This window comes from Lynx canadensis, chromosome B1, assembly GCF_007474595.2.
Source record: "Lynx canadensis isolate LIC74 chromosome B1, mLynCan4.pri.v2, whole genome shotgun sequence".
NCBI classification, from domain to species: Eukaryota; Metazoa; Chordata; class Mammalia; order Carnivora; family Felidae; genus Lynx; species Lynx canadensis.
This window is the reverse complement of record NC_044306.2, coordinates 132,093,155-133,110,653: the sequence shown is the minus strand read 5'-3', so window position 1 is coordinate 133,110,653 and position 1,017,499 is coordinate 132,093,155. Positions and strand designations below refer to the sequence as shown.

At 38.4% G+C, this 1,017,499-nt stretch overlaps 10 protein-coding genes, 1 long non-coding RNA gene, 1 other non-coding gene and 4 pseudogenes across 23 annotated transcripts; 7 read left to right on the top strand and 9 right to left on the bottom strand.

Annotated features, from left to right (window-relative positions):
- Window positions 1-13,409: 13,409 nt before the first annotated feature.
- On the bottom strand, window positions 13,410-38,803 carry PPM1K (protein phosphatase, Mg2+/Mn2+ dependent 1K). 3 transcript variants are annotated; one of them, XM_030313457.1, is made up of 8 exons: window positions 38,627-38,803; window positions 36,865-36,880; window positions 31,639-32,157; window positions 30,186-30,286; window positions 22,312-22,477; window positions 22,015-22,159; window positions 19,931-20,065; window positions 13,410-17,172 (listed from the first exon to the last, which is right to left on the bottom strand). In XM_030313457.1, exons 3-8 carry the CDS (start codon window positions 32,076-32,078, stop codon window positions 17,041-17,043), a joined length of 1,119 nt encoding a protein of 372 aa, XP_030169317.1. In that variant the 5' UTR covers window positions 32,079-32,157; window positions 36,865-36,880; window positions 38,627-38,803; the 3' UTR covers window positions 13,410-17,040. The 3 variants fall into 3 exon arrangements, with proteins under 3 accessions (XP_030169317.1, XP_030169318.1, XP_030169316.1); XM_030313458.1 differs by lacking the exon at window positions 36,865-36,880 and having other exon boundaries at window positions 13,410-16,677; window positions 16,996-17,172; XM_030313456.1 differs by lacking the exon at window positions 36,865-36,880.
- Window positions 38,804-69,144: 30,341 nt separating this feature from the next.
- On the top strand, window positions 69,145-70,105 carry LOC115513034 (annotated as a pseudogene).
- A 30,502-nt stretch (window positions 70,106-100,607) lies between these two features.
- LOC115512433 lies at window positions 100,608-101,138 on the top strand (annotated as a pseudogene).
- A 993-nt stretch (window positions 101,139-102,131) lies between these two features.
- On the top strand, window positions 102,132-165,314 carry HERC6 (HECT and RLD domain containing E3 ubiquitin protein ligase family member 6). 2 transcript variants are annotated; one of them, XM_030313453.2, is made up of 23 exons: window positions 102,132-102,371; window positions 105,132-105,291; window positions 107,087-107,163; window positions 110,268-110,495; window positions 112,081-112,175; window positions 114,403-114,530; window positions 122,355-122,491; window positions 123,393-123,460; window positions 132,523-132,644; window positions 133,544-133,603; window positions 136,760-136,853; window positions 140,898-141,087; window positions 143,727-143,887; window positions 148,651-148,764; window positions 149,300-149,407; window positions 150,689-150,850; window positions 154,246-154,389; window positions 155,695-155,861; window positions 157,408-157,474; window positions 158,328-158,398; window positions 160,924-161,107; window positions 161,198-161,300; window positions 164,897-165,314. In XM_030313453.2, the coding sequence occupies exons 1-23, from the start codon at window positions 102,173-102,175 to the stop codon at window positions 165,118-165,120; spliced, it is 3,063 nt and encodes a 1,020-aa protein (XP_030169313.1). In that variant the 5' UTR covers window positions 102,132-102,172; the 3' UTR covers window positions 165,121-165,314. The 2 variants fall into 2 exon arrangements, with proteins under 2 accessions (XP_030169313.1, XP_030169312.1); XM_030313452.2 differs by having other exon boundaries at window positions 122,355-122,497.
- A 4,992-nt stretch (window positions 165,315-170,306) lies between these two features.
- Window positions 170,307-216,615, top strand: HERC5 (HECT and RLD domain containing E3 ubiquitin protein ligase 5). The gene is made up of 23 exons (XM_030313451.2): window positions 170,307-171,081; window positions 173,062-173,182; window positions 173,866-173,942; window positions 177,486-177,707; window positions 178,917-179,008; window positions 179,259-179,389; window positions 181,689-181,834; window positions 182,986-183,062; window positions 184,044-184,147; window positions 185,987-186,046; window positions 188,817-188,910; window positions 192,285-192,474; window positions 194,058-194,212; window positions 200,840-200,956; window positions 202,027-202,137; window positions 204,340-204,510; window positions 207,338-207,481; window positions 208,059-208,225; window positions 212,315-212,381; window positions 213,258-213,328; window positions 214,901-215,084; window positions 215,171-215,273; window positions 216,343-216,615. The coding sequence occupies exons 1-23, from the start codon at window positions 170,799-170,801 to the stop codon at window positions 216,546-216,548; spliced, it is 3,093 nt and encodes a 1,030-aa protein (XP_030169311.1). The 5' UTR covers window positions 170,307-170,798; the 3' UTR covers window positions 216,549-216,615.
- Window positions 216,616-223,602: 6,987 nt separating this feature from the next.
- On the bottom strand, window positions 223,603-224,415 carry PIGY (phosphatidylinositol glycan anchor biosynthesis class Y). Its single transcript, XM_030313450.1, has one exon. It carries the CDS (start codon window positions 224,395-224,397, stop codon window positions 224,182-224,184), a length of 216 nt encoding a protein of 71 aa, XP_030169310.1. The 5' UTR covers window positions 224,398-224,415; the 3' UTR covers window positions 223,603-224,181.
- Window positions 224,416-224,471: 56 nt separating this feature from the next.
- Window positions 224,472-226,304, bottom strand: PYURF (PIGY upstream reading frame). The gene is made up of 2 exons (XM_030313449.1): window positions 226,022-226,304; window positions 224,472-224,632 (listed from the first exon to the last, which is right to left on the bottom strand). Exons 1-2 carry the CDS (start codon window positions 226,225-226,227, stop codon window positions 224,491-224,493), a joined length of 348 nt encoding a protein of 115 aa, XP_030169309.1. The 5' UTR covers window positions 226,228-226,304; the 3' UTR covers window positions 224,472-224,490.
- A 48,007-nt stretch (window positions 226,305-274,311) lies between these two features.
- LOC115512427 lies at window positions 274,312-281,029 on the bottom strand. 2 transcript variants are annotated; one of them, XR_003968384.1, is made up of 3 exons: window positions 280,794-281,029; window positions 276,424-276,859; window positions 274,312-275,805 (listed from the first exon to the last, which is right to left on the bottom strand). It is a non-coding gene; the product is annotated as an uncharacterized LOC115512427 (long non-coding RNA). The 2 variants fall into 2 exon arrangements; XR_003968385.1 differs by having other exon boundaries at window positions 276,702-276,859.
- LOC115513132 lies at window positions 274,487-274,593 on the bottom strand. The gene has a single exon (XR_003968558.1). It is a non-coding gene; the product is annotated as a U6 spliceosomal RNA (small nuclear RNA).
- HERC3 (HECT and RLD domain containing E3 ubiquitin protein ligase 3) lies at window positions 280,318-392,063 on the top strand. Of its 5 annotated transcripts, none has more exons than XM_030313438.1 (26): window positions 280,318-280,424; window positions 282,821-282,881; window positions 293,266-293,533; window positions 332,252-332,411; window positions 336,500-336,576; window positions 337,406-337,627; window positions 338,805-338,896; window positions 339,649-339,779; window positions 340,363-340,523; window positions 342,743-342,819; window positions 346,659-346,783; window positions 348,345-348,404; window positions 350,723-350,834; window positions 351,700-351,889; window positions 353,672-353,835; window positions 353,968-354,081; window positions 360,116-360,139; window positions 360,231-360,320; window positions 361,549-361,719; window positions 363,394-363,537; window positions 364,905-365,071; window positions 367,433-367,499; window positions 367,994-368,076; window positions 387,673-387,856; window positions 388,093-388,195; window positions 390,355-392,063. In XM_030313438.1, exons 3-26 carry the CDS (start codon window positions 293,308-293,310, stop codon window positions 390,561-390,563), a joined length of 3,153 nt encoding a protein of 1,050 aa, XP_030169298.1. In that variant the 5' UTR covers window positions 280,318-280,424; window positions 282,821-282,881; window positions 293,266-293,307; the 3' UTR covers window positions 390,564-392,063. The 5 variants fall into 5 exon arrangements, with proteins under 5 accessions (XP_030169298.1, XP_030169301.1, XP_030169300.1 ...); XM_030313441.1 differs by having other exon boundaries at window positions 280,320-280,424; window positions 282,821-282,829; XM_030313440.1 differs by having other exon boundaries at window positions 280,320-280,439; window positions 282,835-282,881.
- NAP1L5 (nucleosome assembly protein 1 like 5) lies at window positions 375,135-377,222 on the bottom strand. The gene has a single exon (XM_030313448.1). It carries the CDS (start codon window positions 377,016-377,018, stop codon window positions 376,431-376,433), a length of 588 nt encoding a protein of 195 aa, XP_030169308.1. The 5' UTR covers window positions 377,019-377,222; the 3' UTR covers window positions 375,135-376,430.
- A 19,100-nt stretch (window positions 392,064-411,163) lies between the features above and the next one.
- Window positions 411,164-773,341, bottom strand: FAM13A (family with sequence similarity 13 member A). 3 transcript variants are annotated; one of them, XM_030313445.1, is made up of 24 exons: window positions 773,213-773,341; window positions 713,212-713,401; window positions 705,256-705,465; window positions 683,149-683,326; window positions 620,737-620,890; window positions 590,961-591,038; window positions 543,493-543,656; window positions 501,437-501,478; window positions 483,859-483,900; window positions 481,046-481,225; window positions 474,937-475,123; window positions 462,497-462,573; window positions 462,069-462,111; window positions 452,493-452,640; window positions 443,247-443,457; window positions 442,637-442,775; window positions 441,822-441,903; window positions 440,779-440,999; window positions 440,041-440,124; window positions 426,724-426,819; window positions 424,409-424,492; window positions 418,905-419,101; window positions 418,259-418,360; window positions 411,164-415,792 (listed from the first exon to the last, which is right to left on the bottom strand). In XM_030313445.1, exons 2-24 carry the CDS (start codon window positions 713,366-713,368, stop codon window positions 415,666-415,668), a joined length of 3,003 nt encoding a protein of 1,000 aa, XP_030169305.1. In that variant the 5' UTR covers window positions 713,369-713,401; window positions 773,213-773,341; the 3' UTR covers window positions 411,164-415,665. The 3 variants fall into 3 exon arrangements, with proteins under 3 accessions (XP_030169305.1, XP_030169303.1, XP_030169307.1); XM_030313443.1 differs by lacking the exon at window positions 773,213-773,341 and adding an exon at window positions 744,596-744,797; XM_030313447.1 differs by lacking the exons at window positions 543,493-543,656; window positions 590,961-591,038; window positions 620,737-620,890; ... (2 more) ...; window positions 713,212-713,401; window positions 773,213-773,341 and adding an exon at window positions 517,458-517,863.
- Window positions 601,478-602,053, top strand: LOC115511679 (annotated as a pseudogene).
- On the bottom strand, window positions 730,082-740,418 carry LOC115511678 (annotated as a pseudogene).
- Window positions 773,342-773,748: 407 nt separating the features above from the next.
- TIGD2 (tigger transposable element derived 2) lies at window positions 773,749-777,025 on the top strand. The gene is made up of 2 exons (XM_030313437.1): window positions 773,749-774,009; window positions 774,187-777,025. Exon 2 carries the CDS (start codon window positions 775,106-775,108, stop codon window positions 776,681-776,683), a length of 1,578 nt encoding a protein of 525 aa, XP_030169297.1. The 5' UTR covers window positions 773,749-774,009; window positions 774,187-775,105; the 3' UTR covers window positions 776,684-777,025.
- A 134,021-nt stretch (window positions 777,026-911,046) lies between these two features.
- GPRIN3 (GPRIN family member 3) lies at window positions 911,047-977,863 on the bottom strand. 2 transcript variants are annotated; one of them, XM_030313436.1, is made up of 3 exons: window positions 977,737-977,863; window positions 919,589-922,036; window positions 911,047-915,619 (listed from the first exon to the last, which is right to left on the bottom strand). In XM_030313436.1, exon 2 carries the CDS (start codon window positions 921,921-921,923, stop codon window positions 919,599-919,601), a length of 2,325 nt encoding a protein of 774 aa, XP_030169296.1. In that variant the 5' UTR covers window positions 921,924-922,036; window positions 977,737-977,863; the 3' UTR covers window positions 911,047-915,619; window positions 919,589-919,598. The 2 variants fall into 2 exon arrangements, with proteins under 2 accessions (XP_030169296.1, XP_030169295.1); XM_030313435.1 differs by lacking the exon at window positions 911,047-915,619 and having other exon boundaries at window positions 918,415-922,036; window positions 977,737-977,862.
- Between the last annotated feature and the right edge of the window lie 39,636 nt (window positions 977,864-1,017,499).

Genomic DNA, 1,017,499 nt, shown 5'->3' with positions numbered 1-1,017,499 from the left:
CATGTGTGCATTATACTAGTAATGCGATTGTATATGGGCAAGGCCTAAAGGTAAAAAGTAGTGCAAAATTACAAACTTCCTCATCAATGGTACGTTTAAAAGAAATGCTGATAAATCCATAGACATGGCTGAAATTTTATTGCAAGGTTTTTTCTAAACCAAATAGAGCTAACTTTGCAAATACAATTTTAAGGATAATTTAAATACATGTTAAAAATAAGTAATGATGATTCTAAGAATCAGCGAGGCACTGTTGGGGAAAAAAATGGAATGTAAGACATGGTCCCTGTACTCCAGGAGCTGACATCAAGTTTGTGTAGAAAAGACTAACACACATGACCTATAACAGCCAAGCTGGCTGAATTCCATATTGGTTCAGGTGGTATTGAGGGGGAGAAGAGACAACCCAGCATAGACTGTGGACCCTGGATCCTCACTTCCCACTGATACAGACCTCTGGTCAACTTGGCTAAGGTGACCCAGTGAACTCTTAGCAAGGCTCAGAGTAACTGGACTCAAGCTCTCATGATTTCCCCTTATTACAGAGCAATAAACGTTAGATAAATCCTTGCTTAAGAAGTCACTGAAGCTTCTTTTCCACTGAGGCAGATCTAAGTGATCCCAATTTAGGAAATTCATATTGCTTTTTTGACAAAAGGGAACACAAATTTTCATTTTAAAGTTTTCTCCCATGTTTCATGTAATGTAATTTTATGTTATTAAATATACTATGAAGACAATAGTAATTCAATAAGGAAAGGAGAAAAAGAAAAGGAAGGAAGGTAGCAAGGAAGAGAGAGGTCAAAAGAGGAAGGGAGGGAGGAAAGAAGGAAAGAAGGAAAGAAATTAGCATCAAGTTGTTTACCAGAAAGGATATGGTTAAATAAAATGTAGCGCAGGCATACAATGGAGTATTCAACAGTTTAAAAGAATGAGGTAGAAATATATGTATTGTCTTGACAAAGAAAGACCTCCAAAATAAATTAATTGTAAAAAGCAAATTGCTAATTAACACAGGACATACAAAATGTTAAAACACATGCACATCCTCACAAAACAAAATTACATGTTTTTATAGGTACCCATATAAAAAAAACTTATATGGGTTTTTTTTTTTAATGTTTATTTTTGAGAGAGAGAGACAGAGTGCGAGCAAGGGAGGGGCAGAGAGAGAGAGGGAGACACAGAATCCGAAGCAGACTCCAGGCTCTGAGCTTGTTGCACAGAGCCTGATGTGGAGTTCCAACCCACAAACCGTGAGACCTGAGCCGAAGTCTGGCGTTTAACTGACTGAGCCACCCAGGCACGCTTATGTGGGTTTTTTATTAAAAAAACAAAAACAAAAACAAAAACAAAAAACAAAAACAAAAAAACAACTTCTAGAGAATCATGACCCAAAATGGCAGCAATCTCTGGGCAGTATGGGATTAGGAGGTGGGGATGCTTTGTTGACAACATACATCTCTGTTGTTTAATGTGTATTCATACTTTCCTGTTTCATGGAGTAAACTGACCATTCCTAGAACCTCTGTGAAATCACCAGCTATTTCTTTACGGAGACAGAGGGTAAGTATTTCTTATAAGGGCAACACTGTGCCAAAGGTGACAAGTTGTGGCAAAAATCATGTTTATTAATTCTTCATTTCTTTCAAAAAGTGTATATCTATAAGAATGTAGGTGCAATTTAATCCCCAATCTTGTTTAAGCAGGTTGACCGAAGTCCTTAGAACTGGAAAGAGGGAAAGGTTGAAAGCAGCCAGCACCATCCCTGCTTCAAAGAACAGAAGTCTTTTACATACACAGGTGATTCTTATCAGAATCAGTAGCATGGTGGTGGAGAGGAATCCACTCCAAGTTACCAAGGGACGGAAGTAAGGATGGCGGTCCCAGATAAATATTTTGCCAGTCCTATTTTTTCTTGTCTTTAATCATTTCTCAGGGGTCTGAGAGGCAGTAACAGAGACCACTTCTTAGCTTAGCCACTGGAAATTATGAAAGGGCCTTTTCTAGTATCCCAAACTTTTTTGTTTTCTAGCTACTGGTTTGTAATGGAGTCTTCAGAATTCTGTAGAATGAATCCAGAGAAATTTGTGATAATCTATCCCTATGTTCCAGGGTATGGAACAGTTGCTCCAAATTTCCTTTAAGGCTTACAAGTAAACCAAGACTTAGCAACTGTTTATTAAGAGTCAAAAATTCTATGTTCCATATCTTTATTATCAAGGCTCAAAATGATTATTTACAAGTTCCTCAGAACTTACAGCTTTGGTTTCTCATTTTGTCAATTATAAGCTTCTGAGAGTTAAGGACCTCATTTGGGGCTTTTGTAGTCTAACAGCATGATTCTATTCACACAGTAATTATTTAACTAAGGCTTTATAATCAGCATTATAAAACAAATGACAATATAAACTGAGCCTATAAACATCACCTACAATAAAAGCATACTTGGGGCACCTGGGTGGCTCAGTCGGTTAAGTGTCCAACTACAGCTCAGGTCATGATCTTGCGGTTGGTGAGTTCAAGTCCCGCATCGGGTTCTGTGCCGACCGCTTGGAACCTGGAGCCTGCTTCGGATTCTGTGTCTCCCTCTCTCTCTGTCCCTCCTCTACTTGTCCAAGCGCTCTCTCTCTCTCTCTCTCTCTCTCTCAAAAATAAATATATAAACATTAGAAAAAATAAAATTACACTTGTAGCAGAATCTCGAAATGCCAAATCTGCCTTGGTGGCTGCTTCCAAATTTTAAAAGCCAAACAGCACACTAGAAAATTAGTAACTATGACCAATTGTCCTTGTTAACTCTTCATACTTGTTATGTACTGAACTGGTGACACAAGAAGCTCTAAGAGAGGAAAGCTCACATCAAAGGAAGTATTTTTATTTGGTAGACTGACCCCACCTCTCTTTATTGCCTGGTACATTTGTGCTGTTAATAAACATTCAGAATCTGAGAATTCGAGGTACAATAAAGTTTATGATTGGTGTCTAGATCAGTTCCCTAGAGAAGAGGGACTCTCTAGATGGCAACACTGCCTGGTTCTTCCTTTTCTTCGCAAGGCTGAAGGTCTAGACACGAAATATAGTACATTTCATATATATTTCATATAATCATGCATTTGTGCGTTTGTATAGATCTGCTGTGGCAGAGAAGGCAAGGGAAAGTGGCATAAGGGAAGGAGAGTTTGAAACAGCAAAAATTAGAAACAATGTGCCCCACAAGAGGGGAACACAGCATAAACTATAGTATATGATATCACAATCAACAAAAGTTAACAAGTAGATGGTCTACATTAATGCATGGCATATGAACTGTCTGGGGAAGAAAACCTTTTGCTTCCCTCTAAGCTATAGTTCCTGGGGACCTGCAAACTATACTGACAAATGACAGATTAACAGGAGAAAAAAGGTTATTCATATGGAAGTAACTAGAAGCTAAATGGTTAAAGTTAGAAATTTTTCTATTGAACTAGGTAGGGGAATGAGGAGAGTGGAAAAAAGACCTCTTTGGGAAGAAAAAATAAGTTTCTTTAGGAAAGACAATGTGTTTTTAGAAGAACAAACTGGAGATTAAAAAGTTTGTGATAATATTTGTCTATGAATGTGTGAGTGGTCATTTCCATCTTCTTCATGGCCACAAAGGATTTGATTTATGGCAGGATTACTCTTGGTCTCTCTTCTAGGAGTAGACCCATCCTGGAGAGGGATTTATGACAGCCTCATTTCTAAGAAGTTTCTGCTTTTAATGCGATACAGGAGGCACCAAGAAGGCTTCTTTCTACATCTGTTGATTTTCAGTTTTCTTCAACTCAAAATAATCCTTATGTCAAAGTGGCATATCCTGATCCCTCCACATAAAGTTATGTGAGGTCAAGAAAAACAGAACTAAAATAACGTAAATGTATTCACTGACTTTAAAATGTTAAAAAAAAAAAAAAAGAAAAGATGCATGATCATGGCAGATATCAAAAATTCGTTTGGAAAAAAGAAAACAGGGTTTTAACAGTTATTATTAAGTTTCTTGTTCTGTAGATATACTAAAGTTCATAGCCATCAGTCATTTTTTAAGTGAGGAAGAGGTATTAGAATATTAAGGATAGGGGCCCTTGGGTGGCTCAGTTGGTTGAGTGTCCAACTCTTGATTTTGGCTCACATCATGATCTCACGGTTCATGGCCCTCACGCTGAGAGTGCAGAGACTACTTAGGATTCTCTCTCTCCTTCTCTCTGCCCCTCCTCTGCACTCTCTCTCTCTCTCTTAAAATAAACATTTTTTTTGTAAAAAAGAATATGAAGAAGAAGTTCAGTCAGGCAGAGAGAGAAATAAATGAAAAGAGAGAAAAAGTAGAAGGTTAGTGAAAGGAAAAGAAAGGCACACAAGGGGAAGGGGAAAAAACCATAGAAAGAAAACATTTACCAAAAGCAAAACTAACACCTAGAGAGACAGGAACTAGTGGCAGAAAATGGGCATATGACTGTGTAGGTTGTGTGTATTTCACTGTTTCATGACAACCCGATGTGCTGTTATTAGCCCCATTTTGCAAATGAGGAAACTGATTCATAGCATGGGTTAAATAACCTGCTCAGTTATGTAGGTGAAGAGGGCAGGATTCAGGCAACTGGGACTTCACACTCAAGCATTTTGCCCCTAGGCTTCTTATGCAGACATGTCAACATTTCAGAAGATGATTTTCCATCATCCTTTTTTTTTTTAATTTTTTTTTAATGTTTACTTATTTTTGACAGAGAGAGAGAGAGACAGAGCATGAGCAGGGGAGGGGCAGAGAGAAAGGGAGACACAGAATCTGAAGCAGGCTCCAGGCTCCAAGCTGTCAGCACAGAGCCCGATGCGGGGCTTGAACTCACAGACTGTGAGATCATGACCTGGGCCGAAGTCGGACACCCAACCGACTGAGCCACCGAGGCGCCCCTCCATCATCCTTTGAAATTAGTGACAAATTATTCAGCAACTTAACATAGACCTTTTTGACATCCAAAACATTTTTCGTCCTTTGTTTTTATAAAGTTTACTTTTGAAATAAATATTTGTGTCCCCCTAAAATTCTAAATTTTCCCATCTTTGGAGAAATGACAGTGCCCTTCCCTTACATCTACACCACTATGATAGAGCACATTCATTCATTCCCTCCTTCATTCAACAGATTGAGTACCCACTGTGTGTCTGTCTATGCCTGAGTAAAATTACCTGTCCCCTGTCCCCAAAGAACTACACAGCAACCTCTGGGGTACGGCCTGGAAGCCAGTTCCTGGTTTGGCATCTAACAAACTGTGTAATCTTGAAAACAAGAAGGTTAGGGGCGCCTGGGTGGCGCAGTCGGTTAAGCGTCCGACTTCAGCCAGGTCACGATCTCGCGGTCCGTGAGTTCGAGCCCCGCGTCGGGCTCTGGGCTGATGGCTCAGAGCCTGGAGCCTGTTTCTGATTCTGTGTCTCCCTCTCTCTCTGCCCCTCCCCCGTTCATGCTCTGTCTCTCTCTGTCGCAAAAATAAATAAACGTTGAAAAAAAAAAATTTTAAAAAAAAAGAAAACAAGAAGGTTAGATTAAAAAACAAAAAACAAAACAAAACAAAACAAAACAAAAATGGATTCTTGGGGCACCTGGGTGGCTCAGTCAGTTGAGCATCTGACTCTTGATTTTGGCTCAGGTCATGGTCTCACAGTTTGTGGGATTGAGCCCCATGTCTGGCTGTGTGCTGACAGCATTGAGCCAGCTTGGGATTCTCTCTCTTCCTCTCTCTCTGCCCCCTCCCCCCTTGCTCATGTTCTCCCTCTCTCTCTCTCTCTCTCAAAATAAATAAATGAACATTAAAAAAAAACTTTATAAGAAAATAGATTCTTATTTTCTCTCAGTTTCTAAATAAGAACTTTGGGGCAGGAATTCCCTCATGAGTTGGGCTTTAAGCTTTGGCATTAGAAATGTGTCTCACATTTATCTGATCTCTAAAAGTAGGTTTAGCATCAGAGAAACATCACAGTGGAAAGATGTTCTTTGCAGCACCTAAGAAGACTCTTAGATTGGGATCTTCTTACATCATAATTGTTTCTCACTTTAAGCACTGTAGTCATGCTTTCTCAGCTATGCCAGCATAACTTGCCAACACCGACTGAACAGGATCTTAAAACAATGGTGCTCAGCCCACCTATCCAATTGGGTTGTAACTGAAGAAATTGAGGACTTCACTCCTCTTAGTAATACAGTGATCCTGCTTCTTTCCATGATTCATCTTTTGGGAAGGGGAAGGTACTCTCAAGTTTTAAAATAAGGCTCACGAAGGAGATAATAACTCTCCCCTATTTGAATTATGTCATTCATGCATTCCAAACTTCTTTGAAGGCCTATTATGTTCCACTCAGCGATAACCGTTAGGGCTATATAGGAAGACCAAGTCCTTGCCCTTGAAGAATCCACAAACTAAAGGTGAAGAAAGGGAAGGAAACACAGTATTATAATATTGGGTAGTAAGTGTTAGGATAGAAGTTAAGTATTGGATGTCATGGCAATAAATAGAAGGGGAACTTAACTCACACGGGAGGAGTCCCAAAACAAACATCCTAGAGGAAATGATGTCTGAATTTTGAACTTTGCCTGTGAAAGAAGTAGGGGGATGTGTTACAGAGAGAGAAAAAAATAGACCTACACTTGCATAAAGCTTAACATAGGAAGGAGATTGGAAGTGGAAAAAATTACACTGGAGCAGTAGCAGAGAACAGACCACAAAGAAACGGTCTTTTATGCAATGCTGAAGAGTTTTAATTTATCCAGGAGGGGAGACTTGTCCTGCAGGACATTTTGCAGGAAAACCACAAAAGAGGTGATAAGAAAGCTAAGAGAGGAGACTGAATGCCAGGGGAGTAGCCAGGAACACTGAATGCTGAAGAGAAGTCAAATAAAATAAAAACAAGGGGGCGCCTGGGTGGCTTAGTCGGTTAAGCATCTGACTTGGTTTCAGCTCAGCACAGGTCATAATCTTGTGGTTGTTGAGATCAAGGCCCACATTGGGCTCCATGCTGACAGTGAGGAGCCTGCTTGGGATTCTCGCTCTCTCCCCCTCTCTCTCTGCCCCTCCCCTACTTGCATGCTCCCTCTCAAAATAAGTAAATTTAAAAACAAAAAAAAAAAGCTACAAGGAATTGGTGTATTTATCCAAGGAGGTCATTGTGGACCTTTGAAATGAATGTTTCATTGGTGTGGTGGAGTCAGACGGTAGAATGCAGTAAATGAGAAATGGGGAAGTAGGAGCCTCAAATGCAGTCAGGCATGTAGCATAGGAGTTTGGTTAACTTTTGTCTTGGTCTGGTGTGCTTTTACTATGTCCTCTCTTTCTTGCCCTGACACATTTTCGCATTATTCTATTCTTCCTGGCTTCCAGTAAACAGCTGTGGCATTCTCAGGTTCCCTATGAATTTTTTTTCCCCATCTAATTACTAATATATACATGCTGATTATTTCTGCAGTGCAAAATAATGGACTCTGGGATGAAATAGTGTTGGATTTGAATCCCCAGCCAGCACCCTCAAGTAGTTACTTTTTGTATTTTGTCATGCAGGAGTTTTGGTCTGTATAGCAATTCTCTCAGATTAGCCATGGGTTTGGAATGGAAGCTCTGTGGGGATGGAGGCAGCTCCTCCCTCCACTTTCCTGTCCACCTTTGGGGAAGTATCTTCTCTCTGCATACTCACATTATCTAAAAAAAAACAGCCTGCTCAGCTTGATCCTAGCTCCTCCCCTTATACAGTCAGAGAGCCCGCCCATCCCTTAATACAGATTTTAAAGACAGAATCTGATTGGTTGTTGACTAGCTAAGGATTGACTCTATTCGTAATGTTGTCCAAACCACAACTAGTGTCCATTGGCGCAAACATAGCCACCCAGGCCACACATTTTAACAAATTATGAATCGGGCACAGTTCCTGGGAATGAGGGTTTGAGCTGGTCAGAAACCCCCGTGGGACCCTGAGCAAATCCCTCGATCTTTTCAGCCTTATCTTAGTGTTGCTGACACTTAGTGGATGCTGCCTTATGCTTCCAGAACCTACCTCCAGGACTGAAGAACCTATTCCTCCAGCCGCTGGGCGCCCTGCCAGACCACAGCTCTCATCTGCCATCCTCTCCGAGTAGCCCCCTAGGCAGAGGACAGCCTCCCCGCCGACAGCTGACAGTCGTGTCCTCTTTCCAAACAGTCTGCATCCGCTGACCGCTCCGTGCTGGGCTGTAGAGGCCTGGTGCCCAAAGCGGGGCTTTGGAGCGGATGCGGGGGCGGTTCTCTCCACTTCAGTTAGAGGTCTGAGGCGGAGGTTTCGTCCCAGCCGCCTCCCGGGAAAGAAAGAGGAAGGAAAGAACTAGGAAAGGAAATAAAAGAGAAAAGAGGAGTCGAAAAGCCACTGTCTGTCCGGCAAATGCCAAGGGAATTAAGGAAATGAGGCTCGGGCGTCGCAGGGCCGGGGAGCGGCCGCGGAGCGCAGTGCCCCCGCCCTGGGAGCGCAGGGAGCCGTCTCAGCGCGCAGCCCGCCGCCCTGGCTGCCGTCGGGTGCGGCTCCCCGCGGCCTGCTCGGCCTGCGCGGCCCGGCGCCCGGAGGGGTGGAAGATACCGCCAATCCTCGCAGCGGCTCCACCTCAGCAGCCCCTCAGAGCCAGGCGCCAGAGGGCGTGCATCTTCCGCGCTGCAGAAACTGTTGTGGAAAAACGACCTCTGTGCCCCGGAGCCAAAATAGAACACGAAGACAGCGTTTGGGGTACAAAGGAACAATAGTTTCTGTTTCCTTGGCAGGCAAAGGAGGCTGCAGCAGACTAATGCCTTCAAAGCTGCAGACCCGTCGGGGTAAAAGGCTGAGTGGTTTTAGAGGAAAATATGGGATCTGGGCGGTTTCGATAGTAATTGGTCCCAGCTGCCAGCCCTAAGTCTTCAAGGTGGTCTCATGACTAGCGCTGCCACGGACCGTCTAAGTCTCATCACTAAGTATACATTAAGGTCAGCGAGATGTCAACATTCATACAAAGTTCTTGGAACAAAGGAATCTACAGAAAAACAAAGTGGAGGGGAGAGGGGGGCTCCAAGAATGAGGAATAGGGGGAAAAGAGTGTTCAAAATCAGGTCTTAGTAAAGCATTAGCGTGTGCATCTTAATTTCCATCCGTTTTTACATTTTTTTAGTGGTTTCAAAAGGTTTTAGGAGTGCAATGAATGTGGGAAAGCCTTCCCTGGAAGATTGAACCTCTTTAAGCTTCAGAAACCCACACCAGAGAAAAAAGCCTTATAAATGCAACCAGTATGGAAAATTCTTCACCCACATCTTCATTTTCCTTTAACACCAGAGAATTCACACTGAAGCAAAGCCTTGTAAGTGCAGCAAATATGAGAAACTCTTTGGCCAAAGCTCTAGCCTTATTGTACAAAAGAGTTCACACTGGAGCATGGCATAATGAGTGCAGAGTATATGGGAAACTCTGTACCGGTAATGGTGACTTCATTCAACACAAAAGACTTCACATGGCAGAGAGGCGTCATGAGTGTAGGGAATGTGGGAAATCCTTTAGAGCCAGATTTGCTAAGCACCAAAAAATTCCCATCAGAGAAAGGCCTCACAAGTGCAACAAATGGAGGAAGATTTCAGCTGAAGGTCTAACATCATTCGGCACCAGAAAGTTCACCACCACACAGAAAGGCCTCATGTGCATGGCAAATACAGGAAAGTCTTCAGCCAATGGTCTGCTCTGATCCAGCACTAGAAAGTTCACAAAGCAGATAGGCTTTATGAGTGCAGTGAATTTGAGAAAGCCTTCAGCTGAAGGTCTCACCTCGCTAGGCACAGGAAAGTTCACATGAAGCAAAGCCATAGACATACAGGAAACATGGGAACATGCTATCTCCTTGTTCAATATAATGACACTGAAGGAGAACCTTTATGAGGGAGACATGTTCCTGAAGTTGAAACTCATACATCTGAATATACACAGTGGGGAGATCTCCCTATAAGTTCTAGATATGTGGGAAGCTTCCAGCAGTTGTATTGTACTTCCTAACTTGCCTGGGGCCCTTGCCAAAATTGTCACTGCCAGTTTCTGTGACACAAGTCATCTCAGCTCTACCTGCCACATCTTGGTGGTCACCCTCAACCTATTTAGGGAAGTAGACATCTGTGCTCTCTCTAGAGAATGTAATGAGCAGCCTGACGCTTTATGGGGACCTGTACCTTTCTCTCTAATGAGGGCACATGCCTAACCCAGTTGTGTCCTAAAGGACCTTATCTCAGTTCTGCTGGCCACTTGCAGAAGAGAGTCACTTTCATAGACATTGTTGTTCTCCAATGATGCTCATGATGTCACCAACCTGTCACCTACCTCGCCTTGCTTTGGTTTGTGAAATAATAAAGGCCTCATTAGTTAAGCCAAAATCAAACAAAACAAAGCAACACTAAAGGGACATCCCAATTTCAGAGCTCCCTGTGGAGGGCCAAGGGTCTCCCCATCACAGCCCAACTTCTCCCCTGCCTCTTTCCCATCCCTGGTACATGTGTTGTTGCCAAGAGCATTCCCTAATAAACTCCGAATCTGAACTCTGTCTCAGAGCCTGCTTCCTAGGGAACCCAATCTGTAGCATAGCTTAGTCTCACCTTTCAGTATTTTAGAAAGGAATAAATAAGACAATGTAAGTAAAGGTGTCTTGGACAACTCCTGGGCACCTTTACTGAAAGTTAGTCCTTTGGGCTCTCATTATGAAAAGTTTTCTATCAAGACTTTGTGCTGTCCTAACTGGTATACATTTTTGTGTTGTAGGGTACTCTTCTTGCTTTGCTGATGTGCTCCTTTCTTTTCTGTGCTCTGCATTAACTTGCAAATGTTGCTCTTAGAGTATTTTCACTCAGGTCAGGGCCAGCTTCATGGTGCACAACCTTAGAAGGGCTCCACACTCGGGTTAGTGTTCTGTGTTGTTGTCTTTGAAATTCTTAATACATTTTGAATAAGGGCCTAGCATTTTCATTTTGTACAAAATATATAACTGGTTCTGCCTTTGTCCACTTGCCTTCTTAAGACATGACATAGGTCTCCTGGTCCTTGAAAGAACCTACCCTTGACATGTGACCAAAGGCTTAACGACTTCATTGGTTAGATCTCTTTTGGCTCCAAACATCTTTGCTTTACCTGTCCAGGTGAACACTAGCTTTCTGGTATAACTCACTTCTCTCACTTCTCTGCCTTCTGACAAAGTTCTTCTAGGGAGATAAGCAAGCAGCTACCTTCCCCAAGCCCTGGTAGGCCCACCCTGCTGTCATACAGATATATGAAGTAGGTGGTTCTCAGTAAATGCTTGTCATTGGTCAACTGACTTATTAGATATCCATAAGTAGTCATCTAAATCCTGTACTGATTAAAGCAGAAATTCTGTTCATTCACTCACAGTTACTCCCCAGTTATACTTACTTGGCTTAGACATAATTTAGTTCTCTACCCTAATTTATCTTTGTGGTATATGCTCAGTTACTAACTCTAATGTATTCATCCATCCACTAAGTTAGAATTTCTGGATCATTTCTTGTAATTCTTTTTCATGTCCACCAGAGAGCCTTCTGCAAAAATGGATGTTTGGTAGTAGTGAATTGGTTTTGTTTTTGCTAATGTATAAAAGGAGGTTAGGGTAGAAAAGAAGTAACACAGATTTTGAAGTCAAAGAGGTCTGAATTAGATCTTGCCATTATTAGCTACTCAAATGCTCCATTTCCTCATCTATAAAAAGGATAATTAGAAAGGCTTCCCTGGGGGCGCCTGGGTGGCGCAGTCGGTTAAGCGTCCGACTTCAGCCAGGTCACGATCTCGCGGTCCGGGAGTTCGAGCCCCGCGTCGGGCTCTGGGCTGATGGCTCAGAGCCTGGAGCCTGTTTCCGATTCTGTGTCTCCCTCTCTCTCTGCCCCTCCCCCGTTCATGCTCTGTCTCTCTCTGTCCGAAAAATAAATAAACGTTGAAAAAAAAAAAAAAAAAAAAAAAAAAAAAAAAAAAAAAAAAAAAAAAGAAAGGCTTCCCTGTGTGATTGTTGTGGAGAATAAGTGACATAATATATTCGAAAGAGACCCTTAGTATTCATTTCCCCTCTCAGTCTCCAAAAAAAAAAAAAAAAAAAAGCAAGGTTAGAGTCGTTCATGCAGCACTGCTCTTTTAGGTTTTTGTTCAGAACAAGCCTCTGAACCATATATATACAAATGCATAACTGACTATCGCCTAAGGACACACCAAAAGAGGTGAGATATCATTCCTTCATCATTAAATACTATGTTTTGTGGGGCGCCTGGGTGGCTCAGTCGGCTGAGCGTCTGACTTCGGCTCAGGTCATGATGTCGCGGTTTGTGGGTTCAAGCCCTGTGTTGGGCTCTGTGCTGACAGCTCAGAGCCTGGACCCTGCTTTGGATTCTCCCTCTCTCTCTGTCGCCCCCACCCCCCCGCCCCCACACTCTGTCTCTCTCTCCTTCAAAAATAAATAAATATTTTAAAAAAATTTTTAAATACTATGTTTCGCTTAATATTTAACATATCTAATGACTATTTCCCCACTAACATAAAATTAATGGAAGTATAATCCAGTGCACTACATTAACTTATTCAACAAACATTAATGATCAGTGATTCAACAAACATTTTCTCCTCATTGCAAGACCTATAAAGAGCGCTAGGTATGGAGTTTGAACAAAACAGGACAAATAGATCTCTAATGCCATGGAGTTTACCAAGTTACTTTCAGGGAATACCACCTAGAAGAAATTCTTGTGCCTATGGAGTGCAACTATTCAGTCAACAACAGGGTATGGAAAATTGCCTATGTCGGAGTGCCTGGGTGGCTCAGTTGGGTAAGTGTCTGACTTCTGCTCAGGTCATGATCTCACAGTTCCTGAGTTTGAGCCCCACATCAGGATCTCTGCTGTCAGCACAGAGCCCGCTTCAGATCTTCTGTCCCCCTCTCTTTCTGTACCTCCCTTCCTCTCTCTCTTAAAATAAATAAACATTAAAAAAAGAAAAAAGAAAATTGCTTATGTTAAATGCATAATGCTGAGGTCTGCAGTATCACTGCCAAACACCTATTTCTATTTTTTTAATACAAAGAAATGCTACAGTGAAATATACCACATGCAAAATATTAAAAAATGATCATGACCATTTTCCTCTGATGTACCAACAAATATTTTGGAAGAAGGAACTAAAAAAGCCATATTTTGTTTCAGATCAAATAAAAAAGATTTGAACAGATAAATGTATATATACACTTTTTTCAAAGATTCTTCAAGTTAATTTTGCAAACATCCTCATTTTGTCTACTAAATTTCCAACCATTCATTGACTCTTGTATATCAGTGTCACAGGAGCACATAATAAATATTGGAACGTCTGGATTCCAAATAAACACACTTGGATTTTAAAAAGGGCTTAATGGATATACTTTATTAAAATGGTGTTTTGAACACTGAGATATATGATTTAAGTCTGCTCACAATTACTCTAATACATACATTTAAAAGAATGGTCAAAGCAGCAATCATATCAACTCACTGGGAAAAGCACAAAGTACACCCAAGCAGCACTTTGGTTAAATTATAAAACGATGTACACAAGAGCACTTCAGCAGAAATTAAATTAATTCAGAACACATTAAGCTGCTAAATTTTGTACTGGCATCCAGTGGTAGAACCATGGTAGAATTTCATGGTTTCACAGCCCGGAACACTCAGTTGACCATCACTGGACCATTTCAACCATCTAACAACCAGTGGGAGCTGCCATAGTCAGTCAGTCTCATTCCAGATGCCAAAAGCAACAGGCAGGTCATCACATTTGGCTTCTAAAGACATGACATTTTATTTCTGCTGAGGTCATCCAGATAAGTGAATCTCATGAATACAATAAAATGTAATCCAACCAAAATTTTATGTCGCTTTCCACAGACAAGGGTATGTGAACAACTGAAATGCTAAATTCAAACCCATGTTTGTATTTAACTGTTTGATGCTAAACTTTAACCATTCCTTCCCCTCACCCTGCCTTGGCTCATTTTCTTACTATCATATTACCATGAAATAAATCCTCTTCCTTTCTTAGAAAGGAAACTAAATGTCCTTTCTGATATTGAGGAGTTCACATAGGCCTAATCATTCTCTGCCAGGATTCTTAGACAAAAAAGAATCAAATTCCACTTTGAAAACATAATTTCTATTTAGATTATGTGCTAATAATTCTTCAATGCAAGTAATTTTTTTTTTATTTTGGAACTTGAGAAAAGTTCACATCGTAGAGTATAGAGATTCTAAACTGATCCCTTCAAAACTAATTTTTTTCAGAAAAAAATGCATAAGACTTTGAAGCACTTCAGAAACACAAAAATCTGCAACAAATGAACAGTTGATAGAGAGCAGGACGGCATTTACTTGTGAATATACAAGGTACTTAAGAACTTATACTTGTGAAAAATCACAATGATTTTAAGCATATTTTGCCAAATAAATGTTGGCAAATAGTTTGGCAACACGTTTTATAAAGATGATTTATGTACTACACATAAATGAAAGGCAAACATAAATTACAATGGATTTAAATTTAATTACATTAATATAATCTGCATTATACCTATACCCACATGTTAATAACCACATAGCAAATTCACAGTTATAACCAGAAGACTATATTTAGAACAGTTCTTTTTTTTCACTACTGTTTGCATAATTCCTTGTAATAGGCCTAGAAGCTGAAAACATGTAAGCTTATTATCTTTTGTGGATTATAATAATCTACAAATGATACTTTAACCTTGTGGCTTGAAAAACAAACACCAATATGTTTTTATGCTTAAGAAAAGTTGACTGATTTCTGCTTTTTGGGTAAAGCAGAGCAAAGCCCACCCCAGACCAAGGCTGACACAGCCCTACAAATTTGTCTTTGTAAACCTGGCAATCCACCTCGGTGAATCAGTGACTTCTGAGCTTGACGACATCACTCCCACTCTCAGTTTTTAAAGTAAAAGAGAGGAATAGTAATGTGAAGAATTCAAATCAGAAATGAAACCTACATTTTCAGAATGTCATTTTGTGCTTTAGAGTTTTCGTCTGCTTGTTACTTCATAAGTTCTCCATACTCCTAAATGACGCTTCTACATTTAGGTTCCGGGACCTAACTCAGCAAGAACAAGAAAGTTTTCCAGCTTTCTTAGCCTACTTTTGGTTCCTCACTTCCCAGACAATGAACAGAAGACTGTTTTCTTTCCTGTAATGTTCTTCACTTTTCACTAAGCTTCCTTGAAAATAAAAAAAAAAAATTCAAATATTTCTTTGTCACCTTTTTTATCAAAAGAAAATTCCTGATTAATATATGCAGGAAAACTCAAGATTTATTTTCTTCCATTCCCAAAAAGGTGAGAAGATGTGAATATTTATATTGGGCCCTCTTCCTTCTAACAAACCTTTAAATAAAACATAAAGACAGAAAAAAAACTCAACCATGAAAACCCAAAGTGGAAGGAATAGACTATATCAACTTGACCTTCTTGGTTTCTTTTTTTGTTGTTGGTTTCTACAACAAAACTCCACGCCATTCTTAACACTCAGCATTTTTCTCACATCCTATTATTTTATTTGCACATTACCTAGAGCAATGTAGCTTCAACATGCTAGTCTGCTTCTGTGTTTTCTGCATAATTTACCTGCCATAAAATATCTCTGCCATTTTCAATCTATTTCTTCACCTGCCAATAACCATTTGTTCTCCACTATAAAGCTGTCCTCCGTCTGTCAAGAGCCCTTGCGATAAACATATTAATAATTTAAATCTCACTGGTGAAGGAGCTATGCAGGATTGTTCCCTTTAATTCTCTATTACTCCAAAATTTACATATGTACATACCCCCACACATATAACAAACTTACATTGTCTGCAAAATAAACTGCAGATATAATTTCAAACACGCATGTAGAGATTCACATTTTAACAGCAAACTTACATGCAGATATAAAGTAGAGTTTTACATTCCTAAATTACATTAGCAAGCTGAAATATAGAATGCTTTAACGTTTTAGATTTATTCTTTGCTTTGAATCTTAGAAAGAAGCAAAAAGGAGACATATACCTCACGCTATCTCTCTCCTATTATCAGACAATGTGGTATTATTTTTACTGACAAATTATCCAACTTGCTTATTCTATACAAAAGGTGATATAAACATACTACATATAAAACACAAAACACAGAGTTAAAGATAACAAATGGAAACTTCATACAAAATACTGGATACCATCAGTATTTAAGTTTGTATGGCTTTGACCAAAAGATTCGGCCTGTGCATACTCTTTTGATATAAAGAAGTAGTCTATGTATCTATATAACATTCTTAGCTACAGAAAAAGAGGCAATGAAGGGGGTTGGGGGGGAAGGGGGAAGACCAAGTGACACAGCTGACATTCATAACTGCACTGTTGTAAATATGCATACAATTTAGCAGCGCCATATTATCTGAATTAATTTCTTTTGCATTGTGAAATTTACCAGTAAGTGGTCCAGAATACAAAATATAGTCACACAGAACTCTGTTTTCACACTTACTCCTTGGTAGAACTATTGAAAATAAACACTTGCAGCTAACACATTGCAGAGCCGTCAAAATATCTACTAGTTTTGAAGAACTTGAAGGCAAGAATCTGTTCAAATGAAGAAAGAACAGAAATGATCAGACGAAACTCGTAGCTGCCTAAGAGTTTTAAAAATTAGAAATTTAACATTCAGCAAGTGCGTCAGAACCACTTTTCATTTGCTCACTCAACTTAAAGATTCACCACAGTTGAATTACACATATATTTATACTGAGTATGTACAGTTGAACATAAATATGAGTTATTAATGAAAAACTACTATGTAAATGGTTACTTAGTTTACACTGACTTGTGTACTGATCTAGTGAGTCACAGAGGCATCCAGGCACAGCTGACTTGTTTGATTTAGTAAGTTTCTTGACATACTCAGTGAAAAACTGTTTCACAGAAATTCAAAGTCCCAGCAAGCAGTCACGCCCATCGTCCACTGGAGGCAAAGCTTCTGCTGAATGAGAAGTTGATTTTAGAGCTCTTGTATTTCCCCCAGGCACCAAAAGGCACTACTACTGCAGTACTGTTATCTTCAGTACCAAACTGTATTGCCTGCAAGGTTTGGCAGGAAGGAAGAGAAAAACACAGGAAATCAGAGTCTGTACAAAGAGAAATAATTGTTCCTCTAGAAGGCTATAAACTCATTCAAAATACAGTTACTGGGGCGCCTGGTGGCTCAGTTGGTTACGCATCTGACTTTGGCTCAGGTCATGCTCTCACAGTTCGTGAGTTCAAGCCCTGCATCAGGCTCCATGCTGTCAGTGCAAAGCCTGCTTCGGATCTCTCTACCCCTCCCCTGCTGTTTCTCTCTCTCTGTTAAATTTTTTAAAAATGCGGTTACTAACCCAGATACTTCACAATGGTTTATGATTCATTCAACATGTATCAAGGTCCACACAGTTTATTAGATTGCACATAGAATAACAGATGATCCTGCCCCAAACAACCATATTAACTATATCCCACTGTAGCAATTTTAGCAACAGAAATACCAAAAGGACTAAGGTACAAGATATACAGCTCTTGAAGAAAAATATAAAACATTAAGCACAGGGACTAATACAAGGTAAGAATTCAGTGTTAGCTTTTACCTGGCAATTCTGCTTCTAGGAGTTTAGCTTAAAAATTAATATCCTAAGGAAATGGATGTGTATAAGATATAATGACAATAAAGTTTATTATGCTCCCTACAAAATGGAAAAGTGGCATAAACTAAATTTTCCTACAGTAGGAGAATTATAAATCAATTTTAGGGACTAATTCAAACAGGAAATGACATAGTCAGCATTGTAAGAAGTGCTTGGGATTATATTCAACAGCAAATGTATTTTAAAAGAATTCATAGCCTGAGGCCAAAACTGTGAAGGAAAGGGTTGATTAAAAATATCTGATATAAAAAGCATCAAAATATAAAAAAGTTTTACAAACAAATTGAAAGACAAAAAATATATATACTTAACATATAGGAGGTTTTTAGAATAACCATGAAAAAGACAAACATGTCTGTAAAAGAATGGAAAACAGCTATCCACAGACAAGAAATACAATGGCTAACAAACCTGTGCAAATGGTTAGTTTCACTAACAAAGAAAAAAGATGCAAACCAAAAACATTAAAATTTTATTTTATTTTTTTACCTATCAAATTGGCAAAAAACTATGACAAGAATTTGGAGAAACAAACTTTATAAACATGATAGAGAAAAGTGTAAATTGGAGTATCATTTCTGGAGGGCAATTTGGCAAACTTAGTAAAAGTTTTAGATGGAGCGCCAGGGTGGCTTGGTCGGTTAAGCATTCGATTCTTGATTTCCACTCAGGTCATGATCTCACGGTTTGTGGGTTTGAGCCCCAAGTCAGGCTCTGCACTGCTGTGGAGTCTGCTTGGGGTTCTTTCTCTCCCCGTCTCCATCTTTCTCTGCCCCTCTCCCTCTCAAAATAAATAAATAAACTTAAAAAAAAAAAAAAGCTTTAGAATACATTGTATTCTTTTTGCCTAGCGATTTTAAGAACTTCACCTGAGAAAATAATACATGAAGGAAGCAGATATGCACAGAGATACAATAAGGTTTATACGGTGCTTCCCCCCCCACCCCCCATAAGATGGAAAAGTGAACATAAACTAAATTTGCTGATTAGGGGAACTAGTAAATGAATTATGGCACACAAATATAGTGGAATACCACAGAGTCATTAAAATATCACTACCCATGTGAATGAGAACACATGTATCTCAAAACAGGTAGGTGAAATTAGGAGAGAAGTGATCATCCATGGAATTGGGCCCATTTCTTTAATCTCATGAACACACATAGTAACCAAGAGAATAATTCATGCTCACCCGTCTATTTTCATGCAAATAAAAGTAAGGTATTTTTAAGTAATGTTTCATGTCTTAATTACAAATATTAGCACATAAAAGTTTGGGCTAAATATGCCTTCCTGGTTGCAAATGTAAGAATTGGGAAATGTAAAAAATAGCTGTTAAATTAAAGCATATCTCTAATGATTAAGCAATGGCTATAACTTAAAAGAGCTATTGATCCAAACAGAATATTAAACAGCACATGGAAATTTTGCATTTTCTTCATTGGGTAATACTGGATATTCCCAGTTTTAGCTCTGACACACTAACACATAACCTATCCATATACCTTTTTAAATTTTTTTTTTTTCACACACCCATTTTTAAAAACCAGAAGTTGCCTATGCTATAGTGTTCTTATACTGGATATTTATTTGGAACAGTTTAGCTTGGTCCAATGGTTGAATTCAGAAGCTTAACTGGGTGGGTTTGAAGCCCAGTTCCACAACTTGATGGTTTTGTGATCTTGAATAAGTTACTTAACTTCTCAGCTTCTGTGCCTCAGTTTTCCTCATCTGTGATAAGGGATAATACTAGCTCTAGCCTCAGAAGGTTGCTGTGAAGATTGCATGAGTTAAATATGTATGAACAGAAGAGTGTCTGACACATACTGATATTACTATTAACTATTATTATAATTTACTGCTGCTATTACTATCTTTTCCAGATGTGTACAAATCCAAAAAATAAACATAGCACATTCCTTGGCATACTAGTTTTACTTAACTATTTGGGAGAATTGTAAAAAAAAATTTAAATTGGAAATATTATGGAGTCAAGTGTAACATTCATTGTAATACTCAGGCTAAAACACGAAATTTCAAAGAAATCTCAAGCCTGTGGCAGCCCCTCCAGGCTGCACCAAGACCTGCATCTGGGTTGTTCTTTCCTCCTCTCCCCCACCACCCACAACTGGGACTTTCTAGCAGAAGCTTTGCTGTGTCACCTGTTCAATCACTGCATGGGCTGCTTCGTTGGGATCATGGCACTGATTGACAAAGTCACAAATCTCTTGACTGTTCACCATGAAGTTAATTCCATCTGTAGTGAGGACCAGGAAGCTGTCATCAGCGTGATGGAGCTGCAATCAGAACCAAATGCATAGACTCAGTCTTTGAATAACCTTCAAAATCCACAAAATTTTTTTTGTTTGCTGAGTGGTCATCTGTGTTTAAAAGCTTCACATTGAAGGGGCGCCTGGATGGCTCAGCTGGTTAAGCATCCGACTCTTGGTTTGGGTGCAGGTCATGATCTCACGCCTGGGGGGCCGTTCACGCCCTGCATCACGCTCTGCGCCAACAGCGCAGAGTCTGCTTGGGACTCTCTGTCTCCCTCTCTCTCTGTCCCTCCCTTGCTCACGTGCTCTTTCTCTGTCCAAAAAATAAACATTTTTTAAAAAAAGCTTCACAGTGAAAATGGAAGGCCTATAATTTGGACAAAATTAGCAACATTTAGCATCAACCACCAGGGACAAACCTAACGTTTACTTAGTATCACCACAAAGGAAGAAGCTAGATAGCCAAACGATGAGAGACAGCACATTGTAATGGTTGGGAGCACTATCTCTGGAGCCAGGCTCCCTGGATTTGAAATCTGCCTCTACTTTTTGGCCGGGCAAACACAGGTAAATTCACCCATGCTCTAGAGTTGTTTTCTCTGTAAAATGGGGTGGTGGTAGCTATCCTGAACAGAGCCTGGCACAGAGTAAACCCTATGTAAGTATCTGTTTGACAAAATGAATACAAGTGAACTAACTAGAAGACAAGGAATCATTCAATTAACAATCATTCTCTGCCATTATTGGGAGCCTACACTATACTGTGCTAGGTACTAGCACATGCAGAGAGGGGAGTGTCAGCTCACAACTGGGTGTGTGTTAGGGGAAGTGTAGTGTAATGGAGGCACTGATTAGTAGCATACAAAAGATGTCAGAGAAACAGAGGTGGGGCGATTATTTCATTTGGTGGAAAAGGGAAGTGAGGGTCACATTCCAAGTGGTGGTGACTGGATGATCACGTGTAGGGGAGGAAGGGCAGTAGAGCCATTCTACCAGGTGAATTCCATTGCAGAGTGAAGCAAAACCAAACCTCACTTCATCGTACAGTAGGCCAGTATCTTATTTTATTTGAAAAGTTCATCTATCCTTCCATAAACTGCTCCTTTTAAAAGCCATGTTGGGGGGGTGGTGCCTGGTGGCTCAGTCGGTTAAGCCTCCGACTTTGGCTCAGGTCATGATCTGGCGGTTCGTGAGATCGGGCCCCACATTGGGTTCTGTGCTGACAGCATGACAATCCTACTTCAGATTCTGTGTCTCTGTCTCTCTGCCCCTCCCCTGCTCATGCTCTGTCTCTCTCTCTCTCTCTCTCTCAAAAATAAATAAACATTGGGGCGCCTGGGTGGCTCAGTCAGTTAAACGTCCGACTTCGGTTCAGGTCATGATCTCACGGTCCATGGGTTCCAGCCCCGCGTAGGGCTCTATGCTGACAGCTCAGAGCCTGGAGCCTGTTTCAGATTCTGTGTCTCCCTCTTTCTCTGACCCTCCCCTGTTCATGCTCTCTCTCTGTCTCAAAAATAAATAAATGTTAAAAATAAATTAAATAAATAAATAAATAAATAAACATTAAAACAATTAAAAATAAATAAATAAATTAAAATAAATTAAAATAAAACAAGTCATGTTGGTCAGGGGGCACCTGGTGGCTCAGTTGATTAAGTGTCTGACTCTTGATTTCAGCTCAGGTCACGATCTCATGGTTTGTGAGATGGAGCCCTAGCTGGGGTTCTGAGCTGACAGCACTGAGCCTGCTTGGGATTCTCTCTCTCCCTCTCTCTCTGCCCCTCCTCCCCACACACACTTGCTCTCTCTCTCTCTCTCAAAATAAATGAATAAGTTAAAAAAAAAAAGTCATGTGGCTGCAATTAACAGCCACATGACTATGGCTTTCTTTCTTTCTAAGAAAGCCTGTAGCTGGGAACAATCCTGCATCCATTCTTTGCATACGTATCAAATGTTTGCAGGTTCTTCGTTACCTTGACCCTCTTTGTTTCTGGTTCTGCTATCACACCGCTGGTTTTAAGATCCAAATCTCCAAGACTCCTTGTCATTGCAAGTCTGCCATTCACATGAGGCTGTCCCAAACTATTCCAAGCCACAAAGCCACCACATTTCTTGATCCTGGTCCAAGAAAAAAAAAAGGCTATGACATGATACCCCAGGAACGAAGGCATGGTTAAACTTAAGATGAAATCAGTTTAAAATTCGAGGTTACATTTCTATCTTTAACTATATAAACATGATCTTCACAGAATGATCAGTGGAGATGGTACCTTTCTTTTTCATCTTTTCTTTCTGGAGTATGGTCAATGGTCAGCTTCATGGATTTTCCTTTTCTACACAAAATAGCCCTGCTGTCCCCAACACTGGCTACAACCAGCTCAATACCATCTCTCAACAGGGCTACCGTTGCAGTAGTCCCAGAAGTCAGAAGGGTTGCTGCAAACAGTATTAAAAAGAGGGTAAGTCAGTGACAGTCAAATGATTGGATATGGAATTTTTATTACAAAATAAAACACAGGCATGTTAAACTAACACTGAAATGTATCATTCTAACTTAACTAGAGGTATGCAAATAAAATGCAAATGAACTATGTAAGTAAGAGCATGCAGAGAAAGAAGTATTTAATTCAGTAACAAGGCTCCATGCAAACAGAAAAAGTTGCTAACCTAATTTGGTAAAAAGTGCATCACTGTCTCCAAATGGCCTCTATATAAAGTAAAACTGACTTGAACATATAATAATTATGACAGCCTGTGTCTACGTCAGCTGTCAGAATTAAAAGTATTTTAATGAGACTGGTTAATACAGCAGGATGACTTTTAGGTATGAGCCCATTCAGGCAAGCTGACTTTTCTATAATCTATGCACTCAGAAGATTTTCTCTTCCATTTCTTACTCCTATCCTGTGAAAGTATTACCGGTTAATAAGCTAAGCAAGAATGCCAAGGGCATACCATCTGCTCTTAAAGTGCTGTATTTTATATTCTTTCCTTTTACAATGGTTCTAATATTATAAATGTTCACCAAAAAAAATCCTAAAACAGTTAAAGGTTCACATTCTTTTCTACTTATCTTTGTCCTTCCCACACATGAAACAAAGTTACAGCCATCATTATATTAGGAAAGTATGGGAGGGTGGAGAATGAAGTTCATTCTAGCTTCCCATTTGCTTCCTTGGAGTTCACATTTAATTTTCCCTGACCAAAATCAAAATTAAATGTTACTTGGCCTGAGGTCGTCACTGTTTCCTTCATCCAGTCCAAACTGCATTTTTGCATCTTTCTTTGATTTATTCGAACAGTGTCTGCCCTACTTTCTTTATCATTTGTTACAAATTTTGAAGGTGCATTGAGCCTTGCCAAAAGTGAGAATAAGGGAAAAGTGAAATTAAGGGCTAAAAAGTAAAGCATACTGGAAGAAACTGAAAAAGACAACTTATTTAAAGCAGGTATTATCTCCAATAACATGGTTAATTCTTTACAGCATCTACATAAAATACTCAGGTGATCATCCAAAGATGTCTTCTACAAAAGTAGGTTTAGGAAAAATGAAGTGCTACTGATTTGACTGAATAAGGCTCAATCTTACCAATTTTTTTTTTCAAAAAGACAATTTAAAAAATTTCATCAGTAATGCATTTTGGAAGGATATATATACTTATATACATATATATTTATTCCAATTGGTATATTAAAATGCCTGCTTTAATCAGAGAAGTAAAATGGAAAAAACATTAATAAACCCTACTTAATCTTTTATATCCATGCTCAATCTACTTTCTCGAGAAATAGCATTTATAGTTGCACTATATTCCCATTTATCTTTTGATTTTGGAACTGTTGTGCAAGGTAATATCTCTGCAATGCTAAAACATATTACATATTTGTCACTGTATAACGTAAATGTCTTAGCATAAGTATCAGTGATGTTTACATTATAAAAGTTAACTTCTGAGTTTCCCAAAACATTATGTGATGGAATCTTCACAGTTTCACTACTGTGATTTTTTTCCAATGATGGGAAGAGCCAGGAAGAGAACACAGGCATTTACTTAGATGCTACCTGTCCAGGGAACTTAGTATTCCTTTCCTTTGTCTAAATGGTCAGCAGCAGCTGTTTTAAAAAGTGGTTTTTAATTAGTTACATCAAAAGAGTTAAAATTTCATAAATAAAAACTTCCAAGTTTAGCTGTTTAGGATTCTACTGTAATTCATGGCTCTGCCCCCTAGGAATTTAAAAGAGCTTGATTTTAAGGGCACCTGGGTGGCTCAGTTGATTGAGCATGCTCAGGTCATGATCTCACAACTCGTGAGTTCGAGCCCTACATTGGGCTGTCTGCTGTCCGCACGGAGCCACCTTCAGATCCTCTGTCCCCCTCTCTTTCCGTCCCTCCACTGCTCTCTCTCTCTCTCTCTCACACACACACACAAATAAAAGAGCTTGAGTTTTTACCATCCCATCTTTACAGTTCCAAAATCCCAGATTTATGGGAAAGTTTTCAAAACTGACTGTTGATTCTGGCTTGCTAAGCATCTAAGAAGTAAATATTAAATAAGCATTTATTTAATTTAACATTTAACATGGAAGTAAAAAGTCTCACTTTTGCCCTAACAACAGAACTATGAAACTAAGACATCTGTCAATAAGGTCTTAACACTCACTGGACATTTCCTACTGCAAGTCATCTCAACTAATGGGACAGAGAGGATGTGGGAACCTTCCAGTAGTCCAGGCTAGGAACCGCTGGACTCCTTCACCTGGGACAAAATTAAGCAGATCTCTCTTTCCACTGAAGCCCAGCATATAGTGTCCACGGGCTCCAGGTCTAGAGCTGCTGACCGGGCACAGTTCTCTGCCACAAATAACACGCACAGAGGCAAATAGGAAATTCACCCAGGAATTGTGCTCAAACATTACAAACCTGCAACACAGGGGAGGACAGAGAAAGAGCTGCAAAATAAGGGCAAGGGTTTTATTTTGGTAGAAATTTCACTAGCAAATTATATGATATTCCAGGAGATGCCAAATCAGCGATTCCAAGACTCAGTTTGTCTAAATTGATGGTATTTTGTAGTTGAGTCTATTTTTTCATCAGAGTAAAACTTCTCAGTTTTACAGCTTCCCAAGGCAGGAAAAACTATATACAAACACATGTATGCAAAACACATATGTTGTATAACACAGTCACACATCTATATACTCATTCTCTCTCTCTCTCTCTCTCTCTCTCTCTCTCTCTCACACACACACACACACACACACACACACACGCACACACACACACACACTTCAACAGTCCTGAAAAGTAAATCAGTACTTTTGCTGAGTTGAAAAAAAACAAAACAAAACAAAAAACCTGTCAATTTGTTTTGTGCTAATATCAGAACGGTCCCAATAACTAACAGGAAAATTCATGGGAATAGCAGTGAATAATTTGATTCTGACAATTTAGAGAGGATGTGAACTACAGTATACCACCAAATTAACTGGGATTTAAATTTGTATCAGGAAGGAATCAAAGCACCTCCTATACCAAGATACAAGAAGTACCATATTTGTTAATGAGGCTTGATGCATTGTTTTGGAATAGAATGATTAATTAAAATTCATTGTTTAAATATAGGCTAGTGAGGCTCTTGAGTGCTAATGCATATTTATAAGTTCATGTAATTCATAAAATGGGTATTTCTGCAGCTCTCTCTTTTCCCCGGTGTTGCAGGTCGATATATCAAAAGAAAAATGATCAAGATTTTGAATGGCAACATAAGAGTAAAAGCTGTACTTTTCAAAGTATAACCCCCCTGGCAATTACTGTTTTATTGTGTAAACAATTATCTGTATAAACCAATACACTTTCAATATTTATTAAACATGGGTGTTCTGGACATGTATGACTCACGAACACCAAAATCAAAGTAATGAGCTGAAGCAGTAACAGCACTGTAAGTATCTCTTCCACATTGTCCCTATTGTTTTTCCTTTTGGCTGCCCTCAGTGTGAGAAGGGTAGTCAAAAAACCGCCTTTCTAACACTGGTTATTTTGTAGAGATCAGATAATGTGAAGAGCATGGAAGTTTCCAGTGGAACTCATGATGCTATCACCAACATCTCACACTCTGAAATCAGAGCAAGACTTCTCTTTCTGATTCATTTGTCTCTTGGGGAGCTTTGCAGCTTTCAAACCTTATGCAATCTAGAAACCCTTGGAAGAGTTTATAGGACATACAATATATAATCTTAGTTTTCTACCATCCCATTTGTTTTAAGTGATAGTTTGTTCATAAACAGTAGAGTAATGGGATATCATTTGAATTTACTGCCTGGTTTCATTAATTGTAATAATATATATAACTGGCATGAATTATAAAACATTTAAAGACGATGATGAAATTAGCTTCATAAATAAGAGTGATTTCAAAATGTGTCAACAACAAATCAATAAAAAGAGCCAGCAACTTTGTAAGGTCAAGATTCTTGCAGTTTCTTCACAGGTGGCACTCTGATTTTATTCTCCTCAAACCACCCCACTTTAAACTGAAATAGTAACTTTTTTTTTTAATTTTTTTAATGCTTATTATTTTTGAGATAGAGACAGAGACCAAGCAGGGAAGGGGCAGAGAGAGAGGGAGACACAGAATCAGAAGCAGGCTCCAGGTTCTGAGCTGTCAGCACAGAGCCCGATGCGGGGCTCGAACTCACAGACTGCGAGATCATGACCTGAGCCAAGGTCAGCCGCCCAACTGACTGAGCCACCCAGGCGCCCCGAAATAGTAACTATTTTAAATGCTAATGGGATAATTGGAAGCACTTTATGCAGATGTGACAGCTTTGGACCAAAATCTTGAAAAGAGGAAAATGTTTTACGTTCACTTTATTTCTTTTACTTCCCCTCAAGAACGCTAATATAGTACAATTGAGGGGTACTTCTCCCATTTATACCCCCAAATTCCACCATTAGTGATTCATCCCTAGGTTTTAACCTGTCTCTTTTCAGGCTCCCCCTACTTAAAATTCAAATCCACCCAGGAGTGATAATTCATTAAAACATATATGTTATATTAATAATTTGGTTAAATCGGCTCCAGGATAATCAAAGAATAAATTATAATAACTTTGGTGAGTGGGGTGCCTGAATGGCTCAGTTGCTTAAGCATCTGACTTGGGCTCAGGTCACGATCTCATGGTTGGTGACTTCAAGACCTGCATTGGGCTCTGTGCTGACAGGTCAGAGACTGGAGCCTGCTTGTGATTCTGTATCTCCCTCTCTCTCTGCCCCTTCCCCTCACACTCTGTCTTTGTCAAAAAAAAAAAAAAAAAAAAAAAAGAATAAACATTAAAAAATACTTTAAAACATAACTTTGGTGAGAAAGAGCAGGCATGAAGATCAGTTCAGTCCAAATAATCATTGAGTGCCTTCCAGATTCTGTACAGTGTGTTTGTTGAGCACTGGAGATTCAAAATGAGTAAGCCATGGTCCCTACCTTTAAGCTGCTCACTGGAAGGGTTCAAGGACAGGAAATGGGACTGATGCTGATAGAAAAGGTAAAAGCAACTGGAGGGGGCAAACTGCACTTACTTCACCATTTTATTTAACTAGCCCTGGGTCCTAATATAACTTTGCTAAAAGGAATATTATCCACTCTTATAATACTGGTACCGCTTCAGTTCTTACTAAAAACCAAAACTAAAGTGTTTTAAAGTTAAAGAATAACTTTGAAATCTGAAACGAGGTATGTTCTTCTAATACACAAATTGAAAAGTTAAACAACTTACAGCGTTCTGTCTTTCAGTGGTTTTAACATATTTGATAAAACGGGCCCCAAATATCAAAAGGCAATTTTTAGCAAGGTTGAAACCTTGACAACTTACTACGAATAAATCTCAAAGTTGTTTTCAAAATACTTATTTAAACACACACACACACACACCAAGTGATCTATAGGAATACATATAAAACGAGATTTAAGAACAACAATGTCACAGTAGACCCCTTTCTTTTAGCAGCACACTAGGTATCATTCTGTTGTGCCCCATTATACTTGCAAACAAGTAAATGGCCATTAAACAAAAGTAAATTTTAAAATATCTTATGAAAGGTCTGAGATCATTAACTCAAAGCATAGGATGGATGAACTCAGTTAAATAAATACAGTTTAAATTTCTTATTCAGAATTATATTTTTATGATTAATTTCTTTGCACAACTGTTTATGAGTAAGGCACCTTTAGAAAGTTTCTTTTAAGGTAGGCAAGTTAAACAAATTCTTTCCCTAAGTTCAAAATGCTCTTTAATTATATTTATTATTTAATAAATGAGAGGGCTCCTCTCATCTTTTGCACCGAATCTATCAGTTTTAAGCATCTTTGTCAATTAGATCCTTCATAGAAGGGCTGACTGCACCCATAAAGGGTTAATGTTTTGACTGTGGGCCACATTCCCAGGATAAACTTGTCTGCCTCTGAAAACCTTGCCCAGCAGGCTACCTGTTTACAGAACATTCAGGATACCCACTTGCACTACAGCCAGCAAACATTGTGGTGTGAGATACAGCCAACCTGGTAATGGATGAAACAAAGGCACACCAATATTCAGAGTTATAAAGATAAAACTATAACTGTTTTAATGTTCTCTCACACGTTGTTATCCGTCAGGGACAAGAGCTAAATCTTCTACCTAAAATGTACCTTCTCTCAACCTCTCTTTTCAAAAGTAAGGAGCCAGCTGGAAGGGAAAAAGTCCAAAGGCATGAAGAAGAGCAAATGGGCCAAGTCAATCTACCAATGAGAAAATAAATCTCTGAACAAAGAGAGTGGAATCTAATGCTTTTCCAAGAAGTACGATGATGGTAAGGTTCTCAAAAAAGGGCAGGAAAAATCTCGTAAGATGGCAAATAGAGCCATCCTAGTCATCTTCTGTACGCTTTATCAATAAACATGCCCATGAGAGAGGCCACTGTGGGTGCCAGGAAAATCCCAGCCCTCACTCTGCAACTGGCCTTATCTGCAATTTGAGGAGAATTTCCATCCCTATGCTCTCTCACTGAAAATTGTGAAATGTTATTTCTATGATGCTTTGACTTCCTTTAAATAAAAAGATGAACCAAACACTGATTAATATTGCATGATTCGCTTTCAAATCAGTTATGAGGTCTGTATGTGTACATTTACATGATCACTGCAGAAGTTTTCAAGATTATCTTTATGAGCAAAAGATTTTAGGGCCAGCTAACTAGAAAACTCTAGCTACATTTTTCTGAATGCTTTTGATAAATTTAGTCAAAATCAGAAACATTTTACTTTCCAAATTTAAGGATAGCACACAAACTTTAAATTGAGCTGACATGCCCTTGTGTTTAACAGATAAAAACAAAAATATCACTATTTACCACAAAGCTGCAAGAGCAGGCTTTTTCAGAAGTGGGAGAGGGGCACCTGGGTGGCTCAGTTGGCTAAGCATCTGACTTTGGCTCAGGTCATAGTCTTGCAGTTTGTGAGTTCGAGCCCTGTGTCCAGCTTTGTGCTGACAGCTCAGAACCTGAAGCCTGCTTCAGATTCTGTGTCTCCTCTCTCTCTGCCCCTCCCTGCTCATGTTCTGTTTCTCTCTCTCTCTCAAAAAATGAATAAGCATTAAAATAAAAAAGTGGGAGAACACAGATCTTTCTTCTAATTAAAGAAAGTAGTGCATATTAGCCATTGTCTTTTCTTATTTAGGACCAGTTAGTAATTTTTTCTTATCTTCTACCTGGCTAAACAAGACTACCCAATAATGTATTTCAGTACTTGCTCATCAGATTCATCTAAAAAAACAAAAACAGTAAACCCTCTCATAGTATGGACCTTTTATCCATAAAAAGAGCAAATTTTAAAAATCTTAAATCTTTTTAAAATTTAAATTCAATATCAGAACCATTTTAGAGCTTCAATTTTTGAAAATGTCTCCAATATACTTCATTTAAAAGTGAGGTGCTAACATTACCTTGGATTCCAAACAGCATTTAAATTTATCCCTTATATAAAATCACGTTCAACATAAGCATCCTTACAAATAAATTTACATTAAAATTCCCACCCCTAAAGGGCTTAAGTTGTTTCCTCTGTACTAGACATTCCCCAGGCCCCTACAGAATGTGATTGTTTTACTTACCATCAGCAGACAGGTGGGCATGCCTTGCAAAGGCTTTATCTATTTCTAGAAAAGCCAAGGTCAACACAGTTTCCAAGTTCTTCTCCTTAGGAAGCAAATCCCTTGGTGGGGAGAAAAAAAGAGTCCCAAAGAATCATTTTTTAATAGGTTTCTCTTCTTCCTCTAGCTAGCTGGCTAGCTATTATTCCATATAAGGGACCTTAATGGTTCACCTTTCAGATGGACTCTTAAAATCCACAGATTAACAAATCAAATTAGGAAATAACTAAGTACAGACATAAGCCTTTAAGAACGGTAAAATATAAGTCCAAGTCTTAATCCTTAAAAGATTAATCTAATCCTCTCTATCCACAACCCTGAGAGGTCAAGAGTTCTTTCATATTAAATTAAGCCACGGAGTTCAACATATGAATAAATCAACTGATGAACAGCATGAATAACTAAACACAGGAAGACAAGAAATAGTCACATGTTCTCCCCCTTTTATTTTTTTTTTTAACTTTTTTTTTTCAACGTTTATTTATTTTTGGGACAGAGAGAGACAGAGCATGAACGGGGGAGGGGCAGAGAGAGAGGGAGACACAGAATCGGAAACAGGCTCCAGGCTCCGAGCCATCAGCCCAGAGCCCGACGCGGGGCTCGAACTCACGGACCGTGAGATCGTGACCTGGCTGAAGTCGGACGCTTAACCGACTGCGCCACCCAGGCGCCCCAGTTCTCCCCCTTTTAATTCAAGCAGTAGTGTGATCCCCTAAAATACATTAATAATAACTGCAATAAATAAACTATTTAAAGACCTCCAAAACAGCCTCGTTAAATGCATTTTCCTCATACTAATGCCAATCATTTAAAGCTATTCTTAACAAATATTCAAAGCTATTCATACCATTTGCAAGAATAATTACCATTTATTGAAGTACTATATGCCATGCACTGGTAGGAGTTAAGTGTTTCTCATGGCACATGAGATCATGTACTTTATGCTAACTCACTTGAAATGATCACAAATCAAGGGCTGTTGATTCTGGTCAATGGCCTCACCAGAGGAGTTGTTAAAACATACATTGCCTAGGGGCACCTGGGGGGCTCAGTCAGTTAAGCATCCGACTTCAGCTCAGGTCATGATCTCACGGTCCATGAGTTCAAGCCCCCCATTGGGCTCTCTGCTGTCAGTGTGGAGGCTGCCTCCGATCCCCTGTCCCCCTCTCTTCGGGCCTCTCTCTCTCTCAAAAATAAATAAACTTTAAAAAAAGAAACATACACTGCCGAAATGGTAATAGCCATCAACCATCAGTAATAAGTGGCATGCTTAAGCTACTGTTTGTTCTTAAAACAACACAATGGAACCACTCAAATAACTAGGTTAACAGTGAATGTTTCAGCCAAAAGCTTAAAGTTTAAACATGAAGTACAAAGCAAACTGCAAAGTGAAGAATTGAGTCATTGTACGTACATGATGCATTTCTCCATGTGGGTGTGACAGAAATCAGCGGCGGCAGGTCCTCCGTGTCCATCGTACACGGCAAAGTACAGGACCTCATCGGTCAGCTGAGCGCTGTCAAACCGGTCTTCGTTCTCTTTCCGCCTGCCAATATGCGAGGCGCAGCCTACATTTTCCAAGCTGATTTTGGGAATCGGCTTGCCATACTTAATGCTGGGCGGCAGCAGAATCGGCTCATCAATGCGGTTGTCCCAGATCCCAAAATTGTCCCAGGTGGCTGGACGCCCACTGCCATCTGGGTCAAACCGCGAACACCTAGGCTCTGAAGTGGAGCTGTGGCACGTGGGCGTCACCCGCCGGTCGTCCTGCAGAAGGCGGGAGCTCAGCAGCACTCTCCTCCTCACGTGGTTCCCGCCACTTCTGACCAAAGTAATTAAGGCAGCTGTTGACATAACTCAACTCCAGAGGACTCGGGAATGAGGGAAAGGTCGGTAGAACAATAATGGAATGTCTTCAAGAAAAATGATGCGACTGAGGACACAGAGAGAGAGAGAGAGATGCAATAGAGAGACACAGACTCCAACAGTAATTTCATATATAACTGATATATCATTGGATATTACCAACATGTAAGGCCATAAAGAATATGGCACCTAACAGCCTGCTCCTAAGAATAGCAGATCAAAAACGAACTGATTTGCCTACCCCTTTCACAGTGTTTAAATTCTATTAAAATGTGCCAATGTATATATATCATATAGAACCTGTTTCTCAAACTTTAACCTACAGTCACCTGGGGAACTTGTTCAAATGCAGGTTCTGGGGGTGCCTGGGTGGCTCAGTCAGTTACCAGTCCGACTCTTGACTTTGGCTCCGGCTGTGATCTCACCTTTTTGGGTGTTTGAGCCCCACATAGGGCTCTGTACTGACCGCATGGAGCCTGCTCGGGATTCTCTCTTTCTCCCTCTCTCTCTGCCCCTCCCCCACTTGTGCACAGCCGCACACAAATATATAAACTTAAAAAAAAAGTAAATAAAATGCAGATTCTGATTTAGTCTGTCCAGGGCGGAGCCTGAGATTCTGCATTTCAAGACAGTAAACTGCTGACCCAGCAGGCCCATACTTTGAGTAGCAACAATATAGAACACGGGTGTGAGTGAATAGTCTTCCTTCATTAACTCCATTGCTCTGAAGAAAAGGTAGGGGCAAATGTTAACAACAACAAAGTCTCTTAAGGGGGAAAGAAATAAGAAAAGTAACTGGTTAATAGAATAGTTATGACAGCTCTGTACTCAGAATGCCCAAGTTTTAGCAAAGACACAATTTAGGATCTAAATTCCATTTTCTTTGAAGATTTGTCAACTTACTAAATTTCACATACTTTATTACTATGGTTAATGTAGAATGGTTCATGCAAACACTCCCAGAGGCTCCAGGATAAGCCATTTCTGATGTGTGTGATCGCTGGGACTGAAGGGAACCACGTTTGTGACTTAAAAGCAACTGATTTATGCATTTACACTACAGCTGCAGGTTTCCTCTCTACAAGCCCAGCAGCCCAGCCCTTCCAAGTACCGCCTGCCGACTGCTGCAGCAGGAGACAGCACCTGACACTAGACTATGTTTCTTTGAAACTATTACTCTGCACCCCATTTCTGGACTCTGTCCCAAAGTTGAATCCAAAGGCCTCCCCTGGGTGTTGTCAGGGGGAATTCCTACACTCCTGAAGGAAGGGCAGTGTTTCTGGCAGTTTTCCATACAAATAAGGTCCTAAGTAAGAATTCAACTCCACAGTACTTTGTTCTGTTCCTTTACGTATTAGAAACCAACTTGAAAAGATTTTATAATGCTGGTGCAGGGTATACAGGTATTATATTATTCTCAGTTGTATGTTTGAATTATTTCACAATAAAAAGTGAACTTGAAAAACTATATCTCAGCAAAAGCACAAACAAAAACACACACACAAAGCCCAATTTGAGTGAACCCATAAGTAAATGCATTAGAGATTTCAAACAATCATTTTCAAATACATTTTTGGAAATCAGTCTAGCTCTGTATCAGAACAGCCATTACTCCTTTCATTAAATAAAACAATAGAAGGAAAGGATGAGTTTCCAAAGAGCGCCCATGATAACAGGGCCCAGTGAACAATATATGAGCCCTGCCTCCACAGAATTTAGAATAAAGATGGCCTCCCAAAGAATTAATGTATCATGAAAGACTTAGGAGACCATTCCTTCTTGGCCTTTTAGTTAGTATCTTTTAGTACAAAAGACCAAAAGTCACTTTTTTATGACAATATTAGGGGTGGAATAGACATAGTATCTCTGGTTATTAAGTATCAAAGAGAAACAACACATTATATTACCAAAAAGAAGTGTTTATAAAGATAATGACTTGTGAAGAAATTTCAGGCTGTATTACAATCTACGCTAGAGAACTAAGTACTGATTACTGATAGAGATAAGTCACAGAGCAGCTTTATACCATATAGAAAAAAATAAAACTTTTAAAAAATAAACTTTTAAAATAACAATTTTAATAAAAATTTATTAGAAACCATTCACATTTGAAGAGTGCACCAGAAATTAGTGAAATACTATTCTTTTCTTTTTTTCAAACTGAGGTATAACTGACAACACAACATTATATTAGTTCCAGGTGCACAATATAATGAGTCTATTTTGTATAAGCAAAGTACTATTCTTTTGGCTTCAATCTGAAATCATGCGTGCCATATTCGGCCTTGGGCTATTTTGTAGTTGTTCACCTACTTTAAACAAGAGTTCTAGATTTAGAAACAAATACTGAATAAATTTTTTTACTTTTCTAGGTTGCTCTTGTCTTTCTTCTCTCTCTCTCTCCTCCAAAACTCAAAAAATAAAACAGAGCTGCATTTTAGCAGGAAACAAATATCAACTAGAAACACTTAAGAGTGAAGTAAAATGCAAGTTGGGCAGTTTCTTTAAGCCTGCATGGACTAAAGTCAATCATCAACCTGGCCTCCTTCCTCATTTATTCTTTGCACAATCATCTCAGAAAGTAAGCAGAATAGTCATAAGAAAACATTTATTTTATAAGGAATACTATTAGCAGAGATGACATGTGAACCAGATATATAGCTGGTTTACAAAACTAGGTCAGCACCACTTATGCAAGCAGGTGACATTGCATATTTCCAATGCAATAGAACTAAATCATTTAATTTCTATATTCCTTGGGAAACAATTCAAAGAAGACCTGTGTTCCCAAGCTAAATAACAACTTTGAATTAAACCAGCACATCAGGAAAAGTTTCCTCCAGAAATTCAAAAAGTAATCAGCCATTAGCTGCCCCCAGTTCTCCAGATGCCCATGGAAATGACTACACCTTGACTAGCAGACAAAAGAGTATAATTTATGATGTGAAAAAAAAAAAAAAACAAACCCAAAGTCTGCAAAAAAAAAAAAGGCATCAATGTTCTTCATAACAAAAAGAATGGAGAACTGACAAACACCTAAGAGATATTTTTATTATTTGTCAGCTCAGCAATTATAAATTCGCATGCATTTATCATTCTGCAAACTAAAAAAGTTATTCAGGAATCCTTTATGTCAATCTCTCAGTCAGAAGTCAGGACTAGCTTATATTTTTATAAACCATTTTAACATTCATATTCAAGCTTTGAAAGTAAAGATCATCCAAAAGAGTCAAAGGGCAGAAGTAATTCTGCTTGAAAGCCATCTAAAGACAAAAATGTCAGAGCAAAAGTTAAAGAGCACAAGAACACATTACCCACACATCATATTCTACTAGCAAAACTAAAATGTAAAAACTATGCTAAGCAAGAAAATAAAGAACTTGATTGGAATTCTAGTGACAGAACAGGTTATACATATCAGCAACCTGAAGTATATTGATAGTCATATACCAAAAGGAAAAAGAAAATGGATAATCTTCCTTCTAGACCAAACTTTGCCATAATTCCTTTTTATTTCCCAATCAAAACAAAAATGCATGACCCACAGATTTACTTTAATCACATAAATTTTTTTAAGAGTGTGAGTATGCACACACACAGAAACCCAATATAGTCTACATATTGTCAATAAAGAAATGCCAAAAACGTTTTCTGTTTTCATCATTTTCACATTGATTTTTGTGACCAAGACTTCTCCATCTTCCTCTTTAATGCTTTAATGGCTTAATCTGATACTTTAAAGTCCTGACATAGGGGGCGACTGGGTGGCTCAATCAGTTAAGCATCCGACTTTGGCTCAGGTCATGATCTCCCAGTTCATGGGTTTGAACCCCACGTTGGGCTCTGTGCTGACAGCTCAGAGCCTGGAGCCTGCTTCAGATTCTGTGTCTTCTTCTCTCACTGCCCCTCCCCTGCTCACACTCTGTCTCTCTCATTGAATAAACATTAAAAAAAAATTTTTTTTTAAGTCTTGACATAGAACTCTTTGCCCAGTGAAAAATGTTGGCACTTGGTTTAACAATTCTCACTAGCAGGAGGGATTCTCAGCAAAGAGGGTTAAGTTGGAAATTCACCGTGAGACCACGAGAGTAGACAGAGATTCTGCATGAGCACACTGCTGAAAACCCACACCCTGAAAGTAGGAAATCTCAGGTGAAATGCATCAGGAAGGAAAAAAAAAAAATGCATTTGGTTTGTAGTAAACTTTTGAAGTACATACTTGATTTAAAGATAAAAGGTGGTGAAGAAAAGCCACATATACAGCTATAAAATTGCTATGCCAATTGTACATTTTCATCTCACTCCCATTTTATTATCCCTCGATGGTTTAAACACCTCAAAGCTGTCCAAATTTATTTTTGGAAAAAGAGAGGCATTCACTATCTCTGGCAGGAGGGTGCATTTGGGAGTTTAAACAGTTTAAACAGTTTAAACTGTTGACTGCTGAAAGCAAGTCAAAAGGGCAATTTATGGTTGTAGCTTTAAGCACATGACAAAATTATTCAGGTCTTCTAAGGTTCAGTTTACAGAAAGGTGTTTAGATCTATCCCTCCATCAAAAATATTTTAGAAAGTATTCATATTTGTCCATTATAAAGCAGCATTCAGGTATCTTTACATCAGTAACTTCCACAAATGAAACACAAGGTAATTTTAGCATTCTCAAAGCCAATATTTCTTTTGTCTACTTTTTTAAAGACAACCACTGCAACCCAATACATTCAAATGGTATGGAAACTTCCAGAAAGTATTTCAGGAAATGTGGACTCCAATACCTTCTTTATCAGTACTCTGTAGGGGAAAGGAAAAGAAACTGTAATAGTCTACATGAGGGAAACAACAACAACAAAAAACCCCAAAGGATTCCCCTTAGGTTTGATGTGAACATGTTTGGATGTGTGAATAGAGGAAAGAACGTGGGAGTAGTGAAAAGTATTCAATGTTCTAATTCCATATATCTTTTAAAACATCTTAGTTAATGTGGATACAACTCACAGACCACATTCCAAACCTGTACCTTTACACTTCATTTAAGAATTTTCCTTTATATTCTATACTACATCAACAGCACCTCTCCTCTCTTCTTTCCTCTTCTTTAAGATTCCAGTCAAGGGAGGTGCCTGTGTTGATCGTCAATAGAAAGTGACTAAGGGGGCGCCTGGGTGGCGCAGTCGGTTAAGCGTCCGACTTCAGCCAGGTCACGATCTCGCGGTCCAGGAGTTCGAGCCCCGCGTCAGGCTCTGGGCCGATGGCTCGGAGCCTGGAGCCTGTTTCCGATTCTGTGTCTCCCTCTCTCTCTGCCCCTCCCCCGTTCATGCTCTGTCTCTCTCTGTCCCAGAAATAAATAAACGTTGAAAAAAAAATTAAAAAAAAAAAAAGAAAGTGACTAAGGTTGCAAGAAAAAAAATTAGTACTCACTACTCAAAAATTATAACTGTTTTATTACTCAGTGGTGCATCTGTTCTTCTCTAATACCACGACACCACTACTCTTTTTTCAAGGTCATTATAATTTGTCACTTTAGTCACTCCTTCTGAAACCGACGACAATCTCATTCCTCCTCCGCACTGGAAGAGGATGGGTGCAAAGGGCTGAAGAGGCCTTGCTGCTCATTTTCAGTCTGAAGCTCAGAAAAGCCGGTGGAGCTTTAGAGACTCCAAATTCCCCGTCTATTTTCACCGGAGTCTGGTCTTTGTCGCCTCCTATGAAATCTCTAATCTACAATAAAGCGGCTGCTAAAAAAGACACCACCAGCCACAAGGCCTCTCCTGGCAAAGCAAAACCCACATCCTCAGATCGACAGCAACCAGTTGTCTACATCCTGCTCTATTCTGGTCTCCTGAAACGCTCACCCTTGGACAGTTCAGAATCCTGGGCTCTCCAGTAGCCAGTGTGATACACCTCAGGAAGCACACCCTCCCGCCCGCGCAGCTTTGCAGATGGTTGCGCTCACCCCAGCACCTTCCGCCGCCCGGTCTCCGCCTCCCAATCACCCTCGCCCCGCACAGATCCTGGATGTCTCCACGTCTCCCTCACCCCGGCAGCATGTGCTGCTACGATGCGGGGCTGACCCCTGCAGCATCCTAGAATCCGGGGTTCGAGCAGGGTGACTAGGAGCTTAGCTACAGGGAAACGCGAACGCGCAGCCTCCGCCCTTTCCACCATCCAGTCCATGGTCTCTCCTTCCTCCCAACCTTGTCCCACTCCACTCGCTTGGGTGGCGCCTGCAGCTTGCAGTCAAGTTCAAGGCCGAGCGCGGGTTTCTCAGCAGGAAACGCCTGCTGTCCGCCGTGAAGCCCGGGTGGGCCCAGCCGGGACATGCTACTCATGACCTCCAAAGGGAAGAACGTGGTGCACAGAGAACCCAGACACTGCTTGTCAGACTGGGGGATTTAAATCTACATTTCCCCTCCCCTCCCTGACGAACCCTTCGTTTACTCTCCATTCCACGGACCGGGAGCGGTGGGATGTGACCCTGCCCATAAATAATATCATAAACTGCTAGAAATAAATGAAGTGCACTCTCTAGGCTCTTACCTCGCGATGGCAATGTCCCTGGAAATTTTCTAATTAGTTAACGGAGGGCGGGGAAGGGGCTTTCCTGGTAGGAAAATAAGATTGCCTTCCCCGATGTTTCTGATTTCTGGAGCAAGCAGCTAGAACAGCCACTGGCCCTCCTGCTGGAAAATCTCGAGAATTTTTCTCCTGCAGGGAGCCAGATGGAGAGGGGGAAGTCTGTTCTCGTGACTGACGGCAAGCTCTGGCCAATCCGCGTTCGGAGAGGCGGTTCGCCGGCCACGGCCCTTGATTTCAACCAATCATAGATTCCTATGGGAACGAGCCTCTCCGCAACTACAATTTGGTTTGGCTGACTTTTAGTAGCGCTCGGTTGAGCGACGTCTACTTGGGCCAGTAGGGCTCGCAATGACATCCCGCCCTCCCGAAGGCCTTGACACTCGGGCCAATGAGGGGGCGCCTGGGCGTTGGGTGGGATCCGGAGATGGGGTAAGTCCGTCAGCTGGTCGAGGAGGGCTGCGTGTCTCTTGTGGCAAGGCAGCGGTAGTTGTGACAACTGGAAACCGAGAACGAATGCCAACAGTTTTTCTGGGCAAGGAAGCTTGAAAGGCATCTGGTTATACTGCTATTCTTTGGAAAACTCACAGAGCAATGTTCTTCATGACTGAACAGGCGTCTTGTGATCCCTTGGGAATGTCGATTCATTCATTTGACAAGTATTTCCATGTTTATGGAGGACCTTTTGTTTGCCAAGCACTGTGCTAGGCATTGGCGCTACAATCCTGACACAAATAGACATGATTTCTGCCTTCACAGAATTTACAGTCTAATGAGGAAAAGGAAAAACAACAACAACAACAGGTAAACAAGCAAATAAAACAATAATCACGTCAAGGACGGAAATACACAAAGTGTGGATATAGAGAATAAATACGAGGTTGATATTAGATAGGGTTGTTATAGGAGAACTTTATAAGAAGCCATCTAAACAGAGACTTGAAGGGTGAGAAGGAAATCAATCAACCAAGGAATCTGAAAAGTGATGATTGTTCTGGGCAGAGAAGAGAGCAGCACAAAGATGTGAGGTCCTACATTTTGACGTTTTGGAAGAACAGAAAGAAGGCCAGTGTGGCTCTAGGAAGAGGGAGGGGGAGAGCAGCATGACATGAGTTGGGTGATATAGCCACAGGCCAGACCATGCACCTTAGAGTTGTCATTACATTTTCAATTTACTGGGATTCTATTGAGGCCTTTTAAGCAGGAAGTAAAAGGATCTAGTTTAGACTTTACATCACTTTCCTTAATGTGTAGAGAACAAGCAGAATAGGCTATTGGGGAAACTGTTTAGGAGACTGTCTCAGATGAGATTCATCTGGCTTACACTATGGTGATATCACTGAAGGTAGAGAAAAGCAGAGAGATCGGAGATTTCAAAGGTAAACTATTAGCTTGTTTTGACATATCAGGTATCCTGCTCCTGGGCAATTGTTCTGAATCCAGTTCATTGAATACTCTGTTTACAGAGTGATTCATTGGTGGCCCACAAATTCTAGTAATGACATTGAGGATTATTATGTTGGGCCGAAATTCACTTTTCATGGGCTTCCTGGAATTTTCTTTCTTTTGTTAACTTTTTAACAGAAAGTACACACATTCCAAGCTGTGTATACAATTCTATGAATTTTCACAATCTGAACACAACTTGGTATGCTATCCAACAAAGATAAAAGAAGAGAACATTATTAACATGCAGGGACCCTATCATACTGCCTTCTAGTCATTGTCTATCCTGCCAACAACATAGACTTAGTTTTGCCTGTCTTTGTACTTGACATATAAAATCATAAAGTTTGCATTCTCTTGTGTTTGGCTTCTTTATTAAACTTTATATTTATGAGATTCTTCCATATTATTGCATGTAGTTGTAGATTATTCATTTTATGCCATTCTGTGAATATACCACAATTGATGAATTCATTCTTTTGACAGATGTTAGGGTAGTTTCCAGTTTGGAGCTATTACAGATAGCACTACTATGTACATTCTAGTGCATGTCTTTTGATGATGGCCTTTTATGGCGATGGAGCATTTTGGTGGCTGAGGTTTAATTTTTTTTAATGTTTATTTTTGAGAGAGAGAGAGAGAGAGAGTGCGCGTGGATGCGCGAGAGGCAGGAAGGGGAGGGGCAGAGAGAGGGGGACAGAGGATCCAAAGCGGGCTCTGCGCTGAAAACAGTGAGCCAATGCAAGGCTCAAACTCAAGAACGGTGAGATCATGACCTGAGCCGAAGTCCACCGCTAAACTGACTGAGCCACCCAGGTGCCCCAGGGGTGGCCGAGGTTTAAATACAATGAAGTTATTTTTGACTGTTCAGCAATAAATGTAGTATCATGTATTGCAATATCTCAAACATTTGGACCAGATAATGAAAGACTTCACACTCACAAATGTGAACATTTTGGGCAACAACAAGAACTGTCGACTTGGGAAATTTTAAGTTTGGAAGTCTAACACGTTTTGAATTTGCTTGGCTTTTTGACCTTCTTTTTAAGCTCTTGCAGACTGCATGCCCAGCATTTGAGAACATCATGACTTTGCTATATCCTTTTTACTGTAATACTCTATAATCCACAGTCATGTGATAAACAAGATCAGTTAGGCTGCCCTGAAGAATATGCATATGTTTGATGTTATTGCAGTCCTTGGAATTACATTTGAAAACCATACCATTCCATATCTTACCACAATTGATAACAAATAAAGCCAGTAGTTCCTTTGAATTATAAACTTCTGCTGTTTGAATCTCCGAAGCATAGCTAACTGTAGTACAAATGTACATGTACTTGGCATGAGGGATCATTTCATAATGTCCAAAAGAATCAAGTTGAGTTCCTTTGTATTTCACTTTATATTTTAAAGAAGTGATGGGGCGCCTGGGTGGCTCAGTCGGTTAAGCGTCCGACTTCAGCTCAGGTCACGATCTCGCGGTCCGCGAGTTCGAGCTCCGCATCGGGCTCTGGGCTGATGGCTCAGAGCCTGGAGCCTGCTTCCGATTCTGTGTCTCCCTCTCTCTCTGCCCCTCCCCTGTTCATGCTCTGTCTCTCTCTGTCTCAAAAATAAATAAACGTAAAAAAAAAAAAAAAAATTTAAAGAAGTGAACTGGTTGATAGTAGCAACTATCAGGAAATTAGACCCAAGATGGGTCATGAGGCTTTGGGTAAGTGGGTGGCAAGGGGGCTTATAAAATATCAAGTGAGGACGGATGAGTCTTGAGTAAGCCTTTTGAGATTTGGGCTAATGAACCACCAACGTGGAACTGTTAAAAGGTAAACTGATACATATTCAGCATTTTAAGAGCATATTTGAGCAAAAATCAATTGGAATTGGGGAGCTCCGGACAAGAAGTGGTTAGGAGTGCTCCAATAATAGGAGCTAGAGACAAGATTTCATAGATAAGAGAGGAAAGCAAAGCAAGAAAATTATTTGGCTCTAGCTTAAGCAACTACTTTACTTGGGGGAGTTTAATTTGCTGTTTGTGATTGGTTGTCCTTAGGTTTTTATTTCTTAACCCTCAGGCAGTACGGACTTAAGTTTTGATTTGCTAGAGTTGCTAAGGAATTAAAACCACCTCAATCAGAAAAACAAAACAAAACAAAACAACTTTTTTTTCCTTGTAATTTATCTTTTGCCAGTTTAATTTTTAGGTCCCCAGCCAGAGAACCTAGGACAGTAAAGGGAAAACACTATTCTTCTCCTACTTCAGAATCAGCAATTTTTCAGGTAAGTATCTGTATGCTACTTTTGGCCTCATGCCTAAAAGGGGCCAGGAGTACTGGGATGTATTTTTACACAGTGCAGCCTGTTCAATCCAGAATTGCTAGCCCAGATGTCCCTTCTCTGTATCACCAGAATGATATCCAAAACACTGACATAAAGAATTTTTAAGTTTTGTCTTTGGACCCAATTAAAACTTGCAGCAATGATTTTATTTTGGAATAAAATATAACTGTTGCTTTTTTTTCCCCATGTGTAATTTATCTCCACAGATATGGAATAAGTAAGCTTCATCTAGTACCAGTTGTATCAAGGGGTGCCTGGGTGGCTCAGTCAGTTAAGCATCCAACTTTGGCTCGGGTCATGATCTTGTGTTTCATGACTGATCTTGTGTTTCGTGAGTTTGAGCCCCACGTCCGGCTCTGTGCTAACAGCTCAGAGCCTGGAGCCTGCTTTGGCTTCTGGGTCTCCCTCCCTCTCTGCCCCTTCCCTGCTCACACTCTTTCTCTCTCTCTCAAAAATAAATAAACATTTAAAAATTTTAAAATAAAATTAAAATTAAAAATAGTACCAGTGGTATAGAGATTTGAATTATCTTTCTATCTCCACCTCTGACTTTTCTATTGACCTTATTTAAGTATTTAATTTCACTATGCATCTTTCTTATAAAGGGCTGTTATGAGGAAAAGTATATTTTATAAATGTAGGAAAGCTTATAAACAAAATTGTACTTTATTATTTCAATCACAAAAGCTCAGGATCAAGGAGATGAAATCTGGTAGTTGTTAGCACCATTTGCCAAGTATTTCCTGCTCTCCACCACCTAGGCAGCTTCTGGCCCCTAAGTAGGTGATGCTATGGGAAGCTGGGGTACCTGTGACTAGTCCAGGTCAATGAATATTTAAGTGGAGGTGATGGTGTTTCTTAGTTGGAACATTTGATATTCTTCTGCAAGACCCTCCAGGGCCACTTCTGTCTGTCTTTGCCACCAACACTGTTCTAGATCATGTCTGCTCCTTCAAGCTGGATCCCTGAGTGACTATGAAGAGCATAATTCTGCTCCATGATGGCCAAAGAGCATGAGCGTGAAACAAACCTTCATCATTTTAAGCCACTGATATTATTGTTACTGCATCTGGAGCTAATTGAACGTATCAGCCTATCCCAACTGATACAGATAGCAGCTCTGATTTAAAATCATTTGGTTCTGTTTTTCTTGGGCAATTTTTAGTGTTAAGCTTTTCAATAACTATTTGTGAAATTCCTGCTGTACATCAAGTACTATGTATGTTAGGTTTATACCAAGGACTGAACAATGTGAACATGATCTCTCCTCTTATGAAAATTGGGAGGAAGGAGAGTAGACAGTACACATGCACCTAAGTATAATGAATGCTACAATTAGAAAGTATGTCGTTTTCTAAATATTATCCTAGGACTCTTGTGGCTCACATTCTCCTTTCTGTCTCTGTCTCTCTTTTAAGTTAGGAATTATTCAGTTGCTGAATGTTATACAAGTCTACCTAGAAATAATAAGAAAGAAAAAACAAATTTCTGACTCCTGAGAGGTGTTTTGGAATCAAAGAAAATGTACCTTGCTTAGGTCTGGAGCCTGGACTCCAACATTGCTTTTGACTAGTGTGTGGCCTCAGATAAGTAGCTAACTTCACTGTGCCTCTCTTTAATCAGATATAAAATAGCACTAAATATAACCTTTCCTGGCCAACTTACATAATTGCTGCAAGAATTAAATTAGGTAGAGAATGTAAGTGTCCCATAAAAATAAACACTGTTATTACTCTGAAGATTTTACAGTGCATTGGAGGAGTCTATAAACAGCTAGGCTAAATATTAATAATAATAATAATAATAATAATAATAACAATGAAAACACTTGGTCCACCTATTAAGCAACATATAAACAAAGTAATATGACACCCTTCTAGCTGTGGGAAATGGTACAGAATAACACAGTGAAAATTATAACTTCAAGAATCTAAAACTCAGTATTTACTGGTAAGTAACATCTGCTAATGTACTGTCATTCAGATATGTCTGAAACAGGCCAAAAATCCCCTTGTAATCTTCATAAAGAATATTCAATACATTTCTTGTCAGTGGCATGGACTGAATGTGCAAATAACCAGCTTTATACAAGTGGATAAACAGAAAAATGCACGCAGTATTAAGAAAAACTGCCATTGTCTTCAAAATCTGTAATCAGAAGTGTGTATGCCTATAACCTATAGAAATGGTATCTAATTTTCTAAGCTCATTCCTCTTTTCTGAGTCTCATTTAGATTAAAGTTCAGAATCTCAAGGTAACATTGTAAGAGATGATGAAAGGCACACTTGTCACTGGTTGTCAGGCAACCAAAAGCATGAGTTATTGGCATGAACAAACACACCTCCTTACTTGCTACAGAGTGGGTGTAGGTGCTGAACTGCTCTTCTATTGGTCAGTTTCTCTACCAATAGCAGAAAGGAAAGTATTCTTTTTTCAGCTCATTAGCATACCCTGGGAAAGTACCCAACTGTGTTTCTTTCTCTGGCAGTGTTAAACATAGACTTTAAAACCAGGGTTAGCATTTACCACTTAAAAAGTTACTTTGGCTTTGGGTGATCTAGATTTTATATACAAAGACCCTCCAGAAGAAGTTTTTAAAACTCAAATAAACTAAGAGCATATAATGGTTATGCTATAGAAAGAAAGCAAAAGACATTTGTTTTCTTGAAGATGCTTTAATATAAAGAAAATAGGAACTGACACTCCAGCTCCCAGGTTGAAACCAGGAAAGCTCTCCCCAGGTCACAAAGAAAAACAAAAATGGGGTTCCCTATCCCTACCTTTGCATAGACTAGGGAACAGTCAGGAAGATGGGACCTGGGAAGAGAGCAGAGTTACAGCACAGGAATAAAAGGAAGGGGATCAAGAGAGGGACATCAGCCTGCTCACATGAGGGACTACCATATGACTGAAAATGTGACTCAATGAAAACAGTAAGGAAACAGATGCTTAATGCTCTTTGGTGATAAACTGTAGATAACTGCATAATACAAGGTTACATAATATTTTCTACCTGTTCTCTCTTTCCCTGATTGCTCCCTCCTCCTAACTAATCCTACACCATTGATATGTATTTTTATCTAATTGCCATTTTCACAAAGCTTCGGTAGCTCCCCATTGCCAGTAGGGGGGAAAATACCTGAGCCTGGTATTCAGGCTTTCCTTCCTCAAACTCATGACCCACTAATTCCTTAAGTGGACCCTTAGTCCACCCAAACACATCATTTTCTAAACCTGCCATGAACAATCTTGCCTCCTTGCTTCCTTGCCTTTTATATTTAAAGGGCAAACCTTTTCTCCTCCTACTTTTCTTAAATCTTCAGAACTGGGAGGATTAAAGTGAAGATTTGCCATTTGATTGTTGATTGCTGTGCTCTTATTGAAGGACCAGTATAGAGTATCACTTCCTGCTGCAAACAAAAATAATAATTGCTAACTGTATTAGGGCTCTCCAAAGAAACAGAACCAATAAGGTGCATGTGTGTGCTATGTATGTGTGTGTATGTGGTGTGTGTGGGGAGGGAGCGAGCGAGAGCGAGACAGAGAGAGAGAGAGATTGAGATTTAAGAAACTGGCTCACCATATGAGGGCTGGCAAGTCCAAATCTGAAGGGAGGGAGCAGACCATGGATATATTTGAAGGAAAAGTATTCAAGGCAGAAGAAAAGGCAAGTACAGAGGTCCTGCAGCAGAGTGCAGAGACCCAGGGAAGAAATAATCTTGTAGCACAAGTCCCAGGGCAGTCTGGAGGCAGAATTCCTGCTTCCTTAGGTGATGTCAGTCTTTTTTTCTTAAGACCTTTAACTGATTGGATGAGGCCCACCCACCTTATGGAGAAGAATCTGCTTTACTCAGTCTACCAATTAAATGTCAATCCCATCTATAAGTACCTCTGCAGAGACATCTAGACAGATGTTTGGTCAAATATCTGGGTACCCTGGCCAAGTCAAACTGACATAAAATTAACCATCACACTAATACGTGTGTTTATTCTGTCCAGGCACTGTTTTAAATACTTTACATGTATTAACTCTCTTAATCTTAACAACCCTATGAGGTAGGGTTACTATTATGATCCGCATTTTACAGATGAGGCACAGAGAGATTAAATAACTTGCCTGAGATCATATAGCGTATAAGGGACAGTGCTGGAACTTGAATCCTGGCAACATAGTTCCAAAGTGTGTTGTTTTTTTTTTTTTGTTTTGTTTTGTTTTAATCTTTATTTATTTTTGAGAGAGAAAGAAACAGAGTGCCAGCAGGGGAGGGACACAAAGAGAGGGAGACACAGAATCCAAAGCAGGCTCCAGGCTCTGAGTGATCAGCATAGAGCCAGTGTGGGGCTTGAACCCACGAAATGTGAGTTCATGACCTGAACCAAAGTCAGACGCTTAACCCACTGAGCCACCCAGGCACCCAAACAGCTTGTTCTTAACTACTGTGGGATTTTCCTGTCAAGGAAAAGAAAGTGAAAGCTGAACTCATTGATGCCTTATCTGTTCTTCCCACTGTCCCCATAGACATCTTTGTTTCTCTACCATTAACATCCCCTGTTAGATGTCAACTTTTTCCAGGACACTTAGGTATGTCCACACAACAGCCCTTTGATGTAAGTAATATTGTCCCTACTTTACAGATAAGTAAAATTTGAGGCACTGAGAGGCAAGTGGCTTGCCCTAGGTCACACAATATCGAGTGGAATAGCTGGGATATGAACCCTCAGTCTTCAAATCATATCACCTTCCCACACTGTCTGTTTATAGTTTATCGATATGTTAAATATGTTCCTACTCATCTCTGTTTTGAAATCTTTAAATTGTTTTATCAAAAATTGGCTTTGCAGATTACTCAACACAAATTAGTTTTCTGTTTTGACATGTTCCACAAGTGAAATACACTGTACCTATGAACATAAATTTCTGACTACTTCATGCACAGCTAAAGTAAATGGAAAGAAAAGGGAATAAAAGCATTTTCTGTTTCACCAGGTACAGATTATATAGTATCATCCACTGGGGGCCTTCTGTGTTTAGAGAAAGTACAAGGGGAGAACACATCACTTTGAGGGATCGAAGTGGGAGAAAATGAGCAGTTAAAGCAGAATATAAATTGAATCTGAGGGAGGAATTTACCTAAGACTAGCCAGCTGGCACGGGCTTTGACTGGGAAGGAAAACAGAAAACAGAAATCATCCATTTTGCAGTGTTGGCTTGCTTCCCTGGAATTAGGTAAATTTACTTTCCATCTGCTTTTAAGCAACTGATGTAGAAAGTTCTATTCCAAAAGGAGGTTGATTTCCTAACAGGGCCCATGAGAAGGCAGAGCAACCTGCAGGTTTACTGTAGATAAGGATCATCATAGAGTGGTGTTGCCAACCGAGGACCTTTCGCCTTTGTGTTTTTTTTATTTGTTTGTTTGTTTTTTTAAAGTAGGCTTCCTTGGGAGCCTGGGTGGCTCAGTCGGTAAAGCAAGCATAAAGTGTCCGACTTGGGCTCAAGTCATGATCTCATGGTTTCTGAGTTCAAGCCCTGCATCCGGCTCTGTGCTGACAGCTTGGAGCCCGGAGCCTGCTTCAGATTTTGTGTCTCCCTCTCTCTTTGCCCCTCCCCCGCTCATGCTCTGTCTCTGTCTCTGTCTCTCTGTCTCTCTCTCTCTCTCTTACTCAAAAATAAATTAACATTAAACTTAAACATTAAAAAAACCTTATAAAGTAGGCTTCATGCCCAGCATGGAGCCCATCGTGGGGCTCAAGAGATCAAGACTTGGGGGCACCTGGGTGGCTCAATTATTTAAGCATCTGACTCTTGATTTCAGCTCAGGTCATGATCTTATGGTTCATGGGATCAAGCCCTGTATGGGAGACATGTCTTGGGGTTCTCTATCTGTCTCTCTGCCCCTCCCCTGCTTGTTTTCTCTCTTTGTCTCTCTTTCTCTCTCTCTCATCTCCAAATAAATAAATAAAAGAGAGAGAGAGAGATCAAGACCTGAATGCTTAACCAACTGAGCCACCTCAGTTGGAGAGCTTTGGAGGGAAAAGGCCCAGAAATCTTTTTGCCTGACTGGAAGTCAATGTGATCAGGATTTTAGAGCTGAGAGGTATCATTGAATTTATTTCCTCCTCGTCCTCTCCCCTTCATTTTTCAGAGAATTAAATGCAAACTCTGAGAGGTGATAGGACTATTCTCAAACTCACAGAGCTACTATAACTACAGACTGGAAGTAATTATAGGCCAAATTTCCAGCATCCCTGTCAAGTACTAATTGAATCTCTTCATATCATATGCAATCACAACTCCTATGAACAGGCAACAAAGTCAGAGATTCTAGCAAGGACATGCCAATCGGCAGAAGAGTTTTGCAAAATTAGATGTATTTCTTCTGCAATACCTGTAGGAAAGACACCAAGACTATACGTAGGATTAACTCTGGGCAATTTTGTGAAGGAAGCGAAATGTAAATTCAGTGACCTCATACTTGCCTCTTCTGAGAGGCTGTGTAATATAGTGGTGGAGAGTAAGACTCTGGAGATACCCAGCCTGTTTGAATTCTGGTTCTACCATTTATGAACTGTGACTTTAGGCTAGTTTCTTAACCTTCCTATACTTAGTTTCCTCATGTGTAAATGGAGATGGTAGTATTTCTCAAATCATTCTTTCTGGGGGAATTAAATAAACTAACATGTGCAAAGTCTCTAGAGTCATTCTTGACTTAAAATTTTTTTTTTAATGCTTATTTATTTTCGAGTGAGAGAGAGAGAGCATGAGCAAGAGGGGCAGAGAGAGAGGGAGACAGAATCTGAACCAGGCTCCAGGCTCTGAGCTGTCAAAACAGAGCCTGACACGGGGCTCAAACTCATAAACCATAGATCATAACCTGAGCCAAATTTGGACGCTTAACCGACTGAGCCACCCAGGCATCCCCATTCTTGGCTTTAGATAACCTAGTAAATGTCAGGAATTTGTATTATTACCTGCCATTGCCTAAAACACCTTATCTTATTCTGGGCTTGCTTGTCTCTGGCATTGTCCCCTGCTCACAGAATGTCTCTGTTCTTCCTCCTCTTCTCCTTTAAAACTCTCTCTCCTTATTTGTTCAATAAGTGGCTGTTCACTCACTCAAATAATACTTACGTAGTACATCCCCCTACGTACCAGAAACTTCGGAGAGCTGAAGATACAGCAGTGAATGAAACAGACAAAATTTCTGTCCTCATGGAACATACACTCTAGAAAAAGGAACAGAAGATAAAAGTAATATATTCTTTGCTTTCTGTAACAATGAATGGTCTGTAGAAAAAATAATAATGAATAATGAGATAGAGCAGGGAAAATGTGCTATTTCAGGTGCGAAAGCCAGGGAAAACCCTCTTAGAGCCAGAAGTACTTGGGAGCAGAAACCACAATAGAAAGGAGGGAACAGACCCTGCATGTATTTGAAGAAAAAGTATTCCAGGTAGAGGAATGGACAAGAACAAAGACCTTGCAGCAGAGTGACAGGGAAGCCAACATGATAGGCGCATAGTTAATGAATGAAATTAAGCAGGAATGAGGCTGGAGAAAGGCTGGAATCTGTAAGGCATTATACACCAAGATAAGAAATTTGGATGTTATTCTCATAAATGAGAAGACCCAAGGAGAGAGAGCAGAGGAGTGTCAGGAATGTGTTTGTGATTGAAAGGGATACTCATGTTGCTGTGCAGAGAATAAACTGAAGGGGCATCAGGAGTAGCAACAAAGAAACTAGGTAGAAAATTCTTGAGGTGGAGCTGAAGAAGAATCAAGAGTTTCACCTTGGGGATGTTAAATTTCTGACACCCAGTAAGCATACAATGAAGATTTTGCTTAGGCACTTAAATGTATTACCGGTTGTTCTAGGGAGCTGTCGAGTTGAGAGACACAAATTTTGGAGTCATCGGTCTGTGCATGGAACTGAAAGCCGTCAGGATGAGATCACCTAAGGAGTAAGTAAAGATGGAGAAGAGAGGAGGCTGGAAGCCAAAGCATGCGATTTTGCAGAATGTAGAAGTTGGAAAAAGAAAGATGATTGAGCAAGGAGACTAAGAAGGAATAGCAATGAGAGGCACCTGGGTGGCTCAGTCAATTAAGAGTCGGTCTCTTGATCTTTTCTGAGGTCATGATCTCACAGTTTGGGAGCCCAAGACCCACGTTGGGCTCTGTGCTGGCAGTACAGAGCCTGCTTGAGATTCTCTCTCTCTCTTTCTTTCTCTTTCTGCCCCTCTCCCACTTGCACATGTGTGCTCTCTCTCTCTCAAAAAATAAAATAAAATAAAATAAACAATAAATAAACTTAAAAAAAATTTTTTTAAAAAGGAGTAGCAATGAAGTCGGAGGGAAACCAATAGAAAGCAAGAGAAAGGCAATAAAGAAAATTTCAAGAAGGGAGGTGTAAGCAGCTCTTTCAAATGTAGTTAGTGATTAAATGAGATGAGGCCTTTGGTATGCAACAATAGATAAATAATAGATATGCCTAAGCCCAAAGTCAAGAGACATAAGTACACTCTGCATCACATAAGTATGTGCATGACTGTAGTGTATATTACCTGAATTTAACTGTAGGTTAACTTTAAACTATTAAATGTAAGTTGCTCTTTAGTTGTTGGTGGCTTCTGACATTTTACATCTGTTTCCTAGTTCCCAACCAATTCTATCTTTATGATAGCTTATCTCCAATTCTTCTCTTCCTGGACTCACATGCTGTTGCACTACCAAGGGCAGAGCCTATTTCTTGACCCTTGAATCTGGGCTGGCCTGTGACTGCTTTGACCAATAAAATACAGGGAAGCAACAGTCTCAATTTCCAGGCCTTTAGAAGACTGGCAGCTTATATGTCCTGCCTCTTGGAAGTCTGCCATCAGGTAAAGAAGTACATTAATCAGAGACTACTCTGCTGCCAGAAAACAGGTTTTTGGTATATCTTGCAGATAACAGATCACTTTCATATGTTTTGTAGAGTTCATATGTCTGCATTTTCAATTTTTTTAAGATAGTAGATGCAAGATTTTGTTTATCCTTTCATCAGTTGATGGACATTTAGGTTGTTTCCACTTTGGGGCTATTATAAAGAATGCCGCTACGAACGTTCATGTGCAAGTTTTTATGTGGATTCGTGTTTTCATTATTTTGAATATACACCTACAAGTAAAAGTGCCAGGCTATATTGTATGGTAGCTACTGCACATCTTTGAGTCTCTTTCCCTAAGATAATTTTTTTTTTTTTTTGACATCTGAATCTGTGACACAAAATTTAGAGGACCAGACTTCCCTGGAAAATACAAGTCATCCATCTATTCAGAACACTGCATGTTGGGGGACCGCAAACATAGAATTCCATGATTGGAAAGCTCATACCTATCATAGAAAGCATAAAAACAAAAAACAAAACAAAACAAAAACCAGAAAGGAAGCTAGGAATAGAAAATGTGGGTCCAGGGGAGCCTGGGTGGCTCAGTCGATTAAGCCTCCAACTTCGACTCAGGTCATGATCTCAGTGTTCGTGAGTTAGAGCCCTGCATCGGGCTCTGGGCTGACAGCTCAGAGCCTGGAGCCTGCTTTAGATTCTGTCTCCCTCTGTCTTTGCCCCTCCCCCACCTCTTAAAAATAAAGTAAAACATAAAAAAAAGAAAAAAAAAGAAAAGAAAATGTGGGTCCACCTCTCTGGAAGCAGAAAAGAAAATAGAAATGAAAATTACCTAAATACTTCGGTTCTCACTTTGCCGCATGGTTTCTGTTGCTTTCCTCAGCAGCTCTTCTGGCCTGTTACACCCCTCGTGTTCGCTATTCTTGACTCTCTTGACTCTACTTCACACATCGTGTGGCACAGAACAGTGGGGCTGATGTAAAAATCTCAGATCTACTGAAGCCTTTTAAGTGTTGGTGCAGAAAGAGCTCAACCTGATTAGCTCTAGGGGAATGCTTTTAAAAATTCCAAATTCCTAGGGCAGGTAACCACAGGCTTTCCCCTCCAGGGTTTCTTTATCTTACCACTGGTCTCCTTGATCTTTTCTTAAAGCCTTTTTTCTCAACTCCCTTCATTTCCTTCACATTTATCTTCACTTGTTCCATCTTCTGCCCCAGTAGAAACTGAAGGACTAATGCTGACAGCTGTAGCAGGAGACGTCTGGACTTTTGTGTCACTTTCTATCTTCTGCGGTATCTTTTAGATATGAACTTACCTCAGTTCAGTTATATTGAGCAAATGTTTGTGGAGCAACTCCTGTGCCGGACACTTGCTAGAGTGGAGCCTGAAGACACTGAAATGAATAGTTTCTGCTTCTAGTATTTCACAATTTTGGCAGTCTCCATTCCATTCATTTATGTTGTGACTCTAGCTGCTTAAAGTTTCTCTATACACTTAGAATAGCTTGCACAGAGATAGTAGTTACAGGTGTGGGAAGTAAACTGAATTGATAATCAACCTGGAATCTGTTTTCTTCCTTCCACCCCTCTTCCATCCAATCTGTGTCTGATACAATAAGAATTATATATTTGGTCTTTTCCCCCAGCTCCTAACACAGAGTTCCTAAATCCCTTGGAGCTTCCTGAGTGGTAAGAGTCACTTCCTTTGTCTAGTGAAATGACTCTTGGTGGGCCCCTAGATAGATAGCGTCAGGCCAAGACTTGATTTGAGGATTGGAACTTTCATTGAAACTCCCAACCTCCAAGAGGGGGAGAGAGGCTGGGGATTGAGGTAATCACCAATAGCCAATTATCTAGTCAATCATGCCTAGATAATGAAGACTCCATAAAAACCCAAAATGTTGGAGTTTGGAGAGTTTCCAGGTTTTGAACACATGGAGATTCAAGAAGAGTGATATACTCCATTAGGGATTGGAAGCCCTATGCTCTTTCTTCATACTTTGCCCGGTGGATCTCTCTTCCATCTGGCTGTTCCTGAGTTATATCCTATTATAATAAACCAGTGATCTAGTAAATAAAATGTTTCTCTGAGTTCTGTGAGCTGCCCTAGCAAATTAACTGAGCTTGAGGAACGGGTCACTGGAACCTCCCATCTATAGCTGATTAGTCAGAAGTACAGGTGACAAGCTAAAGTAGGGGCAGACTTATTGGACTGAGTCCTTAACCTGTGGGGTCTGTGCTAACTCTGGGTGGCTTGTGTCAGAATTGAACTGACTGGTAGGACACCTACTTGGTGTCCAGAGAGTTGGAGAATTAGTTGGTATGGGGGAAAAAACCCCACACATTTGGTGTCAGAGTGTTGTGAGAAAAGACTCACAGATTACCTCAGAAATGTGTGGCTAGTGATAGCAGCTATTACATTTGTAACATTGAGACTAAGCTAATAGGAAATTAGCCCCCCCAAAATATCTTAAATCACATATCTCATAAGAGACTTGTAGTCAATGTATATAAAGAATTCTTGTAATTCAATTATTATTAAAATTACTATTATTTACTAATTATTAATAATTTTTAAATAATTCTTGTTATGAAACATTATAAACATTATAGGCATTCCCCCAAAGAAAATATACAAACCACCCATGAAAATCTATCATGAAAAGATGCCCAACAGCATTAGTCATGAGGAAAACTCAAATCAAAACCACCGTAAGATACCACTTCACACCCATGAGGATGACTATAACAAACAAAATGGACAATAACAAGTGTAGACAAGAATGTGGAGAAATTGGAACCTTAGTACATTGCTGGCAAGAATATAAAATTGTGCAGCCACTGTGGAAAACAGTTTGACAGTTGCTCAAAATATTAAACATGGAGTTACCCTCCTTAGCAGTTCTTAGGTATATACCCAAGGGAAATTAAAATAGATCCATACAAAAGCATGTACATGAATGTACATAGTAGCATTCTTTATAACAGTCAAAAAGTGGGAACAACCCCAAATCCGTCAACTGGTGAATAGGCAAAGAAAATGTGGTACAGCCATACAATGAAGTATTATTCAGCAAAAAAAAAAAAAAAAAGGAATGAAGTACTGAAGGGCTACTACATGGATGAACCTCAAAAACAATTCTTAGTAAAGAATCCAGTCTCAAAAGACCACATATTGTGTGATTCTTTTTATATAAAATATCCAGAATAGGCAAATCTTCATAGACAGAAGGTAGATTCATGGTTTCCTAGGGCTGTGGGGGAATTTGGGGGGTAAAGGGGAATAAATGCAAGTGGGTGCAGTGTTTCTTTCTGAGGTGATAAAAATGTTCTACAATTGATTGTGGTGATGGTTGTACAACCATGTGAATATGCTAAAAACCATTGAATTGTGGACTTTATATGGGTGAATTATATGGTATGTAAATTATATTTCCATGAAGCTGCTTAAAAAATTATATTCGGGGTGCCTGGGTGGCTCAGTTGGTTGAGATCAGTTGGTTGACTCTTGATTTCAGCTTAGGTTACTATCCCAGGGTTGTGGGATCGAGACCCAAGTCAGGCTCTGCGCTGACAGCACGGAGCCTGCATGGGGTTTCTCTCTCTCTCTCTCTCTCTCTCTAAGCAAATAAACAAACAAAAAAGATATTGGCCTAACCCAGGGAACAGAACAAGGTGTGCAAGAGGAACCTGAAACAAGGTCAACCTGACCCTTCTCAGCATATCAATTTCACTATGGGCTAGTCAGTTATATAAACATGAATCAGTAGTAATCAGAGAGATGCAAGCTAAAACATTCACAAAGGTATCAGTTTACACCTCTCAGACTCACAAAAAATCAGAAATTTGGATCTTGCCAAGGGTTGGAGAGGTGCGGGAAAGGGAACATACTGTTCTCCACTGTTGGTGGGCATCTACCTGGTGCAGCCATTCTGGGGAGTGATCTGGCATAATTTAGTATAATGAAAATGTATTCTGTGACATAGCAATTCTGCTCCTAGTAAATATCCCAAAGAAATTTTCACATGGGTCTGTATGGGATCATGGACAACGCTGTTTCCTCTATCATAGCCAAAGATGGAAGGGAATTAAGTCTACATCTTAGGTGCATCTCACAGGTGCTCATCCCTGTGAGAGTAGACAGGTAAAATGTGATCCACACACTGGAGTCTAAAGCCTCTGTGAGTAGCATCAGGTTAGATGTAGGCACAGCTTCCTTGACAATTCTTAAATACACAGAGCTGAGTGGAAAAATATAAACACCAGAAGGAGATATATGATGTGATACTGTTTCCATAAATTAAAAAATTTGCACACGGGGCACCTGGGTGGCTCAGTCAGTTAAGTGACTGACTCTTGATTTCGGCTCAGGTCATGATCTCACAGTTGGTGAGATTGTGCCTCTGTGCTGACAGGGCAGAGCCTACTTGGGATTCTCTCTATCCCTCCATCTCTCTCTCTCCCTCTCTCTCTCCCTCTCCCCACCACCTTGCACCCTCTCTCTCTGCCCTCCCACACTCCCACACTTGCGTGCTCTCTCTCTCTCAAAATAAATAAATAAACAAAAAAGTGCACACAGAAAACAATATATTTTGCAATAGTACATTTAAAAAGATAGCCCACTCAAATAAAAGTAGCAATTAGTTCTGTGCCTGCAGTCTCTTCCTCCTAGAAGTTCTAAAACGTCACAATTTATTGAGCTAGAAATGATTTAAAAATATCCAGAGTTAAGTTTCTTAGGATCCACATAAGAGTGAAACCATATGGTATCTGTCTTTCTCTGTATGGCTTATTTCAAGAAACTTAACAGAAACCCATGGGGGAAGGGAAGGAAAAAAAAAAAAAGAGGTTAGAGTGGGAGAGAGCCAAAAACATAAGAGACTGTTAAAAACTGAGAACAAACTGAGGGTTGATGGGGGGTGGGAGGGAGGGGAGGGTGGGTGATGGGTATTGAGGAGGGCACCCTTTGCGATGAGCACTGGGTGTTGTATGGAAACCAATTTGACAATAAATTTCATATATTAAAAAAAAAAAATATCCAGAGTAAGACTGTAGGAGAGATTCCTGCCTTGTATAGGAGATTTTATCAGATGACCTAAAGCTACATAGGCCCAAACACTCTTTCCATAGGATAACAGAGGTTGCAACATTATGGCCACAACCTGAGATGATCTAGTTCCTTCACTATTTTAAGGATCAGTAGTCAGGGGAGATTTCTCCAAGACAGGATTCATACTTTGGTTCTCTGAAACTGAAAATGTTTGGTTTTGCTCTGAACTGAGGTTGAACCATCGATTCCACAAGTGCAGCAATGTACCATAGCTCAGTTTCCTTAAAACGAATGTTTTAAGGAACATTCACCTTGTTCACCCCACACCCCCAGTTTTTGCATCTTTCTGCCAGTGGCTCCTAGCATTCCCTCACAGACCTTGTCTGCCTAATGTTAAAGTGGACTAAGCCAGGTTTCATGCCAGACAAATTTGGTTTCATCTCCTGGCTATTCATCGTTTATAGCCGATTGTTCTTGACAAAGTCATTTAACTTCTCAGAGCTGTTTTCCCACATGAATTAGGGAAATAATAAAACAAGTCAGCGATCTTTTCTAAGTATTTTCTATGCAACTACAAACATCCATGTTGCAGCTCAAATCGTATCCTAGTTATTATGTATATTCTTCTGTTAATTTTCTTTTTACCCAAAATATATTATGCATAGCTTTCAATGTCAATATAGATAAATAATAGGTGTCAGGCATGTGTGGGGGCAGGAAATCTCTACTTCATACTCAATTTTGTGGTACACAGAAATCTGCTCCAAAAATAATCTATCTGTTAAAAAAAATGAAAGTTAGAGGCGCCTGGGTGGCTCAGTCGGTTGAGCGGCTGACTTCGGCTGGGGTCATGACCTCGCAGTCTGTGAGTTTGAGCCCCACATTGGGCTCTGTGCTGACAGCTCAGAGCCTGGAGCCTGCTTCGGATTCTGTATCTTCCCCTCTCTCTGCCCCTCCCCTGTTCACGCTGTCTCTCTCTCTCAAAAATAAATAAACATTAAAAAAAGATTTTTTTAAATAAATAAATAAATAAACAAATAAAAGTTGATTCAACAATATGATGAATAAAATACATGTTTCTTTTCGGGGCGCCTGGGTGGCTCAGTCGGTTAAGCGTCTGACTTCAGCTCAGGTCATGATCCCACAATTTGTGAGTTCGAGCCCCATGTCATAGGGCTCTGTGCTGACAGCTTGGAGCCTGGGGCCTGCTTCACATTCTGTCTCTCCCTCTCTCTGCTCCTTCCCCACTCATGCGTTCTCTCTCTCTCTCTCTCTCTCTCTCTCTCTCTCTCTCATAAATAAAATGTTTTTTAAGAATTAAAATACATTTTTTTAAAGTTTATTTATTGATTTTGAGAGAGAGAAAGAGAGAGCAAGTGGAGAAGGGGCAGAGAGAGGGAAAGACAGAATCCCAAGCAGACTCTGCAAGGGACAGCCTGATGTGGGGCTCAAACTCACAAAAGGTAAGATCATGACCTGAGCCAAAGTCAGATCCTTAATCCACTGAGTCACCCAGGTGCCTCTGAAATACATGTTAAAGAGTTTCACAATATAATCATTGTTATTGACTCTAGGATTGTACTGTTAGATTGTATTACCAACATATTGTTTTCGTATTTAAATAGTACATTCAGTGAGAGAAATTATCTTAATATGAACATTTAATAAATAATTTTAAAAATCCATTTTATTTTATTGATTCTTTTTTAGTAATCTGCACACACAACATGGGGCTTGAACTCATGACGCCATCGAGAGTTGCATGCTCTTCTGATTGTGCCAGCCAGGTGCCCCTAATAAATAATTTTAAATTAATAAACAATAGCTACCCATGTCCGTATGTCCTTTAAAAAATAGACATTAGGGGCGCCTGGGTGGCTCAGTCGGTTAAGCATCCGACTTCAGCTCAGGTCATGATCTCACAGTCCGTGAGTTTGAGCCCCGCGTTGGGCTCTGTGCTGACAGCTCAGAGCCTGGAGCCTGTTTCAGATTCTGTGTCTCCCTCTCTCTGACCCTCCCCCGTTCATGCTCTTTCTCTATCTCAAAAATAAATAAAAATTTAAAAAAATAAAATAAAAAAATAGACATTACTTTTGAGAGTACTTTTAGGTTCACAACAAAATTGCATGTAATATACAAAGAGTTCTAGCGTATATCATGCCCACCTCACACCTCACACATGAACGAGTCTTCCCCACTACCAACATCTCCCATTAAAGTGGCATGTTTGTGGGGCGCCTGGGTGGCTCACTCAGTTAAGTGTCTGACTTCAGATCAGGTCATGATCTCACGGCTTGTGAGTTCGAGCCCCACATCAGGCTCTATACAAATACATACTTCTTTTTTTTAGTATGTTTGACACACAATGTTACATTCATTTCAGGCATACAACAGAGTGACTTTTCAAGTTTATAGATTATGCTATGCTCACAGCACTATTACAACATCATTGACTATATTCCTTATGCTGTGCCTTTGATTACCATGACTTACTCATTCCATAAATGGAAGCCTGTACCTCCAACTGCCCTTCACCCATTCTGCCCATCTCCCCACCCCCTCCCCTCTGGCAACCATCAGCTTCTTCTCTGTATTTATAGGTCTGGTTCTGCTTTCTGTTTTTGTTTATTCATTTGTTTTTTTTTAAATTCCACACAAGTGAAGTCATATGGTATTTTTCTTTTCTGACTTATTTCACATAGTATAATACCCTCTAGGTTCATCCATGTTGTCTCAAATGACACAATCTCATTCTTTTTTATAGCTGTGTCACATTCCATTATATATATGTATATATGTATATATATATATATATATATATGCATCATACACACACACACGCACACACACACACACACACACACACACCCCATTATCTTCCTTACACATTTGTCTATTGATGGATACTTTGGTTGTTTCCATATCTTGGCTATTGTAAATAGTTCTGCAATAAACATGGGGGTGCATATATCTATTTGTTTTCTTTGGGTACATGCCCAGTAGTAGAATTGTAGAATTACTGAATCATTTACAAAAATGTCTATTCAAGTCCTCTGCTCATTTTTAACTGGTTTGGGTTTTTTGGTGTTGAGTTGTGTAACTATATATATATATATATATATATATATATATATATATAATTTATTGTGAAATTGGCTAACATACAGTGTGTAAAGTGTGCTACTGGTTTTTGGGGTAGATTCCTATGGTTCATCGCTTATACAGCACCCAGTACTCATCCCAGTAAGTGCCCTCCTCAATGCCTATCACCCATTTTCTCTTCTACCCGTCCCCCACCCAGTTTGTTCTCTGTATTTAAGAGTCTCTTATGGTTTGCCTCCCTCCTTCTTTGTTTGTAACTATTTTTCCCCCTTCCCTTCCCCTGGTCTTCTGTTAAATTTCTCAAGATCCACATAAGTGAAAACATATGATATCTGTTTTTCTCTGACTGACTTATTTCACTTAACATAATATCTTCTAGTTCTATCCACGTTGCTGCAGTTTTTTATATATTTGGGGTATAACTCCTTATCAGATACATCATTTACAAATATCTTCTCGCATTTAGTAGGTTGTCTTTTTGCTTTTTGAGAGTTTCCTTCGCTGTGCAAAAGTTTTTTATTTTGATGTAATCCCAATAGTTTATTTTTGCTTTTGTTTCCCTTGACTTACTTAGGAGACATCTAGAAAAATGTTATAACTGATGTCAAAGAAATTACTGCCTGTGTTCTCTTCTAGGATTTTTATGGTTTCAGGTCTCACATTCAGGATTTAATCCACTTTGAGTTTATTTTTGTGTATGGTGTTAGAAAATAGTCCAGTTTAATTCTTCTGCATGTAGCTATTCAGTTTTCCCAGCACCATTTATTGAAATGACTATCTTCTCCCCCATTCTATATTCTTGCCTCCTTTTCCATAGATTAATTGACATATAAGCATGGGTTTATATCTGGGGTCTTTATTCTGTTCCATTGATCTATGTGTTTAATTTGCTTTGATACTGCTTTGATTACTACTTTGTATTTTATTTTGTAGTATATACTTTGTAGTATATGTTGCAATCTAGAATTATGATACCTCCAGCTTTGTTATTCTTTCTCAAGATTGTGTTGGCCATTCTGGATCTTTTGTGGTTCCATGCATATTTTAGTATTCTTTGTTCTAGTTTTATAAAAAATGATGTTGGTATTTTGATAAGGTTTGCACTGAATCTGTAGATTTCTTTGGGTAGTAATAAGTATATACTTTTTCATAGCTGCATGGAGTACCATGTTATGGATTTTCCATGAATACTTTAAACAACTGTTTGAAAATAAAGTTCATTTTCAGTTTTTTCCCATTGTATACCATACAGGTGATGCAATATTTGTTAAAACTCTTGCTATTTTAACTTACCCATCAACATGAAAATAAGACTGATGCATAGAAAAATCAACAAAGGAATGAAGAGGCAAATTATAGAAGATGAAACATAAATGGCCAGTATGAAATGAGAATTGCTCAACCTCATTAATAATCAAAGAAATGGGAATTAGAACAAGACACAAGAGACACAAATTGGTGAAGATGAAAAAGATTGATAATATCAGGACTGTAAACTGGGGGTAGGAGGGTTAATTATTACACCCTTGTAGGAGAGCAATTTAGCAATATGTTGCAACAGTCAAAATGAACAAGTCTTTTTGATTATTTTGAATTTTTAAAATCTGTGATAATAATATTGTTACATTAAGCGGTCCTTATCTTTTAGAGATAAATATCATAATATTATGAATGAAATTTTCTGATTACTTGGATTACTTCAAAATAGTCTCGTTAGGGGATGGGGCAGCCTTGTGAGACTGTGAGGTCTGTGCTAACTCCAAGTGGTTAGTGTCAAAATTGAGTTAAATTGTAGGGCACTCATTTGGTGTCAGAAGTGTTGTGAGAGGGGTGCTTGGCTGGCCCAGTTTGTGGAGCATAGGACTCTGGATCTCAGGGTGGTAAGTTTGAGCCCCATGTGGGGTGTAGAGATTACTTAAAAAAAAGAAATGTCTGAAAACAGATCAGGCTGGATGACGGGTACGTTGAAATTCATTTTACTATTTTCTTTCCTTCTATGTTTTAAAAAACTTTTCCAAAAGGAAAAAGTTTAGAAAAAAGAAAAAAGGTGTGCTTAAATCTTTTTTTAAGATTTTTTAAAAAATGTTTATCTGATTGAGAGGGGAACAGGGGATCTGTGCTGACAGAACAGAGCCTGATGCAGGGCTTGGACTCACAAACCACAGGATCATGACCTGAGCTGAAATCGGACCCTTAACCGACTGAACCACCCAGACACCCCTGGTGTGGTTAAATCTTAACATAGCATTTATTTTTGAGAAAATTTATGCTAAGGAAATGATAAAAACTAGTGGGAAAAGGATGTAGCTTCAAAAATATTCAATATAACTTTCTAATGGAAACCTCAGTCTGGGTATTGAACTTTTTTGTTTTTTTTTTAATCTGAGCCAAGAACTACTTTGACAGTATCCTGAAAGGTGAGCAAACTAGTAACTCTAGCTCAGGAGAAGAAATGCATTTCACCCAATCACTTTCTGGTAAATGCTATCTAGCAAATGACATTGAGCTTAGCTGTCTAACAAGCTAAAACTCAAGTGGTTGCTAAAGAAAGATAGCGTTCAGGGGCGCCTGGGTGGCGCAGTCGGTTAAGCGTCCGACTTCAGCCAGGTCATGATCTCGCGGTCCGTGAGTTCGAGCCCCGCGTCAGGCTCTGGGCTGATGGCTCAGAGCCTGGAGCCTGTTTCCGATTCTGTGTCTCCCTCTCTCTCTGCCCCTCCCCCGTTCATGCTCTGTCTCTCTCTGTCCCAAAAATAAATAAAAGCTGAAAAAAAAAATTTAAAAAAAAAAGAAAGATAGCGTTCAGAGTGAAAACCATAAACAAACAATTTCATACAACAAAATTATGGACGTAAGTACAGAAAATTGGCTGTTTTGCTGTGTGAGTATACTCAGTGGTCTTCATGTGTACTGTGACTGCTCAGTCCTGAATCTTCTCTTTATGATGCACAGTTGAAGCTCTTAGTGAATTGGTTGCAAATAGCTCCCAAAGCCATTGCTCATGTAGGCCTTTAATGGGTCAGGAAAATATTCAGATTTTTAGATAATGTATAATGTACATATATGCTTTAGGAAAGCTTGCAATAATGGCACATGTCCTAGTGATTTGGGGACAGAACATAAATAGCTTTTATCTGTAAGATTTCAATGAAGATGTAATGAATAATGCATAGAAGTTAGTGAGGGTTAACTGTGCCGATATATTACTGTCTTGGTCAGAGTTCTCTAGAGAAACCCTTTATATATGTATAAAGAGATTTATTATGAGGCATTGGCTCATGTAATTGGAGTCTGAGAAGTCCCACAAATCTGCCTTCTTCAAGCTAGACATTTTGGAAAGCCAGGGATATAGTTCGAAGGCCTGAGAGCCGCAAGACACAATGGTGTAGATTCCAGCCCAGGTCTGAGAGCCTGAGAACCAGGAGTGCTGAGGGCAGGAGAGGATTGTTGTCTCAGCTCAAGTAGCAAAGCCTTCCTCGGCCTTTTGGTTCTATTCAGGCCTCAACAGATTGGATGATACCCACCCACACTGGCAAGAGTCACCAATTCAAAAGCTAATCTCTTCAAGAAACACTCTCACACAAACACCCAGAAGTAATGTTTCACCAGCTATCTGAGTATCCCATGGCCCAATCAAATTGACATCTAAATTAACAATCACAATTAGTTATCTATTGCTACACAGAAAATTACTCCAAAACTTTGTTGTGAAGAACAGTAAACATTTATTGGTGCACATAATTCTGAGAGTCAGGAATTTGGGAGCAGCTTTGCTGGGCAGTTCTGTTTGGGGTCTCTCATGAGGTTGCAGTCAAGATGTCGGCCAGAGTTGCCGTCATATGATGGCTTGACTGGGGCGAGAGGTCCTCTTCTGAGAAGCTTGTCTCTCATGGCTGGTAAGTGGTTGCTATAGGAGGCTTCAGCTCCACAACACATGTACTGTGTAAGAATCCTCATGTCCTGAGAGCTAGTATCCTCCAGAATAAGTAATCCAAGGCAGAAGGCAGAAGCCTCGATGTGAACCAGCTTTAGAAGTCACCCTCCATCATTTCTGCAGCCGGAATATCAAGAGCTATCAATAGCAAGAACTATTGGAGGCTACTTTGGAGGCTGGCTACCACAGATAACGACAGAATGAATGTAAAAAGAGTGCCAATGGGGGTGACTTGGTGGCTCAGTTGGTTAAACATCCAGCTCTTGATCTCAGCTCAGGTCTTGCTCTCAGGGTCATGAGTTCAAGCCCTGCATTGGGCTCCACTCCCGGAGTGGAGCCAACAACAACAACAAAAAAGGGGGCCACTGAAAGGGATTTTATTCTACTCCTCTATTTGCAGTTTAACTTCAATATTCTTGCTTTTGTATCTTCTGTTTGTCCCTCCAAATCTACTCTTCACCATTCCCTGTCCCAGGAGGCTCACCTGTATGAACCACACCAAAGGTTGTGGTCCTCTGGCTTCATAGGAAGGAAGAGAACAGGAACATTAACTATCTTTGTTCCTTTCCTCAGACTCTGTCTCTTGCCCAAATGTGAGAGTTCATTTGGCGGCCCTTGCATTCCTTTCAATAATCACTCCCTCCTCTCATCCCTTCAGGCCTAGGGGTGTTAACTGCCCTGCTGCTACTGACCCCAGGTTAAGTCATTGTCTTGTGGTTATGCTACACCCTACAACTTTGTGGACAGTTCACTTGCAAAAAAAAAAAAAAAAAAAAAAAAAAATTCTTTCCTCAGATGATCTAACTTGAGTGAAACCCAGTTTTCTGTTGAGATTCTGACTGATACAGTACTAAAGAGGCAAATGGCAAATTTATGTACAGCTCTTACTCCCAGATAGCCTCCAAAAACAGTGTCTCTGATGTTTGGGGTTATTTCTGCTGCTTCTTAGAATTTTGCTTCCTTTCTTCCTCCTTCCTTCTCCAGCTCACATCCAATATTCACTTGACCTTTCACTTGCCTGGTGGCTCAGATTGGTCTTCAATAGTCAGTCTCAGAGGGTTTAAAGAAAAAGGAAGGTAAGATTCCTATCTAGAGTAGGATGCCCCTAGCCCTACTGCTGTTTACTTACTACCTTCCACGCTTTGGGTAAGCCCAGGAAAATCTGTGATTGGGTATTCTCTATGACTTGGACACCTAGGTGATTTTAAGGTTGGTATTCATGTGCTGGGATGGTGGGGCAGAAAAAATAGAAAGGGCCTGGCTCTCTGATGACTGTGGAGCCTCAACACAAGCACTGCCTACCTCCAGACTTCTTTGATGCACAAGAGAAATGAACTTCTCTCCTGAATAAGCCACTATCATTTCAGGTTTTTTGTTACAGGCAGGTGAACTTAATGCAAATCAATAGGATGTCCTTCAGTATCTTGGGTAGAAAATATCTGGCTACTCCAATCACTGCAGCAAATCCACAGAATGGTTACACTCAATCTGCACATGCACCTTTTTAAAAGTCTTCCATAGGACTGTATGTGTCCTGTATGTGTCAGGGACAGGCAAAGCTGTAAGACTTCATTCTGTCCTCCAGTGGCTTATAGAGGAGAGAGACTCTAGTCAGAACACAAGATGGTGGTAATAAAAGAAAAGTAGGCAAGTCCATTTTGGAATTTATAGAAGAAAAGTAAAGTGGTAAAACCTCAGACTGAGAGCAATCCTGGGGGTTATACCACCAGAGTTTCAGAGCCCAGAGCACCTCATCTCGAACCTAAGACCATCAAGTCCCTGCTTCTTCTTTTCTTTAACTACAGCCTGCTCCAGGCTGTACTCAAAGCACCCAGTACTGCTGCTGGGAATTCCTGATACCACTGCCCAGCAATAGAGACCTTGAGAGAGAACAAGTCCTGAGGTGGGGACCAGTAAATGGAATCAAAGGGATGTAAGTGTGGAGATGGAGAGAAGATGTGGCCCTGGTTCTGTATTTTAAATAGATGGGTGCATTTCTCATAAAAAACATTCCTGCCCTTGTTTGCCAGGCTTTCTTGGTTACACTGCAAGTTGGAAAGATATGTCTGACCAAAGAACTACCTACTGTAATTTCTAACATTACTTTGAAGAGAAATGCATTCCAGTTATAAACAACCAATTAACAAAATCTTTCTTAAAACATAACCATTCATTCATTCAGTAACTATTCCTTAAGAGCCTACTAGTTGCAAGTACTGTTCTAGGTGCCAGTAGTAATGCAGCAGTGAAGAAAATAAAGTGAAATCCTTCCTGTTAAGAAACATTCTTGTGGCGCCTGGCTGACTCAGTCAGTAAAGCATGCAATTCTCAATCTCAGGGTTATAAGTTCAGGCCCCATGTTGGGCATGAAGCCTACTTAAAAAAAAATTCTTTAAAACTTGTAAATAAAGCAAAAACAAGGGTGGCAGTTCCTTTTAATGTCATGGGAGGGCATTGTTTATCAGGATCACCCAAGGATGATTTAATATTCTAGGGGGAATATACTTTGTTCAAATCACTGTTCTGATTAAAGGTCCCAGTCTTAGTGAAGTTGCATGTTTCCCCCCCCCCCCATAAAGATGCAAATAATTTCTGTCCAGTATAAAAGACAAACACAAAGGTTACAATTAATTGCCTTGAAGAACATTAACCAGTTTTGTATCTAACCTAGCAATTTTACTCTAACATTTCTTTATTAAATTGGAGCCAACATTACCAATTTTCTGGGTCCCTACTAATTACTTAGTTGAACAAAATCTTTGGTATGTGTTCATTATATATTTGTATGACAACCATTTTTTTTAACTTTTTGAAAAATTATACTTCAATAATCTTTTCATGGAGTTTATAATGCAGTTACATAGCTTCTCTCTTTGCTCTTTTCCCTCTCGTTTGGAGTTCAAACTAGTGGGCTACCATGTCATAATGCTTCCTATTCAATTTTTTCTTTCCTTAGGCTTTTTTGGATAGCAAATGGAGGAGACTAGAATATGTCACCCTTAAATATTCCTCTTTGACATAAAAATTGTTTCAAGCTTAAGGCAATGAAGAAGCAGCAAACTCTTCTCTCTACTTGCCCTCTTTCTGCCTATAGGAAATTCTCCTGTAGGAAATTCTCCTTTTTCTGCAAACAGATGTATCAGCTCAAGAGCAATAAAAAAGAAATCTACAAACAAACCTTACTCCATTAGCTTCCTCCCACGTATTTACCTTCCCTCAGTTTGCCACCTTGGAAGCCTGGAATTACTTTCCTTTGTCCTGTCGTTTCTCTATAAATTTACTGTTCTTTGTCGAAGATACTACACAAGCAAGAGTTCTAAGCCACTACTTTGAGTTACTCTTCAAGTTTCTCCTGTGTGATGTGCACTGCACACATTAAATTGTTTGCTTTTCTCTCATTAATTTGTCTTTTTGTAAAAAGCCCAGCTAAAAACCTAAGATGGGAAGACATAAAATTTTGCCTCCCCTACATAAAGAAACAGATCACTTTCTGAATGTTTGTGACTCCAGGGCACCTACGTGGCTCAGTTGAGCATCCAACTCTTGCTTTCCACCTCAGGTCATGATCCCAAGGTCGTGGGATTAAGCCCTGCCTCAAGCTCTGCACTGAGGGTGGAGCTGCTTGGGATTCTCTCTCTCTCCCTCTGCTCCTCTCCCCTGCTTATACTCTCTCTCTCTCTCTCTCTCTCTCTCTCTCTCTCAAAAATAAATAAATAATTAATTAAAAAAATAATGTTTGTGTCTCCACTCCCCTAATTCATATGCTGAAACTCTAATCATAATGTGATGGTATCTGGAGTTGGGGCCTTTGGGAGGTAATTAAGTCATGAGGGTGGAACCTTCATGATAAGATTAATGCCCACATAAGAAGAGGCCAGAAGAGCTGGCTCTCTTCTTCTACCACGGTAAGGATACAAAAAGTCAGGAATCTGCAGCCTGGAAGAGGACCTTCACCAGAGCCCAAACCTGCTGGCACCCTGATCTCGTATTTCCAGCCTCCAAAACTGTGAGAAATGTATCTCTATTGTTGATACATCACCCAGTCTATGGTAATTTGTTATAGCAGCCTGAATTAAAACATCCGCCTTACAAGTTTCATTTTGACTCTGTCTTTGCAAAGCAGATGGCAAACAATTATTGAAGCCACCATCATTTAGTCTGGTTGCAAGTAAGCATGCAAGTATTTAAGGTTTGATTTTTACAGATCAAGCAGAGGACCAAAAAAGGTGGTTTCAGCAGCAGGTAATGAATCCATTGGCTACAAAAGAAAAAACAGGCTTTCCTGGCTCTCAGTGTATTATTAAATCACTCCTTTTATATGACATCCCTTTCCCCCCCTTCACTGTCTTTAGAGAGAACACTGTAACTGAGGTGGGCAAAGTCAAAGTTCTTATGAGGGTGAAATGAAAGATTCAGAAACTCCAGGTGCACTTTGTCATGCAGCCCAGTAGTGAGGACCTGAGGTGACTTAGCAATATCTTTGTACTTTGTGCCAAATGCACCCATATTTACCTTTTGTGGGTTTTTTTTAACTCTCTTCTCTTTTGTTCTCTTTTTTATCATCATGTTTTTAAGTTTATTAATTTATTCTGAGAGAGACAGAGATAGTGACAGTGGGAGAGAGGCAGAGAGAGAAAGAGACAGAGAATCCCAAGCAGGCTCTGGACTGTCAGTACAGAGCCTGGAGCCCAATGTTTAAGACACTGTGAGATCATGACCTGAGCCAAAACCAGGAGTTGGGTGCTCAAGTGACTGAGCCACCCAGGTGGCCCTTATCATTATATTTTAAATGTTTATTTATTTTTGTGAGGGTGGGAGGGGCAGAGAGAGGGAGACAGAGGATCTGAAGCAGGCTCTGTGAGCCTGATTCTCTTCTTTATTATTTTGATATTTATTCAAGAAATCATTATTGAGTGCTTATTCTATATGAAGCATTGTGGCAGTTAGGAATTAAGTGGTAAGTCAAACCATAATCCCTACTTCTCACAGAGTTTACAGTGATTCTCCATGAATAATATGACAACAATAACTAATACACATAAAATGATTATTATATGCTAGGCATTCTTCTAAGAACTTTAAGTTTATTGTTTAATTCACACAACTAGAAAGGTATTGTCATCACCATTTTATAGATGAGGAAACCAAGGCACAGAAAGTAAGAAATTTGCCCAAAGTCACATGGCTACAGTGGTTGAGCTTGTATCCTACTTGCCACCCTTTTATTGTCTTTACTAATGCAGATGTCACCTGAGGGGTTATACTAATTCATTTATTTATTAATTCATCCACTCTTCACCCTGTTATTAAGCATCTTTGATGATTTAGGAATGTGGCCATGGTTTCCAGCAAACAAGGAATTAGGAAGTCCTTGTCATGGAGTCAATCACAGTTTCCTGAGAGGGAAAGGCCCATAAACACATACTTCCAGCACAACCTGTTAGGTACAAAGGCAGGGCTATGTACCAAGTGAAACGTAAACAAAGAAGCAGCAGTGACTAACTTTTGTCTGGGGTTGTTGAGAAAGACTTTACAGAGGAGAGAAATTTTTATTAGTGTCTTAAAGGCTAAATAGCAACTCATTAAAGACTAATAGGGAGATCAATCCAGAGAAAGGAAAGAACACAAAGAGAAGCCTGGAGTCATGCTAGGGCCAGGTGTGTGGGCGATGATGGTGCAGGTGGGTGAGGAGCAAGACAAGGATCAGAAGTGGAGTTAGGGTTGGCACTGCAGTCCCAGAGACAGCCACCACCCAGCCTGACGCCACTGACCCTGAGCCAGAGATGGCTGTGCCTCCCACGTGTGCTCATTTTGGCAAATCTGCGAGAGATGTCTTCACCAAGGGCTAGGAATTTGGCTTAATAAAACCTGATTTGAAAACAAAACCTGAAAATGGACTGCAATGTACAAGCTTAGGTTCAGCCAAAACTGAGACCAACCACTAAAGTCAGCATCAGCCTAGAAACCCAGTATAGATGCATCAAGCACGGTCTGACGTCTTTGGAGAAATACAACACAGACAACACTCTAGACATGGAGATATTTGTGGAAGACCAGCTTGCATGTGTACTGAAGCTGACCTTTGATTCATCCTCTCACCAAGCACAGGGTGGGAAGGTGGGAGGAGGATGCTAAAATCAAGACAGGGTGTAAGCAGGAGGCATCAACCTGGATGTGGATTTCCACATGGCGGGGCCTTCAGACCAGGTCGCTCAGGTGCCACATCAAAACGACTGGCTCGCTGGCTCCCAGATGAATTCTGAGACCACAAAGTCTGGAGGGACCCAGAGCAACTCTCCGGTTGGCTACAAGACTGATGAATTGCAGCTTTACACTAATGTAAATGACAGGATGGAGGCTAGTGGCTCCTTTTATCAGAAGGTGAACAAGAAATTGGAGACCAATGTTAATCTGGCCTGGACAGCAGGAGCTAGTAACACTGACTTCGCAATAGCAGCCAAGTATCAGATGGACCCTGACGCCTATTTCTCCACCACAGTGAACAGCTCCAGCCTGACAGGTTTAGAACACATTCAGACCGTAAAGCTAGCTGTCAGACTGACTGTGTCAGAGTGATGCTGTCAGCTCTGCTGGATGGCAAGAATGTCACTGCTGGTGGCCACAAGCTTGGTCTATGACTGGAAGGCAAGCATAATCAAAGGCTATACAATCATTTCATTTTAGACTATTTTACAGCATAGCTACCCTCAGAATTTAGTGTACCTTTTAATGTTTGTCTGGAATGCAATAATGCTAAACATCATGTTGAACTTCCATATTAAATGATTCCACTTTAAGGTGTTACTCTTTCAGAGGTACAGAAGAAACCCAATTCCACTTGGGGGGAACTTGGTGGCCTCTAGAAATGTCAGGGTTTTTTTTTTAATCTAGAAACAGCTGCTAGTGGAAGTTGATAATTACAAACTGTCATTAAGTAAATGAATGAAATTGTGACTTCCTGAGAAGTGAACCTTAGTTTCCTACCCTATGAAGGAGAGGCTTGTTGTTTGATGGTGTGTACAAACTCATCTGAAAGAGACTTTTTTAGACAGATTTTCGTGACCTGTTTCCACCCCAGTCCATCACCTCTTTTACACCAAAAATAGTCTGCAATGCATGGTAGCTGAGTTTTTTGTTTTGTGAGTGTGTGTGTGTGTGTGTGTGTGCCATTTGAGATAGAGGTGGATGAAGCCAGTAATTCAGGACTTTATCTCCTTTCATGTTGTGTTTTTTTGCCCTTGCACCAGATGAAACAGCTTCTAAGAGTTCTAGCTGCAAGCAGAGAAGAGTCTCTGTGACTGTAATCACATGGTGACATCATTCAGAATCTAAATTGGACTTCTGTTATATTCTTGCCACTTGGTTTATTTTTTAGCAGTTTAACCGGTGATTTTAGAGTCTTCCATTTTGGGTAGAATAAGATCCTCCTTTAAAATGCTATAATTAACATAACTGAAAGTGAAACTTGAACAAAATATTAGAACCTCAAAAAAAAAAAAAAAGAAATTGAGTTGGAAACAAAGAGTGATTATTGACGATACTCAAAGGGGTTTAAACTGGGGATTAATGCATACAGATCTGTATTGTAGAGATTCTTTGGCACCATTTTGAAGAAGATTAATGCTAGAAGATCCCAAAGAAAGTTAGAACAAATTGGTAGCTATTGCAGCCATCTAAACATTATTTCAGTTATGGAACAGTATTAATTCAGAATTAATTCAATTTCTTCACACAACCCCCATAAAGTAGGTGTGACCATATGCCATTTTACAGATGAAGAACTCAGTGAATAGAGAGTTGCCAAATGGTATACAGCCAGTAAGTGGAGTCATGTTTCACACCCAGGCAATCTGTGTTAATACTGCATTTTTAGAGCCTTCGGGAATAGGGGTGGAGTGCTGTACTGGAGGTGGGGTTAGGGGATACAGCCCATTGCCAGGGCAAACTTTCTTACAAATCCCCTTTAAATATCTTTCTCTCTTCCTAGAGTTTACACTCACTCTGGCTGCTAATCTCTCTGCTCTAAGGGCTATTGCTGTCACACTGCTTTTCTTGAGAACTTCTTCCTTCTCCTGCCTGGCTGTTTATATTCCACTTAGCTCTGAGAATGTGACCCCCCTACTCCCCTTGGCCTAAGCACCCTCCTAGGCTAAGTGAAATATCCAGATTTGACGTGTTTTTTTCTGAAGAGAATCAAACCCTGCTTTCAATTCTGGAGAAAGTGGATAGGAGGAGAAGTCTAGGAACTTGAAGGCATTAAGATGTTGGATTTGATTTCGGGTTTGTTTATTTTTGTGGTGTCTCAGAGATATTCAAGTAGAGATGAGAAAAGAAACCACAGGGAGAGAAGCCAGAGGTTTGAATTTTTTCTTTTGAAAATACTTATTAAGTATTTGTTTGCAGACACTTAACAGGAGTTTTTAAATACCATCTCCCTGGCCATTACCTCTAGTATTTTGGAAGGCAGCCTTTGTACACAGCTAGATATTTTTTCTAAATAACTTCGAAAAGGAAACTAAACCAGTGAGTCAGTGGCCAAGTTCTAACAGTCTATTATTTTTAATATAGGATTTTTTCCAAAGATAGTTTATAATACATGTTCTGAAATTTGCAATTTCCTCAAGTTTAAAGACCCACATAGGGACAGATATCATAATATTTGTACAAAAAAATTGATAAATACATGTAGGTAAAGGTTGTATTTTTTTATTTTTAATGTTCCCAATAAAGAAAAGTCACATGTTTACTAAAGAGAATATAGAATACAGAAGTTAAAAAATGTATCATACCGTCATATATAGCTTTATGAACATTTGTGCATATTCTCTTCCATATTACTTCCTTCTTTTTCTTTCTTTTTGATTACTGCATTTCTTTTATTTTATAATTTCAATGTTTCTGGTGTTCCACTTCAAACATAGCCATTTCTTCCTCATAGTATATAAATTGCTACTTAAAAAATATGTATCTGTCGGAGCACCTGGCTGGCTCAGTCAGGGGAACATGTGACTCTTGATGTCAGGATGGGTAGGTTCAAGCCCCATGTTGGGTGTAGAGATCACTTAAAAGTAAAATCTTGGGGGGCCTAGGTGGCTCACTCAGTTGGGTGTTTGACTCTTGGTTTCAGTTCAGGTCATGATTTCATGGTATGTGGGTTTCGAGGACCTGCATTGGGCTCTGTGCTGATAGTGTGGAGCCTGCTTGGGATTCTCTTTCTCCCCTTTATCTCTTTACCCCTCCCCTGCTCCCGCACATGCATGTGCTCTCTCTTTCTCAAAATAAATAAACATAAATAAATAAATAAATAAATAATTTAAAAATATATATATACGGGTACCTGGATGGCTCAGTCAGTTAAGTGTCCAACTCTTGGTTTCGGCCCAGGTCATGATCTCATGGTTCATGGGTTCAAACCCCTGCGTTGGGCTCTGCACTGACAGCCTGCCTGGGATACTCTCTCTCTCCCTCTCTCTTTTCCCTTCCCAAGCCCATGCTCTCTTTCTCTCTCTAAAAATAAATAAATAAACTTTTAAAAATTAAATAAAAAATAGATATGCTTTAAAAATTGTAAAGGTAATACATTCTCATTACTTTTTAGGAAGTCATGCGATACAACAGTATAATTAGTCAAAAACATAAGTCACCCCGGCTTTTCCCAGACCTATTTCCTGAGGAGGTACCTCAAATGATGTTTTGATTAAATACTCAAGCTTTTACAAAAGTAATTCTTGGGGTTAATTTTTCCCCTCATATCTGTAATCTAAGTTAATAAAAATATATTTTCTCTAAAGTGTTGTTATTGATTTCTTTTCTAACTTTTTTCAGATTACTTTTTTGTGCTATGTTTTAAATAATTATGTATGATGAAATGTTGCTAAAACACTGGAATGTCAGTTCACCTTGCTGTGAATGAGTGGGAGGAAGATTTTATACCAAGGATATTGTTGGATTATAGTCATTCTTTGAATAGAGTCTAATTATGGCTTAGATTCTCTTCTTTCTTCACCTTTCTGAAAAATAAATGTTTTATTATGGGATAATTTTAGATCTACAGAAAGATACAAAGATAGTACAGATGATTCCTATATACACTTCACCCAGTTTTCCCTAATGTTAGTGTCTTTTATAACCATGGTACATTTGCCAAAGCTAAGAAATTAACACTGGAACAACACTATTAACTACAGACTCCATTTGGATTTTATTAGTTTTTCCATTAATGTCCTTCTTCTATTCCAGGAACCAATTCAGGATACCTCACTGCATTTAATTACTTCATCTTTTTAATCCCATTGTTTCATTGCTCTCCAAGAAAGCTTGTGGGAAGAGAAAAAGAGGTTAGAGATAGCACATACTGACACATTTGAGATCATCTTAGCAAAATGAAGCTATAATCATTGGGGTTTTGAGATTCTTGGTGGATGTTATTTTACTTAGTTATCCTGCCTTCTTCAGGCAGAAGTATTTGAGCTGTACCAAATGTCATGCATGAGTGGAAATCTTCATGGCATAATTTGAGAGATGATGTCAGACATGACTCCATTCTCAAAAATATCTCCTACTCCACCAACCTTCGCATGGAAATTACAGCAACAGGGATTTGATTACCACTCTGGACCACAGATACCTCCATATATCTTTATTAAAAGTGCAAATCCTCTGGGGCGCCTGGTTGGCTCAATCAGTGGAGCGTGTGACTCTTGATCTCAGGGTTGTGAGTTCCAGCCCCCCACTGGATATAGAGATTACTTAAAGAAAAAAAAATCTTTTTAAAAAAGTGTATATCATCTTCACATTAATTTATCAGGTCAGTTTCTTTGGTGGGTTGTCGGGAAAGCTGATATAAGCGAACAAGCTTGGGTAGGTATGTAAAGGAGATGCTTGAAGACTGGTTTGGCCACATAGGGAACAATGAAGAACACATTCGAGTTATGGTGTCAAAGGAAATCAGAGTATACTTGTGGGCACTGAGAGCCTAGCGGTGTGTATATAGGGGTAGTTGGAAGGCAGGAAACTTAGAGAGAAGGAAAAGTGAAACTTTAGAGGAGAAAATAAATTTCCTCCTGATGTGTGAGATGTGATAGGAAGACAAATCCAGCCTTCTTCATACCTTTCCTGCAGCTGAATCAGTACTATGCAGAACGTAATACAGGGAACACCTGTATTAGAAATCACCTGCTTTAAAACAATGGTGATTCTCAGACCCCAGTACCAAAAATTCATTTAGTAAGTCTGGAAAAGGGCCCATAATCTGCATTTTAAACAAGTTCCCCCGGGGATCTTATGCATACTAAAGCTTGAGAGCTAAGTTCTAGGCAATTTCTCTTAAAGGGTAAGGACTATATCCGGCTTATTTTATTAGCATCTTTTTTATTTTTTTTATTTTTTTTTTTTAATTTTTTTTTTTTCAACGTTTATTTATTTTTGGGACAGAGAGAGACAGAGCATGAACGGGCGAGGGGCAGAGAGAGAGGGAGACACAGAATCAGAAACAGGCTCCAGGCTCTGAGCCATCAGCCCAGAGCCCGACGCGGGGCTCGAACTCACGGACCGCGAGATCGTGACCTGGCTGAAGTCGGACGCTTAACCGACTGCGCCACCCAGGCGCCCCAATTAGCATCTTTTTTAGCACCTAGTGCTCAATACTCAGTAAACCTTGAATTGAACAGCTCAAGTGACTGTATACCAGAAATGTGAATGTGTTTTCTCTTAATCTCCATGGATTTGGACAACTGGTTTTTTGAGTCTTTGCTTTTGTATGGTCAGTGTCTAGTCCTACTTCAGCTAAAAAGCATCTTAATCCTTTTCTTTGCTTCCCTGAAGAAACTACTTCCCTCCAAGCATTACATTATGTAGTTTAGATAGAGTTCAATCTAATCCCCAGTTCCAGAAGTGGGAATGTTATCCAGGCCAGCCTTCAAAGTATAAGGAATTCTCCTGGCCACAATAATTTGCTTAGAGGTGTGAATACAACTGAAGCCGAGACGGGGAGTCAATCCTAGCACTATAATAAACTCTTTCTTCTGGGAGTGTTAAACTGTAATCATATAGCTTGAAGTCAACACAGAGCTAGCTGCCTGAGAATGAAGCCACCAAAGAAGAAAATGGAGCCAGGGATGCCTGGGTGGCTCATTCGGTTAAGCCTCTCTTGATTTTGACTCAGGTCATGATTTCACAATTAGTGAGATTGAGCTCTGCATGGGGCTCCCTTGCTGACAGCGTGGAGCCTGCTTGGGATTCTCTCTCTCCTCTCTCTTTGCCCCTCCACCACTCATGCTCACTCTCTCTCTCTCTCCCAAAATAAATACACTTTTAAAAAGAAAAAAGGAAAAGAAAATGGAACCTAAAGATTGATGAGAAAGACAGTATGCTGAGGACATCATTTGAGTGCCTTGATCAAGCCTTACCTGAAGTTTACAACTTGAACTTCCAGGTACTGGGTCAATTAATCCTCTTTCTAATTTAAACTAAATTGAATTGGCTTTCTCTTGCTTACAGCAGGAGTCCTGACACATAGCTTTTATATTGCCCTCCACCACTTGACATCGTGAGTGAACAACTTTGAGTCTTGGGCTCTCCCTAACACTCTGCCAATGCTAAATATAATAAATATAATTTCACAACATGGCTCAGGCCTGTCAGACTTCTGTATTTCATTTGCATGGGTGTGATTTATTTATTTACCTTTTGCATTGGTGTGATTTAAATCCCATCAGAGCAGCCTTTATATAGTTCTGAGCATGAAATGAGTGCTCTATCAAGTTAGATGGGGATATTCTAGATGTCATCTTTCCCGGAAAATTTCCCTGACTCCCACACTTCCGTATATTCTAGGTTAAGAAGATCTCTTTTAGTTTCTATGCTTACCCTTATTCCAGCCCCCTTTTTTCTGTTGTAATTGTTTCTTACCTGCTTTCCCAAGTGGAGTTCCTCTTGTCTTTTTTTTTTTTTTTTTGTAATCTCCAACACCCAGACCAGTGCTTTTGCACAGAGTAGGTACTTGACATACAAGTATTGAATGAATGAATGAATAATGAATGATGACAATTACACAAATCAGCGGAAACTTATTCCTTTCCCCATACTTTCACTAAGAAAGCTGCAGCAAATCAGTAACTACATTTAAGGCTTCTGCTTATCGATCTTTTTGCCTTATCTTCCATTCTATGACGCATGCAGAGAAGGACATTGATCAATTATTCAAAAGCTGGCCACCAGGTGTGAAGGGTTGAAAATATGGAAAATAAAGAACAATTGAAGAGGCCTGGAAGTTATCTCGGGAAAGGAAGATTTGGAGTAGAAAACAAAACTGTCTTCAAATATTTGAAGTGGGTAGGAACCAGGGCAATAATCAGGCCAATAAATTCTGAATGAAGTTCTTCTACAGTAAAGAATTCTAATGATCAGGGCCTCAGGACTTCCTTGAGCTTCCCGTTCCTGAGGGTAATCCTGTAGAGCCTAAATATCATTTGGTGGAGAATCTACAGAACAGTAGACAGTGTGTGTGTGGGGGGGGGGGGGGGTCAGGAATTCAAATACCTGCCTTTACAAAGGTCTCCTGCCACCCAGAGAACATTATGTTTTAGAATCTTTTTTAAGAATTCTAAGAATATTAGGGGCACCAGCATGGCTCACTCAGTTGAGCGTCTGAATTCAGCTCAGGTCATGATCTCACGATTTGTGAGTTAGAGCCCCGCATCTGGCTGGCTGCTGTCAGCACAGAGGTCGCTTGGGATTCTCTGTCCCCCTCTCTCTCTCTGTCCCTCTGCAATACATGCACTCCCTCCCCAAAATAAATAAACACTTAAAAAATAAATTAACTCTAAGAATCTTGGAATCTTTTAAGACTCTTTTTTAATGTATATATAATTCCACTAAACCTTTGCTTCTTGTATAATGAAACATTTGCAGATGAAGAATTGTATCTTCCTTCTGTTCTAGTGCTACACTGATGGACAAAGTGTTTTTGTAGCCCAAATGCATGGCTTTGCATTTGGTTAGAAATGGGCTCAGAAGCATTGGATTATCCTACATATGTCCTGCATTCTAGTCAACCCCAATCTTAGGACTTTATCAGTGTAAACTTTGCTCAAGTATGTGTGCATGTTTGTGCATGTTTTTGGGTAATTTTTGCTTATCATCCTAGGTGGTGACTGATTAATTAAGGATGCAAGCTCTCCTGTAAGAACCAAAGGCTTGGAAAAGGGTAGTTAAAGACCACTAGCATCAGGATCTCTCAGGATGTTTCAAAAATGCATATTCTTGGGGCGCCTGGGTGGCGCAGTCGGTTAAGCGTCCGACTTCAGCCAGGTCACGATCTCGCGGTCCGTGAGTTCGAGCCCCGCGTCGGGCTCTGGGCTGATGGCTCAGAGCCTGGAGCCTGTTTCTGATTCTGTGTCTCCCTCTCTCTCTGCCCCTCCCCCGTTCATGCTCTGTCTCTCTCTGTTCCAAAAATAAATAAACGTTTAAAAAAATGCATATTCCTAGGTTCCACCCAGACTTACTAAATGAGATTCTTTGGGGGTTAGGCCCAGGAATCTGCATTATAACAAGTATAGGGGAGGAAAATGAATTTCCCCCTACCCTTCTGAGTTCTTAGCTGAGATCACTGTAACAAAGGATGGATTGACAAGAGAAGACCAAACAGGAGGTTGTTAACATGCATATTTCACATATACCCTTGGGAGATTCCAGGGAAAAAGGAATAACTCACAGAGGTAGCTTTAGAATTTAGACTTACATACCATTTTAATAGGGAAAGGGAAAGGGAGATGCAGACCTTAGAGGAGAGAGCAAATTATTTTTAGCAAAGATGAGTGGGCCTTTAGAAGATGGAAAGTAGGATACTTTATGACCAAGTATGTCTGGGTGTGCTATCAAATTTAATCTATCCTCTCCTGTGAGCAGAGTCAATCCTCCCTGGGTGATGAAACTTCCAGGAAGGAGATTTGTAACAACTGAACCCCTTTTGGAGGTGCTGTCTTTAGGCAGATAAGGGGAGTGGAGAAAAAGTCTTTCCATACATCTCCCTGCATTTGCTGTTTGCAAGTGCTTACAGCCCAAAAGAATCAACATGCCAAAGTGGCATAATTTGTGGTGACCTGTCCCAAATTCCTACAGACATATTTTGGGGTAGCATATTGTTACCCTTCACAAGCAACCCCAGGTACTAACTGTGAATGCTGAAGTTTGAGGCACATGACTTTAGGAGGTAGCGGGACAGTGAGAGGAACTTCTTTCTCCTGAAGACGAAAGTTCTCTTTTTGGGTAAAACTACTCTGTTCTCAAATGTCAAATGACAGACTGTCCATTAGGGAATAGGTCAGTTGAATTTTTTCATTGCTAATTCTCAGAAAATATATGACTTTAATTAAAATTATAGATTCCCAATTATATTTTAACTATTCATGTGTTGAAAAGATATTTAAAATTATATAATCATACAGTTCCATACATGTTAAATAATGCCTTTGGTTTAAAAAGAAATCAGGGACCACACACCATACAAAAGGTAATTATGTGAAGGTGTGGAAGTATTATGTGACATTATTTTGCAATATATATATATATATATGTGTATATATATATATATATATATATATATCAAAGCATCATATTGTACACCTTAAACTTACATAGGTTATATGTCAATAATATCTCAATAAAGCTGGGGGAAAAAATCAGAGGAAAAAATCAGCCTTGATCTATTTAGAGTCTTCAAATAATATTATTAATTAATATTTTCTTTTTTTAATGTTTATTTATTTTTGAGAGAGAGAGTACATGCTTGGGGTCGGAGGGGGAGGGGCAAAGGGAGAGGGAGACAGAGAATCTGAAGTGGGCTCTGCGTAGGACAGCAGAGAGTCCTACGCAGGTCTTGAACTCATAGTCCACAAGATCATGACCTGAGCCAAAGTTGGACGCTTAACCAACGGAGCCACCCAGGCTCCCCACATTAATTAATATTTTCAAACATTTGTATGATAATCATGAAGAATGAGAAGTATGGGAAAGTAAATGATTTGCTTTATAAGCTCATGATAAAAAAAAGTCTTATACCTACACTGGAAACCAGGCCAAAGGTTATTGGCCAGGAAAAGATATATTACTTCTCATTTTATGCAGACACATTGCATCTCCAAATGGGCTCTATCCCAGGTCATAGAAAATAAGTTATGCTAGGAGCATCTGGCTTGTTCTGGCTTCAGTGGAGCATGAGACTCTTGATCTCTGGATTGTGAGTTTGAGCCCCATGTTGGGTGTAGAGATTTCTTAAAAATCATTTAAAAATCTTTCAAAAAAAATAAAAGAAAAGAAGTTATGCTGTACTCAAAAACAATTCCTGAAATTTACATTTTGTTTGATTTGAGACATACCTATTCACCTGGAAATATCTCCAGGTAAGTGGCCTTTGGAAAAGATTGCTACCCATAAACTGAGACATCAGATATACACTCTCTAGTAATGAATACAAAATTTAAAATGAACACCAAAAGCCTTCTGGAACTTTAAATGAAAAGACAACTTTTATTAACCACAGTGACATTCTTGAGACCTAGCATTTTAAAGAAGCTCAGAATAGCTAATCCATCTGAATCTCAGGATTATGTTTCAAAAACTCTCATGTTCTGAGGCACCTGGATGGTTTAGTTGGTTAAATGTCCAACTCTTGATTTTGGCTCAGGTCATGATCTCACAGTTCCTGGGATCGAGTCTTGCACTGGGCTTCATGCTGACAACACGGAGCCTGCTTGGGATTCTCTCTCCCTCTCTCTCTGCCCCTCCCCCACAGGTTCTCTCTCTCTCTCTCTCTCCCTCTGTCTCTCTGTCTCTCAAAATAAATAAATAAACATTTTTTTTTAAAAAAAGAGGATTTGATAAATAGGAATGCTATAAAACCTTCTGTCTTTAGGATTAAAAATCAGGAATATCATGCTGTATTGTGTTGATAAAATATAAGAGGTAAATATAGAATTACATTCAACTTCATTTCTCCAGTGTACTTTAGATAATGTGTTGTGATTTACAATTTTAAAAATTCTTTTACTGAGGTATAATGTTATACACACATATGTATATATGTATATGTACATATATAAGTGAGCATATATTACATTAATCATAAATATGCAATTCAATGATTTTTTTTATTAAATATACACTCAGGTAACCTCCATCCAGATCAAGATATAAAAAAGTTTCAGCTCTCCAAAAAGTATAACTTTTATTGCATTTTAAAATGATATATATAAATTATAATTCAAATAAATGAAATATATTTAACTATTTGACATGTGTTAAAAAGAAAACCATAGTCCCCAGTGGCATGACTTAGGTTAAGGTCCCAAGTCAGTAAACCAAAACTTAATACCTAACCTAACTACAGTTTCAACCCCCTAGAAATGTAACCTTCAGCCAGTCAACATGGGAATTTCCTGGTCAGCACTAGGACATTTACTGACAAACCCCACTCCTTTCCCCTTAGGAGGGCGACCTTGCCTAAAACAATGGATTTTTTTTCTGTAGCCCTTTATAGCTCCCTTCTACTTGGTAGATGGGATGCTACCTGATTCATGAATCTACTAATAAAGTCCATTAGATCTTTATAACTTACTAGGTTGATTTTTTGTTATTTAACATGTTAAAATATATAAATGAATGTATCGTACATTACTAAAAACTTGAAAAATTAAAAGAAGAAAATAACCATCCATTGTTTTACTACCTTAATGAAACTACTTTGATTTCTGATCACTTCATTTGTTAAAAAGAAAACTGGAGGCCCAAAATGGCATCCCTTAGGTTAAAGTCCCGAGTCAGTGAACCAGGATTTAATACCTAACCTAACTGCAGTCTCAACCCCCTAGGAATGTAACCTTTATTAACCAGTCAGCATAGAATTTCCTGGTCAATACTAAGACATGTGCTGATATAACCTTTATCCTTCCCTTAGAGGGCAACCTTGCCTAAACAATGCGTTACTTGCTAATAAATTCCTTTCTGTGTGTGTGTGTGTGTGTGTGCCCTCTCTCTGCCTTTAAAAACATTTATTTTGTTTAGCTCAGCGGAGCTCTCCTCTACTTGCCCGATGGAATGCTGCCCAACTCATGAATTATTTAATAAACCTGATAGATCTACAAATTTACTCAGTGGAATTTCGTTTTTTAATAGATTCAAGTCTTTTTTCACATATTTGCAAAACATTATGACTGGAATGTATATAAAATTTCAAATCCCACTTTTTTTTTAACCTGACATCATGTCATATGCATTTTCCATGGTGCTTCATAATTCTTTGTAATTATTTGCTTCCACATAATATTGCATTGAACATACTATAATTTTCTTAACCATTCCCCCAGCTGTTAGGAATAAAGTTTGTTCCAGCATTTGCTCTTTGCTGTGATAAATATTTTTGTGTATACAGGTTTTTCAGTTTCCTAATGGCTTTTCAATTATCCATTCTACTAAAAAGAAAGAAAACACATGTCTGTCTATTAGTACCTGTGCCAAGACATTAACTTTACTTGACTTTCTATTATTCAAAATGTAGGCTTATAGTACACAAGTCTGAAAGGAACCTTGGAAGTAACTCAGTTCTACCTAATTTCCAAAAAAGTTCTATAAGATAGTAATTCGACTTTAGTATGATCACTTCCACTGGTTTTAGAATTGCTATCGCCATATTTCATATAGGGTCATAAAAGTAATGTGTAACTTTTTTTTTAAGTAGGCTCCACAACCAACGTGGGGCTTGAACTTGACGAGGTTTTGGGATAATGGTGGGGATCCGGAGCTGATAAACAACAAAGAATTCTTGAAGACGTCTTTTGTGCAAAACCGTGATTTTATTAAAGCATGGGGACAGGACCCATGGGCAGAAAGAGCAGCACTGGGGTTGTGAGGAGTGACTGGTTATATACTGTGGAGCTGGGGGAAGTAAAGGCAAAAGGGAGGCCTCCAGAGGGACTTTGATATGCTAAAGAGGACTCCTAAAATACCTGAGGCCTTGCTTTTGTCAAGCTAAGGTTGTTTTCGCTCTAGTAAGGGATTATTTAACATTATGACCATAAAGCATTCCTAAAGAAATGTTATACTGTGCATTTGACTCAAGTATTTGTCAGTTGGGCTGCAGGTTATAAGGAAATTTCATTTTACCTGCCATTTCCCTCTTGCCTTTGTTACCCATATCACTATGGAGGGGTGATGTTGGGGCTCCAGGAAACTGAATCTACAGGTTTCTGGAGATTAGGCTATTGATAGGATTGCCTTTTTCTTGTAATTTACGAAGATATTTGTAAACTGATGGAGACCCATGTCCTGTATGACTGTGATTTGTATCAGTTAACCATTTGTTTTCTTTCCTTTCCTTCGTCTTCGGGCATCCAGGAGTGCCTGAGGAATATCACACACATTGTACCTGGTGTGTGTGTGTGTGTGTGTGTGTGTGTGTGTGCACGCGCATGCGTGCGTGCATGCGCTAGCTTGCACTTCATCCTCAGCCCGCCCCGTACTACCTCAACAAACTCAAGACCCGGAGATCAAGAGTCACATGTTCTACAGATTGAGCCAGCCAGACACTTCATTATGTATAACTTTTTGAGCCAGCCTCTCCAGCGTCCTTATATGAAACCATTGCCATCACCCTACCCCCACTCTAGAACCTTCTATTTACTGATTTGAGTTCATTTGCCACTCTTCCTGGTTGTGCTCACTCTCTTCTGTTTCTCCCATCAGATCCTCCCCACCCTCTCCACTCTGCTGCCTGCCCACCTGAATGGACTAGTCAGTGCTTAGGTGAGGGGCCCCAACAAGGAGGAAGGAGAGGTAAGGGAGAATATGTACTCCCTTGTTTGCCTCCGTGCAGGGTCACTTAAAGTTGGTTGCACCTTTCCCTTGGAAGATCACAGTTCCTCTCAAAGTGATCCTCTCCACAAAACTCTTTTGAATTACTCTTTCTGGGTTTTGTGACCAATACTTCCCTGTGTCCCTTTGGGCCTAGGGATCATTGCCCCAGGAACCTACCCTGTCCTGGTTGCTTTCCTCTACACTTCTTCCCACACTTTTGAAAATGGTCCATTTGATCAACCTACTTGGCCTATTTTAATGTCAGTGTGCCATCTGTTTCCTGCTGGATGTCTGACTCACTCTGTATACATTCAACAAATGCAACCCAGACAGTCACAAAACTGGAGTTGTAACTACTTGCTTTCTTGATTCTGATAGTTAAATGGTTCAGAAAATACTGGCACGGCTCACCCTGCTTGCCTCTAGTATTCAACACTGCGTTGCTCAGATACTTCACAATCCCCATCAGAATGAGCAAGAAACTTCACTATTGAACTTCAGTGATAAAGTTCATCTTCAATGGCTTATGAACTGAAGGAGTTATGTACTGCTTTCTTTTAAGGTTCAGATTTTTATCTCATGAAAACTCTCATGTTAGATATATCTGTGCCAGAGCAATTAAAAATATTTTTTTTAATGTTCATGTATTTTTCAGAGAGAGACAGAGCATGAGCCAGGGAGGGGCAGAGAGAGAGGGAGACACAGAATCTGAAGCAGGCTCCAGGCTCTGAGCTGTCAGCACAGACCCTGACACAGGGCTCAAAGCCACGAACCATGAGGTCATGACCTGAGCTGAAGTCCTCAAGTAACCAACTGAACCACCCAGGCAGCCCTGTGCCAGAGCTATTTTAATAATAGGATGGGGGTGCCTGGCTGGCTCAGTTGGTAGAGTGTGTAACTCTTGATCTCGGGGTTGTGAGTTCAAGTCCCGTGTTGGGTGTAGAGATTATTTAAAAATAAAGCCTTTTTAAAAAATTCTCTATTAAAAAATAACAATAGCATGAACAAACAGTATAAAAGCTAGATATGTATTTTCCTTTGGTGGATGCTCAATACCTAGCAGTCTATGGATGAAATAAGAGCTCTGGGAGTTAAAACTTTTTTAAAATAAAGAGTCAACCTCTCAGAGTGCTCACGTTATTCCATATCTATAAGACAGACTCGTGTAGAAACTGAAATAATTCTTCCAAGCCTTTGGGAGCATTATTTGGCAAGTTACTGTCTGGCGTGTTTAGTCTGACTTTTCATAGAGAAAATGCTTTTTGAATATTAAGGAGGTCCTGAAGGGATTAAGGCAGAATTGTTAGGTTAATTATTTCCTTGTAGAAGGAATGTTTCAAACTTAATAAATGGAAATAAGTGAAGGTGGCTCAAGGGTTAACTCAAGCCATTATATCATTTTCTTGATAAGCTTCTTCTTCTGACTTTCAGTTGGACTTATTTTGCTTTTACAGAGGAGAGGGTGTGGATCAGGAAGTTAAAAAAAAAAAAAAAGACATGAAGAGCTGCACCAAGGCCAAGAAAGCTTGGGCTTCCTCACCACATATTGAGCAATCGTCTCTCTCTTCTCATTCTTCAGTCCCTTAGTGGTCTCATGCATTCTGTGTCTGCAGTTACCACTATCACAGATGAGTCCCTAATTCAGTCTCTAGCACAGACCTATCTGAGCTCCAGACCCACACATACAACTATCTTCTTGACTTTGCCAAGTGGAGTATCTCAAAATACCTGGAATTTGTGACCTTCTTCCCTATGCCCAGGTTTGCTCCCCCTCCTGTGCTCTCTGCATCTTAAAACGACACCATCCTCCATTCAGTTACACCAGCCAGATACCTAGGGGTTCACCCTGGACACGTCCTCTCCTAACTCCTCATCCACTTTTTCTCCAAAATACACCTCAAACACATCCACTCTGTCCTTCTCCGGGGCCAACTCCCCAATCCTGGGGCCATCACCTCTTGCTCTTGTCCAGAGAACAGCGGTCACCTCCTAACTGGTTTGTCTATCTACTCTTCCAGTCCTTTCAACTAGTTCTCATGCTACACCTCAAATGACTGTTTTGAAATGCAAATATGTTAACACACACACACACACACACACAATGCTTTCCTTCTTCAATAACACTTCGGTGAATTCCTTTTTCCTTTAGTATAAAAATCAACAATTTTAACATGGCTTATGAATTTCTGCATGTTTTGGTCCTGTCCTACTTCTCCAAACCAATCTTATTTCCACTCTACCATTTACTAACTGAATAACCTTGAATAATAATTACTTAATTTCTCTGTGTTCCAGTTTCTTCATCTGTACAAAATAGGAATAAAGATAGTATCTACCTCCTAGGATTGTTGTGAGAATCAGTGTAAAGTGCTTAGAACTTAATAGGTACTCAACAAATGTTAGTTCTGAATAGCATGTCTTAGCTTCTTCCATCTCACCAATGGTTTTTCCTCAAAGGTGTCATACTTCCTTCTACCACAGTACCTTTGCACAATGTGTTCACTGTTTGGAGCACTGATCTTTCCTATTGTCACCTGGCATCATTTCCTCTAGGAAGCTTTATGATCTCATTAACCTGATAAGTCTTTCTATTACATGGTATCACAGCAACATATACCTTTCCTTAATAGCACTTACTATATTTTTACATTTATTTCAGTGATCATATGACTAATGCCTCCTTCTCCCCCTCTCTCTCTCCTGAAGTCCATGAAGGCAGGGTGGGGCAGGTAGGATCGGTTTTTCCCTCTTAATGCTGTATCCTCAGGCCTCTAGCATCTTACCTGACACTGGATAGGCATTCGATAAACATAAGTTGAATGAACGAAAATGAATTTCATTGTACACTGACAAGAGCTCCAAGGCCATGGGGTTTTAACATGGTCTGCAGCTTCCTTTCCCCTCGAATAGACAGCAGCACTTGTGTCAATGAGTTAGAATGGATGTTTCTCGGGGAAGCTCTACTTGACCATGGACTCCCTATTAAGTTTCTCCAGGACAATGACAGTTATCCCTTTCTCTATGCATAGGTCATCCCTAAGAGGACTACTCTCTACTAGACATATGGTTCCAAAACCACACCTCTTGATGAGGCCAAGCCTAAAAGTACAAAACAGTAACACCCCCTTAAAGAATTTTCACAGGAGAGTTTAGCTATTAAAGTTCACTCTTAACCAGGACATGTCAGACGAATTGTTTCCTGGCATCTTTGATTTTCTTCTTCTCAGACCCGGTTCTGGTTTGGTGTATGTTAACTTGCTTCTTTCTAGTGCTACACAAGGGTGAAATAATAATAATAGCTCACATCTACTGGGTGCTGTTGTTTGCTATTGCAGGCATCACACCAGGTATTCCCTATACAGTTGACCCTTGAACATCCCAGGTTTGAACTGTGCAGGTCCACTTATATGTTGTTTATATATGTGTGTGTGTGTGTATATATATATATATATATATATATGAATACAGTACAGTACCATAAATGTATCTTCCTTATGATTTTCTTAATATTTTCTTTTATCTAGCTTATGCTATTGTAAGACTACAATATATAATACGTATAACATACAAATACGTGTTAATCAACTACATCATCGGTAAGGCTTCCAGTCAACTGTTGGCTATTAGGAGTTAAGTTTTAGGAGAGTCAAAAGTTTTACGTGGATTTCCAACTATGACGGGCATCAGTGTATGGTTTATGCGCAGGCGTGCAAGCGTACCTGGCTGTGGGGGGTCCAAAAAGCCAGGTTCAGCCACTCACTGCGGACAAAATCCAAAGGCAGAGAGAACTGGGTGGTGAAACAAGAAAGGAATTTACTTCAGTGAGGCCAACACTGGGAAGACAGCAGACCAGCATCTCAAAGACTGTCTCCAAAGTGCCGAAAATACTTCCAGGTTTATATAAGGAAAATGTGGGGCAAAGGTGGGTGGGTTTGTGCAGGTGGGCAGTGAAGGCCAAATCAATCATCGTCTTGGAGTCAATCACAGGTGGGGGCTTGCTGGCTCAGGGCAATTTTTATTGCTCGAGGGAGTTATTTTGGTTCTCATCAGGGGATGCTTTGCCCTCAGGGTCTTGCGCCTGGGCCAAGAGACAAGCTGGAAAGAAGAACCCAACTAGCAAGTCTGAGTTCAAATGGAGCAGCTGAAGTCTTCTTTCAAGTGCCCCTAACCCCTGCATTGTTCAAGGGTCACCCATATATTTTATTTCACTAATTCTTAATTAGAGGGAAAAAAAAATCCTCTCAGGTAAATGCTATTATTATCTTCACTTTACAGTTGAGAACATGGAGGTTCAGACAGATGAAGAAATTTACCTAGTATTATAGGGCCAGTGGAACCAGAATTTGAATCCTGGTAGTCTGATGCCACAGCCCTTTATGTGTTGAACCACATTGCCTTAGGCACAGCTAGTAATCCTAACTCATTAGTTCCTCATCCAGTTGGGTAAGCTACAAAGACTACTCACATTGTCCCATTGTCCTCATAAACCTCCCAACATGTTGTGAACATGGACATCATTCATCTTGGGATCAGACAGCAAAGTTACCCAGATTCAAAACAAAGCACATCTTGATCTGTGATTGGTATATCATGAGTGCTCACACAATGTAGGTGCTCAATAAATATTTATTGAGTGACTAAATGGATTACAGCAGTTACACCTTCATATACCCTTTAATTGGGTTATGAATATTTTCCCATACAATTTCTCCATAATTCAGGGTTCTCTTCAAATAAAGAGTGAAGGATTTCCTTCTTAGTTCATTCTTTGTGGTCCAGACAACCTGATCCTAAATGCACGACCCTGAAAACCATCCATTTATCCATTGTAACTATTTGTCAACCAAGTTACAGGGTGTCTTGCCTTCACCTTAATGGAGAATGGACTTATTTTTCTCTGATGACCATGCAGCCTGGAATCTCTTCTGTCTTCTCTCCTTTCATAGTCAGGCCTGTTCAATATTTCTTTCTATGATGCTCCACATAGGCAGGCGAGTTTCACTTGTTACTCTTACTGTAATTGTTACCTGTCACTCTTATACCCAGCAAGCCTTTCTCTCCCAAGCCCAACCTACATTGTACTATAACAGGTACCTTGCCTTCAATTCCAAACTGACTGATTTTTAGAAACCATTTCATTCTGAAGTAAACTCTGTCATTGTAATCAAAAGTAGTCCTTTTCTCTTTTATGAAAAAAAAAAAAAACCCATTTGGAGTGCCTAGGTGCCTCAGTTGGTTAAGTGTCCAACTTCAGCTCAGGTTATGATCTCGCAACTTGTGGGTTCAAGCCCTGCATGGGGCTCTGTGTTGACAGCTGGGAGCCTGGAGCCTGCTTCGGATTTTGTGTCTCCTTCTCTCTCTGCACCACCCCCACGCCCACCCCACGCTCTGTCTCTCTCTGTCTCTCAAAAAACTAAATAAATGTTAAAAATTTTAAGACATATTCATTGCATGCAATTTTTAAATTCCACATAAACCCCCCAAAATAACTACTACACTCACTAGATGACATTTAAAGAGCCTGTACTAAAAAAATTTTTTAAAAATGAGTCTGTACTATATGTTAATTGCTAAAATAACAAAATTACATTACTATTCCAATTTTACAGATGAGGAAATTTCACCAGGGTCTGAAAAGACTTCCTTAAGATGCTTAACTGGTATTTGTGAGTCTGGATTTACACCCAGATCTATCCACTTGTAAAGCCAGCAATCTCTACCACTGACAACATCTTTTTAAAGGCCAATTCTGTTGTATAAGCTGTACCAAAAGACTTAGCAGTGTCGTCCCTACTATTGGATTTTTTGTTAGTTTCCAACCTTTTAATAATATTTAGAAATGGCAGTTTGGTGACATCTGACTGGCTCAGTCAGTAGAGCATGACTCTTGATCTCAGATTGTAAATTTGAGCACCATGTTGGGTATAGAGATTACTTAAAAAAAATAAACTCAAAAAAAAAGAGATGGCAGTTTGATAAACATTATAGTTAAATCTTTTCTTTGAAGTAAAAATAGCATTATCTTTCCTCTAGAATACATAAGTAATTTATCCTTATTATAAACAATCAAAGAACACATGAAATCATAAGGGAAAAGTAAACACCATCTGAAATTCTACCATCCTGTAATAACCACCATTAACATTTTGCTGATCACAATTTTGTATCTTTTTTATGTGCACCATGTATAATTTTACATAAGTGGGATCTTATGTCTTTCCCTCTTTTCTTTGCTCCCTAACTCCTACTCCCACAAATCCTTTTTTTAAATTTTTTTTAAACGTTTATTTATTTTTTAGAGAGAGAGAGAGAAAAAAAAACACCAGTGGGGGAGGGACAGAGAGGGAGACACAAAATCCCAAGCAGGCTCCAGGCTCTGAACTGTCAGCACAGAGCCTGCCATGGGGCTCAAACCCATGAACCCTGAAGATCATGACCTGAGGCTAAGTCGGACACTTAACTGACTGAGCCACCCAGGCACACACACCCCCCCCCCCCCAATCCTTTGTAGGGATCAAACTCACAAACTGTGAGATCATGACCTGATCCAAGTTCAAGAGTCAGACACTTAACCAACTGTGCTACCCAGGCACTCCTGCACTCTCACAAATCCTATTCATAGAAATAGATGGGATGTTCATTATTTATTTTACGAAAATGAGATTGTTTATTATACTAAAAGAAGGAAAAGAGAAATCACTTATTTCCAATGTGCTCTCTTAGCTTAAAAGTAAATCATGAGGGGTGCCTGGGTGGCTTAGTCAGTTAATTGTCTGACTCTTGATTTTGGTTCAGGCCATGATCTCATGGTTCCTGAGTCTGAGCCCCTCATCAGGCTCTGTGCTGACTGTGTGGAACCTGCTTGGGATTCTCTCTCTCCCTCTCTCTCTGCCCCTCCCCAGCTCATGCTGGCTCTCTCTCTCTGTCGTTCAAAATACATATAAATAAATAAATCATGAAAATTCCTCCAAGACTACTAGTATAGATCTAACTCACTCTTTTTGATGACTCCCTAATATTCCATTGGCTATGCTACAGTTTATTCAATCACTCTCCTATTAAAGGAAATTTCATTTAGTTTTCTTTCTTTCTCCTGCCAATCCAAGAAAGTTTTTAAAAAACATCCATATATAAATATCCTTACTTACAAATATGCCCTTACTTCTATGGAATAGATTCCCTGAGGTTACTTGTGTGACTGCTAAACCTAGGCCAGGGACTGGCAAACAAACTATGACCCATGAGTCAAATCTGGTCTGCCCCTTCCCCTCCATTTTTGCATGGCCTGTGAACTCAGAATGGATTATATATTTTTTAATAGCTGAAAAAAATAAAGAATAATATTTTGTAACACACAAAAATTATCTGAAATTCCAGTTTAAATGTATAAACAAGGTTTTACTGGACCTCAGTCATACTCATTAATTTATACATTGCTTGTGCTACTTTCGTGATACCATGTCAGAGTTGAATAATTGTGACAAGAACATATGGACTGCATGGTTAAGCGTCCAACTCTTGATCTCGGCTCAGGTAGTAATCTCATGGTTTGTGGGACTGAGCCCTGCGTCAGGCTCTGCACTATCAGCGCAAGGCCTGCTTGAGATGCTCTCTCTCCATCTCTCTCTGTTCTTGCTTTGCATGCACGCTCTCTCTCAAAATAAATACATAAAAATTCAAAAAAAAGAATATATGGACTGCAAATCCCAAAATATTTATGTTATCTGGCTCTATATCTGGCCCTTTGGTATACAAAAGCTTACTGACCCCTGACCTAAGCAATTGATATACTTCTCTTATTGTTATTAGGTGGACAGGGTAATTATTTTAAAATACATTTATTTTATGATATGAGATGGAAAAATCAATCGCTAAGGAATTTGGGGGAGGATTTAAAGCCATATTTGAATTGTACATATAGTGATTATTCCCTCTGTATAAAAACTATTTTGATATTCAGATTTCAGTAATTACCAGCATAGGTATAATATCTGGGGTGATGGGAAGATACATTCTCTGGACAGGTTGCAGTTAGGATATAGGACCTCTCTTTCTTTAACTGTCAAGTTCAGCTTATTCCTTCCTTCTTTGTGACTGTCCTACCCACAGTGCCTTTTAGCTGTCTAGGCATGGCCAGGCAGCCAGCTGTTACTTTATACACCTGCTAAAATAAGCAGGGACTCACTGTGAGAAGCAGCAATTGAAAAGTATAAGTGAGGAAGGCAAATGACTTATGACTAATTCTTGGCAGAAACAGCAAGAGGGTAACAGATTACGGATAGATCACCTCAGCCCTAAACAGAAAACTGTGCGTGATAATGGAGTCAAGGAAAGTGCCAACAGAAAACAAAAAAACAAAAAACAAAAAACAAAAAACAACAACAAAAAACCCCACCCTATCTTTATAGATAAACACAGAGAAATAACTGATTTCCCTTTTCTGTAGAAGTGTTCCTAGAATTGGCTGTTGTGATTAAAGCTGCCCTTGAAAAGGGGAAGCAATTAACTTAGGATTTTACAGGGAGTTAGGAATTCCAAGAGGCAGGAAAAATGAGCATATAGGAAGACCAGTCAACAGGTCACAGGGGGCAATGTGAGAATTTTCACACTTCAGACTGTCATTTTTGCTGAAGTAGGAAGCGTATTTGTTCACTGTTAGAACTAATGCCCAAGACCTTAAAAGAGAATAATTCCTCCTTTTCCCTTTGTCACCATGCATTCTATTGGATCTGCTGTTAGTCCTCAAGTATTGATGGGGGGCTGGTTCTCTAGATGAAAACTAAAGATGAGGATGCTGGGCATTCCATGGTGGCAAAGCAGATAGAAATCCTGCCTTCACAGAACATGCAATTGGGCAAGAAAAGACAAACCATAAACTCAGTAAATCAGTATATTCTAGACTATTTAGAGGTTGATAGATACAATGGAAAAAATAAAACAGGGAGGGAGTGGGATGGAGAACTACGTCTAATCTTAAAAATCGTGGTCAGGAGAGGCCTCTGGGAGGTGAGACATGAGCCCTGTGCATGTTGGGGATGAGGACTCCAGGGAGGAGAAACCGAGAGAGCAAGTGTTCTGAGGTGAAGCATTCCTGGCTTTGCGAAGGGACTGTAAGGAATCCAGCTAGTCAATGGGAAGGAAACCAGGAGGAGAGTACTTAGGAACGGGATTGTAGAGCTGAGGGACTTGTGGCTGGATTGCACAGCCGACATGCTCTTTGGCTTTTACTTTGGGTGAAATGAGTGAAAATTTCCCCGTAAAAATGGAGACCTCAGATCTAAGATCTGAAATCCACTCCTGAGTCTCCATATCTTCTGCCACCTTGTTTTGTCCCTCATCATCCATCGTCACTGCCTCCAGATTACCTCTGTAACACCGGGGCCACCACCAGGGGGCAGTGAGTGAGGCACTTGCCTTGCATGCAAAAGTTAAAGGCAGCGCCAAAAATCTCCATAGTTACTGATTTTCCTTATGTTTCAGTCTCTGAAATGGCACAGTAAAACACTGGCATTGATCCTTGCTTCTTTTAAATTTTGATATTTTGTTCATCGTGGCATTTTGGCGTTAGTGTTGATTTTTAGAAATACTGCATTAAATGTTATTTGATTACTTAGATTTTTGGCATTCTTTCTCTTAAATATTGTGTCCAAGGTGTGTGCCTCACTCACCTCACCCTAGTCCCTGCTCCTATGCTGTCTCTTCTCCCTGTTTCTCCAGCGTCAGTCTAAACCAAGCGTCTGTAAACAGCTTCTGTAAAGGCCAGATAGGAAATATTTTAGGCTTTTCAGGCAATATAGTTGCTGTGACACTCTGCCATTGGAGCAGAAAAGCAGCCACAGGTAATGAGCAAACAAGTGTGTTCCGGTATGTTGGAGGTTATGGAGAAGACATGTTGCTACCTAATATTGTCTCCTTCTTCCTTGGTGACAGGAAGGTAACAACCCCTTTGGGGTTGTAAGGTGCTCAGCTAAAAATTACATTTTACAGCATCTCATGCTACTACTACAGCCAGGTGAAGTTTTGGTAAATCAGATGCATGCAGAAATGTGGTATGGGATTTGGGGAAGCAACCTCATTCCTCCTTTTAAGCTGCTTAGAATACAGCTGTGACAGCTAGAACCCTGGCGGTCATCTTGGAACGTGAAGTGTAAATTAGGTTCTCTAATGAAGCAGATAGAAGGTGCGTGAGTTTCTGGAAAATAATGGAGCTGTCAGATGAGCTCCTGACTGCATACCTATGGGGTGGGGAGGAAAGCCAGAGGAAGAGAGAGCTAATCCCAAGCAGGCTCCATGCCCAGTGGGGAGCCCAAGGCAGGGCTTGATCCCACAACACTGGGATCATGACCTGAGCCAAAATCAAGAGTCAGTCGCTCAACTGACTGAGCCACCCAAGCACCCCTTACCTCAGCGCTTTTTATGTGTGAGAGAAATAAACTTGTATTTAAACCATTACTCTGTATTTAAACTATTATTATTTGACAGCTTTTTTATATTCAGATGAAACTAATCCTAATTTACAGGTAAAGCTGCACTAGTTCACACAGGTTAACAAATTAAGTGAAACAGTGTTTCATATACAAATTTCAGGCAGCCCTCAATTTATTATTGGCTAACATGTTTTGAAGCCCCTGGCTTGAGTGGTAACCATTTCTAGGATTCAGAGGCACTTTTCCTCTTTCTTCCCAGTTCAGGACTATGTTCTGGTGCTCTGAGATTGTTAACATTACAATGCAATGTGTTATGACAATTACAATAATAATATAACATGTGAGTACAGCATTTTGTTTCTTTTCTAAGTAATTTAAATACTAATATCTTCCAATGAGCATGGGAAAGAAAATCATTAAAATCCTTGTGAATAATTGTAAGACTACCTATAGAGAAGAGATGTCAACCATAAGTCAGCCAGCCATGAAAAATGTTTGCTAACATTAAAGAAAAAATAAAGAGGGGCGCCTGGGTGGCTCAGAGGGTTAAGTGGCCAACTTCAGCTCAGGTCATGATCTCAACAGTCTATGAGTTTGAGCCCCGCGTTGGGCTCTGTGCTGACAGCTTGGAGACTGGAGCCTGCTTCAGATTCTGTGTCTCCCTCTCTCTCTGCCCCTCTCCCATTCACGCTCTCTCTGTCTTTCAAAAATGAATAAATGTTAAAAAAAATTTTTTTTAAGAAAAAATAAAGAGATCAAGTTGACTAATACTGCCATCTAGAGTTAGAAGTCAAAACTACCATTTCTTATCTATAAGCAGACAGGGTTGCCTGGGTGGCTCAGTCAGTTAAGCCTCTGACTCTTGACTTCAGCCCAGGTAATGATCTCATGGTTCAGTTCGTGAGTTCAAGCCCTGCATCAGGCTCCGTGCTGGCAGTACAGAGCCTGCTTGGAATTCTCTCTCTTTGCCCCTCTCCACTCATGCACAAGCTCTCTCTCTCTCAAAATAAATAAACTTAAAAAAAAAACTGTGTAAGGTTGAAACAATCAGGGTTTGTGGAGGTCGGTTTTTTTATTTTGGGTTTTTTTTAAGTTTTTATTTAAATTCCAGTTAGTTAACATATAGTGTAATACTATTTTCACATGTATAATATAATGATTCAACAATTCTGTACAACACCCAGTGCTCATCACAAATGGACATCTTTAACCCTCATCACCTATTTCACCCATTCCTCATGCCCTCCTCCCCTTTGGTAACCATCAATTTGTTGTCTATAGTTAAGAGCCTATTTCTTGGTTTGCCTCTCTCTTTCTCTCTCATTTTCCCTTTATTTTGTTTCTTAAATTCCATACATAAGTGAAATCATATGGTATTTGTCTTTCTCTTATTTCACTTAGCGTAATACTCTCTAGCTCCATCCATGTCATTGCCAAATGGCAAGATTTCACTCTTTTTTATGGCTGAGAAATATTCCCTTGCATATATATACACATCTTCCTTATTCATTTCATCAGGCAATGGACACTTGGGCTGTTTCCATACTTTGGTTACTGTAGATAATGCTGTGAACATAGGGGTGCATGTGTCCCTTTGAATTAGTATTTTTGTATTCTTTGGGGAAATACCTAGCAGGGAAATTGCTGGATTATAAGGTAGTTCTATTTTTAACTTTTTGAGGAAACTCCATAGTGTTGTGCATGGTGGCTGCACCAGTTTGCATTCCCACCAAGAGTGTAAGAGGGTTTCCCTTTCTCCACCTCTTCACCAACACCTGTTATTTCTTGTCTTGTTCATGTGAGCCATTCTGATAGGTAGGTCAGTTTTTTCTCCCACTGACTTGTACCAGCTGTCCTAATTGTCTTGTCCATTTGTGAAGAACCACTTGACATCTGCCAGGGAGCTACCTGTCAGTAACTGGGGTGACAGCTGGAGTGTAATCACAAACTGAGCTAATGTATGGAATGTGTTAGATTTTCCATTTGTCCAGTCTAAGGGCTGTCCTAGCTAAGCAGCACAGAGGATGGACACTGAACTCAGAAGCATCAAGGTTAAAGCAGCAATGAGCCTAGGAAGAGGATGGCACAGGAAAGCAATGGAATTGCAGTGACCCTTCTCAGGTGTCTTTCTTTCTGATCCTCAGGGATTGACGTCAGGGCTGTTTTCACCCCTCCTGACTGGTTTATTGTCTTTCCTCAGTCCCGTTTGCTTGTAAGGACCTTTTGAAGGTTCATACTCTCTCTCATTCTCTTTGTAACATCCTTCTCACCTCACTTTGAGTAAGTGCTGTTTGGTAGAAAGGCAGTAGAGAAAGGAAGTATGATTTGAATCTGGGGTCTCCCATTTTTCTTACTATTTCTCTTGGGCAAATCGCTAAAATTTCCTGAGGCTTGGGTTATTATCTGTATGCAAGGACATATATGGACCTTATGGGGCGGTTGTAAAACTTACATGGGTATATCTACTGTGAGGGAAACTGGCATGTGGTAGGTAGTTAGGGAATGCTATTTTCTTTTGCTTCTCTCAATTCTCCTGTCTTCCAGAAATCGCTGTTAGGAAAAAAGAAAAATAGGTTATTGGTAGGAAAGGTTAGGTATAAATTATCTTCAAAGATTGATTTTAAGCGTATGATGACAGTCAATTTATATTGTTTTTCTGTTTTTTCACCTGGGTGTTCTCTCAGAAAGGGAAGCTCATTAGACACAATGATATGGTGGAAAGAAAAATCTTGGGCTATTCCACTCACCCGTAATTTGAAACAAATCACTTTTACATCTCTGAGCCTAAATTCTTCATCTGTGAAATAGGAACAGTGTTCCTTCCCATGCCTACCCACTCTGTGCTTCTGAGGACACATGAGGTAAAACAGCTGGAAGGATTTTGCAAAATGTAAATACTAATGTGAGTGATAATTATTATGTTTTGTGTACTCAGTAAAGATGAAATCTATTAACCACGGATTTTACTTAATTAATTCAGCTGATAGTCACTGAGTGCCTTTTAAGTGCCAAGCACTATATTTCACATATATTGTATAACAGACACTTTGCTAGGCTTTGGTGAGGCTACAAAGATGTTAAGGTCTTTCACAGAGTTGGTTGGGCAAAGATGGAATAATATAACCATATGGAGCGAAATTAGTTTCAAGTTGGGGAGCGTGTGTATACTAAGGGCATCATTTGTTGTAGGAGCCTAGAAAGAGGAGTAACTGATATTATGGAGTCCAAGAAAGACTTCATAGAAAAGGCCTATCAGATGCACATATTTTCAAAAATTTTCCCCATAAGGGGGGGAAAGGAAATGCTAGACAGAAGATACATTATGAACAAAGGCATGGGATTGGAAAAAAGAAAGTAGGCAATTGGAAAAGGCAGGCTGTTCATTGTGAAAATAGTCCCTGTGTATGGGTGGGTACATGAGGGTGTGATGCCTGTAACTGTTGGTGAGATGCAGCTGGAAAGGTCAGTCACAAGCAGATTACACAGGGCCGTAAATTATACACAAAGGATTTTGTATTTATTTTTCTGTAGCAATAGGCCTATTTAAAAAGCTAAGTAATATGATCAGACCTGTGTTTTCTGCATGTAACTCTTAGGAGAATATATAAGATCAATTAGAGATGCCAGATATTAGAGATACAGACATGTGAGAGATCATTGCAAAAGAGCTGAGGAAGGGTAGGAGTGGTGGAGGTAGAAAATGGGTAGAAAATGAAATGTTGCTGATCTGAGCCCACATCCATCCTTCAGCAACTAATTGATTCAGGAAGGATTTTGCAGTGGGGAGGGAATATGAGATGAATCGGGAGTTGTCTAGGTGGAATGGTTGTGAGGATGTGCCATCAACCTGAGGGGGGCACAAGAGGAGAGATCAGAGACCTTGAAGAGTGTGTTATAGTGGAAATTAAATAGGCTTTCTAGCCAAATTGACCAATGTTAATATCCTGTCACTCACATGCCAAAGTTACCACAACATTGAGCCTGATTCCTTACCCACAAATGAGAATAATAATATCTATTTTACATGATTGATACACGATACAGAAAATACTTGTTGCTTATCTCCTTAGCGTCCGTTCTCCAGTTCTTCCAGCAACATGCCCAGCTTTCATTTTGGAATCTGCCTACTCCTCACTCTCAGACCAACTGCTTGGGTGAGGTTCCACCCCCATGTGGCCAACAAATCTGCCAAGTGACTGACTCGATCTCCTGGCAGCCTTGATTGGCTCAGGGGGTGACATGTGAGAGCATCACACCTAAACACCACATTCTCCAAGACTGTGAAGCAGAGAGTTGGATATAAAGATTAGAGTTGTCATGAGGGAGAGAACTATAGTTACCATGTCTGGTCTGCTGTTAGTGTCTGATCAAGGATGTAGAAGTGGCTGCTTTTCAGTACAAAACCGAAACATGGAAATAAGGCAGAGAACGGAGAGTAGATCCTGGGAGGCTCTAGGTGTCATTGAAATTAAAAGGCTGTTTGTCACCCAAGTATCTCATGATCTATTTCAGGGCATAAGAATATCTTTTATTACACACAAGGCAATTCAGCTAGGGTTTGATGCCTACTAAGATGACCATTTAACCTCAAAAATTACTCCTACCTCTATATTATTAATGTTTTTGTTTGTTATTTTGTAGCAAGGAGGAGTTTGGAAGTTCTTTGGAAAAATAAATGTGGTGTATAGTTAAAAATAAATAAATAAATAAAGATTAGAGTTGTCAAAACTCTCTTGCTATCTCAAAGGAGCCGGAAGATGAAGTCCTCATAGCAGGAGATAGGGTGAAGAGGTACAGAGAAATGGAATCATTAGGACATTAAGCACTTGTTTTCTTTTTAGGATTTTATTTTTAAGTAATCTTACACCCAATGTGGGGCTCGAACTCACAACCCCGAGATCAAAAGTCACATGCCAGCCAGTTTCCCTGACATTAAGTCCTTATTGACAGTCTTTCCTGAAATCAGCCATGCTGATTGGACTTTTTAGTATGTGAATGTCAGAAAACTCTAAGTTAGGCAATCTGTGCAATAACAAGTACCTTCCAAAAACTCAGGGACTTACAACAATGAACACTGATTTCTCACTTATGCTGCAAAGATTACCTGTAACTCTGCTAGGTTATTGTTTCTAATCTGGGACCCAGGATGATGAAGCTAATCTCGATCTGGAAAATCAACAGTTGTAATAGAGGGAAAAGAGAGTAGGTAAATAATTGTTGGCCCTTAAACCATCTGCCCAGAAGACACTCCATGCTTGCATGTCATTGGCCAGAACACATTCACATGCTCAAGCTTGATGCCATAGGGCAGAGAGGCAAATCAAATATTTTTGAATAAGCATAATGCAATCTACAGTAAATTTCCCTTTTGCTTCAATGAGCTTAGGTCATTATTTTCTGTCACTTGCAACTAAAAGAATCTTAACTGAGAAAAACTGATGAAAGAACTAAAGTAGGTATTTTACATAAAATAGCCAACACATAGAGTGCCTGAGTGGCTCAGTCAGTTAAGCATCTGACTCTTGATTTGGGCTCAGGACATGATCTCACCGTTGGTGAATTTGTGCCCTGTGTCGGGCTCTGCGCTGACAGTGTGGAGCCTGCTTGGGATTTTCTCTTCCTTTCTCCGTGCCCTTCCCCTGCTCACGCTATCTCTCAAAATAAATAAATAAACTTTAAAAATAAATAAACAAATAAAATAGCCAACACATGGTAAACATTCAATAAATGGAGCTACCATTTTCAAGTGCATGAGCACAGATGAATTGAGAGTTATCTAGTTATCTCTTTCTCAAGCAATAGAAGTATGATCGCTTTAAGTTGCATTGTATTTACTTATCTCACTAACTTTTATTGAGTTCTTTTTATGTGGCAGACACTGTGCTAGGTGATGGGGACACAATACATTTACATGTTAGCTCTCCAGTTGATTGTTTTTTTAAGAAATACATACAGGGTAGGTGCCTGGGTGGCTCAATAACTTCAGCTCAGGTGATAATCTCACGGTTCATGCATTCAAGTCCCAAATCAGGTTCCTCACTGACAGCTTGGAGCCTGCCTGGGATTCTCTCTCCCTCACTCTCTAACTCCTCCACCGCCACCACCGCCCCCCCCCCCTTGTACATGTATGTATGCACCCCTTCTCTCTGTCAAAATAAATACATAAACTTAAAAAAGTAAAAATAAAAATAAAACAGTAATGCCAATGATGGCTAACATTGTCATAGTCACCAACGACCTCTATTTTGCCAAACCTAAAGATCAATACTCAATCCATATCTTGCTCAACAAGCAATTGTCAAAGATGATCATTCCCTTGTTCATCACCTGCTTGGTACATACCACCCTTCCTGGTCTTCCTTCTAGGATCCATCCTCTGTTATAAGCTAGCCACATTCACCTCCCACTGAGTGATCTCAATCCCCCATCTGGCTTTAAGTATCCTTTCTACACTGAGACTCTCAATTTTATGACTCCACCCTGACTTCTCTGCACAACTCCAAAACAGTTAATCCTATTGCCTCCTTATATAACAAGCATCCCACAGTTAATACCAGACTGGACTCCTGACCCACCAGCCCCAAAGTGAAGCCTCACTCAGGCTTCCCCATGCCAAGAAAGGGAACCACCATTCACCCAGCTGTTCAGGCCAACCTTGGAATAATCCTCATCCCTTTCTTTTTTTCTCTCCTCCTTCTTCCAACCCATCAGCAAATCTGTGGACTCTTTCAAAACATCTTGAATGTGTTCATTTCTTCTCTCCTTCCTTCTAGGGTACTGCCTTAGTCCCAAGGGCATCCTTCCAACCTGGCCTCCTACAGCAGCCTCTCCTAACTGGCTTTTCTGCTTCCATTTTTGTTCTATTATATTCTACATGGCAGTCGGAAGGAATCTTTTAAAACTAAAGTCAGATCATGTCACTTCTCTCTTCAAGACCTTCCAACTGTGCTTTTTCTTCCAGGCTGCTGACATGCCATCCAGACTGAGAAAGACCCGGAAACTTTGGGGCCACATGAGCCATGGCCACGGCCTCATCGGCAAGCACTGGAAGCACCCAGGAGGCCGGGATAATGCTGGTGGCATGCATCACAGGATCAACTTTGACAAATATCATCCAGGTTACTTTGGAAAAGTTGGTGTGAGGCATTACCACTTAAAAAGGAACCAGAGCTTCTACCCAACTGTTAACCTTGATAAACTGTGGACCTTGGTCAGTGAGCAGACACAGGTAAATGCTGCCAAAAACAAGACTGGAGCTGTTCCTATCATTGATGTGGTGTGATCGGGCTACTACAAAGTATTGGGAAAGGGAAAGCTCCCTAAACAGCCTGTCATCGTGAAGGCCAAATTCTTCAGTAGAAGAGCTGAGGAGAAAATTAAAGGTGTGGGGGGAGCCTGTGTCCTGGTAGCCTGAAGTCACATGGAGAGAGGTTCATTAAATACTAACAACTGCTTTTCTTAAAAAAAAAAAAAAAACAAAAAAAAAAAAAACAAAAAAAAAAAACCTTCCAACTGCTCTCCTTCACCCTCTGCCATTAGATATGAACATGATTCATTCCCTCATGTCCCATGTCCCCTAAGCTCCCTGCTCAAATGTCACTTCATCAGAGAAGTGTTCTCTGAAATCTTATCAAAAAATACAAGTTCCTGGGACGTCTGGGTGGCTCAGCTGGTTAAGCTTCTGACTCTTGATTTCGGCTCAGGTCATGATCTCATGGTTGTCACTTCAGGCCCTCAGAATCCCTAGTCAGGCTCCATACTGGCAGTGCGGAACCTGCTTGGGATTCTCTCTCCCCACCCCCCTCTGCCCCTCCCCCACTCATGCAGTCTCTCTCTTTCAAAATAAATAGACCTTAATAAAGAAATAAGTATTTAAAAAATACAACTTCCTTCTGACCCCACTATTACTTTACTGTTATATTTCTTCATGTTGTCACTTGACATTACACTATTTACCTGTTTATAAACAGGAGAATGTTAGTACCATGAGGATTTTGCATTACCAGTGCCAAAAACAGCTTAGAAAATGCTTCGGATGCTTTTATTAAGCATCCTAGGCATTATTCTAACATTATGTATTATCTGTTAAATTACCCTAACATTAGATTTGCTGTATTACTGTCCACATTCTCATTGACGTGGTAGCTGAGGCACGGATTCCTTAGGCAACTTGCCCAAAATCACACAGCTCATAAATGACTTAGCTAGTATGTAAGTAAATCCAGAAGCTCTTCCTCTGGAGTCCCTCTCTGCTCCTCAGCACTCGAGGGTCACGTTTGATCCACAAAAACCATTGGCCAGGGTGCTCGATGACTAAGGGTGCCAGGGCGGTGCTGCTGCGGGGTGGGGAGTCGGACTCCCTGATGTTATCAGACTCGGGCTGTTCCTCCTAGCCTCCAGGTTTCCGGCAAATCAGCACACAGCCTGTCACTAACCTTGGCGAGCCGGTCCAGGCTTAACGCACAGCCACTGGAGGCCGGGCGCGGGAGCGGGATGTACCTGTGCTGGGGCGCCAGCTCCAAAGGACCTCTGCGCCGGAGGCCTGCGGCCCGGGGCGGTCCCGAGCTTCGGCAGGCCGCCAGCGGGGAGCGCCACTCGCTGCTGCTGCTGAGCGACGGCGCTGTGCACTCATGCGGGGACAACAGCCGGGGCCAGCTGGGGCGGAGAGGCTTGCAGCGCGAGGAGCAGCCAAGTAAGTGCCCGGGGCAAAGGTGCGGGGCGCGGGGCCAGGCAGGGGATGCTGCTGGGAGTCCCGGGTCCCCTGGGCCTCCAGAGGCGGGGAAACGTTGCTCCACGCCTTCGCGCGCAACTTCGTCAGTTTCGTTTTCCAGATGCGCGGTTGCTTTCGGTTTCCAGTTCATCTTCAAAGCGAAACTGACAGCGAAACTAACGGGACCGCGTTCCTTTAAAAAGAGACGTGGTACTTCCCACTAAGCCTCTCCATACTAGTCCTTGCCTGAGCGAATCTATCTGGGCCGATCAGAACGACCTTCCAAACTGGTTTAAGGGCGGGACACCTCTAACTCTCAGAAATAGCCCACGGCGTCTTTTTTTTTTTTTTTTAAATAAAATACATAATAGCATTTTTACCATTACTGATTATTATAACACAGGAAAAGAAATTGCCTATAATTCCTATACCCAAAGACAACTACTAATTTTGATGCATTTCTTTTTTCACTTTTTCTATCATACATTTAATTTTATAAAAGCATGTCATTATATAGTTTTGTATACACAGTATTATGCAACCCTGTAAATTGCGCTCTTATGAAACATATCATGAACATTGCCCTTTTATTATGATTTTTTTAATGTTTATTTATTTTGAGAGAGACAGCTCGAGTGGGGGAGGGGAAGAGAGAGAGAGAGAGAGAGGAGAGAGAATCCCAAGCAGAGTCATCAGCACAGAGCCCCACGCGGGGCTCCATCTCACCAACCTTGAGATCATGGGCTGAGCTGAAATCCAGAGTTGGTGGCTCAACCCTCTGAGCCACCCAGGTCCCCCTTATTGTGTACTTTTGGAAAATACATTTTAAATTATTGCATAACATTCTAGGCTTTAACAGTGCAATTTAATTGTTTTTCTTTGTTAGAAATTAGGGTGTTTTTTTTTTTCTCATTAGGGGCTTTTATAAATAATACTATGATTGCCATTATTTGACCATATTTCTGATTACTTACCTAGAATAATCCCAAGTGTTGTGTCTGGGAGGAAAAACTTCTCCTCTACCCTATTAGTTCTTGTTCTGAAGGCCTATGAACTAAGCTGATAAAGACAGATTAACATGAGAAAAAGCATACAATTGTATTAATATTTTATGTGCACAGGAGTTCACAGAAAAGAAGGGAAACTCAAGAAGTGATTAGATTCAGGGACTTATATGCCATTTTAGCTAAGAAAAGGGGTTTTGGACTTTGAAGGATGATCAGTTGTGGGGAAGTGACTAGGAAATGTATGAGAGAGATTAATGAAAGAAAAGGGTTATTTTGGTAAGAGCTGTCTATACAGACTCATCTTAGTGCCAACTCTAATGATAAGAGTTACTCTTCTCTTCCTAGTATGGAAGAGGGGGTACATCTTTACAAGGAAATTTTATGCTCTGCTTTTAGGTGGATGAGGGGAGGGCAGAGAACTCTTCCTGCTTCTCTTGATTTTCAGTTGCCTTCAACTCCAAAAATTGCTCAAGTGGAATATTTTGGGATGGCATATCCTAATCCCTTTTAGGTGGAAATGAAGGGCAACATAATACTTGATGTCAAATTGTTGTCTAGGAATGTGGTACCAGTTTCAGCCTTCATGAATGTATGAATCTTTGGGACATTTTTTTTATTGCCCCATGGTTTGAAACTAAATAATTGAAAAGGATAAGATCACACAGGTTTAAAAAAAGAAAACTAAAGGCTCCTGGGTGGCTCAGTTAGTTAAGTATCCAACTCTTGATTTCGACTCACGTCATGATCTCACAGTTCGTAAGATCAAGCCCCAAATCAGGACTCTGTGCTGGCATCATGGAGCCTTCTTGGGATTCTCTCTCTCTCCCTGTCTCTCTTCCCCTTCCCTTCTCTCTCTTTCTCTCTTTATCTCAAAATAAATGTGATATATTTAACTCAAAACCTCTAATAATTCAGAAACAAACACTTTGGAAAAAGCTTAGATTGACTGGTAGGGATCACACTACAAATGATTACGTTTTCATTTGTGGGCATTTTTGGCTCATGAGAGGCATATTACTACTTTTTAAAAAAGATTTTATTTTTTAAAGTAATCTCTGCACCCAATGTGGGGCTCCAACCTACAACCCTGAGATCAAGAGTCACAAGCTCTACAGACTGAGCCAGCCAGGTGCTCCTACTGCATTCTTTGTGAGAGGATCTGGCTTCTGCCTCTTACATTCATGAGGCAGGCTCCCTGCCCATTTCCTCCTGAGCAAGGAATTCACTATTCTCACTGTTCAGGGCTGTTCAGAAGAGGAGAGTGGAGGCAATCCCATCTTCCCTCTGTCTCCTTTTGTTTTGCTACCATCCTTATAGAGAAATGTTAAGTCAAGCATCGTAGTTCCTACAAGTTCCCTTTCTCCATGAAGCTCATCCTATTCTAGTCTATGCTATGCTATTCTATATTGGAAGCGAGAGGAGGGGTCAGAGGGAGAAAGAATCCCAAGCAGGCTCCATGCTCAGCGCAAAGCCTGACATGGGGCTCAATCTCATGACCCTGGGATCATGATCTGAGCCAAAATCAAAAGTCAACTGACTTGAGTCAGCGGGGTGCCCCTGAAGATCATCCTTTTAAATAGTAACCATATTCCCATACAGACAGCGTAATACACATTGAGCTTTTTTCCTTCAAACTTTAGTGTGGATGTCAAGGCATGATTTAAAAGTCCACTGGAAAAGATGAGAAATCTGAGTAATCTTTCTGAGAAGTTTTATTTTGTTTTTGTTCCTGAAGAACCAATTCAGGCATTGGAAACTCTACGTGTTGAACTGGTGAGCTGTGGAAAGGAACACTCCCTTGCTGTCTGTTACAAAGGAAGGGTCTTCGCATGGGGAGCTGGTTCTGAAGGGCAGCTGGGAATTGGAGAATTTAAGGAAATAAATCTTATACCTCAGTAAGTATTTCCATTCATTCATTTCCATTCATTCATTCATTTTTGAGTTTCATGTGCTAGGCACCATGCAAGATGTCAGGGTACAAAGATACTATGACAAACTCCCTAACCTCAAAGATTATAGTGTAGTGAGAGAAAAAACTCCTAACCCCAATTATTATTTAATTAGAGTCCTATGAAGAAGGTCAGGGTAAAATGAGAACATGTGATTCCTTGATCTTAATCTCATATATTGAAAATAACCGAGGGGACCCACTTGGTAAATAAATAAATATAAAATAAACATAACCTATAAATAAAAATAAAATATAAAGATTACTTTAAAGTAAAAACATTGAACAGAAGATGCAGAAAGAAATCTTATTGGAAATTCCCTTCTGACTAAAGCAAAGACTCCTTGAAAAAAACAGCTGCCATTCACAGCTTGGAGGGAGTTTCTTATGAATTCAGATGCTGTGAAGACAGACTGCCCAAAAAACACAAAAAAACCCTATGAAACCTTCCATACTCTCCTACTGAAGCCCTGAAAACCTCCCTTTTGCTATACTGATATATATATATATATATATATATATATATATATATATATTATATATATATGGTGATTCCACAAATTTTCCATTACTGGCAGCTCCCATCTGTACATATAAATAAATTTTGTCTTTTCTCCTTTCAGTTATTGTCAGTTGTCAGTTAATTTGCATGCCCCCTATCACTGGATCCAAACCAGAAGAGGAAACTTTTACTTATGGAAAAGTAGTAAGATGATGGGATAAGGGGGAGGAATCATATCCTCATAAACAGCTTCCTAGGACAAATGATATGACAAGCAGTCTGAATTGTACATTCATGAGTTACATGTGTAAGAATTTTAAAAAGCATGATTTTTAATACCAGGAGGTTCCTTTTTGTTACCTCTTCTGGTTTTGAATTGTATGAGTGCTGTGGCTTTGGAGAACAAGCATTGAACTTTGAATGAAAAGACGAAGGTTTGAGTCTAGTTCTACAACGTGATACCTGTAACATGATTCCCTAGAGCAAACTAGAACTCTGACCACTACTAGATGCAACCATATGAAATTGCTGGTAGTTACCTTTTTGATCCACAAAAATGGCAATGTAATAGGATTCAACCTAGTGATTTATTTATCAAATAGGGCTTAAATCAGGTGATGTAAATAACAGTGTTCTATAAATTTTAAAGCCCTGTGTCATATGTGCATGAAGAAATTTATTTTTCTTTTAAGGCAATAAATATAGAATAAAAGTTAGTACATTATATACTGCATTAAAAGTCCAATAAAAATCACTTGTGTATTATAACTGTTTAGATTCTGCTCTGTACCTTTATGCTTGTTGATGTCATGTTAAAAACACTTAGAGGGCTTTGGCTTAAAGGTACTACAGAAATATAAGAAAATAAATTATTTCTAGGGAAAATATGCCCAGGTTGCCAACAATCCTGAAAACGATGAACGCATGAATGTTGAATGTTGGTTTGACAGCAGTTTTAAGCAAGTAATTCTTTATAATTTCTAAAGATTATACACCAATCGGGAAAACCACCATTACTGTGGTGTTTCTGATTATTACCAAACAGCCTTATATATCTGCAGTCATCAAGAGAACTATTCTATTGTAAAAAACATTAAAGTAGCCCAACTCATAAAAAAAGAAAAGAAAGCTATTTCTCTAAACCAAATGTATTACCTGGGATTATTTTGCATATCTGTAGTTCACTTGGTGAGCCACTCTAAAGAAGGATTAATAGATTTTTGTATCATTTTTACTACAGGAAGATAAAAACTCTGACTGGTATAAAAATTATACAAGTTTCCTGTGGAAACTACCACTCTCTGGCATTATCAGAAGGTAAAAATGGCTTTTTGGATCTTCTAAGTATCATTACAAAGTAATTTGTCTTTAATATGAATGATACCTGTTGATTTTTAATGCAGTGGGACTAATTTTAATGCATTTAGAAGTTTTTAACTTTTTAGATTTCATAAGTTCTATTGTTCTTCATTGTTTTTTCAATTGTCTTTGTTCTTATTATACTCTAAGTAGTGACTCATTCATATCGATGCTATAAAGGGTCATCTCTGTTCTCATGACCTGATCTGACTCTCTCAGAATTTAGTAGTGGTTTTATTTCCAGAACTTTGCCCTTTGTGCTGAATGGCTGTATACACCGGCAGACTCAAATACACTAAGGCCTATTTGTTTTTTTGACTTAGATCAAAGAAAGAAAAGTCAAAATGTCAATGTGGTGGCTGGGTGGCTCAGTCAGTTAAGCATCTGACTCTTGACCTCAGCACAGGTCTTGATCTCAGGGTTGTGAGCTCAAGCCCCACGTTGGGCTCTGTGCTGGATTTTACCTACCTAAAAAGAAAAGAAAGAAAAGTCAAGGTATCAAAATCATGACTATATTTTTTCTACTAACATCCCCCATCCTTTGTCCATCATCATTCAAAATTTTTCAATGGAGAGTGTTGCAGGGGAAAAACTTTTCTTCCATCCTCTTAAGTTTAGCACCTGGTAGCCTGCAAATTTATGTGACAAAAGACAGATTAACAAGACAAAAGGCACGAGTTTTATTAATATTTTCGTGCATAGAAGTTCACAAAAAAGAAGTGAAACTCAAGAAGTCATTAGACTTGGGGACTTATATACCACTTTAACAAAGGAAAGATTTGGGCTTTGCAGGATGATCAATTGTAGGGAAGTGACTTGGAAATATGTGGAAATAATGGAAGATAAGAGTTATTTTATTAAGGGTTATTTGTGAAGACTCATGTTGATGCAGAATTTCCATCACTGGTGATGAGTCACTGCCCCATCCCTGGTGCAGGAAAGGACACCTTCACAAAGGGAAATATATACATTGCTTTTGGGTGGATAAGAGGAGGGGCAGAGAACTTTTCCTGCATAGATTGATTCTCAGTTGCCTTCAGCTCAAGATAACCCTTATGCCAAAATGACATATTTTGGGGTGGCATATTCTGATTGCCTTCAAGAGACATTTAACATTTGTATGTCCCTCAGGTAATATGCATAATTGCAGCTGTGCCACAAGGGCTATGAACAGCCAACGTTTATTTCCTGGTTGCCTTCTGTCGCACCAGCTATTTTGTGAAATGCTTTACATGTATAATCTCATTCAATCACTTAACAAACACCGAACCTGGGCATTATTTGTATTCTCATTTTAGAAATGAAGAAATTTGGACTCAGACTTTCAGCAATTTGCCTAAGGTCACACACTAACAGTGAGATTTGAACCAATACTTGTTTACATCCCAATCCTAAGTGCTTAACCACTGGACCACACAGGCCATGACACCGTACTATAATCCTGTGGCTATTGTATAATTCCTTCCTGCCATTTCCAGCTATTTGATCTAGGGCAAGTTATTTAACTTGACTCTCGATTTTCTCATCTGTAGGAGTACTGATGTCTACCTTACAGGCTGTTTAGAAGATTCAGTGAAACAAGACATACAATATATCCTGCACAGTCCAAAGCAGATAGTAGGGGTACAATAAATATTAGTCTCTTTTCCTTCCATACTTTTCTTCTTCTTAATTATTGAAATAGTTTGAATTACTTCCTCAGTGTATTGATTTGTCTTTACATTGGTCTGGATTGTGAAGGTTGTTTGAAGCCCGGGTACCCAGTACATTTGCTATGGTGAACTGTGAGTTCTCATAGACCTTAATGTGGGTTTGACATTCTGCATTGTGCCCTCAGAAATACTTTTCAGTGGTAGAGCTAGCTTTAGAAGAGTTTAAAAAAGAAAAATTATATGTAATAACATAAACATCTGAGACACGTTGGCAGTTTCCTGGGTAGACAATGAAACATTAGAAGATCTTGACTTTTGACCTCATGTAAATTATCCACCTCTGGTCAAATTCAACATAAAATGTTGTTGGTTGTTTTGTCCCATCCAGTCATTCCACAAATATTTGTTAAGTGCCTATAATGTTTCCAGCAAAGAGGATATAGCAGTGAACTAAGACTGTGCTTTCATGGAGTTTATATTATGGGGGAATGTAGGGGAAGTGAGCCTTAAACACATAGACAAATAATTATGTCATATAACAGAGATAAGGGTGTGGGGGAAACAAATGAGGCCAGGTAAGGGAATGGGAGCAAGTACTCAAGTGGAGGAAAGGGGTCTTTCTCTTTTATAAAGGATGTCATGGAAGCTATTTCTTACAAGGTGAGCAGACACCAAAAGAAGGGGAGGAGGGAGACAAGATGCTAAGGCCATGATCCAAAGGAATGATCCAGATGTAAAGGCCATGAGGTTGTGGCATACTCAACAGGGAACAGCAGGGGCTCTGGAAAGTTATGAGCAAGGGGGAGATGAAGTCTGAGATGTGTCATGGGGAATCCTGGTGACCTGGCGCTTGTGAGCTGTGGTGAGAATTGGCCTTTTATTGAGTGAGACAGAAAATCCCTAAAGGGTTCAGTCTGACTTATTTTTTTAAAAGACCACTCTGGCTACCCTTTGGAGAACAGACAAACATGGACTCTGGGAGCCCAGTGAGGTGCTGTTGTAATCTTCCAGGAGAAAAGTGATGGTGGCTTGGTGGCTAAGGTGGTAACAGTGGGGAGGTGAGAAGTGGTCAGATTCCAAATACATTTTAAAGATAGAGACTTTAGGATTTGCTAGGTAGAAGGGTATAAAAGAAAGAAAGGAGATGAGCATGATTCTCAAGATTTCTAGTCTGAGCAGCTGAAAGAACACAGTTGCCCTTGACTGGGAGGGAGAAGAGGAGTGCATGTTGTTGGAAGGGACTTTTGAAGGTGTTCTTGACCATCCTCCTTGCCTTTAGTCAGAATACTCTAACCTCTTTTGTCCCTATTTTAAGTATTAAAGATCTTTAGAATTAGGGTGGTAGTTTCTACTCGAATTTGATATTCCAATATTTTTACAATTTTGAATTTCTCTTCTTTATTTTTGTAGATGGCCAAGTGTTTTCATGGGGAAGTAACAGCCATGGGCAGCTGGGCCTGGGGAAGGAGCTCCCCTCCCAAGCCAGCCCACAGAGGGTGAGGTCCCTGGATGGCATCCCCCTGGCTCAGGTGGCTGCAGGCGGGGCCCACAGCTTTGCCCTGTCTCTCTCTGGGACTTCATTTGGCTGGGGAAGCAACAATGCAGGGCAGCTGGCCTTCTTCGGGAGTAAGGTCCCAGGTAACAAGATAATCTTGTTCTTGCAGTAAATCATTCTTTCTTTCCAGTTGGAAGACCAGCTCTGCAAAGGGTACTCTCAATGATTAGAGCAGTGATTCCCAGGCTCTGGAATATATTAGAATCACCTGGGGTGCCATCTTAATTTTTGATTGCCACTGTAATATATTACCAGAAACTTGTGGCTTGAAACAACATAGATTTCTTATCTTATAGTTCTGGTAGCCAGAAGTCTTATGCAGGTCTCAGTGGGCTAAAAAAAAAGTGTCAGCAGCTTTGGGGCAACCAGGTGTGGGGTGGGGATGGACGTTGCATTATTTTCTTGCTTTTTTCCCCCTCTAGAGTCCATTTACATTCCTTGACTCATAGCCCCCTTCTTCAAAGCCAGCAATGGCTGGTTAAGTCTTCCTCAAGTCACTCTGACAGTGACTCTTCTACCTCCCTCTTCCTCAGTCAAAGGAGGAATTTGTAAGTACATTGGGCCCACACAGATAATCCAGGCTAACCTCCCTATTTTAAGGTCAACAGTTTAGCAACTTTAATTCCATCTGCTTCCTTAACTCCTCTTTGCAGTGTAACCTAACATATTCACAGCCTCTGGGGAAAGGACACGGATATCTTCCGAAGTCCCTTATTTTTTCTACTGCAAGAGCATTGAAAAATCCCAGTGCCCACCCCCTCCAAACAAGTTGCAGTGCCCAAGTTAGACCCTATACCAAGTAAATCAGAATGTCTGAGGATGGAAACCAGGCATCGGTCATTGTTAAAGATTCTACAGGTTATTCCAATGTGCAGTCAAGTTTGAGAACCACTGGATTAGAAGATGCTAGCTGGAGAAAAAAACAGTTCCTGGCAACCCTTAAACTCACTATGAAGTCTTCCCCATGAACCCTGATCCTCCTCTGTTCAGTTCTTTACATTCAGCTAACGTATTTGGTACCTGTTAAGTACCAGTACTTACATCTCGTCTCATTTAACTCTGCCAACATGAAATAAGTCTTATTTTCTCAATTATTATTGCATATTTGCAGAACACCTACCATGTGACAGAAATGAATAGTTGGGGCGCCTGGGTGGCGCAGTCGGTTAAGCGTCCGACTTCAGCCAGGTCACAATCTCGCGGTCCGTGAGTTCGAGCCCCGCGTCGGGCTCTGGGCTGATGGCTCAGAGCCTGGAGCCTGTTTCCAATTCTGTGTCTCCCTCTCTCTCTGCCCCTCCCCCGTTCATGCTCTGTCTCTCTCTGTCCCAAAAATAAATAAACGTTGAAAAAAAAATTAAAAAAAAAAAAAAAGAAATGAATAGTAACATAATGGCAATATTACTGGGAATAAAGGTCTTAAAACTTAGCTTTGTAGGAGAATAGTGTTAGGTGTTATAGAAGACCAAAGTTTCCAGAAATAAATGCTAAAGGACTGCCTTTCTTTCTTTTCCAAAGCAGGGCTTTCCCTCTATTTTATAATACTTCTGAGTGTTCATTTTAAAAATTATGTTAACTAATTACAAGATGATAAAAATATTAAAAGATGTAAAAACTCATGGATTCTGAGGTTGGTTCTTATACTCTAGACATTGTACTTTCTTTCAACAGTGCAAAGCTACAAGCCTCGTTCAGTTGGTGCGCTGAAAACTCTCGGTGTGGTTTATATCAGCTGTGGTCATGAGCACACTGCAGTGCTTACCCAGGTAATCTAAAATGTTTTGCTATTTTTTGCAAATGAGAAATGTTACCACAAGGTATAGGTATTGGCTGTTGTTAAAAGCCATATGCGTATCAGTATCTCAACTATATCTATTCAATGTACAAATATCTAAAAAGGAGAAATTAGCCAAATATAAACCATGAAAGTTTCAAGATCCTCTAACAAAAGCTAACTTCAGCTTTAGGAAATATTTTTAGATACCTGCTGAGTTAGATTAATATAGGAGAGAATCCTTTTAGGAATGATTCATTCATAATGTAGTTCTACAGGTGAAAATTATTATAGAAGAGATGAAGTAATTTTTACAGATTTCAATAACCCAAATTATAGACTAGAACCTACTTTGTTCCATTTCTTGCTTGGCAAAATTATGAGCCTGCTTTGTAAATGTTTGCTTCCTCTTGTTATACTGGCCAAATAGTATATTCCAAGGGGGTGGATTCTCTCCATAGCCATAAGGAATAGACTTGAAAACTATTTGTGTGGTTGAAATGATTATTTAAAAACTAAATACCTAAAATAATTTGTATTACTTGTTTTAACTTAAAAAAAATTTTTTTTAACATTTATTTATTTTTGAGACAGAGAGAGAGAGAGAGGGCATGAACAGGGGAGGGTCAGAGAAAGAGGGAGACACAGAATCTGAAACAGGCTCCAGGCTCTGAGCTGTCAACACAGAGCCCGACGCAGGGCTTGAACCCACAGACCGCGAGATCATGACCTGAGCCAAAGTCGGACGCTCAACCAACTGAGCCACCCAGGCTCCCTGTTTTAACTTTTTTAATGTTTATTCTTGAGAGAGAGAGGGAGAGCGTGAGCGAGGGAGGAGCAGAGAGAGACGGGGACAGGGGATCTGAAGCAGGCTCTGTGCTGACAGCAGAGACCCCGATGTGGGGCTCTAACTCACAAACCATGGGATCACGACCTGAGCCGAAGTCAGACGCTTAACCAACTGAGCCACCCAGGTGCCCCGGTATTATTTGTTTAAAAGCGTGTTTGGATTATATTATATTTCTAGGAGAAAGCTAGAGTTGTTTTAATCAAGAGTCATCTTTGGTTGCACTTGTGTGGCTCAGTTGAACCTCCAGACTCTTGGTTTCAGCTCAGGTCCCCATCTCTTAGTTTGTGGGATAGAGCCCTGTGTCAGGCTCCACGCTGATAGCACGGAGCCTGCTTGGGATTCTCTCTCTCCCCATCTGTCTCTCTGCCCGTCCCCGACTCACACTCATTTTCTCTCTCTCTCTTTCTCAAAATAAATAAACAAAACTTTAAAAAAAAATCATTTTTTGAGGGGCCTCTGGCTGGCTCAGTCAGAAGAGCATACAACTCTTGATAGTGGGGTTGTGAGTTCGACCCCAAGGTTGGGTGTAGAGATTACTAAAAAAAATAAATACACTTTAAAAAAATCATCTTTTGAGAAAAGATTATTTTCAGAGAAATGTTCAAATAAATAAAGCAAACCTCTATTTATTTATTTATTTTTTTTAAAGTGTATCTTTTTTTTTTTTTAATTTTTTTTTTTCAACGTTTATTTATTTTTGGGACAGAGAGAGACAGAGCATGAACGGGGGAGGGGCAGAGAGAGAGGGAGACACAGAATCGGAAACAGGCTCCAGGCTCCGAGCCATCAGCCCAGAGCCCGACGCGGGGCTCGAACTCACGGACCGCGAGATCGTGACCTGGCTGAAGTCGGACGCTTAACCGACTGCGCCACCCAGGCGCCCCGCAAACCTCTATTTAAATGTGTTATTCTTGAGCCATCCATTGATTTTACAATGAAAGCCAATGGTTTTTCATGTTTAATGAGTTAACTTACATACACTCTTAGAAATAATAAATATAAGACCCTTCATATAGTACTCTCATATAATTCTCTGATGATACTTATCTTTAAGTTTCTAGTTACTTTTTTAAATATGAAATTAGTTTTTTTTTTTTTTTTTTTTTTTTTAATTTTTTTTTTTTAAACGTTTATTTATTTTTGGGACAGAGAGAGACAGAGCATGAACGGGGGAGGGGCAGAGAGAGAGGGAGACACAGCATCGGAAACAGGCTCCAGGCTCTGAGCCATCAGCCCAGAGCCCGACGCGGGGCTCGAACTCACGGACCGCGAGATCGTGACCTGGCTGAAGTCGGACGCTCAACCGACTGCGCCACCCAGGCGCCCCTGAAATTAGTTTGATTCCTTCTATTCCTTCTTTTTTAAACAGAATGGGAAAGTGTTCACATTTGGAGACAATAGCTGTGGACAGCTGGGACACAGCCCCACTGCTGAGAAGACAGGTCCACAACTCATGGAAGGAATTGAAGGCCTAGTTTCACAGATAGACTGCGGAAGGTAATAGGCTAGTTTTTTGTTTGTTTGTTTTTAGTGTGAGTAGAATGTGTTATATTTTATGATTTAGAAATGACTCCTCAGCAATGTTTCAAAACTTAAAACACAAAATATGTAACTACTATTTTTCTAGATCATTTTCCTTTCTGAAAATTTACTTCTTTTAAATATAGTTTAAGTTTTCTATTTTTTCTTCTTTATTCCAGACATTTCATTTATTTAATAAGAATTTATTGGAAGTCTACTGTGTATAGACCACCTTATTAGGTGCTGAGGGTTGGCAAGAGGGTTTAAAATAAAAACAGTGGTACTTGCCTACTTGAGTTGATAAAGCAAAATTAAAGTATTCTCACACAAATACAAGATAATACATATTTACATATGCATTCAGAGTTTTGCATAACCTAATTATGAGGACACTGAATATTATCTACCCAATTTATAAATAACAAAGCTTACATTTATTTAAAAAAAATTTTTTTAACGTTTTTATTTATTTTTGAGACAGAGAGACAGAGCATGAACAGGGGAGGGGCAGAGAGAGAGAGGGAGACACAGAATCCGAAGCAGGCTCCAGGCTCTGATCTGTCAGCACAGAGCCCGATGCGGGGCTTGCACTCACAGACCAGCTCATGGCCTGAGCTGAAGTCGGAGGCTCAACCGACTGAGCCACCCAGGAGCCCTACAAAGCTTACATTTAAAACACAAATGAAGGAGAACTTGGGTGGCTCAGTTAAGCATCTGACTGGCTCAAGTCATGATCTCTCGGTCCATGTGTTCAACCCCCACATCAAGCTCTGTGCTTGACAGCTCAGGGCCTGGAGCCTGCTTTGGATTCTGTGTCTCCCTCTCGATCTCCCCCTCCTCAACTCACACTCTATCTTTCTCTCTCTCTTAAAAGTAAATAAACATTAAAAAAAATAATAAAACAAATGATAGGGGCATCTGGGTGGCTCAGGTCAAGATCTCACAGTTTGTGAGTTCCAGCCCTGCATCAGGCTCTTGGACTCTCAGCTGTCAGCAAGGTGCCTGCTTCAGATTCTTTGTCCTCTCTTTCTCTGTCCCTCCCCCGCTGGTGTGCATGCACCAACAAGGCTCTCTCTCTCTCAAAAATAAACCTTAAAAAATAATAAAAATAAAAAAATAAAACACAAATGATAGAAACCATAGTAAAGACTTATCAATAATATTCTATCTTTAAGGTTACTAAAAAGTTAATATTCAGGGAGGGCTTCTGGGAAGATGGCAGCGTAGGACGACGCTGGGCTCACCACGTCCTGCTGATCAGATTCCACCCACACCTGCCTAAATAACCCAGAAAATCGCCAGAAGACTAGCAGAATGGATTCTCCGGAGCCAAGCGTAGACAAGAGGCCTATGGAAGAGGGTAGGAAGGGCAGAGAGGCCGTACACACAACCCAGACAGGCGGCAGGGAGCTGGGGCAGAGGCGCAGCCCGCCTGCCAAGCAGAGGCCCCGAGTCTGGCTGGCAAAAGCGGAGGGGCCGGCCGGAGTGTGTTCTGACAGCAAGCGGGACTTAACATCTGGAGTGTTATAAGTTAACAGATCTTCTCAGTGAGCGGGAGGGCTGGAGGACAACGGGAAGGAGAGTTGTTGAGCCCCGGACAACAGAGCGCAGCTTGGCGGGGAACAAAGGTGCTCGCCAGCGCCATCTCCGTTGCCCATCCCCTAGCCGAAACCACAAAGGGAACCAGTTCCTGTCAGGGAACTTGCTTGCACCGCGCAAACACCCAACGCTGTGCTTCTGCGGATCCATCGGACCCATCCCTCCGGAGGCGGGTCTGACTCCCTCCCGGTGCCACAGGGCCCCTCCCGAAGCAGATCTCTGAAGGAAAAGAGAGCTGAGCCTGCCTCTCCCGCCCCTGTGCACCTTGTGGATCCACCGCAGCTGATATGCCAGATCCCCAGCACCACAAGCCTAGCAGTGTGCAAGTAGCCCAGACGGGCCATGACACCCCACAGTGAATCCTACCCCTAGGAGAGGGGAAGAGAAGGTACACACCAGTCTGTGGTCCCAGCGGTGGGCTGGGGGCAGACATCAGGTCTGACTGCGGCCCCGCCCACCAAAGCAAGTTATTCCAGACAGCAAACGGGAAGTGCCCTGCAGTTCCCCACCACTCCAGGTACTATCCAAGATGATGAAACGGAAGAATTCCCCTCAGAAAAACATCCAGAAAATAATGACAGCTAACAAACTGATCAAAAATGATTTAAACAATATAACAGTAAGTGAATTTAGAATAATAGTCATAAAATTAATCGCTGGGCTTGAAAACAGTATAAAGGACAGCAGAGAATCTATTGCTACAGAGATCAAGGGACTAAGGAACAGCCAGGAGGAGCTAAAAATGCTATTAATGAGCTGCAAAATAAAATGGAGATGACCACAGCTCGGATTGAAGAGGCAGATGAGAGAATAGGTGAACTAGAAGACAAAATTATGGAAAAAGAGGAAGCTGAGAAGAAGAGAGATAAAAAAATCCAGGAGTATGAGGGGAAAATTAGAGAACTAAGTGATGCACTAAAGAGAAATAATCTACGCATAATTGGTATTCCAGAGAAGGAAGAGAAAGGGAAAGGTGCTAAAAGTGTACTTGAAGAAATAATAGCTGAGAACTTCCCGGATCTGGGGAAGGAAAAAGGCATTGAAATCCAAGAGGCACAGAGAACTCCCTTCAGACATAACTTGAATTGATCTTCTGCATGACATATCATAGTGAAACTGGCAAAATACAAGGATAAAAAGAAAATTCTGAAAGCAGCTAGGTTTAAACGTGCTCTAACATATAAAGGGAAATCGATAAGACTAGCGATGGATCTCTCTACTGAAACTTGGCAGGCCAGAAAGGAATGGCAGGAAATCTTCATTGTGATGAACAGAAAAAATATGCAGCCGAGAATCCTCTACCCAGCAAATCTGTCATTTAGAATAGAAGGAGAGATAAACGTCTTCCCAAACAAACAAAAACTGAAGGAATTCGTCACCACTAAACCGGCACTACAAGAGATCCTAAGGGGGATCCTGGGAGACAAAGTACCAGAGACATCACTACAAGCATGAAACCTACAGACATCACAATGACTCAAACCCATATCTTTCTATAATAACACTGAATGTAAATGGACTAAATGCACCAACCAAAAGACATAGGGTATCAGAATGGATAAAAAAAACAAGACCCATCTATTTGCTGTCTACAAGAGACTCATTTTAGACCTGAGGACACCTTCAGATTGAAAGTGAGGGGATGGAGAACTATTTATCATGCTATTCGAAGTCAAAAGAAAGCTGGAGTAGCCATACTTATATCAGACACACTAGACTTTAAATTAAAGGCTGTAACAAGAGATAAAGAAGGGCATTATATAATAATTGCAGGGTCTATCCATCAAGAAGAACTAACAATTATAAATGTCTGTGCATCGAATACGGGAGCCCCCAAATATATAAAACAATTACAAACATAAGCAACCTTATTGACAAGAATGTGGTAACTGCAGGGGACTTTAATACCCCACTTACAACAATGGATAAATCATCTAGACACATGGTCAATAAAGAAACAAAGGCCCTGGGGCGCCTGGGTGGCGCAGTCGGTTAAGCGTCTGACTTCAGCCAGGTCACGATCTCGCGGTCTGTGAGTTCGAGCCCCGCGTCGGGCTCTGGGCTGATGGCTCAGAGCCTGGAGCCTGTTTCCGATTCTGTGTCTCCCTCTCTCTCTCTGCCCCTCCCCCATTCATGCTCTGTCTCTCTCTGTCCCCAAAATAAATAAACGTTGAAAAAAAAATTTTTAAAAAAAGAAACAAAGGCCCTGAATGATACATTGGATCAGATGGACTTGACAGATATATTTAGACCTCTGCATCCCAAAGCAACAGAATATACTTTCTTCTCGAGTGCACATGGAACATTCTCCAAGATAGATCACATACTGGGTCACAAAACAGCCCTTCATAAGTATACAAGAATTGAGATCATACCATGCATACTTTCGGACCACAATGCTATGAAGCTTGAAATCAACCACAGGAAAAAGTCTGGAAAACCTCCAAAAGCATGGAGGTTAAAGAACACCCTACTAAAGAATGAATGGGTCAACCAGGCAATTAGAGAAGAAATTAAAAAATATATGGAAACAAACGAAAATGAAAATACAACAATCCAAATGCTTTGGGATGCAACGAAGGCAGTCCTGAGAGGAAAATACATTGCAGTCCAGGTCTATCTCAAGAAACAAGAAAAATCCCAAATACAAAATCTAACAGCACACCTAAAGGAAATAGAAGCAGAGCAGCAAAGACACCCCCAAACCCAGCAGAAGAAGGGAAATAATAAAGAACAGAGCAGAAATAAACAATATAGAATCTAAAAAAACTATAGAGCAGATCAATGAAACCAAGAGTTGGTTTTTTGAAAAAATAAACAAAATTGACAAACCTCTAGCCAGGCTTCTCAAAAAGAAAAGGGAGATGGCCCAAATAGATAAAATCATGAATGAAAATGGAATTACAACCAATCCCTCAGAAATACAAGCAATTATCAGGGAATACTATGAAAAATTATATGCCAACAAATTGGACAACCTGGAAGAAATGGACAAATTCCTAAACACCCACACTTCCAAAACTCAAACAGGAGGAAATAGAAAGCTTGAACAGACCCATAACCAGCGAAGAAATTGAATCAGTTATTCAAAATCTCCCAACAAATAAGAGTCCAGGACCAGATGGCTTCCCTGAGGAATTCTACCAGACGTTTAAAGCAGAGATAATACCTATCCTTCTCAAGCTATTCCAAAAAATAGAAAGGGAAGGAAAACTTCCAGACTCATTCTATGAAGCCAGTATTACTTTGATTCCTAAACCAGACAGAAACCCAGTAAAAAAAGAGAACTAGAGGCCAATATCCATGATGAATATGGATGCAAAAATTCTCAATAAGATACTAGCAAATCGAATTCAACAGCTTATAAAAAGAATTATCCGCCATGATCAAGTGGGATTCATTCCTGGGCTGCAGGGCTGGTTCAACATCTGCAAATCAATCAACATGATACATCACATTAATAAAAGAAAAGATAAGAACCATATGATCCTGTCAATCGATGCAGAAAAGGCATTTGACAAAATTCAGCAACCTTTCTTAATAAAAACCCTCGAGAAAGTCGGGATAGAAGGAACATACTTAAAGATCATAAAAGCCATTTATGAAAAGCCCACAGCTAACATCATCCTCAATGAGGAAGAACTGAGAGCTTTTTCCCTGAGATCAGGAACACGACAGGGATGTCCACTCTCACTGCTGTTGTTTAACATAGTGTTGGAAGTTCTAGCATCAGCAATCAGACAACAAAAGGAAATGAAAGGCCTCAAAATTGGCAAAGATGAAGTCAAGCTTTCACTTTTTGCAGATGACATGATATTATACATGGAAAATCCGATAGACTCCACCAAAAGTCTGCTAGAACTGATACATGAATTCAGCAAAGTTGCAGGATACAAAATCAATGTACAGAAATCAGTTGCATTCTTATACACTAATAATGAAGCAACAGAAAGACAAAGAAACTGATCCCATTCACAATTGCACCAAGAAGCATAAAATACCTAGGAATAAATCTAACCAAAGATGTACAAGATCTGTATGCTGAAAACTATAGAAAGCTTATGAACGAAATTGAAGAAGATATAAGGAAATGAAAAAACATTCCGTGCTCATGGATTGGAAGAATAAATATTGTTAAAATGTCAATACTACCCAAAGCTATCTACACATTCAATGCAATCCCAATCAAAATTGCACCAGCATTCTTCTCAAAGCTAGAACAAGCAATCCTAAAATTCATATGGAACCACAAAAGGCCCCGAATAGCCGAAGTAATTTTGAAGAAGACCAAAGCAGGAGGCATCACAATCCCAGACTTTAGCTGTACTTTAGCTCTACTACAAAGCTGTAATCATCAAGACAGCATGGTATTGACACAAAAACAGACACATAGACAAATGGAATACAATAGAAACCCCAGAACTAGACCCACAAATGTATGGCTAAATAATCTTTGACAAAGCAGGAAAGAATATCCAATGGAAAAAAGACAGTCTCTTTAACAAATGGTGCTGGGAGAACTGGACAGCAGCATGCAGAAGAATGAAACTAGACCACTTTCTTACACCATTCACAAAAATAAACTCAAAATGGATAAAGGACCTGAATGTGAGACAGGAAACCATCAAAACACTAGAGGAGAAAGCAGGAAAAGACCTCTCTGACCTCAGCCGCAGCAATTTCTTACTTGACACATCTCCAAAGGCAAGGGAATTAAAAGCAAAATGAACTATTGGGACCTCATGAAGATAAAAAGCTTCTGCACAGCAAAGGAAACAGTCAACAAAACTAATGGGAATGGGAAAAGATATTTGCAAATGACATCTCGGAAAGGGCTAGTGTCCAAAATTTATAAAGAGCTCACCAAACTCCACACCCAAAAAACAATAATCCAGTGAAGAAATGGGCAGAAAACATGAATAGACACTTCTCTAAAAAAGACATCCAGGGGCGCCTGGGTGGCGCAGTCGGTTAAGCGTCCGACTTCAGCCAGGTCACGATCTCGCGGTCCGGGAGTTCGAGCCCCGCGTCGGGCTCTGGGCTGATGGCTCAGAGCCTGGAGCCTGTTTCCGATTCTGTGTCTCTCTCTCTCTCTGCCCCTCCCCCGTTCATGCTCTGTCTCTCTCTGTCCCAAAAATAAAAAAAATAATAAAAAAAAAAAAAAAAAAAAAAAACGTTGAAAAAAAAAAAGACATCCAGATGATCAACAGGCACATGAAAAGATGCTCAATGTCGCTCCTCATCAGGGAAATACAAATCAAAACCACACTCAGATATCACCTCACGCCAGTCAGAGTGGCCAAAATGAACAAATCAGGAGACTATAGATGCTGGCGAGGATGTGGAGAAACAGGAACCCTCTTGCATTGTTGGTGGGAATGCAAACTGGTGCAGCCGCTCTGGAAAACAGTGTGGGGAGTTTCCTCAAAAAGTTAAAAATATACCTACCCTATGACCCAGCAGTAGCACTGCTAGGAATTTACCCAAGGGATACAGGAGTACTGATGCATAGGGGCATTGTACCCCAATATTTATAGCAGCACTCTCAACGATAGCCAAATTGTGGAAAAAGCCTAAATGTCCATCAACTGATGAATGCATAAAGAAATTGTGGTTTATATACACAATGGAGTACTGAGTGGCAATGAGAAAGAATGAAATATGGCCCTTTGTAGCAACGTGGATGGAACTGGAGAGTGTGATGTTAAGTGAAATAAGCCATACAGAGAAGGACAGATACCATACGTTTTCACTCTTATGTGGATGCTGAGAAACTTAACAGAAACCATGGGGGACGGGAAGGAAAAAAAGAAAAAAGAGGTTAGAGTGGGAGACAGCCAAAGCATAAGAAACTCTTAAAAACTGAGAACAAACTGAAGGTTGATGGGGGGTGGGAGGGAGGGGAGGGGAGGTGATGGGCATTGAAGAGGGCATCTTTTGGGATGAGCACTGGGTGTTGTATGGAAACCAATTTGACAATAAATTTCATGTATTAAAAAAAATAAATGCGTTACTATGCAAAAAAAAAAAGTTAATATTCACCTACCATTTGTTTAACCACATCATTTGGTACCCTCTCACCCTGACATTATAATAAGGGATCTGAGTACTTAGTAGATAAACCTGTTATTTTGTATTAGGAGACATCATCTTTCTCAAAAAGTGAGTACCTTGGTCTTCATTATATTCTCTCTCTTGCAGTTACCATACCCTTGCGTATGTCTACACCACAGGCCAGGTGGTATCTTTTGGTCGCGGACCAAGTTGCAAAAGCTGCTCAAATCATCCGGAGCCTCTGACAGAGAACACTGACGTTACCTGCCTGATTTCTGCTGAGAGTAAAAGTGGTTCCACTAAGTCATGATTTTGTTTTAATTGATGCCACTGGAGGAGAAATATTATTTATCTTCCTTTCACAGGAGTACATAGACCTCTGGTTCTTTTAGTACTGCTACTTTTAATTAAGACAATATGCAGTTTTTCTTATGTAATGATTCCTGGAGTATTTAGTAATTTTTTTCTGAAGATTAAGGTAATACAAAAAAGATCCCAAGTTGATGAATTATCAGAAAGATATACTTTTATATATTTAATCAAACCTCTTCTAGGGGCGCTGGGTTGGCTCAGAGGAGCATGTGACTCTTGATCTCGGTGTTGTGAGTTCAGGCCCCACCTTTGGTGTAGAGATTACTTTAAAAAATAAAATCTTGGGGCGCCTGGGTGGCGCAGTCGGTTAAGCGTCCGACTTCAGCCAGGTCACGATCTCGCGGTCCGTGAGTTCGAGCCCCGCGTCAGGCTCTGGGCTGATGGCTCGGAGCCTGGAGCCTGTTTCCGATTCTGTGTCTCCCTCTCTCTCTGCCCCTCCCCCGTTCATGCTCTGTCTCTTTCTGTCCCAAAAATAAATAAAAACGTTGAAAAAAAAATTAAAAAAAAATAAATAAAATTTTTAAAAAAGTACATCTAAAGCACATCACCTTGGTTTCATTAAGCAAGTGCATGAAAAATTAAATTTTAAGCTAAGTGTGTATGCAACATGTAGGCTGATCAAAATAAATCGTTTATGGTGCTTGTTAAAATTCATTTAGAAGAATACTAATTGCCAATAAATAAGTAAATTTAGCTTGGTAATATATCAGGTTTTTTTTAAGGCTATTTTTTCAAAGTAGTTTTAGGTTTATAACAAAGGATTTATTTTTTACTTCTAAAAACAATAAACATGGATTTATGACTTTCTTTTAGGACTTGTGGATGTTCAAGTCAAGCACATTTTTGCTGGAACACATGCCAATTTTGTGACAACTTACAAGGTATCTATTACACTTTCTGTTTCTTTTAAAAATCATTGTTTTCCTCTAGATTTCAAACCAGTATTTGAAACATTGTATCATTTGTGTATATTCAAATTTTTTACTAAAATAATAAGATCCTCTGTTAGAATGCTTCTTAAAAAATCTGTAATTTTCACTTCCTCATTTGGCTTCCTGAGAGATGAGACCCCCAAATCTAAATTCATTGTTTTTACACTGTTTATTATTAAGTAATATTAATGATAATATTAAGAGCAGTGATTAATATTAATTGATTAGTGTTAATTGTAGCCCTCATGCATGAAGGACCAATCAAAATACTCCAAGTCAATCAACACATTTAATCCTCATGTCAATTCCAATTGGTATTATTTCCCCCATTTTATATAGGAAAGAACTAAGTCTCAGAGAAGTGGACTCACCCAAAGTTGCACTGCTAAGTGGCAGAGCTGAATCCAGGCAATCCAGCTCCAAAGCTTAAACCATTACCCACCGTACCATAGTACCCTCCCAGTTGGTGACAGAGAGGATTTTATCATATTTCCGGGTGAAATGCTTGTATGGAGGTGGAAGTATACAGATGTACCTCATTATATTGGCACTTTGCTTTAGTGCGTTTTTTTACAAACTGAAGGTTTGTGGCAATGCTATATTGAAGAAGTTTATGGGCACCATTTTTCCAACAGCATTTGCTCACTTCTTGTCTCTGTGTCACATTTTGGTAATTCTTGCAGTATTTCAAACTTTTCCATTTTTACTATATATGTTATGGTGATCTGTGATCAGTGATTTTTGATGTTACTGTTGACATTGTTTGGGGATGCCATGAACCATTCCCCTCTAGGGTGGCAAACTGAAAGGTGTGTGTTCTGGCTGTTTCACCAACTGGCTGTTCCCCTGTCTCTCTCCCTCTCCTTGGGCCTTCCTGTTTATTCTCTGAAACAAAACAATATTGAAATTTGGCCAGTTAATAACCCTACAATAGCTTCTAAATGTTCTGGTGAAAGGAAGAGTCACATGTCATTTTAAATAAATAAGAAGCCAGAAATTATAAACTTAGTGAGGAAGACCCATCGAAAGCTGAGACAGGCTGAAAACCACATCAAACCTAGCTAAGCTGTGAATGCAAAGGAAAAGTTCTTGAAGGAAATAAAAAGTGCTACATCAGTGAACACACAAATGATAAGAAAGTGAAACAGCCTTACTTCTAATATGGAGAAAGTTTTAGTGGTCTGGATAGAAGATCAAACATTCCCTTAATACCAAAGCCTGATCCAAGGCAAGGCCCTAACTCTCCTCAATTTTATGAAGGATGAGAGAGGTGAGGAAGCTGCAGTACAGAAGTTTGAAACTAGCAGAGTTTGGTTTGTGAGGTTCAAGTAAAGAAGCCATCTCCATAACATCAGAGTGCAAGGTGAAGCAGCAAGTGCTGCAGCAAGTTACCCAGAAGATCTAGTTAAGATGATTAATGAAGGTGGCTACACTAACCAACAGGTTTTCAATGCAGATGAAACAGCTTTCCATTGGAAGAAGATGCCATGTAGGACTTTCATAGCTAGAGAGAAGTCACTGCCTACCTTCAAAGCTTCAAAGGATAGCCTGACTATCTTGTTAGGGGCTAATGCAGCTGCTGACTTTAAGTAGAAGCCAGTGTTCATTTACCATCCTGAAAATCCTAGGGCCCTTAAGAATTGTGCTTTATCTAATCTTCTTGTTCTCTATGAATGGAACAACAAAGCCTAGGTGACAGCACCTCTTTATAACATGGTTTATAGAATATTTTTTTTTTTTTTTTTAAATTTTTTTTTTTTTCCAACGTTTATTTATTTTTGGGACAGAGAGAGACAGAGCATGAACGGGGGAGGGGCAGAGAGAGAGGGAGACACAGAATCGGAAACAGGCTCCAGGCTCTGAGCCATCAGCCCAGAGCCCGACGCGGGGCTCGAACTCCCGGACTGCGAGATCGTGACCTGGCTGAAGTCGGACGCTTAACCGACTGCGCCACCCAGGCGCCCCGGTTTATAGAATATTTTAAGGCCATTACTGAGATGTGCCAAAAAAATAAAAGTTTTCTTTCAAAATATTATTGCTCATAGACAGTACACCTGGTCATCCAGGAGTTCTGATGGAGATGTACAACCAGAATGATTGTTTTAATCCCTGTTAACATAACATCCATTCTGTAGTCCATGAATCAAGGAGTCATTTTGACTTTCAAGTCATATTATTTAAGAAATACATTTCATAAGGCTACAGCTGACGGTGCCTGGGTGGCTCAGTCAGTTAAGCATCTGACTTCAGCTCAGGTCATGATCTCACAGTTTGTGAGCTCGAGCCCTGCATCAGGTGAGCCTGAGTCCTGCTTTGGGTGAGCCCTGCTTCTGTCTCTCCCTCTTTGCCCCTTGCTCACTTGCGCCCTCTCTCTTAAAGAAAAAAAAAAAGGCTACAGCTGTCATTGATAGTAATTCCTCTAATGGATCTGGGCGAGGTCAATTGAAAACCTTCTGGAAAAGATTCACCGTCCTAGATTCCATTAAGAACATTCATGATTCATGGGAAGAGTTTAAGATGTCAACATTAACAGGAGTTTGGAAGAAACTGGTTCCAGCCCTCATGGAGGACTTTGAGGGGTTCAAGACTTCAGTAGAGGAAGTAACTGCAGTGTGGAAACAGCAGGAGAACTAGAATCAGAAGTGGAGCCTGAAGATGTGAATGAATTGCTACAATCTCATGATAAAACTATGAATCGATGAGAAGTTGCTTTTTATGGATGAGTAAAGAAAATTGTTTCTTGAGATGGCATCTACTCCTGGTGAGGATGCTGTGAAGATTGTTGAAATGATGACAAAGGATCTAGATTTTTACATAAACTGAGTTGATAAAGCAGCAGCAAGGTTTGAGAGGATTGACTTCAATCTTGAAAGAAGCTCTGTAAAATGCTGCCAAACAGCATCACATGGTACAGAGAAATCGTAAAAGGAAGCACCCATTGATATGGCAAACTTCAGTGTTGTCTTATTTGAGGAAATTGCCACAGCTATCCCCAACCCTGACCACCAACATCAAGGCAAGATTACAACCTTCATCAGAAGAAATATTATGACTCACTGAGAGCTCAAAAGATGACTAGCAGTTCTTAGCAATGAAGTATTTTTTAACTGGGGTGCCTGGGGTGGCTCAATCGGTTAAGTGTCCAACTCTTGGTTTGGGCTCAGGTCATGATCTCACAGTTCACGGGATCGAGCCCTGCACTGGGCTTCGCACTGACAAGCAGAGCCTGCTTGGGATTTTCTCTCTCTCCCTCTCTCTCTGTCCCTCCCCTGCTTGCAATCTCTCTCTCAAAATAAACTTAAAAAAAAAAGATATATACATTATTTTTTTTAGACATGATGCTTTTTCACACTTCATAGGCTACAGTATTGTGTAAACATAATTTTTATATGCACTGGGAAGCCAAAAAATTCATTTGACTCACTTTATTGCAATATTCACTTTATTGTGGTAGTCTTGAACTGAACCCTCAGTATCTTTAAGGTATGCTGTATGTAGTTATTTTCCTAACTTGTACTTTTTTTTTTTTTAACTATCAGGAATGTTTTAACCATGACATCCATACAGATTCTTACTATATTCTCTGGGACAGAAAACGATCAGAGGCAAAGGTTTCTGTGCTGCTGGGTTGGTTGGGTTGTACTTGTCTGTTCTGTTACAGCCATGCAGCCAACCAGCAGCTGCCTGCTGTGTCTCAGGCTCTGGTTTTGGTGCTTGGGATAAAAGTGAATAATACAGGCAAGGTTGCTCTCATTCATGGCATTTGGATTCTACAGGGAAGGGCAGACAATAAATATGTAAATACAAAATAAGTAACATTGTGTTAGAGAGTCATAAGTGCTCTGAAGCAAACAAAGCAGGTCGTGGGAGACTGATGAAGTGGGCTTCTTTAGAAATGTCAATTAGGGGGGCGCCTGGGTGGCTCAGTCGGTTAAGCATCCGACTTCGGCTCAGGTCATGATCTTACGGTCTGTGAGTTCGAGCCCCGCGTTGGGCTCTGTGCTGACTGCTCAGAGCCTGGAGCCTGTTTCAGATTCTGTGTCTCCCTCTTTCTCTGACCCTCCCCCGTTCATTCTGTCTCTCTCTGTCTCAAAAATAAATAAACTTAAAAAAAAAAAAAAGAAAGAAATATCAGTTAGGAAAGACCTCTCAGTGGCTGGGACATTAATTGGATACCTTAGATCCAAAGAAAGAGTGTTCCAGCCAGTGGGAACCACACATAGAGAGACCCTGTGGCAAGTATTTGTTTAGCATGTGCGGACAGAGAGAGGGCCAGAAGGGCAGAGCACATAGGAAAGGGTGAAGAGTTATATGGGATGGAGGCAGGTAGGTGAGATGTGGTCAGTGTGAAATGTCCTTGAAGACGAGATCTGGTTGGATGTCCAAATCTGGAGCTCAGGGAGCATGTCAGCACTGGAATATAGACATGGTAGTTGTCCAAGTATAGACAGTACTTGAAGCTGAGGCCTGGAGGAAAGGTTACCTATTAAGAGAGTAAAAATGAGAAGAGAAAGGGGACAGAATCCAGCCGTGAAGGACTTCTCCATTTAGAGGTCTGACAATGAGGAGGTGCCAGAAGACAAAGTGAAAAGGGCCAGTTTCTGAGATGGGGGAAAACCAGGAGAGGGTGTGTCGTCAAGGCAAAGAGAAGAAGGTATTTCCAGAAAGAAGAAGTGGCTAATCCTGTCACATACTGCTGAGAGGTCAAGTAAGATGAGCACAGAGATTATTTTGGAGAATGATCCCATTCAAATGGAGAAAACGATGGTGCATGAGAAAGAATGGATAATTGCAGAAGCAATGTCCCTCAGTAGGAGAGAAGAGGCGGGATTCTGTCCACATAGAATGTAGGGGTGTGAACAGAAATATTTATTTTTTTCTAATAAGGAACAGTGGAGGTGGGGGGGGGGGAGAGGTGATGATGGAAAGGTGCCTGATGGCTTTAATTTCCTCAGTGACACACAAGGCACGGTCCTCATCTGGGAGTGAGTGGAAGAGAAGAGGAGTGTTAGAGGTTTGGGAATAAAAGGAAAGTGTGCAGTAGTTGTCTCAGAGAGTGAGAAAGCAAATGTTGTGGGAAATTACTAAACAGTGTTGGGTGCCCATTTGACATTTGTGGTAGTAGACTTCAAGCGAAATCAGTCAGCACAGTTGTGCAATTTTCTCCAGTGAATGGATTGGATTCGGTTTTGTTTGGATTCAATTTTGGAGTAATCCAGACTTGATTTTAACCACAGATGGAGTTTTACTAGGTAAGTACAATAGGAAAGTGACAGAGTAGGAAGTATTTGCAAGGGACTTATTATAGTGCTGACCATGGGCTCTAAGCTGGGTAAGGATGAGGCGGAGGATGAATAATGACCAAACAATAGGGTCAGTGGATTGGAGATCCTAATGGCCTCAAAGAATGTTTGAGTGGGTTCCACTCTAAAGCAAGTGGAAGTAAGTCTGCTCTGTCTGCTAACAAAACACCATAGACGAGGTGCCTTATGAACAGCAGAAACTTACTTCTCATAGTTCTGGAGTCTGGGAAGTCCAGGATCAAGGGGCTAGCATACTTGGTGTCTGATGAGGACCTGCTTCCTTGTTTGTGGAAGGCTATCTTCTTGCTGTGTCCTCATATAGCAGAAGGGGCAAGCGAGCTCTCTGGAGTCTCTTATAAGGGCTCTAGTCCCATTCATGAGAGCTCCATCCTCATGACCCATGCACCTCCCAAAGGCCCCAACTCTTTTTTTTTTTTTTTTTTTTTGAGAGAGAGAGAGAGAGAGAGAGCAAGGGAGGGGTAGAGAGAGCCGGAGAGAGAGGAGCCTGAGCAGGCTCTGCACTATCAGCACAGAGCCCAACGTGTGGCTTACTCCCACAAACTGTGAGATAATGACCTGAGCTGAAATCAAGAGTCAGATGCTTGACTGAGCCACCCAGGTGCCCCAAGCCTCCACCTGTTAATGCTGTCACACTGAGGGTTAAAATTTCAACATATGAATTTGGGGGGAACACATTCAGTCCATAACATTCTGTCCTCTCCCCCCAAAAAAATGTATGTCCTCTTGCATACAAAATACATGTATTCTGTTCCAGCATTCCCCAATGTCTTAACTCATTCCAGCATCAAAGAATGTTGGATTGAGAGTTTCACTCTAAAGTAAGAGAATCAGAAAAATGGTGCATGGTAACCAGAAGAGAATGTTTCTAATAGGAATTTTAGAAGGCGAAACAATTATTGATGATTACAAAGCATAGGGTATCACCTGTACCTAGGGCAGTGGTTTTCAACTAGGAATGATTTTGCCCCTGGAAACATCTGGCAATGTTTGGAGACATTTTAGGTTGTAGAAAGGATGCTGGGGTGGCTGCCACCAGCACCTTGTAGGTAGAGGCCAGGGCTGTTGCTAAACATCCTTCAATGCACAAGACCTTCACAACAAAGAATTATCTGACCAAAAATGTCAAAAGCATCCATATGAAACCCTAATCCAGGGTATGGGTGGTTGAAGTTGAGCAGAGGAAAGTGTGGAGATGAGATCAAGAATTGGGAGATCAGGGATGCCTGGGTGGCTCAGTCAGTTGAGTGCCCAACTCTTGATTTCAGCTCAGGTTGTGATCCCAGGATTGTGGGATGGAGTCCTGTGTTAGGCTCCTCACTGAGCATGGAGCCTGCTTGGGAGTCTCTCTCTCTCTCTCTCTCTCTCTCTCTGTGTCTCTGTGCCTGTCTCTCCAGCTCACACGTGCGCACGTTCTCTCTCTCTCTCTCTCTCTCTCTCTCTCTCTCTCTCTCATATGAAAAAAGAAAAAATGGAGACATCCAGGTGGGAAATAAATCATGTTTATTAGTTCTTCAGTTGCAAAGAGCAACAACAGGCACCTCAGTGCCGAGGGAGACAGCAAGGTACTATTGTTCTCAGTGTTGAAAGGGAGTGACAAGGACACTGGGAGATGATTACAGTAGAAGATGTCATGCACTTCAGAGGAGCTGGGATTCTGAAAGAGAGTATGTGTAAGTGCCAATAGGGAGGGAGCACTTCATTGTCCTAAGTTGCCAGTGATGTGGGCAGAAAAAAAGCTTTCTCATGATTGAACTAGAGGAGACACCTAGGACTCAGATCAGGAGGCTGAAGGGAACTTTAGAAGTCATTGTTATACATCTTGTTCAAGAGGTCTTTATTTAAGCATTAAACAAAAATGAAGAGTTTCCTGACTCATGGGGTCCCTGGTTGGCTCAGTCAGTAGAGCATGTGACTCTTGGGGTCTTGAGATCAAACCCCATGTTGGGCATAGAACTTACCTAAAAAATAATTAATTAATTAGTTAATTAATTTCCTGACTCATTACAAGTTCAGTGGAGGCAGAGGTATAACATGGAGCAGAGCACTAATGTCTTTGGAAGACTACATTAAAAAGACAGATTTTTCTGGGGCGCCTGGGTGGCACAGTCGGTTAAAGCGTCCGACTTCAGCCAGGTCACGATCTCGCGGTCCGTGAGTTCGAGCCCCGCGTCGGGCTCTGGGCTGATGGCTCAGAGCCTGGAGCCTGTTTCCGATTCTGTGTCTCCCTCTCTCTCTGCCCCTCCCCCGTTCATGCTCTGTCTCTCTCTGTCCCAAAAATAAATAAACGTTGAAAAAAAAAAAAAAAGACAGATTTTTCTTTCCAGACAAGTGATTTCTGACGGCTCTGGCTGAGCCATTTGGTTTCAGGTATTGAACTGAACCATTTCTCAAAGTGTGGTCCCTATACCACCACGAGCAGCAGCAGCGCCTGGGAGTTTGCTAGATACAAATTCTTGAGTTCCACTCCTGAATCAGAAACTGTGGGGATGGGCTCCACAATCTATGCTTTAGCAAGATCACCAGGTAATTCTATTGCATGCTAATGTTTGAAAACCACTGATCTAAATGTAAAAATCTATGGTTGACTGAAGGGGAGAAAGAAACTAGTATTTATTGAATACCAATTATAATCCACAGGTTTTGTATACCTAATATTTAATCTTAACAAGAGCAAAGAGAGAGAGAGAGAGATGATATTATCTCATCCATTTTATTGTGGTAATATATACATATATATATGTATATATATATATACTTTTCTATTTTAATGATTTTTAAGTATACAATTCAGTGATATTAATTGCATTCACAATATTGTACAAACATCACTACTATGATCTCCAAAACTTTTTTTATCACCCCAAACAGAAACTCTGTAACCATTAAACAATAATAAGTCTCTGTTCTATGACTCCTCAGCCCTGGGTAATCTCTAATCTACTTTCTACGAAGTTGCCAATTTCCTATAAGTGGAATCATACAATATTTGTCCTTTTGTATCTGGCTTATTTCACTTAGTATAATATTTTCAAAGTTTGTCCATGTTTCATCATGTATCAGAATCTCCTTCCTTTTTATGGCTGAATATTCTCCCCCATGAATACACGACGTTCATCTGTTGATGCTACTGATGGACACTGGTTGTTTCTATCTTTTTGGTTATTGTGAATATTGCTGCAGTGAACATTGGTGTACAAGTACCTGGTTGAGTCCCTGTTTTCAATTATTTTGTGTTATCCCATTTTTAAATTACAAAACTGGGGCGCCTGGGTGGCGCAGTCGGTTAAGCGTCCGACTTCAGCCAGGTCATGATCTCGCGTTCCGTGAGTTCGAGCCCCTTGTCAGGCTCTGGGCTGATGGCTCGGAGCCTGGAGCCTGTTTCTGATTCTGTGTCTCCCTCTCTCTCTGCCCCTCGCCCGTTCATGCTCTGTCTCTCTCTGTCCCAAAAATAAATAAACGTTGAAAAAAAAAATAAAAAAAAAAATAAATTACAAAACTAAGGCTCAGGCCAAGCAAAGTGGCCACAGCTAGGCACCGGAACAACCAGGCCAGTCTGATGACCTAACTCCTGTCACCACACCCCACCACACCCCTACCACCTGTGTCACAGGCTTTACTGTGGTATGTATTACTCAGCATGTGCACATGCTCTGTGTTTTCCTAATCATTTTTCTTTCTTCCTTGAAGGATACTAGTTCCACAAATGTTTCCAGGAAAATCCTGCCAGAAATAAGCCAAATTAACCAGTCCCTGACAGAGAAATGGATGGCAGTGACAAGAGGAAGCAGTGAACATGAAATGGCTACAAGGTAGCTCTGTTTGATAAATTATAAGTCACTTGTAATTGGTTTTGAAGCCATGGTCATTTTATGCTAAATATAAGACAGAGAGGGTTTGGCTTTGCTGTGAAGGCATTTGCATTTTAACCATGATTCTCTTCCACCACCTCATAGTTTGAAGAAGTCATTGATTCACTCATCATTTATTTAACAGAACTATCTTGAGGACATATGGTTTCTCAGGCACCTTGATAGGTGAGAGATGCAGGATGAATCAAAAACACTTTGTGTCTCACAAAGCCTTCACTAAAATGGACTCTTTTTTATCTCTTCATAGTTTATACTCTGGGACTCCATAAATTTCTGTTTTCAGAAGGGAGGATTTTATTTAAATATATGTGACTTGGTAGAATCAACTATGAAGGGTTTTGGTGAGATTTATCAGCACAAATTATATCCAGAATTTGGAAGACTTGTAAGGGAGCAGTTGTCTTTATATTTATTTATTTATTTATTTATTTATTTATTTTATTTTTAAAAATGTATTTATTTTTGAGACAGAGCAGAAGCAGGGGAGGGGCAGAGAGAGAGAGAAAGAGAGGGAGAGACAAAGAATCCGAAACAGGCTCTGGGCTCTGAGCTGTGAGAGAGAGAGAGAGAGAGAGAGAGAGAGAGACAAAGAATCCGAAACAGGCTCTGGGCTCTGAGCTGTAAGCACAGAGCCTGACATAGCACTCGAACTCTCGAACTGAGAGATCATAACCTGAGCCAAACTCAGACACTTAACCAACTGAGCCACCCAGGCACCCCGAGGAGTTGTTTTTATTAATAATGATTCCATGTCTTCGGTTAAATAATTGGGCATAAGATAAAAGGAGGCCTGCTTTATAATACGCTATGACTTAACACTTGTGTTATGACTTTTACAGCGAAGTTAGGATGATATTTTCATCTCCTGCTTGTCTGACTGCAAGTTTTTTAAAGAAAAGGTAATTTTTAAATGAGATTTATCTTCATTTGAAACACTGGGGAATCTTTAGCATGAAATGTTTCAAGTCAGTCATTTTAATTTGTAAATTATGTTATCTTTGAACAAAAAGTCCAACATAGAAAACACCATAGGCTGGTATAAAATTCTTCCATTTTGTAAGGTAATTTTCTGCAAGACCACTGTAAGTTGTGATTCCTAATTCACATTGTTCACTTCCTCTGCCCTGCCCTCCTCTGTTACCTGATTGGAAGGAATGATGTGCTTTTTTTTCAAGATCTTTGTATCTGTGAGTGATCATTCTAACATTGCTTCAGTACTTAGAGGCCAAGGCAGCACTTGGCAGTTCTTTTTGTGGTGGCATCAGTAGGGAAAATAGATTCTATTTATCTTTAACTAGATTCACTACTACAGAGGAAAATCTAATTTCTCTATTTGGTTTGACACTTGGTCTGATCCAATAGTATAAACAGTTCCTTTGGGAAATGCTCTATATTTGGTCTTATATTTCTTCCCTTCGCTTTATGCTTTCCAACACTGTGCCTGGGAACTGTTAAGAGATGAACTGAGGCATATTAAAATTTTTAAGAGTTTATTTAAGCAAATACTGATTCAAACTGGGAAGCACCAAATTGGAAGTGATTAGAGCACTCCATCAACAGGAGCTAGTGGAAAGACTTATGTAGAGAAGATGCAGAAGCAAAGAAAGGAAATTAATTGATTGGCTATAGCTTAAAACATTTTTTTAAAGTTTTATTTATTAATTTTTGAGAAAGAGAGAGAGAGAATGTGCAGGAGAGGCAGAGAGACAGGGAGACTGAGAATCCCAAGCAGGCTCCGTGCCAGGAACGCAGAGCCTGATGGGGAGCTCGAAATCACAAACCATGAGATCATGACCTGAGCCAAAATTAAGAGCTGGTTGCTTAACCAACTGAGCCACCCAGGCCCCCTGATTGGCTATAGCTTAAAATGTAGTTGGCTGTTTGTGACTAGTTGTACTTTGGTTTCGATTTTATAACTGAAGTATTTACAGGCTTAGATTTTGGTTTGCATATGTAGGCCATCATGGTGATAGAGCTACCCCCAGTGTAATGGCCTCCTTGTTTAATTAATTTAACAGTGTTTAAGAGAGAAGGAGGATAAGAGCATGAAGGCTCTTAGGCTGCCCTCTGCCTTCTCTGGAGGCCAGTGCCCTACTGGTGTGTCCATAGTGGATATAACTCAGTCCAACCCTCCCCCACTAGGTCAGGTCTCATCTCTCCCTGATGAGTAGGCCCCAAGCTGCCTGACTGATTCTGAAAAGTTCTACACATCTTGTACCCCCACATGGCCAGTAGGTGGCACTCATTTAACTCATGTTGCATGTATTCCTTGCCTCTGTGCAACCCCTGGTTGTCCCATTGGTTCATTTTTTGTTTTGTTTTGTTTTGTTTTGTTTTGTTTTGTTTTGTTTTGTTTTAGTGACTCATCACTTGCATATAACACCCAGTGTTCATAATAAATGCCCTCCTTAATACCCATCACCTGTTTAGCCCAATCTCCACCCACCTCCCTCCATCAACCCTAAGTTTGTTCTCTAACGTGAAGAGTGTCTTATGGTTTGTTTCTGTCTCTCTTTTTTTTTCCTTCCCATATGTTCATCTGTTTTATTTTTTAAATTCCAAGTATGAGTGAAATCATATATTTGTTTTTCTCTGACCTCTTATTTCACTTAGCATAACATACTCTAGCTCTATACACACTTGCACATGGCAAGATTTCATTCCTGTCCCACTGATTCCTAATCCAGCTGCACTCTCAGTCACTCCTCAAGGGGACAGGAGGAACTGTTGAGTCCAACAACTTCTTGTGAGAACCAGAGAAACCCAGGGAAACTGAATGCCATGGCTTCCCACTTGCAGCCGCAACACAGTATCTTTCTAGAGTCCAAAAAAAGCATCCCTGTTCATCCCCACATATCCCAGTCAAAGGTGGAAGAAGAGAAATCAGACACTGTTTCCCTCTGCCTTCTCCCTCTCCCATTTGCTTTCTTCTTCTTGCCATCCTTCCAGGCAAGAAGTGAGGACAGGGACTCTGCCAAACAGTGTTTTCTCTTTCTCCCCTGCTCTAGCCTCAGGCTAATCCTTACTGCATATAGAATATTTTCTACACTTAGAATATTATCTTTCTAAAGTGGAAAAGTACCCTCCCAGGAATGATGAGCCTCGAGGTTTGGTCTTAAGATGCCAAAGACTGAAAAGGACAAAATATTTTAAGGGGAGATTTAAAATACTTTGTTTGAATATTTGCATAAATATTTTAGCCCTGGCATTACTCTTGACCAGTTATTCAGCAAGCATAAAGTATTTCTTGATAGAACATTACAAAAAATCATTTGACAGAATTCAAGTCTCTTCAAATATCACCAACAGAACCCAGGAAAACAGCACACCTAAACAAAGATTTGATAGTGTTTCTGAGAGGGAAGGCTAGGTTGGAATTTATCAAGAATTGGCAGTTTGGTTTAGGCCAGGTCTTTCAACATGGGAGGGGAAAGCTGGGGGCTTGATTAGGATTGGGAGAAGATACAGTGATCCAGGGTGGGTGGAAACAGCAAGGCAACAACTTTAGGCAAGAGATTCAGACAATCTTAGAGCATAAACTATCTGTTAATGCTTTCCACTGAAGAGTTAATGGGTCTTTTCAGGAAGTTCCTATAATGAACAATCAAGCCATTTGCCTGGGCTAGTGTCTTTTGAAATAGTGAAGTCATGCTAATGAAACAGTGGAATCCTAAAGTAATGTAAATGTAGATGATGGGAAGGTGTGTTGTGTGTGTTGGGGGCGGGGGTAGTTTCAGATTTTAGTGTACAGGCTGAGTGTGGGGGTAAACGTTTTCGGTTCTCAGATGTAGCCTATGAAATTTTGCCATTATTGCAACCCAAACTTGTAGCTACTCTAGCAATAATAGTAACCTACTCTCTTTTAGGAGAATATAAATTTTATAATTATTTTTGTGTGCCAAAAAAATTGATAATTTTGAAAGGAGGCAAATTGTAAGAAAAATGTTTATATATGCTATTTAATAAAATAAAGCAATAAGTATGTATGAAGTTTAGAAATATTCTTTTCTATCTGTTTATGTGTTTTGTTTTGTTTACATTTCTTGTATCCAAAGACAATCTGTAGAAACGATTTCCATTGATGTGGACTTACAAATGGCAAGAGATACCTTCGAGAAGTTGACAAAAACAGAATGGATTTCTTCCATGGTAATAGCCAATATTTACTTGAGAAATAAAGCAACAGAATTTCTTTATAGGAACCAATATGAATGCAGTTGAATTTTGTTGGGAGCTGAGTCAGAGAGACTCTGTGATAAGGGAGACGGCTAGTGTTCACAATAAGGTTACTATATTCCAGACACTATATTCCAAGCTGGCATTTACTTTCTTATTGAATGTTTAAATGTCCTGTAAATACAGTACTTTTGTTTTCAACATGAAAAACCAATGCTTGAGAGGTAAATAACCATTAGTAGACATATGAAAATAGCACTAGTTTGGGAAGTAAGATAATTTTTACCTGGACTAGGAGAATAGAAATCCTGTTCTTTCTTTTGAGATGAATGTCAAATCCAGTTAAGATGAATCTGCTACCAATTTATCCCTTATCCTATTTGGGTTACATTTTCTTTACCTTTTTGAGGGGTTCCTTATTTATGGAGTTCCTTTTTAAGCTCTATTCTAGTTAGATATTTTATGATTCTGGGTTGTGTTGGAAAATTTTCCCTCTACAAACTCAGGTTCATGTGAGTTCATGACTGAATAACAAGAGTAATAGACTGATGGGGTGCCTGGGTGGCTCAGTAGGTTGAACGTCCGACTTCAGCTCAAGTCATGATCTCAACGGCTTGTGGGTTTGGGCCCCACGTCTGCCTCTGTGCTGACAGCTCAGAGCCTGGAGCCTGCTTCAGATTCTGTGTCTCTCTCTCTCTCTGCCCCTCCCCCACTTGTGGCCTGTCTCTCTCTTAAAGATAAACATTAAAAATTTAAACAAACATTGGGGCGCCTGGGTGGCGCAGTCGGTTAAGCATCCGACTTCAGTCAGGTCACGATCTCGCGGTCCGTGAGTTCGAGCCCCGCGTCAGGCTCTGGGCTGATGGCTGGGAGCCTGGAGCCTGTTTCCGATTCTGTGTCTCCCTCTCTCTCTGCCCCACCCCCGTTCATGCTCTGTCTCTCTCTGTCCCAAAAATAAATAAAAACGTTGAAAAAAAAATTTTAAAAAAAAAATTTAAACAAACAAAAAAAGAGTAATAGACTGAGTAACAAACAGGATTAATAGACTGAGTAAATATTCCCCGTGTTTGCGAGGAGCATTTAGATGAAGAGGCTCCCTGAACAGCTAGGGATGAGGGCTTATATACCAATTAATAGGGAATAGAGAAAAGGGATTGGGGGAGAAGAGGTTTCTTTGAGAAAACTGGACTTTTCAGGGAGACAAATGGGCTTTAAGAGGGACAAATGGAAGATATGACAGCTTGTGATAATGTTTGTGTGATTTCTCATCCAAGTGCAAGTGGCTGGTCTTTACCTGGCAGTGAAACCTGCCCTCCAAGTTTCTTGGAAGGCCCCGACTTTAGTCAGATAAGGGAAGATCTGAAGTCTTCCTTCTACATCAGCTGTATTCACATGCCTTTGGTTTCAAGTCATCTTGTATATATACCATTTTGGGTCCCCACATTTGGAAGGGAAAGTAGAGTGTTCTTTAATATATAGTAGATACTTTTATTGTCAAGATGAAGAAGAATAGATGTTATCAAATATATTTTATTATTTTTTAAATGTTTATTTATTTTTGAGAGAGAGACAAAACAGAACACAAGCAGGGGAGGAACAGAGAGAGAGGGAGACAGAATCTGAAGCAGGCTCCAGGCTCTGAGCTGTCAGCACAAGGTCCATTGTGGGGTTCGAACTCACGAGCCGTGAGATCATGACCTGAGCCAACGTCGGACACCTAACCAACTGAGCCACCCAGGTGCCCCTAGAATGTATTTAAAAAATAAATTTATTTAGGTTATATGGGAGATAACTTGGGGTGCTATTCCCAGTGTGAGTTCCAAGGAACATTAGTTTCACAGAATGCTCCCTGAAAACAGGTTCTAAGTGAAACAACTTTGGATACACTGCATACTATTATGAAGCTATAATGTACATCAGTAAATCAAAGATTCTATGATGTCATACACCAAAAGAAATCTAGCTGTTTTAGCCCTATTTTTCTCAAAGTTATTTGACTTTGTGTGACATTATTTTCCTATATATGCCTACTAGCATTCCATATAAATCATGTTCTTCTGGACATCTGAAAAAAATAAATTGTAAGAACATTAATGTAATAATATGTAGTACTTTTATTGTTGCAAATATCATCTTAATCCTTCTGACATGTGGAGGTAGACACTGTTGTTAAAAGCATCTAAGATCTATTAAACAGAATAAATGATGCTAGCTGTTGTAACAAACAACTTCCAAATCTCAGTGGCTTAACACAATGAAGACTTCTTTTCACATCGTAGTCCAATGAGGGATGGAGACAGGAAACACATGCAGAGGAGGAAGAGGAAATGTTTCCCCTCCAACCATCTTAGTTTCATTGGCTGGGACCCTGCAAATTAGACTGAAAAAAGACAGATTAATGGGAGAGAAATAAACAGAAGTTTATTAATATGTGTGTGCATGCTGCATATACACTCAGTGATGAGTAACTAAAGCGTGGTTAGAACTTGGTTATATAGCATCTTAGCAAAAGAACAATAATTTTGTAAAGAGACAACATAAAGGAAAAGGAGTTTGAGCTTCTAAGGGCGCCAAAATGCAGGAAGGCAAATATCTGGGGAAGCTCATGTTAGATAAGGTCTAGATCATAAGGTTTGTTTGTGTAGACTCTTTTTCTCTTTTATTTTTAAAAATTTAATCCAAGTTAGCATATAGTGCAATAATGATTTCAGGAGTAGAATTTAGTAATTCATCCCCTGTATATAACACCCAGTGCTCATCCCCACAAGTGTCCTCCTTACTGCCCCTTGCCCATTTAGCCCATTCCCCACCCAAAACCCCTCTAGCAACCCTCCATTTGTTCCCTGTATTTAAGAGTCTCTTATGTTTTGTCCCTCTGTGTAGACTCTTTCTCAATGCCTGTTCATCTCTGCTGATAAGGTTCTTGCCCTTCTCCTGGTACAGAAGTTAGCAGCAGGAGGACACCTTTACAGGCGGAATTTATATTGTTTTCAAGTAGATAGAGGGAAGCCACAGAGCTTGTCCTGTGCCTGTTTTTTCTCACCTGCCTTCAGCTCAAAATAATCCTCATGCCGGAGTGGTATATATTTTTTTTAAGTTTATTAATTTTGAGAGAGAGAGCACAAGTGAAGGATGGGCAGAGAGAGAAAGAGAGAGAGAGAGAGAGAGAGAGAGAGAGAGAGAATCCCAAGCAGGCTCCGCACCATCAGCACAGAGACTGACATGGGGCTCGATCCCATGAACCATGAAATCATGACCTAAGCCTAGATCAGGAGTCGGACACTTAACTGACTGAGCCACCCAGGTGCCCCCAGAGTGGCATATCTTTGAGTGGTATATTCTGCTACCCTTCCCACCTCTGCATAGTTTCACTGAGGAGTGATTTGGGTTCCTTTTTTCTGGAGTTCTAGGCACTGGAGCCATGAAATCCTCCAGTAGATCTTTTGTATTCAGTTGGCAGATAAGGAAAGCGAGTATAGAAGGTTACATGAGAGGTTGCAGGGGTCATGCCTAGAAGTGATATACATATTTCATATACACATTTCATTCATATCTCATTAGCCAGAACTCAATCATATGGCCCCATATAACTGCAGGGGAGGCTGGGAAATGCCATCTTCCTGGGAGCCTAGAAGGAAAATGAAACAGTATTGGTGAGGTGAACGTATGCCATTATCTCTGCCATGTTGGATTTTAAGTCATAGATTTGGGTATGCATCTTTGATGTGTCAGTCTCTAATTGAGTCCATGATTCACACAGCATATACATGCACATGTGACTTCACTTTATTTCTTTCATGCATCCCAGTATAAAATAGGGAGGATGGCTCTCACATAATACATTAGAGGCATTTGGTATGCAAGGAGTTATGGAGTTTGAACAGAAGGTCTGAGGAAAACTAAATGATTACACCATTGGAAAATAGTGGAATGAAACCCCTAGTCCCATAGCTTGTTTTTCACTATAATCTGTACCTAATATATTCTGGGCCCTTTCCCTGATCCTTTCAACTACAGATAACTACAGGTTTTAGGGATAATCTGCTCAGAGCTCTTCCATGTCATTCTCCACACCAAGAAGCATTATCAGTTTTCCTTCTGCTCCCAGAATGTCCTGTGATGCATGATTCTAAGAACTGGAGGAGTCTGGTGGTTCCATATGCAGAAGCTGTTTGTAAAATGAGTGACCGATCTTTACGAGTCCTGAGTAAGTTTGATCAATTTTTCATTTTATCTGTACTCTCAACAATCACTGAAGTAAAAGATGGAGCAAATTTTGGATAGAAGATTTAAAAATACACAAATGTTTGGGTATGTGGTATGTGAATGTTTGAAAAGATTAACCTAACATTATTATAATCATTACTCTTATATAAAGCATGTGTAACTCTTAGACTTGGACATGGCTTTGACTTCAGAGTTTAATAACCATAGAGGATCCAGTCAAAATAAATCTATACTTGAAAACTTTTTGTTTATGTTTTAAAACTTGAGAAATTTTGGGGCAGCTGGATGGCTCAGTTAAGTGTCTGACTTTGGCTCAGGTCATGATCTCATGGTTCGCGAGTTTGAACCCCATGTTGGGCTCTGTGCTGACAGCTCAGAGTCTGGAGCCCACTTTGGATTCTATGTCTCACTCTCTCTCTGCCCTTCCCCTGCTCATGCTATGTCTCTCAAAAAAACACAAACGTTAACTTTTTTTTTTTTTTTTTTTTAATTTTTGAGAGACCCTCCACAGAACTTTAAGTGGCCGCCGTCCACATTGTAATCTAAATAAACTGCAGGTCAGTGCAACATGGCAACCCTGACAGAGGATATACCAGTTTACATTTCATCAACAAATATGAGAGCATCAGCCCACACATTTTTCTACAGTATTATTAGACTTTGATATTTGCCATTCTGAAGAAAAAAGTCTCTTAATTTGAATTTTTGTTTTCTCATTATGAATGAGATTGTGCTGGTTTTCCTATATCTCAGTTCCATTTATATATTATAGTCTGGAAACTGTCAGTTCTTCCTTCTTAACCCATTTTCCCATGTGTTGTTGTTAGTGTTTTTCTTTTTTATTTAGCTTTTTTTTTTTTTTTTTTTTTAATTTTTTTTTTCAACGTTTATTTATTTTTGGGACAGAGAGAGACAGAGCATGAACGGGGGAGGGGCAGAGAGAGAGGGAGACACAGAATCGGAAACAGGCTCCAGGCTCCGAGCCATCAGCCCAGAGCCTGATGCGGGGCTCAAACTCACGGACCGCGAGATCGTGACCTGGCTGAAGTCGGACGCTTAACCGACTGCGCCACCCAGGCGCCCCTATTTAGCTTTTATTTTAGTTTTTACTTTATTTTTTTTAATGTTTATTTTTGAGAGAGAGAAAGAGAGTTGTGAGCAGGGGAGGGACAGAGAGAGAGAGGGACAGAGTATCTGAAGCGGGCTCTGTGCTGACAGCAGCGAGTCCAATGTGGGACTTTAATCCACTAACTGTGAGATCATGACCTTGGCCGAAGTCAGATGTTCAACTGACTGAGCCAGCCAGGCACCCCTATTTTATTTTATTTTTTAAAGTTTAGCAGGCTCTGTGCTGTCAGCATGGAGCCCGGCATGGAGCTTGATCCCACAACTGTGACATCATGACCTGAGCTGAAATCAAGCTTAACTGATTAGGCCAACGAGGCGCCCATATTTAGAAGCTTTTAAATGATTAAGGCAACTAATTCTTTATCAATAATATGAATTACAAGTCTTTTTTCTCTGGGTTATTAATTTTTTTTATTTTGTGGAATTTTCACATGCATAATTATTTGAAAACATTTTAATGAAGCCTACTATGTAAACATTTTCTTATATGGTTGCTGAGTTTGGATCATATTTCAAAAAGCCTACTCCCTCTGAAATTTAAAAAAAATTTTCCCATACTCCTACTAGAATTTTTTTTTTTTAAAGTAGGCTCCATGCCCAGTGTGGGGCTTGAACTCATGACCCTGAGTTCAAGAGTCACATACTCTACTGACTGAGTCAGCCAGGTGCCCCACTTCTATTAGAATTTTTATTGGTTCATTTTTATGTTTAACTCTTCGATCCATTCAGAGTTTATCTTGATTAAGCTTTATCTTTTTCTGGAAGAGTTTTCAGTTGTTCCCATACATTCACTGAATGATCTGTTTCATTCCCACTAATATGTAATGCCACATTTATCATATACTCAAGTGTCCTGTGTATTTGTGTCCATTTATGGAATCTCTACTATGTAAGTCTGCATTTCATACATCTGGGTCATATTATTTTAATTAAATTAGCTATTTTAATATTTGATAGGTTTGTTTTCTGAGAATTATGTTTTAAAGATACGAATATCTAGGTTGGAACAAAGTAATATTAAAATATTGTTATTGAGTTAATTTAAAAAATATATCCATATATACCAGGTGTTCATAAAGTCTGAAAAGATATTTTATTTTCCTCAAATCAAAAATGTCCTTGATGACATTATATGTGTGCATGTGTGTGTATTATCATGTAAGTTTTCAGATTTTATAGATACTCTATGGAATTTTGTTTGAAAATCATGAAATCAATCACGTAGTCAAGTATTAATATGAGCTATCAACAAATTTCTTCAGAATCCTACATTTGAACTTTCAATTCCAATGATATTTGATGAGGGAAAAACATTTTTTTCACATCTGTGAGTAATAAATGTCCAGGATGGTACCCTGAGACAAGATATTTTATGGGTTTTGCCATCAGAAATGGAAACTGTTATCTATTTCATACATTAAAGAACCTGGAAGAAACTGAGGATTTTTTTGGAGGGTGCATATTTATCATGGCTGATTTTATACCCCCCAGAGAAGTGCTGGGGATCTTTGCAAGAATCTTCTCTCAATACACTGGTCCAGATGCTCAAAACTGCCATCGTCTCTCAGCTGCGTTCCTGGCCTAAAATTGAAACCAATGAGAATCACTGCAATCTTAAAGCTCTTCTAGGAATGGTGAAAGAAGTGTATAAGGTAAGGGTTCATTTGAATATATATATATATATATATATATATATATATATATGATTTTACTCAATTAAAAACTTTTAGGTCTCAGCCAATTGGAGTCTTATTTTATTTCTAAAACAAAATATTTTATTCAGTTCTTAGTAATTCAGAATTTTGCTTGTTTTGCTAATGGCTAGACTCTAGTCATATATATTACATATATGTTACACATTTTATATACAGGTTATACATAATATATATCACATATATCATATGCACAAATACTAAAAAATGAGAATGATGATTATTTTCAGTACAGTACACAACGTAATCCAGAAGTAATTTAAAATTAGCCTACTAATAAACCTAATGATTGTTGGGGGATAGGGAGGAGCCAGAGCATTTTAAGTAAAAGAGCAGAATTAAATTAGTATTGTTCAATTAAAAATAATTGGCTAAAGTAAGATGATTTTATAAATATAAATTGTTAAATGGCAATCAAAACCAATTTCACCATAAAATATCAATCTCAACAGGAGAAAACATTAGGTACAAAAATTAGTTCATTTCAGAAGTACTAATGCACTGGTATTTCTAAAGTAGTATATTTCTTTTTTTTACCTAGCTTTATTGAGACATAATTGACATATAACATTGTGTGAGTTCAAAGTGTGCAATATATTGCTTTGATACATCTATACTTATTCATTTTACAACTGGAAGTTTGAACCCTTTGACCAATATCTTCCCATTTCCCCCACTCCCTGACAACCACCATTCTACTTTCTGTTTCTGAGTTCAGCTTCATAGATAAGTGGTATCATACATATTTTTCTTTCTCTGAATTATTTGACTTAGGATAAGGCCCATCCCTGCTGTCGCAAATGGCAGGATCTCCTTCTCTCTCATGGCTGAATTATATTCCAGTGTTTATATACATCTTCTTTATCTATTCATCCATCCAGGATGCTTAAGTTGTTTTCTTGTCTTGGCTTTTGTAAATAATGCTGCATTAAACATGGGGATGCAGACATCTCTTTGAGATAGTGATTTAATTTCCTTTGAAGTGAATATATTTATTCAGATGAATATATTTTTTAATATAGCAAGAAGTGGGACTGCTAGATCATATGGTAGTTCTGTTTTTAATTTTTTGAGGAACCTCCATACTGTTTCCCGTGGTGGCTGCACCAATTAACATTCCCACCTGCAGTGTACAAAGGTTCCCTTTTCTCTGTATCCATGCCAACACTTATCTTTTGTTTTTTTGATGACAGCCATTCTAACAAGTATGAGGTGATATTTCACTGTGTAGCTTTGAGCTGCATTTCCCTGATGATTATGGATGTTGACCATCTTTTCATGTACCCGTTGGCCATCTGTATGTCTTCTTTGGAAAAACATCTATTCAGTTCCTCTGCCCATTTTTAAAATTAGATTGTTTTGTTTGATCTGTGGCATGTGTTCTGTATATATTTTAGACATTAATTTCTTATGAAATATACAATTTGCAAGTATTTTCTCCCATTTCATAGGTTGCCTTTTTATTTTATTGTTGTTTCTTTTGCTGTGTAGAAACTTTGTGGTTTAGTTTTTGGTAGTCCCACTTACTTATTTTTGGTTTTGTTGCTTGTGCTTTTGTTGTCATATCCAAAAAAATCATTGCCAAGACCAATGTCAAGGAGCTTTCCCCTTAGGTTTTATTCTAGGAGTTTTATGGTCTTATGTTTAAGTCTTTAATCCATTTCAAGTAAATTTTTCTGAGTGGTATACGATAGGGGTCCAATTTCATTCTTCTGAATATGGTCATCCAGTTGCCCCAATATTTATTGAAAAGACTATCCTTTCCCCATTGAGTTTTCTTGGCTCCTTTGTCAAATGTTAGTTGACCATTTTTGTGAGGTTTTATTTCTGGTCTCTTGATTCTGTTCCATTGGTTTATGAGTCTATTTTTATGCCAGTACCATTACTATAGCTTTATAGTATAGTTGTAAATCTGGAGTTGTGAGGCCTCCAGTTTTGTTCTTCTTTCTCAGGACTGCTTTGACTATTCAATCTTTTGTGGTTTCATATAAATTTTAAGACTGTTTTTCTTAACTCTGTGAAAAATGCCTTTGGAATTTGGAGAGGGATTACATCTTATCTATAGATAACTTTAGGTGCTATAGACATTTTAACAATATTAATTCTTCTTTATTTTAAATTTATTTATTTTGAGAGAGACAGAGAGGGCACAAGTTGGAGAGAGGCAGGGAGAGAGGGAGACAGACAATCCCAAGCAGCTTCCATACTGCCCGTGAAGAGCCCGATGTGGGGCTTGAACTCATGAAACTGTGAGATGGTGACTTGAGCTGAAACCCAAGCGTTGGACACTTAATTGACTGAGTCACCCAGGTGCCCCGATATTAATTCTTCTAATCCATAAAGAAAGGCTATATTTCCATTTATTTGTGTTTTCTTCAATTGCTTTCATCAAAGTCTTACAGTTTTTGGTGTACAGGTCTTTCACCTCCTTGATTAAATTTATTCGTAAGCAATTTCATTGTTTTTGATGCTATGGTGAATTGCTAATTGGAGTCTTAAGAAGACAAATAAGAATCATGAGGAGTCAGGTATTTTTTCATTTACATTTTATTTTTTTAAATTTATTTTTATTAAAAAAATTTTTTAATGTTTATATGTTTTTGAGAAAGAGAACGTGAGGATGAGTTGGGGAGGGGCGGAGAGAGAGGGAGACAGAGAATTCTAAGCAGGCTCTGCACTGTCAGCACAAAGCCCAATGTGGGGCTTGAACCCACAAACCATGAGATCATGACCAGAGCTGAAGTTGGACGCTTAACCAACTGAACCACCCAGGTGACCCATACATATATTTTTAAAGTAATGCATCTAAGGAAAATGTTTGGCAGAAAATAATTGGGAATTTTTTTTAATTTTATTTTTAATTTTTTAAAATTTACATCCAAATTAGTTAGCATATAGTGAAACAATGATTTCAGGGTAGATTCCTTAATACCCCTTACCTATTTAGCCTATCCCCCCTCCCACAACCCCTCCAGTAACCCTCAGTTTGTTCTCCATATTTATGAGTCTCTTCTGTTTTGTCCCCCTCCCTGTTTTTATATTATTTTTGTTTCCCCTCCCTTATGTTCATCTGTTTTGTCTCTTAAAGTCTTCATATGAGTGAAGTCCTATGATTTTTGTCTTTCTCTGACTAATTTCACTTAGCATAATACCCTCTAGTTTCATCCACGTAGTTGCAATATAATTGGGAATTTTGATAAGGAAGAAACTTTATGAGACTGAAGATGTTTTGCAATGTACTTCTTTCATTAAGAAAAAGTACACATCAAAATCTGTAGGCTTATCCCATTTTTCATTCTTGATAATGGTTGTGTGTTTTTTTTCCTTTTACAAAGTCTTACCAGAAAGTTCCTCTCCCCTGTATGTGTTATTTACTTCCTTAATTTATATTCTTAGATTCTTTATTTCCTGTCTTCTATCTTTTGGATTAATTTGATATGATAGAGGCTTATTTAGAGCATTGATTTTCCAGAATTGCTTCCTCTGGAAAGCCTTCTTAAACCCCTTAAGTCCTTCTCCAATCAGAAATTGTATCCTCCATGCCTGACTACTTGTTTTTATCTACTAGACTACGGGTTGGTAATCAAACCCATGGGTAGCCTCATATTTTTGTAAATAAAGTTTTATTGGAACATACCCACACTTGTTTTCATATTGTCTAAGGGTGTTTTGTGCTACAAAATGGAAGAGTTGAATAGCACCAGATATTGTATGGTCCCAAGTTCAAATATTTACTGTTTGGATTTAAGAAAGAGTTTGCTGACTACTGTACTAGACTGTAAGCTATGTGTCAGCAAGGACACTTTTTAGCTATGTTTTGTCTCACACCTGACAAGTAGTATGTGAAAAATTAATATTAATCAATGGAGAAAGGGCTGAATTTATCAAAAGTTCCTTGGATTTTTATGGTGCCTTTTTTAAATGTTTATTTATTATTTTTTTATTTAAACAAAATTTTTTTTAACGTTTATTTATTTTTGAGACAGAGAGAGACAGAGCATGAACGGGGGAGGGTCAGAGAGAGGGAGACACAGAATCTGAAACAGGCTCCAGGCTCTGAGCTGTCAGCACAGAGCCCGATGCGGGGCTCGCACTCATGGACCACGAGATAATGACCTGAGCCGAAGTTGGACGCTTAGCCAACTGAGCCACCCAGGCACCTCTAAATGTTTATTTATTTTTGAGAGAGAGAGAGAACGAGTGGGTAAGGGGCAGAGAGAAAGGGAGACAGAGGTTATGAAGTGGGCCCTGGGCTGACAGCAGAGAGCCCAATATGAGGCTCGAACTCATGAACTGTGAGATCATGGCCTGAGCCAAAGTTGGATGTTCAACCAACCGAGCCACCCAGGCACCCCTTTATGGTGATTTATTCTCAAGATCTAGAAATTGTTTCTAGTAAACCTGTACCCTAAGAATTGTTTTACTAACCTCCACTGCCAACATCTGCTATCTTTTACAGTATTTATGAAAATTAGGTAAATTATATACCAAAAAATGGAAGTTTTATAGAACTCTGTTTCATCATTGACAAATGCATTGGGTTTATAGAGCTTTAATCATATAATAGCCATATTATATTTATATATATTATATATGTTACATATATAATATATATTGTATATACATATATAATATATATGTAATATATATATAAAATCACTTATTGATAGAAAATAAAACTAACAAGTCATGTTTTCTTTAAGGTAAATAAAGCTAGGTGTCGACTACCAGAAGATACTTTCAACATAAACGAACTCTTCTATTTACTGAACTTTCATGAAGACAGAAGAAGACTGTTCCTTAGGGATAACAACCTAGTAAGAGTAATATTTTTCCTTCTGAAAATTTTCATTCTTTTATAGGAGGACATATTAATAGCTATGTAGGTATCTCTTTGATAAATCAAGATTTGAAAATTTCTTCACTGCAATGCTAAATTGCTAAATTAGATGATCATTTTTTTAGAAATACATTTTCTTAGAAATTTTTTCTAGATAATTTGAATTCTTTTTTTTTTTTTTTCAACGTTTATTTATTTTTGGGACAGAGAGAGACAGAGCATGAACGGGGGAGGGGCAGAGAGAGAGGGAGACACAGAATCGGAAACAGGCTCCAGGCTCCGAGCCATCAGCCCAGAGCCTGACGCGGGGCTCGAACTCACAGACCGCGAGATCGTGACCTGGCCGAAGTCGGACGCTCAACCGACTGCGCCACCCAGGCGCCCCAATAATTTGAATTCTTAAAAACAGATTCCAAAAAGTATAGAGCAAAACAATTTACAGTGATGAGGTAAAGGGAAAAAGTTTTTCCCCCTTTTAATTGTTAAAACTATTACCCCTTTCTATTTTTTAGATACCTGCGGAAAACCTCAGTCCCATTATTTTCAGTGATTTTCCATTTATTTTTAATTTGCCATCCAAAATTAAATTATTACAAGCTGAGTCCTATTTAAAAATAATGGTATGTATGCTCTACTTTTTTTTATTATGTAAAATTACTAACATATATAAAATAGAGATAATGGTGTAGTGAGCCCTATCACAAAATTTCAGAAGTCATCAACATTTTGCTGCACTTCCCCATTTCTGACTTGTTTTTTAGTTGTTACTATTTTAGCTGAAGTATTTTAAAGCAAATCCCAGGCCCAATTTTCTTTCACCTCTCCATACTTCAGTGCATCCTTTCTGGTTGTTTCACTCTTATTCATGCTGAGATTCTTCAGTGGGTTCAGGTGGTGGCCACATGATTCTTCCATTTTAATGCTTCCCATTAATTGCTTTATTTATTTATTTATTTATTTATCTTATTTATTTATTTATTTTTTTTTTTTTTTGAGAGAGAGAGAGAGCACAAAAGCAGGTGAGAGAGGCAGAGGGGAAGAGAGAGAGAGAGAGAGAGAGAGAGAGAGAGAGAGAGAATATCTTAAGCAGCCTGATACTCAATGTGGAGCCTGACATGGGGCTTGATCCATGACCCAGGGATCATGACCCGAGCCAAAATCAAGAGTTGGACATTTAACTGACTGAGCCACCCAGGTGCCTCCACCCTTGCGTCAACATTTTATTTAATAATTCTATCCATTGTTTTGGTTGAAGTTTGCACAATGGCATTATTTCTAATCTTATCATTACTTCCAAAGTTACTAAATTCTGTAAAGAACTTTTCCTCATCAACCAGGGCCACTTGGCTACATTCACACAGGAAAGTGGAATGATGCTTAATCCTTTTTCTTTAATTATTAAATGTTGCCAGGGGTGCCTGGGTGGCTCAGATCATGATCTCACAGTTTGTGGGTTCAAGCCCCACATCGGGCTCTGTGTTGACAGGTTGGAGCCTGGAGCCTGCTTCAGATTCTGTGTCTCCCTCTCTCTGCCCCTCCCCCACTTGCATTTTCTCTCTCTCTCTCTCTCAAAAATAAACATTAAAAAACTTTTTAAAAATGTTTTTTAAAAAAGGATCATGTTTACTACAAATGAGATAGCTTGTAATTATTTAGCTGTACCTCCATGGTGACTAATTCCTTGTATATAATTCCTAGATGCCATGGTTTCACAGATTCTGTGATCTCTTTGTTTTTCACAATGTAGTGTAGATTATGATGCCCTTTTTTCTTAAATAATTACAGTATGAGTATATACAGCAGTAGTAGGCATAAGTATATGCTATGCAGACTATGTTTATTTGAAATATTAAACACTTCCTAGTGTTCCTATGAGATTCCTAAAATATTTCTTTTTTTAGGGCTTAAAACAGAAAGAATACCTGGATTGGGGGCAAGTGAATCTGCCAGAAAAGGATGGACACCCTACATTTACACTTAGAGTCAGACGAAGTCATCTAGTTGATGATGCTCTGCTTCAGTTAAGCCAAGTTGAAGACACTGACCTCTGTAAATTATTAGTGGTACAGTAAAAGTCTCACTGGACATTTTTGTTAATGTGAAAGGGGAACATTTATATAATGTAGTAAAGGAGGAGCCTGCCTTTGCAACTATAGTTATCAGCTGTATGGTTTTCCACAATCCGGGGTGCCTGGCTGGCTCAGTCCGTACAGCATGAAACTCTTCATCTTGGAGTTGTAAGACTGAGCACCACACCAGGCACAGAGATCCCTTAATTAAAAATGAGAAAAAAAATTGCTTACCCTTTAGAGAAAAGCTATGGGATGTTTAATTGAATATTGGGATTAGGTGTTAACTATTCATTACCTATGACTACAAAATTGCTGCATAGTGAACCATCCCAAAGCTTAATTACTTAAAATAACAATAACTTATTATAGAGATCTGAAATTCAACTAAGGATCTGCTGATTTAGATCGAATTCATTTGGGTGGCTTTATTGATTTTTGTCTGCACTTGTTTACATATTTGGGAGTTGGCTAGGTATTGGATGATCTAGGCTAGATTAAGCTTGGCTGGGACAGTTTGGATCTGCTTCCTGTGCTTTTCATCTTCCTGGGACCAGCAAGCATAGTATTCTTCTCACTTCAGTGCCAGAGGTACACGTTAGCAAGCCTAATAACACAACTAAAGTTGCTTTAGTCAAAGCAAGTTACATGGCTGAACCCAAGTCAAGGGCAATGAAATATACTCAGCTTCTTTAATGGGAGAAACTGCAGAGTTACATGCAACAGATATGGATCGAGGAGGGGTACAGAATTTGGGCTATTAATGCCATCGACAAGCAGCTGGTAGAATAGATACTTTTCCTACTTTTTGGCTCTAGTTTTATTTTATTTTTAAGGTTTATTTATTTATTTAAAAAAATTTTTAAAAATATTTATTCAATTTTGAAAGGCGAAGAGACAGAGCATGAGCAGGGAAGGGGCAGAGAGAGAGGGAGACATAGGATCTGAAGCAGCTCCACACTCTGAGCTGTCAGCACAGAGCCCGACGTGGGGCTCGAACTCACAGACCGAGAGATCATGACCTGAGCAGAAGTCGGAAGCTTAACCAACTGAGCCACCCAGGTGCCTCAAGGTTTATTTATTTATTTTGAGAGAGAGAGAGAGAGAGACAGAGAGAGAGAGACAGAGAGAGAGGGAGAGAAAGAGAATCCCAAGCAGGCTCTGCACTGACAGTTTGAACCTGACATGGGGCTCAAACTCATAAACCGTGAGATGACGACTTGAGCTGAAATCAAGAGTTGGAGGCTTAACTGAGTGGGCCACCCAGGTGCCCCCAGCTCTGGTTTTAGTCACAGAGTTTCTACTGTATTGGTTCTAATTCTAATCATCTTTCACTTCATCCTTTTGGGTACCTGTAGGGTTTTTACTGTGTTGGAGCTCAGATCATTTGCCCTGTTGAGGACACAGAATGAGTAACTTTTTAAATAAAAGCTGGACTCTGTACAGAAGGAAGTAGATTTTCCTGGTATGAGAGGATAACGTAGGCTCTCAGAGGGGAAGCCAGAACCTGGAGGGTAGCACTCAGACAGGAGAGGGATATTTTCCACCGTGGGACTAAATGGAAAACAAAGAAGCTATTTTATAGGCCAGACTTTCTAGTTGTGTATCTCCCTCTGTATCTACTTTCTTTTAAATTTTGATTATGAGGAAATCAATAGAAAATTATTCTACCCACAGGAGATGACAAAGAGGTAGGAAGCTGAGCTTCAAGACAGAGCCAATCAAAATACAGACTCCTAACAAGGCAAGGTTGTTGAGGCCACTTGTGAGTGGGTCCTGACCACAGTGAAGGCAGACTTGCCAGTGTTCAGCGAGTAGAAATTAGCAAATTGGAAGTAAGCTTAATTTATTATTGGGATATCCAGATGGAACACAACGTGGGCCGTTGGGAGATGAGATGATGGTCTGTGGCCAAGGAGTTGGTTCATCAAAGTGGCAGAGATAAGATCTTCCGGGCAAAGGAAGGAGAAAGTGAATGCTTAGTGAAGCTTATATTATAACGATAAAAAGAAATTAGCCAGGGAAGAAGTGGAAAAGTAGTTAGAAAGGTAGGTAGGAGGAAAACTGGGATAGTACTTAGCCACAGAGCCCCAACTTTAGAAAAGGACAATTTCTGCAGCACAACTTTTCTTTTAATAAAGCTAGAACAGTTTTGGCTTCTTAAATCTCATACTTGGGTAGGTTAAGCTGCCATATGTGTTCAGTGTCAAAGTGTTTAACTTGAAAATATCTTAAAAAATAGGGGCGCTTGAGTGGCTCAGTTGGTTAAGCGTCTGACTCTTGATTTCGGCTCAGGTCATGATCTCGTGGTGTGTGCGTTTGAGCCCCACATCAGGCTCTGCACTGACAGTGAGAGGCCTGCTTGGGATTTTCTCTCTCCTCCTTTCTCTCTTTCTGCTCCTCCTCTACTTGCTCTCTCTCAAAATAAATAAATAAACTTAAAAAGAGAGAAAATATCTTAAAAAATAAATAAGGGGTGCCTAGCTGGCTTAGTTGGTAGAGCATGTGACTCTTGATCTCAGGGTTGTAAGTTTGAGTTCCACGTTGGGTGTACAGATTACTTAAAAATAAAATTAAATAAATAATAGAACTGGGGGGAAAAAAAAAGAAAGAAAAAGAAAAGGACAGTTCATAGTGACTTCCTACAGGAGGGCTATGGACAGTTAGGTCTGATGGTTCTTTCAAAGCTGCTAAACCCAGAAGGACTGGGAGGGCAATTTATCAGAAGTTTTTGTTTTGTTTTCTTTTCTTTTAAGTTTATTTATTTATTTTGAGAGAGAGAGAGAGAGAAATGGAGGAGCAGAGAAAGAGGGAGAGAGAGAATCCTAAGCAGGTTCTATGCTGTCAGTGCTGAGCCCAGCATGGGGCTTGATCTCACAAATGTGAGATCATGACCTGAGCTGAGATCAAGAGTCAGACGCTTAATGGACTGATCCATTCAGGCGCCCCAATTTATCAGAGTTTCTAATGAGGGGAGAGGCAGGAGAAACCAAACAGCTGTTGACTAGAGCCAGAGCTATAAAGTCTGAATGATGAGATGAAGGTAGACATTAAGGGAGAAGAATCAGGGAATTTAGTGTTCCAGGGACCTGAAGCATATCAAAATCTTGTTCAAGAATCTGGTCAACATAATTGGTGAATACTAAGTCTGGCTAGAATCCTCCTTTACTTAGTTCATATGACAGTGTAAAGGACTCACACACATACAATAATCTGACAATAAATAGGTTTGTGGCATCCACTTGCTCAGCAGGAAATTGAGTGAGGTGTGGGATCGAAGGGGTGTGGGTTTCTAGGAATTCTGATGGCTGCAGGAGGTTTGAAACTTTTCCAGAAAGGTCAAGGCATTGTATTTTAAAACTGAGCCCGGGAGTGTTCTCTTTCCTCAGATTGAATTTATTAAAGAAATTTGTTCTGTGGGAGAAGGGGTAAAATCTGAGTTCTTCCACTGCATATTTGAAGAGATGACCAAGACAGAATATGGAATGTTCATATATCCTGAAGAGGGTTCCTACATGTGGTTTCCTGTCAGCGTGAGTCTCTTATTTATTTTCTTACAGTTTTATGGAACAGAAAAAGTATACCATATACCACAACATGAAACCATACATGATAATGTAAAATTAGATCATATAAACAGCCTTGCTACTCATGATCCAGAGCAGCAGCTCTAGCATCTCTTGGAACTATTAGAACTTCAGGCCCCACCCCAGATCAGAGCATGTATTTTATAAGATCCCCAGGTGATTCTATGCACGTTAAATTTTTAAACAGCTTTTATGAAGTATAGTTGAGATTCAATGGACTATGATACATCCGGTGTCTGATTTGATAAGTTTTGATATATGTATGCATATACCATGAAACTATTACCACAGTCAAAATAATGAACATATTCATCATCCCCCAAAATTTCTTAATGCCCCTTTCTAATGCCATTCTTCCCCCGCTTCGTTCTCCCCACTCCCCTGCTGCATGCCCATGCAACCCCAACTACTCATCTGATTTCCGTCACTGTGGAGTAGTTTGAATTCCTAGAATTTTATATAAATTCTAAGATTTCTATTCCAGTGCCAGCCTTGATGTTAGCAGGTGAATGGCTTTGGGCCACTTACCTCATAGCCTCAATCTACATGCCCTATTTACTTACAGTAATTGTGAGGCTAAATGTTACAAATGTATTTAGAGTGTTCAGGCTAGTGGTCTCTCGGCTGTATGGTAGTGATGGCCTACCAAGATGTGGCCAGTGTTTTCCCTCATCTCCGACTACCAAGTGTGGAGAGAAGAGTGAATCCAGTTTCATCAGGACTCTTCTTTCCACCCACCTTCACGGTCGACAGAATCAGTCACCTTCCCTGACCCATATGCTTGTCCTTGTCAGCACGCCTAGGCTGAGGGCAGTATCGTCCAAGGGGACACGCTTATATGACATGCCTAATGCACAATGAAAGTGCAGAGAAAGTGTGCTCTTCCTTCTGCAGAGTTGTTTTTCTACATGAATTTGAAGGCAAAGACTATGAAAGTAAATAATGAAAACCTTGGTTTATAAGGCTATCTGAGCAAATTTTTTTTATACCCCCATATGCTTTCAGTAACAGTAAGTGAATTCGTTTATTTACCTGAACTATCAATTTGTATGTTAACTTATGGAAGAAATTTAAATTGTATTAAAGCCTGTGTAAAACTTCAAACTTTATTTTCCTGAAGCCCATTTTGTTTCTAATTTGGGACTTTTAGAAAAGGGAACTGAAACCATTTTTTACTCATCTAATTATCCTTTTGGATTATTGATTACTTCTAATATATTATGGTTGCTTTTTTTTCTTTTCCTTTTCCAGCCTAAATTTGAGAAGAAGAGATATTTTCTCTTTGGGATGCTGTGTGGACTCTCCCTGTACAATTTAAATGTTGCCAACCTTCCTTTCCCACTGGCTCTCTTTAAGAAACTTCTGGACCAAAAGGCATCATTGCAAGATTTAAAAGAACTCAGTCCTCTTCTCGGAAAGTAAGTAAATGTTTTTCCAGGACTGTAATTAGTAAGTCTCAGTTGTTCAGGAATAAATGATGCTAATCACACACATACACACAGAGAAAAGGTCTTTAATTGCAATAAATGTATGCTCTTTTGATGAATTTGAATTTGAGCATGACTTATAATAAAGTACATGTTCAAAAATAAAGAAAAGCCAAATGTTCTTCTAATTATCAACCTAGAGCTCTGGCCTAGTCTCTTGAATTTATCTAGATGGAAACAGAACACAATATTCTTAATAAGAATGATGCATGCTATATGTATTTTAATAAATCATAGTCATATTTATTTAAATAAATCAGTGTGTCATCAACTTTATTTTTTGAGAATTGAAAAATACTTGTTCTAAGTTAAAAGGCAAACTAAATCTTGTAAGGAAAATACTGGCAACATATATGACAAAGGAGTAGTATCGCTGATATATAAATATATATGTGTATATATATGTGTATATAAATATATATGTGTGTCATCATACATAAATATGTATGGCTGAGTGTATGTATGTGTGTGTGTACGCATGTCTATGTGTGTGTGTGTGTGTGTATATATATATATATATGGCTAATAAAAAATGAAAGTATGTTCAACCTTATTAGTAATTGAAGAACTATAAATGAAAATGAGATCCTTTTTCTGCTTCCAGATTGACAAATGTTAAAAAGTTTTTCATAAAATATTGAGTTGGCAACAGATTGGGGAAAAGGATTCTCTTCTCATGTACTATTAGTGGAAAAAGAAACTGCCCAGATTTACACTGCCCTGGCCATCCAGAACAGAGTTTCTCAGCCTTGGTAACACTGACATTTTGGGCTAGATAAATCTTTATTGTGGAGGCTGATCTGAACATTAAAGATGTTTAACAGCTTATAGGGTTGCTACCCATTAGGTGCCAGTGGCAACCCGTTTGCTAACTGTAACAGCCAAAGAGGTTTCCAGATTTTGCCATATGTCCTCTATGTCCAAAATCACCCCAGATTGAGAAACACTGGTCTACAGGAAGGGGCTCCTTTCTATAATTTCCATCAAGACACAGCAGTGTCTATGTGTTAGCAGTGACCCAACCAATCAAACTGTAAAAAGAGGTTAAATCTAGGAAGAGGAAGTGGGAAGATAAAGAGAGGACATTTATGGGGCGCCTGGGTGGCGCAGTCGGTTAAGCGTCCGACTTCAGCCAGGTCACGACCTCGCGGTCCGTGAGTTCGAGCCCCGCGTCAGGCTCTGGGCTGATGGCTCAGAGCCTGGAGCCTGTTTCCCATTCTGTGTCTCCCTCTCTCTCTGGCCCTCCCCCGTTCATGCTCTGTCTCTCTCTCTCTGTCCCAAAAATAAATAAATGTTGAAAAAAAAAATTAAAAAAAAAAAAAAAAGAGAGGACATTTACCTGGCATTTTATACACTTCTATATTGTCAAAGATTTTTTCCATTAAATATTACTTTTGAAATTTTATAAGATTAGTAAATGTAACTTTAAAAACAAAATAAAATTAAAAATAACTTTTTAAATGAAAATTTTCATTAGGAATTTGCAAGAAATTCTAAATAATGAAGCTGATGACATTGGAGAAGAGCTTTACATATATTTTTCTGTGAGTACCAATGCAAACCAGATTATAGTTTAGCTTGAATCTGTTTTTTAGAAGAATTTTTACTATATTACCTTAAATAGGAGAATCCTTTGTTTTTGTTTTTATTTTCTGCCTTGCCCCTCTGGGCAGAAGGGTATTTTACTTCTGTACTGTAAGACTTTCCTCCCACCTGTTCCTCCTTTGATACCTTAGGTTTATATCCTCTCAAATAAGTGAAAATACAGCAATTATGCAATCGATGAGAACAATGTAAATAATTAAATGCTTAAGACAATATACAACATATACTAGGGTAGGTTTTTTTTAATTTTTATATGTATTTAAAAGGCTACTACACAAATAATTATTTAGCTCCCAGTTATTTAACATTTTATAGGGAAGAATGTACTGGTATAATGGTATTGTGGTTGTATTTGGGAGAAAGAATTTATTCTGCCTTTAGAAGTCCTTCTACTTGGAGTAAGAATCAAATTGACATGAGACAGATTAACAGGAGAATATCAAATTTAATCTTGTACATACAGGGAAGCCATACAAACATGGAAATTCCAAAGGCAGGTAAAATGAGGTATATATGTCATTCTGACCTAAGGAAAAGGGTGCAGGTCCTCTATCTAAATTATTTTTAGACAGTTGAGGGGGAGGTAAAGAGCTTTTCCTGAATCTGCTGGGGGGTTTTAAATTTTTGGTTTTGTGTCTGTGTGTGTGTGCTTCTGTAGGTTTTTTATTGCTTTTAACTCAGAAATAACCTTCATGCCAATGTGGCCCATCATGGGGCAACCTGCCCATGGCCCCTGCAGTTGATTATTCAGACTTTTTTCATGTTTGATACCTGAGTACATTTTGCTTACAGATACACTGGGACAAAAATGATGTTGATTTAATTCCAAATGGGATCTCTGTACCTGTGGACCAAACCAACAAGTAAGTTTTGAGACACAGAATACATATAAAATGTTTGTATCACTATAATTTAAAAAATAAAAAAAAATTATTATTTATTTTTGAGAGAGGGAGAGAGACAGAGCGTGAGTGGGGAGGGGCAGAGAGAAAGGGAAACAGAGAATTGGAAGCAGGTTCCAGGCTCTGAGGTGTCAGCACAGAGCCTGACGACATAGGGCCTGAACTCACAGACCGCAAGATCATGACCTGAGCTGGAGTCGAACGCTTAACTGAGTGAACCACCCAGGTGGGCCAATTTAAAATTTTTTAAAATATTTATTTTTGAGGGGCGCCTGGGTGGCTCAGTCGGTTGAGCGTCTGATTCTGGCTCAGGTTGTGATCTCGCGGTCTGAATTCGAGCCCCACATCGGGCTCTGTGCCGACAGCTCAGAGCCTGGAGCCTGTTTCGGATTCTGTGTCTCCCTCTCTCTCTGACCCTCCCCCGTTCATGCTCTGTCTCTCTCTGTCTCAAAAAAAATAAATAAACGTTAAAAAAAATTTTTTTTAATAAAAAAAAAATATTTATTTTTGAGGGGGGCTAGGGGGAGTGCAGAAAAAGGGAGATGCAGAATCCAAAGCAGGCTCCAGGCTCTGAGCTGTCAGCACAGAGCCTGACATAGGGCTGAACTCACAGGCCATGAGATTATGACTGGTGTCGAAGTCAGACGCCCAACCGAGCCACCCAGGCACTCCTCACTATAATGTATAAATGTATTTTAGCTTTTCAGATGATCATTTTAGCTCCTCATCTCTGAGAAAAATTGGTGGACTCTGCTGGGTGTGAAGTCTACTTAAAAAAAAAAAAGTTACAGGGTAAGAGAAGGGGGAAAAGGAGTCAGGATTAAATATTTCCTTTGCAGCACTTTCACTAGTTATCAACTTAACAATTATTTTTGAGTCCTTACTCTGTACCAGATTCTATTCTAGGTACCAGAGATACAGCCGTGAAAAAGATAAAACCTGGAACTTAAGTTTCAGTGGGACAGAGACAATATACAAATAAATTATTATGTAATATAATGTCAGATAAGGATGAGCACTGTGATGAAAGTTAGTTAAGAGATTTACAGTAGTTTTATGCTGGAGCCAGCTGGCATCTGCTTGTGAGAGCGGACTGTTCAATTTTCAAAAATGTTGAGAGGGGCGCCTGGGTGGTGCAGTCGGTTAAGCGTCCGACTTCAGCCAGGTCACGATCTCGCGGTCCGTGAGTTCGAGCCCCGCGTCAGGCTCTGGGCTGATGGCTCAGAGCCTGGAGCCTGTTTCTGATTCTGTGTCTCCCTCTCTCTCTGCCCCTCCCCTGTTCATGCTCTGTCTCTCTCTGTCCCAAAAATAAATAAACGTTGAAAAAAAAAATGTTGAGAGTTTATTATTAAAATATCAGTAGCATGAAATCAGCCATGGTGGGAATATTACACCAGAACTAGCAAATGCTGCAAATGAGGATTCCCTTTCATTTTCTTCTCTTTAGGGAGCTGGTTGTTAACCACTTACCAGCACTGTTTTCAGGGGAGAGCAGATGGGGATTGGTTTAGACAGGACAGTCCACTTAGAACAGTTCACAACACTGCTCAAAGGGTGGGAGACTATCATGTTTCCTGTGGATATCTGGTGGAAATACCTCCAAGTAGCAACCCTGCCATCAGGAAATTCATCATGTTGTGAGAAAGCCAGACTTCGCAGAAATAATTTACACACAGTAACGTGTTGTGACAGAGGAGGGAGAAGGGAACAGAGGACCAACCCTGAGAAAGTCATGTTTATATGTAACTCTGATGGATGGAGAAGTTACATGGAGAAGTTACCATGTAAAGAGGGAGCGCTGCATGCTGTGGCCTAACTACGAGAGACAGGGAGACCACAGAACTGAAGGTCAGTTTGGCCAAAGCTTCTAATGCAAATGGGAAGAGGCCAGCGGTGTCAGCCAAGAGTGAGATCAGGGAAGTTTGGAATTTGCCCTAAGGGCAATGGAAAGAAAGCCTTTGAAAGATTTTAAGCAGGAGAATTACATATTCATTTTTTTTAATGTTTTTATTTTCTGAGAGAGAGAGAGAGAGAGAGAGAGAGAGACAGCATGAGCAGGGGAGGGGCAGAGAGAGGGTGACACAGAATCCGAAGCAAGCTCCAGGCTCTGAGCTGTCAGCACAGAGCCCAATGCTAGGCTGGAACCAATGGATGACCTGAGCTGAAGTCTCAGGTGTCCCTGAGAATACCCGGCATCCCAGAGCCACCCAGGCATCCCAGAGAATTACATATTCAGATTAGAGTTTTTAAAGGATCTTGGAAGAAAATGAAAGCAAAACAAAGTCTTAGTCCTTTTGCTACATTCTCTGAGGTTCCTTCCTCCAGCTGACCAGATGTTTTTACTTCTCTCTGTCTACAGGGTTGTATGCTATGCAGAAACAATTTATTTTTTCTTTCTCAGTAGAAATGGTAAAAAGGGCAAAGTAGAGAATATTTAGTCAATGGTAAAGTATGTTATCAGCTTTTTCTTTTCTGCTTCCCTCAAGGAAAGAATATGTTTCCGTATGTGTTGATTACATTTTCAACACCTCTGTAAAGGCAGTTTATGAGGAATTTCAGAGAGGATTTTATAAAGTCTGTGACAAGAAGATGCTTAAAATTTTCCAGCCTGAAGAACTAATGACAGCAGTGGTTGGAAATACTGATTATGACTGGAAACAATTTGAAAAGGTTGGTGATAACAAAAAGTGCCCCCAGTTCTTCCAAACAACTTGTGTATATTCCTTCTAAAAACCATTTTTCTCCCTCTTTTTTCTCAAGAATTCACAATATGGTCAAGGATACCACAAATCACACCCTACTATACTGATGTTTTGGAAAGCTTTCCACAAATTAACTTTGGAGGAAAAGAGAAAATTCCTCTGTAAGTATTACTAATAGGTGGATTTATACTTAAATATCTTTTTAAAAGATAAATACTTTATTTGCCATGAAGTCATTATGCATAGTGTGGGTCACACATGTTAATGGCAAAGCCAGGCTTCCTAAACCAATGTTTTTACTTATATAAGCCTAGTTTCCCATTAAAAAAAATAATAATAATAATAATACAGATATCACTAGTTGGTTCCTAATCAAACCTTTAATCTCACATTCCTATCTTTATTTATCTAAGGCCTATGGAATTAGGACAATGTATATTCCTCTAATACCATTTTAGAAATAATACCAGTAGCAATGACCGCTGATGATAATACTAACAGCATTTATTGTGTGCTTATTCTATCCCAGGCATTGTACTGACCACTTCATATCTGTTACTTCCCTTTATCCTAATAGCAATGTTTTGAGGTAGGTACTTATTTTTCCACATTTCAAAACTGAGGAAAAAGAGGCTTGATGCATTTAGTAGCTGACCTGTATTCAGACAGTTGGTGAGTGTGAGAACCCAACAGGTTGGTCCAAAGCCAAGGCTCTGAACCACTAAGCTCTGTGGCCTTGTGGTGCAAGAACGTCTCTTGGTGGGAACCCTAAGGTTTCCCTAGCACAGACTTAATGACTTATTCTCTCACCTCCCCATCCCTTTGTTCAGTTATTCCTGAGATGTGCTTCTTCTTGCTATTTTTGTTGCTACTGAGGCCACTGGAGGACAATTCCAACTTCTCCACAAACTACTTATTCACAGGCCCAAACTACCTGTCTGATTTTCTCTTTTAATGGTAAACTTCTGCTTCTGCCCACTGGTTCCACTGTCTGTGCATTCAGTGAGTTCACTAACATCTTCCCACCTTTGACTTTTTCTTGGGCTTTCCCCTCTGCCTTGAAAGTTTATGTAACATCTTTCCTTGAGAACTAACTAGCCAGATGTGACCCCTGACTGAAGTCTCCCTGCTACCCCAGCCTGGTGCCTCCCTCAGTCTCAGGGCCTTCATTAGACTCTTCATCTCAAATGTCCTAGTTGAGCTAAATTACACTTCCCTGTATCTTGCTATTCTCTTTCCTTTTATGTGATTTTCCCCAACTAGACCATGAACTCACTGAGGACAAAGACCAAAAGTCATGATTTTTCTATGCTCCACATGGCCCTATGTAGTTCTTGCTGCACAAGGGTACTCAGTATTGTTTACTGAATGAAATGATTGATTTCTTCCTTTTTATTTTATGTTTTGTTCTTTCTGTGAAACATCTTAACTGCACCAAAACCCATAAAATACCTAGGACTAAAGGTAACCAAAGAGGTGAAAAATCTATACACTGAAAACTATAGAAAGCTCATGAAAGAAATTGAAGAAGACACACACACACAAAAATGGAAAAATATTCCATGCTCATGGATAGGAAGAACAAATAATGTTAAAATGTCGATATTACCCAAAGCAATCTACATATTCAATGCAATTTCTATCAAAAAAACACCAGCATTCTTTACAAAGCCAGAAAAAAAATCCTAAAATTTGTACGGAACCAGAAAAGACCCCAATAGCCAAAGCAATCCTGAAAAGAAAACCAGAGCTGGAGGCATCACAATTCCAGACTTCAAGATGTATCACAAAGCTGTAATCATCAAGACAGTATGGAACTGGCACAAAAAAAAGACACTCAGATCAATGGAACAGGAGAAGCCAGAAATGGACCCACAAACATATGGCCAACTAATCTTTGACAAAGCAGAACAGAATATTCAACGGAAAGAAGACAGTCTTTTTAGCAAATGGTGTTTGGAAAACTGGACAACAACATACAGAAAAATGAACCTGGACCACTTTTTTTTTAATGTTTATATTGAGAGACACAGACAGACAGAGCATGAGCATGGGAGGGGCAGAGAGAGGAACAGACACAGAATCTGAAGCAGGCTTCAGACTCTGAGCTCTTAGCACAGAGCCTGAAGTGGGGCTCGAACTCACAAACTGCGAGACCATGACTTGAGCCGAAGTCGGACACTTAACCAGGCGTCCCAGAACCTGGACCACTTTCTTACGCCATCCACAAAAATAAACTCAAAATGGATGAAAGACCTAAACGTAAGATGGGAGGCCATCAAAATCCTAGAGGAGAAAGTAGGCAAAAACCTCTTTGACCTCAGCCGCAGCAACTTCTTACTCAACACATCTCTAGAGGCAAGGGAAACAAAAGCAAAAATGAACTGTTGGGACCTCATCAAAATAAAAAGCTTCTGCACAGCAAAGGAAACAATCAGCAAAACTAAAAGGCAACTGATGGAATGGGAGAAGATATTTGCAAATGACATATCAAGTAAAGGGTTAGTATCCAAAATCTGTAAAGAACTTATCAAACTCAACACCCATAAAACAAATAATCCAGGGGGCGCCTGGGTGGCTCAGTGGGTTGAGCGTCCGACTTCGGCTCAGGTCACGATCTCATGGTCCGTGAGTTCGAGCCCCGCGTCGGGCTCTGGGCTGATGGCCCAGAGCCTGGAGCCTGCTTCCGATTCTGTGTCTCCCTCTCTCTCTGCCCCTCCCCCATTCATGCTCTGTCTCTCTCTGTCTCAAAAATAAAATAAAAACGTTAAAAAAAAATAAAAAAAACAACAACAAATAATCCAGTGAAGAAATGGGCAAAAGATGTGAATAAACACTTTTCCAAAGAAGACATCCAGATGGCTAACAGAAGCATGAAAAAATGCTCAACATCACTCATCATCAGGGAAATACAAATCAAAACCACAATTAGATACCATCTCACACCTGTAAGAATGGCTAATATTAACAACGCAGGCAACAACAGATGGTGGCAAGGATACGGAGAAAGAGGATCTCTTTTGCACTGCTGGTGGGAATGCAAACTGGTGCAGCCACTCTGGAAAAAGAGTACAGAGGTTCCTCAAAAAATGAAAAACAGAACTACCCTAGGACCCAGCAACTGCATTACTAGGTATTTATCCAAAGGATACAGGTGTGCTGTTTTGAAATGGCACATGCACCCCAATGTTTATAGCAGTGCTATTGATAATAGCCAAAGTATGGTAAAAGCCCAGAAGTCCATCGACAGATGAATGGATAAAGATGTTGTGTGTGTACACACACACACACACACACACACACTGGAGTATTACTCAGCAATCAAAAAGAATGAAATCTTGCCATTTGCAACAATGTGAATGGAACTACAGTGTATTATGCTAAATGAAATTAGTCCATCAGAGGAAGACAAATATCATATGACTTCAATCATTTGTGGAATTTAAGATACAAAACATGAACACCAGGGAAGGGAAGCAAAAATAATGTAAAACCAGGGAGGGGGACAAAACATAAGAGACACTGAAATATAGAGAACAAACTGAGGGTTGCTGGAGGGATTGTGGGTGGGAGGACGGGCCAAATGGGTGAGGGGCATTAAGGAGGTTACTTGTTGGGATGAGCACTGGGTGTTATATGTAGGGGATGAATCACTGGATTCTACTCCTGAAATCATTATGGCACTATATGCTAACTAACTTGGATATAAAACAAAACAAAAAACAACACATCTTAACCAAAGTTTATTCCTTTCTAGTTTTTCTTAAAGGAAATGACAGGCTGCATGCAAGAGGCAAACAGGAAATGGGAATCCTCTTTCGCTGTCCCAAAACTTTCAGTGAAAGAGATAACCCAAGAGCATTGACATGTCATAATATTCTGGACCTCCCTAAATATTCTACGATGGAAAGAGTGGAGGAGGCCCTTCAAGTAGCCATCAACAGCAACAAAGGATTTGCCTCCCTCCAAATCACAGACTGACTCCTGATAGTTTTGGTGATGCCTTGTATTCTCAGGCTCTCTCATCTTCAACTCGTTTGTTCTTCCTTAGGTCTAAGTGACACAAAGGATTGAATAGATTTTGGAATTAGTTGACAAATGTTGGGGTAAACAATAATATGATGAATCAAGAATAATTTTTTAATAATTTTTTTTAAGAATAATTTTTTTTAAGAATAATTTTTTTTAAGAATAATTTTTTAATAAATTAACATTTCTTGATCCCTAAATTTGTTATTTGAATGTTTGCTTTTTACTGAATTATTCCTGAACAATAATTTTCATGTAAAAATAAACTGAATATTTTTTTAAGTTATTTTTTAACGTTTTTATTTATTTTTAAAAAAATTTTTTTTTTCAACGTTTATTTATTTTTGGGACAGAGAGAGACAGAGCATGAACGGGGGAGGGGCAGAGAGAGAGGGAGACACAGAATCGGAAACAGGCTCCAGGCTCTGAGCCATCAGCCCAGAGCCTGACGCGGGGCTCAAACTCACAGACCGCGAGATTGTGACCTGGCTGAAGTCGGACGCTTAACCGACTGCGCCACCCAGGCGCCCCTATGTTTTTATTTATTTTTGAGACAGAGAGAGACACAGCATGAACGGGGGAGGGTCAGAGAGAGAGGGAGACACAGAATCTGAAACAGGCTCCAGGCTCTGAGCTGTCAGCACAGACCCCGACGCGGGGCTCGAACTCACAGACCGCGAGATCATGACCTGAGCCGAAGTCGGACGCTCAACCGACTGAGCCACCCAGGCGCCCCAAAAATAAACTGAATATTAAAAGCCAACAGATATTTTTAAAAATGTTGTTCATCTAGGGGCGCCTGGGTGGCTCAGTTGGTTAAGAGTTCAACTCTTGATTTCAGCTCAGGTCATGATCTCATTGCTTGTGAGTTCAAGCCCCATGTCCTGCTTTGTGCTGACAGTGCAGAGCCTGCTTGGGATTCTCCCTCTCCTTGTCTCTCTGCTTCTCTCTCTCTTTCTCTATTTAAATAAACTTTGGAAAAAAAACAATAAAATAAAATGTTGTTCACCTAATAAACACTGTCTGCAAATATTAAAGATATTATGCTGGTTTGAAAAAATAAAGTAATTCAACAGGTTTTTGAGGCATGTAAATATATATTTTATATTCTAAAATGTCTTGAATTTAGCCAGCTGCTGAGTAATTTTATTGAAAAATCTCTATGTTAAAGGATTCATTAATTCATTGAATACTTATCCTCAATCCTGTTCCAAGAGTCAGTCTAAATGCATATATCATTATTTTGGTTAAACACTGAGCCCAACCAGGAGCTCCCATCCGATGGTAGTTGGAGAAAATGAAGACATGAAATATGTCTTAGCAATATGGCTATAGAATGAATTAAAGGAGAAGTATGGCTATAAATGGCCAATGGATTTTTTTAGATCAGTTCTGTCTTGTATTAAATTATAAACTGTACACTGTTCTATAAGTTCCTGTTGTATGGCAACCATACAGAGAAGCCTTGTATCAGTGGCACTTTGGAAAAGGAAAGACCATGGGGTGAAGTCAAAATTGGGGTGCTGATGTGGAAAGAGAGCAGAATCACCTGAAGATAGAACAGAGAGAATTCACTAAGGATACTAGAATGTGAGGTGGTCTGTAGGAACATAAGCCCCAGTCAATTCTCAGATTTCTTTTGGATATGTCTGGTTTATATAATAAATGGAATGAAGGCTCAGATGTATTCTATTTGAATTTTAAGGGAAAAGGTAACCTCTAAATCTCAGGGAACCCTAGGCACTCGACTGTTCAGTTGTATTTTTCAGGCCATTCAGTTCCAACGTAAATCTTCTAATGCAAACAGATGAACTATACTAAACATTTATGGAAGACAGCATTGCAATTCTTTACATATTCGTTCAGAAAACAGAGGAAGAGGGGTGCCCTGCCTTGCTGGCTCAGTGGGAAGAGAATCCAACTCTTGATCTTGGGGTTGTGAGTTAGAGCCCTATATTGGGTGCAGAGATTACTTAAAAATAAAATCTTAATAAAAAAGGGGGGGGCACCTGGTTGGCTCAGTCGGCTAAGCATCCAACTCTTGATTTCAGCTCAGGCCATGATCTCATAGTTTGGGAGTTCCAGCCCCACATGAGGCTTGTAGCTGACAGTGCAGAGCCTGCTTGGGATTCTCTCTGTCTCCCTCTCTCTGACCCTCCCTCGCGTTCATAAGTTCTCTTTCAAAATAAATTAAAAAAAAAAAAAGGAAGGAATAAAGAATGAAAAAAAGAAAGAAAGAAAGAAAAAGGAAGAAGAAAACAGAGGAAGAGGGAACACTTTCCAATTGAGTACAATATCAGCATTACCCTAATATCAAAACCAGACAAAGACATTATAGGGGGAAAAAAAAAAAAACCCTGCAAGTATTTCTCATGAACAGAGATACAAAAAAATTTTTCCAGGATTCTGGATATCAGACATATCCAACAAAATATAAGAAGGATAATATCTGTAATCAAGTGGGGTTTAGTCCAGAAATGCACCTAAAAATCTATTACATTTCACAGTAAGACCAAAAAAATCATGTAATTACCTCAATAGACACAGAAAAAAAAACTGACCAAATGCAATAGCCACTCACACATGACATTTTTAGCAAACTAGGACCAGAAGGGAACTTCCTCAATCTGATAGAACCTACAAAGAGCTAAACTTACACTTGACGAGGGGCGCCTGGGTGGCGCAGTCGGTTAAGCGTCCGACTTCAGCCAGGTCACGATCTCGCCGTCTGTGAGTTCGAGCCCCGCGTCGGGCTCTGGGCTGATGGCTCAGAGCCTGGAGCCTGTTTCCGATTCTGTGTCTCCCTCTCTCTCTGCCCCTCCCCTGTTCATGCTCTGTCTCTCTCTGTCCCAAAAATAAATAAACGTTGAAAAAAAAAAAAAAAAAACTTACACTTGACGGTAAAAGACTAAATGCTTTCCTTCTAAAACTAGTGACAGGCTGGCTCAATCGCTTAAGCGGCTTAATCGCTTAAGCGTCAGACTCAGACTCTTCATCTCAGCTCAGGTCACAATCTCAAGGTTTGTGAGATCAAGCCCCAAGTTGGGCTCTGCGCTGACAGTGCAAAGCCTGCTTGGGATTCTCTTCCTTTCCCTGTCTGTCTGCCCTCCCCTCACTTGTGTGAGTGTGTGCACACACTCAAAATAAATAAACTTTAAAAATAAAAAATAAAAATAAAACTAGTAACAAGGCAAGGATGCCTCTCATCACTTCTATTCAACATTGTACTAGAGGCACTAGTCTATACAAGAGGGCAAAGTGAAAAAGAAGACATAATGATCTGAAAGGAAGGAATAAAACTATGTTATTTATAGACTACATGATCATCTGCAGAAGATCCTAAGGGATCTAAAAAAACAAACCACTCACCAATAGTATTAAGTAAATATAGAAAAGTCTCAGGATTTCAGGTCAAATATAAAAATTAACTACTTATATATACTCACAACAACCATAAATTAAATTTTAAAAAGTATCATTTGCAATATCATCAAAAAATAAAAAATATTTAAGGATAAATATAACAATATATGTTCAACTATACAGTGAAAACTAGACAATATTGCTTAAAGACATTAAAGAAGCTTTAAATTATTGGGGAGAGATATCAATTATGTCAATTCTTCCCAAACTGATTTAATTTAGTGCAATTTCAAAATCCCTGCAGTTTGTTTTGTAGATAATGATAAATATATATGGAAATACATATGGAAATGTGGAAGACCTAAAATAGCCAAAACAAACAAAAATAAAATATAGCCAAAAGAACACAGAAGAAAGGCCAATGCTGGAGCATTTCAATGAACTGATTTTGAAACTTAATTATAATCTACAGTAATCAAAGCAGTGTGGTCTCAGTAAAAATAGATATATAGATCAAGGGAACACAGTAAAAAGTCCAGAAATAAATCCAATTACACATGGCCAACAGAGGTTTGCCAAAGACACTAAGGCAATTCAACCGGCAAAGGCTAGCTAGAACAACTGGAAATATGTAAAGACAGAAATTAACCTCTATCCTTACCTCGCACCATAAAGAATACTTCATTTGAAATGTAACAAAGACCTAAAACTACAAAATTTCTAGAAGATAACATGTAAAAAAAATCTTTGAAATTTTGGGTTAATCAGCTTTTCTAAGACCCTCCCCCAAAAGGCATTAACTATGTAAAAGAAAAAAAAATGGATAAATTGCATTGAAATTAAAATTTTTTGCTCTTCAAAAGACACTAAATAAAATTAAAAGGCAAGCCACAGACTGGTAGAAAACATTTCAAAGCAAATCTAATAAAGGACTTGATATATAACATAAAGTACTGCAATATATATAAAGAACTTTGAGACAATGACCATTCAAATTAATAAACAGCAAAAGATGTGAAGAGATACTTCACCAAAGAGACAGAAATTAGCACTAATAAGCATATGAAAAGATGCTTCACCATCATTAAGCATTAGGGAAATGTTAATTAAGACCATAGTAAAGATACACCTATAGACTGCAACGGCTATAGTTTAAAAGACTGACAATACGGCTATAGTTTAAAAGACTCACAATACCAAATGTCGTCAAGGATATGTATAGAGGGACCGGCACTCCCATAAATTGCTGGAGGATATGCAAAACGGTAAGCACTTTGGAAAGGTTTCGGAGTGTCTTTCGCCACAGTCATGTATTTATCATACGACATGGCAATTCCATTTTTAGGTATTTACTCACAAGAAAACATTTATCCACTCAAAGACTTGCTCATTGTCATAGTATCTCTATTCATTGTAGCCCCAAACTGGAAAAGAACTGAAGTGCCTGTTAATCGGCTAATGGACAACTAATTGTTGTATACCCATATATCGGAATACCATCCAACAATCACTACTGACTGACCAACTACTGATGAAACACAACAGGATTAATCTCAAAAGCATTATTTATGCTAAGTGGAGAAAAAGGCAGACACAAAGACTGCACAATAGTTTGACTCCATTTGTAAGGAATTCTCGAAAAGGCAAACCATACTGACAGAAAGCACATCACTGGTTGCCAGGCACCGCGACGTGGGCGGAGGGAGTGACCGCGCAGTTCTTTCAGTTTCATCGCGATCGTGTGGCGGAGCCTGAGACAGAATGCTTAACAAGCTGACTTTCCTTACCATAGTTTCTGGAAATTATGCAAGTCTGCCCGTGTTCAGTGCTCCTCCTAGTGGAACTGCAGTGTTTCTTACAAAGCCACTTAGTACAGGAGTTCAGGTGGCCAAAGCTCGCCCGGGGACACCTCCTCAGCCTTGCCCACTCATCTCGTGACCTGCCAGCGCCCTGTTTACTGTGGCTGCCTTCCAACCCATTTCTGACGCTTTCGAGTTTCCCTTTCCTTTTCCAATTCTCTTCCGCCCCCTTACAAGAGCGTCGGTTTCGTTTCCTACTGAACTGCCGGCTCCGCCCCCCAAACAGCACGTGGCTAGTCCGGCATCTGAGCTGGGGCGGAGCAGAGGAGGCTACAGTTCCTCGACGCCGCGGCGAGGTCCGCTAGCTGTGGCTGCGCACCGCGACGCAGGGAACCGATTTCTTGGGAGCTCCATTTCCAACGAGGTCTGGAGAGCCGAGGCGCGGCTGTGGAGCCCGGGAAAGGGGCGATGGAGCGGAGGCCACGAAGGGGGGCGCGGGGCGGCGCGCGCTCGGCTCCCGGGCCGGCCCCGGCGCTTCGAACCACAGCGGCCGGGCGCTCCGCGGAACCGCAGGGCACGCAGCTCTGGCTCTTCCCCAGCGCCGCCGGCCTCCGCGGGGCGCTGCACCAGAGGACCGAGGCGACGCGCCAGATGTGCTGTACGCGCGGGCGCCTGGTGGTGTTGGAGCGCGGCGGGGCCGGCGTCGAGGTCCACCAACTGCCGGCGGGGAGCGACGGCACCAGGAAGCCGAGTGAGTGGGGCGGGAAATGCCCGGTCGGCCGTCCTACCTCTGGCTGGGGTTGTGAGGGTGGGCGGCCGGGGGACCCTGGTGTAGCGCCTGCGGGGCGGGGGCGGCACGGACGCTTCTCTCCGGAGCGCCCCGATTGTAGGTGTGCCGTCCTCTAAACGGGAAGGAGAGCTTAGAAACCTCTACGCCGCAGCGGTCCGCGGTGGCCGCAGAAATGCTCCGGGCCCGGTGGCTTTTGCGTTTGGTGCGTTCGATTCCCTGTGCTCTCCCTTCTCCACGTCCCTAGTTGGCGCTGAGTTTGCGGGAGGGCGGGGGGCAGGGGAGGAGGGTATCGAGAACTGGGTCGCGCCCTCCACACGTTGGCCGCGCGGACCGAGCGCGCTTGCCGGCAGCATCTTCTCAGCTAGTCCGCTTTTAGCACTGGTTTCTGTTCAGTTTGGTTGTCACTTCTTTTTAGAGCGCACCGGCTCTGATTTTGTGTGCCTTTGGAGAATACAGTTCTCTTGTTCCCAACGATAATATCTTATATATGCAAGCAATTTAAAGAGTGCTTTCAGTTGCATTTATCCGAGGTGGTAATCTCTATAGATTAGGTGTCAGGAACTGTGGTTTAGATTTTTTAGGTGGAGGAAAGCAAATGGCCACATAGAAACTTTTGCCCATCTGAATAGTGAAGAAAATGGTATTTTACCAGTCGTTTTGCTTTTACCTTGAGTGAAGTCAAGCATCTTTTTTTTCTATTGGCCATTTGCATTCTTTTTGAATTGCCTTTTCATACCTTTGACTAGCTTTTAAAAATTTGAGTTCTTAATTTTTTTCTTATTTATTTGAAAGAGTTATTTGAATATTAAGAATAGCCCTTTGTTCGTTTTATACGTTGCGATGTTTTTCCCAACTTTTGTTGGTGTTATTTTACGGTCTCCTTCTACAGTCTTCTCTTAAGAAGGGTTATGGATTTTGTGTTACAACGCTATCCACAGTCTCAAGTTTTTTTGTTTTTGTTTTTTCTTAATGTACTCATCCTTATAGGAATTTTAAGCTTTTATTTTTAAAGTTAAAATTTTTGATGCACTTGAAAATTATTTTGATTTAAGGTAATAGGGGAATCTAGATTTATTTGTTTCTCCAAATAGCTAGTCTGATGTCCCAGTACCTTTTTTGAGTAACCTTTTTTTCAACTGATTTGAAGTGCTGATCTCTAAAAAACGTTAGTCTGTTTAACCATTTCTCCTTTATTACCAAACTATTTTGCTGCTCATATCATTTGTAATATGAAGTGGTTTGTGCGTTGAGATTCTTACATGAGTAAATTCTATTTGATTAGAACCGAAAAGTAAAACAAGTTCCCACATCTAATTTTTGTAAACAAATGAAATAAGAGTAAATGGTAACTGTGGATAATTTTAAATCTCTTAACTTTTAGAAAGAGTTAAATACTCAATAATGCCAATAAAAATTCTTTTAACAGTATCCTTCCTTAAAAATAATACCCCAAGAACTTGGCTTTTATATTGAGCAGTTAGGAGGGTTTTATTATTGTTATTTCTTTGTATTTGGAAAGAGTATATCTCAAAATACACCACGTATTTTCTCCTAAACAGTTATGTCTTCCAGATACTGTTATATTTTCTTATAGACTTTTTCATTTCTGTCACTTTAAATTTAATTTTTCTGTCTCAATTTATTAAACAGGAATCTAAAAGCAAATATTTAATTGGTTATATTAAGTCTATATTCAATTTAAAACAAAGTATGAATCCGTGCTTTCCCAAATTGAAAAAATCCATCATCAAAACAGTAGTCTTTGCTAATTTGTCTGCTTTTCTTTCTTGAATTTTTCTTTAAAGAGAAGTTCATGTTAAGTCTAAGGTTGTCCAGTTGAAATGTTTTTCCAGGTGTTTTAAGTGTGTTATCATGAAATCAGTAATAATAGTGAGTTAATAACCAGACTGATGATAGTTCCTGGTTGCATTTGCTCTGCAGAGTGCATTAAGTTAGGAAAAAAAACGAAGATACATTCCGTGGACCAAGGAGCAGAGCACATGCTGATTCTATCCTCAGATGGAAAACCATTTGAGTACAACTATAGCATAGAACATGCAAGGTAGGGAACTTTTTTCTTTTATTAAGAAATATTAAGAATATTTTTCTTTTATTAAAAGGCAATCATAATTTTTGTAGGAAAATGTTACTTTATATGAACCTTGTCCCCTGCTTTTCATAGTGGCTCTTAGTAAGCAATTCTGAAATGACCAGTGAATTCCATCAGTAAATTACTATACCAGGTTGTGTCCCATAGGCAAAATGTCTTGCTTTGGCATTTGAAAGACATGATTGTTAGTCTGCCTCACCCCAAATCGGACTTTCACATTCATTAGATTATTTAACCCTCATAATAATCCTATAAATTAGATTACCAGAAATAAAAGTTTTCAACCTAGGAGAAAAATGGCATTATCAAGGAATGATTTGTGAGAGTTTTTCCTAGTAGATTGTGTGAATTAGAACTTATTTTTATCTTGTATTATTCCTGTATCATACAATTAACTGTTTGCAAAAGAGGCTTAAAATCATTTGAATGTAATAATACAATTCATGTTATTTTACTTTTTAAACCACCACTTAAAACATATAGTATTTTTTATAATTTTTGATGTACTGAATGTGAAGCAGTAAATTTAAATATTTCCTTGACTTTCATCCCAATTAAATACAATTAGTAATTTTAACATTGATATTGTGACTTTTATTACAGTGATTGACACAAAATATATTTTCTTTCATCAGGTTTCAGTGCATTTTACAAGAAAAAAGTATAATTCAGATCACATGTGGGGATTATCATTCTCTTGCACTCTCAAAAGGTACTTTTCTAGAATATTGGTTTTTAGAGGAAATAAATGCATATATATGTAGAACTAGTAGAATGTGTATGCGTCACCTTGCAACAGACAGAAATATGGTTTTGAATTTGATATAATTCAGGGCACTTACTCTTTTTTTTTTTTAAGTAAACTTCAGGCCCAACTTGGGGCTTGAACTCACAACCCTGAGATAGAGTCCATAAAGAGTCACATGCTCTACTGACTGAGCTAGCCACATTCCCCAAGGCACTTGTTCTTAAAGGAAATACAAAATAAGAGAATTTTTGGACATATAAAATCTTCAGGTTTCCATAATTATTATTCCTACATTTTATTCTGTCAAATGACAAAACAAAAACAGTTTAGTAAAGAATTTGATACCCTTTGTTCAAGGACAAGCGATCGATGGATTGGGAGTATAGTGCATCACAAGCAGTGGAGCACTGTTTTGGAGGGATTTTGTGCAAGAGTGAGTTTTATAGAGTGTTAGAAGCAGTACACTACTGCTTGTGTAGAAATACGGCATGATTGGTTGGGGAAGGTTGCATATTTAACCCTCCTTAGAAAGATCAGGGAACAAGGAAATAAGCATATAGCCCAGAGCTGGTTTGGTGTTTGGGGATTGGCTGACTGGATATGTGGCGGTTCTGGTCAAGCAGAGCATCTAAAGGAACATATAAGTTCGGTTTGCTGACATGGCACCTTAGGCAGGAATGGCCCCATCTTGACCCTAGAGATTTTTCCAACAATTTTGTGTTTTTATTTTTTAAATATGAAACAGTGAAAATATTCTGAATAATCAAAATCATCATGGACTCAGGACCAGGCATGGGCCACCATTTTCAAGAACGTTCTTCCCTCCTTCTAGTGCTCTTTTAGCTCCTGTGGCAGGAGCTTAGAATCCCTTGGATCTGCTCTTGTGGCCAGTTTGAAAACCTCTGATGTTTTCACATTACCATTTGAATTCAGGGATTCTCCCCAGCCCTTATTATTTTTTGTTTCTTATCAGAAATAAGGAATGGAAGGCAGTAATAGTGGGAAATGGAAGCATTGAATATAGATTATTTCCTAAAGAAACTTGACCATGGAGGAATAATTATGACAGGAAGGTAATAGATGGGAATTCAGGGCCAAGGAAAAAAAATTTAATAATTTTTTAAATATTTTTTATTTGCTTTGGAGAGAGAGAGCGAACACAAGGAGTAAGGGGGAGAGAGGGAGGGAGAATCCAAAGCAGGCTCCAGACTCTGAGCTGTCAGCACAGAGCCTGACGCAGGGCCTAACTCGTGAACCTGGAGATCATGACCTGAGCCAAAGTCAGATGCTTAACCTACTGAGCCACCCAGGCACCCCTTAAATAATTTTTTTAAAATTTTTTAATGTTTATTTATTATTGGGAGACAGAGAGACAGAGCGTGAGCAGGGGAGAGAGAGGGAGACACAGAATCTGAAGCAGGTTCCAGGCTCTGAGCTGTCAGCACAGAGCCCGATGCGGGGCTTGAACTCACAAACCGTGAGATCATGACCTGAGCCGAAGTCGGACGCTTAACCGACTGAGCCACCCAGGCGCCCCAACTTTAAATAATTTATAAAATGTTTACTTACTTTGAGAGAGAAAGAATTATGGGGGGGGAATCCCAAGTAGGCTCCATGCTGTCAGCGCAGAGCTGGATGCAAGGTTCAATCCTCCAAACTGAGTGAGATGATGATTTAAGCCAAAATCAAGAGTCAGATGCTTAACTGACTGAGCCACCCAGGCGCCCTGGATTTTTAATATATAGGACAGAGTAGATAAACTGATGGGAAACCTGAATTCAAGGGAAGTAAATCCAGAATTTGACCTGTATTGAAATTTGAGAATATGAACTGTGCATTGGAAAAAATTGGCCTGGTTGTTTGACTTCATCCATTCAAGAACACATATTTCATTTTGAATATCTACTGTGTTCAAGTTAAAAAAGATGAAACAGCCAACACTGTGTCTTCAGGAACCCCAGAGTCTATTGATACGGGGCAAAAGAGATTTTCAGGGCTTATTACTGGTTAATCATAATCTAGGAAGACTGAAAGTTGGAGAAGCAAGAAAGGGAACTGATCAAGTCATCATTATATTTCTGGTGACTGATAGGCAGATGATAGTTACATTAAAAAAAAAATTTTTTTAACGTTTATTTGTTTTCGAGAAACAGAGCAGGGGAGGGGCAGAGAGAGAGAGGGAGACACAGAATCTGAAGCAGGTTCCAGGCTCTGAGCTGTCAGCACAGAACCCGAGCAGAGCTCGAACTCTAACTCACCGACCTCGAGATCATGGCCTGAGCTGAAGTCGAATGCTTAACTGCCTAAGCCACCCAGGAGCCCCTTTGATGGTTACATTTGAAGGAGAAGCTCTGTCTCCCACCAGAGTCTATCTGTACAGTATCTTAGCTCAGTAAGCATTGATTAATTAATGCTCAGGTAGCATTAATTTTTTGATACGTTTTTTTCAGACTCTGATGTTGTCAACTCCATTAGATAACATCTAAGAACGTTTCTTGAAAAATGTGCTCTGGATATTCAGTTAATGGAAGAAGAAGCAGACTCTTTCAAGATACTGTGCTGTAATTTCAGATGTGTAAATTATTTAGGATTTTCAGGCACATGAACAGAGTGGGTGGGCCAGAGAGAAAACATTAATTTTAGGTTTTATTTTCCCAGATGTAGAATGTTTCTGGTTTTCATGTGCCTATATTATGAGTTTTTGAAAATAAGTATTTCTTGAATTTGATTGTAATATATTCAGGTGTCTTCATTCTACCTGTCTCTGTCCATTTGGGCTGCTATAACAAAAATACCAAAAATTGGCTGGCTTAAATGAAGAAATTTACTTCCCCCAGCCTGGAGCCTGGAAGTCCAATTTAAGGTGCCAGCAGATTCAGTGTCTGTTGAGGGGCAAGAGAAGTCTCTGGAATTCCTCTCTCTCTTTTTTTAAAGATTTTATTTTCAAGTAATTGCTATACCCAGTGTGGGACTCAAATTCACAACCCTGAAGATCAAGGGTTGTATGCTCCACTGACTGAGCCAGCTATTCGCCCCTGGAATCTCTCTTCTAAAAGGGTATTAATCCCATTCTTGAAGGCTCCATCCTCATGATCTCACCTAATCTTAACCACCTCGCAAAGGTCTACCTCCCAATACCGTCACATTGAGAGTTGTTAGGATTTCAACATGTGAAATTTGGGGGCAGGGGCACAACCATCGAAGAAGCCCACAGTCTAGTGATGTCAGGCAAAGGGTGTGTTCAGAGTTTATTATTGGTAAATCACAATCTAGGAAGATGAGGTTTGGGGAAACAAGGACATAACCACTAACTACCCTTTGACGTGGGAGGTAAGGAAGTAGGACTGTTACTGCTAAAGAGAAGATTCTTGTAGTTTTCTGTCTCAGACATGTGGGATCTAGGAAGTTGAATGTAAGAGACTGGTAGTATGGATAACATATATAATACCCTTGCTTAATGTCTCCTTCACTTTAAACTTAATAAGGCAACATTTTGTTTATGTCAAGGTGGTGAGCTTTTTGCGTGGGGACAGAACTTACATGGCCAGCTTGGAATTGGAAGTCAGTTTGCCTCAATTGCCATACCACAGATTGTGGAGAACCTGTCAGGAATTCCCTTGGTTCAGATTTCTGCGGGAAAAGCCCACAGCATGGCCTTATCCATGTCTGGAAACATCTACTCCTGGGGAAGAAATGATTTTGGACAACTAGGCCTGGGCCACACTGACGGTATTGAAACATTTTCAAATTCATATTATCAGTAAATATATTTGTTAAGTAAGAGATGAAGTTAACACAGTCCTCCCTGTCAAAAATGGTTCAGATCTTCACTTTCATTGGTGCTGTTCTTCCCAGTTAGGTTTGGCTTCAGGGCAGAGTCAGTCTAAGAGATATGCATAGTGTGGAAGTTGTTGCTGCAGTTGAGGCATGTGTCAGGGTTGTGTGGGCTGAGGGAAAGAGCATTGGACTGTGTTCAGAATATCCAGGCTCTACTTCTCACTTCGCAGTTAATGAATAGCAGGACCTTGCTAAGTCCCTTAACTTTTTTGTAGGTGTTATTTTCTTTCTCTGTAAAGTGACACATTTGGATGAAATGACCTCTGATGTGCCTATGCACCTAAATGCCTGTTAATATAATTATATCCATGTTAGGACAAAAGGATACTAAAGATTTACCTAAACTCACATATTCTAATCTTATTCCGTAAGGTATTATATCTGTATACACAGATACGGAAAAAACATAATTCTCATCCTTGAACTACTTCCACAAAGCAGATGTCAAACTGATGATCCAAAATACTCTTGTTGGGGTTTTCAGGTGTGTCAAACTGCTGTGTTACTAGCCGTGGTAATACACATCATATCCCCTGGGTTACTGACCACACACTGCATCTTTCCCAACATGGTCCAATGTTAATTACTCAGGAGAAACCATAAGTCAATGTTAGAAAACTATTCAAAGGATGGAAAGGGATAAAGAGCAGTTAAACTGTTTTTACTCAATCTCAAAGTGCCATGATAAGGAAATCGTAAAAGAAAGAAGAGGTGGTGTGAGGCAAGGACACTAGTAGAGAATTTAAAAGGAAGAAAGAACCTTTATGTTCATTGAAAGGGTACTTTTAGATTTGAATTGGAAATCCCAGATATGCTACAATTAAAGTTAATCAAGTTAGGTTCAAAGGAGAAGAGTGGGCTCTGGGAAGTGGCTTGACACTTTCACAGGTGAGTTCTCCCATGCGTGGCCCTTTGACCACTGCCTCACCCCCATTTTTAGGCCTAAATAATATACCAGCATAGAGGCCGTTCTTCTTAGAAGGTGCTGGGAATTGTTACTGCCAGCTGAGAGACAGTCCAGGTATTACTGGCAACATGGAACTCCAGTGTCCAAGTCAGCATTTTCTTTTGATCACTTCAACTGTTCTTTTCCCTGCATAGGTAAAGATTTTCCTTCCCTTATTGAAGCACTGGACAATCAGAAATGTGAATTTCTTGCTTGTGGTGGCTCTCATACTGCCCTGCTCACAAAGGTGTGTGTATCCTTATTTCTTCCACGGAAGAGCCTTGTAGTGGGGGAAGCACTAGAACACCTAGGTGGGGGTACTTAGTGTTTCCCTGGGAAGAGGGGTCACTTTCCACATACAGGATTGTCCTCCTGATAATTTGGGAGCTTTGCTTTAACAGTCCTTCTATGAATTATTCACGGATGCAAAAGCATCTGTGAATATTACTTCTGTGTTGTATTTCTCTAGAATCTGATAAGAAGTTTCCTTTCCTTAGGATGGGCTGGTATTTACTTTTGGTGCTGGAAAACATGGGCAACTTGGTCACAATTCAACACAAAACGAGTTAAGACCCCGTTTGGTGACTGAGCTTGCTGGGAATAGAGTAACCCAGTTAGCATGTGGAAGGTAAGTTGTAAAATGTCTGCGAAATTTGATAAAATCAATATGATAAATTTAGGTAGGTAGTTTGATAAAATTTCCATCAGTTTTTTTGATTGAAATAAAAGTATTAAACATTTTCAGGGCACCTGGGTGGCTCAGTCGGTTAAGTATCTGACTTCAGCTCAGATCATGATCTCATGGTTCGTGGGTCCAAGCCCCGTGTCAGGCTCTGTGCTGACAGCTCAGAGCCTAGAGCCTGCTTCAGATTCTGTGTCTCCCTCTCTCTCTGCCCTCCCCAACTTGTTTCTCTCTCCGTCTCTTAAAAATAAATGTTAAAATAAAAAATTAAAAAAACATTTTCAAATGGGTAAAGATGCTTAATTTACATTATTAGATAAAAATAATCTTTTAGTATGTGTATTTATTTTCGTTGATTTTTGTAAGATTATTTATTTATTTTGAGAGAGACTGCATACAGCAGAGGGGCAGAGAGAGAGAGAATCCCAAGCAGGTTCCATGCCGCCAGCGCAGAGTCTGACTTGGGGCTCGAACCCACGAACCATGAGATCATGACCTTAGCCAAAATCAAGAGTTGGATGCATAACGGACTGAACCACATAGGTGCCCCAATTTTTTTTTTTAATGAGAACATGTATTCACTTTTTGTTGCCCCTTTAGTGCAATATCATTGTAACTGTTCAAATGTACTTTCACCTAAAAAAAAAAAATAAGTCATTTTATTTGGGGGAAAAATAAATGTGAATCACAAAGGATTGTTCATTGTTCTTTTAACTCCTCGGGGACCAACAATATCCTGAGTTACTATAATTCTTTGAGAGTGGTCACTGAGGATAGGACAAAGTCAGTTGGTTTGAGTAGAATATTCTAACAAGTTTGATTTTCACAGCTTTTTTTTTTTTCTTTTTGAACAAAAGTAGAAAAACTTGCTCAGGCTCTTTTGTTTACTTAATTATTTCTTGATTTGGGGTTGTGGTAAAGTTATATATTTTCATCCAGATGCACTTACTCTTCTTTGGGGCAATTTTTTCTCATTAAACATAAGCAAATTCAGGTTCTATCTGAATGTTGGGTTCATTTGTTTGTTTACCAAAACCTTTTCTGTAAAAAACTGGTGTATGTATTTTCAATCTATATACCTAATTCTTTTATGATCCTGGAGTAAAATTACATAAATGGATATTAAAGTAGACTAGATTATTGGGATGATATGATTCTCTGCATTCAATCTGTCTGCGTTAACCAAAGGAACATTATCACCACTCTGGATTTTTCATAACACACATTTAAGTAGCATGTGTTACAAGAGGAGTTGTCACGTTAGAGATACCTTAATAAAAACCAGAGCAGTTCTACTAACACAGAATTCACTGGAAACACTCTCAGAACTGAATGTTGTTAAACTCATTTATATTTATTATAAGAAGTGGATACAAATTAGAACCAAAGGAAGTGATGTATAGGACAGAGTCTAGGGGGAGTTCAAATGAGCTTCCTCTGTCCACTTCCCTTGGAGCCATAGACGGAATGATATTACCTCCTCCCAGCCCGATACATGACAAGGTGTAGAGTTTTGCTGACCAGGGAAGTTCACCCAAGTCCAGAGTTGTTATTGGGGTTTCATTGCTTAGTCATGGTTGATTGAATCATTACTTACAGGGTTGAACTCAACTTCCAGCCTCTCCTTCCAAGCAGGTTAGGCTTCCATGCAGTCAGAGGGGTCCTCTAAGAGCCACCTGCTGGGTAAACTCTTAGGTGTGATCTCAGGATCCTGCCATGAATAACAAAGATACTTCTATTACCTGGGAAATTCTTATGGCTTAGAGATTTCCTCCCAGGAACTGAGGACAAAGGCCAAATTCTTTACTTACACATTCTAGAGTGGAAAAGACCATGGAGCAGATTAGTATCATTGTGGTAAAGATCTTTGGGAAATAGGGAGCTCAGAAAGGATCACCTAATTCCATCTTCTAGGATGGGGAGAGGAGGGAGTCAAGAGATGGCTTCTCTCAAGCCAAGGCATGAAAAAGGAGTAGAAAGCAAGGGGTGCTTCTTGTTCCTGACAAAGGGAACATCATTTGCCAAAGCACAGCAATCATGGCCTTGGAATCGTTCGGGATTCCAAAATCATTTTAGCCACACATCGATGCTATCTTAGTTTCCAGATGGCTAATTTCATCTGATGAGAGTTGATTAACTAGTTTCACTCACTGGGTAGCCTAATTTCAGCAGTTTACTGTGTTGCTGTGTAATCTCTTCATTGTAGGTGACTGATAATTGACTATATGTATTTTTTATTTAATAGGCAGCACACACTTGCCTATGTTTCTGATTTGGGGAAGGTCTTTTCTTTTGGTTCTGGAAAAGAAGGACAACTGGGAAACGGTGGAACACATAATCAGCTGATACCACTTCCCATGAAACTGCCATCAAATGAAGAACTCACATTTGGTAAATTTTGTTAGGAGCACAGAATTTGACACTTTATAAATACCTTTGTCGAGAAATTGATTTTTCTAAGTATGTAATGTAGCAAGGAAAGAAATGTATAGCTATGAAGGGAGCTTCTCTAAACATTGGTTTCATGTTTTTACTTGTAAACAGGTTAAAATATTCAGTATAATTAAGTCAAAATAACCATTAGTCTTCAGATTAAGTCTTATCCCTTCAGATTAAGATTAATGTGAATGTAAAATGATAGAACATGAAATAGGTTATATGGATTCAGAGATCTCTGCAGCCTCCGATTCTCATTTGCAGCAGACCTATTAATTTCACAGTGATTGGTTTTCTTACCTGGTAACACTGACTCTCAATCCCGTCAAGCCCTGAGAATGATGAGCAGCTGATTTATGCCAGGCACTCTGACTGCTTATCCCTTACTTGTGTTATGTCACCCATCCAACAGTTCTGGGAGATTTGTGCTCTCAGTCTCATTTTACTGGAGGTACAGAGACTTGGAGGGCAAAGGGTTAGCCAGTTCTCAAGGCCTGTCAGCGGTTTGGCCAGATTTGAATGGTGGCTTAAGCCACAGAGCTCTGAAACCTTCTACCATAGAAGTGCCTCAAGAATGCTTATTTGCTTCTGAAACCTTAGTGGTGACCTAAAGTACCAGTATGCTCATAAGTTCTTTGGGAAAATGAACAGTAGGGTTATTCCCTTAAGCAGTTCATGTATTTGATTTTTACAACCATTTAGACTTTTGAAGTACTTATTTACATTCTTTAATAGTTCTTGGTTATATCTGGAGTTGTAGAATATGGTTTTTAGTAATGAGAGCTAAATTAAAACAGGACTCAGTTAACCAAATAGTGGTTTGACTGTATTTTATACCTAAGCATTTTCATTAAATATGGATGTCAAAGCTGATGGTCACCTGTCAACCTTGCAGGTCACCTTTGTTTGCCAGCTAGACTTTACTCTGAAGAAAATGTATATTACTGCTTCATGGATGGGAAATGTGTTGAGTCTTTGTCTATCAAAAAGATAAAAGAACTAAGTTTAAGAAGAATCTGAAATGATTTAAATAGAGTGTGCATGTTTGTGCCAATGACTTTCTGCACTCTTACTTTCTGTACTTACTTTCTGTGTCTCCCTTTTAGAAAGCCATGCCTCAGAAAAGGAGTTAATAATGATTGCTGGAGGGAATCAAAGCATTTTGCTCTGGATGGGAAAAAAGGTAAAAGTGGATCTCTAGATGTTCTATAACTTGGTTTTTAAAGCAAAACAAAGGGTTTTACCAAGTGTGGTGAATTCCAAAATCATCTAGTTCCTAGTCTGACTTTTGGAAAATAAACATTATTGATCCTTTACTGTCTAAACTACATAAGTATTGACTCCCAGAAATCAGCAGATTTGTCTCTGGTAAATGTCAAATCAGATTTCCTTAGATCTTTCCTTTGCCCTGCCAATGGCATTTGGTCAGTATCCTAGCAAGCTAACAGGTTGACATTCTGAAATTTTTTTTTATTATTATGTTTATTTATTTTGAGGGGGGGGGGTGGGAAGGGCAGAGAGAGAGGGAGACACAGAATCCGAAGCAAGGCTCCAGGCTCTGAGCTGTCCACACAGAGCCCCATGCGGGGCTCGAACCCATGAGTGTGAGATCATGACCTGAGTTGAAGTCGGACGCTCAACCGACTGAGCCACCCAGGTGCCCCCCCCCCTTTTTTTTATCATTACTATGTTTATTTTGAGAGAGAGAGAGGGAGAGTGAGATGGAGTGCAACAGGTTGACATTCTAAAATGTATTCCCAGCCAGTACTGAAAAAGACCAGAGGTTCATAAGCCTGTGAATAGTGAGCTCATAACCTCCGCACCCTATGTTGCTGAGGCAATCCGAGTTCCTCCTTTCTACACACAGTCCTTTCAGCCTCCCCTTGAGGCTGTGTGATGCTCATTTTAATCCAGTTATACCTTACAAAGTGCTACGTGTTGGAGCACTCAGAAGTTTACTTCAGAGTTAAGCCCCTTGGACAAGATGTTGGCAGCCAGCCAAATGATGTTACGTCTTGGTTAGAATCTCACTTTATGATTTCCTGGAGCTATGTTAATCCATATTTAAAAATCAGTATTACCCTGTATCCTTAGAATGTGCCTAAAAGGTGGATACCTGTTTCTGTTGTGTCTAAATTGCTGTGTTTTACTTGTTTGTTTACAGAATTCCTATGTTAATCTGAGGAGGAAAATTCCTACATTGAACGAAGGAACTGTAAAGAGATGGATTGCTGATGTGGGGACTAAACAGTGGCAGAATACAAAAAAGTACATATCATGTGTCTTTCTGTTCATTTAGTTCTCTAAAGTCGTGTTTCCCCCTGACTGGTTCTAAACAATACAGAGATGTGAGGTTTTATGGTCTTCAGAGAAACAGGACCGATACATAGGGTGTGTGTGTGTGTGTGTGTGTGTGTGTGTGTGTGTGTGTGTAGAGACAGACTTATTTATTTTTTAAATGTTTCTTTTATTTATTTTGAGAGAGAGAAAGTGTGTGAGTAGTGGAGGGGCAGAGAGAGAGAATCCCAAGCAGACTCTGCAGAGCTCACGGGCTCAATCCCATGAACCTGTGATACCATGACCTGAGCCGAAATCAAGAGTCAGATGCTTAACTGAGTCACCGAGACACCCAATGAGACAGAGACTTATTTTTAAGGAGTTGGCTTATGTGATTGTAGGAACTGAAAGTGCAAAATAATAATGCAGGCCAGCAGGCTGGAGACCCAGAGAAGGGTTAATATTGCAGCTTGAGTCCTAAGGCATTCTGGAAGCAGAATTCTCTATGTCTGGGAACCTTTTTCTCTTAAGGCCTTCAATGAATGGGTGAGGCACACCCTCAGTATGGAGGGTGATCTGCTTTACTCAAAGTCTATTGATTTAAATGTTAATCTCCTCTCAAAAATACCTTCGCAGGGTGCCTGGGTGGCTCAGTTGGTTAAGAGTCTGACTTCAGCGTAGGTCATGATCTCTCTGTTCACGAGTTCGAGGCCTGTGTTGGGCTCTGTGCTGGCAGCTCAGAGCCTGGAGCCTGTTGCAGATTCTGTGTCTCCCTCTCTCTCCCTGCCCCTCCCCTGCTCATGCTCTATCTCTCTCAAAAATAAAAAATAAACATTTTTTAAAAATGTAGAAAATACCTTCACAGCAACATCTAGATTGGTGTTTGACCAGATATTTGGGTTCCGTGGCCTAGCCAGGTTGACACATAAAATTGGACATCACAACTAACCTGTAAGCTCCATGGGGGCAGCTTTCTTTATTGCAAGTCTTTGTACCTTTGATATGTTTGCATATATTGTGACTCTTCTGAGCAGGAAATACAGTTTGTCTGTATAATTTCTCAACCCTGTTTGACTTTAGAACCACTTGTTGGTGGACTTCTATTCACAGCTGAACAGTGTGGGCAGTCTTGATCAAAACAGTGCAGCTCCTTCCATCTGTAAAGATTATACTTACTTTTATAAACCTTTCCTTTTAGAGATATTTTTACGTTTAGGTAATGGTTTCCTAATTCTGAAAAGTAGTTGTATGAAATAGTTTCATCATAATGGGCATAGATGACCAAGAACGCTGCTGGTGACTCTGCTTACTGTGGTAAGCACCGAGCAATGTATGGAATTGCCAAGTCACTGTGTTATACACCTGAAACTGATACATTATATGTCAACTATACTTCAATAATTACACAACAAAAAACTTGTGCTGTTGCTTCCAAGATGCAACTTGGGTGTTTCCCCCTACCCCCATCCTTCCATTTAATATCTGGTAATTTTTTTTTCTACTTAAGTGGAACAAAAATAAATAGGGCTTGGAAAGCTGAGTGGGATGGGAATATTTTATTTATTCAAGGAAATACCCTAGGTCAATCCATTTCATCTTTCCCTACGGCTTCAGTGAGTACGTTATCTTTTTATTACTCATCTTTGCCACTGAAATTTTAAGATGGGAAGAATGGAAGAGACTTGTAGATGCCCAAGGCAAAGCGTACGCAAACAAATCCAAGACAGAGAAGTTTCAAGGACTGTTATGAGATGTTTTATTTATCATATCTCATGCTTAAGGAGGCATACACTATAATTTGTTTTAACCACCATCTTATTTCTAATACAGGGAAATCAGAGAGATATTTTCTTCTCCTGCTTGTCTGACTGGAAGTTTTTCAAGGGAAAGGTAATATTATATATATATATATATATGTTTAAGATTCTGTTAAAAATAGTGTGTCCAGCATCATGACTGTAGTTAATACCATATTGTATACTTGAAAGTTGCTGAGAGAGTAGATCTTAAAAGTTCTTATAAGAAAAAAAAAATCTTAACTATAAGTGCTGTTGGATGTTAACTAGACTCAACGTGGTAATTATTTCACAATATATACATAGATCGATGTGTTATGTTGTATGCACCTGGAACTAATATGTTATATGTCAGTTTTGTTTCAATAAAAAAAAATGAAAGATTATAAAGAAAATGGCTTGAGGGTAAAATAATTAGTTTGGTGTTTTTATCTCTTTTTAAAAATTACTTTTTTTTTAAATTTTTTTTTTTCAACGTTTATTTATTTTTGGGACAGAGAGAGACAGAGCATGAACGGGGGAGGGGCAGAGAGAGAGGGAGACACAGAATCAGAAACAGGCTCCAGGCTCTGAGCCATCAGCCCAGAGCCCGACGCGGGGCTCGAACTCACAGACCGCGAGATCGTGACCTGGCTGAAGTCAGACGCTTAACCGACTGCGCCACCCAGGCGCCCCTACTTTTTTTTTTTAAAGTAGGCTTCATACCCAGCACGGAGCCCAGTGCACTGAACTCACAACCCTGAGATCAAGACCTGAGCTGAGATGAAGAGTTGGATGTTTAACTGATTGAGCCACCCGGACACCCCTAAAAATTACTTTTTTTAACAAAAGCATATATATGAACACTGTAGAAAATGTCAAAAATAAAGACCTGTGACTGAAACAAATGAAAATTGGGGTGCCTGGCTGATTCAGTCAATAGAGCATGTGACTTTTGATCTCAGGTTGTGAGTTCAAGCCTCAAGTTTGGTGTAGAGATTATTTAAAAATAAATCTTTTTAAAAAAAAGAAAAAATGAAAATCACCCATAATCCACTTAAAAGGAACAGCATTTGTTTATATATCTTTTTTCTGTGCAAATTTATTCTTTTACTAAAAATGTGATTATGTTGTTTATATATTACTTTTTTTGCTGTTGAGAGAAATCGCAAGCAAGGGAGGGGCAGAGAGCCAGGGAGACAGAATCTCAAACAGGCTCCGTGCTGTCAACACATAGCCTGATGTGGGGCTCGAACTCAAATTGTGGGATCATGACCTAAGCCGAGACCAAGAGTCAGACACTTAACCAACTGAGCCACCTAGGTGCTCCTGTATATTGTGGGTAATAAGCTTAGGAATCCCCTGGGCTTACACCAATGGGTTAACAAGGCATAAAGAAGTACAAAGCCATAGGATGCTCACATCTGAGTTTGGGTAAACAAGATTAGAACCCCAGGATAGAGCAGGGGGTGCAAAGGCACCCAGAATAGAGAGGGGTGCAAAGGTCCCCAATACAAATGTATATGAGGTAAGCAAAATTAGGCATTCAGGGCAACAGTGCCCCCCAATTTAGTGCTATAGCAGAAAGCTGCTTTCATAGGAGGAAAGGACCAAGTTAAGTAAACAGGTAAATAGGGCTATAGACCACTGCACTGTGGGTGACGCTGCCCAGAGTGGAGCTGATTAGCGCAAAAAAAAAAAGGGTGCCTTGTTAACCCTGAGGTTATTTGCCCTATTTGTCTTATCCCCTAGGCTAGCTAAGATAAACAGACATGGCGCCTTCTGTCTGCCGTTAACATCTGCTCATCTGCCTGGCGCCAGGATTTTGTTTTATATTGACCCAAACCCCAAACACCATATATCTTCAAAACTCCCTTTGCCTCATGCCCATGAGTTAATGTTCACAGATTCATTGTCTCTTTGTGCATGTCCATCACATTTGTAAGCCTTCTGATCTTAATAAATACAGGGCAAGGACCCTTATTTGGGGCTCTTGTCTTTTCCCAGACATTAGTCATCTCTTGCTTTAATCCTGCATCCCGCTCTCTTGGTGGCCAAGAAAGAACTTCAGACTTAGAGTCTATGACAGTATATTACTTTATATTTAATATATTTGTCCATTTTCTATTTATTAATAAGTTCATGTTATTCAATATTTTTCTTAAACATGATTGTGATGGTATTCCATGGGAAGGACATAACCTTAATTTATTTAGCCATTACCTTACTGCAAGATCTTAAGTTTTCTTTGAATGTTTGAATATTATGAAAGAATGACTTTGCACATCTTTCCCTAAATATTTATATAATATTTATCTGAAAAATGTTATTGATTTTCAGACAGCAAATACATGTATTATTTTATAAAGAATGTGTCTATGTCCAAGACACTGAGCATATTTAGTTAATAAATGTAATTCACAAGTTAAGATACTTAAACATTTCATTAGTAATTTTCTGTTGCAACATTAAGAATTTACTGCTCTGAAGTAAATTTTTTTAAACCCAACTTTCAGTTCATGTAACTGGGAGAAATGGTCAATTTTTTCAGAAATGGGAAAAACCTTTAACTTTTTTTTAAGTAAATATTTAAGGTAAGACAATATCTGAGTTAAACTTGGATAGTATACATACATATATATATAGTTAATTCGGTCTTGATATTTTTTGGCGTTTTAGAAATAATCATAAGTTGTCAACTGCATTTTCAATTGTATTTGTATTTAGCCGAATTACATTTATTGTAAAGCTGAGGGAAGTACTGATGTTATTGAAATGAAAAAAGGTTCAGAAGAAACTTTTCATCTGAATTAATAACCTGATAAAATATTTTATTTTGAAGAGTGCTGCTTCACTTACTTATCCATTGATTTTTCCTTCTACAGAAGAGCTGCAGAAACGATGCCTGTTCACTTGGACGTAAATAAAGCAAGAAATGCTTTTAAGGAGTTAACTCAGAAGGACTGGATTGCTAACACGGTAGTATTCCTTAGATTGTTATTTAGGAAAAGAAACTACACTAAATCATTTTTTATAAGAACTCAAAATTTCAGAAAAAAATACCTTGTTTTGAGAGTCTCTGAGAGCCTGTAGCATAGTAAGATGAGATGAAACTCACATGGTATTCAGGAGTTGGCCCCCTGGGGGCACAATGTTCGCTATCATAGTCACACAGATTACAAATAGTCTGAATGGTTCATCTGTATACACACACACACACACACACACACGTATGCACAGATGCACATCCTCTCTAGAGGGAGTTTTGTCACCTCCTGGCTGTAAGGAAGATGATTAAAGGATGTGTTGAGATTGGTACACTACCATACAAACAGTGTGTTCTTCGCAATGGTCTTAAACGTAAGTATAGAAATGAGAACACTTGTTTTTGGTGTGAACATCCCCCTTACCAGGGACTGCCTGGATTCTTTTTCTCTGTGTTTTTCTATAGGTTCTAGAATGTTGTTACCCTTTTAGGGATTGTCGCTTCTTTGTTTCAGTATTAAGTCTTTAGGTTTTCCACTTGCAGATGCTCCAAACATGTTTCCTTTATTAATTTAGCTTTTCTTAAGCAGCCTTTATTAATTTATTTCTCTGTTCCCTTATACTGGTTGATCTAGGGGTAGTACTGTCTATGTTCGCTTGGTCTGTTTCTTTTTGGGTCTCACTCTGGTTCCTTCTCTCGCCCTCTCTTTCACTTCTCTCTCCCTAGGCCCCTCTGTCTTCCCCCTTCCATCCCCCTGCTCCTCCTCTCTTTCCTCCTCTCCCTTTCTTCCCTATCTCTCCTCTCCTCTTTCTTTTTCCCTCTCTCCCATTCCCTTCTATTTCTCTCTCTCTTCCTTTCCCCCTCCCTGTCTTCCCCTCTCCCTCTCCCTCTCCCTCTTATTTGCTCTTGGCCTCTGTTTTTGTACCTTTGATTCTTTTTCCCTTTCAGTCTCCCTGACATCTCTCCCTCCTTCCTCTCTGCTGCCTTGCATTCTCTCTTACTCTGCCATAACCAGCATTCTGTATCTGAGCCTCAGGGTCTCTTTACACACGCTTCTTTCTCTCAAGGGAAGATAAAAGTTTAATTGTGTTAACTTTGGCAGAACCACAGCCCTATTGGGGGTCTGAGGAAAATGGATCCCTAATTATGCACCTTTATCAGGACTCTGCAGCATTTAGTGGAAAGAGCACCATTTCTGCATCTGTGGAGAGATGTGTTTGGGCCAGTTCCTCACTAAAGCTAATTATACCTTTGATTGTGCCAGAACAATATTGTATGATATGCTGTCAACATAATCATAGAGCAGTCTTCCATTATTTCAGACCAGATAGTTGGATCATAAGACCTATAATGTTTCTTTCTATTTTGAGATTTCTGTGACATGGATACACAGATTTTTGCAATTCATTTATTAATTCAGGAAATACTTGAATAGTTGCTATGTGTAGGGCACTGTGGTGAGGACTCCTGATGAAAATGAAAGATCCATACTGCCTGTCTTTAAAATGGTTAGTGGGGGGCGCCTGGGTGGCGCAGTCGGTTAAGCGTCCGACTTCAGCCAGGTCACGATCTCGCGGTCCGTGAGTTCGAGCCCCGCGTCAGGCTCTGGGCTGATGGCTCAGAGCCTGGAGCCTGTTTCTGATTCTGTGTCTCCCTCTCTCTCTGCCCCTCCCCCGTTCATGCTCTGTCTCTCTCTGTCCCAAAAATAAATAAACGTTGGAAAAAAAAAATAAATAAAATAAAATGGTTAGTGGGACCCACGACACGAACATGCAGATGTTAGTGGGAAGGCTGGGTGTGTTTTCCACTCCACTGTCTTCCCTGATGTCTCACTTAGAACCTAGTAGATGTATACTAAATATTTTTAGATGAATGAATTCAGTCATCACTAGGGCCATGGATGTTCACCTCTACTTAGACTACTCAAACAAGGTCCCCAGAGTAAGTACAAATTTACCAGGTGCCTACCTCAGGAATAGCATTCCTGGCAGTCAGGGAAGTGTACCCTGAGGCCCAGTGTGTGAAACAATACAACTGACCCGAGAATATCACAGTAGTTCTGCAGGGTTGGGAGAAGGTTGTGAGGCTTGAGGATATGACAGATGATGAGCAAAGAGGTAAGAGGGGTGTGTGTTACCAAGATTGTTTATAAAATAGGTATGTGCCCTCTAAGTACTGAACCATGTAGTAGGAGTCTGGCTTAATGAGTTTTTTGTTTGCTTTGTTTTTTGTTTTTTGGGGTTTTTTGGTAATGTTTATTTTTGAGAGAGAGAGCATGAGCAGGGTGGGGCAGAGAGAGGGAGACACAGAATCTGAAGCAGGCTCCAGGTTCTGAACACTGTGGTCAGCAAAGAGCCCGAAGCAGGGCTCGAACTCACAAACCATGATGAGATCCTGATCTGAGCCGAGGTTGGATGCTCAACTGATGAGCCACCCAGGCACCCCTGGCATAGTGTTTTGGTATAAAAATAGATAATTATAAGAATTTATACATTTAGAGATACCATTTAGCTAATATCATAATTGAATGATTAAGAGTTTGGGCTTTGGAGTCAGAAAGATCCAGAAGAGATTCCCACTTAGCTCTGTGACCTTGAGCAAATAACAGATTTCTTGCCTGTAAAATAGGGTCAATAATATCATGTATGTTCTAGAAAAAAATAAGGATTAAGTGACGTAATTAACATATGTAAGTCACTCAGCATAACATCTGACAAATAAGTACTCCATAAATACTAGCATAGCTTTTGAGTGGGTTTTGAAACAAATTATTTCTTTTATCTGATACACATCACATAAACATTCAGAATTGCATTTGAATTTTTGCTGAACACTTGTGTTCTGAATTGGGGAAGTGGTAAGGATGTCAGAAGAGCTGGAAACTAGAGTTTGTAGTGGAGGGAGTTCGTGATGAGACAGTCATATGAGAAGATAGTTGGAAACCATGTTGGTTTTTGTTGTTTGGATTATTGCTTTTTGTTTAGGGTTTCTATTTTTGTTTTTCTTTGGTGTTCTTAAACATTCTTTTTCTTAAAAAAATGAGGGGGCAGAATGTAGTATTTATTATTGGGAGGGCTGCCTGTTCTGAATTCCTTGTTTATCTAGTATTCCTTGTTGATCTAGTGTAATTCTTACACACGTGATTTCTTCTTGACCTCCTTCATGTTTCATAGCAATAGAGTGGGGATAATGCTCATCACCTACCTTGGGTATCTGGGAGGCTAGGTGAGATGGGATGTAAATGTGGATTTTAGGACTGAATGATCACTCTAGTTGGAATGAAACTCCAGGTTCTAGATTTTCTTTTATTACAAGTTGCATCCTGCTGTGTTTTGAGTGTCTTTTTCCTAATCCTTTTTGACCGCAGATAACTACATGTCTCAAGGATAATCTGCTAAAAAATCTTCCGTTTCATTCTCCACACCAAGAAGCTTTAGAAATTTTCTTCCTTCTTCCTGAATGTCCCATGATGCATGATTATAACAACTGGGAGAGCCTGGTGATTCCGTTTGCAGAGGCTGTTTGTGCCATGAGTAACCAGTCTTTAGGGGTTCTGGGTAAGACTGAAGATTTCACGTTTGAAAATACTTTCACCATCCTTTCCATGGAAACACATGCCTGCTAAAGTTATAGCCAAGCTTAGATACTTGTAAATATGTTCATGGTTTTTAGTTCATACTGTTAGCATATTGTAAAGATGCTGTAGTAATTATTATAGTCATTCAAAATAGATTGTTTTGTACCTTTTAAGAGTTTTGGTAATGGTACATGTGTGGTTTGGGCATGAGGTCCTTTGTCCCCAACTTTTCATTATGAAAAATTTCATACATACAAGTTGAAAGAATAGTGCAGTGAATACTCATATATTCTCTACTTCGGAGTCAACGACAGTTAATTTATTGCCATGTATGTTTCTCTCTTTATATGAAGAATACATTTTATTTTTGCTGAGGTACTTGAAAGTAAGTTGGAGACATCATGACATTTTACCTATAATATTTCAGCATGCATCTCCTGAGAACATGAGATCCTACCTTACCCCATCATTATCACACCTAATAAAATTAACCATAATTCCTTAATATCTAGGTCATATTCAAATTTCTGCACCTGTCCCAAAAGCATTTTACAGCCTTTGTTTTGAGTCTTAAGTCACTTGTCCTATTGAACACCCCACATCTAGATTTGTCTGATTATTTCTACCTTTTTCTGTATCTCCAGTACACTGGCTGTTAGATCTAGGGTCTTGGTTAGATTTAATGAGGTTTTTGAAACAAACAGTGCATTCAGCCCAAGGAAGTTCATTCTTATGTTTTATTAAACATAGGTAAGTAGTGATAACAAGCTAGTTTTAAGTTTCTTGGATTTTTTTTACAATGCTGAGAGGTATGTGTGTGTTTCCTTAAAATAAGCTTCTTGGGCTAACAACGGGCTTGAACTCCTGCCCCTGTGATTGAGTCACATACTCTACCAATTGAGCCATCCGGGCGCTCCTAGAGATGTTTTTTTGGTTGTTGTTTTTTTTTTTTTTTTTAATTTTTTAAAAATGTTTTTGAGACAGAGAGCAAGTGGGGAGGGGCAGAGAGAGAGAGGGAGAGAGAGAATCCCAAGCATGCCCTGACACGGGGCACAATGTCATGGTTGGGGAATCGAGCCTCGCATTGGGCTTTGCACTAGCGGCATAGAGCCTGCTTTGGATTATCTGTCTCCCTCTGTCTCTGCCCCTCCTCCATGTGTGATCTCTCTCAAAAATAAACATTAAAAAAAAAAAAGATGTAAAAACTCATACTGGATGTGAGAAAAGAGTTGTGTAATTGTGAATAATTCTTAAATCTGGTTTTAAGACAGCATGCTATTATATCTGGGCAAAAAAAAAAAAAATGACTAATCTTGTTGGTTTTTTTCCCCAGGAATTAATTAGATCATGGTTTTGTTACATTCGAGGGATTGTTTTTTCTAGGTTGTTAAATTCTTAAAATTTCATTGCACTTGTAGTTACTGAAAAGTATTACAAATGAGTTTTTGTAACTGATACATACAACAGTGTTCCATCAGTTTGGGAAACTGTTGACCACTTTTTTACCTGTAAGAATCCATGAGAAATTACATGCTAAAAAGTACTTACCTTTGTGTCCCTCAGAGGAGTACTGGGCATCTCTGCAGGAACCTGCTTTCAGCAGGCTGGTCCAGATGTTTAAAGGAGCCATCACTGCTCAACTGCATTACTGGACTGAAAGCTCTGAGGACAACTGTCATGTTAAGGCTCTCCTAGAAATGCTGAGAAAGCTGTACAGGGTAAGGATTCTCTTAGACATTGACAGATTTTTATTTTGCAGTAAAAATTCCGTTGGTTTCAGCTGGCCTGAATCTTAAGCAGACTCCTGAAACATGGCATTTATATTACTGTTTAAAGTTTTGTTTTCTGTGAGTTAAGTCCTGCATATACAGGAGTGTATACACTTACCTATGTGCAATTTGAAGTAATAAAACAGATGTTAGTGTAACTGCTGCCCATGTTAAAAAAGAAAACATTTTCAGTACTTTAGAAATGTCTGTGTGTCTTACACCTCCACACCTGGAGATTTGTACCTCCAAAATCCTGGATTTTGGGTTAATCATTCCCTTTATGGTTTTAGTACCGTATATGTCTTGAGAGACTATGTTGTTTAATTTTGCTATTTTTGAAATGTATCTGAGTGAAATGTACACTTACTACATAACATTTTGCTTTGTACATTTATCCCAATTAGTATTTATGGATGCATTTCATTTTCACTCCTACATTGTGGTCCATATCGCGAATCTTAGCATAATTATCCATTCCAGAATTAAGGGAGGTATGTAATGGTCACAGTTTTGGGGGGAGGGGTGCTTCTTCTATGAGAAAAGATGCTGCTGTATATATTTTCATACACATACCTTGACATTCATGGGTCAAAGTTTGGTTTGTACACTCCATACCTAGTTTTGGCATTGATAGGTTGTAGGGTATGTATGTGTTCTTTATTGATAGTGACAAACTGTCTTCCAAAATGGTTGGACTAATTTAAATCCTTTCCAAGTCACGATGAGAGTACCTGTTGCTCCAAGTCTGGTTTTAAAATTTAGAAAATATTTTCAGTATTAAATGATATCAAATTATGATTTTAACTCAATTTCCCTGGTTCTAATGCATTAGAGCATGTTGTCATGTTTATAATTGCAATATTTGTTTCTTGTGTCAAAGGTCTGTGTGACTTTCATTCAGTTTAAATGTATTTGACTTTTTTTAAATTGCTTATAGGGGTTCTTTTTATGTTGTAAATCAGTCCTTTGTCAATTGTATGTGTTGCAAATGTCATATCCCAGTTTGTAGCTTGGCTTTTCACTTTGTGGTGTTTTCTTTTTTTTTATCAACCCCCATTCTTAATCTTTTTTTAAATGTTTGTTTATTTTGAGAGAGAGAGCATGTGCATGTGGAGGGGCAGTGGGGAGAAAGAGAGGGAGAGAGTCCCAGGCAGGCTACGCACTGTCAGCACAGAGCCCAATGTGGGGCTCACTCTCATGAAAAGTGAGATCATGACCTGAGCCGAAATCAAGAGTCAGACACTTAACCAACTGAGCCACCCAGACACCCCAACCACGTTCTTAATTTTAATACAGATAAATTTGATAATCTAGTCTTTTATAGTTTTTACTCTTTGTGTCTTATTCTAAGCTTTTTTTTTCTTCCAAGTTTTTAAATTATTACCATAAATCAGGAGGTTTTTGTGGAAAGGACCAGAGAGTAGTAAGTATTTTAGACTTTGTTAGGCATATCTGTTATAGCTACAACTATTACACTCTGCGGTAACATCATGAAAGCAGCCATAGGCAATACAAAAATGAATGCGTGGGTGACCTCTGGGTGGCTCAGTAGTTTGAGCATCCAACTTCGGATCAGTTCATGATCTCAGTTTGTGAGTTGAGCCCCGTGTCAGGCTCTGTGCTGACAGCTCAGTCTTGAGCCTGCTTCGAATTCTGTGTCTCTGTCTCTCTCTGCCCCTCCCCTGCTTACTCTTTGTCTCTTTCTCTCTCTCAAAAATAAATAAACGTCAAAAAAATTATTTAAAAAAATTTAAAAAGAGTGGGTGAGGCTGTGTTCCAATAAGATTTTGGCCTGAAAGCTGCTCTAGATAGTCTTGTAACAGAAGTGACAGTTGGAGAGGTTAAACAGAGTCCCATATAACTATGTCTAATATTTAAAAGGTTAGAAACCTGGCCAAAAAACTGGAATAAATATACTCTGAAATAAAATATTCTCTACCCACCCACCTTGATAAATAAACCTTCCTAATGACTGGGGAGGATTTAAATTTAGAAATCTTGGACTCCTTATGGAGTTTTTCACTGAAAGGTGGAGAGGTTCAAGGCAGATGCCTCCATATGTCCTCTTCTTTTCCTCCCTTGGTTTTGTCCCACACTAGAGGTATCATGTACCCACATGTGGCCATATGTCCACAACCCATACGTCTGCATTCCGTCCCTGCCTCCATGACAGCTGCACCTTAGCCACCTTTGGAGCACCAGAACCTAGGACTGTGCTCACCTGTAATACAGTCTACTCTCCAGAAATCACGCAGGGGAAGAGGCCTGTGCATGTAGTCAGGGCCCCTTGCTCTGCAGACTTCTTATCTTAGTTTTACTTTTTTGAGAAAAGGCTTGGCTGGAGGAAGGCCAGGGCAAGGACCTATAAGTCATGGATCCAGAGCAGAAAGCCACTCATATCCAGGTCTAAAGGGAGTATTGATTTTGGCTTTGCCTTTCAGAATTTGGTGTTTGATCCAATTGGAAATTTATGTTAAACTTACATTTTATTATTTTCCATATGAAAATAATTACCAAGCATCCCTTACTGAAATCCTGTCCTTTCCCTGCTGATAGGCAATGCAAACAAACAAACAAACAGAACTCTTACTGGGAATTTGATTGGAGTTGCATTGAATCTACATTTCACTTTGGGGAGAATTGATCTCTTTACTATTATGAATTTTCATGGTGTCTGTTTCTTCCACTTATTAGATAGTCTTTAAAGTCTTTCAAAAAAATTGTGTTATTTTACTATGAAAGTCTGGGATATGTTTAGCTAAATCTGTTTCACTATATTTAGTTTTTTTTTTATTTTATAGATGGTGTCTTTTAAAAATTATATTATCTGTTGGTTTGTAGGGATGCATTAGTTTTTGAATATTTTTTTATAGCCAGCAAATTTGATAAATTTTCACATTCTTATCTAGTAATTTACCTGTAGGTTCTCTTGTATTTCCTGTGCATGCAATCATGTATTTGAGAAAAATACTTTTTTTTTCTTTCTAATTCACATACATTTTATTTCTTTCCTTTGCCATGTTGCATTGGCTAAGCCTTCGTGTACCTTGGTACAGTCCCTGTTGAATAGAAGTGTTGGTCATAATAGGTTCCTTATCTTGTGATTTTATTTATTTTTAAGTATTTTATTAAAACAATTTTTTTATATGTTTATTTATTTTGGAGAGAGAGAGAGAGACCACATGAGTGGGGGAGGAGGAGCAGAAAGAAAGGGGGACAGAGCATCCAAAGCAGGCTCTGTACTGACAGCAGAGAGCCCAATGTGGGGCTCAAAACCACGAACTGTGAGATCATGACCTGAGCCAAAGTTGGACACTTAATGACTGAGCCATCCGGGTGCCCCTAAGTATTTTAAGTTATCTCTGTATCCAGCGTGAGGCTTGAACCCCAAGATCAAGAGTCACATGCTCCACTGACTGAGCCAGCCAGGTGCCCCTTGTTTGTGATTTTAAAGGAAAAATTTGAATATCACTATTAAATAGAATGTTTAGGGTTTTTGAAAATAACCTATCAAGGATGTTCTTAAATTGTTACCATTTTAAATCCAAACAAATGTTGACTTCCTCCCTTCCTACTGAAATTCCAGTTTATATGTTAGACCATCTCACTCTGTCTTCCATGTCTCTTAACCTTTCTGTCCTATTTTCTGTCTCTGATTGCATCCCATTCTGGATGATTTCTTCAGCCATATCTTTCCATGAATTCTCTTTTCAGTAATTTTGCCTGCTAATAAAACTGCCCTTTGAATTTTTATTTCAAGTAATTAGTGTTTTTCACTTGCAGAAGTTTTTCACTTGCAGAATTGTTTTTTTGAAACTTTTTATTCTTGGTCATTATTTATGGTATCTTCATCTTGCCTTTATCTTCAGGCTTCCATTTTTCCTTAATTAAATCTCTAGAAGTTATACCTTTGGTATGTGAAGTCTTTACAGGCCAGCTTTGTCCTCTCTTGCTTCTGTTGAATCTTCCTTACTGCGCCTTCGTTATTGTGTGTTTTATGACTCTGTGTGTGCGTGTGTGTGCGTGTGTGTGTGTGTGTGTGTGTGTGTGTGTTCATGTTCATGTTCCTTGGAACATTATCTTTTGGAATTCTTTGAGAGCTGTTTCTCCAGGGAGAATTCGCTTCTGCCAGGAGACACCACTTTGGTTTGGTACTACTTTCTTCCTTTTTTTTCTTTTCTTTTGTTTTTTTTTTTTAAGTAATCTCTATACCCAGTGCAGGGCTTGAACCCACAACCTCAAGATCAAGAGTCGCACACTCCACTGACTGTGCCAGCCAGGCACCCCTTGACATGTTTTTTTAATGCATTTAGTTTCACCACTTAAATTTAAACTTTTGGTTTCTCTTGGAAACCGAAATTTAAACTTTTAAATTTAAACTTTCGGTTTCTCTTGGAAAACTAAAGCATTTAGGAAAAGGGGTCTGATACTGTTATTGTTTTTTTCAGGTGAGACATGAATTCTGCAATTTGGTAGTCTCCTCTATACCTTACTGTCTTACACTCAGCAGGCCTCATTTGTTAAGACACCATCAAGATCCTGTAGGTATTACATCTGTGATGCCTGGTTTAATCCAATCCCCGTTCAATAAATCAATACAGTTGAGCCCAAAGAAGTGAAAAGAGTTGCTCAAGTAACTTAAAAACAACTTAACCACTTGGCAGTTTGGTAATACTTTAAATTAAATTCTTGATTTGAAGCTCTTTAGATCTCTAGGTATGGTGTGAATGCAGTGTGTGAATTTTCAGGAAAGTCCTTTTGTGAGTGCAAATACTGTAGGTGATATTTTTTCCACAGCTTGGCACCGTTTTAACTAGCTGCAGTTCCCTTCATGGGCTTGAGTCAAGGTGTGGGGGGGGGGGGGTTGATGTAGGAATGGAGGAAAGAGCCTGTTCATTTCTAGTTTACCTTCACTGTGATGGTTTAGCCCTTTTGGATCCCAGATTTATGAGGTGGTGTTCTATTATTGGCTCTATAATTTGAACAGTCTGGGTTTTGTCTCCTCTCTCCAAAGCCCCAGCCATTGCAAACCGAAGTTCAGGTCACCAGTTCTGGCAAATGTTTTCAAGGCAAATGCCACCTTCACTTTGTTTTTGATGTGATTATTTCATATTTACTTACAGTATTAGTGTTGAATTAAAAATATTTGTTCACACTTTCTCCTGTATTTCTGGTTGTTTTCAGTGAATCAAGGTAGCTAATCTGTCATACTGCTAAACAAAAAGAATTCTGCCACACTGCTAAAAAGCAGTGCCTATCCTTGACTATCTTTAGAAGTTTTATACAAAAGAGAAAGATTAGTAAAAGAAAATAATTTGGGTTTTGCAAACTTGAGAAATTTACTGAAGAGCTCAGGGAAAATGTATTCTAATGAGCTTTTTTCACTTAAAAAAGAGAATCCTGGGGCATGTGGGTGGCTCAGTTGATTAAGTGTCCGGCTTCAGCTCAGGTCATGATCTCACAGCTTGTGGGTTTGAGCCCTGCATCAGGCTCTGTACTGACAGCTCAGAGTCTGGAGCCTGCTTCGGATTCTGTATCTCTGTCTCTCTCTGCCCCTTCCCTGCTCACGCTGTGTCTCTCTCTTTTTCAAAAGTAAACATTAAAAAATTTTTAAAAAAATGCTGAGAAATACTGAACACCAAAAGAAATCGTCAAGGGATCTTGCTTTATCCTTTTGACTCTGACAGTGACATCAGATTGTCACTACCTACCCCCCCCCCCCCCAACCTCAAAAGGGAGACTGCAAGAAACCACAAGGATAAAGCAGTCACTTTTTCCATAATTGGGCATGTTAAGGCTGTTGACTGTGGAAGGCTGAGATCAGCAGGATCCAGAGGACCGTATTCACGGTTGAAACAGCTTCACAATGCTTTCGGTGTTGGTACTGGGAGGCTTGGATCATTTGGGGTCTGGGCCAGGATCAGTAAGAATATTCCAGGTGAATGGTCTTAGCTTACACAGCTAAGAGGGGCTTTTAGAAGACCTGTTGAGAATTAGTCATTTAGGCTAGGACTGTGTCCAACCAGGTCACTCGACATGATGGTCACTCATGTCGAAAGCATCTAGTGTTATTATGAGTGACTGCACTGACTGATGGTTAGCACTATTCCGGGTTCCCATGTACATGTCAAAATAAATAACTCTGGTCATCTTAAGGGATGGAAGACTGCAAAATTCCCCTATGTGTTCAGGAGGGGAATGTTCCACATATGCCTTGCCAGAGGGGAACATCTGTAAATGGTATGCTGTTAAGCTGTGAAGAATATGGCCTAAAATTGGGCCTCAAGACTACTTTGGATTCATACTGCAGTGTATTTTTCTTTGGACCTAAAATTCTTTACAACATTTCTATGAATTAAAAGTAAGTAGGAGTTATCATATCATCAATTTCTGCTATTACAGGTATTCTTCATGTTCCTGAAAATGTGGGGCTTTGTCAGTGGAGGAATTGGATAGAACTTTATTCTGCTCATTGAAAGACTATGTAATTTATTTATTCTGCTAATCTAATTAATAGCCCTAAAGCAAAATTGTCTTCATTTATAAAACTTTCTCACGGGCCGTATTTTATTTAAGGTAAACCAGGCTAAATGTCAACTGCCCGAAAATATTTTCAAAATAAACGAACTTACACAATGGCTTGATTTTTATGGGGATGCATATAGAAGGTCTTCTTGGAGAGTGAACAACTTGGTAAGTATGGCATGTTTCTTTTTTGCTTTTATTTTTATTTTTTTAAAGATTTAATTTTTTTAAAAGTGATCTATACCTAGTGTGGGACTCGAACTCACAACCCTCAGATCGAGTCACAGGCTCCACTGACTGAGCCAGCCAGGTGCCAAAGTATGGCACGTTTAAAGGAGGAAAGTTGACCATCATTGAGTTAATATAGGTATTTGTGCTATAACATTGTGCATGAGTTTCCAAATATCCTTGTATTCTGCAGAATTGCTCAGTAGGAATAACGGGACTTCTAGGAAAAGCAAGACAGACCCCTCAAAACCAATGCAGTTTTGTAGAACCTTAATGGAAAAGTGGTTGCTACCTTAAATCATGTGGCGCAGCCACAGGCAGGCAGCTTGTGGAGAGTGCCAGAAGAGTATGAATTGCACAAGACAAAAGGGTGGGATTCTATCCACACTCCTAAGTAGAGGACTGGTGATGTGGAGCTCACATAGATGCAAGTGGGGCTCTGCCTGTAGGTACAGGGCAGCATGCCTCATCAGGAGCCAGCAGGACAGGGCTGCAGCCTTGTCGGTTGCTCCAGGTAGAAATACTCCTTTTTTATTTTCTTAAAATAAAGCTAATGAGCTGTTGCTGCCAGTTCAACAGCTGACCTGAGGTTTTCTCCTTCTGTCTGAAGGCTGTAATTGTGCTGCTAGCACAGACTGGCAGAAATCCTGTATGAGCTCCTCAGCTATCCACATTCTATTATTCCCCTGTTTACTAAATGCATCTGAACTAATTTGCATTTCAGAAGTGCAGATTGTAGCAGAACATATTCTTTGGGAAAACATCTGGAGTTTATAATTAATTGCTAAATTAAATGAGTGCTGATAATACTAGGTTTATATACCTTTCATTGATATATACAAAACATTTTCATAGAATTTTATATATTTAAGTACTGCTGACCAGCAATTTGGATTGCTTTGGCTGTAAGAACTGAGACCACAAACTACCAGGGGTTTAAGGATGTGAGCTAAGGTATAAGATTTCTCTGTCCTTTGATTTGTCAGAATTCTCGTCATTTCTATTTTTAGGACACTTCAGTAGACACTCCGTATCCTGTCATATTCAGTCATTTTCCGTTTATCTTTAATATTTTGTCGAAAATCAAACTACTATATGCAGATTCACTTTTAAAAATACAGGTATGTATGTCTTTGTCTTTGTCTTTATTAAATTAAATGATAAATGCCTTCATAAGTATACAGTATTTTAGGGGTTGATAAGGGAGCTACCCACTGGTAAGACCAATGGTTGTAACATTCATGGAGCTTAGACTAATAAAGATGGCAAGAAAGACGGTCATCATTTGGATTGGCTTGGCCTTGAGGCACATTAAGGCCTCAGTAGTGAAGGGTAGTGGATGGGCAGCTGACCTAATTTGTAGGGCTTTTACTTGAGGTTGGAGCCTCTCTACAGGTCTTCTGAATGGGACTTAGAGAGGCATAGCAGACTTGGGTTTGATTGGGATTAGCACCAGTATTTAAGGAGGCCCAGTCTAATAATAGTAATAGTAATAATAATAATAATAAAAACATAGCAGTGGGAATACAGGTGACAGGATTCTTGAAATGCAGACACACATAAATGGATGATACTCTGATGATACCATGATAAAGGTTTGTAAAAATATCCCCTTTTCAGTGAACTATCATCAGGTGAGTTGGTTCTGTTTGTCAGCATATCTGGAAAAGTGATTTTGAATTTAAAACTGGACAATTGAAAATGCCTAGGGAGGGGAGCCTGGGTGGTTCAGTCGGTTAAGTATCTGACTCTTGATATTAGCTCAGGTCATGATCTCACGGTTTGTGAGAAGGAACCCCTCATTGTGTTCTGTGCTGATAGCATGGAGTCTGCTTGGGATCCTCTCTCACCCTCTCTCTCTATCACTCCCCCACTTGTGTGCGCACTCTGTCTCAAAATAAATATTAAAATAAAAATTTTTAAATATTAAAAATATTTAAAAAAAGAAAACGCTTAGGGAAGTTTAAGTGCCCAAGAGCCTTAGTTCTTATCACTTTTATATATGCATCCGTGTATGTATATATATGAGTAATATTTAAATGTATGTCATAAAAGTAGATACTTCTACATAATGAAGTTAACCATTATAAAACAAAATAGGAAATTGATTTATGAGTATGACCATTAATGAACTATTTAACAGGAAAATGAAAGGAAAAAGATACAAGAACTTTTTTTTTCATTTTTTTCAACTCTTGTAGCTGTTCTCTCCTAATTTTTATTTATTTTTTTAAGAAAGAGCGAGAGTGTGAACAAGGGAGAGGGACAGAAGGAGAGAGAGAAAGAGAGAGAATATTAAGCAGACTCCATGCTCAGCACCAGTGTGGGGCTCCATCCCACGACCCTGGGATCAGGTTTGACCTGAGCCAAAATCAAGAGTTGAGCTCAACCGACTGAGCCACCTAGGGTGCCCCTCTCCTAATTTTAAACAGGCCTCCAGTAATAATTTTATGGAACTGATATTTGATTGTTGTTTCGTGAAGAGCCTTAGACTTTAATGATCTCAAATTGCCATTTGGTCAGATAGATAGTCTTTGTGTGTGTGTGTGTGTGTGTGTGTGTGTGTGTGTGTCCTGTCTCTCTTGCTGTCTCCTATATAACTTCTTAGATCATCTTTAAAATCTCTTGTTGGGTTTTCCTCTGAGATTAGGATGACTTCAGAGAGGTCTCTCATACCTGAACTTTTCCTGCAGCATGCTTGCTTGCTTTCTTTTTCTATTTTTTTTTTTTAAATCTTATTTTAGAGAGCACACAAGCATGGGAGAGGGACAGAGGGAGAGCGAGAGAACCCTGAACAGCCTCCATGCTGAGCACATAGCCTGACACGGGGCTCGATCCCACAACCCTGGGATCATGACCTGAGCCGACATTAGTTGGGCACTCAATCGACTGAGACACCCTGGTGCCCCACCTGCTTTCTTTCTAAGCTACTGAGATTCTTTTCCAAGTGAGAATGTTCTGTTCAGCATACTGCTTTAGTATCTGCTAATTCTTCTCTTAGCCTAATCATGGTAATTAGCTTTGGTAACCTGAAGTATTAATAATTGTGTTTGCAGGATAAAGTGGACCAATAGAGCCCACAGTTGGTCACTTCCCTGCTGACCCTGGTTGGCTCCACAAAGCTTTTCATTCCTTTGGTGTTTCTTCTGGTTACTGAGTGTGAATACTGAATGTATAGCTTCTCTCCAGTGGCATATGAAAACAAAGCTCTTTTCATAAATGTTTGTGATGTGCACTCATGATAAATTGAACCAGTTTATTCCCGTTTGTAAATTCCTACTTAGAGCAAATGGTGAAATGAAGTGAAACATTGGTTTTCCTAGGAGAAAAAATTTAGAGCTTGTATGCGGCTGGCCGGAGTTGTGGAACACGGAAGGTCCGAATTATCTTTGTTGCCTACATTCAATCTGACAGTCAGAAGGAATCACTTGATTGAGGATGTTTTGAGTCACCTAAATCAGTTTGAGAATGAAGATCTGAGGAGGGAGTTAATGGTAAAGTATAATTCTCAATATTTTTGCTGCAGAGAGAAGGAAGATCTAAAAAGATGTAACCGTGGTTCTTCCAGAGAAGAAATTACTTTATTTTTATTTTTATTTATTTTTATTTTTATTTTTATTTTTATTTAATAAACTCCTTTACAAAGGAGCTCCTAAAGGGCTTCCCTGACCAGGGGTCCTTGAATCTTCAGTCTCTCAGAGACGACAGCTGGAGTTAGAAGCTTATAGTTGGGAACTTGCTTTGTCAGACAAGACCAGGTTATTGAGCTTGTCCTGAACTTTGCCTTTGGACCACTTCTTCTTTTTGGCCTTGCCCCATATTTGTTCACTGGGTCTTTGTCTTTTTTTGGCTGGCTTTCCAGCATCTTTCTTCTTGTTATCTTTGGGCAGCTGTGAGGAAAAGGGGGAATGCAGCCAGGTCACAAGGCAGCCCCACGCTCCCCCTGTCACTGCACTTCCCACCCCACCCCCCCCCCCCCGCCTCGCCTGAGAGGAACTGCTTCTACATATTCTCCACATAGATCGTTAAAAAAAATCTAAGACTCATTATGCGAATTTTACCTGTGCCAGCCAGCCAGTCCACAGAATTATTTAAGTTCCACTTTTATATTTCATCCATTTTATTTATTTATTTTTTAAATATTTTTATTTATTTTTGAGACAGAGAGCATGAGCAGGGGAGGGGCAGAGAGAGAGGGAGACACAGAATCTGAAGCAGGCTCCAGGCTCCAAGCTGTCAGCACAGAGCCCAACACGGGGCTTGAACCCACAGACCGTGAGATCATGACCTGAGCTGAAGTCAGACGCTAAACCAACTGAGCCACCCAGGCGCCCCGTATTTCATACGTTTAAAAAACTTAGGTAACATTTGATGAGCAGCGACCACTTTCCAGACTGTGTGAGGCATTTTGTATGTTATCCTATTTAATCTTTCCGAGAATCTTAAGGAGAAAACAGAGGCTTTGTGACATTAAGGAGCTTGTCCACAGGAGGGAGCAGAGGATTTGATACCTGGCCTTACACAGATTTTAAATAACTCACTGAGGTTTTGAAACTTGGATCTGTAGAAAATGGAAGAGACATTCATCCAAACAAACCAGTAAAAGCTGTGGGTGAAGTGCCAGTGGAATATCCTGACAGAAATGTTAAGTAGGCCTTCAGATAGGAGTGTGTGTCAGTCAGGAGAGAAGATAGGATGAGAGTGGATTTGAAGGTTAAATGCCTGTAAGTGATATGTGAAGTTTTAAAGAGAAATCAAACATCCAGGGAAAGAGCAAAAAGAACAGAAATAGCACAGAAGCACAGGCATTTCTGGTGTTAAAGCAGCAGGAAAAAGAAGAGAGAAGTAAAAACCCAATTAATGCTTTTTAAGAGAAAGCAAGGGAGAAGAGGGTATGAAGAAAGAAGAGGTGATCAGTAGGTTAAAATGAGTTCATAAAATCAAGGAGAGGAGACGCGAGAACAAGTCCCTGGAATTGGGGGTTCACAGGTTCCAGGTCCTCTTGGAGAGAGCATTTAAGCAGAGAAATAGGTTTGGAAGCTGGTGTACACAATTCTCCAGAATATAGCAACCGTAGAAGCCAGGATTGTCTATATTGAAGACAAGGAATGTTGAGATTTTTCTTCTTCTTTTAAGAATAAGGGAGACCTTACCACATTTGTACACCAAAGTGAGGGATTCCAAGAAGGAAAGGCAGGAATGAGCGAGTAATCGGAGAAGTAAAGGAGGATTATGACAGAATCATCCTAGGGAGGAATTGGTGTCAACAGGTGCCTTCTCAGGGAGTAAACAACCAAGCCAATAAATATCTTATGTGTGCTCTGGTTTTTCAGTTTTTTGAAAATTTTTTTATTTCTTTGTTTTTTCATTATGCTCGAGATACTTTATTATATAATAATGATGCCCATTGAGGTGAGATTAGTAGCTAAAGAAGGCTGGCTCTGAGACTTGACAGACCCAGGATTAAATGGAGGCTGCACCTCTTAGCTGTGTGTCACGTTGGGGAAGTTATTTAAATTATTGAAGCTTTAACTCTCAACAATAGCCAAATTATGGAAAGAGCCTAAATGTCCATCAACTGATGAATGGATAAAGAAATTGTGGTTTATATACACAATGGAGTACTACGTGGCAATGAGAAAGAACGAAATATGGCCCTTTGTAGCAACGTGGATGGAACTGGAGAGTGTGATGCTAAGTGAAATAAGCCATACAGAGAAAGGCAGATACCATATGGTTTCACTCTTATGTGGATCCTGAGAAACTTAACAGAAACCCATGGGGGAGGGGAAGGAAAAAAAAAAAAAAAGAGGTTAGAGTGGGAGAGAGCCAAAGCATAAGAGACTGTTAAAAACTGAGAACAAACTGAGGGTTGATGGGGGGTGGGAGGGAGGGGAGGGTGGGTGATGGGTATTGAGGAGGGCACCTTTTGGGATGAGCACTGGGTGTTGTATGGAAATCAATTTGACAATAAATTTCATATATTGAAAAAAAAAAGTACCAAGAGGAAAAATAAATAAATAAATTCTTGAAGCTTTATCACCTCATAGAATTAGTGGGAAGATTAAATATGGTAATACCATGTTGTTCACCAAATAGTTGGGTCTACAGATCATGTTCACTGTAGCTTTTTTTTTTAAGTTTTATAAAGCAGTCTCTGTACCCAATAAGAGGCTTAAACTCAGGACCCCAACATCAAGAGTCACAATCTCTTCCAGCTGAACAGTCGGACACCCCTTACTGTAACTATTATTAAATGAGCTTTAATACATAGCAATACAGAGCCCTGGAAGTGATGTGTTACTTGTTCTGTTTCCTCAGGTTTCATTTAGTGGAGAAATTGGGCTTGACTCTGGAGGAGTCAAGGTAGAATTTTTCCACTGTCTGTTTGAGGAGATGACCCGTCCAGAATATGGGATGTTCACATATCCTGAGGAGGCTTCCTACATGTGGTTTCCTGTCAGGGTAAGTCTTCTCTTTGCTTATGGTTATCATGACAGCAAATGCATATCACATAGCATTGAAAATTAGGTTGTCTAGACTGTTTCATTTTAGGAGAGGAATTACTGGTACATAGAATTATGGAGATAATCTTCAATTTTAGTAAGGTGATGATTTTCTTTAAAATAGAGTCTCTTTTTCGCTGGGTTCCTATTTCTGACTACACAGGAAAATTTAAGCAGTATTTGTTATTAACCATTTATAGAATGTATAGATAAAAAAGAACCCTTCCTTTCTCAGGCATTCTTTTTTTTTTTTGTTCAGTTCTGTTTTTCCCAATGAATTTGAAGGCAATGGCTGTGAAAAGAAATTGAGAAAACTTCAGTTTGTATAATTCTATTTCTGTTCCTGTGGCAGAGATTGAAATTGACTTAATGACTGTACATAAACTCTAAATATTGTTACGGCAAGTTTTTTTATTTTAATTGGTGATTTGATTTTGTGAAAGGGTGAAAAGATGTACCTAATATAAAAATTTTGTTTTACTTGTAAAAATTATAACACATTAGGTTTTTTGTTTTTTGTTTTTTTCTCTTTGCAGCCTAAGTTTGAGAAGAAGAGATATTTCTTCTTTGGGGTTCTGTGTGGACTTTCTCTGTTCAATTTCAATGTTGCCAACATCCCTTTTCCACTGGCCCTGTTTAAGAAACTGTTGAACCAGGCGCCATCACTGGAAGACTTAAAAGAACTTAGCCCTGTTTTGGGAAAGTAAGTAAACATAGTTCTTTTTCTAGAACTCCATATAATATATATTCAGATATAGGCATACCTTTTACTATTTTGTTGTGCTTCACAGTTACTAGCAATTTTTTACAAATTGAAGGCTTGTGGCAACCCATGTCAAGGCATTTTTCCAACAGCATTTGCTGACTTTGTGTCTCTGTGTCACATTTTGGTAATGTTCGTAGTATTTCAAAATTTTCCATTATATTTGTTATGGTGATATGTGATCAGCAACTAAAACTTGATGAGAACTCAGAGGATAGTTACACTTTTATCAATAAAGTATTTTTAAATTAAGGTATGCACATTGTTTTTTTAGATATAATGCTGTTGAATACTTAATAGAATACAGTATATGTGCAAACATAACTTTTATATGCACTGAGAAAACAAATAATCCTTTTGACTTACTCTGTTGGGATAATTGCTTTATTATGGTGGTCTTGAACCAAACTACAGTATCTCCAAGGTGTTCCTGTAAATATTTAAACACACACACCCTAATAGTATTTTCATGTTCAACATTGTAGGTACTTTTTTTTTTTTTTTGAGACAGAGAGAGCAAGAGCAGGCAAGGGGCAGAGAGAAAGAGAGGGAGAGAGAACCCCAAGCAGGCTCCACACTGCACAGAGCCCAGTGTGGGCTCAATCCCAGGACATTCCACTAGCTGAGCCACCCAGGCACCCCCATTGTAGATACTTTAAATCAATTTTAATTTTGGAAAGAATTGTTGGATAATAATTGAACTTTCTAAAATGAAGACAAGTTGATTTTCCTCCTCTCCTCAGTGCTTGCATTAATCTTTGCACTTTACTTGTGTAGAAACAGTCACGGACAGAGCATAAGTTATACCATGGTGCGAAATCTGCAAGTGATGTTTATTTTAAATCTCATTTCATATCATCACCTTAAAATGAAAACTTATTTCTAAGTTAAAAAGCCAAGCTACCACCTCACAAAAAAATACTGGTAAGAGAAAGGGGTAATAGCCCCGCTGTATAAAGTGTTCCTATACATCCATAAGAAAAATTGGCAAAGTATACAAGAAGACAACCCACACAAAAAAAATTTAGAATGGCTTAATCTCCCCAGTCATCCTAGAATACAGATTGAAATCAGAGGCTGATTTGTGCTTTAGACTGACAGATTGAAATACTGATGCTGTATAGTGTTTGTGAGGATTTGGGAAAAGGTTTGTTCTAATTTCAGGTATTAATAGCGGACATGTAAATTGGTGGTTCCTTTTCAGAGAACAGTATGGTAGTACTTAATCTGAATCAAAAATGTGTTTGCCTCTTTGACTTAGCAGTTGTACTTCTAGGCATTTTACTTTCAGAAATAATACAACCATGCAAGGATTTTTCCATACAGATGTGTATTGTATTACATAGTCCATAATGCGTGGAATACCTGAATGTTTTTTCAGTAAAGAAATTCTGTATTTTTGACTTATTTATGCAATGGAATCCTATGTAGATTTTCAAAAGCATGAGAATAGTAGTATGGTCCTATTATTGTTAGTATCCCCGTTTCACAGATGAGGAAACTGAAACGGATAGGTTAGGTAACTTGTCCCAGACTCCATAATGACAAAACCATGAAATTGAACATAGTCTGTCTCCAGCATCCAACTTTAAAAAAAAATTTTTTTTTTTAATATTTGTTATTTATTTTTGAGAGACAGAGCACACGGTCACAAGCCAGGGAGGGGCACAGAGAGAGGGAGAGAAGAATCCCAAGCAGGCTCCATGCCATCAGAGCAGAGCCTGATGCAGGGCTCAGACTCATGAACTGTGAGATCATGACCTGAGCCAAAACGAAGAGTAGGACACTTAACCAATTGAGCCACTCAAGTGCTCCCGTCATCCAACTGTTAATCACTATACTAATTATACTATTGATAAGGAAAAAGTATCAAAAGTACAAGATTTGGAGAGGAGGAAATAAATGTATTATTTTTTCCTAGAACAATGAAAATGATGTAATAATACTAATGCCTAAGAAGACTTAATAAACTTAAAACACATCAACATTAGTACATGTAAAGATCATTATATCGGTATACATGTTTTTCACACTTTTAGGTCTAAAGACTTAAAAAGTATTGAAGACCCCAAAGAGCTTATCCATATGTTGGTTGTATTTGTCAGTATTTACAGTATTAGAAATTAAAGGTGATAAATGTTTTAAATAGAGGATACATAAACATTCATTCTATTAGCTATCACATAATATAGCCTCTGGAAAACTGCCTTCTATACTTAAGACAGAATGTGAAAAAAGTGAGTAATATTTTGGTATGATTATGAAAATAGTTTTGACCTCATAGGTCACTTGTGAAGTCCTTAGAGATTTCCAGAAGTTTCTGGTCTGGGTCACACATGGAAAGCCACTGATCTTGGTATTCAGTGAAACTCCAGTTTTAATCTCAGCAGGCTTTCCATGAAATTTCACAAACTGATTATAACATGTATATGGATGAGCAGAAGGCCAAGAACCGCTAGCAGAAAAAGGCGAATAGGGATAGGGAACTTGGCCTACCAGATATTAAGAATTTTTAGAAAGCTGTATTAGGACAGCACAGTAGGAGTGCAGGTCAGAAACTGACCCATGCACCTATGGAACTTGTTAGAGGTAGCATACCAGATTAATGGGAACAGGAGTATCGTCAGTTCAAGCATATGGGAAAAAATGAGAGCTGATAACCTTATGCCATGTACAAAAATCAACTTCGTGTGGATGAAGGACTTAAATATTAAATGCAAACATGTTGAAAATATGGACAGATCCCTTTCTCACCATTGCAGTTTTAATTAAGACATAAAAATAAAAAGTACTAACATTAAAGGAAAGATTAATAGGTGTAACTTCAATAAGATGAAAGAATTTATCTGTTCTTCATGAGATCCCTTAACAAAAGGGGAAAACGGCACCCTGCAAACTGGTATTTGTAACCCAGTTTGGGGGTGGTAGAAAAATGGGATAGGGGAGGTATCCCATATAAGTAGGTATAAGATATTAGCACTATTTTAGTTTTAGTTTTGGAGGCAGCTTCCTTGGTATTCATAAACAGTGTACTGTAGAGGAGACTTTCATCAGCACATCTTACCTACTACTGCTAGTCTCAGGGTTCATTGACAGTAATGTCTGAACTTTACATCCCTTATGCCTGCTACATTGGGTGCTTAGTAAATGTTAGTTGAATGAATAAATGAGTGAATGAGCAAATATGATGAGATATACAACTTTAAAAATATGTGTGAGGTACCATAGGACAAGAGAGGATGGAGACACAAAAAGACTGGCTGCTATCCATCCTAATATAACCTATATTCACACAGATGCCTTGAAACAGTTAAGGTGATCAAATTTGTCTGTCTTAAGCTTGATGATAATTGGGACAGTAGATGCAGAGAACATTCTGTGACCTTCTCATACCTCAGATTTCCTAAGTGATCCCTGATATTTAGAAAGAGGGTATTTATTCTGTAAGCGAAGTTCAAATTTTAAGTAAAGATAACGCTGATTTGAATGAGTTTGGGTATCAGTTACATACATGATCAGTTCTGGGGCACCTGGGTGGCTCAGTAGTTTGGGTGTCTGGCTCTTGATTTCAGCTGAAGTCATGATCTCATGGTGGATCCGATCCCCACATTGGGCTCTGTGCTGATGTTGGCGGAGCCTGCTTGAGATTTTCTGTCTCCCTCTTTCTCTGCCCCTTCCCTGCTCACATGTGCATGCTCTCTCTCTCTCAAAAATAAACAAACATTAAAAAAAATAAAAATAGACTTTCTCTTAAAAAAATACATTATCAATCCTCTAAATAGAAACCTACAATCACTGGGTAAAGGAAGTAAGGATGGAAGGAAGAGAACTTACAGAATTGCAAATACTCATAAACTTCACACTTGTAGTTGGTGTCTGGCTATCAGTACACAGAGAAATGGGCAGTGTTAATTAACTAACTCCTTGACCTCCCACCTTCCGAATAGTCATGCACTTGACATTTATTTTAGATGATCTATCTAGTGATTGATTATTGACTTTTAAATAACAAAATTATTTGTTCTTTAGGAGTTTGCAAACACTTCTGGATGATGAAGGTGATGACTTTGGAGAAGTATTTTATATATATTTTAATGTGAGTAAACTGTAAGAGTTGGCTTCATTTAATCTGATTACCCTTTTACATATTTATCTAGGCATGTCACTCTTTAACAAAATAACAGACTTCTGAATTAGTGCAGAAGGGTTTTTTTTCCTCATTTTTTATGTCCTGGGCATATCAGTTAGATTTTACTATGTAACAAACAACAGCTAAATTTGGTGGCTTAAAACAAACAATTCATTGAATTTCTGGAGTGAATTGACTGCTGAGCTGGATGGTTCACACTGGCCTTGGCTTGAATACCTAGTTGTTGGCTGGTTTGTGGGGTATGGGCTGGAACAGCTTTTCTGTTCTAGGGGTTTCTTATTCCCCAGTAGGCTGGTTGAGGTATCCTTACAGAATTGTCTCAGGATTACAAAGAGGTGCAAGCCTCAACATACAAGCTTCTTTTTAAGCTTTTACTTCTGTCAGATCCCATTGGCCACAGTACCTCACATGGCCACACCCAGCTTCAAGAGCTGAAGATAAAAACTTCTCTTGATCGAGGTGGGCAGGGAGTATTGCAAAGTCACACTGCAAAGAGGCTTGAATACCAGGCTGGGAAGAATTTGTGGCCATGTTTGCAAATCTACCATGTAGGTCTATACTACATAAAATGATTACTGAGATACGGCAATTTGCCAGTTTTTTTCAGTATGATAAGCTAAAATAGATGATTCTATAAAAATTTGTTTTTCATTCTTCATGATAAAGATAATTTTTCATGTGTTCATACCTTGCTAGTTTTTATGACTAAAATATATAGTTTTACAAGATATTAAGGAAAAGAGGTATGTTTCAAAGTCTTTTTATTGATAATAGATTGTTTAGGATTATTCTGGAGATATCTGAGTTTATTTGTGATTACAGGTGCACTGGGACAAAAATGATGTAGACTTAATTCCTAATGGAAGATGCATAATTGTTGACCAGACTAACAAGTAGGTACAGAGAAGTGAAATACTTGTTTTGTTTATATAATTTTCCATTCCAAATTTATCATTTTTTAATAAGGCAGAGAGTTGGTGTGTGTTGTGTGTATGTGTGTGTCTCCTGGAGTTTATATTCTGGTAAGGAAGGAAATGGCTTTCTCAGAGAGGCCTTCCCTTATCTTTTGTCTCTACTTTTTCTTTTCGTATCACCATTACCTACCTTTTGGGTTTATTTGTTTACTATCTGTATTTCCCCCACTACCATGAGCTCCATGAAGGTAGGCACTAGTCATGTTCATCCTTGTATATCTGGTACCTAGAGTGGTCTACAGTGGTGCCTGGTCTGGAGCAGTACTTAGTATCTGTTAATATTATTAGATATTACGGTGGTATCTTGAGTTCTCAACACCTTATAGGATGCTATTTTAAAGCCACAGTTTGGGATTATAGAATGTTCCATTGATAGTTGGTCAGAGAGGCAGAGGGATACCGCCAAGTGAGCATTATGGTGTAAGCCAACTAGTTTTCTTTAATCTTTTTTTTTACAGAGTACAAGTGGGAGAGGGGCAGAGAGAGAGAGAAAGGGATACACAGAAACGGAAGCAGGATCCAGGCTCTGAGCTGTCAGCACAGAGCCTGACGTGGGACTCAAACCCACGAACTATGTAATCATGATGGGAGCCAAAGTCGGATGCTTATCCATCTGAGCCACCCAGGCACCCCTAGTTTTCTTTAATCTTTTAATCTTTATCTTTAAAAGAGAACTTTGTATTAAAGTAGAACATACAGAAAAGTACGTAAGCATACAGATCAAGAAATAGAAGATTTCCAGTTCTATAATATATTTTATGAGTACTCTCAATTTATCCGTGGTATTATTGATAGACATAAGAAAGTTCTCTGCCTCTTAACTACTTTTTGCCTGATCCCTTTGCCTGTGTTAGCAAATAGCCAAAAGGAAAAAATGTGGGACTCACTTCAGAGGGCTTCCCTTCTGTCTTCATGAAGAGGCCTCTTGAGTCTTGACTCACATTTGGAAGCCTGGAGCTAGATGTGTTTTTGTGTATTATCTGGATTTTTCTAGTTCTTCTCACTGGGAGTAATTTGCTCTAAGCTACCCCATTGAAGCTAGAAGCAGAAATCCCCCTCTTTATTTGTATTTAACCACAAATACTAATAGTAGTTACTCACTAGCATAAATTCAGACAGCACAGAAGACCATAAAATAAAATAGGAAATTTCCCCCATCTTCTAAGCCCATTCCCCTAAAGCATTAGCAGGTTGGGTGTTATTCTTCCATACTTTTTCTGTTCTAATCTGTGTCATTTCTCTGAACTGTGTGACCTTGAGCAAATATGTACCTTCAGTGTGTCAGTATTTTTACTAAAATGTCCTAACAATCTGCCCTGAGAGTGTTTGAAGATTAAATTAGATAACATATGAAAAATAGCTATATGTACATGGTAAGCACTGTATTGTTAGGGTTTCTAGTTATTTTTATCCTTCCCACTTTCCCCGCCCCCTACCACTTTTGTTCAGGGTATTGCTGTAAGCTGAAATCATTTTTTTGTTTTATTAAAGGAGAGACTATGTTTCTAAGTGTGTCAATTACATCTTCAACATCTCTGTGAAGGCAGTTTATGAAGAATTCCAAAGAGGATTTTACAAAGTGTGTGAGAAGGATATCATTGAATTTTTCCATCCGGAAGAACTGAAGGATGTGATAGTTGGGAATACAGATTATGACTGGGAAACATTTGAAAAGGTAGATCATAAAGGCCTAGAAGTTTGAATTTGAATTTCTTTTTCCTATTTCCTGAGTACTCTTTTTTTGAACTTTTTTTTCTCTAGAATGCACATTATGAAGAAGGATACGACAATTCACATCCTACCATAGTGATGTTTTGGAAGGCTTTACACAAATTGACTTTGGAGGAAAAGAAAAAATTCCTCGGTAGGTATTACATCAGGAGTAGATCTATATCTCATGTCTTTTCTTTGGGCTAAGCAAACCTTGTTTGTCATAGGCACCATTTGCAACAAATCCTAGTATAAGAGCCATTCCTAGTCCAGTTGGATGTTCTCTAGGCCAGGCTGTCCTGACATCAAAAAAATAAATGTTAATATGGGACTTTTTCCCTGTGATTTCAACCCTGCCTATTGCTTTCAATGTTTCTTCAGTTCTCCATCCAAGTTAGATATTTCTTCTGCTTTCTGTACTTGTGACTCAGTTATTCAGGCTTTGTGGGATTAACCAAGTTTTACGATGTCATTGTCTCCAAGCCTTTTTACCTCACCTTCCACATTTTGATCTCAGTTTCATGCTTATTCGGTTGTTTTTCTACAACTTTGCTTAATGCCTTTTTCCCTCTAATTTTCTTACAAAATTTCCATACTTGTTTTTGAGAAACATTTATCTTTTTGTTCTTATTTTTGTAGATAACATGTATGTTGGAAGGCACTCAGACTTCTCCAGAAACCCAGCCTAACTTTCCAATCTTACCTCTTACAAGAAGTTTTTATTCCAGCCAAACAGTTCCATGGTCTCTACATTCTTAAGCTCCCTTTGTACTCTCCCTCCTCCAGGTTTTCTCTGAAGCTCCTTGCCCTGCCTTGAACCTTCACCCACCTCCTGGTTGCTGCTATAAGCCTTCCCCTCCTTAAAGGTCCATCTCAATTCCGAGCTCTCTGAAGTCTCCCCAGTCATCCCAGCCTGATTGTCTGTCCCTGCTCAAACCACACACAGCAATTTCCCTCAGGAAGCATTTTATTCCATGGCACCTTGTTTGGCTGTCTTCCACCCTTTTAGTTTTCTTTTGCTATTTGTCTTTTTCTGCATAAGAATATTATATTTCCAGCCAGATTATTGAGCTGCTTGAAGGCAGGGACAGTGTATCAGTTGCTGATGCAGAACTCTGCACATGGGCCCTTAGTAAATGTTTTTGAATAAATACATATATTTTTTCTCCCCATAAACCTTGGTCTCTGGAAAGCAGATCACTCAATATTATTCTTTTTTCTAGTGTTTCTTACAGGAACTGACAGAATTCAAGTAAAAGGTTTAAAGAACATGAAAATAACATTTTGCTGTCCTGAAAATATGAATGAAAAAGATCCTATAAGAGCACAGACATGTATTAGTGTCCTCTACCTTCCTAAATACTCTACGATGGAAAGAGTAGAAGAAGCGCTTCAAGTTGCTATCAACAACAGCAGAGGATTTGGCTGATCCTACCTCACCTTGTTTACCCCTTCAGGGAAATATTTTCAAAAATAAAATTAAGAACTCAAATTAACATAAAAGCCCTGTTGAGTATTCATTGTGTTTAGCCGCTCTTTTAGAATTATGGTTCTGCATGTGAGACATATTAATAATGATATAGGTGAGGCTGTTGCAGCAAGGTGACCCTAAAACACAGTGCATTAAAGAAGACAGAATTTTGTTTTTCTCTCCCGTCTTGGCTGAAGTGGTGCTTCTCCTACTCCCACTGTTCTAATAAAAGATACAAATGACTTTCTTGTTGAAAATGTCAACAAAATTGCCCATTTCTGTCCTAAATCTTCTATATTGCATTTGAAACCGTTGACTACTTTCTCCTCAAGACTGTCATGAACTGCTAGACTGTGACTTTCTTTTTCTTGGCTGCTTTTCATTCCTTCTACATGCATTTGTTACACTCCCCTGACCTCCAGTGCTCGTGCAAGCCCATGTCGTCACTGCACACACTCCCATACACTCCACAACTTTGGTTACGTCTTGTGTGTTGATGGTGCCCACATCTCTCTCTGACCTACAGGAACTGGTAGATTCCAGCACCACAGCCATTTTTCTGTCTGTGTCTCCCCGCATGTCCCTTGGCTCCTTAACTTCATGTTTAAGAAGAAAATGATCATTTTTCCTGTGTTGCACAGCTTAGAGTGGTACCTCCAGTATTGCCCGGCAGAAGCCTTCAGTCCTCCTCCTTCCTCTTCACAACACACATTCAATAACCAGTCAGGTCTTGACAATTTTAGTTCTTGTGTCTAGATCAACAGTGCCCCAAAAAACTTTCTGTGAGGCTGGGAAACCACACCCCCAATCTGTGCTATTTAATAAGGTAAATGTATGCCATAAAGTTTAGTCTTCAAAGAATTTTGAAGAGAGAAAACTTTAATTGGCAGTGGTGGGAAGAACACTTGAGCTGTGCTGTCCAATACATGGCTATTTAATTAAAATTAAGTAAAATTTAAAATTCAGTTCTCATACTACCCAAATTTCAAGTGATGGGTATCTACATGGGATTGGTGGCTACTGTATTAGTGCAAATATGAGCACTTGCCGCTGACAGGCCCATAACCTTCCAACTCCCTGTAATTGTGCTTTCTTTCTTTTTCTGGGAAGAAGAGCCAGAGTGTGATAGAACTGTACAAATCAAAATGATTTGAAAATCTGACAGTAAAGTCAAATTTCATTAACGTTGTTACTATATAGCTCCCAAGTCCTTCCTGACCTGCCTGGCTCCCACCCCAGCCTTGGCTCCCACCATTGGCCTTGGCTCCTAGTGGCCTTGGCTCCTATCATCGCCCTGCATACATAGTATACTTCATTCCAGTTATTTGTAACTATTCAGTTTGCTGAGAAGGCCAGTCTCTCCTGTTTTTATTCAAGCATTTTCTTCTGCCTGGAAACTTCTCATCCCACCCCCATCCCCCACTCTTCCTCACCTCCTCTCCTCCAACTCTGGGTTCTTCCCACTTGTTTCTCAGGATTCACTTACTCTATTATGGCTACCTAGTAGATGCCACGCTAATAAATGTAGAATATGGCTTCCTAGCTCAGCATTTCACAAGTGCAATCCTCTTTCTAGGTGCAATACTCATTCTGGTTCCTTCCCAGTGCTTAGTTGCCATTGGTCCCCCATATGAGTTAGCTGAAAATGCCATCTAGTGGCATATGCAGATCGCAATTGCCTGCAAATGGAGCATTTTACTAAGGGGGGAAACTAGCAAAAGGAGACAGGCCTGTCTCCCCACAACTACACACAGTAGTGAGAATCTTGCCACAGTGTTTGAGTGTGCTAGGTAATTTCATATTTTCTACCTCCCTTAAAACAACCACCAAGTCTGGAAGTAGATCTCTTTTTCATCTTACAGATCTGGAGTCAAGTTCAGGGAGGCTTCACTGTGCAGGATTGGAAGAAAATGAAGAGGCAGAGTAGGTCATGGCAAATCTTTTTGTTCTCTCAGAGTGGAAAACTCACACTTAGGAAGCTGATGGGAAGGATCTTATTCACAAGATGGGTAAAGATGGTCCTTGCCAGTGATGCAGATGACACCAAGGAAGATAATCTTGTTAAGGGGCTCCAAGGAGGTGAGATCCCCTGTCATTGTGAAGTCAACGAATTACTGAGGAGTGAGGAAGAGTCCCAGTTGGTGAAAGAATAAGAGTATTTCTTGTAGTGGTCTTAAGAGTTGGAGGTGGTGGGGTCAACACCACGTGGCATGAGCTATGTTATGGGAAGCTAGTGAACAAGAGTTGCCATAACAGATAGGAAGCCAGGATGATTTGCTAGAGAGGAACACTAAAAAGTGTTGGAGATTGCCTAAGGAAGGGTATCTGAGAGGGTCACTAGAAGTAGCACAACACCGTGGACAAAATTTAGAAGGCTTCAGACCTACCTTCCACTTTTGGCCATGCCTCTACCAGCATTTCACCTCCAGCAAGTGACTTGGAACTGCTAGCCTTATGCTGGACATATACATATTACTTTTTTTTTTTAATTTGGTAAAGCTTTATTGATATTTAATGAACATAGAATTTAGTTCAGCTGTGTACACAACTGAATGGATTTAGTATATTCATGGAATTGTGCAACCATTGCCACAATCAACTTTGGAGAATTTTCATCTTCCCAAAGAGAAACTCCATACCCAAGAGCCATAACTTCACAATGTCCCCAGCCATACGCAACCACTAATCTACTTTCTGTTTCTTTTTTTTTTTTTTTAATTTTTTTTAACGTTTGTTTTTGAGAGACAGAGAGAGAGACAGAGCATGAGTGGAAGAGGAGCAGAGAGAGAGAGGGAGACACAGAATCCGAAGCAGGCTCCAGGCTCTGACCTGTCAGCACAGAGCCTGACGCGGGGCTCGAACTCACGAACCGTGAGATCATGACCTGGGCCGAAGTCAGACGCTTAACCAACTGAGCTGCCCAGGCACCCCCTACTTTCTGTTTCTATAGATTTGTCTATTATGGACATTTCATATAAATGAAATCAAACAGTATACGGTTTATTAATAACTGGCTTCTTTCACTTAGCATGTTTTCACAGTTCATGTTGCATGTAGCATGTATTTGTACTTCATTCCTATTTATTGCCAAATTAATACTTGATTGTACCGTATTTTATTTATCCATTCATCAATCGATGGACATTTGTGTTGTTTTCCACTTTTTGGCTATTATGAATGATGCTATGAACATTTGTGCTAAAGTTTGTGTGGCCATGTTTTCCTTTCCTTTGAGTAGACAGACACCTAGGAGTGGAACTACTGGGTTGTGTGGTAACTCTGTGTTTAATTTTCTGAGGGACTGTCAACTGTTTTCCAGAGAAGCTGCATCATTTTATATTCTCACCTGCAGTGTTTGAGGGCCTGAGAAATACTTAAAATCTGCAGCAGATGTTTTTGTTTCCTATGGTATTTTTTTTATTGAGATGTAATTGACATGTATGCAGATCTGTTGGTAAGAGTGCTAGTGAAATACAAAAACATTACAGGTAGGTAGCTCTTCCTTTTTTCTCCCTTTTTGGACTATTGTCATGCATAGTAGGTCTGCATGTTACAAACAACAATACTTGATTATAATTATTACTTTACATAATTTAATGCCTTTTAAAAGGAACAGAGAAGAAAGAACAAGGATATATTTGTAGAATTAAGTATATTAACCTTTTTTATTTTCTCTGGTTCCTTTCATTAGTTCCTGTGAATTCAAGTTACCATCTGGTGTCATTTCTGTACTCCAGTTCAGCTTTGTTCCCAGCTACTTCCTTTGTGCTAATAGCAAATATGACAGACCCCAAAATACAATTTATACATATTGTTTTCTATAATTGCTCTGCAAATCAGTTAAGCAGAAAGAGGAAATCTGCATTACACTGTCTTTTATAGTTACATAATTACCTTTACTCAGCTGATGGCCTGCACCTCCTGGGAAGATGCCTTAACACTCAACCAGGAGTTTTGGGGGGAAGAGAGGTTCCTATCTTGGTGGAGCCCTCCTGGAGTGGCCATCACTCTGAGCTGAGAGGAGGAAGATGTGGGTGGTGGTTCAAATGCCACAAACTTCAATGTGCTGGCAGCAGTTAATGAGATTTTCTTGTATGTTTCCTCATTAGGCTGAATGCCCTTGGGACAATTTCCAGAGACTTTGCCTGGTTGTGTTGTTCACCAGTTAGGGTTGTTTCACAAAGGGCTTTCATGTGTAAAGTTTGGTTTGTTCCTAGCAAATTTTATGAAAGCAGGGGAAGGATTTCTAGCCCTACAGATGAAGTTCAGAGACAAGTAACTTGCCTAAAATTATAAAGCTTGTCAGAACCATGTTTTCAGTCTTTCAGGAAGTGCATGCATATTCTGTGCTAAGCATTAAATTAAAAATGTTGAACAGTTACTGTCTAGACAGGAGACACAAAACAGGCAATTACAAGTTCAAGTGCTAAAATAGAGATAAAATATATGGTGCTTTAGGAAACAAGAAAGGCAAAGGCTTGAGTAAGAATTTGAATCCAAGCATTTTGATTCCTAATTGTATTTTTCTTACAAATAGAAAGGATTTTATTTTATTTTAAAATAGATACTGTGTAGTGTGATTAAGAAGACAGAAGAAGGGAGGGAGGGAGGGAGGGAGGGAAAGAAAAAAAGGCAGACTGAAGCCACAGTGGCAGAGGGTTCAACTTTGGTTCAGTTATTGCTGTTACCTTGGGCAAATCACGTCAATCTCTCTGCTTCAGTTTCCACATCTGTAGAATGGTGCCAGTATTACTCACCTTACCTCTTAGATTATAAAAGATTATACTTAGAGCTGTACCTAGTGTATAGTTTGTACTATACAAGTGGTTGCCAAAGAAATTCTATTAGGGAAAGAATGGAGTTAATACTGAACTCCCCCAGGGTATGCTTATCAGTTTCCTCAAAAATTATAAAATGCTTAACTTGCAAAAGCTGAAGTTGACTTTTCAGAGTATAGTGCTTGCTTTATCAGTAAAATTGTTCCATTTACATTGACAACAGTGAGATTTAGGGCTAATTAAAAAGAACAAGAACTCTTGATCAGAAATAACTGGAACTTCTATAATCTTCCAGGTTATTTGTATATTGCTGTATGGTGATTTAATTTTTTTTTAAGATTAAAAAAAAATTTTTTTTTTTAATATTTATTTTTGAGAGACAGAGAGACAGAGCATGAGCAGGGGAGGGGCAGAGAGAGAGGGAGACACAGAATCCGAAGCACAGAGCTGTCAGCACAGAGCCCGATGCGGGGCTCGAACCCACAAACCGTCACAACCCGAGCTGAAGCCAGACGCTTAACCGACTGAGCCACCCAGGCGCCCCTAATTTTAATTTTTTAAGTATTGTTGGCACACAATGTTACATTGGTTTCAGGTGTATACTTAGTGACTGGACAGCTCTCTACATTATGCTAAGGTCGCAACAAATATAGCTACCATCGGTTGCTATACTATTACAGTACCATTGTTGACTATATTCCCTATGCTATACCTTTTATTCTCATGACCTATTCCATAAATGGAGGCCTGTACCTCCCACTCTCCATCTATTTTGCCCATTCCCCCCACCACTCCCCTTTGGCAACCATCAGTTTGTTCTCTGTATGTCTATTTCTGTTTTTTGATTTTTGGATTCCACATGTAAATGACATCATATGGTATTTGCCTTTGACTTATTTCACTTAGCAGAATACCCTCAAGGTCCATCTATGCTGTTACAACTGGCAAGAACTCATTCTATTTTACATGAATAATATTCCATTGTATTTGTGATGCCAGTCAGGCTGAGGACCCAAGAAAGAGGACCTCAGGCCCCTCACTAAAAGGGTTCTTGGCTTTGTGTGAGAAAGATTTCAAGAGCAAGCCATTTAGAGAACGGGACAAAGATTAAGTATATAAGAAAGGAGCTACTTCATAGACAAAGTAGCAGTCTCCTCCCAGGAGAGGAAGAGGATCCCCTTTTGCCTCTAAGGGTTTTAGAAGTTTTTGTTTCATTAACTAACCATTTATAGGGAAGGGATTACTCTTTAACTGGGTTTCTTATTCACATTGAGTTCATTTTTCCATGGTCTTAAGAGTTGTAGGATAACCCACAAGGAAGCAATTTTAAGGAAGACCATCTTTGTAGCTTTGATTACTATCAGGAGTGGTGTTTTGTGGTCTTCCAGTTGGATCTTGTGACTTTTTATGTCCTGCTTTTAGGTTAACGGTCAGCCTAAAACCAAAATTGCTTTACTTTGGTCTTCTAAGCCTCTCTTCCCTCTGGCCCCATATGTATGCCACATCTAATCCATTGAACTTACACTGCTTCCAGATCTTGGTATTGTAAATAATGCTGCAATAAATTGGGGTGCATATATTCTTTCAAATAAGTGTTTTCTTTGGGTAAATACCCAGTACTGGAATTACTTGACCATACTTTTTGAGGAACCTCTATACTGTTTCAGACTGCACCAATCTATACTCCCACCAACAGTGCACAAGTGTTCCTTTTTCTACACATCTTTGCCAACACTTGTTATTTCTTCTATTTTTATTTTAGCCATTTTGACAGCTGTCAGGTGGTATCCCGTTGTGGTTTGAATTTTCATTTCTTCGACTATTAGCGATGTTGAGCATCTTTTCGTGTGTCTGTTGTCCACCTGTAAGTCTTCTTTGGAAAAATGTCTATGCAGGTCCTGCTCTTTTGTTGTTGAGTACCATAGGGTGATTTTAAAAACATGATTTGTACTACAGAATACACTGAACTAATGCAGTGCTAAACTGATCTCCTAAGGCAGGAAAATAAACTGAAAGTGGTTCAAAACATAGCCCTCAGCCTAACAGGACACAAAATCTATTTCTAAGTCTTCCACCCCTACCTCTATCTCCAAAGATCTATATTTTCCTGGAATAGTATTCTATGTGGGGTATTAAGTGCCTATCTAAACACTGCCTATATTTTAAAGTTTAGGATATTTTTATATATTTCCTCTCTTAGAGCCACAGTCTTATGATCAAACAAAAAACTGCACTTTTTTAAATGGAAAAGTATCTTATTTTATTATTCCTAATGTAAGCATTTGATGCCAAAGAAACAAAGGTAACTTTACAAACTCAGAATGTTTGCAAGTACATGAAATTTCCATTTTATTGTAGTTTTCTGTCACATGAGCTCAAATGTGTTTCTCTACAACAACTTCAGCATAGCTGCTTTGGAATTATTTCAGTCATCTTTAACACGTGACTCTACCAAATACTTTAAATCTAAAATAAACATATAAAATTTTAATTCACTTTTAGATGAATGGGGTAAGAAATAAAGTCATCAGGTGATGGTTGGGATTGTTAATTTCCAACAAGAAACTGTTGAAATGTTTCTTCTGATACAATAGTTATAAATAAAAATTTTCAAAAAAACAAGGGTAGAACAAAAGTACAATAAAAGAAACTTCTGCAGCTTAAGCCTCCCATAGTCCTAAACCTGAGAGAAGCAAGGCAAAGCACCTTTCCTGCAAATTAAGTGGGTTTCCAGTATTTCCATGTAGTTAAGTTTTAGAAATACACACTCAAGACCTATCATTAATATATCTACTATCTTAGCTCTGGTTGTATTAATTATGCCTGAAGAGTTTAATACCCATCCAAGTCCAAAGGTGGAAGAACACATAAACTGGTATGGTAATGGGCAGGAGCAGACTGTAAAAGCACAGGCTTGCTGTGCTAGTGCAGTCCCGTGGGAAGTTTTCTTCCACAGAGGCTGAGTAGAACAGTCCTGCTAAAGAGACCAGTGGAATAAGGACAGTCAACGTAGGAAGAGACAGAAACATTATTCTCCCCCACTTATTACCTGCCAGTCTGACTTTTTAAAAGGTAAGTGGTATTAAGAAAATTTAGTTGTGTGTGTTGTTTTTAATTATCATCTAGTGCTGCTCCATTTCTTCTTGCTTCTTATTTTGATGTGTCATCCTAGCTGCCTGTGGTATCATATTAGGAATCCCATCAATAATTGGATAGGCTATTCCCAATTCTTCATTGATCAATTCATTTGTCGATGCTTCAAATCTGAGGAGGGCAAAAGGAAAACAGAATGAATTGTGGAAAATAAAATGCTTGGAAGAGCTTGCTTTTCAACAAACACCATTTATCCAATTCTTGACAGATTTAATTCCAAAAAAAATCAGAATTAAACTGCTTTTAATTCTAAAAGCAGTATTAGCCAATTGAAACATTTCTCTTAGAAAATGAATCTCTATTTTCATTTCAGTCAGTTTCTCTCATATTTTATTTTTCACTGTATTCTCAAGCTATACCTGAATATGCATTCTTTAAATCCAGTCAAAAAGATCTCCCCTTTTCATCCAAACATTCCTTCCTTACCCTGGTCAACCCCAAAACCATCCCAGTTAATTTACTATTAAACAGTCACTACAGAAAAATTCAATTTCCCCGTTTTAGAATGCATGCATGCTTAACAGAGCAACCCTACTGATCCATTAGAAGGAAACCACTGAAAAATCAAGATATACAAAATAAAAGTTTGAGGAACATGAAAGCACAGAAAGGAAAGTCTGGAAAGCAATGGGTCTGCAGTGTGCTAGTTACACAACGAAAAGGTAGTTCGAATGGTTATTTCAAGGTATAAGAAAATGAATGAGTACATTCATTATGGAAAAAAATCTAGAAATAAAAATGCAAGAAGAATGAAAATTAAAAAATGGCTAGCAATCTACCACCCAAAGATAACCACTGATAACATCTTGGTGTTTAGTATATTCAGTTTGCAATACTAGTGTTGTCAATGTTCAGTTTTAGTAGCCTGGAACTGCAGAGCTGTTTTCCTTAAAGGTTAAAGCCTTTCCAAAACCCAGCTTGTCCAGAACTAAGACCCAAAGAGGCAGCATACACAGCTTAAACGTTTACAATCGTCACGCATCAGCTGAACATTTTCACAAGAATTTGGAGGCTACTACAGTATTTTTCATCATCTTGTTTTAAAAATCTGAATGCCTTGGACCGGTCATGACTCCCAACAGCTCAAAAACCTGGCGATACATTAGAATCCGTTAGGGTCCTTTTAAGAAAACACCTTGCTGGTCCAGCCCCCAGACCGCCCAGCTGGGTAGGCCAGAGTGGTGCCCGGGAATCTGCATTTAAAAAAAGGTGCCCTGGCGATTCGATTGCGAAACCAGTAAACGCAGGGATCCATCACTGTGGATCTGCGGTTTGATTTGGGCGGCCTAGGACTCGACTCCCCTCCGGCCTCCCCCCGCCCTTCCCGCCTCGGTGGGAGGTGCGCGATAGCTGAGCCGGCCGGGATCCAGAAAATGGCAGCAGGAAATACTCGGACTGACCTGAAGGGCGGCCCAGTGGCTGTGAACCACCGCACGGCCATCCCACCCGGTCCCCGCCACCGGAGGGCGCGAAAGGAAACTCGCAGCCACCGAATCTCACCTGAGCGGCTTCTTGGAGAGTGGGCACACCAGGAACTCGAGCAGGGCCGGGTCGAAGACGCGGGGCGCGTTCCCCGTCTTCTCGCTCTTGTCTGCGGACCGCCACGACCCCGACGCGTGAAGGCACCTACGGGCGACCGCGGACGGCAGCGTGCATGTGCCCCGCAGCGATAAGGCGAGGAGCCAGGCGCGCGCTCCGCTCAGCATGGTCTGGCAACCAGCGACCACACCGCAGCCCGGGCCGCCTCAGCGATCTCCGCGGCGAGCCCCTCACCTGCCAGACTCCGCCCCTGGTGCTGTAGAAATGCAGTCCCGGGGCCGAAAGGAGCCAGCGCTTTGGTTCCGAGGTCGCTCCCGATCCGACCGCTTTTTCCGCCGCACCGTTCGGTAGTTCTGAGCACGGCCGGCAGCTGGTAGCCGGAGGACTCTAGTGACTGTTCCACCGTATTTACAAATTACAGACAAAACCAATGCTTAAATTGGGTGAGTTGAGTTTTCAAACAAGGGGTTCCAGGCAGCCAGTGGCCTGACCTCAGAAGTCACACAGTGTTAAATTTGGCCTTACGTGGTAATCTCCAAAAGGAGGTTTCAAACACAGTCATATTGGGTATGTTAAAGCATTGGTTTGTTTTATGTAAATCTTTACCATAGCCCGTGTGACCTTGTTTGTCTTTTATTTTTTCTTGTCTTATTAAATTAAAAGTTTAGAACCCGAAAAGAATCCCATAGGCCTCTTAATCCAAGATTCTTACCCTGTGGGACTCACTGTTCAACTGCATAATAAGGCACAACCAGTTAACTTCTATAAATGAGCTTGGAGTCAGCAAGGAGTCTAAACAGTGTCATCAGGCGGATGTCCGTTGGTTGAATGGGAGATCCATTCAATGGATTTTTCAACCCCAAGTTTGCCCTAAGGAAGTGGTAACAGGTTTGATCTTTTTACAGTTAGTAGATTTGGGCTCTGGGCCCTGGGAGCTCGGTTTCTGGTCCATAGTTTACTAGCTGTGTGACTCCAGCAAATGACTTAACTACTCAGTTTCTTTATCTTAAGATAATGGCACCTACCTCATGAAATCTCCTCCTGGGGACTAAAATGGGATAATGCATGCAAAGAACATTTAGAAAAGTGAGATAACTTAATGCTTAATTAATGTTATCTGTTAATTTTATTTCCTCTGTTCTTTCCAGTTCTGTATGCTAGAAGATTCTTTTGTTAGTCAAAAAATTTTTCCTTTTGTTTTGCTGGATATTGACTTGAACCTTTTTTGTATCATTGGATTTTATCATTTTACACTTTGAGGTCTTGGGAGGTAGGAGAGGGAGGGGTGTACACCGATACAAATACAAGATTATATTTGCAAATTTCCCTTCCACTCAGCAGTGTGAAAATGAATTGAGAAATTTTTATACTGTTTATTTACTCTATTTTTAAAAATCCACTACATTATTTGATGCTGTTTGTTCGCTAATGCTCAGAAGACTTCAGCATCAAGCAGTTTTCAGGGAGGTAGCCTCAAGAGGGACCATTGTAAAGTTCCTATGTTTGCTTTCACAGTATTTCCTACTAAGGCAGTAGCAGGAATTAATATTTCAGTTGTAGTTAGTTGATACTCTGGGCCCTACAGAAGGAGTGGACTATAAGAAAGATATATTTTAACTATATTTCATCAAGCTGTGAGGAAGCAAGCCTTGACTTCTGCCAGCACTGAGTGGACCCAAGCAGGCTGGGCAGCCCTGGGGTCTTAGCCCTTGTGGGGCAGAGGCAGGCAACTTTATTTGAGACCAGTTTCATTACCCTCAGTTTGGCCTGACTGGCTGACTGATTGCTATCACTTGGGTTTTCTAACCAGTTATAAATAAATTAGTTTCAGTTTGCCTCCACACAGAAGGTTCAAAGCAGGTCAGTTTACTTTCATTTACTTCAAATTTGTAACACCAAAAATCAACGATCAATATTTAGGAACATCTGAGTGTGTAATGTATTAGTCCAAATCATGTAAATATTAATTTATACAATGTCCTTAAATAGCCCTTAGTAATTAAGGAGTATAACTCATTTCTGCATGAAGTATATATACTAAGCTCAATGTAGATGACAATATAGAATTGTAAAGTCATTAGTCCTTTTTTACTGTTGGCATGACTATCATCTTTCCCATCACAGATCACTGTGCACATGTGTAATTATGTGATGGGTCCTGGGTTCAGCTAGTGTAGAGCTGTGTGATCTTGGAGAGGTTACTTAAACTCTTTGCCCTAATCTTCTCATCTCTAAGGTAGTATAATAATAGTACCCACCTTACTAGAGTTGTTGGGAGGATGAAATAAAATAATACAAGTGAAGCAGTTAGCACAGAGGCTGGTGCACACTGTACATTTAAAAATGCCAGCGGCTGCAAAATGACTTGTTGTGGTGAAGTTGGTGAAAATCTGGTGAAAAAGGGAAAGCACAATGTATCACTGGGCACCTTAATTTTAACTGACATAGAATTTTTATCTTTTCCAATATGGATAATACTGACACACAGCTCTTTGGCTATCATATATATTAAGTGAGTTAATAATCTTCGGGCAGATTAGAGTCTAGAATATATATTTAAATAAATTCCCATAAATACCAAATTTGAGGGGCATTGAAATTTGGGAGTCTGATCCAGGGAAAGTTAAAATCCATTTTCCACTAGATGGCATCATCCAGTAGTTGAACTACTATTTATTCCTGCTTGTATTTTTCTTTCTGTGATTACAAGGGTAATAGATGTATTTATTATGAGGAATCAGCTCATATGGTTATGGAGGCTGAGAAGTCCCACAACCTACCATCTGGTTGGTGTTCCATGGGATGGGACAAATGTGTAATGACATGTATCCACCATTATAGTATCATACAAAATAATTTCACTGCCCTAGAAATCCCCTGTGCTTTACTTGCTCATCCCTTCTTCTCCCCTAACCCCTGGAAACCACAGAAATTTTTACTGCTGCTATAGTTTTGCCTTTTCCTGAATGTTATATAGTTGGAATCATACAGTAGGTAGGCTTTTCAGATTGGCTTCTTTAACTTAGCAATATACATTTAAGGTTTCTCTGTGTCTTTTCATGATTTGATAGCTAATTTCTTTTAACTATTGAATAATATTTTGTTGTCTGGATATACCATCATTTATTAATCCATTTACCAATTAAATGACATCTTGGTTGCTTCTCAATTTTGGCAACTATGGGAAAAGCTGCTATAAACATTCATATGCAGGTTTTTATGTGGACATACATTTTTAACGCATTTGGGTAAACACCAAGGACTGTGATTTCAGATCATATGGTAAGAGTGTATTTAGTTTTGTAAGAAACTGCCAAACTGTCTTCCAAAGTGACTGTACCATTTTGCATTTCCAACAGTAATGCCTAAGAGTTTCTGTTGTTCTGCATCGTTGCCAGCATTTGGTATTGTCTGCCTTTTGGATTTTCACCATTCTAGTAGGTATGCAGTGGCTGTCTCCTTATTTTAACTTGCAAGTCCCTGGGGATGTATGGAGTTGAACATCTTTTCCTATGTTTATTTTCTACCTGTATATTATCTTTGGTGAGGTGTCTATTCAGATCTTTTGTACATTTTTTAAATTGGATTATTCATTCATATTCAGTTAATGCAGACTCTTGATCTCAGCTCAGGACTTGATCTCAGGGTTGTGAGTTCAAGCTCTGCATTGGGCCCAGTGTGGAGCCTACTTAAAGAATAAATTGGATTGTTCATTTTCTTACCATTGAGCTTTAGGAGTTCTTTGAACATTTGTCCTTTGTCAGGTATGTCTTTTGAAATATTTTTCCTAGTCTGCAACTTGTCTTTCATTCTCTTTATATGTTTATTATACCAGAATAAATAAAAGATCAGAATCCTGAGACACATATAAATCCAAAGTATCTTTTCATCAAAGATCTTTTATTTTTACTCAAGATAATCTAAAGTAACTGATATCTATTTCCTCCACACATTCTTTCACCTTCTGTTTGCAGGGTTTCTCTCCTTTGTTGCTGAACACTTTCAAAGATGTGAGCAGAGATTTTTGACCCCATGTAACCCTAATCTATGAGAGGCACACAAAAAAGAGGTGCACCCAAGATAAAGCATTGTGGTCCTAATTGAGCCACTGTTTCTCTTCCTGGAGTGACTGCAAGATAGTTGACAGTGATAACATTCAATTACAATTTGAATGTTCTCATTTGGCGCATTGAATGTCAAGTCTCCTCCAATCTCATACAGTGATATTACAAGGTAGAAAGAATGCAAATATTTCTCATGGCATAATGTAAGACACAAAAATGGCAGAACATTCCAGTCTCTGTTTCATTCCCTTGTTATAATGAACACAACCTTCTTATGGGAATGGAGTGACCTACTTCAATGTACCTTGCTTTGTATGTGATAGTTTAACAAGTTAGATATTCACAAGTGTAGACAAATGGCCAAGAACTCCCAACCTATTTCCATGGGATTGTGCGAAGGTTCTTAGCACAGTGGCTTATGAGTCCCTCAAAAAACTAACCTCTGCCTCTCTAGCAGCTTTTCTCACTGTGGCCACTTCCCATCTTGGTTTCAGCCATTCTGAATCATTTTCTGTTCCACTAATAGCCTAGGCTGTTCTATAGCTCCATGTCCTTTGCTCATGCCATTACACCTGCCCTGAATATCTTTTTCTCCTTTTGTCCACCTAAAGCACTTACTGGTCTTTAAGACCCAGTTTTAACACTGCCTCTTTTATGAAGATTTTTCTAATTTCTTCCTTTTCCCTGTAGCCTAGGTATTAGCCAACCCATCCATCATGTACAATGATACACTACACACAGACACACATAATGCCTGTACTGCTTCATTGCCATTATTCATTTATATGTAAGATTCTTTGGGTCACATACCATGTATGCTTTATTTCTTTATATCTGCATCTAGCACAATGACTGGCCCATAGTAAGTTTTTAAAAATGCTGGGGCGCCTGGGTGGCGCAGTCGGTTAAGCGTCCGACTTCAGCCAGGTCGTGATCTCGCGTCTGTGAGTTCGAGCCCCGCGTCAGGCTCTGGGCTGATGGCTCAGAGCCTGGAGCCTGTTTCCGATTCTGTGTCTCCCTCTCTCTCTGCCCCTCCCCCGTTCATGCTCTGTCTCTCTCTGTCCAAAAATAAATAAATGTTGAAAGAAAAATTTTAAAAATGCCTATAAAATGAATGTAGTATGTCAGTACTAGATGTTTCATTGTTCCTCTTGTCAGCAGAAAAAAATTATTATGCAATTATAAAACATGCCAGGAACATAGCTACCAGTGAAAAGAATAGCACAACAAATTTCTTTTTCAATGTAGAGAAATTTTAAACACATAAACTATTTTTCCAGACTGGCTATAATTTTGAGCAACATAAGTTAGGGCAGAGGTACTAGAAGGAGTATTGTATTAGATCCGTCTTCTAAATTATTTTTTTGTTTGAGTTTATGTATTTTTAAAATTTGCATAAAAGTGGGGCACCTGGGTAGCTCAGTTGTTTAAGCATCTGACTTTGGCGTAGGTCGTGATCTCACAGTTCATGAGTTTGAGCCCCATGTCAGGTTCTGTGCTGACAGCTCAGAGCCTGGAGCCTGCTTTGGATTCTGTGTCTCCTCTCTCTGCCCCTCCCCTGCTCACACTCTGTCTCTCCCTCTCAAAAATAAATAAACATTAAAAAAAATTTTTTTTTAATGTACATAAAAGTTACAAAAGTAAAACAAATAATTCTTATATACTCTCATTGAGATTCCCTAAGTTAACAACTCTATAGCTAGTTTTTAGAAAGCTATTTGAGAGTAACTTGCAGAAATTTCTTAAGTTTCTTAAGTGGAGGTTTAACCACTCCAAAACTTAACAGAAAACATTTTCTTACATTACCATGATACAATGATCTAAATCAGGAAATTAATATTTATACAATGTTATTATAAAATCTACAGATTAAAACTTTACCAGTTGTCCCATTAATGTACTTTTTATAGCAAAAGAAAAAAAACATTTCTGGTCCAGGATCCAATCCACCATCAACCATTATATTTGTTTCCCATATCTTACTTGTCTCTTTTAGTATGAGATAGTTTTTGTTTTTTTGTCTTCCATGATCTTGACATATTGAAGCATACAGGCCAGTTACTTGTCAGCAAGCCCATTCCTTGACTTAAAATGTGTGATATTTTCTCATGATTAGATTCAGGTTATACATTTTTGCCAGGAATACCAAAGAGTGATATTATGTCCTTTTCAGTTCTTCATACTAAGAAGCATCACTTGTGATGCTCATTCTACACATTTTACTAAAGTGGTGCCTGCAAGCTGTCTCTGCTATAAATTACTATTTTTCTCTGTGTAATTAAAAATCATGGGGGTTACATAAGTATCATATAGAGATGAGTTTATATGTAAGGCAAAAACAAGAGAGCAAGTTTCTTAAGTGATCTAATGGGAAATTGTGTAGTTCTGTGGCAAATTGTTTAGCTCTGTTATTTGATTTTTCTAGAAATTGCATATAAAAATTAGAAGACTGTTTAAAATGGCAATTTTCTGGGGTGCCTGGGTGGCTCAGTTGGTTAAGCAGCTGACTCTAGACTTCAGCTCAGGTCCTGATCTCACAGTTGTGAGATTGAGCCCTGTGTCAAGCCCCTGCAGGCTCAGTGTGGAGCCTGCTTGAGATTCTCTCTCTCTCTCTCTCTCTCTCTCTCTCTCTTTCTCTTTCTCTCTCTCTCGCTTGCTCTGCCCCTCCCCGCCCCGCAAAATACATATAAAAAAATAATGAAATGGCAATTTTCTGACATTTTGAGGAGTGTAGCCTCAAAATTATTTACAAAAACAAGATGTGTCTCTGTATTCCCATAGAGCTGAATATTAAAACCTTAAGTAAATGGAAGTTTTGCATTCAGCAACTCCTCAGGGAGATGACACTTGAATAGCAGGAGAACTCCCTATTTCTATGTCTATGCATTTGGCTCTTCAAAAACCCTCTGACAGGAAGATAATGTCCTATGTTATTAGTCATACTTTACAATCAAAAGAACAGACTTATGTTGGTGTTGATGAATCCTGAGTTCCAGTTTCCTTGTTCGCCCACATATTCTTAAAGAGAGAATTATGCTGAAATTATACAGGTGTTTTGATGCATGTTTACTTATTTTCTGGAGTTATAAATCTAGTGCAATAAATAGAATGCTTCAGACTATTCTTTCAAATGCATCTATGTCACTGTAAAGGAATCGTGGATTTCTTTTTAATCCTTAATTGTTAATTCTTTTCTTTATTGAGGCATAATTTTTACAAATAAAAATTGCATATATATATATATATATATATAATGTGATGTTTTGATATACATATATACTGTGAAATAATTACCACTATCAAGCTAATTAAAGTGTTCACTACCTCACATAGTTACCATTTTTTGTGTGTGTTTACAGTGAGAACATTTAAGAGCTACTCTGTTAGAAAATTTTAAGTATACAATACAGTATTAATAACTATAATCACCGAGCTATATATTATATCTACAAAACTTATTCATCTTGCATAACTGAAACTTTATATCCTTTAACCACCATCTCTCCATTTCCCCCACCCCCCAGCCCTGGCAACCATCACTTGACTGTTTCTATGAGTTAGGCATTTTTAGATTTTACATATGGGTGAGATCTTGCAGTATTTGTTTTTCTGTGTTGGGCTTATTTCTCTTAGCATAATATCCTCTAGGTTCATTCATGTCACAAATGACATGATTTCCTTATTTTTAAAGGCCAAATAGCATTTCATTATACATATATAAAATATATATTATTTATAATAATATTTATAATAATATATTACACATCAAGGAATTATATAATAATATATAATATATTTTATTTATATAATATTAATAGAGTGTAATTATATATTATATAATATATATGATATATGATATAATATTTCATTACATATATATTTCATTCTCTTTTTAAAATTTTTTAAATGTTTATTTTTTTTGAGAGAGAGAGTGAGACAGAGCATGAGCTGTGGAGGGACAGAAAGAGGAGACACAAAATCCGAAGCAGGCTCCAGGCTCTGAGCTGTCAGCACAGGCTTGAACCCAGGAACTGTGAGATCATGACCTGAGCCAAAATTGGATGCTTAACCCATTGAGCCACTCAGGCACTCCTATTTCACATTCTCTTTATCCATTCACCTGTTGATGGACACTTAGGTTGATGCCATATCTTGCTTATTATGAATAATGCTTTCAATGAACATGGGAGTCCTGGTATCTCTTTGAGATACTGATTTCATTTCCTTTGGATACATACCCAGAGGAGGGATTGCTGGATCATATGGTAGTTTTAATTTTAATTTTTCAAGGACCCTCCATACTGTTTTCCAAAATGGTTGTACCAATTTACATTCCCACCAAAGGTATACAAGGGTTCCCTTTTTGGGGTTATGTTGAGCACAGGTGGTAGAGGGAAAGAGAGAATCTCAAGTATGCTCTACACCCAGAGCAGAGCCCCACATGGGGCTCGATCCTACAACCCTGAGACCAGGGCCTGAGCTGAAATCAAGAGTCAGACACTTAACCAACTGAGCCACCAAGGCACTCCCTTTTTTGTGTATCTTCACCAGTGTTTGTTGTCTTTTAGCCATGATAGCCATTCTAACATATGTGAGGTGATATCTCTTGGTTTTGATTTGCATTTCCCTGATAATTAGTGATGTTGAGCATTTTTTCATATACCTATTGGCCATTTGTATGTCTTCTTTTGAGTAGTATCTATTCAAGTCCTTTGCCCATTTTAATATTGGGTTATTTGTTTTCTTGCTTTTGAATTGTTTGAGTTCCTTTCATATTTTGGATATTAACCACTTATCACATGTATAGTTTGCAAGTATTTTTTTCTCATTCTGTAGGTTGTTTTTTCACTTGTTGATTGTTTTCTTTCCTGTGCAGAAACTTTTTAGTTTGATGCAATGCCTTATATTAAAAAAAATTTTTTTAGCATTTTTAAAAAAGTTATTTATTTATTTATTTTGAAAGAGAGAGAGAGTGTAGGAGAGGGGCAGAGGAAGAGAGAGAGAATCCCAAACAGGCTCCATGCTGTCAGTGCAGAGCCTGATGCAGGGTTCAGTCTCATGAAGTGTGAGATCATGACCTGAGCCAAAATCAAAAGCTGGACGCTTAACTGAATGAGCCACCCAGACACCCATCTCTTTGTGTATTTGTGTTTTTGCTGCCAATGTCTTTGGGGTCATATCCAAAAAATCATTGTGCAGACTAATGTCAAGAAATATTTTTCCTGTTTTCTTCTAGTAGTTTTACAGTTTCAGGTAAACATTTAAGTCTTTAATCCATTTTGAGTCAATTTTGTATATGTTGTGATGTAGGGTCCAATTTCATTCTTCTGCATGTGGATAACCAGTTTTCCTAACATTGTTTGTTGAAGAGACTACCTATCCCCACTGAGTTTTCTTGAGATCTTTATGGCAGATCAATTGACCACAAATGTGTGGATTTATTCCAGGCTCTCTATCCTGTTCCTTTGGTCTATATTTTTATTTTTATGCTGGTACCATACTTAATTGATTACTATAGCTTTGTGATATAGTTTGAAATCAGGATGTGATACCTTCAGGTTTGTTCTTGTTGCTCAAGATTGCTTAGGCTATTTGAGGTCTTTTGTTCCATATGAATTTTAGGATTTTTTTTTTATATGAAAAATGCTCTGTGATAGGAATTGCACTGAATCTTTAGATATCTTTGGACAGTATGGACATTCTAACAATATTAATTATTCTAATCTGTGAACATGGGATGTCTTTCCATTTATTTCTGTATTCTTTTCTTTCTTTCACCAGTGTTTCATAGTTTTCAGTGTACTGATCTTTCATCTTTTTGGCTAAATTTATTCCCAAATATTAAAATTTTTTGGATGCTATTGTAAATGGGATTGTTTTCTTAATTTCTTTCTTGGATAGTTTGTTGTCAGTGCATAGAAATGCAACTGATTCTTATGTATTGATTTTGTATCCTGCAACTTTGCTAAATTTATTTATTTGTTTGTTAGTGCTAATAGTTTTTGGTGGCATCTTTAGGGTTTTCTGTATATAAGATCATGTCATTGACAAACAGAGATCATTTCACTTCTTTCCTCCAGATTTGGTTGCCTTTCATTTCTTTTTCTTGCCTAACTTCCAGTACCATGTTCAATAGAAGTGGTGAGAGTGGACATCCTTGTCTTGTTTCTCATCTTACAGGAAAAGCTGAAAGCTTTTCACCATTGAGTATGATGTTAGCTGTGAGTTTTTCATATATGGCCTTTATTATGTTGAGGTATGTTCCCTATAAACCTACTTTGTTTAGGGTTTTTTTTTTATCATGATTGGATGTTGTACTTTGTCAAATGCTTTTTCTTCATCTATTGAAATGATCATTTATCCTTCATTCTGTTAATATCATGTCTCATATGTATTGATTTGGATATGTTGAATCATCCTTGTATCCAAGGGATAAATTCCACTTGATCATAGTGTATGATCCTTTTAATGTGGTCTTGAATTCAATTTGGTAGTATTTTGTTGAAGATTTTTGCATCTGTATTCATCAGGGATATGGGCCTGTAAGTTTCTTTTTTGTAGTGTCTTTGTCTGGCTTTGATCTCAGGGTAATGCTGGCCTTATTACATGAATTTTGAAGTGTTCTCTACTCTTCAATTTTTTGAAAATTATTGACATTAAATTTCTCTAAATACTTATGGAATTCACCAGTGAAGCCATTAGGTTGTAGACTTTTTATTTTGGGGGGTGGGGTAGGATTTGACTACTGATAAAATCTCCTTATTCATTATTAGTCTGTCCATATTTTTTTTAAGTTTATCTATTTATTTTGAGAAAGAGAGAGAACTGGGGAGGAGCAGAGAGAGAGAGGGAGAGAGAGAATCCCAAGCAGGTTCTGCACTGTCAGTGCAAAGCCTGATGTGGGACTTGAACCCACAAATTGTGAGATCATGACCCGAGCCCAAATCAAGAGTCAGATGCTCAACAAACTTAGCCACCCAGTGCCCCTAGTCTATTCATCTTTGTAAAAATATCTTTTATGATCACAGGAATCTACCCCCAAAACCAAGAGCACACTGTATACACTGTATGTTAGCCAACTTGACAATAAATAATATTTTTAAAAATTTGCTTTATGATTCAATGTTGGTAGTTTGTGTTTCCTTCTTTTTTTACTTTTTAATTAATTAACTAATTTATTTTTTAATTTACATCCAAGTTAGTTAGCATACAGTGCAACAATGATTTCAGGAGTAGATTCCAGTGATTCATCCCCTACGTATAACACCCAGTATTCATCCCAACAAGTGTCTTCCTGAATGTCTCTTACCCATTTAGCTTTATCCCTCCTCCCACAACCCCTCCAGCAACCCTCTGTTTGTTCTCTACATTTAAGAGTCTCTTATGTTTTGCCCTCCTTCCTGTTTTTATATTATTTTTGCTTCCCTTCCTTTATGTTCATCTGTTTTATACCTTAAATTCCTCATATTAGTGAAGTCATATGATATTTTCTTCCTCTGACTAATTTCGCGTAGCATAATACCCTCTAGTTCCATCCATGTAGTTGCAAATGGAAAGATTTCATTCTTTTTTCTTTTAATGTCTGTCTGTTTGTTTGTTTATTTTGAGAGAGAGAGAGAGAGCACAAGTTGGGGAGGGGCAGAGAGAAAGGGAGACAGAGAATCCCAGGCAGGCCCCCCACTGTCAGCACAGAGCCTAATGCAGGGCTCAAACACACAAACTGTGAGATTATGACCTGAGCCGAAATCAAGAGTCGGATGCTCAACCAACTGAGCCACCCAGGCATAACCCGGCAAGATTTCATTCTTTTCGATTGTCGAGTAATACTCCATGGTATATAGATATGCCACATCTTCGTTATCAATTCATCCATTCATGAACATTTAGGCTCTTTCCAAACTTGGCTATTGTCAGTAGTGCTTCCATAAACACTGGGGTGCATGTGCCCCTTCAAAAGAGGGATAAATACCTAGCAATGCAATTGCTGGGTCCTAGGATAGTTCTGTTTTTAATTTTTTGAGGAACCTCCATACTGTTTTCCAGAGTGGCTGCACCAGTTTGCATTCCCACCAGCAGTGCAAAAGAGATCCTCTTTCTCCACATCCTTGCCAATATCTGTTGTTGCCTGAGTTGTTAATTTTAGCCATTCTTACTGGTGTGAGGTCGTATCTCATTGTGGTTTTAATTTGTATTTCCCTGATGATGAGTGATGGTGAGCAGTTTTTCATGTGTCAGTTGGCCATCTGGATGTCTTCTTTGGAGAAGTGTCTATTCATGTCTTTTGCCCATTTCTACACTGGATTATTTGGTTTTTGGGTGTTGAGTTTGATAAGTTCTTTATAGATTTTGGATACTAATCCTTTATCTGATATGTCATTTGCAAATATGTTCTCCCATTCCATTGGTTGCCTTTTAGTTTCGCTGATTCTTTCCTTCACTGTGCAGAAGCTTTCTATTTTGATTAAGTCTCAACAGTTCATTTTTGCAAGTTCCCTTGCTTCCAGAGACACGTTGAGTAAGAAGTTGTGCTGACTGAGGTCAAAGAGGTTTTTGCCTGCGTTCTGCTCTAGGATTTTGATGGCTTCCTGTCTTACATTTAGGTCTTTCATCCATTTTGAGTTTTTTTGTGTGTGGTGTAAGAAAGTGGTCCAGGTTCATTTTTCTGCCTGTCTCTGTCCAGTTTTCCCAGCACCACTTGCTGAAGAGACTGTCTTTATTCCATTGGATATTCTTTCCTGCTTTGTCAAAGATTAGTTGGCCATACATTTGTGGGTCCATTTCTGGGTTCTCTATTCTGTTCCATTGATCTGAGTGTCTGTTTTTGTGGCAGGTAGTTTGTGTTTCTAGGAATTTACCTTTTTCTTGTAGTTATCTAATTTGTTGGCATATAATTGTTCATAATAGTCTCTTATGTTCTTTTGTATTTCTGTGGTATCAGTTGTAATGGCTCTTCCTTCACTTACAATTTTATTTATATCAGTCTTCTCTTTTTATTAGTTAATCTAACTAAAGATTTGTCCATTTTTTTAATCTTTTCAAAAAACCAATTCCTAGTTTCATTGATCTTTTGTATTGTCTCTATTTCATTATTTCTTTGATCTTTACTATTCCTTCTGCCAACTTTGGGCTTAGTTGTTGTTTTTGTTTTTTTCCTAGTTCCTTGAGGTGTAAATTAGGTTGTTTGAGATTTTTCTTTTTTTTTTTAATGTTCATTCATTTTTAAGAGGGAGAGCACATGCATTAGTGGGGGGATGGGCAGAGAGATGGAGAGAGGATTTGAAGCGGGCTCCACACTGACAGTACAGAGCCCAACGTGGGGTTCAAACAGACCATGAGATCATGACCTGAGCCAAAGTCAGACGCTTAACTGACTGAGCCACCCAGGTACCCCAAGATTTTTCTTTTTTTTAAATGTAGGCATTTATCACTATAAACTTCCCCTTTAGACCTGCTTTTGCTGCATACTATAAGTTTTGGTATGTTTTGTGCTTGTTTTTGTTTGTTTCAAGATACTTTTGATTACCCTTTTGATTTCTTCTTTGACCCATTTGGTTATTCAGGACTGTGTTTAATTTCTATTTGTTTATGAATTTCTAATTTCCTTCTGTTATTGACTTCTTTGTGGTCAGAAAAGATACCTGAAATGGTATCTTTTGAATTTGTTAAGACTAGTATTATACCCTAACATTTTATCTATTTTGGAGGATGATATATGTGTGTTTGAAAAGAATGTGCATTCTGCTGTGGATGGATGGAATGTTCTGCGTATGTCTGTTAGGTCCATTGGGTCTATAGTGTTGATCAAGATTGCTGTTTTCTGGGCGCCTGGGTAGCTCAGTTGGTTAAGTGTCTGACTTCAGCTCAGGTCATGTCTCACAGTTTGTGAGTTCAAGTCCCATATCAGGCTCTGTGCTGACAGCTCAGAGCCTGGAACCTGCTTCGGATTCTGTGTCTCCCTCTCTCTCTATCCCTCCCCTGCTTGCTCTCTCTCTCTCTGTCTCTCTCTCAAAAATGAATACACATTAAAATTTTTTTTAAAAAGATTGCTATTTCCTATCTTGCCATTTGCAATGACGTGGATGGAGCTAGGATGTATTATGCTAAATGAAATAAGTCAATCAGAGAAAGACAAATACCATATGATTTCACTCATATGTGGAATTTAAGAAACAAAACAGATGAACATATGGGGAGGGTGGGAGAGAGAAGAGAGAAAAACAAACCACAAGAGAGTCTTAATGATAGAGAACAAACTATGGGTTGAGGGAGGGAAGTGGGTGGTAGATGGGCTAGATGAGCTAGATGTGTAATGGGTACTAAGGAGGGCACTTGTTTTGATGAGCACTGGATGTGGTATGTAAGTGATGAATCACAGAATTCTCCTGAAACCAACATTGCATGGTATGTTAACTAAAATTTAAATTAAGTTTAACTTCAAAAAATAGTTTGCTGTTTCCTTATTAATATTCTGCTTTGATGATCTATCCTCTGATGAAAGTGGGATATTGTAGTCCTCTACTATTATTGTATTGCTGTCTATTTCTCCCTTCAGTTCCATTAAACTTTGCTTTATATATATATTGGTGCTCCAATGTTAGGTGCATCCTTTTTTTAATTTTTTTATTAAAAAAAAATTTTTTTTTTCAACGTTTATTTATTTTTGGGACAGAGAGAGACAGAGCATGAACGGGGGAGGGGCAGAGAGAGAGGGAGACACAGAATCGGAAACAGGCTCCAGGCTCTGAGCCATCAGCCCAGAGCCCGACGCGGGGCTCGAACTCACGGACCGCGAGATCGTGACCTGGCTGAAGTCGGACGCTTAACCGACTGCGCCACCCAGGCGCCCCGCATCCTTTTTTTTTAAAAAAATGTTTATTTATTTATTTTTGAGAGAAAGAGAGAGAGAGAGAGAGAGAGAGAAAGAGAGAGAGAGAGAACAAGCAGAGAAGGGGCAAAGAGAGGGAGGGAGATACAGAATCCGAAGCAGGCTCCAGGCTCTGAGCTGTCAGCCCAGAACCTGATGCGAGGCTTGAACCCATGAACCATGAGATCATGACCTGAGCTGAAGTAGGCCATTTAACCAACTGAGCCATCCAGATGCCCCTAAGTACATCCTCTTGATGAATTGATCTATTTATTATTATACGATGATCTTTGTCTCTTGTGAGTTTTTGACAATGTTGTTTGATGGCTATCTTCCTCCAGTGTCTTCACATGGTCTTTCCTGTGTGTGTATCTATCTACTGTCCTAATCTCTGCTTCTTATAATAACATCAGTCACATTGGATTAGGGCCCACCCATATGATCTCTCTTTACTTTAATTACCTCTTTAAAGGTCCCATATATAGTCCAAATATATAGTCACATTCTGAGGTACTAGGGGCTAGGATCTCAACATATTAATTTGGAGGAACACAATTCAACCCATAACACTGCACTTCCAGTTCCACTGGCTTGGCACAAAAACTTAAGCTCTACAGGATTTAAAAGAATCCCTTAATAGACTATAATACATATTTAAATATGTTTAATTTTTAAAAGGAAGCCATTTGTAGAATTCTCATCTATGAGGGAATTATGCATGAGAAACATTCATTTTTAAAGTAATGATGGCTCCAAGGAAAATATCTATTTTCTCTTTTTATATACTTGAAGGTAACTTGACTATAAAGAGCTTTTATAGTCTGAATTAAAAATAACTTTTTCAGGAAAAATTCTAAACTAAAGCCCAATGTACAGTTCCCCTCATGTAAAGATGTAATAATTCAAGTACGTTCCATATCTAATTTCTCCTTAATGGTGATATAAGTGTGAATAATGATCACATATTTTAGAAAGGACTTCCTTGCCCTTTGGGAAATAATCAGGTAGGGTATGCTAAATTATAGTACAATGAAAACAAATCAAATATCAGTGGCTTGAAATAATGAGTTTATTTTGTGTTCATGCTATTAGGTTAAGTCACATGAGAGTAGCAGTATTTAATCATTTTTAAACTAGGGATACTGCAACTTTGTATAGATAAACCTAATCTATATCAGTCATAGATTGGTCTGGGTCTCTACTCCTTGTTGTCCTTGCTCTTTGTTTTCACCAGCTAAGATATGGCTGGTTACTTTGAGACAAAGAAAGGAACTGAAGAAAGTGCACATATTCCACATACTCAAATAGTATTGGTCAAAAAAAGTCACAAGGCCATGTCTAACTTCAGTGGGGTGGAGAAGTACTATCTAAATTTCAGGAAGAAAGAGAACTGGAAGTATTTGTGACTACCAAATTTGGTAATATTTATGTCAATGTCAGTCTGTAATAAGAATTCTTTTATAGACTTTTCTAGTCCTCCTATGCATCATAGAACCTGCTTTTGAACAATCACACAACTTGATTATCCAGATAATTGTTGTCGGCTTTTGTGTGTTACAAATATGGAAATGCCCTAGACATTGTTAATCCCAGATGCATTTGATGTCACTTACATAGACTTTGTCACAGAGTTTCAGAAATAGTTTCTGGACCTTGCTATTGTTGAAATAGTAGATTTCCAGTAATTCTTCAATACTGGGTCATGTTCTTCCATAATATGTAATATAATTCCTATGCTAGGGCTATTTTTTTCAAACTTTTCCTGTGTCTAGAATTGGAATTCCGTGATAAACATTGAAGAAACCATGTTTCAATAGTTTATTTACTATTTTGTTTTTCTTATTCCAAACTTGACATATAATATGATGTAATATAATGCAAATAATATAAAATATATTCCAGATGATATTTATGTTTAATAATGAAATAGATGACATCTTTATTAAACTGGTTGGTTTTATTAACCAGAAAGAACTTGCTGGTCTAGTGAAATTCCAGTTCTAATTTTGTATTCTTTGTTAGAATAGTGGTATAAGAATTGCTTTATAATATTTTGGTTAAAAAGTACAACAAGTATCTAGTTACTGTGTTGTGTGAATCAATATCAAAGGAATGTATGCTTGTAACTTTCAGTAACAGCTTTATTGACGTAAATTCATGTATATACAATTTAAACATTTAAAGTGTACAATTCAGTGGTTTTTAGTATATTCACAGAGTTGCACAACCATCACCAAGATCAATTTTAGAACATATTCATCATTCCACGAAGAAACTTCTTAGCAGTTACTCTCCATTTCCCCAATCCCATCCCACCACTGGCCCTAGGCAACCACTAATGTACTTTCTGTCTCTACAGATTTGCCTATTCTGGATATTTCCTGTAAATGGAATCATACAATAGATAGTTTTGTGACTGGTTTCGTCAATTTAACATGTTATCAAACTTCATCCATGTTTTTTTTTAAATTTTTTTTAATGTTTATTTATTTTTGAGACAGAGAGAGACAGAGCATGAACACGGGAGGGGCAGAGAGAGGGAGACACAGAATCCGAAGAAGCCTCCAGGCTGTGAGCTGTCAGGACAGAGCCCGACGTGGGGCTTGAACTCAGGGACCGTGAGATCATGACCTGAGCCGAAGTCGGACGCTTAACCGACTGAGCCACCCAGGCGCCCCCAACTCCATCCATGTTGTAACATGTATCAATACTTCATTCCTTTTTACTGCCAAATAGCATTCAATTGTATGAATACACCATATTTATTTATCCATTCATCAGTTGATAGACATTTGGGTTGTTTCCAAGTTTTGGCTATGAATAATGCTCTTACGAACATTTGTGTTAAAATCTTTGTATGTCTGTACATATGTTCTTATTTTGCTTGGATATGTACCTAGGAGTAGAATTGGTAGGTCATATGATAACTCTATGTTTAATTTTTAGAGAAATTTTCAGATTGTTTCAAAACAGCTGTACCTTTTTATATGCCTTTTTTAAATGTTACAAAAAATTTTTTTAACATTTATTTATGTTAGAGAGAGAAGGGTGGGGAGGAGCAGAGAGAGAGGGAGACAGAGAATTCCAAGCAGACTCTGAGCTAACAGCAAAGAGCCCAATGTGGGGCTCAAACCCACAAACTGCAAGATCATGACTTGAGCCAAAGTCACACACTTAACCGACTGAGCCACCCAGGCATCCCAAGATTTTTAAAAATATTTATGTAATCTCTGTACTCAACGTGAGGCTTGAACTCACAACCCTGAGATCAAGAGTCACATGCTCTACTGACTGAGCCAGCCAGGCATCCCCCCATTTTACATTCCTACTAGCAATGTTTAAGAGTTTCAATTTTCCACATCCTTGCTAGGCCTTGTTATTGTATGTCTTTCAGATTATTGTCATTTTAATGGGTGTGGTATTTCCATGTGGTTTTCATTTGCACTTCCCTAATAGGTAATGATGTTGAGTGTCTTTTTTTCATATGTTTATTGGCATTTGTCTATCTTCTTTGGAGAAATGTCTGTTCAGATCCTTCCAACATTTTTCAATTGTGTTCTTTGTCTTTTTCTTATTGAGTGTAAGAATTCTATATATAATCTGGATACAAGTCCCATGAGGGATACGTGATTTGCAAATATTTTTGCTCAATCTTTACGTTGTCTTTTCAGTTTTTGGTGGTGTCCTTTGAAGCACAAGTTTTTCTCTTTTTTTCTTTGTTTGCGTATGCTTTTCTATTTTTCTTTAAGGAAAGATTGCCTAATCCAAACTCACAGAGATTTACACCTGTGTTTTCTTCTATGGCTTTCATAGTATTAGCTCTTATATTTAGATCTTAGGACAATTTTGTTAATTTTTAAAAATTTTCTTTTTAATGTTTATTTATTTTTGATAGAGAGACAGGGAGACAGCACGGGTTGGGAGAGGGTCAGAGAGAGAGGGAGACACAGAATCTGAAGCAGGCTTCAGGCTCTGAGCTGTCAGCACAGAGCCAGACACGGGACTCAAACCCACAAACTGTGAGATCATGACCTGAGCTGAAGTCCCACACTCAACCAACTGAGCCACCCAGGTGCCCCAAATTTTGTTACATTTTTTACATGGTGTGAGGTAGGAGTCCACTTTTATTCTTTTGGAAGTGAATATACAGTTGTCCCAGCACCATTTGTTGAAAAGACTATTCCTTACCCCTATTGAATTATCTGGAGACCTTTGTTGAAAATCAACTGACTGTAAATGTGAGGGTTTATTTCTGGATTCTTAGTTCTATTCTACTGATTGATATGTATATACATATGCCAGTACCACACCATCTTGATTACTGTAGCTTTGTAGTAAGTTTTAAAATTGGGAAGTGTGAGTCCTCCAACTATGTTCTTCATATCTGAGACATTATTTTGGCTACTCTGGGTTCCTTGAAATTCCATGTGAGTTTTAGGATCAGCTTGTCAATTTCTGCAAAGAAGCCAGTTGGATTTTTGCTAAGGAATATTGCTATCTTTATAACATAAGTCTTCTAATCCATGAACATGGGATGTCATTCCATTTATTTAGGTCTTTTTAAACTTTTTAAATGATTTGTGATTCTCAGAGTATGAGTTTTACACTTCCTATTAAATTTATTCCTGAGTATTTTAGTCCTTTTGATGCCATTACAAATGAAATCATTTCCTTAATTTTCAGTTTGTTATAGAACTGTAAAAGCTACTATATAGAAATGTAATTTATTTTTATATGACTCTGTGTCCTGAAACCTTACAGAACTTGTTTATTATTTTGGTAGTTTGTTTTTTACTAGATTCCTTAGGATTTTCTATATACAAGCTTATAACGTCTATAAATAGAGATAGTTTTACTTCTTCATTTCGAATCTGGATGCCTTTAACTTTATTTTATTGCCTAATTGCCCTTTCCAGAATCTCTAACACAAGGTTGAATAGAAGTGGCAGGAACAGACATCATTGTCTTTTTCCTGATCTTAGAAGGAAAAGTTAAATCTTTCACCATTAAGTATTGTTAGCTATGGTTTTTTTGTAGGTGCTGTAAACAATCTTTTAAAGAATTTATAATTGTTACATTCTTCTCTTACATAGTTTCATTACCTAAATATAATAGTAGAGCACAATTTCGTAAAATTAAGAGAAATATTAAGCAAAGAATAAGATTACTTCTTATTTTCTGCTATGTAACTATTGGGCATCTTCATCTTTGTTCTTGCCCTATCTATAACCTCCACCAAGGAAAGTGATCCCCCATTGGACCCTACCGTCTCAGAAGCCATATTTGATATTGTGCTATTTTCCTTCTTTCCCCACCTTCCAACCCCTTTTGTTGGACTGGAATAACCATCTAACCTAAGAATAACCAATCCTTAGGTGAGACAGTAATCTTCACCCTCAGACGCCAGATTAAAAAACATTATTTTCACTAAGTGAATACTCTTTCTCATGATTGGACATAAGGAAAAAAGGAAAGAATTTGTCAGTTATTGGTGCAAGTTCTAGCTGAAAACTTATATGAGAACAGAATCGGCTTGGGAGGCCATAATGGATCATGTATAGCTAAAATTACAAAAAAGTAGAAATTATAAATAAGCAGAAATAGTTATTAAAGCAGGATAGAAAGAAGTAGATACACAGGCTAGAATTAAGTAACACAACAGAATAGTACAGGAAAAGTTCTTGAACTCTTACATCTCAGGTATCTAGAATGTGCTTAAATTCGAAACCAGTCTTCTCCAGCCCCAATTCTTGGGCTTCCATGAGATCTTAGTCTTTTTATCCCTCCACATGAGCTAACTTGAAAGAGTCCTTGTTGCTAGAAAACAAATGAAATAACTAAAAACAGGATAAACTCATTATAATAATTTTTTTTCTCAAGTGACCTGAACTCTAATGAGAAAGACATGGGAAGAGAATGGAAATTATTTTGGGGATAGTAAAAATGCATGAAAATAATGAAGAAAGAAAATAGATGAACCTTAGGGTCCTTGCCCTTAAGCAACTTATGTTGCCTAATGTTGCCGTTAGTTGTTAGAAATGCAATTAGTATTGACTAATTCCTATTTAAGAGAAATATTTGATAATGTGGTAATGATCAAATTGTTAAAATGACAATATTGTGCTTGATAAATTCTTCAAGGATAGGGCATTTGGGAAGAAACCTTGTTAATGGCAAACATCCCTTAAGGATTTAAAATGGTATGGGTGGCAGTATGAATTATAGATGATATAAATGGCAAGAAGCTGTGTCTTGGCAGCTGGCACATGGTTTTAGATGAAGAATAAAGTAATTGTGAAGATGAGGTAAATAAAATGATTGATATTAATTACAGTTGGGCTTTAAGCAATAATGACTGCTATTTAGTCTTTGTGAACAATTGAGGTGTAGGCTGTAATTTTTCCCAGCTGAATTTACTAATTCTGCTCAGCTGCCAAGTAAAGTTAAAGGACTTTACTAATTAAAGATAGGAAGAGCTAATGGTGGAAAGTGTATGTAATTGAGACTGGGGCAATTTTTGACATGTTAGAGGAGTGTATGAGAAGTTAATGAGATACCTTGGCATTTAGTTGGGAAAAAGAGAAGGCCTAGCTCCATGGGCAGTATCAGAACGGCGATTGAGGTATGGGGCTTACATTCCATTTATTGGCCTAGTAATCATGCCTTGTTGATTATAGCAAATTTACTAAAATGTACTGCTTTGAGATGGTGATTTTGGCCAGGGTGTTAATTTCCAAGCTTCCTCAAGCTAATGTTCATGGAAAGCCAAACATAGGACCTAGAATTGAAGTAAATGAAACAATGATCACACAGGTGAACTTTAGTACAGAAATAATATGGTATAAATCAACATTTTTAGAGTGTGGATTCAGCAGTCTAATTAATTGACTTCGTTGAATTGTAGTGGAGTATGAGAACGTGGAAGTTTTGCATTCTCCTGCAGGTTTGAGTCCTAAAATTTCGTTCTTCAAAGTAACTCTTATCATTCATATTTTTATTGCATATTACATTAATGAGTGTTCTCCAGAGAAACAGAACCAGTAAGATAGAAATATACATATGTAAGAGATTTAGTGTATGAATTGATTCATGCAAATATGGAGACAAGAAGTCCCATAATCTACCAATGCAAACTGGAGAACAGGAAAGCTGGTGGTATAATTCAGTCCAAGTCAAAAGTCTGAGAAGCAGGAACGTTGATGGACTAGTTCAAGCAAAGAGAACAGATTCTCCCTTCCTCTGCCTTTGTGTTCTATTCAGATCCCCAAAGGGAATGGGATGATTTTTACCCATGTTGGTGACAGGGATTTTCTTTACTCAGTCTACTAATTCAAATACAAATGTCTTTCAAAAACATCCTTATAGGCACACCAGAAATAATGTTTACCAGCCATCTGGGCATCCATTAGCTCACTCAAGTTCACATGTAAAATTAACCACACGTATACAAGTTATTACAAGGCAGTTTGAGACATGTTGCAACACATGATTTTTTAAGATGGAGGAAATTTGTTTTCAAGTGGCTATTGGGTATGTCACAAGTGGGGATTTGGTTACATTCATGGGATTATGGTGTTATGGTTTTATATGCTAAGTATATAGAGTTTGATATAAAATCCTCTTGAAAGGTGATATTTATTGAGAATGATATTGCCGTATTCTAACAAAGCATTTAAAGTGAACACAAAGAATTTTTCATATAACCTGAAATAAATTTAAAAATTCAGTTCTGGTGTGATTGTGGTTGCTTACATAAGAATGCAGATAAATTCTATCATTATCAGAGATTTAAGAGGAATATTATATTCCTTAGTTACAATTGATATGATGAGAAAAAGAAGAAAAAGTATAGGAAATATTACTCTACAGGAAATTAGTGGCTTGTTAAGGTCTGGTCAGAAGTGTCTTAGTTTGGTAAGCTTATCTAGGTGAGAGAATAGAGTAGCCTGACAGATGTAGTGAATATGAATAGAAGCTTCCAGTTTATATTTATAATCAGATTAAATTTGGGGAGATGCATCAGAACAAGAGTTTGGAGGGGCTCCTGGGTGGTTGAGTCAGTTAAGCATCTGGCTCTTGATTTTCACGTCTTGATCTTGATCTCAGGGTCGTGAATTCAAGCCCTGTGTTGGGGCTCCACACTGGGTGTGGAGCCTACTTAAAAAAAAACAAAAACAAAAAACAAAAACAAGAATTCAGAGTCAGACTCCCATAGGTGTTAGGAGCTTTGAAATTGATGATATTGGAAACTGTAAAAGAATGGAAAAGAGTCATGGTTATTCTTCCTTTGTTGATGCTGGCTTTCCACACAACTCCTTGGCATGATCCATAATATTTTTCTAGCCTTAAGAAACACCTTGCCATTCTCCAACATTGTTTAGTGAAAAACAAAGCAATCTGAGTAGCAGTAGTTGTGCTACATAGGAGGTGCACTAGAATTGCTAAACCACAAGTGTCATTGTGAAAAGCAATAATTTTGAACTTAGCTATCCAAAAGTTTTTGTGCGAACATTTGCAATAAGGGATTAAAACATGAATAAAATGGTAGTAAACCCTAATAGTTCTAAACCACATTATTTTGCAGCATTAACTGCAAATACTCTTGTTTTACAAGAATTAGTTGGTTGAGATAAACACTTTCAAAATAAATAAGCAGTTTGGTTACATGCTATCAACATTTATGAGTGCCTGTTATGTGAAAATAACCACTATGGTAAGAGCTGTAAAACGGGCGTTCTTCAACTACTTCCTTTTCGAAAACCTCCCCCTCAGATCAATCACAAATCTTATAACTTCTACTTCTTTATCCTGGCCTTGATTTAGACCCTCACTTGCACTCAGTTCCAACCTCATTACTGATCTTGCTTGCTCATCCTTCCATAAGCCATCCTTCATTCTGCTCCCACAGCTATCTTTGTAAAATACCAATTAGGTCATGTTGAATCCCTGCCTAAATTTCTTCAATGGTGCCTTGCAGCCTTCAGAATGAATTTCATAGTCCTCTGTATGGCACAACCCCTTCTTATTCTCATTTTGGTTTCTCTTGCCTTATTTCTCCCCATATTTTCTCATGCACCTTATGTTCACGCAGAGCAAGCTATTTGCAGTTTTGCAAAATGAACTTACATCACTCCTTTCCCTGTATGTATCTTTTCAGGTTCATTTATTTCCCCTCCCCTCTTTACTCTTTTGCTTCTTTCACTTTCTTCCCCCAGTCTGAATTAATCGGCCAACCAGAGCACTCATAACTATATCATAACACTTTCTATATTGACCTGTAATTGGTTAAACTGTTTGCATCTGTCACTGGACAAGGAGTTACTTAAAGACAAGAGCTATTTATTTTATTTTTATTTACTTAGTGTTGGCATAGTGCCTGGCTCATAGCATGGACTCATTAAGTGGTCATATGTGCAGTCAAACCTTCCTCCTCAATATCTTTCATGTAAATCCTCTCTTCTCAATCTCTACTGCCATTGTCTTGAGTTCTTATTGCTCAGTTGAAATCCTAAAACAACCTCTGTCGCCATTGTTTTTAGTTCTTTGCGGTGATGATTCACTCTTCATATTGTCACTACTTAATGTATTTTAAAAATATGTAGACTTGATCATTTCACTGAATGACTTAAAATCATATGTGCCTCATCATTATATTAAGAATGAAGTCTAGGGGCGCCTGGGTGGCGCAGTCGGTTAAGCATCCGACTTCAGCCAGGTCACGATCTCGCGGTCCGTGAGTTCGAGCCCCGCGTCGGGCTCTGGGCTGATGGCTCAGAGCCTGGAGCCTGTTTCCGATTCTGTGTCTCCCTCTCTCTCTGCCCCTCCCCCGTTCATGCTCTGTCTCTCTCTGTCCCAAAAATAAATAAAAAATAAAAACGTTGAAAAAAAAAATTAAAAAAAAAAAGAATGAAGTCTAAAAAAGCCAAACTTGGAGTGTCTGGGTGGCTTAGTTGCTTAAGCATCTGACTCAGGTCATGATCTCACAGTTCATGAGATCAAGCCCTGCATCAGGCTCCACCCTGTCAGCACAGAGCCTGCTTGGGATTCTCTCTCTCTCTTTCTCTTTCTGCCTCTTCCCTCTGTGCTTTCTCTCTTTCAAAATAAATAAATTAAAAAAAAATAAATTAAAAAGCCAAACTCATAGAAACAGAGAGTAGAATGGTGGTTACCAGGGGCTGAGAGTGGAGGATGGGGAGAGGTTGGTCAAAGAGTACAAACTTCCAGTTGGATGATGAACAAGTTCTGAGGATCTAATGTACAGCGTTGTGATTACAAATAATAATACTGTATTATATAATTGAAAGTTGTTAAGACACTAAATCTTAAATGTCCTCACCACAAAAAAGAAGTGGTAATTATGTGCCAGGATGGAGGTATTAGCAAATGCTATGGTGGTAGCCATTTTGTAATATATAAACGTATCAAATCAATACCTTGTACACCTTAAGGTTACACAGTGCTATATGTCACTTATATCTCAATAAAGTTGACAAAGAATAAGGTCCACATCTAAAGGCTTTCAGGGGAGAAATCCTGTCACCCTTTCTAGTCTTGTCATCCACCATGACTCATACTCTGTGCAGCCCCATGCTGCACTCTGAAAGTGCCTGTCCTGCCTCCATTCCTTTGCGTGCTTAGCTAGCTCTACTAGTGCTCTTGTCTCTGCACCTACTGTATTGTGATGGTTCCCTTTCTAGTCTTTCTCCTGTACAACTCTTTACTGACAGGGATTTTGTCCTGTTCATTTGTCTAATTGCTAATCAGTAGGCATTTGTTGAACAGGCAAATGAAGGGCATATTTGATACAACTAGATATACTGAACTAGAATTTTATTTACTTGTTTCCAATGGTAATTACTTTAAAGTACTTCCTGTGGGGGGCACCTGGGTGGCCCAGTTGGTTGAGCATCTCACTGTGGCTCAGGTCATGATCTCGCAATTCATGAGTTCAAGCCCCACATGGGGCTGCTCTCTGCTGTCAGCACGGAGCCAGCTTCAGATCCTCTGTCCCCTTCTCTCTGCTCCTCCCGTGCTTCTCCTCTCTCTCTCTCTCTCAAAAAATTAATTAATTAAAAAAAGAAACTCTTTTTGTTTGTGTAAGAACTCCTGATAGGTCTAGGCTTTCAGTTAAACAGGCTCAAAACAGAAGTGTCATATTCATATTCATTCCAAGAGACATATTTGAATACTGGCTATATTTTAGCTAGCACACTATATTGCAACAGTTTTTTTGTTTGTTTCTCTTAGGTGTACAGTCTTGAAATTATTTCTATTAAACTTCTTCTGACCATCTATTTATCAAAGTCACTTTGAATTTTCTTTACTCAAAACATTAGTAATTCTTTTCAACTTAGTGTTTAACCACAAATCAAATAAGCATGCTTGCTATTCTACTATTTGAGTTCAAGTACACAAATATTAACTGACATTAGCAAAAGAATGACCTCAAGTTACTGCCCTTCAGTCCCTCTGCCAGAGTAATAGTAAGTCAGTGAGGATTATTGTGCTTTAATTTCTGATCTGTGGTGTTTCTACTTAATAATATCACCAATATTTTAAAATTTTTTAAATGTTTATTTATTTTTGAGAGAGAGAAAGACAGAGCATGAGCAAAGGAGGGGCAGAGAGAGAGAGGGAGACACAGAATCTGAAGCAGGCTCCAGGCTCTGAGCTGTCAGTACAGAGCCCAACATGGGACTCTAACCCAGGAACTGCAAGATCATGACCTGAGCTGAAAAGTTCAGACACTTAACTGACTGAGTCACCCAGGCGCCCCATTTTTATTATTTCTCAATAATGATCATGTAATTTCCCACCAAATTTAAACAGGAAGTTTTCTTTGCTAGGAGTTGCCAGTCTCTATTAGAAGATGATGCTTTTGATTTAAGATCAGGTTGTGATCTCATTGTCATGTTCCCACAGTCCTGAGATAAAGACCCACATGGGGCTCCATGTGGGGCTCCAAGGTCAGGCTCCATGTCAGGCTCCATGCATGTCTGGCTCTGCACTGGGCATGGAGCCTGCTTAAGATTCTCTCCCTCCCCGTTCCCTGCTTTCTCTCTCTCTCAAGTAAAAACAATAACAAAAAGAGATTCTTGTTCAGCAGATCCATGGCAGTATTTCAAAGTAAGTGCTTTCATCTTATTAAAATATAATGGGCTAGTATATATATTCATATATATTATATATATGTACATATATACATATATACATATACGTATATATATATTTTAATGTTTATTTATTTCTTTTGACAGGGTGTGGGGAGAGGGACAGAGGGAGAGAGAGAATCCCAAGCAGGCTCCATGCTCAACATGGGGCCTCACTCAGGGCTGGATCCCATGACCATGAGATCAGGACGTGAGCTGAAATCAAGAGTCAGACACTCAACTGACAGAGCCATCCAGGTGCCCCAGTATTTTTACTTTGTTTCTAGTTATTTTTTTATTCATTAATATAACACCTATATTTTGGACATTGGATCTACAAGCAATTTATGGTTTGCTTCATGGTTCTATAAAATATTTATAAAGTAATAGACATAGTATACCTGACTCAGGAATATCATAAAAATAAATTTTTTTTTTTTTTTACTAGAGTGCTTGTTTTAATTTCCTAGTGCTGCTGTCATAAGGTACTAACTATATCCTGGGTGACTTAAACGACAGAAATGTATGTCTCACAGTTCTGGGGGCTGGAAGTCTAAGATCAAGGATGCAGGCTTTGTTCCTTCTGAGGGGTATGAAGGAGAACATGTTGTTGCCTTCACCAACATTCCTTGGCTCATGGATGGCATTTCCCTGAGTCTTCATATCATCTTATATTTGTACATATCTCTGTGTCCAATTTTTCTCTAATTGTTAAGTACACAGTCATATTGGATTACACCCCTAATGATTTCAACTTAACTTGATCATCTACAAGGACCCTATTTCTGAATAAGGTCAAATTCACAGGTACTGGGAGGGGGATTAGGACTTCAGCATATATCTTAAAATACATTTTAATGTTTATTTATTTTTGAGAGACAGAGCATGAGTCAGGGCGCAGCAGAGAGAGAGGGAGACACAGAATCCAAAGCAGGCTCCAGACTCTGAGCTGTCAGTACAGAGCCCAACGCGGGGCTTGAACTCGTGAACCATGAGATCATGACTTGAGCCAAAGTCAGACGCTTAACTGACTGAGCCACCCAGGTGCCCCTAAAAATACATTCTAAACATTGAGGTTTATAGAATGAATGAAGCATACCTTTCTGAAAACATGATCCCCAGTGTCCACTCCTATATTGTAAGTGATATGGTTTGGAAAACTTCAGTTATTCTTTCAGCATACCAACATATTCCTGGATTTTTTTAGTACCAAATTTCTGTTTAATAATAAGAACATGACATTTAAGGAGTGTAATTAATGTTTAAGGGTACATTTCACAACCATGCTACAATACTGTGGCATCATGTCATGTGGTTTGTTGAGTGAGTTTATTGGTAGACTATGCAGTTTCAAGTGTAAGGTAGAAAGTTATGCTCCCTGGAGTCCAACTGGTTTCGCTTTTCTCATGGTTACAGAGGGCTTACACTAACCAGCTGTCTTGAAATGTAGAGCCTGGGAAGGGACGAGGAAAATTATAAAAAGGAGTACTGATGGTTCAGCACCAGCCAGTTATCGCTGCTGGAAGGAACAAACGTCTGTCTTTTCTACTTCTACCAATGCCATTTTACCTTCGTGGAACTCTATCATAATGTTCTCATAGTATTCTGAAATAATATGGCTTCCGTGCTCCTAATTTACTATCTTGGAGTGATTTAAGTATTGGAAGGCTGATTCTTATCACCTTAAAATCAAAGAATCCTAGAATCCAGGAACTTTGAAATGAACCTTATGCATCAGTGGGTTCAAAGTTCCAACCCAGTGCACAGAACCTGCTATAGCACCCTGCAAATGTTATATTGTGCTACTTTAAAATATGAAGAAATAAACTATAACTGATATTTTATGATGTAATATTAAATAGAAAATGCTAAGTATAATGACAAAAATATGATGACTTCCACTCAAGAATTTATGTTTATGCATGCCACTGTTAAAAAAAAAAAATATATATATATATGGCTTAGATGTATTCAGGTATTTGAATACAACACTGAGCAAGACAGACACCAACATGGTTCTCTCAAGCATTTATAGTCCCTCAGAGAATGAACATTTTATTTCAGTAAAATGTGGAAAGTTATAAATGGGGAAGTTAAGAGTGCAAGGAGCACATAACAGGACCCTTAAATTATTCTGGGATAAGACAAGGAAAGTTTCCATGATGAAATGTCAGTTATGTCAACACTGATGAAAAGGAGTCAAGCATTGAGAGGAGGAGGAGAGAGGTTAACAAGCAAAAGCTGCAGTATGCACACAAAGACCTGGAAGTTGGAGAGAGCATGTTATTGATGATTCTTGCAAAGAATATAGCAAGTTATTCCATGTTATATTTATCTTACTTATTCAATCACAGTGTGGCTAATAGCCATGAACAGAGATAGGTAGATACCGAATATTTTCTTTTCAATGAATTTAATTGTGAGCCATCATCTACTCCTTTCATTTTTTACAGCTTTCCGCTCCATCATCTCAGTGAAATTTCTCAGTGACAGTGAGTGGTTCAAGGTCCCTCAGTTCACATTTTATTGAAGCTTTTATTTATTTCTTGAGCATGATAAACGATGTCTATGTTTTATCTCATATAATTCTCATAACAACCTTGCCAGCCAGTACTATTACCTCCAACTTATAAATGGGAAAAATGAGCTTCAAAGAAGTTAGTTAAATAATATGCCCAAGGTCACACATGGCCAGATGCCAAATCCTGCCTGTCTGCTTCCCTAGTCTATTCTCTTTCCACTCTGCTTTACTACCTATAAATTGCACAGTGGATCGTGAGAGGCCAGGTTCTGAACATGAATTACACTTTTTGAAATTGAAAGTCTCAGCCACAAGATTCCTCTTTTCTTTTTCTTTCTTCTTTAGAGAGAGAGAGCACATATGAGCTGGGGAGTGGGGCAGAGAGAGAGAGAGAGAGAGAGAGCAAGAGAGAGAGAATCCCAAGCAGGTTCCACGCTTGGCATACCCTGGGGTCATGATCCGAGCCAAAAGCAAGAGTTGGACACTCCACCAACTGAGCCACTCAGGCATTCCAAGATTCCTCTTTTCTATTCCCCTCTCATTCCTTCCTGTGAATCTTCACTCCATTCTCCCATATATATCACTGCCTTGGAAAGACTCATCTCTCCTCTGAAGAAAACTAGAAATTCTTTTTTCTCTTTTTAAAAAAATTTTAAAAAATGTTTATTTATTTTTGAAGGAGAGAGAGACAGAGCGTGGGCAGGGGAAGGGTAGAGAGAGGAATACACAGACTCTGAAGCAGGCTCCAGGTTCCAAGCTGTCAGCACAGAGCCCAACGTGGGGCCTGAACCCACAGCCATGAGATCATGACCTGAGCCAAAGTCAGACACCCAACTGACTAAGCCACCCAGGCGCCCTGAAACCTAGAAATTCTTTAAGCCCCAAAGTGCTTGATTTACCTGTTTTAATAATTGAAAATATACACCATCAGGAAATTTTTTCCTTTAGGTAAATTCATTCTTTCATGATCAGTTTAAATCAAATGTCTCATTAAGGTAGTCAATGGCAGGGGAAGAACAGAGAGGAAAGGGAACTAATAATTCAGGCCCCCTTTGATAGGCCCTTTATGTTAGATTATGTTTGACCCTTTAAAAGTCAGTAGCTCGTTTCATCCTCAGCATATATGTAGGGTAGATATTATAATTCCCACCTAGCCAGTAAGCAAATGTTGGCACTGTTGCCTTAGTTGCAGAGCTGGGATTTGAACTCTGGTCTGTAAGTATCCAGTGCCCATGATTTTTGACTATGATACGCTGATCATTCATTACTTTCAAAGTTTTCATTGAGGGATTCTATGTGATAGCACTGAGACTATCAAGATGAGAATTGAACTCAGTATTTTACCTTTATTTTCCAACTGGGTCTGAATTGGTGATTGGTAATTTGTGGCATTAGTGCCTGGCACATAATGCAAACCTGAATAGTTGATACATGACATATTTATTTAATTTTCATCCTAGAATTTGGCCACTTGTCACCATGTCTATATGAAACTTCTATCCTTTAACTTTTCTCCTTAAATATACTGTTTGGACTTATTATTAATTTGCCCCCACTGGATGCAGTCATATATCTATATGCCCATGCAAGTCATTATGTGTGTGCCCTTAATCTTGATCCTTTCCTCTCCAGACTGTACACATCTGTTCTCCCAGCCCTTTGTGTTTGGCCAGAAGAAGGATCTTGAAGTGTATAGACCTGGCGGCATTCCCCAGCATCACAGTTGCTCGTGTTTGGGAATTGGACAGTTCCTACTCACGTAGAACTGCGCGTGCGTCTGTGGGAAGCCCTGTACTTAAGTTTTTCTTTGGTTTGTCTATTGGTTATCATGCTGTCCCATAATTTAATTCTGAGTGGGTGGGAACTTGTCTATGTTCAGTATACTGTCTGCTTTCTCCCTATTTTATTTATTTTGTTTAATGTTCTCATCTCTGCACCACACCTTTCTAAAGTGATGTGCAAACTGGAGGTTTCAGGTAGAAAGTCTCAGGTATTAATCAAAGCCTTACACATGTAAAGACCCCAATATTCCTGATAGGCCATTGATATCCTCAGGCTTGTGACATTTGTTGGTCCCCAAATCTGCCATCCTTAACAATTAAGCATTTAGGCATCTTCAAAAACAGCCTATGTCTGTGTTGTAATCTGACTCCAGTTTGAATATAATTTAGATGTAAGTTTTCTGTATAGGACTAGTTATCTGGGACTACTTTATTCCACGTAAACCAAAAGAAAAATATGGGAAATCGGTGAATTGGTTAAAATTAAACACAAAATGGAGGCTGGACGTGAAAATTCTCTGGGTGACAAACCATTTAAGCTATGTAAGCAAAACTGTATCTAACGTATTTCATGAACACAAGTAATAGCTAACTTAGGTAATTTCTTGCAAATGCCTCTGACATCATAAAAGAAACTTGTCATCTTCCTAAAAATGCTGTAAGGTAATCACTTTTAATCAATCCCCTGCCATGTGGAAACCCCCATTGTAATAGCCAGTCATTATAAAGGTTAAACAACTTCCTTATTTTTACTTCATAAGCCATCCTGTAACATTCCTGCAACCTGAACTTCCTATTAGTTTCGAATTTGAAAGCTCCCAATTCTAGAATGGTTCTTATATGCCCAATAAGCTCTTACAAAATACTATTTATTGATCTGGTGGTTTTAATTTTTTATTTCTGGATTTTTGACAGTATTATGGGTTCAACTGTGTCCCTCCAAAATTCATATGTTGAGGTCCTAATCCCTAGTACCTCAGAAGGTGACTATATTGGGAGATAGGATCTTTATAGAAGCCATTAGTTAAAATGAGGCTGAGTGGACCCTAGTCCAATATTAATAGTGTTTTTATAAGAAGAGGAATTAGGACAGAGACACATTCAGAGGGAAGGACCATGTGAAGACAGGGAGAAGATGGTCATCTACAGGATAAGGAAAGAGATCTCAGAAGAAACCAAATCCTGCTGATACCTTGATCTCAGACTCCTAACTTCCAGAATTGTGAGAAAATAAAGCTCTATTGTTCAAGCCACCCAGTCTGTGGTCCTCTGTTATGGCAGCCCCAGCAAACTAACACAACTGGCTTTCAAATGTGGGCAGAGTGGTGTAAATTTTCAATTAGACCCACTCAATTTAGGTAATATAGTACAGTACCAAAAAAGAAATCCTCCAAAATAATCAATTTTGACAATATTGATTTATTTTTCCTGATAATATTAATTATATCTTACTATGGAATAAGCACTCAGGAATTGAGGGTGATGTCCCTTGTTCAGTTGATGGCAGTAAATGAAGTCTATGTGGCCTTATGCCACCATCTAACTAAAATAACATTTTTTTAAAGATTTTATTTTTAAGTGATTACTTGAACCCAGTGTGGGGCTAGAACTCACACCCTCAAAATCAAGGGCCGCATGCTCTGCTGATTGAGCCAGCCATGTGCCCCTAAAAATTTATTTATTAACATGTAAAATTGATACAAGTACAGTTTTTTTCCCTTCACAAGGCCTATAAAGTTACATAAATGGGGCAATTTTAATCGTAAAATCTATATTCAAAATAACATTGGTAATTTGATTCTGTTATCTGAAAAATTATATTCTGGCAATACTTTCTTTTGGATATCAGATGCAAAAAGTATGGGGAAAGACTGTATAAGGAGGAAAAGAACAGGAAAAGCATTCACTAGATTTTAATCAAAACATTATTTGTTGAGTATTGCACTTTACTAGAATGAAAGATATGTATATGTTATAAAAACTAATTAAGACTGCTTTTGCTCACAAAAAGAAGCAGCTGGGTTTTAGCATTTGTGTGTATTCAAGATCAGTGTTCACTAGAAAAAGAAAATCCATGGCCATTTTAGAAAAAAATAAAAATGTAGCTTACTCATCAGTCATTAAAAACATTCTTTATGTGCACATGGAGCAGAAAGCTCATTAGGTTTATAATCCAGCCACTTCCAGTTCTTACAAAGCTTGATTTCTTGATTAGATGCAATTTTTAGTTGGATAGTTTAAACCTGAAATTAGAAATTTGTACAATATAACGATTTGGTCTTACTGCCACCAGGCAGTATCACTTAGGGACTCGTAAACCAAGGAATTCTGGCTTCTGAAATTCTGGGATAGGATGATAGGATAGTGACCCAAAGAGCTCAGGTCTTCCTTTCACCCCCACATCTTTGCATTGATTTGAAATCTGATTCTAACAACTCTGAGAATCTGGGAAAAGGAAAGTCCTCATGACAGATTCACTGATAGCCCTAAAGGTGATTCCCTGGGCTGTAATCTTCCCTTTCCAAAACAAATCAGCAGGAATAGAGAAAGTAATGATTTTAAAGGCTATCTGACTTGCAGCTGTTACAGCCTTTCTTAGCTGTCAGTAAAAAAACCTGTGATGTTCCACAAACGATGAAAACTTCAAACTCCCCTTCCAAAAATGGTAGGACTTCAGAGTCTATTGCCAGGATCTAAAAAGAATTTCCACCATCCTTGAAGCAACACAACGAAATTGAAAAACGAAAATAGTTGACAGACCATGTGCATCATGCTGTCAGAACCAGAATAATCCTTCTTAATTGAAAGCAGATATAAAGACCCCTCCCTCATCTTCTCTTCCTACCATGCTTCAAATATGCAGGCACTACCTTCTAAGGCAGCCAGATTGCAGGTTTCCCTATCTCCACCTACCTCTACTCCCTGAATCAATCAATATTCACCTGAGAATTGCAACTTCCTGAAAGCAGGATCTAGGAAGGAACCGAAGTGGCATTCTGGGATGTATAAATCCCACCACACCCCAAACTCCAGAACACTGAAAGGACAAAGATAAGAAGAGTCCTTGTGACAGTGCCCACTGAGGGTTGCAGCTTTATGTACCTTCCAACTTTTCAAAGTATTTAGGGCTCTGGAAAGTGAGAGAAAGAGGATATACCATCTTATTCCTTTAGAGTTGCAGTACATGAAATCCTGCTGGTTACCAGAAATGAGTCTAGCTCAGGATTTCTCAGCCTTGGCACTGTTGGTATTTGGGGCAAGATAATTCTTTGGTGTGGGGTGCTGGCATGTGTAAGGTCAGCAACATCTCTGGATTTCTGAGATCTCTGGCTTCTACTTTTTTTAAAAAAATTATTTATTTGAGTAATCTCTACACCCAATATGGAGCTCAAACTCATGACCCTGAGGTCAAGAGTCAAATGCTCTTCTGACTGCTGGCTTTATTAGGTGTGAGTAGGACTCCTTCCCCCAAGTTATGACAACCAACAACATCTCCAGACAATGCTAACTGTCCCTTAAGGCAAAATCACTCTTGGTTGAGAACCTTTAGAAGAAGACAATCAAAGACATGATTAATTGAAGAAGAGATTGTTGGGCAGAAAAAAATGACCTAGGTATATGGGTCAAAATGGGTTACTGAGGTCCAGACAAAATCTATAATCACTAATATTTATCGAGAGATCATTGTATGCCAGATACTACTCTAAGTGTTTCATCACATTATCATTATCTCATTTAGCCTGGGACCACCCTATGAGGTAGGTACTATTACCACCTCCATTTTACTATTGAAGAAATGGAGACACAGAAAGGTAAGGCAGGGGTCCACTTTTAAGTTGAATTGAATCAAATCTGATCCAATCCCCCACAACTGGACTCCAGAGTCCATTATCTAATCACTAAGCTGTAAACATGTATATATATATATATATATATATATATATATATATACATATACATATACATATACATATATATACATACATACATATACATATATACATATATGTATGTGTGTGTGTGTGTATATATATATATATATATATATATATATATAGTCTTTTGTAAATTGCAGGGCACTTTTCCATTTTAGTCCTGTCTCTCCCCCTGATTTATCTGTATGCCATGATGGTTTCTTCCTGCAGGTGTAACCTCCAGGCAGGTAAAGAGTCTATTTTGTTTGTTTTTGTTTTTGTTTTTGTTTTAGTGTAGATAACTCTATTTTTTTCAATATATGAAATTTATTGTCATATTGGTTTCCATACAACACCCAGTGCTCATCCCAAAAGGTGCCCTCCTCACTAACCATCATCCACCCTCCCCTCCCTCCCACCCCCCATCAACCCTCAGTTTGTTCTCAGTTTTTAAGAGTCTCTTATGCTTTGGCTCTCTCCCACTCTAACCTCTTTTTTTTTTCCTTCCCCTCCCCCATGGGTTTCTGTTAAGTTTCTCAGGATCCACGTAAGAGTGAAAACATGGTATCTGTCTTTCTCTGTATGGCTTATTTCACTTAGCATAACACTCTCCAGTTCCATCCCCATTGCTACAAAGGGCCATATTTCATTCTTTCTCATTGCCACGTAGTACTCCATTGTGTATATAAACCACAATTTCTTTCTTTTTTTTTTTTTTTTATTTATTTTGGGACAGAGAGAGACAGAGCATGAACGGGGAGGGGCAGAGAGAGAGGGAGACACAGAATCGGAAACAGGCTCCAGGCTCCGAGCCATCAGCCCAGAGCCTGACGCGGGGCTCGAACTCCCGGACCGCGAGATCGTGACCTGGCTGAAGTCGGACGCTTAACCGACTACGCCACCCAGGCGCCCCTAAACCACAATTTCTTTATCCATTCATCAGTTGATGGACATTTAGGCTCTTTCCATAATTTGGCTATTGTTGAGAGTGCTGCTATAAACATTGGGGTACAAGTGCCCCTATGCATCAGTACTCCTGTATCCCTTGGGTAAATTCCTAGCAGTGCTATTGCTGGGTCATAGGGTAGGTCTATTTTTAATTTTCTGGGGAACCTCCACACTGTTTTTCAGAGCGGCTACACCAGTTTGCATTCCCACCAACAGTGCAAGAGGGTTCCCGTTTCTCTGCATCCTCTCCAGCATCTATAGTGTCCTGATTTGTTCATTTTGGCCACTCTGACTGGTGTGAGGTGATATCTGAGTGTGGTTTTGATTTGTATTTCCCTGATGAGGAGCGACGTTGAGCATCTTTTCATGTGCCTGTTGGCCATCTGGATGTCTTCTTTAGAGAAGTGTCTATTCATGCTTTCTGCCCATTTCTTCACTGGGTTATTTGTTTCTCGGGTGTGGAGTTTGGTGAGCTCAAAGAGTCTATTTTGATCATGACAGAGTACAGTTGCAGCACCAGACCCAATAGCTGGGGCCTGGCACTCATCTTAATGCTTTAAGGCTAGAATTTGAAATGCAGTTGGCCTTTGAATAACATGGGTGAGAACTACACTCATCCACTTACACATGAATTTTTTTGGATAAATACAATACGGTACTGTAAATATATTTTTCCCCCTTATGATTTTCTTAGTAACATTTTTATTTTTCTATGGCTTACATTATTGTAAGAATATAGTATATAATATATATAGAAAACATATATAATGTGTCTTAATCTATGTTTTTTTTCTTTCATTGCATTTTTCTTTTCTTTTTTTTTAAATATGAAATTTATTGTCAAATTGGTTTCCATGCAACACCTAGTGCTCATCCCAAAAGGTGCCTTCCTCAATACCCATCACCCACCCTCCCCACCCTCCCTTAATCTATGTTTATGTTATCGGTAGGTCTTCTGGTCAATAGTAAACTATTAGTATTTAAGTTTTGGGGGACTCAAAAGTTTTATGTGGATTTTTGGCTGTGTGGGGGATCGGTGCCCCTAACCTCATTGTTCAAAGGTCAGTTGTATCTAGGTTGAGCCACAGATTTACTCTGCTTATTCGCGTTGGCCACAGACATAGATTCTGTTGCTGCTTCTCCTTAAGTGTTTCGAATAACCTGAATCCCATCCACTTGTCTGAGACCTTGATCAATCTAGAAACACCACCGCAGGGCTTGTTTTCTATTCCCCATACTCCCTGGCAATATATGAGAATGTACTCTTAAGGCATTGCTTCCCTTGTGGGATTGGCTTATCATAGGTAGAACTCTGACCTTCATCAAGCCTGAAATTATTATACCTCATGGGACACAGTGTTTGGGGTTAATACTGCCTTACCCTCAGGGACAAGCCCTATAATACAGCCAGTTCCTCTGGTCCTGGTCCCTCAGAGCCCAGACTTCCATCCACCTTCCCCCAGGCTTTCTCTTAAAGTTCGTGCATGACTTCTTGCCAGTCAAGGTAGTGACACGGTTAGTTTTCTTGTTTTGTTTCTGGTGTTTGTTTTAAAATATTATTTTGATCGTCTACAGAATTTATGTCACAAGCAAGGTGTATGATATAGTGCCATTTGAGCAAAGCAGCTAAGTGATTTTACCTTTGCTAAGTGGCAAAGCCAGGACTTAAACCCAGATCATGAAACCATGGATCTTCAGGGTTTGAAAGACTTTTTAAAAGTCATCTAATCCAACGAAGTAAATGAAACTCGGATATATTCTGTAACATCTCTGCCAAGAAGTTAGCTAGCCTGTGTTTGAATCCCTTCCCTTCCAGGGCAGCTCAGTTTCCATCTTTGGCTATTCTGAGAGTCATTTGCTTAATCATTGTCACAGTCTTTAATCATTCAACAAGTATTTCAGGGCCTGATATGTGCACCAGCAGGTACTATGTGGATTTTGAGGTAATTTCTGGAAGTAACTTCAATTAAAGATAGAAAGTGGAAAGTTCTACCAGAGGAGTACTGATAAAGTGCTATGGAAACTGTCAGACAGTTCTTCCTTCTATTGACCCCAAACCTACCTGTCTTACTGTGTAGCTTCCAAAATTTGGTCTTAATGCTATTCCTCCTAGCCGTAAAGAAACACGTTATTCCATTTCATTACAGCTAGTGTGACATTCTTTAGCTGTTTCTCATAAACTGTTTTTCAGATTAATTTTTCTTCTGATTACACCTCTCTGAACCCATTTCAGTTTCTCCTACGTTGCTCTGCAGGGAGATCCCTGTCTCTGAACAGTACTCCATATGGACTAGTTAGAAGAGAAGAAAGGTAGACTAACTTTTTCTCATTCTAGATAACTGTCATTATAGGGCACATAAAAAACTACATTTGCTTCTAAGTTACCATGCTCATCACACTGTTATCTCAAAGTGATCCTACTACTCACTAAAACCCATGATGCCAGACATTTGGAAGATAGTGTTGTGACTAGGGTCCCACTCTCTCTTTTTTTAAAGTTTGTTTGTTTGTTTGTTTGTTTATATATAGAGAGAGACAGTGCAAGTAGGGGAGGGACAGAGAGAGAGAGAGAGAGAGAGGGAGAGAGAGAGAATCCTATGTGGGCTCCAACTCAGGAACTGTGACAAGGTAATGACCTGAGCTGAAGTCAGATGCTTACCCAACTGAGCCACCTAGGCAGGTACCCCTAGGATCCCACTCTTTTACTTTTTTTTTTAGTGTTTGTTTTCTTATTGAGAATGAGAAAGCATGAGCAGGGCAGGGTCAGAGAGAGAGGGAGACACAGAATCTGAAGCAGGCTCCAGGCTCCAACCTGTCAGCACAGAGCCTGATGCCGGGCTTGAACTCACGAACTGTGAGATCATGATCTGAGCTGAAGTCGGATGCTTATCCAGGCATCTCTGTAGGATCCCACTCTTAATCATCTTATCCTGTCAGATTATATAAAATTGCTCATATGACAGACCACTTACTACTTAAAGTTAATTATTATATTTAATTGTGATAAGATATATATAAAATTTACCACCTTGACCATTTTAAAATGTACAGTTCAGTAGCAGTAAATATATTCACATTGTTGTGCAACCATCACCACTACTCATCTTTAGAACTTTTCATCTTCCCAAATTGAACTTCTATTTCCATTAAATACTAACTCCCCATTTCCCTCTGGCAATGACCTTTCCACTTTCTGTCTCCATGAATTTGATCACTATAGGTACCTTATGTAATGGAATCATGTAATATTTGTCTTTTCTGTGACTGTCTTATTTTACTTAGCATGTGTTCAAAGTTCATCCATGTTATAGCATGTGTCAGAATTTCCTTCATTTTTTAAAAAGTTTATTTATTTATTTTGAGAGAGAGAGCGTAGAAGGGGCAGACAGAGGGTGAGAGAGAGAGAATCCCAAGCAGGCTCTGCACCGTCAGCAAAGACCCTGACACGGGGCTTGAACTCACAAACCTTGGATCATGACCCAAGCCAAAGTCAGATACTTAACCGACTGAGCCACCCAGGTGCTCCAGAATTTCCTTCATTTTAAAGGCTGAATCATATTCCATTGTACGTATGTATCACATTCTGTTTATCCATTCATCCATTGATGGACACTTGGGTTACTCCTGCCTTTTGGCCATTATAAATAGAGCTGCCATGAACATGGTGTATAAGAATCTTTTTGAGACCTTCGTTTCAAAGGGCATATTATTTTGGGTCTTTTGTACCCAGAAGTGGAATTGCTGGATCATATGGAATTAATAATTATTTTTAATGCTTTGAGAATATTTTTTAAAATGTTTTGCTTGGCTATCCCTAGAGATTTTTTTTTTTATTTTTGTTTCAGATCTCAGACAAGATATAAAATGTCAGGTCTGGATAAATTTAACTCAGTTTGAAGTCTCTCTGATCAAATTTGATTTTCAATGATAGCTGGTGCCAATTTTTGAAAAGTCTTTATTGGAATAGTAAGGACACTAGATGCCAATTACCTGTTGAAAAGTATTGAAGTCTAGATACCTTTTGGCAGAACACCAGTGAAGATCCTTTTGTGCAGGATTTCCTGAAGAGGAAATTATTCATTGTGTGAAAACACAATGAATAATCTGTATTCTAGTAGAGTTGGGACATGCAAATAGCATGCCAATGTGATTATGCTAAACACAATGTTGCCCTCAGAGTTTAAAAGCTGAATACTTATTTGGTCTCAATGTCATTTGAGGGCTCCTCTTTAGCCTGTCTAATCTGACAAGCATCAACAGCTGACACAAAGGTGATGTCACTTGCTCCCTTGTTTGCTCCCCACGTCTACTAAAAGCCAGGAGTGCTAGGCTCCCGTGACTTTAAGAGTCCATTCTCTAAAACAATAGAATTTAAGAACTTCAGAGAATAATAAAGAGCCCGCCTCTACATTGAAGTTCTTATGACTTTTTCTTTCTCATTCCCGAAATACCAATTTACAGCCTCAGACATTCTTTATATCAGTTACTCTATAAAAAAAATTCCCTTGCTTTACATAAGGCTCATTTATGTAGAAGCCATTAACTTGTCACTGTCACTTTATGCATACATTTGAAACGTGAATCTTTTAGCTGTGTATATCCCAAATCCATTTAATATTTCATTTACATTTACTGAATCCCCTTGTATAAATGATGAATTGTCAGGATGTCACGGAATTGTCATCAAACCCAATTCCGTTAGTATTCATTGTGTCAGCCAGTGTGCTATGTACTGTGTATATACTGGTAAGTAACGTTTAAATGCAGACACTCCCTCAAGGATCTTATACTCCTGATTTACATTCTAAAACCTATATTCTTTCAATCTGCTTCACCTTAGTAAAAGGGCATTGCCATCTAACCAACTGTCCCAGCCAGAAATCTAGGACTTTTCTTTGGTTTTCCCTCTCTCAACTGCCCACTCTCCCTCCCTTCTTTGCTTCCTCCAAAATAGATTTGGCGACATCTACGTCTCTTCATCTCTACTGCCATTCCCTGAACTGAAGCCACTACCGTTTATAGCCTGGATTACTGTAATAGCCTCGATAACTTCCTAACTGGTCTTTCTAGCACTGCTATTGCTCCCTCTCTATCCCTTACCATCTATCCAGGAACCAGTGATCTGCTTAAAACCCCCCAGTGGATTTTCATTGCACTTACAATAGAATTAGAACCCCTGTAATACTCAGCATGGTATGTCCCTGACTTTTTCTCCAAGCTTCTCTCCTGCCCACTCTCCGCTCTGCCCACTCTGCTCCTGCCACACTGGCAAGCTGGCAGTCCTTTCAGTGCCTTGACGATGACAAGCTCTTCTCAGCCTCAGAACTTTGACACATGCTGTTCCCTCTGCTGGGGATGCTCTTTCCCTGCCTGACAACTCCTCACATCCTTAAGAATTAAGCTTAAATGTTTCCTCTTCAGGGAAGGATTCCCTGAAAATGCTGGATAGGTCTCTCCATCAATGTGTGTGTGTGTGTGTGTGTGTGTGTGTGTGTGTGTGTGTGTGTGTGTGTGTGTGTTTTACCTCAAGACTTCTGCTGTTTTTTAGAGTATTTTTTAAAATTTATTTGTAAAAGCCTTTGTCATATATGGTATAGATACTTTCCCAGTAAGATGCTGCCTTTTAACTTTTTTTCAGGTTTAATTTTTCTTTTTCTTTTTTTCTTTATTTTTTTACTGTCACCTTATTTATTTTTTAAATTTACATCCAAGTTAGTTAGCACATAGTGCAACAATGATTTCAGGAGTAGATTCCTTAATGCCCCTTACCCATTTAGCCCATCTCCCCTCCCACAACCTCTCCAGTAACCCTCTGTTTGTTCTCCATTTCTCCATATTTAAGAGTCTCTTATGTTTTTTGTCCCCCTCCCTGTTTTTTATTATTTTTGCTTCCCTTCCCTTATGTTCATCTGTTTTGTATCTTAAAGTCCTCATATGAGTGAAGTCATATGATATTTGTCTTTCTCTGACTAATTTCGCTTAGCATAATACTCTCTAGTTCCGTCCACGTAGTTGCAAATGGCCAGATTTCATTCTTTTTGATTGCCGAGTAATACTCCATTGTGTGTGTGTGTGTGTGTGTGTGTGTGTGTGTGTGTGTGTGTGTGTGTATGTATATATATACCACATCTTCTTTATCCATTCATCCATTGATGGACATTTGGGCTCTTTCCATACTTTGGCTATTGTTGATAGTGCTGCTATAAACATGCGGGGGCATGTGTCCCTTCAAAACAGCACACCTGTATCCCGTGGATAAATGCCTAGTAGTACAATTGCTGGGTCATAGGGTAGTTCTATTTTTAATTTTTTGAGGAATCAGGTTTAATTTTCTGCTTTAAGTTTCAAGTAATAAAGCCCATTAATCTTTTCCATTTTGTTTTATGGTACCATGCCTAGAGTCCTTCTCCTCCACAAAATTTTGTAAGTAATCACTTATTTATTTTTTCTGAAACTTCTGTTGTTACTTCTTAAACTTCTCTGGAATTTGTTTTGTGTATGGTGTAAAGGAGGAATTTATCTTTTTTCCCTCAAGTTGTTGGCCATGGCAATTTCTTGTTTCCTCCAAGGAGAAGAGTTTGTTATGGATTGGTAACGTTAAAGGACATGAATTGGGTCATGCTTTCTCAGAGTAGAGTCTTCTGGTAGAGGCACATATAATATTGTAGTGGGCATTAGAACAGGAGGATCTAAGATTTGGATTTGAGTGGTAGGGCAGAAATGGAGGAAACAGGTCACTATTTTGCCAAGCTAATGAGCTTAGGCAAAGGCACTTGTTCACCAAGTTTTAGACTATTCTCTAAAGTTCTGCATTGAAGTCTGGTATTAAAGCCTTATCCAGTAACAAGTGTGTTTGTTTGTTGCTTTTTTTTTTTTTAGCAAAGTGTTTTTTTTTAATGTTTATTTATTTTTGAGAGAGAGAGAGAGAGAGAGAGAGGTAGAGAGGGACAGAGAGAGAGAGAGAGATAGAGGATCCCAAGCAGACTCCATGCTGTTAGCGCAGAGCTACACATGGGTTTCGAACCTAAACCATGAGATCGTGACCTGAGCCAAAACCAAGAGTCAGATGCTCAACTGACTGAGCCACCAAGGTGCCCCCAAAATGTTTATTTTCATTTCCTTCTTCCTCTGTGTATATATTTCCCTTGTAGACCTTTAAGGGAAGAGGTTGTTAACATAGACTAAGGTTCAGATATTTCTGATCAAAGATCATGTTAATTACATCTTTCCATTTTCAACTCCAATTATACATTTGTTTCTAAGAGTATATTTTATTACATTATCTTCAATCAAATGCACATTTACAGGGGTGCTACATATATATGTTGGTTAAATTTTTTTTTTTTTTTTGCATTGGAACAAAAGATATATCTAGAATGGCAAAGGAATAGGGAGAGAGGCTGAGGTCAAAAAAGCCAGTTAGGGAAATATTGAAGTAATCCAGCATTACAGATAGGGACCAAAACTGGGGTTGAGGAAGAGTGATATGGAGTGTGGTAGGCTGAGTAATAGTCCCCAAAGATGTCTGCATCCTAATCTCTGGAACCTGTGAATATGTTCTCTTCCATTGTCAGAGGGACTTTGCAGATGTGATTAAGGGTCTTGATTGAGATGGAGAGATTATCCTGGATTATCCAGGTGTGCCTACTATAATCACAAGGATTTTATAAGAAGGAGGCAGGAGGGTCAAAGTTAGGAGAAGGTGATGCTAGTTTGGAAGTAGAGATTGGAGTGATGCCACCATGAACTAAGGAATGTGGGCAGCTTCTAGAAGCTGGAAGAGGTAAGGAACACATTTTCCTCTGGGGCTTCCAGATGTAATCAGCCTTGACAACACCTTGATTTTTATCTCCATAAGACTCACTTAGGACTTCTGGCCTCCAAAAGCATGAAAGAATAGATTTTGTTTTGTTTTGTTTTAAGCCATCAAGTTTATGTTAATTTGTTAGAGCAACAATAGGAAATTAACACATAGAGGAAAAGATGAATAGAGGAAAGCCATTGTATGGTGGAAAATGATAGTATTTGATGATTGACCAAGTGAAGGGAGAAAAATTAAGGATCAAAGTAATTCTAAGATTCTGAATCTAGATTATGAAGGCAATGGAAGGGGAATTAGTTTCTGGGGGAAAGAGGAGTTCAATTTTATATATTTTGCTTGGGTTCTAGGGAAGGCATCCCAAATCAACTTTATCTTATATGAGGCTTTGATTTGGGGATTTCATGAAGGTGTGTTTAGGAAGCAAAATGCAGCTCCCTCATTGCACAATGAGGTTTATATCATATAGATCAGTTATATCAGTTAGAGATGAAGTCATCTCATTTAAAATTCCCTTCTAGAGAGAATAGTTAAATATTAAGCCTTACTGCATTTTAGGACAAATGAGCTTATTTGATTCTTAGATTTGGTAAGCAGATTAAGGCAAAGGTTCACAATAAACAGGAAGAGAAGTAAAAGCTCCATAGGGTCAATAAATACTCTTGGAATGGTCTTCATAATTATGTGAGTATATATGCACCATTTCAGAGTCTTGAAAGGATAGAAAATCAAAACGAAAGTTAAGAATCGTGTGCTAATGGCGTGGGGTACCAGAAGATGGAGGAGGAAAGGCAAAGGCGAAGGGGAAGAGAAAGGGCAACACACAGAAACTCCACAGTCATTCTTTTGCTGTAGCTTGGTACTGCTAATTCCTGCTCCTCTTTTCCTGTACTAGACCCATTTCAGGGCTTTTTGTGTTTCTAGAACCAGTTTGCAAAGAGGCTGAAGAGTTTGTTCTGTTGAGTTATTTTATTTGCTGACAATGTATTCTTTAAAAAATTCTGTTTTGGTGTTTTACCGAATATTTCATCTATATTTCTCAAAGGACTTTTCTAAATATTACAAATCTACTGTCTCCACAAAGTGAATATTAAAATAACTTAATAAATCATTATCATTGGCAATCTCTTCAAAGAATAGATGAGGCATAGAAATTTTAGGGAGCTTCTTCTTTTTTTTTTTTAAGATTTTATTTTTAAGTAATCCCTACACCCACCATGGAAGTTGAACTCACAACCCAGAGACCGAGAGTCACATGCTCCACCAACTGAGCCAGCCAGGCACCCCATTAGAAAGCTTAATTAACACAACTATTTGTTTTTCAGTGATATAAATCATTGAGTTGCTTAGTTGATCTCTGAAGTAAAATGTTTCTGTGATTAAATTTGATGTCAGTCCCGTAGGCTAAGAGGTCCTTCTCAATATAGCTTAGATTCAGCATAACGAAGCCCACTGAATGCTTTAGAGGCTGACCTAGAGTCAGAATCTCTTCCCTAAACAATTTATTTAGGTAACTGGTTTTCCACTTCTGTAGGGACCAAAACTAACAGTTTCCATTTTGTTTTACATGTAATGTTGACTTTTTAAAAAATAAAAATGATTAATGTCAAGATTTCCTTTTAAAATACTATAAAGGAATGGACTAAGTTTGTACTTGATGGAGTTTCCTATGGGTATGATTGATTTTCTTGGGTCATCTACATAGACATGAAATTTCACTTTAACATTCAAAGTCTTACTTTGTGGGATAAATGAAATAAATTTAAATATTTTCCTGCTTCTACTGTTATAGTAATTCATAAAGGGTACTTGCTGTGCTGTAAGATCAAGGAAAATATAATGATTTGTCTTTGAAATGACTAGAATTTCAAGGTCAAGTTTTGTATAAGTGCCATCTTATATAATTTATATGCTTTCCGAGTGAAACTAATATGGAATTATGGTTTACAGATACTATAACAAAATATCAGGTGGCGAGAGGCACTTGTAAAACAGATTTGGCTTGCCTACATTTGTTTACAAAGGGATATCAATGCTTGTTGGAAAGATGTAGCCCAGGGAATATACTCCCCATATATCTTGACTAAGAATAGACTATGTCAATTTGGAAATGTCATTCTTTTTGATTGAGTTGACACTTTGGGAGGAACACACACGGAGCTCTCAGAGAAAGGGAACTGTAGGCTCAGATGCCAGATCAGTCAGTCAGTCCTGGCAATCAACCTAGTCACAGATGCCACAGCTAGACTGCATTAAAAGCCTATTTTGGATGCTTTTTGTAGCAGTGTACTTACCTCTGTACCACAAACTGGTGGCTTAAAATAACAGAAATGTATTACCTCACAGTTCTGGAGACTGAAGTCCCAAATCAAGGTGTTAGCAGTTTGGTTTCTTCTTCTCTGAGGGAGAATCTACTCTCTTTGCTTCTCTCCTCGCTTCTGCTGGTTACTTGGAATTCCTTGGTTGGTAGAGACATGTCACTCCAATGCCTATTTTCTCATAGCAGTTTCCCCTATGTCTCTGTGTGTTCACATGGCCTTCTAATAAGGACATCAGTTATTGGATTTAGGGCCCCCCTAATCCTCATGTTATGACCTATGACCTCATTTTAATGAAAGTAATTACATCTGTAAAAACCCTATTCCAAGTAATTCACATTCTGAATTTCCAGGTAGACATGGATTTTGGAGGAAATTATGTAATTCACTATGCTATCCAAGCCATTTACCCTCAGAAACATCAGTACAATTCATCAGAACATAACGCTAACAAGGCCCAGGGTAAAGGCTGGGTAGGTTGTTTTAACTGGTTCTAGGCTGGTAGCTGTACATCCACCTTGAAATTTTATCTAGTTAGTCAAAAAGAGAACCAGGCAAGAACTTGGATAGAATAGTACTAATCCACTTCTAAAGGCTACAGAAGAACTCAAAGTACATGCCTCTCTAATAGTTGGTCAGTAAGGTCATTTTCTTCTATAAAGCCTGGGACGCACTGGTATACATAATAAGGTGATTGATGGCAAAGGTGATTGGACCACAATGGATATTACAAGTCATGACACTACATTTTCTTTTTGAGAAATGGGCAATAAAATACCTTCTCTGGCTACCATTCTATTGATGGACAACATAAATTCTGACACTTTATCTTCTTTTCATTTTGCTCTGGAACTTGGTGAACCATCAACCGATTGTTATTGGTATGTGCGTGTGTGTGAATAAGAATATGATTAACAACAAAAAAAATATGATTAACAAGAGTTTGAGTTTGTAAAGGACTTCCTTCCTGGAACCTTTTATTTTTGGCAGGTATGTGGGAAAATTGGGGAGTCACATGATATCAAACAATTTCAGCAAAGGACCAACAACCCTAATCATACATTTTTATGCATTTAGTTATTTTTTTGATATGAATATTTAGAAACATCTTACCTAAGCTAATTTTCAGATGTGTGCCACTTGGCTTTTTACTTTACTAGAATTTTTAAAAATTTTATTTTTAATTGTTTATACCCCATATATTCTAGTTGAGACATAAGATGACTTATAAAATTAATACAGTAAAAAAGATAAAATGAAAACCAAACCAAAGCAACCCCATTATTGGTAAGGGGGTTGGACAAAGGCTACTTAGATATTGTGTGTATGTTTAGCTGGTGCCATCTTTTGTCAGGGAGTATTGGCAATATAATATAAAGCCTTGCGAGTTTGCATTCTGCCTGACCTAGCAATTATTCTTTTTTTTAAACTTATTTAATTGTTTTAAATGTTTATTTATTTTTGAGAGATAGGGAGAGACAGAGGGCAAGATGGGCAGAGAGAGAGAGAGAGAGAGAGAGAGAGAGAGAGAGAGAGAGAATCCAAAGCAGGCTGCAGGCTCCTAGCTGTCAGCACAGAACCTGATGTGGGGCTCAAACTCATGAACCATGAGATCATGACCTGAGCTAAAGTTGGTTGTTTAATTGACTGAGCCACCCAGGCACCTGGCAATTATTCTCTTAGGAATTTATTTTAAGGAAAGAATCAAGGGTGAGGGTAAATATTTAGTTATATTCACTGTGTGTAACTATGTTACACTATTGTTTATAATGGCAAAGAATGGAAAATAAACACAAAACAAGAAATTGGTTAAAGTATATTCATTTTGTAGATAAATATAATTTACATGAAATTTAAAATGATGTTATAGAATAGTATTTAATTTTATTGAAGATGTTAAATATATTGTTCAGTTCATAAAGCAGTGTAAAATATTATGTATAAAATGATCCACTTTTAGAAATGCATATATATGCAACAGAAAAGGATAAACAAAATAGTAAGAACTAAAAATGGTGGTGAATGGACTGATCTTTCCTTCTTATTTTTTAAAATATGGAAGCTTCATGAATCTGTGTGTCATACTTGCGCAGGGGCCATGCTAATCTTATCTGTATCGTTCCAATTTTAGTATCTGTGCTGCCCAAGCGAGCACTGGACTGATCGTTTTTATTTTCTTCTTTTTTCTTATACGTATTTTATACATCTTACATAGTGAATATCTATTACATTTATGAAGAGAAAAACAAGTTTGTTATTTTCTTTAAGTAGGTGGGAAAATAAATGAGTACACGAGGAAAATGACAGAGGAAAGTTAAAATGAACCTTGAAATGAGGTTACTTCTCAAAATGCACACAGTAAGATTCTCTACAGATGGGACATACATTTTGTTCCAGGCTTTCAAAAGCCAATGGAAAGAGGGAAACAGAATTACCTGTAATATCTATAAGATACTATGGTGTCTTAAGTATCTATAAGGTAAGAACAACTTGTTGGTCAACCATTTAAAAGTAAATATAATGGCTGATTTTACTGGGCTTTTACTTTTACCTACATGTAGGATGAAAACAAAATACTGAAGACCAATGGAAAGTTAAATACCAGTTATCAGTTTCCCTTTATATAAAGGGTAGCCATAAAGTTTAGAAATACAAACAATACTATTTTATTTTTTTACAGATTTATATTAAGGTATATTATGTTATATATCAACTTTACAGATAGAACCCCTCTGATTCCTTGTTTCTTCTGGAGTATGCTAAAGGTGTAGGTTTATTTAGTAAAAATGAGAGAAGTCAACCAAGATAACACATTGAAGATGCTTCTGCTAGGATGGAGAAAAATTGCAACAAGAACTATGTATTGCTACAAGAGAAAATACATTTAAAACATATCAGGTAATGTCTCTGTCATCAAACATGTCACGTATTGTCATGGTAAAGCAAGAAATCATTTATTATGCATATTCACTTTGTTTCCAGAATTTATGGTCAAGTTATAAAGCTGCATAACATTGTTATATGTGTGCGCCTTTGAAATTCCATAGGATCACTTTAGTTTTTCTAGGATATAATAAAACTCCTTAAATTTAATTTGACCCAGATTTAATTTTTAACTTCAAAGAAAAAGGGTTTTTCATTTTGATGAAATTATTTTATTTTGATTTGACACAAGTAAACTTCTAGAGAATTTGTTTTTTGCATCTAGAAAGGTAAAACAGTTACCTCATTTTTCGCAGTTAAAACATTTATACACTATGCAGTCACACAGGAACCGACATTTGCCGTATTGCTCCAAGGACTTGTTTAGTCAGTGTAGTCATAGTGGTAGACTGGATGCTACTTCCAAGGATACAAATTTTGGGACCTTTTGAAAAGAGAAATCTTCATGAAAGATGTTACTTCCTAAAGACTTTATTGCATCTTCAGGAACAAACCAAAGTTCACCCTAAAGGCTTTCTTAGGAAATGCTCAACCATCCCATCTTTTTAACATTAATTAATATTAACCTATATGATACTACTGAGTTTCTTAAGTTTAAAGTAAGATGGTTGTGCTTTATCCAAACGGCTTGATTTTTATTTTTTTTTAATTTTTTATGCTTATTTCTTTTTGAGAGAGAAGGAGACAGAGTGCGAGCAGGGGCGGGGCAGAGAGAGAGAGGGAGACACCGAATCTGAAGCAGGCTCCAGGCTCTGGGCTGTCAGCACAGAGCCCAAGTTGGGGCTTAAACTCACGAACTGTGAGATCATTACTGGAGCCAAAGTCGGATGCTTAACTGACTGAGCCACCCAGGTGCCCCCAAATGGCTTGATTTTTAAAAATGCAAACTTAATTTATGAATAGTTTCAAGAAACACGGGGGGATAGTCATAGTCGCTGTGAGCTCTTTGTAGTCAGGAATAATGCTTCTTGTCCAGCAATACATATAGAAGACACTGAGTAAATATTTCATAATTATTTGATTGATGGCTATATTGATTTACCATGATATTTTCCTTCCAAGTTATTTTTCACATTAATAAATTAAGGCTGTATGTTATAGGACACTTTTCAAAAGCTTAGACAATTCAGCCTGGGCATACATAGGCTTCTTGAGTAAACTGTATAAAAGAACAAAAAACAGTGAACATATGTAAAACATGTTTACAACCAATTTTTCCTTTGAGTATTGACTAGATTGACAAAATGAGTATTTTGGGGGGTCGGGGGACAAAGAAGCATCTTTGTCATTGTGTAGCTTCATAGGGTGTGCACACATTACCTGTCAAATAATCCTTTCCTTTCCCAGAGGTGAAGACACTTAATTCTTCAAAAGTATACCTCAAGTCAGAATGTTGTGGCCAACATGCTTTTTTCCCACACGTTTGATCTGAGATACCAGAAGTTTGTCTCTCTTTAAATTCACCAAGTGATGTTTGTCTGCAGGACAAGTAGGTTAAATATAGAAAACAATCATTATTACACAGTATTCCTACTGTACTAAAGATTTCTTGCAATTTGAAATAGGCATATGCACTTCAAGAAGTGAGCTGTAAAGAATGGGGCAAATCAGCATATGTTCAGGCGGAAGCCCAGCAGCGCTGGGTATCATCCTCTGGTCACTGGGAATTCCTCACCTGCCCGGCGCTAGAGCTAGACCACATGATCCCTTCTGCCTGTCAAAGGCTACAGTGAGAACTTATCACACCTTTTATTATTTATTTTTTGTTTTCCAAAATTTTTCAATGTAAACTTTTTAAACATACAGAGAAGTTGGAAGTAATGTACAATGAACACTATCTACCTACCATGTAGCATCTACAATTAACATCTTGGTATACTGGATTTATCACATGTATATACGGCTATCCATCCTTCAATCCATCTTTTAAAATGTACATTTCAAAATAAGCTGCAGATGTCAGTATACTTCCTCCTAAATACTTGAGTGTGCATAGCATTAACTGGAGATCAATTTTGTTTACAGTTTTTTTTTGTTTTGTTTTATTTTTTATTTTTTTTTAAATTTTTTTTTCAATGTTTATTTATTTTTGGGACAGAGAGAGACAGAGCATGAACGGGGGAGGGGCAGAGAGAGAGGGAGACACAGAATCGGAAACAGGCTCCAGGCTCCGAGCCATCAGCCCAGAGCCAGACGTGGGGCTCGAACTCCCAGACCGCGAGATCTTGACCTGGCTGAAGTCGGACGCTTAACCGACTGCGCCACCCAGGCGCCCCTGTTTTGTTTTTTTTAAAGACAGAGAGAGCATGAGCCGGAGAGAGGGGGCGACAGGGAGACAGATAATTGTTTTTTTAAGTTTATTTGACAGAGAGAGAGACAGAGAGAGAGAGAGCGCAAGTGAGCCAGGGAGGGGGCAGAGAGAGAAGGGAGAGAGAATCCCAGACTCAAAACTGTCAGTGTAGAGCCTGATGCGGAACTTCGGAACTGGAACTCACGGTGTGATCATGACCTGAGCCAAAATCGGGTCAAGACGTTTAACCAGCTGAGCCACCCACACGCCCCTACAGATCTTTTTTAGGTTAAATCTTTTATTTTTAACATGAATGCTTTTCTTTCATAAGATTTTTCATGGTTAGCATGTATGTTCTCCTTGGTATGTTTATTTGGATAATGTTTGCCTCCCTTTTGAAGGCAACAGGGACTGTGCCATTTTGCTCACCAACATATCCACAGGGGCTGGTATTGCAGCAGACGCACAATATACAGTATATTTGTTAGGGAACACATGGGAAGCCAGAAAGAAATGGAAGATGGAGCTATATAAATGCAAAGAAAAGGTAAATTATGGCCTCTCAAACTAGTTAAAATATTTCCTATTATGACTATTGTTGGTGCTGGGGCCATTTAAAGCCATTTTGGTAAATGGAGTAGGACATGCTTGTTGAGGAAATTGCCATTTTACATTGGTTCAATTAAGAAAATAAAATGAAAATGGATGGCTCAGTCGGTTAAGCATCTGACTCCGGCTCAGGCAATGATCTTAGTGCTTGTGAATTTGAGCCCCACTTCGGGCTCTGTGCGGACAGCTCAGAACCTGAAGCCTGCTTCAGATTCTCTGTCTCTCTGCCCTTCCCCTGCTCACGCTCTGTCTCTCCTTCTTTCTCAAATTTAAAATAAAACATAAAAAAATTAAAAAAAAAGAAGTACTCTAAGTATCTTCATTGATTCTTCTACATATAAGTAAGTTCATAGGGTTCTGGATGTTTATTTGGTAAGGAAGCTTATAGTGCCTTGGTTTGTAATTTAGACATCATTCATATTCCACCTCCAGGCTTGAGGTTTTGATAGCCAACTTTTTTCTCAAGATGAAATTTCATGTGATAAACATGAGTCATAGGGCAAATATATTGACCTAAATGCTGATTGATTATAAACCTCATATTTGGTACATGATTATAGAATCTCACTCTCTCCTTCTTAACCCTGGGGTAGCCCCCTTTCTCCCATGACTCTTCTCTGGCTATTCCCCTAGCTTCTTTTTGTGATACCATCACTAAATTAGGATTATGTCTTTGTGAGACACCTAGACTTCTATGAAACTGCCACACCTCTGGGATATAAGGGAATCCTGTTAATTTTGTCCCCGTGTATCTAAAGATGTCCAGTGTGATTCAAACTTCAAATGCTGGAACTATTTTCTTAGATGACCTTAGCTCCCTGATAACTTGAGATTTTGCTTTATCTTTCTTGTCTCAGGAGCATTTGACAACTTCCTTTATTTCACTGAGAGTTCATAGGCCTGCCGACAAGGACCCATCCCCAGGATACACCACTCCTCAAAACTTTTTGTTTTTCTGGCTTGGTCAATCTATTAGATTCCCAGAACAGGTAACGGCAGACTTGACCTGATTTGAACGTCCTTAGGAAGAATCTGGCCTCAAAGGACCTGTCAAGTTCAAATGACAGGTTACAGAAATTCATCCGCTAGGAAAATCATTCTGTTGGATTAGAGTGGTACTCTCCTAGTGTTCTGCTTCTGTGCTTCAAATTTAAGGGGTAAGTGGGGGACAACAGATACATGAAGTCATCTGTGAGAATGTTTTCTTCAAAAGGACAAGGACCAGGACTACTCTGAAAGCCCCGTGACCTTGGGGAAGAGAAGAAAGCTGGGAGATTCAGTGCCAGGGAAGGTAGGGAGGACAAACTTCTTTATCCATTACTGGGTTTTGAGCCACATGGTGTCTTTCAGATGGTAAGATTTAATATCTGCTCTGCGACTTCTTTTCAGGCTCCCCCCCAGCCACCACCCTCCAACCCCAAGCCTTCCTGGCTCCTGCAGCACCGCTCTCCTCTTCGCACCCCCCCTCCCCCCCGCAACTCTCCAGGAGGGCCGAGGCAGAGCGGGCCTCCGCACCGACTTCCTTCCCGCTTCTCCCACCACGCAGCCCGGCGTTTCTGCAACGCGCTTCCTCCAGTCTTCCGAAGGGGTGTGAAGCTGAAGACTCCTCCACTGGGAATAAAACGCTTAATAATTCACCCTCAGTTGTCACCCTCTAGATTTTTCTTGAGCCCCATGCTCAAGGCTTTTGGTCACCTCTGCATAAATATTAAGAGCCAGAGCCCCAAACCTAAAAAACCGACCCCTAATCAGTCCCGCTCGCTTCCCCGCCTGTGAAAAGCAATCCTAATCCAGAGCGAATGCTTGGTGTCTTGCAGCCGGATTCCGGCCGACACACGCGGGGCCCGCGGGTCCTGTCACCTCAGGCTGCCCCCGCCTCCCTCCCGGCCTGGGCCTCTCCCCGCCTCCAGCCCGCGGACCTCGCCGCCCCGCCTCCGCCGCGGCCGCCATTGGTGCCAGCCCGCCCCAGAAGGGCGCCCATTGGCCGGGTGGGAAGTCATTCGCCCAGCGCATTCCGCCGCCCGCAGGCTTGCGGGGAAACTTCCTTATTATTGTGACGCCGAAAACCGAGAAACCCCGAGCCGGGCCGGAGAGACTAGGCTGTCACAGCCGGAATCCCGAGCGGTGGTTCGGCGGCCGCCAAGGTGCGCGGGTTGGAGGTCGGGGTTCCAGGGAAGAGGGCACCGCGGAGCTGCAGCCGCGCGACCGCCGGGTTCCGCCGGGCACGGCTGTCAGCCCGCGGCTCCGGTAGGGGCGGCTGCGGCTGCGGCTGCAGCTGCAGGTCGCTCCCCGCGACGACCTGGGGCCGGCGCTCGGGGAGGTCGGGGCGCGGCGCCTGCAGCGCCTGCGGGACTCAGGGACGCGGACGGCTGGGTTGCGCCGGGCTAGGCGCGCTAGGCGTCCCTCGGCATGGTGCGCGCCTCCCTGGCGTTGTCGGGGCTTGCCCTCTGACCAAGAGAGCCCCCGCGCCCGGAAAGGCCGGAAACCGCTTTAAAAATGGGAGCGCCCCCCACCTCGACTCGGCTGTCTGCAGACCTGGAGGAATTGCGACGCAGAAAGTCCAAAAGAGGATCCTCCCCTTCCTCCTCGCCTGCCCCTATTTGAATCAGGGGGCTCCGGTGACTCCTCGCGGTGAGGAACGCGGACGCTTCCCCGCGTAATGGGAGCCGGCTAGGCCTCCGCGTTTTGGGGAACCCCGGCGGCCGGGAGGACTTTGCACCGAGGACGCGGGGCTCAGCTTCCAAGCTGACAGCGCGGGTGGGGCCGCGGCGCCCGGCACCACCCACCTCGCGGAGGCCGTGCCCGGCCCTCCTGGCCCGAGTCAGCCTGAGGGGCGGAGCCGGGGCGAGGGTGTGTGTGAACACGTGTGTGTGCGTGTGTGTGTATGTGTGCGGACACGTAAGTGCGTGGACGGACGCGGGGGTGTCAGGAGCTGGGACTTTCGGTAGCAGGGGGCACTTTGAGTCATTTGTAAACGTGTGGAGTGGGCAAACTGGGGCAACTGACAGAGAAGAAGAGCCTGTGTAACCTGAAACAGATGAGCCAGGGAGCGCGGTAGAGCAGCACCTAAAGCAACTGTGCAGTGATTCTGGGTATGCATCGCGGGCCCCGGGGAATGTGTATTTGAACTTGGCTTTTGGTCTGCCACTGATTCTGGCTGTTTTCTGGTTACGTTATACTTTAGCTTTTAAACCAGCCCCTTTCGGAAGTACCTTGAATTCACAGCTAAGCAAGCCTTTCAGGATTTTGCTTGCGTTCGTTACACACGGAATGTTTTAGGAAAGACGATTCGAGAGCTCTCTTCCATTTTTGTATGTCTTCTCGCTCCTTCCACAAATAGGAAGCTATTTCTAGAACCTTTCATTTGATGATTTGATAACATCAAGAGGGCTGATTTTTAACTCCAGACTGAGGGGAAAGAAAAGTGAAATAAAATGAGGATTGGCAGCCTTTTTAAATGCAGTGACTCTAGAGAAACGTCTTGTTTTAGTAGGAAGATTACTGTGAAGCCCTCTCCTTTTGTACCTTATTTTACCTTGGGAAGAGGAAATGTCATTGTAAATCAGAAAAGGGGAGTAATATATATTTAATCACCTTTTAAAGCAAAATAGATGAATTACACATTATCGTCTGACCACACAGAGGCTAGGAACCTTCTGGAGAAAGTAGGCAGGATTCAGGGAGGAAGGTTTCAAGCCTCTTTGGCAAAACTCCTTTGGCATGTAAAAAAGAAACAGTTGATTAGCATACAGTTTTACTTGTTCTGTAAGTAGTTGGGTTTTTATTTTTGAAAAGAAAAACAAATTCTAAAATGTTCCAAATGGTGTGGTGGAGTCGTTGGTTATAGCCTTTCATTCTGAGTAACGAATGTAAATTTAAGATTTGCATAATAATTAAACGTTTTTTAGAACATGAGAGTTGCACTCCTACTGGAGGTACAAGATAGTTTCACTGCAGTTTCAGAAATAGAAGTAATATTCTCCAATGAATGGGATTTTCTACACAAGAAGATTGAAATAAAGTTCTGATGATAATATATTAAAATTTTTGGAGGACTTTTTCTTTTGAGAGACTTAAAGTGGCTCTCAGATAGTCTCATCTTGTTTTGCATGAAAGAGGATGTGGTGATGAGAAGAATGAAAAGAGAAAGTCTTCAAAACAGTTGTGGCAAAATAAGCTATAATGTGTGTGGTACATGGGAAAAATGGAGGAAAATGGATGAAATTGAATTATTTTTCAAAAATTTCTCTTTTTAACCCAAATTGGAGATTTAAAAATATTTTTTTTCCTTTATATCTACTACAATGCCAGTAATTTTTTAAGGTGCTAGGTCTCAAGTTCACGTTTAGAGATGACATCTTTGTAGTTGCTTAGAGGTTATCTTATTGGTCTTCAACCAGACTCCAGTCTTGAGGTACAGTGTTTGGGGAATATTCAAGCTTGCATAATATATTCTTATTTTCAAAACTTACTTCTCATTTTCTTTTCAGTAACATGAAAGCACTGTGCCAATGTTAATTATGATTTCTTTAACTTGCAGGTCTGCAAGGTGAGGTAAAACCATCTGGCTTCTAGTCCAAATGCTAAGGGTGTGACCTGTGGTGAGTTACTTAATTTCTCTGAACCCAGTTACCTCAACTTATACATGGAGATAATATCTGACTCACAGAGTTGACAAGAGGATTAAACAAGATAAACTATGTAAAGGACTCAGGTTAGTATAGCTGCGTAGAAAGGGACCTTAACAGATCCTTAATGACTTTGTTCTGCTGTGATGAGGTGAACAGAACAAGGTGAGCCCAGGAAGTAGGAGACCTAGTTTCTGGTCTCTGCTTCAACCATTTACTTCTCAGAGGACCAAAGTTACTTGGCCTCAGAAGGCCTCAGCTGCCATTAAAATGAGGTTAGGAATGTAAGTCTCTTGCCTGGAGGTTGGATCAAATGGACTTTATGGTCTCTTTAATAGGATGATCGCTTTGATGATATAATTCTGGTCCCTTTAGATATTTACTGCATTTAGAAATAGTACTTGCTGGTGTCAGAGGCATGTGTTTCTGTGTGTGAACCAGTAACTGGATTAATTTTATTGTAAGTCAAGATGGATACGGGGGTAAAGTCTGACTGTCTCTTGGGATTGTTTCACTTGCTTCTCCCCTGTCTCTGGCTAACGTAGGTTCTGTTTGCCTGTAAATATCACCAGCGATTCAGCTAATGTAAAATCACTAATTGTGGGCAGTTTTCTTTAACTGTTTAGTTTAAAAATTGGTGGAGGGGTGGAACTTGGCTTCATTTTGTCTGAGAGATACTATCGCATTATGTTTAAGAGCATGGACTTTGGAGTCTAGATGAGATTTTAATCCAGACTTTGCCACTTACTAAATTTCCATTTTACCTACTTATTTACATGTTCTTCGGCAAGTGACTTAATCTTGCAAAGCCTCAAAGTTATTGTAAAGGGAAAATTAAATAATCTCTGTAAAGTTTTTAGCCAGACTCAGACATATAGTAGGCTTGCAGTAATAGTAACTATTTTTCTTTATTTAGCAAATATTTATTGAGCCACTACTGTAAGCCGGACACTTCTCTAACAGTAGGGAAATGAACAAAAGAAGCTCAGAATTACATTCCTGAATTCTAGCATGCTGGTGATATTGAAAAACACCCTCATTTAATGACAGCTTCAGTTGTAGAAAGCATTCTACTTTCTATATCTGCTCAAATGTGCTGAGAGGAGAGTGCATGTTAGAATGGAGGAAATACAGTATTATTTTTTGTTACTTGATAGGGAATGCTTATCTAACATTACCTGGAAAACAAAACTGTGAACAAACTTAAGTCGTGAGGGTTCTAGTTTTCCCAGGTCTGGATTCAGTTCACTAGGTGCTTACCAAGCATCTATGGTTCTCCTGTGCTATGCTAATTACTGGAGACACAGAGATGGAGTGAAACCTGTCCCCTCCACAGAGAAGCTCCCAGTCTGCATGGGTGGAGAATTGGTGGACACCACGCAAGAATCAGCAGCCCTACCTTGATAGTACTTTTCATTTTCTTTATTGTGAAACAATGGTAAGCATAAAACCATATATGTAATATATATGCTAAGAAACAACAATAAAAGTTTAGAAGCAGAACATCAGCCATGTTATTGAAGTTCCCACTGTGCTCTTTACAGATTGTACCCTCCAACTCTCCTGTCCTCATAATCATTCATTACCTTATTTTTTGTATTTATCCTGGTTTTTCTTTTTTTTGCTTTTCTACATAGCCTTGCCACCACTAATATGTTTATCTCCTAGTACTTGTACTTGTGTTTGGATTTTGTAAAAATTCATCATACTCTAAATTCTTATGTAACATTTCCCCCCGCCCCCCAACATTGTTTTCAAGATTTAGCTTCAGTGGGGTTTGTGAGATGCATTTATTTTTCACTGCTGTGCCACAGTTTATCCATTTTTTTTGTTGATGGACATTTGAGTTGTCTTTGTTTTATCTATTTCAAACAAAGCTGAAATGAACATCCTTGTGCATTGTATCTTGAGGCACATGTTCATGGGGTTCTCACTTCATTGTACAATAAGATAGCCACAAGCCGTATATGACTTACATTAAAATTAAATACGCCTCAAATTTCAGTTCCTCAGTTCATTAGCCATATTTCAAGTGTTCCAATAGCCATGTGTGTCTAGTGGCTACCATATTGGACAGTGTAGGTGTGTAACATTTCCATCATTGCAAAAAGTTCAGTTTTCGGGTTTCACTCCATCTTTGTGTCTCCAGTTCTCAGCATCGTGCAGGAGCACCGTAGATGCTTGGTAAGTTGGACAGCGTTGGTCATAGGTGTAGGAGCAAAATTGCTGTGCTGTGGGCTATTCACATATTCACCTTCACTAGATAATGCCAACATGTTTTCCGAAGTGGTTTTGCCAATTTACACTCCCACCAGCTGTAAGAGTCCTGGTTGCTCCATATTTTTGACTTGACACTCACACTTTTCAGTTCTTGCCAGGCTGGTCAAATGTTTTTTGAAGGCAGCCCACAGCTTAAACACACAGTGGAGAGATGGTTTCATGAAACCCCACCACCAAGTAATGAAGAAGGCACCACCTATAATAGGCTCAGCAGGGAGGAGTAGAAATGTTTCCTGTGTTGGCTAAAAGAGAGAACCAAAGCTCAGCTGAAGTGAAGGAGAGAGAGAAAACAGCAAGGAGTGGATTCACATTATTGAAAACTTCTTTTTGCTCTCTGTGCCATTTCTGTCTGGTAGTAATATTTTTGACATTCACCAGAGTGAATTTTCTTTGTTACTGGCATTTGAATTTTGGCTCCAAATTTTTTTAAAGCTTGGATTTGGGGAGGGCCTGTAGAGCACTGAAGCCTTGGGCATTGCCTTTTCCCGCTATTGAAAAAGACTCCCCTTCTCCCTGTACACCATTTAGGAAATGGCTTCTAAGCTTATTTCAAAGGCAGCTTATCCATCTTATAAATGAGATTACAAGTCCTGCCGAGTGTTATTTAGGTTTCAGTGACTTTCAGACAAGGAATAAGAATCAGTCGTTAGGCTGCTGTGGGCATAGTCTAATTAATAAGACAAAGTTTAGGAATTGTAGCTTATCTTTTAGCACTCAACTTGCTAGGACTGATAAAAAGAGCTTTATATACTCTCCTGCCCTACGCAGAATTTAAAAAACTTTCTCCTAGCAACCTCGAATCCCCTTCATGGAAGTTATGACAGATGGCGGTAGTGGTGCTTTGCTATAGCACAGATTTGGAGGAACATACCTCATGCTAACCACAGGGAGGAAGAAAGGAGTCATTCCCCCAGCCTCTTTTGGGAATTGTCCTGTTGGCTGTGGTCTCGGGAAGAGCACTAGGACTAGGGAGTAGCAGTGATACAGCAGTTGACATTTATTGGTCACTTAGTACTTTATAGGGGCATCATGCTAAGCACTCGTTCTTTTCCCCATTTTAGAGACAGGAAACAGTGGCTAAATATCTTCCCCAATGTTTCAGAGCTAGCATGTGGTTAATTCAGGCTTGAACTTTAGTCCTTTTGACCCTTAAATAAACCCTGATGAGATTATCCTGAATCTTTTACCAAAAATAGATGAGGAGAAGGGCTGGGAAAAGTACCAGGTGTGCCATTGAAGGAACAGAACGTCTTTCTTCTTTTGCTTTGTGATGGGAAAATAAGGCAGAAAAAGGAGGGGCTGGGACTGAAGTGGCTGGTGTTAGGTTCTGTACTAGAGTGCAGTCCTGTGTTCTTCTGCAGCATCTTTCATAATTTTGTGTTCTGTAAGGAAGGAAAAGATTCTACTCCTCTAAGAGCAAGGGAGAGACAGTGAGTGAGGAAAAATGGGTAGAAGGACCTGGGAGAGCAGAATGCCATTGATGAACATGGCTGAACATAAACCTTAAATTCATGGATGCCAGTTGCTACCAGATTTTGTTTAAGTTTATTTAGGGGCACCTGGGTGACACAGTTGGCCAGGCCAACTATCCAACTCTTGATTTCAGCTCAGATCATGATCTCACAGTTTGTGAGATTGAGCCCTGCGTGGAGCTCTGCATTGACAGCATGGAGCCTGCCTGAGATTCTCTCTCTCTTTCTGTGCCTGCTGCTCTCTTTTTCTCAAAATAAATAAATGGAGTGGGAGAGGGGCAGAGAAAGAGGAGAGAGAGAATCACAAGCAGGCTTCATGCTGACAGGGACTCGATCTTACAAACCATGAGATCATGACCTGAGCCAAAATCAAGAGTTAGATGCTTAAGTGACTGAGCCTGCAAAGTGTCCCATTTTTTTTTTTTTTTTTAAAGGAGATAGAGGTTTATCGAATATACCACAAGGGAGCAGCAGACAGGACAGCAAAGGAGAGACTGTCTTCTAGTTGCTACTAGATTTGGGGGTTCTTCTAGAATGTACTTTTAAGTGAAAGCTGTATTAATAGCTGCTTCTCTTCACTGCATTGAACTCCTCTCCTGCAAGCTAGATGATTTTACGGCCTCCTGCTATATAGTTTTGGCAGAACACCATGATGACCTAGATCACATTTCTAATTAGGGTTGTTAATCCATTCATGGGAATACATTTTATTTGTGGTTGCTATTTCATTACTTCTCTTAGTAAGTAGTTTTTATTTGGTTACTTGAAGATTCCATTACTATAGCTCAGGTGGGAAGGATTTTTGAAGCTTTTTTGAACAATAGTTCTTTTTTGTCTCTTTTGAAATAAATGGTAGTTAAATCAGGATGAGGCCATACATTCGGCTGCTTATTCAGGCTTGTAGTTGGCCAAAGCACCTGGAGTTCAGCTGACTCTTAAGGACTGACTCATGCTAAACAGACTTATAAGAAGCTGATATACTCAGGATGCCAAATTAATAATGAGAAGTAGAAATTCCAAGAAGGCTGGGACTTTTGGGTCAGTCTGTCACAGTGTTCTGTACCCATAGTAGAAGCTGCCTTGGAAACCAAGTTATTTAAGGTTGCTTGTTAATCATGGAATCTAAGCAAGGCAAGTGGCTGAGTGAATTTAATGACTAATGTAACAGAGTCTGATCTACCTACCTCCACTATTCAGCAGTGATTACTTAGCATTTCAAATAGGTTGACTGGTAGTGGTACCCTTTCTCTATGGACAGTGCTGGAGACATTGGGAAGTTCTGACCCTATGGCTGTCTGTTTTCTAGGTTCCTTATTATATGGCAGACTCTGGGCTGAAACCCTAATTCTCCAGTTACCTAGTTGTGTGATTTAGTCAAGTCACTTCACTCTGTCTCACTGTCTTTTTCTTTTCCCTTATGCTTCTCTTTTTTTTTTTTTTGTTTTGGTTCCACTTTTTTTCATCTGGAAATTAGACATGATAATAGCACCCACCTTACAGAGGTTTAAATGAGTTAATATCTGTGAAGCACATAGAAAAAGTGCCAGACATAGAGTAAGCTCAAATTAGGACTTATCTGCTGTTATTCTTAATAATGTAATTATTAATATGATCAGTCAGGAGGTTTTTTTAATATCAAATGATAGAAATCCATATCAACAATATTAAACAAATAAAAAAGGGAGACTCCAGTCTAGATAGCGTTGATTTTCATTATTCACGGTAGTTCTATGAAGTTGCTGCAAATGCTGTTAGTGAATACTGAGCTACTGCCTCTACAGAAATACAGGGTTAGTTAGGTTCTTGCTTAGAGTCTCTGGTCAACCAATCAGTGTATAATCTTTTTTTTGTGTGTGTTTATGTATATTTCTGTTTAGACACCTAGTTTAATATACATTTCTTACAAATGATTAGTTGTATGCAGTATTTCTTTATGCTCTAACACTAGTCAAGAGGATTTTTAACATTTTTCTGACCCTCAGTAAGTGACAGTATATTTCTTTGGTTATCAGCTTTGTAGCAGTGCTGTCCACCACACACTGTAATCATCTCTGAATCCACAGATTCAGCTATTTTGAACATCTTTTCTGTAGCTTCTTTATGCCGTACAGATGTTACTTTAGCACTTTCCAGAGTTGCTGCATGTATAGATCAGTGAATTTCTTCTTCCCTTTTTTAGATATATCCTATTATTGATTCATTAACATTGAACTCACAGCCAGTAGCACTATAACTCATGTGTGACTGAAGCTTGTCCAACACGTGTATTTTCTCTGTGAGACACAGCACAGCTTTGTTGTACTTAGGAACACTAGAGATAGCACTTTAGCACCAGGCCCAGGGGCATAGCAAAATCACCAACAAAAATGTAGAAACCTGGGGGCACCTGGGTGGCACCTGTTAGTCGGTTAGGCGTCTGACTTCGGCTCAGGTCATGATCTTGTGGTTCATGAGTTCAAGCCCCACCTCAGGCTCTGTGCTGACAGCTCAGAGCCTGGAGCCTGCTTCAGATTCTGTCTCCCTCTCTCTCTGCCCCTCCCCCACTCATGCTCTCCCTCTCTCTCTTTCAAAAATAAATAAACACTTAAAAATTTTTTTTAAATATAGAAACATGTAGACTGCAGAAAGACCACTTTTTTACAGAATGAGAACATCATTTTGTTTGACTTTGGCTGGGAAAGTGCATGTAGGGGTGACTCAAATTTTTCTTCTCTTTGCATATGTCTGGGAATGACTGAGAAATGACCCAGGTATTGCTTTTGGGTTACAAATAAATTTTAGTGAGTAAATTCACAAGTATGGAGTTCACAAACAATGAAGTACAGCTATCGTTAGGGAGAGTGAAGGTAGTAGTCCTGGCACCAGGCAAGAGGGGATCCAAGGCTAAGTACCGTTACTAGGACCCTTTCTGTCCTTTGTCTTTGAAACTTTATAGCTGGTAGAATCATAATGTCTTTTTTTTTTTTAACTCTATTTTGATTTTTAAAAAATTATCTTTATGTATTTTAATTTTTTAAAGTTTGTTTACTTTGAGAGAGAGAGCAAACAGGGGAAGGGCAGAGAGAGATGGAGAGAGCAGGCTCTGTGTGTTGGCAGCACAGAGTCCAATAAGGGGCTCTATTCCACGTAGCCATGAGATCATGACCTGAGCTGAAACCAAGAGTTGGATGCTTAACCAACTGAGCCACCCAGGCACCCTGAGTCATAATGGCTTATAGGTGTCCTCATGTGGCAGGGCACATAGCTTCCAGCAGCCTCAGTTGTCCTTCAGAGGCAAAAGGTAGCCTTCCTTCAGAGCTCTGGTGAGCTTACTGGGGAAGGACTCTGGCCCCTGGGAGTGTGAACCTATCCCTGAGCCAATCACAATGGCTTAGGAGGTGTTCTCTGATTGGTTTGCTGTGGGTCATGTCCTGTGGCTTAGGGGTGGGATTCTCTGACTGGCTTGGTGTGGCTCATGTGTATGGCTTGTGGCAGGGGTGGAGGGGGGGTTGGGGAGCGGGTATTCTTTGAATGCCTTGGCCAGGGTCATGCTTACCCTTGTGCCAGAGAGGGGAGAGTTTGTTACTAGATAAAGAGGGGCTTCGGGACATGGGTAAAAAAGCAGTTGGTGCCACTCTTGAGTTGCAGCTTTCTTTTACTTGAAGTACATTTTAGCTATGCCCCCTCCCCCTGTTTTACTGACGAGTAGTGTTTCTTTTATGAATATACTGCAATCTGTTTATCCATCCTCCTGTTGATGGACATGTGGGTTGTTGCCATTTTTGTTTAGTATGAATAAAGCTGCTGTGAGCGTTGTTTATGGATCTTTTTGCAGACATACAATCATAGCTTCTTGATGTCATATTTTTAGACACACTGTTTGTACTTGGCTGGTTAACGGGATGGCTTAATGCTACAGCTGCCTAATCTCAGCCATTATCTCTTAATTCTGACTAGTTTCACGCTCAGAGGGCAGTTTTATTTTCAACTTTACTGGGCATCCTGTATTGTATACTGACTACCGTTAGTCATTCTGCAAGTAATTTTTGTGTTCTTGCTCCTGTAGGTGACCTATAAATCAGCTTGGGTGGCAGTTGTAGCCTAGTAGATGAGACTGTGGACACTGGCATCAGGCCTAGATTCATAGCCTGGTTCCTACTTCTTGTAGCTGTGTGACCTTGGGCGTGTTTCTCAATCTCTCTGAAACTTGCTTTATCTGAAAATGAAGCAAAAAATAGTACTTATGGCACAAGGTTGTTGTGAAGATGAAATGAGATAATAATATAAAATGCTTATTAGCACAGTGACGGTTGTATGCTGCTTCTGTAATCATTGGTAGGTGGCGGGAAAGGACAAATTCATGAAACATTCAAAATGAAGAAGTTAGTTGGGAATATTAAATTATGAAAAGATTATGTGCTCTTGCTGGTCTTTTAAAATGTATATCTTACTCCCCTGCCCCAGTTTGCATTTTCTCTCTCCTCCTATGTAATTAACTCAAAGAATAACATTTAAGCTTAATGTCCTTTTAGTTCTAGAGTCTAGACAAGGAGTAAGAATCTTGGGAAGAAACAGAACTATTTGGTTAAGAAAGCAATTTCAGTCTTACATTTTATTTTCGGTTTTCCATACTTTTCCTGAAAGCCTTAAGAATTTAAAGAGTAAGTCAGGTAACATTACCATAGGTAGTCAAAAAATATTCTATTGTATGGAAATACCACATTTTATTTATCCATTCATCAACTGATGGGTGTTTGGGTTTATTTCTTCTTTTTGGTATTATGAATAATGCTGCTATGAATATTCATATACAAATTTTTGTGTGGATGCATATTTGCAATTCTCTTGGGTACCTAGGAGTGAAATTGCCAGATCATACGATAGCTATACGTTCAGTCTTTTGATGAAGTACCAGAATGTTTTCCAAAGTATCTGCACCATTTTACATTCCCACCAGCAATGTAGAGGTCTCCAGTTTCTATACATCCTCACCAACATTTGTTATTAACTGCCCTTTTTGATTATAGCCATCCTGGTGAGTGTGAACTGGGAGAGAGGGATGAGATTTTGTTTTTGTTTGTATGAAAGGGAAACATAAATTTCTAAAAGGTAGTGAAACTTTGGGCTGGAGTCAGCAGTAATCAGCCAAAAGTTGATTGAGAAGCTGCCAACTCAAAGAGATATGCTGTACTGTGTGGTCTTTGTTTAAGGCAGTTAAATTCTGGCTGAGGAGTTAAGTTATAAGATACTGAGAAAGTCTCCAAGGCAGTATAGTAGATGTGTCAGAGGGATGCAGGCTAACTGTGGCTGGAAGGGTCCCCAGAGGCTTTCAGGTAGAAAGTGAAGCTTGACTCTGAGCCAGAACGATGTGTAAAAAGAAATGGCAGAGAAGGTAACCTTTTCCCCCCCATTTTTCATTTTTGTTTCAAGTGGTGAATTATTACTATCCAAGCTAACAATAGACTACCTAAAGGGGTTAATTAGTTCAAAAATTTTTTTTAATGAAATAGGCAGGGGCACCTTGGTGGCTCATTTGGTTAATTGCTAGGCTCTTGGTTTTGGCTCAGGTCATGATCTCGTGGTTCATGAGTTCAAGCCCTGCATCAGCCTCTGCTCTGACAGTGTGGAGCCTGCTTGGAATATTCTCTGTCTCTGTCTCTCTCTGTCTTTCTCTTTCTTTCTCTCAAAATAAATAAACTTAAAAAAAATGAAATAAGAAGAAAATTCAAAAGGTGCAAGGAGAAAGGACACGATGAAGTTGTGAGGGTAACTTCCAGATACTTATTGCCATAATGGTTTGCAAAATTGTTTTAGCCAGTCTCCTCTCCTGTACTCGGAGTTCCTCATCAGTGATCTAAAAATCACATTGTGTCAGTGTTCACTATTCATTAATACAAAATTTGTTTAGAAACATTTTTTTGAACTCTTAATAAAACACAAAAATAGCATCATTACTATGAACATTTTCAGTGATATTATGTTATCATTTTGACATGCAAGGTATCTGAAGAATATTAAGGGGAGTGTTAGTATTTATTTAATTTTTTTAATGTCTGTTTATTTTTGAGAGAGAGAGAGAGATATGGAGGGGCAGAGAGAGAGAGAAAGGGAGACACAGAATCTGAAGCAGGCTCCAGGCTCTGAGCTGTCAGCACAGAGCCCAACATGGGGCTTGAACCCATGAACTGTGAGATCATGACCTGAACCAAAGTCGGACGCTTAACCGACTAAGGCACGTAGGTGCCCCAGTTTATTTTTATTTATTAGAGTTTATTTATTTATTTTGAATGAGAGAGAGTACATCCTCCAGGGGAGTGTTATTTTTTTTTTTTTTCATTGATTATATTTACTACTTCAGAGTGATTTCCTTGGGGTTCCTAGTGGCTTAGTTGTTTAAGTGTCCAACTCTTGATTTAAGGTCAGGTCATGATCTCTCAGTTCTTGGGGTCAAGCCCTTCCTTGGGCTCTGCACTGACATTGCGGAGCCTGCTTGGGATTCTCCCCACCCCTCCACTGCACGTGCATGCATATGTACACACACTCTGTCTCCCAAAATAAATAAGCTTTAATAAATAAATAAAAGTGATTTTCTCTGACTTTTTTTTTTTTTTAACCTTGTTTCACAGAACTCTTTTCTCGGCTACATGACTCCCTGAAGGATAAGAACAATGTTATGTTGGGGATATTGGTCTCTGGGCCAACCTGGGATCAGCACCAACCTGCAAGGGATTGTGGCTGAGCCACAGGTGTGTGGATTCATATCAGATAGAAGCGTCAAGGAAGTGGCCTGTGGAGGAAACCACTCCGTGTTCTTGCTGGAGGATGGGGAAGTTTACACGTGTGGTTTGAACACCAAGGGGCAGCTGGGCCACGAGAGGGAAGGAAATCAGCCTGGTGAGTACACCTAGTCTGCCTTGATGATTGGTGAGGAAAGGCTGAGGAAAGGGGGAGAGCTGGTGGAAGATTTTTGAGTGTTTATCTTTCAAGAGGCTCTGACTGGGTGCAGGGGTCTACTGTTTGGAACTTTTGTGTTTAATTCAAGTCTTTGAACAAAAAGCCAGACTTTTCCTTTTTCCTCTTATTAGATGACATATGTAATATCACTGACTGGGGGAGAGAGGTTGACTAATTTAGAGTTAAAGAAATAGATTTTCCCCAGTGATTGAATGTTAAGACATTTTGATCGTTTTGTGGATTTGTAATCCTCATACACTCAATATCAGAAATATTTTCACCTAATTTTTTTTTTCCTAATTGCATGTTCATTGTTTATTTTGGCCACATGCTTTTGTTTAGCATTTTGGGCTAAGTGCTGTGCTAGTTGTGAGTAGGTAGATAAGTGGGAGGTAGTGATGATGTGGCTCTAGGGATCCTCTGTGGAAGGATGTCTGAAGTAAGTCAAAGAGTATGCTGGAGGGAATTGGGGAGTGGGATTCATTCCTTCTGCCTTTGGGGGTCAAGGAGGAAGCATGAGTAAGACTTCAAGTGTGTGTGTATTAATGTGGCAGGAACATTAAGCTTATTGCACACACCTGAGTGTACCCCGTCATTTTTATTTATTTTTTTAAAAAGCATGGGTATCAAGGTGCAGTCCACTGTTCAGGGAATGTTCAATAGTATGGCAAGACTGGTGATAGAGGGTAAAAGGTGCTGTGCATATTTAAAGTCCGTTGGTTTGAATTACTTTTCTTCCTACCTTTTTTGTGTAAGGTTGACCTTCAGTATACATTTAGTGTGAATCTATGAGGTACCTTCTCAGTGTTGGATTTTGGAGTAGAAGTGATGATGCTTAAATGAGTCTCCTTGTGGTGAGAAATGGTAAGATAGGGTCTTCAACTGTGACCATGTTGTGTGTTTTTACACTAACATGGGCATATGTCATTTTGTTTGTTACTATCTTTTTTTATTCAATCCAAATCAAGTGAGGCTACCTACCGAAGTTTCATTAAAGAAGAGCCTTGCTGTTTTTTCTAGATGATTTTATCTAGGAAGGTGTTCGTGTTCATCTAGGAAGGTCAGTTTGGCATTAGGATGAGCTAAATTTTTTCTGTGACACACTGTCTCCCTTCTTTCTCATATTTATTGTCTCCGATAGCAAGTGGCTGTGTTCCGTAGTTCACCTGTCCGAATGTCAATATTAATTTATAAATTAATAATGTTGATCATTGGATAAAGGGCTATCAGGCTGGTCTTAAGGAAGGAAAATTACGAAGTATGTGAAGTATGATATGTGGGCTCCTTCCTTGTTCTTTGCTCCAGGTTCCTTCATTGGAGCCCTCCCTCAGATGTCCCACCAGGCCTGCTCCCTGGAGCAAATCCTAATGTTTTAGTCAGGGGTTTTCTAACATGAGGGCCCTGGACTCTTGGGATTTCACAGAAAGAGTTTCAGCATGGGCCATGTGTATTTACATGTGCAATGCACCTGATACTACAGGTTTTCAAATGTAAGTAGATTCTATTCATTAAAATAAAATTTTAGTAATGGTGCTACCAATTCATAATTGAGTTAGTAAATCCTATCCATTATGTGTTTTACCAATTAATATGAAAGTATAATATGTAGGAAGGTTTTTGATTTCTAAAAAAAATTTTTTTTTTTTTTTGGAAAAGATTAAAAACCAAGGTCTTTCCCTTTCTCCTGTTAAAACTCACTTGAGTCTTACATAAAACCTGTACTCTTGCTCCGTTGCCCCCAATGAGAGCCAGTATCCAACAGTTAATGCCTAGAGAGGGATTAATGGCAAGTCACAGTCCAACAGCTTGGTCTTTTCCATGGGAATGTGTACACTCAACCAGGACTTAGAGACATGTAAGACCTACTTCATACCAATAGTCCTTAAAGGATTTGTACTCACCCTGGCCAGTCTTTGAAGGAAGATGAGGAGGAGATCTTTCCAGTACTGCAGAGAGAACACAGGGTGAACCTTGGAATCAGACAAACCTAGTGCAGGTGTTACTCATCTCTGATTGTATGTCTGAGCCTCAATTCCCTTTCCTATGAAAGGGGACTTCCTGTCCTAGTGTAGCTCTTGATGCAGTAGATTCGAATTGTAAAGACTCTGCAAAGCTACCTATGACCTGTGAATCTGCCCTGCCCAGGCCCTCCTGTCTGTCTGCTCTGTGACTCTGCCTTCTGTGGCAGCCTTCTTGGACACCTTTGTCTTAGAACCTGAGGTGAAAGGATTCAACCAGGGGTCGCACCTGAGAAAGGAAACAAAGAGCTTACAGTACAAGGATAGCAAAGACCTGTGGGAGGCACCATGGTGAACACATCTGAGTGCAATGTGGCATTGTTCCAGTGGAGCCTTCTGACACAGCTCTATAGAGTTAGTGGTGGGAGGTTTGTGGGCTCTGCGAGTGAGTGAACAGGAGCAGTCACAGCTTCTGCCTGCATACCCAGTCAGGCCAACGCCTCAGCCTGCAACTGTTCCCTGTAGGCAAGGCTGAGTGATTGAAAGAGACTTGAGCCAGAGGTGCCTCAAGAAGGCTTTTGGATTCCACCACAGAACCCAGCCCATGCTTGTAATCTAAATTTGTAATAAGCAAGGCTGTAGTGTAAATTACAATAGATTCCAGAAATTTCTGTTGTTGGCTAAGCTTGTCTGTTAATTATAAACTCCATAGCAGCTGTGGAATAGTGCCTCTTTGAATGGAAAGATAATGTGGGTGGGCACCTCCCTCTCTTTAACTTTTTTCTTTGGTAGGTGGGTTCTAAATTGGGGACCATTTGGGTTTATTTTTAATGAGTGGGAAAAAGAGAATGAGCTTGTTTTTTCTGTGTGTTTCTTGAGAACTGTGACCTGGAGAGCTGCTAGGCATGGGGCGGGTAGGGGTAGTTAGTGACAGACAGACCCTGTTTCAGGGCGCCTGTGCTGGCCCTGGCCTGCGGGAATGTTATCCCCAAATAACCCTGTGGTGTTTGGGAAGGGAATTTGATAGCAGACCACTTCCTCAGGATGCTTCTGGGGGCAGTGGGTGGGTTTGTGATTTTAAATCGGTATCATTGCCCAGACCAAGGGTATGAAAGGCTAAAAAGAGCGAGGGGAAGGAAAGATGGAAGAAGATGGGGTAGGGGATACACTGTGATGAAACTCTTCTGTTAGAACATGTTTCCTTGAGTCTGTCCTGTCAATTGATCAATTTATACATGTTGTCTAACTGGCATGGTTAAAAAGTACACACATTTATTTTTATGGAGGACTCCTGTACCTGTGACATAGCAGTGGTATAAAGCACACACACAATGATTTTAAAGAGTTTTTTTTCTCCTTGAGAACATCTAATAGTTTCCTATTGCTTTTGCGGTTCCTGATGCTGCTGTGCTTTTCTTGTACTCTCATTTCTTCTTAGTTCTGCCCTTATGTGACCAACTTTGTGTGTGTTTATGTGTGATGGGGAGAGGGTGGTTCAAGGATTCATCAAATACTGAAACTCCTTGTTATTAAAGGCCTCATATTTTCCCAGTGTGTTGGGCAGCTTGGGGTTCTAGCTTAGGTATGTCACTGACTCATTCATTTGTGTGTTGGCCAAAGGCAAAGAGCCCTATGATTCCCAGAAGCATTTTTTGTGGGCACAGTATCAAAGCTTCATCTAAACTCAGTGTCCAGATTTTTTTTTTTTTTTAAGTGTTGGATTGTAACTGTTTTGCATATTCCTCTTCCATATGACTTTTCTGTCCTTCATTCTCCCTATTACATGATGATGTAAATCTTACCTCTCCCCCAAAATCAGGGATAGTTTCAGTGACAAGGGCATCGTAGGGTTATTACTAACTGATTTCCTCATTTTTTTGCCCATGAATTCATCTCATAATTTCCTGAAACCTATAGTTACAGAGCTACATTATAGGAAGATTTGTGTGCCTCCCTTCCTTTTTAATTTTTTTTTAAAGAGGAAGCAAAACATGAGTTTTTCCTCTTAAATTATGTTTCTTTTAATTAATGGTTTTTTGTAAGTAAAGCTACTAAGCTGTACCTGAACATTAAGCACATCTTGAAATATTTTATTAAACTAAAATAGAAACTGCTTGCCCATAGAAAAAAAAAATTCAAGAATTTTACCTTATTTCTTCTTATTTCTGTGCTTCTCTTATTTCTACCCAGCCACATTGTCAGCACTGTATTCTTCAGGTAATCCACAAGTCTCCTTTCCCCATGTATACTCTGAATTTTCCTATTGGGATTTTAGCCCAAGCTAATCCTTGTGTTATTAGGGATGTCTGAATTTATAGAAACCTTTTCTAACCTTTCTTCCTATTTGAGTAGGCAAGAACTGTGATAGGTACAATTATTTAATCTAACTTGACTATGTTAAAATTTTAAAATTCTGCATTGACATCTCAGGAAACCTTTTCATAGCAAACCTCAAGGATAACCATTTGTAAGCAGACTCAATATTTTTGTGCAACCCTGTTTGATTCATATCTATGATTGGTTCCTTTTTTCCTCCTCACTTAGTTTCTCCCTTTCTTGCAGGTAATTTAATCCGATTCACATTCACACTTTGTATTCAACCTAAGCATTTCCATAACGCCCATCACCATATGTAACAGCTCTCCCGCTGTTTGATAAATGAGGTTTATAAAGCAGAATATTTCAAAAGCAGCAATTCCCAGAGCTGTGGTTGCTGCTAACCCTGGTAGAAGTAACACTTTCAGCGAGCTTATCAAGTTGCTTGAGGGCATCTGAAGGACATGACAGTAACTCTGTCATGTTAATCAGCTTTTGCCAAAAAGCAAACTAGCTGAGCTGAAAGGATATTGAAGACAACTTATAATGACTTCCTATTGAAGTGCATATTTCTGTGGGCATACTCTGATATAAAAGGCAGAAAGTGCCATAGGAAATGTTCCGATCTCAACATTGGACTGTTTGGAGCCGCATCCTTTCCTCATTAGGAGTGGCAGGTGGTCCAGGAGGCTGCACAGCCCTTTCTGATGATGATGATGACAAAGGTAGTAATCAAACCCTATGGAATGTGATGACTTCTTTTTAGCTGAGTGGACAGCTTTCTAGTTCAAGAGGTTTGGAGTTCAGGAGCCAATATTATTTAATAATTTTATTTCCTGGTATGGTTAATCAAAAATTACTTTTTCCTGTCTGTACTCAGACTACTTTCTTTAAAGATACTTGAAAGTTTTAGAAAATATGTACTTATTTATAAGCATATTCTTTAATGTGAGGTGTTATTTGTGACTTGTAAAAATTTGCAGTGTTACTTTTAAGTAATTAGCGCAGTGGTTTGCATCGTGATATGAGACTCCCTTCATTTGTTAATTGTAGGAGTGGTTAACTATAGATACTATAATCGCTTTCTATGTGCTTGACATTTTTAAGCTGACTAATTCTCATGACAGTTCTGTAAAGTAGGTCAGTATTATCATTCCAGGTATATATAAAAGAGAACAGGAAAAGGAGTTGAGTTTCAGTTTTGCTTGTGTGCTGACAGTTTGGTTTCAGTAATCCTAGAATTTTGTCGATGGACATCTTTTTAACCTCAGGCTGATTGGAAAGGCACAACAGAATTTTATTCTCAGAACTGTTTTTCTTGTTAACATTTAATTTCCACTCATTCCTTACAAAAGAAATAAAAAGGATGTAAACTTGGTCACTGAGAAACTTGTATTCTTTAATTTACTGGTTGAATAACCAGATATTGTCAAGGTGTTTTGATTAAAGATATGGAGAAATAATTTCCTTTTCATCTTTAAAATCATCAGATGACTGTCAGTTTGTTCTTTTATACTCTTCTGGGTGCCAGGTAATCTGGGGGAAAAGACACATGATCATTCATATCTCAGGCAGATATATATTGCCTTGCAATTTGCCTCTTGTTCTTTGTTCCTTTATTTCCTCAAATTATTTATTTCTTATTCAGTCACTGATTGAACAGATATTTACAGAGTGACTGGACTACTAGGTTCCTCATTTGTTGTAGTTATTGTTGGAACACAATGCATTTAGTGCAAATCCTATCCTTTGGGAGTTTATAGGCTAGGAGGGAATGTAAGATGTGTTTCTGTAAGGATTACATAATACAGCTCACCATGTGCTGAGCAAGTGATCAGGGTTCTAAATGTGTCAAAATAAGAGTTGTAGTGAAGAGTTAGGTCTAAGTCAGGTTACTGACAGTACTAAATTCAGATTTCTAACAAATGGCATCTTTTACAACCACACACATATCAAGTTCATGTTTATCTTAGGATTGTGAGCTTGTGGGAGAAGTGAAAGCTAGCATTTCAGAGAAGGGGCAGCTTTGGTAATGGTGTCATTCTCCAGGGATTTCCCATGTTTTCAGTGGGTTAAGTCCACCCTTTAGTTCTAAATTTTTGTGTTGCGGTAACAATTTTGTCATTTGGCAGTTTTGATCATCTCTTGTATACCTTGGTGATCTGCGATCTTCATAGATCTAGGAATGATAAAATGTTTTTAAGAAATTTATCAGTCTGGATGGTATATGTCTCTTCAGCTGGTATTTTACAGTTCTTCAGGAGCTACCAGAATCTGAATAAATGCACTTTCATAGCATGTAATGTTGAAATCTTTGGTAACTCTCCAACAGATAGACTGTCTCATATCCTTGCAGACTTTGAATCAGGTTTTGACTCATTTTAAGACATGTATTGTAATTTCTATTATAATTATTAAATGACTCATAACAGTTGAAATTGTTATTCTGAGTGATTTTCATTTGGAGTGTTAGCTAATTATGGAGGCAGCATAGTGAATAAGAGCATGGATTCAGGAGCTAGACTTCCTGTATTGTTATCCTGGCTCTGCCACTCACTGATTGTGTGATTCTGGGAAGGTTGCTTAACCTCTCTGTGTCTCAGTTTTGTTGTGAAACATGGATAATAATATCTACAAATTAGGATTTTTGTGAGGATACAATAAGTTGTATCTTGGGTTTTTGGAATAATGTCTGGCCCAAAGTAAGCACTCAGTTAGTGCTACCAGTAGTAACAGTAGTATTGTAGTAGTATGTGTTAACATCTTCCATTACATTTTTTTTGATCCTACTATTCCAGCATATTAAATTAATAAATTCATTATATATGTATATATTATATATATAATAAATTCATTATATATTATATATATATATTTTGATCATTTCTATAGGTTCCCTTAACACTATAGGATCTGATGAATGGTCTTTGCATACAGGGGAGGGAGATGATATAAGCTAGGGTCATTAAGAGAGACTTCACATGTTATGTGAGTTCTGAAGGATGGTCTGTTTCTTGATCTTTAGTTTTTTGGGGTCTTTCACCTTATTGGTCCCAAGAAAAACATTTTGCATATATTGGGCACTCTGTAAAAATGGGTTATCCACATATGGACGTTCATGTATATATGTAATCTGTATGCCATGGTTAACATTGCCTCCAGCATTCTGGTCCAAAATTGCAAAGAGAAGTGAAGCAAAATAGGCATCTGTGGACATTATAGTACACCAAAGGCTTCTTTGTGATGCTTCTGGAGGACTTGAAGTGGTTTGGCGACAGTTAGTGGGGTGATTTGATCTTGCCACAGGTTCAGAAAATAGAGTACAATCAATTTATGCTGAGCCCAGCTGAATTCTGTGTGTGATTACTTTAGTTTTCCTTTTAGCTTTGATGGGCGTGCATCTTTGGGCAGGGATCTAAATGACCTGAAGGAAGGTTAAGTGGTTTTCCTTTCTGCATTCTACAATCACCTAAGAAGAAATCACTTTGGAGTCTGAACCTGTCTAATCCCTGCTTTCGTTTTCCCCCTCCTAAATGGGCCTATATTAGGATGCTCTCAACTGTAAGTAACAGAATACTAAAATACAGCAAGAACAGTGAGTAAAACTGCGTATCTCTTTATAGAGGTCTAGGATTGGTTAAATCAGTGGCATAACGACATTATCAAGGACGTAGGTGCTTCCCATCTTTCTGTTCTGCCTTCATCATTTTGTTGTCTTTCTTCCCTGGGCGTGTCCCTTCCTAGTCACAAGGTAACCGCCACAGTTCCAGGCATCACATTCTCACACAGCTGTATTCAAAGGCAGACAGGAAGGGGAGTTTTCTTGTGTGTCATTTTTTAAAATGGGGAAAACCTTGCCTGGGAGCCCCCTCGTATATCCTCTTTTGCCTCACTGGCCAGGCCTGGGTTACCGTAGACCAGTCACTGGTGTGCCTGAGTAAGTGAAGTAGGAAATATCTGTCTGGCACAGTCAAGGGTCATCTCCTAGGACTGGGGAGGGGCCCAGCAGCCCTAAGAGTTCTGGTGCAAGGAAGAAGTGGGTGATGGCTGATAGGTGAGCAACACACAGTGTCTTCCGCGAGGTTGGTTTCATATTGTGTGCATACTGGTGGGATCTTTGACACCTTAAAGTGGAGTCATGGAGTTTTATTTTTGTTCCATATTATAATCTATAGTTCCCTTTATGGAATCAATAGCAATACCTTAACATCAGCTTTTATAACAACTGATGGCTGCCCTTATGAGGCAATGACTTTATGATGTTTATGGTATATGATATGGAATTGTGTATTTTTTTAAAATGTATTTTTTCATGTTTGTTTATTTTTGAGAGAGAGAGAGAGAGCAAGCACGAGCTCGGGAGGGGCAGAGAGAGAAGGGGCAGAGGATCTAAAGTGTGTTCTTCACTGACAGCAGAGAGCCTGATGCGGAGCTTGAATTCACAAACCGTGAGATCATGACCTGAGCCGAAGTTGGATGCTTAACCAACTGAGCCACCCAGGCGCCCCAGGAATTAGTATCTTATTCATCTTTGTATTTCATTGCTAAGCACAGTGTAGTAGGCACATAGTGTAGGAAATATGGTGAATAAAATGTCTCTTAGGCTTTACTGTTATGTTGCTTTGCCATGTACTGTATGGGTTCTGGGAGATTTCTGGGGTTAGGTCAACAAAGATCACGGTGGTCTTTAAAGAAAATCACAGAATTTTAAGGATGGAGGATAAAAGAGTGACTTGAGTGATAACTATTCCATTTGTGAGGCTTCACAGAACAAACAATGGGTTTAGTATCACACAGCAGAACTTCTCTAAAGGGAGCTTTAGTAGACTTGGCAACTTCAGCTCAGTAAACTTTATCACTTTTACCCATTTTTAATCAGACTGCAAAAATCTTGAATGTCTTGAGAGCATTGCCTTTAGCAAATAGTATCACCTGGGCCATGAATCAGGTGTTCATTTATTAGCAGTCCTCCTGCATTTAACTGTCAAACTAATATAAAGTCATGAAATGAGGCAGACACTAAAATACACCATTTCCAGTGTCTTCCAGCCCTTACCACCGTACCTTTTCCTGGCAGTAAGTAAATTTCTAGGTGAGTAAGAATATCCATTTGTTAATACAATTGATACAAATACCTTCCAGTAACGGGAGGCTTTAAAACAATTATTTTTAATGTTTATTTTTGAGAGAGAGAGCACAAGCGGGGCAGGGCAGAGAGAGGGGTACAGAGGATCCAGAGCTGGCTCTGCGCTGACAGCAGTGAGCCTGATGTAGGGCTTGAACTTGTGAACCATGAGGTCATGACCTGAGCTGAAGTTGGACACTCAACCGATTGAGCCACCCATGTGGGTGAGTTTATGTATAAGGCAGTGGTGGATGGATGGGAGTGGAATTTTGTAGTGATGTGGAGATTTATGCTTCTTGCCAGTTCTCTAGCTCACTGATATGGTTGTAAGATTTCTTGGGTCTGATTTAGAGTCTGCATTTATTCCTAGGTGCTTTACCAGCAAGGTTTGCTTTGCCACTATGCTGTTTTTTTGGATGCCAAAATTAGCCTATTATGTTGAAAGTTTAATTTTCTTTCTTGTGATATTTTTCTCCTTTGATACTCTATCAGGTATTGAAATGAAAACATTTGCAGTGGGCTCAGACTTCCAAAGGAATATGATTTACCTCATTAAAATTTGAGAGTGAGAACTTTCCATGAGGTCTAGTCACAATAGCATCTCAGCCTGTCAGCTATTTGGGGAGTTGTTCATACTGCTAGGAGGAGAGTTATAAGGCTGTATCTTTTCTTTTTTTCCTTAATGCAACTACAATAACATTGACTATATTTCCTGTGCTGTGCTTTTCATCCCCATGACTTATACATTCTGAAACTGGAAACCTGTAGCTCCTACTCCCCTTCACCCATTCTGCCCATCCCTCCAACCCCTTTCTCTCTGGCAACCACCTGTATTCATGGGTCAGTTTCTGCTTTTTTACTTGTTTATTCATTTGTGTTTCTGATTCTACATATAAGTGAAATATATGGTATTTGTCTTTCTCTGACTTATTTCACTTAGTATAGTATGCTCTAAATCCATCCATGTTATCACAAATGACAGGATCTTATTCTTTTCTTATGGCTGAATCATATTTCACTGTATGCATATACCAATTTTCTTTTTTTTTAAACAATTTTTTTAATATTTGTTTTTGAGAGAGAGAGAGAGAGAGAGAGAGAGAGAGAGAGAGAGAGAGATGAGCGGGGGAGGGGCAGAGAGAGAGAGGGAGACACAGAATCCAAAGCAGACCCCAGGCTCTGAGCTGTCAGCACAGAGCCCGATGTAGGACTCAAACCCACAAACTGCGAGATCATGACCTGAGCCAAAGTCGGATGCTCAACTGACTGAGCCACCCAGGTGCCCCATATACCACATCTTCTTTATCCATTCATCTATCGATGGACACTTAGGTTGCTTCCATATCGTGGCTATTGTAAATAATGCTGCAGTAGACATAGGGGTGCATATCTTTTGTAATTAGTGTTTTTGTTTTCTTTCACTACCCAGTAGTGAAATTACTAGATTGTATGGAATTGCTGTTTTTAATTTTTTGAAATGCCTCCATACCATTTTCCATACTGGCTACACCAATTTAGAGCTCTTTGCCCTCCCCCCCCCCACCTCTTTTCAAAGTAATATTAATGAGAGCTTGCAGAGAGTCCTTAAAAATTTAAAGAACCTGTTTCCCACTTTGCATAGATTTGTAGTCGGTGTACTTTATCAAGTGAAAAGGATCATTTATTGGTTTGGAATTGGCCTAGTGCTGTATGAATAGTGCTGATCATGGTTAAATAGATTGTGCTGAGTGAGACAGCAGGTTCTACATTCTGCATGTACTCAGAGTCTGTGGGGCGCAGGAATGGGGCGGGGAGGTGGAGAGTGGGGGCCCATTATGCCTTTAGGTGCAAGTCGCCTGGTTTCCTTTAAGGAGGTGAAGGCCGCTGGTGGGCCATCCTGGGTCTTCTCCAAGCCCAACTAGAAGTAAGAATACTGGCAACCAGGAGAAGAGAAAGGAAAGACAGGAAAAGTGGAGATAGCAGTCATGCTGAGCTCACCAGGAGGCACAAGTTAAGTGTTCTTTTTTTCTTCATATGGAGGAAAGAAGGCAGAGGTAATTATGGAGTGTTTTTATTTACTGTGAACTAGCACATGATAGAGATACCCCAAACCAGCTAGTCATTAATGAGAAATTGGAGGTTTTTCTGTGATGTTTTTATGAGTATTACCCTATGCTTTACCCATCTTACTGTTTTTCATTCTTCACTGAGGGTAGTTTCTGAAGCACAAAAGCTTTGGTGAATGTGTTTAGTATTTGCACTGTGGAGATGTTAGTGGTAAACAGTATATAGGCATTCTGGCGATTTCATGCTCTCCTGTTGGTCACTGGGTATAATTCAGATTGACTAGATGCCTGTCTCCTTTCTTCTTTAATATTCTAGCTTTAATATAAAGCTTCCTTGGCTAGTCTTATAGGGAGGATGACTCATCTTTAGGTTTTCTAAATAGCGACTTTTTATATTTCTAGACTGACCCAGTGTGATTAGGAAGGGGTGAGCCAAGTCCCAGAGATCAGTGAAGGGATAGGTCTCTCTTCCCCTGCCCCTGTTTTTCTGTCTGTCTCTGTGTCTCTCACTCAAACACACACACACACACACACACACCAGCAGACATAGGTTGAATGAAGGGAGGGTTCCAGTACACTTCACCCAGGATTGGGCAAGGCCATTGGACCCATAGAATTTCTTTCTCTTATCATTTTATGAGCTCAAGAAAAAAATCAAACTCTTATTCCATCTCCTCACTGCCCATCCCTTTAGTTCTTTTTAATTTTTTTTAATGTTTATTTATTTTTGAGAGATAGAGACAGAGTGTGAGTGGGGGAGGGGCAGAGAGAGAGAGAAAGACACAGAATCTGAAGAGGCTTCAGGCTCTGAGCTGTCAGCACAGAGCCCGATGTGGGGCTCGAACTCACAAGCCATGAGATCATGACCTGAGCTGAAGTCGGACGCTTAACTGACTGAGCCACCCAGGCGCCCCTGCCCATCCCTTTATTAAATCACTGTATGAATTACCATTTAACTGCCTTGATTTAGATATTTGGGTCAGAAAAACACTGTTTTCAAGTTTGTCCACAGTTTTAATGAACCATTAACTCTGGCAGTGTTCCAGCCACACACAGCTGTCTCGAGACCGAGGACTGACCCTCTAGTGTCCAGCGGGGGAGCTTCAGGCTTTAGTGCATGTGGATGAAACCAACCAGGGAAAGCTCTGTGACAGGAAGGGCTGGAGGGAGCCAAAGACTTAAATGAATTCTTTTCTGTTCCACCGTGGGTGCCTCCTCTCTGTCCCTTGCTTGGACTGAGTGTCATCATGATCAGGCCAGAGCTGCAAATCAAGAAGAAGCCATTGGTCTTTTTTCACTTCTTTTGTTCCTCTTCCTTTACTGCATTCTTGACTCTGAATTTTGTACATCACTGTTTGTTTAATTTGTATATTTATATTAAGGACTAGGGCACTTTGACTTTCTTTATGCTCTAATACAGAATTTATTTCTGGTGAGGATTGCATGGCTGCCCAGGTGAGTCAGGCATATGCTACCAAGGCATTTCAGTGGGAAAGGACGGTTCACTTGATAAATGGAATTGTTAGAGTTGGCTGTTTACCTGCAAATAGACCTAGACCCCATAGCTCACTCCATATTCAAAAGTAACTTCCAGATGTATGAAGGACATAAATGTGAAAAGTAAAACTGCAAAAACAATAGGAAAAAAATTAGGGGAATGTGTTTAGAAGCTTGATACAGGCGGTCCAGGAGCCATAAAGGATAATGATTGGCAGATTTGCATTAAATTAAATTTTTTCTGTGATACAAGGCATTCATGAACAAAACCTAAAGATGAGTCTAGGTTGGGAGAAATAGTGCCATGAATTACCAGATAAGGGCTTCATATCTCAAATATACCAGGGCATCTTCAAGTTGATTAGAAAAAGATAAGCAACCCTGTAATGAAATGGACATTTTACAGAAGAGTACTTACAAATAGCCAATATGTGAAAGGAAATGAAAATTAAAATGAGATACCATTTTTTTCGTCTGTTTGATTGGCAAAAAATTTCAGAGAGTAATAATATTCGCTGCTCACTGGTACTGAAAAATGGGCAGTCATGCGCTGATTGAGGAAGTATGAGCAGCTACAATCCTTTCTGTAAATCACCTGGCTGTATTTAGTAAAATTTAAAATGGTTATACCTTTTGAATAAGCGGTTCTATTTTTAAGCTTCCTTACACAAATAAAAATGTTAATATATAGCAGAAGGAAATATTTCTAAGGATGCTTACTGCAGCAGCGTTTTCAGTGGCAAAGTAATGGAAACAGCTTGCTCATCCTCTAGGGAAGAGGTTGAATAAATATAACGGACAGTCAGAAGATAAAGCTTTAAGTACCATCTTTTATGCTGTTGACTCACAAATTATTTCCAGCCTTAACTTCACTGAATCCCAGGCTTGGTATCCATTTAAAATCTCTACTTGGATGTGTAATTGGCATCTTAAGTTTAACATATACCAAGCCAAACCTGATATTTCTTTTAAACCTGTTCTCCACCCCTTTTTCTCTTATTTTGTAAATGGCAGTACCAGCCGTCAGGTCACAAACCTTGAAGCCATCCTGGAACCCACCCTTTTAACTTTACTACCCTGTGAATTCCACCCCCCCCCCCGCCCCCAACCCTGCTATTTTCCTTCCCCACTTTGTTTTTCTTCATAGTTTAGGCCTGTCTCATATACTGCATTCTCTCTTTGTCTTGTCTTTGTCTTTCTCATATTTGTTTCAGCTCCATGAGGATCAGGACTGTTTTGTATCTCCAACACCTAGAATAGTATCTGGCATATTTAAGTGCAGCCTTCAGTAATTATTATTATCATTTTTTATTTATTTTGTATTTTGAGAGAGAGAGGCAGAGAGAAAGGGAGAGAGAGAGAATCCCAAGCAGGCTCCACAGCATTAGCGTGGAGCCTGATGCAGGGCTTGAACTCACAGAACTGAGAGATCATGACCTGAGCCTAAACCAAGAGTTGGACGCTTAACCAACTGAGCCACCCAGGTGCCCCAGTAATTATTTCTTGAATAAATGAATGATTATATCATGAAAGAAACAGAGTTACTAATTAAGGACTATAGAATCCCTTTTTGTAGAAATAAAATCAAGCCAAATAAGTCAGAGAAAGGCAAGTGCCAAATTGTTTTACATATATGTGGAGCCAAAAAAAAAGGAAAGGAAACTCAAGCTTATAAGTACAGAGAACAGATTGGTGGTTGCCAGAGACAGGGGGTGGGGTGGGGAAGGGTGGGTGAAATGGAAGAAGGTGGTCGAAAGGTGTAAACTTCCACTTATAAAATAAGTAAGTCCTAAGGATGTGGGGACTGTCATGAACAGTACTGGATTGTATATTTGAAAATTGCTAGGAGAGTAAATCTTAAAAGCTCTGATTACAAGAAGAAATTTTGTAGTTAGGTGTGGTGATGGATGTTAACTAGACTTATTGTGGTGATCATTTTGCAGTATATATAAATATCGAATTCTTATGTTGTACTTAATATAATGTATGTCAATTTTACCTTAATTAAAAAAAAAGTTAATTGCAGCTCCGTGACAAAAAAAAGTCAAGCCCAAACTTTATTGAAAAAATTATGTCCCTTTGATTTTTCCGTCATGTGACTGTTATGTGGAATTTATTTCTAGACAGGCTTACTGAACATTAGCTGTCAGACATTTGCTTGTTGGCCTGTAATGATCTGCATGTTTGTAGGTATGAAGCTCCAAGAAAGAAAGGTCACCCCTAGAAGTACTGCTTGCACTCCTACAGCAGAGTGGCCTGATTTGCTTTTGAGGACGTTTTTATGAAATCAGTTGGAAATATAGTTGACTCTTGAACAACACAGTGGTTAGGGGTGCTAACCCCTATGCTGTCAAAAATCCATGTATAACTTCTGCCTTCCCCAAAACTTAGATACTAATAGCCTACTGTTGACTGGAAGCCTTGCTGATAATATAAATAGTCAATTAACACATGTTTTGTATGTTATATGTATTATATACTGTGTTCTTAGAATAATCTAGAGAAAAGAAAATGATGAGAGAGGGGTGCCTAGGTGGCTCAGTTAAGCAGCCGACTTCAGCTCAGGTCATGATCTCAGGGTTTGTGCGTTCAAGCCCTGTGTTGGGCTCTGTGCGGACAGCTCAGAGCCTGGAGTCTGCTTTGGATTCTGTGTCTCCCTCTCTCTGCCCCTCCCCTGCTTGCACTCTGTATCTCTCTCTCTCTCTCTTTCTCTCTGTCTCTCTCTCTCAAAAATGAACATTAAAAAAATTAAAAATAAAAAAATGTTGAGAGAGAAAATACATTTACAGTACCATACTGTGTATGTGTATATATGTGTGTGTGTGTATATATGTGTGTGTGTGTATATGTATATATATATATACACATATATACATATATGGATATCCATATATGTATATCCATATATATATATATAAATCCATGTGTAAGTGGACCCATGCAGTTCAAACCTGTGTATTCAAGGGTCAGCTGTACATTGTTGGTGCTGGGGACCCAAATATATTGAGTATTGACATCCTACAATGTCTTAGTTCCCTTACCCAAATATGTATTGAGTTTTTTGTATCTTAAAACTATAAGTATTCCAGGGGTGCCTGGGTGGCTCAGTCGGTTGAGCATCCGACTTCGGCTCAGGTCATGATTTCGTGTTTCATGAGTTCTAGCCCCGCTTCGGGCTCTGTGCTGACAGCTTGGAGCCTGGAGTCAGCTTTGAACTCTGTGTCTCTCTCTCTTTCTCTGCTCCTTCCCTGCTTGCACTCTGTGGTAGATAATTGTACTTGGATTGCTAGGACAGAGTGCTGCTGACTCAGGATTGTACTCGTCTTCCACTCTGAGACATCATTTTTTTTAATGTTTATTTATTTTTGAGAGAGTGGCAGAGGGTGCACGAGAGAGAGGGAGACACAAAATCTGAAGCAGGCTCCAGTCTCTGAGCTGTCAGCACAGAGCCCGATGCAGGGCTTGAACCCACAAACCTGAGATCATGACCTGAGCTGAAGTTGGATGCTTAACTGACTGAGCCACCCAGGCACCCTGAGACATCTTTGTTTTTAATGATAGCTTTATTGGGATATAATTCACATACCATACAATTACCCACTTGAGGTGTACAGTTCAGTGGTTTTTAGTATATTCAGAGTTGTGCAGTTATCACCACTATCAATTTTAGAACATTTTCATTGCCCCCCAAAAGACCTCATACCATTAGCAGTCATTCACTTGTTTCCCCATTCCCCAACCACTGGCCTTAGGCAACTGCTAATCTACTTTCTGTCTTCATAAATTTGCCTATTCTGAACATTTTATGTAAGTGAAATACAATATGTGGTCTTCTCTGACTGGCTGATTTTAATTTAGCATAATGTTTTTAAGATTTACAGCATATATCAGTACTTTACTCCTTTTTGTTGCCAGATAATATTCCATTGTATGGATATACCACATTTTGTTTACACTTGCATCACTTGGTGGACATTTGGTTTCCCACTTTTTTTTTTTTTTTTTTTTTTAACGTTTATTTATTTTTGGGACAGTGAGAGACAGAGCATGAATGGGGGAGGGGCAGAGAGAGAGGGAGACACAGAATCGGAAACAGGCTCCAGGCTCCGAGCCATCAGCCCAGAGCCTGACGCGGGGCTCGAACTCACGGACCGCGAGATCGTGACCTGGCTGAAGTCGGACGCTTAACCGACTGCGCCACCCAGGCGCCCCTCCCACTTTTAGGATATTATGAATAATGCTGCTGTGGACATTTGTGTACAAGTTTTTGTGTGCGTATGTGTTTTCATTTCTCTTAGGTATGTATATGTAGGAGTGGAATTGTTGGGTCATAGGTAACCAGGTTTAACTTTTTAAGGAACTGCCAACTATTTTCCAAAGTGGTTGTACCATTTTACATTTTTGCTAGCAGAGTATGAGGATCTGAGAGATTTTTAAAAATCATATCTGTCCATAAGAGTGCCTACCTTATAGGGTTGTTGTGAAGATTAAATGAAAGAAAAAGGATAAAGCACTTAAAACAGTTCCTAGTACATAGGAAGCAGTGAATAATGCTAGAAATTGTAGTATTATTGATACAGTGGGTGCTCCATGAGTATAGGAGGTTCAGAATCAATGCAGTGTTTTGTGTAGCAAAGTGCATGTAACATAAAATTCAGCATCCTAACCATTTTTAAGTGTACATTTCAGTGGTATTAAGTACATTTATAATGTTGTGCTACCATTACCATCACCTGTCTCTGAAACTTTTCTCATCTTGTAAAACTAAAACAATAATGCCCCATTTCCCTGCTCCTTTAGGTGACCATTCTGCTGTCTTTATGATTTTGACTACTGTAAACTACTTCATATGAGTGGAATCATACAGTGTTTGTCTTTTTCTGATTGTCTTATTTCATTTAGCATAATGACCTCAGGTTTTATCCATGTTGTAGCATGGGTCAGAAATGCCTTTTTAAAGCTGAATAATATTCTGTACTATGATATACTGCATTTTGTTATCTATTCATCTGTCAGTAGACATTTAGGTTGCTTTCATGTTTTAGCTATTGTGAATTATACTTCTAAGAATGTGGGTGTACAGATATCTTATCAAGACCCTGCTTTCCCCAGGAGTGAAATTGCTGTATCATTTGATAATTTTTAACTTTTTGAGGAACCATCATACTGTTTTCCACAGGGGCCATACCATTTTACACTCTCATCAGTAGTGCACAGGATTCCAGTTTCTCCCCATCCTCACCGACACTTGTTTTTTTCTGTTTTTCTGCTAGTAGCCTCTTTTTCTGATAGTGTGAGGTGGCATTTCATTGTAATTTTGATTTGCATTTCTCTAATGATTAGTGATGTTGAGAATCTTTTTATATGCTCATGGGCCATTTAAAAATCTTTGGAGAAATGTATGTTCAAGTCCTTTCCCCTTTTTGAATTGGGTTGTTTATTTTTTTGTTATTGAGTTTTAGGAGTTTTCTATATATTCTGGATATTATTCTCTTATAAGATAATGCATGTTGCAAATATTTTCTCCCATTCTGTGAGTTGCCTATTAACTCTTTTTCAAAGTGCCTTTTGATGCATAATTCTTAAAAATTCTCATGAACTCCAGTTTGTCTTTTTTTTTCTTCTTTTTTTGCCTGTGCCTTTGGTGTCATATCCAAGAAATCAAATGTCAAATCCAATGTCATGAAGCTTTTCAATGTAATATTTCTTAACATTAGAAGCACTTGGACAACTAAAAAGAAAACCCAAAAACATGTGTGGTCTTTGAAGCTAAATTTGTAATTCCAGTGTTTAGGATGGACCCAGGTGTTCATGTTTAGAAAAAGACTCCCGGGTGCCTGCGTGGCTCAATCGGTTGAGTCACCAACTTCGGCTTAGGTCATGATCTCATGGTTTGGGAGTTTGAGCCCTGCATTGGCTTGGAGCCTGGAACCTGCTTTGGATTCTGCCTCCCTCTCTCTCTGCCCCCCTTACTCGTGCTCTGTCTCTCTCTCTCAAAAATAAACTAACATTAAAAAAATTAAAAAGACTCCCTTCTGCGTATTGACTCCTAGGAAGGTGTCTCTTGGCTCTCTCAGGCAAATTTGATTACTCATCCTCTGTCCTCATAATATGCTGTATGCAATTTTGTCATTGGATTTACCTCACTATAAAAGAATCTTTAGGTCTATCTCCTGTTACAGATTTTGGGTCATGATTGATGGATGAATGGATAGATGGGTGGATGAATGAATAACCAGCTTCACTTAGGTCACATCTTGGATGTTTCCTCTTCCAAGAAGCCTTTCCTAATTCTCTCTCTCCTATGCACAGGCTGGATTAGAAGCCTGTCACATGGGCTGCCTTTAGCAACCTATTCATACCCCTTTCATTATGGTGTGCTTAGCATCAGTACATAGGTCTTGTTTGCCTCCTCAGTTGTCAGCGCAGAGCCCGACACAGGGCTTGATCTCACGAACTTTGAGATCATGACTTGAGCCAAAATCAAGAGTCAAATGCTTAACCAACTGAGCCACCCAAGCACTCCTGGGATTCACCAATTCTAAGTGTATAATTTAATGAGTTTTAACAGTCCTAGAGAATCAGGTAGCCATCACAGTTGTGACAGAGAACATTTCTTTCACCCCAGACCTCTCTTGTGCCTCACTGTAGTCAGTTCCATCTCCCCCATCAACTGTTTTTTCCCTACATCTGCTTTTTGTTATAATAGTTTTGACTTTTCTAATATATAAATGTATAATCTTTTGTGTCTGGCTGTTTAGAATAATGCTTTTTTTAAGGTTTTTTTTTTTAAGTTAGGTTTTAATTTTGGGGGTGGTATTTTATTTTTTGTTTCCTTTTTTAAAGTTTGTTTATTTTGAGAGAGAGAAAGCATGAGCCGGGGAGAGGGAGAGAGAGAGAATCCCAAGTAGGCTCTGCACTGTCAGTGTAGAGCCGGACACGGGGCTTGAACTCATGAACTGCAAGATCATGACCTGAGCTGATATCAAGAGTCAGCTGCTTAACCAACTGAGCCACTCAGGTGCCCCTAGAATAATGCTTTTGAGATTCATCTATTAAATTAAAAGAATAAAACAGCATTTTTGATTTTTTTGATGGATAAAATATTTGAACATAACTTTGCCACAAATAAGATATATGAATGGCTAAAAATAAGCACATGAAAAGCTGCTCAACATCATTAGTCAATAGTGAAATATTAATTTTTCTTGGGTAAATTCCTAGGAACTGGTTCATATGGTAGCTTTATAAGAAACTGCTAGATTTCCATAGTGACAGTACCAGTTTAAAATTCCACCAGCAGTTCATACAAGTTCTAGTTGTTCCCTATCCTCTCTATCACTTGGTATTGTCCGTCTTTTTAATTGTACCATTCAAATTGGTGTGCAGTAGAATCTCATTGTGGTTTTTAATATACATTTCACTAATGACTAATGATGTTGAGCAGCTTTTCATGTGCTTATTTTTAGCCATTCATATATCTTATTTTTGGCAAAGTTATGTTCAAATATTTTGTCCATTAAAAAAAATCAAAATGCTGTCTTTTTCTTTTTTTAAGATTTTATTTTTAAGTAATCTCTATACCTAGTGTGGGGCTCAAACTCAGAACCCTGAGATCAAGAGTTACATGCTCTATTGACTGAGCCAGCTAGGTGTTCCATTGCTTATCTCATTCCTAACATTTAATAGTTACTGTATATATTCAGTATACAAGACTTTTATCAAATATTTCGCAAATATTCCAATCTCTGGTTTTCCTTTTCATGTTTTTAACAGTGTCTTTTGAAGAGCAAAAGTTTTTATTTTGATGAAATTCAATTATTAGTTTTTACTTTTAGGATTCATGTTTTTTGTGTTTTAAGTATTTTACATGAGATCATGACCGACCTGAGCCAAAGTCGGACACTCAGCTGACTAGGCCACCCAGCCTCCCCCTGTTTCTGAATACTTCATATATATGCTGTTATTACACTTGGTATTTTAAAAGAATTTAATACTTAATTTCTTTAGTAGTATATAGAAATACAGTTAATTTTTTGTATGTTGATCTTGAATCACCTTGCTAAAGTCTCTTAATAGTTCTAGTAGCATTTTTGTGGACTTCTTACAAATTTCTGCATAAATGATAATGTTGTCTACAATGTCAGAACATTTATTTGTTCTTTCCTGTGCCTTTTATTTCATCTTCTTTCTTTATTTCACTGAATGAACTGTAGAACAATGATGAATAGAAATGATAAAAGTAGATATCCTTGCCTTGTTCATGATCTTAGAGGGAAAGCATTCATTTTTCACTATTAAATGTGATGTTAACAGTGGGTTTTTCTTGGATTCCTTTTATCAACTTGTGGAAGATGCTTGATACTTACTAATTTTTTTAAGCTGTGAGTATTGAATTTTGTTAAGTGCTATTCTCAGTCTACTGAAGTGATTGTATGTATATTCATTTTTAGTATATTGAGTGGTGAATTTCATGAATTGTACTTGTTTATTAAGTTGAACTTGCATTCTTGGGATAAATCTCACTTGGTGATTTTTACATATTGCTTCTTTTGATTTCTAAAAATTTGGTAAGGTTTGTGCATCTGCGTTCATGAGGATTATTGATTTTCTTTTCTTTCAGTGTCTTTGGTTTTGTTCTATGGGGAATGCCAGACTTATACCGTGAGTTGGGAGGCGTACCCCCTTCTGTTTTCTGGAAGAGTTTGTCTATATTATATATAGACTCATTATAGGTTATTATTTCTTCCTTAAATGGTTGGTAGAATCTCCAGTGAAGCCATTTGAGCCTAGAGATTTCTTTGGAGGACACTTTTAGTTACAATTTCATTTTTTTTAAAGATCTGAGAATAGTCAGATTACCTATTTTGTCTGACGTGAGTTTTCATTGGTTGTCTTTGAAGGAGTTTGTTCACTTCACTTAAGTGGTCATGTTTTGGTGCATAAAATTTTTCATAATGTCCCCTTGTTATCCTTTTCATGTCTGTACGCTCTGGGTTTTTTGTTTTTTTTTTTTGATGGAGATAATTTGTGTCTTCTCTCTTTGTTTCCTGATTAGACTGGGTAGAGGTTAATTAATTTTATTAATATTTTTAAAGAAAAAGTTTTTGGTTTCAGTGATTTTTCTTCTGCTGGTGCTGCTGTTCTTGCTCCTGCTGCTGTTTCTTCTCCACCACCTCCTCCTCCTCCTTCTTCTTCTTTTCTATTTTATTGGTTTGTGCTATTACCATTTCCTTTCTTTTATTTACTTACTTTGTGCTTAATTTACTATTTTTTTCCATTTTCTTAATGTGGAAATTTAAATCACTGACTTGCCACTTTTCTTCTTTTCTAGTAAGCATTTCATGCTAAAAAGTTTCCTTTTAAGCTTCACTTTATTTAGCAGTATTCCACAAATTCTCAATAGACATGTTCTTATTTAGTTCCAAGTACTTTGTAATGATTTCCCTTATGATTTCTGCTTTGACCTATGGATTGTTTAGAGGTGTGTAGTTTAATATCCAAATACATAGGGATTTTACTGATATTTTTTGTTTAATGATTTCTAGTTTAATACTCTATGGTCACAGTACATATTTTGTATGATTTCAGGCCTCTTAAAATTATTTAGATTTGTATAATAGCCCAGAATACAGTCTATTTTGGTGAATGCTCTGTGTGCAATTGGAAAGAATGTGTATTTTGCTCTTGATGGGTAGCTAGTGTTTTATAAATATCAATTAGGTGAAGTTGATGATGTTGTTCAGTATACTATATGCTTACTGATTTTGTGTCTGCTTGTTCTATCCATTAGTGAGAGTATAGTGTTTAAATCATTGACTAGCGTTGATTTGTTTATTTCTTCTTTTGGCTCTCTAAGTTTTGCTATGTGTATTTTGAACCTCTAGGTATGCACACATTTAAGACTAAGGTTTATTTAAATTATTTAAGATTATTAGGTTTTCTTGATGAAGTGTTTCTTTTAATGTCATGAAATGTCATTCTTTATCCCTGATAATATTCACTGCTTTGAAGTCTACTTTGCCTGATATGAATATGGCAACTTCACCTTTCTTTTGATTACTGTTAACAGGATATATCTTTTACTTTTCATTTTTCTTTGTCTTTATATTTGAAGTGGGTATTTTGAAGGCAGTATGTAGTTGGGTCTTGCCCATCAATACATTCTATCTCTGTTTGATTGGAGTTTTTTCACACACATATGTTTTTAAGAGAAAATGGACAGAGGACTGCAATCTAAAGATAAAGTAGATGGATCTCAGTAAGAAATGTTTTGCCTGCTGTGATAAAATTAATATTTTTAAAAATTTACTTATTTTGAGAGAGAGCAAGGGAGGGGGAGAGAGAGAGAGAGAGAGAGAGAGAGAGAGAGAGAGAGAGAGAGAGTATCTCAGGCAGTCTCCATACTATCAGTACAGAGCCTCACATGGGACTCAAACTCATGAACAGTGAGCCAAAACCAAGAGTTGGACACTTAGCCGACTGAGCCATCCTGGCATCCCTGCTATGATAAAAGATTATTAGGTCTTCTTGATGAATTGTTCCTTTTAATGTCATGTCTTTTGATTGGAGCATTTAGACCATTTATATTTAAAGTAATTTTTGATAGGTAATTGTTTTCTGATTGTTTTTGTAGTTCTTTGTTCCTTCTCTTGCTCTTTTCACATGATTGATGACTTTGTGTAGTGTTGCACTTGTCTTTCTCTTTATTTTTTGTGCACATATTATAGGTTTTGGGCTTGCGGTTACCATGTGTTTTATATATAACATTCTGAGTATATATCAGTCTATGTTAAATTGATGGTCACTTAAGTTCAAACACATTCTAAAATAACTACTTTTTTGCTCCCCTCTCCCTCTATCTTTTATGTATATGTTGTCATATTTTACGTCTTTTATTCATACTTTTCTCATTTCTAATTATGATCTTTTATTTTTCATGTAAAGAAGTTCTTTAACATTTCTTGTAAATGTTTAGTGGTGATTAATTCCTTTGACTTTTGTCTGGGAAACTCTTTATCTCTCCTTCAATTCTGAATGATAACCTTGCCAGATAGAGTATTCTTGCTGGTAGATTTTCTTCTTTGAATATATCATGCCACTCCCTTCTGGCCTGGAGGGTTTCTGCTGAAAAATCAGCTGATAGCTTTTTGGGGTTTCTATATATATATAAGTTTGTATATGACTTAGTGCTTCTCTTTTGCTGCTTCTAAATTTTTCTCTTTATCTTTAACCCTTGACATTTAAAAAAATTTTTTTTTTTAACATTTATTTATTTTTGAGACAGAGAGAGACAGAGCATGAACGGGGGAGGGTCAGAGAGAGGGAGACACAGAATCTGAAACAGGCTCCAGGCTCTGAGCTGTCAGCACAGAGCCTGATGCGGGGCTCGCACTCATGGACCGCGAGATCATGACCTGAGCCGAAGTCAGATGCTTAACCGACTGAGCCACCCAGGCGCCCCTAACCCTTGGCATTTTAATTATTATGTGTCATGGATTAATTTTTTGAACTTTCTGTGCTTCCTAAGCCTGATATCTGTTTCCGAGGTTAGGAAAGTTTTCAGCTGTTGTTTCTTCAAATAAGCTTTCTGCCCCATTCTCTATCTTTTCTCCTCCTGGAACCCCTATAATGTGAAGTTTTGTTCCCATGGTGTTGTCCAAGATATGCTTTAATGTATCCTCATTTATTTATTTATTTTTAAGTAACAGTTTTATTGCATATGAATATAGAGAGCCTAAACTCAGATGTGTTAGTGGTGTTCGTTTATTTATTTATTTTTTTTTACCTAGATAGAATCAGAGGAGTTGTTACAATGAATAGTTTATTAGAACATCAACTGCATTAAGTGTCCACTTTTTTTTTTTAAGTAAATTCTATACCCAACATAGGACTCAAACTCACAACCCTGCACTCAAGAGTTGCATGCTATACTGACTGAGCCAGCCAGGCACCCCCACCATCCCCATTTTTAAAAAATTCTGTTTTTCCTTTTGCTGTTGAGCTTGGGTGCTTTGTACTACTCTTCTTCTAGGTTGCTGCTCCATTCTTCTGCATCTGCTAATCTGCTGTGGATTCCCCTTAGTGTATTTTTCATTTAGTTATTGTATTCTTCAGCTCTGATTGTTCTTTTTTATATTTTTGTATCTCTTTGTTGAAGTTCTCAGTGAGTTTATCCACTCTGCTCCAGTGCAGTAAGCATTTTTATGACCTTAAACGATTTTGTTCTTTTTCTGAGGTTTTGTTTTGTTCTTTCATTTGGATCATATTTCTCTGTCTTCTCATTTTGCTTGACTTTCTGTGTTTGTGTCAATGGGTTAGGCAGAACAGCTACTTCTCCTGAACTTGAAGCATGGCTTTGTGCATGATCATCCCTGTGTAGACTGTGTGTGCCTAGTGGCTTTGCCTGCCTAGCTGGAATTGTGGCCATGGGCTTGTGGTCTCAGGGCACTCGGTACTGTGGCTGCCCTGGTGGGATGGTAAGAGCTGAATTGGGTGTGGTTTGGTGTTGTCCTGGGGGCGGTTTCCTGTGTAGAGATTGCTCTGGCAGGCCTGCTAAAGCTGAAGTGGGTGTAAGCTGTGGGGGTGGTCATGGGGTATTCAGCATAGGGGGTGCTCTGGTATGATGACTGGTTGATCAGCCAAGGTTGATGTGGGCCAGGATGTCCCAGGGCACTCTGCACAGGGGACATCCTGTGGTTTGGCTGGAGATGAGGTGGGGTACTGGCTCTGGGTTCGTGGGACATTCCATTTAGGGGGTGCCCTAGTGGGGCAGCTGGAACTGAGGCAGGCATGGACTGGGGTTCTGGGGTGCTCTATCAGGGGGATGTGCTGCCAGAGCTGAAGTCAGTGTGAGCCAGGTTGTCAGAGCACTCTGCATCGGTGGGGAGCCTTAGCCAAGCTATCTGAAGTCGAAGTCATACAGGCCTGGAGTGTTCTAGGGTGCTGTGTACTTGTGTCACCTTGTTGTAATGGCTGTAATGAGCACTGACCAGGGATGTCGTGGTGTGTGTGTGCTGGGTTTCTCCTTAGTGGGAGGGCTGGGACTCGTGTGGGTTAGGGGTCTGGGGCTCGCTGAAGCAGTAGGCTGCTTAGGGTGCCTGGACCTTGGTGTAATCCATGCTTTCAAGGTGGAAGGGGAACGTAAACCATGGTGGTCTTTAGGACCTCAGACCTGGAGAGGGTTTCAGCAGCTCCTCTGCTGTTTGGCAGGGTTTTAGGCCTACTTCTTATATATTCTTTTTGCTCTTTTTAACCATGGCTTTTTTTTCTGGGCCTCAGGGCATCCAGGAATGTTGTGGGCTACGGACCCTGTGCTCACTGAGGTGGCAGGCCAGCTATGGCATCTTGTGGCTATGGCCATGAGACCCTGCTCTCATTTGCACTGTCAAAAGTGCAGGAGGAATGCTAACCATGTCACTAGCCCCTTCGACCTGAAGAGAGTTCCAGCAACTTCCCTGCTAGTTGATAAAGTTTTAGAGCTGTATTTCTTATGTACTTTTATGTATCAGGTTTCTCTTTTAAACTGAGGCTTTTTTTCCTGTGCCCCATGGCAGACATATCTGCTCACGGTCCCTCAGTACTGTCCCTCCCCACTGCAGTTCACAGTGTTGGGGTGGGGGTTTGGTTAGTTACTGTGTCTCCTGTCTTTCTTGCCATTCTCTTTGTGGTTTTTTGATATGCTAAAGCTGTTTAGTCAGCCCTCAGTTCTTCAGGAGGAATTACTGTGTAAATAGGTGTAGATTTAATATGTTCCATGGAGGAAGTGAGTTCAGGGTCTTCCTACCTTGTCATCTTGGACCAGAACCATGCTTGTCTATTAAAACATGGCATCAAATTATGCCATGATTAGCAATTCTGTGTTCCTGAAAAATAACTGAGTCACTGCAGCTGATCTTATTCTGACTACTGCAGTGCTAGTGACTCAAAAACACAGTCCTCTCCCCTTCCATTGCCTGTGACAGGCCTCCATATGTCCTACCTGCCTTAGTGTGTCTGGTTTATTGCATCTGAAAGCATATATGGTAACTTGAAATTTATGGCTCTAAGAAGAAAATATTATCAGAAACATTCTTCATAGTGTTTTTTAGGTTTTTCTGGTTTGTTTTTTTGGGGGGTGGGGTGGGGACATTTGTATATAAACTTTAAGGCCTAAGATAAAGTCACCTGTCTCTGAACTGAGAAATACTACTCTGAAGTCTGTCATAATTGGTCTTTTTCTCTCATTCTTTAGTTGAAACTATTTGGTTCAATGATTGCTTAAACTTGGTCATAGGATTGGCATACATAGGATTAAGCAAGTAAACATTTGATATTCCTGGATAATTTAAATGAAGTATCAGCTGCTCAGAGATGCTGCATGTCTCTAGGAATCCAGCTCTACACCATATAGGAAGGTTAATATGACTTTAGTTGGAACATTTGTGGGAGAGCTGTGTCTTTGCCTTTTCTTTTAATTTAGCCAGGTTGAACAAAGATAGTTTGTGGACTTCGTCTGATTTAAAAAAAAAAAAAAAAATCCATACATGTCGGGGAAGAAAAATGTTATTTTAAGATTCTGGCTCTGGGTTTCCAGTTTCAGGTACGATGGGGCAAGCACATTCTTTTCTCTCTCTCTCTTACTGAATGTGACTATAAAACCTGGACAGAATGCATGAAGTAGCTCTTTTTGGGTGCTGAAAAGCAAATGATGGCAGGTGGATTGGGAAAGACCAGAATTCAAGGTACCACTGAACTACCATTGAGTTCACCACTTTCCCCCTCTGGTCTTCCTGCCATTTGGTCCCAGAGGCACATACAGCTGTGGAAGTACAGTATATTGACTGGAGAGTTACAAAGGAGCTCCAAGAAACCTGAAAGTATTGGGGAGATTTAAGGGAAGAAGGAGCTTGAGAAAGCAGCTAGATATAGTCATCTAAACTCCTGGGCTCACCCCTGAGCTGTGTATATGTGGATCTTATCCTACTTCACATATAAACGACTCTGAGAACTGAACTAACACATACATCACCACCCATGTTCCAGGCTGGCCACCATGTGCTATGTGCAGGGCACAAATCTGAATGGCAGTGCAGAAGCTTTGAAAACTAAAACACAATTGTCAGCATTCTCCGGAAGATTTAAATAAGTCACAGAGTCTTAAAATACTCAACATGCTTATGGTACAATTCAGAATTACTCAGCATATGTAAACCCAGGAAAATCTCAACTAGTATGGTAAGGGACAATCAGTTGATGGCAAAACTAGAATAACATAGGTATTGGGATTATCTGACAAAGATTTTAAAGCAACTGTCACACAAATATTCCAATAGTCAGGCTCAAACTCTAGTGAAATAAATGGGAAAATGAAATTCTCTGCAAAGAAATAGATTATATAAAGAGGAACCAATAAGGTAGCCAAAATGGAAAACTCATTGGATGGCCTCAGTAGCAGAATGGAGAGGACAGAGGAAAGAATCAGTGAAGTTGAAGATAGGCCAATAGAAATTCCCCAATCTGAATAACAGAGATAGAACAGAGTGAAGGTAAAAATGAAACAGGATTTTGGTGACCTGTGGGACAAGGACAGAAAGTCTAATATTCATGTCATGGGAGTCTTGTCAGGAGAGGAGAAAGAATGTGGTACTACTGAAAAGGATAATGGCTGATAAACTTCTAAATTTGGCAATAGATATAAACAGATTCAAGAAGTGCAGTAATCCCAAGTAAGATAAACTGAAAGAAATCCACACCAAGATCATAATCAAACTTCTGAAAAAACACTTGAAAGCAACCAGAGGAAAAACACATATTACCTGTAGGACAAGATTGAATCAAATCATAGTGAATTTCACCCCAGAAGCTATGGAGGCCATAAGCGGCACAGCATTTTTAAAGTGCTACAAGAATAGAAGTCTATCCAGAATTCTCTGTCCAGCAAAAAAATACCCTTTACAAATGAATGTGAAACAAAGGCATTTTCAGATAAAGGAAAAGTCAGAAAACCCATAGCCAGCAGACCTGTCCTAGACAATTGCTAAAAAATGTTATTTGGACAGAAAGGAAATGATAACAGAAGGAATACTGGATATCAGGAAGAAGAAAGAGCAACAGAAATAGTAGGTATATGGGTAAATATTATAGACTGTTCTCTTCTTGAGTTCTTTAAAATATATTTGATTTACAGCAAAAATTCTAACATTGTGGTAGAGTTTTCAAAGTGTACAGATGTAATATTTAAGACTACTGTAGCTTCAGGGGGAGGGGGATAAAGGGACCCATATAATGATAAAATTTCTGCATTCTACTTGAAATGGTATTGATTCTAAGTAGACACTGAAAAAAATAATTATATTGTAATCCCTAGAGCAATCACTTAGGTAACTATACAAAGAGATATAGTAAAAAGCACAATGAATTAAGAGGGAATACTAGAAAATACGTAAATAATGCAGAAGAAGGTAGGAATGAGGAAAAAGAGCCATGAAAAACAGAGGGAACACACTGAAAACAAATAACAAAAAGGTAGGTCAAAAATCCAAACATATCACTAATTTTATTAAATATAAATAGTCTAAAAACAATCAAAATACAGATCTTATATTAGATTTTTAAAAATAACCCTACCACATGCTGTGTATAAGAAATTGACTTCAGGGACACTTGGGTGACTCGGTCAGTTAAGCATCTGATTTAGGCTCAGGTCATGATCTAACAGTTCATGAGTTTGAGTCCCACATTGGGTGATCTCGTGACCTGCTTCGAGTGAGCCCTACTTCTCTTTCTCTGCCCGTTGCTCACTTGCGTGCACTCTCTCTCTATCAAAAAAAAAAACAAAACAAAAAAAAAAACCCCAAAAACAACAAAAAACAAAACAAAAGAAAAGAAAAAGGAATTGACTTCAAAAATAATAATCTAGGAAGTTTATTTACTTCTGGGCATTTACTTCAGAAAATGAAAATTTATTCTTACATAGTTACCTGTACACAAATGCTTATTGCAACTCTATAATTGCTGCAAACTAGGAACAGTGGTTTGTGGTACATCCATAATTAGTGGAGTACTGGTCATTGTGGGATACATGCAACAACCTGGATGAGTCTCTCAGTCATTGTATAGAGTGAGAGAATCCAGACTTGAAAGGTTAGATACTATAGAATTCCATTTATGTGATGCTATAGAAAAATATAAAACTATAATGCTAGAAAAGGGATCAGTGGTTGTCAGGAGTTAGGGATTAGGAGAGTGTGTGACTAAGAGACAGCACAAAGGACTTTTTTGGAGTGATGTTCCATATCTTGATTGTGACATGTGCTTAAATTCATAGACTTGTACATAATAAAAGGCCAGTCTTACTGTACAGTAAATAAAAAAAATTGTTTTTGGAAAGCTGAAGCTGGTTTGAATGCCTTGGCTCAAGAACAAGATAGAATTTCTCTTGTGGAAATAACTCTTTTCTGTTATTGTTGTGTTATAGAGTTGAGTCTAAGCATAGCCCAGACCACCTCCCGCCAAATGTTTAGATGAATAATTAAGAAAGTAGTTGGAATATGGCTTAGGACAAGACAGATACAGAAGCAAATACTGGAGAGAGAGAGAGAGAGAGAGAGAGAGAGAGAGAGAGCGCGAGCGAGCCTAGTTGTGGGAAGACAGGGGACCCCAGGAGGAGAATCAGGCACTAGGAAATTCTCTTTTTGGGATCTGCAGGAGAATTTGGACTATTTTCTGTTTTGAGTGGTTTGTTGAGATAATCTTATTTCCATCATCGCAGATCTTTAGTTCAAGTCAGCTGCACCCCTCAGACTGGGTTGAGAGTACTGAGGGAACACTGCCAGGGGAGAGCAAGAGTGTAGCAGCAGGAGATGGGGCATGCACTAGGGTGTGTTCAGTGGGAAGCAGGAATCCGGGTTGCGTGAATATAAGGATTTAGAATCCATAGGATGGCAGTGCAGAGCATAGGATTCCTCACAGGATGGCCTTTTCTACTATTAAAGAAAAGTACAATCTTCGAATAGATAATTGGGAGAAACTCAGAAAGGATACATTTAAGTAATGAGAGTTTAATCCTTTTTATCATACCAACTGCTGACATTTAATTTATTATAGTTTTATTAGTTAAAAATTTAGTACCAAATATTGATTACTAATTTTGTATATTCTGTATACTTTCCATCCAACTGCAGACTATTAAATATATTTCTCATCTGAACAGACATGAAGAAAAAGAGTCATTTTTTTTGTTATCCATACCTAGACTAATCACTTTATTGTTACTTTTACCGACTTAAAATCTTTCTAGTCCTTTTCCATGAAAGAATATAATACAGCCTAGTGGGTATAATCGCTCTGAAGTCAGAAGGACATGGGATCCAGTTCTAGCTCCTCCATTCATTAATTGTGACTCTTGGCCACGTTACATGTTTTCTGAGCTGAGGCTTATTATAACCCTGCTTCACAGGGTTGCTGCAGGATTAAGTAAGTATTGACATCATCCATGTACCCTCTAGGCTCATACCATCCTTCTCTATTACCACCCTTTGATGGTTTAATGCCCAATTCACTATTAGCTTGAGAATACATTAAAAATTGTGATAGGCTCAAAAACCAGGTAGAAATCATCCTGATGTTATAAGTCCAGTTGAACTGCTGACTTGCTCTAAGCATATTCCACATTTGTCACTGTTCTGCCCTATTCCTTTGGCTCATTCAGTGTTGAGAACATTGCTAAAGACTGTTAAAGACTTTAAAGGGTTGCTATGAGAGGATCAGAGAGAAAATATACTTTTATCATCAAAAAATGCCAAATATTTCTCAGTATGTTTAATTATTTTAATGCGTGGGTTGAGGTTCTGTCATGATCTGCAAAATATAGCATATAGTCTTGACAGAATGAACCAGAGAGATTGCATGTGAAAATGTGCACTGCAGCCTGACTGTTCCCAACTGGGGCAAGGGAGTGTTCAGGGAGAGGTGTGAATGAAGCATTCATTCCCACATTGGCCCGACCTAAGGAGTGGATTCTAGAAGAGGGATTATAATTTCACTCTAACAGATCTCCAGTCTGAATCAGATGAGCTTGGTTTTCTGGTCAGAAGAAATAAAATAAGTTGGATGTGGTACAGTCGGTGGTTTGATTCTTCATAGATTTTTGCATTACCAGACATTGCCTTTGGGGCTGCAGGTTTTATTGTGGCAATGGTGGTTTGATGTCTGTTTTGATGGCTAATATGTGATGGTACAGGAATTGGTTTGTCTTGGACTTGACCAGATTGGGAGTAAATGGTACTTGGAATCTAGACATGCCCTTTCGAGGCTGTTCAGCTGTGGTAAATAAGATCAAGAGGGATGTTATTGACAGATTTTGAGGCAAGAAAATAGGTGGCAGATCAGGTAGAGAGTATCCTGTCAGACAGTGGAGAAACTTATTACTAATGCTAATGGCTAATACTAATACTAAAGGCTAATGCTAATATCCAGACAAGAAAAGCTAATGGTTGGCATAGGAAGTCAGGTATTAGGGCCTCAGGCCTCAATCATGGCTGATGTGTCAGGCCAGGTACCCAGGACCAGGAGAACATAAAAACTGCCCAACTCCTGGAACTGTGGTTCAAGGTGGATATTTGGTCAGACGAGTAGAGTCTGAATCACCTGAGGTACTTTGATTAGGAGTTTCTTACCTTGTTCTGAAATAGAGACAGGACTGTTCCTAGTGTATGAGGCAAGGCTGAGTTGGAACATAGGTTCTAATGGTGAGTCGAAGTTAAAGAAGTTGGGCAATGGGAACTACAGGAGTTAAAGTATCTTTCAGATTTCTTTGACGTGAGCATATTTTTAGTTGCTTATTTTTTTTAAAAAGCTTTTGTTTTCAAGTAAAATATTTACACAAGCTATGTTTAGCTCAAATAGCAGCTCCCTGCCTCCCCTGTCTTCACCAGCAGAGACCATTCCTGTCAACTCTTTTATTTAGCTCTTTCTTTTAATATTTACCTTTATATTTCTAAATAACATGCTTATAATGCTATTTTTTCTCTACATACTGTAGAGACACTGGGGAAGATTAGCATTCTTTTATATTCTCCACCCACTCTCTACTCTTCCTCACCCCTAGACACTTACCCTTTCCCAAATAGTTGAGTTTTTAAATCAATTGACACGAGATTTTTAATTATGTAAATTACATGTATTTGGTTATTGTGGTTGTGTATAACATGATTACTTTTATTTCCTATAAAACGTTTTATGTGTTTCATGAAGTTAATGATTTCTTTTTATTTTTTTTTTCTTTTGCATAGTAACCTCTTTATTCTCTGAAATAACTGTAAAACCATAACAATATAAAATTCATCAGATTGTATTTCATTTTTCACCTTAGAGGCATTCCTTCAACTTTGCTTCATAGGCCTGCTACAGAGTGTTTTGGAAATGTTTTTCACCTCTTCTTGTGTAAGATTTTTGTTTCCTGGGTCCTGTATTTTCCTTTGTTTTGGAGGCATGATCTTATGGTAACTTTCTGAGAATGGCAGCATCTGACATAAAATATTTTGAGAGCCTTACATGCCTGAAAATTATTCTTTTTCCCCCCTCTCCTCACATTTGATTCATGGTTGGTTAGATACAGAATTCTCAGTTGGAAGTCATTTTCCTTCAGAATTGTGAAGGCATTGCTCCATTGTCTTCTAGTTTTCAGTATTGCTTCTGAGAAGTCTGATGCTGTTCTGATCCTTGTTCTATTGTATTTAAACTGTTTTCTTCTCTAGAAACTTTAGAGTCTGTTTTGGTGTTCTCAAATTTCAAGATGAAATGCTCTGAAGTAGGTCTATCATCAGTCATTATTCTGAGTCCTTCATAGGTCCTTTCAATATGAAACTTAAGTCCTTCAGTTATGAGAACTTTTCTTGTGTTTCTTCTTTGAAATATTTTACCTTGTGTTTTTCTCATACTCTTTTTGGAGTTCTTATTTTTCTGGTATTGGACCTCTTGGAATAATCCCCTCATTTATTTCTTTTTTCCTCCCTCTGTTTTGCCCTTTGCCTTTTTGTTCTGTTTTTTAGAAAATTTCTTCAATTCCAGTTTGCCATCCTGCTTTTGAAGGCTTTTTCTTAAGATTTTACTTTATTTTAATTTATGTTTATTTTTTTAGAGAGAGACAGAACACAAGTTGGGGAGAGGGGCAGAAAGAGAAAGAGAATCTCAGGCAGGCTCCACACTGATGGTAGGGCTCGGTCCCATGACCCTGGGATCATAACCTGAACCAAAATCAAGAGTCAGAGACACTCAACCAACTGAGTCACCCAGGCGCCCCTCTTAAGATTTTATTTTTAAGAAAGAATGCTGAATTTTGTCAAATGCTTTTCTGCATCGACTGACAGGATCATATGGTTCTTTTCTTTTATTGATGTGATGTATCACATTGATTGATTTGTGAATGTTGAACCCGCCCTGCAGCCCAGGAATGAATCCCACTTGATCGTGGTGAATAATTCTTTTTATATGCTGTTGAATTCAATTTTGCTAGTCTCTTGTTGAGAATTTTTGCATCCATATTCATCAGGGATATTGGCCTCTAGTTCTCTTTTTTTGGGGGTCTCTGTCTGGTTTGGGAATCAAAGTAATCCTGGCTTCATAGAATGAGTCTGGAAGTTTTCCTTCCCTTTTCTGTTTTTTGGAACAGCTTGAGAAGGATAGGTATTATCTCTGCTTTAAATGTCTGGTAGAATTCCCCTGGGAAGCCATCTGGTCCTGGACTCTTATTTGTTGGGAGATTTTTGATAACTGATTCAGTTTCTTCACTGGTTATGGATCTGTTCAAGTTTTCTATTTCTTCCCATTTGAGTTTTGGAAGTGTGTGGGTGTTTAGGAATTTGTCCATTTCTTCCAGGTTGTCCAGTTTGTTGGCATATAATTTTTCATAGTATTCCCTGATAATTGCTTGTATTTCTGAGGGATTGGTGGTGATAATTCCATTTTCATTCATGATTTTATCTATTTGGGTCATCTCCCTTTTCTTTTTGAAAAGCCTGGCTAGAGGTTTATCAATTTTGTTTATTTTTTCAAAAAAACAACTCTTGGTTTCATTGATCTGCTCTACTGTTTTTTTTAGATTCTATATTGTTTATTTCTGCTCTGATCTTTATTATTTCTCTTCTTCTGCTGGGTTTGGGGTGTCTTTGCTGTTCTGCTTCTATTTCCTTTAGGTGTGCTGTTAAATTTTGTATTTGGGATTTTTCTTGTTTCTTGAGATAGGCCTGGATTGCAATGTATTTTCCTCTCAGGACTGCCTTCGCTGCATCCCAAAGGGTTTGGATTGTTGTATTTTCATTTTCGTTTGTTTCCATATATTTTTTAATTTCTTCTCTAATTGCCTGGTTGACCCATTCATTCTTTGGTAGGGTATTCTTTAACCTCCATGCTTTTGGAGGTTTTCCAGACTTTTTCCTGTGGTTGATTTCAAGTTTCATAGCATTGTGTGTCTATAAGTGTGCATGGTATGATCTCAATTCTTGTGTACTTATGAAGGGCTGTTTTGTGACCCAGCATGTGATCTATCTTGGAGAACGTTCCATGTGCACTCAAGAAGAAAGTATACTCCATTGCTTTGGGATGCAGAGTTCTAAATATATCTGTTAAGTCCATCTGATCCAATGTATCATTCAGGGCCCTTGTTTCTTTATTGACCATGTGACTAGATGATCTATCCATTTCTGTAAGTGGAGTGTTAAAGTCCCCTGCAATTACCACATTCTTATCAATAAGGTAGCTTATGTTTGTGAGTAATTGTTTTGTATATTTGGGGGCTCCCATATTCGGTACATAGACATTTCCTGATGGATAAACCCTGCAATTATTATATAATGCCCTTCTTTATCTCTTGTTACAGCCTTTAAAGTCTAGTTTGTCTAAGTATGGCTACTCCAGCTTTCTTTTGATTTCCAGTAGCATGATAGATAGTCCTCCATCCCTTCACTTTCAATCTGAAGGTGTCCTCAGGTCTAAAGTGAGTCTCTTGTAGACAGCAAATAGATGGGTCTTGTTTTTTTTATCCATTCTGATACCCTGTGTCTTTTGGTTGGAGCATTTAGTCCATTTACATTCAGTGTTATTATTGAAAGATATGGGTTTAGAGTCATTGTGATGTCTGTAGGTTTCAAAGCTGTAATCATCAAGACAGCATTCTATTGGCACAAAAACAGACACATAGACCATTGGAATAGAGTAGAGACTCCAGAATTGGACCCACAAAAGTATGGCCAACTAATCTTTGACAAAGCAGGAAAGAATATCCAATGGAAAAAAGACAGTCTCTGTAACAAATGGTGCTGGGAGAACTGGACAGCAACATGCAGAAGAATGAAACTAGACCACTTTCTTACACCATTCACAAAAATAAACTGAAAATGGATGAAGGACCTGAATGTGAGACAGGAAACTATCAAAACCTTAGAGGAGAAAGCAGGAAAAAACCTCTCTGACCTCAGCCACAGCAATTTCTTACTTGACACATCTCCAAAGGCAAGGGAATTAAAAGCAAAAATGAACTACTGGGACCTCATGAAGATAAAAAGCTTCTGCACTGCAAAGGAAACAATCAACAAAACTAAAAGGCAACCAACTGAATGGGAAAAGATATATGCAAATGACATATCAGACAAAGGGCTAGTATTCAAAATCTATAAAGAGCTCACCAAACTCCACACCCGAAAAACAAATAACCCAGTGAAGAAATGGGCAGAAAACATGAATAGACACTTCTCTAAAGAAGACATCCGGATGGCCAACAGGCACATGAAAAGATGCTCAACGTCGCTCCTCATCAGGGAAATACAAATCAAAACCACACTGAGATACCACCTCACACCAGTTAGAGTGGCTAAAATGAACAAATCAGGAGACCATAGATGCTGGCAAGGATGTGGAGAAACGGGAACCCTCTTGCACTGTTGGTGGGAATGCAAACTGGTGCAGCCGCTCTGGAAAACAGTGTGGAGGTTCCTCAAAAAATTAAAAATAGATTTGCCCTATGACCAGCAATAGCACTGCTAGGAATTTACTCCAGGGATACAGGAGTGGTGATGCATAGGGGCACTTGTACCCCAATGTTTATAGCAGCACTCTCAACAATAGCCCAAATTATGGAAAGAGCCTAAATGTCCATCAACTGATGAATGGATAAAGAAATTGTGGTTTATATACACAATGGAATACTACTTGGCAATGAGAAAGAATGAAATCTGGCCATTTGTAGCAACGTGGATGGAACTGGAGAGTGTATGCTAAGTGAAATAAGTCATAGAGAGAAAGACCGATAGATACCATATGTTTTCACTCTTAAGTGGATCCTGAGAAACTTAACTTAACAGAAGACCATGGGGGAGGGGGAAGAAAAAAAAAAAGTTAGGGAGAGAGCCAAACCACAAGAGACTGTTAAAAACTGAGAACAAACTGAGGGTTGATGGAGTTTGGGGGGAGGGGAGGGTGGGTGATGGGTATTGAGGAGGGCACCTGTTGGGATGAGCACTGGGTGTTAATATGGAAACCAATTTGACAGTAAATTTCATATTAAAAAAAAAGATTTTATTTTTTTTTTTTTAAATTTTTTTTTTTCAACGTTTATTTATTTTTGGGACAGAGAGAGACAGAGCATGAACGGGGGAGGGGCAGAGAGAGAGGGAGACACAGAATCAGAAACAGGCTCCAGGCTCTGAGCCATCAGCCCAGAGCCCGACGCGGGGCTCGAACTCACGGACCGCGAGATCGTGACCTGGCTGAAGTCGGACGCTTAACCGACTGCGCCACCCAGGCGCCCCAAAAAAGATTTTATTTTTAAGTAATCTCTACACCCAGTGTGAGGCTTGAGCCCACAACCCCAAATGAGCCAGCCAGGTACCCCAACGGCTTTTTTCTTTAAATTTTTGCTGCTGTATTTTCATTTTCTAAGATGATTTTGTTTCTCCGATGTTTCAGTGGTCCTTATCTTCTTTTATTTCTCTTACAACATAAATTTTTTTCTGCTCCCAGCTTGGTCTTTATCTTCACAGTTCATTTTCTTCTGTTTGTTTTGCTCTTTTCTTTCATGTTAGCATTTTCCTCACATGTGATAGTCCTGGGCCAGCCTTTTATATTTAAAAGTAAGGTGCTAAAACGCGAGTGGAGCTGTGGGCAAGGCTTGTTAACTAGCAGGAAGCTGGACATTTCACTGGGGACCCACAGATGTCAGTGTCTGTGGATCTTCTCTTTTGGGCCTGTTTTCTCAGGGAAATCCTCTTTTTTATTACCTACGTATGTATGAGACTGTCCCCGAACTGTGGGGAGAAAGGTGCTTCCTCTGTTAGGGAGGGAGGGCTCTAGGAGGGAAGGTCTTATTGTTCCCAGGCAGAATTTCACTCATTGCCACTGCTTTTAGTCATCTGTCTCATTCCCACTCACATTTGGGTCTCTCTGGTTCACTCTCTGCAAATAGTAAACCTTCGGACTTCTCTCTGGAGGGAAGCACCAGGCACAAGAGAAGACATCTGGGATATGTGTTGCTGATGCATGCATACGTGCTACCCAGTGTAGCTGGGATCTAAATTGATTTCTTTAGAAACATATAAAATTTATAATCTCGATAAATATACCAATTTAGTAGTTCTTTCTGAAAAACAAAACTGCCTAGGAGGATCATTCTGAAGAAATTCTGAAGAAAATTCTGTGTGATTTCTAGGCTATACATTTTCCTCCTTGGTTTGGTCTCTTTCAGAGCAAATTGGAGCTTTGGCAGATCAGCACATTGTCCACGTGGCATGTGGTGAGTCCCACAGTCTGGCCCTCAGTGACCGGGGCCAGCTGTTTTCGTGGGGTGCAGGGAGTGATGGTCAACTGGGACTCATGACTACTGAGGATTCGGTGGCAGTGCCCAGGTAAGAATGTCATGGACAGGAATCTGACTTTTCAGATATCAGTTTTATAAATTCTGTTTCTTGCTGTTGCTTTGTTAGACTCTTTGTTTTTGGTTCTACTTTATTTATTTATTTATTTATTTATTTATTTATTTATTTTTTTATTTTTAAAAAAATTTTTTTTTTCAACATTTATTTATTTTTGGGACAGAGAGAGACAGAGCATGAACGGGGGAGGGGCAGAGAGAGAGGGAGACACAGAATCGGAAACAGGCTCCAGGCTCTGAGCCATCAGCCCAGAGCCCGACGCGGGGCTCGAACTCACGGACCGCGAGATCGTGACCTGGCTGAAGTCGGACGCTTAACCGACTGCGCCACCCAGGCGCCCCGGTTCTACTTTATTTAATTGCTATTCTTTTTTGGTGCCACTGCTGTGCCTTATACTTTATAGCATGTATCACAAAAATTGTAATTATTTATAGAAATGTCTATCTCCAGTTAAATGTGAGTTGTTCAAGAATGGTACTTTATTTATTCTAGTATCGTAGTTGCTAGCATAGTATTTGAAACTCAATAAATGTTTGAATAAATCATCTTTTCACTTGCTGGACTTAGTAACCTTTAATTTAAAATTGTAAGCCTAAATCAATTACTCAGTTAAGGACTTTAAACTACAATCAAAAGGTTGACCCACTACTCTAAAAATAAGCCGTTATGAGCATTATGAGCAGCTAAAATAGCATACAGAAGTTTTTTTTTAACACAAAAATATTAATCATTCATTTTGAGTCTCAAATATTTACTTAAATTCTGAATCTTAGATGGTTTAATTAAGTATCCATCAGATGCTTCACCACTAAGTAAATATTCAAAATAATGAAATTACTTCCAGGTGAACTTCTTAGGGGTAGAGTCTCAGTTTTTCAAGAGTTCTTGATGATTAAAGAGGCCACCAGTTTATTTCCTTCATTTAATTCCTGTGTTTTTTTTATATTACAAATATATATAGCATTTATATATAGTACCTACAAGAGTACTTGTCATATTCTCTGTAACTGTTTTTTTAATGACTATCTGTTGTACAAAGCTGGGAGCTCTTGATGGCATGAGACCTAGATTATTCATTGTAGCATCACTGTTGTTAAGGGTGCTCAGCACATGTGCTGCTTATTGCAAATCTGTTTAATAAACAACCTCTCCTTCCCTGCCCAGTTATTGTCCCCTTTAGAGAACCAAATACTCTTCTTCCTCTTCCTTTTTGCCCTTCTTTGATTTATGTCTCTTTAATCAAAAGCTGTTTTAAGGAAAAGAGGAACATGAAGAGTGATTTGATTCACTTCCTGATTTAGAACAGCTAATATCTTGGATTTATTTTTTCCAAAAATTAGTTTAATTTGGGGGGAGAGAGTGGCAATAAAAAAAAGGGTGCTATATATATTTTAACGAGACTGTGTGATAATTAGGGAAAAGATTTATAACATAAATGACAAAAATATTTCACTTGTTGATTACCAAAGACTCAAAGGTTTTTAGTGGCATTTCATTTCTAAAAGTGAAGTAACTTGTGTTATAGGAACGATTTAATTTTTGTTAGTCATATCTAAATTATGGATGACTTCTGAGGCCTTGGTTTGTATATAATTTTATATTTTAACTTAGTTGAAATAAATTTGTTATTTCATATCCTAGCATTGTGGAAAGTAACATAGCTTTGAACTCAAACAGCTTCAGATTCTATCCTAATACAGGTTTTATTATTTATTAGGTGGGTGACCTTGAACAAACTGTTTAATTTATCTAAACCTCGATTTCTTAACTTAAAAGTGGTATTATGTATTGTGTGCCTTTAAGAAGTTACTGGGAGGATAGAATGAGATGCGTAGGTAAAACATACTATATGCTTGCATTCTTTATATATCCCTCCCCTTCACCTCAAGGCTATAATTTCTCTGTTGTTTATCTTTGTCCTTTTGATCTGCTTCCTTTCTATGTGGTTATGAAGGTTGTGACAAGAATAATGGTTGACCCATGAAGGGAGAATCATAGGGAATTTGAGTGGAAACTGGCCAAGGAAAAAAGGACTCTTACTGCATAAAATTTCTGAAACATTGGTCCCTTAGGTAGTAATACATTTTCCAATTTTAAAAAGTAGTGGGGTTCTACATGCTATTGATACACGTAACAACTTGGATGAATGTCCAGGGAATTATTCTGAGAGGGAAAAAGAGCCAATCCCAAAAGTTTACCTACTGAGTGCTTTCATTTATATAACATTCTTGAAATGAAAGAATTTTGGAAATGGAAGATAGATTAGTGGTTGTCAAGGGCTAGGATAGGGGAGGGGAGCAGTGGTTATAAAAGTATAATATGAAGAATCCTCATGATGTTTGAACCATTCAGTATCTTGATTGTGGTGGTGGATACATGAACCTATACAGGTAATAAAATTAATACACAGAATTGAGTATAAATAAAGCTAGGGAAATAGGAGTAAGATTTGTAGATTTTATTAATATTAGTATCCTGGTTATGATTTTTATACTGTGGATTCACAAAGTGTCACCACTAGTGGAAACTGGACAGAGTATACATGTGATCTCTCTGTACTATTTTTTTTTTAATTTACTTATTATTTTTATTTGTCAACTTTTTATTTAAATTCTAGGTAGTTAACACGTAGTGTAATATTTCTATATTATTTCCTATAACTGTATGTGAATCTACAATTATCTCAATAAAAAATAGTTGGGTTCTATTTGGTAATATTTGGCTAAATGCGTATGTGAACTCTGTTATATAAACTTTTTGTATGTGAGAAAATAAAACATTAACAAAAGCAATATGTCCTTGCCACTCTAAATAATTTCCTCCCCACTGGGCATCTATATTCTAAGACACCCCTCTCCCGAGGGCATGTCCATCTGACTCCTTTGTTCCGTTGGCATAGACTTAATGCAGAGGAACATGGCAACTTGCAAGCTGTTACAATAGGGAACAGGAGATATTCCCAGGTGCCCAATTCTGTGGGGCAGCATCAGGCATGTTGCATGGAGTTTTTTCATTTATTTTTTTACCACAACCTGTAAAATAAGTACTGTTCTTGTCCCTGTCTTTCACATGAGCAAGCAGAGGAGCAGGATTTGAAATGTATTCATATGATTTTCCTCTTTATCATCCTAGGGAATTTGGGTTTTGCCCTTATTTTTTAAAAATTGTGGTAAACAAAAATTGTAAAATACACCAAACATAAAATTTTCCATCTTAACCATTTTTAAGTGTGTAGTGAAGTAATGTAAAGTATACTTACATAGTTATATGAACAGTCTCCATAAATTGTAAAAACCTATCTTGCAAAAATTGAAGTCTACCCATTAAACAGCAACTCCCTGTTTCTCATCATCAGACTTGATTTGTATGAATTTGAGTACTCTTGATATCTCTCATAAGTGTATTCATAAGATATTTGCCTTTTGTTACTGGATAATTTCACTTAGCATAATGTCTTCTAGTTTCACCCATACTGCAGCATATGTCAGAGTTTCCATTTTTTCGAAGGCTCATTAATATCCCATTGTATGAATATATGACATTTTGTTTTTCCACTCATCTATTGATGGACACTTGAGTTGCTTCTACCTTTTGGCCATTGTGAATAATGCTGTTCTGAACATGGGTCTACAAGTATCTCTTTGGGATCCTGCTTTCAATTCTTCTAGATATGTACCCAGAAGTGGGATTGCTGGATCATGGCATTGCCCTCATTTTGAAAACCATTTAGACACCAGCCATATTCCTGGGCATCTCTGTTCCATAACTTACTCCATTTGCCCCTCAATTGGAGATGAGAAGGTGGGAATTAACAGAGTTATGGTAGTCAGTTTAAGTGCAGACATGTTTTTTATTTTGTTTCGTTTTGTTTTTTAACAGTAGCTGCCTAACAGTAACTCCTAACCTAGGAGGTTGGTGAAAGAACTAGTAGAATTATATCATGTAAGATCATGTATTTGATTTTTAAAAGTCTTCTAGGAAAGATGTTATTGATTACAACTGTTGGGAATATTCCTGATGATTGTGCATGCCTCTTAAGAGGAAAACCTTTTCTGTTTCAGGTTGATACAAAAACTGAACCAGCAGACGATATTACAAGTTTCCTGTGGCAACTGGCATTGCTTGGCTCTTGCAGCTGGTAATGTAACATTGAAATATTATGCTAACATTATGTTAATTTGGGAAACATTTCTCTTTGCATCTATAGGTGATGTTATCTTACCAGACACCTTTAACTAACTGGTTAGGGTCTGTGCAGTGCTGTTGGACAGTGGCATTTCTCAGACAGCCTTTGTGCAGCTTTTCTCAGAGTGTGGACAATGAAGAAGGTGGTCATCAGTGCTCTCAGGGGAGGATGAGTAGGAGGAAGGACCCAACCTCAGTGCTCTTGAACATACAGAAGGTTGTTTTTTTGTAGCTACAGTCAAGCTACATTCTACTATCAAGCTTCTAAATAAGTGAAAAAGAAGGTGTTAGAGAAACCTAAGCCAGCAAATAATAATGCATTCCATGTTAGAATAAATTTGAGGGGAAGTTGGTACCAACATGTGCTTGATCCTCTGTGAGATAGTCCAGGTAGAAGCTGGACCTTATGAGCCCTGGGTTTCATGATCTTGGTGTAGTTGGAACTAGTTCAGCTTGTTTAGTGGATCTAAGCCTGGTAACTGGCCTATTCAAAACTGAATTGACGTAAACATTTAATTTTTTCTTTGCGTAAATGTTCATAGCCTTCAAAGGGCAGTAAGACTCAGTTTATCTCTCTGTTGTCATGACAAGTGGGAGTTTTGGTTTTGGCAGTCTTAATAGTATGAAGTGTCTGTCCCTCGCTCTCAGGAGAGTTTGGTGCGTTGAAGGGGAGCAACTAACAAATGACTCTGCTGGGCAACTATGTTGTTCTAATGAGGTTATTTTTGTGAATGGAACTTGTATCATTTCTCATAATACTAGTTATCCTGTTTTTATTTCAGATGGTCAGTTCTTCACCTGGGGAAAGAATAGCCATGGGCAGCTGGGCCTGGGGAAGGAGTTCCCCTCCCAGGCTAGCCCACAGAGGGTGAGGTCCCTGGAAGGCATCCCCCTGGCTCAGGTGGCTGCAGGAGGAGCTCATAGCTTTGCCCTGTCTCTCTCAGGAGCAGTTTTTGGCTGGGGGATGAATAATGCAGGGCAGCTAGGGCTCAGTGATGAAGAAGGTAAGCAAACTCTTTATATGTATCTCTTTCTCTCTTTTTTTTTTTTTTTCCCAAGCCCAGCTTATTTGTTTAACACATGCTTCTTGAGAGTCTACTATGTGCTGGACCCATGTTAGGTACTAAGGGTGCAACAGTGAACAAGAAAGATAATACCTTTGGCTTAGTGGAGATTGCATGCTAGTGGGCAGAAGTAAACAACAGACCAGTAAATATATAGTATGTCAGAGGGTTTGAGAGAAGAGTTAACCTGTTTTACATAAGGCTTCCTGGGAGGGTCTGCTTGATAAGATATTTGAGCAGACAGAGCCCTGGAGTCAAAGGGAACAGGGTGTATAGAGGCTGTGATGTGGGAAGATAGATGGTGTGCTCGAGTGAAATGAGAGGGGAGAAGAGTAGCAGAGCTGGAGATCAGAGACGCAGTATAGGCCCAGTGACGCAGGGCCCTATAAGGCAAAGGAAAGATTTTGGCTTCCCTCAGTGAAAGGGGAAGACACTGGAGGTTTTGAGGAGAAGAGTGATCTAATTTCACTTTGGCTATCACGGGTCCAGGGGAGGCTAGAAGACCAGTTTGGAGACAGTGGGAATAAAATTGGATTTTAATATACTTTGAAGGCGGAGCCAGTTGGTTTTGCACATTGTTGGGTGTGTGGTTTGAAATAAAAAGAGAACTAGAAAGATAAAGGTACCATTTATGGAATGAGGAAAACTGTGTGTGCGTGTGTGCGTGTGCATGTGTGTGTGTGTGTGGTGCATGTGGTGAGAGTGGGCAGAGTTGGAAAGTGTGGGGAAACCATGAGTTAGGTTTTAGATGTATTAAAAACGAGATGTCTGGGATGCCTGGGTGGCTCAGTCAAGTGTTAGACTCTTGATTTCGGCTCAGGTCATGATCTCATGGTTCTTGAGATCAAGCCTCACATCGGGCTTCATGCTGGTAGTGCAGAGCCTGCTTGAGATTCTCTCTCTCTCCCTCTTTCTCTCTGCCCCTTATCCCCTCAAAAATAAATAACCCTAAAAAAACATGGTATCTGCTAGACATTCCAGTGGACGTGTAGGCAGAAAGGAGAATATGTGAGTCAGGAATCCAGGGGGACCCAAAATTCATGTCAAGATAGCTGTGTTTGATATTTCATCTCAAAGACAAAATGGTAGTGACATTCTGATTTTTCTCTTATTTTAGATCGAGAGTCTCCTTGCCACGTGAAACTCTTACGAACCCAAAAAGTCGTCTATATTAGTTGTGGAGAAGAACACACAGCAGTCCTCACAAAAGTAAGGGACTCAGAGTGTTCTGGTTTGTTCTGTGATGCTTTCTTTGGTGCTAGATATGACACAGATGATTATTATTACTTGATTATTTTTGATAGCATTTTTTAGCATAGTGATGGTGTTTAAAAATAGTTCAATATAATCTTAAAATATATAGCAACATTTTTTGTTCCTGTAAAACAATTAAATATGTGAAAAATAAAGAGCAATGTACTTAATGTTTTAAAATTATCAACTTATTTCTTCTAAAACAGTTATATCTAGAGAGAATGAAAATGTATTTTTACATTGAACAAATACTGTTATAGATTCACTTTAGTAAAATGTGTTAGCATTTATTCAAGTACAGCAGGGAATAAAGTAGCTCACTCACCAAGGAGTTTGTGGAGCATTTAATTTATTATGTACGAATGATTGTGCAAAATCATGCCATGTCATCTACCTCTGTTTCTCCTTATTTTGTTTGCTTCCGAACACATCATTGTACTTTTAAACAACTTTCGAAATTTAAAGATGGTGCCTATTCCCTTGAGCAGTGCTGTCTTTGTTCCATAAAGATATAGTTTTAATTTCCTTTATTATTATTATTTTTTATTTAATGAACATACTAAAGATGTGATTTGGGTGAAGGATCATGTGAGTGTAGTGTTCTTGTACAGACTGCTGTGATAAGAATTTTGCATACAGAGATTTTTAGAGGAGTGTACTCAAACTCAGAGATACAGTGCGGTCATGTGGTATTTGTCCCTTGTTAGAGTGGAGGTGTGTTTACCTTTGGTGCTGGTTCCTGTGGGCAACTTGGACATGATTCCATGAACGATGAGGTTAATCCAAGAAGAGTTCTGGAGCTGATGGGCAGTGAAGTAACGCAGATTGCTTGTGGCCGGTGAGTGCTCCTCAGAGCTTCCTAGTGTCTATTAAGACCCAGAAATGAATTTTGTCTTTGTCGTGACCAAGCATATGGATCAGTATCTTAAGAGATCTTAACTGCGTACACACCTATGGGGAAAGTTTGGAGAGGGTCTAATCTGAGCAGTGTGTGACAAGGATGGGTTTGAGATGAGTGGATCAAGTTGGGAACATTAGGTTTCTTCTGGGATAAAGACTGGTAGGATAGGGGGGAAGACATGAAGAAAGGAAAGTGAGAGAGCCTCAAAGAACTTCTTGGAAATTTTGCCTGGTCCACCCTGCTTCTTCTCTGTCATCCCACAGGCCAAATACAGCAGGCCATGCAGCCTTTTCTAAGTCTTGCCCATCCTTCTTGTTGCCTAGAGTCTCAGAGAAGGGCAGCATTATGGAGAGCCAGCTGCTGCTTGCTTGCAAACAGTCACATGTAAATGTGGGGTAGGATTTCTTAGGGGCATCCCTAGGTATTGCTGTGCTCATATGTGGTGGTTAAAAGAGTCTGAGTGTTTTTCCCTATTAGTAGAAACTATGCTGGTAAGTTATTTTAAATTATTTTTCCCCAGACAACACACTCTAGCCTTCGTGCCTTCTTCTGGACTCATCTATGCATTCGGTTGTGGAGCAAGAGGTCAATTGGGAACGGGACACACTTGTAATGTTAAGTGCCCATCCCCTGTGAAAGGTTACTGGGCTGCCCATAGTGGCCAGCTTTCAGCCAGAGCTGGTAAGAGTGATTTTCATTGGAATTTAATGGTATTTTAAGTGATAAAAAATTTTTATAGAACACATATCTGTTTTTTACCTTGAAGTCTTTTGGAGGAAATAAATATGAGATATATTCTTTTAACATTGATCAACAAATACTTGAGTAGTTACTATGCATGAGGCCTTATAATTAAGATCCTAGAGATCTCGATTGAGATCAAGCAAAAAATGTTACTTTGGCCCTAAAGACCTTGGTGGTGGTGTATAAATTTTATTTATTATCATTGCTGATAATGAAAGTTACTGTTTATTGAATGCTTAACCAAGCTCCATTACTTAAGCTAAGCACCAAAAACAACCTTAAGAATTGGTGGTTATGATTCCTATGTTGGAGATGAGGAAATTGAGTCTTAAGGAGGTTAAGTAACTTGCCCAAGATTACATAGATTCTGGGGACAGGAATTAAACCCAGGTCTGCCTCATTCTAAAGCCTGTGCTCTTTATGCCTGTGCTGTGTTACCTTTACTTTTGCTACTCTGGCCATAACATGACATGATTTCTTTTTATGCCATTTTTTTTCTTCCCTTAAAAAAATAAGTTAAATAACATAACATCCATTTCATTGGAAATCCAAATAAGGCAGTCACTCTATATGAGTGGCTTGAAATAATAAATCCAGGGGCTGACATGGAGCCGGAGAGCCATTAAAAAGAAGTGTGATTTAATAATAACTTTGATTTTGAAGACTATAAAGTGACTTATGGCTTGATTAGGATTTTTAAAAAATGTTTATTTTTATTTATTTTGAGAGAGAGAAAGCAGTGAAAGGGGAGAGAGAGAGAGGGAGAGAGAGAGAGGATCCCAAGTAGGCTCCATGCTGTCAGCACAGAGCCCAATGAGGAGCTCAGTCTTAAAAACTGTGAGATCATGACCTGGGCTGAAATTAAGAGTTGGACGCTTAACCGGTGGAGCCATCCAAGTGCCCTGATTAGGATTTTATTTTTAAACAATAATAACCATAAGTTTTCTGCTGGTTTATAACTTCAGAGCAAGGACTGAGTCTTTTCCTTTTTGTAAATTTGACATATAGCACAAGGCCTGGCACAGACTTCTCAGTCAGTCAAGATGTATGGAATGAATATATGAGCATCTAAAAATGTAGTGGAACTTACAATATAAAATAAACAAAATTTGGTTTTGATGATGTTCCCCACAGTGAAGGAATGGCTAGTTGTCCTCTTCTCTGTCATTTGAGAATTTCTTTTACCCCAAGGCATTGTAGTCATGCTAGGAATGCATGTGTTTAAGAAATATACAAATTTTAAAAACTCAAGTGTTGTATCAATTAATTTGGAACCACAAATTCTTAAAGTTTCATTACGACCTAATTTATGTGATCATAAATTTGTGTTTGGATGTTTGCCAGGATGATTTTATAACGTTAAGTAGGTAAATTTCAATTCATTATGTAAATGCTGTGGTTTTAGGAACCTTCATGGTAATGTGGGAGCACAGAGGAAGGCATCAAGGAGTATTCCGGTTAGAGGAAGTTTGAGCTGTGTCTTAAAGGATGATTTGGAGTTAGCCAGGTAGAGGACTGTGAGGGAGTGGGCAGTGGTGAGTACCACGGAATCGCACAATTCCAGGAGCACCGTTGCAACTTCGCCCTAGGAGGCACCATCATGGAGAGTACAGTGTGCACGGGGGGTGGTGGTGGAAGGAAAAGATGTGGAGGTAGGGAATAGCGTGGTCTGTTAGCAGTGAAAGCAATGTGGTGGTATTGGAAAGTCACCGTGGATATGGTGTGATGGAAGATAAAGCAGGAAGTAGGAAATGGAGGTCCTTACATGACAAGCTTCATCCTGAAGGGGCTAGAGACCACCACACTCTGATGTTGGATTATTTCTTAGGCATGTTACCGTTGATAGTAGTGACTATTTAAAATTTCAGGTCAGTGGCATGAAAGATGAGAATGAAAAATAGAAACGAGGTCAGGATTAGCTGGCAGTTAGGGAGGGGGTGGAGGTAGGGTTGGAGTGGGGGGATACCATTTAAACATTTATTTTTAATCGAAGTAGAAACAGTTTTGGGCAGAGAGCCAGGCGAGAAGGTTTCTTCTCTGATATAAATAAAATGGATAGGAAACTAGTCTGAAGCGTATTTTGGAATATTAGAAAAGGGGATCATGGAAAAAGCTTAATTACTGAAAAATGTGCTGTTGAAAATTTTTTTTGACAGATCGCTTTAAATATCATATTGTTAAGCAGATCTTCTCTGGAGGAGACCAAACTTTCGTACTTTGCTCCAAATATGAGGTAAAATTTCTTTTCGCTCTTCTTTGGGGATGGAATAATGGTGAACCAATATTTATTGTTATAAACAATTACATGAGAGCAATGTTACTCTTTGTTTCTAACAATTTTATCTTATTAAGGTAAGCCAACTAGAACTTGAAGACATTCTCTCTATTTTGCTTCTGTGAAGTACCAATAACTTTCCTGGTATTTTAATCATAGGATTCTGGTTTATAATTTAAAATTATTTGTTTATGTCTGTATTCCAAAAGATATTTAAGGAGGTCCAGAGAGTTTGTAATAACTTTGTTATTATTTGACTTTCCATTTCTTCCCTGTTAAGTAGCAACAAATGCTAGGTATTTGAAAATTTAGTGGGTGTGTTTGATGTGATTGAGTATATGCAAAATATAAAAGAGATGATACAGTATTCAGATATCCTTTATCATTTATCATTTGCTCACAGCACCACACTAAAATTTCAGATTGTCTGCAATGTCAGTGTAGTGGGTAAGTCAGGAAGAATGACATTCCAGTATCTTTTCAGGGTTGAAGGGAGAAGAGAAAGTGGTCCAGTATCTATGACAGCTTTTAATTGATTCCGTTCTTCTTGGACAAGGGAAGTCATTCTGAAACCAGGGGCACAGATTTGTTTTCTGCCCTGCACTCCTTTCCTTATTTTTTTTTTTTTAATTTTTTTTTTCAACGTTTATTTATTTTTGGGACAGAGAGAGACAGAGCATGAACGGGGGAGGGGCAGAGAGAGAGGGAGACACAGAATTGGAAACAGGCTCCAGGCTCCGAGCCATCAGCCCAGAGCCTGACGCGGGGCTCGAACTCCCGGACCACGAGATCGTGACCTGGCTGAAGTCGGACGCTTAACCGACTGCGCCACCCAGGCGCCCCTCCTTTCCTTATTTTTGTGCTTTCTCTCCTCTCTTCTTCCTCGCCCACCCGCTTTTATTCAGGAAGCATGTACGGAGGACCAACCATGTATCGTGCATTGATTCTTATCCTCTCATGAAGAGCAGGGAAGGGTTACTCATGATGACAGAGGAATCAGAATTGGTTGGGGGAAAAGAGGAGCTGTGGAGACAAGGGCCCTATGAGTCCTGGAAATTCTCCCCATTCGACTGATACTTTGCCATCTTTAAATACACAATATTCTTGCCTTCTAGTCAGTATAATTCTATGATGTGGTAGAAGAGGTTGTGCTGGAGTCTGTGGCTTCAGGTTGGACAGTGGAAGTGGACAATTAGATATTTTGCAGGTCAGGAGCCTGGAGAAGGTTCTGTTTAGTGCTACCATCTGGGGTGATTTGGAACTGCTGTGTTAGACCTATTTTAGGCCTGGCTTCAGTGCTTCACAGAGAAATCTTGGAAAACTGAGATGCTTTTTTGTTTCTTCAAAATGTGAGTAAAGTGAAATATGAAAAGCACTAAATCTCTGCAGGATAATAATTTTTTGTCCATAAGTATTAGAGTTTGAAGTATTCATTTCCCTAGGAATTGACTTGAATAAAATTGTCCAACTTTAATTTTCCTGTGAAAGTTAACATAAAAACTTAGTTTTACTACTTTTATAAATACAGTATCTGATCTAAGTAGTTGGATTTAAAATTTATTGTACTTAACACTTTTGGGACTGGAAAACAAAACATTGATGAAAAGAATCTAAAATAATGTAAGGTTAAAGAAATAGGGCAGATTAAAGGTTAAACCACTGGTAAGAGGGGTATGCATTAAAAATGTAAGATAACAAAGAAGAAACTAAAAATAGACTATTATTTAGAAAGGTGTTGCTCTTTCTCTTTAAAACTGAAGCCTGTGCACTTCTACTTGAGCATAGATGTTTGTTTAGATACAGAGACTGATAAAATCATGTGTTTACCCTGTTACCATCACACTTGAAGAATCACTTAAAAGACCTAAGAGAAAAGCATCTGTGTAGTGACGGCCTCCATTTCTATAAACACAGCTTATTCAGTGAATGCTAGGTCTGAGGTAGAAGAAGGAAGGGGAGGAGTTGGGTATAGATACTGTTTTACTACCTTTGATTCCACGTCTTGGAAATTTGGTGAATGCAAACCATAGTCCCTTTTTTTCCTTTCTTGTTGTTCACTGGATAGGATTGAATAAGGAATGTTGGGATGTTAGGGTGCATGTGCACCTGTAGGTAACATAATTCTCTCTTTCCCAACAGTTATTCTCAACCTTGGTTGCCCATTGATATCAGCTAGGGGCCTTTTAAAAAACACTGATGCCTCTAGAGATTCTGATTTAATTGGTCTAGAGTGTGACTTGGCCATCAAGATTTTGAAAGCTCTCATGATCCAAAGTTGAGAAAAGGTGATCCTAGGTCAGTTTGTTTTTTCTTTTTGGCCTACGTATAATTAGAAGGCACAGAAAATTCATATTCTTTTCTTGAGTCTTCAAGTGATTCTGAGATTATACTTCATTCAGGACATCTGTAGTTTATTGGACATGCGATGAAGAATGAGAAAGTAGTTCCACGTGAAATGTTTTATTGTAAGTATATGTTAGAGTCTCTGTTCAGCTACCACTGTAAATGAGGAAAGTAATTAAAAATTAGATAACACCCGTGGTTTTAAGACTAGGGTGAAGAGGCAGTCTTGCATGTGTGTGTTCAAGTGTCTACTTTGTCTTATGATTTTTCTCTGTGTCATTCAAGATGAATTTGTTCTCTCTTAGATGTCTGTGGCCATTTTAATAAAATAATTATCAAGACCCAGATGATCAAAAACATTGTCAAACGTGTGATTTGTTATATGCCTTTCTCCTTTCTCCTTTCCCCTTATTATATAATATCTTACAACTATGGGGGAAGTAACAAAGAAAATTTACTTTGGAAGTTGTATTTTCATGTGTAGGTACAAAGGAGGAAAAAATAATTATGTTATGAATTGATGGATGAATGGTTTAATATAACCTTTTCCCTCTTTTCTAGTGACAGTTATGGAGGGTATAAAGCACTTTCAACTTTTTCTTAGTTCTAGATCAAGAATAGGTTTTGGGTAATATCAGTTGAATAAGATAAATTGTAGAAAACAAAAGTGCTTATTTTTTTTAAAATCTCACTGAAGAAAGGATGTATAATGCTTGTAGCATTTGGAATTGTCGAGGCCATTATTGACATGTCCTTTTTGGCACCTTCCTTACAAATGTATAACTATATACCTGGAACAAGAAATTAAGAGTCATTACGTTTTCATAGATTATTTGCAATATGGATTATAACTTAACTTTTTAATAATACATTTTGTTGGAGTTGTGTGACTAGTTATGGCAAATGATCAATACCTTAAAAGCCTTGATGTTACAGTGATTCAAAGCAGAGGGGAATGAAGTGTGGAAAAGCCATATTGGGTTTGTTTCTCTGGGAAACAGGCTGTGAGACTGAAATTTATGTTGAAACAGTCTTTCAGGGGAGTGTGGTAGGAAGGCATCTATTTAGGGATGAAGGAGGCAGCCCTGGGCCTGCAGGGAGAGACTGCAGATCTGTGTAACAGAGGCCTAAGCCAGTCTCCTCGGGAGCTCTGAAGTCAGGATGGCTCTTCAGCCAGTCCTGAGTGGAGGCAAGGAGGCTAAGCCTTTATACTACACCTCTACCTGCCCCTGGACGTTAGAGGGATGAAGCAGTGGCCAAGGGCAGTTCTCGGAGTGTAGCCCAGCTGGGAGCTGTTGGGAGCTTACGCTCTCAGCAGCTCAGGGAGTGTAGAGGGGGGTGTGGGCAGCACACCCCAGCTCCTGTGAACACAAGATTGAGAATATATGAGGAGAAAGAGAAAAGATCCAACCTACATAATTTCTCTTTTTTTACTGTTATATTTAATCCTCCAGAATTCTTCCCCTGCTGTTGACTTTAGGACGATGAACCAAGCACATTACACCAGTCTAATAAATGATGAAACCATAGCAGTTTGGAGACAAAAACTCTCAGAACACAACAATGCAAATACAATCAAGTATGTGGCTGCTTGTTTTCATTTTCATTTTTCCAGAGTACGTTGGAATCTTTTAGCTCAGTAATTTCCCCTACTTCCGTATTGAGGTTATGAATGGAGTTTTACATTTTAGGGAATCTTTTTATTGTTTTTGTTTTTCTGGCACGTATTTCTTGAGGATTTGGTGTCCTTAGCCCCAGATAACATAATAATTTTTGCCCCCATTCTCTCAGAGTGTGTCCCTTAACCTTACCTTATTCAGATCTTAAAAATCCTGACTGATGAAGGCATGGGTTGGCCTTTATGTTAAAAAAGCTCAGTTTTATGGTTTAACATCAAGAGTTTCTTCATATGTGGATCCCAAAGCATCCCAAAAGTAAGACAAATGTTAGCTTACCTAACCTGAATAATTTCTAGCATTTTCACATTCAGAATGATTAGTCGAGATGGTAATATAATGCCAAATTGAGAAAATAAAGTAAAAAGGATTGATGCCTTTTATCCAGTTTATTTTAAAGGGGAAATTTTTTTGTGCACCTTTTTATACATTTTCATTGACTTTCCTTAGTATTTTCATTTTTCTGCCATCTAATATTTGGGAATGAATGAATCATGTTCTGTGTACATTGTACACTGAAATGTGTGTATCTTCTTTATGACATAGAGTATAGTAGGGCAAATGACCAGGGCCCTAAACTTTGGGGTGCACCGGGATCATTGAGAATGCCCTTAAGCAGCTCATGGCGGGCCTCAGAATTTCTCTAACCTTAGGTGGGTCTGATGAGGAATTCAGGCTAGAAGGATGTGGGGGTGAGGGAAGGGGACTAGACTCATCATGAGAGGGGCAGGATGGATTCCGCTTTCCTGGGACCTTGACAGTTTACTAGTTCCCAGTTCTCTCATTTATAAAATGAGGGGATGAAAGAAGTTATCTCTAAAGACCATTCTTGACCCAGAAGTTATTGCAACCCCCTCCTTAACCATGTATTTGTTGTATTCCTTCCCTTTTCTATATACTAGATGAGAGGGTCCAAGACTCTTCACACGCAGTTTCATTCTGGGTCTTCAGACACTAACTATTTTCCCAGAGCCTCTGTTATCTAGGTAATAGGAATAAACACTCACTTCACTTATTTTCAGTTTCTTTCTCAGATAAGAAACAAAATAGAAGGCAGTGGTTGTTTACTTATTAATTTGCAAAGACAATTTCTGTGTTTGGGAGATAACAGCTCAACATCTCTTTTTTGATTATATTTTGTTTGTGTTGGGAGATGAGCTGGGGAGTATCTTAGTTGATGGCAGAAGGTTGTTCGAGATCATTATCAGGTACAAGAATTGTTCTTTCAGAAGCTTTGGTACTTTTGATTTTAACATGACTTATGGAAAACTTAAGTACTTGTCTATTTTGAGATGTGACACAATGTTTCTCTACAGCAAATGTACGTTTTCCAAGGCTTCATCTGGGTAAGAAAGAGCTGCTATTAATGAAACCCTGGAATAGATGACTAATCTATTATTGAGGCTTGAGTAACCATTTATTTGTAATTATTAAAGGCTTGCCTACCTTTTTCTTTCTGAGCAGTGGTGTTGTTCAGATATTATCTTCTGCAGCCTGTTGGAATGGAAGTTTTCTTGAAAAAAAGTAAGTGATTTAGAATCTTAAAAAAATACCCACATGTGATGCAAATACTCAGCAAAGGCAGTGAAAGACTTCTGTTCTCTTTGATGGTGGTTGGCCTTAATTCACTGATGATGATTTGTGCAAAACTTGGAATGCCTAATAATGATGAATGAGAGGGTGTCAGGAAGGGCAATGCTGATTCATGCCTGGTTGGCAAAGCAGCAGATTAGCATAGAGACTATCTCAGAAAGAGTTGGTGTAATCAATAGTAAGGTTTCTCAGGTTTTTCTAAAATGGTATCCCCACATGTGCACTGTATTTGTTCTTAAATTCTTAATTATTTAATCTCCTGGGTTTCATTGGTTTGCTTTCCCCATAGATTTTTCTTTTCTCAAAACCAGTGAGCTCAGGGGGTGTTCCAAGGAAGCTTCAGGAGTTCCTTGGACTTAGGGCTAGCCCAGTTCACCAGGAGATTATTCGGACTGAATTTCCAGGTAGTAAAATAGTGTTTCTTTGCTTGGCCTTATCCCTGCTGCAGGTATCCCCCTGAAGAACCTCATGCAGCAGAAGGGTTTTGTCACGGGTTTTGATCTTTGGGGACCCCAATTCTCGACCATCTCTCAATCCTTTTTGTCAGTGACCAGGCAAATGAAATCCCAAGAAGAACTTAGAATTCAGTTCTGTATGTGAATCCCAGTCCCTCCCCCACCAAAAAATGATGTCCCTAACTGGGTTGCAAGAGGTCATCTCAGAAACTTTTCTTCTGTTACAGCTAGAGATTGCCAAGTCATTTGTTTGTATCATTAGGGCAGCTGGAATGAGCTCATCCAGTTTATTTCAGCTTTAATATTTAGCTTTTTCCTTTAGGGAAAAGTCTTCAGGATTGTGCTGATGTTGGTTTTTTAGAAGTGGTTTTCCACCAGGCTGATTTATCTTCTAAGAGGACATTTGGCAATGTCCGGTGACATTTTTTGGTTGTTACAATGGGGGAGGGTATACTACTGGCATCTAGTGGGCCAAGACCAAGGATGCTGCTAAGCACCTCACAATCCTGTCCACCCAACAAAGAATTATTTGATCCCAAAAGTCAATAGCACCAAGGTTGAGAAACCTTGTTCTAGAAGGACAGCTTTTATGAAGGTTGGGAGTGGCTCTTCACCAGACAAGGTTATTCATCCTTAGGATCATGAATTCCATAGAGAGGTGGATAAGGCCTTTATTTTTTTAACTGACAACTGTACTATTTCAGGATTTCTGCTTATATAGCTTATGAACAATGCCTCACAGGAAACTGATTGAAGTAAAAGACCACTTTTGCAAAGAATAAATACATTTAGATAAAATGTTTTATTTTTTCTTAATAGTGTGACAGAAAGTACCTCTAAGCATATAGAAGGTTACATATAGGACACCAGAATTAATTTCTGTGTTTGGGGTAGATCTATTTTTAGAGCAATAACAACAAAGGACCCAACAAACAAAGCCCAAGCATCTCTTGATTTGACCATTTAGGTTTCAATGCATATGTTGTTGTTTTTTTAATGTTAGAAACTCTCTGTTTTTATAAGTTACAGCATTGCTGTCAGATAGTGTTAAAACTATTAGATGTGTCCATTACCCATCAACAGAAGTCTATTTTGCAAATAGAAAGTTATTTTGTAATTAATAGATTGGGTATATTCAAGAGTGGGAATTTAAAAGAGACATTCTAAGTCTCAAAAAGGCTATGACTTTATATAAAGTTAGGAAAAACGATTAGTTGCTAGGAAGTTAAAAACAGTATCAGTGAAATTAGTCCTTAGGTGTATGTAATTGTATCCCTTGTGTAAGACGTTAACTTTGTATTTGTTGTGGATTTGATTTTTTTAACACTTTATTGAGAAAAGTTTTAAACAAGGAGTTTTGTTCTACCTGCCATTTGTTGATGATTGGGCCAGTTTGCACAGGGGATGTTTTTGCACCTAGGCACAGCATCTCTACATCTAGTTCAGTGTACCATAATTACAGAGAAAGGCAAACACACAAGAGTAAATCATGGAAATAACACTCTGCTTATAAGTTTCAAGATAATCTCAAGCCGAAATGATGACTTGCTTGTACTTTGAATTGAAGGAAAAAAACACTTGAAAACTTTAAGATCATCTTGGAAAAGGGGTTCCATCCAGAGCTTAATTCTGTTGGGCTTCCTTAAAGTGTAATATTTTTACACAGCTTGTCTGCTGGGTCAAATTTAAATCTGATCGGTATGGATAGACTATTTTGTCTCCCTACTTCTAATTCCCAACAGAGTGTTTGCTTTGTTTTTCTTTTATTAACACACATTTGAAATTTTTGTTTAGAATTGATGAACATTTTAAAACAAGTCCCAAAATCCCTGGGATTGACCTGAACTCAACGAGGGTGTTATTTGAGAAGTTAATGAGCTCCCAGCACTCCATGATTCTAGAGCAGGTAAGTTCTGTACATTTGCAGAATTTATTCTTTTTTTAATTTTTTTAAATGTTTTTTATTTTTGAGAGAGCACAAATAGGGGAGGGGCAGAGAAAGGGGGACAGAGGATCTGAAGTGGGCTCTGTGCTGATAGGCTGACAACATTGAGCCCATCATGGGGCTCAAACTCATGAACCACAAGATCATAACCTGAGTGAAAGTCTGACACTCAACCAACTTGAGCCACCCAGGCACTCCTGCAGAGTATATTCTTCTTTTTTATTTTTTTTTAATGTTTATTTATTTTTGAGAGAGAGAGAGTATGTACATGAATGAGCCGGGGTGGGGCAGAGAGAGAGGGAGACATAGAATCCTAACAGGCTCCAGGCTCTGAGCTGTCAGCACAGAGCCTGACAAGGGACTTGAACCCACGAACTGTGAGATCATGACCTGAGCCAAAGTTGGATGCTTAACCAACTGAGCCACCCAGCGCCCTCAGAGTATATTCTTAAAAATGCATTTTTGTATTGCAATAATTCAACTTTAAAGAGAAACAAAAGAGTGTAAGATAAGAAGGCATAAAGCTTGTATAAATCTTAATTCTACAATATTCACTTCGGGAATTTGACCTACCTTGAGCTTTCTTTTTAGCTTAAATCTTTTGAAGGAAATGCCCTTCCAGAGAAGTCTGCACAGGTGGAGATGTTTGACTTTTCATTCCATTGGTGTATCTCCTAAGCACCACTAGTGCCTGGCTCATGTTGATTCTCTGTGCATACCGACTGAGTGGGAGTTGAGAGTCTATCGAAAAGCTTATGAATTTAGAGATCAGGTAACTAGATCTCAACAATGTTTGAATTTCTCAGTATTCTTTTCTCTCATACAGATCTTAAACAGCTTTGAAAGTTGCCTGATTCCTCAGTTGTCAAGTTCACCACCAGATGTTGAAGCCATGAGAATCTATTTAATACTACCTGAGTTCCCCCTGCTCCAGGATTCCAAGTATTACATAACATTGACTATTCCCCTGGCAATGGCCATTCTGCGGTTGGATACAAACCCCAGCAAAGTATTAGGTGAATTTGCTAAAATCAATACCAGTGGTTTTGTATTTTTTATTTCATTGGTGTGACCACTGGCTCTCAGTGGACTGAGATCTGAGAATCTATTTGTTGCCATTTAATATCCTTAACATTCAAACCTTTCTTTCTTTGCTGTTGTCTTCTAACTGGCCATATTTGCAGTATGAGCAAATCGAACCATCATTTAGGTTATTTGAAATGATTCATGCCAGACTCGTCTTGATTTTTAAATATTCACGAAGTTAGATTAACTTTAAACTATTTTTTCACCTCCTACATTTGCTAGTAGTTAATAGTGCCTCAAGAATTAGTGTCTATCTGTTGCTCTTTCTCCTATACCTAATTTAGGGGGTGGGAGTGAAATGAATAGTTTGGTGTGATGCACAGGTCTCCAAAAGAGGAGAGGAAGAAAATGACCTAGTGGAGACTTACCAAATGTTTGTTCTGTTTTTCTTTTTTAGGACAGTTGAGTCCACACTGATTTTTGCAGGCTACGGACACTTTGCTGAGATAAGAACCTTCCGTTCCTCAGTGAATTGGAGAGTGTCTCATGGAAGTAGCGCCTGAGATGTTTTTATTAATCAAGTGCAGAAAGTCTGTCACCTGGGTTTTTCCCTTTTTTTTTTTTTTCCTGGTAAATTTTTTAGGTGTTCATTGCAACTCAGTAACTTCTGTGTTCCAAATGGACTAGGATGTTACTTGAGTGTGTCTCCCCATAAGTAAAGAGACCTGTGTTCCTGAGGATGGAATACTGGCTTTTCCATACTGCTTCTACCTTTGCAGAAGATATAAAAACAAAGAATAATGGAAGCACTAGTAATATGTTAGTCCTTAGTTTTGTTTTTTTAAGATCAAAGCCCTTCGTGGCCTATCTTTTCAGGTGTTCTAATAGGCTATGAAGTAGAGAGATGGCAATCTCTGAAGGAATTTTACCTGACGTTGAGGGTTTTTTTTTTATTTTAATTTTAATTTTTTCAGGTAGGACAGTACAAAGAGATCAGAGTTGTTTAGTTTTACACTTGTTTTTAACTTCTAATGAAAGAAATTTAAATTTAAAAGAATATCTCAGAGTGTGGAAAACTCTGTAGGTACCTATTCACACAAATTCACGATTATCAATATTTGGCTCTTTTTGTTTTCTATGTTCCCCTTACCACCACCTTTTTACTTTTGCTGAAATATTTTTTAAAAATCTTAGACATCATGTCATCTCATCCTTTAAGTATTTCAGTATGGCTGAATTTATTTCTGACAATGTAGAAACCAATGGTCTAGCCTTCTTGTCTGGTTATGAGAAAGCACAGTTTGGGGAGAAACAGAAACAGTAGTTTTACAACTAATGAAGCCTCTTGATGGGAAGGCATGGCTTCCATACTGCTGCTGCTTCTGGGGTGTGTCGTCCTATGCATCCCTGGTACAGGATGTAGGTGGAGGCAGAGTTGAGGGCAGCAAAGATGATGATATCTGAATGCTCCTACCTGCAACATGTGTCTTAACATCTTGTCCACATGGATCTTTGGAACTGAATGTTTAGCTTGGCCTTCTGAATGAGTCTTTGAGAAAAAAAATCAGATCAAGCTTTACAAAAAAAGCTCTAGGGGGTTCTTGTGCTCTCCAGAAATGCTTTAATGGATTCTTTTTAAAGTCAGTTTTGGGAAACTGCATTTTAGACTAATGTTTATTTTTTAGCCGGAGCAGTTTTTAGCTAGTAGGCAGAAGACATAAATAATTGATCAAAAATACATGCTGAAACATGTCTTTTCTTTCTTTCTAAAGATAACTGGTGGTCTCAGGTATGCCCAAAATATTTCATGAAGCTGGTAAACCTCTATAAAGGTGCAGTCGTGTACCTACTGAGAGGAAGAAAGACATTCTTAATTCCCGTACTGTTTAACAATTATATTACAGCAGCTCTCAAGCTCTTGGAGAAGTTGTATAAGGTGAGTATAGAGAGGAGCCAGTGGGGAGAGGGGTGAATAGATGGTAGGCTCAAATGTCCTACTGAGGTAGTCTGTGGAAAGCCATTTTCCAGTTGTTTGGGTTTTAATTGTCCTCATTTGGTTCTTCATCAGGTAAATCTTAAAGTGAAGCATGTTGAATATGATACATTTTACATTCCTGAGATTTCCAATCTTGTGGACATTCAGGAAGACTACCTCATGTGGTTCTTGCATCAAGCAGGCATGGTAAGAATTCATCTAAAGCATATTCTTAAAGCTTTAGTCTTTTCTCAGAGTACAAATAAGGACAAGAAAAGCCCAATCTGAGCTGTACAATTTGTCCTTGACTTTGGTGTTAATGTCACAGTGTTTTGGCTGGCTTTGCATTCTTGAAACTTTTGAAGTGTTTGAGATATCATAAATGGCCAATAAGGAGTCATAAATGGGTGATCAGCCAGAATGGTACAAACTTTAATTAGTTGCCAACATTTTAAAAATCAAGGTATCTAAAGTAGTCACAGTTTTAGAAGCAGAAAGTAGCCTGGTGGTTACTGGGACCTGGGGGAAGGAAAATGGAGAGTTGTTTAATAGGTAGAGAGCTTCAGTTTTGCAAGATGAAAAAGTTCTGGAGATCTGCATAATAATGTCAATATAGTTAACACTACTGAGTTGTACACTGAAAAGTGATAAAGATGGCAAACTTTATGTTACGTGTCTCTTACCATAAAAAAGTCAAGATACGTAAAATGAATTTCTAGTTTTTCTTGGAACTTAGAAGATCTGGCAACATGACCTGTCCTCCCAGATGGTACCAGTTGGCTAGAGTTCAATAGTAGCTCTTTAGATGAGGCTTATATGTGCCACAGTCCACACTGTCACTAGATTTTGACATTGAGGAACGGATCATTTGCTAATTACCATCTTCCAGTAGCTAGCTTACTTCAGTTGTCTTATGTCAGTGCCTGAACCCGGTAGGCCACCTCTGATTTGGGATTATGGGTGTGAAGATGTCACATATCCCCGACCTAGCTCTCAGCATATGTTAGATGAGCCATCCAAGGGACTGAAGATTCCTGCCTGTCACCATGGCTCTGCAAGAGCTGCTCAGTTTGATTGCAGACTGGCTTGGGACCTATGCAAGGCTTTTTAGGACCTCCCATCTGTGGAGTATGTATACATTTGAGTTAGGTCAGAAAACAGAATGATAATTTGGCCACCATATTTAGTGAAGTCATGTGTAGCAGATACATTTGGTGTGAATCCTGGCCAGTTTAACAGATACATCACTACATTGAGGCAGTATTTTCCCTGTAGAGTTTTTGGAGGTCAGTAGTGCAGTAGTGGTTTCTAATAACAAGGAGTATAAGGTTTATTTAACTAAGAAAGATTATTTGCTTTGTCAAATAATAGATGATCAGTGCTAGACACAGTAATGTGTTTTTAATAAGCTTTTATTATAACCTTGACCTTGAAAAAACAAAATACTTTTCAATAAAAATGGGTTAGAATCTTCTAAATGGGTTTACATGGGAAATATAACGTGCAGGCTAGCAATGAACTCTTGCTTTCACATGCTAATTTAGAAATTGTAAAAAGAAGCTTTTCTGTTTTATCAACTTGCAAGTAGCTAGTCATGGCAAAATAAAATGTTAAGAGCTGAAATAAGCTTTATGAATTATTTAGGCTGTTTTGTTTGTAGGTGAGGAAATGGAGGCCCACAGAAGTTCAACAATTTTCCCACCAATTTAGTTAGTTTCATAAAAGCCAATTCTTCTGACTTTGAATCTGCCCTTTCTGTGACTGGATGCTGAATAAAATACTTCTAATGAACCCTAATTCTTTTTGACGCTGAAAAAGAAGTTGCTGGTGTTAGAAATCTGGATTATCATGATTGAAGTCTGTGAATGGAGGTACTTAAGTGGGCAACTTTTACAAATTTTTTTTTGTTTTAATTTTTTTTTTAATGTTTATTTATCTTTGAGAAAGAGAGAGCATGTGAGCAGGGGAGGGGCAGAGAGAGAGACACACACACACAGAATCTGGAGCAGGCTCCAGGCTTTGCGCTGTCAGCACAGAGCCCAATGCAGGGCCTAAACTCATGAACTGTGATATGACCTGAGCTGAAGTCGGACACTTAACCAACTGAGCCACCCAGGCGCCCCTACAACTTTTTTAAAGTTTATTTATTTATTTTGAGTGAGAGAGAGAGAACTAGTGGGGGAGGGGTAGAAAGAGGGAGAGACAGAATCCCAAGCAGGCCCCTGCTGTCAGTGCAGAGTCCGATGTGGGGTCAGTCTCATAAACCATGAGATCATGACCTGAGCTGAGATCCAGAGTTGGATGCTTAACCAACTGAGCCACCCAGACGCCCCTACAGCTTTTTTACGTTTTTTCTCTTAACATATGATAAGCACATATAGGTCTTGAATACCAGATGCTCATCTCTTCTTTAGTATTGCAGGTAGTTATTACAGAAAGGTAGAAAATTAGTAGGTCAAATTATAGTGTGGCCTTTTGCGATTTCTGTGGATTTTTCTTTTATTGTATAAGGTATAGTATTATTAGAAATTGAAGTTTAAATTTCGTGCTGTCTTGCGTTTTAATCTAGAATGCTAAAGCTATTTTGTACGTAAATTTATTTTATTTTATTAATTTTTTTTTTAATTAAGTAGTCTCCATGCCCAACATGGGGCTTAAACTCATGATCCTGGGATCAAGAGTCACATGCTCTATGGACTGAACTAGCCAGGCACCCCTGTTTCATACATAAATTTATATACTTTTTAAATTACTTTCATTAAAATTTTTTTAATGTTTATTTTTGAGAGAGAGAGAGCGAGAGACTGTGACCGGGGGAGAGGCAGAGAGAGAGGGAGACACAGAATCTGAAGCAGGCTCCAGGCTCTGTCAGCAAAGAGTCCAGTGTGGGGCTTGAACCTGGACTGTGAGATCATGACCTGAAGTCGGATGCTTAATAGACTGAGCCAACCAGGCACCCGTGTTTTATTATTATTATTAATTTTTAATGTTTATTTTTGAGAGAGAGAGACAGACAGACAGATAATGTGTGAGCAGGGGAGGGACAGAGAAAGGGAGACATAGAATCCAAGGCAGGCTCCAGGCTCAGCCATCAGCACAGAGCCCAACACGGGGTTCAAACTCATGAGCTGTGAGATCATGACCTGAGCCAAAGTTGGTCACCCAACTGACTGCGCCATCCAGGTGCCCCTTATTATTTTTAAAATATTTTATTTATTTTTGAGAGAGAGAGCGAGCACGAGTGGGGCAGGGGCAGAGAGAGAGAAGGGGAGACAGAGGATCTGAAGTGGGCTCCACACTGACAGCAGTGAGCCCATGTGGGGCTCGAACTCATGAACCACAAGATCATGACCTGAACCAAAGTCAGATACTCAAGTGACTGAGCCACCCAGGTGCCCCTTAAGTTACTTTTAATTGATGGTAATGAATAATAAGTGGATTTTCCCTCACCTTTATTGATGAATACTTGACAAATAAAATTATATGTTTTTAAAGTATACAATGTGATTATTTTTGATATGCATTATGAAATGATTGCCAAGATCAAGTTACTTAACGTATCGATCACATACCTAACTCATTTTGTTTGCTTTTGTGTGTGTATGTGTGTGTGGTGAGAATGTTTAAGATCTACTCTCAGCAGATTTCAAGGATGTATAAGTAGACCTTCATACGGGTCGGCTCCTTCTTTTGACCAAATACCCTTTCTTCCTTTGCCTTCTTTAGACCTGGCACTGTGGTCCTCCCCTGGAACGAGGAGGGTCTTACGGACCGTTAACTCTGGCCTTGGCTCTGGTTCCTAACTGGGGCAGTTCTGGGTTTCTTTCCAGCCAGCCCACCTACCTGAGAGGATGGTGACCTTGCTCTCATTATAACTGCTCTCCTTCTGCAGAAGAGACATGGGCCTACTTCCCAAACTGGGCTCTTTCAGGGGTGAAGGGGTCAGGCAAAGGGTGATGGGAGGGACCAGGCCTGCAGAGGTGGATCTAGAGGTGCCTGGGAGGGCTTGCAGGGAGGGGCAGCAGGGTAGTCAGAGATGTGGAGCCAGGACCTGCAGACAGAGCTCCTGATTGATGTCTGAAATAACTATGCTGTCCTAACAGAAACACCAGTATTGAAGTATTTACAGCTAGGATGCCATAATGCCAGCAACTGTTTTTATAGTCACTGTGGTCACTTCTCTCCCAGTCCTTTTTACAGTTGAAGTGTTCAAAGCTTTATCTTGCTTTTTAAAATTTTTTTTTTTTCAACGTTTATTTATTTTTGGGACAGAGAGAGACAGAGCATGAACGGGGGAGGGGCAGAGAGAGAGGGAGACACAGAATCGGAAACAGGCTCCAGGCTCCGAGCCATCAGCCCAGAGCCTGACGCGGGGCTCGAACTCACGGACCGCGAGATCGTGACCTGGCTGAAGTCGGACGCTTAACCGACTGCGCCACCCAGGCGCCCCTATAAGCTTTATCTTGCTTTTATAGGCCAACACATGTTAAAGATCTTTCTTATCCTTGAGAATAAGCAAATAATGCTTAAATAATCTCTTCTGAGAGGAAGATTAGAAAATTCTGAATATTGCCACCAGTTGTAAAATAAACCTGCTTCCTTAGGCTGCTCATACTTTTTTCAGGTACCTAGACTAGAAGATCATTTTGTGGAGTGCTGTTTGATGGTATATGGGCTTTAAAAAATTTTAGTGATTTCAGTTCCTAAATACAAAGTAATTAGATATGTAGGGATGAGAATGAAATTAGCCTGGATTATATATGTGTGATTCCATACCTTGTCTCACTGGACTGGAATCATCTCTCCAGTTCGGGTTTCTCAGTCTAGGGAAATGTTCCAAGATCCCTAAAGGAACCTAGTTCTAAAGAATTAACAGGATGGATTTTAATTAAAATTGCTGTTAAATTATTTCATTGAAATACAAACAAACACAAAAGGAGCTAGTTATATACTTCTTATTCAATAGCCTTTAAACAGGTATAGAACCAAACCATATCTTACAAATTAAATAAAAACCTGTAAAATCAAAATGCAGATGAGCCTCATGATTAAATGGAACAGCAAAAACGTCTTACTGAAACCAAACCCCAGTTGCATTGTGGAGAGGAACTGCACACTGTCAGGCCTGGGTGCTTGAGTTCCCAGGCCTGTCAGCCCTGAGATGACTCAGCTCTATTCTCTTTTCAGCTGCTATTAAACCTTCCTTCATGCAGCGGGCCAAGACTGTTCTGGCCTTTTCCTGGGCACAAATGCATCACTTACAAAGGAAGACTGCTTTTCTTCTTTTTCATTCCCCTTGGACAATTAAGTATATGATACCAGTGCGATCTTTAAAATAAATGAAAATTACTATAAGGAAGTTGTTGAGAATGCATCTTCATTAATTTTGTTTAAGGATATCATTTTAAAGAACCCACAGAATTTTTAAAAATTAATGGAGCACTCTCAGATCTCTGAGAATAAGACTGCAGTTTTCTGTTCTAGAAATACTGGTACAGATCAACAGGATATATATTGTTGATGTTTTTGTTTCTATTAAATCAATAAATAATGTTTGTTATATAACCTGACAACCTTCAGGAAAAAGATTTCCTTTTTTTCCCTTGGTAAACGAAATGGTGACAGACCTTGTAGATAGGCTTCATTTGTGGTTTTAAAAAATTTATTATTATTCCCTTGCTCAAAATTTCATTTAGATTTATTCACATATTGATGAAATATCTTCTGTAGAACAAGCACTAATTCACATGTTGTGTTAGGGACAGCTTTCTAAATATTTGTTTTCTTCTAAGAGAAGCAACTCTGTGTGTGTGTGTGTGTGTGTGTGTGTGTGTGTGTATGTAAGAAGGAGATGTAACATGCTGACAAAATGCAATCTGCAATATCCACTTTACCCAACAAAATTAATCTCTGAAATCAAGGTTGTAAAGCTCCCGTTTTAGAATTAGATTTCTTATAAAAGAGAATTCTTTTAATGCTGTGAATTGTGGAGTCAGTGAATGGTCTTTAAAGGTCTTTAAAATTTTTTATAATTGTTTTTGTATTTTTTTCTCAGTTTATACCCATCAAAACATGTGGTATGTTCTATCAAAAATCGAGTCAGCCATTCAAATGGTGTTAGCTCTCTCCATGGCCAAATAGATAGGTTATATGATTTGTTGTTTGTATTTTACACTTTCAGGGAGTAGAAAATTCAGGTTTTGCAATCTAAGTAACAGACTTTTTATTTTTCTTTATACAGAAGGCTAGACCATCTATAATACAGGTAAATGATCCTTTTTCATTTACTTATATATTTATCCAGCACTGTTCTCTGTGGAGCACTGTAATATTGCCAATAATATGTTTTATTCTAGGATACTGTAACACTTTGTTCCTACCCTTTCATCTTTGATGCCCAAGCCAAGACCAAAATGTTACAGACTGATGCTGAACTACAGATGCAGGTATCATATTTAAAAAATTATTTCCTCTTCTTACTGTGTTTTGTTTATCCAAAGCATTCAATTGTAACTTTAACTTAACAGGAGAGAGTGTATTTAGATGAGGGGCAATTATAACTTTTTAGAACTATTTAAATTTTTTCAGCAATTTTATGTTGAATGTAACACATATACATGAATGCATGTTTACCTGGATCAGGGGTTGACAAGCCTTCTCATAAAGGGCCACATAGGAAATATTTTAGTCTTTGTGGGCCATATAGTCTGTCTCAACTATTCAACTATCTGTGTGGTAGCACAGAAAGTGTGACGGACAGTAAGTAAATGAATGAGCATGACATTATGCCTATCAAATGTTCTGTATACTGAAATTTGAATTTTATATAATTTTCACATGTGAAATATTCTTTTTTTTTTTCATTTTTTTTCCAGTCATTTAAAAATGAAAAAAAATTGTTATTTCAAGAGCTGTACAAAAACAGGCAGCAAGCTGGATTTGGTCTGCAGGCCGTCGTTTGCTGCCCTTGGTAGAGACAGAGTGATAATTAAATGGAGCTTGGTAATTCTTTATTGAATAAAAACTTAAGTTACAGAGATTTAATTTATTTATTAATTTAAATACACATTTTTATTATAAAATAGAATTGATTTTGAGAAGTCTACAAAGACATTTTGTGAATTAGCAATTCAGATCTACCTTCCTACTGTTGGTAGATCTATTACTCCGTTCATCCCTCTCTTTCTCTCCATCTGTCTTTTTCTTGCTTTCTGTGTGTATCTGTATATAAGTATCTGTTTTCACAGTGACTTATCCATGTTATTGTCAATGTAAAGGTTTTCCAGAGAAAGTGGACAGTTTCAAAGAATAAAAACCATTTAACAAGTGGTTCTTAGGTTTCTTTTCCTGCTATTTTGAGAGTCATGGTTTTTACCAACTCTCCATCATGTTTCTTGTACTCTGATGATTATTTCAGTCTTAATTAGCTGGTCTCAGTCATTTTCATGGAACTGGTTATGGGTCATATGCTTCATCTGTTTCATTTAATTTCTTTTGGTTCAGATTAGAAAGATTTGTGTGTTTTGTAAACATGAGCAACTTGGAAAATCAGAAATAACAAAACGGAGATGCAATCAGCCTGCTCCCCACCACCCCAGGTCCAAAGGCACAGCCGGCTGCGGTCTGCACTTACAAAGACACTGAGTAATTGTGTTCTTCGATGTGATGTTCCAGGTGGCAGTCAACGGAGCCAACCTGCAGAATGTCTTCATGCTTCTCACCTTGGAGCCTCTGCTGGCCAGAAGCCCCTTCCTGGTCCTTCACGTTCGCAGGAACAATCTTGTTGGAGATGCCCTAAGAGAGCTGAGCATTCATTCCGACATTGATTTGAAAAAGCCTCTCAAAGTGAGCCCTTCATTCTATTCCTCTAAATGACTTCCAAGGTTTTCTTTAAACAGGGGTGATGAAACAGCAGAGGTCTTATCATTAAAATTATGGAGTACAGCCATTCTTAAGGTCTTTCATTCATTTTGCAATCATTTAATCACCTCCTTTTGTCAAATCAAACAGAATATCTCAACATAACATCAGATAAGGATGCCAGAGGATTACTTGAGGGATTATAGGGCTTTCTTTGTCCGTTCTCTTCAGTGACCCTGCTCCAACTCTACCAGAAACAAGCAAACTAGCAAAACTAAAGCTTCAACTAGGTAAAACTGTCAAGTCAGCATCTAGCTTTGGTTGTCAAAGATTGGAGAGAAAGAAGGAAAAAGGTAGAATAAAAAGGAGTGAAATTGTCTGGGAAGCTGTTGACCTATCATGAGTGCTCTTAGTACCCTGAAGTTATTGAATTACTGTTTTTTCTTTCCTCATGGACTATGCATGTTTGTTACCACTTATTATATTCCCAGGGCTTAACACAATTCTTGGTTACATAGTAGGTGTTTGATTAGTATTTAATGAATTATTTGAAGTTGTTTTAAATCATTTATCTTTCCCTTCAGATGATTTCCAGATCTCCATTGCCATTCCTATTTCCAATTTCCAAAAGGCAGTAGGCAAGAGACTGATGGTCTTCATGCTATTGTCACCCTTTCAGAACATACCATGAGTAACATCAGTCTGCCTGGGAATTCTTCCTGGAACTTATGGGTTAGATTTTTGATATTGCAAAGGCGGGGGGGGGGGGGGGGGGGGTTGTCCCTTTGCCCCTGTTTTCAATTAGTAATTCAGATGAGACACTTGTTGCTTTGTAGCATGTCTGAGTTAAATCTTCTGCTGGCATACATAGAATCGGGGTCCTAGTGTCTGTCTCTACCTTTTCTTTTGTCCTACTCTTGGCAACCTTGAACTCACCCACAAGGGTACACTTTCTCAAATGCTATTTTTAGCTCTGTTTCTGAGCCCTTGCCTGTACAATGGAGATGATAATAGTAATGGCTATGCATCAGACTGTTCTGAGGATTAGGTTAATAGAGTTTAAGTGCTGGCATGTAACAAACTCTCAATGAATCTCATTTGTTGGTTTGCTGCAGTTTTTACTGTGATGGTCATTGTGGGTCCAGGATGCCCCATGTAGATCTGTTTATAGCCTCTCACAGAACCCAGGTCTGTGCTTCCTTAGAATGCCCTCCTCACTTCCATAAGCATCAGTTACTGCAGGAGCCCCACTGAGAAAGATTTTTTCCAGAAAGTGTTCCTTTATCCAAATTAATCATTGCTTTTCTCTGTGTGCCAGAACATTTACCTCTCAGTATATTTGACTCTTTGAAAATAAAATGTGTTCTCATTTGATTATTTTATATTTGCCTCACTGCCCCAAATAGATGGTAAACTTTCCATGGACATATGGTAAACTTCTGACTTCCTTTGTATCCCTTGGAGTACCTAGGAAAAATTTTGTGTGTAAGTGCCTTGTTACTAATAAGTAGATACACCTTGCAGTGTTCATTGTGTCAATGTATTGTCTGTTATATATCCCTTCCTTTGTCCTGACTTTGGAAGGAGTTTGCTTTAAAAAAAAAAGATAAAACATCAAAGAGTTCCCTGAAGTATTAATTCTGCTTTCATTATTTTAAGGTAATCTTTGATGGCGAAGAAGCAGTGGATGCTGGCGGTGTCACAAAGGAGTTCTTTCTTTTACTGTTAAAAGAACTTTTGAATCCTATCTACGGAATGTTTACCTACTATCAGGATTCAAATCTCTTGTGGTTTTCAGATACTGTAAGTTAGTGATATTGCAGTTAAACAGATGGATTGAATTAAACTTTTCTTTTTGTGGTCAGACCGATCTCCTGACTTCTGACTTTGCCAAGGGGAGCATAACAAAGATAATTTAAACAATCCAATAGCGTATCTAGTCTTCATATTTCACTTGTTGCCAAGATCTCATGTTTTGTCACTCATCAGCCCCATTTCCCTTTCTAGTAGTTAAGATCCCAGGTTTTGTTACTCTTTGAAGGGTAAAAAGAACACAGTGTGATAAAGAAATGGGTTTTATAACATGTGGAAAGTGGTAGTCAAATATGTCTCAGCTTAATAATAACAGTGGTATGTATGTGTGTGAGTACTTCTACAGATACATGCACACACTGTATTTTTGGAAATTCAGTAGAAGAGCTAAACTTTCAATGGCATCCGTTTTTAACCAGACTATAATTTAGTTCTTGTTTTCTTTTCTTTTTTTTTTTTTTTTTATTTTGAGAGAGACAGAGAGAACAAGTGGGGGAGGGGCAGAGAGAGAATCCCAACTAGGTTCTGTGCTGTCAGTGTAGAGCCTGATGCGGAACTCGAACCCACGAACTGTGAGTTCATGACCTGAGTCAAAACCAAGAGTTGGATGCTAACTGACTGAGCCACCCAGGCATCCCTAGTTCTTTTTCCTTTTGGAGTTTTCTCCCTAGATCTGCACTGTTCTAAAAAGGTAACTATTACCCACACGTGGCCACTTAAATTTAAATCGTATTTTATTAAAATTAAATAATATGTAATGGGGAGCCTGGGTGGCTCAGTTGGTTAAGCATCCAACTTCGGCTTAGGTCATGATCTCAACAGTCTATGAGTTCGAGCCCTGTGTCAGGCTCTGTGCTGACAGCCCAGAGCCTGGAGCCTGCTTCGGATTCTGTGTCTCCCTCTCTCTCTGCCCCTCCCCTGCTTGTGCTCTGTCTCTCTCTCAAAAATAAATAAACATTAAAAAAAAAGTAAATAATATTTAAGATTTATTTTCAAAGTTGTGCTGGCCACATTTCAAGTGTTCAGTGGGTGTAGCTGGTGGCTACAGTATTGTATAGCACGGAATAGAATGTTTCCATCATTGCACGAAGTCCTATCGGATAGCATTGCTTCAGAAGATTATATGCTATTGTCTCTGTCTCCAGATGGAGCTGTAAATGCTTAACGTTGTTTGCATTGAATTTTTTGGTGGGATAATTGAACTTTTGTCAGGGTGTTTCTCTGCTTCAGAAGGTAACTAAATATTAATGGGGTCTTTATTCTTTTATATTGAAAGTATTCTGAGGTAAATGGCAGAGTGTTTGGAGGGCTGCAAGCACTGCCTTTCTTTTTAACACATTTGTATGCATATTGAAAAGTGTTTTGTAGAGCACAACTGGTTTCATTTGATCGGCATAACCTGTGGACTAGCTATCTACAACTCCACAGTGGTTGATCTCCACTTCCCATTGGCTCTCTACAAGAAGTTACTGAATGTAAAGCCTGGCTTGGAAGATCTAAAGGAGCTGTCACCCACTGAAGGAAGGTACAGAACTAAAAGATAGGCAGATTGGTGTGGGGAATTGCTCTGACTACCTGTGGCACAAGGATTAAAGGTTGAAAATACCTCACGGACAAGCTTGAGCTTATCAAGACATAGGGCTAGACTCTTAAGACGCAGATGCACCACTCTTTGCTTGAAGCATTGCTGGTGGCACCCCAAGGGCAGAGGGGAAAAAAGGAAAATGGAGGTCATAGTTGCCCAGGGGTACCAAATAATCCCAACCTTCCTTATCCTGAACAAAAAATAAAGACTTAGAGACTCGTCATGGTCCAGAAATACAGAGGGAGAAAGTATTGAAAAGGGAGCATTAAAAAAGTTTTTTAATTGAGATATAATTCAAATACCATGGTACTTGTTTAAAGTATAAATTCAGTGACTTGTAGTATATTCAGATTGTATAGCTATCACTGCAGTTGTAGAATATTTTCATTACCTGAAAGAGAAACTTGGTGCTCCTTAGTTGTCATCCCGTCTTCTCATCCCCAAGCCCTAGACAAGAACTAACCTAACTTTCTGTCTGTGTAGACTTGCCTGTTCTGAATATTTCATATGAATGGAATCGTATAATCTATGGTCCTTTGTGTCTGGCTTCTTTCAAACCCAGCATGTTTTCAAGGTTGATCCATGTTATAACATGTGCCTGTACTTCATTGCCTTTTATTGGCAAATAATATTCCATTGCATGGGTATATATCACATTTTGTTTATCCGTTCATTAGTTAATAGTTGATGGAAATTTGTGTTGTTTCCACTTTTTGGCTATCATGGATGATGCTACTGTGGACATTCTTGTACAAGTTTTTGTGTGGATGTAAGTTTTCATTCCGCTTGGGTGTATACCTAGGAGTCGAATTACTGGGGCCATATAGAAGCTCTGTGTTTAGTCTTTTGAGGAACTGCCAGACTGTTTTCCAGAGTAGTGGAGCCATATATATGTATATATATGCCATATATATATACATACCCATTTTAATGTTTATTTATTTTTGAGAGAGAGAGAGAGAGAGAGAGAGCGAGCGAGTATGAGTGGGGCAGAAGCAGAGAGAGAGGGAGACACAGAATCCAAAGCAGGCTCCAGACTCTGAGCTGTCAACATAGAGCCCGATGCAGGGCTTGAACTCATAGATTGCAAGATCATGACCTGAGCCAAAGCCGGACTCTTAACCATCTGAGCCACTCAGGCACCCTTTGGAACCATATTTTTTTGTTGTTCTCTTTCTGGCTTTAAAAACCCCTTTTCTTCTGAGTGTTTCTGCCTTGATTTTAGTTAGCATAAGATCACATATATTTTAAAAAACTTGTTTCTTTGGATTTTTGTAAACAGTATAATCCTTTTGGCTTCAATAGGAAGTAACATCCCCTTTTCTAGAAAAGAGTACTGTTTTTAAGATGGAGACAGAGGAAGTGTGATTTCTAAGGTACCCTCTGGAAATGAGAATGCCACACCACCTGTGTTGGATAGTACCACTGAGAAACCATAAAGGATAGGAGGGATGGGTGCACAGAGAGGAAGAGAAAACTTTAGAAGGAGTTTGAAAAAAATAGTAGAGGAGACCCTGGCAGGGGGTAACTGAAGGAAAAGGCTAGAGAGTAGTTGAAGTGTGTGCTATATACTTTGCCAGCCTGGCTAAGGATAGATTTCAAGTAATGATTTTGGGTGGTTAACTGGGAGTGGATTTAAACTCCACACTAGGAATTTTCTTCCTGGGCCACTCTTGATGGAATTGTCAGACTTGGAGCTCACTAAAGAAGAAAGTGTGAATGAGGTCTGGTTACAAGGATGTATTCTCTTGAAAGCTAGGATGTGAACGTTACTGGCATAAACATATTCTTGTTTTCAGGGTACATGTTTGTGTTCTTTAGTATGACAGACACTAGAGTGTCTTTACCATACAGAGCCCCTTGCATTAACAAGTAAGCCATTACGATTCCTACGTAGATGAGGTGACTTTGTGGCTTTTTTATGATGGAAGGTTATTCTAATACATGTGGATGAAGACATTCTGTAGGGCCACTGCAGTACCATGTTCTCATATGGACTTCCAAGCAATACCAGGGTTAAATGAACACAGGTATGTCAGATCTAAGTCCATCATTGTTTCTTCACAAATCCAGTAAGACTTGTCAGTGGGAAAAGAGAACAATTAATGTCTTACAGGTCTACTGCCATATTTTTTTTTTTCAGGTATAAGTAACACAATTTTCTGTCAGTCTGGATTGATGTTTGTCCTAGAATCTTCTTTTAGTTTTTCCTTGCAAACAATCTGGATATATGACTGAGGTAGAAACCCTGTTGCAGTATCTAACTTGCCTCTTTTCATTTCTCCATTATTCTATGATTAGGAGTCTTCAAGAACTTTTAGATTACCCTGGGGAAGATATTGAGGAGACTTTCTGCCTCAATTTCACGGTAAGGATTTCCACAGTTTACTTCTGATTGTGGCATTCTCTTTCATTGTGCTCACAAGTCATAATTAACATTTAGTTTTTCTCCAAATCAAAGAATAAATTCAGGGTCTCCTCTGAACAAATTTTATTTTAGTTATAGTGTCTTGAGTGTTAAAGGAGTTGAGTAAATATGTTTAATACATGAGTGAATGATTCATCTGTGTAAAGTTACTGAAACATTAATCCTCTTTACTCTTGATACATAGATTTCTAGAATTGATATCATTTTCTCTTTGATTGCATTTATTGGCCACTGCATGTCTTAAAACACAGGATATCTTTTAAGGTGCCAATGTTTTCTGAATCAGGTTCTTTCTCTTTTCCCAAGAATTTTCTGTATTATAAGTAGTGATTAAGCTACATTTGTTCCTAAAGCTTCTCGCAGTCATTTGGATTCTAGAAAGATAAGTGGTGAACACAATTGACACATCTCTTTTTTTCCCTCCTTAAATATAGATTTGTCGAGAAAGCTATGGAGTGATTGAACAGAAGAAGCTGATACCTGGGGGAGACAAAGTGACTGTGCGCAAGGAAAACAGGTTAGTCCTGTCCTCGGACTATTGTAGATGTTGCTACTTTATTTCTCTGCACTTTTAAGACCAAGATTGAAGTTAATCCTTAATCCCTTCTGCAGAGGAAGCAAGGGTAACAGAGCAAGAATTTGCAGATTGTAATTAATTTTTAATATTAGAGGAAGCACGAGACCAAGATTCAGGAGATAACTGTTGTAGATCTAAAAAACCAGACCTCTTCTTGCATCCTTTCACATTTTGAAAGACAGCTAGAGGATCGTGTGGTCTCATGTAACATTCAGTAACCTTCTCTGTCATGTTAGCCTTCCAGACTAGGAAGCCTCACCTTTGGGGAAAGTAAGTGCCCAACAAAAGTGGCTTCAGATGATGAAATTACCTTGACTCCAGGAACCTATTATAGAGGCTACTCTTATGTCAGGTAGGGGTTTCAACCAAAACTCAGTAAGAATCTCTTGGAGCTAAAAGTACTGTCCTTTTGTTATCTGCATAACATTGGTGTTTTGTTAACAGCTTATGATCCACTTTTTTTTTTTTTTAATTTTTTTTTTTCAACGTTTATTTATTTTTGGGACAGAGAGAGACAGAGCATGAACGGGGGAGGGGCAGAGAGAGAGGGAGACACAGAATCAGAAACAGGCTCCAGGCTCTGAGCCATCAGCCCAGAGCCTGACGCGGGGCTCGAACTCACGGACCGCGAGATCGTGACCTGGCTGAAGTCGGACGCTTAACCGACTGCGCCACCCAGGCGCCCTACTTTTTAAAAAATATATAAACAGGCTTATAGGGGCAGTTGGGTGGCTTAGTTGGTTAAGCGTCTTGACTCTTGATTTCAACTCAGGTAATGATCTCAGTTCTTGAGTTCAAGCCCTGCATCGGTCTCTGTGCTGTCAGTGCAGAGCCTGCTTAGAATTCTGTCTCCCTCTCTGCCTGTCCCCGGCTTATGTGCACTCACACTCTCTGTCTCTTAAAAATAAATAAATAAACTTAAAAAAAAAAAACAACAACAGCTTATATATTCCATATAATCTGATAATATTTTTAGAATTAGGAAATTTATGGCAGATCATAGAGGGGAGTTTTTGGCCCAGGAGATTTCTCTTTTAGTTTTGATGATTGTTTTATAACCTATGTATGTAGGTATCTGCCTTTAGTTTTTCAAAGGATGTCTGAGCTTTTGTATCAGGTTTCAGACAAGATAATGTGTGCATCTTTTTTTAGAAGCTAACAATGGGCTAGGCAGGAGGCCCAAGGAGGGGAACATTCAGAATGTCTTTATGTTATGATGAGTCATCATAAAGCTCTCTGTTTGATATACTGGGTTGGGCAGTGGTCTAGTGCAGGCATAGGCGATTTGTGATGTAGTCTGCAGTCGACGCATTTGGGACTTACAGCTCTTTCATATCTTTATAAAAGCATTTCTCTTAAAGTACTTTTTGTCTCTGCTTTTTTTCCCTCTCTCTTTCTGGGTGAGTTTTTCTCTCTTTGTGTGTCTGCTTCTCTCTCTGTCACCCACTATTTGTCCTTATTCAATAGACATTTCTTTGAATCAACAATTGGATTGAATAGTTCAGAGACAAGCTACGCAGGAATACTGAAATATAACACAGTTTGTTTAGGGTGTAAGCTGTTCTCACATGCAACCGTATTTCGGAAGTGAAATAAAAAGACTCATTTGGGTGGTTGAATCTAAAGGAGTTCGGAGAAATCAACTTGGGACAGACGTACCTGTGCACCCGGGAGGACAGATACAGCATAGAGCTAGGTTAGGAAGCCTACTAAGATTGAATAACAGATAGAGGCAGAGACCACAGTAAAAAGTGAAAGGTGCTCCATAAAGTGGTGGCTAAATCTTTGTTGTTATTTCAGGGAGAGAACAGTGACTGAGTGGAGCGTGGGGGCATTGCTGGGGGACTTCATTTGGAGGACTCACACTAGCTTAGCCTTGGGGGTTAGTTTGTAGAAGTCTTTGGAAATTAGGTGTGGACTTCATTCAGCAGGTAGTAAGACACCACTGTTGGTTTGTGAGCAAAGGAGTTGCATGATAGAAATAGGTTCCTGGGACACTTTCTTTGTTCTTCTTCTTTTCTTTCTCCACTGTTTATATCTGTTGCTGACACATACACACTCACGGACAATGCTTAAGCCCAAGAGTGGTGCTGAGTCAGTGTGGAAGAACGTGCTTTTCTTTACAAGGCATGTGGGTTCCTGTCCTCCTCCTTTGCACTTGTTTGACTCTAATTGACTTCAGGGATGCTCCTACAACACATTTTTCAATAAGGATGTTCTGATGGCACACAGTTTCCTTAAAGGAACGATAATACATAAATTTAAGAGAGTAAAAAGAAGGAAACCCACATCATTCTTTCACTTGTATTGTGAAACTCCATTATTCTATTACCATGACGTTCTAAAGAGTAGCTTCAGAAGTGTTCAAGTCTTTGTACAATGCAGACTGCTATGGTTTTAAATATTGCCGGGCAGAGTGTGGCAGATCCCTGCTTTGACTGCCAGTATACTGTGTTTGAGTTTAAAGTGTGGAACAGCTTCTGTCTTTGGTGAAGTTTAGGTTTTGGCTTTTCTGGGTCACTAGCACTCATTGAGCACATAGCGAACTCATCCATGCTGTTTTAGGTGTTATTGTACATGGCTTTGTAGTTGTGTCGGGAGGCAGACCTTGTTTCTGTCACACAGTTACCTATTAGAGAAGCTTCTGAGAACTTAGTGTGATTACTGCCACATTACTTAGTATCACTGTCATGGTTAGGGACAACTAGAGAGACACGAGTGAATTTCTATTCTTTTTATTTTATGCTGCAAAAGTAGAAATCATATCAGTAAAACATTTTGAGATCCTTGTAAGAAATGTTGCCTACAACTGTGCAAGATTAATCATTGCAGCTGTTTTTTCCTTTTGTCTATTATATGTCATAATCTCATCAGAGAGGATTGGGGTCCTTTTGGTTATTTATTAGATGGGTCTAAGAAAAGTAGATAAAAGAACTATATAAGAATAATACCTTCTGGATTTTAACTTGGGCAGTTGAGTACACAGATACTGCTCACATTGAAGTTATTTTTATTGACTTACCAGTTAGTTATTTGCTGTCACCGCTGCCCTGGAGGAAAATGCCAGAAAGGTACCAATTCTTAATCCATAATTTATTGTATTCCATTTGGTCTTAAAATTGCATTCTGTCCTTGGATAAGAGCTTCAGACAGGCAAATGAGTTACAAGCATCCAAGTAAAAGAATATCCGTGGGTGATTGCTGGTGGCTACACCCTAGCCAAATCTTGCCACAGCTGGTAATCACATCTGGATAATGACCACTCATGGTTAAGTATTTCTCATACTGTGTAACATGGTGTTATTACCATTAATGAAAAATGTATGTATCATTCTAGATTCCCCCAAATTGACTTCAATTTAATGTAGTCAAATTAAATGCAGTTGATGTCTTCCCCCATTTCTGTCATATCAAAAAAGGGATGGGGAGCGTAGTAAAAAGATCACACAGTGAGGCATGCCAGGCTTAAAGTAGGTGCTCCAAAGAGCATCCTGATTCCATAGAAAGAACCTGAGAATAAAACTCATACATGACAAACACTTCCAGGTCCTTAACATCTACTGAAGTTAGGACTGCTCAAAGACTTGAGTTGAGCTCTTCAGATGGTCTCTAAGAGGTGTAATCTTTAAGATCTACCTTGTATTTGCATTGGGCTGTTACGGGAATAGCAGATGGTTAAAACGCCAGTAACATTTCTTGAGTACTTAATATTTGTCCAGCACTATACTAAGAACTTCAGATGTAATCCTCTCCACTTTACAGATGCAGAAACTGAGCCACAGAGAGGCATAAGTAACTGTTCAAGGTTACACAGCTAGAAATCTAGGATTCAGGGCCAGAGGCAGGATTCAAAGCCAGGCATTTTGAGTGAGAGCCTGTGCTCCATAAATGTCAGCACATTGCCCCATAGATGCCAAGACCAGAACTTGAGTTTCCATCCACCACCCCCTCCCTAACCCAGTATGAAAAATGACTTAGAAGAGTTTGCTGTTTTCCTTTCAGGAACACTATGCAGTTTAAAAAAAAACAAAGTTGGCTTAGGTGAAAATGTACTATATATGTGTAAAATTATATGTCTGAATTTTTAAACTTAGCTTGAGACGATGCTTATATTTAGCATATCATTACAAAGCCCTCATGGATACCTTTAATAATGACTACACAGTCTGCCTTGTGAATGTGTGTGTTCTGTTCTCTCACTTTGGGGTATTTGGCTTCTATGTTCTTTTTTATTTCTCTCCTTCCTCCTTCATTTTTAATAAGACTTTTCAAGCATCTTTTGTGTATAAAGCTTTCTTTGTTTGCCTTTAAAATTGCTTTTTTAATGGATAATATCCCAAGGATGAAATTGAATTAGTGTATATCATTTTGAATCAGTTGATAAATGTTTTTGCTAAATTGATTTTGCTAATGAATTATATACAACTTACACGTTATCATCAGTGTATGAGAGTACTCATTTTACCTAATCCTTATAAGCACTAAGTATTCTCCTAAAAAAAAGTAATAAATTATCTTGCATTTGTAAAATTTTGCATTTCTTCCACACATAGTCTACTTTACATATTCTGCACAGCTTTGATGCATTTTACTGTGAATTAGAAGTGGACAATGTTGTGAATGTACTAAATGCCACTGAATTGTTCATTTAAATGGTTAATTTTATGTTATGTGACTTTCTCCTCAATAAAAAATGTTTGTGTACATGTGTGCACGTGCAAATGTGTCTCTGTGTCTGCCTTGAGTGTTAACTCTCAGGCAGGGAGAACTGCTGTGTCATGCTTAGGATGCGACACTTTTCTGCGTAATGCTCTGAGAGACTGAATTGAATGTGTAATGCATGTTGCTTTTCTTTCTGCCAGTTATTTTGTGCTTTAGTGACAAATTTGGGCATGTAATGGATTAAAAATGGTTTCTGAGTGATAATGTTTGACCCATCTTAAAGGCAGGGTATCCTGCTAGACATAAACATCCAAGTTTTATGGCTGTCGGAGAAACTATCAAATGAGCAGTGCAGGAAACAGAGGGTAAAGATCAACTCAGTTGGGAAACGGTGGAAATTGACTGACATTGGTGAAAGGCATCGTAAACATCCCTGTATCCTGGGAAAGTGGCCAACAGTGGTGTGACTAGTAGCTAGAAAACCCTACAGCTAAAGTCTTACCATAAGTGGAAGAAAGACTGCTGGCCAGAGCACTCGGCTGGGAATGCGTGTATTCCAGACCTCGCTGGAGCCCTGGTCAACCTAGTGCTGCCCTCTTGGGATATGTCTTTCTGCCCCAGGCAGGGTTGCAGTATTTCCTCTTTTTAAAGTAGTCTGCTGATGTCCTGTATGTATTTCTGTATTGGGACTAAATGATTTTCGTATGATTTGTAGGAACTCTATATTACATTAAGACTATTTTTTGTAAATTGGACTCCTGTTTGCTTTTGGAAATGTGGAGTGCTTGTGTTTAAATTTTTATAATTTATTAGTTTGTGTGTTGTCATGTCTGTTACTTCTTTTGGTCTTATATTACTAATCTCAGCCTTCCCCTGCCCAGTAATTGATAAATACATAATGTATTTTCTTCACTTAAAAAAAATTTGGGGGGGGAACCTGTACTCTAAGGTGAAAGCTTGAATTGTTTCCATATTGCTGGTTTCCTTAGCTATTCATACAGGTGAACATTAGGTTAATTATATTAAGGTCCAGATTCAGTTTGGGTTTTGATTTGATTGTGATAAATTAAAAGTTAATTTGGGCATAATTGTCACTTTTGTGATATTCAATCTTACCATCCAAAGACCTTAACGTTTCTTTCTTTGTTTTTCCTTTTCACATAGGCTATACGTATTTTTTGTTAGAGGTTTTTATAAATATTTTGATTTCTTCTTTCTATTCTGAAAGTGTCTTTTCATTTATACTGATCATTATTAGTACCTACAGATAGTTAATGGCTTTTGTATATTTATCCAGCAGCTGGTCAATTCCTCAAACATATTCAGTGTTAATAATTTTCAGCTGATTCTCTTGGGTCTTCTGTATATAATTACATGAATGCAAAAAAAAATTTCCCCAATAATTACACTCATTTGTTTCATTCATTTTTTCTTTTTACTAGATGGACCTAGAAAAATATTAAACAAGTCTCTTATTTCTAGAGATAAGAAATAAATACTGAGTTTTATTAGGTTTTTTTTTTTTTTTTGCTTCTATTAAGATAATCTTTGACTTCTTACGTAAATATGTTATTTTGATTTTCTCTTTTGGTTGGCCTGGCCCTAAGGATGATTAATATTACATTAAGGTTTATTTAACTCTACTATTGCCATTAGCAACAGGTCAGAGCTGCCTTCCAGTTCTTAAGGTAAAGCAGTCTCATTTCGCTTCTGCATAATTTTAACCCTTAAAAGAAATGGAAGAAAATGCATTTTAGTTTTTTATTTTGGGTGTGGTGTGTGGGGGGGGTCTTTAATTTTAAACTATTTTTTCTTCATTCAGAATGCCCAAATGTAAAGTTGAAGTAGGCCTTTTTGTATATTTATAATATCACATTAAAAGTCTTTTATCTCTTCTGGGAGGAATTCAAAACCTGATTTTACACTGAGGAAACCAAAACGAGACAGTTTATTGAATTTCCGGTTTCTGAATTAAAAGCCACATTCTTCTCTGATGAAGAATCATAAACTTAAGAATATAATGTTGTCTATTTTCTCCCCTTTTGTACCTGGGGAGGGAAGGAGGATTGAATTTCCAATCAGTGTCTTTATCTTTCATGTAATAATAAAACAATAATAAAATAATAATAATAGCTGAATTTCTTGAAGCACTGAGTATGTGTCAGATGCTAGCGTACACTTTGTGTATTAACTGACTTCTCATAATTGTGAGGAAGGGACTGTTACTATCTCCTTTTATAGAAAGAGAAACAACACAGACCAACTGAATTGCCTGAGGTTCATTGCTTACAAGAGGCAGAGCTGGGATTTAATTCCAGGCAGAGTATTCTGAGTCCTTTTGTTTTTTGAAAATAGTTTTATTAACACTACAGTGGTAAACAACTTTATGCTTGTTTCTTCGTAGATCACGGAGTCACACAAAATTCAAAACCCACAAAGAAGCTAAAAGTCTTTACATTAAATGTGTCCTTCCTAAAAATCCTTAACTGTATGTCAGTCTATCCTCAAGCAGTAAAATTTGAATATGCACCATTTTTTATTTAATATGTCACATTTACATAGCAAAATAATGAAGGCACAGCTAATACAAGCAAACTTAAACCCTTCTACTTCTGAGCTGGGGGTGGGGACACACACTTGGATTGGTTCTTCAAGTATATATTTTTTCCAAACATTAGCTTCATTGAAGAGTTCTGGTAATTTTCACAGCTACATTCTAAAAGCTACATGACAAAAGACTTCACAAGGATCAAACTACATAACACTGAATACACATGCTTTACAGAATTGGCTACATTCTACATCTTTTCAAGTAAATTAATATTTCTAGAATGCTAGGTAAAAGGATTTAATACTTAAACACTTTGGGTTTTTTTTTTACACCTTTGTAAATAGACACTACCAAGAAAACACATAAACATGAGACTGTAAATAACAAACACATATGTTGACAATATTATACAGGTTATACACCCTCCTTCTCAGAACCATGTTGCTTCTCTAAATTCAAATATTCAGAACATTCTTTAGAATTTGAAGTGGCAGTTTTCCAGGCCTCATTAAGCAGTCCTGTCATGATCTCCATCACAGGCTTCCTCCATTCGTCACTCTTCTCTCAAGTGTAAAGCTGATGTCTGGGTTACAAAAGCAAAGTCTTAAGATGAGAGTCTTGGGTTCTGCTTTTCCTGCACTGGAAAATGTCCAGACTAAAGAAACTGAAGAATTAAACATTGAGAACATGTTCAGTCTTGGCCTGGGTGTTCCGTGTGTAGTGTGATGGCTGTGGGATGAATAGGTTTCAAAGTGACATTCTTTACTTCACATCTACTTGACACCCTTACTAAGCCTCAGTTGCAGTCCTCACAGAAGAGATCATGAAAAACTCATTTTAAATTTAACTCGTTTTCCTCAACACCTTTTGATATATTTATTGTTTCAAAATGAAAATCAAATTTGAAACGGGCTGGCCAGGATCTGATTGCTTCAATTTAATATTAGGAATGTCAGTATTCGTTGTATTTTGGTCCCAAACCTGAGCCTTATTTTTAAGTCCACCAATATTCAAAAAAAAAGAAAAGAAATAGGGTATTTGTTTTCGGCGTCATTCTCCTCTTCAGAATCTCTGCCCCCGCTTATTTCTTGGCGTCATCAGACACCGCAGAATGGGGACCCTCATCTTTGGCAGCGGCCGCCTCCGCAGCAGCCTCTGCCGCAGCTTCCTCCTCCTCCTCCTCCTCCTCTTCCCCCTCCTCCTCATCCTCGTACTCTTCCTCGTCGTCGTCCTCCTCCTCCCCTTCTAAGGTCCATGCACATCCCTCCATCTCACCAGTGAGCTCTTGGATCTTGGCAAGTAGGGGCTTATAGATGTCGTTATACTTTTTTTCCAGAGCCTGAAATTCCTTATCAAATTTGGCTTCTATCTTATCGCATCGTTTCTGCAGCTTTTTAAGGGCCAGGACTCGGCATTTCACCGAATTAGGCAGGCTCTCGATAAAGTCATTTTTCGGCTTTGGTGCATTCTCTGCTGGGGTCTGGGGCTCCTCGGCCGTCTGACCAGCCGCGCTGTCGGAGTCGCCAGCCGCGCTGTCAGAGTCTCCCCCCTGCGCACCGCCTTCCGCCATTACCTCCTCCGCTGCGGCCGCCTCCGCTGCCGCTGCCGCCGCCGCTGCCGCCGCCGCCTGGCTTGCCTCCGCAGGTCCCTGGTTTTCCGAGTCGGCCATGTTAACAGGAGAAGCTGCAGAGGTCTAGGGTGGCTCCCGCAGAGACCTGCACCCGAGCTGCACCAGAGATATCTTGAGGATGCGGCAAGTGGCGGTGACGTCGGCCGCGGCAGTGACGTCGGCCGCGGCCCCGCCCTTTTATCGCCAGCCCTTGACTGGCTCTCTACAATCAGCTGATGGTCTTGCCCCCGTACTGCGCCAGCTTCCCCCTGTTGCTACCCTGCCATCTCCTTGGCACTGCAGCTGACGTCAGAACCTGTTTCTTGGATACCCTGCCCCCAGTCTGCCCACATACCTTCCCCCCTGTTGAGCTGGGCTGGGAATGACAGCAGTACCCAAGGCCCCCTTTCAGGAATTGCTTCAATGGCCTCAGTCTTTCTCAGTTTGCTGCTCTATCCCACTCAGGTCCTTGTATACAACTGTCCGTGTATCTGTCTTGGCCTTTGCACGACCCCACAACTGGCGTTGGTTGGGTGTCTCTGGCTTACTCTTGTGGAGTCAGCTTCGATCATCTCTCAGATTCCTATGAAGTCCTGTACAGAAAGCGAAGGCACTGGAGAACTAACTGTACCCCTCTGGGGTCCTGGGTGCATGTGTGTGGAGAGGGCAGTTTGCGTGTCCATCTGCCCACTTAACAGCCCTTCTTGATCATTCCTCAGTTAGCGGCCTATGTATTGGTGGTAAAGTCTTCTCTCGGCTAGCTGGATCTTGGAAACCATTTTGGAGCCATTTGGATAGGGAATCTCAGGACCGTTGGTATTCTGGAATGTGTTCTAGAAGTTCCCTCAGAAATCTTTGGCCCGTGGGCAGGAATAAAGCTGAAGGACCAAAGAAAAGCAAGGCCTTAGAAGGTGTTAGAAGCCTTAGGCCCAGGGTAAGGGCAACATCTTATCTATGTGAATGCATGCATTAAGTACTGTGGTTTATGGGGGACACACAGACACACATGTGTACACACAGACATTGTCTCCAAGGCACTCCATAGTTGAGTATCTGCTTTGTGGTCTTGCTGGGGATTTGTATCTGAGAGCATTTTTAAAAGGTCTTAAAAAGGGAACTCTCCTTCTTTAAGAGCAAGGTGAGAGTAGTCATTTTATTTTACTTCCTTACCTTGCTTATTAGATAGATCAAAGTGATAGCTTCTTGAATAAGGATGAGGACACATATTTTAGGTATGGAAGAAGACAAATGATCCTTCTTGGTATTTCATAGGAATAGTTTCAAATTCAGCATTATTGGTTTAAATGCTTCTCTTTCAGTGTACTGGAACTTGCTGAAGCTCTTCCATCATGCATATGAATGTTAGGAAATTACTTCCTAAAGTACAGTTGGTGCTATCTTGTGGTTTTTATGCATATTAAATTAGATAATATGTAAAGCCCTTAGTGTTGACATGTAGCAAGCACTTGATGTATTGGAGTGTTTTTTTTACAAGTTAATTACATCCGTTAATATGCAGAGATAACCTGCAATAATATTCCTTTTTAGAAAAGGACATTTTTGGGGGTGCCTGGGTGGTTCAGTTAAGCCTCCGACTTTGGCTCAGGTCATGATCTCACGGTTTGTGGGTTCGAGTCCCACATCAGGCTCTCTGCTGTCAGCGCAGAGCCCACTTTGGATCCTCTGTCTGCCCCTCTCTCCGCCCCTCCCCTGCTCCTACTCTCCCCAGAATAAAAACAAACATTAAAAAAAAAAAAAAACAAACAGATATTTTTGTGCCCTTCCCCGAAGAAAAGAACCTTTTACAAAAAGCCCAGTATATTCCCATTAGCAAACATCCTAGTTTTTTAAATGTATTTGTGATTCTTATTGTGTATTTTACTTTCTTATTTGTGCTTCAGATAATTTACTTTCTTCTTTTTTGTTACCATTTGTAGTGACAGGTCTTATTGTTAAGGCTGAAATTTCAGCTTAGCTGAGTTTAAATGTGATAATACATCTATATTTAGTTGGCTGACACTATACGTATTCCACGTATCACGTTATTAGTGGAAGAGAGATAATAAATTGAGAAGGCACTCAGAGACCAGAAAATGAAGGAGGCCACTCCATGCAGTTTACACAGAGTTTTATTCAGGGTAACTTACTGATGAGGGATCTGGTGGTGGGCGAGCTGCAGAGTTACTCTCCGCAAAATCCAGATGTTAGTCTCCTGATTTTATAGGGCGAGGAGACAGGTAGATGGGCATTATAGTGAGAGCAAAGGGTTCCCATATACCTATATAAATGGCTTGCGTGCACCTGACAGCTAACCTATAACTTGTGGAACCATCTGTACATCAGGAAGGGGAAAGACCATGTTATCTCTATCAGATTCATGGGAGGCCAAAACAAGCCTCCCCCATAATTGTAAGGTATGTGTGTTAATCTCCAAGGGCCCGGAACATGTATTCCCCGAGAGTAGTCACTGAGCAAACGTGAACAAGGTGGAGGACCAAAGATGGAGTCAGTATTGTCAGCAATCCTACACATATATTCCATTTATCATCTCTTAATGGTTGCATTTACCTTGAGGTTAGGAATGCTTTCTCTCATTTTAAAGGTAAGGAACTTGGAAGCAGAAAAATAAAGTGAAATATTCTGTTACTGTATGCATTACTTGATTGACAGAATCAGAGGCAGAAACCAGGCCTCTGACTGTAGTGTAGAAGTTGTGACAGACTCCTGTAGTGTAGAAGTTGTGACAGACTTTTTATAAAAAGCCAGAATTTTAATAAAATCCATTTGACTTCCTTGAGTTGGTTGAGACAAACAGGATGTGCTCATCTTACAGGAATTTTATTTTGCCATCTTAAAAAATCTTAAACTTTAGTGTTAAGCTAGGCTACTTTTTTCAAAAAGGTCTTTTGTTGAGATATAATTTATTATATTTTACATATAATAAAAATACAATTTAATTATTAATTTATGTGTAATAAAATGTGTCCTTTGCTTTGGCAGATACAGTCATGTAAACACTACACTGAGATGTAGAACAATAACATCATCCCAAAAAACTCTTTCATAGTCCTTCCCTTGTCAGCCCTGCTGACCACTGATCCATCTCTAAAATTGTTTTTTTCCCAGAATGTCCTATAAATGGAATCATATGTGTGTGGACTTTTGAGTCTGGCCTTTTTCACTCACCATAATGCATTTGAGATTCATCTGTGATGTTGTGTACACTAGGCATTTTTTTTCCCTTTTTATTACTGAGTAATATTCCAATTTGGGCTGTTTCCAATGTTTTGTGATTATAAATAATGCTGCAGTGAACATAAGTTTTTACTTCTTTTGGATACATAGCTACAAGTAGAATTGCTTGGTCATATTTTAAGTGTATATTTAGCTTTTTGAGAAAGTTCCACAGTGTTCCAAAGTGACTATACCATTTTGTTTTCACACATACAGTAACGTATGAGCTATAGTTATTCCAGCGGCATTTGGTTGTCGGGTTTTTCCCCCTTAATCTAATAGCTGTGTATAGTATCCTAAACGATTAATGATGTTGAGTATCTTCCAATATACTTATGTGTCATTCATATGTCTTCTTTGATGAAATATCAGTTTATATCTTTTGCCCATTTTCTAAGTTGAGTTTTTTGTTTTCTTATTTTTTAATGGTTTTATATATTTTAGTTACAAGTCCTTTGTGAAATATGTGTTTTGTAAATATTTTTTCTAGTCCATGGCTTAGTCTTTTAATTTTTTTCAAAAAATAGAAATTTAAAATTTTGATATTTTTTTTTTGTCTTTTATGAATTGGGCTTTTGGTGTCATGGCTAAAAGATCTTTGCCAAATCTAAGGCCACAAAGATTTGTTCCTATGTTTTTTTCCAGAGTTTTATAACTTTCACATTTAGACTGTCATCTTTACTGATTTAGCTTTTATAGAAGTGTGAGGTATATGGATATATACCTTTTGCATGTGGGTATCATGTTGATCCAGAACTATTTATTGAAAACACTGTCTGCTAAATTGCTTTTGCAAATTTGTTGAGAATTAGTTGACCATATTTGTGTGGGTATTTCTGGACTTTCTGTTGCATTGATTTATTTATGTGTCTATCTTTTTGCCAACAATACCCTTGATAACTAACTTTATAATAAGTCAAGAAATTAGGTAATGTTGAATTCTCTAACTTTGTTCTTTTTCACAGTTGATTTGGCTCTCCTAGTTTCTTTACCTTTCTATATAAATCTCAGAATCAACTTAACAAACTTTTTTAAAGAACCTTACTACCATTTGAATCCAGACTTATACAAACCATTGGCAATGGATATAGTACTTGTTCTTTAAATTTATGTATTTTAAAATGTCACCTCGTTAAGAGTTGTCTCATTTTGTGGGCTTTATGGACTCTAGTGTATAATTGAGGCTGCAGTAACACAGAATTGTGAGTAACGTAGATGAGCTATCATGTTGTGAAAACTTTATCTCAACATATTGTAATTTCTCATGTAGCTGTCACATTGGAAATGAAAAGAATCAAGGCAGGGGAAAGGGAGGACACTTAGATGAGGTGGTTGGGAGCACAGGTCTGTATTCAGACATTTGGCTTCAATTTCTGCCCCTGCCCATGTACCAACTGTTCGTCTTGGATTCAGTTCTGAAATTGGAATAATGACAATTTACCTGAAAATTTTTGAAAATGGAAAATAATTCAAAATTTATCTCTGCGGCCTCAAGAAACTTTTTTAAAATTTATTTTTGCATATTTTTTTATTGGGACATTCTTCTACCATTAAATCCACTCAAAGAGATACACACTGAGATAGTGTGTATCTAAGAATTTATTGCAGTGATTAGTACCTAGTAAACACTCTGTAACTGTTAGTGATCATTATTAAAAGAATGTGTTGAGAGCAATACTAATTGACATACAGAGATTAGAGTATATGAGTTCGCTAGGGCTGCTATAACAAAGTACCAAAGACTGGCTTAAACAACAATTTATTATCTTAGTTCTGGAAGCTAGGAGTCCAAGAACAAGGTATTGCCAGGGTTGGCTTCTTCTGAAGCTTCTCGTTTTGGCTGCAGATGTCTGGCTTCTCCTTCTATCTCTTCCCATTGTCTTCCCTCTGAATATTTCTGTGTCCAAATTTCCCCTTTTTATAAGGACACCAGTCATGGTGGAGTAGGGCTCACCCTAATGCCCTTATTTTGAACTTGATTACCTCTGTAAAGATTATATATCTAAATAAGGTCATCTACTGAGGTACTGGGGTTAGAACTTCAATATATGAATTTTAGGGGAGAAAATCCAGCTCATAACACTCCACCCTCTGGCCCTCTGAAAGTCTTGTCCTTCTCACCTATAAAATACATTTAGCCCATTCCAACATCCCCCAAAATCTTAACACAATTCCAGCATCAACTCTTAAGTCCAAAGTCTCATCTGTGATGGTTAATTTTAGGTATCAAATTGACTGGGTCATGGTGTACCCAGATATTTCATGAGGTATTACTCTGGATATATGTAAGGGTGTTTGTGGATGAGGTTAACATTTGAACAGGAAACTGAGTAAAGCAGATTGCAGTCCCTGATGTGTGAGGGTCTCATCAGTTGAAGGCCTGAATAGAACAAAAAGGCTGAGTAACAGGTACTCTTCCTGCCTGATTCTGCCTTTGAACTGGGACATCAGTTTTTCCTCCCTACAGACTCTAACAGAAGCATAAACCCCTCCTGGTCCTCAAGCCTCCCTGTCTTTGGACTAGAACACATTGGCTCTCCTGGATCTGCAGCTTGCCGACTGCAGAGCTTGGGGCTTATCTGCCTCCATTTGTGTACATGTACACACACACACCTACTGGTTCTGTTTCTCTCTGGAGAACCCTGACTCATATATCAGGTAAATATTGCCTAAATCCTGAGGTAAAATTCTTCCACAGCTGTGAAATTCACAGCTGTGAAGCCAGATTCAAGTTATCTGCTTCAGTATGATGGTGGGCACAGGCATGGGATGGACAGTCCCATTATAAAAGGGAGACATCAGGAGGAAAGAGGTCATAGGTCCCAAGCAAGTCCTAAACCTAGCAGGGAAAATTTCACTAGATTTTGGGGCTTGGAGAATAATCTTCTTTGGGACTATGCTGTATCCTCTGGCTCACAGGGGTGGTGGCCCTACCTTCCGTGGCCAAGAAGTTACTGGCTCTGGTTCCTTGACCTAATAAGCCCATGATGGCAGTAGTAGGCTCACTGGACTCTGATTTGCCTTTGGGGGCATTCTTCCCTTTTCTTAAAAGGTAATGCCTGTTTGCAGAGTGCGTCAGTTGGGTAGGTTCATTTCATACCAGTAGAATTCCAGAAGTCCAGCAGTCTTCCTTCATTTTGTCCATCCCTGTCTCTTTGGTGCAAACTGGCAGTGTTTCTGCTCTTAAAAGTTTTTATTTTTAGTAACTTTGTTGGCTTCCCAGACAATTCACAGGGATGCAAAACACTAGAACACAATTTGGCCCAGTTCTTTGCCACTTGATAACAAGATCACCTTTCCTCCAATTTCCAATAAGCAGCACATTTCCTTGTAAACTTCTCCAGAGGCATTTCAACATTCTTTTTTCTAGCCACATTGTTTATGATGTGTATTTATTTTCTGACAACAAAAGCTTTCTCTACAGCTCTCCTCTTGTCTTCCTGTGCCCTCACCAGAATCTCCTTTGCTGTTTATATTTCTGTTAACTGTCTCTTCCAGGCATCTAGGCATTTTCTGTCAAGTGCCTCAAAACTCTGACAGCTTTACCCGTTATCCAATTCCACAGTCATTCTACATTTTTAGATATTTGCTATTGTAATACCCCACTTTCTGGTACCAAGATTTGTATTAGGCTTCTCCAGAGAAACAGGACCAATAGGAGATATATATGTACAGATACAATGCAGGTTCACAGCTGTGGAAGAATTTTACTTCAGGGTTAATCAAACTAACTCTCACCCCTACCTAATTTAGATGATATTTACATGATCTGTTAGGTTTCTCCAGAGAAACAGAACCAGTAGGGAGTGTGTGTGTGTGTGTGTGTGTGTGTGTGTGTGTGTGTTTGTGTGTGTGTGTGTGCGTGCACGTTTACATAAATGCAGGCAGACCAGACCAGGCCCAGGATCTGCAGTCAGCAAGCTGCAGATCCAGGAGAGCCAATGGTTGTAGTTCTAGTCCAAAGGCCGGCAGACTTGAAATCCAGGAAGGGCTGATGCTTCTGTTAGAGTTTGTAGGCAGGAAAAAACTGATACCCCAGCTCAAAGGGAACATATATGGATGTGTATACATGCATATATATAGAAAGAAAGACAAAAAGAGATACTGATCCTCAGGAATCTGTCACACAATTATGAGGCTGGCAAGTTGGAAATCTGCAGGGCAGGCTGGCAGGCTGACCATTCTGACGGGAGTGGATGCTGCAGTCTTGAGTCAGAAGGCCGTCTGGAAGCCAGATTCCTTCTTCTTTGGAGGGTGTGGAAGACTGAAGTCTTTTAAGGCCTTCAGCTGACTGGATGAGGGCTTCCCACTTTATGGAGACTGATCTGCTTTACTCAAAGTCTCTGATGTTGTTCCTATCTAAAAAATACCTTCACAGCAACATCTTGACTGATGTTTAAACAACTGGGTACCATAGCCGAGTCAAGTTGACACCTAAAATTAACTGTGATAGTCTATAAGAAAAATTCCTGTTGATGGTGCTTCTCATAGGCAGTTGTACCAGGAAAATCCTCTTTAGTTTTATCTAATGGGTTTTAGGTAAGTTGTGCATTGGATGCCTGTGAGAAACTTAGCATCTGTGGTTAAGATGTACAATAATCTTTCTAGTTTAATGGCTTTTATTTTAAAAACTGAACATTTAACCCATTTTAAAGATGAGAAAAGAGAGGCTTAGTAGTTAGCATATACACGGCAGAGCATGTATTTGAATCCCCGTCTGCCTCACTTATCCGCTGTATTATACTGTCTGTTGGTTAGTTATGGGTGTAGATGGTGATTGTGTAAGACGTGTTTGCTTGGAGGAAATGCAGGATGTTTCAGTGTAGTGTTATGAAGTGGTATCCCACAGTGAAGGAGAAGTAGAAAGTATCTGTCTTTATAAGGTCAGATTTTTTTTTAATTTTTAGAAAAAAGTTAAAATATAGAAAAGTACAAAGACTAAGATGACGAACATCTTTGTGTCCACGAACCAGAGTAAACAGAGTATGTGCTTCAGATTTTGTAATAAAACAATGACTGATGCCAGTGAGACTCCCGTACATCTTCTTGATCCCTTTCCTCTCTTTCACATCTTCTTTTCTTATACAGACAAAACACTTAGGAATTTGATACATTTTCTTTCATGTTTTTATATATGGGTATATTAAGACCAAAATCTTTTTCCATTAATGGTTTTATTTTATTTTTTCTTAAAATTTTTTGATGTTTTATTTTTTATATTTGAGAGAGACAGCGAGCAGGGGAGGGGCAGGGAGATGGAATCTGAAGCAGGCTCCAGATTCTGAGCTGTTAGCACAGAGCCCGACGCAGGGCTCAAATCCACAAACCGTGAGATCATGACATGAGCCAAAGTTGGATGCTTAACTGACTGAGCCACCCAGGCACCCCTAATGGTTTTATTTTTAAAAAATCATACCACATTTCTTATATATACCATATATATTTCATACTCATAAACAGGATTTTAAAGTCATAAGCCATATAATTGCTAATATTTATTTTTTCTTTAGTAAATTGAGGATTTTTATTTATTTATTTATTGCTTAATTTACACCCAGGTTAGCGTATATTGCAACAGTGATTTCAGGAGTAGATTCCTTAATGCCCCTTACCCATTTAGCCCATCCCCCCTCCCACAAGCCCTCCAGGAACCCTCTGTTTGTTCTCCATATATAAGAGCCTTTTATGTTTTGCCCTTTTCCTGTTTTTATATTATTTTTGCTTCCCTTCCCCTATGTTCATCTATTCTGTGTCTTAAAATCCTCATATGAATGAAGTCATACGATATTTGTCTTTCTCTGACTAATTCTGCTTAGCATAATACCTTCTACTTCCATCCACGTAGTTGCGAATGGCGAGGTTTCATTCTTTTTGATTGCCGAGCAATACTCCATTGTGTGTGTGTGTGTGTGTGTGTGTGTGTGTGTGTGTGTGTGTGTATACATACATACATACATACCATATCTTCTTTATCCACTCATCTGTTGATGGACATTTGGTCTCTTTCCATACTTTGGCTGTTGTTGACAGCGCTGCTGTAAACATTGGTGTGCATGTGCCCCTTTGAAACAGCACACCTGTATCTCTTGAATAAATACCTAGTAGTGCAGTTGCTAGGTCTATTTTTAATTTTTTGAGGAACCTCCATACTGTTTTCCAGAGTGGCTGTACCAGTTTGTATTCCCACCAGCAGTAGTAATTGCTAATATTTATAAAGCAGCCTTGGTTCTAAGAACTCTTCATGGATTAACTCATTTAATTTTTATAACAGTCCCATGAGTTTTATACTCTTACTTTTCCCATTTTACAGATGAAGGGATTGAGGCACAAAGAGATTAAATAACTTACCCATGGGTCACAGGCTGTAAGTGGCAGAGCCCCTGACTCTTATAGATAGTATTGTTGTAAACGTTAAAAAACAACTTAGTAAATGCTATCATATTGTACTTAACATTCAAAAACTTGGGTTTCACTTAAACATTGTTCTTGAGATTCCGTTCATTTTGATAAATACGGGTATAGTTAATTCCATTAGAGTGCTGTGCTTAAATGGTTTCTGTCATATGACCATACCATCTTTTTTTGTCCATTCTCATATTAGTGGATATTTAGTTTTGTGTCTTACAATTCTGTGTATTATAAGAAGATGGTGCAGTGAACATCTGTGTACTTGTGCACTCACATGAGAGTCTCTCTCGGCCACCCACCTGGTAGTAGGGTTAGCTCAGTCAAAAGGTATTTACGTTTACAACTTCTCTAGATATTGGTAAGTTTTTCTCCTAGATGTATATGTCTCAATTCACAGTTTACGTTCCCACTAGTGAGACACTGAATGCACACAGATGATTGCCAGACCATATATGAAAATAGAACTCTGACCTGCAACCTGCAGAAACCTGCCTAGAAAACCAACCCCTTATCTACAATTGCAGCCCAGGAAGCCAACTTGCTGTGAACCAGACTTGCAGGAAGTTAGTGTCTTAATTTGCATTTGACTGATTATTAGTCAGATGGAACCCATTGTATAAGACAGTCCTTTCCAGAAATTACCTTTTAGAATAGGTGAGGATGCAAATATCAGATGGTTTAACTTTATTCGTTTCTGAAGAGAAAGGAAGAAGCCTAGAGTCATTATCTTAGACTTTTTTTTTAAGCAGAGTCTTTACTTTTTTCAAACTAAATTTTAAGTAGGACCCTAATAAGCAAGATGAAATCTGGAGCTCCTCAGGTAAAATAAAGTCAATGGTACAGCTCTACCTGCCTTGCCTCCTCCCCTTCCTACCTGGCTTCCCTGCTCCCCGATCACCTGAAACTCTCGTGGAATCCTAGGGCTGGGCAGTAACCTACGGATGCCTCATGGTGCGAGAATTTGATGAAATTCCACTTTTAATCTCTCTCAACCTCTGTGTTAGAAGGTGAACTTGATAAACTCTGTAAGACTTTGGGCTAAATGTGTTCTATTTCTTTGGTCTTCTGGCAGGCAGGAATTTGTGGATGCTTATGTGAATTATGTCTTCCAAATCTCAGTTCACGAATGGTACACAGCCTTCTCCAGTGGCTTCCTAAAAGTGTGTGGTGGCAAGGTGCTCGAGCTCTTCCAGCCTTCAGAACTAAGGGCTATGATGGTGGGAAACAGCAACTACAACTGGGAAGAACTAGAAGAGGTGAGCACAAATGGCACTGTCTTTACCTCCAAGGAAGCAGCAGTGGCCTGGGTAGCTGTGCCCAGAGCATGGTCTTCCAAGTGTTCTGTGGTTGAATAGGAATCAGAGGCTTCCTGTATCTCAGGGGTTCTTTCTTAGTCTCAACTGCAAATGGTACACAAATGTATGTCCTCTATACATGTATGTCCTCTCCTTTAAGATAGGTTTTTTTTTTTCTTTTTGTCTTTTTTGGGCAGACTGCCATCTACAAGGGTGATTACTCAGCCACACATCCCACTGTGAAACTATTTTGGGAAACATTTCATGAATTTCCATTGGAAAAGAAGAAGAAGTTTCTCTGTAAGTATCAGTAATGTTAATATGGTGTTTGTCCACACTTCAGTGTTGCATATGGTGTAGGATGATGTACTCCATAGATTAAGGTCAACTCTTTTAAATGGAGAAGAGTAAATAAGGGAAATAATCTACACTTCTTGTCTTAATGGTATCTCAGGCAAACACAGCTTGTTACTCGTATTTGTTGCCTAACAGGATGTGTTGAATCAAGGAAGAAAAACATTTCATTGATTTTTCCATTGCTCTAAAAATATTATTTTATATGTGATACCTTTAAATATTATTTTGATGGAATCTGATTAACTTCCCTTATCTCTCTAGACTTTTGAAGATTTTACAGTGCCCGCTGCAGATATAACTGGGGAGATATGGTTTTTAATAGTTTTATTGAGATATATAATTCACAAAGCATACAACTCACCCAATTAAAGTGTATAATTCAGTGGTTTTTAGTATATTCACAGAGTTTTGAAACTATCAATAATTTTTAGAACATGTTCATCATCTTAAGAAACCTCGAACTCTTTAATCAATCCGCATTTCTTCCCAACCTCTCACAGCACCTCCTCCCCACTGCCACCAGTCTACTTTCTGGCTCTGTGGGTGTGCCTGTATTGGACATTACACGTACATGGAAGCCTATAATATATGGTCCTTGATCACTGGCTGGGTGGCATTTAAGAAGGGTAATATCTGGAAAGGAGAATGAAGCCGAGTTTAGGTGAACAAATTCAGCCATTCTATTCTATTTTATATTATTTGAGAGAGAAGGAGAACGAGTGGGGCAGAGGGGCGGTGAGGGGGGAGGGAGGCGGGGGGAGGAGAATCTCAGGCAAGCTCCACTCTCAGTGCAGAGCCCAACGCAGGCTTGATCCCACGACCCTGGGATCATAATCTGAGCTGAAATCAAGAGTCGGATGCTTAACCGAATGAGCCACCCGGGTGTCCCCAAATTCAGCCTTTTAAAAATAGTTGAAATCTTTGTGACTGTATATAATTGGACCAGAAATTAGCTGGTGAATAGTATAAAATTTTTATCCATATAAAACAAAACAATAGGAGTTGAAAGGTAGTCCCTTTTGCTTTATAAGAATGAGCATATATTAATATTAATGCAGGATTTACCTCCACATTCTTGTGCTTCCATGGAGTAAGGATGGAGGAAGTTGGGCTCACACAAGAATGCTTAAAAAAAGCCCTGCTTCCCCTCTGCCTAGTTACACTGGCTCTTGGGAATCAGTGGCATATAAGTCAAATAGGTTAAAGTGTATCAAGGGAGCTCATAGGGCTATAACAACCAAGAGGAGCCTGCTCGTGGTCATGGAGATTTCCTTAAAAGACATTTTTCTCTTCCGAGATCATTAGACTTGTGGAAATTTTTAGTAACTACAGATTTTGGCAAGAATGTTTACATATCATAGCCTCAGGTAATAGGTTAGTTGAAAGTGCTCCTTAACCAGTGATTTGTTTCTAGTAATTTCCAGCAATTAACTCTGAGATTATGTAGTGCCAGAAAACAGAGAAAGACAGCTGCGTTTTTTTTGTTTGTTTGTTTTGTTTTTGCCAAGTCACAGTGTTACAAGAGTGAGATGTCTAACAGAATATCAGTGTCAGCTCTTCTGTTTTAAAAAAATAGGGAAAGGAGCAAACAGATCCCAAATGGATATTCATTAGCTAAGGAGGGTTATATGCACTAGACACTTGGTAAGAGGAGACCTTGAGGTCACATAGGTTATAGTCTTCTTCCTGGTTTCCCCTAAGGTAAGCTCTTCTTTTCCTCTATCAGCAATTCCTTTCCTCTTGGATTCTGTGAAGGCTCATAACATTTATGAGGACATACATTTGATTGAGGCCATCTTTTATTTGAGGGCATTTTTGAGCATCTTTCAATTGGATGGATTATTTGTATCAGTATATAATCAGGGTCTGAAATTAGCCAGTGAGAAACAGAATTTTTATCCATATACAACCAAAAAACAGGATTTGAAAGGCAGTCTCTTTTGCTTTATAAGAACAAGCATGTATCAATATGAATGCCATCCATATTGGCACATGAAAGTGTACTTCTCAGGCGATCCACAGGGTGTCACACCTTCCTCTCCTTTCTGCGGAGAGCAGCTCCTCGTTGCCCAGCTGGTAATGCCGGTTCCCTTTCTCCTCAGTGTTCCTGACGGGCAGTGATCGGATCCCCATCTATGGCATGGCAAGCCTGCAGATCGTCATCCAGTCCACAGCCAGCGGGGAGGAGTACTTGCCTGTGGCCCACACTTGTTACAATCTTCTTGATCTCCCCAAATACAGCAGCAAAGAGATTCTGAGTGCACGGCTGACCCAGGCCCTTGACAACTATGAGGGGTTCAGTTTGGCTTGAGGCTCCCCAGCTTGCCCCAGATTTCCCTCCCTTCCTCGGTGTCCACATTGAGGCCCATACAGAAAACCATGGGGAGGGAGTTCTATTTTTTTATTGTGTAAGTGAGTTGGGACTTTTGAATCCTGAACCCAGTAGATGTGTTTCTGGGCTTGTGAGCAGTAAGCAACCCTTTTGAAAAATCAGGGGTTAGGGATGGGGTGAAAAATTGGCTCTTAATATGGGAGGCATTTTTGTCTTTAAACCAAATTACCTAGTAGTGTTCCTTGCACTTGTGAGTATGTTGCACTCTGCTGGATACAATGGCAGTGGAATTTTAAACTCTTACTTCCCAGATGTCTCTCTCAGCCCTGATATTTCCTCACAGTGCTTCCTGTCCTCTCTTCTCATTCCTCTGCAAGAATGATTTTGACTAATGTGTCCTTTCTCACCTGCACGTGCGGAACGTCTCCTTTCTCTGCAGACTTGGAAATGCTTCTGGCTTGTTGCAGCCCTACTGTAAGGACTAAAGGGGAAAGGACTACTTCAGAAATTCCCAATTCCAGGAAGCTGGATCTGGGTCCATTACTTTGGCTGATATCTTGAGAATTTGTGGGAGCCTTTATGAACACATCTTGCTTTACAAGAAGTTATTGAGGGACTAGCAATCTCCCCCTGGCTCTGCCTGGACCTACTTAAAGATGTGTAGAGCAGCTTAGCGTTGCCGCTGAGCCAAATTTTGTTTTGTTGTTCAGCCAAGTACCTTCGACAATAAGGTGAGGTGATAGACCACCCCCCCACCCCTTCAGTTATCTCGCTTCTGGAGCAAGTTGCTTCTCCAAGGAAAGTAGAAATAATAAATTTCTTGTCCTCTTTCCTTATCAATTTATACCTTCTACCACTTTCTCTTTTCTTCCTCTCCTTCCCTTTTGCTCTTACTTCATCCCATTGTTGTTATCTGACTTAATGCTCCCTTCCTCTCCTTCTAGTGGATGCATGCAGTCTATTTTTTTAATTTCTATTTAAATTGCAAAATTTCTATTTTTTTTCCTTTTCCCTAATTGCTAACACTTAAGGACATTCTATATTACGGATCTTTTGTTTATTGCATTTGAAATGTTTGTTTACAGTGGGATTTCAGGGGGGATTGTGTTTAAAGCAAATATATGTATCAAAAATAATGACATGCTCAATCTTCTTCATCATGGGATAAGAAAATTCTACATGATCAAAGAATCCATGTCAGCCTAATTTTAAATTCCTAGTCACTAGAGGAAAGACTTATTTATATAAAATGAAGTATTTATGAACCGTGATACAGCATCAAATCTCAATGAAGGATGTAGATTTTGCTTTTTTTTTTTTTTTTTGGTTTTAAAAGTTATTTCAATGGCTAAATTGGTAGTTTTTTCAGTCTTTATAATACAAGAATAAAAAAGATATACAGTTATATGAAATGTTTATTTTCTATGTGTGTGCATATAGTTCAATATTATGCAATAAATTTGGTGTTTTAACTTAAAACTATTTCTTATTGTATTTGCAGAACGAGTAGCTTGCTTTCAATAGAAGAGTTATCTACTCAAATAATACAAGGTTGAATTTGGTTCCAGTCATAAGAAAGTAAAAGCAAGCACTAGGGGAACGGGAAAGAAAGCAGGGGCAGTACCCAGGATCGGGGAAGCAAGTAGCCTTATGAATGGATGGGATTTCTGAAGGTTGTGATGAGTGAAAAGGCATTTTGCATGGAGGAGAAGGCCTTAGCAAAGGCTTGAACATGGGAGCATATTTAGGGAAGGGCCAGGAACAATTTGAAGAGAGCATCAGAGGAAATAGAATAATGGTAAATAAGACTGAGGAGAAAGAAAGTAGCTTTTGTGCTGAGGAACCAGGCTAAACATTGGAATTTGAGTTGGTAGCCAAGCAGGATTTGTCAAAATGTTCAGAACTTTGGGGTGGGGTAGGAGGCAGTGATAGGACTTGAGCCTGGTTTTAAGAAGAAAACTGTGGATGGGGAGGGTGCATGTGGAGGAGGAGTCAGTCCCTGCCACTCTGAAAGCAGTGAGAGTGGCAGCAGTGGAAGTAGAAGAGTGCATGGACTTCTGTTAAGTTTCTCAGGATCCACATAAGAGTGAAAACATATGGTATCTGTCTTAACAGAAGACCATGGGGGAGGGGAAGGGAAAAAAAAAAAAAGAGAGGGAAGGAGCCAAACCATAAGAGACTCTTAAAAACTGAGAACTGAGGGTTGATGGGGAGTGGCAGGGAGGGGGTTGGGTGATGGGCATTGAGGAGGTCACCTGTTGGGATGAGCACTGGGTGTTGTATGGAAACCATATTAAAAAAAAAAAAATGCATGGAGGGATAGTCCAAGATGGCAGCTCAGGAAGACCCTGAACTCACTGCCTGTATGGACACACCAAGCCTATACCTATCTATAGAGATAACAAGAACCCTACTCCCAATGCTGTGAATTGCAGCAGGAAGGACAGTACTAGGGACTGAGTAGATTTGTCTGTCCTGGGGCACAGAAAAAAGCTGTGGCTTAAATGGGCAATTAGAATATAAAGGAACTAACGCTCCACCAAACCATGGGATGTTGGAGAAGCTGGCAAGTGCCACTGTTTATGGCCTCTCCTCCACCAGCACAGGAAAGAGCAGTATCTGGATGCCCTAACCACCCCACTGCCCTCAGCAAGTCCTGAGCCCCAGACCACACCAGCCCTGGCTAACCTGGTGCATCGGGAAAAAACACGGTTTAATGAGCAACTACAATATGAACGAATGAGCCTTAGAGCTCTACCAAACAGTGGGGGAGCTGCAGAATACTCTTTGGAGTCTAAGAGGCAGGTGAGTACCATTGTTTACATTCTCCCTCCACCTTGATAGTGCACATAGAAGTAGGGCGTAGGGCCAGGCCATCCCCTAAAGGAGACTGCACAAGGTGGCCCCAGTATGGCATATACTGGGACACCCCTGGACAACACCCACCGTAGAACTATAGCGGTCTCACCAAGGTGCAAAGTATCCCAGAATACCCCAGGCCTTCACCTATTTTGGCTCAAGTTGTCTTGCCAGAACCCTGGGGAAGGAGTACCCCAAGACCTCCCAGCATGGCACACCTCAGCTCCACTTACCACACCTAGGTACTCCCAGTATGGAATACCCTTGACCCCTTTGCACAAGCTTTACCCACTTTGGCTTTGGGCACACCCTGTGCGGAGTACCCTGGGACCCCTCAACCTGTGCCCACTTCAGTTCTCGCCATCCCATCAGGACTGCCCCAGTGCTGAGTGGCCCAGGGACTCTAGTCTGCACCTGCTACCGCTCTAGCTGGCTAACCAAAGTCAAAAGGCATGTGTAATCTACATGGGATGACCATACACAAAGCCATTCCTTCAGGTCTTAGAGAAGTTGCTGTTCTGCCTGATTCATAGAAACACAGAAAGTCAAACAAAATGAGGAAACAGAGGGATATGCTCTAAATGAAAGAACAAGACAAACCTTCAGAAAAAGAACTAAATAAAATGCAGATAAGTAACCTGATATGGTGTTCAAACTAATGGTCATAAAGATGCTTATCGGACTTCAGAAAAGTGTACGTGAATTGTGAGACCTTCAACAAAGAGATGAAAATTATACAAGAGAACCAATCACAGTTGAAGAATAATTGTGTGAAAAATACTCCGGAGGGAATCAACAGTAGATTAGAGGACACAAAGAATGGATCAGCAATCTGAAAGGGTAATGGAAAGCCATGCAAGCTGAACATCAAAAAGAAAACAGAAAAGGAAATGAGGCTAGGTTAAGGGATCTCTATCAGAGTGTGAAGTATAGTAACATGCATATTCTAGAAAGTCCCAGGAGAAGAGAGAGAAAAAGGAGAAAACTTAAATAATAGCTGAAAACTTCTCTAATCTTGGGAAGGAAATAGATATGTAGGTCCAGGAAACACAGAGAACCCCAAACAAAATGAACCCAAGGAGATCCACACCATGACATATAATAATTAAAATGTCAAAGATTAAAGATAAAGACAAAATCTTAAAAGCAGCAAGAGAGAAACAACTAATTACATACAAAGGAAACTCCATAAGGCTATCAGCTGATTTTCAGCGGAAACTGCAAACAAGAGAGTGGTATGATCTATTCAAAGTGCTGAAAGGAAAAAACCTACAACCAAGAATACTCTACCTGACAAGGTGATCATTCATAATCACAAGTTTCCCACACATACATAAGATAAAGGAGTTCATTACCACTAACCAGTCTTACTAGAAATGTTCAAAAGATTTTTTTTAAATTTAATGTATTTATTTATTGAGATAGAAGTGCAAGTGAGCGAGGAGCAGAGAGAATCCCACAAGTGACAGAGAAGTGGAGCTCACCTGGGGCTTGTGTGTTACCCGAAGAAGGGCTTGAGCTCACCTGAAGTGGGGCTCATGCTCACCTGATGTGGGGTTTGAGCTCACCAGACATGGGACTTGGTCATGAGATCATAACCTGAGCGGAAGTCAGATGCTTAACGACTGAGCCACCCAGGCGCCCCCAAGGGATTCTTTAAGCAGAAAAGGAAAGGCCATAATTAGAAGAAAACTGTGAAGGGAAAAAAAAAAAAAAAAAACGAGTAAAAGCAAACATACAGCACTTATAAAACTAGTGTGAAGGTTAAAAAACAAAAATAGTAAAATCCATGATACCTGAGAAATTAGTTAAGAGATTCACAAAACAAAGGATATAAAATATGACATACATAAAATGTGGAGGTAGAAAGTAAAAATCTAGTTCTTGTGAGAATTTGCTTAAGTGCCCATCAATATAGATAGTAAAACCTTGGGTTGTAACTTCTGTGAGTGTTCTGCAAGACGAGCAAACATTTGTAATAAATTTTAACTTGAAAAATGATGTCTTGCAGTAGTAGTACGTGACACTGAGTGTCACATGATCACAACCGAGCCAGTGGTTCTCTCTCTCTCTTGCTGTGGGATTGTGGGTAGTTGTCTCCCATGCTTGGATGCTTGGTCTCAGGCCGCAGTGTTTGGCAGAAATCTGTGATTTTTCAGAACTTTGGAAGGTGCCCACAACTGGAACTAGTGTATTTTTTGTCACTTCAAAGCACGCATGGACAGTTTTTTGCTTTTCCATACAAGGAATGCTTTGCTTCATTGTAGGGCAGCCTGCCTTCAGATATAGACCCTTTCCTCAGCTGCCTTATTACCAGTTACATTAAATACAGTATATGACAAGAGTTTATTAATACTTTACTGCTGTCAACATCCATGTGAGCATATACAATGGCCCCCATGCAGAAAAAGTTTCCATTAGTGTTAGCTAAAGTCATCCTGCAATAATAACCCTCCCCTCTCTTGTCTCCCTCATACCAGCCATCAAGGTTTTCAAAAGTAAGTGCAGGTTAACTTATTTTTCTTTATATTTTTTAATTTCTTCCTTATTTTATATTACAGTATTGTAATCATTGTTATATGAATATTTTTGGGTTATGGAAGGAATCATCTGAGTTGCCATTTCTTATGGGGAAATTCCCTTTGATATACAAGTGCTTTGGATTATAAGCATGTTTCTGGAACGAATTATGCTCACAAACCAAGGTTTTACTGTATATGAACATTATGGTAACCACAAACCAACAAACTCTGATAGATACACAAAAAAGTAATGAGAAAAGAATCCAAGTGTAATACTAAAGAAAGTCATCAATCACAAGGGAAGAGAGCAAGAGAAGAAGGAGGGAACATAGAAGAACTACAAAAATAATGAGAAAACAATTAACAAATTGGCAATAAGTACATACTTATCAATAATTAAATGGGCTAAATGTTCCAATAAAAAAACATAGGGTAACTGAGTGGATTAAAAAACAAAACAAAAAAGACCCACCTATATTCTGCTTACACACCTACAAAAGACTTGCTTCAGACTTAATGACACAGACTAAAAGTAAAGGGATGGAAAAAGATACTCCATGCAAATGGAAGTGAAGGAAAGCTGGGATAAGCAATATTTGTATCAGACAAGATAGTCTTTATTTTTTTTATTTTTTAAAAAAAATTTTTTTAACGTTTATTTATTTTTGAGACAGAGAGAGACAGAGCATGAATGGGGGAGGGTCAAAGAGAGAAGGAGACACAGAATCTAAAACAGGCTCCAGGCTCTGAGCTGTCAGCACAGAGCCCGATGCAGGGCTTGAACTCATGGACCGTGAGATCATGACCTGACCTGAAGTTGGATGCTTAACCAACTGAGCCACCCAGGCGCCCCTGAGACAAGACAGACTTTAAAACAAAGATTAACAAGAGAAAAAGGAGGATATTACATAAAGGGATCAATCCAACAAGAGAGTATATACTAGTTATGATTATGCACCCAACACTGGAGCCCCTAAATACATAAGGCAAATATTAATAGACATAAAGGGAAAATTGACAGTAATACAATGATATTAGGGGACTTTAACACCTGATTTACAATAGCTAGATCATCCAGACAGAAAATCAATAAAGTGGCTTTGAATGACCCATTAGACTAGATGGACTTAACAGATAAATATCAAACATTCCACCCCAAAGCAGCAGAATGCACATTCCTTTCAAGTGCACATGAAACATTCTCCAGGATAAATCACGTTAGGCTACAAAAAAAACTCAATAAATGTAATAATACTGAAATCCTATTAAACATCTTTTCTGATCACAACAGCATAAAACTAGAAATCAGTTACAAGAAAAAAAAAACTAGAAAAAACCACAAACACATGGAAGCAAAACAATATGCTACTAAACAACCAAAGGGTCAACAGAGAAATCAAAGGAAATTTTAAAAAAAGCACATGGAAACAAATGAAAACACAACAGTCCAAATACTTTGGGACATGGTGAAAGCAGTTCTAAGAGGGAAGTTTATAATGATACAGGTCTATCTTAAACCTCAAAAAACAAGGAAAAGCTCAACCAATCCAGCCTTACACTCAAAAAAAACTAGAAAAATAACAAAGCACAAAGATATTAGGAAGAAGGAAATAATAAAGATCAAAGCAGAAGTGTGTGTGTGTGTGTGTGTGTGTGTGTGTGTAGCCTCTATTTCATTTATATATTTGGCCTCTATTTTTCGCCTCTATTTCATTTATATATATACATATATATAAAAGATCAGCAAAACCAAGAGCTAGTTCTTTGGAAAGACAAAGCTGATAAACTGTTAGCCAGACTCATCAAGAAAAATAGGACTTGAATAAAATCAGAAATGAAAGAGAAATTACAACTGACACCACAGGAAAACAAAGGATTATAAGAGACTACTATGAAAAAGTAGTACACAACTAAGAAGAAATGAATGAATTCATAGAAAGATACAATCTTGCAAAACTGAAGCAGAAAGAAATAGAAAATCTGAATGGGTCAACTAGTAATGAAATTGAATCAGTAATCAAAAAACAACAGAAAGTCCAGGACCAGATGGCTTCATAGGTGAATTCTAGCAAACATTTAGAGAAGAGCTAACAACTGTTCTTCTCAAACTATTCCAAAAACCAGAAGAGGAAAGAAAGCTTCAAAACTCATTCTAAGAGGTCAGCATTACCCTGATACCAAAACTAAAGACACTATAAAGCAAACCAAAAAACTACTTGATGCACATAGATGCAAAAATCAAAATTTTAGCAAACAACATTCAATAATACATAAAAGGATCATTCACCAGGAGACCTGGGTGGCTTAGTCAGTTAAGCGTCAGACTTTGGCCCATGTCATGATCTTGCAGTTTGTGAATTCTAACCTGCATCTTGAGATTCCCTCTCTCCCTCTCTCTCTGCCCCTGTCACGCTCATGTGTGTGCTCTCTCACAAAAAAATTGGGGGGGGGGCGTGGGAAGGATATGTTTAAATAAATCAGTGGATCAATTATCACAAACAAATGGGATTTAATCCAAGTATACAAGGATGGTTAGATATCTGCAAATCAATCAACATGATACATTAACAGATGAAGGATAATAAAAATTATATCTCAACAGATGCAGAAAAAGTATTTGACAAAATTCAATATTTGTTTATGGTAAAAACTCTACAAAGTGTGTTTCAGGGAACATACCTCAATATAATAAAGCCATATATGACAAATCCACAGTTAACATCATACTCAATGGTGAAAAACTGGAAGCTTTTCCTCTAAGACCAGGAACAAGAGAAGGATGTCCACTCTCACCAAATTTATTCAACATAGTACTGGAAGTCCTAGCCATAGCAACTAGACAAGAAGAAGAAATAAACAGCATCCAAATTGGTAAGGAAGATGTAAAACTATCAGTATATGCAGATGACATGATACTAACTATAGAAAACCCTAAATACTCTGACAAAAAACTATTAGAATAAATGAATCAGTAAACTTGTATGATACCAAATTAATATACAGAAATATGTTGCTGTTTCTATATACTTAGTGACCAAGTATCAGAAGGAGAAATTAAGAAAACAATCCCATTCACAATTGTACCAAAAAGAATAAAATACCTAGGAATAAATTTAACTGAGGAGATGAAAACTATAAAACATTGAAATTGAAGATGACAAAACAAATGGAAATATATACCATGCTCATAGATTGGAATAATTGTTAAAATGTCTGTATTACCCCAAAGCAATCTACAGATTCTATGCAATCCCTATCAAAATATTAACAAATTAATTGAACAAATTAATTGTTAGATCAAATTGATATGAAACCACAAAAGACCCCAAACAGCCAAAGCAATCTTGAGAAAGAATGAGGCTGAAGGTATAACAATCCTAGACTTTAAGATACATTAAAAAGCTATTATAATCAAAACAGTATGGCACTATCACAAAAATAGACACATTAATCAATAGAAGAGAATAAAGAGCCCAGAAATAAACCCATGCTTATATAACATAATGTATAGAGAAATTAAATCACTGTTATAAACCTGAAACTAACAGTGTGTGTCAACTATACTCAAAAATTAAACACAATTTTTTGAGAACAAGATGAGCTCTGTTCCCTCTGAAGCCACAGATCATGGTCCTACACTAGAAATCTAGGCTGTCATCTTTAGGACCATCCCTGAGCAGGGCAAGTGAAATACCAAAGCTCTCCTACCATTTTTAAGTTGCTGTTTTCCTGATTTAGCATTCACTGGGCTATTTTCAAGTTGGTTGTGACATTAAAAAAATAAAACAGGGGCACCTAGGTAGCTCAGTTGGTTAAGCGTCTGACTCTTGATTTCAGCTCAGGTCATGATGTTACTGTTTGAGTTTCAGCCCCACATCTGGCTCTGGACTGACAACACACAGCCTTCTTTGGGATTCTCTCTCTCTCTTTCTGTGTCTCAAAAATAAACAAACAAAAACAACCAATGCTTATATGGACAATCTACAACAAAGGAAGCAAGACTATACAATGGGGGGGGGGGGAACTGTCTCTTTAATAAATGGTGTTGGGAAAATTGGACAGTTCCATGCAAAAGAATGAAACTGGACCACCTACACCCTATACAAAAATAAAATAGATTGAAGACCTAAACATGAGACACAAAATCAGAAAACTCCTAAAAGAATACACAGGCAGTAATCTGTTGGACGTCAGCCTTAGCAACATTTTTCTAGAATGTCCCCCAGGCAAGGGAGAGAGAAGCAAAAATAAACTATCAGGACTATACCAAACTAAAAAAGCTATTTATTACACAATGAAGGAACCATGAAGAAATAAAGGGCAACTTACTGAATGGGAGAAGATATTTGCAAATGATAATCTGATAAGGAGTTAATATCCAAAATATATAAAGAGCTTATATAACTCAACACCAAAAATGAAGTTGATCCAATTGAAAAATGGGCAGAGGGCCTGAACACAGTAGACATCTTCCCCAAGAAGACCTATAGATTGGCCACCCAGGCACCCCTTTCAATAAATTTTTTAAAACAATTACAATGTATTGTTTTACCAGACTTAATAGATGGTTTAAAGGTGGCAGGGAGGGGCACCTGGATGGCTCAATCGGTTAAGTGTCCAGCTCTTGATTTCAGCTCAGGTCATAATCTCATAGTTTGTGGGTTTGAGCCCCACATGGAGCTCTCTGTTGGCAGCACAGAGCCTGCTTGGGATCCTCTCTCCCCCTCTCTCTCTGCCCCACCCCCCCGCTTGTGTTCTCTCTCTCTCAAAATAAACAAATAAACAACCTTTAATAATAATAATAATAATAATAATAAAGGTGTGAGGCACATGTATGGCTCAGTCAGTTAAGTATCCAACTCTTGATTTGGGCTAAGGTCATGATCTGCTTGGGATTCTGTCTCTCTCCCTCTCTCTCTGCCACTCTGCTGCTCACACTCTCTCTCTTAAAATAAATAAAAAGAAAAAAAAAAGGTGGCTACCCCTGAAACCAAGAGCACACTATATACACTGTATGTTAGCTAACTTGAAAATATATTAAAATAAATAAAATAAAAATTTTTTAAAGGTGGTAGGGAACAGTAGCTTTCCAATAATAAGTTCTATTTAGTAAATATCTAATAACATGTATAAGTTTGCTATTAAGTTTGAGGGACAAAAAAATGCCTCATTTAATTTTTTTTAATGTTTATTTGTTTTGAGAGAGACAGTCTGTGAGCAGGGGGAGGGGCAGAGAGGGTGAGAGAGAGAGAGAATCCAAAGCAGGTTCTGTACTGTTAGCGCAGAGCCAGATGCAGGGCTTGATCTCACAAACTGTGCGATCATGAGCTGACTTGAAATCACGAGTCAAATGCTTAACTGAGCCACCTAGGCATCCCCTGTCTCATTTAATTTTGAATGGAAATAGCCAAGTTATTTTAAATGTCTGGTGCTTGGGATCTTCATCCACAAAATGAAGAGATTGGACCAGATAATTTCTAAGGATTTATTCTAACATAAATTTGAAAATTTCCAACAGTAACAGTAGAGTAAAAACCTACAGTAGATTCACAAAAGATAAAGGAAATCAAAGCATACTATGTTGAAAAAAATCATCAATTTGCAAAGCAAGGTAGGAAGAGAGAAGAAAGGAAGAACTTCAAAACAGCCAGAAAATAGTAAGATGGCATTAGTAAGTTCTTACCTATCAATAATTACTCTAAATGTAAATGTACTGAATTCTCAAAAGATGTACAGTAGTTAGGTGGATGAAAAAACAAGCAAGCAAGTATACAAACAAGAACAAGACCCAACTAACTATATGTTGCTTACAAGAGATTCATTTCAGCTTTAAGGACACACACAGACTCAAAGTGAAGGGATGGAAAAAGATATTAACATAAGTGAAAACTGAAAGAGCAGGAGTAGCTATACTTCTGCAAAATAGGTTTTAAGCCAAAAATGTTAACAAGAATTAAAGAAAGTCATTATATACTGATGAGGTCAATTCACCAAAAAAAAAAAAAAAAAAAAAAATTAACAATCATAGTTATATATGCACCTAACATTGGAGTGCCTAATTACATTAAGAAGATACTAACAGATATGAAAGGAGAAATAGACAACAGTATAATAATGGTAGGGGACTTCAATATCCCACTTTTTAAAAATAATTAATTAATTTATTTTTAATCTTTTTTTATTTTTGAGAGAGAGAGAGAGACAGAGACAGAGTGCAAGCAAGGGAGGGACACAGGAGAGGGAGATACAGAATCCTAAGCAGGCTCTAGGCTCTGAGCTGTCAGCACAGAGCCTGATGCAGGGCTTGAACTCACAAGCTGTGAGATCATGACCTGAGCTGAAGTCGGACGCCCAACTGACTGAGCCATCCAGGCACCCCAATATCCCACTTTTAACACGGATAGATCATCCAGACAGAAAATCAACAAGGAAAATTGGACTTTACTATACGTTAGACCAAATGGGCCAATATATACAGAACATTCCATCCAACAACAGGATACACATGCTTCTCAAGTGCATATGGAATAGTCTCCAAGATAGATCATATGATGATAGATCACAAAGGATGTCTTAAAATATTTAAAAAGAGAGAAATCAAACCAAGTATCTTCCAACCACAATGCTTTGAAAAAAGAAATCAGCAATAGGCAGAAGCTGGAAAATCAAAAGATGTATGGAAATTATACATAATCCTGGACAAAGAATAGGTTAAAGAAGAAATGAAAAAGGAAATAGGGGCTCCTGGATGGCTCAGTTGGTTAAGTGACCAAATCTTGATTTTGGCTCAGGTCATGATCTCATGGTTTGTGAGACTGATCCCTGAGTTGGGCTCCACACTGACACCATGTAGTCTGCTTGGGATTCTCTGTCACTTCCCCACTCATGCTCACTCTCTCTCAAAATAAAGAAATAAACTTAAAAAAAAAAGGGGAAATAAAAACATCTTGAATCAAACAATGGGAACAACAAACCAAAACCTGTGGAATGCAGCAAAAGTAGTTTTAAGTTTATAGCAATAAATGTCTACATTGAGAAAAAGGAAAAATCTCAAACAATCTAACTTTACACCTTAAGAGACTAGAAAAAGAACAAACTAAGCCCAAAGTTAGCAGAAGGAAGGAAATAACAAAGATCAGAGCAGAAATAAATGCAATAGAGACCAGGAAAACTATAGAAAAGATCAGTGAAGTTAAGAGCTGGAAAGATCAAATAAAAATCTTTCAATCTTTATTTGAAAGATAAAACTACAAATTTCTAGCTAGACTAAGAGAAAAGAGAGAGGACTCAAATAACTATGTAAATGGCAGAGGAGATATTACAACTCCTACTACAGAAATATAAAGGATCATAAGAGACTTTTATGAACAATTATACATCAACAAATTAGATAACCTAGGAGAAACTGATAAATTCTTAGAAACATACAACTTATGTCTATTTCAAAACAGACCGATAACTGGGGTGCCTGAGTGGCTCAATCTGTTAAGCGTCCCACTCTTGGTTTTGGCTCAGGTCATGATCTCATGGTTTCGTGAGTTCAAGCCCCACATAGGGCTCTGCATTAACAATGCAGTGCCTGCTTGGGATTCTCTCTTCCTCTCTCTGCCCCTCCCCCACTTGTGCTGTTTCTCTCTCAAAATAAATAAATAAACTTAAAAACAAAACCAGACCAAAAACAAGGAAGGAGATTGACTCAGTAATCAAAAACTTCCCAATAAGAAAAGCCCAGATGGTTTCACTGGTGAATTCTACCAAACATTTAAAGAAAAATTAATGTGAATACTTCTCAAATTCTTCCAAAAAATGGAAGAGGTGGGAACACTACCAACCTCATTTTTGAGGCCAGCATTGCCCTATGCCCAAAGCATAAGGACACTACAAGGAAAGTAAACTACAGACCAATATCTATGGCAAAAATTCTCAAGAAAATATTAGCAAACTGAATTTAATAGCACATTAAAGTCATTGTACACCATGATCAAGCAGGATGTATACCTGGAATGCAAGGATGGTTCAATGTATGCACACCAATAAATGTGATACATTAAACAGAATGAAAGATAAAAATAATATCATCTCAATAGATACAGAAAAAGGATGTGACAAAATACGACATAATTCATAAGAGCTGTCAACAAATTGGGAATAGAAGGAACATACCTCAACATAATAAAAGCCATATATGATAAGCCTACAGTTAACATTATACTCAATGTTGAAAGGTTTAGAGATTGAAAGCTTTTCTTCTGAGATCAGGAACAGGTCAAGCGTGTTCATTCTCACCTATCCTACTCAATCAATATAGCAATGGCCAGAGCAATCAGGCAGGAAAAACGAATAAAAGGCATCTAAATCAAAAGGAAGTAAGATTGTCTTTGTTTGCAAATGAACGATCTTACATGTAGAAAATTCTGACGATCCCATCAACAAAAAGTTAGCATTAATAAGTTATAGAATATAAAATCGACAAACATAAATCAGTTGCTTCTATACACTAACAATGAAATACCTGAAAAAGACATAAAACAATCTTATTCATAATGACATCAAAAACAGTATTTAGGAATACATTTAAACAAGGAGGTAAAAGAAAACTATGAAACTGTGATAAAATAATTGAAGGAGACCTAAAGAAATGGAAAGATATTCCATGTTAATGGATCAGGAGTTAATACTGTTAAAATGTCCATTCTACCCAAAGCCATCTATAGATTCAATGCAATCCCTTTCAAATTTCCAATGGCATTTTTCCCAGAAACAGAAAAAAAAATCCTGAAGTTTGTACTGAACCACAAAAGACCCAAAATAGCCAAAGCAATCTTGATAAAGAAGAGTAAATTGGGATGCATCACACTTCCTGTTTTAAATTATACTAAAAACCAAAGTAATTAACATAGTATGGTACTGGCATAAAAGACAGACACATAGACCAATGGAACCTAGTCAAGAGACCAGAAGTAAACCTTTGCATATGCAGTCTGCTACTATTTTACAATGAGCCAAGAATACTCTAGTGTCTTTAATAAACGTTGTTGGGAAAACTGGATAACCACATGCAGAAAAATGAAATTGGACCCCTATCTCACACTACTCATACAAATTTAACTCTATATGACTTAAACACTTAAACATAAGACTTGAAACTGTAAGACCTCTAGAAAAAAAATAGGAAAGAAGTTCCTTGACATTGGCAATTATTTTTTGATATAACATCAAAAATCTAGCAGCAAAAACAAAAATTAGTACATGTGATTACATCAAACTAAAAAGCTTCTGCACAGCAAAGGAAACCATCAACAAAATAAAAAGGCAACTTACAGAATGGGAGAAAATATTTGCAAATCATATGTCTGTAAAGGGGTTAATATCCAAAGAAAGGAAATCGTACAACTTAATAACAAAAATACCAAACAATCTGATTAAAAAATGGGCAGAGGCAATCCCATTTCAGAGTATATATCCAAAGGAAATTAAAACAGGATCTTGAAGAGATATCTGCACTCCCATGTTCATTCCAGCATTATTCATAATAGCCAAGATATGGAAACAACGTGTCTGTCAGTGGATAGATAAAGATGTGTATATACATATATACAATGGATTATTCAGCTATGAAAAAGAAGGAAATCCTGCTATTTCAACAACATGCAAGGACCTTGATAGCATTATGCTAAGTGAAATAAGTCAGATGAAGACAAATGCTATATGGTATCAGTTATATGTTTAATCTAAAAAGCCAAACTCATAGAAACAGAGAGTAGAATGGTGGTTACCATGGACTGTGGGGGAGGAAATGGGGAGATGTTGGTCAAAGGGTACAAACTTCCAGTTACAAGATGAATAGATTCTGGGGATCAAATGAACAGCATGGTAATTTTAGTTAATAATACTGTATTATATACCGAAAAGTTGCTGAGAGAGTAGATCTTAAATGTTCGAACTATGCAAAAGAAGTAATTATGTAACATGATGGAGTCATTAGTTAATGCTTTGGTGGTATTTTACAATACATATCAAATCAACATGTTGTATATCCAAACTTGTAAAGTGTTATATGTTTAATCATATCTCAATAAAACTGAATATAAGTAAATAAAATATAATAGTCAAATCATAATTAACCAGATGATAGAAATAAAGGTGGAATGAAGAGAGGGCATACAACAGAATACCAAAAGAGATTTGAGGTGAAACTCAATGAACAGAATATCTTATGTTAGGGTCAAGCATAGGAGAAAAAGTAATTTTATCATTTCTTCTTAAAAAGAAATGTAAGTGTTGCCTGTCTCCAGTTTTGTTTGCCTCCTAAAAATGGAACCAAGCAGATTTTAAACCAGTTGTTAAGTCTCTAAAATATCGAAGAACATGATGGCCACGTTGCCTTTGATAACCTTAGCTTTGTTAGTACGTAAGGTTGCTTGAGTTAGGAATCTTCTGGTTTGTGACTGTCCATTTTTAAGAGATTCCTTTGTGGAGCATTGCTAGGAGCCATTGTGGGCTCTGCCTACAGCCGTATCTTGGGGATCAGGATCTCAAAGAGTAGAGGAGCAGCTTGTAGTAAGGCAGAAGAGGAAGAGAATACATTCCGTGTTTTAGGAAAGGTGAAAATAAATTCTCTTGTGCATATCAAGGGAGTTTTCCAGTTGGAAGTGACATAGAAGCTACCACCATGCCTTTCAAACCCTTTTGGTGAAGAAGGATTAGTTAACTTCATAGAGCAGAGCCCTGTGGAGAGTGTGGAAAATGTTGGTCTCTATGACTTTCTGCTTTGGGGTGCTAACCCAGACTGGCTCAAATGTAGGTAGGGCGGCTTGGGTTCAGGCTTCTGGACACCAGGACATGCAACAGAACAGGTGCTGGCAGAGGTGTCTACCCAGTTGTGGGCAGACTCTTTGGATCTGTAGTAATAACAGCCCTTCCCACTGATTAGCTAATCCAAGCTTGGGTGCTTTGTGTCCTTCCAAAAGTACTGGATTATGTGCTCCTGAGTTATGTGTAGCATGGAGAAAATTAGTTCAGATGTGAGCTCTTTTTCCCCCTTTCTTCCAAGAGTGACTGGATGCTTGGCAGGGTGCATAATCACATGGTCTTCAGATCTTTTAAAAGCGGATTTTCCTGGGCCTACTCCCAGGGGAGTTGGATACACTCTCTGGTAATTACTGATTCAGCTCCCATTGGTGTTGAACTGAGAAATTTAAATAAGAATTCACACACACACACACACACACACACACACACACACACACACACACCCTCAGGTGAAGGCAAACCTTAAACTAGATTAGTCTTCCATGGTCACCTTTTCTTTAGGATTAGGAGAGAAGGAAGCCCAAGAGCAGATTTGGAAATAACCCCATTCCCCATGGTATCATAAGAGGCTAGAGCCATTGAAGGTGAAGGTGAAAAGGAAGTGCCAGCTAGGTACTGGCTCATGGTCCCAGCAGGACCAGCCTGTCACTTCCAAAGGCTTCTTGTTAAAAATGGGTTTCCTGGTCCTTCATGCCTGGGCATTCTCAGGAGCTCACATGTTTGTGTAGCAGGCTCAAGGACTCTCAAGTTCACATCACTGGCAGACTGTTTGGAGTTTCTATGTTTCTGAGGTAACGTGGGGCAGGGCTTTATTCAATGAGACACTAAAATCATTTGTACCCAAAGCCTGTTATGCTACTGAGCAGTGGCACCTTCAGTTTGTTCCTCTGGGGCTGGTGAGGGAGTGGGGGGGACCCCGGGTTTGGTAACATTTACTACACTGGTTAAGAGCGTGCCACAATCCGGGGTGCCTGGGTGGCTCAGTAGGTTGAGCTTCTGACTCTGATTGATTTTGGCTCAGGTCATGATCTCACAGTTTCTGAGATCAAGCCCCACATCGGGCTCTGTGCTGACAACACAGAGCCTGCTTAGGATTCTCTTTCTCTCTCCCTGCCCGTCCCCCACTCTCTCTTGCAAATTTTTAAAAAATAGCATGCCACAATCCAAGCAGCTCTCCTCCCTGGGGTATGCTTCGGTTTTAGTTGTTTAAAAATACACCCCGAGACAGAAATTTCAGGACACTAAGTGACCTAGAATCAGTTCAAAGGTTATTCTGTTCCTTCACAGAGCTCAGGCATTCCCACATTGGTCTCAACTGCCATCTCACACAGTAAATTCCTTTTATGTGTGTGAGCAGGATTGGACCTCCCAACGTATTTTGGGGAGCAGAATCAGAGGAGTTTGCCCTGCTCTGTGAGGGAAGGAGTTTAACAAGCATAGATCTTTCTGAGAAAGCCACACAGAGGTTTTGATGCAATTTTCTTGAAAATATCAAGTCACAATTTTATTTTCCTCAAGAGAATGGGTCAGTGCTCCCCTAAAATCTTGCTTACTCTGTTAGCATGAGTTTGTATTTTTATTTTTTAATTAAAAAATTTTTTTAACCTTTATTTTTGAGAGAGAGAGAGAGAGAGAGAGCGCGAGCCAGTGGGGGAGGAACAGAGAGAGGGAGAGACACAGAATCCAAAGCAGGCTCCAGGCTCTGAACCATCAGCACAGAGCCCAACACAGGGCTTGAACTCACAGACTGCGAGATCATGACCTGAGCCGAACTTGGACACTCAAGCGACTGAGCCACCCAGGTGCCCCATGAATTTGTGTTTAAAGTGCTGGAGGTACATTCTGTTTATGACTTACTACAAACAAGGAATCAGAAGGTGAGGAGAGTGATGTGTGGGAAATACAAATCATACAAATCTCAACATCTTGTTGGAATTCAGCAAAGAAAGAATCTTTGTCTCAATGCTGATAATAACCCACCACCATTTTTTAGTGAAGATTTATTGTTGTGCTTACTTTATGTTCATCCACGTAAATTCCCATAATGACCCCATTAACTACTATGGTTTTTCCCATTTTTCAGATAAAAGCACAGAGACATGGAGAGTGGGCAATGTACCCAGATCGTAAAGCTAGGCTGTCAGTGTGCAGACTGGGCCTTAAGCATCAAGCAGTCTTTGGTCTCTGCTCGTCTTGTCACTTGTGCTGGTCTCTGTTAACTTTAGTTTGTTGGAGCTGCTCATTTCCACAAATGCCCAGGATGCAGTCCACACCCTCTACTTACAGTGGGATCTCTGGACCAGCAGCATGGAAGCATCTGGAAGCCTGCTGGAAATGCAGGATGTCAGTGCACCTTCCTACCCGCCCGGGGGCTACTGTACCACAAGACCCCTAGAAACTCACATGCACATTCAAGTTTGAGAGGCACTGCTCTCTGCTGCCAGAGAGCAGTAAGTATATCCTTCACACTTTCTCTCCCTTCCCTCCCCTCCACTGAATCGTGTCTAGTAATTTTAATTTCTTTAAAAGTAACAATGACAGAAAAATCACAATGTCTCAAAATATCTTACCAAGAGTGCTCAAAACTACCCCACAGAAGCATGACAAGGATTTCGGAGCATCTTTGAATTGCTTTTGAGAAATTAAAGAAAAATTCCAGCATCACTCTAAGGTGATGCGTTTCAGAATTCACAATCACCTACGCTTTATACACACACGGGCACAAGGGAGACATGGAGGTCCAAGGGGTCTGAGAGACTCCATCCTTTCTTGTGTTTTGCACTGGGCCACAGTTCCTGAGCAGATGCTGCACAACACGGAGCCACCCTGTGGTAGAAGCCTTGTTGACGGAGGGGACAAGTGAGAACCAAGCTGTCAACAACCCCAGTTCCTGCCAAACCTCATCTGTCTGCCTGCCAGCCAGGGTTCTGAACATACATTTGGGAATTTTGCCTTTTGCCTTTTACTGAATGTGAAGTTCTCCTGTGTGTGTATGTGTTGCCTCGATAAGCTGACCCAGTTTAGGGATAACTAGAATATGTTTTGGTTTACAAGATTCAGAATCTATTTCTAGAAGAGGTAAGAACTCTAGAACCGAAAGGGACCGCCTCTCCCCACCGTGCGTAGGTCCCCCTTCTGAAATTACCATTCAGGCGGTACCAACATTGCAAACGTACAGGGCAGGACACATCTGCTCTGGGGATGGGAGGGGGAGGGCTTCCAAGGACCACCTCGCTCTGCCAGCCAGCTGCAGAGCCTGATGTACTTGAGGCCAGCATCGCGTCCTGGTCCCTCACAGGGGCAACGTGAAAATATGATTTAAGAAAATGGAGGCATCACGAAATGCTGCATGCCAGTTCCTTCTAGATGTTGTTACTTTGGACCCAGCGTTTCAAAAGTTAAATTACTCAGGGTAAGCCGCAGTTCTGGCAAAATGGCATTAAATCGCACCATCTTTAGAGGTTCTGTGTCTTTCTTGGTCAGAAGACATATCTGTTGGAATCCTGGGCAGTACTCAAAGCCTTTTTTTTTTTTTTTTTAAATTTCAGGCTATACATATATGTGATACACACACACACACACACACATATATATTCAATATTTATTTTTGACAGAGTGTGAGTGGCGGAGGGGCAGAAAGAGGGAGACACGGAATCTGAAGCAGGCTCCAGGCTCTGAGCTGTCAAGCACAGAGCCCAACGCAGGGCTTGAACCCACGAACTGTGAGATTGTGACCTGAGCTGAAGTCAGACGCTTAACTGACTGAGCCACCCAGGCGCCCCAGGCTTTATATTTTTAATGTTCACTTTTGGCAAGTAGAGCCCATGTAACACGTGTGGTTTAAAGAATACCCGCATGCCTAACCATCACAGGGGTGTGTCCTTAGCTGTGTCCCCCAACTCTGGAGGCTGTTCAAGGTGCTCGTGAGGCAGTGCCTGGCTTGTGGCAGCTGATGCACGGGGCAAGATGCTCACTTCAAACTGAAATGCACCTTTTCCTCCAAGTCACAGTATTCTGCTGGCCTTATTAGCGTCAGAATAATAAGTAGCTAATGAATTTACTATAATGGCCTCATTGACTTTGCAAAGATACTTAATTAAACACGTTTTTTTTTAGTTTAATGCCTTCACTTCTGCCCCTTCAGGCCCTTCCATGAATAGAGCACAGAGCAAAAGCCCATTTTTTTACCTAGAACCATGGGCATGCCTAATTTGTAATGAGTTTGCTTCACCTTCCAGTGACCTCCCTGGAAACAGAATAACAAAAGCTTAATCCTCATGAAGCTTCTGGGGAGTTCAGGGAACAGCAGTGATTCCTTACCTTAAGGTCAGACCACACAGGCAGCTGTCATACACTCCTGATTTTGTCAAAAATCTCAGAACATTCACAGTTAAAAATATTTTATTTAAGTTTACACAAAATACAGTCATGTACAAAAATGTACATAACGTTTTTCATTCAGTTTACATTTTAAAAAAGGACAACTGTAATTTCAAATACTTTCTGCTTATATGTCGTGTAAACATTGTTCTGGGCCCATATTAGTAACTAAAATTGCATCTACTCTTGGAGATTTGCATGACGGTACGTATAGGTGCTTTCAGACTGAGAAAGAGATGTGCCAAACCCATTTCTCAAGACGCGAGCATGACCACAACAGGCTGGGTTCCAGGCAAAATGAGAGTCTCTAGAGACATAACTGCAGCTTCCCAGCCACATGAACTTGTAGGTGTACAGATTTCATTTTACAAACATTTTTGTGTACATCGGTAATTGACCCCAGCCTATGTACATCTATTATGAAGGATCGTGATAGAAGAAGGCAGGGACCCACAGGGGCACACTCTGGATTCTGCAAAATGGCCAGTGCCCCAGTGCAGTGCCCGACATATAGATCATTCTTGTTTGGAGCGTGCCAGGTTGGCCACCATGCAAGGTGTGAGTGTGCACAATTTGAATGAACACTCGAAAATATGTTTAGCTAGTCTTACATCAAAATGTACTCTTGAGTACATTTTGAGGGTCAAGTGGAGAAAACATAAAAGAAGGGAATAAAAGAAAACAAAGCACACTGAGTTCTGCCACACACAATGTGCTTCAGAAGAAACACTGCTTCACATTTGAGTACAGTTTTGTCTCCCCCTGTTGACGTAACCAAGTGGATACTGAAAAGAACATCAAGGAGATGTTGATCATGAGGCAGAAACCACCTCTCTCCACCTAGGGGTGGGGGAAAAAAAAATCCAGGAAGCAGTGTGTCAGGAAGATTCTTCTTGAAATCAAAACAGAATTTAGACTACAACCAACTTTTCATAAAGCGGTTAATAGTTTATGGTACTCAAATACAAATATACCATCAAAAGTAGTAAGGTGTTACTGTTAAGAGAAGCGGTATCTTCATTATCAGATTAAGAATCTCTTAAAAAGTTCATCAACCAACTGGAATTTGATTTACCTTGTAAATCTGATCATTTCTGGATACTGGGCCCAATTCTGTCTGCTGGGAACTAAGAAGTTCCAGAAAGAACCAACCTAATTGGCACCACGACCGCCCCTTGTATAAACCTAAATATTCGGCTTATTAGGAATTCTAAGCTCAACCACATTAACAAATGCTCAGCCCCCAGGGGCTCCAAGACTGCTGGCCTCAGGACATCTCAGTGCAACATTTATGCTTCAAGCACAGCCCTGCGGCATTTGTCCAGAAATGCTACACCTGGGAGCAGGCACGCCCTGCAAGAACCTCTTCAGCCACCACGCAAGAATTGCATCAGAATGAGACAACGCAAAAATGACACCAATGTCACAAACAGAGATGTGGCTGAGTCCTGCCTAGGCAATAAATAATAACCTTTAGATTTCAAACTGTCAACGAAAGGGAAGAAATCTAATTTTTAGCTCTCAATGCATTCTTATAGCTAGCAATTCAAAAAAATTAGTTCCCCAGCTTGAAATTTGGTTTGGTCTTTGATGGAAATTTCCCCTGAATTGGGAGATCACTGAGATTGTGTGAGCTTTCTTCTACCAGTTTAAGACAAACATGCTGTCTGAAAAACTCAGCAGGCCCTGATCCTAAACCCTGCACAAACATGTCTGCAAAGTGAGATTTGAACTAAATGATGCAGAGATGAAATGCAGTCATGATACCGTACTGAATATAAACATCTATTTCAATGTTTACTCCAGACTGAACACGATAAGAAGCAAATGCGTGTGTGAAAATTACAAGCCTCTGCTATTTCTCATTCTTACAATCATACCATCAAGTTTATTCACGCTTTACCTTTACTTATCATTGCTATTAAATAACCCTTGACATTTGTTTTGTTGGCATGTGCTAATAAACACACACACATTCCCAAGAGAGCACAGGAAAAAACCCCAGTCCAGAGTATTCTGTATGAAGCCAATTAAGACACTGCCTCTAGGGCCATGAGACCCTGGGCTGCAGAAATGGTTGCTGTGGAAACAAATTTGCCTCAGCCTTTCTGGCAGAGCCAAAACCCACTGCCAGGTCTTCAAATAGGGTCTTGTGTAAACAGGGCTTTTCCGCCTTTAATGTGGGCGCCATTCTAGGAAGTATACAGATGAGAAATTACAAAGGAAAACACAACATTCCATACACAATTTATTTGACTGTAACTTGGTGTTTTCTTTTATTCATCATACAAATTTGAATGGGGAGTCCTGGATAAGTCTTTTACTTAATTTACCTTTGGCAGAAACAACAGATTTCAAACATTTAGTAGCTTCTCATTTATATAGCATTTTTCTTTTAAAATTTTGTGTGTAGCATATTAGTATTTTCAAAACAATACTCTTCAACAGATGTGCTTTAAAGGTTAACTGGTAATGATTTGATTTATATTATAGCTTATTTAAGAGAATAATTACTTAAAAAGGACACACTAGACATGTATTTCCTTAAAAAATACGATTTTTGGTCATGTGAATGATTCATGTTCAGATTTCAAAAATAGAAAACATCCTAAAGTGCTTAATTTTATTTATAATATAACTCCTTGAAATTATAGTGATCTGTAATGTAAACAGTAGAGCAAAGAATACCAAACTATATATTCATGTACATTTAAATTTGTAGGAATATGTACCGTCTTTAAATGTGTGGATTAAAACAGGGCACTTCTAAACACAGCTCATGCTTCTCTATATGATTATTGTTAAGAGCAAACTTAAAGGTTTTCTTTTTCCCCACTCCCGACTTAAAATGATTTTCAACTGACACCTTCTACCTCACCTCAGCAATGGAAAACACTGCTATAAATCCAATCTGACCAGTTTCTCAAGAGCCCATTTCGAAACTGACAACCGGTCTGTATAGAGTTTAGCGTTCTCTTTATTTTCTTCTTATTATCAAACAAAACAAAATGGTACCCTTTAAGAAAGCAACTCTCAAAACAGAGGAGGGGCAGCCTTGCTCTCCTGTTCATCCTGCGACTTGATCTTTAAAAGGCAGAGCCTGCTGAAGTGCCTTCTCTTGGCAACCAGTGGCTGGTGTGCAGACACTTGACCTCAACCTCACAAAGCATAAAGGTGGGCCTCGGACGGACAGGCAGAAACAGAATTCACTTTCCTCAGTGCAGATGCAGAAGGTTAAAAAGGAACAACAAATCACAAGGTGACATCAGCACAGCGAGAGATGAATGGTTTGGTGCTTTAAATTCCCTGGTCTTCCCCAAATGTCTAATATAGACAGCTTTGTGACACAGTCTTTGAAAAAAATTATAATCATAAGTGACCACACACCCTTATTTTCCTCTTTATACGTACATGATCTTGAAAATAGTGTGATTTAGATTCTGCCTTCGGCTGAGTTCTGAGGGCTACATTTACCCCTCAGGGGATTTTAGTGCAGGTTTACTTAAAAAAAAAAAAATTAAACTCTGGTAAGTACTCAGAAGGTTTAGAACACAGGCTCGCTCTTTCTCTCTCTCATGATCCTCAACACTTAAGCTAAGAAGTAAGCAAGATCTTTTATGTTTGGTAAGAGTCAAATGAAACCAAGCCCCAAACAGGATGTCATAGCATGCTGGCCTTGCTCAGTGTTTGGTGTTAAAATCTGAGACTGATAAGTGCAATCCATGTTCAGGAAAGAATTTTCCAGGCTCTTCACCCTGTTGCCTGAATTAAAAATCAACATTAATAGAGCCACATTCCCTCCATCCTCTGCAGATGATCCAGTCCTAGTCAGGAAACAAAATGTTTCGCCAGCTGAGGGAGTCTTGAAGAAACACACCATCAAATAGATGACTGCACTGCCATTTTGGGCAGGTACGGCTTCCGTCTTCCTGAGAACTGAAGGGGACACGACCCACACGGGTGGGGAAAGGCGCGGCTCTGTGGAAAGGTCACGAGAATGGCCGAGGCAGCAAACAGGGCTCCAGCACGTGTTCCCACTTTCCTGGGAAAGAGAACATGGACCTGCACAGCGAGTTCGTTTTCTAGAGGGAAGTCCTGAGCTTGTTTTCATCACAGTTAGACAGAGAATGGTCTCCTGTTTCTCAGTTATCCAGGGAAGAATAGTGTATATTCTCTGTAGATGAGCGTGTCTCAACGTAGTGATTCAGCACGGCCAACGTTAGTAAACCTTCCCCTGCAGTATCCACGTGCACCCGTGGGATCTTGACTGTTCCTTGCAAAAGTCTTAAGTCGGAGCAAGTTACCCTCTCCCATGCAGACAGCTGCTAAGGCAGGCGATGGAAGCTGGAGCTGATCCCAAAGGCCCGGAGGCAGTAGGGCTGTGTGCTCTGAGGTCCAGCTCCCACGCTGCCTTCCGGGTTTTGCAGAGATGCTATTTACCAGGGGAGGCGGGTAGCAAGTCCAGCCTGCACCTTCAGCCCCCTTAGTGCCGGCTGGGGCTGTGCCCCTTACATGGACTTGGAATCAGTGTCTCTCTTGCTGATGAGCACCTCCAAGAGCCTTAATTTTGCCTTTATGTGCTTATATTCATTGTATTCTTCAGCCATAGGAGTGCGGTCTTCCTTCTGGACACTTCTAACGGAAACAAAAGGAAAGGGGGCTGAGGATCGTTTAGATGATATTGCTTATCAGGTGAATTATCATCATGTAGAAACTCTGCAGTTATCAACCTGTAGAATCGGTGTTCCCAAGTGTCACTTGGTATCAAGACTGATGCTGGGCTTAGACAATCAGCGAAAGACAGCTTCCCCCAGAAGGCACCGTGCAACTGAGTTTTTGTAGTTAATCTGGCATCTTGTAGAATGATATGAAGGACTAAAAACCGAGAAATGTTTTCTCTCTGATGTTGGTGTATGAATTTGCATTAAGAGTCTCTGTAGACTGAAATCCTTTATTTATACTGTCTTTTCACTTTTATAGATTTCATCTAACGAACTATTAAGTTTCTAATTACCAACTGGGATACCCATAATTTACAGGTTTAAAAACACAGAGTTAATATCCTGATTATAAAATTAGTCTTGGAATTCAGCAATTGGATCACATAATACTAATAAAGCTTTACAGTTTACTAGGAATCTTATATGCATACCTTTTATATGTGCAAGTACTAACTGAGAGCTTATTGTAGGCCAGGAACTGTGCTAAGTACCCTGTGTCCATGATCTAATATAACACTCACCAGAGCTTGATGAAATAGTGCTGCCGTCTACATTCTCAACCACTGAGCAATACAGCCCAGCTGCTTCTAATTTCACTTTGAAATGCACATGTCAAACATTCAAATACCAGGCTTCCTTTTCTTCTTAAAGAGAAAAACAGGGACGCCTGGGTGGCTCAGTCAGTTGAGCGACTGATTCTTGGTTTCGGCTCAGGTCATGATCTCAAGGTTTGTGAGTCTGAGCACCACATAAGGCTCTGTGCGGAGCCTGCTTAAGATTCTCTTTTTCTCTCTCTCTCTGCTCCCCGCCCCCCTATTGCACTGTCTCAAAAAAAAAAAAAAAATTAAAAAAAGAGAAAAATATAAGAAAGTAGATAGCATGGGGCTTATATAATTTTGCTCAATGAACTGAAAGTTCATTGATTCATGCCCTGCCATGTTCAAGAAAAGGGCTCTAGATGGCTTCTCAGCAGAAGGCAATGAAAGGAATAGCCATCTAAGAGTTGACTTCGCCCTGCTCTTTGAGGGGCTTCACTGTCCTCAGATATGAAATAATGGGACCAGATTTAATGATATCTGAAGTCAGAGTTTTAAACCTGTATGATAATGCACCTGGCTGGCTCAGTTGGAAGAGCATGGGGGGTCTCAGTCTCAGGGTCATGAGTTTGAGCCCAACACTGGGTGTAGAAATTACATACATACATACATACATACATAAAAATTTGTATGATTATTATAAATTCCCATTAACTATACTTGCTTGAAACCTGTGAAGTTTACATAATTTTATATAGCTCCTCAACAGGATGTCTGCATAAAGTGACTATAATTACATGGAAAAAAAGATAAACAGACAAACCAAAAATATGTTCAGAAAGAAGAATGGAAAAAACACTAATTCTGGTTTATCATCAGTTATTATTTTGCATATTATTTCTTTTGTCTGCTTGTCTATGTTTTCTAAATATCATACAATGCATGGAGAAAGAAAAACAAGTATTTATGTATAAAAATTCATAGATCTAAATCAGGGACACTAAAAATACAAAATTTATATGATAAACTGAAATGACCTGGAATACATTTTAAATGCCAAAATTGACGTTTACAGTGCTTTTATTTCCAAACACTTTTGAGAAGGATGAAAGGGGACCTTTTAAAGGGAAACTATATTTATATTGCTTAAATAATTTGGATTAAAATAAAATCATTTTAAAATGTTAAAACTGAACTTCCATGTAAGAGAGGCAAATAAATCCATTCCCTGTCCTTCCCGGTCTCAGGCTGTGACCTGAGTAAGAGCTGTCTGTGGTCACTAGCAAACAGGGGATGCTATTCCTTAGCATAATGCTCTACAAGGCTGATTATAACATGTCTTGAAACTCACCAGAGAAAGGCATACTGTCAGTCTCATGGACTTACAGCTTCTTGTCTATTTTTCATTCAAACCTGACAACAATCACCTTTGCTTTTAAAATAAGCCTAAAAACATCAAGGTTTAGAATTGCCCTTTCCTTATTTCTCCTTCTAGTTTATGAAGACAAAACCAAACCCAAACCAAAAACCAGTGCTGTCAACTGGAAACTTAGCTTCAAGCTGCTCTTTTTAGATTAGAATTTGATGTGACAGGTTTTATAGATGTTAGCTGAATTTACATCAGTCTTGGATACTATTCAAGGAGCATTTCTTGCTGAAGGATCATACAAACCTCACCATCTCACCGTAAACTGCCAGGGGCCCTGGGCGCAAACCAAGGGACTAGGTTACAGAGAGGAGGCAGAGGGCTTCCCACCTTTGGAGCACTGCATAAATCTGACAGGAGCAAAAGAGGGGTGTGTGTGTGGAGGGGGAGAAGTGAGGGGAAAGGAAGCATGCACTACCTTCCATTTTGTCTGAAAAAATTGTCTTCAAAATCACGAAGTTTCTTTCGAATCCTTTTCTTTTGTTCTCTCATTTCCTGAAGATGTTCTAAGAGTTCCGGTCTGAGAGAGACAGAAAAATTTCAAGAAAATTGGGTTAAATTGGAATTGTTATAGATATAATGAATGTGCAATTTGACAGGGGTTGTGGAGAAGTGGGGGGAAGCATGGAAATGCAAAATCTGTTAAGGGAGCTGAGGGTCAGCAGAAATGGTGGTTTCCTATCCCCTGAACCAGATAGAGCTCCCCGGACTCCCGCAAAGCTCCCGCTACTTATGAAGTCTTAGTGCCCATGGCACTTTATCACATTTTGTTTTGAAAGAAAGATCTGTGCTTGGTACATGTTAAATGATGAGTTGAAAAACACAGAACCACAGAGTGCCATTCTAGAGCCCCGATTGTTGAAGTTAAGATCTTGCATGCTGCCTCAAATAACGTGCAATGGAGAATAATACAAATGCTGAGCTGGAAGTAAAAGAAAAAAACTCACCATTCTATTTACACAGATGTATCCCAGGACAACTTATTTAAATACAAAGGCTAAAATATTTAAAAATGGTATTCTCATCAACACATTTCAACACCACCATCAAAATGACATACATACATTGAAGCAGCATGGAGGTTTGAAAGCCCGGTGTCTTGGCTGCATTTTGATGGTATTTTATCATCCATTGGGGAAACAAACCCATCAGCATCATCTTCAAATTGGTCCAGGAAGCAACGTGCACTGAAATCGGTTTTCAGAGTGACTGTGAAGTCCGGCTTTGTGTTGCTGTCATCTTCTGAGCCCTCATCTTCTTCCTGGAGATGTAAAACAACCCCAATAAAAATCTGGTTACTTTTCCTGGCACTCTTTCATTGTAAGTATCGTGTAACGACCATTTAATTATCCAGACAGCATATAGTTTCTTCTGTATCTACATTTAGCAACACATATGCACATTATCAATATATAAAATATATAACTGAGCATCTATATGAACACAATAAATAACACAAACACTAAACACAGCCACTCAGTAGGGGGAAAAACTATAAAACTATAAAAACTAGTGTACTGCACAATTAACACTTGTCAAGAGGATATGAAGGAACCACCATTGTAATTTATACTGTAAATCAACTGCAGTTAAAAAAATCTAAAAATCCCCAGCTCTGTGATAACACATAACAAAATCCACCACCAGCAGTCAGTGCATTAAGGATTCCTTTAGTTGTGGACCTCAGAAAATGTGTTTTTTATTAAGCTATGAACATCTTGAGAAATTAAACAATACAGCCTTTCTGTTTAAGAGTTGAGATTAAAACATATTTTGTGGTTGCTTGATATACACAATTTTAAGAAAGTTTTGAAAAGATCAAACCATTTATGTTCTCATCATTGGGGTCATAAACTCAAGTATTTTTTTCAAGGAGCTTCCAAGGGACGCGGCTGTATTTTTTAGCATCCAAGATTCTCAGAAAAGCATGATATTCTCTGTCTGTCTTGGCAATGCAATTAGAAAAACAATGAAGTCAAATCACAGCTTCTTAGTGCCAATTTAAAGCTATGTAAATCTAAGGATGAAATGATATCAGTCTAAGTGAAAGATTTTAAAAGAAGTAATTTACTGCCAAAATGTACAGTCAGACCAGAAGAGGATATCCTAAGATCTGAAAAATTTAAAAAGTGGTTAAGAGCACAGATATGTGAACAACAGCAAGTACAACATCGGCGGTTCGAGTTGAACCAGGTGACTTCAGTGCAATCCAGCAAATTAATCGCAGGAGGTGGGGGTAGTTACCATTGGTGGTCAAAGTATGCAAACTGCCAGGGGTGGATTTCCTTACCATAAAGTTTGGTATGTTTCTAATACTGCCTCTGAGGAGAAATAATGTGAATAAACAAATAAACAGGAAACACAAAAACAAAAAAAGGACTATTGCACAACTATGATGAAAGTACTGCTCTGAAGGCACGAAGATAAAACTGGTCAAAACTAGGTAGCTCTCTCAGATTCCCTTCTGCTATGACGTCAAATCTTCAATCTCTTTGCTTAGAGATTGCTTAGAAGTAAATGCCTCATTATTAATTTTTAAAAACTGAAATTATTAAAGAAGATTTTAAATTTATAGTGTCAAAGTGACTTTAAAACTAATAATTTTAAAGTTTCTCTTTTTTTGTGAAAGGAAGTTAACAATTCCCACCTATGTAGTTTTTAGAATTAACGGAGATAACGTATGGACCTCGCAAGCTACATGGGGCACAGAGGCAGTGCAGATCAACCTCCTGCCCCCATCTCCTGCTCTCCTGGATGAGGAAGGACCAGGTGGAACTACTGGACAGAAAACTCCACTGAGGCGAGGATTTGGGCCTGTCTGTTCACTGCTGTTCCTAGAGCCTAGCCAATGCCTGCATATCATAGGTGCTTAATTAATGTCTGTCAAACAGTCTAGTAATTCAGTTTTAAAAGAAAAATACAAATTACTGGAGGAGAGTATAGCCTTGTAGCCCAAGGAAGGTAAGAAATAAAAGTCAGGTGTTTTGGCCTAATCAATTACATCCCAAGGCCCTAAGAGAACTTAAAAAGGTGAGAACGTGTCTTGCACACAGTGGGAACTCAAAGCATTTAAAGAGGAAGCTGAATAGATCTATTCTCAGTAAAGCTGTGAAAATCATAGGGGGAAAAAAAAGAAATGATAAACCTAGATCCTCAAATTATAAGACCATAGGGTCCTTGCGCACATTGGGTAGATTCTAGAAGTTATCAATACTAGATAACATCTGAACGACTGAAAAAGAATCCATGATCAACAGTGACCCCTTTAGGAAAACCATTTTTCCTTTATTGACAGGATTGGCATAATATTTGGATTTCAATAATTAATGAGGTGAGATGATCTACAAAAGGAGAGCTGATTGTGAAAATTGATGCAGGGTGATGATGCAGGGTGGCATGAATCTGGAGGGAAGTCTATAACAGGTCCTTTGCCGGACCCAGCCTTACTCAGTATTTATCAATCACTTGGATAAAGACGCAAAAGGCATATTCACAGAATGCATAGAGAATACAAAGTAGGGAGGGATATCTGATATGTTGGAATAAAATGTCTAGATTTAATCAGTTTCACAAGGCTGGTATATAGAAGTGTGATAAGTAACTAATTGAAAAAATTCAAGGTGGTACAATTTAGGTTAGAAAATAAAAGATGGACACGTAAATGACAAGCAATCCAAGGAAAAGCAAGCTGGGGACTGCATAAATCAGCAGTGAGATAGGGCCGTGGGCAGTGGTTCTCAACTGGGGGTCATTTTGACCCTAGTGGACCTTTGGCAAGGTCTGGAGACATTTTGGGAAGGGGGTGGAAGTAGTGCACGACTGGCATCTGGTGGATGGAGGCCAGCCCCCAACGACAAGTTATCTGGCCCCAAAAGTCTGCAGTGTGGAAGCTGAATGCACGTGCCCCAGAAAGAGTACAGCGAATTCACAATACATTGACGGTCATGTAGGCATAGGATTATAGGACGAACGGCCCTGGCTGTCCAGATAAAGATCAGGATCAGTCCTTGCTCCACTGTCTTGCTGGCTAAATCATATCTAAAATAATGTTCAGTTCTGGGTATCAGTGAGTCCGAGGGCTCTAGGTAAACTGGTATGTGTGTATACAGCAGAACCGGTGGGTGGCTGGGAGGTGACCCATATCACATGAGGAACAGGAAGAAGGACTTGGAGAAAAAACTTCCATAGGCTGTGGGTGAGAGCAGACAGGGGAGGTGACAGTAAAGCATGAAGGGCTCTCAAAGAAGAAGCAGTTATGCTCATTCCATATTGTTCCAGAAGGCAACACTAAGCCTATTAAGTAGAAAGTCATACATTAATAATATAAGAATATTATAATTTTAAGTCATTTTTATAGTTATCAAAGTTATTATATTCTGAAATTTCACATTATATAATTATTATTTTTTAGTATTTCAATAATGATAATTATAAAACTAACACTATAAAATCACTTTTTAGCTAATATTGGAGCTTAGCCCATGGAATGAGTGACCTTACTTCTCCATTGTTGTAAACTTTTCAAGATTCAGGATGGAATCACTTCTTAGAGATAGTGTCTCTATTCTGTCAGATAAATTTTAAATGAAATTCTTATGTTGGGAAGGAGAACTGACTAGACTATCTCTAGGATTTTTGGGCTAGAAGATGTTGGGCTCCAGAACTTGAGCTGGCTCTTTGTCACACACAGCTGGTTTCCTACCATTTAAAACCAGGGGTGGTTTTTAAGGAAACCACATCGATACAATCTTCTGATCTGCACCCATATCAAATTCTAAATTATATCAGAATTGTCAAGAACTAGTACAATCCAAACACATGCTAATAATTTGGGCCAGTTGGAACAAAATGAACTGAAAGACAACACTATTTACAAAAGCAATGTAAGCATTGCAAAATTATCTGAAATTCTGACCACCACATGGGCCAGGAGAAGAGCCATGGCCAAATTATACTTGTGAAAAAGATAAACTAAGCCAAACAAGAAGATTTGGGAGACCGTCATCATTGATATATCTTCCATTCGTTTAGTGAGGCAATTATTAACTGTCATATTTTTGATGTATTAAAGAACACACTTTTATCTAGTAACAGTTCTGTGGTGTGCTTCTAAGAGAATTTCTAATTTTCATACACACAACTGCCCAAATTTCTTCAGTGATGGTGATTTCATTCTTGTGTGAAATTACCAGACAAAAGTTATCTTCTTTCATCAACATCAAATCTTATTGTAAGAAAATAGCTCCAGTTTTTAAAATATAATATAGCATATTTGCCTAAATTTTATGTTTAGAGCATTTTCATAAAACAAGGTCTATTTAAAATAATATGAATAGTGAGCACAATCATTGCCTAATACCTTCAAATTAGGTCCATGAAGTATTTAATTAAGGCCCCCAAGAAGTAAGAAAAGGAATAGAATAAATAAGAGAGAAGATGGTGTAACTTCTGGTACCTTCCTTCCGTCATAATGATGAGGACCAGGTAAGACAATGGAGCAGTTCTCAACTGGTGTCCCTCATGAGAATGAGGCCCTCATATTCTGTAATAACCTTTCCTGACTACACTAAATAAATGACCACCTCAGGCCTGGAACTTTCACAGAAATATGACAAGTGAAACTCCTGAAACTCACTTCTGCTTTGGGTTTGACATTCCTTTCCATCTTAAACAATTGCTAAAATACAATCACGGATTTAAAAAAACAAAAACAAAAAACTGAATCTGACTTTTCATCTCTAGAGCCCTGTAGAAGGCAGTTCAGTTCGTTCCAGTTATCTGGAAACAAAACCAGGAAAGAGGCTGATCCTGGTCCAGGCCAGTTGGGTCCCTACAGAGATGTACAGACCCGCGAGCACAGAGTGTACTCCCTCTCCAGCAAAAGCGGCCGCTGAAGACAAGGATTACCTGCATAAACTCCATAATTACTATGGGGGCAGAAAACAGAGCATATACTCCAGTGACTGCTGGCAATCGTACTATATTCCCAGATCAAGAGCAGATTATACAATCAGCCCCGAGGACTAAATGTGTTTGGGGAAAGTAAAAAAGAAGGAAGAGTGGGTGAAAGTGTGCCAGCAAGCTGTCAAAGACAAGGAAGATATCGGTCTATAAAACGATAGATTTTGTTGCATGCTATATGTATTGCCCCAGTTGATTTTGGGTTTTCTAGTAACTCAGTAAATAAGATTTCTGTGGAAGTTACCCAATGAGTTAATTAAAAAGGATTCTGGAATACAGAAAATCCATTCCAAAGGGAGGAAAAACAAAACTAAAAAATATTGTGAGCCCGCCCCCCCCCCAAATCCCCGAAAAGCAAAATAAAAACAAAACAAACAACAAATAAGACACCAAAACAAGCAGGGGAATGAGATGCAATAAAGGAAATCAGCTCGACCACAGTATCAGTAAGAGATCACAGGCGGTTCCGGGCACTACTGATTTTGAGGGCACACTACAGGAAGCCACCACCGAGGGCCCAAGCATGACCTCACTGCGTCCACAAGAGGAAGGGAGGCCAGGAAAGCGATGCAGATTCAGCACGAGGTGAGCAGCGGGAGGTCCTCACCTTTATTTCCTTGAAGAAGGAAGCAGTTTCGCCCTCAATAATTGGCTGCAGCAAAGGGCTTCTCCGCTTGCTGGAGGGGGATCCCTGCGACAGGCGGTGACAGTTGGTTACACTGCGAACCCCTCTCCCTTTCCCGCCAGGCCTCTGCTTCCTCTGAATCACTAGGGTTTATTACTGCCTTCGAATTATATACTCTAAACCCTCCCCACCAAAAATTCCCAGGAAAACCAGAAACAACCAAAGTTCTCGTCCAAGTTGGTGCTTCGCTCCAGAGCCCACAACCCAAACCAAGGAGGCCACGTTAGAGCAAGAATAGCATGTGAGTATGTGAACTGAACGCAGAACAAACCTGAGGAGGAATGTGTGCTCCTCACTCTCTCTGCTGCCTGATCGCAATAGGTACAGGAACCCTAGAACTGTTACAAGCTTCAAGTAGAACAACATAGGCCCCTCAGGTGATTCAAAGGTTGTGTGACTTCCCTGTTGTACACTCACCTTATTTAGGGACACTTACTTAGGGGCACTAAGGGCTCCTAACTGGAGAATGAAAGAACTCCTTAGACTTAATCCTTTCACTGGTTAGTTTACTAATTTATTCCACAAAAAATTCCTAGAAAAGTAGCTTTCTTCTAATGTACCTGCCTAAAGTCTCTGGAACCTCATTCCTATGAACAAGTACACTGTCAGAAGAAATACAAAGATCATATCTCAGGCTTAGAAATAAACAAGGAGAGTGGGCGCCTGGGTGGCTGAGTCAGTAGGGGGTGCCTGGGCAGCTCAGTTGGTTAAGCGTCTGACTTTAGCTCAGGTCATGATCTTGAGGTTCACGAGTTCAAGCCCCATGTCGGGTTCTGTGCTGACAGCTCAGAGCCTGGAGCCTCCTTCAGGCTGCTTCAGATTCTGTGTCTCCTCCCTCTCTGCCCCTCTCCACTCATGGGTTCTCTCTCAAAAATAATGAACATTAAGAAAAATTTTTAAAAAGAAATAAACAGGGAAGGTGCCTGGCTCAGTCGGCAGAGTGTGCGGCTCTTGATCTCAGGGTTGTGAGTTTGAGTTCTATGTTGGGTGCAGAGATTACTTAAAAATAAAATATTTAAAAAAAAAGAAAGAAAAAAACAAGGAAATTTACTTTTGTAAAAAAATTATTTTAGATTGAGAGGGGCTGCATGAGTGGGGGAGAGGGGGAGGGGGGAGGGAGAGAGAGGGAGAGAGAGAGGGAGGGAGGGAGAGAGAGAGAGAGACAGAGAGAGAGACAGAGAGAGAGAGAGAGAGAGAGAGAGAGAGAGAGAGAGAGAGAGAGAGAGAGAGAGAGAGAGAGAGAGAGAGAGAATCCCAAGCAGGCTTCATACTCAGGGTGGAGTCCAATGCGGGGCTCAATCCCACAACTCTGGGATCATGACCCGAGATGAAATCAAGAGTGAGATGCTGAACAGACTGAGCCACCCAGGCGCCCCTAAACAAAGAGGTTTAAAGCAGGAATGGAAGAGAGGCAGCTAATGTAAGCATGCATTTTAATAACAACATAAAAGCAAGGCCATGTCTGATTGAAACGTTTAAAAGCCATCAGGGGAAGCCCCTAATATTCCTGGAGAGGAGAGCACTGGGACAGAGGCAAGTGATACCCCAAGAGAAGGACAGGGCATTAACGCTCACGCATAAGCTGGGTGGAAAAGCCAAGACTGGAATATGGGAGGAGGGCTAGCTGGCCAGTGCCTGACAGGCCTTTCCAGAGCTGACAGCAAGTTTCCTGTCCCTTCTTTGGCCAAAAGCCGTTATGCGTAAGTCAGAGGATGGTGGTCTCCTTCCCTTTTCTTCTACCTCACGCTTGTCTGCAGCCTCCAAAAAAAGGAGGCTCTCTTGAGTTCCTTAGAGGATTTCTCCCTGGATAGGATTCCCAAGGGGGCTATCCCTTGCTTGGAGGGAGAGAGCTGATTATTAACAGTGGGCCCTTGGGACAGAGAGGTCTGTGGACTGGAGAGGCCTAGAGAAACCACAGGCCTGTCCTGCTGGCACTCTGTCTCTGAGGAAAGGGGTGGGCGATCCACCCAGCATGAGTCAGATGGATGTATACGTCAAAGCATGCCGCCCAAAAGAAAACAAAACTCTATCAGCTTCACATTTGGTCATTTTTGGCAAATGTAGCCTCAGTAGTCTCTGATAAATCCTTCACTCCTCAAGCTTATGAACCATAAATATTAATGACAGGTTTTAACTATGAAAGACTACTCTTTAATGAGAAGGCAGGTTAGGGCTCTCTTAATATAGCCAGGGCCCATTCCAGCAGGCAATCAACCACAGAAAGGCGCCGTACTCACAATGATGGGTATGGTGTTGGCTCTGGACAGGATCTGTTTGACCAGCCGGTATCTGTCATACAGCGGCTTCATGACCTGACGTTCGTTCTTGGTTACCTGAAAGCAAGAGTGACGCAGCTGAGAAGCCTGCCTCTGGTGGTCAGGCTGTCAGCAGCTCAAGCTCAGGGCCTGGGGGAAATACAGATGATTCAACTCCACTCTCGCCATTCTTGCAAAATATACTTAAACTGATAATATTTTTCAGCCAGTGAATGTTTAAAATATCGACTTTAGTTGCAGACCTTTGGAAATCAGCAGCATTGCTTTTCCTCAATCAAAGCTATGACCAGAATTCCCAGGTGATTCAGGTTCAGGGAAGAAGAAAGCATGTATTTCTATAATACTTACGGTGCAGCTCTGTAATCCATTTTTTTTTTTTTACATGTTTCTCTCCCCATGAAATTGTTTTTAAGGACAAGATTCTGGCGAACAGTAGGTATTCAAGGAACATCTGCTGCAAGACTGCATGGACTGACTCCTCCCCATAGCCCTAAAATCTGGCAGGGCACTCACAAATGTTTAAAGAACAGCCCCTTCAGGCAGTGGCGGGGTGGGGGGGGGATGACATCCAACTCCCTGGGGTTTGGTACTAGAAGCCTGTCGTCATTTGCTGCTTCTCCTCTCCTGTCAAACCTCAAGCTTCAGAGATAAACTAGGCTGTCTCCTACCTCTCTGCCTGGTCCTGTATGCCCTGCAAAGGCTGCCTCCCTGCTTCTTGGTTTGGCAGGTTCCAGATCAAGAGCCACTTCCCCCGTGCAGCATCTTCCAACATCCCCCATTCTGGGACACCTGCTCACTCACCTGTGTGTCACCTACTGCACCCTGTGTATACTTTGTAACTTCACACATGCTGTGCTATAGACTGAATGTGCAGGTCTCTGCCAACCTCCTTTACTGAAACTTAATCCCCCATGTAATGGCATTAAGCAGTTGGGACATTTGGAGGTGATTAGGTAAGGGTGGAACCCTCATGAATGGGATTAGTGCCCTTAAAAAAGAGACCTCCCTTGCCCCGTCTTCTAAGTGAGGACAGTAAGAGAATGGCTGCTGGTGAACCAGGAAAGAGCCCTCACCAGACACTGAATCTAACAGTGCCTTGATCTTGGACTTCCCAGCCTCTACAACTGTGAGAAATAAACTTTTGTTGTTTATAAGGCACTCGTCTATGGTATTTTGTTAGAGCAGATCTGTGGATGACACATTTTATACCCTATAGTAACTATGTGTTGGCACATCTGTCTCCTTTTTAAGACTGTAAGGCCCTTGAGAGCAGGTGTTTGTGTTTTGTATCCCTGGAAACTATGTCAGTGCCTGACATAATAGAAATATTACATGAATATCTGCAAAATGAGTGAACATTTAAAACATAAATATGTATGCAAAATGTATAGGTATGATGCAGTTCACTTGTTTACTGAAATGGCCAAAGGGATTAAGTATCTTTGTTTTGAGTTTGCTATTTGTCTTCTGTGCTTTATTTCGGTGCACACATAAGGAATGAGTTACAGCGGTAAGGAAGGGCAAATAGCATTAGCTGTGACCATTTCTCTAATGGGCCTTTTGGGCCTCCAGCTTTGAAGACAACTGTGGATTATGCATGAATGGGTCACTCCTTTGTAACCTTTTATTTTTGCCTTTCTCAAAGTGGTTAACAATAAGTAGACTTTGGACAAACTTCATGTGTCAGGATAGGATCCTGCCATTATGCAAAAACATCTTGTGGACTTATTTTCTATTCAGAGCACTAAATAATCTTTTCTATTTCTTCCTAATGTCACAATGTTAAGAGTCAAATGGAATTTTCCTATTTTTTGTTACCATATCAAAAGGAGTTTTAAAATTTTTATTTCACAGATGATTGTCAAAAAAGAAAGGGAATACAGACATCATTTTACACAAGAAAGTCTAAGGATCAAACTATGGATGTTACTACTGGACACATGTACCACAACGGCTAACATGAAAGGACACACAGTGCCAAGCATCAGCAAGAATGCTGAAGAACTGAACTCTCCTTCACTGCTGTGAAGAGTGGAACACTCTGGACAACTATGTGGCAGTGTCTACTAAGGCTGGACATAGGACTCCTAAGTTCCACTCTTTTTTTTTCAACGTTTATTTATTTTTTTGGGACAGAGAGAAACGGAGCATGAACGGGGGAAGGGCAGAGAGAGAGGGAGACACAGAATCGGAAACAGGCTCCAGGCTCTGAGCCATCAGCCCAGAGCCTGACGCGGGGCTCGAACTCGCGGACCGCGAGATCGTGACCTGGCTGAAGTCGGATGCTTAACCGACTGCGCCACCCAGGCGCCCCACTCTTTTTTTTTTTTTTTAATGTTTATTTATTTTTGAGACAGAGAGAGACAGAGCATGAGCATGGGAGGGGCAGAGAGAGGGAGACACAGAATCTGAAGCAAGCTCCAGGCTCTGAGCTGTCAGCACAGAGCCCGACGCAGGGCCCGAACCCACGAACCGTGAGATCATCACCTGAGCCAAAGATGGACGCTCAACTGAATGAGCCACCCAGGCGCCCCTCCTCAGTTCCACTCTTAAGTATATACCAAACAACCATGGCCTTAAGCTCACCAAAAGCCATACAGAATTATGTTCACAGCAGCACCTGGAAACCATCCATATGGCTAACAATGGGATGGATAAGGTATGTTCCCCAAACTGAATACTATACAGAATGAGGATGAATAAGCCACAGCTACAGGTAGCATTGTGCATTGATCTCACAAAAATAAACCCAAGTAAAATAAGCCAGACACTAAAGAATACATACTGTAACATTCTACTTCTGTAAGTTCAAAAATAAGCAAGTAGAATCTACAGAGTTAGAAGTCAAGATGATGGTTTTCCTTCATGCAGTGGAGGTCATGGTAAGGACTGGAAGGGGCTGGGAGCAGGGTTTTCAGAGGATCAGCAACATTTGTTTCTCGATACTGGTTACCTGAACTTATTTACTTTGTGAAACTGCATCAAAATATGTATTTATAATTTCCATTCCTTTCTGTATTTATGTCATACTTCAGCAAGAATTGAACAACAGCCACAGATAAGTCTGAGGAGTAGAAATGGAATGACTTGTACAATCTCACGTGTAGAATGACAAAATTTAGGACTGGAACACATGGAATAACTTTTTAAATACAAGATGTATCCATTAAATGTGTTGCAGATGAGGTTAAGGCACATCCTAATTGTCACCACATAACATGTGGAGAAATACTGTGCAAGATAAACAATAGTTTAGTGACCAAAAGACAAACCAAAAATAATCATAAGGAGCTAGCATTTCCCCATTGTGGACTTGCATCCTATTACTTGTTGCTTGGCATAAACATCTTTGGATTGTAGAGGACGGTCTGGATTTTAGAAGGAGACTTATCTGGTAAAACCAGTCAGCTATGGCAAATTTAAAATATTAAATATCTTTAAGTCTGACGGATGGAAAGAACTGATACTACTTGATTTACACCAGAATTATTTTCATGAAATATCTCTGAAGACAAAGGCTTGGTGATACTCCTAAGTTAATACAATTTTCACTCACCATAAAGCCATGTCACATGCAATTATCAGTAGTGGATTTGTTAGATGAGCCAAAATCTAACCAACAGTTACATAAACAAAGCAGGGCCTTGGCTGAACTGCTAAAAAAGGGTCAGCTGATATTAAATGGACCATGGGAAAACTGTTTGGAAGTCAATGTCTCTTATTTTTGAATCATGGGCTGCTTGGAGATTCTGTTATTGACCCAGTTCTTGGTTCTGGCCTTTAAATGAGCCAATAAAGTTCTCTGAGCCTCGGTTTCCTGATTGGTAAACTGTAGAATTCAGATTAGAAAATCTTTATGATGTACAGTTGCTTGAAGATAACTTTAGGCTAAGCATGTAATACATGGTATTTTCTATAATACTTTCACTCCTCTTGCCTCAAACCTTTATTAGATTTTCATTTAGGTGGTAGCTGTGAATGGCTTTCCAGTGTGTGGGAAAAGGGTTACTACAGAGATGTATTTTGCACACAAATCAGGACAACGTAAAAACCTAGATACAAACATCTAATGGGGGAAGGCAGCTCCTCCCATTCTGTCTTTGTTTTTGATTAAAAGAAATCTTCATTTACTGGTCTCTTACCACTTTATTTGGTTGCTCTGTAAAGTGTCAGATAATATTTCCAGGTACCATGGGAACACCAGACAATAATTAATCCACATTTAAGTAGAGGAAAGTCTTGGACAGAAATTACAAAGACCTGATGAGACAACTGCATTTGCCTGCCTTTATCTTTTGTGATGGTTTTTGTCTTAGCCTCAGATAAAACTTCCCTATAGAAATACCCATTTGGGGTCTGTTACCTGCACAACACAACAAAGGTCAAAGAGAAAATGATTGATGCTTTTAATTTGAAGATAAAGATAGAACTAGAACCATGGCATGTTAGAGCTAGACGAGCCTTGTTTTTTCATATGATGAAACTAAGCACCTGAGAGGGTAATGACTTGCCTAAGGCAGTAGATCTGGGTCAAGAACTCAGGTTTACTGACTCCCAGCACAGTTTTGTTTCCATTCACATATGAGCAAGATGTGAAGTAAAGTAGAAACTTAACATGGTTAAGACATACTAAAAATGTCACAGTGAAGCATTTTCCTCTAATAGGGCTTGACCAAGTTGTCTTCTGAATATAAAGAATTCTGCCTTCCAAGCTCAGAGCTCTGCCTGTATTGAGTTCACAAGATGTCTAGCTATCAACAGTAGCACAGAAGCACTGTGCCACCTAAAAATCTTCTTAGTAAAACAAGTGATTTGAGTTTGTGTGTGGAGGGATACCTCTGAGTCATAAAACTACTGGCAGGAGAAGACAAATGAGATGGATTCTTAGAGCTATTGCATATTGGCCCATCAACTCAGAAAATGGCAACTGTTTCCTCTTTATTATCAGGTAAAAATGGTGGACTGTGCGATGAACTGATGGCAACGGCCAACTTCGGCAAGATCCAGATCAGGATTTACATGCAGATCAAGTGGATTGATGGGCTACTCCAAGGAACAAATCAAAGCACACCTGATGGAGGGTCCAAAATAGCACCACGAGTAGGGTACTAAAATAACCAAAGTCACAACAACAGAGAGAAAGTAACAATCTCTGAAAAAACACCTCCTGAAGGGCCAGGCCCTGGGCAGTATATGACCCTCCTTTAGTGTAGCAGTGCTCACAGGTACAGAGCACACAACAAGCTTTTAAAACGCATAAGGGGCAGAAACTAGCCAAAATGATGAAACAGAAGAACTCTCCTCAAAAGAAATTCTAGGAAGTAGAGACAGCTAACAAACTGATCAAAAACTATTTAAGCAATATAACAGAACAAGAATTTACAATAATAGTCATAAAATTAATTGCTAGGCTTGAAAAAAGTATAGAGGACAGCAGAGAATTTATTGCTACAGAGATCAAGGGACTAAAATATAGTCATGAGGAGCTAAAAATGCTATAAATGAGGTGCAAAATAAAATGGAGGCGGCCATAGCACAGATTGAGGAGACAGAGGGGAGAATAGGTGAATTAGAAGATAAAATTATGGAAAAAGAGGAAGCTGAGAAAAAGAGAGACAAATAAATCCAGGAGTAGGAGGGGAGAATTAGAGAACTATGTGATGCAATCAAATGGAACAATATCTGTATCATAGGAATTCCAGAAGAAGAAGAAGAGAGAGAGAAAGGGGCTGAAGGTGTACTTGAACAAATCATAGCTGAGAACTTCCCTGATCTGAGGAAGGAAACAGGCATTAAAATCTAAGAGGCACAGAGAACTCCCTTCAGACATAACTTGAGTCGATCTTCTGCACAACATATCATAGTGAAACTGGCAAAATACAAGGATAAAGAGAGAATTCTGAAAGCAGTTAGGGATAAACGGGCCTTACCATACAAAGATAGACACATAAGGGTATTAGCAGACCTATCTACTAAAACTTGGCAGGACAAAAAGGAATGGCAGAAAATCTTCAATGTGATGAACAGGAAAAATATGCAGCTGAGAATCCTTTACCCAGCAAGTCTGTCATTCAGAATAGAAGGAGAGATAAAGGTTTTCCCAAACAAACAAAAACTGAAGGAATTCATCACCACTAAACCAGCCCTACAAGAGATCCTAAGGGGGACTCTGTGAGTGAAGTGTTGCAAGGACCACAAATTACCAGAGACATCCCTACAAGCATGAAATCTACAGATATCACAATGATTCTAAACCCATATCTTTCACTAATAACACTGATTGTAAAAGGACTAAATGCTCCAACCAAAAGACACAGTTTCAGAATGGATAAAGAAACAAGACCCATCTATTTGCTGTCTACAAGAGACTCATTTTAGACCTGAGAACACTTTCAGATTGAAAGTGAGGGGATGGAGAACTATCTGTCATGCTACTGGAAGTCAAAAGAAAGCTGGGGTAGCCATACTTATATCAGACAAACTAGACTTTAAAGGCTGTAACAAGAGATGAAGAATACCATTATATAATAATTACAGGATCTATCCATCAGGAAGAGCTAACAATTTTAAATGTCTACGTACTGAATTCAGAAGCCCCCAAATATGTAAAACAATTAATCACAAACATAAGAAACCTTATTGATAAGAATGTGGTAACTGCAGGAGACTTTGATACTCCACTTACAACAATGGATAGAACATCTAGACAGAGAATAAATAAACAGGGCCCTGAATGATATATTGGATCAGATGGACTTGACAGACATATTTAGAACTCTGCATCCCAAAGCAATGGAATATACTTTCTTCTCCAGTGCACATGGAACATTCTCCAAGATAGATAACATACTGGGTCACAAAACAGCCCTTCATAAGTATAAAAGAATTGAGATCATACCATGCATGCTTTCACATCACAATGCTATGAAGCTTGAAATCAACCACAGGAAAAAGTCTGGAAAACCTCCAAAAGCATGGAGGTTAAAGAACACCCTACCAAAGAATGAATGGGTCAACCAGGCATTAGAGAAGAAATTAAAAATCATATGGAAACAAATGAAAATGAAAACACAACCACCCAAATGCTTTGGGATGCAGCGAAGGCAGTCCTGAAAGGAAAATACATTGCAATCCAGGCCTATCTCAAGAAACAAGAAAAATCCCAAATACAAAATCTAACAGCACACCTAAAGGAAATAGAAGCAGAACAGCAAAGGCAGCCTAAACCCAGCAGAAGAAGAGAAATAATAAAGATCAGAGCAGAAATAAACAATATAGAATCTAAAAAAACAGTAGAGCAGATCAATGAAGAGTTGTTTTTTTGAAAAAATAAACAAAATTGATAAACCTCTAGCCATGCTTCTCAAAAAGTAAAGGGAGATGACCCAAATACATAAAATCATGAATGAAAATGGATTATCACCACCAATCCCTCAGAAATACAAGCAATTATCAGGGAATACTATGAAAAATTATATGCCAACAAACTGGACAACCTGGAAGAAATGGACAAATTCCTAAGCACCCACACACTACCAAAACTCAAATGGGAAGAAGTAAATTTGAACAGACCCATAACCACCGAAGAAATTGAACCAGTTATCAAAAATCTCCCAACAAATAAAAGCCCTGGGCCAGATGGCTTCCCAGGGGAATTCTACCAGACATTTAAAGCAGAGTTAATACCTATGCTTCTCAAGCTGTTCCAAAAAACAGAAATGGAAGGAAAACTTCCAGACTCATTCTATGAAGCCAGCATTACCTTGATTCCCAAACCAGACAGAGACCCCCAAAAAAAGAGAACTAGAGGCCAATATCCCTGATGAATATGGATGCAAAAATTCTCAACAAGATACTAGCAAATCGAATTCAACAGCATATAAAAAGTATTATTCACCATGATCAAGTGGGATTCATTCCTGGGCTGTAGGACTGGCTCAGTACTCACAAATCGATGTGACATATCACATTAATAAAAAAAAGGATGGAAACCATGTGATCCTATCAATAGAAGCAGAAAAGGCATTTGACAAAATACAGCACCCTTTCTTAATAAAGACCCTCGAGAGTGTCGGGATAGAAGGAACATACTTAAACATCATAGAAGCCATTTATGAAAAGCCCACAGCTAATATCCTCCTCAATGGGGAAAAACTGAGAGCTTTCTCCCTGAGATCAGGAACACGACAGGGATGTCCATTCTCACCGCTGTTGTTTAACATAGTGTTGGAAGTTCTGGCATTAGCAATCAGACAACAAAAGGAAATCAAAGGCATCAAAATTGGCAAAGATGATGTCAAGCTTTCACTTTTTGCAGATGACATGATTCTATACATGGAAAATCCAACAGACTCCACCAAAAGTCTAGAACTGATACATGAATTCAGCAAAGTTACAGGATACAAAATTAATGTACAGAAATCAGTTGTATTTTTATAAACCTATAATGAAGCAACAGAAAGACAAATAAAGAAACTGATCCCATTCACAATTGCACCAAGAAGCATAAAACACCTAGGAATAAACCTAACCAAAGATGTGAAAGATCTGTATGCTGAAAATTATAGAAAGCTTATGAAGGAAATTGAAGAAGATACAAAGAAATGGAAAAACACTCCGTGCTCATGGATTGGAATTATAAATATTGTTAAAATGTCAATACTACCCAAAGCAATCTACACAATCAATGCAATCCCAATCAAAATTGCACCAGCATTCATCCTGAAGCTAGAACAAGCAATCCTGAAATTTGTATGGAACCACAAAAGACCCCAAATAGCCAAAGTAATAATGAAGAAGAAAAAAACAAAGCAGAAGGTATCACAATCCCAGACTCTAGCCTCTACTACAAAGCTGTAATCATCAAGACAGCATGGTATTGGCACAAAAACAGACACATAGACCAATGGAATAGAATAGAGACTCCAGAACTGGACCCACAAAAGTATGGCCAAATAATCTTTGACAAAGCAGGAAAGAATCCAATGGAAAAAAGACAGTTACTTTAACAAATGGTGCTGGGAGAACTGGACAGCAACATGAGAAGAATGAAACTAGACCACTTTCTTACACCATTCACAAAAAGAAACGCAAAATGGATGAAGGACCTGGATGTGAGACAGGAAACCATCAAAACCCTAGAGCAGAAAGCAGGAAAAAACCTCTCTGATCTCAGCCGCAGCAATTTCTTACTTGACACATCTCCAAAGGCAAGGGAATTAAAAGCAAAAGTGAACTATTGGGACCTCATGAAGATAAAAAGCTTCTGCACTGCAAAGGAAACAATCAACAAAACTAAAAGGCAACCAACGGAATGGGAAAAGATATTTGCAAATGACATATCTGATAAAGGGCTAGTATCCAAAATTTATAAAGAACTGACCAAACTCCACACCCAAAAAACAAATAATCCAGTGAAGAAATGGGCAGAGGACATGAATAGACACTTCTCTAAAGAAGACATCCAGATGGCCAACAGGCACATGAAAAGATGCTCACCATCACTCCTCATCAGGGAAATACAAATCAAAACCACACTGAGATACCACCTCATGCCAGTCAGAGTGGCTAAAATGAACAAATCAGGAGACTATAGATGCTAAAGAGGATGTGGAGAAACGGGAACCCTCTTGCACGGTTGGTGGGGATGCAAACTGGTGCAGGCGCTCTGGAAAACAGTTTGCAGGTTCCTCAAAAAATTAAAAACAAATCTATCCTATGACCCAGCAATAGGAATGTACCCAAGGGATACAGGAGTGCTGATGCATAATAGGGGCACTTGTACCCCAATGTTTATAGCGGCACTTTCAACAATAGACAAATTATGGAAAGAGCCTAAATGTCCATAAAGTGACAAATGGATAAAGAAGATGTGGTTTATATATACAATGGAATATTATTTGGCAATGAGAAAGAATGAAATCTGGCCATTTGTAGCAACATGGATGGAACTGGAGAGTATTATGCTAAGTGAAATAAGTCAGGCAGAGAAAGACATACCGTATATTTTCACTCATATATGGATCCTGAGAAACTTAACAGAATACCAGAGGGGAGGGGAAGGGGGAAAGTTATAGAGAGGGAAGGAAGCAAACCATAAGAGACTCTTAAATACTGAGAACAAACTGAGGGTTGATGGGGGGTGGGGGAGAGGGGAGGGTGGGTGATGGGCATTGAGGAGGGCACCTGTTGGGATGAGCACTGGGTGTTGTATGGAAACCAATTTGACAATAAATTATACACACACACACACACACATATATATATGCATATATATATATATGTTAATATATATATAAAGTTAAACTAATTGATAAAAAAAATGGTAGACTGTGCAAAGAGAAGATAGTCCTGAACAGCAGATAACCAGATAACCAGAAGGAAGTATTTACATAAAGCTTCAGAGTTTGCATTTAAATTTGAACATAGTGTGTTTAGGGCCATGTTAGTTCCCAAGGTATTAAAGTACAACATTAAAATCTACTGATGAGGAACAGCATCAAGAAGAAACTAGAAGTTCTGAGCAAGCAACTCCTTCCTTCCCCTCTACATTACCATAAAGGTATGGTTGGCAAAGGTAATACAGTGACGTATGGTTATGTGTTGTACTTCCTGTGACATGGACTTCAATGAGAGTGGTCCTTAAATGTTAAAAAGGACATGCTTTCCTAATAATTAATAGAGATTTATGTAAATGAGTGTTTTTGTTTTTCATACACATGTCAATCTGTAGAGTGCGCCGTTAAAGCAAACAGCCTTGTTTAAAAAAATCTACAAAGCAGCAGACAACTGTTTTGGTCTGTGATTTTGATATTCGTTGTCCTTTCAAATCAGAATTTGTAGACTCAGCAAAAACCCATGAGCTTTGAGCACCTGCTTTTCTAAAAAACAGAAAAAAAAAACCCCAAAAAGCAAAAAAACCACAAACCCACAACAACAAACAAACGAAAAACAAAACAAAACAAAACAAAAAAAACCAACAACAGCTAGGATTTGGAATGAAAGTTTAGCTCTGGAAATACATGTATTTTTCTTCTAAGAAGAGTTTGCCCAAATGGTATTTACAGTTCAGGGTCCACGGTAACATCACAGATCTAAGAATGAAAAGTTCACCCTTTGATATTCACACTGGCCAGATATCAAATGAACTCTGCTTTTTGTGAGGAGGCTGGAGCATCATGTTCCAGACGAGGCAGACAGTCTGACTGAGAACCAGCAACTAATGCCACTCAATGTTCTAGAGCACTTGTTTCCTGCCCTATGAGATGCTAAAATCTGGACCCAAAAGGGTGTTTTTCCAACATCTAAAAAAACCATGAAAGAAAAGGGAATAACAAAGCAGGGCCAAGATCTAAGGTTTCACATTCCTAATGATAAGAGTGCTAAAAAAAATTTGTGTTCTTTCTCCTGGTTCCATTATTTAATAAGAAGTAGGCTGTAGACAGCAGAACATATACTTGTAGCAAAAGTGAAAACATCATTGATTGGGCACCCCCAAATCTGCTACCAAGCCACTGTGTCCCACTACTCAGGCCAGACAGCCCACAGGTAAATGTGTGCGTGTGTGTCTGTCAGCCAGTCTCCATGACAACCTAGAACAGACATCTCTGAGGTTACCACAGTAGCTCAAAGCCAACAGAGCTGGTCTCAGTAGGTCTGGGTTCTGAATCTAGGTCTTCCCATCCCAGTCCCTGTACATGGCCTCAGGCCAGGCAGAATGAGAGGATCTGTGCCCAACTCTGAGCAACAAACATCTGGCACACAAGCGCCTGAAGTGGCAGTAAAGATTAGGAGAAAGCAGCTGAGAGATCTCAGGCCTCAGGCAAGGAAGTCTTTAAAGGAGTCTATCAATGTCGTATGTAAATATACACCACGAGGAGAGAAGGAACGCTGGAGAAGGAAAGCACGCGAGTCCTGCCCACCTGTCGGCCATGAGGAGAGCTGTACTTAAAAGCCTCTGAGCCGACCGTGGAGAAGGGGTCTCTCGCTTCTAGAAGGATTTCAGTTTCACTTCTACAAGTGCTGAGTCCTCCAGGAGAAAAGGACAAAGTTTCACAATATATCTGAGCTCCAGTGCATTTACTATTTGGTTCAATGCCTTTAAAAAATCCAAAACAAAACTTGACTTGAAACAGAACCATTATCCCAGAGCACCAGTATTTTTCCACTGTTGGGACAGGCCAGCAAAATCAATCAGCAGCAGCTCCAGCTTTTTTTTTTTTTTTTTTTTTTTTTAATTTAAACCTGATAAATCCAGAACCAAAATACCATGGAGGATGCAATCTATAGACAGTTCATTGGGCACACGGTATGTATCAGGTCTCTGTGCTAGATACTGAGGACCAGGTGCACCGCTCGGTGAACAAAACCCAGAATTCCTGTCCTTACAGATCTTAGAGTCTAGTGCAATTCCAGTCTGGAAACAAGTCTTTATTCAAAAGAGTGTATTTTACATGAAAATACCATCTCTGTTATATAGCCAGGGCTGTGGCTGTAGAAGAGATCTATGCATTTTGGCTATATAAAAATCCTCTGGGAATATAAACTTCATGCTTCTTTAACACCTGCTCTTAAGAACTTGTTTTGTTGGGTTCTTGGCAACACTCTTAACAGAAGGTCACTAGGAGTAACTGACAAGGATATCTGATTACAAGCTCCTTAAGGAATAAAGCAGAAGCCTATTGGGCCACAGTCTCTCCCAGGACTCACAACAAACATGCAATAAACATGCTTGCTGAATAACAAATCTCTTCAAATGCTTCCTGTTGCTGTGAAAAGGCAAAGCCATATTTTGGACTCCTCACACTTTTGGTTCAGGACGATGGCTGGAATTTCTCTACAGATAAACACTGGTTGCAACTACACTGAAGAGAGATTGAATTCTAGGGTAGATCATACTAGTTTAACACCTTCATTTTATGGATAAGAATGCCTAGAGCCCATCATGACTTGTAGGGGCAGATCTGAGGCCAGGGAAATTTCTAGGGCTTTGTGCTATAATCTATAATCTACACCCCTCTATCACTGTCCCCCTGAAGCCAAACACAAGTGACTAAATGTTAGCTGCAAACTAATTTGTCTTTGGAGCTCAAACTCCACAACTGCTTGAGAGTGGAAGGCTCTTATCAATTTAGTCTTTGGAAAGCTTAGTTCCGGTGAAAATATGTAATAATCTGATAAACATCAGGAAAACTCAAGTGTACAATACTGTACACAGAAGATTCATTTCTAAGGCCAAAGAGTTCACCCCCCATCAGAAAATTCAGTACATTCACATACCGGCCGTCCATGGATGCTTTCATAATATAGCAGAGCTTTCTGCAGAGCTACCTTCTCATTAGCAATCTGGTCTTTGGTCATATCCTGAATAAACACAAGGATAGAGAAATGAAAGAGGGGGAAACATTTACGAACATCCCAACTTCATTTAAACAAATTTTCTCAAGTAACATTTAAGAGAATCCTCATACAATAGCTCCTTGAGCTCTATTCAAAGCTCACTTAGGAATGAGCTCTTCCTGACTCTTTTACTGGAAATATGGATAGCACAGCCGAGGCATCATCAACTACTTGCATCTCCCATGTGGCAGCAAAGGCACGCTGAATACTGAGGTAAGCAAGGCAGCGAGGCACATGGGGGTCAGCTCAATGGCCCAAGCAGTGACTACAGTCACAAATTACAAAGTCCCAAAGTTGTGTCTATAATCCTTCTACTTCAGATTCATCAAACCATCTGTTAGCCTGAATGAGGTTCTTCGGTGATCTGTACAATAGAGTTTTCTGCTTCCAATTTGTAGTCATAAACCAAAGTACCTACAGTGAAAACACTCGGAAGCTGTTTCAGCAGCCTCCCTAGGAATCTAAGAGTGTGGAAGATGAGGGTGTGGGAGGTCTGCAAAGGTGTCACCACATGTCTCTTCCCATTGGGACCCATGTGTCAGGCCCTATGTTTCTACCATGTTGACTGGAATGGTTTAGGACTAGCAGTTAGCTGGGGCCTTCACCAAATCGCCACACCTTAATGTCCTCAGGACGGCTGGTTTCTGTCCGCTTTTCCTGGAGCTTCCTCTGGATGGATTCCAGTGTGGCTTCAACGCTGGGCTTTATTACTTTATCCATGAGCTCTTGCTTCTTCTCCTCTTCTTTCTCAAGCTGGGAACCAAAACTCTTGGGGAGCGTGTTACTTCGCTGCCGCATCCTGGGGGTTAGGTCCTCTTCAGATATCTTTAGTTTTGACTCTAGTTGAAAAGATTTGGGGGTGGTGATACATGAGAATTGATTGATGTCTGCTGAACCCAGATTGCTTTTCTGTGGTGTTAATAACTGTTTAGCCCCATCTTTTTGAAAGAAAGTATCTAATTATAACAGTAGTTAAAATCCTTGGGTTATTATGTAAAAGCCTGAAAAAATGCTCATGTTTTCTTGGATTATCTGGAATGTTTTCCAAATTCCTGGGAAAACTTTAGCTATGTAACATCCATGCTTTGTCCACACCAACAGGTTTGCTGTTCTCAGAATGTGACAGACGTTTCCTATACTTTCTCCCTTACTGTTTATAGGTACCTACTGATTCAGCACTCAACTGCTGGCCAACTTTTTCTCAATAACTTACATCCCTCATTTTGGAATTACTTTCCCTTTCTATTCTATTTGGTTGTTTATGACTGTCTCCTAAAAGACAGCATGCTTTTTGAGGGACAAGGACCAAATTCTTTTCATAGACATCTGTGTTTATAGGTCTTCTCCTAACACCACAGCAAATAAAACCTTGGTACTTTAGTAAGTGTTGACTTGAAACCATCATCCTTAAATTCGTGATTTAGGGAATTGGAGAAATGTTTCAGAATTTGCATCTTAGCTGATCTGAGTTGACCTGTGATAGAGACCATGGACAGACATGGGCAAGGTGTCCCCTGAACACAACATACACTGGGAAGCAGTGTTAAGGAACTGGTCTTTTCTGAAATATTTCAGCCCGTGGTCAGGATGTGGTGAGATCATGAATTCTGCAGGTGGCATGTCTTACAGAAGCCATGCCATGGGTCTAGAACTTTACCTACCTTTAAGTTGTTTCCGGAATTTGGCAAGGTCATTTGTCCATTTTAGAACCTCTGGATTGGCTGCTTTGTCACTGTGGGAAGGCTGAGAAAGGGAAAATTTAACAAAAATGTTTTCAAACTGGGGCAGGAAAAAGAAGAAAAGTTTGATGGTGAGTTTGTTTTAAAGAGGAAGGGAAAGTTGAGTCCCACTGGAAAAAGAAATTAAACATGAACAATCACAGCAAACGTCACAGGTGTGATTCCACTGTCTTTCTTTACATCTGGTTATTTTTGATGCTTTCAAAGAATTCCTCAGAGGCAAAATGGTGAATTTCTATGAGGTCCATGGCCCGTTTTCATGAGGTGTAGGGCTCAGGCCATCAGGCTAACAGAACAGAAAGCAGAGGGGTGTAGGTTTTACACTGTAATCACCATGCAAATGTCTTTTTGCTGCACTTGGGGGCAATGCTAAGATAGATCTGAGAGTAGAATGAGGTCAATGCTAATGAAATTTTAGAAGATAATCTTGAATGAAGTTTTAGCCAACGAGAAGACGTCATTTAATGATTTTTCCCATTCCTTTTCATGGATAAATGTATAAGATGTTGACTACAACGTTCAATTATTTGTAAGAATACCCTATACAAGGAAAATGCTGATACATGATGTTTGGGACTTATCAGGGTTTCCCATCCAGTTTTTACTGCCTTTTTGTCTTAAGGTCCATAGAAATCTCCCTTAATCTTTCATCGCTTCTCTGAGCTGCTGACAGGCTGGCATGCCAGCATGTCAGGGGACAGAAGGGGACATGGAGAACCCTGCGAGGAGGCACTTACTCTGTACTTCCTCTCTTCTTCAAATCTATCTTCAAACTTTCGGATCTTCTTTTTAAGGCTCTGAATCCGTCGCGTGAGCTGGGCAGGTGTCAGGTCCTCCTGCTCATCATCGTAGGACCCGAGAGAGGAGCTCCGTCGCCTGTGAGGGGCACAGCGTGGGGCACTCACTGCCTGACAGGTGGGGCTTGGGGAAGGGGATGCAGCATGGAGGGAGAGGGTCCCAAAGTCTCCATCCTCTTGAATAAGAAAAAGTTGACTACCAATTCACTTTGTGACCCTGGGCTCTAGATGTCCCATTTATTAAATAGGTCTTTCTATTGCTCACATTTACGATTGGCAAAGGTAGTACTAAACTATGTGCTGCAGACCCCAAAGTTACATTTTAGATAAGCTTTGGAAAGGATGTGCTAATGGAAATTCAGTATGTGGTGATATAGTTGGGCCAATTGAAAAATTACAATGGAGCCTGCATACTGGGATGGAGTATTCCCCATAGGTTCTTCCAAAGACTTACAATGTAACGTAAAAAATTACTAGCCATCAACGCCATTCCTATTCTTTCTAATGTTATGGTCGATGATGCAACTGCTTACCAGCAACACAAACATACCTCATGAAAGAATGGGAATTTGGGGGAGAAGGAGGCACTTCTGTGTCATCCAGGTATTGCCGACTCTGCCCATAAGCGTAGAACCGAGGAGAGAGCATGGGGTCACTGTCCTCATCCAGAAGCTGACGAATCAGGCGCCCAGCCTGTGGGGAGAGGTGCGCTTCATCGGAGTCCACGTTCTCCTGCTGCCATGAGAAGGTAGGGACTGGCTCTGGAAAATACAGAGGGTAAGAAGTCAAAACCACTCATAAAAGCAAATTGTTTCCAGAGTGTTGGGTGGGGGGATGGGCTAAGTGGGTGATGGGCATTAAGGAGGGCACTTATTGGGATAAGCACTGGGTGGTGTATGTAACCGACGAATCACTAAATTCTACTCCTGAAACCAAGACTACCCTATATGTTAACTAACTTGGATTTAAATTTAAAAAAGAAAGAAAGGAAGAAAGAAAGAAAGCAAGCATAATTGTTCCCTAAGTTTTCTGAATGGTTTAGGATGCACTGGATTTGGGAGGCACTGAACAACCTCTCACTTCAGATTTCAGGTGCAGATGAAGGGTGCTACACCCCAACAGAAATCATCGATAGATCTGACAGCCTTCATCTACCTTCTAGCTCTGTCCTCACTTGCATTCAAAAGAGAAGGGGATGAGAACGTTTTCACATGAGGGCATCGTGGAGAAGAAAAGCAAGTGCGTCAGCAAGAGAGATATTTGGCGTCATGGATATGTATCCATCAGTGAAATGACCAAAGAGTCAAATTCATCTTGTGAGAGCCCATTTACCTAGGAGTCTGGACTTCCATTTGGGTCTTTCAGTAAGCTGTTCATGTGCTTCTGCTTAGCGCTGGGATTAGCACATTTAAGATGCATGTTTTGCACTTGAAACTTCAGAAGCTGCTCAAGACTACAGTTAAAGTAAGGTGCTTACACAGATTAGTCAAAAACACAAAGAAGAATGGCTTGCAAAGGATAAATCTGTACAAATTATTTTAGTCTTTAAGGAGAAAAGCATACTCAACACAACCTCCTGATTTGTCATTTTTGGAGGGAATAGTGATATTTCTCTTTCCCTCAAGACCCACCTCAATATATTCCTTTTTTCATTAAAAAAGTCCTATCAGATTTTAAAGATAGATCTCAGATGATGTAGGGTATTTCATTTGTAGTACTCCCTGCATTAAAAAAAAAAGTTATGCCTTAAGTATACTTATGGATTACTGTGATTTATACAAGGCTAGAATTTGGCCATGCTCTGAAAGTTTGGGATTCCTAGAGCTTGAATCATGTAACATTTGTTCCTCCATCTATCAAAGTGTTTATAAAATCTACAAAATTATCTTAAACAAGTACCTACTCAGTATTTTATTTAAAAGCATTATATTATAATCATAGAACGTTAGAGCTGGTTGAAACTTCATACATCATCTAATTTAGCGATTTCTCAGCCCCGGCTGCATGTTAGCATCACAAAGGGAGATATGTGAAACTTCTAACACACAGGTTGTCAACCACTCAACTCAACAGAATGTTCAGGAGAGGGCCCAGATATACTACCTGCCCCTCCACACCTCCCCCCTACCCCAACACACACACACACACACACACACATACACACACACACACACACACACACACACACTTTAAAAGCTGCCCAAGAGATCCTACATGCATTCAGATTTGAGAACCATGGATTCAGTCCAACAGAGAACATATAAGGAAAGTGAAACCCAATGAATTTAAGAGCAAATACCTAATCAATGACAAGAGTTAGGACTAACACTAGATCTCCTGACTTGAAGGAAAGCGCTTCAGTTTAGTATGTGCCAGATGCTCCAATAACAAGGATGACTGTGACGTTTTTGAAGACCCCACAGTAGAAGAGGTAAGCACATCACTTAAAAAAAATTAACTTCAGGTAGAATGACATCCCTAGGGTCTCAACATTTAAAGAGAATGAAGTTATCTGGGAATTCAGGTGGTAATACAAATTATTTTTAAAAAGGAAAGCAATGTTAAAGACAGATTTTTGTCCACTCATCTCCCAAAGTGGCAGGGAACACGTGGGTAGATGTACTTGACTAAAGCTGGGGGGGACCAGGAGTTCCCCTCATATGCACTAAATCTTGCAGCAGGCTCCTCCTAGGTGTCAGGGCTCAGATACAAGCAGCTCCAAACTGCTGGCAGAAAAGAACAGAAAATGGATGGAGGGGTGAGGGAAGGAGAGAGTCAGTGGAAAGTAACCCCTAGAGGAATAAGAAAAATGGAGTAAGCTGCAGAAAATGGAAGTATTAAGCTGGCTAGACTGTATCTTTTCATGATATTTCAGAAGACAGCAGCAATTTTCTTTAAGGAGTAGTATCAGTGTAGGCAGGCAGGGAAAGGGTTAAGATGGCTTACACAGTGGTGCAGCAGGCTATAACTTCACCCCAGAGTGGCAAAGGAGCAAAACAAGCGGGGGGGGGGGGGGGGGGCCAAGGTGGCATGCAGGGGACAGAGGGCATCGGCAAAGCAAAGTCTGATATTGATATTGGCATATGGGCCATATGCCAGTTGACATTGGCCAGTTTGACATTTCGACTCATCGCAATTTAAAAAGGTGTCACCTCAGATCCTGAAGTCCTTGAGTTTGTCTGAACCTAGCAGAATGTCTCTTTAGAAATAGAACAACTGGGGCACCTGGGTGGCTCAGTCAGTTAAGTGCCCGACTTCGGCTCAGGTCATGATCTCACAGCTTGTGAGTTCAAGCCCTGTGTCAGACTCTGTGCAGGCAGCTGGGAGCCTGGAGCCTGCTTCGGATTCTGTGTCTCCTTCTCTCTCTGCTCCTCCCCCGCTTGCATTCTGCCTCCCAAAAATAAACAAACATAAAAAAAAAAGAAAAGAAATAGAACTAATCTTTCAGTTTTAAACTGTGTCTGAAACAAGAGTGTGTGTCTGTGACCATTATCCAAACATGTCTCCAGTAAAATAATATATCGTGATCCTGAATTAACTATAAAATACTAATCGTGGAACGGAGTTATGTTATCCTTTGTGGGTAACATGGGGCCATTCATCAGATTTCCTTTTTCTTAACACAGCTCCATTCTTGACCACTCACTTCACTGACAAGATGTCCCAATGTGTCCTTTTCCTAACATCACCAGTGGTATATATGAAATACAAAGTGGAAGCAATTCTAGCTTATGGGTGACATTTTCTCTTAAAGGATAGAGTTAGCATAAATGCATTCACTAAAAAGCGAGAAATGTAAAACCATTATGAATTTCAACCTTAAAAATAAAAGGTTATGCTGCATCATTAGTATGCATGTAGAACAAAAGTGAAGTTTCTCACTCAGGCAAAATGAAATGAAATGCTTGTGCTTCTCCTCTTTCTCTCTCTTTTGGTTTCCATGGATTTATTCATGTACTTTTTAAATTGAAGTATAATTAACATACAGTGTTATCTTAGTTTCAGGTGTATAACATTCAACAATTCCATACATTACTCAGTGCTCATCAAGATAAGCATACTCTTCATCTCCTTTATCTATTTCACCTATTCCCTCCACTCACCTCCCCTCTGGCAATGATGAGTTTGTCTGTCAGAATCTGTTTTTTGTTTGCCTCTTTTTTTCTTTGTTCATTTGTTTTGTTTCTTAAATTCTGCATGAGTGAAATCATATGATCTTTGTCTGTCTCTGACTTATTTCACTTAGCCTTATACCTTCTTAGGTCCATCCAGGTTGTTGCAAATGGCAAGATCTCTTTCTTTCCTTTTATTCTATATGGTCTTATAGTTTAGAACATATAGTTCAATATAACTCAATCAATAAAACGAACTATTCCTCTGTTTTAGTTTGAAATGATCTAAAAATACAAGGCCTACTCATGTTTTGATAATTGACACTTACCTGGACAAAGAAGAACTGAATAAGAACAGTGTAGTAAATGACAGTGTGTTCAGACAGTGATTGTCCGCCTAGAGACTGTTTTGAGCATATATTCATTGCCATACCCCATTCCTAGTTTGGGAAATAGCTTATGTTTTCAGCAGTAATTCAAGAGCAATGAAATGGATGAAGATATCGCAAGAAAATTATCCAAAGGGAAAACAGAAAAGATTTGATGCTTCAAATGAGATTTTCATCTTAAAGCACCACATAAAACAAATGCAGCTTTATATCTAGACCAGAATTCCTTAGGTACAGTGATTTTAGCCATGTGTCTTGTCACAAAGAACTCTGACCATAAATATGGCATGTCTCTCTATGAAAAATTAATCCACCAGGACGGCGGACATCACAGCAAGTCAGAAGTAACAGAGATAAAAGCTACTTTAAAAAAAAAAAAAAAAGGTCCTAGGGGAGTCCCAGTTCAGACACTACAGTACACACAGAAATAAAGGAAATTCACTGCGGGAAGAAGAAACATAGTTCTGAGTAATATGAATGTGGTCACGGGGATATAGCTACACTCTGCTTAGCCAGCTGGATCCATTTGCTCTACAAAAGACAAGTGGCTGCTAAGATGATTTATTTCATAAATCTGCCAGAATTAAGGGAGCTGATGTTTTCCATATCTCATTTCCAACTCTGTGCTATTTTGAGTCATCGCTTCCTGGCACGATGTCATACCGCCCGCCTTTCAGGGTGGCTCCTGAGTGGTGTCAGGAGGTCTGTGTACATCCCAGACACAGGAAGATGTAGAGGGTATTTACTGGGGAAATCCTATTATAACGGTTTCCTTCGTGTTACAAAACTTAACTTGACAACAATGGTAGTCCTAACAAATCCTTCAAATAATCTGGGTTACAAGGAGCCTTAGTAGTCAGCTTTGTCAATTCAAATTCCATCCTTAATTTTCATATATCTGCTTTGTCTCTATTTGCAAATTTAGTAAGTAGGCCCCCACTTGTTCTAGTTAAGTCATTAATAAAATATATGGAGCAGACTAGAGCTGAGGACTTTCCTAATAAGAATACCCCCATTTGTGCCAACTTTGATCCATGTTTCTGCACATTTAAGTACTGTTGTTAATCAGGTACTAATTCACTTTGCTACCTGTCTTCTGTTCTTTCCACATCTGACAGGGCATTGGAGTCCCTGTTAACGACCTAGCTGAGGCCTTTTCAATGTAACCTTTCCCTAATCCAGAGTCTGTCTGTCTGTCTGTCTTATTCACACACACACACACACACACACACACACACACACACACACACAGATGGTTTGGTATTTGTCCTTGGTAATCAGTGGAGGATCCAGTAACTATGGGCTTCTTTTCTGTGTTCAGAGTCACGCACTATCATCAGACAGAACTGGGCTCTGGTTCAAAGAAGTCAAACTCAGGCTGGTTTTTCTTGAAACCATACTTGGAAACATTTACAGAAAATAGTAATAATACCAACTAACACTCACATAGTGCCTGTTAAGTTCCTATACTATGCCAAGCACTTTGCATCTATTAGATCCTTTAATCCTTGCAACAAACTTACTAAGTGAATAGTACTCTGTTACTCATTATCATCTGCTGTTACACCTATCTAAAAATGGGGAAGTTGAGGCTGAAACTGTTAACACATTTACTAACATGTCCACAAAGTGGCAAAAGTATTAGAGCCATGATTGAACCCACGGTGTGCCTGGCTCTTAGTCATTATGGCCTACTGCCTGCCAGGATACATAACTGGAATTGCTGAGAAAGAGGCCTCAGAGAGGAAGTCAGGAGATTTGTTATCTCGAATCATCATTTTGCTTCTTTTGGCCTCAGTTTTTTTATCTGTATAATGGGAGGTTTCAGTCAAAAGATCTTTAAGATCCCTTGATTCTTTATCATTCTTTTAAAGCATTTCTTTTCCAAAGTTATTTTTGATACGTAGTGATAAATAGGAAATATGAAGTATTTTATACCCTTTAAAAATGTTTTTAAACTTAATCTCACTATGACAAAGTTAGTAGAATTGCTGATGGTTTAAACCTCATCCTCCACAAACGGTACCCTCCAAATCAACATGAATTGGCTGATTAGGAACATTCTAATTAAGCAATTAGAGGTGTCTAATGACTGCCTCTGAAGGGCTTCCCCCCCCACTTTTTTTTTTAAAGTAGGCTTCATGCCCAGCGTGACACCCAATGCGGGGCTTGAACTTACAACCCTGAGATCAAGACCTGAGCTGAGATCGAGCTGGATGCTCAACCGACTGAGCCACCCCACGTGCCCCTCAAGGACTTTAAGTAACAAATAATAGTACGTTTGATTTGTATATTCAATTAATTTGGCAAAGTAGAAAAAAAATAATGCCATGTGGATAGATAAAAAATGTGCCCTGATACATAGCTACATATAGAGAAAAAAAAAAGAAAAGAAAAAGCACGTATTACTTATCTGCCGACAAGCATGATTAGACTCTGATCCTAGCCTGTGGAATCTATATTAGTTTCATTTCCTTTTTTGTTTCCCTGATAGAATATGCCCCCGAAGCCAGAGAACAGCTTTGCCATATGGCAGCATATGCTTCTGGGGCTAGTACTGGCAGGCTGCTCTGTGAGCACCACCTCACCTGGTGTTCTGTGATTGCATATGAGTGAGAGGGTATGAACTAAGGTGTGAGAATAGGGAACTGACAAGCCAACCCAAAACAGGAGGCTACACTGTGTAGTGACTTGGAGACTTACAGTTGGATGCTGGCTCAGAGGGTTTTGGTAACAATGACTTCCATTTATACATTTTATTGCATTGGTTTCAAATTCACAGTTTATTTATTTATTTTTTTTAATTTTTTTATGTTTATTTATTTTTGAGACAGAGAGAGACAGAGCATGAACAGGGGAGGGGCAGAGAGAGAGGGAGACACAGAATCTGAAACAGGCTCCGGGCACTGAGCTGTCAGCACAGAGCCCGATGCGGGGCTCGAACTCATGGACCGCGAGATCATGACCTGGGCTGAAGTCGGACGCTCAACCAACTGAGCCACCCAGGCGCCCCTCAAATTCACAGTTTAAATTAGTGCAAAGTGGACTCCATACTGCAAAGCTACCATTTTGTATATATATATATAGCGTATATATATATATATATATATATATATATATATATATATATATAGCATGTATATATGCGTGTGTGTGTGTATATACAACAATTCCTTTATTTTGACTATACTATTATAATGTAATTTGGAAATTTAAAATAAATATACAATAAAAAACGGCCACTGAAAACAGTAATCAAATGGTGAAAATGGCCTTGAAATGAATCCATGTACATTTTCAAGATATGCAAGTTCAGCCACTAACACAGTAACTGGCAAAAAAAGTTAAAACAAGTCCCTTCATTAATTACATGGGTAATACAAGTAGTATTTCCAAGCCTATTGTATTTTTTCCCAATAAGCTTTTAAAAATTCTATCTCGTTTCCCAACACAACATAAAATGTTGATTCTTTTATCTAGAAGAGAATTCTTGACATTAAATAATAAAACAGTTTTAAAGAAACTGTAAGTTAGCTTTCAACTATACTGGAGAGGATTTTCATACTCGTTTCTTAAAATATGCTGGAAGAGATCGCAAATTTATGATTGACCAAGATAAGAATAATCAAACTGAGTCCATTTCAGGAGGAGGAAGAATCTACCTGTCCCTTTACTGAATACACCAAGATCATGTGGCTAATTTGAATTCTGTCCCGAAATCCTAGGTTTTTTTTTGTCTAAAGTTTTGTTTCTGATGTGAAGAGACCTTATTATTGAAACCCAAATACAACATTTGTTTTGGCTACTGCTTTTTTCTTTTATTTGGGTAGCAGTGGCTACTGTGGGACTTTTTTTGAAGGGGAGGGGTTGTTTTTATTTATTTGTTTATTTATTTCAATAAATGAAATTTATTGTCAAATTGGTTTCCATACAACACCCAGTGCTCATCCCAAAAGGTGCCCTCCTCAATACCCATCACCCACCCTCGGGGAGGGGTTGTTTTTAATGTATGAATTTAAAACACACCTCATTCTTCCAAAGTACCGAAAACAAAAGAAGAACAATAAAATACTATCCAGGAATATATCACTTAAACTAAAAACAAAACAAAACACCCTGCAATTTTGTCTAATGACTGTATCGTGAGCTGGGAAGATCGTTGAAAATCCCAGACCCACTGCCTAATTACATGGTAAAGGGGCTAGAACACGTTTCTTAGATTGCAAAGAGGGAGGACTAGAACAAAAACAGTTTGTTTTTGCTTCACCAAGCCGTGGATGCAAGGAGCATAATGGAATTGTTATTTTTCACCTTGTGGTCTGTTTACATCATCTTTTGGTCCTTCATCTATGCTCATTTACAAATGAGTACTTTTTGGTTTAAAAACGGGTGGGGGAGAAGACAAGGAAATCCAGGTGCTTTGGAAAAGGACTGATTTCCTGTAGCTGTAATTCTCTGTGCCGCTGTGTTGAGTTGTGCTGCTGTTCTGAAACCAAGCACACAATTTCTCCCTCTTTGTAGCCTCCAAACACACACACTACACAGAGGCGGCTGGGCATGCATTTTGGATACACGCTGATACATGTTTGGATGCAGACACATGGATAATGAAAGAAGAGCCGCCAGAGCCTTCCTGAAATACAATTTGGACAAGATGAGGATACTCTCTTCTTCCTCACAAGTAAATTTCTAATGTTTTGCCAAAAATCTCGAGAAAAACCAATCTAACACACTGTATTACAGGCTTCCAAGCACAAGCACTTTTTATTCATTGTTCTCTTTGATGAGCAAACCCCTTAGGCTGGCTAACCTGGCTTAAAAAAAAAATTCTATCCATAAAATCAATCATAGAAGCAAGGCAAGCCAAAGCATCCTTCTCGAAAAAACGGGAAGGAGATTTAATGAAGGAGGTAGATGGTGGGTGTGGAGCAGCGGGAAGAGAAGCGGGGTGCCCAGATGAAGTCCTAAACGTGTACCCATCCGTTAGTCCTCTACTCGGTACTACTAGAGGGAAAACACATGCATCAGCACTCCTGGTGAGTTAAGAAATAAAAAAGGCTGCAAGGTGCCGCTCTGATAGAGGGCAAGCACATTTTCTTTCTTAGATTGCAATTACTCCTGGCAACATTTAACGTGACACATTCTATGCCAGGGAAAGGATTCTCAGTCATTTAGAAACACAGTTACTCCTACACCCATCGCTTTCATACGTCCATGTGGTTATATGCCTCTCGTTTATGTGACTTTATATATGCTCTGCCAATATTAAAGCATCCAAATAGCGGCTGACCCTACCTTCCCAGCTCTTCTCGTCACACAATGCAGTCAGGTCCAGCTCAGGCACTTCGGAGACAAAGCTCTCCTGCTGCTCATCGGCATCTTGGGTCCTCTGCAGTTTGGTGTCAGTTATGCCGGAGTGCTCCTGAATCTTCATTGTGGGGTTCTGCAATAACAGCACAATGTCCCCAAATATCTTACTGCTCACCAAAACCCAAAAATGTCTGCAGCAGTTCCACTCCTTCTGGATGAAACCTCCCAAGCTGAGGCTGTGGGTGTACCCAGCACAGAAATCAAAATCATAGTTTGATGCCCCCTGGATACTGGCTGGCCACCTGCATGCAAGAAGCCACTGTCCATCTATGCTCCTTTAACTTTTCCGCTGAGGAAGACAAGAGGATTTCCAAGAGCTGCTGCCCCTCCTGATAACTGCAGGCAGCTGACAGTCTTGATGGTTACTGATTGCGGCCAGGAATGAGGGAAAAGGAGTTTGTGTTTCCTTAAAGGAGTACAGCCCTGCAGACGGTAAACAACAACAAAAATCCTGCTACCGCCGTTGCTAAGGCTGTAGAAGCAACATGGTGTCTCCTGTGTGCAGACTTCTTTGCCCCGTAGGTAAACAGTCCAGCAAGGCCAGGAGCAGAGGCTGTGTGCACGAATGCCCTCCTGCTGGCCCTGCAGGCTTAGATCAATTAAGCAGGGCTAGCTGCACATTCCCAGATTTCCTGTGGTTGTTTTCTCCCCGAGTGTGGGGAGGACAGACTATTTATGGAGGAGCTCTGGGTATTAAAGCATTGTTGCGCAAATTCAAACAGCACAGGGGTTTGGCGGCTCATCTGGGCTAGCAGTAAGGAATACGGACTCTGGAAATGAGCCAAAATGACACAGGGAGCACTTTTTTTTTTTTTTTTTTTAAAGTAAAAAGCCAAGAACTGGCAAGTCAGCAATGCATAATTTATATCTTAACAAATATCAAACTGTCACTTGTTTTCCTACTATCCTTCTAGTCTGAGTACTGAATACTGAGCTCCACTTGGTTTTGCTCACTGGGGGCACCTACACCCGGCTCGGCTACCTGGGGGATGGGAAAACCCTCTCCCAGAGGCGGCTGTTTTAGCTAAGTGATTTTATGTTGACAAAATTTGCCCTGAAATTAATTCTTTTTTACCTTGCTTTTTTTTTTTTGGCATCTTGTAAGCCCAACCATTGTCCCTTTCCCTTCTCTCCTAAGATTATAAACCCAAGTGTTTACTCACAAATACCCTTCGCAAGTAGCACAGATCTGCACAAGAGATTTTCTTTGGAGAATAACTGGAAATTTATTTTAGCAAATATATTAAAGGAAAAAAAACCTAAACATCTGGAAATCATAAATGATTCCTTTAATGCATGAGAAATGTTCTCCTGCTTAAAATAAGCACTATTAAGACTTCCAGCTACTTTTAATAGCTATTCAACCCACTTTGATATCACCAGGGGAATAGATGGGGGCTTTTACTATTATATTTCCATGAAATGATGCACAAGGGGCTGCTATTTTCTTCACATTTGGAATAAAATGAAAGATCATCAATCAGTTCATGATGAGCTCCTAAAGACAGATGAAAATGCCAAGTAAATCTGGGGCTTTAAGATACCTCAAAATGCTGCTTGTCTAATGGGGAAAACAGATTATGCACTTATGCTATAAAAATTATTTGTTCCTACAGCTGAGTCCTAAGTGGACCAGGGCTGAATGACCAAATCTGGCACTCAGTTTTTTAAGTTACAGGGTCAGCCACCAACCACTTGTGTGTGTGTGTTAGAATCTGCATGCAGCAAATACACATTTTTCTCAATATTTTTAACACTGGTTACACTTAGAGACATAAAAACGAATATAAGAAATATGATTCCATATTGTAAGCATGACATATTCTTCTGGAAGAGCATGTATCAGCCCCTGACACTGTGCACTCGTGGAATGGATGTGGAGTTTGCTTTACAGGCAGACCTGGGCTTGCCGTGTGGCCGACATTTACTAGCTTGGTGCTCTGGCTGAACTGCTTCATTCACAACATCAATCTTGCAAGGTTCCTCTGAAGATCTGGGAGAAGGTATAAAAGGCCACTAACACAGTGCCTGGAGCATAAGAAACCCACACAGGGAGGCCATCACTCTTTTTCATTACCAGGCCCCATATGCAGATGAGGAAAACACTGCCGTGTCTCAAAATGCTAGAGAGAGGGGTTGGAGATGAGGCATGTTCCACGGCAATTCGAGGTGAACCGTGCTATCTCAAGGGGTGGAGTTTTACATGCATTATGAACAAGGAAAAGAGCCTTTTGGGTTCCAGACACAAGTCAGCACTAGCAATTTTGGTGTTTTGGGGCAGTGTGGGTGAGAAGGGTTGAGGAGGAGCAAGCACGAAGACAGGCACCATGGGAGTTCACTGCAATGTGTACTTTTTATGACTGCTACCTCTGTATTAGCACCCATTTCAAAGGAAATTGAGATTACAAAATTTTTTCTACATCTGAATTAGCACCCATTTCAAAGAAAGTTAAAATGAGAATATTAAAGTTTTTTCTCCCCCCTCCAAAATGTACAGATTTATTCATTCTTTCAACAGCATGGTATGGGGCACCCACTGTGCTGGGTGTGTGAGACATGCATGCTCCCAACACTGAGGGAGCTGGCACTTTGTGGGACAGGCTCAAGAATGCTCAGGGGAGTTCTGAGCACAGTTGATTTGGGTGCCATACAACAATGGGCCACCTTGTGAATTAGTGAGCTGCTCTTCACAGTATTGCAATGAAGTTTGAGAGTCAGGTATGTGGGAGACAGAGAGATTACTGACATGGGTGGGAGGCTGGAATAGATAACCCCTAAGTTTCTATTATTCTAACAAAGAATCAGGTCAAAACTTTTTTGTTTATTCAGTAATAACATTACATGCTATCTACTTAAATAGGGTTATTACGTTGTGTGCTAGAGATGCAAAGATAAAATTTACTCATTTATTTAACAAATTTTTAGTACTTACTACATGCTAGGCCATTTTCTAGACACTGGAGATACTTCAGGGGACAAAATCAAGTCTGTCCTTAATGAATCTTACAGGAAGTGACAGTAAACAAAGAAAAACATGTCAGGCAGTGATATGGACTATGGACAAAAATAAAGCAGAGTAAGAGGGATGATGGAGATCAGGGCCACAGTCTGCAATTTTATAATGAGTGGTCAGGAAAGACCCTTCCTATGTAGGGACATATGAGCAGAGATATGAAGGAAATGCAGGAGTGAGTCATCTACTGGAAGAACATCTCAGGAAGAAGAAAAGCAAGTGCAAAGGCCCTGAGGTATGGTTGCTATGTTTAAGGAATAGCAAAAAGATCACTGTATCTGAAGTCACCATATAAGGGTGTTTAGATTGTGCCACATACAATGGGGTATCACTCACACTATAGACCTATATTAACTTACATTAGCTTCTGGACTTTCTGGCTGATTTTTTACACAGTAGTGGCGGGGTCTCTCTTACACAAACCGCAACAGCTTGCATAGCATGGGCACACTCAGCACAGCCCTCATCAGCACACCCACACGCTCGGCTCTGTCCCGCTGTGCTGTGATCGGTCCCTGAGGCTGCTCTTTCATTTGCCCTCTGCTCTCAATTTCTGGCCTCACTGGTCTCACCAGAACCTGACATGGCTGCCTTGCCTGGGGGTGCAGAGTGGGCTGCTGGTGTGCACCCGGGGATTGATGTACACGTGGGATCTAGGGATGCTGCTCAGGGGCCACCCACGCTGAAGCTATTCAGGCTCGGCAGCAATACGCCGGCATAAAACAACTCTTCCTTCAAATGTTAGTTAGCCTAGTTTGGGTGATGCACCTCTCCAGATCATTCCACACACTCTCCTGTTGCTCATCATATGGAATTACACTTGTCTACTTGCTTGTCTGCTTCTTCTACTAGATCATTAATGTCAAAATGTCAAGGACATGCTCAAATACCAAAATATTTCTGGTTTCAACTTTTGTTGTTTACATGTCTTATATCTTCAGTTGAATCAGAGAGTAAATGAGTTACAATAGTCCCCCCTTATTCTGAGGGGGTACATTCCAAGACGCCCAGTGGATGCCTGAAACCAAGGCTAGTACTGAACCCTACATGCACTATGCTTTTTCCTATACATACATACCTATGATAAAGTCTAACTGATAAATTAGGCACAGTAAGAGATGAACAATAACTACCAATAACATAGAACCACTGCACTGCATAATGTAATACAAGTGATGTGAATGTGATCTCTTTCTCAGAATATCTTACTGTGAGATACTTACACTTCTTGTGATGCTGTGAGATGACAAAGGTCTATGCGAGGTGAAGCGAGGTGAATCGTGTGGACATTGTGACACAGTGTGGGGCTACTATTGACCTTCAGGTGACATGTCAGAAAGACAATCATCTGCTTCTGGACCAGGGTTGACTGTGGGTAACTGAGATCACGGGAAGTGAAACCGCAGATAATGGGGGACTACTGCTTTTTCACAATTTTCAACTCAGAGATCCTTATGCCGTGGGGTCACACACCAAACCCTTGTCAAAAATGTTGTGCCCTACAGAAACCCACTAAACAACAGTGTGGTGTGGCAGACAGGGGATGGGTTGAAGAGTTGGAGAGCTGAGTTTCAATCCTGGCCAACTAGCAGCAAGACCTTCAATGAAAACCTCTTTGTGCTTTAGCTTCTTTTTTTTTTTAAAGCTTTTTTTCTATAATGCAAGTGCAAGACTTCATAAAGTTGGCATGAAGATTAAGTGAAAAACATATACAAAAATGGCTGGCCCATAGTTACTGTAAAAAAATGCTATTTCCAATTATTCATTACTTCCCTTTCACATTCGTTCATCTGGCAAGTGTTTATTGAACACATACTATGTCCTAGGCACTGGGATTACAGGAATTAACAACATATGGAATTTAGTGTGGAACAAAGACACTGAACATGTAAATACCAGTGTCACATATGTTATAAAAGAAAAAAAACCAGGATGCCAGGGAGCACATACTCAAGAGAGCTCACCTTGCCTGGGACCTCAGGTGACATTCCATGTTCAGGTCAAGGAACCATTAACTACTATTCACCTGATCTTTGTCAAGACTTGCCCTATCAAACTGGGCCTGGCTTTTTCAATTCTCAGACTTCACTGATCTTGCTCCTTCCCGGACTTCAAATAGTTGAATTTTTGTTCCATCCCTTCTCCCTCCCTGCACAGGATATAAATAAGTAGCCTAATGGCTTACCAGAGCTAGGAGCGATGATATCAGAGAGTGTACTGTGTAATGCAGTTTGCACAGGAAGGAACCACACAGTGTTAACAGAAGAACCACATGGAACCATAAACATTTACTGTTTGGCCTGACAATAAAAGAAAGTGGACATAACAAATTTCCAAAGTTCATGGGAATTCCAAAGTTTCAGTAGCCGTTAGAGACTGGGTGAAATGGGAAGTGAATCTAAATAAATAGAGCCTTTAAATTATTCTTGTTCTAACATTAAAACCAATAATAACAAAATCCTAAGGCTTCCATACAATACACCGAAGTTGAAATAACATGGTGATTCATTTCATAAATCCTTGTTGACAGGGATATTTCAGAATTTATCTCAATCCTGCTCAGGGCAAATAAAAGACTAGACTTAAGATGTTTGATAATTAATATTAATTTTCAGTCTTGATTGGAAAGCCTTGTCTTCTCTCTTACTCCTCTCTTTCTTTTTTCAAGCAGGATAAAAAAGGGAAATGGACTTTTGTTTACTATGAATGTCTTATTTGTTATCAAAGGTATGCTTCTAAGCTCTTCTAAGCAGTAGGCTTAGAAAGCATAAAGAATGTAAAAATATCTTGAAAGAATTTAACACTTCATTAACCTTATACTTCTGACATAAAATGACCTCTCCCAGATAAGGTAATACCCTTCCATGCACTCAATAATTCTTAAAGTTTTTTTTTTTTTTTACATTTATTCATTTTTGAGAGACAGAGACAGAGCATAAGTTGGGGAGGGGCAGAGAGAGAGGGAGACACAGAATCCGAAGCAGGCTCCAGGCTCTGAGCTGTCAGCACAGAGGCTGACGCAGGGCTCGAACTCACAAACTGCGAGATCATGACCTGAGCCGAAGTCGGACACTTAACCGACTGAGTCACCCAGGCGCCCCATGCACTCAATAATTCTTACAGGTATTGCGTTCTTGATAAAGTATTAAGTATAAAGTTATAGGTTTCATGTTCTGGATTTTATACAGAGGCATGAAATATCTCCCCAAAAGGAAAGAACTTATCAGAAGGAATCACTGAAGCATAAGGTTGAAACTCCATTGTAAGAACTTCGAAAATCTGTATTTTCAGTGATACCTTTTAGAATCTAGAAATTGCTGGTTTTAAGGACGACCTTTCTTCTGGATGCTTCCAGTTGTTCACTGAATTTAAAAAGAAACAAAAGAACAAAGACTCTGGATTCCATCTGTACGGGTAACAGTGTGCTAGGCTCTTCCTTACATTACCTCATTTCAAAAAGCCCAAACGGAATATTTTATTTTATTCATTTTTAAAATTTTTTAAATGTTTATTTATTTTTTAGAGAGAAAGCATGAGTGGGGGAGGGGCAGAGAGAGAGGGAGACGCAGAATCAGAAGCAGGCTCCAGGCTCTGAGCTGTCAGCACAGAGCCCCAAGTGGGGCTTGAACTCATGAACCGTGAGATCATGACCTGAGCCGAAGTCAGATGTTTAACAGACTGAGCCACCCAGGTGCCCCCCGGATATTTTATTAAAATGACAGCCTCTTGAAAACCTACCCAAAGAAATCATACTTTAATTTTTGGCATTTTGAAGGGACTCTAAATTTTTTTTCCACTGACCATCGGAGATCTCAAGCAGATTCTCTTTTTGGATAAGATGAGTTGATTCAAAAAATTAAAAAGATGTGCCACAAAGTGATAAACCGATGTTCAGTTGTCAACACATGCATTCAAACAAAAACACATTTAAGGGCTGCAAAATGATTACTTCAAAAATAAAGTCACAGTTGCGCCTGCATTTGTGTCTGAGCAGCAGATTCTAAAACCAGCTTCTCTCTGCCTACCTGTCCCTGTAAGGAGCATCACCAGTGTTCCTCATTCTCATGGAAACGTGACTCAAAACAAGAAGGAAAGACCACCTTTCCCAACAGCTGTCATTTGTTGTCTTAACCTCACATGGATCTCAAGAATATGTAAGGAAAAATTTAAAGGACGGTATTAAGAAAGACAAATTGTCTTCATGAAAAATGTAGCTGGAAACAACATCGCATCCATCCATGGCGGGCATGTAAGTGTTGGCCTCTCAATCTGATGCTGTAGGAGGTGTGAAATAGAATACCGATTACACAGAATTCTAGGAGGGGTAACCGAAGCCTAGACTTATTTTTCATCTCTGCGATTTAGGAATTATTGTGGTATTACTAGAAGACCAGATTAACTATTTAGGTTGTAAAATAAGTTCTAGAAAGTGCTGCACATGTTGAATGGTAAACAATCACAATACACGGCAAACAAGGGAAAGAGCTTTAAAAATGGAAAATGGATCTTTTTCACAGTCCATCACTAACAATTAAATATACATTTCCTTCAGTGAAAGAAACCCATGCCTTCATGAGGAGAAACATCATCCGAATCTTATGGAGTGGTGGCTTGTTTTTCTCCTGTGGGGCAGTTGTGAAAGAAAGGTGACATGGATTGCCGAGCTAGATTTTAACTCACTGCCTAATTTTATCTCCTAGCTGAACTTATTATGGTGGCAATGATTATTAATAGTGAGTGCCTCAGGAGAGCCAACCGGGGGCCGGGTGGTGACTGGTAACTGCACATGGCGGACCCATGTAAGAATAGGACCTGGCACATGGAAGAAGGACTTGAGATTTTTTCCCCATGATTCATCCACTGCCATAGGAGCTGCCCACAAAATACCAAGGCAAACTGAGTTCAGCATGGGTTGAGTTTCGGTGCCATCTGGAATTTACGAGTTAATGTTATGAAGTCCATCCACAAAGGCTGCTCGATATCCTTTTATCTTATAGAGGATAATAGGCTGAAAAGGGAGGAAACGGAGGAGACCTCTCTAGGAGGTTGGCGAAGCAATTTTCTTTAAAGTAACGTTCAATGGCATGATGACTAGGTGCTTGCTGTGAGCAGAGGAAAAGAACAGAGAGAGGGTGAAATGAGAAGAAAAAGGAAACAACGCGATCACGGGGAAACTGTGTTCTGACAAAGGTACCTGGTGTCAAGGAAAAAGATGTCAGCTCGTTGCCTGGGTCCCAAGGAAGGAAGCTTAAATGGGTTGGAAATAAGAGATGAAAGAAGTGGCCCAGCAGCTGGAAGTCGGAAAGAGGAAGCATTCCCCTTCCATTATCTGGCTAGGTCGATGAAGTATACATGACAAGAACTGAACATAGGGAATATGATGAGTCCACAGCATTGGCAGGGAACGGGGGGAGTTGGCAATTAATTCCCAGCTCTTTTATGCCAATTGTACACAAAGTGTGCATTTTTCTAAGAAGAAGTCTACAGCTTTTAGATTCTCAGTCTCCTGGATTGTAAAACTCCATGGAAGGTAGGGACTGGAGCCGTTACTGAATCGCAGCTTCTAACACAGTATGTGTCCACAGCAGGACTCAATACATGCTCCTGAGTAAATCCATCAGTGAATTAGAAAATGTCCAATAAAGATTAGGAATCACTGGGTTAGAGGAAGAGTTCTATGTATAATTAGTATTTCAAGATTCAGAACTCAAGAACAGGTTGAAAAATGCTTTAAATCTGGCCAAAGAGAAAAATTGATAAAAACATTGAAAGTAGAGTTGAAAGCATTTGGAAGTAGATTATGTACACATACATGAATGAAAAATGGGGTTAAGCACACTGAATGGAAGCCAGGGTTGGGAAAAGGGAAATCATTTTGGCCAGCATGGCGATGCCCTTGGAGAACAAGGAATACAGGAAATCACCAAAACTTTAAGATATAAACAACATAAGGGAGTTAGATACTTTTTCTCCATGGCTTACTTAAAATGAGACAAAACTCAGAAAACAAATTGGGTTTAGTAACTCACACTGAGTTTATCTTAATTTGAAAATTAATGAGATAAGTCTCTGTGATAGATCCACTAAACTCACTGCCTATTTATTTCAATCACTTAAAAAATGCATAAAACATAAAAAAAAATCAAACCAGTAGCTTTGGCTTTTTGTTTTATTTTACAGAAAATCTAAAGAGAAACCTCCATGCTATTGAAGTTTCTCTCTGCAAGCAAAATAAAAGATTTTAAAAAGCTATGGAAACCAATTTGACAATAAATTTCATATTAAAAAAAAGAATTTAAAAAGCAAAGAAAAGAGTTCTTATGATTTCTCATGGAATCTTTATGTCTCAGTATTTGCCTTTTGAAAACGAATCACAGTCCTGTCCCTTAATCTCATTATCCCTTACTGACAGTCTAATAATGCTTCCCATGTGCTCTCAGGAATGTATGAACAGCCCCATTACAGTCACAATTTTCTTAGCTACTCACCTCAAAATGCTGGGTATGTCTGCCGTCTTTTTCATTTTCTTTGCTACAAGTAACAGCAACAACAAAATATCATAAAAGGTCAATCTGTTTTAGAACAATGCTTTTCATCCATTGAAATTTATGACTTCATTCATTTTAAAAGGAAGCTGAGTGGCTCTAAATTAAATTCTGATAAAATTCGAAAACAAAATAAACAAAAAAATCAAAATAAAATAAAACTAGAAACAACAATGCATACAGTGGTCTTTAAGAGCACCATGGCAGATTTTCTATTCCAAGCATTTTCCATGCTACAAAATACTGTTGGTGAACATACAGTCTTTTAATTCTATTCTTTTTAGTTCTTATAAGGCACACTGCATTAAGTGAGAAAAAAAAAAGCTATTCATGCTCTTGTAAGCAATTTGAGGGGAAAATGCTAAAATTACCTTTCGTCGGACATCAGTTCAACATCATCAGGTCCAGCCCTCTCATGAGATGGTGTGGAGTTGAGGCTTTCCATATTCTGTAACAAAACATATTATTGGTTACCCAGTAAGAATGGTAAGAAACATGCAACAGAAGATCCTCCTTTATTTAAAATAGTAAAATCAGATAATATGCAGATATAAGCTAATTCAAGTCCTATTTCTATCTTTGTTAAAACCAGCAAAATTATGACAGTTTAGTATATGCCACTTGCATAAAATTGGATGTTGAGTTTTATCATCCCCTTAATGAAGGTATCTGATACCATCACAGAAATGGTCACTATATCCTATAATGTCCTTGTTAGGTATCATCCATATCTTAGAGCTAACCATAGCAAAACCCAGATTGTCAGAACATCAGGGTGGCGGCATTTGAATTAGAACTAAGGAGGGGCACCTAGGTGGCTCAGTCAGTTGAGTGTCCAGCTTTGGCTCAGGTCATCACCACATGGCTTGTGAGTTTAAGCCCTGCATTGGGCTCTGCACTGATAGTATGGAGCCTGCTTGGGATTCTCTCTCTCTTTCTCTCCCTCTCTCTGCCCCTTCCCCACTTGTGCTTTTTCTTTCAAAATAAATAAATAAACAAGAAAAAAAAAAAAAAAAGAAAAAGAACTAGAACTGGGGAATCTGACCCTGAATCTAATCAGAAACCAACGTAACATTCATTGTTCATTTAACATATTTTCAGTATAAACTGCAAATATAAAGTGGGAAAACACATAGCTAAACTGTAAACTATCCATAAAAAGAAATGGCGTAAAGAACCTTTGTTTCTGTGATATTTAATATTAATCTTTATATCAGCTAAGATGGGAAAAATATAAACAGGAAATTTACTTTGAATAGCATGTATTTCAGGCTGGCCAAGAGGCATATCTGTAAGGTTTTTTGACTGCCTCTGTGAATGTGGCCAAAGCTTTCTAAATACAATTCAGGCAACTGAGCACATAATAAGTAAGCCATCCCCATGAAGGAAGATTACAAATAAGCAAATGAGAACACATTTACATTCACTAAACTGAAAAAAAAAAATAGCTGCCTTGGAGATCTGAACCTGAATTTCACTGAACTCAAAGATTCGTATCTGCATTAAAAAGACATTAAGCACAACCCACCTATTGTGTACATTAGAATAATAATATTGAAGCAACATGTGTTCATCTACATATTTATAGCCTTCCATCATGAAAAACCCTTCACAAAGTAAATCTGACTAAGGTTCACAATAATCTGATGAAATTGACATATATAAAAATCTTTACAAAATAAACACATAATTGGAGTAGAAAACTAATCTTTGGCTCGGTAGATGAATGAATTATTTTCCATTTACCTTGGTTTGACCCACTTACCTGGAATTCGTAAAGTTTAAAACCCTGGGCTCCATCAAACAGTAGAAACAAAGGGAGACACAGTAAGTATAACATAATAGTTAGAATGGTGACTCTGGAGTCACAATGTTTGGGTTTGAATCCTAGCTCTATCATTTACCAACTGTTATGATCCTACCTGACCTTCAATTTCCTCTTCTGAAAAATGGAGATCGCAAGACTTAATATAGGTGGTCATGAAGATTAAAGGAGATAACAGATGTATAAGCACTAGAATAATACCAGGTACATTTAAAGGATATTAACTATTGTTGTTGATGCCGTGATTATTATTTCTGAAACTGTGAGATCCACCTCCCCTAAAATATTTTACTATTATTTCTCCAGTTAAGGAAATGTTCCCAGGAACTGGAGTGTTTGTGTCTTCCATTACTAAACATCAATTTAGACACTTAGATAATTTACACAGTTGATTTGAGAATCGATCTGACAAATGAAAATTATGACAAAATTCAATTATATATTTAGAAGAGGCCTCTCTAAAATGGATCTCCTTGAAGCAAAGCATAATTGCTCTTATTACCCAAATGTGATCTTCCTGAAAAACAAGAGATATATCTATGACAGACAATCTTTGTTTGTTCTCATTGGTAATCTTTAATAGATTATCAAAATCTTTAGTGTAACATCTTGGGCAACAGTATTAGGTTTTCCTAAAGTTATGGAACATGAATTCCTAGGGAAAGTACAACCTTCTACCCTCAGATAATTTTAGAACTGTGTCAATGAAATATATTTTTTAATTATATGTGAATGACTATTTCTGAATAAATAAAAATCTTCACATTAAGGCTAAGAAATATTCAGAAAGAGAACAGAAAATAAGCTATAATATTATATGAATTTAAAGATACTTCAGTAAGATGCTATAAGAATTTTTTTCTAAATAGAAAGAACCAAGATATAATTGATTATAGATTTTGATAATTATAGAAAAAAGATAGCTATGTTAATAATGGAAAGCTTTGCAAAAAACGGCTGTAAAATGTGAGAAAGTCTAGCTGTTCTCCAGGGTTAAAAGGAGTAAGCAATAACTTCAACTCCCTCCCCGACCCCACTTTTAAAACATGTTTGATCCCTATGTTTGAGAACTCCCCAAGGATTTGAGTTTTTATAGATGTAATAAAGGGTGACTTTCAAAACTGTTCTATATTCCTAAGACTTTGTAACAATTCCAACTTTCATGTTGTCTACACGTTTGAGACTGTTGAATATTCATGAGCTGCTTTCACTTAAAGCAGCAAGCGAGCACCCAGTGTTCCTTTGCCAAGGCAGTTGCGTTGCCCCTATACCTTTTGGGAACAGGAACATGTGAAGAATGTGTTACAACTGGCAATCTACCTCAATTTTTTTCAGAATGAAACAACAGTAGTAAAGATCTCTGAATACAGTAACAAAAGTACCTATTTCCATGGGCACAAAACATGTTATAAATTCTAACTTCCATTTTTTGCCTAAGGTTTAGGAAGGAAAGATAAAGAAATAGATCAGCAATTCCTCCACTTCAGTGAGATGAGAAAAGAGGAAACAGAATGTGTAGGTTAAAATAACAGGTGAATTAGAAGACTTCCATTGTATGAGAAGTATGCTACTGGACTTTCGAATGTTCTGCAGTTGTTAATAGTATTTGTCTTATGAAAAAATACTGACTCAATGCCTTCTGAAGATTTTGAACTGTTTTATGTCCCAAACACTTCTCTAGGTGTGGTAAAAGAGTGGTTCATTAATGTTTTCGTTTATTAAAGGTTAAAGTAATAACACTCTTTAAAAATGTTTTATTGCATTCATTTTTATTTTAATTGGTCTTCTAAACTTAGGCTCTTTTAAATAGGTCATTTTAAGAAATAGCAAAGAACAGATTATGACTTTAAGTATAAATTAATGAAACTGCTTCTTGAACTGTATTAAAAAAAACAGATAAAGCTTAGTCTACAATCCATAAAATTCTGCTTCATTTAAGGCTTACCAGTGACTTTCAAAACACACATATCTGCTATGATATAATTTATTTGGGCAGTTTTTATGTGTCAGAAGGAAGTGAATTTTAAGAACCATCTTCCTTAATTATAAAAATATCCTGAAATCTAAAAAGAGCAAAAGCCATGAAAAAATTAGCCTGAGACTGTGGAATTTATTTTCAATTCTTCCCCTTGGCCCCCCTCTCTGTTTTGGCATTAAAAGCTAGACTCAAAACCTGTTTGACCACTGAAGCACTTGAAAACACTTGGAGCAAAGACAAATTTGTCTTCTAGAACTGTAAAATGCTGACAAAGCCTTTATAGAAGACACTGAAAAAAAATGCCTTCTCTCAATATACAAACAGCTCAGTCTGAAGGGTGCAGAGAACACTGCTAGTCAAAACAGGTTCATTATTCTAACCTTGAGCTCTCAGAGAAGGAGAATATTTGATATATTCTTATTAACGAAGGATTAATGTGGATTTGAATTTCTTTTTGTACATTTTATGTTTTCCTGCAGAAAACTGTATACCTTAATCCATATTTAAAAAGAACTACTGGTAGGGTACGAGAATGCCGATAGAAGAGGTTGCTAGCTATCCACCCAAATCCATTCTACTTTCCTTCCACAGAAATAAGTAGCCCCAGGCCCAGTAACATTTCCTGGCCTCTCTTGCAATGAGATATGGCCATGTGATTAACTCCTCTCCTATAGGCTGTGTGAGGCAACGTGTGTGGCTTCCAGGCCTGGCTGATAAACTACCCCGGCAGGTACATTCCTCAATGCTCATGATGTCCTTCTGTGAGTTGGAATGGAGATGAAAACCACCATAGTGTGCTGGAAGCTACTTGAAGAAGAGGGAGACAGTTGGCCTGGGTCTTGAAAAACTGTATGGACCAAGTCCTCTACTTCTCTCCCTGGCTCTCAACTCCTGTTTTAGGTGGTTATGGGAGAAAGAACATTTACTGTATTCAAGACCTTGCATTTTGGGCCTTTTGTGACACAAGTTACCTTAAAAATATGGCACCCATTCATGCACTCGTTTTTTTCAACACATGATTTTGGTAAGTGCTGAACTCTGCTAGGCATTGGGGTGCAATGGTAAATGGGGAACCAGACAGACACTGGTCCTTGCCATCACGACTTCTGTATTAAGTTCTTGCTCCAACTGTGGTTTGTTACACTCAATATTTTTCATTTCTAGATAGGTTCTTTCTGAATGATAATATTGGCAAATCAAAATTCAAAGTGGCTAGCATATTCTTTCCTTATTCAATAGTATGTACAGGAAAGAAATATTAGATGTGTATAAACATGGTGAGATTGAAAAGTCAGAAGGGTATTTACGTTTCTTAGGTGAAAGGTAGCTTGTGGCTAGGACATAGGGGCAGACCTTTAGTGTAATGTAAAGGAGGTAGTGGGGCAAACCTTTCAAGTGTCTGATGAAACAGTCTTTAGGTCAAAGTAAGTTACAATCAAACCCCTCCACCCACCCACTAGGTTCCACCCTCTATCAATTACTCAAGAACACTGATTCTGCAATGGATCCCCTTCTCTTGCACATCAATTCCCTTCTCTATTGACTTATCTTACACAAATACTCTGCGATATCACTGTCTTTTAAATACTCTCTCTTGATTTTGCATTGTCTCTGATTCTGCCGCTTCATTTTTCCCCGCTCCTAGAGAGCCACACATGTTCAAAGACTTTCTACACTTGCAGTACCCAATTCATTTCCTCTGATTCTTTCTTGAAACTGACCAACTGGATGGTTTCTTCTTTCCTCCCACCTAAATCTACCATAAAGGCAGATGTGGGTATTGCACTATTCCAATTTCCCTCCTCTGATTTGTTGCTGACTAAAATCCAGTAAGGCTCTTGCCCCGTGTTTGTACTGAAGATTGCTAGTTGCTCCTTCCTAATCTTTTTTGCCTATACCTTCTCACCTGCCTACAAATGTTGGTATGTCCCAGAGTGCAGTCATTGGAGCCCTTCTTTTTGCTTGTTCCCTACGTGCCAGCTCAGACCATCCCAAGGCTTTAAATGCCAACTGGTGCCAAAGACTTCCAAACTTCATCTCTCCCCTGAGCTCCAGATTCACACACCTAACTGCTTACTTGACTTCTTTACTAATGAGCATCTCAAGCTCAACATATCTGAATGCAACTTTTGGTTTTTCCCTCTGAATTTGCCCCTCCAATATTATTCTCCATCTTTCCAGTTACTCTAAAGGTCTTGGAGTCATCCCGCACCCACCTCTTTCTTCACATCCACATCCAATCTATTAGAAAATCCTCTTTATTCCCTCAAAATACATCCATAGTCTGACCTCTTCCTGCCACTTAATGGCTATCATCCTGGCCTAAATTGTTATCAATTCTTGCTTAGATTACGTCAATTATTTTGCTTTAGTGTTTGTTCATCCCTTACCACCTCTGCGCTATTCTTAACACAGTTGCTAGAGCGATTCTTTCAAAAGGTATATCAGAAAATGATTTTCTTCTTTTTAATCTTCTAGTGGCTCCTCATCTCACTCCAGATAAATCCCAAAGACCTAAAAACAGCTATAAAGGCTTAAGTGATCAGTACCCTTGCTACATCTCTGACCTCATTGCTTATAATGCTCCTTCCTCAACCCTGTTCCAACCACAGCAACCTCTTGCTTATCCTCAAATAGGCAAAGCCTGCTGCCCCCTCTCCCCTCTCCTCACCTGATGGCTCACTCTCTCACCTCTTTCAGGTCCCTGCACAAATCTTCTTAGTGAGCCTGACCGGGGTATCTTCTGTATATCAGTCCTTCACCCCCCACCACTTCCTGTCGTCTCTGCCCACTGCATTTTTTTCCACAGCATGTACTGCCATCTGACTATATATTTTCTTGTTTCTTATTTGATCCTATAAGAATGTAAACTTCAGGATGGCTGTGAGTGTATCTGTTTTGACAACTTCTGTGTCTTTAGCTCCTCAAAGAGTGCTTGTCATACAGTTAGTTGTTGTATAGTTGAAGGAATGAATAACTTTAAATCAGTGGTTCACAATGTAGGTCTCTTTTACATTACATTGACACTACCCAGAGAATCACTGTCATGTAGTTTGTGACAGGAATTAGTGCACGGAAAACAAGGGTTGAAAATTGCTGCATTAGGTAGATGACTGTTTTGCAGGGGCAGGTAAGACAGCCTGGGGACAGGAGAGGGTGGCGGTATGCAGACATGTCAGGTGACTGTTTTGATATTCCAGGGCAATTATAACAAGGGCCTCAGTGATGTAATGGCAATACAAAGGGACAAGGGGGTCCTTCATACCATTTTTAAAGTAGAGTCCACTAAATTTGACAACTGACTGAAAAGCTGGAAGAGGGGCTGGGGGCAAACAAAAGGACCAAGAAGATGTTGACTGATGAAATCAGATGGGTAGCCTGGTGAAAAAGAGATCCAGGAGGAAAAGACAATGAATTCGGTTTTAACATGCTCACTTTCTAAGGTGGACTGCAGAGAGCTTCAATCAAATGTTGACTTGGCAGTCATTGGTAGAGAGGTGACATCTGACACCATGTGAGTGGCAAAGCTCTCAAGCAAAGATGGAAAAGAGAAATGAGACAAAACTTGGGAGCATCTACATTATGCTTTATGGAGGCTTTATGGAGGTTGCTTTATGGAGGCTGAGCCAGTGAAAGAGATGACGCAGAAGAAAGTCATCGTGATCACAGGACACAGGAGAGGTCAGTGTCACCAAGGCAGAGAGGGAGAGTGTTCTGAGAAAAAGGGAAGAAGTATCAAGCCCACAAGGGCTTGAGGAGTCAAGGACCAAGAGAATGTCAGAGCACAGGGGTCTTAGAAGAGCAGTTCCAATTCCATGTCCAGACAGCGACAGGGAGAAAGCAGGTTTCCCAGAGAAGTGGGTGTAGATTCTGGGTTACTGGGATTGAACAAGCAAGTGTGAGAAGCAAGATTCAGAACAAGGAAGTGCAGAGTGTTCAAAATGTTGGATAGCAAGTGAAGGAAAAGAGACTGGTCATTAGAATCTAGGGAGCAGAAAGGAACTTATGTGTGAACAGTGTTCAGTTTTCTCTATTCTTTAGCACATTTAGTTGCATTTAAATCTCACAAAAAAACCACAGTGAGGCATTAACAGTCCCACTTTACGGATAAAGTAACTGAGGCTAAATAACATGCCCACTCGCCATAGATATTAAGCGATAAAGTTGAAACTGAAAACTGAGGTCTGACTGTAAAGAGCTATGCTCTTTCCTTGAACCCTGCCTGTGATTTCAGAGGGTGCACAAGGCATTAAACAGATATCGTTTATAAATAAGAGAGCCACTAGACTATGTTTTCAGTTTTGTACAATAAATGTGATGCTTACTCTATATTTTATAGAATTAGTATACTCATATGGGGAACATCTGAAAAACAGAGCATGCACTAACAGCCGCTCTTTTTTTTTTTTCCTGAGGAGGCTCCACGTCCAGTGTGAGGTCCAACAGGAGCTCGGACTCATGACTGTGAGACCAAGACCAGAGCTGAGATCAAGAGCTGGACTCTTAACTGACTGAGCCACCCACGCGCCCCTTGAATGACAGCTACTTCTAATACTGCTACCACCACCATGATATTATCAATCACTTTAGGCTTATTTCCTTTCAGTCTTTTTTCCTGGGAATGAACATTTTTATATACATTTGTACACACACACATGAGATACATACATATACACACATACAAATATGTATACATATATGATACATACATTTATAGACATACATATATAAAAATGTACAGAGACATATATATATATATATATATATAAATGCACACTTCATAACCCACTTTTAATATTGAAGGATATAGTAGACTCTCAGCGCCACCACTTGTGTGTGACCTTGGAGATGTTATTTAATCTCTTCTGCATTTCCCTCAAGTTTAGAATGAGAATAATAATAATAATGATAATAATAATAAATCTGCCTTATGGTAATTGGGAGTACTAGAATTGATAATATATACAAAGCCACTTAAAATATAACTTGTCAATGTTTTTTATTTTATTACATGGTCTTCCAAATAATAATTTTACTGAACTGACATCCACATTACTAATCTGATCTCGTACTTTTAAGCATTTAGATTGCTTCTAATTTTCCATGATTATAGAAGGCCTTGCAGTGAGCAAATTAATACTCACGGTCTTTTCCATATTTAAGTAGAACTGAGTGGCAGAAGTATGATTACTGGATAAAATGCATGACTGAGTTATGGGCTTTTGATTCAAGCTGTTAAATTGCACCCAGAAGAGGAAGCTTTTAGAGGTGGATGCTTTTTCTAGGCCAACAGAAATGAGCCAGTGGACAGGAAGCCATGAAAACCGTGTGAGTGAGTGTATGTGTATGTTTGTACATGTACATGGGGGTGGGGTGGGGAGATGGAGGTAGAAAACAGAATTTACACGGACACTTCTTGAGTTAGAAGGTAACCCCAGAAATTAGAAAAGCCATGTTATCATTTGAGCAGGTGAGAAAATAAAATGAGTGGAGTTCTTAGAGATGTTTTGAAGCAGGAGGGAAGCTGCTGAAACACAAGCTGGGTGTCCTAGTTCTTCCAAGTAAATGAGGAGACAAGGTTTTGCTCTGAGAATGACTGAAGGGCACAGGCATGAGCTAGGAGTTTAAAGGAGGAGGAAAAGCTTGGGACTGTGGCAATAATTAGAGATAAGGCAGAAAACTCTAATGTCACTCACTACCACTAATTTTTAAGCTCTGAATTCTCTGTAGCCTCTTGGTTCCTGCTGGTCATGACTGTCTCAAGAGGAGACAGGGCAAAGGCAAAGTGCCCAGCCAGTTCCCACCTCAGAGGTTCCAGATGTGCAAGATGCTTTTTTTTGGTCTACAGCATATTCTCCTTGGTTGTGTTGTGGGCTGGTGTGATCAGTGTGAAATTATCACTCGCTGTGTTCAGGTCCTCTCCTCTCATTTACTCTGGAAAATGGCTTTTGCTCCTATCTCTTCAACAAAACCACTCTTATTCAGTGATCTCCACCTTGCTAACCCCAGTGGTCAAACGTGCAGTCTTCTACTTGACCCACCGTCTGACCTTCTCTCTTCTTTGAGATACTGGGTTCACCTGGCTTCGAAGGCATCAAATTTACCTTGTCTGTCTTCTACTTTGCTAGTCTCTTAAGTCTCCTCTCCTGGTACCTTCTCATCTCTCCATCCTCTAAAGGTTGGTGTGTCTCATGGCTCACAGCCCCTGAGGTGACTTTTCTTTTCTGTCCACACTCACTCCCTTGGTCTTTCAAAATACACCCAGAATCCATCCACCACATCACGATGACTGCAACGCACCACTCTAGGAGGAACTGTTCACATTTTAGTCTATGGGAACAGTGCCTCTAGAGTAGTGCATCATACAATCTGCAAGGAAATACATGCTGACTCTGGTATCACCTTGTTCAAACCATCATCATCTTAACTCCAGATTATTGCAATAGCCTCTTAACTGGGGTTCTTCTTTCTGCCATTGCCTGCTTACTGTCTATTCTCAACATAGCAGTTGATTCAAATTTCAGTAAGTCAGATCACTATTCTACTTAGAACCCTCAAATGGATTCTCATCTCATCCATATTAAAGGCAGAGTTCTCACAATGATCCATGAGGCCCTACTTCATCTGCCCACTTTCTCCCATTACCTCTTTAACTTTGCTCACTCTCCTCCAATCACAACGGTACCTTTTTTTTTGTTTTTTTGAACATTCCAGATAAATGATTGTCTCAGGGCCTTTGCACCTACTAGGATAGTATGGCTTGCTTCCTCACTTTCTCGAAGTCTTTACACTCAAATGTCAAATTCCTGGGAGATCTTCTCAGATCACTCCATTTAAAATTGCATCGCTTGCTCCCTCACAATTCCTGTCACCATTTCCAGCTCTATGTTTCTTCCTAGTAGTTATCACTATCTGACGTATTTTGTGTTTTACTTACTTATCTTGATTATTGTCTGTTCCCCCTACTAGAATATAAACTCCATGAGGACAGTAACTTTTGCCTGTTTTTCTCCTGCTGTATCCCCAGGATCTGAAATATTTCCTGGCACATAAAGGCATATAATTATGTATGCATTTCTCCCCTCTCCCACCCAGTTTAGAAATAAATGTTTACTCAGGGTGTAAAGCACGTGAAATGGAGCAGGAAAAGGTTTTGGGGGAGATTTGGGAAAAGTAAACCTAGAAGGTTAAAAGTAAGTGACAAGTTAAGATACACAACTTAACTTTTAGGATGGAGACTAAAGACTTGCTATGTTCCCTGGTTATTTGCTTTGTGGTTACCTGTGAAGATCAGATTTAAAAATTCATGACATATGACAGTTAGAAAAGCTCTTAGACAGCACCTTTACTTTCTACGTGGAAGTTGTGTTGGCAGGGTTTTCAATTATCCACTGCAAAAAGACATGGTCCACTTGGCTCACTTATGTTAATACATGACATTCACAATCCTGGAATGAGGAAACTGGCAACTAACATGGGGGCAAACCCTTTCACCTAAAAAGACCAAGATGGCATTGGGCTCTCCCATTCAAATATTTTTAAGCAAAGAATATGTCTATAGTTATTATATCAATCAAACACAGATTCTAAGGAATAAATGTACTTTTTCATTTTTATTAGCTATCACCACCATGCTAATTTAAGACATTATTCCTTGTGGAAAAGAAATATTCATGGCTTCAGTTCATGTAAAAAGGGACTGAAATAGAGTACATTCTTTCCAATGAAGTGTTGGACTTTTAGTCATTGTAATCTCTTTGGCAGATAAGCAAATTGTGGGCCAAATAAAGAGCTAATGAAATTAGCACCATTTATGTTACTTAAAAATTTACTTTTCCCCTACGCAAGAATTAAGTTAATGCTAAAAACATTTAATATGTATAATGGTTCCAAAGCTTACATTCTTTATTTGGAGTGTATCAGAAATGGACCTGAGGTGGGTGATTGCTTCTGTCCCTTCTAGCTGGTCACTATTACTTCTAGAAACAGAGCATCAAGATATTTGGAGGGGAAAAAAGAAATTAACATGTTTCCCTGAATTTGCCTTTATGTATATTTTATTTAGGGCAAAATTGGGAATCTTCTCTGAGAACATGCATAAATTGACAATGGAAAAGAGGTGGCCCATATTAGTAAATGTATGAAAAACCCAGCATGGAGCTAAAAGCTGGTCAGAGATAAAATAGATCAGAGTATTTACACATTGCATGGTAAAAGCGGACATTACCTAATTTATTATGGGGACTCCAGCTCATGTTATATTATAAATTTTATCTTCAGTTTTTATTGTTGTTAAATTTTTAAAAACTAGATGGACTAAGAAGACACACTTTGGTTCTCACTTTTCAGAGAAACTGAAGCATATACAGAAAAGGATGATATATACTAATAGTATACAATAACTTGTAATAACATATATCAAATCAATAATCCAGGGTTCAATTCTGAGGTAACTGTGTAAGAGGCTGATCTTTTGTTTTTTTTTGTTTTTGTTTCTGGTTAATTTGGAAGAAAATAGTTTCTAGAGTATAGGTTTAAACTAAGTTTCTGAACACAGAGATTTTTGTACACAAAGATAGTTGACCCTCTTTCTCTATGTAGTTTTCTTTCACTTGGCTTTAAGTTTATTAATTTTTTTAAATAGTCATATATTCAAGAACAAACAGAATGGGGGGAAATAAAAAGGCTTTATTGGCAATATTTCAAAAATAAAATTTAAAAATGCTCCAAAGAATGAGATAAAAATCAGGCCAATTTAAATAAATAGTAAGTGTTCTGTCTTTGTTTCTTTTGGTAGAATATAATTTTTCTCGGCTTTGATTTTAATATTAAAAAGAAATATAAGTGTGCATATTTAGTGGCTCTAAGGTCTTCACAACTCATATCCTATAGTCCTATAAGCTCATGATTGGAATTATTATTATTATTATTATTTTACATAGCAAAGAAAAGAGATGTGGTATTTCCTAACTGGCTACAAGTAAAAATTTTACAGAATTTTCACTTACCACAAGACCATCTTGATTTTCATTGAGTTCAGAGAGTTTGGAACTGGATTTCTGACGTTTAGGTTTGCCCCTTTCTCCAACACAACCAGAAGTATTTTCATACAACTTTTCCACTTCCTGAGCACTCAAAATACAATCTTCGAGGCTGCTGAACCCAGAAGGAATATTTTCTTTGTCGATAAGTCCCCTTGAAATTAAAAAAAAACAAAAAACCTTGATTTTATTTTAAAAGGTAAAAGGGACATTTTAATGACACTGTCACTGCATCACATGGGAAATCAGGAGGGTGCCCAGAAATTCCATTTTGCCTCTTTGATCAAAATCTGAGCACAGTGCTACTCCTGAGACCAACTGGTGCCAAATAAATCACATTAAAAGAGAAATTATTCCTAGAGGCAAATTGGCAGGGACTGTGTTTCTACCAATGAACAACTTTTGTATTTGTACCAAAAGTAATTTGTATTCAAACAGAGAGAACAGTGCAAGCTTACAAAAAATCTTCCCATTATTAATAAATTACACCCCCCCCCCACATACACATTTTATAATCCAATGTGTGAAGAAAAATCTGAAAAGGAAATATGTGGTCTTTTTCTCTAGAATGGGACATGCTGATTTTTCCAAATGATGAAGACATTTCAGCATAGTAGAAAAGCATGAGTAACAGAATCCAACTGCATTTGATAGTCTTGGTAGAAATAGTGTAAGTTTATAAAAACTACAGAATACACAATATTAAAAAAATTTTTTTTATGTTTATTTATTTTTGAGAGAGACAGAGTGTGAGCCAAGAGAGGGGCAGAGAGAGAGGGAGACTCAGAATCTGAAACAGGCTCAGCTTAGAGTCTGACGCGGGGCTCGAACTCACGAGCTGTGAGATCACGACCTGAAGTCAGAGGCTCAAGTGACTGAGCCACCCAGACGCCCCCAGAATACAAAACATCTTAACTTAAATATGGATTTATTACTTATCAGTACAAAGTTTCATGACTTAGTTTTAGCTTCATGACTTAGTTTTAGAAGTAGATATGAATGCCGTAACTATAGAATTTAATTCACTTAATATTACTGAAACAATGAGTATCTTAAACATTCCCTCAAGGAGTTTTCACAAAATTAAATTACTTAGCAAATTATTTGTCTTTTACTACATCATGGAAAAAATTAAGCCATCAGTATAGCGTCATGGCTTGCCAAAGTACAAATGAATGAGATCTCTCCCTTATCGTATGACTAAATTAAGGTAACTCCCTACTACTCATGGAAATACATGAGCTCTAAAGAGCAAAATTGATGACTACATTTTACCATCAGTTCAACCACATCCCAAAAAGAAAGATAATGTTAAATATTTATTCTGCAATCTAAATTCATATCCTGTTTTAGATGAGCTTATCATGGAGGCAAAATTATGAATTAAATATTATACTACCTTAGACTATCTTTGGTGATTTTTAGCACTCCACATTTAATTTAGTCTTATTTTATACAACTTTTAATGTAAAAACATATAGACTTAGTAAAAGTATATAAAAGACTGATGCAACAGTTATTAGAAATATCCTAAACATAAAATAACAGAAGGCATGAGAAAGCTGATAGGGGCTAACATGCTGGCACATATACTCAGGCAAACACTCTTAAATCTTCCCCCTTCATGCGCTGAGAGAGGTGCCTTTTATGGATAGTTGGATGAGTTTGGTATCAACTTCAAAAATAGTTGTTTTACTATATAAAATCTGTCTAATCGCTCTTCTGATTTCCTCTAACTCCTGGGGTATACATCCTACTATTATTTTTTTAGTGGGGGTGGGGGTTTATGTTTGAAAGCTCTTAGGACAGAATTGTTTACCCCCAAATTCCTATGTTGAAGCCCTAACCGACAACGTGACTGTTTTGGAGACAGGGACTTTACAGAGGTAATTAAGGCTCACTGAGGCTATAAGGGTGGGGCTCTACTCCGTTAGAACTGGTGTTATTATAAGAAAAGGAGGAGACACCAGGAAAGCATGCACACAGAAGAAAGGCCATGGGAGGACACAGAGAAGGCACTGTCTGCAAATCGAAGACAGAAGTCTCTCATCAGAAACCAACCCCATCTGCACCTTGATCTTGGACTTCCAGCCTCCAGAACGGTGAGGAAATAAATCCCTATTGTTTAAGTCCTCCAGGTAGTACTTTGTGAAGGTAGCCCCAGCAGGCTAATACAAAAGCTAAAAACTAGTTTTAGAAATTAAAACACAAAGTTTATTTTATAATCTTTTTGAATAGTGAATAAATGACTGGAATAAGTCTTGTCAAAATAAATATATGAAAATCTGTTCAGTGTGTTCATGTGGAAATCCTGTTCTCTTCAAAAAAAAAAAAAAAAAAAAAAAAAAAGGTCTCTGAGTCAACACCTTTCAGCCACAGTACAAATGTGACTGTGAGAGCACTGGAATACAATTCCTGACTGCAACATTCGGACAGCTTTCAATCATACTGGACATCACTGAGATTTGACCTGAACTCAAATCTCTGCGGCTTCTCACTTCATCTAGAGTTTCTCCCTCACCCCTACATGCACACTTAATGTTCTAGTAATACCTAACTATTTATCGTTCCTCTAATAGTACAGCATAATTTTTTTCTTTTACTTTGAACTAGGAATTTAATATAATATTTGTAACAAAGAAGTCTGTATATACATTTCCAATTTATTGTGTATTGGACAGTTGAAACCACTTTAACTTAAATTACACTTTGCCTTTTAGAAAGTATTTATTATAAAATTTTCACACACATAGAAAAGAAGAGAGACTCACAACGAACTTCCATATACCCCTCACCAAGAGTCAACATTTCCATGCGTCTGGCAGATGGCAAGCTTTTTAATAAATGAATTAAACTGAAACCTTTCACATAATGAACATGTTCCTTAAACCTTGGTATTTTTATGGTAGCAAATAATAACATAAACCTGACGTTTCCTTTTAAATTTAAACAATAAATAATTAGCATTAAAATGAAATATTTACAGTCTATCTTCTGTATTTGTTTAAACAATGTCACAATGACTTTAGTATAGACTTTATTGGCTCTTTAATCTCATCCTGAAATATGGTCATCACTGGCTTTAAGCATATATTTTTTTAATTGGTTGCATCTCTAAGTTGTTAGGAGGCCAAACAATAGACAAAAATATAATGAGTTTGTATATTTAAGAACTCTTTTTTTTCCTTTTTTTTTTTTTTTTGAGGGGGAGAGGGGCAGAAGGAGAAGGAGAGAAAGAATCTCAAGCCGGCTCCATGCTCAGCACAGAGCCTAATGCGGGGCTCGATCTCACAACCATGAGATCATGATCTGAGCCAAAGCCAAGAGTCAGACGTTTAACTGACTCAGCCACCCAGGCGCCTCTTTAAAAACTCTTTTTAGCCATTCCATAGAGTTATTAGTTTTGAATAGAATATATTAAAGTCTAGCTTAATTTTTATTTTTTAAACAAAGCCTGATGAAAATCTTTGATAAATGAATCAATTATGCATAAGTGTATACTGAGAAAAACATACTTACTATAGGCTATGATAACGATTCTCAACCTTTGCACAATCAGTGATATGTCACTGTATCTCCTGGGGACATACTGGAGAGGACTTTCATGGGGACAAAAGTAGTAGGTCTGGGGCCCTGAGAGATAAGGGCCTCACTCCTCCACATACCTGGTGAGCTCAGAGAGGCAGTGCAGTGTGGCGTGGAGGTTGAAGAGGAAGGACTATCAAGACACGCTAATTACCCAGCATGTCAGGTGAGGAGGAGGCCATATGACTAGGAGGGTGAGGCCAACAGGGAACACAGGAAGGGGACTTCTGCATGCCCAGACCACACACCAAGGAGAAAGAGTAATGCAAGACTGTAAGTTACCTTGGCCACACACAGTTTGCAGCCCGAGATTCACTCACTCAGTGCACAACTTAATCTGACCACAATGAGTAAGCAGCATGAGCAGTGAAGGAAATTACCAGAGAAGAAACTTTAAGGGGAAGGCTGGAGTTTCGTGGATTGTTAGATTAGTCAGCTTCTACCATTCTCCATCTCATTTGTTCTCCTGATATTGATAGTAAAATATGATTGAGATAACTTATATTAGAAACATTCCCAACTCTGGGAAACTAAACTCTGCAGGAAAGGTTACTTACTCTGTGTTTCGTATTTTTCTGTCTATCCCCGTTCACTGTGACCTTACCCCACTGTGCTGTCCCCTGCCTGCTGCCGTGCACCCACCATCAACACTTCCACTGTCTGTCTCTGTTCTCTCTCTTGTGCTTACTACCACTTCCATCCAACCTCAGCTTGCTGTCCACCTGTCCAAACAAAGAGAGTGGAAAGCACGATGTCGTGACACACTGAGACTATTTTTAAAATGCAATGTGTTGCTACATACTGTTTGGCAAAAAATGAGGCAGAGAATATGAACAGTATTAAATAATTTGTACTTGCTGTGTAACATAATTTAGGCAGTACACAAACTAATTATACTCCTAAACATTTTCTATAAAGCTTAGTCAATAGCTAATTTTAAACATAAATACCTCCCGTATTACAATTTTTCTATTCTCTAAAGGTAGTATTACACAGCACCCTCTCCAACCCAGCAGCTCCAAGACAATTAAAAAAAATTTTTTTTTAATGTTTTTATCTGTCTTTGAGATGGAGAGAGACAGAGCATGAACAGAGGAGGGTCAGAGAGAGAGGGAGACACAGAATCTGAGGCAGGTTCCAGGCTCTGAGCTGTCAGTCAGCACAGAGCACCACGCGGAGCCCGAACTCATGGACTGTGAGATTATGACCTGAGCTGAAGTCGGACACTTAACCGACTGAGCCACCCAGGCACCCCTAAGACCATTTTTTTTAAAGTGCTGCCTATATCACTTAAAAAGTCAGTAGGTTATACCACTGATACTGTTTTATTTCTAAAATTACATTTGTTAGTATAGCTCTTAAACATCTTGACAATATGCGGCATGGTATTTATTTACACTACTTGTCTTTTGTGTCTTTCTTTAATCAAAAAGAAATCTCTTTTTTCCCTTAGATTTTGATGTAGATTATGAATCCAGGTAAAAAAAGAATGAGGAGGACTAGGGTCTGATTTAGTCTTTGACATTTAATAAGGAATTCAAAACAGTAACTTTTTAGAGACTAAATGCTACGGTAGATAAAAATAAAATTTTGGGGAAAAATATATGAATATAACTTTATTTTCCATGACAATTAAAATAATGATTATTCAAAAATATGGATGATAATTATTTATTTGTATTTTCTCAAATCCTTGAAAATCTCAAATTCTTGAAATTCATCCTGTGGGAAAGCTTAAAATCAGTCACTATCATAATAAGGAACACAAACATTTCCTTTTCTGATTAGACTTAGGCTCAACATTCCTTACCCTAAAATGTAACCAACTGTCAGAATATTACAGTGATATTCTAATATTTCATCAGGCCAATATAGCAGGGAAATCTGTTGATTTCATAAGGTGTTCTAACAGCTAAATGAATGTTGTCTAATAAGAGAAAAACCACCTCTGGACAGGCATAGGGCCATTTTCTCCTCCAGTGGTTCAGCATCCCTCTCAATAAGATATTCATGAGGAAGCCATGAAATGTATTAAATCAGAGGTGGTTTCCTACAATATACATCTAGACAACATAAAACATCTAGAAAAAGCTGAAATATTCATTTAGCTGCCTACAAATTTCCAAAAATTACCTTAGTTAGAACAGTCAAGGGCACTTGGGTGGCTCAGTCAGTTAAGCATTTGACTCTTGATTTCGGCTCAGGTCATGATCTCACAGTTTCGTGAGTTCAAGCCCCACGTTGGACCCTGTGCTGACAAGTGCAGAATCTGCTTGAGATTCTCTCTCTCTGCCCCTCCCCTGCTTGCACTCTCTCTTTCTCAAAAACAAAAAATAACAAACTTAAAAAAAGAAGAATAGTCAAAATGAAACTTTTAAAGTTTTAACCTGAATACTGAAATGGGAATGGCTATAATGCAGTGACTAATTCAGGTGTATATTTTTAAAAGGAGAAGAGAAAATCCAAATAAGAGGCACCAATGCCAACTCACACATCTCTGCTGCGTCGAACTTCATCCTGCTCTTTGGACTGGCGGCGGCGCTGTCTGGCAGATGTGGAAGAAGACGCTGATGATGTTCCAGACTCTGAGTCCTCTGAACTTTGGCCTCCAGGGCCATTAACATCAAAAAGGTGCTGCTCTACTGCTGACCGGATGGTTCTTTCTAAGAGTCTAATAAAAAAAGAATACAGAGTCACTCAGGTAATCAAATTTATCAATGATTGTCTTTAAAAGTTTGTATCTCTAATTTTGGAAAATCTGTATTTCCAATAGTAGATCTACTATAGTTTCATGAACAGAGATAGCATATGAGACATCTCAAAATATCTGTATCGTGTGTTAAAGATAAAACCCAACCTAACAAATCCTACCAATTTGATAACCGTGTTTCTCATCTCTGTAGGTCCAAGATTACTGAAATGCTCACAGCAAGTCTAGCAACAGTTATCAGAGGCCATCAGGAAATAAGCATCATTTATATAAGGCAGAATGAGGAAATATTTTTTTTCCTCATAGAATAAGAATAGACCTATTCTTATAAGGGTGAGTTCCTCCAGATGTCATACCAGTTCTTTAGAGGAAGGCAGTATGGTTTGTGAAGCAAACTGGCACAAATAATTTTATGATGGCTATTATCTATTTAGAATCCCTTTAAGATAAAATTATGCAGGGAATAATGCTATTAAAAAGGAATACCTCACGAGAACAATTACTACTTAGAATAGCAAAATCTTTCTGAACCTCCATTAAATTAAATTGTGATGTATACAGTTGAAGCTGCATTCATGCAAATATCTCAATACTCATTACTGAAGATGGTAGATTTCCTTCGTCCAACATGAAGAAATACTTCAGTACAGGGGCTAAAAAGAGTGCACAATGGGATAGATAAGGTATCCTTTCTAAAGCTGTATAATCTTTCAATGTGTCCAAACTTCTTTTATCACCACACTATTTAATTCTAAATAGCTGGCATGGAAAATTCTAAACATATTCTCCTCAAACCACATTTTTCTGCACTTGAAAAAAGAATCACATCCAAACTCATCAAATGGTACACATTAAGTATGTATAGTTTTTTGTGTCTCAATAAAGCTATTAGAAAATTTAAAAGAACCATGTACATAGTTTTAAAATGTTCAGATTAAGAAAAAACATTTGCTTAAATAAAATGGGTTTTAAGAAATTTAAGAACTTGAGATTTTCCAAATGTAGTTTTCTACCAGATGCATAGTAATTTCATTAAAACTATTTGTAGACATTGAACAAGTATAGTCTAACTTGGGCATTAGAACTTTTATATTTAGAACTCCATACCCCAATGATTCAAGATTACCTAACAGTGGCACACAGGGATGCCAGTGAATTAATATGTACATACAAACCCATCCCACACCTTTTCCAAACTATGTAAGATATAAAAGAAGTAAAGGTTGTCAGGAAACACATAAGCAAGAACACATCAGTCTTGGTATAATTCCGGAATCTCTTTAAAATTCACAAAGCTAAGAGAGGTCAGTCCTGCCCTCTCACTGCTTCTTTACTTAACAAAGAAGAAAAAAAAATCCCAATTTATCCTGTTGGATCCAAATTCATACTAACTAGTGCTTTTTTAAATTCTCTCTACCTCCTTATCACATCTTCCCTCCTTTTCTGCCTGATCCCTGTTGATGGAAGATGCTCTAAAAAGGCCCATTTATGTCTCAGGAAGGAAGGAAGGAAGGAAGGAAGGAAGGAAGGAAGGAAGGAAGGAAGGAAGGAAGGAAGGTAGGTGTGATGGAAAGTCTTTGAGCAAGAAACTATTTACAAATATTTATTCAGTGCCTAATATACATCAGGCACTTTTCTGTATGTTAGGGATACAGCCATGAATAGGACAGACAAGACCCCTGTGTTTATGGAGCTTACGTTGCTGCTATGAGGCAAGATGGGTAATAAACAAATCGTGAAATTTCAGATGATGATAAATTGCCTCCAAAATGGAGTCCAGGATTGGAGAGTGACCGTGGATAGTCAGGGATGTCTTCTTGGATGAGAGGACATTGGAACAAAAGAGTGGATTATAGGAAAATTAATGGCCAGGCTGAAAAACAGCCAGTACAAGGGCTCTGTGGCAAATATACGCTTGGCCTATTCCAGAAAGAGAAGGCCACGAGGTTGAAGCATAATGAGCAATCTAGTCAGAGAGGTAGGCAAGGGCAGGTAACTGGAGCTTAGATTTTAGACCATGTGCAACTGGTGGCCTGAGGGAAAAAAAGGCAGATGATGGACATAATCAATAGAACACTATTGCTGCCCTGTGGAGAAAGGATTTGTTCCCATCATTAATTTGCTTTTGTTTCTGTGTCCCTATTGGGCTGTAAAGTCCCTGAAGGCAGAGCCCAAAGCGTATCTGACATTACACACTTAACACTCTGCTTGGCATAGTGCAGGTACTCAATAAATGCTGGCCGATTAAACATTATGAGGGAAGAAGGAAAGATACTGTTACTACTTTAGCCTTTAATGACATCCTTCATTGCAAGATACCTCCCCCAACACACATTTTGCAAATATTAATAGACTATGACATTATTTTGACTGAAGCAAACATCTTGCATGTTCAAACGGTTGAGTCGTCTCTAGTCACACACCCACACAGAAGCTCAAACAGGAACACTTATTTAGTCCTCTTCTCGGGTTTTAAAAATAATCATTGGTTGCTTACTTTATTAATTTCCCAATACTATACACCATTAGAGTAGCTTTTTTTTCTGCTTGATAAATGGGAAAGGAGGGGAAAAACTCCAATCCAAAAAACTTACTCTCCAGTTGTTGAAACATTGCTGACTTGGGATACGTGCGTGCTGTGGAAAAGAAGCACAAAGAAATAAAGTCAGATTAGAGCACAGAGACTGTGAACCCAATGTCTGAAGGGGATTCCAGGCTGAAAGTATCAGCCAGACTCTGACTGTTCTCTGTACAATGTTTAACCATCCACTGACAGATGCTGATTTTCAATTATTTCTAGAATTAGAGGATGGCCCTGGGTGTTTACTCCTGAAAGGTGCTTCCCTCTGCCCCTCCATTTTAAAGATGTCTATGACATAGAGTTCTAAAGTGACCTTTACAAACCATCTCTACCCTCTAACCCTACCACCACGGTTCTAGTTCAGGGTCTTTTCATTTTCCCAAAATGTTAATACAGTGTTGCTGACTGCCTTCCTGCTACCAACTCTACCCATTCCTGGTGCTCCCCAGCCCAAATCTGGTCCCTCCTTGTCCACCTCCTCCAGACGTGCATACAGAAGCAGCTTTCTAAAGCTGCTCTGAATATGCAGACAGCAGCAGGAACCACAGGGGACAGAGAAGAAGGAAGCAACACTGGTTTCTACAGGACTATTTCTAAGTCATCTTTTCTTTTGAAGTTCCTCAAGATGGTGAATCCCTCAAGCTCTACAATGTTTCATCTCAACACCTAATTTACAGCCCTTTTATTGAGCATTTATAAACTCCTTCTACCTCCCCATTTTCTCCAAAGCCTGAATTCCTTCAAAAGCATTACAAAGTAGTCAAACGTTAAGTGGAACAGTGAGATTATAGAACACTACCTGATCAGCACACTCTGGAACTTCTCCCCTCTTGCTTGCACCCTGTGTTCATATAACCACAGTGAGGGTTGAAGCTAGCAAATACTTTAGCAGCATCAATACCAAGACTTTCTCACAGTCAGCATTTCAGTGCTTAGTCAGCTTCTAAATCAAGATTCAAAAGTCTGCTTAAAAGAAAATCCTTCATGCTTGTCAAACTACAGTTTTACATAACAGATAAAACAGTGCCCTTTTTTCCTCATTCTTTGTAGAAGACACCTGAAGAAAATGACAGTCCTTAATGACCAATACTGATGGCAGCCTTTTAAAAAATTGATTTTTTAAACCATCTGTTGGGTTTTTCTTCTATGTACATGTGTATCTCATCTCTTTCCATTCTGAATCTAAGTGCCTCAAGGGACGGTATGACACTTTTCCTTTACTGCTATTATGCTCCCTACCATTACCACTATCATCAGACAGAGCTTAGCACTTATTATCCCAGAGGTGATCAACACTCACTCTTTAGCCCAGAGAATTTCCTTTAAAAAAGCCATAGCTATTTTCACATCCAGAAACCACGGTCAAATCCCGGAAGAGACCCAAAAAATAATGCTATTGTTCACAAGGGAAACTGATGTGAAAAATTGCAATAAATGAACAAATGAACAAATAAATACACTCTAACACTTACTGAGTACTTAGTATGTTTCAGACACTGTGCTAAGTATTTTGTACATAGATTTTCTCGTTTGCTGTTTATGATAGCCCCCTGAGGTAGGTACTATTGTTTTCTCAATTTTCAGATGAAGAGGTTAGAGGTTAAGAAACTTGCCCACAGTGACAGAGCCAAGAAGTAGATGAGCTGGAATTTGAACCAAGAAAGTTTTAGCTCAGAGTCTAAGCTTTTAATCACCACACCAGACATTCAATCCATCACTAACTAGAAGAAAAACTCACTAGAATCATCTTTGTAGATGGAGGCTTGGACTTAGGTATTTTACTTTGCTTTTAATCACAACCATTTTTTATCTGCTTCACAATGCCTGTTATTCACAGTGGTTCCCAGGTTACATAACCAATAATATATCCTTTGCTGTTCTCTGTCCTTAACTGGAACAGGCAGTTCCTGCTTTTGATGCTTTGTGGCTCACCCTCTGTAAAGTCAACACTGTATAATTAACTCCTGCATTTCACTTTTCAATGCAGTTGCACAAGCTTAGTTTTGGGAACATGGACCAATGTGAATGATGACTCCAGGAGAATACAGAAGAGGGAGAAAATATGGATCTGCCAGATGCTAAAAATATTCCAAAGACATGTAAGTATAATCAGCCAATTAGTCCTCAAGGCCATCTCAGAATGAGATGTACATCCTTTCTTCTCTTCTACATACTTTTAACCTGAACTTCTTTTTGCTTATTAAAGCACATGCTGATATTTTTATGTTCCTTTTGGGGGGCTGGGGGCCAGGACACAAAAAGAAAGGTGAGGAAGAAAGAGACAAGAAAATGACATCAAGTAGAACCAGGTTTTGAGATTACTAACTGAGGAAGTGCTTCTCAAACATTAAGGCATAGCTGAATCACCTAGGAGCTTGTTTACAAACAGACTCTCGTTCAATAGTCTAGGTCTCAGGAAGGGGACTGCCTTTCTAACAAATTTTACAGTGATTTTGAGGCTGCTGATTTGTGTAAGACACTGATTAGCAAAGCTGTAATTCCCTGCAACTAAAATTCTTCAAGACTTCAATTACTTGGATATCACAATAGCTATTTTTAAACTTTCTAATCTAAGTAACGAGGGTATGAGTTGGAAAACTTAGGCTAGCATAAGTGAATAAAAGGCAACATGTCAAAATTTTCCTCATAGCTTATAACCTGAGCCATCTAAATCAGTCTTGTGAAATTTATTTATTTATTTTCCAATGTTTATTTATTTTTGTGAGACAGAGACAGAGTGCCATTGGGAAGGGCAGAGAGAGAGAGAGGGAGACACAGAATCTGAAGCAGGCTCCAGGCTCTGAGCTGTTAACACAGAGCCTGATGCAGGGCTCAAACTCATGAGCCACGAGATCATGACCTGAGCCAAAGTCGGCTGCTTGACCGAATGAGCTAGTCAGGTGCCCCCAAATCAATCTTTTTTTTCTTTTTAATGTTTATTTACTGATTTTTGAGAGAGAGTGCGTGCACAAATCGGGGAAGGGCAGAGAGAGAGAGAGACACACAGAATCCCAAGCAGGCTCCATGCTGTCAGCAGAGAGCCCAATGTGGGGCTCGAACCTACGAACCATGAGATCATGACTTCAGCTGAAATAAAGAGTCAGATGTTCAACTGACTGAGGCCACCCAGGCACCCCAACATAAATCAGTCTTAAAGAGCCATTTTCAGAATGCAAAATAAATGAATAAATCAATAACAAAAACAAGTAATTAAATCATATTCAATTTTGCTTATATATTGATCTTAGGTCAAATTTATGATAATTTAGTTTCTTCAACATTCCTTTGGAAGTTTTGGTATACTTAGCATGCCCATGTTTTCATGTTTTTAAAACAGAATTTGTGTAAAGCAAGTATTCTGAGAAGAGAATATTTTCCATTGGAAATCAAAAAAGGGAAGTTCTGGTCTCAGCTCTGCAGTTAATAAGCTGAAATCATACATTGTCAGTTAACCTGGCTGTTTGGATTGGTTTCTTCCTACAGAAAATGAAAAGCTTGGCTACTGATCTCTGTGGTTTTCTTTTAGCTCTAAAAGTTTACTTCCCTAAAGTTTAAATCATTACAAAAGGTTATAACTGCATAATATTTTATGATAGTTTCAGTCATAGTTATGGTTTATTAAATACCAATATGGCTTTGGTCAGGTATCCAAACACCTCTATAGTTCCTGTGGGATAATTCACCACTAACAAGATTTCTAAGAATATTTAATGACAGAAATAGGGGTTATATTTCCATAGCTATAATTGACTCATGAAGGTAATTCTAAGACACTGATAAGAGAACAATAAGCAAATAAGCTAAAGTGAAAGATTTCCTTCAAGCCACATGTAACTTGTTTTTTATCCTCTGCAGAAAGCTAAGAATAATGAATTCTTTCAGAGCCCTTTGCTAACAAAATTTCTTACCATGCTATATAAACACTTGAATATGGAAGAGATCATATCATAATGTTGATAAAGCAAGTATTCAAAACTGAAAGAGGGGCACCTGGGTGATTCAGGCAGTTAAGCATGTGACTCTTGATTTTGGCTCAGGTCATGATCTCACATTGGTGAGATGGAGTCCCCCTATGGGCTCTGCGTTGACAGCCACAGACAGAGCCTGCTTGGGATTCTCTCTCTGCCCCTCCCCACCATGTATGGGCATGCTTTCTCTCTCAAAATAAACAAACATTTAAAAAAAAAAAAAACCTGAAAGAAATAAGCTTATATGCAGACTCCAGCACTATGGACAATTTCATTACCCAAGCCTGCTGTAAGCGACAGTGCAATTGCATTCACTATTGGTATAGTTATTTAAAATAGATTCTAAGCCTACTCTGCAATATATTCTAAAATTTTGTTTAATGTTTATTTATTTTTGAGAGAGAGTGAGTGAGCGAGAGGAAGAGGGACAGAGAGAGAGGGAGACACAGAATCTGAAGCAGGCTCCAGGCTCTGAGCTGTCAGCACAGAGCCTGATGCGGGGCTCGAACCCACAAACTGTGAGATCATGACCTGAGCCAAAGTCAGATGTTTAACTAACTGAGACACCCAGGTGCCCCTGCAATATATTCTATGACATACTTAAATATATTTAGTCCGTATCTCTATTAACAAAACTCAAACTACATTTCTGGAAGCTGAATATGCTCAACAATATTAGTCTATAAATTTGCATGTGATAAGATGCACAGAATGCCTGTTGACAAGTGATTTTCTAATTAGAGCTCTTGGTCTGAAATAAAGAAATCTACATATAAAAAGAATGAAGTTTCAATTCTACTAAAATCCGACATCTTGAAAAAGCATGTGTTCTCTTTTTCTGTATGTTCTCTTACTTCAGTGTGTTTTCTTTTCTGTGGTATATAAATCTGAAGCAGACTCCAGGCTCTGAGCTGTCAGCACAGAGCCGATGTGGAGTTCAAACTCACGAGCTGTGAGATCATGACCTGAGCTGAAGTTGGACACTTAACCGACTGAGCCACCCAGGTGCCCCTAATGAATAAGGATATAAAAGACAATTAAGTGATATTTAATTCAGCCTAAGCATGAAGATCATGTAACTAATCAAAATAGCATCAAGCTCCTAATTTGTCTATTTAAGAGAATACACTATTTTTAGTGTTATTTTAAAATACTAAAACAGTTGATATGCAGCGTCACCATTATAAGATGAATCTAATGTTATTTCTTGCAATTGCAGAACAGATTTCTAATTAAAGCTTTAACCATTGTCTTCAGTGGACAGTGTCATACAATAAAACAAATACACTTGATCTTCAGTGTTTATTCACTTTAAATTTTAGCTATTATTATGATATGTAGAAATTAATGGAGCATTTATAGGTGCTCAAACTTTGACAAAAATTGTATCACTCTTTTGTGGTGGTGTTACAGATAGTTCGGATTTAAAAGGCCTCACCTTTTTGGTTTTAAATCATATACTATGCATATAATACTAGAACATAAATTGAAAACATACTACATGGATATGAGTCAGTAGGAGGAAAATCTTTATCCTCATCCTTTATCAAACATTACACTTCCTAGTCCCTTAAATATTAGGATTGATTTGAAGAAAAAAAAATATTCTTCATTCCTATATTTTCATAATCTATTAAGCAATTTCTAACAAATTGAAGAGAGTCCATCAAAATACTGAAATACTCACTTTTCTGTTCAGGCCCTAATTATTGGAGTTTTTAGTTTTACATATTTAGCATGCTTTTGCATAAAAAGAAATTCAGTTTTAGTTTTTTGACCAGGGCCTTTATAAAGCAAAATTATGAATGAAATGGATAGTTCACTATGTATACTCCTTTACAGATAAGTTTACACAGCTCTGATTCTCTCTCATTTAATCTGGCTTCAGAGTGTGTCCTTAATACAGACATAATCCTTATTCTCAAATAATGCTATTCATATACATCTTTGGCTATACATCTAGTTATTTTCTTAGAATTAGAACAGATTACTTGATTTTTGGATCCAAATGGAATTTTCTTCATTTTTTTTTTTTTTGAGAGAGAAAGAGAGAGAGCAAGAGCAAGAGAACACACATGAATGAGAGAGCATGGGAGAGGGAGAGGGAGAGAGAATCTTAAGCAGGCTCCACCCTCAGTGCAGAGCCCTGACTTGGGCTCACAACCCTGAGATCATGACCTGAGCTGAAATCAAGAGTTAGACATTTAACCTAAAAAGGCACCCAGAAGCCCCTTCTTGTCAAAATTTATTTTTTATTTCTATATTTTCAGGTTTATTAGTATGAAATTGCAAGTAGTCTCTGATCTTTTAAAAACTACTACATACCTTGACTGCAAATTTCAATTTGGATTATTAGGATTGTTCCATTTTTTCTCGTTTATTAGAGGCTTTTCTCTTTTTATTTTTAATATTTTTTAACGTTTATTTTTAAGAGAGAGAGAGAGAGAGAGAGAGAGAGAGCGTGCGCGCGTGAGCGAGTGGGGGAGGGGCAGAGAGAGAGGGAGACACAGAATCCGAAGCAGGCTCCAAGCTCTGACCTGTCAACACAGAGACCGATGCAGGGCTTGAACTCACAAGCTGTGAGATCATGACCTGAGCTGAAGTTGCACTTAACCAACTGAGCCACCCATGTGCCCCAGAGAGGTTTTTCTCTTTTAAAATTTTCATTTTAATTCCTAAAGAACCAGTTCCTAGATTCAAACATCAGTTCTGCTCTTTTCTCCATTTCTTTTATTATTATTATTAAAACCTTTTAAATTTCTAAGAGGTTGCTTTTCTTCCTTTATATGGTTTCTTATTCCGATTGTGTGGCTCATTTATTTTTAATCTTAAGAAGATGAAGTCACCTTTTAAAAAAGAGCTTAGAAGGGTTTCTGGGTGGCTCAGTCAGTTAAGTGTCAGACTTTGGCTTAGGTCATGATCCTGCAGTTCGTGGGTTCAAGCCCCACATCAGGCTTTGTGCTGACAGCTCAGAGTCTGGAGCCTGCTTCGGATTCAGTCTCCCTCTCTCTCTGCTCTCTCCTGCTTGTGCTCTCTCTCTCAAAAATAAACATAAAAATTTTTTTTTCTAAAAGAGCTTAGAACTCACAAGTTTTCATACGTACTTTCCTCCTTTTTCTTATCAATAGTTTACACTAGTTTTTATTTTGTCTTTGAATTTTTTTCCTCCCTTTAGGAGAGTTTTCATTAGTTGATTGGGAATTTTTTGGTATTAATTACACTGTGGTTAGAAAACATGACTGTTAAAATTTCCACTCTTTGAGAACTTTCAGATACAGCTGAATAATTCTTTAGAAAGTAGCAGGAATGTTTGAGCCCTACTTGTATGGTGCAAAGTTTAGTATGTAATGCTCATTTTATTTTATTTTTTAAGTTTATTTATTTATTTTGAGAGAAAGAGAGAGAGCACGATTGAGGGAGGGACAGAGAGAGAGCACGAATAGGGGAGGGACAGAGAGGGAGGGAGAGAATACCAAGGAGGCTCCATGCTTAGCCTGATGTGGGGCTCGATTCCATGACCATGAGATCATGACCTGGACTAAAATCAACAGTTGATGCCCAACAGACTGAGCACCCAGGCACCTCTGCAATGCTCATTTATTTTAAATCTCATTAATTATATCAGATACTATGCTATACTGTGTGCTATGTACTTGATAAAGTTTGTTATAGACATACAATTTTATGTATAAGTTCTATACTTCAAATTTATTTGCCTGTTTATCCTTGTTAACTTGAGTTTAAATTTCTTTCATTTATTGCTGTGCTATTTTACACATGCTAATATATAACCTTTATCTGCTTAGTCATTTTGTTTGCTTGTTTGTTTTTAAGTAGCCTTCATGCCCAGCATGAAGCCCAGTGTGGGGCTTGAACTCATGACCCAGAGATGAAGACCTGAGCTGATCAAGAGTCAGATGCCTAACCAACTGAGCCATCCAGGCACCCCTACAATTTTAGCTTTTATCAAAGAATTTGATCATTCACATTTGTTGTTATAGTTGATGTATTTATTCTAGTTTTGTGTTTTTACTTTATGTTTTCTAATTTGGGAACTTCCTTTTCCTTTGATTTCTGTCTTTGCTCTTATCTTCTGAGGGTATTTGGATTATAGAAATCTTATAGAGATTTCCAATAGTGGTTTTTCTCATACCCATACATACCTAATTATTATTTATCTCTGATTAAAACTAAAACACCTCCCCCAAACAAAACTCAAAATTCTGAGTCCTGCTTCAATTAAAAAAAAAAAGAAAAGAAAAAAAGGAAACTCTACTACCTTCTATGAAAGACAAGAAATTCAGAATGTTATTACTTTCTTTGCCCCTCCATCAATGATAGTTATCAAGTTTCTACTACTTTTTAATTCACCTCTCAATTAGATGGGCATAACCTTTGATTTCTACTTTTATTTCTATTAGTATGTTTGTTTTCTTAGAATCATAATTTTTAGGTTGGCTTTCCAATCTCTAACCTTCATATCTAGCATTATTTCTCCCAGTTTTTCTTATCTTTTTCCTTTCCATTTTGGAAGAGCTTTTCAAGTTTCTTTCTCATCACATACTTGATTTATTTTTTATGTTTTATTTTTTAATTAATTTTTTTTTTTTTTTTTTTTTTTTTTTTTTTTTAGAGAGAGAGAGAATGTGAGCCAGGGAGAGGGGCAAAGAGAGAGAATCTTACGTAGGTTTCATGCTCTGCTCAGAACCTGACACAGGGCTCATTCCCACGACTCTGGGATCATGACCTGAGCTGAAATCAAGCATCAGACATTCAACTGCTGAGCCACCGAGGCACCCTTGTGCTTGACTTATTTTTAATAATTTCTGCTCTCTATTGTTTCCCATGTAGTTTTTGAAATCTCTGCTAATACATTTCTAGGCTCCCTTCTCCTCATTTCAGTTATTCTTCTGTGTCCCTAGCCTTACAATTGTAAACCAATTTTCCCCTTACAGATTCCTACTTACGTTTCACAGAGGGTTGGTCATGTCCTTGAGCATATTTTTGAGAACATTAGTAATATTACTTTCAAGTTTTCCTCTGAATCATATAAAAAGCAATTCTCTGCAATCTGTTTTTACATGGAGTCCTCAGAGCAAGTCATCCTTTCTCTTAGTTTGTAATTTTTCTTTATAGGCCCCAAATAGTTCTTCATGTTTTGTGGTTCTGAAGGAGAATCAATCAATCCAGGCACAGCTATTACCAACAACTTGGGTGGAAGATCATTCTTTATTTCATTGTCCCTTGGCTGTGGGTAGATGCCAGCTCATGAATTTAGATTTGAAGAGCCACCATATGAGTCTGCACTAGAATAATCTATAATGCTTAGATAGGTACACTTGCTATTTGGTCCAATTTTCTAAGCTGGAGAATCAAGAATAAATTTGTACTTTGTGCAGTGTACTCTTCAAAGCAGGCATTATGTCTAATAATCTTCCTGCCTTTATCCTCTTCTCAAATGCTTTAAGTGAGTATCTCAGGAGGACCCCCTCTCCTTTCCATTGTTTTGTATACTAGACATTCTATCTTTGAAGAGATACTGACATAAAAAAACTAATGGGGGCAGAGAAGTGAAAAAGAATATGCAACTCAGCTCTGAATGGTTCAGAGAATAACTTTCTGTTCAGTAGGGGGAATGTCACTTGTTTTTCTGGTCAGTAGTAGACAAAGGAAGGAAGTCAACTAATTTTTTTTTTCCCCTTCCTTCTCTCTTTGTGACCATTTGTATTGTTTAGATAGTGGAGCGTGAAGTCTGTAAAGTAATAATAAGTTTCTCAGTCCATCCCACTGATGTGATCTTTGATATATGGTTTTCTTTATCATTGTTATAAAGCGATCTCTAGTTTTTGTCTTTAATATCATCATTACAATTTAAATGGGAATCTGGAAGTACTTCTATTAGGTAGAGCTAATCTTCTATTTGTTTAAATTAAAAGTTTAAATTCAAATCTGAAGTTCTTTTTAAAATTTATTTTTTTTAATGTTTGTTTATTTTTGAGACAGGGAGAGAGAGAGACAGAGCATGAGTGGGGGAGAGGCAGAGAGAGAGGGAGACACAGAATCCGAAGCAGGCTCCAGACTCTGAGCTGTCAGCACAGAGCCCAACACGGGGCTCAAACCCAAGAACTGAGATCATGATCTGAACTGAAGTCTGACGCTTAACCAACTGAGCCACCCAGAGGCCCTGAGCTGTCAGCACAGAGCCCAACGTGGGGCTCGAACTCACAGACTGCAAGATCATGACCTGAGCCGAAGTTGGATGCCCAACTGACTGAGCCAACCAGGTGCCCCTGAAGTTCTTTTTAAAAAAAAAATTAAATTTATTTTAAGAGACAGAGGGAGGAGCAGAGAGAGAGGGAGAGAGAGAATCCCAAGCAGGCTCTGCACTGTCAGCACAGAGCCCAATGCAGGGCTCAAACTCACAAACCGTGAGATCATGAGCTGAAATCAAGAGCTGGACGCTCAAGCGACTGAGCCAACCAGGTGCCCCTAAATCTGAAGTTCTTATAAACAGAAGTCTAAGGAAGGCAGAAAGACTGAAGAATAGAGCAGCAAGAGGTCTAGACAGAATGGCTCTAAAGATGTCATTTCCTGTGAGTAAACTTTTCCTTTGCCTTCTCATGCTGATGAAAGACGTAAGAATACAAAATATAAAAATTCATATAATTTATCAGTATAGCCTAAATAAGAAGCTTAATATTTTAATTAACACTGACAGAATTAAACCCAGAATCTATACTAGTCTCATACCAAGTAAAAAATATGACTAGCTCAGAAACCAAGAACTCAATATTGAATACCTAAAGAACTATATGATACACATTAGTTAAGTTTATAGTCATTCTTCAGTATAAAATAATTATACTAGTGGTCTGGTTTAGTGTTTTCCAGCTAGGGGTATATCTCTTATGTGACACATTTTTCCCTCAAATTTTTTGTTGTAGTAAAACACACATAAAATCTATTATCTTAACCATTTCTTAGTGTACAATTCAGTGGCACTGAGTATATTCACACTGTTGTGAATTCATTCCACTCATCTCCAGAAACTTTTTATCTTGTAAAACTGAAGCTCTGTACCTATTAAACAGTAACTCCTGATTCTCCCCATCCTCCCAGCCCCTGGCAACCACCATTCTTTGTGTCTCTATGAATCTGATTACATTAGGTACTTCATGTAAGTGGAATCATACAGATGTCTTTTTGTGACTAACTTATTTCACTTAGCAAAAATGTCCCCAAGGTTCATCAGTGTTATGCATGTATCAGAAGTTCCTTCTTTTTTTAAAGGCTGAATAAGACTCCACCATGTGTATACACTGAGTTTTGTTTATCCATTTATCCACTGAGGGTCACTTGGATTGCTACTGCCTTTTTGGCTATTACAAATAATGTTGCCATGAACATGGGTGTACAAATATTTCTTTGGGACCCTGTGACCTGCTTTCAATTTCTCTTCATCTTTGACCACACTTGTTATTTTCTTTTCTTCATAGCAGTCATCCTAATAGGTCTGAGGTGATATTAGAGTTTTGATTTGCATTTCCCTGATGGTTAGTGATGTTCAGCATCTCTTTGTGTGCTTATTTGTTATTTGTATAATCTCTTTGGAGAAATTTCTATTCAAGTTCTTCGCTCATTTTAAAAATCATTTTGTTGTTGTTGACTTTTTGGAATTCTCCATATATTCTGGATATTAATCCCTTATGAGATAAATGATTTGCAAATATTTCCCCCATTCTCCTTTTAATTTCTGTTGGGAGTGTCTTTGTTGTTGTTGTTGTTTGATGCACAAGATTTAAAAACTTTCATGAAGTCCAATTTGTCTACCCTTTCGTTTCTTTCCTGTGCTTTTGGTGTCATATCTAAGGAATCACTGCCAAATTCAGGACTGGGTAGCTTTTGCCTGATGTTTTCTTCTGAGAGTACTTACAGATTTAGCTCTTACATTTAGACTTTTGATCCATTTTGAGTTAATTCTTGTATATGAGATATTAGGTGAGCGGCCAACTCCATGCTTTTGCATGTGGATATCCAGTTTTCTCAACACTAATTACTGAAAAGACTATCCCATGACACATTGAAAATATGGACACCCACCACCACTCGAAGCTCAGAATCTTGGCTAGTGAGATGTCAGCATCTTTAAAGAGCTCTACATACTTTGTATCATAATGACGGTATTGTCAAAAAACAGAAAATAATAAGTGTTAAGAAAAACATGGAGAAATGGGACTTGTGCACTATTAGTGGAAATGCACTTGGAAATGGTTAAGATGTCAAATTCTATGCTATGTGTATTTTGCCACAATTAAAAAAATTAAAATGGAAAATGATACAGTTAATGTTATTTATATTTACCCTCCCCCCCCGCAAAAGAACTGTACAGGCAGAGACAATATGCTTCCTCAGTTTAGAAACACCGAGTTAAAAAGGACAATGGAAACAAATATTTTTAATATATACTTATTTGTGTTCAAAGATACCCAAATGTCTAGTTGACCTTATTATCTGGGAAAAATCAAGTAGCTAATCAAATAAACAGCCTGCTTGTTTGCTGTACTTGGTAGTCAACAACAAATAGAATGACTGATACATCTACTTCTTTAAACTATCCCATCTAAAAATGAGAATTTTCCCCTCAAAATGGTAATTTAGAAAACATACAATATGCTTGAGAAGAAAAATAAACTATTAAGACCAAAAAGTCATAAATCTACAATTCCAGCACAAGTTGTTTGAAAGGTAATCTGCAAAGAGCTATCTAAAAACTTTTCTACATAGCAGGACAGGAGTGGCATGATACAGTTTTCAGATCCCATCTAATGCCAGGTAATGTTTTTGGTTTGTTTTAATTTTTAAAATTTATTTATTTTTTGAGAAAGAGAGAAAGAAAGAGAGAGAGCACGTGCACAAGCGGGGTAGGGGCAGAGAGGAAAGACAGAATCCACACCATCAGTACAGAGCCTGACACAGGGCTCAAATCTGCAAACTGTGAGATCATGACCTCAGCCGAGATCAAGAGTTGAACACTCAACTGACTGCACCACCCAGGTGCCCCTGTCAGGTTATGTTTTAATCTGAATTTACCCAAAGCTAAATATTTCTTCAATGTAAACTCTACAGTTAAAAGATTTTCATAAATTAATGATCCCTAGTTTCAAGGAATGAAAATACAAAAATACTCAAGAATAAGTCTGTATTCCAAATAGGTAACTTAGAAATAAATCTATTTGATGTTCCTAATTCAGGAAAATTAAAAAACATGTGAATACTGAAACTGACCCTAAGCAATTCCAAACCTGCTAAAATAGGAATTTAACTTCAATTTGCACTTTGAGTATTAAAACTTGGGCCGAGATTGATAAAGACTGTCAATTTCAGAGTTTCAGTGGAGCACAAAATGAGAAAGAAAAAGCAGAGGAAGATTAGTGCAGTTGCTAAGAGGCAGATGTTAGGTGAGCAAGGAGCCACCATTCAGAGGTCAGGTGACCAGTGAAAGACTGGTTACAGGTATGTAGCCCCTGAAGCACATTTAGGATTTTGATAAAGTACGGGCAGAGATGGGCTTTGTATACTGGCTGTATGTATCATCTACATATACAAACTATATATATATAATCCAGGAATTTGTAAAGAAGGAATTCAAGAGTAGAAGTCGGGGGGCGCCTGGGTGGCGCAGTCGGTTAAGCGTCCGACTTCAGCCAGGTCACGATCTCGCGGTCCGGGAGTTCGAGCCCCGCGTCGGGCTCTGGGCTGATGGCTCAGAGCCTGGAGCCTGTTTCCGATTCTGTGTCTCCCTCTCTCTCTGCCCCTCCCCCGTTCATGCTCTGTCTCTCTCTGTCCCAAAAATAAATAAACGTTGAAAAAAAAAAAAAAAGAGTAGAAGTCGGATGGGATGGGATAGGATGGGATGGGATCAGGACAAGATCTGAACCTGGCCATAAGGAATGTGAAGATAGTATAGGTGAGGTGGGAGTGGATAGAGATGAGGAGGAATGGAGAGTAGAGATGAAAAGCCTTAATCCCAGTGAAAATAAACACAGAAATCAAAATCTGAGTTTGCGGATACTGAAGACCCAGACAAATAAAACTAGAACTAGCAACAGATTCTAGCCAGATCTGACTGGATGACAGGGAAAAGAATTCAGACAATAACAGGCTGGATGTGGCACACAACACCTACGGCAAGTTGCTAATCTGAGCAATCGAGGTAGGGGCACCTTTCTGGGAGTCTAGCCGAGACTATGAGAGGCCAGGGTATAGACATCCTTGCCAAGAATGTTCTTCACCTGAAGTCTGCAGGTTCTTGTTTATTTTGTAGCAATCTTGCTAAGGGTTTGGCATAACCCATTCTTCCTTTTCATTTCCTTAATCACTTCAACAGGGTGGGTAATCTCTAATGAGCATCTGGGGAACAATGACACCTACTGTTTGAGCTACTGTATCTGCAGTAATCCTGCCCATGAAATGGCAGCAAGTCAGATTTGTAGCCACTCTTTCTTTCCTTTGCAAAAAAAAAAAATAAAAAAATAAAAAATAAATAAATAAAATAAAATAAAATAAAAATAAATAAATAAATAAATAAATAAATTAGATTAAATTAAATAAAGTAAAATAGGATGAATGGTTCTGGTGGGTTAGGCTAGGTGCTGAAGAAGTGCTGAAATTTCAGAAGACAAAGTTCTTATCTGAGAAGATATTTAATCTAGAATGAGATTATATGAATGCATGTCTATTTATAACAGTCCTACCTTACAAGAGAAAAAAACTGAGGATAAATGAAATGTATGGTAGACTAACATATGGTTCAGCCATGAGTGTTTACAATAGAGAACTGTAATCACAGAAACTGAAATTCTACAAGATGAAAAATGGAGCAAGGTCATGACTGAAATGGCCTCTCTGGTTCCCAGTTCCTGCATCCCACCTTCCTTCTTCCCCCAGCCACAGAAAGGTCCTAGAACCTCCATGAGTGGACTGCATGTCCTCTGCATGCTCTCCAGCTCTATCTATCCTCTGCCTCAGATACAGATTCTGTCTGCATTATACATAACGTACCGGGTCTCCACTCCAATAGCTGGATGTTTGTCTGATCTCCTGCACCTGAATTTCTTTATGGATCGTCTATTTTCCTTCCTCTGAAACTGGAGCCCTGCATTGCCTTTGTCTTCTGTTTTGATCCAGTCTTCCTAAAAACTGCCCACTCCCAGACTTACAGCCACTGAGTTTTGCCATTCTACCTCATGCTGGACCTTACAGAATAAACCACCAACTGAAATCTCCTGCCACTGACCCGCTATTTCATTCCCGTCCCGCTGGCTGGCTGCCTGTGGCTGGATTTACTTCTGCTGAGTGCCCATCTCAGCTGATGTGCTCATCTCTTGTTTGGACCTTTCCTCTCTGTCTCTACCCCCCCTCAAAAACAACAACAACAACAACAACAACAACAACAACCAGTTAACAATGTCAAAATATAATATACAGCACACAATATTCAACATTCCTAGTCAGGGAAGATATCATTTTGCAACTACCAGTCACTTTTTACTTTTCAAAGGCACAGTAAATATAATTTTGGGATTTTAAAGAGCCAATTTAGTTTTTCATCATGGTGACAAATCATTACGAAATTCGTAAGTCTTACAGTTAACTCCCCTTTCTGAGCACTGTAGGAATGAAATCTTAATAAAGTAGGAGGGAAAGGGAGACAAAGAAGCTACAGAAGTTTTAATATATTTAAAACATTTAAGCATTCATTTGTTCTTACTAAAGGTAGTGTCAAAAAAGTGCATTAATTTATAAATTAAATTAGCAGTGGACATGTTATGTTTCTAGTTCAAAAATCTGGAAGAGCTGTAATCATAGTTAACAATCATGTTTTCTGTCTTCCACTTGAATTCTGTATGCTAGAGTAACCCAAGAAAAGTTAATCTCAAACCATCCATGCAAATAACTTGAAAACAAAACCAAAAAAACTCCCTCTAAACAGGTTCATGTGTTACTAATAGATTCTCCCTACTTCAAGTCAAGTAGATAATAAAAAGAGTTAAATTAACTTGTATGAACCTAGTTCTTAATTTCTAAGACTATCACATAATGTTATTCAGAAAAATAAACTACCTTTGGGATTGTAATTTCAGGCCAAATAATAATTATTATTTCATTTGTGATACAGCTCTACTTTGTTAAATTTTCAAAAGAGCGTCTGCTCGTAACTTCCTTCTTCTGCAACTTTAGCTCTCCTGTAATGTGGGCTAGCGTGCACATTCATTATTTTTTCCTACTTCTACAATATTTTAGTTTTTATGACATTTAACATTGAAAGGTCAAATAGCCTCAACCAAGAGTTGTGGTAAATACATTTTCTTTACATTCTTTTACTTTCATTTTGCAAGTATAGAATTTCTTTTTCAAGACTAAATAATTAGTCTAAATAATTTTTAAAAATTATCATGCTAGAAGACACAATTATGTCTCTTTAAGGACTTAAGACATAATTTCCATCTGCTTTTTAAAATGGTTAAAAAAAAATAAAATTCAATACTATGTAAAACATAGATTGATGTTGCCCAGAGGAATAAAAATAAGACATTCCGAGAACAGTTCTCATTAGTTGGCATGATCTAGTGCTGTAGTCTTTTGTATTGTGTAAAATTTAATTTCCATTAATATATGATAATCATTTGTTTGATATTACTGTGTGTATTTACATAATGAATACCAGAGTCACCACATACTGGGCAACAACTTCCTCATGTGTTCAAGGTAATTGTATAGTTGAGGTAGCCTATGAAGTAGAATATGCTGATTTGATTGGCAGGAAACCAGAGTGAATCAAATGGACCACCATGTTGTCTCAAACTAAAACCTCAAATGTTCTCTCTTTTGCCACAAAGTGATTATGCAATATGCTTCAAGTTGCTGAAGGACAAAACAGTACTGAAAAGCAATCACTTGGCTAAGACTGAAGTCCTATGACACATTTCTGAACTATTGTTCGCTGAATTAAAGTCTAAATCTAACTCTGGGGCTATTACAACAAATCAGATTAAAAAATAAACAAACTATCACACATCCTGACATTTCTTTTAAAAAAGTAGATTTCACAATTGAGGAAAGAGTTAACATCTACTTTGAATTCTGTAAATTTACCTGTTGTAATAGCTGTTATTCTGCCTCTATAAGCTTTAGCAAATAGCCCTAAATTCCATCAACTCACTGAATACTTACTTTCACACTTAACATAGCCGAAGACTTTTTCAGCCAATGAGCCTTGTGGTCACACCCCTCCCCCATCTGCATATATGAATAGAATAGAAATTTTTAAGACACAGGCAACGGCCTAATCATCAGGAGGTTTCTGAAATTAAAATGGCTACCTTGGCATTTCTGGATTTAAAACAACATATCTTAATCTTTTCAGCTCTGTTAATTTAAGATTTCTTAAACCAAAGAGAAGAAAAACACAGCATGAACAATATGATGAAGAGTTCTAATAAGCTTAGTTTGGCCATAGTGTAGAACATTCTATTGAAAAGCATTAAAATGGGCAAATAAACTCAAAGGAACCTCACCCCTCCTCCATTCCCTGTAACAGAACAACAAAAATCAAATAAATACCTCAAATAGAAAGGTGACATAGGTCTTTCATCCTCCTGCGAACTAAAAGGAAAATAAATTCTGAATTAATTTCTGTTAATATTTTAACATGTCAATTTTACTAAAATTCTGTTCTGCCTGTCAGAAATTTTATTTTGACACATTAGAGCTAATCTCACAAAGGAGCAAGGTTAATGAAACATACTCTACCTTGGACCTAGCCAAGGTCAATTACTTCTTCATGGGAGACCATCAAGAGAGGTTTCTTTCAAGATCAGCCTAAGGCAAAAGTAATTCACATCACACTTTCAAGAGGAAGCTTTTTACTACCTTATTTCTACAAGCCCAATCCAAGTTCTATATATTATACATAAACTCTTAAAATGATTGCATACATACTCAATTACCTCAATAAAGTTAATTATAGCTCATTACCACAATGATGAAAGTAAGAAGCAGCCAACAAAATATCCCTGTTAAATGTGAGCCACTTCAGGAATGATGCCCTAGCAATGAGAGGCACATCAGTAAACAACACTCTTGAACTTTGTTTTTGGCAGTTACTTTAAGTATTAATGAGTATGGGTAACACGTAAGGACATAGATGAAAATATAGAAATAGTTGACATAATTCAAAAAACATAGAAGCAATATAAAACTTAATGCAAAGGTATTTTTAAAAATGTAAAATATATACAATAGTTTTCCCTTTAATATGTGTTTTTCTTCTGATAAATGACTTCAAGGCAAAGAATGAGTCAGTCTCTCTCCCTTAGTGTCTGCTGGAGTGATCTTTGAATCTTTTTGATTATGCATTCATGAAATCTGCTTTTAAGCAGCCACTCCCCTCAATATATGACTAAGTATCTACCTCTATTAATTATGTGCATGAATTAAACAGATAAAAGTAGAAATAGAAACTGTTAAAATTAAAAAGAAGCTCTAAAATTTTCTCCTGTACTCCTATGGCTAATCTTGTATACCACATGGGGTGCACACCACCTTAGGGGAAGCAACTAGGTAATCTCAGCTTTCCCTCTCAGCTTATTTTTTATTTTCTTAAGCAACATTGATGAAAAAAGTTTGCTTCAGTCGGTAATATATTGGCAAAATCTTATGACAAAGTTATACTGTAAAACACATACACACAAACACAGCTGTCCTCCAAAGGTCTTAACATTTTAGTTGAAAGACAGCACACAAACTAAGACATACTATTTCTCATTCTTTCATGATTTTGGTTTCCAATTTCATTACAGCTTAGCTGTTCTAATGTTTATGTTGCCAAAGATTTTAATGTTTGTGATCACTTGTGCCAATTCTTTCTAAGTGAAGGGTAAGTGATGGATCAGCTTTATTATGGACTCTAATGTGGGTGGATTGAGGGCAAAGCTTGTAGAGTCAGGCTGTGCAGCTGAAGAGTTAGAGGTAACATGTGGGAAATGTCCAGGTGTCTTGGGAAAGAAGCCACCTGGAGCTGTGCTATTACAAGAGGGGACTACTTTAAGCCAAACTGATACAAGGAGCTTACATATTAGCTTCAAAATATTCCTTGAAAGCACTTAACAAATTACAAAAAATGCTGGAATTGGGTTGTTCCCAAATCAAGGATTCATGATCAAAAAGTACTAATTATGAGCAACACTATGCAAAAAGGCTGCAACTAAAAATCCGTAACAGTTTTGTTATTATAGGAAAATTGCCTCCATGTGTTATAAAATGGGCACTGTACTAAGTATTTTTTTGCCCAGAACAGATCCTGAACTCTAACATGTAACAAAATTGAATGAAAATTAACAAGGGTACGTTAGTGAAGATTTAATTAGCAATATGGTTGGTTTCCTTAGAATTTAGATGATTTAGATGGTGCAGAGTTCTAAACACAGCTGTTCACATGTTTTGGCTAATGTTTATTTTGTGTGTGTGCTAAATTTCTTCGTAGCGGAGGCAATCAAAATCAATCCTTTCTGCCTTCACATTTTTTGCTGACATATTTATTCATTAACCAGGTGCCACCAGGTGCTCTAACATTAATTATCTCACGTAAATCCTCCTCCAAACCCTCCCTGGCACTTGCCTCTCAACCTGAAGAAAGTGGGCTCAGAGTGGGCAACATAACATATGCGGGTCACATAGCTAGTGATGTGTAAATTACTATATTACATGTTAGTCCATTTTCGTTGTTTACCATCTTCCCTTCAGTTTTAACCTATCAGAATACGGTGGGATGAATAGGCGAAGAAAACTGATGTGACAGCCAGTCTGCATTCCAGCAGCCATCAGCAAGATCTTGTGGACTTTATATCCCATCATAAAGATTCTAGTGACTCTACACCAGACTTAGTCGGTCCACAATGCATGACGAGTGATAGCATGTATAAAGTGATTATATTATTGAAGTGTACTCTGGCAGTATAAGAATATCTCCTGATAGAAACACAAGTTTTTAATCATAAGCAAATATTTGTCAGGCTGCATCAGCCTACAGCCTACAAAACAAAGTAAAGTTGTCCATGAAAGACAAAATGAGAAACTCTTAATTTGGATATGTCCCTAAAGTTTAACTAATTTTACACGTTCCAAAAAAGAAAATGTAAAACTACTGAAATTTAAATAAAATAAAACAGGCTTAGTATTAGATTTCTTCAGTCAGCAGTGGTCAACAGGGCAGAAATCCACATACAGTACTCAAGGACAACAATATAATTCAAAACGAAAATGAAAATAAATCAATTTTGATAGTTAATTAGCATATTTCTCTTTTCCTTTTCATAAAAGTACCTTTTCCTTGGGTTTAGTAATGTAATCTTGACAAAGGTATAGATTCTAAAACAACTGAAGCACTGATTTCAAATTAAGTCAATTAATTCTAAAAATCAATTTAATGCACTGATTTAAAGGCAATTTTAAACAAAAATGGCTAAGGAGAATTCTTCCAAACATAACTGAGAAAACAAACTTTTCCATACAATTTACATATCAGAACATAAGACATTTGAAAAAAATCACCATTTCTACATTGGTACAAAATGGCTATTTTGTTATTGTTACAGTCCCCAAATGTCTACTTACAGAGGTTATTTATACCTGTTTCTGGATTTATGTCAATCTTAGGCATGTCTGATGGTATTAAACAAGTCATAGTTTTTGGCCTAAATTTTATTTTACTTTTTTAATGTTTTATTTTTGAGGCGGGGCGGAGGGGGAACTAGGGCAGACAGAGAGGGAGATGCAGAATCTGAAGCAGGCCCCAGGCTCTGAGCTGTCAGCACAGATCCCAACGTGGGGCTCAAACTCACAAACTGTGAGATCATGACCTGAGCCAAAGTCGGACACTTAACCGACTGGGCCACCCAGGCGACCCTTGGCTTAAATTTTAAATTGAGAATTATTTCTGACTCATTTTTAATTTTTTAAAAATAAGAACAAGTACCACAAATGAAAAAGGGAGTGTGTGCCATAAAAGTAAACCAATGACAAATTCTAACAAATTGGAATTCATTCAGTTTCCTCCTTGGTTACTAACATAAACTCCAGGTTTTAATTATTTCCTGTTTGCTAACCCTGAATAATGGCCAAGTTTAAGCAGCCAATTAGTTTCCCTTTGTTTTCTCTTTAAAATTCAAACATACATTGAGAGATTTGGGCAGCCACCTCATGTATGCCAGGCAATCAGGTGCCTGATGTCCTCAGACACATGGTGATCTATTCTCTCAAAACAACTGTCTCTGGGAAGAACACTGATCAAACAGACCCAAGTAACAGTCCAAATCTAGGAAGCTACAACTGTGAAGGGCAATAACAGATATTATGTTTTTAGTGGGTCCTAATCGAACTTACTTATATGGCTCAACACTAGTAAATGCACATAAATGAATGAGAGCTAGACTTACAGTTTCTTCACGAGCTGTGCTAATTTCTAATGTGAGGCCAATGAATACAATGCCTATCAATTTAATTACATGGAAAGCTAACAGATATCACAAAATGTATGGCATTTTCTATGTCTGAGAAAAAACCAACGCTTTTGGGAGAATCCCGAGGGTGGTATTCAAAATGGAACTTCCTCTGCTGGATCAAACCACTGTTCCAATCAATTACCTTTTGAATTATCTCAATAAATGCTCCAACTAGTCCAACTGTCTAACTGGTTGGCTGGTTACCAAAAAAATGAACATTATCTGCATATTTAGCTACACACTTTAACTAAATCTTCGAGTGATTTGATCTAAAAGAAATAGTTCGCAAGTGTTCCTTGAGTACTGAGGAGTATGAAAAACAGGTAAATGCTAAGGATTAAGTTCCATTCATTGAAGAATCTAGGAAAACCATCAAACAACAAAACAGACAAATGACAAAGCAACAAAACAAAACAAAAACAACAAAACAGAGGAAAAGGGAGAGACCAAGTGAGGGAGTAACAAAAGATACAATTAAAAGTATTAAGTAAACATTTTTTCTGGAATTCAGGTTTTTCCCTCATGTTGCAGCAGAATGTGCTAAGTTTTCTTAGACGAATTTTCTTAGAGAATGATGAGGTGAGTGAAGTTAGCAGATTTTTTTTCCTTCCTTCCTCTGTAAAACCTAAAGTGTCACACTTGAGCATTTTCAATTTGTCCCCAGTGCCAGGCATTAACCATGTACTACTCCAAGTGGAGAGGGATGTAACAGCTGGTGTTGTCCTCAGATTTTTGGTTTGGCCTCATTCAGGAATATGGAAAAAAAGCCACAACAATCTCTCTGTTCTTTTTGGGAAACAAATGTAGATGTTTTCAGATTGGTTCGTAGCTAAGTGTTTGCAGCTGTAATTTTGGGGGGGATATTTTTGTAGATGTACGTATATACTTCTTTGTAAGTTTTGTAAGTATTATAAACCCAAACAGTTTTGGTTAGTTTTATTTGCATTTTGTGATTAAGAACACAACACGTGGCCAGAATTAAAAACAAATTTTTGAAGTTCAAGAGCAAATTGATTTTCCTGACCAAAGGGTAAATGCAAAGAGCTGAAGCTGTTAATATTCATAGGACAACAGGAATTTCTGGCCAACACAAAGAGGTATTATTTTGGAGGCAAAATAAACAGACAAAACAAAAAGACACCCAAAAATTTAGAAGTTTTTCCTCAATTAGAAAAGAAAACATTCGGGGCGCCTGGGTGGCGCAGTCGGTTAAGCGTCCGACTTCAGCCAGGTCACGATCTCGCGGTCCGTGAGTTCGAGCCCCGCGTCGGGCTCTGGGCTGATGGCTCAGAGCCTGGAGCGTGTTTCGGATTCTGTGTCTCCCTCTCTCTCTGCCCCTCCCCCGTTCATGCTCTGTCTCTCTCTGTCCCAAAAATAAATAAACGTTGAAAAAAAAATTTTTTTTTAAATAAAAAAAAAAAAAAAGAAAAGAAAACATTCTTACCATTTTCTTGATCGCCTAGTGGAAATTTGAAATATACTGGTTAGGGGTTGAATTGTGTCCCTTCAGAAAGATATGTGGAAGCACTAACCCCAGTACCTCAGCATGTGACCTTATTTGGAAACAGAGTCTTTACAGAGGTGATGGAGTTAAAATGAAATCATTAGGGCACCTGAGTGACTCAGTTGGTTGAGCGTCCAAGTTGGGCTCAGGTCACGATTTCAGTTTGTGAGTTTGAGCCTGCATGGGGCTTGCTGCTGTCAGTGCAGGGCCCACTTGGGATCCTCTGTCCCCCTTTCTCTCTGCCCCTCCTCTGCTTATGCTCTCTCTCTCAAAAAAGACAAGAGAAAAAGAAATCATTTGAGGGGGACCTAATTCAGTATAACTGGAGTTCTGGTACAAAGGGGAAATTTGGACACAAAGACAGACATGCACCGGGAGAATGCCATATGAAGATGAAACTGTATCTGCCATTAAGCCAAGGAACTTCTTGCCATTGCCAAGAAGCCAGGAGACAGGCCTGGAACAGATCCGTCTCCAGATCCTTCAGTGAGCGCATGGCTTTGCCAACATTGAATTAGAACTTCTGGCCTCCTGAACAGTGAGGCAATAAATTTCTCTCATTTCAAGCCTCCCTGTTAGTGGTACTTTGCTATAGAAGCCCTAGGAAACTAATAAATCTACTAAATGTTTTTTCCCTAAATTCAGAAGTGAGAACCTGCCTAACCAAAGTGTCTTCATCTTACAAAAAGTTTGTGTCTCAAAATTCCTTTGTAGACACGCTCAGACTAGAATTTATTTCCAACACTGAAATGGGGATTCGATTTCCAGGCCTGTACTAACCTCTCATTCAAATGAACTATCTTCAATAAGTAGTCCAGAGACAATATTTAAAAGAAACCTCTGGTTATGATCCAGTTAGAAACACATTTTACGTCATTATACACACACACAAAATGGACACACATTTTATGAAATTTCCTTACTTTTGATATTTCCATTGTGTTACATTTTACTTATGTAAAATTATATAAAATACTAGTCACAACCTGCTAAATTCATTTTATGACCACCAATAAGTCATGACTCACAGTTGACAAATAGTGTTCTAATAATTACACTTCTCCCTTGCTTGATATATACAATGATACTCAATGAATGTTGTTGAATTAAGATCTATGTTCCCACAGGAGAGAAAGAAAACACTCGTTCTTTCTCTGCTCCATTGCCACAACCAGCACTGGGCCAAAGAAGTACAGATTTTGTCCAGTCTAGATGGCAGAGAGGCACAGAGAGGAAGTGGTCCCAGATAAACCCAGCAGTGGGCATGACAACATAGTTCTAGAAAGCCTTGGGTACTTCCAAGTCTCTTTTAAATATTCTTTTCCTTGTTAAACCACAGGATGGTGTCAAGAGTGAGACTCAGGGACACGTGATCTCTTTGGATTCCTCCTGATTTCATGACGATGGCATTCTTTATCAACCCACATTCTTTTAGATTCAAAAAACATACTTGGAGGGAACTAAGGAACATGTCATTTTTTTTTCAGTTCCATATCCCCAACTATTTCTATCTCTGGATGCCTTTCTAATGAATATAATTCAGAGATTTGAGGGGAGTGAGGGTGTGCACACATCGGGGAAGAGCTTCTCATCAGGGAGAGGGAGGGTTCCTTTCTTTACTTCTATCGTGTCCCTTCTGACAGTCAGAATGTCAGAAGTGAAGATAACTACCTGCTGACTGACCGACATGCCAAGATGCTCACCCTGCACTTCATAGGGGATTTTGCCCAGAGAAATGTTTTGAAGTCACAGAAAGGAATTCCTTTTATAATACTGAAGTCATGTTAACAAGCCAACTGGTCTCCTTAAAGAAGTTTATCCCTCAAACTCACAACTGGTCAATCCCCAAATTGTGCTGGTTCTACCTAAAGAAGAAAAGACAAGTCTCTTGAACTTGATCTTTCCATTACCACTGCCTTCGTCTTTCCCAGGGTCAGTACAGTTTCCCTGCCATTCACACCAGTTTATCCTTCATATTCCAGCAGGTTCATCCTCCTAATTTAAAAGCCTCTCCCACTTCCCCATTGCCTTGAAGTAAAATCCAAATGTCTAAACCTGGCACTGAAGGTCCCTCCCAATCTAGGTGCATCCAACATACCACTGTAGACCAGTCACTACACTTTTGTAACTCCTCCTGTTTGTACGTGCTGTGCTGTTCCCTCTGCCTTAAATGTTTCTTCCACCTCTCTCAGCCTGGTAAATATTTCGTCTTTCAGCTCAAGTGTCATCTAATCTGGAAAGTCATCTCCAGCACCCTGGAGAGGGAGCCGTCTCTTTCTGCAGGCTCCGATACACTGTTCATAGCTATAAACGAGCAACACAATACCAGAATTCATGAGTTACAGATGCTTGCCTCACCTCCTGGATTCGTCTTTATCTCTGTACCACTACCAGCATCTAGCAAGGTACCTAGAACATTCCAGTGCTCAGTAAATGGCTGAGTTAAATCAGCATTACCAAGACTTTGCTGAGCGCTAACGTTACCAGTTTGATGTAATATTTTGAAAACATACACTGTTTAAATAGTAATAATTCATTTATTATTTGTAAAATGAATTGGGCTGGCTAGAAGCATTTTCAGACATGAGCATGTAGATTATTTTAAGTGCTCTTGTTCTCTTCTATTCAAAACTTAATGAAATCACAACTATGCCACAGGCTTTCTCTCCCATCCCGAGACACATGAAATTATTTTCTTTCCTTCCACTGCACAATGAGGTGGGAGTTCTGCCACTATGCCAGCAATGTAAATGCCGTACTTTCTGTGGTGTTCAGTGAGCCCAGAAAAGGATATGTTCAGGCAAGGTAATACGGCCTTGCCACACACTGTATCTGTTTGTTCTGGCTTGAGAGCAGGAAAAGAAAATTATTTCACTTCACTGCAGACCCAAAGGTTGTTTGGGGCTTAAAAATTTTTTTGGTTTAGTCACCAAACTATTTTCGAGGCAGTTGGAAGCTTTCACTTGTCTCTGAGAGCCTTGTTCAGAAAAGTGAGGTTTATCATGGATTGCCTTGGGGAGGCAATAATTGAGAATGCTAAAACAGTAACTTTACGGGGGAGTTGATATGGGTTGATGAGAAAATACTTTTAGAACGTTAACAAGTAAGTTAAAATATTTTCTGGTCTTTAGTTCAACAAAGTAAAAGAATATGAGGATACCTGCAGAACAGAGGAAGGAAATAGCAAATAATTTTTACTAACTTTTAAAAATAATTACCATTATAACATTATTGATGGTTTGTTGATATAGTTTTTATTTAAAAGATCTTAACTTCCCAAACTGTTGAGTCTGAATGTGGGTTTCTTGAGGGAGACAAAAATATGCAGAGAGCAATGCAAATTATCCTGTCATCTTCCTTCCTCTGCCAGAGGAGGGTTTTACACAGTAAACGAAGTCACTGACTTGTTTCTACTCTATCATGATTCTTACACTGGTTTTTAGGATGATGAGGAACTGGACAATGTATGAAGGCTTGATGTCTACCTTCCCTTCAGCTTTGTGATCTTCCATAACTACATGCAAGAGCTCGTTCAGCAAGTTCTGAGTGGCTATTATGCGTCAGAGCCTATGATAGATGCTGCAGATACACAGGCTAATAGGATATGGTCCAAATCCTCACAGAATTTATAGACCAGGGAGAAACAGAAACCTGACAGTTGATAATGATTAGGAAGAAAGGATATGGCTACCATATATTGAGGGCTTTACCTCAATAAGTCAAGGCTTTGGGCTAAGAGCTTCACATCCATTTTCTCATTTGATCCTCAAAGACACACTTGGAGAGAGGTATCACTAACTGGATTTTTTTCAGATCAGAAAAACAAGTCTTCAAGAGGGTAATTCACCAGCTGGAGGCCACAGAGCCAGGCAGGGCTGAGATTAAAGTCCACGTCTGTGGAAGCCAGGGCACCAGACCTTACGCTCAAGCACTATGCAGTCTGTTAGATTAGGGTCATGTAGGCATTATTAGGAGAAAGGTCACAAACAGGAGAATTCTTCCACAAGGGAAGAGAGTGTGCAAAGGAAGGAGGCAGCATGGAGCAAGTGCAGCTCTCCAGACGCGGCAGGTGCATCCAGGCAGGGGCACCCGGGACAGGCAGGCGTTGGAGTTTTTGCTAAGTCAAGGAACTGAAAGTGAAGGAGTCATTTATAAAAATACTACACGGTGTATCAATGGTCCACTCTGGCTGGCTGTCAGTTCCTAATCTTGATTTCAGGGGCTATTTTAATCTAGACAGTGAAGTTATAGTTCTTTCCATGATCATTTTGCTGACAGCAAAATACTCATGTATCATACTAAGCTCTTTCTAAGCCCTTAACTTTTTCTGGCCGTTTTTATTCCCTTCAATATAATCTGAGTAAAGCAGTTCAGTTCTTTGCTTTTATTGATTTTTATTCTTACAGTTGATGAGAAGATACATGATTTCCTGACCACAACCTTAAAGGTTTTATCAAATGTATCGTGTGTCTCTCCTCTCCCCCACTGCCCAGTATTTTTATTTCTTTACCTAGGTATTTTAATTTTGAAAGTCAACTTGCTGGGCTTCCTAATACTTTGTGTGTTTTTTTTTTGTTTTTGTTTTTTACCATTCATCTCCCCACTATTTCCCATTAACATGCCATTCTTATGCGAGAATTTAAATTAGTTTCCACATGTGGCTCTGTGACAACCTGCCCAAGTGTTATAATGTAGTGTCCAGAAGAGGCAAATGTTTAGAGACAGAAAGTAGATTAGTGGTTGCCTAGAGTTGGGATGGGGGATTATAGGGATATTGAGGGTTGTTTTAGTCAGTTTGGGCTGTTCTAACAAGATACCATAGATTGGATGGCTTAAAAGTAGAAACATTTACTTCTCACAGTTCCAGTGATTGGAAGTCTAAGATCAGGATGCTAGCAAGATCAGGTTCTGGTGAGAGCTCTCCCTGGCTTGCCGGCTGCCACCTTCTTGCTATATCCACCGATGGTGGGGTGGGGGTTGGGGAAGAGTGAGCACTCTAGACCCCTTATCTCCTTATAAGGACACCAATCCTATCATGGGAGCACCACCTCCATGGCCTCATCCAAACCTAATTACCTCTCAAAGGGTCCCATCTCCAAATATCATCACACTGGGGATTAGAGTTTCAACATGTGAATTTTGGGGGAACATATTTAGCTCATGATGGGGATTGACAGCTGAAATGTACAGGGTTTCTTTTGGGTGATGAAGATATTCTAAAATTGCTTGTAGTGATGGTTGTACAATCTTGTGAATGTACTAAAAAATCATTGAATTATATACTTTATATAGGTGAATTACATGGTTATGTGAATTATATCGCAATAAAGCTTTTTAAAAAAAGTTATTTCCAGTTCTTCTTAAAGAATAAATAGTCCTTTTAAGAGGTTTTATACAGTACAAACTATTTCTTGGCAATTCATTCTGATCATCACATAAATATATAAGGGTCATAGGAAAAAACAGGGCAGAAGGTTTTGAGAGTTTCAAGAGATTTGATTCCAGAGTATTTGTAATGACACTTCCTGCAAACCATTCTTTAAGCTACTTTCCAAGAGTCATCCAATGAAATGGAATGCAATGCTAGAGCCTCACCTTACCTGTGTTAAGAAGTCTTGCATTCAAAAAATTGAAAGGTACTGAAGAATAAAAAAAAAAAAAAAGAGAAAAGCAATATACTACTACTCTTCATGTCTGAGTAGTTTTGTCATTTAGGAAGAACTATCATATTCTTTAACTCTAAAATTGCCCCCATATGTAAGTATATGAATCATTATCATCCCATTTTATAGATGAGGAAGATGACCTGATCAAATTCACATGGCTAGCTAGCTGTCAGTCTCTGCACATGTTTATTTGATAGCAAGTTTACTACCTTTCTGCTGCTTTCCCCAATGCTTTGCACTGACTACTCAACACCTCTAATTCTTCCATGGTTTAGACAGGGTGATCTCTGTAAAATTTTAAAACATCCCCATCTTAGTTCATAATATCCTCTTAATTTGGAGTAATTAGCAAATATTTAGACTCAGAGACACTGTAACCATCCAATGAGAGGACTCACAGAGGTCTTAATTATTCTCAGTGACTTCTTGTTACTACCAAGTATAGACTAGATCAGTGATGAAATCTAAGTTTAGATACACAAACCCATAAGGGTTAACTTGGGTTTGAAGTGAGGCATCTTTTAACTCCCTCTTAGACTGTGTCTATGGAGGGATTAGGGGACAAGCACGGAGTGCTATCCAAGTATCAACAAGCTAGAAAGAATATTGGCTTACAGATAAGGTAACTGGTGGTGTCACCACCACAAGCAGTAGAGGGCTCTCTAACATTACACACAAGACGCACAAGCAGGACTACCATTAGCTGGTGTGTTTTCTGGTTAACTCCTGCATCATCCCCATATTACCCATGTTTTCTTGTTTGCAAAAGGTTATTCTAACTACCAATGCTTGGTCAGATCAGATGAATTCTGCTGATAAGAAGTTTCAGTGAAATTTTCCCATGCTGGGCCACTACTAACCTGTTAATGAAACCTGGGGCCATGCAAATTCTTAAAAAGGCCATTGCAATTTGGAGTTGCAAGGTATTTCACCATCATAAAATAAGTAATCAGTAACAGACACTGAATACCATAATCTGAGAGACGGAGTAATGAACAAGAGAATCATGTAAACTTTCTTAATCTCAGTTTCCCACTTTGGTAAATAAACCAGGGAAACAAGAGGATGCTAACACATGAAAGCAGGTACATTAGTTTAGATTAATCATCAGTTCCTGACTTCATCTTCCATCATCATTCTTTGAGGATATAAACTGACTTAGTGGTTATTGGAAAGTTAATCAAGCAAATCAAAATACTGTTGTGAAAGTTGAGAGTTTTTTCATAGACATAAGACTCAGGGTTAAGATTTGTTTCTTAGCCTGTCAAAATCTTTCTATACATAAAATAGAGATCCTACCTAAAGATCCACAATATGTAAGGAAAAAAGTCCAATAGGATATAAATCATACAAAGAGCCTGAGGTATAAGTAAAGCCTGGAATCTGATAAAACATACTATCTCATTAGTGACAGAAGGTAAATTTAGTCACCTGAGAAAACAAAACTCTATGCAAGGCTCAAGATCAAGAGTCATATGCTGTACCAACTGAGCCAGTGAGGCACCTCAAGAAAACTTATTTCATTTCTTAACTTAATATGGTTTCCCAGCTTACCTCGGATATGATTTTACTTCTTTTGGGGAACTTTGTCAAATGGCAAGAATATCTATACAGTGCTATAGAGTGTACTGAGTTTTATCATTCAGTATAAGAAGTACATATAGATATTTTAGTATCTTCAAAAATAATGGAGACAGTCTTAATGACTCAATAGATATGTAGTAAGATCCCATCTTTGAGCCATTTGAAGTGAATTGTAAGAACTGAGTCCTTCACTTTATAGAGGGTCATATTTTAAACATTTAACCTCTGCAGTTTTTTTCTAAAGGTCATGAGTTCTTCTAAACAGTCAACTCCATCTTTGAAGGTCTATAAATTACATTAATAAACAGATAGCAAAATACATTAAAGGGAACCAAAGTATTTATTTCATTCTTAGCTTTCAACCTCATCTGTTATTCTCATCTCAGTTACAGATTAGCAGTAACAAATTTATCTTCTACATACTTTCACAACATGCTAAGAAAGGCTAAAAAGTCACTCATGGAAATTGTAAGCTAAGGAGACATTAGGGTAAAAACACACCCTCTAATAAGATCATATGCTTATATGAGGTTAAATAAAACAAAGTAATGTTATCCATGTAGGCACATCTCTATTATTATGCTAATCACACTGTCTATTACTGAACTCATCACATGTATTGTAATTGTCTGGTACTGTGACTGCATCCTCACTAGCATGTGGCCTCTTTGAAGCAGAGCTTGTGTCTTGATTACTTTAGAATCGCTGGTAGTACCAAGTGTTTAATATATTCAACAACATTGTAAGTATGCTTTAACAGATAACACTAACACCTAGTAATTGAAAGCATCGATTATGAAAAAAAAATACTTCACGTAAGGTCATGATATTAAAGATGTTATTTGGGGACGTTGAGTAGTAAAGTGTTAGATTCATATATATACATATACATATATATATGTGTGTGTGTGTGTGTGTATATATATATATACACACACCTGCTGTCAATGGCTTTACACAAGCTATAATCATTAACTAGAGTTTAGATGTGTGTTTCTCTTAGCGTTTGGACCATTTGTGTCAGATTTGCTTTCAGGAAGCTTGCCAAAATGTATTTACTTTCCCTGTCACACCCAGATTCAGATTCAGTAACTCTAGGGAAAGAGGGCAGCAGGAATAAGCTGTTTTAAAAACTTAGTTCCTCACGTAATTCTCATGCATCTGAAGTATGAGAATCATTGGCCACTCTGCTCAATACAAATAGGAAGCACAAATTTTTTTAACTGGTATCTCAAGCTATTCTTTTACTCATCTACTTTTAATTCAGTTCTAGCCCCTTACTGCTCTTAAACAGAACTGAGCAAAGCATTCATGCCATCAGTCAGCACGCATACCACAAAGCTCTGCAACCTTCCTGCTTCAGGCAGCATTAACAGTGGGGTCGGTTGGCAACAGTCAATCAGAGGCTCACAGGAATCCTTAGCCTAAGGTACTGAACTGGATTTGGAAGAAGCAATTATACATAGGAACAGGAAAGTTTTCTGCATACATGCTTAAATTCACATGAGATCCTTAATGAAGAGAACTACACAAACCTGCTCCTTGCCTTCAGGAGGTTTATAATCAAAGGCAGGCATAGGCTGGGAGTGAAGACTGCAGGGTAATCAATCAAATTAAATTCTCAGAGCCAGGGAGCAATGAATACACCAATCAGCATTCCTGAATGCAAATTCAAATTATTCCTCTTACATAGGCTTACTAATATGGACTAATAATGCAAAATAATTCTGGAGGAAATCATGCTAATTCTATTTTAGCTTTCATTAACTCCCTCAGCAATATTTTCTTAACAGTTATTATATCATCAAGCAGCTTATTACAGAGTTCAGTAATAGCCAAAATTCTTATCTAGAATATGACTGCTTAAGACCTTTAAGATTGATGTCATTGTAAGAAAAACAAGTCCCCAACTTTGAAGTTGGGAAGCAAATCAAGACTCCAAAAAGTGTACATTAGATTTAGTCTGTTGCAAGCTTTAAGCATGTGGCCCTTTCCACTGGGTCAATATAGAAAAATTTCAGACCTATCCATAAACCACTTTCTGCTCCCTTGGGTTATTAATTTTTAGAAGAGGAATTCTTGGGACACCCCCATCAAGTTCCCATTTCAGTGTGCTCGTCATTACAGTGAAAGAAAAACAACCACACTGGTCTATGTCACAGTGTACATCTGCAGGGAACACCCTGAGAATAAACACCGAATTTTTGTAAACCTCATTTTCATTGTTAAAACATGGACATTCAGTAAAATATTGGTGGCATGGTTTTTAAAATTGAAATTCACTTTTTCCCAGATATTTTCAGTCTTATAAACTATTTACTATTTGATATTTGAGATCATTTTCACTAATAAAACCCTTTAGAATTTTCTTAAAGGAAGCATTTACATGGAATCATGATAATGCATGTAAAGTTGAAATATAATCATATGGTTGGAAAAAGTAAATTTAAAAATCATAAAACGTGACCTTGGGCAACTTTGAGACTTCCTCTGTGCCTCAGTTTCCTACTGTGAAACTGAAGGACTGAATTCCAGTCATCACAGACGTGACTTCCAGTTTTAACATTCTAGAATACATTACTCACTTATTCATTCACCAGCAGTGTTCTTTTTAACAAGCCTCTTTGTTTAAATTCACCTTTCTTTGCTTTGGTATAATTCCTCCACCCCACCCTCTGCAATCCATACTACAATCATTAACGAACAAAATAGAGCTGTGTGCTCAGTCATTCTTACATAGCAGTTCTTAGAAAGGTGTTATATATATATTATTATATATATATAAATAAATCTATCTAGAATTATTTATGGGGAAATTCTTCCTTAACATTTATGTCCATGTATTACAATGTACTTATTGACAGAAAACCCTTGCTTAGATCTGGACTCCAGGAGAGATCCTAACATACATTTTTAAAAGGTCTTTAGCGTATCACCATCCTTTAAAATGAGCTGAGAGCTTGCCACAGCTTCCCAACATTGCTAAGAAGCTGACTCAGTTGTATTATAAACCTGTTCAATACATTCTTTAGTTTCTGTTTTCCTTCAGATGTCAAAGATATTTTCTTACATTTATTCTCTTTCAAGGAAGGAAATAATTGGACACAACAATCAAGTGAGAAAGATAAGAAATTGGGCATAAATGTCAGTAAAAGCAGCAGTATAATATTCAAATTCTTCTGGTCTCAGGGAAGGACATCATGTACGACAGCCTCCACACGTTTGCAGCACACGACTAAAAGATGCCAAGTATTGGCAAAGTTACATGGTTTCGTACCACTCAGAAAATACAGAAGAGAATAAACAAAACAAACAGGAAAGAACACTACCTTTGGAGAGGCATGATTTCACAGGCCATTCTTGTATATAAATTTGCCAGGGACCCTCACAACTGTCTCTTCCACGCCAATTGGGTCCGCCTCTACAGGAAACGTCTTCTCACAGTGGCTAAGCTGGGCTTGGGGGTGAGGCTGCACCTCACAGCTGGAGAAGCGACTTGCTCTGCAGTTAGCCAGTGTGCTGCTGCTCCCAGCCTCCAAACTTCTTCAAGCAATGCTATTTTATCGGCCGCCTCTCTACATTTACACTGCAGTCCACTTTGACCTTTTGTTCCAGGGACGCAGCTGAACCATCCAGCCAATCAGAGGAGCAGCTGTTGTAGTGCTTAAAGGCGCTGCTTCTTTTGCTCCTGCTGCTCCTCCCTCCTCCTGCTTCTCAGTGGGCTTGCCTAATTCTGGTAACTCGAAACTTTCCTCTTAGCAAATCCACAGAGGAGCTTGTCAGTCTGGGGAGAGCAACCAATAACTACCAGCAGAGCAAAGAGTGCCCCTTACTTCAGTGTTACGGAGACTGCCAAGGAGGAAATCCATTTGTCAAGGGAAGACACTGCCCTATGAAACTAAAGGTTTCTGTGACAGAAGGCAAGAGCTAAGCTCCATCCTGTCTCTTCCTTAAAAAAAAAAATCCAAACAAATCACTGGCATTGGAAGGCATGATTCTTCTAGGAGGAAGGCATGCTTCTAGACCCTTGCCCTACCCACATTTATTTCCTGCTGTTTGTTTACACTGCGGTGGTTACCAGTCACTGGTGACATCACCCAAGGCACGTAGCTCACACTTCTGGGGAGAATACATGTCCTAAGACTGTTCAACTTCTCAGGGGATCAAAGGGTCTACTCCCACAGAAGTTATTTCAACTTATTATCTCTTCATTTTATCTGTATAAAATTGAATGTGTTTATTTGTATAATCATTTTCCTCTAAGAACATCAACAGTATGTTTTGACTGGTTGCTTATTTATGTATTTATCTAGAGATCTATTTATCTAGCTATTTATTTATTTTTTTTACAACTAACACCAAATCAATTTTCCATAAGGTCTGCTAACTGCCTGTTAATTATCCAGTCTTCCCTTGCAATTTCTGCTTCAGTATGGAATTACTAAAGTGTTGTTCTGGGGAACGTAATTATTAATCCATAGATTTCATACACTGCAGGAACAAGAGAAGTACATTTTTAAAAGATTTCTTTCAGGGGGCCTGGGTGGCTAAGTCAGTTAAGCATCCGACTTCAGCTCAGGTCATGATCTCAGAGTTTTGTGGGTTCGAGCCCCACGTTGGGCTCTGTGATGATGGTTTGGAGCCTGGAGCCTGCTTCGGATTCTGTGTCTCCCTCTCTCTCTGCCCCTCCCCTGCTCTCTTTCTCTCAAACATTAAAAAGTTTTTTTTAAAGATTTCTTTCATATCACGAGAGCTTACAAGGAGTTATAAGAAAGCTCAGGGCATCGCTTTTAGAAGAAGAAAGGGCAGAGGGACAGAGTCCATGGTGTTGAGAAACAGTGGGGTCTTAAAGGTCCAAATAGGTATCTTCCTCCTCTGTAGTTTTTCCTATTTTTTTTTCACAGACCACTCATAATTCTGAACTTAGAACACAAAGTCTTATTATGTGTCCTTTCCTTTACTATACCCGCTAATAAAAGCATTTCATTGTCTGATTAATCCTCTACCATATTTATGAAAATGGATTAGTCATCCTGAAACTTGTGTTCAGATATTAAGGTAAAATATCAATGACTAAAATCAGCCTTTAAAACAGTGAAAGTTGACTTAAGTCCAGAATTTACTTTAATTGCAATTGTCAGTATATTCTTTTTTAATATCAGATTTGGAAATTCTAATTTGATTCTATAATAACAACTTAGTTCTGTATTTTTGCTTAAGTTTATTTTTCAAAATGCCTTTACATCTTAACACTTCAATAAACCGCGTGAGTTAGAAAATCACTATTACATACCGTAATATCTATTTGATTGTTGAGTAAACCAGGTACTAGAAAATTAAGTAATTTGTTCAGATTTACATAGGAAGTCAGTAGCAGAACAGAAACTGGACTCAGAGCTTCTTAGGTCTGCTCTGGAATTCTGCTATGTCATAGTGGTTACTCTATACTATAGGAGTTTTTTAAATATTTGTAAGATACAGATAGGTTTAGAAACACAGTGGACCCTTGAACAACACAGGTTTGAACTGTGCAGGGTTAAATATAGTAGGGTGCTGTAAATGTATTTTCTCTTCCTACTAATTTTAATAACATTTTCTTTTCTCTAGCTCACCTGATTGTGAGGATACAGTGTGTAATATACATAATATACAAAATATATGTGAGTCGACTGTTTACATCATCGATAAGGCTTCCAGTCAACAGTAGGTCATTAGTAGTTAAGTTTTTGTGGAGTCAAAAGTTGCGCATGGTGTTTTGACTGCACAGGGATTGGCGTCCCTAACTCTTATATTGTTCAAGGGCCAACTGTAGTTGAAGTTCAAATGAAGTAATATTTTGTCTTTTCTCAATTTTATGAACACATCAATACTATATGGCTAAAAGGAGTTCGATAATAAAGGACCTAGCATCATAAACATAAGCTGTAACTCAAACTACAATTTGCATTTAATATATACTAGAGATAAAACATTGAAGAACAGGGGCATTGGGCATTGAGGAGGGCAGCTGTTGGGATGAGCACTGGGTGTTGTATGAAAACAAATTTGACAATAAATTTCATATTTAAAAAAGAAGAACAGGGACATTCATATTTTAACCTATGATTCCACCTATGTTTCCTTATAAATTAAGTCTTCATATCAGTATTCCTCTAACATGCCATATTACTAGTGAGACATCAGTGGTTATTTTTAAAAATTACCGAACATGAGAACTCCACAATTACATGCCTTTTCAAGTTTCTATTATTTATAACAATTCCTCCTCTTTTGGGCTCTCGGTCTATTTTCTGGGCATTACTTGATGATCATTGATGAATTTATACCTGGACTGCAGCTCTTTCTCTCTACCACACCCACTGCCAAAGTCCTTGATCACTTAAATACCTTTGCTATTTCTATTCCTAACATCCTTGTATCAGTTCTTCAGGTCGGGCAGCAGGAGTCTCATCCGTGGACTCTGCCAGTTCTAACTCCCCAAACACTGATATCCTGACTGCATCTGCTCCACACTTAGCCCTACTGTTCATCACTTACCCCCCACGCTTCTGCCTCCCCCACTCCTCCCTCTCTTCCTTAGCCTTCTCTTCAGCAACAACTGTTCTGTCTGTAGAGTGTAACCTGCACCCAAACCAACTGGCATGCAGCTTTAAAAAAAAGGCACATTCCTGGCTCTCCTCAGCATTTAGTTATTTCTAAAATGGGCTCACTAGCATCCTCCGCTTCTTCACCCTCTCTAAATCTTGCCAGCTGGGTTTTCTTCTGCCAGACCGCTAAAACATTGCAAAAGAAAGTCACATAACCCTGGCAACTAGTGACACTAAAAATTCATGCTATTTAACCTCAGCATGAACCTCGATACTGTGTGGCAACCTTTTTACTTATCTTTAAATGATTTTTCACTACATCCCCATAGAAACTGCTACAAATCTTCACTGCCACAAATCTGAACCTCTCTCAGTCAGTAACTGCCTCGCCTCCTAAATTTATTGAGGAAGCCAAGATCATCAAATGCAAGTCATTACCTTTGTTCTTCCCTGTTACCTTATGGGTTTAAGTGCACCCCGCTGTCCATATATACACAACACCACCACACCACACACGAACACACACACAATCTTGCCTTCCTCTATTGATTCTTCCTAGTCTAGCAGAAAAGGTCTCATTCACAGGACTCCAATTTCTTATCTACCTTTTGGATCTCTTCATTTCCTCCTTTCTCTGGAAGAAACCTGATCTCTCCTAGATCTTAAATCTGTCCCCCTTCCAATAGGAACCTGAGTAAGTATCCCCTAGCCTTAAAATGTTTTCCTCATCTGCCTTGCCTGCTGGTGCTGCAGTGCTATTTTCCCCTCCTCCCACTGACAGACTTCCCCAAAACCTACCTCTGCTGTTCCCACTTCTGCATAAGTTACTGACTCCCTCACCCCATGCCAACATACGTGGGACTTCACCACTTTTCTGAAACTGCTTTAAGGCCACCAATGCTCTTTGGACTATTAAATCTCTACTCTTAACTTTCCAGAAACATCCACCTTTGGTTTTCTGAAAGTTTCTGGTTCCCTGTAATCTTTCCTGGGGATTCCCCACATGTCCTTGATTACTCCATTCTCCTTTTATTTCATTTGTCCTTCCTTCTCTCTTATCCCCTCCATACCTTGCTTTCTAGCCCAGCACCATTCAGTACAGACATTTTATTAGGGCTTAATAAGTTGTGCTCTGGAAATACGCTCCTGGGGATTGGATCCAGACTCTACAACAGATGAGCAGTGTAAACTTGGGCAGGCTATATAAAAAGCTCTGAAGTTTCTCTGAAGAATAAATGAGATCACATACGTAAAACATGAAGAATAGTGCCTGGCAAATCACTAAGTGCTAGATCATTATTAGTACTATTATCCTAATCAACACTTCCAAGGCCTCATATTATCTTATCCCAAATTTCTCCTCCTTCTGGCCCCTCTTGTTAATGATGTTGTTATTCTCTTTATGAATCAGATTCAAAGAGTGAGTCATCTTTATTCCTCCTCCCTCGCCTCTCCTTCAAGCTGTTGACTGTCCTGTCTCTTTAATTAGCTGACCTTGGTCATTTGCAGTATGAGAATGATCCTTCTGCCTCCATTCACCTGATCTCTAAGATCTCCAATGCATACATTTCGCTGTCAGGGAGTTTCCACTGTGATTGTAATCTGCTCACTCACTCTTCTGCTAGAAACCTTCATTAGCTCCAAACCATCTTTTTGATGAACCCCAATTCTTAACATAATGACTAAGACTCTCCACCAATTAATCTCAATCTACCCCTCCAGTTCATCTGCTTATACTTCTTAAAGAAATCACTCCAGACAAACATGGACACTATTTTTTAATCTGCTCTACACTCTTCTACCCCAAACATGTGTTCATGCTGTTCCCTGTCTGGAATATTTTCCTGTTCCATTTTCTTCTGGAAAAATTCCATGCATACATCAGGCTTTGGCCAGTTAAAAGAAATTTATTTTCCCTTTTCAATTTGTACAGCCCTATGCATCTCTAATATTATTTATACCCCCCACCCTGCTCCAGTTTTATTATTATTTGAACCTATATATTATTTCCCTACTGGAATATAAGATCTGCAGGATAAGGACTCCATTTCTGCTATAGCCACTACACAGAATAGACACTTAATAAGTGCTGAATGAATTAACTGATAAACCTAACACTCTTCCAGAAACTGAAACATAGCTACTTTAATTGGATTTTAATTTGTTGAGCAATATTTCCATCCACTTTTTGACATTTCTCATTGTAGGCTAACATTTAAGATAAAGTAGACACCTCATGTAGGTTCAAATAAAGAATGATAACCAGTAACTGACAAAAGAAATAAATCACTGAGTTTATGCATTGCTGTGCAATCACTGAGATGTAAAAAGTAGGATTCTATCCCAGACTTCTGAAAGTTTTTTTTAATTTTAATTTTTTAACGTTTATTCACTTTTTGAGAGCCAGAGACAGAGTGTAAGCAGGTCAGGGGGCAGACAGAGAGGGAGACACAGAATCCGAAGCAGGCTCCAGGCTCTGAGCTGTCAGCACAGAGCCCTACATGGGGCTCGAACTCATGAACTGTGAGATCATGACTTGAGCTGAAGTCGGACGCTTAACCAACTGAGCCACCCAGGCGCCCCATCAAACTTCTGAAAGCTTTTAAGCATTTTACATTATCCAGTTTCTCCTGGATTGTCTATTTCTTTTTCTACAATTCAGCTGGCTTGTGGACTTCTAATTTTCTTACATAATTTCTTCAGCAGATTCCAAGAGCTTGGTTCTATGTGTGTTTGCCCTTGTGCTATCAAGAGCAACAATTGCTCCAAAAATGATGTGGCTTCATTTGCTTCAGTTTCAACATCAATTTGAAACAAAGAACTAAGAACATTTCTTGGCCACATTAGTTTGTTTTCATATATTGTTTTAAAATCAAACTGATTTATTTCCTAAGACAAAATGACATATTAAAGTAATTTCTTTCTTACAAGTTTGGTAACAAGGTGCTTCTTAAACAAAGTTTCTTCCTCATATTTTTATCAATCTTTGTAAAATGGACTAAGGAGCAACACCTTTCACAAGATAGTCACACAGTCCTCATAAACGGTAATGACTAAATCTGATAGGAGTTTTTCATAGTCATGAAACCAATATTTTCACAGTATGTATCATTTAGATATTCTGGTATTGCTGCACAGGATCCTGATTAAACTTGCTCTTTGGCAATCTGTGTTAGAATACCAGTGAATTCCTCAGGCGCCTGGGTGGCTCAGTCAGCTGAGTGTCCAACTCTTATTTTGGCTCAGGTCATGATCCAGGGTTGTGGGATCGAGCCGAATCGGGCTCTGTACTGAGCATGGGCCTGCTTAAGATAATTCTCATTCTCTCTCTCTCTCTCCCCACCTCCTCTTGTGCTCTCTCTAAAAAAATAAATAAAAAATAATACCAGTGAATTCCAGGGCTCATCAGAAAACATCATCATCATCATCTACAACAAATGTCCAAAAAAAAAAGGGGGTGGTAGGTAGGAACTGGAGAGGTAGTATATGTAAGGCAATTAGCATTTCTTAAGAATCTATGCTGTGCTCATTTTAATAGATGTGGATCTGAAGAAGTTAATTAACTTGAACACTCAGCTAGTAAGTGGCTGACATGAAGCCAGCATCTGAATGCCATAGCATTTCCACTATATAATAACTCTTAAAGATTATAAAGTATTATAATTACCATTGATATATATATCAATGAGCAACAGGAAATAAAGAATCCTTTCTTTTCTTTTGGTCTGAGGATTACACTTAGATGAGTGTGTATGCTTATATTATAATATCTTATAATGCTTGTCTGAACCAAAGACATACACTGGACCAGAACAAACCTCTTCTGCTATCGTGAGTCAACATTGTGTGTGTGTGTGTGTGTGTGTGTGTGTGTGTGTGTGTGTGTAGCAGCAGCAGCAGCAGCAGCCAGTTGTAGTTGCAATGGGGGAAGGAAGTGGTTGGGGTGGGCTGTTGAGAGAAAGAGGAAGATAGAAAAAAGATGGAAAAATTATGCTTTAAGTGGCATAATGGGAGGTGGGCTGTCACTTGCTTTTATGTAAAAAAAACCATCTTACGGTATTTAAGGATAATTATTAAAACCTTATAAAGGATTTATTTTAGAAATCAAAACAGTGACACTCAGAACAGGCTCAAGCTAAGTGGAACAGGGAATTTCTAGTTAGGTAAACTATTTCCTTTGGTAACAACAGAAATAAACCTGCTTGCATTACTAAAGGCCAAAATAAAAAAAAAATAAGAAAATCAACATAATTGTTTTCTCAGTTATTAGACTTGTCTATAGTAAAAGATTGCTGAAAAAAAAAATCCCACGGGGACAGAAATTATCGAATTGGTTTAATTCTAATGGTGGATCATGCTTTTAAAACTGTGTACGGGCTTACTTCATTAAAATATATTGACCAGCCTTGCCGGACTCTCAGATGGCTCAGAGGGTTCATTTACTCAGGTTCTAACATCCTACAGAGGTGGAATGACAAGGAGCACGCTGCTTTAACAATGAGGCAGGGTTCCCAGGCCTCAACACCTGGAGATGCATTACTCAGCTGCCCTTCCTCACCTGCCTGATGGCTCTGATTTCACTAATTCTAACAATCCTAATATAGAAAATAAGATATAGAACATTCGCCAGAAAGGCTAATGATTTCAAATTGAAAGACAAGTGATTATATTTCATGGTACATGAATACACAGTTCTGTAGAAATTCATACAAAAGCTTTCTCTAATTTTTTTAAAGTTTATTATCATGGAGAGAGGAGAGGAGAGGGAGGGGAGGGAGAGAGGCAGAGGGGAGGGAGGGAGGGGAGGGGAAGAGAGGAGAGGGGGAGGGAAGGGGAAGGGAGGGGGAAAGGAGGGGAGGGGAAGGGAGGAGAGGGGAGGGGCGGGGAGGAGAGGAGAGGAGAGAGGGGGAGAATCCAAGCAGGCTCCACACTGTCAACATACAGCCCAAGGTGGGGCTGGAACTCACAAACCATGAGATCATGACCTAAGTCAAAATCAAGAGTCAGATGCTTAATTGACTGAGCCACCCAGGAACCCCTATTTTTCTTAAAAAAGTAAATTTATAATGACTGAGGGACTGAAATTTTCTCCATAAAAACTGGCTAAAATAACTCTTTGAGACAACTTACATAATTGTTCCCCAACTTTCTGGGACACAGAAAAAATCCACATTTTTTGCCAGATGGAATCTCAGTTAGTGATCACTGCCAATAAATAAGTGCTCGAGTACATTTTCCTGGAAATGGGACTCCGTGGGCATGACTTTCTCTAAATGTCCCTTGGGAGTCCAGATAATAGTGTTTGTTCTTATAAAGTATGTCATGTCCTACACAACAGCTGCTACCACACCTGAGATCTGCTGCCTTAAATTGTCCCAGTGAACTTTCACCCTGTTAAATGATATTTCCTGGCACAGGAGAAGCAGGTTTCAGCAGAGCTTCCTTAGAGAAATGTCAAAGTTGCTCAGCGTGATATGGTAACCGACGGTCTAATTCTGTATCCATACAACATAAAATAAACCTCATCCTTCTGAGACTTGAAATACTGAACCACAGGCACAAAGTCTCTCAATGTCAATACTCTGGCTGGCAATATTTATTTACTTCAACACAAAGCATTGTGCTTTGCTTTGAAGCAACCAATAAATAAATACGTGAAAATGTATTTAAAAACAAAATAAGAGGAAGTGGCAATTGTGTTACCAAGAATAGGCCACATTAAAAAAAAAAATCAGTCATGGTACCTTAAAATGCCAACAACTGTACTGCATTTTAAATGATCTAATTTTTTTTTATTTCTGAGAGAGAGAGAGAAAGAGAGAGGGAGAGAGAGAGAGCTGGGGAGGGCAGAGAGACAGTGATACACAGATTCTGAAGCAGCTCCAGGCTCCCCAGCTGTCAGGACAGAGCCCAAGGTGGGGCTCAAACCCACAGACCGCGAGATCATGAACCTAAGCTGAAATCAGAGGCTTAACGACTGAGCCACCCAGTTTTGGTTTTCCTAAAATCAGGTTCAGATTTTGATAAGGGGACCAAAAAGACACACAGTGGGGAAAAAATAGTCCTTTTAGCAAATGGTGTTGGGACAACTGGACATCCACATGCAAAAGAATGATTCTGGACCTGTACCTCACACCACGTATAAAAATTAACTCATATGTACTATATACCTAATTGTAAGAGCAAAAGTATAAACTCTTAGAAGAAATCATAGACCTAAATCTTCATGAACTTTGGATTAAGCAATGGTTTCTTAGATAGGACATCAAAATCATAAACAACTAGAGAAAAAAAGAGATTAACTGACCTTGATCAAAATTAAACCTTGGTGCTTCAGAGGACATTATCAAAAAAGTAAAAAGCAATTGTTAGAATATGAGAAAATATTTGAAATCACATATTTGATAAGGATACTATTCAGAAATATATAACTAACTCTGTCCAACTCAGTAAAAAGTCCAATTTTAAAAATGGGCAAAGTATGGAAGTTGCCATTTCTCCAAAAGAGATATACAAATGGCTAATAAACACATGAAAAGATGCTCATCATAGTCTTTAGAGAAATGCAAACCAAACCCACAAAGGAGAAACCTTCTACACTCAGCAGTATGGTTGTAATAAAATAGACACTAACAAGTGTTGACAAAGATGTGGAGAAACTGGAAATATACTTTGCCAGTAGGAACACAAACTTTGAGAAATACTTTATGGGTTCTTGAAAAAGTTAAACACAGGTTATTGTATGAACTAGCAACTCCACCCCAGGCATATACACGAGAACTGAAAACATGTTTTTACAGAAAGACTTGTACAGAAATGTTCATACCAGCATTATTCATAATAGTCCCAAAGTTCAAGCAACCCAAATAAATGCCCATCAACTGATGAATAAACAAAATGTGGTGTCTACCTACAACAGAATATTATTCATCCTCAGAAAGGCATGAAATACTGACACATTATCATATGGATGAACATTCATAACATATTCTAAGTGAAAGAAGGCAGAGGCAAAAGGATGTTTTGTGTAACTGAATTTATACACAATGGCAAGAGTCAAAGCTTCATAGAGATGAAATATCAATAACAAGTGACAAAGTGGGTTTAATAAGGGGTTAGTATCCAAAATATATAAAGAACTTACACAACCCAACACCCAAAAAAATCCAGTTAAAAAATGGGCAGAAGACATAAGTAGACTTCTTTCCAAAGAAGACATACAGATGGCCAACAAAGACATGAAAAGATGCTCAACATCACTCATCATCAGAGAAATACAAATCAAAACTACTGTGAGGATGTCACCTCACACCAGTCAAATTGGCTAAAATTAACAACACAGGAAACAACAGGTGTTAGTGAGGATGGAGAGAAAGGGAAGCCCTCTTAACACTGTTGGTGGGAATGCAAACTGGTGCACCCATTCTGGAAAATAGTTTGGAGGTTCTTCAAAAAGTTAAAAATAGAGGGGTGCCTGGGTGCCTGGGTGCCTCAGTCAGTTAAGCATCTGACTTTTGGTTTTGGCTCTGGTCATGATCTCATGCACTAACAGCCCAGAGCCTGTTTGTGAATAACATAAACCCATTAATTTATATTCTCTAGTAATGAGAAAATATATATATATATATATATATATAGTTTTTGTGACTCAATTATGTATTTAAAGAAATAAATTATTTATGTTTATTACGTCCAGAAATTAGATTGAAGGAAGTTCAATGTTTTCTAAAAACATTATTGTACTTATTTAATAAGTGCAACTTATTAAATATTTTTTCTTCAACAAAGCAGTTTAAAACAACCATGAATTTGTTAAGTCTAAGCACTTCTTTGCCTGGATGCAGACGCTAGCATTCATTAAGTATTCTCACCTACACATATACTATGGCAGTTGTTCTCAACCCTCAACCTTTACTAAACATTAGAACCACTTGAAGAACTTTTAAAGATTTTGGTGTCAATTAAAATCTCTATTTTTGGAGGACTTACACTTGAGGAAGTATTTGTAAAGCTTTCCAGGTGATTATAATGTGCAATCAGCATGGAGAACCACTATTACTATAAAATATTCTAAATGTGTAATAACCAAATTTTCTGTTCTATCTCAGGATACTTGAATAGGCTAATTGACCTGCCAGTTAGATCATCAGAGAACCCTAATATGACAGTGGTGGGGTAAAATTTATGAACTTTTCATTCTTGTGCTATTAAAATCCACTTCCTTTCTGAAGATATTGCAGAAGACTCCAACTTTTGGTGCCTTTTTAACTTCTTTGGATTTTAAATAACTAATTTTTTCCAGCAAAGTATTCAATAAATTTAATGGAAACATACTAGGTACTAAATACTCTAATTTTTCTGTGCATACTCTAATTTGTATACCTGATGTCTGTTCAATTAAATATTAACATCTCCAATAAGATCATAATCATGCTGAAGGCACGGACCAGCATTTCACCTCTGTAAAACATATAGTATAGCTGAAATAGATAGACTTTTTCTGTGGAACAATATGGAATACAGAGTCCAATGTGTATGAATACGTATTCCAGTTTGCTATTGTGGTCTCAAATAAAGTAATTTCCATGAACCAGATTATCTTGACTATAAACATATGTGATAACTCATTTGAAAGTTGTGAGGATTATATGAGATCTCACAATGTAGAACACCTACCCTAGATCTAACCATGAAAAGCATGCTATTTGTACAGCCATCCACTTATATAGCAAATATTGAGTTCTTGTTCTCTCAACAGTCACTTTTTCAGATGTTAGATACACTGAATGAATCAAAACATATTACATCTCTGCCATAATAGTGCCTAACTTTTCATGAGGGACTCAGACCCATAATAAAAACACACATATTTTTTTCTTTTTTGAAGAAGGCAGGGCAAGGAAATGATAATGAATATATTATAATCAATAGGGTTGTGTAGTGAAGGACTTTTTGAAAACAGGACATTTGAGTAGCTAAAATGATGCAAGGTGAATTTTAAATGTGTATCTTCTTCCTGTTGAAGAAGGAAGGAAAGATGGCATAATGGCCCTGCCATCTGAATGAAATCCATGTTTTAAAGAGACAACAAAGGGTTCATCATGGCTTAGATGCATTTAGAGAGACACAGAATGGTAGGAAATGAAAGTGAAATATTGCCAGTGTAAATTATATAAAATTATAATAAAAATGTGTGGTAGGCAGAATGATCCCCAAAGCTGTCCACATCCTAATCGCCAGCAACCTGTAAATATTTTATGTTACATGGTATGGGGGAATTAATATTGTTAAGTGGGATTAAGTTTGCTAATCAGATGCCTTTTAAATAGTATTATCTTGGATTTTCTCAGTGGGCCCAATATAATGTAATTCACTGGCCATTGCCGGTTTTGGAGATGGAAGGAGGTCACTAGCCAAGATATATGAACAGACTTTAAAAGCTGCAAAAGTCAAAGAAACAAATTCTCCCCTAGAGCCTCCATGGGGAGTACAGTTCTGCTGACACCTGATTTTACCACAGTGAAACCCATTTCAGATATGAAATTTTAAAAACTTAACAATAAATGTGTGCTATTTCAAGGTACTAAATTTGTGGTAATTTGTGTAGCACCAACAGAAAACTAGTACAATATGATAAAGATGACTTTGGTGAGTCCAGAGAAGAGGATCACCTCAACTGATTAACACTTTAAGAAAGGCATTTGGCTTCTGTATGGAGAATCATGTGTAGGGAGCAAGAGTGGAAGCAGAGAAGTCAACTGGGTAGGTATTTTAGTAGTTCAGGTAAGAGACGATGGGCACTTGAGCTTTAGCTTTAGCTAACAGGTTTGATGCAAGGCATGATAGCAATAAGGAAAATAAAATATACCCAAACTGCTTTGATCTGCAGGATGAATTATAAAGCTATTTATATAATTGAAGTGAATTTGAAGTGGGACTTTCCCTACTGCACATATAACACCTAATACCTTAACAACACAGTAAGCACTCAATAAACATTTAATGAAAACAATAAGAATACTGTTGAATATGATGATGATAATGGCAATGAAAATAGTAATGATCCAAAATGATGATATTAATGGTGAAAAAGATAAGAAAAATGGATCCTTAATGGGCCTCTATTGAATATTACAAATAAGCATGTTAAATACTACTGTTTAATTTTCCCCTAAATTTTTTGCTAGGATTCTAGTGAGTTGGTTGCAGTGAGACAAAAACAGAAGGTATACCATGAGCTACATATAGATTTGATTCCATATAGATGCTTAGGATTTTCTCCTTAGTTTGTTTTTAAAACTTTATTATCATGTTACCTTTAGTCAAGTAACCAAAAATTAAGTTCTATGATCCTCTTTATAAATCTATTATGCCTCCATATCATATAGAAAAACCTTAGCAAGCCCTGTACATTTAACATTTGTCAACATTTAATTACCACAGGTATGTTCATTAGGATAGAACTTTGTTTTGGTTTACTGCTGTGTCCCTATAACCAAGAACAGAAAATTGCATATATAGTGCTCAAAAGACTTGTTGATAAAATGAACAAATGGATACGTCTTTTCTAATCTTTGTTTCATTGGTATTGCCTGAATAATGCAAATCCTAGAGGGACTCAATTTACCAAAATGTCCAATAAATTAAGTTTGGTTTACAATTATATGGGTAATAGCAGACATTCTTTGAGAACAACATAGATAAGATTTCAGGCCCAAAATTCTGACATTATTTAAAAAAAAACAAACACAACAAAGTAGTTCTCTGTAGGACAATACATTCATTTTAGGTATACCTTGCCAACATAATAAAATAAGAGTTAGGTTTGATATTGTGCCTGTTAATATACTACTACTTCATTACTTTCTCTTGAAGAATTACAGAGGAAAAAGGACCAGATATTTAGGTATGTAGAATACAGATAATCTTTGGATATATGATGCTCATTTGTCTTCAGTGTTTCCAATACCCACATTCATAACCTGAGGAGTAGGCTACGCCCAAACCACCAAATATTCCAGGGTGCCTGGCTGAGCGCGCAACTCTTGATCTTAGGGTAGTGAGTTTGGGCCCCATGTTGGGTGTAGAGATTCCTTAAAAATAAAATCTTTGGGGTGCCTGGGTGGCTCAGTCAAGTGTCCGACTTTGGCTCAGGTCATGATCTTGCGGTTCGTCAGTTCAAGCCCCATGTCAGGCTCTGTGCTGACGGCTCAGAGCCTGGAGCCTGCTTTGGATTCTGTGTCTCCCCCTCTCTCTATCCCTCCCTCACTCGTACTCTGTCTCTCTCTCTCTCTCAAAAATAAATAAACATTTAAAAAAAATCTTTGAAAAAAGTTTAAAAAACACTAAATGTTTAAAAATATTTTTTAAATATAACATTTTGAATATTAAAAAAGGAATTCTGTCAATAGACTTCTCTCTCTCTGCCCCTCCCCTGCTTGTAGGCATGCTCTTTCTCAAAATAAATAAATAAACTTAAGAAAAAAAAAGTTAAAAATAGAACTACCCTCTGACCCAGCAATTGCACTACTAAGTATTTACCCAAAGGATACAAAAATACTGATTCAAGGATACACCCACACACACACTATATATATATATATATATATATAATATATATATATATATATATATATATTTTTTTTTTTTTTTTTTTTTTCCCTGTCTTTAATGTTTGATGATTGTGTAATCTATCTCAGAGTAATCTTGATTGGGGTCCTTTGAGCTTTTGAGCTTCATGCATATGGATGTCCACATCCCTTCTAGGATTCAGGTAATGTTCAGCCATTATTTCTTGAAAATATATTTGATCATGACCTGAGCTGATATCAAGAGTCAGATGCTCAACCAACTAAACCACCCAGGCACTCCTCAGCCATTATTTCTTTAAATAAACTTTCTTCCCCTTTCTTTCTCTCCTCTCCTTCTGGGACTCCCAGGTTGAAATATATTCATTCACTTGATGGTGTCATGTAGATTCCATATACTTTTATCACTTTTTTCTTTTTAATTTTTGTTTCTCTATATATTCTAAATGACCTGTCTTTATTTTCTGATTCTTCATGCTAAATTCTGCTGATGAAATTCTCTACTGAATTTTCACTTCTGTCATTATATCCTTACACTTAAGGATTTCTGTTTGGTTCTTTTTTATGGTTTTCATTTATTACATTTTAAATTTTTTTCAAGTATTTTTTTTATTTCATTTAGTTGTCTGTTATCTTGCATCTCACTGAATTAAAAAACTTTTTTTTTAACATTTATTCATTTTGAGAGAGAGAGAGACAGAGTGTGAGTGGAGAAGGGGCAGAGAGAGAGGGAGGCACAGAAACTGAAGCAGGATCCAGGCTCTGTGCTGACAGCTCAGAGCCTGACATGGGGCTGGAACTCAGGGACCATGAGATCATGACTTGAGTCGAGGATGGAGGCCCAACCAACTGAGCCACCCAGGTGGCCCTCATTGAGCTTTTTATGGATAATTATTTTGAAATTTTTTTGGCAATTTGTAGATCTCTATTTGGGTTTGGTTGCTGGAGCTTTATTAATTTCCTTTTGTGCTGTCATGATTGCTTAATTCTTTATGATCTGTGCAGACCTGTGTTGGTATCTTGCATCTGAAGAAGCAAGCATCTCTTCTGGTCTTTACAGATTGGTTTGGGCACATAAAACCTTCTGTTGGTCCCTGGGCTGATGGAACTGCCTCTGGGATTTCAGCTGGGATTTCAGGTCATGTGGCTGCTGCTGGTTCTGCAGTGAGGTTGCAGCTGGAAGGCCTGATCCCTGGGGTGATGGGACTGCCTCCAGGACCTTGGCCAATAGAGTTGGCACTGAGACAAGGGTCAGCTTTTGGTTCTGCAAACAGTAGGCTTGTTACCAGGTACGCAGATGAGGGTGGCTTCTGCAAGGTTCCTGGGAGGGTTACCAGCAACCTGGGAGTTCCTTGGGTGGCCAAACTGGTCTGAGGCTGTAGAGGCTGGAGCTGAGTCATTGCTTCAAGGTCCACAGCTGGGACTGAAGTCTGTAGTCCTGCTCCAGGGGTATGGATGAGTGTGCCTCTTAACAGGTTCCTAGGTGGGTAGGACTTCCCATGGACCATGACCAATGGGGTTGGAGCTAGGTCATAGGGCCACTTCAGGATACACAGTCAGACCATGTTCAAGAGGCCTGTATCTGGTGGCTGGGAGGGGTCTCCCATCATGTCTCTGGTGGGCAGGACTACTCCTAGACCGTGGGTGAGATGGGCTGGAGCCAGCACAACAACAACTTTAGGATCCTCAGGCAGACAGAGGTTGGCGGGTCTGTCTCTGGGGACATGGATGTCTCTCTCACTGGGTCTCTGGGTCGGAAGGATTATTTCTGGACTAAGGCTGAGAGGGGCCAGAGCTAGGTCACAGGCTGCTTCATGGTCTACAGCTGGAACTGAGGCCAGTGGACCTATTACTCAAGGCATGGGTGGTGTGGCTCTTCCTTGTTCCCTGGAGGATGGTGCTATCAACAGCACCAAGACCAAATGGGGCTGCAGCTGAGTTCACAGATAGCCTGGGCTCTTTTCTGGGTCTGTAGTTATTATTATCTAACTATAGTTTGTGAGTCTGTCACCTGGGTGCAGGAATGCCTTTTCAAAATGGTCCTCCTCAGTCTTGGGTTTTACTGGGGTTTTGCAACCTTTTACCTGGATCCTGAGGCTCCCACAAAGACACTTTTGTCCATGGACAGCCACTAATTTAGTGTTGCTGTGGGGGGAAATGAGAGGAGGACCTCCTATTCTGTTACTTTGCTCTATAATTTTTAAAGTAAATATAAAGACAAAATATGACACGTGGCCTAATCTTAAAGAGAACACAGGCATACCCCGTTTTATTGAGCTTTGCTTTACTGCACTTTTCAGATACTGCATTTTTTATAAATTGAAAGTGTGTGGTAACCCTGCATCGAGCAAGTCTACTGGTGCCATTTTTCCAACAGCATTATGCTCACTTCATTTCTTCATGTCACATTTTTGCAATTCTCACAATATTTCAAACTTTTCATTATTATTATATTTGTTATGGTGATCTGTGATCAGTGATTATGACTCACTGAAAGCTCAGATAATGGTTAGCATTTTTTTTTAGCAATAAAGCATTAAAACATTTTTTTTAATGTTTATTGATTTTTGAGAGACAGAGAGAGACAGAATGTGAGCAGGGGAAGGGTAGAGAGACAGGGAGACACAGAATCTGAAGCAGGCTCCAGGCTCTGAGCTCTCAGCACAGAGCCCCATGTGGGGCACAAACCCATGAGCTGTGAGATCATGACCTGAGCTGAAGTTGGCCACCCAACCAGCTGAGTCACCCAGGTGCCCCAGCAATAAAGCATTTTTAAATTAAGGCATATAGATTGTTGTTTCAGACATAATGCTATTATATACTTAATAGATTATAGTATAGTATAAATATAAAATTTTATATGCACCGGGAAACTAAAAAATCATTCAACTCACTTTGAGATATCTGCCTTATTGTGGTCATCTGGAAACCAAAGCTGCAATATATGCCAGTATCTAAAACCAAGGTAGTCCTGGAAAGTATGGGTTATGTGGTGGCTGTAGGTATGAGAAAAAGACAAGCACAGAGCTGAGGGAGAAGAAACTGGAAAGACAAGTAGAGGATGGAGCAAGGAGTCTCTTATAGGCTGTGTACATATGAGCTACCAAATAGTTCTGAGCAGGAGTATCATCTGTTTAAAGGTTTCTGGGTCTGCAGAGTTGGTAAGGAGTGCGGCAGTAATGAAGCAAAATAAAGACAGTGAGATTGTCAAAGAGTATTTGGGAATTGGCTGGCTATGGGTAGATGATGGGGAGGGGGCAAGAAAGAGTTTGACATATATGAGGGACTAGGCTGACCAGTGTGTTAGAGTGATGTGGGGATATGGCTCAGTAGAGAATTCTCAATGGGAGACAGAGGTGTAGAAGTCATTATATAGAGTTAGAAGTTGAAGAAAGAGGCATAGGGCCAGCTTGTGTAAAGAAAATGAATCCAGCAGGAGAGGGGAATGCAGAAAATGCAGTAATTATCTAACCACAAGGTGATGGAGGCCTAACTCAGAATTGAGCTCAAGGGGGGAAAATGGAGAAAGGGATGTTGGAGAGACTGAAAACAAAATACTGACAAGGTTTGGTGACTGATCATAGAAAAGGTTTTGAGTCTAGTGCTTGAGAGAATGAAACCCATGACACAAAGTGGAGAGGCAAAGAGGGGAAGACAAGTTGTCTTTGGTAGGGTGAGTTTATGGTAAAGGCTGAGGTGGAGATAGCTGACAGGCACTAGAATGCTAGAACTGAGTTCAGGTCCAAGATACTTGATTTGAAAACTATCATGCTATGACTAGATTCACTGTGGAGGGGACAGGAGACAGAGATGGAACAGGTAGCCATGGAAGGAGACATGAAGGTCACCGAATTTGGAGGTGGGAATGGAAGGGAAGGAACATCACAGGTGGAAGCAACACAGGAAATGGGGAATTTTCAAGAATATGTGAAGAACTACAATACATTGAGTATGATGAAGATTGGTTTTTAAAAAGTAGAAAGTATTTAAAAATACATTCTGTATAAATACATTGAAATAAGTCTAGGAGAATATACAACCAACCTACCATAGCAGGAGGAGAGGGGAAGGAGTTAGAATTATGGAGCCAGGGGGCATCTGGGTGGCTCAGTTGGTTGAGTGTCTGACTCTTGGTATCAGCTCAGGTCATGATCCCAGGGTTGTGGGATTGAGCCCGGCATCAGGCTCTGTGCTGAATGTGGAGTCTGCTTAAGATTCCCTCTCGCTCTCCCTCTGCCCCTCTTCCCCTGCTCTCTATCATTCTCTCTCTCTCTCTCTCTCTCTCTCTCTCTCTTTACTAAAATAAATAAATTAAAAAAAAAGAATTATAGACCCAATGATTCATTGGGAACTTCAGTGTTATCAGTGATGTTTTACATTTTTCTAAGAATCATCTATTCCCCATATAACTCATCAAAAATATTGAAAAATGGAATCAATGGACAGGAAAGCACTTTTAGAATAAAACAACTCTCTTGGACAGAAACATTCTCTCAAGAAAAGATTTGTCTTTAATACACGTTGGCTTATTGTAGTTTACCTTATTTACCTATCAAGTTAAAAACAACTCTGCAACAAAGATACTTTCTTTAGTTGTATATTCTTCATCATATTATTTTAGGTAAATAACTGGCAAATGGTAACTATTTACTCTGATTGCAGAAAAGGAAAGCATTTAAATCACTCTTCATTTCTTTATCTCTTTATGCAAGAGCCAGGTACAAAACTTTCACTGTCTATGTATCTATAGGACCCTCACTGTGGGACAGGAGACCACAACTTCTGTTCACACAGAACCACACTGGGTAACTTTTCTGCTTATGACAATGGACCCCTGACATTTTTTTAGTGAAAATCCCAGGATGTTGGAGCTTTTTTTCTATGTCTCCCTGAAATACTGATCATTTCGATAACTTCTGATTACAGCACTGCACACCATTACCTAGAATCCTTCCAGATTCTGTCCAAAGAGCTTTCCTTCCCTCTTCTCCCTAAATCAGCTTCCAAGAGGGCCTGACCTTTATTCCTGCCACCGTACTGTCATATTCGATGAAAAGTATGAAGGAACAAATTCTCTTAAAATGTAACAAACATAACCTTCTCTGCAGACAGCATTTACTTATAACAGTAGTTGCATTTTAGCAGTTTGCAATCAAGTGATTTTCTTGTTAGAGTACATCCATTTCTTACTACTCCAGCAATTGTTTCTTCATTTGTTTTGGTACTTGTATTTTTTTTAAACAATGTTATTGAGGTATATTTTATGTATCCTAAAATCTACCTTTTCAAGTCTACACAGTTCAGTGATTTTTAGTAACTTTACCAAGTGGTCTAGCTATTGCCATAAATCAGTTTCAGAACATTTTCATTCCCCCCAAATAAAATCCCTCAGGGCATTTACATTAATCTCTGTGCCTCCCTGGTCCTCCACCCCCAGCCCCAGAGAATCACAACTCAACTGGCTATTTCTTTAAACATGCCTTTTCTGGACATTTCATATAAATGGCAACATACCATACATGGTTCTTGAGTCTTCACGGTTTTTATAGAACAAAACTAGAGATTTTCCTTTGACCTTTAAGAAAATGACACATTTAAAGAAATATATTACCTTTCAAATAAAACCTTGCAATAAATACTATTAAAAATCTAAAAAACTAAAATATTAATCCGTTTTAAGTTCTAAAATTTAAGAACATTCTGAAGGTAATATAGTGCTAGAAACATGAAATGATCACTTAACCTATCTCACACATTGAAACAGATAATAAAACAGCTATCCCTAAAGATTTTAATCATTTTAACATCTCCAACTTTACGTGTAATAGAACTTACCCTTTTTCCTTTTGAGGATGGATGTGTAACTTTCCCTTCTAGGAAAAATTTTAAATGGCTGGTTTCTTAATATATTAGTTAATGCCTACAGGTAGGTGTGTGTGTGTGTGTGTGTGTGTGTGTGTGTGTGTGTATGTGTGTGTGTGTGTGTGTGTGTGTGTGTGTTTTCGTCCTCAGTATCTTTGAAAGGAATAAGAGTATCATGTGTAGCGAAAGGAACTGGAATGTTCCAGCCTTGCTTAAAAGGATGCACCTGTCCAATAACCTCCTGTTTCCTGTGAGTGCCTCTGATCCTCCAAATTTGTACACTGTGCTTACAGTGTGGAGAAGGGCAGGCACTGACTCCTTTGAAGTAGGCAGGTCAGATTAGAAATTATGCTTTTCAGTCTATTGTGAGTTTCAGTAATGCACACATCTCAACTACAAAAAAGAATTTTTAATAGTATTTTTGAAACTGCTGCTGTGAGTTTTAGATGACATACATGGATTAGCTAATGCTTTCACTGAATTAAGTGAACATGTCAATAAGTACTTCTGTCTTTGGCTTGGAATTCAGTATAAAATAGATAATTCTATTGAGCTCTAACAAAATCAAGAGATACTTATCCTTAAGCTTTTTTCATTGAATCACTCTAATTGGGACAGATTCTATGAAGAAAAATGATTGTTTATATGATCATAGCCTCAATGCCAATTTTTGAAAATTATAGAAATATGGAAAAAAATGTCATTCATCTAAATAAATTATGCTCCAAGATAGAAATCAGCCTGTAAGCAGTAAGTGATATCCCCTCCTTTTTGAACTCTCAAAACATCACACTTTAAGTGTGTAGCTCTCTTTACTTTTATTTTTGCTGCCACTATCTGAAGACTAGAAAATAGTGAATACATGCTGGTAACAATTCATACTTCTATTACATCTTAAGAAGAAATGAGACTCCCTAGAAGAACTGAAATGAAGAAGAAAAAGACCAAGTGAGACAACCTGGGGAAAAATACTGAACAAGGCCTCAACTCTAAACATTCAAAGTTATCAAAACACACTGTTAGCCAAAAATTGCTTCTCAAAAGCCCTAGAAATTAGCCTTTAACCTGTTGTTTAAAAATCATAGGATACATCACCATTCTGGAAATCTCAGTACCAAAAGGTTCTTTCTTGGTTTTATCTTTGTTATTAACTAATATGGTAATTCTGCTGTAAACCAAACCATGAGGTATAAAAGTGGTGCACTGATTTTTAAAGTGCAGACAGAATGATTTTTTTTTTTTTGTAAAGTAAACCAAACTCACCAGGTCATAGACCAAACAAGAATAAATTCTGCTAAATTTTTTTCCCCAAAGAGCAACTACAGAATAAAAAAATCAATACTAGGAAAAACCCAGCTAAAGGCTGCCTGACAATTCCTAGAAAAAAAGTTGGTAAACCAAAGTAAATCTTGTATTAGGTAATAGGCACACAACAATGTATTTAATACACTATTGCCAACCTTTCTGTTTTAAGACTGGCACAACTGGGGTGCCTGGGTGGCTCAGTCGGTTAAGCGTTCAACTTCAGCTCAGGTCACGATCTCACGGTCCATGAGTTCGAGCCCCACGTCGGGCCCTGGGCTGATGGCTCAGAGCCTGGAGCCTGCTTCCGATTCTGTGTCTCCCTCTCTCTGCCCCTCCCCCGTTCATGCTCTGTCTCTCTCTGTCTCAAAAATAAAATAAACTTTAAAAAAATTAAAAAAAAGACTGGCACAACTAATCAACTGTTAAGGAAAATCTTCCTTAAAGATTTAGAAAAAGTTGTGTGTATATCACATATACCACTTTGAATTTATTTAAAAATTTATGAACTAGGGTGCCTGGGTGGCTCAGTTGGTAAAGCATCCTACTTTGGCTCAGGTCATAACCTCGTGGCTCATTGGTTCAAGCCCTGCATTGGGCTCCGTGCTGAAAGCTCAGAGTCTGTAGCCTGCTTGGGATTCTGCGTCTCCCTCTCTCTCTGTCCCTCCCCCATTTGTGCTCTATCAAAAATAAACACTAAAAAATTTTAAAAAATTATGAACTAATAACTTGTTCTGGACAATAAATAGAAACAGCTTCATCAGTGCATTTTTGAAATGAAAATTGCCATAATATCCATTCTCTTACTTCAAAGATATACGAAGGATTTAAAGTTTATTTTTAGTTAAATTTATTTTAATTATCTCCATTTGTCTTTTGACAATTTGTCTCACCATCTATGAAGAGGTATATAAAGAGTAAATAGTAAAATCTCTGAATGGACATTACAGATTATGGACAGAGACGAGAACTTGGATGAGTTAATACTGCATGATGATGAGTAGCATGGTTTCTCTCTTTTTTTAAAGTATTTATTTTTGAGAGAGAGAGAGAGAGAGAGCGAGCGAGCGAGCATGCTCCGGAGAGAGCACAAAAGGGGGAGGAGGAGAGAGTGAGGGAGAGAGAGAGTCCTAAGCAGGCTACATGCTGGTCATGGAGCCTCATGTGGGGCTCAATCTCACCAACCATGAGATCTTGACCCAAGCTAAAATCAAGAGTCAGATGCTCAACTGACTGAGCCACCCAGGTGCCCTATGAAACTTCTTCCCTTTCATTTTCTGCCTGGATGAATTAAAAAAAAGATATAAAGAACAAATATTAAAATTTTTCTTTTCATTATTTCATTAAGGCATTCCTGGCATAACTCTCTACCAAGTAATTTCAGAAGATAACATCTACACTAGCTCTTGTCACCCAGCCACTTGACTTGGATATTTAAACTAGAGAAGAAAACTTTAAAAAGGTCCAGTATTTCTATCTTTGGCCTTTATTATTTTTGGAGCTTTCCTCACTGCCCAAGGCCAGTTCCTCCACCGATGACACCCTTGCCGTTCAGTGGTGAAGACTGCACATTGCACAAACCCGGCCCAAGCAGCACAGCTATCCAGCAGGTGCATAGCCTATGCTTCTCAAGATGTTGCTCCCTCGTTTCCGAATTCCCTCTGGACGCCTTGTTGTATTACCTCCAGGCTAGGAACATCAGCGTCTTTCTGTCCATGCACGCAAACCGGCCTTTCAGTTGTTAAAATATTATAACACCCCAGATGGAGTAAAACAAACAAAACAAGCCCAACCCTTTCTGGACCGAGTCCACTCGTGCCCTCTGTCAAAGTGCAGACTCGTCTGCCCCTTTGCCAAGGCTCACAGGTGGCGCTGGGTCCACCATGTGGCCTTCTCACTGATCCCACACACCCATAACCTCTCCTTCCGCACAGATGCCACAGGAGCCTTTATAAAATACAAGTCTGCTTGGATTGCCCGCCACCTTATATTCCTGCGATCACATTCTGTCATGGTCAAGAGAAAATCCAAAGCCTTTAATATGGGGGACAGTTTTTCATGATATGATCTATTCAGCCTCTTAGCCCACCTCTAGCCTCATCTACATTCTAAACCCCAGGGTCCTGAATCCACTGCAACACTTGCTGTTCTCTGAGCTGTCCTCACCACCTCGCATGTCCTGGCACATGTTGTTTTCTTCCAGGAGCACCTTGTCTCGATTTACCTGCCCCCCCAAACTTCTATTTATCCTACTAGTCCTATTTCTAAAGTCGTCCTCTTTCTGAAACCTTCTCTGATCCTCCTCTCCAGACGTGGTCTGTTCCCCAACTCTGGCCTCACACAGCACCCTGGGTATTGTACTGGAAGCTTTTTAAGAGCACCTGAATCTTACTTATGACTTTATCACCAGACCGTTTCACAGTGCTTGGTAGATGATGGGCACCTAGTATATGTGTGTTTAATGATCACAATTCAAGTTTTATTTACTTTTCCTCTGTGTCCCCAAGTGTAAGACTTAGGTCTCTTAATTCTCTGAATTGCCAGCACCAGCAAGTAAATGCCACATAACTAGATCTCCATAAAGATTAATGACAGTTGAATGAATCAATACTATAACTACCTCCAGCCCTCCCTTGTCTCACTGATCCTGCAGGCTGATGAAAGATTACTTTTTCTAATATACAATTTTCCATGGTTCCCATCACCTACTCCTACCCAGGTGAAACTTTTACTGGCTTCCTATTACCTACAGGATGAAGCCCACTTCCCTAGCTCAGTTCTTTTGCATAGAAATGCACTTTCTTTGACCTTCACCAACACTCTGTTCCCCCTTTGCATCTCAGCTTAGGCTTTCCCTGCCCAAACTAAAATTGTCTTTGCGTGAGTCTGGGACATTAACCCGATTTAGTTTCTTAATATCCCCACTTATGAGAGCTGAAATGATCTTCACAGGCTCCCCACTGCCCCCCGCCCACTTTTTCTAAGTGTTTTCCTATTACTCCCTTCACTAAAATGTAAGTTCCATAAACACAGGGGCCTGGTTGGCCTTGTTCAATGCTGCATCCCTGATCCTAAAGCAGTTCCTGGAACCAGAGATTAAGTGCTGATCATTTGTTCAGTGAAGGAAAGACTAAACGCAAAAATATTTCTAGTTGGCATTCAAGGTCCTCAGTGACCTCGGCACCCTCCATTTTCCCAGCCTTATCTCCAACCAGTTCCTCACATGATACCTGTTTGCTATTTCCCAAATACCTCTATTATACTTCCTGACTAGGCCTTCTTTTTCTTCCTATTTAAATTCTTTTCATCTTTCATAGGAATTCCTTCTTTCATAAGGCAATCCAAAGTGGTAAGCTCCTGAGCTATATTATTTATCTATTTAATGTCTTAAATATCTTTCAATTCTCTAGAGCTTTCTTATAATGGATTTTTTTTAATAAATGGGCTTTAAGTTATAACAAAAGACTGAAAATTCTTAAAGGGAAAAACTTCCAAATGCTAGGAGTTAATAAGATTCAGACTCCATTTTATCTATTAAAAAAAAAAAAAAAAACCCTACAGATCTTCTTCAAGTATAACAAAGAGGTTTGCTTTCCGGTATAATGTGCAACATAATACATAGTTAAAATGATACATTCAAATGTGTTAGTGACAGCTGGTTCCAGTAACAACTCTGATCTCCATTTTGACTGCAAATAATACTGGCCACTGACCATATTATGAAAAGGGAACCAAGAAGTAACTCTTCCCACTTACAACTCTGAGCCTAGCACAGTCCAGTTGACTAGATACTTTGTTTTAAAACATAAACAAAAAAGTACATATAACAAATCAGGAACACTTCTGTGGTAAGAACTATTACTCAAAAAAATTCCCAAAACTTAGAATGAATTTTAAATAGTTTTACTGATCTGCATCCTGTTGACCCCAGTGGTAGTTACATGCAAACATTCCTAAGTATGCCAGCCTATACATGGGAGCAGACAATACACGATGTAACATGTAAACAAAAGAAACATGCCAACCTGGATACCAACTTTGCACCACTAGCATCTTCTGCTGAATTCACATCATTCCTGTAGGGTTTTCTACGACTTAGCCGCAGGCTGACCTGAGGAACACCATCTGACAGCTCTGGTTGTGGTACTCTGTGTGACTGAATAGATCCCTCACTCCTGGATTTTGGGATCTAGAAAATACAATTTGGGGAGGAGGGCAGATTTAAAAAAATCTTTCAGATTAAGTTATCAAAGATAATTTGTTCTAATTTATTAGTAACCTAATGTATTAATGACATTCCAGAAAAATACCAACCTAGGTATAGAATTTAAAATATTAAAAATAAATTGCTAAAAAGCAAAGGGCACAGGGAAGGGGAGATGTCAACACTTCCAAGGGGAACTTTCAAACCATATACAGCCACATCCCTTTCCTGGATTCTGATACAAATCTTCCCCAGGCTTACCCCCTCCCTCCCTCCCCTAGCCCCCACCATTAGAATAATTATGCTGTGTAATGAGAGATTATGAGAGTATATCAGAGTGGCAACCTGGAGTGAAGGAAAGAAGAAATAGAAAAAGACAGGGGAAAAAAAAGGGCTGAGAACCACTGAAATGAAGGATGACAATATCAGAAAGGTGTCCAGAAATATTTACTACCAGCAAGTAAAATCTGCACCAGTTCGTAATAGTTTCTGTTGTCATCTTCTTTTGTAGGGCAAAGTATGGTCTAATACACTTTTAACTAAAGAAATAGCTAGGAAAAATGTACCTTTTTAGTTCTCTTCTGTCTCTAGAAGCATGGGCAACACAAGTGCCAAGTAAACCCTGGTGTACTGACTTCTCCTATCTGAGGTTATGTGCTCCCTCCAACCCCAGAAACACCCTCATGCTTTTATATTGCATCAGAAACAATGTGAATACAATTGATATCCTTCTCCTGAAATTGTGTAAAAATCATGTGAGAGTTTCAGGAAAAATTCACACCCTCAGGTCAATTGTATTTGTTACACCGGAAGCTCTTTCTCATCTCCTGGACTTTTCTTATACTTGTCCTTCAACTGGAATGTCATCTACTCATCACTGGCATCACTGGCCACTCACCAATTGCCTAAGACCAAACCAAATCTTAACTTCCTTTGAGGCTGAGAGAAGAATCCACTTCCTGGGGTGCCTGGGTGGCTCGGTCGGTTGAGCGTCTGACTTTGGCTCAGGTCATGATCTCACGGTTCATAGGTTCGGGCCCTGCGTCGGGCTCAGTGCTGACATCTCAGAGACTGGAACCTGCTTTGGATTCTGGGTCTCCCTCTCTCTCTGCTCCTCCCCTACTCAAACTCTGTCTCTCTCTCAAAAATAAGTAGAAAGATTAAAAAAAAAAATTTAAGAATCCACTTCCCACAGAGCGTCTCTAAGTAAGCTCAGGTCTTAATGACCTTTCCCAACTTTGAATTCCTGTAATACACTGCCACAAAATCCATGCTTGATCTCATGTCGCCTGATAGTTGTTTTATATTTTTAAGTTATATGGCCTCAGCCAGATGTCTGGACACAGAGATTATAGTCTCATTCTCTTCCCCTTTCTCCTCCTCTACTGTGTCCTTTTCCTCCTCTTATTTATATTATTATTTTTAACATTTTGGCCATTGAGTCTAGTTAAGTTTTGAACCCATTAATACTTATTGTCAGACAACACACTTTTTTTTTAGAAGATATTTTTTCTTTTCTTTCTTTCTTTTTTAAGTTTATTTATTTCGAGAGAGTGCATGAGCAGGGGAGGGGCAGAGAGAGAGGAAGAGAGACAGAATCCCAAGCAGGCGTTGCAGTATCAGAACAGAGCCCAACATGAGGCTCAAACTCATGAGCCATGAGATCATGACCTGAGCCAAAACCAAGAGTGAGATGTTTAACCCACTGAGCCACCCGGGTGCTCCAACAACACACTTTTCAACTGTAAGATATTCCAAAGACACTGACTGACCAAGAAACTAGGGTAACAGGCAATTAAAAAAAGTAATATGGGGACAGTTATAAACATCAATATTTAATAAATTCATACCTCTATGAGAATTACAAAAATAACACATGAAAATAATTTAGCAAATAGTTACATTTACCACAGAGCAAAGTAAATACTCAAAATATTAATTTTAATATTAATTTAAATTAATTTAATATTAACAACTTATTAATATTGTTAAGTAAAACTTGCCCAAATCTGACAATTACCAATGAATTGTTCCATTACATTTCTCTGTAGAGTGTTCATAAAAGTTCATGAAAATCAAGGGAAAGTGAATTTTTTAAAATTATAAACTATAGTTCACTGAGATATTTGCCAAGATTACTTATGAAAGAAATATTTAGGTAAACAGCAAGAGAACATATTAAAAGTACAAATATATGCTATTATATATTTCATAAAAGGGGCTCTTTTGCATGTGGCTATTTTTCATGTGAGTAGACAGGAAAAATAAATACACTGAAAAAGCAGTAAGATTTCAAACTAGTTAGCTAAAAAATCTCATACCCAGACTTAATTCTCTCAATATTAAAACAAATATAAGAACAGTTGTTTGGCAACATTTTATGGTGTTAAAATAAGGACATAGCATTTTAAGTTCAGTGATAATTTGGGGGTTCTAAAGTTGATTCAATAGTTTATGTAAAGGAGAAATATTCTAAGGTAGAAAGGTAACATGTTGCTGATTCCACTTGGTCAGTTTACATTAAAATAGACTACATAACACAGATCACTTAAGACTCAGATACCATAAACTATATCAGGTACATTTTTCAAAGTATTATTCTGTGATGATTTAATCTCTATAAAAATAAAATAGAGGGGCGCCTGGGTGGCTCAGTCCATTAAGCATCTGACTTCGGCTCAGGTCATGATCTCATGGCTCATGAGTTGGAGCTCCACCTCGGGCTCTGTGCTGACAGGTCAGAGCCTGGAGCCTGCTTTGGATTCTGTGTCTCCCTCGCTCTCTGCCCCTCCCCCACTCACGCTCAGGGTGTGTGTGTGTGTGTGTGTGTGTGTGTGTGTCTCTCAAAAATAAACATTAAAAAAATTTTTTTTTTAATTTTTTTTTCAACGTTTATTTATTTTTGGGACAGAGAGAGACAGAGCATGAACGGGGGAGGGGCAGAGAGAGAGGGGGACACAGAATCGGAAACAGGCTCCAGGCTCTGAGCCATCAGCGCAGAGCCCCACGCGGGGCTCGAACTCACGGACCGCGAGATTGTGACCTGGCTGAAGTCGGACGCTTAACCGACCAGGTGCCCCTAAAAAAAATTTTTTTTAAATACAACAGGATTGTCATTAGCCATGAACTTTAAAATATAAATTTATTAATATATACTAAAGTAGTCCAAACAGCTGAGCTTATGCACAAGGACATGAAAACACCACATGAAGCCTATGAGAGAACAAAATTGTTAGAAAAAGGTAGCTCAGTAACTCTGAGACCATTAGAACTATAGAGTGTATATATATATATATATATATATATATACACACACACACACACACACTATATATATATACACACTATATAAATATATACACACACTATATATATACACACACTATATATATATACACACACTATAAGATACACTATATAAATATACATAGACTATATATATATATACACTATATATATACACTAAATATACACTATATATACATATAAACTATATAAATATATATACACTGTATAAATATAAATATATACACACACACATTTTAAAAGGAATGCATGTTTTTAAAGGAGATAAATGATACCATCATGAAGATGTACCTTCAAGACTACACATTTCATTACAGATATGATTACTGTAGGAAAAATAGATAAAAATTTAAAATCAGCTGCTCTACCTTTGTCATTAATTTTAGTACAAATGTATTAACTTTGAGAAAAGGAAAGAGATCACTGTCTTTGCCTTAGCTGGAATTGAGCTTTTTAGAAGCACGTGATTTGAGCCTTGGCCTTATAAGGTAGGTAGAAGAGATAGTTTTATTTTTATGCTCTGAGTGTCCACCTCAGATTGTGTAACGTTTACACTTTCAGGTGGTATTCAGGGCTCCTTTCATCATAGAACTCTCGGAGGAGGAGGAAGACCCCAGTTATCCAAGGCAAAGGATACAAGGAGACATCTTATTACAGTGTAGCCTTAAAGCAGTTGTTCTCTCCAGCAGCCAGTTTTGTCCGGAGACATTACTGGTTGTCATGATGGCGGTGAGTGGGTGTGCTACCAGAGTCTAGTGGGTAAAGACCAGGAATGTGATGAAGCATCTTACAATGCACAGGACAGCCTGTCACAAAAAAGAGTTATCTGATCCAAAATGTCAGTAGGGCTAAAGCTGAGAAACTCTGATTCAGTGGTATGGTAAGAAGAAACCTGTATTGACCCAGCTCCTCTTTTTCTATCCTTTTCTTCTGGCTCCACCCTCCCTTTTTTTGCCATTGCCAAGATGTAATGGGCCCAGGTCAGCTATAGGTTTAGCAAAAATGGGCCAGCTAGGTCATCTAGGCCTGCCTTGTCTAGTCATGGGTGATATTGATTCTGTGAGGTTCAGTCAAGCTCTGTGGGGCAGGGACTCCAAATAGGGCTAAAAGCCTTACTATGATAAATGGAGTTCATGTGCTTCGAGAGATCCACCTGCAGTCTCCCTCATAATATGTGGCTGCAGTTGGAAAACTGCCAACCATCTGGAATACTGAGGTGACAAAGCTTTTCCTTTCCACTGGAGATATCCATTAAGTCACAGCAGACTTGGCTTCGTTTTTTTTTAGTGATTGCTTCATGATACTGTACTTGAAGGTGAAAACTATAAAAGCCCCCAAACCATTTATGAAAAACACTTTGCTCAGAAGAATTCTGCCATTGACTGTTTGAGATAAGGATCTAGGCACTTGTTGTGTGATTGATGTGTATAACCGAAATACTAACAATTCCAGAGACTGTAAAAAGAGCACATTCCATGCATGTATTTGCAGGCATGGAATAGTCTAACACAAGTAATTCAAGCTGCTTTAGATTTTGAGATGCCATGGGGCTAGAAACAAAAGAATAACCTTTGATAAAGTAAAATTAGGAAATATTCTCCTGAATGTTGCTGCTATTAGTTGTAAAGATGTAGTGTTACTCTGTGTTAGGCATGGTTCCATGAGATTTATATCAATTAATCTATTTAATTGTCATGACAACCCAAAGAGGCAGGGACTATTATTACTATCTCACAAATGAGGAAACTGAGGCATTAAGAGTTTGAATTACTTGTTCTATTGAGTAAGTGGCAGAACTACAGTTACAACCCAGGGAATCAGGCCTCAGTACTCGTGCTTACCATTACTTTCTATATCTGGTTACATGTTAAACATTAGAATTGCAAGAAGAAAAGACACTTTTGGATGAAAGTCACGTTACAGTCCATAACGCAAACCATTTTCTTCCCTTTTTTTGGCATTAGTAGTTAAAACTCTCTTTAAATTTATCTCTCTGGCATCTACTGAACTGTTCTAGCAGTATAATCTTAGGAGAAAAAGTCAGTTATGAGGACAAAACTATACAGAAAATGTATTCATATTTTTTTATTTATAATGGGCCCAAAATGTAAGCATTTTACAAAGTCAAATTACTATCATAGGCAATTATAGCACATCTATATTTTGAAGGATATCTCAGCCATTAAAATATCTCTAAAGTTTTTAATGAGACTGTGAAATTGTGTTATGATATATAATACAGTGTGAGTCCATTGAGCAAATAAAAATGCATATAGGTATATACCTCCAGTAAAACTCAGATCATCACCATACTTAAAACATACACAAATAAATTTCAAAGGCCAAAAAACAAATTTTGTCACAGTCAACACTGCCAATATTTTAACATGGTCTCATCTTTAAAAATCGAACAGGAAATCCAGAACCAGAAAAACATCTGTGAAACTAGGCTCTGATTTACTTTTATACATTGATGTGACTAACAACATTAAAAAATCATGTGCCTCAATTTAATATTTATCCATATGAATCTATCACTGTGAGGCCACAATTGTAAGTCATAAGTACAGGCCCTCTGTCCCCCAGGCAACTGCAGGGTAAGAGTTGTGTGTCCTACAGGACTGAAACAAAGGGATGGCAGGTGAGTCAGGAGGAAAGGCTCAGTTGACTAGACAGGGACCAGTCTCTAAAATCCAAATCTCCCTTTTCTTTGTGTAGGTGGAGTGAGTTCATTGCTTATTATGGGTTTCTTCCCAGCAAAGTAATGTACATATGAATCAAGTGCAGGAAAATTTATGGGTCTTCAGAATGATTTGATAGTTATCTAGCTGTGTTTGAGAGACAAGATGAGCCTACGGTCCTCCTACTATGCCGCCATCTCAGCTCCCCTCCTCAAGTGCAGGACAATTTATAACAACAATTTAGAATGCTATCAAAGTAGTTTTAAGTTTTTTGAAGTTCAAGCATAAAAAAATAATATTTTGGTCTTAGGAGTCACCCTAAGTCTTGGTCAGTTGCTGGGCTTGAATTTTGAAATTAGAAAAACTCTTTTCATCTTCAGATACTTTGAGCTCTGTTTAGAATAGGGCAGAAAATCACAATCAAGGCTCAAATAATGAAGGAAGTTGTGACAGAAGGAGTCTGAAAAGTTAATTTTTAACATTTAGACGTTCTAAATAAAGACTATTAGACTGTCTCATCTCCTTGACCATTTCTTCCCTCCGCTTATCATTTGTATGGAAGAGGGCATAGCCTCTTGCCAAACTTCATGCTCATTCAAGTCATAATCTTCATAAGAAGAAATGGTGAAATAACGGAGCACTAGAAAAGAGATGTTAAACTCCGATTTTTTTAAAAAGACATTTCTAGGGTAAAAAAGGTTAAAAAAAGTCCTCTAAATCTGAAAAAAGCCTTTGTTTTTAATTAAAAATATCTAAGTTTGCTTTTCAAAAGTGAGGTTTATTTTTTTGTTTTTTGTTTTTTTTTTTACTAAACAGCTGCAGTTCTTCTGATAATCTGATCAATCTATTATGTGCCAGTGACAGTGCTAATTGATGGCCCAGGCTTTTTTCTGAGAAGGCTATTAACAAGCTTTAGGGAATTTTGGGGAGTTTCTTGTACATACTTTTCCTTCCTTCCTCCCTTCCTCCCTCCCTCCCTCCCTCCCTTCCTTCCTTCCTTCCTTCCTTCCTTCCTTCCTTCCTTCCTCCCTCCCTCCCTCCCTCCCTCCCTCCCTCCCTCCATCCCTTCCTCCCTCCCTCCCTTCCTCCCTCCTTCCCTCCTTTTTTTTGTAAAAGTGGGTCAGTGTTAAAGTTATAACTAATTAAAATCTCATTTTGATCTAAGTTTTAGTCTGTACTTTAGAATAAAATCACTTTAACTTTGTTAGAAAAATTGTGTATAAAGACAAAAATTTCACAATTAAAAAATAGTTTATCTTGAAAGAGATCAGATAGATCAATTACAGGTTCAGAGTGTGTACCAATCAAGTAAGGAACCCTCAGCACTTGGTGTTCCTTAACTGTTCTCTTTTCATCTCCTTTCCCCTCTGCAAAGGTAGGTGCCTCACAGCAGAGATTTTTGTTTGTTTTGCTAACTGCTGTAGCCTTGGCTCCTAGAACAGCACCTGGCAAATAGTAGGCAACCACTATATATTTGTGTAATAAAAGAACAAATGAATGACCAAACTAAACATCATCTACCTTCCTCTCAGAAACACTGAAATGTTAACAGATTATCCGTTGATACGATAAAGTAAATTCATTCTTCTGTGTAAGCATTGCTCTTATTTTAGAAATTTCATTTATATTGTTTCAAATCTTACAAGTTAATTTTTAAAATGGCTATGGTACAGAAATGGGAAGAAGGGGCAGGAAGCTACATTTACTCAGCATAAGCGATCCCACAGTAGAGCCGTCTGACCTGGGACATAGGCTCAAGGAAGTCTCACCTTTTAGAATCTGCTCACAGATCAATCTGTACATGGCAGTAAGCTGAGGCTTATTCACATCAACACAGTTCCAACTGCTATTTTACAAAGTTATTCATTCATGTCCCTGACTTCAGGTCTTTTACCAGGGAAAAAATTCACGCAGAAAGTAATTGTAAAGTGAGCAGTTTAGGAATTTACATAGAAGACTTTCAAAAATTTTCCTTCTATTAGTAAAATAAAAATTTGCTTTAAAATTTTTGATCACTTATTTCTAATTATCAAAATCAATGATCAATCAATGAGAATGTTTATCATCTCATCCCAAATACAATCTTCTGACCTCAAGTTCTTGCTAATGTAGAGGACAGGATTATACAGGGTGAAGGAGTCTTAAAATAGGATGTTCTCTGGAAGCTTATTCCAAAAGGATGCTACCAACACTGGAAGGAATGCTGTGAAAAAGTGGTTCTGACCCAGTGGGGCACATCACAATATCCTTTGGAGATTTAAAAAGTACACCTGCCTTAATTTATCCTACCACCCCATTTCTCAGTCTGAAGGAATATCTCTGAGACAGATCCTGGGCAGGTGAATTAGAAACAAACGCCTTAGAATAATATGTGCTGCTGCTGATTCAAAGTTTTAAAATTTGCCAAGAAGCAAATAATTTCTCTTTGAGGTTTTGAAAATAAGTGTTGAGGTAAAAAAAATAAAATAAAATAAACATTATATAACTGAATTGTTTGATTATAGCTGGTCATATAAGTTCCACATTTATACCAGAAAAATTAGGTGGAAAATTAACAAATCAGATGTTTATTTTAGAACCACTCAGGTTTTGAATTGAAGAGAGGTCTACTCCAACTCCTTTATTTCAAAAATAAAGTCTAGGGGTGCCTGGGTATCTCAGTTGGTTAAGTGTCTGACTCAGGTCATGATCTCACAGTTCGTGAGTTTCAGCCCCTTATCAGGCTCTGTGCTGAAAGCACAGGGCTTGCTTGGGATTCTCTCTCTCTCTCTCTCTCCCTCTCTCTCTGCCCCTCCCCTGCTCATTCTCTCTCTCTCAAAAATAGATAAACATTAAAAAAAAATGAAGTCCAGGGGTCCAGAGAACTGAAATGAGCTGCCCAAGGTTGTATAGAGGAAGGAAAACTGGCTATTAAAAGCCCTTTCTCCTGACCAAAGTGACAGTGAGAAATAAAGTGATAAAGTGTAAAATTCGGGGCAAACTAGCTGATTAGTGGTAATCCAAGGAGGCAACATACCTTCTGTGGCCCAGATGGCAACACCTTGGGCCAGGAGCATGCTGCCATTGTGTGAGGTTGTAAGATACCTGGTACAGTCTCATTATTGGTGCCAGCCTGACACACAGGTTTTGTTTATTTGAGAAAAACGCACTTCTATCTTGTTTAAGTCAATGTTGTTCGGGGTTTATTTATATGCAAGCGAACCTAATCCAAACTGATACAAGATTTTGGTCAAATACTACTTTATCAGTAACGCCTTCTTTGACACAATTTAATAAATAGCAGAATTCTCCCTTATGCACTACTCCCCACTTCCTTGGCCTTGCTTTATTTATCTCCACTGCACATAATACCATCTGACACACTGTATATTTACTTTTGCTTATTTATTTGTTGTCTTTTCCTCCTACCCAGATATGAATTCTATGAGGGTAAAAACCCTCATGGGTTTGTGTTACAAACCTGGTGGGATGGAGGGAGGGCTAAGGAAGGGCATGGCTCACCTTAAAGGGAAATATAACTGCTTACTTTTATTGGGTCAAAATTTAGTCACATGGTGACACACAGCTGCCTGGGAAGTTAGAGAAAGTAGTCTTATAGATGTAATTCAGTGTATAAAGCCAAGGGAGGGAGGGAGAATAGGTTTTGGGGAGGCCACTGGCAGTCTTGAACACAGACAAAGAAAGAAAGGAAGGAAGGAAGGAAGGAAGGAAGGAAGGAAGGAAGGAAGGAAGGAAGGAAGGAAGAAAGAAAGAAAGAAAGGACATGTGAAAGGGATGTTTGGGGAGGAACACTCCAGATAGAGAAAAGAGCAGGGCAAAGGTCCTGAGAAGGAAGCATGATTCCCAAGTCTGAGGGACAGTAAGGAGGTCACTGGGCTAGAGCTGAATGAATCAGAAGAGTGGCAAGAGATGAGGCCAGTGATATAGCAGAGGGCCCAGATCATGTACACCCATAGGTATTTTAAAGACTTTGGTTTTTACCTTGTGCAAACAGAAACTTTTTGGAAGATGTTGAACAGAAAAGTAACGTGTCTGACTTTCATTTTAACAGGGTCATTACTATTGCATTGAGAAGAGACTTGTAGAAGGGGCAGAGTAATACAAGGATACCAACTAGGAAGTAGCCGAGATGCTTATGGCTTGAATCCAGGAGCTGGTTAGAAGGCATCATTAGATTCTGGATATAACCTCAATGTGGAATCAACAGGATTTGCTGAAGCACTGGATGTGAGGCAGGCAAGAGTCAAGGATAATGAAACTGCCATCAGGGAGTTAGGAAAGATAGCAGGGAGTATAGATTTTGGTGGGTAAATCAGGAGTTTATAGCCTTGGATGTGCTAAAAACTTTAATAACTTTGGACATGCATGCACCTAACAGAGAGTTGGAGACAGCTGGATATAGTAGTTGGAATTGAGAAACTTGGACTGAAAATACAAGTTTAGGAGCCATCTATATATATGGATGATATTTAAAAACTAAGTAATTAGAAATGATCGTCTAGGGAGTGAATCTAAATAGAGAAGGGAAGAGATCAGACCAAGAACTGATATCCAGAGCATGCCAAGGTTGGAGAAAGAAGACCCAGAGAGACTGAGGAGTGAACAGTGAGGTAGAAGGAAAACTAAGAGAATATCCTGAAAGGCAAGGGTAAAGGGATTCAACAGGGAAGGAATAAATACAGTTACCATGTTATAAAGCAATTTCAAAACATGTATCTACATAAAGACTTGTACATGAATGTTTATAGCAGCATTAACTGTTATAGCCAAAAAGTGGAAACAACTCATATGTCCATCTACTGATGTCTGGGTAAGCAAAATGTGTCTATCTGTACAATGGAATACTATTCAACTATAAAAAGGAATGGAGTACTGATGCATACTATAACATAGATGAATCTCAAAAATATTACACTAAGTGAAAGAAGGAAAACATAAAAAGACACATAGTGTATTATTCCATTTATATGAAATGTTTAGAACACACAGATCTACAGAGACTGAGAGTGGCTCAGTGACTTCCAGGGACTGAGTAATGGGAAGTGACTGCATATGGGTATGGGGTTTGCTTTGGATGAAGGTGTTCTGGAATTAAACAGTGTAGACAGTTGCACAATTTTGTAAATATACTAAAAAATCACTGAATTCTAATTTTAAAAGTGAATTTTATGTACATAAATTATATCTCAGTAACACTGTTATTTAAAAAAGAAAGACGGTGTGATCAAGTGTGTCAAATGCTGCTGACAGGGTGAAGAGGATGAAAACTGAGAATTGACCCCTGAATCTGGCAGTGTGTTGTCACTTGACAAGAGCTGCTTCATTCACGTAGTGGGATTGATTAGAGCGGGTCCAGGGAGAATGTAGAAGACGAAGTGAAAACAGCAAGCTTAAATGGTTCTTTTGAGGAGTTTTGTTGTAAGGAAATGAGTGATTACTAAAAGGGGCTGTGGAGTCAAGGGAGAGGTTTTTTGTTTTGTTGTTTCATTTTTTTTTTAATAAGGCAGGAAACACTATAGCATATTTCTATGCTAATGGGAACGATTCAGTAGACAAAAACCTGATGACCTACAGGGGATAGGAGGGGGGAGAGGATTCAGGGAGCAGAGTGCTGGGGTGGGTGCAGTATGGGACTAGGTTCACAGTGGAGGGGCTGATGTTGGGCACAGCAAGTGCAGCACACCTCCTGTGTCTAGAAGAAAGGAGAGAACATGGCGTGGGGGGGGGGCAGATACAGGGTGCATGTGAGGGTGGGAACAGGTGAATATTTCTTCATGTTCTCAGGGAAATAGAAAGTAAGGTCATCATCTGAGACAGAAGGGCGAAGAGGCAAAAGCTGGAATATGAAGACCAAGGAATAAGTATAAAGCAGTTTGAAAGAGAGGAAGAGTGGAAGGATAGGGGAGAATGTCAGGCAAGCAACATGAGGGCTGAGTTGAAGTTGGTAGTCATATACTTAAAGTGAGACCTCAAACCTGTAGTAGAAGGAAGAAAATGACAAAGATCAGGGAAGAAATAAATGAAACAGAGACTAAAAAGGTAATAGAAAAGATCACTGAAACTAAGAGCTAGCATTTTGAAAAGATAAACAAAATAGACAGCTCTTAGCTAGACTCAAAGAAAAAAAGAGGACTCAAACAAAATTAGAAATGAAAGGAGACAACTGAAATACAAAGGATTGTAAGAGACTACAAAGAATAATTACCTGCCAAACAAATTAGACAACCTAAAAATATTCAATCCACTAAAACTGAATCATGAAGAAATAGAAAATCTGGGGGGTGCCAGCTGAGTGTCCAACTTTAGCTCAGGTCATGATCTCACTCACGGCTTGTGAGTTCGAGCCCTGCATCAGGCTCTGTGCTGACAGCTCAGAGCTTGGCGTCTGCTTCAGATTCTGTGTCTCCCTCTCTCTCTCTCTCTCTCTCAGCCCCTCTCTTACTTGTGTTCTGTCTGTCTCTGTCTCAAAATTAAACATGAAAAAAAAAAGAAATAGAAAATCTGAACATACCAATTACTAATAAGGAGTAATGATTAACTCAGTAATCAAAATCCTCCAATAAACAAAAGTCTAGGAGCAGACAGCCTCACAGGGAAATTCTACCAATGTTTAAAGAGTAATTAATACCAATCATTCCCCCATAAAAAGATGACTAGGGAACACTTCCAAACTCATTTTACAAGTCCAAAAAGTCCTGATATCAAAACCAGATACTACAAGAAAATTCTAAGACAATATTCCAGATGCAAAAAATTCTTAACAAAATATTAGCAGCCTGAATTCAATACTAATTAAAAAAGATCACACACCATGATTAACTGGGATTTATTCCAGGTATGCTTAATGGTCCAACATCAGCAAATCAATGTGATACATCATATTAACAAAATGAAAGATAAAAATCATATGATCATCTCAATAGGTGAAGAAAAAAAGCATTTGAGGAAATACAACATAGATTCATGACAAAAACTCTAAAAAAATGGGTATTGAGAGAACATACCTGAACATAATAAAAGCTATATATGACAGGCCCACAACTTAACATCATAGTCAACATGAAAAGCTAAAAGCTTTTCCTTTAAGATCAGTAACAAAACAAGGATGCCCACTCTTGCCACTTTTACTCAGCATAGTGCTGGAAGTCCTATCTAGAGCAATTAAGCAAGAAAAAGAAATAAAAAGCATCCAAATCAGACAAGAAGTAGTAAAACTGTCTCTTTGCAGAGGACATAATCTTGTATACAGAGAGCTCTAAGACTAGACCAAAAAAGTGTTATAATTAATAAACTCAGTTAAGTTGTAGAATATAAAATCAATATACAAAAATCAGTTGCATTTCTATATACTAATAATGAACCACCAGAAAGAGAAACTAATCCTCTTAACAGTTGCATCAAAAAGATTTAAATACCTAGAATAAACTTAACTAAGCAGTTGAAAGATTTGTACACTGAACACTGTAAGACACTGATGAAAGAAATCGAAGATGACACGAATAAATGGAAAGATATTCCATCCTCATGGATTGGAAGAATCAACACTGTTAATATGTCCATGCTACCCCCCAAAGCAATCTACAGATTCTGTACAATCCTTGTCAAAATTTCAATGGCATTTTTCACAGAAATAGAACAAATAATCCTAAAATATGTATAGAAGTATAAAATCCCCCAAATAACCAAAGCAATCTGGAGAAAGAAAAAATCTGGAGGCATCATATTTCCTAATCTCAAACTATATTACAAAGCTATAGTAAACAAAACAGTATGATAATGGTATAAAAATAGACACAGAGATGGATGGGGCAGAATAGAGAGCCCAGAAATAAACACACACATATACGGCCAACTAATTTACGACAGAGGAGCCAAAAATATACAACAGGGAAAGGGCAATCTCAGTAAATGGTGTTGGGAAAACTGGACAGCTACATGCAAAAGAACAAAACTAAACTATTATACTATACCCCAAAATGAACTTAAGACAGATTAAAGACTTAAATGTAATACCTAAAGCCATTGAACTCCTAGAAAAAAACAATGGTGGTAAGCTCCTTGATATCAGTCTTGACAATGATTTACTGGATTTGATACCAACAGCAAAGGCAGCAAAACCAAAAATGAACAAGTAGGACTATTTCAAATTGAGAAGCTCCTACACAGCAAATAAAAAAGAACAAAACAGAGCAATATGCTAAATGGGAGGAAATATTTGCAAATCATGTATCTGTTAAGGGGTTAATATGCAAAATATATAAAAAATTCAACAGCAAAAAAATATTTTATTATAAAATGGGCAAAGAATCCATATAGACATCTTCCCAAAGACATAGGTGGCCAGGAGGTACATGAAAAGATGCTCAGCAACTCTAAACATCATGGAAATGCCAATTAAAACCACAATGAGATATTGCTTTACATCTATCAGAATGGCTAACATAAAAACACAAGAAATAATATGGATTGACGAGAATGTGGAGAGAAGGGGACACTTGTGCACTATTGGTGGCTATTTAAATTGACAAAGGAAGTATGAAAAATAGTAGAGGTTCCTTCAAAACTTAAAAACAAAACTACCATGTAACCCAGAAATTCCATTTCTGGGTATTTATATGAAGGAAACAAAATCACTAACCTGAAAAGATATCAGTACCCCCATACTTACTTCAGTATTATTTACATCAGTCAAGACATGGAACCTAAGTGTCCACCAAAAGATAAATGGGTAACGTAGTATACATACATAATGGAGTATTACTCAGCCATAAGAAAAGGGAAATCCTTCCATTTGAACCAAAGCAGATGGACGTTTAGGGCATTATGCTAAGTGAAATAAGTCAGACGAAGTACTATATCATCTCACTAAAATGCAGAATCTAAAATAAATAAATAATAAAGTCATGGATACAAAGGCTAGATTGGTAGTTGCCAGAGATGGTGGGTTGGGGGGTGGGCAAAATGGATAAAGGTGATCAAAAGACACAAACTTCCCGGTATATGATAAATAAGTCCTGGGGATGTAATGTACAGCATGGTGACTATAGTCAACAACATTGGTATACATTAAAAAATTGCTAAGATAGCAGATCTTAAGAATTCTTATAAGAAATTTTTAAAAATTAGTAACTTTGTATAATGATGGATATTAACTAAACTTATGGTAATCATTTCACTGATTATCTGTACTAGGTGCAGATATCTTTTTGAGACAGTGATTTCAGAATATATATATATATATAATATATACTTATAAGTATATATATAGTTCATAAATTATATATATATTATTTGTATTTATATAATTTGTATATATATATTTGTATTTGTTTTGTATATATATATATATATATATATATATATATATATAGTAAGATGTTAGCTTGATATTCTAGCTTCTCCAGCTCTGTTCAGCAGGTAGGGTAGATAAGGAGTAAGCAGAGTGTTGGTTTGGGAGAAGGCTGAGGTTTTAAGATAGTAGATCTCTTTATTCTTGTGTTGTAATTGCTTGTTTACATGCTATTGGCCTCATTAGATTGAGTGATCCCCAAGTTTATGTCTTTCTCATTGTTGTTTCCCCTGCTTAAGTCTTTGACATATAAGAGCTGATTAGTGGATGTTCAATATATTTTCCTTATGAAAACAAATTTATAAATTACTTCATTGGTTTTTCTTCTCCCCTTCACCCCAAACATATAGCTGATACCTCAGACAGATTTACTTATAAGTTATATATTACAAAACTGTAATCAGGTTTTCTATGCAAGTTCTTTACATTTAAATGGAACAAAATAGTATTTTCAAAAAGTAATTACACTCTGTTTACTGAGCACTCATCAAATGAGTTCATCAAAGCATCTTTTATAATAATGTCATTCATGAAATCTTGCCATTTGCAACTACGTGGATGGAACTGGAGGGTATTATGCTAAGTGAAATTAGTCAGAGAAAGACAAAAATCATATGACTTCACTCATATGAGGACTTTAAGAGACAAAACAGATTAACATAAGGGAAGGGAAGCAAAAATAATATAGAAGCAGGGAGGGGGACAAAACAGAAGAGACTCATAAATATGGAGAACTGAGGGTTACTGGAGGGGTTGTGGGAGGAACCCTAATAGGGTTAGGGGTGCTATGGAATCTACTCCTGAAATCATTATTGCACTATATGCTAACTAATTTGGATGTAAATTTAAAAAAAATAAAAAATAAAACAAGTTAAAAAAAAGTAATGTCATTCATGGGTTCTTGAAAATACTATCTTCTTCTAAGCATAAATATGGGAGAGGGGATGAAGTCTATGTTTCTCCAAAAAATAAAAGTTAACCCCCCCTGGGAAAGATAAGTATGTGCAGAATTCTATGCTCTAAGGACTCCTCATACTATTCCACAAGAGTTGGGTTGCTTCCTTTGGAAAACTAGAAATCTTTCTTTCTCCTATGATTGTGAATAGTAACTACCATTATTATCTAGTGATATCTGGTTCATAGCTGTGATAAATCCATAAGTGAAGAAACATTTTCTATAAGGGGTAAAATCAACTCACACATCAACACCAGTGAAGGAATACTGCATTTAAAGCTCTTTCTAGGGGTGCCTGAGTGGCTTGGTTGGTTAAACATCTGACTATTGATATTGGCTCAGGTCATGATCTCACGGTTTGTGAGATAGAGCCCTGAGTTGGGCTCTGTGCTACTTGGGATTCTCTCCCCACCTTTCTCTTTGAGCCTCCAGTGCTTGTGAGTGCATTCTCTCTCTCTCTCTCTCTCTCTCTCTCTCTCTCAAAATAAATAAATAAAAATAAAAAAAAAAGTCTTTCTGAAGGTGCTGTTATGGTAAGCAGAACAATACATTTGCATTTGCATGTATTTATCATTCTGTGTTGTGTGCATGACTGCCAAAAAATGATTTAAAGGGATAAAAAAATGCTATTTATAATCCTTTTTTTTTTAATGTTGTCCTTACTATAAACAAGGAAAGCTGATGGAATGTTTTGCACTCTTTGCCAAACTCTGAAACTAATGAAGCCTCATCCATTAAGCCACTTGGAAACTATTTGCCCTGGAGTCAATGAGGTCTCTTTCATTTTGCAGGAAGTGTCCTTTGTTAGAGCACTGCTCAATGTGACAAAGCTATGACTCATAACTAACTATTTGGGTTTAGTAAAATGCATATCCTCAACAGGTTAAAAAACTTTTCTATTATTGTAAGTGAATACAACAAAACCTTGGACTGTAACTTGTTCTGCAAGTGTTCTGCAAGATGAGTAAACACTTCTAATAAATTTTAACTTGATAAATGAGTGATGTCTTGCAATATGAGTATTATGTGATACCGAATGTCATATGATCACAACTGAGCCAATGGTTCTTCTCACTCTCACTGCAGGACTGTGGGTGATCATCTCCCATGCTGGGATGGTTGGTCTCAGGCTACGGTGTTTGGCAGAAATCAGTGATTTTTCAGAACGTTGGAAGTTGCCCACAACCGGCGCTAGTGTATTTTTTGTCACTTCAAAGCACCTATGGACAGTTCTTTGCTTTTCCATACAAGAGTAAGCTCAGGAATGCTTTGCTTCATTCTAGGTCAGGCTGCCTACAGACATAGACCCTTTCTTCTGCTGCCTTATTGCCAGTTACATTAAATACAGTATATGACAAGAGTTTATTAATATTGTACTGTAACTGACATCCATGCGAGTGTATATACTGGCCCCCATGCAGAAAAAGGTTGAAAAGGAAAGTGGTAAGAAGGAGATGATTACTGTGGAAGTTAAGAAGGAAATCATTGAGTAGTACGAATGAGGTATGCGAGTGGCTAAAATTGCAAAATTTAATAAGAAGTCTACGTCTGCATCTTGTCTGCAGAGGAGGAGGAAAAGAAGATGGAGGAATCCCTCACTTCAAATGAGATTAGGGAGATGTGTAAAATGTGGGAAACAGTGGACAATTTTGTAGAAAAGCACCACCCAAATAAGGCCATAGCAGTGCGAGCAATGAATCTGTTTAATGGCAATGCAATGTCACATTTCCACAAAATCTTCAAAAGGAGGCAAAAGCAAGTGTAATTGGATAGGTTCCTTGTTAAAGCTGCATGAAAAGAAAAAGATTCCATTGAGCCAATAGATAGCAGTGATTCCGTTAGTGATAGTGAAAGTTGTCCTACCCAATAACCCTCCTCTCTCTTTACTCCCTCACACCAGCCACAAAAGTTTTCAAAGGTAAGTTCAGGTTAATTTATTTTTCTTCATATTTTGTATTTTCTTTATTATTTTGTATTATATCACAGTATTATAATCATTCTTATATGAATATCTTTGGGTTGTGGAACAAATCATCTGAGTTTCCATTATTTCTTATGGAGAAATACGTATGAAGTTTGCTTTGATATACAAGCTGCTTTGGATTACAAGCACGTTTCTGGAACAAATTATGCTTGCAAACCAAGGTTTTACTGTACTTTGTTTTACCACATATTCGTTTACAGGGGAAAGACTGGCTTTGAATTCTATTTTTCCCTGTTACCAGCTACATAATTTGGTGCAAATCCTTTAACTTCTCTGAGGCTCATCTATGTAATTAAAAACCTACACCTCTTATGATTATGGAAATTAAATGAGATAATTCATGTTCCATTAGCACCTAGAATAGAGTAAGCATGAAATAAATGATAGAACTGAGATCTATTAATTTTAACAATTATAAAATAAATTATAATGTAAATAATTATAAAAATAAAAAACATCAGAACTTGGGAAGACATGTCACTATTACCAAATGGTTTAATTTTAAATAGCATTCCTCAAATTTGACAACAATGGAATTCAATAAGCATTTATTGAACAATTATGACATGCTGGGCCTCGGGCCAGGCCCTGGCATCATTAGTGATGTTGGCTGTAGTCTTAAAGAAGTGGATGGTCTAGCAAGGAGACAGACACATAGACTCTAACCTCCAGCAATAAGCACAATTAAAATAATAGCTAACTGTTGGGTGTTTACCAAAAGGTAGGGATAATATTTTAGCACTGTATATATATTTTCTGATTTCCAATTAAAAACAACCGTACAGGGGCACCTGGATGGCTCAGTTGGTTAAGCATCCAATTACAGCTCAGGTCATGATCTCACTCACGGCTTGTGAGTTTGAGTCCTGCATCAAGCTCTGGGTTTACAGCTCAGAGCCTGGAGCCTGTTCAGATTCTCTGTCTCCCTCTCTCTCTGTCCTTCACACACTTGCACTCTCTCAAACATAAATAAACATTAAAAAATTTATTTAAAAACCCCCCTACAAAACAAGTACTATTATTTCCATTTTATAGATGAGAGAGCAGAGATACAGAGAATTTTAAAAACTTGTGTAAGGTCACCCAGGTAGTAAGTGATGAATCTGAGACTTGAATTCATGGCAATCTGACATAACAGCCAGCAATCTTAACTATCATGTCTCCCTACCTCTTATATTTTCAAAAACATTCAATAGCAACAGATATTTATTGAGTACTTGTCACCCGTGGGGGCATTAAGGATACAAGAGAGCATAAATCAGACCCAAATTCTGTACTCTGGAGCTTGTAGTCTAGCAGAGAAGACAAATATTACTCACATAACTGCATGAATATATACATATATGCACGATAAGTGTTAGGAAAAATCATAGGTGTTAAGGAATGCATAATGTATGCAATGTTATTGGAGAACAAGGTACACAATTAATTCTGCCTGAAGTGGGTGAGGAAGGAAGGCCTTTCAGGAAATGAGAACAGGAGAAAATATATATAAGAAGACTGAAATGACTGAGCATGGAAAGGAAGAGAAGAGATGGCATGAGTTGAGGCTGAAGGGTGGGGCTGTGGTAAAACTGCTGAAGGCATGTATACTGTGCTAATGGGTTTGATCTTTACTCATTATTCAGTGGGGAAAAAGGCATTTTATAACAGCTATTTTGGCCATGGTGTGGAAGGAAGGGAAAACTAGGGTGATACTGATATATTTTTTGACTGAAACTCCCACAAGCACTAACCTTTATTGATAAAATATAATACCCCAGATAATATTCATTCTTTTTTCATCTTTTAACTTTGATATTCACGAAATAAAGCATGTTGAATGGAAAATTCTTGGTTGCCTTCTCAGAGCTCATATCCCTTCTTCTCCTATGCCAATGTCCCCAATTTCCACTGGTATTCCAATTGTATTCCCAATTTCCTAACAAAGTGACCTCTCTCATGGCTCTAAGAGTGAATCATGTGATCTAGACCAAGCCAATTAGCACTCCTATCTCCTAGCTATGGTAATGTCATCAGGAAGGTGAAGCTCTGGAATTCTCCTGGGAATGTTGAGACAAAGGTGCTCTCTTGTCAATCAATACCAGTTCTGCCAAACACTGATTAATGAATGACCTTAAATTGATAAACTGTAGCTTTCAGCAACAAAGTGCCACCTGATGATTTCAGAGTTAATTTGGTTTATGTTTAAATCAGACATATTTTCAGATTAAAAATAGAGTTCATATGGAATATGTAAGAATACCTTTGGATTCAAATACAGCAAACAAAACCATTCTAATTTATTTAAGCAACATAGGGAAATTATTGGCTCACATATTAAAATCCCTAGAAATACTGTGAGCTTCTGACAAAGGTTTCTATCTATCAAGGCCCTAATTTCTTTTCATCTTTTTCAATTGATCTGAAAATCTACACTTGAACTTCTTTTCTGCTTCATATTAAAACTTTTTAGGCATGCCTGGGTGGCTGAGTAGGTTAAGTGTCCGACTTTGGCTCAGGTCATGATCTCACGGAAGTGGGTTCAAACCCCTACTTTGGTTCCTCTGTCTCCTTCTTCTTCTGCCCCTCTCCTGCTTGTGCTCTCTGTCTCTGTGTGTCTCTCTCTCTCTTGCAAATAAACAAACATAAAAAAAATTAAACTTTTAAATTGGATGCTCACTCCGACTTTAGCAAATATAAGTCAGAAACAAAGTAAAAGCAGAAGAAACACTGATCAAAATTATGGTAAATCTTTGGGGCACCTTGGTGGCTTAGTCAGTTAAATTAAGATGGGAAATTAGGGGTGCCTGGGTGGCTCCGTTGGTTAAGCATCTGACTCTTGGTTTTGGCTCAGGTCACGATCTCACAATTCCTTAAGTTGAGCCCCACATCAGGCTCTGCACTGTCATACTTGCTGTCTGTCTCTCTCTAAAATAATGATTATGGGATAAGTTTACTTTCCCTACCCACATCGTCTATTATTATTTTTGTGTTAGCCTGCATCTAAATAGAGGTCAGAGAAATTATTCACTTGAAAACCGACTCATCAGATGAAAAGGTAAAGCTGAGAAAGCAGTATGATTTCTTAATTATAGGAACTGTAAGAGGAGTGCTATTCTAGTAGGCATAATTTGAAGAAAAGAAAAGTGTTAAACAAAGGGGAATGTAATTTTCAAGTAAAATGATAAATTCACCTGCCTATAGCTAATGAATAATATGTGCCTTATAATCATTACGTAAGTTTTTTTTTTTTTAGTTTATTTATTTATTTTGAGAGAGAGAGAGAAAGAGAATGAGTGGGACAAGGGTAGAGAGAGAATCCCAAGGCGGTTTGCACTGTCAGAGCCGAGTCCCATGCAGGTCTGGAACTCACAGACTGGGAGATCATAATCTGAGCTGAAATCCAGAGTCTGACACTTAACTGATTGAGCTATTCAGGTGCCTCTAATAATTACATGTTTTAAAATGACAATACAGTTGTAAAATAGGCCAAACAGAATAACAACAACCACAATAACAAATCAAACACATAAATTCTGAGCTTTAGTATCTGGTAATGGTAATAGCAATTGATGAAAGTGATCAGTAACGACAATAATTCAGGTGTTTACACTGACCTATCACAATTGTGATTTTACATTAGGAGTTGGAAAACTGTTTTTGCAAAGGCCATACAGTAAGTATTTTTGGCTCTATGAAATATATGGGCTTTGTTGCAAATACTCAACTCTGCCATTACAGTGTGAAAGCAATCATAGACATTCTGTAAAGAAATGCACATGACTGTGTTCCAACAAAGCTTTATCATTATTATTTTTTTTAACAGAACTTTATTTACAAAACAGGTGGTGAGTGGATTTGGTCTGTGGGCCATAATTTGCTGACCTGTGTTCTACATCATTCATTTCTTTCAGCTTCTTTTGTGTCTATTTGTGTGAGTGTTCAATCATCACAACTTTGTGCATAAAATTTTATATTAAATTATTTTAAATTATTTGACTCAATTTTTTACATAAATGATACAAATTGGAAGAGAACTGTCATTAGGAAAGGGTGAGTTACTGGGTGAATTTATTGTTCATCACAAATTTTAGCTTTAGGGTTGGCTACAAATAGCACCATATGGTATGGCTAAAACAGAAAACTCCTGTCTTATTTGCCATAAAGTAGAGGACTGAGTTTGAGGTGAGCAAAGCAACTTCAGAGTGAAGGAGAAAATCCTGGAAAGGAAACAGCCAGATAAGGAAAGCCTTACACTGTGTGTATAAATTTTGCCCACCCTTGGCTATTCTCGAAGCTACGTGTACACAGGTCAGACTATAAGCAGCAGAGCTAAGGAACAAAGAAATAAAGATAGTTTTGATCTGTTGTTTTCCACAGGGAGATAGAGCTTAGATTTTCTGTCCAACCAATATAACAAAATCAAGAAGCTCTATAAGATAGTATTCATGGTATCCAGAATGTAATAATAATTTGTAGACATATGAAGAAATAGGAAAATGTACCTCATATAAGAATGAAAGGTAACTGAGAAAGTCTGATCTGAGATCCAGATGTAGGATTTTGTGGACAAGGATTTTTCAGCAGTTATTATTACTGTACTCAAGAACTTAAAGGAAAATATGGTAATAAATATGCTCAAGCAGGAAATATCAGCAGGAAAACAGAATCTATAAAATAAAATAAAATAAAATAAAATAAAATAAAATAAAATAAAATAAAATAAAATGAATTTCTATACAAAACCCCACAATATTTGAGAGAAAAATTCACAACATGGGCTAACAACAGATTTGAGATGACAGAAGAGTCATTAATATTTAAGACAAAACATTAGTTATTATCCCACAAGAAGAACAGAAAAATAATAAAGATTTAATAGCCCCTGTGAGATAATATTAAAAGGTCTAACATACAGTTACTTGGAACCCCTAAAAAGACAAGGTAGGCTGAGGCAGAAAATAATACTTTAAGAGAAATAATAGTTTAAAACTTCTAAATTTGTTGAAAACGTATTTTAGTTAAAATACATAAACATAATTTATAGTTATAAAAACATAAATTTATAGTTAACCCCCCCCCCACAGTAAGCCTCAAACAGGATAAAAGAAAACCAATTTAAACATATTATAGTCAAACTGCTGAAAACCAATGATACAGGTGCAATACTGAAAGACACTGGAGACAAATAAATATTACATATATGGGAACACTAACACAATGATTCAGAACTTACCTTCAGAAAAATGAAACAAAAGAGACCAGAAGACAATGAGTTTAAAGGCAAAAGAAAAAAAAGTAATCATAAATATAGAACTCTTTACTGGTCAAAATATCCTTCAAGACTCAAAGTCATATGTAGATAAATAAAACTAAGATTTCATAGTACACGTGAAACTAATGTGTGAATTATTCCTCAAAACAATTACAACAAAACCACACAACACAAACACACACACCTCTAAGACTTCATCATCAGAAGATATATACTATAAAAAATGCTAAAAGAGATTCTGTTGAACAGAAAAGGTAACAGAAACGGATGATTTCTGGAATGAAAAGTGCCAAAAACGACATCTACCTATGTATGTGTAAATAGGAAAGACTGTGTTTCTTTTAACTTATTTGAAGTACATATAACTCTTTAAAGCAAGAATTATAACATTGTGCCGTGGAGTTATAAAGATATCATACATATGCCAATTATAGCATTAAGAAGTGAAAGGAGATAAATTAATCTATGATTACAAGGTTCTTACATTTTATGTGAAGTAGTACAACATTAATTCTGAATAGATGGTGAAATGTTAAGGATGTATATTGTAATCCCTAGAGCAGTCTTTAAAATAACAACATAAAGACCCATAGCTAAAAAGTCAATAGATAAACTAAAATGGAATTTTTTAAAAAGGTGAAGTAACCCCAAAGATGACATAAAAGAAGCAGTGAAATAAAAACAGAATGAACCTACAGAAAGTAAAATGATAGACCTTTACCTAACCATATTAATAACTGCACTACTAAAAGGCAGAGCTCGGGGCGCCTGGGTGGCTCAGTCGGCTGAGTGTCCAACTTTGGCTCAGGTCATGATCTCACAGTTCATGGGTTCAAGCCCTGCGTCGGGCTCTGTGCTGACAGCTCGGAGCCTGGAGCCTGCTTCAGATTCTGTGTCTCACTCTCTGCCCCTACCCTACTCACACTCTGTCTCTCTCTCTCTCTCTCTCTCTCTCTCAAAATAAGATTAAAAAAAATTTTAAAAATAAATAAATAAATAAATAAATAAATAAATGGCAGAGCTCAGTCAGAATGGATAAAAAATACTTATATATTGTCTATAAGATATGCTCTTGAAATATAAAGACAAAGAGTTTGAAAATACATGATAGAAAAAGATATATCATTTAAAAGTAAGCATGAGAAAGATAGAATTGTTTTATTAATAAAAGATGAGGTAGACTTGAAGACAAAGAGAATTACCAGAGATAAAGGTAAAATATCTTTATGATAAAAAGCTAATTCATCAGGAACATATAACAATTGCATACATGTATATGCCTTAAAACAGAATTTCAGAATAATGAAAGCAAAAAATTGACAGAATTAACAGAAGAAATAGATAATTCTCTAGTCAGAGATTTCACTCATTCATTCATTCATTCATTCATGTTTTTGGTCAGAGATTTTTTTATTTTTTGAGAGAGACCACGTGCCAGCTGGGGAGGGACAGAGGGAAAAGGAGAGAGAGAGAATCTTAAGCAGGATCTATGCCCAGTGTGGAGCCCAATGCAGGCTCCATCTCATGAGTGTGAAATGATGACCTGAGCCAAAATCAAGAGTGGATGCTTAACTGACTGACCCACTCAGGTGCCCCTAGGCAGAGATTTTAATACCCACTAAGCATGTCATAAAAACAAGACGAAAAATATCTCCAAAGATATACACAATTGCTAAAATGACCTTTAAAACATAACCAGCCACCTTGACTTCACAGATATTTGTAGAACATTATAATAAAAAAATTGTAAGATACATACTTTTTTTTAAGTCTGCATGTAATATTCACCAAGATGGATCTAATGTCAAGTCATAAAAATAAGTATCAGTAAAAAGATTAAACCATAAAGAGTATGTTCTCTGATCACAATGGAATTAAAAATTAATAACAATGAGATATATAGGAAATGTTCACATATTTGAAAATTAAACATCACACTTCTAAATAATCCATATGTCATTCAAAACAGAATAGTAATGAAAATATGCAAAAATTTTTGTGATGCAGCTAAGGAAGTATACAAGAAGAAAAAAATTACGTCCTTGTGTTCTACCTTAAGAAACTACAAAAAGAGGAGCTAAGTAAACCTATCATAAAAGGAACAAAGCTTCTAGAAGAAAACAGGAGAATATCTTTGTGAATTGAAAATAGGCAAAGATTTCTTAGGACTAAGAAAGTAATAACCATAAAAGAAAATAATGAATAAATTAGACAATCAAAATTAAAATCCTAGAGGAGAATATAGGCAGCAACCTCTCTGACCTTGGCTGCAGCAACTTCTTAATAGACATGTCTCTGGAGGAAAGGGAAACAAAAGCAAAAATGAACTTTTGAGACTTCATCAAGATAAAATGCTACTGCACAGCAAAGGAAACAATCAACAACTAAAAGGCAACCAATGGAATGGGAGAAGATATTTGCAAATGACATATTGGATAAAGGGTTAGTATTCAAAATCTATAAAGAACTTATCAAACTCAACACCCCAAAACCAAATAATCCGGTGAAGAAATGGGCAGAGACATGAACAGACACTTTTCCAAAGAAGACATGCAGATAGCTAACAGACACTTTTCCAAAGAAGACATCCAGATGGCTAACACACACATGTAGAGGTGCTCAACATCACTCATCATCAGGGAAATACAAATCAAAAGCATGATGAGATACCACCACACACCTGTCAGAATGGCTAAAATTAACAACTCAGGAAACAACAGATGTTAGCGCAGATGCAGAGAAAAAGGAACACATTTGCACTGTTGGTAGGAATGCAAACTGGTGCAGCCACTCTGGAAAACAGTATGGAGGTTCCTCAAAAAATTAAAAATAGAACTACTCTAAGACCTGGTAATTGCACTACTAGGTATTTATTCAAAGGATACAAAAATGCTGATTCGAACGGGCAGATGCACCTCAATGTTTATAGAAGCTCTATCAACAATAGCCAAATTATGGAAAGAGCTCAAAAGTCCATCAACTGGTGAATGTGGTATATATACACATTCAAAAATGGAAAAAATGGAATATTTTTCCGTGATCAAAAAGAATGAAATCTTGCCATCTGCAACAATGTGGATGGAACTGGAGTATATTTATGCTAAGCAAAATAAGTGAGTCAGAGAAAGACAAATATCATGATTTCCCTAATATGTAGAATTTAGCAAACAAGACAGATGAATGTAGGGGAAGGGAAGGAAAAATTAAATAAGGTACAGAGAGGGAGGTAAACCATAAGAGACTCTTAAATACAGAGAACAAACTGAAGGTTGCTGGAGGGAAGATGGGTGGGGGGATGGGCTAAATGGGTGATGGGCATTAAGGACAGCACTTGTTGGGATGAGCACTGGGTGTTGTATGTAAGTGAAGAATCACTAAATTCTACTCCTAAAACCAATATTATACCATATGTTAACTAATTTGAATCTAAATTTAAAAAATTAAAATAAAATCTTCCCCTTAAAATCTTTTGATTATAAGAAGATGCCATTAAGACCACGAATTGTTAAAGTTCCAGGGTAGAAAAATTCACACACAACATTTATCTGACAAGTGATTGGTATCTAGTATATAAAGCACTCCTACAACTCACATCACGCAAATGATTTGAATAGACCTTCAAAAAGAAACATATGTGAGTGGCCAATAAGCACATGACGAAGTACCCCAAATCATTAGTCATCAGGGAAATACACATTAAAACCAAGTTAGCTACCACTATACCTTCTCTGGAATGGCTAAAATTAAAAAGATGGAAGTCCTGGAATAGAAAAACATAATTAAAGCAAAAAAAATCCAAACAGTTGTTCCTTCTAGGTAACAGGGACAAGGATCAACTGAAGAGGGGCATCAGGAACTTTCTGAGGTGTTGTCAATGTTCTACATCTTCATAATTGTTTGGATATTTAATTATCTAAATTAATACAGGTGTATAAATTTGTAATATTTGTCAAATGACATATTTAAGATTGTATATTTCACTATATGAAATTTTACATCAAAAAGTAAACAAATATTGAACTCTAATGAACTTCATGCTTAAGTATTTAGAGGCAAAGTGTATGGATACGTGTAACTTAAAATGAAATACATAAAATATAAGATGTGTTGAGAGATGGATAAAGAATGGATAGATCCACATGTAATAAAGTACACGGAGTAAAATGTTAATCACACCATCTATGTGAATTATTATATGTGTGTTCATTGTAAAATTCTACTTTCTATCTTAAAAATTTCATAATAAAATATTGGGAGAAATATATAAGAAATCAATGCAGTTTCATTCATATTGAAATCTTTCTAATACATCAAATGTAGTTTTCTAAAAACTGCTTAAGGAACCAAGACTCCTTGGAGAAATGGCTAATTCCAGGTCCATGACAGGAAAAGTACTATTAAAAGTACATAGAAGCCAGTTTGAAAAGTCTCCCACTGGCTAATGTGGCACATTTTATACAAACAATAAACAAAAGGCTTACAATTCATTGAATTATAAAAGAATCCATGAGTCCATGATAATAGTAAAAAGATAAAAGGGATAAGATGGGGGGGGGTGCTCTTCTTTACAGAAAAATGCCTATTAATAAATATAGAAGAAATACTAGAATTAGAAAATTTGCACCCCCAGCAAAATAAATTATTTAAGCAAAGGTCTTCAATATATGCTTATGACATTGTTGTGTGAATGCTGGGCAACAGACTATTCAGTTGGTGTCAAAGATTACTTATCAATCACACATGGAGAAAAGTCATTTTACAAGAGAGATCTGGCAGACACTACCTCAACCAGGTGATCAAACTTGACATCATCAAATAAAGAAGTATGTAGACACTATATACTTCCTAATGCAATTAGAAACACAAAACAAAAAGATTAACCTCAATCTACTAATGAAGTAACAGATAAATCTAGACTGTGGCACATTTCACAACAGGAGTTGGCAAATTGTTTCTGTAGAGGCCCAGAAAGTAAACATTTTAGGCTTCGTAAGCTAGAAGGTCTCTGTTGCAACTATTCAACTTTGTGTTTTGGTGTGAACAGATATGGCTATGTTCCAATACAACTTTATCTACAACAACAACAAAAAAAAATGGTAGGTCTTGACCAACGGGCTCTAGTTTGCCCATCTCTGTTCTGTTCCATGATACTTGTCCATGTGTCTAAAAAAAAAAGTCAATATCATCAAAGAAGAAAAAAGGCAGAATGTTCTAGATTAAAGCTACAAGGCAGGGGCACTTGGGTGGCTCAGTCAGTTGGGCAACTGACTCTTGATTTTGATTCAGGTAATGGTGTCCTGGTTTGGGGGTTCTAGCCCCACATCAGGCTCTTGGTGTGTCAGTGCAGAGCCTGCTTGGGATTCTCTCTCCCTCTCTCTCTGCCCCTATCCCACTCATTTTCTCTCTCAAAATAAATAAATAAACTTAAAAAAAAAAAAAGGCTGCAGGGCAATAAAACTCAGTGTTAGAACCTTGATCTGATACTGGACTTTAAAGATATTCTGGGGACACATGAAGACATTAGAATAAACATTAAAAATTATTTTTGTTTATTGTGTCAATGTTAAATTCCTTCAGTGTAATAATAGGATTGAGATAATGTCCTTGTTTTTACAAGATATATGCTGAAAACATGTCTGAAAATTATTTTCAAAAAGGAAAGATAAAGCAGATATAGCAATATGTTAAAAACAAAATAGGCCATCTACTATTCTGTGTTCAATACAATGGGTATGTAGGAGAAAAACAAACCACAACAGTTCACTGAAAAGAAAATGAATAGCTCAAAGGGCAACATATAACAGAAATTTTCCTGAAAACTGTAACTACTTTTTGGAACTTCAAGGAATATAATTACATTTTATTTTACCAAAAATTACTTCTAAAGTTTCCAAAAATATAAGATCTATTTTGCCAAGGATGTTAAAATACCAACACCAAACTTGTCTCCATTTTTAAATCTTGAAAAAAGAATGATTCACAGGTGGCCTTAATTTTTGCTAAGGTCTAATCAACAAACATGATACTATGCTTGTATCTGCCCTGTCAAAGTCTATAATGAATGTTTAATCAAAATATTTTTATGTTAGTCTTAGCACTTTATGAGAGAAGTTCCCTGCTTTTTCTCTAAATATCCCAAGTTAAACTCATTCTTTTCCTAGCCCTCAAATAAGCTTTTCTTCCTTTAGGGCTTGCCTTGATGAGGGTAAGAAACATCTACCCACTCTGATCTGGAAGTCATTCCTCTGAGGTTTTTATCTATTTACCATTTTTCCCTTCTTATCCCTTTAGTTTAGGCACTTAAGTCTCATTTGGACTATAGCTTCCTACTTTTTAATCCACTATGTCTGTTGACAGGAGTGATCTGAGCTTATTCCCTGATTAAAACTGTTCCATGGCTTTCTACAATCCAAACTCTACAGCACTGCATAATTACACCAGACTATTTCTGCAGGTTCATTTCCTGCTGCTTCCTGAGACACACTATACACAGTAAGACCACGATTTTTCAAGTCTATAAAAATGCACATTCTGTCTTATACCTCCTTGCCTTTGTACACTCTTCTCTCTTTGCAACACATTTTCTTAGAACCCTTAAGTTCTATCTTGGCTACTCAGTACAAATGTAATTTCTCCACGACTTCAACATAGGTGAAGTAATAGTCATCTGCCTTCTTCTTAGTTTGCATATTATAATACAGAGAAGATTATGTCTCCTCATTTATGTGCCAAAGTGACCTATATGCTAATGATTTTTAAATTTGTATCTTTGTCCAGTCTTCTCTTCTAAACCCCAAACCTATTTCCAACCATGATCTTGAATTGACATCTCCATTTGGAAGACAGTGAAACTAAAGCAAAGAGCTTAGGGAGCACACAGTAGAGCCAGGGCTCAAATGATTAGGTACATGGTCTCCAACCAGCTCATTCCTCAGGCCAGGAACATGAGAGTCATCTTCGACACTTTCCTTTCCCTTCATCTCTCACACAAAATGTATCACCAAATTCTAATTCTGTCATTAATAAAGATCTCAATAAGTCTACTTCTCTTCATCTCTACCCACTCCAGGCTTCCATAAGTTATTGCTTGGACAACTGCAGTTGTTCTAACTGGTTTTCCCATTTCTACTTTTGCTCTCTCCTGACTGTATTCACCACACAGGAACCAGAATTGTATTTTCTTTCTTTCTTTTTTAAAAATTTTTAGCGTTTATTTATTTTTGAGAGAGAAAGAGAGTGACCTGGAGAGGGGCAGAGAGAGGGGGAGACACAGAAGCTGAAGTAGGCTCCAGGCTCCGAGCTATCAGCACAGAGCCCAATGCAGGGCTTGAACTCACAAACCCTGAGATGATGACCTGAGCCAAAGTCATATGCTTAACTGACTGAGCCACCCAGGCACCCCCAGATTTTTATTTTCTAACCATAAATTTGGTCATAGTTTTCCTTATTTCAAGTTTATCAATGGTTTACCATTTCATTTTGGTGAGATTTCCAATGTCTTATTAGCCTATAAGGTCTTTCTTTAGCATTATGTGGAAATACTCTCTGCATCTCTCACAGGGCTTCAGCCTCCTGTCAGTGGCTAGGTTCCCTTCATCTAACCCCAGGACCTTCTCACACTGTTACAAAGTTTGAAATTCTCTTCCCCCACACCTGCTCTCACTTGTCTTTGGTCTCAAAAGAAATCTAACTTCCCTTAAGAGGTGTTCCCTGATGCATCAGCTTAAATCAGGTGCCCTTGGTATATGCTGTCAGGGCACTGTTTTCCTTCCTAGCAATTTACACAAGTTGCAACCAAATATTTGAGTATTAGTCTATGTTCCTCACTAGGTTGAAAACTTTTTGGATCAAGTTCAATATCTAGATGCTCAGCTTCTAGTTCAGTGCCTGATGTAAGACAGACAATTAAATATTTTGAAAACATAAATTAATAATGCGAGCTAAAATAACACAGGTTGGTAAGACAAAGAGAAGAAATAATCAAAACAGACACAACCCAGCATGAAATGACCAAAAGGACTAACATCAAAAGATAGACAAAATTTAGAATATGTAAGCAAAATCACGATGGGCCAAGACAGAAAAGAACCAATTGTAATAATACGTATAATTTAAGTATTTATTCTCTCCAATTATGCCAATTTTTTCAAAATCCAAGATTAACTCTAAACCGAAACTTTAGTAATCTAAATTTATGTTTCTATCCTGATGCTTATGATCTAACACAAATTATTTCTCTGTGCTTTCTTCTTCCTCGAAGACACTTAACATTTCTGCTGTGAAAATAAACAGTAATTAAAATGTAAACTTAAGGGGTAAATTGGATAGCCAAAGGAATCTTGAAAAAGAAAAGCAGACCTGGAGGCATCAAAATTCTGGACTTCCAGTTGTATTACAAAGCTGTAGTAATCAAAACAGTATGGTACTGGCACAAAAAATAGACACATAGATGAATGGAACAGAATAGAAAATTCAGAAATAATCCCACAATTACATGGTCAAGTAATCTTTTACAAAAGAGGCAGTAATGTGTCATGGGAAAAAGACAGTCTCTTCAACAAATGATGTTGGGAAAACTGGACAGCAACATGCAAGAGAATGAAACTGGACCACTTTCTTACACCAATCACAAAAAGAAACTAAAAATGGACTAAAGACTTAAATATGAGATCTGAAACCATAAAAATTCTAGAAAACAGGCAATAACCTCTTTGACATTGGCCATCGCAACTTCTTACTAGATATATCTCCTGAGGCATGGGAAACAAAAGCAAAAATAAACTGTTGGGACTCATCAAAATAAAAAGCTTTTTCTGCACAGTGAAGGAAACAATCAACAAAAGAAAATAAAACTAAAAGGCAATCTATGGAATGGGAGAAGGTATTTGCATATCCAACAAAGGGTTAGTATCCAAAATATATAAAGAACTTATACAACTCAATACCCAAAAAACAAATTAAAAAATGAAGAGACAAGAACAGATATTTTGCAAAGAAGACATCAGCTGATGAATGGATAAAGAAGATGTGGTTTATATATACAGTAAAATACTACTTGGCAATGAGAAAGAATGAAATCCTGCCATTTGCAGCAACGTGGGTGGAACAGGAAGGTATTATGCTAAGTGAAATAAGTCAGTCAGAGAAAGACAGATATCATGTTTTCACTCATATGTGGATCTTGAGAAACTTAACAGAAGACCATGGGGGAAGGGAAGTGGGAAAAAAGTTACAAACAGAGAGGGAGGGAGGCAAACCATAAGAGACACTTAAATACAAACAACAAACTGACAGTTGATGGGGGGGGTGGGGGAGAGGGGAAAGTGGTGATGGGCATTGAGGAGGGCACTTGTTGGGATGAGCAATGAGTGTTGTATGGAAGCCAGTTTGACAATAAGTTATATATATATGTGTGTGTGTGTGTGTATGTATATATATACATATATATGTATGTATGTATATATATATACACACACACATATATATATATATATATGAAGACATACAGATGGCCAACAGACACGTGAGAAGACGTTTATCATCACTTACCATCAGGAAATTGCAAGTCAAAAGGACAATGAGATACCACCTCAAACCTGTGAGAATGGGTAAAATCAACAACACAAGAAACAACAGGTGTTGGCAAGCATGCAGAGAAAAAAGAACCCTTGTGCCCTGTTGGTGGGAATGCAAACTGGCGCAGCCACTCTGGAAAACAGTATGGAGTCTCCTCAAAAAATTAAAGATAGAACTAGCTTACTATCCAGCAATCACCCTACTGGGTATTTACCCAAAAGATACAAGAACACTAGTTAAAAGGGATACATGAACCCCAATATTTATAGCAACACTATTTACAATAGCCACGGTATGGAAGCAGCACAAGTGTCCATCAGTTGATGCATGGATAAAGAAGAGGTGGTATGTATGTATGTATGTATGTATGTATGTATATATATACATAATATTTCCCATAAAAGAAGGAAATATTATTATTCAGCCATAAAAAGAAGGAAATCTTGCCATTTGGAACAACATGGATGGAACTAGAGTATAATGCTTAGTGAAATAAGTTACTCTGACAAAGACAAATACCATATGATTTTACTCATATGTGTAAATTAAGAAACAAAACAAATGAGCAAAGGGAAAAAAGAGAGAGAGGCAAATCAAGAAACAAATTGTTAACTATAGAGAACTGATGGTTACCAGAGGGGAGATGGGTGGAAGGATGGGGGAACTAGGTGATGGGGATTAAGGAGTGCACTTGTGATGAGCACTGGGTGCTGTATGGAAGTGCTGAATCACTATATTGCATACTTGAAACTAATATAACATTGTATGTTAACTAATTGGAACTTAAAAAATAACTTTAAAAGTATACAAAAAAATAAAGACTTAAAATGAAAAAACAACCAAATAAACTTAAGGAGTAAACAGTTTGAAAAGTACAGTATCATTCAGTATCATACAGTATCAGTAGTATGATTGAAACGGGGAATAAAAAAATACCTTTGCCCAATGACAGACCAACATCATAATAAAAAATAATCTGATACAGAATTTTTCTCATTGGTTATTCTGTTCTAAAATCTATTCAATGGAAGGGTGCCTGGTGGCTCAGTCGGTTAAGCGTCAGACTTCTCCTCAGGTCATGATCTCACGGTCCGTGAGTTCAAGCCCTGTGTTGGGCTCTGTGCTGACAGCTCAGAGCCTGGAGCCTGCTTCGGGTTCTGTGTCTCCCTCTCTCTCTGCCCCTCCCCTGCTCACATTCTGTCTCTTTCTCTCTCTCAAAAATAAACAAACATTAAAAAAATTAAATAAATAAAATCTATTCAATAGATCATAGGCAGATTGAATCTTAATATACCGTAACGCTTTAGTCATGTCACTTCTTTTACTCACAAACCTTCACTGCCAATATTTTTAACATTGAATTAATTCACACAGCTACTTATGAAAAACAATAAGGTTGCAATTGGGAGCCAAATGGAAAAGTACATTAAACTGAAAGATAATTTATAAAGGAGAAAATGTAAGTAATATAGAATTCCATTAGAAATAAATAACACGCAATTTAGAACTGGCTCTTATTTTTCTGTACTTGCTCATAAACAAAGATAACACCTAATGGTGGTAAGGATATGTGCAATAGACACTCTCATATTTTCCAGTGGCTGTGTACATTTTTTATAGCTCTTTAGTAAAAATTTAACTTAGCAATAGATTTCAAGGGCCATAAAATATTTATACCTTTGAACTAGTGAATCCACTTTTAGCAATCTATCCTGTGGATGAAATTCTCACTAAGAAATAAAGCTCATGCCTAAAAATATTTAACCAAACAGTTACAGTACTGAATATATTATAACACTGAAAACATCTGAAATACAAAATACGACAATGGTCATCACTGTTACTATGAGCCCTTGCTAATATAGAAAATGCTTACATCAATACATTAAGGGAAAATATCTTTCTCAAATATATCACATACATGTAGGAAGAGAGTGCTTTAAGAATCATCTGTAACATATATAGAGCTATTTATGCCTATAAAGTCGAGGTACAAGAGTCCCTAACAAACAAGCAGATTTTACAGCTGCATGTGATAGCAACAGCGTGGGGCAATGAATAAATGTCACCACAACGAGTAAAAAGTCTGACTATCCAGGCCTGACGATATGAAACTTACATGTAATTTTCCATAGCAATATCCACATTGTAGGTAAGGCATTAGATTCCTAGAATACTCCACTAAAGCCTATTTAGCTTATAACATTGAAAGTTTGGTAGGCTAGCCTTATCAGCCTGTATTTCAAATGCTTAGTTGACACATGATTTTCAGGATGGCTGATGAGAGTAAGTTGTTTGCAATTGGATTCCTTTACATACAAAACATGTCTAATGTTGGTAATGGAATAACAGCTGACTTCATGGAGAAAAATACAGTCACTTTAAAATTAATTCAAAGATTTTGCATTTAAGAAAGACTCTGAGTTATCAGTTAAAAGTAAAATAAGAAAAGAAAACTTTCACTAAGCCCTACATGCTTACTCCATGACCCAGGCTATATATATCACTTACTAACATATATTATCATTAATTCTCACAACTACTCTGCAAAGGAGGTAGTATAACATAATGTAGCATATAGAACTAAACAACAGGAGGCAATAAAAGGGTAAAGAATTTGAGCTTCAGAAGCAAATATCACCCTGGCACTTATCTATCTAGGGAAAGTTAACTAGCCTCTATAAGCCTCTATCTTCTCACCTATAAAGAAGGAAGGAAGGGGCACCTGGATGGCACAGTCGGTTAAATGTCTGACTCTTGATTTCTGTTCAGGTGATAATCTCATGGTTTGTGAGATCAAGCCCTGTGATGGGCTCTGCACTGACAATGTGGAGCCCGCTTGGGATTCTCTCACTCTCTCTCTCTCTCTGCTCCTCCCCTGTTTGTGCTCTCTCTCTCTCTTTCTCTCTCTCTCAAAATAAGTAAATAAAATTTAAAAAAAAGTTAGGAGGAAGGGAAATGCAGTAGACTTACTGCTATTTACCCAGTATTAGTAAAGTTCCCTCCAGACACATGCTAGGGTTGTATTTCCTGTCCCCACTGTGACAGGGTTGGGTAATGTGATTAGTTCTGAGCAATGAGTTATGAATAAAAGTGACAGAATTACTTCTGGGCTAGAGCTTTTGATTGTCAACGCAAGATTCTACAGGGCTCTTTCTTTTTCCTCTAGCACAGTAACTGGCCACATTTGAGATGGGCTGCTCTGTCGGTACACGTCTCTCGGTGACCAGCTGAAGCAGAGCCCCCTTGTCAATCTAAATTGGGCAGGCAGCATAAGCAGGAAATAAATGTTTTAGGTCACTAAGATACTGGGATCGCTTATTACTGAAGTATAACCAAGGCTACATGGATGGATAAAGGTCATTTCTATCCTACAGTACTGTGATGATTTAATGAAGTAATATTAGAAGTATTTCCACAGCGTCTAGAATAGAGTAAGTACTCAGTGTCATCATTATTAGATGTTACTATTCTTATAAATTAGAGTACTGAGATCATAAAGTATCCTACAATGTACCTCAGGATACACTACTATTAAATGACAAAGTTGCTTCTGTAAGACTATAAAGCCGGAAATCTTTTCATTAAAGTCACCCTCTTCTTGTATCTGATGTAGCAAAAAACTAAAAGGCCTCTAGTAACTATCTCTTTGTTCATATACGTGTTTTTGTTGTTGTTTCAAAACCTTATCTCTCTTGCAGAAAAACAGATTTTCTTTTATTCTCTAAGTTTGTTTTCTGTTATTTGCTGTTTATTTCATTTAATAAATTTTATCAAATAGCATGGCAACTGTTACGTAAGATTTAATCATCAAACATCTCTATGGTTTGGCTACAACCCATCTTTCAGAATTTATCTTTTATTGCTTCCTTTTATAAACCTTCTGTCCATGCTAGTTTGGCCTATAAATCGTACAGAACATACAATGCTCATTTTCTCCTTCGAGTCTTTGTTTATGCCACTGCAACTGAAATCCTTCCTTTGTCCAGTTTTCCAAGTCTTTTTAAAAATTTAAGTTCTCTTTCTTCCACAAAGTCAGCTCTAATCAATTTCATAGCACATATGGTCTATTTTACTTATTTAAAACATAATTTCATAGGATTTTATAAGATAGCTCTGTATTGCAGGGGCATATTCTCAGAATCCCTTGTCAGGAGGGTTCTGGTTAATTTCTTCCAGTGGGGAATTCTCCTGAGATCTAGAAGGCAGAGGAAAGGACGGCCTACTTTGGGTATAATAACTGGCTCACAGAACTGCCTGAAAGCAAGTAAATTAGAATCACTTACACTGTCACATTTTTGAGGGAATTTACTGTCGATCCCTTCAAACCACATCTAACAAACCGAGAAACCATCACCACTGCCATGAAAAACCATTAGCCCAGACTTAAAAAAAAGCATCTGCTGTTCAAGAGTTAAAACAATCCCTGAGTCACCAAACTTCTTCCAACAGGCAGCAAGGTGTAGTTTATTAAAGACACACTCACTATAAGAGCAATAATCACCAAGAGGGGATTCTAAAAGGTAAAGGCAGCAGCCAGAGAGAAAACAGACAATGGAATCCTTGCAGAAAACAGAATCTAGGCCTAATCAAATCACCTCCACTTCTCCCTGTGCACCTGTCTGTAAGTGTGTGCATTCGCGTGTGAATGGGATTGTTTAGTCCCATTTGTATATGGGTGTGTGTGTGTGTGTGTGTGTGTGTGTGTGCAGGGAGGGACACCCTGTCTTATTACTGCATAGATTCTCCAATCAAGAGGAAGCATGTCAAGCCCCAACAGAGTACTAACACATCACCAAGAAATTCTGGAGCTTGAGCTGATTGTAATGACTGGTTGGTTTTTTGGATTTTCATTGTCGCAGAAGGATTGAGTGTGTTTTCTGCACAGTAAGAGAAATGGAAAAATATATTTGGCAAACAGAAGGGTAGGCTGGGGCAACAAGTTTTCCCCAACTCCTACTTCACTTTCCTTTTCCTAGGCACACCAGAAAATTACATTTCCTAGATTCCCATGGATGTTACTGAGTTCTGAAATGTGAGTAGAAGGGACAGGTGTTGTTTCTGTGCTGAGGCAGTTAAGTGCCTGTGAACTTTGCACGTACTCCTTTGTTCAGTGCTGATATTAGAAGCAAACACTTTTTAGATGACATAGTTGAAGGATGGAAGCAGCCTGTGATCTGAATCACTGCTTTGAGGCTCACTGCTTATGAATCTCTCCCTCCTTCCATCAGAAAATGACTAGAGTGGGAAATAAACTTTTTAAAACAAATACAATTGTATTATAGGGATTTTTGTTATAGCAGTTAGCATTAATATCTTTGATTAGACTTTGGTCATATTTGTAGAACAGGGCAAACCAGGGAAAATGGGAACAAAAAGGCCAGTGAGATCTTTAGGATTAGTGAAAAATCAAAGAAAACAGGCTAAGATTTGATAGTTTGCAAAATAGGATGGTGAATCCAAAGGTTGACCTGAGATCCAAAAATCAGTCTAGCACATGTAATGTTTTGTATGTATGTCTGGTCTCCAACCTAGTTCCTTGAGGAAGAAGACAATGGCTTTTCAAATTTACATCCCTAACACCTGGCACAGGATATATTGATGAAATATCCAACACTTCAAGGTGTTTATCAAAGCAGGGCAGATTTGTAAGAGGAGTTGTTTCAGGCTTGGGAAGGTCAGGGATCAGGTGTGGAAATCCAGTCTTAGCAAACTGGGTACTCAGGACTATGAGACCAGACTGGCTATGTACTGGATTCCATGAGAGTGCCTAGTCTAGAGATACTCTCATAAGGTTCTTCTATTCCTTGGTCTATGGTTACAATTGCTTACAGCAACTGGAAAGAAAGACAGGGGTTAAGTGAGCCAAATTACTAGATTGAGAGATAAGGTAGGTACATCCAGATACATCAAAATTTGAATTTTTATTTAAGGTAAATACTCAACCCTGCATTATATTTTTACTTGATAGTTTGTGTATATTATAAAACACAAGAAATTTGTGTATAAAACACAAGAAAATACTATCCAAATAATTGAATCTACCGGTCATTAATTCTAAAGAGATTCCAAGAATTCTTCAAATGGTTCAGTGGTAACTTAGGAAACCAAATAAAGAATATGCTTATAATAAATAACAGATTTAATCATAGATATAACTCTAATGATAAATTAACAAAATGATTTATAAAAATCTTATGCTACTGGGTCACCTGGCTGGCTCAGTTGGTAGAGCATACAACTCTTGATCACCCGGTTTCGAGCTGTAGCCCCATGTTGGGTGTAGAGATTACAAAAAATAAATAAATAAGATAAATAAATAAATAAATAAATAAATAAATAAATAAATAAATAAAGATCTCATGCTACTAAGCACTGAAGAGATAGCTTTGCAAAGTGATTTCCTAAGATAATGAAAGAGGCAAAAAAGAAACAGAAAATGTTATCATCCAGCACCCATAGAGGAGATGGCAAGATATAAAGCATTTTCTATCTAGTAAAATAAACATATATTCATATATAAAAACATATGGGGGCAGAAAAAGCAGATGGAAAATTATTTTAAGAAAAGTTCAAGAGAGATAAATCAGGAAAAAATACAGTTAAAAGCCAAAAGTCTTAAATTCCAGATATAATTATGTGTTTAACGGTTATTGAACCCCTTCCAAATGAAAAATGTACTAAATTTGACTAAATTCTCACAAAAGCAAATTTCCCATAACCACACACACACACACACACACACACACACACACACACTCACTGCTTTCATACAGAATAAGATAAAAAAATTGATTAATTCATTTGTTCATTCTCAAGTATTTATCAATGGATCACTATGTGTCTGACATTGGGAAAATATTACCAAAAATCAAACCAAAACAAAACACACAAAAAATAAGGAAGGAAGGAATGAAATGACATGATCCCAGAAAGAGTTCTCTAATATAATAATGGACACTCAAGACATCAAAAAAAGCTTTTAGTAAACAGAGCAAATATACTCAAAAGAATTGATCATCAAGTTTCAGTATCAAACCATACAGAAAGCATATTTATAATACATGCCTATTGGGGGGAAAGCTATCCATACAAATAATACAAAATCTACCATACAAATAATAGATACAAAGAAGAAAGGGAGGAATAATGAGATCAATGAAATGGAAAATGAAGATACAACAGAGAATCAATAAAACTAAAATCTGGTTCTTTGCAAAGACTAATAAAGTCTCTGGCAAGCCTAATCAAAGCAAACAAGAAAAAAGTTCCCAAAAGATAATATTAGAAATGAAAAAAAAGTTTAAAGATTTAATAAAGATTTAAAAAGAAGAGGAAACACTGAAATATTTGATGCTGATAAATTTAGTTAAAATAGTTTATATTCTAGAAAATGTAACATCAAAACTAATTCAGAAAAGATAGAGGGGCACCTGGCTCAGTTGGTTAATCACCCAATTTTAGCTCAGGTCATGGTCTCAGGGCTAGTGAGTTGGAGCCACATATGGGGCTCTCTGCTGTCAGTGTAGAGCTGGCTTTGCATCCTCTGTCTCCCTCTCTCTCTGCCCCTCCCCCACTAGCGTGCGCATGCTCTCTTTCTCTCAAAAATAAGCATAAAAAATAAGAAAAGAGAAAACATGAATAGGACTATAAGCATTAAAGATATTGAATCAGTAGTTAAAAATCAACTCACCAAAACAAATTTTAAAAACAAACAAAATAAAAAACAAATAAACCAATAAATAAACCTCACTGGGCAGACAGTTTTATATGTACAAGATTGAAGGAATTTGATCATCGTGATCTTAAACTATCTCGGAGATTAGAAAAGACTCTCCTTATCTCATTTTGTTAGGACAGTATAACTCTTACACCAAAAGCAGGTAAAGTGAAACATTTAATTTTTTTTTTTTAGTGTTTATGTATTCTTGAGAGAAAGAGAGAGCACAAGCGGGGCAAGGGGCAGAGAGAGAGGGAGACACAGAATCCAAAGCAGGCTCCAGGCTCTCAGCTGTCAGCACAGAGCCTGACCCAGGGCTTGAACTCATAAACCATGAGATCATGACCTGAGCCGAAGTCGGATGCTTAACTGACTGAACCACCCAGGCACCTCATGTAAAACATCTGTAAACATAGATGCAAAAATACTAAACAAAATATCAGCTATTCAAAACTTGCAAGGTATTTAAAAATATGTATCAAGATCAGCTTCAGAACTACTATGCTCCAGTGATGCATTAGTTTAAGCTTAGATAAATTATCAGTATAACTTCCCACAAGAAAAGAGTAAGTGATAAAAACTATGTAATTATCTTCACAGACACAAAAGGAAACATTTGCTAAAATTTAACTTTCACACAAGATAAATATTCGAAACAAATCATAAATACAAGGGAACCTCCTTAAGGTTATAGGGTTATACCTACAGCAAATAGGTATACCTATTTGTAAGGTTATGCCTACAGCAAATATTGTAAACCTAATAAGTGTATGTGTGAAGAAAAACATATATGGAAACATACTAACACTAACTACTATCATATGGAATAAAGCAATGAAATAATGAGTTCATTTTGAAGTCTTTACTGAAGGAAAGCTATGTGTCTGGCATTGTGAAAAAATTACAAAAAAAAAAAAAAGTAAGAAAACGAAATATGCTGTGATGATACCAAAAAGTCAAATGTAGAAACTGTCCATAAAATCAGGAAGGAACTCAAAAAGGTACGCTATCACCATTTCTATTTAGCCTTTACAGTATATAAAAAAAAGATTAAATGATGAAAGGCATGAAAAAAAGTCAACAGAACTCATCATTTTCAGATGATATGACTGTCTACAAAGGAAATCAAACAGAAGTGATCAACAAAATATTAGAACTAATGAGAATTTGGCAAGGCCTCTAGATGTAAAAGTCAACAATAAAAATTAGTTTTAACACTAATTATCAGCAACAAAGTTGGAAGACATCATGCATCATGAATATTTTATTTATAGTATCTACAAAATGTGGGCTACCTAGGACAGTTAAGAAGAAAATTATATTTCTTAAATCAAAAGACATTAAAGAGGTCATGAGCAAATAGAGAGTTCTATGATGGTCATGAATGGAATACCAATTTTCATGAAATGAATCTATCAATTCAGTTTAAATTCTAACTAAAGTTTCTCATGAAATTTGACAATATTCAATTGCAAAAGCAATGGACCAAGAATGGCCAAAATAATTTTCAAGAAGGGAAGAAAAACTGAAGAAACTGGTTTTACCAGATATCACTAATTAGGACATTGCAATAATAACATGAGATAAACAAATAGATAAAGCAACCAATAACAAAGCCCAAAACATACAAAACATGTGACATATAATACAAAGGACATTTCAAACAGTGGGGAAAAGATGAACTATTGAACAGACATGCTACATTGATTTTTATATATAAAATTAGATTCCTACTTTATGCTTACACAGAATTCAACTTCAGATGGATTAAGACTAACATATATGCAAAGCAAAATTTAAAATTTTTTGAAAACTATAAAGTTGGTTTTCTTAATGACCTCAAGGTATGTGAGGATTTCTCAAACAAGATATAAAGAACACAAAAACTAAAAACTAATAAATTTGACTACATTAAAATAAAAAGCTCTTATACATTAAAAGGCACTACATTCAATATAAAAAGAAAACTAAAAAATTGGGAAAAAGTATTTGAGACATATATAACTGAACTAACAAATTCATAGAGATTATTAAGAAAAAAGCAAACAGGGGCACCTGGGTGGCTCAGTTGGTTAAGTATCTGACTTTCGCTCAGGTAATGATCTCATGGTTTGTAGGTTTGAGCCCTAAGTGGTGCTCTGTGCTGACAGCTCAGAGCCTGGAGCCTGCTTCAGATTCTGTGTCTCCCCCCTCTCTCTGTACCTCTCCCGCTCACACTCTGTTTTTCTCTCTCTCAAAAATAAATAAGCATTAAAAAAAAATAAAGCAAACAACCCAATAATAAAATTGGCAATGACAGGAAAAAGTAGTACTCAGATTAATTATCAGAGATATGTCCAAGCTTAATAAGCACATGAAAAGCTGCCCATATAAATTAATCAGGATAGACTGGTACAAATTAACCCAGAAGTCTCAGTGGCTTAACAAAACAGGTTTACTTCTCAGTAATGACACAAATCCAGTGTGGTTTCACAGGGGGCCTCTGCTCCAAAAAAAGCCACTAAGGGACCCATGCTCCACTGTCTAGTTGCTACACTGTAAGAAAGGGCTAGAGAGTCATGCACAATTTTTCAATTCTCTGCCCTTAAAGCCACACTTGTCACTTCTGCTCATAGCCTACTGGCCAGAAGCAGCTGGCTGGCCCCAGCTAACTGCAACCGGGGTGGGAAACATCGGGGAAACGCATGGGTATTCAGTGAATAATAAATGTCTCTGCAACAACTAGAAATTAGAAAAATCCAAATTAAGGCAATAGCAAGACGCATCTCACACTCATTAGACTGGGGAAACAACAACTCTGATATTACCAAGGACTGGTGAGGATGTAAAAAATGGAAACAATCATCTGCAACTGTTGAGGATATAAATTGGTACAACATCTTAAGAAAATATTTGTAAATTTGGGACAAATTATAGATGTACATACTTATGACTCTACTTCCCACATGTGCGCAAAAGATGTTGTGAAAATAATTTACTCAAAAACGTTTTAATAGCAAAATAGTGGAAATAATCTAAATATTGGAGATAACCTAAATATTGGAAAAAACCCAGAATGATACCTAAATAAACTGTCATATATTCTTACCCAAAGTGAGTACTGATAGAGCATACTGAACAGAAAAAAAAAGAACTGTATTAAGTAGTTAATATAGTATCTGGCACTTGATCAACGTTAGCTCTAATTACCACCACCACCACCACTACTTTTATTAAAAGCAGCAGCATGCAAACTAGCCTTAAACATGGAAATGCATAGTATAAATAATGTCAACTGGAAAAAGTAGAATGCTAATTAGAATGTACACATTAATTAAAGCAATATAAAATGTATGCATGTCCATTAATATTTCTAAGATACTCTAGAAGCTTGGTAAAATTTAATGCTTATTAAATTACTCAATTTGCTTACTGAAAATTAAATTATACTGCCACTAAATTTATCAAAGCCCTCCATTTTTAAAATTTCTAGTTTACTAATAGGCATAGGAATTTTTAAAAACATTTAAGAAAACAGGGTTGTGACAACTATTGTCATCATTGAAGAAAATCTCCTTCATAAATAATTCATGGTCCTTGAAACCATTAACATTTGAAAGAAAAATAATTTAACAGTTGCTTCTATTACAAAAATAGAAGCAGTGTATTTGATAACTGCATTATCTTTATTACACATTTTATAGTTAATATGACTTTGTATACTAAAGGAAACCTCTATAAAAGCATTAAGAGAATCCAATAACTAACTAAAACTATTATGTGCTTATAATTTAAATTTCATCAGCACAGTTTTATCTGGTGATAAAAGGAAGGAAATACATTATCTTTTATTTTATACCTTTATCCTAGCATTGAGTGGATCTGGTATTCATTCTTATACCATGACCTGACGACCTTGAATTTTTTGCTGAAGCCAAGAACACAGCAATGATAGTGGGAAGTCCAGAGCATAACCCAAAGGAAAGGAGAAGAAAAATAATTTTCTACACTCAATTCACTGGATGCTATTCAGGGTTTATACTGTGGCCAATGAATATAAGTGTGAGGCTTATTTAGAGACCGAGTACCTGTGTTTGGTAGAAAAAGACCATCTTCTCTAATCCTATTAGGTGACAAGGAATTGTCTCTATGTTCAATACCTCTTTATAGATCTATTTGATATTCTCTTCTTTATCATCTATTCTGATTATTTGTTTACATATGTACTCTACACAGTATTGGGCATGAAATGGTTATATGAATATGTCCTTGCGTTACCAGGGCTGGTGATTGTTGCTCATTCAGGAAGTGTCATGGCACTGTGTAATGGAGATACTTTTTTTTCAGCTTGGACTCAAATCAAGAAGTGGCTTTCCTACCTAAGGAAGAGAAATATAATCCTTCCTATTGCCTAGGAACAGAGACAGCAACTGTCAGAGGGAACACAGATGGGGACAGATGGCTTAGACTAGAGAGACATCTCCAGAGTCGATGGACATATGCCATTTCTGGATTACCATGTTATATCTCTAGCCATATAGGGAGCAGAAATACTTAGCTGTCCAAGGCAAATACAGCTGTAACTGGAGATATCTGAGAAATACAGCTATGGAGGCCAAATGGAGTAACATTAATACCAAGGATACACATCATTCTCTTAGCTCACTATGTCACTCTAGAAAGGACACACCAACCATATTTTGAAGGTGTTCTCAGCTTTAGCTTTCAAATATCAACTGGAGGAAAAAAGATCTTAAGATAAAATCCTGGTGAAAGAGTTAGTTCCTTGTAATCTCTTATAGCTCACATGCTCTGCCTCATTTCTGGGATTTGAAATTACAAGGATTTTAATCACCCATAAACTAAGCAGAGCTTAGTTTGCTCATGTAAACGTAAACTTGGTCATGAAAGGCCACAGAGAAGCTTAAGTTAAAAACCAAGGCTTAACTAATGAAGTAATTTCTCTATTGAATTAGTTTATTCATGAACTGTACAGCAAGACTGGTAGGAGATAATAAATGTCCATTAATTACCGATTTTGTATACAGCTGAAACATTCCAAATAGGATTACTTTCATAAGAATGATACAATCCCTTCAACTTTTATGACAAGTTTTGAGATGATCTTTAAGCAAAATTTAAAAGAATTCTTATCTCTGATTTTTAGCTGCAAGTTACCATAAAAATAATGGTGGCTTTATTTTTAAAGGTGATGAGGTGATTCATTTAGGGTCTTTTCACATAAAGGTAGTTATACCAATATAGGAGTTAATAAGCAAATGGTACCTAATGATTTTCCTCAAATCATGCATTTTTTCAAGGCATTTGTTTATGAGTTTATTTTTTACACTGAATTTTTATTAATTCACAATAAATAAAATTTCTGATACATTGGAATTAATTATACATAAGTTTGTAGACACAGATATTTCAGTGAAAAAAAAAAAAACAACCCAAAAATAGTTGGTAGCTGAAAAGGAAAGCATGCTGGATAGTTTCGATAATTTTCCAGAAAAAAATCAAGGTGGAATAGGTTTTATTAAAAAAAAAAGGTGTTTTTATTTCTTTTAAAAATAAACCACAGACTTACTGTAATTAAGACACTAAGCAATGACTCAATACTTAATTTGCCTTTAAAAATAAAGCCACCATTATTTTTACGGTAACTTGCAGTTAAAAATCAGAGATAAGAATTCTTTTAAATTTTGCTTACAGTGAACTCAAAGTTTGGTGAACAATTTTTTTTTCTCAGAACTAGGAAAAATAGTAGCTCTATAAATCTCCTGGTGGCCAGTTATGAATATTCTATATACCTAATAGGAGAAGTTCTACTTAAAAGATTAAAGATTAGGAAAGATACTCTAAAGTTAATGCAATCACTTTTCTGGTTGGACAAATAATCAAATAACTTTCCATGACATATTTTGGGTTAAAGGGGTTTTTCTTTTCACTGGCAAAACATGTGAATTTTGGACTTTTCTTACAATAAGGAAAACAAAATTTTACACATTAGACTATTCTGTCATAGGTATGACAGTTCTTACTTCTTCCTGGTTAAAATTTACTTAATTGATCGTGTGTTGTTTTTATAATTACGAAAAGTCAATAAAGTGACTTCCATTTAAAAAAAAGAGAAATTACAGCTAAACATTTCACTTTACCCCTCAAACAACCAAGGAAAGATTACTACATTTGAGTATTTCCTATGATTTAGGCTTAAAACAATCCTGATTTAATATAAGTAAAACCATGTACTAAAATACATCACTCTTAAATAATAGGAGTATCTTAAAAATTGGGGGATGAATATCACCTTGGATTAAAGCACTAAATGAAAAGTGCTTTTTTCACAACCAGGACCAAAAGTACAAATAAAGAAAAAGGCTGAAGGAAATGCAAGACACAGAGCATGGAATCATGAGGACATGAATAACCCTGCTAAATGTTTCACATGGTAGCCCAAAGGAGCAGACATAACTTACCCTGGTTTTTAGAGATGGTTTTTGCATGTCTAAGTCTTTTGTCAGAAGGATGGGTAAGGGGTTCTTACAACTGGCCTCCTATAAAAAAGTATAAAAGAAGTATTAGGAACCAAAGAACATTACCCTAACTGGAAATTACAAGGTTGTAAAAAGCAATTTTGATGGGAGACAAGGCATTTTTGGCTTGAGCTGCTTATAGCAGAAGCCACAGAGACTGTCTTGAGGAACCAAAACATTTCCTTTCTTATTGTTCATCTACAACAGTGAAGCAAGTAAGGTAAGATGGTGATGGAGTAGGTATGGGACACACAGAACACATATTCAGAGATGACCATTAAAAAAGTCTCATCTATGCTATCATGTAATTTACACATCCACAGTCAGCTCCTCTCTTCTTTGGAGAAACAGGGGGTTAATTCTCCAAGATATCAACCACCAAACTTAGGGTTGCCAACTTTCCCTACAAAATTTTACAAATGCGTTCTTATTCTGTAAATAAGAATCTTAAATGAATTCCTTCAATTAGTTTAGCAAACCACTATTGAACAGGGATAGTTTCACACCGACATCCTGAGGAAAAATATCTGAGTATTTGTTTCCAAAATTACTAAGCTTCTAAGTCCTTGGTTCACACCAAAATAGTACTTGCAAAACTAGCAGAAATTACAAGGAGGCAGCTCACATAGAATTGGATTTACTATTTATTTCTATGTGACAAATAACAACAGTAATAATCTCATTAAAAAATAAAAAAGGGCCTCACTTCTCAGTAGCCACTAATTTGGATACATTTTTCATAAATGATTTCATTTCCAAATTAAGGTAGAAAAAATATATAAGGTCATAGACAACAATAAAACTAAGGAGAAAATAAGTTCAATTTCTTTCACTTGCACTATAACATCAACCTCTGTATCCCATTCCTTCCCTCATCATGCTCACCATCCACCACTCCATTATTTAAATTATAGGTTCTTCTCTCCAGTTTACTTAAGGATCAGTTAATTATAACCTTTTAAACAATGTTTTAGTCTACATACTTTATAATACTACTAAAATTTGCTGGAATTTTATTCATTTCTAAAGGGAACAGTACATTATTAAGATAAAATGTCTCTAATGAAAATACTACTACTACTTACTACTAATGAATACTTATTGAATCTTAGGATTTGGAAGGCACTGTGCTAATGTCTTTGCATTAATGCCATTTTTGCCCCCAGTAGCCCTATTAGGATTATGCACTATTATCACTACTCCCCCTTTAAGGGTAACGCAAAATCTTACAGAAGTTAAGTACTTGCCCAATGTCACATGGGACTCAAAGATGGCCCTATAACTTTATGAACTCTTTATTACCTCCAATATCCAATATACTTGACATCTTAAACCACTAGGTTGTACAACCATAACATTGTAAAGCCAAAGAGTTTTTAAAAATTAGCTATTCTGCCTGCTCATCTTATTTTACAGATGGGGGATTTGAGGACATCTGAGGTGATGTGCCCAAGATCACACAGAGAGTGGCAGAGCTGAGACCCATGCCTGGACCAGAGTTGTATGTGGCACCTGTTCCAGCTTTGTGGTAGGGAGCAATATTACCAGACTCAGAGGAGATCAAGAGCCTCCTCTAAGCTGGGGGTAGCTGTGGTCCTGCCAACACTCTCAGCTGCCTGTGGCCTCACGGACAGCCCGATGGAAGGGCCCAAGGATACGTTTCTGAACTCTCCAAACAAGCACGCATTCTAGTCCTACCCTTTCCCACAAGTCACAACACCTGCTGGCAGTAAGCTGCTTACTGGAAATAGTGAATGAACCCATTCCCACTTCTGACTCACTGTGAGAGGGATAGACTATATCCAGCATGACATTTAGGAGATCCAAGTGATTAACTGCATAGTCTATTGCGTAATTTGACTACACTTGGATAATATAATTATGCTTAATCTTTATACCCCTTTTAAAACTACTTGTATATAAATGCTAGAATGTCATGCAAGAAAAAAAGGCTGACTCTTAAGGGAAGCTAATAGGAATAGCTGACCTTTGTTTATGACTGTCTGAATGTTTACAAATGCCTACAATTCTTTCTTCCTTATGCACAGGCTAAAAGTGATAGTGTTTCTTTATTCCTCTTATCTCCCCCACCCTGTCCCTGTGAATTAATGAGTACAAGGCTGATGGTCAGCTTTTCCCTATAAACTCTGAAAATATTTTCTGTAAACTTTTACCTGAAAATGCCGCTTAATGAATTATGTTTATTTTTTTTTGTTTTAGGACTTTAAATTCAAACAACAGAGACAAAGTAAAATTTAGTAGTCAGAGAACTGAACTGGCAGTCAAGAGATCTGGCTTCTCATCCTGGTTTCCTAACCAACCGGCTATAGGAACTCAGGCAAGCATTTTAACCTTTTGGACATCCCTTGGTTCGAAGATTTATAAAACAATTGGATTAGGTGAATTCTGAGAAACTTTTCTAGTTTATCAAGATTCTATGATTCTTTCAAGAAGAAGCAATATTTATTGACAAAAAGGTAACCCACCACCTGTCTGGAGTTGCATTCCCAATGTCCCATGAGATTGCTGCTGAAGCGCTGGTCCCCCCTCCCCCCCCCCCCATGTAGGGGGCAGTGAGCCAGGGGGCTGCAGAGCCACAGAGGGAACACCTCCCACAGGGCTAATGTTGGATTTCTGGAGAAAAATTAATGAATTCCACTAGTAGCTTAAATAAGTAACTGGAAAGAACTCCATGTATTCTTTTTTTGTTTGTTTTTCCTGTGTATTCTTTTAAGACAGATATATTATGGAGTGAAGTGAGAAATATTTTTAAGATAAAACTTTTTTACAGTTATGCCTTTAAAAAAGCCATTTACACTGGCAGGCATATACCTAAGAGAATTAAAAACAAATGTCCACACAAAAACTTGTAGACCAACACTCATAGCCAGAATTATTTATAAAAACCAAAAAGTGGAAACAACCCAAATCACATGATAAATGGATAAAGAAAATATGGTATATCCACACAATGGAATATCATTCAGCTATAAAGAGGACTGAAGTATGGATACTGGCTAGACACAGATTAACCTTGAAAACATCATGCTAAGAAGCCAAGCATAAAAGGACACATATTGTGTGATTACATATATTTTAAACATCTGGAATAGGCAAATAGTGACAGAGTGTAGATCATGGTTGCTGGGGTCTAGAAGGAGGGAAGTGATTCCTAATGGGATCAGTCTATATGAGTTTCTTTTTAGGGTGTTAAAAATGTTCTAGGGGTGCCTGAGTGGCTCAGTCAGTTGAGTGTCCAACTTCGGCTCAGGTCATGATCTCACGGTTCATGAGTTCAAGCCCCACGTCGGGCTCTGTGCTGACAGCTTGGAGCCTGGAGCCTGCTTTGGATTCTGTGTCTCCCTCTCTCTCCCTGCCCCTCCCCTGCTCATGCTCTCTGTCTCTCAAAAATAAATAAATATTAAAAAAATGTTCTAGAATTAGGTAATGGTTGCCCAACACTGTGAACATCCTAAAAACCAATAAATTGTATATTTTAATTTATATCCAAGTTAGTTAGCATATAGTGCAACAATGATTTCAGGAGTAGATTCCTTAATGCCCCTTACCCATTTAGCCCATCTCCCCCCTCCCACAAGCCCTCCAGCAACCCTCTGTTTGTTCTCCATATTTAAGAGTCTCTTATGTTTTGCTCCCCTCCCTGTTATTATTTTTGCTTCCCTTCCCCTATGTTCATGTTTTGTATCTTAAACTCTTACGATATTTGTCTTTCTCTAATTTCGCTTAGCATAATACCCTCTACTTCCATCCATGTAGTTGCAAATGGCAAGATTTCATTCTTTTTGATGGCCAAGAAATACTCCATTGTATATATATACCACATCTTCTTTATCCATTCATCCATCGATGGACATTTGGGCTCTTTCCATACTTGGGTTATTGTCAATAGTGCTGCTATAAACATTGGGGTGCATGTGTCCCTTCGAAACAGCACACCTGTATCCCGTGGATAAACACCTAGTAGTGCAATTGCTTGGTGGTAGTGTAGTTCTATTTTTAATTTTTTGAGGAACCTCCACACTGTTTTCCAGAGTGGCTGCACCAGTTTGCATTCCCACCGGCAGTGCCAAAGAGATCCTCTTTCTCTGCATCCTCGCCAACATCTGTTGTTACCTGAGTTGTTAATGTAACAAATTGTATATTTTAAATGGGTCAGTCTTACAGCATTTGAGTAACACCTAAATTTTTTGAAAAGTCATTTAAAGCAAGTCCCCACACACCCAGGGCGAAGGGAAGAGACCTTGGGTTTGTTTGAACTCCTCCCTTAGAACTTCTTGAAAAGGTTTGAAGGGGGAATGATTTGTGTTTTTAAGTATTAAAGTATATGTGGGCATAAAAATTCACTCTAAAAATTTTAACTGAACCATATCATGTGTGGCATTCTAATGCTAGTCACCAGAGAAGGAGAAGGTAATGATAAACAAATTAGACATGATTACAGGGTATATTTATATTTAAACATTTCATCTGCTGAAATGAGACTTAACTGATTGCTCACTCTAATGACATTTGTGCAATAACCAACTGCTTAAACCAGCTGTGTCACTTTGGTATCCTGAAAACACCATTTAAAAATATAATAGGGATGGAAAAATACTTCATCACAGTTTTGTTGGCCTTACTATTGGACATTAAAAAAAACCAGAAAAAGCACTCACTGTTCCCTCAGCCTAGCACACTACTCACACAGTAATTCACAGGTTTGTTTCCTCATTTCATTCAGATCTTTGTTCAATTTCAGTAGAGAGGATTCCCTTGCTGGAACACCTTATCTAAATTGACACTGCTCTCCCCTCCCACTTAATGCTCCCTCTCTCCCCACTCTCTTTCATCTACTTTATTGATTGATTCATTAATTTTTAAGAGAGAGAACGCAAAATTGTGAACAAGGGAGGGGCAGAGGGAGAAAGAACGCCCCATCTCACGACTCCAAGATCAGGATCTGAGCTGAAATCAAGAGCTGGACATTGAACTGACTGAGCCACCCAGGCGGCTCCTCTCTACTCTCTTCATAGCCATTAGCAAAATCTGAATTTAATACTTTAAAACTGGTGGTTGCCAGAGGAGAGGGGGTATGTCGTTGGGCAAAATAGGGGAAGAGGCATGGCAGCTACAGGCTTCCAGTTATGGAAAGAGTAAATCTTGGGAATAAAAGGCTCAGCATAAGGAATATAGTCAATGATACTGTCCTAGTGTTGTATCGGGACACATGGTAGTTAAACTTGTAGTAAGCATAGCATAGTGCATAAACTTGTTGAATCTCTATGCTGTACACCTGAAACTAATGTAATGTTGTGTGTCAACTAAGAAAATTAAAAAAAAAAATACAAGTTCTAATTCTTTGTCCATCTCACCCTATTCTGTGAAAGGGCTGGTTAGTCTTGCTAGTGAATAGATCCACAGGGCCCAGAATAGAAGCTCAATTGTTGAAGTGAATGGGTAAACCAGATGAATGAGTAATACCCCTTTTCTAACCTTTCACAATCCCCTGGGCATTCTTCCTGTTTTCAATTCCCTCCATCAGCTTACATTTCAGGACTCTTCATTCCTTTGCTAATACACTTAGTTTTCTCCATCCTGTTTTCAAACGCTGCATTCATCTGGAAAAAGCACAACCTTGGATGAATCCAGCTCTATGCCTTCTCTGTGCTGGAAATTGAGCAAATGAAAGTGGTTGGGGAAAAAGTTGATGCTTTCATGTTAATTTTATTGCCATAAATGTTGAGTGATCTCTAATGCACAGCAATTCTGCTATAATTCTTTAGCAACTTGATTTCCCATCCTGCAACATGACATTGCATATCTTCTCTTTTCTCAAACTCCTTTCATTTCATTCTTGCTTCATGGCTCATTGGAAAAACAGAAGCATTGGGGCAGATACTACTTGCTGCCCCACCATCAAATTTACAAACCTGTCTGCAAACATTCCATCCTTTCTGTCTTCCCTCCAGTTACAATGAAAGATAAGATGCTGATCCTATCAGCGATTCCCTCCACCCACCCTGGGGTCTTGTCTCCTCTTATTTTCTCAAGGATTTCACTCCATCAATTATCCCCTCATTCCCTCTACTAGGTCATTCCCATTAATCACAAGCATGTTCTGGAATTTTATCTTTTTGGTTTTTAAAACACTTCCTTAATCTCATTTCTCCCACTGTTATGGTCCATTTTTTGGCTTTCTTTTATAGCAAACTCCTTTGAAACAGCGGGTCTTCATTCCTATCTCTACTTCTTCATTTTCAAAGCCCCCAAAACTGTTTTGTTGTTTTTTTGTCATCACAAGGGGTGAAATAGTCACAGCTTAGTCTCCATCTTACTGGGGTTTTTAGCAACATCTGATTCAGGAAGCTCCTTATTCTTGAACTACTCTTCTCCATTAGCTGCCAGGACATCACCAGTAGGAAAAAGAATAAATTCCTCCCACTGACCAACTCCACATAGTCTCCTTCCTTTGCTGCTGCTTCTCCTCTAAACAATTAAGTTACATATTTATTGCTTATTGCTTTATTTTCTGGATCATTAACTATGTAGAAGTCCTATGGAAGCGAATAATTGGTTTCCTTTACTCACTACTGTAACTACAATGCCATAGAAAAGTGCCTAGAATAGTAGGAGCTCAACAAATACATGTTGGATATGGGGCACCTGGGTGGCTCAGTGTTCAAATCTCAATCTCAGCTCAGGTCTTGATCTCAGGGTCATGAGTTCAAGCCTCACACTGGGCTCCCTGCTGGGCATGAAACCTACTTAAAAAAAATGCGTGTTGAATAAATGAATGAAGTTGGGATGACTCAAGAGTTGATTAAAAAAATCTTCCTTTCCTAAATGATACAATGATCTCAACCACTTTTATGGCTTTTATTATTTTTTAATGTTTATTTTTGAGAGGGAGGGAGGGAGGGAGGGAGGGAGGGAGGGAGGGAGGGAGGGAGAGGGAGCGTGAGTCAGGGAGGGGCAGAGAAAGACCAAGACACAGAATCTTAAGCAGGCTTCAGGCTCCAAGCTGTCAGCACAGAGCTCAACGCAGGCCGGAACCCACCAGCCATGAGATCATGACCTGAGTCGAAGTCGGACACTTAACCGAGTCACGCAGGCGCCCCTTTCATGGCTTTTAAATCAACCAATACACTAAGGACTCCCAAATTCCATTTGTCTTTGATGTTTCTCCTAAGTTAACATTGCTTTTAATTAACTGCTCCCTTGGCAACTCTACATGGCTGCTAATAAGCTTCTAAACTTAGTACATCCAAACCTGAGTGTATACTTTATCAGCAAAAAAGCATCTGTCAGTCCTTGAGTCTTCCCCAGATTAGCAGATGGCACCCACTTGCTCAAACTAATGTCTTAATCTACTTTATTTCTTCCCTTTCCTATATCTCCCACATCAAACTCACCGTCAAGTGCAGTCAGTGCTACCTCCAAAATAAACTGGGATTCGTTCCCTTCTATGTACACAGCTACCCCCAAGTCATAACCATCATTGTTCACCTAAATTATTTCAGTCATCCTGCCTTCTACAAGGTTTGTATATGTAAATGGGATGATGTCACTCCTCTGTCAAGGTCTCATCATTATTCCTGGACTTTCTTTGCCATAACCTACACAGGCCTGCATGATCCAACTTTTCCCTATTTCTCTAACCTCATCTCCTATCATCTGCCCTCTCCCTGACTATGCTTCAGCCACATTGGCCTTCTCTTCTCTTCTTCATATACTCCAGATCCCTTCCTACCTTCAAGTATTCACCCTTTATGTTTTCTATTTCTGGAATGCCTTTCCACCATTTTTTTAAAGCATGGCTGCGGCATTCTTATGCTTCAGCCTCTGTACCAGCCCCTGTCAACCACCAATCTACTCTCAGCTTCCAGGAGTTCAACTTTTTAAGATTTCCACATATATATGAGGTCATACAGTATCTACCTTTTTATGACTAGCTTATTTCATGTAGCATAATGTGCTCTGGGTTCATCCATGTTACCACAAATGTGAGGATTTCGTTCTTTTTTAATGACTGAAGAATATTCCATTGTAGATACATGCAACATATTTTATTTATCCATTCATCTATCAATGGACTTTTAAATTATTTCCACACCTTGGCTATTGTAAATAACACTGCAATGAACATTGGAGTGCAGGTATACCTTTGAGACACTAATTTCATTTCCCTGGATATGTACCCAGAAGTGGGATTGCTGGGTCATATGGTAGTTCTATTCTCATTTTTTGAAGAACCTGCACATTGTTTTCCAAAATGGCTAAACGAATTTACATTTCCATCAATGTAGTACAAGGGTTCCCTTTTTTTCACATTCTCACCTATACTTTTTATCTTATCTTTTTGATAATAGCCATTCTAACAGATGTGAAATAATATCTTGCCGTGGTTTTGCATTTCCTTGATGATTACTGATGTTGAGCAGCTTTTCATGTATCTATTAGCTATTTGTAGGTTTTCTTTGGAAAAATGTCTATTTGGGTCCTTTGCCTTTTTTTTTTTTTTTGCTATTGAGTTACATGAGTTTTTTTGTATTAACCTCTTATTGAGTATATGGTTTGCAAATAATCTCTCCCACTTTGTAGGCTGCCTGTTTTGTTGATGGTTACCTTTGTTGTGCAGAATACTACAAAGTTTGTGTTTTAGTTTGATGTAGTCTCACTCATTTTTGCTTTTGTTATCTGTGCTTTTGGTGTCAGATTAAAAAAAAATCATTGCCAAGTCCAATGTCAAGAAGATTTTCCCTTATGTCTTCTTCAACAAGTTTTATAGTTTCAGGTCTTATGTTTAAGCCCTCAATCCATTTTGAGTTATTTTTTTTATGTATGATGTAAGATAAAGGTCCAATTTCATTCTTAGGCATGTAGATATCCAGTTTTCCTAGCATCATTTATTGAGGAGACTATCCTTTTTCCATCAGGTGTTCTTGGTACCGTTGGAGAAGATCAGTTGACTGTAGAGGCATGGATTTCTATTCAGACTCTGGATTTTGTTCCATGGTCTATATGTTTACTCTTATGTCAGTATCATACAGTTTGATTACTATAGTGTGATGTTACTAGCTTTGCTCTTCTCATTCAAGATTGCTTTGGTCATTTGGGGATTTTCATGGTTCTGTATAAAATTTAGGACTGTATTTTTTTTCCTTCTATTTCTATAAATATCATTAGGATTTTGACAGGGACTGTAATGAATCTGTGGATCACTTTGGGCAGTACAGACATTTTAACAATATTAATTTTTCTAATCCATGAACATGGAATGTGTTTGCATTTATGTTGTGTTTATTTAAAAAAAAATTTTTATGTTTATTTATTTTTGAGAGAGAGAGAGAGACAGAGACAGAGCGTGAGCAGGGGAGGGGCAGAGAGAGAGGGAGACACAGAATCCGAAGCAGGTTCCAGGCTCTGAGCTGTCCGCACAGGGCCTGATGTGGGGTTTGAACTCGTGAACTGCAAGATCATGACCTGAGCCGAAGTTGGATGCTTAACTGACAGAGCCACCCAGGCGCCCCTATTTATGTTGTCTTTAATTTACTTCATCATTGTTTCACAATTCTTAGTGTATGAGTCTTTCACCCCTTTGGTTAAATTTGTTCCTCAGTATTTTATTGTTTTTGTTGCTAACGTGAATGGGATGTTTTCCTGATTTCCTTTTCAGATACCTTGTTGTTTGTGTACAGAAACATGACTTTTTTATGTTGATTTTGTTCCTTGCAACTTTCCTGAATTCATTTATTAGTTCTAACAGGTTTTGAGGGGCATGGTTTTTCGGGCTTTCTATATGTAAGACCATGCCATATGCAAACAGAGACCATTTCACTTTTCAGATTTGATTCAATTTATCTATCTATCTATCTATCTATCTGGTTTAATTGTTCTGGCTAGGACTTCTGGTACTATGTTGAATTGAAGTGGGAAGAATGTCCATTCTTGCACCTGATTTTGGAGGGAAATCTTTAAGTATTTCCCCATTATGACACTACCTATGGGTTTGTCAGATATGGCCTTCATTATGTTGAAATAAGTTTCCTCTATACCTACTTTTAAAAGGGATTTCATTATGAGTGTTTTAAGTGTTTGTTTCTGTTTTAAGTTTTTTTAAGTCCTTTAATTTTGTTAATGTGATATATTGCATTGATTTGTTTACATTGAAATATTCCGTATTCCAGGAATAAATCTCACTTGTTCATGTTGAATGAGCCTTTGATGTGCGGTTGAATTTGGTTTGCTAGTATTCTGCTGAGGACTTTTGCAACTATGTTCCTCATTGATACTGAGCTGTAGTTTTCTTTTCTTGCAGTGATGTTGTCTGGTGTAGTAGCAGGGTAATGCTGGCCTCATCACATGAGTTTGAAAGCATACCCTCTTCTGCTTATTGAAAAGTTTAAGAAGGATTAGTTTTTTGTTTTGTTTTGTTTTTTTCTGCATCTACTTTGACAATGAAGACCATTCTCAGCAATCAAACTACCAACATTTCAGAAAATGCTGACATCACTCTGAAGTGTTACCTGAAGCATTGTTTTTGTGAAGATCCCCAGAGGAACCATGCAGGTGGACTTCAACCACATCAGTGTAGGACTCAGTCTTTTTGAAAAGAGAAAGAAGGGGTTCCAGTTTGACAAATGGTGGGAAAATAGAAAGGAACTAGCCACTATTTGTACTACCTGTAGCAATGTACAGAACATGATCAGGGTGGTACACTGGACTTCAATTCTAATATAAGGTCTGTGTATGCTCACTTTCCCATCAATGTCATTATTCAGGACAATGGTTCTCTTGCTGAATTCCAAAGTTTTATGGTCAAAAAATACATCCACAGGGTTTGGATGAGGCCTGCCATGGCTTGTTTAGTATCTGAAGCCCAGAATGATGAGTTAATTCCTAAAGGAAACAACACTGAACTTGTATCAAATTTTTTCAGTAAGCCACAACAGCTAAAAACAAGGATATTATAAAATTTTTGGATGGGATCTGTTTCTGAAAAAGGAACAGTTCAGCAAGCTGACCAGATCTAAGCTGTCCAGCTATAGAAACAGCAAGATGTCAGATGATACCTCTGACTTATTTGTGATGTTTTAAAAATGCAATAAAAGTTGTGTATTTTTAAAAAAAGAAGGCAGATTAGTATTAATTCTTCTTTGAAAGAAATCTGGTATTGAGGTTTTCGTTGTTGTTGGAAGTTATTTGATTACTGATCCAATCTCCATTTTTGTTTGTTCAGGTTTTCTATTTCTTAATTCAGTTTTGATAGGCTGCATGTTCCTAGGAATTTATTCTTTTCTTCTAGGGTATCCAATTTGTTCGCATATAGTTGGTCATAGTAGTCCCTTAGGATCCTTTTCATTTTTGAGGTAGCTATTGTAATGTCTCCTCTTTCCTTCTAATTTTGAGTCTTCTTTCTTCTTTCTTAGTAAGTCTAGTTAAGGGCTTATTAATTTTTTAAATCTCTTCACACAAAACTCAGTTTTTTTTAAAAAAAATATTTTAACGTTCATTTATTTTTGAGAGACAGAGATACAGCACGTGTTGGGGAGGGGCAGAGAGAGAAAGGGAGACACAAATCCAAAGCAGGCTCCAGGCTCTGAGCTGTCAGCACAGAGCCTGATGTGGGGCTTGAACCCACGACTGCAAGATCATGAGCCGAAGTTGGACGCTTAACCGACTGAGCCACCCAGGTGTCCGACAAAACTTAGTTTTATTGATTTTTCTATCATTTTCTGTTATTTCTGCTCTAATCTTTATTATTTCTTTTCTTCTGCTAATTTTGGGTTTACTGTGTTCTTTTCCCAGTTCCTTGAGTTATAAAGTTAGGATGTTTGAGAAATTTGTTTTTTATGTCAGCATTTATCACAATAAACTTCCCTCCTAGCATCTTAAATGTTCCTCCTTCCTTTTTGTAGCATCATATAAGTTTTGGTGTGTTGTGTTTTTGTTTTGTCTTAAGATGCTTTTTAAATTCCCTTCTGATATCCTTTGTGACCCAGTGTTGTTTAATAGTGTACTGTTTTGTTTTCAACTATTTGTGAATACTCCCATTTTCCTACTGTTATTGATTTCTAATTTCATTCAACTGAAGTTGAAAAAGATACCCAGGATGATTTTAATCTTCTTAAATTTGTTAACTTTTGTATTGTCATCTAAGATGTGATCTACCCAGGAGAATGTTCTGTGTGCACTTGAGAAGAATGTATATTCTTCTGTTGATGGGTAGAAACTCCTGAACATGTCTGTAAGGTCTATTTGGTCTATAGCATTCTTCAAGTCAACTGTTCATTAATTCTTGTCTAGTATTCTGTTATTGAACGTGGGGTTGAAGTCTTCCCAGTACTATTGTATTGCTGTCAATTTCTCTCCAGATCTGTAAGTATTTGCTTGATGTATTTAGGTCCTCAAATGTTGGGTACACTTATATTTATAATTGTTAAATCTTCCCACCGAACTGACCATTTTATCATTATGATATGACCTTCTTTGCCATAGAGATTTTTTGACTTAAAGTTTATTTTTTTCCTGATATAAGTATAGCCACCTGGTTTCTTTTGGATACCATTTTCAGGGAATACTTTTTTTCCAGTCTTACATTTTCAACCTCTGTGTGCCCTTAAATCTAAAGTGAGACTTGGGGCATCTGGGTGGCTCAGTTGGTTGAGCATCTGACTCCTGACTTCAGCTCAGGTCATGATCTCTCACTGTTCATGAGTTCAATCCCAGCATCGGGCTCTGTGCTGACAGTGCAGAGCCTGCTTGGGATTCTCTCTCTCCTTTCTCTCCCCCTCCTTCACTCGTTCACATGCATGCTCGCTCTCTAAAAATAAATAAACTTAAAAAAAAATAAAGTGAGACTCTTATGGAGAGCATATTGCTGGATATTGGTTTATTTTTTTTCAAGTTTTTATTTGAATTCCAGTTAGTTAACATATAGTGTAATATTAGTTTCAGGTATAGAATTTAGTGATTCATCACTTACATACAATATCCAGTGCTCATCACAAGTGCCATCCTTAATACCCATCTTCCATTTAACCCATCCCCTCACCCACCTCCCCTTCAGCAACCCTGTTTGTTCTCTATAGTTAAGAGTCTGTTTATGATTTGCCTCTCCTTTTCCCCCCCACTATGTTCATGTTTTGTTGCATAAATTCCACACGAGTGAAATTGTATGGTATTTGTCGTTTACTGACTTATTTCACCTAGCATAATACTCTCTAGTTCCATCCACGTCATTGCAAATGACAAGATTTCATTCTTTTTTATGGCTGAATAATATTCCATTGCATATATATACACCACATCTTCTTTATTGACTGATAAATGGATGGTTTTTAAAAATCCATTCAGCCACACTATTCCTTCTGGAGAGTTTAACCCATTTATATTTAAAGTAATTATGGATAGGTGAGGACTTATTGTGATTTTGCTCATTGTTTTGTTTTGCATTTGTTTTGTTCTGTTTTTCCACTCTTTCATTTGTTATTTAATTTTTTTGAAGTGGTTTGCTTTGGTTCTTTTCTCATCTTCTGTGTAACTATTATAGGGTTACATTTTTTCATTGTGGTTATCTTGAGGTTGCCTAAAATATTTTTGCAGCTATAATAATCTATTTGATATTGATAACCATTTAACTTTAGTCACATAATTCCACACTTTTACCATCCTGACATACTTCGCATTCTTGTGGTCAGAATTTGCTTCTTTTTAAATTGTGTGTCCATTAATAAATTTTTATTTTTTAACTTTCAGGATTAAAAGTAATTTACACATCACTATTATAATGTAACATTATTCTGCATTTGTCTATATTTTTACTTTTAGGGGCACCTGGGTGGCTCAGTCAGTTAAACATCGACTTCAGCTCAAGTCATGATCTTACGGTTTGTGAGTTCGAGCCCTGTGTCGGGCTCTGTGCTGACAGCTGGGAGCCTGGAGCCTGCTTCAGATTCTGTTTCTCTCTGTCTCTGTCTCTCTCTCTCTCTCTCTCTCTCCCCCTCTCCTGCTTGTGCTCTCTCTCCTTCCTCTCTCTCAAAAATAAACATTAAAAAATGTTTCATATTTTTACTTTTACAGTGAGATTTATGCTTCTGCCTGTTGTACACCATACTTTTATTTCAGTTTGAAGATCTCTTTTTAGCATTTCTTTCAATGTAGGTCTGGTGGTGACAAACTTCCTCAGTTTTTGTTTATCTGGCTCAGTTTTTGTTTTGTTCCCTTGGTTTGTTATTTATTCTTAAGGGATAATTTTTCCAGCTATAGTATTTTTTTGTTTTTGTTTTTTTCTTTTAGTGCTTTGAATATGTCAGTCTACCCTTTCCTTGCCTGTAAGGTTTATTCTGAGAAATCCACTAGTAACCTTATATGGGGGTGGAGGGCTATATGTGATGACTTGTTTTTCTCTACTTTCAAATTTTTTGTCCTTTATTTTTGACAGTTTGATTACAATGTGTCTCAGTATAGGTTTCTTTGGGTTGATCCCATTTGAAGTCCTTTGAACTTCATAAATCTGAATGCCCATTTCTCTCCTCAAATTTAGAAACTTTCCAGCCTTTTTTTAAAAAATAGGCTTTCTACCCCCTTTTTTTTTCACTCTTCTCTGGGACTTCTGTAATACGCATATTGATTTACTTAATGTCTCATAAATCCTGTAGGCTCTCTTCATTCTTTTTCATTCTTTTTAATCTTGTGACTGGCTAATTTCAGATGACCTATATTTGAGTGTGCTGATTCTTTCTTCTGCTGGACTGAGTCTGCTGCTGAAGCTCCCTACTGCATTTTTTTCATTTCACTCATTGTATTCTTTTGCTCCAGAATTTGAGTGGTAATTTTTATGATTTCTCTTTGTTGAACTTAATTTGATCATGTATTGTTTTCTCGATTTCACTGAGTTATTTATCTGCATTCTCTTGTAGTTTGCTGAGCTTCTTTAAAACAATTATTTTGAATTGTCAGGCATTTCACAGATCTCCAATTCGTTGGGGGTCAGCTCCTGGGAATTTTCTGTGTTCCTTTGCTGCTGTCATGTTTCCTTGATTTTCCATGTTATTTATTATCATATGTTGGTGTCTGCACTCAGCTGTTGTAAGCAACAGCAGAGACTATAGGGGTCCTCAAGACTGTGGTTGTTCATAGTGACAGTGAGGGCTGCTGGGGTCCTTTTGTTCTTTTTTACATCCACAGAGGGAAATCAAAGCCAAGAGGATCCTTGTTGGTAAAAAATGTGCTTTGGCCTGTAGAATAATCTGATGCAGGTAAAATGCTTTTGTCTACACTTATCTATGTGGCCATTCTTGGTTTTTGAGTTCCATTTAGTTGCTAGGTCTTCTTCATTGTACTCTGAAGCTTTCCCAGAGCTACTTTCATCCATTAGTGGTTGTCAGGTCATTGTTTTTGTGGGTGAACCAGGGCTGGGTCTCCTATACTGCCTTCTTGCTTATGTGCTCAGCTTTGCTTTCTGTTCTGTTAAATACCCCATGTACTTCCAAAGAAGTACTTTACTTTTCCTTTGTTTTTTAGTCTTATTTTAGCCACATTTCCTTTTTTATTGTTTTCAACCAAAGTACTTTAAGTTATGCAAGTATTTACTACGGTGTCACTTATAGTGTTGTCACTCAGTAGAAAAATGTGTAATAAAATCTTGCAATAATGATGATGATAATCAAAATAGAATACTGGTTATCACTTACATAGTACTTACTATAGGCATGGCATTTTTCTAAGTGATTATATATTTATTTATTTTATCTTCACAATAACCTCTCATAACCCTATGAGATAAATACTTTTGCTATCTAAATTAAAAAATATATACTTATTTTTACAGAGAGAAAGAGCACATGCATGAGTTGGGGAGGAGCAGAGAGAGAATCCCAAGCAGAATCCATGCTGTCAGCACAGAGTCTGATGTGGGGCTTGATCTCACAAACCTTGAGATCATGACCTGGGCCAAAATCGAGTCAGATGCCTAACCAACTGATCCACTTCAGTGCCCCTATCTAAATTCCTTATAATATAGAAATTGACATATTGAATGTAAAAGTAGCTTGTCCATAGTCACACACCTAATAAGTGGCAGAGCTGGAATTTGAAACTAAGCAGTCTGTCTCCAAAGGCCTGCTATTAACTGTATAAAAGAATTCTGGAAGAATCCTTCCTATTGATTGGATAAGGAAATGTTGAAAGTTAGGTAATCCTGAAAGTAAATTACAACAGGATGATTTAAAAATGATACATAGAGACCCCTGGGTAGCTCAGTTGGCTGATCATCTTCTTTTTTTTAATGTTTATTTATTTTTGAGAGAAAGAGAACATGGGAGCAGGAAAGGGGCAGAGACAGAGGGAGACACAGAATCCGAAGCAGGCTCCAGGCTCTGAGCTGTCAGCACAGAGCCCGATGCGGGGCCTAAACCCATGAACCGTGAGATCATGACCTGAGCCCAAGTCGGCCACTCAACCTAGTGAGCCACCCAGGCACCCCATGAGCATCTGACTCTTGATTTCAGCCAGGTCATGATCCCAGGGTCATGGGATCAAGCCCCATGTCAGGCCTGCTTCTCTTTCTTTCTCTGCCCCTCCCCACCATCTGGATGTATGTCCACTTTCTCTCAAAAAAAAAAAAAAAAGAAAAATTAAATTTTTAAAAATGATACATATAAATACTTTTTTTTACTTTAAAACACTGAAATGTTCATTTATTTTCCAGTCTTTTGATGTGGGCATATTTTTGGGAATAGTCCAAGAGCTTGGAATTCCATACCTTTTTCCTTGTATAAACCACAATCATCATGTATCACCTATACAAAGTAAAAATGTAAACCTCTTAATCTTTATCAAGTCTTTCCAATGTATTCAACTTTCCTTTTGTAACAGAAATAATTCTTTGTGTACACCATACCATCTCCTCATTTCCTCTGTGTCCTCTCCTTAGGCACCAGGAAGACTACATTTCTAGTCTCTCTTACGGGTTGGGAGCAATATGACTGAATCTGCTCAATCGAATTTAAGAAGTGTTTTAAACCACTTCCAGGTGTAGTCAGAAACCTATCCCATATTCTAAACCTCTTCTTTTCCTGCTGAAGCAATTTTGGAGGAGGGTTTAGAAAAAATGGAGGAGGGCTGCTCAACTCACTGCACTATGCAGTGACTGAGAAATAACCTTGAATTGTATTAATCCACTAACATTTCAGAATCTCTTACAGAAGCTTGTATTAATTACTCTGAAACCATTTTCCTACAAATAGTTATAATGGCATTAACATTGCATTTGTTTAATTAAATTATACAGGTACCATAAACAATAAACTGGCATGAATAGTTTTGGGAAAAGACAAAACTTTTGATTAGCATAAAGTAAAACCAGTAGTGAACAAGTATATGAGAGAATAGCTTATTAGCCACCAGCCTTCAGCGTTGCCATGGACAGCAGTCAGTAGGCTTTAAAAGCAAATGCAGAGAATTGATTAAACTGGCAAATCAGTTGGATAGAGTTCTGTTAAGCAAACTGTTATTGTGTACTCTAGAAATGTGAACCAGTACTAATTCCAAGAATAGTTACATGACTTTCCTAGTATAAATTTGAGTTAGCTTTTATTTAGGTGTACATGGTGCAATTCAATAGATGTTTTTGAGTAAATATAAGAAACTAGAGTAAGTGCTTTGGGAGACACAAGAATGTATGAGTTACTCTACAATTTTTAGAGAAAAAAATGAAGGATAAGTAAATAGGAGATCTTGTTCTAACCCTTGAAAAACATATAATGCAATACAAGAGGAGGAAAGCAACTCACCCAATGCAAAATGCAAGACTTGTCCTAAAAGAAGGAGAAAGAAAGTGCCCTTAGACAATAGAGGAGATGGAGATTAACTGCACCTGGAGATGAGAGAGGGCTTCATTGAATGAGTAGAATTTGAGACGTCTTAGGTTGGACTCCCACCTACCCAACTGAGAGTAGGCACTACAACAAGGATTGAGGGCAAGTAGTTCATTTGAGTGGTTCAGCAGGGAAATGGGTGACAACGGATGGAAGAAAAGAGCTAATAAAGGTGTCATTACCAAGCTAGTAGAGCTTCTGCAGTAGTTCTGAGACTCCAACTTGGAAAGCTCTGGGAAACACTTTAAAACACACACAACAGAATGATTCCAACCAAGGAGTAAAAGGAGCTGGGAATATAAACCTCCTGTTCCTCAGTCATTAGTTACGGGCTGCTCCTGGAGGTATATTCCTTTCTAGGCACTTGTGAGTCACAGAAATATAATTTCTATCTTCAACTGAAGAAAAGAACAGAGATTTAGTACTAAAGCAAATTCAAGTAATCTTTTGAAAATCTGCAAATATGCAAGTGAATTTCCATTTACTGAGGGTCGCTACTTGCCAAATACACACAATATAATGATTTAAAATAGGCAACTTCTGAGATGTCAGATCCAAAATATTGTCATCTCACCGTAAGTCATTTAAAGGTTCTAGGGCACAATGTTTTCATAAGCAAAGCACTTTAGTCTGTCTTCTGTTAAATATTTTTCATAATAGGAAAGAAGGAATTTAACACCTGGCAGATATATCTCATCTATTCCAATGATTCCTGAGCAGATATAACTTTCTAGTGTTTATATGTGAACACTCTACAAAATGTCTGGGGAAAAGAAATTAACAGCAATATGAATTATAAACACATGACTATGATCTAAAAGAGTCGCAGAACTACCCCAAACTAAACAGTAACTTGTAATTCTACTTTTATTACTTAATAACTTTTAATACTACTTTTATTACTTAATGCTTTACATTCATTGATAATCTAATCAGTTGCAGCTACTGGAAAGTGACAATTTGAATCATGCAAACAACATTCTATTATGCAATTTTATCTTTGTTTCTTAAACATCATTTACTATATTTTTTAGCCTTCAAATTCAGAACCAATATAAAAGGTACAGCTCACTGTCCAAAGAAAGGTCTTATCTGAAAAAACCAGCAAATAAACTTTAACTTATTGCTACCTCTGAGTTCCTAGGTGCTCAAAATGATAACATTTTGCTGAGTACTAGTCACTTTCACTATGTAAGTTCACCCACACATAAAGGTAACAGCCAAATTACAAAGCATTAGACAGCATAAACACCAAAACATTTTTTATTTCCTATTATGACTCCACTGCTTCCCAGTTTGGAGTATTCTTGAAGGGGTATAGAAGAGGTTAGGAATAGTGAATGCATAAAGGACTAGAATCAGAACAGAAATCTTTCCTGACACCAAATTACTACAACACATACTGAATGAATAAATGTGTAAATATTCATGGCATTGATATTCCACCTTAAACTAAGATTTTGGTTATTTCCATATTTGGCCTGTAATGAGTACTTTGAGTTTAAAACTCAACTCTGTCATTTACTACTCTTGATCCTGAATCATCTACTCTTTAGACTTCCTCACATTCAAAGCAGAATTAAGTTCATTTACTTCATGGGGCTACCGTGAGAAGTACATGAGATAGTATGTATAGAAAATTTTGTATAATATCTGACATAAATATCTCCCTTTTGTCCCTCTGTTCCTGCACTGATTCTATGAGTTTGTTATAGACTAGAAGTTCCTTTAGGGACAGGGGCAGGTCTTGCTTATTTTCTGAGGAGGCTAACACCTAGTCTAGAGAGTTTTGCACAGAGTAGGTAGGCATTTACTAAGAAAAGAAGTGAACATTTGAAGTTAATTTGCTTAAACTGTAGCCCTAAATGAAAAATAAAGACACATGCAATTTTTTGAGCATGAAAAAGACGTGGGAAATAATTTCAGAAGTTTATGTAATCTATCAATTTATGTGACTTTTACTTTACAGGAACAAGACTGAACTTTGTAATCAAACTTGTCATACCACATTATTGATAAGTGAGTACTTCCCTCAAACTAATCACTATGAAAGGTTATTCTAATATTTTTCTTTTGCTTAAAAACATGTTTTTAGCTGTTTTGAGAGTTTGCTTATGAGTCACACAGGAAAATCAGCATAATTATTTGATAGCCAGATTTCAATTTTAAACACAAAAATTAATATTTAATCATAACTCCCCAACTTAGTGACCTGCGATGGTTCAAAAGGACTGATTATTTCCCGTTATCAAATGAAGCATTAAAGTACAAAGATTTCCCAGTCCAATGATGACAATGCCCAATACAACGCATGAATGACATATGTTCTGAAGTCAATTTCAAAAGAAATTCCCCAAGGTATAATGAGCAATAGTGACACTGCCTAATAAAGACAGTCTCAGAAGATGTTTATGTGGAATACAGTGATACTCATCCAGAACCTCTAGATGGATATTTAACAACACATTAATCACATTATTTTGTGTATTATATATGAGGCCCGTTAGCCCTATAAAACACATACAAATGTAATTTATTCACAAAGCATGCAAATAATATGTATATACTAGGCAGACCAGGCTCGCCTCCTTCCCAACTACATCAGTATCTGCCATCCTCTTGGGTAAATTCAGGGCCAATAAGAACAAACTATCAGTGTGTTTATTCATCATCTTTAACCATCTCCTTTCTAATGACTTTCTCTTCTCCACTTCAGTCACTCATTCTCATGAATACAACCTAAATCTCGTCGTCACTCCAGACTGTTCCACCTCTAAAATTACTGATATAAACATCTATTCTCTGTTCACAGCTTACCACTCTTCTAGCCTGCTTGCTCCCATCTCAAATATTCTCTGGCCTAACTAAGGTCTCAAGTACCTCCTGTTGTGTTGTCCTTTCATATCCTAACTCACCTGTCAGCCCTTCTCACCACTTTCACTATCATTACCCTGGCCCAAGCCACCAGCATTTCTTAATCAGGCTATTGTGATAAACTCCCAATGGGTCTCTCTTCTTCTGTTTATTCCTTTCAATAGTCTGTTCTCTGCCTAGTAGTTCCAGTAATCCTTTTAATATATAAGTCATGTCAGGGCACTCTTTTGTTCACCACTGTCTAATAAAATACTGTCAGGGTAAAAGTCAAAGTCCTTACCATGACCTTTAAGAGCATCCATGATCTGGTCTCCTGATGCCTCTTTGACCTCATTTCTCTAACTTTCTCCCTAGCTCAGTGTCATTCAACCATACTAGCCTTCTCAATTCTGCTTTAACAGACAAAATAGGTATACTCCCACCTCAAGGCTCTGTACTCCTCTTCTTCCTGTATGGAAAGCTGTTCTCTCAAGTGTCTTCATGGCTTGCTCCTTCCTGCAAGTTTCTGTTCAAATGTCCCAATGTCAATGAAGCATTTTGACCACCCTATTTAAATGAGCAAATGCCATTCCTCTACTTTACCAGTATTAGTTCTCCCTCTCCTTGCTTTTGTTCCACAGAATCTATCACCATCTGACATACTAATTTCTTATTTATTTCCTTATTTATTGTATTTTCATTAGAACATGAGCTTCATAAAGGCAGAGACTTGTCTATTGCTTACTATTGCCTAGAATAATGCTTTGCACATAGCAGGCACTCAGTAATTATTTAGATTTAATAAATTCAGCTTAGATTACATGGTGCATTACCTAAACCATATTTAAGCCACCAAATTTTGTGTATGTAAATATGTGGGTGATTAAGATAAGTCTTGAATATGAGGGAAAAACTCTTAAGTCTTGGATTTAGATCCTCCTATGAAGACAGACTACAGAATTACCCTGAAGCTAAAGATATTAAACTACAGCTGTTAGAGGTCTACTTGAGAGATAAGTTTCTCCTAACCTAGTTATTTAGAAATGCAGATTTGATCTTCCAGTTTGGCAAAATAAAGGCATTTCTATTATGTTCCTTCCTTGAAACCTACCAAAACCAAAAACAGTGAAAAAGAGAAAAGAAAGCTGCACCTTAAGTAAAGAAAGAAATGGCCATAACTATAAAGAACCAACTGTGAACATGACTTGCCAAATTCAGCAAAATGTGGATGAAAATGCCAAGAGCCATTCTGGGCTCCAACAGACAACAGTTTTCTCCAAATGTCACAGTCCTAAGAGGTCTATCCAAAATTCCTTTGATTGAAGTAGCTAGATTGGACATGCCCATACCATTGCGGAATCTGGAAAAACCTTATAGGGACCTTAGTTCACTCCCAGAATGAGAGAGAGAGAGAGAGAGAGAGAGAGAGAGAGAGAGAGAGAGAAGTTGAAGAACTGTCCTATAGATAAACTTTTTTCCTCATTTTGCCTTGGCTCTGGAGAAGCTTGTCTACAAGTGTCGTTGATGGATGTGTTGTACAAGCCATGATCAATTTTGTGGCACTGACCATAGTCAGTTGAGTAGAAATAGATATTAAGCTACTCCCCTGAAAGCTTCTTACAAACAGGCTGCACTGAAGAATGACACCAACTTCCTGCTTGCACCAAAGAGATAAAGGAAAAATCTAAAGTGCAACTTAAAATAAGTCCATCTTGTTCTTAAAACCTCTCATTATTCTCCCATTCCTGTGAGCGTTAACTCCACAGTTAAACTGCATACTAGTTCACTCAACTATGTAGCTCTTGTGCTACTTCCTATGGCCTGGCCAGAAACGTCTGCTCACCATTACACAAAGAATACATGACTTAAAGCATATCCTTCTGCCTGGAAGATTCTCTGCTTGCTTCCCTGTTCACGTCCTCTTCCCAGCAACTAATGGAAATCCCATTTTTCACAGAGCCACTTCAAAACTCTACTCTTCCATAAACTACTACTTTTAAAAAATAATTCATTTTCAGGGCACCTGGGTGGCTCAGACAGTGGAACATCTGACTCTGGGTTTTGGCTCAAGTCTTGGTCTCACGGTTTATGAATGCAAGCCCCACACTGGGTTCTATGCTTATGGTGCAGAGCCTGCTTGGGATTCATTCTCTCTCTCTCTCTCTCTCTCTCTCTCTCTCTCTCTCTCTCAAAAATAAACATTAAAAAAATTCATTTTCAAAAAACATGCCTGACTACACATATTAAATACCAAAATCACTTTTCTGTCCATTGAAGGGACAATCATATTCAATTCTTGCTTTTCCAGATACAAGAGGATACTTAATATTACCATAATTAAACAAAAAAACCTAAAATAGTGAATAGCAAGAAATGTCTAGAGGCAGTAATTCTTTTGTCATGAGTAACACATCTGATTGTCAACTTTATTTTTTTTGCTTTGACTCTGTTTTCCTTCCATTATCAAGCTTGATTCTCTTTAGGGTAAAGAGAAGTAAGGAAATATAAAGGTGATGTAAACCTAACAATTTATTTTCAAGCTAAAAGTTATTGAAAACGTGCTATTTTTATTTCATTTAATCCTAAGAAAAACCAGTCAAAACTAGTGACTGTTGTCCTATTTTATAGATGAGGAAACTAAGGTTGAAGGAAAGACTGAATAATTTGCCAAAAGTCACACAAACTGGAAATTCTAATCCATTCTGTCTTATTCTAGACTGGAGTTTTTAACTCTGTGCCCTAAACTTATTGATAAATCTATCTACTGAAGTATCCTTGACTGGATCATTTCAAAGTAAGCCAAGGTCTTCAGCAATTACACTCTTTAAACTATAGTATCACTTGACCCCTCCCCTTCAACTTAATACTTTGCATTTCTATCCTATTTAACTGGTTTTGAAAATACTTTCCTAAGCATTAATGGTTTGAATCTCACAATAGAATCTATAGATTTTTTTTTTGTGCCATTTAAGATGGCAGAGATACTATAAATTACCCAGTCATATTGCTGAGTAGCCCGGTTATAAATACACACCCTCTTATTCTAATATCAGAGTGCTCTTTCCAGAACTGTTAAAAACTTTTAAAAGTATCTAGAGTACCTTTTGTCAAGATACGACAGTCATGAAGTACTCAGTGAACTATCATGTTTTCAATTTTATTCAATTATTTTGAAAATAACTTAATATTACTTTCATATTATGTACAAATTGTGACCAGAGACATTATTTTCAGTAAAATGAATAGAGTCCATCTACTGAATTCAAGGAATTTTCAATGCCAGGCATTAAGCTCAATAGCTTGAAAACATGAGACCTGAAATGACATTGTTTCTACAATCACGTCAAAGACTTCTTAGTATATCAAATGTATGGGAAGGAGTGGTGGGAAGGAAGTGTGAATAAGCAGGGTGGGCTCAAATCATGAAAACTCCTGTTTGTTTTGCTAAGACTAGATTTTATACTATAGGGGTGGGTAAAGAAAACCCACTGAAGAATTCTGATACGGGATTGACCATGTTTGTATTTGCATGATAAAAAAGTAGCTCAGGCAGAAGAGGGACGATGGGGTCACAGGACAGACTAGACTCAGGGAAAACAAGAAGACTGTTGTAACAGTCTCCCAAGGATCACTCAGACTGCAAATCTGGCTGATTATTAAAATTGCCAACGAAGCCTTTTAGAATGCAGGTTTTGAGGCCCCAGTATGAGTTTCCGATTCTAGGTTTGGGTAGCCAGGTGATTGTGATAATGAGCCAAGTGTAGAATACCCTTGCCTGGATGAGAGGCTATGAGGAAGTAGTAGTGAGCAGGGAGATACTGAAGAATTAACAGGTTTTAGTGATTGCTGGACATCAACCTGGAGCAGTTGTGTGGGTGGACGAAACCATTCATTAAGACAAGTGGAGCATTAGATCTTCAAGGACAAGAAAAGATGATCAGACAATCCACAGGACATGCAAGTGACCACTAGGCCCTAGTGACCACTAGGCAGTTAGATATTTATGTATGGTTTGCCAAGCACAGCTGTGCATTAAAGACCGAAGGATGACCTTAGGAAATAATAATGTTTAATTCTGACTGAGAATGAAGAGTCCTCAAAGGAGACTGAAGAAAGGTCAGGGAAAGAAGAAGCAGACAAGAACCATTTAATATTCACTCAAATATTTAAAAGAGAAAATTTGATTTGGGGACAGTGTGACAGCTTGAACTTCCAAGTAAAGGCATCTTAATGACATATTGTGAGCAAAAGAGTGGGAGACAGATCAATGACAGCAAAAGGTTTATTTACTTAAGGCAGGAATATATTATGATCAGGCTTTTATAAATTTTAATTTTTTATTTTAGGGAGAGAGCACATGAGCAGGGGAGGGGGCAGAGAAAGAGAGAAAGAGAATCGTAAGTAGGCTCCATGCTCAGTGCAGAGCCTAACCTCACAACACTGGGATCACAATGGGAGCTGAAATCAAGAGTCGGAAGCTCAATCAGTGGAGCCACCCATGTGCCCCTGACCAGGCTTGCTTTTTAGCCACACAACTCTATCACTGGTAGGAAGGAGAAGGGAGGGGAGTGAGCCTGGAAGCAGGATAACAGTTTGAAACTGGGTGCCTGTGATAAGGTCCTATCTAAAGCAATTGTAATGGGTAGACAAGAGACACCCATTCCAAGAGACAGAAGATAGTATCTGAGTCCCTACAAGACTGGTAAAGACTAGAGGAGTTAAGGATAAAGTAAGGATTCTAGTCTGGCAGGCTGGAGACTGGGAAACTAGGGTTGGAGGGGATAGAACACAAAGTTTTGGGTGTGAGGCACGAGCATGGCATTTTCTAGATAGTGGGAAATACAGCTTTACTGCTGTTCTGACAGGACAGGCTTGAGTGATGGTTTCAAGGTCATCAGCAGTATGGTACCTAGAGTAAAAGACAGTTATTCAGGAGAATATGTACTTAATGAGTGTAAATGAGTCACAGTGGTGATTGTCAGGAGGGTCAGAATGTAGTACTCAGAATCAGATAGAATACTGCAGATACTGCCAGACCTACACCAAGAGCAGTGAGACCTACATTCTTTGTTCTGCATACTATTGGTCCATTCAGTGAATGAATCTTTTGTATTTTGGAACAATTACATCACACTGATATTTTGTACTGTGCTGAAAAATTAACATCTGTGGATGATTTTCAAATTTAACGATTATTAATTTTGGTCTCCTCTGGGCTATATTTGTACAAATCATTTTACAAACCTAAGTACAGCACTTTCCAATTATAGCGATTGTATCAGGTATGATGCTTTTGGTGCAAGAAACAGAATGCTCTGCTAAAAGTAGTTTATATTTTAAGGACCTTTATTTCCCTCATGTAACTCAAAGTCCAGAGGTAGGCATGTTTGGGGCTGGTTCAGCACATCAGCAAGGATGAGGAATCTAGCCTCTTTCCTCCTTGGGCTGCTCACTTCAGTGTGCCAGTGATACATTCATCAAGGGCAAAGATGATGGCAACAGCTCCAAGCATCATACCTTCAGATGATAACATCTGAAAGCAGGATGAAAGAGATAGGCATCTTACTCAAAGGCCTGCTACCTTCTGTTCTTACTCAAAGGCTTGCTACCTTCTGTTCTTTGTAATTAAAAATTTAAAAAAGAATTTACATTAATTAAAATGGATAAACCTTAAGTGTACAGTTGAATGAGTTTTGACAAATGCTTACACCCATATAACCCACATCCCTAATGAGATACAGAAAATTTTCATCACCCCTGGAGAGTATCCTTGGGCATTTTCCTAGTCAATCACAACCACCAGGGCTACTATACCCAGAGGAAAACCACAGCTCTGGTCTCTCCATTCTTTTTTTCTTTAGTTTATTTATTTTTGAGAGAGAGAAAGTACAAGTGAGGAAGAAGCAGAGAGAGAAGGAAAGAGAGAGAATATCAAGCAGGCTTTCACACTGTCAGCATAGAGCCTGATGAGGGGCTCTACTCATGAACCAGGAGGTCATGACCTGAGCTGAAGTCAACCCTGACCTAAAGTCGGACCCTTACCCAACTGAGCCATCCAGGTGCTCCTTCAATCATTCTTTTTAATCAAGGATGACAATCTTTCCCAGAGGTCTTCTGCCTCCAACACACTTTGCCTTACATCTCCCTGGCCAGAACTGTCTCAATCTTCCTTTAAGTCATAACTAACTTAAATCTTAAAGCTAAAGAGGATGGTAGTAAAAACCATTGTGACTCATTCACGGATCCCTTGGAACTGTGGGAGAGGCCCAAGTGACCTCAGCACATGGCTGCAGGCCCAAATAAAATGCTCATTTGTTTGAAGCAAGAAAGAAGAGGGAAATGGTACTACACACACACACACACACACACGCACACGCACACACATGCACTCACACATCATTCTGTTAGTCTACATACCCAGCCATCCAATATCTGAACTATTTTTCCAGCTTTATTTTACTTGCAAATGTGCTAAGTATGTACTCATTTAAGTCAATGATTAAAATACTGAAAATAACACAAACAAATGTAGAGACCTGCCCTAAGTTAACACCAGTCCAAATTCAAAGTCCTTCATCCTGGTCCCATTGCAACCAAACTTACATTTGTCTTGGCCCCAAATCTCCCTAAAGCCCACAAGGATATTGTGAACTTCATTCAATCTTTTATGACTCTGTTCCCCACAATGGGGTACACAGAGGTATGTCAGTGGATACATTTAGTATTTCTTCCCCTTAAAAGCCCATTTCTATACCTTAGTAGTTTCCATGAGCCTAAGCTTAATCTCAGCTCACTTTATGTGTCTGTCATTCATGCATACTTATTACTTCTTTTGTGCTGGTCTCTTCTTCTACCTATCCTTCTAAAAGCTGAGCTCATGAGAATGACCAGAATAAGAACTTGTTTCTTTTAGTTACCTTCCAGTTTTCCAATTGTTTAGTACGTTAATGATCTCATTGTCAGCCTCCCATTTCCTTTCTAATCCAGTATTCTTTTGGTTTGTATCTAATATGTCCCTGATTTTAGGAATTAAAAAAAAAACTGCTTTCTAAACAATGTCCAAGTTTAGATAAAATGGCACTGGCATATTCCATTAAAATAATTTCTGCAACTTACATTTCGTCCTTACTGGCTGTAATTAGATTCAGAACATCATATTCCCTTGTAGCATAAGCTACCATCTGAGATGAGACTATCAGCAAGATCAGTAAAGAATGCACCAACTATTTTGCTTTAGCAGAATGATGCTTCCACGGTATAGAAATGCAGTTTTCAAACATGATCTTCATCTGCCTCTAGGCCAGATCTGAAACTTGCATTAGGGAGTAGCAGTCATATTCTTTATCTACCTAAGATACCTGTATTTGACTCCCACAGTACTACCAGTTTGTGTGTCTTATTATCTTGTACTCTCATACTAAGTTCTCCACTAGACTTAAATCTAGTAGCTCAATGAGTTCTAGGCAGGGACTCCTTCTATATACTTAAACAGGTGTTGTTTTACTTACACAGCATATAACCTCCTCTTGGCATATTCCAGTGAAAATATATATATATATATATATATATATATATATATATATATATATATATATATCAGCAAGTTTGTCTTGCCTAGGAGATCATATTTTTCTATTATATTTTAGGCTTATCTGATTATCTTATAGCTCTAGTTAAAAAGTACAAGTGCTAAAAAGTGTTAATCAGAGATACAGCTGTAGCAAAGTCAATCACTTTTTAATACTTTAAAAAGAGACCTTTGCAAAGTACTCTAGGAGACAGAGGAAGAAATTTAGGATGTATTTTTTTTCTATTTAAAAGAGAATTTATTTTAATTTTTTGGTAGCAAGACAGTGTATCTTCTTTCCGTATTTTCTCTGGTGAATCACGGACATATTTTCTCAGCTACTGTGTGCCTCCAACTTACATTATTATTGTATCTCATCATTTTATCTATGTATTATTCTTCCCTTCTTTCAAAGTTTAAAGTTCTCTTTATCAGTTTGGCAAGATTCCAGATAGAGGCATTCCTCTCAGATGTACTATAGTCCTTACAAGGAGTCTGGATAAGAAAACCTAGTTTTTGGTTTTCTTTTGCTTTTTTGGTAGAGTGCTACTTGATACTCATTACCTTTTATTTCTTCTTCAAAGTCATGTTCTCAACTGGAAGAAGGGATGAAAATACCTCTTCAATGACCAAAACAAGTGTCTTGGGTTTTATCAGTCATTGCCATGTAAATCAACAAGTATAATGCAGTCTGTAAAGGTGATAAGTCTCAGGAAATCTCCTAAGGGAACCTCCCATATCCATTCCATCATGATTTGCCTCAATATAAGTGAGAAAGAAATATGATCCCTCCCCTGGAGGATTTGGCTTGGTTTATTGTCGGACTTTCTTTAGAGACCTACTTACATTTCCCTAATGTGTAAAGGATAGGTTATAAATTATCGGCCAATGTATAAAAAGATGAAGATAGTATTGTTAAGGATTCCTTTACAGCTTATAAAAATACTTTCCTTTACTGATGATAGTTGCCAGGGGATACATATGTGGGACTTAAAATCTGAAGGTGAACTTGAAAGTGTGCCAGACACAAGGGAAATAAAAAGACAGTAACATTATCTTCAGGAATTTGCCATCTACTCAGTAAGCTAGCACTCCTAACACAGCTATAAGCACATATCTCTGCTGTAACACCAGGCTTCCATAAAAATCAACCAGAGCACTGGGCCTACATAAGTGATTTTGAGATGATTTTACAGCGGCAGGGAAACATGAATTCACAATTATTCTCCAATCTTAGAAGAATATAGATCAGTTAAATACTTGACACAGAGATTATATTTCATAAACAAAATTCAATAAACACAGGAATAATAATCTAAGTTACACCCATGACATTTTTATGACAAAGAATGATCTATATAAAATGTCTTCCATTCAAAATATAAGCAATACTGAAGATTATATACCAGTTACTTACTTTTACTATGATAATCCTAGCCATGTTTTCACATCTCTGATTATCATTTCCTGTATACTCTACTTCAAACAAGGTATCATAATTTTCTAGTAATTTAGCCATTATCTTGTTGCAGATGTCTTGTTCTTTCATGCCTTCAAGCCCAGGTGGCACACTAGAAATAAGGAGAAAAAATGAGAGGACTTACTTTGTAAAAACAAAAATGCCAGTATAGTTGACTCAGGCATATATTTTAAAATCTCCTGTATGATTGATCAGCCTTCTTAGAAGGACACATGGGATTTTCAACAAGCTCTATGGTGACATGTATGATGTTGATGGGACAACTGACAAATTCCCAAGATCTGCATCAGTAGCTTGTGCCGGCTGAATAAGAAAATTACATGTTGTTTAGGAAGAAGGTACAGGTTAACATAGGTGCCATAATTCTTTGTATATATTAGAAATTGCTACACATAAGGTAACATTTATATATAACAAATATATAATTTCACATATAACATTTATATAACATTTGTATATAATGATATAATATTTGTATAAGTATATCATTTATAAAATGATAAAGAAATATTATCAGAAAAAAATATTTTATCATGACAGAAATTGCTGCAGAAATAATAGCAACACAAAAAGGTTGCTTAGATAATGCACAAAAGTACATAAAAATATGAATACTTCTGGAAAAAATACTGATACTATTGAAGCTGAGTGATGGGTATATGGAAAATGTGTTATACTACATACTATTCCCTCTTCTTTTGGGTATGTTTAAAAATTTCCATAATTAAAAAAATGTAAAAAAGATCTTCTGAATGCAGAAGACAGAATAAGGTAGCAAGACAAGGTACAGATTATGAATATCTCTTTAGTAACAGGGACAAATGACAGGGTTAGTAGTCAGAATCAATAAGAAAGTAAACTGAAAAAAAGAAAAGACAAATGACAGGAGTTGAAAAACTCATAGAAAAAAACAACCGGACATCAATAATCTTATGCAAAGATACTTAATCTCATTTAATAACCAGTGAAATGCATTTAAAAAGCAACACTGAGACATCAATACCCATTTATATTAGTTTTCAGTGGCTTATGTTACAAATTATCATACAATGTTGCTTAAAATGACAGAAATTTATTCTTTCATAGTTCTGGAGGCCAGCAGACTGCAATCAGTATCATTGGGCAGAAAGTAAACTACCAGCAGTGACACACTAGCTGGTAGCATTCCTTGCCTGTGATTTCAATCTTCAATCAAGGTCAGCATCTTAAAATTCTCTCTGTTTCATCTTCACATGGCCTTCTCTGTGTGTTGAGTCCAGAAACAAACCCACACTTTTATGGTCAATTAATCTATGATAAAGGAGCCAAGAATATAAATGGGGAAAGGATATTTTCCTTTAATAAATGATATTGGGAAAATTGAACAGCCATATGCAAAACAATGAAACTTGACCACTACCTCATACCATGCACAAAATCAACTTAAAATGAATTAAAGATCTGAATGTAAGACTTGAAACCATAAAACTCTTATAATTTATATTTTGTAAACGGTAAACATGTGCTGCTTTTCATTAAAAATGATGGATGATTCAGAGAGCAGAACCAAAACCAAAACCAAAACAAAACTAAAAAACAATAGGGTGAGGTTGAAAACCATGGAGAAATATTTCCAGGACTTGAAACCTAGTCAAGAGATTCCCAGCATTAGATTAGATCCTGATATTAGAACTGCCACTGAGTCAAACAGAAAGTAAAAGAAAAAAAAATTAAACTACATAAAAACAAATGAAAATAAAAACACAATTGTTCAAAAGCTTTGCGATACAGCAAAAGTGGTTCTAAGAGGGAAGTTTATAGAAATACAGGCCTACTTCAACAAGCAAAAAAAATCTCAAACAGCCTAACATACCCATACATGCTAGAAAAAGAACAAACAAAACCTAAAACCAGCAGAAGGACAAAAATAATAAAGATTACAGGAGAAATAAGTGATATAGAAACTAAAAAAAGAATAGATCAATAAAACCAGGAGTTGGTTCTTTGAAAAAAAACCATTAATATTGATAAACCTCTAGCCAGACTTATCAAGAATAAAAGAGAAAGGACCCAAATAAATAAAAGCACAAATGAGAGAGGCTAAACAACCAACACTCCAGAAAGGCAAAGGATTATAAGAGAATATTATGAAAACCTATATGTCAACAAATCGGACAACCTAAAAGAAATGGGTAAATTCCTAGAAACATATAATCTCCCAAAAATGAAGAAGAAAAGAAAATTTGAACAGACCTATTATTACCAGAAAAGAAATTAAATCAGTAATCAAAAAACTCCCAACAAACAAAAGTCCAGGACCAGATGGCCTTACAGGCAAAATCTACCAAATATTTGTAGAGTTAATACCTATTCTTCTTAAACTATTACAAAGAATAGAAAAGGAAGGTAAACTTCCAAATTCATTCTATGAGGCCAGTATAACCCTGATACTCAGGCCAGACGAATATACCACACACACACACACACACAAAAGAGTACAGGCCAATATCCCTCATGAACATAAAAGCAAAAATTCTCAACAAAATACTAGCAAAAAGAACCCAACACCAATTTAAAAAAATCATTCACCACAATATAGTAGGATTATTTCTGGGTTGCAAGAGTTATTCAATATTCTCAAATCTATCAATGTGATACATCACATCAATAAGAGGATAAGAACCATATGATCATTTCAGTAGATGCAACGTAAAAGCACTTGACAAAGTACAGTATTCATTCATGATAAAAAAACCCCAACAAAGTAGATTTAGAGGGAACATACCTCAAAATGATAAAGGCCATATATGAAAAACCCATGACACTTCTGAGTGGGGTATCAGCCTGGCTCAGTCAGTAGAGAGTATGACTCTTGATTTCAGGGTCTTAGGTTGAGAGAGAAAGAGAGAAAGAGAGAAAGAGAGAAAGAGAGAAAGAGAGAAAGAGAGAGAGAGAGAGAGAGAGAGAGAGAGAGAGAGACAGACAGACTTCTGAAAAACCCAGAGCAAATATCATCTTCAATGTGGAAAAAGTGAGAGCCTTTCCCCTAAGGTCAGGAACAAGATCAGGATGTCCAATTTCACTACTTTTATTTTACATAATACTAGAAGTCCTAGTCACAGCAATCAGACAACAAAAAGAAATAAAAGGCATCCAAACTGGTAAAAAAGAAGTAAAACTTTCACTATTTGGAGATGACATGATACTATATAGAGAAAACCTGAAAGACTCCAGCTGAAAAACTGCTAGAACTGAAACACAAACTGTACATTCTCAGGATACAATATCAATGCACAGAAATCTGCCCCATTTCTATACACCACCTGTAATGAAGCAGCAGAAAGAGAAATTAGGAAAACAATTCCAATTACAATTGCACCCAAAATAATAAGATACCTAGGAATAAACCTAACCAGAAAGGTGAAAGAACTGTACTCCAGAAACTGATAAAACACTGATGAAAGAAATTGAAGATGACACCAAGAAATGGAAAGTTGTTCCATGCTCATGGATTGGAAGAACAAATATTGTTTAAATGCCTATAATACCCAAAGCAATCTACGTTTTTAATACAATCTCTATCAAAATATCAATAGCATTTTTCACAGAACTACAACAAAGGATCCAAAAATTTGTATGGAACCACAAAAGACCCCAAATAGCCAAAGCAATCTTGAAAAAGAAAAGCATAGCTGGAGGCATCACAATTCCAGACTTCAAGGTACATTGCAAGTTCTATTACAAAGCTACAGTAATCAAAATAGTATGGTACTAGCACAAAAAATACACACATAGATCAATGGACCAGAACAGAAAACCCAGAAATGAACCCATGACTAAATGGTTAATCTTCAACAAAGCAATAAAGAATATCCAATGGGAAAAAGATGGGCTCTTCAACAAATGGTGTTGGGAGAACTGGATAAGAACGTGCACAAGAAATGAAGGGGCGCCTGGGTGGCGCAGTCGGTTAAGCGTCCGACTTCAGCCAGGTCACGATCTCGCGGTCCGGGAGTTCGAGCCCCGCGTCAGGGCGTCAGGCTCTGGGCTGATGGCTCAGAGCCTGGAGCCTGTTTCTGATTCTGTGTCTCCCTCTCTCTCTGCCCCTCCCCCGTTCATGCTCTGTCTCTCTCTGTCCCAAAAATAAATAAACGTTGAAAAAAAAATTTTTAAAAAAAGAAATGAAACTGGACCACTTTCTTAAATCATGCACCAAAAAATCCTCAAAGTGGATTGAAGACCTAAATGTGAGACCTGAAATCATAAAAATCCTAGAAGAGAGCACAGGGTAATTTCTCTGACACTGGCTACAGGAATTTTTTTCTATAGGTCTCCCAAGACAAGGGAAACAAAAGCAAAAATAAACTATTGGGACTCATCAAATTAAAAGCTTCTGCACAGCAAAGGAAATAACTAAGAAAACTAAAAGGCAACCTATGGAATGGGATAAGATACTTGCAAATGACATATCATTTTATAAGGGATTAGTATCCAAAATATTTAAGAACTTATATAACTCAACAACCCAAAACCAAATATCCAGTTAAAAAATGGGCAGATGACATGAACAGATATTTCTCCAAAAAAGACATACAGATGGCCAAAGACACATGGAAAGATGCTAATCATCCCTTTTCATCAAGGAAATGCAAATCAGAACTACAGTGAGATATCACTTCACACCTGTGAAAATGGCTAAAATCAAAAACACAAGAAACAACAAGTGTTGGTGAGGATGTGGAGAAAAAGGAACCCTCTTGCACTGTTAGTGGGAATGCAAACTGGTATAGTCACTCTGGAAAACAGTACAGAGGTTCCATGTAAAGTGAAAAATAGAAGTATCCACGATCCAGAAATCACAGACCATCAAAATATATGAAGAAAAAATGAACGGAATATACGGGAGAAATACACAGTTCTTCAATAGTTCACTAGTTCAATACCCCAGTCACAACATGGGTAGAAGAGACAGATAGAAGATAAGAAACAGAGGACTTAAAAAACAAACCAGCTACATCTAGCAGATGTATACAGAATATTTTACCTGACAACAACCAGAATAATCACTTTTCTCAAGTGTATATAGGACATTTTCCCGGATATACCATATATTAGGCCATAAATTAAATCCCAATACATTTATTTTTTTTCCATTTATTTTTATTTATTTTTTCAATATATGAAGTTTATTGTCTAATTGGTTTCCATTCAACACCCAGTGCTCATCCCAAAAGGTGCCCTCCTCAATACCCATCACCCACCCTCCCCGCCCTCCCACTCCTCATCAACCCTCAGTTTGTTCTCACTTTTTAAGAGTCTCTTATGCTTTGGCTCTCTCCCACTCTAACCTCTTTTTTTTTTTCTTCCCCTCCCCCATGGGTTTCTGTTAAGTTTCTCAGGATCCACATAAGAGTGAAACCATATGGTATCTGTCTTTCTCTGTATGGCTTATTTCACTGAGCATAACACTCTCCACTTCGATCCATGTTGCTACAAAGGGCCATATTTCATTCTTTCTCATTGCCACGTAGTACTCCATTGTGTATATAAACCACAATTTCTTTATCCATTCATCAGTTGATGGACATTTAGGCTCTTTCCATAATTTGGCTATTGTTGAGAGTGCTGCTATAAACATTGGTGTACAAATGCCCCTATGCATCAGTACTCCTGTATCCCTTGGGTAAATTCCTAGCAGTGCTATTGCTGGGTCATAGGGTAGGTCTATTTTTAATTTTCTGAGGAACCTCCACACTGCTTTCCAGAGCGGCTGCACCAATTTGCATTCCCACCAACAGTGCAAGAGGGTTCCCGTTTCTCCACATCCTCTCCAGCATCTATAGTCTCCTGATTTGTTCATTTTGGCCACTCTGACTGGCGTGAGGTGATACCTGAGTGTGGTTTTGATTTGTATTTCCCTGATGAGGAGCGACGTTGAGCATCTTTTCATGTGCCTGTTGGCCATCCGGATGTCTTCTTTAGAGAAGTGTCTATTCATGTTTTCTGCCCATTTCTTCACTGGGTTATTTGTTTTTCGGGTGTGGAGTTTGGTGAGCTCTTTATAGATTTTGGATACTAGCCCTTTCTGATATGTCATTTGCAAATATCTTTTCCCATTCCGTTGGTTGCCTTTTAGTTTTGTTGGTTGTTTCCTTTGCTGTGCAGAAGCTTTTTATCTTCATAAGGTCCCAGTAGTTCATTTTTGCTTTTAATTCCCTTGCCTTTGGGAATGTGTCACGTAAGAAATTGCTACGGCTGAGGTCAGAGACATCTTTTCCTGCTTTCTCCTCTAAGGTTTTGATGGTTTCCTGTCTCACATTCAGGTCCTTTATCCATTTTGAGTTTATTTTTGTGAATGGTGTGAGAAAGCGGTCTAGTTTCAATCTTCTGCATGTTGCTGTCCAGTTCTCCAAGCACCATCTGTTAAAGAGACAGTCTTTTTTCCATTGGATATTCTTTCCTGCTTTGTCAAAGATTAGTTGGCCATACGTTTGTGGGTCTAGTTCTGGGGTTTCTATTCTATTCCATTGGTCTATGTGTCTGTTTTTGTGCCAATACCATGCTGTCTTGATGATTACAGCTTTATAGTAGAGGCTAAAGTCCGGGATTGTGATGCCTCCTGCTTTGGTCTTCTTCTTCAAAATTACTTTGGCTATTCGGGGCCTTTTGTGGTTCCATATGAATTTTAGGATTGCTTGTTCTAGTTTCGAGAAGAATGCTGGTGCAATTTTGATTGGGATTGCATTGACTGTGTAGATAGCTTTGGGTAGTATTGACATTTTGACAATATTTATTCTTCCAATCCATGAACACGGAATGTTTTCCATTTCTTTATATCTTCTTCAATTTCCTTCATAAGCTTTCTATAGTTTTCAGCATACAGATCTTTTACATCTTTGGTTAGATTTATTCCTAGGTATTTTATGCTTCTTGGTGCAATTGTGAATGGGATCAGTTTCTTTATTTGTCTTTCTGTTGCTTCATTATTAGTGTATAAGAATGCAACTGATTTCTGTACATTGATTTTGTATCCTGCAACTTTGCTAAATTCACATATCAGTTCTAGCAGACTTTTGGTGGAGTCTATCGGGTTTTCCATGTATAACATCATGTCATCTGCAAAAAGTGAAAGCTTAAGTTCATCTTTGCCAATTTTGATGCCTTTGATTTCCTTTTGTTGTCTGATTGCTGATGCTAGAATTTCCAACACTATGTTAAACAACAGCGGTGAGAGTGGACATCCCTGTCGTGTTCCTGATCTCAGGGGGAAAGCTCTCAGTTTTTCCCCGTTGAGGATGATGTTAGCTGTGGGCTTTTCATAAATGGCTTTTATGATCTTTAAGTATGTTCCTTCTATCCCAACTTTCTCGAGGGTTTTTATTAAGAAACATTGCTGAATTTTGTCAAATGCCTTTTCTGCATCGATTGACAGGATCATATGGTACTTTTCTTTTATTAATGTGATATATCATGTTGATTGATTTGCGAATGTTGAACCAGCCCTGCATCCCAGGAATGAATCCCACTTGATCATGGTGAATACTTCTTTTTATATGCTGTTGAATTCAATTTGCTAGTATCTTATTGAGAATTTTTGCATCCATATTCATCAGGGATACTGGCCTGTAGTTCTCTTTTTTTGCTGGGTCTCTGTCTGGTTTAGGAATCAAAGTAATACTGGCTTCATGGAATGAGTCTGGAAGTTTTCCTTCCCTTTCTATTTTTTGGAATAGCTTGAGAAGGATAGGTATTATCTCTGCTTTAAACGTCTGGTAGAACTCCCCTGGGAAGCCATCTGGTCCTGGACTCTTATTTGTTGGGAGATTTTTGATGACTGATTCGATTTCTTCACTGGTTATGGGTCTGTTCAAGCTTTCTATTTCCTCCTGATTGAGTTTGGAAGCGTGTGGGTGTTTAGGAATTTGTCCATTTCTTCCAGGTTGTCCACTTTGTTAGCATAAAATTTTTCATAGTATTCCCTGATAATTGCTTGTATTTCTGAGGGATTGGTTGTAATAATTCCATTTTCATTCATGATTTTATCTATTTGGGTCATCTCCCTTTTCTTTTTGAGAAGCCTGGCTAGAGGTTTATCAATCTTGTTTATTTTTTCAAAAAACCAACTCTTGGTTTTGTTGATCTGCTCTACAGTTTTTTTAGATTCTATACTGTTTATTTCTGCTCTGATCTTTATTATTTCTCTTCTTCTGCTGGGTTTGGGGTGTCTTTGCTGTTCTGCTTCTATTTCCTTTAGGTGTGCTGTTAGATTTTGTATTTGGGATTTTTCTTGTTTCTTGAGATAGGCCTGGATTGCAATGTATTTTCCTCTCAGGACTGCCTTCGCTGCATCCCAAAGCGTTTGGATTGTTGTATTTTCATTTTCATTTGTTTCCATATATTTTTTAATTTCTTCTCTAATTGCCTGGTTGACCCATTCATTGTTTAGTAGGGTGTTCTTTAACCTCCATGCTTTTGGAGGTTTTCCAGACTTTTTCCTGTGGTTGATTTCAAGCTTCATAGCATTGTGGTCTGAAAGTATGCATGGTATGATTTCAATTCTTGTATACTTATGAAGGGCTATTTTGTGACCCAGTATGTGATCTATCTTGGAGAATGTTCCATGTGCACTCGAGAGGAAAGTATACCCCATTGCTTTGGGATGCAGAGTTCTAAATATATCTGTCAAGTCCATCTGATCCAATGTATCATTCAGGGCCCTTGTTTCTTTATTGACCGTGTGTCTAGATGATCTATCCGTTTCTGTAAGTGGAGTGTTAAAGTCCCCTGCAATTACCACATTCTTATCCATAAGGTTCCTTATGTTTGTGAGTAATTGTTTTATATATTTGGGGGCTCCTGTATTCGGCGCATAGACATTTATAATTGTTAGCTCTTCCTGATGGATAGACCCTGCGATTATTATATAATGCTCTTCTTCATCTCTTGTTACAGCCTTTAATTTAAAGTCTAGTTTGTCTGATATAAGTATGGCTACTCCAGCTTTCTTTTGACTTCCAGTGGCATGATAAATAGTTCTCCATCCCCTCTCAATCTGAAGGTGTCCTCAGGTCTAAAATGAGTCTCTTGTAGACAGCAAATAGCTGGGTCTTGTTTTTTTTAATCCATTCTGATACCCTATGTCTTTTGGTTGGCACATTTAGTCCATTTACATTGTTATTATAGAAAGATATGGGTTTTGAGTCATTGTGATGTCTGTAGGTTTCATGCTTGTAGTGATGTCTCTGGTACTTTGTCTCACAGGATCCCCCTTAGGATCTCTTGTAGGGCTGGTTTAGTGGTGACAAATTCCTTCAGTTTTTGTTTGTTTGGGAAGACCTTTATCTCTCCTTCTATTCTAAATGACAGACTTGCTGGCTAAAGGATTCTCGGCTGCATATTTTTTCTGTTCATCACATTGAAGATCATCTGCCATTCCTTTCTGGCCTGCCAAGTTTCATTAGAGAGATCGGTCATGAGTCTTATAGGTCTCCCTTTATATGTTAGAGCAGGTTTATCTCTAGCTGCTTTCAGAATTTTCTCTTTATCCTTGTATTTTGCCAGTTTCACTATGATATGTCATGCAGAAGATCGATTCAAGTTACATCTGAAGGGAGTTCTCTGTGCCTCTTGGATTTCAATGCCTTTTTCCTTCCCCAGTTCAGGGAAGTTCTCAGCTATTATTTCTTCAAGTACACCTTCAGCACCTTTCCCTCTCTCTTCCTCCTATGGAATACCAATTATGCGTAGATTATTTCTCTTTAGTGCATCACTTAGTTCTCTAATTTTCCCCTCATACTCCTGGATTTATCTTTTTCTCAGCTTCTTCTTTTTCCATAATTTTATCTTCTAGTTCACCTATTCTCTCCTCTGCCTCTTCAGTCCGAGCTGTAGTTGTCTCCATTTTTTTTTGCAACTCGATAGCATTTTTTAGCTCCTCCTGGCTGTCCCTTAGTCCCTTGATCTCTGTAGCAAGAGATTCTCTGCCGTCCTTTATACTGTTTTCAAGCCCAGAGATTAATTTTATGACTATTATTCTAAATTCACTTTCTGTTATATTGTTTAAATCATTTTTGATCAGTTCGTTAGCTGTTATTTCCTGGATGTTTTTCTGAGGGGAATTCTTCCGTTTGGTCATTTTGGATAGTCCCTGGAGTGGTGCAGGACTGCGGGCACTTCCCCTGTGCTGTCTTGAATAACTTGCGTTGGTGGGCGGGGCCACAGTCAGACCCCATGTCTGCCCCCAGCCCACCGCTGGGGCCACAGTCGGACTGGTGTGTGCCTTCTCTTCCCCTCTCCTAGAGGCGGGATTCACTGTGGAGTGGGGTGGCGTGGCCCATCTGGGCTACTTGCACACTGCTAGGCTTGTGGTGCTGGGGATCTGGCGTATTAGCTCGGGTGGATAGGCAAGGTGCACAGGGGCAGGAGGGGCAGGCTCAGCTCGCTTTTCCTTCGGAGATCCACTTCGGGAGAGGCCCTGCGGCACCAGGAAGGAGTCAGACCCGCCGGGAGGGATGGATCCACAGAAGCACAGTGCTGGGTGTTTGCGCGGTGCAAGCAAGTTCCCTGGCAGGAACTGGTTCCCTTTGGGATTTTGGCTGGGGAATGGGCGAGGGCGAGGGCGCTGGCGAGCACCTTTGTTCCCCGCCAAGCTGAGCTCTGTCGTCCAGGGCTCAGCAACTCTCCCTTCTGTTGTCCTCCAGCCCTCCCGTTCTCCGAGCAGAGCTGTTAGCTTATTAACTTCCAGACGTCAAGTCCCGCTTGCTGTCGGAACACACTCCGACAGCCCCTGCACTTTTGCAAGCCAGACTCGGGGACTCTGCTTGGCCGGCGGGCTGCCCATCTAACCCCAGCTCCCTCCCGCCAGTCCGTGGAGCGCGCACCGCCTCTCCGCCCTTCCTACCCTCTTCCGTGGGCCTCTCATCTGCGCTTGGCTCCGGAGACTCCGTTCTGCTAGTCTTCTGGTGGTTTTCTGAGTTATTTAGGCAGGTGTAGGTGGAATCCAAGTGATCAACAGGACGTGCGGTGAGCCCGGCGTCCTCCTAGGCCACCATCGTAGGGTAGAGATAAATCTCAATACATTTAAAAAGATAATCATTTTACAAAGTAACCTCTTGGACTACAATGAGGTAAAGTTAGAAATTAGTAACATAAATAAAATTGGAAAATCATCAAAATTGTGGAATTAACACATGTTTAAGCAATTGATGGAACAAAAAATAAATTTCAAGGAAAATAAAAAATATTTAGAGATGAATGGAAATGAAAACATAACAAACCAAAACTTATGGGATGCATCAAATAAAAACCTAACTTTACAGCTTAAAGAACTAGGAAAATAAAAATAAATAAATACAAAGCTAGCAGAAATTGAAAAATTATAGATTACATTAGAGATAAATGAAATAGAGAAATAGAGAAGAATCAATGAAACCAAAAGTTGGTTCTTTGAAAATATCAACAAAATAGGCAAACCTTTAACTAGATGAATTTTTAAAAAAAGAGGAGGGGGTTCAAATTGTTAAAATCTGAAATGAAAGTGGGGACATTAGTATGGATTCTATAGAAATAAAAAGAATTATAAGATTATACTATGATATTTGTACACCAATGAACTGGATAACCCAAATGAAACACAAATTCCTAGAAGCACAAAACCTACCAAGACTCAATCATGAAGATATAGAAAATCTGAACAGACCTATGGCTAATAAGAAGATTGAATCAGTAATCAAAAATTTCCCAACAAGAAATGCCTTAGACCTGATAGCTTCATTGGTGAATTCTACCAAACATTTAAACTAATACCAATTTTTCTCAAACATGTCCAAAAATTGAGGAGGAGAAAACATTTCTTATCTCATTCTGTGAGACCAGCACTACCTGATGTCAAAGCAAGACAGAGACACTACAAGAAAACTACAGACCAAAACTCCTTATGAACACCGATGCAAAAATTCTCAACAAGATATCATCATACATAATTTGGAAGCATATTCAAAGGGCTATATAGCATGACCACATAGTATTTATTCATGGAATGCAAGGATGGTTCAACATACAAAAATCCATCAATATAATATGCCACATCAACAGAAAGAAGGAAAAAACCCGACATGGTCATCTTGATTGATGCAGAAAAAGCATTTGACAAAATTCAACACCCTTTCATCATCATCATCATCAAAAATAAACAAACAAACAAACAAACACTCAACAAACTAGGAAAAATGGAAATCTATTTCAACACAACAAAAACCACATATGAAAAACCCTAACAGCAAACATCACATTCAATGGTGAAAGAATGAAAGCTTTTCCTTTAAAAGCAGGAACAAGGCAAGGACACCTGCTTTCACCACTTTTTCAAACATAGTACTCTACATTCTAGCCAGAGCAATTGGGCAAGAAGAAATTAAAGGCATCCAACTTGGAAAGGAAGAAGTAGGGGCTCCCAGGTGGCTCAGTCAGTTAAGCGTCTGACTTCGACTTAGGTCATGACCTCATGGTTCATGAGTTCGAGCTCCACTTTGGGCTTTGTGCTGACAGCTCAGAGCCTGGAGCCTGATTCAGATTTTGTGTCTTCATCTCTCTCTGTCCCTCCCCTGCTCACATTCTGTCTCTCTCAAAAATAAATAAACATTAAAAAAATGTAAAAAAAAAAAAAAAAAGAAAAAGGAAAGGAAGAAGTAAAGTCATCTCTGCTTCCTGATAATATGATCTTAAGATCTCTAAAGATTGCACAAAAATATGTTAGAACTAAAAAACAAATTAAGCAAGGTAGCAGAATACAAAGTCAGCAGACAAAAATCAATTGCATTTCTATAAATAATGAACAATCTGAAAAGGAATTAACAAAACTATTCCATTTGCAGTATCATTAAAAGGAATAAGATACTTAGGACTATATTTGACAATGGAGGTGAAATGCTTATACAATGAAAACTATAAAATGCTGGTGAAAGAAATAAAAAATAAATATATATAAATATTTCTCATGTTCATGAATTAGAAGACTTAATATCACTTAAATGTGAATATTACCTAAAGCAACCTACAGATTCTATGCAATCCCTTTCAAAATTCCAACAGTATTTTTTTAGAAATAGAAAAGCCCATCTTAAAACTCATATGGGATCTCAAATGATCCTAATAGCCAAAACAAATGCAATAAAGAAGAACAAAAGCAGAAGACTCACATTTATTGATTTCAAAATTTACTACAAAGCTATGATAATCAAAACAGCGAGGTACTGGCATAAAGGTAGACATATAGACTAATGGAATAGAGACCCTAGAAATGAACCTTTGCTTATATGGTCAAATGAGTTTGACAAGGGTGCTAACACCACTGAATTCAAAGTGGACTATCTTTCAATAAATGGCACTGCAAAAATTGGATATTTATGTCCAAAAGAATGAAGTTGGCCCAAAACCTAGCACTATATACAAAAATTAATTCAAAATGGACCAAGAATCTAAAACAATAAAACTTACAAAAACATATAAAAAAAAAACTTCACGACATTAAATTTGGCAATGATTTCTTGGATATGACACCTAATGCTCAGGCAACAACAACAAAATAAACAAAGTAGATCACGAAAATTTAAAAGTTTTGTGCATCAAAACAGACTATCTACAGAGTAAAAAGGTAACCCACACAATGGGAGAAAATATCTATAAATCACATATTTGATGAGGAACTAATATTTAGAATATAGAAAGAACACCTAAATGTCAACAATAACAAAAATCTGATTTAAAAACTGGCAGAAGACTTGAACAGTAATTTCTCTAAAGATTCATGAATAGCCAATAAGCACATGAAAAGATGCTCAACATCACTAATCATCAGAGAAATGCAAATAAAAATTAAAATATCACCTCATACCCATTAAGATGGCTGCTATAAAAAAACCCCAGAAAACAACAAGTGTTGGTGAAAATGTAAATACATTGGAACCTTTGGGTACTGCTGGTGGGAATATAAAATGGTGTAGCCACTATGGGAAAAAGTATGGCAGTTCCTTAAGAAATTAAAAATAAAACTACCATATTATCCACAAATTCCACTTCTGGACATATTCCCAAAATATCTGAAAGCAAGGTCTGGAAGAGATATTTGCATACTCATGTTCATAATAGCATTATTCACAACAGCTCCAATGTGGAAGGAACCCAAGTATCTACCAGTGAATAAAAAGATAAGCAAAATGTATTGTATTTTACATACAATAGAAAATTATTCAGCCTTAAAAATGGAAAAAAAATCTGCAATATGCTACAACATGAATAAACATTGACAGCATTATTTTATATAAAATAAAACAGCCAAAAAAGACAAATACTGTATGATTCCACTTACTTTAGGTACTTAGAATAGCCAAACCACAAAGATAAAAAGTATAATGGTGGAAAAAAAGTATAATGGTGGTTGGCAGGGGCTAGGGTCAGGAGTGAGGAGTTACTATTTAATGAGTATAGTTTCAGTTTTACAAGATCAAGTTTTGAGGATGGATGTTGGTGATGGCTGTCCAATAGTGTTAATGTGTTTAAAATCACTGAAATGTTCACTTAAAAATGGTTATGATGGTTAAGTTTTATGTTACGTGTATTTTACCACAAAAACATTAAAACAAAAAAGGAATTGCATTTCTCTCTATGTTGCACATAAGACAACTGAGAACACTGACATCTGGTTATTATGACTCCTCAGTTATGACTGCTTGATGAAAGGCAGATAAGGTGATGAGGCAGAACAGATTTGCAATAATCAGATTCACATTAACAACATGTTAAAGCTATATGCATTACATGCATCACAGCATTTAGCAAAAATAAGATTAATGTTTTATTCTTCAATAGAATTACCTTGATCACTTCATATGAAGTCTGGATCTAGATTAAAAGCAAACTCTAAAAGAATTATTTAAAAAGCCATATTTTGGGGCGCCTGGGTGGCGCAGTCAGTTAAGCGTCCGACTTCAGCCAGGTCACGATCTCGCGGTCCGTGAGTTTGAGCCCCGCGTCAGGCTCTGGGCTGATGGCTCGGAGCCTGGAGCCTGTTTCCGATTCTGTGTCTCCCTCTCTCTCTGCCCCTCCCCCGTTCATGCTCTGTCTCTCTCTGTCCCAAAAATAAATAAACGTTGAAAAAAAAATTTTTTAAAAGCCATATTTTGGGGCACCTGTGGGGCTCAGTTAAACATCTGCCTCTTGATTTCGGCTAAGGTCATGATCTCACAGTTCATGAGATTAAGTCCCATATTGGGCTCTGTGCTGACAGTGTGGAACCTGCTTGAGAATCTCTATCACCCCCACCCCCTTGAAATAAACAAACATTTAAAAATAAGCCATATTTTAACTTCTCCTGTTAAATAAATTTGAAGTTTACCCTAAACAGCTTATTTTACTTACCTACATGTTCTGAAGACACTTTCATGAACATCATGCTAAAAGTCTCTGTGGTATTTACTATAAAATTTTCAGCGTTGTGAATGTGTGTCTCATACTCCAGACTTCTGTGTTATGCACACCAGGTGGGACAGTGGTTGAAGACTACTGCTCAGTCTAAGCAATGGGAGTGTACTGCCCCCAGTGGGGACAAAATCGTTTTTAGGGTAGGTGAAAAAAACTTACTGTTTTTGATATATAAAGTACACACAGAGTTGGAAAGCATATTCATGATATTAAAATTTAATTAGGGGATGGGGGCATGAAAAAGTCTAAAAAGCCTCCTTAGGGGAATGATAATAATAAAAAAAAAAGATGGAGAAACCCTCCTCTAATCTCTCCTCCAGGAAGTTACTGTGACAATTAATACTGGCTTTGAATATAGGATTTACTTTGGAGTTGAATGAACAGTGCAGAGGAGAGTGGAGCTCTTGGAGAAAAGAGCAAGATGGAAGGGTCAAGGAAAGCATTTAGGATCCTGAGCTAGAAAATAAGGGTTCAGGGGTGCCTGGGTGGCTCAGTCAGTTAAGTGTCCTACACTTAATTTCAGCTCAGATCATGATCTCACAGTTCATTGGATCAAGCCCTGTGATGGGTTCTGTGCTATTAGCAAAAGGATAAGAAAGGATAGGATAGGATAGGATAAGATAGGATAAGGAAGGAAGGATAGGGAAGGATAAGAGCCTGCTTGGGATTCTGTTTATCCCTCTCTGTCCCTCCTCTGCTCATGCTTTCTCACTCCTTCTCAAAATAAGTAAACATAAAAAAAAAAAAAAAAAAAAAAAGAAAAAAAGTTTCAGTACCTGGTTCTACCACTTATATAAACAAGCCCTTGTTTCTGGCTTTATAAAATAGACATGCTGGTAATGTTAATGTTGTAGGGATCTCATGAGAATTAAATTTTTTAAAGTTATGTGAAAAATACTTTGCAAAGTTATGGGATCTTAAAATAGTCAGTGGTTACCAAGGATTGGGGTGAAGGTACGGGTTGACTAAAAGGGACATGAGTAACTTTTGGAATGATGGAAATAGTCTGTATCTTAACTGTGGTGGTGATGATGATGAATTTTGTCAAAACCCATTAACACTACCCTCAAATGGATGCATTCTGTAATAATTGTGCCTCAAGAAATCCAACATTTAAAAAAAGTACCTTGCAGGGGCACCTATGTGGCTCAGTCGGTTGAGAGTCCGACTTTGGCTCAGGTCATGATCTCATGGTCTGTGAGTTCAAGCCCCACATCCGGCTCTGTGCTGACAGCTCGGAGCCTGGAGACTGCTTCAGATTCTGTGTCTCCCTCTCTCTCTGCCCCTCCCCCGCTCATGCTCTGTCTCTCTCTCTCTGTCAAAAATAAATAAACATTAAAAAAAATTTAAAAAATTACCTTGCAAACCATAAATAATCATACTAATGTTTTCTATTATGAAGAATAATTTCTACCTTTCACAGTACACTGCTGGTTTACACTGAACTTGCCATTGGCTAAAATTCTCATCTTTTTCATAGGAATTGGTATTAAAATAGGTCTTTCTAGTCCCAATCCCTCTTGAGAATCAAAGTTCAAGACTAAACATTTATTCACTGTAAATATCTGCTAATTCTCCATCTATTTTTTCCACTTATGATACAATAAAAACTAACACTTGTGTGGTCTTCTTCAATACATTTTTTTCTAACCTTGCTATTCAACATGAGTTATTTTTCTCAGCTTTTTTTTGTTGACTAATTTTGTATGCATAAAGTCTTCTGTCTTAATCTGAGTCAATAAGTCTTAAGTAGGTAAAGAGTCATGAGATGCTTCATTTTTTTTTTTACAGATGCCTTTTATTTTAATGTTTATTATTTTTGAAAGAGAGAGACAGAGAGAATGTGAGCAGGGGAGGGACAGGGAGAGGGGGAGACACAGAATCTGAAGCAGGATCCAGGCTCTGAGCCCAATGCAGGGCTTGAACCCACAAACCGTGAGATCACAATCTGAGCCGAAGTTGGATGCTGAACTGACTGACCCACCCAGGCGCCAAGATGCTTTATTTGTAACCTCTCTTTGGGTTGTCATCATTTTGATTCATCAACATCCTTAGAATATGACTGCTCACCCAAGCCTGAACATACCTAATTGCATTATGTCTAGATCACATTGCCCAATCTTGTCTATACACATTCTACGCAAACATTATGTCCTTAATGTATTATTTTGCAGTTCAAAAATGCTGACATGCTGGGACATTCCCCCTAATGTGGTTCTTGGAAAAAGAAAAAAAAAATATTTTTGAAAGCAGTCACTGGAGGCCAAATTTATTAACTATTTTAAAAGGTGTGAAAGTTTCCCAATACATACTGTCTTATCTATAATCAATTGCAATTGACTTATACATATGATAAGAATGAAAACTTAATAGAAATGAAAAGCTGGAAGATGTTTTTTAAAGATAACATTCCATAATAAAGCTCCTAATGTTTCTTGGAACTGAGGTGAAGCAGTGGAAACAAAAATTTCCAGAATTGTTTTTGTACCTGGCCCCGCCCTTGGCAATGTTTCCTTCTTAAGAACTATTGATGTTGGTGCTTCCAGGTATTCAATTTATATTACGTGTGTCAGCTCCCATTTCTTTCCCTTCTCATTGCAGATTGAGTGCCACTTATAATACAGTCATTGAGTTAGTCATTTCTACTCAAAAGCACTAATAGAACATAAAATTTCCTAAATGAAAGTTCTAGACTATTAAATCAACAATTAGCCAACCATGTTTTTATAAAAATCAGTATTTTGGATACAATGGAAAATCTTACATGAATTATTCAAGGTATTTTCAAATATCCAGATGTCTGACATCAAGTTACCAATCATTTGGCTGGATAAGTAATTTTTGAGAACTTTATACTGGATAACTAGGTATGTTTCAATCTCTTAGATATATAGATACAAGGTTTCATGCAAAAATAATAACTACTATTCTTAAGGATATTGATATTAAACCTACAATAAGAAAAATTAGAAGTCGATATACTTAAGCAATGAAGACTGGGGTACTGTTACTGTCATTTTCAGTAGTTCTCAAAAGATTTGCCATGTTATATACTATAACTAAGCATCTCTTTAAGTGTCTTATAGAAAAGCTATCAATAGTATAGAAGCAAGGAGACTACTGAGATAAAGGTAAAGGGGTGAAAGGGGTTTTTCTGAACCACTACCAGAATTAAAAGAGTAACAGTGTCAGCGTCTCAAAGGTACATAACTGTTTATCTGAAAGGATCACAATCAGAAAGGGCGTATCAGACGCTGGTGAAGATGAGTGCCCCAATTTAAAATTTGCCTCAAAATTTCCATTACTCCTACTTTTATGCAAGCATGTGGCTGATGTTAAGGCAGATTAACTACGATGGGTTAATAACTCAATTATGATCTTGTTAAATTGTAAGAGCCACAGTCAGGATACCTGTGGAGTTTCAGATAACCTGAATCAGACAGAAAAGTTACAACATGACAAGAAATGACACATAGAGGGAAATGGGGTTCATGTACAGAGGTATGAGCCCTTCACCGGTTGCTCTGCTGTGGACCCGGAAGAGCGATGGACTAAGGGCCAGGTGGCTGTGCTGCTGTGGTGCTTCTGCTGGATATCACTCTTGCCACCTGGGCAGCTCATTTTCAACATCAGCATTTAGTTCTGAGTGACATCTTGGATCTCCTCCATTAAGTTTGCAGAAACTCAACTTTAGGACAACCTCTCATTTCAAAGCATGAGGTGAAAAAATCTCACTTTCCAATTAAAGAATGAATTTCAGGGCCATATCTATATGAACAATTTCAAAGTCATTGATAACAGAGAATATCAGTTTTAGTCCTGGTCTTGCTTATGAATCTTATGCTCAACAAAAGTGATTAAGATTAGACTGTTAGCAGTCTGAATGCCTCAAGTAACTTCCAGCATTATTTTTATCATTTTCTCCTGGCTTTCTCATCTGATGATATAACAATACATTTTCAATCTCACAGCTTCTACTCATGATATTTTTTTTCCTGCAAAGTCCTTCCTCTTCTTCATTTAGTTAAGTCTATTTATCTTCCAAGGTTCAACTAAGTTATGTCCCCCACTCCATTAGAATTATCTGCTGCTTCCTTATTCTGACAGAATCCGTTTCATCTTCTAGTATAGCATTTATTAGACTCTGTTTTGTGTCATAATTTGCTGTGAAGGTATTTCTCTCCATTACACTGTGAGTTATCTTAAGGGCAGGGAGTCTAACTCATTTAAATCTCCAACATAACTTACAAAAAACTAAAAAAAAAAAAAATTCATAGTCTTAGAAACAGAACTTATCTTTCTAGTTTCTTTTCAATTTATCTAAAAAGTTACTTGCCACTTTCAGGTATAAGATGAATAAGGTCTAGGGATATGATGAATAGCATGATGATTACAGATAAAAACACTACATTATATATTTGAGAGTTGCTAAGAGAGTAGATCCTAAATGTTCTCAACACAAAAAAGAAATGGTAATTATGTGATGTGATAGAGGTATTAGCTAATGTTATGGTGGTAACCTCTTTGTAATATATAAGTACATCAAATCAACACACTGTACATCTTAAATTTACAATGTTACATGCTAATTATATCTCAGCGAAGCTGGGAAAAAATAAATTCTTAATGTCGCCAAAAAATGCTAATTTTCTCTTTGCACATAAGTGGACCATATGCTTGAACTGCACAATATAAAATATAGTGTAAAGAATATACTGAATGTTCTTGTTTATATCAGAACAAATAATATATACAACACATTACATCTCCAGTGGGAAGAAATAGTCCCCAAATTAGCAAGTTAAAGGCAAAACCACCCATCTTGGATCTAAATAACCTTTGAGAAGAAACAACTGGAATGTTCCCAAATGAGACAAAAAAACATTGGGCAAGACTTTTGACAAAATACCAAAAACATACGGTCTTCACCCAGAGTGCATCTTGTAATTCCTGAAGATAAAAGAAAACTTGGATCATTTATTGTTACAGTATCAATACATTTTCAGGTCTCAGTTGAGATGGATAACAGCAGTTATCAAAACAGTAAAACAACAACAAAAGTTCAGAGTCTCAAAATTATAATACATAGAAAGAAATGTTTTGATACCTAGCTTCATGGTATCTGACAGCAGTCTAGCTATAAACTGTCAAGAGTCTCATGAATCGTAGTTAAAACATGGTGAAAATGTAAAAAAAAAAAAAAAAAAAAAACCATATAACTCTTGTTTTGTCCCCTGTACTCTTTACAGATACATGTGCTTTATTCTAAACCTTAGCTCAGCGAACACTACAGAAAGGCTTCTTCAAGTAACAAACTTGACTAACTCAAATTTCAGCTCCTTGTCTTCTCCTCTTCTTTTTTAAACTGTGGTTAAAAATAAAAAACCAAAAACATGTAACATAAAATTTACCATCATAACCATTTTTAACTGTATAGTTCAGTAGTGTTAAGTACATTCACATTGTGAAAGAGATCACCAAAAGTTTTCATCTTGCAAAACTGAAACTCAATAGCCTTCAAATTACAACCTCCCTTTTCCTGCTCCCTGAGGTCCTGGAAACCAACATTCTGTGGTTTCTATGAATTTGACTACTTTCGATACTTCATAGAAGTATCATCATATAGCATTTGTCTTATTGTGGACTTTCCCACTTAGGATAATGTCCTCTAGGTCCATCCATGTTGATGCAAATGACAGGCCTTCCTTCCTCTTTAAGGCTGAATAATATTCCCCCCTGTATGTATCTACCACAGTTTGCTTACCCATCCATCCATCCATCCATCCATCCAATTGATGTTTTGTTGCTTCCGCCATGGCTAATGTGCATTGTCTCTTTTTATATGGAAGTGTTAAATAGGAACAAAGTGTTTAAATAGTAGGCCAAGAAAGGATGGAATAAGAACAGTGAACAAATTCTAAAGTCAGCCTTTACCCAACAGAAGTGAGCCAAAATATTTGGAAATAACAAACACTTTCTGTTTACTCCAGAAAAATAAAAGAAAATGTTAGACTTCCTGAATTTAGTTGGTCTGCCAAAAGTGAAGACAAAGTGGGTCTTGAGAAAATCCAAAATAAGACAATTTGGACAACACATAATACCTTATAGAGTATTATCTATTTCTGTTTCTTTAGTCTAAGGACATTTTTGTCAACTTTCCAAAAAAGTAAATACTTTATCAGTATTAAATAATAATTTTATCAGAAAAAATGAAAATGGATTCATGACCGTGAACTTATTCCTTTTATCTGTTTCTTTAGGGCAGCCCAGGTACACACAGGAGAATCCTACTATCCAAGAAGAGTTAGAATACTTTTATAAGCACTAAACTGTCAGCTATCTATCCATAAATCCAACCATCCATCCATCCACCAATTAATCAAAGTATCAGAGGCTAGGCAAACACTGACACTTCTACATGGATAAATCCACCTTCTTTCCCAAAAGAAGTTTATAAGTGGCATCAGGGGGAGTGGTCAGAAAGAAGACAAATGTTAACAGGCTTAAACAACTATACAAAAGATGACAGTGATACAAAATATAAGGCTGTTCAAAATGTTACAATAACTCCAAGAAAAGTAATTATTACTTGTTATTCCTACCAACACCATTTTCTCTTTCCTAGCCCTTAATTTCTTGATTATAATGCCAGTGAAATATCACTCCGTCAGGTCAAATCAGTACAAGTTCACTTTAACACTTGTGCTTTAACACCACATAAATTTGTAACTTTCACAAAGATTTTAAGATTGGATGCTACTTAGTTTTATCTTTCCTCTTAGTTTCAGCTGCAGCAGAGTCCCAGATAAAAGACCTTTCTTAATCTTAAAGTAAATTCAGAACATTAATATAATCTATCTGAAAACAGGCAATCCCCAAGTGATAAACAATTGTGCCTGAAAAATTTACATTGTAACTCTGACAACTGTAAAAACTGATGAAATAAATCAGAGGTGATACTAGCAAATGGAAAGATATTCTACGCTCATGAATTGGAAGAATTAGCATTGTTAAAATGTCCATTACTACCCAAAGCAATCTACAGATTCAATGCATTCCCTATCAAAATAGCAACAACATTTTTTTTCACAGAATTACAATAAACAATAAACCACAAAAGACCTGAAATAGACAAAGCAATCCTGAGAAAGAACAAAGCTGGACGTATCACAATCCCAGATTTCAAGATATACTATAAAGCAGTCGTAATCAAAATAGTAACACAAAAACAGACACAAAAATAAATGGAACAGACTAGGGAGCCCAGAAAGAAACTCATGTTTATATGGTCAATTAATCTATGACAAAGGAGGCAAGAATATATAATAGGGGAAAAGATGGTCTCTTCAACAAATGGTGTTGAGAAAACTGGACAGCAATATGCCCAAGAATGAAACTGAACTACTTTCTACCACCACACACAAAAACAAGCTCAAAATGGATTAAAGACCTAAACGTGAGACTTGAAACCATAAAAATCGCAGAAGGGAACACAAGTAGTAATTTCTCTGACAATGGCCACAGCAACATTTTTTCTAGATATGTCTCCTGAGGCAAAGAAACAAAAGCAAAAAATAAACTATTGGGACAACATCAAAATAAAAAGTATTTGCACAGCAAAGGAAACCACCAACAAAACAGAAAGGCAACCTAATGAATAGGAGAAGACATTTGCAAATGATGTATCTGTTGAGGGGCTAACATCCAAAATATATGAAGAATTTGTATTACGCCAAAGCAACAAATAATCCGATTAAAATGGACGGCAGACATGAAGAGCCATTTTTCCAAAGACGACACACAGATAGCCAACAGACACATGAAATATGCTTATCATTATTTCTCATCAAGGATATGCAAATCAAAACTGCAATGAGATATGACCTCACACTGGTGAGAATGGCTGAAATAAACAACACAAGAAACAACAGGTGTTGGCAAGGATGCGGAGAAAAAGGAATCCTTGTGCACTTTTGGTGGGAATGCGAACTGGTGCAGCCACTGTGGAACAGTATGGAGGTTCCTTAAAAAATTAAAAATAGAAATACCATATGATCCAGTAATCCCACTACTGTGTATTTACCCAAAGAAAACAACAACACTAATGTGTAAAGATATATGCACCTCTTTGTTTACTGCATTATTTACAACAGCCAAGATATGGAAACAAACTAAGTGTCCATCAACAGATGAATGGATAAAGAAAATGTGGTGTGTGCGTGTGTATGTATATATACACACATATATACATATATATAAATGAAATATTATGCAGCCACAAAAGGATGAGATCTTGCCATATGTGACAACATGGATGGTCCTAGAGGGTATTATGCTAAGTGAAATAAACCAGACTGAGAAAGACAAATACCTCTGGTCCCACTCATATGTGGAGTCTAAAAAACAAAAACAAATGAATAAACAAACAAAAACCAGAATCAGACACATAAACACAGAGAACTAATGGTTGCAAGAGGAAATACAGGGTATGGGCAAAATGGGTGAAGGGAAGTGGGGGATACAGGGTTCCAGTTACACAATAAATAAGTTGTGGGAATAAAAGTTTCAGTGTGGGGAATACAGTCAATGATATTAGTAACAGCATTGTACGGTGCCAGATGGTAGCATAACCTATAAACCTGTTGAATTACTATGTTGTACACCTGAAACTAATGTAATATTGTGTGTCAACTATACTGAAGAAAGTTTTAAAAATTCACATTGTAGGTCATCTAGAATATAGAACATATTCTCTCATTAAAAAAAAACATGGTGTTTAGGTTCTTATGTCACACTCCAAAAAATCAGTTTAACATATAAATTCGAAGATTTATATTCCTCACAACATAAATGAAACTAGGAGAGCGAGAGGAGCATATTATATGGTGTTAAAAAACATTTTTTGTGAGTTTATTCAGGAACCTGAAAAGTGTAACAAAGAGCATGATATGTGGAAGAAGTAGAAGAGGAATTTGCATTGAGTACTTACTGTGTATTGATCAGTATGCTAAACATTTTGAATTCGTGATCTTATTTAACCCTCGCAACAATCCTAGGAAGATGCTGCTATTACCACTGTTAGAGATGAAGCAACATTACCCAAAGTGAAAAAAACAAACACGAGGGACCACATACTGTGTGATTCCATTTGCATGAAATGCCAAGAAAAGGAAAATTTAGAGAAACAGACAGTAGATAGATTAGAGGCTGCCTGGAGAATGAGTCAACGGTAAAGTGGGCTTGAAGGGTCTCATTGGAGGAGTAAAAATGTACCCAAACTGATTTGGTAGTGGTAATATCATTCAGCAAATTTACTAAAAAATCACTAAATTGTATACTTGAAGTGGGAGAATTTTATGACATGTAAAAATATACCCCACTAAAGCTGTTACAAAGAAAAAACATAGAGAAACACAGGCCTGGAGTTTAAGGAAAATACCCACGGTCACTATGTTACTTTCCTATTGTTGTATAACAAATTACCAAAATTAGTGGTTTAAAGCAACACAGATTTATTCTCTCATGGTTTTGGAGGCTAGAAGTCCAAAACAGGTCTTGCTTGGCTAAAATCAAGTTGTGAGCAGGGTTGCATTCCTTCCTGGGGTAGAACAATTCTTCACCTCTCCTCCCATCATCACGTCTCCCTCTCTGACCCTCCTGCCACCCTGAGGGCCCTTGTGATGACACTGGGTCTACCTGGATAGTCTCATCTCAAAATCTTTCTCTTAGTCATGCCTGCAAAGTCTTTTCCACCATAGAAAGGAATATACTCCCAGGATTCAGGGATTAGGATGCAGCCATTTTTGGGGGTTAATTCTGTCCCCACGGCAGTCTCTTCTCTAGGCAGGTTGAAAACCAAATCCAGGGCCACATAGCCCAAGCACCCTTTTGCTTCAGCACTGCATTACTGTGTGCTCCTGGCTGACAGCAAGAAGACACTGAGACAGTTCTGAAAATGTCTTCTCAAAATAAACTGGATACTCAGAAAGAAAGGAGTCTAGGGTCTTAAAAGCAACTCTCATCCTCCAGAGTTCTAGGGGCAGCCATCTCAAATCTAAAGTGGTTGGCAATTCACATGTATGGAAACACCTGTACTAAGTCAAGAGCAATCTCCCATCTCTCTGCAAGACATAAACGACAATGCTATAGGGAATCCTTTAGGAAAATAAACTGTCAGTTATTGTCTTTCTGCCTCATTCTTGTTTGCTTTCTTTTCCTTCTTTTAAAAATAAACACAATTGTAACATTCTGAGGCTTATTTCTGAGAAAGGCAGTTTAAGAATTGTTACCCTTTAAAATTTTTTTTAATGTTTATTTTTGACAGAGAGAGACAGCGAGAGAGAGCGAGAAAGAGTGAGAGAGAGCAAGAGAGTGAGAGAGCATGTGCGTGAGCAGGAGAGTGGCAGAGAGAGAGGGAGACACAGAATCTGAAGCAGCTCCAGGCTCTGAAATGTCAGCACAAAGCCTGACGTGGGTCTTGAAAGCACAAACCATGAAATCATCCTAAGCCCCTTAACCCACTGAGCCACCCAGGCAAGCTAATAATTGTTATGCTAATTCTGGGGCACCTGGGTGGCTCAGTTGGGCATCTGACTCTTGATTTTGGCTTTGGTCATGGTCTTGCAGGTCGTGGGTTGGAGCCCCGTATCAGGCTCTGCACTGGCAGTGCAGGGCCTGCTTGAGATTCTCTCTCTCTGCGCCCCTCCCCCATCCCCCAAATAAATAAACTTAAAACAAATCATTGATATTCTAATTCTGAGTGGAAGTATAACTGAAGATATAAGAAAAAATTATAAGTTCAACTATAAAGCAATAGAAAGAAAAACAGGGATAAAAAAAACAGCCTGCCCAAATAATCAGGAACAATCTCTTGGGTTCTACTCCCTCAATATCATCTGCATTAAAAAAGAAAAAATACAGGAAAGCCTGGATGGCTCAGTTGGTTAAGTATCCCTTTCTTGATTTTGGCTCAGATCGTGTTCTCATGGTTCATGGGACTGAGACCCACATTGGGCTCTGCGCTGACAGTATGGAGCCTGCTTGGGACTCTCTCTCTCCCTCCCACTTGCACTCTCTGTCTCTCTCAAAATAAAATGAATGAACTTTAAAACAAACAACCGTCAGTTTAAATATTAAGATGAGTACTTGGACACTCTCAGGGATGGAAAAGAATGGAGACAGCAGGTAGGAAGAAATGTATAGAGGTATCCCCAATACGCTTTCCATTAAAAAAACATCTTTTTAACAATAACTTCTTTATCATGATAATTAGAACATTAATTTTTTAACATAGTTAAAAAATAGTTTTCTGCATTTCCGCCCCCCCATGTGACTTTCCCAATACCCTGTTTAAATTACAACCCAAATGTAGCATTTCTTTGTCACTGCAGGCATTGCCTTTTGCAAAACCACTTCTTGAAAAAATTAACGGGATTATTGTTGAATACTTATGCAATGATTTACATTTGTAAAGAAGTTTTGTGCAAACTGTAACAAAACTGAATTGCCAGTGAGATAAAAATTCATGAGGAAACTAACAAAATTATGCCTTATGGACATCAACAAACTGCCTTCTTAAGAAGCACAAACATCCAGCTGCACTAATCCTCAACACTTTAAGAAGGACTTCCTCTTGCAGCTTGTATTTCAAAGTTCATGTTAAATCAGCTTCAGAATATACTCTCTGTAAACACAATAATCAAATGGTGATTTAATTCCAAGTTAGCCTAGAGCAGCCAATAAAATCCATAAAAATTTGAAATACCTTACATTGAAATGAAAAAAAAAAAAAAAACTAAACAAAAAACCCAGAAACTACAGGTGCAATGAAAGCTTTAAAATATCTATTTGAAAAATAAAAGAAAGCAAAGTTTGTTTTACCTACAATTCACTTATTCACTTAACAAATACCACCTACATTTGCCAAGAAGAGGGATACATCAGAACATATTCCTGCCTTTGTAGAACTTGCCTTAGTGGTGTGGGGAGGAGGCAGGCAGGAATGCGGGAATAAATACAGAATATATCAAATATTGCATATATCTCAAGTAAGGGGACTTGAAGACTCATTCAATGGAAACATTTTGGATTCATTCCATTTGAAGGGTTCTAAGCACAGCTTTTTATCTTCATGCTGTGCAATTCCAGTTCAGAATTTACGGAATCTTCTCTTATACATGGATGTTTCATCAAGCCTTGGGAAGTGAAGGGAGAAAAGAACAGGTCAGGGAAAGAGAGGGGAAAAGGAGGAGAGAGAAAGTAAAAGAGGCAGGTAAAGGAGGTAACTGGGTAAGAGTCAGAAGAGAAGAAGAAAGAATGGACGAGATGAAGGAAGGTTCTGAACAAGCATTTGTATGACAAAGGATTTTCTACAAGAGAACAAACTAATCCACTGCCTGTGAAAATGAAAGGATAAGAGCAAGGATGAAGCACTTGCATACTTTTCCAGAGGAGAGAGAAAAGAGGTGGGAACAACACTGGGAAGAAGAGTTCCAAGTAGATTGTGGCAGGGAGGCTCCAGGGTGGTGGGAGGAGGGAAAGGGGTACTCGGTGTATCGCCGAGGAGTTGCTGCCATTTGTGTGTGTGGGCGCGCCCTCTCAATCATGAGGCAGTCATCTAGTAAACTGTGTAGATTTTAATTTCATGATATAACTAGAAGTCAGTGAAATGTTTATGGGATGTGCATCATCATTCATTCAGAGTAACCATCAACCTTTCTGGCCACTGAAATGTGAGTAGATAATATTCTAATATTGAAAACAGGCTAAGTCTTCAAGAAGGTACTAATTATAAAACAAAGGAATGCTAAAATTATTACAACAGTGTATATAGATTAATGTTTGCTGATACAGATATTCATGGCATAGTAACTGATGAAGGAACATGGGGGAAGCTGAGGACAAAATACAGGCTAACAGCACCCACACCCCTCATGGACTGTGTGTGATATTCCTCGGACACTCCCATCTACCCAAGAACAAGGGAAAGGGGTTTAAGCGCTTGCCATGGCGATGTGGGAAACTAAGGCAAATTAAAAAGTAAGTTTCCTTGGGATGAGCACTGGGTGTTGTATGCAAACCAATTTGACAATAAACTTCATATATTGAGAAAAAAAAATAAGTTTCCTTACTGCCTATAGCCCACTGACAGGTCCTTGAAATCAGCAAAGTGACCTCCCTCTAGAAGCCCAGCTGCCTCAATGACACTTTGCTAGGGGTAAAAGAGAGCTAAGAATTCTCTTAGCTTAACATTATCCCAACCTCGAGAATACTGTAAGTCTACTTCCTTTATCTCAAGTGCCCCAAGTTATATGTTGGCAATCTCTGCCCCCCCTCCCCCCCACTTATACATCCGAAGGGTCTCATGACTGAGGTTTCATTAAGCAGTAATAAATGGTGTTTCCCCAGCAACAGCTAGCCCCTCAAGGTCCTGGAAACCTTGCTTCCAAAATTCCTTAGAGACTTACTCTATCCCTGATCCCCTCCCAACCTGAGGGTATGTAATAAGTTACCTGTCATGACCCTATGCAGCTCTTCCTGCCCTGTGTCCTGTCCCCGTGCTCTATTACAATCACCTTTTTGCACCAAAGACATCTTCAAAAAAATTCCTTCCTGGTCATTGGCTCCAGAACCCCCACCATCACCCCAAAACTTCATCAGTAACAACAGCAAGTATGATTTCTTTTCTGTAAAATGCATTTAAATTTCTGTATAGATATTTCTAAAAGAATCTTCAGAAAACCATGAATAGCAATGGGCCAGTGGGTAATTTTGGGTTTTTTTGGTATGATTTTAATTCCTCTGGTATGATTTTTTGGTATGATTTTAATTCCTTACAAGAAGCAGTGCCATTTTATTGAAACTAACAATGTTACTTAAAAAAATCAGGGGCGCCTGGGTGGCGCAGTCGCTTAAGCGTCCGACTTCAGCCAGGTCACGATTTCGCGCTCCGTGAGTTCGAGCCCCGCGTCAGGCTCTGGGCTGATGGCTCGGAGCCTGGAGCCTGTTTCCGATTCTGTCTCCCTCTCTCTCTGCCCCTCCCCCGTTCATGCTCTGTCTCTCTCTGTCCCAAAAATAAATAAACGTTGAAAAAAAAAATTAATGAGAGTAGTGCTTCTGTGAAGCAAAACAATCTGGTAACAGTATCATTACCTCACCCAGACCAAACACCTACTTTTAATAAGATGCTCCCTTGTTCTACAGCAAAAGGTTGGCCATCCAGAGAGAAATTACTAATACTCTTAACAATTTCATTTGAAACCTTTTTAGTAAGAATGAGATAATTTCACCTCAGTGCGACCTCTAGCAAAACTATCAGTAAAAAGGCATTATTAAACATCAAACTATATTTTACATAGTTTTGATGAAAAAGTCAATAAAAACATGTAAAAGAAAGCCTCTTCAAACTGTGAGTAGTAAGTGGCATTCCTGTATGTGACTATACTCTTAGATCAACTAAATTAAAATCAGTTCCCTGATAGTACTAAAAATTAATTTTATGCCCTAATTTTGTTGCATAGGTTTAACCTTAAAAAAACAACAACCACAACAACCAAACAGGTCTCTACTGAATAAGGATTGCTGATGGGTGAGTACCTCTGTATAATGGTTGCAAATTTCTCTAGAATAATAAGATCAGAGTCTCCTTTCAAAAGTTTTTTTTTTTTTAATTACGATTCATAGTTCCTTGTTTATATGTTTGAGTGATCAGGTAGTCTGCTAGTTGGTGCTAAAACTTGTAAATAATATGGTAGAATACTTGTATTATTTGAAACCTATTAGACTGACATTAGGGTATTTCAAACTTGCACAGATCTACATTTTTTTAACTTGTTTTATTTTTTATTTTTTTAAATTTACATCCAAATTAGTTAGCATGTAGTGCAACAATGATTTCAGGAGTAGATTCCTTAGTGTCCCTTACCCATTTAGCCCATCCCCCCTCCCATGACCCCTCCCATAAGCCTCAGTTTGTTCTCCATATTTATGAGTCTCTTCTGTTTTGTTCCCCTCCCTGTTTTTATATTATTTTTGTTTCCCTTCCCTTATATTCATCTGTTTTGTCTCTTAAAGTCCTCATATGAGTGAAATCATATGATTTTTGTCTTTCTCTAATTTCACTTAGCATAATACCTTCCAATTCCATCCATGTAGTTGCAAATGGCAAGATTTCATTCTTTTTGATTGCTGAGTAATACTCCATTTTATATATATACACATACATACATATATATGCATATATATATATATATATATGCATATATACACATACATACATACACACACACACACACATTTTCTTCATCCATCCATCGATGGACATTCGGGATGTTTCCATACTTTGGCTATTGTTGATAGTGCTGCTATAAACATTGGGATGCATGTGGCCCTTCGGAACAGCACACCTGTATCCCTTGGATAAATACCTAGTAGTGCAATTGCTGGGTCGTAGGGTAGTTCTATTTTTAGTTTTGTGAGGAACCTCCATACTGTTTTCCAGAGTGGCTGCACCAGCTTGCATTCCCATCCACATTTCTTTAAAAGGCACCAGCAATAAATGAGTCATCTGATGGGCGAGCCCATGAATAAATGAATACTTCGTGTAAACTGTGGTGTATGGTACACTCCTCAGGCAGGTCTCATTAAACAATAGCACGAATGAAAAAGAGAAGCTGTAAACAACTTCCCATGTGCCAAAAAACTCAATGCGCTTGACTTCTATTCAATACAAACAAAAGCTTCCTGAACAGTCAACAAGAAATTAAAGGAACTGCAATCTGCCTACCTAGGTTAGGCAACAGAGTACAGTGATAAGGTGGATTTGCATACCATTCATATGCCTGAGAACAACCATAACGGTTAATTTAATGAATATGTAAACACTGGACTCATTTTGATCCAACCAATATTTACTAAACACTTAGTGCTTGCTTTGCTGGTGGGAAGTATTTCAGACAATACCAAGCTTCTTTAAAGGATAGCCCCTGCTGTAAAGAAACTTCTATAGGGGTGCCTGGGTGGCTCAGTCAGTTAAGTGTCTGACTTCGGCTCAGGTCATGATCTCACAGTTTGTGTGTTTGAGCCCCGCGTCAGGCTCTGTTCTGTCTTTCTCTCTCTCTCCACCCCTCTCCTACTCTTGCTCTCTCAAAAATAAATAAATGTTAAAAAAAAAAAAAAAGAAGTTTCCATAGTGGTGGGGAAGGTAAGAAAATTATAAAAATATCATAATAGACTATTTCCATAACAAAGGTACAAACTAGTATAAGATAGGTCACAAGAGTTAAGAATTGTGTATTTTTTGGGGGTGGGGGGTTTTCTGTTTAGGTATTAAAAGTATTATTATTAGGGAAGGTTTCCAGGGGGTAGTATTTGATAGAAGACTTAAAGACTGGGTAACATAGTTAATTCAACTACATTTGCTCTGTTACGTCTTTTATAGAGAGCACCAACTAGAAGGCATGGTCAATCAGGAAACTCACATTCTGTTCTTTCAACAAAATATTTTAAGGAACATCCACAAAGATGTATTTGCTTGTTGGTATATGTTTTCTTACTGCCTCTTCTGACATAATGGGAAAACAGTCACATAATCATAGTTTACATCTTTAATCTTCTTTTAAAATTGAATAAAATGAATAAAATTGAACTGGCAATACTAAGCATACTTTAGACTTAGCCATACATAATAAATGCTACAATTTGAGCAGTTCTGACATGTCTCTTCTTGTGTGTGATGAGTACTCTCACCTTTAGTGGAAGAAACAGCGCCTTCCACACAGGGAGAAACATAAAAAACATGGACATCTATGGATTATTCACGAATTACAAGGTGATCCAAAGGAGACTTAGTTTGCTCCTTGTGCATAGAGAGCTTCTAACCTAAGAATGTTCCTCCATCAAAAATATACGGTAAATTTCTCTTTCAAACAAAATATCCCTTCTACAATATAAAGGTGAGATATTGAGGCACAACATAAAGTAAATTGTAATCTTTTCAGAACATTATAAAGGAAGGAAAAATGTTCAAATTTTGTAGCTACCTAAAACACCAAAAAGGAAGCTGAACACAGGCAAAACTATCTTACGTTCAGTAGTATACAGGAGTGCAAACACCATGCATTCTTCAGTGGCGTGAGGTATATTCACATTGTTGTGAAGCAGCTCTCCAGAACGTTTTCATCGTAAAAAACTTGAATTCTTTAGCCATTAAAGAGATCTCCTTTTTCCTCACTACCCAATCCCTGTCAATCACCACCTTACTTTTAGTTTCTAACTTTTAGTTACTTTTAGTTTACTTAAACATTTAGTAAGTATGAATACTTACTTCTAGTATTCATCTATGATGAATAGATACATCATTTAAGTAGAATCATAAAGTATTTATCTTTTTGTGACTAGCTTATTTCACTTAGCATAATGTCCTCCAGGTTCACTCATACTGTATCTTGTGACAGGATTCCCTATTTTGTTTATAAAGTTTTTTTTTTTTTTTTAATTGAGAAAGGACGGGCTCCCAAGTGGGGGAGGGGCAGGGCGAGAGGGACATGGGGCTTGATCTCAGGAACCATGAGATCATGATCTGAGCCGAAATCAAGAGTAGGATGCTTAACCAACTGAGCCACCCAGGCGTCCATGAATTTCTTTCTTTTTTAAGGCTGAATAACATTCTCTCGTATGTGTATACTACATTTGGTTTATCCATTCATCCATAGATGGACACATGGATTGTTGCTACCTCTTGCCTATTGAGGATAATGTTACGAAAATGAGTGTGGAAATATCTTTTTGAGACTCTGGCTTTCAATTCTTTTGGATCAATATCCAGAACTGTGATTGCTGGATCATATATTAGTTCTACTTTTATTATTATTATTTTTAACATTTGCTTATTTTTGAGAGAGAGAGAGAGACTTAGAGCTGGAGCAGGGAAGGGGCAGAGAGACAGAGGGAGACACAGAATCTGAAGCAGGCTCCAGGCTGTCAGCACAGAGCCTGACATGAGGCTCGAACCCATGAACTGTGAGATCATGACCTGAGCCGAAGTGAGATGCTTAACCAACTGAGCCAACCAGGTGCCCCTCTACTTTTAATTTTTGAGAAACACTTTGAAGACCTTTTGTGTGCCTTTTGATTACTAATGTGGTTTCCAAACTGGATTCTTACCTATTAAATTCTAATTACATAGATTATTAGTATAGTACAGGTTAATTCTAGGTAATTGCTTTTTCTAAAATAAACATTAGATTCTTGAGGGTTACATCCTTTTTTCTAGAGCATTAGACACAGTAATGAGAGACATTTCCATCCAACTTACAACATAACAAAGAATGGTGGTAAGGAAGTCAGTGGGACAAGCATTGTACCATCACAATTTTAGGGGGAAAAACCCAAACTTTGATCAACAGAGGCTCCCACTGTGGGCAGGGGTGGGTAATGGGAGAAGGCAAAGGAAGTTCTTTTGGAGACTGTAACTCAGTTAATACCCAGCTCTTAGCAGGAATTTTATGTATGTTGTTTTTCTAGCTATTATGTCCCTCAACAGTGCCTAGTGCTGCCACACGGAGGGGACTAGCTGAGTGACAGAAGCCACAGTGGCTTGAGTGTGTTTCCTCTCCAATTACTTTCCTCCACAATTACTTTCCACTGCTACTTACTTTTCCTGTTTTCTCCTTTCCACAAAGGACCCACCATAATGCCAATGTTCATTGACTAAAGGTTTGTTGACTCAAGGTGGGAGGCTGTCTGGGTCCAATGGCCAAGACAGACAAGTAATAAGAACTATTTACATTATTTCTGATATAATGCACATACAGAACACACCTTTCTAAAGTGTCAACTTTGTACTTATGTTCTGAACAATTAAGGGGGGTGTGGGCCAGACAATCATAGTTTCCCAACATAGCAAGTATAATAATATGAGGATCAGTGGCAAGGTAAATTGCTTTTTTTTAAAAGCCTTCTAATTTTCTGTTGGCCTTGACCTAGAATCAAGCTTTGATGAAGTAGGGATACAATACTGAGTCCACAATTAAACTTTCTGTTTAGAGTTTAGAACACTTGGCAGTTGCTCTCAATCTTTTTTCTGCCTCACATGCATGAGCAGATATACACTGTTCTTTTTTTATGTATTTTTAAAAAAATTTTTTAACATTTATTTTTCTTTTTTTTGAGAAAAGAGAGACAGAGTATGAGCAGGGGAGAGGCAGAGAGAAAGCGAAGGAGACACAGAATCTGAAGCAGGCTCCAGGCTCTGAGCTGTCAGCACAGAGCCTGGTACGGAGATCAAAACCCCAAACCGTGAGATCATGACCTGTGCCAAAGTTGGACGCTTAACCAACTTAGTCACACAGGAGCCTCTACACTGTTCTTTCTTAATGGCAAGGGAATTGTTAACTTAATTTTCAAAAGTGTTTTGGAGGGTTTTACCCTGTCACCCCCTTTCTCACCCTTCACTGTCCCCTCTCCCATTTCTTACTTCATATTCCTGCCCTTCTCACCTTATCTAGCCTAATAAGTATTTAAATCCGGGATGGAAGACCTAAATAATTGCCTTTTTTTCCCCCAAAGAATCAAGCGGCATGTATTTTCCCTCTGTATTCTCAAACTATTACTTATTTAACCAAGAGCAATCCCTGTAACACTGTTAGAGACTTCTGGGTCACATCACAAAGTACAAGCAGTCTCTTCCATCAAAGGAACATACATTTTAACTAAGGGTTATAAAATATTTGTGAGAAAATTAAATAATAATGTCATCAGTATAAAAGATGTTCCAAGGAGGTCATAAAACTTAATGTTGAAATTAACAATGACAGAAATAATACTTAAACATACATCATTTCTACATTAGCTCATTAGATTTTATCCTTAAGACCAGTCTCTAGTAATTTTCATAATTTCTATGTTAAATACAGGAAATTATAGATCAGAAAATTTAAATGACTTATACAGATGGCACAGTTTTTAAGTGGCAAAGATGGGAGTCTACCCAGGCCTTAATTCCAGGCCCTAGATTGTAGTCGCAAACAGGATAGAAAACTCACAGGTGGGAGGGGCTGGGAGAGACCACCTGGAGAATGCTGGGAAACAATCTGCCTAGTGGGTAGACTCGTAGGAAGGTTCTGGAACAAGTTAGGAGTGGAAAAATAAAGGCATCTGATTGGAAGAAAGTTGTGAAGAATGCATAAGTAGGAACGTAATGGGACATTGAGCCAAGGATTCAAGGTAGGAGCAGAGGGACAAAGAGTTGGGTGGAAGCCAAGCCTGTCTGGGGAGAGCCTCACCTGCCAGAGTTGAATGTTTTTCCTAAGTAATACCAGGCTTTAGGTAGAGAAGTGACAGGGCAAAGACTGCATTTTAGGTGGATTAATATTGGTGTTGGAAAAGATAGAAATGGTTGCATTACAATGGAAGGATATGAAATCAAAGGTCCTGGGCCAGACCCATGCTCAATCAATGATTATAGGAGCTGGGCATGCCATAGTCCTTTACTGCCGGTTTCCTTTTCAAGAGAGTTGTGTGTGTGTGTGTGTGTGTGTGTGTGTGTGTGTGTGTGTGTTTTAATGAGAATCAAATTAAATAGCAGATATGAAAGCACTTTTAAAATCGGAACATGCTACACAAATGCAAAGTACTATTTCACATATTAATCTGAACCAAAGAGAGAGGTTTTTTTTTTTTTTTGAAAGAGAGAGAGAGAGAGAGAGAGAGAGAGAGAAAATGAATGAATGAATGAATGAATGAATGAATGAATGAATCCCAACCAGGCTCTACAATGTCAGCGCAGAGCCTGGACCCATGGCTTAATCACACAAACCATGAGATCCTGACCTGAGACAAAATCATGAGTTGGATGCTTAAATGACTGAGCCACCCAGGAGAACTGCCCCCCCCCGCCCCCCCGCCCCCCCCCCACCGCCAGAGGGAGATTCTTAAGGCAGAGACTTCAATTGGTAAATTACTGTAATAATTCAGAGAAGAGGATGAGAATGTAGAATAGGGTGATAGTAGGAAAAACTTAAGATTCAGGATCTGAAAGACATTATAAGGAAATAGTAGCAGAACCAGGCACTGATGTTTATCAGGAGGATCAATGAGAGAGAGGAGGATGCCAATTCTGCCTGAACAGAAGAAGTAGGAAAGTTTATCAGAAGTTGTGAGGGAAGGTAAAGGGGACAAGTAAAAATGACCACCAAGCACACAGTGGAACAAGAGAGACAGGCCAATCTGGATAGAGATTTGGGGCCTGGATCTTCTTTTCTATCTCATTTCACTCTCCCTCAGGTGCCTCTTCCACATAATTTCTAGAGCTTAAAACCCTTCCAAATCTGCTCAGGATTCCACCTCCACCTCATCACATTCAGCCACACTGTCATCCCCCTTCACCAGGACCATCCCAAAAGCCAGTCCGCTGCCTTCTACACATCTCCCACTGCAGCCAATTGTGATCTTTAAAAAAGGTGAGTCAGGCAATGTCACTCCCCTGCTTAAAACCTTCCAACTGCTTCTCCCTCTACGGAGAGCTAAGTCTAAGCTCTTCACTCTAGCTGAGGAAGCTGTACACATCTACCCCGGCCTTCTTTTACATTGTCAATTCCTACTATGTTCCAGAAACAGAGCCTAGGTCTTATCTTAGCCTCAGATAAGGCCTGAGGCTTATCTAAGCCTCAAGCTTAGCCTCATCTTTCAGCCTTTGTGCTAAGTGTTTCCTCTACCTGGGGGGAAAAATAACAAAAGGTAACATTCACTGAGTGCTTACTATATATAAGCACTGTACCTGTCTTAACCCACTTATCTTCTTATCTTTAACGTAAATGCTAATAATATGTCCCTTTATGGAGGAAAAGGAGTCTCCGAAAGATTAAGGAAACTACCCCTAGAGTATATAGTTAGTAAAAGGCAGAGGTTGGAAGTGAATCCAGTCAGCGTGGCACCAGAGACTATATTCTCAAGTATTTTCTAACCTGAAATTCTCATACTCCTGTTCCTTGCTTGGCTGACTTCTTATGCTTCATATCTAAACATAAATGTCACCTCTACAGAAAGGCCATCTCTGACTTCCTAATGAAAAGTGGTCACCAAAGCCTGTGCTATTGTATCATCCCATCCTCAGTCATAAAACAGTGCTTGTCACAGAGCAGGCCCTCAAATACTTGCTGACTGAATGAGGATTAACAAAGTAAAGCAGCACCAGACCCCCCCCCACCCACACACACACAAACTTAAAAAAAAAGTTTGCTACAATTACTAGAATTTTAGAGCTGTAAGACAGCTTTTGAAATAATATATTCCAACCTCCCCTTTTGTATCTGAGGAGAGTTGAAGAGATATAGTGAATTCCCTAAAATAATTAGCCATGCAGCAATAATGCAAGTACTTGAATACAATGCTCTTAATAGCCATCTTCATTTGTTAAACTTACTCCATTGCTTCCAACTTTGAGGGGCCTTTGATAGTATATTTTTAATCAACTTTTGATGACTGAAGCCATATAATATGCTTAATTAAGAAAAAGAACGTTAAGAAACTAAAAGCCCATGTATATCTATCTATCCATCCATCCAGCCAGCCCATTTTATGTGTAGGTTTATGCTTTGTTTTGTTTTTAATATTCCTACATCACTACCAATGCTCGGCATTATACTTTTTTTTCTAATTTTCTTAGTCCTAAGGATGAGAAATGACGGCTCTTAAAAAAAATCCTCTGGTTACTTATGAATTTTAACATCTCTTCATATACTTACTACTCTTCTATAAGCTATCTATCCATTATCTTTTGTTTTCTGTACAATTGAGAAGGTTTTTTTTTTTTTTTTTTTTTGTATATTCTCAGTAGAAATTCTTTGGTAGTTTTAAACATTGCAAATATCTTCTCTGAGCCTGTCATTTGTCGTCTTTCACTAACAAAAAATCTTTAATTCTGATATAATAAAATTCATCTTTTTTTGTTTTCTCCATATGTTTTGTGCTTTGGGATTTTATTTAAGAGCTTTTCCTCTCCCCTATCACAACCATATTCTCCTTTATTTCTATTCATTGTATAATTTTTCCTTTTGCAGTTAGACCTTTAATCTACCCAGAGTCCACCTTTGGACATGATGCTAGTTAGGTATCCCATTTCATTTTTTCTCCATGAATAAAAATGCCAGTTTTCCAGCATGATCTTTTAGTTTATATACAAGTTTATGTTTTTGAAAGAGTGGAAATGATAGCATAACTGACTAACAAGGAGAATGGCTAAGAGATTGACTAGTATTTTGCTCATCTTTGAAGTCATTTTCAAAAAAGAAAAGCTGCTAAGTTGTAAAACTAGTAACTCCATGTTGCTCTACTTTAACGTTAATTAAGCTTAAAATATGCCAGTCTTTAAATTCCCAGACTGCCCCATTTTCTCTTCATCCAGTATGGTATAGGTAAACAAAACCCAAGCTGAAAGTTGTATGCCAGGCTTCATACATCCTAGACTTTTAGCGCACTGATCTAACTTAATCCAACTTTGCCATTTCTCAGGGTAAGCATGAACTCTCCAGTAAGGCAAGCACTTTTCTTTCAATAAGGCAAACCTGTTTCTACGTAGAGAACTAGGATGTGTACCTGATTGAGCACACAGAATAAGGAAGGGGTGAATCCAGGGCACACCTGAAGATAAACTATTTCTCTGAGTCACCTTGGTTTCTTTAAGATAATTATGTTTGGAACAGGACCATTTCATCCATTAGCTAGAGAGCCCAGGGCTTAAGAGTTTTTATGAGACAATGAAAATGTTTGAGATCCCAGGATTCCAAAATATAACAAAAGGGCGAACAAGAAACCAAAAAAATCCCCAAACACTACAAAATTAAAATTGCTAAATACTTAAATATTTAAAATACTGCATTAGGTTTTTAGTAACAACTCAATAGAAATCAATTTAAAAGTACATTATGATTAATATGGGTCGTGGGTGCATTTGAACATGTTTGATATGATGTGGTGTGGAGCTGCCAAAACCAAGAATTCAAGACCTGAGAGAGTCTTGATGGAAGACAAGATGGAAACACAAGACGTCTAGAAAAGCAATACGCTGAAATAAATGAAAGGAGTATTTCCCATACATGTTTAAAAGCATTTCCACGAGAAAGATTAATCCATGCTCATAGAAATTACACTTTATATTAGAAACAAATATTGTAATTACATTTAGGAAACAATAGTGCCTAAATTTATATACGTCCCTGGGCTTCTCTCTCTTCTAAAAAAACTAGGAAAACCTATTTTAAAGACAAATTTGCCGTTGTAATACTATCACTGATCTGAGGCCCCATGATGGGTAGATTTACAAACTAAAGAGAATTTGCTTTCTAAGAAAAACATTGGACAATAATAATATTAGTAGGTTCCAGGAAGTATTCCAAGTTTCATATATGTTATGTAAATATATATAGTCATATATACACTTACACACAGCTATGTTCAAATTTGTCAACAACCACTATGTAAGGTAGCTAGTATTTTTACCCCTATTTTAAATTTTTTTTTTCAATGTTTATTTATTTTTGGGACAGAGAGAGACAGAGCATGAACGGGGGAGGGGCAGAGAGAGAGGGAGACACAGAATTGGAAACAGGCTCCAGGCTCTGAGCCATCAGCCCAGAGCCTGATGCTGGGCTCGAACTCACGGACCGGGAGATCATGACCTGGCTGAAGTCGGACGCTTAACCGACTGCGCCACCCAGGCGCCCCGTTTACCCCTATTTTATAGATAAAGAAACGAAAGGTTTAAATAACTTGCCCCAAGTCGCATTCTTAGAAAGCAGTGGAGCATGGGGCACCTGGGTGGCTCAGTTGGTAAGTGTTTGACTTCAGCTCAGGTCATGATCTCGCGGTCTGTGAGTTCGAGCCCTGCGTCGGGCTCTGTGCTGACAGCTCAGAGCCTAGAGCCTGTTTTGGATTCTGTGTCTCCCTCTCTCTCTGACCCTCCCCTGGTTCATGTTCTGTCTCTGTCTCAAAAATAAATAAACATTAAAAAAAATTAAAAAAAATTTAAAAAGAAAGCAATGGAGCAAAGTTTAAACCAACACAGTCTGGCCATATTGTCTTGCTTTATAAAATTATATAAAGCCTGAACTGTAAGTTTTATTACATCTTCATTCATCACAAAATTGTTCCCACAATCCAACAAAGTAATTCTCTAGGCTCACTAGGAGAAATAAACTTTGCTTATTAGTAACATTAAGGAGAACAAGATACCATGTGACCAATTTGTCTTTAAATATTCTATTAATCTTTAATCATGACTGGGGTTCTCTGTTATTTCTAACTGCTAACAGTTAAATCTTTAAAATCCAAAGTGATTTAACCTTCTACCTGAGCCCAATCTAACACAAAAATATTCCAATCAACTATGTATACACATAGGTAACATGTTATTCAATCAGGTTCCATAGAACCCATGAAAAATTAGGTCATCATTCATTCACATTCTGCTTTAGTAATCTAGACCAGAAAACAAACCTACCTTCATATTTCCCCCTTTTGCTCTCTCATGGAAAACTTAGAGGCAGCATGACATATTTAACAAAGACTGAAATGGTAAAAAGTTGAGAACTTTAAGTTTAAAAATCAAGCCAGCCACAATTTATATTAATATATCTTAAAAGAGTACTAATTCCAGAAACAGTCTTCTATTCTGATTCCAGAGGAAGAGCCCATTTTTTTTCCCCATGTAACATTATGCTTCTTATAATATTTTCTCAGTGAGTGTTCTTCAGAAGATTGTTCTTTTGGAAGCCGTATAAAGTGTCATTATGTGTCTGCAATTATCAGTTTGAATGACCTCTACATCTACAAATCCAGGATATGTTCCTCAGTTCTATTTCTCCTTGATCTCTCTCTCTCTGTACAGTTCACCCTTTATTTGAAATTCTATTTTCTTTGGCTTTGGTGCTGCTACACTAGAGATCATTCCTATGATCTCTCCAACTGTCTTTTCCAATCCCCTAACTATGCACATTCTCCAGGATGTCCCTGTTCTTGGAGGGTTTGTCCATTTTGTTTTCAAGAAATAAATTAGAATGGCTTCCAAACTCTAGCTCAGACTCCAGATTCTCCTCTAACATAATCACAGTTGCTTATCTCCAAATCCCGGATGGAGAACTCTTGGGAAGTAATAGAGATGAGGTGAGGCTACATAAGAAATTATGAACCAAATCATTAAAGGCTTTGAATGCCACAGTAGAGAAAAGAAATACCCTTGAATGGAGGTCTTGGAAACAAGAGAAGGGTATGATCTGATTTTTCTAGTAACAGCATGGATTGGGACTGAAGTGGGTGAAAGTAAAAAGGAAAACCAGAAGTTACCAAAACCAGCCTAAGAGGAGGTTGAAGAGATCTGGCCGGGGGTGTCAAGTGCATTAAAAAGGAGACATCTAAGTCAGCCAAGCTTGAATGAAGCACAAGCCACTTCTCTGGCATACACACTCATGTATTCACATGATCAGAATCTCCATCTTTCCATTGCAACACAGATCACAACTGTAATTCAGTAATTATTTAAGGAATCTCCTCTTTCCCCCCATATCGTATGAGGTCCCTGAGGGCATGAACCATGATGTTCGGCCAACATTTGATACACTGCCTTCTGACACATAGTATATGCCTTAAAAAATATTTGGCAAATTAGTAAATAACAATTATAGACAACCAAAATCACGTAACAAAATCTTACTGCTGAAAAAGAAAATCACGTATCTGGTAGCAAACAGAGAGCTAGAAAAATTGACTTGCTTAAAGTCATAAAGCTAGTTAATAACATAGAAGGGAGTAGAATCTGTTCCTCCAAGACTAAGGCTCTATAGTAAACCTCATAGGAGAAAATAAAAGACAACTGTATATATATGTAGCAGGCAGATCTGAGGTATTAGGTAATAATTTCTGGAGACTATGATATAAGTATGCATACACACTCCCAAATACAATGTAGAGAATATAAATTTGCCACTGGATTTTGTCAACAGCTAAGAAGAATGTCTCTTCCTCTCCTTCCTCCTCCCTCCCTCCCCCTCCCTTTCTCTCCCTCTCCCCTACCCTCTATATACATGTGTATGTGTGTGTGTGTGTGTATATATATATATATATACACACACACACACACACACACACTTATATTTTTATGTATTTACGTATTTTTGTGTGTATGCCTAAATTTGCCACTTGCCATCACTGGATGATGATTCAAGGAGTTGAAAAGGTCACTGCTATTTTCAAGATTACGCTTTAACAAGACATATGGCACTAGTTTTAATTTTGAAGGCTTACAGACAGCAACCACACTCCATTATTAAAATGATTTTGTGTTCACTTTTTCTTTTAGAGACATTTAAAATGAGAAAATCTGGGGTCCTGGGTCAATTTGTCCATTGGTCAAATATCCAACTCTTGATTTTGGATCAGGTAATGATCTCAGTTTGTGAGATGGAGCCCCATGTTGGGCTCTGCACTGACAGCACAGAGCGTGCTTGGGATTCTCTGTCTCCTTTCTCTCTGCTTCTCCCCTGATTACACTCACCCTCTCAAAATAAATAAATAAACTTAAAAAAAATAAATAAAATGAGAAAAGCAGAATGATCAGAACCTGCATTTGCTTTTTTCTCCCAAAGAAAAGAGAATTTGTTTTAAATTCTTTCACTTTTTCAAGCTTGTTTTTAACAACTGACTATACATACATGGGCCATATCAAGTCAAGTGCTACAATAAACGTTATTAATCTCACAAATAACCCATGACTAGTGAGACAAAGTATGGTGCAATAAGCAGCATCTATAGTATTATCTTGAGAAAATATGTGATCTAGTAGAAAACATAGCAGATCAGGAGTCAGAAGGCACCCTATTCTTAGTCTTCCTGCTTACTAGTGATATAACTTGTGGCCAATCATTGATACCCACCCACGTACCAGCCACCCCATGGAGTCCCATGTCAGCCTTTATAAAATGAAATCATCTGGCTTGCTCTCTTAAGATTGATATAAGAAATAAACAAGATCATGAATGTAGAAGTCCTTTGAAAGTCTGTTTGAAAAGAAACATGCAATTTTATTTTTTAAAGTAGTATTTAGCAGAGTAGTGTTGATGTCTTCAGGCTGGACATTTCTCTTTAATAAATAACCAACTGACTTAAAGGACCTTGAATTTACGTAGGGCCATATAGTTCTCCAGATGATCATTAACTGCCAGACAGATGTTATTGCTTAATCACTGCATTCCCACAGACATTGAAGAGCTCCAGAGATTATTTTTAAAAAGGATAAGAAATCTTTGACTCTGGACCAAATCAGCAATGTTCAACCACTAAGCCTGGTTATTTCTCTAGAGAGGTATATTCCAGAGAAGAGTTCACACATTTTAAAAACATTGCATCACAGTGGTGTTGTAAAAGACTGGCAAACCATCTATTTCATATTTTCTCGTATCAGCACTAATCTATAATGCACTAATCTAAGATTACTAGGAAAAAACATCAGTGCTCCTTGTAATATAAGAAATTATTTCATATAAGAAAACATACAAATTACACTGCATAATTTTTAATATTATTGGTTGCTTGTTTCATATATAACAAACAAGCAATCAGTATGCTGGACAACCACTTACAGACCTACTGTCATCTCTTAAGTGAGACCAAGATCAAGAAGCATCCTTTGATTATTTTTGTTTGAGAAAACCAAGGTTTGAAGTATCATTATCATTAAAATAATAAAGTTTACTCTTCACACATAATATCAGGAGGAACAGTATGTATGGCTTATATAAAGTTATAAAACATCATGATTTCTGAAAAAAATGGCCATCTGATGGAAAATTTGTAGTATTGTTTTCAGTATGCATATTCAATTTCTTATTATTCAAATTCATGTTCTTAGCTGATAGTAATAGTTTAGTAATAGACTTGAGCTTACTATTAGACTGAATTATATAAGTTTCTGTATTTGGTCATTTTGAAGTAGAAAAATAGCAGTTTTATATGGTCAATACTTCTATCCATCTGATGACAAATCCAAAGAACAATGATTATGTAGAAATCTTTCTGCCCAGTCTGTTTTTTACTGTCCTTAAAAAGCAATTGATTATTCTCTTGCTTACTTCCAGGTTTCATTTGTAATGGATCAAAATCAATACCCAGTTTCATCTTAGCTCAATAATCCTAAAAGCTGATATTTCATACAATTCAGTTCTTTAACCATAAAAACATGAGACTACCAACTACGCTTTTGGATTCACCATGAGAAATGGATGACTGAAGGATATATTTTTTGTACACACAGAATTTAATAAATGTAAGTCTGTCATTTTCTATATAAAAAGTCCTAGCTATGAGTAATTAAAAAATCACATAAACTTGGGGCACCTAGGTGGGTCAGTCAGTTAAGTGTCTAACTTCAGCTCAGGTCATGATCTCGTGGTCCGTGAGTTCAAGCCCTACGCTGGGCTCTGTGCTGACAGCTCAAAGCCTGGAGCCTGCTTTGGATTCTGTGTCTCCCTCTCTCTCTGCCCCTCTCCTGCTTGTGCGTTCTCTCTCTCTCTCAAAAATAAATAAAACATTTAAAAAATCCTTTTAAAAATAAAGTATATATACATGGGAAGAAAGCTGGAAGAAAATAGATAAAAAATTTAAAGTTATTACATTTAAGTACTGTGATTAGTGGATGATTTTTCACTGTATTCCTTATAACTGCACATATTTTTTTCAAGCTTCTACAGTTTTATAAAACAAAAAATACATAAGTAGAAACTGGACCACATGAGGGGATACATCCTTTTAATAAATAAATGACTCAACATTAAATATATTCAACTATACCTGGTAAAATCTAAAAGCTCACTGGGAATTTTTAAATCTAGAAAAATGTGCTGAAGTTCTTTAGGGAATATGCACATAATTATCCAGGACAATCCTGAAAAAGAAGAATTAAGTGGAATACCACACATGTCATTAAAATATAGTATATGATACTAGCACCAGAGAAGCAGACTGATCAGGGTAGCAAAACATAACCCAGAGAAAACCAAAATATATTTAAGAACTTGATATAATGATAAAAATGACATTTGAATTACTTGGCAAAGTATGAATTATTCTCTAGATATTGTTTGGTTAACAGGCTAACTATTCAGTGAAAAACTAGATCCTTAAATCATACCTTACTCAAAAATAAATTTCAGTAGAATTCAGTACCTAAATATTAAAAAATGGCATATATCCTAAGAAAAAATGTAAGAGAATATTAAATGACTTTTAGATTCCCTTACCGTATCTGTTGTAAAACAATGTCCACATATATTCGAGGTTTAAATATTAAAATTTAAAACCTCAAAAACATTGAGAGGGTATTAGTAAATATTCTCATAACCTTGAGGTCGAAGGCCTTTTAAGGGTCACATCAAACCCAAACAACACAAATTGAAATATCTCTAAACTTCTCTGTGGCAAAAGAATTATGAGGTTCTAACATGAATTATAGGAATTCACACAATGTGAATTATAAGAATTCATGTAATAGGAATTATAATTATGTGAATTACAAGCTATGAGAAATATTTTCTATGTATAACAATAGATTAATAGTGATAATCAAAAGGAACTCCCGCAAATCAACAACAAAAACAGCGTAAAAAAAACTGACAAAGAGCATAAAGGCAATTGACAAAAGTAAAACTGGGAAAATAGGCTCACAAATACATTAAACCTCACAATAATCAAAATACAAAAATCAAAACTTGTATAAGAAATAACGTTCATTTATTATACTGGCAAACGTGTTAAGAAATGATAACACCAGTGTTGGAGAAGGTGTGGGAAAGGAGCCACAGCCACAGACTGCCGCTCACAGCGTGAACTGGTACAACCTTTCAATGAAGAAAAAATTTGATAATATGAATATTCTTTGACTAGGCAAGTCTACTTTCAAAAGTACATCCAAAGAAAATAATTAATGAAGTGTGAAAAGATGTATGTTCAAGAGTAGTCACCGCGATGCTGTTTATAGGGGAAACACTTACAGAGCAGTGATTAGGGCTTGGAGCTCAGGAGCCAGGCTGTCTGGATTTAAAACCCTGACGCACACTTCTTAGCCATGTGACCTTGAGCAAATTACAATTTCAGCTTCTTCATGTGAAAAGGAAAGATAAGAATAGTACCTGCCTCATAAGGCTCTGAGAATAAGTATGCAAATAAATGAAAAGCACCTAGAACATTGCCAGGAGGTTAGTAAGCACTCAATAAATACCACCTATTATTGCTGAGAAAAAAAATGTGAAATGCCCTTTATAGGGACAGCTTAAATAAAGGATATTGATCAAAGGATGAGAACGCAATGCTGTCATTATTAATGATGATGTAAAATTTTAAGTATGGAAAAATGCCATGATTAGAGGGCACGAAGTTTTAAAATAAAGGTTATAAATCAGTATTACATTATCACCCCCACCTTTAATCAGACGTAAATATAAATGCATATGTAAGCATGCAATGAATATGAAAGCACAGAAACCTAAGTGTGAACAGTGACTGGGTTCAGGTAGTCGAATTATGGAGGATTTTAATTTTCATATTTACACCTGGGCTTTCTTGGTTAAAAAATTTTTTTTTTTAATGAACATATGTTACTTTTGTAACAAAAAAATAAACTTATACCCATTTTGGAAAAAAAGGCAACTGCAAAGTCAATTATCACCCTTACAAGGGACAGTGGGATAAGACAGAATTATAGGCAATGAGGTAACTGCCGCAAAGCACAGGTATAGGTTTCAGCAGACACGGGAGGAACTTTCCAATCACCCACTCCTTAATATGCCAAAAACATGTTTATGAAGGGTAACAGTAATAATTGTGCTAAAAATTAAATGAGCAATGTGCATTTTATGTATTTATACTAATGAGGTTATAAATATAGGACAATGTGAGACCAGAGGTTATAAATATAGGACAATGTGAGACCAGAGGTTATAAATATAGGACAATGTGAGACCAGGGCTTGGGTTTAATTTTTAAAAATCTCAACTATCTACATTTTTCAATCCAAATTACCAATTTTCCAAAAGTAACATTTGGGTTGAAAACCAAACAAAGCTGCTTACTAGCTATTAGCAGATAACATGATGGCAACATTGTAGGCTTATCTGGTTACACATCCTGTTTGTCTACAAATTTAGCTGATCTCCTCTAATATTTACTGATGTTGCTCAAATACTTTATTACACACACATAAACATAAATATCATGAACCACGAGTTACAAGTTAGTGATTTGGTACCATTAACTTATTGTGTCTTTTTTCTGCAAGATTTGAAGGAGGCCCAAACAACTTTAAAATGGTTTTTATACTGCCACTAAGCAAAAATATACTATCTTGGATTAATGCACACATGGAAGGGTTTATTCAAAATCTAAAATTCCTTTCTCTTTTTTATGTTTTATTTTTGAGAGAGACAGAGTAAGGGAGCAAAGGAGGGGCAGAGAGAGAGCAAGAGAGAGAATCCCAAGCAGGCTCCACACTGTCACAGCAAAGCCGGATGAGGGGCTCCAACCCATGAACTATGAGATCATGACCTGAGCCAAAATCAAGAGTCCGATGCTTGACTGACTGAGCCACCCAGTCGCCCATCTCTTTAAACATCAGAAATAGCTAGAATGGGAGCACCTGGATGGCTCAGTTAAATATCGGACTCTTGGTTTCAGTTATGGTCATGATCTCATGGTTTCGTGAGTCCAAGCCCAATGTTGGGCTCTGCACTGGCAGCATGGAGCCTGCTTGGGATTCTCATTCTCCCTCTCTCTCACTGCCCCTCCCCCACTCACACTGTCTCTCTCTCTCTCTCTCAAAATGAATAAACTTAAAAAAAGAAAAAGAAATAGCTATAATATTACCGAGTGCCTTACTGATTATATCGATACACTTATTTCAAGGGGTAGGATTAATTTACAGATCTATAGACAAAAGACATAAGAAGCAAAGAAAATGAAGCAGAATTTGATCAAAATGGCTGAATCATCAGTAGGTGTTAGCTTATTTACTTACTAGAGATTAAATTTTGATGTAATTGACATTATTAAATGATTGAAACTAAGTGTGCACAGTAGATTTAATGCAAAGGATCAGGAATAGTAACAAAAATAAATCTCAGCTAAAGGTCATTAAGGCAATTCGGTGTCTTGTTAATATCATTTAACAAATACATTTTTAAATTGTTGAAATAACAGTAAACACAAATATTTAGTTTTTTCCAACATTATTCTCAGCTTTGAACACTTTTTTTGGTCAAAGGAAACTTTAAATTCCAAGGAGTCATATAATAATATTGGGGAAGTAGAACATTTACAGTGGAGTTGGTGTTTATGAGGAATTTAGTTTCCAAAGTCGGCATGTGAAAAGATCCTGCATGGCTAACATTATCCTTTAATATACTTAAAGTACAACATCTCTCATCCTATCTTGAGAAAACCAGCTTTCCTTCTGTATTGGAACAGTCTGCTCTCTGTAGGTACACAGTGACTTAGAGCAGATTCTCAAAAAAACTGAGACTAAGCCAAGGATGAGGATGCTGGTGCATTATTTTGGGATGGGGTACAGGGCAGCATGGGTAAGGAAAGAAGGTAAGTAGTGCAACAAAGTCAAGTGTAAATAGCTATTTCACAAAGAAATCCCAAACCACACATCAGTTGGCTTGGCAGATGCTTTGTTTGGCAGTCTGGAATTCAAACAGATTGGCCTCAAGAAGAAGCCTGGGATAAAGTATTCCATGGGAGGAAGAAAAAGGGGATCTACCTAGTTCCCTCCTGACTTCTATTTTCCATTGCCAAGGTTCACTCAGAAGGATTTAACTGTTCTAGACTTTCATGTTGCCTTATCCAGCCCCTCTGGCAGCCCATCAGGAATTCAGGGTCCAAAAGCGGTGGGGGAAGCTGGTTGACCCAGCCATACGACTGTGGCCAAGGAGAAGGATCCAGCATTCCCAAGGCAGGTGAAAAATGAAACACTGGTGGCAGACTGGTCTGGGAGGTGGGTAATGCCAAGGCAGTCTGAGCACATCAGAAGATTTGTGTCTGATATGAACACAAAAGTTGAAGAAATTGGTCTGTATATTTACAAGTTTTATTGGACAAGAAAAATTTTCTTTGAATATTAAAAACTATCTAAATATTCTAAGAAGCTTGTGCCAAATGTAAAAATAAAGTGAAAACTAAGATAGCTGAGGTAAGAAAAAAGTCATGTCTCCGATCTCTTGTTTCTAAGGAGCCCAGTCACTAACTAGTATGATGTACAGAATCTATAAAACCTGATCTTTCCCTTAATTTTAAATGTGTTCCGTTAAATGCACATGTTTTCCAACACTACTCTACTAATTGTGTACCACGTACAAAGATTTCCTCTTATGGTCTTAAGTCTCAAAATAAATCCTGTAAGTCCCATTGTACAGAAAATGTAACAGAAAAATAAATAATGCAGAATATCAAACCTACCAAATGCCAGAAGACTAGAATAACTTTCTTTTATTAGGTCATACTATCCAAACCATGGAAAATCTAGTATCCATTTTAATAACTATCAAAACTTAGGGAAAGCAATTCCTGCTAATCTCTAAGAATAATATTCTTTGGAGGATTTCTACTGGTTCTAGAAAATAGGATATTAGAAATTTCCTTAGAAAAGTCATATATAACATACAAAGTTTACAGTCCAATGTTTGCTAAATTTTTCATAGAAAAATATGCTGTGCCATAGTGTACTATGAAAAATTATTGTAACATTATAAATATATAGTGGATTCTATGGAGTGATATTCAGATTCCTTCTTTTGTTTCATTCATTACCCTAGCTGCTGAGAGTAATGTCTATTTATGGTTCATAGCTGAGCCCTCTCCCAAGATTATACCACCTCCCTAGGCACATCTCATCTTCAGTGACTGATGGAAAAGGTTAAATGTACCAATGCCCTTGACTCAATTTGAGAGATCTCTGAAAGGCCATCCAAGCTCCTAAGTACATTTGAGACTGCTGGAGGACTTTGTTATAACTGCATGAAATATTCAACTTCTTCTGCCTAATCCTACATCTGTCTATGGTTTACAGGTGCAGCTCCAAAGAGCGTTACCCTATACAACTACTATTTGAATCCTCTGTCTCAGGGTTTGTATCTTGGACAATTCAACCCATAACAAAAGTGATACAGTAATATTCAATGTAATGTTCCAAAATGATACTGAGGGAGCATTAGTTTTAAATGTGTTTATTAGAGGAAACAAAGTCTAAAAATAAATAAGTATTAAACAAACAAGCAAAAAAAAAAACCCTGAAGACCTAATAGGAAAATGGGCAAAAGATAGGCACAAACACATCATGAGAAAGGCAAACGACCCTTAAACAGATATCCCGTAAAGATGTCTAACTTCATTCATAATAAAATAAATGCAAATTAAAGCTATGTTAGCACTACCAATGAACAAACTAAAAATAATATTAATTATATTTAGAATAACTTAAAAAATACTTATTAAGATTCAACAAAGGAAGTGTAAAATTTGTACTCTGAAAATAAGACATTGTTGAAATAAAGACAACACAAGTAAATGGAAAGATATCCCATATTCATGGATTGGATAACTTAATATTGTTAAGATGGCAGTACTCCCTAATTTGATCCACAGATTCAAAAAAATTCTTATCAAAATACCCCCTGGCTTTTTTGCAGAAATTTATGAGATGACCCCATACTCATATGGAAAAGCAAGGGACCAAGAATAGCTAAGACAACCTTGAAGAGAACAACACAGCTGGAAGATTGACATTTCCCAATTTTAAAACTTACTAAAAAGCTACGGTAATCAAGTAACCAAGACCAGGAATCAAGTAGTACTGGCCTAAGGATAGATGTATAGGGATCGATGGAATACAACTAAGTCTAGAAATAAACTCTAGCAATTATGGTCAATTAATTTTCAACAAGAGTGCCAAGGTAATTCAAAGGGGAAAAACAGTCTTTCCAACAACTGGTACCAGGATAACTGCACATCCACATGAAAGGAATGAAACCGGACTCCTTCTTTACATGGCACAAACATAAACTTAAAATGAACTTCTTAATATAAGAGTTAAAACTATGAATCTCTTGAGAAAATATCTTCGTAAGTTAGGCAAAACCTTCTTAGATGCAAACAAAAGCATAAGCAACAAAAGAAAAAAATTGGTATACTAAACTTAATCAACATTTTAAAACTGTGCTTGAAAGCACACAATCAAGAAAATGAAATGGGAGGGATTGCTGGGAGGATGACAGAGGAGGACCGTCACCTCATCTCATACCACAGTCACAACTAGGTAACACTCACATCAGTGTAAATAACCTAGAAAATGACCTGAAGACTGGCAGAACAAACTCCACAACTAAATGTAGAGAAGAGGCCATATTAAAGAGGGTAAGAAAGGCAGAGACAGGGTCCACATCTAAATGGACTCATGGGACTGTCCATTGGAGGGAGGGATGCCACAAACATGAAGAGGGGAGAGAAACAGATCCTCACATCAGGGAGCACACATGGGGCTAAATGTCATGAATTCTTACAGCCAGTGGGACTTAAACCTGGAATTTTAAAAATCATCAGGCTCCACTCTGGGAGATCCAGGAAGGCAAGAGAAAACTTGAGGAGATAGCACAAAAAATACCCTGCAGAGACACAGCATAGAAGCAGTAGTTTGAAAACCGCCTGGGGCATATGGGAAGGAGAGTTGTTTACAGAGCAAGTCCTGAAGAGACAGTCTCATTGGGAGACTCCTCCTGGAACAAAGGAGTTGGTAGGTGCCATTTCCCTCCCCTATCCCCAGCACAAACTCACAGCCACCTGCAGAAATCAGCATGATGCCTATACTAGCTACTTGTCTTGCTAACACCATACGTCCTGCCCCCTCCAGCCAGGCTTCTCTCAGTCCTTGCACAGCAGGTCCCTCCTCCAGAACACCAGCACAAACCTTGCTAACACCATGCTGCCTCCCACCACCCTTACTCTGTAGATCTGCCTGGGCTAACCTGGCTGGCCTTGGTTTCAGCAGTTGCAGGTCTCCTCTTGAAGAGGACCAGCTGCAAATTTTGCTAACACTGCGAGACTTGCTCCCACTTAAGTTGTGGATCTGCCCCCTCCAATATGCTTTTGGCCTGGGTGCATCCAAAGTGGTGCCACAAGCCAGGCAGTGTGCAAGCAGCCCTGACAGGGGCCAGCACCACACCAAGTGACTACTGCCCCGGCAATGGGCTGAAGGCAGACATCTGGTCTGACTGCAGCCCTGCCCACCAATGAATGCTTCCCAGGGGAAAACACAGGGAAAGTGCCCTCCAGTTTGATGTTACTGCATCTCTGACAAATGACTGGTCTGATTCAACTCAAGCCCATTGCGGCCATAGACTGGCCCACCAATAACACAGGAACCAAACACTGCCCACAACAGGCAAAGAGAGCCACTGCAGGTGACTGGACTGACAGAAAAAGGAGCTGAGCCACAACAGCAGGGCACAATCAACACACACAGGGGACTGCCCTCAAGTGTCAGATTCTGATGAATGGGGTGGGGGGGGGGGATACTGTACTGCAGGGTACTACAGGACCTCATCTTAAGTCTACTACTTTCAAGATCAGGAGATGTAGCTGACTTTCCTAACACACAGAAACAGACCCAGAGAGTGAGACAAAATGAGGAGACAGAGAAATATGTTCCAAATGAAAGAACAGGACAAAATCACAGCAAGACAGCCAAACAAATTGGATATAAAATGGAGTAACATGCCTGATAGAGAACTCAAAGTAAAGTAATGCTCATAAAGATACTCACTGGACTTGAGAAAAGACTGGAGGACATCAGTGAGACCCTTAACAAAGAGATAAAAAAGAGTCAATCAGAGATGAAGAACACAATAACTGAAATGAAAAATATACCAGATAGAATAAATAGTAGGTTAGAGGAAGCAGAAGAATGAATCAATGACCTGGAGGACAGAGGAATGGAAAGTAAGTAAGCTGCACAGGTGAGAGGAAAAAAAGTTATTTAAAATGAGAATAGACTTAGGAACTAAGGATCATAAAGTGTAATAACATTTGCATTACAGGGGTTCCAGAAGAAGAAGAGAAAGAACATGAGGCAAAAAATTTATTTGAAGAAATAATAGTTAAAAACTTCTTGAATCTGAGGAAGGAAACACATCCAGATCTAGGAGGCACAGACATCCCTCAACAAAAACAACCCAAGGAGGTCCATATCAAAAAACATAGTAATTAAAATGGAAAAAAGTAATGATAAAGAGAGAATTTTAAAAGTGGCAAGAGAAAAAGCAGCTACATACCAGGGAAACTCCATAAGGCTATCAGTTGACTTTTTAACAGAAATTTTGCAGGTCAGAAGGGATGGCATGATATATTCAAAGTGTTGAAAGGAAAAATACTCTATCCAGCAAGGTTATCATTCAGAATAAAAGGAAAGACAAAGAGTTTCTCAGACATAACTTTAAGACATTCATCACCACTAAACCAGCCCTATAAGAAACGTTAAAGGGGAGGCTTTGGGTGGATAAGAAAGAACATAATTAACAGTAAAAAAAAAAAAAAAAAAAAAAAAAAAAAAAAAAAAAAAAAGTACAAAGCACAAAAGCAGTAAAAATAATTATATATATAAAAATCAGTCAAGGGACTCACAAAATAAAAGGAGGTAATGTAGCACTGTATATCTAAAACATGGTGGGAGGGGGACAGGAGCAAAGAACAGGTTCAAACTTAAATGACCATCAACTTCTGCCATATGCAGAAGATGTTATAGACAAACCAATGGTAACTGCTAATCAAAAACCAGTAATGTACAGGCAAGGAATAAAGAGAAAGGAATCAAAGTATATCATTAAAAGGTAAATAATCTTGAGTCAAGAGAGCAAAGACAGGAACAGAGAAAAACCACACAATCAACCATAAAACACCTAACAAAATGTCAATAAAAACATACTACCAGTAATTACTTTGAATGTAAATGGACTAAATGCTCCAATCAAAAGACATAGGGTGATGAAATGAATAAAAAAAAAAAAGACATGTATACATGCTACATGCCTACAAGGAACTAATTTCAGACCTAAAAAAAAAAATTCACATTGAAAGTAAGGGGATGGAGAAACATATATCACGATAAAGGATGTCAAAATAAAGCCAGAGTAGCAATACTTACATCAGACAAAATGGACTTTAAAACAAGGACTGTAACAAGAAATGAGGAAGAACACTTCATAACCATAAAGGGAACAATCCAAGTAGAAGACATAACTACTGCAAATATTTATGCACTAACCATGGGAGCACTTAATAACATATAAAGCACTTAATAACAAACATAAAGGGATTAATTGATAGTGATACAATAAGAACAAGGGACTTTAACACCCCACAAATGTCAATGGACAGAATGTCCAAATAGAAAATCAACAGGAAGCACTGGCTTTGAATGACACACTGGACCAGATGAATGTAACATATATTCAAAACATTCCCTCCTTAAAAAAAAAAAAAAAAAAAAAAAAAATCCCTTCTAAAACACCAGAATACACATTCTTTTCAAGTGCACATGGAACATTCTCCAGAATAGATTACATATTAGGCCACAAAACAAGTCTGAACAAATTCAAAAAGATCGAAGACATACTATGAATCTTTTCTGACCACAATGCTATGAAATTAGAAATCACCACAAGAAAAAATCTGGAAAGAGCACCAATACATGGAGGTATAACACACTATTAAGCAATGAAACCAAGAAATCAAAAAAGAAATAAAAAACATATGGAGATAAATGAAAATGAAAACAGTCCAAAATCGCTGGGATATAGCAAAAGTTGTTCTAAGAAGGAAGTTTATAGCAGTACAGGTCTACTTCCGGAAGCAAGAAAAATCTCAAACAACCTAACCTTACACCTAAAGAAGCCAGAATAAAAACAGTAAACAAAACCCCAAATCAGGAGAGGGAAGGGAATAATAAAGATTATAGCAGAAATACACAAAATAGAAACTAAAGACCAACCAACTAGGGGCGTTTGGGTGGCTCCAGTTGGTTCAATGTCCAATTTTGGCTCTGGTCATGATCTAGCGGTCCATGAGTTTGAGCCCTGTGTCAGGCTCTGCTAACAGCTCAGACCCTGGAGCCTGCTTCAGAATCTGTGTCTCCCCTCTCCTTCTGTCCCTCCCCCACTCATGCTCTGTCTCCTCTCTCTCTCTGAAAACAAATAAACATTGAAAAAAACAAACAAAAAGCAATAGAAGGGATCAATGAAACAGGAGCTGATTCTTTGAAAAAAACAAAATTGATAAACCGTTAGCCAGACTCATCAAAAGACAAAAAAAAAAAAAAGGACTCAAAAAAATAAAATCACAAATGAAAGAGTAGAAACAACAGATACCACAGAATTGCAAAGGATTTTAAGAGAATACTATGAAGAATTATATGCCAACAAATTGGACAACTAGAAGAAATGGATAAATTCTTAGAATAACCTCCCAAAACTGAATCAGGAAACATAGAAAAAGTGAATAAATGGATTACTGGCAATGAAATTGAATCAGTAATCAAAAAACTCCCAACAAACAAAAGTCCAGGACCACATGGCTTCACAGGCAAATTCTACCAAATATTTAAAAAAGAGTTAATACTTATTTTTCCCAAACTATTCCGAGGAATGGAAGAGGAAGGAAAACATCCAAATTCATTCTATGAGGCCAGCATTAGACTGGTGTCAAAACCAAATAAAGACACTGCAAAAAAAAAAGAAAAAAAAAAAAAAAGAAAAGAAAACTAGAGGCCAGTATCTCTCATGAACATAGATGCAAAAATCCTCCACACTTTAGCAAACCAAATCCAACAATACATTGAAAAAAAATCATTCACCATGATCAAGTGGGATTTATTTCCAGGATGCAAAGGTGGTTCAGTATTCACAAATCAACCAATGAGACACATCACAGCAATAAGAGAAAGGATAAAAACCATAGGATCATTTCAATAGATACAGAAAAAGCACTGGATAAAGTACAACAACCACTCAGGAAAAAAACCTCAACAAAGTATGTTTGGAGGGAACATACCTTCACATAATAAAGGTTGTATATGAAAAACCCACAGCTAACAACATAGTCAATGGGGAAAAACTGAGAGCCTTTCTCCTAAGGTCAGGAATAAGACAAGGATGTCCACTCTCATCATTTCTATTCAAATACTGGAATTCCCAGCCAGAACAATCAAACAAGAAAAAGGAATAAAAGGCATCCAAGTTGGTAAGCAAGAAGTTAAACTTTCACTATTTGCAGATGACATGACACTATATAGAGGAAACTCTAAAGACTCTGCCAAAAAACTGCTAGAACTGATAAATGAATTCAGTAAGGTCATAGGATACAAGAATCAATGTACAAAAATATGTTCCATTTCTATACACTAATAATGAAATAGCAGAAAGAGAAACTGAGAAAAAAATCCTATTTATAATTGAACCAAAAATAATAAAATATCTAGGAATAAACTTAATGAAGTGAAAGACCTGTAAAACTGTATGCTCTGAAAACTGTAAAACACTGATGAAAAGAAAGTGAAGATGACACAAATGGAAAGACATTCCATGCTCATGGATTGGAAGAACAAATATTGTTAACTGTCCATACTACCCAAAGCAATCAACAGACTGAATGCAATCCCAATTGAAATACCAACAGCATTTTTCACAGAAGTAAAACCAACAATCCTAAAATTTGTATGGAACCACAAAAGACCAGATAGCCAAAGAAATCTTGAAAAAGAATAACAAAGTCACAATTCGAGAGTTTGAGTTATACCACGAAGCCGTAGTAATCAAAACAGTATGATACTGGCACAAAAATAGATACACAGATCAGTGGAACCAAAAGAGAAAGCCCAGAAGTAAACCCACATTTATATGGTCAATTAATCTCCGACAAAGCTGTAAAGAATATCCAACGGCAAGAAGACAGTTTCTTCAACAAATGGTGTTAGGAAAACTGGACAGCTACATGCAAAGGAATGAAACTAGACCCCTTTCTTAAAGATATACACAAATAAACTTAAAATGCATTAAGAACCAAAATATGATACCTGAAAACAAAAATTCTAGAAAAAAGCACAGGCAACAATTTCTCTGACATTGATCCTCGGAACATCTTTCTAGATAGGTCTCCTGAAGCAAGGGAAACAAAAGCAAAAATAAACCATTGGGACTACATCAAAATAAAAATCTTCTGCATAGCAAAGAAGACAACGAATGAAACTAAAAGGAAACCTACGGCATAGGAGATGTTTACAAATGACATATCTGATAAAGGGTTAGTATCCAAAATATAGAGAGAACTGATATAAACAACTCAACACCCCAAAACCAAATAACCCAATTAAAAAATGGGGAGAAGACATGAACAGACATTTCTCCAAAGAAGACATGATGTTCAACATCACTCATCATCAGGGAAAAACCTCAGGTTTTTCCTGAGGATGTGAAGAAAAAGGAACACTTGCGCACCATTGGTGGGAATGCAAACTGGTACAGTATGGAAGTTCCTCAAAAAATTAAAAATAAAACTACCCTATGATCCAGTAATTGCACTACTGGGTATTTACCTGAAGAATATGAAACATTAATTCAAAGGGATATATGCACCCCTATGTTTATTGCAGCATTATTTATAATAGCCAAAATAAGGAAGAAGCCTGCGTCCACTGATAGATGAATGAAGGAATATTATTCAGCCATAAAAATATATATACATACATATGGAAGTTCCTCAAAAAATTAAAAATAGAACTACCCTATGATCCAGTAATTGCACTACTGGGTATTTACCTGAAGAATATGAAATACTAATTCAAAGGGATATATGCACCCCTACGTTTATTGCAGTATTATTTACAATAGCCAAAATAAGGAAGAAGCCTGCGTCCACTGATAGATGAATGAAGGAATATTATTCAGCCATAAAAATACATATACATATATATACAAATAACATATTATTTCACTCATATGTGGAATTTGAGAAAGTAAAAGAACAAAGGAAAAAAAGACAGACAAACAAACAGACTCTTAATTGTAGAGGACAGATGGTTACCAGTGGGGAAGTAGGTGGGGGAATGGGTGAAATAAGTGAGGAGGATTAAAAATACACTTTTCTTGATGAGCACTGAGTAACATACAGAATTACTGAGTCACTATATTGTACACCTGAAACTAATATAACACTATATGTTAACTATACTGGAATTAAAAATTTTTTAAAAGGAAATGAAAAGTAACTCACAGAAGGAGAGAAAATATTTGCATATCCTGTATTTACTAAGGGGTTTATATCCAAAATACATATAAGACTCTTAATACATGTAAGACTCTTAATAATAAAGACAATCTGATTAAAATATGTGTAGAGCATCTGAACAGACATTCCTCCAAATAAATAAAAATAGCCAATAAGCACATTAAAAGATATTCAACATCAGGGAAATGCAAATCAAAACAATGAGATACCACTTACCAGGGAGATTCCAAAATTCCTCTGAAAGAGCAAATATAATAGAAAAATAGAGGACAAGAAGGAGCCATACAAAAATGAGAAACAAACATGTATACAGTACTCATGTATTCCCACTCATGTGGGAAGTTAATATGTGATAGAGTTGGCACTGTAAATTAGGAAAGAGATATGCTACTCAGTGTATAATTTGGCACCAACTATTTGAAGAAAAATCCAACTGGATCTATACATGATACATGCCATATAAAAAAGAAATTCTAGATAAAAGTGAAAAGGTAATCATAAAAAAGCTATAAATATAACAAAAGAAAAATATGTAATGTAATACCTTTGTTATTAATGTAATATTAAGCAAGAAACAGTATTCAGATTTATTAAGCAAGATACAAATGTCAACAAAAAGAGGAAGAGTTGAAAAGTTAATTAAAATTTTTTTTAATTTAATATATAAATCGCCATAAAGCTAAAAGGCAATCAAGAAGAATTTTTGTAATTTTTTTTTCTAAATAAGGATTAGTTTTTAGAAAACCTAAGGGACTCCTACAAAGCAACAAGAGCCACAACTAAAAAAATTAAAAGCACAAGACAGACACAAACTACAGTGAAACACAAATACTAATGCCACCTACCACCTAAATCTAAAATATACTCAACTTCACAAATAATTAGGATATCCTTTTTTCCCATTAGATCAACAAGTACTGAATTATGTGTTAACATTCAGCATAGCAAGGTTAGAGGGAAACAAGTATTCTTAAACACCAATGGTAGAATCATAAATTGTTACAGCTTCATTAAGGGCACCACACATTAACTTTAAAATGTGTATACTCAGCCAAGCAGTTCCACTTCTAGGTTACCTTTTCTATAGATATAGTTGCAGATGTACATAAGGAATTAAAACACTTAATATATTCACTGCAACACTATTTTCATGTAAAAGAATTGACACTAAGTGCTTATCAGTAGAGGGAAAATTAATCAGGCTAGGGGAAATTCCTAGTATTCAATAGTTAAAGAATAACATATGTAAGTAGAGTGATATTAAAAGTTCCAGTGATATTAGTAAGAGCAATCAAGCTTCATATGTATCATTATAAGACTTATATTTAAAAATTAAAGTTTTATGGCTGTGTTCAGACATAAGGATGGAAGGATATATACCTACTGGCTATGGATTTTTATCTCTAGGAAGGAGAGGTTGGCATGGGAGGTACTAATGGCGGAGACTTATGATAGAGAATTTATTTGTATCCTATATACTTTCTATGTTGTTTGAGTATTTATAATGATAATATTACATGATCATCTAAATTTAATAAACCTGTAACTAGGATTACATATTGAAAACCTATAATTTAAGAGTCACCCAGAAATCCAGAATACAGAGCACCAAACATTCATCTGCTGTTAGTGCATTTTCTTCCATTTTATAATTATATATTTCATAGCCAGTTATCTTTTTATATCTAAAATTTTATGTTCTTTCAAAAGTTAACATCTTCATATTTCATGAAGATGTTTCTTTATTTAAAAAAATCTTCCTCATCTATCGACTAGATAAGGTATTCACCTTAGGTATTAAGAAAAGCATTTCCTTTGTCTTTTAGTGGGTCTTGGTAAGAATTATCCTTGAATCTCAGCATTCCACTGATCATCTTTGTAACATGAATGGACTAAGTGTGGTCAAAAGTTGAAATGTCTACTTTTCCTTAACTTGGACAGAGGAACTTCAAAGACAACATAAGCCACTTCTGCCTCTTTAGAATCAATCAGATATAGGAGACAGTACAGTACTTGGTAAGAAGTTCAATAAACAGTTATCTGTTGTAAGAATTATACTCTATTTCAGTGTGAAAAGGACCTAGTAGTGACTTCCAGAACTGTAAGTTTAGACACACATACCAAGTAGATCACAACAAAGTACATATACTTAATGCTGTTGAACTATACACTTAAAAATAGTAAAATGGTAAATTTTGTTAGTGTATTTTACCATCAAAAAGGATAAAAGCTATACTAATCAGTAGAGCCTATAAAAACTCATTACTTGATATTTTTGATTGACTAATTGAAGCAAGTTACCAGAAATTCCAGATTAAGCCCAATCCAGTAAGTCAGCAATGAGGTATGGATCTGTGAGTTATAAAATGATCACTCTACTTACAAAATCATTTTCACCTCTTCTAGAATTTAGGGTTTCAAAATTATTGAACACTTTTCTAGTTATCTCTATTTCTTACATGTAGGTCACTAAACAAAGGTTTATTTTGAAGATAGGAGTAAAAATAAATACAGCCTAATACAAAGCTCTTGAGTAAGAAATTAGTAGAGGCTATGTGTGAGATATTTATTCATAAAACCCTAACATATCCTATGAAATGCTATTATTTAAAACTTAAATCTCTAAGGTTACAAAGGGGATAGTTATTAAGGTAGAACATCTCACCAGAGTAGGCTGTGAATGTCCTGGAACCCTGGAGTCACTATGATCTAAGTCAGAGTTTATATTTGGACAGTCATTCTGAGGATTGTACTATTCCTAGTTCTGGGCTGCTGAATGAGCTTAGCTGAGTATATAAACAAATACACTATTAAAAAAATTGCTGAGAATTTCTGACGGCTTTAAAAGCGGGAGCGTTCTTTGTTCTTATTACTAGAAGAAATGTGTTTGATATCAGTGGGGATTAATAGATTAATTAATAAGAGAGTTAAAAGCAAAGTCCCTGGATTGCAACATCATATTTTACACATCAACAATGAAATACCTTTAAGGAATAACAGGGAAAAGAAAATATGAAGTTTTACAAAAATTTTTATGGCCAGTGCTATAGCAGCCACCAAGGAGACTACTTTATTTCTAGTCTAGTTTATTCTTAGAAAACAAATGTAGTTGAGGTTACATTTTTCTGTCACTGACATATTGAGCTTGAATTTTTTTCATTTATTAGCAATGATTTTAACTATCACATTAAAAAATTATGCACTATATTATACTCCTTCCCTTTCTGCTAATCAATGTTTCAGATTAGAATTTTTAAATGCCCTTTTTTAGCAAAAGTAAAATGTATTTCCAGAATTTTAAAGGCAGTTGTTTGAAATATTACAAGTTATGGTTTCATGAAAGGCATATTTGCCTTCTTCAAAATTGGGATGAAAAACAAGGCTAAAATGCCCACTAGCAAGATAGAACTTCCCCATATTTTGACTTTTCAGTCTGAAATATGACTCTACATCCCAAATAATTTCAGGCAGTAACAAAGGGAAAAAGTAGTATGTGATAATATTAACAGCAAAGCTCCATTAACTTACTGAAAGCAATTTGGCCCAAATACAGTGGCGAGATTGTGAACATTCATGCGATTCTGCACATGGTGCTTGGCCACTTCTGTCAAGAACTGGCATAGGTACTTGAGGAGGCAGTAGTGGACATCTGGCAGCTCTTTTATTAATGCTCTTAAGCTACTGTCCTGAGCATCATTTCTGTCATCTGGAAAGAAAAAGAATAAAAAAAAATGCTCTCAGGCATATTTCATAGTAACAACAACAAAAGCACAGAGGCATAATATAGTCTAACATTTTATTCAGGAAAAAATTCCTGAAGACTTAAATATTAAGGCCATCAAAAGGTGCGGGGGGGCAGTTTTGCTTTTTCTTTGATTGTTGAGTTTCCTTGATGTTAAAGATTTACTAACTTATTCAAGACACTCCGAAAATCATGAGCTTTACTTAGTGCATTAAATGGGTTCATATTTCACTTCTGTGTGTTCCTTACCCAAAATTAAGACTGACTTTTTATCCATTTGAGTAAGGTCTTCAAGTTTGTTAAAAACAAGAATCTCTTGGTTGAATAAGATTTAATACAGGAGACATTTCTAGGTCACCATGAACAAAACTAAACTAGTGATCAGGAATCTAGATAGAGAAAACTGAAGGAAGCTATTTTTTTTAATGATCTATAATCCTATTTAGGCATGTACTGTATGTATGTATGTATGTACGTACGTACGTACGTATGTATTTAATTAATTTTTGAGAGAGTGAGAAAGCAAGCATGGCGAAGGGGCAGAGGAAGAGGGAGAGAGAGAATCTCAAACAGGCTCCACACTCAGCATGGAACCTGACACAGGGCTCTATCCCACGATCCTGGAATTTATGACCTGAGCCAAAATCAAGAGACAGAAGCTCAACTGAGTGGGCCATCAGGCGCCCCAGAGAAAACTGAAGGAAACTATCAATTTCTACATAGCTTTTTCTCTCTCCCATGTCACAGAGTTTAGAATTTGATATGTGCTTTTTATACAAAGCCTACTAACCTATATAAAGCCAAAAATATCTTACAGTGAGCCAAAATTCAGACACATATATGAAAAGTTTCCCTCAATTCTCAAAGATTTATGTAATTTGTCAATATTAAATACAGAAAAGTTATCTTAAAAAATTTTGTATACTATTTTCTTTCAGAGGCAAATATAAATCTTTTATAGCAAATACTTTAGGGGAATAATCATAATCCATCCTTTTAGGCACATGTCTAAGACAATGAAAACTTAATCCAGTTATAACTAACATACACTGGATTCCTTAACTTAGATAGGTCAGCTACTTTTAGCCAGTCAAGTGTTAAGAAACAGCAAAGTGAGGCAAATGTGTTGCAGTGGAAGAGGATTAGTCAGTGTTACAAAATGCATGCATAACATGATGCCACTGAAGGAGTGAAAACCTAGAGAACATGCAGAAAGTCACAGAAAGTGCTGCTGAGTGGCTGCAGTGCTAGGATTAGGAAGGTCAGGAGTCACTTCCTGGATTAGAATCCTCCTTCTGGCACTTGCTACCTGTGTGAACTTAGACTCGATACTAGACTTATTTATAAATATACTAACCTCATTTATAAATGGGAATATTAACTACCTCATTGGGTTGTGATGAGGACTGGATGAGTTTAAAGTTGGAAAGTACTTAATATTTTTCAAGTTTTTATTTAAATTCTAGTTAACAGTTGCAAAGTACTTAAAACAGAGAGGCTGACACACAGTAAGTGCTATGTAACTACTTGTTAAACAGAGCAACTTCTTTTACTTCACCGTCACTAATTTGGTTTTATGAGAACTGAGGTTTTAATGACATGTCTTTTAATATAATGAGCCCATTTCACCTTTATGAATGTTAGAATACGGGATGCTGCCAAAAAATAGCACTGCCAAAAATGTACAGACTTCAATCTTTGTTAAAATCGCTTTGGAGAACATTCCCTTTAAGACTGGAATAATGATTTCTCACTGACCACAAATGATGTGATCCAATAATGTATACAATGTATAAATAGTTTTCTTGATATTAGAAAATTTTATTTACTTTAAAAAAAGAAAGACATCATATTTAAATACTTTGATAATCCATAAAACCATGTGGTATGTTGCTTATGATGGCATTGTTTTCCACTGTATTATGATCTTGACTAGGTAAGAAATGGAAATAATTAAGTTTGGAGTGATTAAAAACTAATTGAAAACTACACATTTCTCAGCCCTTTGTGTTATAAAAATAAATATGAACTACAAGAAAATGAATTCGATTTTGCCCTTTTTATTTTCTTACAGTGACTAATCCAGAGTGAATCTGGATGTTTGCATGGGTGTGTACTGTCTGCCTAAAATTGTGGTTTAATTCCAGTATTTAGGAATACAAGCAACAACATTCTAACAGCCTTGATAATGGGCCATTAGCCTTCTGGCTCTGAGATGAAACTTCAGATCTTAAGTTAGACGATGTGTGAAGACACCAGATTAAATAAAACAAATATTGAAGACAGTTATGAGTTTATGACAATAACATCTTTCAAAGAGAAGGAGCACTTCCATCATTTACTTCCAAGTTTTGAAATACAATAGATAATTTTCCCAGAAGTAAAACTGACAAGTAACGGGAAGGGAGACAAACACACACAACCTAATTCCTTTATGGCATGAATGGAAGAATCACTAAATCTGTTCTGAAAGAGAAAAAGCAGTTGAGGAGAAAGTATCTTGTACGTGTTTCCTACCCCAAAGCATTTGTTTCCTATGACTCAGTGATTCACTCACTGGGCGAGTATGTGAGTGTCCTCTCCTTCACAGGCTTGAATGGCAACACACTGAATTTGAACCCTGAATGCTCATAATTTACTTCCTCTGTTCAGACATACTGACACTGCCGTAAAGATCTTAATTTATTAGCGTAACATTTGTCACCTCTTTTCCTACTAAGCACGTGCTAACATACTAGGACTCTGTAATTAGCACTATTTCTAGAAACGTGGTAAGTATCACTGCTATAGCCAGCCTGAAGTAATCTTACAGACAAGATTTCTTATACGTGAGAATAATTGTTCAACACCTTTAGGGGAGCCTTGTAGAAGTATGCCCAGCATAGCATCACTGGGCAGTTGGCAGTATTGGTGCAAATGTGCCTTTTGATGCCTGAGAGAAAAAGTTCATAGTAATTACTATTGCTTGCATTATTCTTTGATGTGCTGATACGTAAATATAATAAACATTGCCTTGTCATTCATACTCTTGCATTGATATTGGTAATTACAATGGCTTCCTCAAGGTCTCACATAAAAAAAAGTGAGCAATGTTTCTATTTTCATGCACATTTATTCATATATTATTTATGATACTTAGCACATGCTTTGTGCATCTGGCATTCTCTAATGCTAGGCATACAGTACAGAAAACAAACTTCATGCTTTTATGAAAGTTATATTCTAATGGGAGAGACAGACAGTCTAACTGTATATATGTGAGTGGTAACATCAGTGCTCTGAAGAAATATAAAGCAGACTAAGGGAGAATAAAGTGGAGTGACACAGGGAGGGAATGTTATTTCATTCAGCATGATCAGGGAAGGCCACTCTGATATGGTGACTGAGCAGAGAGCTGAAGGAAACAGAGAATTGTATGTTAAACAGTAGTAATGGCAATGGCAAAGGCCAAGTTTGGGAGGGTGGCAGGAAATGAAATTAGGAGACAGTGCGGTGGGGGCTGGGGGGGGGGGGGGAGAAAGAGCCAGGGAAGATCATTACAGTCTTATTATAAACCATGCTCCCCCGCAACCCTGAGTGAGAGTTTTGAGCTGTGAGGAGGCTGCATTTAAGAGGACCACCCTGGTTGCTGTGCTGAGTCTGGACTGTGGGGGGTGTGGGTCAGTAGAGGCAATGGAAAGCGGGCAGCTGAGCTGGGAGACTCCACAGTCCCTGAGAGAGAGGCTGGTTGGCCTGGAGGAGGTTGATAGCAGTGGGATGGTAAGACATGGCCAATTCTGGATATAGTTTGTATCTTGTTTGTTTTATATATGCAAGTTCTTTGTTTTCTATGTGAAAAATACATGAATGGAATACACATTCAATCATTCAACAAATATTTACTGGATGGCTATTCTGTGTCTGGCACAATTCTAAGTGTTTAGGATACATCAGCAAACACAGCAGAAACCCCTGCCCTCAGGGAACTTATGTTCTAGTAGGTGTGACACTGAACAGTAACTACAGTAATAGGGATAGAGGGAATTCAGAGTCCTGGCCCTGGGGTGATGGTGGTAATTACAATTATATACACGCTTTGTCAGCAAGGCCTCATTGAGAAAGTATTTGATGTTTATTGTCGGTTAATGTAAAAAATTCGCAAACCAGCAGATGTAAGCTCATTCAGAGTTGGAGGCTGAGGTGTAAACATCTTTTAAATTCCCTCAATGCCTTGCATATAAAAAGTGATAAAGAAATAGTTTAAATAGAATGATGCTTTTAAGATACATAGAGAGTAAGACAAACTAGTATAGAAATAAAAAGACATATATATTCCAAATTTTGAAGAAATGTGGAATAATTTAGTCCATTTATACAACCAGCTGGATTGAAGTGTTGAGTAGGAAGGGGATCACAGAGGATCCAAATGATAACAAAAGTGTCATTTGATGGTCAAAGGGTAAGGACACTCAGCAATGAAATTCCACACAAGAAGAAGTGAAACGCACCTCTGCAGTTGTACTGAAATATTTTAACTGTTTAAACTTGTAGTTATCTCTAGAATTAAACTGGAATAAGAATTAGAGTATGTTATAATTCACGAGGCAAAAGGTTTAAGAAAACTTTGCAGATGGAATAGTGGTTAATAATTGAAATAGTCATCATTTTCCTTGACATTAATCTTTTCATAGGACAAGAACTTTCTGTATTAAAGAGTCACTTGAAATTATACAAGTTTTCCTGAAAGTTTGCATTTGCTGTTGGCTAAATTTGAACCATTTCTCAAGCTAAAAAACAACTGCACAATGAGCACAGTATATATAGTATACAGAGGAAACTACTCAGCACTTAAAGACTGTACCATAAAAACTTTTGTTCCAGATTAAGTAGCAAACATTGAACCACGTGGCCAGTATTTGTTCTCATTAAAAAAAGATTATGATCATAATCAGTAATGCTGAACCTATTCCACGGGATGGCACTTAACTCTAATCTGGACATTCATCCTGGTGTTTGTCACATGCTTTGACTTTTCAGTGACCATGAAGTTATACTCTACTTACAGCCTTAGGCTCAAGGAGAAAAAACAACAACAATAAAAAGAGCAAACTGCTAATCTCTACCACGATATATCTCAGAGCCACGAGAAGGTCAGCCATTAAAAGAACCAAAATATTTAGCCTCATGGCGCCAGATTTATCGAAGTAGCTTTTTATTTCCTCATTAAGCCTCACAAAGGATTCATGAAAACTTGCTAATCTGTTAGAACAATAATAAGTGTTGCTGATTTTGAAGATGAGGAAAGGTCACAAGCCTGAGCATGTGGAAGCCAAGAAGAAACCAGCAAGAAAACAGGGATCTTGGCCTTACGACTGCATGAAATGGAAAAGTGCCAAGGTTCCAAATGAGCCTGGAAGCAGCTTCTCCCCTGGAACCTTCAGATAAGAACCGAGGCTGATTGACATCTGGGTTTGGCCTTGTGAACCTGGAGCAGAGACACCAGCTGGGACCACAGACTTCTTACCCACACAACAGTGAGGTAATTTGTGTGGTTTTAAGCCACTCAATTTGCAGAAATCTGTCACAGTAGGAATAGGAGCCTAGTATATCTCCAGTTAGAATGAGACTGAAACAGAGATTAACTTGTCCATGTTCACACAGTACCAAGTAGCCAAGCTATAAATCAGGTATGGCAGTAGGACCTCAGAGCATATGATCTGATCAGTATGCACTAACAAACTTAGATATAGTTATCATTGTTACAGAGCAACTACCACACTGTCTCATACATGTAAATGTTTAACAAAAGTTTCCTGAATCAGCAAATGAACAAGCAAAATTGCTGAGTATTGGGGGGGGGGGTAGTCTTAATTCATTTATGATACATTATAGCTTCTTAGGTCCTGAGGTGTATGGGAGGAGCATTTTAATAAAAGCCTACACGAATGTCTAGGCACAAAATTCTTTGTAGAATACGTGAGAACAAAACATAAGTTACATTTCTTTCTAAATATGCATTTGTAAACAATAGGAAAAAGAATCATAAAACGCCAGCTACACTGGAATACACTGGGTTTTACCCTTGTATTTCATACCCCAGGAATGGAATCACTTCTTTAGTGTGGCGAGAAGCTTATCTAAACAACATAATTATATTTTCTGGTTACCAGAATTGGTAGATATCTATGTAAAAGTAAAGGTTCTATTTTTACAGCTCTCTTAGAATCCTTGCCAATGACAAAGTTCTCAAGGCCTCACACAAATTTCTCAAAGGGTGTGATGATAAAGTGACTAATAAAATTTAATCAAGTGCAGTCTATTCTTAGATATTAATGAAACTACAAATCTTATTCTGATTAGATTCTACAAGACTCACAGGTGTGTTTACTACAAATTAGCCAATATCTACACTGACACTCCTGGCTCCCAGAATGAACCTGCATGGAAAGGCAAAGGCCTGTAGGATAAAAAAAGAATTTGATGATACTTTACTTTTCAGTCCCATGACAAAATATTCCTAATGATGCCTAAATAGTATATCAGCAAGTCTATTCCGTGGGCACTTACTGAGTGCTGAGTGCTTGTTAATGGGGACAAGCTGACATAGATAAAAAGATAAGAAACACATGAAACAGTCCATCTAAAGTCAAAACTGCGAGTTCACATCTAGGCTAGATGTTAGACACAAGCATTTAACAGCTAAAGAACCTGTTTATGTGGGAATGTCAGTACACAGGAGAGTAAAAAAAGCAATCGCAGCACTTAGGAAAGGGAGCCTCCTACAATATAATATGTGAATTTTTAACAATACTGGCAATATCCCAGCTAACAAAGCTTGGCTCTTTCCATAAATCTAGTTCTATATTAAAGAGGCAAAGTACAGTAAGTGTGTAATTTCAGTGGAAATCATTTTACCACCAGTTCCCACCCTCTAAAACCCTAGTGATCCAATGCTCAGCTGTAACTGGACTTATTTGGTGTCATAGGAGGTACACCAACAAACCCAGTTTTTAAGTCTATTTTGGATGTTGCTTCCTTCTCCCTTAAGTCCTCAAATTATTTATGGAATCAGTGTAAAGGTTGATAATTTCCACAGGTTTAGCAAAATACTGGTATTCAAAATACAGCTTGACAGAGTTAGGGCTGAGCTAGAGGCAACTAGCAGGCCAATCATTTGTCATCCCTTCAAATTGATATTCTTTTAACTTCATTACATTTTTTACATGAGTTGATTTCCCAATACAAATAATATATATATTATATATATCACATAATGTATATAATATACATTTATATATATATATTAATTTACTGGCTGTTCTTTTTCTCTTCCAGCTCAAATAAGATGCTCTTCACATAAAAACATTAGTGAAAAATGCAGAATTTACTGGAGATTTCATCAACTCACAATTCATTCTAAAAATCTCCAACAGACATTATCTTGTTGGCCCTTAAGCAACCGGTCTTCTCTCTCTTTGTCCTCTTCAAGTTTATAATTCATCTGCTATTACAATTCTACTGCCTCGACTACAAGGATAACTAAAATTAAAAACAGATAATAATAGGTGTTGGCAAAGATGATGAAAAATCAAACCTTCATTTATTGATGATGAGAATGTAAAATAGTACAAGTATTTTGGAAAACCATTCCTTAAAATGTTAAACAATGTCACCCTGTGACCCAGAACTTTTACTCCTTGGTAGATACCAAGAGAAATGAAAACACATGTCCCTACAAAAACTTGTACATAAATGTTCATAACAGTATTATTCAGCCAAAAGGTGTAAATAACCCAAATATCCATCAATGGATAAATGTGATATATTCATACAACAGAATACTAACCAGCCATAAAAAGGAATAAATTACTGATGTTCCAACATGGATGAAACCTGAAATATACACTAAGTGAAAAAAATCTGTCACAGAAGACCACATACTGACTCCATTTACATGAAATGCCCATAAATCTAGGCAAATTTATGTAGCTAGAAAGATTAGCACATGCCTAGGGCTGAGAGAAGTGGGAGAGGTGGAGAGGAAGGGAGGAGAGTGCCCACTAAAGGGTTTAGAGTTTCTTTTTTTTTTTTTTTTTTTTTTGGAGTGATAAAAATGTTTCAAAACTAGATAGTAGTGATTGTTGTATTCTGAATATACTAAAAGCCACTGTATACTTCATTTATTTATTATTTATTATAATTTATTGTCAAGTTAGCTAACATACAGTGTATGCAGTGTAGCCTTGGCTTCAGGAGTAGATTTGCATAATTCATTACTTATATACAACACACAGTGCTCATCCCAACAAGTGCCCTCCTCAATGTCCCTCACCCATTTTCCCTGCCCCTCCCCAACCACTGCCCATCAACCCTCAGTCTGTTCTATGTATTCACTGTATACTTTAACAGGGGCAATTTTATGGTGTGTAAATTGCATCTCAATAAATTTGTTCTAAGGAAACTATGTTGGCTTTAAAATCAAGTATAAGATGGGGCTCCTGGGTGACTCATTCAGTTAAGTGTCCAACTTTGGCTCAGGTCATGATCTCGCAGTTCATGAGTTTGAGCCCCGTGTTAGGCTCTGTGCTGAGAGCTCAGAGCCTGGAGCCTGCTTCAGATTCTGTGTCTCCCCCTCTCATTGCCCCTCTCCTCTCATGTTCTGTGTCTCTCTCTTTCTCAAAAATAAACAAACATTTAAAAAATATAAAAAAGGTCTCCTGGGTGGCTCAGTCAGTGAAGTGTCTGACTTTGGCTCAGGTCATGATCCCCCAGTTGGTGAGTTGGAGCCCCTCATCGGGCTCTGTGCTGACAGCTTAGAGCCTGGAGCCTGCTTGAGATTTTGAGTCTCCGTCTCTCTCTGCTCCTCCCCTGCTCACACTCTGCTCCTCTCTCTCTCCCAAAAATAAACATTAAAAAAAAACTAAATAAAATCAAGTATAAGTCAGTGGAGACCTTTTAAAGATAAGCTTATCTACTTTTCCTAATACCTTACTAAAATGACAATGAAAGAACTAAGAAATATAAGCCGTCAAGATAAAAAGAACAGCTGACAATAGTAAAGATCTTTACAAAGTTACATACATGTGAGTATACATATACACATGCACACACACATTCAAAACCAGTTGTTCTAATGCAGATTAACTGTTCAGCCATGGGCTCTCTATCCAAGTTTGCATAATCCCACTCACTACTTAATGTTATCTGGTACAGTCAAAAAGGAAAATAAAGATTTGTATGCATACTTAGCAAACAAAATATCATCTAGTTGTCAAGATCTACAGTCTTAGACATCATGGGGGGTTATAAACACAAATAAGGTTTTCCTGTCACATGGATCTAGGAGGGAAGTAGAACTGGAATATCATCAAAATGTGTAGTCAGGTTTGGAAACCTCCAATTTATTCCAGTGGAGGTCTTGCAGAAACCTGATTGACTGGTTCCTTGGGCAAATATGCAAGTGGCAACCTTTAACTCTTTGGGTTTAGGTCTGCCCAGAAACACGGAATAGTTTATATATTTGGCATTGCTTCTAGGAAACCTAAAAAGCACATAATGAAAATGGAAAGGGCTTAAATATGGAGTTTTAGTATAATGATTCTGTTTTTCATAGAAACAAATTTGAAGGTTGAATAATTTCAAAAGAAGAGGAACTTCTCAGTAAGAAGGAATTAAACCCAGGGAAGGAAATATGTCATATGCTTGCTATGGAGCTCATACTATCCAAGAAGAGATTACTTAATAAGTAGAATTGTAACTAACCAACATTTGCATGGTACTGTAATATTTTCAAGGCAGGGCACCTGAGTGGCTCAGTATGTTAAGCATCTGACTTCGGTTCAGGTCACGATCTCACGGTTCATGAACTTGAGCTCTGCCATCAGGCTCTCTGCTGTCAGCACATAGCCTGCTTTGGATCCTCTGTCCCCCCTTTCTCTCTGCTCCTCTCCCACTTGCACAGTCTCCCTCAAAATAAACTTAAAAAAATTTGCAAGGCAAAACCACTCAGCTAACCTCCAACAATAAAAATGGCATTATGATACATAGTATGTATAAAAGACAGGCTTAACTCAAACTCACCCTGGTGAATTCCTCACGTAATGAAGAAAAACATAACTCAATCTTAGGCACAACTCAGCTTATTAAATTAGGTTTCTTTACAATTAGGCATTGTACTGATTGAAATGGTCCTGTTATTAGGGTGCTTTTCTTTAAAAAACAGTTGCTGACTAAATTATCAAATTCTCATAAACTAAAATTCACAGGCTTGTAACTCGCACATATTGTTTGCACAGCTGCTACTATAAAATTCTGTTCCATTTAAAATCAAGTACAGGGGGAGAAAAGGAAAGGGAGAATGTCCATTTTAAGAAAAGGATTGATCACTTGTATTTATCTAATTAAATCTGCTTCCCAAGAACCCACTAAAATGACAGCAAAAGATGTTTAAAAAGTATACGCACAAAAAAAGGGCAAAAAAAGAACAGCAGAGGAGAGAGAGGGAGATGAGATTTCAAAGACATTTGGAAGTGAATGCAAGGGACTGAAAACCCCAGTCTGTTCTAAGGCCTGTCGAGGCTCACAGGAGCCTCCACCACCCTGTACATCCAGGCAAGCATGCGGTTAGGCAGGAGGGCTGAGGCTTAGTCCATGCATAATGTCAATGGATTCTTACACTCTGGAGATAGTGAAGGGCTAGAGCAAGGAGCATAATTGAAAATCTGAGGACCAGTGAAAAGACCCTGCTTAGAAAGAATGGGTGCATTAGCACACTTCCTACTTCCGTGCTCTTGAGGAACAAGATGGATGAAGAGAAAACTATGTCCACGTATAGACATTTGTGGGTCCCCAAATCAAATAGGCTACATTTCCCTCCATCTATACCCACTATCTAATCCTCCTAAAGCAAAGTATATCCGTAGACAAGCCCACTATCCCCATATACAAATGTTTCTCTTAAATCCTATCATCCAAGATCACCCATGTTTACATGAAGAAATGCAAGAAATCCCACAACACAAATATAAGGAAAAGAAAACTATAAACAACAACAACAACAACAACAACAAACTTGCTGGTATCCTCAGAAAGATAAGATTAAGAATAGGATTCTATAAAAAGAATAGAGTGCTTTGAAAAAGAAATAGCACTAATATTTTGGATATTAACAATATAAAAACTAAAATTTAAAAAACAAGCTTGGAAAATAAAGTTGAGAAAATTGCATAGGAAATAGAATTAAAAGACAGTGATAAGACAATAAGCATTCAAGACGGTGATATAAAAAGATCCTGAAACTATCTCCTCCCACAGACACAACCAATCTAAAGCTACATATGGAACAATTTCCTCTGAAAAAGACCTGAGAAACAGTGTAACAGCAACTGCACAAGTATGAAAGAAGCACACTGAGATGGGTAGGAGAGACAGAGACATTCTTCCCCCACCCACAGAAAAACCCACTTCAGGTACAGGAACCCACAATACAGAGGGATTTCAAAAATATGTGACTTCTTCCTGAGAAGCAAGGAATTTGTGTCCCACATCAGGCACCCCAACCCTTGGGACCTACAATGGAGAGATAGGCTGCCAAAGCATCTGGCCTTGAAAACCAAGAGGGCTTAAATCCAGAAGAACCATAGAGCTGTAGAGAATGGAGAACCCACTCTCAAAGGGTATGTATGCAGATCCATTTGCCCCAAAATCCAGTGCACAAGTAGTATGAATAGTACATAGACCTTATGTGAAGAAGATCCACTTGCTAGTCTTAAAGCCTCTGCTGGAGAGACAGGAACCTATTGAGACTCTCTGGGGATGGAGCCATTGGCAGGTGCAATTTTTGTGTTATTCTACCTTGGTAGTACAAGTGGTGGTTGGTGCTATGTTGGTACTCTCTAACCTGCTAGCACTGGTAGGTATACTGCTGCCACAGAACCATCAGGCCAAGTAGGTGAATTCCCTGCCCCTTGTGCCACAGCTGCAGGTGCATGCAGCCCACACATGGGATGCCCCTTGAGCACCTGGTTCTAGAAGCCAGGGGGGAAACACACATCTGGGCCCTCTGGGCCAACTTCCACACATGGCCAGTCCTTCAAGACTAGGAGAGGTAGCTATTTTGCCTAATATGTAGAAATTAACAGAGAAAAGTCAAACAAAATGAGGAAGCAGAGGATATGTTCTAAAAGAACAAGGCAAGCCCTCAGAAAAAGACCTCAATGAAATGGAGATAAAAAAAAAAAAACTACTTGATAAATCAGAGCAATAGTCATAGATACTTATAAAACTTGAAGCATGGAAGAACACAGAACTTCAACAAAGACAGAAAACATAGCAAAATACCAAACTGAAGTCACAGAGCAGAATATGACAGCTGAGCTGAAGAATACACTAGAACTGTTCAAAAGCAGACTAGACTAAATACAAGAGTGGATCACTGACCTAGATGACAAGGCACCAAAAATCACCCAGAGCAGCAAAAAGGAAAAAGAATTAAAAAAAAAAAAAAAAAAAGGAAGATAGCTTAAGGGTCCTACAGTACATAAGGAGAATAACATCTCCCTTATAGAGGACCCAGAAGGAGAAGAAAAAGAAAGGGGGCAGAAAAAATTATTTGAAGAAATAATGGTTGAAAAGCATGGAAACAATCTAAAGGTTAACAGATGCATGGATAAAGAGACACACACACACACACACACACACACACACACACTGACACTATACAAAGGAATACCACTCATCCATAAAAAAAAGGAAGTCTTGTGATCTACAACAATGTGGATGTACCTTGAAGGTATTATGCTAAGTGAAATATGTAACACAAAGACAAATATATATGATATCACTTATATGTGGAATATAAAAAATAAGACGAACCAAACTCATAGATACAGAGAACAGACTGGTGGTTTTCAGAGGGGAGGGACTTGGGGAAAGGCTAATATAATGTTATCTACTAATTTTGCCTCAAAAAAAGAAAAAGAAAGATAGCATAGGATAATTTCCAAGACCCAAAGAGGGTATTTTCCACACAGGATGGACTTAGAGTGCTGAGAACAATACACTGAAAAAAAGACTCCAGGAAATAGCAGGTCCAAGAAGGAAGACAGGTAAGAGATTCTCAGAATCAGCCCTGCAACCAAATTAGATGGGAACAGAAGAAAAAGGGCCAAAGAGGAATCTCCCCAGAAATAAAGAATTGATAAATTATTTGAAAAGCTTTGAAAGGTTAGTGGATTTATTGGAAAATTTTTGCAGTTTGAAAAAATCTGCAGATAGGTTTATAGAAAATTATGTGAGTGAAAATGTAAGACACATAACATCTCACACATACACACATACCCTTATGTAGTCATAACAAGTCAAATATTAATTAGGACATCAACTAAACTTGTGATACAACACTACTGGGAGAAATTGCTCGTTGGAAGAGACAATGTAACAGCTAATTCTACATATTTCATAAGCAGAAGTGATGATATAATGTCTGCAAGAAATTAAGATATAACATTGTAAGAATATTCTCAAATGGAAGCAAATACCAAGGAACAGCTAAATAAATGAAATCTGATTTCCTCTAGGAAAGAATTGAGGACTTCCAAAGGGTGTGTAGGGGTTGGCTGGTTTTCCTTACTAGTCTCTTAATTTCATTTGATTTTTGTTAAAGAACTATATGCATCTATTACATAAAATAATTTCTTTTAATAAAGGAAAAATATGTCCAAGAGAATGAAGACGTATTTTAAGAAAGTAATAAAGTTATTTAGGAATTGGCATTTCAGTATTTGATTAATTTTATTGAAAGATTACCAAATCCAACTAGATTTACATCCCACCCAACACATTCATTACGCTTACTGTTGGAATCATGTGCCTGTTTTCCAAACACCTCTGTTCATGTAATCCTCTCTTCCTAGATTACACACTACCTATGGGAATTCTACCAGTCATCCAAAGCCCAGGTGAAGTACTACCTTCCTCTGATCATCTGTTTTAGAAGGGATCCCTCCCCTTCTCAACCCTACTTCTTTTCCGTGTATCCTGGCTCACTATTACTTCTTCTATTCCCAAACAAAACTGGAAGCTCATTGCTGGCAGGACAGTACCCTAATTTTTTATGGGAGCAATAGTAAAGCAAATGCCTTCACCTCAAAAATTGAGAAGAAATTTTTATTTTTGAGTGAGTGAGTGAGTGAGTGAGAGAGAGAGAGACAGAGAGATCATGAGAAGGGGAGGGAGCAGAGAGAGGGAGAGAGAATCCTAAGCAAGATCTGCACTGTGAGTGCAGGGCCTGAAGTGGGGCTTGAACTCAATGAACTGTGAGATCATGACCTGAGCTGACATCAGAAGTCAGATACTTAACCAATTGAGCCACCCAGGCAGTCCTAGAAGGAATTTTTTAATTGCCAATTTCTTTTTTTTTTTTTAATATTTATTTATTTTTGAGACAGAGAGAGACAGAGCATGAACGGGGGAGGGTCAGAGAGAGAGGGAGGCACAGAATCTGAAGCAGGCTCCAGGCTCTGAGCTGTCAGCACAGAGCCCGATGCGGGGCTCGAACTCACGGACCGTGAGATCATGACCTGAGCCGAAGTTGGACGCTTAACCGACTGAGCCACCCAGGCGCCCCTAATTGCCAATTTCATATACATAACAGGCAATGTTTATTTGCAGGCTTCAATTTCCATTAAAATCATATAACAAACAAAATAAAAATTAACTGGCAGTCAATACAAAAACATTCCCAAGTCCATCTTGTGTGATTTGCCAACTCAACCAATAATCAAAAGTACAAGTAGTTTCAATTAATTTGGGTAAGAATTTTGAAATCCTTATTTGAACCCCAAACTGTGGCCTTTTGTTACTCTTTTCTACTCTTTCTTAATTATTAGGCAGGAAGTGTACTTATTCTTCTATAACACTTTTGTGATTTTTTTTTTTTTTTAAGAGATGGAAAAGGTAGGATACAGAAAAGGTAAAGAGACCAGGGTTAAGCTTGAAAGTAAAGAAGTGGGGGGAACTGCACTAAATGGCTTGCCTTCTTATAATCAAGAAAACAAAAGGCAGAGGCACAGGCTGAGGATGAACTGGGACATAAGCATGGGGGAAGGAAGACTACTATGAAAATGTGGATTCCTACATCCCATCTCTATAGAGGATGATTTAATTGGCATATGACAGGACTTGATCTCTGGGAATTTTCAAAGCTTCCCAGGTAATTCTTATGGGCTGCCACAGCTTAACATTTATTAAATGGCTTAACATTTATTAAATATTTATTTATTTATTTTTGTTCTCAATTTTGCATGGATAATCTCAGTTTCCCCAATAAGCTCAGGAAGTAAATACTACTTTATTTTTTTTTTTTTAATTTTTTTTTTCAACGTTTATTTATTTTTGGGACAGAGAGAGACAGAGCAAGAACAGGGGAGGGGCAGAGAGAGAGGGAGACACAGAATCGGAAACAGGCTCCAGGCTCCGAGCCATCAGCCCAGAGCCTGACGCGGGGCTCGAACTCACGGACCGCGAGATCGTGACCTGGCTGAAGTCGGACGCTTAACCCACTGCGCCACCCAGGCGCCCCAAAGTAAATACTACTTTAAAGGTTAAGGAAAGGCTAGGGAAACTAGGAGTGGTGGTTTTAAAATGTCCACAAAGCCTGACACTTTCCCCTTTAAAAGAGGGCACCAAATCCTCCTCCCCTTGAATACAGGCCAAATTCATGACTTGATCTTCATGAATAGAACATGGTACGGATGGTGCTGCTTGTCTTCTGAGGCTCAGTCACTGAAAGGATGGCTTTCATCTCTTTCGAGTTGGTCATACCAGGGGAAGCCAGCCAGCAGCCAACGGGAGAGATTGACAGAAAACGGAGCTGAGGCCTCTCACCAAGAGCCAGCACTAAACTGCCAGCCACGTAAGGGAATCACCTTGGAAGCACATCTTCCAGCCCCAGTTAAGCTTTCCGATAATTGCAGCCCTTGACGGTTCTGGACCACAACTTCCTGGCAGACTCTGAACCAGCACTGTCCAGCTAAATCACACCTAAACTCCCAACCCACAGAAACAGTGAAGGAAAATAAGTGTTCACTGTAGTTTTAAGCCACTAAGTTTTAGAACAATTGTTACATAGCAATAGATAGCTAATCACTAAGGCACAAGGTTCATTTGGTCATATTCATGCAGCTAACAAAAGGCAAATGGAGATTTGAAACTAGTCAGAAAGGATCCAGATCTTCTGCTCTAAGCCATGTGCTAGAATTTCTTTCTTCAAAATGAAGATTATCCTGCCTATACCTTATTAGAGCTGGTGCTGGAATCAAAAGATACTATATAAATAAAACATACGCAGCTATTAAACTGAATAGTGAGTAGGTACTCAGCATCTATTATTACCACTAAAAAACATAAATTCTTAAAGAGAATATTAAAACAGGGACTGAAAACACACAAGAAATTATCTATATAAAGGAAACATACCCCCATAAAAAGTTTTGCCATGGCAGATCATTTATTTTAAATTCATTTGTTACTTCTAGGTGTGCTAGTCCTTTAAAACTTCTAGAACAAAAACATCAATTCTGTAGTAATGTCTCACCTAATTAGCATCCACTACAGGATTTTGTTACTTTTTACTCATATACCTATCAATTGCCATACATTTTTAAAAACAGTGTTATGGACTAAACTTTGTCCATACAAAACACACAGGTTGAAGCTTTAACCCCCAAACTGACTGTATTTGGAGATAGGGCCTTAAGGTAATTAAGGTCAGATGAGGCCACAAAGGCAGGATCATAATCCAACGTGGTGTCCTTGTAAGAAAGGGAAAAGACACCAGGAGAGCTCACACACAGAGAAAAGGCCATATAAGGACACAGTGAGAAGGTATCATCTGCAAGCCAAGGAGGGAGGTCTTATCAGACACCACCCCTGTAGGCACTTTGATCTTGGACTTCCAGCCTCCAGAACTGTGGTGATAAAATAAATTTCTTTTGTCTGGATGAGTCCACATAGAGGACTATAAAATTCACATCTTTAGCCTTCATCCCTTTCTCCTAAGCACTGACATTCATTTTATTCATCTATTTAAAATAAGCTCCTCTTCATGGCCCAATAAGTACCTTCCCCTCGTGACTTTCATTATCTGTTATTAATGGACCAATTGTCAAGATGCCACACCAGGATCTCTCTTCCTTCTTCAATAGCAACAGCTGGATCTGAGATAGATGATTAATAAAGAGATCACCAGAACCTACCAAGCTAATAGCATTTGAGCCTTTGGCATAAGTCCCAGATCCTACCTGGAGATAGGGAAGGAGCATTAGTCAGCCACAAAACGTTCCTAGAAAGTTCATGTCTATGCTTCCTTTTGGGACAAAAGATCAGGTCTGACAGGCGGAAGCATTTTAATAAGTAAAGGACCCACCCTCGGTACAGACAGAAAAGACTGAATTACTGAAGACAAAAACAAAACAAAACAAAACAAAAAACAGCTGCCTTGGGTCTCCTCAAAGCACTGAGTTAGCAGGGAGCTCTCCCTGGTGCTACTTCAACCTAGTCTTAAAACTTCCTTCCTGATTTATTAGTTTCTATTCACAACAGTGTGACAAACTGGCCTTCTGGCCCTGTGGCCCTCCTCAGAGGTATGGGCATCAGGATCCAGCCACCACACTACCCCTCCCGTTCTTCAAGTCACATAAACTCAAAACCTTCTGGTTATCTTTGACCCCTTAATCTCATTATCTAACTATTGGCCACCCTGTTCTGTTTATGTTTTCTTTAAAATTCCATTACCAGTTTCTGTTGAGATGCTGAGAAAGTTCTGGAGATGGATAGGAATGCACTTAATGCCACAGAGGTGTGCAGGTAAAAGTGGTTAAATAGTCAATTTTATATTACATGTATTTACGTCAATTAAAAAAATTCCACTGCCAATTATTTGTCAGATACAGGTCCTTAGCATGGAGACCTCCGTTTCCGCCAGTCTTCTAGATATTCTTCCTGCACGCAGCCTCTTCCCATCCATCCATCTTACATAGCATCACTTAAAATACTGCTTCCATCCTACGACTTCTTTCTTCAAAAATTTACTGTTTGTAGGTTAATATTAATTCCTTAACCTAACATTCGATACGCTCTACCATCTAGTCTCATTCTACTTTTTAGGCAATATCATGTGCTAATCTCCTGCAGCTACCTACTGACAGCTCTGCCAGACATTTCTCTTTTCCACGGACAATGTTTTTGTGTTCGTGCCCTTTTCCTCGCCTGGATGATTTTCCTCTCCATCCAAAGTCATCTTATGCACCCCAGTTTACTTTTTCCACAAAGTGTTCTCTGACCACCATAATCCAGACTGATTTCCCCTCTCTTGTTACCACTGACAGGATATTCTTAATACTCATTTGAAGAACTGTAGAATGTATACCACACACATTCCACCTCCTCCAATCACATACTCCTTGAAGTCAGGATGTTTAATCTTTTATTTCTTGGTATCATTCTGTATCCAAGTAGAAGGTACTAAATAAATATTGATGGACTGATCCAATTCCAACTCACCAAGTAAGAAAAAAAATTTGTTGTGAGATAGAGATACTTATATTTATATTACAGAAGATTTCTAACAGGGAACTTTCAGATAAAGGGGTTTCTAGTTAATCCTAAATGAAATGAATGCTATCCTAAAACCTTTTTATTGCTTGCAATCCACATCTATTCCCAAAACATATGTGCGATTGTTAAAATAAAAACTAGACATGTTACTGGCCCACCAAGATAAGGATAAGAAAAAAAAAAAATGGAACATTGCCAAGCTGAGGCAATTAAGCTAAAACCTCAATCAAGAAAAGTGAGTGGTCGCAGTGGGAGGGAAGTTTAACATGGCAACAAGAAAGGATGATCACTCAAGTCCTTTATGGCCTCTCTTCAGTGTCAATTGTCTAAACCAGGGCTTTGACTCAAGCAAAAGGTTCTGGCAGACATCAACTTTAATTGGAAGTTTTTGATAAACATCTGGTATGCAGAAATCTTGGTATGCTAACCTAAAATAGAATCTCAGAACTTCAGACCTCAGTCAAGTCTAAAGTTGAAAATCTGTTATTAGTGAAAGAATCTCAATGGTGTCCTTCCACCCAGAGGTCATTGTTGGTTTACATGATCAAAAGATGACCTAGAGCAGCAGGGATGCTTCCATGCAGCATTCAGACTATCCTCAATGCAACTGTTGGTTTAGCTTCAACGTCTTGAAAAAAATACCTAGTTGAGGCTCCAGAATTCTGTAAAGCATGAAAGAGAGGATCTTGATCTGGAAAACTAAGTATATTCAATGATCAAATAGCTTGCTCTTTACACAGGATAGAACTCAAAGGCCCTTAACACTTTTTAGAAAAGAAATCTGGCAGAGGGTTGTGACAGAATCTAAAAGCTGCTTAATCTGTTGTCATGAGGACTGAAATATAAAAGCAGGGTAGTTTTTACTAAGGAAGTTTTATCAAAATAATGTCTAGTGAAAAAGGGGAGAGGAGAATATAACTGGCCAAGTGTAACTTCTGCCTTTACTGAGTCTGTGAAGAGCCTTGCCGCTTCCAGCTTTCGAGTGACCTGTTGTCACGTGTACCCTCTTCTCTAAGAATACCAAATACAGCAGAAACCGACAGAAGCACCACTGCTTTTCTTTCTTTTTCCACCACCTGAATTAGGAAAGAAAAATTTATTTTCAAGAGGCTATACTGTCTGATACCTAAAGCATACTTTATTTCCTCCCCTCACTTAGCAGCTTATCCCTAGTAGGTACCTTCATTAATACTTCCTTTATTGAACCTATCAGATGTAGCCCCAGAGGTTTTCAGGAAATGAGAGACTACCACCACTAAGGCAAATGTTAGGGTCTCTGCCCCATTTAGAATTTGTTATTTGTGCATAATCACACAACTGCTTGAGTATATAGCCAGTCTTACGTTTAAAATGACAGCATTTGCTTTTTGGCCATCAGGGAAAGAGGTCATGAATGAAAACATATTGTACAAAGACCAAAATTATTACAAAATATCACTACAATGTAATTAATAAAAATAAAACAGTGCATTCTCCTAATCAAATGTAAGCTGTTCTAAGAAACGTGATAAAACCTTTTAAAATTCACAAGTATTCACAAGTATTAATATTAGTATCTAATATTAAGACATAATATTAATAAAGATTCTTAATACTATATATTTGATTCTTAATTATTTTGTATAAGGCACATATTTAAATCTTCAACTAGCTTTTGTAGCAATTATTTTTAAATGATTTTCAGAAATTTATTTAATTATTTAATCATTTATTTTTATATTTATCATTTCTATTATATTATATTATATATTATATTATATATCATTTATATTTAATCATTTAATTATATTTAAATGATTTTCAGAAATTTAATATCTCCATGACAAGGATAATATATTCCTTACCAGAATCATTTAGGGAGTAATGTTTACCCCCTTGAAATCCTCACACATGTAAACGTGAAAAAGTTGTTTGTTTGTTTGTTTTTAGTTTTTTTTTTTTAATGTTTGTTTTTGAGAGAGAAAGACAGAGTGCAAGCTGGGGAAGGGCAGAAAGAGAGACGGAGACAGAATCTGAAGCAGGCTCCAGGCTCTGAGCTGTCAGCACAGAGCCTGATGAGGGGCTCGAACTCACGAACTGTGAGATCACGACCTAAGCCGAAGTAGGAAGCTTAACCAACTGAGCCACCCGGTGCCTCAGAAAGTTCAGTTTCTAATGAACAAGCCTCCAATATGTCACTTGCACTTACTGATATAGAAAGCTTAAAATACTGAAATAACCAGAACAAATGGTTCTGTATTTTGTACTTTCATATATAATCATGATTTTTCAAATAGAATACAACGTACAACATGGCCTTCTAGCATACCCATTCTTTAGTACATATACTACATGAGAATAATTACTCTGCTACTTTAGAGGAATGTGGCTTTAAGTAACATCCTTTTTAATCTGGCAATTAACACTCTTACAAATATATTTTCTCTTTTTCACTCTAACTTGGCAAAAATAAGAATAAAATGGCTTTTCAAGACTAAATCATTGTTCTTACTATATTTAGGAAGGAGAACTAAATAATGATTATGCCTATAGTTACTACCTTGACTTCACTCATATGAGGACTTTAAGATACAAAACAGATGAACATAGGGGAAGGGAAGCAAAAATAATATAAGAACAGGGAGGGAGACAAAACATAAAAGACTTAAATATAGAGAACAGAGGGTTACTGGAGGGGTTGAGGGAGGGGGGATGGCTAAATGGGTAAGGGGCATTAAGGAATCTACTCCTGAAATCATTGTTGTGTATATGCTAACCAACTTGGATGTAAATTAAAAAAATAAATAAAAATACCAAAACAAAAAAAAAATGAAGTTTCTTCACTTAAGATCACCTCATCATGCAATCAAAAATCAGTTTTCCTCCAGTTGTGTAAAAGGAACACAATTGTTTTAGGACTCAATCTTGCTTAGGCGAGAAACACAGCCCACTGTTGACCCTCCAGTCTCAAAGGTCACTAACCAAATACAACTTAATTAATATCTCCTACAGAATTTAATGCCTTATTTCCACTCCTTCTATGATAGCTACTCGCCAGAAAAGAATTTCTCTGGCCCACAAACATTAGAGTTTTTCAGTATTAGTACACTTAATGGTGGCATTTCATAATCCGTTTAGTATTATTTTAGGGTAGAAAATGAGGGCCTAGAGTAAAATAGAAAAATGGATGTTGTGGAGAAACCACTAATATTTAAAAGTTTCTCTTAATATTTGAAATTTAGGTGTTTAATATTTAAAGGCTTAGTTTTAACCAAAACATAAAGCCGCCTGAAGTGCTGGACGTATTTAAGTGCACTAACCCTGGAAGAGTTGAATGAATAGAGGCTGTAGGGCCGAGGTGATCACGCGCTCTGGCAGCTCCCTCAGGAAGAGCTTTAACAGACTGGCTGCTGAGCAGACGTCCCCGTCTTTCCCGAGCTCCACCGGCACTCCGCTCTCAAACTTCCATCGGAGCTGTTCCACCACCTTTACGTTGCCATTCACCCTAAAAAGGCCTTCCTGGGTGAGTCCTGGGGCAGGTGAGCAGACATGCAAGAAAAGAAATAGAGGTCTCTCACAAACAGACACTAAAACTCTAAAGAACCATAACAACAACAGAAAATAAATTTCAGTGCAGGATTTTCCAAATAATTATCACCTACTGGGAGATGTTCATACTTTATAAAAATGCTTTGCTAGAATAATAAATTTTCAAATCTACTATGTATCAACTAAAAAGATCATATAGGATTGTGATAAAAGCTGACCTCTAGGGGCGCCTGGGTGGCGCAGTCGGTTAAGCGTCCGACTTCAGCCAGGTCACGATCTCGCGGTCCGTGAGTTCGAGCCCCGCGTCAGGCTCTGGGCTGATGGCTCGGAACCTGGAGCCTGTTTCCGATGCTGTGTCTCCCTCTCTCTCTGCCCCTCCCCCGTTCATGCTCTGTCTCTCTCTGTCCCAAAAATAAATAAACGTTGAAAAAAAAAATTAAAAAAAAAAAAAAAAAAGCTGACCTCTAAAAATAAGGTTAGGACACATAGAAACCTAGAACAAATGCTCTTCTACAAAGAAACTGCATTTACAACCTTCTGTAGTACATAACAGAAACTGACCCTGGGCTCCAACAGCACCTTAGCATTTTGAAAACAACTATGTGAAAAAAAAACCAAAAAACCAAAACAACTAGCACATATGTGAGAAACTTAACTGTATGTGATTACCTTTGTAATAAATAAGAAATATTTCCTTTGTAATCACTAAATTCAGAGGATAACACTCTATGAGACTATAAAGTAGTATAAGACAAGATCCTTGCCGTCCCCCAATTGACGGGGGATCTTATTGTCGGCTGGAGCAGCAGAGAAGCCTCCATAAAAGAGCCTTTGGCTGCTGTGCACCATCTTTGGCGAAAGCATCGGGAAGACTGGGGCTGATGAACTGTGAAGCTAATGCAGTTTAAGCTTCAGGGTCCCTCATTTATTTAGGCTCTTTCCAATGTTCTGTCCCTAATTCTGTATTCTTAATTTTGTATTCTTTTTCCTAAAAAGGGCCCTCAAAGGGTTAAGCAGCAGGACACAGAAGACCGTCATTCATCCTTGAGAAGGAATGAATATATGAATTGCATAGACAGGACAGCATAAAGGAAGATAAACAGATGAAAGTGTGGAGAGTTTTTGTCAAAGAGTGATAGGGTAATAAAATGGAAGAAATGGGATAGAGCCACAAATATCAAGTTCAAGAGTGAAGATATGGGGCTCTTGGCTAGCTCAGCTGGTAGTGCATGTGACCCTTGACCTCAGGGTCATGAGACTGAGCCCCACAATGGGCATAGAGCCTACCTGAAAAACAAGCGAAGACTTTATCATGAGAGCATTAAGGAGTAGGGGGAACATGATAAAATCAAGGGGTAAGGAGGATCTTGCTAGCTAAGTAGAGAACGGAGAGGGCAGAAAGCTTGCCTTAGGGAACCACATTTTACTCTAAGGCAGTAAGACAGATTCTGGTGGGAAGGAAGTGAAAAGTAGAGAAAAAAGATGATTTGGTAACTTAGTACAAAAAGGAAATAAGGAAGAGTTGAAAGGTAATTTTAAGGTTTACAAACGAGGAATCCAGGAAAAAGCACTGTAAAGGATAAGGTGAAGTGGGGGTGAGAGACAGTACCAGGTTCAGGGGAAAGGTAATGATTTCCAGCTCAGTGTACTGGGGTTTAAGGAGACAGAACACCATGTAAGAAAGTAAGCCAGCCTGTGGAGGCATGCTGAAGGTATAAGAAACAATCTTTCTAGTAAAGAGCAACCCAAGGACTCAACTGCACCACTCTTCTTTTGAGAGTCTAATGGTGAAATTTAGCAATGACTTAGGGCACTGAAGCCCATTAGAATTATTCAGATGTGAGCTGTTTGTTTATATCAGCTTTCGCTTCTTTCTCTTACATGCTAGTTGTTGTTCTTTCTAAAGAAAAAGAAGAAAGCTAATTTCATTTTAATTTGTAATTTGATAAAAAATTTTATGAACCCTTCAACTTAAAAAATATTTAATGAGTACTTAGCATTGTGTTAAGAAACTTAAAAAAAATCTTTGAAAAAATAAATTCAAACACTACCATTATCCTTACAGAGTTCATAGGCTGGTAAGATGTTTGCATTTGTTTTATTATTTTTTTATCAATTTTTTTCAATGTTTATTTATTTTTAAGATACAGAAGGAGGGGTGCCTGGGTGGCGCAGTCGGTTAAGCGTCCGACTTCAGCCAGGTCACGATCTTGCGGTCCGTGAGTTCGAGCCCCGCATCGGGCTCTGGGCTGATGGCTCAGAGCCTGGAGCCTGTTTCCGATTCTGTGTCTCCCTCTCTCTCTGCCCCTCCCCCGTTCATGCTCTGTCTCTCTCTGTCCCAAAAATAAATAAACGTTGAAAAAAAAAATTAAAAAAAAAAAAAAAAAAAAGATACAGAAGGAGACGAAGTACAAGCAGGGGAAGGGCAGGGAGAAGGGGAGACACAGAATCCGAAGCAGGCTCCAGGCTCTGAGCGGTCAGCACAGAGCCTGACGTGGGTCTCAAACTTACGAACCATGAGATCATGACCTGAGCCACAGTGGGAGGCTTAACCGACTGAGCCACCCAGGAGCCCCAAGATATCTGCATAATGTATATGTATGTATATTTATACCTATATGTGTATATACATATATGCACATATTTATACACGTGTGTGTGTGTGTTTATAATTTGGATATCAAAAGTTGACATGAATTTTAGCTCCAATTTTGACAAAAGTTTGGGAAACCAGAGAGGATATTTGAAGTACTTTAACAACCAATATGACCAGGGCACCATGTAATGAGAGGAAATACCAGCCAGTATGTGTGGTAGGCAGCTTCTCAAATCACCCTAGTGATGCCCATCTCCTGGTTTCCACACCCATGTGTAATCCCTTCCCCTCGCCTGTGATCTGGATCTAATGACTTGCTTCTAACAGAATATAACAAACAAAATTATGTTAAGGTTCTAATCTTGTGTTTGAAATTAGGTTATAAAAGACTGATGTTCATCTTACTTCTCTCTCTCTCTGGCTTTGCTGGCTTGCTCACTCTGATGAATCAGCTGCTTTTTATTTTGTTAGCTATTTTATGAAGAGGTCCATGTGGCAAGGAACTGAGGGCGGTTTCTGGACAGCAGCCAGTGAGTAACTGAGACCCTCAGGTCAACAGTCCACAAGGAACTGAATCCTGCTAACAACCATGTGAGTGAACTTGGAAGTGAACCCTCTCCTAGTCAAGTACTATTATGACTGCAGCTTTATAAGAGACCCTAAGACAGAAAGCACAACTAAACCGTGCCCAGATTCCTGACCCACAGAAACTGAGATAATAAATACTGCTGTTTTAAAGCTACTGTGCTTTGGGGTAATCTGTTACACAGCAACAGTTAACTATTATGATATAACATTCTCTTGAATATTGAAGAATATCAGTTATTGAGAGACTTCCTGTTTAACTCATTTTTAAAGCTTTCAAGGTTTATTTCTTCCATTCTACCAGCTTTATCTATAACTTCACAATTGTGTACTGCCATCAAGCATATAGCACCCCCAAAAGAGAATCCCATCCCAAGGCCCAAATCATGAAAATTTAGAGTTTTGCATCCCAGTCCTGTATCTACCCAGCTCTGCAGCTTTTTCTTGGCCAGCAAATGCCTCTTGGACCTGATTTCACAGTGTTTTTCTAGCTTTGACCTTAAGGTTTTCTTTTCCAACAAGGCTTTTTGACCCTTCCCTCAAATAAATATTTCCAGTTATTCGAAAATAACTACCCAGCTCCAAGAACTAGCTTTAGTTTTCAAGGTCCCTGATCCCACTGGCCTTTACTGGTGGAGAGATAAGGTATAAATGGAAGTCACTTAATGCTTCTCAGTTATTTTTTTCTGACCCTATTTCATTTGTTTGTATGACCCTCTCCCCTCAAAAACATCTCTCACCCAAACAATTCTTATACCCAGTGATTTTCAACTAGGTACAATTTACCCTTGGACAAGGCTCCATTATACTCTGGGGAAAAGATCCATACAGTTTCTTAAAAAGCCTCTTATGGATTTATAATATATCCAGTACACATGAGGCTTATCAGATTATGCAATCTCTCAATTTTCCTACTCTAAATTCTTAGGAAATGATGATTTTAAAAGAAATGTCCAGAGGAAGGAGATGTTAGAAGGCTTTGTGGAGTTACTCTCCTATATTTCTGGGATTCCTTTATATTCGATTTCAGGAGTTATGGAATAAACATCATGAAGCAATAACTTAATTATTGGTTTAAAAATGAAAGAATTATATAAACTAAAATGTATCTACACCATTGATTGTCACTTTTCCATACAACTGAGATATTTATTTCAAAATAGTATGCATACGTCGTTAGAAACTAAGTGTGCCATAAGTCAGAATTTGCTTAACTGGCATGCTTTGTAAAATAAACATAAAAAAAATTAAAAAAAAAAAAAGGGGGGTGCCTGGGTGGTTCATTTGGTTAAGCATCAACTTTGGTTCAGGTCATGTTCTCATGGTTTGTGAGTTTGAACCCCGCGTCGAGCTCTGTGCTCACAGCTCAGAGCCTGGAACCTGCTTTGGATCCTGTGTCACCCTCTCTCTATGCCCCTCCCCCACTCGTGCTCTCTCAAAAATAAAATAAACATTTTTTTTTTTTTTTTAAACTGGAACACTTTGGCCCAGAAAGTACTAGGACAGTACATGAGCATATTCTGCCACCTGGTGGTAGATGGAGAGTCCTACACTATTTAAAATGGTACATTCCACAGTATCTTCATGCTAAAGGAATCCAGTAACATTGTCAACAAGATTAGTTATTTTAAAATAGTGTGAAAATGATATGCCTTATAACTTGTAATATTTTCCTTCCAACGGGAAAAATTTTTTTAAAGGCAAAATATGTAAAGAAAAAAAGTTCACAGTCTTTTTAAAAGCCTTCCTATAAACCTTAACAAACCCTTCTTGTCCTAAAATTCTTTTATAACAAGGAGTTTTCCCTCAAGATATTAAAGGTCTCCATTTATATTAAACATCAAAGTATGACCCCAGCATCTACCTAGGCTTAAATGATACAACCAATCATTCCTGACGGAGTGCCTATTATATTGTGTAATACACAGTAATACACAGATGCACAATAAATATCTATTGATGTAAAAAAAATTAATGAAACTAATTGAAGTATCTTGCTCACAAACTTTATACTACCCTTCAAACTTATACAAGGGTTTTGGTTTATTAACATGGTAGTTTCAGACACAATAAGGACCTTTTAGTTGTCTACACAGTAATTAACTATGTGGCCTTTCAAAATATAGGGTAGGTGCCCTGCCTACCTTAGCTTGCCAAGCCAAGATTCAGATTCCATGGATCTAAACTATCATCAAGGGATGGATATTCTGAAAATATTCCACTAGAAATTCTATTTCCCATTTCTAGTTAAGAATAGATTTTCTATTTTACATTCCTAATTAAGAATGAATGATTTAGCCCATTAAAATATTTAGTTTGCATTACCTGAATACACCCTGTTAAGGTAGAACTATGGGTAAGATGAAATAGAATATCTAATTCATATTTTGTCAAAATTTCATACAGTGATGCTGTGAATTTAACTGGTTCAATGCTTAGAGTTGATTATAAATGCACATATCCTCTGACCCAGGAGTCTACAGATACACTCATAGTGCTTGAAATGACACATGTTAAAGTTTAGTCACTGAATCATTGTTTATAGATAGGAAAAGACTGGGTAAAATTCGATATTCATCACCATGTGACTGCTTAAAGAAATAATACATACATATAGTCAAACATTGTACAAGGGGAAAAAATAATTACATGAATAAAGCTCTTTATGTGATATGGAAAGATCTCCACAATATACTGCTAAATGACTTTCTATAAAGATTCATAACAGTATGGATGATATGCTATATTTATGTTCAAAGGGAAAAAAGATATGCATATATGGTTATATATTCATAAAATATCTTCATAGGAATATATCAGACACTAGTGAAGCAATACTATTACTGGGAAGTAATACTGATAATGAATGATCAGGGGACAGGTTTTGGAGGGAGAGATTTTAAATTGTATGTCCTCCTGTATTTTGTACTACATAAGTATATTAACTATTCAATATTTTTTTAAAACTTAAAAACAAAAGTGTTTATTACATAAGAGTAATCCCAAGAGGTTATTAGTCATTGTTGGATGAAAGATCAGAACACTATGCTAAAACCAAAATATTTTAAGTAGTCACACTTTGGTATCCAAATGAATAATACTCAACCTTATTTAAGAGATTAAATTAATTACCTAGAGATCCTTTGTATCTAAATCAGGACACAGTTTTAATCAATACTGAGTGTTTGAGTCCTTCAAAATCCTAAATTAATATAACCTGGCTTCAAGACCCTCAGGCTGAGGTCCCATCGTCATGCCATGATGTCTATGGCACCTTTTTTGTTTAACCTATTTAAAGTATTGTTATAAACCCAGAGCTGTTCTCTAAGAATCCTACCTCTCTGTAGCTTATCATCCTCTAAAAATACAGAGATAGCTCCTATGAAGTAAACATGCAAGCCTGGCTCTTCAGTCTTCAGAACAAAATATCATTTTGGTATCTACATAACTAGTAACCTGGGCAAATAGCTGTTTTTCAGTTAACACAAACACCTGAGCTTCTGAGGTCTGAACTACGTGCCATACCATTCCTGTCACAAGTTGATTCACGTTCCTACAGAGGAACAGATACACTGTGCTTCTCACGTATTCCCAGTGAAGGATCTTAGCGGCAGGTGGGGGCTGGGGTTGGACTCATAATCATCAGAAGATAAGGAAGCAAACTGCACAAAGTACAGAATACCTCTGAAGTCTCAAGTTTTAACTTTAAAAATTCCAACTAAGTTTCAGCTCTACTCTGCAGTGAGTCTTTCATGTAGAAATGTTGCTTCAGTATAGAAAATAATGAAAATTCCAAGCTTTTCCCTCAGAATACGTCCTTCTCAAAACTTCTAAAGCTTATTGATATTTATCATGCAGTTTGGGGTGTTCCCATAATACTGCACCCTCATTTGAAAAGCATGAATATTGAGGATATGAAAGAATTTCTACTTATCCAGGTTTTTACATCCTAGTTTAAATAAGATCATTTAAAAAAAGCCGTAAGATAGCTCTCAATAACAGATTTATCTTTTTATCATTCAATGAACTATGGTATTCTCCAATTGTTTTACATGCTTAATTATATCACTTCAAAAGTAAATGACCCCCCATAATAGGCTATATATCATACCTTTTTAAACTATCCCTACTGAGCTATGAAAGCAATCAAAGCATCCAGTAAGCTCATGATTGGCCTCAGCTGAAAAAGATACTCCAAAAGTGTTATTACACTAAAAATTAGTATCAGTTGGAATTTAATGAAATCAAGAGAAGTCACTAGTAATATTAGAACAGCGTATTTTAGAACTCAAAACTGGGATCGTTCCAAACTAGAAATCTCAACGATTAAATTGGTCCATGGTAAACTGAATAGTACTTTCAAAATTATATTAAGCAGTAATAATGCTCTTAATGTCCTTTTTTAAGGGAAAAGATGTATTACATAATTTGTATCCTAATTAAGGTGTTTTATGGACTATTCTAATACAGTGTGAAGTAGTTCACACAAAAACATTCTTTTTGTATGCGAGAACTGTAAAAACACCAGAATTAAAACATAACTTACCATGTTTCGTCAAATACTCCACTATATTCCCCACTATTGCTGGAATGCCGTTCTCAGTGAGTCCCTGCTGCTGAAGGTCTTGGAGACTGACTCCAAATAGCTTTTTATACGTGGAACTTCTCTGCTCATTTAGTGGCACCGCCACTATCTTTTTCATGTCTTCTTTCAGCCGAACCGCTGCTTTACTTTGCTTAAAAGACCGTAAGAAAAAAGAGCAGTCAGTCATATTTACCACAGGAGGTTGCATGGTGACAGGGGAAACACCTGAATTGAAACAGAAGTGTCTGGAGACCTATAGTAGGGGTCTTTCCTTATTGTTACTTCGACTCCAATCAGAACTACTAACATCTCTCACATGTTGCTCTGTGTTATGAATGGCACATACTGATAGAAAGGTTAAAAGGAATGAAAAATAACGAGAACTCTAAAGCCACAACTTAACTGTAGCTAAGGTAGGGAGCAATACACCGCAGTATCTAAGACAGATTATTACAGTAACCAAGGGGTGGGACTCAGAAGTACCTGGCCAACAGGAAAATAAAACATTTATGAGATTACTGAAACTCCATGCAGATCCCAGAATAAGATTTCTAAAGATTAAAACGTATCTAGATGCCATTTTAAGGTAACTTTAATTTGGAGCCTTAGGAAAAAACGTTTAGGTAGAGTGAACATTCCTCTGATTTAATTATTCTGTGAATATACCTAATCAGCATTTTTTGACACATAAAATCAGTCCAATTCTCATTGAAGTTCAAAATATTCTATCTATGAAACAGCAACATTTCAGGGAGTCACAAACATTTTCAACAAGACTATACATAAGTATAAAAATGCAGCTTATGTTTAATTCAAGTTATCACCACAATGAAAAATCCATATAAATTTGTTTCTTCCTTTTAATAGAAATTTGTACTACAAGGGAATGTTATATTAAACCATATTAAAATTTGTCTTTTATAACCGAGGGATTTTCTTTTTAAAGCATATGTACTATATAAATGTTAAGTATCTATGAGTCTAAACACTGAAAATCTGGAAAAATGCAAACCATTTTCAGATTGGGGGAAACTTTCACTCTTTGAGAATGAATGTGGCAACCAACCAAAGTGTAAATATTGTAAGTGCAAGCTCATTAGTATCTCAAAGAAGAAACCTTACCTCTAGTTTAGAATTGAGGAAACAAAGATCAGAGTTAAGTAATCTGGCACAAGTCACAGAGGTGGTAAGAGAGTGTCATCCTCCTCTAAGACCATGTTCCTCTCCTTACAGTAGATTTATATTAATGTCCTAGTGTAGTTCGTATGAAATTACAGTAACATACTATGATAAATCCTATATACTGTATGACCCAAATAATGACACAAAGTTAATTCTACAATCTTGATTTTGAGTAGGGTCCCTGTATCCTCAATTTGAATCTATAACCTACAGAATCAAACCAACTTCCACGGAGATATATGCATCTTTTTTTTAAAAAGTATTTATTTAAATCCAAGTTAGTTATTTTACAGGGTAGTATTGGTTTCAGGAGTAGAACCCAGTGATTCATCACCTGCATATGATACCCAGTGCTCATACCAACAAGTGCCCTCCTTAATGTCCATCCCCCACGTAGGCCATCCCCCACCCAACACTTCTTCAGCAATCCTCAGTTTGTTCTCTGTATTTAGGAGTCTCTTATGGGGGCAGCTGGGTGGCTCCGTTGGTTAAGTGTCTGACTTTGGCTCAGGTCATGATCTCGGGTTCATGAGTTCAAGAACCACATCAGGTCTTGACAGCTCAGAGCCTGTAGCCTGCTTTGGATTCTCTCACTCAAAAATAAACATTAAAAAAATTATTAAAAAGTCTCTTATGGATTGCCTCTCTCTCTCTGTTTTCATCTTATTTTCCCTTCCCTTCCCCTATGTTCGTCTATTTCTTAAATTCTATATATGAATGAAATCATAGGATGTTTGTCTTTCTCTGACTTATTTCACTTAGCAGAACACACTCCAGTTCCATCCACATTGTTGCAGATGGCAAGATTTCATTCTATTCGATTGCCAAGTAGTATTCCACTGTATATTTATACCACATCTTTTGTATCCATTCGTCAGCCGATAGATATCTGGGATCTTTCTGTAATTTGGCTATTGCTGACAGTGCTGCTATAAACGTTCATATTTGAAAGCCAGATTTTTTCTAGTGAAAATTCTGCAAATGTAAAGTTACAATAGAGACTTAGTATCTATTAATACAGATAGCTAGCTACTATAGAGTAGTAGTATGGGCAATTATTATAATCTCTGTTACCAAGGAAATTATGAATTTATTAATTAAGCTAAATTTGTAACAGCTAGTAATTTTGTGTGTGTGTGTGGGTTTAAAAACCTATCAATCTCCTTCAACTGAACATAGGAGAAATTTCAGTCATCCAGGAATAGCTGGTGAGCAAGAAGCCAAAAAAGTAACCAGTATTTAATGAAAACTTTGAAAATACTCTCAATATGTAGCATTAAAAATAGCTGACAATATAAGGTTAAATCGTACACATTTTATCTTACTTTTGTTTTGTCTTCTTACAGAGACAATATAGCTTAGTGTTTATTTTATTTTTTTAATATGAAATTTATTTTCAAATTGGTTTCCAACAACACCCAGTGCTCATCCCAACAGGTGCCCTCTTCAATGCCCATCATCCACTTTCCCCTCTCTCCCACCCGCCCCCCCCCCCCCCCCAGTCAACCCTCAGTTTATTCTCAGTTTTTTAAGAGTCTCTTATGGTTTGGCTCTCTCCCTTTTTTTTTTTTTCTTCCCCTCCCCCATGGTCTTCTGTTAAGTTTCTCAGGATCCACCTAAGAGTGAAAACATATGGTATCTGTCTTTCTCTGTATGACTTATTTCACTTAGCATAACACAGCTTAGTGTTTTAAAGCATGAACTGTGAACCAGGCTTCTTATTTCAAGTCCCATTCTGCTCTAATTAGCTGTGAACCTTAGACAAGCCACTCAACTTATGTGTGCCTATCTCCTGATCTATGAAATGGTGACACAAAGAGTTCCTATCTCATAGGAATATAGGACACTTAAATGAATTCATATACATAAAGGAATGAGAAGAGTATGTGGAACACTCATTAACTAGGGATTATTATAAATCATCACAACCACCATCATCATCTTTATTCTTCTTCCAGGACATTATTCTGATTGCTTCTTTTAAAAAATGGAGATACACTCGATTATTTCTATACTCAATGTGTGTCTAAAGTTTGCTGTTTAAGAAGGCATCATGGTCAGCTTATGCTTGGTTGGTAGTCTGATGATCTAATCATTCTCTCTATATTTCTCATCTCCTAAAATATGTAAGAATGACTTTTGAATGATAAAGATAAAATAATTTTGTATAGAGGCACCTGGGTGGCTCAGTCGATTAAGCATCCAACTCTTGATTTCAGCTCAGGTCATGATGTCACGGTTCATGAGTTCGAGCCTCATGTTGGGCTCTGCACTGACAGCATGGAGCCTGCTTGGGATTCTCTCTCTCCCTTTCCCTCCACTCCTCCCCAGCTCACACACACCCTCAAGATAAATAAACTTAAAATAATTTTGTATATATACAAAATTATTTTAAGTTTATTTATGTATAAGAATTCCTTAAGTTTTTATTAGACAGTCAAGACTTCCTTAGAAATCCTGTCTATGTTTAACACCTTGGATTAGTGCTCTTTCTGCTAACAACCCCTGCTCTTCATTCTGTCCTTTACTTGGAACTACAGACCGTATGTTGCGTTTCCTGTTAATAGTGTAGATAAGCAATCTTGGCATTATAGATGAGAGAGTTTTCAAGTAAGAGACAGGCAACTGACCTCACAGACTGTGAAGTGACTACAAACGAAGCTACCTGTTAACTCAATATAGAGCCATACCACATAGAAAGTTATATGTAATCATAATAAAGGAACCTCTGATTCTTGTTTTTATTTGATAATATAATTCAGGTTAAAGTTTAAAAAATAGTTTAAAAAAAACCCCACAATGAAACAAAGCAGCTGCATTTCCTAAGTCATCAGAATCAATTCCTCAGCGATCAAAAATACATACTATAAAGTCTTGCTCATCTAGCCTAGTTGGTGAAGAAAACAGCTAGTAGGAAGCAATAAATAGTTTAGGCTGAAACTACTATACTACTTCAGTAGTTTATACCTAAAGTGTTAAAAAATATACAACAGCTTATAACAAATATAATTATCCCTTCTGGTAAGTAAGAAATATTCAGTAGTCCCTTAGTCATGGAAAAATAAAATAACTGTATAAATAAAGTCATTTATGATTAATTCTATTTAAACTGAAATTATTTTTTACTCTTAGACAATAATATATCATTATCTCTTTATAAATGTCAATATCTATGGAATTTCAGCTTTTGAAATGCACATCTTTCTTGATTTAATACAAGCTAAAAACTGTAATTACTAATTGAGTCAAAATTAACTGTTTAAACTTTGGTTTGTGTATATTCCTATTCATCACCTGAGTCTGGAAACCGGACCACATGGGGTGTGTTTATGTACATATGTAAAAGTAAATACATTCCTACATTTAAAAGGACAGGGAACTTTGAGATTTTACTGCTGGAATACTCCTTACGGGTCATTTAGTACATATACCATCACCTTAGGAATAAAGAAACCAGAACCCAAAAACCCGTGGTGCACTCCATGGAGAAGGGCTGAAACTAGAGCCCATTTCTCTTCAATTTTATACCAATATGCATTTTTTATAATTAAGAGTTGGTGATCTAGTTTTTATCCCCCCCTTTTTATCTTTTTACTAAAAAGTAATTTAGATAGCCAACAAAATGAACATGCTGTGACTATAGCAATATTTGTTAGTTTGGGGTCACCTAGTCTCCACTTCCCCCTTTTTCTGTAGTAACATATCCTGTCTTTTGGGGAATGACTACAGCCTTATGAGTAACTCTGTAGGGACTGCCACCGAAAAGGAACACCTTACCCTGTTCTTTTTTTTTTTTTTTTTTTTTTACCCTGTTCTTTAGCAAGAACTGGACTCAGGCTCCCTACCAGGTCAATTAGACTTTTTTCTCTTGCAGGACACTGAGGCCTGAGTGGACTGTCACAAGCACAGAAAAAGGCTGGAGCTAATTGGTTCCAGCTGCAGTGCTCTCACAAGATGTTAATTAACCATGAGATTAACTCTTGCCACCTGCATTGTTGGAGCTGCTGTGGTCCTTGAACTGCTCTGACACTCTGTTTCAGCTGTTCCCTCCATGTGGTGACTTTCTAGTAAAGTTTCTTTGTGCTTAAGGTAGCCAGAATCCATTTCTGTTCACGCATGTGCATGTGTGTGCGCGCGTGCTCACACTCACACACACACACACACACACACACAGACACACACACACACACACACACCCCTCCAACTGATAAAAGTATTTTGGAAAAAAAAATAAAAGAATAATTGGAGCATATAGAAAACCAGGATTTTAGAAAAGAGAAAATCAGAAGGAGAATGATGGCTAATTTATATGGAGTGAGTTTTTGGACTGTATCAGTTATGGCTTCAGATACTTCAGAGAGCTTCATTCATTAAACCCTAGTAAAGAAACACCAGAAAAGAAGAGCCTTCTGTGTTCCCCATTTCAGAGGCACAGAAGATCTAAGTAGTGTGCTCTAGGTCACATCAAGGATGTGGTGTAGCCAAGAGTCACGCTAAGGCAATCCGAGTCCTGAGGACAGATGCTTAATTCTGCCTCCACACAGGAAGTAGTGAGAACAAAAAGCACATGCTGGACAGTCCATTGCCCTTGTTAGAAATGAGAAAATTCTTCTTCCTGTGAAATAGGAACATAGGATTATTTACAAGTTTCTTGGTCACCCTAAAATAAAGTCAGAGATACTCAAAAACAACATCAATATTTCTATTAGGCCTGAAAAAAGAATAGTTTCATCAATCCCATAAATGCACTGAGTTTCAGAAGCCTTGAGTTTTATAATAGCTAACATTTATTGGGTGCTGATTTTATGGCAGCTCTGTCGTACTTTAAAATTAACATCTCTAAATCTTGACTGTATCAGTAGGCATGTTTACTATCCCCATTGGGACAAGTCAATTAAGGCACAAAGAAAAAGGAACTTGTCTAAGTTTACAGAACTAGTAAGTGTTAGAGAATGTAACCCCCAGGTCCTCTGGCTCTAGCGTTTGAGCTCTTAACTATGACACGGTAGTTTATTTCCAGAACCTTTAACATCAGTGGTTCTATATGAGCCCCAAAGGGACAACACTACATGAAGCTCTTTGTTGGCAGAGCTTAATATAAAAATCAATTTGAGACTACTGAAGTCAATGGCTTGTAATTCTTTAAGGCAATCCTCCAAGAACTTAAGTACCAGGATTTTAAGGTACTTTGAAGAACAGTCAGATTACATCGCTGGTTAAATTCAGAACTGTGGGCTTAAAACTCTCTGGGGCTAGGACTAATAAATCTAACCATGTATGTGGACAGTAGAAAGCCACTCCACCACCAAATAAAAGGAGTGCAAGGAAAGCACAAGATAAACCTGAAATCTCTTGTTCCAGAAAGCAAAAAAATGGTCAAGGATGAATGGGATGTATCAAAAAGACCTGTGGGCTAGATTAAACAGGCTTCTATGGGCCAAATCTGAAACAGGTGGAACCCCAGGACTAACAACTATAAGTGCTAATAATATACTGTGGAAATAAAAAATGAGATTTAGGAGGAAAGAGTTTTTTTTTTTTTTTTTTTTTTTTTTTTTTTTAGTATAGGTGCTCCATGCAGAAAATGCTGCATCCAAATGTAGGAAGAGTAACAGTAACAGAATCATAAAATCACCAACTTCCCTAACTCATTTAACAAATGACCCTATTGAGGATTATCAATGGACACTAAAATGTCAAGTGAAAAGCTGTTGGATAACAGGATCTTCACAGCATCAAAGATGACATAGTATTTGCTAGAGAAAAAAAGTCCCTTACACTTGATACCTGAGTATATTCACCTTAACTCAAAAAATCAAATTTATCATCATTTATCCTAAGACATGACATTACATGCTCTTGATTTAATGTAATGCAGTGCAGAATATATCATTTATAAAGTAATCTTGCCAAAAATGTTTAAACTGATGAAAATCTAGCTTCTAAATCTAACTTACAGTTTACAGGAAATACAAGAGCCAAAAGAATAAGTGAAAGAGACCATGAGAAAACAATGCACACAAATCCAGAATGAGGAACATTCTAACAGACAACTGGACTCTTCAAAATATCAATGACATGGGGGAAAGACAGATTCTAGAGTTAAAAGGAACTAAAATACACAAACTTCAAATGTAATATATGAATCTTAATTGGTTCTTGGTTTAAAAAAAAAAACAAAACCCTCATTTCTTTGAGACAATTGGGGAAATCTAACCATGTGTTGTATACTAGATGGAATTTTTAGAAGTGTTTTTAAGTAGCATAACATTGTGTAAGATCTAATTTATTTCACCTGTAGTGTGTTCCTTATTCTTATGAGGTGCATGCTGAAGTTGGGGTATAGTATCAGGTCTTCAAATACTTTAAAATTGAATGCGAAGTGCATGCATACATGTATATCTATGTATATATGTATATATGCTATGTATATACACACAAAGACATAGAATGGACACAAATAGAGTAGAATGTTAATTTTTCAATTTAAGTATACAATATATGAAATGTTCATTTACTATCCTTTCAACTTTTATGAATACTTTTTTTAAAATAAAAAGTGGGAAAAATAGGGACATCTCAAAGAGACTGCCTACTAACAAGGAGAAACACCATTTTGACAGCACAATTAGGAGAGAAAGGAACATATCTCTTCAAATTCCAATTAAAAAATTAACAACATTGTGAGATTATACTTATATAGAGACATAGACAATCATATAAATTTGGATAGGGTTGGATCACTGAGAAAGCACTCCATCTGAAATTAGGGTACCTAGGTTTGAAAACTTGTTTTGCCACTGACTTATGTTTCTCAACAGGAATGCCAGCCTCTGGTCAAATGTGCAGCTTTGGAGAGGGGCAAAGGCAACAATAAGAAGGATGACCCATGGTCTCTGTCCAGCCATAACAGCAGAGTCAACTTAGGGGTCACTGGGAGGACAGTACTGCAGCCAAATCATCACATTCAGCCTATTGACTATATAAAATTTTTCATCTACACCAACACTGGGTCTTCATGTTTTAAAATTTTTCCACCTAAACCAAGATTGGGTCCTCATCTATTAAATGCAGTAACACCTCCTAAAGTGTTAGGAGAGTTTAATAAGGTAACAAATGTTAAAGTACCTATCACACAACCAGAAAAGAGTCAATGATGAAAAATGTTAAGAATTTCTTTGGGTAGGGGCGCCTGGATGGCTCAGTTGGTTAAGCGTCTGACTTTAGCTCAGGTCATGATCTCATACCCTGTGAGTTCGAGCCCCGCATCGGGCTCTGTGCTGACAACTCAGAGCCTGGAGCCTACTTCAGATTCTATGTCTCCCTCTCTCTCTGCCCCTCCCCTGGCTCGTGCTCTGTCTCTGTCTCAAAAATAAATAAAAACATTAAAAAAAATTTCGTTGGGTAACCAATTCTTTGAGAAGACATTACGGCAGAGTTTGTAGTTGCTTACTAATAGGTAATTTTTCTCCTCTTCCCCATTCATAGAACTCTAATTTTGTTTGATAGGGTGGGGAACAACGCACCCAGTTAAAATATACCACCTTGCAGCATTATTCTTATAGATATGGATAGTCATATATGTAAGTTTAACCAATGAGATATAAAAGGAAGTTGTTAGGACCACCAGAAAAAACTTCTTAAAAGGAAGGACAGCTCATGCTGATCCCTATATCCCTTGTTCTCTGCTTAGATGACAGATATAGTGCCTGGTATCCATCTTGTGACTATGTAGCCACCCAGAAAGTAGAAGCTAAACTCTAAGGATGGTAAAATAGAAAAAAAGAGAGACTTGCATTCTGATGACATTATGGAGTCCACTCAGAATACCTATCTATGAATTTATTTATTTATTTTCATGATACGGGGAGGGGGGAATCCCATCTCAAATAATGCTATCAGAATTTCAACATTTATTCAATGTATTGTTAAGTCAAGGAAATAAGCAACATTCTGTAAATCAATTTTTTCAAATCTAGGTCATTAATTTTAAAAGTCAAAGCACTTTTGGGGTATCTTATTACACAACATGTTGTAACATCTAGCAGTATCTACATTCTCTGTAGATCTAAACAAGGATTCTTAAGCTAGAATCCATGGATAATGAATCCAACAAAGTACATGAAACATTCTATTTTTAGAAAGCATAAAGATAGCACAAATGAATAGAAAGATAATCCGTGCTTATGGATTGGAAGAATATTGTTAAAATGTCCATACTACCTAAAGCAATCTACAGATTCAACACAATCTCTATCGAAATTCCAATAGCATTTTCCACAGAAATAGAATAATTCTAAAATTTGTATGCAACCACAGAAGACCCAAATAGCCAAAGCAATCTTGAGGAAGAACAGAACTGGGGGCAGCACACTTCTTAATTTCAAACTGCATTATAAAGTTATAGTAATCAAAATAATGTGGTATGGGCAGTAAAAACATATAGATCTAACAGAATACAGACTCCAGAAATAAATCCACACATATTTGGTGAATTAATTTACAACAAAGGAGTCAAAAATGTACAATGGAAAAAGGACAGTCTCTTCAATAAGTGATATTGGAAAAACTGGACAGCCACATACAAAAGAATAAAACTATACTACTATTTTATATAATACACAAAAATTAACTCAAAATGGAGCAAAGACTTGAACATAACACCTGAAACCATAAAACTCCTAGAAGAAAACACAGGCAGTAAGTTCCTTGAAATCACTCTTAGCTTTAATTTCTTTGGATTTGAAAAGCAAAAATAAGTGGGACTACATCAAATTAAAAAGTTTCTACACAGCAAAGAAAACCATTAACAAAATAAAAAGACAACCTAATGAGAGAAAATATTTGCAAATCATATCTGAAAATAGGTTAATATGTATAAAGAATTCACACAACTGAAGAGCAAAACAAAAAATCTGATTAAAAAAATGGGCAGAAGATCTGAATCGACATTTTTCCAAAGATGACAAATGGATGGCCAACAGGTACATGAAAAGATGCTCAACCTCACTAATCAGAGAAATACAAATCAAAACCACATTGAGATATCACATCACATCTGTTAGAATGGCTATTTTAAGAGATATGTTAGAATGGCTATAAAATGAGATAACAAGTGCTAGCAAAAGTGTGGTGAAGAAGTAACCCTTGTTTGCTCCTAGTAGGAATTTAAATAGGTGCAGCCACTATGGAAAACAGTATGGAAGTTCCTCAAAAAATTTAAAAAAGAACTACCATGTGAACCTGCAATTCTACTTCTGGGTATTTATCTGAAGAAGACAAAAACACTAATTCAATAAGATATGTGCACCTCCATGTTCATTGAAGCATTATTTGCAATAGCCAAGTCATGGAAACAATCTAAGTGTCCATCAAAGAATGAACGGATAAAAAAGGTGGTACACACACACATGGAATATTATTTAGCCTTAGGGATGAACGAGATCTTTCCATCTTTGACAATACTTATGGACCTTGAGAACATTACAGTAAATAAAATAAGCCAGACAGAGAAAGACAAATACCGCATGATCTCACTTTTATATGGAACCTTAACCAACAACTCATGAGCTCATAAATACAGAGAACAGATTGGCGGTTGCTAGATGTGAAGGGAGATCAAACGGTACAAATCCAGCTATAAAAATAATTAAGTCATGGGGATGTGAAGTACACCACGGTGGCTGCAATTAATAATGCTATACTGCACATTTGAAAGTTGCTAAGAGAGTTTATCTTAGAAGTTCTCACCACAAAAGAAAAATTTTATAACTATGTATGATGACAGATGCAAACTAGACTTAGTGTAGCAGTCACCTGGAAAGTTACGTAAATATTGAATCATTCCATTGTATACCTGAAACTAAAGTGTCCTATATCAACTATACCTCACTTAAAAAAGAAAATCTTCATGTCAAAGGAGGTCTCTCATGGGAGAAATTAAGACTCAAAAATATTTAACATTTATAGAAAGGTAAGGCTTAATCCAGAAAAGTTTTTTTTAACTGATTATGAAAATAAACCTACTTAAAAGTATCTTGTATCATCTTGTGTCTCACAAATAAGTTCAACTAAAGCCTACAACTTAGGCAAAAAAGATTAAAAAGATAAGTCCTTATATTATCTAAGGATTATATTATACTATATTACATTACCGAAATGTTCAAAAAAGGATTTAAAAAAACCCAATAAAAATCTTGTGAATTTTATCACTTCTGAAACCACACAGACTAAGAAAAGGATGAAGAAAAGTAACAGAAGACAGAAAACCTGTAAACTTCAATTTGTATGTAAGTGCTGCTGAAGGGGAAGGTGGGGCAGGAAGTTTACTGCAGACATCACACCAGTACTGTGAGGAGGCTGGAGAGGTCCAGTGGGGATGCAGCAGTGAAAGGTCTTTAAAATCTCTTACAGTTTTTGTTTTAAACATATAGTACACTTTAAGAGGGAGATGAATGGAACTCAATTGCTTAAAGAAAGAGGAAAGAAGGTGCAGAAAGTGCTACGGTAGCTACAAGGACATCAAAGGGGCAGATATCAAGAAGCACAGAAAAATACACTATCTATAGTGAATGCATTCCCTTGGAGAGCAAGTTTATGAAGAAAAGACAGCAGAGCCTTCCTAATGCAGGTTGGTTTATGAGAGGCAAAGGAGAGATGGGCAAACAGAAGCCATGTTTAAGAAAACAGTCATTTTGGCAGCAATAGAAAGAGTCCCAGGGCTGTGTAACTTGAAAAGCTGCCTTAGCCCTGATCACTACACCCCACAGGAGCCTCTTGCTACTGATATCACAAAAATCCATCTCATTGAAATATGAGTAAGAAAAAAGGAACATTACCAGCAACTATACAGAGACAGTACTTGAAAAAAAGTATAAAAAAGCATGACTTTCCTAAAATAACTCATCAGAAAAACCTTGCCAAGAAGCAGATGGAAATTGTAACCTAACAAACAGAACAAAATAGAATAAGGAAATGACACTAAAAGACAAGCAATAATAACATATAAATTTGATTTTATCAAAATTAACGACTTAAAAAGACAACCCACAGAATAGGAAGAAATACTTGCAAATCTTGTATGTGATAAGGAATTAATATCCAGACTATGTGAATTATTTCTAGCACTCAGCAGTCAAAAAACCAAACAATCCATTTCATAAATTGGGAAAAAAGCTGAATAGATATTTCTTAAAGACAATATACAGACGGTCAATAAGCACATGAAAAGATATTCAATATAATTAGGAAAATGTCAATCAAAACCACACTGATCACAAGCAGTAACCTCTGGCCATAGCAACTTCTTTCAAATAGGACTACTGAGATGAGGGAAACAAAAGCAAAAATAAACTATTAGGACTTCATCAAAATAAAAAGCTTCTGCTCCCAACAAACAAGAGTCCAGGGCTGGAAGGCTTCCCAGGGGAATTGTACCAAACATTTAAAGAATTAATACCTATTCTTTTGAAGCTGTTCTTTTGAAATGGAAGGAAAACTTCCAAACTCATTCTGTGAGGCCAGCATTACCTTGATTCCAAAACCAAAACCCAATTAAAAAGGAGAATTACAGATCAGTTTCCCTGATGAACATGGATAAAAAAATTCTCAGTAAGATATTAGCAAATCGAATCCAACATACATTAAAAGAATTATTCATCACGATCAAATGGGATTTATCCCTGGGCTGCAGGGCTGGTTCAATATCCACAAATCAATGTGATACATCACATTATTAAAAGAAAAAATAAAAACATGATCCTCTCAATAAGTGCAGAAAAAGCATTTGACAAAATACAACATCTTGTCTTGATAAAAACCCTTAAGAAAGTAGGGATAGAAGGGACAAACCTCAATATCATAAAGGCCATGTATCAAAGACCCACAGCTAATATTATCCTCAATGGGGAAAAACTGAGCACTTTCCCCCAAAAGTCAGGAACACGACAGGGATGTCCACTCTCACCACTGTTCAACATAGTATTGGAAGCCTTAACCTCAGCAATCAAACAAGAAGAAATAAAAGGCATCAACAAGGAAGAAGTCAAACTTTCATTCTTCACAGACAACATGATACTTCATGTGGAAAACTCACCAGCTAGAACTGATACATGAATTCAGCAAAGTTGCAGGATACAAAATCAACTTACAGAAATCTGTGGCATTTCTATACAATAATGAAGCAACAGAAAGAGAAATTAAGTAATCAATCCCATTTACAATTGCACCAAAAACCCTAAATACCTAGGAATAAGTCATAGAAAGTTTAGAAAAGAAATTGAAGAAGACACAAAGAAATGGAAAAACATTCCATGCTCATGGATTGGAAGAACAAGTATTGTTAAAATGTCGGTATTAACCCAAAGCACTCTACAGATTCAATACAATCCCTCCAAGTAACACCAGCATTCTTCACAGAGCCACAACAAATAATTCTAAAAGTTGTATGGAACCAGAAAAGACCCTGAATAGCCAAAGGAATGTTGAAAAAGAAAACCAAAGCTGGAGGCATCACAATTCTGGACGTCAAGCTATAGTACAAAGCTGTAATTATCAAGACAATATGGTACTGGCACAGAAACAGACATGTAGATCATTGGAACAGAATAGAGGAACCAGATATGGAACCACAAATGTATGGCCAACTAATCTTCGACAAAGCAGGAGAGAATAGCCAATGGAAAAAAGTCTTCTCAGCAAATGGTGCTGAGAGAACTGGAAAACAACATGCAGAAGAACGAACCTGGCCCACTTTCTTACACCACACACAAAAATAAAGTCAAAATGGATGAAAGACCTAAATGTAAGACAGGAAACCATCAAAATCCTAGAGGAGAAAACAGGCAACAACCACTTTGACCTTGGCTGTAGCAACTTATTACCTGACATGGGACCTCATCAAGATAAAAACCTTCTGCAAAGTGAAGGAAACAATGAGCAAAAGTAAAAGGCAACTGAAGGGGAGAAGATATTTGCAAATAACATATTGGATAAAGGGTTAGCATCCAAAATCTACAAAGAACTTATCAAACTCAACACCCAAAAAATACACAATCCAGTGAAGAAATGGGAAAAGACATGAACACTTTTCCAAAGAAGACATTCAGATGGCTAATAAACACATGAAAAGATGCTCAACATCACTCATTACCAGGGAAATACATATCAAAACCACAATGATGTAACACCTCACACTATTCAGAATGTAAACAGTAAAATTAACAACTCAGGAGACAACAGATGTTGGCAAGGATGTGGAGAAAGGGCAACCCTTATGTTCTGCTGGTGGGAATGCAATCTGGTGCAGCCACTCTGGAGATCAGTATGGAGGTTCCTCAAAAAATTAAAAAATAGATCTACCCTATGTCCCAGCAATTGCACCACTAGGTATTTATCTAAAGGATGCAGAAATGCTGATTTAAAGGGGCACATGCACCTCTGTGTTTATAGCAGCACTCTTGGCAACAGCCAAAGTATGGAAAGAGCCCAATGTCCATCTACAGATGAATGGCTAACGATGTGGTATGTATAAACAATGGAATATTGCTCAGTGATCAAAAAATGAAATCTTGCCATTTTCAACAACATGGATAGAGCTAGAGAGTATAATGCTAATAAGTCAGAAAGACAAATACCATATGATTACACTTGTATGTCAAATTTAAGAAACAAAATAAATGAGCAAAGGGAAAAAAAGAGGGAGAAAAACCAAGAAACAGACTCTTAACTATAGAGAACAAACTGATGGTTACCAGAGGGGAGGTGTGGAGGGGTGTTAACTAGGTGATGGGGATTAAGGAGTGCACTTGTGAGGAGCACCAAGTAGTATATGGAAGTGATGAATTACTATATTGTACACCTGAAACTAATATTACACCGTATGTTAACTGGAATTTAAATAAAAACTTTAAAAAGAAAGATGCAATGTTAAAAAAAAAATAAAAACATCCTTCAAAAAATATATTAGGATCATTCAGCAATTTAACAAAAATAAAACAAACCCACAGTGAGATGTTGCTTCACATCCATTAAGATGGCTATTATTAAAAAACAAAAAACAAAAACAAAAACAAAAAAAAACCCAAAGGGGTGCCTGAGTGGCTCAATCGGTTGAGTGTTGTATTCTTGATTTAGGCTCAGGTTATGAGCCTAGGATTGTGGGATCTCGCTCTTAAATAAAAATCAAACAAAACAAAAAAACAAAAAAAACTCAGAACAAGTGCTGACTAGGATGTAGAAAAATTGGAACCTTTTTTCATCACTGGTGGCAATGTAAAAATTGTATAGGACTATGAAAAACAGTGGGTTCCTCAAAAAAGTTAAATATAAAACTTCCATGTGATTCAGCAATTTCACTTCTGGGACTATTCCTTAAAGGCAACGACTCAGATACATGTACCCTTATGTTCACAGCAGCATCACTAATAATAGCCAAAAAGTAAAAATAATACAAATGTCCATCAACAGATGAATAAACAAAATGTGGGATGTATACACACAATGGAATATTACTCAGCTTTATAAAGGAATGAAATTCTGACACATGCTATAACACTGATGAAGTCTGAAGACATTATCAAAGTTAAATAAAACAGACACAAAAGGACAAAAAGTATGTTTTTACTTATGAGATACCTAGAATAGGCAGATTCACAGAAATAGGAAGTAGAAGAATGGTTACCAGGGGCTGAGGGGGGAGGGAATGGGCGATTATTTAATGGGTAACAAGTTTATGTTGGAGATTATGCAAAGTTCTGAAAGTGGATATGTTGTTAAGGAGAGTTAAGGATTGTTACACAACATTATGAATGTACTACTGCCACTGAACTGACATCAAAAAATGGTTAAAATGGTAAATTTTATGTTATGGACATTTTACCACAATTAAAATAAAAGTTAATGAATTTATTACAATAATGAAAAGATACCACAAAGCAGAAATGCAAAAATGTAGGGAAGAGATAATCAGTCCAAGGAGAAATGTGATATGGAAACTGGCAGAATCATAAAGGGAAGAAAAAATATTTCAGAAATGAAGACTAAATTATAAAGAGCACAACAAAGGGGAACAGAAACCATTAATGGCCCAGTAAGGGATATAGAGGACATAAATGAGAAAAGTAGATATAATGAAACATTAAGAAATGAATGACAAGGATTTAAAAGATAACTACAGAAAATCAGTTTAATGAGCTCCAATATATGTGTTATTAGAGTCTTCAAAGAAGAAAACCAAATAATGGAGAATATTTAAAGAAATAATTTGGAGGGGTGCCTGGGTGGCTCAGTTGGTTAAGTGCCCAACTTTGGTTCAGGTCATGCTCTCACAGTTCAGGAGTTTGAACCCCACATAGGGCAGAGCCTGCTTCGGATTCTGTCTCCCTCCCTCTCTCCCTGTCTGTCTCTCTCTCTGCCCCTTGCCTACTAGTGCTCTTTCTCTCTCAAAATTAAATAAACATTAAAAAAAGTAGTAATTGATAAAAACTTTGTTTCAATTGAAGCCTTGAATCCACAAATTGAAAAGGCACACCTTAGACCCAGAACAGTCCACATGAAGATGTATTCTAGGGAAATTACTAGACTAACAATAAAGAGTCCTTTGGGCAGCCAAGTAAAAATGTCATAATAAGGAAAGAAAATAAGAGTGGCCTCAAACTAACAGACTGCCGTATTTAACATCAGAAGACAGTGGAATAAGACCTAAAAAATATTTAAGGAAAGACCACATGCGCCAAATTTAATAACCAGCTGTCCTTCAACTACAAAAGCTATAGTTTGAATATACAAAGGCTAAGAAAATATTATACACTTGAACCTTACTTGAGAAAACTATCCAAGGACAAATTTTAACCAATTAATAAAGGACTGGGAAGACTTTGATGAAGTGACAAGCAAATAAATTTTTAAAAAGAAAAAAATTTTAAATTTAAAAATTAATAATTTAAAAAATATAACCATGTTATATGAGGAAGGAATGAAGAACCTGGTATAATTACCCTCAAATGGGAAAATTTGAGGTCAGAACATTTCTAGATTTTAAAAGAGCTGCCATGTAGTGCAGAGGACAAAACTAGAAAGTGATAACTTAAACCAGTTATCTGGAGACAGGTTTTAAGACTAAAAGAAGAAATGATAGTCCCTTCTAAAGACAGAACAGATTTTCTCAGGAGGTGGTGAAGATCCTAACAATCAAAGATAGGCAAAAACAATGTGATGCTATTTGTCATCCATTTTACTAATGCAAATTTCTTTGAAAAGAGAAAATATTGGTAAGAAGCAGTGGATAATAAACTGGTTAAAATATCTGGAGGGCAATTTGGCAATGTTGAAGAAAAACTGGGACCTCCTTCCAGCCTGTCCTCCCTCTAGCCTGGTCTCCAAACACAGCGGAGTGGCAAGTAACAGTGAGCAAGACTCCTATCTTAGACAAATGGGACCTCTAGATATTCACAGTATATTGTTACTTGGGAGAAAAAAGAATTCTATGAAACTAATGTCAAGTCTAATCTGTTTTTATAACTATAGGTTCATAGAAAAATGAACCTATAGGACATAAGCACACATAGTACGTGTTTATTTCTGTTACAGAATCTTATTTTTTTTTTACTTACTTTTATTTCCTAAATTTTATACACTAGACATGTATCACTGTTATACCAGGAAAAATGAAGGTTATCATAAAAAGTTAAATTCTCTATATAAAATGAAGACCCACTGCTGACTTCCAGTGATAAAACACAGGGATCTATCTGCAAATAATCTCCCAAACAAAACAATACAAAGGTAAACAAAATTGCCAGAACAGTCATTTTAGGGATCTAGAAACTGACCAAAGGCAAACAAACAAATTGAGAGACACTTATTTGTGAAAAACTGATGAAATTTAGTAAAGAATAATGGGAGTTTGTGGCACTCTTGCCTGGGCCTACACCCTACTCCTCCTACCCCTCTGGTGGGGTTACCACAACAGTAATGAAACCATCAGCTTTGGTGCTGGCTGAATTGATCTGAAGGACAGGACAAAACCCTTCACTCCCAGTAATATATCTGATAAAGGACTTGTACTGATAATATACAAAAACTCTCTTACAACTCAAGAAGAACAACCCAATAAAGAATGGGCAAAAGACATGGATATTTAACCAAAGAAGACATACAAATGGGTAATATGTATATGAAAAATGTCTAGCATTATTAGTCATTAAGAAACAGCATCACAAATTCACTAGAATGACTAGGAAAATAAAAAGATAACAATACCATATGCTGGCAAGGATGTGGAGAAACTAGGATTCTCATATAGACAATGAGAATGTAAAATGGTGCAATCATTTTGGAAAAATTTTGGCAATTTCTTAAAACATTAAACATAAATTTAGAATATGATCCAGCAATTCCACTCCTAGGTCCCTATCTGAGAGAAATAAAATACATTGTCACACAAAGACTTGTGTACAAATGTTCATAGCAGCATTATTCATAATAGTTGGAAATAACCCAAATGTCTATGAACCAATGAATAAGTGAACAAAATGTGATATGCAATAGAGTATTATTTGGCCCCTAAAAAGGAATAAAATACTGATGCTTGCTACAACATGGATGAGCCTCAAGAATATTATGCTAAGTGGAGTGTCTGGGTGGCTCAGTCAGTTGAGTGTCCAACTTTGGCTCAGGTCATGATCTTGTGGTTCATGAATTCCAGCCCTGCACTGGGCTTGCTGCTGTCAGTACAGAGCCTGCTTCAGATCCTCTGTCCACCTCTATCACTCCCCAGCTTGCGCTCTCTCAAAAATAACATTAGAAAAAAAAGAATATTATGTTAAGTGAAATAAGCCAGTCACAGAACATATATTGTATGATTCCATTGATATGAAATGTCCAGTAAAGGTAAATGTACAGAAATATTTAGTTAACATTCAGAAAATAGTAAATTAGTAGTTGTCTGAGGTTTGGGTGGGGGCAGAGGGGCAGAGGAAGGGAGGACAGATTGTGGGAATGGAACTAATTGTAAATGGGCACAAGGGATCTTACTGAGGTGACAGAATGTTTCAGAACTAGGTTGTGGTGCTACTCACACAATTGGTAAATTTGCTGAAAATTATTATATTGTATATTGTCTTTTTTTATTAAAAATTTTTTTAATGTTTATTTTTGAGAGAGAGACAGAGCGTGAAAAGGGGAGGAGCAGAGAGATAGGGAGACACAGAATCAGAAGCAGGCTCCAGATTGCCAGCCACCAGCCCAGAGCCTGACGCAGGGCTTGAACTCAAACTGCAAGATCATGACCTGAGCCGAAGTCAGATGCTTAACCAATTGAACCACCCAGGCATCCTTGTATATTTTCAATAAGTATACTTTATGGTATGTAAATCACACTTCAAAAATGCTGTTAAAAACATAGAAAAGAAAGTGCTTAATAACTTTTTGCCAAAATAAGTCTGTGTATCAGTAGAAAGGATATACTGACGTCAAAATGCTTTTCCACATTCTTCATTTTATTTTTTTAATAATTTTATTTTTATTTATTTTTAAAAGTTTATTTTTTTAATATGAAATTTATTGTCAAATTGGTTTCCATACAACACCCAGTGCTCATCCCAACAAGTGCCCTCTTCAATGCCCATCACCCACTTTCCCCTCCCTCCCACCCCCCACCAACCCTCAGTTTATTCTCAGTTTTTAAGAGTCTCTTATGATTTGCCTCCTTCCCTTTTTTTTCCCCCCTTACCCTCCCCCATGGTCTTCTGTAAAGTTTCTCAGGATCCACATAAGAGTGAAAACATATGGTATCTGTCTTTCTCTGTATGACTTATTTCACTTAGCATAACACTCTCCAGTTCCATCCACGTTGCTACAAAAGGCCATATTTCATTCTTTCTCATTGCCAAGTAGGATAAATTTCTTTATCCATTTGTCAGTTGATGGACATTTAGGCTCTTTCCATAATTTGGCTATTGTTGAAAGTGCTGCTATAAACATTGGGGTTCAAGTGTCCCTATGCATCAGCACTCCTGTATCCCTTGGATAAATTCCTAACAGTGCTATTGCTGGGTCATAGGGTAGATCTATTTTTAATTTTTTGAGGAACTTCCAAACTGTTTTCCAGAGCGGCTGCACCAGTTTGCATCCCCATCAACAGTGCAAGAGTGTTCCCATTTCTCCACATCCTCACCAGTATCTATAGTCTCCTGATTTGTTCATTTCAGCCACTCTGACTGGCGTGAGGTGATAGCTCAGTGTGGTTTTGATTTGTATTTCCCTGATGAAGAGTGACGTTGAGCATCTTTTCATGTGCATGTTGGCCATCTGGATGTCTTCTTTAGAGAAGTGTCTATTCATGTCTTCTGCCCATTTCTTCACTGGATTATTTGTTTTTCAGGTGTGGAGTTTGTGAGCTCTTTATAGATTTTGGATACTAGCCCTTTGTGTGTCCAATATGCCATTTGCGAATATCTTTTCCCATTCCGTTGGTTGCCTTTTAGTTTTGTTGATTGTTTCCTTTGCAGTGCAGAAGTTTTTTATCTTCATGAGGTCCCAATAGTTCATTTTTGCTTTTAATTCCCTTGCCTTTAGAGATGTGTCAAGTAAAAAATTGCTGCGGCTAAGGTCAGAGAGGTTTTTTCCTGATTTCTCCTTTAGGGTTTTTATGGTTTCCTGTCTCACATTCAGGTCCTTTATCCATTTTGAGTTTATTTTTGTGAATGGTGTAAGAAAGTGGTCTAGTTTCATTCTTCTGTATGTTGCTTTCCAATTCTCCCTGCACCATTTGTTAAAGAGACAGTCTTTTTTCCATTGGATATTCTTTCCTGCTTTGTCAAAGATTAGTTGGCCATACTTTTGTGGGTCCAATCTGGAGTCTCTATTCTATTTCATTGGTCTATGTGTCTGCTTTTGTGCCAATACCATGCTGTCTTGATGATTACAGCTTTGTAATAGAGGCTAAAGTCTGGGATTGTGATGCCTCCCGCTTTGGTCTTCTTCAATATTACTTTGGCTATTCGGGGTCTTTTGTGGTTCCATACAAATTTTGCCTGGAACACCCTTCTCCTCAGATTTGGCTTCTAAGGCTGCTGCGGCCTTATCCATCTGGAGTTTGTAATTCTTGGCCTGGTGAAGAATGGTGTTCCAGTGCATGGTCTTTGCATATGGGTTCACCTTCAACACGATTCTCAGGTTTTTCAGTGGATTCTTCTTGAAGACTCTGCGATGCATCTTCTTGCGTGGTGCTCGGAGGGTTCTCTGGATCTCAGGGCTCTTCAAGATTCTGCTAAGGTCTGTATTAAGCATCTTACGCATGGGAAGGTTGTAGTTACTCTTGAGGAAGGCAGCCTTATGCCATGTGCCATAGAAACCATCCAACTTGCAGAAAGAACTTTCAGTCCAGATGCAGAAACGTCCCACATGCCCCCCAGGATTAAGTTTCAAATGTTCAGTTTGCTTACATTAAGCAAAGTAATTCTGGGGATGTTTCTGAAGGCCTTGATGATACCATTGTCCTCATTATAGATGATGCAGGGTCCCCTACGCTGGATACAACAACGGTTTCTCATTTTGCCCTTGCCAGCTTTCATTCACTGAGAGGCATAGACCTTTTTGATATCATTCCAGGCTTTAAGTTTCTTAAGAAGCAAAATGGCTCCTTGGTCTTCTTGTAGCCTTCAACTTTATCTTCAACCACCAAAGGAAGTTCTAGAACCTTCTCAATACGATGACCTTTAGACATGACCAGTGCTGGTAAGGCTGAGGCAGCCAGGGCAGAGCAGATGGCATATTGCTTCTGTGTTGTCTTCACTCTGTGGTACCAATGGCTCCAGATTTTGGTTGGTGCGAACATGCGGCCCCCCTGACACATATTTCCAAAAGCACCCTGGCCAGAATGGTGAGTCCCACCACCTCGAACTCTAGGAATTCGAGCCATGGCTCTGCCAGTACCCCAAGACTCAGCACTGGTTTGATGACCTGCTATTCACTGACAGCATATGGCTGTTGTTTTTGCACAAGCTGGTGTGAACAAAGTTCATGATATCTGGCTGAATGGGAGCCTTGAATACAGCAGGCAGAGTAACATTTTTGCCAGATGACTCCCCCTTTTTGGAGTACACGGATATCAATGGATGAGCACACGCCATTGCGGAGAGAGAAGAGGGCCACACTCCTCGACATTTTTCATTTTAATAGCACACATTATCGCTCTTCAGTAATTCTAGACAAAATAGGTAAATTCTGCAACGGGTCACTTTTAAGTAATTACTGCTTCTATACCAATATATAAAAAAATCTGAAAGCACAGAATCATTGTGGTGCTTAGAATCCCTTGGTTATCTGGGGACACTTGTCTGGCTCAGTCTGTGAAGCATGCAACTCTTGATCACAGGGTGGTGAGTTCAAGCCCTGCATGCATGGAGCTTACTTAAAAAAATAAATATATTAAAAATAGAAAAGAATTCCTTGGTTATTTGGAGAAAGAGGGGACAGTTCTTAACGTCACTAATATTAAACCTTTTGTTCATCACTGTTGTCAGTCTTAGCATAGCCAAGGAGGATTTAAACAGAAGAGAAGGGTCTTGCAGGAGATCGCTGTGAGTCTAATTTGAAAAATGCTCTTGCAAAGGCTACTCCTGCCATTGTTTCTCAACAAGTTTAGTGAAATGTAAAGCCAGAAACAGAAGGATGCTTTTTAAGAAGTTACAAAGACTCAACTAAAGTTAAAGAAGTAATATGATAAGAACTATAGTGTTAAAAACATTTCATTTTTGGAAAAATTAAGACCAAAACATATAGCTTCAGAAAATCCAAATGGGCTTAAAACCAATGCTGCATATTAGTATTTGCAGGCCTACCTGAATTATTTACAGTGTAAAGCACAGAAATAAAGATTTGTGTATAAGATCATTTATTTACATTTTAACTAAAACTAGTTTCTTAAATATTAAAGGAATCTCTTGAAATTAAGACTAAAAGTAAATTACTATCATTGATAAGACAATTTTACATCAAAATTCTCCTTGAACTGTTTTTCTTTAGCTTTTCCACTGCTATTCTACATTTTTTCTAGAATGAGCCATTCAACTGAGTTCTATTGTAGAATTTCAATTTATATCTTTTTTCATAGTAAAAATTTAGCAATCTTGTAATAATATCCTCTGTTTCATTTATACACACACACACACACACACACACACACACACACACACACACTTAACAGCTTATTAAGACTTCATTTACCAGTTAAAATAAGGGACCTAGCCTTATTATCAAGATCATGGAATTCTGCCTTCAGCTTTAGACAATCATCCAGTCCTCCACATAGAGGAAGCCCTAACTGAAAGAAGGATAAGGGTTAAAAGACCTATGTGTGCTAAATTTCCAAAAGTCTTACAAACTGGCTGAGAGCTACCAATTCTGGGAAGTACACACTGATTCAGAGAATCCTAGGACACTGCAAAGATACCTCACCTATAACTCTAATTCCATGACTTTCCTATGACAAGTCAACCCATGACTACTCATCCTCTTCTTTCTTACTTGTGGTGATGGAGCACTGATCACCTCATGAGACAACCAGCTCAATTTTTAGATACTGCAATCTTTAGACACTTCCTTCTACTTGGTCAAACTGTTTCATTACATTCTACCCAGCTCTAGTCTGCCCTATGATGTGCAGGGAAAGTCTATATCCTTCTATATATTAAACAATTTCAAGTAATTTATATATTTCAAAATGTATCTGTAAAAAAACTATAGACATTCAAATATTCAGTGCCTTCATGATTATAAACTAATCATTATTTAGTCTAGACAGCTACCATTCCATTTTTTGAGTAGTCTTTATTCTTATTATTTTTTTTAATGTTTATTTATTTTTCAGAGAGACAGACAGACACAGAGCACGGGCAGGGGAGCGGGAGCGAGAGCGAGACAGAGAGAACGAACCCAAAGCAGGCTCCAGGCTCTGAGCTGTCAGCACAGAGCCTGATGCAGGCTCGAACCCCACTGACCATGAGAGCACAACCTGAGCTGAAGTTGGGATGCTTAACTGACTGAGCCATCAGGTGCCCTGAGTCGTCTTCATTCATAATAATTTAAATATATGCAATCAAAACTCAAACATGAGAGTTTAAACTAAAAGTCTCCCTATCCCAGTTACTATGTTTCCTTGCAAAAGTTTTCTATGCCTAATTATGGATATGCATATTATTTTTAAAAAGGAAAATATAACTATACACTATTGTGTATTTATGCACCTAGTTTTTGTTACTTGATCAATTTGGAGGTCTTTCCATATTGGCACATACAGCTGTTTAATATTATATTATCTAGAGATACTATACTTGATTTAACCCATCTTATTTACTATAATGTTTAGGTTATTTACAGTTCTTACTATTACAAGTATTTCAGCAATGAACATTCTTGCCAATATTTTTACATAATTGTACAAGTTATCTGTAGGATAAATTCCTAGAAGTGAGATTGCTAGATTAATAGGTATACAAATTATACATTTTGACACATACTGCCACAGTGTCCTGCAAAGATGCTCCACTGGTCTACATCTTGATCAAGAGCATGTAATGCTTCTGTTACTTGTGAACGTACCATTCATAAGCTTTGGTCCATTTTTAATTTTTATTTTTTTTTTAATGTTTATTTTTGAGAAAGAGTGTGCGAGTGGGGGAGGGGCAAAGAGAGACAGGGATAGAGGCTCTGAAGCGGACCCTGTGCTAACACAGCACGCTAACGCAGTGAGGCAGTGAGCCGGATGCAGGGCTTGAACTCAAGAGATTATATGACCTGAGCCAAAGTTGGATGCTCAACTGAGCCACCCAGGCGCCCCAACTTTGGTCCATTTTTTAAAGGCCAGTTTACTTTTTCTTACTGACTTGTAGGAACTTTTTCTACATTAAAAAAAAAAAAAGTAAATTTTTTTAAGCCTGTGTATTATAAGTATCTGTCCTAGTTTTGGCATTTTTAAATGTTATTTGGGATTGTGCAGACATTTTAGTTATTTGTCAGAAAAATTCACCAATATTTGTCTTTAGGGTTTCTAGCTTGGTTCTTCTTTAGAAAGACACTCCTTGATCCAAAATTATTGTTTTATGGTTTTACTTTGGTATTTATATCCTTGATCCATCTCTAGTTTAAAGAGCAAAGAAGAAATCCAGCAATTATTTTTATTCAACTGGCTAGCCATTATAATTTCAAATGTTTTATTTCTGTTAATATCTGATGTGGCAGACGCTCCAAATTTAACAATCTTAAAGAAGTAGCTGTAATAATTCAAAGTTGTTGCAGCATCTTTTCCCATAAACCAAGCTCAGAATGACAAATTTTTAAAAAATCTCGAATCTGCCTGCTAGTTACAAAACTTATATTTAGTTATATAACTTATAAAAACTTAATTATGCTAGGATTTGCTACCTCTTTATAAACCATTGGAAATCCACAATTACAGATAATAGCTCAAGTAAGGTTTCTTATAGTTTCTATTTCAGAAACTACTAGACACAAGCTTCTTTATCTTTGGAATTTCAGTTGCGTAAATCACTTTAAGAGTTAGATTGGATTAATCTAATTTATTACCTTAGCCTAGTCTTCTTTACCCAGTTACCCCATTCTTCCACTTTATATGCTTCTTCATGCTCGTTTGCACTTTTCACCAGTCACTAATGCTTACTTACAATCTTCTGCACAGAGACATTAAACCAATATACACGACTAACTGTGCTTCAAATGAAACTGAAATTAGTAACCTAGATACTAGGGACTTTACCCATGATCAGATTCTAGACACTAATTTTGACCATATTTTTGTTTGATTTTTGAATTCTGTATGGCAGAGATGAAAATTCTTCTTGCAATACAATTCAGATTTCCATAGGAAAATTTACATGCTTTTGTTTGCCTGTTACTAATCTTGTCTTCCTCTAATACCTCATCAGTTTATTGTGGAAAAACAAAAGATTAAAGGCTTAATCCTGTTTAAAATTTGGTCCAAATCCAATAATATCAATAGTCCCTTCAGAAGTATAATCCATCTGTAAGGACAGTATTAAGGAAATCACCTTTAAAAAAAAGACAAAGTAGACTGCCACATAACAAAAGTAATTTTTTATGAAGTTTTCAATGTATTTTTACATTACTGTTTTATTTGATTCTCACAACAATCCTGTTTAGGCTGTTGTTACCCCTACTTGATAGGTGCGGAAAGAGAGAGGTTAAGTTTATTGCCCAGGGTCACAGCCAATAGCCAATAAGTGGTTGAGCCAAGATTCAAACCCATGTGTCCTGCCTCAAATCCTGCCTCATTCCAGTTCATGACAAGCCTCCCAAAACCATCGCAAAGCAAGCCACTGCATGATGAAGTTTATCAATTAAGATGTTTTGGCTGCATGTAATTGAAATTCTAGTTCAAACTGGCTAAAATAATAAGGCCATTTATTATCCCATTATACTAATACAAAGGAGTTCAGGGGAAGGAAAGATTCTAAGCTGGTAGATTCAGTGGCTCATGAATGTCACCACTGTTCTGCCATTTGCTGATGTATTAAGATATCCTTAGGCTGTCTTCCCTCTTGATCCATAGATTAGATATCTGTCAGCAGCACCTGGGGTGTGTAATTCCTTGTTTACATTCAGTAGGAGAATTAGAGACAGAACTGCTCTATCCCAATTATGGAGCATACATCTTTCTCTTTGATTTGAGCATTTTAGGTTATGCGCCAGAAATAGTGTTTATAAATATTCCATGAGGTACTTCTCTACATTTCCAAACCACCTTTGCATCACATGGGAACATACGACTAGTTCAAAGAAATGAACTTTAAGAGAAATGAATCACTTCCAGAATGAGGCAGATAAAAACATGTGTACCTTCTCTATTTCCTTTTATCCCTGATATAAACTAAGGGATATATGGTCAAATGCTGAAACAGCAAATATCTCACAGAATGGAGGCAGTCTGGACACTAGAGTCACCAGATGGAAGAGAGATTCAACCTGCATCAGACTGTGAGTAATCCACAAATTTATCTGTTTCCCCAAGCTACTGAGATTCCAGGGATTTCCTGTTGGGACCCTTGGTATTAATTACCCTGATTAAAGCAGATTACACACCTACCTGAAGGAAAGCTATGCCCTGACCAGCCCATATATCATCTGAGATGGAATGGATGTGCAGAAATACTTGCATTGGCTCGATGCAGTTTTGTAGTAAGAGAATTCATGTGTTATTCAGCTGGAGACTCAAATGATTTTTTAAAGTACAAAATATTTACAATTATACTGCTCATTCTCATAAATGGCAAATTGTGCCATTTTCACAAAAAGTACCGTCAAAGATTGAATGCTTTTGCAGGCATGCCTTTAGCTTTATGAGGGTCTTCAAAAGACCCATTTAAACATAAAATACACTGAAGTCAGGCATTAGGTTTTATAGTTTCACCTACCGTTTCTGTGCTAATATTTATTGAACAACTACTATTGCCTAGCCCTGAACAATAGGTAAGAGATACAAATAAGAAAGGACACCTGTGTCCAAACTTTACTGTCTGCTAGTGAGACAAATATGTAATGTCAAGGAAGCTGAACAGATGGTCAAATGTTCTTTAAGTTATCAAGAAAGCATACTTTTTAATAATGTCTAAGGTCAGAGTAAAGTAAATAACATAACCAAGATTTAAGATCATGTTTGCCAGTTTCCAAAATGAGCCTACATTCTAAACTCCAAACAAACAAAACAAAACAAAGGACAGAAAACACAGAAGATGGAAAAAAAATGAAGAAATCCATCATGGCATTTAAGAAATGTAAATGTAGTCTGTTTGGGATGAATTTGGTGCCAAACATCAAACTAGAAACAACAAAGATAAATAACCACGATGGGTTTTGAAACTTGAATTTGCAAAATATTTGTTTGTTGTATTACTTAAGACAATTCAGTTCAGCCAAATAGAGAAGGGAAAAACAATGAGGAGAAGTACAACTAAGTTTCAACAATATGTAAGGAGATAGTGTGGTGGACACAGTTGACATAGATAATTAAGTAGAGATAGAAGAAACAAGTTAAGCACCCAACAGTTATGAGACATCAAATATTCATCTCTTAAATGAGTCACCCATTGATTATACCCTTGCTGGCCCCATGTGTTATCTGCCTGAAATATGCAGACAAAAATCCATAGCCGTTCAGGAGTCTATTTTAGCAAGTTAGAACTATACCTAGGCACACTTGTCTCTGATGATAGAGCAAGCTGTGTTGGCTCAGTTATGTTCCATCTGCTGAGCCCCCTGCACACACTCAACACTGGTCCTCAAAAAACCCACTGTGACCAGGAAAGGTTGATGTGGTAGAGAAGACGAGAAACAGAACAGACAAATATCATGTAACACAGGACTCAGAATGTGGGCCTTTCATCCCACTGAAACCCCTTCTATGTAGGTAAGCCTAGCAGATCTTTCCCTCCTTGCTTTGTGCTGTGTTTTAAGCTGTTCAATAAATCTGTGACTAGAATATCATAATATGGTTTGTGAACCTTTCTGTACTAGGACCACAGCTCCTGCTTGCACTATGGGATAGACATAAAGGTAGCTGAGGATACACAGTGATGAGGCTACAGGAATGGAGGGGTCAAATTAGGGACAAAGGCTACAAGGCCCAGGACAGCCTTAGAATTGTTCCCAGCACCAACAAAAATTGGAGTTAACTCAGGAGGAGTGGACCGCAAGGCCTGGAGAATACCAACAGAACTTACCTACAAATTCACCGAAGGTTTGCTAAACACACCAGAGACCAGAACATCCACAATATAAAAATCGACACGCATGTATTCTGGGCCCCTCTTTCTTCAGCCATTGGGATATGGCAACTCCTACTTGCAAGCCCACCTTCCTCTAAATACCCAGATGCCACGTTGGACAGAACAGCAGGAGGTGCAAGAGGTCTGAAAGACTCAAGATTTCACCTGAGAGAGCTGGAGTCCTCTCAAAGTGACATTTAAAGCTAGAAGAGACTAAGGCAATATTAACTTGCCTTAGTTCCCATTCCGCCTGGGTGTAGTTTATTGAGGAAAAACAGATGTTATAGTGAAGAAGCTGCAACTTCTTTGTAAATATGAGTAGTAAGTGAAATTTTGAGCCCACTTTGGCTTTACTAACAGTGCTAGTAATATGGGAAGTGATGAAAAGAATGAGGAAGAGAAAGGTGGTTAGTCAGTGGACATAGAAATGGAGGCTCTCTGAACTCCAATGAATGGAGTGTTCCACTTCAACATGTGTACGTATGCGCGCGCGCGCACACACACACACACACACACACACACACACACTACAAATATCTAGTATTCTATTATTCTCTCTAAACAACTATCTTCAGTATCAGGATATCTGAGCCATTGCTACATATAAGATATGTCTAGGTAAAGAGGTCCCAAACTAAAAACAAGTATGCCAGCCCCTATGCTTACATTTACATAGCTCTCACCTTTCTGCCACAAACATGAAAAAAATTTTTTTTCTCCTTCAGCTATGTTTTTCCAGAAATACTATGCTAAAAATCCTAAAAACATAAGCATTTCCTATAAGTAGATCTGGGATAGAAAAAAAAAAAAGGCTAACCTGAAGTTAAAGAATAGGAATGACTGAGAATTACTCCTCTACTAGAGTGAATAATCTCTTATATAGTATGATTTTCATGTCAACTTTACATGAAATTTTGCATATACTTTGGATTAAACTAAGGAAAAATATTCAGTTTCATACATGGGTCAGTGTGCATTTCAATCAAGGTAGAGATCAATGCATGCAGGCCACAGGCAAGAAGTAAGGGTCTAATCAGAGATGACTGTCTCAGGCCAAATAGGTTGATCTGCTGCTTCATACTCTATACATTTCCTGTCCTAAAGTATTTGTTTTCCAAACTTGGAAAGATGAAGTGAAATAGAAGGTCAGTATTTTACAATAGAAAAAAAAATCAGATTTTGAAGAAAACTCTTGGGAATGATAAAAAGATAATCACCTGGATACCTGGATGCTACAAGGCTCAGGGCTAAGAAGAAAAGAGACAGACAGGCACACAGGATACCAAAAAGTTCCAAGCACAAAAATGAGGGAGTTTTACTATGAAAATTCAATCTGTGGGGCTGATTTACCATGTGGTGACCATTTGGGGCATATGTGTAAAAAATTGCCCAGATATCTCTGGATGTTTTAGGATGCCATCACAACCTACCACAAATCGCAGCTGTTTCTGAAACTTGAAAAAAAAAAAAAAAAGAAAAAAGATGTGACCTGTGATGATACAGAAGTCAGCAGATAAAGTTGATAATAAGGAATATATATTTCTCATTTAGCTCTTCTAGGGACAAACAAAATGCCCCCTTGGAAGACAATACCAGTTTATAAATACAAGTATGCTTGATATATATGCATTTTCTATATATTGAAATAAAAACTTAAATCACAGCATTCTGTAAATTGTATAATTGACAATACGTGGTTATTGCAAAAGTAGCATCAACAGAACTGCTTTTGAATTTATTAATTCAGCCCTAGAAATACATGCATTTTCTCATGGATTTTACATCAGTGGTATTTATTGATGCTACTGTATTGTAACCAGAAGTTTCTACACTCCATTACGGTTTCACAAACATTTATCAAACAAGCTCTTTCTCTGTCACTTTCAGCAACCATGCTTCAACAGAAATTCTAGCATTACTAAAAGAAAACAAAAATGTGAATAGAAAAAGGTCATACACATACCCAGAAGGAACAAATTCGTGGCTATTTTCATTCGTTCTCAGTCTAGCCACTAGACTTTTCCAGTAACTACAATTAAGCATTCATATTTAACTCATCTATAATAAGGAAGTCTGAAATGCTCGAGAATGCTTTACTTTAAATCAAGTTGTCCTAACCGCATAAACTCCGGCACACTTATTCCTTCATCTTTTTTGGAAAGGCAAACAGACAAAAATGCTGAATGCTGCCCCAAACACTGTTTAACGTCCATTTGAATAGATAGGCATTTAAGTAACAAACCTTCCCCCACCTCCTAGAAAGGAAAAACAAAATCGCACAAACATCGCAGCAAAACCAGGAGGGCACAGGCCTCTCCTCAGCCCCGCCGTGTCCACAGAAGACGGGGGCGGCCTGTACTCACACAGATAGCGAGAGCGCCTGCCCCCATTCTCGCAGGAAGTGCCTGGTAGAAGTGATGAAGACCAGATGAAAACATCAAAATGACAGCAAAGTACGAGAATTCCATTCAGTAGATATGATTTCATTTGAAACACAGTTCCTAATCCAGAGGCCTCAGAGGGAGCGAAGAGCAGCTCCTAACATTTTCAGAAGCGTGGTTTTGCTTCTCACTCGGCTGAACCCACATGGCTGGCAGGACTGCCTGGAGTTGAAATCTGATCCAGAGCGTCTAGTATTGGCAAGTAGAGGAGGTCATGTGACAGGGGCCTTAAGCTGCTGACATCTTTTTCTTAAACCTGACTTGCCAGATGCCACACACAGGCTTTCTCCGGTCAGAAAACACCCATCACCTGGTGGTATTCATTAATAGGAGGACTAAGTGCAAAACAGTGAATATGCAAACCTGATTCCTAGTTGCTACTCCTAAGAAAAATTCACATATTCACACTCAGGTTTCAATCTGCAGGCACATGCCTCACTTTTCTGAGACACTTTTCACTCCCACTGCCCCTTAGAAACTAGTTAAAGTCTATCAAAACATTCTTCCCTCCACCTTTAGTCTATCAGAATTGTTTTAAGTGAAAATACTTTATTTTATGCAACTCTTACCACTTCTCATTACTTTTGAATTATCTTATTCACAGACACTGGTGATCAACATAAAACAACATGTTTCTAGACTTCCGCAATTCAACATATGTGATTTATAGTGTGGAAATCAGCCTCTGGTTGACCTTTCAACAATGTACTACTTCACATGCTGTGTCATTAGAAAATGTGACAGACTTTACAATTTCCAAATATTTGAACTGATAGCTAAAATATCCATTTCACATAAGCCAGAAGGACACTGTCCTATTTTTTTATTACCACTTTTTGGTCAAATCCTTTTTAGTGGCACATTTAAGAGAATGCTGACTAATACTGCGTGAGAAGTTTCACTTTACCCAATTTTAGAAGACTTAAATTGCCCTCAACAACAAAACATAATAAAATTGTATCTTAAAGGCACAGGGTGGGAAGACCAGGGAAAGTGGAAATCAGTTCCCATTTCGGTACTTCCCTTCAAATGTATATTTCCAGCCAATCAACAGTGCCCACAGCAAAGCCAGAGGACATGACAAAGTCCATTTTATTTCAATGCATGCATTTAGAACATTGCAAAGACACTTCCACAAGGTGCACTAACACAATCCCAAGGCCAAACAATGGAATGGGAGTGGGCAAATGGACATAAACCCCTCCACTGAAAAGTAAAACTTTTTTCTGCTTCCACCTAATGTAGATTTTATCACTTCTGCTTTCCATTTACCCATTAGAAAACTAGACTATTAAAGAAAATTATTATAAAACAGACTTTTTCCAATACATTAAAATTTTGTCTTCTTTTTCTGAGGATACAAGTACTGCCAGTCTTTGGTGAAAAATAAAAGCCTAAAGATTAGGTCAATTTTTATCACCTATACTGGTTGAGGCACTATGCAACAATATACAATGATCAGAAAGACATGATATGTTCTCTTATGGATCATTCAATGGGAGGAGAGAGGAATGAAAATCAATAAGGCTTTTTAATTAGTCAGCACAGAGGCAGTAACAAAGAAGCAGAGATGAGGTAGTGAAAAAATAACAAAGGACACCCAAAAACATTTAACATATTTCGATTCTATTTTTTGTTTTTGAAAAACATAATTAAATCTAATTTGTGAGTTTTCCATCCTAATTTTTTTCACTTAACATTATATTACTGACATGCTCCCATACTGTTAACACTATAAACAATTTTAATCACATAAAATATTATGTTCTGTATATATAACGGTTTTTTTAGTCATTCTCCTATTTTTAGTCATTTACATGGTTTCTGATTTTATGTGTGTATGTGACTGTAAGTAATGCTTTATCATCATTCTGATTATTTTCTAGTCAAGACTCCAGAAAGTGAAATTGTTGGATCACGTTGAATATTAACATGTGCTAAGTTTGTTGACACACATTGACTCTGGCAGTTTATAATCCTCAATTCACGCTACCCAAGTTTGAATATTTTGTAAAATATTTCATAACTTAATAAACGAAAAGGACTTCTCACTTAAAATTCAGATTTATCATTAAAGATAAGAAAATTCCTCATTAGTCATTTGTATTTTCTAATCCATGTGTGGCATTGTCCATTTATCAAATCGTTACTTAACAAGTCTCTTTTATAAGCTCATTTTAAGGATTAAATGATATATAATCTATAAAAAGCTCTTAGTATATTACCTGGCAAATAGTAATAAAAAAGCAATTTTGGATGCTTATCATATGGTTGGATTATTTATCTATTTGGAATATTTTTTGAAATATAGCAAAAAATGAGGATCTAAATTGATTTGATTTTTATTTTTCATTTAACTACTGTGGCCCACATGGTTAATTCTTTCCAGGATGCAATCTCTCTTTCTGATACTATTAGAGCTTCTTTTCCCTCTTAGTTGGGGCTGAGCCCATAGTTGTTCATCTACAGATTACATTTCCCAACCTTTCATACCAGTAGATAGGGCCATGACTCATTAACAGAGTGTGAATCGATTGGGTATGTACAACTTCTGTGTCGCATGATTCATAGGATCCTTCCTCTTCATCACATGTTGGAATGTGAATACACCTCACTTGGATCATACAGGAGAAAGAGTCCCAGCGGATGAAAGACTGAGCAGATGGAAGGAACCTAGACCTCTGAATGACCTTGTGGAGTATGGCTGCATTAACATGCCTGTATCAATTAGACTCCCATTGGAGAAAGAAATCAAACTCTCAAATATGTTACTATATTTGAAAGTCCTGTGTGTAAAACAAGTTTGTCTTTCACCTAATATACTAACCGAATGACTCCCATTTATTGAGCAAGTTTTTCATTTCCCATGTATGATACTATCCTTACTATATATTAAATTCATATACGTACACATACACAACCAGGGTCTTTTTCAGACTAATATATTCTATCTAGGTTTTTCTTTCTTCCATAGTTTACCTAGTTTTATTCCATATCCATATTTGAATAACTGTATCTTTATAATTGACTTAAATAGCTGATAAAGATAGCCTTCTCTAATTATTTTTTCAAAACTTTATTGCTCCTTCCCAATTTTTCATGATGGATTTCAAAAACATTAAGTAATGTTAGAACAAGTTAGAACATCAAAATATTATACCTTGCATTATTGTTCCTAATACATATATATAATAATACTACATAAGGATGACAAAAATCTAGTCCTTATTTTCACAAGTACTTGTACACTATTATAAAGTGAAATTAGTACTGTGCTAAACTTATCCTTATTTTTGGTAATGACTATATTTCACGGCAAAAAGATACCCTGAATAGGCCATTTAACAAACAGAACTAAAAACATTCTTCACATCAAACAATGTCTTTCCATGGAATAGATCTAAAATTGGAGTCCGAAATAATTTTCCTCACCCCTAAAGAGATGCAAGTGATAGTAGAGTCTAATTCCAGAAAGTTCTCTGAGCTGACAAACATAGATATCCCTAAGTATTGATTTATAAAGAATCTTAAGATATACAAGCCCCAGCCAAGAGAGTTGTTTATATAAAATATGAGCTATCACTTTTTTTTCCCAGAAAGAATAAAGAAATTGTAACAAGTATTTTTCAGAATAGTTCACTCTGGTAGGCTAATTCCATGACTACTCCCAGAAATGCTGAAATACCAGGTCAGAAAAGGATCCCTATTTTCAAGATCTGTGAGCTCCCTGGAGGAAGGAGTCAAGCTGACTTCATAAAGGATGGTCAGATCCCTAGGATGCTTCATTCAAATGACCCTGTAACCTGGGGAAGTTTGATGAAGGGATCTAAAAAGGCCAAGTTGTCCTCTAGCCACCAAAGAAGCTAAAAATCCTTCAAAGTCGATCTCTCTGATGTTAACTGGCAGAGCTACCAGTTTTCAAAAGACAAAATCTCTTCAGCTGGAGTAGCAATAACAGTTGTCAGAACAGCAGTGGTCAGCAGTTACAGTACTGCTGGCCACATAGCAGAGACCGGCGAGTATCATGGGGTGTGGTGGTGGCGGCACTGACAGCATCAATCACCTGATGCCCATTGGAAATGGGACATTGGAGGCTTTTCCTCCCAAACTCAGTCTGCCTATACTCCAGCTCTACCTCTATCCCAGCTACGACTCCAGGAGTACACTAGCCTGGACCAGAATCAATGGCATCCAATCAGACAGGGTATCAGTAGTCAGTCAGCAACTATTTATTGTTTATATACTATCTCTTGACCAGAGAGGTTCAGATATTTGGGGTTTTGAATCTCTAGCAGCATGTGCACCTGAAAGATTATTTGCTCTAGGTCAGCAGTCAGCAAACTACAGTCTGTGAGCCACATCTGGCCACCACAGGCCCCTTCCAGCTACTCTAGATCAACTCCGGTTGCACCCATCTGTTTATATAACATGCCTGGCTGCTTTGGTACTACAGTGGCCAAGGTTAGCATCTGCAACAGAGACTGAACCTATGGCCCACAAGGCCTAAAACATTTACCATCTGACCCTTTACAGAAAAAGTTTGCTGACCCTTACTGGTTGGCTATTCAGTAACATTACTGGGCATGAAAATCCTTATATATCCAAAGAAAGACTCTTCTATGGGCCTTGGCTCCTTGGAAAATAATGGGAAGTAGGTCTTTCTTGGGTTTATTAGTCTATTTGTTACCACTGCTCCATTACCTGGCCTTGGGACTATTCTTACCTTCTTCTAATTATTTTTTGAAGGATTTTCCAGAAAGAGGTCCAGTTCATAATCTGATCATATTTCTGTTCTGCAGTCTAGGTGCATTCTCATCCCATTTGAGGAAAAAAAAATTACAATACTCCTAGGAAAAGATCGAATGTTCTGTAGCCATGGAAACAAATAGCCAATATAACTCATTTTAAACCTGTTCAATTGATCAGCACCTTCCCTCAGTAAACCAAGTAATTTTGCAAGCCAACCTATCAGTAACAGCCCAATTAAGAAGGGGTTCAGTCTAATAAGTATGTCTTTGAGTGTCAACCAATCAATAACTGTCTCATTTGAGTAACCACTCTCCTTCCAATGATGTCACACTCCTGCAAACCCACCTGTATAATTATCATCAGTCTGCTCTGCTCAGAAAGACCATGCCTGACCATCAGAGTTTCCCCCACTGTGACAGTAAGTTCAGCTTTGTCTTTTTGTCAGGTACATAGTGTTGATCTCGTCATTCTTTGACACATCCTCAGTTTAGACATCCCAATTCTGTGGGTCATTATTTAAGCCTTATTGTTTGACCTGCATTTCTATTATTTCCTCACTTGCTTGCCTAATGTCCCTTTTTTCCAGTTCTGTTTATGGCCCCACTTAACGCTTGGCATGTCACTTGACTAAGGCTAGACTGGATACTATTCCCTATACCTTTCCTGGAAGCCAAAGCAGATCCACTTTGCCAGCGTCCACAGAAGGAGAGAATCAGGACCCAGTCCTGTAAGAAGTGGACAAGACTAGTGATGGGAATGAGAGGTTCCATTCCTCAGTCCGGGAAAACTAGACAAGAGCTGCATTTTCTTTTGAAAACAGTTTATTTTCCCACTAAGTTTGCTAAAACCATAATTTAACTTCTATATTTCATAAGCACTTATATAATAGACAATGTGTACCTATTAGTATTCAAGGAATTATGGCTAAGAGGAGGTATGAATAATGGTATAGTACTTGAACTATGAAGTATACGTAAGAATTTTTTTGAGGACACTATTTGCAAATCTTGAGAAGGTATTCTGTTTGGCCATTCTGTCTCACCAGCATAGTGATTTGAAAGGCCACATACCTAGGTGGGAATTACTAGCAATCAACACAAACACTTTAATACCCATTGTTCCTTACTCTGCCTGCTTCACAGTTTATGATTACTTCACAGACCCTGAAGGTACTTGAGTCTTAATCCTTCAATTAACAAATACAATACACGAAATTGTATAATCAAATTTGAAATGTGTGCCCTTAGGACTTAAGAATTTGAAGCCAGGGGGCGCCTGGGTCATTCAGTCAGTTAGGCATCCAGCTCTTGATTTCAGCTCAGGTCATGATCTCATGGTTCCTGGGACAGAGCCCTGCAGAGCTTGCTTGGGATTCTCTTTCTCTGCCCCTCCTCCATGCTTGCGCACTTGCTCTCTTTCACAAAAATAAATGTTAAAAAGAAAAGAATTTGAAGAAAGCAAAAAAAAACAAAAAACAAAAAAAAAAAAACAAAAAAAAAAAACCAACAACAACCCATGATGGATGAAGGTCACTGGAGCTAGAGCTGCAAGAAGGGAGGCGTTGAGCGGACTTCTACAGAAGTCACTGATTATGAAGGCAGGGGAGGGAGAAGGCATTCTTATGTGGGTCTTTGTGATGGGCAAAGAGACAGACATTAGCATGAAAAGTAAGGGACTTTAAATAGAAGAATAAGAAATCTAGGCAGGACCTCAGCCATGAACTAACTACTGTATGTTCTTAAATAAATAGCTTGACAAAAGTGCTGCCAGATTAATCTGAGGTCTGACTAAAATGTGCTAAAATAAAAAGGAAACTTCTTATAAATAAATGGACCCTGTTAACAATTGCCCAGCTGAGAGGATAATTTCTGGAATTTATATACTGAAAGATAAATCACAAACTTTGTAGACAGAACTTGTAAGACTGATAACTGACTTTATATATGAGGCAAAAGAGGTGTCACGTAGTCAAGAACAGCATGAAGGAAGACTCTAAGATTTGTTTGCCAGGACAATGAAATTGTGCCAAGTAGTGTATCTTAAACTCCAGTCTGCCTGGCAAAGTTCCAATTTATGCTTGTTGATTCAATGCAGTTATTAATAGCATCGCTTTTCACTCTTAAAAGTGTTCTGGAAAGGTGAGGCTGAGGGAGGTGACAGCGAAGGGTGCTGCCCGAGTATCAGGACTCGCTCTACCAGGATCCTAAGAAGGGAGAGTTCAAGACTTCCATCTTTATATGTGGAATCTGAAAGAAAGAAAGAAAGGAAGGAAGACAGAGGAAAAGAAAGGAAAAGAAAAGAAAGGAAAGGAAAGGAAAAGAAAAAAAGAATGCCACTAATATGGAGGATAATATCATATAGTCTAATTAGAATCCTAGGAGGAAATGAAAGATTGGACTAGAAAAACATTTTTGAAAATAAAAGCTGAAAAATTTCAAAATTGATAACAAACATTAACCCTTAGCTCTACAGACCTCTAGAAGGATAAAGAAAACCACTCATATTTTTAGCAGTGCTAACAATGAGAGTTAAAGACCAAAAAAGCCTTTAAAGTAAACCAGAAAAAGATGCTTACTTTTTTAAAGTTTATTTATTTTGAGAGACACACACACACATAGAGAGAGAGAGAGAGAGAGAGAGAGAGAGAGAGAGAAGAGAGCAAGCAAGCAAGGGAGAGACAGAGAGAAGGAAAGAGAGAGAATCCCAAGCAGGCTCTACACTGTCAGCATAGAGCCCAATGTGGAGCTTGAACCCATGAACTGTGAGATCATGACCTGAGCCGAAATCAAAAGTCACTTAACTGAGCTACCCAGGCGCCCTGAAAGATGCTTACCTTTAATGGAACAATAGGAGTTACAACTTAGTTCTCAGAAGAAATAATGGAGACCAGAAAATAATGGACTGATATGTACACAGGGTTTTGAGGGGGTGGGGTGAGTCAAAGAAACTCTTACAAAATTAAAATTACATATCCAGAGAAAATGTTCTTCATAAGATGAAGGTGAAATAAAAACATTTTCAGAGAGAGGAAAGCTGAGTGAATTTGACGTTAGTGAGTTCACACTATAAGAAATGCTAAAAGGAGTTCTTTGGGTGAAGGGAAGTGATACCAGATGGAGAAACTGGATCTACTAAAAGGAATGAGGAATGTTGTAAGTGGCAAATATGTGGAAGCAGGTTTGATTCCCAGCAGAAGCTGTGGGTGTCTTGTGTGATTTGCTGTGATTCTGATGGACTTTGGTGTCCTGAAGGGACTTTAGGCAGCCTCATCATTTGGCTTCAGCATCTCCTAAAAAAAAGTTACACAAGATTATGGGAGCTGAAAACATGAATTCCAGTCCTCTTCACTTCCGATTTCCTTGGGGGGTGATGGCATGGTCAATGATCCTTGGATTTGTTCTCTCATCTCAGGGTGAAGTTTTCACTTAATATCAACTCTATACAGAAAGGAGAAAAACCTAAGTGTACAACTTACCAACAATTTGAAACATAAAATTCTTAAAGTTTAACTATCTTAAGAGAAAGTTGGAGGACCTAGAATCATCCTTAAGAGATAACGGCCTTTGTAAGGAGTTATCAAGAATGGCAAGAAGGGAGGCAACAGATGAAAAGCTAAATGGGTCCAATTCTGTACTTGAGGGTGAAACACATTTTAAAGAAAAAGAACAGAAGAAAAATCTAAATATTCAGACCTAGATGAATTGATCTCTAACTTTACAAAGAGGGCAATCCCACTAGAATACAAATCAAAGTCTACGATATCACTAGGGACTTTTCCAACTAGAGCTCACAGCAGATGGCATTTGGATATGGTCCTTCACTAAAAAGTCTGTCTTCATTGGAAAGATCTTTTCACTGCCCTCCACATACATTTTCACCTTGGCAACCAGGCTTCATTCCTCTACCTCTAATGCCGGTGCAAGGTCCTGTGGGCCTGTTTATGACATCAGGACCTGAGAAGGCATATGTTGACCAGGTCAAAATATCCCACCAAGGGATATTCTAGAGCCACCACAGCCTATAAGGAAGTTTTACAGAAATCTAAATTTCAGGTTTTATAAATAAGTTCTGTAAGTAAGATTTATTTGAATATCTTTAAAAATAGTTATAAATAAATCACTGTCTCAGTTTAGACTATGTATTATATGGCTACCCTACTAATAGAAGGAATTAATTAGTTGGGGAACAGAACATGTTTGAATAGAAAGTTGCATTTGATTTCAGGCAGATTCCAGAAATCAGTCACACAGTGGGAGGAAATTTCAGTAGGAAGTATACATTAGGAGCCTTTTCATAAACATCTCAAAGCCTGCTTCAGTCTCCCCTGGCTTCTTTAATCATCATAGCCTATTTATTCTACCTCTGAAAATTTTTCAACTCAATTTTCTCTCCGATATTGCAGCTATTCTTTAAAATTAAAAAAATGTTAAATGTGTGCCTCATCAGCATTCCTTTGGTGCAAGAACACCACTAGCTACCCTTCTGAAACAGATTTGATTATGTTACTTTCCTGCTTATTTTCTTCCTCTTCAGGCCTAAAGGCTTCATATATTGGCTTCAAGGGATCTGTGATCATGCAAGTAATTATATTTGAATTTTGAGTGTATGCACATGAATCAAGCATCTATCGTCATACTTTTAACTTTTTTAAGGAATAAAAACTGCTGGCCTATAGATTAGGTTCCAAACTCCTTAGCACAGCTTTCAAAGTTTTTCAAAATCTAATTTCATACTAGCCTCACCCCCATTATGTATCTTAAATTTTAGCTTTCTTGCTGGTAGTAGGCTGAATAATGGTCCCCCAAAGATGTCCACATCCTAGCTCCTAGGACTTGTGAATATGTCTCCTTGCATGGCAAATGAGATTTTAGGATGTATTTATGTTACAGATCTTGGGAAGGTTATCTTGGATTATCAGGGCTCAATCTAATCATATGGGTCCTTATAAGGAGGAGGAGCGGTCATGATAGAAGCACCAATTGTAGTCAAAGAGATCCCAAGCTGCTGGCTTGAAGATGTAGGAAGGTCACAAGCCAAGGAATGAAGATAGCCTCTAGAAGCTGGAAAATGCACGAACTCATTGAGGGTACCAAGAAGAAGCTTGATTTTAGCCAGTAAAACTGATTTCAGATTTCTGATATCTAGAACAGTAAGATCATAAAGTTGTGCTGTTGTAGGTCACTAAGTTTCTGGTAATTTATCAGAGTACTAATAGGAAACAAATACATTGTTGTTCTTTTTTTTTTTTTTAATGTTTATTTTTGAGACAGAGAGAGACAGAGCATGAACGGGGGAGGGTCAGAGAGAGGGAGACACAGAATCTGAAACAGGCTCCAGGCTCTGAGCTGTCAGCACAGAGCTCGACGCAGGGCTCGAACTCACAGACCGCGAAATCATGACCTGAGCCGAAGTCGGCAGCTTAACCGACTGGGGCCACCCAGGTGTCCCTGTTGTTCTTTAAACTACTTAAGTGGTACATTGTCTGACTTCAGAATCTTTATGATCTTGTATTTGCCAGACATGCGTCTCCCTTTTCTTATTTAGGGAACTCATACACATACTTCAATGCCTAGCACCAAGGTCTCTAGCATTACTAACACTGCTCCTCTGTGTGCGCACATATGCCTGCTTTAAACCACTTGTAAAATATTTACACACAGCATTGTTATTGTTTGCAAATTTATCTTTCTAGATTGAAATCCTTTGAGGACAGAGTAACATAACATTTCCTTTCAGGCCTCACAATATTCATATAGTTACTGCATTAAATGTGTGGTGATAAATCTTTGGTTGTTCCTGGCAACGCTTTGGGACTCACTTAAAAGTCAGGACAAGGAGTGCCTGGGTGGCTCAGTCGGTTAAGTGTCCGACTTAGGCTCAGGTCATGATTTCATAGTTCGTGGGTTCGAGCCCCATCAGGCTCTATGCTGGCAGCCTGGAGCCTGCTTCGGATTCTGTGTCTCCCTCTCTCTCTGCCCCTCCTCACTCACATTCTGTCTCTCTTGAAAATAAACATTAAAAATTTAAAAATTCAGGACAAGAAACAGGGATCACAAGAAAAAGAATTGAAATGTGTAAGCATAGACATGATTTGTAAGGAATTTTGGAGAAAAAAGTCCAGAGTTCTAAAAGAAAAAAAAAAAAAAAGAGAGAGAGAGAGAGAGAGAAAAAATATAGTGTGGAAAAACAGGTGAAGGTAGTCAAAAGGTACAAACTTCCAGTTATAGGATCAATTAGTCCAGTGAATGTAATGTTCAGCCCAGTGATTACAGTTAATAGTCACTATTAACTATGTATATTTGTATATATGTATTAATATTTATATATTCACTGTATATTTGTAATCTGCGGAGATCTTAAAAGTTCTCATCGCAAATAAGAAAAATTTGTGTGTAAAGTGATGTGAGGTGATGGATGCTAATTAAACTTACTATAGTGATCATTTATCAAAATTATACATATATATATAATCAAATGTATACCTAAAATTATATTATATGTCTATTTTACCTTAATAAAACTGGAAGAAAAAATAATGATCTAAATATTTGTATTTCTGTAAGAAATCTGAATATAAAATTTTAACCTACAATTATATTAAGAATATAAAATCTGTAAGACAAAAGGACTATGTAGGAATATAGTACTCATGGAAAGATATGTTCATAGTCCTTAATATTTGAGTTCTTCATTTGCAACATCTTTTTGCCAGGAAGATTCCTTTAAGTTTTTTTCAAATCTCGTCTCTAAATAAAGGTTAAGTTGAAATTCTTGAGGCAATTACTTTTGATTTTTTTTAAATAAAAATCCACTTGTATATATGGATTGTATATGACTTGTGGCTGGCATAGTCCCTCACCTATTGCAAGACTGTAATAAATAATACAGCATATATAGTTTTTAAAAATCCAGCAAGTAAAAAAAATACTTTTCTATATATAATATATATATAATTATGTATATATGTATGAAAAATGAGAAAATATTCCTATTAACTGAATAACAATTCCCAGAACTAGAATTACAAGATGTTTCACTTTGTGAGGGGGTATAGGGACGAGTCAGTAACCATTGTTTATCATCCAAGGCTTTCACTTGTGTTCTCATTTACTTATTACAATTCCACAGCATACGTATTATTCATGTTTGTCAAATGAGACCGCAGCTCAAGGGAGGTTGAGCAGCCAAACCTACGCTGAGACCTAGGTTTTCACAAATGCATTAAATTAAGATAGGTTAAATCCCCATTTGGAATGCACCTGGTTTCTAATTGTGACTAGGCTAAGGGTACTCATGTTATGAATATCACTGTCAATTACAAGATATAAACAGTAAACCAATATTTCAACTGAGAAAAATACTAGAACAAGAGGTACCTTGAGAGTTTTTTTAAATATTAATTATAAGCACATTTACCTATATTATCTCATTCAATCAACATGAAAACAAGCTAGGATATAAATGGCAAAATTCCCATTTTGCAACAAAAAAAAAAAAACCACTTGAAATTCATAAATCAAACTACTTGCCCAATCACACAGCTGGTAAGATGTATACACAGAGAATATAAATTTAATACTTTGCTTATTTATTCCCTTAACAATCAAATATTTAGTAAGATAATACCATGTGCCATGCACTATTGCAGACTATGTTCCTCTCCAGTGGATTACTTTTAATGGATAGAACTTCTACTCCTGGAAGCCTTAAAATTCATATATGAGTTATAATGTGCTAGGCTGCCATGGACTTTAGGAAAGATGGAGGGGTGCTGCTATAGGATTCTTGTACATTCACGTGGCAGTTAACTGTTTAATAACAACATCTCACATGGCTACAGCTGTAACAGTTTATTTTGTACAGACACATATGGATACTAAATATCTATTTTATGTATAACAATGTTTGTTTCTCTTCATTAGAACTATTGCAAAACTCTTAGTGGTCAAGGACTTAACTACCACAACCTGAGACAAATCAATTTCCTAATCATTTATATATCAAAGAGCCTCACACTAGGGAGGCTGGGAAGATGGCAGAGTAAGAGGACGCCAAGCTCACCTCAGCCCACAGATACAACTAGATAACACTTCCATCAGTATAAATAACCCAGAAACTGACCTGAGGACTGACAGAACAAAATCCACAACAAAAGGTGGAGAAGAGGGCACATCAAAGAGGGTTGGAAGGGTGGAGACACAGGGGGAAGCAAAATGGACCAGGGCACAAAACAGGCTATCATACCTGGAAGCCTGCACAGGTAAGATGAATCCCCATGGCATTTGGCTTTGAAAGCGAGAAAGACTGAATTTCAAGAGTTCTTACAGCAAGAAGGACTTAAATCCTGGAATTTTAAAAATCAGCAACTTGGTCCTGGAAAGGCCCAGAGAGCAATAGGAAGCCTAGTCCCTGCCCTTAAAGAGACTGCACCACAAAAAGCCCTTTGGAGTTACAGCAGAAAAACACCTGGAGCATATGGGAGAAAGAGCTATTTACTCGTCTCAGAGCATGTCCCAAAAGGGCAGAGATCCTAGGAAGACTCCTCCAAGAACAAAGAGGCTGGCAGATACCAATTCCCTACCCCCTACCCACCCATCGTCTCTTAGAATAAGCACAGAGCCAGCTGCAGGAACCAGAATGCTGACATTCACCACCTAACTTGTTTACATCAAGTCCACCCCCACGTTCTTCAGCAGATCAGCCATTTCCAGTCACACGTGCTTCAGTCCCATTGCTGTGGGTCTCCTCATCCAGAAGACTAGTACAAGCCTCTGCCAATACCACATCTCCTGATGAGCATGCTTTTGGAGGCTTTGGTCTGATTGGGGGTAGTGGGGTGGCAGCAGCATCGGTCATGCACAAGCCTGAGGCACACCTTGTTAAAATCGCACCTGCCCCCACCACACAGCCCTGGTCGGTGGTATGTGTCAATTCACAACCAGACTGGCACGCATGTTGTTAAAGCTGCTCACCCACGCTGGGGACCAAACACTGCTGCAACAGACAAAGACAGACTCTGCAGATGACTGGATTGAAGGCAAAGGCAGCCAGGACACAACAGCAGGGCACATGTAACACACATAGGAGAGACCCCCTGAGACACCAGGTTCTGGGGAAGAGGCAACACTGTACCGCAGGGCACTACAGGAACTTTTCTTCATACAGCCACTGCTTTCAGAAGCAGGAAGCAGAGCTGACTTCCCTAACACAGAGAAACAGAGATTTAGACAAAATGAGGAGACAAAGAATACATTCCAAATGAAAGGACAGGACAAAATCACAGCAAGAGACCTAAGTGAAATGTGGGTAAGTAATATGCCAGTCAGAGGATTTAAAGTAATGATCCTAAAGACACTCACGGTACTTGAGAAAAGAGTGGAGGACATCAGTAATACCTCTAACAAAGAGATAAAAAAGAATCAGAGGTGAAAAACACAATAAATGAAATAAAAAATATACAAAACAGAATAAATAGTGGGCTAGTGGAAGCAGAAAAATGAATCAGTGAGTGACCTAGAGGACGGAGTAATGAAAAGTAATCAAGCTGAGCAGGTGAGAGAAAAATCATTATGCAAAATAAGAATTGATTTAGGGAACTCAGTGACTCCATTAAGTGCAAGAACATTCGCATCACAGGATTCCAGAAGAAGAAGAGAGAGAAGGGAACATAAAATTTACTTGAAGAAATAATAGCTGAAAACTTTCCTAATCTGGAGAAGGAAACAGGTACCCAGATCCAGGAGGCACTGAGAGTCCCCAACAAAATCAACCCTAGGAGGTCCACACCAAGACACATACAATTAAAATGGTAAAAAGTAGTGATAAAGACAGAATTTTTAAAGCAGCAAGAGAAAAGAAGGCAGTTAGATACTTCGAAAACCCCATAAGGCTATCAGCTGATTTATCAGCAGAAAATTTGCAAGCCACAAGGGAGAGGCATGATATATTCAAAGTGCTGAAAGGGAAAAATCTGCAGCCAAGAATATTCTATCCAGCAATGCCAATATTAGGAATAGAAGGAGAGAGTTTCTCAGACAAACAAAAACAAAAGGAGTTCATGACCACTAAACCAGCCCTCCAAGAAATGTTAAAGGGGATTCTTTTTTTTTTTTTTAATTTTTTTTTCAACGTTTTTTATCTATTTTTGGGACAGAGAGAGACAGAGCATGAACGGGGGAGGGGCAGAGAGAGAGGGAGGCACAGAATCGGAAACAGGCTCCAGGCTCTGAGCCATCAGCCCAGAGCCCGACGTGGGGCTCGAACTCACGGACTGCGAGATCGTGACCTGGCTGAAGTCGGACGCTTAACCGACTGCGCCACCCAGGCGCCCCTTAAAGGGGATTCTTAATGGAAGGGAAAGACCATATGTATGAAAAGTAGGAAACACAAAAACTTATAGTAAAAATAAGAATATCTGTAAAAATCAGTCAAAAGATTCACAAAATTAAAAGATGTAAAATATGACACCATGTACATAAAATGTAGGGTGGAAAGGAGTAAAGGGGTTCAAATTTAAGTTAATATAAGCTGCTATATGCAGAAGATATTATATACAAACTTAATGGTAACAACAAGTCAAAAACCAGTAATAGATAGGCAAAGAACAAAGAGAAAGGAATCCAGTATATCACTAAAGAAAGACAATAAACTAGGAAAGAGAGCAAGAGAAGGGCAGGGACAAACTAAAAAAACAAAAAACAAAACAAAACAAAAAAAACAACCACCACAAAATAAGTAACAAAATGGCAACAAATACATCTCTGTCAATAATTACCTTGAATGTAAGCAGACTAAATGCTCCACTCAAAGATCTAGGATGATGAAATGGATTAAAAACAAACAAACAAAAACAGAACAAGACCTAGCTTTATGCTGCCTACAAGAAACTCATTTCAGACCTAAAGACCCTTGCAGACTGAAAGTGAGGGGATGAAAGAAACATTTATTAAGCACGATGAGGTAAAGGAAAGCCAGAGTAGCAATACTTAGACAAAATAGGCTTTAAAACAAAGATTGGCATGAGGGACAAAGACACTATATAACCATAATGGGGACAACCCAACAATAAGGTATAACAATTGTAAATATTTATACACCCAAATATGTAAAGTGGTTAATAAAAACATAAAGGAACCCTTCAATAGTAACACAATTATAGTAGGGGACTTTAACACCTCATTTACGTCAATGATCATCAAAACAGAAAATCAATAAGGAAACAGTGGTTTTGAATGACACCCCGGACCAGATGCGTTTAACAGATATATTTAGGACATTCCATCCTAAAACAGCAGAATACACATTCTTTTTAGGTGCACATGGAACATTCTCCAGAACAGATCACACAGTAGGCCAAAAACAAGTCTCAACAAATTTAAAAAGATCAAAGTCATATCACGCATCTTTTCTGACCACAACACTATAAAACTAGAAATCAACCACAAGGAAAAATCTGGGAAGAACACAAATACAGAGAGGTTAAATAACATGCTAAATAAACATGGTTGACATGAATGGTCAACCAAGAAATCAAAGAAAAAATAAACACTTACATGAAAATGAAAACACAACCATCCAAATGTTTTGGGTTGCAACAAAAGTTGTTCAAAGAGGGAAGTTTATAGCAATACAGGCCTACCCCAAGAAGAAAGAAAAACCTCAAACAACCTAACCTTGCACACAAAGGAGCTAGAAAAAGAACAACAAAACCCCAAAACAGCAAAGGAAAGGAAATAACAAAGATTAGAGTAGAAGTAAATGATTTAGAAACTTAAAAATCTCTATAGAGAAGATCAATGAAACCAGGATCTGGTTCTTTGAAAAGATCAACAAAACTGATAAAACTCTAGCCAGACCCATCTTTTTTTTTTTTTTTTTAATTTTTTTTTTTCAACGTTTATTTATTTTTGGGACAGAGAGAGACAGAGCATGAACGGGCGAGGGGCAGAGAGAGAGGGAGTCACAGAATCGGAAACAGGCTCCAGGCTCTGAGCCATCAGCCCAGAGCCTGACGCGGGGCTCGAACTCACGGACCGCGAGATCCTGACCTGGCTGAAGTCGGACGCTTAACCGACTGCGCCACCCAGGCGCCCCTAGCCAGACCCATCTTTAATTCATTAATTAATTAGAGAGAGAGCACACGCACAGGAGCGCACATGCACACAAAGTCATCAAATGGAAGAGGAGAAAAAACTGATACCACAGAAATATAAGTGATTGTTAGAGATTATGAAAAATTATAAACAAATTAGACAACCTAGAAAAAATGGATAAATTCCTAAAACATACAACTTACCAAAACTGAAGAAGGAAGAAATACAAATTTGAACAGACTGATTACTAGTGAAGAAATTAAGTCAGTAACTACAAAAACTCCCAACAAACAAAAGTCCAGGACCACACAGCTTCACAGACAAATTCTACTGAACATTTAAAGAGTTAATACCTATTCTTCTCAAACTATTCCAAACAATGGAAGAGGAAAAAAAACTTCCAAATTCATTCTATGACCAGCCTTACCCTGATACCAAAACCAAATAAAGACACCACAAAAAAAGAGAACTACAGGCCAAACTCTGATGAACACAAATGCAAAAATCCTCCACAAAATATTAGCAAACCAAATCCAACAATACATTAAAAAAAAAAAAAATCATTCACCACAATCAAGTGGGATTTGTTGCTGAGATGCAAGGGTGACTCAACATTCACAAATTAATGTGATAACATCACATCCGTAAGAGAAAGGATGAAAACCATATGATCATTTCCATAGATGCAGAAAAAGCATCTGACCAGGTATAGCATCCACTCATGATAAAAACCCTCAACTAATTAGGTTTCCAGGGAACATACCTCAACATAATAAAGGCCTTATATGAAAACCCACAGCTAACACCATACTCAATGGGGAAAAACTGAGAGCTTGTCTCCTAAAGTCAGGAACAAGACAAGGATGTCCACTGTCACCACTTTTATCCAATATAGTACTGGAAGCCCTCGCCACAGCAATCAGACAACAAAAAGAACAGAAGCCAAGTTGGTAAGGAGGAAATGAAATTTTCACTCTTTGCAGATGACATGATTTTATATATATATATATATATATATATATATATATATATATATATAAAACCCTAACAATTCCACCAAAAAACTAGAACTGATAAATGAATTCAGAAAAGTTGCGGGATACAAAAATCAATGTACAGAAATCTGTTGTATTCCCATACACTAATAATGAAGCAACATTAAGTGAAATTAAGAAAATAATTCCATTTACAATTGCACAAAAAAATAAAATAGGAATAAACTTAACCAAAGAGGTGAAAAACCTCACTCTGAAAACTATAAAACATTGATGAAAGAAATTTGGGATGATGAACAGAAATGGAAAGGAGTTCCATGCTCATGGGTTGGAAAAATAAATATTGTTAAAATGTCTATACTGTTCAAAGTAGTCTACAAATTCAATGTAATGCCTATCAAAATACCAACAGTATTTTTTCCACATACCTAGAACAATCCTAAAATTTGTATGAAATCACAAAAGACCTCAAATAGTCAAAGCAATCTCAAAAAAACAAAACAAAACAAAACCCTAAACTAAAACAAAACAAAAAAACCCTGCAAAACAACAGATACCTCCAGGTTTTGGGTTTTTATGCATCACAATTCCAGACATCAAGTTATATTACAAAGCTGTAGTAATCAATACAGTATGGTACTGGCATAATAACAAACACATAAATCAATGGAACAGAATAGAAAGCCCAGAAATAAACCCACAGTTTCATGGTCAGTTAATCTTCTACAAAGGAGGCAAGATTACACAATGGGGAAAAGACAATCTCGTCAACAAATGGTGTTGGGAAAACTGGACAGCTAAATGCAAATGAAATGGACCACTTTCTTACACTATACACAAAAATTCAGAATGAATTAGGGACCTAAATGTGACATCTGAAACCACAAAAATCCTAGAAGAGATTACAAGCAGTAATTTCTCTGACATTGGCCATGAGCAACATTTTTCTAGATATGTCTCCTGGGGCAAGGGAAACAAAAGTAAAAAAAACTATTGGGACTACATCAAAATAGAAAGTGTCTGCACAGCAAAGGAAACCACCAACAATTCTAACAGACAACCTACTGAATGGGGGAAGATATTTGCAAATGACACATCTGATAAAGGGTTAATATCCAAAATATATGAGTAACTTATACAGCTTAACACACTAAAAACCAAATAATCCAATGGAAAAATGGGCAGAAAACATGAACAGTCATTTCTCCAAAGACGACACACACAGATAGCTAACACACACATGAAAAGATGCTCGACATCACACATCATCAGGGAAATTCCAATCAAAACCACAATGAGATACCACCTCACACCTGTCAGAATGGCTAAACTAAAAAACTCAAGAAGCAATACGTGTTGGCGTGGATGTAGAAAAAAGGAACCCTCTTGTACTGTTGGTGGGAATGCAAACTGGTGCAGCCACTGTGGAAGACAGTATTGCAGTTCCTCAAAAAATTAAAAATAGTACTACCCTACAATCCAGTAATCACACTACTGGGTATTTACCCAAAGAATACAAAAACAGTAATTTGAAGACATATATGGACTCCTAGGTTTATTGCAGCAGTTTTTACAACAGCCCAACCACAGAAGCATCCCAAGTGTCCACTGATAGATGAATGGATAAAGAAAATGTGGTGTGTGTGTGTATACACATACACAAATATACAGCCATATATATAATATATATATACACACACACGATATACAACCATAAAAAAGAATGAAATCTTTCCATTTGCAACAATATGGATGGAGCTAGGGAGTATAATGAAAAAAGAGAAGAGAAAGGAAAGCTTCCATATACATTGCGCAAGGTTAGCAATACCCTGATACCAAAACCAGTCAAAGAAACCACAGAAAAAGAAAACTACAGGCCAGTATCCCTGAAAAACATAGACGATACACACATACACACGGGAATATTATGCAGCCATAAAATGGATGAAATCTTGCCACTTATGACAACAAATACGTCAGACTGAAAAAGACAAGTGCCGTAGGATTTAACTCATGTGTGGAATCTAAAAAACGAATCAAATTAATAAACTAACAAAAAGCAGAATCAGACCTATAATTACAGAAAACTGATGAATGCCAGATGGACTGGGGGTGGAGGAATGGGCAAAGTGGATGAAGGGGAGAGGAAGATACAGGCTTCCAGTTATGGAATGATTAAGTCATGGGTATAAAAGGCACAGCATAGGGAATATAATCAATGTTATTATAATACTGTCGTTTGGTGACAGATGGTGGCTACACTTGTAGTGAGCATAGTATACATATAGAGATGCTGAATCACTATGCTGTGCATCTGAAAGTAATGTAAAACTGTGTTATCCATACTAAAAACATAATAAAAAAAACTCATCTAAAAACTTTCTCTTGAAAGTCTCTATGACTGTAACAATGATAAACTAAAACCACCTATTGATAAAAAAAAAAAAAAAGACCAACAACTGAGGAACAAAGAAGGTCAGCACAAAGTTAACTCCTGTATTGTAGTAACAGATATCATTGTTAAATAGTCTGTTTCTTTTCAACAGTACTGGAAAAAAAATTGAATTGAGAAATTTTAAAATTCCAGTCAGCTTCAAAATATGGATTTAATAGTCCTAGAAGTTTCTCCTCAACAAGCAATCATGTAATTGTACATCAATTTCAGTACATTGATAGGGACTTTTCAAATTGTTAGCGAGTTTAACTATTACAACCCCGTAGGCAAAGAACACGATGTAGAAGATAAGGGAAAGGGAAATTTTTGAACACTACAAGCTTAAATGTAGAGAGAAATAAGTTGGGAAAAAATACATATGTGGGTGTTGGTGGGTGTGGGTATACAGGTTTATTTATAGGTACATACGTATATACATATATGTGTATATATATACACACAATCATATTATATACATACACATATATATAATAAAAGAGGGGGAAATATGAAACACCAAGAAGATAACTATCACCTACCACTACCTTTTGAAGTTGGCCATGTCAGGGTTTAGGTTGACAGATACACTAAACTAATAAGGGCAGGGTTAGACCCCTTTCTCCAATTTCTGTAGTTTTTAAACTATATAAGAAGAAGATAATAGCGTATATCTCAAACATTTTCTAAATGGATGACTATTTTAAGACTGTCAGTTGCACCTTACCCACATTTTGTATCTTTACCATTCCCTTCGGATGCCTAAAATCAGGCTAAAAATCTGCCCACACCACAATATACGTAATATGCTATGATTTAGGATTCAAGCAAAGAAAGAAAATGTGCATCTGTTTTGGATTAATGAAATGAGAATTTTCAATAGATAATCCTGAGGTAGTTTTTTGAATTTCCATAGACATATAATCCACCTTCACAAAAATTCTACAATATCATTATATGTGTATGAATTAATCTGGCCTTTCCCACTATACTTGTCTTTTAGCTACCTAGAGCTCCTTTCAAAGCCTCCTTTCTTAGGAGGTTAAGAGAATGTGGGTATTTCCTTCTAGTCAAAAGATGCAGGAAATAACATCATAGCTAGTATTTACTTAGGGCTCAGTGCAGGGTGTTGGGTACTCTGCACAGCAATTTATATATACACTTTTAGTTCATCCTTATAACAAAACTAAAACAGTATGATTTTTATTCCAGTTGTCCAAATGTGAAAGATTTTATAGAACCAGTCAGAGATTCCATGGCTGGTAGGTGGGAGAAGTACCAAACAGAGGCTGTTTCCAGAACCCATAAAGTTTATCACTAAGATGTACTGCCTGTCTGGTCTAAATTTATTGTTTAGTAAATTTCCAGAACAATAGTTGAGGTTACTGTAACATAAAAACAGAATTGCATTAAAACATTAAAATTTTAAAAACACAATCAACGGATAAGGAAAAGACAAGTACGGGAATTCAAAATGAATTAACTATGGCAATGAAGCACAAACTTAAACTCAGAGATTTGTTGCAAGTCAGTGCTAAAATGGACCTATCTAGTTCTTTCTTGTGTCAGATAAAAGAAAGACAAATTTCATCTGGAAGTTGCCTTTTTTCCTGACATTAAAGATAGTCCAAATTTTTCACGGGAATCCTTAAGTAAAGAAAGGGACAGTGTATCACAAGTAGTACTTTCAACATCAGTGGGGCTAAGAACGGAGATATTCCTCAGGAGGTTATTTCTTACGTCTCTCCTCTAAGAAAGCCAGTGGAGGAAGAGTAAATTGGATCACTTAACACTGTAACTTTGTTATAACCCAGTTAAAAACTGGGCTAAGGATCTGAATCGCCATTTCCCCCCAAAAAGATACATAAGTGATAAATAAGCACAAAGTGATGCTGGAGATAGCCATCAGGGAAATGCAAACCCAAACCACAATGCAACACGATTTCACACACACTAGGATAAGGAGAAAAAAGATAAGAACAAGTGTTGGTGAGGATGTGGAGAAATTGGAGCATGCTACAGCCTGAATGTTTATGTCCCTCCATAATTCACATGTTGAAATCTTAATGCCCAATGTGATGGCATTAGGGGGTGGTGCTTAGGTCATGAGGACGGAACCCTCATTTAGGGAATTAGTGTTCTTACAAAGGAAACCCAGAGATTCCTTCTCCTTCCACTATGTGGAGACACAGCAAGAAGGTACCAGCTATGAACCAGGAAGTGAATCCTAACCAGCCATCACACTGAATCTGTTGGCACCTTGATCTTTTACTTTCCAGCCTTAAAAAAATGTGAGAAATAAATTCCTGTTGTTATAAGCTACCCAGTCTGTTTTGTTGTAGCAGTACAAATGGACTAAAACAAAAGGACTAGGAGTCCTTATACACTGTAAAAAAGTAACCTGCTTTAGAAATAACTCCTCAAGGAGCACCTGGGTGGCTCAGTTGGTTAAGCATCTGACTGGCTCAGGTCATGATCTCGCAGTTCCTGGGTTTGAGCCCCACATCAGGCTCTGTGCTGACAGCTTGGAGCCTGGAGCCTGTTTCAGATTCTGTGTCTCCTTCTCTCTCTGCCCCTCTCCTGCTCATTCTCATTCTTATTCTCTCTCTCTCCCTCTCTCTCCCTCAATAAACACTAAAAATTTTTTTTAAAAAAATAGCCCCTCAAAAGTTTAAACACAGACCTACCATATGCCCCAGTAATCCGAATCTCAGTTATGTACCTGAGAGAAATGAAACCATATGTTCAAATGTCTGTATGTACAAAAACTTGTGCATAGATGTTCATACCAACATTATTCATAAGAGCCTAACAATGGAAACTTGAATGTCCATCAACTGATGAATAAATGTGGTACATCCATATTACAGAACAGTATTCAGCAATAAAAGAATGTGATGTACTAATGCATGCTATCTAACATGATGAACCTTGCAAACTTTATGTTCAGTGAAAGAAGCCAGTCACAAAGTACACATATTGCATGATTCCATTTATATGGAATGTCTAGAATCTGCAGATCCATAGAGATAAGTGCTTGCCAGGAGCTGGGGAACAGGAGAGGGTTGGGGGGGATGGAAAGTGACTGCTAACAGTATGGGATTTCTTTCTGGGTGATGAAAACTTCTAAAATTGATCAAAGCTACTTGAGAAGCACTATCATGGGAACTTTTTAATCTAGAAGCATGGAAGCCAAGTATTAATAACAATCTTCCTCAAACATGAGAGAGTCTCACTAAGGTAGAATTGCATTATGATATTATCTACACAGCTCAATTAGGGATAGTTTCAAGGCTGAATGAGCTTATCTATCAATGATTATCATTTAAGCTTTTTTGGATCCTGGATCCTTTAAGGATGTGTTGAAAGCTTTGAAGAAGGTAGGCATGGTGTTACCCCAAGGAGTCTAAATAACTTCACAGACATTAGAGGAGGACTCTCCATGATTGTAGTAAAATAAGACAAAAACAAGAACATTGCATAATGCTGCTTAAATGGAAATGTAATAAGTGAGTGTTGGGGGGGGGGTGGAAAGCTGGGTAACCACAAAAATGATCAAATATCCCCCTCTCCTGGCTTGCAGGACTGACTACCACTGCCTCTCCAGTGAAACTCTAGCCTGTCCCTGTAGCTTCCTGGATAAAAATTTAAAGACCCAATAGTCAATTGCTCCTGCTTTCTGGCAGCACTTAATCCAGAATAGACTCTTCACTTTCTTTAAACCTCCCTAAAATCACCTTACCCAAGTCCTTGTGCCAAGCTCACCTGACTCCCTCTTTTTGAGATATTCCATGGTTTTTCAAGGTATGGCTCCCTTACTGCAGCAGTAATCCTAATTTTGGCAACAGGTTGTGTTCCTAGTAATATTTGGCTGATAAGAAGCAGTATCATAAAATATAATATGCTATTAAGAGTATGTATATAAATTTTTATGTTTATTAGGACTTTATGTTCTCATTTAAAAATGTGATATAAACTATACTATATAGGAGAAAATTACATTGATAAAAGACAATGGATACACCCTAAAATGTTTAGTGTTATTGTGTCTGAATGCTAGTTTATTTTCCGTTTTGCTTTTCTGTATTTCATATTTTCCTTCAAAGATGGCTTATAATTTAAGAAGAGAGGGGGAGGGGGAAGAAGAAAAACTCCCTTCCAAAAGAATATGAGCGAAGAACTTCATATTCAAAATGGTGGTCAGTGGGGCGCCTGGGTGGCTCAGTCGGTTAAGCGTCTGACTTCAGCTCAGGTCATGATCTCGCTGTCGGTGAGTTTGAGCCCCGCATCAGGCTCTGGGCTGACGGCTCAGAGCCTGGAGCCTGCTTCCGATTCTGTGTCTCCCTCTCTCTCTGCCCCTCCCCTGTTCATGCTCTGTCTCTCTCTGTCTCAAAAATAAATAAACGTTAAAAAAAAATTAAAAAAAAATGGTGGTCAGTATGTAAGGTTTTCAAACTTTACCATATTATAATTTCTTGGGTGCTTGCCAAAAATGAAAGGTTTCTGGGTTTCATCCCTGGAGTGAGCCCCAGAAGCTACAGTTTGGACCCCAGGTGATTCTGACCCATCAAGTCTGAGGAGCAACCTTGGGAGAAGCAGTTTTTGGACAAACTAGAACAGAATAATGTACAGATTAACAGAGGAAGGATTGGACTTGTTTAGGCTAAAACAGCAGCAAGCAGAGCCTTAAAGCATGAAGCTGCATGTGTTGGGCACAGGGAGCATGGGTGGTCTGGTGCACAGTGGCTTTCAGGAAGGTGGATTTCATCAATCTAAGGGAAACTGAGGACTCCTTTAGAGAACAATTTGGAAAGGTAAAGTGGGTCTAGATTTGACTCAAGTTTCCAACCCATACGGTGGCCACCAATTAGCAATTCACTGGTTTCTTCAATTTATATCCACATTTTTTTTAAGGAAGCAAGTCTAATTTTTCCTTAAGCATTTCCACCAGTAATTTTCATTTTTTCAACCCTATCAAATCTTTTTTATCTTCCTAGGAACTCATTGTCTTAGCTTTGCCTATGCTGCCAGTCAATTGAAAACCTACTGCCAGCCAACAAGGAAACACAAAAAACAAAATTAAGTTTAAAAGCCTCCTACTGGGCATCTATAGAAGACTCAAGAATATGAAAAAAATCACTACCTTTCAATATCAGGTTAAAAACCTTCTTAAAAAAGATAAGGGATTTTCCAAAGAGTAATCTGTTCTGTCATTTGTGTCCAGAAATTTTCAAGTGGAAAAGCATTTCTACCTTTAACTATATAAAAGGGATTTTTTAACACTAAAAATGATTTGGGCTTTTGTCTAAAATACAAGGTGAAATAACTTTACAGCTAAAAGAGACTTCAAAGAATAGGTTTTCATTTTGAAGATAACAACTGTTTTATATCTTGTTTGCCCTAACACACTCCAAAATATATTATATTTTAGCTACAAAAATCCCCTCCATATTTTATGTCACTCAAAGTAGGTGACAAATGGTCTTTGTGAAACCATTTGCTGCAAGTCAATTGGCAATATTTTTCAATCATTAAGAAATACTATTTGATATTAAATCAGTTTAATACAAATGGAATAATAGTATCAGGTCTTCATCTTAAGCTTACTGGAGTAGCTAGTTTGGGTAACTTAACCAAAAATTTCCAAGTAAATGAGGATCAGTGATAAAGTAAATGAAATCAAAAAAGCAAGAAAGCAAGAAAGCAGTTGCTTTACAAGAATTTACTCTATCTAGAGATGTACTATTCTATTACAAAACTATCATGCATGAAACATACTACGGAAAATGAGGCTGTAAAATGTATTTGCACTGAGATTATCTTAGTAGAAAAGGGAATTCAGAACTTTGAATGATGAGAAACATAAGCCATTTCAGGTGATTTGGAGTAGCCTTCAGCAAACCCACATTCCAACGAACCAAATGCCATGTCTGATGACACTGCTACAGACTTAAGGTACCCTCACAACCAGAATGCCACTTTGGTAGGTTAATGTCGAAAATTACATTTTAACAAATGGCCACTTTAATTATGCAAAAATAAATACCCACAATGTACTTTTTCCTCTTTTTACATCTTTGAGTTAAATATTTCCATTGTGATGGTGGGCAGAGCACATTGCCTTTAAAACCAAATAGTTCTGGCTCAACTCTTTATTCTGCCACCTACGTTTAATAGATTCACACACCTTTTGGCTTTTGATTCACTGTACAAAAAATAGAGGTACCGTTGACCTCATAATACAAGGATTAAGGGATACCACATACAGAAGGAAAGAAATCCTGGTAGCAGCATTCCCTCAGGAGTGAACTGTCTTCTAATTAGAGAATAAACCACAGTGAATGGTAAGGGACAGGTAGAAAAAAGACACAGAATAGAAAACTTCCCTGTGTCATAAGGGAAAAAGAATCTAAGATCAGAAATAGCTCAGAGGGAAGGTTGGGGGGATGCTGAGACAGAAGAATGTTGGGGAGAGGAGAGGATGGCATGTCAAGACTGAATGAGGTGGTGACCCAAAGAATGGACAGTAAGAAATGCCTGTGGTCAGCCTGGCTCCTAATAAAACCAGGAGGACACACGCTCTATTTTAAGGTCCCCCCCCCTTGTACTTGAATACAAATCTTCCACAACTAGTAACCCCTCCCCTCAACAAAAAGGAAAAAGTCTGTTATAGAAAACCAGCTTGTGTAAAGACACAGCTGTCTTGGGTAAAGTCAAGTCTTATTAATAAGTCTACTAAATACAACTGCCTTGTGGGAGGTGGTGTTTTGAGGCAACCAAGGCATATGGGCTGTGTTCCAGATTTAAACTCACACAAGGTGATGAAAAGGGAAAAGTTCTAAGAGACAAGACATGATCAAGCTGGAGAATCAGCAGAAACGGAGAAATGATCCAAGGGGTATCTGGAAAGAAATTAAACCTCAGAGATATCGGGCAAGGGAGAGAAGAGTCAGGGGTCACTTTATTTAAATATATAATAGGACCCAGTGACCCCAGTAGGCTGGCGGGTGAGAGAGAAGGCCAGCGGGCTAACATCTGGTTACATGCCACCGCCAATGGTTGGTAGTCGGTACATATCGGCTCTTTTTCCTTAAGGAATGGATACCATATCAGATACAACTGTTTTCACGCTTCTGACAACTATGGGGGAGGGGGGGCAAACTTTTAAAAGTGATCTAAAACTTGCTTGAAGTTGTACTTTACCTCAAATAGTCAACCAAACTTGCAGAAACTGCTTGGTTGACAGTTGGGAGGACGGGTGGGGGGAGGAGGGGGAAGCAGGTATTTGTCTAAAACTACTTCACAGCATAACTAGGAGATCACAGATTTTCCATCATGCCAGGTAGAGGAAAGCTGCGATTTTCAGGTAGGCAATTGAGCAGTTTGGGCGCAGGAGTCAGATAGTTAGAAGCCTTACAATCATCTCTTTGCTGCAGTATGAATGCTCAGGTCAGTTCCCTTATGAAACGTTTTAGCAACAATATGGCCTTTACAAATAAATGACGAATTACCATGCTACTTTATGTTAACGAAAATGACTAGACATTTATGTTAGGGTACTGGAGAAACTTTAGCCTTTTCCATTTTTCAAAGTATTATACACGCACACACACACACACACACACACACACACACAGAGAGAGAGAGAGAGAGAGAGAGAGAGAGAGAGAGAGAGAGAGAGAAGGCTAAACGCGTTTCCTTGGTAAACAGGTGCTGCAGGATGGAGGTGCAGCCACTCCCTTCCCCTGGGAAGGCTCTGAGCAAACCTCCCCCCCCCCCCCGCCCGCCATAAGGAACGGAGTTCGGGAAGGGGGAGTTGGCATGGTTCAACGCATAGGTTATTAGTACACAAGTGCTGGCATTCGGTCCATTTAGAATTCCAAAATAGAAACTAATGCTACCTCCACTTAAAATAAACCAAGGGACTATTTGTCAAACTGCAAATTTCCTCATTACTACCGAGAAGCAGAAGGAGAAAAGGGGCGGCAGGAAACTCACGAGGGAGTCTCCCACAGGCTCACGCGTCTCCCAGGTGCAGTCCGTCTTGCACAGGGTCCGCTTCTATGGTGACTGTGACTTCAACCCTGGAGCATCGCAACCAGGGAGGGAATACTCGATACCCAGTTTGACCAACCCCTGCTGCACCTCAGGAACCCCGGGCTTGCTCAGGTAGGTTATGCAGAATGTAAGCCCAGCTCCTCTCCTGAACCCAGTCCCCAAAGGGAGCTAGCCTTCCTGCCCTCGGCCAGCAACCGCGTCTGCTCGCTTCTACCTTTGCTCATGATCCTCGCTCCGACTCCTCCAGTCCCAGGTGACCGGCGCTGGAACGCACGGGTGCAGCGGCCGCTATTTGTAAACACGCTCCACGTGCGCTCGCCCAGCCCCATTCGCAAGCCGCTCGTGGCACCTGAGGATGAGTAGCTTTCTCCAGAGCCCTCAGAGGGTGCGATTTTTATTCCACCTGAGAGAGGAGGAAGCCTCGCCCCCAGAGGCGAGCCACTGAAAGAAGGGCCAAGACAGGGTGGACTTGGACCGCCCCCTGCTGGCCGACTAAATAGTCTGCAGGCTAGAGCAGGCAGGGCTTTAGCCAAACCCACGCCGCGCCTAAAGAAGCTGCAGCGGCCGGCCCCGCCCCCGCCCTCTCGCCGAAGACCCCGCCCCCGGGCCGCGCGCACTCGCCCGCGCAGGCCCCACCCCCTTGCCGACACAGCGTTCTTGCGGGGGCGCGCGCGTGCACCCTAATCCCCCGCCTTCCGGCTCCGGCGGCGACGCTTGCCGCTTGCCGCTGCCGCCGCGCCACCAGTGTCAGCCTCCCTCTAGAGACTCCATTTGCTTTCAGGGCGGTCTGGCCCCCGCGCGGGCTGGCGGAGAGCGATGCCCCCGGCCCGCTGACTGGCGTCCCCTGGGCCAAGCGCTCGCTCGCTGCGGCGGTGACACCCTGGTCGCCGGCGTCCACGGAGGAATCCGGGCTCCCTCCGCGTGAGCAAAGACGTCCCGCGCTCCGGAGCTCGCCCTGCGGGGAGAGGCCCTCGCTAACGCGGCTTGTCTCTGACCTCTTAATTTCAGGAGGTAGGCAATTCAGGTCCCGCTGTCACTCCAGATAATGCCTAAAAGCATTATTTGTCGGATTTTGCCATCACACTGATAGGAGGCGTTAATTTTCTCAATATAGTTGCAGGATAGATACGAGTAATGCCACAGACCCTGATATTGAAAAAAAAAAATGTTTTTGGTATTTTCCTTTAGGTTTCGGAGGCACCGAGTGCTTATACAGCTCCCCACAGGAACTACTTCTGTTGGCCCATCGAGGATCATCTTTCACCAGGATTATTTTAACATCTTCACTGAGCCTTCCACTCCATACCTTCTACCATGAGTTCTGATTTCTACCAATGAAGTTTTTGATGCTTGCTTTAATCATGTGACACCACCTCTTGTCCGCCTTTTGCCTTTCCAGTTGCCAAATACATTAGGTATAAGTTTGTGTCATGTTAAAGTACAAAGTTTTCTGCCTGTCCATTTTCACCTTATTTGCACTGCTCACTTCTGTCCAGCTTGCCTTATCTCGCCTGCCTATGATTTCCATAACCACTCACTTGAATAATTAATCTCTAGCAGTCCTTGCCTAGAAGAGGCTGGGTTCCATACAGTACATTGCCTGACAAAGACAGCGTAAGCGGATGAGTTTTTCCATTATATTTTCCCATATGTCATGTCTACAAGTCCTCTCTTAAACTATTTACCCCTGGCACATTTCTCAAAGTACTCCCACCTGAGTCTTAGTTCCTTTAGCAAAGAGTCTCTACCTGTAATGAAAGAAGAATTAAATACACAATAGGACTGTTTTAGAGACCTTACTGGTACAGATTGGTTGCAGTCTCCTTTTAGATTGCAGTTCATGAAAAGACCTTAAACTAAGTAAGGAGGAAGAAAGAAGATAGGTTTAGTTAAAACTAGTCCTTGTTGAAAGAACTTTGTAGGCTTTAAACAACAAAGTGAAGAGAGTCACATAGGCCTGGCCTGGAAATTGGCCAGCATACCATCCATCTAGGTCCTGCGGAGAAGGGAAGGGATCTTAAAACCCCATTTTCTAGTCTCATTGTATTCAAATCTAAGTTGTTAAATATCTTGTTCTAGTAATTGCTTAAAATATTGGACATTTAAAATGTTGGGGAAACGTAAGCGTGTGGTGTTGACAATTAAGGACAAGCTTGACATTATTAAGAAACTTGAGGAAGGCATATCTTTCAAAAAGCTTTCTGTAGTGTATGGAATTGGTGAATCCACAGTTCGTGATATTAAAAAGAACAAAGAAAGGATAATAAACTATGCAAACAGTTCAGATCCTACAAGTGGGGTGTCCAAACGTAAATCAATGAAGTCATCGACATACGAGGAACTTGATAGGGTTATGATAGAGTGGTTTAACCAACAGAAAACAGATGGGATTCCAGTGTCCGGAACAATTTGTGCAAAACAAGCCAAATTCTTTTTTGATGCTCTGGGAATGGAAGGTGATTTTAATGCATCATCTGGCTGGCTAACTCGATTTAAGCAGCGCCATGGTATTCCAAAGGCTGCTGGTAAAGGAACAAAATTAAAAGGAGATGAAACTGCTGCCAGTGAATTTTGCGGTAACTTTCAGGAATTTGTCGAGAGAGAGAATCTACAACCGGAGCAAATTTATGGTGCTGATCAAACTGGATTGTTCTGGAAATGTCTACCATCAAGGACATTAGCTCTTGAAACTGAACAAACTACTTCTGGTTATAGGTCAAGCAGAGAGAGAATCATTATTATGTGTTGTGCAAATGCCACTGGTTTACACAAACTTAATCTTTGTGTTGTGGGAAAAGCAAAAAAACCCCGTGCGTTCAAAGGAGCTGACCTTTCAAACCTTCCTGTCACTTACTTCAGTCAAAAAAGTGCATGGATAGAACATTCTGTTTTCAGACAGTGGTTTGAAAAGTACTTTGTGCCACAGGTACAGAAGCATTTGAAATCCCAGGGGCTTCTAGAAAAAGCAGTGCTTCTTTTGGATTTTCCCCCAGCACATCCAAATGAAGAATTATTGAGTTCAGATGATGGCAGAATAATTGTGAAATATTTGCCACCAAATGTCACAAGTCTAATTCAACCTATGAGTCAGGGGGTTCTAGCCACAGTAAAAAGATACTACCGAGCGGGACTTCTTCAGAAATACATGGGTGAAGGAATTGACCCAAAAATGTTTTGGAAAAATTTGACAGTGTTGGATGCAATTTATGAAGTATCAAGAGCTTGGAACATGGTAAAATCTAGTACCATAACCAAAGCATGGAAAAAACTGTTCCCTAGCAATGAAGAGAATTCAGGCATGAACATTGATGAAGGAGCCATTTTAGCAGCTAACTTAGCAACAGTTTTACAGAATACAGAAGACTGTGAACACGTTGACATTGAGAATATTGATCAGTGGTTTGACTCTCGGAGCAATGACTCAAGCTGTCAGGTGCTAACAGACAGTGAAAGTGCTGAGGACCAGGCCAAGCCTGCTGAACAAAAACATTTCAATAAGACTAGAAAAGCAGAACTGAATCCAGAGAAGCATATTAGCCATAAAGCTGCACTTGAATGGACCGAAAATTTACTGGATTATCTAGAACAACAAGAGGACATGCTTCTGTCTGATAAACTGGTATTACGGAGACTTCGAACAATAATAAGAAGAAAACAGAAGATCCAAAATAACAAAAGTCATTAATAATACTCTTAAGTGTATTTGTATCTTTGTGACTTTATCTGCAGTGGAACTTCATTATCTTCTTTGAAGTGCTGTGGATTTTAAAGATAAATACATTTTATAAATGATTTTAGGATTAGATGCCATTTTGGATTACTTAAATTACTGCTCTTTAATGTTGATTCTAGTACGTGACCATTGCCATCCATGTAACGTTTGTTTACTCTTTCTAATCTGTATTTTACTAGTTAGATCATAAGGTACCTGAGGCCAGATATCTTGTGTCTGTTTTGTGCCTGAATTTCAATGTGTCTAATAGAGGACCGTGCACACTATAGGCAATCAATAAATCTTACTTAAATTTTTATGACTTGCTCTGAACTCCAGTTTCCAAATGAAATATGTTGGGGGTAAGTTTCCATTTCCATGACGTTTCCACCTGGTGAAATTTTTAGAACTTAGCAAAAATTTGTCTGTGCAACGAGAGCACTGAAGGAAAATAGTCTCAAACCTGAAATATGGGATTCTATATCAACAGTATTTGGGTAGTCAGCAATTCAGATTGGCCATCTCTGAGTATAATGAAGGAAGAAGAAATATAAAATGTCTCCAGGGAGAGGGCTTGCGCTTCACTTTTATTCCAACTGACAGCAGAGAGAGTTCCTTCAGAGTTGTAAAAAGAATGCCATCCCCATTTCAGAAAAAATAGTTTTCAGTTCCCAAACCATCGTAATCAGAAGAGGTAAGAGTTATACTTTGTTGTCTTTCATTTCAATTCTTCATTAGAATAGATATATCAATAGTTCTTGTTTTTAATAAGCTGTTTGATATTTATGTAACACTTCAAAGCTTACAAATTATGTTGTTTACTTTTTTATAGCATATTTTTTTCTGACGATAATTGAGAACATAAGCATGCATAAAATTTGTGGAACCATCCACCACATGAACAGTGGACTAACATTAAGTAGAACATGAGAAAGATTATTATAGAAGCGTATGGGCTGCTGTGTGACCATGGGCAAGTTATTTAACCCATGTGTAAATTAGGAGTAATACCTGCCTTAGAGAGTTTTTATGAGCAGCATATGATTTAATGTATGGATTTTAAGTATTATGGGCTTAGAAGAGGACCTGACTCCGCTTAAGTCCTCTTTGAATGTTAGCTACTGTTACTGAGTTCCTGAAACTATGAGTTTCAAAAGTTATGCTGTTCTGAACAGACCCGGTGTGTCTGTTGAGTAACTGTGAGGTTGCTGTGTTAGGAAAACCCTTTAAAGGGAAGTGAGATAAAAGACAAGTAACTAGCTTCAGTTGAAATAGAATAATAATTTATTTCAGTGAAAACTGAAAGGTTAATCCAATTTAGAAGTCATTTCCTGACCATCTATTGCTAGGCACAGTGAGGTCTGTGGGCACATTTAAGACATCTTAGATTGAATTATAAAATAAATGGGAATGGAATTATAATTTCTTTGCTCCCTGGCCTGCTAATAAAATAAATAGATGTTACCATTATTCATAGAAGAGAATCTATATTACTAGTATTGGCATAATTTACTGAAATAATAAAATACCTTAAAAGATAAGATAATAAGCAGGACATTTGAAATATTTTATTAAATTACAGTAACAGAATCAGTAGAAAAATTCAGAGCAAAAGAAACATGACAAAAAACTCTGGTTATAGCAGTTAAGCCCAGCCATATATAGGGAGCTTTGTTGTGATTGATTTGAGATTTTAGAGACCCTGACAATTCTTCATGAGGCTATCATTAGAGTGCAGGGCTCTGCCTTTTGAGCTGAGGTTTTGGTTCAGGAAAGCCTATTTCAGAAAACCACTAAGAGTCCACTTTCTTTGGGAGAATTCACCTATTAACACACCTTTCTCAGTTTACACAGTTTCAGTTACTGGATGGGCCTGAGGAAATGAAGACTGTACATGGAATAAGTCCTGAGGCTATTTGGCTTCTTGGAGACTAAGAGATTCAAAGCTGATAATGGTAAAGACATATTTGAATGTTGCTTTGCATTTTTCACAGAGTCTTTTGCTAACAACTCTTCAAACTCCTTTCAATTACGATATTGAAATGGTTTAATCCTGTGTTTTATCATAGATGCTAATATAAACTGTGCATTCTAATTCCATATTTAATTGTAATACAAAAATCTTTTCCCTTTTCCAAGTTATATGGTAATTATATTTTCTAGTTTGAGAAGCACAGAATTAATGTGCTCTCATTTGACTTTGTGCACTTTATTTGTTTAAAAAATTTTAAGTTTATTTATTTATTTTGAGACAGCACGTGAGCGGGGTTGGGGCAGAGAGAGAGGGGAGAGAGAGAGTCCCAAGCAGGCTCTGCACTGCCAGCACAGAGCCCAGTGCGGGGCTCGAACTCCCCAACTGTGTGATCATGACTTGATCCAAAATCAAGAGTCAGCCGTTCAACCGACTGAGCCACCCAGGCACCTCTGACTTTGTGCACTTTAAAGAAAATAGTCACAAATTCTAACTTGGTCACCATTTACACAAGTACATATTTTTTAGAGGATTTGAAAGACTAACAAAATTCACACCAAATGGAAAGTGTTTGGCAATTAAGAGTATACTATTTATTTATTTATTTAAAAATTTTTTTAATGTTTTCTTATTTATTTTTGAGAGAGAGAGGCAGAGCATGAACAGGGAAAGGCAGAGAGAGACAGAGAGACAGAATCCAAAGCAGCTCCAGGCTCTGAGCTGTCAGCACAAAGTCCGCCGCAGGGCTTGAACTCATGAACTGCGAGATCATGACCTGAGCTGAAGTCAGACGCTTAACTGACTGAGCCACCCACGTCCCCCCAAGAGTATACTTTTTAAAAAGAAAAAGTATAGTTGGGATATTTATTATTTCATAATTCAATCTCAGAGAATAATACAGAGGTTGATTGGAAAACTTTGAGTGCTCAATCAATATAGAAGAATTGGTAGGGCCCAGATCAATAGCCACAGTCAATTTAAGCGAATTATAGGATTATAATGGCAGTCTTCTTCTGGTATTCATTTTGTTTTCACTCTAGCTTCCGGCTGAGCTGTACAGTCACTTCATCATGAATTTTCTGGATTCAGGGAGGATCACAGTGGACTAAATGGCACAGCTGACTTGAAGCAGGACACAGCTACTTAAGTCACAGGCTCAGAGACACTAACCCTCCAGTGATATGACTAAAAGCCACCTAAATCAAATTTAGAACCTGTACTCCTAGTTTGGAACTCTTCAGGAAGGCTATGTCTACTTATTACCTGGATATTTTTGCAAAGTTGACCTTTCCTGATTTAAATATATACTTTATCTACATCCTAAGCAATGATACCTGTAAAATCACAGGTCTTGTGTGCCAATTGTGGTCTTTTTCTAGTTTAAAGTAAATACAAAACAATTTTTTTTAAATAATTTGACCATCTGTAACCTAACATCATCTTGCATACCTCATTGGCACACTGAGAAACACTGGCCAAACAGGGTTGCTGAAGGTGAACAGACTGGAATGCAAACACCAGCTTCTCTACTTTCTCCTTAGATAACCCTGGCAGCTTTCTGGACCTCTCTAAACCTGTTTCTTCATACGTAAAAGGTTGGTGGGTTATACAGGTACACTCCAAGGTTGCACAAACACCTGGTTTCCAGGCTCGGCCCAGGGAATGAGTCACAGCTGTTCTCTCACAGTGACCCTGCAGACTTACAGGGGGCCTGGGCACCCCTGTTGAGGTCTAAGGCACTGCCTCACCACTGGTAATGCTGGCTGGGGTGTCTGTATGAGTCAGAGGGCATTGCAGAGTCGCCAGGCTCCGGGGACCACAGAGTGTGCCGTCAATCACCACGGGGGCCCATTAGCAAAAACCAAAAAAACACAGGTGGGGCTTGCTCTAGCTGCAGTCTCAGATAACAGGGCTCAAAGAGAAATGTGTTCTTTCAAGCAGCTGAAGGCATACTCGTGAGATGATAAGCTTGTATGCTAAAAGCAGAAATGCAAACTGCCTGTGCAGATTCAGTGGGGAAGCAAGGGTAGATTTGGACCCAGTCACAAAGCAGCACTAGCATTACTAGTAACAGCACCAATAGCACTGTCTCCCTCAAAATGACGAGTCCAGGGGTCACTGGGCCCAGTTTGCCCTGCACCATCCTGGTTTATACTAGTTCTCTCAGAGTAAGTGTTGTAGTGCTCCTTTTAATCTCAAGTGTCCCAGTTTAGGTGAGAAATCAGACGATTTCCCTACCGATGACCCAGAGAAAGGAGTTGATCCGCCCAAAGTCACACAGTGACCAAGAAGGAAGTAGAGGTTGCTTCTCTCAACTCCAGACAATGTGGCCTAGTAGCCAAGGATATAGGCTCTGTCTAGACAAGCCTCCAAGAGCTGGATTGTAATCTCTTTCACACTTCATCCTGGATCCCAGCACTGCACCTGCCTTCATGACACAGGCAGGAAGTCTCTTATTGAAATTCTGCCTCTCCTGGAGGACAAAGAGTGCTCCCAGGTCACGTGCTGAATGTCTGCTATGTGCCAGGCACAATGCTGAGTGTTCCACAAATCAACATATCCTTTGTGATCCTCAACACAAATCCTGTGAAGTGTAATAATACACCTGTTTCAGAGGGAGCCCCCAAAGGGAGCTGGCAGAGACCCAACCAAACATTCCTGTCCAAGACAGGGCCAGAGATCTCAGCCCATGAGGGAAGCTGTGGTCCTTGGTTCCCTCTTGGGCATCCATGCTACAGGAATCCATGAGGCACCAGCCAAAGCCTTTTGTAAAACCACATTTAGCACCCAGAAATGTGCTGGCTGTGTATAATTCCAGAGAAAGCTTCCACCAGTATTATTCCCCAGGTGGTTGAGTATCATTGTAAATCCATCGGGCTCAGAAAATCCTTGAATGAAGCTCCATGCAACTGACAGGTGCAATCGTCATGAGGGCCCCTTTTCAATCCCCTTCTGATCAAAAGATCAGGCCTGGGGCTGGAGGGTGGGTCTAGCCATATCTCTACATGTCACCAGGGTGGCCAACATCACTTGGATGGATGGAAATCACTTGGGGGGTGCTGGAGCCCATTGCTGTTTGCAGCTTCTCTTTCTTCTTGTTCACATGACCCCAAGCCCCTAGCCTACCTACCTCTCACACTCATGTCAAGAATGTACTTGTTTAGTATAATTTGGAAAGCCAGAAACAAGAAGTATTATAAATGCATAATAAAGTATGTAGGAAATAACTGTCATTTACATTTGTAGCCAACCTAAAGATGAATATGAACATACTTAGTGTAGTTCCTTTATGGAGCTTTACATGTGATTTATGAATATCCCTACAATTTTGAACATAGAGCAGAATAAAAATTTCATGGGGATTTTTATTTTCATAGTGACCCTATAATGAGATTATCAGCTATTACCAGTAATAACTAATTAAAACACTGAGGGATATAGTAGAGTTACTGTACATATATCAAAGAAAATCTGTGAGATTTTGGAACTCTTAACTTTTTTTTTAATAGAGAAAAACTGACTGTAAAGTAGTCTCATTAACCTATGAGGTAACCTCTATCAAAGTGCTTTTGTTCTCATGGGGAATCTTAACCAAATCACATCTAATTTCTTCTAATTAAAAATGATACCTAATTCTTTGCTCCATTTCAGAATATGTTGATCTTCTGGAGTTTATTTACAAAGAAAGCACAACTACCTTTGAGCCTAAAAAAAGACAAAGTAAACTTAAGGCAAATAGTTTTTCTCATTTACTGGAGCAACTTTTTCTTGTCATAAAGTTTTAAAGATACCTTTTTCTTAATGAGAAATGTCTGAGGTTATGCCTGTAAACTTAGTGTGTTAATTTGAGATGATAGCATAGATATTTTCTTTAATTCCCTTTTTGGTTTTAAAAAATTAGCTTCAAAGTTCAATTCAATAGGAACTTTAATAATCTGTGTGATCTAATACAAACTAATATACTTTAAGCTCTTTCAGAATAATCACAACACAAAGCTGTCTCACAAAGTATAGTCGTATTTTTAAAATAATTGTAATTTTGGGACAATAAGAGATAGCATTTCCATTTTCTGTTAATCAGCTTTTGGGGCCATTTACTAATTGACTTTAACATTTAGGGAGTTTGTGTCTCCCCTGTGTATTAATAATAAGATATTTCACTGATAGCACATAAAATACTTAATTACTTTTCTGTAAAAACTAGAGAATGCAGACACAAACTAGAGCTTGTGTCTCCTCTGTGTATTAATAAAATATTTCACTTATAGCACATAAAATACCTAATTACTTTTCTGTAAAAACTAATAGAGAATGCAGGGTTTTATCCTGCACTGTACAAATATTCAGTACTATAGATTAGGCTCATGTCAGCTAAATGGGCACATATATAATAAATCCATTTCTACCATGAGAAAAAAGACTGTATTTTCATTGATCCTAAGATACACATTTTACTGTTTATGAAATTGACGTAATTCTTACAATCAATAGCATTTTATAATTATAGTTGACAGCATTTTTGTGTTTTTATTTTTTTTATTTTTTATTAAAAATTTTTTTTAATGTTTATTTATTTTTGAGACAGAGGGAGACAGAGCATGAATGGGGGAGGGGCAGAGAGAGAGGGAGACACAGAGTCAGAAGCAGGCTCCAGGCTCTGAGCCATCAGCCCAGAGCCCGACACGGGGCTCCAACTCACGAACCGTGAGATCGTGACCTGAGCCAAAGTTGGACGCTCAACTGACTGAGCCACCCAGGCGCCCCCATTTTTGTGTTTTTAAATGATACCTAATATTGTTTAGATTTCATGAAATATGATAAAAACTTTTTTGTGTGTGTTAATCTTGCCTTCCTTTTTAAAATAGAATAATGGTGTACATAAAAATTTTTCATTTAGATTTATATTTATAAAATAATATATATACTACATATATACTATATACTATATATACTATATATGAATATGCAAAAGTTAGATATTAAAATAATCCAGCTTCAGAAGTCCTATTTTGTAATACCATCAATTGCTCACACACACACTTCTGTTTTACACACACACTTCTAATTTGGGAGAAAAGGTAGGGTATTCCTTTTAATTACAGAATGTTTTTAAAAGATGTGTAGCTTTATTTTATTTAAATATATAAGATAAATTGTAGAACTAAAAAAGTGTAGCTAAGTAGTGGTTTTATGGCCAAATAATGATACGTTATTTGATCCATTCTAATGATACATTTTAATGATTCGTATGTGAATTAAACTTGGTAAGAAGTTTCTAGATTGCTCAAGAATAGCATGTTTTCTTGTTTATATGTTCTATCCATATGACATACATAATAGTTTTTTAAATACATTTATTTAGGTTTCCTTAGTTTTTTGTTTGTTTTTTTGTTTTTTTAAAGTAAGCTCTATACCCAATATGAGCTTGAACTCATAAACCTGAGATCAAGAGACACATGCTCTACTGACTGAGCCAGCCAGACACCCCAACATTTCCTTAGTTTTAGCCCAACATCCTTTTTCTGTTCCAGGATCCTATTCAGGAAGACACATTACGTTTAGTTTTCATATCTCCTTAGACTCATCTGGGCTGTAACAGTTACTTAGAATTTACCTGTTTTTGATGACCTTGACAGTTTCGAGGAGTACTGATCAGATATTTTGTAGGATGTCCCTATATCATAATTTTTGTTGTTTTTCTTTGTGCATTCCTTACCTACCCTAACATAAAGGAGATTGTGAAAGTGCTATGATTAGAAATACATTATACAAGTATGAGAGAGAGAGAGAGAGAAATAAATTTTGATGAGGATCAGGGAAGGCTTCTCATCACAGGTAAAGCACAAGCTTGCTCTTGAAGAAATTAGTTGTGTTATGGTGGGGTAGGGGGAATGAATATGAACAATGCAAGTCATACTGTAGTGACAAACTGATATGATTTCAACATGTTTATTAAAGGTGTAATTAGAAGTAACAGTGTAAAGTTTGATAGCTGGCTGAAGGTTCCCCCCCCCCCCGACACCAAATGGCTGTTTTGTAATTCTGACACTAACTACCCAGAGTTAGATTCTACAAGTTTAAGGGCTCCATTCCACAAGACTGTCCTCACTTTAGATGCTAGTTGCTGGTACCAGGTCCCCACTAAGTTTACCCACACTTCTGTCTGACGGTTACAAAGCTGGGGTTTTTCACACCCACACCATTACAATTATAGTTTATTATAAAGGATGTGACGGACTCCCAGATGTAGGGATACATAAGGTGAGATCCACAGGGGCCTCTTTCCCTGAGGAGTTTGGTGTGCCAACCTCCTAGCACATAGATACACATTTGTGGGAGCTTTCTAATTTCTCTTCTTTAAAATGTTTTATGAAGGTTTAAGCATGTAAGTATGATTGACTAACTCATTGGCCATTGATGATTCATTCAATTTCTAGCCCTCTCCCCTCTCCAGAGGTTGGGGTGGGGCCAAAGCTTTCAAGCTTCTAATCAAAGCAACCAGCCTCTATCCTGAAGCTATCTAATGGCCCATCAAGAGTCATGTCATTAGAACAACTACCACCATCAATTCCAAGTTAACCTAGAGGAAAAAGTGGAGAATGAGAAGACACACATAAGTAGAGAACAAAAGTGTAAATGTTTGAAGGAGAAAGAATAAAGAGGGAGATTGAGGTGCAGAAAGAGATGAGCAGGTCCCTATCCTTTGAGGGAGAAGTTGGAGAAAGGAGAATGTGCTCCTCAGAATCACTGTCATCATCTTATCTGCCAATGTTCTTAAATGACATATGTACACACAGCTGTCATAAAAAGCAAGATATTCCAGAACACTGCAAGTCTTGGTGGAGGATTGTTTAACTTCCTATTTCTAGACTTCTCTACCCCAGTTAAGCCAATTTATTCTCATCTTGGGCTCCATCTGATACTCTGAACCTAGATTTGGTTCTAAAATGCCCCCCTTAAGCAGCTAATTTTAACTCTTTTGGTCCTTTTTGCTATTTCTATAAATATAATCTTACTCTCTTTTGTGGCTGACAATTGTCTTCTTTCCTCTTGCTACTTAGCACTGGATCATTCATCTATTTCACTAATACTTTTTTAAACACCTACAATGTACTTTTATAAATTTAAGCTTCAGGAGAGCAGGGACATTAAATGCCTGGGCAATCCAGGACAATCCAGTCCCTGAATAGTTCTGGTACAAATGTCAATAAATATTAGTTGACAGAATGAATCAGTATTATATTGAGCACTATATACATAGTTAAGATAAAAATTCTGTTCTCAAGGATTTTATAATAAAAGAGTGGGGGGGAAATGGGGGCATCTATGTGGCTCAGTCAGTTAAGCATCTGATTCTTGGTTTTGGCTTAGGTCATGATCTCATGGTTCATGAGTTTGAGCCCCATATTGGGCTCTGTGCTCACAATGCAGAGCCTGCTTGGGATTCTCTGTCTCCCTCTCTCTCTGCCCCTCTCCTTCTCATGCTCTCTCACTCTCTCTCAGAAATAAATAAATAAACATTTAAAAAACACAAGAGTGGGAGAACATAATTTCTTCAAATGATTACAGTAAACAATTGTTTAATGAAAGTCAGAAAGGAGAAAATCTCCCATATGTTTTGGACCACAAAAGACTACATCTTTAGTGAAAGGGAATTGGAAATAACCTTACAGGAGGGGCAGTAAGAAAACTTTATTGTCCAGACCTTGGCTGTGAGTGGGAGGAATAGAAACATTTTTCTTGAGAATTTATTTATTTATTATTATATTTTTTTAATGTTTATTTTTGAGACAGAGAGAGACAGAGTATGAACGGGGGAGGGGCAGAGAGAGAGGGAGACAGAATCTGAAGCGGGCTCCAGGCTCTGAGCCGTCAGCCCAGAGTGGGGCTCGAACTCACAGACCGCGAGATCGTGACCTGAGCTGAAGTCAGACGCTTAACAGACTGAGCCACCCAGGCACCCCAGAGAATTTATAAACACAAGCTTGACTTCATAGGTTTGCAATATGAATTTACTCTATCTGTGGGGTCCACAGACCATCAAACTGAGGGCTTAATTTAAGGTGGCTAAGCTTGTAGGACCTTGGTAGGAATAACACAAATCCTCTCTGAAAGAATACAACTTCAGTGCAGGCCTCAGAAAAAAACTTCCATGGATAAAGTTCCAAAGATCAACAGCTCACAGAGAACAAGAGCTCACAAGGCACCCTGGTAAGAGCCAGCAGAAACAACTGAGAACAGTACCAGACTCCACTTAGACTCTACCTATTGGAATTATTAGGTATAGAATTCAAACATAGCAGTTTAGTTTGTATACAGAGACATCAAAATATGAGCAAGGAATAGGAGACTTAAAAAAAAAAAAGATCAAGAAGATTTGAAAAGTAAATAGAAGTTCGACAATAAAATATAGTTATGAATATAGTAATTACAAATGGGTCACTGTGACCTCTGTCAGAGCACAGTGATTTGAGGGATGGGAGCAGAATGAAGTTAATAGTCAGTTGAAGCGTTAATAACAGTAAATAAACTATACTTATATTTTTTGTGCTTTTCCTGTGTGTGTGTGATATTTTACAATTTTACAATATTAAATAGAAGTTAATAAGTGATGAAAAAATAAGAAAGGTAAGCACAGACTATTTCTAGTACCTTTCAGTGGTGACAAAACTGATGGTGATGAGGAAAGACAGGGAATCCCTTCCTCCTTCAGTGGATAACAATCCTACTTCCATATAACAATCCTACTTCCTTCTCTTTAACTAAAGGAAAATGGGAGATGGCATAAAAAGGGAGGGTGGGAAGATGAGGGAGAGGGGGAAAGAAGATTAGGAATAAGAAGAAAAGGCAAAGTAAAAGGGGAAAGAGGGAGGGGAAAACCCATATAACTACATCGAGGGATCCCCTGGTTCCTCTGCTGGATTTTGTGGCAATGGAGAAAAATACGAAGGTGGGAGAGAAATGGGGGCCATGTGAAGCACATTCTAGGTCGATCAGCTTGAAAATGAACATTATATTAAGATTTAACTTTTTGACTGTCAGTCATTAATTACAATTAAAAACTTAATGCTAACCTAATCCTCTCTAATTTCATTTTCAACCAGAAGAACTGGATTTGAATCTAACCAAAACCTACAAACTCCATTCTGCAAACCTTGAAACATCACTGCTTCTTAAAAACAAAAAGTGTAAAGTAGGACATTCAGTTGTCAGCTTGAATTTCCCTTTTTTTATAAACATGGTTAAATCCTCTCAGAGAACCAGGCCTAGGGCAAGGGGAAGGGCATGAAGCCCACCCACTATTGGATTTCATAGATCTACAGAAATGTAATTCATCTTCTTGATTTTGTAGTACTAAGGATTAAACATCTATCCAACTCCTTTGAATGAAGTTAAAAGTCAGGTAATATTACAAAAGCACAATATGATTTTCAGACAAATAGAACAGTATGTCCATTTTAGTTCTTTTCAAAATGGCAAGTCAAAGCAAATTTTATTTCAAATACAAAATAATAGCATAATTATATAATTAGAAACATTTCTCAATTCTAGTCACTGTTCTCTCATCTTATTTTACAAAGTACTTTAGAATGACCATTACATTTTCTCCACATGATGCTTCTATTTGAAAAGTAACCTGACATTGGGATGTTGTATTCATTATGACTCATTATAATGCAAATGTTATAATCCAACCTATACTGGTTTAAAGGAGGAATGTCAAAGTTCATTGAGCACTGGACTCCACAGTTCAGAGGGAAACCTGGAGTTAGGTGTGGCTTGATTGAGGACCTAGCTATGTTTTTAGGATCCATCTCTGGTGTCAGCCAGGCTGGCTCCTCCCATCACATAAGGGTATTGTTGAGCTCTAAGCCCCATTTTCTACTCATACCATCAAATCCACCTCCAGCAAATGTCTCCTCATTCCTTCGTGGCTCTGATAACTAATGTATGCCGTTAGGCTGGAGCTATAGACAGTGGGATGGGTCTGACTGCCTGGCTTAACTGAATCAGGGCCCAAAGCTGTTAGGGTTAGAGCAGGGAATTGTCCCTTCTAAGCAGCATTGCTGAGAATGAGAGAGGGGTGGTGTCCAAATAAAACTGGAATTAAAGTATACAAGCAGATTTTACTTATTTGTGGATTTTGATCAAGACACTATGGCCAATTTCTCCCTTCCCTTTGCCACTCTCTTGTTACGTATTTATTTAACAATTATTGAGTATCTTCTATATCTCAGGCACTGTTTTAGGAGTTGGAAATATAAGATTAATGCTTTATTATATCACCCAAAATGGAAACCCAATCATATACTTGCAATACAATATTGTTTTGATAAATTATAGAGTGGAACATATATATGTAAATCAATATAAAATTATGATTATTTCTGGTGTGGCAAGGATAATACTCTGGCTTCCAGGAGGAAGAACTTTTCTGAAAGAAAAGTTTCTCTGGAACTAGAATTGTGTTCAAGGTTTTCCCCATCACTGTCCTTTACCCCTAATGGAAATTGCTCAAACTGTTAGTTGATAGAAAGAGGATATGCAGCATCTAAACAGGGTTTTCCTAAAATGTGGAACAAGTTTGTAATTTAAAGAAAAAAGAATTCTATCCCTTCTATTATTTATTATTCAAGCTTAACCATTAAAATAAAAATTAACACATGTGAAACCATCCTATATTAATACAAATGAGAAGGCAAATATATAGTTCTTTTGGTTAATCTATTTCCCCACCCTGGGATATTTGAGGTCACAAAACCAGGGCCTGGGAGAACCAGATTTTAATGAAATTCCTACAAAAAGATGTCTAGAAGGCTTGTTGCTTCAGATGTAGCAAAACAATATCTGATTGGCAAGTGGCCACTTTGAGTTTTCTCCCACTTAGCCAGAATCCTAAAATTAATTTTCACAATGTTCTGTCCCTGTGTAATCCTTATGCTATAGAGAGGTGGAACTGTGAGGTGGGCTGACTGGATTCTGACTGCCTGGGTTGGAATTCTTGCTCTGCCTTATCCTAACTGTGTGATTTTTTCTCTCTGTTTCTCTTTCCTCATCTATAAGATGAAGATAATAACAGGACCTACCTCAGAGGATGGGTATGAGGATTACATGGATTAATATATGTAAAGTGCTTAGCATGCTTGGAACATAGTAAAGGGTATGTGTTTGGTTAAATACACACTAAACACACACACCCCATGTGCACACACACCACACAAACACACACAGAGTAATTTCACACATGTTGGATAGTCAAACTGGAATTATGATTTTATAATTCCCTTATATAACTATAAAGGAGTATTTTATTATTCGATTTGGCTTATTCACTGAAGACTATTAAAACTTGAAGGATTAGATTGGATATCTTGCATACACATGAACTTTCTAACTCTTCCATTGAAGATGGCTATCACAAGTACTTGTATTTAATACGTGTTTTATAGTGTCATAGTTGTATGTGTTCCACAACAAGTCCGCAATGGGTATAAAAATTCACAAGTATCATGAAAATAAAGGGGGAAAAAGGTCTCATTTCTAGTTATAGCTTCTCGGTGGTGTTCATTTTTCATTTCTTTCTTTCTTTCTTTCTTTCTTTCTTTCTTTCTTTCTTTCTTGAGAAAGAGGGGGGAGGGGCAGAGAGAGAAGAAGAGAGAGAATCTTAAGCAGGCTCCACACCCAGCATGGACTCCAATACGGGGCTCAATCTCATGACCTTGAGATCATGATTGTGAGATCATGACCTGAGTTGAAATCAAGAGTTGGTTGCTTAACCGACTGAGACACCCGGGTGTCCCAGTTTTGCATTTCTGAACATATATTGGCAATGGGAATATAAAGACCAAAAGGAAGCTTTTCCACTTAGTGTCAAAGAAAAGCCACAGCATACTTAAGGAATTCAGGAATGAATGCAGGAAAACTATCTGGGACACTTATTCTTCATCATTTGTGAAATATGTGGTATTTCTTAACCAGGGAAGTACTGTGCTTCTAAAAGGCATTCAAGAATGTGCAGATACCTTATACTTACATAATATTATTTGTCATCTCTCAATAAATCTGTGGGGGGGGGGTGGGAAGGAATGTGCAGGTGCTACCAGCATTTAATGGGCTTGGAATAGGAATGCTAAATGTCTTGTAAAGAGGGGGAGAGTCCTGCAAAATGAAAAACCGAGATGCTCAAAATGCCAATGGCACCTGGTCTTCCTGCACTGATGATCACAAAGAATGCTGTAAGACAAACAACTGGCCTGGAACATGGGAGACCTGTGCTGTGGACCCGCTTGACTCCCCAACTAGCTCTCTGACCTTGAGGGAGTCCTGGAATCGCTCTGGATTTCAGTTTCCTCACTTATAAACATAATGGAAAAAGTCCCTTTCATCACTACTTGTTGAGTTAAAAATCTAAAGATGGTTACTTTGCTTTTTTAACAATAACTTTTCAGCAATATCCTCTCCAAGGACGTGATAATCTATTTGAAGCCACAACCTTGCACAAATATTGACCTAAAAATATTCTAATAAGTCTTTAACAAAAATATTTAGTTTTAATTGGAGTAAAAAAAATTGAACAAACTTGAATTCAATTTTAACGTGAAATTATTATTGTCTAATTTAATATATCTGTACTATATTTCAATTTATTCCTATTCAATTTATTCCTAGTCCACTCTAGAAAGCTGCATCTAAAAAAATGAGAGTACATAAAAATTCACTTATGAATAATATCATCATAGTTCTCCTTCTCAGAAATAAATATCAAATAATACACATAATGAGAAAAGGCCTATCTGACCAACAGAGCTAATGATCTCCCTTACAGAGACAGTTTATCAGCAAATTCTGACCATATTTAGAGTTGGCCAATTTCAGTGTTTGTCTCTTGAACCTAATAATAACTGTAACTCACCCAAAATTGTTATATTAAATTTGCAACTTATAATATAGGGTTAACTGATGCAGAGCATATTTTTTACATTTACATGGTGAGCACCTAAAGTTTAGTTCTTTCATTTTTATTATATAATTACTTAATTTTATCATATGACTAGACTCTTATTCTATATAAAGTGAACACTATTAAATATTGATGTTAAAGGATTGACAAAGAAATCCAATCCAATATACTCTGCCTTTGCTTTGCTAAAACCCAAGGATGGAAAGTTTCTCACATAACATTTTTCCTCCTAAGGAAAGCAGTTTGTTGTCAATATCACGCAAGCCCCTGTGTGAAAATGAAGTTGATGCGTGCCACTGAGAGTAGCGGAGACCACCTTCCTTGTGAAAATATTTTAGCCATTTTGAGTCAGGAGAGGTGCTATTTAATTGTGTTCTGCACGTGGGCATTCAGTCCATTCTGACTGATTCATGGATCTGCTCTAAGCTGTGCAGCTTCATTTTGAGACCTGGGATAAAATACATAAAAGCCATTACTGGATAGCATTGGCAAACTCCAGATCCAAAATAGATTGCTAAAAACAAAAACTCCCTAAATCTCTGAGCTCCTGATGGGAACACAACAACAACAACAACAACAACAACAAAGTGAGCTTTTGTGACACATGAGCTAAAATAAGTAAAATCACTTCTTCACCTTCCAAGAGCCTTTTTTATCCATGTAATTGTTTAAATATACCCTTATCGTAGGAGATAAAAAGACATGTGGGAGGATTTTTCTGTTTGTTTTGTTTAATTTGTAGGAAAATAAATTACTTTTTATTTGAAATAAAATGTCTCTTCTTTACAAATCTTTAAAACTCCAATTTCTAAATAATTGCTTATGTCTTATATCAATAGTTATTGCTAACAACTGATAATATCAGTCATATCCTTGGCTGGAAAGGCTAAATGATATTTTAAAAATATTTTCTTGGGAAACATAAAAATATATTCTAGTAGTATATTCTAGTAGAATAGTAGGGTTACTATTCTAGTGGTATGAAGCTACCTTAGCTTATAAAGTACTTTTTATACAGAAGATATGAACACATGGCCATTCATTCATGTTGTGAACAGAATTCATTTTGAAAAGTTAAAAATTCTTTAAAACAATTTTTTTAATGTTTATGCATTTTTGAGAGAGACAGAGCACGAGTGGGGGAGGGGCAGAGAGAGAGGGAGACACTGAATCTGAAGCAGGGTCCAGGCTCTGAGCTGTCAGCACAGAGCCTGACATGGAGCTCGAACCCACAAACTGTAAGGTCATGACCTGAGTTGAAGTTGGACACTTAACTGAAGGAGCCATCCAGGTGCCCTGAAAAGTTAAAAATTCTATATTTTGATGATAGTTAATTTTTTCCATTATAAAATGATTGTGTGCTTATTATGAATTATGGATAATAGTAATGAAGGTAAAAATTAAGAAAAATATATATCACAGTCAAAGAAAATTATAGTTAGCATTTTGGTATATATACATCTAATGTTACATTAGATACATTACATGTTAATTAAATACATTAATGTTTTTAAATTAAATTATAATTCATGCTGATTAAATGAATTAACATATTTATGCAAAGTAAAACATAGGCATAGTTTAAAATCAGAGTACTGTAAGATTTATAACAGTAATCCCCTCCCTTTCCTACCCCTGAGCCTCTATCCCCAAATTCAACAATTATTTTCAATAGTTTGTGTGGATTCCAATATTGTCTCCACATCCAAAGATATCCACATCCTGATCTCCAGAACCTGGGAATATGTTACCTTACTTGGTAAAAGGGATTTTGCTGATGTGATGAAGTTAAGCCCTCTTGAGATGGGAAAATTGCCCTGGGTTATCTGGGTAGGACTGATGTGATCCCAAGGGTCCTTATAAGAAAGAGGCAGGAGGATTGGAATCAATAGTAGGAAGTATAATGATAGAAGCAGGAGGTTGGAGTGATGCAAGGAAGTCCAGTGAACAGTCCATCTGAACACCTAGCAAACAGGCAACATCCTCTGCCAGCCAAGTGAGTGAGCTGTCTTAGACTTTAGCCCTGCAAGCCAAATAATGCAGGTGGCCTCTGGAAGGTGACAAAGACAAGGAAATGGATTCTCCTTGCACAGCCTCCAGAAGAAACTAGCCCTGCTGACCTTGACTTTCACCCATTCTAATTGATCTCAGACTTCTCTACAATAGCTATAAGAAAATACATTTTGTGTTGTTTTAAGCCACTAAATTTATGATAATTTTTATAACATCCTGTTACATTTTTTATAGAATCCTGTTCTTACTTTTTTCCAACGTGCAGATTACTTTTTCATTTCTCTGAAACTATGATTTTTTTTTTAATAAATTACGTTTCCTTTTATTCTTGTACATTGCTTGATTTTTGGAGATCCTCTTTTCTGGTTTTTCTCATTCTATTGTTTTATTATTTTGGATAGCTATTTATATTTTAACAGTGAAACCCTGAAAAGCTGTGAGGAAGCATTGTCTAAGTGGATAGATTTATCCCTAGGATGTAGAGGGTAATTGATGGGCATATGGCTATTTCACTGAAATCTCCCTGTTTCTGTTCCTGTGCTTCATAATAAGTTACCCTAAAGTTTTGTGGCCTAACATAATTATTTCATTTTGCTTGATCCTTTGGTGGGTCAAGAATTCAAGAGGTTCAGCTGGGCAGTTCTCAGATGGGGTGTCTCATGTATTTGCAGTCAGATGTCAGCCGAGGCTGACAGACTCATCAGAGCTGGAGTCGAAGATAGCTCACTCACCCGGCTGGCAGTTGATGCTAGCTATTGACTGCCTGCTTGGATGGATAATAAACTGTATCGCCTACATGTGGCCTTTAGAATATAGCAGTCCCAGGTAGTCAAACTCCTGTCAATCCCAGAGCAAGCAGCCCAAGAGAACAAGGTAGATGCTTCTTGATCTTTTCTGACCAACCTATAGAAGTCACACAGTGTTATTCCTCTTCATTCTATAGGTTGAAGCAGTCATATGCTCACCCAGATTTAGGGGAACTGGATATAGATCCCACCATGCAATTGGAGAAGTGTGCAGATTTTGGAGATTAATTATTTATTCTGTTCCATCGATCTATTTGTCTATCTTGACACCAACACTATAGTTTTGTAGTAAATCTTGAAATCAGGTGGTGTTATTTCTCCAAATTCGTTCTTATTTTTCAAAGATTGATTTGGCTATTTTAGGTCCTTCGTACTTTCATATGAATTTTAGAATCAGTTTGCCAACTTCTAAAAAAAGGGGGATGCTTCTGAGATTTTGATTCTGATTGCATTAAATCTATAGACCAGCTTGGGGAGGATTAACATCTTAACAATGTTGAGTCCTCTCGCCCTTGATCATGGTATATCTCTCCACTAATTTAGGTCCTCTTTAATTTCAGTCTACAATATTTTGTTCTTTTTCAGGTCTAGGTCTTTCACATCTTCTACTAGATTTATCCTTAAGTTTTTCATATTTTTATGCTATTGTAAATAGTATTGATCTTTAATTTCAATTTCCAATTGTTCATTACTAGTATATGGAAAATACAATTGACTTTTGTATATTGATCTGTATCCTACAACCTTGCTAAACTCCTGTATTAGTGCTAGTAGCTTATTGTAAGTTCCATTGGATTTCCCACATAGACAATCATGTCATTTGTGAATAAAGACAGTTTTACTTCTTTGCTTCTAATCTGGATGCCACTTATTTCTTTCCCTTAACTGATCATACTGGCTAAAACCTCCAGTACACTGTTGAACAGAAAGGGTAAGAGCAAACATTCTTGTCTTATTATCTGTGAGTTTAGATGGAAAGAATTCTGTCTGTTACCATTAAAGTATTAGCTGTAAAGTTTTAATTTTTTTAAATGTTTATTTATTTTTGAGAGAGGGAGAGAGAGAGAGAGAGAGCGAGCAGGGGAGGGGCAGAGAGAGAAAGAGAATCTGAAGTAGGCTCCGGGCTTTGAGCTGTCAGCAGAGCCCCACACAAGGCTCAAACCCACAAACTATGAGATCAAGACCTGAGCCTAAGTTGGACATTTAACTGACTGAGCCACCCAGGTGCCCCAGATGTAGGGTTTTATACCTATGCCCTTTATCAGGCTGAGAAATTTCCCTTCTTTTCTATTTTTTTTTTTTTTTTAATCAGGAATGAATGTTAGGTTTTGTCAAATGGTTTTACTGAGTCTGTTGAGATTATTGTATAGTTTTTCTTTTCTAGTCTGTTTATATGGTGCTTTATATTGAAGGATTGCAAATATTAAAACAACGTTGCATTCCTGAGATAAATCCCATTTGGTCATGAAATATTACCCTTTTTTATATATAGTTGTGTTTGATTTGCTAACATTTTGTTTGGAATTTTTGCATCTATGTCAAAGAGGGATGTTAGTCTGTATTTTTCTCTTGTTTTAAATGTCTTTAATGCTGATCTCATAGAATGAATTGGGAAATTGTCCCTATTTTTCAATTTTCTGTAGACTTGGTGTTATTTCTTCCTTAAACATTTGGTAGAATTCACTGGTGAAACCATTTTGGGCTGGAGTTTTCTTTGTGGAAATTTAATTTTAAAATAGATATATGACTATTTGCCTTATCTATTTCTTTTTGAGTGAGCTTTGGCAATTTGTGTCCTGCAAGAAATTTTATCTATTTGTTGAATTTATTGGCATAAAGTTAATAATATCTCTTCTTTCCCTTTTAATATCTGTAAAATCTCTAAAGATGTAACCCTTCCATTTCTAATATTGATAATTTGTTGCTGTCTTTCTTTTTTGTCCTTATTAGTCTGGCTAGAGGTTTGTCAATTTTAACGATCTCAAAGAACTGGCTTTTAGTTTTATTGATTTTTTTCTATTTTCTACTTCATTGATTTCCATTTTATTATTTTTTTCTCCTGCTTACTTGGGGTTTAATTTGCTCTTCTTTTTCTATTTCCTTAATGTGGAGGCTGAGGTTACTGATTTGGGAACTTGTTTTTCTAATATAGGCTGTAAATTTCCCCCTAGCCACTGCTTTAGTGGCATCCCAGAAATTTTGGTATGTTTTCAATTTTCATTCCATTTAAAATACTTTCTTATTTCATCTTGACTTATTTTTCTTTGCTTTATGAGTTATTTAGAAGTGTTCTAGTTTTCAAATATTTGGGAATTTTGCAGAGATCCTTCTGATTTCTAGTCTTATTCTATTTTTTTCAAAGAACTTACTTTGTATGAGTCAAATCATCTTAACCTTATTGAAAATTGTTTTCTGGCCCAGAATATGGTCTATCTTGGCAAATATTCTGTGTGTACCTGAAAATAATGTATATTCTGCTGTTGGGTGGAATGTTTTATAAATGTCAGTTAAGTTGTTTGAAAGTATTATTTGCATTTTCTGTATCTTTACTCATTTTCTGTCCACTTATTCTATCAAAAATTGAGATAGACATATTGAAATCTGCAACAATACTTCTGGATTTGTCAATTTATTTTTTCACTTCTACCCATTTTTGCCTCATGTGTATTAAAATTCTGTACTAGGTACATAAATGTTTAGAATTGTTATCTTATTTTGATGAATTGGTCCCATTATCCATAGGAAAACACCTTATTTTATCCCTGGTAATAGTTTACTTGTTAAGTTTGTTTTCTTTGTTATTAATATAGCCACACCAACATCCTTGTCATTAGTGTTAGCATAGTATATTTTTTCCATACTTTTAACTTGTTTTTGTCTTTATACCTGAAGTGGGCTTCTTATATACAGCCTATAATTGGATCTTATTTTTAATCCAATCTTACCATCTCTTTTAATTGGAGTATGCATATAATTTTCCAATATAGTTGGATTTGAATATATGATTGTACTATTTGTTTACTACTTGTCTACTGTGTTTTGCTTACCTTTTTGCTTTTCCTAACTTGTTTTGATTAGTTAGATATGTTCTGATTCTATTTTATCTCATTGTTTGCTTATTAGCTATAACTCCTTGCTTTTTAGTTTAGTTGTCACTTTAGGGTGTATAGTATATATATATTTTAATTTATTATAGTCTATCTTCAAGTTATCATACCACTTCATATACAGGATAATATTTCAATAGTTTACTTCCATTTTTCCCCTCCTTACTTTTGCAGGTATTTTTATAATACATTTTACTTTCTCATATGTTATAAACCACAGGCTACACTGTCATTAGTTTTGTTTAATTACAGATATTAATACTAAGAAACTTAAATAAAAAGAAAAAATTATATATGTTTATGATAACCATCGAGTTACCATTTCTACTACTCTTACTTCTTTCTGTAGATCATATTCCCACCTAGCATCATTTTCCTTCTGACTGAAAAATTTCCTGTACCATTTCTTGTAATGTGGGCTTGCTGCTGATGAAATTGGTTGGCTTTTACATGTCTGAAAAGTGTTTTGTCTTCATTTTTGAAAGATACTTTGGGAGCTATAGTGTTCTGGGTTGACAGTTTTTCCTTTCACTACTTTAAAGATTTTGCTCTACTCTTCTCACTTGCATTGTTTCTGATGAGAAATCTGATGTCATCCTTTCCTTTGTTCTTTTGTATGTAATGAGGCTTTTTCTCCCGTTGCTAGGATCTGTTTCTCACTGGTTTGGAGAAGTTTGATTGTAATGTGCTTTGATATAATCTTCTTCATGTTTCTTGTGCTCGAGTTTGTTCAGCTTCTTTGATCTAAAGCTATTACAACATAGTGCTTTATTCAGAAGAGGTACTAATGTCAAAAATTCATATAGATGAAATGAAAAAAGCTCCGAATGACACTACAAAATTGCTAACTTTATTAAATAAAGACCAGCTCATTTTAGAATGTTTAAAATTGTGTTGTCATTTGGATAAGGATCATGTAAATCTTCTGTTACACGTAGAAATCTTGTGGCTTGGCTTAGCAGACAGAGTTGCAATAGTATGTTTTAGGCTAGAAGGTGAATAACAGGACGATTTGCAAGAAAGTAGTATAGGCCACATTCTGTTGAGTGTTTTGAAGAGGAAGGCTGCAACTACTAGCTACTAAGGCTTATTTTTCATCACATGAACCAGTTTACCGAGTATTCACAAGACCCTAGAGAAAGTAGTTTGACTTCAAGTTACAAGAGTCTTCAATTTATAACAATCTGGCCCTTTAGGAGAAATTATATTGCAGTCAGAAATCTTGGTATTTCCCCACTTGGGAGTGAGGAAGGTAGCACGAGTTAAGCTTATTGAAAACCACCTGGAAGAAATCACCACATAAAATGGAAGAGTATTGCCTCTTTCTTTCAATACAAGGTCAAGAGACCCTTTCTCTGAATCTTCTGCTCAGCCTGAAGCAGAAGAGCCAAGACTGACAGCTGCAGTCTGATCATGCAGTCAAGAGGAGGTTTACTGATCTGTCTCTGGACAAGTTGTGATTTCTGTGAAAGAAGAGTACCTTGCTAATCATAGGAAAGCAGCAAACATTTCACTGACACTTTCTTCTACTCATTACATATGTGAGCAAGCTGTGACTTGCTTAAGAATCATGATCAGGAATGAAAATCATCTCATTTTCATTGAAAATGAAGTTTTTGCATGCTTATCTCAAGTTTGATCTAGAAGTGGATAATTGTGGAATAGCAAAACAAGCACAAGTTTTATGTTGTGTTCTTTATTTCTAGTTTCAAAAATAACAGTTTTTATGCATGAGTAGGGATATAAAAGAGATTTTAAAAAGCTAACCTATAATAATTTCACAACTGCGAGGCCTATAGTTGAGCCTAATCATGTTACTCAGGAAGAAAATGATTTTTTCAAAGCTTTGTATAAAACTACATCTTAAGATCTATTTTTATTCATATTCTAATGGCTTATGGTTTAGTAGCTGCACTAACTGCAATGTCAATAATTTTTTATGTTGTAACTTTTAATTAAATCAATTTGAAACTTATTTAAATTAAATCAGCCAAGTCTATTTTCAGAAAAAGTAAATTATTTTTTTTTTCTTTTTTGGCTTCAGCCACTATTTAACGGAAATTTGTTAGGTTGCCTTAGGTTGTTTTGATATTTATGAAGAGGAAAGCAAGACATTAATTTCAAGACAAGTAAGTCTAATTTCTTTTTTCAAGAAAATTTGGGTAAAAAATCATTTTAGTTTTCAATAGGGAAAATATCACAGCTTACCTTGTTAGCCACTTGTAGAGTAGAAGTTTATGATACACATTTTGGCCTTCTTAGGTGTGGCAACCACAAGAATATGCCTTGCAGACCCCCAGATACAGGGGATGTGACTGACCAACGATGCTGGGCACTGAACTCCATCCCTGTGCTGGTGCTGAGGCCACAACTCCTGTGAACTGCTCTCAGCTGGGGACTGAGTGTGGCAGGAATACTGAGGCAGACCCATTCCTGGATGTCCTTAGTCTCTTCTGATGGCTGAGTTGGGCTCAGAGACTCCATGACACCCTGGCTGACCCTTCCTGGGGCTTCATGGCAATCTAGGACACTGTCACCCAACTGTCCTTCTCTCTCCTTCACATAGGTCATTCGTGCTTGGCTGTCTGATGGTTTTACCAGTCTTCCCTGTCTCTTTCTCTCAAAGGTGCTTCCCTAGTAGAATCTTTGCATATGTAATCCTGTCTTTGCATATGTAATCCTATCTTTGCGTATGTAATCCCTAGTAAAATCTTTCCATATGTAATCCTGTTTTAGGACTAGGGCTAACATCCTGGATCTGGTTAAAAAATCAAGTAGGAAATAAAAATGAAAAGGAAACCTAAATTTTCTTTGCCAGCGTATGTTAGAGTTGTTGTCTTTTGTGGGGAGAAAGAATCACAAAAAGATTAGACTAATAATAAATTATCCACAACCATTGACAATTGTTGTTGGATTATTATATTTATAATTTACCAAGCACATTAATGTCCTATGACTTGTAGATATAAGAATATTTATATAGGAGTACCCTGAGACTTGACAATTATTTCAAGAATCCCTCCACAGTTAAAAGATTGAAAACCAATATTCAAGGCTGTTCATGACCTGCTTCAACTCAATCTCATCTCATTCCATGATCCTCTGGGTGTTATATTTTGTGTTGAAGCTGAAATATTCTGCTCCCACTCTGCAGCTCAAAGTAGCTGAGTCCAATTCCTGTCAACACAGAAGCCCACCCTAAAAGCCATTTCCTGCCTGTTTCCTTTTATCTCTTCCTTTTGTGAGTTGTGGTTTCTTTAATAGAGTCTAACTGGACTGCAGTTAAAAGGCCAGATGCTAGTCCTGGAGGGATTGCAAATTTTTGCAAGATTTTTAAGACATAATTTGTGTACAGTGATAATATGAGGCTAACTGTTCACAGATTTAGGGGAGAAAAATCAGCATTTTGGTATTAAACACGGCAAAAATCCCAATTGCTACAACAGGCTGTCACAATCACAATCAGGAAAGGGGCAAAGTCTAGTATAAGAACATTCTGCATTGGAATCAATCTTCTTGAAACCTGTCTCCTTCACTGACTAACTGTATCACATTTGGCAAGTTACATTAGTTTTCTAGTTTTCTTATCTACAGAAATAGGAATTACAATGCATACTTAGAAGAATTAAATACAAAAATATATGTAAAGTGCTAGCACAGTGTAATCTTTGTTAAAGGAGAGCTCTTTTTTTTTTTAATGTTTACTTATGTATTTTGAGAGAGAGGGATAGAGAATGAGCAGGAAGGGACAGAGAGAGAGAGAGAGAGAGACAGAGGGAGAGAGAATCCCAACCAGGCTGGGCACCTTCAGCACAGAGCCCAATGTGGGGTTCGAACCCATGAACCATGAGATCATGACCTGAGCTGGAAGCAAGAGTTGGATGTTTAACTGACTGAGCCACCCAGGAGCCCCAATAAAGGGTAGCTCTTATCATTAGCAAGGATGATTTAATATAATTTTTTATCTGAGTACTACACTATGTAGTCATTTTGCACCTCACACTGAGATCACATTCTTTTCATATGTTAATTTTTATTATCACCAAACATAGGAACAAATTTTAAAAACCTCAAGGATACGGAGGCTCCCATAGTCCAGCATGTACACTCCCCTTGTATGTCCCTACTTGAAGGCCCTCATCTCACTCCCGCTCTCCATGGTGTCTTTAAGTCTGGAGCCTCTCTATTCATCCTTTCCAGAGAATAAATGCTTGAGGGGAGAGGAAGGGATAGGACGTTGTGGGACCAACCAGGGGTAAGAGAGGGGCCCTGGCCATGCAGGTATTTTGTATGGAATGTTCCAGCAAGTCCTCCATTTTTAGACCCTGGCCTCACAAGATCCTGAATTTGTTGGTGCCTCTGCTTGCACAAGGCAGATGCCCTCACCTCCCATGTGGGGTGACCTGTCTGCAGTTTCCAGGTTGTCACCTCTTGAGATTGTCACTCTGGTAAATTTGCTACCACTCCTCCATCTACTTTCTGTCTTCTGAGAATTTGTTGAAATATGTTTCCTGTGGTTCTCCGTGTAGGACAGCCCACAATACTGACCATCTTTAGCCCTCTTTCTAGGGCTTTGTTTACCTCCATCCATTCACTGACGCCCTGGGGCTACGTGTTCTAGGCCCCTTGGAGGTTAACATACCCACCAAGGCTGGGATGGGGGAGGCTTGACTCTGGCCTTGTGTAAATTTAAGGATAACACAGTCTCTCCCCTTCTTAACACACAGGTGGTGCCATGAGATCTAAATGTTAGATGTCAATTAGGTGTGTGTGAACACTTTGATCTGACTACAGTGAGCTCTGCAGGTCCCCTCGTCCTATAAAATCTGTAGATTAACATCCAGGCTTTGTGGAGAATAACTGCGCAGCTGGGGTGTAGCCCATCTGATCCCCCATCATTAGGTTACCCTGAGTAAAACTCTGTGTAAACTGTATGGAGCAGCCGGCTCTGTTTTTCAGTCTCAAAGTACCTTCTCAGTTTTGGGGATCCCTTCCCCACCTTCTAACATCCCCCTACAATCCTTTTGTCCTTGTGAGTTAATACTTTTAAAAATCCCTTTCATATCATTTCAGAAAGATTTGGAGGATTGGGAAAGAAGACAAACACATGTGGTCAATTACTGTTTTTAAACCTGAAGCGGATGTCAGATTCTAACACCAGCCCATATGACGAAAATTGCATTTGGACAAAATTTACCTTGAACCCATGTAATATGGAAAGAAAATTATCTTTAAACATTAGAGTTCCAGTCAGCTTGGTGAGATACTTGGTGAGAGGCACATGGAACCTTTGGCGCGGGAGGACGACTCCCATTGCCCACCTAATGCTCTCCTCTGAACATGACCTCCTCTGCTGACACCGCAAGTGGAGTTTGTTATTTAGTCCTATGCTATTATGAAAATTACAGAAATATAAAATATAAATGTATATAAATATAAAATACATAATTTTTGTGGAAATATATAATATACAGATATAAAAATAATAAAAAGCAATTATTTTTTGCTTTGTTTTGTTTTTACTTCTAAGTCTTCGCATAAATAAAATGTGTACAAGATGCTACGTGTAGCTCTGGTAGTTTCTGAAATCCCTCGGTAGAGAGTTTGGTATAAAGGAATCTAAGCTGAACACGTAGGCAAGGTTAGGAAGTCATGACAGAGGGAGGAGTTGGTAGGTACTGACTAAGGCCGGACAATGGCTAAGCTGACAGCACCTGAACCAGAAACACTCTCTTCCTACTTTGCTCTTTGCACTTTTTTTTTTTTTTTGTCCTTAAGGTTTATTTATTTTTGAGACAATGTGAGAGACAGAGTGCAAGCAGCAGAGGGGCAGACAGAGGGAGACACAGAATCCGAAGCGGGCTCCAGGCTCCGAGCTGTCAGCCCGGAGCCTGATGCGCGGCTCGAACTCACGAACCGCGAGGTCATGACCTGGGCCGAAGTCGGACACTCACCCGACTGAGCCACCCAGGCACCCCTGCTCTTTGCACTCTTACTCTTTGTTCGTCCCGGGCTGCGGACCCCACTTCAGCACACTTGGAATCAAATTAAAATTGTGGAAAGGCTTTGAGCGAGGGTTGGTTTGGCTTTCCACTGCATATCTACTAATGAATTGTACTTTTCACTTTTATTCATATAATTTGAAATAAAAACACATTTAAAATGAGATAATGTATTGTGTAAGCACTTTACGCTTTGATTAATTCAGTTTCTTTACTTCAGTTAATCTTCACAGCAATTCAGTAAAATAGATACTGTTATTACCCTAATTTTACTGATTAGTAAACTAAGGCTTAAGGGAGTTGAGTAACTCCTTCAGTTCCTACGGTGGCAGGCCAAGATTCTGTGATTTTATTTACTTATTTATTTTTTTACCATGGTATCTTGAGTGGTGGTGGTGGGAGGAGGCGGGTGGGGGGGTGGGGAGGGAGTCTCTGTTTATTTAATTCAGACACTTAAGGGAACATGATCACAAGGGCCAACACTTAAAAAATCTCTGTATTGCCTCTAAAAGTCAGTTCCTAGCTCTTAGAATAAACAAAATTTTAGAAGTAACAAGGAGAGGAACTGGAGAGAAAAATATTTTGTACTTGCCACTCACTCACCATAAAAAGGTGATTGATTATGATAACCGTGAACTCAAAGTTTTCTGGACATCTAGGTAAGAGTTTGTTTCAAAACATATCTGGATTCAAGAATCAGGCTGATCTAATATTACTGTTTTCTACACTGAAACTTGGAGAAGTAGTTATTAGAATTATCTTTTAAAAAGTGTCCAGTTTTATTTCAACTTTATAATGCAACTGTAAAAGTTTTATTTTAACTTTAAAGTAAATCTGTGCTAATTTACTCGTGCTAATGAAAGCCTTTCTGCACACTGGCAATCTATTCTAAAACTGCTTATCTGAAAATGTTACGTCTGCCAATGATGACAATATCATCTGTAATCAATTTTGTAACTTAAAAAAAAATAGCCTCCCTCCCTTATGATACAGCATTACTTTTACGATTTATTTTAGTTCGTATTTTCAGACTACATCTGCTATCAGCCATAGAAAAATGACAGACCCCAAACCTCAAATGATATCTGGACCAGCTATTACATCTAATGAACACATTTTATAAGCTGACCTTTTTATATTTATAGTTGAATAAAATTGTTTTATGAACAAGGGCATCATTTATTGAAAATATATATCTACACAAAGACTTTCATAATAAGCCTTTAATGTGATTACCTAATGCCTTTAATGTTAATAAAACAAAGTTTTTTCCTGAAATAAAAGAAAATGGCATTTATTTGGGATCAAGTAATGAAGCTCTTTTACTCAGGAGATCACTAACTGCCTTAACTAGGTATGCAGTAAAGTTATAATGATCAGTTTCTTTTTATAATACTTTTCTTGACAGGGGTGCCTGGTGGCTCAGTTGGTTAAGTGACATACTTCAGCTCAGGTCATGATCTCACACGGTTCATGGGTTCGAGCTCTGCATCAGGCTCTGTGCTGACATCTCAGAGCCTGGAGCCTGCTTTGGATTCTGTGTCTCCCTCTCTCTCTGCCCCTCCCCCACACATGCTCTGTCCCTCTCTCTCAAAAATAAAATAAACATTTAAAAAATTTATAATACTTTCTTGACATGTAGACATGTTTTAAAAAGTTGCCAATGTAACAATTGGTGGAGCTTATTGAAAGAAATCTGCAAAGTACAGTAGTAAGTATTTCCTTTAAAATTGGATTTAGAAATCACTTGTGGGCTTAAAATATGGCTTCTCTAAAAATATTTCTTATTATGTGCATTCTGTTAGTAAAATGTTATGAACAGTTTGGTGACTTTGACAAGTTCCAGTTCCTAAAAATAATATCTTCCAGTAATATTTTAGTTCCTTCAAAAACAATGGTCACTGAAAGATTTCTGTCTTTGCCTATAACATTACCAGTGCATGCAAAATTTCACTGCCTTCCACTTAGGAACATTACTTTTTGGACATGAATTATAATTGCTTATAAAACATTTCTGAAAAAGAAATAATAGCATTACAATGAAAAGCAATATCCTATTTACCATAAAATAAGCAATGAAGTTAAAGATTAGTACAATTAAATTTAATCTAGGAGGATCTTAAATTAAGACACAGCAGTTCGGCAATGTACCTTACAAAACAGAATCAAGAAACCAGGCATAAACTGGTGATTACAAGGAGAATACATGCAATTCAGTGCATTTGGGACTCTCAACTTCAAGGGATGGATATGACCTGTAAGGATATTGGCTTAAGGTTGACTCCAGCATTATCAATGCTAAGGCTTTTTATGTCTCAACATATTTTTGTTTCATTTAAAAATAATGGCCCAATCAGAGGTGCCTGTGTGGCTCAGTCGGTTCGGTGTTAGACTCTTGATTTTGGGTTGGGTCATGATCCCAGGGTCATGGGATTGAGCCCCACGCTGGGCTCCATGCTGAGCTTAAGATTCTCTCTTCCTCTCCTTTTGCCCTTTCCCTGCTCATGCACATGCTCTCTTTCTCTTTCTCTCTCTCTCTCTCTCTCTCTCTCTCTCTCAAAAATAAAGGCCCAATCAGAAATACTATACAAGCTAAAAGCTCAACAGAGTTGTGATTGCAATTTTAAGATTTGATGATATTTTTAAAGCATTAAGGTTATAATGATACATTCATTTATCAGGACCATTAAAAAGGAATATTTAAATCAATAAATATTAATGCTTATGTTTTATTGTATCTATATGTCAAAAGTATATATTTTTAAATAACTTACTTTCACCAGAAGGACTAGACAGAAATTTTTGGCCAAATGAATTATATTCTCTAGGATAATACAAATCCACTAAAGAAAAAAAAATTAACATTTTTAGGAAATGCATGTTGAGTTTTTCTAATCAAAAAGTATAGTTTATATTTATAGTTAAACAAAGATTCTATGGCAATTAAATATTAGGTAACCTTATATTAATATGCCAATAGCTTATTGCTTTACTTCTCGGGTGCTTAACATCCTTATTTCTAATTAGCGTTTTTTCAAAACATAATGGTCTTTTAATGTCTTTGATATAAAAAAAAAAAAGCTTGTCAGACTTACTTTCTTGATAAAATTTGCTTAAAGACCCATAAGGAATAAAATCTATTACTAAATGTAACAATCCAGACCTTTACAAAATAACTTGTAGAGTCCTTCGTTTTTTTCTATCTAACAATTGATCTCTGATCTTCACAAAGACTATTTGCTTGTAAGTGATTTCATAGCGATGTGTCTTGCTCCATCACTGAAGTGTAAACGCGGGGACTATTCATAATGAATAGGAGCATAGCTTTGAGACTCAGACTCCTTGGCTTCAAATACCAGTTTTGCCACTTAATACTGGTTGTGAGGCTTTGATCAAGTGACTTCATCTCTTTGTGTCCCAGATTCCCCAACTATGACATGGGAATAATAATACCTCTTTTTTTTATAAAATTTTTTAATGTGTTTATTTATTTTTGAGAGACAGAGAGAGACAGAGAACGAGTGGGGGAGGGGCAGACAGAGAGGAAGACACAGAATCCAAAGCAGACTCCAGGCTCTGAGCCGTCAGCACAGAGCTGGCACGGGGCTCAAACTCACTAACTGCAAGATCATGACCTGAGCCGAAGTTGGACGCTTAACCGACTGAGCCACTCAGGTACCCTGGAATAATAATAATAATTCTTATCTTGAAGGGTTATTGAAGGTATTAAATGTATTAATACGGGTCAAACATTTAGAACAGCATCTGGAAACTAGTGAGGTTGAAAAAAACTCTGAGCCATTATGAACATGAATATTTATTTCTACAATATTTCATTTCCCAAGATACTGACTCTGCCAGCTAGGCAAAAATGAATCTTAATCAATATCTCTAAATTTCCTGATGGTTCCAGTAAGCTGTATCTTTTTCATACAAGTGAAAAAAACTCTGTATCTTGTGTACTCACTGATTTTTTTCTTTTTTTTTTGCAAGGGGAGACATAATGTTATTAGTTAAATTCTGTCCCCCTAAAAAGATCCATTGAAGTTCTAACACCAGTACGTCAGAACATTATCTTATTTGGAAATAGGGTCTTTGGAGATTTAACCGGGTTAAGATGAGGTCATTATGGAGGCCCCTACCCCAGTATGACTGATGTCCTTATAAAAAGAGGAAATTTGGACACAGACATAGAAGGAAGAAGTGTGAAGATGGCTGTGTGACTAGAGTCATGCATCTAGAAGCCAAGGAATGCCAAGGATTGTTGGCAAAGACTAGAAGCTAGGAAGTGGCAAGGAAGGTTTCTCTTCTGAAGCCATTGGAGAACATAGCCCTAGGTTAGCTTGATTTTGGACTTGTAGGCTCCAGAACTGTGAGACAATCAACTGTTGTTTTAAGCCACCCAGCTTTTGGTACTTTGTTATAGCAGCCCAAGGAACTGAATACAAGTGACAGAGATTTATCTACACATCTAATGAAAAACTGAGGTGGCTACAATTAATCATTGTCCCCCACCTTTTTTTTTCTTGAGGATCATACACTCTGGATTTGAAGAAATGAATACCTAATTTCTAGATTTAAATGAATTAATAAAATTATTTTTGATCAGTGAATGAAAAACATTCATTTCATTCCTTTCATTAATTCACTGTATTAGTCTACAGAACATAATTCATTTGACCAAAAATTTCTGTCTAGTCCTCTTGGTGAAAGTAAATTATTTAAAAATAAAACATTCAGTGATGAGTCACAAGCAATGCCACAAGGTGCTTGGGCATTTTGTATCTTCTTATTAATAAACTTTTCAAGGACTATATTTGTTGATTTTTTTTTAATTTTTTTAAAAAATGTTTATTTATTTTTGAGACAGAGAGAGACAGAGCATGAACGGGGGAGGGTCAGAGAGAGAGGGCGACACAGAATCCGAAACAGGCTCCAGGCTCTGAGCTGACAGCACAGAGCCCGACGCGGGGCTCGAACTCACGGACCGCGAGATCATGACCTGAGCCGAAGTCGACCGCTTAACGGACTGAGCCACCCAGGCGCCCCGATGTTTTTTTTTTTAAACTCACATTGCTATAAAAAATTACCTGTTTTTATATTCTGAGAGACAAATGAACCTGCAAATTAAGTTTTCCTTAGCTTTTTAAGTGCCCACCACAGTTGTAGACCCACACAGTGGTTGAATTAGCAAGAAATTAACAGATCGGGTAGTTCAACTAATTTATTTCTCAGAAGAAGAAACTGAGGTCAAGGGAGGTTAAGTAATTTCGACTTCTAGCTTTCTTTTCTGCATCATATCACTGAGGATTTAAACATAATTTAGATCACATTTAAAAGGTCAGATTTTCTGGAACTTTCTGTATTCTCTTCGTGGCTTCAAGCATAGTGGGCTACTAAAGAGATAACTGTTTAGTGGGGACAATGCTTATTTATCACTTATCTTGAAGCTATAAAAAAACTTGCTACTAATGGTTATATAGAATGTGGTTGACCTGTCCTTGTTATAGGCATAATGTCTTACAGCCAGTGCTTGTGAACTCTATATCGTTTTCTAAAGGCAAAAGCCTTCCTTAGGGTGGGTGAGGGAGAAGAGGTATTTCTAAATGAGGCACCAAGTCGAAACTGTTCCTGAGGTTTGGAAGCACATGGGCATTTTTTGTATGTCCTCATATCCCACCATAGCTGACTTTGGAGGTACAGAGTGAGGAGGTAATGAGAAAAATCAACAAACCAAAACAAAAAAGAATCTAGGGTAAATTGCCAAGATTTAAAAAAGAGAAAAGGCATAACATCTTTAATAAATGACTTTGTCTAGAGCTATCAGTCAGTTAATAGTTTACAGATTCTCCCTATAGTTAATAGTTTCATTAATACTTACTTATCTACAGTTACTTAGAGATCTCTCTTCATCTTCAAATAGTATTCACTTCAAGTAATATCAGATTTACTTTCTGCAAGAAATCATGCTAATCACTTTACAGATGTTGCCTTTTTTAATGCAACAAAACAACATGAAACTACCATTAATATCTTCATTTTACAGTAATGAAAATGAAGTTCAGAGAGTTTAAACAACTTGCTTAATGTTGCATTGCTAGCAAACCGTGGCCAAGATTTAGACTTAGCTGTAACTCCAATGGGCATTTCCATTCATTATCTAATCACAGGGTTGATAGAATCCCTGACTGGGCGTATTTCCCATCTCCCTTCTGTAGGTGACATATGGGCCCTCCTGCTGGTTAAGCACTTGGGTCATTCTCTTCATCTGGGGTCAGCTTTCAGTATAATCCTTTCTTCCTGCAGGCCCCAGAGGTTTGGTCTGCTTACTTTTCTTTTTTCCAGCTGTCACTACTGATTCTCCCTCCTGTGATTCATCTTCTACTAGAATTCTGGAGTAGAATACAGATCCCCTCTTTTCCTCTTCCTGTTATTCCTGATTAAAAAAACAACCCTCCTAATGGGAATCTCACTAGCAACTTCAAGTTGTAATGTACTAATATTAGTAATTGCTGCTGTGTTTCACTAATATAAGCTTACTTTTGCTATTGCTGTTAAACTTACTGTTCATAATTATTTTTGTATATGTTTTTAGACACTTCTATGGCAATGAGTAGAGTTTCAATTTGACTCATATTTATAATTTCTTAACCCTTGCCCTTTCTGCAGACTTGCAACTGCCCTGATTTATCTTGCTAGGGCTTATACTTGAAAGATAATAAAAGATATTGAACATCACATGTCTCAAGATTTGCATTTTAAGAAAGAAGCTGAGAGGAGAGACCTGAATATTAGGCATTTCAGAAAAAGCTCTCATATTAGCCAATCTTGCCTTTATTGAGACTGATATTATTTAATGTTCTAAATGCTTTCCATATGCAAATTCTATGATGATGATTATCCACATTTTACTGATGAAGAAATTGAAGCACAGAATCTAGCCAAGAATACTAATAAGTGATGAACCTAAGCTTGAAACCTAGGTCTGTATAAAGAGATACATTAAGTGGCTTCTCACAAATGTAGTGTAGGAACACAAATCATGAGTAAAGAACACATTTCATTTTTTACATTTTTTATCCTATAGTTCCCTTGAATCTTCATTTGTTTTCATATTTGTAGTATTGCTTGATGCTTTTGAAAAATGCATCTCTTTTTATTCTGAAAAGTTTAAGATTAAGTAATAGATGAAATGTTTTGTTAAGTGTGAATTTTATAATTTAGTTTTTGTGAGGCTAGTTGGTAATTCTTTTGAGGTCCTTGGTTTAAATTAGTTTCTCTAAATTTAAACTCTTAAAAACTTACATTTGCCATTTGTCCTCTGAATTCCTTGATAAATATAAGTATGTAATTCACATATAATAAAGCCTTAGTTACACCATCAATTTCACAGTCCCGTTCTTGTAAGCTTTACCAGCTGAAACCTTCTTTCTACAATTAAGTGGTTTTGTTTTTGTTTTTTATGTATTAAACTCTTAAAAGACATCAAGCATTCTGAGTGAATTAATAGTTTCTATGGGATTTGTTTTTTTCTGTTGTCTCTTTTTGAGGGAAAGAGCAAAAATAAAAATACCCTTCCCTAGTAAACCGCCCCCCCCCCAAAAAAAGCTAGCATTGATTTCAAAACCCAATTATTTGTGTTTAATAGACAGTTTAATATAAATGTGTTTAGTAAATCATGCATAGTTATTTTAACAGAATGGTTCTGTAATCTCAGAAAAAAATTTTTTTAAAGAAAAGATTAAAACAAAGATTATTTATCTAACAATAGTATGGTCACTTTATAGTAAATGCACATTATACTCCTAAAATGTCTCCCCATTTGTAGTCATAAACTTTCCTGACAGAACTCCTATGAGCTTACGATGCAGGTAAGCTTATATTTTATCTCACTTTATTAATCCTTTAAGGAATTTCTTTTTGTTAATTTTTTTGATGTTTATTTATTTTTGAGAGAGAGAGACAGAGAGAGAGAGACAGACGGAGCATGTGCAGGGGAGAGGCAGAGAGAGGGAGATACAGAATCTGAAGCAGGATCCAGGCTCTGAGCTGTTAGCACCAGAGTCCAACAAGGGGCTCCAACTCATGAACCACGAAATCGTGACCAGACCCAAAGTTGGATGCTTAACTGACAGAACCACCCAGGTGCCCCATGAATTTCTTAAGATACCTTAAAAATGGAACAGACCATACAATAAGGGAATGGGAAACATTTTAAAGGTTATTAGTAACAGCCAAGAATCAATGATACTACTGAACTCCAAGGCCATTTTTGGGGGGGAAAAGATTATCTTATCAATATCTATTCTTGGTGAAATTATTTTTCCTCTATTTCTAGAGTCAGTTCAGGTTCAGAAAGATGCCTTTCAGAGGGAAGAAGCTGATAGAGCTTTATCCATGACATTTTTAAAAGACCCAAAGTCATAATATAGATTAACCCTGTGGACGTGCCTGCATATTGGCAAACATCCAGAACTATGCTGACCACATTTCAAGTTCATAATAGCCACAAGTGCAGGAAGTTCTACTGGACAGCACTGATTCAGAGTCAGAAATTGTAGTAAACATATTGAGGGTCAGATAGATTCGCAATATTGATCCAGATAGTCGGTAACACACAAAAGTAATAGAGACTTATTTCTCCTAAGCATGGCACATTTAGAAAAGATAAAAATAAGTTAAAAATTTATTCAACAAAAGTTGAATAAAACTCATCAATATGTGAGGTAGTATTCAGGCAAAGCTGAATAAAGTGTTATTTCTGACCTTGAGATAATTATAGTCTGTGGATGGCTGGGCGAACATCCAATCACTAGAAACTTTGAAAATGTGGGTTTTGCCGTCATGATATCAGGTGCTAAACAAAGAAGACATTAGTCCTGTCTAGAGGAATTGAGGAAGACCTTAAACAGGAAGTGATAGTTGAATTATTACATTAACGAATCTGTTTGGTAAGGACATACAATAGGAATATGAAATAAAAAGCTCACCCTTTCTTGTTGCCTGTATAAGTAAGTTTGGGCATGGCCCTAACTCTGAGGCAGTATACCTCATCAACGTTCTGTAGCATTCCCTTGGGAATATCTGTCCACTGCATACTATTCTAAAGGCATATACTGTATTTTATGTCTATAACTTGGCCTACTGTGTATACTTTTTGGAAATGCAGGACTAACAACAAGAGCTGCTATAACCAACAGGATGATAGGTAGGAAGGGATTAAATAGTGAAGAGCCCAAGCATTCCCTTGCTTCTGCCACCAGGCCACGATTAATGGTGTAACACGTAACACAAGAATGTCACGAAGGGCTGCAGAGTGGGTGGCTCCACCCTCAGGGTGACTCTTTTGGGTTTTCATTTTTTAATTTTTTTCAAATATTTTTTAATGTTTATTTATTTTGGAGAGAGAGAGAGAGAGAGGGAGAGAGGGAGAGAGAGAGGAAGTAGGCAGAGAGAGAGGAGACACAGAATCTGAAGCAGGCTCCAGGCTCCGAGCTGTCAGCACAGAGCTGACACGGGGCTCAAACTCACGAACCGTGAGCCAAAGTCAGGCACTTAACTGACTGAGCCACTCAGGCGCCCCTCTTTTGGGTTTTTAAATGCCTCCCCACACCACAGCTGGAGAAAACTGGTAATTAATGCCCAAGAGAAAACTGGACTAGGACAATAAAAGAATGGAAGGCCCAGTTTGAGAACACTGAAGATTACTGTCTCTGAAGACATTCTGGTGTGGACATGGTAGGAGAGGAGCAATAGAGCACATGGGGAATCCTGGAGTGGGGTTGAGCGGTCCAGATAGGATCAGAGCGGAGACTAGCCTGTAACTATGCTGTAAGCACAATCATGACTTCCTTAAGTAAAAAAGATAGGAAGTTAATTATAGAGACATTGCAGTATATTAATAAATATGTATAAGTCTTCATATAAGTCAGGGGTCAATCAGGGCACCATTAGGATACATCTGTAACAATCAGATATTTGTTACTGGAATTTGATTCTATGCAATTCTGGGAACTGGTAAAATAGCCTCTCTAAAGATGTCTTGGCATCTGATGCTGGAATTTAATTTTTTTTTTTAATGTTTATTTATTTTTGAGACAGAGACAGAGCCTGAGCAGGGATGGGGCCAGAGAGCAAGAGGGAGACACGGAATACAAAGCAGGCTCCAGGCTCTGAGCTGTCAGCACAGAGCCTGATGTGGGGATCAAACCCACAAACTGTGAGATCATGACCTGAGCTGAAGTCGGACACTCAAGGTACTGAGTCACCCAGGCGCCCCCCAGATGCTGGAATTTAAAGTCCACAGGGCAGGCAGTTGGGGAGAGAAGATGGATGGTAAGCAGGGGAGCCCCCAAACAAGCTAGACCCAGAAGCATGAGCTGGATCCCACAAGGAGAGTCAAACCTCTGTCAGTTCTGTGACCTTGAGGGTATGGATCTCCTACAGAAGTTGGGACCCTTTGTCATGTGGCTAAATACACACCAGGGTCAGGAACTGGAGGAACTGAAGGAGGGTGGAGAGGAGGGTTTGCAGGCCTGGCCGCTGCTTCACACCAGTGGGGTGAGGATAAATGAGAACGTATTGTATGTGAGCTACAAAAATGACTGCCACTTCACTTTCACCATCCAAATCTCACAGAGTCTCTCTTGGGTCTCATCCCAACTAGAAACATACCAGGAGAGTTCTGGGAAATGTAGTTCAGCCTGGCCACGCCGCCACATTGCAAAGCTACCACAGCTTCATTGCAGAATACAGGTTCTGTCATACCCAATGATCTTTTTTTTAGCTTCCTAGAACCATGTGTTAAAACAAACAATGATTGATTTAGGTATTTATGTAGAGAGATACTCAAATGGAGTGGATTCTGGCTATTCCGCTTTAGAGTTTTAGCCAAGTGGGCAAAACCAAACAAGTATCACTTCTTAGAGAATTTTATCTTGGTGAAGATATGCCTATGTAATGTCAACTTTCACAGCCACATACACTTGGTTACTACCTTCCTGGGAGTTAAACCCAAGAATTAAATGTAGATTTTTTTCAGAAGTGTGCAAAAATTAACTAGGGAGGTAAAAATGATTAGATAAAATTCTTAAAGTTTTTTGGCTGTGTAACCATGAGGCTGAGAAACTCCTCTATGAGTGAAAATGAGTAAGAACCACATAAATATATCTCACTAAACCCAAACTACACATATCCTCTACTCGTTTCTGCTTAGCAGGATTTGGAAACGCCTAGGTACCCTAAAAGCAATACATGATAGGAAGTAGGAATTGAAAGAGACAGTGGTCTGAAATGGTTGTGATTTAAATTTCTTATTTTGCAAACTCTGCAGAATCATATAAACGTGTGAAACCATTGCCAAGCCTTTTTAGAATCACGAAAGTGAAGTATACAGAAACTTAAGCTTCTTTAGGTGTGTGTGGTAAATCTGCCTGTGGGCCGTGCTTAATTACGATTGACTGTGAGGTCCCTGAGATCACTGCCCGCACTGCTTAGCTCAGTTGTGAGCACATTTTCAAGTCTTATTAAATGTATGTTGAGGAGAGAATAAAATGAAGGAGAGAGAGGGGAAGGGGGATGGGAGAGAGAGAAGGGGAACGGCAGGTGGGAAGAAAGAAGGAAGGAAGAGACCAAAGAAAAGAAAGAAAGGAAGGAAAGTAGGAGGAGAAAGTGAGGAAAGTGAAAGAGAGAAATGTACTGGGTAACTGAGTTAATCAAAGACAAATCTTAGGGGCACCTGGGTGGTTCAGTCTGTTAAGCGCCCGATTATTGATTTCAGCTCAGGTCATGATCTCATGGTTTGTGGTTTCAAGCCCTGCGTCCTGCTTGGAATTCTCTGTCTCCCTCTCTGTCCTTCCCCCACTTGCTTTCCATCTCTCTCTCTCTCAAAAATAAATTAATAAACATTTTAAAAAAGGACAAAAACTTAGACTAGAATCCAGATAAATAAATAAAACTATACATGTATTTTGCAGGCTTAGACTTGGACATTTATGATTATAAAAATATTAGCAATATCTTTTATCATGTAAATGTTCATTACAACATAGTGTAGAAAAGTAATGTTTGTGTTGCTAAAATTAGTGTTTTGTTCTTCAAAAATACCTTATTCAAAGAACATGTCCATGGATCTGTAGGGTCTTAGTGAAGATTTATTTTTGAAAATTTTGATGTGTACTACTTCTTTGTTTAGTGCTCAAATATAAGCTATATTAGGGGTCAGGAATGATCAGTTTTGAGTCTCTGGATCCCAAAGAGCCCATGGCTAGAATCAGGTGGTCCATGAACTTAGAGATGAAAAAATTTAACCATTTTCCACTAATTTCTAGCTGTAATTTACCATTTCTTTCACTTTACTTTCACTTTAAAATATTATATTAAAATATGTCCATAGTTTTCCAGAATCTCATGGACACAAAAAGCATTAAGAAACCTACATTTTGCAAGGACAAAACGTCTCCCTTCATTGCAGTACTTTTTTCTAATTAGTATTCTAGAGAAGCTGATGGAAACTAATGGTGCTTACAGGCATAGTACACAAGGTGGCAGCACATCATAGCTTATTTTTCCCAAATCAACTTGCCTCATTCTTGGCCATAACTGAGTGTTAAGTGGCAGCTCTAAGATAATTAGAATGTAATACATTTTTTAAAAATAGCTTTTGAGGGGCGCCTGGGTGGCTCAGTTGATTAAGTGTACGACTTCGGCTCAAGTCATGATCTCGCGGTTCGTGGGTTTGAGCCCTGAGTGGGGCTCTGTGCTGACAGCTCAGAGCCTTGGAGTCTGCCTCTGATCTGTGTCTCCCTGTCTCTCTGCCCCTCCCCCACTCACATTCTAATAAGTGGCAGAGGTAGAATCTGAATCAAAGACGTCTCTAGAAGCTGTGCTCTAAATGGCTACTTTATACTGCTAGGAAGAAATGAGCGTGGCAAATGAAGGCAGGAAGAGAAAGAGGGAGGCAAAAATGATGTACAGGGTGAGCCCAGGGCTGGTCGTCAGAACCTGTTGTTTTTTTCTCAGGGAAGCTTTTCCTGACTCTGAGGGTTTACTCGTGAGAGATACATCTCGAAGCAGGGGGGGTCTCTGGGGCCCCAGCTCAGTTAGAAAGCTTGGCTATGGAGATCTGCACAGGACTTTAAAACATGTTCTCAAGTTTTTCTTCCACCATTCTCACAGACAAAATTGCAAAAGCTTTTCAGGACCCCATAGGCCCCCAACCCTGAAGCTGGTTTTGGGTAGAAAGACAATCAAGTCAGCACCACCAGACTTGATGATAAATTCTGTGTGGTCTGGTACATGATACACTGCCACGTATGGCATTCTATTTGTTGAAAATATGGATAGGCATGTTTAATATAACAAAGCAAAATTCTATGTACACTTATAGGCATGAATAAAATGGTATTTAAAAGCATTTATCTAGCATTGCTCCGTATTGAATACATACAGGATGAATCTGCAAATTGCTCATGTTATTAATTCTACCTATAAGGTGGAAGATAAACTTGATGATGATTAGGTTTCCAATACTTAATTTGCTAAGGGAAACATCTGGAATATGACTAGGACTCCTCCTGGCCAGAGCAGCTGCTGCTGTCTTCATATAAGCAAGAAGGTATTGAAAATTCTTTAGCACTCTGTCAGGCTGGCTGGAGAAGAGACGACTCACTGAGCAAATTAGCCTCCACCTCCCCAAGGGCCCTTCAGCCCCAGAGCACATAGAAGAGAAGCAAGATAATTTTCATACTCAGTGAGATGTGTGAGGAAGGTCTGAGAATTGAGAGCCACTACTTACAGAATGGAAAGACAACAAAGAGGGAAAATAATGACAACTAATAATTGTCCAGAAGGTCCCTATTTTTAGGAAGAGAAGGGATGCTGTTGTAAGGCTGCAGGGTCACCTGACAGTATGGCAGGGTTTCAGTGGATCACCAGCCTGAGTCAAAAGGAAGAGCAAACTGGGAAGAGCACAGTGTGGAAAGTGAGAAGACCATGAACTGACTTACAAGAGAATGGTTTCCTTGGGTCACACCAACCTCAGATGCCTCAGTAGCTAATGCAGTGCAGACAGCATCCCAAGATGAGGTCAGACAAGAGCAGCCCGAAGAAAGTTAATAAAGATGAGAGGCCAATGCGCAGATCAGATGTGTGCCCTACCACCATTTGAAGTCATCATGTAAACTTCTTTCTGGATCTAGACGCCATTCTGGGAAAAATGAGGGAGGGGAGGACATGTAGAGGGGCTGCTGTCCAGAAATGATGTTTGGAGCTTGAATGGACGGACTGCATTCTCAAGAACTAGGAGGTAGCCAAGAGGTGATTACGTTGCTTTTATTTGGCTAAGTGTCAATGTTCTCATTTCCCACATCCCCTCCTCATGCCCATTCGAGTGAAATAAGGAACGTGTGGACAAACTGAACTTCATTATAGATCAAAGAAATTTCTTCCCTAGCGACTTGTGACTATAAACAATAAAGCTTCTATGTGTCCAAAACACAAGTTGCTTGCCTACCAAGAATTTGGTGTGCTACACGTTAGCATCATGTATAAGTGCTGCAACATTTCTCTGTTGTTATAAATTCCCTCTGCTGTTCACATTACACAATACTGACATAGATTCCGGTAAGAGGAAAAGGAGTATGAAAATAGTCATGTCAAAGTCAGCATTTGAAAAGATATCAGTATACTTACATTATGTTTAATCTATTCATACAGTCATCTATTGCTATGTAACAAATCACTCAGAACTAAGTGGGTTTGAGTCTAGTTTGGTAAATATTAGGATATGTGGGTGCCAGTGCCTCTTTGCTGCTAACTGCCCATGATCCTATATAAGGATGCTCATGACCAAGCTTTTTTTATTGTCATTACTTGGACTACAGAATCCTTAACTGGGTAGCCCTGAAAGAGTCAAGAATCACACCTATTCATGCAATTTATTATCAACCTACAGATGGCACTTTTGTATAAGCAGAAGTTCAACATGCATATAGAAACTCAATTTCCAAACTTATGCCAGAGACAAGCATATCAGAAAATTAAGTCCTCACACATTTATTTATTTATTTATTTTTAATTTTTTTTTTTAACATTTATTTATTTTTGAGAGACAGAGAGAGGCAGAGTATGAGCAGGGGAAGGGCAGAGAGAGCGAGGGAGACACAGAATTCGAAGCAGGCTGCAGGCTCTGAGCTGTCAGCATAGAGCCCCATGCAGGCCAGAACCCACAAACTGTGAGATCATGACCTGAGCTGAAGTCGGATGCTCAACTGGCTGAGCCACCCAGATACCCCAGTCCTCACACATTTAAATAGCACACCATTGTCGTGACTATAGCAAAGTAAAAGGAAGGAAGTAGCCATACCATGTAAGGATTTTCTAAGTGAATTCTTATCTAGTCATATAATCCACCCACTGAGACAACATAAAAAAGATCCTTTATACTTAGGCATACCCTCAATTTACCAAATATTTAGAAAAGTCCATTTTGTGAAATACCAAATTTCTATCCAAGGGAAAGAGATAGAATCATTTCTACTATCCTTCCCCCCTCCCACCCACTTTCCTTTCTTCCTATTTATGTCTAGAGTCTTTTCCATAACAAATACTCATATCTTCTCCTTAATTGATTGTTTTGAATAGTTCATTAGTAGATCATGTCTGGAGAGTTGTTTTAATTTTCAGTGACCCTATTATATCCTCATACATTATCCCATCTCTAAAGTAGTATCATATGACTCAGGGTATGTAGTTGGAGGTATCCTGGAAGGGTTGTTATCAAGGAAAGTGTGTCCAGAGTTAACTACTTCAACTTGAACACAACAAGTAAACCTGATGTGCATCACGGATGCAATGCTGCATATAAAGGACATTACTAAACAATGTATCATTTAACCCTGGGCTTCTGTGTTACTAGGAGGGGTGGGGTACCTTATCCAGCACATTTTAGAGTTTTAGGTGTTAAGCCCAATTGATTGTAAGAACTCCAAAGTTAGGCTGAATGTTTCAAAGCCGAATGTTATGTGGATCTGTCTTCCTAGTGTGGGCCGCCCATGCCTTGGGTGCCTGGTGTGGGGTTTGTTCCTGTCCCCTCTCTGCATTCATGGTGTCCCACAGACAGTCTCTTGGGGCAGTTTGGCTTGACTATGTCTCTGCCCTTCCTACCCTCTTCAAAGTGGCCTCTTCTCTGCATTTAGCTGTGGAGAGTCTGTTCTGCCTGTCTTTGGGTCATTTTCTGGTTTATTTACACTGATGTGGGTGTTATCTAGTTGTATCTGTGGGAGGAGGTGAGCCTAGGATCTTCCTACCCCACCATCTTCCTATAGCCCTACATGTTTCTGGCACATTTAAACAAATTTTAAAAATATATATTTTTTCTAATGTTTATTTATTTTTGAGAGAGAAAGAGTGTGTGAGTGAGAGAGGGGCAGAGATAGAGGGAGACACAGAATCTGAAGCAGGCTCCAGGCTCTGAGCTGTCAGCACAGAGGCTGACACGGGGCTTGAACTCACAGACCGGAGATCATGACCTGAGCCAAAGTCGGATGTTTAATCAACTGAGCCACCCAGACGCCCATAAAAATTTTTTTTTAAATATTTATTTTTGAGAGAGACACACACACATACACACAGGCTGAGTGGGAAAGGGGCAGAGAGAGACGGAGACACAGAAACTCAAGCAGGCTCCAGGCTCTGAGCTGTCAGCACAGAGCCCAACACGAGCTTGAACTCACAAACCACGAGATCATGACCTGAGTCAAAGTCAGATGCTTAACCAACTGAGTCACCCAGGTGCCCCATGTTTCTGGCACACTTTAAAGAAAACTTCATAGGTAGTCCCTCCTCTCCACTGCCTTGAATTTTGCTGATCCACTTAACAGATCATAGTTTTAAAAAGTTTATATTTCACTTTTGTGCAGTATTTTTTTCTTGTTGATTCATCATTTTCAGGCACAGATTATTTCCTTTGTACATTATTCATTCATCCACTCACGAAACACAGAATGAAGACCTAATACCTATGCAGAATGATGACCTAATACCTATGCAGAATGACATTAGCTACTGGTGCAGGGTCAGGGCTTCAAAGATTAATTTAGCATAATTCTCTTCCCTCACAGGTTCATAACAAGGATGGCCCATTTGTGGCAAGAGTGCCACCTTTGCCTTAACCCTTCATGCTCACGGCAACACTGGACCATCGGGCTCCTTCCAATGACTTCAAAATCCTTTTTAATATACCACTCACAGCAACTACTCCCAAAAAAGAGTTTTGCAAGGGATAAGATTGAAACATTCAGATATTTATCATCTGATAGTGCTACAAGTACCACCCTGTCTTTGACACAGCCCTCATCTTCCGAGACCTTGTGACTCAATGGGAGAGTAATGGTTCCTACCCTTGAAGGGTGGAGGTTCTCAGTAAGATGAAATATTGGATGCTCACATGTGAAGGAAGGCTTAAGAACACTGAGAGAGAGAGACAAACAAATATAAATGGGTAAAATGCTATATTCATCTCATACTTGAGAGGTAAGAAAGGAAATTAATAACTGAAGTCTGCCTAGAATGCCCCAGCACTCTACTAGATTATTTATATATAGTATGTCACTTCATCCTTGCAATGACTGTGTGAGGTTGGTGTTAATATCCCTTAACAGTTTAGATAGCTTACTGATGTTGCACATTGGACAAGAGATGGGGGTCAGATTTCAGACCCAGGCTCATGTAACTCCCAAAGCCTCTCTTCTTTGCGTTGCATTGAGTGGTCACATCAGTCAGATAAACTTTTTGGTTTTAAAATGGGAGAAATCCAAATAGTTTGGAAAAACAAAGTGTGGCTAAAGCACAACTACATTTGCTTAAGTATTGGAGAAGCAAAGTCTCAGCATCCATGCTTTTCCAGCTATGTCTTCGACAAAGAAATGGGTATCCAAGGTCGATCCCAGATTCTACTGGCTTCTTACCAGCTCAGATTTACAATATGAATTATTGCAGCTCTAAAATATTTGATTTGCAATAAATCCAGTCTTTGACTAAAAAGTGGCACAATTTATACTTCCCATATGCTAAAATCTTAAAAGGCAGGGTAGTTTAATGAAGGGGAAATCTAGTGATAATGAAATCGGGTAAAATCTTCCTTAAACACTTGACAACTAAGAGACTTTAAATAAATCATTTAATATGTTGGAAAAGAAGGATATATAGTACCTGGCTTTTCTTCCCACCTATAAATACATTTTCTTGTTTCTTCTTTATTTGAAACTGGGGAAGGAGGAAGTTAGCGTTGACACCTAAGGGACAGGAAAGAAAATCTAAACATTGATTAATTTACTTACTCATTTGACAGACATTTATAGAGCTCTAATAATGTGCCAGCCACTGTGTTATCCACTTTCACATGTTATTTCATTTAATTCTTTTAGGAAGGCCATGGGAAATGATTTTTATCCTCATGTTATATGAAAAAGCAGAAGATCCAAAATGAAGATGGAACAGAAAAAGTATTGGACTAGGGATCAGAAAACTTGGGTTCTAGATCCCTTTGTTACTAATTAACTGTGGAACTTGGGAAGAACTTTACATTCTCTGTGACTAATTTTCTCTTGTAGCGAAAAAGAGACCAGACACAACCCTAAAAGCAACGTATGTCCCTTTCTACTCTTGAATTGTGAACTCAACACCTGTATTTGCCACTTGCTTTGGCTTTTTCCCTTTACATTTAATTCACTTTTTTCCCCCTATTTTATTTTACTATTATCATTGCTACTAAATTTATCTAAGCCAAATTTTTAACTAGAGGTAAGAAATCTAGGGTATTTGAGTCAGAAAGAGTTTCATTAGCTTTGGACCAGAGTGCAAACTTTTACAGGCAGGTATGTGCCTCATGTTTAGTTTCAGATATTCCTGTAACATGATGTTCTTGTTGTTGATGCTAAACTTAGGGGAAACTATGCCTCATGGAAAATTCCAAATTAGTGTTAGCTTAGGAAACTTTTTTTTATCAGATACATTATTGGATTGACAATAGGAAACACACGGAGAACCATTAACAGTATTTCAGAAACTGGTACCGAGAATAGCTTGTGTGTGTGTGTGTGGTGTGTGTGTGTGTGTGTGTGTGTGTGTGTATCATATGTATATATAGTATATATATTTAATTAATATGTAATTTATTTAATATATAGTGTATAAAAATTTTATTAAGATATTGTTCACATACCTTAAAATAACTCTTTAAAAATGCACCACTAAGTGTTTTTAGTATATTCATAGATTTGTGCAACCATCACCACTACTTAATTTTAGAACATTTACATTATCACCCCCAAAACCGCACACTATTTAGCAATCACTCTTTCCTTTACCCTGCTAGCCCCTGGAAACCACTAACTATTCTCTGTCTCTATGGATTTGCCTATTATAGATCTTTCCTATAAGTGAAATAATACATTATGTGGTTTTAAACTGGCATAATGTTCACTTAGCATAATGTTTTCAAGGTCCACTCATATGGTGGATCAGTGTCTTTCTTTCTTTCTTTCTTTCTTTCTTTCTTTCTTTCTTTCTTTCTTTCTTCCTCTACAAATTGTTTTATTATTTATTTATTTGTTTGTTTGTTTGTTTATTTATTTATTTATTTAACTACATTGTTTTTTTGTGGTTGAATGATATTCCATTGTATTTATCCATTCATCTCTTGATGGACATTTGGGTAGCTTTTATTTTCTGAATATCATTAAAAAATGCTACTCTGAATAATTGTGTACAGATTTTGTATTTTGTATGGACGTACATTTAAATTATCTTGCATATATACCTAACAGTAGAACTGCTGGGTCATACAGTAATCCTATGTTTAACACTGTTAAACTCTTCCAAAATGGCTGTACCATTTTATAATCTCACCAAGTGTGAGTTCCAATTTCTTTTTATCCTTATCAAGACTCACTATTGTTTATCTTTATTTTAGCCACCTTAGTGAATGGGAAATGGTATCTCATTGCGGTTTTGATTTGCATTTCCCCAAAGGCTAATGCTGTTAATCCTCTTTTGATGTGCTCATTGGCCATTTTATATCTTCTCTGGAGATGTCTATTCCTTTTTTTTTTTTCTTAGCCCATTTTCTGATTTGATTATTTGTCTTTTCAATATTGAGTTGTAAGTGTTCTTTATGTATTCCAGATTCAAGTACCTTATTTGACATATGTTTTAGAAATATTTTCTCCCATTCTTTGGATTATCTTTTCACTTTCTTGATTATGTCCTTTTTATTTAATATTTAAACAAATACTTTGGGAGAGAGAATAAAGGAAAAATGCCAAATTTCAAATGATATTAAAAGTTATAAACAGTGAAATATAAAAGAATGGAAGATGTAGAAGTAGGTAGCAAATCACCACACTAAAGTCAATACTTATAAAATGTATCCAGGGAAAGAAGCTCAAATAAAAAGTTAAAATAATAGCTATTAGTTTTTGAAGAACCAGGACTATATCCCACTAAATTTTACATTCAGGGACGGTTGCTGCTGGTGTCCACTTCATGGTCCAAATTAATATTTTGGCTCCTTAAAAGACCAGGATGTTTCAGTAAGAAAGACAAAGGCAAAGGAAAATATGATCACACATATGAAACCATGAAAAAGGAGATAGTGGAAAATCTTTACTTTTTTGAAAAATTCTAGAATGTAGAAATTTGGAGTTCCTTAATGGTGAAGAAGATAGCTTAAATACAGATAAAATAAATTATATATATATATATATATATATATATATATATATATATGATAGAACTTATTACCACCAAATCTTATAAATAGTAGAAATAAGATGTATTATAAAAAAGATTTTTGGAAAGATTTATACAGACTCAATGATGATAAGAGTTTTAATAGGTTGTAAAACCTCCAGTCTCTGAGGAGAGTGTCATAAAACAGAGGCACTGTAGTTTATCATAAATATCTTTTGGAACTACTGTTACAGGCAAAATTAAAGGCCAGATGGAATACTGATGATCCAATTCCACTAGGCACTTCTTATGTTCTAATAAATAAGTAAAGTATGTACTTAATTCATTTCAGGTTAGAGGTTCTTCCCTATTTTTCTTTAAATAGCTACTGACCTTTATTCTAGTTAACTTTTCTGGTTCCTTGGGAGAAAGAAAGCTAAGGAAAAAGAGTAGTAAGTTTGGTTGATACAGCCAAAATTTTTAAAATCTCATCTTAGTCTAATGAAAGACATTATTTATGAATTGATTAATTGAATTTCTGGGTTTTAAGATAATATTGTAAACCATATTTTCTTTTGTATTTTTTAGTTTGACACTCTCCCAGCCTCCACGTAGGAAGGTCAACTAATTATTAGAAAATGAATTTGTAAAATGACCTTGAAAAGGCTACCGAGTTTGGAACCTGAAGATTTGTGTTTGACGTTCTTTAACATCACTATGTACTCTGTAATATGACTTTGGCCCAGTGATTTTGTTTCTACATTGTTTCAACCGGGGATGAAAAAAATTTCCTCAAAGGGAGACTGTTTTGAGAAGGCAATAGGCTAATGTATATAATGGTGAATTGTGACCTGTAAAGTTACTCATGTGTTAATTGCACATATTTATGATCAATAACATTACAGAAAAACACCTGTCCCCTTCTTCCTCTACATCTTAGACTTTGAGGGGGCAATAATCTACTAAAAGTCTCTTCAGGATGCTGAAACTTTTTCCTTAGGGGATCTTTACTGAGATCTAGACAAGGGTAGATCCAGGCAGAGAGTGTTACTCAATCCATTTAAGTTGCACATCAAAGCAGATTATTCACCTCTATCTGCATGATTCCTGTATCTATCTCTCCACTGGTTCCAATAACCCAATAACAACATTAATTCACACTAATTTTTTATATATATATATTTATTTTTGAGAGAGAGAGAGAGAGAAACAGAGAGAGACAGAATGTGAAGGGGGGAGGGACAGAGAGAGAGAATCTGAAGCAGGCTCCAGGCTCTGAGCTGTCAGCACAGAGCCTGATTGGGGTGGAGGGGTGGGAAGGGTGTGCTCAAACTCAAGAGCAGTGAGATCATGACCTGAGCTGAAGTTGGAGCTTAACCAACTGAGCCACCCGGGTGCCCCTAATTCACACTACATTAATCACAAATTTAAGATGCACTTAATTTAACTTACTAAATATCTATTGCTAAGTATGTATTATAATGAGTAAAGTTCTGGAATGATTATGACATTTATCTATTTATCTATCTATTTATTTATCTCCATGCCCAGCATGGAGTCCAGTGCAGAGCTTGCTTGAACTCATGACCCTGAGATCAAGACCTGAGCTGAGATCGAGAGTTGGTAGCTTAACCAATTGAGCTCCTATACTATATTAAAAGATTTATAATTACATATGATTATTATAGATTGTGTTATGATACAAAAAATTTATACTGATAAAACAGATTTGAGAACAAGTCTTTATATATTCTCTGTGGGGCTACCAAAAGTGATTTTTATGGGGCTCAAAATTAAGATTGAAATTGGTTTTTAAAAATTAATTTTTTTTGTTTAGCTATGCATAGAGAGGCCCTATCCTAAGAGATGATCTCTACATTATTGAAACATTTGGAGATAAATAGTCCTGTTTAAGGAAACCTTAAGACTGCACCAGGACACAGACATATATACATAAAAACGAACATTATAAAACGGGACAAACCAAACCTCAAACCTAATAGAGCAATTTATAACTAAGTTATCCACAGAATTGTCTTAACATTTTGTTCATGTTCAGGAAGAAATGAGTTACAGCTTAAAAATATGCTAGTAGTTTACCAGTGTTATTCAAGAGGCAGTATTCTTGACCAGTGGATGTATGCCTTGGGCTCCTTTACAAGACTAACTCTTGTAGTAAATATCAACGCTTCAGATTTCTAGATTAACAATAAGTACTCAGCAAGTGTATATAGCATAGAATCGATCTACTATCATTTCTCAAAATTGAATTTTTTGGTCCTGTAAAGCCAAAGGCCACATCTAGACCCATGGTTATTAAAGTACTTTCTTTCCCCTGTGAGCAGAAGTGATATTCACATTATCCAGCATGGCATGTGTACTGACCACTAGGAAGAAATCACGGACTGATTCAGAGTCCCTGGGAGTGAAAGATCAAGATAGTCTGGCCTGTGAAGATCTCAATGGTTCATGAGCATTAACATCAAGGAATCATCATCTAGGAATCAAGCATCAAGAAATTTACATCTAATGCTTTTATTTAAATAAAATTATTATTAAGCTTATTTATTTTGAGAGAGAGAGAGAGAGAGAAAACACAGAGTGTGAGTGGTGGGGAGGGACAGAGAGAGAGGGAGACCCAGAATCTGAAGCAGGCTCCAGGCTCTGAGCTGTCAGCCCATAGCCCCACATAGGGCTTGAACTCATGAACCTGAGCTGAAGTCAGAGGCTAAACTGACTGAGCCACCTAGGCGACCCCCACCCCCTTAAAAAAAATTTTTTTTTTAATATTAAGTTTACATCTGACCTTTTTAAACCAAGTGATCTTTTTTCAGAGAATGTAAGATTGCCAAAGAAAACCAACATTAGCAAGTTCTGACTCCAGTAAGTAGCTGCTAGAGAAGTATGCATCCTATTGTCTTGAATATTTCTAGCTCATGCCAAATGAAACAAAACTTTAAGAAATAATAATCTGTGAAAATGGATAATGACTGGAAACTAAACGTTAAAAGAAGCTAGTAAATTCCAATCCATCTGAAAAAAGGATAATAGGCCAATAATTTCATTATTTTTTTCTCTTTTGAATTCTGTTATGAAGTTTGATAATTGAACTTTAGGACATTTATCTTGGGGACATCATTGTTATTCAATAAATTATTAAACTACCAAATCGCTACTGAATATTATTATGTGTAAGATTTTCTTTTTCTCTTTGTGTTTATATATGCCTTATCACTCACACAGCACTCAATTATGAATAAAACTGAATTTTGAAAACAAAGGAAATTGCAGACAGTACTTCACATAGTATATACTATATACTACACTAATGTTTTTATTGTGCAAAGTCTAATTCATATTGTTATACTTCTAAATGGGTCTTTTATGCCATCTGGTATGTAATTTCACTAAAAACCTATAACTAAATATGCCTGATCATGGAAAAGTTATTTTGTTGCCTTGGAGGAGGGAGGGTCTTTCTAACTATGATTCATAATTTAGACCCATAAAATAAAAGATTCAGAAAATTAACTGCATAAAAATAAATATGTATGCCAAAACAGCATTGGCAGAAACAAAAGCTAAATGTTGGAATAAAAGAAAGAAAAACATTTGTAATTCATATTACAGAGTATTAATTTCCTTAATATATACAGAACTCATAGAAATAGATAAGACAAAAACAATCCAGTAAAAAAGTGGACAAAAGATTTCAAGATAGTGTTTACAGAAAAATAAATGTAAGCAGCTTTTAAGCATATGAAAATATGCTCAGCTTTGTTCATTCATAATAGAGAAATACAAATTAACCAGAATGAACACCATTTCCCATTTACTATATTGTTACATATCTGAAAGTTCCATAACACAGTGTGCGCGTTGATGGAGGGCAACTTGGAGATTGTATCTAAACTGGAAATGTAATCCTTTGACCCATGTATTCTATATGTAGCACTATAAATTTCACATATATTTGCACACATTAAAAAAGAAGTACAAGATTATTCATTGCAGAATTTTGTAAAAGAAAAAGATTGGGAATAACTTAAATGTCCATCACTAAAACACTGGTTAAATAAATTATGGTAACTCATATAATACGATGTTATGAAGCTTCAAAAATGAATGCCCCAGCCTCTTGAATGTTGAAAGGACAAGGTCTTTCTAAGATAGGGTTAGAGCACCGTGTATTGTATGTTGTCTTTTTTTTTTTTTTTTTTGTAATTTTTCAACATTTATTCACTTTTGAGAGACAAAGACAGAGCATGAGTGGGGAGGGGCAGTGAGAGAGGGAGACACAGAATCCAAAGTGGGCTCCAGACTCCAAGCTGCAGCATAGAGCCTGATGCAGAGCTCGAACTCATGGACCAGAAGATCATGACCTAAGCTGAAGTGAGACACTTAACCGACTGGGCTACCTAGGTGCCCCAATGTTTCCTTTTGTATAAAAAGATAGACATATGAATATATGTTTGTATTTTCTTATTTACGAATAAAGAAGTTCTGAAAGCATAAACAAGAAATTATTTGCACAGGTGGTTAATTGGGTGCCTGTGCACTCTTTATTATTTATAATTTAAATAATATATATGTATATAATCCAAGTGCTAATCCAAGGTTTTCTTGTTTTCTAAGTTAATTTTACTGCAAGATGTAATCTACATGAATCTCCTAGAATCTGCAGAATTAAATGGGACGGGATTTGTAGTGTAGACATCCAGTGAGCAAATTCCAAGAGAACAGTAGAAATGCCCATGGAAAATATCACTGTTTATCAACTCTACTTCTCAGGCTCATTTCCTGAGTTTATCAGACAGAAGCTCTGATTTGAAAATATATAGGCTTAAAAAATTGAACTGAATTCATAGTGGCTCACTCATGTTAATAGAGAAAGAAGCTAGAAGCTGCTGAGGGACTGTATATTATGGTCATGCACATGACATCTGGGAGTCACAGTTCTATCTGACTTTGGCATTTCACAGGAAATTAGGGTTAGAATTCTGTCCTCAAGTCTTAAGACCTGAGTTTTTTTTCTTGCCACATTTACTATTAAATACAGGTACAATTCAGCTGAAAGGAATTCAAAAGAAATAACCCTAGAAACAGCAAAGTTGCTTCCTTTTTATAACAGAACATATATAACAAGAAATGGAGCAGAAAATCAGTTTTTGTTACCTTCAGAAGCCTAATAACACATTTTGGAATGACGTGGTGATACCAAATACAGACTTTCTATCTCCTTGTGGGGCCTTTGTCTCATCTAGAAATTTGTCCAGTAAGAACTCTGGCATAACAAGTCCACTCTCAAACAGATGGTTTCGAACTGCTCTTTCGTTCTTGAAACTGGCAATTATTTTGTCCCTGAGTGCTTGAGGTTTGGATGGGAGTGATTTTTTTTTTTCACAACTATCAAGCACAACATGAATGAACAGAGGCCTTCATTTACAGGAAATAGATAGCAACAGTGGAAACCTCTATTGCACATATTTCAATGTTGTCATATAAATCAGTGTTTCTTTTTATCAACAAGTGGTTTATAAATGTCGACAGCCGCCCCCCCCCCCACCCAAACAGCCTGGTTTCTAACAACATATTTGATTATGTATTCACTTTGTAACATTCGGTGCCCAGCATCAAGTATTCCGCTCCTGTTTTAAGCAAACTGTTTAATTAAAGCTTCAACAAGGGTCTCTAGAGCTTTAATAGCAAAGCATTACATTTGAAAGCAAGGTAATGCACTTCTGAAAAATTAATTGAGTATGGCCTCCTTATGCCAAATAAATAAAAATATACAAAGTGTTGCCTGGTATCAGTCTTGCCTTCTGAAAATCTTGTGAAAATACTAACTTAAAATCATGTTATATGATTATATAACATATAAATCATGTTATACACCCTATTGACTTACTTATGTATTCAGTCAACAGCATATAACCCTTAGGGCCCAGTCCATGGTAGGAGCTGGTGAATCCTACTTGCCCTTTCTCTTCTGGCAATGGCACACTCTCCCTCGGCAGACACACCAACCCAGATATTCTAAAGAACAAACTGAGGGTTGTGAGATTGGTGGGGGGGGGGGGGGTGTGGTTGGAGGGATGGGCTAAATGGATGATGTGCATTAAGGAGGGCACTTGTTGGGATGAGCACTGGGTGTTATATGTAAGTGATGAATCACTGGGTTCTATTCTGGAAGCCAAGACTACACTTATGTTAACTAACTTGAATATAAAAAAAAAATAATAATAAAATAAATAATAATTTAAAAAAAAGAAGCCAAGAGACTTGGCGAAGAAAACAGAGTGCCTAAATGGAGCAAGTAACTTTCCTTCAGCTTCTGCAATCTCTATAGCAAATTTGCTATTAGCTACGTCTGAAAGTCTAGAGAGAGTAAGTATTTAACTCAACAGAAACGCCTTTATGCCCATGGCACTAAAGCCACTCTGGGATATCTATGTAATACCAAGAAGAGAATGAGTATGTATCTTATGTAGTTCTTTAATTTGATCATCTTATTCAGCAAATTGTGAAATTTCACCAACTCATATTTTAATTTCTCTCCTTTGAAAGAGGGTATTGCTGTGGAGGGAAAGGACTACATTTGGCTTAGGGCAGACTCATGTGTTCTGCAGTGAAAAGCATTGGAATCAAAGTTTGATATTTGAATCTTATTTGCCCGCATATTATCTATGTGACCCTTGTGAGCGATCATCAGTTTGTGAGCCTTAGGTTTTCATCTAGAAAATGGGCTGCCCACCTCACGGTGTTGTGAGGATGAAATGAGATGATATGTGTAAAATTGCCATCTCATTGACTTTGGCATGATAAGTACTTAAGGAAGCAAGATGTTACTATTCTGAAGTATTCCAGACATTAGTTTTAGTCAAAATTTCCAGCTGTTGGCTTTTCTTTGCCAGTTTTTCAGGTCCATACTAGAACAAGACCGTTTGGTGAATACTATGTGCCAAGTCTGAAAGGTGAAGGAGAGGTACTTTTAAAATAAAAATGAGAGGTGCAGGAGAAATGATCCAGCTTGCATATGATTTCTCTTGATAGGACTGACACAACAAAAAGGCACTTATCCCTCGCTTATCTAAATAGACAAATTAAATTTCCAGACCATCCCAAGGTCAAGTTCAGAAAGTCAGCAGTGGGAGGTTGAGGTTGGAAGCTACATGTGAGCATCAAGAATAAATCAAGTGCACTCACCTTTCTGAAAACAGAGAAAGCACAAGAGGCCTTTGTTAATCAGACAGGAAAATCATAGCCTGAAAATGCTGACAGTGACATTTCAAAAGTCTCGATTCCTTAGTAATAGGCAAGAACATGTGAAGAAGGAGGAAAAAAAAAATCCCTGAAGTTATAAAAAGAAAACAAAAGGATCAAATATCTATTAGATGTGAGAACTTTATCTTGCAAGGTTACTTCAGTTCACATTTCCTAAACGGGGACACCTCTGTGGAGGGAACACGAGGCCCCACTTGTGAGGCACTGTGCTGATAATTTGTGCCTCTGACAAATGCCATCTGATTGATGGCCCCACCCATCCCACTTAAGGCAGTCAGACACATACTGAAGACAGAGAGTCATCTAAATCCAAGTTCATTTATAAAATACCAAAGGGAACAGAACCTCTCATGCCCTCCAGATCCCCTCCCACCCTGGTGCTCTCAGAGGCTGGAGACTCATGGAGACGAGCCCCGTGATGAGAGACTAAGGGGACCAGCAAACATCCCAGGTTCAACCCAGACACAGAAGCATATAGGATCTTCATCAGCCTCAAGTAGACACAAGATGTCTTCTGTCTCTACCCCACCTCCTTGATCAACCACTCCTTCACTTTCTTTTCCATCTCTCACTGTCTACCCACAAAACTTCTGGAGGCCTTAATAACTGAGTCCCTTGCCTAAGAAATTCTTCCTGCTTATCCACTCACCCTTTCTCCCAACCTCTCTCCTTCCATCTAGACCCTGAACCATAAATAATTTGTCTGTCAGTCTAAACTCTGGGGATTCAAATGGTGAAATGCCACCTAAGTTCAAACGATGATTCTCCCAAGTTATAAGCTCCATTGTTCCAGTTATAATAAACCAAAATGCCACGAAAGGAGCACCAGTCTATATTCTTAAATCTTAAGAAAGAAAATCAGGTAAGTGATCAATCAGGCAGTTGCCCTGGGAGAAATCAGTCTCTCCTTGTCACAGCCGCCACGTATCTGCCATTGTTGTTTCACATCTTTGTTTACTGACAAGGATTAGAGAAATCTCCAGGCCCAGCAAAGGAACAGGCTGCTTCCCGCATCCAGTCTCTCCACCCAGACAAGAACACTGGGTCAAGGTACAGAAGAACATGGCAATTGGCCCAGAAATGATTGGGAACAGGGAAGCAACAACCTCAGAATCACAAAGGCTAAAGGGAGGAGTTGGAGTTGAGAGGTATGCAGAGAACTGGCATAGAAGTGAACTTGGGTCACACAATGAGCGGAAGAAAAGGGTGATTGTTCTAAGTTAAATCTCTTTTCTTCCTTTTGTTGAATTAAAAATCACAACTAAAAGCTTAGAGGATTTATAGGCTTTGTCTAAGGCGCATATCTTTTTTTCCTTCAATAAAACAATATCTTGAGAGATGAATAGGACTGCAAATGAATTTTTTTTTTAAATCCAGGATGAGACATTAAAAAGCAGGAAACAGTGTAAACATAAGTATTTTTATCTAGTCATTGAAAATGTTTCAGCAAGCATGAATAAAGTGACCTTTAAGCTACCATAATACAGCCAAAATAGATCATTCAGCAAAGGAGGGAGACTGAGTTCCACACAGATAACAAAAGTATCTTAGAAATAGATACAATTGTATCCACTTAAAATACAAATTGCTGTATGAATTGAGATGCACCATGCCGAAAAAGTGCCCTGGGATTTTGGAACAAAGCTTGAGCTTGGATGGTTCTGACTTTGTATTTCCATGACTTTGAGAGAGTTCTGGAGCTACTCTGGGCCTCAGATCCTCATCAATAAAAGGAGAGGGCTGGGACTTAAGTTGCATCAAGGTTCTTCCTGCTTTGGAATTAACTTCACTATCAAGATTTATAGAAAGAATGTCCTAAGAAACACAATCAGCCTGTAGTCTGGGCATTTTTTCCCCTGTCCCTTCATATTTCACTATGGGGTTCACTGACCCCTTTCTTAACAATTAGTTGCAAAACTCTTTAGTGAAGCTGTTACACTGTGGCCTTTGGGCACGGCCAGACCTGGGATGGGTCTTACTGGCAATGTGACAATGAACAAAGGACTGTGCCTCTCTGGACCGGTTTCCTCCTCAGTTAAATGTAGTATTTATAGGTTTGTTAGAAATAAAATGACATAAGTCACATAAAGAGCTCAGCACAGCACCTGCCACCCAGTGAGCACACGACAAGTGATGTATTATAAACTGTATGGTGCATCTATAATATGCAAAGTGTGTGATAGAATCAGTATAACGTAACCGGTAAGTACATGTGCTCTGGGCTCTGGAGCCGGATTTCTTAGGTTTGAATTCTCTTCTGTCATTTCTTAGCCACGTGGGCTTGGGCAGATTACTTAGATTCTCCATTTCCTCATTTGTACATTAGGGATCGTGATAGTATTTACCAAGTTGGGTTGTTGTGAGGTGTAAATGAATCAGTATGAAAACTCTTAGAACAGTGTCTAGCTCAGGGGAGACGCTATTAATTAAAATACTCAGATCACCTTTTAATTAAAGGCTGATGCCCAGAACATATTTAAGCAAACATTTTTTTTTTTTTTTAATTAGCAGCTTAAAGTGTAATTACTTGTATTCACTTTGGCCACCTCCTGCTTAAAACCTTTCAAATAAGTATTGTCTTTTAGAGGGCAATTGAATACCATCAGGATTATAGGTGGGAACAAGGTGTATCTGTAGAAAGTTCTTCCTCTAATTGAGTCCGAGGTAACTGGCTCTAACCCCTGGCTGGCAAATTTTGTCTCCTAAGTATGCATTTTTCCAGCATGACAGTAGAAACTATGAGATGAAATTAGCTGCCTTTGTGTTACTAAAATAATAAATTAAATAAACCAAATAAATTTTGTGTCATTTCACATACAGTCTTCGGGTCAGGGCTTTTTTCAAATGAAACTGTCTTTTCCCTCTCACGTCTCTTTGGAGATGCTCTTGATTTTCCATTTACCTGAAAACACACATGACTCACACAAGCCAGCAGAGCTCTAAACCTCATTATCTGATCCTGTTTTATGGTTGAGATAGAACAGTAGGTCAGCTGTATCTGGTATACGGTAAGGCTTTTGGGGAAGAACATTAAATTCAAGTATCACTGATTAGTGAAATAATTTCAACAGCTGTGATTTCAGGAGATGGAGATTCATAATATGGATTAAAAAGTCAAAAGTCTTTTGTGATAAACTTATTGAATGCACTTATCTAAAGTTGTAGAAGGTGATGTCAGGCTTGTGCAAAATAGTTTCCAGTTAATGGATAGTGAAATGATGAGGCATTATTTCGCAAATTATAGAAGTTTCCTAAAAACTCCTGCTTTGTGCCCCAGAAGGCACATTTTCCTCTGATGGTAATAAATGTATGAAAATTCTCTTTGCTAATGTATGCTCTCCATGTGTTTTCAGAAGGGAATAATGTCAATCATCATCAGTTACTTTGATCTCAAAGGTCCCTTTCATCTGTAAGATTTTGACTCTGACTTATTGAACACCCACACTATGTGAGCACTTTATCCAATGTTGGCTTTTATTCCAAATGTTGAAACAGGCTCCAGAATCTCCCCAGAGATCTTCCTCCACACAAGAATGCATGTTCTCTCCAATCACTGCAGTGTTCCCCAAGTAACCATGTATCTTCAAAGACAAATGACTTTTCATTATGAAGTTGCTACTGAAATAAAAATTTATTGAAACACTCACTGCCAATCCTTTTAACATTCACAAGTCTTGGAAAAGTCTCTTTTGCTGTATCTTGTATCCACTTTATTATAAACCATCTAAAACTTAAGAGGGTCTTGACATCATGCAAACTACCATATACAGGAAGTAGCTTGATGGTTATTTTCAGAAATATGAAAAGCCTTGTGCTTGGTACTCAGTAAATGCTCAGTCAATAGGATTTGAATAATTAATGGGTAAATTAAAGTTTTGTAGATCTAGAGAATATATTAAATGTAATAAAAGAAAACATTACTGGAATAAGTCACAAGTACCATTTGAGATACTAAAGGAGGAGCATTCATAGTTAATGGTTGCCAGGAAAGAAACTCTTCAAACTGAGTGCATTTTAATGAAAAGGCTATAATTAATGTATAACCTAATTTGGCATAAGTAGATAGAAAGTGTCAAAAGTGAAAGTATCTGCTTTTGCTTTACAGATAAAGTAAATGGGAGATTTTCATATTAATTTTCTATCCTTCACATATAAATCTTTGGATTCAAGTTTTTAAAGTTTATCCATTTATTTTGAGAGGGAGGGAGGGAGAGAGGGAGAGAGACACAGAGAGAATGAGCACTAGTTGGGGAGGGGCAAAGAGAGAGAGAGAATCCCAAGCAGGCTCCACACTATCAGTGCAGAGCTCAATGTGGGGCTTCATGACCTTGAGATCATGACCTGGGTCGAAATCAAGAGTCAGTCGTTCAACCGACTGAGCTGCTCAGGCGCCCCAGATTCAATGTTTTTGGCAAGAAACATAAATATGTTTTATCTTTAGAGACATCTTAATTTTTTTTTTTTTTTTGTCCATGATAATGTACTTTCTGGGATTCAAGGTGCATTGGCCATATTCAAATGATATCTGCTCAATGGAGGATAAAATTCTAGGAATACGTCAAGAACCTTTTCATTTCTATTGATTAGCTATCTGAATGAAAAAGGTAAACATGAAAATAGAAATCCCAGTGTTGCTTTCCTAGGCTCTTGCACCAGTGCTGTGTCTATAATGCTGCTCTGAGGACACTGTGGCCTAGGGGAAAGAATAGGAGCTTTGGCAGCTGACAAAATACCTGGAATTCTGGCCAAGCCATTTTCTAGCAGACCTCAGACATGTTACTTAACCATCTCGGGCCTGCATTTCTGTTTTTGTGAAATGGAAATAATATTTATACCATTTGGCACACACATTGGCTAGCATATATTTTTTTTTATTGAAGTATAGTTTACACACAATGTTACATTACTGCCAAGTGTAGAGCACAGTGATTTGAGAAGTCTGTATATTATGCTATGCTCATTACAAGTGTGGCTACCATCTGTCATCATACAATGTTATTGTAATACCATTGAGTATATTTCCTAAGATAGATAGATTTTTTAAACTTTTTATTTTGAAATAATTTATGCTTCTAGAAAAGCTGCAAAAGTAGTACAAAGTGTTACTATATAAGTAGGTTTTTAATGAATGTTACTATTTCCTTCTCTTCCCGTGCAATGTAAATTCAGTCTACATGTTTCTATTTCAAAAACAAAGGAAGAGCTTCAAATCTTTCCTTCCCTTTGATTTGACCTCGCTGGCAATCAAATATTTACATATTTTTTTTTCAGTAGACTTTATTTTTTAGAGCAGTTTTAGGTTGATAGCAAAATTGAGTAGAGAGTACAGGGCATTCCCAGTATACTCCCTATTCCCACACGTGCATAGCCTCCTCAATTATTAACATCCCCCATCAGAGTGGTACATTTGTTACAATTGATCAATCTATACTGACACATCACTATCACCCAAAGTCCAAAGTTTATATCAGGGTTAACTCTTGGTGTTGTACATTCTGTGGGTTTTCATATGTACCCACCACTATAGTAGCATACAGTATCATGCAGGTTCACTGCCCTAAAAATCCTCTGTGCTCCACCTATCTATCCTACCCCCTCCCTACTCCCTGGCAACCATTGATCCTTTTCCTGTCTCCATAGTTTTGCCTCTTCAGGATGCCATACAACTATGATCACACAGTATGCAGTCTTTTCAGATTGACTTTTTTTTCACTTATTAAGATGCATTTACATTTCTTCCATTTATTTTCATGGGTTTTCATTTCTCTTTAGCCTTGAAAAATATTCCATTGTATGAATATACAGTAGTTTATTTATCCATTCACCTACCAAAGGACATCTTGGTTGCTTCCAATTTGTGGCAAATATGAATAAAGCTGCTAAAGACATCCAAATGCAAGCTTTTTAGAGTTAAACGTTTTCAACTCATTTGAGTAAATAACAATAAGAGTGATTGCTGGATCATGTGGTAAGAGAATACTTAGTTTTGTAAGAATCTGCCAAAATGTCTTCAAAGTGTGTGTCCCATTTTGCATTTCTACTAGCAATGGAGGAGAATTCTTGTTGCTCCCCATCTTTACCAGCATTTGGTGCTGCCAGAGTTTTGGATTGTCAACACTCTCATAGGTATATAGTGGTGTCTCACTGTTGTTCTAAACATATTGTTTAGGTGCTTGAACTGTTTGGGAGGTTAGAGTTAAAGTCTTTTTCTCTAGGAGACACTTGTATAAGTCTATGTATCAAATTGATAAATGAAGAGGGGATTGAAGTTTCAATTTATATTACTCAATGGGGTGCCTGGGTGACTTGTATAGAGTTGTTGGTTAAGCGTCCGACTTCAGCTCAGGTCATGATCTCGGGGTTCATGATTTCGAATTCGAGCCCTACATCGATCTCTGTGCTGACAGCTCAGAGCCCAGAGCCTGCTTCAGATTCGGTATCTCCCCCTCTAACTGCCCCTCCCCTGCTCATGCTCTGTCTGTCTTTCTCTGAAAGGAAAAAAAAAAAAAAATTATGTTACCCAGCAGAGTCACTTGAATACCAGCTTCTGCTGGCCAAGAAAACTAGATCCACAGTGAACATCATTTTGGTGGAGTCTCCTTCCACCAAAACTTCAGCCTAGTGTGGGTACATAAGAAAGGCATACTTACAGACTCAAATATGATTCAAGAAAAAGCAAAATCATTATATGACAATGTAAAACAAAAGGAAGGTGAAGGATCTAAAGCTGGAGAATTTAATGCCAGCAAAGATGGTTTGATAGTTTTAGAAAGAAGTTTGGCTTACAAATGATAACAAGAGAAGGAGCTTCTGCCCACCAGGAAGCAACCGATGAGTTCCCAGACTCACTTGGAAAATCATTAAGGAGAAAGAACAGTTTTGCTGCGTTCCAAAGATCTTAGACCATTGTGTTTTAATTTTCATTTGTCTCTATGTATTTTTTAAGTTTCCTGTTTGATTTCTTGGTTGACCCATTCATTGTTTAGGAGCATGTTATTTAACCTTCATGTGTTTGTGCTCTTTCCAGATTTTTAATGGCTGATTTCTAGTTTCATAGCATGTGGTTGGAAAGAGACATGGACCAGCACGAACCTTGCTAACACTGCAGGTCTGCTCCCACATGCTTCTGCAGATTCACCCTCTTCAATATACTCTTGGATGGAGCCCATCAAAGAAGTACCAGAAGCCTGGCAGTGTGCAAGTAGCCCCCATAGGAGCCAGCACCACTCCAAAGTGACACCTACTCCAAGGAGAGGGAAAGATAACCACATACCAGTTAGACCGCAGCCCCAGCAGTGGGCTGGGCTCAGACAGCTGGTCTGACTGAAGGCTCCACCCACCAGTGAAAGTTCAGGGTACAAAACAGGGAAAGCTACTACCAGCAGTTCAGTGCTACTGCCTCTCTGGCAAATGCCTGGTCTGACTCAACTCAAGTCCAAGATGGCCCCAGACTGGCCCACAAATAACACAGGGGACCAAACCCTGCCCACATAAGAGGCAAAGAGAGCCCACATAAGGCCCACATAAGGCCAAGAGAGCCATTGCAGATTAGTGAACTAAAGCCAACAGTGGCTCAGCCTTATATGGGCAAAGAGAGCCCTTATAAGGCCCACATAAGGCAAAGAGAGCCATTGCAGATTACTGAACTAAAGGCAACGGTGGCTCAGCCACAACAGCAGGGTGCAAACAACACACATCGGAGACACCGCTGAAGTGCCAGGGTCTGGTGAACAGGGAACAATTCACCACAGGGCACTACAGGAGCTCTTCTTCATAAGGCCACTACTTTCAAGAGCAGAAGACATACCTGCCTTTCCTGAGACATAGAAACAGATACAGAGAGTTGGATAAAGTGAGGAGACAGATGAATATGTCCTAAATTAAAGAAAAGGACAAAAATCACAAGAGACCTAAACAAAATGGAGATAAGTAATATGGCTGATAGAGAATTTAAAGTAATGGTCATAAAGATACTCACTGGACTTGAGAAAAGAGTGGAGGACATCAGTGAGATTTTCAACAAAGAGATAGAAAACATAAAAAAGGATGAATCAGAGAAGAACTCAGTAATGAAATTAAAAAACACTAGATGGGGGAGACTGGTGTCTCCCCAATCGGTTAAACATCTGACTCTGATTTCAGCTCAGGTCATGATCTCACAGTTCATGAGATCAAGCCCTGTGTTGGGCTCTGAGCTGACAGTGGGTAGCCTACTTGAGATTCTCTCTTTCCCTCTTTCTCTGCCCCTCCCCTGCACTCTCTCTCTCTCTGTCTCTGTCTCTCTCAAAATAAATAAAACATTTTTTATTTTTTTTTAAATATTTTTTTTAATGTTTATTTATTTTTGAGACAGAGACAGAGCATGAACAGGGGAGGGACAGAGAGAGAGGGAGACACAGAATCTGAAGCAGGCTCCAGGCTCTGAGCTGTGAGCACAGAGCCCGACGTGGGGCTTGAACCCACGAACCGTGAGATCATGACCTGAGCCGAAGTCGGACGCTTAACCGACTGAGCCACCCAGGCGCCCCTAAAATAAATAAAACATTTAAAAAATACACTGGATGGAATAAATAGTAGACTAGCAGAAGCAGAAAAACAAATTGGCCACTTCGAGGACAGAGTAATGGAAAGCAATCATGCTGAACAGGTGAGAGAAAAAAAAATACAAAATGAAAATAGACTTTGGGAACTCAGCGACACCATCAAAACGAGTAACATTCACATTATACACATTCCAGAAGAAGAGAGAGAAAATGGGACAGAAAGTTTATTTGAAGAAACAATAGCTGAAAACTTCCCAAATCTGGGTAAAGAAACAGAATCCAGATCCTGGAAGCAGAGTGCCTCCAGCAGAATCAACCCAAGGAGGTCCGCACCAAGACACACAGTAATTAAAATGGCAAAAATTAGTCATAAAGTGAGAATTTTAAAAGTAGCAAGAGAAAAAAAAACAAAAACAGTTACATACAAGGAAAACCCCGTATGGCTATCAGCTGATTTATCAGCAGAAATATTGCAGGCCAGAAGGAAGTGGCATGATATAGTCAAAATGTTGAGAAAAAAAAATCTGTAACCAAGAATACTCTACCTAGCAAGTCTATCATTCAGAACAGAAGGAGAGATAAAGAGTTTCCCAGACAAACACAGATTTAAGGCATTTATCACCAGTAAACCAGCCCTACAAGAAATGTTAAAGGGGACTCTGAGTGGAAAGGAGAGACCATAAGTAGTAGTAACAAAGGTAGGAAGCACAAAGTAGTAAAATTAAGTATATGTATGTATGTATGTATACATATGTATTGTATGTGTGTGCATATACATATGTATATTTATGTACATGTAATAAATACATAAATCAGTGCATGGACTCATGAAATAAAGGATATAAAGTATGACACCGTATACCTAAAACATGGTGGGAAGAGGAGCGAAGAATGTGTTCAAACTTAAGTGGCCGTCAACTTTGATATTTTTATTATTATTAGTTAAAAACTATGGAAAATTTATCAGAAATCTTGGTATGGAATGTATATTGCTTTTAGCAAGAGAATTCCAAGGGAAATTCAGTACTTCCTGAATGTGTTGGGTTACTTTTCAAAATGTTCTACCCTCAAATTTATATAGTAGCAATTTCAGTTAAGCTGGGCTACTGTGAGATTGAAACTGTGAATGGTTGGACACCACAATGTAAAGTGCCCCAGAAGATAGCAGCCTTGGCCGTGGTTCAAAACACAGTTCATATGCTAAGTCCAGCAGTCAGCAAATGACTTTAAAATTTTTATAAGTTTGCACAGATAGTGAAATTTGGAAAAATCCACATCATCTAACTAAGTTAACATTATGATGGTATCTACTCAATTTCATGTCTTCTTTACACCCCACATATTCATAAAATATTATACAATACAAAGTTAGAAAAATCTTTAGTTTCCCATCTGTACATTAAAACAAAAAATACAGCATATCATGTGATGGAAAAATAAAGTTTGATTTTAGGAGGTGATATAATTTTATGCCACTGTTCTTTTCTTTTGGAGAAAGGGAAGAAATTAATATTTCCTAAATTCTCACTTTATATGGACTGTCTCTGCCTTAAGAGAGTAATTTGGGTTTGAAAGCCCCTTCACAGGACAAGATATTAGAAGGTTAAACCTTAATTATTATTAAAAATATTATATAATTTTAAAAAAGTACTTCTGAATCTCAAAACCAAAACTATTTGTATTAAAAACACTATATTCCATTAAAATGGAAAGAGCTCATGGGGGAAGGTGAGATACCCTTGAGAATTACAAATGTAGGAGGACTAGAAGACACTGGAAAAAGATATTTATTTATTTATTATTATTATTATTATTATTTTTAAAAATTTTACCAGAGCCCAGGGCAGCAGCCTCAGCAACTGGGACCCAGAGAAGATCTTACTGGAATGGCAACCTCCCTTTTCTCCTCCTGTCACCTTTTAATCTTCTCTCTGCGCCTCTCAGAGTCTGAAAATACCCAGAAGCCAGTTGGCATGGGAATCTGGGAAACAGTTTGTAGGGATTAGTTCTCTGTGATATGAAGCAGAGCCAGGGGGAGAAGGTAATTTATCTGAGAACAAATAGGTGGATGACTGGCATAGTCATATAACAAACCAGTTCCCCAACTGAAACACATAAAGTACAAAATAGTCTGTTTCCATGAGTTTGATTTATTTTATTTATTTATTTATTTATTTATTTATTTATTTATTTTTTTAATGTTTATTTCTTTTGAAGGAGAGAGAGAGCATGAGCAGGGGAGGGGAAGAGAGAGAGGGAGACAGAGAATCTGAAGCAGGCTCCAGGCTCTGAGCTGTCAGCACAGAGTCCAATGTGGGGCTCGAACTGACCAACTGTGAGATCATGACCTGAGCTGAAGTCGGACGCTTAACTGACTGAGCCACCAAGGCACCCCTGATTTTTTTCTTTAAAGATTTCACATGTAACTGGTACCACACAGTGTTGTCTTTGTTTGTCTGCCCTATTTTACTTAGCAGAATGCCCTCAAGGTCCACCTGTGTCACAAATCACAAATGGCAGAATTTTCTTCCTTTTTGTTGTGGAATAATATCCCATTCTGTGTGTGTGTGTGTGTGTATGTGTGTGTGTGTGTGTGTACTTTGTTATCCATTGATGACACTTAGGTTGTTATCATATCTTGGCTATTGTGGATAATTCTGCAATGAACATGGAGGTGCAGGTATCTCGTCAATACCCAGTTAGCATTTCCTCTGAATGTCTACCAGGAAGTGAGACTGCTGGATCATGAAGTAACAGGAAGGAAATAGGAACAGGTTCGTAAAAGGGTACCAACGTTCAGCTCTAAGATGAATAAGGTCTGAGGAGCTCATGTAATACATGATGACTACAGTTGATGACACTGTATTATATAATTGAAATTTGCTAAGAAAGTAGAACTTAAATGTTTTCACCCTTTCTGCCCTGCAAAAAAGGAGATAAATATGTGAGGTGATGGATGTGCTAATTAACTAGCTGGAGGGGATCCTTTCACAATATGTATGCATATCAAATTACCACAATGTGCACTTTAAATATCTTATAATTTTACTCAGTTATACCTCCATGAGGCTGAAAAAAAAAACCCCAAAATAGTTGTTATAAATGAAAACAAAAAGTGCTTATTAAGCCAAAGTAGGAGTATTCAACAGAATACTTCAAAAAATACAATTCTCATAGCCCAGTTGAGTATTTTTCAGGATTTTACTGCATTACATATTGAATTAATTACTTTGCATCTGCTTAATCCTTTAATCTTCAGCAAGGATTTAGGCACTCTTATTCATATAAAACAGAAATAGTAAGGCTCAGAGAGATTAAATAATTTTCCCAAAATTACTTAATTAAGCAAGAAAACTGAGGTTTGAACCAAGCACTGCCCGATCCCCATACCATTTCCACTAGATCATGATATAAACATAATTAGGTAACCACTAAACAAATGAAATGTGCCAATCAACATTTTATATATATATATATATATATATATACACACACACACACACACACACACATACATACACATATGTATATACATACATACATACATACATACATACTGAGAATTTGGGGTTTATCACCTAAAAAATTATAATTCACTTAATCTAAACTAGACAAAACTGATGTAAATTTATATTTGGTCTCAGACTCGTGTTTTTTGCTAAACCAGTATTTCTCAATATGTTCTCTGAATCATCTGGAAGGCTTGTTATAAATTTAGATTTCAGAGGCTCACTGAATAAGATTCTCTGGGAGTGTGGGGAATAAGCTTAGGAATTCTCTGAGCCTGCACTGATGGGTTAACAAGGCATAAAGAATTACAAAGCCATAGGATGCTCACACCCAAATTTGGGTAAACAAGATTAACTAAATAGATATAGAGAAGGTGGGGCCAAAGTCCCAGTATAGAGAGGGTGGGGCAAAGGTCCCAATACAAGGGTATATGAGGTAAATAAGATTAGGTATTCAGGATGGATATGCCACCCCCCCCCCCCGCACCCCCAATTTAGTACTATAGTAGAAAGCTGCTTTCACAGGAAGGAAGGACCAAATTAGGTAAACAGGTAAATAGGGCTATAGGCTTCTGCAGGGTGAAGTTGCCCAGAGTGGAGCTAATTATCAAAAGAAAGGTGCCTTGTTGACCCTGAGGTAGCATGCTTTATCTGTCCTATCCCCTAGGCTACCTAAAATAAACAGACTTGGCACCTGATGTCTGCTGTTAACAACCATCTTCCCTGTGCCAGGATTTTGTTTTATATTGACGCCAAACCCCTAACACCATATATCTTCAAAACCCCCTTTCCCTCATGCCCATGAGTTAATATTCACAGCTTTATGGTCTCTTTGTGCACATCTATCACCATGTTTGTAAGCCTTCTGATCCTAATAAATACGGAGCAAGGACCCTTAATCGGGGCTCTTGTCTCCTACCGGACATCAGCCATCTCTTGCATTTTAATCCTGTGTCCCACTTTCTTGCTAGACAAGAAAAAGCTCTAGACCCAGGGCTATGACATGGGAATGGTGCCTGGGAAGCTGCGTTTGAAATAATCTCTGTCATGGATTCTTCAGCACATGAAAGTTGACAATTCCCAAAATGACTCTATTTGGTCATACTACTTCTTCTACCAAGAGTTATTTTTAAAATAATTTTCCTTACAAAAGGGAAAAAAAAGATCAAAACAATCAAAAAAGACCAGAAATAGCAAGGATGTGGAGAAAAGGGAACTAAGGAAAATGTGGAGGTCCCTCAAAAAAAAAAAAGGAACTACCATACGATTTAGCAATTCTGCTTCTGGGTATTTATACAAAGAAAATGAAAACACTAACTCAAAAAGATATCTGCATGCTGCCTCCACTTCACTGCAGCATGATTTACAATAGCCAAGATGGGGAAACAACCTAGTGTTTGTTGGTACATTAATGGATAATGAACCCAGTTCAGTCTTCAAAAAGAATGAAATCTTGCCATTTATGACAACATGGATAGAACTTCAAGAGCTGGTTGATAAGTGAAAAAAAAACGAGACAGAGTAAGGACAAACACCATGTGATCTCTCTTATAGTGTGAAATTAAAATGAAAACAAAAACAAAAAACCAACTCAAACCATAAAGCCAGCTCATAGATACAGGGAAGAGACTGATGGTCACAGAGGTGGGATGGGGGTGGGGGGGTAGGTGTCTGTGGAAGAAAAGGACTAAAGGGATCAAAATGATAAGATAAATAGGTAGATAGATAGATAGATAGATGATAGATAGATAACAAAAATGACCAAAAGGAACAACAAAACAAAAACTGCACAAAACCAATCTACTACCTTATATATAGAATCTTAATTCAAGGCTGATTAAGCCTATTCAGGTTGGTAGTATCTTTAAAGAGTATTATGTGATATATAATTTAGACATATGACTTCTGAGAAATTTGGTCAAGTTACAAACATCTCAGGCTAAGTAGTAACTCTAAAATTTGATAATCCAAAAATGTCATTAAAAGAGAAACTCCAAGGTACAAGATTTTATTTATTTATTTATTTATTTATTTATTTATTTATTTAATGTTTATTTATTTATTTTTGAGAGAGAAAGAGACAGAGACAGAGCACAAGCAGGAGAGGGGCAGAGACAGAGAGAGAGAGAGAGAGGGAGGCACAGAACTGGAAGCAGGCTCTAGGCTCTGAGCTGTCAGTGTGGAGCCTGATGGGGAGCTCAAGCTCACGAACTATGAGATCATGACCTGAGCTGAAGCCGGACACTCAACTGACTGAGCCAACCAGGCGTCCCAGTACAATATTTTAATGAACAACTTAAAATATTCTTTAAAGTACCAACTGATTAATTATTTCAAGGATGATTTTTACTATCAAAAGCAATGGATGCCTAGTTCTACTCACATTAAAATTAATTTAGTTACCTACATCAAATTTGCTGTTACTTAAATTCGATATTAAGATTCCACTTAATATGTAAACAATGGGGACTTTGTCTTCAAATATATACATTTCATTTTTATACTTCTGATACTGCTTTCCCCAGTCTTCTAATTTCTGAGGTGATCTCAACAGGCTATAAGCTGGTTTTATGATATGGAATCATATAAGGCTTATGATACATGTTGGGCAGTTAATGTATCATACATACATTATATATATCATCTAATTCAAATCACAAAGCATTCACTTATCCAATCATTCTTGACCACCTACAATCCGCAAGCAGAGTCCCAGACTCCAGTGATGCATTGGTGAAAGAAAAAAAATCACTGCCCTATTGCAGCTTGCATTCTAGCAGGGGGAGACAATATACAGTAAGTATAATAAAGAACTAAATTACACAGTACGTTAGAAGATAACAAGTGGATAAAAGAAAAAGTAAGGCAGAATAAAAAAAAGAAAAGATTTAGTGTGAATTCTCCTAATCTAGGTTTTCAACACAACAACAGCAACAGCACAAAACTCCAAAAATCCTTTCTCAAAGAGTAGATTATTACTAATTCCTTTCTTAGCATAAATTTAGACAGCCCATGAGAAGTCTTGAAAGCTAGTAAACACTGACTAACATTTTGTACTTGGTCTCCATCTGTGAGAATGCTGAAAGCAAGTTTAAAATAAAAAAGGTGCTACAGAAGTTTCCAGGCACTTTGGTATAAGTGCTGCATGGTACCAGCAGGAACCAATTTGATCTTCTGGATGTGTTTGACACATTTGATGTGTTTGACACAGCAAATCTTGGAATATGTACAGAGAATCTTTTTGAGAACTTTGTAGGAAATGCCTTGCAAATTATCTACATTAACAATTTCAGTCTTTGCTGACCAATCAGATGCAGGCACTGAAATGGAGAACGCTGTCAGTGCTACCTGGAACTCTAGAGGTCTCCACGGAGCCAAGGAAGAAGGATTTTTCCACCCAGACTGGAACCCAATTTATGAAAAGTTAATGAACAGCATTAACTTGTATAATTTACAGGTCTTCTCCCAAGAGAGTACAAATGAATAGAAAATTAAAAGAGCAAGTGTCTGCTTTTCTTTTTAGTCTCTAACTTTAAAAAAGAAATTACTTATTTTTTTAATGTAAACTCTACCTCTAACGTGTGGCTCGAACTCACAACCCGAAGACCAAGAGTTGCATGCTCTACTGATTGACCCAGCCAGAGGCCCCTTTACCTTTTTTTAATATATAAAATTATCAAGTTTTGTTTTAGTCTTGTCAAGAGATGAGTCCTTAATAATCAAAAAGGGGAATAAAAGAAAGAGCTACCACTAGCAAGGAGTCACTTCGTGTCTTTTTTCTCTCTGTGAATAAACAAAATCCTCACTTTATTGTATAGTGTGCAGGTAAATATAGCTTTGCACTCAGTTCTGTTTCCATTCTGACCGGTCTTTGCAGTGACCTTTGGAAAATGATTCCTTTTTGTACTCCTCTTAGCAGCTAAAATGAATTTACAATCTTTTCACACTTGGTTGATGATTGCAAAGGTGCTCAAATTCCACAAAATGTTGTGTTATATAAACTTTATATTGTCAGGTTGTTCTCTGACAAAATATTTTTTGGGTACACTCTTTTTGGGAATCTTTGAGGACATTTTAGGAAAAATAAAATTGTGTTAAGAAGGCATTGTTTACTTATTACCGAATTGGTGTTTTTTGAGCATCTTTTATGAGCCAAGCATGTTTTTAGGAGCAAAATTTTATTCCAAGAATTATATAATATATCTGTTAAAGAGGCTGTATTTGTGGTAGTTAATAATATGGGGTCTAGAATCAAGTAGATCTGTTTTAATTTAGGGTTCATCATTTACTAGCTATCTGTCCTTGAGCAGGATACTTAAATTGTTTAAACCTCAGTTTGCTCATTTGTAAAGTGAAAATAAAAATTGTACCACCTCACAGGGTTATTATGAGATTTAAACGAGATAATATATGTGACACTAATTTTATATTTCATTTTCCTTATTGTATAGAAATCAGCAAGAATGGGACTGTTACAGTTTTATTTACTTCCCTTCTTCTTCCTCCCCCCTCCATCCTTCTTCCTTTCCTAGGTGGCTTCAATGAAATTCCTCTATTTCTGTGGAGAGGGTGGGATAGGTATGAAGACAATTTCTTTTTATGGTGATGGGGCTCAGGACATGCTGCCCCCAAATATGGCACCTTTGCATACTGAATATTTTAGGCTGAAGGAGTTGGGAATAATGGTAGAAGGTCATTCTGTTCTCTCTTGACCCTGTCCCCCTTAAACAGGTCATAAAACCCTCTTGTGGGAAGTACCCTCCCTATTCCCAGAAAGAAGGAGATCCTTATCTCCAAGGACAAAGGGACGCCATGAAAAATCTGAACAAACAGGACTTGCTAAGTTTCCCCCCAGTTACTACACTTTATCTCTTATATTTCTTCGGAACCATGCATTCTTCCTCAAACCTAGCATAAAACAATCAGGTCTGTTTCTTTGGGACGTCACTTCCTCACAAAGTTTCCCTGTCAGGTAAAACTTAGTGTATGCATATGCTTTTCTCTGGTTAATCTGTCTTTAGCAGTTTATTTTTAGGCCCAGGCAGGGAACCTAACAGATTTGAGGAAAACTTTGTTGGCCTTTTTTATGTGTGTAAACTGGAACTCATTGTGGGAAATACATTAGGAAGGGAAAGCAGAAGTAGCAAGGAGAGAGATTTTTTTCCCCATGGTGGGAAGGGCCTCTAGATCTTTGGGACCCAAGAGGAGGAGGAAACTGAGCCCAGGTCCACGGTGGTGGCTGTGGCTGGAGGCGGCATGAACTTGGTAGGCCCTTCCAGGGCACTCCTCCTCATAGGCTGGACCCATACACTCAGACTCCTGGCTGTGAACCGTCCCCACAAGCAGGCTTGGCACAGACATGTGAGGGCTGCCTGTTTACAAAAGACCAAAGGGTTTGAGCAATTTTATTAGAGTTTATAATAGCAGCAATAAAAATGGGCCAAAGAACAGAGAAGCTGTTCCCCATTTTCTGGAAGTCACATAAACTGTACTCATTGTTGGGTGACCCCCCCCACACACACACACACACAGGGAAGAAGAAGTGTACCTCACTAATGACTGAAATTGAATTTCCTAATCAGTTTGGCAGGATTGGGTTTGGCATGTAATTTGATATGAAGACTATAGACATATAACTTTTCTTTAAATACCAGGCTCATGTATATAGAACATTCAACACAGTGCCTGGCAAATGGTAAAGCACTTAATCAATGACATCTACTATTATGGCATCTTTAATTTGTGTGGAAAAACATTTTTATTACTTTAATCTTTCTAAGTATTAGCTGTTTGGAAAGCTCGAAAATTTTCTGTGCAGCATTAGCCACCAATATCAGAGCAGTTCACGTGCTTCAACATATTGTGGAATGGACATAACATCCGGGTCATAGAATAGCACGAATTCAAAAAGTATCATGTTGAGTTTAAATAGGGTATTTTATGTACATGAAGGTATGGAATGGGAATTGTCAAATATCTGAAGTTATCACTCACTCCACTGTCAGCTAAGAGTCCAATTCATGTGCTGATGTTAATGAGTCAGAGTTTTTCTGAAGGTTGCAGGGAAGGTAATGAAGAGATCTTTTCTGGTCTTTCTGGCCATATTCTTGAACTTTGAAGCCCATGCTGGAACAGACGCTATTATCTGGGGAGAATGGAACAAATCCCCAAGGGTTCTTACCAACTCCAAGTCTGAGCCAGCAGCAGGAAAGCTCGCTTAACTTGAAGATCTTCTCATTGGCTTCTGACAAGCTACTTCCTTCCTGAGGAGTGTATTGTTAGCATTCATCCCTCACCCTCAACCAGAGAATGACACTCTGACAGGTACCCAAGGAACAGAGAAACGCAGAAGTGAAATCAAATGGCTCTGGCACTACTAACATGGAATCACCAACAGTTCACACGTCAAAATTCTCAAAAAGAAATTTAAGAACTCTATTTCCATTACTACTCAAATGATTACCTTTGAACACTTTCATCTCTATTGGACCTGATTAAAGTAAGAAATGTGATTGTGTCAAGTATTTCAAAGTTAGTAAATGCTCTGAAATGAACGTTTGAAAAGCATTGTGTTAACCAAAAATCTTTTATTTCTTCTGTAGAGCTGAACCTTAATTTAAGAAAGTCCAGCATGGGCAAATCTGACCTGAACAAAGATGTGAGAAAGTGGAGGCACAAAGAGGCAAGTAACTTGCCCAAGGTCACATGGTTAAACATTGGCAAAGCACGTTGGGACAGTATGTCTTCAGAGCTCTGCGCACAATCACTGTGCTATACATCTGTTTGTGACTCGTATTTCACTTCCCCGAGTTGCTTGTTTGTGTCCTTTGCTTATTGTTCTCACATCCTCATATCCCCAGATATATGTGAAGTTCTTGCTATGTTAAACTTTTGCCAAATACTTGTTGCAAACATTTACTCCAGATCATTCTTTATCTTTTATGAAAGTGTTTGTGTTTTGAGAGTTTTAAAAATACTCTGCAATTTAAAATTTTTTTAAAGTCAACGTCAGCCTTTTTACACATTTAGAAAGCATTTTAATTATTCTTAGGATTTAAAAACTATTATTTGCTTTTTGCTTTTGTACACTTCTTTCTTGCTTTCTACTTTAATTCTCTAATCTCTCTGGAATTCATTCTGATAAAAAGCAAAACTCCAACTGATTTTTTTCCCCCAAATGGCTATGCAGTTATCCAAAAATAAGTATTGTTAATAAATCTTTTAACACTGATTTAAGCTATAACTCGTATTGTAGATTTAATCTTCATATATAATTGGGTCTGTTTTAATACTGTCTCTCCAACTAAATCTGTACCAATACTGTGCTATTTTATATTTTATTTTTATACACTGTAATATCCAGTATGAAAAGTCCTGACTTTATTATCCTTTTTCAGAAATAGCTGCCTTTTCTGCAAGTTTATTATTTCAAGGGAATTCAAGAATAGCTTTATTAATAATCTCTTCCAACTCCCAAAATTCCGCTGGAATTTTTATAGAGATTGTATCCATTTTGTAAATTAACTTGGTGAAACTGAAATTTTCCAATTATTCAGTTTTGTGGGTGTCTCCATCCACTCAACTCTTTTGATTGTTTTAAATCATGTGTTACAACTTCTCAATTTATTCATAGATTTTATCTTGTGTAGTTGTTGTGAATAGTTTCTTTGCATTTTCTAATTCATCGTTGTTTGTCCAAAGTCAAGATTTTTATTTTTTGTATATTTATATTTTATCTGTGTTACTGAACCCTCTTTTTTTATTCCCAATAATCTTTCAGTAGCTTTTCTTGTGTTTCTTGTGTTTTCATATATTACCTGCAATAATGTTGCTTTGCTGCTTATATAGGTTTGTGGGTTTTTTAAAAAAATAATTTTATTGATTAGCATTTCCAAGTCCACCATAAATAAGCAGCCTTGTCTCTATTCTGATTTCAATCAAATTCTACTTTTTTTCTTCCAATGAAAGTTCACTTTTGGTTGATCGTTGTTGACAAGTCTGAGTTGGTCAAGCACCGAATGTCGTGGGCAAGCAGGGGACAATTAGACCATTATGATAGACTCCTCACAAGCCCAGGATGACTGCGGCCCTAGGTCAGAATTTCCAGGGCTCCACCTGATTGAGTCCAAATAGTCATTGCTCAGTGGACAGAGGATGATGCTGCGGACATAGTACTTTGAAGAAAGAAACCCAATCTTAGGAAGATCTTGAGGAGTCTCAGAGGTGTATCAGCAGCTTGGTGGCTTGCATGTTAGTTCAAATTATATGGTTTCATCTGATGGAACTTGGGACACAATAACTACCTCAAAATATGGCACCTTGGAATATGAAACATTTTAAGCTGAAGGAATTTGAGAAAATGGCAGAAACAGGAAGGTCACTCTGACCTGAATCAGATCATAAAACCCTCATGTGAGAAGTGCCCTCCCTATACCCAGAGGAAAGGAGCTTTTCACCTCTCAAGATGAAGGGATGCCAAGAAGAATCTGAATGAACAGGCACTGCTAAGTTTCCCCCACTTACTACTCTTAGCTCATACTCCTTAACCTATCATATTCTTCCTATTTCATCAAACCTAACATAAAACAGGTCTGTTTCTTTGTGTCTTCATTTCCTCATGAAGCCTCCTGCATCATGCAAAACTTATATTAAATAAGTGTGTATGCTTTTGTCCTGGTAATCTGTCCTTGACAGTTTAATTTTCAGACCCAGCCGGAGACCCTAAAAGCATTGAGGAAAACTTCTCCTCTCTTCTACACCTTGATATCCTTCACATCTAAGTAGAGCTTTTTAATCTTAAACCTCCTCTAAGAGAAACTGCTTTCTCATCTCTCCTTATCAAGAAACAGTGCTGCACACAAATGAGCAATAAGAGCGCTGCCTTCTTCCGTGTTCCTCCGCTCTTTCCAAAGACACCATTGAAGGTAACTGGGTTGGGGTAAGAGGGTGTGTTTTGTTGTACTGACTTAAGGAACTAAATTGGAGTGGTATCTGTAGAAAAAAAGTTTTTCTTCTGACCCTGCTATGCATCTTCTTAAATCTTTTCCTGTCAAGAGTGAAGCTTGTCCTTGTAAAAACAGGATTCTTGCAATATGGCTAAGCTGGTGTGACCTTCAATGATCTGCCAAGTAGACGTCTGTCTCATTAGGCAGGTTAGTTGGCCTGAAGGCAAATACGTTACAGTATTATCTGCTCATGTTGAAAAGCAAATATAAAATGGGTGTCTGCATATGAAAAAAGAATAAAAGGAGGCTTTGACAAGGCAACTACTTTATTAAGCATTCTGCGCTACCTACATTTTCTGCATTTTTAGGTGCAGAAATCTGGGTTTCCAGGGCTTCTGATAGTGTTAATAAAATATAAGTTGTCGATGCATGTTTGCTTAGAATAAAATGTAAGTGTTTATGCATATTTTCTTAAAGCACATTGGAGAAAGGGATCCTTCTATTTAGGTTTTACTAACACTTTCGCAAACAGTAGTCCCCTTTTATTTTTTTTTACTTTTAAAGTTTATTTACTTATTTTGAGACAGACAGAGAGAGCAAGCAGAGGAGGGACAGAGAGAGGGAGAGAGAGAGAGAGAGAGAGAGAGAGAGAATCCCAATCTGGGCTGTCAGCATGGAGCCCCATGTGGGGCTTGAACCCGCAAACAGGGAGATCACGACCTGAGCTGAAACCAAGAGTGACGCTCAACTGACTGAGCCACCCAGGTGCCCCAACAGTAGCCCCCTTTTAAACAAACTTACCAGGCAGCACAACAGTAACTGGCAGCCTGTGGCACCACTTCTTTGTCCACATATTGTCTGGTTTCTTGCACTATTTTTTGTGCTTCCTGACACAAACTTGGATTACAGTAACCCAAGCTGGGATTAGTTTTGACTAATTTATTATAAGGCCGGCCAGCTTATAATAAATATTGAAATACTACTGGTGCATTACAATTTCCTGTAAAATGTAATGAGATGGAGAAAATGATATCATCAGAATTCTTCCTAGGGAGGGTTCTGTATGCAGTTGGAAAAAATATGTTGATGCTGCATTCTCTGGTAGAAATGCACACTTGGAATTGCCAGGCTGCCTTTCCGAAGGGTGGCCCTGGTTGGATGCAGGATTTTATTTTGCTGACTTAGGTATTAGTTTGGGGCCAGCGTGAAATTGTTAGAGATAATAAGAGAAAGGCCACCTGCTCTCCATGAAGCTTTTAGTGTCACTTCAGTATGACGATCAATGAATATAAAAAAATATGTAGGCCTGATCGAAGTATGGAGAAAGGATATTGAATTGTTAGATCCAAGCACAGGGAACCCAAACAGCAAGTAAACACATGAAAAGATGCTCAACTTCACTGGTCATTAAATAAATGTTAACTAAAACCACAGAGATGTTGTTTTGTATTCATTATATGACCAAAGTTAAAGCTGGCAATATTAGGATACACAGAAGTTCATTATGTTATTCTCTAAAATTTGGGCGTTGTGAAACATTTCAGTGTAAATGGATTTGAAAAAATAAATTGATCTGAAGGGGTTCCCACAGTGCCCATGGGTCTCCATCTGGCTCTGTGTTAACCACTTGTTTCTTTTGGCCTTGTATCAGGTCATGTGAGAAACCTGATATTCTAGATCTCGGGCAGGATATATTCTCACAAAATGCTCTCACTGGAATTCCTTTAAGGCACTAGTATTTTGGGTTCCAGGCATTTTGTAATGAGCTGGGTTCTAAGGCTAAAGTTGAAGGCGCTACAAATGGAAGGAAGTTCCCAGTAGGAGACAAAATGTTTTCTTGTTTTCTGTGAAATTCAAAAGAGAAAGTTAGGCATTTTATGGTGACTTGCATGTCTTCATGATTCTGAAGAAAAAGGGCAGACTTATCAAGTATCTGCTTTGGGCTTAAGTGAGATGTTAAATGAAAATATATTAAAGACCTCATAGGAGTTTATTGCATAGTGAACACTATTTTTTCACCAAATCATTTTCTTTTCCTTTTGTGTACATAGGAGACTATATTTACTCCCTTCTTGCTAATTACTTGTGGGCACGTGTCTGAGTTCTGGTTAAAACAAAGTAGGTGCAGATGATTTCTGCCACTTCTAGACCTGCCCATCTTCTACCCTATTTCTCCCTGTCCGTATGTCTGAAAATTAAGGACTGTGAGACAGTGGAACAAACACATGAAATAAATCTGGATCGTTCAGTCACCACTTGGAGTAGAGCCACCCAGGAAAGCAAGATACCTGGGGACACCTGCACTGGTACTGGGTGTGTATGAGGAAGTGCATCTTTATTGTGTTAAGCTGCTGAGATACTGGGGGCTGTCGCAGAAATTAGCCTATTTTGACTTACCCAATCAATTTCTTACAGTAAGATATAGTTTCTTAAATGTCTCATTTATATCATTGAAGGAAGCTCTTCAAATGTGCCATAACATGGGGAGGCTGGGTGGTTCAGTCAGTTAAGCATCTGATCTGGATTTTGGCACAGGTCATGATCTGTGAGATGGAGCCCCGTGTCTGGATCTGTGCTGACAGTGCGGAGCCTGCCTGGGATTCTCTCACTCTCTCTGCCCCTCCCTTGCTTGTTCTCGCTCCCTGTCTCTTTCAAAATAAATAAATAAACTTAAAAAAAAAAACAAAACAAAAAACCAAAACAACAAATGTGTCAGGACAGCTATCAGCTAACTTGGGATTATTTTACTATTAGCTAGACATTGAAATAAAGGATTTTGACATGACTCAATCTGTTTTCCTCTTGGCATGGTCTCTCTAGAGGAGAGACAATGTGGGAATTGGACATACTTTATGAAGAAGTGATATAAAAGCTGGAGATGAAACTAGACTTTTTTTTTCAAATATATATTTTCTATTTATATAGAAGTAAGCAGCAAAAACAACCAAGAGTATAACCTGATGCACGTAAATGTTAGTATGCATTCTTTAAAATACACGGGAAATTTTATTTATAAGAAAAGAGAACCTGTACGAAGCTGTTGCATTTCTTTTGGCTAAATTTTCTGGCACTAGAGGGGATTCAATCTTTCACTTGTGACCTCTCCTTCTTCGTTCGGTTTCTAGAGAGTACCTCTGGAAGAGGAGCCAATCTGAACTATTTTGGAGGAAACTTGATTTTTGAACTCTGCTGTACACACGTCAACATTTGATATTAGTATAAACTTCCAGTTTCCTTTGATGTGTTCTGTGCAAATGATTTCCTGCAACATGCAAGGGTCTGAGCCAAACCAATTTGGTAGCTCAGCCAAATACATTCTCACTGATCTGACTTCTTAGATTTTACCAGTATTTAATCTTGGATTATAGTTGTGACTAAGAGTTGGGATTTAAGTTTTATTTATATGGGTGGGCTTTTACTTTTCAAGTGAGGTGACAAGATTTGAGATATAGTGAAGTTTTAAGGACAGATCTAAGCAAATCACACCGAAGTTTGATACTGAGTGCAGCATAGGTCACCTGAGACCAGAAAGGACTGACTGTGTGTGGGAAGATAATAGTATCCTCCACACAGTGAAGCCATGACTTACATAGCCAGCTGCCTCCCCAGCACCTACTCATGGATGCCTAAGAGTCATCTCAACACTGACATGTTCAAACATGAAATTTGGTTCCCCCTCCCCCATACTGGTAAAGGCCACTCCATCCAACTCAGCATCACTCTTGACTCTTTCTTTGTGCCTTCCCATCTAGTCTGTCAGGATATTCTGTGGTCCTTCTTTTAAAATATATCCTAAACCCAACCCTTTCTCAACTATCCCTACCACTATTTCTTTCCTGGATTATCTCAATAGCCTCCAGACTATTCTGCCTGTTTCTACCTTGCTCATGGTTTTTTCCATGTCACTTAGATAAAGCCAATGCATTAACAATGCATTATTAACAATGGCTTCCAGGTTTTACCTCATCTGTGCCCTTCTCTCCCCCTAAGCCTTTTCTACCTCATCACTGATCCCTTGCCCTGCACTCACTTTGTTCCAGCCATGCTGACTTCCTTGATCTTTCTAGAATATACCAGACATGACCTATATACCTCAGGGCCTTGTATTTGCTGTTCCCTCTATTTAGAACACTCTTCTGTCATTCTCCATGTGGATTAAATGTCACTCAAAAGTCACTTTATGGGTGAGGCTTCCCTGACCACCTGAAATCTAGCAAATCCTTTCCTCAGCACCCTATCCTCTGGAGCCCTTACTTCCATCCACCGTGCCAGTGGCTGCTTCCTAGCTCTCTCTACTTGTTTTATTTTCCTCTGTAACACTTATCCCCATCTGATATTCTTATGTTTGTATTTTTTTTTACCATCTTAACCATTTTCAAGCATACAGTTCAGTAGTGCTAAATATATTCACATTGTTGTACAACAGACACAGATAAACAGAAAGTTTCTTTAGAACTCTTTCATCTTGCAAAACTAAAAATATCCTCATTAAACATTAACTTCCCCTCCCCCCCCCCCAGCCCTTGGCAACCACATTTCTACTTGCCTTTTTTTTTTTTTATGATTTTGACTACTTTAGATACTTTGTATGAATGAAATTATACAGCATTGTCCTTTGTTATTGGATTATTATGCTTGGCATAAAATCTTTGAGGTGCATGTGTATTGTTACATGTGATAGGAGTTCCTTCTTATTTTTTTAAGGCTACATAATCTCCTGTTCTATGTACACACACACACATACACACACACACATATGTTTTATTCATTCATCTGTCAATTGGCATTTGGATTATTTCCACTTCTTGGCTGATGTGAATAATGCCCCAATGTACATGAATGTATAAATATCTCTTTAGGATCCGGCTTTGAATTCTTTTAGATATGTACCCAGAACTGGGATTGGACTTTTAAAATATCTATTATGTTTCTCCTAATAGAATGTGAGACCCAACAAGGGAGGAATACTCTTTTATTAACCACTATATCCCCAGTGCCCGGCACAGATAGGCACTGAACACATACCTGTTGAAAATCAAATTAATATTATTATTTTAATTTACGTGCTGCCTGCCTCTACTAGAATGCAAGCTCTCTAAGAACAGGATCACTGTTTTTTGTTTTTTTTTTTTTTCACCACAGTGTGACCCCAGTGCTTAGAACAGCTCTTGGCTTGTGGTAGGTTCCCAACAAATATTTTTAAAATGAATTAATTAAGGTCTTGACATGGAAAGATGCTTGAGGAATAAATACCAATTGCCAAGAAAAATATCAAAAAATAGTCATCCTCACTAGTAATCAAAATACAAATTTCAACAGCATCATGTTGATCTATCAAATTAGCACTTTTTCAAGCATGTATTTTAAACTTCAAACTTAAAAGTTTCAAGAACAGTACAGTGAGCACTCATACCCTTCAGCTGGATTTGCCTGTGTTAGAAGTATGACAAATTTGCCTTTTTTCTTTCTCTTTCTATGTGTGTGTTGTAAATAAACACAAACAAACAAACAAACAAACAATTTTACCATACCACTTGACTTTGTTGCAGACATCATGATACTTTACCCTTAAACACTTTGGTCCATATCTTATACGAAGAAGGAAATTCTATATAACCCTCATTCAAACCCACACTCAGATAATTTATCATTAATATGATGCTGTTATGTAACATATGGCCCATATTCAAACTTCACTAGTTGTACCAACTATGTTCTTTTTTTTGTTTATTTATTTATTTTGAGAGAGAGAGAGAGAGAGAGAGAGAGAGAGAGAGAGAGCCAGCATGGGAGGGGCAGAGAGAGGGAGGGAGAGAGAGAGAGAATCCCAAGCAGGCACTACACCATCAATGCAGAGCTCAATGTCGGGCTCAAACCCATGAACCGTGAGATCATGACCAGAGACAAAGTCAAGAGCTGGATGTTTAACTGACTGAGCCACCCAGGCACCCCCATCCCAACCACGCCCTTTATCAGTATCTCTCTTAACTAAAGATGTAATCAAGGATTATGGACTGCTTATACTTGTCATGCCTCTCCAGTCACCTTTCATCTAAAGCAGTCTCCCACCCCTTTTTTATCTCTTTCATGACCCTGACATTTTTGAAAGTCCAGGTGAGTTGCTTTGTATGATGTCTCTCTATTAGGATTTGTCTGAATGCTTCTTTATTGTTATATTCAGGCTGGTCAATGTCTTAGTCTGTTCAGGCTACTATAACAAAAGTGCCATAGACTGGGTAGCTTATGAATGGCAAAATTTTTCTTCTAGTTTCTCATAGATCTGGAGGCTCTAAGTCCAAGATTAAGGTGCTGGCAGATTCAAATCTAGTGAGGACCTGCTTCCTGGTTCATATAGAGCTGTCCTCTCATTGTGTCCTCACATGGCAGAAGGAACAAAGTAGCTCTCTGGGGCCTCTTTTAGAAGGGGCCTAATCTCATTTATCAGGGCTCTGTCCTCATGACCTACTCATGTCCCAAAGGCCCTACCTCCAAGGATCATCACATTGTGTTTAGGATTTCAACATATGAATTCTAGGGGTCACATTCAGTCAATTGCAATGCTTTTTGCAGAAATATTATCTAATTGGTATTGCATCCTGAGTGCATGCTATGAGGGGTACATAATGTCAGTCTGTCCCAAAGTAAATAGCAACTAACTCCAGGCTTAGCAAGAGTGCAGTTAATAGGGATTCATATACTGCTGTGCATTAATCTCACTGATGATGTCAGTTCTTAAAAAAACTTGCATGCATTTTAGGTAGCATATTAACAAGTAGATCTTTTCTTTTGGAAGAAGTAAGGTCAATTGTTTCCTGTCTCCTCTGGTGGCAGAAAATGGAAAAATTTACCAGGCAGACACTGCAAATGTTAGCTAAGAGAATTATAAATCTGAGATTCTGAGCACTGCAACAGTTCCTGTCATTATTGTTCTTGGACAACTTATTTAGTTGTTGGTCACCTTTCTGATTTTCAAAAGGAGGGAAAATCATGCTTGCTGCTTACCTAATCTCTCTCACAAAGGTTCTGGGGGTCTAGGCCAAGAAAAGGTATTAAAGGGGCTACCAATTTTGTAATTGAAATGAAAGACATACAGAGAAGCAACACTCTAGTATTATACAGACTGTTTCCATAATTAGTATTCCTTGGAAACTGCAATTTCAATATATTGTACATTTACTAAAAAAGTAAGCAACAGATGAGACTGGAGCAAGCATATCCTCAAGAGAAAATAAAACACTTATCTCCAAAATCTCTCCTACAATTAAAAATTTACCATCTTAAATATAATCCTGTAATTAAGATGAAGCCCCCTTTTTTTTATTAAGAAAAATTAATGGGTCTTTAGTACAAGAGCAGTTTATAAGATGAATGGGCCAAGGTCTATCAGAGGAGAGAATCTCATAGTCCCAAGTGTCAAAGCTTTGTCGGGGGGTTGAGGAGGTACATTGCAATTATTACAGAAGAATCTGTAGAAAACAGACACCACGTAGTTGAACAAAATTAACCATGTTTTAGCCAGTTATCTTCCGAGGTAAGGTCTATACATTTTTTTAAAAAGGCACCTAACTCACTCAACTATTCATTGCCTTAACTAGAATTTGATTCTTGATGGAGGAAACTGCTTTCTATGCAACAATTTGTTTTTCCAGATCTCATGTTCCAAAGGGTCATGAGTAGGGCTGACACTCTTCTGGCTGTCCACTGCTTCCAGTCTTTGGCAATTCTACATTTGTGAAGCTTAGGCATCTAAAAAGCCTTCATAGTCCCCTTTCTGTCAATGATCTGACCTCCTTACCTCTTCCTCTTATTTATTCAACATCTTGGGACCTACCTAGGGACCTTGGGATCCCTAATACTCAAACAGTATTTAGACCATTGTACGACCAGCTTCATGGATGTTCAGCCTGTGTTGTTACATAGAGCTCCACACTTAGAAGGGCCCAACACTTGGTTAAATGATCTGCTACTGCTACCTTAAAGCTCTTAAGTTTTGAACAAGTTTCATTTTGTCCTGGGCCTTGCAAACTTTATAGGCAGGACTGACTTCTGTTACAACCTAGGTTTCCCAGGAAGCAGATTCGGAGATGCAGATTAGCAGAGAGGTTTATGGGGATTGCTGTTGCTGTCACCACTGGGCAGGGGAAGAAGCTTGGTTCTGATGCAGTCTAGATGAAGACCTCTTCAACCCCACAGGCAACTCGGATACTAGAGTGGCTTTTAGGGTCGTCCTAACTTGAGGCAAGGGAGCCAGGCTTCTATTTAACTGTTAACTGTCACCAGATGTGAGATTCCCCAAGAGGGCAGCACAGCCTTGGGAGGCTGACTCTCTCCAGCCAAGGAAATTCCAAAGACAGTCTACAGCTGAGAGCTATCTATCAGCAGCGAGGGGAATCTAGGTGGCACACTATAGCTCTTACAACTATCTATCCAACCATTTAGCCCTTAGTTCTTCAAACATTATTCTTTTAATAGCTTCAAAACATTCTGGGGTACTTTTTTACTGTGTGGACTTGCTTCATTTTAGAAATCTTTATGTCCTCACTCTCACTGCTGTGGCTGAGTTAATATATGTTTGTAACACAATTTTCTCTTTCTTGGGACAAAGTTACCTTTCCCTTGTATTTAGGTTGAAATTGAGTCCTTGTCAACGGAAATATGAATGGACATAATATGCCACCTCCATCTGAGACAGTTAAAGGTCAGGTGGGTTCTGCACACACACTCTCTCTCTTTTCTTCTGTTGGTTGGATATAAAGATCCACAGGATGGCAAAGATACAAGATAAAAGCATTTCCAGCCCCTAAGTCACTTTTGGAAGAAACTCTTAAAGGACTGTTGTTTCTATCACACTGGACTGTGATAACAGTGACTGAAACACTGCTCTTCCACTTAAACAAAACAAAACAAACAAAAAACATCAACAAAAGTCCAGGCTTTTAATTTCTGCTTTTATCCCCACCAGGCTATGAGCCCCTCTTAGTCATTTTCATTCCCAAGCCAGTTTGCAACTTACAGCTGATCATTAGAAACACGCTCTTTTCTACACCTTTATTTGCTTTGTGTACTCTTCTGCTGTGCCTTCTCAGCAAAACCTCAACTTTGGAGAAATTCAGCAATCCATTTTTTCCTCTTATAGCAGAATGGCTAGGCACTGCTGGACAACACACCATTTGTCTGAGTAATACCACCAAAGAGTCATAATTTCCATTCTCAACTAGGCCTTTAGCATCTCCTAGAAGTCCTGGATCCAACTCTACTTGGTCACTTCAAAAACCTTTCCCAAATTCACCAGTTTCCATATACCCTCTACTCAGTCCTTATGTCAAATAGCAGAAACCTTATTTCTTTAAATGAAATAAATCTCTAGACAGATCTCCCTTTAACTTCCTTTAACTATAAAATTTTGGATAGTACTCAAGAGAGACATGAGATAGAAGGGATGATTTCCCCCCCAAATTTTTCCCCTTTGTTTTTCTAAGCTAAATTACAAATTAAGCCTGCCTTTGAGTCCCCACTTAGCAGGTTGTGAGACATTCAATTTCCAGCTTATCCTGAAGTCTACAAGGATCCTGGGGGCTTGTGTGGGGTCTGGTACACAGGGAAAAGGCCTCTGGGCCCCATCTCTTATGGGAATCATGGTGATATTTCAGAGTCCAAACCTGTGGGCCCACCTAAAGAATGAGTGCCTATTTTCCACTTGTTCTCTCAGAGGTGAGGCATTTCTGTGCCTAGTGTCCAGCATTTGTATATGACCATATCTAATTTCCCTCTGAGTTTTGGCCATCCCCTGAGATGCTTTCAGAGACTGGGGACCCTTGTCACAGTGTCTCTCAAAACATATCAAGAACTTCATTCATTTTTAATTGAAGAAAATTCTATGTCTTTGATTCTCTGACTACTTCAGTATCTCTTCTTAAAGTTACTCAGCTCTCACTCCATTCCCCAATAGGCTGATCTAGCATAATCACTTCAATGTCTTTCAGTTTTCAAACACAAAAACCTGGGGGCATTCTGTCTTCAAGAAATTTGTGCTTGACAACCTAGAAGAAATGGATAAATTTTTAGAAACATACATTCTGCCAAGACTGAATGATGAAGAAAGAGAAAATGTGAACAGATTAATTACTGGTGAGAAGATTCAATCAGTAATCAAACACCTCTTAACAAACAAAAGTTTAGGACCAGATGCCTTCACTGGTGAATGTTATCACACAATTAAAGAAAAATTAATACTAATATTTCTCAAACTTTTCCAAAAAATAGAAGGAAGAACACTTCCAAATTTATTTTATGAAGCCAGCATTTTATCCTGATATGAAAACCAGACATGGACACCACAAGAAAAAAAAAAAAAATTATAGGCCAATGTCCCTGATGAACATACATGTAAGATCCTCCACAATTTTAGCAAAGCTAATTCAACAATGGATTAAAAGGACCATACACCGGGGCGCCTGGGTGGCGCAGTCGGTTAAGCGTCCGACTTCAGCCAGGTCACGATCTCGCGGTCCGTGAGTTCGAGCCCCGCGTCGGGCTCTGGGCTGATGGCTCAGAGCCTGGAGCCTGTTTCCGATTCTGTGTCTCCCTCTCTCTCTGCCCCTCCCCCGTTCATGCTCTGTCTCTCTCTGTCCCCAAAATAAATAAACGTTGAAAAAATTAAAAAAAAAAAAAAAAGGACCATACACCATAATCAAGTGGGATTTATTCCAGGGATGCAAGAATTGTTCAATATTACAAATTAAACTCTGTAATACACCACATTAACAAAATGAAGAACAAAAATCACATGATCATCTCAATAGATGCAGAAGAAGCACTTGACAAAATTCAACAAACACTTGTGATAAAAATTCTCAACAAAACAGGTATAGAGGGGAATGTACCTCAACATAATAAAGATTATATAAGACCCACAGCTAACTGTATACTCAATGATGAAGAGCTGAAAGCTTTTTCTTTAATATCAAGAACAAAACAAGGATGTCTACTCTTGCCACTTTTGTTTAACAAAGTATTGGAAGTCTTAGCCTGAACAATTAGGGAAAAAAAAAAGAAATAAAAGATATCTAAATCATAAAGGAAGAAATAAAACTTTCATTATTTGCAGATGACATGATATTACATATAGAAAATCCTAACAACTCCACCAAAAAATTGTTAGAATAAATGAATTCAGTAAGTATGCAGGATACAAAATCAATATACAAAAATCTGTTGTGTTTTTATACACTAATAATGAACTATCAGAAAGAAAAAATAAGAAAACAATCCCATTTAGGACTGCATCAAAAATAATAAAATACCAAGGGATAACTTAAATCAAGGAAGGTGAAACACCTATACCCTGAAAACTATGACACTGATGAAAAGAACTGAGATGACACAAATAAAGGAAAAGGTGTGCCATACTCATGGACTGGCGTAATTAACATTGTTAAAATGTCCATACTGCTCAAAGCAACCTATGGACTCAGTGCAACTCCTACCAAAATACCAGTGGTATTTTTCACAGAACAAGAGCAAAGAGCCCTAAAATTTCTATGGAACCACAAAATATTCCAGATAGCGAAAGCTACCTTGAGAAAGGACAAAGCATCGCTATCATGCTCCTTAATTTCAAACTATATTACAAAGCTCTAGTAATCAAAACAGCATGGTATTGGCACAAAGACAGACACATAGATACATAGAACAGAATAGAGAACACAGAAATAAATTCACATTTATATGGTCAATTGACATATGATAAAAGAGACAAGAATATACACTGGGGAAAAGAGTCTGCTTAATATGGTGGTGGGAAAAACTGGACAGCCACATGCAAAAGAATGAAACTGGACTACTTTATCACACCATACACAGAAATAAACTCAAAATAGACTAAACACTGAAATGTAAGGCCTAAAGCCATAAAACTTCTAGAAGAAAACATAGGTGGTAATCTCCTTGATATTGGTATTGATGATGACATTTTGAACTTGACTCTGAAAGAAAGGCAACAGAAGTAACAATAAACAAGTGGGACTACATTAAACAAAAATCCTCTGCACAGCGAAAAGAACAGTCAACAAAAAGGAAAGGTAATGGACATCCAGGGAATATGGCAGAGCAGCAGGATCCTAAGCTCACCTTGTCCCATGGATACAATTAAATAACACAGACATTAGTGTAAATAACCCAGAAAAGTGCCCAAAGATTGGCAGCATAGATTCTCCACAGCTAAATATAGAGAAGAGCCCACACCAAGGAGGTTTGAAAGGACAGAGACATGCTCAGGAGGTAAACACACCCTTGAGACTGTCTGAAGGAGGGAGGGATGCTGTAGGCATGGAGAGAAAAGAGAAATAGGCATTCACCCCAGGCACCCCAGGCAGGTGGACCAGCACTGGGAAGACTAATCCTTATAACATTTGTCTTTGAAAGCCAGAGGAGATGAATTTCATGAGTTCTTACAATCATCAGGGCTTAACATCTGAAGCTTTAAAAATTAATGGGCTTGGGGCGCCTGGGTGGCGCAGTCGGTTAAGCGTCCGACTTCAGCCAGGTCACGATCTCGCGGTCCGTGAGTTCGAGCCCCGCGTCAGGCTCTGGGCTGATGGCTCGGAGCCTGGAGCCTGTTTCCGATTCTGTGTCTCCCTCTCTCTCTGCCCCTCCCCTGTTCATGCTCTGTCTCTCTCTGTCCCAAAAATAAATAAACATTGAAAAAAAAAATTAAAAAAAAAAAATTAATGGGCTTGACTCTGGGATATACAGAGGGTGAGAGGAAACTGAGTCCCTATGCTTAAAGAGATAGTACAACAGGCAGCTGTGCAGAGATACAGCATAAAAGCAGCAGTTTGAAAAATGCCTGGGGTATATGAGGAAGGGGATTTATTTACTAATATCAGAGCATGTGCTGAATGGGCAGGAATCTTTGGGAGAATTCCCTAAGAATAAAAGAGCTGGCAGGCACTGTTTCTCTCCCTGACCACCAGCCTAGATACAGGGACACCTGTGGGAACAATCTTAGCACAGCACCAACACTGTCCACCTAGCTTGCTCACAGCCTGTCCCACTCCCACATGCTTCTGCAGATCTGCCCCCTCCAACCCGGTGGCCTGGGGAGAAGTTTTCCCACATAACTGCAGTTCCCCTCTCACTATGGCACTGCAGGCCCCATCCCCACACTCTCTTGTTGACTCACTCCCTCCAGCCCTGTGGTGGATGTCTTCTAAAGTGGGTCCAATTACCCTCACACAGCAGACCTATGCATACCTTGCTAACACTGCATTCCCAGCCCTGTGTTCTCCTGTAGACTTGCTTCTTCCAATCCCAATATGCCCTCAACCAGACCCCATCCAAAGAGCTGCCAAAAGCCTAGGAGTGCGCAAGCAACCCTAACAGGCCAGGAGGACTCTAAAGTAACTCCTTCCCTGGAGAGAGGGAAGATATCATACACCTCAGTCTGAATGAAGTCTCAGCAATAGCCTGAGGGAAGAATCTGGTCTGACTGCAGTCCCACCCACCAATGAAAGTCTCTCAGGGGACAATATAGGGAGAGTGCCCTGGAGTTCCATGCTTCTGCACCTCTGACAAATGTTTAGTTTGACTCATCTCAAGCCCAAGATGGCCACCGACTGGCCCACTAATAACACAGGGACTAAATCTTGCCCACATAAAGCAAAGAAAGCCTTTGCAGGTGACTGAAGGAGAAAGCAGCCTAGCCACAACAGTAGGGTGTATGCAACACACATAGGAGACACCATTAAAGCACCAGGCTGTAATCAAAGGGGACATTGCACTGTAGGACACTACAGGAACTCTTCTTCATAAGGTCATGACTTTTAAGAGCAGGAGATGTAGCTGACTTTCCTAACACATAGAAACAGACACAGAGAGTTAAAATGAGGAGACATAGGAATATGTCTTGAATGAAAGGACATGACAAAAATCATAGCAAGAGAGCTAAACAAAATAGAGATAAGAAATATGCCTAATAGAAAATTGAAAGTAATGGTTACAAAGATATTCATTGGAATTGAGAAAAGAGTGGAGGACATCAGTGAGACCCTCAATAAAGAGATACAAAACATAAAAAAGAAGTAATCAGACATGGACACAATAAATGAAATTAAAAATACATTAGGATGAAAAAATAGTAGACTAGAGGAAGCAGAAGAATGAATCAATCATCTGGAAGATAGAATAATGAAAAGTAATCAAGTTGAAAAGAGAGAGAGGAAAAACCAATACAAAATAAAAATAGACTTTGGGAACTCAGCGACACCATCAAGTATAATAACAGTCACATTATAGAGACCCCAGAAGGAGAAGAGAGAAAAAATGGAACAGAAAGTTTATTTGAAAAAATAATAGCTGAAAATTTCTTGAACCTGGGGAAGGAAATAGAAATCCAGATCCAGGAAGAACAGTGTCCCCAACAGAATCAACCCAAAGAGGTCCACACCAAGACACATAATAATTAAAATGGCAAAAAGTAATCATAAAGAGAGAATTTTAAAAGAAGAAAGAGAAAGAAAACAGTCACATACAAGGAAAACCCTATCTGGCTATCAACTGATTTTTCAGCAGACTTTGCAGGCCAGAAAGGAATGGCATGACATAGGCAGCATGCCGAAAGAAAAAAAATTGCAACCAAGACTATTCTATCCAGCAAGGCTATTATTCAGAGCATAAGGAGAGATACAGTTTCTTAGAGAAACACAGATTAAAAGAATTCATCACCACTAAACCAGTCCTACAGGAAATGTTAAAGGGGACTCTGAGTGGAAAAGAAAGACCATAAGTAGGAGTAAGGAAAGTAGGAAGCACAAAAGCAACAAAACTAAGTATATCTATAAAACTCAGTCAAGGAGGGGTGCCTGGGTGGCTCGGTCAGTTAAGCATTCAACTCTTGATTTCAGCACAGATCATGATCTCATGGTTTTGGGATCAAGCCCTATGTTGGGCTCTGCGTGACAGCATGGAGCCTGCTTGAGATTCTCTCTCCCTCTTTTTCTGTCCCTCCCCCACTTATTCTTTCTCTTTCTCTCCCTCAAATAAATAAACTTTAAAAAAATCAGTCAAGGGATCACAAAACAAAAGGATGTAAAGTATGACATCATATATCTAAAACATGGAGGAGAGAAAAGTAAAGAATGGGTTCAAACTTAAGTGACCATCAACTTAATATAGACTGATGTATACATAAAATGTTATATATAAACTGAATGGTAACCACAAATCAAACCAATAAGTATAATACCTATCAATAATTACTTTGAATGTAGTGGACTAAATGCCTGAATTAGAAGACCTAGGGTGACAGAATGGATAAAAAAGCAAGACTCATCTATATGTTGCCTACAAGACACCATATCAGACCTAAAGACACATGCAGATTGAGAGTGAAGGGATTAGAAAAGCATTTATCAGAGGAGGAGCCAAGATGGCGGAACAGCATGGAAGCTTTTTGTGTGTCTCACGTCCATGAAATACAGCCAGACCAACACTAAACCATCCTACACACCTAGAAAACTGATTGGAGGATTATCACAACAATCTGCACAATCTGAACCACAGAATTCAACAGGTATGTGCACGGAGAGCTCAACTTGGGGAGCAAGAAGCCACGAAAAGTAGGGAACCGCTTTTGAGGGAGGAGAGAGGACAGAGACTGGGGAGGTGGGGGAGAATATGGGGAAATCACCCCTCCCCAAAAGCAGCTGGAGAGAAAGTGGAAAATTGGAAACAGCTGCAGGGACTAAACTAAAAGGGGAGAAAGGAGAAAGGAGAGGGTTTAAATTCCATTAAGACTGCAAACAAGGGGAGTGCAAAGGCTGCAACTCCGCAGCTCGATACCTGGTGGTGCTCTGGTGGGAAGGGCGAATCCCCAGGAACAGAGTGGGGTCTGGGAGGTTCTCCGGCCACAAGGGGAAAAGTGGTTCCACTGCTGGAAGGACATTTGGTAGAGATTGTTGAAGCCACCTGGTACCAGTAGACCCTAGAAGGCGGCCACATTCTCTGGTGCTGGGGCAAGGTCGTTAAGGGTGAAGCCTGGTGCCAGATGTGTGTTGTGATTTTTCATAATCCCCGAGACACTGCTGTTACACTGTCTCACGAACTTTTTTGGGACAGGCTGGCACCTGGCTGCAGTCTCGGCGTACCGGCAACAACAGGGTCCAGTGGGAGTACCTGGATACAGCTGATATTTGGCCATTGCTCATTCGGCCATTGCTCAGTGAGACCCTCCTGCAGAGGGGCGGATCGAGTCAAAGCCACAGTCCTTTGGACTTAAGGAGATAGGGAAAACAGCCGCATCTGAGACAAAACTTGGGAGAGAGGTACTGCCTGGGGCCTGGTCACGGAGAGCGAAGAAGCGGGAGTGGATGAGAGCTGAAGACGGAGAACAGGTGCATGATTGCTGATCCGGGAGAACAGACTGGGTGGCTGGGTGGTGCCATTTTCACTGCTCCCGTGCATGCGCATACGCACCTATAAACCCTGCAACAATCCACCCCAGTAGGCTAGCAGCGCCATCTAGCGGAGAGCGGAGCTGTTACGCTGGCCCCAACTGGGCCAACATTGCTCTTCAGGAACACAAGTCTCACTGCCGGCTTGGTTTATGGACTATAGAGAGCTACATAGACTGACTTCTAGGGGAAAATGAAGAAATTTCAGTCCTACTTCAATCTGTTGGTAGGTTCATCTGTTCAATTTTTTTTTCTTTTTCTTTTTCCTTTTTCTCTTTTACAGTTCTTTTCTTTTTCTTGAATACAGAGAAATAACTCATTTTTATTTTCAATTTTTATTAAAAATACCTTTCTTTAATTTTTATTACTATATTTTTTACTTTTCTGTAATTTTTTTCAAATTCTACTTTACTTCCATCATGTTATTTTAGTCTACTTCAGTGTACTCACCTTTTCAAATTTTCAAACAATTTCTTTTCCTTTATTTTTCTTTTTTCCTCTTTTTCGTTTCTTTTTCTTGAATGCAGAAAGAGAAAAATGTCATTTCTACTTTCAATTTCTATTAAAAATATTTTTATTTAATTTTTATTACTATATTTTTTGCTGTTATGTAATTTTTTTCAAATTCTATTCTACTTCCATCATTTTATTTTAGTCTACTACGGTGTATTCACTTTTTCAAATTTTCAAACGATTTTTTTCTTTTTTTCTTTTCTTTTTTCTTTTTTCTCTTTTTAGTTTTTTCCCTTTATTCTTAAATACAGAATATGAAAAAATTCATTTATTTTTAATTTCTATTAAAATATTTTTCTTTAATTTTTTCTACTATATTCTTTACTTTTATGTATATTTTTTCAAATTCTATTTTACCCCCATCATCTTATTTTAGTCTACTTCAGCGTATTCATTTTTTCAAATTTTCAAATGATTTCCTTTTTTTTTTCTTTCCCCCCGCCTTTTTTTTCTCTAATCTGTCAAACCACTTTCAACACCCAGACCAAAACACACCTAGGATCTTGCATCATCTATTTGATTTTTTATGTGTGTGTGTGTGTGTGTTTAATTTTTAATTTTAATATGTTTCTTAATTTTAATATTTTTTAAATTTCAATTTTTTAAACTCATTAATTCCTTTTCTCCCTTCAAAATGACAAAACAAAGGAATTCACCCCAAAAGGAAGAGCACGAAGAAACGTCAGCCAGAGACTTAACCAGCACAGATACAAGCAAGATGTCTGAACCAGAATTTAGAATCATGATAATAAGAATACTAGCTGGAGTCAAAAACAGATTAGAATTCCTTTCTGCAGAAATAAAAGAAGTAAAAAATAACCAGAATGAAATTAAAAATGCTATAACTGAGCTGCAATCATGGATGGATGCAGCGGCAGCAAGGATGGACGAGGCAGAACAGAGAATCAGCGATATAGAGGACAAACTTATAGAGAATAACAAAACAGAAAAGAGGGAGATTAAGGCAAAAGAGCACGATTTAAGAATTAGAGAAATCAGTGATTCATTAAAAAGGCACAACATCAGAATCATAGGGGTCCCAGAAGAGGAAGAGAGAGAAAAACAGGTAGAAGGGTTATGTGAGCAAATCATAGCAGAAAATTTTCCTAACCTGGGTAAAGACACAGACATCAAAATCCAGGAAGCACAGAGGACCCCCATTAGATTCAACAAAAACCTACCATCAACAAGGCATATCATAGTCAAATTCACAAAATAATCAGGCAAGGAGAGAATCATGAAAGTAGCAAGGGAAAAAAAGTCCCTAACTTACAAGGGAAGACAGATCGGGTTTGCAGCAGACCTATCCACAGATACTTGGCAGGCCAGAAGGGAGTGGCAGGATATATTCAGTGTGCTGAATCAGAAAAATATGCAACCAAGAATTCTTTATCCAGCAAGGCTGTCATTCAAAATAGAAGGAGAGATAAAAAGTTTCCCAGAGAAACAAAAATTAAAGGAGTTTGTGACCACTACACCAGTCCTGCAAGAAATATTAAGGGGAACTTTCTGAGGGCAGAAATGATTTTATATATATATATATATATATATATATATATATATATATATACCAAAAGCAACAAAAGATTAGAAAGGACCAGAGAACATCACCAGAAACTCCAACTCTACAAGCATCATAATGGCAAAAATTCATATCTTTCAGTACTCACGCTAAATGTCAATGGACTCAATGCTCCAATCAAAAGACATAGGGTAACAGAATGGATAAAATAACAAGTCCATCTATATACTGCTTACAAGAGACCCACTTTAGACCTAAAGACACCTTCAGATTGAAAGTATGGGGATGGAGAACCATCTATCATGTTAATGGTCAACAAAAGAAAGCCAGAGTATCCATACTTATATCAGACAATCTAGACTTTAAAATAAAGACTGTATCAAGGGATGCAGAAAGACATTATATCATAATCAAGGGGTCTATGGACCAAGAAGACCTAACAATTGTAAACATTTATGTGCCAAATGTGGAGCACCCAAAGATATAAATCAGTTAATCACAAACATAAAGAAACTCATCGATAGTAATACCTTAATAGTAGGAGACCTCAACACCCCACTCACAACAACGGACACATCATCTAATCAAAAAATCAACAAGGAAAGAATGGCTTTGAATGACACATTGGACCAGATGGACTTAACAGATACATTCAGAACATCTCCTCCTAAAGCAGAATATACATTCTTCTCCAGTGCACATGGAATGTTCTCCAGAATAGACCATATACTGGGACACAAATCAGCCCTAGGTAAGTACAAAAAGATCGAGATCATACCGTGCATATTTTGAGACCAAAACACTATGAAACTCTACATCAACCACAAGAAAAAATTTGGAAATGTAACAAATACTTGGGGACTCAAAAATATCCTACTAAGGAATTAATGGGCTAACCAAGTAGTTAAAGAGGAAATCAAAAAGTATATGGAAGTCAATCAAGATGATAGGTCCACAACCCAAAACCTCTGGGACGCAGCAAAGGCGGTCATAAGAGGAAAGTATATAGCAATCCAGGCCTTCCTAAAGAAGGAAGAAAGATCTTAGATACACGACCTGACCTTACACCATAAGGAGCTGGAAAAAGAACAGCAAATAAAACCCAAAACCAGCAGAAGACAGGAAATAATAAAGATTAGAGCAGAGATTAGAGCAGAAATTAATGCTATCGAAACCAAAAAAAAAAAACCAAAAAACAAAAAAACAAAAACCAAAAAACAAAACAAAAAACACTAGAACGGATCAATGAAACCAGAAGCCAATTCTTTGAAAGAATGAACAAAATTGATAAACCACTAGCCAGTTTGATCAAGAAGAAAAAGGAAGGGACACAAATAAATAAAATCAAGAATAAACGAGGAGAGATCACAACCAACACAACAGAAATAAAAACAATAATAAGAGAATATTATGAGCAATTATATGCCAATAAAATGGGCAATCTGGAAGAAATGGACAAATTTCTAGAAACATATACACTACCAAAACCAAAACAGGAAGTTTAGAAAATTTGAACAGACCCATAACCAGTAAGGAAATAGAATTAGTAATCAAAAATCTGCCAAAAAACAAGAGTCCAGGGTCAGATGGCTTTCCAGGAGAATTCTACCAAACATTTAAGGAAGAGTTAACACCTATTCTCTTGAAACTGTTCCAAAAAATAGAAATGGAAGGAAAACTTCCAACTTTTTTCTATGAAGCCAAAATTACCTTGATTCCAAAACCAGACAGAGACCCCAGTAAAAAGGAGAACTATAGACCAATTTCCCTGATGAACATGGATGCAAAAATCTTCAACAAGATATTAGCCAACTGGATCTAACAATACGTTAAAAAATTTATTCACCATGACCAAGTGGGATTTATACCTGGGATGCAGGCCTGGTTCAATATCTGCAAAACATTTAACATGATTCATCACATCAATAAAAGAAAGGATAAGAACAATATGATCCTCTCAATAGATGCAGAGAAAGCATTTGACAAAATACAGCAACGTTTCTTAAAAACCTAAAGAAAGTAGGGATAGAAGGAGCATAATTCGAGATCATAAAAGCCATATATGAACTACCCGACGCTAATATCATCCTCAATGGGGAACAACTGAGAGCTTTCCCCCTAAGGTCAGGAACAAGACAGGGATGTCCACTCTCACCACTGTTATTCAACATAGTATTGGAAGTCTTAGCCTTTGCAATCAGACAACACAAAGAAATAAAAGGCATCCAAATTGTCCAGGAATAGGTCAAACTTTTACTCGTCGCAGACGACATGATACTCTATATGGAAAACCAAAAAGATTCCATCAAAAAACTGCTAGAACTGATCCATGAATTCAGCAAAGTTGCAGGATATAAAATCAATGCACAGAAATCGGTTGCATTCGTATACATCAACAATAAAGCAACAGAAAGAGAAATCAAGGAATCGATCCCATTTACAGTTGCACCAAAAACCATAAAATACCTAGGAATAAATCTAACCAAAGAGGTGAAAAATCTATACACTGAAAACTATAGAAAGCTCATGAAAGAAATTGAAGAAGACACAAAGAAATGGAAAAAGATTCCATGCTCCTGGATAGGAAGAACAAATATTGTTAAAATGTCGATACTACCCAAAGCAATCTACATACTCAATGCAATCCCTATCAAAGTAACACCAGCATTCTTCACAGAGCTAGAACAAATAATCCTAAAATTTGTATGGAATCAGAAATGACCCCGAATAGCCAAAGCGATCTTGAAAAAGAAAACCAAAGCAGGAGGCATCACAATCCCAGACTTCAAGCTATACTATAAAGCTGTAATCATCAAGACAGTATGGTACTGGCACAAGAACAGACACTCAGATCCATGGAACAGAATAGAGAGCCCACAAAAGAACCCACAAACATATGGCCAACTAGTCTTGACAAAGCAGGAAAGAATATCCAATGACATAAAGACAGTCTCTTCAGCAAGTGGTGCTGGGAAAACTGGACAGCAACATGCAGAAGAATGAACCTGGATGACTTTCTTACACCATACACAAAAATAAACTCAAAATGGATGAAAGACCTAAATGTAAGACAGGAAGCCATTAAAATCCTCAAGGAAAAAGCAGGCAAAAACCTCTTTGATCTTGCTTGCAGCAACTTCATACTCAACACGTCTCCAGAGGTGAGGGAAAGAAAACCAAAAATGAACTACTGGGACCTCATCAAAATAAAAAGCTTCTGCACAGCAAAGGAACAATCAGCAAAACTAAAAGGCAACCGACAGAATGGGAGAAGATATTTGCAAATGACATATCAGATAAAGGGTTAGTATCCAAAATCAATAGAGAACTTATCAAACTCAACACCCAAAAAACAAAGAATCCAGTGAAGAAATAGGGAAAAGACATGAATAGACACTTCTCCAAGGAAGACATCCAGATGGCCAACCGACACATGAAAAAATGCTCAACATCACTCATCATCAGGGAAATACAAATCAAAACCACAATGAGATACAACCTTATACCTGTCAGAATGGCTAACATTAATAACCCAGGCAACAACAGATGTTGGCAAGGATGTGGAGAAAGAGGATCTCTTTTGCGTTGTTGGTGGCAATGCAAGCTGGTGCAGCCACTCTGGAAAACAGTATGGAGGTTCCTCAAAAAGCTAAAAATAGAACTACCCTACGACCCAGCAATTGCACTACTAGGCATTTATCCACAGGATACAGGTATGCTGTTTCGAAGGGACACATGCATCCCCATGTTTATAGCAGCACTATCAACAATAGCCAAAGTATGGCAAGAGCCCAAATGTCCATCGATGGATGAATGGATAAAGAAGATGTGGTGTGTGTGTATATATATATATATATACCTACACAATGGAGTATTACTCAGCAATCAAAAAGAATGAAATCCTGCCATTTGCAACTATGTGGATGGAACTAGAGGGTATTATGCTAAGTGAAATTAGTCAGTGAGAGAAAGGCAAAAATCATATGACTTCACTCATATGAGGACTTTAAGAGACAAAACAGATTAACATAAGGGAAGGGAAACAAAAATAATATAAAAACAGGGAGGAGGACAAAACAGAGGAGACTCCTAAATATGGAGAACAAACTGAGGGTTACTGGAGGGGTTGTGGGAGGGGGGGATGGGCTAAATGGGTAAGGGGCATTAATGAATCTACTCCTAAAATCATTGTTTCACTATATGCTAATTAATTTGGATGTAAATTTTAAAAAATAAAAAAGAAAATTAAAAAAAAAGTATCATGCAAATGGAAGTAAAAGAAAGCTGAAGTAGCAATACTTACATCTGACAAAATGGACATTAAAACAAAGACTGACACAAGAGACAAGAACACTACATAACCAGAGGGGAACAATCCAGAAATAAGATATAACAATTATAAATATTTATGTACCCAAAATGGAAGTACCCAAACACAAAAAGCAGCTATTTAACACACATAAAGGAAATAATTGATAATAATACAATAATATTAGGGGACTTTGATACCCACTTAAATCAATGGACAGATAACCCAAACATAACTGCAACAATGAAATAGAAATACCAACAGCATTTTTTTACAGAACTAGAACAAATAGTACTAAAATTTGTATGTAACCATAAAAAACCCTGAATAGCCAAAGCCATCTTGGAAAAGAACAAAACTGGAGGTATCATAATTTCAGATTTCAAGATATGCTATAAAGCTGTAGTAATCAAAACAGTATGGTACTGGCACAAAAAAGACACTTAGATCAACAGAATAGAGAGCCCAGAAATAAACCCACATTTATATGATCAATTAATTCATGACAAAGATGAAAGAACATGCAAAGGGAAAAAGACAATCTCTTCAACAAACAAATGGAGCCTGTTTCCCTGGTGTTGGGAAAACTGGACAGCAACATACAAAATAGTGAAACTGAATCACTTTCTTACACCATACACAAAAATAAACTCAAATGGATTAAAGACCTAAATGTGAGAACTGAAACCATAAAATCCTAAAAGAGAGCACAGGCAATAATTTTTCTGATATTGGTCATAGCAACATTTTTCTAGATATGTCTCTCAAGGCAAGGTAAACAAAAGCAAAAATAAACTATTGGGACTACATCAAAACATAAAGCTTCTATACAGCAAAGGAAACAACAAATTATTCTAATAGACAACCTACTGAGTGGGAGAAGATATTTATAAATGACATATATGATAAAAGATTAGTATCCAAAATATATAAAGAACTTATACAACTGAACACACAAAAAACAAATAATCCAATTAAAAAATGGGCAGAAGACATGAATAGACATTTCTCCAAAGAAGACATCCAAATGGTCAACAGACACATGAAAAGATGTTCAATATCACTCATCATCAGGGAAATTCAAATCAAAGCCACAATGAGATATCACCTCACACCTGTCAGAATGGCTAATATCAATAACACAAGAAACAACAGGTATTGGCGAGGATGTGGAGATTGTGTACTGTTGATATGAATGCATACTGGTACAGCCACTTTGGAAAATAGTATGAAAGTCCCTAAAAAATTTGAAAATAAAACAATATGATCCAGCATTTCCACTTCTGGGTATGTATCTGAAGAAAACAAAACCACTAACTACTTCAAAAAGATACAGGTACTCCTGTTTTTTTATAGAATTATTTATAATACCCATAACATAGAAGCTGTCCAAATGTCTGATTGTTACTAGAGGAGGTGGGTAGAAGATGGGTGAAATAGGTGAAGGGAATTAAAATTACACTAATTGTGATGAGCACTGAGTAATGTAAAGAATTGTTGGGCGCCTGGGTGGCTCGGTCGGTTAAGTGTCCGACTTCGGCTCAGGTCATGATCTCACGGTCTGTGAGTTCGAGCCCCACGTTGGGCTCTGTGCTGACAGCTCAGAGCCTGGAGCCTGTTTCAGATTCTGTGTCTCCCTCTCTCTCTGCCCCTCCCCTGTTCATGCTCTGTCTCTCTCTGTCTCAAAAATAAATAAACGTTAAAAAAAAAAAAGAAAAAAAAAGAATTGTTGCATTGCAATATTATACACATGAAACTAAGATAATACTGTATATAAAATATACTGGAATATAAAAATAATAAAAAAGAATGACTTGGCATTTGAGTTTTTTCCCTCCTGCCTTGCTTAGAATTCAATTGTCAGCTCAAGCAATAAATATAGAAATTGAAAAAAAAAAAAGGCAACCTACTGAATGAAAGAAAATATTTGTAAATCATATATCTGAGAAGGGGTTAATATGCAAAATATGTAAAGAATTCATACAACTGGGGGCACCTGGGTAGCTCAGTCAATGGAGCATACAACTCCTGACTTTGGCTCAGATCATGATGATGCCAGGGTCATGGGGTTGAGCCCTGCATCGGGCGTCACATTGACTATGGAACCTACTTAAGATTATTTCTCTCTTTCCCTCTTTCCTTTGTCCCTCTCCCCTCTTGTGCACTCTCTCTCTCTCTCTCTCAAAACAAAAAACAAAAAACAAAAAAAACCCAAAACTCATACAATTCAATAGCAAAGGAATCAAATAATCCAAGTAACAAATGGGCAGAGTATACGAATAAACATTTTTCCAAAGAAGATATACAGATGGCTAATAGGCACATGAAAATGTGCTCAATGATACTAATCATCAGGACAATGTAAATCAAAACCACAATGACATAACTCCACACCTGTTAGAATGGCTATTGTTATAAATATAAGAAATAGTAGGTCTTGACAGGGATGTTGCATAGGGAACCATTGTGCACCATTGAGGAAGTGTTAATTGGTGAAGCCACTATTGAAAACAATATAGAGTTCCACAAAAAATTAAAAATAGAGCCACCATATGATCAGCAATTCCACTTCTGGATATTTATTTGAAGAAAAAAAAATCACCACTTCAAAAAGATACAGGAACTCCCATGTTCACTGCCACATTATTTACAGTAGCCCAGATATAGAAGCAACCAAAATATTCACTGGTGAATAAATGGGTAAAGAGAAAGTGCTACATATATATAATATAAAGCCATAAAAAAGAAAGAATCTTTCCATTTGCACAATATGGATAGACCTTGAGGGCATTATGTTAAGTGAAATAAATCAGAGAAAAAAAATACTGTATGTTCTCACTTGTATGTGGAATCAAACTGCCACCCACTCCCATACATACATACATACATACATAAATAGAACTCATAGATAGAACAGACTGGTGTTGCTGGAGACAGGGGTAGCGTGAGGCAGAATGCCCAAGGGAATCAAAAGGTACAAATTTTTAGTTATAAAATCACGGGGATGTAACATACAACATGGTGTAGTTAATAATACTGTTGACTGTATTTGAAAGTTGCTACAAGAGTAGATCTTAAAAGTTCCTTCATGAGAAAAAATTTGTAACTCTGTGTGGTGATGGATATAAACCAGACTTATTGTGGTGATCACTTAACAAGTACAAATACAAATACTGAATCATTTTGTTGTGTATCTGAAACTACTGTAATGTTATAGGTTAGTTTTATCTTAAAAAAAAAAAAAAAACCCAGAGAGAATTAACGTGCTGTCTGGTTTGAGCTGCTTCACATTAGGGCTTCTTTATTATCACAATTTAGCCCATACTCTAATTCACACCATTCATTTGTATGAATTATTTTTCAAATTATTGTAAAAGTTTTACTTATAAGTATTAGAAAAATACATTGTTCTCTACTCTTTGTTGCAAATTCATTTTGAGGTTATATATTTGTATTCCATTATGATTCTTTTATTTCAGGAACAGAATATATTATATTGAAAAAGGAAAAAATATAAAAATGAGGCCACCTCTTTGGAAAGAAGAAAAATCTAGTAAGAACAAGGCACAAATTTATAACTTAGTTGTTTGTTTTGCCACTCTTAATTGCATCTACATCCATCCTGCTTTCCTTTCTTCAGGGTTTAGGTAATTTATTAACCCTGACTTTTATCTCATTTCTTTTTCTCTCTCAGAAAAGCTTGATCAGGAATGATTCTTCTTTGCTCATCCTAGAACCATGCCTAAGTCTCAGCCTATCTAAAAATTGCCCTTCAGCTGCATGTCCCTTTTGAGCATTGTCCACTTCTCATATCAAAACATCCTCAAAGAGTCAGTCTTCACTTCCTTGCATTTGCATTCACTCCTTAATATGGGTGTCTTCTGACCACAATTCACTGATGGTGCAGTTGCTAAGGTCACTTGTGACTTCCAGTTTCCAATGCCAGTGAAAATATTTTAATCCCGATTTGATTATACTACTTCACTGCAATGGAAATTGTGGATTAGCACTTTTTCTGGAAATTGCCTGTACTGTTTCTACTTATACCCATAATCTTTCTTTGACCACTTTGCCAGCTTGTCTTCCTCTGGGGACCCTAACATGGTGGTGAGTTGCAGGAATTGGCCAAGAATCACGGCTTTTCTCATTGTACTCACTCTTCCTGGGTGATTTCATCCATCCTCATATATATTTTTTGAAATAGGTAAAAGATGGTTTAAAAATTTATATCTAATGTCTTTTAAATTAAAATATCCAAACCTCTATGTGGCACATTCCTAGTGCCTTATGATGATATTTGCATATTACTTTAAAATACAATGTCATAGATACTCTGAAAGCCTAAACATACCAAATATTTTAGAGATCATCAGACTTTCATAAACAGAGCATATGAGTTTAATGAGCCCTATAAACTGTAAACTTTGGGATGGTGTTCTAAGTTTAATCTCTAAAGTATCTCAGGTAGTCCAGATTCCTTGACACCACATATTAAAAAAAATAATAATTAGCTAAAACCTATCTCTGGAATGGTACTTCTCTTGCCTCAGGTGAAGCTATTTATGAAAAGTATTTTTGGAGCAACAAAAAAGACAGCGCTGACACTTCATTATTCTTAAAGAGCAGGTTGCATGACTGTGCTGTGCTGGTTTGCTCCTTAGTGGTAGATTGTGTTTTTCATGGAAGACTAAATGACCTCTAATGTGACCTTGTCACTCTCCCGTCTGGTTATAGGAGTTTGTTTCTTCACCCCCTTCAATATGGATAGGCCCAATGGCAGCACTGGTGGCAGACTATGGCAGAAATGACTGTCAGTTATGAGTACAGCCCTTAGTTGCTCTTCTTTTAGACTCCATGGTGTGGGAAGCCCACACCACATAAAGAGGATATGCACAGATGTTCTGGTCCTGGCTGAGCTCCCACCCAAAGCCAGCATTAAAACCAGCCCTGTGAAGAGCCATCTTGGATGTTCAATCTATCTGTCTCCAGAAACCCAGAAGACATGACTCCTGAGAGACTGGAAGAAAAAACCACCCAATTGAGATCATTCATACCTCAGAACAGTGAGAGATTAATAGTAAAATTGTTTTTCAGCCCACTAAGTTCTAGAGACATTATGAGAATTGAGAGACTAAGATTAACGTCTACGTTTACATCAGAATTTGGTCTGAGACTTGTTTTCTTTATAAACTTGTGTTGAAGTAGTGGGGAAACTTAGCCCTTATCCACCTACCTCCAACTATTGTTGGCTATTGAGATATAACAAAAAGAACCTAAGTGTTACATGTGACCAAATAGACTTGGGGAGATAAGGCATTTTCATCAGTGCTAACAGAGCAAGAATTTCAAGGCTCAGAACGTAATTAGGCCTGTGCAATATAATTTGTGGAATAGCAGAATTATAGCTTCAAATGTTACCTTGAGTTATGGGGTGCTGACATGGCTGGGAGTAAAAACGTCAGTAAGCCCAGAGATCTAGAATTCTTCTGTTCTTATGCACAAAGTGTCCATATAGACTAAGACACTGCATTTACATTGCATCTCCTTGAGTTAAAAAGGAGACATTGAGGAATTGTATCAGCCATTTCAATCTTTACTTTTGCATTGCTTATTGGCTCCTTCAAGAGCAAGCCAAAGCAAAAGCAGTCTTGAATGTGTCCAAGTCAATATTCTCATTCATCCTTAAACTTTGACCAGGTGGCCTAGTATAATATCTCCACCTGAACACACCACAGGCATCTCAAACACATTGTGTTCCAAACTGAGCATATCACATTTCCTCCTAAACCTACTGCCATTACTATCTTCTCTGTTTCAGTAGATATTAATCTCCATCCACCTGTTCACCAGATTTCTCCTTCTACCACTCTTGTGACATCCAAACAGTATCTGAGAATGGCTAATATAACTTTAAGTTTTTAGGAATCTCTTCCTAATGTTTCAAGGTTGTGGTCTTGATCATGTCTCATTTAGATCTCCTGATTTATCTCCCTGCCTCCAGTATTGTCTACTTCAAACACTCCCTCTACTCAGCTAGCAGAGAAAGCTATCCATGATGTAAATCTGACCGTGTCATTTCTTTGTCGAATCTGTTATCCTGATAGCAGCATGACCTCCTTACTCTCCGCTCTTGCTTCATTTCCCACCACTGCACTCAGAACACTAAAATCATTCTTTCGACACTGCCCTCTCACAAAACAGCAACATGTATCTTACTTACACATCACATACCAAAGTCTTTCTTGCCTCAGTGCCTTTGCTTGTGCTGTTCTCTGCTCAACATACCTTGTCTCCATGGCTTTCTCCACCATCTTTGTTTTCATCCTGGTTAATTTCTCCTTATTCTTTAGAACAGTAGCACCTGAAAAAGTCCTAATGCCTAGGCAATACCCCAGACCAATTACAATAGAATTTATGTGATGGCTCCCAGGAATGTATATTTTTAAAAGTTCCCCAGGTAATTTCTGTGGCAGCTAAGGCTGAGAAAAATGCTTTAGAGTCAGGATGCTTCTGTTTTCCCCAGATTGAAATGCTCTTTTACGATCTCATAATGTTCTGTAACATCTCTATTATTGCACATTTCACAATGCATTATAATGAGCTGTTTACAAGTTTGTCTCCCTAAAGAATATGAGCTCCTTTAGGGTAGGGACTGTATTTTTTTTCAGATTTACATTTTCAGTATTTAGCTTAATGGCTGGTAGGTACTAAACAATCAATCACTCTTTATGAACGAATGAATGAGAAAGCAACTAATGTTAACAAACATTTTCAGAATAATATTCACATTAAAGGGAAAATCTCATCCTATTTTATTCCAGTACTCTCCATTTTTTTTGTTGTTGTTGTTAAATCTCAAAGCACATAGGCATGACTAGGGTTAGAGTTCATAAAATTTGCTTTATAATTTGGAATGAAAGTATTCAGAAACCAATGCAAACACAGCAGATTTTGGGTCCCTTCAAAGAGGTCACTAACAAGCCCAAGAATACACAAGCTAGTTAGGTGGCAGTGAGGTAAAGTTTCTTCAAAGACAGAAATAGAAAAGGGAAACGTTTAAGGTTTACTCAAGAACTTTGTAAGAAAAAAAATCCCTTTTCTCCTACTTACTGTAGTTTGATGAGAAACTTCAGTGAGTTGGCTAGATATAATAGACCATAAACATGTACTTTTGAGAATTGAAAACAAAGAAGACAATAACAATTTAGAAAATAAAATTAATTAAAACCAGAATGACAAATATATCAATCTGAAAAAACACATTCTGAGGCCATTACAATTCACTAACCCATATCTGAGCATCTGCATTTCAAGTTTCTGTGAACTTGAACAAGAAAGTCCCTGATACCAAGAAACTTAGCCTAGTAATAATGGTAATGGGAACAATAGCATATATAGCTATTTTGAGCATCTACTATGTGATAGGTTTTGTCCAAAGATCTTTATTCATATATGGCATCTAATCTATGGTTAACTAATTATTTTCACTCTTTTAGATGAAGAAACTAAGGCTCAGGGAGATTAAGTCATTTGCCCAAGTTTGGTAGAACTAAATTTCTATTTTTGTTATTATTGTTGTTCTAACCCATTCTGCCTTCCTAATAGGGTATACTAAAATGTACATCAGTGATAAAATTTAGAAAGTGGTATGTGCTTTAAGGAAACAAAGGCTACAAGAATATATAGTGCCAAGTTTTACCTCTCACTGTGGGGCAGGGGTTGGGGGCCAAGGAGGGGATAAAAGTAGACACCAGGGGGAAGATATCTGCTTCACTTTCTACATGAGGAGTAGAATTTTGTTGTTGTTTAGTAACTGTACTCAAGTTTTTTTTTTTTTTTTTCTTTTGTGGTTTTATTATGAAATGTATTTGAATTTACAGAAGAGTTACAAAGATAGTACAGAAAGTTCCCCGGTACAATTTACTCAATTTTCTGCCATGTTAACATCTTACAAATCCTTGAAACAATGATCAAAACTAGTAAGTTAATTGTCGTAGACTCTGGGTCTGGAGTTCTCTCTTGTCCAGCAAGAGAGCAGGACATAGGATTAAAATAGGAGAGAGGCTAATGTCCAGGAAGAGACAAGAGCCACAAATAAGTGTCCCTGTTCTGTTTTTATTAAGATCAGAAGTCTTACAAACGTGATGGGCATGCACAAAGAGACAATGAAACCATGAACATTAACTCACGGGTGTGGGGAAAAGGAGTTTTGAAGATATGCTGTGTTAGGGGTTTGGGTTAATACAAAACAAAATCCTGACTGGAAGGAAGGTTGTTTACAACAGGCTTGAGGCTCCACATCTGTTTACCTAAACTGGCCCTGGGGACAAGAAAGACAGAGCATGCTTCCTCAGGGTCAACAAGGCACCTTTCTTTTGCTAATTAGCTCCACTCTGGGCAACTTTGCCCTGCTGCTGTCTAAAGTCCTGTTTTCCTGTTTTTGTCCTTCCTTCTTGTGAAAGCAACTTTCTGCTATTGTACTAAGTTGGGGGGTGTTTCTGCCCTGAATATCTAATCTTGTTTACCTCATTTTGATGTTTTTATCCTGAAGCTTTTCTATTCCTGTACATTTGTCCTACACAGGGGGTCTTTGCTGTTTACCTAATCTTGTTTACCCAAACTTGTGTGTGTTCATCCTGTGGCTTTCTAATTCTTTATGCCTTGTTAACCCATGGGTGTAAGCTCAGGGAATTCCTAAGCTTATTCCCCACAGTTAATACTGATACAATACTAATTACTAAACTACATACTTTATTCAGATTTTTCCCACTAATGTCCTCTTTCTGTTCCAGGTTCCAAGGAATAGAATTGTATCCGGAGAAGATGGAAGAGGAAAATATTCCAGGAAAAGAGAAGTCCCAGGAATAATGAAAACTAAGGGTACTTCCTCTAAGATGATCAGTAACATTTATGAAATCTAAATGACTATACTAGGAAGTGGAGAATTCCCCATTGCTGTTTTTCTTCCTGTCCATCAGCTCTGCCTGGCTGAACCTAAAGTGATAAATAAAGAGGAAAATAATTTGTGTTATTCCCTTGCTGCTCTGTTGTATTTTCCTTTTGCATCACCAGTAATAGAAAATTAGGCTGTGCACATTTCAGTGCTAATGCACTCTCAATGGCTTTTCTGTCTCGGTCTGACAGTTCTGGCTTCATCACAACATACCACAGATCTGAGAAAAATATGCCAGTCTATGCTGTGTTTCCCCAAATAACTTTTTCATTTTGCAGAGTAGAAAGAACCTACTCTACAAAAAAGGATAAACAAAGCTATTAAGTTCATCGTAGGTCTTCTACAAGGCTTTCAAAAACAGGCATATTAAAAAAACAACAACTACAAGCTCCATAGAACAGTAATATCCTGGACATAAATTTAAAGAGTATGTTTCCACTGAAAACAACTATGATAGAAACAGTCACCTAAGTTTCTGGGAATATATGCATGATAGGACCTTTTAACTTTGCCAAGTTCTAGGTGAAGAACCAAAAGAGTACTTTCTCAGAGAAATAGCAAATATGTCTCCACGTTGACTTCCTTTTTTCTTAATGGATTTGATGTATTTCAGCCATGTTTACCTATTTTTCCATCTCGCCCTGTAGATGGATCATTGATTTATATAATGAATCAAGAAAATTTTATTTAAAAAAAATTTTTTTTTTTCAACGTTTATTTATTTTTGGGACAGAGAGAGACAGAGCATGAACGGGGGAGGGGCAGAGAGAGAGGGAGACACAGAATCGGAAACAGGCTCCAGGCTCCGAGCCATCAGCCCAGAGCCCGACGCGGGGCTCGAACTCACGGACGGTGAGATCGTGACCTGGCTGAAGTCGGACGCTTAACCGACTGCGCCACCCAGGCGCCCCAGAAAATTTTATTTTTTAAATAAAAGGGTACTGTCAACTTCCCTTCTTTGACTTTAAAATGTGTGATATACCTGACATGATCCAATGCAGAGGCAGGGCTATAAGCTAGATGTGTCCACATTATCATGGATAATGATTCAAGGTCACCAGACATCCCTACTTTCCGTTCTTGGTGAAATTGCAAATTGGGACATTTTTAGTGACATTACTCATAACCACACTATGGTTGTTTAAATTGGAAGGAATGATAATGAGAGTAATTTGTGGGTAATTAAGCCTCTCTTTTCCACCTGTCAGTTATGCAAACTACAAGGACATGAACAGCATAGTCATGTATTGCTTCAATTAAAAATTTCATGAAGACTGAATAATGTGGGTAGTCCATTAGAATGTTAAAGAGGAAAGAGTTGAAATCTGTTATGCTTTCAAAAAGAGTTTTATTGAGATATAATTTACATATCATAGAATTCACCCTTTTTAAGTACATAATCCAATGAATATTAGTATGTTTATGGTATTATACAATCATATTCCAGAACCTAAATTTGGAACATTTCCATCACTCTAAAAAAAACACTTTGTGCTCATTTAGTGACTCCATTTTGCCACCTTCAGCCCTTAGCAAACTACCAGTTTACTTTCTCTATATATTTGCCTTTCTAGGACATTTTATATATATAGAATCATACATATTGATATTCTTGTGTGTCTGGCTTCTATTGCTGAGTGTTTTTTGAGTTTCATGCCTGTTGTAGCACACATCAAAACTTTGTTTCTTTTTATTTCTGAATAGTTTTCCATTCTATGATTTACAGGATTTTGTTTATCTATTCACCAACTTGATGGATATCTGAGCTCTTTCCATTTTTTCTCTATTGTACATCATGCTGTTATGAATATTTATGTACACGTTTTTTTGTGTGGACATGTTTTTATTTCTTTTGGGTAGGCATCTAAGAGTGGATTTGCTAGGTTAGTTAAATGGCAAGTCTAACTTTTTGAGGAACCTATCAAGCTGTTTTCCAAAGTGGCTACCTCGTTTTACATTCTTAGTAGCAATGTGTGAGGATTTTAGTTTCTGTACATCTCTGGCAACACTTCTTGTTGTTTGGGTTTTTTGTTTTTTGTTTTTGTTTTAAATTTTTTAATGTTTTTATTTATTTTTGAGACAGAGAGAGACAGAGCATGAGCAGGGGAGGAGCAGAGAGAGGGTGACACAGAATCCAAAGCAGGCTCCAGGCTCTGAGCTGTCAGCACAGAGCCCGACACGGGGCTCGAACTCATGGACTGTGAGATCATGACCTGAGCTGAAGTCAGACGTTCAACCAGCTGAGCTACCCAGGCGCTTCTATTTGGGTTTTTTGTATACTCATCCTATTGGGTGAGAAATGGTATCTCATTATAGTTTTGATATTCACTTCCCTAATGAGTAATCATGTTGAGCATCTTCTCATGTTCCTATTGGCTTATCAGGTATAGCTTCTTTGGCTCTGTGTCTATTCAAACCCTTTTTTTATTTTACAGTTGGGTTATTTGCTTATTCCACCTTCCTGTCTCCTTCTGGAGGAAAGCCCTATTTCAAATTTTAGGGCCATTATTTCTTTGCATCTAAAAAATTGTTTTCATAATGTATTGCACTTAAAAAATTGTTTTATTAGGTAATTCTAAACAAAACATTGTTTGGTTTCTTCTTAAGTCTTAAAAAATGGATTTATATTGTGTATAGTCTTCATGAATAGAATCTTGAATATTCTCATAATTCAATTTTCATGTTGGATAAAACAAATTGTTTTCCCAACAGTGGTACTAGAATAGTTAACACAGAAAATTATTCTTAAGTGAAAAAATAGTATGAATGAGAACATGCAGCAGCTGATTCTTGTTTCTAGAAGATTTAACACAGTTATTATAAGTGAGGTATAAGAGTGACAAAAAGATGCCCCCAGAATTTATGAACATCAACTACTGCACTAATTCTAATTGTTATTAGAATGTAGAGCTAGTTGCTTCTAAATTGTCCTATCCTCCTGGGAACTTTTGAGCTTGTGAGACTAATTTTTTCTAGTTTTCTTGTCTCTTTTTTTTTTCTTGGAATCTGATCATTGCATCTTTCATTTCTCTCACTGCTTTCAACATGCTGTTTCTTATCTAACAGATTTAAAAAACAGATAATCTAGATTTAGATTCAATATTTAGGCTCTGATTAAGAGCCTGGGGGATTCCTTTGAAGATGAGTTAAGAAGCTTTAGTGCATGGATTATGTGAAATATTTTCATTGCTGAGGTCTCTTTTTGTTTCCTTCTTTGTTCTTAGCTTTTTTTCTGACAGATTTCAGAGTATAGGTTTGAAGTTGAATTTGGTTTTGAATTCTTGCACTGCCATTTTATTGGCCATGAACAAATAACTCTATTTTCTTTATCCTCTAAATGGGGATAAGAATGTGTTTATCATAGAATGATAAGAGGGTATCACTGTATGACATAAAAAGATATTTCTCAACACCTAGTATAAGCATCAGTAAATTTGTGGATAGTATCATTTTATAATATTAAAGAAGCTTATCAACAATATCAAGCCCTCAGATTGTTCTTTGGTGACACTGGAGAGTAGGAAAAATAAATACAGTGTAGACAAGAAAGACTGTACTTCATAGATAGGATATGTAATGCTTGTTAGGACAAGAGAGGGAAGAATTGAGAACAACTATTAGATGGTGGGAGGTGGTGGTGGTAGGAATGGTGATAGGGAAGAAGTATTTCAGGAAAGCCAGATCAGGAAAATTCCCACTTCCTGGTGAGGACAAGTTGATCAGAAGGACTGTACCATCAAGAAGGTCCTGGAAGGGGGCTTAATCATTATCTAGCTCAGAAATATCAAATTTTATCACCTTACCAAGATTATCTTTTATTGCTTTCCGCCCCCTGCCCCCAGACTCCACTGAGGAAATCTGTTCACCAAGAGATCTGATGTGCTAGTGAATTAACTAATTTGTGTGAGTGAACAGAGTCTAGAGAGAAGAAGGATTTTTTCCCCTTTCTCCTCTCCAGAGAATGAAGAAGGGGTGGGTTAGGGACTCAGAGACTACTCAGAGACTACGGAAAGCATGTGGACTCTTCTCTAGATCTCATCTTGGCTAGGGTCCATGGCTCCACCTGAAATTTATTCAGAGAAGCCATTCTTCCTCCTTTTGTACTGAATCTGGCTTAGCCTAGGTACAGTAAAATCTACAGGGCATATGAGCTTGTCAGCAATTCAAGGATCTGTAGCACGGGAATGTCAAGGAGATAACCTCATGGGCTTGGCAGGCATCCCTAGAAGGTGTCTGCAACCAGGGTGGTGGTTTTTGCAATTACAGATGGATTTGCAGACCACAGACACCATACAGTTGACAGGAAGACAAGAATTTCACTCGCTTGTGGGCATTAGGGTAACTCCCCAGGTATTCTCAGAAGTAACTATGGGAGAGATGGTTAAGGAGGTAGCTGATAGCTATACAGATGAGGGTGATGAATCAGATAATTTTTGGCTTAAATGATAATGTAAAATCATTTAAATCCCCAGGGAGATGAAGTTCCAAGATTTTTGAGTCATTTAAATAATAATTCACAAATTAAAACAAAAATAACCAAATGTATTAATCTAGGACAAAATTATTTTAATTATATATTTTTTACTAAAAATTATATAATTATAATTAAAGTCTTTAGAATTATAATGTATTAGTTAGCATATGCATTGTCATTCAGGCATAGGCCCCTGTATTTCATAGATCTTTTAATCACATTCTAGAATCTCTAGGGGTCTAAGGGCTTTAAATTGGGAACAGTGATATAGGTCATCTCTTTCTATTCAGATGGATAAATGAGGAAGTGATAAAACTCATATTAGAACTAAGGTTTCTTTTTCTAAGTTAGTGTTTTTTTTTTTTTTTTAGTCTTGCACTTTGTTTTTTCTAATCCTTTTTTTAGAAGTTTATTTATTTTGGGAAAAAAAGAGAGCATACATAAGGGAGGGGCAATGAGAGAGAGAGAGAGAGAGAGACAGGGAGAGAGAGGAATCCCAAGCAAGCTCTGCACTGTCAGCACAGATCCTGACTTAGGCCTCTATCTCATAAATTGTGAGACCATGACCTGAGCCAAAACCAAGAGTCCAACACTCAACTGACTGAGCCACCCAGGTACCCCCTCTTCTAATATTTTAATATTAGAAGTAACTCAAGTTACTCAAGTAAGTAACTCAGCAAATGTATAGAGCAATTAGTGAATTGTACAACAGTCAGATATGCAGGTAGCCCATTTCACTCATCTCAGATGAGTATTTTGTTGCTGTGGATGGATCTAGGGGAGGGAGAGATGTGTCGGCTTATGGCAGAATGTCACCAAGATTAGTAATTGGGTAAAGCGAAAATCCAAGATTTACTTACTTAGTACTACTTAAGAAGCCAAGTACAGATCTTGGGAGAACAAAGAACCAGCACGGTGTTGGAGCAGAGAGAGTAGAACCTATAGTAACTAGGCTAGAGAGAATATTTACAGGTTCAGTTGGTTGAGGGAGAGTGGAGGGGAACTGGCATCTGGGTCTACCAGTCTCAGAGGCTGGTCATCCAGGCCATTCCAGCAGAGGGCAGTCACAGCTTGGTTTTTCTCAGGCAGTTCCTGGTTTCATTCCTTGGCTTTTACTGCCAACTCTGAGCGAACTCTGGAGTCCTAGCTCATGATGGAGGATAGCTTCCCTTGTCTATAAAGAGGGAAAAAGATTTTTATTGGGGTCTCAAATTCCAGAGAGGACCTGGGTGGAAATGTAGCTACACTGTCTTGTGCAGGGCATAGAACTGAGAGTCAATCCATATAGATTCTCTTTTTGCTTGTCTGCTTCGAGTTTGATCAGCTCTCTATTGGGAATATATCCATTCAGAATACAGTATGTTTTAGACAAAGGCCTGACCAAAGGTATGATTGCTTAACTAAAAGTTTCTTGCAATGGAGAAAAATACAGAGATGTTTGAAGGTGGAAATTTTAAGGTATTTAACAGATTTAAGAAATGTATGGGGTGGGGGGGGGAACCTACCTATTTACAAAAACACCCAGAAGGCATTTATTTAAATAACTATTTTGCTTATTATTCTTGATAATGAAGGGTAGCAGAAAATGCTATTTCAAAACATGTCACTTTTAGTATATTGGTTATTTTGAGCTGTAGACACTTGAAAAATAACAAATGCAGGGAAAGGCAGTCTCTGCACTCCCCTTATTTGCCTGAAGACAGATCCTCTAAAAGGAACTCAATTATCATACATCACCTCCCCAGGAGTCTCATCACATGAGACAAGGCTAGAAGTCCATACCATTCCCAAACCAACTTTCTCACAAACTATCAGATCTCCCATCTATTCTTCTAAGGGATCATTCATATTTCCTGTAAGTTATTTATATACTCTCCCCTAAAAAGTCTACTTCTCCCTTTTTCTTTTCTTATTAAGATGATATAAGCCTGAATTTTAGGTCACTTCAGAGAGTTACTCATTTTTTCCTGGGTTTCTCTCATGTACACATGAGGTAGATGTGTTAATAACTTTCTGTTTTTTTTCTTGTTGATCTACTGCTAAAGTAGACTAGATCTACTGCTAAAGACTCCTAAAGGAGTCTCAGCTAAGAATTCAGAAACCTAGAGGGAATATTATGTTTCCTTCCCTACAATAATTTATTTAAGTCTACACTCTACAACTTTGTTAATTAACTTTGTATTTAAAGATAAGAAAATGAAATGTTACACTATTCTTAGCACTAACTGGGTTTTAGGTCATTATGAAGCATAAAATGTTCCAATTACTTCCTTTTTTTTTAAAATTTGAATTTAGGATTCAGTGTGTATTTTAGCCAAATTATTCAATCTCCTTTTTCTGATTCTAAAGGGAAATTAATTCAAGAGACTCATCTCCCAATAAACTGCCAATCAGTTTATCATCAAGTCTTAACTATTGCATCTTATTCTTGCCATACTTACATGATGTATATAAAGTTACTAGTTACTGATTTTGCAACATAGTAGAATAACTCTTTGGTTCCAAGTTGTAATATATCTCAAGGGTTCTACATCCAGTTACAATGTGTGTTCTCCAAACCACCAAGCAACAGGGATTCCAGCTGGGTGTTCTGTAACTCAACACAATTCCGACACTATCCACCTGCAGATAGCATCAGATCCCACAGGTTTAGGGGCTCAGCCCTACAAGACTGCTCCCTCACCTTTCAGGCACCAATTGCAAGTCCAGGTTGCCACCTGTGCTTCTGACCAAGTGACTGTACATCAGAGGTTCCAAATACCCTCTCCTTGGGTTTGATTAATTTAGTAGAGTGGCTCACAGAAACATTTTACTTACTATGCCAGTTTATTATAAAAAGATACAATTCAGGAACAACCAGATGCTAGAGATATATGGGGAAAAGAAAGGGGAAAGGGTGGAGAGATTTCATTCCTTTTCCAAGTGTACATCTCTCCTTAGAACTTCATGTGTTCACCAACCAGAAAGCTCTCTGAAGGGTCCTTTTGGGTTTTTATGAAGGTTTCATTACTTAGGGATGATTGATTAAATCATTGGCCATTGATTGATCCAAATTCCAGACCCCCTTCCTTCTTGAGTGGTCAGGGGGTTGGTCTGAAAATTCCAACCCCCTAATTACATGATTGGTTCCCCTGGTAACCAGTCCCTACCCTAAACTGTTGAGTCCAAAAGTCCTCATTAACATAATAAAAGACACCCTACAGCTCTCATCACTTAGGAAATATTTGAGGGTTTTAGGAGCTCTGTGTCAGAAATAGGATGAGGGAAAAATACAGTTGACCCTGATATAACACTGGGGGTTAGGGGTGTCCATCCCCTGCACAGTTAAAAATCTACATACAACTTTTGACTCCCCAGAAAATTAACTACCAATGACCTACTATTGGCTAGAAGGTTTACTGATAATATTTTGCATGTTATATGTATCATATACTGTATTCTTACAATAAAGTAGGCTGGAGAAAAGAAAATGCTATTAAAATTCATAAAAGAAAATATATTTACAGTACTGTATTTCTTGAAAAAAAAAATCCATGTATAAGTGGATCCAAGCAGCTCAAACCCATGTTGTTTAAGGCTCAACTGTATATATTCCTTATTATAAATCATAATACCACAATAACCCAATTAGAAATTTGAGTCCACAATCTATGTCCTAACTCTGGCAATTCCTAACATTAACTTTGGTTTAAAGATTCCCATTGATGGATTTATTTGTCAGAAACAAGTTCATATACCTCCAGCTGGATATAAATATACGGTTTCTATTTTTTTTTTTTTTTAGAGGAAACATTTTGTTCATTCTTGTAATAGGATGAATATGATTAAATTTCCTACCCTTGAGTAGGGGAGAAAGGCCATTATACTTCTAGGGACTGGGTCCTCCTTACCTTGGAGGTAGGTTGTGGCAGATTACAGATTATATTCAATCTGAGGCTTTTCTTACAAGGTGATTAACACTCATCTCAATGGGGTTTATGCTCCCTCCCCTTGAATCCAGGCAGGGCTATGATTACCTTGACTAATGGAATATCTCAGAAGGGATGCTATGCGATTTCTAATGCTAAGTTATAAAAAGGATGCAGTTTCTTTCTCTCTCTCTCCTGGAGGAATATAGGAGTTGTATGCTCAGGTATAGGTGGTTGAGAGAGGAGTGGTATTGATAGCTAAAAATTCCAACACTTTGAGGTACCAATTTATACTGTAGGTATCATATGGGCTCAAAGAAATTTGATATTAATCCTATTCATATTATGAGGGCAAAAACTCTCTGAAATCTACAGGTTAGTCAAATAGTGAAAGGAGGTTTTCTTCTCCCTGTCCCTTTTAAGTTAAACTGAGAGAGTTTTCACTTAGAAGACTTTCCAATATCCCAAGAGTGGAAGTAGAGACTGAGAAAGAAAACCCAGGCCACAATAACCTTATCTTTCTCAGGGACTAAAACATTTGATACACAGGAGATAAGCTTCATGAGAGAGAATTGCCCAACCATTGACCATTTAGTTCAAGGTCAGAAAACAACTGTGATGTCTCCTAAGAATTTGAAAGGACATGCTAGAGAGGTTTTGATTAACGGCATACTTTTTTATTTATTCCTGTTGCTTCTTGGAAATTCATTTTGAGGGTTATTGACAGGCAAGACACAGAAAATGAGGAGTCCTGTCATCTGAACAGGCTGCTAACATGCACTGGTGTCTTTTATTACATGAGTACAGTCATTAAATTGCTTATGCCTTAAGTCGTCACGTACCAAATTCCTGATGGCTATATGTGGATAGGAGGTATACTGAGGAGGTCCACAATATATTGTAATTCCTAGGGGGAATACTGAGCACCTTGGTGTATATTATATTAGAGAACCCTAAAGCTGAGCACAATGAGAAGTAAACATTTCTGTTTCACACTAATTTTGTGCTGACCCACATGGCTTCTCTGCTCAAGAACATCATGTGATGCATTGTTTTTGTATTAATAACACTGAACACTGGTAATTTTGTAGTTTTGTAATCCTGCACTGACATCTGGCATTCTTTGTTATGCTTATGTTCCAGTGATTACAAACATAATAGGTAAGAGTGAAAGAAAACAATAGGCCCCACATATTTTACACAGTATATATATTATACTATTTTTCTTCTCAGCATTCACACAATGATTTTTTGTGGTACTATCGCTTGAAACTATTATGGCTCACCAATTAATGTACATTAAAATTTACTAATATGGTGATATTGTATATCTAGTGACAAATAATTTGTGACATGTTAAAACAAGATACTCTAAGTACACAGTAGTGCAAATATACACTCTCACATTCTATACACTGTGTTTTCCTAATTCCATTTTTTATCTTCTTGACTGAACTCTATAAGCAAGGGTCAGCAGTTCATCTTCTGAGCTCCTATAGTAACTGATAATTGCTTGTGTGTGTGTGTGTGTGTGTGTGTGTGTGTGTTTTGATACTGCTGTGTTTTATGGTTTACATATCTGGGAACCTCTGAAAGGTAAGGTCTATGGATCATTCATGTTTCTAACACCTACATGTCACATATGTGCTTGGTGCAGATGCTTAATTTAGGTCTACCAAATGAAAGCATGGTTCTTTAGGTGTCATTATGTTTAAATCTATTTTGCATTCTTGGATTAAGATTCTGGTTGAGATTTAACCTAGTGTAGAAAACTTCTCCCAATTACAGGCAGAGTTGGTATGTCCTGTAAAGTTCTTAGAAATAGATATATACTGTTTCTACTTTTACAAAATTGAGAATTTATCTGCCAGGTCATCTGTGTCTGTGCTTATTTCTTTAGTATTTCTATTATTTTTCTCAGAGAGGAAGTATTAATACATTGTCTGTGGCTTCCTTTCCTTGTTTATCCACAAACATGTTGACAGTTCCTGTTTTATTACAATATAACTCCTTGGAAGATAAATCTAAAACCTTATTGAAATTAAATGATTATATCATGTGTAAATTCATAATTACTTTAAATATCTCAGTCCATACATTTGGCCATTAGTATGAGGATTAGTGACTTTAGATGAGCATTTCACCTTAAGGGGGAAAAATGTTATACCAAGCTTTGGTTCTTTCATAAAGGAAGCTATAATTAAAAATGTATACCTTCCAATAATTTTATTAATTATCTTAAAACATGCTCAAGGCTTATTCATATATTTCATAGTTACATTTAGAAAGTTCAAAAAATGTAATAATTATTTATTAAAATACTTTTGAGGGTAGAAAACAATCTCATTTCTACAAATAACTTTTAGGAAGGTGGGTCCAACATGGTGGTATAGAAAGACAGAACTCACCTCCTCCCACAGACACTGAATCTACACCTGCATATACAGCAAATTTTCCTAAAAAAGAACCGAAGGCTGATTCAACAACTTCTGCACAACAAACAACAGAGGGCCCACATAGAAAGGAGGAGAAATGGAGTAATGACTGGAACCCCAACCCTAATGCTATGACCTGTGGCAGGGAGGAATATCACTGGGGGTCTACACACATACTTGTTTTCCCTAAGGAACACTGAAAACACAGCAGCCTAAAGGGCAACTAGATTATAAGTGAAGGAAATCCATTTATTAATCCTACAGTGTCTGCCAAATGGATGGAGAACTGTTGGAATTCTCTCTGGGTTTTGTTCAGTATCATTTTTATATTCTCCCTCCACCATAATAGCACACATGTCCTGGTCTACCCTGCCCAAGCCCCCTTCAGCTCCAGTCCTCTTGCCAGGTCACCCCTGGAGTTGCCTTGGGACACTTCCAGTCCACACCTGCTCTGGACCCAGTTGTCTTACTAAGGCAGTGGTGATAGGTTCTAGGACCCCTCCAGACCACATCTTCTTTGACTCCAGCCACTTTGCCAGGGCAGCCCCAGTACAGCATGCCTGGGGGCCCCCTGACCTGTGCCCATTCCAGCTCCAGTTGGCTTGCCAAAGCTGCCAGACACATGCAGGCTACACAAGGCTGCTCCTTCAAGACTGGGAGAAGTAGCTGTTCTGCCTAATTCATGGAAACAAACACAGGAAGTCAACACAATGAGGAGACAAAGAATATGTGCCATGTGAAAGAATAAGATAAAATCCCAGAAAAAACACCATAATGAAATGGAGATAAGTGATTTACTTATCAGAGTAATAGTCATAAGGATGCTCACTGAACTTGGGAGAATAGGGGAGGAATATAGTGAGAACTTCAACAAAGGGATATAAAATATTAAAAAGAACCACTCAGAGCTGAAGAATACAATAAATGAAAAGAAAAATACACTAGAGGGAATCAACAGCACATTAGAGGAATAAAAGAATAAATCCATGATCTGGAGACAGAACAGTAAAAATCACCCAATTAGAACAGCAATGAGAAAATTAATTACTAAGTGAAGATAGTTTAAAGGACCTCTAGAACAACATTAAGTGCACTAAAATTCTCATTTAGAGGTCCCCAAAAGAGACTAGAGAGAGAAAGAAGAAAAAAACTTATGTGAACAAGTAATAGGCTGAAAACTTCCCTAAGTTGGAGAAGGAAACAGACATCCAGGTCCAGGAAGTACTGAGAGTCCCAAACAAGATGAATCTAAAGAGATCTACATGGAGACATGTCACAATTAAAATAACAAAGTGAAAGAGAGAATCTTAAAGGCAGCAAGGGAAAAATAAATAATCATATATAAGGGAAACTCTATAAAACTATCAGCTATTTTTTTCAACAGAAACTTTGCAGACCAGAAGAGAGGGACATGATATATTTAAAGTAATGAAAGGGAGAAACTTACAACAAAGAATACTATACCCAACAAAATTATCATTCAGAATTGGAGAGATAAAGGATTTCCCAGACAAGCAAAAACTAAAGGAGTTTATCACCACTAAATCAACTCTATAGGAAATATTAAAGGGACTTCTTTAAGCAGAAAAAGAAAAGGCCTTAACTAGAAATAAGAAAATATATGCAAGAAAAAAATCTCACTGGTAAAGGCAAATACATAGTAAAGGCAATGGGTCGGCCACTTAAGAAGCTAGTATGTAGGTTAAAAGTCAAACAATAATAAAATCAGCTATAATTAACATAAGTACTTAAGGGATACACAAAGTAAAAAAGATGTAAAATATGATGTCCATAACATAAAACATTGGTGGGGGAGTAAAAAGGTACTGCTTTTGGAATTCATTTGACCTTAAGTAACTATAAATATAGTGTTACATATATTATTATATTTATTTATATATATTAAATATTTTATATGTTTTTATATCATATATAAGTAAATATATTAAATATATTATATATTTATATATTATATATACTTATATAGTGCTACATATATTATTATCATATTTAAAATATACTACATATATTATAATATATAATACCTTATTACATATTATATTGTTATATATTATTTTACTTTATTATACATTATTATATATTATATATGTTTAATTTCAATATATATGGATACATATATGAACCTCATGATAGCCACAGCCCCAAACCTACAACAGACACACATAAAATAAAGAAAAAGAAATCCAAACATAACACTAAAGACAATCATCAAACCACAAGGGAAGTGACAGAGAAGAAATGAACAGAGAAGAACTATAAAAGCAACCGGAAACAATGAACAAAATGGCAATAAATACATACCTATAAATACCTACTTTAAGTGTAAATGAACTAAATGACCTATAAATAACTACTTTAAGTGTAAATGAACTAAATGCTCCAATCAAAAGACATAGGATGACTAAATGGATAAAAACAAAAAACAAAACAAAACAAAAAAAACAAAAAGCAACAACCCAAGCACACCACAAAACAAGACCAAGAGACTCACTTCAGATCTAAACACACACAGACTGAAAGTGAAGGGATGGGAAAAGACATTCCATGAAAATGGAAATGAAAAGAAAGCTGGAATAGCAATATTCTTATCTGACAAAACAGACTTTAGAACAGAGTCTGTAACAAAAGAGAATGGGCATTACATATTTATAAAGGAGTCAATACAATAAAAAGCTATAACATTTATAAATATTTATGCACCCAACATGAAAACACCTAAATATATACTAAAAAGTTAACAGATATAAAATGAGAAATTGACAGTAACACAATAATAGTAGGGGACTTTACAACCCTACTTATATCAATGGATTGGTCATCCAGACAATCAACAAGAAAATATTGGCCTTAAATGACATATTAGACCAGATGAACTTAAGAGATACATACAGGACATGCTATCCAAAACTGCAGAATACAAATTCTTTTCAAATGCACATAAAACATTCTCCAGGACAGATCACACGTTAGGCCGCAAAACAAGTACCAATAAATTTAAGAAGATGGAGATTATATAAGGCATCTTTTCTGACCATAATGATATGAAACCAGAAATCAATTACCAAAAGAAAACTGGAAAAAAACCCCTCACAAATGTGGAGACTAAACAACATGCCACTAAACAACCAATAGTTCAAAAGTCAAAGAAATCAAAGAGGAAATAAAAAAAATACCATGAGACAAAAACAAAAACACAACTTTTCAAAATCTTTGGGATACAAGAAAAGCAGCTCTAAGAAGGAAGTTGATAGTGATACAGACCTACCTCAAAAATAACAAAAATCTAAAAAAATAATCCAACTTTACACCTAAAGGAACTAGAAGAAGAAGCACAAAGCCCAAAGTTAGTAGAAGGAAGGAAATAATAAAGATCAGGGTCAAAATGAAATGACATAGAGACTAAATGAAATAAGAACTAAAAAAAACCCTAAAAACAAAAACAAATAACCCTCAAAACAAAAGATTACTGAATTAAAAGCTAGTTCCTTGAAAAGATAATTGATGAATTAGATAAGAAATTGGTAAACCTTCAGCTAGACACATCAAGAAAATAGAGAGAGGGACCAAAGAAATAAGATTAGAATGAAAGAGAAGTTATAACGGACATCACAAAAATACAAAGGATGATAAGAGTCTACTACAAACAATTATATGTCAACAAATCAGAAAACCTAGGAGAAATGGAAAAATTGCTAGGAATATATAATCTTCTAAGACTGAATCATGAAGAAGTAGAAAATATGAATATTGATTATAAGTAGTGAAATTAAATCAGTAATTTAAAAACTCATCCCCAAAAAAGTCTAAGAGCAGACAGTTTCACAGTTGAATTATATCAAACATTAAGAGTTAGTACATATCCTTCTCAAATTATTCCCCCCCCCCAAAAAAAAAAATGATGAGGAAGGAATTCTTCCAAGGTCATTTTAGGACACCAGCACTACCTTGATACCAAAACCAGATGAAGGTACCACCAAAAAAGAAAATTACAGGCCAAAATCCCTAATGAACATACATGCAGAAATTCTCAATAAAATATTATCAAATTCTATTGAAAAACAAATTAAAAGGATCATTCACCATGACCAAATAGGATTTATTCCAGGGATGCAGGTACAGTTCAGTACCTGCAAATCAATCATTGTGGTACATCACATTAACCAAAGGATAAAGACATGGATCCCACTCTTGCCACTTTTATGCAACATAGTATTGGAAGTCCTGGCCACAGAAATTAGGCAAGAAAAATAAAGTGCATCCAAATTGAAAAGAAAGAAGTAAAACTGTTACTATTTGCAAAAACATGATACTATATACAGAAAACCCTAATAACTCCACCAGAAAAGTGTTAAAACTAATAAATGAATTCAGTAAAGTTACAGGATACAAAATTAACAAACAGAAATCTGTTGCATTTCCATACACTAATAAGGAGCATTAAGAGAAGAGAAATCAAGAAAAAAATCCCATTTACAACGGCATCAAAAAGCATAAAATACCTAGGAAAAAATTTAACTAAGGAGGTAAAAGACTTGTACTCTGAAAACTATGTTATTGGTGAAAGAAATTGAAATGACACAAATAAGTGGAAAGATATATCATGCCCATAGATTGGAAGAATTAATATTGTTAACATGTCCATACTACCCAAAGCAACCTACAGGTTCAATGAAATCCCCATCATAATACCAACTCTAGAGAAAAGAATCCTAAAATTTCTTTTTTTTTTTTTTTTAATTTTTTTTTCAACGTTTTTATTTATTTTTTTTTGGGACAGAGAGAGACAGAGCATGAACGGGGGAGGGGCAGAGAGAGAGGGAGACACAGAATCGGAAACAGGCTCCAGGCTCTGAGCCATCAGCCTAGAGCCTGACGCGGGGCTCGAACTCACGGACCGCGAGATCGTGACCTGGCTGAAGTCGGACGCTTAACCGACTGCGCCACCCAGGCGCCCAAGAATCCTAAAATTTCTATGGGACCACAAAAGACCCTGAATAGCCAAAGCAATCTTGAGAAAAAAACAAAGCTAGAGGTATCATGTTCCTTGATTTCAAATTATACTACAAAGCTATAGTAATCAAACTAGTATGGTACTGGTAGCAAAGCAGACACTTGGATGTGGAATAGAATAGAGAGCCTAGAAATAAACCCATGCATATAATGGTCAATTAATCTGTGACAAAGGAGGCAAGAATATACAGACGGGAGAAGACAGTCTCTTCAACAAATTGTAATGGGAAAATTGGATGCTACATGCAGAAGAATAAAACTGGACACTTACACCATACACAAAAATAAATTCAAAATGGTTAAGGACTTGAATGTAAGACATGAAACCATAAAACTTCTGGGAAAATAGGCAGTAAATTCTGACAATATAGCTTTAGCAATATTTTTCTGGATCAATCTCCTCAGGCAAGGGCAGCAAAAACAAAGATAAACAAATGGAATTGTATGGGGTTTAAAAGTGAAAAGCTTTTGCCTTGTGATAGAAACCATCGACAAAATTAAAAGGCAATCTATTGAATGGGAGAATATATTTGTAAATCATATGTCCAGTAAGGGGTTAATATCCAAAATATATAAAGAACTCATGCAAATTAATATAAAAATCCAAACAACCCTATAAAAATTAAAAAAAAAAATAAAAAAACAAAATAATAAAAAAAGGCTTGAATAGACATTTTCCCAAAGGAAACATACAGATGGCCAACAGGTATATGAAAAGGTGCTAAACTTCACTAATCATCTTGAAAATACAAATCAAAGCCACAATGAGATATCACCCCACATTGATCAGATTGACTTTTACCCAAAAGACAAAAAATAACAGGTGTTTGCTAGAATGTTAAGAAACATTGTACACTGTTGGTGGAAATGTAAATTGGTGCAACCACGATGAAGGTTCCCCCTCAAATTAAAAATAGAAATACCACATGATCTAGCAATTCCACTTCTGGGTATTTATCTGAAGAAAATGAAAACACTAGTTCAAAGAGATATTTGCACCGTTACGTTCATTGCAGCATTATTTACAGTAGCCAACATGTGGAAGCCAACTAAGGGTCCAATGAGATAAAAGGATAAAGAAGATGTGGTGTACATATACAATAGACTATTACTCAGCCATAAAAAAGAGTGAAATCTTGTCACTTGTGACAACGTGACTGAGCCTACAGGGTATTATGCTAAGTGAAATAAGTCAGACGGAGGCAAATGCCGTATGATTTCACTTATATGTGGAATCTAAAAAAACAAAACAAACAAAAAAAGTAGAAACAGACTCATAAACAAAAAGAACAAACTGATATTTGTCAGAGGCCAGAGGGTGGGGGATGGGCAAAATGGGTAAAGAGTAGTGGGGGGTACAGGCTTCCAGTTATGGAATATATGGGAATATGGGATAAAAGGTACAGCATAGGGGATATAGTCAATGGTATTGTAATAGTGTTATGAGGAGATGGTAGCTACACTTGTGAGCATAGCATAACATTCACTATGTTGTACACCTGAAACAAATTGTGTGTCGTTGTGTGTCAACTATACATCAAAAAGAAATTAAAGTGATAAAAAAGGACATTGTATTCTGAGAAACTGGAAAATTCATCAAGAAGATACAGCAATTTGGGGTGCCTGGGTGGCTCATTTGGTTGAGTGCCTAACTTCGGCTCAGGTCATGATCTCGCCATCTGTGAGTTTGAGCCCCGCATTGGGCTCTGTGCCGACAGCTCAGAGCCTGGAACCTGCTTCACATTCTGTGTCTCCCTCTCTCTGCCCCTCCCCTGCTCTCACTCTGTCAGTCTCTCTCTCCAAAATAAATAAAAAAATATTAAAAAAAAAACCTCACAAAGATATAGCAATTGTAAATTTTAATTAAAAAAACTTTTAAAAACATTTATTTTTGAGAGATAAAGAGAGAGTGAGGCAGAGCACAAGTGGGGGGCGGGGACGGGGGGCAGAGAAGGAGACACAGAATCTGAAGCAGGCTCCAGGCTCTGAGCTGTCAGCACAGAGCCCAATGTGGGACTTGAACCCACGAACTGTGAGATCACTACCTGAGCTGAAGGTGAACGCTTAACTAACTGAGCCACCCAGGCACCCCACAATTGTAAACTTATATGTGTGTAGTAAAGCAGTCCAAAATATATGAAGAAAAATTATACAATTGATAGACAGTTCCGTAATAATATTTAGAAACTTCAATATCCCACTTTCAATAATGAGTAGAAAAACTAGAGCAAAGATCAATAAGGAAACATAGGACTCTGTAATAAAGTGGTAATTCTCACTTCCAGATAGGAGTACAGAAGTTTTGAACTTGAGAATATCAATTTCAAGCAAATCACAGGCTCAAAACAAAGCAAGCAATATTCATTGCCTATGACATATAATTCTGTTTATGTGTAAACATTTCCTCCATATGAATCTCATATTTTTCCTCTGTGAAGTGGTTTAATAACTGGTTACAGATATTGACAGATAATAATGGCTAATTTGCAAGGTAGTATCTTTATAACAAACAATAAATTAAGTTAATAAGTATATTATTAATAAAATACTGGAGAAGGATGAAGCATTGCCAAGCATTTTGCAGAATAAAGAATATTGGCCAGCAAAACAAACAAACAAACAAACAAACAAACAAAAAAACTCCCTTCAAACAAGAAATAGCTCTTACTCAATTTGTGCAACAGTATTTCAGGTGACACATAAAACAATGTCTTAATACATCAAGATCTTTTTTTTTTCTTTTCCCCTGAAAAGGGCAAGTAATTTTATAGTTTCCATAAGTAGTCTTATTTTTTTGCATCCTTGGCATACAACTAATTGTGGTTATCATGAACATGAGATTTGCATAGAAAATGGATATTTTGATAGCATAACTTGTTTTTTTCTTCCTTCCTCCCATCATACATACTATTTAGAGGAAATATATTTGAGAAAACTTCATTTTCTTCTAGAAGTAATTGTTTCCTTTTTTTTTTTTTTTACTCCACCCTCGATTTGGGAAGATTTGTTACTTTATTTGTGATGCAGCAAAAAATACTCTAGTAGCTGGAGTTAATAAAACTTAGTAAGGGCTAATGGAAGAATGAGTCAGGTCATAATGAGAAAACCATTATGTTTTATTGAAGCAGTATCTGACATCCTGTCATTAGCATTTCATGTGCAGTAAAGCAGCCGGAGTGAACTAGTTAGGTAAGTAGACGATGACAGGCTTGAGTGGGCTTTGGCCATGGTGCCACCTCAACAAGCTATATGTAATTAGCCTTCTGCGTTTCAACTTTCATTTGTAAAATGGGAAGGTTAATAACAATAATGCTTACATCATAGGGTTATTGTAAACAGCAATAGATAATGTATGTAAGAAACTTAGAATAATGACTGGTATATAGTAAACATTCAATATACCTTAGCTATTATTGTTAATAGTAACAGTCTCGAATACTAAGGTATAATCATTTATATATAAGTTTAATTGTGAACAAGGGGCAAATAATTTTACTGATCCCATTTTATGAATGGGGAGACTGAGGTATATAATTTCATTAAATGTTTATCCTAAGAGCCTTGAGATAAGAGCTTATGCCTGGAGACATAACAACCTAGTGCCTATTTCATACGAGAAGTCTTCTCCTTTACCGAAGATGGCACCTGTATCATGCAGTAAAGAAAATCTTATATGCATATCATCTACATTATGTACTCCAGGAAATGTTTTTCAAATTATAGAGCACTGTCCCTAATGGTAGGTGAGAACAATAAACTAATAATACTGGCAGCCAAAGGGGCATAGCTAGAAGAAGCCAGCCAAAAGAGAGAAATTTATCTGAAATCTCGTGTTTTATCATTTAAAAATGGTGAATGTGTCTTTTGATTTTTCTTTCAATTGGATTTTGGTAGGAAACAGCTGGCACTTTCAACCTGGGTAATTGAGAAGAATTTTATAAAGAGATTGTGTATAAAGGTGCAGGTAGGTTTTAGGGTGACCACAAATTAGGAGTCCAGTACCACGGGATCTAGTGACAGGTTGGGGTCAAGCATATCACTCCTAGGCCTGAGGAGTCCAGGAAAGGAGGAGCAACCAGAACCCAGCCGAATGGAAATGTCTGCCTGGTAGGGGCTCTGGCTTTGTTGAACATGACACAGACGACACAAAGCACCCTAAGGGGGGTATCCAGGAAATAAACGTCTTACCCTTCCCCCTCTCTGCCACCCATCTCCAGCCCTCTGCTAGGGCTGAAAGCAGAGGGTAGCAGCATGGCCAGGGGGCCTGTGGGACCTGTCTGTACAAGTCAGCCTGCAAGAGCACAGAGCAAGATATGCAACGGTACAGGGTGGATAGACAAGAGCACATGGAAGATTCCAGCACATCTATATACATTTATATTTGATATTTGCTTCAATATTAAAGCGACTTAAGTACTTACCCATTAAAACTGCCATCTCATGTTTCAGGAAAAGTGATTTTTCAGGATGAAAAGTTTCGGGTCCTGGTTTGGGGAGCGGGAGCACAGAAATAAGTTCCTGACTGAAAAGTTGATCTTTGGCAATTTCAAACCCCCAACTCAGTGCTGTATTAGTTTTCTTTTGCTGTGTAACTAATGACCAGAAACTTAGCAAATTTAAGCAGTACAGATTTGCTATCTCACAATTTCTGTGGTCAGAATTATGGGTGCAGCATTTCTGGATTCTCCAAAATCCAGGCATTGGGTCTTGCCTGACAGAAATCAAGGTGTTGGTTAAGGGCTATGGTTCTCACCTGAGTTTGGGGCTCCTCTATCCGAGCACACTGGTAGTTGGCAGCATTTATTTCCTTGTGTTTGTAGAGCCAAGCTGCTGTTTCTCTTCAGGCTGTCAGCTGGAGACTTCTCTCAGCTCCTAGAGAGTGTCCACACCTCCTTGCCACGTGCCTTCTCCATTTGCAGTTGACAACATAGATTGTTTTCTTACAGGCCTGCTGGAGTGTATCTCTCTGACTTCTGGGACCAGCTGGAGAAAACTCTCCTTTTAATGGGCTCACAGGATTTGGTCTGGTACATGCAGATAATTTTTTTTTAAGTTTATTCATTCATTTTGAGGGAGAGAGAGGGTGCACGAGTGAGAAGGGAAGGGGCAGGGAGAGAGAGGGAGTGAGAGAATCCCAAGCAGGCTCTGCTCTGTGCTGTCAGTGGCTCGAACTCACAAACAGTGAGATCATGACCTGAGCCGAAAGAGTCTGACCCTTAGCCGACTGAGCCACCCAGGTGCCCCAATCTCTCTATTTTAAGGTCACCTGATTTGGGACCTGAATTACATTTACAAAATCACTTCACGGCAGTGATTGATTGAATGACTGGAGGAAGGTGTGTGTACATCAGAGGCAGAGAATCTTGAGGACCATCCTCGAATATTGTCTACCACAGTGGGCCTGAGTAAACCAAAGTGGAGTCACCTGGGACTCTCCTCCCACAACCTCTGCAAGGTCTAAAATGTATGGTAATCTGGGGTCTATAGACTAGCAAGAGCTGCAAATGTGGATGCATTCAGGGACCAAACAGGTAGCATGGCTCAGTCACATGAGTTTCCAGTATTTTCTATTCACACGAATCTTCATGTCAGGTGGCAAGGTCATCATCAACGACATCGTTTATTTCAGTCTGGGGACACCCCCTCGATTCAGCAGAAACATGCCACTCAAAATTGTAGATGCAATCCCAATTGTGATTGAAAATGTCCAGTCTCATGCAATAATCCTTATTTTGTTTATAATTGAAAGTTCTGTCTTATCAGCTCCACAGACTCACATGAAGAAGGGGGTTCTGATTTGGATTCTTGTTTCTTTCCACCCCTTAGAGATTCCTTTTTTTCCCCCCAAGTTTATTTATTTATTTTGACAGACAGAGAGCATGAGTGGGGGCAGGGCAGAGAGGGAGGGAGGGAGTGAGAGAGAGAGAATCACAAGCAGGCTCTGCACTGTCAGCATGGAGCCCAGTGTGGGTGGGGCTCGAACCCATGAACCGCAAGATCACCACCTGAGCTGAAATCAAGGGTCAGGCACTTAACCAACTGAGACACTCAGGTGCCCCTCCACCCCTTTGGGATTCTAATTCTGCCAAATAGTCTGTGAAGGCCAGGGAGAGAGAGGGAAACAGGACATCTGGAAAGGTTATAATCTTCTAAGTGTTGCATGCCTGGTGCTCTGGGCAGGTGTTTATGTCTAAACTGCTCTCATTGGCTTTCTGTAGATTCTTTTCTTTTAAAGTTTACTTATTTATTTTTGAGAGAGAGAGAGAGACAGAGAGAGAGAGAGAGAGAGAGAGAGAGAGAGAGAGAGAGAAGAGAATCCCAAGCAGGCTCTGTGCTGTCAGAGCTGAGCCCAACGAGGGGCTGGGCTTGAACTCAGGAGCCGTGAGATCATGACCTGAGCTAAAACCAGGAGTTGGTTGCTTAACCCACTGATCCACCCAGGTGGTCCTCTTTAGATTCTTTACAGAACTTTCCCCCTCCAGTCTCCCCTCCTCCTTTAAATGTGCACGGGTGCTGCTCACAGGTTTGTGTGCAGGTGTTCAAGTGTACACTCTCTCCCTTCCTCCCTCCCTTACACACATCACCAGGGATCTCCAACTTACAGATCTCTTAGTATTGTCCTTCAGCTCTTGGGCATAAAGCTCCTAATTCAGTCCCTGTGAATTTGGAAGGTTTCCTCCAACAGCATTCAGCTGTGGTGGAAAGAGATTAGTGAAGTTGAGCATAATTTTACACATTTATGATGCTTGCTGATAGAGTTTGACAAATTTCTCTGTTGTATTGTTCATCCTTTGTAACTGATTTGTAGATGTTCTTCCGATTTTTCCAAATTCTAATATTTTGTCAGTTACATGACTTCTTTTTTTTTAATTAAAAAAAAAATTTAATATTTATTTTTAAGAGAGAGACACAGAGCACAAGCAGGGGAGGGGCAGAGAGAGAGAGAGAGAGAGAGAGTCACAGAATCTGAAGCAGCTCCAGGGTATGAATTGTCAGCATAGAGCCTGATGCAGAGCTCAAACCCACAGCCAATGAGATCATGACTTAAGCCAAAGTCAGACGCTCAACCGACTGAGCCACCCAGGTGCCCCACATGACTTCTCTTTAAATCTTAGTTACTTAAGTTTTAAATTTTAGTGTAAAGTTACCGATTGTTTTCCTTTTTCCTCATTTTTTGAATTAGTAATATTTTTGTTAGCATTTAACTTTATATTTTAAAAATCATATTTGGGGCACCTGGGTGGCTCAGTCGGTTGAGCACCTGACTTCAGCTCAGCACATGATCTCGCGGTCTGTGAGTTCGAGCCCCGCTGACAGCTTGGAGCCTGGAGTCTGCTTCGTATTCTGTGTCCCCCTCTCTCTCTGCCCCTCCCCACTCATGCTCTGTCTCTCTCTGTCTCAGAAATAAACAAACATTAAAAAAATTAAAAAAATAAAAGTCATATTTGATATGACAAAGTTAAACTGAATCAAAAATATTTTCCTAATTCTTAAAGGTCTGGCAACTCTGTTTGAACGTATTATCCTCATACTTTACACAAAAAGGGAAATACGTTTAAAGTCACATAGGTATTTCATAGTAATATTTAAAATTATTTTTAGTACTTATCTAGTTTTTAAAAAAAATGTTTATTAATTTGGGGGGGTGAGGGGCAGAGAGAGAGAGAAAGAGAGAGAATCTCAAGCAGACTCCATGCTGTCAGTACAGAGCCCTACACTGGGCTTGAACCCACCAATTGTGAAATCATGACCTGAGCTGAAATCAAGAGCTGGATACTCAACTGACAGAGCCACCCAGGCTCCCCACTATTTATCTGGCTTTGTGTGTGTATATATATATATATATATACACACACACACACACACACACACACACACACATATATATATACACACACACATAAATACATCTATATATACATAAATACATATATATACACATAAAAGATGTAGGGAAATATATATATATATGTATATATATATATATATACACACACACATACATACATATAAAGTTTGCTAAGTAGAAGAAAATGGCAAAATGCCAGCCTTTTTGTAATTGAGTGATAAAGTTCAAGCAAAGAAGAAAGAAAATCTCAAAGGAGTAGGGGAGATAAATGACATTTTGTTTTGCCTATGTTATTTGATCCACACAATTTTGTAAAGTATGTACTGTTATCCTCAACTCACACATGAATGTGCTGAGTCTCAAAAAGACTAGATGACTTGGACAAGGAATTTGGCTTTAAAGCTGAAATTTGAACCCAGTTTTCCTTGGTTCTAAGACTGGGTATTTACTACTATATCCCTTTGAACATCCAGTTTATATGTCTCAAGTATCTACCATTGAAAAAAATTGACTGAAAACAGTGTGCATTTATATGCAAAACCTCCCAAGAATGAAGACATATGTGCAAGTGCCCAGCAGAATGTTTGGCACATAGCTATTATCCTTTGTATTGACTTTGGGCAAAAAGAACATAGGTAACAGGAAAATACTTTCCAGGCCTTTAAGAAATCTTACCTTGCTTCTAAACACCTGTAATATCTTTGACAATGACATTCTGCTTAGTTTTTTTTTAATTTTATTAAAAAAATCTTTTTAATGCGTATTTATTTTTGAGACAGAGACAGAGTGTGAACTGGGGAGTGTCAGGGAGAGAGGGAGACACAAAATCTGAAGCAGGCTCCAGGCTCTGAGCTGTCAGCGCAGAGCCCGACGTGGGCTTGAACTCACAGACCGTGAGATCATGACCTGAACTGAAGTCAGAAGCTCAACCGACAGATCCACCCAGGCGCCCCTGCTTAGTTTTTTTTTTTTTTTTTTAATGGCAGGCCAAGGTTCCTGTGCTGTTTGATTAAGAGGTGTCAAGTGGGAATTAAAAAAAAAAGATGTAGAGAAATAATCATCCTTGAGATGCCAGTACTCCCACCAGAAATCTTTCAAGCACTTTCAGCTTCTATCCTGACAATTTGAATTTCAACTATCTTAGTCCTCTATGCTATATTTAGAAAAACCGACTGCAGAACACTAACATAGTTCTAAGGGTTTAAAGAGTTTAGAACTCTGTAAATTAGCTGACTGATAGTCTAGGGTGGTGTTGAGGAAAATTAAACAATGTTGGTATTCATGAGTTCATTAAGTATGGGTGGTAGACTGAACGTGATCCTATGTGGTTTACAAAGAAAGACTTCACAGGAAACAAGAAATATTTTGAGTCCACAATCAGTCCAGTGAAGCCAGATTAAGCTATGAAGGTTGCTCTTGTGTTTACTACTCAACATTACAGATGTGGATGGGTGAGAACAGTGGCTGGAAATGTCATCTAAGGAGACAAGCGTCTGGTTAGTGGAACAGAAACAGCTACAGGCATAAGACAAACTATCTCAGCCCCCTGAGGACCTTTGTGTGATCTAACTTTCCACAAATAGTATTTATATCTTTGGAAACACATGAAGTTTAACTATGGCAGCTCTATTTTAGGCCAAAATAGTGTGTACTTATATACACAGTAGTTGGAAGTTTTTTTTATTTAAAAAATTTTTAGTTTATTTATTTTTTGAGAGAGAGAGAGAGAGAGAGCGAGCGAGCAGGGGAGGGGCAGAGAGAGAGGGAGAGAGAGAGAGAGAGAGAGAGAGAGAGTCCCAAGCAGGTTCTGCAGTGTCAGGGCAGAGCATGGTATGGGGCTTGAACTCATGAACTGTTGAGTTCACACCCCGAGCTGAAATCAAGAGTCGGATGCTTAACCAACTGAGCCACCCAGGCACCCTAGAGTAGTTGGAAGTTTTGAAAGAATCACTGTTTAAAGTATATAGAAATTTTACTAAGTTATTTTTGAGAGTTGGGGTTCATAAATCTTACACCTCTCCCACTCTACAGTTTCTTGATGAAGACAGATTCAAGGAGGCACAAAGAAATCCAATGATAGTGTTAGTTTTATAATGATTAAGCTAGATTGGAGGACATGGCTGGACTTTCCATCTTCTTCTAGGAACTTAGACTGCAGGATCCCAACTTATTTACCCAGGAGTAGGCAGAGAGGCTGAAACTACACAGCATACACCTGGATGGCCCTGGGCAGGAGGCTGCTAAGCCTAGATGTGACATAATATAAGCTTGAATACAGGTGCTCTATGTCACCACAAGCGCCCTGTACCTCCATGCCCTCCTGTATTTCCATGAATGTCAAGCTCTTATCACTTTCACCAAGCCAAGAGCAAAAGTATGCACACACACGCACACACACACACGCTATATCATCAAGAGCAGGAAAAAAATCACTGCTTCTCATCTGCAGGTGTTGTTGATTCTATGGGAATTCTATTTTAATCAAAGGAAAAAAAAAACCCCTTTCATTGTAAATACTTTCAGCTCCACTGTAGATTTCTAGCAGAAGTGTGTCACGTTGAAAATCAATTGATTCTAAACATCTAGGGCTAAAATAACACTTTTGACAGCAGTGCAAAAGCAACAACAACAACAACAAAAAGAACGAAGTAAATTTGAATCTCTATTATGTTTATTATGGAAAATGAAATGCAAAAAATCATACTTAAAATTTTTTGAGGGTAAAACAAAGTCATCCGTCGAATTTCCTTCCTTCCTTCATTTAAAAGTCAAATTCAAAATGAGAGCAGAAGTGTATATAATTCCAAAATCTTGATCTATCCTTATTTAAATCCTAATATTCCATCTTTTTTTCTAGGAAATAAAATTTTATTGGTAGGTCAATTTCTGGAGGATGGGGACTTTCTTGAATAAACCATTTTATGACTTTCATATATAGACATCATGAAAAGATATAAATTTAGATTCTAATATTGATACATTCATAAATGGAATTTCACTTTGAGTACTACTGTTTTTCTCAGAGATTTAACATTACACTACACTTTTGGTCTTTCTCAGCTGAGTATTAACACACACAAATGATTTTCACATTGACAGCTATAATTTTTCTGGGTGGCATTTAAATTAATATACATCGTCCAAAATAATTACATGAATTTATCTTTTAAGCAACAGTAAATATTGACAAACATCAAGATTTCACATATTCTGCTCTTATAAACAAGTATGGTTTTAGTAGTTTAAAAACACAGCCAGCTATAGTTACAGTGTTCTTATGATTGGTTAGCCTTTTATTTTTATCTAAGATACAAAGATGGCACATTAATTCTCCAAAACATAAATACATATTAAATATTATTAACTTTCTACTGAGAAATGGTTATATTTGCACTTTGCCACATGGAGTTCTCTATTAATGGAAACTCTTATAAATCCATTTATATCTTCAACCTAATACCTAGGCAACATAATTTTTAGTGTCAAGGAATCAGGGTCAAATTACATTAGATTTCAGGAACCAGATCAGACTTTTTGATCTCTAATAGAGTATTTCCTTTTAGGAAAAATGAGAGAAACTCAAACATCAGTTCACTGATTAGAATTGTGATAAGTTGACAAGTGTTGTCCAGTGTTGACATTTGCTGGCTAATGTCTCTCATCTTGTTATCTAGTCCACACAGTATTACCTGTTATCAATAATAGGAATTTACTTGAGTCCACTTGACGGAACTCCCAAATGCTCATATTCTATTATCCTGCCAACATCATCTGTAATTTAAAAAAAAAAAAAAAAAAACTTTTACTCTTTGACTTCTCTTTGGTATTGCTAAACATCATTTTGCTCATCTCAAGAGAATGCGTACAATCATTTTCCTCTTCAAGGGATCATATACTGTTTTGAAACCTATGGATAGATCTCTAAAAAAAAGGTAGGGCTTTTATCAGCCTGTGCAAATAAACACACGGATAAATGTACAAATGGAGCCTACAAAACATAATTGATTTTCCCCAGTGTTTGTCATTTCCAGATGTAAAATTAGGTGCTTAAAGAACAGCATTAAACCTTTGAAGGTGCTCAGGTACCAGTCTATGACAATAACTAGATTTTCTAGGTTTTCATAGTGAGGCAGGGCTTTCCTAAGCACCAAATCTGCTACCTGGGAGTATAACACCATTTAACGGGGAGCATTTGATCCCATGTTAATGTATAGAAAACAGAACAGTCATGGAAAGATGCAGTTTTCAATTGTTTTAATTTGTGATTTATTTAAATATTAACAGTATGAATGAAATGCATTTATGTGTGTATATATATGTGGGTAAGCTATTTACAGTTATGCCATGTATACATTTTTATGTGTAGAAAATGAAAATACTCATTGATTAGCCCTTTTGAGGCTTTTGAACAACTGTTTCGTTTTCCTGCTTTCGTACAACTCTTTGAGGATTTAGGTTAATTCATACAAGGTATGTACACAATCACACCCATAGCATGTACATCCTAGTCACACACTTACCACGGAGAGGATGTGTGAGGAATGTAAATCATGCCGGTGGTCAAAGAACTGACCTTACCTGTGACTAATGGCATGGTTAATTAACCTGGCAGATTTAATAACATGCCAGTGTATTGCCAATGTATTCAGCCTTTGTGATAATTATGTTACCTACTCTCAGAAATGATAAAACACACACACACACACACACACACACACACAACAGCCCTTTCTGACCTTCAGAAATGAAAGGACAAATTCTGTTACTGAATACACATGTATACTTCTGTTGGCTTTATTCATTTTCATACATGTGCCTACCCGATGACAGAACTTGGTTTTGAAATGGGACACGGCATGTTTTTTTTTTCCTACACATAGAAAGAGAAAACCAACCACTCACAGACTATACACACTTACAAAATGTATTGACATACCACAACCGGCTACAGTATTATGCACAACATATTGTTCACATGTTAGTACAGCAGAGATAAATACATTGAGGAATTTAGGAATTATTAGTATATTTCTTTCTTGAGTTTTCAGGTCAGGCCCTGTTGACCTTTCTCAGCCTCAGGAAAGCTATGTCCAGATGTCCTTAAAATAAAAATTAGTCTCTCCTCTCCTCTAGGGATTGAGGAGCATGACTGTAATACTGCAATCTTCTGATTTACCAACATCAGTTTAAGATGTGATGGAAAACATTATGAAAAATAATTTACTCAAAGATGTGGCCTAAAAGAAGTGTTAAGGAATCTCAGCTAAAATCATTAAGAGATCCTGATAAACGTAAGCTCCTTCTACCCATTCAACATAGTTTGCTTTGTACAGTCTTCACGTGATATTAAAGCAATGATATAAAACAGAAAAATCACTTATCCACTTAGAAGTTTTGCTAAAAAACAGGCAATCTAATTTTTTAAACTAACAAAGAGTAATGCTAGTAGTAATGTTAAAAAGCAAGCCATAATTTTCACCCTGCAAATCAGTGGATGACATCCCCACATCATAAGAGATCAAGAAAGAAGTTAGCATTTCTCTCCCACTTATTTCTCCTTAACACATGTAAATCACTAGGTTATTTCTCATCATAATTCTCACCATGCTGGTTGATGATTTGTATCATTTTATGAAATGTAAAATAGTGACTTATTTTTTTGCAGCCAATTGATTTTGAGCTTGAACTGAAAAAAGGGCTAGTATTTAGAAACGCCCATCTGGAATATCATTTTCTGTAAGGCATTATTTGAGGCCCTTTTTGATATGAGTACTCATGTTTTAGTTATTTTACATTTGGGAACACATTTTTTTCATAGCTAAGGCTGGTAATCCTCTAGGCAGAATTAACTGAATTGCTTTGCTATGTGGAAGTGTCCAGGAAGAGTAATTACTATATATTCAACCCCCTCTGTTTCAACAAAGTTTCTGGTTGGATCTATCTTGAATTTTAAGCTAGCAAGACTTTTTGACTCCTTTTTCGTCTTGGCTAGCATTAAGACAGAGATGTTACCTTATCTCTACTAATGTCCACCGGCGCCGTATCTCTTTATAGAGCTCCTAAACACGTTTTTCTAGCAAGAAAGCAGAAATTATGCCTTTGCTTGTTTTATCCTGTGGGTTATAGTCAGTCTTCACGGAGCAAACCATATTACATAATGGTGTGCTCGTATAGATGCGCTTGCTGGTATAACTGCCTCTTTTTGGCACATTATTGCTTGGCTTTTATTTCATTTTCAACAGTCTTTATTCTCATGATGAGTATCTGAGATTTCTGGGTCTTAAAAAAATAACAAACTTGTGAATAACATCTTGTTGCACCATTCTGGCCTCCATAGTCATTTCACCAAGGCCCATGGTTATTTAAATGTTCTTTATAATTATCTTCACCTTGACTTAACTAATAGTCAACAGTAATTTTTCAGGATTTTTTGTTGTTTCTATCTACACATATATACAGATGTATCGGATTTACTTTGAGAGGTTATTTGGTTGTGGCAAGTGAGTAGTTTAGCTGGTGAGTGTTCACAGTTAAGAGTAGCTGTAATGACCTCTGGCAGATGTCACTGATTACTTGTGAGACAGAATTTTTCCACCTCAATCCATCTTCATTTATGTCCTTGGTCATCGCAAATAAAGTTTATCTTATTTCTGCAGCCAAGGAGAATTTTTTTTTCCCAGGAGCAGGATAAATTTCATGGAAATGTTTCAGTATTTACAAGACTATTTTTTCCCCCTTTGCAAAAATGTCTAAAATTTTGTAGACATCCTTAAGCCTGTGTGTCTGCAAAGATGACATTTATAATTACTCATCCAGTTGCAGAATTCCATTAAGAAGGCTATAGTTACAAGAATGGACAGGAGATTTAGCGTATCACCTGTTATCTGCCAGGTGGCAGCAGCTGACCCACATTTGGAGAGATTCAACCAAAAGGGCCACACACAGCATCAAAGAATGTTGCTCACAGAAAACAAAATGCTCGAATATCAATATAAAATAGCAAACACTGAAGCAGACCTGGACAAGACTTCTGATTCACTGTGTAGACAAAACAGGGGTGGGGACAAGATGGTCAACTCAATTATCCAAGATACTGCTGAGTTCACTGTATTATCATCACAAAGGGAAATTCACAGGCTTCATTTCTCAAATACCGTTTAGGACAAAGCAGGAGAGAGTAAACAGTATCATCTCCATGGCAGCATCGTAGCCGATTAGTAAATCAGACAGGAAGAGGCCCACACAAGGCTACAAGTGCCCAAGTGTCAGTAAAAACACATATACATATATGCAAACCTTATCCTAATGTATTGTTTTTCTTTATACTGATTCTTAAAAAGTAGACAAGAGATGTGGTGAATTATCTGGTACTAGAAATGGACCACTTTTTTAACACTTGCACAATATGTAGGAGGAATAGAAGATAATTTCTCACATTTTGGCAGCAAAACAGTAACAGTGGATACAGCAAAGGCCAAACAATTTACATTAACAGCATACTCATATATATCCTCTGTAAACAAAGTGTAAAGTCACAGGATATTATATTCTTCATGTGGTATATACAGGTATTCTCAGAATGATGGGAACTCCTAGAAATGAGAGAAATAACATTAGAATAAGCTAGGAACAATAAAACCTCAGTACTCTCAGGATGCAACCAAAAGTCATTTCCTTCTTCTGTTTTCTACTTGAAAATGACAAGCTCCTATTAGAGATTTGGTCCCCAAATTCAGCCTCTAGGGTATATGTTACACATGCATATTCACTACAGTTTGTTTAAATTTTGAGATGTAAGCTATAACGTGAAGAGTACTGGTATCCAAAGTACCAATTATCAGACAATTCTGAAGATTAAGAAGTTATCAAAAATCAAATTATATCGACATAGCTGAACTTGTGAAGGTAGGAAAACACACTAATATATTTTATAAATATTTCATTTTGGACGCAAACAAAAAGGATTCTCCGACCTAACAAAATGTTCAACTTATGTCATTGGTCCAAAACATAAACATAGAGCAGTTGGTCTGTGGCACCAAAGCCAGTAATCCAGAAGGACATAATTAGAAAAGCACTGAAGATAAACATATGACAGCTCAAGCGGTACCACTTTTCTTGTGGTCATTAAAATAGAAAAATCGACATTTAAACTAAAAATTCTAGTATTCACTGGGTAAGCCATAAAGCCTCTTAACATTGTAAATATTTCATTATCTCCCAGACACTGTGTTCTAATTCATCTCTCTTATACTACTTGCTTAAGAAGTATTTTATATTTCCTCCATATATCTCAATGATTAAAAAACATTTTTTTAATTTTCTTTTTAACGTTTTATTTATTTTTGAGACAGAGAGAGACAGAGCATAAACGGGGGAGGGTCAGAGAGAGGGAGACACAGAATCTGAAACAGGCTCCCGGCTCTGAGCTGTCAGCACAGAGCCCGACGCGGGGCTTGAACTCACGGACCTCGAGATCATGACCTGAGCCGAAGTCGGACGCTTAACCGACTGAGCCACCCAGGCGCCCCTGATTAAAAAACATTTAAAAGGAACAGAACATCTAAAAGAAATTAAGGCCAAAAACAATTTTCAACCTGTTTTGTCATGCAGCCAGGCTAAGAAATAGCCCAACAAATTCAAAGAATCTGCTATGAAAGCTGTTTTCCACTTGCATTTTGTTGAATCAACCTAAGGAGTCACGAATGATGTGTCACAGATCGAAGTGAGGGAAAATTTTCAGGTTAAGGTTTTATGGTGTGAGTACTTGGAGTGTCATAAAGCAAAAGCATGGCTTGTCTTCAGGAGGGTTCATTATTTACCCACTCGGTGGTCTTTTCATTACTGTTTTGAAAAGCTGTTCCTTCTTTAAGATTCAATACACAACTAAACGAGAAAAGTTTTATACTATTTTGTGACAAGCTCTAGAGTGTGGCAGAAGTAAAGGTGAAAAGTAAAAAAAAAAAAAATAAAGATTAAGAAGGAAAGGCTAGTTCCAGTACCAAAGAAAACCAAAGTTACTAACTCAGATCTTAAGTTTTACTATGAGAGGCACACTGCGACGCCACATTTAGTTTTAAGTAACTTAATGTGATTTTCTTTTAATTTAATGTGCGACAAAGGTGTACAACTCTCTTAGGCCTCTGCCTCATTTTTAACTTGAGCTATTTACAATTTATAAGCTTACATTTATAATTTATAAATGTATAATTATACATTTCTAATTTCAGTATTTCTAATTCACGTGGTTACTCTAATCTCATAAGAATAAATATTACTACCAGATGCGAAATTCTTCCTTTCCCCCTATTTTAATGCAGGAACAGCCTGTTCTGGCCCCTACACAGCGGAGGATTACCTGGGGCCCACCCATCTGGAGCGGGCGCTGCTGACAGCTGCTGCTGTGTACACAGGGTGTTCTCTGTGTGTACACAGCACGCATGCCAACGTGTGAGGGAGACAGGCAGTGAGGAAGGGGTAGGAGGGACATGACACCCTGGCAAAAGCATCTCCAACAGAAGCCACACAAACACTGCTACAAACGGGTATTTGAGGCCAAAGAGAGGGTTTTAGACTACATCTCTGATCCTTAACAGTAATTTGATTGATAATCTGATGGCAATTTCTACTGTAGGTAGTATTCTTAATAGGGGCCAGTTGGTAAGAAATGGGAAAATGTGCCTAATTAAAAAATTCAAAGGGTGGCTCCAAATGTAACCACTGTGATTTTACCATTCTTAGGCTCTAAGAGTACTGGGGCTGCAGTCCATTTATGCAGTTGTCATCTACAGTCCTATTGCTTTCAAAGAAACCAGGGGCTATTTACTAATTTGGGTTGTGCTCCGTTTAGCATGTGGTGTTAAAGCTCAGGCACAAAAGATTTTTCCCTATATGCTCAGAATCTGCAAAAGAGAATTAACAAAAATAGAAGCCGAAACAGAGGTTTTGAGTTTACTGCACAAACGCCATTTATGCGTCACCAGAGAGAGAGAATACACGGATAGACGCTCTTTTCTGGCTCATCGAGGGGAATGAGCTCAGAGAAGGCAACCAGGGAGCACCCCTTCCACGTTTAACAATCTGACTTTCTAAATGCAAGGTGGAGACGAGCAATCTCTCTACATGAATCTAGGAGGGGAAACTTTTCCAGGGCCCTGCCTCATCTCCCTTTTCCACACCCCTCCAACTCTCAAGCCACTACTGGTCATCCCAGCCCAGTGCCCTGCAAGACACTCATGGGTACAAATGAAAACCTCCTCTTCTGGAGGCAGGTGAGCGCTGAGCTCAAACAGGTGCCTATGGTTTCAAAATCTATAGCCCACTAGAAGCTCAAACCAGGTTTTAGTAAGGGCCTCTTTTTTTTTTTTTTCCCCACTGGATTTGAAGGATGAGACACAATGGTATTTCTGTTAAAATCAGTAAGTTGACAGAGGCTACCTTTTTACTACAGATGAGAAATCTAAGCAATTAGATGATATTAGTCTACCTACACAAACATGAGGAAGTTTGTGTTCTATTTGGTGTTCACTACATTTTCTATTAGAAGCTACTGCACAAGCAAGTCAAAAGGAAAACACAAACTGCATCCTGTTTATAGGAGTTGAAATTAGACCCATTGCTTTTGTTACTTCCTTTTTTTGACACAGAAAAGGTTTCAACACAGAAACCTTAACACTCTTAGCAGAATGTTTTTAGAGAACACCTGTACTACACAAACTTTAGTATACTTAATAATTTGATGACTCTTTCCAAGAATTCAGTTGCATGTACTTCCTCTAAAGAAATAGGAATTTCATCTCGTCAGAATCATAGAGATGCCCCTTGCCTTCAGTGCAGGAAAATCTGTAGATATAAATTCAAGTTTTATGTGGGCAGTATTCATATTCAAAAGCTCAGCTAATTTTCCTAACATAACTTTCTTACACTTATTGACGATATAACAAGGTTTACCAAAACAGTTATCTGCAGATGTTGACAAATATTAATTCATTTGGTATTGTATGCATTTAAATGCTTTTCCTTAATGTCATCTGGCTGAAGAGCAAGTCGAATTTATTTCACAGTTTTACATTATAGTTCTTATCGTCTACTTAAATTCTGTGTGGTAATAGCATTCTTATTGCAATATGACTAGAAAGTATAACAGTATTTTTGCTAGTTTTAATATTAAGCAGGGATTTTAGTGGAAACACCACAGTGTGATATGTCGAGGCAGTAATACAAGGTGACACGTATTTAATGATAGTGCTAGTTCTATAAGTAACATCATATTAAAAAATCCAGTGAATGTTATTTCCTCTTAATTAGGGTCATTAACCTTCAGTGGAGCTTTCTTCTTTTCTTTTGTTCTTTCTTTCAAATTGAAATGATATTTTTATTTATGGAGCCCCAATCAAAGGACCCAACAATTCTTAATAGCAACTTCCAATAGTTGATTCTTGCTTGTCTTCCTGGTCTCTCCAAAAAAAACCAAAAACCAAAAACAAAAAACAAAAACTAAGTAAGCTTTGACAAATAGAGACACTTAGGAATACCATAAATATACACAAGGGTTCCCATACACATTCTCTTTCAGTCTAGCACAGAAGAAGGGGCAGGACGAACACAGCAGTTGGGGCGTCGAAAGTTCTGCAGCATGGACTGTAAAACACTGTGCTGCCTTCCTTTGAGCTTTTTATTTGAAGAAGTATCTGAGGAAATGGATCTCCGGGTCTGGCTGTTTTGAGCTTTGATTAATTTCTCATGTTCCCTGATTTGTCTTTGTAGATGGTTCTGGATTGCGATACCCAGGGACTCTGGGTCCAGGGAGGCACCATACACTTCCCAGGTCATGCCCTGCTCATCCCACACGACGTCCCTGACACGCTTGGACTGTTTCAACTGCAGCTTGGAGTCGGCGCCCAGCTGCTTTTTCTTCTCTCCTGGGGTGAGTCCCACCTGGGCGGCAGCCGCGGTCACATTTAACTTTTGCTCCTTGAGGAACTCGCTGACTCGGCTGGCCCGCCGTGGGCTGGCTTTGACCAGGCGAGAAGGGGTCCTCTTGCCAGAACCTGGACTGGAGTCACCCATGGAATCGGATGGGAGGCTCAGGCTGGTGGCTGTCTTGGTCTGTCTATTTTCCTCCAGGGTACCCTCCTGGTTCTTCCTCACTGGGGAGGGCGTAGGACTAGCAGCTGACCCAGTGCCTCCACTTTCTTGAGATTTAGGATTGAGCAGCAGGGTTTTGGCCTCTGCCCTGGCCCTGGCATCAAGGATATCGGTGCCTCTACATTCTTGTTTTACTATCTGAGGAGATGCCGGCTGCTTCTCTCTTGCATCTCCTTTGTCAGTGGGATCCAGGCTTCCGGGCTGGTCGGCTTTGTTGGCAGGACCACAAGAGTCAGAGAGTTGGCAGTCTGGGTTTGTTTCGTGACCATCTGTGGTTTTCACTGCAAACTCAGATGGCTTGGTTTCAACTTTCCTCAATTCATGATTTGTTTCGGTTTGACTTCCTGCACTGAAAGAAATCTGGTCAGTGGGGCTGGCTTTCAGGGACCTGGAATTCACACCTGAAAGCTGTTTAGAGGTGGGCTCTTCCCTTGCTGGGGTCATTCCTGCAGACCCTGTATCTTCCTTACACAGATCCTGAGTATTACCGGATGCCACGGTGATGGATGAGATCTTAAGGACCTCACTCGGTAAGCTCACCAATTTGCATTCCCCTTGGAGAGCTGTGGAAACAGCGGCAGCTGCCTGGATGTGCACTTCTGGCATGATGCCGGGGCACGGACCTGACCCTTGGGGGGAGTGGATGTTGTCAGATAGCTCCAGCGTGTGGCTCCCACTGCCGCTGCCATTGCAAATGACACGCAGCTGCTCTTGTTCCAAACGCTCAGGAATTGGGGTTTCCTTTAAGAATGCAGCAAGGATGCTGGGGCTGGTGGAGACCGATCTGCTCTCCACACTTGCCACTGCCTGCACCCCAGCATCTTGCCGAGCCCTGTCGGGAGCTTCCGTGACCTCACTTGCAGCTTCGTTGGTCATTGTACTTGCTTCTTTGAACCTTGACACCTGATCTGGAGGACGTGTGGAGACTTTGCTAGTGAGGTGGGGTGGTTGAGGTGTCACAGAAGTCACAGACTGGCTGTCTGAGGTGGTGGCTGAGGGCTGTTTGTTCCCTGAACATCCTTCTTTCGCGGGAGAGTCACAGGACCTTGTCTGGGAGTCGCATATGGCTCCTGGCCTTGCCCCTTTGGGTTGGCCTACAGGAGACGAGGGGTGACTGAACACCTTGGCTGCTGTATTTGCAGTCTGCAGCATTCCCTGGATTGTTTTTTGAGAAGAAAAATCACAGGGCACTTGGTCTTTGCTGTTGCTCTGGGTGCTTCCCACAGGGCAATGTGACTTTTCAGGTTTTTCAAGAATCTCCCCATCCGAGGTTCTCTGTGTTTTCAGCAGAGTATCTTCAGGTCCTGATAAGGGGCTGGCATTGAGCTGGTCACTTGGGGTCGCCTGGTGGGTGTGTTGGTTGGCTGGCATTGTAAATGCTTCATCTATGAGATCCTTTCCTGCTGCAGAACATGGGGCTGGTGCTGTGGGCTCACTGCTTCCTGGCAGCTGGGTATTGTCAGAACTGCATGGAGGAGACACTTTTTCCACCTCATTGGAGACACCAGGAGAAGACATGTCTGGCTGGGTGGTCTCATGCTCAAAGGCCTGCATCAGGACCTCAGCAGCTGCACTGGGGCTGAGGTCTGGCTCTGCAGGAGTGCTGGAAAGGCCATTGGTGTTCTCACACAAGACGGCTGGTGGAGACCGAGGGGAGGCAGGCTGCGCTTCTCCTAGATCCTCTTCTTTTCCAGAAGCTGTGATCAAGGAAGTTTTAGCTGATCTCAAAGGGTCAGGTACAGTCCCCATGGAATTCTTCTTCAGGAAATCCTCAGAGCTCTCCCGGAACAGTGTTCCACCTGGGAAGCAGTTTTAGCTCAGTGTAGGGACGGAGTCAGGGACGATTCCTCTGAAGGATCAATCTGTGAATCAAGGAAATAGTATGATTAACCCGGTACAGCATTTAGGGGTTGAAAATACAGCAAACTAATTTGTACAAGATCTTATAAGCACACTAAACCTTTTCCTCGCGTATTCGTTGCTATAAAACATAGATCTTGGGAAGAAAGACTTTGAAAAAAATATTTTAATTATACAAGTATTATTTGGTACATTAGTTTCTGCTTGCATCCCATTTCTGTCTGCAAATAGGTTTTTAATGTATTTACCTAAGCATTTGATAACTACCCAAAAGTCATTTGTGTAGTCTGATTTACCAGATATCCGAAAATCCTATAAAGCTACTGTAATCAAATCAGTAAGTATTGAAATAGGCCTAAACAGATACGTGAAATAGAATATCTAGAAATAGATCCACATATAAATGAAGATTTAATATATGACAAGAGAGGCATTTCAATTTAGTGGCACAATGATGGATTATTTAATATAAGGAGCTGGCAAACTGTTTATGCATCTGGAAGAAAATAAAGCTAGATCTTTATCTTATACCAACTCCAAAAATAAATCCTAGATGGATTTAGATAGATTAAAGGTTAGGGGCGCCTGGGTGGCGCAGTCGGTTAAGCGTCCGACTTCAGCCAGGTCACAATCTCGCGGTCCGTGAGTTCGAGCCCCGCGTCAGGCTCTGGGCTGATGGCTCGGAGCCTGGAGCCTGTTTCCGATTCTGTGTCTCCCTCTCTCTCTGCCCCTCCCCTGTTCATGCTCTGTCTCTCTCTGTCCCAAAAATAAATAAACGTTGAAAAAAAAAAAAGAAAAAAAATAGATAGATTAAAGGTTAAAAATGTAAAATAAGTAATTAAATAAACAAAATCCTGTAAGAAAATCTAGGAACCATAAATATAATCTAGGGGCAGAGAGGGTAGGCTTCTCTTGGCAAGGGAGAAAACACACAAACTAAGAAAAACATAAGGGATTGAATAAAACCCAAAAGTTTTGTATGGCAAAAGATACCATAAACAAATACAATAGATTTGAAAAACAAATGTTTAAAATCCTAGAGGACAGGCAAAAATATCTATCATATAGCAGAAGCTCTTAAAAATTTTCAGGGAAAGAAAATAGGTCTTTGGAAAAATGGACGCAGAACATGAAAATGCAGCCTGCAACATAGGAAACATGACAGTCAACAAGCTTTTGGAAAAATGATCAAATTCATCTGTAGTCAAAGAAAATGCAAATAAAGTAACAACGAGATTTTAGTTTACAATACTTCCACCTGCAAAAACTTTTTTTTAAAAAGAGCTGTAACATTATGTCCTGGGGAGACCTAGCGAAAGGAAGTATTTTTATTAATTGTAGGTGCATATTGTGTATTGTTACAGCTTTCTTAGGGAAGCAGTTTAGTTTTTAAAGCTAAAAATACACATGTCCTCGACTCTGTGATCCTATCTCTATCAACAGATGTAAAATACCAGCATATATAGATAGGGATACAAGTATGTTTACTGAAGTACTATTTGTAGGGGCAGAAAAACTGGATGTAAACTGATTTCCATCAAAAGGGGGAGTAGTAGAATAGATCAAGACATATCTCTACTGTAGAGCATAATGCAACCATCAAAATAAACAGTTAAGTGGGCTGTAACTTTTCAATTGGGAGGGATTTCTCCAAGGTATGGCTGAGTGAGAAAAGCAAGGTAGAGAAAAGAATATATACATTTTCCTTTTTGTGAAACAGTGACCTAAAACACACAGTGACCTAAACACACAACGACCTAAAACAGACTGTGTATGTGTACAGATATGTTTGTATATCATTATATAAATTCTAAAAATATTTAGACTGAGACATATTAGGTCTTAAATGGAGGGAATGTGAGGAGTAGAAGACAGTAAAAGAGAGATGGAGGTACTGAAAGGTGGGAAAAAACTTAATTTTTTAAATCTGAATTTTATTTACTTATATTTTTATTTGAGAGAGAGAGAGAGAGAGTGAGCAAGCATGGGAGGGAGGGGCAAAGGGAGAGCAAGAGAATCTTAAGCAGGCTCCATGCTCAGTGTGGAGTCTGACACAGGGCTCTACCCCATGACCCCTAGGATCATGACCTGAGCCAAAATCAAGAGATGGATGTTCAACAGACTGAGCCACCCAGGCGCCCCTTCCCATCCTTGGTCTTGACTGTTTTCTGCTAAAACCCTTTGTCCAGGTGTATATTCCATTTCTTCCTTATTGGAGTTTTCTGTCGCAGTCACTTACTGGGCACCAAGCCTGTCTTCCCCTCTGCCCCTTTCTCATCCGCCTTTATTATGCCTTTCCTCCCACTCTCTGCCCTCCTCATCCTCAAAAAGCCTACCCATTCTTCAAGGCTACACTTAAATCTCATTTCCTTTCTGAAGGCCTCTAAAGCTTTCAAGTCATAAAGTCTTTCTCTCTTTTAAAAATCGTACAGCTGTGGTCATCTGGGTCCTTCTCATGTGCTGTTTTTGTACCTTTGTTACTCGTGTAAATGTCTTATTTCTCCAAAAGTACTTCAAGTTCCAGGAGGGAAGGGGACAAGCTTATTGATTCTTTTCTGTTCACTCCACAGGAGACAGTGCAAAGTCTTGTGCATAAAAAGGTGTTAATTGATCCCAACTTCCCTCCCAAATGGCTATTATTAAAGCCTTGCCAAACTTCAAAATAATAGGAGATGTTAACCCATGACATGGAATATTAATCAAAACACACAATTTAAAAGAGTGCTATTTTTAAAAGTAAAAAACAGGTTGTATCTTATTTATGAAACTTTATCTGTAATTCAGTGTTAGGCAATTAAAAACAAGTACATTGGACACCTGCTACAAAAGCGGGAAGGTTTCATAAAGCCAGGAGTATAGAACATCTCCTGTGTTATATAGCTGGAGCCAAGAAACCTGGTTTGCAAAGAGGACTGTGAAATATAAGCAGCTCAAAGTTCAGCAACTGAAGCTGAAAGACTTAGAAAAAGACGACATTTCATAAAGCTCTCAGAATTCGCTGTGTTTACTTCCATTTTCCACAGATACCTAGTTGATTATACTAGTTTAACTTTAAAAGGTGTTTCCTTTTGTTTACTTTGTTAATAGAGGCAAAATCCATCAATTCAAGAATCAAGAAGAAAGGGGCCCCTGGGAGGCTCAGCAGGTTGAGTCGATTCTTGATTTTGCCTCAGGTGATGGTCTCCAGGTTCCTCAGACTGAGCCCCGAGTAGGACTCTGTGCTGACAGTGTGGAGTCTGCTTGGGATTCTCTCTCCCCCTTTCCCTCCCATTTGTGTTTTTTTTCCCCTCTCTCTCAAAATAAATAAACTTAAAAAAAAAGAATCAAGAAGAAAAAACAGATTCTTGGCTCATACTTGTGATCTGAAACTCTTGATTCATAGATAGATAGGAAATCAAGACTTTTCTCAACCATATCTGCTAAAGTAATTGTTACAGCATTTCCATGTGTCCAGGAATATTTTCCCCTCCCCTCTCCAACTGGAAGCAGAAATCTATAGTCTCCAATAGGTTAGACAGATAGGGTATTTTAAAAGTGTAATTACTTGGGTGGTTTAGAGTGGGGAGTGTATATCTTTAAAATCAAGCTGAGTCCATTATGATAAGATTTAATAACTTCTACAAATGAAATTGCTAACAGGTAGTCCACAGACTGAATGAATCCCTGCAGGTGTGTGTGTGTGTGTGTGTGTGTGTGTGTGTGTGTGTGTGTGAGAGAGAGAGAGAGAGAGAGAGAGAGAGAGAGAGAGAGAGAGAGAGAGAGAACTGCATGGTTTCCCCTTCTCTTCTCTCCCTTTCTTCCCCCTCCTCTCTTTCCTCCTTCCCCTTTCCTTTTCCTTTCTTTTTTTCTTTTATGAATTGAAGAGATCTTTCATAAAAAGCCAGATTTCCCTCTTTTTGTTAATTTTTAAAAACTCAGAAGGTATGCATTTCTAGGCAGCAACCACCAGGTAGTGATGATGAGGGCTGGCTACCTTGTTGAGCATGGACTTTCCACATGGCCCATTCCCCACTACCTTGCTTTCCTGGTTTGTTATTACTTACCTGGGCTTGTGTGGGCAGTCAAATTTGAGAACTTTGGTCTAAGAATACTGACAGAGTAGGCTTCCCAACCTAATTTTTAGTCCTCTGAGAGCAGTTCAGCATTGTCTTTAAGAACATGGACCCTGGGCCAGAATTCCTGGATTATAGTATCAGTTCCACTAGCTAACTCTAACTCTGTGTGCTTGGGCAAGTTAACTTAACCGCTCAAGGAACCCATTTCATCTATAAATTGAGGATAATAATCATGGTACTGCCTCAGTGGGATGTTGTGAGGAATAGATTTAACATTTAGAACAAACAACATCTTGGCATATATTAAACATCTTATGAGTACTAGCTTCTTTTGAAAACCTTGATATTTAGGCTTTGATCTGTGTTAAAGAAAAAAACTATTCTGACACTTGTGAAAATGGTAAGGAAGACTTTACTTACGACTATTGGGATACGTGTCAAGACTACTGCATAAAGAGAGAACTATCAAGTTCAACTCCAAATACAATTGCAGTAATAAGTGGGGATTTTTAACTAAAGAGCAGTTAAAGGGGGGCGTCAGTGGATAAAACATTACTAAGAGGAGAAATCAAAGGTACAGGGACTCTTGATGAATGCAGGCCAAGTGATCAGACACCAACTAGGGGATGGTGGGAGAGTGGGAAATTTAATCTGTTATTGAGGATATCAGATATTAAGGGTGGGAGGATTCTCTCTAAACTGGCTTAGCAGGATTCTTGCTAAAACTGGACTCTACAAGAAGAGGCATGGAAGCCCAAGACCGAGGCCTAGTCAATGAGAGGGCTCAGAGGAGCCTGACTAAGGTTGGTCAAAGAGAGAGTCTTTGTCATATGCACTGGTGAATATGGATTTTCTTATAATATTCTCTGCAGCAATATGAATTCTTTCTGAATTGGCCAAAAATTGCACAGGAGCAAATGGTATCTCTGATTTTGTCTTTTAGTTTGATAGGAACTAGATTCTTAGTAGCAGGTGTCTTTGGTCCTTCTGCCCTTAAAATCATGAGCAAGGATTTAAGGCCTTATTGCAGCAATGCAGCAAGCCTGCAAGGTAAATATTATCCACCTTTTACAGGGAAGGAAACTGAGGTCCAGAGGTTAAGTAACCTACTCACGGCTGAATACCTATAATTCCTATTGAACTGAATTTTTATGGGTGCAAATAAAATGCCTGGGCTCTTTCTGTGAGCTTCCTTATTATCTGTAACTCTGGAAAGAAAATGCAAAGCAAGAGAAATCTATCTATCTATCTATCTATCTATCTATCTATCTAGAGGAGAGAGAGAGAGAGACTTCTTTTTGCAAGTGATCTGCAACCCAAGGGCAGCCTGCATGGCATTAACACAGACTACCATGACATTCATAACTGGTCACTTTATGAAAAGCCTGCCTTGCCGAAGGCTGCCACTGCCACCATTCATCCTGAAAATAGTGGGTTCCACTACTATGCCACGCTGCCTATTTTCATAACAGACACCCACGCTTAATAAGACAAGCAGCAGGGAACCTCAGCCCTTTGTGATTTGCTCCAGAGCTGCTCTGGTGGGAAGAGCATTAGACAGAAAGAACAGAGAGAGGCTTGGCAGTCCTGGACCGGCAGGATGCTAGTACATTGCAGGTCATGGCGATAATCTTGTGCACAGCAATTACCTTTGGCTACTTCAGAACTGCCGCATTGCTAGAACAAGGACTTCAGGATGTCATCGCATCTCTTTTAGTGACATTCTAGGTAAGTGTTACATGGACCTCAGTGATACCTCTGTCTGCAGATATCTGACAGCAGTTTTTAGCCTTCAGATGGATGATGCAAAGACCCCTGAAGAACAGTGAGGCAAGAGGTAAGAGACTATTAATCCTTAAGAAAAGGATAAAGAAAAAAAATGTCATCTGGCATCCTATTCAACCTGATTTTTTTTTTTTTTTGCTCCCTTTAATCGAGAAACTTTGCCTAGATATTTGCATTCTGAGCCCAGCAGATTGTGCCAGTGCACAGTTTTAAGGAGAGGTGATTCAATCCCAAGAAACACCCACAAGCTAGGAAAAGCAGTTCGTTCTTTCTTTAAAAATTCATACCTTCGCAGTAACAGCTGCCTCAAACGCACTTCAAAGATACTCGCTGAAAAATTGGTTCTTCCCTTCGAACTGCATCTAAAGCAAATCAGAATGGCTGAAGAGACAAGAAGGCTGTTTTGCTCAGTGCCACTGACAGTGCCCGGTAGACTTTTAACCCTAATGGTTACTTTAATAAAGGCACAGGAGAAACAAGCCGCATCCTTCTCCCCATTCAAGTCATTTGTTCCACGCTATTCTAGAAAAACAAATGCATGGCTTATTATCTCATTGAATTCCACTGTAAGTAGGGCCAGATAAAAATCTCTTAAGAAGTAAAAAAGGGCTTTAAGAAGCATGAAACCCCAAGCAGATCCCCATCTTTTGTCAAACACAAAATGTGAACAGGCGGCTTCTAAATTCACCACAGATAGAATCACACAGCTCAGCGAGCCCTTACGTTTTTACTTTCTGTATTCCAGACACAGTTCTGCAGGTGAACTTAGTTAATCCTCAGAATAACTCCATAAGGACGAACCTACTATGAGTTCCACTTTGCAGATCTGGAAGCTGCGGCAAGACCACACAAGCAATCAAGGTTAAAGACCCAATTTGAATCCAGACCCTCTGAGTACAGAGTCCATGTTGTTAATCAGTTTTACACAGGGGAGAAATAGGGCACTTTTCATGGAGGCAAGCTCAATGACCTGTGGAGGAAGCCTCATCAGACAATATAGGAAACAATGGAAAACTCAAAAAAAAAAACAACCAAAAAACAAAAAACCACATAGCCTTAAACCCCTCTCACTGATTCGGATGAACAGAGGTAAACTAGACTACACAAAAATCCCTGTTCTTCATAATGATTAATCCAATTTGGAGATTTTAAGGGCCACAGACTTTTCTGGGAAGCTGATGAAAACTAGGGACCTTCTCTCTAGAAACACAAACTTGCACACACATGTGTTTGCAGATAACTTTAGGGGGTTCCTGCCTGGAAACCATTCCCAGACCATCCATTAATATCCTTTTATCTAAGAAAAAAAAATTTATGATAGGAAAAGATAGGATTCAGTAGGCAAAGAGGGAAAGGTTAAGACCTGAGGTCCCGGGGTGGGGCAAAACAGGTATTTGGGAACAATGCCGGGAGCTTCTGACCACAGCAAACCCCCTTGGAGTAAGTTCCTCTTAAGACCATAGCAGACACCACCTACTCCCCCTCAGGTTCCCCTCAGTAATTTGACAAAAGACCTAACTAAAAATTAGTAGACCATAAAAACAACTTCAGTATGGCCATAGACCACCCCTCATACAATGGCATCGAGCCAATGAGGAACGGACAACCCAGCTCCCAGAGTGATCCAGCCAATAAGGGTAGGACCTGAGAAGGAGCAAGGGGGAAAGGAAGGTGGGGGGTGATCAGAATTTTACAGAACAAAGTCCTTTGCCTATTGTCGTGGGCATTCACTTTCTAATGTCCCCTCTCTATAAAGAGAGCTTTCATACTATTCTTACTTCTTACATTTTGATCTTATACTCTGATAAACTTTTGCCTGCTGCTCATTTTATTTTGTGTCCACCTCTTTGTTCTTTGAAGTGCTAGACAACGAATCCGGGTATTGAGATAAAAACAACAAACAAACCAACCCCTGCAACACCGCCACAAAATTAAATTTACCTGCCTCACATTGTTGTTATAGCATTTAAAGGAAATAAGCTAAATACTTAGCATAGTTTTGGGAAGATAACAGATAATCATGAACTATTATTATTTTAAAAAATTATTATTTTGGCATCATTTACCCTAGGAGGCATGCATTATGCGATATATTTTATAATGACTCTGCCTTAAGTGGTCCAGCAGAAATGTTTACTTTTTATATTCTCCCCAATCCATCTAAAGACTATTATTTGAAGAGGAAACTTTTAGCTAACTCAAAAATTAGCACAAAAATGAGGTCTATTCTTTTTAGGTCATGAGTGACACATGAACTTTTGGGTTCTTTCTCAGCAAAATCAAGACTCAGGTTTTAATAACCTTGAAAAATTAACCCCTCAAAAGCACCATTTTCCTACCTGTGGAGATAACTCATAGCTAAATATCAACGTTTCTATTTAAAAATGCTTAAAATAAGTTTTTTTTTTTTTAATTTGAACTCTTCTGGGGAAACATGAATAAAATAATTGTTTTGTTACTTCCTCCCTTGTCTAATCAAGCTGGCTCCTCTCATTTACTCTGTTTGCCTGATGGATATTCTGATCTGAATGTTTTCCTCTTCTTTCGCAACTCGGCTCTGAAGGATTTCAATTGCGAGCGTATTTTAATTGCAAAGAGAATGCAACAGGATCTCTGGGCTAACTAATGGTTAAACAACACCCTATTAGCAATAAAATAAGAGATCTGCATTTGCATTTTAAAATCCTGGGTGAGATATGATCTAAGCTGCCGGCATCCCAATTTTCTCAGGATATATTTAGCGCCACTCAGCCTTACAAACAAGTATTCTTGTCCTTGCTCGGTTCCTCCCTGACCTTGCTGATAGCCGGCCGCCTTTTCCCCTGGCTGCCGCACTTCCCCTCACACGCCAAGTCGAGCTCATTAAAACCAGGCCTCCGCTCCACCTGCTTTCCCTCCGGCAAAGGCGAGTGGGGACCTAAACGGAGACCCTGGCTGCCCAGCTGCAGGCGGAAAGCTTTTAGTGATTTCTGCTTTTAGCTCACGTCAGACATGGGCCAGGAACCTCTCCTTGCACACTTGCTTCTATAATCATTTTGAACGATGGGAACGTGCCTGGTGGCAGTACCTGTGGTGAAGGAAACAGGAAAAAAGCCGTACGTGGAGCCGGTCAGTTGGGGCTGTTCGGCTCCTAGAGAGCAGGGAAACCCCGGAGAAGGCAAATTAGGAAGTAGATAGATTCCTCAGGGCCTGGCATCTGGACCTCGTGCACAGTGCTGCCTTTCTGCTGAAGGAATCATACACATTCTTTGGGGGCGCCTGGGTGGCTCAGTCGCTTAAACGACCCCGGGACATCTGCTCAGGTCATGATCTCTAGCTTCCTAGGTTCAGCCCTGCATGGGCCTCTGTGCAGACAGCTCAGAGCCTGGAGCCTGCTTGGGATTCTGGGTTTCCCTCTCTCTCTGCCCCGCCCCCTGCTGGTAAGCGCAGGCACAGACACACACTTTCTCAAAAAACAACAACAAAAAACCCACATAAAAAACAAAAAAGAAATAAACAATGGGTCACTCTCCTGCTTTACAGTCTGTAAAACACTGTTTCAGGTATCATGAGGTACTTAAAATTTTAATTTTGGCCTAAGGAGATTTTAATACATTTGAGGAGATAAGGACAATTCAGTCAGAAGTTAAAAATGAGAAAGATACTATATAATTAAGTGACTAATGCTGTGGTAATAAACCATACAGTGCTTCAAATCAGGGGAAAGGCCAATATTTTTTATTCAATTGACATTTCCTGGTAGTTTTTTTTTTTGTAGGCTAGAAAATATCGCCTGCTAAGTCTAAAGAAAAAAAATGGACATTTAGAAATTAAGAGAAAGGTGAAGCAAGTAAGAGTAAAAAAGAATGATCTTTGATTGAAAAGATAATAATCTCTTAAGTCAGACTGAGATAATTAGGAAGTACTGTTAAATTCATTCACTCATTTAATAAGCTGAGTGCCTTCTTTGTGACAGATATTCAGGATACACATATAAATAAGATATAGTCATGGTTTTGAGGAGCTTAAGGTTCCTGAAAATCATTAATTTCAATACAATAGATGTAACAGAAACCAAAAATAAAAAACAAATGCATGATGGAAGCACATCATTTTATTTGGCATAGACCTTAGGTTAGAGAGAGTGAAGAATCCTAAGGTTTATAAGACGTATTTAATGTGATCGACAAGAAGTAGATCAGAGTTTCTTACCTTGGCACCACTGACGTTTTTAGACCAGGTAACTTTGTGGGGGAGGGAAAGGGGGGTGGACTGTCTTGTGCACTGTAAGATATTTCACAGCATCTCTGGCCTCTACCCACAAGATGTCAGCAACATCATCACCCTCCATTTGTGACAAACATGTCTCCAGACATTGCCAATGGCTCCTGGGAGGCAAAACTGTTGCCAGGTGAGAACCACTGATCTAGGAGATGAGCATATTCACCTTTGATAGTAGGGAACATCTTTAGAATGAATACCTGTGAATTGATGGAAGAGACTTTGGACTTACTCCAGCTAGGTAGGAATTAATGATATAGTTTTCTGTTCTCCTGTTAGAGATAGTGCTCTTCATATTCTGCCTGTGAAAATGCAAATTGGTACAACGTCTATAGAGAACACTTTGCCAATACTTGTCAAAAATATAAGGTCACATACACCTTGACTCAGCAATTCCATGTTAGGCACTAACCTTATGAGTAAAATAAATAAATGTACTCATTGATATATGTGCAAGGTTATTCACAGCATGAAATAAAAGATTAGAAACAATCTAAATGTCCACTAGAAGGGAGAGGGTCAGTTATAAAACTTATGGTACTTTCATATAATGATGTACTAAGCACCCATATTTAATAAGGAGAAAATCTTTATGTATTGATATGAAACAATCTCCAAAATATATTAAGTAAAACAACAATTAAACAACAAAAAGTCAGCAATAATTTATAAAGTCTTAAGATGCAAAGCAGTATGTTTAACATGCATTTGTATTAAGAGGGGAAAAGCCTTTTGCTTGTATATACATACACTATCTCTGCAACAATAAATAAGAAATTACTATCAGAGGAGGGGAACTGGGTGTTTGGGGGATTGGATGGATGGAAGACTTTTCACTCTATAGCCTTTTTGTACTTTTTGAATTTTAAATTCTGTAAATGTATTATCTATTCACAAGTAATCAAGAAATTAAAAGCTGGTGCTCCTCAACTAGGCGAAACTGAACATTCACATGTGCTGAAGCTTTTCTATCAGTGATGATGGATTTATGCTGATTTATCCTTCTACACTCTTTCCATCTGCTCTTTGCTATGCAAGAGGTTAGCCTGGCCATGAAATTAGATAAAGGAAACCATAATTTCCTTATCCATGTTGGTTATCTACAAGCTCCAAGCTAGGCAATGTAATCATTTTTCGAAGTCAGCAGCTGAAAAATGCTTTCTAAAGTGATGTCTGTTGGGCCACTAAAAAAAAAGTTTACTTAAGTTTCTTTTCCCAGACTCTCTGACTCCTGTTTATCAGCTGATTTCTCTCCCCCTCCCCTTTCCTATTCCTGGTAGCTCTACCAGCTGGTCCTCATATTATATACATCCCTCCAACAATAAATCCAAGGATGGCCAAAGCCAAATCTATGAAACTGGGTCAAACATCGATGAAAATGATTAATTAATTAATTTTGTCTATATGATGAGAATTAGCTAAATGTAAAGATATAAAATTTAGAATACATATTTTAATTGCCAATTATCAAAGCCGCCTCTTCAGGCTTTCCTGAATTAATCGTATTTCACAGCAGTGCATTATCACACTACCGTACCTGCTCTTGATTCATCGATTCCAAAATCTTACCCTCCACTTGCCGCTAATGTTATCTTCCTAAAACAAACATATAGGTATGACACTTCTCTGTGCCAAACAATTTAATGGTTCTCCATTACCTGTAAAATAAGATACACTCTCCTTAGCACAGTTTAAAAAATGTGCTTCATTATCTCATTCGTTTCCCTGTCAAGACTGGTGTCCTGTCTTCATTATCATTTGCTACACCTGTATGTCACTTTTCTTACAAGCCTCAAAGAAGGTTTATCTTCATTTTTACAGATGAGAAAACTGACACTCAGAAAAATGCAGGATGCCCAAGGTTCATGTTCAATAAGTGGAAGAGCTAGAATTCAAAACCAAGTGAGTCTGATTCCCAAATTCTACTGCCTCTCAGAGCACGAGAATGGGAGGTACAGATGAACTCATTATGTATGCAGATAAAAGACAGCTAGTGAGTACATCTGAAAAGCATTTTTGAAAGGTAATTCCTCCCTAAGACCGTCCCTGATAACATTAACCAAAAGCCACTGTGCAGTCTCTCATCTCCTGCCCCAGCTTGTTTTTTGTTTTACCGACCTCAGGGCACTTGGAACATTTTGCCTCATTCTTGATTCTCCAGGCAGAGGGCACAGCCCGGGCAAAGGCAGGAGCTTGTGGGGAAGAGTGAAGAGTTCAGCTTCACAGCTGGAGCTGAGTAGGAGGGGAGGTTAGAGAAGTAAGGTGATCACACAGGGCTTCTTGAGGTCTTTGTGCAGGAGTGAGGTCCCTCTAGACGAGGCTACTGTTAAATTGCAAGTCTTCTGACTTCTACTCTCTGTCACTTCAAATGTTCTATTATGCTTACTTGTTTTTCCATAGCACTAATCACCTTTTAGTGATTAAAATACTGCAACATTTACCCACTTATTATGAGTATTAGATATTGATTATCTTCCCCTGCTGGAATGCAGGCTCTAAGAGGGCAGCTTTTATCTACTTTTACTCATTTATATACCCCAAGTGCCTAGTGAAACGAATGGCCTATAAAAAGCTCACAGCAAACATGTGTTGAATGAATGGATGTTGCCTTTTGCATTTTAGCCTACTTTCATCATATGCCATAGTTTCTATGATTTTCATTTAGTTTTTACTGGCATTTGAAGATCGATTTTTCCTTGAGGACATACATATATAGCCAAGGTAACCATATATTCTGGATGTTTTGGGGAGGAGTATATTTTAAAGATACTGAGTTATATTTCCACCATAAATATTCCATACATGCCTCAATTTTCACTTAAGATGTGGCCCTAACAGAAAGGGACACACACACACACACACACACACACACACACACATACACGTATATGTCTTTTGTTCTTTTTTCCTATTGGCTAATTTAGACAACAGATTCTATTCCTCCAAAGACATCTGCTACGTATGGAGATGGGCAACTTCTAATTCCATCCCTAGAAGGGGTTCATCTTATCCAGCAGCTTGTAAATAACTGATTGTAATGTCTCTTTTTGCTTAAAATACTTAGGAGAACTTGTAATATATAAATAAATTTATAGAAAAATACCAAGCATTAAACAAAATTGTTTCAGATATGTCTTTCCAACCTAGGAAATTCTTCTCTCTGCTCTTACTATCTTTTTTGGAACATTTAAAACATTTTAAAACTTTGTGATGAATTCATCAAGGTAATAGTGGCTAGGAACATACACTAACACTAAAATCCCAGATTACTATGATTTGGTACGAGTCTAAACATTAAAATGTTGTTTGATTTCCAATAACATTTCAGCTGATGTTTATTTACTATACTTTCGTTGAACCAACCTTCCTTCCTTCCTTCCTTCCCTTTTTCTCTCCTCTTCTTCCCCCTCCCACCTTTTTTTAAGTTGGTATAAGCCTAATATGATTTATTTGCCAATACTTTATAATAAATTGTAAAGCATGAACATAAATTGATACGCTGCTTTTCATTACTTATATTGTAACCATTTTATATACTTTGCAGCTAAAATTATAAGATATGAAAAGTTTTCAGAAGTTTCCTAGGTGAAGCTGACAAGTCCACAGAGTTGAGAACCACCATATTATATAAAACCATCTTCAGATAAATTAATAAAACACCATATTTGCTTATTTCTGTGGCAGAGATTAAAAATAATGGTCAACATTTGCAAGGGTGGGGTGAGAATGGCATTCTCGGTCAAGTTATATGTGCACAAATTGATGAAGAAAACTACAAATATCTATACCTTTTGAACCAATAATTCTACTTCTGGGAACTGAGCCTAAGAAAGCAAACAAAATAACTGGTAAGGGTTTATGACCAGTGGGTTTCATCATAGGGTTGTACGCTCTCTACATAACCTCCACCTAGCTGATGAGCTTTCCACTCCCAGTGTAAGATTTACTGATGGAACCCATGACTCATGGAACCTTGGCAGCTGGTAAGCCTGCCTGGTTTGCTCCTGTTACTCACGCAGTGCAGTATGAAAACCAAGAGTCAGTGGCTCCTTCTGAACTTGTTCACGCCAGTTGTCTTTGTTCTTGCCACTGCATAATTTAACTATATTACATAAAAAAAGATGAAACTTGAGTGCAAACGTGTTTTTGTTTCTTTGAAACTAAGTTGAATGCTTTGATAAGCCCTGACGAAGGTGGGTCCCTAAAAAAATGTAGTTATTGAATGAGAAGTGTGTGAGACAGCTGTCAAAGAGGAAAATAATTATAAACACTTAACATTCTTATTCTTAATTAGGGATGCTTTGCTTCAGTGTAACAAAAGTGAAGTAGGAAAATATTGAGGGTCCGTGATGAATTTATGTAAGAAAGAGGATGCAAAACTTCAACCAGGGGTTCCATTCTCAAAGAAAACATCTGCCCTGTATCACAAGGCTAGTGAACGATGCAAATTCAAATGTTTTCAATTGGAAGAAAAATCTTAAGAATATATGTATCATTTTATAATTCCTTGTTTTCTCTAACTTTTTATCAATTGATTCAACAAATTATGATGCTATAGGCTGCAAGAAATATACATCTAACATAGTATGTAGGAAATATATATGTAGAAAAAATATTAGAAGGAAATGTACTAAAATATAGAGGGTTGATATATGGTGGGATTATGGGTGATTTTAAAAATTTTATTCTTTATTCTTTTTTATTTTTTTTATTTTTATTATTAATTTTAAAGTTCTCTTTTGAGTGGTTTTTAGTTTTTTTTCAATATATGAAGTTTATTGTCAAGTTGGTTTCCATACAACACCCAGTGCTCTTCCCAAAAGGTGCCCTCCTATTCTTTTTTATTTTTAAAACCTTGTAAACGTAGGCTTATTTTAACAATGTAAAATGTAGCAAAAAAAATGTGAGGAAGATTAAGAATGGGGAAACAAAATTCCTACCAAATTGAACCCCAAAGCTCCAAGGTTTCCCATTTTATAATTCATGTTAAATTTCTGCATTTCCCCATGCTAAGCATATTTATAGTGCAAAAAGTGGGAAGGGTGTTTCTCTATGAAGCTGCACTTCTAGATTTTGTTTTATCTCAATGCTCTGTCTCAGTTTTCAGATATTACACCAGTTCTTTGCCTAAATCAGCTCTGCACATGAGTCCCAAGTACATGATTAGACTCCACCAGGTATGTGGGAAGAAATCTGGGGTTAAGCTTGCCCAGCTGAGGTAGTCCTATATGGTGCTGCTTTAGAGTACTTAACCAGCTTTAGAAGGTCAACAATCACCCTGACCTAGAAGCACATGATGGCTCTGATTCAAGAGCATTAACATGCCTTTTCTGGGAGTTGCTTATCATTGCTTCTCATTGGTCCTTGACATTCTTTTCTATCTGGGCCCCAGTCAGTCTCTGGCATCTGGTTTAAGCCATTTAAATGCCACAGTCATTTCTTTTCTACTTCTGGCTTTAAGAAGTATTATCTTTTCTTTCTGCTTTTTTAATGCCTATAAATGCTACAAGCTTTGACCTTGAATGACTGGGAATATTTCAGCTGTACAGGGGGAAGGAATTCAGAGAAACTCACAAAGAGAAAGGTGAAGATATAGGGAGAATATACTATTCACTCAGGGAAGGGTGGGTTGTCCTGGAAGTTTACACATAGTGTACTCATAAGCAGGGGTATCACTGAAAATGTTTATCAGCTAGTACACACCTGGATGTGCTTGACTTTATCAGTTTGGATGCTACTTGTAAAACAACTGATTCTGGTATGTAGTTACATAAAAGTGGCTACTGGGAACCAAAAGCTGAGATGATACACTGGCTGAGAAAGGAAAGTCTTAATGGCGTTGTTAACAAATTTGGGCTTTCTGGTAGGCAGTAGGAAGCTACTACCTGATTTCCAACAAGCCAGTGAAACAATTAGGAACTTTATAAAGGAAGCAGGTTTTAATCTGTGCTGACTAGCAGGGAAGAATCCACAGGTAGGTAGATCAGTTATGAGGCTACTGCTACATAGCAGGTAAGGAGGAATCCATCGATGTCAGTATAAAGAATATAAAGAAAAAAGGGACATGAAAACTATGGCTGAGGTGGTACTGGAGCGTCTAATGTGCTCCAATGTAGGGAGCAAGGCTGGGGGAAACAATCAAGGACGATTCCAAGATTTCAAATCAGAGTGATTTGTTGCAGGGAGGCTGTCAAGATGACTCAAGAACAAGAATGGGAAACAAAGCTGGACTAGATTCCTAGTGGGTGTCTGTGCTGAGGGTAGGGCAATGGCATGGATGAGGAGCTGTAGCTGCTCCTGCCACTGCCATCTCTCTCTCTCTGTGTCCAACTCACTCCCAATAAACATATAATCCAATAAAAATAGTGCACTTAATATCCAGCCTCCATTTCTAATTACGTTGGTCCCGCAACTCTCTTTTATATAAAAATTCTGGAACCATTACTAAGGTGTATGAGTAGTGAACGATGGAAATTGTAGGCTTACAGCCAGAGTGTGCGGGAGCTGGCTCACATGGCTGGTTGTGTTCATCTCTTCCCTACTCTGTGATCAGGAACATCATGTAGGTAGCCTGAAATTGGCCATGGTGGTGGGAATATTTACACCACAGAAATAGGCAAACTCTGCAAATATGGATGTTTTTCTCCCAGAGAACCTGTTGTTGAATATTTATACCTCTCTTGAGAAACTGGCTATGAACATTTTAAAGAAGTGAAATTTTATAAAAGCTCTTGAATGATTATGAAGCAACATTTAACAATATCAGTTGGAAGGAGAAGGAAGAGCAGCACGTACGATTTTGAGGTACACTTGTTACACATGGCTATCAAGATTCACGACAGGTGGGATGGCAAGATTTTTTTCCACCCAGGGGGATCTCTAAACATTTCTAAGTTAGTCGTTGGTTCCTTGAGGGAAAAACTTCTGATTTTTCAAACAGTATGAAATACTGCTTAAAGTACTCTGGCACAAATTATGTTTTTCAAAATGACCACTGTGGGTGGTTCCTGCTTTCATGCTCCCTGGTGCAATGGTCCTGCTGGATTTCCTCTACAAATTTGGTTAACAATTCAACTGAGTGATAATAAATTTTTTCATCAGGCTAGCATGCTGAATGTGTGAAACAGTTTTTAAAGAGCAAATCCCCTCAATACTGTAGGCCACTAAACTTTTTCAGGGCACCTTTCTGGAACTATGTCTGTGTTCAAATGTCAACCCCACCCCAATACAACCTCATTTGCCGGATCTTCTCCTCCCTTCTCCAAAATGCCACTGTAGTTTGTATTCACTCTTTTTATAATGAATCATTTCTAAGGCTTAATCCCTCAACTGTGAAATTTATTACAGAAATTGTTAACTAGAGCAGGCAGGATACAAGAAGTGATTATGCCTGAATGACATTTTGGTTGGATTAAGGTTAAGATACCCATTATTGAGAGATATAGTCTCCTATACAGAGCAAAATACATCTCTTCAAGCCTACTCATGTATTGGAAAAAACTATAGATTGTGCAACAGAGATTCCCATGTTATTCTCATGGCAATTATTAGGCTCTACAAAAGAATCCAGTCTCTTGCTATGTGGTTTGAAGCATAACTGGTGCTCAAAAATGCTTCTGGAAAGAAAGGAATATTGTTTTGGTAGCAGTAGGGCTCCACTGCAGTAAACTTTAAACGAATATTTGAGGCACTAAAGGAATAAAGGTCCCTTTTGCTTGAAATATTATTTTAGAATTGTCAGATAAATTTAATCAATAGCATGTGAATCTTGAGCATTTATTCATTCTCTTAGTCATCTTGAGTATCTTTATTTCTCACTTGGGGAAAAATATTTAGCAAGATTTGTTGACTGATGATCATTTTAAAATTACCAAAACAGAACAGACAGTGACATTAAAGAGTATTAAAAAAGTGAAGAAAGGGAGGTGGTCAATTTATTCACCATAAAAAAGGGTAAGGGAGTGGGACTGTAACCGGTTAGGGAGGATGATGGAGTAAAAAACAACCTGGAGCCTGGGCCTGAATGTTGGTGGGAAGGCTACAAAAGTTGTTTTTAATGGAAGATTGCAGGAAGTGGGTGGAAAAGAGAAGGCAGTAAAGTCACAAAATGGCAATTGCTGGTGTTGGGTACTGAGATGGGTCATACTGTACCATACCACAGACATCTTATGTATACGGTGTTCATGATATGAGCTGTTATGGTGGTCATGGTAATGACAGCACTTACTATTTTAAGATTTATAAGAATGAAATCCTCTTTTCACATTCGCAATTATTTTTGGGGTATTCAACTCAAACTTCCATTTTCTCTGATTTTGTTTGGTACTTTTCTGATGGCATGTTTGTAATTATTTTAAAATAAGTGTGGTTAGGGGCGCCTGGGTGGCTCAGTCGGTTAGGCGGCCGACTGCGGCTCAGGTAGTGATCTCGCGGTCCGTGAGTTTGAGCCCTGCGTCGGGCTCTGTGCTGACAGCTCAGAGCCCGGAGCCTGTTTCAGATTCTGTGTCTCCCTCTCTCTCTCTGACCCTCCCCCGTTCATGCTCTGTCTCTCTCTGTCTCAAAAATAAATAAACGTTAAAAAAAAAAAATTAAAAAAAAATAAGTGTGGTTAGTGGGAATTTTGCTTCAATGGAATATTTAGTGTATCACTTTTTTTTTCCTGTAAATATATCAGCTATACCAGTGGATTTCAAGCTTTTCGGACACATTCCTGTGTATAAAAAATTACATCACAACTCAGGACATATCCATTCATATCACAACCCATTCATATCCAACTGTTTAGTCTACTAAAATAAAATGTTACTAAAAACAATACTTATCTTTTGATATTTTCTGTTCAATTCCATTACATTTAAAAATGCTAACTAAAACCTACCAAATTGGTACCCATAGTGAGGAACAGACTGAAAAACAGGGAGATTAACTCAGAGATCCATAGAAAAGATAACCAGGTGGTTAACTTGGGCCTCTGGTGCCTAGCACAGAATCTAACATGTAGAGCTTTAGAAATGCTGAAAACAAGAAAGAGGGAGGGAATCACATCTTTTTGGTAGGTCATTTATTTTTCTCAATTTAAAAAACATTTGGTAAATCCATTACATGGCAATTTTACTCAGTTTATTTCATCTACAAATTTAGTAAATTTGTTCCCGAGTCTTAAATTCAAGTTAATGGATAATCTCAATTTTAACATTAATCCAACAATCACTACACATTGAGCTTTAAATCTCCAGAAGGTTATGGACGGCATGGGAGTTATAAATGTGGCTATAGGAGCTGTAGCTCTCTGGCAAGCACCATGTCCTGGTGACTGCCACATTTCAGTAAGAGACCAGGCAAACTGTGCGTATGTGTGTTTGTGTGTGCATGGGTGCCCGTACATGCATGTGCACTGTGTGGTGAGCACTCATACTTGGGACTATAGGGGCAACTCATCTAAGAGTGAAACAGTGCCTTTGTCTAAGAAGAGAGCTTGAATACAAGATAGGGTTGGCTCTCTGATTTGAAATTAGAACAGAAGCTGGATATCTAATTTTAAATTTTTACCAGTGATGTCTATGTTGTACTATTAAAGGTAGTATAATCAATAATAAAATAATAACATCCTGCTTACAGCCAGCAGCCACTTAATGCTAGATGGAATTAGCACATTCTTTGACCTTTGGTTGTATTTGAGTATCTTGGAATCAGTAGAAAAAAGGAAGCAAAAGAGAGATAAGAGACTAAGGGACAACTTTCCTCTTCCTTCTTCAGAACAGATTCCGTGACAGTTGGAACAGATTTGCTCTGGCAGTTTTCTGCCCCAGCTAACATGATAATAATTGCCTCCACTTTTGGAGGAGGAGCAAAATGTAGCCCTCCTTCCTCTCCACTCATTTCCTACCAGCTCTGCAAAGAGCTGCAGAAAACATGTGCAAACCCTTCCTTGGTTGTTATTTATTCCTTCCTTAATGAAATAGACCTTTGTTTGCCTCCTTGTCCACGTCACCAGTAATGACGAACTGTAACATCGTCACTCTAATGCAATATGGGATCCTAATCAGACTGGTTAATATTTGCCGATACATTTCATAAAGAAGAAAGAAAAACAAAACCCCGATCTGCCTAACTGATCTTAACAGTGGGCCAGTTTTATGGAGAGCTCTCAGTTCTATAATGAATAATGTCTACAGTTAACCTAGGCCAGGCAGACAATTTCAAGGGAAAGTTCTGGCAGCCATACCTGCCTCAACAGAATTGATTCCAGGAAATTCTTGCTTAAATTAGTAGAACAGGATATAAAGAGTGCCCTGTTTTGATGCTTAAAACTATCTTTCCCTTGGCCACATAGAAAATAATAGAGGATATTTTTTGATACTGTCGATGAATTTTGAAAACACCAACCACTGTTTCACAAATATTTACTGGTCACCTACTATGCACCAGGTATGATCATGTATAATTGTATTTTATACAACTTTTACTCTTATTTATTCTATGAATTGTCTATACTCTGATCTTTAGAACCCTTTGGAGTATTTATTTTATTTCTATTATTGTAGCTTTTGCTAATTGTATTCTAATTCATATTTTAATGCAATCTTTCTTAATTATAGATCCCCTTCATTAATTAGTATTGCACTAGCCACGGTGGCCCATCAGAAGAGGGATAGAAGTGAGTAGACGGATAAGGAGAAATTAATTATTATTTAATTAACTAAACATATAGGGTCCTTTATAGAGCAGTACTCATAAACTTAGTTGAGAAATATGACTAATTCAACCCTCAGCAAAATGAGGGGAAGGTTCGGAGATTTCCCATATACCCCTGCCCCACACATGCACAGCCTCCCCTACTATTTAAAAAAAATTTTTTTAAGGCTTATTTGTTTTTCAAAGACAGAGAGAGAGCGTGAGCAGGGAAAGGGCAGAGAGAGAGGGAAACACGGAATCTCAAGCAGGCTCCAGGCTCTGATTTGTCAGCACAGAGCCTGACGTGGGGCCTGAACTCACAGACAGGGAGATCATGACCTGAGCTGAAGCTGGATGCCTAACTGACTGAGCCACCCAGGTGCCCCACAGCCTCCCCCACTATTAATATTACCCACCAGAGTGGTACATTTGTTACAGCTGATGAACCTAAATTGACGCATCGAAATTACTCAATGACAATGGTTTACATAAGGGTTCATTCTTGGTGTTGTACATTCTATGGGTTTGGACAAATGTATAAAGACATATATCCATCATTATGGTATCATAATACAAATATCAAAATACAGGGTATTTTCACTGCCCTAAAGATCTGTGCTCCATCTCTTCATCTCCCTCTTTACCTCTCCTCTGCCCCACCAACTCCTAGAAAACAACTGATCTTTTTACTTTTTCCATTATTTTGTTTTTCCCAAAATGTCAGATGGTCAAAATCACACAGTAGGTGTCCTGTTCAAATTGGCTTCTTTCACTTAGTAGTATGCATTTAAAATTCATCTGACTTTCATGCGATTTCATTTCTTCTTAGCACTGAATAACACTCTATTGTCTAGATATACCAGGGTTTATTTATCCATCTACCTGTTGAAAAGTGTTTTGGTTTCTTCCAAGTTTTGGTAATCATGAATAAAATTTCTATAAACATCCATGTGCAGGTTTTCGTGTGGATACAAATTTCCAACTCCTTTGGGGAAATACCAAGCAGTGCAACTGCTAGATTGTATGGTAAAAATATGCCAAATTGTCTTTCAAAGTGGCTGTACCATTTTGCGTTACCAACAATGAATAAGGTCTCACTGCTCCATATCCTTGTCAGCATGTAGTGTTGTCATTGTTTTGGATTTTAGCCATTCTAATTAGTATATGGTGGTATCTCATTTTTGTTTTAATTTGCATTTTCCTGATGACATATAATGGGGGGCATCTTCTCATAGCTTTTTTGCTCTCTGTATATCTTTGGTGAAGTGTCTGCTCAGCTATTTGGCCAATTTTTTTTTTTTTTTAAATCTGGTTGTTTGTTTCCTTATTGTTGAGTCTTTAAGAATTCTTTGTATATTTTGAACAACAGTATTTTATCAAATGCATCTTTCTAAATATATTTTGCCAGTCTGTAGCTTGTCTTCTAGTTCCTTTGACATTGTGTTTTGCATAGCAGAAGTTTTTAATTTTAATGAGGTTCAGCTTATCAATTTTTTCATAGATGATGCCTTTGGTGTTGTATCTAAAATGTCATTGTTATACCCAACGTCGCCTAGGTTTTCTTCTAGGAATTTTGTAGCTTTGCATTTAACATTTAGGTCTATGCCCTATTTTAAGTTAATTTTTGTAAAGGGTGAAAGGTCTGTGTATAATTTCTTTTCTCCTTCTCCTTCCTTTGCACATGGATGTCCAGCTGTTCCAGCATCATTTGTTGAAAAGACTATCTTTGCTCTACTGTATTTCCTTTGTTCTTTTGTCAAAGATCAGCTGACTATAATTATGTGGGCCTATTTCTAGACTCTGACAACATAACAATTTTTCATTGATCTGTCTATTCAGTCACCAATATCAGACTATCTTGATTACTGTAGTAAGTCTTAAATTTGGGTAGAGTTAGTCCTCCAAATTTGTTCTCCCTCAATACTGTGTTGGTTATTCTAGGTCTTTTACTTCTCCATATAAACTTTAGAATCAGTTTGTCAATATCCACACAATAACTTGCTGAGATTTTGATTGGGATTACATTGTATCTATAGATCAGATTGAGAACTGACATCTTGACGATGTTAAGTCTTCCTATCCATGAATACGGACTATCTCTCCTTTTATTTAGTTCTTGGATTTTGCTCATCAATTTTTTAGTTTTCTACATATAGATATTCCACATATTTTGTTAGATTTCACTTAAGTATTTCACTAAGTTATCTCACTTATTTGGGGTGCTAATGTAAATGGCAGTTAATTTCTTTTAAAAAGATAGACATCTATAGCCAAATTATAGAAAGAACCCAAATGTCCATAGACTGATGAATGGATAAAGAAGATATATATATATACACACACACACACACACACACACACACACACACACACACTAGAATATTACTTGAAGACCAAAAAGAATGAAATCTTGCCATTTTCAACAACATGGATGGAATTAGAGTGTATTATGCTAACCGAGATGTCAGTCAGAGAAAGACAAATATTATAGGGCTTTATTCATATGTGGAATTTAAGAAACACAACAGATGAACATAGGGGAAGGGAAGGAAAAATAAGATAAAAACAAAGAGGGAGGCAAACCATAAGAGACTCTGAAATACAAAGAACAAACTGAGGGTTCCTGGAGGGGAGGTGGGTGGGGTGCTGGGCATTAAGGAGGGCACTTGCTGGGATGAGCACTGGGTGTGATATGTAGTGATGAATCACTAAATTCTATTCCTGAAACCGTTACTACACTATATGTTAACTAACTTGGATTTAAATTAAAAAAAAAAAAAAAAAGGCTAGACATCTGTCTTATGTTCCTTTACAGAAATCACACTAATCTGCTATACATGTAGTATATCCTCCCTTCACCCACCCCAAAGCCTTTAAAAATAAAAGCAAAGAAATATAAATGTATTAAAAGATAATGTGAGTGCACTGCAAAGTGTAAAGAAATGAGGAAAAAGTTACAGATTATTATTGTCAGGCATATTGACATCGTGCAGTGTTCCCAGCTTCTCTATTATTCCCATGATGGGAGTTCAAAGGCAGAAGTGTCATTTCTCCTACCCTCATTTGTAAATTGGGCATGTTGGCTGGGCAGCGCTCTGCCTACTGAAAATCCAGAAGATGGGCTCCTGAAGCTCTAAATGGAACTCATAATTAATATTCCCATGGCAGGGAGAATATGGTTATGAAATGACAGCTCATAAGGCTATGTGTCCAATAAGCTTGTTTAGATGGACCTAAATATAAAAATTTTCCATTATAACAATTTTTAATGTCTTTTTTTTTTTTCTGTTCAACAATTCATTCTAATACATGAGTTTCTCACACATCTTGGGATGGACCCTCAGCTCAAACAAAGAATATTTCTCCTAGAGCCATTAAATTTAATGGGAGTATTGGGGCCTCGGGGGCCCCTGGAGGAATTGGTACTGGACTCTTTCTTGCTTCAGAACCACTGTGCTTTGCTTGTACTGAGCCAGATGTCACTCCATATGGCTGCCTGCCCATTCTTACTCCTCTCATCAGATCTACAGCTTAGCTTTGCTCCCTTTATCATGAAACCTTGTAGAGTTAGTCAACAATACTGACCTTCATATTACTTGTCTGCAAGAAGGAGATTGTCATGTCTGTCCTGTCCACCGACTCTGGGGCCACCTGACATGGACATCTGAGTCATTCCAAATCCTTCTTCCATCATCTGCCCTTGGGTGTCTGAGGCCCTAGGATATATTATCTTGTCACCTGATGCCCATTATTTGACTCATAAGGCCCAGCCTTCATCACTGGATTCCACCCAGTGTCATGCTGTGATCATTGGTAACCTTGATGTGGATGAATCCAAAAGACTTTCTTTCTGCTTTTATCTTAGTTGACTTCTTAGCCATATTCAACACATGCCTGGTTTCCTTTTTGAAATACATGCCTTTCTTGGCTTCCATGACCCACAATCTATTTGTTTTCTTCTTCCTGCCTTGCCCATCTTGGGTAGCTTTTTATCCTCAGCTCAGAATGCCAGAGTTGAACAGATTCATTCCCCTGCCTTTTTCAGTACCTCCTTCCCTCCTGGGTGATCATAACTAATCCTACAGCTTTATAGCCCACCTTATCAGTTACCTATTGCTGCAATATTGCTATGTAATTCAGTGTCAGGTAGCAGTGAGTAATTTCAGAGTGAGAAAATTGAGCATCCATGAAAAAAATTAACTTCTAGATGACAGAAGTGACATGAGCCTCTAAACCTGATTCCTAGGTTATTGCATTTTCCACTGTATTAAGAACTTAGAAAGACAGGAACCATTATAGCCACCTCATTTCTATCAGGAGCCATTGCAGAACAATCACGTTTCAAAATAATTTTTAAAAACTCTCCCATATTTTAGTTCTCCAAAATTCTGTACAAATATGCCTTTAATGTCTCTTGTTAATGTTCCTTATTTAATTCTTAAATGAGAACTTTCGTCCATTTGCCACAACTATAATATATTCAAATTCTCCTTCTCTCTTCAAATTATTGTAAATGGCCAATCCCTATGAAATGATTCATTATATCTACATTTTCAAGTTTGGTATAATAAAATGGTACTCATTTGGAATAAAGGAGGTATCCATTAGGATTCCTGGGTGGCACATAGCAACAAATGATCTAGGATAATTTATAGAGAAGAGGACTTTGTTGGAGTAATAATAACAAACACCTATAGCATTTACTCTGATTAGGCACTGTTCTAAGCATTGGGCTAATTAATTCCTGGGAAACCCTATATGTAGGCACTTTACAGACGTAGAAACTGAGGCACAGAGAAATTAAGTAAGTTGTCCCAGATCACACAGTTAGGATGTTGCCAAACCTGGATTTGAATCCAAGCTCTGTGGCTCCAGAGTCTTAGACACTACAAGACATATCTAAGATTATGGGGAAGTCATAAAATGAAAGGGAAGGCTACAAAGGCAGCTTCAGAAGAGGTTAGAAACCAGGGTATCCCTAATCAGGGATAAATGAACTCTAATCACCCCTCAAACACCTGTCTCACTTAAAGGCTCCAGATTCAAAGTCCTGGGAGACAGGCCCAATTAGTCCTTACATAGGAGAGGGCAGGGCACCTTAACTGAAGTTCTACTAAGGCTGCATGCAAAGGGAAAAAAATCAATTCCCTAAGAGGAAATGGAAGTGTTGTTATAAAAGGAAGGGAATTTGGAAGGAGTGGACAGCAAAACAATGCCCACTATATGGAGCATGAAGGAAATATTTTTATTCATATTAACCAAATGTTCACAGTGACATTTGTGTGAGAGATCTCTCAACTGCTTTAAGAACATGCACTCAGTAGACAACTTTAGTTGGAAGAGATATCTGTACCCCTTTCCTGCTACTACACTCCAAGCCCTCTCTGTAGAGTCCATGTTTTCCCACTTGAGTTGGATCACAGCATGCTCAAATATCTATCATCGTTGAAACACTCTTCCCTGACCCCATATAGCTATTGATTCCTATCTAATTCTTACACAGCTGTGCTTCCCTCATAGTCTAACTTCTTAAAAAGACAGTCTACAGTCCCTGCATCTCCCTTTTGCACAGTTACTCCCCAATCTACTATCATCTACTTTCCTCTGTCATTCCTGCATTCTACTAACACTGCCCTTGCTAAAGTCACCAATGACTGGATTTTGCCAAAACAAATAACCGCCCTCCCTTCTTATCTTGACTTCTCTGCATGCAGCATTTTGCATTCTGAGCACTCTGTCCTTCTAGAAGCTCTCTTATCTGTGATATGCTCACTTGGTTTTCCTCTTTTCTCTACAAAAGTCCTTCTTAATACCACTCTTTGGCTCTTTTTTCCTCAGTTCCTTTCAAAATGTTGGCATTTCTAGAAGTTCTGCTCTTCTCACTTTATACATTCAACCTGGGGAACCAATTACTTATATATTCATCAATCTCAAATGCATCCCCAGCCAGAACTGTACCAGTCTCCAAAAGAGCAGCTCTCCTCTTAGAAGTGTTACTGATGCCTCTAATTAGATATGGACCAAAACTCATCCACTCTTACCTCTAAATACATTCCTCCCTCTTAATTATCTCAGCCAGTGTTACCTCCATTTCTCACTTGAGCCAGATACTTCAAAACCACTCTTGCTTCTCTCTTCTCCTTTCTCATATCTCACTAACCAGTGAGATTTGTCTTGTAGACAATTCTTTTTTAATATCTTCTCTGTCTACCACCTCTTCTCTAGTTTCCCTACCGCTGGTATAATGTAGGCACTTACCATTTCTTGCCAGAATTATTTCAAGGACTTCCTATATAATCTCTCTGCTTCCAATCTGTACCTTCTTCAGTTTTCCACACTGCTGCCACAGAGATTTTTCTAAAATGCAAATATGATCATGTAGCTTCCAGAATTAAAATCCTTCAATGACAGCCACACGCTTCATGAGAAAATTCAAATTCCTGAGCTTAGCACACGGGTTCCTTGTGATGAGACTCCTGTTACCTCTTCAGACACATAGCTTGGTAGGATCCCCAGAGTGTTTCAGTCCAGCCATTAAGAAGGATCTGTGGTTACCCAAACATGTCAAGTCTCTTCACCTTCATCCATAGTGCTTTGTGTTTCTTGAATGCCCTCTATACTGGGGTGAATACTTGTCTCCTAAAATTTAGGTCCACCTGGAACCTGTGAATGTGATCTAACCTATAAATAGGGTCATTGTAGATATAATCATGTGAAAGTGAGGTCATACTGGGTTAGGGTGGGCCCTAAATCCAATATACTGGTGTCATAAGAAGGACATTTGGACATAGACATACACACACAGGGGAGAAGGTCCTGTGAAGACACAAGCAGAGATTAGAGTGGCACATCTAAAAACAAGGAATACTGAGGATTGCTGAAAACCATCAGAAGCAAGGAGAAGGATGTGGAAGTTTCTTCCCCAAAGCCACTGGAAAAAACCAACCCTGCTGACATGTTGGTTTCAGACTTCCTGTTTTGTGAGCCACACAGTTTATGGTATTTTATAATGGTGGCTCTCGGAAACTAATATACCCTTCCTACTCTTTTCCCTTGCTAACCTGAATTCAGCTTAGCATCTCTCTGGCAAGCCTTCCTGGTGCTTCCCCACCCTCCAGCCTTGGATGCCCTTCTTCTGTTTTCCCATTGTATCTGTATGTATCTCTTATTAAAATGCAGTGCTATGCTGTCATCAGTAGATTTCTGTTCTTTGTGTTTTCTTTGTCGGGTGATAAGCTCTAAGACTGTTGAGAGGGTGCCTACCTGACAGTGTCAGGATCCTGCATGTGCAGTTAACATTCAGTGAATGTTAGCATGCCTCAAAAGACGTGTGATTTTATTTCTTTCAAATGGAATATCACAAACTATCAGGTAGAGAGGAGATAAGTAAATGGGAAAAATAAGATCTCACATTAGGCCAACAATGTGCGATGCGCTGACAATGAAACTACTTTAAAATAAAAGAAGAGCTGTTTGGATTACTGAGGTTAATTTTATTCACTAGTGCTGATGAGAATTGTGTGCACGCTCTCCCAAATTATGAATTGTTTGCTTTGCATTTTTTTACTAGAAGTTCTGACTACCAGCTCATAATGAAAAATATATCATATGAGTATCTAAGTAATAGAAATATCCTTCACAAACAATAAAATAAATGGAAGTCAGGGAAGTTTACATTTTGCCTGACCATTGGGCAGCTGTGATCTCTCACTTGCTCTGGTGGCGTTCATTCTTTATTGGGTAAACTTCCACAGGTTTGTTGGAGCTCATTAGGGAAGGATCAATCCAAAGTGTGTAGGATGTTAGCCTGAAACTCACTTGTCAGAAGTGTTGGCACTTTATTCACTAAAAATAACCTCTTCATGGCCTGAAGTGGCTTAGTGGGCTGTACCCTCCTCATTATTATGGGAATTATAAAACAGTCTCAGTGTTTATGTTAAAGATCTCACCAACATGTGGAAATCTGCCTAATTAAGCTATAAAAAAATGAACTTGTTTCCTTTTAAGAATTCATTAATTGTTTGCCATACATACAATTATATTCCCCTCAGATGGTAACACAGGCCATTGTTTCTAAAAGTGGTAACAATAGTAGCCACATCCACTCAGGCCTCAGAAGACCACCTGTTATTAAACTTAACAAAAGTTGCCAAGGGCTTTAGTATTTTGACTGCAGAAGATCTTGCCTAATTGAAGGCTATGAGATGAGATTAAAACAGGGCCTTTACAATGATTATTTTTCTTATTCACTCAACTGTTATGCAGCTAAGCAAAAGGCCTGAAGCACCATGAAACAAACATGTTACACTTTGTGGCTATGTCAAATTGTTTAACACAGACAGTTGCTGGGCCTGTGGTAGGTACAAGAGAGCCACAAAGATGAGCAAGACTCAATCCCTGCCTTCAGAGGCTGGCGTCTGCTGAAGACAAAGGCAATTTCAGTGCCAGAAATTTCAACAGTAACGTAAGAGGAGGCTGACTCATTCCATCTTGTGTAGTCAGGGAAGGCTTCCTGGGGAAGCTGTGATCTGCTGCAGTGCTGAGAAGGAAAATGCATCAGAAACAAGGTAAATAATCACACAGATCGTGGGACACACAAGATGGGCTTTGGGAACAGCTCCGAGTTTAATGAAGAGTGAGGAGGGAGGAGAAATAGTAAGGCGATATTATCTATATAACTAACTCCTTAATTCACTCATTAAACATTGAGTAGTTGGTATGTTCCAGGCACTGAGGCTATAATGGTCAATATACCAGTCTTCCCCTTCAGGAAGTTCTTTTTGTAGGTTTAATTTTGAGAGAGAAACACACACACAGAGAGAGAGAGAGAGAGAGAGAGAGAGAGAGAGAGAGAGAGAGAGAGAGAGAGAGAGAGAGAGAGAGAGAATCCCAAGCAGGCTCTATATTGGCAGCACAGAGCCTCATGCTGGGCTCAAACTCACACACCAGGAGATCATGACCTGAGCCCAAAGCAAGAGTTGGACGCTTAACCGACTGAGTCAACCAGGCGCGCCGCCCCTCTGCCCCAGGAAGTTCTTATCCAGTCAGGGAGGCAGAAACCTAAAGGACTGATTGGAAACAAGTTAGTGAGCCTCTTGAAAGAGGGAGGTACAGGTGTCATGAAAGCTCAGTGTTAGTGCATCTGACAGAGGAGCCACCCAAGGCCTCTGAGTGTAAGCGACAGCAAAGCGGCCTTGAAAATCCAGCAGGATTTGCCAGTGAGAAGGACAGAGCATTTCAGGTGCACATGAACAACAACGTGTGAGCAGCTGTGCAGAAGCAAGAGACAGCCTGTTGGGAGGAGTGGTTGAGGGTGGGGTGGGGTTGGAACAATAAGTGAGCACCGCTAAAGCTCCAGATGCAAGGCTGACAGCATAAAGCAGCCATCTGTCAAGCGATGGGGCTAAGGGCAGCAACTGAGTGAGGCTGTGCCGGGCCGAGTATGTCTTTTCCCCAGGTCATGGGCAGTCACTGAGGGCTTGATGGGGCAGGTGTGTGGAAGCCTGAGAAAGAAGGACCTATGGGAAGGCTATTGCAGGAGGTACTGTGAGAACCAGGGCAGTGATCATAGGAATAGACAGGAAGGGATGAATCTAGAAATACTGAAGAGATCAAATCACCTGTGCACTGTGATTGACTGAATGTAAAGGATGAGACAGAGGGAATATCCAAGGCTTCAAGATGAGGCAGGAAGGTAACAGGATGCTGTGATCAGTGTAACAATAGAGGTATTTACACAGTACCCAACATAAGTCAGTGAGGGAAGGGACCCAGACCACCTTGAGGAGAGTTCTGGAAAGCTTTGCTGAGCAAAATGACCCCTGAGCTGAGATCTGAAGGATGTAGAGTAATACATCAGAAGGAAAGGGTGGAGGAAAGGAGGCCACCCAAGGCAAGGGGAACAGCACAAACAGAGGCAGGAGACTGAAAACAATACATCAGAGAATGATCAGCAGTGCAGAATTCCTATGTCCCTTACCTTCTGGAAACATTTCTCTGTGTGACAGGCTATATATTGACAGGTGGTTAAAGTGTGCTTCTAGGATCAGATGGTTTGGATTCACACCTGGCTTGCCACTTACCAGCTGCGTGGCCTTAGGGAAATTACTTAACTCCTCAGTGCCTACCGCATGTAACACTTGCAACACAGAGATGAAAACAGCATCTACTTCATAGGGTTGCTGTAGGCACTCAGAAGAAAGCTTGGCACCCAGTGTTGGCTAGCAGGCAGCGGTAGCATTGGTGATGGTGGTAGTAGAAAACTTGGCTTTTCTTACTAATACAAACTTACCACCAGCTCCACCTTGCAAGTCTACTGCCCCTGCTATACCCCTCTTCTCATCCCATCCACGTCATAGCTATGGAATAATCAAAGGTCCATAACTTGAAATTTTAATTCTGAAAGAAAAAATGTGTTGGAAACCTCGGGCTGCATTGTGAAAATCTCAATTCTCTACTCTGTCTTACAATTCACTTCTTTCTATCTTTCTTAAATATAACTATCTCCTTTCTCTGTAGACATTCCTAAAACAAGCTACTCAAGATTCACCTGTATGCAAACCAAAATTGATGCTGATGGGGAAGAGACAGGTGAAGGAAATCAGTGTATCCAAGAAGAACAACAGAGGACTGGGTGTTTGGGCGGAGACCATTATGGACAAGAAGCTTGTTAGAATTTTCACTCTTTACCTAAATCCGTAACTCTGCTGTCCCAACCGCTTAATTTATTTCCAGTGGAAAAAGAAGTAATACACTAGTTTTTCAGTTAAATTCATCATTTTCTGCTTGACTTCATCAGTTGCTCATATTCTCCCTCTCTCCCTTTTTCTTTTTCAGACCATAATTTTCCCCTTAACTTTTAGACATTTCCCTTTTTCTAGAGGTTGCTCGACTACACTTACTTCTTCTTAGATAGAAGGAATGTTTTCCTTATGCATATAGACATGAAAATTAAGGGAACACAATGCTTGAGAAGTTGTCATATTCTCTGAATGTTTTAGGAGGAAGTAGAAGTTAGGTGAAGCACTAATTTGCAAAATATAAAAGTGTTCACTTCAGAAGCCAACTTGCCTCAACAAAAGTATGGTTTTTGCTGATATTGTTAAAGTTGTACAGATGATAACGTCAGGTGGGTGATGCTCATTATAACCACTGAATAATAATAACAATCCCCCAAATCTTGTACTCAACTTTTTTATTTCTTATCCTCTGTCTGGGGCCTGCTTCAGAACAGCTGTGATATTTCCCTTTCAGCCAAATTTACCTTTCAGTGTTGCTTTATTATATTCTGTTTTAATCACATCGGATATACCTTGTTTTCATCTGAGAATCCACATTCATATTCAGAAAGCTTACTTTAAAAATGTTATAGTTTTCTCGTCTTTCGTCTTTGTGTTTTTAAAATGTGACTCCAATTCAGGAGTGCCTGGCTGGCTCCACTGGGTTAGCATCCAACTTTTGCTTTTGCCTTAGGTCATGATCTCACAGTTTGTGGCATTGAGCCCTGTGTCAGGCTATGTGCTGACAACGCAGAGCCTGCTTGGGATTCTCTTTCTCCCTCTCTCTCTGCCCCTCCCCCAGTGGTGCTTTTTCTCCCACAAAATAAAATTTTTTTTTTAACATTTATTTGTTTTTGAGAGACAGAGACAGAGCGTAAGTGGGGGAGGGGCAAAGAGAGAGGGAGACAGAATCCGAAGCAGGCTTCAGGCTCTGAGCTCGAACTCATGAACTGTGAGATCACGACCTGAGCCGCAGTTGGACGCTTAACCAATGAGCTACCCGGGCGCCCAAAATAAATAATTTTTAAAAAATGTGATTCCAATTTCAATTTATCTCCATCCTCTATGTACATCGCTTCTTATACATTAATTTCTTATTTTTCATGTATTTTTTTTTTTGTCATTACTTCTAGAAGCTTCTTGACTTTCAGGATGATTAGAAAACAAAAATCTCAAAGGAGAAAAGTCACTAAGCACTCACGGGAAAACTATGTGCGTTCTCTCATGATATGACATAACATAAATACCTTAAATACAATAAAGACACTTAAACAATTTTTAACTCTACAAGGATTTGGAAGACAGTAGCACACGAATACTTACAAAGCAAATTATTTTTTTTTAAGTTTATTTATTTTGAGAGAGAGACTGCACATGCAAGTGAGTGGGGGAGGGGAAGGGAGAGAGAGACGGAGAGACAGAGAGAGAGACAGAGAGAGAGACAGAAAGAGAGAGGAGGGAGAGAGTCCTAAGCAGGCTCTGTGCTATCATCATAGAGTCTGATGCCATGCTCAAACCCACAGAACTGTGAGATCATAACCTGAGCCGAAATCAAGGGCTGGACGCTTACCTAACTGGGCCACCCAGGGGTCTCAAAGCAAATTATTTCTAAAATCTACTACTCCAGCCTCAAATTCTTAAAGAATTCAATACTGAATTCAATGGAAAATTGAACTGAATTCAATAAACATGTACTGAGGATTGCCATGTATTGGGCATTGTGCTAAGCTTTGTGGGGCTATGCAAAGATACGTAAAAATTTATAAAAGCTGGCTGATGTGTTTCAAAATTGAACATTTTAGAGAAGATATCCCCCTAAAAACAACTTGTACGAATCATGTAGAGGAAAAGTGCTATGGGAATGCAGGAGAGCAAACGTTCAATTACCACTAGGGTGAACTTAAAATAATTTTTGGAGGTGGTAAAGATTTTTTAAAACTATACACATACACTTTTATCTCCTTAAGCCATGGACGTTTGGAGTTTATTATATCATTAGAAGTTAGGCTACTGTGGTTACTACATCCAAACTGATCAAATTGGACCATGTACTGTTTCCCAGTTTGGAGTAAAATTTGAGTTGGGTTTTAAAAGCTCAGCGTTTGGGGCAGAGGAGGAGAGCCTAGGCAAAGATTCACAGACAGCAACTCATAGACTTACTATTGTCCATCATGGTCCATTGTACCTGGAGCTTAAGAATGTATGAAGGAGGAGAGCTGCGAAGGGGTGTAGATGGGGTTCGGATTGAGATACTTGCTGGGAGATAGGGCTCTATGCCCAAGTCTATTACGAATAGACTTCAATGCCAGGTTAAGAAATTGAATTTTATTTCAGAAATTATTTCCAAGTTCTATGCCTTGAAATGAGTGAAAAATGAATGATTCCATCAGCTTAAATGTGAAATGAAAGAGAAAAAAGAAATGTTTGTGTTTTGAACTGTTTTTGAATTGTAGGAAAATCATAATGAAGCCTGAAGGTAAGAAAGATGTGGTAGGCATATTTCATGATAATTTTGGTAATTGCTGCAAACATGGAAGAAAGTTTGCTCTGGTTTCAGTGTTGGGCCAGCAAATATATCAATTGATGACAAGAAAACAGTTTTATCAATTTCCTTGGGAGATCCCACACTTTTGATTAATGATTTGAGCATGCAGAATAAAGGGCCATCGAATTTCAGAGCCACACGGGTCTTTAATGGTCACAGAACCCTGCTCTGTGCCTTGGATAGGTTTCCCTAGAGTAACTGCGGTGGTCCCGGAGCCTTTTCTGCTTTTTCACTGTGTGTCCTTAACTGAATACATTTTCTTTTTTTTTCTTTTTTTAATATTTTTTTAACGTTTATTTATTTTTGAGACAGAGAGAGACAGAACATGAATGGGGAAGGGTCAGAGAGAGGGAGACACAGAATCTGAAACAGGCTCCAGGCTCTGAGCTGTCAGCACAGAGCCCGAGGCGGGGCTGGAACTCACGGACCGCGAGATCACGACCTGAGCCGAAGTCGGCCGCTTAACCGACTGAGCCACCCAGGCGCCCCAACTGAAGACATTTTCAAGGTGGCTGATTTGAGGTGAGACACAAGGTATGATCCTGGAAGGGAGGTTTTCCCCCCTCCCCTTTAAAAAAACAACTGGTTCTGGGGCATCTGGGTGGCTCAGTCAGTTAAGCATCCGACTCTTGGTTTCAGCTCAGGTCATGATCTCAAAATTCCTGAGTTCAAGCCCTGCACTGGGCTCTGCGCTGACAGTGCAGAGCCTGCCTGGGGTTCTCTCTCTCCCTGTCTCTCTGTCCCTCGCTGCTGCTCTGTCTCTGCCAAAATAAATAAATAAACTTAAAAAAAAAAAGCAAACTGGTTCTTATGTGAATCAAAGCATAAATTCTCAGCCTCTTAGATAAAAAATTAAAAAATAATCACAATACAAATACGTTCGATAATTGTATAATGTTGTCTTCGGCACTACTTATTCCTAAGATGATGTAAAAGTGTGTATATCAGAGCAGTGCTCTTTCCCCCCCTTCCTTAATGATTTTCTGGGTCAATTAAGTTTTCAGTGCCACCCTTAAGACTGAAAGTTAGCATTAATTTCATAAAAATGATATATTCCACATTAGGGCAGAAGGAAGCAGATGAGCAAGTTCTTCTTACTCTGTGTATCCTGGTATTATTCAACATTGGCCTGGAGAGGAGAATTTTGTGTTTCCGTGCAGGGCTCCCTAATGAGAGTTACTGAAAAACAATGTGCTCTTGTCAGAACAGTGTGGAGCTCTTCTAAAACTGGGATGGAGCTACGTTTTACCCTTTAAAGGTCAGGAGATATTATTATGCAGCAAATTGAGCCTATGATTTATCTTTTAGAAAGGCAGCATCACACACATACAAAACCCACAAGGTTTGGGTTACATTTTAAAAAATTCTAGAAGATATTGAAAATGAGAATTAATTTCCAATAACAATGCTAATAATAGCTCCAATTTTTAAGCCTAAGATATTAGATTAAGTATTATCTCTTATTTACTCTCCACAACACACCAGCAAGGAAGGTATCATTTTCTCAATTTTAAAATGAGGAAACTCAATTTTATTCCTCATCCCCCTTGAACTCCAGCTTTGTTTTCACCACTGATGCCCTCTGCCTGACACTCTGAGACTTTCCTTTCTACTTTTGGACAGTGTTTTTGCAGTCTTTGATCAAACTTATTCCTTTTCTGACCCCTAAATCTGAGTTTATCAGGAATTTTCCTCCTCTGTCCTCTTCTTTCCTGTCCTTGGAAATCTCTTTCACACTTGGGATATCTAATGGTGCTGATCTAGTAGCTGTAAGTCCTGGCATCAGCCTCTCCCCATGTTCCCATCCTCCTCCACTTTCATACCTGCAGGCCAGATATCTGATGTGCATGTCATGGCCGGTATCCCAAACAACGCCCAACCCGGGATTCAACATCATTGTGTCAAAATGAACTTCTCCTTCCGACATCTCTATTTCTTTTAATGACACCAGTGTTCTCCGGGTCAGGTCTGGCTTAAAATCCTGGAGTCATTTGGACAGCTCCGACTCCCTCACCCCCTATGTTTATGCAGTCCCAATTCTTGTCACATCTCTGGCTAGAAATATTTGCAACTTTCCTTCCAATAACTGGGACTCAAATAACATACCTCTCACCTTCTACAGCTTTTAAAAATACACAGAGACTTATGTGATTTGTCCCACAGTTTCGAAGCGGAGTTAGGACTTGATCCCAGGGTTTCTGACTCCTGTTTTTTCCAAGGGGGGAATATTGCAACAACTGTGTCTCCAGGCCCTGCTTGAGCTGGTCCAGGTGCCTCAGGCACGGTCTCTCTACTTGGTTCCAACACAGCTTATATAAGCACTAATAGTCACTGTCTCATAATCACTGACAAATGACCTCATTTTAAAACACAGATCTGATCACCTCATGCTCAGCTCAAAATCCTTCAGTGCCTTCCTCTACTGAAAAATGTTCTCATTACTTAACCTGGCACCGTAGACATCCTCCGGTGTGATTTCCACACAATTTTGGAATACTGCTTCCCACAACCCCCTCTATTCTCCAGCCAAATGGAACTACTCTCAGTGTCTCAAACATGCTTGAAGCATTTGCCTGCATTCCTCTGCTCAGGCTATGGCCTCTTGGAATGGGCTCCCTGCCTTTTGAAAATGCTGTCTTTTCTTTCTTTCATTCATTAATTCCAAAACATTGATGTATCAACAACTGTGTATCAGGGTCTGTGCTAGACATGGGAGGATGCTGGTGAATAAGATAGAAAGGATCCATTTCTCAGGGACATTAGGATCTACTGGGTTCTTAAATTTCGGGACAGATGCCACACTCTTTGCAAAATGTCTTTCCTGATACCCGTGGCAGAAAGTGATGACTTCTCCTCCCAACAGCCATAGCACAGGGAGAAAACCTATTGCAGGATTTATCATAATCTGATTGAATTACAGTTATTGAGTCTTATCTCTCACCCTAGGTTGTAAGCTTTATTTTTGATGGAGACTCTAAGTAGCTCAATATTTAGCCCTCATAGCACATAGTACAGAGCTCCACATAGAAGACCTCAATAAATGATATTGGAATAAACAATGTCTCTCAGAGTCTGTGACTACGAGATTGGGCAGGGAGAGCAGCACACTCCATTCACACACAGTCAGGAGAGGACAGTAAGCTCACACTCCTCTCACACACCCCCACCAGATGGTTAACATAACATTATTTTGGTCAACAGAATTGTCACCTGATATCCAGGGCCCCATGATACTTGCCTTTATCCATTTAAAGAGAGTTTTGAGACCAAAACTAACCCAAGATTTCTGGTCATCACAGTGCAGATCTGTTCAGTCTGCACATTTTTCTGTGTCAATAAGCAGGAAATAGGATTAGCATCTTCCCCATATGGTCTGTTTTTCCGACTCCAGAACCAGAAGGCTGCTAAACTCTGGACCATGATTCTAGGCTGAATTTGTTTCATGAAAATTAAAAATAATCATGTACAGTTATATTTACTCTTCTGGGGTACAGTTCTAGGAATTTTACAAATGCATGGTTGTATGACCGCCGCCACAATCAAGATATAGAACAGTCTCATCATCCCCTTAGAGACATACCCCTTGACTATTCCTTTGTAGTCAAACCCTCCTCCGCTCTTAACCACTCATCTGTTCTCCACTCCTGTAGTTTTGCCTTTTCCAGGATGTCCTATAAATATAAAAGTACATAGTTGTTTCGGTCTGGTTTCTTTAATTAGCGTCACATACTTGCAATTCATCTGTGTTGTTGTGTGTTATTAATAGTTTGTTCCTTTTTATGGAAGAATGGTATTCCATTGCAAAAGTGTGCCACTGTTTATTTATTCACTCCCTGAGGGACATTTCGGTTATGTTCTGGTTTTGGTGATTGTGAATAAAGCCACTACAAAATACGTTCTTGGGTTACCATAGGTTTTCGTATCGCTTAGGTAAATGGGAGTGAAACTGCCAGGTCACATGGTAAGTGAATGTTCAATTTTATAAGAAACTGCCAAAATGCTTTCCACAGAATGAGTCAGAGGTCTAGTTGCTTCACATCCTTACCAACGCTTGGTTTTCTCAAGACTTGTTTTTTTCTTTTTTCTTCTTTGCCTTTCTAGATCTATATAGCGTGAGATAGGATTTTAAGATTTCATCTTTTAGAACCATAATATTTCCACTTCCACACTAAGGCCACACTCAATATGTCCTCCTCCCCTTCACTTGGATCTTTGTATTATCCCTCCCACTAGATTAAGGATTCCTTTATGGGTAAGGAACAAGTCTTAGCCATTTTCGTATATATGATGTGCTGCCAACCCACCCCAAGTGTGGGGATTTGCAACAACAGGAAATAACACATGCTACTTAAATAAATGCTCCTATATGATCAGATTTGATCAACACATAATGACACAACTAATATATCCAAAACATAATATCGTTTGCCCAATTTTATCAATTGTTTTATGCCATAGGAATTTTAATAAAATTGTGCACTTTCCTCCCTTCTCACAGATATTGTATATCCCCCAAAACTTTCATTTGTTTTGGAGGATATTTGTCTAAATTATGGATTTCAGATTTCCTGCTTTATCAAAGGGCAAATTAGAAAATATGGTTAGGATGGTGAAATATTTGAGTAACAGATTTCTTGTGCCAACATGAAAAACGAGATTTTTCTTACTAGTACTTTAGTAAGAGATTATGACCTATTTATTTTACAAATTATATCACTTACTTGCATTTTTTTAAAAAATGAGCTATAATTGACATATATCATTATAATCATTTCAGATGTACAACATAATGATTCAATATTTTGTATATAATGTGAAAATGATCACAACAGTGTCTAGTTAACGTCCATCGCCATACTGTTACAATTTCTTTCTTGTGATGAGAACTTTTAAGATACTTACTCTCACACCAACTTTCAAATATTCAACACAGTATTATTCACTATAGTCACCATGCTGTACATTATACCCCTGGAGCCAATTTATTTCATAACTACAAGTGTGTGTGTGTGTCTGTGTGTGTAATCACATTTGCTTTATCCATTCATCCATTAATGACACTTAAGTTTCTTACCTTGAGTATTGCGAATAATGCTGTAGTGACCATGGCAGTGCAAATATCTTTTCAAGTGTTTTTATTTCCTTCAGATAAATACTCAGAAGTGGAATTTCTGGGTCATATGGTACTTCTATTTTTAATTTAAAGTTTTGAGGAAGCTCCATAGTGTTTTCCACAGGGACTGCACCAGTTTACATTCTCACCAATGCTGCACAAGGGTTTCCTTTTCTCTACATCCTTACCAATGTTTGTTATTGCTTGTCTTTTTTGATAATAGCCATTCTAACAGGTGTGAGGTCATCTCATTGTGGTTTGTATTTCCCTAATGATTAGTCATGACTAGCACCTGTCAGTCATCTGTATCTCTTCTTTGGAAAAATGTCTTTTCAGACCCTCTGCCCATTTTTTTAAAAATGGGTTTTTGTTTTGTCTTTGTTTTTGTCACTTACTTGCACTTCAATGTGCTTTTTAGGTGAGAGGAAAAATTGGAATTACAGGGGGAAACTGTAATCATCATTTATCAAGTGAGTTGGGGCAAAAAAAAGAGGTTGAGAGTCACTGATAAAGACTCAATTTCAAAAGTGAATGTGTCTTTGAAGTGCCACGGGCCAACCTCCCAGTCATTGCCAGAATCCTGACTATAACATCTCGTTGAATAGTTGCACCATTAGAAAGCTCACCGCTTCGTATGGCACCAGGGCATACATCCTTGCGTGCAAGAGTCTCAAAACAAAATAAATGCAAAACATTGGGAAAGCAGCTTCTTTCTAACCAGCTTCTGTTTTTCTGTAACTCTGTATCATATTAACTTTCCGTAGCACCTACAGAAATCTAAACATGGAGTTTGGAATCTATTGTGGCAGAAAGATGTTCACCTTGCATCATCCAGCCACGAGCAGAGTTAATCTCATTAACTTTTATGCAAGATGATTTTATATTTTGAAGAGATAATGCAAGATGATTTTTTATAATGCAAGATGATTTTATATTTTGAAGAGATGAACTCAGTGGCGTAAACGACATGAATCTTGGAACCTGTTTTTATATACCACTCTTTCTGCAACTTTAGTTTTTGAATGGAAGTAAACCAACAACTTACAGTTGTACATAGAGGAGAAAATTTGTATAAGTCCATAGAAGAAAATGTCTTAAGTATAATCTATGCGTAGACTGGACTCTGAGCCCTTTAATGGAAAGCATTCTTGCAGAACTCAAAAACAAGGGGCTTTCTAACCTTAGACATTTCTCTTTCTATTGGCTAGTTTCCGGGGTGGTTTTGTATGAAGCTTAGCTCAGATGGAAATCCATTCCCGGAATTCCCTTCCCTAAATACTTCTTCAGTATAGTTGGCTACAAGGGAAACCTCTGTGATATTTGGTGGCAGAAGTGGGGCATTAGCATTATTCGGCTTGGAAGAGCCCTGTGGTGCAACAGCGGCTGGGCGGCTGGGCGCTGATCTCCTGGCTCACCTCAGTGACCTCAGGCAGCAGCCAGGCCGCAGGTCCGCACCTCCCACCAGACCCTCTCTCTCAGCCTCTGCCCAAGGTCTGTAAACAGCTCTGCAGTGAGAAGGGTGAGCCCCTTTCACGGTTCTCCCAGGTGGCTGTGGTTGGAGGAGACAGGAGTCCAGCGGGGATTCTGTTTTGTCTTTCTGTGTTCCAGTTTGTCTTGCGGGTTCCAGACTGTCCCTGCTCCACTTCACATCCAGCTTTTCTTTCCCACTGCTGGCTCTGTTAGCCTACGATCACCGCAGGCCCAATATCAGATGCAGAACAACTGCTTCCCATAGACCTTTTTATAAGCTCCCATGATTATGTAAGGTCTAACACTTATGATAAATCCATTATTCTACATCCACCGTACGGTTACTGCTTTCCTAACTGATATCGCTTCCATAAATTGTTTCTATTCAGAATATGCACTTGGTTACAAATGGTCTTTTTGTGCCTGACTTAAAAAAAAAAAAATTATGATAGAGGCACCTGAGTGGCTCAGTCGGTTAAGCGGTTAAGTGTCAGACTTCGGCTTGGGTCATGATCTCATGATCTCACAGTTCGTGAGTTTGAGCCCCGCGTCGGGCTCTGGGCTGACAGCTCAGAGCCTGGAGCCTGCTTCAGATTCTGTGTCTCCCTCTGTCTGCCCCTCCACTGGTTGCACTCTGTCTCTCGCATTGTCTCAAAAATAAATAAACATTAAAAAAAAATTATGATGGGGCGCCTGGGTGGTTTAGTTGGTTGAGGGTATGACTCTTGATTTCAGCTCAGATCATGATCCCAGGTTCGTGGGATGGAGCCCCACGTTGGCTCTGCACTGAGCCTGGAGCCTGTTTAAGACTCTCTCTCTCTCTCTCTCTCTCTCTCTCTTTCCCCTTCCGCCCCTCCTCCCGGTTCTCATGCATGGTCTCTTAAAACAACACCACCACCACCAACAACAAAAAACCCACCTGAGCCAACTAGTTGTTTCTTCAAAATACGTTTTAATGTGACACTTGGAAAGTTGGATCTACTCATAGTAAAACATAAACTACAAATCTGGAAACGATTTCAAGTAATCCATTTTTATCACACTGTATGTGTATTGAGAGCAGATAAATACTGTTCCAAGTGTTTCAAACTCTTTAATATTTCTTAGTAGTAAGATTTTATGGTCTTTAAAGGTGGAGAAGCCTCTTTCCATCTTTCCATCCTTACATATTAGCACATAGATAAGACCTTATTAAACACTGGCTGAACTACGTAAAGAGCAAATTTCAGCTTCCTGTTTTTTTACAAAAAAGAAAAGAGCAGCAGTGTGTGAGCAAGCTACCACAACCAACTGCATCCTCTGATGCTTGTCTCACTATTATATAGAAACTCCAGCAGGAAACCACAGCTATATCCTTTTCATCAGTATAGAAAAATCTTATGAATTGTTGGCAAGCATAAAACAGCTCTATTGACATTACATAGATAGTGGTGACAATTTATACTCACCACATCCAGGTGCTTTACAACATTTTCACAATGTTTCTCAAGGACAAATTCCAGAGAAAAGTAGGCATAATAATAGTTATACCTTAACCACTTGCCAGGGGGTAAACTATATAGAAAAACAATAAATGCCGCTGAAACTCAACTCCTCCCTTGAAGTAACTGATTTAAAAAAAAACAAAACTGATAAGTGCTAAAATTTTGCATTTCACTCAAATTTGTAAAAATTTCTAACTGACCAAAGGATGCATTAGCCTGTACTCAAAAATCAGTACTGGGGCTCCTGGGTGGCTTAGTTAGTTAAGTGTCATGATCAGCTTAGGTCATGATCTCACGGTTTGGGAGTTCAAGCCTGTGTTGGTCTCTGGGCTGACAGCTCAGAGCCTGTAGCCTGCATTGGATTCTGTGTCTCCCTCTATCTCTGCCTCTTCCCTGTTCACACTCTCTCTGTCTCTCTCTCTCTTTCTCAAAAATAAACTTTTAAAAAAATTGTGACCATACTAATTTTTCCCTTTGTATTCAAAATAGCCCAAGAATTGGACTTTTCTAACTATGAAATGTACAAACCCCTTTTGTCCACTCTCATGTATAATCCTATTTAGGATTTGGATAACACATGTTTTAAATTTGTAATATGAGCCTTGACAATGTGTTTTATCAATGAAGGGACTTTCTAACAAAGATCTCTTAATCATTTAGGAAATACAAAGAAAAAAATATGGCAGAAGTCCAGGGCTTTCAATGACTTTCATTTTAATGGGAACCACAGACATGTAGACTCATTTACACAGAAGTCAGAGAGTACAGACCTGTAGCTTTCTTGCGTGTCTACAACAAAACCTACTATGGAAATTCTCCACAGTATGTTTGTTCCATGAATACATGTGTGAACAACTGAATGCATAAATTATTGGTGGCAATGGAGAGGGGGGAGATAAGAAGGGCATCTCCAAGTTCCAGAAAAGGCTGAAGAGACCCCAAATCCAGAAAAAAAGAGGCCCAAGAGAGAAGAAAAAAATGAAAGACCGTTTTAAAAACCTGGACATTAAAACTAGAATTGTTCTTAGGAATTTCTGGACCAAACTGTTCATTTCTAGAAAGAACCTGAGGTCCCTTGGGCAATGACATGACTTCAAGTAACATTTTCACAGATTGTGACATGTGTGTGTCACTTTCATGATTTTTGCCTTATGGTGCTTCTTATCTAAACTATTTTTTACTTAATGCTTTTTATTCAATTGACTTTAATTGGTGCACTAGCTGAAAATATTAACCTAGTCTTAAGAAATGCTCTCTCTGCAAAGTAACAGTTTTGATGTGCTAGTAATGTATTTTACATATAGCAGCATATGGTGTATTTCGTATATGGTATATTTAAAAAATATTAAATATAAATTTATTTTAAAATAAATTTAAAAATATACCATATGCTAAATACATTATAGGCTATATTTTTATTTTTTTATTTTATTTTTTTTTTAATTTTTTTTTCAACATTTATTTATTTTTGGGACAGAGAGAGACAGAGCATGAACGGGGGAGGGGCAGAGAGAGAGGGAGACACAGAATCGGAAACAGGCTCCAGGCTCTGAGCCATCAGCCCAGAGCCCGACGCGGGGCTCGAACTCACGGACCGCGAGATCGTGACCTGGCTGAAGTCGGACGCTTAACCGACTGCGCCACCCAGGCGCCCCATATAGGCTATATTTTTAAAATATACTTTAAATTTATTCTTAGTATATTTCAAATTTTTTTTAATGTCTATTTATTTTTGAGAGAGAGAGAGAGACAGACTGTGAATGAGGAGGGGTAGAGAGAGAGAGGGAAACACAGAATCTGAAGCAGGCTCCAGGCTCCATGCTGTCAGCACAGAGCCCGATGCGGGGCTCAAACCCACAAGCCGCAAGATCATGACCTGAGCCAAAGTCAGACGCTTAACTGACTGAGCCACCCAGGCGCCCCAATACATTTCTGAAATAAAACAAATTCATAACTATTAAAATAAAAAGTAAATCTGTATACCATCTAAGATCATCTTACAGGTCACTGATCAAAATCTTCTGCATTTTGAAAACTAGTGCACTTTGCCATGCCATCCCCTGGAACAAAGCATTTGGATTCTGAAACAACATGAAGTGTTGTTTGTGGTAAACACATTCCAGATTGATGACAAGAGTCCAGTAATAAGATCAATGCCTGCAGGTGACTTCTGCCTATTTTTTTTTAACTAGAAAAAAATCAATTGCTTATTAAGGAACAAAAAAAATAAATTAAGGCAGAAATCATGGCTTTAAAAACAATTAGTGGATTTTCATCTTTAAAATGGATAGAGATAATATATATTCATCTACCTGTCAACTATCATTAATTTATTAGGAATATGGTTTTAAGAAGGAGCTTGTCTCAAATGAGCCTTCTGTACATAGACTTTTTTTCAGCCTTTAATTTGAACTAGAACACTTAGCTGCCAGCTAAAATGAGGAATTGCTCAACTTTCATAAGTAAATGAGTATCTATGATTAAAACATCAATCACGGAAACACTAGTTCTATAAATAGTGTCTAAGTCCAAAGTCCACAGGTAGGGCTAAACACAGACACATGCTTTGTTTTTCTCCTTCTATGTGTGTGTGTGCGCACGTGTGTATGCACGTGACTATCTGATAGGTATTTAGTTTTTCTCTTGAGAAACAAAGGAATGTTGTTTGCTGAACATATGTGTCACCTGGATATTTTGATAAACATTTTTATTTTTCAATTTAACCGCCTATACAATGATTTATAAAGTTTTAACCTAAAATGTTTGTTTGTCCTTGAACTCACTCTGTTTGCTTAAAAAAAAAAAGTCTTATCTCTGATTTATAAGCTTTCAGTTTGGTTTTTCAGCAACACAAAATGAAATTTGAGATAGGAGAAATCAGGCTATAAAATCCAACCTATTCCTCTGCTTTTGACCCAGTGGTAATAATAATAATGTTAATACATTACAGTGTGGTATAGTAGTGAAGTGAAGCTTGTGACCTTTGAAGTTAGACAACTCTGAATCTACACACAGTTGAGTCAGATACTATCTGAGGGACCTTTGGCAAGTTTTTAATCTGTTTCCTCATCTCTAAAATGGGGGAAGTAAAAGTACAAATCTCATAGATTTGTTTAAATGAGAAATGGGTTTAGCAGGATGTCACTAGCAGAAAAGGCTAAAGAATGAAGTTTTGAAAGAATCTGAGTTCATTAACTGGACAGATGTGTAGTCTACTCGTCACCCATTTCCTTACAGTGGAAAGCAAATGGATGAAGAGAAATGTACTAGGGTTCTCTTATGTCCTAGAACCAAGATAGCAAAAGTGCCCTGAGTGGTTCCCTTAGGCTCTTGATCCTCATTTACCTCAACTAAATTCCTCTTCCCCACGTGTTTGGTTGGTTTTTCATTCTTTTTCACTTACCATCCTTAGTTCTGAAATCTAGGTACTGCCTCTTCTCTTATTTCCCCTGTGCTGCTACCTTCTGGGCAGCAAAGCAAGAAAGTTCTCTTCTCAGCAGGAGTGAATACACAAAAATGGAATCACTCACCAGGCAATCCAGAGATGTGATTTACCACTTAAACTCTAGGGTCTTAACCCTGAAGAGGAAGACCAGGGAAGAGTGATAAGCACCATGTTAGGAAAAAAGGATAGCATGAAGGCAGGGGGTATTTCACCCAACAACTATGAAAACCCCAAGTGTTTTCAGTACTCTGAAATGGGTATATTACCCAATAATGCTCTGATTCAAGATCATCTTCCAAGGGTGAAGGTGATCCTCGTGAGTCTAATAATCCCAAATGGCAGCCTTTCACTTGTCTTAAAATACACTAGCATATTACAAACCATTTATAAGCAATGGTAAAGTACCAATGACAGCAAATGATTTATTAAAAGACTAATTTAGAGCAGTTTTCTGTAATGTCAGTTATGTTGATCTCGATGATAAAGTAATTTTTATAATAATGTTACTCTCATTTATCTCACTTGCATTTGTAGATGTTTTCTTGAATAGAAAAAAATGAGGGGCGATGAAGTTACATTGAGGTTCTGGTATTTTCATGGGGAGGAAATTTCCTACCGTATATAAACTAGCTGCCCACAGAAACCTGGAAGATTTCTTAATCTTACACCTTCCCTATCTTGGTCACATTTGCTCCCCTCTGTTTCTTCGTTGTTTTTAACAAGATGAAGTTGAAAATACATATGTCTACCACTTCATTTTTGACGACATTAAGGAAGTGTAGTGTGGGAAAGGCTTCCTCCAGTTTTCAAGCTGGCCTGGCTGGAAGAAAGGAACCCAGGTGTGGTGAGCAGGTGGCGAAGCTCTGAAGGGGAACGGAAATTAAGTGAATTGCTAGGGCCTAGAGGAAGGAAGAGAGAGGTCTGTTTGGGACAGAGAAAGAAGCCTGGTTGTTAGGCTGTAGGGGAATTCCCAAGGAACCTCACCAGGAAAAGAACCCACTCTAATGCTGCTGAGCATATTTATTAATATGTTTATGTAGGCCAGGAGTCTGGGAATTATTTGAGAGTTCAGATTATGTTTTATTCATTTTTGAATCCCTAGCACATAGCACAGGGCCTAACATATATATCAAGTACTCGATACAAATTTATTAAATGATCCAAGCATCTATCTTCCTCAAATCAGAGCTTCAGCCGGTCCCCTTTCACATTCTATACTTCATCTCCTAAATAAAATCCTATTTCCAGTTTGAGGAATGCTTTTATTTCATTTGCAAAGCAGAAGTAGCTGACATATCCCCAATCCATCAAGCTCACATTATTAACTTTTATCATCCCTCTCTGAGAGTTAGACTCACTACTCAAAAGTAGTGAGGGATGATCTTTAAAAACTCATCATTACAATTTTAGACATCCAAATAACCGCCAGGGAAATAGAACAGTTCTTCATAAGAGCATGAAAGTTTTAGTGTAACTAAGTTTATGTTATTTCAAATCACTAAGAAAAAAATTACCTTGACCCCTAAAGAATTTTAACACCTATGGTCTCTTACATGTTATCAATACATTTTAGGTGTTATGAAGACGCGGACATCATTCTACATGGAAATGCACTCTGTCCAAAGAAAGCACAGAGTCAATGTAGCCCCGTGTCCTCTGTTGGCTTCCACCGATACTATTCTCAGCCCCGTCTTCTTAGAGTGAAGATGGTGAAGCACCGACACTTTGGGATTAATAATTTGATGTGAGGATGTTTTTAGAAGCGAGGTGGGAGGCACAGTGTGGGGGTGGTACGCAGCAAAGTGTGCACGAGGAAGGAAAGTGGCAGCGGTAGTTGAGAAAGAAAGTGATTTCAGAGAGCTATTAATTAAGAGCTTTCTCTATTTTCGAGATCTGCCTGAGGTTTTCATCCTATTGTCTCAGAAGGGCATATGTCTTTACTTCTAATGTGAATGATCAACTGTGACACAGTCAGCTCATTGTCAGCCCTAGTAACAGACGAGTTCCACACAATCCAGTGGCCACACCGTGTAGTGATCTCAGGGATGAGTTAAAAGCACAGCCAACTGCCATTGTTAGATGCACATTTCTCAGCTGTACAGACACAGACACAAACTGGGATAAGAATTGATACTACTTCTGACAGTTGGTTCTCAATTGCCAAGCCTACGAAATAGACCTCACTATTACCTGAAAGACTGAGATATGCTTTGGGCGTTCAGGAGGCTAGGCAAGTTTGGCATATAGCTAAAGAGTCGTATGTAACATAAAGATATGGTGTATTTAAACACACATAAAGCAATCTGATGTAAAATTGTAGTTATTGGTTAAAGAAGAAATGAACTGTTCTACGGACGGTTGATTTTGTTTGCTTGCTGCCAAAAGTGGTACGGTAAAAAATAAGCAAACTGAAAAATTCACTCTTCTCTTACTAACAGACCACGTCAACCCAGTTTGTATTCATTAACCTTTTGCAGCATCTGCATGTTTTGATGATGGAAACTTTTTAGACTCTCGTGATAGTTTACGGGAGTCAACGACATTGACCACAATGATCTCTCTACTTTGTAGAGTCACATCAGTTTCATGAGTACAGTCACAGCACTGGAGGGCCCAGGGATACTTAGAAAACATCACAAACTCAATCCCTATTAACTGAAGTTGTTGAGCACAAGTGGCTTCTATGAAGCCTCAGTGTCAGAGAGACAGTAGAGAGCAGTGGAGACTCTAATGAAATAAAGATGTAGCACATACTGTTACTTAGCTTCTACCCAGAGAGTATGTATCAGTGTCTCATTTTTTATAATATATCTCTTAAGTTTTAAATATTGCCTTAATGAAAAATAAATACCTGCGAGTCAAATAAAACATGATCTTCCTGCTGGGCCCACAAACTGTGCCAGTTTTTAATTTCTGACCTGGTATATACATCTTCAAACCTGAGGTCTGGCCATGTTAAGTGAAATGTATTGGGTCTCTCAGATGCTCATGGCAAAGGATTCTTCTGCTGAGTATCTATACATGTAGACACAAAATCATCCCCATGTGAAAGGAGATTGCATAGGCATTTTCACTTAATGAGAGCTCAGCCCCTAACCCTGACATTGACAGATTTCTGTTCGGTGACTGCTTTCGGAACATGTTCAACATGAAAACAAGACCAAACCTCCACACTCATTTGTCAGAAGCAATTTCTACTCATTCAAGGATGCAAGGGAAAATGCATATCCATTTATTAACCTTCGCACTGATTAAAATCCTCATTAGCATTAAAATTCTAGTTGCTTCATTTTTACCTGCATTTTTCAAGGAGGAATAATTTATAGTATTCAAAGAAAGCCGTGCTTAGAAAAAAAATATTACCAAGTGTAAATTAAAAATTCATGCTCTGTATAAGAAAGTAGTTAGAGACACGGCATAAGAATCATGGAGGGTTTACTGAAATAATTGATCTCTAAACCATGTTTTGAGGGGATTGAGAAGCTAATTTAGGATAAAGGACTGAGCAATCCAAAATGATGTAATGGCAAAGGTAATGACCAAAGTCCAACAAAGTGGACTCCATGATGAATCAATTATATCTTGCATTTTGAACAATTAAAAAAAAATTAATGTTTATTTTTGAGAGAGAGAGCGGGGTAGGGGCAGAGAGAGAGGGGAACAGAGGATCTGAAGCAGGTTCTGTGCTGACAGCAGAGAACCTGATTGTGGGGCTTGAACTCATGAACTGTGAGATCATGACCTGAGCCGAAGTTGGACGCTTAATTGACTGAGCCACCCAGGTGCCCCTTGAACAACAATTTTTGAGAAGTGTATCAGGAGAAAACAAATTCATATCAGACTAAAAAAGAAGAAAGATGATTAAAAATGTCTATATTATATTCAGCAGCCCTGTCCTACACAGACATAATTTGGAATAAAAATCTGGAGCTGATGCAAAATTCTGAATCCTGATGATATCTGCTATAGTGTACTTTAAGGCAGACACATAGGCACAGACTATAACATTTTAGAAAAAAAATTGTCAACAAGAATTGAAACAAAAAAAGATGCTCTGATTACTCAGAAAATATAGTGAACACAAATGTTTAGCTCCCTCAAGCATTTAATTTACCCAAAGTTGTACATTATAAAGAAAGAGAAGAGTCTCCCATAGACACAATACGATTGTTTTAATTTTAGACTATTTAGAAACCAATATGCTGAAAAAACAATCAAGAGTCTATCCCCATAAAATATCTTGATTACTCCCCCTGAACTAGATCTTCCACTTTGCTGGACCATTTGCAATTCAGGCTTAAAAAAGGATCCTCTGCAACTCCTTTTCTCCAGAAAATTAGTAGATGGAAATGTGATCTTTTAAGGAGCACTGGAGCTCTCTGTCCAGCTGTCTGTTACTGAATTAGCAAGAGTGCTGAGGTCCCTGGAGGTGCCTGTGATGGTTTGCTTGGTTCTGCAAGTGTCACAAGCTGTGACTACTGACTAAAGCAGTAGGGTTGGCTTGGGTATCCACTGGGTTTAAGACCCAAGAATTAACATGTTTAAGTGGAATCTGGTGTGTAAGTAAGTCCAAGAAGGCTCCCTGCCTCAGATTGCACAGCTGATGCCCACAATTTTTCTGCCACATCAGACCTCTGGGACAGAGATCACTGCGTTGTCACTTAGAAAGGCTCACAGCATTGACTCTCAATTTTGGAGGAAGGGCTGCAGGAATAATTAGGTTCCCTTCCCCCCACCACTCTGGAGCCATTCATATCCTCTCTTCAGACCCCATTCCTTCCCCCCTCAGCAGAGAATCGGTAGAGAATTAGAAAGAAGAGGTCTAGGTTTTAGCCCCAGCTCTAACATCATGAGGACACATTATTCACTCATCTGGGGCTCACCTGTTATCTTTTTTTCTCCCCTGTAAGTAAAGGCAAGACTGAACAGTGGTGTTCAAGCCTGGCTATTGGAATCATTTTAGGACCATCATAAAATATAGATTTCCAAGCCCTACATTTAGATTCGGATTCAGATTCAATAGGTCACAGCATTTAGCCTTCCAGCTAAGGGTCCGTTATTATTACCTGGTAATAATAATTCAGGCCCCCAATTATGCTGCCAGCTTTAAAATAAAGCCGACGATCTAATTATAGACACGAAAAATCAGAAAGCTGTTATTGTGCTGGCAACTCCAATAAGCCCAAATAAAAAGCTGTGAAAATTTTTCTCACTGGCATTCAAGACAGTAAGTAATCTAAATTGTAAGCTCATATACATTTTCCCCCATGAAATTCAATAAAGTCTTTTCCATTCAAATGCAGCCTCTAAGTGTTTTTGTTATTCCGGACTTGACTCTTATGCAACAAAGCTAGCTTATCACTAATCTAAAGATTCTGATGAAGGAAGATGAAAAAGGAGTCCAGGACATCTTTATAGAAAAGTGAATCTCCATATTTGACTGAACTCCAAATCAACTAATTTGGGTACCCAAGTCTCTGTTTTAACTGGCACTGTTCTTCTGGTATAACTGTTTTCAAAAGGGTATTAATATCATAATGTTGTTCTATTCCATAGGAAAGGTAGCAAGAGCTGAAAGAAGCCCACCAAACATTTTAAAAAACACAAGTGAAGACATTGTCCTCTGATTTTATCTCCTAATAGCTCGGGTTGCAGCAAAACACACTGATGTTAATTTCTCAAAATGCATGCAAACATACTTAAACATTTTACTAAAATGCCGAACAAGTCATAGAGCAACTGAAAAATAAAATCTGGCAGGTTCTGCCCTTTCTTTTGGGGTTATGAGTACCAAGTGGTCTGATTCATCTTCAAGAAGCTGTTGGTTTCTAACACGGGGGTTTATACCTACGAGGCACACAGGAAAGGAGACTTGTAGGAGAGAATAGAAAGGTTTGCTGGATTTGTGACAGTCACTAGATCACCCTTGCCCCTCTGTGCCAATGATGGTACTTGTGTTCTGGGAAACGAAATGCTCATGCTACAATGTGGTATATCGCGTAATTTCAATAGTTCATTGAATTCAACTGAAACAAGGCCTAGCCAGTAAATTATTGCAGATGAGAGTTTTTTAAAGGCAGGAAATGACAGATTTATGATGTTATGGCCATGCTGACTAGATTTTCTTAATGGAGTAATATTAGGAAAAGAAATCGTATATATAAAATAACAACTCTTGGCTAATATTTTAGTCTAAACAGAAATCCTGCTGTGATTCTCTCCCCCCACCTCGATACTCATTTTCTTTTCTAAATGTTTCTTAAATAAAGCTCACACTACCCTGCCTCATTCTTTACTTCTTCCTTCTATATCACCACTCCTTCCACACTGCCCACCCAGATCCATTCATCTTTCATAAACTAGCTCACATTCCACCTTCTCCTTGAAGCCTTTCTAGATTAATGCAGTCCCCAAGGATCTCCTTCTCATCTGACTTTAGTGTCATGAATTAATGGTAAGTCATAATGTCTTGCCTTTCTCAAGGCAGTTCTGCCTTTCAGAATATTGTGTAAATGCTTGTGTATCAGATTTCCTGTTGACTCTTGGGGTCTGACAAACGGGAAGCATCTCTTCTTTGTGTCACTTAAAGCACTGGCTTTTGGACTTTTTGGAACATGATGCATAATAAGATATACAATCTACATCATAGTCGGATGTGTATATATACATATAAACATATATTTAATCAAAAAGTTCCATGAACTATACTTACTTACCCTTCTATTCTGTTTTACTCTACTTCATTTTTTGAAAATAAAAATGCCATCAGACCCAGTAAACTGACTTCACAATGGGTTGTGACCAGTTCTGGAAGGGCACTTATTGATTGCCATGGGTTTGCTATATACATTTCCCTCACTTAAGACATAATTTAAGAATTGTGTGAGACCTTTTGGCTGTCTTTAGTACATGTTTCTGAGTTATTCTTTTTTTTTTTTTTTCATCCACTTTTTCAAACCATCATACTTTTGCCTTTTGGGTCATTGGGGACAATTAATCCCTGGCATATACAGTACTTTCCATCTTTTTGCCCTGAGCACTGTTGTCATAAAAATAAGATCCCCTGCCTCCTATAAAACTCCAATCTCCGTTCTCTCATTCCCTTTTATTCTCACAATAGGCAAAGTAGGGGGTAGACATTTCATGGATGAAGAAATTGAGACATAGAGGATTATGACTTTTTCAAGGGTACGTCTCCTTTTTAATCAGGTTATTACAAATTAGCGAATGGGGGGCACCTGGGTGGCTCAGTCGGTTAAGCGTCTCACTTCGGCTCAGGTCATGATCTCGTGGTTTGTGAGTTCGAGCCCTGCGTCGGGCTCTGTGCTGACACCTTGGAGCCTGGAACCTGCTTCAGATTCTATGTCCCCCTCTTTCTCTCTGCTCCTCCCCCGCTCACGCTCTGTCTCTCAATAATAAATAAACATTAAAAAAATTAGTGAATAGTGTTTCTAGATATTTGAAGGGTATAACATTGGGTGATGTGAACAACATAGAGCCTCCCTGGATATGCATGTACCTAACTTACCCAGGTCAAACAGTTTACAGTCATGACCAGATGAGTTAGTGGCCCTGCCGGACTTCAGTGTGAGGGTGGGTCTGCTTCCTTTCACACTCATCTTTCCGTCTCCATCTTCTCTCAGTTTTTCACCCACCCAGAGCTACCTGTTATTCCTGGGCCTCTTCATGTTTTGGCCCCTGTACCAGGACTGCTCCTCTCTCTCCTCTTTACCAAACTAGTTCCTCTTGTTCTTCAGGTCTCTGCACACAGTCCTCGTCCTCTCTACCTCCACAACCTGACTTCCGCAGCATGGTCTACAGGCCCTGTCAGAGCACTGAACCAGGTGGTACTCACTCCCTGCCCAGTTCTGCCAGCAGAGGCTGTCTCGCTCAGTCTTCTATTCCACAGACGAGGACCGTGGTGAGTTCTAGATAAACAAGGTTGATTGCATGAATGAATCAATGAATGAGTGCACAGAGGGCAGAAATTGCTAGCACTGAAAGAACTCACGCGTGAGCTGGGGCTGGAACTGTGTGTCCTGACTCCCAATCTTTTATGATTTTGGATTCCATGATGGACATTTTAATGCTTCCCCATAAGTTGTAGGTTTTTTGACTGGGAATTCATACAGTGAAGGAGACCTATATCTCATAAGTATATTTGAGGCACAGTCAAGAAAATGTTGCAGGGACAAATAATTAAGGCAAGTGTATTGAGGCAATTAAAAAATACCCAAATTTCAAAATGGCTTGTTGGACCTCACCCTGACCTCCAGTTGAGACTGATCTGATTCAGGTCATGTTTCAGGCCTCCACTTCCCATATGAAGCCATGCTTTTTTTTTTTTTTTCCCTCATCATTTTCATAAAAGTCTAGTTAATGATTAGGTGAAGCCTCACCACACCACAACACACTGTACGTGGCTCAGCGTGAGTTCCTCTGCTCTGTTTCCAAAATAAATCCCAGTGATATAACATCTAGACTTGCAATGGCGATTACTACTCTTTTTTCCTGTTTGTGAATCAACAACCCATTCCCCCCACCCCCCAACACATAAAAACTTAAAAAGTGCTCTTGGTGATTCTATTTAAAGAACATTCTCTAATACAAACTCCTGTCATTCGCAGATAGCAACAGAGCAGATTTTCTTCTTTATGCTGTGACTCATGTGTCTTTATTCCCAGGCTCAGGGCAGGCCAATGGTGAACACAATGGAAAAGAAAGAATAGTTTATAACTGGAAAATAAGCACATTCAAGAGAAGTACACTCAAAGCATTATCAAAGTAAAATATGCAGCAGCACCAACAAGAGCAAACAAAAGCCCACGCAAGATATGTGTAAATATTTCATGAGACTAAGCCTTAATCAACTCTCTCCCCAAATCTTGCTGGGGTTGTAAACACTTCAGTTTCTTTCAGTCCCATCATGACCCAGATTCCCCGCAAAACTAAAATGAAGACACGGACTGATGGTTCTTTCACAAATGTGTTGTGAAAAATATTGCGATGGAGCATATCCAGGTTTGCTTTAACAGGAAGATCCCCTTAATAAAAGGTGCTTGCTTCTCGGTGACTCTGAGCTGCTTTCTCCCCTCCTCCAACCCTTGCCTTTTCCCCACCGCCTCTGCTGCTTTCTGGACATTCACATCATCTTAACCTTGAACTGCCTACACTCCAAGCAGAGATTTCTCCCACTGCTTCTCCAGGAGGCCCTTCAAACCCGACGGCTGTTGCTGCCTTCCCACCACCCAAAATTCACTTCCCAGGGTCCAAGAACCCCTCTTCCCCTGCACCTCCTCTTTTATAGTCCACTGTTGTGTCTGAAATTTTGCATCTATCTTTTAGATCTGCCTGGATAGCGTGAAAATCTGTTGTGTGTAAATCGGCTGGCAGTGTTCTTCAGATTTTTTCCTAAGATCCATCTCTACAGAACGCTTTATAGCCTCTAGTCTCTACCCTGACTTAATGTGGTTCCAAAGTTCACCTCTACATACTGAACAGGTCTCTACAATGATTTCCCTTTATCAGCCTCTGCCTCCCCTCCTTCTCTCTCCACCTCTCTCAAGATAAACTATATATGCAAGTGTGTATGTGGATAAACGCACACATACATGTATATACACACACATATGAAATATATGAAAACTACAGTGTTTTGACTCTAAAGAAAATAGACATGGGAAAATGAGAAAAATACAAGTATAGTATTGCCAAACACACACACACACACACACACACACACACCCCTATTTGGATATTCACAGTGTGCAGACCTGATGGATTATAATCCCCACGCCTCCCAGCCCAAGAACGAGAACAGCAGGCTTCGTCTCCCATTTACCTTCAAAGCCAGAGCCTAAGGGAGCAATGACCTTGCAGAGAAATTCATCACCTGCGAGAAAGACGGCCCCTCCTGGAGCGCAGGACGGGATGGGGACAAGAGCAACAGGCAAACGATCAGCGGGCAAAATGTGGGACCGAATCCATACCCCCGGCGGTACCGAGCACACCACAAAGCTCCGGTCTCCCGGGCTGGACGCCGAGCAGAGGTGGCGCAGGGGGGCGTCTCCTCTCGCGGCCGCCGGTCGCCTACCTGCTCTCGCTGGGCTCTCCCCGGCGCCGCGGGGCCGCTGCCTGCGCTGTGGCGGGGGTTTCCCGTCGCATATCCCAAGCGGCGGCTCTCGGCGCCACACGGATAGCTCCGGCGGGCTCCGGAGCGGCGGTCCTTTTTCGCCCCGTTCCGGGAGCTAGCTGGGTGCTCGCAGGAACTGAAATTACTATGCAAAGAGCAGAGGCGGCGCGCAGGAGCCGGGCGGAGACCGCGGGGGCCGCCCCCACCGCGGGGCTGCAGCCGCCGCCGCCCGGCACGGAGCCAAATTGGAGGTGGGAGTTCACGTGCCCGACTGCTCCTCCGTCAGGCCCGGGATGCGCCCACCTGTCCACGGAGGGCAGCGCCGCCGGGCCGGAGCATCCGGGGAAGGGGCTGCAGCTTCGCAGGCAGCGGCGGCGGTGGCGGCGGCAGCAGGGCGCCGAGCTCCGCCCCCGCCGCACCCCAGCCCAGCCTTCCAGGTCCCCCGGGAAGGGTTTGCAGCGGCTACTTGCCGCGCGGCAGGGGTGTGGGGGGTGGGTAGCGGGGCAGGGGCTGGAGGGTCAGCGTTCTGCTGCAAGGTGACCAGCGGCAGGTGGAAAGTTAAGGAGACTAAGGTAGAGGACTAGGGCCCAGAGCGACTGGGCAGGAATTCTGGCCCTTGCTCCTTCCCACAGGTCACCAGACTCCATGTATGTGTCTAGACTCTAGCAGACCGTTTCTAATAAAGCCACGTGCAGAGAAAATCTGAGAACAAGGAACTCCCCGACGTTTCACATGTGTTGCAAAACGGACAGTATCCTGCGTATTTGGAGATGGCATTGCGGACGGTTTTCTTGTCCTTCTTCCCTCTCCCCCACCCCCACTGATGGGCGTGGATGGCTTTGAAAATCGTCCCTGCCAAGTGGCTCCAGTAGTACTATATGGATGTGTAGTATGGTTAACAGCTAGAGATGCTGCAAATGATACAAGGAAAATAACTGTTATTAACTGAATATTGTTGGCAGGCACTATGTAAAAGGCCTTATATGTGCCTTCTCTGATTTCCGCAGCAACTCAGGGGGGTGGGTATTGTTCTCCACTGTATAGGCAAGAAAACAGGCTTCCATGATTTAGACACTTTGGTTGAGGCCACACCTTAGTAACCTGCACAACCGGGATTCAACCCACTCCAAAATATGTCCTCTGAACGAGTACACAGGACTCACCCAAGGATCTTGTTGTAATGAAGATTCTGATTATGTAGGTCTTATGTGGGCAATGCTAAGAAGCTCACAGTGATGTCCATGCTGTTGGCCAAGGAACCAAACTTTCTAACCTGCTAGACCAGGGATTTGAATTAAATTATTTCACCCTAGCTCTAGTTGGTTGATAACAACTTTTTTTAAATTCTTTTTTTATTTTTGAGACAGAGCGCGACAGAGCACAAGCAGGGGAGGGGCAGAGAGAGAGGGAGACACAGAATCCGAAACAGGCACCAGGCTCTGAGCTGTCAGCACAGAGCCCGACACAGGGCTCGAACCCAAGGACTGTGAAATCATGACCTGAGCTGAAGTCAGATGCCTAACCGACTGAGCCACCCAGGTGCCCCATAGCAACTCTCTGAAGGTGGGTTAAGAAGGACTCTATGGTTGTGTCTTGGCTCCTAGTCAGAGAATACTGTAATCAGTTCATTATGTTCAATTTGGTTGTGGAGAGATGGTTGTGACAATGTGCTGGGTGGCCGTCCCCTTCCAAAACAACAGGGGTGGCTATGGTATAATATTGAAGGCGTTGATGCACCAAGGACAGATATCTTCATTCCAGTTCTCACCCTCATTAAGAAAAGCTTAAAGTTTTACACCTGACGTATGTAACACAAAACATTTTACAAAGCGTGCACATAAATAATTTTATCTGTCTTTATAACAACACTGTAAGGCAAGAATAATTTCATGTTACAGGAAAGAAAACTGAGGTGGACTGAATTTCCTGAGGTTAACAATTAATATGCAGGCAGTAGTGGCTAGACTGTGACAGATCTCTAATTCAAGGTTGTTTTTACTATACCACGTGGGTAGTTCCTACTGATGCTGTAACAAATTACCACAAATTCAGTAGCTTGATATAACACAAATGTATTAGCTTACAGTTCTGGAAATTGAAAGTCTGAAAATAGGTCTTACAGGGCTAAAATCAAAGGACCAGCAGGGCTATGCATTCCTTCTGGAGGCTCTGAGGGGATAATCTTTTCCTTCCTTATTGGTCCCAGCTTCTGGAGATAGCCTATATTCCCTGGCTTGTGACCATTGTGATTACCTTGGGTACACCCAGATAATCCAGAAGAATCTCTCCATTTCAAGATCCTTAACTTAATCACATCCATGAAGGGCCTTTTGTCATGTAAGGTAACATATTCATAGGTCCCAGAGATTAGGATGTAGATATTTTTGGAGGATTATTATTATGCCTACTGAAACCTTGATTGGTACTTATCTTAACAGTTTCTACCATACCTTATTGGTCTGAATGACACTGAGGTAATACTTAGGGGAAGTCCTAACCGCTGTTAAAGGCCCTCTTTAACAATACAGAATTTTTCAAAATTCTGCTTCTCAAATATCTGCTTCTAGGATAAATAATGCAATTCAAAACTCAGACAAAATCGAGTGTAACTTCAATTCCAAACCAAGTGATGGTTTTTGAAGTGATGAGAAACAGTAAACCATTATGTCAAACAAAATCAATAAAAATTATTGAACATCTTTTATGCTCAAGACGTTTATAGAAAAACTCTGATATAGAGAAGTTTATCATTTTATTGGGGCACAGAATTTCTGAAAAGTGAAATAATAAAGGATTTAAACAGAAGAAATAAGAGGAGAAGCAACATGAGGTGGTATATGATTAATTGCCAAGTGAATTAGATAAATCTGGAAGTTAGACTTATACTGGAGAGTAGATACAAAACTGGAAAGGTAGGTTGGAAAGGTTGTGTTGCTTAGGATCTTAAATGTCAAACTAAGGAGTTTAGACTTCCCCTGCAATAATAACACTGATAATAACACCTTATGTTCACATAGAATAATTTACCAAGCACTTTTTACATATTTTCAGTCACTTGACTTCCTCCCGTAAGCCCCCAGAAAAGCAGGCCTGTGCATGCGCATGCAACACACAAGGAAGGAAATGCAAGTCTCTTATCAAAGTGGTGTTCTTGACCATTCTATGTAAAATTGCAGCTCCCCTTCCCACTTACATGCTGCCATTCTTTTATCTTCCTTACCCCTGCTCTATGTTTTTCCATTGGGCCCACTACTGCATCTTGATAGAAAAATATTTGTTTATTGATATCTGCTGTTTATGAGGGCAGGGACTTCATCTCTAGTTCACTGCTATATCCTTATCGCCTAAAATAGTGTCCAACACTTATTAAGTGCTCAGGAAATATTGTCGGATGGATCATTATCTCCAATTTAGAAATCAGGAACGAAAATCCCAGATGTTTAAATGACCTTCATGATGTCCAACAGCTAAAAGTGCCTTTACCAAGACTGAAGCCCAATGTCTGGCCTGATGCTTTTTTTTTGATAGACTATTCCCTTTCTGAGTGAAAGCTGTTAGTCATGTTTAAACAGGGGCAGCAATGTATTTTAAAAAGATAAGAATTTGAGAGTAGAATCCTCTCTAAATGTCACATCTTTCCTAAAAGCTTCATCCATCTAGCTGGATTGGCAAGAAACATTGGCAGGACAGAGTTACCAACAGTGAATTCTGGAGGGCTGCCGTCAATTCCATGTTAGTTAGCACTGACTAATACTGTAAGTTGTTTTGTAAGTGTTCTGTTAATTCATGTGCACATGTCTTGACACTCTGGATTATAGGCTTTTGGTCTCAGGGACTATAACTTCTATTTCTTTTATTTATTTATTAGGCAATCTTTTTTTAATGTTTTTTTTGATAGAGAGACAGAGCACGTGTGGGGGAGGGCAAGAGAGAGAGGGAGACACAGAATATGAAGTAGGCTCCAGGCTCTGAGCTGTCAGCAAAGAGACCAATGTGGGGCTCAAACCCATGAACCATGAGATCATGACCTGAGCTGAAATCAGACACTTAACCGACTGAGCCACCCAGGCACCCTTATTTCTTTTATATCCCTGCATTCTGCCCAGTACTGGGTTCTAAATAGACTTACCACTGCATGGTTACAAGAAGGCTGCCATCACTACAAAAATTATTTTATTACAGGGCACCTGGGTGGCTCAGTCTCTTAAGCATCTGACTCTTCGTCTTGGCTCAGGTCATGATCTCACAGGTTTGTCGGACTGAGACCCACATCAGGCTCTGTGCTGACAGTGTGGAACCTGCTTGGGGTCCTCTGTCTCCCTCTCCCTCTGCCCCTCCCCTGCTCGTGTGCATGCATGTACTCTCTCTCTCTCTCAAAATAACTAAACTAAAAAAAAAAATTCTATCATTACAAACCACATTCAAAACAATGTAGGGGATCTGAATATGCCACTGCAAAATATGCCATTTTGTCATTAAGGATTGTTTTGAGCTGGAGGCAAATAGGAGTCAACAGATGCATAAGAAAGCCTTCTTGGAGCTTTCCTTATCTGACTAAAAGAAAACTTCTGAGAAATGAGGACTGCTATAAGCCCCTTTCCTGGGAAGTCTTGTGGCCATGAAAAAGATGGAGAGCCAGCCCCAAGATGGGTCTGCGAACCAATCTTACTAAAATAACCCTTGGCTTTCATTAGGTTCCCCTCATACATTTACCTTGCCACAGTTTGCTGCCCCTAAAAGCCTATACCCCCTTTTCCTTTGTCTCGTCATTTCTCTACAAAATGATTGCTCTTTATTAAGATAAACCCACCCATTTGAGTCATACATCACTGAGTTTCTACTGGATCTATGCACAACACACAGGTAAATAAATTCGGTTTCTTTTTCCTGTCTTAATTTGTCTTTGTCTGTTTATAGGGCTTCAGCTGGAGAAGTTAGGAGGATAGAAGGAAAAGATTTTTTTTCCTCTTCTACAACAGGAAGAAAAGAATTCCTGTGGAAAAGGGGACCTCCATTTTTTTTCATGGAAGAAAAACATTTTCCAGAACCCACTCTCCTAGTCCCAAATAGTTGGCCAGAATTCAGTCACCAAATCACCCAGGAAGACTCTGAAAATGAGCCCCTAGCAAGGAGGAATGGACCTGCCTTGATTTTTCTAGGCTAGACATCCTGGTGCCCCAATCAAAATTGAGGTTCTGTTAGTAAGGGAGAAGGAAGGTCGGCCCTAGGGTCATCCCTTAGCAATATCTTTCACCGACACTGAAAGTGACTGTGACTCACATTCAGGTCTGTTTGGAGGTTCCCTGCCTGCATCTGGATTTCTGGAAAACCATAGCAAGCCGTATAAGTTAGGTTCCTGCTTATTTTCCTCCCTCCCTCCCCCCTCTCCTCCTTCCGTCCCTCCCTACCCAACTTCCTGTTCCCCCTCTTCTTTTTTTTTTTTTTTTTTTTAAATTTTTTTTTTTTCAACGTTTATTTATTTTTGGGACAGAGAGAGACAGAGCATGAACGGGCGAGGGGCAGAGAGAGAGGGAGACACAGAATCGGAAACAGGCTCCAGGCTCTGAGCCATCAGCCCAGAGCCCGACGCGGGGCTCGAACTCACGGACCGCGAGATCGTGACCTGGTTGAAGTCGGACGCCTAACCGACTGCGCCACCCAGGCGCCCCCTGTTCCCCCTCTTCTGATGCTAAGTAGCCTTCTGCAGCATCAGATTTTGCCTACTTAGTATTCCACTGTATATTTAATCAATGTCCTATTGCCAAATGTTTAGATTATCTCTATCTGGAATATTCTTAAGCTAGGCTTGTTCAGTTGATTGCATAAGAGACACTCGGATCACTGCTTGTCCTACTGACATCATCTCTTGCTGCTCCCTAAACTCACATTTTCTATTTCTGTAATAGTTTTTATCACACTAGTAGATTGTTCTGCGACACCATGACTTTGCTTTGATTGTGCCCTCCACCCACCCTCCCCTGGAAGTGCCCTTTCCTCATAGCCGCTTATCAAATTCCTATTCACCTATCAAAATTTGAGTTAGCTTTCGATTCCTTCAGGAACACTTGCCAAAACCACCCATTCTTCTATTTAATTACTTCCTCCTCTGTGATACATCTGTATGAAGTATCCATCCTTGTTGTAGTTAATAAAACACAGTACTACAATTCATGTTTTTTCTCCTGAATACACTCAGAGTTTCATGAGAACCAAGTCTTTGTATTATACCATTTTTTATTATCAAATGTAGCACACCACCTGTTGATTGTTAACATTTGTGGAATTTAAGGCCAACAGTTTTTTAAAGAACTGACTCTGCTCCAGCTGTTGTGCTAGGCATTTTGAAAATCAACTACTCTAATTAAAGTGAGAGAAGATGGAGCAATCATTTCATCACAAAAGATTTCTAGCTAACTTTAAGATGAAGGAAGAGTCCTAAATGGCTTCAGGCTCTGAAAACTGGGGTTGTGTCTACACTGTTGTCATGGGTATGCAATGTGGAAGGATTTGGTTCTTCATCTGGCCATTTTAGCCATGTACACTTGCGGATAGCCACCTTCTATTTAAAACCTGCATGTCATACATGTGAAAGTCTATTTCATACAGGACTGTGTTCCAGTGGTTATTTTTGCTAGGTGCTTTTGGGCGATAAGGAACAAAAATCATGCTCAGTTCACCTCAGCTACTGAAAACTTGTTTAAAGTGCACCAGGAAATAAGGATGCAGGGAACCATCTATGCAAGACACCTGCTGTTTCCGTCTTCTTGACTTCCATTCACCCCTTGCTAATGACTACATCTCAATTTTCCATTGAAGAGCTACATAACTCAGTCCATGTGACTAGGTGGGGCTGACCCTGACCAAGGGGTAAATAGTATGTCTTACTTAGAGCAGTAGGAGAACCACCTGTTCCTGGTCACAGTAATTGGTTCATGGGTGGGTACAAGACCCAAACTATTACTAGAACTCTTGGGAAAGATGGGTCTCTTGACTAGGTATAATGTAAAACTGGAACTGTTAATGGAGGCCATTTGTGGACAGTTTGTATGAGGGAGACATGAAGACAAAGGAAAGGAAAGGAAAGCAGAGCTGGGAGATGGAGAGAAAGTGAGGAGTTCTTTTTCTGGTGATATAATTTAAACGATTACATTCATCCATGCTTGAATTCAAGCTCCACCACTGAATTTTACATTGGTTAATTATTTTCAAGTTGGGATTGCCTCCCACAACTGAAGAGTTCTTATAGGCTCTTGTAATAGCTGCATGGAAAACGGTATATATTGCTCAGGATACAGCAGCAGACCGTGTGATCAACAGTGATGCTTCTGGTCCAGTGTGAAGCTCTCTGGTGACTTGGTCACATTGTCCCTTTAGAAGCAGCCATCTGCTGTTGCTTCTCCTTCTGAAGACTCTGAAGAACTTTCTAAATGCTTCTTTTCTGCTTCTCTGCCTACACAACTATTATCTGAACCCTTTTTTTTCCTCTGCACAAATTGCATTCAAACTTCCCAGGAAAGAGAATTTGATTGACTGCTTGATACATTCCACTGACTGCTTGATATAGTCCCTTAAATGTAGGGAATGCTTTCTTACAAGTTGTTCCCTCTGGCATGATTTACTGTCCCATATCTACCTCCTTCATTTGGCTAATACTTACTTAATTTTCATGTCTCCGGTAAAGCCACTTCTCCTGGAAAGGTTATTTGAATCCCCAGGATTGAGTTAAGTACTTCTACTTTGTGTTCATAAAACACCTTCCTGTTCATCACTTGATATTTCATTGCCTATTTACTTGTGTGCCTCTCCACTTACCACTCTTAGACTGTAATTTCTTTCTGAACAGGAATTTTTTCTTGGTTTATGTTGAGCACCTGGCACAGTTCCTAGCACATGGTAGATACAAAAAACAATATTGGCTAAGTATTGAAAAAATATTTGCCATTGAGATTATGGTCTATCCTAAGTTTCTATTAAAAATCTCATTGACCAAACTAGCAATGGGTCTCCAGAGTTGGTTCTCTTAACTTATCTAGGGTGTAACATCAGGAAAAGGAATTCGAATATAACTAATGAAACGAAAGCAGTAGAGTGCCAACAGTTCATATGTACATTTAATTTACATCAACATAAATACATAGTATTGGGGAGAGGTAGTGAGAGAAATACAGAAATAACAATGCATATAGTGTGCATTTGGCATGACATTTCACCATTTTGCATTTGACCTGGGAGCTGTTCCCTCATGGCAGCTCTCATAACAGGGTCATTATCACCGGGGATGATTCTGGTGTTTGAAGGTACTTTTTTTCATATGACCGCTAAACACAATGATGCCTAAACATCAATTAACCATTTCATTTGGTATTAGACCAAAGGCTCAGAAATCTGTTCTAATGCTGGAAGAAGGGAACCAAAGGAGGAGTTAGTACTTTCTTCTAATGAAAAAAAAAAAAAAGATGATTGATAGACAGATAAGCTAGTGTCGAATATATATTTTGACTGGAGAGGTTTGAAGTCTTTGCCTTTTCTTGCTCCATGTTGCTACAGAACTCAGGCTTTTCACTACATACCCTCCAGCTCTCTAGTCCTGAAGCCAGCTCTGACCAAGACAGGCAATAGACTCACATCCTGTAGCTGGTGACATGTGGAAATAATCTCATTGAATTTCCACATTTGACATGGAATGACTAAGGTGGACCATGAGCACCATATCTGCAATGATGATCAACCTTCCTCTCTGTTCTCTATTATGTTCTCTTCGTTCATATGGTCCTACTTCTGCCTGGTTTTTTAGTAAAGCTGCATTCGCTGGCATTCCAGCATGCTTGTTTGAGACGCTGACCCTTCTTAGCTCTTGCCAGCCCTTTTTATCCAATGGCAGTGGGATGATGGTACTTAGGTGCAATTTTTTCTGGTAATTGGGTGGAGTCCAGCTCTAAATTAGATAGATCTCCTGGAAAGAGAATGCAACTAGCATGTAGTTTTAAATATAACCACCATCCTCAGTCAGTTGAGCATCTGACTTTGATTTTGGCCCAGGTCATGATCCCACAGTCATGCAATGGACTCGCACTGAGCATGGAGCCTGATTAAGATTTTCTCTCTCTCTCTCTCTCTCTCTCTCTCTCTACCACTCTCCCCCACTCATGCATTCTATCTCTCTCTTTCTCTCTCAAATAAAAAAAAAAATTCAAATAGAACCACCATCTAGAGACTGCCTTGCCTCATTCACTTCTAAGTCTGTTCTACCTTCCCTCCACTTTAAAGATGTGAGCTCTATGTAATAAAATTTGCCCATTCTTTCAGACACTATTACTTTTTTTCTGAGTCAGGCCCATAAACCAAGGTAGTTTCCCTAGTCCAAATTCCCAGCCTTCTCCATCTGCTGAGATCACCAACATCCTCCATAAAAACACAAAACACAAAAAATTATTTAACAGTGCTCATCAACTGATGAATGGATACATAAAATATGGCATATTGTACAATGTAATATTACTTGTCAATAAAAAAATTATATATGTTCTAGTTAAAAAACAAAGGATCTGAATAGACATTTCTCCCAAGAAGATATACAAATGGTCAATAAGCACATGAAAAAATGTTCAATATCATTAGTCAGAAGGAGAATGCAAATCAAAACCACAATGAGATATTACCTCATACCCATTAGAATGTCTACTATCATACAACAGAAAATAAATGCTGGCAAAGATGTGGAGAAATTGGAATGCTCATAACTGCAAAAGGGAATTAGATATGGTACAGCTTCTTTGGGAAACAGTTTGGTAGGTCCCCAAAAGGTTAAACATGGAGTTACCACATGACCCAGCAATTGTACCTTAAGTATATCCCAAGAGAAATGAAAACATACGCCCACAAAAGAATATGTACACAAATGTTCATAACAGCATTATTCATAGCAGCTAAAAAGTAGAAAAACCCAAATATCCATCAACTGTAGTACAAACAGCCATAAAATAGAATTTTATTTGGAAATAAAAAAGTATTGATACATGATACAGCATGGAAAAACTCTGAAAACATGTAAAGTGAAAGAAGTCACGAAAGATCACATTTTGTAGGATCCCATTGATAGAAAATGTCCAGAATGCAAAAATCTATAGAAATGGAAAGTAGATTAGTGATTGCCTAATTAGGGCTGTAAAGCAGGGAAAAGGAGAGAATGTGGAGTGACTGCTAATGGGTATGGAGTTTCTTTTTGGGATGATGAAAATGTTCTAAGATTAGATAGGGGTGATGGTTGCATGACACTGTGAATATATTTAAAAACATTGTACAATTTAAAATAGTGAATTGGGGCACCTGGGTGGCTTGGTCGGTTAAGCGTCCAACTTCGGCTCAGGTCATGATCTCACAGTCCGTGAGTTCAGGCCCCGCGTCGGGCTCTGTGCTGATAGCTCAGAGCCTGGAGCCTGTTTCAGATTCTGTGTCTCCCTCTCTCTCTGCCCCTCCCCTGTTCATGCTCTGTCTCTCTCTGTCTCAAAAATAAATAAACGTTAAAAAAAATAAAAAATAAATAAAATAGTGAATTGTATATTATGTGAATTTTATCTTTTTTTTTTTTTTTTTTTTTTTTTTTTTTTTTGAGAACTGGAGAGAGAGCAGAGGAGAGGGGCAGAGGGAGAGAGAGAATATTAAGCAGGCTTCGTGCTGAGGCTCAATCTCGTGGCTACAAAATCATGACCTGAGCTGAAATCAAGACTCAGGTATACTTAACAGACTGAGCCACTCAGGCACCCCATTAATTACATCTTAATAAAGCTGTTTAAAATATTTTAACAGATAGTTTAAGTCCGATTGAATATTTTTTAAAGTTCTCAACTTCTGTTATTCTAAGAATGAGCTCATGAGTAACCTTTTCATGTCTGTTTCCTTAATGCATTATCCTGATCAATGATACTGTCAACCTGTGCAAATATGTCAACCTGTGCAAATAAATTGATACTTTGGTTTGCATATCCATCTCTTGTGAGTCTTTTTTAGCCCAGATAATTTCCCCAGAGTTTGATCACACTTAGGGTGAACAGATAGAATGGATTTTAGCAAACTGCAAAGCTAAACACCTGGCCTGTGTTAGCCTCATACAGGTACTACGTCCCCAAGAGACTCTGCCTAAAATAGCCAACCAGACAGCCAGCTAGCTGGCCTCTTGCGCTTTCTTTTTGACAGGTCTAACCTACAATATATTGGATGGAATGTTCTTTTTCAATGAGGAACTGTAAAGATTCCTAATGGAAATGTGCAGTATCATATCACAAAAGAAAAATAGAGCAGAAATAAATTTAAAAAATAAGATATAGTTCCTGATTTTGTTTTCTGCAATGGATATGAAGCCGTTGCAAAAATAAACAGTGATTTGGCATTTTGCATCACCACTGCATCAGTCGTTAATAAGGACTGAATTAATGAATGAATAAACTCACGTTATCATATTGTTTGTGGATTGATGAATATATTCAGTTTTCCCAGACTGGTTAAGTTGATGTAGTTATGAAATTGCACAACTCAAGGAATAAAATTGTATTCTATGTAAATGGTGTCTTCTGGATTTGTGCAAAACGGAAAATCTGATTTATCTAACAGCTCTTCCAGAATGGTAGTGAAACCTGGAAAATCAAAGGAAAAATGGGTCTTCCTATCTTATCTTTCCCCTTACCTCACCTAAAGGTAGAATTGTACTAGGTGTCCCACTTTACTTCCTGAAACTTGAAGCCACCAAAGCACTCCTTATTGTCAAGTCAATCAGTTTGATGCCTATTAAGATCCCAGAGAAATTTAGGTTATATTTAGTTCTTATGGATTTATAGACTCATATTCATTGATAATTATATTAACATTATAATATTCAGTTGGCTTGATTTTCTATGGCTGATACTCACCATGATGTGGTAGATTAGATATTACTGATTTTTAGGTAAGGATCCAAATAGAAACGGGTGAAATGCATTTTACGGATTTACATCCTGTTTGGCTGCCATATCTTATATCCTAAATTGACTCTTTTGGATGGGTGAAGACAGAACCAAACATCTAATCAGTCCATAAAGTGCAAATAATATGGTGGAACAGAATTTCTAAAAGACATGATTCCCTTTCCTGGGAGACATGGTTATTGACCATGGTAAACATATGCATACATACACATATACATATATATGTACATGTATACATACATATACACATATATGTACATGTATATACATATATGCACATGTATACATACATATACATGCATGTACATGTATACACATACATATATGTAAATGTATGCACACACATACATACACATGTACATGTATACATACATATACACATACACACATATACATACATATACACACATATGTACACGTTATACATGTATACATATGTATGCACATGTACATATATGCACATATACATATATACATACACATACATACACACATACATATATATATACACACACATACATATATATAAACACACAGTGTTATTATATATTTATATATAATGTGTGTCTAAATATGAATATATGTGTGTATATATCAGAAAATATATGAATTTACAGAGGGGATCCATAAAGTCTAGATATATCAATAGTATGTTTTAATTTTTTATAGACTGAAAGCACCTCTGATGAGATAATATTCCTCTAAGTATTATCAGATTTTCTGGAAACAATTTTTTTTTATTTTAGAGAGAGAGAGAGAGAGAGAAGGGGCAGAGAGAGAGAGGAGGAAAGAGAATCTTAAGCAGGCTCCATGCTCAGTGCAAAGCCCTAGGCGGGGCTTGATCCCATCACCCTGAGATCATGACCTGAGCCAAAATCGAGTCAGATGCTCAACCGACTGAGCCACCCAGGCACTGGTGGAAACTTTTTATACATAAGAAATATGAATGCAAAAAGACTTCTTTAGTTAAGAAGACTATTAGATTTTCCTAATCACCAAATGGGTTATTGCTTCTATTTGTAATTTCCAGGATGACTTATCTCCCTAATTATTCATTTACTATAAGGAATCTCTATGTTTCTCTCTATATAAGATAGTTCTAGAAGTTATGTCAGAAAGCATATTGGGGCACTTGGGTGGCTCAGTCAGTTAAGCGTCTGACTTCGGCTCAGGTCATGATCTCACGCTTTGTGGATTTGAGCCCTGTATTGGGCTCTGCACTGACAGTGTGGAGCCTGCTTGGGATTCTCTCTCTCTGCCCCTTCCTAACTTACACTCTCTCTCTCTCTCAAAATAAATAAATAAACAACAAAAAAAGCATACTAGGGGGTGCCTGGGTGGCTCAGGCTCAGGTCATGATCTCATGAACCATGGAATTGAGCCCAAAGTTGGGCTCTGTGCAGACAGCACAGAGCCTGCTTGGGAGTCTCCCTCTCCCTCCCTCACTGCCCCTCCCCCGCTCTCTCTCTTTCTTTCTCTCAAAATAAATAAATAGGCGTTAAAAAAAAAAGAAAGCGTATTAGTATGAAATGGATCTTTTTCCCTATAGCAATAATGCTACCATTAGGTCTGATTTTTCTGATCATGAATTCAACAACAAAATGATTCAGAGTTAAAAACAAACAAATACTAAAATCTCTACAATCATTTAAAATAAGATTATGTTCTAAATTCTATAAAATTACATAAATAGGATATGTACATTATTCAGGAGATCTCAATGGTAGTACAATACAATGCTACATATATAGCAACATATTATAACTATATTAGATTACTGTATCATAATGACACTGAAAACAAGCCAGCTCTAACAACCATTGCACTAATTATACATGATTCAAGGACTAGTTTTGCTTGCATTCTTACAATTCAGAAGGAGTTGGGAGGAATAATGTTTTGCCAAATTCTTACTAGCACCGCTTAGGGAAGTTTGAGTGGATTTTTTTTTTTTTTCTCTTGGAAAGTTTTCCTGAAGCAAGAAGTCTTCAAAATCATTAAACTGTTCTGACAAGCAGATATTTGTTAAGATTCTACCATATGCCAGACACTATGCTAAGCAATGAGGACACACAGTTGAATAATACACAGCCCTGCCCAGGAGGAATTCATAGTTCTGGGAAGGAGACAGATGCATAAGTAGTTGATTTCCATATAGGCACGAGCGACACATGAGACACTATGAAACACAGGGAAGCTGCAGTTTTGAGAAAGAGTTCTTTGTAATGAGTCTTAAATTCAAGATGGAAAGGAGGTAGTGGGATGATGAAGAGGGATGTATAAGAGACATTTAAGAGTATCCTGTGCTGTGCTCCAAACAGGTCACTAGAAAACAGTCACTGTGGTATTTACCTATTTGAAGTCCTTATTAAGAAACATAGTTCAGTCAATAAAATGCTTACTTAGTGTTATATTATGTATTGGGCAATGTTCTAGATGCTCCAAATACAGGGATGAATAAAACAGACAAATGTCTCTGACTTCAGGAGCTTACGCTCTACTGAGGGAAACAGATAAAAACTGAATAAACAAATATATGTTATGTCAGATAGTGATGAATGTCATAAAGGGGAAGAGAAGAGTTAAGAGACTGGAGTGACAGGGTGCTATTTTAGATGGGTGGAGGTGATCAGAGAAATCCTCTCAAGAGGTGGTTTTGAGCAGAGTGAAGTTAGGGGGCAAGCTGTGTGTGTCTGGTGAACAGCAAGATAGCTTTTCAGATAATAAAGGCTCTGAGGCAGGACCTTGACTTGGTATATTTAAAGGTCAGCAAGAAGACTAAAATGGCTGGAATACATGAAATGAGGGAAAGAAGAACAGGAAATGAGTTGGTGGGAGTGGCCAGAGGCCAGCTTACGTAGAGCCTTTATTCTCACCAAATCTGTTTTTTCTACTTCCTAGTTCCATAGTTCCTGTATGATTTTCTCTCTTCTATTGATCTTATGGAGGACTACAAGGCCCTGGGAAGTCCTGGATCTCTGACTAACCACACAGAGGACTAACCACTGATTAGGAACATTTACTTTGGATTTTTTTTTTTTTTTTTATGTAAGCACAAGATTCAGTAAACTACACTAAACCACCAAGATTTGGGAATTTCTTACAGTAATCATTGACTCTCACTAATAAAGCTTTGTGGTTGGTGGGGTTTGAAAAAAAGGCATCTAGTGAATTTGATATTTGAGTTCATTTTCTTTTCTTTATTCTTTACCTTACATCCACCACCCCTCAAGTTAGGAAAACTTTAAAGAAGCAAAGTGGCCATAGAAGATCAGTGTGAAGGCTTTTCTTTTTAAGACAGGTGTAATAGTCACCCTTCCTTGTCATAGTGATGTTGAGGGATGTAGACATGAACTTCGAGGCTTGTAGGAATCATCAGTTTTAGCCTCCTCCTTGAAACAGCGGGGATTTCCAAATTCTTTCTCTGCCCAGTTCCAAGAGGAATAGCCGGAACAATCAGAAGTATAGAGAAAAACATTTATTAAATAGAATTGAAGTTTAGACCACCTCATTTATAAAAGAACAATAGGTTACATGAGAAGAGGAATGTATATTGGAGAATTTGGCTCAATAATTTACCTTAAAATTTAGATGATTCTTCTGCATCTGCATCTTTTAGGTATAAACATGTGGCTAAGACACAGTTATTTTTATAGTTCCCAACAGCATATTTTAGATAATTTTTTTTCTCCCTATAGGAACATTCCTCTAGGTTTTAAACTCTCCTATATTTCTGAAGTATCATGGTACCACTATGGCATTCATTGTTTCACTGTTTTATAATTGAGCATATACTCTGCTTCTGGCACTATTCTAAGTGTTCGGAATATAAAACTTTTGCTCTCATGGAGCTCGGGAAAAAAATGAAATTTGACTGCAGTATAACTTAGTTTGGTTTTACTTCTTGTATTAGTTTCTATAGTTGCTATATTAAGAAATTACCACAAATTTAGTAGCTGAAAACCGCACAAATTTAATCTTACGTTCTGGAGGTTAGAAGTCTAAAAGGAGACTAATGGGGCTAAAATCAAGGTATTGGCAAGGCTAGTTCCTCTGGGGGCCCTTGGGGAGAATCTATTCCTTGTCTCTTCCAGTCTCTAGAGCTTGCTGACATTCCTTGCCTGGCAGCCAAATCACCCCAATTTCTATTTCTATCATCATAGTAACTTCTCTGTCTGACCTCTCCAAGTCCCTTTTATTTATTAAATAAATAAATAAATAAATAAATAAATAAATAAATAAAGTTTATTTTTTGAAAGAGAGAGAGAGACAGAGTGTGAGCAGGGAGGGGCAGAGAGAGAGGGAGACACAGAATCCGAAGCAGGCTCCAGGCTCCAAGCTGTCAGCACAGAGCCTGACGTGGGGCCCAAATCCACAAGCTGTGAGATCATGATCTGAGCTGAAGTCAGACGCTTAACTGACTGAACCACCCAGGTGCCCCTCCCCAAATCCCTTTTAGAAGGATCCTTGTGATTTTATTTGGCCTACCAGGATAATCTCACTGTCACAGATCATTAATTTAATCACATTAGCATAGTCCCTTTGCCACGCAAGGTAACATATTCACAGGTTTCTAGGGATTAGGATGTGGATATCTTCAGGAGGGGGCACACTTTTGAGCGTACCATACTTTTCAGTATCTAAAACCAAAGAACTTATTTCCCTTGTCAAGGTGAGCTTGGAACTTTTTCTGCTTGTCCTTCTCAGTCTAGCTCACTGAACCACGAGTGTGTTTTGTGAACTAATAGGATTCGAATGAGGCACTTTATTGAGCCTGTGTACATGGCTTGCTTAATTCAGGACATAGTACTTCCCTAAAGCTGTGACTCCATGGCATGCTTTTATCCGTTGTATGATAGACTGTGAACTCCTTGAGAGCAGAGCTCATATTTTATCCATTTCCTTATCTGTTTTACCCAGTATCACACCTCAGACACAGTAAGTGCTTAGGAAATGTTTGTTGTATTAAATTAAATAGTTTTGAATGCCAAACTCATTGTTTTTTCCCATGAAACCCACATCTTCTTCTATTTCTTTTTCTATTAATTATATCACCCTCTAAACATACTTCCAAGTTTGAGACTGTGATCATTTATATCAGGGGTCAACAACTATGACCCTTAGGCCAAACCCAGCTACCACCTGGGTCTGAAATTCAACTGGAACATTGCAGAGTTGAGTAGTTGTGACAGAGACTGTATGGACCGCAAAGGCTAAATTATTTACTATTTTGACCTTTACAAAAAAATGTTCTCTAACTGTTGACTTAGGTGAAAATGCCCAACAAGTTACCTTCTGGGATGGGGAAGATTTCTATCCACATTACTTCCTTAAATACGACTCCTTCTCACTGATTCTTCCCCAGCTCATCCTTAATCCCCACTTATACCAACTGCCACCTTATTGTTGAACTCTTCATAAGGCAGGAATAATAGATGTGACCTCTGGGGGGCAGGAATCATAGCTGGCTTGCTTCCTTAACTGTACTCAGGAACTGTTGCTTTGTGAAGGGTGTTCTTCTCCAAGCATCTGACCAAAGTTTATTGTTTGTGATCTTTTCTAGGACTTCTTCTGGGTATTTCATGTAGATACTGAAGTTATTCGGAAGATACCTAACTTGCGTCTTACTGCGGCTCCTGCACAAGTAGATGCTTCAAGGCTCATTAAAGGAGAGTCTTCATAATGGGCAAAATGCCCAGAAAATGGCATTGTGGAAAACACAAAATTATGCCAAGGGGTAAGGATAAAATACTTACGGATATTCTATTGTGCTTTTAGTTATTTTAAAAGTGAATTGCCTGGCAACAAAATAATCAATAATGAGAGAAGGAAAATCTATGTAGCATGGAGTGGTACCTTATGTTTCATCCTTTATCTAAAATATATATAAACTGCTAAGATGAAAGTGAGTACAGCACAACCTTGCTGGGTAATGGTCAGAAAGAGATGTGTTAGTTTGGACTGGTTGAGCGCATTACTAACCACAGAGGTTAAGATGGATGAGAACTAAGGGTTTATAATGTTTCTCTTTTTGGTGCCTCCCTGGATTCTAGCTGGAAGAGTCTCCTCATCCTCTATTTTGTCATTGGATGAAGACATAAATCTGACGAACCTATTTCCTTAGATATTCTACTGTCCTGGTGACAGAGAAACCTAAGCTTTCACAGGACTTTCTTGAGGGGAAAGACATCTCTTTGATGTTAAATTTCAGACCTTTATTCATGCATGTAAACCTTGGGCCATGTGGGACACATTTCTGTTACCCGATGGCCAGGAAATAGCATTAAAAACTCAGGTGCATCAAGAAAAAGGAATTCCTCCTAAACCTGAGCTGATTACCACACAACGAGGTGAGTAGACAACAGAAGTTACTTCAGACTAGGAATGGGCTGTAGGTTTGACCCTTGGAAAGAGGTATTCGTTTTTCCCTTTTTATTGGTATTTTTTTTTTCTGATTGCAGCAACATAGATTAATTTTGTCATTTATGAGATATTTGAATGCCAAAAAACCCAAAGACCACAAATAGTCACATATGAGCCTAGTAATGGGTATTTAAAAATTCTGAAGTCTAGAAATTTTTCAGTTAACAAAAATTCGATCAAAATTGAGTATACATGCATCACACAGAAATACTTACAGACATGCATGTGTCTGCCTGCATCTATCTATCTATCTATCTATCTATCTATTGATCATCTACCTATCTACCTATGTATTGTTCTATAGAAAATGGCAATTTTTCAGAATATTTGTTGCTAAAAATGCATGTTTTTAAAATATAATTACAATAGTAATGAGGTCTGTAAAGGATAAGGTGAATAGCAATGATATTTCCTCCTTTATATGTTGCTTCACGGTTGAGTCCTGGGTAACAGCAATAATACGTTTTTTACTTACAGGTTACAATGTATATACTCATCAGCTTTTTTCCATTATGGTCCATTATACCCTTTGAGAATAAATATGCCACTCCCACCAGGGTAAAGATGAGAGTTTAATTCATCATAATAGGAAAAAGATACTGGATTCAGAATACTATTCTCACACAACTTTAATATATAAGACAACTCAGAACAAACCTGGACAAGATTTACCTTCCATGTTAACATTAAGGGTGGGTCAGTTTTTATTGCTGGAATCAACCACAAAGAGTCAACATAATTATGTAATATTTTACAAAAGTTAAGAAATAGTAACAAATCTCTGATGTTCTGAGTCTCTGTCTATACCTTGTTCTAACCTAGAAATGATTCCTCTGACAGCTCATGTTTAAATCTTATTAGGTATACACTTAAAATTATGCCAAAACTCCACCCCTGCCAACCACACTATCACCCTCATCACCTCCTACATTCTTTCTCTCTTACTTAGTATTTCTAAAACCTTTCTAATCTTATTGTTTCCTTCTCCCACTCTATCCCATAGTTAGTACTTATTTTTGCTCCACTTCTTGGATTTGAATATTATTCTGATTAAGAAGTGTCAAGATTCAATCTCCAAATTTTCCTTTGCTCAAACATCTCCTTAAGCCCACTCAAATGCTTATCTCACCAAGGTCCCCAAATGCCCTGCTGAGTTTGAGCGTCTAGTACTGTGGATTTCACCACTTTTCCTATTGACAATGTAGACTATAGGTTAAGTACAAAGCACAACTGAAAACAACAGTCTCATTTTGGCCTTCCCCAAATCCTCTTTATTTTTTTTTAATGTTTATATATTTTTGAGGGCCAGAAAGACAAGGGAGGGCAGAGAGAGAGGGAGACACGGAATCTGAAGCAGGCTCCAGGCTCCAAGCTGTCAGCACAGAGCCCAACACGATGCTCAAACCCACGAACCTTGAGATCATGATCTGAGCTGAAGTCCAACACTTAACCAACTGAGCCACCCAGGTGCCCCTCTCCAATTCTTCTTCATTATTGAGACTCTAACAATGGGAAGTGAGCAAGTCATCTTCACTGCCAGAGCAGGGGCAGTCTCTCTGGGGTTGGGCATTATTTCTGAACCTTCTGTTCAGGTGTAATATAGTCAGAGGATAGGGATTGTGAAGCGGAGTAGGATTGGAGGAGAAGAGGAATCTGCAAAGAACACCTGGATCTGTAGGGTTGCAAGTGGAAGCAAGCTCTGTCCTGAACTGACCTGTTAAACTACCTGTTAACTGTTCACTGACCTGTTAGGCAAATTCTAGGCTTCTCAAACCCATGTTCTGTAAAGGGAACATCATGAAATCTCTCTTTTAAGTTTGTCATGAGACTGGGGATAATGCATTTAAAGCACATAGCACAGCCCCTCACACATAAGTGGCACTCATGTAATGACAGTTTTGTTATCAGTTTTTACTTCGGAGAGATCAGGGCTTATCAAGGAATTGAGAAAGAGTTAAAATTTTCAGAGGCATTGTGGCAGACACATACTTAGACTGGAGTATCAAGTGAATGTGAGAGGAAGTTTCAAGGGCTCTGCTGTGACAAGATTTGTTTTCAGCACAGGGTTGGAAAGCCACCACCATCACACCCACTCAGTGCTCTTCTCACCATCGTCTCCAAATGCCCTGACACGTCTGAGAGTCTGCTAATATGGATTTCACGGTTCTTTCTATTGAAAATGTAGACTTCAGGTGTCTTAGTTTGGGCTGCTATGATAAAAATACCATAGACTACATTTGCTTCTCACAGTTCCGAAGACTTGGAAATCCAAGATCAAGGTGCCAGCAGATTCGAGGACTGGTGAGGGCTTATTTCCTGGTTCACAGACAGCTTTCTTTCTGCTGTATCCTCACATGGTGAAGAAGGCAAGAAAGCTCTGTGGGTCCCTTGTATAATGGCATTCGTCCATTTGTGAGATGTCCTCATGACCCAATTGCCTTCCAAAGGCACCATCTCTTAATACCATTACATTGATACTGACATAGGAATTTTGGAGGAAACAGACATTCAGTCCATTACAAATAGGTTAAGTAACAAATACAATGAAAGCAATGGTTTCTTTCTCTTGATCCATTAAGCACTGCTTGCTCCTTCCCTAGGACATGTTTTCTTTTTTAGCTAAAAAGTGACATATTAGAACCTGAGTCAGTGGCACCTGCTAACCTCTATTTTTTTATTGGAGTATCTACAATGTAATCATGATGCTCAACCCCAAATTAGGGCATAAAATGGCTCTGTTCCTTGATGTACAACAAGAAGGGAGAAGTAAAAGGTAGGTTAGTGTGTTTTCTTTGAAAGGTCAATTATATGGCCACTGTTATTAGCTCAAGGAATTTAGGAATATCTTGAGAATCTTCATTCTGAAATAGTTTTACTCACTTCATTTGGAGGAATGACTCATCTAAGAGAGACAAAGAGGTGAAAGAGCCATCAAGTCCCCAGAAGTTGGCCTTACTTTGCCAGGTCCCACTACAGAGAGTTTGTTCACTTCTGAGGATGGAGGGAGTGGGGGAGCGACACCACTCAGTTCTGCTTTTCCTCTGACAATGCATATGACCTCAGACAAATAAAAATCTGTCTGGGTCTCATATTTTTCATCTAGAAAATATGGAAGCAGGATTACATGACTACATTCCTTATAGCCCTAACAGGATATCAACATCAATATTTGAATCACTGTTCTGACCCTTCACATCCTCCAGGGACTCTGGGTGCAGGAAATGAAAACTGCACAGGAAACTAGGAGTCCTGTTGTCTTAATGGCTAGTGGAGTGATAATGGTCACCACTCTCTGGGCCTCAACTTTCTTTTCTGAAATGGGGTTCAGTGGAGAGCAAAGCAGACATCTTTCTCACCCACAGAGCAGGGCTGAGAGGTGAAGGAAGACAGCACAGAGCAGATGATGCCAAGATTCTTTCCACCTCTTAAATTCTCTGAGTTATCTTAGACATTTGTTTACCATTACTCAAGCAAAGCAAATAGAGACGATTTCGTGGAAACTATATTCCTGGTTTTTGTTCTGTGTTAGGTTTTTTTTTTTTTTTTAAAGACTGACTAGTAGGGAGCCTGGATGGCTCAGTCAGTTAAGTGTCTGACTTCAGCTCAGGTCATGAACTTGTTGTTCCTGAGTTCAAGCCCCACATCTGGCTCTGTGCTGACAGCTTGGAGCCTGGAGCCTGCCTTGGATTCTGTCTCCCTCTCTCTCTGCCCCTCCCCTGCTGGCTCTCTCTGTCTCTGTCTCTCTCAAAAATAAATAAATAAACAAACAAATAAATAAAATAAACATTAAACAAAAACCCACCTGACTAGTAAGAACAACACAATTCCTAAAAATATTTTAAAAGTCCAGTTTCCTGGGGCGCCTGGGTGGCTCAGTCGGTTAAGCGTCCGACTTCGACTTCGGCTCAGGTCATGAAATCGTGGTTTGTGAGTTTGAGCCCTGTATTGGGCTCTGTGCTGACAGCTCAGAGCCTGGAGCCTGCTTTGGATTCTATGTCTCCCTCTCTCTGCCCCTCCCCTGCTCATGCTCTGTGTCTCTCTGTCTCTCAATAATAAATAAACATTAAAAAAATTAAAAAAAAAAAGAGTCCAGTTTCCTGAGAATATAGAAGGATTTCTTATAAACCCAGGAATCAAAATGATTTATAGACAATCAGGATTTAGCCACAAAATTATTTGTTTTGTTCAACTGTATTGAGTGCATGAGTTTAATGAGTAACACTTACTTAATATTACTTCAAATTCTTGCCCTTATTTGTTAAGAAAAACAAAGGACAGAAAAACCCACATGGGGTAGCTATATATTATTAATCTTATGGATTGCTATTTCTAAGAATTATGAAGAAAAATTAATCCTAATGATTAAAGAAAGGCAGTGCACTTCTCTTTACAATGCGGTAATTTGTATGGTTGCAATTAACTGTCCTTCCCAGCGCAGAAAATCCTGGAGGTTAGAAAGGACATGCCATTGTTTTCTGTTTAGTAGATGTAGATTGGTAAATCAGAAATCAGACTATCTTATGTTCACATTGCAATTAAGCAGCAAGGAAGATAAACAAAACTAAATATAGCTTTAGAGAAAAAACACTTTCCAGTTAGTCTTTATAATTTCCCAAGCTCAGACTACTGTATGAAATATGAACTAGAATGTTTTCTTCCAAATTGGGTATCAAGAGGTCAACTAGTCCCCGTTTCATAGATTATCTGAGATCAGCTCAATTGAGTCATTAGTGGATAAAGATATTGTAGCTACATATGAGTAAATAAACCAAAGACTACATGGATAAAAGCTCTAGGCTATGACTTTTTAAAATATGGTTTTAATTCATTATGCATTCCTTATGCATATAGTAAGCACTGGCCCTAACGAATTCTTGCTGCAATTACTATTGTTAATTTCTTTGTTGTTTTGTTCTTGGCCCATCAACATCTAAGTCCAAATAGCTAGAAGTGTCTTTAGGTAGGATTCTAGTACTTTTTAAAAGTTAAACGAGTAATTCAGGGCCCCTTGGTGGCTCAGTAGGTTAAGCGTCCAGCTCAGTCGTGATCTCATGGTTTCATGAGTTAGAGCCCCTTATTGGGCTCTGTGCTGACAGAGCTTGCTTGGGATTCTTCCCCCCCCCCCCCCGCCCCTCCCCTGCTCACACTGTCTCTGTCTCTCTCAAAATAAATAAATACACTTAAAAAATTTAAAAGTTAAATGAAGAATTCAAAATTCTTAGGATTTTTCAAATATAGTATATTGTTTCATATGACATAACCATTCACTTTAAGAGTATAATTGTAGCACATCACAAAAAAGAAAGAAAATAAAATTAGGATTTACCTAAGAGAGAAAGCTGGCTGGGATGCTTTAGTAATAAATGCTATTTTCTTTGAATGAAGAAAATATTTCTGAAGATCTTCATTTTATAAATTCTGTGTCTTTTTCTCAAGTACTTTCTTCAGAGATTTATGACTAAATAACTCCCTGATGAATTCTCTTCAGAAGACATCTGAAGCCAGGTAACCTGAGAGTGGAAAATCATCCTGCCACAAGTACGTAGGCCTTCTCCTCATTGTATCAAATCCCCACAAATGGGTGGAAAGCTGGGATCCTGCCTGACTTGTCCTGGCAGCATAAAACCATTATTAACAGAGCCTTGAATGATGGACCTTGAGAGGGCCTCTAATGCGTCATCCTAAACGCAAGGACATCGTTGAAAAAAAAGGACATGATATCATTTAGAATATTCTAAGTTTCTGTAAATATAAACTAGTGTGTGTGGTAACCCATATATTTGGGCTAGGGAGTTTTGGGGGACACTGAGGGCTTGTATAAAAATTCCAGTCATCGTTCCTTGATTTTCTCTGCCCCCTCCACAGAATTCTCAGTGGGACCCTGACTCTTTCCTTTCTTTCCACTTTCCCTTCAAGGGTTCTGGGGACTTCAAGTTCTTTTCCCGTGGCTGCTCTAACTTTGCTGCTACAGAAGCCCAGATCTTTCTAGGCCTGTCAGTGTTACTGTCCCTGTGGTTCTCATTCAACACTCTCATTGCTTTCTCTTCCTGTCACTAGTTTCCCTTGCTCTCAGAAACTTTGCCATTGGAGAGAAGTTTCTTCATCATGGATTACTGCTTTCTAGGTCCCTAAGGCTCAGCTTGGCTGCTTTTTCCTTGCAAATGCTGAATTAGGAATTTTGAACATGATTGCCAGAGCCCAAGGGTAGCACAGCAAATGTGCTCCTTGGTAATGATTGCTCAGTGACACAAAATGAGGCACATATTTTATCAGCCTAGTATCTCTGCCTTCTCTTATGCTATATTTCCTCTCCTCCCTCTTTGTGTGGGGGTGCTAACATACTTAACCTGAGGATTAGGCCCACAGTTTCCTCCCCTGATGCCCAGGGGGTCCTCCTAATAGAGCTTTCGGTAGTATGGTCTGATTCCCCAGAGTCTCTAAAGCAAATGGAGTGATCAGAATCCATATTCGTTTTCTATTACTACTGTAACAAATTATCACGAATGTAGCAACTTAATTAAGCACAAATTTATTACCTAATAGCTCATAGGTCAGGAGTCTGGTATGGATCTTACCAGGCAAAAATCAAGGTGCCAGCAGGCTAGATTTCTTCTTGGATGCTGTAGGGAAGAACACCTTTTCTATTCAGACTGTTGGCAGAACACAGTTCCTTTAATTGTAGGACTGAGTTTCTTCTTTTGCTGCCTGCTGGGGATCATTTCTAACTCCTAGGGGACACAACATTCTTTGGCTCATAGCCTGTTTCCTCCATCCTCCGAGTTGGTAATGGCAGATGACTCTTCCTCATGCTCAGAATCTTTCCTCAATCTTCTCCCACTCCATTTCTTAACGTCTTTGCCTCCCTCTTCTGCTTTTAAGGACTTATGCGATTAGATTGGGCCATCTAATCTGGAGGTCTTTATCCTTAACCACATGTGCAAAGATGTATCTTTTTTTTCCATGTAAAATAACATATTCCCAGGTTCTAGGGACGAGCATGGGTGCATCTTTGATGGGGGGTGGGGGGGTCATTATTCTGCCTGCCACAGAATCTGCTCAGTGATTCTTCATGTTTTGGTATTTCCAAAACCATCGCTTGCATCTAATAGAAAGTTGCAGACTAAGATTATGCTCTGTATTAGAAGACTTTTATTGGATCAAGAAATTGAGATATGGCGAGAAAATATATTCATTAGGTTATTAAATGGAGAAGTCCAAATGGCTTCAGACACAGATGGATCCAGGAATTTTCTTCATCATGTGATACATCATTCCTTTGCTCTAGTTCCAAATTCAGGCAGGTTGTTTCTTTGTGTCTAAGCTTTTGCCCTATCGTTCTAGCAACCCCAGTCAAAAGGAAGGTTCCTCAAGACTTCCAATGAAAGTTTGGGAGATAATTTTAGTTCACTCTGTTTGGAACCAGTTATGTTGTAGTCAGGATAATGCAGTGCTTTGATTGGCTAAGCATGGGGTAAGCCCACCTTAATCACAGGTACTGAGTGGATGGAGGTGCCATTGCTCGAAGGGGGTGTGAATGCTGGACAGGCAAAAACAACAGGTGTCTACCATTCTTCCTCAGAACTCTGGGGAATTACTAAGTAGAGACTTAATATCTAAAGATTAAACTAGAAGTTGCAAGAGAAAGAGGAAACAGAAGCAGGTGGTCTTTGTATAATGTACATAATAAAATATTTACATGAGTAAATCAAAGTGACTTACCTAAATATTGCACATTTATGTGCACCCTTCCATTATGATATGTGATTTTATGCACATTACTTAATCTTGTTTCTCATATGTAAAATAAAGTAATAGTCCCTCTTGTTCGGAGTTGGTGCAGGGACCGTAGATATTGCATGTGAAGACTCCACCACAGTGTCTGGCATATAGCTGATGTTCAATGAAGGGCAGATATCACTATCGTCATCATCCTTTTAATAAATCTCAACTTTTGTCACTGTCAGAGGCACAGTTTAAGTTACAGCACTTCTACATTTAAGTCTTCCTGGAGGGAGAGTAAGCTACTTGTAATGCTCCACTTTAAATGTCAGACTTTAAATGAAACTTTGATCAATTTGTTCTGAAGCCATTAGACCTTCTTATTAATTCAGCTCTGAGGAAAACCCCAATAGTTTTAAATGTATTGATGCTGGTTGAAGTTAATTTTCATTGAACATAAACCAAAGGCAAAGTGAGGTCAGACTAGCGATGTTGCCAACATGAAATTTGCACTCTTCTAAGATTTCTTTCACTGCTGCTCTCCATTAAATCCATTAAATTAAAGTTTCATTTTATTAGCCAAGACGGATATGATCCTGAACCTGTATGGCTCTCTTCTCGATCTTCTTTTTCTTATAGAGGGACATCTCCTACTGATAAATAGGATTGTCTGTAAGCTTTTTAAGGGTAGGGAATGTTTCTTATTCACTGTTTTATCTGTCCAGTAGCCCTGTGCTGAGCCCACAATTAGCTGCTAAGAATTTCTAGGATATTTGTTTAGAAATAAGGAGGGGGAATATACATGTATGTGTTCATATGTGGTTTGATTACCAAGTTGGGGTAAGTGTAAGTGAATTGGGGTGGCAGAAAAATGAGGGAAAGATTAGAGAATGATAAAAAGGAAAAGGACTTTAAACTAACCATTAGAAATCAACTTGGGGTACATGGCCAGTACCAAGGGTGCTGCAAACTTTCTGACATGCTTTGTAAAATTTCAAGCGTATGCTTGTATGTGTTTTCTAGCAGAGGATTTTCATAAGCATGTAAGCTATCCAAGGTTTGTTTTTTTTTTTTTTTAAATTCAGTGTTACCAGGCAGAGTGCAAGGATCTTATGTCATAGAATAAGACTTATTCATATAGCACAGAATAAGATACTTCATATGATTTTGTATTGTTATTCAGATTTTTTTAAAAAGCTAAATTCAATGTTCCTTCAGGCTTATTGGGATGACCTCGTACATGCTATCATCAAGAAATGTGATTCGGTCTAGAGTTTGCACTTTGCCAGTCAAATCCTTAGTTCAATGTTCTAAATCTGAGAGATCATGTGACTTTATTGTCCAGGACTAGCCTTGTTAGTAAGGAAGCTGGAGAAGCATGCTACCTACATGTGATGTATGGGCAGCTGGTGAATATAGGTGTTGAGAATGTGGAAACTGGGTCTGACCTAGCAAAGCCAGAATCCAATGGCGGGTGGGGGGAGGAGGGGGGGTGGGGGCAGGGGAAGAGAGTGAGAGAATCAACCTGATCCTACATGCTGCACCTCAGAGGAGGAGTTTGCTGGTGAGGGACATTCCATATGTAAATGAGGAGGGGTGGGTAAGTAAAAAGAAACATCCCAAGGGGCAGGTAATAATAGATAACATTTAGTGCAGGCTTATTACGTGCCGTATACAGTTGTAAACATGTTCTATGTATTTTCTCCTTTAATCCTTCAAAAGCTTTATCAGGTAGGTTCTAGATTACCCCTCTATTTTGCAGTCCAGAAACTGAGGCCAGAGAAATGAAGTGACTTGCTCAAGGTCTCACAGCTAGTAAGCAGCAGGGGAGAGTTTGAACCCAGGCAGAGGGGCTCCATTACCCACCCTCATCACCACTACATAATATACCTCCTTATCCACCTTGTCCTATCCTAGCTCTTTCCTTTGGCCAGCAAAAAAGTGGTCAAACACCAAAAGCTTCAGCCCTCTTGTGCCTCATGTCCATGAAAATAGCACTGAAAATATAGGGGGACCTTCTTTCTCTCTTGTACTTGAGATCTTAAGAAGTTTGCTGCTTCCTCAACCCCTCACCCCTTGGTCACATTGGGAACTTAGTTTACCTGGGTCTCCAGGTGAGCGTAGGATTAAAGCTTCACTCTGCTCCAGGTCCTATTGGAAATGGCCTCTCTGCTGTTTCCTCTTCTGCCTTTGTTCTTTGCTTCTCTTGGAAGAGAGCCCTGTCCTGGACTCCCGCCCATTAGCTGGGGCCCTAAAACTCTCACCCTCTCTTCACTTAGCTTTTTAAAGCTTCCTTCCCCTAGGAGGCGATAACTGCTGACAGGATTACTTGTGTAGCCTTGAAACAAATCCTCCCAAGACCTTACTGCATTGCTGGCTGGAAGTCTCTGCAAATGTTCCCAGTTAGATTGCCTGGGCTCAAGTCCCAGCTGTGTAACGTTAGGCAAAGTAATTATGTTCCTGAACCCTCAGTTTCCTCATGTGTAAAATGAGGCTAATAAAATATCCCCTCATCGACATTGCCATGAGCATTAAATAAGATGCATGTAAAGTTCCTGACACAAATTGAGCACTCAAAGAAATAATTATGTAGTCTTTCCACTAGAACAGACCTTAAGAAGTTCAGCTTTGTGGCTTAAGATGTTGATTCTTCCCCCAAAGGGTTTAGCTTCTCTGTTCTTTTTTTTTTTTTTTCCAGACCCTGCTCTAAGTACATATGGGCCCCTCCTCCGCAGTGTGCTTTGTGGCTAGGTTTACACAAGTTATGGCAGTCATGGTTCTGAAACCTAGGGACCTGGGTCCAGATAGGACCAATGGGAGTCAAGATAGCTCAGTGTTCACAAGAGGCCCACAAAGATTAGGGGAGGAAGGAGGACGGGGTAGGAAGTGTGTGGATTCAAGGGCTACAGACATCATAGTGTTTCTTTCCAATGAACCTTTTAATGGGTCACACTGAGGGCACAATTTAATTCATGTTCCACTAGAGAATGGAACTGAGAATCTTCATACATTTCCTGGTGTTTTACATGTCGTTTTCAGGACCAGGAAAAGGGTTGGGCTCACCGGGGGATCTTACAGTATACAATGAGTATTAGTTTTCTATTATTGCTATAACAAATTGCCACAAATTTAGTGGCTTCAAACAGCACAAGTTTATTATTTTACAGTTCAGGAGGTAAGAAGTGCAAAATGAGTCTGCAGGGCTGCGTTCCTTTAGGAAGCTCTATGTGAAAATCTATTTCCTTGCCATTTCCAGCTGTGTTTTCTGGCTTGTGGCTTCTTCCTCCATCTTCAAAGTTAAAACTGTAGCATTTTCAAATCTCTGCCTCTCTCTCTCTCCCCCCCCCTCCCCCCCCGTGGTCACATCTCTTACTTATCTTTTGCCTCCTTCTTTCACTTATAAGGACCTTGTGATCATATCCTACTACCTGATAACCCAGGATAATTTCCCCATCTGAAGATTCTTAACTTAATCACATCTGCAGAGTCCCTTTTACCATTTTAACTGACATATTCACAGGTCCTGGGGATTAGGATGTGGGCTCCTTTGGGAGGCCATTCTTCCCTGTTTTGTGAAACAGGAGAAACTCATGCAGGGGAAACACAGCAGGCCCTGACAGCTAGCCTGGCCTGGTAGGTTTTTTTCCAGTATGAATCTTCATGGTTGCCATGGCACATATAGACAGCATGGTCCTACTACCTGTGCTTAAATTATAACTCTCTACAAGGTAAGGAGGCTTCATGTTACATAAAAGCTTGCAAAATACAAGATTTAGGATGTTTAAAATATGTGCTCATCCTCAAATGCTGACAACTCTTTTTGGCTATAAAGTGAAGTGTTGATATTTTATATAAAACACAGTCCTACACAGCACACATTTTTTTTTTAACAAATAGAAGAAAACCCATCCCAAATATAGGCTCGGCAATTTACTTCAAAGATAAAAATATTAAATGCCAGAGAAATATTGAATTCCCAGAGAAATCAAGAGAAATCACTGAAAAGGGATAATTCTTACATAGAAATTATCACTAGTCCCTGGGATCCACACTCTGTGCTTAAGACAGGACCTAGCAGGGGTATAGGTCCTATTGCAACATCAGTTTTTAGGACATTTTCCCCCTTAAAATGGCTCATCTGTGCCCAGAAGGGTTTGGTAAATATGAGAGAAAGATTTGATACAGATGGTAGATATAAGTGTGAAACTATTTTTTAAAACTTCCATGAATATCATGGTCATCTATGAGCATGAAGGGCACCCTCCACTCTACTCAGAATTCGGTCAGGGATTGTATTCGTTTTGCTGGTGCTGTGATAACAAATAACTACAGACTGGGTGGCTTAAGGAATGAAAATTAATTTTCTCACTGTTCTTCTGGAGGCTGGAAGTCCAAGATCAAAGTTTAAGTAGGGTTGGTATTTCTGAGGTCTTTCTCCTTGGCTCACAGACAGCTGACTTCTCACCGTGTCCTCACATGATCCTCCCTCTATGTTGTCTGTGGCCTAATCTCCTCATTTTATAAGGATACCAGCCATATTGGATTAGGGCCCACTCACCTGCCCTCATTTTAACTTAATTACCTCTTTGATAGCTCTATCTCCAGGGGGCACCTGGGTGGCTCAGTCAAATATCTGACTCTTGATTTCAGCTCAGGTCATGATCTCAAGGTTAGTGAGATCGAGCCCCACACTGTAGCCTGCTTGGGACTCTCTCTCTCTCTCTCTCTCTCTCTCTCTCTCTCTCTCTCTCTCTCTCCCCCTCCCTCCCTCCCTCCCTCTCTCCCCCTTCCCGATCATTCTCTCTCTCTCTCTCAAGAAAAATAAAATGAAATAAAATAAACAAAAAAATAAATAAAAGTCTTATCTCCAAATACAGTCACATTCTGAGTTTGGTGGTTAAGAGTTCAACATGTGAATTTTGGAGGAATACAAATTAGCCCGTAATAGGGACTGACTGAATTTATTCCTTTGCATTAGTTTTTGGTGGGGTAATTTGTTCCAGCTGTGTCCATCACTCTTCCTGGTGAGAGAAGGGTGAACTTCGAAGGGTCCTTGCCAGTCACCAGGTGGTGTTCTCAACCTGGAACAATCACAAGTCAGCATCACATTCAAACCAAGAAACAATAAACCCTTTCTTGGTCCATGTCTCTGTCAAACTCACTCAAAACCTTGGGGATTTAGAGGTTACCACAGAAAGTTATTTAAAGCCATCCAAGCTGTTATCTGTTCCTTATTTTAGCATTTCATATTAACTCACAATCCTTTTAGGACAGAGGGTTAAATTCTTTAGCTCTTCTCTGTGTCTGTCATTTTCTTCTCATACGTCCTGGGGTTTATATTTAAAAACACTGCTTAGAAATGCAGAAATTAAATTTTATTTTCTGTGACTGAACTCAACTTGCCCATGAATATCCCAATCTTGTCAGGAACTGGGGAGTACTTGAAGCTGCCCTTTCTTGTTTTCTTGGTCACTTTCAGTTGAAATTTTCCTCTTTTCCAGGGTAAGTCAGTGTTGCTGCTCCCCTCCCTGCCCCCAGGATGGGATCTAGATTCCCAGGGAAGGCCACTGGTCCTTGTTCTGACATCCTCCTGTCTCCCTTGGTGTTGCCCTAGGTTTTGGATTTACTGTACAGTTCACGAAGCTTAAACTCCAGGACTTCTCATTGGCAGAGTTCTTCTGAGCCCTTGGAAGGGGATGCAGTGATGGGTTTTACATGGTCATAGATTTTGTAACATTTGTAGAAGTAAAATATTTTAATAGCAATTAAAGACCATTGTTGCTTGCATCTTGATTTCCATTCCACCAAACTTTCCCTCGTATAAAGTAGCTTTGGAGTGGCTATAGGGGTTTTGTGGATCTAACTAAGGGGAAGTCTAGATGAGGATACATTCAGTTTGTATTAATGTGACATATTCATGTGGTTTACAGTCACTTCTATGGATAGTTGAATTCTATGCTGGTCAACGTTGGGTAGAAATGGCTTCTAGAAATATTCTTATCATCTGCTGTACCAACTCAAAACCATACAGAGTTGGGGTGGTGTCAGGATATAGTGCCTACGATGCCTGGCACCAGAAATATGTGGGGAGTAGAGGAGAAAACAGCTTGGGAAAAAACCTAGGGAAGATTCTTCCAGTTACCAGAGGGGTAAAATTGTAAGCAGAGTATTTATTACTCATTGACAACTTGACATAGAAATTTTCCAGATCAGAAATACACTCAATAATGCAGCATATACGTTATAAATATGATATATATATATATATATATATATATATATATATATATATAGTTTTATGATGGAAATTATGCAAAATAGAACTTAGAATTCCTGTGTTTGTAAGGTACAAGCACAAACAGCAGGTACAACTGTGTGTGAAGCCATATGATTTATGCTTTCCAACTATCAGGGAAAAAAAAAGAACTTACTTTCTTTTCCCAAATATTTAAAGAAATATTCACTTCATTCTTAGCATTGTATTTTTCACCTTGTTTTCTTTTCTCTCAAGGGCTCCCCAAATCCTACAAGCTTCAGGGTTTCCTATACACCTTATCTGGCTGTCCTTACGCCCCTTGAGTGTTGAACATTGTAAGCTGGCACAATACGGACCCGGATTCCAGAGCGTGGAAGGCAACTCTGCATTTCCCTTGTCCAGACCCTAGCGCTCTCCACACCAGTGTGACCTGAGCATGCGCATTTCAGCACACCTCCTCCCATTTCTGAATTCTGGGAGTACGTGATACCCGAAGGGCATGCAGGAGCATTTAAGTAAGATACAGAAAACAGAAGTGTCCTACCTTCTACTACAAATCCTTTTTGTTTGTTTGTTTGTTTGTTTTAGTTTAAGGAAAGCTACTGCTTATGGAAGGCGGCCATGGGCTGAGCCCAGTCAGCAGGAACAGGGGTACCCGGGGAAGGGCATGCAGGTAGAGCGGATCCAACCGCAGGGCCCCCTCCCTGGTGCCAGGGGACATCGCCTGGTGGCTTTCTGCATCAGCTGGGGGAGGCTTCTTAGGTGCTTTGTGCTTTTGGACCATTCTCAAGAAAGGCCTTCTCAGAGGAGCTCAGCCCGGGAGCCTGTGCCCTGGGCTCCCACCTCCACGTGGGGATGCTGCTCTGCAAGTCCTCTTTCTGAACAGACATTTTATGCCAACGTGTCTACTGCTCCAGTGTTGGCGTGGGTGTGGCAGGGATAGTGGTGGAGCCATGCAGACACACTGTGAAGCCATCTTTAAGTGTTTGGATTTCAGATTGTTCCTACCAGTACCCTCCAAGTACTTCTTCCCGTGCTTGGATGAGCTTGTGTGGCGCCATGGTGCAATAAACAAGAGCACAGACTGGAGCCAAATCGCATAGGATCAAATACCAGAGCCGTCAGTTACAAACTGTGTGACTTTGGATAAGTTACTTAACCTCTCTGAGCATCAGTTTCCTTGTCTGTACAAAGATTGTTATGTGGATGAGTGACTTAACATATGTAAAGTTCTTGGAATACAAAATGCATATGTTTCAGCTCTTATAATCTCCTGACTGTAGGGTATGCACTTGTACTATATCCTGCATCTTTCCTGGCCGGTGGCTCACATTAAAAACACTATGCTCTGGCCTTCAAGCCTTTGATCCTTGATATTTAAAGAGAAGCTTTTGGGATTTATAATATCCCCCCAGCCTTTTTTTTTTATCAAAAAGGCCCAGAGGTGCCTGGTGGGCTCAGCTGATAGACCATGAGATTCTTTTTCTTTTTGTAATTTACCACCTTAATAATTTTTTATTAATTTTCTTATTATCAAAATAAAGTTTATTTATTTTGAGAGAGAGAGAGCAAGCAGAGGAGTGGCAGACAGAGAAGGAGAGAGAGAATCCCAAGCAGGCTCCATGCTGCCAGTGTGGAGCCAGACATGGGGATCGAACCCACCAACCATGAGAACCATGAGAACCATGAGAACCGTGTTCTCATTTCATGAGAACATTACCAGACCACAGGTTCGTGACCTGAGCTGAAATCGAGAGTCGGACACTTAACCGACTGAGCCACCCAGGTGCCCCAGAACATGAGATTCTTAATCTCAGGGTCCTGAATTCAAGCCCCACATTGGGCATGAAACCACATTAAAAAAAAAAAAAAAAAAAAGGCTCAGATGTTACAATGAAAAGTCCAGAGATGGATGTAAGTGACTGTTTTGGAAGTCCAGAAATGGACATAACTTTTTCTTTATGCTTGTATCTCAGCTATAAAGACATTGAACTTCTCTGAGGCAATGGATACTTCTGGCTAATAAGGAGAAGACAGTGAACAAAGATTTTTTTTTTTTTTCAACGTTTTTTTTTTTTTTTTTTTTATTTATTTTTGGGACAGAGAGAGACAGAGCATGAACGGGGGAGGGGCAGAGAGAGAGGGAGACACAGAATCAGAAACAGGCTCCAGGCTCTGAGCCATCAGCCCAGAGCCTGACGCGGGGCTCGAACTCACGGACCGCGAGATCGTGACCTGGCTGAAGTCGGACGCTTAACCGACTGCGCCACCCAGGCGCCCCAAGATTTTTTTTTTAAGTACAAATATTAGGGGCGCCTGAGTGGCTCAGTCGGTTAAGCGGCCCACTTCAGCTCAGGTCATGATCTCGCGGTCAGTGAGTTCAAGCCCCGCGTCGGGCTCTGTGCTGACAGCTCAGAGCCTGGAGCCTGTTTCAGATTCTGTGTCTCCCTCTCTCTGACCCTCCCCTGTTCATGCTCTTCTCTGTCTCAAAAATAAATAAACGTTAAAAAAAATTAAAAAAAAAAAATAAAGTACAAATATTAAAGTAAGAACCTATTGAAAAATGTTACATAAATAACAATAAAGGAGAACCAATTCTTTTGATTTTCTTTAAGGGTGTCAGTATCAGGTCATGCAATTTATATACATTGCTTCAACTTTATACTATTCTATTATATGGAGGGTTTGATTTCTGAGGTTTGCAGAATTTCAAGTTACTTGCCTGAACTATTAAGTATAATAAGGGATGTGCCATGATTCAAGCTGATGTTTCGCTTCCAAAAGACATTCTCTTTCCACTCACTGCTCTTGACACCCCACCCCCTGTTTCATAAAATTTAATTCTCAGAAAGGAAAACATCTGACGAGAAAATGACATCTTTATGCAAAGAAGAGGTTTCCGTCATCAGCCAGAGGTGTGTTATTGTGGGAAGCATCTTCCTCGATCTTTAGAGCTTTCCCTCTGTCAGAAACTAAAGAAATCTAAGGTGCAGATTCTATCTGCAAGTTTGACATCTATTACGAAAGTCTATCTCAGTAAGATCGTGTACTCCATTCTAATGAACTCTCCTCTTCCGTAAATTCTGCCAATACATTGATTCTATTTAAAAAATTCAAGCTGTCCTTGTGGAAAAACCTCATTCTACCTCTGTCAATTATTTGTTGCTTTGACTCTAAGCATAATTTTTATTCTTATGAAGAAATCCTCAGAAAAAAACTGTCCATCCCCTTCCCAGAACAAATTATGTTGATCATTTCTAAGATGGTGACAATAAAATTTTGCTCTTACTTCAAAATAGGAACAGAGAGATCAAATATGTGAACTCGTTACTCTGGCTAACATTGAAAACTAGCACCATACAAGATGCCATGTGAGTTTTCAAGCTTGGTCCCAAGTGAAAGCATGAAGAGGACAAAATTTGTTTTATATAATCCACTCTCCCCTTTCTTGGCACCTGTTGCCTTGCCTTTATCTCCCATTCACAACACTATATCTAACATTCTAATTCATTTAAAAAAAAATTTAAAGTTTTTATATATTCTGAGAGAGAGAGAGAGAGGGACAGAGAGAGAGAGAGAGAAAATCCCAAGCAGTGCAGAGCCTGATGTGGGGCTCAAAGTCACAGAACCATGAGATCATGACCTGAACCGAAACTAAGAGTTGGAGGCTTAACCAACTGAGCCACCCAGGCATCTCTCTCATTCATTCTTTACTTCTCTCTCTCAAGATCTGGTTTCAGGGAAGGGGTCTGGTATACTCATTTCATGAGAACATTACCAGACCACAGCTTTTTTCCTGTCTTCCTTCTCAGTTTCCCATATGTAGGTTCGTGAATATGCTGTTTCCCTCCCACCTTCCATTCTTCCCTTAGGGTTATTTCTCTTCTGGTTTTCAATTTAATTTATAAGTGAGTTAGGAGCCGCTTAAATTATTTCCATTTTGCCACATGGAAGGGTTTAAAAATAGATAATTCTGCCCACAACCACATTATCATGTAACAATGTTCTGTAAGTTCTGGTTAATGTAATAAGATTGAACTAGAAATAAGCTGTACATACATTTTGGAAAAGTGAAGGCAACATTATTATCTGCATATGTGAAGATATACCTAGAAAATGTATGTGACTAAACTAAAAAAAAGTATTGTAATTTTAAAAATTTGAGTAAAATGGTATTTATGGAAAGTGTTTAATTATAACTGTGATATTCCAGCAATTCTCATTTAGAAAATATAATGAAAAAATGAGCTCATTAATAGTATTAGCAAAATACACAAAATAAGTTAGAAATAACCTTATGAAGGATTGCAGGGATTACAGGAAGTAAACTATTTTTTTATAAATAGGTAGACAATATGCCTTTGGAATATTTGGAGACACATGTTCTAATTATGAGGGAATTGAGTATCACGATGATATTTTATCTCAAATACATATGTGAAAATAATTCTAATGAAAATTCAAATGAGATTAAAAAATCAATAACTTTACAGATATTTCCAAGGTATTGCATTGTATTGTACTGTATTGTATTGTATTGTATTTTATTTTATTTCATTTTATTTTGAGAAGGGGGGAGAGAGAGAGAGAGCTTGGGAGGGACAGAGAGAGAGAGGGAGAGAAAACCCCAAGCAGGCTCCATGCTATTGGCATAGAGCCTGATGTTGGGCTTGAACCCACAAACCATGAGATCATGACCTAAGTTGAAATGAAGAATTGGACGCTTAACCTATTAAGCCACCCTGGCGCCCCTCTTTTGTTTTGTTTTGATTGAAATATAGTTGACACATATATTTCCAAGTTTTTTTTCCAGAAAAATAGACAAAAAGGACTAAATTTATTGCTAATGAAACTTAGTTGGATTATTAAAAAGTTTAAATAAAATATTGTATACAAAGATTTTGCGATTGATTAGATGTCAATAAATTAAAGTTTTCTACATGGTCATTTAGTGCTTATGGGTTCTGGAATTCCCACCGGTCTCACCAACCTGTTACAATGAAGTCTTAACTTCCAAGTTACAGTGACTTAGGCTCTATCTTTGATACTGAAGGACTTCTTCAATTTCCTGTCAAAGTCACCCCTATTTATTTCTAGGATGTCAGGATGTGTCACTTGTATCCAGGAGAAGTGGTTTATGTTCTTCATGAGTCAATCACCACAACCTATCGCCTGCGTTCTCTGTGAGAATGTCCCAAGGTTACTCCTCTGAGCCCATAGCTGCCTGCCCCTCAGCAAGCTATGGCAAAGTTGGAGAGAACTGTTCACCTGGACCTAATGCAGTAATGTTTGTGCCCATAGCCTCAAGTGGCCTTTATAAAGACATCTTGTAAACTTTCTGCCCCCTCTCATCATCAGGACTGGAATCCTGACCTCAATCCAGAAAGAGGTAGATTTAAGCCATCTCTTGTCATACCCAGCTCTGTTCTCATCTTTCTTCTCAGGCTTTCAAACTTCTCTATTCTATTTCAACCCCAAATAAGAGCTCTGTACATCATCAAATCACATGAAGAGACGAGACTACCAGGTCATCAAATACATTCAGATTCTGAGTACAAGTTCATGTTCAGCAGAGACATTCTGCTGTATAAGAATCTTCCTAACTCTATTATAAGTCATTCACTAACAGTGATTTATTATGGTGTATTAGGTGCCAAGCAGTTAAAAAGTTAAAAAGTCAGGGTTTCTGTCACTGGGGTATCATGTCACTGGGGTATCATGTCACTGGGGTAGATGTCACTGGGGTATCATGAGAGGGCTTACCAGATGCATTTCTCAAATATATAAACTACATTTTCCTACTCTACCAAGCTAAATATGCTACAAAAGAGCAACTGAATTTATTATCATGACTTGTTCTCAATTAACTGATACTGGCTTTTAGAATTCTTTATTTTATTTTTTAAATGTTCTTAAAATCCATTTGATGGTATTTCTGAGACTCCACATCAAACTCACCAGAATGTAGAGAAAAATCAAAAGAACATCAACCTATTGCCAGTATTTCAGCAGCTCTCTGTAGAGCTACAATACTGACTCACTGCCCTCCATATTCAGTTAATACCTTTTCATATAATATTCTAAGACAGAATGGCTGAACTCTGAAAATAATCATGTGCTTTCTTACAGTACCTCTACCCACATTATAGACTGACATGGGCATAATTATTAAATAAACATTTATTGAACATAAACTCTTAACTGGCAGCTGTTTTATGTATACAGATAAAATGGTGAAGAAAACACAATCTTATTCAAAGATGCTTATGGTTTGGTGAAGAAGACACGTTTATAAACAAATGGTAATGATGCAAATGCTAACGATAGTGACTATGATATGATAATGATAGAAGTATAATGGGGAGAAGGATTTTTTAAAAAGTGGTGCTGGGTTAATGGCTATTTAATTGACCATCTCACAACATATTAAAAAAATATTCCAGAGGGATTGTAGATTTATATGTGAAAATTAAAGCAATAACTTCTAGAAAACAACATAGGTGAATATTTTCATTACATTGGGCAGGAAAAGATTTTATAAACCAGACATCAAAAAGCATTAGACATAAAGGAAAAGCCTGATAAATTGGACTTCACTAAAATTAAGAATTTTGGTTCACTAAAAGATACCAGTAAGGGAGCAAACCACAGAGTAGGATTAAATATTTGTAATACATATATTTGGTAAAGAATTATATCCAGAGTACTTATACATTAATAAGGAAAAGTACCCCAGAAAACATAATTATAAATGGGCAAAACACTTGAATAGGCACTTCACAAAAGAAAATATCCAAATGACCAATACACATTTGCAGACGTAATCAGCATTACTAGTCACCATGGAAATGCAAATTAAAATAACAGTAAAATACATGTACAAGAAAACTAAAGTTAAGCAAAAAGTTGACAATACCAAGTGTCAGTGAAGAATGATTTGAAAAAACTGGCAGTTATTAAAGCTAATCATACAATACCCAAAGACCCTGCAATTCTATTTCTAAACAAGTTAAATGTATACATGTTTACCAGATGACTTGTACAAGAATGTTAATATTAATACTCATTATAGTCACCACCACCACCACCAGTAGAAAAAAACAAAAACAAAAACAGAAACAACTAGAAATGAACCAATTGTTCATCAAAAGTAGAATGAAGAATACAGATGAAGAATACAGCAGGGGGAGAGGAGAGTCTCTTCAGTAAATTGTGCTGGGAAAACTGAACATCTACATGGAAAAGAATGAAAATAGACCTCTCTTATACCATATACAAAAATCACTCAAACTGGATTAAAGATTTAAATGTAAGACCTGTTAATGTAAGACATTGTAAACTTACCAGAAGAAAACATCGAGGAAAATCT

What these genes read in the sequence shown, in the direction of transcription:
- PPM1K (XM_030313457.1), bottom strand. Translation starts at nt 32,078, where the DNA reads ATGTCAACAGCTGCCTTAATTACTTTGGTCAGAAGTGGCGGGAACCAC. An exon ending in CACATGGAGAAATGCATCAT is followed by an intron (nt 30,287 to 31,638) that starts GTACGTACAATG and finishes CTCCCCACCAAG; the next exon opens with GGATTTGCTTCCTAAGGAGA. An exon ending in TGCCCACCTGTCTGCTGATG is followed by an intron (nt 22,478 to 30,185) that starts GTAAGTAAAACA and finishes TACTGTTTGCAG; the next exon opens with CAACCCTTCTGACTTCTGGG.
- HERC6 (XM_030313452.2), top strand. Translation starts at nt 102,173, where the DNA reads ATGTACCTGTGCTGGGGCGCCAGCTCCAAAGGACCTCTGCGCCGGAGG. An exon ending in GAACATGAAATGGCTACAAG is followed by an intron (nt 132,645 to 133,543) that starts GTAGCTCTGTTT and finishes TGACTTTTACAG; the next exon opens with CGAAGTTAGGATGATATTTT. An exon ending in AGTCCTATTTAAAAATAATG is followed by an intron (nt 149,408 to 150,688) that starts GTATGTATGCTC and finishes TTCTTTTTTTAG; the next exon opens with GGCTTAAAACAGAAAGAATA.
- HERC5 (XM_030313451.2), top strand. Translation starts at nt 170,799, where the DNA reads ATGGAGCGGAGGCCACGAAGGGGGGCGCGGGGCGGCGCGCGCTCGGCT. An exon ending in ATACTGCCCTGCTCACAAAG is followed by an intron (nt 179,009 to 179,258) that starts GTGTGTGTATCC and finishes TCCTTTCCTTAG; the next exon opens with GATGGGCTGGTATTTACTTT. An exon ending in TGCTCTGGATGGGAAAAAAG is followed by an intron (nt 183,063 to 184,043) that starts GTAAAAGTGGAT and finishes GTTTGTTTACAG; the next exon opens with AATTCCTATGTTAATCTGAG.
- PIGY (XM_030313450.1), bottom strand. Translation starts at nt 224,397, where the DNA reads ATGTTTCTGTCTCTTCCTACGTTGACTGTCCTTATTCCACTGGTCTCT.
- PYURF (XM_030313449.1), bottom strand. Translation starts at nt 226,227, where the DNA reads ATGCTGAGCGGAGCGCGCGCCTGGCTCCTCGCCTTATCGCTGCGGGGC. An exon ending in CTCTCCAAGAAGCCGCTCAG is followed by an intron (nt 224,633 to 226,021) that starts GTGAGATTCGGT and finishes TGCCCTCCTCAG; the next exon opens with ATTTGAAGCATCGACAAATG.
- HERC3 (XM_030313438.1), top strand. Translation starts at nt 293,308, where the DNA reads ATGTTATGTTGGGGATATTGGTCTCTGGGCCAACCTGGGATCAGCACC. An exon ending in CCAGCTTTCAGCCAGAGCTG is followed by an intron (nt 340,524 to 342,742) that starts GTAAGAGTGATT and finishes TTTTTTTGACAG; the next exon opens with ATCGCTTTAAATATCATATT. An exon ending in AAACCCCAGCAAAGTATTAG is followed by an intron (nt 351,890 to 353,671) that starts GTGAATTTGCTA and finishes TTCTTTCTAAAG; the next exon opens with ATAACTGGTGGTCTCAGGTA.
- NAP1L5 (XM_030313448.1), bottom strand. Translation starts at nt 377,018, where the DNA reads ATGGCCGACTCGGAAAACCAGGGACCTGCGGAGGCAAGCCAGGCGGCG.
- FAM13A (XM_030313443.1), bottom strand. Translation starts at nt 744,700, where the DNA reads ATGGAATTCTCGTACTTTGCTGTCATTTTGATGTTTTCATCTGGTCTT. An exon ending in GGAGTATTTGACGAAACATG is followed by an intron (nt 705,466 to 713,211) that starts GTAAGTTATGTT and finishes CACCTGCCCCAG; the next exon opens with GACTCACCCAGGAAGGCCTT. An exon ending in AAAGCATCCATGGACGGCCG is followed by an intron (nt 426,820 to 440,040) that starts GTATGTGAATGT and finishes TCTTGCTTTCAG; the next exon opens with GTAACCAAGAACGAACGTCA.
- TIGD2 (XM_030313437.1), top strand. Translation starts at nt 775,106, where the DNA reads ATGTTGGGGAAACGTAAGCGTGTGGTGTTGACAATTAAGGACAAGCTT.
- GPRIN3 (XM_030313436.1), bottom strand. Translation starts at nt 921,923, where the DNA reads ATGGGGACTGTACCTGACCCTTTGAGATCAGCTAAAACTTCCTTGATC.